The 1,007,363-nt window shown below is 38.4% G+C and overlaps 3 protein-coding genes across 6 annotated transcripts; 1 reads left to right on the plus strand and 2 right to left on the minus strand.

Annotated features, from left to right (window-relative positions):
• Positions 1–29,913: 29,913 nt before the first annotated feature.
• Positions 29,914–570,582, plus strand: Oseg1 (intraflagellar transport protein Oseg1). 4 transcript variants are annotated; one of them, XM_090387735.1, is made up of 28 exons: positions 29,961–30,029; positions 59,492–59,722; positions 75,149–75,225; positions 90,818–90,951; positions 128,045–128,124; positions 139,591–139,666; positions 174,345–174,536; positions 191,671–191,809; positions 212,363–212,421; positions 235,179–235,322; positions 249,240–249,377; positions 283,834–283,998; positions 300,117–300,236; positions 322,026–322,144; positions 329,480–329,633; positions 356,899–357,057; positions 366,055–366,221; positions 383,672–383,843; positions 383,929–384,031; positions 391,846–391,986; positions 415,190–415,287; positions 450,943–451,043; positions 462,711–462,876; positions 487,430–487,541; positions 505,657–505,794; positions 513,920–514,002; positions 545,131–545,295; positions 570,432–570,582. In XM_090387735.1, exons 1-28 carry the CDS (start codon positions 29,971–29,973, stop codon positions 570,537–570,539), a joined length of 3,600 nt encoding a protein of 1,199 aa, XP_090243861.1. In that variant the 5' UTR covers positions 29,961–29,970; the 3' UTR covers positions 570,540–570,582. The 4 variants fall into 4 exon arrangements, with proteins under 4 accessions (XP_090243863.1, XP_090243861.1, XP_090243862.1 ...); XM_090387737.1 differs by lacking the exon at positions 59,492–59,722 and having other exon boundaries at positions 29,914–30,029; XM_090387736.1 differs by lacking the exons at positions 545,131–545,295; positions 570,432–570,582 and having other exon boundaries at positions 513,928–513,972.
• A 9,974-nt stretch (positions 570,583–580,556) lies between these two features.
• LOC150076576 (ras-like GTP-binding protein RHO) lies at positions 580,557–684,076 on the minus strand. Its single transcript, XM_090387989.1, has 5 exons — positions 683,966–684,076; positions 652,798–652,964; positions 622,842–623,042; positions 593,910–594,092; positions 580,557–581,446 (listed from the first exon to the last, which is right to left on the minus strand). Exons 2-5 carry the CDS (start codon positions 652,951–652,953, stop codon positions 581,408–581,410), a joined length of 579 nt encoding a protein of 192 aa, XP_090244115.1. The 5' UTR covers positions 652,954–652,964; positions 683,966–684,076; the 3' UTR covers positions 580,557–581,407.
• Positions 684,077–749,368: 65,292 nt separating this feature from the next.
• On the minus strand, positions 749,369–971,482 carry UQCR-C1 (Ubiquinol-cytochrome c reductase core protein 1). Its single transcript, XM_090387126.1, has 14 exons — positions 971,378–971,482; positions 948,581–948,796; positions 928,620–928,749; positions 911,839–912,037; positions 898,056–898,135; positions 880,950–881,062; positions 859,851–859,955; positions 847,821–847,859; positions 835,987–836,081; positions 822,417–822,482; positions 800,534–800,650; positions 789,185–789,242; positions 757,512–757,587; positions 749,369–749,582 (listed from the first exon to the last, which is right to left on the minus strand). The coding sequence occupies exons 1-14, from the start codon at positions 971,438–971,440 to the stop codon at positions 749,518–749,520; spliced, it is 1,422 nt and encodes a 473-aa protein (XP_090243252.1). The 5' UTR covers positions 971,441–971,482; the 3' UTR covers positions 749,369–749,517.
• Positions 971,483–1,007,363: the final 35,881 nt, after the last annotated feature.

A 1,007,363-nucleotide genomic window follows, 5' to 3' on the forward strand; every position in this document is an offset into this window, starting at 1 on the left:
GTCTGTCTTCATGGTTGCTTAGTAGTCCATCTTTGGTGTTATGCACATTTTGGCTTCTAGCCATTATGTGGCTAATGTGCATTCAGGTCCCGTCTTCTTCTGTACAGGGCTTCAGCGAACTTTGAGAAGGCAATATATTCCTGTCTCCCATCCAGGAGGTGTTGTTCTCTATCTCTGGGCAAAAAAGTGATCCGAGTGATGAGTTGGCAGCGGAGGTCATCATAAAGCTGGCATTCATGCATGAGGTGGTGCCAGCTCTCCAGCTCTCCACAGCAGCAAGTAGGGTCATCTGTAATGCCCAGGGCTGTAAGTTTAGCCTTAAAGGCACCATGTCCCGTTAGCAGGAAGGTCGCATGGAGTCCCGGCGTGAACCATGCTGGAGCCATTGGATAGAGTTTTCCAACGTTGGGGAAGAATCGTTTGGTGACTTCTCCCTTTGTGGAATTCTCCCATCTGGTTTGCCAGGTTTGCATGAGATGATTTGCAAGTCTCTTTTTCTCAGTCAAACGATTTGTGGTAGGATCTGCGTCGAAGCCGGCGAAGGTGCAGGCTCTTCCCTTGGAGAGTTCATATAATACTCCACATTTAGCTACTTCGAGGTCTAAAGGTAGGGTTCCCGCCAGCACCTGCAGCGCGTGGGTGCTAACTGTTCTGCAGGCCCGGGTTATAGCGAGCAGCATGGCTCTATGGATAGAGTCGAGGATTCTGCGATTTACAGCCATTGTGACTTTGGGGTACCAAGCTCCGGAAGCATAGGTAGCTATCGGCAGGAAGGCGGCTTTGTAAAACAGCTTGAGTGTCTTCTTTTTCAATCCCCAATCCCTTTTTGCGACTCTGGTAACAAGGGCTGTATAGCCCCGTATCTTCTTACGGATGTATTTCAAGTGTGCCTGGAAGCAGAGAGTGGGGTCCAGTATTACTCCCAGGTATCTAAGTTCCTTGGACAGTCGTAATGTGATACCATCAATCTTAATCTGTGGGGGTCTCCTGTAATCTAGGGCACCCTTTAGGAGAATGGAGTCCGTTTTGGTTGCTGAGATCCTAAGGAAGTAGATATTGGTCCATTCTTGTAGGATTTTAAGGGCATGATTTGCCTTTCTTCCCAGCTGGATTCTGCTGTTTCCCTCTATCATCAGGATGAGGTCGTCTGCAAAGGCTTGTGAAGACGCCTCTCCAATATCGGTATTTAGGAATTCATCCAAAACGATGTTCCATAACGTAGGTCCTAAAACGGAGCCTTGTGGACAGCCTCTGTTGATTTTTCTGGTGAGTATTTTATATGGAGCATTCACCATGATGAGTCTACTGGAGAGGTAGCTTTGGATTACTCGATAGAGGTTGCCTGGCATCCCACTCCCCCGGAGCCGGGCCAGGATGCTCGGCCACCAAAGGGTGTCGAACGCCCCAGCAAAGTCGATAGAGATAGCCAGGAAATATTTGTTTTCTGTGGCAGCTGCACGTGCAAGGACGTTCTTCAGGGCATCTACAGTCGACGTTCCCGGTCTAAAGCCGTACTGGTTTGGGGACATTAGGTTTGCCTGTAGGTAGTGAGCCTGTATTCTGGTTAACAGGAGTCGTTCCAAGAGTTTACTGCAGACTGTTAGTAGGGCTATTGGTCTGTAGGAAGTTGGTTGGTCTGGTGGTTTTGTCGGGTTTTTAATTATTAGTTTAATATTTGCTTTTTTCCAGTCCTTCGGATAGGTTCCAGTTTGGAGACATAGATTGAAGAGGTTCAGTAGCATGTCAGGGGGCTGTCTCCACCACCTTCCTGATGATTTCGGGCTCCAAGAGGTCCGGACCCGGACATTTCTTACTTTTAATAAGGTGCGCAGCCGCTTGTAGTTCCTCTATTGTGAAATCCGGTTCCCTGTCTTCTGTTCGGTAGTCGTCATTCTCTGTGCACATCTTGATTTGTTGGGGTGTCTGTGGGTCTACATGAGGGTGGAAGGTTGCATCCAAAATATTGTTAATAGATGCCTCCCAAGAATTGGTAGCATCTCCCTGTGGTGTTATGGTGGTTGAAATTACCTCTCCCCTGGGAAGTTTATTAGTGGTTACTTTGTAGACCCCCCCAGGGGTCAGTGTTGCCAGTGGTTGCGACCAGATTTTCCCACGAGAGTTGTTTACTTCTGCGTATGAGCGAGGTATACTGGTTTCTGGCCTCTTTGTAGATTTCCCGTAGTGCATCCACTTCAGGGGCAGGCCAGGAGCGTCTGGCTCTCTGGAATGCTTTTCGTTTGTCCTGGACTTCTCTTCGGAGCCTCTGGAGCTCCGGACTCCACCATGGTACAGCACCTGAGGCAGGTTTTCTTCGTTTTATGGCAGCATTCGCTGCTTTAGTAATGATCGCTGTGACTATTTTTTGGAGTTGGTCAGGGTCTTGGATTGTTTGAATTGCAGCTTGCTGTGTATCTTTTTCTGCTATTAGGGTGTCTCTGAATTGGTTCCAGTTTGCAGTGTTCACCGCATATCTCTGCAGCATTTTTCTCTCAGGATATTGTCTCTGATGGTCTCTGTTGAGTTGGGTCAGGACCCTGTGGTCGGACGTTGTCCAGGCATCCTGAACAGTCCAGTCTGTTATATTGCCAGCAATGTTTCTAGTGGCTAGGGAGACATCGATGGTTGATTCCCATCGTAGGTTGCAGTAAGTCGGTAGTTGATTAGGTTGGTTTAGCACTGTTATCGTTGATGTTGCTAGGAATTCCTCCAGGCGCTGCCCATTCCTTGTCCCCTGCCTGTCCGGGGTATGGCTGTACCAAGCTGGTGACCTGCAGTTCACGTCCGCTCCTATTATTAGTTTCTGGTCAGGGAGGATATTTGTTACATGTTCTAGGTACCTTATAGCCATCGTTATGTCCTCTCCAGGGCGGCAATAAAGGGCTACGACGTAGAAGGCTCCCAGTGCTGAGATAAGATGCGCACAGACTGCCCAGGCCGTGCAGAGGTGAGTGATCCTGGTAGCTGTTATATCTGGGTTTCTGATCACAATAGCGGCCGAGGGGATTTCATTTTCAGGTTGTATGATCTTGTATTGTAGGGGGTATCCCCTTACTTGATTGGCGGCTGCGTATGGTTCTTGGAGTATGATGATATCTATATTTTCGTCGTCGGCTTTCATCCTGACCTGGTCGGCCACTGCCCTGGTTCTATGAGCGTTTAGCTGGAAGAATTTGATTACTTTAGTGTTGAATTGTTTATGGTGTGGTGCCATAATCTGTTCTGGATTGGGTCAAGCTCTTGTATTTTTGGTATATGGGACACATGCTGTCTCTGAGGGAATGGGAGGCATCCATTTTCTGACTTTTGCAGTTTGCACAAACGGCGTCTGTGCTCTTATTTGGGCAGTCGGTGAAGTTGTGGCCCTTGCCAGCGCAGTGGCCGCAGGTTCGCACAGCCTGGGAGCATGTGTGCGATGTGTGTCCGAACTTGCAGCAGTTGTAGCATTTGATGATAGCCACATGTTCGCGGAATCGGTGGCCGCTCCAATATATATAAACTCTAGTCTGATTTATAAGTATTTGCCAAGCCAGCGGGCTCAGTTCTACCGACCAGTTGACTGTGCTCGAGGACTTGGTCTTGATGGTGTGCTTGGGTATCACATGATCATTTAGATTTTGATCTGGCAAATGTTTGGACAGATTCCTATCAAACAATTCTCTTGCGACCTCCTCGGGTTTGATATCCTTATCAAGGTCGTATATAAGGATGGAGGGCCCCTTCCTTCTTGGGGGTTCCGCTCTGAGTCCCAGGGTTGCTATCTTGGGGTTGGCTATTATTTCGTTTATTTCCTCTGTGGTCTCTGTTTCGATGACTACACCTGGATTCCTTGTCTTTCGTACCGATTTTATTTTCGTGGTCCTTAGGTCATCGGAGAGTTTATTAATTATTGCCTGCTTAATGCCTTCACTAGAATGTTTGTCCACTTTATTAAGGGGTCTCAACACTACAATGTTAGGTCGCCGAGTGGTGGATTTCTCCTTGGCTTGTATTGGTTGGGTGGCTGTGTGGTCACACTTAGCCGGTATCCTCAGCGCATCTGCATAGGAGGGAGTGCGCTGTGGCATATTTTTTGCTCCTCCTTCCTTATAAGCCTGCAGTTTAGCTGTGGCTATTTCAGATTCTAAGTATGTTTGGAATAAAACGGACTCCATTTTATTCCATAAAGTAGCAATTTGGCCTCTGAGACCTGCTGAGATTCTGTTGCTCTGGTCCCTAAATAGGTCTTCTTGATCCAAGGGGGATCCCTCTGGGAGTGCAGAGTCCAGGGGGGAATCCTTCGGCTTGGTTTCAACTTGTTTTCCTGGTTGTAGGGAGCCAGGATCATCATGAGCGTCCTTGGGTTGGCTCTGGCTTCTAGTTGCTCTGTCCGAATTAGAGACTATTTGATTTTTATTTTTTCTTTTAGCCAAAGGTGTCAGTTTAACTTCTTCAGTATGGAATTGGTGTTCAGGGTTAACTTGTTCACAGTCAGAGTCACAATCTTTTTCGTGTGGTTCTCTCATCATGTTTGTATCCATTTCGGATTTTCGAAGTTATCCGGATTAGCGAGGTCTAGACGCGTTATTTTGTTTGAGGGCTCTGAGAGCTGTTGGAGGATATAAACCACTAGTCCGTGGGTATATTTGTTGCCGTGTGATCTGCAGGCGAAGATTCGGGCTCTCCCCCACTGGCAGTATAGGGGGGAAACAGCCTAGTATATAAGTGGCCCTAGGAAAACGGGGTTAATTTCTCTGGGGGTTTTTCTTGGCGCCGATAACAGTGGTGACATCAGTTTTTGCACTACACGTATATTTGCTAAGATCCATTCTGTTCACGGTATGTCTATTGCAGAGGGGGGAAGACAAAAAATACATGTTTCACTAGCACAGTAACGGTAATTCAGCACAGATGATGGAACGCTCTTGCAGCTCGGGTTTAGCACAAGTTGGGGCACCTCCCCAGTCAAATGCAGGGTATTTACGTGGCCGCCGCTTTATAATGGCGCCTCTCTATATCCTTGCTGCCAGCCACATGGTGACCACTGCGGTCTCGCAAACAAAGGATATAGATGAAAACGCAAATAGCCTGCTAAATTCCCAGTTGAAATTTAAAAAATTTCTTACCGTGAGAGTCCACTAGTTGACTTCTTTAGTTGAGAACACTTTTTATGGCAATAACTATAATTAAAACGCATATTTAAGCACATTTTTCTTTAGCGTTGATCAGCACGTCCGACTAGTAAGGCAGCCCTTTAGCGGTCTCAACTACTAAACAGGTATCGTGGTAAGGGGGACATGGCAACCAGGATCACAGTCTGAAATGAACTGCTTGTATGATGTTTGTTGAGCCATCAGGAACGGGACATGACATTGGCAAGGAGAATGTCTTTGTGTGTGTGCGCGATGTAAGAAGTATGAGGAAATCAGGCGCCAACTCAACATTGTTATGGGTTTATATGAGAGCTTGAAGGACAGGGTGGATGCCTTCGAAGGATTCAAATTGAGGGGTCCATCAAGCTCTCAGCTGCCGAAATCAATACCAGAGCTTGCACTTGAACATCACCCAACACAGCGGCAACACCCAAGGCAGAATGCACTGGTCCCAAAAGAACTAGTTGCTGTAGGTGACTCTATTGTCAGGGAAACGGGGAACATATTGTGAAAAAGAATAGATGGAACAGGACCAGTGTATGTCTGCTAGGGGAAAAGGTTGTAGGGCAGATATAATCCTTTAAGGGGACAAAGGGTGATATTGTTGTGCACGTTGGCACTAATGATATTATGAGTAGGAGACTGGCAGAATTATTTAACAAGATAATGAGGCAAAAAAGCCGTGAGTTAGGGTTGAATTTGGAAGTGTTTGCAATTCACAGGACACGATAGGAGGAAGTATATGATGAGAGCCTTGTCGATTAATTCTGCCCTGGAAAAATTGTCCAAGGCTCAAGGGGTAGAATTTTTCTCAGCCTGGTCTGTGCTTGTTAACAGGAGAGACTGCTTCTACAGGAATGGTATACACATAAATAGAAAAGGTGCAAGAATATTTACTAATGCTATCCTGGCAGAGTTAGGTGGGTCGGAAAACTGCAGCCTGGGTGGGGATACACAGAATAATAGATTAACAGTAGCCGCTGGCAGAGGTAAAACAGATTCTTGCACTACTTCTATTGAAATGCAATTGAGCAGCAGCCTGGAAAGCAAGGCAGTGGGAATTTCCAGGACTGCTGGGAGTCATAGTGTAACACATAAATACATGGGCTGTGCAGGGTTTCCTAGCTGGCTTTCAGTTTCTTGTCACACCAAACCAGCTGGTCGAGATGCTGAGGCTTTTGCAATTACTAATGACCTTGCACAGATTGCTCATTTACTTACAAGAATACCGGACAATCTTAATCACACAGCCAACACGAGTGATCTTTTTCTCACAAACAACCCTTCTAACTACACGCTCCAAGTGAGAGGTACTTCAGGCACTTGAGATCAAAACTGTGTGATTGTCTCTTCTGCAATTGAGCCTTTATCTCATGGCTATTCCCAACCTCGTGTTGTTTGGCATTACAAGAATGCAAAATGAGATGACATGCGAGATTTCTTTTCCTTGGTCGGATTACTGTTTCAAAACTTCTGATGTCAACATTTGCTCAGTTCGTGTCAGTGAAATTATTCTTGCAGGAATGGAACCCTTTATCCCACACTCGAATTAAAATCTCGTCCTTGATCTAAACCTTGGTTTTCCAAAAAATGTGCTAAGGCTGTTCAGAGAAGAATGTTGCATATCGTAACTGGCTTGTTTTTAATTCTTCAGTTTCATTTTCTGCCTACACCAAAGATCGCAACAATTGTAAAGCAGTTAGCATTAGCATTAGCATTAGTAGAGGCATTTGATGCAAGAAAAAGCTTATGCAGCATCAGCCAAAAAAAAAAAAAAAAAAAACCCACTTCCACTTCACCCCTCTGTTCGTTCAAAATATCTGTCCAGCTGAGCCTTAAACTTATTTAGGCTATCAACCTCCACCACAAGGGATGGGAGACTGTTCCACCAACCAACCACCCGCTGGCTAAAGGCAAATTTCCGCACGTCTATCCCACATCTGTCTTTCCTCAATTTGAATTTATGCCCTCTCAGGTGATTTTTCTGAGCTAGAGGAAGAATCCCATCCGCATTGAGCATGCTTAAACCATTCAAGGCTTTATACACCTCTATCAGATCACCTCGCTGGTGCCTAGTCTCCAGACACTGTAATTTGCAAAACTTAAGCCTTTCTTCTCTTCGTAAGAGCACCCCTTTGTTCCATTCACTAATCTTGTTGCCCTTCTCTGTACTCGTTCCAGCAGCTCTACATCCTTCTTGAAATGAGGCCTCCAGACCTGTATACAGTACTCTAGGTGTGGTCTGACCATTGCCTTATACAATGGAATAATCACCTCCTTATCCCTGCTGGAAAAATTCCTGTATATCATTGACAATACTCCATGAGCTACTCTTGCAGCCGTCTGCACTGCTCAGAGAACTTCATATCTGCCTGCACAACCACCCCCAAGTCCCTTTCATTCTCTACCACTGTCAGTGTAGTACCACAGAGTTGATACGTTGCTCTGGGGTTGCTGTTTCCCATGTGTAGTACTTTACATTTGTCAATGTTAAACTTCATTTGCCACCTCTCAGCCCATCTGCTCAACCTTTCCAGATCCTGTTGCAGCAGCATAGTGTCAGCAGTGTCCTTGACAACCCTGCCAACCTTTGTATCATCTGCAAACTTGGACACTAGGCACCTGCAGATAAATGAACCACTTGGTGGCAGTGATCACAGTGTGCTGAAGTGGGAGTTACTCAAAGAGGTAACTACCATTAGGGGTAAAGGGAAGGGGTATTGCTTTCGTAAAGGCGACTACAATGGACTGAGACAGTATTTAAATTCTATACAGTGGGATCAACTGATGATATTGCCAACAGCAAATTCAAAATGGGAAGCATTCAAAGAACTTATCGTGGAAGCTACTAGGCTTTACATACCAACTAAGAAATATTGTTCAAGGTTTAGGCCTAAATGGTTGTCAGATGAACTAATGAGGCATATGGCAGAGAAGAAAAATGCATGGGATACATACAAATTAACACGTGACACGGACGCCTATGATAGATACAAGTTGATCTGTAACCAAGTTACAAAGGAGGTTAGGCAGGCGAAGGCAGATTACGAGAGATCCTTGGCAAGGGATGCGAAGAAAAACAGCAAAGAGTTCTTTACTTATGTAAACTCTAGAAGGAAGGGGATGAATCAGATTGGTCCACTTGAGATCGATGGGTCAACTGTTGATGACCCTGCTCGGGTAGCTAACAAACTAAATGAATATTTTGCATCGACATTCACACATGAGGAGTTATTCAGCGAGGGGAATGCCAGAGGTGTATTCAACTCTAGCAGTAAGCTAGAGAATCTTGTAATAACTGAGAGCAAAGTGGAGGAGAAATTGTTGAAGATAAACACAAGAAAGGCACCTGGGGTGGATGGGATCTATCCAGTTATATTAAAGGAGGCAGCAAAGGAGGTAAGCAAACCCTTAGCCATAATTATGAGAGCTTCCTTGGACTCAGGGGAGGTACCCATTGACTGGAGATGTGCAAATGTGACCCCAATTCACAAAGGGGGATCAAAGGCTGACACAAGTAATTATAGACCTGTGAGTTTAACTTCTGTTCCCGGAAAATTAATGGAGGCACTGGTGAAAGAAGCACTGCAGGATCATCTAGACAAGACTTCAGTTATAGCTAGGACACAGCATGGTTTTGTTAAGGGGAAGTCTTGCCTGACCAATTTGATTGGATACTATGATGCAGTCACAAAAGAACTGGATGCAGGGAATAACTTTGATATTATATACTTGGATCTTAGAAAGGCTTTTGATACTGTTGCACATGGAAGACTGCTGCACAAATTGGAGCAGTGTGGCATTGGAGGCAAGTTGCTGCTATGGATAAAGGGGTGGTTGAGGGGGAGAAGACAGAGAGTGGTAATCAATGGACACTGCTCATCGTGGACTAATGTTATTAGTGGAGTCCCTCAGGGTTCAGTATTGGGGCCTTTATTGTTTTCTGTATTTATAAATGATATTGATGATGGTATATCAGGCTTAATGTCCAAGTTTGCAGACGATACGAAGGTTGGCAGGGTTGTCAAGGACACTACTGACACTATGCTGCTGCAACAGGATTTGGAAAGGTTGAGCAGATGGGCTTCGAGGTGGCAAATGAAGTTTAACATTGACAAATGTAAAGTACTACATATGGGAAACAGCAACCCCAGAGCAACGTATCAACTCTGTGGTACTACACTGACAGTGGTAGAGAATGAAAGGGACCTGGGGGTGGTGGTGCAGGCAGATATGAAGTTCTCTGAGCAGTGCAGACGAGCTGCAAGAGTAGCTCATGGTGTATTGTCAATGATATATAGGAATTTTTCTAGCAGGGATAAGGAGGTGATTATTCCCTTGTATAAGGCAATGGTCAGGCCACACCTAGAGTACTGTATACAGGCCTGGAGGCCTCATTTCAGGAAGGATGTAGAGCTGCTGGAACGAGTACAGAGAAGGGCAACTAGATTGGTGAATGGGACAAAGGGGTTCTCTTACGAAGAAAGGCTTAAGTTTTGCAAATTACAGTGTCTGGAAACTAGGCACCAGCGGGGTGATCTGATAGAGGTGTACAAAGCCTTGAATGGTTTGAGCATGCTCAATGCTGATGGGATTCTTCCTCTAGCTCAGAAAAATCACCTGAGAGGGCATAAATTCAAATTGAGGAAAGACAGATGTAGGATAGATGTGCGGAAATTTGCCTTTAGCCAGCGGGTGGTTGGTGGGTGGAACAGACTTCCATCCCTTGTCGTGGAAGTTGATAGCCTAAATAAGTTTAAGGCTCAGCTGGACAGGTATTTCGAACGAACAGAGGGGTGAAGTGGAAGTGGTTATTTTTATTTATTTATGTTACTTTTTTTTTTTTTTTTTTTTTTTTGGCTGATGCTGCATAAGCTTGCTTTCTTGCATCAAATGCCTCTACTAATGCTAATGCTAATGCTAATTAAGCTTGATATACCATCATCAATATCATTCATAAATACAGAAAACAATAATGTACCCAACACTGAGCCCTGAGGGATTCCACTAATAACATTAGTCCACGATGAGCAGTGTCCATTGATTACCACTCTCTGTCTTCTCCCCCTCAACCATCCCTTTATCCATAGCAGCAATTTGCCTCCAATGTCACACTGCTTCAATTTGTGTAGCAGTCTTCCATGTGCAACAGTATCAAAAGCCTTTCTAAGATCCAAGTATATAATATCAAAGTTATTCCCTGCATCCAGTTCTTTTGTGACTGCATCATGGTATCCAATCAAGTTGGTCAGGCAAGACTTCCCCTTAACAAAACAATGCTGTGTCTGAGCTATAACTGAAGTCTTGTCTAAATGATCCTGCAGCGCTTCTTTAACCAGTGCCCCCATTAATTTTCCTGGAACAGAAGTTAAGCTCACAGGTCTATAATTACTTGTGTCAGCCTTTGATCCTCCTTTGAGAATTGGGGTCACATGTGCACATTTCCAGTCTATGGGTACCTCCCCTGATTCCAAGGAAGCTCTCATAATTATGGCTAAGGGTTTGCTTACTTCCTTTGCTGCCTCCTTTAATATAACTGGATAGATCCCATCCACCCCGGGTGCCTTTCTTGTGTTTATCTTCAACAGTTTCTCCTCCACTTTACTCCCAGTTATTTCAAGATTCTGTAGCTTACTGCTAGAGTTGAATACACCTCTGGCATTCCCCTTGCTGAATAACTCCTCATGTGTGAATGTTGATGCAAAATATTCATTTAGTTTGTTAGCTACCTGAGCAGGATCATCAACAGTTGACCCATCAATATCAAGTGGACCAATCTGATTCATCCCCTTCCTTCTAGAGTTTACATAAGTAAAGAACTCTTTGCTGTTTTTCTTTGCATCCCTTGCCAAAGATTTCTCGTAATCTGCCTTTCCCTGCCTAACCTCCTTTGTAACTTGGTTGCATATCAACTTGTATCTATCATAGGCTTCTGTGTCATGTGTTAATTTGTAAGTATCCCATGCATTTTTCTTCTCTGCCATATGCCTCATTAGTTCATCTGACATCCATTTTGGCCTAAACCTTGAACAATATTTCTTAGTTGGTATGTAAAGCCTAGTAGCTTCCAAGATAAGTTCTTTGAATGCTTCCCATTTTGAATTTGCTGTTGGTAACATCATCAGTTGGTCCCACTGTATAGAATTTAAATACTGTCTCAGTCCATCGTAGTCGCTTTTACGGAAGCAATAACCCTTCCCTTTACCCCTAATGGTAGTTACCTCTTTGAGTAAATCCCACTTCAGCACACTGTGATCACTGCCACCTAGTGGTTCATTTATCTGCAGATTCTTAATGCATGAAGAATCACTGCTGATAATCAAATCAAAAGTATTACTTCCTCTAGTTGCCTCCCGAACATGCTGATGTAGAAAACAATCATCCAATAAATCCACAAAAGCCCTGGTAGTGTGTGAGTAACCAGCCTCCAAATTCCAGTCAATATCTGGGAAATTAAAATCTCCCATTATAAGACTCTCTGATTTACTGGCCCACTCTATTTCCCTGTACAGTTCCTTATTATACTCATCAGAGTCATTAGGCCTATAGCACACTCCTACTCTCAGTTTTGATCTCCCAATGCTTATGTCACACCAAACTGACTCAACACTGCACTGTCCAGCGATGTCGACTGGCTTCACTTCCTTGGTTTTTATGTGTTTCTTAACTAATAGCATAACCCCTCCCCCCCTTCCTATCCTGTCTATCCTTTCTGTAGACTTTGTACTCCCCAAATTGCAGTTCTGCATCCCTTATATCTGTGTGACACCACGTGTCTGATATCCCAACAATATCTGGCTTTGATGTTTTGAGCAATACCTCAAATTCATCAAATTTATTTACTAAACTCCTAACATTGGTGTTCACGCAAGTATACCTGCACCTGTTTCTATTCTTAGCTACCCTAACACAGCCCATGTGTTTACTTGTACCGCAATGGCTCCCAGCAGTCTCTGAAATATCATGCATCTTGTTTTTCAGGCTTCTGCTCATTCTAATAGAAGCAGTGCAAGAATCTCTTTCACCTCTGCCAGTGGGTACTGTCAATCTACTGGTCTTTGTCTCCCCTATCTCCCCTATTTAACCTATCAACTTCCACAACTACAGATGGAAGTTTGTTCCACAATTAACCACCCGCTGGCTAAAGGCAAATTTCCGCACATCTATTCTACAGCTGTCTTTCCTGAATTTGAATTTATGTCCCCTTAGGTTTGTAATCTGAACAAGTGGAAGAATCCCATCAGAATTCAGCGTGTTCAACCCATTCAAAGCCTTATACACCTCAATCAGATCACCTTGCAGGTGCCTAGTCTCCAGCCGTTGCAATTTGCAGAACTTAAGCCTCTCTTGGTAAGAGGATCTCTTCATTCTCCTCCCCAATCTTGTTGCCCTTCTCTGTACAGGCTCAAGCAACTCGACATCCTTTCTAAAATGAGGCCGCCAGACCTGTGCACAGTACTCAGCACGTGGCCTAGCCATTGCCTTATACAAAGGGATAATCACCTCCTTTTCCCTACTAGCAATATTCCTTTATATATCATTGACAAAACCCCATGACCTGCTCCCGCAGCCTGTCTGCATTGTTCAGAAAACTTCATATCTGACTGCGCAATTTCTCCCAGGTCTTTTTCATTTTCTACCACCCTAAGTGTAGTACCACACAGTTGGTACGTTCCTCTGGGGTTACTATTACCCATATGCAGTACTTTGCAGTTGTCAATGTTAAACTTCAGTTGCCACTTCTCAGCCTATCTTCCCAAATTTTCTAGATCTTGTTGCAGTAGCACACTGCCATTAACACCCCTACCAACCTTTGTATCACTGCAAACTTCGACCCTAAGCCCGATGTACCTTCATCAATATCATTGATAAATATACAAAACAACAGTGGACCCAACACCGAACCCTGTGGGACTCCACTAATAACATTAGTCCACGAATTGCAGTACCCATTGATTACCACCCTCTGTCTTCTCCCACTCAACCATCCTTTTATCCATTGTAGCAACTTACCCTTAATACCATTCTGTTCCAATTTGTACAATAGTCTTCCATGCGCAACAGTGTCAAAAACTTTCCTGAAATCCAAGTATATGATATCAAAATAATTTTTTGCATCCAGTTCCTTTGTAACCACATCATAATATCCAATCAAATTTGTCAGACAAGACTTTCCATTAACAAACCCATGCTGTGTCTGAATTACTGTTCCAGTCTTGTCTAGATGATCCTGCAATGCATCTTTAACCAGTGACTCCATTATTTTTCCCGGAACAGAAGTTAAACTAACTGGTCTATAATTACTCATGTCACCATTCGATCCCTCTTTGTGAATTGGAGATACATTTGCACTTCTCCAGTCCGTGGCTCCCCTGAGTCCAAGGATGCTCTCATAATTATGGCTATGGCTTTGCTTACTTCCTTTGCTGCCTGCTTTAATATAAATGGATAGATCCCATCCACACCAGATCCTTTATGTTTAACTTCAACAATTTCTCCGCCACTTTGCTCTGTTATTACAAAATCATTAAGCGCCCTGCTACAATTTGATAACCTTCTGGCATTTTCAATCCTTAATAACTTCTCATGTGTGAATGTAAATGCAAAATACTCATTCAGTTTGTTTGCTATCTGAGCAGGATCATCAATAGTCGAACCATCGATGTCAAGTGGACCAATCCAATTCATCCCCTTCCTTTTAGAGTTTATATAAGTAAAGAAATCTTTGCTGTTTTTCGTAGCATCCTTTGCCAAAGATTTCTCATAATCTGCCTTCACCTGCCTAACCTCCTTTGTGATTTGATTACAGACTAGCTTATATCTGCCATGGGCTTCTGTGTCTCCTGATAATTTATATGCATCCCATGCATTTTTCTTTTCTGCTACGAGTCTCATTAGTTCATTTGACAACCATTTAGGCCTAAACCTTGAACAACATTTCTTAGTTGGTATGAAACGTTTAGTAGCTTTCACGATTAATTCCTTGAATGCTTCCCACTTAGAATTTGCTGTTGGTAACATGATTAGTTGGTCCCACTGTACAGAATTTAAAAACTGTCTGAGATGTTACAGATATACGTAACAGCGAAATGGTGGATGTTACAGATATACGTAACAGCGAAATGGTGGATGTTACAGATATATACGTATCAAGCAAAGAATGGTGATTGAATTTCTTAATAAGGAAGAAGTGACGCCTATCGAAATCCATACGCATCTCAAAAATGTTTATGGTGAAAATACTGTAGATGTGAATATAGTTAGACATTGGGTAAGACACTTTAAGAGTGGGGAAAGCGACAATTTTTAAAATTTATTCATTGTACTAGGCGGGCCCAGCCAGCTTTCCTGGTACCCCTACCACTATTTACATACTTTACAAATAACTTAAATTGTTCCATTATAACATTGAAATTTCGCACTTCACGTGCCCGCACCAGTATAGAGTAACGAAAGCCTATAATTCATGTCATATGAGTTGGAATCTCTGCCAAGAAAAATAGCTAATGAGAAAGTCCTCACACTAACCCTATTGAATCAATTCACCTGTCTTCTTCCATTATATTTTCCGCAGCCGAAGAGACATTCTACATGCACCCGTTTCACTCACGAAAATTTGGAATGTGTCAGGAAGTACACAGATAGTTTTATCAGCATTGTTCTTGCTCCATTCACAGCAGGACTCGTCGTCTATTGAAAACTTGCATTGCAAAGTGGTGCTTTCCAAAAAAGTCTGTCCTTGTCTTCGGTAGAGGGGCCTCACATCCAGGTCAGTGTTTGCACGCTGGGTGCTCCATCAATCAATTCCTCTCGTAGTTCCTGGTATTCATGGTACCTATTTTGGTAATTGGTAATAGCACTCCATGTTTCCTCGATTTTGTTAGTGTTTGCCCGTTTCCTGTGAAAAATACCTGTGACAAAGGAGATTTCACGGCAGCAAGCAACAGGCACCCGCACAAATCAAGAACTGACCAAAATGCGATTACGCAATCGTAATCAGCCAATCACAGAGTTAAGTTACTTTATTTTTTTTTTACATTTTAATTTTTATTATTTTTTTACTTTTTTTTCTGGGGCTACCACCCCCACACCCCCCGAATTATTCAGCCGAGGACAATACCAATAAACAATAGTTAATTTTTTTTTTAATTTTTCGGTTTCGTAACCCAGAAAACCTCAGCGTGCCTCGCGTTGCCAGTGCCGGTAGGTACATGGCACGGCTGACACGCACTGCGTGGCACCCGTGTCAGTTGTGATCGTCTAGACCAGTGTTTCCCAACCTTTTTTTTACCATGCCCCACCTAAGTCTTTCTAAAATTCTGATGCCCCCTATGTAACGTTGGGAAACACCGATATACATATTTTTTATATTCAAAAATTGAATTATTCCCTAAATGAAGCCTAATTACAACTTGTTCAGGACACAAAACTTAGGTTTTAGGAAGAAATCATTAGGAAATTATTAAGAAAAAAACAGTAAGTAAATTTTCAAAACATATAATGGACAACTAAAATTCAAGTACAAAATAATTTATATGAAAGATTTTTTTATAATATTTTAATTTTTAGTAATTATTATTTAATTGTTTAATAATTTCAACATTCCATGTGAAGTCACTTCTAGATGAGTGCACTAAATTTAGTGAGACCCTTGTGCTTGATGCTTGCCGCAGAGAGATTTTATATTGGGCTCCAATTTAGTCAGCTTCAGTCTCAAGTCTCCCCGTTTTGTGATATCCAGTCGATTTCTTTTCTTTAGGAACAAATCATTTATGGCACTAAATCCACATTCAGCTAAATATGAAGATGGAAACGGTAACAATAGCTCTCTTGCAAAGTTGGTTGAATTTGGGTATTTAATTTCTGTTTCATCACAAAGCCATGCCATCGCTCCTTTTATATTGAATAAAGTTTTAACTGACTCATCATTTTGCATTTCTGAGAGTTCTTCTTGGTACTGCATTGATACATCAGACACATCCACTAACATTGGTTGCATCATCCAGGTTGGAAAATCAATTTGTTTTAAATCAGAAAACCTTTCTTTTAAATCAGCGGACAGAATTTTCAGATGATCGACAATAACAAGTACAGCGGTATCAGTCACTTCACATTTTTGCAGCCAACGAAACTGTTCAAAATTTTTGTTACAAATATATTTTTGACATAATTCAATAAATGTAATGAAACCAAATATCTTCGCTTTTGCATCGACGAGAGTTTTATTTGTTCCTTGAAGTTGTTTATTTAATATATTTAGTTTTTCAAAGATATCGGCTAAATAACTCACAAATGCTTTACCATCGACCGTTAACAGATGCTTCATTTCAGGTTTGTCACTTAAAAAGTCACTAATAGTATCAAATAGTTCCATGAATCTTTTCAAGCAGTTCCCTTTCGAGAGCCACCTTACTTCAGTGTGAAGTAAAAGTCTCACATGGTCTCCATTTTGTTCTTCACAAAAAAGCTTGAAGAGACGCTCACATTTGGCATTAGCTTTAATAGCATTGACACATTTTATAACTGATTTTAGTACTTCATGAAGAACAGGCGAAATATTTTTAGCTACCAAGTTTTCCCTATGAATAACACAATGCACAAGAAGCATTTCTGGATTCTCATCTTTCATCAATTTTAAGCAGCCATTTTTCTTGCCCATCATATTAGGAGCACCATCTGAAGCGCAAGATGTTATATTTTTCATTGGTATATTATTGTCATCTAAGTAATTTTTTAGCTTATTATATATATCTTTGGAGGTAGTGGTGCTCTCTAATGATTTACAGAATAACATTTCTTCAGCAAAATTACCTTTATCAATATATCTCACATAAGTTATCAGTACGGCTTCACTGTCTCTCAAAGTTGATTCATCCATTTGCACTGAGAATTTTCTTGTTTTCAGCTTTCCAACAAGTTGTATTTCAATATCTTCACTCATTTCATCTATTCTTCTGCTAACAGTATTGTTATTGAGTGGCATAGCTTTCACGTCTTTGTCATCTTTTTCCAGAACTGTTTTAAGAAATGCTGATATTGATGGTTTGATTAAATTCTCTCCTATAGTATGATTTTTCCCAGATTTAGCAATGAGTAAAGAAATTTCATAACTAGCCTCAAGAGTACGATTGACAGTTGCAGTATGAGCAATAAACAGAGACTTTAATGTTGCTCTTTTTTCAAAATTCTTCTTTAAAGTTTGAAAGTAATCTAAATCTGAATTTACATGAGCATTATGTTTCGCCTTCAAATGCGCCTCAAGACGACCTCGCTTCATTGATTCGTTGGTCAAGCATTGTTGGCATAAAAGACAAAAAGGTGACCTTTGATCGTGGATAGCGGGTATGAAACCAAATTTTAAGTATTCCTCTGAATACTGACGAACTTTTTTTTTACTTGCACTACTCATTTTACTGCGCAACTGAAAGAAATAAATACAGTATAAGATAAATCAAAAACTAAAAATAAACTATGCATTAAAGTTAATTTAATTTTATTTTAATATATCAAAATTAATTATTAGTACGCTTTTTGAATGAATAAATCACACGAATTACTGAATTCGGGCTATTAAATCTGTGGTCTCTGTGAACAAGCAGATAAGTCTAATTTGTCAAAAATGAGATAAGTGCACTATAATAAAGTATTTATTATTTACTATTATGTGACACGCAGCTATCTTCGTTATTGTAGTTTTAGCGTGAGTAATAAATATTTGTATATTCGAATATATGCGTGTTTATATGAGAGTGTGAAGTTTATTTTTCCTCTCCTGCAAATTCGAGTTTTTGGACTTATTTGCTTATTTACTGAGACCACAGAAATACATATATGACAAATACATACCATTGTATATCACGGTTCTTCATTAATAATAATTCTGTGCGTGGACAAAGTAATTTTTATTTTAATCTGAGATCGTCAAACCTATCCAAATGTACAGTCACGATGCCCAAACGAGCGTTTGTATGAAAGGAATTACCTATTTCATATAACATGCTGAGTTTGCGGTAGGCTACAGTAGACAACCACTTTGCTTGCACATTGCATATGCCATAAGCAATCGTCCAATACAGTATGTACTATTCCTTCACTAGGCATAGTAAGCAATACTCTCCGAGCAAACTGTAGTTGATATTACTCCCAACTTTCAAGTGCAGCTCTATAGAAAGTACAACATTTAACGAATGCTTATTTAAAATTGAGATACCAACAATTCTTCTTTTGTACAAGTTAAATCATAGTAGGCGGTTGTTTTAAACTCTAGACGAGCAATTTTTGAATTGCCCCCCTGAACAATCAAATTGCCCCCATGTGGGGCGTGGGACCCACGTTGGGAAACACTGGTCTAGACGTAAGTTGACTCCGCTGGGTGGAGCCGGCTGCCTTCATTCACGGCCCTTCTGAGTCGTTCTCATTGGCTGTACCCGATACTGAATCTCGACCTGGTAAGGTAATAAAAGTATAAATTGGTGCTTTATATCTTCATTTTCATAGCATGTGGATAATATTTCTCCGATTTTCGCTTATTTGCCATTTAATAGAATCAAAATTCAATTCGCAAACGTAATCACAATAACCGTCGCTTATTGTAATTATTTTATGGCACTAGCATTAAAAAAATAATAATAATAAATGCTGATTTCGGAATATTGACGTTACGAATTATTGATGTTCGAAGCTCTACTGTATCAAATAAGATAATAAAATAATATAATCACCTGATGTCCAAACTGGTTACATGGGAATCCCAAAATAGCTATCTGATCTTGAAATCTATTGATTAGCTCATTCATCTGAGTGTGTTATTAACGAGTCCAAACTAGTTTGAACAGGCTAAGAGTAGAAAACTTGCTTTTTTCCCTAATGGTAGCCGCGCATTCTGGTCCCTTTGCCAAAGCTATTAGCCGCAACTTTTGCCCATATCTACTCCCACCTCTGTCCAAACCAGATGGTTCTGTTGTCTCTTCAGCCAAGGATAAAGCTGACCTGCTAGCATCCCATTTTCCTTCCAACTCATATATTAATGATCTTGGTAAAACGCCTCCCACCATTCTCTACACGCTCCATTCAATGCCTCTCCGATTTTCTACACGCTCCATTCAATGCCTCTCCGATTTTCGCTTATTTGCCATTTAATAGAATCAAAATTCAATTCGCAAACGTAATCACAATAACCGTCGCTTATTGTAATTATTTTATGGCACTAGCATTAAAAAAATAATAATAATAAATGCTGATTTCGGAATATTGACGTTACGAATTATTGATGTTCGAAGCTCTACTGTATCAAATAAGATAATAAAATAATATAATCACCTGATGTCCAAACTGGTTACATGGGAATCCCAAAATAGCTATCTGATCTTGAAATCTATTGATTAGCTCATTCATCTGAGTGTGTTATTAACGAGTCCAAACTAGTTTGAACAGGCTAAGAGTAGAAAACTTGCTTTTTTCCCTAATGGTAGCCGCGCATTCTGGTCCCTTTGCCAAAGCTATTAGCCGCAACTTTTGCCCATATCTACTCCCACCTCTGTCCAAACCAGATGGTTCTGTAGTCTCTTCAGCCAAGGCAACAAGATTAGTAAATGGAACAAAGGGTTGCTCTTACGAAGAAAGGCTTAAGTTTTGCAAATTACAGAGTCTGGAGACTAGGCACCGGCGAGGTGATCTGATAGAGGTGTATAAGGCTTTGAATGGTTTGAGCATGCTCAATGCCAATGGGATTCTTCATCTTTCTCAGAATAATCACCTCAGAGGGCATAAATTCAAATTGAGGAAGGACGGATGTCGGATAGATGTGCGGAAATTTGCCTTTGGCCAGCGGGTGGTTGGTTGGTGGAACCGACTTCCATCACTGGTTGTTGAAGTTGATAGCCTAAACAAATTTAAAGCTCAACTGGACAGGTATTTCGAACGAACGGAGGGGTGAAATGGGAGTGGGTTTTTTTTTTTTTTTTTTTTGTTTTTTTTTGGCTGATGCTGAATAAGCTTGCTTTCTTGCATCATATGCCTCTGCTAATGCTAATGGTAATGCTAAAGGATAAAGCTGACCTGCTAGCATCCCATTTTCCTTCCAACTCATATGATCTTGGTAAAACGCCTCCCACCATTCTCTACACGCTCCATTCAATGCCTCCTGTGATTTTCCGTGAAAAGGATGTCAGAAAGATTTTGACGAATGTTGATGCTAAGAAAGCTCCAGGTCCAGATTGTATTTCTCCACTTATTCTCAAAACCTGTGCTCCTGAAATTATTCTTTGCCTCCTTTTTTCACTTTCTTATTCCAAAGATGTTTTTCCTTCTGCTTGGAAATTTGCTCATATCCAGCCAGTTCTTAAAAAGGGGGACAAAACCCTCCCATCCAATTATCGTCCCATTTAAATTACTTCTACTCTTTCTAAAGTAATGGAGAAATCAATTAACCGCCAACTATTAAAGTACCTAGAAACCTTCCGTCTGATCAATGATCGCCAGTATGGATTCCGTCAGTGTCGATCCACTGGTGATGTTCTGGCTTATATTACCCATTTACGGACTAATTCAATCGAAAGGTTCCTTGAAACACAAGTAGTTGCTCCTGACATCTCAAAGGCTTTCTATCGTGTTTGGCATAGAGGTCTTCTAAACAAGCTTCCATCTTATGGTTTGCCAAGTGTTTTTAGCATTAGCATTAGCATTAGTAGAGGCATATGATGCAAGAAAGCAAGCTTATTCAGCATCAGCCAAAAAAAAAAAAAAAAACCCTCTCCCATTTCACCCCTCCGTTCGTTCGAAATACCTGTCCAGTTGAGCTTTAAATTTGTTTAGGCTATCAACTTCAACAACAAGTGATGGAAGTCGGTTCCACCAACCAACCACCCGCTGGCCAAAGGCAAATTTCCGCACATCTATCCGACATCCGTCCTTCCTCAATTTGAATTTATGCCCTCTGAGGTGATTATTCTGAGAAAGATGAAGAATCCCATTGGCATTGAGCATGCTCAAACCATTCAAAGCCTTATACACCTCTATCAGATCACCTCGCCGGTGCCTAGTCTCCAGACTCTGTAATTTGCAAAACTTAAGCCTTTCTTCGTAAGAGCAACCCTTTGTTCCATTTACTAATCTTGTTGCCCTTCTCTGTACCCGTTCCAGCAGCTCTACATCCTTCTTGAAATGAGGCCTCCAGACCTGTATACAGTACTCAAGATGTGGCCTAACCATTGCCTTATACAAGGGAATAATCACCTCCTTATCCCTGCTAGAAAAATTCCTGTATATCATTGACAAGACACCATGAGCTACTCTTGCAGCTCGTCTGCACTGCTCAGAGAACTTCATATCTGCCTGCACAATTACCCCCAGGTCCTTTTCATTCTCCACCACTGTCAGTGTAGTACCGCAGAGTTGATACATTGCTCTGGGGTTACTGTTACCCATATGTAGTACTTTACATTTGTCAATGTTAAACTTCATTTGCCACCTCTCAGCCCATCTGTTCAACCTTTCCAGATCCTGTTGCAGCAGCATAGCGTCAGTAGTGTCCTTAACGACCCTGCCAACCTTTGTATCATCTGCAAACTTAGACATTAAACTTGATATCCCATCATCAATATCATTCATAAACACCGAAAACAACAATGGACCCAACACTGAACCTTGAGGAACTCCACTAATAACATTAGTCCACGTTGAGCAGTGTCCATTGATTACCACTCTCTGTCTTCTGCCACTCAACCATCCCCTTATCCATAGCAGCAATTTGCCTCCAATGCCACACTGCTCCAATTTGTGCAGCAGTCTTCCATGTGCAACAGTATCAAAAGCCTTTCTAAGATCCAAATATATAATATCAAAGTTATTCCCTGCATCCAGTTCTTTTGTGACTACATCATAGTATCCAATCAAATTGGTTAGGCAAGACCTGCCCTTAACAAAACCATGCTGCGTCTGAGCTATAACTGAATTCTTGTCTAGATGATCCTGCAGTGCTTCTTTAACCAGTGCCTCCATTAATTTACCTGGAACAGAAGTTAAACTAACAGGTCTATAATTACTTGTGTCAGCCTTTGATCCTCCTTTGTGAATTGGGGTTACATTTGCACATCTCCAGTCTATGGGTACCTCCCCTGAGTCCAAAGAAGCTCTCATAATTATGGCTAGGGGTTTGCATACTTCCTTTGCTGCCTCCTTTAATATAACTGGATAGATCCCATCCACCCCAGGTGCCTTTTTTATGTTTATCCTCAACAATCTCTCCTCCACTTTCCTCTCAGTTATTACAAAATCATCCAGCTCACTGCCAATGTTTACTTTACCTACATCATTCTCCTTCCTGAATAACTCCTCATGCGTGAATGTAGATGCAAAATACTCGTTTAGATTGTTAGCCACCTGAGCAGGATCCTCAACTGTTGAACCATCAATATCCAGTGGATCAATCTGATTCATCCCTTTCCTTCTCGAGTTCAAGTATGTAAAGAACTCCTTTCTGTTTTTCTTTGCATCCTTTGCCAAGGATTTTTCGTAGTCTGCCTTTTTTCTGCCTAATCTCCTTTGTGACTTGGTTACAGACCAACTTATATCTATCATAGGCTTCCATGTCACCCATTAATTTGTATGTATCCCATGCATTTTTCTTCTCTGCCACATGTCTCATTAGTCCATCTGACAACCATTTAGGCCTAAACCTTGAACAATATTTCTTAGTTGGTATGTAAAGCCTGGTAGCCACCAAGATTAGTTCCTTGAATGCTTCCCATTTTGAGTTTGCTGTTGGTAACATCATCAGTTGGTCCCACTGTATAGAATTTAAATACTGTCTCAGACCATCATAGTCGCCTTTACGAAAACAAAAACCCTTCCCTTTACCTCTGATGGTAGTTACCTCCTTGAGTAAATCCCACTTCAACACACTGTGATCACTGCCACCTAGTGGTTCATTTATCTGCAGGTTCTTAATGCATGAAGAATCACTACTGATAATCAGATCAAGAGTATTGCTCCCTCTTGTTGCCTCACGAACATGCTGATGTAGAAAACAATCATCCAATAAATCCACAAAAGCCTTGCTAGTGTGCGAGTGACCAACCCACAAATTCCAGTCAATATCTGGGAAATTAAAATCCCCCATAATGAGACTCTCTGATTTACTGGCCCACTCTATTTCCCTGTACAATATATTATTATACTCATCAGAGTCATTAGGCCTATAGCACACTCCTACTCTCAATTTTGATTTCCCTATGCTTATGTCACACCAAACTGACTCGACGCTGCCCTGTCCATCGATGTCAACTGGCTTCACTTCCTTTGACTTTATGTGTTTCTTAATTAATAGCATAACCCCTCCTCCCCTCCTGTCCTGTCTATCCTTTCTATATACATTGTATTCCCCAAATTCCAGTTCCGCATTACTTATATCTATGTGACACCACGTCTCTGATATCCCAACAATATCTGCCTTTGATGTTTTGAGCAATACCTCAAATTCATCAAATTTATTTACCAAACTCCTAGCATTGGTGTACACGCAGGTATACATGCACCTGTTTCTATTCTTAGCTACCCTAACACAACCCATGTGTTTACGTGTAACGCAATGACTACCAGCAGTCTGTGAAATATCCTGCATCTTGTTTTTCAGACTTCTGCTCATTTGAATAGAAGCAGTGCAAGAATCACTTCCACCTCTGCCAGTGGCTACTGTTAATCTATTAGTCCTTGTATCCCCCCCAACTAGCAGTTTTCCGACCCACCTAACACTGTCTCGACAGCATCAGCAAAAATTCTTGCACCCTTTCTATTTAAGTGTATCCCATCCGTGTAGAAGCAATCTCTCCTGGTAACAAGTACAGTCCAGGCTGAAAAAAATTCTACCCCTTGAGCCTTGCACAATCCCTCCAGGGCCGAATTGATCGACAAGGCTCTCATCATATACTCCCTCCTATCGTGTCTGGGCAGAATTGCAGACACTTTCAAGTTCAACCCTAATTCACGGCTTTTTTTCAACAGTGACCTGTACTTGCTAAGTAATTCCGCCGGTCTCCTACTCTTAATATCATTAGTGCCAACGTGTACAACTATATCACCTTTTGTGCCCTTAAAAGATGATATCCGCTCTACGTCATCAACCTTTGCCCCTGGCAGACATACTCTGGTCCTATTCCACCTATCCTTTTTACAAAGCATGTTCCCCGTTTCCCTGACAATAGAGTCACCAACAACTACTAGTTCCTGTGGGACCAGCGCATTCTGCCTAGGGGGCTGCCCCTGTGTTGCCTGATGACTAAGTGCAAGCTCTGGCGTTGATGTGGGCAGCTGAGAGCTTGATGGGCCCCTCAATTTATTTCCTTCGAGGGCATCCACCCTGTCCTTCAAGGTCTCATTGGATATCCAGTTTTTTTCTCTGAACGCTCACTTAGGGTAATGATAGATGGTAGATGGTCTTCTAACTTCTTCACTAATGCCGGTGTCCCCCAAGGTTAAGTTCTTTCCCCCCTCTTTTCCTCTTGTATATTAATGACCTTCTTCCATTGGAAAAGCTATCCTATGGATAGGATTTCCAACTGGAAATCCTATCCATAGTTTTTCCGATGATAGTACATTGCATTCCACTTTCCATTTTGAGTAACCATGCCCTGTTCAATCAGACTCAACTTCTCGAAAATCTGCAACCAATTCCTTAAAATCCGATCTTCAAGTAATTCTCCAGTGGGGCAAAGACAACTTATTTGATTTCAACCCATCTAAAAATCAATCTTGTCTTATATCTCGCAGAAAGGATTCTTGTGCTCCTATGCTTAACTTTAGTGAAATTCCGATTTCTAGGCAAAATGATATATCTCTTTTGGGGATTTCCCTGACTTCTAGTCTCGCTTGGATCAAGCATATTACAAATATTGCTTCCTCTGCATCTAAAAACTTGCATTTCTCTTTCGCTTTCGGCGTTATTTTTCTTCCAAACAGCTGTTCACTCTGTATAAATCGCAAATCCGCCCTGCCATGGAATATTGCTCCCATATCTGGGGTGGTGCCCCCAAAACCTCTCTCTCTCTCAGGCTTCTTAATTCCATAGAGAAGAGGGCAGTTATGTTAATTAATGATTCATCTCTAAGAGAACCTCTCCTTTCGCTGTCTCATAGATGTACTGTTTATGCTGCATGCCTCTTCTACAGATACTTCCATGAACACTGTTCTTCTGAACTGGCTTCTATAATTCAAGCTCTCTTTTTCAAAACAGTCCGAACACGTGCCGCCAGCAGCCAACATCCATTTACTGTCCAACTTCAAACTCATAGAACCAATGTTTTTTCTTCCCCGTTTATTTATTCAACTGCCATTTTCTGGAACAACCTTCCTTCATAGGTATTTCCTGAAAATTACAGTCTACGAAAGTTCAAGTCCAATGTCAACTTCTTTCGTCTTCTCAACCTCCAACGCAAACATGGTACTAAGTACAATAGGTTCTAATACCTCTTATTTTTGGGGTTTACATTAAAAAAACTAAGAGTTCAAACAGGTGCATGTATACTTGCATGTACACCAATGCTAGGAGTATAGTTAATAAATTCTATGAGCTTGAAGTGCTAGTCAAGACATCAAAGGCAGATATTGTTGGGATATCAGAGATATTGTGTCACCCAGAGATAAGCAGTGCAGAACTCGAATTTGGGGAGTATAATGTGTACAGAAAGGATAGACAGGACAAGAAGGATGTAGGGGTTATGCTGTTAGTTAAGTAAAACACATAAAATCTAAGAAAGCGCATCCAATTGATGCAATGTTGAGTCTGTTTGGTGTGACATAAGCACTGGGAAACGAAAAATGAGAGTAAGCGTGTGAATTATCCCTAATGAATCTGATGAGTATAATGAGCAATTGTGCAGAAAAGAGAGGGAGCCAGTAAATTAGAGTGTCTTATAATGGGGGATTTTAATTCCCCGGATATTGACTGGGATTTGTGGGCTGGTCACTCACACACTACCAAGGCTTTTGGGGATTTATTGGATGATTGTTTTATACACCAGCATTTTGGGGAGGCAACTAGATGGAGTAATACTCTTGATCTCATTATCAATAGTGATTCTTCATGCATCCACAATCTGCAGAAAAAGGAACCACTAGGTGGCAGTGACCACGGAGTTCCGAAGTGGGATTTACTCAAAGAGGTAACTACCATCAAGGATAAAGGGAAGTGTTTTTTGGTTTGGTAAACGTGACTACGGTGGTCTGTGACAGTATTTAAATTCTATACGATGGAACCAACGGATGATATTACCAACAGAAAATTCAAAATGAGAAGTATTCAAAGAAATACTCTTGGAAGCTTCTAGGCTTTTCCTACCAACAAAGAAATATTGTTCAACATTTAGGCCTAAATGGATGTCATATGAACTAATTAGACATGTGACAGAGAAGAAAAATGCACGGAATGCATATAAATTAACATGTGACACAGAAGCCTGTGATAGATATAAGCTGGTCTGTAAACATGTTACAAAGGAGGGTAGGCTGGCAAAGGCAGATTATGAGAAATGTTTGGCAAAGGATGCAAAGAAAAACTGCTAAGTGAACAGCAATCAGATTGGTCCACTTGATATCGTTGATTCAACTGTTGATGATCCTGCTCAGGTTGCTAACAAACTAAATGAATATTTTGCATCGACATTGACACGTGAGAAGTTAGTCAGGGAGGGGAATACCAGAGGTGTATTCAAATCTGGCAGTAGGCTAGATAATCTTGTAATAACTGAGACTAAAGTGGAGGAGAAATTGTTGAAGATAAACACAAGAAAGGCATCTGGGGTGAATGGAATCTATCCAGCTATATTAAAGGAGGCGGCAAAGGAAGTAAGCAAACCCTTAGCCATAATTATGAGAGCTTCCCTGGACTCAGGGGAGGTACCCATGGACTGGAGATGTGAAAATGTGATCCCAATCCACAAAGGAGGATCAAAGGGAGACAGAGGTAATTACAGATCTGTTAGTTTAACTTCTATTCCAGAGAAATTAATGGAGTCACTGGTTAAAGAAGCATTGCAGGATCATCTAGACAACACTTCAGTTATAACTCGGACACAGCATGGGTTTGTTATGAGGAAATCTTGTCTGACTAATTTGATTGGATACTATTATGTAGTGAAAAAGGGACTGGATGCAAAGGAAAACTTTGATATCATATATTTGGATCTGTTGCACATGGAAGACTGCTGCACAAATTGGAGCAATGTGGCATTGGAGGCAAATTGCTGCTATGGATAAAGGGATGGTTGAGTGGAAGACAGAGAGTGGTAATTATTGTTCTTCGTGGACTAGTGTCATTAGTGGGGTCCCTCAGGGTTCATTGTTGGGTCCATTGTTGTTTTCTGTATTTGTAAATGATATTGATGATAATGATAATTGATGGTATGTCAGGCTTAATGTCCAAGTTTGCAGATGAAACGAAGATTGGCAGCGTTGTTAATGACACTAAATACAGTACACTGCTGCAACAGGATCTAGAAAAGTTGAGCAGATGGGGTGCGAGGTGGCAAATGAAGTTTAACATTGACAAATGTAAAGTATTACATATAGGAAGCAATGATCCCAGAGTAACGTATCAACTCTGTGGTATCACTCGCAAAGTAGTGAGTTTGAACAGGGCGTGTGGGTAATTGTGCAGGCAGATATGAAGTTTTCTGAGCAGTGCAGACGGTCTGCGAAAGTAGCTCATGGTGTCTTCTCAACGATATACAGGAATTTTTCTAGCGGGGATAAGGAGGTGTTTATTCCCTTGTATAAGGCACTGGTTAGGCCAAACCTTGAGTACTGTATACAGGTGTGGAGGCCTCATTTTAAGAAGGATGTAGAGCTGTTGGAAGAGTACAGAGAAGATTAGCAAAAAGATTAGTGCATGGAACAAAGTGTTGCTCTTACAAAGAAAGGCTTAAGTTTTGCAAATTACAGGTTCTGGAGACTAGGCACCTGTGAGGTGATCTGATTGAGGTGTATAAGGCCTTGCATGGTTTGAGCATGCTCAATGCTGATCGGATTCTTCCTCTTGCACAGAATAATCGCCTGAGATTGCATAAATTCAAATTGAGGTAAGAAAGTTGTCGGAGAGATGTGCGGAAGTTTGCCTTTAGCCAACGGGTGGTTGATTGGTTGACCAAATTTTACCTGTCGTTGTAGAAGCTGATAGCTTAAATAGATTCAAGGCAGAACTTGATAAACATTATAGCGAGTGGATGGCTGAAATACGGTGTTTTGTTTCTGACTGATGCTATATAAGCTTGCTTTCTTGCATCATGTGCCTTTTCTAATGCTAATGCTAATTCTAAGATACAAAGGTTGGCAGGATTGTTAACGACAGTAAAGAAAGTATGCTACTCCAACTAGGTTTAGATACGTTGGGCAAATGGGCTGAGAAGTGGCGACTGAAGTTTAACCTTTACATATGCAAAATACTGCATAGGGGTAGCAATAACCGAAGAGGGACGTACCAACTGTGTGGTCTTGCACTTAGGGCGGTAAAAAATGAAAAGGACCTGAGAGTAATTGTGCAGTCAGTATATATTTTTCTGAGCAATGCAGACAGGTTGCCAGAACAGGTCATGGGGTTTTGTCAACGATATAAAAGAATTTTTCTAGCAGGGAAAAATAGGTGATTGTCCCTCTGTATAAGGCGATCTGATTGAGGCCACGCCGTGAGTACTGCGTACTGGTATGGAGGCCTCATTTTAGTAAGGATGTAGATTTGCTTGAATGTGTACAGAGAAGGACAATAAGATTTGTGTGGGGAATGAAGGGAATCCCCTTAAGCTTAAGTAATGCAAATTGAGAAGCTTAAGTAATGCAAATTGAGAAGCTTAAGTAATGCAAATTGCGGCCTCTGGAGACTAGGCACCTTCGAGGTGATCTGATTGAGGTGGATTCTGCCACTTGTTCAGATTACGAACCTAAGGGGGCATAAATTCAAATTGAGGAAAGACAGCTGTAGAATAGATGTGCTGAAATTTGCCTTTAGCCAGCGGGTGGTTTAGCCTGGAAAAAACTTCCATCTGTCATCGTGGAAGTTGATAGTTTAATAAATTTAAGGAGGAACTGGACAAACATTTAGAGAGAATGGTTGTGGGAATTTTTTTTTTTTTTCGGCTGATGCTACACAAGCTCATACGCTTGCTTTCTTGCATGACATGCCACGATTACTATTACTACTATCTCTATTACTATTACGAACTTCCACAACAAAAGATGGAAGCCTATTCCACCAATCAACCACCCCCTGGCTAAAGGCAAATTTCCCCAGATCTATTCTACAACTGTCTTTTCTCAGTTTGAATTTGTACCCCCCCCCTCCAGTTCTTAATCTGAGAAAGAGGAAAAATCCGATCAGCATTCACCATGCCCAACCCATTCAAGGCCTTATATCAGATCTTATCGCAGTTGCCTACTCTCCAGGCACTGCAATTTGTAGAACCTCGTTTTTCTTTGTAAGAACACCCCTTTGTTCTCCTCATCAATCTTGTTGCCCTTCTTTGTACTCGTTCTAGCAACCCTACATTGCGAATTTGCCATTATCTCTCGCTTTCTGCCGAAACTGATGAAGGTGACTGTTGTTTTTTTTTTTTTTTTTTTTTTTAAACATTTATAGTATGCATCGTGAAATGCTATTTTAAAATCTTTTTATTTCAATATACACAGCCCTAAAATGACTTCAAACCGTGAATTTAGTGAGGGTGACAGGCTATATTACACTTGTCTATAATAATGTTTCGATTATCCGTTCCTTGTTGAATTTTGTTTTCGCAGTAGCCGAAGAACAATTGCATTGATTGATAAGAAGATAGCGGGACATTCCTTCTCACTTAAAAATATGCGTTCTGTACCAGCTTGGGAGGACAAAGTGCGAGATAGGGATAATACGCAACAGTGGTATTGCTTCTTAAATATTCTTAAACAACTGTAAAATGTTTAGTTCGTTTATTGATTAGTGCTTTTAAACAGCGGTTCTCAATATTTTTTTTTTTTATTCTCGTATTAACAGTAACAATAGTCTTCTAATAGAGAAGCGTTACTTATTCGAGGTAGTGCAATACGTGGAGGATGATCACGATATGAGATACAGTGGAAATGATGCCTTTACACTGCTTTTGTAGTTTTTGTTTAAGAGCTATCTATTGTGTCTATAGAAATATTTAATAGATGATTTTAAGCTCTTATAATATTATTCCTTGTTGCATTTGGATTTATTATAGTTTATTCGAATTAAAAAACGCCGAAGTTTGCATATTAATGAGGATCTATATAAGTGATAGTACCAGGGTGGCAGTATAACAGTTTTGCAGGGCCGTGCAAATGGGGATGCATTGGATGCTTCGCACCAGGGCCCACGACGTATGAGGTCCCAATCGAGCGAGCCTTAAATCTCAACATAAATAAACGAGGCACCTTAACCCAGTTTGCATCTGAGTCCCCAAGTACCTTTGCGTGGCCCTGGGAGTTTGAGTGTAAAAATCAGTGCTTTAAAAAAAAAAAAAAATTATAATAACATAACATGCGCAGTTTATGATATGTACATTATATAATATTTTGAGAGTCGAAAATAACGTGTATCACCTTTTTGGAAATAGGTGTTGCGATGTGAAAGACACCGATATCTATACACATTTTTCTCCATTTTTCAAGTCAAGTAATAGTAAATTCATAAAGAATAAAACATAGGTTGAGAAAAATGATTTACTGGCCCACTCTATTTCCCTGTACAGTTCCTTATTATACTCATCAGAGTCATTAGGCCTATAGCACACTCCTACTCTCAATTTTGATCTCCCAATGTTTATGTCACACCAAACTGACTCCACACTGCACTGTTCAGCGATGTCGACTTGCTTCACTTCCTTGGTTTTTATGTGTTTCTTAACTAATAGCATAACCCCTCCCCCCTTCCTATCCTGTCTATCCTTTCTGTAGACGTTGTACTCCCCAAATTGCAGTTCTGCATCCCTTATATCTGTGTGACACCACGTCTCTGATATCCCAACAATATCTGCCTTCGATGTTTTGAGCAATACCTCAAATTCATCAAATTTATTTACTAAACTCCTAGCATTGGTGTACACGCAAGTATACCTGCACCTGTTTCTATTCTTAGCTACCCTAACACAACCCATGTGTTTACTTGTACCGCAATGGCTCCCAGCAGTCTCTGAAATACCATGCATCTTGTTTTTCAGGCTTCTGCTCATTCTAATAGAAGCAGTGCAAGAATCTCTTTTTTACCCTCTGCCAGTGGCTACTGTCAATCTATTGGTCTTTGTCTCCCCCCAAACTAGCAGTTTTCCGACCCACCTAACACTGCCTCGATAGCATCAGCAAATATTCTTGCACCCTTTCTATTTAAGTGTATCCCATCCCTGTAGAAGCAATCTCTCCTGTTAACAAGTACAGTCCAGGCTGAAAAAAATTCTACCCCTTAAATTTGGGGACTGGAATTTGGGGGCTGGTTACTCACACACTAGCAGGGCTTTTGTGGATTTATTGGATGATTGTTTTCTACATCAGCATGTTCGGGAGGCAACTAGAGGGAGTAATACTCTTGATTTGATTATCAGCAGTGATTCTTCATGCATTAAGAATCTGCAGATAAATGAACCACTAGGTGGCAGTGATCACAGTGTGCTGAAGTGGGATTTACTCAAAGAGGTAACTACCATTAGGGGTAAAGGGAAGGGTTATTGCTTCCGTAAAGGCAACTACGATGGACTGAGACAGTATTTAAATTCTATACAGTGGGACCAACTGATGATGTTACCAACAGCAAATTCAAAATGGGAAGCATTCAAAGAACTTATCTTGGAAGCTACTAGGCTTTACATACCAACTAAGAAATATTGTTCAAGGTTTAGGCCAAAATGGATGTCAGATGAACTAATGAGGCATATGGCAGAGAAGAAAAATGCATGGGGTACATACAAATTAACACATGACACAGAAGCCTATGATAGATACAAGTTGATATGCAACCAAGTTACAAAGGAGGTTAGGCAGGCGAAGGCAGATTACGAGAAATCCTTGGCAAGGGATGCAAAGAAAAATAGCAAAGAGTTCTTTACTTATGTAAACTCTAGAAGGAAGGGGATGAATCAGATTGGTCCACTTGATATTGATGGGTCAAGTGTTGATGATCCTGCTCAGGTAGCCAACAAACTAAATGAATATTTTGCATCGACATTCACACATGAGGAGTTATTCAGCGAGGGGAATGCCAGAGGTGTATTCAACTCTAGCAGTAAGCTACAGAATCTTGAAATAACTAGGAGTAAAGTGGAGGAGAAACTGTTGAAGATAAACACAAGAAAGGCACCCGGGGTGGATGGGATCTATCCAGTTATATTAAAGGAGGCAGCAAAGGAAGTAAGCAAACCCTTAGCCATAATTATGAGAGCTTCCTTGGACTCAGGGGAGGTACCCATAGACTGGAAATGTGCAAATGTGACCCCAATTCACAAAGGAGGATCAAAGGCTGACACAAGTAATTATAGACCTGTAAGCTTAACTTCTGTTCCAGGAAAATTAATGGAGGCACTGCTTAAAGAAGCACTGCAGGATCATTTAGACAAGACTTCAGTTATAGCTCAGACACAGCATGGTTTTGTTAAGGGGAAGTCTTGCCTGACCAACTTGATTGGATACTATGATGCAGTCACAAAAGAACTGGATGCAAGGAATAACTTTGATATTATATACTTGGATCTTAGAAATGCTTTTGATACTGTTGCACATGGAAGACTGCTACACAAATTGGAGCAGTGTGACATTGGAGGCAAATTGCTGCTATGGATAAAGGGGTGGTTGAGGGGGAGAAGACAGAGAGTGGTAATCAATGGACACTGCTCATCGTGGACTGATGTTATTAGTGGAGTCCCTCAGGGCTCAGTGTTGGGTCCATTATTGTTTTCTGTATTTATAAATGATATTGATGATGGTATATCCGGCTTAATGTCCAAGTTTGCAGACGATACAAAGGTTGGTAGGGTTGTCAAGGACACTACGGACACTATGCTGCTGCAACAGGATCTGGAAAGGTTGAGCAGATGGGCTGAGAGGTGGCAAATGAAGTTTAACATTGACAAATGTAAAGTACTACACATGGGAAACAGCAACCCCAGAGCAACGTATCAACTCTGTGGTACTACACTGACAGTGGTAGAGAATGAAAGGGACTTGGGGGTGGTTGTGCAGGCAGATATGAAGTTCTCTGAGCAGTGCAGACGGGCTGCAAGAGTAGCTCATGGAGTATTGTCAATGATATACAGGAATTTTTCCAGCAGGGATAAGGAGGTGATCATTCCATTGTATAAGGCGATGGTTAGGCCACACCTAGAGTACGGTATACAGGTCTGGAGGCCTCATTTCAAGAAGGATGTAGAGCTGCTGGAACGAGTACAGAGAAGGGCAACAAGATTAGTGAATGGAACAAAGGGGTGCTCTTACGAAGAAAGGCTTAAGTTTTGCAAATTACAGTGTCTGGAGACTCGGCACCAGCGAGGTGATCTGATAGAGGTGTATAAAGCCTTGAATGGTTTAAGCATGCTCAATGCTGATGGGATTCTTCCTCTAGCTCAGAAAAATCACCTGAGAGGGCATAAATTCAAATTGAGGAAAGACAGATGTAGGATAGACGTGCGGAAATTTGCCTTTAGCCAGCGGGTGGTTGGTTGGTGGAACAGACTTCCATCCCTTGTGGTGGAGGTTGATAGCCTAAATAAGTTTAAGGCTCAGCTGGACAGGTATTTTGAACGAACAGAGGGGTGAAGTGGAAGTGGGTTTTTTTTTTTTTTTTTGGCTGATGCTGCATAAGCTTGCTTTCTTGTATCAAATGCCTCTACTAATGCTAATGCTAAATCTTTCTACGGTGTAATACCCAATTTTTGATTCATTACAATTCGTTCAAGAATAACAAATATACTGTTTTTCTTATTGATGGACATCGATGATTCAACTGTTGATGATCCTGCTCAGATAGAAAACAAACTAAATGAGTATTTTGCATCTACATTCAGACATGAGTTATCAAGGTTTGAAAATGCCACAAGGTTATCAAATTGTAACAGGGTGCTTAATGATTTTGTAATAACTGAGAACAAAGTGGGGGAGAAATTGTTGAAGTTAAACATAAGAAAGGCACCTGGGGTGGATGGGATCTATCCAGTTATATTAAAGGAAGTAAGCAAACCCTTAGCCATAATTATGAGCGCATCCTTGGACTCACGGGAGGTCCCCATGGACTGGAGATGTGCAAATGTGTCCCCGGTTCACAAAGGGGGATCGAAGGGTGACACGAGTAATTACAGACCAGTTAGTTTAACTTCTGTTCTGGGTAAAGTAATGGAGTCACTTGTTAAAGATGCATTGCAGGATCATCTAGACAAGACTGCAGCAATAATTCAGACAGCATGGGTTTGTTAAGGGAAAGTCTTGTCTGACAAATTTGATTGGTTATTATGATGTGGTTACAAAGGAGCTGGATGCAAAAAATAATTTTGATATCATATTCTTGGATTTCAGGAAAACTTTTGACACTGTTGCACATGGAAGACTACTGTACAAATTGGAGCAGAATGGTATTAAGGGTAAGTTGATACAAGGGATAAAAGGATGGTTGAGTGGGAGAAGACAGAGGGTGGTAATCAGTGGGTGCTGCTCTTTGTGGACTAATGTTATTAATGGAGTCCCACAGGTTTCGGTGTTGGGTCCACTGTTGTTTTGTATATTTATCAGTGATATTGATGAAGATATATCAGGCTTAGTATCCAAGTTTGCAGACGATACAAAGGTTGGCAGGGTTGTTAATGACAGTAATGGCAGTGTGTTACTGCAACAGGATCTAGAAAATTTGGGCAGATGGGCTGAGAAGTGGCAACTGAAGTTTAACATTGAAAAATGCAAAGTACTGCATATGGGTAGAAGTAAGCCCAGAGAAACATACCGTGTGGTACTACACTTAAGGAGGTAGAAAATGAAAAAGATCTGGGAGTAATTGTGCAGTCAGATATGAAGTTTTCTGAGAAATGCAGACAGGCTGCCAGGCCAGGTCATGGGATGTTGTCAATGGTATACAGGAATTTTGTTAGCAGGGAAAAGGAGGTGATTGTTCTGGGTACTGCGTGCAGGTCTGGAGGCCTCATTTTAGGAAGGATGTAGATTTGCTTTAGCATGTACAGAGAAGGGCAACAAGATTGGTGAGAGGAATGAAGGGGTCCTCTTACCAGGAGAGGCTTAAGTTCTGCAAATTGCAGCAGCTGGAGACTAGGCACCTGCGAGGTGATCTGATTGAGGTGTATGAGGTGCTGAAATTAAAGCGTGAAACTGTTGATGGGAAGAGAAGACATGGATCAGGCCATAAGAGAGTGACTATGCCTTCCCAAGATCGATATTTGAAACGGCTATGCCTTCGTAATCGCCATGTCTTGGGTACCGCGTGCAGGTCTGGAGGCCTCATTTTGGCAAGGATGTAGATTTGCTTGAGCGTGTGCAGAGAAGGGCAACAAGATTGGTGAGAGGAATGAAGGGGGTCCTCTTACCAGGAGAGGCTTAAGTTCTGCAAATTGCAGCAGCTGGAGACTAGGCACCTGCGAGGTGATCTGATTGAGGTGTATGAGGTGCTGAAATTAAAGCGTGAAACCTGTGATGTGAAGAGAAGACATGGATCAGTCCATAAGAGAGTGATTATGCCTTCCGAAGATTGATATTTGAAATTACGATTACGAAGGCTATCGTAATTTCAAGGCTAAGGATTACGATTAATGATTAATCGTAATTACGATTAATCATTAATCCTTAGCCTTCGTAATTACGATTACGAAGGCTAAGGATTACGATTACGAATTACGATTACATTGCGATTACGAAGGCTATGCCTTCGTAATCGCAATGCTAGTGCTCCTGAACTAAAACTGGACTTTGAGATTGCCCTAGGCATTGAAACAATGGGTTGAGCACTTTGAATTCTGATGGGATTCTTCCACTTGTTCAGATTACGAACCTAAGGGGGCATAAATTGAAATTGAGGAAGCACAGATGTAGAATAGATGTGCGGAAATTTACCTTTAGCCAGCGGGTGGTTAATTGCTGGAACAAACTTCCATCTGTCGTTGTGGAAGTTGATAGGTTAAATAAATTTAAGGAGGAACTGGACAAATATTTAGAGGGGATTGTTTTGTAATTTTTTTTTGGCTGATGCTGCATAAGTTCATATGCTTGCTTTCTTGCATCACATGTCACTACTACTACTATATGTTATGTTTTGAAGGAAAAGCTCCACAAATAAAAACGAATGTCTCAACATCCAGGGGGAAAAAAGTGTTATATTACAGGAAATTGTATTTGTTCTTACTGATTAATAAATTAACGTTAAATTATTTTCTTCTACAATTAATATTATTATAATAATAATAATAATAATTTGGCTGGTGTAACAAGGCTTTTGTTGCACCAGCCAAAAAAATTTGAGTACCCTGAGAGTGAGAGAGAAGTAGGAGGCAATCACCAAAAGAGAGAAGAATGATGATATCCAGCTTAGGACCCTGGATGTGCCAAGTCCATACTCACCAGATGTGAGCCCCTGGGGTAATGCAAGTTAAGAGAGGAAAAAAAAAAAAAAAAAAAAGGAAAATAACACTGATAACAGCCAGAAGCCAGGCAGCAAAAGTGATCTCTCTCTCTTTCTCTGTTTCTACTACAAGTGAAATTCAGAAAATAACTTAATTGTTTTAATTGAAATTTTACCTTGTGCTTTAAGCATATCTGTTTATGGACATGAGCAAATGAGTGCTCATATTTGAAGACATTAAATGCAGATTTACCAAATAATTGTATTTTTTTTTTTTTTAATATACAGAGGGGGACAAAAAAACTGCATCACCTTAAAAAAATAACATTTGTAGTGAAACATATAAGATATTGTTTAATTACAGTCATTTTGTTTGTCGCAAAGCAAAGTATTGTGTCAGATAATGCTTCTATTGCATCAGACAGTAATTGCAAGATATTGCATCAGATGTTTCTATAAATATGTCATTGGAAGGGTATACATTCTCATTATTCTGTTTTGTGGCAGTGTAAGCATGACTGCATATGTTTAGTTGACACCAAGAAAAAAAAAGTGTAGCTGTTGCTCTTTCCCAGGAATGGCTTTCTATGCATGCTGTCGCTGATAAAAATAGGCTGCCATCAGTCAACAGTATCCCAGGTGCTGAAATTAAAGTGTAAAACCAGTGATGTGAAAAGAAGACATGGGTCAGGCTATAAGAGATTTGCAATGGCCATGCCTTCGTAATCGCCATGATAGTGCTCCTGATCTAAAACTGGACTTTAAGATGGCCTTAGGCATTGAAACAAGTGCACAAACTATCCAAAGACTGCTTTCAGAATGTGGTCTGCATGTCTATCGGCCCAAGAAAAAGCCTTTGTTGACCCAAAATATAAGGAAGAAGTGACTTGCTTGGGGTAAAATGCATGTTTCATGGACAAAAGAGCAATAGGGCACCGTCATCTTTTCTGATGAACCAAAATTCATCGGAAAAGATGACATGTCAGAGGACAAAAATCGGGGGCATACCATCCTGACTGCATAACACCGACTGTAAAGTTCCCCACCTATCAGATGGTCTGGAGATGTATAACAAGTAAAGGGGTGGTACGAATTAAGTTTATTAACAGGGACGGTGAATGCAGAAACCTACTGGATTTTTAAACAGGACTCAGCACCTTGCCACACAGCAAAATTGGCTGCCACCAGTCAACAGTACCCCAGGTGCTGAAATTAAAGCGTGAAACCAGTGATGAAGAGAAGACATGGATCAGGCCATAAGAGATTTGAAACGTTTTAAGTTTTATGCTATTTAGATTTAATTATGAGTTTGTCTTCTTGTCTAATAAGGCTGAAAACATACTTACATCAATGTTATCCTTCGTTTTTCTCCCTTAAGGTGCAGTCTTACCTCAGAAATGCTGGCATTACAGTGTTGGACCGGACCGGCAACAGTGCAGATTTGAACCCTATTGAAAATTTCTGGTACATAATGTCATCTAAATAGCATTATGTACCAGCATTATGATGGTATATTAGGCTTAATGTCCAAGTTTGCAGATGATACAAAGGTTGGCAGGGTTGTTAATGACACTAATGACAGTACACTGCTGCAACAGGATCTGGAAAGGTTGAGCAGATGGGCTGAGAGGTGGCAAATGAAGTTTAACATTGACAAATATAAAGTACTACATATGGGAAACAGCAACCCCAGAGCAATGTATCAACTCTGTGGTATTACACTGACAGTGGTAGAGAATGAAAAGGACCTGGGGGTAATTGTGCAGGCAGATATGAAGTTCTCTGAGCAGTGCAGATGGGCTGCAAGAGTAGCTCATGGTGTCTTATTAATGATATATAGGAATTTTTCTAGCAGGGATAGAGAGGTGATTATTCCCTTGTATAAGGCAATGGTCAGGCCGCACCTTGAGTACTGTATACAGGTCTGGAGGCCTCATTTCAAGAAGGATGTAGAGCTGCTTGAACGAATACAGAGAAGGGCAACAAGGTTAGTGAACGGAACGAAGGGTTGCTCTTACAAGAAAGGCTTAAGTTTTGCAAATTACAGTGTCTGGAGATTAGGCACCGGCGAGGTGATCTGATAGAGGTATACAAAGCCTTGAATGGTTTGAGCATGCTCAGTGCTGATGGAATACCGCCTCTTGCTCAGAATAATCACCTGAGAAGGCATAAATGCAAATTGAGGAAGGACAGATGTAGGATAGATGTGCGGAAATTTACCTTTAGCCAGCGGGTAGTTGGTTGGTAGAACAGACTTCCATCCCTTGTTGTGGAAGTTGATAGCCTAAATAAATTTAAGGCTCAGCTGGACAGGTATTTCGAACGAACGGAGGGGTGAAGTGGAAGGGTTTTTTTTTTTTTTGGCTGATGCTGCATAAGCTTGCTTTCTTGCATCATATGCCTCTACTAATGCTAAAATTGCTTAGAAGAAGCCAAGTAAGATTCAGCTGCAGGAGGCATTGTAAGGGTGTGGTATTACTAAATTGGGCAACTGTATGTCCAGAAGTTGAATAACTCTATGCCAGATCATTGCAAGGCTGTAATTGCAGCTTGAGGAGGAACAATAAACTATTGAGGATTTATTTTGCTGATTTACAATACATAATACTATTACGTTAACTTGTCATTTCAGTTTGTACACGTAAATGCAATAAAATGTATGTTTGGTTGTCATGATTTATTCATTAGATTTATTCAATGGAAATGCATGTTTCCATTAATTATGCATTTTACCCTTTGGGAAGATATTTATGACAATTAGGTATATCCGGTGGAGTCTTTTTATTGGATTTCATTCGCAGAGATATATATCCCATCTAACAAATGCATTTCAAACATTTCAGCAACCCACAATGCAGCACAAAACACATTATTTGCAAAATTCACAAGTGATGCAGTTTTTTTGTCTGCCACTGTAAATGTTCATTAATATTATTAGCATTAGTAGAGGCATATGATGCAAGAAATCAAGCTTATATAGCAGCAGCCAAAAATGGAAAATTAAATGTATAAATGTTAATATATAAATATACATTCACTTTACAATTTTTAAAATTGGGTGTGGAAAGTATATAGCCCATCTCCCTAAGAAGTACATTTAAATCCAAAAAAAAAGAAAGCAGTCCTAATTAAATGTACACTAATAACTGTTTATTCAACTTCCTGATTTTTAAGCAAGAATACAACATGTAGTGGGGCAGGGTTGTACTTTAACCTCTAATTTTTTTTTTTTTTACCAATTACCTTAATCAGAGCTTCTCATATGATACTGTGATCGCTTCCCCTAAATAAAGATGATGATTCCATTTGTGTGTTATTAGGCTTTAGCAATAAATAAACATATAATTTATTTTCAATAACTTTTAAATGTTATTATATATAACAAATGAAATAATGATAAACATCTTATAGCTTTATAAAAAAAAACTCTTTCATTGGAAATAAATAAAAAAAAAAATCAGCTTTCAGGATAAAAATGACAGTATTATGATTTAATCTGGTATGAATTTTCCATTCAGTGTAAACAGTGGCTAAGAAGGCACATGGTGTACTATCCATTATTTATAGGAACTTTGCTAGTAAAGAGAAGGATTCTTTATCTATCTATATAAAATGATAGTTACACAGTTGGAATATCATATTTGGCTCTGGATGCCACACCTAAAAAGACATAACTTCTGGAGAGGGTTCAAAAAAGGGTGACCAGAGTAGTGATGGGGGCAAATCAATGCACATACAAAGAATGACTTAGAAGGTGTGGACTGCAGAGTTTGATAACTAACATCAGATGTGGTTGAATAAAATGAATATATCTTATATCTGCCATAGGCTTCTGTGTTGCCTGATAATTTGTGCATCCCATGCATTTTTCTTTTCTTCCATGAGCTGCATTAATTCATCTGATATCCATTTAGGCCTAAATCTTGAACAGTATTTCTTAGTTGGTATGAAAAGCCTAGTACCCGCCAAGATGAATTCCCCGAAGGCCTCTCATTTAGAATTTACCATTTAACATTATCAGTTAAATGGTAAATTTCATTAAAAACTCTGAGACCACTGTAGTCACCTTTATGAAAGCAAAAACTCCGCCCCTTATCCCTGATGGTTGTTACATCTTTAAGTAAATCCCACATCAGTACACTGTGATGACTGCTGCTTAGTGGTTCCTTTATCTGCAGATTCTTAATGAATGAAGACTCACTGCTGATAATCAGATCAAGATTATTACTCCCTCTCTTTGCCTCTCGGACATGTTGCTGAAGAAAACAGTCATCCAATAAATTCATAAAAATCTTGCTAGTGTGCAAGTGACCAACCCACAAGTTCCATTCAATATCTGGGAAGTTAAAATTCCCCATTAGTATTAGTAATGGCTGCATGGTGCAAGAAAGCCTATGGCTTATGCTGCACCAGCTAAAAAAAAAAAAAAAAACTGAATAAAACAATGATAAAAAAAAAATAATAATAAAAGAAAAGGAAATTAAACTTATCATCCTATGTATTTCCCTCACCTGAAGGTACTATCCAGATGACCTTTGAATTTCCCCAAACTGTCAGCCTCTACCACCCATGTAGGCAACTTATTCCAGTAATTTATAACTCGCTGGCTAAAATAAAACTTCCTGCAGTCCAATCTAAATATCTTCCCCCGTAACTTGAATTTATGTCCCCTAGTTCTAGCATCATTTATAATCTAGAAAATTTCGTTCTCATTCATTTTACTGATGCCTCTGAGAGCCTTAAACATCTCAATCAAATCTCCTCTAAGGTGTCTAGTTTCCAAACTCTGCAATCCACACATTCGAAGTCTTTCTTCATAAGGACGCCCTTTTGCCGATCTCACCAGGCGAGTTACCCGTCTTTGCACTCTTTCAAGAAGCTCGATGTCTTTCTTTAGGTGTGGTCTCCATACTTGACCACAGTATTCCAAGTGTGGTCTAACAAAAGCTTTATATAATGGGATTATCAAGTCCTTATGTCTACTTGCAAAAGTTTGATAGATTATCGATAGGAAACCATGGGCCTTCCTTGCAACCTGTTTATAATGCTCAGAGAATTTCATTTCTGACCATATCATAACACCCAAGTCCCTTTCCTCCAGTACTGGGTTTAGTTGAACTCCACCAAGTGAATAACTTATTTTGGGATTATTGTTTCCCAGGTGTAATACCTTACACTTTGTTGGATTAAAGCATAGCTGCCATTTTTCTGACCATTCCTGAAGTCTATCTAGATCTCTCTGAAGAAGCTCAGCTTGACAGTGATCATTAACTACTCTACCAATTTTAACATCATCTGCAAATTTAGACATCACGCCCTCTATCCCTTCATCAATGTCATTTATGAAAATTAAAAACAACAGTGGTTCTAATACTGATCCTTGAGGAACCCCACTTCTTATATCAACCCAATCTGAGGAATAGCCATTTATCATAACCCTCTGCCTCCAGCCCTGAAGCCATCCTGATATCCATCTAAGGATTTTCCCAGTGATTCGAACTTGTTCCAGCTTATAAAGCTCATGTCGGACTGAGTCAAAAGCTTTGCTGAAATCTGAATAAACAGTATTGAAATTATTCCCTAAATCAAGCTCATGAGTGACCTTTTCAAAAAAAGCAAACCAGATTTGTTAAACATAATTTTCCCTTTTCAAAACCATGCCGAGTATCCTTGAGAATTTCAGTTCTATCCAAATGATCCTGAATTCTACCCTTGATCATTGCCTCCATGATTTTCCCTACCACTGAAGTCTGACTGACCGGTCGATAATTTCCCACTTCATTCTTAGAACCACCCTTATGTATGGGAGATATATTTGCACTTTTCCAATCCAAGGGAATCTCTCCAGAGTCTCTTAAGATTCTCTTAAGATTATAGGGTATATTCCATCAACTCCAGGAGCGTTACTGGTCTGTAGGCTCGAAAGTTTTTTCATTAAATAATCTTGTGAAATTTCAATATCATTAATTACATATTTTTTAACTTCGCTCCCACAATTTCCCATTGTCACAAAAGGCTTTTCATTTGTAAATATCGATGCAAAATAACTGTTCAGTTCATCTGCAATGGCAGCTGGTGTATTTATTACTATCCCCTTTCCCTTACGTAAAGGTCCGATCTGGTTTGTCCTGCTCTTCTTGGCATTTATATATGTGAAGAATTGTTTATCCCCCCTCTTTGCTCTGTTTGCTAGTGATTTCTCGTAAACTGCCTTTGCCTGTCGAACCTTTTCTATGGCTCTATTACACATCACCTTGTAGCTGTTATAGGCTTCAGTACTTTTTATTGCTCTGTAACCTTTCCATGCCACCTTTTTCTGCTCAAGTAATGTGGCAACTTCACTATTCATTCAACTTGGAACTCTTCTCGTGGAGTATTTTTTTAATGGTATATATACATTCAAGGCATCTGTGATTAATGTTTTAAAAGCATACCACATTTCAGTTGTATTCGTTCTCTTTGCAATATCTACCCAGTTAATAGAGGCCATGTAGCACCTTAAGGCAACGTAATTTCCTTTTCCGAAATTATTACCCATTCCTTTGCCTTTTACTACTGCTACCTCTCTTTTCATCATCCACCGTAGGACCAGGGTATGTCTGCCAGAGGCAAAGGTTGATGACGTAGAGCGAATATCATCTTTTAAGGGCACAAAAGGTGATATAGTTGTACACGTTGGCACTAATAATATTACGAGTAGGAGACCGGCAGAATTATTTAACAAGTACAGGTCACTGTTGAACAAAAGCCGAGAATTAGTGTTGAATTTGAAAGTGTCTGCAATTCTGCCCAGACACGATAGGAGGGAGTATATGATGAGAGCCTTGTCGATCAATTTGGCCCTGGAAAGATTGTGCAAGGCTCAAGGGGTAGAATTTTTTGTTAACAGGAGAGATTGCTTCTACAGGGATGGGATACACTTAAAGAGAAAGGGTGCAAGAATATTTGCTGATGCTATCGAGGCAGTGTTAGGTGGGTCGGAAAACTGCTAGCTTGGGGGGAGACAAAGACCAATAGATTGACAGTAGCCACTGGCAGAGGTGAAAGAGATTCTTGCACTGCTTCTATTAGAATGAGCAGAAGCCTGAAAAACAAGATGCATGGTATTTCAGAGACTGCTGGGAGCCATTGCGGTACAAGTAAACACATGGGTTGTGTTAGGGTAGCTAAGAATAGAAACAGGTGCAGGTATACTTGTGTGTACACCGATGCTAGGAGTTTAGTAAAATAAATTTGATGAATTTGAGGTATTGCTCAAAACATCAAAGGCAGATATTGTTGGGATATCAGAGACGTGGTGTCACACAGATATAAGGGATGCAGAAGTGGAATTTGGGGAGTACAACGTCTACAGAAAGGATAGACAGGATAGGAAGGGGGGAGGGGTTATGCTATTAGTTAAGAAACACATAAAAACCAAGGAAGTGAAGCCAGTCGACATCGCTGGACAGTGCAGTGTTGAGTCAGTTTGGTGTGACATAAGCATTGGGAGATCAAAATTGAGAGTAGGAGTGTGCTATAGGCCTAATGACTCTGATGAGTATAATAAGGAACTGTACAGGGAAATAGAGTGGGCCAGTAAATCAGAGAGTCTTATAATGGGAGATTTTAATTTCCCAGATATTGACTGGAATTTGGGGGCTGGTTACTCACACACTAGCAGGGCTTTTGTGGATTTATTGGATGATTGTTTTCTACATCAGCATGTTCGGGAGGCAACTAGAGGGAGTAATACTCTTGATTTGATTATCAGCAGTGATTCTTCATGCATTAAGAATCTGCAGATAAATGAACCACTAGGTGGCAGTGATCACAGTGTGCTGAATTGGGATTTACTCAAAGAGGTAACTACCATTAGGGGTAAAGGGAAGGGTTATTGCTTCCGTAAAAGCGACTACGATGGACTGAGACAGTATTTAAATTCTATACAGTGGGACCAACTGATGATGTTACCAACAGCAAATTCAAAATGGGAAGCATTCAAAGAACTTATCTTGGAAGCTACTAGGCTTTACATACCAACTAAGAAATATTGTTCAAGGTTTAGGCCAAAATGGATGTCAGATGAACTAATGAGGCATATGGCAGAGAAGAAAAATGCATAGGATACTTACAAATTAACACATGACACAGAAGCCTATGATAGATACAAGTTGATATGCAACCAAGTTACAAAGGAGGTTAGGCAGGCGAAGGCAGATTACGAGAAATCCTTGGCAAGGGATGCAAAGAAAAACAGCAAAGAGTTCTTTACTTATGTAAACTCTAGAAGGAAGGGGATGAATCAGATTGGTCCACTTGATATTGATGGGTCAACTGTTGATGATCCTGCTCAGGTAGCTAACAAACTAAATGAATATTTTGCATCGACATTCACACATGAGGAGTTATTCAGCAAGGGGAATGCCAGAGGTGTATTCAACTCTAGCAGTAAGCTACAGAATCTTAAAATAACTGGGAGTAAAGTGGAGGAGAAACTGTTGAAGATAAACACAAGACAGGCACCTGGGGTGGATGGGATCTATCCAGTTATATTAAAGGAGGCAGCAAAGGAAGTAAGCAATCCCTTAGCCATAATTATGAGAGCTTCCTTGGACTCAGGGGAGGTACCCATAGACTGGAAATGTGCAAATGTGACCCCAATTCACAAAGGAGGGTGAAAGGCTGACACAAGTAATTATAGACCTGTGAGCTTAACTTCTGTTCCAGGAAAATTAATGGAGGCACTGGTTAAAGAAGCACTTTAGGATCATTTAGACAAGACTTCAGTTATAGCTCAGACACAGCATGGTTTTGTTAAGGGGAAGTCTTGCCTGACCAACTTGATTGGATACTATGATGCAGTCACAAAAGAACTGGATGCAAGGAATAACTTTGATATTATATACTTGGATCTTAGAAAGGCTTTTGATACTGTTGCACATGGAAGACTGCTACACAAATTGGAGCAGTGTGACATTGGAGGCAAATTGCTGCTATGGATAAAGGGGTGGTTGAGGGGGAGAAGACAGAGAGTGGTAATCAATGGACACTGCTCATCGTGGACTGATGTTATTAGTGGAGTCCCTGAGGGCTCAGTGTTGGGTCCATTATTGTTTTCTCTATTTATAAATGATATTGATGATGGTATATCAAGCTTAATGTCCAAGTTTGCAGATGATACAAAGGTTGGCAGGGTTGTCAAGGACACTACTGACACTATGCTGCTGCAACAGGATCTGGAAAGGTTGAGCAGATGGGCTGAGAGGTGGCAAATGAAGTTTAACATTGACAAATATAAAGTGCTACACATGGGAAACAGCAACCCCAGAGCAACGTATCAACTCTGTGGTACTACACTGGCAGTGGTAGAGAATGAAAGGGACTTGGGGGTGGTTGTGCAGGCAGATATGAAGTTCTCTGAGCAGTGCAGACGGGCTGCAAGAGTAGCTCATGGAGTATTGTCAATGATATACAGGAATTTTTTCCAGCAGGGATAAGGAGGTGATTATTCCATTGTATAAATCAATGGTCAGGCCACACCTAGAGTACTGTATACAGGTCTGGAGGCCTCATTTCAAGAAGGATGTAGAGCTGCTGGAACGAGTACAGAGAAGGGCAACAAGATTAGTGAATGTAACAAAGGGGTGCTCTTACGAAGAAAGGCTTAAGTTTTGCAAATTACAGTGTCTGGAGACTAGGCACCAGCGAGGTGATCTGATAGAGGTGTATAAAGCCTTGAATGGTTTAAGCATGCTCAATGCTGATGGGATTCTTCCTCTAGCTCAGAAAAATCACCTGAGAGGGCATAAATTCAAATTGAGGAAAGACAGATGTAGGATAGATGTGCGGAAATTTGCCTTTAGCCAGTGGGTGGTTGGTTGGTGGAACAGACTTCCATCCCTTGTGGTGGAGGTTGATAGCCTAAATAAGTTTAAGGCTCAGCTGGACAGGTATTTTGAACGAACAGAGGGGTGAAGTGGAAGTGGGTTTTTTTTTTTTTTTTTTTTTTGGCTGATGCTGCATAAGCTTTTTCTTGCATCAAATGCCTCTACTAATGCTAATGCTAACTCTGTGATCACTTCCTGCTACTGGTTCCTCTACTGTCAGCCCTGTTATGTCATCTGATTCATGGAAGATGATGAGGTCTAGGATATTCTTTTCTCTAGTACTTTCCCTGACATGTTGATACAAATAACAGTCATCTAGTTGATTTAAAAATTTTGTTCCCCATGTCGAGTTTTCTTCCCATTTACTCCAATCAATTAGAGGCAAATTGAAATCACCCATAATAAGACATTGACGCTTATTTGCCCATTCCATTTTCATGTAGAGGCTTTCATCATAAACTTCACAATCACCTGGTTTGTAGATTACTCCTATTCGCATTATACCTTTGTTTCCAACTATTTCGCACCATACAGGTTCTATACTATCACGTGACGTATGAATCCGGGAAAGCTATTATTGCACACAGGCTGCTTCTGATAAGAAGTATTAACCCTACCACCCCTTCTATCTACCTTATCCTTCCTAAATACATTATACAAGCCGTACTGAAACTCATCATCCCCCATTTCTGGGTGTCACCATGTTTCCGTAAGCCCTATTATGTCCGCGTTACTTGTTTTATCCCGTTTGAATTCGCTCGTTTTATTGATGACACTTCTAATGTTACTATATAAACATTTAAGGCTTACTGTTCTTGTATATTTAACAACCCTAACACAACCCTTGAAGTTTTGGGGGCAGCAAAAGTTTGCTGCCCCCAGAACATCTAGATAATATGTCCATTTGGGGAAACAGATAAGAACTCTTGAGGTATGTTCAAGAGTTATCTTAATATTATCAGATAAATGCATGTCAGTATTACCCACATCCCCCCTAACTAGCAGTTTCCCTGAACCTTTAAGGTATCCTCAATAATAGTGGCAAAAACTTTTGCACCACCTTTGTTTAAGTGTATCTCGTCTCTACAAAACAAATTCCTTTTACCTACAAGTGTGGGCCAAGCTGATAGAAAATTTCCCCCAAAATTATAAGATAATCTGATTTACTGGTCCACTCTATTTCTCTGCACAATTTCTCATTATGCTTATCAGATTCATTAGGCCTATAACACACACCTACTCTCATTTTTATTTTCCTAGTGCTTATGTCACACCAAACAGGCTCAACATTGCATAGTTCACCAACAGCAGTTGGATGCACTTTGTTAAATTTTATCTGTTTTCTAACTAACAGCATAACTCCTCCTCCCTGTTCTGTCTATCCTTTCTGTACATATTGTGCTCCCCAAATTCCAATTCTGCACTGCTTATATCTGTGTGGTACCACGTCTCTGATATCCCAACAATATCCACATTTGATGTTTATGAGAGAAACTACCATGAGAAAGGAAACATCAGTATCACGCAAATGAAACTTCTCGAATATCCACAATCAATTCCTTAAATGTTGATCTCCAGTGGGACAAAGACAACTTAATTGATTTCAATCCTTCTAAAACTCAGTACTGTCTTATATCTTGCAAAAAGGATTCTTCTGCTCCTGTGCTTATCTTTGGTGACACTCCGATTTCTAGGCAAGATGATATATCTCTTTTGGGGATTACCCTGACTTCTAATCCCTCCTGTCACAAGCACATTACAAATATTGCTTCCTCTGACTCTTGGTCTTGGCGCATTATAGCCTTATTTGCTAATGCGCCAATAAAAATCCAAACCCAACCAACCAACCAACCAACCTCTGAATCTAAAATACTTTGTTTTCTCTTTTGCTCTCAGCATTACTTTTCTTCCAAACAGCTGTTCACTTTGTAATAAAAGCTGTTCACTACAAATTGCAAATCCATCCTACCATGGAATATTGTTCTCACATCTGGGACGGTGCCACCAAAACCTCTCTCAGGCTTTTAGATTCCATTCAGAAAAGGGCAGTTAGGTTAATTAATGACTCATCTCTGAGTCTGTCCACTTGCTGTCTCATAGATGTACTGTTTGTGCTGCATGCCTTTTCTACAGATACTTCCATGGGCACTGTTCTTCTGAATTGGTTTCTATAATTTCCGCTCTCTCTTTCAAAACAGGCTGAACACGTGCCACCATCAACCAACATCCATTTACTGTCCAACTTCAAACTCACCGAATCAACTTTTCATCTTCTTCATTTATTCATTCAACTACCGCTTTCTGGAACTTTCCTTTCAACCTTCTTTCATATGTCTTTCCTGAAAAATTACAAACTACAGAAGTTCAAATCCAATGGCAACAAATATCTTCTTTTGTCTTCTCAACCTGCAACCCATGCGCAGTACTAAATACTACAGGTTCTAATATCTCTAGTGTTTGGGGTTGAAAAAAAAAAAAAAATGCTCATCTGTTATTCTGTTTTTTTTTTAAATATTTATTTGATTTTAAGAGTGAAAAAAATCTGCTTGCAAACATACATTGATCTGAACAAAGAACCATTTTCATGGCATTTTCTCCTTTTCTTTCGGAAAATATTCAGATGAGAAAGCCTTGTAGTATTCAAATAGTTTATTTTTGCAGTCTATATACTTATTTTTGAATCACATTTTGGCTTGAAGATCAATAATTTCAAGTTGCAATCTGAGATTGTAGTTTTCAGCCATAGAAGTAAATGGGTTCTAAAACAAAAGCTTATGTTTTTTCATTGGATTTTAATTCAGAAAATCGACTTTCAAACTTGTCAAAAAGTAACTGTAATAACGAAAGACAATGGTTCTTTGGAAATGTTTCTCCCTTAGCTCAGTACAACATTCAAAATGAAATAAATTGTCTTGCTCAACTGGAATTTAAATAATAACTTATTCTGAAATGATTTGATGTCACCAAACAAATCAGACCAATTTTCCTTTCCCTTGTAGTTTTAAATGTTAACAGGAGAGACTGCTTCTACAGAGATGGGATACACCTAAATAAAAAGGGTGCAAAAATATTTCCTGATGCTATCGAGGCAGTGTTAGATGGGTTGGAAAACTGCTAGCTTGGTGGGGGGGGATACAAGGATTAATAGATTAACAGTAGCCACTGGCAGAGGTGAAAGTGATTCTTGCACTGCTTCTATTTGAATGAGCAGCAGCCTGGAAAACAAGATGCAGGATATTTCAGAGATTGCTGGGAGTCATTGTGGTATACAAGTAAACACGTGGGTTGTGTTAGGGTAGCTAAGAATAGGAGCAGGTGCATGTATACTTGCGTGTACACCAAGTCTAGTAGTAATACACCAATTCTATTAGTAAATAAATACGATGAATTTGAGCTATTGCTCTAAACATCAAAGGCAGATATTGTTGGAATATCAGAGACGTGGTGTCACACAGATGTAAGAATGCGAAACTGGAATTTGGGGAGTACAGTGTGTACAGACAGAATAGGAAGGGAGGAGGAGTTATGCTATTAGTTCAGAAACACTTAAAATCCAGAGAAATGAAGCCAGTCGACATCTATGGACAGTGCAGTGTCGAGTCAGTTTGGTGTGACATAAGCATTGGGAGATCAAAACTGAGAGTAAGAGTGTGATATAAGCCTAATAAATCTGATGAGTATAATAAGAAACTGTACAGGGAAATAGAGTGGGCCAGTAAATCAGAGAGTCTTATAATGGGGATTTTAATTTCCCAGATATTGACTGGAATTTGCGGATTGGTCACTCACACACTAGCAAGGCTTTTGTGGATTTATTGTATGATTGTTTTCTACATCAGCATGTTCAGAAGGCAACTAGAGGGAGTAATACTCTTGATCTGATTATCAGTAGTGATTCTTCATGCATTAAGAATCTGCAGATAACGGAACCACTTGGTGGCAGTGATCACAGTGTGCTGACGTGGGATTTACTCAAGAGGTAATTACCATCAGGGTTAAAGGGAAGGGTTTTTGCTTTCGTAAAGGCAACTACGATGGTCTGAGACAGTATTTAAATTCTATACAGTGGGACCAACTGATGATGTTACCAACAGCAAATCAAAATGGGAAGCATTCAAAGAACTTATCTTGGAAGCTACTAGGCTTTACATACCAACTAAGAAATATTGTTCAAGGTTTAGGCCTAAATGGATGTCAGATAAACTAATGAGACATATGGTAGAGAAGAAAAATGCAAGGGATACATATAAATTAATGGGTGACATGGAAACCTATGATAGATATAAGCTGGTCTGTAACCAAGTCACAAAGGAGATTAGGCAGGCAAAGGCAGATTATGAGAAATCCTTGGCAAAGGATGCAAAGAAAAACAGAAAAGAGTTCTTTACCTATGTAAACTCTAGAAGGAAAGGGATGAATCAGATTGATCCACTGGATATTGATGGTTCAACTTGAGAATCCTGCTCAGGTGGCTAACAAACTAAACGAGTATTTTGCATCTACCTTCACACATGAGGAGTTATTCAGGAAGGGGTATGCCAGAAGTGAAGTAAACTCTGGCAATGAACTAGATGATTTTGTAATAACTGAGAGGAAAGTGGAGGAGAAATTGTTGAGGATAAACATAAAAAAGGCACCTGGGGTGGATGGGATCTATCCAGTTATATTAAAGGAGGCAGCAAAGGAAGTAAGAAACCCTTAGCCATAATTATGAGAGCTTCTTTGGACTGAGGGGAGGTACCCATAGACTGGAGATGTGCAAATGTGACCCCAATTCTCAAAGGAAGATCAAAGGCTGACACATATAATTATAGACCTGTGAGTTTAACTTCTGTTCCCGGAAAATTAATGGAGGCACTGGTTAAAGAAGCACTGGAGGATCATCTAGACAAGACCTCAGTTATAGCTTAGACACAGCATGGTTTTGTTAAGGGAAAGTCTTGCCTGACCAATTTGATTGGATACTATGATGCAATCACAAAAGAACTGGATGCAGGGAATAACTTTGATATTATATATTTGGATCTTAGAAAGGCTTTTGATACTGTTGCACTTGGAAGACTGCTGCACAAATTGGAGCAGTGCGGCATTGGAGGCAAATTGCTGGTATGGATAAAGGGATGGTTGAGGGGGAGATGATAGAGAGTGGTAATCAATAGACACTACTCTTCGTGGACTAATGTTATTAGTGGAGTCCCTCAGGGTTCAGTGTTGGGTCCATTATTGTTTTCTGTATTTATAAATGATATTGATGATGGTATATCAAGCTTAATGTCCAAGTTTGCAGACAATACAAAGATAGGCAGGGTTGTTAAGGACACTACTGACGGTACGCTGCTGGAACAGGATCTGGAAAGGTTGAGCAAATGGGCTGAGAGGTGGCAAATGAAGTTTAACATTGGCAAATGTAAAGTACTACATATGGGAAACAGCAACCCCAGAGCAACATATCAACTCTGTGGTAGTACACTGATAGTGGTAGAGAATGAAAAGGACTTGGGGGGTAATTGTGCTGGCAGATGGGCTGCAAGAGTAGCTCATGGTGTCTTGTCAATGATATGCAGGAATTTTTCTAGCAGGGATAAGGAGGTGATTATTCCCTTGTATAAGGCAATGGTAAGGCCACACCTTGAGTACTGTATAAAGGTCTGGAGACCTCATTTCAAGAAGGATGTAGAGCTGCTGGAACGAGTACGGAGAAGGGCAACAAGATTAGTGAATGGAACAAATTGTTGCTCTTACGAAGAAAGGCTTAAGTTTTGCAAATTACAGTGTCTGGACACTAGGCACCAGCGATGTGTCTGATAGAGGTGTATAAAGCCTTGAGTGGTTTGAGCATGCTCAATGCCGATGGGATTCTTCCTCTTGCTCAGAATAATCACCTGAGAGGGCATAAATTCAAATTGAGGAAAGACAGATGTAGGACAGATGTGCAAAGTTTGTCTTTAGCCAGCGGGTAGTTGGTTGGTGGAACAGACTTCCATCCCTTTTTGTGAAAGTTGATAGCCTAAATTAATTTAAGGCTCAGCTGAACAGGTATTTTGAACGAACAGATGGGTGAAATGGGAGTGGTTTTTTTTTGGCTGATGCTGCATAAGCTTGCTTTCTTGCATCATATGCCTCTACTAATGCTAATGCTAAAATTAAAAGCATTTAAATGACTAGAAATGTATGTATGAATTGCAAGATCAAACAGCCACTGCATATTTGATAGTTGTTTTATTGGTTTCCCTTTTTCTGCGTTGATGTTTTAACAGCCACTTTAAGGCCATGAGATCTGGTAAAATTTACAGTTGAAATAACCACATTCATAATGTGTTGGAGATCCAATACTTTCCCATAAAAAGCTTCTTGATGCACAATGCAGTGAATTCCATTCTGAGTTTCGGCTCCGATATCTATCATTTTCTTGGTTATTCTACCCATAACCCCAATGTTTTTTACCAGTCATATTTTTTGCAGTGCCAGTTGTGACTTCTACCGGCATTTTAATATTTAATCCTAACTTTTCGATAGATTGGCAAAAACTTTCACCTGTAGTTGTTCCGCGCATACTCTGTAGATCAGCTAAATCTTCAAGTGGTACAAAATTATCATTAATTCCTTGTATGAAGATGAGGAGTTGTACATCAGTACTGTCATCCAGTGCCACACTAAAATATTTCATTTGTTTTATGTTTTCCAAAAGTTGTTCGAACAAATTCTTTCCATATCTTCTACTCTCACATAATTGTTTGTCGAGACACACTAATATCTTTTATCATTATTTGTTTTTTTGACACATTCTTCTACAACTTTTAACAAAACGCCTAACAAATTCACCATCATTGAATGGTTTACTTTTAAAAGTGATCAAATGTGCAACTTGATAACTCGCACATACAGGAGATAAATTTCTTGACGGATACATTTTCAGTATTTTCCTGTTCCAGGAAAATTAATGGAGACACTGGTTAAAGAAGCACTGCAGGATCATCTAGACAAGACTTCAGTTATAGCTCGGACACAGCATGGTTTTGTTAAGGGGAAGTCTTGCATGACCAATTTGATTGTATACTATGATGCAGTCACAAAAGAACTGGATGCAAGGAATAACTTTGATATTATATACTTGGATCTTAGAAAGGCTTTTGATACTGTTGCACATGGAAGACTGCTGCACAAATTGGAGAAGTGTGGCATTGGAGGAAAATTGCTGCTGTGGATAAAGGGGTGGTTTAGGGGGAGAAGACAGAGAGTGGTAATCAATGGACACTGCTCATCGTGGACTAATGTTATTAGTGGAGGCCCTCAGGGTTCAGTGTTGGGTCCATTATTGTTTTCTGTATTTATAAATTATATTGTTGATGGTATATCAAGCTTAATGTCCAAGTTTGCAGAAGATGTGGTACTATACTGACAGTGGTACAGATGAAAAGGACCTGGGGGTGATTGTGCAGGCAGATATGAAGTTCTTTGAGCAGTGCAGATGTGCTGCAAGAGTAGCTCATGGTGTATTGTCAATTTTTCTGTATTTTTCTATATAGGTGATCTGATAGAGGTGTATAAAGCCTTGAATGGTTTGAGCATGCTCGATGCTGATGGAATTCTTCCTCTTGCTCAGAATAATCTGAGAGGGCATAAATTCAAATTGAGGAAAGACATATGTAGGATAGACGTGTGGAAATTTGCTTTTAGCCAGCGGGTGGTTGGTTGGTGGAACGGACTTCCATCCCTTGTCGTGGAAGTTGATAGACTAAATAAGTTTAAGGCTCAGCTGGACAGGTATTTCGAACGAACAGAGGGGTGAAGTGGAAGTGCGTTTTTTTTTTTTTTTTTTGGCTGATTCTGCATAAGCTTGCTTTCTTGCATCAAATGCCTCTACTAATGCTATGTTTTGTTGTTTTCTGAATTTGTTTTGTAGCTTTGAACACTTTTCTTTTTGCAGCAAATATGCAAAAAGGTTATGATCAACATAACCTTTATGTTGATCATAAGATTTATGATTGGAATCAGTGTTATATTCTTTAAAAACTCACAATCTCCTGACACACCAAACACTGCTTTTTCGTGGTAATCAACGAAGAAATAGTCTTCAGTCCACCTTGGATCAAAAACATGACACTTCAAATTGATTTTCCCTTTTTGGAACATTTTTAAGAATGATTTTTTTTTAATTCAATACAAATCAATAATTAATTCAATGCAATGAACAAGCTGTATTTAGCGTACATATGACTGCACTGAACCACATGTACACGTTTGATACAGTCCAGCTGGATGCTTGCATGCCTGTACATGCAGTGGTGATCGATACTGTTTTAGTTTACTTTCCGCGTGCGCCTTATAAAAATTATTCGTGAGCCAGATCATTAACCTACGATATATGAAAACTGAGGGCGATGAGAACTTTTTAAGCACACATCTGAGTTTTTGAACATATTTCCTACAAAAATCTGTCAAAATTATGTCAGAGAGGAAATTGATACTGACCAGCATTATCAGATCAAGAGTATTACTTCCTCTGTTTGAATCTCTAACATGCTGCTGTAGAAAACAGCCATCCAATAAATCCATAAGTCTTTTCTAGTGCACGAGTGCCCAGTCCACAAGTTCCAGTCAATATTTGGAAAGTTAAAATCTCCCATTATAAGACATTCTGATTTACTGGCCTTACTCTTTTTCTCCGTACAATTGTACTCATTGGAGTCATATAACATTTTTGTTATAACATTTTTGCTTTCCCAGTGCTGGCCAAGCTGCCTCAACATTGCATGATGATGGGGAATCATCATCATCATCATCGGCCATTTTCAATCCACTGCAGGATGAAGGCCTCTCCAGCAACTTTCCAGTTTCTTCTGTTTTGTGCAATGGCCATCCATTTACTGCCCATTAACTCTTGAATTTCATCTGTCCGTCTCCGTTGTTGTCTTCCAGGTTTTCTTTTAGCTCCTCTCGGGTACCATTCTGTTATTTTCTTAGTCCTGCATATGGGTAGAAGTAACCCCAGAGAAACGTACCAACTGTGTGGTACTACACTTAAGGTGGTAGAAAATGAAAAAGACCTGGGAGTAATTGTGCAGTCAGATATGAAGTTTTCTGAGCAATGCAGACAGGCTGCTAGGGCAGGTCATGGGGTTTTGTCAATGATATATAGGAATTTTGCTAGCAGGGAAAAGGAGGTGATTGTCCCTCTGTATAAGGCAATGGTCAGGCCACGCCTTGAGTACTGCGTACAGGTCTGGAGGCCTCATTTTAGGAAGGATGTAGATTTGCTTGAGCGTGTACAGAGAAGAGCAACACGATTGGTGAGGGGAATGAAGGGATTCTCTTACCAAGAGAGGCTTAAGTTCTGCAAATTGCAGTGGCTGGAGACTAGGCACCTGCGCGGTGATCTGATTGAGGTCTATAAGGCCTTGAATGGGTTGAGCACGCTGAATTCTGATGGGATCCTTCCACTTGTTCAGATTACGAACCTACGGGGACATAAGTTCAAATTAAGAAAGGACAGATGTAGAATAGATGTGCGGAAATTTGCCTTTAGCCAGCGGGTGGTTAATTGCTGGAACAAACTTCCATCTGTCGTTGTGGAAGTTGATAGGTTAAATAAATTTAAGGAGGAACTGGACAGGCATTTGGAGGGAATGGTGTGATGATTTTTTTTTTTTTTTTTGGCTGATGCTGCATAAGCTCCTACACTTGCTTTCTTGCATCATGTGCCACTACTACTACTACTAGTCCATCTGTTATCATGTCTTCGAGCTATATGTCCTGCCCAAGTCCATTTCAGTTCTTTAGTTCTGATAAGGATATCCTTTACTAAACAGGCAACCAGGAAAGCCCATGGTGTTCTATCGATGATTTATTGAACACACTATCCTTTAGAGATATGGAGGTCCTGGTCCCACTCTAAAAGGCAGTTATAAGACCGGTATTGGCAATACTGTGTAAGTATAGAGACTTCATCTGAAAAAAGACATTGAGCTTCTTGAAAGGGTCCAAAGAAGGGCAACTTACATGTTGGGATCAAAAGAGTTTGAATATATGGATTACTGAGTGTGGCAACCAGGCACCTCAGAGATTGAGGTTTATAAAGCTCTCGGAGGGTTTAGTAAAATTACTGAAATTGGAAATTTTACTGATATAAAGAGTTCCAGAAATCAGGGGCGTTAATTCAAATTACAGGACAAGAGGTTTATACTAGATTGTAGGACGTTTTCTTTTAGCCAGCAAGTAGTTGATTGCTGGAACAGGCTGCTTTCACCGGTAGTTGCGGCTGACAATTCGAATAAATCACTGGATAGTTACCTCTACGAGGAGGAAAGCATATAATTTTTATTTTCTTATCTACTTGGTGTTTTTTTTTTCCTTTTCTGGCCATTGCATCAAAAGTCTTGCACCATGGCTATTACTATTCAAATTCTGCATCTCTTATATCTGAGTGACGCAACTTCTCTGATATCTGTGGCTTCAACTTCTCTGATATCAAAGAAGACACAACAGTGTCTGCCTTTGATGTCTTTACCGGTACTTCAAATTCATCAAATTTATTTACTATACTCCTTGAATTGGTGTACATGCAAGTATACATGCACCTGTTCTTACTCTTAGTTACCTTAACACAGCTCACGTATTTACTTGTTTCATGATGATTCCCAGCAGCTCCTGTAATCCCCAGTACCTCACTTTCCAGATTGCTGCTCATTCCAACAGAAGCAGTACAAGAATCACTTTCCCTCTTACTAATAGATTAACGGTAGCCTGTGGTTACTGTTAATCTATTAGTCAGTGAACCCCAAGCTAGCAGTTTTCCGACCCACTTAACACTGCCTCGATAACATCGGCAAATATTCTTGCACCCTTTCTGTTTAAGTGTATCCCATCTCTGTAGAAGCAGTCTCTCCTATTAAACAAGCACACACCATGCTGGGAAAACTTCTACCCCCACAAGTCGTGCATAATCTCTCCAAGGCTGAATTAATTAACAAGACTCTCATCATATACTTCTCCTCTCATGTCTGAGAAGAATTGCAGACAGTTTAACCCTAACTCACGACTTTTTTCAACGTTTCCCTGTACTTGTTAAGCAAGTCCGCTGATCTCCTACTCTTAATCTCATTTGTGCCAACATGTACAACAGTATCACCTTTGTGCCCTTAAAAGGTGATATCAGTACCATCAGCTTTTGTCCCTTGGCAGACATACACCAATCCAATTCCACCTATCCTTTTTTGTTTCCCTGATGATAGCATCACTGACAATTACACTGGTCCTGAATGCACTGGTCCTATGGGACCAGTGCATTCTGACTTGGGGGTTGCTGTTGTGTTGCCTGTCGATCAAGTGCAAGCTCTGCATTGATGTGGCAGATGAGAACTTGATGGCTCTCCTCCCTCCAATATAAGTTCTTTGAGGGCATCTACTCTATTCTTTCAAGTTGTCATAAAAGCCCATAACAACACAGAGTTGGTGCCTAATATTCTCACATTATTTACATTGAGCACATACAAAAATATTCCCCCCCCCGGCAATATCATGTCCTATTCTAGATAGATTCTCAAACATCAAGCAAGCAGTACATTTCATAAGGTTCCGATAAGGATTTTAGGAATTACAAGGATTTTATTAATGTTAATTTTGAACCTTTATATACACTTTTTATCAGACTAAATTATGATTTATACTCTAATTTATTTTAATTATTTTTTCAGCTAGTATCCTAGTAGTCTTATAAGAACAAGACCATATTTGGCCTTTTATGTTATAGGATATGAATAAATACATAATTAACAGAAACAGATTGAAGTCGTTTGTACGTATCAACACATACATACCCTTAATGAAGTTGTGCTCATGCAAAGAAATAATTATTATTATTATTTTTTGAGTGGGAGGAAATGGAGTAATATACTTTGGCTGCGCTGTATTTGGGCTGTCTTGGTCTAATTAGGTCTTATTGTATGTTATTTGAATTAGATTTGTCATTTTATAGAAAACACAGTTATAAATATAATATCAAGCATGAATATTTCAGTATTTATTGAGATAGTTAACAATGTACAGGATTCAGGTGGGCAGAATGAAGATAATTTCTGTGCAGTGAAATATCACCCAACAGTATTAGCATTGGCAAATGATGCAAGAAAGGAAGCTTATACAGAATCAGCAAAAAAAAAAAAAACTTTTCATGTCACCTGTCCGTCCCCACCAATAATTCTTCATTGAATTTATACAAACTATCCACTTCCACAACAACAGATAGGCGCCTCCGTAGCCAGGTGAGAAGGAGCAGCAGTGCGTAGCACACGCTTCTTGATTAGACCGGGGTTCGAGCCCGTCACCACCAAATACAGAGGATGCGGAATGGTCAGAGAATGACCACCGCATATCCTGGAGCAATATGGCCTTAGTTGATAATGCTTCTAAAAAAAAACAAAAAAAAACAACAGATAGAAGTTTTTACCCAACTAGATGTTTATTGAACTAGTGGGAAAGTAGAAACAAGGAATTTGAAACATTAGTATGGTGGATGTTGGGTTCGTACATTCAGTTATTCTGTGGAAACTAGAAAATCACTTCAGAGAGATGACTGCAATAAAAGTTTATGTTTAGGAAGGTAGAAAAAAATTTTAATCACTAATAGTTAAGTTAACATAGGATTGTTATTTTTGGGATCATCTGTTAGGTAACCTGCCACCACCACCACCATGTTATCTAAATTATTCTATCCAATGCATTGCAGTGTTGTCATTACTAAAATTTGTTGTTTCCTGTATTCACAATATTGTCCTTTCAGCTTTTATTTTCTAATAAAATATAGAACAGAAAAAAATGTAAAATATATATGTATATATAAAATATTTATAGAACAACAGAAAAAAGTATCTGGAACTGTTTTAATTTTTTAAACCTTTTTCCCCATGTTTTGCTAGTGTATATGGCATTGCTTTCAAGCCCGATGGCACTCAGCTTGTTGTTGCAGCTGGTTTGCGAGTGTTGGTTTATGATACTAGTGATGGTACTTTAATACAGCCTCTTAAAGGACATAAAGATGTTGTATACTGTGTTGCCTATTCAAAGGATGGAAAAAGATTTGCTTCTGGATCTGCTGATAAACAAGTGATTATTTGGACAAGCAAATTAGAAGGAATTTTAAAATACTCGTAAGTAGTTCTTGTAGAATACTTTTGATTTTATGCAAATCAAAGATTATATAAACTTGAAAAAGTTATAGAATTGTTCATTGATGTATGGAAGGTACATATCATAATGATTAATGAAAAGGTCATTTCAGATATTTCGTGTTCTCGAACAATTTGACAATTTGGCTTCGTTGGCAAATCTTCTCAGAACAGGGAAGTTTTTCAATGATGAAGTTAATTAAATCGGACTCCCCCATGATGACACAAGATTCAAATTGTCCCTAAGGATTTAGACCTGGATGAAGTAATCCAAATATTTGCGCCTGTACAGGCCTAAAAACTAAAAAGTTTTAATCTTTGAAGCAGAAATGTTAATGAGTTTATTAATTTAATAAATTTATTACATTTAAATTAATAAATTTATATTTTTCATTTTAATATTTTAATAAAATGAACTGATTGAAATAAACAATAAAATTATCAAAAAAATTTATTTTAATTTTGAACTGAAAATCCTCTTTCAGCTTATGAATTGGATTGGGTGCATGGATACTACACAGTGTGGCAGTTGGAAAATGAGACTGATGCTAGAAAAATTAATGATCCCATGTATGAGTAAACTAATATTGATTTATTTAAAGTAATTTTCTCCTGCTTCCACACTGCCTGCAATGATCACAAAGTGATTGGAACAACTAGTGGAAGGCCGTGATTGGTGTTCTGTTCAGTGTTCTTGTCATAGCTGTCTGAATGGTGTTGATTGACTTTGTGAAAATAACATCCTTTTAGTGATGTTATTTTCACGAATTGAGCTTCGGGAACAAAAAGAAGTTGCATGGGGCTAAGTCTGGTGAATATGACAATACAGACTTTTTGCTAGCCAAAAGTTCCAGACAATGAGAACTTTCTTCTTGGTGTGTTGTCCTGCAAGAGGAACCATCTGTATCTTCTCTATTACTGAGGACTACCCTGGGGGCTCACATCTGGTGAGTACGGACTTGGCACACCCAGGGTCCTGAGCTGGATATTATCATTCTTCTCTTTCTTGATGATTCCCTTCTACTTTTCACTTCCTCTCTCTCTCTCTTTCTGTAATAAGCTTCAAAATGGCCAGATAGTAGGCAGCAGTAACACTTTGACCAATGAGAATGAATTCTTTGTGCATGATTCCCTTGCTATCCTAGAAAGTGATGAGTATGGTTTTGATTTTTTACAAACTTTCTTGATGCATTTTTTTACCTTTTAGAGAGTTTGCTGACTTCCACTCTGCACTTTTTTGCCTTGTTGTGTGGTTGTATTGACAGCACCATGACATTTCATGGGAAGTTGGGTTTGCTATCAGTGACCTCAGTGAGTTCTCTATAGTGTTTAATTCATGCCTATTACTGATTGTGTTAATGAATGTGGAACAAACTGTGCACAGACTTGTTTTTTTCAAATCCTGGGTTATTTGTTGAGTGGCTTCCTTATTAATGCACAGATCTTCTGAAATCATTCAGAATGTTGCTCTTCCGTCATTGGTAATGATTTCCTGCACCTTTTCAATCAACTCTGGTGTTCAAACCATTTTTGCTGGGCTTGGATGTTTGTCTTTCAGTGATTCTCTTCCATGGGTGAAACGTTAATGCCACTCGAACACAAGATAGATAATCTCCATACGCTTGCTTCATCATTTGAAACATTTCCGTGGCACTTTTGTCCAGTTGAACACAAAACTTGACGTTTGCTCTTTGTTCCCTTGTCCGTCCACAACACAGACACAGGAGAAACATGCATTTAGGATCACATTATGTTCAGAAATGGTGGCAGTTTCTGCTGACCTTGACTGCGGTGCTTGGGGAACAATCACTTTTTCATTTCATATTTACTGTAGCACTAGCACTTGTCTCATAACATCATTCTTGTTTTTCAATTGCCGCGCTGTGTAAAGCAGAGTTGGCTTCAGGGTGCTACAAACCATTTTGAGCTGGTTCTGCTTTGTGGAATATTGTGCTCAGTGAGATACTGAAAATTGATTTACCTAGTATTGTTCATGGTATATGTAGGTGACTTGCTGGCTCTGATTAAGTATGAATCTAGAAAAGAATAAAAAGCAGATCAGTTCATGAGTTTTATCAGAGTGGAGTGACAGAATAAATTGTAAGTTGTTGTAATAGGGTTTTAGGAGTATCCACTTCTAAGGCCATATTGCTCCATGTACAGTCAGTCCTTGTATAACACGTGTTTACACTACACGAATTCGATCATACATGATTTATAAATAGGGGAACGATATCATGTATAACACAAACCGAATTCGCTTATGCACAATTCGCCTGTGTTTTCAAGAAATAGCAGTTGAACGCAGAATCACTCCAACTGAACACAACACGATAGGAATGAAGAGAAGATTGTGCAAATGTATTTACGTTTTTTATATCAGTGAAGGGGAAACACATTTCACCATAATAAAGTAAAAACCCACACAATTCCAGCTATCGGTATTATTGCAAATGCAATTAGATTGAGTTTACTACCCGTTTATAATAGATTCCACTAGCAGGAATGCAACTGGAAATTGTTTTTATTGTTTTATGGTAGTAATCCCCAGAAATGCGCTTTAGTAAAATGTGAGCTAGTGAGGTGTCAATAGTGTGTCTCTGCCTTTGTTGTATTGTTTATTCAGTTGCTACCCACACACACACACACACACACACACACACACACACACACACACACACACACATACACAGCTTTGTTTATATGTATCAATTGCCTCCTCATTTTGTAATTTTGCTTTATTTTGCTTAAAAATGAGTAAAATACTTAAAAAGTGTGAAAAGGAAGCATTCTGATGAAGACACTACAGATTCAGAGAGAAAAAGAAAAGCAATATCGATAGACAGAAGCGGACCGGGTCAAAAATTCTTACCCCGGAAAATTTGTAGCGGCCTCAGACTAGCTTTTATAGCCAAAATCACACTGGCCTCCGGCCCACCGGGGTTTCCCCTGTAAGGCTTATGGCCAGTCTGCCTCTGTCAATAGAGAAAAAATATGAAATTGGGAAACACTGAGCGAAATGAAAGACCATGCTGGTCTTTCATTTCGCTCAAAGTGTTGCACGTGCTACAGGCCAAAATGAGGCAACTCCGAGAATTATAAAGAATGCAGAGAAAATAAAAACAACTTTCATAGCATGAACAACTCAAAGCGTAATAAAATCCATCAGATCAAGACACAAAGAATTGGTAGAGATGGAACGGCTGTCATCTGTTTGGATAGAAAATCAAACAAAGAACAAGTTTGCTTACGATAGAAGCAAAAGCATTAGCAATATTTTATTATGTAATAGTCGTAATAAAATACGTAAGTATTTTATTACGACTATTACCAATAATAAATTATTGCCAATCTCACCAGACAAAGAGGGCAACTTGCCTGGTGAGATTGGCAAAAGGGCATCCTTATGAGCAAAGACTTCAAATATGTGGCTTGTGGAGCTTGGAAACTAGGCACCTTATAAGAAACTTGATTGAGGTGTTTAAGACTCTGAGAGGCATAAGTAAAATGATTGAGGATGAAATTTTCACAGTTATAAATGATTCTAGAGGGGCCCATAATTTTAAGTTATGGGGCGGGGGGGAGATGTTTAGATTGGATTGAAAGAAGTTTTATTTTAGCCAGCGAGTTATTAATTAGTGGAATTAGTTACCTACATGGGTGGTAGAGGCTGACAGTTTGGGGAATTTCAAAGATCTGCTAGATCACCTATGGGAGTTGGGAAAATCATAGGTTGTCTATTTTCTTTTCTCTTATTAATTATTTATTTTTTAAAATTTTCTTCTTATTATTATTTTATTTTTTTATTGGCTGGTGCCACATAAGCTATAGGCTTCCTTGCACTATGTGGCCATTGCTAATTCTAATAGTATTTTTTTTTTTTTTTAAGAAGTGTAATATTTTATGTATGCCTCTACTAATGCTAATATTTTATTTTATAAGTTTAGTTCAAAGAAGCATATATATATTTAATTTATATTTTGTATGTGAATATTTTTTATAAATGAAAAATTAAAAAAAAAAGTGTATTTTGTTGTCTGGGGGGGGGGGTGTAAAATTGATGTCCCGCATTGGAATACTAAGGATTTTGTCACTGTATGTATAACTGTATTTTTCTCCATATTGTTTGCTATGTTACAGCTACACAGGGAACAGGTTTTCAAGTATACTAACCAGAAAACACTTAATATCAAACTAAAGGTTTGTATACTCTTAGCCATGACAAAAGTATGCTGTACAATCTACAGATACCATGCAAATTGTAGCAGAAACCTATTGCTCTGACAATTTAAAAAGATAAATTAAGATTCTTAACTTTGTTAAGAATAATATTAAAAAAACAATTTAGTGGTTTCATTTTTTGCATTCAAATTAAAATGGAATATGGTCTCCATACACTGAAGAGAGTGAGAAAAGTAGAGATTGCATATTGAAATTGAATCTATATGGTAGCAAAGATGGGAAAATTCAAAGAAGGGCAGATTATGTATTGTTTTATGCTTAGAATTAGAACAATGAATCAAAAATTGATAACCATTAGCCTTACTTTATTATGGGACATAGCCCATTTTAAGCAAAGTTGAATGACAGTAAAATATGCTGATGTGATGAAGTACTGGATTCTCTTCATGCACTATTAAACTGTGTATGCTATGATGATTTAAGAATCTCTTTTCAGAACATCATTGAGAATGATTTATTTCAAATTATTTTCGACCCTGTAAGTTTTAGAATGTTTGCTGAGATGACAAATAAAATCATAAAGACAAAATACACCAAGCGGTCACTTTATTGGGTATGCCTTCCCATTTTGAGAAATGGAGTACTTCAATGACAGTATCAATTGTTCATACTCTGCAATACTCCTTGCACCATATGGCTAATTATTATTAGCCATATGGTGCAAGCAAGCCTGAGGCTTATGCTGACCAGCCAAGTTGCTGTGAGAGAGAGAGAGAGAGAGAGAGAGAGAGAGAGAGAGAGAGAGAGAGAGAGAGAGAGAGAGAGAGTAGAAAAAATCACCAAGAAAGAAGAATGATGATATCCAGCTCAGGACCTTGGGTGTGCCAAGCCTATTCTCACCAGATATGAGCCTCTGGGGTGGGGAAGCAGACCAATTGATATTGAACACCACTATTTGCCACATAGATACTTATGAATACTGTATGTGTATAATTATTGTAAGAATGAGCAAAAATGAAAGATTTAAGTGAATTTCACATACATTTTTGTCTGGGGTGTATATGATATTAGCATTAGCATTAGTAGAGGCATATGATACAAGAAAGCAAGTTTATACAGCATCAGCCAAAAAAAAAAAAAAAAAAAAACCTTTCCATTTCGCCTATTCATTCACTTCAAAAGTTTGTCCATTCTTCCTTGAATTTGTTTCAGCTGTTAACTTGCACAGTGACAGATGAAAGTTTGTTCTAGCAATCAACCATCTACTGGCTAATGGCAGATTTTCACACATCTATTCTGCAACTGTCTTTTCTCAGTTTGAATTTTTGCCCCCTCAAGTGCATAATCTGAGCAAGAGGAAGAATCCCATTAGCACTGTGGTTGCTCAAACCATTCAAAGCCTTATACACCTCAATCAGATCACCTTGCGGTGCCTAGTCTCCAGATGCTGCATTTTGCAGAATTTAAGCCTTTCTTGGTAAGAGCAACCCTTTGTTCCATTCATTAATCTTGTTGCCCTTCTCTGTACTCATTCCAGTAGCTCTGCAGATACCATTCAAATTACACCATACACCTTGAGTACTACATACCTGTATGTAGTGCTCAAGGTGTGGTCTGACCATTGCCTTATACCAGTGGTATCCAACCTTTTCCAGTACAGGGGCCATATTGAAAGTTAGATTTGTTTTGTTGGCTGCACTGAGTGATTCGAGAAAAATTAGTGTGTTACATTTTCCCTATCCTGTTATATGTAAAAAGGAAGTTTCTATTTTCATGTTACCATGTTTTATTTTCAGACTATATATATAAAAAATGGAAATTCCCAACACTCATTAGCATTAGTAGAGGCATTGATGCAAGAAAGCAAGCTTATGCAGCATCAGCCAAAAAAAAAAAACCACTTCCGCTTCACCCCTCTGTTCGATCGAAATACCTGTCCAGCTGAACCTTAAACTTATTTACTCTATCAACTTCCACGACAAGGGATGGAAGTCTGTTCCACCAACCAACCACACGCTGGCTAAAGGCAAATTTCCGCACATCTATCCTACATCTGTCTTTCCTCAATTTGAATTTATTCCCTCTCAGGTGATTATTCTGAGCAAGAGGAAGAATCCCATCAGCATTGAGCATGCTAAAACCATTCAAGGTGTTATACACCTCTATCAGATCACCTCGCTGGTGCCTAGTCTCCAGACACTGTAATTTGCAAAACTTAAGCCTTTCTTCGTAAGAGCACCCCTTTGTTCCATTCACTAATCTTGTTGCCCTTCTCTGTACTCGTTCCAGCAGCTCTACATCCTTCTTGAAATGAGGCCTCCAGACCTGAATACAGTACTCTAGGTGTGGCCTGACCATTGCCATATACAAGGGAATAATCACCTCCTTATCGCTGCTAGAAAAATTCCTATATATCATTGACAATACACCATGAGCTACTCTTGCAGCCCGTCTGCACTGCTCAGAGAACTTCATATCTGCCTGCACAACCACCTCCAGGTCCCTTTCATTCTCTACCACTGTCAGTGTAGTACCACAGAGTTGATACGTTGCTCTGGGATTGCTGTTTCCCATATGTAGTACTTTACATTTGTCAATGTTAAACTTCATTTGCCACCTCTCAGCCCATCTGCTCAACCTTTCCAGATCCTGTTGCAGCAGCATAGTGTCAGTAGTGTCCTTGACAACCCTGCTAACCTTCGTATCGTCTGCAAACTTGCAGACGATATGAACATTAAGGACATTGGACATTAAACTTGATATACCATCATCAATATCATTTATAAATACAGAAAAGAATAATGGACCCAACACTGAACCCTGAGGCACTTCACTGATAACATTAGTCCATGATGAGCAGTGTCCATTGATTACCACTCTCTGTCTTCTCTACCTCAACCACCCCTTTATCCATAGCAGCAATTTGCCTCCAATGCCACACTACTCCAATTTGTGCAGCAGTCTTCCATGTGCAACAGTATCAAAAGCCTTTCTAAGATCCAAGTATATAATATCAAGCTTATGCAGCATCAGCCAAGTATATTTTTGGCTGATGCTGCATAAGCTGGCTTTCTTGCATCAAATGCCTCTACTAATGCTAATGCTAATATCAAAGTTATTCCCTGCATCCAGTTCTTTTGTGACTGCATCGTAGTATCCAATCAAATTGGTCAGGCAAGACTTCCCCTTAACAAAACCATGCTGTGTCCGAGCTATAACTGAAGTCTTGTCTAGATGATCCTGCAGTGTTTCTTTAACCAGTGCTTCCATTAATTTTCCTGGAACAGAAGTTAAACTCACAGGTCTATAATTACTTGTGTGAGCCCTTGATCCTCTTTTATGAATTGGGGTCACATTTGCACTTCTCCAGTCTGTGGGTACCTCCCCTGAGTCCAAGGAAGCTCTCATAATTATGGCTAAGGGTTTGCTTACTTCCTTTGCTGCCTCCTTTAATATAACTGAATAGATCCCATCCACCCCAGGTGCCTTTCTTGTCTTTTTCTTCAACAATTCGAAGTTATGATGCAAGGATTGTAGTTTTCACCCATAGAAGTAAATGAATTCTCAAACAAGCTTATGGCATGGGATCTCATATCAGCAAATGACTTTCAAACTCGTCAAAAACTAATTGTAATAATGGGAGGCAATGATTCTTTGGAAATATGTTTTTCTGTTAGCTCGTTACAAAATTCAAAGTGAACTAAATTGCCTTGCTCAATTTGGGATTTAAATAATAACATATTCTGAAACGATTTGATGTCATCGTACAAATAAAAGACCAATTTCCTTTCCCTTGTAGCTTAAATTAAGAGCATTTAAAGGACTAGAAATGTCTGTAAGAATTGCAAGATCAAACCACCACTCCATATTTGATAGTTGTTTTTTTGCTGGTTTCCCTTTTTCCATCATAAAAATATAAATTTCGTGACGCAGTTTAAAGAAACGATATAACACTTTGCCATGACTAAGCCATATCACTGCACTGTGTAAAATTACATCTTCATATTTAGCTTCAATTTCTAACTGTTGAAACATTCGGTGATTAAGGCCGTGATCTTATAAAATTTACAGTTGAAATAACCACATTCATAATGTGTTGGAGATCCAATACATTCCCACACAGAACTTCTTGATGCACAATGAAATGAAGTCCAATCTGAGGTTCAGCTCTGATATCTATCATTTTCGTGGTTATTCTACCCATAAGCCCAATGTGTTTACCAATCACATTTTTTTTTACTGTCAGTCGTGACTCCTACCAGGTTTTTAATATTTAATCCTAACTTTTCAATAGACTGGCAAAAATGTTCAAAAAGATTTTCACCTGTAGGTGTTCCGAGCATGCCCTGTAGATGAGCTAAGTCTTTAACTGGTACAAAATTATCATTAATTCCACATATGAAGATAAGGAGTTGGGCTGTGTCCTTTACATCAGTACTGTCACCCAGTGATACACTAAAATATTTCATTTGTTTTATGCTTTCCAAAAGTTGTTGGAACAAATTCTTTCCAATATCTTCTACTCTTCGCATAATTGTTTGTCGAGACAAACTAATGTCTTGTATCATTGCTCGTTTTGAAGGACAAATTTATTTCATAGCTTTTAAAAACATTTAACAAATTCACCATCACTGAACGGTTTACTTTCAAAAGTGATCAAATGTACAACTTGATAACTGGCACTTACAGCAGATAAATTTCTTGACCGATATGTTTTCAGTGTGTTTTGTTGTTTTCTTAATTCTAATTTCTTTTACTCTTTGCTTAATTGTTTGTCGAGACAAACTACAATATGTTCTTTAAAAACTGATACAGTATTCTTACATACTGTATCAGTTTTTAAAGAACATATTACAAACATACTGCTTTTTTCATCGTACTCAATGAAGAAAGTCTTCAGTCCACCTTTGATTAAAAACACGATAATCGAAATCAATGTTCCTCTTTCAGAACAAATTCAATATGAATTAATAATAATTCAATAAAATGAACAAGTTATATCAAAATAGTAGAATGTCACAATATGAAAAAATTACGGCTGTGAATTACAGGCTCCGAAAAAGCGATAAATGTTTGCCTTTTATTTACTTAATTGTTATTTTATATTGTACTTTATGCATATTCTTATAGTTCTAGTTATGCTGGTTATTTTTATTTTTAATTTAGATAAAGAGTTTTTGTAGATTACTACTTAATATACGTAAAACCGTTATTTCGTTCGAATCTTGCAGCCACTGTTTTTGTAGAGTGGTAGGGAATTCAAATTGTGTTAATTGTGTTAACTTGGTAGCTCTAACATATAATTATATAGCATAATACGCATCACTGTTTCTATTAGATAGTGTAGTATTGACATTTAATTAATTAAATTTATTGATCTTATTAATTTAAAACATCATGCCCCAGACTAGAGTAAAGCAACGGGCACAAAGTGGTAGGAGTGCTGTAACTCAGAGGAGAATTGAGGGGGGCGATTCTCCAACGCATCACAGCCTAAAAAAATGTGCAACTTGTGAAATGTTTGCCGAACTCTCTGGAACAGAACATGATATTGCTATGGGGGATGTGTGTGTGTGTGTGTGTGTGTGTGTGTGTGTGTGTGCGCGCGCGCGCGCGCGCGCAATGTAAGGAGTGTAAGGAAATCAGGTGACAACTCAGCGTTGTTATGGGCCTATATGAGAGCTGGAAGGACGGGGCGGATGCCCTCGAAGGATCTAAATTGAGAGACTCATCAAGCTCTCAGCTGCCCACATCAATGCCAGAGCTTGCACTTGGTCATCGTGCAACACAGCAGCAACCCCCAAGGCAGAATGCACTGGTCCCACAGGAACTAGTAGTTGTTGGTGACTCTGTTGTCAGGGAAACGGGGCATTGCAGGATCATCCAGACAAGACTGCAGCAATAATTCAGACACAGAATGGGTTTGTTAAGGGAAAGTCTTGTCTGACAAATTTGATTGGTTATTAGCATTAGCATTAGTAGAGGCATTTGATGCAAGAAAGCAAGCTTATGCAGCATCAGCCAAAAAAAAAAAAAAAAAAAAAAAATGTAGTTACAAAGGAACTGGATGCAAAAAATAATTTTGATTCCAACAAAGCTTTTGACACTGTTGCCCATGGAAGACTATTGTACAAATTGGAGCAGAATGGTATTAAGGGTAAGTTGCTACAATGGATAAAAGGATGGTTAAGTGGGATAAGACAGTGGGTGGTAATGAATGGGTGGGTGCTGCTCTTCGTGGACTAATGTTATTAGTGGAGTCCCACAGGGTTCGGTTTTGGGTCCACTGTTGTTTTGTGTATTTATCAATGATATTGATGAAGGTATATCCGGCTTAGTGTTGAAGTTTGCAGATGATACAAAGTTGGCAGGGTTGTTAATGACAGTTATGGCAGTGTGCTACTGCAACTGTATCTAGATAATTGGGGCAGTTGGGCTAAGAAGTGGCAACTGAAGTTTAACTTTGACAAATGCAAAGTACTGCGTATGGGAAGAAGTAACCCGAGAGAAAACTATCAACTGTTTGGTACTACACTTAAGGTGGTAGAAAATGAAAAAGACCTGGGAGTAATTGTGCAGTCAGATATGAAGTTTTCTGAGCAATGCAGACAGGCTGCTAGGGCAGGTCATGGGGTTTTGTCAATGATATATAGGAATTTTGCTAGCAGGGAAAAGGAGGTGATTGTTCTTCTGTATACGGCAATGGTCAGGCCACGCCTTGAGTACTGCGTACAGGTCTGGAGGCATCATTTTAGGAAGGATGTCGATTTGCTTGAACGTGTACGAGAAGGGCAACAAGATTGGTGAGGGGTATGAAGGATCCTCTTACCAAGAGAGGCTTAAGTTCTGCAAATTGTAGTGGCTGGAGACTAGGCACCTGCTTGGTGATCTGATTGAAGTGTATAAGGCCTTGAATGGGTTGAGCATGCTGAATTCTGATGGGATCTTTCCACTTGTTCAGATTACGAACCTAAGGGGACATAAATTCAAATTAAGAAAAGACAGATGTAGAATAGATGTGCGGAAATTTGCCTTTAGCCAGCGTGCTGGAACAAATTTCCATCTGTTGTTGTGGAAGTTGATAGGTTGAATAAATTTAAGGAGGAACTGGACAGGCATTTGGAGGGAATGGTGTGTTTTTTTTTTTGTTTTTTTTTTGGCTGATGCTGCATAAGCTCAGACCCCATGAGCTGTTCAGAAAACGTCATATCTGTCCCCAGGTATTTTTCATTCTCCACTACTCGAGTGTAGTACCGCACAATTGGTATGATACTCTGCGGTTACTGCTACCCATATGCAGTACTTTACATTTGTCAGTTTTAAACTTCAGTTTGCCCCCTCTCGGCCCATCTGCTCAACTTTTTGCGATCCTGTTGCTGTAGCATACTATCATTACTGTCATTATCAACCCTACCAACCAACCAACCTCTGTAGCATCTGCTAACTTAGACATTAAGCCTGATATGCCCTCGTCAATATCATTAATACAGAAAACAACAACAGGCCAAATCCCGGGGGACTCAGCTAATAACATTAATCCATGAAGCGCAGTGCCGTCTGATTACCACTGTGTCTTCTCCCACTCAACCATTCCTTTACCCATAGCAGAAACTTGCCCTTGATGCCACATTGCCACAATCTCTACAGCAGTCTTTTATGTGCAATAGTATCAAAAGCTTTCCTGCAATCCAACTACCGGTGGATATAAAATAAGGTTACTCATTCACGAGACCCTAATGTCAAAACAGTTAGAGTTGGCAGTGTGAAAATCGGTGGATATGTCATTTAGGGTATGGGGAAGCGATATGTAGAAGAAAAAAAATTAGTTCAAATTTTCTCCACCAGGGAAGCACATATGTAAAAGTTGTCATTTACTTCTAGACATGCTGCTTACGCAAATGACATCCTGTTAGATAAAAGCAGAAAGGCCAATGCCATCATCAATAACCATTATTGCTCTTATAAAAAAGAATGTGTTCTTTTAGTAAAACTGTTCTACCAGAATAATAGTAACGCTAATGAAACACTACATGAATATCAGAAACTTAAAGGTTTGTGTAAAGGACCTTTGAAGTCAGTAGGGCTTCCAAAACTTATAAAGAAATTTGAAGCAACTGGGGAGGTAGGTGTAATTCCAGGTAGGGGAACGGAGGATAATTCCTGTATCGGAACGGAGGTAGTGGATGAAGTGGCGGTTGCAATGGTCAGAATGCAAACACTACCAGTCACTAGTGCCAGACATGTATCAATAGACTTGAATCTTCCTTGGTGCACTGTATGTAAAGTGCTTCGAATAATTTTATGCTGGTTCCTGTACAAGATTCATGTAGTGCAAGAACTAAAGTCTTGTGATCAGCAACAACAAATATGCCCTATGATTTCTGGCTCGAATGGAACTTGGCAATACATTAGCCCAAAAGATCTTGTGGTCTGATGAGGTGCATTTCACTCTTCATGGGGCTGTTAATGCACAAAACTACTGAATATTGGGGAACTTCTCATCCATCTGCTGTGCATAAAAGTACGGTGTGGATTCACAGCAGAGTTTATAATCGGACCATTTTTCTTCAAAGAGTCTACACCTCATGGCTCTGTAAAGTGTATAGTAACTAGTGCATGGTACTGTGCTCTTCTAAGAGATCACATTATTTCCACTCTGCAAGAAAGGCAATGCTTGGAGACAGTAGTGTTCATGCAAGATGGTGCCTCTCCCCATGTTAGTCAACAAGTGAAGGAACTGCTCTGTTCAACATTTGGAATTGATCACATCATTTCTAGAGACTTTCTGCAGTTCTGGCCAGCCTGATTAGTAGATCTCAATCCCTGTGATTTCTGGCTGTGAGGATACCTGAAAGACAGAGTTTACCGTGACAGCATACAGAGACTTGTCGATTTGAAAGCATGCATTAAACAGCATGTAACCAACATCCCCAATGAGATGCAACTGTGTCACAGTTGCATCTTATTGAGGATGTTGGTTACACATGAAACTGTGTCACACGCAGTCCTCCGTTTTCAGAATGTTATCTCAAGTGAAGGAAAGCACATAGAACAATATCTGTAAATTTCTACGTTCTGATATTAAAATCTAATCCTAAGTTAAGTATTCCATCTCATGTTTACAGTGCCAATTTCTCCCCTGGCGGTGGAAATTTGAACTAATATTTTTTCTTCTACAAATTGCTTCCTCATACCCTAAATGACATACCCACCGATTTTCACAGTTCTATCTGTAATCGTTTTGACACTAGGGTCTCCTGAAATGGGAAACTTATTTTATAACCACCCAGTATATGATATCAAAATTATTTTTTGTATCCAGTTCCTTGTAGTATCCAATCAAATTGGTCAGACCTAACAAAGCCATGCTGGTAGCTAACTTTAACTGTAGTCTTCTCTAGATGATTCTGCAATGCTTCTTTAACCAGTGATTCCATTATTTTCCCCAGAATAGAAGTTAAATTAACAGGTCTGTAATTACTCATGTCACACTTTGATCCCCCTTTGAATAATTGGGGATACAATTGCTCATCTCCAGTCCATGGGGACCTCTTCTGAATCCAAGGATGCTCTCATAATTATAGCTAAGAGTTTGCTTACTTCCTTTTCTGCCTCCTGGATAGATCCCATCCACCCTAGGTGCCTTTCTGATGTTTAACTTCAACAATTTCTTCTTCACTTTCCTCTCAGTTGTTACAAAATCATTTAGCTCCCTATTTGAGTTTGATAAACTTCTGGCCTCCACTCCCTTAGAGACATTCCTTGTGTGTGAATGTAGATGCAAAATACTCATTCAGTTTGCTCAGCTAGCTGAGCAGGATCATTCAACAGTTGAAACATCAATATTAAGTGGACCAATCTGATTCATCTCCTTCCTTTTGAGTTTATATAAGTAAAGAAGTTTAATGATATAATGATTAATATAATTATAATATAATATATTATTATATATATTATATTATTATGTATAATGAAATATATAATTATTAATATAATATAATGATTCTTTGTGATGTTACTTGCCTTGCTATTTATCCTAGATAACTCAACTCTGCTCTCTGTGCATCTTTGAAACTTTGTGTTAATGACATAAAGGATCAACTTGTTTAAAGACACTTTAAAAATTCAATAGGAAAAAATGCAGATTATTATTGTTTATCAGAAAAATAATTTTTTCCCTCATTTAAGGTGTATTTTTTGTAAAATTGCATTCCATTTATTTATTTTTAAAAAATTATATTCCATTGTGTATACATGTTGACACAAGGATAATTTGAAGAATGCAAAGCTTACTTACTCTGAACTTTGATTTATAATTGAATGTTTAAAAGTAGTTCACATTTAAAATTTCATTGCATGACATATGTCCTTTATTAGATATTTCTGTGCACTGCTAAATAATTTTGGAATAAAACAAATATTTGCAATTTACAATGAGGAAACATTATTTTCAGGAATTGCTGAATAAGTTTCCTTCAGAAATAATGTTTTAGTAAATTAATAAGAGGAGTTTACCTCAATATAGTACGTAGAACACTTCCGTATGATACCCTCCAGAAATTAAAACGGAAAAAACGAAAAAATCGACAACTTACCGGTACATTAAAGTAAAATATAAATAATTAAATAATCAATTTAACACAATTCAAAATCAATTTAAAACAATTAAAATTCAAATTAACGCAATTAAAAGAATCTAACGAAAATATTCAAAACGATTTTTGAATAATTAAAGGAAGGAAAATCGTTTTGAATATTTTCGTTAAGGAAGGAAAATCGTTTTGAATATTTTCGTTAAGGAAGGAAAATCGTTTTGAATATTTTCGTTAGATTCTTTTAATTGCGTTAATTTGAATTTTAATTGTTTTAAATTGATTTTGAATTGTGCTAAATTGATTATTTAATTATTTATATTTTACTTTAATGTACCGGTAAGTTGTCGTTTTTTTTCGTTTTTTCCGTTTTAATTTCTGGAGGGTATCATACGGAAGTGTTCTACGTACTATACTGAGGTAAACTCCTCTTATTAATTTACTAATATTATTATCAACGTAGAACATATTGAGTATTACAGCTCTGATTCATACTATCTAAGAAATAATGTTTTCATTTTTTCTGAAATCTGCAGATATATTGAATGATATAATTTTCAGTAATAAAATATCAGTTTTTTGTAAAGCAAGAAAATATTTTAAATTTGAAGATTTATTTTGAGTTATATTTCAGACACCATGATGCAATTCAGTACCTTGCTTATAATCCAGCTTCCCACCAGCTTACTAGTTGTGCATGTACTGACTTTGGTAAGTAATTGGAATTATTTCAGACAAGGGAATTACTTTGACTGTACCAGCCTGTAATTTTGACTGTTGTATACCAATTAACATATATAAGTGAGAGTGGATTTATTTCATAAAAATAAATTATTTTGACTGCACTTGTCAGTAACTAAGTGCAGTTGATCAGAATTCTTTAAATGATAAAAATTATATGAAAAATACGTCAAACAAATGCTAAATTTGAATATGAACAATAAGTATTTGTCTGAATTCACCTAAATTTGTTTTATTTTCATTTTAAAAGGTATACATAAACCTGTCTTGCTTAATAATAGTAATATATAAAAGTTGACTTCCTCTCTCTCTTTGCAACTTGACTTTCTCCAGTCCAACTTTCCTAACAGTGAGGAATTTTCCTTGGTGATTTTAATGTTCACAACTCCAGCTGGCTTCCATTTTCTAGTTGCACCGACCCAGCTGGTCGAGATTCTGAGGCTTTTGCAATGACCTTGCACAGATTGTTTATTTACATAAAAGAATACTGGACAATCCTAACCACACAGCCAACACGCTTGATCTTTTTCTCACAAACAACCTTAGCATGGTCGAAGTGAGTGGTCCTTTAGGCAACTCAGATCACAACTTGGTGATTGTCTCTTGGAGAAGAGACAATCACCAAGTTGTGATCTGGGTGATTGTCTCTTCTCCAATGGAGCCTTTATCTCATGGCAATTCCCAACCTCTTGTTGTTTGGCATTACAAGAATGCAAAATGGGATGACCTGCTAGATTTCTTTTCTTCTTTTCCTTGGTTTGATTACTGTTTCAAAACTTCTGATGTCAACGTCTCAGATTGTGGCAGTGAAATTATTCTTGTAGGTATGGAATACTTTATCCCACACTTGGTGCCTCCATAGTTAGGTATGGGGAAGCGATATGTAGAAGAAAAAAAATTAGTTCAAATTTTTTTTCTTCTACTGGGCAGGAGCTGCAGTGCGTAGCACATGCTTCTTGATTAGACCAGGGTTCAAGCCCATGACTACCAAATATGTAGGATGCGGAAAGGTCAGGGAATGACCACCGCATATCCCTGGAGCAATATGGCCTTGGTTGCTAATGCTCCTAAAAACCAAATAACAACAATAACAATATCCCACTCCACTTTAAAATCTCGTCTTTTATCTAAGCCTTAGCACATTTATTTCCAATAAATGTGGTAAGGCCGTTCAGGAGAAGAATGTTGCATATCGTAATTGGCTTGTTTCCAATTCTTCAGTTTCATTTTCTGCCTACACCAAAGCTCACAATAATTATAAAACAGTTATTAATCAGTCCAAACTAAATTTTGAACAGGCTAAGAGTAGATGCTACTTGCTTCTTGCCCTAATGGTAGCCGAGCATTCTGGTCTCTTGCCAAAGCTATTGGCCGCAACTTTTGCCCATCTCTGCTCCTACCTCTGTCCAAACCAGATGGTTCTGTTGTCACTTCGGCCAAGGATAAAGCTGACCAGCTAGCATCCCATTTTTCTTCCAACTCGTGTATTAATGATCTTGGTAAAACACCTCCCAACATTTCCAAGTGCTTCCGTATCCAGGTGGGAAGGAGCAGCAGTGCGTAGTACACACTTCTTGATTAGACCGGTGTTGGAGCCCATCACCACCAAATACGGAGGATGCGGAAAGGTCAGGGAATGACCACCGCATATCCCAGAACAATATGGCCTTAGTTGCTAATGCTCCTAAAAACCAAACAACAAACAAATAACAATCCCACCATTTCCAACACACTCCATTCAATGCCTCCTGTGGTCTTCCATCAAAACGATGTCAGAAGGATTTTGATGAATCTTTATGCTAAAAAAGCTCCAGGTCCTAATGGTATTTCTCCACTTGTTCTCCTGAACCGTGCTCCTGAACTTACTCTTGTTCTTTGCCGGTTTTTTAATTTCTTATTCCAAAGGTGTTTTTCCTTCTGCTTGGAAATTTGCTCATATCCAGCAAGTTTCTAAAAAGGGTGACAAATCCCTCCCATCCAATTATCGTCCCATTGCAATTACTTCATCTCTTTCTAAAGTAATGGAGAAATCAATTAACCGCCAACTCTTAAACTATCTAGAAACCTTCTGTCTGATCTGCGATCGCCAGTGTGGATTCCGTAAGGGTCGATCTATTGGTGATATTCTGTCTTATGTTACCCATTTATGGACAAATTCAATGGAAAAGTTCGATGAAATACAAGCAGTTGCTTTTGATATCCCAAAGGCTTTCGATCTTGTTTGGCATAAAGGTCTTCTAAACAAACTTCCATCTTATTGTTTGCCAACTGTTTTTTGTAATTGGTTATTCAGTTTTCTTTGTGACTGCTGACTGAGGGTAATGGTAGATGGCTCTCTGTCTTCTAATGTCTCCACTAATGCTGGTGTCCCTCAAGGTTCATTTCTTTCCCCCCTACTCTTTTCCTCTTGTATATTAATGACCTTCTTCCATTGACTGGAAATCCTATCCATAGTTTTGCTGATGATAGCACATTGCATTCCACTTTCCAGTTTGAGAAACCTTGCCATGCTCAATCAGCTTCAACTTCTTGAATAACCGCTACCAGTTTCTTAAACGCCGATCCCTAGGTAATTCTCCAGTGGGGCAGAGACAACTTAGTTGATTTCAATCCTTCTAAAACTCAGACTTGTCTTATATCTCAAGGCAAATTGCTGCTATGGATAAAGGGATGGTTGATTGGGACAAGACAGAGAGTGGTAATCAGTGGACACTGCTCATTGTGGACTAATGTTATTAGTGGAGTCCCTCAGGGTTCAGTATTGGGACCATTGTTGTTTTCTGTATTTATAAATGATAATGATGATGGTATATCAAGCTTAATGTTCAAGTTTGCAGATGATACAGATGTTGGGAGGGTTGTTAAAGACACTAATGACAGTACGCTGCTGCAACAGGATCTAGAAAAGTTGAGCAGATTGGCTGAGAGATAGCAAATGAAGTTTAACACTGGCAAATGTAAAGTACTACATATGGGAAGCAGCAACACCAGAGTGATGTATCAACTCTGTGGTACTACATTGACAGTGTTAGAGAATGAAAAGGACCTGGGGGTAATTGTGCAGGCAGATATGATGGTCTGCAAGAGTAGCTGATAGTGTCTTGTCAATGATATATAGGAATTTTTCTAGCAGCGATAAGGAGGTGATTATCCCCTTTCAGAAGGCAATGGTCAGGCCACACCTTGAGTACTGTATACAGGTCTGGAGGCCTCATTTTAATAAGGATATAGAGCTGTTGGAATGAGTACAGAGAAGAGCAACAAGATTAGTGAATGGAACAAAGGGTTACTCTTATGAAGAAAGGCTTAAATTTTGCAAATTACAGTGTCTGGAGACTAGGCAATTGCGAGGTGATCTGATTGAGGTGTATAAAGCCTTGAATGGTTTGAGCATGCTCAATGCTGATGGAATTCTTCCTCTTGCTCAGAATAATCATTTGAGAGGGCATAAATTCAAATCGAGGAAAGACAGATGTAGGATAGATGTTCAGAAGTTTGCCTTTAGCCAGCGGGTGGTTGGTTGGTGGAACAGACTTCCAACCTTTGTTGTGGAAGATGATAGCCTAAATAAATTTAAGGCTGAGCTGGACAGGTACTTGGAACAAACGGAGGGATGAAATGGGAGTGTGGTTTTTTTTTTTTTTTTTTTTTTGGCTGATGCTGCATAAGCTTGCTTTCTTGCATCATGCCTCTACTAATGCTAATACTAAAAAGGATTCTTCTGCTCCTATGTTTATCTTTGGTGACACTCAGATTTCTAGGCAAAATGATATCTCTTTTGGGGATACCCTGATTTCTAATCTCTCTCTTGGCACAAGCACATTACAAATATTGCTTCCTCTGCATCTAAAAAACTTGGTTTTCTCTTTCACTCTCGGCATTACTTTTCTTCCAAAGTGAATTTGTTCACTCTGTACAAATCGCAAATCCCTCCCCTACCATGGAATATTGTTCCCACATCTGGGGCGGTGCTCCCCAAAATCTCTCAGGTTTCTAGATTCCATTCAGAAGAGGGCAGCTAGGTTAATTAATGACTCATCTCTAACAGAGTCTCTCCACTCTCTGTCTCACAGCCGTACTGTTTCTGCTGCATGCCTTTTCTACAGATACTTCCATGGGCACTGTTCTTCTGAATTGGCTCCTATAATTCCCGCTCTCTTTCAAAACAGTCCAAACACGTGCTGCCACCAGCCAACTTCCATTTACTGTCCAACTTCAAACTCACAGAACAAACTTTTCATCTTCCTCGTTTATTCATTCAACTGCAGCTTTCTGGAACAACCTTCCTTCACACGTATTTCTTGAAAATTACAGTCTACAGAAGTTCAAGTCTAATGTCAACAAATATCTTCTTTCGTCTTCTCAACCTCCAACCCAAGCACTATACTAAGTACTATAGCTTCTAATACCTCTCATGTTTAGGGTTTTCATTAAAAGAAAAAAAAAAACCTCATGAAATTCCTTCCTATGTATCATCTTTTCATTTACTGTATTTAGATTTTGCATATTTGCCATCCCTTGATTCGACCTCTTCCTAAAATTGCCCTCCCATATCTGAATACTGTGTTATTCATTTATTTATTATTTTTTTTATATTATTTGCTTCCTCAGTCCCAGTTCATTTTTATACTAGATTTTTCAAATTCTTTCACTTTTTCACCACTACTTCACTTCAAGTTTCTATTATCTCTTAAACTTCTCTTAGTTCAGGCACTTTGTGTATTTTTCATTTCCATTTTCACAGACACGGGTAACATAAGCCAGGATATCACCAGTGGATTGACATTGACGGAATCTATACTGGCGATCGTTGATCAGACGGAAAGTTTCTAGGTAGTTTAAGAGTTGGCGATAAATTGATTTCTCCGTTACTTTAGAAAGAGTAGAAGTAATTGGATGGGAGGGACTTGTCACCCTTTTTTAGGGACTGGCTGGTTATGAGCAAATTTCCAAGCAGAAGGAAAAATGCCTTAGCATATTTATTGGAAATAAAGTGCTAAGGCATTTTAAGGTTTAGATAAAGGACAAGATTTTAAAGTGGAGTGTGGAATGAAGGATTCCATTCCTACAAGAATAATTTCGCTGCCACGATCTGAGCAAATGTTGACATCAGAAGTTTTGAAACGGTAATCCGTCCAAGGAAAAGAAGAAAAGAAATCTCGCAGGTCATCCCATTTTGCATTCTTGTAATGCCAAACAATACGAGGTTGGGAATAGCCAAGAGATAAAGGTTCCATTGGAGAAGTGACAATCACCAGGTTGTGATCTGAGGTGCCTAAAGGACCACTCACTTTGACTATGTACTAAGAAGGTTTGTTTGTTTGAAAAAGATCAAGTGTGTTGGCTGAATGGTTGGGATTGTCCAGTATTCTTGTAGATAAATGAACAATCTGTGCAAGGTCATTAGAAATTGCAAAAGCCTCAGCATCTCGACCAGCTGGGTCAGCGTGACAAAAAAACGGAAGCCAGCTGGAGTTGTGAACATTAAAATCACCAAGGAAAATTACCTCACTGTTAGGAAAGTTGGACTGGAGAAAGTCAAGTTGCAAAGGGAGAAAGTCAAAGTTCTCCAAGTCATTAGTGGAGTTGGGAGAACGGTAGAGACAACAGATGAATTTGACACAATGAAGTAGAGAGATTTTAAGCCAGAGAAGATCGAAAAGCGGAGATTCCAAATTACCAAGTCTCTGACAGGGAATATCGGAACGGATGTAAGCACAAGTACCACCTTCGAGACGAAAGGAATCATACAGCAAATAATTTGGGCAACTGAGATGAGCAGTAGTTGAATCAACTGATAACTGAGATTCTTTTGGATAAAGTACGTGGGGTATGGCAGACTGCAAGTGGAAATGGACATCATTGAGATTAGAATTGAGACCACGTATATTTGTGAAATGAAGTAGGAAGTAATTGGGAGGTTTAGATCTTTTCCCAGATAAGCTTACTCTATTAGTTACTCCATTAGATGATTACTCCTGACCATGTATCAGGCACTGCATTTCCAAACTTGTCTATAGTATTAGAAAAAGGGGGGAGCAAATATGCCGCCTTTATCATATTACTAACACAAAAGGTAGTCCCTTATTTCACATATTTAGTCTGAATTCTTCCTTTCTACCATTTGGAATCCTGTACATTTGGCCTTTTATTCCTTGACTTATTATGTTAATTTCTGCCCTGGTAATAACTACTAGGTTTGACACTTTGCTTCTCTGACACTGGTCTCAGGTCTACTGCCTATATGGTAGCCATGTGTTGTGAATGGTTTTGTTTTTCTTTACGAAACCTGCATCATTTAACCAGGCCTTTTATTTGATGAAAAAATTTAATCAATGGACATGAAAATTCTTCTTCTTCATGGTTTTCAGTTTTGCTGTTCTGTTGCCATTAAAGTTTTTTGCCTGCCTGATTTTTTGTCATGCTCTTCAATGGATCCAATCAACCTTCAGTCAACATCAGATGTAGCCAAACAGTGCATTTCTCTGTCTATAGTGGCTTGTTAACTTGGAAGTTTTGAGCCATGATCTATAGACTCTGTTCTATGATCATCTAAAATTTCACCAGAATTTCATCTCCTAGATTTTCATCTCCTGTAGATTGGTATTATTCTCGTTTTACTTTGTTTCACATGTTTCTTTACATATTTGTATTCCTGCGGCCTTATTTCTGGCTTTTCATCTGTTTAGGTCATCTTCTCCACTTTTTTTTTTTCAGCAATAGAGGTAATCACTATCTGTAACTCTAAATCTGTATAACTCGGTGACTTGTCATTGTTTCCCCTTTTGCATCTTAGCTGTGTACGTCTCTCCTCCGCTTGACTTAATGACTCCAAGTAACACCCACTTTTAGTTTTGGTTTTGATTTCCCTTCTCTACAAGCCTGTGGTATTAACACCCATTTTTACTAACGCTTGCTTATACCAGAACCCTTTCTTTAAGGTTGGGCTTTACACACCCAGTAAATTCAGTATTTTTAATGAATTTTTTCTACACTTTTTATCTTTATACTGTCTTTTTGTATTTTTTTCCTGTTCGTAAAACTATTAATGTAATATGAGGGTGATACGAATGCTCCAACTATCCAGCATCCTATTGCTATTTTTGCCTTCTTTTGACCATCTTTTTCTCCTCTTCCTCACCCCAAGAATTTTACCATTCCCTATACCATTTGCTTGTCCACATTTTTTGATCAAATTTCTCTGCTGTATATTTGAATTTTTACATTTTTTAACCACGTTAATTTAATTACTTTTTAACCCTTCCACACGGTACAAACATTTATGTTATATTTCACATTACACTTTTGTAAATTTATATTAAATTTAAAAATTATATTATTAACTTAATTTTCACACCACATTGGGACTACCTTGTCTGTTAGTATTATGATAAAGGCCGCATATTTGCTCTCTCCCCTTTTTCTAATACTATAGACACGTTTGGAAATGCAGTGCCTGATACATACATGGTCAGGAATAGTCCCCTGATGAAATTCCTCACTATGTGTCATCTTTTCATTTACTGTATTCAGATTTTGCAGATTTGCCATCCCTTGATTTGACATCTTGCTAAAATTGCCATTCCATATCTGGATACTGTGTTATTTATTTATTATTTTTTTATTTATTTATATAAAATTATATTTTTGTATATTGTTTGCTTCCTCAGTCCCAGTTCATTTTTGTACTAGGTTTTTCAAATTCTTTCATTTTTTTACCACTACTTCACTTCCAGTTTCTACTGTCTCTTAAACTTCTCTTAGTTCTGGCACTTTGTGTATTTTTCATTTTCATTTTCACAGACACTTTATTTACGTTACAAATCATACGTTATCCTTTTGCTTCCTTTAATGCTGCGAGTCACATTTTGGAGCATTAGACATATGATAACTTTTGTTATTTTCCCTTTTCTGCTTATTTTGCTTCTTAACAGTTTAATATTACTACTATATATATATATATTATAAAAAAATAAAATAAAATAATTAAAAAAAACTAAAATAATAAAAAAATATATAAAAAATTTAAGTAAATAATAAAAATTAAATAATAAAATCCCTTCCCTTGGGCAGCCAAAACCCAGGGTACCAGCAAAAAAAAAAATAAAAGTAAAAAAAAAAATAATAAATAATAATAAAATAAAATAATAAATAATAAAAATAGTGCCTTTATAGACGTATATATAAATCTTTAATCCTGCACTGGGATTGATGGCAGTGGTATAAAATATGTTCCCAATCTTCTGGGGCACCACAAGAATAGTGTGATGATTCAACAAGGTTGAAAGTTGCAAGTTTGGCATTAAGGGAGCCATGATCAGAGAGTAAGTAGAGAGTGTACAGACCAGGGTGAAACCATTTCTGAGTGGACTAACATGTGAAAGGTGATGTTAGGGATGAACTTTAAAGTAACAAGACCCTTAGAGGTAGCGGATCATCTGTCTTGCCAATGCTGCATCAAAATATTCCAACTGTATCTTTTCTCTGCCTTGGGATCCCATTGATAGTTATGCCCAGGATGGTCATAGCGACAGCATGCCTGATGTAGAAGCACAGGCCTCGGTACAGAAGAAAGAGATCGAGGGGCAGACAGCCATTAAGGATCTGCAAGGCAGGAGTAGACACAGTCCTACAAGCCCTGCACATTGCTAAAAGCATTTTACATTGCGGTTGTGCAATAGGAACAAATCTGTAGAAACACAGCTTTGTAGTATAACCGTAGAGAGCGAGAATTAAGACACCAAGACTGTTTAGAGAGACGCAGAAGTGAGAAGGTAAGTTTTTGACTTTCTCTAAGAGATGTTCCAAGTGTTTAGTAAACGTAAGTTTACTATCAGTGATCAGACCAAGAAATTTTAGAGAAGAAATCATGGACAGTGATTTGTTTTGAAGTTTTACAACAGGAGGCCGTGAAATATTAAGCGAACCATTATTAATCAGTGTCATCTTAGTTTTCGTGGAGGATATGGATAATTTATTTATGGTGGACCATTGAGAGCAATCTGATATGACTAAATTGGCAGTACTTTTAAGAGAGGCACAGGAATTGCCCTGGATCAGCAGCGTGAGATCATCTGCGTAAGCCAATTTGGAAGTAGAAGGAATAGTTTTAAGGAGCCATTCGTCAAGAATGATGTTCCAGACGAGTGGTCCAAGAACAGAGCTCTAGGGGCAGCTCCTAGTGACAGAGCGGGAGATGGAATTAGACCCAGAAATAATAGAAACTATACGGTTTTCAAAATAACTTCTTAGAAGGTTATAAAGAGGAAGAGGACAATCGGCAGCACGTAAGCGAGCAAACAATTAGACCACCATAACAGATCAAAGGCCCAGAGAAATCAACAAAAATAGCAAGAACATATTTCTAGTTTTCAGAGTTAACTTGAGAAAGGAATTCAATGACTGTGCTTTCAGTGCCTCGTCCAGTTCGGAAACCATATTGACCAGGACTTGCCACTTGGGGTGTTTAAAGGTTTAGGAATTAGTTTAAGAAGAGCTATCTTCCCAGATAACAGGGAAAGTGCTTTCATTCAGACATTTGTTGAATAGAGTCAGAAGAATGGTTGGACGGAGTTTGTGGAATTGTTTGATAAAGATGCCCTCATGAAGGTCGAGGCCTGGACAACCAGATTTGTTAATTTTTAGGACAGCTGTGTCTACCTCCAGCTGCATAAATGGCTGAGATTCAGAAGTAGTAGTGTAGGAGTTATTGAGCTGTCTTATTTGTTGATGAGTAGTCAAGTCATCTTCTGGGCGATCAGAAGGAAGCAGATTGTACAAGATAGTGTTGATGGCGTCCTTGCAGGTGAGAGTTTCGGTGCCGTTTGCAGGTACTGAACAATAAACAGCATGAGAATAGGATTTTTTCCTGGTAAGGTGACAAACAAAGTCCCATGGGTCCTGATTGCCAGTAGAAGTAATCAAGTTCTGCCAAGATTTTATTTTACAGGTGGTGATAGTATTGATGTATTGTCTTTTGAGAACCTGATATTCTGTTTTAAGACTTTCGATGTCAGGAGGTGGCCAGCTCCTGCGATATCATTGGTACATACACCTAGCCTGATGCACTTGCTGAAGAAGCAAAGTAAGTTCCCTTTCCACCATGGAGCGGGATGAGAAGACTGAATTTTCTTTTTGGCTGCTTTATAATAGGTGCGGCTGAGAGCATCATTAACATAGGAAACTAATTCAGAAGCTGTAAATTGATGGATGAAGTTTTTGGTTTCAAGTGGGAAGTCAGTGTTGATTGAGTCATCAAACCAGTTCCACATGATGCGTCGCAAAGAAAATCTTCTAAGGTCCTGTAGTGGAGGATTATATGTTTGTGCAGAGCAAGTCACGGAGAAGGTAATAGCACGATGGTCACTTGAGCAAATGCTAGTATTTACTGTCCAGTCATTAATGTTTGAAGAAACAGAGCAAGAAGTCACAGTGATGTCTATATTTGATTCTCCATTTAGAGAGTTGAAGGTGTAAGGTGAGCTAGGTTTATTTAGAACAGTCAGCTCATGTGAAAGGAGAAAGTCTTCTATGAGCGAACCCTTGCTATCAGTATGGTCGGAGTGCCATAGACTGGATTTGGCATTAACATCTGACATTATAATAAGTTTGGCAGTACCTACCAAAGAAATAACTTGATTGAGGTAGCCAAGATGGACTGTAATGTCGGAAGTTGGTGGGCAGTATAGTGAAGCTAAAAAATAAGAGCCATGAGGAGTAGACATACTTGTGCAGACAGCGTGTTGATTGGTAAGACTAATTATCTTGACTGTCCAATTTAGGATTGACTATGATGAAGGCTGTATGTGGTTCAGGATGTTCTGACTGAATAATCGTAAAAGAGATGGGGGTATCCGGTTATTTTACTGTGGAAATGGTATGGTTCTCGTAAAGCTATAATATCATATTTAATTTTGTCAGTTACCTTTCAGACTTAATCAGCCACCAGTCGTGACCGCTGAGCATTGAGTTGAAGCAGGCTAAGTCAGAGACTGATTCATCTGCAGGTGAAGAACTGGTAAAAGGCAATGTATCCATAGTTGGTCCATTGTCTTATGAGATCCATGGTACGCAAAAGTTCTGGGCATTTGGAGTCATGAATAGCCTCATTCATCAGTGGTCCTTAATCGTGCAATCTCCAGAGCTCTTTTATATTCACGACAATTAGGATTGTGGATGGAGTGTCGAAAGTCTCTTTTACGCCTCTTGCAATTTATGCAGCAGGCAGGCTTGTCCTTGTGAGGGCATTCTGCATACACGTGACCACTATGGGCACAATGTCCACAGGATGGGAGTTATGGATACGGTATTGTGTTGTAAAATAATAAGAGAAGTTTACCTCAATATAGTACGTAGAAAACTTCCGTATGATACTTTCCAGAAATTAAAATGAAAAAAATCAAAAAACTTATATTAGAGTAACAAATAATTTAAAAAATAATTAAAATCAATTTAATACAATTAAAAATCGATTTAATGCAATTAAAAATAAGAAAATCAATTAAAAGAATTTAATGAAAAAAATTGCAAAACGATTTTTCAAAACCTGAAGTTGACAATGCTTTTCGACCGTATGTCGTGATCACAGGAATGAAAATTCCTGTAATCATGACTACGGTTGAAAAACTGATTATCCAATGTACCATTGACAAGGATGTTGATTTAGTTGTAAATCTGAATTATGTTTCTTTCTTGATCTCCTCCATTGTAAAGTTGTAGTCAGCCAGATATTTATTTTACAATTCTTCTATTATGTCCTCCTTACTTAGATCTTTGGGCACAATAGGTAATTGGGCACTGTAGATAATTAAGGAAGGGTTACCTTTTTTAGGAACTCCCGTAGAAATTCCGGCAGAGGACAAGGAATCAGATGTAGAGATATTAAGTCCGACTGAGAGGCCATTTCAAAAATTACACTTTTGTTGCGTACTAATTTAATTGATTTTATTTTGACTGTTTTAAATTCTGTCTTCAAAGTATTAGTTACCAAGGTTTTTACATCAGCGCTGGTTTTAAAATTGCTGTTCTCTGACACTCTAAGTACGACTACATTATGCAAATAAGCCCAGAGCAAGTCGGCCTACTGGTATCAGACTGCAGAATCTAACAGAATGCTGGAACATTCAGCTTGATTATCTTCAGAGAATCAAAAGAACCTGATTCCCCCCCGTGGACTACCTTTGCACTTTCTTCTGATGAATACTTTGGATAATGGGGTAAAGGTTCTATAGCAAATATTAACATCCAACAACTGCATTTTGCTCAAACACAAAAGTAACCCCACTTTACTAAGATCTATACTGATGGCTCAAAGTCTGACAATCAAGCGGGTGCAGCTGATGTCTTTCCTACTACAACTGTTTCAGTTTCACTTCTGGCCAAATGCAGCAATTATACTGCTGAGCTCCATGCCATTAAGCTTGCCCTGAAAAACATCTCACTCCTGTCAATAAATAAAAGCATAATATACACTTACTCACAGAGTGCTCTTTGTTTTGAAAAGCATTTCCACACCTTACAAATCCTTTATTAAACCTCATAAAACATAAGTTGATATGTCTTCGTGAACATCAGCAAACTGTTATCTTCTCTTGGATCCCAGGCCATGTGGTATTCCAGGAAATGTATGTGCAGATGATGCTGCAAAGCATCCCTCCAGCATAGCCTCAACATATGATCTAGTAACAACTTCTGATTGTAGACACAATATACAGAGAGCATGTATCGAATAATGGACACTTCTGTGGAAGATGCAAAAATAACAAGCTATTTCAACTAAAACCTGAACCACAAGTATGGACAAGTCTGGCCTTCGTTAAAATAGAAGAGAAGTAATTCTAGTCAGAAACCGAACAGGTCACATTTACCTCACACATCCCTATCTACTTACAGGAAATGATCCCTTGCAGTGTGCACGCTGCTCACAACCACTTGTAAAATGTATACTCCTCGAATGTAACTTGTTCAATAATGTCCAACGCACTTCTTTCAGTTTCATTTCAGATCTTCAAGAACCTTTGTTTCTCAACAGCATCATAGATAAAGAAGCAAATCTCTCTGAATTCGTTCTCTCTTTAAAACAAATGAAAATGTATGACCATTTCTAAATACTCCCCAGGCAGTTCTCCTATGTAAAGTCAATTGATTTGTGAGACACGATATGGCCTAAGTAGCCCTTGTGCCAAAAACTACCACAACAATAACCTAAGGTGCCAAGATCAAGCTTGGGAGTGTAATTTGCACTTTCGAATTGACAATGGTTCAAGCTTATGTGATAACTAAATATGGTTAATGGCATAAACATTCAATGCCATAAACATTACTTGCAAATTTCTCTGACCATGTGAACATGTCAGAGTATAAATAGAGAAATTATATCAAGAACGAGCATATATCTAAATAAATAAATACAAAGAGATGTTAAGTGCATTACTGCAGCAGACCAATCTTGGGGAACGTTCTGTTTTGATTAAGCTTGGTCTTATGTCTTATTGAAGAAATACCGTTATCTACAGTTGCCAATATCTTTTTAAATTGAATAGCATCACTCAGTAACTGGTGAATGCACCACACATTTAAAAATCAGAGACAGGTGAACTGCATGGGACACAGCATGGGTTTGGGGCTTGGCTGACCAATTTGATTGGATACTACAATATGGTCACAAAGGAACTGGATGCAAAAAATAATTTTGATATCATATACTTGGATTTTAGGAAAGCTTTTGATACTGCACATGGAAGACTACTGTACAAGTTGGAGCAGTATGGCTTTAAGGGCAATGGTCAGGCTACACTGAGTACTGCATACAGGTCTGGAGGCCTCATTTTAGGAAAGATGGTTGAGTGGAAGAAGACAGAGTGGTAATCAATGGACACTGCTCTTCATGTTATTAGTGGTGTCTCCCATGGGTCTGTGTTGAGCCCATTGTTGTTTTCTGTATTTATCAATGATATTGATGATGGTATGTCAGGCCAAGGCCAAGTCCGCAGAAGATACAAAAGTTGGTAGGGTTGTTAATGCACAATAAGGATGGTACACTATTGCAAGAGGATCTGGAAAGGTTGAGCAGATGGGCTGAGAGGTGGCAACTGAAGTTTAATGTTGACAAATACAATGTGCTGCATATGGGTTACAGTAACTCCCAGAGTAACATACCTACTGTGAGGTATTACACTCAGTATAGTGGAGAATGAAAAAGACCTGGGCTTAATTTTGCAGTCAGATATGAAGTTTTCTGAATAGTGCAAACAGGCTTCAAGAGTAGCTCATGGGGGCTTGTCAATGATATAAGGCAATGGTCAGGCCACTGAGTACTGCATACAGGTCTGGAGGCCTCATTTTAGGAAAGATGTAGAGCTGCTGTAACAAGTACAGAGAAGGGAAACAAGATTAGTGAATGGAACAAAGGGGTTCTGTTACCAAAAAAGGCTTAGGTTCTGAAAATTGCAGTCTGGAGACTAGCACCTGCAAGCAAGGTGATCTGATTTGAGGTGTATAAAGCCTTGAATGGTTTGAGCGAGCTCAGTGCTAATGGATACTTCCTCTTGCCCAGATTACACTTGAGGAGGCATAAATTCAAATTGAGGAAAAACAGTTGTAGAATCGATGTGCAGAAATTTGTTCGGGTGGTTGATTACAAGAACAAACTTCCATCTTTCGTAGAAGTTGACAGCTTAAATGAATTCAAGGCTGAACTAGACAAACTTTTCGAGTGAATGGATGGGTGAAACGGGAAGGGTTTTTTTTTTTTTTTTTGGATGATGCTATATAAGCTTGCTTTCTTGCATCATATACCTCTACTAATGATAGCTGATGAACATACAATATTACAAATATAGATTTACTGTATTGTACAGAGAATAAGGTCATCCATTCAAAAGTAGGTCATAATGTCCATAGCCCATCTGGTTGATTCAAAATTCAACAGTGATATCATCCTCAGTGTTTGATTAAAATCACTACTGGGAGCTCTGGAATATCAATTCTAAGACTTCTCAGTTACTCTCAACCTAGGGAACACAAATTAACAATGGTAAAACCAAGTTCAGCCTTAATCTGTAGTTTAAGAATGAACATCACAGTGAAAACAAGTTCTCATTGATATTACATTTCAGAATATCTAAATTACCAAGAAGAAAACTGAATGCACATTCAGTTGAATGAGAGAAATGAAGTCCATATTTCAATCCCTAATGACAGGACAGCTGTTTCAAAGCTTATTTGTAATTTCTTCTGGCCTGTATTGGGAAACCTATGATGACCATGTGAACAGTTGTACCTATTCTCCTTACTATTAAACATAATAGTTGTACCTATTATGAATTATTCTAAATTCATTAAATTATGGTTTCATAAACATCTTTCTTTTTTTTTATTTTTAATTTTTATGTTATTTCTTTATATTTCATTACATCTCTTTAACGAAAACTATACCTTATGAACTTTTAATATGGCTTGTCTTGTGAATTGCATTATGACTTTTTTTCTCTCACATTTATTTATTTATTCTTTTTATACTTTCCAAATCTACATTTATCTATTATATAGTAATTTATTCCAGGACTTTGGTCACCAGAACAAAAATCAGTATCTAAACATAGGGTGAATAGTAGGATTACGTGCTGTAGTTGGACAACAGATGGACTCCATTTGGCAGTTGGTATGGTAAATGGTACCATTTCTCTTAGAGGGAGAGTAAGTAGAATTTTATGATATATATTACAACTGTTTATGTTGATAATGTTGTTAAGGTGTCTGTATATGTTGATAACATTTTTACTAAGGTATCATCATTTTACATGAGTGTATATAATAAAGTTCCTACCACTGATTAAACAGAATAAATGAAAAATGGTAAAATCAGATAAAATTGAAATAAAATAAATAAATGTACATACTAATTAGCATTAGCAAAGGCACATGATGCAAGAAAGCAAGCTTATATAGCATCAGCCAAAAAAAAAAAAAAAAAAAAAAAAACACCTTTATTTCACCCATCCACTTGCTCCAATCATCATAAAGGCAGAAATGCAACCATGATATCAAAACATTGGAGTGGTACATCATACTCAGAAAAAAAAAAAGCATGTGTGTACCCTGTACGCACGAAAGATGTTTTATGTGAAAATATTTTTGATGAAAATGATGCAAATTACGTTACTTCCTAAATGACGCTAATGCAGCCACTGACATAGATTTGGTAGAGTAAGTAGCGAGCATGAGCCTGCTATTTACCGGTGGAAGGTTGAATGCCAATAACCCTAATCTTTATCCTGAAGGTGATGGCCAATTTATGGATGACAATACAAAAGTGGCAACGAAGTTCTTCGACTTCTTAATCCAACTTTGGAGTAAGAAGTCCAGCGCTGTAAGAGTTGTTAGTAATAATAGTTAATGACTACTATCACTACTAACTCTTCCAACGACAATAGTCAAAATATTAACTATTATTACTACTAATTACTGTTAACAATCTAGCAAATACTCCTCCCATTTGCTGTTAGGTAATATTAGTAGTTCTTACTACTAAAATTAACCAGTAATAGTTAGTGGTTAACTATTAACCAGTTAATGTTAGTAGTCATTACTACTGACGTTATACTCCTAGTTAACTGTAAACAATGTTAATGTTAGTAGTAAAAACTATATACTACACATTACTAGTTTTAGAAGTTTAATTACTAACCGTATATACTACTATATACTCATATTCATAACTATGTACTACTACAGCGGTTCCCAACCTTTTTTGACTCGTGAACCCCTTTCAACATAATATTTTTATTGCGAACCCCTAAGCCTATATTCTCTGAAATCATATAAAAGTACTGAATTTTCATTATAAAATATTTCCAGTACTATGTTTGTATAAGTGACATTGCGTAATAAAAAAATTATTATTAAGTATTATTTATACTTTGTAAAGCAGTTATTGATTAGTCCAAACTAGATTTTGAACGGGCCAAGAGTGGAAAACTTGCTTCTTGCCGTAATGGTAGCCGAGCATTCTGGTCTCTTGCCAAAACTATTGGCCGCAACTTTTGCCCATCTCTGCTCCCTCCTCTGTCAAAACCAGATGGTTCTGTTGCCATATCAGCCAAGGATAAAGCTGACCTGCTAGCATCCCATTTTTTCTTCCTACTCATGTATTAATGATCTTGGTAAAACACCTCCCATCATTTCCAACACACTCCATTCAATGCCTCCTGTGGTTTTCCGTCAAAAGAATGTCAGAAGGATTTTGATGAATCTGATGCTACGACAGCTCCAGGTCCTGATGTTATTTCTCCACTTGTTCTCAAAACCTGTGCCCGTGAACTTACTCCTGTTTTGTGTCGTCTTGTTTCACTTTCTTATTTATTCCAAAGATATTTTTTCTTCTGCTTTGAAATTTGCTCATATCCAGGCAGTTCCTAAAAAGGGTGACAAATTCCTTCCATCCAATTATTGTCCCATTGCAATTACTTCTACTGTTTCCAAAGTAATGGAGAAATCAATTAACTGTTAACTCAAACTATCTGGAAATCTTTTATTTGGTCAACGATCGCCAGCATGGATTCCGTCAGGGTCGTTCCACTAGTGATATTCTGGCTTACGTTCATCTATGGAAGAACTTCAGCAAGAACTTCTAGAAGAGACAGAAAATGGAATGAAGACATAAGAGAGAAAATGGAAGTGAAAAAGAATATTATTGACACTATCAAAGAAAAGTATTTAACATGGTATGGACATGTAAAACAAATGCAAGAAACCAGATATTCAAAGGCTATCCTGGAATGGATACCTCCTGGAAGAAGGTGACGAGTAAGACCTAGGAGGACATGGATGGATGGATGGAGTATGGGAATGCATGACAGCCCGAGGTTTAACTGACCAACATACCTTGAACCGCACTTTATGGCGGGAAAAAATTCCTACTAAAAAATAACTTGTAGGCTGAGGAAACCTATTGTAAATGGAAACACATCCTCTTGAAGAAGATGTGCACCTATGGGCAAATTCAATGGAAAAGCTTTTGGTGAAACATAAGCAGTTTCTCTTGACATCTCAAAGGCTTTCGATCGTGTTTGGCATAAAGGTCTTCTAAACTAGCTTCCATCTTATGGTTTGCTGACTGTTTTTTGTAATTGGTTATAGAGTTTTCTCTCTGATTGCTCACTGAGGGTGATGGTAGACGGCTCTCTGTCTTCTATCTTCTCCACTAATGCTGGTGTTCCCCAAAGTTCAGTTCTTTCTCCCACTCTTTTCCTCTTGTCTATTAATGGCCTTTTTCCATTGACCAGAAATCCTATCCATAGTTTTGCTGGTGATAGCACATTATTTTCCATCTTCCAGTTTGAGAAACCCTGCCCTGCTCAAGCAGCTTCAACTTCTCGAGTATCCACTGCCAAATCCTTAAAAGCTGATCTCCAAGCAATTCTCCAGTGGGGCAAAGAAAACTTAATTTCAATCCTTCTAAAACTCAGTTTTTGTCTTATATCTCGCAAAACGGATTCTTCTGCTCCTATACTTATCATCGATGACACTCCGATTTTTAAGCAAGATCTTGGAGATTACCCCGAATTCTAATCTTTCTTGGCACAAGCACATTATAAATATTGCTTCCTCTGCATCTAAAAAACTTGGTTTTCTTTCGCTCCTCTTGGTGTTATTTTTCTTCCAAACAGGTGTTCACTCTGTAGAAATTGCTAATCCACCCTACCATGGAATATAGTTTCCACATCTGGAGTGGTGCCCCCAAAACCATCTTTATTGATATTTTGTTGTTAGGTGTGTCGGAAAACTGCTAGCTTGGGGGGAGACAAAGACGAATAGATTAACAGTAACCACTGGCAGAGGTGAAAGAGATTCTTGCACTGCTTCTATTGGAATGAGCAGAAGCCTGAAAAACAAGATGCAGGATATTTCAGAGACTGCTGGGAGTCATTGCGGTACACGTAAACACATGGGTTGTGTTAGGATAGCTAAGAATAGAAATAGGTGCATATATACGTGCGTGTACACCAATGCTAGGAGTTTAGTTAATAAATTTGATGAATTTGAGGTATTGCTCAAAACATCAAAGGCAGATATTGTTGGGATATCAGAGACGTGGTGTCACACAGATATAAGGAATGCAGAACTGGAATTTGGGAGTGCAACGTCTACAGAAAGGATAGACAGGATAGGAAGGGAGGAGGGGTTATGCTATTATTTACGAAATACATAAAATCCAAGGAAGTGAAGCCAGTGGATATTGCTGGACAGTGCAGTGTTGAGTCAGTTTGGTGTGACATAGCATTGGGAGATCAAAATTGAGAGTAGGAGTGTGCTATAGGCCTAATGACTCTGATGAGTATAATATGAAACTGTACAGGGAAATAGAGTGGGCCAGTAAATCAGAGAGTCTTATAATGGGAGATTTTAATTTCCCAGATATTGACTGGAATTTGGGGGCTGGTCACTCACACACTAGCAAGGCTTTTGGGGATTTATTGGATGATTGTTTCTACATCAGCATGTTCGGGAGGCAGCTAGAGGGAGGAATACTCTTGATTTGATTATCAGCAGCGGTTCTTCGTGCATTAAGAATCTGCAGATAAATGAACCACTAGGTGGCAGTGATCAGTGTGCTGAAGTGGGATTTACTCAAAGAGGTAACTACCATTAGGGGTAAAGGGAAGGGTTATTGCTTTCGTAAAGGCGACTACGATGGACTGAGACAGTATTTAAATTCTATACAGTGGGACCAACTGATGATGTTACCAACAGCAAATGCAAAATGGGAAGCATTCAAAGAACTTATCTTGGAAGCTACTCGGCTTTACATACCAACTAAGAAATATTGTTCAAGGTTTAGGCTTAAATGGATGTCAGATGAACTAATGAGACATATGACAGAGAAGAAAATGCATGGGATACATACAAATTAACATGTGACACAGAAACCTATGATAGATACAATTTGATCTGTAACCAAGTAACAAAGGAGGTTAGGCAGGTGAAGGCAGATTACGAGAAATCTTTTGCAAGGGATGCAAAGAAAAACAGCAAGGAGTTCTTTACTTATGTAAACTGTATAAGGAAGGGGATGAGTCAGATTGGTCCACTTGATATATATGGGTCAACTGTTGATGATCCTGCTCAGGTAGCTAACAAACTAAATGAATATTTTGCATCGACATTCACACATGAGGAGTTATTTAGCGAGGGGAATGCCAGAGGTGTATTCAACTCTAGCAGTAAGCTAGAGAATCTTGTAATAACTGAGAGTAAAGTGGAGGAGAAATTTTTGAAGATAAACACAGGAAAGGCACCTGGGGTGGATGGGATCTATCCAGTTATATTAAAGGAGGCAGCAGAGGAAGTAAGCAAACCCTTAGCCATAATTATGAGAGCTTCCTTGGACTCAGGGGAGGTACCCACAGACTGGAGATGTGCAAATGTGACCCCAATTCACAAAGGAGGATCAAAGGCTGACACAAGTAATTATAGACCTGTGAGTTTAACTTCTGTTCCAGGAAAATTAATGGAGGCACTGGTTAAAGAAGCACTGTAGGATCATTTAGACAAGACTTCAGTTGTAGCTTGGACACAGCATGGTTTTGTAAAGGGTTTTGTTATTGGTCTTGCATGACCAATTTGATTGGATACTATGATGCAGTCACAAAGGAACTGGATGCAGGGAATAACTTTGATATTATATACTTGGATCTTAGAAAGGCTTTTGATACTGTTGCACATGGAAGACTGCTGCACAAATTGGAGCAGTGTGACATTGGAGGCAAATTGCTGCTGTGGATAAAGGGATGGCTGAGGGGGGAGAAAACAGAGTGGTAATCAATGGACACTGCTCGTCGTGGACTAATGTTATGAGTGGAGTCTCTCAGGGCTCAGTGTTGGGTCCATTATTGTTCTCTGTATTTATAAATGATATTGATGATGGTATATCAAGCTTAATGTCGAAGTTTGCAGACGATACAAAGGTAGGCAGGGTTGTCAAGGATACTATTGACACTATGCTGCTGCAACAGGATCTGGAAAGGTTGAGCAGATGGGCTGAGAGGTGGCAAATGAAGTTTAACATTGACAAATGTAAAGTACTACACATGAGAAACAGCAACCCCAGAGCAACGTATCAACTCTGTGGTACTACACTGACAGTGGTAGAGAATGAAAGGGACGTGGGGTTGGTTGTGCAGGCAGATATGAAGTTCTCTGAACATGCAGACGGGCTGCAAGAATAGCTCATGGTGTATTGTCAATGATATATAGGAATTTTTCTAGCAGGGATAAGGAGGTGATTATTTCCTTGTATAAGGCAATGGTCAGGCCACACCTAGAGTACTGTATACAGGTCTGGAGGCCCCATTTCAAGAAGGATGTAGAGCTGCTGGAACGAGTACAGAGAAGGGCAACAAGATTAGTGAATGGAACAAAGGGGTGCTCTTATGAAGAAAGGCTTAAGTTTTGCAAATTGCAGTGTCTGGAGACTAGGCACCATCGAGGTGATCTGATAGAGGTGTATAAAGCCTTGAATGGTTTGAGCATGCTCAATGCCGATGGGATTCTTCCTCTCGCTCAGAATAATCACCTGAGGAGGCATAAATTCAAATTGAGGAAAGACAGATGTAGGATAGACATGCGGAAATTTGCCTTTAGCCAGCGGGTGGTTGGTTGGTTGGTGGAACAGACTTCCATCCCTTGTCGTGGAAGTTGATAGCCTAAATAAGTTTAAGGCTTAGCTCGACAGGTATTTCAAACGAACAGAGGGGTGAAGTGGAAGTGGTTTTTTTTTGGCTGATGCTGCATAAGCTTGCTTTCTTGCATCAAATGCCTCTACTCTTTTCTTTTCTCTTAATCCTCTTCTTGGTGCAGCTTCTCTCCTCTTAATCTTTTCTTGGTGCAGTATAATCTTAGTCGTTTTTGTGCCAATAAAATCAAATCAAATCAAGCCCCCAAAACCTCTCTCAGGCTTCTAGATTCCAGTGGAGCTAGATTTCAGAAGAGGGCAATTAGGTTAATTAATGACTCATTCTATAACAGAGTCTGTCCACTGTCTCATACACGTTCTGTTTCTGCCGCATGTCTTTTCTATTGGTGGCTACTTCCGTGGGCACTATTCTTCTCAATTGGCTTCTATAATTCCCACTCTCTCTTTTAAAGCAGTCCGAACCCGTGTTGCAACCAGCCAACATCCTTTTACTGTCCAACTTCAAACTCACAGAACCAACGTTTCTTCTTCCTCATTTATTCACTCAACTTCTGTTTTCTGGAACAACCTTCCTTCATACGTATTTCCTGAAAATTACAATATACATAAGTTCAAGTCTAATGTCAACAAGTATCTTCTTTCATCTTTTCAACCTTCAACCCATGCATGGTACTAAGTACTATAAGTTCTGAAAAAAAAAAGAAAAAAAAGTACCTATACATAACAATGATTCTTGAGAATGAAAAAAAAAAAAAAATAGTATGTATGGAAAACATTTAATTAAAAAAGGTTGTTTAGGCATGGGTAATGCATTTCCATCATTTCTACTACCCAGGTAGTATGAATACATTGTTTTTTCATATCTCATATTGTGAATGAACCTTCAGAACGAGTGTCTGAATGGCACTGATTCAAAGCTTGTTGGCTTACTCATCGGTGGGTGGGCAGGTACCCTGTTGTTGTAATAGCGATAACCCGGTTATGAAGTATAACTCCACAATATGGGAGATGCTTGTGATGGTGTGCATGGTTTAATCTTAAACTATTTCTTGACTAAATGTCCAAGAGTATGAAAAAGGTTGTTTATGCATGGGTAATACACTTCCATAATTTCTGCTACTCAGGTAGTATGCATGCATCTGATTATATCTCGCATTACCCATGCATAAACAACCTTTTTCATACTCTTAGACATTTAGTCAAGAAATAATTTTAGATATTTACTGTAAGATAGTAAAGTAATTATAAAGAATTGTGGGAGATGTGGTTTATTTCTTTGGCAATTCTTTACTTTTTATTTAATTTTATTTTTCTTTATTGTTTATTATTAGTTATATTTTGTAGTTTACAATAGCAGACCCCATTACAGAATTTTTAGTGCGAACCCCCTGGAACACTTTTGCGAACCCCAAGAGGTTTGCATACCACCACTTGGGAACTGAGCCGACCGGGCTAGCCGGGTGGGTAAAGCGCCTGCCTGGCAACCCAAAGTTCGCGGGTTCGAATCCCGCCTCGGGCTTGGATCAAAGTACTGCAAAAAAAAAACCTTGGGAGGTGCACTATGGCCACAGAAGCCGATGCGCCAATAACTACCAAAACAAAAAAAAAAAAAAAAAACTTGGGAACTGCTCATATACTATATATATAGTATATGGTTAGTAGTTATAGTATATTAGTAGTTATACTATACAGCAGGGTTTCCCAGACTTTTTCAAGCATGGATCGGCTGTATTTGCAGATTTTGTTTTTTTCTCGGGCCACCTATAGCTATAATTTATTGTATTTTCAATAATTATACTTGTAGGTTCAGGAAATAATGACACATTAGGACATTTAACATACCAGTAATAATGCAATTAGATATTCATTAACATCAGTAAATATAAATAAAAGATAGGTAATTAATTTCTTTTTTATTATCAAAAGTTTACATAAAATTGACATATTTTTGAGTCTGTTTTTGGGCAAATAAATATTTATTTAATTGAAGTAGGGTGATGCTGTTTTCCATCACATAGTAATTTTAAATCAGGGGAAAAAGATGTCAACTTGATCCCAAATCTGGCTCAATGTCCAGTCTGTTCTAGCATTTGTTTTTTTTTTTTTTTTTTTTTTAAAACTAATGTTGAGAGTCCAGTTTCACATTTGTAAGTTGCATAAGAAATTGCAGTGCTTTTTCTGATAAATGCTTATATTCTTCACAGCAACTTAGCCAAAAATTTATCAATGAGACTTGATTGAAGCGGTCTTTTAATGCTGTGTCACATGACAGTTCAATAACAGAATTAATTTCTTGTTCATTGAGACAGAATTCTTCCACATTTTCCACATTAAAAATAAATGGATTTCAAATCCACATTTTACTGCTGTCAGTTGGAGGAAAATATTCTTGAAAGTTTGATTTCAATTCCAAAAGGTGTTCTCTAATCGCTATAGTAATCTCAGCCGGAATGTCACTTCAAACATACTCTTTTTGTAATTTAGTTAAACTAGGACGAAAATTATAATTCCCCTTTTCAACTTGAAGTACACACAGATGAATTTTCTTCATACCTGCTTCTGCTTTTTCCTGAACTTTAAATATATTTATATCAGTATCTTGTAAATTTAAATTTAAGGCATTTAAAAAACTAATAATATCATATAAGTAGGACACTTTAATTAACCGGCTAACCTAAATTTGAATATTGCATCCTTTGCTGATGTTGCTCCAAAAACAATAAGTACTCATTCTTCATTTTGATTAGTCGTTTCAATACATTCCCTCTTGATAGCCATCGTATTTCATTGTGCAATAGAAGATAATTGCTTCCTAATTCTTTGCATAAAGCAGTAAAGATTCTGGAATTCAAGGAATGGGCTTTTATATAGTTAACAAATTTGACATATTCTTGAATAGCTGTATTCAAAATGAAAGGCATTTTTTTTTATATCTAGCACTTCTCTGTGAATGCTACAATGCATCCATTCACAATCTGGAGTCACCTCTCGGACCCTCGGTAAAAGTCCCATACGGGAACCTGTCATTGACTGGGCGCCATCGCAACTCAATTCGACACGTTTGTTCCAGTCAGTTCCACTTTGAGTTATATAATTATTGATTAATTTAAAAAGTTCTTTACCCTTTGTTCTTATTGGTAGGGGTTTACAAAACAAAAAATATTCACTGATGGTGTCCTTAAAATCAAGTTAAATTGGCATTATCTACTGTGCCTGTACTTTCATCCACTTGTAAAGAAAAAATTGACAGTTTTGAATGCGCTTTCTGAGCATTTCTTCAATATTATTTGCCATTTCCACAATTCTGCTCGTCACCGTATTATTTGATAAGGAGAGTAAATGCAGCTGATTTTCTTTCATTTTATAAAGTGAGATGTAAATACTTTTAGTGCGGGAAGTATTAACTTTTCACCAATACAGGTGACCCCCGCTTAACGCTGATCATTCGTTCTGGAAAAACAGAGCACTAAGTGAATCCGCGCTAAGCGAGCGCCGCTTTCCCATAAGGTAACATATGTATTTGTGAGCTGCGGTCGTTGCCATAGGATATTTCCTAATCAATAATAAACGGTAATGAAAAGATGCACAAATGTCGGTCAAAATATTTAATATTCAAATATTTGCACATATAAAATATTCTGCATTACATACGTATAATTATGTGGTAACTACTTGCGTCTCAAAAGTAAACAAAATTCCAATTAAAATAATGAATTTAATTGATTTAATTTAATGGATGAATTTAATCATGAAAAATGTGTGGATTTTGAGTTGAACTTTGGCCCTCTTCCAAATAAACTAAAAGAGGTATTAATTTTAAAAGGCCCGCAGCGTTACCACCCAACAATAAAGTCAACCGATCCTTCGCCGCTTTGAAACTTTGCATGTTCTTTGTTCTTTCAATATGAAACTTCTTTTAGGCATTCGTTTCCACAAAAGTCCTGCTTCATCTGTGTTAAAACCTTGTTGAGAAGTATAACACATAATACCCCTCTTCAATAATTTTAACAAGTTCTTTTTTGAAAGTTTCGGCTCCTTAATCTGCACTAGCGGCTTCTCCCGGGATTTTAAATCTATTCTACCAGTTTTAAATGGTTCCACATTTTGTTTTTTTAGGCGAGTTTTCTTCAGATCATCGTATTGGCTAATCTCTTTCTCTCTCTCTCTTTTTTTAATATTTAACTTAACTGAATTCTGCATTGGAATATTATCTTCAAAAAAATTAGTCTTTCCATTTCAATCCTAATAGCCGGTCTAGTCCTAGTTGCTTGCAGTGGAACAGCTATCTTTCCCACTGCTAAAATTAATTCTTTATTTTTTCATAATTGTTCTTACAGTTAAATTTGCGAGTCCTAAATTATGGCACACATCCGCTTGTCGTTGACCGGAATCGATTCGCTTCAAAACGTCTAATTTAATTTTCAAATTCAGTCTTTTTCTTACATTTATAGTCTTCGTACTGCGCCCAGACGTTGTTGCATTTTCATTCCTGTCGGTCATTATTAGCTCTTCGAAAATATAACTGCGTTGGTTGAATTAATTATGATACAATGTTCAAGTAAACTGTCCGTTACGCACGATGTCTAATACTGTACTGAGTGATGACTAACTAGACTTCGGATAAATGCATATAACGCAAATATTACAAGCAATATATTTGATCATTTTTTAAAATGTTGATCTCGGAACTACGTAACAAGTGACTGTACTTAAATTAGCGTGAGAGAAAATTTCACCGAGCGTGGGAAAATTGCTGAAGTCGGCGTGGGAAACGTTTTAATGCTGTTTTGCTATTCATTTTCAAGCTATCGACTCCATCAAACGAAACGATTTCGTTAAATATGTCAAAAATGTAATCTGTAAAAGAACGTTATAGTGATCTGTGACAGCGTTATAGTCAGATACGGGTTATAATATAAGAACAGCGTTATAGCGAATCAGCGTAAAGAGAACCGCGTTATAACGGGGGCCTGCTGTAGTATGAGATTATCCTGTCATACTACAGGATAATCTCATACTACAGCAGGCCCCCGTTATAGTATGAGATTATCCTGTCTCGGCTATTAGTTTTGCAACTTCATATGAAGCCATAACCAAGTCTTCATTGCAATGTCTCACGGAAACCATCTTTACAAAACTTTTTCTAGATGAAATATATTCCTTTTTCTTATTAATGAAAAATTCCTTTGGCTTATTTGAGTATTCTGGATGCACACAATCTAAGTGCCGTTTCAGTTTTGATGGTTTCATGCATTCATTTTGCGTTTCAAAATAAATAAATATGATAACCACATGCACAATGGCATGTGGTTATCGCAGATAAAACCAAATTTTAAATAATCTTCATAATACCGCCTTGTCCAAGAGGTTTTGGATTTCTTTTCCGTGCTGTCAGTCTGCCCATTGCCACAGTGTTTATTTTTATTATTTCCATTATCTCTACTTGTACTAGGCTGCACATCACTTGACTTGTTAGGTGGATATTTCTTCAGCCATTTATTCATATTAAAAACGACAGGATGTTTATATAAATATTTATTTAAAAAAAAAATGTTTAATACTTTACATGTAACCCTCATATAACATGGTAGTTTGGTCCCTATAAAATCTCATGTCGTGCGAAACCATGTTATATGGGACTAAGAACCAGTACAAAAGGGAGGTTACATTCCAAAAGCTAACAAAAATACACCTTTTTTTTTTTTTTTTTTTTTTTTTTTTTAGTAACTATCGGAAACTTAATTTTTATATTAGTAATAACTTATATTTTAACTTTATTTTTATAATAGTAATAACTTTAATAATTTTAACTTTATTTTTATAATAGTAGTAACTTAAATAGTAATAACTGAATAAACGTTGTACCTTACATACTGTGATACTTATATGTGAGATAATGTACGCTCATTTAATTTTCTTGCTCTTAATTGCTGCTGAGCACAATCTCTTCTGCAGCATCTAGATTTTGTGTACTTTCTGCTCTCTGTCACAATCAAAGTCACAACCTGCACACTTCAAAGACACAGTTTTTTATGGTCTCAAACAAGCACAAGTGTAATAGCACAGAACCTAACCTAGGGATCTCCCAACAAAATACAGTGGACCCCCACTTTAAAGATATGGGATTCTTCCTCTTGCTCAGAATAATCACCTGAGAGGGCATAAATTGAAATTGAGGAAAGACAGATGTAGGATAGACATGCGGAAATTTGCCTTTAGCCAGCGGGTGGTTGGTTGGTGGAACAGACTTCCATCCCTTGTCGTGGAAGTTGATAGCCTAAATAAGTTTAAGGCTCATCTGGACAGGTGTTTCGAACGAACAGAGGGGTGAAGTGTGGAAGTGGTTATTTTTTATTTATTTATTATTTTTTTTTTTTTGGCTGATGCTGCATAAGCTTGCTTTCTTGCATCAAATGCCTCTACTAATGCTAATGCTAACTCACAAGTTTATTAAGTTGAAATCTGCTGTATGCCAATGGAAACAGTAAAAAGAGTGAAGGTGGAGTTAGCTTTCTGGTCCATAAAGATATTAAAAACTGTGTTTTGGAATTCAATAGTTCATCATCAAGGGTGTCAACACTATTATTCAGGATTTCTAAGAGGTACAAACTAAAAGTTATAATGATGTGTCACGAGCCATTATGAAGAATACATTGAAGAAATGTCCACCGAAGTTGAGAGACTTCTAGATGAACAGAACACTCACTACAGCACAGAAATGTAAACTATAGGAAATTTTGGGAGAGCAAGATAAACATTGACAAAGACAAAATTGACTATATACTGAGTTATGCAAAGCCATTAGAAAGAGACTCAGAGAGAATATAAGAAAATTTAATACAAGTAAAGTAGAACAAGCATTAAGGGAAAACAAAGGACTTAAATCAGCAGTCATGAGCAGTAATATAGAGAGACAAATGATACTAAATCTGAAGAATAGTGGTGGTGTATGTGTAAATAGCAGAGAAGGCATAATTCAAATAGCAGAAGAATACTATAAAGTATTATGTAAGGGGCATGGGAATGATTCCAGCAGTGGGGAAGATGGATCACAAATTAGCAACACATATCATATACATCATATCCTTCCTGATAATGTAGAACGTGCATTGAAGACAATGAAGAATCAGAAAGCCCCAAGTATTGTAGAGTTGTTATAATTAGGCGTGACGAGAAAGGCATGGTGACTAAGGAGTGGAATAATGCAATCATAATTTTGCTGCATAAGAAAGGAGATAAATTGGAAATTACCGACCATTTAGCTTGTTGTCCCACCTCTACAGTTGTTCACAAGGGTCGTTACTAACAGATAGTAATAATGGAGGCATGTGATGTAAGAAGGCAAGCGTATGTGCTTACATAGCATCAGCCAAAAAAAATAAAACAAAATAACCAGTTTCACACATCCATTCCCTCTAAAAGTGTGTCCAGTTCATCCTTGAATTTATTTAAGCTATCAACTTCCACGACAGATGGAAGTTTGCCTTTGGATGGAAATTTGCCTTTAGCCACCTGCTGGCTAAGGGCAAATTTCGACACATCTTTTCTACAACTGTCTTTCCTCAATCTGAATTTATGCCCTCTTGGGTGATTATTCTGAGCAAGAGGAAGAATGGCATCGGCATTGAGCATGCTCAAACCATTCAAAGCTCTATGCCTTTCTTTGTAAGCCTTTCTTTGTAAGAGCAACCCTTTGTTCCATTCACTAATCTTGTTGCCCTTCTCTGTACTCGTTCCAGCAGCTCTACATCCTTATTGAAATGAGGCCTCCAGACCTGTATACAGTAATCAAGGTATGGCCTAACCATTGCCTTATGCAAGGGAATAATCACCTCCTTATCCCTACTAGAAAAATTCCTGTTTATCATTGAGAAGACACCATGAGCTACTCTTACAGCCCATCTGCACTGCTCAGAGAACTTCATATCTGCCTGCACAATTACTCCCAGGTCCTTTTCATTCTCTACCACTGTCAGTGTAGCACCACAGAGTTGATATGTTGCTCTGGGGTTGCTGTTTACCATATGTAGTACTTTACTTTTTGTCAATGTTAAACTTCATTTGCCACCTCTCAGCCCATCTGCTCAACCTTTCCAGATCCTGTTGCAGCAGCATAGCATCAGAAGTGTCCTTAACAACCCTGCCAACCTTCGTATCATCTGCAAACTTGGACGTTAAGTTTGATCTACCATCATCAATATCATTTATAAATACAGAAAACAATAATGGACCCAACACTGAACCCTGAGAGACTCCGCTATGAGCAGCGTCTTCTCTCCCTCAACCATCCATTTATCCATAGCAGCAATTTGCCTCCAATGCCACACTGCTTCAATTTGTGCAGCAGTCTTCCATGTGCAACAGTATCAAAAGCCTTTCTATGATCCAAGTATATAATATCAAAGTTATTCCCTGCATCATAGTATCCAGTCAAATTGGTCAGGCAAGACTTCTCCTTAACAAAACCATGCTGTGTCCGAGCTATAACTGAAGTCTTGTCTAGATGATCCTGCAGTGCTTCTTTAACCAGTGCCTCCATTTTTTTTTTTTTTTTTTTTCCTGGAACAGAAGTTAAACTCACAGGTCTATAATTACTTGTGTGAGCCTTTGATCCTCCTTTGTGAATTGGGGTCACATTTGCACATCTGCAGTCTATGGGTACCTCCCCTGAGTCCAAAAGAAGCTCTCATAATTATGGCTAAGGGTTTGCTTGCTTACTTTGCTGCCTCCTTTAATATAACTGGATAGATCCCATCCACCCTAGGTGCCTTTTTGATGTTTATCCTCAACAGTTTCTCCTCCACTTTCTTCTCAGTTATTACAAAATTATCTAGCTCACTGCCAGAATTTACTTCACCTCTGGCATTTCCCTTCCTGAATAACTCCTCATGTGTGAAAGTAGATGCAAAATACTCGTTGAATACACCTCTGGCATTCCCCTCACTGAATAACTTATGTGTGAATGTCGATGCAAAATATTCATTTAGTTTGTTAGCCACCTGAGAAGGATCCTCAACTGTTGAACCATCAATATCCAGTGGACCAATCTGATTCATCCCTTTCCTTCTAGAGTTTACATAGTTCTTTACATATAAAGAACTCTTTTTCTTTACATCCTTTGCCAAGGATTTCTCATAATCTGCCTTTGCCTGCCTAGTCTTCTTTATGACTTGGTTACAGACCAGCTTATGTCTATCATAGGCTTCCATTTCACCCATTAATTTATATGTATCCCATGCATTTTTCTTCTGTGCCATATGTCTCCTTAGTTCATCTGACATCCATTTAGGCCCAAACCTTGAACAATATTTCTTAGTTGGTATGTAAAGCCAAGTAGCTTCCAAGATAAGTGCTTCCCATTTTGAATTTGCTGTTGGTAACATCATCAGTTGGTCCCACTGTTTAGAATTTAAATACTGTCTGAGACCACTGTACTCCCCTTTACGGAAGCAAAAACCCTTTCCTTTACCCCTGACGGTAGTTACCTCTTTGAGTAAATCCCACTTCAGCACACTGTGATCACTGCCACCTAGTTTTTCCATTATCTGAAGATTCTTAATGCATGAAGAATCACTTCTGATAATCAGATCAAGAGTATTACTCCCTCTAGTTGCCTTCTGAACATGCTGATGTAGAAAACAATCATCCAATAAATCTCCAAAAGCCTTGCTAGTGTGTGAGTGACCAACCCACAAATTCCAGTCAATATCTGGGAAATTAAAATCCCTCATTATAAGACTCTCTGATTTACTGGCTTACTCTATTTCCCTGTACAGTTTCTTATTATACTCATGAGGGTCATTAGGCCTATAGCACACTCCTACTCTCAATTTTGATCTCCCAATGCTTATGTCACACCAAACTGACTCGACACTGCATCGTCCAGCAATGTCCACTGGCTTCACTTCCTTGGATTTTGTGTTTCTTAACTAATAGCATAACCCCTCCTCCCTTTCTATCCTGTCCCTTCTGTAGACATTGTACTCCCCAAATTCCAGTTCTGCATTCCTTATATCTTTGTGACACCACGTCTCTGCTATCCCAACAATATCCGCCTTTGATGTCTTGACCAACACTTCAAATTCATCAAATTTATTTACTATACTTCTAGCATTGGTATACATGCAAGCATACATGCTCCTATGCCTATTCCTTGTTACTCTAACACATCCCATATACCCAACTATTCCATTATGACTGCCATCCGTCCCTGAAATCCCCAACACCCCTCGCTCCAGGTCGCTTCTTATTCTAATAGAAGTTGTGCAAGAATCACCTTCACCTCTGCTTACGGTTACTGTTAAACTATTAGTCTTTGTATCCCCCCAAACTAGCAGTTTTCCGACCCACCTAACACTGCCTCGATAGCATCAGCACATATTCTTGCACCCTTTCTATTTAAGTGTATCCCATCCCTGTAGAAGCAATCTCTCCTGTTAACAAGTACAGTCCAGGCTGAAAATCAGAATGTCTTATAATGGGGGATTTTAACTTCCCAGATATTGACTGGAACTTGTGGGTTGGTCACTCACACACTAGTCAGACTTTTGTGGATTTATTGGATGATTGTTTTCTGCAGCAGCATGTTCGAGAGGCAACCAGAGAAAGTAACACTCTTGATCTGGTTATCAGCAGTGATCATTCATGTATTAAGAATTTGCAGATAAAGGAACCACTAGGTGGCAGTGATCACAGTGTGCTGAAGTGGGATTTACTCAAAGAGGTAACTACCGTCAGGGGTAAAGGAAAGGGTTTTTGCTTCCGTAAAGGGGAGTACAGTAGTCTCAGACAGTTTTTAAATTCTGTACAGTGGGATCAACTGACGATGTTACAAACAGTAAATTCTAAGTGGGAAGCATTCAAGGAATTAATCGTGGAGGCTACTAGACTTTTCATACCGATTAAGAAATATTGTTCAAGGTATGTCTGCCAGGTGCAAACGCTGATGATATTGTAGAGAGGATATCATCTTTTAAGGGCACAAAAGGTGATATAGTTGTAACTAATGATATTAAGAGTTGTACTCTTAATATCACTAGTTGGCACAAATGATATTAAGAGTAGGAGACCAGCAGAATTACTTAACAAGTACAGGTCACTGTTGAAAAAACCGCGAATTAGGGCTGAATTTGAAAGTGTCAGCAATTCTGCCCAGACACGATAAGAGGGAGTATATGATGAGAGCCTTGTCGATCGATTCGGCCCTGGAAAGATTGTGCAAGGCTCAAAGGGGTAGAATTTTTTTCAGCCTGGTCTGTACTTGTAACAGTCTGTGACAGGAGAGACTGCTTCTACAGGGATGGGATACACTTAAATAGAAAGGGTGCAAGAATATTTGCTGATGCTATCGATGCAGTGTTAGGTGGGTCGGAAAACTGCTAGCTTGAGGGATACAAGGACTAATAGATTAACAGTAGCCACTGGCAGAGGTGAAAGTGATTTCACTGCTTCTATTGGAATGAGCAGCAGCCTGGAAAACAAGAGGCAGGATATTTGAGAGACTGCTGGGAGTCACTGCGGTACAAGTAAACACATGGGTTGTGTTAGGCTAACTAAGAATAGGAACAGGTGCATGTATACTTGTGTGTACACCAATGCTAGGAGTTTGGTATCAAATGAACTAATGAGACTCGTGACAGAGAAGAAAAATGCATGGGATGCATATAAATTATCAGGCGACGCAGAAGCCTGTGGCAGATATAAGCTAGTCTGTAGTAGTAGTAGTGGTGGCACATGATGCAAGAAAGCAAGTGTAGGAGCTTATGCAGCATCAGCCAAAAAAAAAAAAAAAAAAAATCACACCATTCCCTCCAAATGCCTGTCCAGTTCCTCCTTAAATTTATTTAACCTATCAACTTCCACAACGACAGATAGAAGTTTGTTCCGGCAATTAACCACCCGCTGGCTAAAGGCAAATTTCCGCACATCTATTCTACATCTGTCCTTTCTTAATTTGAACTTATGTCCCCGTAGGTTCATAATCTGAACAAGTGGAAGGATCCCATCAGAATTCAGCGTGCTCAACCCATTCAAGGCCTTATAAACCTCAATCAGATCACCGCGCAGGTGCCTAGTCTCCAGCCACTGCAATTTGCAGAACTTAAGCCTCTCTTGGTAAGAGAATCCCTTCATTCCCCTCACCAATCGTGTTGCTCTTCTCTGTACACGCTCAAGCAAATCTACATCCTTCCTAAAATGAGGCCTCCAGACCTGTACGCAGTACTCAAGGCGTGGCCTGACCATTGCCTTATACAGAGGGACAATCACCTCCTTTTCCCTGCTAGCAAAATTCCTATATATCATTGACAAAACCCCATGACCCGCCCTAGCAGCCTATCTGCACTGCTCAGAAAACTTCATATCTGACTGCACAATTACTCCCAGGTCTTTTTCATTTTCTACCACCTTAAGCGTAGTACCACACAGTTGGTACGTTTCTCTGGGGTTACTTCTACCCATATGCAGTACTTTGCACTTGTCAAGGTTGAACTTCAGTTGCCACTTCTTAGCCCATCTGCCCAAATTATCTAGATCCTGTTGCAGTAGCACACTGCCATTACTGTCTTTAACAACCCTGCCAACCTTTGTGTCATCTGCAAACTTCGACATTAAGCCTGATATACCTTCATCAATATCATTGATAAATACACAAAAGAACAGTGGACCCAACACCGAACCCTGTGGGACTCCACTAATAACATTAGTCCACGAAGAGCAGCACCCATTGATTGCCACCCTCTGTCTTCTCCCACTTAACCATCCTTTTATCCATTGTAGCAACTTACCCTTAATACCATTCTGCTCCAATTTGTACAGTAGTCTTCCATGCGCAACAGTGTCAAAAGCTTTCCTGAAATCCAAGTATATGATATCAAAATTATTTTTTGCATCCAGTTCCTTTGTGACCACATCATAATAACCAATCAAATTTGTCAGACAAGACTTTCCCTTAACAAACCCATGCTGTGTCTGAATTATTGCTGCAGTCTTGTCTAGATGATCCTGCAATGCATCTTTAACCAGTGACTCCATTATTTTACCCGGAACAGAAGTTAAACTAACTGGTCTGTAATTACTCGTGTCACCCTTCGATCCACCTTTGTGAATTGGGGACACATTTGCACATCTCCAGTCCGTGGGAACCTCCCCTGAGTCCAAGGATGCTCTCATAATTATGGCTAAGGGTTTGCTTAGTTGCTTTGCCGCCTCCTTTAAAATAACTGGATAGATCCCATCCACCCCAGGTGCCTTTCTTATGTTTAACTTCAACAATTTCTCCTCCACTTTGCTCTCAGTTATTACAAAATCATTAAGCACACTGCTACAATTTGATAACCTTCTTCCATTTTCAAACTGTAATAATTCCTCACGTGTGAATGTAGATGCAAAATACTCATTCAGTTTGTTTGCATTCTGAGCAGGATCATCAACAGTCAAACCATCGATGTCAAGTGGACCAATCATATTCATCCCCTTCCTTTTAGAGTTTATATAAGTAAAGAAATCCTTGCTGTTTTTCTTAGCATCTTTTGCCAAAGATTTCTCGTAATCCGCCTTTGCCTGCCGAACCTCCTTTGTGACCTGATTGCAGACTAGCTTATATCTGCCACAGGCTTCTGCGTCACCTGATAATTTATATGCATCCCATGAATTTTTCTTCTCTGTCACGAGTCTCATTAGTTTATTTGATAACCATTTAGGCCTAAACCTTGAACGATATTTCTTAATCGGTATATAAAGTCTAGTAGCTTCCACGATTAATTCCTTGAATGCTTCCCACTTAAAATTTACTGTTTGTAACATCGTCAGTTGATCCCACTGTACAGAATTTAAAAACTGTCTGAGACCACTGTACTCCCCTTTACGGAAGCAAAAACCCTTTTCTTTACCCCTGACGGTAGTTACCTCTTTGAGTAAATCCCACTTCAGCACACTGTGATCACTGCCACCTAGTGGTTCCTTTATCTGCAAATTCTTAATACACGAATGATCACTGCTGATAACCAGATCAAGAGTGTTACTTTCTCTGGTTGCCTCTCGAACATGCTGCTGCAGAAAACAATCATCCAATAAATCCACAAAAGTCTGACTAGTGTGTGAGTGACCAACCCACAAGTTCCAGTCAATATCTGGGAAGTTAAAATCCCCCATTATAAGACATTCTGATTTACTGGCCCACTCTATTTCTCTGTACAATTGTTCATTGTACTCATTCAAGTCATTAGGCCTATAACACACTCCTACTCTTATTTTTCCTTTCGCAGAGCTTATCTCACACCAAACTGATTCAACAGAGCACTGTTCATGTATATTAACTGGGTGCACTTCCTTTGATTTTATGTTTTTCTTAATTAACAGCATAACACCCCCTCCCTTTCTGTCCTGTCTATCCTTTCTGTACACATTGTACTCCCCAAATTCCAGTTCTGCATTCCTTATATCTTTGTGACACCACGTCTCTGCTATCCCAACAATATCCGCCTTTGATGTCTTGACCAACACTTCAAATTCATCAAATTTATTTACTATACTTCTAGCATTGGTATACATGCAAGCATACATGCTCCTATGCCTATTCCTTGTTACCCTAACACATCCCATATACCCAACTATTCCATGATGACTGCCATCTGTCCCTGAAACCCCCAACACCCCTCGCTCCAGGTCGCTTCTTATTCTAATAGAAGTTGTGCAAGAATCACCTTCACCTCTGCCTGCGGTTACTGTTAAACTATTAGTCTTTGTATCCCCCCAAACTAGCAGTTTTCCGACCCACCTAACACTGCCTCGATAGCATCAGCAAATATTCTTGCACCCTTTCTATTTAAGTGTATCCCATCCCTGTAGAAGCAATCTCTCCTGTTAACAAGTACAGTCCAGGCTGAAAAAAATTCTACCCCTTGAGCCTTGCACAATCTTTCCAGGGCCGAATTGATCGACAAGGCTCTCATCATGTACTCCATCCTATCGTGTCTGGGCAGAATTGCAGACACTTTCAAATTCAACCGTATTTCACGGCTTTTTTTCAACAGTGACCTGTACTTGTTGAGTAATTCCGCCGGTCTCCTACTCTTAATATCATTAGTGCCAACGTATACAACTATATCACCTTTTGTGCCCTTGAAAGATGATATCCGCTCTACAACGTCATCAACCTTTGCCCCTGGCAGAGATACCCTGGTCCTGTTCCACCTATCCTTTTTACAAAGGATGTTCCCCGTTTCCCTGACAATAGAGTCACCAACAACTACTAGTTCCTGTGGGACCAGCGCATTCTGCCTTAGGGGTTGCCGCTGTGTTGCGTGATGACCAAGTGCAAGCTCTGGCGTTGATGTGGGCAGCTGAGAGCCTGATGGGCCCCTCAATTTAGATCTTTCGAGGGCATCCACCCTGTCCTTCAAACTCTCATATAGGCCCATAACAACGCTGAGTTGTCGCCTGATTTCCTTACACTCCTTACATCGTGCACACACAAAGACATCCCCCATGGCAATATCATGTTCCGTTCCAGAGAGTTCGGCAAACATTTCACAAGTTGCACATTTTTTTAGGCTGTGATGAATTGGAGAATTGCCCCCCTCAGTTCTCCCCCGAGTCACAGCACTCCTGCCACTTTGTGCCCGTTGCTTTGCTGCTCTAATTTGGGGCATGGTAGTTTAAATTAATAAAATCAATAAATTAAATGTCAATAGTATTTGAATAGAAACTATTAAATAGAAACAGTGAAGCGTATTACTATATAATTATGTGTTAGAGCTACCTAGCTACCTCAATTAAAAAAATTTGAATTCCCTACCACTATATCCAAAAACAATGGCTACAAAAATGGAACGAAATAACGGTTTTACCTATCGTAAGTAAAATCCACAAAAACTCTTTATCTAAATTAAAAATAAAAAATAACCAGCGTGATTATAACTATATGACTACGTATTAAGTACAATATAAAATAACAATCATGTAAATAAAAGGCAAACACTTATCGTTTTTGCGGAGCGTGTAACTGCTGTAACTTTTAAAAAAAGGTCACAAAGGAGGTTCGGCAGGCGAAGGCGGATTACGAGAAATCTTTGGCAAAAGATGCTAAGAAAAACAGCAAGGATTTCTTTACATATATAAACTCTAAAAGGAAGGGGATGAATATGATTGGTCCGCTTGACATCGATGGTTCGACTGTTGATGATCCTGCTCAGATAGCAAACAAACTGAATGAGTATTTTGCATCTTCCACACGTGAGGAATTATTACAGTTTGAAAATGGAAGAAGGTTATCAAATTGTAGCAGTGTGCTTAATGATTTTGTAATAACTGAGAGCAAAGTGGAGGAGAAATTGTTGAAGTTAAACATAAGAAAGGCACCTGGGGTGGATGGGATCTATCCAGTTATTTTAAAAGAGGCGGCAAAGCAACTAAGCAAACCCTTAGCCATAATTATGAGAGCATCCTTAGACTCAGGGGAGGTTCCCACGGACTGGAGATGTGCAAATGTATCCCCAATTCACAAAGGTGGATTGAAGGGTGACACGAGTAATTACAGACCAGTTAGTTTAACTTCTGTTCCGGGTAAAATAATGGAGTCACTGGTTAAAGATGCATTGCAGGATCATCTAGACAAGACTGCAGCAATAATTCAGACACAGCATGGGTTTGTTAAGGGAAAGTCTTGTCTGACAAATTTGATTGGTTATTATGATGTGGTCACAAAGGAACTGGATGCAAAAAATAATTTTGATATCATATACTTGGATTTCAGGAAAGCTTTTGACACTGTTGCACATGGAAGACTACTGTACAAATTGGAGCAGAATGGTATTAAGGGTAAGTTGCTACAATGGATAAAAGGATGGTTAAGTGGGAGAAGACAGAAGGTGGTAGTCAATGGGTGCTGCTCTTCGTGGACTAATGTTATTAGTGGAGTCCCACAGGATTCGGTGTTGGGTCCACTGTTGTTTTGTGTATTTATCAATGATATTGATGAAGGTATATCAGGCTTAATGTCGAAGTTTGCAGATGACACAAAGGTTGGCAGGGTTGTTAATGACAGTAATGGCAGTGTGCTACTGCAACAGGATCTAGATAATTTGGGCAGATGGGCTAAGAAGTGGCAACTGAAGTTTAACCTTGACAAATGCAAAGTACTGCATATGGGTAGAAGTAACCCCAGAGAAACGTACCAACTGTGTGGTACTACACTTAAGGTGGTAGAAAATGAAAACGATCTGGGAGTATTTGTGCAGTCAGATATGAGTTTTCTGAGCAATGCAGACAGGCTGCTAGGGCAGGTCATGGGGTTTTGTCAATGATATATAGGAATTTTGCTAGCAGGGAAAAGGAGGTGATTGTCCCTCTGTATAAGGCAATGGTCAGGCCACGCCTTGTGTACTGCGTACAGGTCTGGAGGCCTCATTTTAGGAAGATGTAGATTTGCTTGAGCATGTACAGAGAAGAGCAACACGATTGGTGAGGGGAATGAAGGGATCCTCTTACCAAGAGAGGCTTAAGTTCTGCAAATTGCAGTGGCTGGAGACTAGGCACCTGCGCGGTGATCTGATTGAGGTCTATAAGGCCTTGAATGGGTTGAGCACGCTGAATTCTGATGGGATCCTTCCACTTGTTCAGATTACGAACCTATGGGGACATAAGTTCAAATTAAGAAAGGACAGATGTAGAATAGATGTGCGGAAATTTGCCTTTAGCCAGCGGGCGGTTAATTGCTGGAACAAACTTCCATCTGTCGTTGTGGAAGTTGATAGGTTAAATAAATTTAAGGAGGAACTGGACAGGCATTTCGAGGGAATGGTGTGTTTTTTTTTTTTTTTGGCTGATGCTGCATAAGCTCATACACTTGCTTTCTTGCATCACGTGCCACTACTACTACTACTACGATACCCTGGTCCTGTTCCACCTATCCTTTTTACAAAGCATGTTTCCCGTTTCCCTGACAATAGAGTCACCAACTAACTACTAACTCTTTTTATTAATTCAATTATGACACCATGCATTGAATGATTATTAGCTACCAACTACTATTTTGAAGTATAATTAATAAGTTATAATCCATTCATTCTATTATATACTTGTATAATTTGAAAGATTAGTAGTTGGTAGATTTACTCCATCATCATCTTGATTAGTAATAATTATTTTCCTGCTGTGGTCATCGTTAGTGAATGTTAGTAATGGTTACTCATCATTTTAGGAATTGTTTTGAGTTATTTGGTTCAGTCAAGAGTAAATTATTTTAAATCTATGATTTAATATATCATTTGCTTTTAATGATGGGAAGTACAGTGGTGGACAAAAAACTGCATCACTTGTGAAGTTTGCAAATAATTCACGTTTTGCACTACATTATGGGTTTCAGAAATGTTCAAAATGCATTTGTTAGATGGGATATATATCTCTGTGAATGAAATCCAACAAAAACACTCCACCTGATATACCTAATTGCCATAAATATCTTCCCAAAGGGTAAAATGCGTAATTAATGGAAATATGAGAAATCATGCAAATGGCAATCATGACAACCAAAGATACATTTTATTGCATTTACGTGTTAAAACTGAAATGACAAGTTTACGTAATGGTATTGTGTACTGTAAATCAGCCAAATAAGTCCTCAATAATTTGTTCTTCCTCTTTGAGCTGCAATTACAGCCTTGTAACGATCTGACATAGAGTTAATTAACTTCTGGATATATGGTTGCCCAATTTCGTGGTACCACACCCTTACAATGCTCTCATGCAGCATGAATCTTAATTGTTGGCTTCTTTTGAGCAATTTTAGACAATATTATGTACCAGCAATTTTCAATAGGACTCAAATCTGGACTGTTGCCAGGCCATTGTCATCATATTTACACTCATTGAAGCATTCCCTGAGCAAAAGCTGAACTATGCAATTTAACTATTTACATCGACCTATTTGGCCTTCTGTGTGACAAGGACTCGCCCTGCCTCAGGGAAGTTTACTATCCCTAGCCCCATGGAGGCAGGTCGCTACTACCCTTAAATTTTCACCAACTTTTTTAGCTCTAAGTTCAAAAGGATTCAGATTGCTTTGATCTAACCACAATCTAAAACTGTATCAATTTAGATGTCAAAAGAAACTTTTTATACATGAATTTAGAAGTCTAAAGTACCATATACATATAATACAAAACTAAATAAGCAATGACAAGCAGTTGCAACATAATGCTAACATCCACAAGCATGCGGGAATAAAGTGAACCCATCGGTTCAAGTAGCGCCCTGAGCCCTACGAATGATATTTACATACATCAAGAAAACTTTATATATACTTTCATCATCAAAAAGCCTTTGTATTTCATGGGGAGAGGAAACCCTAAACGGCCAAGAAGCCTTCGCCTTGGTATGTCATACAGCTGACATTGAAAAATTACATGCTGGCTATCCTCAATCTTCCTGCAATGACAGTGATCACTATCCGCGAGACCTAATTGATGTAACCACAACCGAAGTCTGTGTCCAGTAACAACCATAGCCTGAAAGACCCCAAGCTTAGGCCACCTACGTATCTGTTCCAACTTCGAAACGTCAGGCAATAGTTCGAACGTCACTCTGCCCTTTGAGGACGTCGTCCAACGGTCTTGCCAGAGCTGATGGACCTCTAGCGATATACACTTGCTCTCAACCTTCAAGTTGGGTCTGCCGTATGTTCTTCCCACATTGGGGCAACAACGGACACCCATCAGTTCCATGGATATATTGTTCTTGTTACGGTATCTCAGGAATCGCTCGAGAACTACCAAGTCAACTGGCACTGTACCAGCTATAATCTGCAGGGCTTCTGTGGAGACAGTGCGGCAGGCTCTGGTCAATCTAAGCAGCGCAAATCTCTAAGCCACCATCAAGTGTCGCTTCATGACACACCTGTTTACTGCCTGACCCCAGGCTCCACAGGCATAGGTAATATATAGGTAATTGTTCACTGCTTATATGTCTGTGACACCATGTCTCTGATATCCTAACAATATCTACCTTTGATGTCTTGACTAGCACTTCAAGCTCATCAAATTTATTAACTATACTGCTAGCATTGGTGTACATGCAAGTATACATGCACCTGTTTCTAGTCTTAGTTACCCTAACACAGCCCATGTATTTATTTATTCCACTATGTCTTCCAACAGTCCTGGAAATCTCGATTGCCTTCCTTTCCATGGTGGTGCTCATTCTGACAGAAGCAGTGCAAGAATCACTTTTGCCTCTGCCTGCGGCCACTTTTAACCTTTTAGTCTGTGTATCTCTCCATGCTAGAAGTTTTCCAACCTACCTAACACTGCCTCTAGAGCATCAGCAAATATTCTTGCACTCTTTCTATTCAAGTTTACCCCATTCCTGTAGAAGCAGTCTCTCCTGTCAACAAGCACAGACCCTGCTTAAAAAAAAATTTTGCCCCTTGAGTGTTGCACAATCTCTCTAGGGCCGACAAGGCTCTCATCATATACTACCTCCTATTGTGTCTGGGGAGAATTGCAGACACTTTTACATTCAACCCTAACTCGGCACTTTTTTTGAACATTGATCTGTACTTGTTGAGTAAATCTGCAGATCTCTTACTCTTAGTGTCATTAGTTTCAATGTGTACAACCTTTTCTGCCCTTAAAAGATATCTGCTCTACAACGTCGTCAACTTTTGACCCTGGCAGACACCTGTTCCACCTATTCTTCTTGCATAGTATATTCCCCATCTCCCTGACAATAGAATCACTAACAATAACTAGTTCCTTTGGGGGACCATTGAATTCTGTCTTGGAGATTGCCTCTGTGTTGCCTGATACACAGGAGTGAGCTCTGCCGTTGAGCTGGGCAGCTGAGAGCTTGATGGGTCCCTCATTAATTTCTTCAATTTACCCTACACCTCAAGCTCTCATAGACGCCCATCAGAACACATCACAACAAAACAACTAAACCTTGGCTAGGTCATGTCCTGTTTTAGAAAGTTAAGCAAAAATTTTGCATTTTGCACATTTTTTGAAAATTTGATGTGTTGGAGAATCGTCCCCTTCGTTTCTCCCCCCTGAGTTACAACACTCTTGCTAGTCTGTGCTCTTTTTTTTTTTGCAGCTCTAGTCTGGGTCATGGTTTCCATTTAAATGCAGTTTAATTAACAATGAAATTTAATAAGATTAATAAATATTTTTGATTAATTGATAATACTATACTAAGCTAACAGATTCCTAATACAGTACTTCGTATTATGCTATTTAGTTTTACATTATACCTTACTCCAGGGGTGGCCAACTTAATTTGTGATGTGATCTACTTTTTTCCTTCAAAATGTGCCGCGATCTACCATCTCGAGAATTTAATTGCACATGGTTAAAAAAGTTAATCAACACATGTTGAAAAATGTTGTTTATAAATTTTAAAATTCAATACAATTCAGAATTTTTATTTTAAATTCATACATATTTAAATTTTTAATTTATGTGAAGTTTGTGTTTTCATGTCATCTTCCAAGCTTTCAAAACAAGGATATACTGTGATAAAGCCAACTGTAAAGAGTCTTCTGTATGCAAGTCCGTAAGAGTAGAGCGATTCTTCATCTTTGTTTGTTTCAAATACTAAAAGGCCAATTCGCACAGATATGTGGAACCAAAACAGGAATTTAAACGTTCAGTGCATTTTTTTACATTTGGGTACTTTTCTTGGCAAACATTTTTCCAGAAGTCTTTTTCTGATGATCTGGCCTTAAGGAAGATATCATAATGTTTCATAATGTAATAATTTCATTTTCAAGTAATATTTTGCTTCGTATCCATGTGAAAAATCTCTGTAATTTGTTTCGTATCTAAATCAACATTAGATGGATAAGAAATATATTGAAAAATGTCTTCAATTGTTTTAAAATCACTGAATCTGGTTTCGAAATCGTCCACAACTTTCTCAATTTCAGAAACATATTTCTCATTATTAAATTCAAAAATGGGATATTTTTGCAAATGATCTTGCATATTTTCAAAATGATCAAATTTTTTTTCTTTGAGATTCTTAGCCATTGCCAAAAATTGATATTTATGTGCAGAAATACTACTAATCATGTCACCCACATTTTTATTTTTTCCTTATAATTCCATATTCAGGTCTCTTAATTTACTGGTAAAATCTGCCAAAAAAGCCAGATCACACAACCACTATAGCTGCTGATAATCATCTCCCCTTTTATCAACATATTTTTAAATTTCATTCAGCAAATTTAGAAATCTCTGTAGAAACTTACCCCGACTCAGCCACCTCACATCTGTGTGTAATATTAGATTTGGCTCCTTTTCATCGAATTGCATTTTGAAAAGTCTCCTTTGAAGTGATTGTCCTCTGATGGAATTCACTATTTTGAAAGCTATGTTTATAACACTTTTAGTATTTAATCTTTTGCTGGCTAACAATTGTTGGTGGATGATATGGTGGTAACTGAAAAAATCTGGGAATTCATCACCCTTTTGGCACAATGCGATGAATCTGTTAAGATGCCCCGTCATTGCTTTAGCTCCATCTGTTGACTCTTGATTTTTTAAGGAGTCCTTATGTGCTGTAATGTAATAACTAGATCGTATGTATAGCTTAGCTTAATTTTCAGCACTCACCTCCATCTGTTGTTATTGATATGACCTTAAATAGTGGTAATATATTTTATCAATAAAATTTTTGAATGCTTTAAATATATCAAGACCTCTAGTTGTTTCTTTTAATGAAACCATACCCAGCAGTTCTTCTCTAGTGGCAGAATAATTGAAAACCATACAAATAAAAAATGAGCAGTTGAGCTGTATAACTGACATAGATTCATCCAGTTATAAAGAAAATGACACACAATTAGTAATATTAGCTTGCAATTATTTGCTCATACTTTTACTTATTTTTTCGATGCGACGCATCACAGTATTTCAAGATAATTGCAGATCTTGAAGAGCACTTTTAATTTCATTTTTGTTCTTAAAATTTTCAAAAAGAGAATCTGTTAATGCGTCTTTGATGAATTGACCCTCAGAAAATGATTTGCATTTTTTTGCAAGAAGATGACTCACTTTAAATGATATTACAGTTACTGCTTTAGATTGCAAGTTAGGTGTCATGAAGAAATTTTGTTGCACGAATAATCTGGATTTAAGTTTGTTTTATTTATTTTTTTCTAAGGTCACTATTAGATGAAAAATCCGATTGGTATTTACTATGGAGTGCCTTTCTAAATTTCCTTTCTAAATTTTCTAAATTTTTTTTGGGTATAGCCATGGAAGCATTGCAAATCAAACAGCAACATTTTTCTTTTATCATTACAAAAAAGTATTCTAGTTCCCACTCTTGATGAAAATGATACGTTTTACTCTTTTTCATAGTATTTATTTTAAATCAAATGGTATTAAATTAACATTTAAGTACTGTCCAGTTATTAATATTAAGTAAGCTAAATCAGAATTTCACACATACACTATGCTCTCCACAATGTAACTGTGTGAATTTTCAGTCAACAACAGGGGCTCACATGTTGTTTTGCTCAGGAATTTTTTTTCGGTTGGTGCAGCATAAGCCTCAGGCTTCCTTGCACTATATGGCTAATAATAATAACAAGCTTACTTAAAGCAGTCATGTGCAAGGGATTTGTAATAAGCATATGCAGTGGGGCACATAATAATAATAATAACAACATTTAGATTTTGACTAATCTATTTTATATACATACAGTATATTTAAAATTCGTCGTGATCGACCGAAATTAAACCGTGGTCGACTGGTAGATCGCGATCGACTCGTTGGCCACTTCTGCCTTACAGTATCAGTTCAAGGTATATACATTGCGCTATTTCTTATTGATTACAAAATGATGGCTAGTTCAACAATATTGGTGCCAACACCGGGAGTCGTAACTTTCAAAAATCACTAGTTAATTCAAAATAAGAAGCTAACAAATGCTACTAAACATATTTAATATCTTTGTAAAACACAATGTGATATAAGAGTAAATGGGCCTGTTGTACTGGAATCCATGGCTCCTCCGTAGCCAGGTGGGAAGGAGCAGCAGTGCGTAGCACACGCTTCTTGATTAGACCGGGGTTCGAGCCCGTCACCACCAAATATGGAGGATGCGGAAAGGTCAGGGAATGACCACCGCATATCCCGGAGCAATATGGCCTTAGTTGCTAATGCTCCTAAAAACCAAAAACAACAACTGGAATCCATAGGGATACAAATAATAATACATATATCCAGTGAAATTTAATTGACTTTGGAGCTTTCAAGGCTGAATGTGCCTCTTTGTCAACAAATGGAAACTTTATAGATAAAATTATTTAACGGACACAGAGTTGTGCATGCAGTGAGCTGTGTGAGGGCATGGGATAGGCCATTCAATCATTAAATTGGTGATGCATGGACGTGTGAGTTTTGCCTCCAGCGTTTATCTAGACTTAAAACAGTTGCCTCTAAGATGGGGTGTAGTTTCATGCCTTTGTTGCGGTTCATGGCTCCCACATTACATAATATATTGAGTGACTCTAACCAGAGGCGGTGGCGAAAGTGTTGGGAACTGGTCAGTTACTTTGTAGTCCCACTTGGGATTGAGATCGTGGTGGGTTGACCAGTAGTGCTCTGCAATTGTAGACTGGTCGGTCTCAGCAAGGCGAATCGATCTGTTGTGTTCCGCGAGGCGGTCTTGAAGACGTCGAGGTCTCTCCTGTGTAGCAGCTGTTACAATCTTTGCAGGCTATGGGGTATACCACACCGCTACCTAAGAGAGGGTTGATCGGAGTCTTTACGTTGGAAATTAGAGAATGTAAGTTTCTACAAGGCAACTGCATGCATTTTATGTGGTATTCACAGAGGATTTTTGAGATCCGACCTGACATGCCTGGATAGTAGGGAATGTAGGCGGTAGGCACATTGTCCTGAGTTAATGGTGGTCTCGGATGAACTGAGAGCTCCTATACTTTTAATAAGCACTTGTCCAATGTCTGGTTTGGGTAGCTACAATTGATCAAGTCTGTTGTCACTCTGGAAATCTCGTTGCATCTAGCTTCATCTGTGCTGGAGTGGCCCCAAGCCCTGGAGAATAGAGTGCGGGCAGTGCTGTTGAGATGGCTAGGGGCATGGCCGGATCTATAGTTTGTGAACTGTGTGCACCACATTGGCTTATGGTACACTGAGGTTTCTAGATGTGGGCCCATGCGTTTTACCAGGACATCCAAGAATGGGAGAGAGCCATCTATTTCTAACTCTAGAGTGAACTGGATGAACGTTGACATGGAATTGAGATATTCTAGTAATGTTGCTTCAGAGCCTTCACCGTCATCCCACATGGCTATGTGGGATGACGGTGAAGATGTCATCGATGTATCTGCACCATGTTGTAATAGGTACTGGTGGGTTCAGGAATATATGCCCTTCCAATTCTTCCATGGCGATGTTGGCCACAAAAGAACTAACAGGGGCATCCATGGCAGTGCCATGTACCTGTTGGTATAAGGAATCCTCAAAGGTAACGACGCTGCCTGACAAGCACAGGTTGAGGGTGGTACAGATGTTGTCAGTGGACAGTAATATTCTGTTTGGTAAGTTTGGGTAATTTTCTAGAAGCCTCTTGGTGCAGTTTACGGCCTGCTGGACTGGGATTGATGTGAACAGGGACACTACATTGAATGATGCCAAAACCTCTACAAAGAACAGGGACACTACATTGAATGATGCCAAAACCGTTGTCAGAAATTGGGAGCTCTTTAATAAGGTGAATGAACTCACCGCTGTTAGTGACAGTGTGGGTGATATTTCCTAAAAGAGGTATAAGAAGTTGTGCAATATATTTGGATAGTTCATATGTAGGTGCACTGCAGCAGGACACTATGGGCTGGAGAGGAACACCTGGCTTATGGATTTTCGGTAGGCCATAAAACTGAGGTAGGTAGTATGAAGAAGCCACCGAGTCTGAGTAGAAATTTTCTTATCTTTAAACCATGCATTGACAAGTTTATTAATGTATGACTCCAGACGTTCTAAGACTTTGATGGGCGGATCTGTTATGTGCTCATAGACGTTGGGGTCTTGTAGGAGGACCAGGGGTTTTCTCTAGGTAGGCCGACCGGTCTAGTATGGCTGTAGGGCTTACAATACCGGGATCCTGAGATCTCGAATACTGGGCCGATCATTTTTTTCCGGTATTGAAATACCGATATTGATACAAAAAATACCTGTTTTTCGGTACTAATTAAAAAAAATAATTGTTTATAATTTAATCACATAAAGGTTATAAAATCACCTTTATGTAATTATGACGTCGTTATCTCTACTAGCAAATGTTTGATAAATCATCAATAGGACACCATGCAACATTGCAACCTGTCCACAATTCTCAGATAACTTCATGTCTGACCATATCGTAACTCCCAAGTCCCGTTCCTCCACTACTGACTTTAGTTCAACTCCACCAAGTGTATAAGCTATTTTGGGGTTGCTGTTTCCCAGGTGTAAGACCTTGCATTTTGCTGAATTAAAGCATAGCTGCCATTTTTCTGACCATCCCTGAAGTCTATCTAGGTCACTCTGAAGAAGCTCTGCTTTGCGGCGATCATTAACTACTCTACTGATCTTTACATCATCTACAAGTTCAGACCTCACACCCTCCATCCCTTCATAGATGTCATTTAAGATAATCAAAAACAACATTGGTCCCAATACTGATCCTTGGGGAACCCCACTACTTGCATTAACCCAATCTGAGGAATAACCATTTATCGCAACCCTCTGCCTGGTGCCCTCAAGCCATCATGCTATCCATCTAAGGATTTTCCCTATGATTCCAGCCTCCAACTTATAAAGTAACTCATGTGGGACTGAGTCAAATGCTTTGCTGAAATCCAAATAAACAATGTTGAAATTATTCCCTAAATCCAGCTCACGAGTGACCTGTCAAAATGGCTAACCAGATTTGTTAAACATGTGTATCCTACAGAATTCCATTTCCGTCTAAATGATCCTGAATTCCACCCTTGATCATTGCCTCCATGATTTTCCCTACTACTGAAGTTAGACTGACTGGTCAGTAATTTCCCGTTACACTCCTAGAACTGCCTTTATGTTCCAATTTACACCAATCCAACAGAATCTCTCCTGTCCAGTGATGCTCCCATAACTAGCCTTAATGGTTCAGTGCACTCACTTGCCGCCTCTAGCCAGGTGGGAAGGAGCAGCAGTGTGTAGCACACGCTTCTTGATTAGACCGGGGTTCGAGCCCGTCACCACCAAATACAGAGGATGCGGAAAGGTCAGGGAATGACCACCGCATATCCCTGAGCAATATGGCCTTAGTTGCTAATGCTCCTAAAAACCAAATAACTAACTAACTTGCTGCCTCCTTTAAGATATATAGGGTATATGCCATCAACGACAGGAGCCTTACTCGCCTGTAGGCGTGAAAGTTCTCATTAAATAATCATTTGAAATTTCAACATCATTAATTATATTTTTTTCAACTTCACTTCCATAATATCTCATTGACACAAAGGTTTTTTTTTAATGTAAATATCGATGCAAAGTAACTGCGGAGTTAATCTCCAACTTCAGCTATGTTATCTAATACTATCCCACGTCCATTACATAAGGGTCCAATACAATTTGTCCTTCTGTTCTTTGCATTTATATATTTGAAGAATTCCTTAACTGCACTCTTTGCTCTCTTCTTTATTCCTTATTCCCACTCTTTACTCTCCCCCAGTGAAAATTATACTTCGCTTAATAAAACATCTTTTTCCTTCAGAAAATGATGAACATAATTCAACTATGGAAGACCAACATGGAACAGAACATCAGTGTTCTGCAAATTCTTTCCAAAACAAGAAATTTCCTGACTCCAACGAGATTTTAAAAGATGAACTTGAGTCGTTGGAAATTAATGAAATACTTTTAACTATTTTTGCTAAAAAAGTTCAAAGCCTAGAAAATATGGACTGAGATTGTCTACGATTATCTCAGTACAATAGTACAATAGAATAGAATCCGAAATCAGTACAATAGAATAGAATCCGAAAGTGCATTTTCTGCTGCTACTCAAATACTGTATGTACCAAAATTAGATCCATTTTAAATGATCATACTATTGATTGCTTATGTTTCTTAAGAGCTCACTTTATTCGGAGAGGTAGTGTGGATACTTAAACATAACTAAACTTTGCAGTAACAATATGTATTTTTTTTTGTTTTTAGAATAACTGTATTTTAATGATTTATTCAGAATATTTATTATTGCAATAAAAGTTTATTTAAAACATGAATAATTCAAGTAATTACAGTACTTGTTTTTTTCCTTACTTTATTGCACCTAATTGTCATAAACATTTATTGAATAAAACGTTTTTGGAATACTGGTATCCCAGTTTCATAAATTAAAAATATCGAAATACCGGTATTAAGATTTTGACTGGTATTGTAAGCTCTACCAGTCAGCCTACCTAGAGAAAGCCCTGGTCCCTCTAAAAGACCCCAACGTCCATGCAGCAACAATGATCACCAGTTTAATGATTGATTGACCTACCTCATGCCCTCGCATGGCTCACTGCACGCACAACTCTATGTCCATTAAATAATTTTATCTGTCAAGTTTCCATTTGTTGATAAAGAGGCATATTCATCCTCGAAAGCTCCAAAGTCAATTAAAATATTTCACTGGATATATGCATTATTATTTGTATAACAATATAGTCTGTTTTTTAATGAAGAATCTCATAAAAGAGATATCTAACTACTTATCTCTTTACAGCAGCCAAAAATCCACCGACTGTTCTCTTCCACGACCAGGGCACCCTCCTAGTGCATGATACCCTGACCTCACCTATTATGTTATTCCCAGCTATCAAGCTAGAACCTTATTTACTTGGTGGTTTCTTGTTGGGTGGAGTGCAATTGCATATTGTTCATGCAGTGATCATTTTGAGACCAAATGACTATTTTCCCAAAGAAAATTTACTTTCCGGTGTGTGTTTTCCATTGCTTGGTCACTTTGCCCACCCAGTCTCCTTCGATGCGATTTTTTGCTTGTGTGGTTATTTGAAGGACAAAATGTACTGTAATATTGTTGAAATTGCCATTAGGATTAGTAGAGGCATATGATGCAAGAAATATATAGCATCAGCAAAAAAAAAAAAAAAAAAAGCCCCCTCCCGTTTCACCCATCCATTCACTCCAAAAGTTTGTCTAGTGTACCCTTGCATTTTTTTAAGCTGACAACTTCCACAACAACAGATGGAAGTTTGTTCCAGCAATCAACCACCCACTGGCTAAAGGACAACTATTCTGTACAACTATTCTACAACTATCTTTCCTCAATTTGAATTTATGCCCCCTCAGGTGCAGAATCTGAGCAAGAGGAAGAATCCCTCTTGCTCAGATTCTAGTGGAACTAAAAAGTGGCACAACAAATCATATTAGGAACATTCTGAAGGAAATATATTATGGATGATAGTTGATAATGTAGTTCTCTAAATTCATCATATTGTTGACATCAGTGAACTTGAATATTGTCTGATATGGGTGCCATTTTCAGTCTGAATGAACATGTTCTGTGGTTGTTCATTTCTACACATTGTACAATGCTATTAACCCTTGGCACTTTGAACTAATTTTTTTATGGCATATCTTTTTGTATTGTAAGACTACTGCTCCTTCTAAAGTTCAGATTCGTGCCATTAATATTTTCCATCTATGATCTTTTAAAGTATAATAACCCTAATATCCATTTTTATTTTTTACAGGATGTCAGTCCAAAATGTCACTTTCAGAAAAATTGAAAGTAGAGCAGTTATGAAATACCTGTTTCTACAGGGAAAAACAACAAAGGAAATTCATGCTGGTATATTGATTATGGTAGGAGAACAGAGTCTATGCTGTTCAGCCATCAAAAGTTGGATTACAAGATTAAATTTTTTTTTTTTTTTTGACACAGAGGATGCAGAGAGGACAGGAAAACCAGCTTCTGTGACGGTGCCTGAAAACATTGATGTCATTCACACCATAATGCTGCTTTTAGATGAATTTCTGCTAAATGCAATGCTGAGACACTTAGGGAATGTGTTGGATAGTTATTCATGACATTTTGGATATGCAGAAGCTTTCTGCCAAATGGGTCCCCAAATATCTGAATGCTAATTAAAAACAACAGCGTGTCCTGTCTTTAACTGCCATTCTTCACTATTTTGAGTAAGGTGCCACTGAATTTTTGGCACAAATTATGACCATTGATGAAATTGTTGTTTCATTATGTTCCAGAGAACAGTTGAGTGGAGGCAAAGAAGTTCTGCATCCAGAGGCTGCTGGGAAGTTCATGGCCTTTGTCTTTGAAACAAGGATGGGATTTTGTTTATTGACTAACTGGAAAAGGGCAAAATGATAGGGTATAATTGCCAAGCATTATTCATCACTTTTGGACAAACTGAAGGAAGAATTGAAGTCAAACAAAGGGGAAAGCTTACCTGAGGAATGCTGTTTTTCTGGAAATTACAGTATATGTGCCAAAATTACAGTATTTTGGCACATACAGCACATAAAATACATGCAAAATTGGCTGCACTAGGTTTCTGGCATTGTTATCCCCATATCAACAGATTTTGCTCCTTTGGACTATTACCTCTTCCCAAATCTCAACAAACATTTCAAGGTTATCAAATTTGTGTCAAATGATATCACATGAACACCAGAAGCCTAGTTTGGGGGAGCAGTCTTTCACTTTCTATTTGAAATGTTTACAAATGCTGGAATATAATTGCAGAAAGCTTGTGGAGTTGAAAAGTGAATATGTTGAATAAACTATTTATATAATTGTATTATTTTGTTTCTTTCTATTATAGGCCAAGAACTTATCAGCAACCTCTCGTAATTATAACCACCAGTATTGCTCATAATGAAAGTATATATGACTGCATTTAGTATATACCTTTCAGTACATGAATAAATTTTTTTACAAACATATTAATTACATTAAATAATGCATTTGAAGATGATGTATTAAACAAGAATTTTGTTATTTAAAAAAAAAAAAAAAAGATTAGCTTTTCAAAATACAAATTTCTAAAATTTCCCACAATTGTTCTTCAGAATGGTGATGAAAAACTGAAAATTGACCGTCCTGGTAGCAGTCTGGCCCCTGTTTGGGGACTCTGTTGGAATCCTGCAAAGTAAGTTGGTATACTTAAAAACTGAGAATTCTCTACTTCTGTACATTGGTCTTCTGATTAATGAATACCATGCATTCGTGAAAAGTAGTGTACAAGTTTAAAGTTCGTAAAATCCAGTTACTGCATTGAGAGAATGTTACTATAAAGTAAGCTTAATAGGTATTTAACCTGGTGGCAGTGGTGGCACCCCCATTTGTAGCAAAAATGATACTGGGGACACCTGACAAGTGCTCATTGTCTTTTTTACTTTTGGAAACATTTTGGGGTTTTTCTGGCTTTGTCATCACCTGTATTCAACAGATCTTGCACCCTTGGACTATTACCTCTTCCCAAATATCAACAAATTCTGCTTGAACAATGCCAGTATTTTGTCTTTACTTAATGGATCATAACTTATTATATGAAACTTTTTTAGTTTTAAAACAAAAAATTACATTTTTTAAAATAAGTTGTTTTTCAGTTTTGCATTTTGAAACAAACAAAAAAACTTAATTTTGTTAAAAATTACAAAAAAATATATTAGGCATAAAATAGAAACATCAGTCTCTTAGTCTCTTCCATTTTTTTTATTTAAATAACTTTTAAATTGAGAGAGAAGTGAGAGGTCCTTTAGGCACCTCAGATCACAACTTGGTGATTGTGTCTTCTTCAATGGAGCCTTTATCTCATGGTTATTCCCAACCTCGTATTGTTTGGCATTACAAGAATGCAAAATGGGATGACCTGCGAGATTTCTTTTCTTCTTTTCCATGGTCTGATTACTGTTTCAAAAGTTTTGGTGTCAACGTTTTCTCAGCTTGTGTCAGTGAAATTATTCTTGCAGGAATGGACCCTTTATTCCCCACTCCACTTTCAAATCTCATCCTTTATCTAAACCTTAGTTTTCCAATAAATGTGCTAAGGCTGATCAAGAGAAGAACATTGCATACCATAATTGGCGTATTTCTAATTCTTCAGTTTAATTTTCTGCCTACACCAAAGCTCGCAACAATTGTAAAGCAGTTATTAATCAGTCCAAACTATAGTTTGAACAGGCTACGAGTAGAAAACTTGCTTTATGCCTTAATGGTAGCCGAGCATTCTCTTGCCAAAGCTATTGGCTGCAACTTTTGCCCATCTCTGCTCCCACCTCTGTCCAAACCAGATGGTTCTGTTGTCATTTCGGCCAAGTATCAAGCTGACCTGCTAGCATCCCATTTTTCTTCCAACTCATGTATTAATGATTTTGGTAAAACACCTCCCAGCATTCCCAACACGCTCCATTCAATGCCTCCTGTGGTCTTCTGTCAAAAGGATGTCAGAAGGATTTTGACGAACCTTGATGCTAAGAAAGCTCCAGGTCCTGATGGTATTTCTCCACTTGTTCTCAAAATCTGTGCTCCTGAACTTATTTCTGTTCTATGCCGCCTTTTTTCACTTTCTTATTCCAAAGGTGTTTTTCCTTCTGCTTGGAAATTTGCTCATATCCAGACAGTTCCTAAAAAAAAGGGTGACAAATCCCTCCCATCCAATTGTCGTCCCATTGTAATTACTTCTACTCTTTCTAAAGTAATGGAGAAATCAATTAACCGCCAACTCTTAAACTACCTAGAAACCTTCTGTCTGATCAAAGATCGCCAGTATGGATTCGGTTAGTCTTGATTCACTGGTGATGTTCTGGCTTATGTTACCCATTTATGGACAAATTCAATGGCTCTTGACATCTCAAAGGCTTTCGATCGTGTTTGGCATAAATGTCTTTTAAACAAGCTTCCATCTTATGGTTTGCCAACTGGTTTTTGTAATTGGTTATCCAAAATTTCTCTCTGATCGCTAACTGAGAGTGATGGTAGATAGCTCTCTGTCTTCTAACTTCTCCACTAATGCCGGTGTCCCCCAAGGTTCAGTTCTCTCCCCCACTCTTTTCCTCTTGTATATTAATGACCTTCTTCCATTGACTGGAAATCCTATCCATAGTTTTGCCGATGATAGCACATTGCATTCCACTTTCCATTTTATGAAAACTTGTTCTGCTTCAGCTTCAACTTCTCAAAAATCTGCTACCAATTCCTTAAATGCTGATCTCCAGGTAATTCTCCAGTGGGGAAAAGACAACTTAGTTGATTTCAATCCTTCTAAAACTCAGTCCTGTCTTATATCTTGCAAAAAGGATTCTTCTGCTCCTATGCTTATCTTTGTTGTCACTCCGATTTCTAGGCAAAATGATATATCTCTTTTGGGGATTACCCTGACTTCTAATCTCTCTTGGCACAAGCACGTTACAAATATTGCTTCCTCTGCATCTAAAAAACTTGGTTTGCTCTTTCTCCCTCGGCGTTACTTTTCTTCCAAAGTGAATCTGTTCACTCTGTACAAATCGCAAATCTGCCCTACCATGGAATATTGTTCCCACATCTGGGGTGATGCCCCCAAAACCTCTCTCAGGCTTCTTTCAGAAGAGGGCAGTTAGGTTAATTAATGACTCATCTGCAACAGTCTCTCCACTTGCTGTCTCATAGATATACTGTTTCTGCTGCACCTTTTCTACAGATGCTTCCATGGGCACTGTTCTTCTAAATTGGCTTCTATAATTCCTGCTCTCTCTGTTTTAAAACAGTCCGATCATGTGCCGCCACCATCCATTTATTGTCCAACTTCAAACTCACAGAACCCACTTTTCATCTTCCTCGTTTATTCATTCAACTGCCGTTTTCTTGAACAACCTTGCTTCATACGTATTTCCTGACAATTACAGTCTACAGAAGTTCAGGTCTAATGTCAACAGATATCTTCTTTGGTCTTCTCAACCTCCAACCAAGGGTTGGAGGTTGAGAAGACGAAACATGAGAGGGTCTAATACCTCTGGGGTGGTGCCACCAAAACCTCTCTCAGGCTTCTTGATTCCGTTCAGAAAGTGCAGTTAGGTTAATTAATGATTCATCTCTAATAGAGCCTCTCCACTTGCTGTCTCATAGATGTACTGTTTCTGCTGCATGCCTCTTCTACAGATACTTCCATGGGCACTGTTCTTCTGAACTGGCTTGTATAATTCCCGCTCTCTCTTTCAAAATAGTCTGAACACGTGCCGCCAACATCCATTTACTGTCAGACTTGAAACTCACAGAACCAACTTTTCATCTTCCTCGTTTATTCATTCAACTACTGTTTTCTGGAACAACTTTCCTTCTTACGTATTTCCTGAAAATTACAGTCTACAGAAGTTCAAGTCTAATGTCAACAAATATCTCCTTTCGTCTTCTCAACCTCCAACCCAAGCACAGTTCTAAGTACTATAGGTTCCAATACCTCTAGTGTTTGGGGCTTACATAAAAAAAAACACTTGCAGGACTTTTGTGGATTTATTGGATGACTGTTTTCTTTTTCTAAGCAGCATGTTCTAGAGGCAACCAGAGGGTGTAATACTCTCGATCTGATTATCAGCAGTGAATATTCATGCCTTAAGAATTTACATAATAAAGGAAACACTAGGTGGCAGCGATCTCAGTGTACTGATGTGTGATTTACTTAGATTTAACTACCATCAGTGGTAAGTAGAAGTGTTTTTGCTTTGGTAAATGTGACTACAGTGGTCTCAGATATTTTTTAAATTGTATAGTGGGGCCAACTTATTATGTCACCAATAGCAAATTCTAAATTAGAAACATTCAAGGAATTAAACTTGGAAGCTACTATTATTTTCATACCAACTAAGAAATACTGTTGAAGATTTAGACCCAACTGGATATCAGATGAATTAATGAGACTCATAATAGAGAAGAAAAATGCATGGGATGCATATAAATTATTAGCGACACAGAAGCCTATGGTAGATATAAGGTGGTTTGTAATCATCACAAAGGAGGTTAGGCAAGCAAAGGCAGGTTACGAGAAAAATTTGGCAAAGGATGCAAAGAAAAACAGCTCTCCTGATTGTAGTTACTTATTTAAGTAAATCCCACATCAGTACACTGTGATCACTGCCAGAAGTGGAGTTGACTTTTAGTGATGTGGTGTTCCATAGTTTTTATAGGTGTGAATTTAAATATTTTTAATACTGTCCGTTTTGTATCACTTAGCACTTTATCAGATTTCATTTATAATACCAAATAGAATTGTCCCTCAATTATGACAAAAAAACCAGTACAAAAGACTACTTTCATTTTTTTTCTAAAAAGCCAAAACTTAGTTCTGAAGTTTTGGCTTAGTACTATCAAGGAAAAAGAAGAGAATGAAGAAACATGGCATCAGCAACAGAAAACAAAGAATAGTAACATGGGCGCTAATCCTGATGAAGTGGAAATTGTTGCAGAAAGAAGTAGACAACTAGATAACATGAAAAAAATATAAATTATAACAACGTATAACTGGTTATACATTGACAAATCTCGCGGTGGAGCATTTTGTAAGTTTTGTGCGGTTTTCTAAGAAATGACTGGAATGCGCTCCAAAAAACCAGCAGCATATTTATTGCAGTGCCTTTCAATAATTTCCGGAAGGCAAGTGGAAAACCTGGTAAGCTTGAGAAATGTATTTTAGTAGTTCTTAATGCATGAACTATAACTTGATCTGGGCGCTTCCGTAGCCAGGTGGGAAGGAGCAGCAGCAGTGCGTAGCACACGCTTCTTGATTAGACCGGGGTTTGAGCCCGTCACCACCAAATATGGAGGATGCGGAAAGGTCAGGGAATGACCACCGCATTTCCCGGAGCAATATGGCCTTAGTTGCTAATGCTCCTAAAAACCAAATAACAAACATAACTTGATCTGATAATCAGATCAAGAGCATTACTGCCACTGGTTGCCTCTTGAACGTGCTGTTGTAGAAAGCAGTCATCCAGTAATTCTACAAAATCTTGCTAATGTGCGAGTGACCAATCCATATTAGTTTGTCAATATCTGGGAAGTTAAAATCCCCCATTATAAGACATTCTGATTTACTGCTCCACTCTATTTCCGTGTACAGTTATTCCTTATACTCATCAGAGTCATTTGGTCTATAAAACATTCCTACTCTCATTTTTGCTTTCCCAGTGCTTATACCACACCAAACTGATGACTCAACATTGCACGGTCCTCATATCAACATGATGCATTGCCTTAGATTTTATGTGTTTCTTAACTAACAGCATAATCTCTCCTCCCTTCCTATCTTGTCTATCTTTCTGTACACACCACTGTACTCCCCAAATTCCAATTCTGCTTTTTTATATCTGTGTGATACCAGGTGTCTGCTACTAATATATTTTTGCCAACAATATTTGCCTTTGATGTCTTGAGCAGCAGTTCAAATTCATCAAATTTATTTACTCTATATTCCTAGAATTGGTATACATCCAAGTATACGCAGTAGTGGGCTCGCGAGAACTCATTTTTGAAATGATTATTTATTTTACAAATGAAATCCTGAATTTAATTATGGAGTATCCAGAGCTGGAATTATGGTGGGGCGAGCAGGGCCCCATCCCTAGCATTTTAATGGCACAACCATCCAGTTATGTATTTGAAAATTGCATCAGTTTTGAGTTAATTACAGTCGGACCTCTGTGTTTAACGAACTTCTTCATAGCGAATTTTTTTGAATTCCCTTGGTTTCTACGGAAACATTTTAAAATAGTTTCCGTAGAATGACGGATTACAAAAGATGACGGTTACATAACACACCGACACTGATAATAGCCATTGGCTATTATCCATGTCGGTGTGTTATTGTTTCCTCTTTACTCCAACAAGAAGTCACATGTTTTTCGGAGAAGCGAGTGTTTCAGTAAATTTCTCCTGTCTATGTTTACATGGTCACAACAGTAGCCGAATATCCGAGTGATTCCGATATTTTGCACAGTATTCAAAGAACTAGTGACAGTAGCAATGTCAAGGGATAGGGGGGACGAATGAGGCAACTTTTAGGTAAACTTTCCGAAGGTGAAATGTTGGCAGATTTGGAAATATTTGTGAAGAAAATATTTCAAAATATAATGGCATACAGACAATAATTTACATACAGACAAAGAAGCCTGCTGAAAACAAAGCTGAATGGAAGGAACACAGTTAAGTCCATAAACACCTATGCACACATGTCGACAGTGCCACCTGGCCTCAGAAATGATCCAACATATCACCGTGGCATGCAAGGTGGTCACCCAGACTGGGTACACTTGTAAAAATCAGGTAGCCAGGATAATACATCAGAAGCTAGCAAGGAAATGCCAGTTGATCGAAGAAAGTGTATTGTATTACAAGTAAGAACCCCAGACAATACTAGAGACCCCAACCCACAAGCTGTACTGGGACTGCGCCATAATAACAGACAAGACAATCCCACACAACAGACCGGACATAACCCTTGTCGACAAAAAGGAAAAGGCTACCTATTTGATTGAAATAATGGTGGCCAACACTGGCAATCTCCAGAAAACTCATGAGGAAAAAATCAGGAAGTACACGAACCTAAGACAGGAGATCAAAGAGATGTGGCATATGCAACAAGTAATGATCATCTTGATCATCATGTCAACCACCGGTATGGTGCCGAAGACCCTACATAACAGCCTAGCAGCAATAGGTCTCCCAGAGAACACCTACAAGGAACTCCAGAAAGTCGCGATCCTGAACACCCGTAGGATGAAAGGTTGTTTATGCATGGGTAAGAGAGTTCCTTGACCAACAGTAACACCAGACATAATAAACACCCTGTGTACTTGGTAGCAATACCCGTCATGGGGTGGAACCCTCCAGTCAGGGAGAAATAATATAAGAGCAACAATAATAATATATTTGAGGAATTCTGGGGGAACCTATTATTATTGTTATAAAAAACTCCTTTCCCATTTAGGCCTTGGGTTTGAGTACTTCCTGTGACAGGTGCTGGTACCAAGTGCATGAGGTGGTTGATTGTGTCCAGTTACTATTATTATTGTTACTGTTGGTTGAGAGTCTCTCTTACTATCCTACAGGTATTCAGGATTGCGGCTTTCTGGAGTTCCATGTAAGTGTTCTCTGGAAGGCCTATTGTTGATAGGTTCTTATGGAGGCTCTTTGGCACCCTTCAGCTGGTTAACATGATGATTTGGTTGATCATTACTTGTTCGATGTACCACATATCTTTGCTTTTCTGTCTTAGGTCTGAGTACTTTTAGATCTTTTCCTTGTTTGTTTTCTAGAGGTTGTTGGTGTTGGGCACTGCTGTGCCGATCAGGTAGATAGCCATTTCCTTCTTGTCAATGAGGGTTATGTCTGTTCTGTTGTGCTGGTTTGTCTTGTCTGTCATTATGGCATTGTCTCAGTATAGTCTGTGAGTAGAAATGTCTAGTACAGCCTGAAGCTCGTATTTGTAATACGGTAAAGTTTCTTTGGTCAGCTAGTATTTTTGTGGCAGCTCCTGATGTATTATCTTAGCCACCTGGTCGTGTCTTTGAATGCAATCCATCTAGGTGATTACGTTGCATCCTGCTGTGATATGCTGGATTGTTTCAGGAACCAGGTGGCATTATCAATATGTGTCATCTGTTATTCTGAGGTCCTTAGCAATGTATTTCTTGTAGTTTCTAGTGTTGATTACCTAGTCTTGGATGGTGAGCATGAATCCTTCAGTCTTGGGGAAGAGCCTTCTGTTCGTGAGCCATGCATTGGAAGCCGTGTTATCTCTATAGTCTTGATAGAGGTCACTGTAGTCTCTGCCATGGAGTGCCTTCTTTCTGTCTTTGTTTCTTCTATCTGTGTCAGTGTGGTCTCCTTGTTGAGGTTGTTTGCTGTTTGCCTATCTTTCTTATGGCTTGGTAGGTTTGTTTTCCTGAAGTAATTGTGCAGGTTCTTAATTGCCTTCTCTTGTTTAATGAGATCAGTCAGTCCCCTTCCCTCTTTCTTTGTGGACTGTGGTCACACTCTCGGTGGCCGAATTTGGTGCAGAGTTGGTATTGGTATGGTTATTTCTGGCGCAAGGGCTACTTAGGCCATATTTCGCTCATGCGGAGTTGGGGGAACCCCCTGAGCCGCATTACAAATAACACTATCACTGACTTCGGTTGGTGTTGGTGGCTCTTGGTCATCATTATCCTGGTCGATCTCAGTCTCCTCCAGCTTTGTGATGGGCCTATTTTATAATCCCAAAGGAGTATATTAGTACTGGGACTGTAAAGTGTTTATGGCATTCTGCTTTGATTTTATCAGGCTTCTCAGTCTCTGATGGTATTTCTCAGTAAGGCGGGCCTTGATCTCCTTGAGTTCTAACTGGTGGGCCTTCATTAACCCCAGATATTTGTATATCTCTCCCTCTCATGACTTCAATCTCTTCACTGATCTTCAGCTTGTAGTTTTGTCTGACTGGATGTCCTTGATGCAATCCATGGGCCTTGCATTTATGTAGGCCAAATTGCATCCTGATATCATTGTGGAACTCTTCAGTGATCCTGAGTAACTGTTGGAATTGATTCTCAGTTGCAGCATAGAGTTTTATGTTATCCATGTACATCAGGTGAGAGAGAGAGAGAGAGAGAGAGAGAGAGAGAGAGAGAGAGGGTGTATAGGTTCTTCCTCCCTTTTTTTAGGGTATACTGTACTTGCTGTTATTGAACATGGTGGACAGTGGGTTGAGTGCCAGACAGAACAAATAGTGTGCACAGGGCATCTCCCTAGAAGATTCCTCTTCTGATGGGTATTGGTCTGGTTGGTATGTTTTCGACTTTGATGGTGGTCTACTATTTTGGCATGGTTGCTTCTAGGAAGTGTGTCAGTGTCGCGTTGACTTTGGAGTTCTTCAGTGTCTCTATCAGCTAACTATGGGACATGGAGTTTGAGGCCTTGTGGCAGTCTGTGTAGGCCATGTACTGATTGTGGTGCTTCTTGTAGGCTTTCTCCATAACTGCAGCATCAGTGGTCAATTTCTCCTTGCATCCTCTGCTCATCTGCCTATATCACTTCTGCTGCTTGGCTATGATCATCTGCCTCTCCAAATGGTTTGATATCTTCTTAGTTATGCAACAGGTCAGTACCTTGCACATTATTATTAGTTGTTGCTCTTTGTTATTCTCAGAATGAAATTCTTCTCCAATATTGGAAAAGAATTTCATTTTATTCTAAAAACTATTGGAAAAAGTTAGTATTAGTTTGTGGGAGGAGGAAAGAGTAAAAGTTACTAAAGGTTAGAAATTTGTGATCATTGATGCAGAAGTTGATTGATTTCTGTCTTTTGAAGTATAATAATTTTAGTTTCCACCTTCTTGGTACCACACAATTATTCATGTCTAGCGTGCTGCAGTGAGTATATGAAAGCATGTGAGGCCATGAACTGGAATAAAGGAAATAATTCAGAGCTAATAATAGTTTTCGAAAGCATATTAGCCCATAAACTTATGAACATAAAAAGAATTAAAGCTCTTTTTGCAGACAAGTGAAAGTTGAAAATAGCTTTTCTGACATTCTTCTGATTGAAGACCTAAAAGAAAAATTTTTGGTGGCTTTACATCAGGTTTATGAAGGTGCTTTACAGTTGTGTGTGTGGGGGATATATAAAACACTGAAGTAACATAAGACATGATCCAAAGTGTTAAAAGGGCATAAGAAGAGCATACCTCACACCCAATATGAGGTATGTTTTTTAAAAAATTTCAAATAGGATAAAAGTTTGGAAGAACTCACATGCAACAATCATTGCAAAAATAAAGGAACTGGAGTCACGTAATTTACTGTTATTTTGATGAATTGAAACACCTGGGAAAGTTAATGAATTAATGTACAATTAAAGAAGTTATGAGCATTTACCAGTTTAGGGGGGCTTGAAGGTACATGTCAACATATGAACAGAAGGCAAATATTTCATCTGTATAGTAGACTTCTACAATAGTGAGATTATAATGTTTACACTTGGAAAGGTGGGTTGTAAGGCTGATGCTGTAGGATTGAGTAGAAAGGCAAATGGAGTGCTGAATGGCAGTTGATTGTTTTTAAAAAAAAAATTACTTGAAAATGGCAGTTCATGATTGTTGCAGTGAAATATGTAATATTTTTTTCATTCAGAATATACCATAACCAAATTTTTATTTTTTTTGTTTTGGTAATGAGTTCCATACTGAAAAACAATATATGTGTCTTTTTTTTGTGTATGAACATAGTCTATGTTTTTATTATATTATTAACCATCTAGTGGGTGCATAAAAAGAAATAAGTGCAGATGCTGTTGCCTTTACTTCACTAATCAGCTTGTTTGAGAAAAAAAAGACAAGAAATAGTTTAAAGTGTGAAACTTTACATTACTAAGGATTGTAAATTCTCCTTTTTCTGTAGCTGCTATTCATGGATTGCCGGGCCATAACTTCCATGATCAGTAAGGTATACCTATAGTTTAAAATAAAAAATAAAATAAAAAAATAGTTTAAACGTTAAAAAATTCTCCTTACTTCTAACGTTATAATGTATGAGAAGATCAAAAGTATTATTAGAAGTAAGCTGATGTTGTATAACAGATTTATCTATTTTGGTTCAGATTTATCTATTCTGGTTGCTGTACAAATTAAAAAGATATTAGCAACTTAGGCAGAACCATGGATAATGGTATTTGTCTCTCTAAGCTGAACATTAGTCCAAGCCAAGTACTTAGTGCTTGGGACTAAGTACAAGTAGAAAGTCTCTCCATGAAATTGAATGCAGGAAAAGTGAATTTCGATTTAAGATAAAAATTTCATGGAAAATAACAGAAGTTTCATTTTGAGAAGTCATTTGTTGATTTAATAATGCAAGGCAACTTGTGAATAAAGAAATGAAACTAAAGCTCCAGCCATGTCCTAAAAATGAGCTTTATATGGAGAAAGGTTAAACAACTGGTAAATCACCCAATAACCATACTTATAATTTACCTCTACAGGTATGGTTTTTCTTTTATTTCAGGCAAGATTCTTTACCTCATGCAGTCATTCTGATATTAATTATTGCTTGATGCTTTTGGTTACTGGGTCTTACTAATCTAATATTAAAAATAGGAAGAGCTTCTTTGTAAGTAACTCACTTCACTATTTCTTTGGTTAATTGATCATGAAAAGTGTAGATGGAAAAATTTTTACAACTTAGTTTGAAAAACCAACTTCATTCATCTTGATATGCTTTACAGCCTAAGCATGCCTGTTTTATAAAACTAAATATAACTGATTATAAACTGAGTTTAATTTACTTAATGGTGAAATCTGGAAGGAATTACTTTTTTGAAGATAATTCATCTTACTGTAGAAATTAAGAAACTTACTTCTTTTAGAGTATTAACTCATTTTCAATCGCTCTTTATGATAGAAAAAGAGAATATAAACCACCATTCTATTTTGTATTATTGTAACCACCATTATGTATTACTGTAATGTTAACCACCATTTTGTATCTGTAATGTTAACCACCATTTTGTATCTGTAATGTTAACCACCATTATGTATTAATGTATGTTGAACAAATACTAGTTGATTATAATTACTCTTTTTTTTATTTAAATTACTGATGTATTAAAATATTTTAGGGATGATGTTGGAGATGTGTTAGCTGTTGTGGATTGGGGACGGAGTTTGTCATTCTATAATACCTCTGGAAAGCAGGTAACCTTTATCATTTAGCAGAGTTTTATAGTTATACATTAATTCTTAGGTCAAGGGTTTTTGCTGCCAGTTGTAAATTTTTAGAGGCTTCACACTGGATTAAATTGGAATGCGGATATGCCGGTTTGTCTTCATGGCAACTTGCTTCACAAGTCATGATGCGTGATCATTAAATGAAGTGAATTTGTCTTATGGTGCTATTTGGGCTAGTTTTTGGCAGCACCTTTGGCACCAATGCCAAAGGTGCTGCCAAAGGTTTCTAACCCATGGCTAGAAAGTGTAATAGCACTATGTTATACTTTATTTATGCATAAAGTATAGCAGTGTGCTATTTTAGAAGTTGCCATGAGAAATTAAATAAAAAAAAAAGAAGATGCACTTTAAAGATTCTGTAAACAGTTTAAGAGATTTTGTTGGTGAGCCATTGTGAGTGTAACATTTCAACAAGAGCTTGCAGTATGAAATCTCATTTGAATTTTATTTTCTGAGTACTAAAGTGAAGGTGCATTTCATTATCATTCATTACATATCATTATCTGATGTTTGCATATAGTTACACACACACGCGCATACACATATTTAGGTATGTGTTCACTTTTGAATATTTGTGATTCTTTAGATATCCTGCTGGAAAACTATATTATAAATGTAGGATATTTGAGACATTATGATGAATTTATAAATTTTTGTGTATATAAAACATATATCCACTTAGTGTTCTTCAATACTTTTCATGGACAAATGGGTTAAGATTAAAAAGTGAGCTACCTGCATTATTTTATAAATTTAATTCTTACCTTTTCTAAAGCTATTTCTGCTAATTTTATTTTTTCAGTAATTTTGGTAAGCCTAATTTTTAAGTTCAATAGTATTTTTTTATTTTTTTTATTTTTTATGAAAACCCCAAACACGAGAGGTATTAGAACTTATAGTACTTAGTACCGTGCTTGAGTTGGAGGTTGAGAAGATGAAAGAAGATATTTGTTGACATTTGACTTGAACCTCTGTAGACTAATTTTCAGGAAATACACATGAGGGAAGGTTGTTCCAGAAAACGACAGTTGAATGAATAAATAAGGAAGATGAAAAGTTGGTTCTGTGAGTTTGAAGTTGGACAGTAAATGGATGTTGGCTGGTGGCAGCACGTATTCAGACTGTTTTGAAGAGAGAGAGAGAGAGAGAGAGAGAGAGAGAGAGAGAGAGAGAGAGAGAGAGAGAGAGGAATTATAGAAGCCAGTTCAGAAGAACAGTGCCCATGGAAGTATCTGCAGAAAAGGCATGCAGCAGAAACAATATGTCTATGAGACAAAGAGTGGAGAGACTCTGTTAGAGAGGAGTCATTAATTAACCTAACTGCCCTTTTCTGAATGGAATCTAAAAGCGTGAGAAAGGTTTTGGGGGCACCGTCCCAGATGTGGGAACAATATTCCATGGTAGGGTGGATTTGCAATTTGTACAGAGTGAACAGCTGTTTGGAAGAAAAGTAACGCCGAGAGCAAAAGAGAAAACGAAGTTTTTTAGATGCAGAGGAAGCAATATTTGTAATATACCTGTCCCCAAAAGAGATACAGTCGAACTTCCCTATAACGAATTCGATATATCCAGGGAAAAAATTCGTTATAGAGAAATTTCATTATACAGAGAATATCTTTTTTATTAGAAATTATCTAATTAGCAAATGAAAACGAATCTACATTTATTTTGAATGTATTTTATTTCAAAAACATACTTATTTAAATCACGTTTATATAATTTTCGCTGTTGTCAAATGTCAATAAATATCTTCTTTCATCTTCTCAACCTCCAACTCAAGCACGGTACTAAGTACTATAAGTTCACAAATTAAAAAAAATTGTAATTTTCGTTTGCACAGTACAATTAAAAAATTGGCTGATTCTCAAAGAAAACCTCAATTTGTTCAGAGCATTAAAAACATTATCAGGAACATTTTCACAAACTGTAGACCCATACGAACAGGTTTAAAAGCATTAGTCATTTCTTCTTGAGTTGGCTTTTCTATGGATTGTTCTGATGTGTCTTCAGCGTCATTGTTAATTTCTTCGTGATCATGGGTGCATCTAACACTGTTCAGCAGTATTTCATCTTCATTTGGATGTTCTGCTGTGATCTACATAAACATAACTATCCAGTGTTATTTCATTTTCAGTGTTTCCTGACGATTCTAATAATGTCCAAAAGTTTTTCATTTGTGAAAGGGGCAGTTCATCTTGTTCGTCCAGTCGTTGTTCGACTTCTGTATTCAATGCAAGTCCTGCTTTCGAAAAACAATTTTGAATAGTGTATTCAGAATATTCTTTTGCCAGTTCAGAGATGCATCTCTAAGGTTAATTGTAACCTCCAAGTTTCTGTTTTCTGATAACGCATTGACAATCTTCATTATTATTCTCTTTTGATAATGAAATTTAAAACTTTTAATAATGCCTTGGTCCATTGGCTGGAGTTTTGAAAGCATTAATCATTTGGTGGTAAAAACAATAACTTTGCACTTTTAAGTTTGGCAGAAATACTGGCAGGATGTGCCGGACAGTTGTCAGTTACCAACACGATTTTCCCTTTTTCTTTTGTTATACGCTTGTCTAGTTTTAATATCCATTCTTCAAAAAAGCACTTGTCATCCATGCTTTTTTATTAAAGGTGTAGTCAACTTCCAAAGATTTTGTGCCTCTAAAACATCTTGGGTTTTTTGATATTCCGATGACTAAAAGTCTTAATTTTTCACTTCCTGTCATATTTGCCCCAACTAGCAATTTATATTGACAGTGATTCTTTCTTTGCTTTGTTTTCTGCCAAAATATTTATCATTCTTAAAAGCAAGTGTTCTATTCGGCAAACATTTAAAGAATAAACCCATTTCGTCAGCATTAAAAACATCCTTACGTTCATATTCTTCCAAAATCTTCTTTAAGGTATTGTTCCTCCAACTGCTGCAATCTTCTTCGCTTACATTAACAGTTTCTCCACAAATAACCTTTTCCACAATTCTGTGGCTCTTCTTAAATTTATCTAGCCACCCAGTGCTCGCATTAAATTCTATATTTGCACAGTCCCTTGGAATTAAATACCAAGGGACTGTGCAAATTTCAGAGCTTGTTGCTTAATTATTAGGCCCGATATTGGTATATTCTTTTCACGTATCATTTGCACCCATTTTAGAACAGCTTTATCAACATCTTTGTATATACACAACTTAATTCGCTTCTTGTCTGCTCCTCCTTCAATTGCATTTAAAATTGATTCTTGATTTTTTAAAATCGTAGATAAACTGCTTGCAGGTATGCCACATTTCTCCGCAACATCTTTTTTCTTAAAAACCCTGGTCAATATCATAACAATCTTTGATTTATCATTAATACTTAAACACTTTCTCTTCGATATTGTTGTAATTGTAAAAATTACTCGACTGCAGCTCTTGCCGATACATACACTGCAAACTTCGCTGCGCTGGCCATATAGTGAATTGCCTACTCAATGACATTCGCTTGCTAATTCAACAGTATCACGTGACCTTTCCTATCAATCACTTTAAAGAAATATACGACTTTGTGAATTTCTTTTATTCTGCTTTCATTCATATATACACAAAAGAAAATTTATCATTAATGTGTGCTGTATGTTACTTTTCAGAAAAAAAATACAACAGAATATAGCCTATATGATTGATGATGAACGAAAAAAAAAAAAAAAAATTCATGAAAACCATCTACTGGGAGTCCAGTTAGATGAGAATGGACATATCATATAATGATTGACAGGAAGGTCATGTGGTACAGTTGAAGTGAGAAGCGAATGTCACTCAGTATTCGTTACTAAAAACCGACTATGGTAGCATTCTATGTATTGCCGCCGCAGCATGCTAAGGTTTACCGCAGCGAATTTCGTTTTCCCCTGAGCCAACATCAATTTACAAATCTATTCTATTTATTGTAAAGTTTATGACCACTTTTAAGAAAACTCATCTGGTTTAATAACTGTAACAAAAATGAAACAAAGACCCTCCAATGGGCGTCAAAGGACACAAGTGTTCACCAAAAGGATGATTATTTAATTCCAGATGCTAATGCGCAATTTCAGAATGAAGGAAGGAGGCAGTATATTTGAGTGGCTGTTTAGCAGTAAATGCTAAAATGAAAAGTAAATGAAAATCTTCAAAAATGCTTTTACTAATTTTTTTAAAAATTCGTTCTTGAGAGACTGACTTCGCTATATGGGGTTAATTTTACATGTAATTTCGTTTCAAGGTGCAATGTTTTGCAAAAAATTTGTAATATAGAGAAATTCGTTAAATAGAAGTTCGTAATAGAGAAGTTCCACTGTATATCATTTTGCCTAGAAGGTCGGAGTGTCACCAAAGATAAGCATAGGAGCAGAAGAATCCTTTTTGCGAGATATAAGACAAGACTGAGTTTTAGAAGGATTGAAAACAACTAAGTTGTCTTTGTCCCACCGGAGAATTACCTGGAGAACGACATTTGAGGAATTGGTAGCAGATAGCAAGATTTCTGAAACTGGAAAGTGGAATGCAATGTGCTGTCATTGGCAAAACTATGGATAGGATTTCCAGTCAATGGAATAAGGTAATTAATATAAAAGGGGAAAAGAACTGAACCCTGGGGGACATCAGCATTAGTGGAGAAGTTAGAAGACAGAGAGCCATCTACCATCGCCCTCAGTTAGCGATCAGAGAGAAAACTGGATAACCAATTACTAAAAACAGTTGGCAAACCATAAGATGGAAGCTTGTTTAGAAGACGTTTATGCCAAACACGATCAAAAGCCTTCGAAATGTCAAGAGCAACTACTTGTGTTTCACCGAACCTTTCCATTGAATTAGTCCATAAATGGGTAACATAAGCCAGAATATCACAAGTGGATCGACACTGGGAATCCATACTGGCGATCATTGATCAGATGGAAGGTTTCAAGGTAGTTTAGGAGTTGGTGGTTAATTGATTTCTCCATTACTTTAGAAAGAGTAGAAGTAATTGCAATGGGATGATAATTGGATGGGAAGGATTTGTCACCCTTTTTAGGAACTGGCTGGATATGAGCAAATTTCCAAGCAGAAGGAAAAACACCTTTGGAATAGGAAAGTGAAAAAAGGCAGCAAAGAATAGGAGTAAATTCAGGAGCACAGGTTTTGAGAACAAGTGGAGAAATACCATCAGGACCTGGAGCTTTCTTAGCATCAAGATTCGTCAAAATCCTTCTGACATCCTTTTGACAGAAGACCACAGGAGGCATTGAATGGAGCTTGTTGGGAATAGTGGGAGGTGTTTTACCAAGATCGTTAATGCGTGAGTTGAAAGAAAAATGGGATGCTAGCAGGTCAGCTTTGTCCTTGGCTTAAGTGACAACAGAACAATCTGGTTTGGACAGAGGTGGGAGCAGAGATGGGCAAAAGTTGCGGCCAATAGCTTTGGCAAGAGACCAGAATGCTCGGCTACCATTAGGGCAAGAAGCAAGTTTTTTACTCTTAGCCTGTTCAAACTCTATTTTGGACTGATTAATAACTGCTTTACAATTGTTGCGAGCTTTGGTGTAGGCAGAAAATGAAACTGAAGAATTGGAAACAAGCCAATTACGATATGCAGCGTTCTTCCCTTGAACAGCCTTAGCACATTTATTGGGAAACCAAGCTATAGATAAAGGATGAGATTTTAAAGTGGAGTGTGGAATAAAGGATTCCATTCCTACAAGAATAATTTCATTGACACGATCTGAGCAAACGTTGACATCAGAAGTTTTGAAACAGTAATCCAACCAAGGAAAAGAAGAAAATAAATCTCGCATCCCATTTTGCCTTCTTGAAGTGCCAAAAAATACGAGGTTGGAAATAGCCATGAGATAAAGGCTCCATTGGAGAAGAGACGATCACCAAGTTGTGATCTGAGGTACCTAAAGGACCACTCACTTCGACCGTGTACTTAGAAGGGTTGTTTATGAGAAAGAGATCAAGTGTATTGGCTGTATGGTTAGGATTGTCTGGTATTCTTGTAGGTAAATAAACAATCTGTGCAAGGCATTAGAAATTGCAAAAGCCTCAGCATCTCGACCAACTGGGTCGGTGTGACTAGAAAACGGAAGCCAGCTGGAGTTGTGATCATTAAAATCACCAAGGAAAATTAGCTCGCTGTTAGGAAAGTTGGACTGGAGAAAGTCAAATTGCAAAGAGAGGATGTCAAAGAGCTCCAAGTTATTAGTGGATTTGGGAGAACGATAGAGACAACAGATGAATTTAACAGAATGAGGCAGTGAGATTTTAAGCAAGAGAAGATCGAAAAGAGGAGATTCCAAATTACACATCTGACAGGGAATATCAGAACGGACATATGCACAAGTACCACCTTTGAGGCGAAAGGAATCATACAGCGAATAATTTGGGCAACTGAGACGAACAGTAGTTGAATCAACCGATAACTGAGATTCTGTCAGAAGAAGTACATTGGATTTGGCAGACTGCAAGTGGAAATGGACATTGTTGAGATTAGAATTGAGACCAGGTATATTTGTGAAATGTGCTAGGAAATGAACTAGAAAGTTGAAGCGTTTTAGGAATAGTTTAATTGCTATTAAACTTTATTAATTTAAACTTTAAAATTTTGTTAATTTAAATTCTCTAATTTTTTCTAAGTTCAAATGTTACTGAAGTAATGGTTGTTTCAAGATCCACTTTCAGTACTTTGAGGATATCATGATTCAGAGGGAAATAGCTGTAGGCATTTCTGCTGTGAATCGTGAGTTTGTTGCTTGTATAGCCTCTACCAATCTCAACCAATTTCTTTCTTCCTGATGTAAGGAATGTACCAATTTCTAATTAAAACTGGTGAATTGCTAAAAGAAATTTGAGTTACTGAAGAAACAGGTGCTTCCTGTTTATTAATTATGTTTGAGTGTGTACTTTCTGCAATTCTGCCCAGAGGGCAGAATTCCTGTTAATCCCTTTGGGCTCTTCCATGTCCACTTTCTTTTCACCCTTTTCTTGAAAAAAGTGTTCATTACTGACATTCCTCAAGATTCTGCAAATTCCACAAGTCTTTCACCTCTTTCATTTCTTTCACTGCAATTGAGGGATTCTGCAAATCATTTGAGGGTAAATTTTTATTATTGTGGTTCATACTTCTGAGTAGAAGGAATCTACTTTGAAGGTATTCTCAGTCTAAAACACTAATGGATCCACTATCTTTCTATTTCAGGAGATTTAGGAGAAGTCTGGTTAGCCTGTCTCCCTAAAATCCACTCATGCACACCTTCTCGATGGTAAGCCCTGTTATGTCACTTAAGTGGCCACGAACATGTGGAGTGGTTCTCTTCAAGATGCCTGGTCAGAGTGAAGAGGAAAAGACCAAACCTTTCAGCACATGACAGCATGATGAAACAAATGGTCCTCAGTGGCTTTCACTCCCCCCCCACCCCTTAGAGCAGCGATAGGATCAGTGTGGAAGCAGAGGGTGCTAAGAATCTCTAGGTATGACCAGGCTGCCATGCACAGAAACTGAACTTGGCCTGTTACAACGCTCATTGTTGAAGACAGGATATTAGAGCTGGAAAACGAATTAGAAAATGTGAATTGGAATATCATCGGTTTGGCTGAAACAAGAAGAAGAAGAAGAAATGAATCATAAGTTTATCAAGTCGAAATCTGCTGTACCCCAATGGAACCAGTGAAAGGAGCGAAGGTGGAGTTGGCTTTTTGGTCCATAAAGATATAAAAAACAAAATTTTGGAATTCAAACGTACGTCACCAAGGGTGTCAAGACTACTACTCAGGATTTCTAAGAGGTACAAACCAAAGTTTATAATGATTTATGTACCAACATCAACATGAAGCCATGATGATGAAGAGGTTGAAGAAATGTACACCGAAATTGAGAGTCTTCTAGATGAGCAGAAAACCTACTACACTATCATTATGGGAGATTTCAATACTGGAAGGTTGGAAAGAGACAAAACAGTGCAGAAAGGAGAACTATAGGAAATTTTGGAATTAGTGAAAGAAATGAAAGAGGTGAAAGACTTGTGGAATTTGCAGGATCTTGAGGAATGTCAGTACTGAACACTTTTTTCAAGAAAAGGGTGAAGAGAAAGTGGACATGGAAGAGCCAAAGGGATCTTCAACTCAAAGGGATCTTCAACAAGCAACTCATGAAGGCTTTCACAATATGAGCTGTAACAAAAACTATACCATTTCACTTACTTCGGCGATTTACTATGAACTATTTACTATAATGCTTTGTACTAACTTGTTTCTTTAGTAAATTACCCGGAGTCTGAGGCCCTAAACCCTTTTAATTCTCTACTAAATCAGTAAACTTTTGAAATACAGTTGAACTTGGTTATAATGACCTTCGTGGGACTAAAAAAATTTCCTCATTATAACTATTACTTTCTTTATCAGTGATGAGTTAAATCTATTTTTTTAAAATTCTCAATAACTTTCACATAGATTCAAAAAACAAAAGAAATATTAGAGAGAAAAAAAATAATATTAGTATATACCTATACACTGAGTGATCCCTGAATTATGACCACCTATCTAATACTTCGTAGGTCCTCCTTTTTTCCCTCAGTACAGCAGCTATCCAACGTGGCATTGATTCAACAAGATGTCAGAAGCGTTCAGGAGGTATGGCCAGCCAAGCTGTGCGTAATGCAGTCAGCAATGCAGATATGGAGGTGATTGGTGCCTCCATATCTGCATATCTGCCTACCAGATGCCTCCATATCTGCATATCTGCCTTTCGTAGTGTCCTACAAGTGCTCTATGCGATTGATAATGGTAGAGTTAGAGTTCGGATGCCAGTTGATATGCTGGAAGTCAGAACTGTGTTCCTCAAACCATTCCTGCACAAGTACCCAATGGCTCAGTGCATTGTCATCTTGGAAGACACCATTGCCATTCAGGAAAAAGTTACGAGGTGTACACAGTCAGCAAGCAGTTGACGATAGCAGAGACCACTGATATGTTGTCCAACATGCACCAGGGGTCTAAGTTCATGCCAGTGAAACATGCTCCACACCATACAACCACCTCCATTAGCCTGCACTTTTGATACCATGCATGATGGATCAAGAGCCTCATGTTGTTGACGCCAAATCCGTACATGACCATCCGTGGTGTGGAGTAAATAACGTGACTTGTCTTCTAACGTCCAGCTTGCATGCTCTTTGCATCAGGGGAGTCTTTTATGCCAATGAACCTTGGTTAGAAGAGGATGTTGTAGGGGTCATCTGCTGGTATAGCCGATACGTGCAAGCGTGCGACGCATGGTCATGTCAGATATTGTTTCGGGTTGGCCCATGTTGTATTGGGTAGTCAACTCTTCAACAGTGCTGCACCTGTTTGCCTGTACGAGTTATCGGACCTGGCGCTCACCTCTAACATCAACCTTTCGCTGACCTTTGCAGTTTTGCTGTCGGGTTGTTGTTTGACCATTTTGATGCCAGTCCACACTTTAACTACGGCGGCTCTCGAACAAACCACCAGTTCAGCCATTAGGGAAATCGAGGCACCAGCTCGTCGAGCACCCACAATCTGTCCTTTATCAAAGACGATAAATCTTTCCTTTTACCCATCACGCTCTGAATTTTACTACCTACCGATACCTCATGTATGCTATGTAGGTCGACTAACTCCGCACTCTCGTACCTCATGTGGTCAACGGGTCGCATTCAATTTTCTTAAGGGTGTTTATAATTCAGTGATCACTCAGTGTATATTATTTGTATTAATATGCTTGTATAAACTACAATACACTTAATATTAAACACGATTTATTTCTCCATAATTAAAAACAATACGAATTAATAATAAACACGATTTCAATCTTTTTATTGTAGTGAACAATAAACATCAATGAAGCAATGCTTCATTGATGTTTGTAATCTTGCACTTTATAAAATTTTTTTTTTTTTTTTTTCGGTTATGTTCTTTTTCCAGTGCCCATATGTAAACATGTTGATATTGTTGAAGAGGACAAAGAAACCTTTTTACACACATCAGCATTTTCCACACCACATTCTAACTCACTAATAATTTGACTTTTTCACAAATTGAGAGACACTTTCTTTTGTTAGTAGACATGTTTCCGAAGGAAGGGTTCGTTTCTAACTGATTTTACTTTAAAATTACAGTAAAGTCATCTGCATACGAACAATTATCATTTTCACAATTCTTGGAAGTCTTGAAATAAATTTATGGTTCAGTGAATACAAGATCATCTGTAAATAGGGATATGCAACCATAGAAATTATAAGCAGAATGCCAATGCACTATTGCAAGCCCCCTTCCCCAAAAGGACAAGGTTAGGTCATAAATGGATTCCTAATCTGGTGCGGGTGGTCATAAAAGCTAAGTCGCCCCTTTCATTTTTGTCTCTTCCAAGAATTGTGTTTTTTCACCTACTCGAGCAATTAAGAATGTTTGCATAGTTACCAAAATTTGTACGGTATATCCGTGTGCGTTCATTATAACAGTGAGCGATAAAATAGGAATATGCATAAATTAACTCCTTCATGGATTATCCCGAGATATCTCGTTTTTAGTTTTAAAACTTATTTGGAGCTATAACGAAATATCTTGGAACGAAATATCTCAGGATACAATAATACCCAAAGAAAACTAATACCTCCAAATTTAGGACTCAAACGTATTTTCTCTGGCATTTATCTGGCTAATTTTGCATTAGGCAGGTAAATCCTCTCAGGATTTTCTTATGCCTGGAGCAAATGACTGGCTTTCATTTTACTTATATTGTACAGCAATGTCAGAACAGCAGCGCGCATTCCTCTACTGCCAGTAAGCAAAATATAATTTGCCATCCTAAATGCAGAATACTTGACCCATAAAAATAATTCACAAAAACAATATCGAAAATATTTTGGCGCCCTCTTGAACTGCCGCCCGTAAGCGACACTTACCTCGCCTGTCCACTTGTGATGGCCGGGTGTTAGAATTTAGTTAACTTGCAGTTACTGCTTGTGCGTTCCACTTGATTTTTTCAATTTATTTATATAATGAGTAATGAAGACTTTTTCTGTGCCTTTCTTTTAGCTCTAGTGCTAATTTATTAAAAAAAAATCTGTCTAATTTGTAGACTTTTTGGCATACAAGAGACAACTCGGGATAGCCCAAAATGGGTTAATTACCCATTTTTTCTACGAAAAAATTAATAAAAAACACAAAAAGCTGTTAAAAGTACACATGATGCATACTTTTAATCTGTAAAATAAAAAAAGTTGATCCGTTCAGGCACATTTTCCGCAAAAAAATGTTCCGGGAAGGGACATTTTTTTATGGGACATCATTATGGCTTTTTGCTCACTACAGCCTTGATCTCGTTATTTCTGTGCTCGTTATAGTAGTAGTAGTAATCGTGGCATGTGATGCAAGAAAGCAAGCGTATGAGCTTATATAGCATCAGCCAAAAAAAAAAAAAAAAATTCATGCAACCATTCCCTCTAAATGTTTGTCCAGTTCCTCCTTAAATTTATTTATTTGTTCGAGCAATTAACCACCCACTGGCGAAAGGCAAATTTCCACACATCTATTCTACAGTGTCTTTCCTCAATTTGAATTTATGCCCCCTTAGGTTCGTAATCTGAACAAGTGGAAGAATCCCATCAGAATTCAGCATGCTCAACCCATTCAAGGCCTTATACACCTCAATCAGATCACCTCACCTCACAATGCCTAGTCTCCAGCTGCTGCAATTTGCAGAACTTAAGCCTTCTCTTGGTAAGAGGATCCCTTCATTCCCTTCATTAATCTCGTTGCCCTTCTCTGTACATGCTCAAGCAAATCTACATCCTTCCAAAATGAGGCCTCTAGACCTGTATGCAGTACTCAAGGCGTGGCCTGACCATTGCCTTATACAGAGGGGCAATCACCTTCTTTTCCTTGCTAGCAAAATTCCTGTATAACATTGACAAAAACCCATGACCTGCTCTGGCAGCCTGTCTGCATTGCTCAGAAAACTTCATATCTGACTGCACAATTACTTCTAGGTCTTTTTCATTTTCTACCACCTTAAGTGTAGTACTACACAGTTGGTATGTTCCTTTGGGGTTACTTCTACCCATATGCAGTACTTTGCATTTGTCAATGTTAAATTTCAGTTTCCACTTCTCAGCCCATCTTCCCAAATTTTCTATATCCTGTTGCAGTAGCACACTGCCATTACTGTCATTAACAACCCTGCCAACCAGTGGTGGGATTCAAATAATTTAACAATGGTTTGCTGCTCTAATGACCATTCTAAGTATTAAAAAACTATATACCGAAAGGTAGTTTATTATTTCATGCAGTTAATACTTAAATATGAACAATAAGAGAGGTCCACAAAACTAGATTGTTATAAGAAAGAGTTTTAAAATATTAATGAAAAAATATTAAATAATACCTGACAAAAAACAATAAAACTGTTATTTAAGATATTTCCATATTGCTTCTTGATTGGCGTCCTCACTTGCAATTTTCTTCGCTTTTATCTGAGAATCATCGGCTAAGTGATTAATCTTTAACCATTTTTTCACTGTAGGAGCAGGATCCCATTCCTTTAGAGGTATGCTGATTAGACTAATAGTCATTGTGTTTGATATATTAGAAACAGTTAGGCAACTTCTCTTCTCTGAACATATGTTCATCTTTGAGAAACTCCTTTCTGCTTCTACTGAACTTACAGCAATTGTTCTGACAATATTTTTAGCTCTTTGAACACTTTCAGGAATTTCATAACTCTGGGAATTTTTTAAAACGTTTTCCTCGAAATCTCGATAATCATTAATATCAATTTGGTAATTAAAAATGTCATTAAATACGAGCAATTGTTCTTCAGCTGCTTTCCATGGAACTAGTACTTTTTCAATATTCCAGTAATCTGGCTCCAAAAAATTGAGAAATTGTAGTTTATTCCTATCTTGTAATTGGCTACAACTTGTTTTTAAATGTTCACAATCCGTTAGTCTTTTTTTTCAAATTCATTACGATGCTTTCTAAAAGTCTTTCCCGAGGAAGCCTGACAAATCGACGATTTCCTACAAATTTTATATTTTTGAAGGTTTCTGAAGTAATTCATCAACTTTTTTTTCGTATGGACCCGTTTCCTTTCCAAGCATTTGAAATGCTTTAATAGATCTTATCATGAGTTTTTCAGTCTTTATTATGTCTATATTTCTTGCTTGCAGTGTTTGAAAGAAGAGAAATTTCGTTTAAAATATCAATCATTAATGCCAAATAAGTTTATAAAATATATATTTTCAAGACGGGCAGCCATACCTAAGTACTTTTTATTTGAATAAAAATAGTGATGTAGCGCTGGATAAGCACGCCACACAGCTAGGGTTGACCTTAAACTACAGGTAGCTAGCCCATCTTGGTCCCAAAACTCTACCAATCTTTATAATTTCAATTCCAAGTTGTTCGTATATTTTGGAAAGTTCAGTTTGATTCTTATTGGATTGATGAAAAATAGTATATATCTTATCAATAAATATTTTAAAATGATTTACTTGCTTTATTTCCTTTATCAAATCATCTAAAACAAGATGGAGGTGATGATTTAAAGAGTGCCATATTATAATGTTTGGAAACACTTTTGCAATCCTAGTGCCCACTCCAGATTTTCTCCAAAACATAACACTGGTACCATCGGAGCAAAATCCTATTCAATTTTTTTCGAGGTAGTTCTTAGTAAGCCCACCATTATTTAAACATTCAATTACTGAAGAACATATTGTCTCTGCATCTTGTTTTTCCAATTCAACTAGTTCAACGAAAATTGTTGGTGATGTAACTGAATACTCAACTTTTAAGAAAAGTATAATAACTGGTTTGAAGGATATCGTTGAAGCTTCGTCAATAATCAAACATATTTTCAGATTATTTTCAATAATTTTATTAAATATTTCTTTTTTAATTTCCTTTGCAATGAAATCAACTACTCCCACAACAGTTTTACGAGAATGTAATCCTATTCCCATATCTAATCCATTTTTAATTTGCACTTCTGTCTCATCTTCTATGTCTGAAAATGGTTTATATCTTTTTACCAGGCTGTAAACTGTATTAAATACTCTACAAGTAGCACTTAAATATTTTACATTCATTGTATCTATTACTTTTGTTATTGAATCCTGCTCACATTGTTTTAAGTTCTCTTTACAAATGTTATGAGCTTTTGATGAAAAATGTTCTTTCATTTTTTTTCCTTAGAGAAGCTTGTTGAACCTCTTTATTTTTCCCTGATGCCTCAATCTGAAAACATGGTGATATAGTTGTACCCGTCAAAAGGTGATATAGTTGTACACGTTGGCACTAATGATATTAAGAGTAGGAGACCGGCGGAATAACTTAACAAGTACAGGTCACTGTTGAAAAAAAGCCGTGAATTAGGGTTGAATTTGAAAGTGTCCTGCAATTCTGCCCAGACACGATAGGAGGGAGTATATAATGAGAGCCTTGTCAATCAATTCAGCCCTGGAAAGATTGTGCAAGGTAGAATTTTTTTCAGCCTGGTCTGTACTTGTTAACAGGAGAGACTGCATCTACAGTTTGCTTCTTCAATGCTTCTACAATTTGATGAATTTGAGGTATTGCTCAAAACATCAAAGGCAGATATTGTTGGGATATCAGAGACGTGGTGTCACACAGATATAAGGGATGCAGAACTGCAATTTGGGGAGAACAATGTCTACAGAAAGGATAGACAGGATAGGAAGGGGGGAGGGGTTATGCTATTAGTTAAGAAACACATAAAAACCAAGGAAGTGAAGCCAGTCGACATCGCTGGACAGTGCAGTGTTGAGTCAGTTTGGTGTGACATAAGCATTGGGAGATCAAAATTGAGAGTAGGAGTGTGCTATAGGCCTAATGACTCTGATGAGTATAATGAGGAACTGTACAGGGAAATAGAGTGGGCCAGTAAATCAGAGAGTCTTATAATGGGAGATTTTAATTTCCCAGATATTGACTGGAATTTGGGGGCTGGTTACTCACACACTAGCAGGGCTTTTGTGGATTTATTGGATGATTGTTTTCTACATCAGCATGTTCGGGAGGCAACTAGAGGGAGTAATACTCTTGATTTGATTATCAGCAGTGATTCTTCATGCATTAAGAATCTGCAGATAAATGAACCACTAGGTGGCAGTGATCACAGTGTACTGAAGTGGGATTTACTCAAAGAGATAACTACCATTAGGGGTAAAGGGAAGGGTTATTGCTTCCGTAAAGGCGACTACGATGGACTGAGACAGTATTTAAATTCTATACAGTGGGACCAACTGATGATGTTACCAACAGCAAATTCAAAATGGGAAGCATTCAAAGAACTTATCTTGGAAGCTACTAGGCTTTACATACCAACTAAGAAATATTGTTCAAGGTTTAGGCCAAAATGGATGTCAGATGAACTAATGAGGCATATGGTAGAGAAGAAAAATGCATGGGATACTTACAAATTAACACATGACACAGAAGCCTATGATAGATACAAGTTGATATGCAACCAAGTTACAAAGGAGGTTAGGCAGGCGAAGGCAGATTACGAGAAATCCTTGGCAAGGGATGCAAAGAAAAACAGCAAAGAGTTCTTTACTTATGTAAACTCTAGAAGGAAGGGGATGAATCAGATTGGTCCACTTGATATTGATGGGTCAACTGTTGATGATCCTGCTCAGGTAGCTAACAAACTAAATGAATATTTTGCATCGACATTCACACATGAGGAATTATTCAGCAAGGGGAATGCCAGAGGTGTATTCAACCCTAGCATTAAGCTACAGAATCTTGAAATAACTGGGAGTAAAGTGGAGGAGAAACTGTTGAAGATAAACACAAGAAAGGCACCCAGGGTGGATGGGATCTATCCAGTTATATTAAAGGAGTCAGCAAAGGAAGTAAGCAAACCCTTAGCCATAATTATGAGAGCTTCCTTGGACTCAGGGGAGGTACCCATAGACTGGAAATGTGCAAATGTGACCCCAATTCACAAAGGAGGATCAAAGGCTGACACAAGTAATTATAGACCTGTGAGTTTAACTTCTGTTCCAGGAAAATTAATGGAGGCACTGGTTAAAGAAGCACTGCAGGATCATTTAGACAAGACTTCAGTTATAGCTCAGACACAGCATGGTTTTGTTAAGGGGAAGTCTTGCCTGACCAACTTGATTGGATACTATGATGCAGTCACAAAAGAACTGGATGCAGGGAATAACTTTGATATTATATACTTGGATCTTAGAAAGGCTTTTGATACTGTTGCACATGGAAGACTGCTACACAAATTGGAGCAGTGTGACATTGGAGGCAAATTGCTGCTATGGATAAAGGGGGTGGTTGAGGGGGAGAAGACAGAGAGTGGTAATCAATGGACACTGCTCATCGTGGACTAATGTTATTAGTGTAGTCCCTCAGGGCTCAGTGTTGGGTCCATTATTGTCTTCTGTATTTATAAATGATATTGATGATGGTATATCAAGCTTAATGTCCAAGTTTGCAGACGATACAAAGGTTGGCAGGGTTGTCAAGGACACTACTGACACTATGCTGCTGCAACAGGATCTGGAAAGGTTGAGCAGATGGGCTGAGAGATGGCAAATGAAGTTTAACATTGACAAATGTAAAGTACTACACATGGGAAACAGCAACCCCAGAGCAACGTATCAACTCTGTGGTACTACACTGACAATAGTAGAGAATGAAAGGGACTTGGGCGTGGTTGTGCAGGCAGATATGAAGTTCTCTGAGCAGTGCAGACGGGCTGCAAGAGTAGCTCATGGAGTATTGTCAATGATATACAGGAATTTTTCCAGCAGGGATAAGGAGGTGATTATTCCATTGTATAAGGCAATGGTCAGGCCACACCTAGAGTACTGTATACAGGTCTGGAGGCCTCATTTCAAGAAGGATGTAGAGCTGCTGGAACGAGTACAGCGAAGGGCAACAAGATTAGTGAATGGAACAAAGGGGTGCTCTTACGAAGAAAGGCTTAAGTTTTGCAAATTACAGTGTCGGGAGACTAGGCACCAGCGAGGTGATCTGATAGAGGTGTATAAATCCTTGAATGGTTTAAGCATGCTCAATGCTGATGGGATTCTTCCTCTAGCTCAGAAAAATCACCTGAGAGGGCATAAATTCAAATTGAGGAAAGACAGATGTAGGATAGACGTGAGGAAATTTGCCTTTAGCCAGCGGGTGGTTGGTTGGTGGAACAGACTTCCATCCCTTGTGGTTGGAGGTTGATAGCCTAAATAAGTTTAAGGCTCAGCTGGACAGATATTTTGAACGAACAGAGGGGTGAAGTGGAAGTTGGGGTTTTTTTTTTTTTTTTTTTTTTGGCTGATGCTGCATAAGCTTGCTTTCTTGCATCAAATGCCTCTGCTAATGCTAATACAGGGATGGGATACACTTAAATAGAAAGGGTGCAAGACTATTTGCTGATGCTATCAAGGCAGTGTTAGGTGGGTCGAAAAACTGCTAGCTTGGGGGAGATACAAGGATTAATAGATTAACAGTAGCCACTGGCAGAGGTGAAAGTGATTCTTGCACTGTTTCTATTGAAATGAGCAGCAGCCTGGAAAACAAGATGCAGGGTATTTCAGAGACTGCTGGGAGTCATTGCGGTACCAGTAAACACATGGGTTGTGTTAGGGTAGCTAAGAATAGGAACAGGTGCATGTATACTTGTGTGTACACTAATGCTAGGAGTTTGGTTAATACATTTGATGAATTGGAGGTATTGCTCAAAACATCAAAGGCAGATATTGTTGGGATATCAGAGACGTGGTGGCACACAGATATAAGGAATGCAGAACTGGAATTTGGGGAGTACAATGTGTACAGAAAGAATAGACAGGATAGGAAGGGAGGAGGGGTTATGCTATTAGTTAAGAAACACATAAAATCCAAGGAAGTGAAGCCAGTCGACATCGCTGGACAGTGCAGTGTTGAGTCAGTTTGGTGTGACATAAGCATTGGGAGATCAAAATTGAGAGTAGGAGTGTGCTATAGGCCTAATGACTCTGATGAGTATAATGAGGAACTGTACAGGGAAATAGAGTGGGCCAGTAAATCAGAGAGTCTTATAATGGGAGATTTTAATTTCCCAGATATTGACTGGAATTTGGGGGCTGGTTACTCACACACTAGCAGGGCTTTTGTGGATTTATTGGATGATTGTTTTCTACATCAGCATGTTCGGGAGGCAACTAGAGGGAGTAATACTCTTGATTTGATTATCAGCAGTGATTCTTCATGCATTAAGAATCTGCAGATAAATGAACCACTAGGTGGCAGTGATCACAGTGTACTGAAGTGGGATTTACTCAAAGAGATAACTACCATTAGGGGTAAAGGGAAGGGTTATTGCTTCCGTAAAGGCGACTACGATGGACTGAGACAGTATTTAAATTCTATACAGTGGGACCAACTGATGATGTTACCAACAGCAAATTCAAAATGGGAAGCATTCAAAGAACTTATCTTGGAAGCTACTAGGCTTTACATACCAACTAAGAAATATTGTTCAAGGTTTAGGCCAAAATGGATGTCAGATGAACTAATGAGGCATATGGTAGAGAAGAAAAATGCATGGGATACTTACAAATTAACACATGACACAGAAGCCTATGATAGATACAAGTTGATATGCAAGCAAGTTACAAAGGAGGTTAGGCAGGCGAAGGCAGATTACGAGAAATCCTTGGCAAGGGATGCAAAGAAAAACAGCAAAGAGTTCTTTACTTATGTAAACTCTAGAAGGAAGGGGATGAATCAGATTGGTCCACTTGATATTGATGGGTCAACTGTTGATGATCCTGCTCAGGTAGCTAACAAACTAAATGAATATTTTGCATCGACATTCACACATGAGGAATTATTCAGCAAGGGGAATGCCAGAGGTGTATTCAACCCTAGCAGTAAGCTACAGAATCTTGAAATAACTGGGAGTAAAGTGGAGGAGAAACTGTTGAAGATAAACACAAGAAAGGCACCCAGGGTGGATGGGATCTATCCAGTTATATTAAAGGAGGCAGCAAAGGAAGTAAGCAAACCCTTAGCCATAATTATGAGAGCTTCCTTGGACTCAGGGGAGGTACCCATAGACTGGAAATGTGCAAATGTGACCCCAATTCACAAAGGAGGATCAAAGGCTGACACAAGTAATTATAGACCTGTGAGTTTAACTTCTGTTCCAGGAAAATTAATGGAGGCACTGGTTAAAGAAGCACTGCAGGATCATTTAGACAAGACTTCAGTTATAGCTCAGACACAGCATGGTTTTGTTAAGGGGAAGTCTTGCCTGACCAACTTGATTGGATACTATGATGCAGTCACAAAAGAACTGGATGCAGGGAATAACTTTGATATTATATACTTGGATCTTAGAAAGGCTTTTGATACTGTTGCACATGGAAGACTGCTACACAAATTGGAGCAGTGTGACATTGGAGGCAAATTGCTGCTATGGATAAGGGGGTGGTTGAGGGGGAGAAGACAGAGTGGTAATCAATGGACACTGCTCATCGTGGACTAATGTTATTAGTGGAGTCCCTCAGGGCTCAGTGTTAGGTCCATTATTGTCTTCTGTATTTATAAATGATATTGATGATGGTATATCAAGCTTAATGTCCAAGTTTGCAGACGATACAAAGGTTGGCAGGGTTGTCAAGGACAATACTGACACTATGCTGCTGCAACAGGATCTGGAAAGGTTGAGCAGATGGGCTGAGAGATGGCAAATGAAGTTTAACATTGACAAATGTAAAGTACTACACATGGGAAACAGCAACCCCAGAGCAACGTATCAACTCTGTGGTACTACACTGACAGTAGTAGAGAATGAAAGGGACTTGGGGGTGGTTGTGCAGGCAGATATGAAGTTCTCTGAGTAGTGCAGACGGGCTGCAAGAGTAGCTCATGGAGTATTGTCAATGATATACAGGAATTTTTCCAGCAGGGATAAGGAGGTGATTATTCCCTTGTATAAGGCAATGGTCAGGCCACACCTAGAGTACTGTATACAGGTCTGGAGGCCTCATTTCAAGAAGGATGTAGAGCTGCTGGAACGAGTACAGCGAAGGGCAACAAGATTAGTGAATGGAACAAAGGAGTGCTCTTACGAAGAAAGGCTTAAGTTTTGCAAATTACAGTGTTGGGAGACTAGGCACCAGCGAGGTGATCTGATAGAGGTGTATAAATCCTTGAATGGTTTAAGCATGCTCAATGCTGATGGGATTCTTCCTCTAGCTCAGAAAAATCACCTGAGAGGGCATAAATTCAAATTGAGGAAAGACAGATGTAGGATAGACGTGAGGAAATTTGCCTTTAGCCAGCGGGTGGTTGGTTGGTGGAACAGACTTCCATCCCTTGTGGTTGGAGGTTGATAGCCTAAATAAGTTTAAGGCTCAGCTGGACAGATATTTTGAACGAACAGAGGGGTGAAGTGGAAGTGGGGTTTTTTTTTTTTTTTTTTTTGGCTGATGCTGCATAAGCTTGCTTTCTTGCATCAAATGCCTCTGCTAATGCTAATACAGGGATGGGATACACTTAAATAGAAAGGGTGCAAGACTATTTGCTGATGCTATCAAGGCAGTGTTAGGTGGGTCGAAAAACTGCTAGCTTGGGGGAGATACAAGGATTAATAGATTAACAGTAGCCACTGGCAGAGGTGAAAGTGATTCTTGCACTGTTTCTATTGAAATGAGCAGCAGCCTGGAAAACAAGATGCAGGGTATTTCAGAGACTGCTGGGAGTCATTGCGGTACCAGTAAACACATGGGTTGTGTTAGGGTAGCTAAGAATAGGAACAGGTGCATGTATACTTGTGTGTACACTAATGCTAGGAGTTTGGTTAATACATTTGATGAATTGGAGGTATTGCTCAAAACATCAAAGGCAGATATTGTTGGGATATCAGAGACGTGGTGGCACACAGATATAAGGAATGCAGAACTGGAATTTGGGGAGTACATTGTGTACAGAAAGAATAGACAGGATAGGAAGGGAGGAGGGGTTATGCTATTAGTTAAGAAACACATAAAATCCAAGGAAGTGAAGCCAGTCGACATCGCTGGACAGTGCAGTGTTGGGTCAGTTTGGAATGACATAAGCATTGGGAGATCAAAATTGAGAGTAGGAGTGTGCTATAGGCCTAATGACTCTGATGTGTATAATAAGAAACTGTACAGGGAAATAAAGTGGGCCAGTAAATCAGAGAGTCTTATAATGGGGGATTTCAATTTCCCAGATATTGACTGGAATTTGTGGGTTGGTTATTCACACAATAGCATGGCTTTTGTGGATTTATTGGATGATTGTTTTCTACATCAGCATGTTCGGGAGACAACTAGAGGGAGTAATACTCTTGATCTGATTATCAGTAATGATTCTTCATGCATTAAGAATCTGCAGATAAAGGAATCACTAGGTGGCAGTGATCACGGTGTGGTGAAGTTGGATTTACTCAAAGAGGTAACTACCATCAGGGGTAAAGGGAAGGGTTTTTGCTTCCGTAAAGGCAACTACGATGGACTGAGACAGTATTTAAATTCTATACAGTGGGACCAACTGATGATGTTACCAACAGCAAATTCAAAATGGGAAGCATTCAAAGAACTTATCTTGGAAGTTACTAGGCTTTATATACCAACTAAGAAATATTGGTCGAGGTTTAGGCCTAAATGATGTCAGATGAACTAATGAGACATATGGCAGAGAAGAAAAATGCATGGGATACATATAAATTAATGGGTGACATGGAAGCCTATGATAGATATAAGTTGATCTGTAACCAAGTTACAAAGGAGGTTAGGCAGGCGAAGTCAGATTACGAGAAATCTTTGGCAAGGGATGCAAAGAAAAACAGCAAAGAGTTCTTTACTTATGTAAACTCTAGAAGGAACTGGATGAATCAGATTGGTCCACTTGATATCGATGGGTCAACTGTTGATGATCCTGCTCAGGTAGCTAACAAACTAAATGAATATTTTGCATCGACATTCACACATGAGGAGTTATTCAGCGAGGAGAATGCCAGAGGTGTATTCAACTCTGGCAGTAAGCTAGGGAATCTTGTAATAACTGAAAGTAAAGTGAAGGAGAAATTGTTGAAGATAAACACAAGAAAGGCACCTGGGGTGGATAGGATCTATCCAATTATATTAAAGGAGGCAGTAAAGGAAGTAAGCAAACCTTTAGCCATAATTATGAGAGCTTCCTTGGACTCGGGGGAAGTACCCGTGGACTGGAGATCTGCAAATGTGACCCCAATTCACAAAGGAGGATCAAAGGCTGACACAAGTAATTATAGACCTATTAGTTTAACTTCTGTTCCCGGAAAATTAATGGAGGCACTGGTTAAAGAAGCACTGCAGGATCATCTAGTCAAGACTTCAGTTATAGCTCGGACACAGCATGGTTTTGTTAAGGGGAAGACTTGCCTGACCAATTTGATTGGATACTATGATGCAGTCACAAAAGAACTGGATGCAGGGAATGACTTTGATATTATATACTTGGATCTTAGAACGGTTTTTGATACTTGCACATGGAAGACTGAATCACAAATTGGAGCAGTGTGGCATTGGAGGCAAATTGCTGCTATGGATAAAGGGGTGGTTGAGAGGGAGAAGACAGAGAGTGGTAATCAGTGGACACTGCTCATCGTGGACTAATGTTATTAGTGTAGTCCTTCAGGGTTTAGTATTGGGTCCATTATTGTTTTCTGTATTTATAAATGATATTGATGATGGTATATGAAGCTTAATGTCTAAGTTTGCAGACAATATGAAGGTTGGCAGGGTTGTCAAGGACACTACTGACGCTATGCTTCTGCAACAGGATCTGGAAAGTTTGAGCAGATGGGCTGAGAGGTGGCTAATGAAGTTTAACATTGACAAATGTAAAGTACTACATATGGGAAACAGCAACCCCAGAGCAACGTATCAACTCTGTGGTACTACACTGACAGTGATAGAGAATGAAAGGGACCTGGGGGTGGTTGTGCAGTCAGATATAAGTTCTCTCAGCAGTGCAGATGGGCTGCAAGAGTAGTTCATGGTGTATTGTCAATGATATATATAGGAATTTTTCTAGCAGGGATAAGGAGGTGATTATTCCCTTGTATAAGGCAATGGTCAGGCCACACCTAGAGTACTGTATACAGGTCTGGAGGCCTCATTTCAAGAAGGATGTAGAGCTGCTGGAACGAGTACAGAGAAGGGCATCAAGATTAGTGAATGGAACAAAGGGGTGCTCTTACGAAGAAAGGCTTAAGTTTTGCAAATTACAGTGTCTGGAGACTAGGCACCAGCGAGGTGATCTGATAGAGGCGTATAAAGCCTTGAATGGTTTGAGCATGCTCAATGCTGATGGGATTCCTCCTCTTGCTCAGAATAATCACTTGAGAGGGCATAAATTCAAATTGAGGAAAGACAGATGTAGGATAGACGTGAGGAAATTTGCCTTTAGCCAGCGGGTGGTTGGTTGGTGGAACAGACTTCCATCCCTTGTTGTGGAAGTTAACCTAAATAAGTTTAAGGCTAATCTGGACAGGTATTTCGAGCGAACAGAGGGGTGAAGTGGAAATGGTTATTTTTTATTTATTTATTTTTTTTTTTTGGCTGATGCTGCATAAGCTTGCTTTCTTGTATCAAATGCCTCTACTAATGCTAATGCTAACTTTGGCCTCCTTTAATTCAAGAATCTGCATTCAAAAAATAAGATTCTAATTGCTCGGCTAACTATATGCCTTCCTGTTTGCATTTTAGTGAAACTTTGGAAGTTTAGAATTTTCATCTACGCTAACATCCTCTGAATTGATTTGATTTTGCCTACGATACCATTTCCATCAAATCTGCTTCCCCAGCCTCTTTTTCTACCAGTAATTCTTGAACGTCTTCAGTAATCATATCTTTTTTTAATTTTTTTAAGAACATAGATGACTAAGGCCACGTTACTCTGTGTATATTATCTATAAATTGTGTGTCGTGAGGTTGATTTTCTGTTTTTCTGGACGAAAAACCTGAGTTTCTGGGAGAAAAAGCCATGCTACCCTCACCTGAGCCTGACTGACTCAGCCATGTTTTGAAAAAGACCCATAAAAATTCCTCCCATCATTGATGGGATTCAAACTCAGGTCTTTGCTCCCTGGTGTGGGGAGGAGGGCGATTCTATCAATGGTGCTACCCATGAGAGCTTCAATAGTCATATTATCAAAACGTTCCTCTCCTACCGACTTAGCAGTTCTACTATCACACCGATTCTGTTTTCTCCCGGTTCAACCATGTTTCCCGAATGAATTGACTTTGGCCATACATTTTTCCACATGCATTTAACTTTTTAAAACTATGGTTCTGATACAGTCCACAACTGAGAAATGTTCCAAGGCCTTTATTACTTCAATAGATTGGAATCAATTTTTTCCAAAATCCATTGTAACGATTTTCTGATGTAATCACTTTTAAAGGTGGATATAATGCCTTGATCTAATGGCTGAATGAAAGAACTTGTATTAATCTAGTACAACTGTGGTGGTAAGAACATAACTTCAACGTTTGGATGACTTAAATCTTTTGGATTGCCTGGAGTTCTATCCAATAGAATAAAATACAGGGATTTCTCAATAAATTTCCCAACAAAATAAAATACAGAGATTTCCCAATAAAAATTTTTTTTTTTTCACTAGCGAGTCAGCAGCAGGGATTCAAAAAAGAGGGAAATAACATCCAACATAATAGCAGGGTTTTCCCCGCACATATGAAAGCTAAAAAATACCCTGTTACGCGAAGTTTACTGAAATTTTCTAACCGTGTTAGAGTGACACCATGTTATATAAGTACCATGTTGTGCGAGTATTGCTGCAATTTATCAATCATGTTAGAGTGAAACCGTGTTGTAGAAGTACTGTGCTATCATCCTCTGAATTGATTTGGTTTTGGGGTTGCCTGTACTGTAAATTATGTATGTCAATAATTCAGACACAGCATGGGTTTGTTAAGGCTTAGACTTAATGAATCTCAGATAAAGTGCTGAGACTTGTGGCAGAGAAGAAAAATGCATGGGGTGCCTATATAGTATCAGGTGATAATGGAAATCTATTGTAGATATAAACTAGTCTGCAATCAAGACAGATTATGACTTCCAAAGAAAAGCAGCAAAGACTTCTCTACTTATATTAACAATAGAAGGAATGGGTTGAATCACATTAGATGTCAATTGATGTCAATGTTCTTACTGTCAATAATTCAGACACAGCATGGGTTTGTTAAGGGAAAGTCTTGTCTGACAAATTTGATAAGATATTATGATGTGGTTACAAAGGAACTGGATGCAAAATATAATTTTGATATATATTTGGATTTCAACAAAGCTTTTGACACTGTTCCGCATGAAAGACTATTGTACAAATTGGAGCAGAATGGTATTAAGGGTAAGTTGCTAAAATGTATGAAAGGATGGTTAAATGGGAGAAGACAGAGGGGGGTAATCAATGGGTGCTGCTCTTCGTGGACTAATGTTATTAGTGGAGTCCCACAGGGTTCGGTGTTGGGTCCACTGTTGTTTTGTATATTTATCAGTGATATTGATGAAGGTATATCAGGGCTAATGTCAAAGTTTGCAGATGATACAAAGGTTGGCAGGGTTGTTAATGACAGTAATGGCAGTGTGCTACTGCAACAGGATCTAGATAATTTGGGCAGATGGGCTAAGAAGTGGCAACTTAAGTTTAACCTTGACAAATGCAAAGTATTGCATATGGGTAGAAGTAACCCCAGAGAAACATACCAACTGTGTGGTACTACCCTTAAGGTGGTAGAAAATGAAAAAGATCTGGGAGTAATTGTGCAGGCAGATATGACGTTTTCTGAGCAATGCAGATAGGCTGCCAGGGCAGGTCATGGCGTTTTGTCAATGATATATAGGAATTTTGCTAGCAGGGAAAAGAATGTGATTATCCCTCTGTATAAGGCAATGGTCTGGCCACGCCTTGAGTACTGCATACAGGTCTGAGGCCTCATTTTAGGAAGTATGTAGATTTACTTGAGCATGTACAGAGAAGGGCAACAGAATTGTTGAGGGGAATGAAGGGATCCTCTTACCAAGAGAGGCTTAAGTTCTGCAAATTGCAGTGGCTGGAGACTAGGCACCTGCACGGTAATCTGATTGAGGTGTATAAGGCCTTGAATGGGTTGAGCACTCTGAATTCTCATGGGATCCTTCCACTTGTTCAAATTACGAACCTAAGTGGGCATAAATTCAAATTAAGAAAAGACAGATGTAGAATATATGTGCAGAAATTTGCCTTTAACCAGCGGGTGGTTAATTTTTGGAACGAACTTCCATCTGTCGTTGTGGAAGTTGATAGATTGAATAAATTCAAGGAGGAACTGGACAGGCATTTGGAGGGAATGGTGTGATTTTTTTTTTTTTTTTTTGGCTGATGCTGCATAAGCTCATGCACATGCTTTCTTGCGTCACATGCCACTACTACTACTACTACTGTTTATGATCTTTAGGAAAGGGATGACAGAAGTTTATCAAACTCTAAGAGGGAGCTAAATGCTTTTGTGATCACTTTGTGGAAAGTGGAAGAGCAATAATTGAAGCTAAACATAAAAAAGGACCTGTGGTGGATAGGATCTATCCAGTTATATTAAGGGAGACAGCAAAGGATGTAAGCAAACCTTTTGCCATAACTATCGAAACATCTTTGGATTCAGGAAAGGTCCCTATTGACTGTGATGTGCAAATGAATCCAAACTCACAAAGGGGATCAAAAGGTGATATAAGTAATTACAGACCTGTTAGCTTAACTTCTGTTCCAGGGAAAATAATGACATTACTGGTTAAAAAAGTAATGTAGGTTAAGAAACATGTAAAATCTAAGATAGTGCATCCAGTTTATATGGGTGAGTAGTGCAATTTTGATTTAGTTCAGTGTGATAAGTACTAGAAAAGCAAAAATGAAAGTTGGAGTGTTATAGCCTAATGACTCATGAGTACATATAGACAACAGTGCAGTTATACTGCAGTTACAGCATGGATTTGTTAAGGGACAATCTTCTGTGACTAATCTTTTTGGATATTATGATACAGTAACAGAGGAACTGGCTGCAAAAAATTACTTTGATATCATATATTTGGATTTCGGAAAAATTTTTGATAGTGTTGCACATAAAAGACAACTGTATGAATTGGAGCAATGTAGATGTGGGATTAAGTGCAAGCTACTTCTATGGATAAAAGGCCTGGTTGAGTGCAGAGAGTGGTTATTAATGGTCAAAAACTGCAATATAGCAGGAGATATGGATTGGGTCAACCAATCCATATACTGCTATGTTGATACTGCCATGGTCAACCCAGTTCCCGGGTTTGACTCCACTAGATTTCTTTTTACGGAGACATTTCGGGACCTTGATGTAGAAAATAGCCTTAGAACTTGAGGAAGATTCAATCCTCCGTATTAATTTTATTAGTGTAGTGTGGTACCCTAGTGTTCAATGCTGGGCCAATTTTTATTTTCTATTATTATTATTATTATTATTATTAGCCATATGGTGCAAGGAAGCCTGAGGCTTATGCTGCACCAGCCAAAAAATTTTTCTACCCTGAGAGAGAGAAGAGAGAGAGAGAGAGAGAGAGAGAGAGAGAGAGAGAGAGAGAGAGAGAGGGGGTGGGGTAGAAAGAAATCACCAAGAAAGAGAAGAAGAATGATGATATCCAGCTCAGGACCCTGGGTGTGCCAAGCCCCTACTCACCAGATGTGAGCCCTACATTTATTAATGATATTGATCTTAATATCTGAGATACTAAGGTCGGCAGGATGGTAATCGCACCAATCAAGGTATGCTTTTTTTTTTTTTTTATATGAAAACCCCAAACACGAAAGGCATCAAAACCTATAGTACTCAGCACCGTGTGCATGGGTTGAAGGAGAAGTATGGGGGGGGGGGATGCCGGAAACTTTGCTCTAGAGACTAAACATGGGTTTCACCACTTCAAGCCTCCAATAAGCAAAGTGGTGGTATTTCACTGGTTGATGAAAGTCATCTACCACCTATGCTACTGCAACAAGATCTAGAAAAATTATGCTGATGTCTGCAAAATATCAATTGAAATTCAACATTGACATATGCAAAACTGCATATGGTAGCAGTATTCCCAATTGAACGTACCAAATGTGTGTATGTTAATTTAGATATGGTAAAATGAAAAAGATTTGGGGGGGAAGTAATTGTGCAGTTAGATATTAAGTTCTCTGAGCAGTCCTGACATCTGGTTTTGCCAATGGTCTATAAGAATTTTACTTGCAGGGATAAAGATGTGATTATCGCATAGTATAAGGCAATAGTTAGACCAAATCTTGAGTACTCCATGCAGGTCTGGAGGCCTCCTTTTAGGAAAGGTGCAGATCTGCTAGATTGAGTGTAGAGAAGGGCAGTGAGATTGGAGAAGGGAAATGAAAGGCTTCAGTTCTGCAAAATGCAGCATCTGGTGGCTAGGCACCTGCAAGGTGATCTGATTGAGATGTTTAAGGCATTGAATGGATTAAACAAGCTCATTGCTGATGGCATTCAACACCTTAATCAGATCACTTTGCAGATGCCTAGCCACCAGATTCTGCAATTTCCAGAACTGAAGTCTTTCTTGGTAGGACCACCCTTCATTCCCTTCTCCAATCTCATTTCCCTTCTCTGGAATATGAAAGGACATAAATTCTAATTGTGGAAGGATGGTTGCCTTCAGACAGCAGTTGTTTGATTTTTGGAACAAAAATCAAAATCATTTGGAACAAACTTCCATCTATTGTTGTTGGAAGTGGGATAGTTTGAATAAATTATAGGAACAACTAGACAAATTATTGGAGGGAATGGGCATTCGATGTAAGTTTTTTTTTTTTACTGCTAATTCATATGCTTTCTTTCTTGTATTATATGCCACCTAGTACTAAAATTGAGCATTTATTTACTGGAGGTGCTATACAGGGTGTCTCAAAAATACACGGCATAACTTCAGGAATGAATTCCTCATATGTAGACAATAAAAATATTTTGTATCAACATAGTTCCGGAAATGCTTGGTCTCCGAGTTTTGGAGGTCTGTCTATGACACATAACTGTTCACATCACCTTATAGTAATTGTTCGAAATGTCCACCTTCTGCCTGAATACAGGCCTCACATCGACGTCTCGTGAAGATGATGCCAAATTCCTGGCATGTTTTGTATTGCTTGTATTGCGGGCTAAGTGGCTGAAATGTGCGGGAGCGCCATAGTGCACGAAGTGTCCTTGTTGACAAATGATCAGTGGCGTGTCATCCAAGAAATCAGCCATGTTGTTTTCCAGAAAATTTCTCTACGCCTGCCCTGTGAGTTTGTTTGGAAGTACATGAGGCCCAAATAACTTATCACCAAAAACACCTGCCCAGATGTTCAGGCTGAACTGCTGTTGGTCATGGAAGAATTGCATGTGGGTTTTCCTCAGCTCATACATGCTGATTGTGAAAGTTTTGGATTCTGTCTCGTGTGAACTGTGCTTAATCTGTGAATATCACCAAGGCAGGAAAGTGAGGAGTTGTATCACGCTGCTGCAAGAACCACTGGCAGAACATTATTCGTGCAGACGCGCAGAACATTAACCACCAGATTCTGCTGGTGATAAGGCCTGTACCTATTGCAGATGGTAAGGATACAGTTGTTCTCGCAACACTCTCCAAATAGTCAAACATTGAACAGCCAGTTGCATTGCTATTCTGTGTGTGCTGATTCAAGGAGTGACATGCACAACATCAAAAATCTCCTCCTCTACTTCAGGAGGTGTAGACCTTGGTCGTCCTCTGTCGGCAGCACGAGGTGTAAAGGTCCCATGTTCACAAAGGCGGCGATGAATACCGTCAAGCGTTTTCCTGTCTGGACATCTTTGTTCTGGGAACCTTTCGTGGTACAGACAATGACCCTCGAGAGCATTACCATCTGCCAAACCATACATAAAGTGCATATCTGCTTGCTCCTGATTTGAGTACATGGTTAGAATGGAAAAATCACCAGATTCTGTTAGTACCTTATGATGAAGGAAATCACCTGTGGGAGATAAGACATTCCGGTTAATAATTCGTGAACCAAGCATTTCCGGAACTATGTTGATATAAAATATTTTTATTGTCTACATATGAGGAACTCATTCCGAAGTTATGCCGTGTATTTTTGAGACATCTTGTATATATGAGATGCTATATATATGAGGTCTCATATACAAGGTGCTACCCAAATGTTCCCAAAATTTGGATGTTGCGCAGGAACTACGTCTAGTACAGACTTGTGGTGCTAGGTAACACTGCATGCATCCTTTGTGAATCAGTGTACCACGTGGCATTGGGCTGGATGGAGTCATTGAATATTTAATGATGCAACAGCGGAAACACATAATAAATTGAAACAAGCGTTTGGTGACAATGCTTTACGCCAGATGCAGACCCCTACTGGTTTAACCGTTTTAAAAATGGTCGAATGTCAGTTGATGATGATCGCTCTGGGCGTCCATCATCGAGCACCACCCCGGAAAATGTCACAAAAGTTTGGGCGGTGATCTGTGAAGACCGCAGGTGGACCATTCACTACATTTGTGTTATTGTAGGACTATCATATGGCATGTGTCAGCAGATTTTGTCAGACGAGTTGAAGATGAGGAGGACTGCGGCCAAGTTCTTGCCACAGTTACTGAGTGAAGAACAAAAGCAGCGTCACATGAAAGTTAGCAGAGATCTTCAGTTGGTGCCTCCGTATCCAGGTGGGAAGGAGCAGCAGTGCGTAGCACACGCTTCTTGATTAGACAGGGGTTCGAGCCCGTCATCACCAAATACGGAGGATGTGGAAAGGTCAGGGAATGACCACCGCATATTCCTGGAGCAATATGGCCTTAGTCTAATTCTCCTAAAAAACAAAAACAACAACAGATCTTCAAGAATGGGCCAGGAGTGATCAAAACTTCCTTTCTGTGGTTGTCACTGGTGTATATGGGTATGACTAAGAAACCAAGCAACAATCATCCCAGTGGAAGAGCCCATTTCTGCCACGACCGAAGAAAGCCTGACAAGTGAGGAGCAATGTGAAGTCCATGCTGACCTGTTTTTTGGACATTGATGGGATTATCTATAAGGAATTTGCCCCTTCTGGCTACACCATCAACACAAAGTTGACAGTCTGGCCGTCAACACAAAGTTCTACTGCTATATCCTGAGGCTGTTAAGGCATCAGGAGGAAACATCCAGAAAAGTGGCGCACCAAGAACTGGGTCCTTCATCATGACAATGCGCCTCCCCATACATCTCTCACTGTGGCACAGTTTTTGGCATCCACCAACATGACAATCATCCCCCACCCCTCTTATTTGACAGACATAGTCCCCTGCGACTTCTTTCTCTTCCCAAGAATGAAAATCAACTTAAAGGGTCAAAGATTTGACAGTGTAGAGGATATAAAAACCAAATCGCAGGCAGTGTTGAACACTATGACGAAGAAGGACTTTTAGGACTCATTCAAATCATGGGAGAAGCACTGAGATAGGTGTTTACGCTCTAAAGGGGACTATTTCAAAGGTGACGGTAGCGAACAAGACCCAGGGTGAGTCTAATTTATTTTATAAATACATTTCCGGAACTTTTGGGTAACACTACATATCTTAAATAATTAAGGCAAAATGTGATACTCCATGAATATTTCTCTTCCTGGAGTATCATATTTTTTCCACTTACCAGTGAATATGTATTTCTTATCTAGAAAAACTGTTAGAAATTAGTTCCACTGTATTTTGTTAGTTCCCTAATAATTATTCACAATTATGGTTTGTTTTATAGTAAAGCAATCAAGACTACTAGCTACTGGTGGGAAAATGCTAATTATATCAGTCAAACCTAGTGTTTTCATTGGTATGTGAAGTGTTCTGCACAGGTACGGCAAAAAAAATTTGAATTTAATTCAAATTCAAACATATTCAAAAAAATGAATTTTTGAATTTTGAATCAATTTGAATTTATGCCCCCCCCAGGTGAGTAATCTGAGCAAGAGAAAGAATCCCAGTTAGCATTGAGCTTGTTCAATGCATTCAAGGCCCTATACACCTCAATTAGATCACGTCACAGGTGCCTAGTCTCTAGAAGCTGCAATTTGCAGAACTTTTGATTTGGTGTTACCAAAGAGATTGGTAACACCAATCTCTTTGCCCTTCTCTGTACAGTCGGTCCTCGTATAACACGTGTTTGCATTACACGAATTCGATCATACACGATTTATAAATAGGGGAACGTTATCTTATATAACACGAACCGAATTCGCTTATACACGATTCGCCTTTGTGTTTATAAGAAATGGCAGTCGAACGCGGAATCACCCCAACTGAACGCAACACGATAGGAATGAAGAAGATTTTGAAAATGTATTTATGTTTTTTTATATCAGTAAAGGGGAAACACATTTCACCATAATAACGTAAAAACCAACACAATTCCAGTTATCGATATAATAGCAAATGCAATTAGATGGAGTTTACTACCAGTTTATAACAGATTTCACTAGCAGAAACGCAACTGTAAATTGTTTTATTGTTTTATGGTAGTAACCCCCAGAAATGTGCTTTAGTAAAATGTGAGGTGTTAATAGTGTATCTCTGCCTTTACGGTGTTGTTTATTCAGTTGCTACACGCGCGCAGCTTTGTTTATGTGTATCAAGCGTGCCTCCTCATTGTGTAATTGTGCTTTATTCCCTAAAAATGAGTAAAATACTTAAAAGGTGTGAAAAGGAAACGTCCTGGTGAAGACACTGCAGATTCAGAGAGAAAAAGAAAAGCAATATCGATAAACAGAGGCGGACTGGATCAAAAATTCTTAACAGGGAAAATTTATAGTGGCCTCATACTACGGTTTATGGCCAAAATCACACCGGCCCCCGGCCCACCGTGATTTCCCCCGTAAGGCTTCTGTCCGCCTCTGTCGATAGAGAAAAAATATGAAATTGTGAAACGCTTTGAGCGAAATGAAAGGCCATGTGATATTGCACGTGCTATAGACCTAAATCAGGCAACGCCGAGAATTAGAAAGAATGCAGAGAAAATAAAAACAACTCAGTGTAATTAAAATCCATTAGATTAAGACACAAAGAATTGGAAGAGATGGAACGGCTGTCATCTGTTTGGATAGAAAATCAAACAAAAAGCAAGTTTGCTTACGATAGAAGCAAAAGCATTAGCAATATTTTATTACGACTTACGTATTATAATTTATACAGTACTTACGTATTATAAAATACGTAAGTATTTTATTACGACTATTTTATTTAATATAATAATTTTTTTACGAATAAAATACGTATTTTATTCGTAAAAAATACTTTTTTAATATTAAAAAATACTAAAAATACTTTATTATAATATAATATTTTTATTACGTATTTTAATCGTTATAAAATACGTAAGTATTTTATAACGATTAAAATTGCCCGATTATTTATTGTGTTTGGTAATGTTTTGGTTCCAAATGTGTGTTCAATCTTGGGTGGTCGGCACCTAACCCTACTTTTCCCATAGGGCCTGTTGTTTATATTGCACGATTTTGCATTGCACGAGGATTTCTAGGAACGCAACTATCGTGCTATATGAGGACAGACTGTACTTGTTCCAGCAACTTTATATCTTTCCTAAAATGAGGTCTCCAGACCTGTATACAGTACTCAAGGTGTGGTCTAACTATTGCCTTATACAAGGGAACAATCACCCCCTTATCCCTGCTAACAAAATTCCTGTATATCATTGACAAGACACCATGAACTACTCTTGCAGCCTTTTTGTACTGCTCAGAAAACTTCATATCTAACTGCACAATTACCCACAGGGCCTCTTCATTCTCCGCTACCCTGAGTGTAGTACCACCCAGTTGGTACATTACTCTGGGGTTAGTGCTACCCATAAAAATAGGTTGCCTTTACTGGTAGTTGAGGACAAATGTCAACTGGATAGTTACCTATATGAGGAGGGAAGCAAATAATTTTTATTTTATTATCTACCCTTTTTCCCCCCTTCCAGTGAGTGCAGCAAAAGCCTGTGGGTTTCTTGCACTATATTACTATTACCATGTTGGAAATTTTAAGATATTATATATAATTTTGTGACTAATAATAATCACATGTTGTTCTTTGTTAACTGAGTTCTATACTTCCTCACTCATAGCACTCCTATGGTGGTCTGTGCATGTGTTATGTTTGTGTGCTGATTTGCGTGTTGTGTGTATTGAACAAGCCCCAGGGAAAAACCCTGGGGCTTGTTCAATTCACAAGGAAAAACCCTACTTTGAAGTCAACAAATTATAACTTTGATTGAAAAAGATGTGAGAAATACCTTCCGAATTAAACCCAGAACTCCCCAAACGAATGGCAGACAGCAAAGTTAAAATCATGTGAGTTGTTTTATGTTGTTGAAGCTCAGCAGATATTTATATGGATAGGAGATTATTGTGCTATGGAGGAAAATTTTATTTATTGTGAAGTGTGTAAAATTGAGAGTAAATTTCAACAAATTTCTTATTAAATTTTATGAGGTCATTTGCCACTTGTGTTTTTTTTTTTTTTTTTTTTTTTGTGACCTGTACTTCACTGAACCATATATAACTTTCAGGTAGGGAAAGAAAGGACTTTGTCATTTGATCCAACCTGTGTAAACTATTTCTCAAATGGAGAATACCTTCTCCTATGTGGTTCAAACAAGCAAACTCTTCTTTACACGAAAGAAGGAATAATAGTTGGGCCTGTTGCTGAACAACAAGCATGGGTCTGGTGTTGTGCATCAAGGCCTGAATCCAATCATTTGGTAAGTGTTCTCTGTTAAAATAGATTTTTTTCAATTGTTAATTGTGAATTATGGTTCTGAAACTTTTATTAATTTCAGAGTTATCACTGAATATTGTACTTTCATGCATGTATTATTTACTCTGGCATACTTGTATATATTTAATTTGTAAGTTCAGTGTGTTGAACAACATTTATGAATTTCTTAAATGATCAATCAGTAAATACGTAATGCATTTAGATTACTTAAATTTCACTACAATGGCTGATTGCAATGTTCCGGTGAGTAAAGAGAAATTTGGATCATGAAAAGCATGTTTCTTAATTTAGAAATTTAGCATGTTTAATATTCTTCCCCACCTACTATGTGTAAGGTGGGGAAGAAATATAAGAGTGCTAAATTTCAGCATAATCCATTAGGCTGAAGTTTAGAGAATACATTTTAGTATGATATTTTTCTGCCATAGATGAGTCCTTCGATATTTTATATTTTGGCTTTTATCTGTAAGGATTCTTAACATTTTTATCTGTGTTAAAATGTTAGAATGCTAGTGGATACTAGTTGGCAGTTTGATGTAAAAAAGCAAAGTTTGTTCAATTCATCATCAATCAAAAATAAAAAAGAAATTAAAAAAAAAAAGAATGCTGTATATTTGCAGATGATACAAAGGTAGGCAGGGTTGTCAAGGACACTACTGACACTATGCTGCTGCAACAGGATCTGGAAAGGTTTAGCAGATGGGCTGAGAGGTGGCAAATGAAGTTTAACATTGACAAATGTAAAGTACTACATATGGGAAACAGCAACCCCAGAGCAACGTATCAACTCTGTGGTACTACACTGACAGTGGTAGAGAATGAAAGGGACCTGGGGGTGGTTGTGCCAGCAGATATGAAGTTCTCTGACAGTGAAGACGGGCTGTAAGAGTAGCTCATGGTGTATTGTCAATGATATATAGGAATTTTTCTATCAGGGATAAGGAGGTGATTATTCCCTTGTATAAGGCAATGGTCAGGCCACACCTAGAGTACTGTATACAGGTCTGGAGGCCTCATTTCAAGAAGGATGTAGAACTGCTGGAATGAGTACAGAGAAGAGCAACAAGATTAGTGAATGGAACAAAGGGTTGCTCTTACGAAGAAAGGCTTAAGTTTTGCAAATTACAGTGTCTGGAGACTAGGCACCGGTGAGGTGATCTGATAGAGGTGTATAAGGCTTTGAATGGTTTGAGCATGCTCAATGCCAATGGGATTCTTCCTCTCGCTCAGAATAATCACCTGAGAGGGCATAAATTCAAATTGAGGAAAGACAGATGTAGGATAGACGTGCGGAAATTTGCCTTTAGCCAGCGGGTGGTTGGTTGGTGGAACAGACTTCCATCCCTTGTCGTGGAAGTTGATAGCCTAAATAAGTTTAAGGCTCAGCTGGACAGGTATTTTGAACGAACAGAGGGGTGAAGTGGAAGTGGTTTTTTTTTTTTTTTTTTTGGCTGATGCTGAATAAGCTTGCTTTCTTGCATCAAATGCCTCTGCTAATGCTAATTCTGGTATATATATTTTAAGTTTTGCTTATATGTGGAACATATAATTCTAAACTTGAATTAAAGATATGTGGTTAGATTTAAAAAGACAGGAATTAATATCAGTATATTATTCACAATTTAAAACTTTTATATTTTTATACAAATATAAATTATTCCTCACCTTTTAAATAAAAAAAAAAAAAATTGTAACACTAGGATTTGTTCTTCTTCAACAGGTAAAAACAGTTCATGGAATTCATTTAGAGCTATGTTTTCAGATTCACTTCTTGAAAAGTAGTTTCAAGAAGGAAATGCCAAACTTTTCAAATGTCAACTTCTTTTAACAAACTTGCTTCTGTATTGAGGCATTGTTTATAGAGAAACCAGTATGCAAAACTAGTATAGTACTAAATAGGCAATGAGGAATAGCTATTATATAATTAGTGCTTCCATGTACCAATAATCATTTATTAATAGGAGCAATACTACCTCATCATCCATACCTGTAGATTTTTATTTTGTGACACAAATAAGGTCATACTATGTACTGCCTTCTTTATAGCTTGTTGTACAGTGTAATAAAATATCACAATGTAAATTTTTGAAAGAAAGGACCAAAATAATTGAATGAAAAAGTATACAGTGGTTCTGTCACGGACTTTACTGTAATAGACATCTCAAAATATGACTGTAAAAAAAAAAAAAAAAAAGACGATTGACTTATTTGGTAAATAAGCTTATGATTAAGCATGAACTTTCAGTTTCAGTTTTCAATATAAGTTGATTTATATTCTGGAATATATGGCGAATAAATAATTAATAATATACTAATAAATTAATACTAATGTTAAATACTAATAATAAAATAAACTAATACTAATAAACTAAATAAATACAAATAAAATTTTAACCACTTCATTTGTTCATTTCTTATAATAATTTTTTCTAATCCTTATTTGAATTTATTCATGCTGCCCACCAAGTGGAAGTTTATTTAAATAATCATTTGCTCTCTGGTTGGAAGCAAATTTCTGTACATATCTATTTTACAACAATTGTTTTTGGATTTAAATTTTATCTCCTTGTTTCTTGTTTATATCATTTCAGAGCAAGAAAAGCTGTTACCAACCATTAAGAGTACTTATCTCTGTTAATTTCCAGATATTGCAGTTTTCAGAATCCTGTTGGTACCAGGAAATGATAGTGATACCCTTTTGTGTTCCCAACTCATTTTGTTTCTCTTCTCTGTGCACTTTCCAGTAGATCTGTGTTCTTCCCAAAGTGAGATTTCCAAAGCAGGATACAGTATTCCAAATGTGGCATTACTATTGCTTTATACAATGGGATAATCACCTTTTCCCTGTGGCAAAGTGCTTGAACATCATTGACAGAATGTTCTAGCAGCCTATCTGCATGCTGAGAGAACCCAGATGGTATATTCTCAGATTATTGCTACTCAAATGCAATATCTTGTTTTTATTAATGTTTAATCTGAATTGCTGTGGTCTGAAAAACAAATATTGTCATAGTTGTTTTTCAGCCCATATGTCTAGCTTATCTAGATCTTGAAGTAACATACTTTCTTTAATGTTATTAACCACTGTGCCCATCTATATCATCAACTTACTTAAAAATCAAACTATCATTTAATTAAATTAAGGAGAAATTAATAATTTAGAGTTCACTTTTGGGCTCCCTAATTTAATTAAATTAAATTAAGGAGTGCCCATAACTGAACCCTGGATTAATGTTATGAGATGGCATACTACACTCATAACATTAGTCCATGAAGAGCACTGCTGTTTATAATTATTCTCTATCTCCCTAACTCTTTTTAACTTTTGCTTTATTCATCATAGTAACTTCCTCCCCTAATTCCACCTTTCCCCAATATATATACAATGGTTATGGCTTGTGTGCAATTTTTTGTTTGTTTGTTTGTTTGTTTATTTGGTTTTTTTAGGAGCATTAGCAACTAAGGCCATATTGCTCCGGGATATGCGGTGGTCATTCCCTGACCTTTCCGCATCCTCCGTATTTTGTGGTGATGGGCTCGAACCCTGGTCTAATCAAGAAGCGTGTGCTACGCACTGCTGCTCCTTACCACCTGGCTACGGAGGCACCTTGGAATTTTTTGTGATTTTGAAAGTTGATACTTAGTGTCTATAGCTTTTATGTTTGTAACTTGCCACCATTGTTATACGATACAGAATACTGTAAGGTTTAACGTAAAACTAGATAGTGAAATACGTAGCAGTGTATTAGAAATCTGTTAGATTAGTATAGTATTATCAATAAAATTTATTAATCTTATTAAATTTCATTGTTAATTAAATTATACTTAAATGAAATCATGATCCAGTCTAGAGCAGCAAACCAGTGAGCACAGAATAGCCAGAGTGCTGTGGCTCACGGGAGAACTGAAGGGGGCGATTCTTAAATGCATCACAGTCTAAAACAATGTGCGAAATGCGAAATGTTTGTAGACCTGTCTAGAACAGGACATGATCCTATTCTAGCTAAGGAGGATGTCTTTGTGTGCTAAGTGCAGAGACTGTGAAGAAATTAGGCACCAACTCAGCGTTCTGATGGGCGTCTATGAGAGTTTGTGGTGTAGGGTAGATTTCCTCGAGGAAATTAATAAGAGGGTCCATCAAGCTCTCAGCTGTCAAACTCAACACCAGAATTCACTCCTGTGCATCAGGCAACACAGCAGCAATTTCCAAGGCAGAATGTGCTGGTCCCACAGGAACTAGTTATTGTCGTGACTATTGTCAGGGAGAGGGAAAATATAGTATGCAAAAAGGATAGGTGGAACAGGATCAGAGTATGTCTGCCAGGGGCAAAACTTGGTTTTGTACAGCAGATTTCATCTTTTAAGGGCACAGAAGGTGATGTACACGTAGGCATTAGTGATATTAAGAGTAGGAGAACGGCAGAATTAGTTAACAAGTACAGGTCAATGCTTAAAAAAAGTCATGTTAGAGTTAAATTTGAAAGTGTCTGCAATTCTGCCCAGACACGATAGCAGGGAGTATACGATGAGGGCCTTGTCAGTCAATTCGGTCCTGGAGAGATTGTGCAAAGCTCACGGGGTAGAAATTTTTTCAGCGTTGTCTGTGCTTGTTAACAGGAGAGACTACTTCTACAGGGATGGGATACGCTTAAATAGAAAGGGTGCAAGAATATTTGCTGATGCTACTGAGGCAGTGGGTCGGAAAACTGCTAGTTTTGGGGAATTCACAGACCAAAAGATTAACGGTACCCACAGGCAGAAGTGAAAGAGATTCTTGAAATGCTATTATAATGAGCAGCAGGCCTAGAGAGCAAGTTGCTGGGGATTTCAAGAACTGCTGGGAGTCACGTGATGACTCCCAGCACTCTTAGTTATACTAACACAGCCCAAGTAAATACATGGGCTGTGTTAGTATAACTAAGAGTAAGAACAAGTGCATGTACACAAATGCTAGAAATATAGTAAATAAAATTTGATGAATTTGAAGTGCTGATTAAGACATCAAAGGCAGATATTGTTGGGATAACAGAGACATGGTGTTACACAGATATAAGCAGTGCAGAATTGGAATTTGGGGAGTACAATGTATACAGAAAAGACAGACAGACAGGGTAGGAAGGGAGGAGGGGGTTATGCTGTTAGTTAAGAAACACACAAAATCTAAGGAAATGCATCCAGTTACCATGGGTGGACAGTGGAATGTTGAGTCTGTTTGGTGTGACATAAACACTGGGAAAGGGAAAATGAGAGTAGGAGTATGTTATAAGCCTAATGACGCTATGAGTACAATGACCAGTTGTGCAGAGAAATAGAATGGGCCAGTAAATCAGAATGTCTTGTAATGGGGGATTTTAACTTTCCACACATTGACTATATTCTGTCGGTTGGTCACTCGCACGCTAGCAAGACTTTTGTGAATTTATTAGAGGATTGTTTTCTACAGCAATATGTTCAAGGGGCAACCAGAGGGAGTAATACCCCTGATCTAATTATCAGCAGTGACGCATGCATTAGGAATTTGCAGATAAAGGAATCACTAGGTGACAGTGATTCCTTTATCTGATCACAGTGTACGGATGTGGGATTTACTTAAAGATGTAACTATGATCAAGGGCAAAGGGAAGGGTTTTTGATTTCATAAAGGTGACTACAGAGGTCTCAGACATTTTTTAAATTCTGTAGAGTGGGATCAACTGATGATGTTATCAATGGTGAATTATAAATGGGAAGCCTTCAGGGACTTACTCTTGGAATCTACTAGCCTTTTCATACCAACTAAGAAATACTGTTCAAGGTTCAGGCCTAAATGGATGTCAGATGAATTAATGAGCCTCGTAGCAGAGAAGAAAAACGCGTGGGATGCATATAAATTATCAAGCGACTCAGAAGCCTATGGCAGATATAAGCTAGTCTGTAATCAGGTCACAAAGGAGTTTAGGCAGGCGAAGGCAGATTACGAGAAATCTTTGGTAAAGGATGCAAAGAAAAACAGCAAAGAGTTCTTTACTTATGTAAACTCTAGAAGGAAGGGGATGAATCAGATTGGTCCACTTAACATAGATGGTTCAAGAAGTTGATAAACTGGATGAGTATTTTGGATCTACATTCCCCTCCTTGAATAACATGAGGAGTTATTCAAGGAGGGGAATGCCAGACGTTTATCAAACTCTAACAGGGAGCTAAGTGATTTTGTGACAACTGAGAGCAAAGTGGAGCAGAAATTGTTGAAGTTAAAACAAAAAAGGCACCTGGGGCAGATGGAATCTATCTGCCCCAGGTGCCTTTTTTGAAACGAAAGAAACAGCAAGGGAAGTAAGCAAACTCTTAGTTATAATTATGACGGCATCCTTATGGTCAGGAGAGGTCCCCAAGGACTGGAGATGTGCAAATGTATCCCCAATTCACTAAGGGTGGTTCAAAGGGTGACACTAATTATAGACCTGTTAGTTTAACTTCTGTTCCAGGGAAAATAATCGAGTCACTGGTTAAAGAGGTGATACTGGATCACTTAGACAAGACTGCAACAATAGTTCAGACACAGCATGGGTTTGTTATGGGGAAGTCTTGTCTGACCAATTTGATTGGATACTACGATGTGTCACAAAGGAACTGGATGCTAAAAATAATTTTAATATCATATACTTGGATTTCAGGAAAGCTTTCGTTACTGTTGCACATGGAAGACTGCTGTATAAATTGGAGTGGTATGGCATTAAGGGCAAGTTACTGCAATGGATAAAGGGATGGTTGAGTGGGAGAAGACAGAGGGTGGTGATCATTGGGTGCTGCTCTTCGTGGACTAATGTTATTAGTGGAGTCCCACAGGGTTCGGTGTTGGGTCCACTGTTGTTTTGTATATTTATCAATGATATTGATGAAGGTATATCAGACTTAGTGGTGAAGTTTACAGATGATACAAAGGTTGGCAGGGTTGTTAATGACACTGATTACAGTATGCTACTGCAACAGGATCTGGAAGAGTTAGGCAGATGGGCTGAGAAGTGGCAAATGAAGTTTAACATTGACAAATTCAAAGTATTGCGTATGGGTAGCAGTAACCTAAGAGAAACATACAAACTCTTGAACTGCACTCAAGGAGGTGAAGAATGAAAAAGACCTGGGGGTGATTTTTCAGTCAGATATGAAGTTCTCTGAGCAGTGCAAACAGGCTGCCAGAGCAGGTCATGGAGTTTTGGCGGTGACATATAAGAATTTTGCTAGCAGAGACAAGGTGGTAATTATCCCTTTGTATAAGGCAATGGTCAAGCCACTCCTTGAGTACTGTATACAGGCCTCATTTTAAGAAGAATGTAGAGTTGATAGAACGAGTACAGAGAAGGGCTACAAGATTGGTGCGAGAAACAAAGGGGTGCGCTTATGAAGTAAGGCTTAAGGTCTGCAAGTTGCAGCATCTGGAGACTAGGCAATTGTGAGGTGATCTGATCGAGGTATATAAGGTCTTGAATGGTTTGAGCAGGCTCAATGCCGATAGTATACTTCCGCTTGCACAGACTAAGAACCAGAGGGGGTATAGATTAAAATTAATAAAAGACAGTTCTAGAATAGATGTGCAGAAGTTTGCCTTTAGCCAATGGGTAGTTGATCGGTGGAACAGACTTCCATCTGTTGTTGTGGAAGTTAATAGCTTAAATAAATTTAAGGCTGAAATAGAGAATCATCTGGAGTGACGGATGGGTGAAATGGGAAGGTTTTTTTTTTTTTGTTTTTTGCTGATGCTGTATAAGCTTTCTTTCTTGCATCATATGCCTCAACTGATGCTAATGCTAAAAATAAATACAAAAATATAGAAAACAGTCCACAGTCCAGGTTAAAGTGTTCAAGTCCGTGCTATCAGCCGATTTCAAAGTCCACATTGTCATCAATTAAGTCATGGCAAACTATACAAAAAAATATATATATATATATATATATATATATGTACAGATATTTATATATTGTGTATATTTGCATAAAAGTATGATTATCTACTAGATTTAAAATTATTATTTTTTAAGTTCCCCCCCCTTTCTTCCTTGATATATCATACTGCCAGACATATTATGTTATTATATCGTATTGCTTCTGATTATGAGCTTTGCACTCAGTGCTTCATATTTAGAAATTGAATTGACCCTAAAAATTAAATCTTTCAGCAAAACTGAAAGAACGTCATTAAAAGTTTCTTTTTTTTATTATTTTTTTTATTATTTTTTAAGCCCCCACTCTTTCTTCCTTGATATATCATACTGCCAGACATACACTAACTTATTGTTTATCATGGTAAAATCAGAATTACTGTATAATTTAAGTACTGTGTTGTCATGCATAGAAAATAGTCTACATTTTCATTTTTTAGTCTTTATTAAAATTTTTATGGCGAAGGGAAACTTAGGCCATGGCGCATCTGGTCACAGGATATAAAGAAGGTAGTCGATTCCGGTCATTTGGGACACATCGGGACTAGTGCATTTTGACCCAATTAAGCGGCTGTCCAATTATCTAAAGTTTCACATAAATAGTTAAAAATACAATGGACCGACGCTTTATAATTGGTTCAATGTACAATCAAATCACTTTACGATGGATTCGCCATAGTAAAGTACCATTCACTATACGATGTGTAGTAAGTGCCGGTCATTGTGATTATATTTATGAATTGAATTTTAATTCTATTAAACAGCAATTCTAATTAGCGAAAATAGGAGGAATATTATCCATAGGCTATAAAAGTAAAGGTATATTAAGCACAAATTTACCCTTTATTACTTTACTAATTAAAAAATTAAATGATACCTGATAATCAGAAGAATATACATGATAATCGGAATTATTAATATGTACTGTAATATGTACATATTAACTAATTGACATTTCTATTCACTGACATTTGTGGGTGGGGGTTAAAATTTAAAATAGTAAAAAGATAAGCAATCAATAACAAAAAACATGGCACACACAAATTGCAAGTACCATGATATGCGCAAGTAAGAACAGAGTAACAAGTTATGAAGCTTTAAAAATAGGAATGAAGAGAAGATTCGAAAATTAATTTTTTTATATGATTGAAGATTCCATGGAAGTGTAAACACATTTCACCATAATAACCCACAGAATTCCAGCTGTCGGTATTATCACAAATTCAATAAGATTGAGTTTACTATCCGTTTATGATAGACTGCACCAACAGAAAAGCTCAATAAACAGGTGACTGCTAATTGTTTTATGGTTGTGACCTCCAGAAATCCGACTGAACTACGTGGTACGGTCATAGACAATCGTAGGATAATCTCCAGTGCTGCGGTCTCCTGCCCCGATTAAACAGCATATTGTCCCAATTAAGCAAAGTAAACCCTGGCTATTTTTTTTGATTGGGTTCTGTTTTTTTAAGATTTACCCCAAAACGGTGGCCCAAATAACTGGAATCCACCACTATATATGAAGATATAAAATAATTAAAAGGCTAGACATTGGAGGAGATGTGTGTGTGACTATCCCCCCACCACTCTAGTGTATTCTGGGTGTATGTTTTGGCTGATTAAGCAATATGCATAAATTGTAAATATTATCTGGGTCGATATAGAGGTAACATTTTAAGTTATACAATTTTTCCAGTGTTTGTGAAGTAGAAAAACAAGAGGGATTTATTTCTTTCCATCCCGGCCCACAGTGCCAGTGCAGCAAGTGAAGGAGCTTTTGGCATCTGTATTTATAAGGAAGAAGAATATAATTGAAGCTGGAAACTGTTCTGTTTCTACACAACTTACCTAAGATTTATAAAATTAATTATATTATGAATGTGTTTCACTATTTTTTTATGTTATTTATTTTTTGTTATTGTATTATTGTTATATCAATCAATAATAGTAATATTTTATTATATACAACATAATAAAATATTACTATTATTGATTGATTTATTTTAATCCAACCCTAATTATTGTATTATTACTGACGTTGAAATTTTAATACAGATTTTCTTGTGCATAATTATTATTATTTTTATTTTTATATTTAATTTTTTATGGTTGTGGATGCAGACAGTGCAGACCAGATTCAGGTGTTGGTTGGGTGCAGGTCTAATACCTATGCCAGACATAGGTGCATAGGTGCGCAGTGCATAGAAAGGAAATACAAAAACTGATGTTACACTTCTTATTGAAGATGTCATATGTACCGAATGTGTTTTTATGCATCTTTTGTCATAGAACATAATCTTCCTATGAGTTATGCTGATCATGCATGTGCATTGTTCAGAAATATCATGAAAGATTTCTTTTACTGACTGACAAACATGAAACCCCTCTTTTCTAATATTTGTTTGATGTATGACACTTGTTTGTTGGTCGTTACAAGAAATCCTTTATCTGTATTTCCCAACAGCCATGGGCTTTTTTGTAATACTCATTTGATGTGGGCATCATGTTGTTAGTTTAATTTTTATTTTTAATTTTTTATGGTTGTAGATACAAACAGTGCAGACTAGGTCCAGGTGTTTGTTGGGTGCAGGTCTAATACCTAGTAGCAGGGCATAGGTGTGCAGTGCATAGAAATTTTCATATCAGGTTTCCCAAATCAAGGCCTTTTTTCTAATATTCAGTTTGATGGAAGATTCATGTTTATTGGTTACAAGAAATCTTTCATGTTATGTTTCTTGATGCCCAAAGTCATTTTTTTCTGATGTTGTTCAGAAATTCTTCCCAATAGTGATAAAGTAGCAAACAAACAAAAAAAAAAAAAAAAAAAAACCCTTCTAATTAAATGTAATCTCTTTTTATTCCAAGTGGCAACTATATTTTAGTTCTTGTGCTGTTCATATTTTGTGCCCTTCAGCTTCTACTGTTTTACTGCATATTCTCTAGTCCAGTGGTTCCCAACCTTTTTTGTCTCCCGAACCCCTTTCAACATAATATTTTTTATCGCGAATCCCTTTCAACATTATATTTTTAATGCGAACCACTAAGCCTATATTCTCTGAAATCGTATAATATTTCTGAATTTTTATTATAAAATATTTCCGGTACCACTTTTTTTATAAGCGACATTGCGTAATAATAAAAATTATTATTAAGTATTATTTATACTTTGTAAAGTAGTGATTATTCAGTCCAAACCAGATTTATAACAGCCTAAGAGTAAAAAACTTGCTTCTTGTCTATTGGCCGCAATTTTTGCCCATCTCTGTTCCCACCTCTGTCAAAACCAGATGGTTCTGTTGCCACATCAGCCAAAGATAAAGCTGACCTGCCAACATCCTGTTTTTCTTTCAACTCACGTGTTGATGATCTTGATAAATCACCTCAAACCATTCCTAGTACACTCCATTCAATGTCTCCTGCGATCTTTCGTCAAAAAGGATTTTGATGAATCGGATGCTAAGAAAGCTCCAGGTCCCGATGTTATTTCTCTACTTGTTTTCAAAACCTGTGCCCCTGAACTTATTCCTGTTTTGTGTCGTCTTGGTTCACTTTCTTATTCCAAAGGTGTTTTTACTTCTGCTTGGAAATTTGCTCATATCCAGCCAGTTCCTATCCGATTTCCTACCCTTCCATCCGATTATCATCCCATTGCGTTTCCTTCTACTCTTTCCAAAGTAATGGAGAAATCAATTAACTGTGAACTCTCTATCTGGAAATCTTTCATCTAATCAACGATCACCAGTATGAATTCTGTCAGTGTTGGTCCACTGGTGATATTCTGGCTTATATTACCCATCTATGGACAGATTCAGTGGAAAAGTTTGTTGAAACTCAAGCCATTGCTCTTGACATTTCAACGGCTTTCAATCGTGTTTGGTATAAAGGTCTTCTAAATAAGCTTCCATCCTATGGTTTGCCAGCTGTTCTTTGTAATTGAGTATCCAGTTTTCTCTCTGACCGCTCACTGAGGGTGATGGTAGACGGCCCTCTGTCTTCTAACTTTTCCAGTAACGCTGGTATTCCACAAGGTTCAGTTCCACTCTTTTCCTATTGCATATTAATGACCTCCTTCCATTGACTGAAAATCCTATCCAAAGTTTTTCTGACGATAGCACATTGCATTCCACCTTCCAGTTTGAGAAACCTTGCCCTGCTCAATCAGCTTCAACGTCTTGAATATCTGCTACCAATTCCTTAAATGCCGATCTCCAGGTAATTCTCCAGTGGGGCAAAGACAACTTAATTTCAATCCTTCTAAAATGCAGTCCTGTCCTATATCTCGCAAAAAAGGATTCTTGTGCTCCTATGCTTATGTTCGATGAAGATTTCTATGCAAGATCTTGGGGATTACCCTAACTCCAAGTCTCTATTGGCATAAAGCACATTACAATTACTGTTTCCTCTGCATTTAAAAAACTCGGTTTCTCTTTCGCTTTCGGCATTACTTTTCTTCCAAACAGTTGTTGACCCTGTAGAAATCGCAGTTCCTGTTCTTTTTAAAGTAGTTTCATTTATTATTCTTTAGACAATCTTCATTTTATTCAATTTACTCTCACAAAATTTTATTTTAGTTTGTGATAGACATCACTGGCATTTCAGAGCTTTCACTTTGAAGAATTTTCTTCCATTCACTCTATTTTTTCCATTTCTGAAAACCCTAAACTTGTTTCTTTGGTTTTTGATGTCTTGTTGGTATTGTTGATATTTTTTGTATTTTATTCCTGACCTTTAAAAGAAATGGACATTATAGGAAGTCCAAGGTTAAGTTTCTAGTCTTGATCATAGAAAAGAATATTGTTATCAAGCATTTTCATGTTGGTTGTTCTTGTTTTAGTTTTTAAATTAAAATACATTTCTATACACATATTTACTAAAATAATTGGTTTTATTTTATATTTTGATAATTTAATGTTTAAGTTTGTGATTGTATCTAATCACCACAAAATCCTTGATAATCCTATATGATTATCAAGGATTTGGTTATTTTTATTTTATGTTTAATCAGAAAAATTCCTTGAATAATATCTGACAGTCACATAGTTATTTTTCAGATGTCTTCACACAGTTATTTTTCCTGTAAACATTAGGGCCTGTCAGAGACAGTGCTAGTCATCTTGCAAGACAAAGCAGTAGATTATTTCCTTTGCAGTCCTTCAAGAAAACAAGATTGCTGGTGGTATATGATGCATCCTATTTGTTTTTGATCAAGTTGTACAGAAGGCTATAGATTATTTTGATTTAATGTTTGACGTTGTAGAGCGAACATTGACGTTGTAGAGCGAATATCATCTTTTAAGGGCACAAAAGGTGATATAGTTGTACACGTTGGCACTAATGATATTAAGAGTAGGAGACCGGCAGAATTACTTAACAAGTACAGGTCACTGTTGAACAAAAGCCGAGAATTAGGGTTGAATTTGAAAGTGTCTGCAATTCTGCCCAGACACGATAGGAGGGAGTATATGATGAGAGCCTTGTCGATCAATTCGGCCCTGGAAAGATTGTGCAAGGCTCAAGGGGTAAAATTTTTTTCAGCCTGGACTGTACTTGTTAACAGGAGAGATTGCTTCTACAGGGACGGGATACACTTAAATAGAAAGGGTGCAAGAATATTTGCTGATGCTATCGAGGCAGTGTTAGGTGGGTCGGAAAACTGCTAGCTTGGGGGGAGACAAAGACCAATAGATTGACAGTAGCCACTGGCAGAGGTGAAAGAGATTCTTGCACTGCTTCTATTAGAATGAGCAGATGCCTGAAAAACAAGATGCATGGTATTTCAGAGACTGCTGGGAGCCATTGCGGTACAAGTAAACACATAGGTTGTGTTAGGGTAGCTAAGAATAGAAACAGGTGCAGGTATACTTGCGTGTACACCAATGCTAGGAGTTTAGTAAATAAATTTGATGAATTTGAGGTAGTATTGCTCAAAACATCAAAGGCAGATATTGTTGGGATATCAGAGACGTGGTGTCACACAGATATAAGGGATGCAGAACTGGAATTTGGGGAGTACAACGTCTACAGAAAGGATAGACAGGATAGGAAGGGGGGAGGGGTTATGCTATTAGTTAAGAAACACATAAAAACCAAGGAAGTGAAGCCAGTCGACATCGCTGGACAGTGCAGTGTTGAGGCAGTTTGGTGTGACATAAGCATTGGGAGATCAAAATTGAGAGTAGGAGTGTGCTATAGGCCTAATGACTCTGATGAGTATAATAAGAAACTGTACAGGGAAATAGAGTGGGCCAGTAAATCAGAGAGTCTTATAATGGGAGATTTTAATTTCCCAGATATTGACTGGAATTTGGGGGCTGGTTACTTACACACTAGCAGGGCTTTTGTGGATTTATTGGATAATTGTTTTCTACATCAGCATGTTCGGGAGGCAACTAGAGGGAGTAATACTCTTGATTTGATTATCAGCAGTGATTCTTCATGCATTAAGAATCTGCAGATAAATGAACCACTAGGTGGCAGTGATCACAGTGTGCTGAAGTGGGATTTACTCAAAGAGGTAACTACCATTAGGGGTAAAGGGAAGGGTTATTGCTTCCATAAAGGCGACTACGATGGACTGAGACAGTATTTAAATTCTATACAGTGGGACCAACTGATGATGTTACCAACAGCAAATTCAAAATGGGAAGCATTCAAAAAACTTACCTTGGAAGCTACTAGGCTTTACATACCAACTAAGAAATATTGTTCAAGGTTTAGGCCAAAATGGATATCAGCTGAACTAATGAGGCATATGGCAGAGAAGAAAAATGCATGGGATGCTTATAAATTAACACATGACACAGAAGCCTATGATAGATACAAGTTGATATGCAACCAAGTTACAAAGGAGGTTAGGCAGGCGAAGGCAGATTACGAGAAATCCTTGGCAAGGGATACAAAGAAAAACAGCAAAGAGTTCTTTACTTATGTAAACTCTAGAAGGAAGGGGATGAATCAGATTGGTCCACTTGATATTGATGAGTCAACTGTTGATGATCCTGCTCAGGTAGCTAACAAACTAAATGAATATTTTGCATCGACATTCACACATGAGGAGTTATTTAGCGAGGGGAATGCCAGAGGTGTATTCAACTCTAGCAGTAAGCTACAGAATCTTGAAATAACTGGGAGTAAAGTGGAGGAGAAAGTGTTGAAGATAAACACAAGAAAGGCACCCGGGATGGATGGGATCTATCCAGTTATATTAAAGGAGGCAGCAAAAGAAGTAAGCAAACCCTTAGCCATAATTATGAGAGCATCCTTGGACACTTGGGAGGTCCCCAAGGACTGGAGATGTGCAAATGTATCCCCTATTCACAAAGGGGGACCTTTGTAAAATAATAAGAGGAGTTTACCTCAATCTAGTACCTAGAACACTTCCGTTCTGATATTACAGCTCTGATTCATACTATCTAATTCATTTTTTAAACTCTTATTGACTATTACAGAAGTGTTCTACATAATATATAGAGGTAAACACATCCTATTATTTTACAAATATTATTATCAACGTAGAACGTATTGAGTATTACAGCTCTGATTATTAACAAAGGGGGATCGAAGGGTGACACGAGTAATTACAGACCAGTTAGTTTAACTTCTGTTCCGGGTAAAATAATGGAGTCGCTGGTTAAAGATGCATTGCAGGATCATCTAGATAAGACTGCAGCAATAATTCAGACACAGCATGGGTTTGTTAAGGGAAAGTCTTGTCTGACAAATTTGATAGGATATTATGATGTGGTTACAAAGGAACTGGATGCAAAAAATAATTTTGATATCATATATTTGGATTTCAGGAAAGCTTTTAACACTGTTGCGCATGGAAGACTATTGTACAAATTGCAGCAGAATGGTATTAAGGGTAAATTTCTACAATGGATAAAAGGATGGTTGAGTGGGAGAAGACAGAGGGTGGTAATCAATGGGTGCTGCTCATCGTGGACTAATGTTACTAGTGGAGTCCCACAGGGTTCGGTGTTGGGTCCACTGTTGTTTTGCATATTTATCAATGATATTGATGAAGGTATATCAGGCTTAGTATCGAAGTTTGCAGATGATACAAAGTTGGCAGGGTTGTTAATGGGAGTGTGCTACTGCAACAGGATCTAGATAATTTGGGAAGATGGGCTAAGAAGTGGCAACTGAAGTTTAACCTTGACAAATGCGAAGTACTGCATATGGGTAGAAGTAACCCCCAGAGAAATGTACCAACTGTGTGGTACTACACTTAAGGTGGTAGAAAATGAAAAAGACGTAGGATTAATTGTGCAGTCAGATATGAAGTTTTCTGAGCAATGCAGACAGGCTGCCAGGGCAGGTCATGCCGTTTTGTCAATGATATATAGGAATTTTGCTAGCAGGGAAAAGGAGGTGATTGTCACTCTTTATAAGGCAATGGTCAAGCCATGCCTTGACCATTGCCTTCCTAAAATGAGACCTCCAGACCTGTACGCAGTACAGGTCTGGAGGTCTCATTTTAGGAAGGATGTAGATTTGCTTGAGCGTGTACAGAGAAGGGCAACAAGGGGAATGAAGGGATTCTCTTACCAAGAGAGGCTTAAGTTCTGCAAATTGCAGTGGCTGGAGACTAGGCACCTGCATGGTGATCTGATTGAAGTGTATAAGTCCTTGAATGGATTGAGCACACTGAATTCTGATGGATCCTTCCATTTGTTTAGATTACAAACCTAAGGGGGCATAAATTCAAATTAAGAAAAGACAGATGTAAAATGGATGTTCGGAAATTTGCCGTTAGCCAGCGGGTGGTTAATTGCTGGAACAAACTTCCATCTGTCGTTGTGGAAGTTGATAGGTTGAATAAATTTAAAGAGGAACTGGACAGGCATTTGGAGGGAATGGTGTGATTTTTTTTTTTTTTTTTGGCTGATGCTGCATAACTCATACACTTGCTTTCTTGAATCATATGCCACTTCTACTACTACTGAAAATGTTAATTTTTCAATATTTTAAAAATAGAATCAAGTTTATTTTCAAAAATATGTTTACCCTTTATTGAGCCATCATTTTCTAAATAACAATCAAAATGTAAGCTGCTCTTTCTGATTTTTTTCATTTAAATTCATTTGATATTTTTTTTTGGTTGAATAATTTTGTTTTAAAAAAGTTGGTTATTGATATTTTGTTTTCTTAACTAATGAAAACAAATATTCATATATTTTTTATATATACTGTTAATAGGCTGTAGGATGTCAGGATGGTACTGTTGCATATTATGAACTTGGATTTTCCACTGTCCATAGTCTTTATAAAGAAAGATATGCATATAGAGAAAACATGACTGATGTCATTATTCAGCATCTTATTACAGAAGAAAAAGGTAATTAAATATGTTAAATCAGTCAGTCAGTCAATCAATGGATCAGTTTAGTTGGTTTTGTTGATTGGTTGATTGATTGGTTGATCTGTTAAATTTGTTTGGGCATTATTGAAGCAGAATTATATGGATTTTAATAAGATATTATACAAATACACTGACACCACTTCCCAAATATGAAAGAACGAGTAGGATTATAAAAAAAAAAGTACAAATATATAGTGAATTTGTTACCATGCCACTTCATTTTGATTGTGTTTCTTTAATAAATATTTAGCATGTATTGTATCTTCATTAAAATTTCATAATGAAAATAACATAAATTTAACAAATTTGACTGCTTTATATGCAAATAATACCTCTGCACTTAATTTTGAGAAAAATTTTAAAATTCAAAATCATGAATGATAATGAAATATTCACTAATGCAACTGTTCAGTTATGTTTTTAAATTTCATCTGTTGAGCATAATCCATTGGGAAAAACTTATGGTCCCTTTTATTTAAGAGTTAATTGCCACAGATTAAATATGAAATTTTTATTAAGAAGAAATGCATAGAAAATGAATATTTTCGACATTATCACTAACAGTGCCACTTTTATAATCATTGCCATCATTATGTGAAAAGGTATAAAATTTGAAATATTTTATATTTCAGATTACTTTCCTTTATGTAAGATTTGTCAAATTTATTTTTATTACGTATGGGAAAGCAATTTGAAACCTCATATCCACAAAAAACCTGCATTTATAATATATTTTCATTAAATAACTGAGCACGCCATATATTCAGCATGTGTAGGGTAATCAAATTTTCAGGGATGAATAATGAGCAAAATGAAGTCTGAAATGGGACAAAGTGCACTCTGAAAAGTGAAGAACTAAAATTGGGACTTTGCTGGAACCATACTATGAAAGCCAAGGTAATTGTTTTACGTTATGATAAGCTTATGTTTAAGTTTCTGATTGTATCACAAGTTTAAGCTTTAGATTATCAAACCTAATATTAGCATTAGCAGCAGAGACAAATGAGGCAAAAAGCAAGCTAATGCAACATCAGCCAGAAAAAAAAACTGAAAGAAAAGAAAAAGACGACTCCTATTTCACCTATTTGTTCCATCCAATAGTTTATCTAGTTCTTCCTTGAATTTATTTAAGCAATCAAATTTCACAACAACAGATGGAAGTTTTGTTCTAGCAATCAACCACCTGCTGGCTATAGATGAACTTCCACACATTATTCTGCAACTGTCTTTCCTCAATTTGAATTTCTATCCCTGTGTGTGTGTGTGTGTGAGTGTGAGTGAGTGATATGAGAAAGAGGAAGTATTCCATCAGCATTGAGCTCAATCCATTCAAAGCCATGAATGGCTTTGAATCAGATAACCTCACAGGTGCCTAGTCTCCAGATGCTGCAGTGTGCAGAACTTAAGCCTTTCTTGGTAAGAGCAACCTTTGTTCCCTCACTAATCTCATTTCCCTTCTCTGTACTTGTTCTATTAGCTCTACATCCTTCTTAAAATAAGGCCTCCAGGCTTGTATGCAGTACTCAAGGTGTGTCCAGACCATTGCCTTATACAAAGGAATAATCACCTCCTTATCCATGCTAGCAAAAATCCTGTATATCATTGACAAGATCCCATAAGCTGCTCTGCACTGTGCAAAAAACTTCATATTTTACTGCACAATTACCCCCATGTCTTATTCATTCTCCACTACCCTGAGTTGGTACATCACTCTGGGGTTACTGCTACCCATATGTAGTACTTTGCATTTGTCAATGTTAAACTTCAGTTGCCACCTCTCAGCCCATCTGCCCAACTTTTTTAGATCATGTTGCAGTAGTATACTGTCATTATTGTCATTAATCACCCTATCAACCTTTGTATCATCTACAAATTTGAATATTAAGTCTTCATCAGTATCATTAATAAATATAGAAAACAACAATGGGTATAATGCAGAACCCTGCAGGATTCCACTAATAATATTAGTCCAAGAAAAGCAATGTCCATTGATTCCCATTCAACCATCCCTTTATCCATAGCAGCAACTTGCCCTTAATGCCACACTGCTCCAATTTGTACAACAGTCTGTTATGTGCAACAGTATCAAAAGCTTTCCTGAAATCCAAGTGTATGATATCAAAATTATTTTTTTCATCCAGTTCCTTTGTGACCAAATTGTAAAAAGGAAGGGAATTGGTTAAAAAAAAATATATTTTTTTTTTCATCCAGTTCCTTTTTTGACCAGAGTTTCATAAACAAAATGAGGGAAAAAGTAGTAGCAGTAATGGAGGTGTGTGATGCAAGAAAGCAAGTGTATGAGCTTATGTAGCATCAGCCAAAAAAAAAAAAAAAACAACTTAATTTCACACTTGTATTCCCTCTAAAAGTTTGTTCAGTTCCTCCTTGAATTTATTTAAGCTATCAACTTCCACGATGACAGATGGAAGTTTCTTCCATCAATTAACCACCCGACTGCTAAAGGGAAATTTCAGCACATCTATTCTACAACTGTCTTTCATCAATTTGAATTTATGCCCCCTCAAGTTTGTAATGTGAGCAAGCGGAAGGATCCCATCAGAATTCAGTGTGCTCAACCCATTCAAAGCCTTATATACCTTAATCAAATTACCTTGCAGGTGTCTAGTTTCCAGCTGCTGCTGCAGTTTGCAGAACTTAAGCCTTTCTTGGTAAGAGGATCCCTTCGTTTCCCTCACCAATCTTGTTGCTCTTCTCTGTACATGCTCAAGCAACTATACATCTTTCCTAAAATGAGGCCTCCAGACCTGTACACAGTACTCAAGTGTGGCTTGACCATTGCTTTATACAAAGGGATAATAACCTCCTTTTCCCTACTAGCAAAATTCCTGTATATCATTGACAATAATCCATGACCTTCTCTGGCAGCCAGTCTGCATTGCTCAGAAAACTTCTATCGACTGCATAAATACTCACAGATCTTTTTCATTTTCTACCACTCTAAGTGTAGTATCACACAGTTGGTACATTTCTCTGGGGTTATTTCTACCCATATGCAGTACTTTGCATTTGTCAATGTTAAACTTCAGTTGCCACTTCTCAGCCCAAATTTTTCTAGATCTTGTTGCAGTAGCACACTGCCATTACTGTCATTGACAACCCTGCGAATCTTTGTATCATCTGCAAACTTCAATATTAAGCCTGCTATACCTTCATCAATATCATTGATAAATATACAAAACAACAGTGGACCCAACACCAAACCCTGGGCATTGTCCATTGAGTACCACTCTTTCTTTTCCCACTCAACCACTCTTTCTTTTCCCACTCAACCACCCTTTTATCCATTGTAGCAACTTACCCTTAATACCATACTTCTCCAATTTGTACAGTAGTCTTCCATGAATTTCCATGAGTAACAGTGGCAAAAGCTTTCCTGAAATCCAAGTACAGGCATTCCTTGGCTTACGTAATACTCGACTTAATGGAAATCCGACTTCACGTAAGATTTTACCGGTCAGTGCAAACTTAAAATAATCTGGGAAACATGTTTTTCATCTCATAGGATTAAACAGAGGTACCTTGAAAATATCATAATGTGAACCCAATAATACATTGTATTTTGATAATTCATTCCAAGACCTCGGAAATTGAAATTTTTGCTATATAATGAAGCTATTTATCTCTCTAAAAGGTCAATTTTATAATGAAAATTGCAGTACAATTTCATCGTTATTATATGTTCCATTATAAGAATCAATTTTGAATGCCTTTGTGATATTTTTCTAAAACACATTTCTGGAGGTCACTGCCATAAAACAGTAAAAACAATTTGCACTTTCTGGTTTTTTGGGCTTTTCTCTTAGTGCAATCTGTTATAAACAGGTTGTAAATTCGATCTTATTCCATTTGCGATAATACAGATAACTGGAATTTTGAGGATTTTTACATTACTATACTTCTAATACTAATCACTTTTGCTTCTTCCTGTGGCCACTGTTAACCTTTTAGTCTGTGTATCCCCCCCACAAGCTAGCAGTTTTTCGACCCACCTAACACTGCCTCGATGGCATCAGCAAATATTCTTGCAGTCAGGTAGATAGCCATTTCCTTATTCCCAATGAGAGTTATGTTTTTCTTTGATTAGCTAGTATCTTTATCAGTTGGTATTTTTGTACTAGCTTCTGATAATTTTCTGGATTGTTTTTAGGGGCAGGTAGTATCGATGACATGTATCATCTGTTTCTCCAGGGTCAGACCTTTCCTTTTGTGAGCCTGTGTGTGTGTGTGTGTGTGTGTGTGTGTGTGTGTGTGTGTGTGTGTGTGTGTGTGTGTGTGTGTGTGTGTGTGTGTGTGTGTGTGTGTGGTCTCCTTGTTGAGGTTGAGTGTTGTGCCATTTGTCTTGGCTTGGTGGATTGGTGCTGTGTTTTTGTGAACGTAATTATGCAGGTTGTTAATTGTCTTCTCTTCTTGTTCAGTGAGTTCAGTCAATCCCTTTCCTCCTTGTTTACAGGCTATGGTTGATGGCCCCGGGCGCCAAGCAAATGTGACTGAGCGATTTCTCTGTGCTATTACTGCGATTTCCCAAAAGTGATTTACAGCTATTTTACGTTCTTGACGTTAATAAATTTATTCATTTAAAAACAGCTCTTGTAACAAAAACACTTGTACAGAGCAAGAAAGGAAAGGCACCTTTCTTTATTTCTTCTAGTTTACTATTAACCACTTACTACTTTTCGCTTGGTCACACCAGGCACTGCTCCTGCCTCCCTGTGGCGGGGCCAGTAACCTTGGCAGAAAAGTCCATTTGCCAGGGGCTAAGAGGAGCCAACATGGAACAATATATGTTTCCAACTTTAGAGCCGTCAAGCTGTCGGCCAAACACAGAAAATGACCATGATTTGCCGCAAGCAAAGAGGTTGAAAACCAATCCCTCGGCGACAGACTTACCTGCATTCTTAATAATGCACTCACTATCTGAACAGCCTCTCAGTAAGCTATCCCCCTTTTTAATTCAAAAACATCTGGAAAGTATTATAGGGTCTCCCAAAACGGTTAAGAGACTGCAATCAGGGGACTTAATTATTGAAACTCTAAATAGCAGGCACTCTGAGAAATTAATAAAAAAGACAACTTTTGCTGGTATTCCAGTGAAAGTAACTCCACATGCAACCCTAAATACATCAAAGGGTGTAATATCTAGTTGGGACCTGATGAATGTGATGGAGGAAGAAATTAAAGAAGAGCTTCAGGAACAAAATGTAATAGCTGTAAACAGAATAATGATAAAAAAAGACAATATTCTCACACCTACCAGAAATATCGTTCTTACCTTCAACAGTCCAAGCCTGCCCTCATCAGTAAAAGCTGGATATCTACTTTGCTGCACTCGTCCTTTCATACCAAATCCATTGAGATGTTATAAATACCAAAAGTATGGCCATTCTCAAATGACATGCAGAGGGAACCCAGTTTGTCCCAACTGTGGATCCTCTGATCACATTCAAAGTGATTGTTTGGCAAAAGAAATATGTCCCAACTGCAAAGGCAACCATCCTGCCTACTCTAAGACATGTGAGAGGTGGAAAACAGAGAAAAAAATTGTAAAATATAAAGTTGAAAACAGAGTTAGTTATCAAGAGGCAAGAAAATTAATTGCACCCAGTATACCTAACCGTACCTATGCCAATATTACAAAAAAATATCGAACCACTGCCACACAAACCAATGTTACTATTCCTTCAAACACTTCCATCTCTGACTGGGCTCGGGCTGTCCTCTCTCAGCAACAGTCCAGTGCCGTTAAGCACTCAGACCAAGCAAATAATACGCCTCTCACAATACCAGCAAAATCTCAATCTCCGCCAGTGAATGCCACTACTACAAATAATGATAGTTCGACTTCAAAAAAGATTATTCGGGACACATCGATGGAGGCAGAGTACCCATCCAAACAGGAAGATCCAATTCTGGAAATATTTGCAGAAGAAGAGATGGACACTGGTCGCCCTTCCTTTCCAAAAAGAGACAAACCAAAGCCAGAACGCCATAAGACAGCCACGTCAGGTACAGCTTCTTCTTCTAAATTCAAGTAATGCCTAACATCTTGCAATGGAATTGCAGAGTCTTTCATAGAAACATTGATGACATCCGTTACTTAATTAATCGCTACTCTCCAGTTGGTTTCTGCCTGCAAGAAACTTATTTAACTACTCAAATTTCCATTTCCATAAAAAACTACTCGGTCTATAGATAAGATCGGAATACATCCAATTCTGCTCGTGGTGGTGTAGCTATTTTAATTAGTACAAGGATTCCAGCTAGGCAAATCACTCTCCAAACCCAAATCGAAGCTGTCGCTGTGCGTCTGATTACTCAGACTGCGTTAACTCTAGTCTCAGTTTATCTCCCACCAAATCATACTTACTCTTATAATGATCTTAAAGAACTTTTATTACAGCTACCCTTCCCTATCTGCCTGCTAGGGGATTTCAATGGCCACCACCCTTTATGGGGTTCATCTAAATTAGACAGACGCGGCCGACTGATTGAAACTTTACTGGAAAAAGAAAACCTCACTCTACTTAACAGTGGCTCGCACACCCATATACAGTTACCCAATGGACAGACTTCTGCCATTGACCTATCGATTTGCTCCCTGATACTGTTTTCAGCTATTGAATGGTCCACTCTGGATGATCCCATGGGCAGTGATCATTTTCCAATTGTTTGTAATCTGTTGACTACACAACCACAATTACAACAGCCCTGCAGGAAATGGAAATTCTCTAAAGCCAATTGGGCCAAATTTCAGTCAGCAATCACTCTTGACAAAAAAACTATTCAACAGAGATGAAGTTACTGATTATATTACATCCCTCCTTTTAGTTGCAACTAAGTACTCAACTCCATTATCCCCCGTCCCAACGGCATTTCAACTACTGGTGGAACGAAGAGTGCACAAAAGCAAAGAAGGAAAAAAATAAAGCATTTAATTTATTCCGTCGATCTCCAACCACAGCTAATCTAATTAGCTACAAGAAACTAAGGGCAAAGGCGCGTTACATTCAAAAGCAGGCCAAGAAAGATTCTTGGACTAGGTTCGCATCAACTATCAATAGAAACACTGACTCCAGACTAATATGGAAAAAAATTAGGCAGCTTTCTGTGAAGTTTCCAGCTGTTCCTTCCCCAATTCTATCCTGCAATGGGCAAGAACTCTCTGCTCCTCTAGATATAGCCAATGTCTTGGGCAAAACCTTTGCTCAAATATCGGTTGCATCAAACTACACGCCAAAATTCCAGAAAATTAAAACCGCAAATGAACAGAGACCTATCAACTTTCGAACCTCACTGTCACTTCCATATAATCAGCCGCTGCAATATTGTGAACTTTTACAGGCCATCAGAACAACACGATGGGCCAGATGGCATATATTATGTCATGCTGCAGCATCTTGATGAGAAAAACTTACAACTGCTTCTAATCTTTTTTAACTGGATCTTCCTGGAAAATATTTATCCAACCTCTTGGCACCATGCTACAGTTTTGGCGTTTTTGAAACCTGGAAAAGATCCCTCCAGTTCTAATAGTTACAGACCAATATCTCTGTCAAGTTGCCTTGGTAAAATTCTTGAAAAAATGATCCATAGTCGACTCACTTGGATCATTGAAACTCAACATCTACTGAGTAATTATCAACATGGCTTTCGCAAAAACAGGTCATCCCTAGATCTGATGGTCAAGGCGGAATCTGAAATTCGCAATGCCTTTGTGAAAAACAAACACCTTGTCATGGTCTCCATTGATATAGAGAAGGCATTTGATACTACCTGGCAGTTTGGCATTCTCAGTGACCTATATAATCTTGGTCTACGAGGCAACCTACCCATATTTATTAGGAACTTCCTCAAGAGCTGATCTTTCCAGGTGAGATATCAAAATTCCCTTTCTGCTACATTCTCGCAGGAAGAAGGAGTACCGCAAGGATCAGTTTTGAGTGCAACCTTGTTTGCCCTTAAAATTGATTCCATTACAAAAGTACTCCCAAATACTGTAGAGGCTTACCTTTACGCTGACAATCTCGCTATTTCTTGCCATTCTCAGAACATGAGATCCATCGAAAGGCAATTGCAGATGTCCCTCAATAAAGTTCAAAAGTGGGCTGTGCTCAATGGATATGGTCTTTCCCAACAGAAAACAGTTGCGATCCACTTTTGCTGTCAACGCAAATTGCATGCAGATCCTGAACTTCGGATTTCAAATTCCACCATTCCGATTGCCAGCAATATGAAATTCTTGGGACTAATCCTGGACAGTAAGCTCAACTTCTTTGAGTATGTTAAATTAATACGTACAGTCGGTCCTCGTATAACACGTGTTTACATTACACGAATTCAATCATACACGATTTATAAATAAGGGAACGTTATCTTATATAACACGAACCGAATTCGCTTATGCACGATTCGCCTTTGTGTTTACAAGAAATGGCAGTCGAACGTGGAATCACCCCAATAGAACGCAACATGATAGGAATAAAGAAGATTCTGAAAATGTATTTATGTGTTTTATATCAGTGAAGGGGAAACACATTTCACCATAATAACGTAAAAACCAACACAATTCCAGCTATCGATATAATCGAAAATGCAATTAGATGGAGTTTACTACCAGTTTATAACAGATTCCACTAGCAGAAACAAAACTGGAAATTGTTTTTATTGTTTTATGGTAGTAACCCCCAGAAATGTGCTTTAGTAAAATGTGGGGTGTTAATAGTGTATCTCGGCTTTTACGGTGTTGTTTATTCAGTTGCTACCCCCGCGCGCAGCTTTGTTTATGTGTATCAAGCGTGCCTCCTCATTTTGTAATTGTGCTTTATTCCCTAAAAATTAGTAAAATACTTAAAAGGTGTGAAAAGGAAGCGTCCTGGTGAAGACACTGCAGATTCAGAGAAAAAAAAAAGAAAAGCAATATCGATAAACAAAGGCGGACTGGATCAAAAATTCTTACCCGGGAAAATTTATAGTGGCCTCGTACTACGGTTTATGTCCAAAATCACACCGGCCTCCGGCCCACCGGAATTTCCCAGGTAAGGCTTATGGCCAGTCCGCCTCTGTCGATAGAGAAAAAAATATGAAATTGTGAAACGCTTTGAGCGAAATGAAAGACCATGTAATATTGCACGTGCTGCAGACCTAAATGAGGCAACGCCGAGAATTAAAAAGAATGCGGAGAAAATAAAAACAACTTTCATAGCGGGAACAACTCAGAGTGTAATTAAAATCCATTAGATTAAGACACAAGAATTGGAAGGGATGGAACGGCTGTCATCTGTTTGGATAGAAAATCAAACAAAAAACAAGTTTGCTTACGATAGAAGCAAAAGCTTAGCAATATTTTATTATGTAATAGTCGTAATAAAATACGTAAGCATTTTATTACGACTTACGTATTATAATTTATACTTACGTATTATAAAATACGTAAGTATTTTATTACAACTATTTTATTTAAAATAATAATTTTTTTACAAATAAAATACGTATTTTATTCGTAAAAAAATACTTTTTTAGTATTAAAAAATACTAAAAATACTTTATTATAATATAATAAAAAATATTTATTTTTTATTATTTATTATATTATAATAAAAAACATATATTTTTTATTATGTATTTTAACCGTTATAAAATACGATTAAAATTACCCGCTTATTTATTGTGTTTGGTAATGTTTTGGTTCCAAATGTGTGTTCAATCTTGGGTGGTCGGCACCTAAACCCCACTTTTCCCATAGGGCCTGTTGTTTATATTGCACGATTTTGCATTGCACGAGAGTTTCTAGGAACACAACTATCGTGCTATACGAGGACAGACTGTACTGCCTGTCTTAAAAAGATCAACATGCTAAGAGCTTTATCTGCCCTCTCTTGGGGAGCAGATCGTACAACTTTGCTGCTCTTATATAGAGCACTGATTAGATCCCGTTTAGATTATGGTGCTCCAGTTTATGATTCTGCCCGAAGGAGTGCGCTACGCTGGCTGGATCCTATTCAACATAATGCACTGCCGATTGCAATTGGTGTATACAGGACATCTCCAACTCAGAGTCTATACATTGAAGCTAATGAGTCCCCTTTGCATCTTCATAGAAAAATGTTACTACTTAAATATGCAGCCAAAATACAGACTTGCCTTTCGCATCCTATTCAGCCATACCTTTTTAATCAACCACTAGTTAATCTCTATAGAAATAAACCAAGTAAAATCCAACCTCCTTGAAATATCACCGAACTGGAATGTTCCTCTCCACAATAGACAACAGATAAAGAATTACTCTCATCCACCATGGACCACCTTTCCTCAACTGACCTCTGATACCTATTTTCTTCAATGGGGAAAGAATTGCCTACCGGCAGTGACTGTGCAACAACTCCATGCTAGCCATATTCAAACCTATGCTGACTTCTTGCCGATATATACGGATGGTTCCAAATCTCTGTCAACTGTTGGAGCAGCAGCAGCAGTGTTTCCCTCTGCTATCATATCAGCTTCTTTTCCACCTGAGTATAGCAACTTTTCAGCAGAACTGTATGCAATACGGTTAGCTCGAGAAAATTTGACTCTACATCCACCTGCAAAATATATAGTTTATAACTGACTCTCTCAGCTCAATTAAAGCAATGCAGAATACATCTCAAAAGAATCACCATATTGTAATGAAAATCAGGAGTTTGTTATTGCAGATTTATCATCATCAACAACTAGTGAAGTTTTGCTGGATTCCAGCACATTCAGGCATAAAAGGGAATGAAGTGGCTGATATATCTGCCAAAAGTCCAAGTTCAGACCTAACTTCTGTCCCTATTCCAGCGCCCGATTATAATATCTTAATTCAAACAGCATGCCATGCACAGTGGACAGAATTATGGCATAACCAAACGAATAACAAACCTTTCCAGCTGAAACAATACCCAAAGTTCTGGCACTCCAGCAATCAGACAGTGCGGCGGGAAGAAGTGGTACTCACACGAATGAGAATAGGACACACCCATCTGACTCCCCTCCATCTACTAATGGGCGATGATCCTCCTCAGTGTCCACACTGCTTAGAATATCTAACAGTCAAACACATTCTGATTGACTGTCCACAGTATCAACAACATCGAGCTGCATTAGTTCAGAATCTGGCTAACCGTCGAGAACCATTGACTTTACATCATATCATTGGAGAGGACGCAAATGTTAACGAGCTTTTCTGCTTTTTAAAACAAATTCGAGTGTATCATCTTTTATAAATAGGCTTCAGAACTGAAACTAATTTAAACTGGATTGTTTTTTAATATTCCTACGAATAGGCACACTATAGCCATAGCAGCTAATGCGCCAATAAACACCCATACCACACACACACACACACACACACACACACACACACACACACACACACACACACACACACACACACACACACTAGGGTTGATCTCATAATCTCCTCTAACTCGGTGTTGGTCCAATTTATGATCCCAAAGGAGTACATTAGTACTGGGATTACATAAGTGTTTAGTGTTTATGGCTGTGACTGTGTTCCCACCACATTCATCTTTGATTTTACATAGCTCCTTAGTGTGTGATGGTATTTGTTAGTCAGGTGGGCCTTGATCTCCTTGTGTTCTAACTGGTGGGCCTGTATCATCCTCAGATATTTGTATGGCTCTCCCTCTCTCATGGCTTCATTCTCTTCACAAGTCTTCAGCTAGTAATTTTCTCTGTCCTTGATGTCATCCATTGGCTTGCATTTGTGTAGGCCAAATTACAATCTGATGTCAGTGGTGATTTGGAGTTGATTCTCAGTTATGGCATAGAGTTATGTCATCCATGTACATCAGGTGAGAGAGAGGGGGGGGTACAGGTTCTTCCTCCATTCTTTTAGGGTATATCTGTACTTGCTGTTATTGAGCATGGTGGGTTGAGTGCTAGCCAGAACTTTATTAGCATTAGCATTAGTAGAGGCATTTGATGCAAGAAAGCAAGCTTATGCAGCATCAGCCAAAAAAAAAAAAAAAAAAAGTAACATAAATAAATAAAAATAACCACTTCCACTTCACCCCTCTGTTCGTTCGAAATACCTGTCCAGCTGAGCCTTAAACTTATTTAGGCTATCAACTTCCACGACAAGGGATGGAAGTCTGTTCCACCCACCAACCACCCGCTGGCTAAAGGCAAATTTCCGCACATCTATCCTACATCTGTCTTTCCTCAATTTGAATTTATGCCCTCTCAGGTGATTTTTCTGAGCTAGAGGAAGAATCCCATCAGCATTGAGCATGCTCAAACCATTCAAGGCTTTGTACACCTCTATCAGATCACCCCGCTGGTGCCTAGTTTCCAGACACTGTAATTTGCAAAACTTAAGCCTTTCTTCGTAAGAGAACCCCTTTGTCCCATTCACCAATCTAGTTGCCCTTCTCTGTACTTGTTCCAGCAGCTCTACATCCTTCCTGAAATGAGGCCTCCAGGCCTGTATACAGTACTCTAGGTGTGGCCTGACCATTGCCTTATACAAGGGAATAATCACCTCCTTATCCCTGCTAGAAAAATTCCTATATATCATTGACAATACACCATGAGCTACTCTTGCAGCTCGTCTGCACTGCTCAGAGAACTTCATATCTGCCTGCACCACCACCCCCAGGTCCCTTTCATTCTCTACCACTGTCAGTGTAGTACCACAGAGTTGATACGCTGCTCTGGGGTTGCTGTTTCCCATATGTAGTACTTTACATTTGTCAATGTTAAACTTCATTTGCCACCTCGAAGCCCATCTGCTCAACCTTTCCAAATCCTGTTGCAGCAGCATAGTGTCAGTAGTGTCCTTGACAACCCTGCCAACCTTCGTATCGTCTGCAAACTTGGACATTAAGCCTGATATACCATCATCAATATCATTTATAATTACAGAAAACAATAAAGGCCCCAATACTGAACCCTGAGGGACTCCACTAATAACATTAGTCCACGATGAGCAGTGTCCATTGATTACCACTCTCTGTCTTCTCCCCCTCAACCACCCCTTTATCCATAGCAGCAACTTGCCTCCAATGCCACACTGCTCCAATTTGTGCAGCAGTCTTCCATGTGCAACAGTATCAAAAGCCTTTCTAAGATCCAAGTATATAATATCAAAGTTATTCCCTGCATCCAGTTCTTTTGTGACTGCATCATAGTATCCAATCAAATTGGTCAGGCAAGACTTCCCCTTAACAAAACCATGCTGTGTCCTAGCTATAACTGAAGTCTTGTCTAGATGATCCTGCAGTGCTTCTTTCACCAGTGCCTCCATTAATTTTCCGGGAACAGAAGTTAAACTCACAGGCCTATAATTACTTGTGTCAGCCTTTGATCCCCCTTTGTGAATTGGGGTCACATTTGCACATCTCCAGTCAATGGGTACCTCCCCTGAGTCCAAGGAAGCTCTCATAATTATGGCTAAGGGTTTGCTTACCTCCTTTGCTGCCTCCTTTAATATAACTGGATAGATCCCATCCACCCCAGGTGCCTTTCTTGTGTTTATCTTCAACAATTTCTCCTCCACTTTGCTCTCAGTTATTACAAGATTCTCTAGCTTACTGCTAGAATTGAATACACCTCTGGCATTCCCCTCGCTGAATAACTCCTCATGTGTGAATGTCGATGCAAAATATTCATTTAGTTTGTTAGCTACCCGAGCAGGGTCATCAACAGTTGACCCATCGATCTCAAGTGGACCAATCTGATTCATCCCCTTCCTTCTAGAGTTTACATAAGTAAAGAACTCTTTGCTGTTTTTCTTCGCATCCCTTGCCAAGGATCTCTCGTAATCTGCCTTCGCCTGCCTAACCTCCTTTGTAACTTGGTTACAGATCAACTTGTATCTATCATAGGCGTCCGTGTCACGTGTTAATTTGTATGTATCCCATGCATTTTTCTTCTCTGCCATATGCCTCATTAGTTCATCTGACAACCATTTAGGCCTAAACCTTGAACAATATTTCTTAGTTGGTATGTAAAGCCTAGTAGCTTCCACGATAAGTTCTTTGAATGCTTCCCATTTTGAATTTGCTGTTGGCAATATCATCAGTTGATCCCACTGTATAGAATTTAAATACTGTCTCAGTCCATTGTAGTCGCCTTTACGAAAGCAATACCCCTTCCCTTTACCCCTAATGGTAGTTACCTCTTTGAGTAACTCCCACTTCAGCACACTGTGATCACTGCCACCAAGTGGTTCATTTATCTGCATTCTTAATGCATGAAGAATCACTACTGATAATCAAATCAAGAGTATTACTCCCTCTAGTTGCCTCCCGAACATGCTGATGTAGAAAACAATCATCCAATAAATCCACAAAAGCCTTGCTACTGTGTGAGTGACCAGCCCCCAAATTCCAGTCAATATCTGGGAAATTAAAATCCCCCATTATAAGACTCTCTGATTTACTGGCCCACTCTATTTCTCCGAACAGTTTCTTATTATACTCATCAGAGTCATTAGGCCTATAGCACACTCCTACTCTCAATTTTGATCTCCCAATGCTTATGTCACACCAAACTGACTCGACACTGCACTGTCCAGCGATGTCGACTGGCTTCACTTCCTTGGATTTTATGTGTTTTTTAACTAATAGCATAACCCCTCCTCCCTTCCTATCCGGTCTATCCTTTCTGTAGACATTGTACTCCCCAAATTCCAGTTCTGCATTTCTTATATCTGTGTGACACCACGTCTCTGAAATCCCCACAATATCTGCCTTTGATGTTTTGAGCAATACCTCAAATTCATCAAATTTATTTACTAAATTCCTAGCATTGGTGTACACACAAGTATACATGCACCTGTTCTTTTTCTTAGCTACCCTAACACAACCCATGTGTTTACTTGTACCCCAATGATTCCCAGCAGTCTCTGAAATATCCTGCATCTTATTTTCCAGGCTGCGGCTCATTCCAATAGAAGCAGTGCAAGAATCACTTTCACCTCTGCCAGTGGCTACTGTTAATCTATTAGTCCTTGTATCCCCCCAATCTAGCAGTTTTCCGACCCACCTAACATTGCCTCGATAGCATCAGCAAACATTCTTGCACCCTTTCTATTTAAGTGTATCCCATCCCTGTAGAAGCAGTCTCTCCTGTTAACAAGTACAGACCAGGCTGAAAAAAATTCTACCCCTTGAGCCCTGCACAATCTTTCCAGGGCCGAATTGATTGACAGGGCTCTCATCATATACTCCCTCCTATCGTGTCTGGGCAGAATTGCAGACACTTTCAATTTCAACCCTAATTCACGGCTTTTTTTCATCAGTGACCTGTACTTGTCAAGTAATTCCGCCGGTCTCCTACTCTTAATGTCATTAGTGCCAACCTGTACAACTATATCACCTTTTGTGCCCTTAAAAGATGATATCCGCTCTACAACGTCATCAACTTTTGCCCTTGGCAGACATACCCTGGTCCTATTCCACCTATCCTTTTTACAAAGCATGTTTCCCGTTTCCCTGACAATAGAGTCACCAACAACTACTAGTTCCTTTGGGACCAGCGCATTCTGCCTTGGGGGTTGCCGCTGTGTTCCGCGATGACCAAGTGCAAGCTCTGGCATTGGTGTGGGCAGCTGAGAGCTTGATGGGCCCCTCACTTGTAATCCTTCGAGGGCATCCACCCTATCCTTCAAGCTCTCATATAGGCCCATAACAACGCTGAGTTGTCGCCTTATCTCCTTACACTCCTTGCATCGCACACACACAAAGACATCCCCCATGGCAGTATCATGTCCCATACTTGACTGCTCCGCAAACATCAAGCAAATAGTGCATCTTACAAGGCTGTGATTCAGAGGACAACTGCCCCCCTCAGTTCTCCCCTGGGCCACAGCATTCCCATTAGCTTGAGCCCTTTGCTTTGCTGCTCTGGTTTGAGTCATGATTTAGATTTACTTTCAATAAAATTTCAATTTCTGTACAAAATTAAATCCTAAACTTGTATCCAAACACAGTTATAACGCTATATTTATGTTTCAGTAACGAGTGTTATCTACGGAATATTTACGTTTCAGTAACGAGTGTTATCTACGAAATATTTACGTTTCAGTAACGAGTGTTATCTGCGAAATCCCTTTATATAACTTTCGTATCAAGTTATGTATTAATTATTTGTTTTTACTAATTATTTATGTTACGTAACCTAAGTGGTTATATGTATAATTAATTATGTTAAATAAAATTAATTATATTACGTTTGTAATCTAAGTCGTTATATGTATTTATTTAAACGTACAATTTAACTGCTAACGAAGTTCAACTAACGCTATCTAGTACGGTATATCGTATCACAAAGGCGGGAAAATTACGAACGGTTAGCGGAGTTGAAACACGTGGAAACCTTTACCGATACTTTTATGCAATTACAAGGCCGAGTAAAGAATAAATACACCAAATTAATCAGAAAATCACCAAATAATGTTATACTACTAAATTTAAATCAAAAGTTTTAGAAAAACAATAATTTCAAATCAATAAATAAGAAAAATCCACTTAGCGGCTTTGAAAACGACCGTCTCTAGTAGCCTTTTGTCTCTAGTAGATTTTGAAACTACATGCGAAGGGAATACAACTAATGCCCCTACACGTGAGGGTGACTTAAAACCATCCGTCTGGAGTTTCCCAGTGTAGTCTGTTATTGGGTTAAGGGCATCTCCCTGGAAATTTCTCTTCTAATGGATATCAGTCTCTTCATGACGTTCTCGACCTTGATAATGGTTCTACATTTTGCCGTGGTTGCTTCTATGCAGTTTGTTTGTCCAGTTGACTTTGTAGATCATCAGTGGCTTGCTCCATAACTGCAGCATCAGTGGTCATTTGCTCCTTGTATCCTTTGCTGTCTGCTTACAAGCCTTTTGCTGTTTGGCCATGATGTTCTAACTTTCTAAGTGGTCTGATATCTTCTTAATTATGGATGGATGCAGCGATATATATATGGTATGATATGACAGATTATCTATCAAGATATGATCTATCAAGGTATCTATCTATCAAGATATGATAGATTGTTGGGAGACAGGTGATTGGTCTGTAAGTTGCCAGATTTGTGGTGTCTTTGTCCTTAGTTTACAGGTAGGTGAATCATTGCATCATAGACTCCTGGATCATGTTAGGGTGCATTATTATTTGGGTGAACTGCTTTGTTATTTGTCTGTTTGTGCAGCTGAACTTCTTGCACAAGTAGTTGTGGATGGTTATCTATTCCTGGGGTTTGCTAGTTGTTGGACTTCCTGATTGACTGTTGTACTTCCTTCTCCCCATTCTGTCCTCTCTTTTAAGTCCTTGGTTTTTCTTCCTTTCTAGATCTATCCAGGGGGCATGGCCTTTATGACTATCACAGTTTACCCCATAACTCGAGTGCCTTCTGATTAGTGGGTGGGTCTGTTGCCTTCCTTCTCCTCCAGTCTGATTTCCTGTAGGATCTCTGGTTTTCATCAAATATCGTGTTGTCTATTTTCCTCTGGTCACTTTAATGGCTAGGGGGTACTCTCCCCCTGTAATAAAATATATTTTTTTTCTCTCTTCCTAACCTGCACCATGGGTGGATTTTTCTCCTCCCCCATCTGGAATCTGGCCCACCTTCTGGCAACACTAGGTGGGTCAGGGTTTCTTTTGAGACAGTACATGTTTTATTGGGTCTGGCCCACTTTCCCATGGTGTGGTCGAGTAACACACACACACACCCCAACACATTTCTGGCCCTTTTACAGTTGATTCTGTTCTTCACAGCGATATGAGGTGGAGCTGAACTGACATTCTAGGTGCCACCCTTACATATATACATGTCCCTTTAATGGCAAAGTTACTTGATGAGTGCTAGGAGTTTCTACTTGAGGGTATCAAAGTATTTCTTTGATCCTCTGATTATAAGTTTTGTGTTTACCGTGGATGTTGTCTTTCTTTAGGATGACTTTCACTTTTCTGTTAGCTTCTTGCTTTTGTTACCGGGTCTGTTGGCCTGTCTTCACCGTTTTCTGTTCTATCTTCCACTGTAGCCTTCTTTCCGAGGCTGGTGGTTCCTTGTCTTTGAATTTTGTGTTGTTTTTCTCTAGTTTTCCTTCCATTCATCCTGGTGGCTACTACAGTGACATGGTAAATGGCTCTACAGATGGTGTCTAGTATTACTTCGTTGTTGTTGAGAATATCCGGTATTATTCGCTATTGAGGGGGTGTGACTTGCTCCAGGATTCGCTTGGGTTTCTGCTTCGGTATGGTGTGGTTCTTTGCGGGGTCCATTCACTCAAATTCTGATAAGGCTTTCTTCCATTCAGAATATCCGATCTTGTCTGTTTCTGACTATCCTAGAAATGAACTGTGATTTATTTTTTTGCATTGTCTTGCAGAAATGTAGAACAAAAAGAACACAATGTAGAGTGAAAATAACAAAATTCTAAGTACTTATAATGCCTTACCTAAGTGCAGTCAGAGAGAAACTGCATTAAAACTTGGTGTTTCACAGCCTGTTTTGTGTGAATTTTCAAAGAATAGAAAATTTCTTGAATTGGGAGTAGCTGAGAGTGACAATCTAAACAGGAAAAGAAAAAGATGTGAGAAGAGTCAACTTGTGGAAGAAGTATTTCTGAGATGGTTCATGTAAGATTAAAAATTGCTTCTATCAGTAGAAATATCCCATGAAAAGGCAAATTAATTTTCAAATGAACTCAGTGTACATGATTTTAAGCTTACAGGTGGGAGGCTAGCAGGTGGAAGGAGAAATACAACATTGTTGTTGTTGTTATTTGGTTTTTAGGAGCATTAGCAACTAAGGCCATATTGCTCCGGGGATATGCGGTGGTCCTTTCCTGACCTTTTCGCATCCTCCGTATTTGGTGGTGACAGGCTCGAACCCCGGTCTAATCAAGAAGCATATGCTTCATATTTCATCAAAAAAAGAAAAAAAAAAAATCCTTCCAATTATTATTATCAGCCAGTTAATATTAACAGTTTTCATCAATCACATGTGATTGCAGTAAGCAACATCCACTGTAATTCAGACTTATTTTGAACAGGCTGAGAGTAGAAAACTTGCTTTTGTGAAAGTAGCAGTCGAGCCTTCTGCTCTCTGTATAAAACTGTTGCTGCAATTTTTGTTCATATATACTTCTATCTCTGTTACAGCCTGATGATTCTATTGCATACTCATCTAAATATAATGCTCACCAATTTACCATCCTACTCTTTTTCTGCTCTTGTGTCAGTGAAATGGGTAAATTATCCTTACCAAACCAAAACTTGCTCCCCTGTAAGCATTTCATGGCTTCCAACATAAGGATATTAGAAGAATTCTGAACAGTCTTGTTCAGGACCTGGACCTGGAGAAGAATTCTGTTCATAATTCTCCATGTATAGGTCCTGATGTCACATCTCGTCTTGTTCCCAAAACCTGTTCTCCTGAGCTATTTCCTGTTTTGTGTTGCTTTTTACGTTCTCTTCTTCCTCTTCTATTGATGTTTTCCCCTACTTTGTGGAAATTTGCTCATTCTCTTTTCAAAGAGATGGAGAAATCTGTCAACTGCGAACTCAAACTATCTCGAAACCTTCCATCTGATCAACTGATAGTATGGATTCAGTGCCAATTTGCTGGTAATATAAGTTATTGTTCATATTTGGATAAATTTGAAAAAATCTCATGAAATTCCAAGGCATTTAATTCCCATCGGTTTTTTGCAATTGGGGATCCAGTTTACTCTCTGACTGCTCCCTGCTTTAGATGTCTGTGTCTTCTGACTTCTCAGCTTCTGTCTTCTGACTTCTCTGATTCCTTGTGGAATACCAGAAAGAAATGCTGGTATTCCACAAGGAATACCAGCATTTCTTTCTCACATTATTTTCATCTTAAGAAAATAATGTGAGAAAGAACACATTAGAAAAAAAAACAAATTAGAACACGCTAAAAAAAAATATGCAGACATAGTTTCAATAACTATACTGCATATTTTTTAGTAAATTTCAGTACAAAGCTGAAATTTATTTTAACAATAAGTTTCAACAGTGAATATAAATTTTCTATCAGATGTGGGTCCTCACTTTTACTGACCGTGTGAATACATTATGTTATGGTGTTTCAGCCATTTCATGTGTAGTTTCAGATTTCCTGCTGAAATCTCAGACAAACTGATTTAAAAAAGAACTGATTGAGTCCATTATTTGTGGTTAGTTCCGGATCATTGCACTTCAAGAATGCCAATGTTTAGTTGATTCTATGCCAGGTTGTGTTTAATCTTTTTTAAAGACAAGTGGCTTCCATACAAAATAATAATGTAAATAAAGTTTTAAATTTAATTACTGACTTAAGAAATTTTAAGATCCTCCACATTTATTTTTTGATAAATATAATTTATATTTCAGTATTGTTTTTTAAGCTGATTTAAAAAGGTTTGTTAAATTGCAACTAATATTTTTTATTTGAAAATAAAGTAAACCACTTTGAATTCAAAATGAAAGTAGCAAACATTGATTATAAGTGAAATTTAGATATTTTCTTTTGCAGTGCGGATAAAATGTAGAGATTTGGTAAAAAAGTTAGCAGTCTACAAGCATCGCTTGGCTGTAAGTAATAACACTGTTTATACCATGGTTATGTGTTCACTTTTAGTAGATTTATTCTTTGTCAAATCATTATTTTTTATAATGCACACTAGTGAAACTTCCTGTCTTTGAATGAAAACTAATCCAAACGTGGTGCAATATACAATTGTAAAAAATTGTGAACTTTTAATTTCTACTGAATTAATTTACTTTACTGCATGTTTAATAGTGATTAATTGTTAATTTATGTATTTGTTAGTGTTTATTTAAAATAAATGCATAACCTCTTCTATGTTTTGTGATTGTTAAGATTGTCTAGGCTGTTACATATGCTAGAGCTTTAATAGTTGCTTTGTTCCTTTGTGCTGAGTGTTTTAGGATTAACAGTAATATGTGCAGTATGATTCCTCTTGTCTTTAGGTGAAGAAACTGTTATTTGCATTTGGTTTATATATCCTCTCTGTGTGGTAGCCGACCGGGCTAGCCGAGTGGGTAAAGTACCTGCCCGGCAACCCAAAGGTCGTGGGTTCGATTCCCGCCTCGGGCTTGGATCAAAGTACTGCAAAAACCTTGGGAGGTGCAATATGGCCACAGAAGCCGATGCGCCAACAACTACCAAATCAAAAAAAATCATCTCTGTGTGGTCACAATACATTCTGCTTGAATCTCCACCTTTGTTAAGTAGAACAGTGAACTGGATATGATATCCACAAGTAAAGAGGCTTTCCATCTGAATTTGGTGTGTGGAAAAAAAAAAAAAAATAGACTATCAGTTAATGGGGGGTGGCAGGTTCAAGGGATTGGTTTGTTTTATGTTTATCTCTCCACAACCGGTGAAATACCACCACTTTGCTTATTGGAAGCTTGAAGTGGTGAAATCCATGTTTAGTCTCTAGAGCAAAGTTTCCGCACCCCCCCCCCCCATACTTCTCCTTCAACCCATGCACAGTACTAAGTACTATAGGTTTTGATACCGTTAGTGTTTGGAGATTTCATAAAAAAAAAAAAAAAAAAAAAAAAAAACACACAAACTAGATTACATATTAATTCTCTTTAAAAGTACTGTAGTTGTGTCCTGAAGGGTTAATTAAGATTTCCATAAAATGACAAACCACAAATGATTGGGGATGGGTAAAGCAAATATAAGCAATGCTGGTGCATCACTTTTGTTTGCTTCTCCTTCAAAAGTAAATTGTTAATGATATGTATAATAAAATTTATATTTGAATTTTGTGAAATTTAATTTAATACCGAAATCCTTTTTGTAATAATCAAAAAATTTGAGTCACTGAAAAAACATGTGCTTGCCCTAGAAACAAATGTAATAGAGTTCGTCAGGGACTCAAGTATTTCGGATCCCAGAAAAGAATAGTCAAGTGCAGACTGCTCTGGTTGAAGGTGATCTAGTTTTATTGTTGGCGAAATGGGTAAAATTTTTTTGTAATAAAGATAGGTGGTCCAGGACCAGAGTGAGTTTGCCAGGAGCAACAATTGATGATGTTACTAACAGATTATCAAATTTTAAGAGAGGTAAAGAGAGAATCATTATTCATGTGCAGACTAACGATATTAAACATACACAATCTGACAATCTGTTGGAAAAATATAAAACGATGCTGAAAAAAAATGCCATGAGTTAGGTCAGAATGTGTACATGCCTGCATTTCTGCCCCGACATGATAGGAGGGATTATGTGCTCACAGCCTTGTGGATTAACTCAAGAATTGAGGAAATCTGCAAGGCTCTAGGGGGGGGGATTTTTTATCAGCATGGCTCCGCATTTGTAGGTAGGTAGAAAGAATATATTTTGTAGAGATGGTATACATTTGGACAGAGGTGGTGCATGGATTTTTTCCAGTATCATTGATACTGAACCCTTAGAGTATCATTGATACCTTAAGGGTTCAGGGCACTGCTAGTTGGGGAGAGAGAAGGATAATTTAGATCCGCATTTTGAACCACGAAACTATCGGTGTAAGGTATGCCATAATTGGTTTGGCCTCTATGCTACTTTTGTGAAACATATGGAAACTGAAAGTCACCAGTACCAGTGTCAACACTGTGGTCTTCTTTTTGTTCAGCCAGGACCTCGTCGCAACCACATTCAGAGTGTTCATCCAGAAATGGCAAATGTTTGTGAGATCTGTGGGACTAGGCTACAAAATTCTCAGTCTTTATGGAGTCACCTGTCTATGCATAGTATTGTACATGAATGCAGTAAGTGCCATCCTCGTTTCTTACAAAGAGAGCAACTAATGGCCCACATGGAAGTTCATGCTCCTCCAACTCCCTGCCCATGGGAAGGATGCAGTAGAAAGTTGGCCACCAAAGTTGGTCTCTATAACCACCTTAGGATGCATCGAGGGGAGACTGACTTCAAGTGTCAGGTGTGCAATAAAGGCTTTTTCAAAAAGAAGACGTTGGAAAGTCATATGAAAATTCATGAAGATAGACATAAAGGTTCCATAACACAGATTGTGAGTATGCTGGACAGCCAGGTTTTCCAGGATGACATACAAGATATTGTTCAACAAGAGCAGGAAATTGACAATAGTAATGTTGAATTGATTCGGCTCATTTGTGCTGGCTGCTTAAATGCATTTGAGTCAGAAGAACAATTTACAGCTCATATTTGTACTGGACAAGCTAATACTCATTCACAAGGTCAAGTTGTTGTTACAACTGGAACAACAGTATTAGGACAAGACCATCAAATTATAGTACAGACAGCTCCTCAAGGAACAGCAGATGAGATGGCTATTGACACAGCTCAACTTGTGAGTTCTGCACAACAGACATTAGCCAACTCAGTATCTGTATCTTCACAGGATCTTGCTGAACAGTTGGCAAGAGTTGTGGTTGAAGCAGCTGGTCCAGGCAGGGTTACAGTTTCCATAACTCCTAGTTCTCAAATGAATGTAGAAGGAATGTCAGTACCTGTTTTACATGATTCCTCCCAGCAGCATGAACTTACAAGTGAATGTGATAACAGTGGAGGATTAACGGCACATAACCTAACTGAAGTTGTTAGCTAAGAGCAGTTTCAGCATATACAGACTTCACATATATCAGACCAGACTTTGCCTGAACAAACAATTGTTATACAAGGATCTGCTGATCAGATTGTAGCACAAACGCCCACTGAACACACTATACTTATGCCAGGACAAAATGATCAAGCCATTATTATGGGAACAGAAGCAGATGCAACTAACAGTAATCTTGGCATTCAGCAAAATGATCCATTTTCAGTGGATGGTATTGTTCAACAAACAGCACCACAGGAATTTGTAACACAAATAGTTTCTATGACAACCGATCAAGATCCTGTTAATACAACGGTACATATGGGAACAGATGTGAGCGGTTCATCCCAACCTATAGAGATCAGGCAAGGAAATAGCATGGTTTCTATGGAAACTGAAGACTCTCAAGATCAAGTTCCAATTGTAATGATGGTAACAGATGAGCAGTGTGGTGATGGCCAGTCCATTCCTGTCGAACTCTCAGGAGATCAACAATATGCCAGTGCAGCAGTTTTAAATGTTCCAACATCAGATGGTAGACATCAAGTGTTGCTCATTCCTATTGGTGCAACAGAAGGGGGTAATACAGTTTTAACTCTTCCACGAGGAATCACTCTGACCTCAGAGGACTCTACAGGTGGTGACACCAGCATGGCAGTGGCATTAAATGCCCACACTTCTCAAGAAGGTGGTGAAGTTAGGCATACATATCTTACACTTCCTATCATGCCAGAGGGACAAGTGGGAGTGGGTGTTGAAAGTCTGTTACGGAGTGCCGGTGAAGTTACAGAAACACAAAGTGATACACTGACTATCTCTACATCTCCTGGAATCTGTCTCTCACAAGGAACAGTTGAAACAAATACATTGCCATCTGCCACCTAAATTAAATGAAGATTCTTACACAAAAGTGAGGTCCTACAAAAACTTCCTTTCCTACTTTTAGTATGAAACATGCTGCTCTTTTCTCCCCTTTCCCCTATGTGACAGCAGATTGTTTCAAGAAAAATATGCTCCAGCTTTCTCCTTTGTTGGGATTGCTGGTTGAGTTAAATCTGTACTTGTTATTTTTCCTGATGATATGTATTAGCAGATATAACAAAAGAAAGCAGTCAGGATATTAAGAAGTCAGAATTACTATTAATAATGGATTTTGTACTATTTAATCTGCAAACTAAAACATCCGAGACCTCTGTCATAGACAAGCTTATATATATCTTTTATATTTATAATGAGAGATGGATAAGAAAAATTAAAAATAGATGTTGAACTTCTTGGTACTGCTACATAATGTTGTAAATTTATCTGATGATATAGGTCGAAGTAATGCTCGCACTTATTTCATGAATTCTTGTTTGTTGCCACAACAGCCAGTGTTGATAAGATAAAGTGTTGGTTGCAATGTTTCTAACAAGAGGGAAGATAAAGCTTGAGATACAAACCTAAATAACTTCAAGGGGTGCATCAGGGTAGTAAATTATAAAAGATTACTTAGTCTCAAGCCCCCCCTCCATTTGCTCCAAAAGTTCATCCTTCTTCCGTGAATTTATTTAAGCTTATCACCTTCCAGATCACCAATGACAGATGGAAGGTTGTTTCAGCAATCAACTACCTGCTGGCTAAAGGCCTTATACACCTCAATCAGGCTTTATACGCCTCAATCAGATCATCTTGCAGGTGCCTAGTTTCCAGATGCTGCAATTTGCAGAACTTTAGCCTTTCCTGGTAAGAGAGGCCCCGGGTGCCAAGCGTATTTCGAGGCCAAGCGATATTCTTGCGATATATAGAGAGCTCTTGTAAAGTGATTGAAGTTATTTCCTTTTAAGTTCCTACATTTCTATCAACAGCTTTTCTTTAAAACTAGTTCTATACTTGAAAACCACTAGTTAGAACACAGAAAGGAAACACACCTTTCTTTTTCCTGTATTTCTTGTTCTATTAATCAACTAACACTTCATCCGCTTGGCCTCTGAGCGGCACTGCTCCTGCCTCCCTGTGGCGGGGCCGGTAATCTGGGGGAAAAATTATCCCCCAGGGCTAAAAGGAGCAACGATGGATAAAAATGAATATCCACCTCTAGAGCCTTCAAACTCAAGGCTAGATAAACCAAACGATGAAGACCTGAACCAACCAAAAAGGCCCCGAAGAGAAGTGCAGTGCAATGAAATGCCAAACTTTCTGGTGATACACTCTCTCTCCAACCAACCTGTCGGAAAATTATCACCATTTGTCATCCAAAGATTTCTGGAATCGATTGCTGGAACACCAAAAATGGTTAAACGACTGCAATCCGGAGACCTTTTAATTGAAACAGCCAACTCCAAACATTCCGAGTGGCTGCTCAAAACAATGACATTCGGTAGCCTGCCAGTATCTATTACTCCACACAACACCCTAAATTCCTCGAAAGGCGTTATAACCAAATGGGACCTACTTACAATATCAGAAGAGGAATTAGTTCAAGAACTGAGTAATCAAAAAGTAACCAACGCCAAACGCATAATGACTAAAAAAGATGGAAATCTCGTCCCAACTAGGTCAATCATTTTAACCTTCAGTACCCCAGATTTGCCATCCTCAGTAAAAGCTGGCTATTTAAACTGCCGAATTCGGGCTTATATTCCTAATCCCATTCATTGTTTTAAATGTCAAAAATATGGACATTCCCAACAAGCATGCAGAGGAGAAGCTATTTGTCCTATTTGTGGTTCCAAGGAACATACACAAGCAGACTGTTCAGCATCAAGTCCCATTTGCCCCAACTGCAAAGAAAGTCACTCAGCATTTTCAAAATCCTGTGAAATGTGGAAAACAGGGAAAAAAATTCAAAAATATAAAATTGAACACAAAGTCACATACCCTGAGGCACGCAGACAGGTTATGTTGACCATGCCCAGTCGTTCATATGCATCTCACACTAGAAGCTTTATTTCTACAGCAGTACAAACAGATGTATCAATACCCCCCCAGCACATCTATGGCTAATTGGGTTAAAAATACATTATCTAATTCAGGAAAAGACACACACCAAACTAAAACCAGTGAATCAACCAACACTCCAATCAGCATCCCAACTGATAATCGGACACTCTCGCATGAGGAAGAAAAATTAAAAACTACCAAAGACAACAAGAAACCTGAATCATCCACCAATAGTATGGAAGTAGACGTACACTCAGATCTTGAAGAACCCATACTAGAACTGCATGCAAATGACACTATGGATACTGGGCGCCCCAGCTTCCCAAAAAAAGACCGGAAAAAGTGCTCAAACAAAAAACAGTCTGATGAATCATCCTCAACTAAACCTAAATGAACCACAGTATCTTACAATGGAATTGCAGAGGTTTTCGTTGCAACACTGACGATATTAAATACCTAATTAGCCGATTTTCTGCAGCTGCCTTCTGTCTACAGGAAACTTACCTGACCTCACAAATTTCTCCTTCGATAAAGAACTATTGCCTTTATCGAAGAGATCGAAATACCGCTAATGCTGCCCATGGTGGTGTAGCAATCCTAGTAAACTCGAAGATCCCAACTAGGCATATCACACTCCAAACTGAAATTGAAGCTGTTGCTGTTCGCATAACTCTCCATAATGCAATAACACTTGTCTCAATCTACCTACCACCAAACCGTACTTACTCTTTAAAAGATCTTGAAGACCTCTTTATACAGATACCTCCACCTCTCTGTATATTAGGGGACTTTAACGGGCACCACCCATTATGGGGCTCTCCTAAATTGGATAGACGGGGCCGATTAATTGAAAGCTTTTTAGAGGCACTAAATTTCAGTATACTCAATACTGGTGCACCGACACACGTACAGCTCCCAGCAGGACACACTTCAGCAATAGATCTCTCGATTTGTTCACCAGTACTAGTCCCAACCATAGAGTGGTATGTAATAAATGATCCCATGGGCAGTGACCACTTCCCAATAGTATGCAACTTTCTGAAAGCAAAGACTCCTTCAATTCAACCCTGCAGAAAGTGGAAATTTGTCCGAGCAGACTGGGAAAAATTTCAATCATCAATCGACCTTGATGAGGAAAAAATCCGCCTCCAACATATTGATGATGTGACAGATTACATCACTTCGCATCTTCTAAATGTGGCTAAAAACACAATACCACTATCAAATCCCCTGGGCCGAAAGCATCATAATTACTGGTGGAATGACAAATGCACCGCAGCAAAGAGAGAAAAAAACAAAACCTGGAATTTGTTTCGGCGATGTCCGAGCACAGTCAATCTCATTAATTACAAGAAATTAAGGGCAAAAGCACGCTTCATACAAAAGCAAGCAAAGAAAGAATCCTGGATCCGTTTTGCCTCCAGTTTTCACAAAAATACTGATTCCAAAATAATATGGAAAAAAATTAGACAGCTGTCGGGTAAGTTTCCTACCATACCTTCTCCAATCCTCTCTTGGAATGGGAAAGATCTCTCTAATCCAGTAGATATAGCTAATGCTTTGGGCAATACTTTTGCCGAAATCTCAGCAGCAACAGCCTATCCTACCTCATTCCAAAGAATTAAAAACACTGAAGAAAAACATGCTATTCATTTTAAAACTGCCCGTCTTCTCCCATATAACAAACCTTTGCAATATTCTGAACTTTTACATGTCATTCAAACCACCCGCAATGGTGCTGCCGGGCCAGATGGGATTTATTATGTCATGCTACAACATCTTGATGACAAAGCTTTGCGCTGCCTCCTGATCTTTTACAATCGCATATTTTTAGAAAATGTTTTTCCAGCTACTTGGCATCACTCTACGGTTTTGGCTTTCCTGAAACCTGGAAAAGATCCATCCAATCCGAATAGCTATAGACCTATATCTCTCTCTCAAGCCGCCTCAGCAAAATTCTTGAGAAAATTATCCACAGAAGACTCGTCTGGATTATTGAGTCGGAACAGCTAATAAGCCATAATCAATATGGCTTTCGTCAAAACAGGTCATGCTTAGATCTTATGGTCAAGGCTGAATTTGCCATCCATAATGCTTTTGTCAAACATGAACATCTAGTAATGGTTTCAATAGACATAGAGAAGGCAAAGAGATGATACCACCTGGCGGTATGGTATACTTAATGATCTTTACCTTCTCGGACTACGAGGCAACCTTCCTATATTTGTTCAGAACTTCTGACATACTAGATCATTTCAAGTTCGATACCAACATGCCCTTTCCACAACTTTCATCCAGGAAGAAGGTGTTCCACAGGGATCAGTACTGAGTGCCACTCTTTTTGCTCTGAGAATAGATTCTATCACTAAGCAGCTTCCAAATACAGTTGAAACTTACCTTTATGCAGATGACCTTTCAGTCTCCTGTCATTCTCAAAACATGAAGTCTATTGAAAGACAGCTTCAGATATCACTTAATAAAATTCAACAATGGGTGAGCCTCAATGGCTATCGGCTCTCGCAGCAGAAAACAGTTGCCATCCACTTCTGTAGACAACGCAAACTTCATCCAGATCCTGAACTTCAAATTTCTAACGTATTTGTTCCAGTCACCAGCAACATCAGATTTCTTGGATTAATCCTTGACAACAAGTTAAATTTCCTAGATCATATTAAAAATGTACGGACCTCATGTCTAAAAAAGTTAAATATACTCAGAGCTTTATCTGCCCAAACGTGGGGTGCAGATCGTACCTCGCTTCTTCGTTTATACAGGGCATTAATCAGATATCATCTCGATTATGGTGCTCCAATCTATGATTCTGCCAGAAAGAGCGCATTACGCTGGCTTGATCCAATTCAGCACAGTGCTTTGAGAATTGCAATTGGTGCATTCAGAACATCGCCAGCACATAGTCTCTACATTGATGCTCACGAGCCCCCACTAACTTTACGCAGAAAAACATTGTTACTCAAATATGCTGTCAAGATACAAAGTTGTGTCTCTCACCCCGTTCAGTCATACCTTCTCAATCCACCGTTAGAAATCCTATACAGAAATAAACCTAGTATAGTAAAGCCAGCTGGTCTTCGCCTTCTTGAATTGGTGCAAGTTTGGAATATTTCCATCCATTCTGTAAAGCAGGTGGCAACTTATACTCAGCCACCGTGGGCTCCTTCTCCTCTTCCAACCTGTGACACTTACCTCTATCAATGGAGAAAGAATACTTTGCAAGCATCAAATGTCCACCAAATTCATGCAGTTCACACTCAAAGATATACTGATTTCTCCCCAATTTATACAGATGGCTCTAAATGTAATTCAAATGTTGGAGCAGCTGCAGTGTTTCCGAATACAACTGTATCAGTATCCCTTCCATCAGAATTTAGTATATTTTCTGCTGAATTATATGCAATTAAACTAGCTTTAGAAAATCTCTATTCTGACAGTTCCTTAAAATCAGTTATTTACACTGATTCCCTCAGCTCAATTATGTCGTTATGTAATTCCTCAGATAAAGTTCACCCTATTGTTGATGAAATCAGAAGCTTATTACTGCAAATTAAAGAACGCAACCAACTGGTCACTTTTTGCTGGATTCCAGCCCATTCCGGTATTTTAGGCAATGAACTGGCCGATAAAGCTGCAAAAAATCCAACTACTTTTTATTTAACCAATATCCCTGTTCCAGCATCAGATTATACACTAACCGTTCATGCTGCTTGCCTATCACAATGGACAGCACTCTGGCACTCTCAGACTAATAATAAACTCTTTCAGTTTAAACATGATCCGAAAATTTGGCACTCCAGTATCCGTACATCGAGACAAGAAGAAGTAGTCCTTTCAAGGGCAAGAATAGGACATACCCATCTGACCCACCTTCATTTACTCAGGAGATGATCCACCACAATATACACATTGTTCTAATAATTTGACTGTAAAACATATTCTTATTGGCTGCCCCTATTATAAACAGGGCAGAACTTCATCCTTGATCTCACTGGTTAATCTTCATAAACCAATAACTCTTGAAAATCTCATTGGTGATAAAGCAAATATTTCTGAATTTTTTGACTTTCTCAGGCAAACTGGGCTTTTCAATTATTTCTGATTTCAGATTTTCTTTTGATTTAGGGAAAACTCATGTTTTAATAAAATAAGTGAATAGGCACATTATAAGCCTTAGCAGCTTATGCGCCATTAAGCCTCCAGAACAACAACAACATCCTGGTAAGAGGACCACTTTGTTCCCCCTCACCAGATTTGTTGCCCTTCTCTGTACTCGTTCTAGCAACTCTACATCTGTCCTAAAACGAGGCCACCAGACCTTTGGTGTGACCTGACCATTGCTTTATACAATGGGGTAATCACCTTCTTATCCCTGCTGGCAAAATTCCTGTATATCATTGACAAGACCTTATGATCTGTTCTGGAAGTATGTCTGAACTGCTCAGAAAACTTCATATCTAACTGCACAAATACCACCGGGTCTTTTTCATTTTCTACTACACTGAGTGTAGTACCACATAGTTGGTACATTTCTCTGGGTTTATAGTATGCATATGCCGTACTTCGCATTTGTCAGTGTTAAATTTCAGTTATCACTTCTCAGCATATCTGCCCAAGTTTTCTAAGTCCTGTTGCAGTAGCATACAGGGATTGTCAACTTTTGTATCATCAACAAACCTTGATGATATATTTTCATCAATATCATTGATAAATATACAAAACAAAATTGAGCCCAACAGTGAATACTGGGGGACTTCACGGTGTCCATTGACTGCCACTTTATGTCTTCCCCAACTGAATCGTCCTTTTATTCATTGTAGCAACTTTCCCTTAATGCCATACTGCTCCAATTTGTACACTATTCTTCCATGTGCAACAGTATCAAAAACTTTCCTGAAATCCAATATATGATATCAAAATTATTTTTTGCATCCAGTTCCTTTGTATCCACATCATAGTATTCAATCAAATTGGTCAGACAAGACTTCCCCATTAACAAACCCATGCTGTGTCTGAATTATTACTGCAGTCTTGCCTAGATGATCCTGCAGTGCTTCGTTAACCAGCGACTCCTTTATTTTCCCCAGAACAAAGTTAAACTAAAAGGTGTGTAATTACTTGTGTCAGCCTTTGATAACCCTTTGTGCATATCTCCAGTCACGGGGACCTCACCTGAGCACAAGGATTATCTCATAATTATGGCTCAGTGTTTTCTTACTTCCTTTGCTGCCTCCTTTGATATAACTGGATAGACCCCATCTACCTAAGGTGCCTTTCCTATGTTTATCTTCAACAATTTTCTCCTCCACTTTGCTCTCAGTTATCACAAAATCATTTAGCTTCCTGTTAGAGTGTGATAGTCCTGCTTCTGTCCTGCACTGCAGAATTCTTCATGTAAATGTAGATGCAAAATACTCATTCAATTTGTCAGCTGTCTGAGCAGGATCATTGACAGTTGAACCATTGATATCAAGTGGACCAACCTGATTCATCCCGTTCCTTCTAGAGTTTATATGAGCAAAGAAGTCTTTGCATCCTTTGCCAATGATTTCTCATAATCTGCCTTCGCTTGCCTAACCTCCTTTTTCACTTAATTACAGACTAGCTTATATCTACCATAGGCTTCTGTGTTTCCTGATAATTCAAATGCATCCCATGCATTTTTATTCTCTGCTATGAGTCTCATTAGTTCATCTCATATCCATTTGGGCCTAAATCTTGAACAGTATTTCTTAGCTGGTTTGAAAAGTCCTTGTGGCTTCCAAGTTTAATTCCCTGAACTTCCCATTTAGAATTTGCTGTTGGTAACATCATCAGTTGGCCCACTGTATAGAATTTTAAAAATCTCTCAGACCACTGTCACCTTTATGAAAGCAAAAACCCTTCCGTTTACCACTAATGGTAGTTAAATCTTTAAGTAAATCCCACATCAGTAAACTAAGATCACTACCATCTAGTGGTTCCTTTATCTTTAAATTCTTAATTCATGAATAATCACTGCTGATAATCAGATCAAGAATATTACTCCCTCTGGTTGCCTCTAGAACTGCTGCTGTAGGAAACAATCATCCAATAAATCCACAAAAGTCTTGCTAGTATGCAAATGACCAACCAACAAGTTCCTGTCATTATCTGGGAAGTTAAAATCCCCCATTGTGAGAAATTCTGGTTTACTGGCCTACTCTATTTCTCTGTATAGTTGTTCATTGTACTCATCTGAGTCATTAGACTTATAAAAAAAACTCCTACCCTTGTTTTTGCTTTCCCAATGCTTATTTCACACTAAACTGACTCAACGTTGCTCTGTCCACCAATGTCAACTAGATGCACTGCCTTAGATTTTATTTATTTCTTAACTAACCGCATAACCCCTCCTCACCTCCTATCTTAACTATCCTTTCTGTCTGTACACATTGTATTTCTCAAATTCCAATTCTGCATTCCTTATATCTGTGTGATATCACGTCTCTGATATCCCAACAATATTCGCCTTTTATACCTTGACCAGCACTTTAAATTCATCAAATTTATTTACTATACTTCCAGCATTTGTGTATATGCAAGTATACATACACTTGTTCTTACACTTAGTTACCCTAACACAGCCCATGTATTTACTTTTTCTATGATGAATCCTCAGTCACCGAAATCACCAGTATCTTGCTTTTCAGACTACTGCTCATTCTAATGGAAGCAGTGCAAGAATCACTTTCACCTCTGCCTGTGGCTACTATTAATGTATAAATCTGTGAATCTTCCCCCCCCCCCCAAGCTAGCAGTTTTCTGATCAACTTAACATTGCCTCGATAGCAGCAGATATTCTTGCACCTTTTCTATATAAGTGTATCCCATCCCTGTAGAAGCAATCTCTCCTGTTAACAAGCACAGACCATGCTGAGATAAATTCTACCCCACGAGCTTTGTGTTCAATCTCTCTAGGACCTAATTGATTGGCAAGACTCCCATCAGGTACTCCCTCTTATCATGTCTGGGTAGGATTGCAGACACTTTCAAATTTAACTCGCAACTTTTTTTTCAACATTGTCCTGAACTTGTTAAGTAAGTTTGCAGATATTGTAGCAATTAAAGTTAAAGGCATGGTTTTTAAATTCAGAAGAGGGGACCTTGAAAGTTTAAGATGCCATATGGCATCTGTTAATTGGATGGATTGCAGAGTGAAGGCAAATACACTTGAATTTACACAAATACCTTTAAAGCAAAAATCACACTAGGCATGAATGTCTACATACTCTGAACTTTGAAGAAGCAATAATGGAGGGTACAGATAATGATTTTCTGGTTAGACTTAAGTTTTACTTTTTCTGTTTATGTTTTTTTTTTTTTTTTTTTTTGTTAATTGTTGGCGCATTGGCTTCTATACTATAATAATTAATGATAGACACCAGCCAGGAATTAAACTAAAAATTTACTATACAATGAAATAATATACAATGAAATATGATGCAAATAAAATAAAACACTGATTAAATTATAGTTAAAATATAGTTAAAAACAATAAAATTAATTAAAATAAACTAGGTTAAAAGCGATAAAACATACAATCTGGAGCTTTCGGAGAACTGCCGTCTCCTTCTTCAGCATACTACCAGTGCTACAACACATCCTTAAGTAGCCGGTCCATGGCACTCATGCACGTGATCATCAGACACATGATCTACATTCTCCATGCGCGTATCGGAAATGGAAGTGGCTCGGGAGCGTGTCAAACAGAAACGGTCATCCCTTCTGAGGACAACTGCCTCAAACAGGGGGTGTAAACGGATCCCCCTGTCCCTATTAATAGTATTGTGACTGGATGAACCGATTCGCAAGCTCTCGAGCCACTTGCGTTCCCAAAATCCATGGGCGCGGTCGGTAATGACCGCGTCTTCAGGGGAGATCCGATGCTGCTTTTCCCAGAAATGCTCTGCCACAGCAGACCTCGCATAGTTAGCAGTCTTGATAGCGGTCGTGTGTTCCCCCAGACGGTCCTTTAAACGTCGGCCCGTTTCCCCCACATAACACTCCTCACAATCCGGGCACTTAATCTCGTAGACCACATTGCTAGTATGGTCCTGGGCTACGGGATCTTTAACTTGGGATATCACTGTGTGCAACCTCCGACCCGGAAGTTGCACACAGCGAGTCTGGCACTCCCGCAATGCCCGTACAATACGTTCTGAAAGGCCCGGATAGTAAGGAATGTATGCAGTAGCCACAGGGGCAGGCCACTCCCTACGATTGGACTCAACCCTATGAATATATTTGTCCAAGACCCTCTGGGGGTATCCACATTTCCTGAGGTCTGCCGTGACTTTGCAAATTTCTATTTCCTTTTCTTCAGGGGTACTACAGTGGGTCCCCACCCTATTCAACAATGCCCTGGCTACACTGTTCTTATGATGACAAGCCTGTGCTGAGCTATAATGAACAAATTGGCCACGGCACATAGGCTTTCTATAGATCGTTGTTTTTAATCTAGATCCATCTCTGCTCACCAAGACATCCAGAAACGGGAGGGACCCAGCTTCTTCCACCTCCGAGGTAAATTGTATAAATGTGGAAAAGCTGTTGAGCATATTGAGCACCTCATAAGGTGCTCAATATGCTCCTCAGTAGCTCAATAGCACCTCATAAGGTGCTCAATATGCTCAACAGCTTTTCCACATTTATACAATTTACCTCGGAGGTGGAAGAAGCTGGGTCCCTCCCGTTTCTGGATGTCTTGGTGAGCAGAGATGGATCTAGATTAAAAACAACGATCTATAGAAAGCCTATGTGCCGTGGCCAATTTGTTCATTATAGCTCAGCACAGGCTTGTCATCATAAGAACAGTGTAGCCAGGGCATTGTTGAATAGGGTGGGGACCCACTGTAGTACCCCTGAAGAAAAGGAAATAGAAATTTGCAAAGTCACGGCAGACCTCAGGAAATGTGGATACCCCCAGAGGGTCTTGGACAAATATATTCATAGGGTTGAGTCCAATCGTAGGGAGTGGCCTGCCCCTGTGGCTACTGCATACATTCCTTACTATCCGGGCCTTTCAGAACGTATTGTACGGGCATTGCGGGAGTGCCAGACTCGCTGTGTGCAACTTCCGGGTCGGAGGTTGCACACAGTGATATCCCAAGTTAAAGATCCCGTAGCCCAGGACCATACTAGCAATGTGGTCTACGAGATTAAGTGCCCGGATTGTGAGGAGTGTTATGTGGGGGAAACGGGCCGACGTTTAAAGGACCGTCTGGGGGAACACACGACCGCTATCAAGACTGCTAACTATGCGAGGTCTGCTGTGGCAGAGCATTTCTGGGAAAAGCAGCATCGGATCTCCCCTGAAGACGCGGTCATTACCGACCGCGCCCATGGATTTTGGGAACGCAAGTGGCTCGAGAGCTTGCGAATCGGTTCATCCAGTCACAATACTATTAATAGGGACAGGGGGATCCGTTTACACCCCCTGTTTGAGGCAGTTGTCCTCAGAAGGGATGACCGTTTCTGTTTGACACGCTCCCGAGCCACTTCCATTTCCGATACGCGCATGGAGAATGTAGATCATGTGTCTGATGATCACGTGCATGAGTGCCATGGACCGGCTACTTAAGGATGTGTTGTAGCACTGGTAGTATGCTGAAGAAGGAGACGGCAGTTCTCCGAAAGCTCCAGATTGTATGTTTTATCGCTTTTAACCTAGTTTATTTTAATTAATTTTATTGTTTTTAACTATATTTTAACTATAATTTAATCAGTGTTTTATTTTATTTGCATCATATTTCATTGTATATTATTTCATTGTATAGTAAATTTTTAGTTTAATTCCTGGCTGGTGTCTATCATTAATTATTATAGTATGGAAATTCCCAGCCCCATAGGCCTGTTTCAAGGCATTGGCTTCTGTGGCCATAGCGCACCTCCCAAAGGTTTTGCATTTTTACTCTGATCCAAGCCTGAGGCGGAATTCGAACCCGCAACCTTTGGGTTGCCAGGCAGGCACTTTACCCACCTGGCTAGCCCAGTTGGCTGTTTAGGTTGTACAGAGGGAGTGTTATGGTTCGGTGCAGAACTGAAGAGGGCAGTTCTACAAATCACGACTTTATAAAATTTGCTGCTTGTTCAGTTTTTGTGGACCTGTCTGGAACAATGTGATAAAGCCAAAAGGGATGCCTTTGTGTATGTTTGGTGCAAAGAGTATGAGGGAATGAAGCACAAATTCAGCATCTGATGGATGTGTATGAGAGTTTGGAAAATAGGATGATGCCCTCAAAGGAATTAACATGGAGAGCCCATCAATTCTGATACTAAATTATCACTTGCAACAAATGAAATGAATATTGATCACGATTATATATATGGATTTTCTAACGTAGCTATTGTCAGTGATGCTCAAGAGGTGAGTGACTCTTTTGTCAAGGAAGCAGGAAATATGTTGGGTAAAAAGGATAGGTGGAATAGAGCCAATGTGTGTGTGTCTGCAAGGAGGAAAATTGATGATGATGAACATTTATCTTTAAGAGCTTAAAAGGTGATAATTATTGTACAGATTGGCACTAATGATATTAAAAATACATGATCTGAGGATTTGCATAACAGTTATAGGGCAATGTTCAGATAAAGTTGTGAGTTAGGATTAAATATAAAAGCTTTTGCAATTCTAGTCAGCATTATAGGAAGAGCTGATTGTTAGCAAGCCTTGTCAATTAATTCAGCCCTGCAGAGACAGTACAAAACTTATTGGCATTAGCATTGGTAGAGGCATATTATGCAAGAAAGCAAGCTTATTCAACATCAGCCAAAAAAAAAAAAAAAAAAAAAAAAAAAAAACACACACCACTCCCATTTCACCTCTCCGTTCACTCGAAATACCTGTCCAGTTGAGCCTTAAATTTGTTTAGGCTATCAACTTCAACAACAAGTGATGGAAGTCGGTTCCACCAACCAACCACCCACTGGCCAAAGGCAAATTTCCGCACATCTATCCAACATCCGTCCTTCCTCAATTTGAATTTATGCCCTCTGAGCTGATTATTCTGAACAAGATGAAGAATCCCATTGGCATTGAGCATGCTCAAACTATTCAAAGCCTTATACACCTCTATCAGATCACCTCGCCGGTGCCTAGTCTCCAGACTCTGTAATTTGCAAAACTTAAGCCTTTCTTCATAAGAGCAATCCTTTGTTCCATTCACTAATCTTGTTGCCCTTCTCTGTACCCGTTCCAGCAGCTCTACATCCTTCTTGAAATGAGGCCTCCAGACCTGTATACAGTACTCAAGATGTGGCCTAACCATTGCCTTATACAAGGGAATAATCACCTCCTTATCCCTGCTAGAAAAATTCCTGTATATCATTGACAAGACACCATGAGCTACTCTTGCAGCTCGTCTGCACTGCTCAGAGAACTTCATATCTGCCTGCACAATTACCCCCAGGTCCTTTTCATTCTCCACCACTGTCAGGGTAGTACCGCAGAGTTGATACGTTGCTCTGGGGTTACTGTTTCCCATATGTAGTACTTTACATTTGTCAATGTTGAACTTCATTTGCCACCTCTCAGCCCATCTGTTCAACCTTTCCAGATCCTGTTGCAGCAGCATAGCGTCAGTGGTGTCCTTAACAACCCTGCCAACCTTTGTATCATCTGCAAACTTGGACATTAAACTTGATATCCCATTATCAATATCATTCATAAACAACGAAAACAACAACGGACCCAACACTGAACCCTGAGGAACTCCACTAATAACATTAGTCCACGTTGAGCAGTGTCCATTGATTACCACTCTCTGTCTTTTGCCACTCAACCATCCCCTTATCCAATTGGAGCAGTGTGGCATTGGAGGCAATTTGCCTCCAATGCCACACTGCTCCAATTTGTGCAGCAGTCTTCCATGTGCAACAGTATCAAAAGCCTTTCTAAGATCCAAATATATAATATCAAAGTTATTCTCTGCATCCAGTTCTTTTGTGACTACATCATAGTATCCAATCAAATTGGTCAGGCAAGACCTGCCCTTAACAAAACCATGCTGCGTCTGAGCTATAACTGAATTCTTGTCTAGATGATCCTGCAGTGCTTCTTTAACCAGTGCCTCCATTAATTTACCTGGAACAGAAGTTAAACTAACAGGTCTATAATTACTTGTGTCAGCCTTTGATCCTCCTTTGTGAATTGGGGTTATATTTGCATATCTCCAGTCTACGGGTACCTCCCCTGAGTCCAAAGAAGCTCTCATAATTATGGCTAGGGGTTTGCTTACTTCCTTTGCTGCCTCCTTTAATATAACTGGATAGATCCCATCCACCCCAGGTGCCTTTTTTATGTTTATCCTCAACAACCTCTCCTCCACTTTACTCTCAGTTATTACAAAATCATCCAGCTCACTGCCAATGTTTAGTTTACCTACATCATTCTCCTTCCTGAATAACTCCTCATGCGTGAATGTAGATGCAAAATACTCGTTTAGATTGTTAGCCACCTGAGCAGGATCCTCAACTGTTGAACCATCAATATCCAGTGGACCAATCTGATTCATCCCTTTCCTTCTTGAGTTTAAATAGGTAAAGAACTCTTTTCTGTTTTTCTTTGCATCCTTTGCCAAGGATTTTTCATAGTCTGCCTTTGCCTGCCTAATCTCCTTTGTGACTTGGTTACAGACCAACTTATATCTATCATAGGCTTCCATTTCACCCATTAATTTGTATGTATCCCATGCATTTTTCTTCTCTGCCACATGTCTCATTAGTTAATCTGAGAACCATTTAGGCCTAAACCTTGAACAATATTTCTTAGTTGATATGTAAAGCCTGGTAGCCTCCAAGATTAGTTCGCCTCCAAGATTAGTTCCTTGAATGCTTCCCATTTTGAGTTTGCTGTTGGTAACATCATCAGTTGGTCCCAATGTATAGAATTTAAATACTGTCTCAGACCATCATAGTCGCCTTTACGAAAACAAAAACCCTTCCCTTTACCTCTGATGGTAGTTACCTCCTTGAGTAAATCCCACTTCAACACACTGTGATCACTGCCACCTAGTGGTTCATTTATCTGCAGATTCTTAATGCATGAAGAATCACTACTGATAATCAGATCAAGAGTATTGCTCCCTCTTGTTGCCTCACGAACATGCTGATGTAGAAAACAATCATCCAATAAATCCACAAAAGGCTTGCTAGTGTGCGAGTGACCAACCCACAAATTCCAGTCAATATCTTGGAAATTAAATCCCCCATTATAAGACTCTCTGATTTACTGGCCCACTCTATTTCTCTGTACAATATCTTACTATACTCATCAGAGTCATTAGGCCTATAGCACACTCCTACTCTCAATTTTGATTTCCCTATGCTTATGTCACACCAAACTGACTCGACACTGCCCTATCCAGTGATGTCGACTGGCTTCACTTCCTTGGACTTTGTGTTTCTTAACTAATAGCATAACCCCTCCTCCCCTCCTGTCCTGTCTATCCTTTCTATACACATTGTATTCCCCAAATTCCAGTTCCGCATTCCTTATATCTGTGTGACACCACGTCTCTGATATCCCAACAATATCTGCCTTTGATGTTTTGAGCAATACCTCAAATTCATCAAATTTATTTACCAAACTCCTAGCATTGGTGTACATGCAGGTATACATGCACCTGTTTCTATTCTTGGCTACCCTAACACAACCCATGTGTTTACTTGTACCGCAATGACTCCCAGAAGTCTCTGAAATATCCTGCCTCTTGTTTTTCAGGCTTCTGCTCATTTCAATAGAAGCAGTGCAAGAATCACTTCCACCTCTGCCAGTGGCTACTGTTAATCTATTAGTCCTTGTATTCCCCCCAACTAGCAGTTTTCCGACCCACCTAACTCTGCCTCGACAGCATCAGCAAAAATTTTTGCACCCTTTCTATTTAAGTGTATCCCATCCCTGTAGAAGCAATCTCTCCTGTTAACAAGTACAGTCCAGGCTGAAAAAAATTCTACCCCTTGAGCCTTGCACAATCCCTCCAGGGCCGAATTGATCGAGAAGGCTCTCATCACATACTCCCTCCTATCGTGTCTGGGCAGAATTGCAGACACTTTCAAATTCAACCCTAATTCACGGCTTTTTTTCAACAGTGACCTGTACTTGCTAAGTAATTCCGCCGGTCTCCTACTCTTAATATCATTAGTGCCAACGTGTACAACTATATCATCTTTTGTGCCCTTAAAATATCACCTAATAAAATACCGCCTATATCACCTTTTGTGCCCTTATGGATTAGATTTTTTCTTAGGTAGGTCAGTGCTTGTTAACAGGAGAGACTCTTTTTACAGGGATGGAATACACTTAAATAGAAGAGGTGCAAGCATATTTGTTGATGCTGTTGAGGCAGTGTTAGGTGGGCCAAAATCCTGATGGTGTGTGGAATACACAGACTAATGGTTTAACAGTGGAAGCAATACAAAATAGAAGCTCTTGTATTGCTTCTATCGGAACAGGCAACATCCAGGAAAACAAGGTGTGGTGATTGCAAGAGTTGCTAGCAGTCCTTATGGGAAAAGCAGTGACATGGGATGTGAAGTGTTAAGGTTACTAGGAGCAAAAAAAGTTGCACATATACTTGTATGTACAGTAATGCTGGAGTATAGTAAATAAATTTGTGGAATTTGAATTATTGGTTAGGCCTTCAAAAATGAATATTTGTAAGGAATATTTCTGGAATATGTTATCATATTCGAGAAATATGGTTAACACTCAGATATAGGGGATGTGGAATTTGAATATGGAGAGTACAAATTTTACAGTACTTTTACAAATTTTAAAGAATAAATAGGACATGGTGGTGTGGGAAGGAGTAGTTATTCTATTGGTTAAGAAGTGCATAGACTCTAATATAGTGTGTCTAGTTGACACACTTAGACAGTGTAGTATAGATTCAGTTTGGTGTGTCATAATAGCACTGAAGAAACAAAAATGAGGCTGGTGGTATGTTAGAGGCCAAATGAATGTGATGAGTATAATGACAAGCTAATATAGACAAATAATGTGGGCTAGTAAATCAGAATGTCTTATCACATATTTCTGATATCTGTATTGAGGGACAACAGAAATATGGTGACACTCAGATGTTGGGAATGTGGAATTTAAATATGGAGAGTATGAAATTTATAGAAAGGACAAACAGGTCATGAAGGGAGAGGAGAGTTATGCATCTTGGTTAAGATATACATGGACTCTAAGTCATCCAGTTCACCTAAGTGCATTTGGTAGACAGTGTAATGTAGATTCACTTGGTGTGACATAATAGCACTGGGAAAAATAAAAACAAGGCTGGGGGAATGCTAGAGACCAAATGAATGCCATGAGTTAATGAAAAGCAATAAAGGCAAATAGAGTGGGCCAGTAAATCAGAATATTTTATAATGGAGGATTTAACATTCCATATATTGATTGGAATTTGTGATTAGCATTATGCTAATGTTTATTTGAGGTGTCAAGAATTTTATTTTCTGCACCAGCTGAATACTCACTTTGAATTGCTGCAGTGTAAACCAAAATGGTCGTAAATTTCTAATGCCTATAACTGAGTAATTGCCCAACCAATAAGCATACTGATATATCTTTTTTTTTCTCTCACAGAAGAAACATTTTCATCAAGTTCGGGATGCCTGCTATGTTTGTGCCCTCTGAAAGCTACCAGAATGCATAATAATATATGAACTTACCAAGGAAGATTCTAGTGATATTCACTATGACATAAATGGAAAATTTAATCAAATGCATGTTACTTGTTGTATATGGAACTGAGCTGCTGTTAACAGTTTATCATATTAACATATTATCATATTATCATATGAAATACTGTTAATGCTATTAACAGTATTTCATATCTTTCAAATGTTGTCTTGAATATTGAATACTGGAAAAATAAACTGAATGTCATGTACTAATGCCTGATAACCCTTGGACTATCAAAATACAAATCTCTTGAAAATATTTTTGAATTAGAATGCTGCTCTGCTATTTTCGATTATTTCTAAGTGCTGTAAAGTAGTTAGAACAACTCAGAACATTGAGTGGTCCTAAAAATCATGTATTATGCATTTCCTTTAAGACTCCACCAGTAACACTGATTTTAATTGAGTTCACATAAGTGAACTCAATTAAACAAGAGATGATGCTTTAGTTTCGAATAAACTGAGTGAACTCAGTTTATTCGAAACTAAAGCATCATCTCTTGTTGATAGCAACAAACTATGTACCTGCACTAGATGTAGACAGTCCAGTGAAATCACCCCTCCCCCCTTTCAAACTGCCAATAAGCTTACCTCAACTTTAAAAGGAGAAAAAAATGCTGTTTATGCTTGGGGAAAATATGGTATATGCAATAATTTGGGAATGAGAAAGTAATATGGTAATTTTAAAATTAGTATATGAACTATTCCCGCAATTAATTGTGATAAAAGTGAACTAAGCATTTTATGTGACTACAGAGAAAGTGCTTAAACTTTTTTTTATGTAGTTGTAGTCACTGGCAAACAGTTCACAAGAATGGGTAAAGGCCATGAATTTCTCATTGTGAAATGCTTACCTGATATTGCTTTGATCATATATAAGTTCTTACCCAATAAACTTAATTTTTAGCTATATAAATTTGATATATGAAGCTATTATAACCTAAAAAAGATTTCTGTTAAAATTTTTATGAGATGAAAATTAAGTGAACAGCAATTATCATTTAATACAAAGATTTGCCCTTTAATACTTTTCTGAATTATGAATTTGTTTGCTTTGTTCAAAATTTTAAACCTTGATTTCTTTATTCATGTTTTATTTTTAATTTTCAGGTGCAGCTACCAGAACGCATCATAATATACGAACTTACCAAGGGTGATTCCAGTGATATGCACTACCGTGTAAAGGAAAAAATTAATCAAAAGGTGGAATGCACATTACTTGTTGTATGTACTCACCATATTGTGTTGTGCCAGGTGAGATTTTAGAAATTTCTTCTTTACAGCATTGATGCTAATCAAGTGTAATTACAGTGTTTTTCAAGTATTTCAAAGTCATGACCGATATTCAGTAACCAGTTACATAGCTGCCAACTCGAATTTATGACAGAGAATCTGTCTTTTTAACTCAGTTTAACCTTTCACTGTCTCACCATCATACCAAAATTGGTACCGTAGTATTTTTCTGTCTTCGTGAAAAACACTGTTTCTTCATGTTTTTATTTTCACAAAAAAATCCAGTAAAACTGCATTTTTAAAAATATTCACAGGATTTTTTTTCTTAATTTCATTAAAGAATATGGCTGTAATAAACATCTCAGAATAGTTTGCTGTAATTTTTCAGTTAGCTGTAAAAGTGGGGAGATGGAAACAAGACAAACTTTATTTTCATTTCCAATAGCAACACATGCTTTACAACCAAGGAAATACTCTTTAAATTTAAAAAGCAATAAAGATTAAAAAAAGAAATTAAAGTTTATTAAGAACTAATTTAATTAAAGATTTTTTTTTTCCCTCAAAGAAAATAAATTACATGTTTTCAGTTCCTAACTCTCATTGCTATAGTCTATCAATGTGAACCAGAGTGTTGCCCTTTCCTTTCAATAAATTAATAAAGGCTGCCTTCCTTGTCAATAAAATTATGAACGATCAGTGAGAGACAAGTACAGAGACCATACGTCATGAATTGCACAAAAGGTTGACAAGGTAAAACTTTAAATACAGTAAAAAAGTGTTAGTGCAAGTTTACATGTTGTATTGTCGAGGTAATTTGTATGCTGATATGATGTACCAAAGTGTTGTAACTTCAAATATTTAATTTAATGTACTCATAGCAAAAGCTGTATAACTTTATGAATAAATTTGGTAAATTGCAGACTTAGTTTGCCAGCTAACTTTTTGTTGTGAATTCGTAAGCCCAAATTCTGTTTGCTTATGGCAGTCGAAAGTCTCCCAACTCCAAACTTCAAATAGTTGGAAAGTTGAGAACTGAATTTTTGGAAATGTTAAGTTAAACATAATTTTATTAGAGCACAATTTCACCATACAATATCTCTATTCAAAGAAAATTGAAAAAAATCAATTTTGCAATAATAATAAAAAAAAAAAAAAAAGTTTCCAGTAATTCTCAGTTTCATTGAAGGTGAAGAAATAATTATTTTGTAGATCAGTTCTTTCAATTTAAATCTAAAAACCAAGCAGATGCTATTAAGAATGCTATTAACATGGTCTTCTAAACAAGCTTCCATCTTATGCTTGCCAGCTGTTTTTTGTAGTTCATTATCCAGTTTTCTCTCTGATCGCTCACTGAGGGCGATGGTAGATGGCTCTCTGGCTTCTAACTTCTCCAGTAATGCTGATGTCCCCCAAGGTTCAGTTCTTTCCCCCACTCTTTTCCTCTTGTATATTAATGAACATCTTCCATTGACTGGAAATCCTATCCATAGTTTTGCTGATGATAGCACATTGCATTCCACTTTCCAGTTTGAGAAACCTTGTCCTGCTCAATCAGCTTCAACTTCTCGAATATCCACTACCAATTCCTTAAATGCCAATCTCCAGGTCATTCTCCAGTGCAAAGACAACTTAGTTGACTTCAATCCTTCTAAAACTCAGTCTTGTCTTATATCTCGCAAAAAAGGATTCTTCTGCTCCTATGCTTATCTTTGGTGACACTGATTTCTAGGCAAGATGATATCTCTCTTGGGGATTACTCTGACTTCTAATCTCTCTTGGCACAAGCACATTACAAATATTGCTTCCTCTGCATCTTAAAAACTTGGTTTTCTCTTTCACTCTCGGCATTACTTTTCTTCCAAACAGCTGTTCACTCCGTACAAATCGCAAATCCGCCCTACCATGGAATATTGTTCCCACATCTGGGGCGGTGCCCCCAAAACCTCTCTCAGGCTTCATTCAGAAGAGGGCAGTTAGGTTAATTAATGACTCATCTCTAACAGATTCTCTCCACTCGCTGTCTCATAGACGTACTTGTACTGTTTCTGCTGCAAGCCTTTTCTACAGATACTTCCATGGGCACTTTGGCTTCTATAATTCCAGCTCTCTCTCTATCAAAACAGGCCAAACCTGTGCTGTCACCAGCCAACATCCATTTACTGTCCAACTTCAAACTCACAGAACCAACTTTTCATCTTCCTTGTTTATTCATTCAATGCCGTTTTCTGGAACAACTTTCCATTGTACATATTTCCTGAAAATTATAGTCTTCAGAAGTTCAAGTCTAATGTCAACAAATATCTTGTTTCATCCTCTCATGTTTGCAGTTTTCATAAAAAAAAAAAAAAAAAGAAAGAAAGAAAGAATTGATTTACAAGGATCTGGTGAGTGCACAAGGAAGCATGAAATATAACAAGTTATCCCAAGTCATTCTTGGCATTTTAATAATTCTTCATAGCAGTTCTGAGTGCCAGAGACTATTCAGACTATTCACTTTTGGTACATTACAGTCAAGTCTGAACAGCAATGCCATTGTTATAAATAAAATATTGATCCAATATTTCTGATGAGGTGCAAAGTCTGCACCTCATCAGAAATATTGGATCAATATTTTATGATAAGGATAAGGATATATGAATATTTTCATATATCCTTATGATAAGGATATATGATAAGGATATATGAATATTTTCTGATGAGGTGCAGACTTTGCACCTCATCAGAAAATATTGTAAACTTCTACAGTATAATCTCCTACAACAGAAATGCACAGACAGAAAAATGTTAAGTAAGCTAATGTTTAAAAGCATACTGTACTGGTAAACAATCTAATGCCTATTTTTTTTTAAATTTTTATACATACATATATCCTTATAATTCAACAGCAAACAAATAAATTCAAATTTGTTCACTCTGTACATGTCAATATACACTGAGTTGGCTTTGCATTAGCAACATATCCTTATGTAGAAATGGACTAGTCTGTGATGCTGGTGGAGGCTCCGAGTTGGAAAAAGCTGATATAAGTGTGTTATTTGCACATTGGCAATCAGTTTTTTTGAATATCTGTGAGGAAGAATGAGTTGGCATCTAGATCTTTCTGACTTGGAATGATTGTAGGGGCAAGATGTGCAGGTGCCATTATCTCGACAATAGCCAACATGGTCAAGTGCTCCATTCTGGGTGGTTGGCATAGAGATCTTTCCGACTTCAAGTGTGGACTGACTGTGGGGATTAGGTATAAAACAAACAGCAACAACCAAAAATAGTTAAGTGCTATCATTCTGTGGTGGCATGACTGGCACAATAATTGTTGAATAACTGGAAAAATTGAATGACTTGTGGGATTTCTGTTCTTCTGGTTGGATTACTGTTTTTAAAATGTTTGAAAAATTTGTATATTGACATGTACAGAGTAAACAAATTCATGGTTGGATTACTGTTTTTTAAAATCTTCTGATGTCAATTTTTGTTCAGATCATTTTGGTGAAATTATTCATATAGGGATGAAATCCTTTATTCCACACTCATAAAATCTCTTAAAATCTTGTTCTTTATCTAAACTCTGGTTTTCCAATAAATGTGCAAAGGCCGTTCAAGATAGGAATGTCACATATCATATTTGGCGTCTTGCATCCAAATCTCCAGATTCATTTGCTGCCTACGTGAAAGCTCACAACAATTGTAAAGTAATTATTAATCAGTCCAAACTAGATTTTGAACAGGCTGTAATTATTAGCAGTAATTATTAATCAGTCCAAACTAGATTTTGAACAGTGATTTTCAACCGGGGTGCTGCAACAACATTCCAGAGTTGCCACGTAATTTGGGTTTAAGTTACTTAAACTTATTTTTTTAAAAATTTATATGTTTATTTCATTATAAAACGGTGTACAGTATCTTTTTAATTTTGTGGTAATCTATAATTGATGTTTTCTGAGTACCTCTATATAAAGAATAAAATTATATACTGTATATATATAATTTGTATTATGAAATGTAATTTTTATATTTGTAACTATCGTGAAACATATATTTTTAATATTATATATATATATATACATAATGTTAGATCCGATTTTATATATATATATATATATATATATAAATAATCGGATCTAACAGTATAAAATTGAGTAGATTGATCAATCAGGGATGCCGCAAAATAAATAAATTATTTAGGGGTGCCGTTATTAAAAAAGGTTGAAAACCACTGGGCTAAGTGAAGAAAACTTGCATCTTGTCCAATTGGTGGTCAAGCATTCTGGTCTCTTGCCATAGGTATTGGCTGCAACTTTTGCCCATCTTTATTGCCACCCTTGTTAAATCCTGATGGTTCTATATTTCTAAATAAAATTTCACCTCAGCTAAAGATAAAGTTAACCTGCTTGTATCCTACTTTTCTTCTAATTCTTGTATTGACAATCCTGGTAGACCACCTCCTATCATTCCCAGTACACTCCACTTGGTGCCTCCTGTGGTCTTCCATCAAAAGGATGTCAGAAGAATTTGAATAATTTGATGCCAAGAAAGCTCCAGAATCTAGAAAGCATTCTGGGTAGTGGAGCACACTTGTTCTCAAAAACCTGTGCTCCTGAACTTACGCCTGGTCTGTGTTGCCTTTTACTCTTTCTTATTCCAAAGGTATATTTTCTTCTACATAGAAATTTGCTCATATCCAGCCAGTTACTAAAAAAAGGATGACAATTCCCCCCATCCAATTATCATCTGTTGCTCTTTCTAAAGTAATGCAGAAATCTATTAACTGCCAACTCTTAAACTATCTAGAAACCTTCCATCTGATCAGTGATTGCCAGTATGGATTCTTTCAGTGTTCCTCTCTATGTTGGCACTGGTACATGGTGAAGGGACCTCCCAGTGACTCTGCTGGACCTCCAGATTAGTGTCACTGGGATCCAACGCCCACAGCCTAAGTTTCAGGCTAACATCAATGGGATCCAGTGTGTTTGCCATGCTCTGCGACCCGTGGAAATTCAGAAAGGGGGATCCTGGTGGTTGAGGAGCCCAGCTTCAATATACCATTTTGGCCCCTTCTTCAACAGCCGGGCCTTCCAGGGTGGTCCTGGAAGGCCCGGCTACTATCAGTTGGCTAGTAGCTTGCCTGCGAGGGTCATCCGTTTCGATGCCATGCTCCTACCTCTCATGATCCGAGGGACAAGATTCAGGCTGGCGGTGGTGCAAGTATGGTGTCTGGGTAGCCCTGGCATTCCACTTCCGAGCGCATTTATTGCATTCTGGATAGTGGGCGTTCCTTCGGCCTTTGTGGTGGATGGGGAGCCCAGGCACTGAACCACTTTAAAAACTTCATGAATCCTGATAAACTTACTTCTTCAGGGACGATAACCCGGTCCCTATCTGCAAATATAGATGAAGACACAGAAAGCACTATTGCTACAGAGAGGGAGCGAACTGAAATACCATCAGGGCCTGTCCCAAGGTTTTTAATTATACATTCAACCAGTGAAAAACCGATTGGCAAATGTCACCATTCTTTATACAGAAAATGCACTGTTCACTGAATTTAAAACTTTTGTTTCGTCTTACCCTTGTCAAGAAATTTTGTAATGAAAGAAATCTCACTAACAGGGCTTTGCTTGACAGTGTGTGGTCCTCTGGAACAGACTTCCATCTGTTGTTGTGAAAGTTGAAAACTTAAATAAGTTCAAGGCAGAACTAGACAAGCATTTGGAGTGAATGGATGGGTGAAATGGGAAGGGTTTTTTTTTTTTTTTTGGCTGATGCTATATAAGCTTGCTTTCTTGCATCATATGCCTCTACTAATGCTAAACTGGTTGCCCCTCTCTGCACCACCCATTCCAACATATTGACATTATTCCTAAAATGAAGCTTCCAGACTGAATGCAGTACTCAAGACGACCTGGCTTGCATTGCTTTATATAATGGAACAATCAACTCCTTGTCCATGCTGTCAAAGTTCCTGTATATCATTGACAAAACTGCATGAACTGTCTCAGCATGCTGTTTATGATGCTCGGGAAACCACATCAGACTGTATCACTGTCAGCTCTTTTTCTTTCTCCACTATCTTCAGTGTGGTACCACCTAACTGGTGTGTTAATCTGTCCCATAGTTATTGCATTTGTTAATGTTAAACATTAATTGTCTCTTTTCAGCACATCTGACTAATTTTTCAGAGCCTTGTTGTAGCATCATATCTTGATTGCCATCATCAAATCCTGCTGACCTTCATATTATCTGCTAACTTGTACATTAAATTTGATATGTGTTCATCAATATCATTAATAAATATTGAAAACATTAAACACTAATTGAAAAACTACAGGTTCCAGCACTGAACGTTCAGGGACTTCCCTAATAACAGTTGTTCACGAAGAGCAGTGTTCATTAACAAATGCTCTCTGCATTCTGCCACTCATCCACCCTATATCTATAGCAGGTAACCACACTGCACCAATTTTTATAGAAATCTTTCATGCAGAACAGTGTCAAAAGCTTTGCTGAAATCTAAGTATATGAAAAAAATTTTTTTTTTTTGTATCCAGTTCCTTTGTTACTACGTCAAAGTAGCCAATCAAATTAGTCAGACAAGATCTTTCCTTAATGAATCCATGCTGTGACTGCCATGTACCTGCATCACTTCTTTGCCAGACTTATTATTTTCATTGGAACAGAAGTCTGGCTTACAGGTCTATAATTACTCAGTTCTCCTTTTATCGCCCTTTTTTTTTGTTTTCCCCTTTAATGCATATATGAGATATTTTCACAGCTCTTATCCATAGTCTCTATTCTTTAATCTCTTAATTACGAGAGCTCTTAATTATTTTAATTATATTCTCTATCTCTAATCTCTTAAAATTAAGGCTAATCATTTTGCTCTTTCTTTTAATACAATTGATAGATTCCATCATCCCCAGATGCCTTATTTACTTTTAGCTTCAATTTTCCTCCTCCTCCTCCTCCTTCTCCTCCATTCTCAATTCTCCTCCATTTTCCTCTCAGTTATCCCAAAATCATTCAGCTCCCAGGTAATAACAACATGCGATACTGGTGGGCTCATCTGTAAACACTCCTTGAGGTTTGTCACAAGCATTCTAGATATGTCAGACAACCTATACTTGCTACCTGGAAGTCTGAAACGCTCATGGAACTGATATTCGAGTGACACTCAAATAGACCCAATTTCGGTGAAATCTGGACAGCCAAATCCTCTGCTTGCACTTTCCCGATGGTGGGACTGTTAGTAATCTTGAGTATACTATGAGTGATCACCCAAATGGGAACCAACATAAGCAGGGGTCGAGGTGTGATGCCCACACCACATGGAGGAATGCCGCCCCTCTCTATTACCAGGCAATACTAGTGGTAGGTGACTCTCGTCAACTGGAGCAATACGACCATTTTGCTTATTGGAAGCTTGAAGTGGTGTAACCCATGTTTAGTCTCCAGAGCTAAGTTCCTGTCAACCATTCCCTATCTCTTCCATTGTGCAGTATGACTGATGACTTTTGAGGTCATGATGGACAACATGGCGAGATCCAATCTTCCTTACTTTTCGAGGGTACAGCTCTAAAATGGTGTTCGCAGGCCGGTTGCTAGTTAGTACACTGGACCGAACCTATTGGTAACTCTTTAGGAGGCTTCCAGATCAGCTAGTGTATAATCTTGCTGCCTCTACTCTGCCAGATAGTGACTGGAGAGAGTCTGAGTAGTGTGTATGCAGGGGGTGGGGGCATTGTCAAATCCATGTTATGTGAAGAATCTGGGTGTATTCTTACCATGTGTACACCATATCCAAAAATTTCATTCCTTCATACAGCATGTCCCCCCCACTTTTTCTTACTATTGATTACACCACGAATAGACAAATTAATAGAGTAAGCTTATCTGCGAAAAGATCTAAACCACCCAAACACTTTGTAGGTCATTTCACAAATATAGCTGATCTCAATTCTAATCTCAATGATGTCCATTTCCACTTGCAGTCTGCCAAACCTCATGTAATTTTTCTAACAGAATCTCAGTTATTGGTTGATTCAACTACTGCTCATCTCAATTGCCCAAATTATTCGCTGAATGATTCCTTTCGCCTCAAAGGTGGTACTTGTGCATATGTCCGCTCCGATATTCCATTCAGAGACTTTGTAATTTGGAATCTCCTCTTTTTGATCTTCTCTGGCTTAAAATCTCCCTACTTCATTGTGTCAAATTCATCTGTTGTCTCTACTATCCTTCCAACTCCACTAATCACTTGGAGCTTTTTGACTTCCTCCCTTTGCAACTTGACTTTCTCCAGTCCAACTTTCCTAACAGTGAGGTAATTTTCCTTGGTGATTTTAATGTTCACAACTCCAGCTGGCTTCCATTTTCTAGTCACACTGTCCCAGCTCGTCGAGATGCTGAGGCTATTGCAATTGCTAATGACTTTGCACAGATTGTTCATTTACCTATAAGAATACCAGACAATTCTAACCATACAGCCAACACTCTTGATCTTTTTCTCACAAACAACCCTTCTAAATACACGGTCCAAGTGAGTGGTCCTTTAGCACCTCAGATCACAACTTGGTGATTGTCTCTTCTCCAGTGGAGGACTTTATCTCATGGCTATTCCCAACCTCATGTTGGTTGGCATTACAAGAATGCAAAATGGGATGACCTGAGAGATTTCCTTTCTTCTTTTCCTTGGTCGGATTACTGTTTCTAAACTTCTGATGTCAGCGGTTGCTTAGATCGTGTCTGTGAAATTATTCTTGTAGGAATGGAATCATTTATTCCACACTCCACTTTAAAATCTCGTCCTTTATCTAAACCTTGGTTTTCTAACAAATGTGCTAAGGCTGTTCAAGAGAAGAATGTTGCATATCGTAATTGGCTTGTTTCCACTTATTCAGTTTCTTTTTCTGCCTACACCAAAGCTTGCAACAATTGTAAAGCAGTTATTAATCAGTCCAAACTAGATTTTGAACAGGCTAAGAGTAGAAAACTTGTTTCTTGCCCTAATGGTAGCCAAGTATTCTGGTCTCTTGCCAAAGTTATTGGCTCTAACTTTTGCCCATCTCTGCTCCCACCTCTGTCAAAACTAGATGGTTCTGTTGTTATTTCAGCCAAGGATAAAGCCGACCTGCTAGCATCCCATTTTTCTTTCAACTCACGCATTAACGATCTTGGTAAAACACCTCCCACTATTCCCAACAAGCTCCATTCAATGCCTCCTGTGGTCTTCTGTCAAAAGGATGTCAGAAGGATTTTGACGAATCTTGATGCTAAGAAAGCTCCAGGTCCTGATGGTATTTCTCCACTTGTTCTCAAAACCTGTGCTCCTGAATTTACTCCTATTCTTTGCTGCCTTTTTTCACTTTCCTATTCCAAAGGTGTTTTTCCTTCTGCTTGGAAATTTGCTGACATCCAGCCAGCTACTATAAAAGGGTGACAAATCCCTCCCACCCAATTATCGTCCATTGTAATTACTTCTACTCTTTCTAAACTAATGGAGAAATCAATTAACTGCCAACTCTTAAATTACCTAGAAACCTTCTGGCTGATCAACGATCGCCAGTATGGATTCAGTTAGTCTTGATTCACTGGTGATGTTCTGGCTTATGCTACCCATTTATGGACAAATTCAATGGAAACGTTCGTTGAAACACAAGCAATTTCTCTTGACATCTGAAAGGCTTTCAATCATGTTTGGCATAAAGATCTTCTAAACAAGCTTCCATCATATTGTTTGCCAACTGTTTTTTTGTAATTGGTTATCCAGTTTTCTCTCTGATCGCTAACTGAGGGTGATGGTAGTTGGCTCTCTGTCTTCTAACTTCTCCACTAATGCTGGTGTCCCCCAAGGTTCAGTACTTTTCTCCACTCTTTTCCTATTGTATATTAATGACCTTCTTCCATTGACTGGACATCCTATCCATAGTTTTGTCGATGATAGCACATTGCATTCCACTTTCTATTTTGGGATAATCTTCCCTGCTCAATCAGCTTCATTTTCTCGGATGTCCGCTACCATTTCCTTAAATGCCGATCTTCAGGTAATTCTCCAGTGGGGCAAAGACAACTTTGTTGATTTCAATCCTTCTAAAACTCAGTCTTGTCTTATATCTCGCAAAAAGGATTCTTCTGCTCCTATGCTCATCTTCGGTGAACACTCCGATTTCTAGCCAAGTTGATATATCTCTTTTGGAGGTTACCCTGACTTCTAATCTCTCTTGGCACAAGCACATTGCAAATATTGCTTCCTCTGCATCTAAAATACTTGGTTTTCTCTTTCGCTCTCTGCATTATTTTTCTTCCAAACAGCTGTTCACTCTGTACAAATTGCAAATCCTCCCTCCCATGGAATGATATTTCCACATCTGGGGCCGTGCCTCCAAAACTTCTCTCAGGCCTCTAGATTCCATTCAGAAGAGGGCAGTTAGGTTAATTAATGACTCATCTCTAACAGTCTCTCTCCACTCTTTGTCTCATATACGTACTGTTTCTGCTGCATGCCTTTTCTGCAGATACTTCCATGGGCACTGTTGTTCTGAATTGGTTTCTATAATTCCTGCTCTCTTTCAAAATAGTCCAAACACTTGCCGCCAACATCCATTTATTGTCCAACTTTAAACTCACAGAACTAACTTTTCATATTCCTTCTTTATTCATTCAACTGCTGTTTTCTGGAACAACCTTCCTTCATAAGTATTTTACTGAAAATTACAGTCTACAGAAGTTCAAGTTTAATGTCAACAAATATCTTCTCTTGTCTTCTCAGCTTTCAACCCAAGCATAGTACTAACTACTATAATTACTATTGTGCATTATTGCGGACACCGAGCAAAATGGATACAGACAAGTCTGTCTCCATTTTGCTCGGTGTCCGCAATAATGACAAGTTTAATATTAATCGGAAAATATGTATATTAAATTAGATACATACAAAATCTTTTGGTTAGTTTGTTAACCTTCATCAGTCAAACTGACAGTTAAGAGTGTGGAACATGAGGGCATGTACTGCCAGTCATGTATATGAACTGTGTGATGTGATGGTTAATTGTTGGATGTTGAAGCCTGTGGCTGTGTGAACACATGTGAACGTTGCCAACGTTTGTCATTCATCAAAATGGTTGCTTCAATGATAGGGTGGACACAACATCCACTGCTCCTGTTGACTGAGGTATTAGAGCATGTGATGTTCAACGACTCCAGCCAGGTGTGTCGCCTAACTTTCTTTGTGACTTTGTTGTGTCCCCAATAATTTATAATCATCCCAGTCATTTTTCTTCATTGTCTCTAGTTGTTTCATCAGTTCATCTGTTATTCATTTTGACTGAAAACTTATATTAAACAGTATCTTTTAATTACTGAAAACGAAAGGTATAAAAAGCTTGATAACTTATACAGTTTCTTCTTTAAATACTTCCCATTAAGAATTTACAGCATTATCAGTTGGGCCTACTGAATAGAATTTGAAAAATGTCCAAGATTATTCTAGTAACCATTACAAAAGCAAAATCCCTTCCTTTTACCCTTGACAGTTATATCTTTATTAAATACCAAGTGAATACGCTGTGATCACTGCCATCTGGTAAATATTTTATCTGCAGGTTCTTAATGCATGAAAAGTTACTGCCGATAATCAAATCAAGAGTATTTCTTTTCCTTGTTGCCTCTTCTGATGTAGAAAGTAGTTATCAAATAAATACCTAAAGGTTCTGCCATTGTGTGAGCAACGAGCCCACGAGTTCCTGTCTTTCAAGAAAGTCTCCTGTTATAAGACATTAGCATTAGTAGAGGCATACGATGCAAGAAAGCAAGCTTATGTAGCATCAGCGAAAAAAAACCCCTCCCATCTCACCCCTCCATTCATTCCAAATGCCTGTCGAGCTCAGCCTTAAATTTATTTAGGCTATCAACTTCCACAACAAAAGATGGAAGTCTGTTCCACCAATCAACTACCTGCTGGCTAAAGGCAAATTTCTGCACATCTATTCTACAACTATCTTTCCTCAGTTTGAATCTGTGCCCCCTCAAGTTCTTAATCTGAGCAAGAGAAAGAATCCCATCAGCATTCGGCTTGCTCAACCCATTCAAGGCCTTATACACCTCAATCAGATCACCTCGCAGGTGCCTACTCTCCAGGCACTGCAATTTGCAGAATTTAAGCCATTCTTGGTAAGAGCACCCCTTTGTTCCCCTCATCAGTCTTGTTGCCCTTCTTTGTACTCATTCTACCAACTATATATCCTTTCTAAAATGAGGCCTCCAGACCTGTACACAGTACTCTAGTCTGATTTACTCTATTTGCTTGTGTAACTCTTTACACGTTTCACAATCATTTTGGCCTGTAACATACCCCTACCATTATTTTTGTTTTTCCATTATTACAGTGTCATTATTACATCTGTGTCAACCTGGCTCACTTCCTTAGAGTGTATGTGCTTCTTGTCAAAGAGCATAACTAATCCCTGTCCCATCCTGTTCTGTCTGTCTTTTCTATAAACACTGCTTGTCATATTCAAGTTCTTCATCCCATATAGCTGGGTGGCATCTTTATTTCAAACCAGTACCCAACCGATTCTTCAAATTCCTCAAATTTATTTACTATATTCCTAACATTTGTGCACAAGCAAGTACATTGAATCTATTTTTTTCCTAATAACTCCTCATGTATGTTGTTTGTCCCACGAGAGCTGTCAGCAGGCCTTGTAATCCCTCACATCTTGTTTTCCTAGTTGCTGTGTTTCCCAATAGAAACAGTGTAAGAATCAGTTTCACTTCCACCTACTGCTGCTGCTGCTGCTCTAAAACTGTCACTGTGTTCCCCTAAGCTAGCAGTTCTCTGACCCACCTAACACTGCCTTGATAGCATCAACAAATATTCTTGTTTCACTTCTATTTAAGTGTATTCCATTCCTGTAAAAATGGTCTCCTGTTACAAGCACATGCCAGGCTGAGGAAAATTTTACCCCATGAGCCTTGTACAGTCTCTACAGGGTTAATTGATTGACAAAGCTGTTGTCATGAACTCCCTCCTATTATGCTGGGCAATTTTGCCCACACCTTCCAAATTTAATCCTAACTCTTGTCTTTTTCTCAATATTTCCCTGTGCTTTTTTAAGTTCTCAGATCTCCTATTCTTAATATCATTGGTACCAGTGTTTTTAAAAACATCATCTTTTGTGCTATTAAAAGATTATAGTTGCTCAATGTCATCAACTCCAGTTGCTCAGACTATGCCAGTCTGACTTTGGGATTGTTGCTGCGTTGCACGAGTGTAAGCTGTAGTATTGAGCTAGCAGCTGAGAGCTCGGTGATTCCTTGGTGGGGGTGTCAACCCTCTTCAAGCTGTCATAACTGCCCATCAGAATGCTGAGTATGGGCATAATTTCCTCTCTCTCTCTCTCCATTGAACACAGGATGTGATACTGTTCCTTTGGTAGTATCATATCCTGTTCCAGATGGATCTGCAAATGTTGAACAATGCACTTTATTAACTCATTTTATAATGTGTTAATAAAGTAATAAATAAAATTTGTAGGAGAGCTGCCCTATTTAATTTTTTCTTCAAGCCATATGCTCCTACTTTGTGCCCTTTGTTTTTCTGTTCTCATCTGTGGCATGATTTTATTTTAATACAGTTTAATTTGATAATAATACATTGAATTAAGAGATACCTAAATGCAATAATAATATAACTCCATTCATAGTTTATGCAACAGTAATACATATTACACTATCAAGTTATATTATGTATGCATCATTTTCACATTATATATGCTTCCATTGCATGACACTTCCTTTGCACTTTTCTGGTGGCTTCACTTTGCATATGATTGAATGGATCTTTAATTGACTTCATTTATATCAAAAAATGTTCAAATACTTTGAAGTGCATGTTGTCTACAAGAAAGAATTAGATATATATTCCCTACTTTTTTGTTATTTTAGGAACGCCGTCTTCAGTGTATGTCTTTTCAAGGAGTGAAAGAAAGAGAGTGGGTTATGGAAGCTGCAATTCGCTACATTAAGGTGACAGGTGGACCTGCAGGGAAGGAAGGTTTATTAGTAGGACTAAAAAATGGTCAGGTAAGTTAAGAGTATTAATGCTGTATAGTGGTATTGAGTTATTTCATTTTATCGGGTTTTCTTGTACAAATTGTAAATTAAAATTTCTGTTCAGAACCTACAAGGGCCGAGAGTCCTCAATAATAGTTTAGTGCACATGGTATTCCACTACTTGCCATTCATTTGGAAAGGTCTGGGTTCAGTTACTGTCAGAGGAATTTTCTAACAGAATTTTCATTTGAGCTTAGCTGATTTTAGTAAAAGGAGTAGATTTTTCCATCTGAGGTATTCTTAGGTTTTTTTGAAGCCGAAAAATATGCAAATTGACTTGAACACATATCAGAAAAATATAGTCATATACAGTCGTAAAACATGAGTCTATGACAGACTTGGACAGGCAGTAGTAATTCTTACAAAAATGGTAAAATGTTAAAGAAAACTGGGAAAAATGAATGAATCAATCACTTTTGATGTGAAAAATTCAATTTGATGGATTTATGGCAAGACAAATTGACACGGATTGCATATCTCCAATAAATTTCACTACTCAAGGGTACTGCTTTGAGGAACTTCACCAGCCAAGTTACATATCATCAGAAGCATTTCTTGGTCTCAACAGTTAGATATTAAGGTGGAAAATAGAAGAAAAAATTTATTTAATGTATTCCTGCATTGCATTTCAGGTGCACTCAGTTTTTTTTTTCTTAAATTAATTAATTTTTCTGTGCTTAATAGAAGTGAAAAGTGAAAAGCAAATATATGAATTACTAAGATACCTTAATAAAACAATATTTATTACTCTTCTCCTGTATAAACTTTTCCTTTTGTTAAATCTCTTCTCTCTCTCTCTCTCTCTCTCTCTCTCTCTCTCTCTCTCTCTCTCTCTCTCTCTCTCTCTCTCTCTCTCTGTGTGTGTGTGTGTGTGTGTGTGTGTGTGTGTGTGTGTGTGTGTGTGTGTGTGTGTGTGTGTGTGTGTGTGTGTGAGGAGGGATTTCCGAAAAGTAAGGTAACACATTTTTTTTCTTAATAAAGGAAAGGGAATGAGATGAAATGCGTTTGACAGATAGACCATTAATACTGTTCAAAAAGACTGCCAGTGCAGTGTTGCGGTACTGTCACCTCACAGTAGATTCCAGTTGCAAAATGGTGGCTACTGTACGAGTGTGGTCCAAAACAGGTGATCGGGAAGTTATTCGCTTTTTGCAAGCAAAAGGGTCTTCACCAAGTGACATTCACCGTGAACTGGTTGTTGTTTATGGCGAAAAGGTGATGACAAAGAAGCAGGTGTGTTTTTGGTGCAAGGAATTTGAAGTGGGCCCTGTTGACATTGAAGACTGACATCATGGCCATAGTGTTCTGGGATTGCCAAGGGATTCTATTGGTGGATTTCTTGCTAAAGGGAGCAACAATCAGTGCAAAGCTTTACTATGCAATGTTGGAAAAACTGAAAGCCAACATTCGATGCAAACAACCAGGACCCCTGACAAGCGTCATGGTTTTGTTGCAAGACAATGCAACTCCACACACTGCCCCCACCACTCGTAAGTGGTTGTGCCGTATCGTTGGGAAATTCTGTCACATCCCCCTCCCCTACAGCCCAGACTTATTGCCTTCAGACTTCCATTTGTTCGGCCCTCTGAAAAAAACACCTTTCAGGAAAGCATTTCATGGATAAGGAAGTTCATCAGGTGGTGCGATGTTGGTTACTGCATCTGGGTAATGACTTTTTCATTACTGGTATTGATAAACTGATCCATCGTTGGGACAATGGCATCAATAAAACTGGAGATTTTGTAGAGAAGTAGTGCATGTTCACTTATTTCTTGATGTGTAATTTCAAGCGCCTCCATAGCCAGGTGGGAAGGAGCAGCAGTGCGTAGCACATGCTTCTTGATTAGACCGGGGTTCGAGCCCGTCACCACCAAATACGGAGGATGCGGAAAGGTCAGGGAATGACCACCGCCCGGAGCAATATGGCCTTAGTTGCTAATGCTCCTAAAAACCAAAAATAACAATAACGATGTGTAATTTCAACTTTGTATTATTCAACATCAACAAGAGAAAAAATGTGTTACCTTACTCTTCGGAAACCCCTCGTGTATATATATATATATATATATATATTTATCTTTTCACAAGCAGAACCATGTTCACAAGTCTTACATAACAATACTGCTTAGGATATTGCATAAGTCTTACATAACAATACTGCTTAGGATATTGCAATATTGCATTAAAATTACATTTAATCTTCAAATTTCTTCTTGCCATATAAATTATACGGATAAGAGAAATAATAATCAGATTTCTATTTCTCTGATTTTAATGAAATTTGGGTTGGCTTGGCAAATCTTTCTAAAAGAACTAAACATAAAATTTCATGAAAATCCATGCAGTGGGAGTCATTGTTTTATATGCAGATGAATGAACCGAGATGGATGGACGAACAGACAGGCAGACCAGCAGGCACTGCCTGTTCATCCAAAAAAGGACAAACAGGCAGACATACCAAAAAAGGCACCTCTCATCCCAACAGAAAACAATATATTCATTCCATTTGAAACCTTCATTGTATGTATAGATGTGCAAAACTACAAAATGAAGTTTTTCAGACTGTCTAAAGCAGTACAATGACATCTGGTTCGTGGGCGATGATTAGGTTTGATTAGGTTAAATTATCAAATGGGTAGATAATTTAAAAATTTTGTTCCCCGTGGCAAATTTCCCTCCAGCTTTCTGCAAATCAATTTGGGACAAATGGAAATCATCCATAATAATGCATCCACACTTGCTCATCATTCTATTAATGTAACGGCTCTCTCCATATTTGTTCTGATCTGTAGATTACTTCCACTTTCTTATTTTTACTTTCACCTAACTCACCCTACCCAGATTCTGAATTAGCATCTGTACGTTCTGAATCTGCAGTAGGTTTTGCTGCATCCAGGCAGATTTTGATAAGAAGCATGACTCCACCATCCCATGTTAGACAACATAAACAGAATCTTCCTATTTCTGGATGACATCAAATTCCTACTAGGCCTTTTATATCAATGTTAGTTGTCTTAAACAGGTGTTATAATTACTCATATTCAATTACTTTATCAGTGTATACATTAATGTATACCAGATATTCTTGAATAGTTCACTAATCTAGAATTATCTGTACTTTTGTGTGAAGTGTTACTTTGACTCACATTATTCAGGTAAATGAGAGGTTACTTTGTCTCACATCATTCAGGTAATGGGTTGTGTTAGGGTAGCTAAGAATAGGAACAGGTGCATGTATACTTGCTTGTACACCAATGCTAGGAGTTTGGTAAATAAATTTGATGAATTTGAGGTATTGCACAAAACATCAAAGCCGGATATTGTTGGGATATCAGAGACGTGGTGTCACACAGATATAAGTAATGCAGAACTGGAATTTGGGGAGTACAATGTCTACAGAAAGGATAGACAGGATAGGAAGGGAGGAGGGGTTATGCTATTAGTTAAGAAACACACAAAATCCAAGGAAGTGAAGCCAGTCGACATCGCTGGACAGTGCAGTGTTGAGTCAGTTTGGTGTGACATAAGCATTGGGAGATCAAAATTGAGAGTAGGAGTGTGCTATAGGCCTAATGACTCTGATGAGTATAATAAGAAAATGTACAGGGAAATAGTGGGCCAGTAAATCAGAGAGTCTTATAATGGGAGATTTTAATTTCCCAGATATTGACTGGAATTTGGGGGCTGGTCACTCACACACTAGCAAGGCTTTTGTGGATTTATTGGATGATTGTTTTTTACATCAACATGTTCGAGAGGCAACTAGGGGGAGTAATATACTTGATCTGATTATCAGTAGTGATTCTTCATGCATTAAGAATCTGCAGATAAAGGAACCACTAGGTGGCAGTGATCACAGTGTGCTGAAGTGGGATTTACTCAAAGAGGTAACTACCATCAGGGGTAAAGGGAAGGGTTATTGCTTTCATAAAGGCGAGTATGATGGTCTGAGACAGTATTTAAATTCTATACAGTGGCACCAACTGATGTTACCAAAATCAAATTCAAAATGGGAAGATTCAAAGAACTTATCGTGGAAGCTACTAGGCTTTACATACCAACTAAGAAATATTGTTCAAGGTCTAAATTGATGTCAGATAAACTAATGAGACACATGGCAGAGCAGAAAAATGCATGGGATGCATATAAATTAATGGGTGACATGGAAGCCTATGATAGATATAAGCTAGTCTGTAACCAAGTCACAAAGAAGTTTAGGCAGGCAAAGGCAGATTATGAGAAATCTTTGGGAAAGGATGCAAAGAAAAACAGAAAACAGTTCTTTACTTATGTAAACTCTAGAAGGAAGGGATGAATCAGATTGGTCCACTTGATATTGATGATTCAACTGTTGATGATCCTGCTCAGGTAGCTAACAAACTAAATGAATATTTTGCATCGACATTCACACATGAGGAGTTATTCAGCCAGGGGAATGCCAGAGGTGTATTGAACTCTGGCAGTAAGCTAGATAATCTTGTAATAACTGAGAGTAAAGTGGAGGAGAAATTGTTGAAGATAAACACAAGAAAGGCACCTGGGGTGGATGGGATCTATCCAGTTATATTAAAGGAAGCAGCAAAGGAAGTAAGCAAACCCTTAGCCATAATTCTGAGAGCTTCCTTGGACTCAGGAGAGGTACCCATAGACTGGAGATGTGCAAATGTGACCCCAATCCCAAAGGAGGTTCAATGGTTGACACAAGTAATTATAGACCTGTGAGTTTAACTTCTGTTCCAGGAAAATTAATGGAGGCACTGGTTAAAGAAGTACTGCAGGATCACCTAGACAAGACTTCAGTTACAGCTCGGACACAGCATGGTTTTGTTAAGGGGAAGTCTTGCCTGACCAATTTGATTGGATACTATGATGCAGTCACAAAAGAGCTGGATGCAGGGAATAACTTTGATATTATATACTTGGATCTTAGAAAGGCTTTTGATATTGTTGCACATGGAAGACTGCTGCACAAATTGGAGAGTGTGGCATTGTAGGCAAATTGTTGCTATGGATAAAGGGGTGGTTGAAGGGGAGAAGACAGAGAGTGGTAATCAATGGACACTGATCATCATGGACTAATGTTATTAGTGGAGTCCCTCAGGGTTCACTGTTGGGTCCATTATTGTTTTCTGTATTTATAAATAATATTGATGATGGTATATCAAGCTTAATGTCCAAGTTTGCAGACGATACAAAATTTGGCAAGGTTGTTAAGCTGATGCTATGCTGCTGGAACAGGATCTGGAAAGGTTGAGCAGATGGGCTGAGAGGTGGCAAATGAAGTTTAACATTGACAAATGTAAAGTACTACATATGGCAAACAGCAACCCCAGAGCAACGTATCAACTCTGTGGTAGCACACTGACAGTGGTAGAGAATGAAAAGGACCTGGGGTTAATTGTGCACTCAGATATGAAGTTTTCTGAGCAGTACAGACAGTCTGCAAGAGTAGCTCATGGTGTCTTGTCAGTGATATACAGAAATTTTTCTAGCAGGGATAAGGAGGTGATTATCCCCTTGTATAAGGCAATGGTCAGGCCTCACCTTGAGTACTGTATGCAGGTCTGATAGTATGAACCAGAGCTATAATGCTCAATACGTTCTACATTGATATCAATATTTGTAAAAGAATAAGAGAAGTTTACCTCAGTATGATACATAGAACATTTTTAGCATTAGTGGAGGCATATGATGCAAGAAAGCAAGCTTATCTAGCATCAGCCAAAAAAAAAAACCCACTTCACTCCTACGTTCGTTCAAAATACCTGTCCAGCTGAGCCTTAAATTTATTTAGGCTATCAACTTCCACAACAAGGGATGGAAGTCTGTTCCATCAACCAACTACCGGCTGGCTAAAGGCAAATTTCCCCACATCTGTCTTTCCTCAATCTTAATTTATGCTCTCTCAGGTGATTATTCTGAGCAAGAGGAAGAATCCCATCGGCATTGAGCATGCTCAAACCATTCAAGGCTTTATACACCTCTATCAGATTACCTCGCCGGTGCCTAGTCTCTGGACACTGTAATTTGCAAAACATAAGCCTTTCTTCATAAGCGCAACCCTTTGTTCCATTTACTAATCTTGTTGCCCTTCTCTGTACTTGTTCCGGCAGCTCTACATCCTTCCATATGATACTCTCAGAAATTAAAATGAAAACAATATAAAAAAAATCTTACATTACAGTAAGAAATAATTAAAAATCAAATGAACACAATTAAAAATCAATTTAACGCAATTAAAAATTATGTAAAAAATTAATTTAATGAAAAAAATGCAAAACGATTTTCCTTCCCGAAGCTGACAATGCTTTTCGACCATATGTCATGATCACAGGAATGAAAATTACCGAATAGGGATTATTTGTCTTTGTGCATGCACGTATAGGACCACGAGTTGGAGATTAGATATGGCCGGTTATTAACAGAATTCTCATATAATTTAATTTTGATGGTTTCTGCAGTTGGACACTAAGTATTTTGGCCTCGTTAAATAAAAAAGTACATTTTTCATTAACGGCATGAAAGGCTAAATCTGACACTGCTGAACGAGAAGTACGAACTACTGAGGCCGCATGTTGATTAACACGAAAATTCAGAGGAAACCACATAGAACCCTAATAAGAGGAGCCACAATCACTGCAAGAAATGTTTTCTAGGTCATTTATTTGTGTTGCGAACGAGTAAAGGACTTCAGTATAGTGTGTAATTTCTGTATTGGCCTGGCTACGGTTTTAAATTCGGTATCTTTAAAGAATCTGTTAAGTTGTTTGTGCCACTGTTGAACACATGGGACAGAAATAAAGTATTTTTTGATATTACTATTGTTTAATTTTTTATATTCTATCCTTAGCTTGTACCCTAATTCTGTCTTTGTAGCAAGTGGATAACCCCTGTTTAGGAATCTGCTAGTTAATATTTGTATTTTTCAGCCCAAAGCAGATTCTGTCATTGAATATTTATAAGCATTGAGAAATTGAATAAAGATAATCGATCTTTTGTAGGTGAATGGGTGATAACTGTTATAATGTAAAAGCATACCGGTGTTTTTAGGTTTCCGATAGATGTTAAATTGGATTTTGTTCACGTCCCGAGTAAGCGTGAAATTTAGAAAATTTAATGACTTTGTATCCGTATTCTCCCTCTCCAATGTAAATATGAGTCTAGAATGAATATTATTAAACGAATGTAAAATGTCTTGGATAGTGCTACTATCAGCAATGACTAGAACATCGTCTAAATATCTCCCATAGTATGTGATATGGGGTAGAAAAGGTGTCAAATGTATACGTTCAATCGTTGAGAGGTAGATCTCCGATATTAGGCCATTCCGGCTTAATCGCGTTGGCAAACCAAAAAGTTGTTTGTATACATTGTCTCAAAAGGTGATATAATTGGCTTCAACTAAGAGATTAATTAAGTGAAAAATTTCTTTAATAGGAAGTTTCATATAATTAATCGGTATCGAGTTATTATTTAACATATCCCAAAGAATATCTAATGTGTATTCAACATTTACATTCGTATATAACATCTAGTGAGAATAAATTTTTATTATTGCGAAGTCCCGTGCCTCCGTAGCCAAGCGGGCAGGAGCAGCAGTTCGTAGCACATGCTTTTGATTAGACCGGGGTTCAAGCCTGTGACCCCCAAATATGGAGGATGTGGAAAGGTCAGGAAATGACCACCGCATATCTCTGGAGCAATATGGCCTTAGTTGCTAATGCTCCTAAAAACCAAATAACAACAACTGCTAAGTCTACAGTCCTTAAAGTTATTAAATAGTGTATTGTAGTCCATAATCCCAAATTGTATTGCCTTTCTATAGGGTTTTATAATGCTATATACATGTGTGGCCAAGGATGAAAATGCTGAGCTTCTGTAGGAAACAATAGGCCGAATAGGAAAATCGGTCTTATGTAATTTTACCTGACTGAAAAGTGCAGGAGTATTGTATATTTTGGCCTTTAATTCCTTTAACTGAGCCATAGTAATGTAGTTGTTTTTTTGATATGGGTTAACATTTTATTGTATCGATTGACCAAATTGGTAAATAGTGCCGGGTTTACTTCAAGATAAGTGGCGGTATCTAATACAACTGACTCTAATTTATTAATGTAATCAGGTTTATTGAGTAGTACCACTGTATCTCCTTTGTCAGCTCTCTGAATAATAATGTCTTTATTTTCCCGAAGTTCACATAAAGCAGAACTGTTATGTGTATTCAATTTAGGAAGTCGTGTTTCTTTTATGTTATTCGCCACAAGGTTAACTCGTTGAATAAATAAATCTTTTTGCTGAATATTACGAAGTCCAAATTCAATATCAATTACGCACTGTTTTTTAGATAGGTTTTCAGGTGGGGAATAGTAATTTAATCCTTTCAATAAAAGTGAAATTTGGTCCTGTGATAGTGTAACAAGGAAATATTTGTACCCTGTTGATATGTTGGTTTGTTGAATGTTGGACGAGGGGGTGTTCGCGAACTAGCTGAAGTATTCTGCGGTAGACGGTGTGTATGTGGTGGGGTCATCACACAACTCTTATGCATTTGGTCGCAAGCTCGCGACATTGTGTTAGAACTCGTATGAATGTGTCTTGATCCTCCCGATAATGTATTCAATTTGTTAACTTCTCTGTGTTTTATTTCTGAGGCCTGTGCTTCATAACGCAAATCGATGGAGGTCTTCAATACAGACCACTCGTTAGAATGCTGATAGTTTTTTGATTTGTCGCGAAGTTTTCTAACTTGGGAAAGGTATTTTTGTTTATCAGAATACCGATATCTTAAGGAAAGCTTAACTATACTACGTGATGTTTTCACCGCTATTCCGTAATTTTCATTCCTGTGATCATGACATACCATTGAAAAGTATTGTCAACTTCAGGATGGAAAATCGTTTTGCATTTTTTTCGTTAAATTAATTTTTTACTTAATTTTTAATTGCATTAAATTGATTTTTAATTATGTTCATTTGATTTTTAATTATTATTAATTATTTCTTACTGTAAGGTAAGATTTTCGATTTTTTTTTGTTTTCATTTTAATTTATTTAAATTAAAATTAAACCAAATAATAGAAGAATATAAAGTTAAAATATCAACAATGAAAACTAGAACAATGGCTTTTAAGGGGAAAAATACGGTGAGAACAAAAATAGTTATAGATAATAAAATACTAGAACTAGTAAAACATTTTTAAATATCTAGGATGTGATATAACATATGATGTCAAAGAAGATATGAACCAGAAATTGGCAAAATTTCAAAATACATGTGGAACAATAAAAAGAACTCTGACTAAGAAAACAAAGAAAGAAACACAATTGAAATTTTACAAAGTAATGGCAGTACCAACACTTCTTTATAGTTCTGAAACATGGATACCGAAACAAAGAGATATTAATAGAATACAAGCTTCAGAAATGAAATTTTTAAGATATATTAAAGGATGTACAAAATTACAAAAAAAGACTGAAGAAAAGATGGGCAGACCTCTTTGAGATAGGAAAAGGCAGATCGCCTAATCCGTGAAGGAAGATAAGATAAGTTTTAATTTTTGGAGAGTATCATGCGCAAGTGTTCTACATATCATATTGAGGTAAACTTCTCTTATTCTTTTACAAGTATGTATACAGGTCTGGAAATCTCATTTTAGGAAGGATGTACAGCTGCTGGAATGAGTACAGAGAAGGGCAACAAGATTAGTGAATGGAACAAAGGGTTGCTCTTACGAAAAAAGGGTTAAGTTTTGCAAATCTGAAGTGTATTACGTTAGTAGAGGTACATGATGCAAGAAAGCTAGCTTATACAGCATCAGCCAAAAAAAAAAAAAAAAAAATGCCTTCCCATTTCACTGGTCCATTCGTTCCAAATGTTTGTCTAGTTCTACCTTGAATTTATTTAATCTATCAACTTCCACAACAACAGATGGAAGTTTGTTCCACAAATCAACTACTCGCTGGCTAAGGGCAAACTTCAACACATCTATTCTACAACTGTCTTTCCTCAGTTTGAATTTGTGCCCACTCAGGTTTGTAATCTGAGCAAGAGGAAAAATCCCATCAGCATTGCGCCTGATGGGAATGGAAAATCCCATCCATTCAAGGCCATATATACACCACAATCAGATCGCCTCACAGGTCCCTAGTCTCCAGAAGCTGCTATTTGCAGAACTTAGGCCTTTCTTCATAAGAGTACCCCTTTGTTCCCTTCAGCACACTTGTAGCCCTTCTTCTGTACTCGTTCTACCAACTCTACATCCTTCCTAAAATGAGGCTTCCAGAACTGTACGCAGTACTCAAGTTGTGGCCTGACCATTTCCTTATACAAGGGAATAATCACCTCCTTATCTCTTCTTCCAAAATTCCCATATATAATTGACAAACCCCATGACCTACTCTAGCAGCCTGTTTGCACTACTCAGAAAACTTCATATCTGACTGCACAATTACCCCCAGGTCTCTCTCTCATTCTTCACTACCCTGAATGTAACACCACGCCGGTGGTACATTTCTCTGGGGTTACTGCTACTCATATGCAATACTTTGCATTTGTCATAAACTTCAATATCCACTTCTCAGCCCATCTACCCAACTTTTCCAGAGCCTGTTGTGCCGACCGAGCTAGCTGGGTGGCTAAAGTACCTGCCTGGCAACCCATAGGTTGCGGGTTCGAATCCCACCTCGGGCGCCTTAATCAGAGTAGTGCAAAAACTTTGGGAGGTGCATTGTGGCCACAGAAGCTGATGTGCCAACAATTAACAAAAAAAAAAAAAAAAAAAAAAAAAAAAAGAACCTTTTACAGCAGCATACTGTTATTAATAACCCTGAGAACCTTTGTATCATCTGCAACTTGGACATTAAGCCTGATTTACCTTCATCAATATCATTGATAAATATACAAAACCACAATGGGCCTAACACTGAACCCTGAGGGACACCACTAATTATATTTGTCCACGAAGAGCAGTGTCCACTGATTACCACTCAACCATCCCTTTAGCCATTGTAGCAACTTGTCTTTAATGCCATACCTTTCCAATTTGTACAGCAGTCTTCCATGTGCAACAGTATCAAAAGCTTTCCTGAAATTCAAGTATATAATATCAAAGTTATTTTTTGCATCCAGTTCCTTTGTGACCACATCATAGTATCCAATCAAATTGGTCAGATCAAAACTTCTCATTGACAAACCCATGCTGTGTCTGAATTATTACTGCTGACATGTCTAGATGATCCTACAGTGCTGCTTTAACCAGTGTCTCCATTATTTTCCCTGGAACAGAAGTCAAACTAACAGGTCTGTAATTTCTCATGTCACACTTTGAACCCCCTTTGTGAATTGGAGATACATTTGCACATCTCCAGTCCGTGGGAACTTCCCCCGAGTCCAAGGATGCTCTCATAATTAGGGCTATGGGTTTGCTTACTTCCTTTGCCACCTCCTTTAATATAACTGGATAGATCCCATCTACTGCAGGTGCCTTTCTTATGTTCAACTTCAACAATTTCTTCTCCACTATGCTCTTAGTTATTACAAAATCATTTAACTTCCTGTCAGAGTTTGATAAACATCTGGCCCTCTCCTCCTTCAGTAACTCCTCATGTGTGAATGTAGGTGCAAAATACTCATTTAGTTCGGCAGCTATCTAAGAATGATAATCTATAGTCAAATCGTTGATATCAAGTGGATCAATCTGATTCATCCCCTTCCTTTTAGAGTTTATATAAGTAAAGAAGGCTTTGCAGTTTTTCTTTGCTTGCTTTGCTAAATATTTTTCATAATCTGCCTTCACTTTCCTAACCTCCTTGGTGACTTGATTACGGACTAGCTTGTATCTACTATGTCGACTGACAATTTATGTGCATCCCATGCATTTTCCTTCTTTGCCACAAGTCTCATTAGTCATCTGGGCCTGAACCCAGAGCAGTATTTCTTAGTTGGAACAAAAAGCCTAGTAGCTTCCAAAATTACTTCCTTAAATGCTTCCCACTTTGAGTTTGCTGTTGGTAACATCATCAGTTGATCCCACTGTATAGAACCTAAAAAATCTCAGAGACCACTGTAGGCACCTTTACAAAAGCAAAAACCCTTCCTTTTACCGCTGATGGTAGTTACATCTTTAAGTAAATCCCACATCAGTACACTGTGATCACTGTCTCCTAGTGGTTCCTTTATCTGTAAATTCTTAATGCGTGAATAACCACTGGTGATAATTAGATCAAGAGTGTTACTCCCTCTTGTTGCCTCTCTAATATGCTGCTGTAGAAAACAATCATCCAATAAATCCACAAAAGCCTTGCTAGTGTGTGAGTGACCAACTACACGTTCCAGTCTACACTGGTCTTCAATGAAAGTGCATCACCTCTTAAAATTGTAATTGTTGTCCGAATAACGTAAGTATATGGCAATATTTCTTACAGATTGCATCAGATAAGATTGACGTGCGTAGGTGATGACATCAGCTGTTAGTTTCAACTATATAAGCCCTCTCTATATAATGATTTTGTAATAACTGAGAGCAAAGTGGAGGAGAAATTGTTGAAGTTAAACATAAGAAAAGCACCTGGGGTGGATGGGATCTATCCAGTTATTTTAAAGGAGGCGGCAAAGCAACTAAGCAAACCCTTAGCCATAATTATGAGAGCATCCTTGGACTCAGGGGAGGTTCCCACGGATTGGAGATATGCAAATGTATCCCCAATTCACAAAGGGGGATTGAAGGGTGACACGAGTAATTACAGACCAGTTAGTTTAACTTCTGTTCCAGGTAAAATAATGGAGTCACTGGTTAAAGATGCATTGCAGGATCATCTAGACAAGACTGCAGCAATAATCCAGACACAGCATGAGTTTGTTAAGGGAAAGTCTTGTCTGACGAATTTGATAGAATATTATGATGTGGTTTCAAAGGAACTGGGTGCAAAAAATAATTTTCATATCATATATTTGGATTTCAGGAAAGCTTTTGACACTGTTGGGCCTGGAAGACTATTGTACAAATTGGAGCAGAATGGTATTAAGGGTAAGTTGCTACAATGGATAAAAGGATGGTTAAGTGGGAGAAGACAGAGGGTGGTAATCAATGGGTGCTGCTCTTCCTGGGCTAATGTTATTAGTGGAGTCCCACAAGGTTCGGTGTTGGGTCCACTGTTGTTTTGCATATTTATCAATGATATTGATGAAGGTATATCAGGCTTAATGTCGAAGTTTACAGATGATACAAAGGTTGGCAGGGTTGTTAATGACAGTAATGGCAGTATGCTATTGCAACAGGATCTAATTTGGGCAGATGGGCTAAGAAGTGGCAACTGAAGTTTAACCTTTACAAATGCAAAGTACTGCATACGGGTAGAAGTAACCCCAGAGAAACGTACCAACTGTGTGGTACTACACTTAAGGTGGTAGAAAATGAAAAAGACCTGGGAGTAATTGTGCAGTGAGATATTTTTTTTTTTTATGAAAACCTTAAACACGAAAGGTATTAAAACCTATAGTACTTAGTACCGTCCATGGGTTGAAGGACAAGTATGGGGGGAGGGAGATATGAAGTTTTCTGAGCAATGCAGACAGGCTCCCAGGGCAGGTCATGGGGGTTTGTCAATGATATATAGGAATTTTGCTAGCAGGGAGAAGGAGGTGATTATCCCTCTGTATAAGGCAATGGTCAGGCCACGCCTTGAGTACTGCGTACTGGTCTGGAGGCCTCATTTTAGGAAGGATGTAAATTTACTTGAGCGTGTACAGAGAAGGGCAACAAGATTGGTGAGGGGAATAAAGGGATCCTCTTACCAAGAGAGGCTTAAGTTCTGCAAATTGCAGTGGCTGGAGACTAGGCACCTACATGGTGATCTGATTGAGGTATATAAGGCCTTGAATGGGTTGAGCACGCTGAATTCTGATGGGATCCTTCCACTTGTTCAGATTACGAACGTAAGGGGGCATAAATTCAAATTAAGAAAAGACAGATGTAGAATAGATGTGCGGAAATTTGCCTTTAGCCAGCGGGTGGTTAATTGCTGGAACAAACTTCCATCTGTTATTGTAGAAGCTGACAGGTTAAATAAATTTAAGGAGGAACTGAACAGGCATTTGGAGGGAATGGTGTGTTTTTTTTTTTTTTTTTTTTTTGGCTGATGCTGCATAAGCTCATACATTTGCTTTCTTGCATCACATGCCACTACTACTACTCTCTGCAAGAGTTGCAGTCATTCCTTGCTTATGTCAGGATGATGAGTTACATGCAGTTGATGTCACAAAGGAAGATTTGTATTGTTGCTTTACATGAGGATGGATGTTCTTCCGGTCATATTGCTTATAAAGTGTCTTGTAATCAGTCGACAGTGAGTAGATTTCTTTCCAAACTCAAGAATACTGGTTCTGCTGATAGGAAAAAAGGAATTGGATGCAAACGAGTCTCTACACCAAAACAGTACAGCATTTTGAAGCGCTTATGCCTTATGAACCGTAAAGCTTCATCGTCTGAGCCGAAAAGAGAATGGAAAGAACATACAGGAGTGGTAGCAAGTGCAGTAACAGTCAGAAGATGACTCTTCCAAAATGGACATATAACCCGTAATCCTAAGTAGAAGCCTCTCCTCACACAAAAAATGAAAACAACCTGATTAGTTTGGTGTAAGGAGCACATCAAATGGACCCCCCCGAGCAGTGGAGGTCAGTTATTTTCTCAGATGAGAAGAAATTCAACTTGCACGGCTCTGATGGGAGACAAACAATTCGCCGTAGACGTGGTGAAGAATACCATCCAGACTGTATGATGTTTACAGTGAAATGTAAACATCCCTACCAACCAAATTGTATGGGGGTGCATTTTGTATTGCACCTTTTATAAACTGAAGGACACCTTCAGTTTATAAAAGGTTCCATAAATGCCAATGGATACCTGACTAAATTGGAATTCAAATTGCTGCCAACCATTAGAGACCATTTCAACCTGCCAAATAACTGCATCTTTCAGGATGACTCTACTCCTTGTCATCAGGCAAAAAGTATAAGTAGGCACTGCTGTAGTTAATATAGTTTCATTTCTGCATTAGATGTTTAACTGTAATGTGCTTACATTTGTTACAGGTGAAAAAATGGTTGGAAGAGCAGTCCATTAAAACTCTTAGCTGACCAGGAAACGGCCTGGACCTGAATCCTATAGAGAACTATTGGCATCATGTGGAATCTGCAGTTGCCAGAAAGAAACCAAAGACTCATGTATTACATTTTTTCTAATCAACCCTATCTCTTCAAAATTCCTTCCACCTGCAAGTGTGAGGGCTCACTGATTAAAAAAAAAAAATATCCTTCCAGAAGTCTTTCAGAGCCCCTTAAGTCTTGATTTCATCACAAGAGTTTCAGCATGTAGGCCTTCTTGTTGTGTCTTTGTTTGTTTAAAACTTAGACATGATAGATTTGTTCAAATATATATATACACAGAACATGGTGGAATCACAGGGAAATCCATAGTGGGATCACATGGGTATTTATATTCTTGTGGAAATCTTTAGATGGATGCAGAGGGTTGTGATTAATGGTTGTTCTTCATATAGGGCTAAGAAGTGGGGTTATCAAGTATTGATACTGGGCCCACTACTGTATTTGTTATTCTTAAATGAAATCAACAAAAGAATAGAGGGTCTTATGGCAGAATTGGCAAATGGTGTCAAGATTGGTAGAGTAATTAATGATCAGTGCCAAGCAGTGCTTCTTCATGTTGACTTAGGTAGACTTTGGGGATAGTCAGAAAGTGGCAGCTATGTTTTAATGCAGAAAAATTTAAGGTCTTTTACTTGGGGTTTCCCCAAGTAAAAGACAGCAACCAAAATAACTTAGTCATTTGGTGGGTGTTGAACTACAAATAATAGAAAAAGAAAGGGATTTGGAAGTTAGGATATGGTTGGACCTGTAGATCTTTGAGCATGGTTAAAGAATGCTCAAAGATCTACAGATAGGTAGATCTTTCTGTTTAGAAAGATGAATGGGTGTTAGAAAGGCTTTTGGTGTCCTAGTGATGATTTATTATAGATTTCATCATTCTCTTACAGAGATCACTCAATGCATTAATCAATCTAATCTTGATTTTGAATGTGCTAAGTGTAGAAAACTTATTTTCCATCCAAGTGGTAGTAGAGCATTCTGGTCTGGTCTCTTGCCCAAGCTGTTAGCTGCAACTTCTTTCTGTCTTTGTTAAAACCAGTTGATTCTTTTGCATCCTCAGCTAGAGATAAAGCTGACTTACTAGCATCCTGCTTTTTTTCCTCACTCTGGTATTGTTAATATTGTTAAGCCACCACCTACCATTTATTGCACTTTCTCTACTCCCAGTACACTTTACTCAATTTCTTCTTTGGTGTTTTTCCACTTTCTCTCCAAACCTGTTGTCCTTTTTTACTGTTCTGTTTTCCTTTTTACACTTTCTTATTTCACAAGTGTTTTTTCTTCTACTTGAAAATATTTTAATGTCCAGCCATAAACGTGATGATATAAATCCCTCGTTTCTACTTCCTTTCTCTACTCTCTCCAGTGTAATGAAGAAATCCATTAATCACCAACTCTTAAACTATTCAATCTTTAGCTTGATCAGTGATCACCAGTGTGGAATCTATAGTGATGAATTCCACATTGGTGATGTTACTGGTTTATGTTACTCATCTTTGGGCAAATTCAGTGGAAAAGTTTCATGATACTCATGCAGTGATGATACTAAGGCCTTTGATCATAAAGGTTTTTTAAACAAGCTACTATCTTAGGGACTGCGGACTTTTGTTTTGTGCCAATGGATGTTCAGTTTTCTCTCTGATTGCTCTCTTCTTTCCCAACTCTTTTCCTCTTGTATATTAATGACCTTCTTCCACTCACTGAGTGGAAATCCTATCCATTGTTTTGCTGATGATGGCACACTTCATTGCCAGTTCCAGATAGAAAAACTGTGCCCTGCACAAACAGCTTCAATATATTGAATATCCACCAACAGTTCCTTAAATGCTGATCTCCATATAATTCTCCACTATAGCAAAGAAAACTTATTAATTTTAATGCTTCTAAAACTCAAATCTCCATTTTTTCATACAAAAAAGTGCATACTGCTCCTATGCCCATCTTCGATGACACTCAGGTTTCTAGATATCACATATCTCTGTTAGGGATTACCCTGACTTATAATCTCTCTTAATTACTAATTTACAATATTACTTCGTCTACATAAAAAAAAACTTAAGTTTTCTTTTTCACTCCCAGTATTACTTTTCTCTTAAACAACTTCATATTCTTTACAAATCTCAAATCTGCCCGAGAATGGAAAATTGTTCTCTCATCTGGGTTGGTGCCCCACAACTTCTCAAGTTTCTAGATTCCATTCACAAGACAGCATTTAGGTTAATTAATGATCCACCTCTTTTAAAGCCTCTCCACTCTCTGTCTCACATACATTCAGTTTCTGATGTATGCCTTTTCTGTAGATACTTTCATGGGTGCTGTCCTTCTGAATTATCATCTGTAATAATTCCCTAATTCTCTTCCAAACTAGATTGAATATATGCTGCAAGCTAGTCAGTATCCATTTGCTCTTTATCTCCAGACGTATAGGACCAACTTTTTTTCCACCCTCTTCCTCATTTATCCCTTTCTACTATTGTTTTCTAGGACAACCTTCCTTCCCATGTTTTTTTTAAATTACAGTCTACAGCATTTCAAGTGTTGTGTCAACAATTATCTTTGGTATTCTCAACTTTCAACTCCTGAACGGTACTAATTTCAAATTATGGGTGAAGAGGTTTAGACTGGATTGTAGGAAGTTTTGTTTTTACCAGAGAATTGTTAATTACTGAAATATATTGCTTCCTAGGGTGGTCGAGGGTGGCAGCTTTGAAAATCCAAATGTCAGTTGGATAGGCACCTATGAGAGGAAGGAGTCAAATAGTAATTTATTTTATTTTTTTATTTATTGTTGCTATTATTATTTTTTAATTTTTTGTTTTTGGCTGATGCAACAAAAATATAGGCTTCCTTGCATCATATGGCTAATACTAACATATCCAGTCTCCACAAACTTTCTGCCTACAAGGGTCATTCCAGTAAAAACAAAATCCTCCCACCCTCTGAAAGTTTTGCAGACTCCCTCAAGTATTGAGTTAATCCCTAATGCTTTTGGTATATACTGTTGTGCCCAGGCAGAATTGCAGACACATACACATTTTGACTGAACTTGTGGAATTTTTACAGCATGAACCTACATTTATCCAACAGAACATCAGTTTTGTTGTAAACATTAATTTCAACATGAATAATGATGCTCTTTTTACTCCCATTAAAATACAGTCAAACTTGGTTATAAAAGCATCAAGGGACCAACAAAATTTCCTCGTTATAATCATTACTCACTATATCAGTGATGAGTTAAATTTACCTCCTTTTTTTTTTAAATTTTCTATAACTTGATAAAAAGATAGATTAAAAAAACAAAAGAAATATTAGAGAGAAAAAAATAATATAAGTATATACCTACATTGCTCATTACAGCCATGATCTCGTTACTTCCATGCTCGTTATAACCAATATGGTCAACTGTATGTTCAATCTGTTGGTGACTTTATAAATTTTTGGACCTGGTAGGCAAAAATTCATAAAATCAACAATTAAAGTCAAATAGTAATACAGGTAACCCTCGTATAACACTGTATTAGGGTCCTATAAAATGTCATGTTGTGCGAAATTGTGTTATACGGGACTAAGAAAAAGTTCAAAAAGGGGAGTTACTTTATAAAAACTAACAAAAATACACTATTTTGTTAACAAAATATTAACAAAAATAGACCATTCTAGATTTTGTGGATCTTCTACTCTCTTTAAAAAATCAGTAATCTGGTTTGTTTGCTTTACTTGATAAATCTTTGTGAGTTTCATCATATGGAACTAAGCATTTTTGAAGCTCCCTTTTGAATTTTGGGTTCCTTTTATTCAAGAATCTACATTCAAAAAATAAAATTCTAATTGCTCGGCTAACTTTATGCCTTCCTGTGTGCTTTTTAATATAAAATTTGGAAGTTTAGAATTTACATCTGTGCTATCATCATTTGAATTGATTTGGTTTTGCCTCCAATACAATTTCCAACAAATCTGTTTCACCAGCCTCTTTTTCTACCGTAATTCTTGAATGTCTTCCATAATCATACTTTTATTTTTATTTTTTAGGAGGATAAGCAACTAAGGCCATGTTACTTTGTGTATATTGTCTATAAATTGCTTGTGTCCTTAGATCGATTTTCTGTTTTGCTACACGAAAAACCTGAGTTTCTGGGAGAAAAACCATGCTACCCTCACCTGAGACCAAACTCAGCCATGTTGTGAAAAAGACCCATAAAAATTCCTCCCGCAAAAACAACAGTGCTACCCACAAGGGCTTCAGTAGTCATATCATCAAAACCTTCCCCTCCTACCAACGTAGCAAGTTCTACTATCGCACCGATTCCATTTTCTGCCGCTTCGACCATATTTCCTGAATGAACTGATTCTGGCCATACATTTTTTGACACGCATGTAACATTGATGATTTTACTTATTTTAGCGATGAAGATATGAATCTGATACAGTCCACAATTGAGAAATGTTTCCATGACTCCATTACTTCAATAGATTCGGAATCAATTTTTTCTAAAATCCATTGTAACAATTTTCTGATATAATGAGTTTTAAAGGTGGATATAATGCCTTGATCTAATGGCTGAATGAACGAAGCTATATTAACCTAGTACCACTGATGGTAGGAACATAACTTCAATGTTTTGATGACTTAAATCCATTGGTTGGCCTGGTGTGCTATCCAATGTTAATAAAACTTTAAAATCTAGATTTTTCCACAAGTTCAATAGCACAGAACGTAACATGGGGATTTCCCCAAGCTTGGAAAATTACATCCAACGTAATAGCAGGGTTTTCCTCGCAAAAAAGCTGAAAAATACTCTGTTATTAGCATTTAGCATTAGTAGAGGCATATGATGCAAGAAAGCAAGCTTATTCAGCATCAGCCAAAAAAAAAAAAAAAAAACACAACCACTACTCCCATTTCGCCCCTCCGTTCGAAATACCTGTCCAGCTGAGCCTTAAATTTGTTTGGGCTATCAACTTCAACAACAAATGATGGAAGTCTATTCCACAAACCAACTGCCCGCTGGCTAAAGGCAAATTTCCGCACATCTATCCTACATCCATCCTTCCTTGATTTGAATTTATGCCCTCTCAGGTGATTATTCTGAGCAAGAGGAAGAATTCCATCGGCATTGAGCATGCTCAAGCCATTCAAAGCCTTATACACCTCAATCAGATCACCTCGCTGATGCCTAGTCTCCAGACTCTGTAATTTGCAAAACTTAAGCCTTTCTTCGTAAGAGCAACCCTTTGTTCCATTCACTAATCTTGTTGCCCTTCTATGTACTCGTTTCAGCAGCTCTACATCATTCTTGAAATGAGGCCTCCAGACCTGTATACAGTACTCAAGGTGTGGCCTGACCAATGCCTCATACAAGGGAATAATCACATCCCTGTCCCTGCTAGAAATATTCCTGTATATCATTGACAAGATACCATGAGCTACTCTTGCAGCTCGTCTGCACTGCTCAGAGAACTTCATATCTGCCTGCACAATTACCCCCAGATCCTTTTCATTCTCTACCACTGTCAGCGTAGTACCACAGAGTTGATACGTTGATCTGGGGTTACTGTTTCCCATATGTAGTACTTTACATTTGTCAATGTTAAACTTCATTTGCCACCTCTCAGCCCATCTGCTCAACCTTTCCAGATCCTGTTGCAGCAGCATAGCATCAGTAGTGTCCTTAACAACCCTGCCAACCTTTGTATCGTCTGCAGACTTGGACATTAAGTTTGGACATTCCAAGTTTGGACATTCCAAACTTGGATATACCATTATAAATATCATTTATAAATACAGAAAACAACAATGGACCCAACACTGAACCCTGAGGAACTCCACTAATAACATTAGTCCACGTTGAGCAGTGTCCATTGATTACCACTCTCTGTCTTCTGCCACTCAACCATCCCTTTATCCATAGCAGCAATTTGCCTCCAGTGCCACACTGCTCCAATTTGTGCAGCAGTCTTCCATGCACAACAGTATCAAAAGCCTTTCTAAGATCCAAATATATAATATCAAAGTTATTCCCTGCATCCAGTTCTTTTGTGACTACATCATAGTATCCAATCAAATTGGTCAGACAAGACCTGCCCTTAACAAAACCATGCTGTGTCTGAGCTATAACTGAATTCTTGTCTAGATGCCTCCATTAATATTCCTGGAACCGAAGTTAAACTAACAGGTCTATAATTACTTGTGTCAGCCTTTGATCCTCCTTTGTGAATTGGGGTTACATTTGCACATCTCCAGTCTATGGGTACCTCCCTTGAGTCCAAAGAAGCTCTCATTATTATGGCTAGGGATTTGCTTACTTCCTTTCCTGCCTCCTTTAATATAACTGGATAGATCCCATCCACCCCGGGTGCCTTTTTTATGTTTATCCTCAACAATTTCTCCTCCACTTTCCTCTCAGTTATTAGAAAATCATCTAGCTCATTGCCAATGTTTACTTCACCTACGGCATTCCCCTTCCTGAATAACTCCTCATGCGTGAATGTAGATGCAAAATACTTGTTTAGATTGTTAGCCACCTGAGCAGGATCCTCAACTGTTGAACTATCAACATCCAGTGGACCAATCTGATTCATTCCTTTCCTTCTTGAGTTTAAATAGGTAAAGAACTCTTTTATGTGAGGTTTACCAAAATTCTCTAACTGTGCTAGGGCGAAACCGTATTATTTTAGCATTAGCATTAGCATTAGTAGAGGCATTTGATGCAAGAAAGCAAGCTTATGCAGCATCAGCCAAAATAAAAAAAAAAAAAAAAAACCCACTTCCACTTCACCCCTCTGTTCGTTCAAAATACCTGTCCAGCTGAGCCTTAAACTTATTTAGGCTATCAACCTCCACTACTAGGGATGGAAGTCTGTTCCACCAACCAACCACCCGCTGGCTAAAGGCAAATTTCCGCACGTCTATCCTACATCTGTCTTTCCTCAATTTGAATTTATGCCCTCTCAGGTGATTATTCTGAGCTAGAGGAAGAATCCCATCAGCATTAAGCATGCTCAAACCATTCAAGGCTTTATACACCTCTATCAGATCACCTCGCTGGTGCCTAGTCTCCAGACACTGTAATTTGCAAAACTTAAGCCTTTCTTCGTAAGAGCACCCCTTTGTTCCATTCACTAATCTTGTTGCCCTTCTCTATACTCGTTCCAGCAGCTCTACATCCTTCTTGAAATGAGGCCTCCAGACCTGTATACAGTACTCTAGGGGTGGCCTGACCATTGCCTTATACAAGGGAATAATCACCTCCTTATCCCTGCTGGAAAAATTCCTGTATATCATTGACAATACTCGATGAGCTACTCTTGCAGCCTGTCTGCACTGCTCAGAGAACTTCATATCTGCCGGCACAACCACCCCCCAAGTCCCTTTCATTCTCTACCACTGTCAGTGTAGTACCACAGAGTTGATACGTTGCTCTGGGGTTGCTGTTTCCCATGTGTAGTACTTTACATTTGTCAATGTTAAACTTCATTTGCCACCTCTCAGCCCATCTGCTCAACCTTTCCAGATCCTGTTGCAGCAGCATAGTGTCAGTAGTGTCCTTGACAACCCTGCCAACCTTTGTATCGTCTGCAAACTTGAACATTAAGCTTGATATACCATCATCAATATCATTTATAAATACAGAAAACAATAATGGACCCAACACTGAGCCCTGAGGGACTCCACTAATAACATTAGTCTACGATGAGCAGTGTCCTTTGATTACCACTCTCTGTCTTCTCCCCCTCAACCACCCCTTTATCCATAGCAGCAATTTGCCTCCAATGTCACACTGCTCCAATTTGTGTAGCAGTCTTCCATGTGCAACAGTATCAAAAGCCTTTGTAAGATCCAAGTATATAATATCAAAGTTATTCCCTGCATCCAGCTCTTTTGTGACTGCATCATAGTATCCAATCAAGTTGGTCAGGCAAGACTTCCCCTTAACAAAACCATGCTGTGTCTGGGCTATAACTGAAGTCTTGTCTAAATGATCCTGCAGTGCTTCTTTAACCAGTGCCTCCATTAATTTTCCTGGAACAGAAGTTAAGCTCACAGGTCTATAATTACTTGTGTCAGCCTTTCATCCTCCTTTGTCATTTGCACATTTCCAGTCTATAGGTACCTGCCCTGAGTCCAAGGAAGCTCTCATAATTATGGCTAAGGGTTTGCTTACTTCATTTGCTGCCTTCTTTAATATAACTGGATAGATCCCATCCACCCCGGGTGCCTTTCTTGTGTTTATCTTCAACAGTTTCTCCTCCACTTTACTCCCAGTTATTTCAAGATTCTGTAGCTTACTACTAGAGTTAGCATTAGCATTAGCATAAGTAGAGGCATTTGATGCAAGAAAGCAAGCTTATGCAGCATCAGCCAAAAAAAAAAAAAAAAAACCCATTTCCACTTCACCCCTCTGTTCGTTCAAAATACCTGTCCAGCTGAGCCTTAAACTTATTTAGGCTATCAACCTCCACCACAAGGGATGGCAGTCTGTTCCACCAACCAACCACCCGCTGGCTAAAGGCAAATTTCCGCACGTCTATCCTACATCTGTCTTTCCTCAATTTGAATTTATGCCCTCTCAGGTGATTTTTCTGAGCTAGAGGAAGAATCCCATCAGCATTGAGCATGCTTAAACCATTCAAGGCTTTATACACCTCTATCAGATCACCTCGCTGGTGCCTAGTCTCCAGACACTGTAATTTGCAAAACTTAAGCCTTTCTTCGTAAGAGCACCCCTTTGTTCCATTCACTAATCTTGTTGCCCTTCTCTGTACTCGTTCCAGCAGCTCTACATCCTTCTTGAAATGAGGCCTCCAGACCTGTATGCAGTACTCTAGGTGTGGCCTGACCATTGCCTTATACAATGGAATAATCACCTCCTTATCCCTGCTGGAAAAATTCCTGTATATCATTGACAATACACCATGAGCTGCTCTTGGTGTATTGTCAACTCCCCAAGAGTTGAATACACCTCTGGCATTCCCCTTGCTGAATAACTCCTCATGTGTGAATGTCGATGCAAAATATTCATTTAGTTTGTTAGCTACCTGAGCAGGATCATCAACAGTTGACCCATCAATATCAAGTGGACCAATCTGATTCATCCCCTTCCTTCTAGAGTTTACATAAGTAAAGAACTCTTTGCTGTTTTTCTTTGCATCCCTTGCCAAGGATTTCTCGTAATCTGCCTTCGCCTGCCTAACCTCCTTTGTAACTTGGTTGCATATCAACTTGTATCTATCATAGGCTTCTGTGTGATGTGTTAATTTGTAAGTATCCCATGCATTTTTCTTCTCTGCCATATGCCTCATTAGTTCATCTGACATCCATTTTGGCCTAAACCTTGAACAATATTTCTTAGTTGGTATGTAAAGCCTAGTAGCTTCCAAGATAAGTTCTTTGAATGCTTCCCATTTTGAATTTGCTGTTGGTAACATCAACAGTTGGTCCCACTGTATAGAATTTAAATACTGTCTCAGTCCATCGTAGTTGCCTTTACGGAAGCAATAACCCTTCCCTTTACCCCTAATGGTAGTTACCTCTTTGAGTAAATCCCACTTCAGCACACTGTGATCACTGCCACCTAGTGGTTCATTTATCTTCAGATTCTTAATGCATGAAGAATCACTGCTGATAATCAAATCAAGAGTATTACTCCCTCTAGTTGCCTCCCGAACATGCTGATGTAGAAAACAATCATCCAATAAATCCACAAAAGCCCTGCTAGTGTGTGAGTAACCAGCCCCCAAATTCCAGTCAATATCTGGGAAATTAAAATCTCCCATTATAAGACTCTCTGATTTACTGGCCCACTCTATTTCCCTGTACAGTTCCTCATTATACTCATCAGAGTCATTAGGCCTATAGCACACTCCTACTCTCAATTTTGATCTTCCAATGCTTATGTCACACCAAACTGACTCAACACTGCACTGTCCAGCGATGTCGACTGGCTTCACTTCCTTGGTTTTTATGTTTCTTAACTAATAGCATAACCCCTCCCCTTTCCTATCCTGTCTATCCTTTCTGTAGACGTTGTACTCCCCAAATTGCAGTTCTGCATCCCTTATATCTGTGTGACACCATGTCTCTGATATCCCAACAATATCTGCCTTCGATGTTTTGAGCAATACTTTGCCTCTAATGGTAGTTATATCTTTAAGTAAATCGTACATCGGTACACTGTGATCTCCTACCCAGTGGTTCCTTTATCTGCAAATTCTTAATGCATGAATAATCACTGCGGATAACCAGATCAAGAGTATTTCTCTCTCTCTCTCTCTGGTTGCTTCTCAAACATGCTGCTGCAGAAAACAATCATCCAATAAATCCACAAAAGTCTTGCTAGTGTGCGATTGACCAAACCACAAGTTCCAGTCAATATCTGGAAAGTTAAAATCCCCCATTATTAGACATTCTGATTTACTGGCCCTCTCTATTGAGACATTTGTAAAGAAATAGCATAAGAACAGTATATTGAGTTTACATGAGCAAAGAAGTCTTTCTTGTTTTTCTTTGAAAGAAAGAAATGAGAAAAGAGACATAGCATTAATGGTGATGGTGATATCACTATTAACATGTGACATCTTCTGTCTAGAACAAAGTCTTCCTCTCTGCTGCGCTTTTCATAAATTATTTCCCGATAGTGAAATAGTAAAAAAAAAAAAAATGTGTGGAAGAACAGAAACAGGAATTGCTACAGATGGCAGTAATCAAAGTAATTCCAGTCTTTTTCCCATCATGATGATCAATTAGAATAAAAGAAAAAAATTGTCATATTAAAGCAGCATGGCTTGCTCTTAGTGCCAGCATTGTAAGGTAACATTATAGAGTACAATACCAGACATGGTGGGAACAAACTGAAAGCATGTGAAATTCCTTCAAAAAACTTGCACTTAGTGTTGATAATGTGGCCTAAGAATTGGAGTAGCAAAGGTATTAAAAGAGGGCATTAAAAAATTGAGTATAAAAATGGTAATAGGCTGTCTTTTTTTATCTTATTAATTTTTATGCTGAAAAAGAAGCTGCATGCCTTCCTGTGAAAGTATGACTGGTAAGCATTTACTACCATCTGAAAGGAAAGATAGATTTAAAAAATTTCAAAATGCATCTCACAGTATTAAAAAATCTTTTGAAGCATGTTTGTACACATTGCCTGTCTTTGGTTAATTGTTATTCTGGTATAACAGTTAACTGAAGTAATGAGAAAAGCCATATGAGCACTTTTCAGAATTACTAAATTAAAAAGTACAACATGCGATCACTAGCGAGTGCCACTAACTTATATTTAGTTCAGTTTGCAATTCACAAGGAATTTTAAAAGAAACCAAATTAATGAACTCCCAAGGAAAAGAACTTGTGAAGTGCAAATTTCTGGTGAAAGCAATTATATACAGGCCAAGAAAGGTAATAATTCTAGCTGGAGGTGGGATGATTATGCAGTCTGATATGAAGTTCACTGAGTAGTGCAGACAGGCTGCTAGGATAGTTCTTGGGGTTTTGTCAATGATATGCAGGAATTTTGCTAGTAGAGATAAGGATGTGATTACCCTATTTTATAAGGCAGTGGTCAGGTCACATCTTGAATACTACATACAGGTCTAGAGGCCTCAATTTACAGAGGATATAGAGCTGCTCAAATAGGTACAGAGAAGGGCAATGAGACTAGTGAGGAGAAAAGAGGGGATGCTCTTACCAAGAAATGCTTCAGTTCTGTAAATTGCAGCACCTGAAGACAAGGTATCTACAAGGTGATCTGATAGAGGTGTTTAAGGCTTTCAATGGCTTGAGAAAACTCCATGCTGATGGGATTCTTCCTCTTGTTCAGACTATGCATGTGAAAGTGCATAAATTTAAATTGAGGAAGGATGGTTCCAGAATAGATGCACTGAAGTGTTCCTTTAGCCAGTGGGTGGTTGATTGAGAGCACAAACTTTCATTTTGGTAAGTTGCTACAATAGATAAAAGGATGAGAGAAGACAGAGGGTGGTAATCAATGGGTGCTACTCTTTGTGGACTAATGTTATTAGTGGAATCCCACAGGGTTCGGTGTTGGGTCCACTGTTGTTTTGTATATTCATCAATGATATTGAAGGAGGTATATCAGGCTTAATGTCGAAGTTTGCAGATGATACAAAGGTTGGCAGGGTTGTTAATGACAGTAATGGCAGTGTGCTACTGCAACAGGATCTAGATAATTTGGGCAGATGGGCTAAGAAGTGGCAACTGAAGTTTAACCTTGACAAATGCAAAGTACTGCGTATGGGTAGAAGTAAACCCAGAGAAACATACCAACTGTGTGGTACTACACTTAAGGTGGTAGAAAATGAAAAACACCTGGGAGTAATTGTGCAGGCAGATATGAAGTTTTCTGAGCAATGCAGACGGGCTGCCAAGGCAGGTCATGGGGTTTTGTCAATGATATATAGGAATTTTGCTAGCAGGGAAAAGGAGGTGATTATCCCTCTGTATAAGGCAATGGTCAGGCCATGCCTTGAGTACTGCGTACAGGTCTGGAGGCCTCATTTTAGGAAGGATGTAGATTTACTTGAGCGTGTACAGAGAAGGGCAACAAGATTGGTGAGGGGAATGAAGGGATCCTCTTACCAAGAGAGGCTTAAGTTCTGCAAATTGCAGTGGCTAAGGCCTTGAATGGGTTGAGCATGCTGAATTCTGATGGGATCCTTCCACTTGTTCAGATTACGAACCTAAGGGGGCATAAATTCAAATTAAGAAAATACAGATGTAGAATAGATGTGCAGAAATTTGCCTTTAGCCAGCGGGTGGTTAATTGCTGAACAAACTTCCATCTGTCGTTGTGGAAGTTGATAGGTTGAATAAATTTAAGGAGGAACTGGACAGGCAATTGGAAGGAATGGTGTGATTTTTTTTTTTTTTTTTTTTTTGGCTGATGCTGCATAAGCTCATACACATGCTTTTTTGCATCACATGCCACTACTACTATTATTTTTTTGCTGTGGAAGTTGATAGCTTAAATAAATTGAAGAACTAGACAAACTATTGGAGAGGATGGATAGGTGAAATGGGATTTTTTTTGGCTGATGCTGTATAAACTTGCTTTCTTGCATCATTTGCCACTACTAATGCTAATACTAACTCTCCAGATTTATAACAGGTTATAAATCTGAAGAGTTAAAACAGGTTCTAGTTTACATACTTAATGAGTATAAAAATGGAGGAAGCATATATGATTCTCAATACCATATTTTTCCTTAGCATTTAGCATTAGCATTAGTAGAGGCATATGATGCAAGAAAGCAAGCTTATTCAGCATCAGCCAAAAAAAAAAAAAAAAAAAAAAACACACACCACTCCCATTTAACCCCTCCGTTCGTTCGAAATACCTGTCCAGTTCAGCCTTAAATTTGTTTAGGCTATCAACTTCAACAACAAGTGATGGAAGTCGGTTCCACCAACCAACCACCCGCTGGCCAAAGGCAAATTTCCGCACATCAATCCGACATCCGTCCTTCCTCAATTTGAATTTATGCCCTCTCAGGTGATTATTCTGAGCAAGAGGAAGAATCCCATTGGCATTGAGCACGCTCAAGCCATTCAAAGCCTTACACACCTCTATCAGATCACCTCGCCGATGCCTAGTCTCTAGACTCTGTAATTTGCAAGCCTTTCATCGTAAGAGCAACCCTTTGTTCCATTCACTAATCTTGTTGCCCTTCTCTGTACCCGTTCCATCAGCTCTACATCCTTCTTGAAATGAGGCCTCCAGACCTGTATACAGTACTCAAGATGTGGCCTAACCATTGCCTTATACAAGGGAATAATCACCTCCTTATCCCTGCTAGAAAAATTCCTGTATATCATTGACAAGACACCATGAGCTGCACTGCTCAGAGAACTTCATATCTGCCTGCACAATTACCCCCAGGTCCTTTTCATTCTCCACCACTGTCAGTGTAGTCCCGCAGAGTTGATACCTTGCTCTGTGGTTACTGTTTCCCATATGTAGTACTTTACATTTGTCAATGTTAAACTTCATTTGCCACCTCTCAGCCCATCTGTTCAACCTTTCCAGATCCTGTTGCAGCAGTATAGCATCAGTAGTGTCCTTAACAACCCTGCCAACCTTTGTATCATCTGCAAACTTGGACATTAAACTTGATATACCATCATCAATATCATTCATAAACACCGAAAACAATAACGGACCCAACACTGAACCCTGAGGAACTCCACTAATAACATTAGTCCACATTGAGGAATGTCCATTGATTACCACTCTCTGTCTTCTGCCACTCAACCATCCCCTTATCCATAGCAGCAATTTGCCTCCAATGCCACACTGCTCCAATTTGTGCAGCAGTCTTCCATGTGAAACAGTATCAAAAGCCTTTCTAAGATCCAAATATATAATATCAAAGTTTATTCCCTGCATCCAGTTCTTTTGTGACTACATCATAGTATCCAATCAAATTGGTCAGGCAAGACCTGCCCTTAACAATACCATGCTGCGTCTGAGCTATAACTGAATTATTGTCTAGATGATCCTCCAGTGCTTCTTTAACCAGTGCCTCCATTAATTTACCTGGAACAGAAGTTAAACTAACAGGTCTATAATTACTTGTGTCAGCCTTTGATCTCCTTTGTGAATTGGGGTTACATTTGCACATCTCCAGTCTATGGGTACCTCCCCTGGGTCCAAAGAAGCTCTCATAATTATGGCTAGGGGTTTGCTTACTTCCTTTGCTGGCTCCTTTAATATAACTGGATAGATCCCATCCACCCCAGGTGCCTTTTTTATGTTTATCCTCAACAATCTCTCCTCCACTTTCCTCTCAGTTATTACAAAATCATCTAGCTCACTGCCAATGTTTACTTTACCTACGTCATTCTCCTTCCTGAATGTAGATGCAAAATACTCGTTTAGATTGTTAGCCACCTGAGCAGGATCCTCAACTGTTGAACCATCAATATCCAGTGGACCAATCTGATTCATCCCTTTCCTTCTTGAGTTTAAATAGGTAAAGAACTCTTTTCTGTTTTTCTTTGCATCCTTTGCCAAGGATTTTTCGTAGTCTGCCTTTGCCTGCCTTTTTTTTTTTTTTTTTTTTTATGAGAATCTCCTTTGTGACTCCTGCCTAATCTCCTTTGTGACTTGGTTACAGACCAACTTATATCTATCATAGGCTTCCATGTCACCCATTAATTTGTATGTATTCCATGCTTTCCTTTGCTTTCCCTTGTGTTATTTGTGGAAATTATTTTATTTAAATGCCTGCTAAATCATGTTTGGCACAAGGGAAGATAAAAAAGTTCTAGTTTTCATAAATTCGTTTTGGGATTTTTACTATGTACTGTTTGTGTTACAGTTAAAGCCTGAAATCGATTACTTCCAGTTCTTACTAGTAACAACTAGAAGCTCCTAACAGTATTCAACAAAATTGGTTTTTTACCATTAAGAACTAGAAAGCATTGCATCTGCTGGTAAAAACCCAAATCCAAAGTGTCAGAAATTTCAGTTAGCTGAAATCACAAAAGCACTGTAAAATGTAATACAGGGGAAGGTTAAACTATAGAACAAACTCTTACCCATGGATCTTTGTGACAGGAAAAGATAACCAGATCTAACTCTGCCACTGCTTCGTGCTGATTGGCTGTTAATAACCACAATTTTGTGTTAGAGTGAATGTCATTATGCAAGTAGAGTGGGCAGGATTACAATAGACTTCACCTTGTTTGTAGTAGGGGAGTTTTTCTTAACAGAATTTCATTTCCACTAGTGAAAAAAAAGTCAGGTTAGTTTATGCCACCAAAAATGGTGCATACTAAACGCTTTGGACACTATATATTTTTGTAGGGATCTGTCCTGAATTTGGTGTTGTAAACTAACATAACATAACCTTTTTTTTTTTTTTTTTTTACTAACTGGACATGAAACTATTAAATTCTTGCCAACTCTACTTGCTTGCAGAATTGCATTCATTCTAATGCAAAATCATTAGGATTATGCTGCTGACCTCAAGTGCCTGGTCATCATTTGCTGTTGCAAAGATCCATGGATAAGAGTCTTGTTTTAAAATTTAACCTTTCCTTTTATGTTTTACAGTGTTCTTGTGGTTTCAGCTTATTGAAATTTTGAAGGAACACTAGTTTTTACTAAAAGGGATGCGGTAAGAAGTAGTTTTTTCTAAATATGTCAGTAAATACTAGGAGATACACTTTGGATTCTGGTTTTTAACAGCAGGCACAGTGGTTTCTTGTTTTTAATGATAAAAGCTAGTTTTGTCGAATGCTGTGAGGAGCTTCTAGTTTTTGCTAGTTGGAACTGATAATAACGGATTTTGGGTACAATGGCCAAAAAAGCCTTTATATGTTGATAGGCTTACAATACCGGTCAAAGTCTTAATACCAGTATTTCAGTATTTTTAATTTATGAAACTGGGATACTGGTATTAATACCGGATTTCCAAAAACAAACATTTTTCTCAATAAATTTTGATGACAATTAGGTGCAATAAAGTAAGAAAAAAAACAAGTACTGAAATTAATTCATGAATTCATTGAATTGAATTCATGTTTTAAACAAACTTTTATTTCAATAATAAATATTCTGAAAAAATCATTAAAATACAGTTATTCTAAAAACAAAAAAATACACATTGTTACTGCAAACTTTAGTTATGTTTAAGCATCCACACTACCTGTCCGAATAAAGCGAGTACTGTATACAGGTCTGGAGGCCTCATTTCAAGAAGGATGTAGAGCTGCTGGAATGAGTACAGAGAAGGGCAACAAGGTTAGTGAATGGAACGAAGGGTTACTCTTACGAAGAAAGGCTTAAGTTTTGCAAATTACAGTGTCTGGAGACTAGGCACCGGCGAGGTGATCTGATAGAGGTGTACAAAGCCTTGAATGGTTTGAGCATGCTCAATGCTGATGGGATACTGCCTCTTGCTCAGAATAATCACCCGAGAGGGCATAAATTCAAATTGAGGAAAGACAGATGTAGGATAGATGTGTGGAAATTTGCCTTTAGCCAGTGGGTAGTTGGTTGGTGGAACAGACTTCCTTCCCTTGTTGTGGAAGTTGATAGCCTAAATAAATTTAAGGCTCAGCTGGACAGGTATTTTCGAACGAATGGAGGGGTGAAGTGGAAGGGGTTTTTTTTTTTTTTTTTTTTTTTGGCTGATGCTGCATAAGCTTGCTTTCTTGCATCATATGCCTCTAGTAATGCTAATGCCAAAGTGAGCTCTTAAGAAACATAAGCAATCAATAGTATGATCATTTAAAATGGATCTAATTTTGGTACATATTTGATTAGTGGCAGAAAACACCCTTTCGGATTCTATTCTGGTATTGAGATAATCGTAGATGATCTCAATCCATATTTTCTAGGCTTTGAACTTTTTTTAGCAAAAATAGTTAAAAGTATTTCATTAATTTCCGACTCAAGTTCATCTTTTAAAACCTCATTGGAGTCAGGCAATTTCTTATTTTGGAAAGAATTTGTGGAACACTGATATTTTGTTCCATGTTGGTCTTCCATGGTTGAATTATGTTCATAATTTTCTGAATGAGAAAGACGTTTTATTCAGCGAAGTATAATTTTCACTATAGTATCTTTACTAAGTATGGGAGAGAGCAAAGAGTGGGGATAAGGAATAAAGAAGAGAGCAAAGAGTGCAGTTAAGGAATTCTTTGCATATATAAATGCAAAGAAGAGAAGGACAAATCAGACGCATATGTAATTGAGTGGGATAGTATTAGATACCCCAACCGATGTTGCAGATGAACTCGACAGTTACTTTGCATCGATATTTACAGAAGAAAAACCCTTCACGTCAGTGAGAAATTATGGGAATGAAGTTGAAAAAAATGTAATTAATGATGTTGAAATTTCGTATGTTGATTTAATGAGAAAACATTCGTGTCCACAGGCGAGTAAGGCTCCTGTGGTTGATGGCATATACCGTATAATCTTAAAGGAGGCGGCAAGTGAGTGCATTGAACCATTAAGGCTAGTTATGAGAGCATACACCAGACTCAGGAGAGAGACTCTGTTGAATTGGTGTAAATTGGAACATAAAGGCGGTTCTAGGAGTGTAACGGGAAATCATCAACTGGCCAGTCTAACTTCAGTAGTAGGGAAAATCATGGAGGCAATGATCAAGAGTGGAATTCAGGATCATTTAGATGTAAATTTAATTCTGTAGGATACACAGCATGGTTTGGTTTTGTAAAGGGAAAATCATGTTTAATTAATCTGGTTAACTATTTTGACAGGATCACTCAAGAGCTGGACTTTGGGAATAATTTCGACATGGTTTATTTGGATTTCAGCAAAGCATTTGACCCAGTCCCACATGAGTGGTTACTTTATAAGTTGGAGCAAGCTGGAATCATAGGGAAAATCCTTAGATAGATAGATAGCACGATGGCTTGAGGGCACCAGGCCTCAAATGATAAATGACACAGGCCTCAAGTGATAAATGGTTATTCCTCAGATTGGGTTAATGTAAGGAGTGGGGGTTCCCCAAGGATCAGTATGGGAACCACTGTTGTTTTTGATTATCTTAAATGACATCTATGAAGGGATCGAGGGCGTAAGGCCTTGCGACTTGCAGATGATCTAAAGATCAGTACACAAGTTAATGATCGCCGCCAAGCAGAGCTTCTTCAGCATGACCTGGATAGACTTCTGTGATGGTCAGAAAAGTGGCAGCTATGCTTTAATTCAGCAAAATGCAAGGTCTTACACCTGGGGAACAGCAACCCCAAAATAACTTATACAGTTGGTGGGGTTGAACTAAAGTCAGTAGTGAGGAATGGATTTGGGAGTTACGATATGGTCAGACATGAAGTTGTCCGAGAGTTGTGGACATGTTGCAATGTTTCATGGTGTCCCATCAATGATTTATCAAACATTTTCTAGTAGAGATAACGATGTCATAATCACATAAAGGTGATTTTATAACCAACCTTTATGTGATTAAATTATAAACAATTCTTTTTTTAAAATTAGTACTGAAAAACAGGTATTTTTTGTATTAATACTGGAAAAAAATGACCGGGATCCTGGTGTTGTAAGCCCTTTCTGCTAGAAGTATCTACTCTGCTTTGTTTATGATTTTTTTAAAATTTTGTATGCTACTTTTATTTTTAAAATTATTTCTCATATTAAAACAAATCAATTTTTTTGGGTTGATTATTAACATAATTAATATGCAGTTAAAATGTATAGCTTTTGAAAGCTAAGATAAAATTTGAAATTATAAGAAATGTTTTTATTAGGTAGTGAAGATATTTGTGGACAATCCATTTCCTCTTCCTGTGTTAAAGATTCCTTCAGCTGTTAGATGCCTTGATCTGAGTTCTGCAAGGCAAAAGTTGGCAGTTGTTGATGATATGGGTACTTGTCTTGTTTATGATATCAGTACACGTGAATTGCTCTTTCAGGTAAATACACCATCTCATCTCTCTTTCTCTCTCTCTCCTTATCTCTAGCCAAAACATTTTTCATTTCTACTATTAATTTTATATCAAAGTTGAGCAAGAAACCCTTAAATTTAAATCTTGCTAATATCAAAACAAATTGTTTTGCTGAATTGCAGTGCTCTCAGGCTGAGGTGTGCGTGTGTGCGAAAGAGAGCCAAATATATATGTAGTAAGAGACTACTATTGGCGCTAAGTGCCTGTCATTTTTTAATGATCAGACATTTCACTGTGAATAAAAATGAGTTTAAAGTGAATACTGTATATTAGAAGTTCAAAGCCAGATCTGTACTATGTATAAAAGTGCTTAAACTACTAGCACAAAAATCTAATAAGGAAAAGAAAAAAAAAAAAAAAGCTTAAAAAATCAAAGGAAGGAAAGAAAGAAAAGCACAAAAAAATCAAATGAAAGAGAAAGGCACAGAAATCAAGGATCAAAATTTAACATATGCAAAAATGGAATTCTTCATCTTACTCTTATTCTGATTATTTTCATTTAAGACTCCAAATCTGCCATCCACTGTGAAAGTCAGATACTTAAGAAGTTGGGAATATAAGGTCAATTGATCTTATTCCCAACTCCCACTGTTGTGCTTTCTGCTAAAAATTGGTTGCCTGCAAGCAGTCTGCAGTAAGGTAACTATCTGCACTTCCTGTGATTTGAAAGCACACATTCATACTGACTGATGGGCAGCATTACTATTCAAAGTAATGCTGCCCAAACTATCAAGGAAATCAATCAAACTGCTTACTCAAAGGAGTACATCCACTGGAAGAGAGAAAAGAAAATCCAAAATTACAAGACTGAGCACAAAAGTTTCATATCAAGAAGCAAAGAAACAGTTTACTGTATGTATTGAAACACCTACATATTTTTATATAGGTGTTTTTTTTCACCTACATAAAAATATACCTGAATTTCCCAAATATTTCAATAACAGATCGGGCAAGGTACATCCTCTCCTTGTTAAAAAGAACCTACCCAACAGCATGTAACTCATGCTTTCAATACACTGCTAACAGCAATAACTCCTGGCAAAAAATCATGTACAGTGGGTAAGAGGAAAAACAAAAAGCTCTGAAACAGACAAATGGCTAAAAGTTAGTAAAGTGTAAAGTATATTGATGTCAAATGGCACCAGGGTTTCTCACATCTCCACGTAGCTTTCATTGCGGGTGTAACAGTTCTCTATAAAAGGACATGATTTAAAAGTGTATATTCTTCTGGCCATTTAGCTGCTAGACCCCTACTGGGGCCCAACATTGCCCACACTCGGCCTTGTGGAGGCAGACAAGGTGCCCAGTAATTTGAAATTTTTACTCTGGCAGGTCCTGCCACCTAATTTCCTGAGATTTTAGGGCCTATGCAGAGGGGGGGAAAAAAAACACGTGGGGTGTGCGCTAGAATTTTGCAAGGCTGAAAGGTTCATGAGCAGTTTGAATTTTGATGCTAATTTACATTGTGTGGCGGTGTGCACTGGTGTACAGACAGAGTAGGGAGACTGAAGGCTGGGGAAAAAGTCAGAAGTATGGGGATGAAAGAGAAGGCAACCCCAAGGCTGATCAGTGGGGCACCCATGCTGTCTCCCCCACCAGGATAGGGAGAAAAGTGGGCCAGGCCATTTGCCCTGTCCAGATCGCCAGACGGTGGTCCTGCAGTCACATTTGTGATCAGAGTCCAGTCCAGTGTTTAGTTGTCAAGTGTTTGAGGTCCAGTTCACAATTGTCAAGTCCGGTGTTTGAGTCTCATATGGTTGATCCAAAGTATGGCTATCTCTCATGGGGGAAGTCCACTGTCTGTGTCAGTGTAAGGCAAGTTTTACCTCAGGATGGGTTACTGTCATTTCTGGTGTTACTCCTTTGTTGTCTCTCTCTCTCTCTCTCTCTCTCTCTTGGGGCAAGCCCTGTCCAGTGGGTGTCTCAATTTCACGAGGTCAAAGTCATTGGTTGGTATTCTCTCTTTGGTGGCTGGTTCCGTCCAGTCATGATTATTTGTTTGCGTGGGGGTGAGGTCCCACCCAGTTCTATTGGCTTAGTTGGTATTCAGTCTGTTGGCTCCCTATATATGCCGTTTAATGTTGTGTATCGCGTGAATAGTTCTGATGCAAATTTGGTCCATACCCTTTGAGTGTGTCAAGAAGATGGGCTTCCATGTTTTTGGGGAAGTAGGTAGTCGCTGTCATCATTCTGCAGCGAAGGTCCTCATAGTTGGCAACTCATGCATGATGTGGCCCAACGATTCGATTTCCCCGCAGATGCAGAGTGGGTTATCCGTGATTCTGAAGTAATTTAGTTTTGCATTGAACGCTCCATGGCCTGTTAGCAAATAAGTTGTGTAGAGGCCCGGCTGGAACCAGCTTGGTGGTTTGGGATATACCCTGTCAGTGTTGGGCAGGAACTTCTTGGTGATGATGCCTTTTGTTGATGCATTCCGTCGGTCTTGCCAGGCTTGCTGTAGATGACCTAAAAGTCTGGCTTTCTTTGTCTTCTGGTTCGCAGTGGGGTTTACAGTGAAATCGAAAAATGTGCAAGGCAGTCCTTTGCTGATGAAGTATGCGTGTCACTACGGATTATTTCTAAGTCCAGGGTAGGGCCCCCGCCAGGACCTGCAGAGAGAGTACGGCCGGCCTGGGTGATGATTAATAGGATTGTTCTCTCAGTTGCATCCAGTATTCATCTGTTTACTGCGGATGTGGCTTTATGAAACCATACGGGTGATGTGTTGGCTATTGCAGGCAAGAAGGTATTTTATAATATAGTGTCAATGTCCGTTTCCTTAGTCCCCATCTCATCTCGTGATTCGGGCCACAAGGACGGAGTATCTCTTTATTTTTGCTCTTACAAAAGTTATTAATGATACCAGGATATTTATGAAAAAGCACATCAGGATGATCCTATTCTTGAAATTCATGCAAAGGATGACATGAAGATGAACACCATAGGCCACTATTCCCAAAAAGAAAAAATCAAAAATAGACAGGCACAAACAAACTGCTACCCGTAAGCAGACAGATGTGTCAGCTAAGTCTAAACAATATGCATGTTAGTTCCTGGGATTTGTTGTGGACTTTGTGTTAACCTGAATGATGTATTTGGTCCTTGTTGCTTGCCTATACATTCTCTCAGGTATGACAACCTGGTTCTTGCTACCTGGGAGGAAACTAAACTGCTGATGGAACTGAAGTTCAGGTTACACTTGAGTCAAATGGACTAAATTTTGGTGAAGTCTGATCGTTCTGTGACAGTGTAATCCTCTCCTTCGCGTTCCCTCTGGTGGGACTGTTAGTAATTGTTAGTAAGATCCTTGAGGTTGTCACAGACATTCTCTCAGATATGCCAGACAAGCTGTACTTGCTACCTGGGAGTCTAAAACTCTGATGCAACTGATATTCAGGCGACAGTCAAATCAAGTGGACCCAATTTCGGCAAAGTCCGGATGGTCTGTGACAGCCAAATCCTCTTCTTGCACCTCCATGATGGTGGTACTGTTAGTAATCCTGGGTATAACCGCCGTGCAGAAGCACACTGTGGGTGACCACCCAGGTGGGAACCAACATAAGCAGGGGTTGAGGTGTGGTGCCCACACCGCATGGAGGAATGCCACCCCTCTGTGTTACCAGGCAATACTAGATCGTAGGTGACTCTCATCAACCGCAAACAACCACAAAGTGGTGGTATTGCACCAAAGTGGTGCAATACCACCACTTTGGTGCAATACTTTGCTTATTGGAGGCTTCAAGCTAAGATCTGGTCAATGCTTCCCCATATTTTCTATCATGCAATATGACTGATAACTTTAGAGGTTATGATGGACATCATGGCGAGATCCAATCTTCGAGGGTACAGCGAGGGTACAGCTCTAAAACTGTTCGCAGGCTGGCCGCTTGTTAGTACACTGGACTGAACGTATTGGTAACTCTTTAGAAGGCTTCCGGATCAGCTAATGTAGTAGTGGCATATGATGCAAGAAAGCAAGTGAATGAAGAAAGCTTATGCAGCATCAGCCAAAAAAAAAAAAAATTTACAAAACAATTCCCTCTAAATGTTTGTCCAGTTCCTCCTTAAATTTATTTAATATATCAACTTTTGCAACAACAGGTGGATGTTTGTTCCAGTAATTAACCACCCACTGGCTAAAGCCAAATTTCCGCAAATCTATTCTACATCTGTCTGTCCTCAATTTGAATTTATGCCCCCTTGGGTTCGTTGTCTGAACAAGTGGAAGAATCCCATCAGAATTCAGCGTGCTCAATCCTTATACACTTCAATCAGATCACCTCGCAGTTGCCTAGTCTCCAGCCGCTGCAATTTGCAGAACATAAGCCTCTCTTGGTAAGAGGATCCCTTCATTCCCCTCACCAATCTTGTTGCCCTTCTCTGTACACACTCAAGCAAATCTACATCCTTCCTAAAATGAGGCCTCCAGACATATACGCAGTACTCAAGGTGTAGCCTGGCCATTGCCTTATCCAGAGGAACAATCACCTCCTTTTCCCTGCTAGCAAAATTCCTATATATCATTGACAAAACCCCATGACCTGACCTGGCAGCCTGTCTGCATTGCTCAGAAAACTTCCGCAAAACAATTATGCCCAGGTCTTTTTCATTTTCTACCACCTTAAGTGTAGTACCACACAGTTGGTGCATATCTCTGGGTTACCTCTACCCATATGCAGTACTTTGCATTTGTCAATGTTAGAAACTTCATGTAGGAATGTAGGAACTAGAATAAGAACTAATAATGTAGGAACTAGAATAGATCGCACTTTACTTATGCAACAAGACAGTTAAAGGATAAGATAACAATGATACGGCATGTGAGTGGTCGACAAGTTTCAGATCACATGGCAGTAATGTGGAAGGGAGATTTATTTACAAACGTTAGTCTGGGAAAAGGCTATTGGAAGTTTAACCCAGTAGTTCTGGAGAGAGAGGACTGGGACTTTACAACAGTTATTAAAAAGATAGTAGAGCAAGGTGGAAATGAGTGGGAAATGTGGGCGAAAATTAAAGAAAGTGCAAAATCATTTTATTATACAAAAATTAAGGAAAGAAACAAACAATGTAGAAATAGAGTGAAAAATCTTTTTTCGAATTTACCAATGGTGCGGGGACAAAAGGGCAATAGCAGAAGTACAAGCGGTTATTGACGGTATAACATTGGAAGAAGAGAAAGAAAAGATGTGAAAGATACAACTGAAATTTAGGGAGAATGATAGTCTTTCAGCTGTGTCTTACCAAAGAAGACTAAGGCCAAATAATTTAGCCAAAATGGTTCAGGAAATTAAAGACAATGACAACATATATTTAACAACGCTCACTATTATGAATCGTTTTGTAAATTACTATGAAAAAGAGCTTGCTTTGTAGAAAAAAGAGAGACAACTCCATTTGGAGGATTAGACAATTCGCACCCAGGCAAAAAGCATTACAGGATAGGGAAATAATTATGGGGGATCTAATTGTGGCTCTAAAATCATGTAGATTACAACATGTACCGGGACTGGATGGTTTGGGGGTTGAATTTTATAAGAAATTTTGGAACTTGTTAGTGCCTATTCTTCTAGCTGTCTTTAGCAAATTTTTTCAGGAAGGGGTTGTACCTGAAGGCTTTTTAAATGTCTATACTACTTTCATTCTGAAGCATGGACGGGATTTAATGAAAATTGGTAACTGGAGACCTATAATGTTGGCTAATTGTGACTACAAAATATTTGCAAAGATTTTAAGTTAAAACGTGACATAACCCAGGTAGTTAGAAGTACACAGTGCTACGGTATACCAGTAAGGCGGATAAAATATAAATTTTGGCTATTAAAGGATATATTAGAATATTGGAAACGAAAGGGTTACAATTTAGCATTTGGGTTGAACTAGTAGCAATTGACCTAGAAAAGGCTTTTGATAGAATCAACCATGACTGCCTTTTCTCTATAATTAAGGATATGAACATAGAATCTCAGTTGTTTACAGTCCTGAGAAATCTATATACACTTAGTAGCACAAGACTTTTGATAAGTGGAGAAATTTCGAACAACATTAAAATTGATAAGGTAGTAAAGCAAGGATGTCCGATTAGTTCTTTGTTATTTACATTAGCACTGGAACCACTACTGGGAAGAATAGACAGAACTGAGGCCATTCAGGGGATACTATTGCCAAAACTGGCAGAGCAGTGTAAATGTATAGTGTAGGCGGATAATGTTACCTCCACTCTCAGTACGAGTTATGCAGTGTGCAGTGGAAGAATTTGTCACTCGTTAGATCTTTTGGTAGGAAGTCGGGGTTAAATATAAATGAAGATAAAACTAGAATCAAATAGTTAGGAGAATGGGTACATTGGCCTTTAGCATAACGAGAAGTGGAATCAGATAAATCGATTCAAATATTAGGAGTTCCGTTTAGAGAGATCCCATTCTACCAGTAGGAGGGCTGACCACTAAAATACGGGAAAGTTTAAAAGAATGGGAAGTGGGACAATTTTCTTTTTTAGAACAAATCCATCATTGTTAGAACCGTAATTCTTCCTATAATCTTATACACGGTGTTTATAACGGGTATCACAGCTAGGACAATGTGACGATTTTACGTTCCAGCATTTCAATTTTTATAGGGAGGAAAACGGCAAGACATAGAAATTTTTATTTTTACCTTAGGAAGAGGGGGGCATAAGTATTCCAAAAATTAATTTGAGGTGTAGCCGTAAAAGACTGCTGGATGTGGCTAATATCGTGCAATCTAACCATTTAGTAGCAATACTGATAAAATATTTTATGGGATTTAATACAGCCTTAATTAAAGGCGGCAATTACCTAGGGCCAAAAGCAGAGACAATTCCTATATATTACAAAAAAAATTCATGATATGTGCACGCAGTTAAGGGAGAAAAATATAGATCCCTTTAAGGGTGGTTTAAAATGATTCTGCTGGACACTGTTTAACTTGGAATATCCAGAAAAGCCAAATTTAGGGAACCATAACGCGAAGTTGATTTTTAAAAATCTAAAAATTGCCGGAAACTACCCACCGCGTAGTTTCCGAAATGTTTCCACAAATGGCCCTCAGTCCCCAGCTGCTTTCACTCCCCCCTCTTACGGCAGCAAGAGGATCAGACTGGAAGCAGAGGAGGCTAAGTACCGCTGGGTACAAGCAGGCTGCCATGCACGGAAACTGAACTTGGCCTGTTACAACGTAAGATCGCTCATCGGTGAAGACAGGATATTAGAGTTGGAAAAGAAATTAAAAAATGTGAATTGGAATATCATCAGCTTGGCTGAAACAAGAAGAAGAAGAAATGAAACACTTATAAGTTTAACAAGTGGAAGTCTGTTGTACACCAATGAAAACAGTGAAAGGAACGAAGATGGCTTTCTGGTCCATAAAGATATAAAAAAACAACATTTTGGAATTCATAAGTACATCACCAAGGGGTGTCAAGACTAATACTCTGGATTTCTAAGAGGTACAAGCTTAAGGTTATAATGATTTATGCACCAAAATCGAGCCACTGATGATGAAGAGGTTGAAGAAATGTATACCGAAATTGAAAGTCTTATAGATGAGCAGAAAACCCACTGAACTATCATTATGGGGGACTTCAACGCTAAGGTTGGAAAAAGACAAAGCAGTGCAGAAAGGGGAACTATAGGAAATTTTGGAATTGGTGAAAGAAATGAAAGAAGTGAAAGACTTTTTGGAATTTGCAGAATTTCGAGGATTGTCAGTAATGAACTTTTTTTCAAAAACAGGGTGAACAGAAAGTGGACATGGAAGAGTCCAAATGGATTAACAACTAATGAAATTGACTTCGTCCTCACTAACAAAAGATATCGTGAATGATGTTACCGTCCTGAATAAGGTAAATGTTGGAAGTGATCACAGAATGGTAAGATGCACACTTGATATAGATGTAAGAAAAGAAAGGAAAAAACTAACTCTATTAAATAATACGAAGGTCCTTGAGATAACAGAAGAGGAGGAAAAGCAGTATGTACTGGAACTTAAGAACAAATTTGAGCTTCTGCAGATTCTCAGGACCAAGATATCGATGAGGAATATTACAACATTCTGAAAGTGATAAAGCCCAAGAAACCTATGGGTAAAAAGAAATGCAAAGAAGAAAATATTAGTCAAGAAACACTTGTCATGATGAACCAAAGGCGACAAATGAAGAGTAAGATGACAAGGAGAAAATTGAGTATACTGAGTTCTGCATTGCCATTAGAAAGAGACTCAGAGAGGACATAAGAAGATTTAAAACAAGAAAAGTAGAAGAAGAAAAGTAGAAGCAGAGTGGGTGCGAGAGTATATGTGAACAGGCAAAGTTTTTACTGGCTCCAGCAAATAGAGAAGTTTTGCTTTGTTATTGACTTGAATTGGCATATTAATTTATTTTTTAGAGTTGCTTTATATTCCTAGTAACAATACTTTAGTTTAATTTGAATTTAGATAGAGATTTTGTAGGTTATTACTTAGTATCGGTAAGGGTATCAAGTCCATGTGTTGAACAGGTTTTGCAGCTCCCGCGAACGCAGTGTTTTTAATTATACTTAGCCACTTTATTGACTTAATTGTTAGATTAAATTATTTTCTATAAGTAGCTTATAGACCTTATCAAGCTCTGTGGTTTATTTTGAATTTAGAAAGCGCGATTTGGAATGTAAATAATACCTCGTGTTTGTAGATTAACCTTTTCTAACTTGCCGCCATTGTTATACAATACAACGTGTGCACCGAACTAGATAGCGTAAGGTCTAACGGAAAACTAGATGGCGAGTATAGTAGTACCAATTATTCAGTAAAATTTATTAATCTTATTAAATTTCATTGTCAATTGAATTGTACTTTAACTAAATAAATATAGCGACCTAGTTTACAAACGTAACATCATAAATTAATACATATAAGTTGACAGGGGATAAGAAAGTCATATAACGTAACTGGGAGATAACATGCAATACTGAAATATATATATATAGTGATATAATTGCATTGGAATATAAGTTTAGGGTTATATTTTGTATTGGAATTTTATTGAACTTGAATAGAAATCATGACTCAGACCAGAGCAGCAAAGCAAAAGGCTCAAACTAATGGAAGTGCTGTGTCTCAGGGGTGAACTTAGAGGGGCAGTTGTCCTCTGAATCACAGTCTATTGAAATGCACTACTTGTTTGATGTTTTTGGAGCAATCAGGAATGGGACATGATATTGCCAAGGGGAATGTCTTTGTGTGTGCATGATGTAAGTAGGAGGAAATCAGGTGCCAACTCAGCATTGTTATGGGCTTATTGTTATATGTTAAGGATTTAAATTGAGGGGCCCATCAAGCTCTCAGCTACCCATATCAATGCCAGAGCTTGCACTTGAACATCAAGCAACACAAATTTGATTGTTATTATGATGTGGTTACAAAGGAACTGGATGCAAAAAATAATTTTGATATCATATAGTTGAATTTCAGGAAAGCTTTTGACACTGTTGCGCATAGAAAAATACTGTACACATTGGAGCAGAATGGTATTAAGGGTAAGTTGCTACGATGGATAAAAGGATGGTTGAGTGGGAGAAGACAGAGGGTGGTAATCAATGGGTGCTGCCCTTTGTGGACTAATGTTATTAGTGGAGTACCACAGGGTTCGGTGTTCGGTCCACTGTTGTTTTGTATATTTATCAATGATATTGATGAAGGTATATCAGGCTTAGTGTCGAAGTTTGCAGATGATACAAAGGTTGGTAGGGTTGTTCATGACAGTAATAGCGTGTTACTGCAACAGGATCTAGAAAATTTGGCCAGATGGGCTGACAAGTGGCAACTGAAGTTTAACATTGAAAAATGCAAAGTACTGCATATGGGTGGTGCCTCCGTAGCCAGGTGGGCAGGAGCAGCAGTGCGTAGCACACGCTTCTTGATTAGACCGGGGTTCGAGCCCGTGACCACCAAATACAGAGGATACGAAAAGGTCAGGGAATGACCACCGCATATATTCCCGGAGCAATATGGCCTTAGTTGCTAATGCTCCTAAAAACCAAATAATAACAACAACAACAACAACTGCATATGGGTAGAAGTAACCCGAGAGAAAAGTACCAACTGTGTGGTACTACACTTAAGGAGATTGAACATGAAAAAAAAAAAACCTGGGAGGAATTGTGCAGTCAGATATGAAGTTTTCTGAGCAATGTAGACAGGCTGCCAGGGCAGGTCATGGGGTGTTGTCAATGATATACAGGAATTTTGTTAGGAGGGAAAAAGAGGTGATTGTCCCTGTGTATAAGGCAATGGTCAGGCCAAACTGAAGTACTGCGTGCAGGTCTGGAGGCCTCATTTTAGGAAGGATGTAGATTTGCTTGAATATTTATCAATATTCATATACAGAGAAGGGCAACAACATTGGTGTACAGAGAAGGGCAACAACATTGGTGAGGAGAATGAAGGAATACTCTTACCAGGAGAGGCTTAAGTTCTGCAAATTGCAGTGGCTGGACACTAGGCACCTGCAAGGTGATCTGATTGAGGAGTATAAAGCCTTGAATGGGTTGTGAGCACACAAAATTCTGATGGGATTCTTCCACTTGTTCAGATTATGAACCTAAAGGGCCATAAATTGAAATTGAGGAAGGACAGATGTAGAATAAATGTGGGGAAAATTGCCTTTAGCCAGCGGATGGTTAATTGCTGGATCAAAATTCCATCTGTCATTGTGGAAATTGATAGGTTAAGTAAATTTAAGGAGGAACTGGAAAAATATTTAGAGGGGATTGTTTTGTAATTTTATTTTTTTTTTTGGCTGATGCTGCATAAGCTCATAGGCTTGCTTTCTTGCATAACATTAAGAAATATTGTTCAAGGTTTAGGCCTAAATAGTTGTCAAATGAACTAATGAAACTCGTAACAGAGAAGAAAAATGCATGGGATGCATATAAATTATCAAGCGACTCAGAAGCCTATGGCAGATATAAGTTAATCTGTAATCAGGTCACAAAGGAGGTTCGGCAGGCGAAGGCAGATTATGAGAAATCCTTGGCAAAAGATGCTAAGAAAAACAGCAAGGATTTCTTTACTTATATAAACTCTAAAAGGAAGGGGATGAATCAGATTGGCCCACTTGACATCGATGGTTCGACTGTTGATGATCCTGCTCAGATAGCAAACAAACTGAATGAGTATTTTGCATCTACATTCACACGTGAGGAATTATTAAGGTTTGAAAATGACAGAAAGTTATCAAATTGTAGCAGGATACGTAATGATTTTGTAATAACTGAGAGCAAAGTGGAAGAGAAATTGTTGAAGTTAAACGTAAGAAAAGCACCTGGAGTGGATGGGATCTATCCAGTTATATTAAAGGAGACGGCAAAGCAACTAAGCAAACCTTAGCCATAATTATGAGAGCGTCCTTGGACTCAGGGGAGGTTCCCACGGACTGGAGATGTGCAAATGTATCCCCAATTCACAAAGGGGGATCGAAGGGTGACACGAGTAATTACAGACCAGTTAGTTTAACTTCTGTTCCTGGTAAAATAATGGAGTCACTGGTTAAAGATGCATTGCAGGATCATCTAGACAAGACTGCAGCAATAATTCAGACACAGCATGGGTTTGTTAAGGTAAAGTTGATAGGATATTATGATGTGGTTACAAAGGAACTGGATGCAAAAAATAATTTTGATATCATATATTTGGATTTCAGGAAAGCTTTTGACACTGTTGCACATGGAAGACTATTGTACAAATTGGAGCAGAATGGTATTAAGGGTAAGTTGCTACAATGGATAAAAGGATGGTTAAGTGGGAGAAGACAGAGGGTGGTAATTAATGGGTGCTGCTCTTCTTGGACTAATGTTATTAGTGGGGTCCCACAGGGTTCGGTGTTAGGTCCACTGTTGTTTTGTATATTTATCAATGATATTGATGAAGGTATATCAGGCTTAATGTCGAAGTTTGCAGATGATAGAAAGGTTGGCAGGGTTGTTAATGACAGTAATGGCAGTGTGCTACTGCAACAGGATCTAGATAATTTGGGCAGATGGGCTAAGAAGTGGCAACTGAAGTTTAACCTTTACAAATGCAAAGTACTGCATACGGGTAGAAGTAACCCCAGAGAAACGTACCAGCTGTGTGGTACTACACTTAAGGTGGTAGAAAATGAAAAAGACCTGGGAGTAATTGTGCAGTCAGATATTTTTTTTTTTTTTTATGAAAACCCTAAACACGAAAGGTATCAAAACCTATAATACTTAGTACCGTGCATGGGTTGAAGGACAAGTATGGGTGGAGGGAGATATGAAGTTTTCTGAGCAATGCAGACAGGCTGCCAGGGCAGGTCATGGGGTTTTGTCAATGATATATAGGAATTTTGCTAGCAGGGAAAAGGTGATTATCCCTCTGTATAAGGCAATGATCAGGCCTCGCCTTGAGTACTGCGTACTGGTCTGGAGGCCTCATTTTAGGAAGGTGTAGATTTACTTGAGTGTGTACAGAGAAGGGCAACAAGATTGGTGAGGGGAATGAAGGGATCCTCTTACCAAGAGAGGCTTAAGTTCTGCAAATTGCAGTGGCCGGAGACTAGGTACCTGCGCGGTGATCTGATTGAGGTATATAAGGCCTTGAATGGGTTGGGCACGCTGAATTCTGATGGGATCCTTCCACTTGTTCAGATTACGAACCTAAGGGGGCATAAATTCAAATTAAGAAAAGACAGATGTAGAATAGATGTGCGGAAATTTGCCTTTAGCCAGCGGGTGGTTAATTGCTGGAACAAACTTCCATCTGTCATTGTAGAAGCTGACAGGTTAAATAAATTTAAGGAGGAACTGGACAGGCATTTGGAGGGAATGGTGTGATTTTTTTTTTTTTTTTTTGGCTGATGCTGCATAAGCTCATACACTTGCTTTCTTGCATCACATGCCACTACTACTACTAAGGCAGATTACAAGTAATCTTTGGCAAAGGATGCAAAGAAAAACAGCAAAGAGTTCTTTACTTATGTAAACTCTAGAAGGAAGGGGATGATTGGTCCACTTGATATCGATGGTTCACCTGTTGATGATCCTGCTCAGGTAGCTAACAAATTAAATGAATATTTTGTATCTACATTCACACATGAGGAGTTATTCAGGGAGGGAAATGCCAGAGGTGTATTCAACTCTGGCAGTAAGCTATATAATCTTGTAATAACTGAGAGTAAATTGGAGGAGAAATTGTTGAAGATAAACATAAGAAAGGCACCTAGGGCGGATGGAATCTATCCAGTTATATTAAAGGATGCGGCAAAGGAAGTAAGCAAACCCTTAGCCATAATTATGAGAGCTTCCCTGGATTGGACACTATGATGTGGTCACTAAGGGAATGGATGCAAGGAATAACTTTGATGTCATATATTTGGATCTTAGAAAGGCCTTTGATACTGTTTCAAATGGAAGACTGCTGCACAAATTGTAGCAGTGTGACATTCGAGGCAAATTGCTGCTAAGGATAAATGGATAGTTGAGTGGGAGAAGACAGAGAGTGTTAATCAATAGACACTGCTCTTTGTGGACTAATGTTATTGGTGGAGTCCCTCAGGGTTCAGTGTTGGGTCCATTGTTGTTGTTTTATGTATTTATAAATGATATTGATGATGGTATATCAGGCTTAATGTCCAAGTTTGCAGACGATACAAAGGTTGGCAGGGTAGTTAATGCCACTAATGACAATATGCTGCTGAAACAGGATCTAGAAAAGTTGAGCAGATGGGCTTGAGAGGGGACGACTGAAGTTTAACACTGACAAATGTAAAGTACTACATATGGGAAGCAGTAATCCCAGAATAATGTATCAACTCTGTGGTACCTCACTGACAGTGGTAGAGAATGAAAAGGACCTGGGGGTAATTGTGCAGGCAGATATGAAGTTTTCTGAACAGTGAAGACGGTCTGCATGAGTAGCTTATGGTGTCTTGTCATTGATATACAGGAATTTTTCTAACAGGGATAAAGAGGTGATTATCCCCGTGTATAAGGCAGTGGCGAGGCCACACCTTGAATACTGTATGCAGGTCTGGAGGCCTCATTTCAACAAGGATGTAGAGTTGCTGGAACGAGTACAAAGAAGGGCAACAAGTTTGGTGTATGGAACAAAGGGTTGCTCTTACGAAGAAAGGAGGCACGTCCGTAGCCAGGTGGGAAGGAGCAACAGTGCGTAGCACACATTTGTTGATTATACCAGGGTTGGAGCCTGTCACCACCAAATACGGAGAATGTGGAAAGGTCAGGGAATTAGAATCAATTACCACCGCATATCCCGGAGCAATATGGCCTTAGTTGCTAATGCTTTAAAAACCAAATAACAACAATGAAGAAAGAATTGTTTTGAAAATGACAGTGTCTGGAGACTAGGCACTGCGAGGTGATCTAATCGAGGTGATCTGACTAAAGCCTTGAATGGTTTGAGCATTCTCAATTCTGATGGGATTCTTCTTCTTGCTCAGAATAATCACCTGAGAGGGCATAAATTCAATTTGAGGAAAGATGTGTGGATAGACGTAGGATAGATGTGTGGAAGTTTGCCTTTAGCCAGCGGGTTCATGATTGCTGGAACAAACTTCCTTCTGTTGTTATAGAAGTTGATAGCTTATATAGATTCAAGACAGAACTTAACAAACATTTGGAGTGAGGGGATGGGTAAAATAAGGGGTTTTTTTTTTTTTTTTTTTTTTTTTTTGACCGATGCTATATAAGATTTCTTTCTTTCATAATGTGCCCTTGCCAATGCTAATGCTAAAAGCATTAAGGGAAAACAAACAAAGGACTTAAATCAGCAGCCATGGGCAGTAATACAGAAAGAGAAATGATACTGAAACTGAAGACTAGCAATGGTGTACTTATAAATAGCAGAGGAGGTGATTTCCAAGGATCCGTAATGGGATCACTCGTTTTTGATTTTCTTAAATGACATTGATGAAGGGATAGAGGGAACAATGTCAAAATATTTAAATGATATCAAGATTGGTAGATAGCTAATGATCAGCACCAAGCATAACTTCTTCAGAATGACTTTCAATATTGATGTTTTGAATGTATTTTTTCATTTTTCCTTGAATCAGTAGAATAGTTAATGATCAGTGCCAAACATAGCTTCTTCAGATTGATTTTCCTTGTCGATGTTTTGAATGTATGTTTCATTTTTATTTAGCCTTACTTATTCACATAATTATCAAAAATCGAGCATTAGTACTACTGTGTAATTATGTTGATATTATCTTTCTCATTTTGATTCTATACCTTGTAACTAATGTAACTAATTCTATACCTTGTAACTTTAATATCTTTTCCTTTATTTTTTAATATCTTTTCCTGGTGTACTGGGGTCCATGGTTAAGAAAAATATATACATACAATGATAACCCAGTTTAATATAATATAATAAAATATATAATAAGTAGCAGTAGCTTTCAAGACTAACGAGTCTCTTTTTCAACTGATTTAAATACAACGGATAAGTGCAATATATCATAATATAAGTGCAATAATTGCACTTATCTATTGTATTTAAATCAATTGAAAAAGGCCGCCTCCGTAGCCAGGTGGGAAGGAGCAGCAGAGTGCGTAGCACACGCTTCTTGATTAGACCGGTGTTCGAGCCCGTCACCACCAAATACGGAGGATGCGGAAAGGTCAGGGAATGACCACCGCATATTCCCCGAGCAATATGGCCTTAGTTGCTAATGCTCCTAAAAACCAAATAACAAAACAAAACAACAACAATTGAAAAAGAGACTCGTTAGTCTTGAAAGTTACTGCTACTTATTATATATTTTATTATATTATATTAAACTGGGTTATCATTATATGTATATATTCTGTACCTTGTTTTTTTTTTTTTCACTGTCAATTAGTTTTTAATATCTTTTCCTTTATTTTTACTTTATTATCCTTAGTACCTTTAGGTTAGCATCAAGAACACCTCAATCTATCATACTTATATAACTTATTTGCGATTATATTTCAACTTTCACTGTTCATAAGCAATATTCATGAATTTTTTTATATATTTATTTATATGTAAAGTTTAAAGTTAAAGTTTATAGATGATGTGTTTAGGAGCCAAATGCTAATAGCGTTGCCTGGAATAGCCATAATGAAGATATGCTGTGTTTCTCTGGAGCAGGATTTCTTAATATTAAAGCTGGGAACTTTCCTGTACATCAGCAGAAGTTGCAGGTAATTTATTATTGTTAATTTTTTCTCCTGCAAATCAGGACTAATTTTTGCTAAATAATTTCTTCTTGAAATTTTATATTTCGTATTATTGATTGATATGTCATACAAGGTTGTAATTAGAATTGAATACATCTCACAAATGTGAAGTGGTAAGATTTGTAATCGAACATATTTTTTTTTTATATTTATGATAAGCAGTCATACTGTATATTTAAGTATTTTTTCAAATTTCAGTTGCACTTGTGTTTATTAGTATAGTATAGTATACTCCACACATATATGTATAGGACAGTATACTATACATATATATTAGCATAGTATGATACATACATACTATATTAATAGAGTATAATACATACGTTATACACTGGTGTTCAAAGAAAATGCATCACCCAGGAATTTCACATTTCTAACCCTTTTCGCAATGGTATGTTACATTAATGACTAGTCATTACAAATAGAAATATAAACAAAAGATATTTATTAATAGTTAAGTATATAATATCGGTGTAAATACACCATAGTTAACCCATATATTTGAGCTACGGTTGTAGCGTAGAAGGCATCGTTTTAAATGTATCTCATAATGTGGTTGCCTTCACAACAAGATAGCTACTATTGAATTACTTCAAATAAATAACGCTTCTCTAGTAGAGAAGACTACTGTTATTTATTTTCAGCGTACCACCACCCAGACGATCGTTTCGAAGCTTTTTGGCTCCGTCATCAGTGGGCGGGTAGGTAATACAATATGCCATCTCAGTTGCGAAGTTATATCCACATTATGAGAGATGCCAGAAGGGTGTGGTGGTAATGTATTTGGAAAATTAAATGCACTAGGCATAATCCTTATGGGTTTTGATAATTAACTATATAATATCGGTGTAAATACACCATAGTTAACCCATATATTTGAGCTACGGTTGTAGCGTAGAAGGCATCGTTTTAAATGTATCTCATAATGTGGTTGCCTTCACAACAAGATAGCTACTATTGAATTACTTCAAATAAATAACGCTTCTCTAGTAGAGAAGACTACTGTTATTTATTTTCAGCGTACCACCACCCAGACGATCGTTTCGAAGCTTTTTGGCTCCGTCATCAGTGGGCGGGTAGGTAATACAATATGCCATCTCAGTTGCGAAGTTATATCCACATTATGAGAGATGCCAGAAGGGTGTGGTGGTAATGTATTTGGAAAATTAAATGCACTAGGCATAATCCTTATGGGTTTTGATAATTAACTATATAATATCGGTGTAAATACACCATAGTTAACCCATATATTTGAGCTACGGTTGTAGCGTAGAAGGCATCGTTTTAAATGTATCTCATAATGTGGTTGCCTTCACAACAAGATAGCTACTATTGAATTACTTCAAATAAATAACGCTTCTCTAGTAGAGAAGACTTACTGTTATTTATTTTCAGCGTACCACCACCCAGACGATCGTTTCGAAGCTTTTTGGCTCCGTCATCAGTGGGCGGGTAGGTAATACAATATGCCATCTCAGTTGCGAAGTTATATCCACATTATGAGAGATGCCAGAAGGGTGTGGTGGTAATGTATTTGGAAAATTAAATGCACTAGGCATAATCCTTATGGGTTTTGATAATTAACTATATAATATCGGTGTAAATACACCATAGTTAACCCATATATTTGAGCTACGGTTGTAGCGTAGAAGGCATCGTTTTAAATGTATCTCATAATGTGGTTGCCTTCACAACAAGATAGCTACTATTGAATTACTTCAAATAAATAACGCTTCTCTAGTAGAGAAGACTACTGTTATTTATTTTCAGCGTACCACCACCCAGACGATCGTTTCGAAGCTTTTTGGCTCCGTCATCAGTGGGCGGGTAGGTAATACAATATGCCATCTCAGTTGCGAAGTTATATCCACATTATGAGAGATGCCAGAAGGGTGTGGTGGTAATGTATTTGGAAAATTAAATGCACTAGGCATAATCCTTATGGGTTTTGATAATTAACTATATAATATCGGTGTAAATACACCATAGTTAACCCATATATTTGAGCTACGGTTGTAGCGTAGAAGGCATCGTTTTAAATGTATCTCATAATGTGGTTGCCTTCACAACAAGATAGCTACTATTGAATTACTTCAAATAAATAACGCTTCTCTAGTAGAGAAGACTACTGTTATTTATTTTCAGCGTACCACCACCCAGACGATCGTTTCGAAGCTTTTTGGCTCCGTCATCAGTGGGCGGGTAGGTAATACAATATGCCATCTCAGTTGCGAAGTTATATCCACATTATGAGAGATGCCAGAAGGGTGTGGTGGTAATGTATTTGGAAAATTAAATGCACTAGGCATAATCCTTATGGGTTTTGATAATTAACTATATAATATCGGTGTAAATACACCATAGTTAACCCATATATTTGAGCTACGGTTGTAGCGTAGAAGGCATCGTTTTAAATGTATCTCATAATGTGGTTGCCTTCACAACAAGATAGCTACTATTGAATTACTTCAAATAAATAACGCTTCTCTAGTAGAGAAGACTTACTGTTATTTATTTTCAGCGTACCACCACCCAGACGATCGTTTCGAAGCTTTTTGGCTCCGTCATCAGTGGGCGGGTAGGTAATACAATATGCCATCTCAGTTGCGAAGTTATATCCACATTATGAGAGATGCCAGAAGGGTGTGGTGGTAATGTATTTGGAAAATTAAATGCACTAGGCATAATCCTTATGGGTTTTGATAATTAACTATATAATATCGGTGTAAATACACCATAGTTAACCCATATATTTGAGCTACGGTTGTAGCGTAGAAGGCATCGTTTTAAATGTATCTCATAATGTGGTTGCCTTCACAACAAGATAGCTACTATTGAATTACTTCAAATAAATAACGCTTCTCTAGTAGAGAAGACTACTGTTATTTATTTTCAGCGTACCACCACCCAGACGATCGTTTCGAAGCTTTTTGGCTCCGTCATCAGTGGGCGGGTAGGTAATACAATATGCCATCTCAGTTGCGAAGTTATATCCACATTATGAGAGATGCCAGAAGGGTGTGGTGGTAATGTATTTGGAAAATTAAATGCACTAGGCATAATCCTTATGGGTTTTGATAATTAACTATATAATATCGGTGTAAATACACCATAGTTAACCCATATATTTGAGCTACGGTTGTAGCGTAGAAGGCATCGTTTTAAATGTATCTCATAATGTGGTTGCCTTCACAACAAGATAGCTACTATTGAATTACTTCAAATAAATAACGCTTCTCTAGTAGAGAAGACTACTGTTATTTATTTTCAGCGTACCACCACCCAGACGATCGTTTCGAAGCTTTTTGGCTCCGTCATCAGTGGGCGGGTAGGTAATACAATATGCCATCTCAGTTGCGAAGTTATATCCACATTATGAGAGATGCCAGAAGGGTGTGGTGGTAATGTATTTGGAAAATTAAATGCACTAGGCATAATCCTTATGGGTTTTGATAATTAACTATATAATATCGGTGTAAATACACCATAGTTAACCCATATATTTGAGCTACGGTTGTAGCGTAGAAGGCATCGTTTTAAATGTATCTCATAATGTGGTTGCCTTCACAACAAGATAGCTACTATTGAATTACTTCAAATAAATAACGCTTCTCTAGTAGAGAAGACTACTGTTATTTATTTTCAGCGTACCACCACCCAGACGATCGTTTCGAAGCTTTTACCTACCCGCCCACTGATGACGGAGCCAAAAAGCTTCGAAACGATCGTCTGGGTGGTGGTACGCTGAAAATAAATAACAGTAGTCTTCTCTACTAGAGAAGCGTTATTTATTTGAAGTAATTCAATAGTAGCTATCTTGGTGTGAAGGCAACCACATTATGAGATACATTTAAAACGATGCCTTCTACGCTACAACCGTAGCTCAAATATATGGGTTAACTATGGTGTATTTACACCGATATTATATAGTTAATTATCAAAACCCATAAGGATTATGCCTAGTGCATTTAATTTTCCAAATACATTACCACCACACCCTTCTGGCATCTCTCATAATGTGGATATAACTTCGCAACTGAGATGGCATATTGTATTACCTACCCGCCCACTGATGACGGAGCCAAAAAGCTTCGAAACGATCGTCTGGGTGGTGGTACGCTGAAAATAAATAACAGTAGTCTTCTCTACTAGAGAAGCGTTATTTATTTGAAGTAATTCAATAGTAGCTATCTTGTTGTGAAGGCAACCACATTATGAGATACATTTAAAACGATGCCTTCTACGCTACAACCGTAGCTCAAATATATGGGTTAACTATGGTGTATTTACACCGATATTATATAGTTAATTATCAAAACCCATAAGGATTATGCCTAGTGCATTTAATTTTCCAAATACATTACCACCACACCCTTCTGGCATCTCTCATAATGTGGATATAACTTCGCAACTGAGATGGCATATTGTATTACCTACCCGCCCACTGATGACGGAGCCAAAAAGCTTCGAAACGATCGTCTGGGTGGTGGTACGCTGAAAATAAATAACAGTAGTCTTCTCTACTAGAGAAGCGTTATTTATTTGAAGTAATTCAATAGTAGCTATCTTGTTGTGAAGGCAACCACATTATGAGATACATTTAAAACGATGCCTTCTACGCTACAACCGTAGCTCAAATATATGGGTTAACTATGGTGTATTTACACCGATATTATATAGTTAATTATCAAAACCCATAAGGATTATGCCTAGTGCATTTAATTTTCCAAATACATTACCACCACACCCTTCTGGCATCTCTCATAATGTGGATATAACTTCGCAACTGAGATGGCATATTGTATTACCTACCCGCCCACTGATGACGGAGCCAAAAAGCTTCGAAACGATCGTCTGGGTGGTGGTACGCTGAAAATAAATAACAGTAGTCTTCTCTACTAGAGAAGCGTTATTTATTTGAAGTAATTCAATAGTAGCTATCTTGTTGTGAAGGCAACCACATTATGAGATACATTTAAAACGATGCCTTCTACGCTACAACCGTAGCTCAAATATATGGGTTAACTATGGTGTATTTACACCGATATTATATAGTTAATTATCAAAACCCATAAGGATTATGCCTAGTGCATTTAATTTTCCAAATTAATAGTTAAGGCAAAGCTAAGTAATATTTGTCAGATTCTCTCAAAATATTCCAAAATGAGCATTTGCAACATTTATACAACAGTTTTGGTAAACACGACAATTTTGGCTGAAATGTTAGCAGAAGCCCTCAGTTTAATTCATTTTATCCTTTTAAATGGAAAACTGAAAAGTTCAGTAGGTGCAAAGTAATATTTAGTTGAACCACCTCTGGCTCTGATGACAGCAGCACACCATCAAGGCATTGACAATCAATTTCTGAAGTTTGTAGTTCCAAACACGAATTATGGCTTCCTGAAGTTCATGAAGGGTCATTGGTTTCTTTCTGGCAACTGCTGATTCCACACAATGCCAACAGTTCTTTATAGGATTCAGGTCCGGGCTGTTTCCTGGCCAGCTAAGAGTTGTAATGGACTGTTCTTCCAACCATTTTTTCACCTGTAACAAATGTAAACACATTACTGTCGAACCTCTAATGCAGAAACGAAGCTAAAGTAACCACAGACGTGCCTACTTACACTCCCCCCCCCCCAATGACAAGGAGCAGAATCGTCCTGAAAGATGCAGTTACTTGGCAGGTTGAAATGGTCTCTAATGGTTGGCAGCAAATTTCTTCTAATATAGCAAGGTATGCATTAGCATTTACAGAACCTTTTATAAACTGCAGGTGACCTACTCTGCGATATGAAATGCAACCCCATATCATTTGGCTGTTAGGGAATTTCACTGTAGACACCATACAGTCCGGATGGTATTCTTCACCACGTCTATGGTGAATTGTTTGTCTCCCATCAGAGCCATGCAGGTTGAATTTCTTCTCATCTGAGAAAATAACTGACTTTCACTGCTCGGAGGTCCATTTGGTATAAGGAGCTCCTTACACCAAATTAATCGTGCCTTTTTCATTTTCTGTGTGAGGAAGGGCTTCTTCTTAGGACAATAGGCTACATGTCCATTTTTGAAGAGGCTTCTTCTGACTGTTTCTGCATTTGCTACCACTCCTGTATGTTCTTCCCATTCTCTTTTCAGCTCAGACGAAGAAGCTTTACAGATTTTAAGGAATAAGCACTTCAAAATGTGGTCCTGTTTTGGCATAAAGACAGGGTATGTCTGCCAGGGGCAAATGTTTATGACGTTCTAGAGCAGATATCATCTTTTAAGGGAATAAAAGTGATATTGTTGTACACTTTGGAACTAATGACATTAAGAGTAAGAGATCTGTAGATTTACTCAAAAGTACAGATCAATGTGGGAAAAAAAAATCACGAGGTAGGGAGAAAGAATGTGAGAGTGTCTGCAATTCTGCCCACACACGATAGGAGGGAGTATATGATGAGAGCCTTCTCGACCCTGGAGAGATTGAGCAAGGCTCAAGGGGTAGAATTTTTTTCAGCCTGGTCTGTGCTTGTTGACAGGAGAGGCTGCTTCTACAGGAATGGGGTACACTTAAATAGAAAGGGTTCAAGAATATTTGCTGATGCTATCAAGGCAGTGTTAGGTGAGTCAGAAAACTGCTAGCTTGGGGGGGGGGATACAAGGACTAATAGATTAACAGTAGCCACTGGCAGGGGTGAAAGTGATTCTTGCATTGCTTCTGTTGTAATGAGCAGCAGCCTGGAAAACAAGATGCAGGGTACTTCAGAGACTGCTGGGAGTCATTGCGGTACAAGTAAAAACATGGGTTCTGTTAGGGTACCTAATAATAGGAACAGGTGCATGTATACTTGCGTGTACACCAATGCTTGGAGTTTGGTAAATGAATTTGATGAATTTGAGGTATTGCTCAAAATATCAAAGGCAGATATTGTTGGGATATCAGAGACGTGGTATCACACAGATATAAGGAAGGCAGAACTGGAATTTGGAGAGTACAATGTGTACAGAAAGGAAGGGAGGAGGGGTTATGCTATTAGTTAAGAAACACATCAAATCCAAGGAAGTGAAGCCAGTTGACGTGTCGAGTCAGTTTGGTGTAACATAAGCATTGGGAGATCAAAATTGAGAGTAGGAGTATGTAATAGGCCTAATAACTGATGAGTATAATAAGAAACTGTACAGGGAAATAGAGTGGGCCAGTACATCAGAGAGTCTTATAATGGGGAATTTTAATTTCCCAGATATTGACTGGAATTTGTGGGTTGGTCATTCACACACTAGCAAGGCTTTTGTGGATTTATTGGATGATTGATTTCTACATCAGCATGTTCGGGAGGCAACTAGAGGGATTAATACTCTTGATCTGATTATCAGTAGCGGTTCTTCATGCATCAAGAATCTGCAGATAAAGGAACCACTAGGTGGCAGTGATCACAGTGTGGTGAAGTGGGATTTACTCAAAGAGGTAACTACCATTAGGGGTAAAGGGAAGGGTTATTGCTTTCGTAAAGGCGACTACGATGGACTGAGACAGTATTTAAATTCTATACAGTGGGACCAACTGGTGATGTTACCAACATCAAATTCAAAATGGGACGCATTCAAAGAGTTTATCTTGGAAGCTACTAGGCTTTACATACCAACTAAGAAATATTGTTCAAGGTTTAGGCCTAAATGGATGTTGAACTAATGAGACATGTGGCAGAGAAGAAAAATGCATGGGATACATATAAATTAATGGGAGACATGGAAGCCTATGATAGATAAGCTGGTCTGTAAAAAAGTCACAAAGGAGATAAGGCAGGTTATGAGAAATCCTTGGCAAAGGTTGCAAAAAAAACCAGAAAAGAGTTCTTTACCTAGGTAAACTCTAGAAGGAAAGGGATGAATCAGATTGGTCTACTGGATATTGATGGTTCAACTATTGATGATTCTGTTCAGGTGGTTAACAAACTAAATGAGTATTTTGCATCTACATTCACGCATGAGGAGTTATTCAGGAAGGGGAATGCCAGAGGTGAAGTATAAACTCTCGCAGTGAGGTAGTTGATTTTGTAATAACTGAGAGGAAAGCGTAAGAGAAATTGTTGAGGATAAATTTAAAAAAGGCACCTGGGGTGGATGGGATCTATCCAGTTATATTAAAGGAGGCAGCAAAGGAAGTAAGCAAACCCTTAGCCATAATTATGAGAGCTTCTTTGGACTCAGGGGAGGTATCCATAGACTGGAGATGTGCAAATGTGACCCCAATTCACAAAGGAGGATCAAAGGCTGAAACAAGTAATTATGGACCTGTGAGTTTAACTTCTGTTCCAGGAAAATTAATGGAGGCACTGGTTAAAGAAGCACTGCATGATCATCTAGACAAGACTTCCGTTATAGCTTGTACACAGCATGGTTTTTTTTTAAGGGAAAGTCTTGCTTGACCAATTTGATTGGATACTATGATGCAGTCACAAAAGAACTGAATGCAGGGAATTACTTTGATATTATATATTTGGATCTTAGAAAGGCTTTTGATACTGTTGCAGATGGAAGACTGCTGCACAAATTAGAGCAGTCTGGCATTGGAGGCAAATTGCTGCTATGGATAAAGGGATGGTTGAGGTGGAGAAGACAGAGAGAGAGAGAGAGAGAGAGAGAGAGAGAGAGAGAGAGAGAGAGAGAGAGAGAGAGAGAGAGAGAGAGAGAGAGAGAGAGGTAATCAATGGACACTGCTCATTGTGGACTAATGTTATTAGTGGAGTCCCTGAGGGTTCAGTGTTAGGTCCATTGTTGTTTGCTGTATTTATAAATGATATTGATGATGGTACATCATCAATATCATCAAGTTTAATGTCCAAGTTTGCAGATGGACACTACTGACAGTATGCTGCTGAAACAGGATCTAGAAAGGTTGAGGAGATGGTCTGAGAGGTGGCAAATGAAGTTTAACATTGACAAATGTAAAGTACTATATATGGGAAACAGCAACCCCAGAGCAATGTATTAACTCTGTGGTACTACACTGACAGTGGTAGAGAATGAAAAGGACCTTAGGGTAATTGTGCAGGCAGATATGAAGTTCTCTGAGCAGTGCAGACGGGCTGTAAGAGTAGCTCATTGTGTCTTGTCAGTGATATACAGGAATTTTTCTAGCAGGGATAAGGAGGTGATTATTCCCTTGCACAAGGCAATGGTTAGGCCTCACCTTGAGTAGAGTACTGTATACATATCTGGAGGCCTCATTTCAAGAAGGATGTATAGCTGCTGGAACTAGTACAGAGAAGGGGAACAAGATTAGTGAATGGAACAAAGGGTTGCCTTACGAAGAAGGGCTTAAGGTTTGCAAATTACAGTGTCTGGAGGTTAGGCACCTGCAAGGCGATCTGATTGAGGTGTATAAAGCCTTAAATGGTTTGAGCATGCTCAGTGCTGATGGGATTCTTCCTCTTGCTCAGAATAATCACCTGAGAGGGCATAAATTCAAATTGAGGAAAGACAGATGTAGGATAGATGTGTGGAAATTTGCCTTTAGCCAGCAGGTAGTTGGTTGGTGGATCAGAGTTCCATCCCTTGTTGTAGAAGTTGATAGCCTAATAAACTTAAGTCTCAGCTGGACAGGTATTTCGAACGAATGGGGGGGTGAAATGGGAGTGGTTTTTTTTGGCTGATGTTGCATAAGCTTTCTTTCTTGCATCATATGCTCTAATAATGCTAATTAAGATGTTTCAGATTGCAATTTGTGTGCTAAGATATTATTTATGTTTGTCTGTGAAATTATGTTGCCCTCTGCAGAAAATTTGCCAAAGAAGTTAATAATCATTTGCTTGGAATGCTTTAATTGTTTATTTCAATTCAAATTATTGTATACACGTTATATATAGCCTACGTATCCAACTACTGTAGGCAGTTTAAAAGAGCAGACATGTTTTCAGTTGGCTTTGGTGATTAACTGAAGGGGATTAAGATTAGGTGTCTGGTTGACATAATTTTTGCTTAAAATATTTTAAATTTAATTTCTGTAATTTTTAAATTTTGTTTCAGTAATTTTGTGAAATTAATTTCTAAAATATTTTGTAAATTTAATTCCTAACTTTTCTAAAGTATTTCTGCTAAGTTAAAATTCTTTCCAGTAACTTCAGTAGCTTAATTTTAACTTCACTAGTGAATAAATGTTTGGTAACAGTTTAATTTCTGTAATACAGCAGGTCCCCGTTGTAACCCAGTTCACTTTTAGCTAATTCGATATAACTCTGTTCTTATATTATAACCCGTATCTGACTATAACGCTGTCACAGATCACTATAATGCTCTTTTACAAATTGCATTTTTGGCATATTTAGCGAAATTGTTTTATTTGATGGAGCCGATTGCTTGAAAATGAATAGCAAAACAGCATTAAAAAATTTCCCACGCCGACTTGAGAAATTTTCCCACGCTCAGTGAAATTTTCTCGCACGCTAATTTAATTGCAGTACAGTGACTTGTTTCGAATTCCACGATCAACATTTTAAAAAATGATCAAGTATATTGCTTGTAATATTTGCGTTATATGCATTTATCCGAAGTCTGGTCATCACTCGGTACAGTATTAGACATTGTGCATAACGGAAAGTTTACTTGAACATTGTATCTTAATTAATGCAATCAATGCAGTTACATTTTCGAAGAGTTAATAATGGCCGATAAGAATGAAAAATCAACGTCTGGGCGCAGTACGAAGACTATAAATGTAAGAAAAAGACTGAATTTGAAAATTAAATTAGACGTTTTGAAGCGAATCAATTCCCATCAACGACAAGCGGATGTGTGCCATAATTTAGGAGTTTGCAAGTTTAACTGTAAGAACAATTATAAAAAAATAAAGAATTAATTTTAGCAGTGGGAAAGATAGCTGTTCCATTGCAAGCAACTAGAGCTAGGCCGGTTATTAGGATTAAAATGGAAAGACTTTAACTAATTTTATGGAAGATAATATCCAATGCAGAATTCAGTTAAGTTAAATATATAAAAAAAAAAAAAAAAAAAAAAGAGAGAGAGATTAGCCAATATGATGATCTGAAGAAAACTCACCTAAAGAGAAAAAAAAAAAAAAATGTGGAACCATTTAAAACTGGTAACGGCTTCTCCCTAGATTTAAAATCTAGGGAGAAGCCGCAAGTGCAGATCAAGGAGCCGAAACTTTCAAAAAAGAACTTGTTAAAATTATTGAAGAGAGATATTGTGTGTTATACTTCTCAACAAGTTTATAACATAGATGAAGCAGGACTTTTGTGGAAACGAATGCCTAAAAGAAGTTTCATATTGAAAGAAGGAAAAAACATGCCAGGTTTCGAAGCGGTGAAGGTTCGGGTGACTTTATTGTTGGGTGGTAACGCTGTGGGGGATTTAAAATTAATACCCCTTTTAGTTTATTTAGAAGAGGGCCAAAGTTCAACCCAAAATCGACACATTTTTGATGATTAATTCATCAATTAAATTAAATCAATTAAAATTAATTTAGATCAATTAAATTCAGGATTTTAATTGGAATTTTAAGTTTAATTTTGATATTTAAGTAGTTACCACATAATTATATACATATGTAATGCAGAATATTTTATATGTACAAATATTTGAATATTAAATATTTTGACCGACATTTGTGCATCTTTTCACTACCATTTATTATTGATTAGGAAATATCCTATGGCAACGACCGCAACTTACAAATACATATGTTACTTTATGGGAATGCAGAGCTTGCTTAGCGCGGATTCACTTAGTGCTCTGTTTTTACGGAACAAATTATCAGCGTTAAGCGGGGGTCACCTGTACTTTGTTATTTAAATACTGGACTATATTTTAAATTTAAATTTTATAATCTTTCTTAAGTTCAAATTTTGCCTAAATAATGGTTTGAGATAAATTTTCAATACATAATGCAAAGACTTCATAACTTTCCCAGAAATGCTTGTGGGAATTTCTGATGTGAGTCATGAGTTCATTAAATATATAGCTTGTGGTACATATTCTAAAGTTGGGCTAGTAGATAAAACAAGCCCAGCTGACAATTCTTTTCTTTGCACCTGATGTAAGGAATGTGCTGATCTCAAATTAAAACTGTGCATTGAAGAATTTTGATCACTAAAGAAACAGTTGCTTGCCCTGGAAAGTAAAATTGAACTGGGGTACCATGAGGGACTCCAGTGTCTCATGATCTGCCATGTGATGCATTCCAGTTTAGGTCCCAGAACAGAATAGTCAAGTGCATACTGCTCTGGTTGAAGATTTAGTTTTATTGGGAGACTCCAATGAAAATGGGTAACATTTTTCATAATAAAGATAGGTGAACCAGAACCAGGAACTGTTTTCAGGAGCAACCATTGATAATGTTACCAAGAAATTGTGAAATTTAAAGTGAAGTGAAGAGAGCATTATTCTTCATGTGGGGGACTAACAATGTTAAACAAACATGACGTGATTATTTGTTAGGTAGAATGAACCATGCTGAAAAAATGCCACAGCTTAGGTCAGAACATGTCTGCTATTCTGTCCAGACACAAAGATGGGATTATATGCTGAAAGCCTTGTTTAATCCTTGATTAACTCAAGACTTGAGGGACTGCAAGGCTTTAGGGGGTAAATTTTTATCAGCATGGCCTACACTTATAGGTAGAAGGAATCTATTTTGTAGAGATGGTATTCATTTGAATGAAGGAGGTGGTGAAAATTTTTTTTTTTTTTAACCTAGTATGATTGAGGATATCAGGGAAACTACTAGTTATAGGAGAGAAGGGTAATATAGGCATGCATTTATCTGATGATATGTGTCAAAGTAATACTTTCACATATGTCAAGAATTCTTGTTTGTTGCTGCAACAGCCAATATTAGCATGATGTTCTGAGGGTGGTAATGTTTCAAACGAGTAGGAAGATAAAGCTAGAGAAACAGCCTAAATAACTTCAAAGGGTGTGTTATGGTATTAAACGATAAAATAATTAGTATTAACTGTGTCTACATTAATGTCAGGAGTGTTGTCAATAAAATGGCTGAATTTGAACTCCTGATTAGGACAATTAATGCTGATATAATAGGGCTAACAGAAACTTGGTGCCACCTGAAATTGGGGATGATAAGTTCCACTATGGTATGTATAATGTATTTAGGAGAGAGAAGGAAGATAGACAAAAACAGCCTGGCACAAAAAAGCTTTTGCTGAGTCAGGTTATGCCTGCTAGTATAGAATCTGTAGTACAGATGTGCAGAAATTTGCCTTTAGCCAGTGAGTGATCGATTGCTGGAACATGCTGAAAGCAAGTGTATGAGCATAAGCTCATACACTTGCTTTCTTGCATCAAATGCCACTGCTGCTGCTACTACTACTACTACTACTACTACTACTACTACTACTATACCTGTCCAGCAATCAATCACTTACTGGTCACCTGTCACTCACTGGTCACTTCCACCTGTCATTGTGGAAGTTGATAGCTTAAATAAATTCAAGGAAGAACTAGACAAACTTTTGGAGGGGAATGGATAGGTTAAATGGAAAGTGTTTTTATTTTTTTTTGGCTGATGCTGTATAAGCTTGCTTTCTTGCATCATATGCCACTACTAATGCTAATCTATGTTGTGTGAGTTATTTGGAAGCAAAGGCATATAATGTTTTACACCTTTGTTTCGAACAAAAGTTTTATTGTGGTAATTATAAGAGGATTGTGAAAAGTATGACAGGAGTCTACATGTGGTGTGGCGCCCACACCACATGGAGGAATGCCGCCCCCTCTATGTTACCAGGCAGTACTAGGTGGTACATGACTCTCATCAACCGGTGCAATACCACCACTTTGCTTATTGGAGGCTTGAAGTGGTGGAACCCATGTTTAGTCACTAGAGCTAAGTTCCAGTCAACCCTTCCCCATCTCTTCTGTCATGCAGTGTGATTGATGACTTTTGAGGTTATTGGTGAGATCCAATATTTCTTACATTTCAAGGGTATAGCTCCAAAACTGCGTTCGCAGGCTGGCCGCTAATTAGTCCTCCAGACCGAACCTATTGGTAACTCTCTAGGAGGCTTCCGGATCAGCTAGTGTATAATCTTGCTACCTCTACTCTGCCAGATAGTGACTGGAGGGAGTCCGAGTAGTGTGTATGCGGGGAGCATTGTCGAGGCCACGTTATGTCAAGGATCTGGGTATATTCTTACCATGTGTATGCCATATCCAAAAATTTCATTACTTCATACAGCATGTCCCATCCACTTTTTCTTACTATTGAATACACCATGAATTGTCAAATTAATAGAGCAAGCTTAACTGCGAAAAGATCTAAACCTCCCAAGCACTTCCTAATTCATTTCACAAATATACGTGATCTCAATTCTAATCTCAACGATGTCCATTTCCACTTGCAGTCTGCCAAACCCCATGTACTTTTTCTGACAGAATCTCAGTTATCGGTTGATTCAACTACTGCTCATCTCAGATGCCCAAATTATTCACTGTATGATTCTTTTCGTCTCAAAGGTGGTACTTGTGCATATGTCCATTCTGATATTCCCTGTCAGAGACTTGGTAATTTGGAATCCTCTTTTCGATCTCCTCTGGCTTAAAATCTCCCTACCTCATTGTGTCAAATTCATCTGTTGTCTCTACTATCCTTCCAACTCCACTAATCACTTGGAGCTTTTTGACTTCCTCTCTTTGCAACTTGACTTTCTCCAGTCCAACTTTCCTAACAGTGAGGTAATTTTCCTTGGTGATTTTAATGTTCACAACTCCAGCTGGCTTCTGTTTTCTAGTCATACCGACTCAGCTGGTCGAGATGCTGAGGCTTTTGCAATTACTAATGACATTGCACAGATTGTTCATTTACCTACAAGAATACCGGACAATCCTAATTATACAGCCAATACGCTTGATCTTTTTCTCACAAACAACCCTTCTAAGTACACGTTGGAAGTGAGTGGTCCTTTAGGCACCTCAGATCACAACTTGGTGATTGTCTCTTCTCCAGTGGAGCCTTTATCTCATGGCTATTCCCAACCTCGTGTTTGGCATTACAAGAATGCAAAATGGAATGACCTGCGAGATTTCTTTTCTTCTTTTTCTTGGTCGGATTACTGTTTCAAAACTTCTGATGTCAATGTTTGCTCAGATCGTGTCAGTGAAATTATTCTTGTAGGAATGGAATCCTTTATCCCACACTCCACTTTAAAATCTCGTCCTTTATTTGCAGCCTTAGCACATTTATTGGAAAACCTTGGTTTTCCAATAAATGTGCTAAGCCTGTTCAAGAGAAGAATGTTGCATATCGTAATTGGCATGTTTCTAATTCTTCAGTTTCATTTTCTGCCTACACCAAAGCTCGCAACAATTGTAAAGCAGTTATTAATCAGTCCAAAATAGAGTTTGAACAGGCTAAGAGTAAAAAACTTGCTTCTTGCCCTAATGGTAGCCGAGCATTCTGGTCTCTTGCCAAAGCTATTGGCCGCAACTTTTGCCCATCTCTGCTCCCACCTCTGTCCAAACCAGATGGTTCTGTTGTCACTTAAGCCAAGGACAAAGCTGACCTGCTAGCATCCCATTTTTCTTTCAACTCACGCATTAACGATCTTGGTAAAACACTTCCCACTATTCCCAACAAGCTCCATTCAATGCCTCCTGTGGTCTTCTGTCAAAAGGATGTCAGAAGGATTTTGACGAATCTTGATGCTAAGAAAGCTCCAGGTCCTGATGGTATTTCTCCACTTGTTCTCAAAACCTGTGCTCCTGAATTTACTCCTATTCTTTGCTGCCTTTTTTCACTTTCCTATTCCAAAGGTGTTTTTCCTTCTGCTTGGAAATTTGCTCATATCCAGCCAGTTCCTAAAAAGGGTGACAAATCCCTCCCATCCAATTATCATCCCATTGCAATTACTTCTACTCTTTCTAAAGTAATGGAGAAATCAATTAACTGCCAAATTTTAAACTACCTAGAAACCTTCCATCTGATCAACGATAGCCAGTATGGATTCTGTCAGTGTCGATCCACTGGTGATATTCTGGCTTCTGTTACCCATTTATGGACTAATTCAATGGAAAGGTTTGAGATGTCAAGAGCAACTACTTGAAACACAAGTAGTTGTTCTTGACATCTCAAAGGCTTTCAATCGTGTTTGGCATAAAGGTCTTCTAAACAAGCTTCCATCTTATGGTTTGCCAACTGTTTTTAGTAATTGGTTATCCAGTTTTCTCTCTGATCGCTCACTGAGGGTGAGGATAGACAGCTCTCTGTCTTCTAACTTCTCCATTAATGCCGGTGTCCCCCAAGGTTCTTTACCTCTTGTATATTAATGACCTTCTTCCATTGACTGGAAATCCTATCCATAGTTTTGCCAATGATAGCACATTGCATTCCACTTTCCATTTTGAGAAACCTTGTTCTGCTCAATCAGCTTCAACTTCTCGAAAATCTGCTACCAATTCCTTAAATGCCGATCTTCAGGTAATTCTCCAGTGGGGCAAAAACAACTTAGTTGATTTCAACCCTTCTAAAACTCAGTCTTATCTTATATCTCGCAAAAAGGATTCTTCTGCTCCTATGCTTATCTTTAGTGACACTGATTTCTAGGCAATATGATATATCTCTTTTGGGGATTACTCTGACTTCTAATCTCTCTTGGCACAAGCACATTACAAATATTGCTTCTTCTGCATCTAAAAAACTTGGTTTTCTCTTTCGCTCTCGCCTTTACTTTTCTTCCAAACAGCTGCTCACTCTGTATAAATCGCAAATCCGCCCTGCCATGGAATATTGTTCCCACATCTGGGGCGATGCCCCCAAAACCTCTCTCAGGCTTCTTGATTCCATTCAGAAGAGGGCAGTTAGTTTAATTAATGATTCATCTCTAACAGAGTCTCTGCACTCACTGTCTCATAGACGTACTGTTTCTGCTGCATGCCTCTTCTACAGATACTTCCAGAAATTCTATTCATTTCTATTCAAAATTATTAAAAATTTAATTTTAATTTTCCACCCCATTGCTTAAGTGATTTAAAATAATAATTAACAATTATTATTTTAAGTCACTTATTATTAATTTTTAAAATAATCTTTTATAATATTTTGTTGAGATTTGTAATAAGAATTTATAATTTAATAGCCTTTAGTGTCGGTGCTCCTAAATATTCAGTGCCTGGGTGCAATGTACCCTTTGCACCCCCGGTCAGCACGACTCATTTGGAGAATAATAAAATTCACTTGACCATCCTCTCCAATACTCTGTTAGAATGAGAAAGATCCATCTGCACCTAAGGAAATTGCCAATGCGCTAGCACAATCATTCTATACAATATCTGCTTCTGTTTCCTACTCCATCTCCTTTCAGCGCATCAAGGCATATGCAGAACACCACAAAATTAACTTCTCCACACAGCTCTCACTTCCATACAATCAACCGTTTAATTTAACAGAACTCAAGGAATCCTTAAATAAATCTTCAAATAGTGCTGCTGGCCCAGATGACATACATTACATCATGCTAAAACAATTACTTGTAGAGGACTTACATACCCTGCTGATCTTCTATAACCAGATATTCTCAGAAAATGCTTATCCACTTTCCTGGCGTCATTCTTTCATACTTGCCATACCAAAACCAGGCAAAGACGGTTCTTTGGTTAAAAATTATAGGCCAATATCTGTCATAAGCTGCATGGGGAAAATTTTTGAAAGAATGGTACGTGCAAGGCTTACCTGGATCTTAGAAGCAGAGAATCTTTTAACAGATCATCAGAGTGGCTTTCGTAAGAATAGATCCACTCTTGATGTCCTTATCAAAGCTGAATAGAATATTCGCAATGCCTTTGTCATGAAGCAACATCTAGTCATGGTCAGTTTAGATATTGAAAAGGCATTTGATACTACCTGGTGACATGGTATTATTATGAACCTCTATCACCTGGGACTAAGGGGTCATCTCTCTCAGATAATTCAGAATTTCCTATGCCACCACTCTTTTCAGTTCTGCTATCAGAATGTACTGTCTACACCCCATATTCAGGAAGAAGGAATACCACAGGGATCTATACTCAGCACAACATTACAGTAAACCCCTGCTATTCGCGGGGGTTACGTTCCTGAGAAATGTCGCGAATACCAAAAACACGAATACTGAGTTATGTGGCTCCCATAGTAATAAAGGGGTTCCGTTCCAAAGTATGAAATATATAAGAAAAACTAGTCTAAAATGTTGTCTATTTATGTATTATATGTACCTTCATAATATGACTATGTACATAGACAGTACATAGTGAAATGCAAGCATATGGCATCGAAATGAAAATAAGAAACAATTTAATATTAAATGTAATATTTATTAGAAATTTCAAACCAGCGCCTTTGCTAGCTAAAAAACTTATCCCACCAGTGCTATCACCAGTTTCGCTAAAGTGTTGATAAAGGAGTTTTGCCTTTTCAGGAATGATGAGTGAACTTAATGGAATTTTATTTTGAGTTCAGTCTTCTCTCCACAGATTTAAAGCTTTTTTCATATTTTCTAATTTAACATCACGAGTTACAGAGCAAATTTTTGAAGCAATTAGCGCGTTTTCACGGATACTACGGCGGATTTTTTTCTTCCGATTTTTTGATTGATCGTACCATTGACTCATTGATTTTATAATGTTTTGCCACTGAGGAGACACTTTCATCATTAGAAATTTTGTCTAATAACTCAATTTTATTTGCTAATGTCATCACCTTTCATATTTTCACATTTCTCTTGTTATTCGTAGCCATATTTTTGTACGGGTTAGAAAGAACTTGTCCACATTAAAGTCATTTTCTTCCGTTAACACACTCGAAAAAGTCTGTTTTTCAGTGCAAAATGGTAGATTTATCACTTTTGTAAGCATATCAATTTATAATTTTATTCAATTTTTAAGCATATAAATTAAAAGCAAACGATGAAACCTTCCACGACAAGCACATAACACATACTGAACAAGGATTAGCGAGAAATATCTACGATCGCGATTTTGTCACCACTCTCCCCCCCCCACCCACTTAGTGCTATTTTGACCCAGAAAGATAATTTTAGCCCCACCCATGTTTTTTTATGGCGGAAAATGTTCACGGTGCTTTAAAATTCACATTTTTTTAGGTTTCATTTTACATTAAATAAGCGACTGTGAATACGCGAAACCGTGAATACAGATACCGCGAATAGCAGGGGTTTACTGTATTTGCAATTCGATTCAACAGCATAACCAAAGACATCCCCAAAACTCTGGCGGCTTATATGTACGCAGATGACCTCACCATCTCCTGCCAGTCGCAAAGCATGAACACGATTGAATGTCAACTCCAACTTGCTATTATCAGAATTGAATCCTGGATGTCACACAAATGGATATCGACTAGCTGAACAGAAGTCTACCACCACTCATTTTTGTAAGCAGCGTACTCTCTGCTCCCATCCCAAACTACAGCTAAACAATAGTTTGATACCAGTTTCTGGGCCTGATATTAGATAGTAAGCGTAACTTCCAAGCTCATATCACATCTACAAACTACTTGTCTAAAACAGTTGAACATGCCTCGGTCAGTCTCATCCATGTCATGGGGAGCTGATAGGTACTCCTTACTGATCTGGTCACGCTTAGATTTTGGTTATCCCATATATGACTCAGCTAAGAAAAGCACATTAGGGGTGCTCTGAGGACTGTGCTGGGAGCATTCAGGACTTCTTCAGTGCAAAGTCTTTATATTATTGCTTTATCACCCTCGGGTGGAATTCTTTCTGTAAGAATAAGCCATATGAAAATCGACCTGCCTCACTCTGGATCAAAGATCTTATTCATAGTCGGAATATCAATTTAGCTGATATTTTTCAGAACACAGCTGCACCTGTTCCACCCTGGACATATGTTTCCGACTCCCATGATACACATTTTATCCAGTGGGGGAAGAATGTCATACCTCCCTACCATATCAGACAGTTGCACTCTGCTCATGCTATTCTTAACTCCCATGCCTGTAACATATATACCGATGGATCGAAAACTGACAGTATGGTAGGTGCTGCAGTATGGTAGGTAGCTGTTTTTCCTTCGTGTACAATTACAGCCACACTACCATTAGCATGCAGTCTTCACTGCTGAACTTTATGCCATCAAGTTAGCACTTGGTAAGATTATTGAACTTTCCATCTCACCTGCAATAATTTATACTGATTCCCTCAGTGTTATCTATGCCATAAGGAAGAATTTCTCCTCTTCTCATCCTACATTGAAACATATTCATTCCTAGCTATTCTCCTGTAATGTGTCCAATTATCAATCAGCTTTTGCTGGATCCATTTTCATTTTCCAGAAGGCCATTCTGGCATATGAAAGTGTGGACTTTGTCACTAAACATCCTCAACCCACTCCCTCACAACATCCTCAGGTTCCTTACACTGACTATAAGCCTGTTGTTCATAAAGCATGTTATGACAACTGGTCACAGATCTGGAAAAGGAATACTTTACCAGCTAAAACAAGAACCAAAGCTGTCACTCTTTGGCTTCCGACAAAACAGACAAGAGGAAGTGGTGTTGGCAAGGCTGAGAATTGGACATATGCATCATATCCATCTCTACCTGTTATTAGGAGAAAACCCACCCCGGTGCTCATCCTGTAACTGTCAGCTTACGGTCTGCCATTTTCTGGTTGATTGAATATAATTCAAACCATCTGGTCACACTTTTCAATCAGTTTCCAGGCTTAACATATCACATGATTTATATCATATCCTAGGAAAGGATGCAAATATTGAAGAACTTTTAATATACTTAAAATGTAATAACATTTTAAGTATATTCAAATTTGATTACGCCTATACAAGAGTATATAATTTAACAACTATAAGGATATGGTCATGCAATTAAACAATGAATAGACACAATTTGGCTTCAGTAGCCCTTGTGTCATTAAATCCAATAACAACAACTGTTTTCAGTAATGGGGAACATCATTGTAAACTGTAAGCTGGCCAGACAAAATATACAGTAGCTACATTCAGCTCATGCATCATCAAGTTCACACAGCTTTCAAATATATACTAATGGTTCCACATTTGATACATCTGTAGGTGCTGCTGTGGCTCTACCATCCATTACAAGGGAAAATTTTATTGGCTTTCAAAATTTTGCAAATTCAGTTTTTGAAAGACGGAATATTCGTTTGCAGCTGGAAGGGTTCGGATTACATAACGAATGAATTGGTAGACTGTACCCTTTTATTTACATAGAACAATATGTTATTTTTTTTTTATAAAAGCAGAGAAATTTCTTTGCAGAAGTGACAGGATGTTGGTACTCAGTTTCTTTTATGGGTGGGTTCACTTCTGCTCCTGCCATAGTGTAGTTGGTTTGTCATGTGCTAATTGAATTAATTATTGATGTACAGTGTTTCATGTATATAAGACATTGTTAATATCATATATTGTACCTTGTCTATCATGTATAGCAGATTTGCCAGATTTTTTTTGGCTAGGGGCCACTTTATCCAATAAATGGGGAAAAAAAAAAATGAATGTGGCTCTACTACTTTGTGTCGTTTTAAATGAAATTAAAATGTAACTGGATGTAGACAGAAGGGACTATGACTGTGGTTGCCAAATAAGGCATCATTTAGTGATGAGCATAATGCATTAATTATTAATTTTGTTATGCCAAATATTTTTTGCAGTTTAATTTATGTATGTTTGCTCTTAAATTGCAACTTTTCTTTTAATTAAATTGTAATAGGGCTAAAATATTCTTCCTACTTATTTTATAGGGATTTGTCGTTGGTTTTTGTGGATCAAAAATTTTCTGCTTACATTTTAATAACATGTCTACTATTGAAGTTCCCCAGTCAGCCCCTATGTATCAGTACTTAGAAGAGAAAGCTTTTAAGTAAGTACTTGTTTATGTCCTCACATTGAATTTAGAAATCTTTTATGTGTATGTGTATCACTTGAGGCTCTGGTTAGCAAATTTCAGGCATAGGGGAATAGCCCTCTTCTCCCATAAGCATGCACAATATACAAATATGTTGTGCAAGCTTCTACACAATTTTTACAGTTAAATACATGATATGAGCAACGAGATCCATTTCCATTAAAATGATAATCTCAGTTTGTAGCTGGTTGTGTAGTGGCTCTGATAGCTTTGAACTGCTATGGGAAAAAGAATAGAGAATACACAGTTCTTAGTGTGTCCTTCTCTTCTTTCCACAAATATTGAAGAGTAAATAGTAAATGTATATTGAGTAACTGCAGGATGTAGGCAGAAAGAGAAATATTCTGGCAGAATTGCTGGAGTAATTCTGAGAAAGGTACACAGTCACACATAATGTCGCCACTTTCCCTTTATTATTATTAGTACTGGCAAATTATGCAAGGAAGCAAGTTATACAGCATCAGCTAAATTAAAAAAAAAAAAAAAAAAATTTACCACCTCATCTAATGTTAATTCTAATAATGTTAATTCTTCCTTAATTTTCCTAAAACTATCTAATTCCACAACAAAACAGATAGTAGCTTGTTCCAATAATCAGTTACTCTCTGACTGAAGGCAAATTTTTGCATATCTATCCTGCAACCATGATTTTTCAAAATTAACTTTATGTATCCTTGAATGCAGTTCTGAGAAAGAGTAAGAATATAATCATTATCAGTAAGTTATTCAATCCATTTAAACACTTTAGTCAGGTCTCCTCCTCACAAATGCTTAGTTTCAAGTGATGCAATTTGCAAAACTGAAGTCTTTTGTGTTAAGAGTATCCCTTTGTGTTCTTGATTAATCTGATTATCTTTCTCTGCACTTTCAAAGAGATTCACATCTTTTTTAAAATGAGTCTTCCAGACCTGTATGCAGTATTCAAGATGTGGCTTAACCATTGCCTTATAAAATTGGATAATCACCTCCTTGTCCCTGCTGGAAAAGTTCTATATGTCAGTCATGAACTGTTCTAGCAGCCTGTACCTAGCAAAATTCTCTATATCATTGATAGAGCTCCATGAGCTGTTCTAGCAGACTGAAACTTCATGTTAGATTGTAAAATTACCCAGGTCTCCTTTGTTCTCTACTGCCTGGAGTGTGGTACCACCTAATTGTTATTCTGGAATTACTCCTGCACATATGGATTTGCAAGTTTTAAACCTGAATTGCCACTTCTCAGTCCATCTGCCTAATTTATCTAGGTCTTACTGCAGTAATATACCATGATTCCTCTCATTAACCACCCTGCTAACCTTGTATCATCTGATAGCTTAGACATAACTTGATATGCTTTAATCAGTATCTCTCCTTTAATAAGAACAGTCTGTGCTGAGAAAAATACTATCCCATAAACCTTGCATAATCTCTTCAGGGTCAAATTGATTGACAAGGCTGTCATTATGTATTATTTAGTTATTATTATTAAATTTATTTCTAACTCATAACTTTTTCACAGCATTGCCCGGTACTTTTTATTCTTTATGTCACCTACTCGTAATATTATTACTATAGGAACTCCTCGACTTACGTAAGGGTTGCGTTCCGTGGAACTCTACATACGTCGGAATTTCCCCCGTGCTTGTGCAGCACTCGCAACTGTGCTTGCTGAATTGATTGAATCAAAAAAGAAATGTTCAATGAACATGTAAATAGAATTATTTATTGTATTCAATTTTATATCTCATGTGCAGGAAAAATTACAAAAGTGTGCAATTTAAAAAAAAAAATTCAAAATTATAAAATTACAAAAAAAAGAGAGGAGACAGGCATAACGTCAGTAAGTTTTACCTCTCGAGCATCTTTGCCAGAATCAACGTCTTCAGCTGATAAGTACACTGCTGCGGAAGTTGGGGGATGTGGAGATTTAGAAAGGGTCAGCCACTCAACCTTACAAAGGAACATATTAATGGATGACTAGATGGTGGTTTTTTCTTTTCATTGTAGATTTCTTTGTAGCAAGCAAGCAAGCATATAATTCATTCCTCTATTAACTTTTAAGAATCGTTTGTTGTCAGGATACATCATCTCAAACCTTGCAATTGCCGATGCAATTTCACGAAATGCTGTTGCCATCTCTCTGGTGATGAAGCGTCAGTGTCAATCCACTAGTGATATTCTGCCTCATGTTACCCATTTATGTACAAATTTAATGGAAAAGTTCGGTGCAACACAAGCAGTTGCTCTTGACATCTGAAAGGTCTTCTAATCAAGCTTCCATCTTATGGTTTGCCAACTGTTTTTTTGTAATTGGTTATCCAGTTTTCTCTCTGATCGCTCACTGAGGGTGATGGTAGATGGCTCTCTGTCTTCTGACTTCTCAGAAGTCAGAAGACAGAGAGCATATTAATGACTTTCTTCCATTGACTGGAAATCATATCCATAGTTTTGCTGATGATAGCACATTGCATTCCACTTTCCATTTTTGAGAGACCTTGCCCTGCTCAATCAGCTTCAACTTCTCGAATATCTGCTACCAATTCCTTAAATGCCGATCTCCAGATAATCCTCCAGTGGGGCAAAGAGAACTTAGTTGATTTCAATCCTTATAAAATTCAGTCTTGTCTTATATCTCGCAAAAAGGATTCTTCTGCTCCTATGTTTATCTTTAGTGACACTCCAATTTCTAGGCAAGATGATATATCTCTTTTGGGAATTACCCTGACTTCTAATCTCTCTTGGCACAAGCACATTACAAATACTGCTTCCTCTGCATCTAAAAATCTTGGTTTTCTCTTTCGCTCTCAGTGTTACTTTTCTTCCAAACTCTGTACAAATTGCAAATCCACCATACCGTGGAATATTGTTCCCACATCTGGGGCAGTGCCCCCAAAACCTCTCTCTCTCAGGCTTCTAGATTCCATTCAGAAGAGGGCAGTTAGGTTAATTACTGACTTCTCTCTGAGTCTGTCCACTCGCTGTCTCATAGATGTACTCGGATACTTCCATGGGCACTGTTCTTCTGAATTGGCTTCTATAATTCCTGCTCTCTCTTTCAAAACAGTCCAAACACGTGCCGCCACCAGCCAACATCCATTTACTGTCCAACTTCAAACTCACAGAACCAACTTTTCATCTTCCTCGTTTATTCATTCAACTGCCATTTTCTGGAACAACCTTCCTTCATGCATATTTTCTGAAAAATGCAGTCTACAGAAGTTCAAGTCTAATGTCAACAAATATCTTCTTTCGTCTTCTCAACCTCCAACCCAAGCATGGTACTAAGTAGTATAGGTTCTAATACCTCTCGTGTTTGGGGTTTCCATTAAAAAAAAAAAAAAAAAAATTATGGACCATGACAAATTCAATAAAGAAATATAACATGAAACACAAAGTTTGTGTTAAAATAAAAGATTATAAATTTATTTGCTCCTTGATAATTTGGCATGATATGCTTAATAGAATAAATCCCTCTTAGCAAACAACTTCAAGATAAAAATATGAACATTGCACTTGTGTTAGAATCCATTGGCAATTTAAAAACATTTGTATTAAAATATCAGTCAGATTCAAATTTCAAGGATCTTCTTAAAATAGCAAAAAAACTTAGTGAAGATGTGATGGAGAACTAGAATTTAAATCTGGAATTTAAGTTTGCCGAAGAAAAAAAAAACAAGTCAATTTTTCAGTATGAACATCATGACGAATCACTGCAAATGGCAGAAGATAAGTTCAGAGTCAATGTTTTTTATATGATTTTGGATACTGCTTGGGCATCTTTGAATGAATGTTTTGAACAACTGAAAATCCATAGTGAGCATTTCAGTTTCTTACATAATTTCTCAGAAATTGATAATGAAAATATAAGAAAAAACTGATGATTTGGAGAATCTTTTAAAACATGTTGACAACAAAGATATAAATGGTACTGAACTCTCTAACGAGATATTTGCTTATAAAGACATTTTCAGTAAAGATAAATTAAAAATTCAAAATTTTTTGTTCTTCAGTTTATTGCCAGTCCTTTCCTGACTTATTAACCATTCCTGTTAGTGTAGCAAGCAATGAACATTCATTTTCTAAATTAAATTTAATTAAGACATATTTACGAACGAGTATTTCACAAGAGAGGCTTGTAAACCTTGTATTGATAGCGATTAAAAATGATGTATGTACTGAATTAGATGTAAAGGAAATTATTTCTAATTTTGTAAATATGAAATCAAGAAAAATAAAAATTTTGTGAATAAACTTGTTTCAAATAAAATTTCATATTTATCTATCTATTTATTCTAATATTCTGTTCATGTTACACTAAAAAGTGCAACGTGTCTTTTTTGACTTTTTTTTTTTTTTTTTGTAAAGGGGTGCGCACAGCTTTTTACAGATGGGCACTGAGCAACCTAGTGCCGGCCTTGCCTTTACATAAGTAATAATCTCATTTGGTGCTACCAAGTACAGATCAGTGGGGGGATTCCAATGGCTTCTGGATCTGATCTTAGTTGGCATGCAACATATTTCCAATATAATATGTGACATTATAGAAGAAACGTTTGACCAACCATTGACATATGGCATTAGAAATCTTCCCCTGCCCTTGTTTTAGGTGCCCACAAACTCTGGTTTTTTATAGAATTATTGGTAAACTCAAGGGCACATGCCATTGAATTTGATTCTGACTCCAAATGATAAGAAGTTTTTCATCATTACCAGTATCCCCTCCTCCTTCCCAGCATACTGCACAGTAATACCCTTGCTTGTGTAGGAACAGAGCTCTTAACATAATCTTTAATTTTTTTTTTTTTTTTTAATACCAAACACGAAAGGTATTAGAACTTATAATACCTAGTACTGTGCATAGTTTGAAGAATAAAAAGATGAAAGAAGATATCTGTTGACATTAGACTTGAACTTCTGTAGATTATGAAATTAAAATTACTGTAACACAGAGGGAAAACGGATACAAAAATAGATTTTGACAAGTTTAATAATGGGAAATATACATATATTAGATTAGATACATACAAACAAATTCTGTAGATTGTAATTTTTAAGAAATATATATGAAGGAAGGTTGCTCCAGAGAACAGAAGTTGAATGAATAAATGAGGAAGAAGAAAAGTTGGTTCTGTGTGTTTGAAGTTGGACAGTAAAAGGATGTTGACTGGTTGCAGCACGTGCTTGGACTGCTTTGGAAAAGAGAGAGAGAGAGAGAGAGAGAGAGAGAGTGAGAATTATAGAAGCTAATTCAGAAGAACAGTGCCCATGGAAGTATCTATAAAAAAGCATGCAGCAGAAACAGAACGTTTATGAGACAGTGTGGGAAGACTCTGTTAGAGATGAGCAATTAATTAACCTAACTGCCCTCTTATGAATGGAATTTGGAAGCTTGAGGGAGGTTGGCACCACCCCAGATTTGGGAACAATATTCGATGTTAGGGTGAATTTGCGATTTGTACAGAGTGAACAGCTGTTTGGAAGAAAAGTAACATGGAGAGTGAAAGAGAAAACCTGGTTTTTTAAAATTACCTTTTCTTTAATGGTTTTTAACACTGATGTAAAGGAAATCTTGAATAATCCCCTTTCCTAAAGGAACTTTCATATTCTAGAAGACATTTGGAATGTTATTATTTGTCTTCTGTCTCAAGTCTGGTGATGAGATAGGATACCGAAGAAATACTGAAATTGCATGCTGTGTATATATATATTGTGTAAAATGAACTTAATGCTATTAAGTTATTCAGTATATAAATATCTGCTGATGTATATAATGATTGTGTTGCTTCACTTGTCATGGAAAATGAATCATTCTGCTCTGTGTAATCTACATTGAGGAACTCTTCCTGATCCTGAAGATTTAGGGTTGTATCAAAGATTTGTGCTTGAAGAGCAAGACGCACTCTCCTATTTATTCTTTATTCTTATTTGCTTCTCCTCTTTTCTTTTTATAGGGTGGAGCCTTTCATCTGATCCTCGCCTTTCCTATCTCTTTCCATTCCACTCCAAGTTCCTGTACTCTTCCTTCATTTTCTCTTTAAATCACTCTTTCTTGGGACTTTGTCCTGGGAAAGAAAAGCAAGAGACAGTAGGTCCTGGCAGGCTCCACATGGCAGCAGTGTGTGTGTGGGGGGGGGGGTTTGGTGACCAGGTGTTGCCACTTCCCACCTGCTAAGAGTCATGTACCAGCCGACAACATAACAACAGAACACACTACATACAATGGCCGGTTTTTGCATAAGCTTCAACACAAGAAGTACAATAGCTGCTAGTGGGGGAAACCCTGGAGTCCACCACAACAACACACATGAATACCAAGGCATAATTGATGTGTGCAGATGACTCACCTTTTTCAGATTAATTTAGATTAATTAGATTAATCTTTGTACCCATTGTTATGGTTCTATGTTTCTTGGAATCAGAAACATTTCCAGCACTTTATTTTCTTTTAGCAGCCATTTTAATAGCAGACACAATAAAAAAAAAATAATAATACTAATAATAATGCAAACGATATGCAGTTTTCCATAATCACATGAGCATTGTAACATGGACTAAATGACTTGTAGGTCAAAAACCAACTAAAAAAAATAAATAAATAAAATAAATAAATAAATAACAGTCTAGTATTCACCATTTCACTGTTACCTAATCAATGTTTTGCATAGATTTAATGCTTTAGCTCACTGTGGAAATCATAATTATAAATGTATTCTTATTGGTATGTTGGTGAAATAAATAAATAAAATAATAATTCAGAAAAGAAACCATTTTATGCATCATCCTGTGAACCAGTTGAGCATCTTAGATGTGTTGTAAGAATTAATGATGTAAGAATAGAGATTCATAGAGTGGATTCTTTTAAGTGTTGCGGACTGACTGTATTCTTTTCAGCATTATTTCAGCTGTTCCTCTTATTGCACTAGAATGTGAAGAGTACATTTAACATTAAAAGATATTGTATGAATTAGTCTAGCAGATCATTGGCAAGTTCCTTAAAAATGTAGTTTCCCTTGCCTTGCCTTATAAGGTAAGATAAGTAACAACGGTTTTGTAATATTGTATTTTTGTAATATTCTTAAATATATAGATGTATATATATATTTTTAATATTCTATATAGTAATTTTTTTTTATAATATTTTATATAATTTTGTAATATAGATAATTATATTTTTGTAATATTTTTTAATATATAGATGTGTGTGATGTGTATGCATGTGCATATGTGCTCACGCACCCACTCACACACACATACACCCTCCATTGTGCTGATTTTAGAGCTTACTTAATTCCTTACTCTTCTTACTTATAGAGAAGCTTACAAAGTAGCATGTTTAGGAGTTACAGATGGTGATTGGAAAGCTTTAGCGCACACTTCATTGGAAAACCTTAATCTTCAGGTGGCCAAACAAGCTTTTATCCGCATTAGAGATCTGCCTTATTTAAAGCTTATGCAGGGATTTGAGGTAGTTTTATATGAAATTTTCTAATAGTGCTAGTATTAGTTACATCATATTGCCAATACTATTAATATTGGCAATATGATGCATGGAAAGGAAGCAAAGCTTATATAGCACCAGAAAAAAAAAAAATACAACCCACCCCTTTATATGTTGATTGATTCTTTTCAATAAATTTCTTTTCTTTTGAAATCTTCCTTAGATTTATTCAGACTACCCACCTCCAAAACACTACATGGAAGTTTATTCAAATAATTGCTTACCTTTTGGATGAATGCATCTTTCTGTGCATTCACTCTACAGCCATCCTTTTCCAGTTTAGCTCCCTTTCACCTAAGAATGAGTAAAGATGCTCTCAGCATTTAGTTTACCCTAAAAACTTTTAAAGTCTTATATACTTCAATTAAATAGCTAGTTGCAGATCTAGTTTCCAGAGACAGTAATTTCAACTCCAACCTTTCTTGGTAAGGTTATCCTTTTGTTAGATTGCCCTCAACTAATCTTGTTGATCATTTTGCTGTATTGCTTGTCTTTTTTTACTGTTTTAAATTTTACACTCACCCCCAAATGTCAGTGAACAGAAATATCAACTAGTTAGTTTGTACATATTACAGTATGTATTAATTAAGCTATGTACATAAGCGTATGTTTATTTATTTTTTGCTAACCTATGGAAAATATTCTTCCGATTTTCACATATCATTTAATTTTGTTAATTGGTAATGTAATAAAATGTAAATTTGTGATCTTTACTTTGCATTAGTAGAGGCATACAATGCAAGAAAGCAAGCTTATGCAGCATCAGCCAAAAAAAAAAAAAAAAAAAAAGCATCCCATTTCATCCATCCATTCGCTCCAAAAGTTTGTCCAGTTCTTCCTTGAATTTATTTAAACTGTCGACTTCCACAATGACCGATGGAAGTTTGTTCCAGCAATCAACTGCTCTCTGGCTAAAGGCAAATTTCCGCACATCTATTCTACAAATTGGCATTCCTCAATGTGAATTTATGTCCCCTCAGGGGCGTAATCTGAGCAAGAGGAAGAATCCCATCAGCATTGAACCCTCAAACCAATCAAGGCCTTATACACCTCAATCAAGTCACCTTGGAGGTATTTGGTCTCCAGATGCTGCAATTTGCAGAACTTAAGCCTTTCTTGGTAAGAGCAAACCTTTGTTCTTCTCACCAATCTCATTGCCCTTCCTGTACTTGTTCCAGCATCTCTACATCCTTCCTAAAAGGAGCCCTCTAGACCTGTATGCAGTACTCAAGGTGTGGCCTGACCATCACCTTATACAAAGAGATAATCAGCTTCTTATTTCTGTCCTGCTAGCATAGTTTCTGTATATCATTGACAAAAACCCTATGAGCTGTCCTGGCAGCATGTCTGCACTGCTCAGAATTTCATGTGTGACTGACAGTTACCCTCAGGGCTTTTTCATTCTCCACTACCCTGAGTGTAGTACCATGCATTTGGTACGTTACTCTGGGGTTACTGCTACCCATATGCAGTACTTTGCATTTGTCAATGTTAAACTTCAGTTGCAGAAGCATACTGTCATTAACAATCCTACTAAGTTTCATATCATCTGCAAACTTCAAGTAGTACACTCATTGTGAGTGTGTGGCATTGTGGATCTCTGTGGATCCTGAAGCATTATGGATCTCTATACACTTGCATGTTTTACCTTATGCATTGGCCAGTATTTGGGTATTGGGTACGTTGAGGGTCTAACGGTTCCTGAGATTTCTCCCATCTCCTCATACATTCTCTGTATCAAGTGGCAGTGTCCTGTCAATGCCAGAGGTTTGAAAGTGTGTGGGTCTTGTAGAATGTAGTATGTTGTGCCCATTGTTCATCCGGTCTGTCAGCTGCCAGTCACAACACTTCTATCATAATGGCCTCTCACTGATCAGTTGCACTTTCTCCTGCAAAGAACCAATTCTACCACCATCAGGGGAATCATTTTAATCCTTTCTTGCTGTTCCTGAAGCATTATGGATCTCTATACACTTGCATGTTTTACCTTATGCATTGGCCAGTATTTGGGTATTGGGTATGTTGAGGGTCTAACGGTTCCTGAGATTTCTCCCATCTCCTCATACATTCTCTGTATCAAGTGGCAGTGTCCTGTCAATGCCAGAGGTTTGAAAGTGTGTGGGTCTTGTAGAATGTAGTATGTTGTGCCCATTGTTCATCCGGTCTGTCAGCTGCCAGTTCCCTAGTGGGGCCCGACGTTACCATACCCAGCAATGGGGATGCCGGCTGGGTGTACCAATAAGACTAATTGTACTGTGACAGGTCCTGCCACCTACTTTCCTGAGATTTCAGTGGTTAGGACCTAAAAAAAAAAAAAAAAAAAAATTATTCGAGGTTTTCTTAATGATATGGTTTGTTTAAACATTGAATGGGGTTTGCTGAATGAGTTTCTCTAGAGGTCTAATAGTTCAGGCAATAATTTTGGTGTATATTAGATTTGGACCTGTTTGGTAATACACTGTGTAGGAAATGTTTTGGGAGGTGAGGCAGAAGACTGGAGGGTAGAAGTACAAGAAAGGGACTGATAGGGAAGGCAGTCTCTTGTTTATCAGTGGGCATGCCCATGCTACACCAGAAGGAAAACTGGGGTGGTGGGGGAGACAGCAAAAGCATCGTCCCCTCTCCTGGGAAAGGGGGAAAAAGCAGACTGGAACAGATGTCCAGCCCCGTTGGCCAGATGACCTTCCTCGGCTTTCAAGGTTCAGAGGATGTACATTCCAGTCCTTGTATCTAGGTAGTCCTTTCAGGAGTCACTACACCACGGAGCACTCAGTGGTGCGTGGGGAAAGAGACTGTTTGTCGTTAACAATTAGTCATTACGGTTTTCTCATTTTGTCTAGTCCACTTTTTTGGTTGTTGTTGTCTTGTCTGGTTTTACCTTGGGAGGGCTGGTGAGAACGTAGACATTTTGTTGTGTTGTTCTGTATCATCATTTTTATGTCACTCTGTGTAAGCACTGAGTGTTCTTTGCCTGGTGAAGAGCTGCTGAGCAAAATTTGTTAGTGCTCCATATTCTTCACTCGAGTCCAGCAAATGTGATTCCATATTTTTTGGGAAGAACTTTATTGTAGTCATTAACCTACATCGCAGGTCCTTATAGTTTGGGCAGTTATACATGATGTGTGTCCAACTCTCCACTTCACTACACACGCATTTCGGGTCCTCTTCCAATCCCATCTGTGCCAGCTTTTCTTTGAAGGTGCCATGGCCTGTCAGTACATATGATGTGTGGAGTCCTGGTTTGAACCAAGTGGGCATTTGCGAGAATATTTTTCCCAGGTCTGGGATGAATTTTTTGGTGATACAGCCTTTGGTGATTTCAGTCCAAAACATTGCCAGATCTGGGTGAGGTGGTTCTGAAGCCTATTCCTTTCCTCTTTGCATGGCGTGCTATTGTTAACCGTGTAATCTAGGAAGGTTTAGGAGAGTCTCTTCACTATATGGTATTTGATTCCACTGTTTGCAATTCCCAAGCCTAGGGGAAGAACCCCCACCAGGACCTGCAGGGTGTTAGTGCTTGTGGTGCTACAGGCACGCGTGATAGTGAGCAACACAGTCTTTGGATTGCGTCCAGGATCCTCCGATTTACAACCATTGCTGTTTTGGTGTACCAAGCCGGAGCTGCATATAAGATTATTGGGAGGAAGACTGTTTTATAATACAGGTTGAGAGTATGTTTTGATAACCCCCCAGTCCTGTCATGCGATTCTTGCTAGTAGGCCACCGTATCTTTTTATTTTTGTGCGAATGTAGGATAGGTGATGCTTGAAGGAAAGATTGTCTGTTAAGCCAATCTTTCCTTTTGTCTGTTAAGCCAATGGTCTTGGTGTCAATCTTAATTTTGGGTGGCGTGCAGTTGTCGTCTGCCTTTGGGTAGAGTGGATGCAGTCTTTTCCGACGATACTTTTAAGGCAAGAATCCTAGCCCAGTTTTGGAGCTTAGTCATGGCCTGATTTGCTTTTACCCCAAGCTGGGCCCTGTTATTCGCAGCAACCATCAGGATCGAGTCATCAGCAAAGCCCTAGGAAAGCAAGCCCTCCAAGTCAAGCGTGAGGAAATATTGATTGATGTCTGTATATTGAGTGGTTAGTTTGTTGTTTTTTCTATATTAACATATTCTCACTGGAAGTCAAATATGCCATGCTGCCATTTGAAAAGTATTGCCTCACTAAATCACCTCTGGTAGCCACCTCGAGGTTGGTTATCAAAGTTGAATAGCAGGATTAGCATTAGTAAAGGCACATGATGCAAGAAAGCAAGCTTATATAGCATCAGCCAAAAAAAAAAAAAAAAAACACACAAATCTTCTAATTTTACCCATCCACTCACTCCAAATGTTTGTCTAGTTCTGCCTTGAATCTATTTAAGCTATCAACTTCTGCAATGACAGATGGAAGTTTGTTCCAGCAATCAACCACACGCTGGCTAAAGGCAAACTTCCGCACATCTATCCTACAACTGTCTGTCCTCAATTTGAATTTATGCCCTCTCAGGAGATTATTCTGAGAAAGAATCCCATCAGCATTGATCATGCTCAAAACATTCAAAGCTTTATACACCTCAATCAGATCGCCTTGCAGGTGCCTAATCTCCAGACACTGTAATTTGCAAAATTTAAGCCTTTCTTCGTAAGAGCAACCCTTTGTTCCATTCACTAATCTTGTTGCCCTTCTCTGTACTCGTTCCAGCATCTCTACATCCTTCTTGAAATGAGGCCTCCAGACCTGTATACAGTACTCAAGGTGTGGCCTGACCAATGCCTTATACAAGGGAATAATCACATCCCTATCCCTGCTAGAAAAATTCCTGTATATCATTGACAAGACACCATGAGCTACTCTTGCAGCTCGTCTGCACTGCTCAGAGAACTTCATATCTGCCTGCACAATTACCCCCAGGTCCTTTTCATTCTATACCACTGTCAGCGTAGTACCACAGAGTTGATACATTGATCTGGGGTTACTGTTTCCCATATGTAGTACTTTACATTTGTCAATGTTAAACTTCATTTGCCACCTCTCAGCCCATCTGCTCAACCTTTCCAGATTCTGTTGAAGCAGCATAGTATCAGTAGTGTCCTTAACAACCCCTGCCAACCTTTGTATTGTCTGCAAACTTAAACACTAAGCTTGATATGCCATCATCAATATCATTTATAAATACAGAAAACAACAATGGACCCAACACTGAACCCTGAGGGACTCCACTAATAACATTAGTCCATGATGAGCAGTGTCCATTGATTACCACTCTCTGTCTTCTCCCCCTCAACCATTCCTTTATCCATAGCAGCAATTTGCCTCCAATGCCACACCACTCCAATTTGTGCAGCAGTCTTCCATCTGCAACAGTATCAAAAGCCTTTCTAAGATACAAATATATAATATAAAAGTTATTCCCTGCATCCAGTTCTTTTGTGACTGCATCATAGTATCCAATCAAATTGGTCAGACAAGACCTGCCCTTAACAAAACCATGCTGTGTCTGAGCTATAACTGAAGTCTTGTCCAGATAATCCTGCAGTGCTTCTTTAACCAGTGCCTCCATTAATTTTCCAAGAACAGAAGTTAAACTAACAGGTCTATAATTACTTGTGTCGCCCTTTGATCCTCCTTTGTGAATTGGGGTCACATTTGCACATCTCCAGTCCATGGGTACTTTCCCTGAGTCCAAGGAAGCTCTCATAATTATGGCTAAGGGTTTGCTTACTTCCTTTGCTGCCTCCTTTAATATAACTGGATAGATCCCATCCACCCCAGGTGCCTTTCTTGTATTTATCTTCAACAATTTCTCCTCCACTTTACTCTCAGTTATTACAAGATTCTCTAGCTTACTGCCAGAGTTGAATACACCTCTGGCATTCCCCTCGCTGAATAACTCCTCATGTGTGAATGTCGTTGCAAAATATTCATTCAGTTTGTTAGCTACTTGAGCAGGATCATCAATAGTTGACCCATCGATATCAAGTGGACCAATCTGATTCATCCCCTTCCTTCTAGAGTTTACATAAGTAAAGAACTCTTTGCTGTTTTTTTTCGCATCCCTTGCCAAGGATTTCTCATAATCTGCCTCTGCCTGCCTAACCTCCTTTGTAACTTGGTTACAGATCAACTTGTATCTATCACAGGCTTCTGTGTCACGTGTTAATTTATATGTATCCCACGCATTTTTCTTCTCTGCCATATGTCTCATTAGTTCATCTGACATCCATTTAGCCTAAACCTTGAACAATATTTCTTAGTTGGTATGTAAAGCCTAGTAGCTTCCAAGATAAGTTCTTTGAATGCTTCCCATTTTGAATTTGCTGTTGGTAACATCATCAGTTGGTCCCACTGTATAGAATTTAAGTACTGTCTCAGACCATCGTATCGCCTTTACGAATGCAATAACCCTTCCCTTTACCCCTAATGGTAGTTACCTCTGAGTAAATCCCACTTCATCACACTGTGATCACTGCCACCTAGTGGTTCATTTACCTGCAGATTCTTAATGCATGAAGAATCACTACTGCTAATCACATCAAGAGTATTACTCCCTCTAGTTGCCTCCCGAACATGCTGATGTAGAAAACAATTATCCAATAAATCCACAAAAGCCTTGCGAGTGTGTGAGTGACCAGCCCCCAAATTCCAGTCAATATCTGGGAAATTAATCAGAATCATTAGACCTATAGCACACTCCTACTCTCAATTTTGATCTCCCAATGCTTATGTCACACCACTCTACATCATCATCAACCTTTGCCCCTGGCAAACATACCCTTTTCTACCTATCCTTTTTGCACAATATATTTCCTGTTTCCCTGACAATGGAGTCACCGAGAACTGCTAGTTCCTGTGAGACCTGTGCAATTCTGCCTTGGGGGGTTGCCACTGTGTTGCGTGAAGTTGAAGTGCAAGCTCTGGTGTTGATTGGCCCTCAGTTTAGATCCTTCGAGGGCATCCACATTGTCCTTTAAGCTCTCATATAGGCCCGTAGCAACGCTGGGTTGTCGCCGGATTTCCTCACACTCCTTGTATCGTGCACCCAGAAACACATTCCCCTTGGCAATATCATATTCCGTTCCTTATTACTCCACAAACTTCAAAGAAGCAGTACATTTTAAAAGTCTGTGATTCAGACAACAACTGTCTCACTCAGTTCTCCCCTGAGCCACAGCACTCCCATTTCATTAGCTTGAGCTTTGGTCAGTCAAATAATGACTGTCTGTTGCAATAAATTTCCATCTGCTCTTGTGGAAGATAGAAGTTTATTTAAGTTTAGCGGGATAAATACTTAACTTCTCAAATCATCATCATCATCAGCCATTTTCAATCCACTGCAGGATGAAGGCCTCTCCAGCAACTTTCCAGTTCCTTCTGTGTTGTACAATGGCCAAACATTTATTACCCACAAACTCATGAATTTCATCTGTCCATCTCTGTTGTTATCTTCCAGGTTTTCTCTTAGCTCCTCTTGGGTACCATTATGTTATTTTCTTAGTACAAATTTGTACATATGTCATCATGTCTTCGAGCTATGTGTACTGCCCAAGACCATTTTATTTCTTTAGTTTTGATAACAATGTCCTTTACTTGAGTTTGCTGACTAATCCATGTGTTTCTTGTCTTATCTTACAGTCTGATTCCCAATATAATTTGTTCCATTCTTCACTGTGTAGTTCTCAGCTTCTCTTCCATTCTTTTGGTGAGTGCCCAAGTTTCACTTCCATAAGCCATAGTGGGAAGTATACACTGGTTCATTATTTTACAGCACATTATAGCCTTAGCTGTTAATGCGCCAAAAAAATCCAAACAAACATCATTATTTTACGTTTCAGACAAATTGGGGTATTGCTCCTCAGTATGTGACTATATTTCCTGAATGCTATCCATCCAAAATTTATTCTTCTCTTAACTACCATCCATTTATCATTATTTCAGCTAATGACTTGTCCCAAATAAGTATATGACTCCACCTTTTCAATTACTGCTCCTTCAATTGTTATATTCCTTTCTGTGGCATACTTGTTCATCATTACTTTTGTTTTAGATATATTCATCTTTAGTCCAAAATCCTTACTAACTCTGTATAATTGATTAAGATTTTCCTCTAATTCTTTGGAATTGTGGCTTATGACCACAATGTCATCTGCAAATTGTAAATGGTTTAGATACTCTCCCTTCACATTGACTCCTTTCTATGACCAGTCTAATCTTCTGAAAGCTTCCTCAAGGGCAGCAGTAAACAACTTCAGAGATATTGTGTCTCCTTGTTGAACTCCTTTCTCAATGGCTCCTCCTTAGCCAGGTGGGCAGGAATAGCAGTGCGTAGCACATGCTTCTAGATTAGACCTGGGTTCGAGCCTGTGCCCACCAAACACTGAGGATGTGGAAAGGTCAGCGAATGACCACCGCATATACCCCTGGAGCAACATGGCCTTAGCTGCTAATGCTCCTAAAAAACAAACAAACAGGCTTTCTCAATTTTAAATTTATTACTGTCTTTGTCTAGTCTGATAAAGGAGGTAGCATTCTCATATATTTTCTTCAAAATCATAATATATGGGGTATCTATGCCTTGTCTTTCCAGTACCCGAAACATTGCCTTATTCTGTATGGAGTCAAATGCCTTTTCATAATCCATAAATGCCGGGCATAATGGTGTTTTATATTCATTTGCTTTCTCCATTAGCTGTGACATTATGTGAAGGTGATCCCTAGTTGAGAATCCTGTCCTAAAAAAGCCAGCTTGCTCTTTCGGTTGATTCTCATCAAGTATTCTTTCTAATCTGTTAGTAATGACCCTAGTGAAAAACTGGTAGATGTGTCATAACAAGCTAATTGGTGTATAATTTCCAGTTTCTGATTTATCTCCTTTCTTATGCAGCAAAAACTATGATTGCATTTCCACTCCTTAGGTGCCACACCTTTTCTAATGCATTTTGTGAAAAGTCTTGCCAGTTTTTGTGTTATGTCTCTTCCTCCCAATTTTAACAACTCTACAGTAACTTCATCTTCCCCTGGAGCTTTCTGATTCTTCAATTTCTTCAACGCATGTTGTACTCCATCAGGAAGGATATCAGGTATGCTGTATGTGTTATTAATTTGCGATCCATCTTCCCCACTGCTGGCATAGTTCCTTGTATAACTCTTTATAGTAGTCTGCTGCTATTTGAATTATGCCTTCTGCTATTCATACGTACACCATTGCTATTCTTCAGTTTCAGTATCATTTGTCTTTCTGTATTACTGCTGATTTAAATCCTTTGTTTTCCCTTAATGCTTGTTCCACTTTTCTTGAGTTAAATTTTCTTATGTCCTCTCTGAGTCTCTTTCTAATGGCTTTACATAACTCAGTATACTCAAATTTTCTCCCTGTCAGTGTTTTTCTTGAGAATTGTCAGGATGAACCGAAGACGACATTTGTCGTCTTCGGTTCATCATGACTGATTTTTTTCTTCTTTGGATTTCTTTTTACCTGTAGGTTTATTGGGCTTTATCACTTTCAGGAAGTTGTAATATTCCTCGTCGATATCTTGGTCCTGAACAATCTGCAGAAGCTCAAAGTTGTTCTTAAGTTCCAGTACATACTGCTTTTACTCCTCTACTGTTATCTCAAAGACCTGTGTATTATTTACTCGAGTCAGGTTTTTCATTTCTTTTCTGATATCTATATCAAGTGTTCATCTTACCATTCTGTGATCACTTCCAACATTTACCTTGTTCAGGACAGTAACTTCATTCACGATATATGACTTCTCAAATATCCACTACCAATTCCTTAAATGCTTATCTCCAGGTAATTCCTTAAATGCTGATCTCCAGCTTTCTTGGCATCAAGATTGTTCAGAATTCTTCTAACATCCTTCTGTCAGAAGACAACAGGAGCCATTGTGTAAAGTGGTAGAAGTGTTTTATCAAGATCATCAATACAAGGTTAAAAGCAAAGTAGGATGCTGATGAGTTGACTTTATCTTTAGCTGAGGATGCACTAGAACCATAAAATTTTAAGAAGTGGGTGTAAAGATGGCAGAAGTTACAGCTTTGTTTTGCTGATGATAGCACATTGCATTCCACTTTCCATTTTGAGAAATCTTGCCCTGCTCAATCAGCTTCAACTTCTCGAATATCTGCTTCCATTTCCCTAAATGCCTATCTCCAGATAATTCTCCATTGGGGAAAAGACAACTTAGTTGATTTCAATCCTTCTAAAACTCAGTCCTGTCTTATATCTTGCAAAAAGGATTCTTCTGCTCCTATGCTTATCTTTGGTGACACTCTGATTTCTAGGCATGATAATATATATCACTTTTGGGGATTACCCTGACTTCTAATCTCTCTCTTGGCACAAGCACATTACAAATATTGCTTCCTCTGCATCTAAAAATCTTTGTTTTCTCTTTTGCTCTCGGCGTTACTTTTCTTCTAAACAGCTGTTCACTCTGTACAAATCGCAAATCCACCATACCATGGAATATTGTTCCCACATCTGGGGACCTCTCTCAGGTCCCCAGATGTGGGCCACTCTCAGGCTTCTTGATTCTGTTCAGAAGAGGGCAGTTAGGTTATTTAATGACTCCTCTCTAGTCTCTCCACTCACTGTTTCATAGATGTACTGTTTCTGCTGCAAGCTTTTTCTACAGATTCTTCTATGGGCACTGTTCTTCTGAATTGGCTTCTATAATTCCCGCTCTCTCTTTCAAAACAGTCCGAACACGTGCCGCCATCAGCCGACATCCATTTACTGTCCAACTTCAAACTCACAGAACCAACTTTTCATCTTCCTCGTTTATTCATTCAACTGCCATTTTCTGGAACAACCTTCCTTCATGCGTATTTCCTGAAAAATGCAGTCTACAAATATCTTCTTTCGTCTTCTCAACCTCCAACCCAAGCATGGTACTAAGTACTATAGGTTCTAATACCTCTTGTGTATGGGGTTTTCATATAAAAAAAAAAAAAAAAAAAAAAAAAAGAGACACGAGTAAATGAAGTGAGAGAAGATGGTATTGATTATTTTGGTTAATAATATATATATATTTTGGCTATGTTACTTAACCTTGCATCATTTTACTAATATTAATATTGCTGAATTTTACCTGATCCAAACAACGTCAGACTCAGTCTGAGTCTGACATCAGTAGAATAAGAGAAACACTTTATTGTGTAATTATTTGTTGAATTAAGTGATATAAATAGAAATAATTATGAATTTAGACTCTAATCATAAGTTACGATTTCTTTGCTATATTCAACTGTGGTGAGTAAACCGAGAAGGCAGGAAAAACCTGGTAAACCTTGCTGTCTGACGTTCTACAGAATTCCTTAACACGTTCACTGTCCCCATATATTACATTTGCGTGACCTGAGAAGTCCAGATATGAAACTATCAGATTAATCAAAGTGTACGTAAAAATGTACGTATAGCTATTTTGTATATTGTATGTAATGTTTATGTGTTTTTTTTTTTTTTTTTTTTTACTATGCATCATATGTGATGCCTGGACTTGTGAATACAAATTTACTCCTCCACGTCCATAAATCACGTATGATTCACTTACAACTACCCGCCAGTTTTATTACTTTTGAGGTTATATTGTTGACCTTGAAGTGTTTCGGCCACGGTCACAAGTTATTAGTTACTTTCTAGTTTGAAAATGGGTAGTCGTGGACTTAGTGACGAGGAGTTGCAAAGAATATTGGAGGAAAGTGACTATGAGCCAATTTCTAGTGATAGCGACGACGATTACGTACCAGAGACAGTTTCAGAGCCTGATATTGACAGTGGAAATGAAATGAAACAAATATTGACACAATTTACGGATATGGCGGGTACAAAAAAAATATATTCTTGTTAATAAGTCCACAAAAGATTAAAAACATAGGTCAGAAGTCCAATTTTTTAAAAATGTTTAAGCTGGCAAGACCCTTGGGAATCACATATGATGCCTGAACTTATTACAAAAAACGATTGTGCATCACATGTGATTCCCTGGACAGTGAACGTGTTAAGTTACAGAGGGGAATTGTTATTACAAGAAAATCGAGTTCTTTTTGTTACAGTTTTTCGAAGCCAGAGTTCTGTGAGAGTGACATTTGGAACAAAGCTTCCATCTGGCATTATGGAAGTAGTTAGTCTGAATAAATTTAAGGAGGAGTTAGACAAATTGTTAAGAGGAATGGACAAATGAATTTTTTTTTTTTGGCTGATTAGGCTACTGGTGGGAGAAGAGTCAATTTAGCCAATTTTGTCTGTTTCCTTTTTCGCAGCTAGCCTAGCAGATCTTCAGAGGTTCCCAGGTTGTTCGACTGCCAGAGCTGCCTACAACTCACCTCCTCTCCTCCTCCTCGGGATGGGAAAATGGTTGAGTTAGTGCCCGTGTGGGCATACATGTGGAATGGGCAGAAAGGCCTGTTTAGGTAACAGAGGGAGTGAAGGCTTGTAATAAGTAATTTGAGGAAGTTAACCACTCTGCAGTGGGGGCTGGATGAGTACACTTCACATTGTTCCTCGTGAGTCCTCAGGAGTATTCCAAGTGGCCCAGGCCTCTTTAAATTTTCTCCCCCCCTCCCCCCCATTATGGTTTATTCATATAATCCATGGAGCAACATTAATAGGAACAAAGGGAGAATACTTCTTCTGTCATTCCTTTTGGGTACTTACCAGATTGAAAAGTACAGCAAATGATCAGTAGTGAATGCCACTGATGCATATCCAAATCTAGTTCATAATCCCAAAAGAGGTTTTGATAGAAGCCAAATTAATGAATTTCCCATTCATTAACATCATAAACTTCTAGAGAAATCAGTGTTTCTCTAGAAGTTTGTGATTTAAACAAATAATTTTCTTCAGAAAATTATTTGGTTCATGGGGGGGTGGGGGAAAGGAGTTGATGTACAGTGATTTTGGTTTGGGATCTGAGGTTCAAAATGCTTTCGATTCTAGACATGTTAAAAGAAATTTGTAATATAGAAAATTATTCCAAGCAATGTTTAGCATTTTAACAGTTTTCTCATAGCATTCCTGAGTGGGAGAGAATGTTTAGCCAGGTGAGAAAATCTTAAATAGTTCCAGTTTTTTTTCTGATAAGGATTTATAATAAATCCTTATCAGAAAAATCATAATCATAAAGTAAATATGTGGGCTGTGTTAGTGTAACTAAGAGTAGAAACAGGTGCATGTATACATGCTATACCAATGCTAGGAGTATAGTTAATAAATTTGATGAGCTTAAAGTGTTACTCAAGACATCAAAGGCAGATATTGTTGGAAAACCAGAGACATGGTGTCACACAAGCAGTGCAGAATTGGAATTTGGAGAGTACAATGCGTACAGAAAGAATGGACAGGGATGGAGGAGGGGTTATGCTGTTAGTTAAGAAACACATAAAATCTAAGGAATTGGATCCAATTGATGTTGGTGGACGATGCAATGTTGAGTCTGTTAGGTGTGACATAAGCACTGAGAAAGAAAAAATGATCTGATTCAGATGTATAAAGCCTTTAATGGTTTGAGCATGCTCAGTGGTGATGGGATTCTTCCTCTTACTCTGAATAATTACCTGAGAGGGCATAAATTTAAATTGAGGAAAGACAGTTGTCAAACAGATGTGCAGAAGTTTGCCTTTAGCCAGCGGGTGGTTGGTTGGTTGCTGGAACAAACTTCCAGCTGTCATTGTAGAAGTTGATAGTTTAAACAGATTCAAAGCAGAAGTAGACAAACATGTGGAGTGAGTGGATGGGTGAAATGAGAAGGGTGTTTTTTTTTTTGGCTGATGCTATGTAAGCTTGCTTTCTTGCATCTTGTGCCCTTGCTAATGCTAAAGTTGCTACAATGGATAAAAGTGTGGTTGAGTGGGAGAAGTGGGAGGAGGGTGGTAATCAATGGATGCTGCTCTTCGTGGACTAATATTAGTAGTGGAGGTCCACAGGATTTGGTACTGGGCACACTGTTGTTTTGTATATTTATCAATGATATTGATGAAGGTATATCAGGCTTAGTGCTGAAGTTTGCAGATAATACAAAGATTGGTAGGGTTGTTAATGACAGTAATGGCAGTGTGCTACTGCAACAGGATCTTGAAAATTTTGGCAGATTGGCTGAAAAATAGCAACTGCAATTTAACATTGACAAATGAAAAGTACTGCATATGAGTAGAAGTCCCCAGAGGAATGTATGTACCAACTGTGTGGTACTACATTTAGGGTCGTAGAAAATTAAAAAGACCTGGAAGTAATTGTGCAGTCAGATATGAAGTTTTCTGAGCAATGCAGACATGCTGCAAGATCAGGTCATGGAGTTTTGTCAGTGATATACAGGAATTTTGCCAGTAAGGAAAAGGAGGTGTTATCCCTTTGTATAAGGCAAGGGTCAGGCCATACCTTGAGTACTGCATACAGGTCTGGAGGCCTCATTTTAGGAAGGATGTAGATTTGCTTGGGTGTGAACGAAGGACAACAAGATTGGTGAGGAGAATGAAGGGATCCTCTTACCAAGAGAGGCTTAAGTTCTGCAAATTGCAGTGGCTGGAGACTAGTAATCTGCAAGGTGATCTGATTGAGGTGTATAAGGCCTTAAATTTGTTGAGCCTGCTGAATTTGGATGGGATTCTTTCACTTGCTCAGATTGTGAACCTAAGGGGACATAAATTCAAATCGAAGAAAGACGGTTGTAGAATATATGTGCGGAAATTTGCCTTTAGTCAGAGGGTGGTTAATTGCTGGAACAAACTTTCATCTGTCATTGTGGAAGTTGATAGCTTAAATAAATTCAAGGAGGAACTGGACAAACATTTAGAGGGAATGTTTGTGCGATTTTTTTTTTTTTTTTTTTTTTTTGTCTAATGCCACATTAGTTTCTACACTTGCTTTCTTTATTTGAGAAAATGGAAGATCAGGAATAGTTATGCCATTCTTATATAGTGGGCTGACGGCCTCCCTAGCCGAGTGTCAGGAGCGGGAGTGCAGTAGCACACGTTATTTGAATAGACCGGGGTTAAATGACAGCCCATAACTGCTAAATATGGTCGATCTGCCAACCCGCACTGGACCAACGTGGCAGATTATGGTCAATTTCTCTCAGCATGAATTGTTGAGGAGGCTTCCATCCTGCAGTGGGTTGATAATGGCTGCAGTTTACCTTTTTTTTTTTTTTATGTAGTATGCTAATGTTGTTCATCCTTTCCTTGTGGTGTTGACATAAGCAAAGAATTCTTTGCTACTTTTGTTTGCATTCTTAGATAACGACTTCTCATAATCTTCTTTAGCTTCCCTAAAATGCTCCCTCTGGCTGTTTGAATTTCCAGTATTTTTATTATTTTTTTTTTATTTTAATTTTTTGTGGTATAATTATTATGAAATATGAGGTATAAAATACTGTGATATGATTTCATTAATTGAATTGCTTTACACAAAATTTGTATTTACTGTGTTATTAGCATTATTTGAGGCATACAATGCAAGAAAGCTAGCTTATGTATGCACCATCAGCCCAAAAAAAAAAAAAAAAAAAAAAACCTTCCATTTCACCCATCTATTCACTCCAAATGCTTGTCCAGCTCAGCTTTAAATTTATTTATGCTATCTATTTCCACAACAAGAGATGGAAGTCTGTTCCAGCAATCAACTACCTGCTGGCTAAAGGCAAATTTACACACATCTATTCTACAACTGTCTTTCCTCAATTTGAATCTATGCTACCTCAGGTTCTTAATCTGAGCAAGAGGAAGACTCCCATCAGCACTGAGCTTGCCTAACCCGTTCAAGCTTTACCCACCTCAATCAGATCATTTTGCATGTGCCTAGTCTCCAGTTGCTGCAATTTGCAGAACTTAAGCCTATCTTGGTAAGCGCACCCCCTTTGTTGCACTTCTTTGTACTCGTGCTAGCAACTCTACATCCTTCCTAAAATGAGGCCTACAGACGTACACAGAATTCAAGGTGTGGCCTGACCATTGCCTAGTACAATGGGATAATCACTTCCTTGTCCCTGTTAGCAAAATTCCTATATATCATTGACAAGACTCATAATCTGCTCTGGCAGGCCATCTGCACTGCTCAGCAAACTTCATATCTGACTGTACAATTACCCCCAGGTCTTTTTCACTCTCCACTTCCTTGAGTGTAGTACCACACAGTTGGTACGTTTCTCTTGGGTTAATGTTACCCATATGTAGTACTTTACATTTGTCAATGTTAAACTTCAGTTGCCACTTCTCAGCCCATTTGCCCAATTTATCTGGATCCAGTTGCAGTAGCATACTGTCATTAACAATCCTGGCAACCTTTGTATTATCTTCAAACTTGGACATTAAGCCTGATATATCTTAATCAATATCATTGATGAATACACAAAAGAACAATGGGCCCAGCACCGAACCCTGGGGAACTCCACTAATAACATTAGTCCACAAAGGGCAGTGTTCATTGATTACCATTCTCTGTCATCTCCCACTCAACCCTCTCTTTATCCATTGTAGCAACTTGCCCTTAATGCCATACTACTCCAATTTGTACAGCAGCCTTCCATGTGCATCAGTATCAAAAGTTTTCCTGAAATCCAAGTATATGATATCAAAATTATTTTTTGCATCCAGTTCCTCTGTGACCACGTCATAGTATCCAATCAAATTGGTCAGACAAGACTTCCCCTTACGGAACTCATGCTGTCTGTTTTATTACTGCTGTCTTGTCTATTAAATACTATACTGTTACTATACTATAATGTGAAATAGTATTGAATGTCTCTCAAAATGTAGAATTTTATATCTGCAAATACGTAGTAAAAATGCATACAGTCTAAAATTTGTAAAGCAGAAAGAAATTGGTGTTTGGAAATTATTAGTGGAACATAATGCCTAAATTTGGCACCTGCATTTTTGTTTTTAATGTCTGGACAGCCTTTGTTTGTATCGTCTTATTTTACAGGTGTATTGGGGAAATGTTCAAAAAGTTCTGAGTTTTTGAGGTTGAGTATTTGAGAAAATAAAGAAATCTTTATAAGTAGGACACTTAAAACTATTCCTTTACTACAAATAACATTTGTTAACTGGAAAAAAAAAAAAAAAAACCTTATACTTCTATGACGGAAATTTATCACAGAGAAATTCCTGACTTTATGAAGTTGAAGCTGCGAACTTGTTGTTAAGTTAAAAAAAAATTAAATGGCTAAACCACACAGAATTAATGTACTTATCTGGGATTTACTTAAAGACATAACTAGTGTCAGTGTAAAGGGAAGGGGGTTTTCCTTTCTTAAAGGTGACTACAGTGGCCTCAGACAGTTTGTAAATTCTATGCAGTGGGACCGTTCAGGTAATATTACCAACAGCAAATTCTAAATGGGAAGCATTCAGGGAAGTAATTGTAGTAGCTGCTAGGCTTTTCATACCAACTAAGAAATACCTTTCCAGGCTTAGACCTAAATGGGTGTCAGAACTAACAAGACTTGTGACAGAGAAGAATAACTCATACGTATGGGATGCATATAAGTTATCAGGTGATACGGAAGCCTATGGCAGATATAAACAAATCTGTAGTCAAATCACAAAAGTGGTTAGGCAAGTTAAGGCAGATTATGAGAAGTCTGGCAAAGAATGCCAAAAAAGCAGAAAAGATGCTTCTTTATTTATATTAACAGTCACATTGGTCTACTTGATGTCAAAGGTGTAACTGTTGATGATCTTGTCTAGGTTGTTGACAAACTGAATAGGTAATTTTTGCTTCCGCATTCATGCATGAGGAGTTCTTTATTGAGGGGAATTCCATAAGTTTATCAGAATCTAACAGGGAGCTAAATAATTTTGTCGTAACTGAGGAATTGACTTAGTTCAACATAAAATTGGCACCCGAGGTTGGATGGGATCTATCCAATTATATTACTGGAGGCAACAAAAGAAATAAGCAAACCCTTAGCCTTAATTATGAGAGCATCTTTAGATTAAGGAGAGGTCCCTATGGACTGGAGATGTGTAAATGTACAGTGGTGGCTCATGACTCTGATGTATGGGGGTGCTGCTTCTTAAAGTTACATTAAATTGCCTTGGTTATTAGACATGGATAGTAATAATAATAAGCAAGTTAAAAATACTACAAAACATTAACTGGACACTTAACATTAACCGACTTGGGTAATCTTGAAATTTTATTTAAAAATAAAATCCATCCTTCGGTTTTTATTTGTTGAAAATAGATTAATAACTTTTTCATTCAATTTTGGTGCACTGTTGACCAACCTTTTCTCTATTGAAAGCATTGCTTGACATTTAGCCTTTCCTGATAGTGCTCCCTAAAAATGTTGTTTTTATTTTTTTAATATCAAAGGGCAGTGTTCGGGCTCTGAAGTAGTTATCGGAATGGTCAAAATAATTTTTATGAGTTTTTTAAGTTCATCAAGTTTTGTAAGTTCACTTTGGCTAGATTATTTTCTGAGATAAATTTCAGCAAGTCAGCAGACATGATCTCCGCAATTTGCAATAATTGTGGAGATCATGTCTGCTATAGAAAACTTGTAATTCCATTAGAAGTTTTTCTCTTTCAATCATGGGATATGCCTCAATAGTCTCTCTTACCTCTTCCATGGGCATTTTCGTACGAAAAATAAAAGTTCTCCTTGTTACACAATTTAGCAGTCAACACTTACGTATTCACGTACTTCAGTCATGATATGAATCGAGGGTACAAATGTACCCTCGATTCATATCACCTATTGATCCACCTCAGAGTTGGATCAAAATGTGATATGAGAAATTGCCGACCTGTTAGCTTAATTTCTGTTTGAGGGAAAATAATGGCATCTCTAGATAAAGAAGTATATTGCAGGACCATCTAGACAGGATTGGAATTATACTGCAATCACAGCATTAGCAAGGGCACATGATGCAAGAAAGCCAACTTATATAGCATCAGCCAAAAAAAATAAAAAAATAATAAATAAAAAACCTTTATTTCACCCGATCCCCTCGCTCCAATTGTTTGTCAAGTTCTGTCTTGAATCTATTTAAGCTATTAACTTCTACAACGACAAATGGAAGTTTGTTGCAGCAATCAACCACCTGCTGGCTAAAGGCAAACTTCTGCAAATCTATCCTACAACTGTCTTTCCTCAATTTGAATTTATGCCCTCTCAGGTGATTATTCTGATCAAGAGGAAGAATCCCATCAGCATTGAGCATGCTCAAACCATTCAAGGCTTTATACACCTCAATCAGATCACCTTGCAGGTGGAGTCCTGTGGCACAATTTTAACTATCAGACACATTTTAATTGACTGTCCAGATTTTAGCAATATCCATTTTACCGCTTTTAATCATCTGACTGAGCTGTATACACTCAGTCAGATTTTATCCGACAATGTGTCCAAAAATAAACGACATGTGTATCCTATTTTTAGCTATATTAAATCAATAAACGTGTTTACATGTATTTAAAATTTACATTTTATTGTTATTTCTTTATTGATTTATCTTTTCTACATTTTATACCTTTGTTATTTTATACGTTGACATGGTGACCTAAGTAATTAGGTCAGTGAAAGTTAAAATTTTTTTTTTATATATCACATGGTTTTGGCGCATTATAGCCTTAGTTGCTCATGCGCCAATAAAACCCAAAAACCAACCAACCAACCTGGCAGGTGCCTAGTCTCCAGACACTGTAATTTGCAAAACCTTTCTTCGTAAGAGCAGCCCTTTGTTCCATTCACTAATCTTGTTGTCCTTCTCTGTACTCTTCCAACAGCTCTACATCCTTCTTAAAATGAGGCCTCCAGACCTGTATACAGTACTCAAGGTGTGGCCTGACCATTGCCTTATACAAGGGAACAATCACGTCCTTATCCCTGCTAGAAAAATTCCTGTATATCATTGACAAGACACCATGAGCTACTCTTGCAACCGTCTGCACTGCTCAGAAAACCTCATATCTGCCTGCACAATTACCCTCGGGTCCTTTTCATTCTCTACCACTGTCAGTGTGGTACCACAGAGTTGATACGTTACTGTGGGATTACTGCTTCCCATATGTAGTACTTTACATTTGTCAATGTTAAACTTCATTTTCCACCTCTCAGCCCATCTGATCAACTTTTCTAGATCCTGTTGCAGCAGTGTACTGTCATTAGTGTCATTAACAACCCTGCCAACCTTCGTATCATCTGCAAACTTGGATATTAAGCCTGATATACCATTATCGGTATCATTTATAAATACAGAAAATAACACTGAACCTTGAGGGACTCCACTAATAACATTAATCCACGAAGAGCACTGTCCACTGATTACCACTCTCTGTCTTCTTCCACTCAACCATCCCTTTATCTATAGCAGCAATTTGCCTCCAGTGCCACATCCTCCACTTTGTACAGCAGTCTTCCATGAGCAACAGTATCAAAGGCCTTTCTAAGATCCAAATATATTATATCAAAGTTATTCTTTGCAACCAGTTCCTTTGTGACTACATCATAGTATCCAATCAAATTAGTCAGACAAGACTTCCCCTTAACAAACCCATGCTGTGTCTGAGCTATAACCGAAGTCTTGTCTAGATGATCCTGCAATGCTTCTTTAACCAGTGCCTCCATTAATTTCCTTGGAACAGAAGTTAAACTAACAAGTCTGTAATTACCTGTCTCCTTTTGATCCTCCTTTGTGGATTGGGGTCACATTTGCACATCTCTAGTCCATGGGTACCGGGAAGCTCTCATAATTATGGCTAAGGGTTTGCTTACTTCCTTTGCAGCCCCTTTAATATAACTGGATAGATTCCATCCACCCAAGGTGCCTTTCTTATGTTTATCTGCAACAATTTCTCCTCCACTTTACTCTTAGTTATTACAAGATTATCTAGCTTACCACCATAGTTGAATGCACCTCTTGCATTCCCATCCCTGAATAACTCCTCACGTGTGAATGTAGATGCAAAATATTCATTTAGTTTGTTAGCTACCTGAGCAGGATCATTAACAGTTGAACCATCAATGTCAAGTTGACCAATCTGATTCATCCCCTTCCTTCTAGAGTTTACATAAGTAAAAAACTCTTTGCTGTTTTTCTTTGCATCCCTTGCCAAGGATTTCTCGTAATCTGCCGTCGCCTGCCTAACTTCCTTTGTGACTTGGTTACAGACCAGCTTATATCATAGGCTTCTGTGTCACATGTTAATTTATATGTATCCCATCATTTTTCTTCTCTGTCACATCTCTAATTAGTTCATCTGACATCCATTTAGGCCTAAATCTTGAACAATATTTCTTTGTTGATATGAGAAGCCTAGTAACTTCCTATATTAATTCTTTGAATGCTTCCCATTTTGAATTTGCTGTTGGTAGCATCATCAGTTGGTCCCACCGTATAGAATTTAAATACTGTCTCAGACCACTGTAGTCACCTTTATGAAAGCAAAAACCATTCCCTTTACCCTTGATAGTAGTTACCTGTTTGAGTAAATCCCACTTCAGCACACTGTGATCACTGCCACCTAGTGGTTCCTTTATCTGCAGATTCTTGATGCTTGAAGAATCACTACTGATAATCAGATCAAGAGATCAGGAAGAGGGCGCTGAATCTCTTTAAAAGTTACAGCTGACAGTTACAGGCTCCGCAAAAACGATAAGTGTTTGCCTTTTATTTACATGATTGTTATTTTATATTGTACTTAATACGTAGTAATATAGTTATAGTTACGCTGGTTATTTTTTATTTTTAATTTAGATAAAGAGTTTTTGTGGATTTTACTTACGATAGGTAAAACCGTTATTTCGTTCCATTTTGTAGCCATTGTTTTTGGATATAGTGGTAGGGAATTCAAATTTTTTAATTGAGGTAGCTAGGTAGCTCTAACGCATAATTATATAGTAATACGCTTCACTGTTTCTATTTAATAGTTTCTATTCAAATACTATTGATATTTAATTTATTGATTTTATTAATTTAAACTACCATGCCCCAGACTAGAGCAGCAAAGCAACGGGCACAAAGTGGCAGGAGTGCTGTGAATCGGGGGAGAACTGAGGGGGGCAATTCTCCAACGCATCACAGCCTAAAAAAATGTGCAACTTGTGAAATGTTTGCCGAACTCTCTGGAACGGAACATGATATTGCCATGGGGGATGTCTTTGTGTGTGCGCGATGTAAGGAGTGTAAGGAAATCAGTCGACAACTCAGCGTTGTTATGGGCCTATATGAGAGTTTGAAGGACAGGGTGGATGCCCTCGAAAGATCTAAATTGAGGGGCCCATCAGGCTCTCAGCTGCCCAACTCAACGCCAGAGCTCACTCCTAGGCATCAGGCAACACAGCGGCAATCTCCAAAGCAGAATGCGCTGGTCCCAAAGGAACTAGTTATTGTTGGTGACTCTATTGTCAGGGAGATGGGGAATATATTTTGTAAAAAGGATAGGTGGAACAGGACCAGGGTATGTCTGCCAGGGGCAAAGGTTGATGACGTTGTAGAGCGGATATCATCTTTCAAGGGCACAAAAGGTGATATAGTTGTACACGTTGGTACTAATGATATTAAGAGTAGGAGACCGGCGGAATTACTCAACAAGTACAGGTCACTGTTGAAAAAAAGCCGTGAAATAGGGTTGAATTTGAAAGTGTCTGCAATTCTGCCCAGACACGATAGGAGGGAGTACATGATGAGAGCCTTGTCGATCAATTCGGCCCTGGAAAGATTGTGCAAGGCTCAAGGGGTAGAATTTTTTTCAGCCTGGACTGTACTTGTTAATATTTACAAGAATTTTTACAAGAATTTAGAATATTTGCTGATGCTATCGAGGCAGTGTTAGGTGGGTCGGAAAACTGCTAGTTTGGGGGGATACAAAGACTAATAGTTTAACAGTAACCGTAGGCAGAGGTGAAGGTGATTTTTGCACAACTTCTATTAGAATAAGAAGCGACCTGGAGCGAGGGGTGTTGGGGGTTTCAGGGACGGATGGCAGTCATCATGGAATAGTTGGGTATATGGGATGTGTTAGGGTAACATGGAATAGGCATAGGGGCATGTATGCTTGCATGTATACCAATGCTAGAAGTATAGTAAATAAATATGATGAATTTGAAGTGTTGGTCAAGACATCAAAGGCGGATATTGTTGGGATAGCAGAGACGTGGTGTCACAAAGATATAAGGAATGCAGAACTGGAATTTGGGGAGTACAATGAGACAGGACAGAAAGGGAGGGGGTGTTATGCTGTTAATTAAGAAAAACATAAAATCAAAGGAAGTGCACCCAGTTAATATAGATGAACAGTGCTCTGTTGAGTCAGTTTGGTGTGAGATAAGCACTGCGAAAGGAAAAATAAGAGTAGGAGTGTGTTATAGGCCTAATGACTTGAATGAGTACAATGAACAATAGTACAGAGAAATAGAGTGGGCCAGTAAATCAGAATGTCTTATAATGGGGGATTTTAACTTCCCAGATATTGACTGGAACTTGTGGGTTGGTCACTCACACACTAGTCAGACTTTTGTGGAGTTATTGGATGATTGTTTTCTGCAGCAGCATGTTCGAGAGGCAACCAGAGAAAGTAACACTCTTGATCTGGTTATCAGCAGTGATCATTCGTGTATTAAGTATTTGCAGATAAAGGAACCACTAGGTGGCAGTGATCACAGTGTGCTGAAGTGGGATTTACTCAAAGAGGTAACTACCGTCAGGGGTAAAGGAAAGGGTTTTTGCTTCCGTAAAGGGGAGTACAGTGGGCTCAGACAGTGTTTAAATTCTGTACAGTGGGATCAACTGACGATGTTACAAACAGTAAATTCTAAGTGGGAAGCATTCAAAGAATTAATCGTGGAAGCTACTAGACTTTATATACCGATTAAGAAATATCGTTCAAGGTTTAGGCCTAAATGGTTATCAAATGAACTAATGAGACTCGAGACAGAGAAGAAAAATGCATGGGATGCATATAAATTATCAGGTGACGCAGAAGCCTGTGGCAGATATAAGCTAGTCTGTAATCAGGTCACAAAGGAGGTTCGGCAGGCGAAGGCGGATTACGAGAAATCTTTGGCAAAAGAGCTAAGAAAAACAGCAAGGATTTCTTTACTTATATAAACTCTAAAAGGAAGGGGATGAATATGATTGGTCCACTTGACATCGATGGTTCGACTGTTGATGATCCTGCTCAGATAGCAAACAAACTGAATGAGTATTTTGCATCTACATTCACACGTGAGGAATTATTACAATTTGAAAATGGAAGAAGGTTATCAAATTGTAGCAGTGTGCTTAATGATTTTGTAATAACTGAGAGGAAAGTGGAGGCGAAATTGTTGAAGTTAAACATAAGAAAGGCACCTGGGGTGGATGGGATCTATCCAGTTATTTTAAAGGAGGTGGCAAAGCAACTAAGCAAACCCTTAGCCATAATTATGAGAGCATCCTTGGACTCAGGGGAGGTTCCCACGGACTGGAGATGTGCAAATGTGTCCCCAATTCACAAAGGTGGATCGAAGGGTGACACGAGTAATTACAGACCAGTTAGTTTAACTTCTGTTCCGGGTAAAATAATGGAGTCACTGGTTAAAGATGCATTGCAGGATCATCTAGACAAGACTGCAGCAATAATTCAGACACAGCATGGGTTTGTTAAGGGAAAGTCTTGTCTGACAAATTTGATTGGTTATTATGATGTGGTCACAAAGGAACTGGATGCAAAAAATAATTTTGATATCATATACTTGGATTTCAGGAAAGCTTTTGACACTGTTGCGCATGGAAGACTACTGTACAAATTGGAGCAGAATGGTATTAAGGGTAAGTTGCTACAATGGATAAAAGGATGGTTAAGTGGGAGAAGACAGAGGGTAGTAATCAATGGGTGCTGCTCTTCGTGGACTAATGTTATTAGTGGAGTCCCACAGGGTTCGGTGTTGGGTCCACTGTTGTTTTGTGTATTTATCAGTGATATTGATGAAGGTATATCAGGCTTAATGTCGAAGTTTGCAGATGACACAAAGGTTGGCAGGGTTGTTAATGACAGTAATGGCAGTGTGCTACTGCAACAGGATCTAGATAATTTGGGCAGATGGGCTAAGAAGTGGCAACTGAAGTTCAACCTTGACAAATGCAAAGTACTGCATATGGGTAGAAGTAACCCCAGAGAAACGTACCAACTGTGTGGTACTACACTTAAGGTGGTAGAAAATGAAAAAGACCTGGGAGTAATTGTGCAGTCAGATATGAAGTTTTCTGAGCAGTGCAGACAGGCTGCTAGGGCGGGTCATGGGGTTTTGTCAATGATATATAGGAATTTTGCTAGCAGGGAAAAGGAGGTGATTGTCCCTCTGTATAAGGCAATGGTCAGGCCATGCCTTGTGTACTGCGTACAGGTCTGGAGGCCTCATTTTAGGAAGGATGTAGATTTGCTTGAGCGTGTACAGAGAAGAGCAACACGATTGGTGAGGGGAATGAAGGGATTCTCTTACCAAGAGAGGCTTAAGTTCTGCAAATTGCAGTGGCTGGAGACTAGGCACCTGCGCGGTGATCTGATTGAGGTCTATAAGGCCTTGAATGGGTTGAGCACGTTGAATTCTGATGGGATCCTTCCACTTGTTCAGATTACCAACCTACGGGGACATAAGTTCAAATTAAGAAAGGACAGATGTAGAATAGATGTGCGGAAATTTGCCTTTAGCCAGCGGGTGGTTAATTGCTGGAACAAACTTCCATCTGTCGTTGTAGAAGTTGATAGGTTAAATAAATTTAAGGAGGAACTGGACAGGCATTTGGGGGGAATGGTGTGTTTTTTTTTTTTTTTTTTTTTTTGGCCGATGCTGCATAAGCTCCTACACTTGCTTTCTTGCATCATGTGCCACTACTACTACTACTACTATTACTCTCTCTAGTTGCCTCCCAAACATGCTGCTGTAGAAAACAATCATCCAATAAATCCACAAAAGCTTTGCTAGTGTGTGAGTGACCAAATTCCAGTCAATCTCTGAGAAATTAAAATCCCCCATTATAAGACACTCTGATTTACTGGCCCACTCTATTTCTCTGCACAATTGCTCATTATACTGATCAGATTAATTTGGCCTATAACACACTTATGATGCTTTCTTGCGTCATATTGAAATCATGAAATATTTATTAATGATTTGAAGAAGGTATATCAGGTGTAATGTCCAAGTCTGCAGATGATACAAAGGTTGGCAGGGTTGTTAATGGCAGTAAAGACAGTATGCTACTCCAACTGGATCTAGATAAGTTGGGCAAATGGCAACTGAGAAGTGGCAAATGATGTTTAACATTGACAGATGCAAAGTACTGCATATGGGTAGCAATAACCAAAGAGGAAAGGTACCAACTGTGTGGTAGTATACTCAGGGAAGTGGAAAGTGAAAAAGACCTGGAGATAATTGTTCAGTCGATTATGAAGTTCGCTGAGCAGTTCAGACAGGCTGCCAGGCAGGTCATGGAGTCTTGTCAATGCTATATAGGAATTTTGCTAGCAGGGACAGAGAGGTAATTTCCCATTATACAAGGCAGTGGTCGGGCCACACCTAGAATACTGAGTACAGGTTTGGAAGCCTCAAAGGGGTGCTCTTACCAAGAAAGGCTTAAGTTCTGTGAATTGCAGCACCTGGATAGTGGGCACCTGCATGGTGATCTGATTGAAGTGTATAAGCCTTGAATGGGTCGAGCAAGCTAAATGCTGATGGGATTCTTCCTCTTGCTGTGATTAAGAACCTGAGGGGTCACAGATTAAAATTGAGGAAAGACAGTTGTAGAATAGATGTGCAGGAACTTGCCTTTAGCCAGCGGGTAGTTGATTGGTGGAACAGACTTCCGTCTTTTGTTGTTGAAGTTGATAGCTTAAATAAATTTAAGGCTGAGCTGGACAGGCATTTGGAATGAATGGAGGGTTTTTTTTTTTTTGGCTGATGCTGCATAAGCATGCATTCTTGCATCGTAAGCCTCTGTTAATACTAATGTAAACCTCTGTTAATACTAATAAACTCTATTAATATTAATATATGTGCAGAAATTTAACTTTAGCCAGCAGGTAATTGATTGCTGGAACAAACTTGTATCTGTCGTTGTTGATGTTGATAGCTTAAATAAATTCAAGGAAGACCTGGTCAAACGGTTAGAGAGAATGGATGGGTGAAATAGGAAGTGTTTTTTTTTTTTTTTTTTTTGCTGATGCTGTGTAAGCTTGCTTTCTTGCATCTTATGTCTCTACTAAGCTAATAATATTTCAGTTGCTTTTATAGTATATAACTTTTTATTTATTTGTTAAGGAACGAAAGAGGAGAGGGGAATCTGAAACTGTATTCTTGGGTGATATATTTGCAAATGAGGGGAAGTTTGCAGATGCTGCCAAACAGTATAAAAAATCTGACAACGAGGGAAAAGCCATGGTGATGTACACTGATTTGAGAATGTTTGATCTGGCCCAGGTGAGTTTATATGTATCCAATCAAATCTTAAAGCTCAGCACTTTTTATTTTTAAACTAGAATTTAATTAATTTTATATACTTTCTATTTTTTTTTTTTTTTTTTTTTTTTTAGAATAAGTTCAACATAAATTAATTTTTAATGTGCCTTGACTATAGATGTGAGCAGTGTCATACATTCTAATTGAATTATTTTTTTTCATTGTATTTGCTTCAAAATTTATATTATAAAGCAGTATTTAATATTAATGATTTATTTTCCTCTATTGTGGTGACGAGGTTGCTAGAAAGATGTACTTAAATCAAAAAAAAAAAAAAAAAAACCATTATGTGAACTGAAATTAAGAAAAAAAAAAAAAAAAAAAAGAAAGAAAAAGAAAAGAAAACCAGTATATTTTTTTGGGAATAAAAGATGAACAAGGGTTGAAAAGGTTTAAATCCAAAGTGAATAAAACAAAAAATAAATAACTTTAATTTAGACCCCTAAGCAAATACAAAACATTTCCTAGTAAATGTTTGCCATATATGAGATTTAACTAAAAAAATTAAATACTGTACCAAAGATTAGTTGACACGATTATTGGAAATGAACCATGGTTGAGCCCTACTAATATTCATCCACATAATACTGAAGGCTGGTCCTGATGTAGGAATTCTAAAGCCCTTAAGAATGCCACAACTTTAGATTGCAAATGGCTTGTAAACATTGTTCCTTATATGTACAAAAAACATTTTGGAAGTTTTTTCTTTTGCACGAATGCAATAGAACTCCCTGCTTTTAGTGAAATTGTCCAAAAGGCTAGGGTTATCAATTTATTATGGAGTGTTGGATTCACCATTATTGGTTTTGAAAAACAATTGTATACAGTTGTTTTTCAAAAGCAAGTCTATCATAAAGTGCAGCATAATTTTTTACAACATTTTTATGTTAGTAATATTTCTTCCATCAGTACAATTGAGTTAGGGGTGGCTAGTTTTATGACTAGCAGTGTTGTGCTACAGACAAAGCCACTGGAGCTCTAGTGTAAATATGCCTGAATATTAGAGTAATTTTAAGTGTGCTTGTTCAGCTGAACAGATTGAAGAAACACACTTGCTCTACATTCTTCAGAGTAATCTTCAACAATATTTATCACAGGTTATATGAAGCATATTATCCATACTTCCTATATTTATATATTCATCATATGGTCTTTGAAGCTGTTATAGACTTTCTCACAGGTATGTCAACCTGGGCTTGCTACCCAGGAGTCTAAAACACTGATGGAACTGATATACAAGTGTACTACTTAATTTTGGCAAAGTCTGGTCATTTTGTGACAACCAGATCCTCTGTTTGTACCTTCACGATGGTGGGATTGTTAGTAACCCTGGGTGTAACCCCATGTGCAAGTCTTGAAATACAGCACATAGTATACTGGAGGTGGCCACCCAGGTGTATACCAACGTAAGCAGGGATTGAGGTGTGGCATCCACACCACATGGAGGATTGCTGCTGCTCTGTGTTACCAGGCAGTGCTAGGTGGTAGATGACTCTCATCATACCTTATTCTTTAATTTAATACTCTTACTAACTGTACTAACCTTTACGCTTGGCCACCAAGGGGCACTTCTCTGTGGTGGAGGCGGAGCCAACATGGATAAAAGCTGTCATCCATCTTTAGAACCTTCAAACTCAAGATTAGAACATCCTGACATAGACCATGATTCTAACCAACCAACCAAAAAGGTTTCAAAGAGAAGCGCAGTGTCATGAAAATATACCAAATTTCTTGGTCATACATTTGCTATCCATCCAATCTGTCGACAAGTTATCCCCTTTCTTAATTCAAAAACATCTAGAGCCTATTTCTGGATCACCAAAAATGGCGAAAAGACAATCCAGAGACCCCCTGATTGAAACAGCCACTTAATAACACTGAGCGGCTGTTAAAGACCAAATTATTTTAAAAAATTACTATTAAAGACCAATTACTCCCCACAAAACCATAAATTCATCAAAAGGTGTCGTCAAAAGGAGTGGAACCTAATTACAGTGTCCGAAGAAGAACTACTGCAGGAACTCAGCAGACAAAAAGTAATAAATGTGAAAAGGATTATAACGAAAAAAGATGGAAATCTCAATCCAACTAGATCCATCATACTGACATTCAGTACTCCAGATTTACCATCCTCAATTAAAGCCGGCTGTCTAAACTGTTGGATTAAACCACATACAGTCCTAATCCTGTTCGTTGCTTTAAATGTCAGAAATATGATCATTCGCAGCAGGCATGTAGAGGTGAAGCCATATGTCCCATCTGTGGCTCTAAAGATTACACTCAAGCTGATTGCTCCAGTTTTCCAATCCAGCCTTTTCCAAAACTTGTGAGTTATGGATAACAGGAAAGAAAATAGAAAATAAAGCAACATTTTCCTGAGACACATAGACAAGTTATGTCAAGCATGCCTAGTGGTGGTTCTTTAGCATTAGCATTAGTAGAGGCATATGATGCAAGAAAGCAAACTTATGCAGCATCAGCCAAAAAAAAAAAAAAAAAACCTTCCACTTCACCCCTCCGTTTGTTCGAAATACCTGTCCAGCTGAGCCTTAAATTTATTTAGGCTATCAACTTCCACAACAAGGGATGGAAGTTTGTTCCACCAACCAACTACCTGCTGGCTAAAGGCAAATTTCTGCACATCTATCCTACCTCTGTCTTTCCTCAATTTGAATTTATGCCCTCTCACGTGATTATTCTGAGCAAGAGGAAGAATCCCATCGGCATTGAGCATACTCAAACCATTCAAGGCTTTATACACCTCTATCAGATCACCTCGCCGGTGCATAGTCGCCAGACACTGTAATTTGCAAACCTTAAGCCTTTATTCGTAAGAGCAACACTTTGTTCCATTCACTAATCTTATTGCCCTTCTCTGTACTCATTCCAGCAGCTCTACATCCTTCTTGAAATGAGGCCTCCAGACCTGTATACAGTACTCAAGATGTGGCCTGACCCTTGCCTTATACGAGGGAATAATCACCTCCTTGTCCCTGCTAGAAAAATTTCTGTATATCTTTGACAAGACACCATGAGCTACTCTTGCAGCTCGTCTGCACTGCTCAGAAAACTTCATATCTGCCTGCACAATTACTCCCAGGTCCTTTTCATTCTCTACCACTGTCAGTGTAGTACCACAGAGTTGATACGTTCTTATACAGCTTGCACTCGAAACTTTGTTTCTACTGCAGCTGAAAGAGAAGTATCAGTTCCTCCTAACACCTCTCTAGCGAATTGCCTTAACTCTACACTTTCAACCTGTAAAAAAGATAATTCTCCAAACAAAAAAAAACTAGTGCAGCCACAAATACTCCAACCAGCATCCCTACTCATCGGTCCCAGTTGAAAAAGAATAATTAAAATCTGACTCAGGCTCTAAAAAAATGGAATCTCCCACTAACAGTATGTATGTAAATGAGCTGCTAGATAATGAGGAGCCCATTCCTATCATATACTTGAATTTCAGGAAATCTTTTGATACTGTTGCACATGGAAGACTGCTGTAAAAATTTGAGCAGTATGGCATTAAGGGCAAGTTGCTGCAATGGATAAAGAGTTGGTTGATTGGGAGACGGCAGAGAGTGGTAATAAATGGACACTGCTCTATGTGGACTAATGTTATTAGTGGAGTCTCCTAGGGTTTGATGCTGGACCCATTGTTATTTTCGTATTTATCAATGATATTGATGAAATACAGGGTGTTTCAGTTAAACGTTTCAAAACTTCTAAGAGGGGTAGGGTACATCCTGACAACTCGAAATCATATAGCAATGTGGGGTCGGAAATGCTTTCCTGAAGCGGTGTTGTACACAGAAGCACCATAAAGAAAAGAGACCGTAAGTGAGAAATCGTTTTAATAATACATGAAAAGAAGCAAAAGGTACATGGATTAAAGTAAGTGTTCGAAGTTTCTTCCACGGGCTACAATGCACGCCTCACATCTCCGACGCATGGACATCCGAACAATTTGGAATACTCCAGGCGAATTTCGTTTCTTCGGCAACTACTGCGATTCTTGCAACCAGCTCCTCAGCATTGTCAACAGGGGTGTCATAAACTAGCGATTTTCATATGACCGTGAAAATTCCATCACAAGGGAAGGAATTTTCAACACGCATAACGATCTGAGCGGTCGAGAACCCGCATGCAATACGACGTCGTGCAGCACAGATTCGATTTTCGGTCAATGTATGGGCCGGTATTATGGGAGATCACCTCATCGGACCTTACCTGTTACCGTGTCGTCTAACCGGACCTATCTACTTGGTCTTTCTGCAGCAAGTATTGCCACAACTTTTGAGAGATGAACAGATTTCTGCATCGACGCAACAGACAATGTGGTTCCAACACGATGGAGCCCCTGCCCATTATAGCGGAGATGTTCGTAACTACCTGGATGTCACATTTGGTCAACAGTGGATCGGACGTGGTGGTCCCGTGCGTTGGCCTGCTCGGTCACCCGACCTATCATGTCTTGATTTTTATTTCTGGGGTCATATGAAATCGCTAGTTTATGACACCCCTGTTGACAATGCTGAGGAGCTGGTTGCAAGAATCGCAGTAGCTGCCGAAGAAATTCGAAATTCGCCTGGAGTATTCCAGAATGTTCGGATGTCCATGCGTCGGAGATGTGAGGTGCATTGTAGCCTGTGGAAGAAACTTCGAACACTTACTTTAATCCATGTACCTTTTGCTTCTTTTCATGTATTATTAAAACGATTTCTCACTTACGGTCTCTTTTCTTTATGGTGCTTCTGTGTACAACACCGCTTCAGGAAAGCATTTCCGACCCCACATTGCTATATGATTTCGAGTTGTCAGGATGTACCCTACCCCTCTTAGAAGTTCTGAAACGTTTAACTGAAACACCCTGTATATCGACTTAATGTCGAAGTTTGCAGGTGATACAAAGGTTGGCAGGATTGTTAATGATGATACCAAAGACAGTATGCTACTGCAACTGGATCTAGAAAAGTTAGGCTGATGGGCTGATAAGTGGCAACTAAAGTTTAACATTGACAAATGCAAAGTACTGCATATGGGTAGCAGTAACCCAAGAGAAACTTACCAGCTGTGTGTTACTGCATTGCAGACGAGCTGCCAGAGCCAGGTCATGGAGTTTTGTCAATGATATATAGGAACTTTGAAGTAGAGACAAGAAGGTGATTATCCCTTTGTATAAGGTAATGGTCAGCCACACCATGAGTATTGTATACAGGTCTGGAGGTCTCATTTTAATAAGGATGTAGAGTTTCTAGAATGAGTACAGAGAAGGGCAACAAGATTGGTGAGAAGAACAAAGGGATGCGCTTACGAAGAAAGGCTTAAGTTCTGCAAGTTGCAGCATCTGGAGAGTAGGCACATGCAAGTGATCTGGTTGAGGTGTATAAGGCCTTGAATGGTTTGAATGTGCTCAGTGCTGACCATATACTTCCGTTTGCTCAGAGTAAAAATCTGAGGGGGGGCATAGATTCAAATTGAGTAAAGACAGTTGTTGAGTAGATGTGCAGAAGTTTCCCTTTTAATTCACGGGTAGTTGATTGCTGGAACAGACTTCCATTGTTTTTGTGGAAGTTGATAGCCTTAAATAAATTTAATGCTGAACTAGACAAACATGTGGAGTGACCGGATGGGCAAAATGGCAAAATATTTTTTTTTTGCATATAATGCTGTATATGCTTGCTTACTTGCATCATATGCCTCAACTAATGTTAATGCTATTTTGTATGTTACCTTTCTTAACAAAAGAAAAAAAGGTGTATGGTTCTATCTACAGCCATTTTCTCTATAGAAATACAGTACATTTCATGGCTTAAAAATGGATGGATACCAAATTTATTGGTCATGCATTCACTATCCACCCAATCTATCGGGGGCATTCACTATCCACCCAATCTATCGGCAATTTAGCACCTTTCTTAATTCAAAAACATCTAGAGCCTAGTGCTCTAGATATTTTTGATTGATTTTGATGCTCCAGATTTCAGGAGGTCATATGACCTCCTGAAATCTGGAAATTTCAAGATCCAGTTTAGATCACATCAAGGTTATCAAATTTCGGAGGTTTGACTGTACTAAAATTACTTTTATGATATATATATATATATATATATATATATATATACACACACAGTGCTTTTTTTTGTAAAAAAAAATAGGTGCTAGTATTCATTCTTTGCTATTATAAAAAAATGAAAATTAAAAGAATATGAAAAATACTCTACTTTTTTTTTTAACCTATTGTAGTAATGTTTTTGGAATAAGAACAACAAATTTAGTATATTAACACAGTTTATTAAGCATAAATTTATTATTCAAGTATATAAAAAAAAAAATAAAATGGGAATAAAATAAGTAAATATATCGGTCAACTACTGAGTGCCGGGCACTCAGGATGAAGAGTTCGTAGTCACGATTGGTCGTTAGTGTAATATCTCAAATAGAGAGCTTTATGGTAACTGAAAAAAGGTTTCTAGTACCCTGGCTTGTCCTAAAACAGAGGAACTAGCAAAAACCTTGTCTATTTGAGTCTTTCCAGTTGTTGCGAATGACAAGGTTGGGAGAAGCGACTCCAACTTCTTCCTGGAGAAGTGATTAAAGTCTTGTGGGAGAAGGGACTGGCAGGTGAGGCCATGTAAGACTCTGCGCAGGCTTTCCCACCACCACCGCCTCAACAACTGGCTCTCTGAGCACTTCCTTGCCAGGACAATTCCAGCTTTGAAAATTGTTAAAAAATAGTTCTCGTTGCAAAATTTATAGATGACCATTATAGAATTGTTAACTAACTATTTAGCAACCTTTTTGTCACCAAAAGAGAGTTACTTAGTACAAAGAAGTGCGCTATCGAAGTGCAAAAGAAAATTGTTTTTTTTTTAATTTTAACACAAAAAGTAAATGATAGATTTCAATCGGAATAGTTTTCCGTTGGTAATCATCAAATAACGTATAGCTAATGTGATTTTTAAATTCTTAGCTCCATCATGACGGAAACAGAGGGAGGGGGACAAGAAAATTACATTTTCCTGTCCGGCACCACCATTTTTAATTTTAAAAATATTTTAAAATTATATTTTAAATGTACATGTTGAGCTCTTTCCAACAGTGTATAATAAGCTATAGGTTGTCGACAACATTTTTATCCCCCCACATTTTAATCCCTCCCCCCTCCGTTTCTCAGACAAATTGTTGTCAACAACGATCAATATGGCGTTATGTTGGCTCACACGATGTACAAATCCATGCAGAATTTCAAGTCAACTTGACTTGAAATTCTGCATGGGTTGAGTGGTTCCAGAATACAATGCTGTGACAGACAGACAACCGAGTGACATTTTAAGGGTCTTCATTAGACTATGGCCCCTAAAAATAAGTAAAAATAATTTCATAATAAAGTTTTTGTAGAATATTCTAAATTTTTATTAAGTTCTCATCCTGATACCCTATGCCGACCTCTTTTTTTCCTGTTTGTGTCTCTTGCTGAATGACGTTTCCAAAGCAGCCATGAATCGACATATTTTGCAGGATCGAAGCCAGTCGGCGGTGGGCCTACAATTTTGAGAAATAGTAGTGAAGAAACTGTTTTTGTCATCAACGAAGCTTTGGTTGGGCTGACAATCAGATTCATTTGTCAAAATCCTCGTTCACATTCACTCGATGAAACTGGTATCGTACTCAGAGCATCGTGACTTGGCGCATTATGGTCTTAGCTGCCGATGCGCCATAAAAAATCAAATCAAATCAAACTCAGAGCATCCATCAAATGATTCAATTCTTTCGAAACCATCTTTTTAATTAGGTATTTGCAAAATCCACAAATTGTATCTCTCATTTAACTGTAACCTGATTGACAATTGTCTAAATTCATTTTCACCAAATGCCAACAATTCATGTTTAGAAGGTTTAATACCTTCATTGTCCTCGTTTTCCTTCTCTCATCATTGGTATTGTCACTAGTTCTTAAATTTCAATTTTTTTTTTTTTTTTTGAGACTGTCCAAAATGTCGGTGTTATTCAGGTACTGTGACCATGTAAACAGAAATACGGAAAAATGTGGATAACGCATTTCCGCAAAACAACAGATGATTATTTGTCAGGGTAAAAGAAAATAACTTTTCTAATTCTTGAATGGGACTCTTACAGTTGATTCACAGCGGTGTCCAACTTATGGTCCGCCCAGAAAGTGAACTAAAACAGCATTTTAAATCTTGTTAATTATCAAAAAAAATTCTCATTAAATGTTTTGTTCAGTAAATGTTATTGTGCATTGTACTTAATAAAATTTTTGAATATTTTCAATTTTACTTTTAGAAGCAACAAGATATGGAAAATGTTAACACACTAAAGAAATCTAACTTTGAATTTTTTTGATTATGGCCCCCGTAAGGGAAAGTGACTTTTCCGTATGTGGGACAGGTGGTCGAATAGGTTTTACCAGGTACCACTAAGTTGCAGAATGATAATCCCTTTAGCTCTCTTAATTCGCGCAGCAGCAGCACTAATTGCCCGAAGGCCGGAAATGTGTACCGAGTTAATTCTCTCCTAATCCGTTCATTATATGAAAATTTTCTTGCTCAATGGAAAGTATTTTAAATGTAACTTCCAAGGGGAATTCAAAATAATTTTCTATAAAAGGACTTCGTTAAACAGAGGTCCAACTGAGTAATTTAGAATTATAAAAATGGTTATACAGTTTTATATATAAAATATCTTAACAATAGACAGCGAAAAATGTAAATTTAGTTAAATAACTTTAAGCTTATTTTAATAGTAGATAAACAAGTGAAAAAAATTTACGGAATATTACAAATGCATCCAAATGTCACATGTCACTGTTAATAAAGGTGTCGGTACGCCATACTGTTGCATACCATCCCAAAAAAAAGCACTGTATATATATATATATATTGAATTTATTATTATATTATATTTATTATATAAATGTTATGATTCAATTATTAGGAATTCTTAGCATCTGATGATGTTCAAGATAAAAAGCTATTGATCCGAAAAAGAGCAGATTGGGCCAAGGATATTAATGAGCCAAAGGCAGCAGCTGAAATGTATCTTTCAGCAGGAGAAACAATTATGGCGATTGAAATCATTGGAGATCATGGCTGGATAGATATGTATGCATAAAAGTTCATCCAGAATATTATTGTACATGTGATGCATAGCCTCATTCTGTATGTACCAATTAGTAAACTAGGTGTGCTACTTAGTGAATTGACCTTATATTGTGGAAAAATTTCCTCACAAGTTGCCTTATATATTATTGTTCTAAATAATAAGCATTCTCAAATGCCTCTATGTTGCTATTTATTCAATTTATCCATTACCCAGTCTATCACTTTTGAGACGATAGATATTGGTGTGGCTGTATCACCAGATTGTTTAGGCTTTCACTATTCTAAATAAACACCTTTTATTTAGAATAGTGCAATACTAGGTAACTCAGGGAAGAGTGCCTGCATAATATGATATAAACAGCAACCCTAGTTTGCGCTATACTGTGTACATATGGAATGAGGCTATTCTCTATATTACAATTATTTTTTATAAATCTCATAGGCATGAAGCTTTTATTCTAAAATCTTTATTGTAATAATAATAATACAAATCAGTTGCCACTTCTCAGCCCATTTGCCCAACTTATCTAGATCCAGTTGGAGTAGCATACTGTCTTTACTGTCGTTAACAACCCTGCCAACCTTCGTCTCATCTGCAAACTTGGACATCAATTATCATTGATGAATACACAAAACAACAATGGGCCCAGCACCGAACCCTGGGGAACACCACTAATTAGCATTAGCATTAGTAGAGGCATTTGGTGCAAGAAAGCAAGCTTATGCAGCATCAGCCAAAAAAAAAAAAAAAAGAACCCACTTCCACTTCACCCCTCTTTTCGTTCAAAATACCTGTCCAGCTGAGCCTTAAACTTATTTAGGCTATCAACCTCCACTACTAGGGATGGAAGTCTGTTCCACCAACCAACCACCCGCTGGCTAAAGGCAAATTTCCGCACGTCTATCCTACATCTGTCTTTCCTCAATTTGAATTTATGCCCTCTCAGGTGGTAATTATTCTGAGCTAGAGGAAGAATCCCATCAGCATTGAGCATGATCAAACCATTCAAGGCTTTATACACCTCTATCAGATCACCTCGCTGGTGCCTAGTCTCCAGACACTGTAATTTGCAAAACTTAAGCCTTTCTTCGTAAGAGCACCCCTTTGTTCCATTCACTAATCTTGTTGCCCTTCTCTGTACTCGTTCCAGCAGCTCTACATCCTTCTTGAAATGAGGCCTCCAGACCTGCATACAGTACTCTAGGTGTGGCCTGACCATTGCCTTATACAAGGGAATAATCACCTCCTTATCCCTGCTGGAAAAATTCCTGTATATCAATGATAAGACACCATGAGCTACTCTTGCAGCCCAACTGCACTGCTCAGAGAACTTCATATCTGCCTGCACAACAACCCCCAAGTCCCTTTCAGTCTCTACCACTGTCAGTGTAGTACCAAAGATTTGATACGTTGCTCTGGGGTTGCTGTTTCCCATGTGTAGTACTTTACATTTGTCAATGTTAAACTTCATTTGCCACCTCTCAGTCCATCTGCTCAACCTTTCCAGATCCTGGTGCAGCAGCATAGTGTCAGTAGTGTCCTTGACAACCCTGCCAACCTTTGTATCGTCTGCAAACTTGGACATTAAGCTTGATATACCATCATCAATATCATTTATAAATACAGAAAACAATAATGGACCCAACACTGAGCCCTGAGGGACTCCACTAATAACATTAGTCCATGATGAGCAGTGTCCATTGATTACCACTCTGTCTTCTCCCCCTCAACCACCCCCTTATCCATTGCAGCAGTTTGCCTCCAATGTCACACTGCTCCAATTTGTGTAGCAGTCTTCCATGTGCAACAGTATCAAAAGCCTTTCTAAGATCCAAGTATATAATATCAAAGCTATTCCCTGCATCCAGTTCTTTTGTGACTGTATCATAGTATCCAATCAAATTGGTCAGGCAAGACTTCCCCTTAACAAAACCATGCTGTGTCCGAGCTATAACTGAAGTCTTGTCTAAATGATCCTGCAGTGCTTCTTTAACCAGTGCCTCCATTAATTTTCCTGGATCAGAACTTAAGCTCACAGGTCTATAATTACTTGTGTCAGCCTTTGATCGTCCTTTGTGAATTGGGGTCACATTTGCACATTTCCAGTCTACGGGTACCTCCCCTGAGTCCAAGGAAGCTCTCATAATTATGGCTAAGGGTTTGCTTACTTCCTTTGCTGCCTCCTTTAATATAACTGGGTAGATCCCATCCACCCCGGGTGCCTTTCTTGTGTTTATCTTCAACAGTTTCTCCTCCACTTTACTCCCAGTTATTTCAAGATTCTGTAGCTTACTGCCAGAGTTGAATACACCTCTGGCATTCCCCTCGCTGAATAACTCCTCATGTGTGAATGTCGATGCAAAATATTCAGTTAGTTTGTTAGTTACTTGAGCAGGATCATCAACAGTTGACCCATAAATATCAAGTGGACCAAACTGATTCATCCCCTTCCTTCTAGAGTTTACATAAGTAAAAAACTCTTTGCTGTTTTTCTTTGCATCCCTTGCCAAGGATTTCTCGTAATCTGCCTTCGCCTGCCTAACCTCCTTTGTAACTTGGTTGCAATCAACTTGTATCTATCATAGGCTTCTGTGTCATGTGTTAATTTGTAAGTATCCCATGCATTTTTCTTCTCTGCCATATGCCTCATTAGTTCATCTGACATCCATTTTGGCCTAAACCTTGAACAATATTTCTTAATTGGTATGTAAAGCCTAGTAGCTTCCAAGATAAGTTCTTTGAATGCTTCCCATTTTGAATTTGCTGTTGGTAACATCATCAGTTGGTCCCACTGTATAGAATTTAAATACTGTCTCAGTCCATCGTAGTCGCCTTTACGGAAGCAATAACCCTTCCCTTTACCCCTAATGGTAGTTACCTCTTTGAGTAAATCCCACTTCAGCACACTGTGATCACTGCCACCTAGTGATTCATTTATCTGCAGATTCTTAATGCATGAAGAATCACTGCTGATAATCAAATCAAGACTATTACTCCCTCTAGTTGCCTCCCGAACATGCTGATGTAGAAAACAATCATCCAGTAAATCCACAAAAGCCCTGCTAGTATGTGAGTGACCCGCCCCCAACAATGGGCCCAGCACGGAACCCTGGGGAACACCACTAATAACATTTGTCCACGAAGAGCAGTGTGCATTGATTACCACTCTCTGTCATCTCCCACTCAACCAGCCCTTTATCCATTCTAGCAACTTACCCTTAATGCCAACCTCTCCCATTTGTACAGCAGTCTTCCATGTGCAACAGTATCAAATGCTTTCCTGAAATCCAAGTATATGATATCAAAATTATTTTTGACATTCATTTCCTTTGTGACCTCATCATAGTATCCAATGAAATTGGTCAGCTGGGCAAATAGCTGGGCAAACCCATGCTGTGTTTTAACTATTACTGCAGTCTTGTCTAGATGATTATGCAATACTTCTTTAACCAGTGACTCCATTATTTTCCCTGGAACACAAGTTAAACAAATAGGTCTACAGTTACTTGTGTCACCTTTTGAACTCCCTTTGTGAATTGGTGATACATTTGCACTCCTCCAGTCTATGGGGACATCCCCTGAGTCCAAGGAAGCTCTCATAATTATGGCTAAAGGTTTGCTTACTTCCTTTGCTGCCTCCTTTAATATAACTAGATAGATCCCGTCCACCCCAGGTGCCTTCCTTATGTTTAACTTCAACAATTTCTCCTCCACTTGGCTCTCAATTATTAGATAATCACTTAACTCCCTGTTAGAGTTTGATAAACATCAGGCATTCCCCTCATTGAATAATTCCTCGTGTGAATGTAGATGAAAAATACTCATTCAGTTTATCAGCTACCTGAGCATGATCATCAGTCGCCAACCCATCTATGTTAAGTCGTCCAGTTTGATTCATTTCATTCTAGAGTTTACATAAGTAAAGAACTCTTTGCTGTTTTTCTTTGCATCCTTTGCCAAAGATTTCTCGTAATCTGCCTTCACCTGCCTAACCTCCTTTGTGACTTGATTACAAACAAACTTATATCTGCCATAGACTTTTGTGTCACCTGACAATTTATATGCGTCCCATGCATTTTTCTTCTCTGCCACAAGCCTCATTAATTCATCTGACATCCATTGAGGCCTGAACCTTGAAAAATATTTCTTAGTTGGTATTAAAAGCCTAGTAGCCTCCAAGATTAATTGTTTGAATGCTTCCCATTTTGAATTTGCTGTTGGTAACATCATCAGTTGGTCCCACTATATAGAATTTAAATAATGTCTCAGACCACCATATCATCGTTAGAAAGCAAAAACCCTTCCCTTTACCCCTGATGGTACTTACCTCTTTGAGTAAATCCCACTTCAGCACACTGTGATCACTGCCACCTAGTGGTTCCTTTATCTGCAGATTCTTAATGCATGAGTATCAGTACGTTGTGATCACTGTTATCGAGTGGTTCCTTTATCTGCAAATTCTTAATGCATGAATAATTACTGCTGATAATGGTGGTAGATGACTCTCATCAACTGGTGCAATACCATCACTTTTCTTATTGGAGGCTTGAAATGATGGAAACCATGTTTATTCTCTAGAGCTAAGTTCCAGTCAACCCTTCCCCATCTCTTCTATCATTCAGTATGACTGATGACTTTTGAGGTTAGGATGGACATCATGGCAAGACCCAATCTTCCTTACATTTCGAGGGTACAGCTCTAAAACGTTGTCAGGCCTGCCGCTAGTTAGTATACCAGACTGACCCTATTGGTAATTCTTTAAAAGGCTTCCGGATCAGCTACTGTATAATCTTGCTACTTCTACTCTGCCAGATAGTGACTGGAGGGAGTCCAAGTAGTGTGTATGCCAAGGATCTGAGTATATCTGGTGAGTATGGTCTTGGCACATCCAGGGTCCTGAGCTGGATATCATCATTCTTCTTTTTCTTGGTGATTCCCTTTTACTTCTGACCCCCCCCCTCTCTCTCTCTCATGGTTAAAAAAAAAAAATTTTTTTTTGGGCTGGTGCAGTATAAGCCTCAGGCTTCCTTGCACCTTATGGCTAATGATAATAATAATAATAATATTCTTATAATGTGTATGCCATATTCAAAATTTTCATTACTTCATACAGCATCTCCCCCACACTCTCTCACTACTGAATATACCATGAAATGTCCAACTAATAGAGTAAGCTTATCTGCAAAAGATCTAAACCTCCCAAACACTTCGGAATTGATCGAAAAGGCTCTCATCATATACTCCCTTCTATCGTGTCTGGGCAGAATTGCCGACACTTTCACATTCAGATTATCCCTACTTTTTTTCAACATTGACCTGTACTTGTTGAGTAAATCTGCAGATCTCTTACTCTTAATGTCATTAGTTCCAACGTGTACAACAATATCACCTTTTGTGCCCTTAAAAGATGATATCTGTTCTACAACATAATCAACTTTTACTTCTGGGAGACATACCCTGGTCGTATTCCAACTGTCCTTGCCTATTATATTTCCCGTCTCCCTGACAATAGAGTCACCAACAATAACTAGTTCCTTTGGGACCAGCGCATTCTGCCTTGGAGATTGCCTCGATGTTGCCTGATGCACAGGAGTCAGCTCTGCCGTTCAGCTGGGCAGCTGAGAGTTTGATGGGCCCCTCATATTAATTTCTTCGAAGGCATTTACCCTACACCTCAAGCTCTCATAGACGCTCATCAGAACGCTGAGCTGGTGTTGAATTTCTTGACACTCTAGGCATCTAGCACTCATAAAGACATTCTCCTTGGCTAGGTCATGTCCTGTTTTATATAGTTCAGCAAAGTTTTGCATTTTGCACATTTTTTGAGACTGTGATGTGTTGGAGAATCGCCCCCTTCATTTCTCCCCTGATTCACAGTACTCTCCCTAGTCTGTGATCTTTTCTTCACAGCTCTTGTCTGGGTCATGATTTCCGTTTAAATACAGTTTAAATAACAATGGAATTTAATAAACTTAATTAATATTTTTGATTATACCTTATGCTTGCTGTTCGAGATATATTTGTTGTGCTATTTCTTATCAATTACAATATGACGGCTAGTTCAACATTATTGGTGCCAACACCGGGAGTCATAACTTCCAAAAATCACTAGTTAAATTCAAAATAAGAAGCTAACGAATGCTACTGAACCTATTTAATGTCTTTGTAAAACACAGGTTAGTGTTTTAATTAACGAAGAATACGGTATAACTATCTAAATACATATCCCTTTACAGCAGCCATAAATCAACCGACTGTTCTCTTCCGCAATCAGAGTGCCCTCTCCCCAATAAATAATGTTGATAAATCAAACAAAATGAACAGAAGTAGTTAGTTTAACATTACTCACCGTAATATTGAAATTTTATTGAGCCATCTTCATATCTGATAGTACTATTGGCTTGTGGCATTAAGACGAGCTTCGAGGAGAAGGATCAGAGACAGGGAAGTACAATTCAAGGATGTGGCATCTGTATTCCCTGTCGCAACTTATTAAGGTCAGCATCCAAAGACTGGGCATATGAGAGTAACTGGAAAGGCAGAAACCTATCAAATAGTTGGAAACAGCTGAGATGTGGGCACAGAGTTGGAGTTGCTCTGAGGGACTCTTCAAGAGCACCAGTTTCAGAATTATGGTATAAGGTATGTTTGTGTCAGATGGCACCTGGGATTCTCCCATCTCCGCGTGTGTTCGCTGTCAAGCCAGAGACTTGAAAGTGTGTGGGCCATGTCTGTAGAAGCCGATGCGCCAATAACTACCAAATCAATCAATCAAGCCATGTCTGTGCGCAGTATGATGTGTTGTGCTCATTGTTTGGCTGGCTTATTAGCTGCCAGGCCCCTAGTGGGACCCGAAGTTGCCCATACCTAGCCACGTGGAGGCTAGCCAGGTGTGTCCAGTATCACAACAAGTTGCTCTGGCAGGTCCTGCCACCTAGTTTCCTGGGATTTCAGTGGCTAGGATCGTGGGGGGGGGGGAATACGTGTTTGACATTAATGCTTTATGGGAATGCTGTTAGGAAATCGCTGGTTGGGGTTGAATGCTAGAGAGATGTGTTAAATGGCCTAATAAGTCAGACAAAATTTTGATGTTATTAAATTTAGACATGTGAGGCTATATGCTAGATAAAAGATAATAGTGTTAGTTGTCTTAGAAATTTGCACGAAACCGGTAGAATTTGGATGTTGATTAGAATTTAGTAACATTGTTAAGGGGTGTACTCGGTTGATTTAGTGAGGGGGGGGAGATTGACGACCGGGGGAAAACAGATCGAAGAATAGAGACGATAGAGTAGGCATCCCCCAAAGAGGTCAGTGGAGACGAGCTCCACCAGGCAAAGTATGGGGGAGGGGGGGAGACAGAGACTGAAATCTCACCAACAATCATTTTGACAGTCGTGGTAAGGCATTTCACTCTAATCAGCGTGGGGAGCCTGTGAATTTGAATCAAACTGACCATTTTAGGGGCCAAAACTCAGTAGAAAAAAGTGGCCTAATTGTGCTAGGGGCAGCAGATGCCCCATACCTTTGCAGCATATAAAAGTAGGTAGAGAATATACTGTTGTTTTCATATATTTTCTAGTAGTTGTAACATCATTAATATAATGTGAATGCTGTTTGGCAATCCATCGGAGTCAAGCTGCCAGGGTTAGCAGCTTGTCTATGTGGTTACTGAAGCAGAGCTTAGGATCAAACACAACACCAAAACCAGTATGCTTATTTACGATGGGAATAGGAGAATTACACAGTGTTGCTGAATATAAGAAGGCATTTTATTTAAGGAGAATATCATAAATTCAGACTTTTCTGGGTTTATTTTTAATCCAAACTGGTTGAGGTAGTTTGCAAATTCCATGAGTGTATTATTAATTGATGTTGTTATCACAAGGAGACCTCATGTGGAGAAATCGGTGTGAGGTGCTTCATATCATCTGGATAATATAAAATATCATGCCTGGACACAACAAGTGAGGAGATAAGTGCTATAAACAAGAGCCCACATAAGACCCCACCCTGTGGCACGCTTGAAGAAATACATTGCTAGTATTTACTTGAGTTTATCCAAATTTTAGTGGTATTAGTAGTATGAAAGTTCATATTATGAGGGAATATAATTATTAATATTATGGGCATTAGCATTATCGGTGAAAAATGATGCAAGAAAGCAAGCTTATATAGCATCAGCAAAGAAAAAAAAAATTTACCTCCTATTTCATCTATCTCTCTAACAGTTTTACTAGTTCTTCCTTGTATTTATTGAAGCATCAACAGATGGAAGTTTGTCCAGCAATCAACCACCCATTGGCTAAAGCCAAATTTCTGCACATCTGTTCTGCAACTGTCTTTCTTAAGTTTAAATTTATGTCCCCTGAAGTATGTAATCTGAGCTAGAGGAAAAATCCCATCAGCATTGAGCTTGCTCAAACCATTCAAATCCTTATACACCTCAATCAGATCACTTCGCAGGTTCCTAGTCTACAGATGCTGCAATTTTCACAATTTAAGCCTTTCTTGGTAACAGCGCCTTCTCTGTTACAATTACACCCAGGCCTTTTTCGTTCTTCACTACCATGAGTGTAGTACTGTAGAGTTGGTATGTTACTCTGGGGTTTCTACTACCCATATGCAGTACTTTGCATTTGTCAATGTTAAACTTTAGTTGCTACCTCTCAGTTCATCTTTCCAGCTTTCCTAAATCATGTTGCAGCAACATACTGTCATTAACAATACTGCCAACCTTCATCAATATTGCTGATAAATATAGAATACAACAATGGGCCCAACACAGAACCCTGGGGAGACGTCCACGAAGAGCAGTGTCCATTGATTACCCAGGCCTTTTTCGTCTCTGCCTTCTTCCACTCAACCATCCCTTTATCCATAGCAGCAACTTGCCCTAAATGCCATACAGCTCTAATTTGTACAGCAGTCTTCCATGTGCAACAGTATCAAAAGCTTTCCTGAAATTTTTGTCCCTAAGGGTGTCGCAGATGTTCTCTCAGATATACTGAGCTGAGCTTGCTACCTAGGAGTCTAAAACGCCGATGGAACGGATATGCATGCGACATGATATGCTCAAGGCAAGTGGACCTAATTTTGGCAAAGTCTGTTCAGTCTCTGACAGCCAAATCCTCTGCCTGCACCTTCATGATAGTGGAACTGTTAGTAACCCTAGCTATAACACTCTGTGGAAGTATTGAAATATGGTACCTAGCACACTGTGGGTAACCTTCCAGGTCAAACCAACATAAACAGGGTTTGACATGTGGTGCCCACATGGAAGAATGCCTTCCCTCAGTGTTACCAGGCAATACTAGGTGATACATGACTCTCATCAGCCAGTGCAATACCACCACTTTGCTTATTGGAGGCTTGAAGTGGAGGAATCCATGTTTAGTCTCCAGAGCAAAGCTCCAGTAAACCCTCCCCTATTTCTTCCATCATACAGTATGATATCTTTTTAGGTTATGATGGACATCATGGCAAGTTCTAATCGTCCTTACATTTCGAGGGTAAGCTCTAAAACATTGTTCACAGGCCAGCTGCTAGTTTGTACACCAGACTGAACCTATTGATAACTTTCTAGGAGGTTTTCCAATAAACTAGCATATAATCTTGCTGCCCCTACTCTGCCAAATAGTGTCTGGAGGGAGTCTGAGTAGTGTTTGCGGGGAGCTTTGTCGAGTCATGTTATGTGAAGGTGCTGGGTATATTCTTACCATGTGTATGCCGTATCAAAAAATTTCATTACTTCATACAACATGCCCCCTCCCATCCCCACCTTTTCTAACTACTGAATATACCATGAATTGTCAAACTAATAGAGAAAACTTATTGGCGAGATCTAAACCTCCGAAACCAAACACTTCCTTGTTCATTTCACAAATATACTTGGTCTCAGTTCTAATCTCAATGATGTCCATTTCCACTTAGTCTGCCAAACCCCATGTACATTTTCTGACAGAATCTCAGTTATTGGTTAATTCTACCACTGGTCATCTCAGTTGTCCGAATTATTCACTGTATGATTATTTTCAAAAATTATTCAACCTTTGAATTGAAAAAATTATTTTCAATTCAAAGGTTGTACTCATGCATATATCCATTCTTATATTCCCTGTCAGAGACACAGTAATTTGGAATCGCCTCTTTTCTATCTTCTCTGGCTTAAAATCTCTCTCTACTATATTCTGTCAAATCCATCTGTTGCTTCCGTTATTCTCCCAACTGTACTAATCACTTGGAACTCTTTGACTTTCTCTCTTTGAAACTCAACTATCTCTCTAGTCCAACTTTCCTAACAGTTTCGTAATTTCCCTTGGTGACTTTAATGTTTACAACTCCAGCTGGCTTCCATTTTCCAGTAACATGGACCCAGCTGGTTGAGATGCTGAGAATTTTGCAATTTCTAATGACCTTGCATAGATTGTTTATTTACCTACCATAATACCAGACAATCCTAACCACACAGCCAGTACCTTGATCTTTTTCTCACAAACAACTCTTCTAAGTATGTGTTTGAGGAGTGGTCATCTAGGCACCGCAGATCACAACTTCGTGATGGTCTTTTCTTCTTCTTGAATGGAGCCTTTCTCTCGTGGCCATTCCTAACCTTGGCATTACACGAATGCAAAATGGGTTGATCTGCAAGATTTCTTTTCTTTTTTTCTCTTCTTTTTCATGGTCTGTTTACTGTTTCCAAAGTTTCTGATGTCAACGTTTGCTCAGTTTGTGTCAGTGAAATTATTCTTGTAGGGATGGAATCCTTTATTCCACACTCCACCTTAAAATCTCATCTTTTATCTAAACCTTGGTTTTCTAATAAATGTGCTAAGGCTATTCAAGAGACGAATGTTGCTTATCATTACTGGAAACTGAAGATTTGGAAACAAATCTTCAGTTTCCATTTTTTGGCTAACCAAAGCATGCAATAATTGTAGAGTATCAGTCCAAGAAAGATTTCAAATAAGCAAAGAGTAGAAAACTTGCTTCTTGTCCAAATGGTAACCAAGCATTCTGGTCTCTTTCCAAAGCTATTGGCTTCTATAATTCCTGCTTTCTCTTTCAAAGCAGTGCAAACTTGTGCTGCAACCAGTCAACATATAGCTTTTCTTCTTTCTCATTTCGTGGTTGTGGCATTATAGCCTAGGTAGCTGCTAGTATCATGCCTGTAAACCCAAAATCAAATCAAATCAAAATTCTTTCTCATTTATTCATTTAACTTCCGTTTTCTAGAACAACCTTCCTTCATACTTATTTTCTAAAAATCACAATCTGCAGAAGTTCAAGTGTAATGGCAAGAAATATTTTCTTTTATCTTCTCAACCTCCAATCCGTGCTCAGCATGAGTTCTAATACCTCATGCATTTGGTGTTTTCATAAAAAAAAAAAAAAAAAAAAAAATATTCGGAGCAATATGGCCTTAGTTGCTAATGCTCCTAAAAACCAAATAACATCATAAAAAATAACAAAAAACAATCCAAGTACAGTCAGTCCTCGTATAGCACGATAGTTGTGTTCCTAGAAACCCTTGTGCAATATAAATAACAGGCCCTATGGGAAAAATAGGGTTAAGTGCCAACCACCCAAGATTGAACACACATTTGTAATCAAAACATTACCAAACACAATAAATAATCGTAATAAAATACGTAAATATTTTATTACGACTATTACGTAATAAAATATTGCTAATGCTTTTGCTTCTATCGTAAGCAAACTTGTTCTTTGTTTCATTTTCTATCCAAACAGATGACAGTCGTTCCATATCTTCCATTCTTTGTGTCTTGATCTAATGGATTTTATTACACTTTGAGTTGTTCCTGCTATGAAAGTTGTTTTTATTTTCTCTGCATTTTTTCTAATTCTCGACTTTGCACGTGCTACAGGCCTGATTGAGGCAATATCACATGGTCTTTCATTTCGCTCAAAGTGTTTCATAATTTCATATTTTTTCTCTATCAACAGAGGCAGACTAGCCATAAGCCTTACCAGGGAAACTCCAGTGGGCCGGAGGCCGGTGTGATTTTGGCCATAAACGCTAGTATCAGGCCGCTACAAATTTTCCCGGGTAAGAATTTTTGACTCAGTCCGCCTCTGTCTATCGATATTGCTTTTCTTTTTCTCTCCGAATCTGTAGTGTCTACACAAGGATGCTTCCTTTTCACACCTTTTAAGTATTTTACTCATTTTTGGGGAATAAAGCACTATTACAAAATGAGGAGGCACGCTCGATACACATAAACAAAGCTGCACGCATGTAGCAACTGAATAAACAACACTGTAAAGCCAGAGACACACTATTAACACCTCACTAGCTCACATTTTACTAAAGCACATTTCTGGGGGGAGGGGGGTTCCTACCATAAAACAATAAAAACAATTTCCAGTTGCGTTCCTGTCAGTGGAATCTGTTATAAACGTGTAGTAAACTCCATCTAATTGCATTTGCGATAATACTGATAGCTGGAATTGTGTGGGTTTTTACGTTATTATGGTGAAATGTGTTTCCCCTTCACTGATATAAAAATCATAAATACATTTTCAGAATCTTCTCTTCATTCCTATCGTGTTGCGTTAAGTTGCAGTGATTCCATGTTCGACTGCCATTTCTTGTAAACTCAAAGGCGAATCGTGCATAAACGAATGCAGTTCATGTTATACATGATATCGTTCCCCTATTTATAAATTGTGTATGATTGAATTCGTGTAGTGTTAACACATGCTATAAGAGGACTGACTGTATATGATATCAAAATTATTTTTTTGCATCCAGTTCCTTTGCGACTATGTCGTAGTACCCAATACAATTGGTCATGCAGGCAGGTAAGATTTCTCCTTAACAAATGTGCTGTTTGAACTATAACTGCAGTCTTGTCTAGATGATCCATGCTTCTTTAACCAGGGACTCCACCATAATTTTCCTGGAACGAAAATTAAACTAACATGTCTATAATTATTTGTGTCACCCTTTGAACCACCTTTGTGAATTAGGGATACATTTGCAAATTTCCAGTCAGTGAGGACCTCCCCTGAATCCAAGGATGCTCTCATAATTATGGCTAAGGGTTTGCTTACTTCCTTTGCTACCTCTTTTAATAAAACTGGATAGATCCCATCAACCCCAGGTGCCTTTCTTATGTTTAATTTCAACAATTTATTTTCCAATTTCCTCTCAGTTATTACAAAATCATTTAGCTCCCTGTTACAGTGTGATAAATATCTGGTCTCCCATGACTTCCCTATAGAATTCCTCATGTGTGGATGTACATGCAAAATACTTATTCAGAGTGTCAGCTACTTGAGCAGAATCATCAACAGTCGAACCATTGATATCAAGTGGACTACTCTGATTCATCCCCTTACTTCTGCAGGTTACATAAGTAAAGAAGTGTTTGCTGTTTTTCTTTACATCCTTTGCCTAAGATTTCTTGTAATCTGCTTACTGTCTAACCTCCGTTATGAGGTTGGACATCCTGCAGGAACTAGTAGTTGTTGGTGACTCTACTGTCAGGGAAAGAGGGAATATGCAATGTAAAAAGGATAGGTGGAATAGGACCAGGGTATGTCTACCAGGGGCAAAGGTTGATGATGTTAGACCTGATATCATCTTTTAAGGGCACAAAAAGGTGATATTGTTGTACACGTTGGCACTAATGATATTAAGAGTAGGAGACCAGCAGAATTACTTAACAAGTACGGGTCACTGTTGAAAAAAAGCTGTGAAGTAGGGTTGAATTTGAAAGTGTCTGCAATTCTGCCCAGACACGATAGGAGGGAGTATATGATGAGAGCCTTGTCGATCAATTCGGCCCTGAAAAGATTGTGCAAGGCTCAAGGGGAAGAATTTTTTTCAGCCTGGACTGTACTTGTTAACAGGAGAGATGCTTCTACAGGGATGGGATACACTTAAATAGAAAGGGTGCAAGAATATTTGCTGATGCTATCGAGGCAGTGTTAGGTGGGTCGGAAAACTGCTAGCTTGGGGGGAGACAAAGACTAATAGATTAACAGTAGCCACTGGCAGAGGTGAAAGAGATTCTTGCACTGCTTCTATTGGAATGAGCAGCAGCAGCCTGCAAAACAAGAGGCAGGGTATTTCAGAGACAGCTGGGGAGTCATTGCAGTACAAATAAACACATGGGCTGTGTTACGGCAGCTAAGAATAGGAACAGAATTGGTGTATATGCATGTATACTTGCATATACACCAATGCTAAGAGTTTGGAAAATAAATTTGATGAATTTGAGTTATTGCTCAGAATATCAAAGGCAGATATTGTTGGGATATCAGAGGTGGTGTCACACAGATATAAAGAATGCAGAACTGGAATTTGGGGAGTACAACATCTCCAGAAAGGATAAACAGGATAGGAAGGTAGGAGGGGTTATGCTATTAGTTAAGAAACACATAAAATCCAGCGAAGTGAAGCCAGTCGACATCTCTGGACAGTGCACTGTCGAGTCAGTTTGGTGTGACATCAGCATTAGGAGATCAGATTTGAGAGTAGGAGTGTGTTATAGGCTTAATGACTCTGATGAGTATAATAAGAAACTGTACAGGGAAATTGAGTGAGCCAGTAAATCACAGAGTCTTATAATGTGTGATTTTAATTTACCAGAAATTGACAGGAATTTCTGGATTGGTCACTCACACACTAGCAAGACTTTTGTGGATTTATTGGATGATTGTTTTCTACATCAGCATGTTCGGGGAGCAACTATAGGGAGTAATACTCTTGATCTGATTATCAGTAGTGATTCTTCATGCATTAAGAATCTGCAGATAAAAGAACCACTAGGTGGCAGTGATCTCTGAGAGAATATTTAAATTCTATACCTTGGGACCAACTGATGATGTTACCAACAGAAAAATTCAAAATGGGAAGCATTCAAAGAATTTATCTTGGAAAATACTAGGCTTTACATACCAACTAAGAAATATTGTTCAAGGATTAGGCCTAAATGGATGTCAGATGAACTAATGAGGCATATGGCATAGAAGAAAAATGCATGGGATATATACAAATTAATGGGTGACATGGAAGCCTATGATAGGTATAAGATTTTCTGTAACAAAGTCACAAAGGAGATTAGACAGGCATAGGCAGATTATGAGAAATCCTTGGCAAAGAATGCAAAAGAAAAACAGCAAAGAGTTCTTTACCTATGTAAACTCTAGAAATAAATTGATGAATCAGATTGGTCCACTGGATATTGATAGTTCCACCGTTGATGATACTGCTCAGGTAGCTAACAAACTAAATGAGTATTTTTCATCTACATTCACCTGTGAGGAGTTAGGGAGGGGAATGCCAGAGGTGAGTTAAACTCTGGCAGTGAGCTTGTAATAACTGAGAGGAAAGTGGAGGAGAAATTGTTGAAGTTAAACATAAAAAAGGCACACGTGGTGGACGGGATATATCGAGTTATATTAAAGGAGGCAGCAAAGGAAGTAAGCAAACCCTTAGCCATAATTATGAGAGTTTATTTGGCCGCAGGGGAGGTACACATGGACTGGAGATGTGCAAATGTGACTGCAATTCACAAAGGAGGATCAAAGGGCAACACAAGTAATTATAGACCTGTTAGTTTAACTTCTGTTCCTGGAAAATCAATGGAGGCACTGGTTAAAGAAGCACTGCAGGATCATCTAGACAAGATTTCAGTTATAGCTCGGACACAGCATGGTTTTGTTAATGGAAAGTTATGGCTGACCAATTTGATTGGAAACTATGATGTGGTCACAAAGGAACTGGATGCAGGGAATGACTTTGACATCATACATTTGTATCTTAGAAAGGCTTTTGATACTGTTACACATGGAAGACTGCTCCACAAATTGGGGCAGTGTGGCATTGGAGGCAAATTGCTGCTATGGATAAAGGGATGGTTGAGTGGGAGGAGACAGAGAGTGGTAATCAATGGACACTGCTCTTTGTGGACCAATGTTATTAGTGGAGTCGCTCAGGGTTCAGTGTTGGGTCCAATAGTGTTTTCTGTATTTATAAATGATATTGATGATGGTATATCAAGCTTAATGTTCAAGTTTGCAGATGATAGGAAGGTTGGCAGTTCCACCGTTAATGGAACTGCCAAGTTCCATCAACGGTGTTAAGGACACTAAAGGGTTATTAAGGACACTAATGACAGTACGCTGCTGGAACAGGATCTAGAAAAGTTGAGCAGATGGGCTGAGAGGTGGCAAATGAAGTTTAACATTGACAAATGTGAAGTACTACATATGGGAAGCAATAACCCCAGAGTGACATATCAACTCTGTGGTACTACACTGACAGTGGTAGAGTGAAAAAGACCTGGGGGTAATTGTGCAAGTAGATATAAAGATTTCTGAGCAGTGCAGATGGTCTGCAAGAGTAGCTCATGGTGTTTTGTCAATGATATAGAAGAATTTTTCTAGCAGGGATAAGGATGTGATTAATCCCTTGTATAAGCAATGGTCAGGCCACACCTTGAGTACTGTATACAGGTCTGGAGGCCTCATTTCAAGAAGGATGTATAGCTCTGGAATGAGTACAGAGAAGGGCAACAAGATTAGAGAATGGAACAAAGGGTTGCTCTTATGAAGAAAGGCTGAAGTTTTGCAGATTACAGTGTTTAGAGACTAGGCACCTGCGAAGTAATCTGATTGAGGTGTATAAAGCCTTGTATGGTTTGAGCATGCTCAATGCTGATGGGAATCTTCCTCTTGCTCTGAATAATCACCTGAGAGGGCATAAATTCAAATTGAGGAAAGACAGTTGAAGGATAGATGTGTGGAAGTTTGCTTTTAGCCAGCAGGTAGTTGATTGGTGGAACAGACTTCCTTTTTTTTTGTGTTGTGGAAATTGATAGCCCAAATAAATTTAAGGCTGAGCTGGATAGGTATTTGGAAGAACGGAGGGGTGAAATTGCAGCATTTTTTTTTTTTTTTTATTGGCTGATGCTGCATAAGCTTGCTTTCTTGGATCGTATGCCTCTACTAATGCTAATGCTATATTGTTAATAAATCTGATATAGCTTTATTGCATAATTCCTTTGGTTTTCTCAGAAAAAAAAAAAAAAAAAAATTGTTGCTCTGGTAAAACTATGGAAATGATCTTTTTTTTGAAAATTTGCTCTAAGGTGCATTTTGTTGATTTCAAATATGGTGTGTTTTGTTGATTTAAATTTTTTCTAATTTGGCCAGTTCTAATAATGAATGATCACAAAATAATCATAACTTACTGGAAATTTTTTATTCTTAGGTTACTGAATTTTTTTTTTACTTCATTTCTATTCATTTTGTAGCACCCAGAAGAAAAATCTAGTTTTCTTAATTAAAAAAAAAATAATAAATAATATATATATATATATATATATATATATATATATATATATATATATATATATATATATATAATGTCATGTAAACATTATGTGGAATTTTAACATAGTTTTTGATAATTTAGGTTGATTGAAGTTGGAAGAAAATTGGATAAAGCTGACCATACTGCTTTAGCTATGACAGCAGAGTACCTGAGAAGGCATAAACAGTATCAGAATGCTGCTGATATTTATCGAAAAATGGGTGATCTGGAGGCTTTAGTGAAATTATTTGTAGAAGCTAAACAATGGGAAGAGGTAATATTATCTGTCTTTTTTTAACCAAACTTATTTTGCCTGTTGTTGGCTTGTGAAATATTAATGACATCAAAATTTTTTACAGGCATTTCTGTTGTCTAATCAGCATCCAGAATTTAGAGAAGAAGTTTATGTTCCGTATGCTAATTGGCTGGCAGAAAATGACCATTTTGTGGATGCTCAGAAAGGTAAAAAAACGTGTTTATAAATTCTGATTTTTGTCTAGGAATTGTATATAAACTTCAACTTTAATATAATGCAATGTTATAGGGGGGGGAACATCTTTACCACTAATTAATGAAGAGAAACAAAAAATTAAAAGATGTGAACTATTTATTAAAAGTGCATAATCATCACAGTACATTACAGAATATCAGTTCTACTGATAATCTGTAATGTACTTGGTTTTTGTGCATCTTTTCTGATATAATCATGTAATGTAGTTGTACTACATCAGATAATAGTAAGATAATTTATCAGATATAATCAGAGGACATCTTTAGTGCTGGTATTAAAAGCTAATTGCATTTATAAGTGAAACAAGGATTAAGAAGTATGAGCTATTAGTTAAAAGTGTGCAACAGTACATTTGAAAATAATCAGTACATCAGAATTGTTCTAATAATACTCTGTAACAAACTTTGTTTTTATGCCTCTATCTGAAATAATCAGAATTTCTAAAATAATATAGTTAAATATAAATCAGATAAATATTTATTTTATTTTATTGATAGCTGGTTACAGCATTTTTTCAGCACTATACACAGGAAATATTGAAAAGGCATTGGTTTTCCTCTAAACAATTACTCATTGTTTACAGGCAAACCAAATTACAGTGCGGCATATAAATAGGATACAAGTATTACATTGATTATTACACAATCATTCCTTTGCAAGAAAACAAAGTTTAACACATTCACATAACGTATCACTGGGTGGTACTACACTCAGAGTAGTGGAGAATGAGAAGGACCTGGGGTAATTGTGCAGTCAGATATGGAGTTTTCTGAGCAGTGCAAAAAGGCTACAAGAGTAGCTCATGGTGTCTTGTCAATGCTGTACAGGAATTTTGCTATCATGGATAAGGGAGTGATGTCCCCTTGTATAAGGCAATGGTCACACCTTGAGTACTGTATACAGGTCTACTGTATACAGGTCATTTTAGGAAAGATGTAGAGCTGCTGGAATGAGTACAGAGAAGGGCAATGGGATTGATGAGTGGGGCAAAGGGTTGGTGTTATTGGTGTTACCAAGAAAGGCTTATTCTGAAAATTTCAGAATTGCAAATTGCAGCTTCTGGAGACTAGGCACCTGCGAGGTGATCTAATTGAGGTGTATAAGGCCTTGAGTGGATTAAGCAAGCTCAATGCTAATGGGATTGTTCCTCTTGCTCAGCTGAGGGGGACATAAATTCTAATTGAGGAAAGACAATTGAAGAATAGATGTGCAGAAATTTGCCTTTAGCCATTGGGTGGTTGATAGTTGGAAGAAAATTTTATCTGTTGTAATGGTGGTCAGAAACTTAAATAAGTTGAAGGCAGAACTAGACAAACATTTGGAGTGAATGGATGGATGGATGGATGGATGGATGGATGAAATGGGAAGGCTGTTTTTTTTTTTTTTTTTGCCTGATGCTATATAAGCTTGCTTTCTTGCATCATATGCCCTACTAATGCTAAATCCTACATCAGTGCAGCCCATGTGGGCTTTTCTTTCTGTGTATTAGTATAATAACTCACACTTTCTTTATACTTTATTATGCAGTATTTTTCAAAATGTTCATTCTCTTTACCATAATAGAAAAGAAACAAAGCTTACCCGCCTTTCCAGTCTTCACTTCATGCCGCAAACTAACAAAAGTGTTTCAACATTGTATACTGCAGTTCTTCTTGGAAACACATAAATATGTTTAGTTATCAATGTTCCTAAAGTGGATGGGATCTAGCCACTTAAATTGAAGTAGGCAGCAAAGGAGGTAAGCAAATCCTTAGCCATAATTATGAGAGCACCTTTGGATTTAGAGGCTGTCCCTATGGACTGGAGATGTGCAAATGTATTCACAAATGGTTATCAAAAGGTGACATGACTAATTACAGACCTGTTAGCCTAACTTCTGTTCCAAGGAAAAAGAAGTAATGCAGACCTGTCTAGACAGGAGTGTAGTTATACTGCAGTCATAGCATGGATTTGTTAAGGAGTGATCTTGTCTGGTCAATCTGATTGGATACTATGATGCAGTGACAATAGAAACTGAATGGAAAAAATAATTTTGATATCATATACTTAGATTTCAGGAAAGCTTTTGATACTGTTGCGCATAAAAAGAATGCTATATAAAGTGGAGAAGTGTGGCATTAAGGGCAAGTTACTGCTGCGAATAAAGGGATGGCTAAGTGAGAGAAGACAAAGAGTGGTTATTAATGAACACTGCCCTTCATGGACTAATGCTATTAGTGGAGTTCCCCCAAGATTCAATGCTGGGTCCAATTTTGTTTGCTATATGTATTAATGATATTGATGAATGTATCCATCAGGCTTAATGGCTTAAAGTTTTCAGATGATACTAAGATTGGTGGGGTGGTTAATGACAGTAATCAGGGTAAGCTACTGCAACAAGATCTAGAAAATTAGGCAGATGGGCTGAGAAATGACATTTGAAGTTTAACCTTAACAAATGCAAGGTACTGTATATGGGTAGCAGTAATTTCAGATTAACATACCAGCTGTGTTGATGCTAAACTCAGCATATTGGGAAATGAAAAAGACCTGGGGTAATTGTGCAGTCAGATATGAAGTTCTCTGACAGTGCAGATGATACCAAGATGTCAGTGATATACAAGAACTTTGCTAACAGGGATAAGGAGGTGATTATCCCATTGTTAAGACAATGGACAGACCTCTACATCCTTCCTAAAATGAGGCCTCCAAACCTGTATGCAGGTTTGGAGGCCTCATTTTAGGAAGGGTGTAGGTCTGTTGGAATGAATGTGGAGAAGGACAAATCACGTTAGAGAATGAAACAAAAGAATAGTCTTGCCATGAAAGGCTTCAATTATGCAAGTTTAATGTCTTCAGACTGTGATTTTATTTCAAAAAGGTGACTTAGCATTAGTTGAGGCATTTGATGCAAGAAAGCAAGCTTATACAGCATCAGCCAAAAAAAAAAAAAAATAAAATAAAATAAATAAATAAATAAAAAATAACCACTTCCACTTCACCCCTCTGTTCATTCGAAATACCTGTCCAGCTGAGCCTTAAACTTATTTAGGCTATCAACTTCCATGACAAGGGATGGAAGTCTGTTCCACCAACCAATCAACCATCCGCTGGCTAAAGGCAAATTTCTTCACGTCTATCCTACATCCGTCTTTCCTCAATTTGAATTTATGCCCTCTCAGGTGATTATTCTGAGCAAGAGGAAGAATCCCATCAGCATTGAGCATGCTCAAACCATTCAAGGCTTTATACACCTCTATCAGATCACCTCGCTGGTGCCTAGTCTCCAGACACTGTAATTTGCAAAACTTAAGCCTTTCTTCGTAAGAGCACCCCTTTGTTCCATTCACTAATCTTGTTGCCCTTCTCTATACTCATTCCAGCATCTCTACCTCCTTCTTGAAATGAGGCCTCCAGACCAGTATACAGTACTGTAGGTGTGGCCTGACCATTGCCTTATACAAGGGAATAATCACCTCCTTATCCCTGCTAGAAAATTTCCTGTATATCATCGACAATACACCATGAGCTACTCTTGCAGCCCGTCTGCACTGCTCAGAAAACTTCATATCTGCCTGCACAACCACCCCCAGGTCCCTTTCATTCTCTACCACTGTCAGTGTAGTACCACAGAGCTGATACATTGCTCTGGGGTTGCTGTTTCCCATATGTAGTACTTTACATTTGTCAATGTTAAACTTCATTTGCCACCTCTCAGCCCATCTGCTCAACCTTTCCAGATCCTGTTGCAGTAGCATAGTGTCAGTAGTGTCCTTGACAACCCTGCCAACCTTCGTATTGTCTGCAAACATGGACATAAGCTTGATATATCATCATCAATATCATTTATAAATACAGAAAACAATAATGGACCCAATACTGAACCCCGAGGAACTCCACTAATAACATTAGTCCACGATGAGCAGTGTCCATTGATTACCACTCTCTGTCTTCTCCCCCTCAACCACCCCCTTTATCCATAGCAGCAATTTGCCTCCAATGCCACACTGCTCCAATTTGTGCAGCAGTCTTCCATGTGCAACAGTATCAAAAGCCTTTCTAAGATCCAAGTATATAATATCAAAGTTATTCCCTGCATCCAGTTCTTTTGTAACTGCATCATAGTATCCAATCAAATTGGTCTGGCAAGACTTCCCCTTAACAAAACCATGCTGTGTCTGAGCTATAACTGAAGTCTTGTCTAGATGATCCTGCAGTGCTTCATTAAACAGTGCCTCCATTAATTTTCCGGGAAAAGAAGTTAAACTAACAGGTCTATAATTACTTGTGTCGCCCTTTGATCCTCCTTTGTGAATTGGGGTCACATTTGCACATCTCCAGTCCATGGGTACTTCCCCTGAGTCCAAGGAAGCTCTCATAATTATGGCTAAGGGTTTGCTTACTTCCTTTGCTGCCTCCTTTAATATAACTGGATAGATCCCATCCACCCCAGGTGCCTTTCTTGTATTTATCTTCAACAATTTCTCCTCCACTTTACTCTCAGTTATTACAAGATTCTCTAGCTTACTGCCAGAGTTGAATACACCTCTGGCATTCCCCTCGCTGAATAACTACTCATGTGTGAATGTCGATGCAAAATATTCATTTAGTTTGCTAGCTACCTGAGCAGGATCATCAACAGTTGATCCATCAATATCAAGTGGACCAATCTGATTCATCCCCTTCCTTCTAGAGTTTACATAAGTAAAGAACTCTTTGCTGTTTTTCTTTGCATCCCTTGCCAAAGATTTCTCGTAATCTGCCTTTGCCTGCCTAACCTCCTTTGTTACTTGGTTACAGATCAAATTGTATCTATCATAGGTTTCTGTGTCACATGTTAATTTGTATGTATCCCATGCATTTTCTTCTCTGTCATATGTCTCATTAGTTCATCTGACATCCATTTAGCCTAAACCGTGAACAATATTTCTTAGTTGGTATGTAAAGCCTAGTAGCTTCCAAGATAAGTTCTTTGAATGCTTCCCATTTTGAATTTGCTGTTGGTAACATCATCAGTTGGTCGCACTGTATAGAATTTAAATACTGTCTCAGTCCATCGTAGTCGCCTTTACGAAAGCAATAACCCTTCCCTTTACCCCTAATGGTAGTTACCTCTTTGAGTAAATCCCACTTCAGCACACTGTGATCACTGCCACCTAGTGGTTCATTTACCTGCAGATTCTTAATGCATGAAGAATCACTACTGATAATCAAATCTAGAGTATTACTTCCTCTAGTTGCCTCTCGAACATGCTGATGTAGAAAACAATCATCCAATAAATCCACAAAAGCCTTGCTAGTGTGTGAGTGACCAGCCCCCAAATTCCAGTCAGTATCTGGAAAATTAAAATCCCCCATTATAAGACTCTCGGATTTACTGGCCCACTCTCTTTCCCTGTACAGTTTCTTATTATACTCATCAGAGTCATTAGGCCTATAGCACACTCCTACTCTCAATTTTGATCTCCCAATGCTTATGTCACACCAAACTGACTCGACACTGCACTGTCCAGCAGTGTTGACTGGCTTCACTCCCTTGGATTTTATGTATTTCTTAACTAATAGCATAACCCCTCCTCCTTTCCTATCCTATCTATCCTTTCTGTAGACATTGTAGTCCCCAAATTCCAGTTCTGCATTCCTTATATCCATGTGACACCACGTCTCTGAAATCCCCACAATATCTGCCTTTGATGTTTTGAGCAATACCTCAAATTCATCAAATTTATTTACTAAACTCCTAGCATTGGTGTACACGCAAGTATACATGCACCTGTTATTTTTCTTAGCTACCCTAACACAACCCATGTGTTTACTTGTACCCCAATGATTCTCAGCAGTCTCTGAAATATCCTGCATCTTATTTTCCAGGCTGCGGCTCATTCCAATAGAAGCAGTGCAAGAATCACTTTCACCTCTGCCAGTGGCTACTGTTAATCTATTAGTCCTTGTATCCCCCCAATCTAGCAGTTTTCCGACCCACCTAACACTGCTTCGATAGCATCAGCAAACATTCTTGCACCCTTTCTATTTAAGTGTATCCCATCCCTGTAGAAGCAGTCTCTCCTGTTAACAAGTATAGACCAGGCTGAAAAAAATTCTACTCCTTGAGCCTTGCACAATCTTGCCAGGGCCGAATTGATCGACAGGGCTCTCATCATATATTCCCTCCTATCGTGTCTGGGCAGAATTGCAGACACTTTCAAATTCAACCCTAATTCACGGCTTTTTTTCAACAGTGTCCTGTACTTGTTAAGTAATTCCGCCGGTCTCCTACTCTTAATATCATTAATGCCAACATGTACAACTATATCACCTTTTGCGCCCTTAAATTGAATTTTGTGCCCACCGAAGTCTAAGACTTCAGTGGTCTTAGAGAGTTTTATGTTTTTTTCAGTGTAACCAACACACCTGCAGATTTTAAATGTTCCGGAAATGTTCGTGGAAGTAATCATGAAAGCTACTAAGCTTTTTATAACAGCTTTTGTATTGTTCTGTGTTTAGCCCTAAGTTGATGTCAGAAGTGCTGGTTAAACTAGTGGCAGAGAAGAAAAATGAATTGGATGATTATAAATGATCAGGCGACACAGAATCATATAGTAAGTTTAAACTAGTCTGGAATCTGGAACCAAAATCATCGTAATCTGGCTAAGGCAGATTACGATGTCTTTGGTTAAAAATTCTAAGAAAAGTAGTAAAGAATTCTTTTCTTAGGAAAGAGATGAAAAATGTTGATACAGTACATATAAATGGTATAACTATTGATGATCCTGTTCAGTACATATAAATGGTATAACTATTGATGATCTACATTTATGCGTGAAGAAGTTTTTAGTGATGGCGATAACAGAGGTATACCAAATACTCCCTTGGAGCTGACTGATTTTGTGATAATGGAGAGGAAAGTGGAAGAGAAATGGCCAAAGCTACAAGTGAACGAGGCACATAGTATTATGATGAAAGAGCCTGGTGTACTGGGGTCCATGGTTAAGAAAAATACAATATAATCCAGTGAATACATTCACCGGATTATATTGTATTTTTTTTAAGAGGCACATAGTGTTGACAGAATGTATCCAGTTTTATTATTATAAGCAGCAAAGGAAATAATCAAACTTTGTCCATAATTATGAGAGCATCCTTGGATTCTGGTGTGATCCCTATAGAATGGGGATTTGCAAATTATCCCTTATTCACAAGGGACAAAACTCAACATTATGTAAAATCATTGTTATTGTATCTATTCGTTATTCAAATTTGCATACATTTTTATGTGGCTATTGCTGTTCACTGCTCCTCAAAGTTCTGTGTGTATTCTGAAATGTATTGTAATCTGGAATTTTATGTAGTTGTTATTATTGCTGGTATTACTGGTATCACTATAGCAGCCCTACCATTTCCATTGTAGAAACTGTATACAAAATGCATATCAGCATCGTTTTCATTTGTGAATGTTTTCAGAATTTTGAATACTTCCTCAACATAACCAGACTAACTGAGAATTCCAATTGGACCAAGAGTTGCTCAATGGCGGCAGTGCTAATTTGCTACCCTGCACTAACATTTAACTCAATAAGAGGGACAAATCAACCTATGCCTGGAGTCTCTTTCTTTGTAACAATACTCTGTGTTCATTAACTTATCTTGTTGCTGTTTCCTATGTTCTTACCATATCTTCATTCTAGATATGATTTAACCAATTATATCAATAAATGCATCTTATTTTTTAATTTTTGTTAATGGGAACAGCTATTCTACTAGTAAATTGTCAATTGCAATTTTCTAGCTTTTCATAAAGCTGGCCGGCAAGATGAAGCATTGCGAGTTTTAGAAGAATTGACCCATAATGCAGTGAATGAAAACAGATTTAATGATGCTGGTTATTATTACTGGATGCTCTCAATGCAGTGTCTTGACATTGCAAAAGGTAGGCTTCTTTTGTTTACATTTCCTGCCAGTAAAAATATGATTGTGCTAATTGAACTGTTTGTGTTTCATAAGTTTTTGTTAACCTCATATTAAAAAACAATTATATATTCAATTTCTTTTGATTAATTAACCTTATTTTATATTTTGTGTGGAACTATTAAATGTTCTATGTATCACATGAAAAAAGAGGAGGAAAAAAAAAAGGGGCGGGATTCTAAGTTTGAATTGAAATAGCTCTTTATTGTACTACTTTCCAAGGATTTTATGAATTCTGATAAACAATGAAAGATGTAAGTTTAAGTTTAACCCATTAATTAAGCAGTCACATAGGAGCCTTGAAGGATCCACTGAAAAAAAAACTTTCCCAAATTGATTTGTAGCATAGGAAAAATTTTGTAAATTGTCCATTGTCACTCCTGAAGTCATTTTATTTACTTATGAAGTCCACATTAATAAATCAGTGCAACGTCACTTGGAAGGGATGAAGTATATTCCAGGAGTTTTAAAGTCAGAAGCCCACATGGGCTGTCAACAACCCATGTGGTCCATGTGTATATGTGCATGGTGCACCAGTGTGGCATTAGATTAAATATAAAGAAATACAAGAAAAAAAGAATATTTTCATTCTTTCATAAATATTTAACATTAGTTAAGGCATATGATGCAAGAAAGCAAGCTTATTATAAAGCATCAGCCAAAAAAAAAAAAAAAAAAACAAAACCTTCTTCCCATTTCACCCATCTGGTCACTCCAAATGTTTGTCTAGTTCAACCTTAAATTTATTTAAACTTTCAACTTCCACAACAAAGATGGAAGTCTTTTCCATCAATGAACTACTGCTGGCTAAAGGCAAACCTCCACACATCTATTCTGCAATTGTCTTTCCTCAGTTTGAATCTATGCCCCCTCAGGTTCTTAATCTGAGCAAGTGGAAGTATCTTATCAGCATTGAGTCTGCTCAAATCATTCAACGTATTGTACACCTCAATCAGATCACCTCGCAGGTGCCTAGTCTCCAGATTGTGCAACTTGCAGAATTTAAGCCTCTCCTGGTAAGAGAATCCCCTTTGTGCCTCTCACCAATCTTGTTGCCCTTCTCTGTACTCATTTTAGAAACTATACATCCTTCCTAAATTAAGCACTCCAGACTTGTACACAGTACTCAAGGTGCGGACTAACCATTGCATTATACAAAGGTATAATCACCTCCTTGTCTCTGCTAGCAAAATTCCTATATATCATTGACAAAACTGCATGACCTGCTCTGGCAGCCCTTCTGCACTACTCAGAGAACTTCATATCTGACTAGCCACCTCCGTAGCCAGGTGGGCAGGAGCGGTAGTGCATAGTACACACTTCTTGATTAGACCGAGGTTCAAGCCCGTGACCACCAAATACGGAGGATGCGGAAAGGTCGGGGAATGACCACCGCATATCCCCGGAGCAATATGGTCTTAGTTGCTAATGCTACTAAAAACCAAATAACAACAACAATAACAATCATATCTGACTGCATAATTACTCTCAGGTCTTTATCATTCTCCACTTCCCTGAGTGTGGTACCACACAATTTGTGTTTCTCTTGGGTTACTGCTACCTATATGCAGTACTTTGCATTTGTCATTGTTAAACTTTAGTTGCCACTTCTCAGCCCATCTGCCTCACTTTTCTAGATTCTGTTGCAGTAGCATAATGTCTTTACTGTCATTAACAACCCTGCCAACCTTTGTATCATCTGCAAACTTAGACAATAAGTCTGATGTACCTTCATTGATATCATTGATAAATACACAAAACAACAATGCCGACTGGACAAGCAGGTGGGTACAGTGCCTGCCTGCCTGGCAACCCAAAGGCTGCAGGTCCAATCCCGCCTCGTGCTTGGATCAGAGTAAAATGCAAAAACTTTGGGAGGTACATTATGGCCACAGAAGTCGATGCACCAACAACTAACACAAAAAAACAAAAAAGGGGGTGGGGGGCAGCAATGAACCCTGGGAACTCCAATAATAAAATTAGTCCATGTAGGCAGTGTCCATTTATTACCACTTTCTGCTGTCTCCCACTGAACCATTCCGTTATCCATTGGAGCAACTTGCCCTTAATGCTGTACTGCTCCAATTTTTAAATCAGTCTTCTATGTGCAAAAGGATCAAAAGCTTTCCTGAAATCCAAGTATATGATATCAAAATTATTTTTTGCATCCAGTTCCTTTGTGACCACATCATAGTATCCAATCAAATTTGTCAGACAAGACTTCCCCTTAAGAAATCCATGCTGTGTCTGAACTATTACTGCTGTCTTGTCTAGGTGATCCTGCATCACTTCTTTAACCAGTGAATCCAATATTTTCCCAGGAACAGAAGTTAAACTAAAAGGTCTGTTATTATAGCGTCACCCTTTAAACCCCCTTTGTGAATTGGGGATACATTTGCACATCTCCTGTCCATGGGGACCTCCCCTGAATCTAAGTATGCTCTCATAATTATGGCTAAGGGGTTGCGTATTTCACTCGCTGCCTCCTTCAATATAACTGGATAGATTCCATCTGCCCTATGTGTCTTTTTTTAAGTTTAACTTCAGCAATTTCTCCTCCACTTTGCTCTCCATTATTACAAAATCATTTAGCTCCCTGTTAGAGTTTAGTAAACTTCTGGCCTTCTCCTTCCTTACAGAATTCCTCATGTGCGAATGTAGAGTCAAAAGACTTATTCAGTTTGTCAGCTATCTGAGCAGAATCATCAACAGTCAAACCACCAACAGCAAGTGGACCAATCTGATTCATCCCCGTCCTTCTAGAATTTACATAGGTAAAGAAGTATTTGCTGTTTTTCATGCATTTATCTTCTCTTAGGGCTTACCATACCAGTCAAAATCTTAATACTGGTATTTCGGTATTTTTAATTTATGAAACGGTATTCCAAAAAAAAATGTTTTTCTCGATAAATTTTGATGATAATTAGGCAATAAAGTAAGCAAAAAACAAGTACTGTAATTACTGTACTTGTAATTCAAGTTTTAAATAAACATTTATTGCAATAATAACTATTCTGAAAAAAAATCATTAAAAATACAGTTATTCTAAAAACAAACAAATACATATTGTTACTGCAAAGTTTAGTTATGTTTAATCATCCACACTACTTGTCCGAATAAAATGAGCTCTTAAGAAAGATAAGCAATCAATAGTATGATCGTTTAAAATGTATCTAATTTTGGTACATATTTGATTAGTGGCAGAAAACGCCCTTTCGGATTCTATGCTGGATGGTGATATTGTACTGAGATAATCATGGAGGATTAAAGAGGCCGTGTGCTCTGGATTCATTATCATGGATAATGAATCAGTCATGGATGATCATGAACTGAGATCATGGATGATCTCAGTCTATATTTTCTAGGCTTTGAACTTTTTTAGTAAAAATAGTTAAAAGGAACACTGATGTTCTGTTCCGTGTTGGTCTTCCATGGTTGAATTATGTTCATCATTTTCTGAAGGAGAAAGACGTTTTGGAGTATAATTTTCACTATAGTATCTGAAGGAGAAAGACGTTTTGAAGTATAATTTTCACTATAGTATCTTTACTGAGTCTGGGAGAGAGCAAAGAGTGCAGTTAAGGAATTCTTCACATATATAAATGCAAAGAAGAGAAGGAAAAATCAGATCGGACCGATATGTAATTGCATGGGATAGTATTAGGTATCCAAACTGATGTTGCGATGGACTCGACAGTTAATTTGCATTGATATATACAGAAGAAAAACCCTTCATGTCAATGAGAAATTATGGAAGTGAAGTTGAAAAAAAAATGTAATTAATGAAGTCAAAATTTCACATGTTTATTTAATGAGAAAACTTTTGTGCCCACAGGCAAGTAAGGCTCCTGTGGTTGATGGTATATACCCCATAATCTTAAAGGAGGCGGCAAGTGAGCATTGAACATTTAAGGCTAGTTATGAGAGCATCACTGAACTCAGGAGAGATTCCGTTGGATTGGTGTAAATTGGAACATAAAGGCGGTTCTAGGAGTGTAACGGGAAATTACCGACCTGCCAGTCTAACTTCAGTAGTAGGGAAAATCATGGAGGCAATGATCAAGGGTGGAATTGAGGATCATTTAGATGGAAATGGAATTCTGTAGGATACACAGCATGGTTTTGTAAAGGGAAAATAATTTTTAACAAATCTGGTTAGTCATTTTGACAGGTCACTCATCAGCTGGATTTAGAGAATAATTTCGACATTGTTTATTTAGAGATCAGCAAAGCATTTGACTCAGTCCCACATGAGCAGTTACTTTATAAGTTGGAGCAGGCTGGAATCATAGGGAAAATCCTTAGATAGATAGCACGATGGCTTGAGGGCACCGGGCAGGGGGTTATGATAAATGGTTATACCTCAGATTGGGTTAATGTAAGAAGCGGGGTTCCCCAAGGATCAGTATTGGCACTGCTGTTGTTTTTGATTATCTTAAATGACATCTATGAAGGGATATAGGGTGTGATGTCTAAACTTGCACATGATGTAAAGATCAGTAGAGTAGTTAATGATCTTCAGAGTGACCTAGATATACTTCCGGGGTGGTCAGAAAAGTGGCAGCTATATGCTTTAATTCAGAAAAATGCAAGGTCTTACACCTGAGGAACAGCAACCCCGAAATAACTTATACACTTGGTGGAGTTGAACTAAAGTGAGTAGTGGAGGAACGGGATTTGGGAGTTACGATACGGTCAGACATGAAGTTGTCCGAAAATTGTGAAAAGGTTGCAATGTTGCATGGTGTTCTATCGATGATTTATCGAACATTTGCTAGTAGAGATAAGGACGTCATAATCACATAAAGGTGATTTTATAACCTTTGTGTGATTAAATTATAAACAATTTTTTTTTTAATTAGTACCAAAAAACTGGTATTTTTGTATCAATACAGGTACAAAAATACTGGTATTGATACAAAAATAGCTTGATTTGAATACCAGAAAAAAAATGAACCGGGATCCTGGGATCTCGGTATTGTAAGCCCTATCTTCTCTGCCATGAGTCTCATTAGTTCATCCGACATACGGTTACTACTAAATCTTGAACAATATTTCTTAGTTGGTATGAATAGCTTAAATAAATATGTTAAAATATTTGATATTTTATAAATATTTAAAATATTTATATTTTACCCAGTTTAACTTATGAGGTGGTACCCAAAAGTTTCTGAAATGTATTTATAAAATAAATTAGGCTCACCCTGGAGTTTGTTCACCACCGTCACCTTCGAAGTAGTCCCCTTGAGAGCGTAAACACTGATCCCAGTGCTTCTCCCATGATTTAAATGCATCTTGAAAGTCCTTCATCATAGTGTTCGGCACTGCCTGAAGTTTTGTTTGGATATCCCTACGCTTTGAAATCTTCGACCCTTCAGCTTGATTTTCATCTTGGGAAGAGGTTGCAGGGGGCTAAGTCTGGAGAGGGTGGCAATTGTCGTGTTGTTGGATGCCAAAAACTGCGCCACTGTGAGAGATGTGTGGGCCAGTGTTTTGTCATGATGAAGGACCCAGTTCTTCGTGTGCCACTTCTCTGGACTTTCCTCCCAATAGCTTCCCTTAATCGCCTGTTGACATCACAGTAGAACTCTGCATTGACTGTCTGGCTGGGAGGGATGGATTAGTTATGGATAATCTTATCAGTATCCAAAAAAACAGATCGGCATGGACTTCACATTGCTCCTCACTTTTTGGGCTACCTTCGGTTGGGGCCAAGATAGGCTCTTCCATTGGGATGATTGTTGCTTAGTTTCTGAGCCATACCCATATACCCACCAGTGCATTGTGACATTCTTCACTCAGTAACCGCAACACAAACTTGGCCACAATCCTTATCATATGATAGTCCAATGTCACAAATGTTGTGGATGGTCTGCTTGCGGTCTTCATGGATCACCTCCTGAAGTTTTGCGTCATTTTCCAGGGTGGTGCTCGATCATGAACACCCAGTGGTCGACCGTTTTTAAAATGGTTAAAAGAATAGTATGCCTGTGTCTGGCCTAATGCTTTGTCACCAAAAGCTTATTTCAACTTCTTATGGATTTTTTCTGCGTCATTAAGAAGGAAGCAAAACGTCATGCAAGCACGTTGCACTCTCACATTAGCAATCGCTACAGTCGCAAACTATATGAAACACACTGCCAAACAACTGTGCATAAATATTCAATGACTGTATCCAGCCCAATACCACATGGCACACTGATTCACAAGTCTGTGTAGTTCTCACACATAATTTATATTTCTGGATCATTTGGGTAGCACCTTGTATTTACCCTTGTAAATTTAAGCAGTATCACAACCAGCAAAATTTATTAGCATTAGTTTAGGCATATAATGCAAAAAAGCAAGCTTATGCAGCATCAGCCAAAAAAAAAAAAAAAAAAAAAAACCCATTTCACATATCCATTTGCTCTGAATGTTTGTCCAGTTCTTCCTTGAATTTATTTAAGCTATCAATTTCCACAATGACAGATGGAAGTTTGTCCAGCAATCAACTACCTGCCGGCTAAAGGCTGTCTATTCTCAATTTGATTTTATGCACCCTTGGGTTCGAAATCTGAGCAAGAGGAAGAATTCCATCAGCAATGAGTGTGCTCAACACATTCAAGGTTAACCTTATACACCTCAATCAGATCACCACCTGGTGTCTAGTCTCTAGACACTGCAATTTGCAAAACTTAAGCTTTTCTTGGTAAGAGAATCCATTTTGTTAGCATTATCATTGGTAGAGGCATATGAGGCAAGAAAGCAAGCTTATAGAGCATCAGCCAAAAAAACCTTCACATTTTACCCCTCCATTCATTCCAAATGTTTGTCTTGTTCTGCCTTGAATTTATTTTAAGCTTTCAACTTCCACATCGACAGATGGCAGTTTGTTTCAGCAGTCAACCACATGCTAGCTAAAGGCAAATTTTGGCACATCTATTCTACAACTGTCTTTCCTTAATTTGAATTTATGCCCCCTCATGTGCAGAATCTGAGCAAGAGGAAGAATCCCATCAGCATTGAGCTTGCTCAAACTATTCAATGGCCTTATACACCTCAATCAGATCACATCGCATGTGCCTAGTCTCCAGATGCTGCAATTTGCAGATCTTAAGCCTATATTGGTAACAACAACCCTTTATTCCACTCACTAATCTTCTCCATCCTCGTTCTAGTAGCTCAACATCTTTCCTAAATTGAGGCCTCCAGACCTGTATGCAATATTCAAGTTGTGGCCTTTATTCAATGGGATAATCATCTCCTTATCCGTGCTATCAGAATTCGTATGTATCATTCACAAGACCCCCATAAGCTACTCTTGCTGCCTGTGTGCCCTGCTCAGAAAACTTCATATCTGCCTTTTTCATTCTCCACTACCCTAAGATTAGTACCACACAGTTGGCAAGTTACTCTGGGGTTACTGCTACCCATATGCAGTACTTTGCATTTGTCATTGTTAAACTTCAGCTGCCACCTCAGCCCATCTGTTCAAATTTAATAGATCCTGTTGCAGCACTATCCTTACTGTCATTGACAACCCTACCAACCTTCATATCGTCTGTAAACTTGAACTGATAGCCCTTCATCAATATCATTGATAAATACAGAAAGCAAATTGCTGCTATTATCCATAGCAGCAATTGGCCTCCAATGCCACACTGCTCCAATTTGTGCAGCAGTCTTCCATGTGCAACAGTATCAAAAGCCTTTCTAAGATACAAGTATATAATATCAAAGTTATTCCCTGCATCCAGTTCTTTTGTGACTGCATCATAGTATCCAATCAAATTGGTCAGGCAAGTCCATGGATTTAGCATTAGTAGAGGCATATGATGCAAGAAAGCAAGCTTATGCAGCACCAGCCAAAAAAAAAAAAAAAATACTTCCACTTGACCCCTTCCGTTCATTTGAAATACCTATCCAGCTGAGCCTTAAATTTATTTAGGCTATCAACTTCCACAACAAGGGATGGAAGTCTGTTCCACCAACCAACTACCCACTGGCTAAAGGCAAATTTCTGCACATCATCCTACATCTGTCATTCTTCAATTTGAATTTATGTCCTCTCAGGCGATTATTTTGAGCAAGAGGATGAATCCCATCAGCATTGAGCATGCTCAAACCATTCAAGGCTTTATACACCTCAATCAGATCACCTGGCAGGTGCTTACTCTCCGGACACTGTAATTTGCAAAACTTAAGCCTTTCTTCCTAAGAGCAACCCTTTGTTCCATTCACTAATCTTGTTGCCCTTCTCTATACTTGTTCCAGCAGCTCTACATCCATCTTGAAATGAGGCTTCCATACCTGTATACAGTACTCAAGGTGTGGCCTGACCATTGCCTTATACAAGGGAATAATCACCTCCTTATCCCTGCTAAAAAAATTCCTGTATCTCATTGACAAGACACCATGAGCTACTCTTGCAGCCCGTCTGCACTGTTCAGAGAACTTCATATCTGCCTGCACAATTACCCCCAGGTCCTTTTCATTCTCTACCGCTGTCAGTGTAGTACCACTGAGTTGATACGTTGCTCTGGGGTTGCTGTTTCCCATATATAGTACTTTACATTTGTCAATGTTAAACTTCATTTGCCACCTCTCAGCCCATCTGCTCAACCTTTCCAGATCCTGTTTCAGCAGCATAGCATCAGTAGTGTCTTTAACAACCCTGCCAATCTTTGTATCGTCTGCAAACTGGGACATTAAGCTTGATATACCATCATCAATATTATTTATAAATACAGAAAACAATAATTGACCCAACACTGAACCCTGAGGGACTCCACTAATAACATTCGTTCACGATGAGCAGTGTCCATTGATTACCATTCTCTGTTTTCTCCCCCTCAGCCATCCCTTTATCCATAGCAGCAATTTGCTTCCAATGCCCCACTGCTCCAATTTGTTCAGCAGTCTTCCATGTGCAACAGTATCAAAAGCCTTTCTAAGATCCAACTATATAATATCAAAGTTATTCCCTGCATCCAGTTCTTTTGTGACTGCATCATAGTATCCAATTGAATTGGTCAGGCAAGACTTTCCCAGGGTTACCACTCTGTCTTCTCCCAATCAACTATTCTTTTATGTATTTTAGCAACTTGCCCTTAATGCCATACTGTTCCAACTTCTACAAGTCTTCCATGTGCAAAAGTATCAAAAGCTTTCCTAAAATCCAAGTATATGATATCAATATTATTTTTTGCATCCTCCTTTATGATCACATCATAGTATCCAATAACATTGGTCAGACAGGACTTCCCCTTAACAAACCCATGCTATGTCTGAACTATAACTGCAATCTTGTTTGGATGATCCTGCATTGCTTCTTTAACTAGTGACTATTATTTTCCCCTGAACAGAAGTTAAACTAATAGGACTGTAATTACTCTATTCATCTCTCGATCCCCATTTGTGAATTGGGGATACATTTGTACCTCTCCAGGTTGACTCTAGGTTTAGACACAAGAGACACCAGCCTAAGGGTGCAATGGCTTTGGGGTGCCAACATCATAAAAAAAAGTAAGTGTTAAAGAGGACCAGAGCGTCGAAGTGTTGGTGATACAAGCAGTGACCCCCCCCAAAAAGCCGTATTGCAAGGGGCGTCTTTTTTAGCAATTTATTGGTTTGCCTATTTGATTTTTCGTACCGGGCACCATATTGCATGGAGCTCCATTTTGATCAAGAATTTTATTTTTGGGGAACCTAATTTGCTTTTCACACCAAACTTCGTTTTATAACGCTACAGCTGTGAATCAGGCTGGGGCATTCAACAAACTAGAAAAATTAAATAACCGAAATTAGATATCTTCACTATTCATATTCAAATGAAGAAATGTCACCCGCGAAAATTCTCCAATTCATTTGTGATCAGCAATTAACATCTTCCTTACTAAACCTATTCATTGCTATCCGTATTGTCCTAATGTTGCCTGTCTCTGTGGCTAGCATGGAAAGGAGTTTTTCGAAACTGAAATTTATTAAAAGTGATTTGAGAACAACTATGAATCTGGAAAGATTATATGGTTTAACAATATTATAGATTGAACAAGATATTTTAAAAGAACTTGATATGGAAGAATTGATAACAAATTTTGTGACAGTAAAAGCCAGAAAAGTTTTAATTTAGTTAAAATATTGTTTTTTGCTGCGATTTTTAATAATTATTTTTATACTTTATAGACACAGCTTATATATTTTATTTAAGAAGATTTTTTTTTGCTTTGTTTATGCAAAATTATTACATTTGTTATTATTATACACCTATTTTATAAATATAATTTTAAATATTTTATTCAAGAATTTTTTTGTTTAGTTTTCGAATAATTTATTGTTGTCATATACCTTTTGTAAATAAATATGTTAAATATGTTCTATTATGACATGCCCCTTTTGTAACATTTATAAAGCTTAAAAATTTTAAATAATAAAAAAAAATGATCAGGTGCTGAAAACCAAAGTGGCCCTTGAGCCAGCCCTGTCTTCAGTCCATGGGGATCTCCCCTGAGTTCAAGGATGGCCTCATAATCGTGGCTACTTCCTTTCGTGCCTCCTTTAATATAACTAGATAGAGTTGCCCTCAACAATTTTGTATCCCTTCTCTGTACTTGTTCTAGCAACTCTGCATTCTTCTTAAAATAAAGCCTTCAAACTTGTATACAGTACTCAAAGTGTGACCTGAACAATTCCTTAAAAAAAAGGGTAATCACCTCTTTTTCTCTACTAGAAATTTCCTGTATATCATTGACAAGTCCCCATGGCCTTCTCTGGCAACCTGTCTACACTGTTCAGAAAACTTCATATCTGACTGCACTATTACTCCAAGGTGTTTTTCATTCTCCACCAACTAGAGTATTGTACCATACAGTCTTGGGGTTACTTCTATCCATATGCAGTACTTTGCATCTCTCAATGTTAAACTCCAGTTGCTACTTATCAGCCTGTCTGCCTAACTTTTCTAGATCCTTTTGCAGTAGCATGCTGTCATTATTAACAACTCTGTCAACCTTTGTATTACTGGAAACGTGGACATTAAGCCTGATATTCCTTCATCAATATCATTGATAAACATACAAAACAACAATGAGCACAACCCTAAATCCTGGGAGACTCCACTAATAACATTAGTCCATGAACAGCAGTGTCCATTGAAAATGGCTCCAATTTGGCTGATGCTGCATAAGCAAGCTTATGCATCAGCCAAAAAAAAAAAAAAAAAACCCTCCTCCCATTTCACTCATCTATTCACTCCAGATGCTTGTCCAACTCATGCTTAAATTTATTTAAGCTATCAACTTCCAAAACAAGAGATGAAAGTCTGTTCCAGTAATCAACAACCCGTTCTGGCTGAAGGTACATTTCCACACATCTATTCTACAACTGTCTTTCCTCAGTTTGAATGTATTTTCCCTCAGGGTCTTAATCTGAGCAAGAAGCAGAATCGCATCAGCATTGAGCTTGCTCAATCTGTTCAAGGCCTTATACACCTCAATCAGATCACCTCACATGTGCCTAGTCTCCAGTTGCTGCAATTTGCAGAACTTAAGCATATCTTGGTAAGAGCACTCCTTTGTTCCCCTCACTTTGTTGCCCACCTTTGTACTCGTTCTAGCAACCCTACATCCTTCCTAAAATAAGGACTCCTGACCTGTACACAGTATTCAATGAGTGGCCTGACCATAGCTTTTTACACGGGATAATTACCCCCTTGTTTCTGCTAGCAAAATTCCAGTATATCATTGATAAGATTCCATGACTTGCTCTAGCAGTCCATCAGCAATGCTCAGCGAACATCACATCTGTCTGCACAATTACCCCAGGTCTTTTTTACTATCCACTTCTCTGTGTGTAGTATCACACAGTTAGTATGTTTCTCTTTGGTTACTACCTCCCATATTGCAGTACTTGGCATTTGTCAATGTTAAACTTCAGTTACCACTTCTCAGCCCATTTGCCCAACTTATCTAGATCAAGTTGCAGTAGCATACTCTCTTTACTGTCATTAACAACAATGTCAACCTATCATCTGCAAACTTGGACATTAAGCCTGATATATCATCAATATATCAGGCTTAATGTCCTCATCATCAATATCATTGATGAATACAGAAAACAACAATGGGCACAGAACCGAATTCTGGGGAAATCCACTAATAACATTAGTTCACGAAGAGCAATGTCCATTGAATACCATTTCTCTGTCGACTCCTACTTAACCATCCCCTTATCCATTGTAGCAACTTGCCCTTAATGCCATACCATTCCAATTTGTACAGCAGTCTCCCATGTGCAACAGTATCAAAAGAATTCCTGAAATCCGAGTATATGATATCAAAATTATTTTTGGCATCCAGTTCCTTTGTGACCACATCATAATATCCAATGAAATTGGATATTATGATGTGGTATTGGATATTATGATATTATTATCAAGACTTCCTTTTAACAAACCCATGCTGTGTCATAACTACTACTGCAGTCTTGTCTAGATGATCATGCGATGCTTCTTTAGCCAGTGACTCCATTATTTTCCCTGGAACACAAGTTAAACTAACAGATCTATAGTTACTTGGGTCACCTTTTGAACCCCCCCCCCCTTAGTGAATTTGTAATCAATTTGCACACCTCCAGTCCATGGGAACCTCGTGTGAATCTAAGTATGTTCTCATAATTATGGCTAATGGTTTGCGTACTTCACTCGCTACCTCCTTCAATATAACTGGACAGATTCCATCTGCCCTAGGTGCCTTTTTTTAAGTTTAACTTCAACAATTTCTCCTCCACTTTGCTCTCCATTATTACAAAATCATTTAGCTCCCTGTTAGAGTTTAGTAAACTTCTGTCCTCCCCTTCCTTACAGAATTCCTCATGTATGAATGTAGAGTCAAAAGACTCATTCAGTTAGTCAGCTATCTGAGCAGAATCTATGGAAATCATTAGCATTTTTAGCACTAGCAAGGGCACATGATTCAAGAAAGCAAGCCTTATATAGCATCAGCCAAAAAAAAAAAAAAAAAAAAAAACACATATCCCCTTCTCATTTTACTCATCCACCTACTCCAAATGTTTGTCTAAATCTGCCTTCAATCTGTTTAACTATCAACTTCTACAGTGACAGATGGAAGTTTGCTCAAGCAATCAACCACTCGCTGGCTAAAGGTAAACCGCCGCACATCTATCCTACAACTGTCTTTCGTCAATTTCAATTTATGCCCTCTCAGGTGATTATTCTGAGCAAGAGGAAGAATCCCATCAGCATTGAGCATGCTCAAACCATTCAAAGCTTTATACACCTCAACCAGATCGCCTCGCAGGTGCCTAGTCTCCAAACACTGTAATTTGCAAAACTGAAGCCTTTCTTCATAAGAGCAACTCTTTGTTCCATTCACTAATCTTGTTGCTCTTCTCTGTACTCGTTCCAGCAGCTCTACATCCTTCTTAAAATGAGGCTTCCAGACCTGTATACAGTACTCAAAAGGTGTGGCCTGACCATTTCCTTATACAAGGGGATAATCACCTCTTTATCCCTGCTAGAAAAATTCCTGTATAACATTGACAAGACACCATGAGCTACCCTTGCAGACTGTTTGCACTGCTCAGAAAACTTCACATCTGCCTGCACAATTACCCATAGGTCCTTTTCACTCTCCACCTCTGTCAGTGTAGTACTACACAGTTGATACGTTACTCTGGGGTTACTGCTTTCCATATGCAGTACTTTACATTTGTCAATGTTAAACTTCGGTTGCCACCTCTCAGCCAATCTGCTCAACTTTTCTAGATCCTGTTGCAGCAGCGTACTATCATTAGTGTCATTAACAACCCTGCCGACCTTCGAATTTTCTGCAAACTTGGACATTAAGCCTATATATCATCATCAATAACATTAATGAATACAGAAAACAACAATGGACCCAACACTGAACCCTGGGGGACTCCACTAATAACATTAGTCCACGAAGACCAATGTCCATTGATTACCACTCTCTGTCTTTTCCCACTCAACCATCCCTTTATCCATAGCAGCAATTTGCCTCCAGTGCCAGACTGCTCCAATTTGTGCAGCAGTCTTCCATGTGCCATAGTATCAAAACCATTTCTAATATCAAAATATATGATATCAAAATTATTCTTTGCATCCAGTTCCTTTGTGACTACATCATAGTATCTAATCAAATTGGTCAGACAAGACTTTTGCTTAACAAACCCTTGAGCTATAACTGAAGTCTTGTCTAGATGATCCTGCAATGCTTCTTTAACCAGTGCCTCCATTAATTTTCCAGGAAGTTAAACTAACAGGTTAAACTAACAGGTCTGTAATTACCTGTGTCTCCCTTTGATCCTTCTTTGTGGATTGGGGTCACATTTGCACATCTCCAGTCCATGGGTACCTCCCCTGACTCCAAGGAAGCTGTCATAATTATGGCTAAGGGTTTGTTTACTTCCTTTGTTGCCTCCTTTAATATAACTGGATAGATCCCATCCACCCCAGGTGCCTTTCTTATATTTATCTTCAGCAATTTCTCCTCCACTCTCAGTTATTACAAGATTCTCTAGCTTACTGCCAGGGTTTAATATACCTCTGGCATTCCCCTACCTGAATAACTCCTCATGTATGAATGAGATGCAGAATATTCATTTGGTTTGTTAGCAACTTGAGCAGCATTATCAACAGTTGAACCATCGATATCAAGCCAACCAATCTGATTCATCCCCTTCCTTTTAGAGTTTACATAAGAACTCTTTGCTGTTTTTCTTTGCATCCTGGTAGGCAGGAGCAGCAGTGCGTAGCGCACGCTTCTTAATTAGACCGGGGTTCGAGCCCATGACTACCAAATACGGTGGATGCAGAAAGGTCAGGGAATGACCACCACATATCCCCAGAGCGATATGGCTTTAGTTGCTAATGCTCCTATAAACCAAATAACAACAATAACAACGAGCCTCCTTAATTTATCTGACATCCATGTAGGCCTAACTATTGAATAGTATTTCTTATTTGGTATGAAATGCCTAGTATTATCCAAGATTAAGTCCCTAAAGGCTTCCCATTTAGAATTCACCATTGGTAATATCACCAGTTGATCCCACTGTATAGAATTAAAAAATTGTCTGAGACCACTTTAGTCACCTTTACAAAAAATAAAAGCCCTTTCCTTTACCCTTGATTGTAGTTACATCTTTAAGTAATTCCCACATCAGGACACTGTGATCACTGTTACCCAGTGGTTCCTTTATCTGCAAATTCTTAATGCCTGAATTATCACTGCTGATAATCAGGTCAAGAGTATTACTCCCTCTGGTTGCCTCTTCAACATGTTGCTGTAGAAAACAGTCATCCAACAAATCCACAAAAGTCTTGTTATGTGCGAGTGAGCAACTCACTAGTTCCAATCAATACCTTTAAAGTTAAAATACCCCATTATACGACATTTTGATTTACTGGCCCAGTCTATTTCTCTGCTTAATTGCTCATTGTACTCATCAGATTCATTAGGCCTGCAACACGCCTACTCTCACTGGCATTAGCAATGGTAATGGAATTCTTTCTTTTGCTCAGATTAATCTCCTGAGGGGGGCATAAATTCGATTTGAGCAAAGACAGTTGTAGAATAAATGTGCAGAAATTCACCTTTATCCAACGGGTGGTTGATAATTGGAACAAACTTCCATCTGTTGTAGTGGATGTCAGCAACTTAAATATGTTGAAGGCAGAACTAGACAAACATTTGGAGTTGAGTGGATGGATGAAATGGGAAGTTTGTTTTTTTCTCTTCTGATGCTGTATAAGCTAGCTTCCTTGCTTCATATGCCTCTACTAATGCTCTCATTTTCCCTTTCACATTGCTTATGTCACACCACACTGACTCTGTATGCCAATTGGATACACTTCCTTTATCTGTTTCTTAACTAACAGATAAAGTTTCTCTCCTGCCTTTCTACCCTGCCTTATTTTTTCCTGTTCACATTGCACTCCCTAAATTCCAATTCTGCAATGCTTATATCTGTGTAACATGTTGTCTCTGTTATCCCAACAACGTCTGCCTTTGATGCCTTAATCAGCACTTCAAACTCGTCAAATTTATTAACTATACTTCTAGCATTCATGTACATGCAAGTATACATGCACCGGTTCCTACTGTTAGTTACCCTAACACAGCCCATGTATTTACTTGTTTCACTACGACTCCCAGCAGCCTTGGAAATCCCCAGCAATTTGCTTTCCAGGCCACTGCTCATTCCCAATAGAAGAAGTGCAAGATTCGCTTTTGCCTCTGCATGCGGCCACTGTTAATCTTTTAGTCTGTGTATCTCTCTCAAGCTACCAGTTTTCTGAACCCACATAATACTGCCTTGATGGCATTAACAAATATTCTTACACTCTTTCTATTTAAACGTACCCCATCCATGTAGAAGCAGTCTCTCCAGTTAACAAGCCCAGACCACCCTGAAAAAATTTCTACTCCATGAGCCTTGCACAGTCTCTCCAGTGCCGAATTGATTGACAAGGCTCTCATCATATACTCCCTCCTTTTGAATTCAACCCTATCTCGCAACTTTTTTTTCAGTATTTATCTGTACTCACTAATTAAATCTGCAGATCTCTTTCTCTTAAGGTCATTAGTGCCAATGTGTACGACAATATCTAATGTACCTTCAAAAGATGATATCTGCTCTACAATGTAGTAGTAGTAGTGGCATGTGATGCAAGAAAGCAAGTGTATGAGCTTATGCAGCATCAGCCAAAAAAAAAAAAAAAAAATCACACCATTCCCTCCAAATGCCTGTCCAGTTCCTCCTTAAATTTATTCAACCTATCAACTTCCACAACGACAGATGGAAGTTTGTTCCAGCAATTAACCAACCGCTGGCTAAAGGCAAATTTCTGCACATCTATTCTACATCTGTCTTTTCTTAATTTTAATTTATGCCCCCTTAGGATCGTAATATGAGCAAGTGGAAGGATCCCATGAGAATTCAGCGTGCTCAACCCATTCAAGGCCTTATACACCTCAATCAGATCACCCTGCAGGTGCCTAGTCTCCAGCCACTGCAATTTGCAGAACTTAAGCCTCTCTTGGTAAGATGATCCCTTCATTCCCCCTCACCAATCTAGTTGCCCTTCTCTGTACACGCTCAAGCAAATCGACATCCTTCCTAAAATGAGGCCTCAAGACCTGTACGCAATACTCAAGGTGTGGCCTGACCATTGCCTTATACAGAGGGACAATCGCCTCCTTTTCCCTGCTAGCAAAATTCCTATATATCATTGACAAAACCCCATGACCTGCCCTGGCAGCCTATCTGCATTGCTCAGAAAACTTCATATCTGACTGCACAATTACTCCCAGGTGTTTTTCATTTTCTACCACCTTAAATGTAGTACCACACAGTTGGTACTTTTCCCTCGGGATACTTCTACCCATATGCAGTACTTTGCATTTCTCAAGATTAAACTTCAGTTGCCATTTCTTAGCCCATCTGCCCAAATTATCTAGATCCTGTTGCAGTAGCACACTGCCATTACTGTCATTAACAACCCTGCCAACCTTTGTATCATCTGCAAACTTCGACACTAAGCCTGATATACCTTGATCAATATCATTGATAAATATACAAAACAACAGTGGACCCAACACCGAACCCTGTGGGACTCCACTAATAACATTAGTCCATGAAGAGCACCACCCATTGATTACCACCCCTGTCTTCTCCCACTTAACCATCCTTTTATCCATTGTAGCAACTTACCCTTAATACCATTCTGCTCCAATTTCTGCAATAGTCTTCCATGTGCAACAGTGTCAAAAGCTTTCCTGAAATCCAAATATATGATATCAAAATTATTTTTTGCATCCATTTCCTTTGTGACGACATCATAATAACCAATCAAATTTGTCAGACAAGACTTTCCCATGCTGTGTCTGAATTATTGCTGCAGTCTTGTCTAGATGATCCTGCAATGCATCTTTAACCAGCGACTCCATTATTTTACCCGGAACAGAAGTTAAACTAACTGGTCTGTAATTACTCGTGTCACCCTTCGATCCACCTTTGTGAATTGGGGATACATTTGCACATCTCCAGTCCGTGGGAACCTCCCCTGAGTCCAAGGATGCTCTCATAATTATGGCTAAGGGTTTGCTTAGTTGCTTTGCCGCCTCCTTTAATATAACTAGATAGATCCCATCCACCCCACGTGCTTTTCTTATGTTTAACTTCAACAATTTCTCCTCCACTTTGCTCTCAGTTATTACAAAATCATTAAGTACCCTGCTACAATTTAATAACCTTCTGCCATTTTCAAACCTTAATAACTCCTCACGTGTGAATGTAGATGCAAAATACTCATTCAGTTTGTTTGCTATCTGAGCAGGATCATCAACAGTCAAACCATCGATATCAAGTGGTCCAATCAGATTCATCCCCTTCCTTTTAGAGTTTATATAAGTAAAGAAATCCCTGCTGTTTTTCTTAGCATCTTTTGCCAAAGATTTCTCGCAATCTGCCTTCGCCTGCCTAACCTCCTTTGTGACCTGATTACAGACTAGCTTATATCTGCCATAGGCTTCTGAGTTGCTTGATAATTTATATGCATCCCATTCATTTTCCTTCTCTGTCACAAGTCTCATTAGTTCATTCTATAACCATTTAGGCCTAAACCTTGAACAATATTTCTTAATAGGTATGAAACTTTTAGTAGCATCCACGATTAATTCCTTGAATGCTTCTCACTTAGAATTTACTGTTGGTAACATTGTTAGTTTATCCCACTGTACAGAATTTAAAAACTGTCTGAGACCACTGTACTCACCTTTACGAAAGCAAACACCCTTTCCTTTGCCCGTAATGGTAATTATATCTTTAAGTAAATCCCACATCAGTACACTGTGGTCACTGCCACCTAGTGGTTTCTCAACTTTTACCCTTGGCAGACATACCATGGTCCTATTCCACCTACCCTTTTTGCACAATGTATTTCCAGTCTCCCTGAAAATAGAGTCACCAGCATTAACTAGTTCCTGTGGGACGAGTGCATTCTTGGAGATTGTCTCTGTGTTTCCTGCAGCATTAGGAGTGAACTCTGGCTTTGAGTTGGGCACCTGGGAGCTTGATGGGCCCTTTTATGTTAATTTCTTTGAGGGTATCTACTCTATGGCATAGTATAAAAAGCTTTCCTGAAATCCAAGTTTATGATATCAAACTTATTTTTTCATCCAGTTCCGTTGTGACTCATCATTGTATCCAATCAAATTGTTCAGGCAGGTAAGATTTCTCCTTAACAAACCAATGCTTGTCTGAACTATAACTGCAGTCTTGCCGAGATCATTCTGCAGTGGTTCTTTGTCATGCAGCGAAATATAAAGTTTTACCCTTGGGGAATAGCAATCCAAAATAAATTATACACTTGGTTTGGTTGAATTAAACACTGTAGAGGAAGAAAGGGATTTGGAAGTTATGATATGGGTAGATAAAGTTTTCTGAGCAGTATAAACCGGCAGCTAGGAAAACCCATGGTGTCTTGTCAATGATTTATCATGAATTCCTCATATCACTGCTAAGTATGAGAGAGTGTTCATCCAGATTAGATAAACAGAAAATTGAGTTTAGATCTTATCTTTCTGGTGAAGCTTCGGAATTGCTCTTGACAGCCAAATCTGAACAGCAGCATTGTTGTTGACTTGAATCAACTTTTCTGAGAGTTAGTATCAACATTTGTAGTGGCAAATTATATATAACTATATACATAATATATAATTATAGAATTGTGCAGTAACCTTGAGTATAATCTTCACGAAGCCACGTTATATCAGGAGCTGGGTATATTCTTGCTGTGTGTATGCCTTGTCCAAAAACTTCATTATTTCATACATGTTCTCCCTACTTTTTCTTTGTATTGAATCACGAATAGTCAAACATCACAAATAGTCAAACTAATAGAACAAGTTATCTGCAAAAGATCTAAACCTCCAAAACGCTTCCTCATTCATTTCACAAATATACAAGGTCGCAGGTCTGATCTCAGTGATGTCTGTTTCCACTTATAGTCTGCCAAATTCCACATGATTTTTTTGATAGAATCCCAGTTATTGGTTGATTCAACCACTGCTCATCTCAGTTGTCCTAATTATTTGCTGTACAATTGCTTTCACTGCAAAGGGCACTTGTGCATATGTTTGCTCTGATATTCTCTGTCATTGACTAGGTAATTTGGATTCTCCTCTTTTTAATGTGCTCGGGTTTAAAATCTCTCTGTCCTAAGCTTTCAAATTCATTTCTTACCTCTATCATTCTCCCCACTTCACTAATCACTTGGAACTCTTTGACTTGCTCTCTTCGAAACTTGACCAGATTTTTATTCCACCAAAATCTTGGTTTTCCAATAAACGTGCTAAGGCTGTTCACGATGAGAATGTTGCATATCACAATAGCTTGCATCCAAATCGCCAGATTCATTTTCTGTCTATATGAAAGTTCACAACAATTGTAAAGCCTTTATTAGTCAATTCAAACTAGATTTTGAATAGGCTAAAAGTAGAAACTTGATTCTTGTCCAAATAGTAGTTCGACAGTCTGGTCTTTTGCCAAAGCTATTAACTGCAACTTTTTCCCATCTCTATTTGTACCTCTGTGAAAACTGGATGGTTCTGTTGCCACCTCAGCTAATGATAAAGCTTACCTGCTAGCATCCTACTTTTCTTCTAAAGTGGGTATTGATAATCTTGTTAAACACCTCCTACCATTTTTCCAGTACACTCCATTCAAATGCCTCCTGTGGTATTTCATCAAAATAATGTCAGAAGAATTTTGAACAGTCTTGATGGCAAGAAAGTTCCAGACCCTGCTGGTATTTCTCCACTTGTTCTCAAATCTTGTGGTCCTGAACTTACCCCTGCTCTGTGTCTCCTTTTTACACTTTCTGCTTCCACCAAAATTTTGCTCATATCCATCCAGTTCTTAAAAAGGGTGACAAATTCCTTCCATTCAGTTATCATCCCATTGCACTTACTTCTACACTTTCTAAACTAATGGAAATATCTTAACTGTCAACTCTCTAGTAACCTTCCATCTGATCAATGATCACCAGTATGGATTCTGTCAGTGTCAATCCACTGGTGATATACTGGCTTATGTTACCCATCAATTGGAAAGTTTGGTGAAATTCAAGCAGTTGCTCTTGACATTTCAGAGGCTTTTGATCATGTTTGGCATACAGGAATGTGGTGTTCTATGTACAGAATTTCAAACAGATGGCCATTATTTCATCCACAGGGATATGGGACATTGCTCGGTGGTTAGTTAATTTGATTACTTTGGTGGTTTAACTGTATTCTTTGCCCATCCTCCCTACAACTACAGTATAATTCAGTGTAATTTGTCTATAATGAATGTGTTGCAACAGCCGATTTGACTGTTTCTTGGGGGGGGGGGGTGGGGGGGGTCATTGATAGAATAATGGTTTCTTCACTTGTTGCTTGTTCAGAGAGGTCTGAGTTGATATCCTGTCATAGACTAGAGGGATTCTTAAAAGCCTTTTGACTCGAGGCTGTAGTTATTCTATCTCAGTCTGAGGATAGGTATTTCTCAGCATACACAATGTGCCAATCAGCCCATGAATACATACCTTTACAGTCATAATATACTGCTGCAGTATATTATGCCTGTGTAGCCAACAATGCCATTGTATTGTAAAGACAATAAACCAATTACGATACTATTTGCAAGATAGAATTTGTGGATATGAGTAAGTTGGAGACCATTGAAATATTTAGTTTTTGAGTTACTAGTAAATGTTAAGTGTGAAAATAATATATGGTATTTATTGATGTGTAAGCATCTTTGGCAGCACCTACTAAATTTCGGATGGTAGTGAAATCAATTTGTCACAATTTTATGATGCAGAAATGAAGTCATTTGACATCATTTCCATTTCATAACAAAGAAAAATGGAGTCGGGAGAGAAGATCATGCAAAGGATCATGGGAGGTGATCTTGGATATGCTCAGAGCTGGCATGAACCAGCTGGGTGTGGAAAAATGTTTATGATTTGTGGCATACAACTTAGGTGGCTTTGGGCTAACCATTGCCACCTGTGGCAGAAACCTTTTGGTAACCAGAGAAATGGATATCTTGAGGGCATTGATCTTGGATATGCTCAGAGCTGGCATAAACCAGCTCTGAGCACATACAAGATCATTATATTACATGCGCTTCAGCCTTACCAGTTGAAGCATATGTAATGTAGCCATTACAGTATCCGTCTGTATTACTGAAGCTGTTGTATATTTCCATCAATAGGTGAATCAGAAACATTTTTCCACAACCATATAGGCCGGTCAAGAATATTTGAATCGGTTCACGACTGGGAAATAACAGACTCCAAATTACATGTATGAGTAGAATATTTTGCTTGTCAGTGGTCATTCTCATTAAGTTGCAGAACTCCTCTTTGTTCATCAAGTTTTCACGTTTCTTTGCAATTATGCTGAGTGGGTTGAGCGTAGCGAGCTTTAGATTTTCATCTCGCTGTTTGGATGATTGTAAAAGTTTCGAAAGGGGTCTTCTTCAACAGTTGCATTACAAGGCTATGCTAGTCGTTAATGCATGCTTCGTGAGAGTCACTGTCGTCATTGTCTTCACACATCGTCTTACATATTTCAATTGTTTTGCAAATGTCCAAGTCTGATTCATACAATTTGCCATCTAGTATGAGCTCTTGATTGTCATCGTAGATCTTGACATATTTCATCTCTGACAATATCTCTGTTTCCTAATTGTGAAATGGAATGTGCAGCGTTACCATCTCATGCTTGTACTCATTGAGATCCTGAGCTAAGTCATAGTTTCAGTAGCGTATTATGTGTGGATACTGTTGTTTCTTAAAAGCATGACAGAGTAACATGATAGTATGATTGTAACAATGGAAATACTTGTATTGTTGCAATCATACTATTCAACAAATGGGTAATTAGACTATTGGCCTAACCTCTTCCAAACGTTGATTTGGTAGAGTAAGTAGCGGGCATGAGCATAATTACATCGTTCATGATTTCGGTTCTAGCTGTTTGAAATTTAGTAGGTGTCGCCAAAGATGTTTACACATAAAACATCTTTCATGTGTACTGGATACACATGTGACTTTTTTTTTTTTTTTATTTATTTATTTTTTTATCTAACAGAGGATGAAACACAGCAAAAACTGATGATTTCAAAATTTTGGGAACATCAGCGTAAAGCTGAAATCTACTATGTATATCACAATATTCATCGATATATTGTAAGTATTTATGATTTTGTATTCTAATTGTTCTATTGTTCATTGTTTTATTTATTAATATTCTCTTCCTTCCAAAATGCTTGCAAACATGCTCTGCTTACATGGGATTGTGTTTTTATGTTTACAATTGTAAATTTTTCAAGATTTGAGATTTGTACACAGTGACTAGTTGTCTAGAAAAAAAGTAACGCTAACAGCAAAAGAGAAAACCCAGTTTTTTAGATGCAGAGGAAGCAATATTTGCGATGTGCCTATCTTCATCTCTCTGAGAGAGAGAGAGAGAGAGAGAGAGAGAGAGAGAGAGAGAGAGGGATTGAGAGAGATTAGATCCAGGTAAGATCACATTATATATATGTGATCTCCAAAAATGTGAATATCAACAAAGATGAGCAGTAAATCCTTTTTTGCAAGGAGTAAGACAGGGCTGAGTTATGGTAAGATTGAAGTTGAGTTTTCTTCTCCCCAATTGATTAGCATTTATGGAACTGTTGTTGAATATTTGGGAAGTTGAGACTGTTTGTGTAGAGCATGATTTCTCAAACTTGAAGGTAGAATATAATGTGTTATCACAGCAAAATAATGGATATGATTTCCCATCAGTGGAAAAAGTAATTAATCTGTACAACGTAATGTCCAACAAGAAAACTGGATACTTAATTGCAAAACACAGTTTGTGGTCTGTGTAATTATAACTAGAAAACTAGGGTCAGCTAGAGTTATGAACATAAAAATCACCAAGGAAAATTACCTGCAACGGTACCATTTTTGAAGAAGTCAAAATCAGTTGATGTCTTTAATAGAATGTCCAAACAGACAGAAAAATGTTAGGTAAGTTAATGTTTAAAAGCATACCATACAGGTAATCTGACTGTAAAATTTTGTCAGTGAAATATAATTTCTGGAAAGTTTGAGAAATTAATTTTTTAAGGAAATGCAGTCAGAGTTCCTTTGGTTGAAATGGGAGAATAATAGGGATAGCAGATGAATTTGACAGATTGTAACTAACACACACACACACACACACACACACACACACACACACACACACACACACACACACACACACACGCACACACACGCACGAGAGAGATTTTAAGCCATAGAGATCAAAAAGAGGAGATTCCAAATTAGGAATTATCAGAGGAGACATATGCACAAGTATCACCTTTGAAGCAATAGGAATGAATGAGTAACTAATTAGGGAAAGTGAGAACAATAGTTGTTGAGGCAACTGATAATTGGGATTCTGTCAGAAGAGGTTAATGGGGCTTGACATATTGTAGGTGGAATTCGATAAAATTGAGATTGGAACTGAGACCATGTATAGTTGTATAACGTATATACGTGGTCTCAGTTTAATTGAATATATATTATAAAGGAATATAGTTGTGTAAATGAGCTATAACTGAAGTCTTGTCTAGATGATCCTGCAATGCTTCTTTAACCAGTACTTTCATTAATTTCCCTGGAACAGAAGTTAAACTAACAGGTCTATAATTACTTGTCACCTTTTGATCCTCCTTTGTGAATTGGGGTGACATTTGCGCATCTCCAGTCCGTGGGGACATCCCCTGAGTCCAAGGAAGCTCTCGTAATTATGGCTGAGGGTTTGCTTACTTCCTTTGCTGCCTCTTTAATATGACTGGATAGATCCCATCCACCCACAGGTGCCTTTTTTATGTTTATATTCAGAAATTTCTCCTCCACTTCCTTGTCAGTTATTACAAAATCATCTAGCTCAGCCAGAGTTTAATTCACCTCTGGCATTCCCCCCCCCCTCCCTGAATAACTGCTGATGTGTGAATGTAGATGCAAAATACTTATTTAGTTTGTTAGCCACCTGAGCAGAATCATCAATAGTTGAACCATCAATATCCAGTGAGCCCATCTGATTCATCCATTTCCTTCTAGAGTTTACATAGGTAAAGACCTCTTTGCTGTTTTTGTTTGCATCCTTTGCTAAAGATTTCTCATAATATGCCTTTGCCTGCCTAATCTCCTTTGTGATTTGGTTACAGACCAGCTTATATTTATAGGCTTCCATGTCACCCATTACCCCTGATGGTAGTTACCTCTTTGAGTAAATTTCACTTCAGTACACAGTGATCACTGCCACCTAGTGGCAGTGATCACTGTGTACTGAAGTGATAATCAGGTCAAGAGTATTACTCACTCTAGTTGTCTTCCGAACATGCTGATAGAAAAAAGTCATCCAATAAATCCACAAAAGCCTTGCTAGTGTGTGAGTGACCAACTCACAAATTCCAGTCAATATCCAGGAAATTAAATTCCCCATTATAAGAGTCTCTGATTTACTGGCCCACTCTATTTCCCTGTATTTTTTTTTTTTTATTATACTCATCACAGTCATTAGGCCTATAACACACTCCTACTCTCAATTTTGATTTACCCATGCTTATGTCACACCAAACTGACTCGACACTGCCCTGTCCATCGATGTCGACTGGCTGCACTTCCTTGGATTTTATGTATTTCTTAACTAATAGCATAACCCTTCCTCCCTTCCTATCCTTCCTGTACACATTGTACTCCCCAAATTCCAGTTCTGCATTCCTTATATTTGCGTGACACCAAGTCTCTGATATCCCAACAATATCTGCCTTTGAGGTTTTGAACAACACCTCAAATTCATTGGTGTATACGCAAGTATAGATGCACCTGTTCCTTTTCTTAGCTACGTTAACACAACCCATCTGTTTACTTGTACTGCAATGACTCTCAGCAGTCTCTGAAATACCCTGCATCTTGTTTTCAAGGCTGCTGCTCTTTCCAATAGAAGCAGTGCAAGAATCACTTTCACTTCTGCCAGTGGCTACTGTTAATCTATTAGTCCGTGTATCCCCCGCAATCTAGCAGTTTTCCGACCCACCTAACACTGCCTCAATAGCATCAACAAATATTCTTGCACCCTTTCTGTTTAAGTGTATCCCATCCCTGTACAAGCAATCTCCCCTGTTAACAAGCATGGACCAGACTGAGAAAAATTCTACTGCTTTTCTACATCTTTTTTATAGGCTGGCCTCGATTAACGTGATTAATTCGTCCTGCGAGTGCATCGCGCAAAATGGAAACGCGTTAATTGAATATAATAATCAATAGGAAAAATTATAACTGGTCCTTGACTTTCTGGAATGTCCATAAAGAATTTAAAAAATACCTTTTAAATAACTTTTGAACTGTATACAATGTAAAAGATAATGAAAATAATTATAGATTTAAATGTTTGCATAAACAGCGGTTCCCAAACTGTGCGTCGCGGAATATTTAAAATTTTCGAGGAAACACAGCGATACTCGACATCTGTCGGACACCACGCAAACTACTAGCTCGAGGTAGTTCACAGTTTCAACATTTCTTATTAAGTTGTTTGGACCTAACTACTAAACGGAACTGTTAGGTATTTCTTTTGGTCTGGGTGTGCCTTGAAAAAATTACTGCGACACTATGGGCGCCGTGAACCGAGAAAGTTTGAGAACCTCTGACATAAAATACGCAATGAAGAAATGACTGTTGCAGAAATATTTGAAGTGTTGACTTTCTCTTTTCATCAATCAATTTCCGATAGCTGACAACAATCTTCTCTGGGCCTTGGTGAAATAAATATCGCAGAGAACCTCAAACCTTTTGTTTGAGGTTCTATGCGATACGAAAGATTTCATATAATTCTTTTACCGTTATATCCTTTGCTGTAACATTTTCATCTGGCTCATTTAGAATTTTGAATTTTTATGCAAGTGTGTATTGACTTCATTAGCAGGAGACAAACAAGTAACACATCTTCTTCCGATGGTTGGGAACACACTGAGGCGGGCAGCAGGCAAACGTTTGTTTATTGACCGTACGACTCACGTAAGCTCAATGCGTGATTTAAATATTTTTTCAACTATCGCATAAAAAAAAAAATTGCGTGAACTGGAAATTTGCATCGTGTAAAGTGAAAAGTGGTATAATTTTTCAAATAGCGTTAACTGAAAATCGCATTAATCGAACTCTCATTATGCGAAGCCTAGCTGTATTTCCAAATCACTGGGCACTGGCCCCTGAACAGTCGGATTCTGCTAGAAGAGTGTACATTATGAATCTTCAAGCTGAATACATTGGTTGAACTTACAACAAAGAAAAACATTGTATTTACAAATAAGCTAATATTGATTCTGAAGTTTCAGACCTGAGAAAGTGGTACCCTCAATAGTTTTAGCTTATATGCTTCTTTCAGGGTGTCTTGTCTATTGTGCTTCAAGTTGCAGAATGATGGAGCATCAATTCCAAGGGAGTTATATGTTCTGAACTTATTTGCAGGGAATGCTGATGCAAGGTGTTGCACTGCACCAGGTTCGTTCGGTGGTCCGAGGGTTTGTTGTAACTTCCTAGATGTCAGGTGAATCCATTCAGCCACAAACGAGTTGTGCAGATTCCCATCCTTGATTATGGTTTTCCATGGTTTCATACCAAGATTTTCAGATGGTAAAAGGGTGACCCATCACCCTTTTAACCATCTCAGGAACCAATACTCAACCCCAAGAAATCTCTTGAGTTGAACTGAGGAAGCTCCTGACCAAAGCATAGATGCAGATGCATAGAGTGGTTAGGGGTAAAATTTCTTTGGACATAATCCAAGAGGAACTCTTGAGGTCTAAGACTGACCAGCTCCTGTTGGATTGCCCACAGAGCCGTGAGTGTTTTAAGCCAGGCTATATTGAGATAGTGTTTGAAGGTTAGTCTGTCATCCCACTTCAAACCCAAATCCGTGTGAGATTGAACCTTTTCAATGATGGTCTTGTTGATTGTGAGTGTTATTTCTTTCTGAGGATTCAACTTTAGCCCCTGACATCGTAGATAATCCTGGAGTTCAACCAGGCCATTTTGTGTTTCCTAGGTGACTGCATCTACTTTTGCTGGGTCATCCGATGTGATAACCAGCATGAGATCATCTGCGTATGAAAGGAAGTTTGTTTGCTTCACAAGGAAGGGCTATGAAGCTGTGGCAAAAAACTAAGAGGAAAGAACTATCCCTTGTGGTATACCAAGTTATGGTAGTCCTCTCCAATCTGTGGCTGTATTTTATAAAAATTGGCTGTTGTTGAGAAGTTGCTTGAGAATTGCAAGGTTTCATTTGATTCTGAAATAATATTTCAAAATTTTAACCAGCTCTGTTGTGCAAAGTGTTTCAAAAGCTGCTTGTATGACCAGGAATAAGATTTCAAGTTGTTTCTTAGTGTTTAAGACTTTTTGGATTGCCCAGTTGGTCATTAAATGATTAGACAGTATCAAATAAATACTGTATTTGCTGTACAAAGTACAGCAAATAAAGTAAGCCCGAGCTGTGCCCCAAGGTTGGCTATCCCTATGAAATGTTGCCAAAATTTTTCCTGCTTTTTATGGTCTGAACATCAACTAAGTGCATTCAGTAATTTGTTTTCACACTTTTTTTTATAGTGAGAACCTCTGTTATTATGTGATATACACATTCTGAAATGTGACTCGTCAATCGCTCATCAGCAAAACAACTGCTCGAGTGGTGGACATTGCATGTCTTCTGCAGCATGGGTCATCTTTCCGGCTCTCTCATCTTCATTTAAATTCTTTTGTCCACTTCTTTTCCATGAAATGGGAAGGCATCCTCCCTAAATGTAGTAATCCTATCCTCCTCACGAATTGCCTTTGGAACCAGTCCCTCTTTTTTGAAATATTAGCATTATGCTAATGCTAATGCTAATATTTCAAAAAGCATCAGCATTAGCCAGGGTAAATGATGTAAGAAAGCAAGCTTATATAGCATTTGCCAAAGGGGGAAAAAAAAAAAAAAAAACCCTTGTTTCGCCCATCCCCTCGCTCGAAATGTTTGTCAAGTTCGGCCTTGAATCTATTTAAGCTATCAACTTCTACAACGACAGATCAAAGTTTGTTTCAGCAATCAACCACCCGCTGGCTAAAGGAAAACTTCCACACATCTATCCTACAACTGTCCCTCCTCAGTTTGAATCTATGCCTTCTCAGGTGATTATTCTGAGTAAGAGGAAGAATCCCATCAGTATTGAGCATGCTCAAACCATTCAAAGCTTTATACACCTCAATCAGATCACCTTGCAGGTGCTAGTCTCCAGACACTGTAATTTGCAAAACTTAAGCTAAGAGCAACCATTTGTTCTGTTCTGTTCGCTAATCTTGTTGTCCCTCTCTGTACTCGTTCCAACAGCTTCTTAAAATGAGGCCTCCAGACGTGTATACAGTACTCAAGGTGTGGCCTGACCATTGCCTTATACAAGGGGATAATCACCTCCTCATCCTTGCTAGAAAAATCCTGTATATCATTGGCAAGACACCATGAGCTACTCTAGCAGACCGTCTGCACTGCTCAGAATACTTCATATCCGCCTGCACAATTACCCCCAGGTCCTTTTCATTCTCTACCACTGTCAGTGTAGTATCACAGAGTTGATACGTTCTGGGATTACTGCTTCCCATATGCTTCCCATATGATTACTGCTTTACATTTATCAATGTTAAACTTCATTTGCCACCTCTCAGCCCATCTGATCAACTTTTCTAGATCCTGCTGTAGCAGTGTATGGTCATTAGTGTCATTAACAACCCTGCCAACCTTCGTATCGTCTGTAAACTTGGACATTAAGCCTGATATACCATCATCAATATCATTTATAAATACAGAAAACAACAATGGATCCAACACTGAACCCTGAGGGACTCCACTAATAACATTAGTCCGTGAAGAGCAGTGTCCGTTGATTACCACTCTCTGTCTTCTCCCACTCAACCATCCCTTTATCCATAGCAACAATTTGCCTCAAATGCCACACAGCTCCAATTTGTGCAGCAGTCTTCCATGTACAACAGTATTAAAGGCCTTTCTAAGATCCAAATATATGATATCAAAGTTATTCTTTGCATCCTGTTCATGACTACATCAATCCAATGAAATTAGTCAGACAAGACTTCCCGTTAACAAACCCATCCTGTGTCTGAGCTATAACTGAAGTCTTGTCTAGATGATCCTGCAGTGCTTCTTTAACCAGTGCCTCCATTAATTTCTCTGGAACAGAAGTTAAACTAACAGGTCTATGTATATAAAGTGCTTAGCATCATAATACACAGCCATTTCTGAATAAACAGAAAATTTTTAAGGTGGCATCGTTTTAGGTTATATCTCATATTGTGAATGCCTTCACAACGAGTTGCCATGATATTGCACTACTTCGAATAAGTAACGCTTCACCTAAGGAGAAGACTAATGTTACTTATTCTCAGATAGGTACCACCACCCAGACAGCACTGTTTCAGGGCTATTTGGCCCTTCGTCAGTGAGTGGGTAGGTACCCAAGTGATGCAATGATGGCAAAAACAGTTATGAAGTATAACTCCACAATATGAGAGATGCCTGATGGTGTATGATGTATTTAGACTAAGGCGCATTTAGGGCTAGAGCCTCAAGCTGCGAACAAATTTAGACTATGTATATAGTCTAATAAAAATTTTCTAATAAAATCTAATAAAAAGTCCCTTAAAAATTTTCTGTTTATTCAGAAATGGCTGTGTATTATGATGCTAAGCACTTTATATACATAGTCTAAATTTGTTCGCAGCTTGAGGCTCTAGCCCTAAATGCGCCTTAGTCTAAATACATCATACACCATCAGGCATCTCTCATATTGTGGAGTTATACTTCATAACTGTTTTTGCCATCATTGCATCACTTGGGTACCTACCCACTCACTGACGAAGGGCCAAATAGCCCTGAAACAGTGCTGTCTGGGTGGTGGTACCTATCTGAGAATAAGTAACATTAGTCTTCTCCTTAGGTGAAGCGTTACTTATTCGAAGTAGTGCAATATCATGGCAACTCGTTGTGAAGGCATTCACAATATGAGATATAACCTAAAACGATGCCACCTTAAAAATTTTCTGTTTATTCAGAAATGGCTGTGTATTATGATGCTAAGCACTTTATATACATAGTCTAAATTTGTTCGCAGCTTGAGGCTCTAGCCCTAAATGCGCCTTAGACTAACAGGTCTGTAATTACCTGTCTCCCCCTTTGATCTTTCTTTGTGGATTGGGGTCACATTGGATGTTTACGTGGTAGTAGTAGTAGTAGTGGCATGTGATGCAAGAAAGCAAATGTATGAGCTTATGCAGCATCAGCCAAAAAAAAAAAAAAAAATCACAACTTTCCCTCCAAATGCCTGTCCAGTTCCTCCTTAAATTTATTCAACCTATCAACTTCCACAACAACAGATGGAAGTTTGTTCCAGCAATTAACCACCCGCTGGCTAAAGGAAAATTTCCGCACATCTATTCTACATCTGTCTTTTCTTAATTTTAATTTATGCCCCCTTAGATTCATAATCTGAACAAGTGGAAGGATCCCATCAGAATTCAGCGTGCCCAACCCATTCAAGGCCTTATATACCTCAATCAGATCACCGCGCAGGTGCCTAGTCTCCAGCCACTGCAATTTGCAGAACTTAAGCCTCTCTTGGTAAGAGGATCCCTTCATTCCCCTCACAAATCTTGTTGCCCTTCTCTGTACACGCTCAAGTAAATCTATATCCTTCCTAAAATGAGGCCTCCAGACCTGTACGCAGTACTCAAGCCGTGACCATTGCCTTATACAGAGGGATAATCACCTCCTTTTCCCTGCTAGCAAAATTCCTATATATCATTGACAAAACCCCATGACTTGCCCTGGCAGCCTGTCTGCATTGCTCAGAAAACTTCATATCTGCCTGCACAATTACTCCCAGGTCTTTTTCATTTTCTACCACCTTAAGTGTTGTACCACACAGTTGGTACGTTTCTCTGGGGTTACTTCTACCCATATGCAGTACTTTGCATTTGTCAAGGTTAAACTTCAGTTGCCACTTCTTAGCCCATCTGCCCAAATTATCTAGATCCTGTTGCAGTAGCACACTGCCATTACTGTCATTAACAACCCTGCCAACCTTTGTATCATCTGCAAACTTCGACATTAAGCCTGATATACCTTCATCAATATCATTGATAAATATACAAAACAACAGTGGACCTAACACCGAACCCTGTGGGACTCCACTAATAACATTAGTCCAAGAAGAGGGGTGGTTGAGTGGGAGAAGACAGAGAGTGGTAATCAATGGACACTGCTCATCATGGACTAATGTTATTTGTGGAGTCCCTCAGGGCTCAGTGTTGGGTCCATTATTGTTTTCTGTATTTATAAATGATATTGATGATGGTATATCAAGCTTAATGTCCAAGTTTGCAGATGATACAAAGGTTGGCAGGGTTGTCAAGGACACTACTGACACTACACTGCTGCAACAGGATCTGGAAAGGTTGAGCAGATGGGCTGAGAGGTGGCAAATGAAGTTTAACATTGACAAATGTAAAGTACTACACATGGGAAACAGCAACCCCAGGGCAACGTATCAACTCTGTGGTACTACACTGACAGTGGTAGAGAATGAAAGGGACTTGGGGGTGATTGTGCAGGCAGATATGAAGTTCTCTGAGCAGTGCAGAAGGGCTGCAAGAGTAGCTCATGGAGTATTGTCAATGATATACAGGAATTTTTCCAGCAGGGATAAGGAGGTGATTATTCCATTGTATAAGGCAATGGTCAGGCCACACCTAGAGTACTGTATACAGGTCTGGAGGCCTCATTTCAAGAAGGATGTAGAGCTGCTGGAACGAGTACAGAGAAGGGCAACAAGATTAGTGAATGGAACAAAGGGGTGCTCTTACGAGGAAAGGCTTATGTTTTGCAAATTACAGTGTCTGGAGACTAGGCACCAGCGAGGTGATCTGATAGAGGTGTATAAAGCCTTGAATGGTTTAAGCATGCTCAATGCTGATGGGATTCTTCCTCTAGCTCAGAAAAATCACCTGAGAGGGCATAAATTCAAATTGAAGAAAGACAGATGTAGGATAGACGTGCGGAAATTTGCCTTTAGCCAGCGGGTGGTCGGTTGGTGGAACAGACTGCCATCCCTTTTGGTGGAGGTTGATAGCCTAAATAAGTTTAAGGCTCAGCTGGACAGGTATTTTGAATGAACAGAGGGGTGAAGTGGAAGTGGGTTTTTTTTTTTTTTTTTTGGCTGATGCTGCATAAGCTTGCTTTCTTGCATCAAATGCCTCTACTAATGCTAATGCTAAAGAGCAGCACCCATTGATTGCCACCCTCTATCTTCTAGCACTTAACCATCCTTTTATCCATTGTAGCAACTTACCCTTAATACCATTCTGCTCCAATTTGTACAATAGTCTTCCATGCGCAACAGTGTCAAAAGCTTTCCTGAAATCCAAATATATGATATCAAAATTATTTTTCGCATCCAGTTCCTTTGTAACCACATCATAATGTCCTATCAAATTTGTCAGACAAGACTTTCCCTTAACAAACCCATGCTGTGTCTGAATTATTGCTGCAGTCTTGTCTAGATGATCCTGCAATGCAACTTTAACCAGCGACTCCATTATTTTACCCAGAACAGAAGTTAAACTAACTGGTCTGTAATTACTCGTGTCACCCTTCGATCCCCCGTTGTGAATTGGAGATACATTTGCACATCTCCAGTCCGTGGGAACCTCCCCCTGAGTCCAAGGATGCTCTCATAATTATGGCTAAGGTTTGCTTAGTTGCTTTGCCGTCTCCTTTAATATAACTGGATAGATCCCATCCACTCCAGGTGCTTTTCTTACGTTTCATTTCAACAATTTCTCTTCCACTTTGCTCTCGGTTATTACAAAATCATTAAGTATCTTGCTACAATTTGATAACCTTCTGCCATTTTCAAACCTTAATAATTCTTCACGTGTGAATGTAGATGCAAAATACGCATTCAGTTTGTTTGCTATCTGAGCAGGATCATCAACAGTCGAACCATCGATGTCAAGTGGACCGATCAGATTCATCCCCTTCCTTTTCGAGTTTATATAAGTAAAGAAATCCTTGCTGTTTTTCTTAGCATCTTTTGCCAAGGATTTCTCGTAATCTGCCTTCGCCTGCCGAACCTCCTTTGTGACCTGATTACAGATTAACTTATATCTGCCATATGCTTCTGAGTCGCTTGATAATTTATATGCATCCCATGCATTTTTCATCTCTGTTTCGAGTCTCATTAGTTCATTTGACAACCATTTAGGCCTAAACCTTGAACAATATTTCTTAATAGGTATGAACCTTTTAGTAGCATCCACGATTAATTCCTTGAATGCTTCCCACTTAGAATTTACTGTTGGTAACATCGTCAGTTGATCCTACTGTACAGAATTTAAAAACTGTCAGAGACCACTGTACTCGCCTTTACGGAAGCAAAAACCCTTTCCTTTCCCCTGATAGTAGTTAAATCTTTAAGTAAATCCCACGACAATACACTGTGATCACTGCCACCTAGTGGTTCTTTTATCTGCAAATTCCTAATACATGAATGATCACTGCTGATAACCAGATCAAGAGTATTACTTTCTCTGGTTGCCTCTCGAACATGCTGCTGCAGAAAACCATCATCCAATAAATCCACAAAAGTCTGACTAGTGTGTGAGTGCCCAACCCACAAGTTCCAGTCAATATCTGGGAAGTTAAAATCCCCCATTATAAGACATTCCGATTTACTAGCCCACTCTGTTTCTCTCTACAATTGTTCATTGTACTCATTCAAGTCATTAGGCCTATAACACACTCCTACTCTTATTTTTGCTTTCGCAGTGCTTATGTCACACCAAACTGACTCAACAGTGCACTGTTCATCTATATCAACTGGATGCACTTCTTTTGATTTTACGTTTTTCTTTATTAACAGCATAACACCTCCTCCCTTCCTATCCTGTCTATCCTTTCTGTACACATTGTACCCCCAAATTCCAGTTCGGCATTCCTTATATCTGTGTGACACCATGTCTCTGATATCCCAACAATATCCGCCTTTGATGTCTTGACCAACACTTCAAATTCATCAAATTTATTTACTATACTTCTGGCATTGGTATACATGCAAGTATACATGCACCTATTCTTATTCTTAATTACTCTAACACATCCCATATACCCACCTGTTTCACGATGACTGCCCATCCGTCCCTGAAACCCCCAACACCCCTCGCTCCAGGTCGCTACTTATTCTAATAGAAGTTGTGCAAGAATCACCTTCACCTCTGCCTATGGCTACTGTTAAACTATTAATCCTTGTATCCCCCCAAGCTATCAGTTTTCCGACCCACCTAACACTGCCTCGATAGCATCAGCAAATATTCTTGCACCCTTTCTATTTAAGTGTATCCCAACCCTGTAGAAGCAGTCTCTCCTGTTAACAAGTACAGTCTAGGCTGAAAAAAAATTCTATCCCTTGAGCCTTGCACAATCTTTCCAGGGCCGAATTGATCGACAAGGCTTTCATCATATACTTCCTCCTATCGTGTCTGGGCAGAATTGCAGACACTTTCAAATTCAACCCTAATTCACGGCTTTTTTTCAACAGTGACCTGTACTTGTTAAGTAATTCTGCCGATCTCCTACTCTTAATATCATTAGTGCCAACGTGTACAACTATATCACCTTTTGTGCCCCTAAAAGATGATATCTGCTCTACAACGTCATCAACCTTTGCCCCTGGCAGACATACCCTGGTCCTGTTCCACCTATCCTTTTTACAAAGGATGTTCCCCGTTTCCCTGACAATAGAGTCACCAACAACTACTTTTTCCTTTGGGACCAGCGCAATCTGCCTTGGGGGTTGCTGCTGTGTTGCATGATGACCAAGTGCAAGCTCTGGTGTTGATGTGGGCAGCTGAGTGCCTGATGGGCCTCTCAATTTAGATCTTTCGAGGGCATCCACCCTGTCCTTCAAACTCTCATATAGGCCCATAACAATGCTGAGTTGTTGCCTGATTTCCTTACACTCCTTACATCGCGCACACACAAAGACATCCCCCCATGACAATATCATGTTCCGTTCCAGATAGTTCGGCAAACATTTCACAAGGTGCACATTTTTTTAGGCTGTGATGCGTTGGAGAATCGCCCCCCCCTCAGTTCTCCCACGAGTCACAGCACTCCTGCCACTTTGTGCCCGTTGCTTTGCTGCTCTAGTTTGGGGCATGATATTTTAAATTAATAAGATCAATAAATTAAATTAAATTAAATGTCAATACTACGCTATCTAATAGAAACAGTGAAGCGTATTACTGTTTCTCTAATTAAATGTTAGAGCTACCTAGCTACCTCAATTAAAAATTTGAATTCCCTATCACTATAAACAAAAAACCAATGCCTGCAAGATTTGAACGGACTAACGGTTTTATAAAGTATTACGTATATCTACAAAAACTGTTTATATAAATTAAAATAAAAATAACCAGCGTAATTAGAACTATAAGACTACGTATTAAGTGCAATATAAAATAACAATTATGTAAATAAAAAGCAAACACTTATCGTTTTTTTCAGAGCCTGTAACTCGCAGCTGTATTTTCTAAAGAGAGTTAGCGCCCTCTCAATGTGTTCTTTCCTCATTCACTTTGTTGAATTAAGGACCTGTAATTAAAAAAAAAATATGTTATTGAAACTGCATGAAACTTGGTGATTTACTGTTTGAAGTGGTATACATTAAATACAGAAATTTTTAATACTGTGCCATTATCCTTTCTTAATCATGCCACAAACTTTATCGGAATATTCTTAATTCAGACCAGTGTTATCACTACTGATTGAAATTTTTAATAAAAATAAATTACACACAACAGGCTTTACTTAATTTTTTAAGTAAAAGGTAATGATAACAATTTTTAACAAGATTATATCCAAATGTTACCTATGTATACGTATAGAATATGTATTGAAAAAATATGTAATTTTAATAAAAAGGAAAAATCTTGTTTTGATTAAATACAAGGTTTTTCATTCTTAAACAGCAATTCAGGTAGTATTTTATAAGAAAAAGATATTATAAAACAGAGCTACAATGCTCAATACTACGTTGTATTTCAATATTTGTAGAAGAATAAGAGAAATTTACCTCAATTCTGGAGAGTGTCATATGGAAGTGTTCTACATACCATATTGAGGTAAATTTCTCTTATTCTTCTACCAAGAAAAAGATCAATAAATCCATAAATTAAGAACACTGGAAAGCAAAACTTATTTAAGAAACAGATAATGTCATCAAGTAAGAGTTCAGTGATGCTCTTGATCACAATTCTATTACTAGTGTGTGTGTTTGTGTTTGTGTGTGTGTTATTTATGTATTTTATTTTTATTAAAAACTTGAGAAGTGAAGCCTCCCCATCCAAACTTTGATCAGTGATAGAAACATTTGCAAGAAAAAAAAAGAAAAAAAGCCTTTGTTTGTATTAAAAGAAGATGAGGTCATTGGCAGATTTGGTCTGGGGGTTAGGAACAAGGCAGGAAGTTTCCTGCCTTGCAGTTCTGTCAAGAAATTCCGTTAAGAATTACAAACACGTGGTTTATCCAACCTAAGCAACGTTTGTATACATGGACATCTGCGATCAAATTGACTACATGTGCAGTCCAAAATGGAAAACCTCTGTTTTCTCAGTGCAGACTGTGGCTCGGACCACCAACTGCTGGTAGCCCAAGTCAGGATCAAATTCTGTAACATCAAAACGAATGCTGCACCACAGAAATATGACATAAATAAAATTTCTCCATTGTACACAGTCGAGAAAAAAAAAAAATGATTTGACTCGTTTAACTACATGGAAAGGCAACTAGATGTACTTTGGGAGGAAATAAGAAACACTGTCACTGAAACAGCATGGCAATGCATCCCATACAAAAAATTTGTGCAAAATTGAGTAAGTGGTTGTCAGAAGAAACCATCAAAAGTGCTGAAAAAAGAAGGAAAGCTAATACTGCTGGAGATAGATGAGACAAGAAGGCTTAATGCAGAATCTCATAGGGCAACCAGAAAAGACAAGGAAAAGTACTGGAACAAACATTGCAAAGAAATGGAAGATAATAACAAATGATCTCTTCACAAAAATAAAGAAGATCCGGACACATTTAACTACTTGTAAGGGTTCAATAAAAGACAAAGATGGAAATGAACTAAATGATCAACAAGGAATTAGGAAAAGATGGCAGGAATACGTGGAAGAGCTGTAGGCAAGTAAAAACAAACATCAACTGATTGAAGCAAAAGGGCAGGATTAACTAGAACTGGATCTTTTAGAGGAAGAGGTAGTATGGCTGCAACAACTACCAAGGAGAAAAACCACTGGAATTGATGGAATACCTGGAATACCAACAGAATTGTTAACACTTTTGCCAATTACAGTTATTGCAGTTTTGTGCCTGATCTGGAAAACCAATGTGTGGCCTTTTGACTGGAAGAGATCACTATTTATTCCAAATTTGCTTGAACTACCACACCTTGATATCACATGCAAGTAAGATTCTATTGAAAATCACTTTTGGCATGATTGTATAGAATCATAGAAACAGAGCTACCTGATGTTCAAGCTGGTTTCCACAGAGGAAGACGCACTCGGGATCACATCGCAAACATCCATTGGATCATGGGAAAAATCCCTTGAATTTCAGAAAGATTTATACGTCTGCATCATTGACTATACCAAAGCATTTGATTGTATTGAACATGAAAATTGTGGAATTCTTTGATAGAATTTTGAGAACAGCACATTCGGTTGAGCTAATAAGATCATTGTACACCAATCAAGAAGCAACTATCAGAACAACATTTAGAGACACAGACTGGTTTTAAATTGGAAAAGATGTGTGACGGGGCTGTATCTTAACCCCATTTCTATATTTAATTTGTATACAGAATCAGTTATGAGAAAACTGTACCTGGATAGGCCAGAAATTAACAGGAGAGACTGCTTCTACAGGAATGGAATACGCTTAAATAGAAAGGGTGAAAGAATATTTGCTGATGCTATCGAGGCAGTGTTAGGTGGATCGGAAAACTTCTAGCTTGGTGGGATACAAGGACAAATAGATTAACAGTAGCCACTGGCAAAGGTGAAAGTGATTCTTGCACTGCTTCTATTGGAGTGAGCAGCAGCCTAGAAAACAAGATGCAGGGTATTTCTGAGACTGCTGGGAGTCATTGTGGTACAAGTAAACACATGGGCTGTGTTAGGGTAGCTAAGAATAGGAACAGGTGCATGTATACTTGCGTATACACCAATGCTAGGAGTTTGGTAAATAAATTTGAGGTATTGCTCAAAACATCAAAGGCAGATATTGTTGGGATATCAGAGATGTGGTGTCACACAGATATAAGGAATGCAGAACTGAAATTTGGGGAGTACAATGTGTACCGGAAGGATAGACAGGATATTAGTTAAGAAACACATAAAATCCAGGGAAGCGAAGCCAGTCGACATCGCTGGACAGTGCAGTGTCGAGCCAGTTTTGTGTGACGTAAGCATTCGGAGATCAAAATTGAGAGTAGGTGTGTGTGTGTGTGTGTGTGTGTGTGTGTGTGTGTGTGTGTGTGTGTGTGTGTGTGTGTGTGTGTGTGTGTGTTAGTTATAGGCCTAATGACTGTGATGAGTATAATAAGAAACTGTACAGGGAAATAGAGTGGGCCGATAAATTGCAGTCTTTTAATGGGTGATTTTAATTTCCCAGATATTGACTGCAATTTGTGGATTGGTTTACTCACACACTAACGAGGCTTTTGTGGATTTATTGGATGATTGTTTTCTACATCAGCATGTTTGGGCGGCAACTAGAGGGAGTAATACTCTTGGTCTGATTATCAGTAGTGATTCTTCATGCATTAAGAAACTGCAGATCAAGGAACCACTAGGTGGCAGTGATCACAGTGTGCTGAAGTGGGATTTATTCAAAGAGGTAATTAACATCAGGGGTAAAAGGAAGGGTTTTTGCTTTTGTAAAGGCGAATGCGGTGGTCTGAGACGGTATTTAAATTCTATACAGTGGGACCAACCAATGATGTTACGAACAGCAAATTCAAAATGGGAAGCATTCAAAGAATTTATATTGGAAATTACTAGGTTTTACATACCAACTAAGAAATATTGTTCAAGGTTTAGGCCTAAATGGATGTCAGATTAACTATTGAGACATATGGCAGAAAAGAAAAATGCATAGGATACACATAAATTAATGGGTGACATGGAACCCTATGATAGATATAAGCTGGTCTGTGACCAAGTCACAAAGGAGATTAGGCAGGCAAAGGTAGAGTAAGAAACCTTTGGCAAAGGATGCAAAGAAAGACAACAAACAGCTCTTTACCTATGTAAACTCTAGAAGGAAAGGGATGAATCAGATTAGTCCCTGGATATTGATGGTTCAACTGTTGATTATCCTGCTCAGGTGGCTCACAAACTAAATGAGTAATTTGCATCTACATTCTTACATGAGGAGTTATTCAGGGAGGGGAATGCCAGAGGTGAGTTAAACTCTGGCAGTGAGCTAGATGATCTTGTAATAACTGAGAGGAAAGTGGAGGAGAAATTGTTGAAATTAAACATAAAAAAGGCACCTGTGGTGGACGGGATCTATCCAGTTATATTAAAGGAGGCAGCAAATCAAGTAAGCAAACACTTAGCCATAATTTTGAGTGTTTCTTTTGGTTCAGGGGAGGTACCCACGGACCAGAGATGATCAAATGTCACCCCAATTCACAAAGGAGGATCAAAAGGTGACACAAGTAATTATAGACCTGTTAGTTTAACTTCTGTTCCAGGAAAATTAATGGAGGCACTGGTTAAAACACTGCAGGATCATCTAGACAAGATTCAGTTATAGCTCGGACAGAGCATGGTTTTGTTAAGAGAAAGTCTTGCCTGGCCAGTTTGATTGGATACTTGATGTGGTCACAAAGGAACTGGATGCAAGGAATAACTTTGATATCATATATTTGGATCTTAGAAAGGCCTTTGATACTGTAGCACACGGAAGACTGCTGCACAAATTGGAGCAGTGTGACATTGGAGGCAAATTGCTGCTATGGATAAAGGGATAGTTGAGGGGGGAAAAGACAGAGTGGTAATCAATGGACACTGCTCATCGTGGACTAACATTATTAGTGGAGTCCCTCAGGGTTCAGTGTTGGGTCCATTATTGTTTTCTGTATTTATAAATGATATTGATGATGGTATATCAAGCTTAATGTCCAAGTTTGCACATGATACGAAGGTTTCCACGGTTGTTAAGGACACTAATGACAGTACGCTGCTTCAACAAGATCTAGAAAAGTTGATTAGATGGGCTGAGGTGGAAAATGTAGTTTAACATTGGCAAATGTAAAGTACTACATATTGGAAGCAGTAACCCCAGAATAACGTATAAACTCTGTGGTACTACACTGACAGTGGTAGAGAACGAAAAGAACCTGGGGGTGATTGTGCAGGCAGATATGAAGTATTCTGAGCAGTGCAGATGGTCTGCAAGAGTAGCTCATGATGTCTTGTCAATGATATACAGGAATTTTTCTAGCAGGGATAAGGAGGTGGTTATCCCCTTGTGTAAGGCAATGGTTAGGCACACCTTGAGTACCATCTGGGGGCCTCATTTTAAGAAGGATGTAGAGCTGTTGGAATGAATACAGAGAAGGGCAACAAGGTTAGTGAATGGAACAAAGGGTTGCTCTTATGAAGAAAGGCTTAAGTTTTGCAGATTACAGTGTCTGGAGACCTGGCACTTGCGAGGTGATCTGATTGAGGTGTCTGGAGTCTTGAATGGTTTGAGCATGCTCAATGCTGATGGGGTTCTTCCTCTTGTTCAGAATCATCACCTGAGAGGGCATACATTCAAATTGAGGAAAGAGAGATGAAGGATAGATGTGCAGAAGTTTTCCTTTAGCCAGCAGGTAGTTGGTTGGTGGAAAAGACTTCCATCCTTTGTTCTGGATGTTGATAGCCTAAATAAATTTAAGGCTGAGCTGGACAGGTATTTGGAACGAACAGAGAGGTGAAATGGGAGCGTTTTTTTTTTTTTTTTGGCTGATGCTGCATAAGCTTGCTTTTTTGCATCATATGCTCTACTAATGCTAATACTAATGCTAAAAAAATTGGCAGCAGAAAGATCAATATTAAGATATGCAGATGATACCACTCTGCTTGCAGGAAATGATGAAGATCTAATACAATTGATTTTAATGGTTAAAAATGAGAGCAAAAAAGTGAGACTACAGCTTAATATCAAGAAAACAAAAATTATGACAACAGCTGGGACTGAAGAAGTTAAAATTAAATTGACACTGAAGAGGTCGAATCTCTCTGGGACTTCATCTTACTTGAATCTAAGATCCATTGATGGGGAAAGAGTCTGGCCCTAAATTTAAAAGAAGAATTTCATTTGGCCACATAGCAATGATGAGCATGGAAAAGATCTGGAAAGACAAAGACATCAGTCTTACAACGAAGATTAGAATGGTTAATGTGTGTGAAAGCTAGACAATGAAGAAAGTAGGCAGAAGAAATAATGACGTTTTTGAACTCTGGCACCGGAGAAAGCTGCTAAGCATACCATGGACAGCAAAAGTTACGAACAGAGAGGTGGTTTTTTTTTTTTTTTTTTTTATATGTAAACCCCAAACATGAGAGGTATTAGAACCTACAGTACTTAGTACCATGCCTGGGTTGGAGGTTGAGAAGACGAAAGAAGATATTTGTTGAACATTGGACTTGAACTTCTGTAGATTGTTATTTTCAGGAAATACATATGAAGGAAGGTTGTTTCAGAAAGTGGCAGTTGAATGAATAAATGAGGAAGATGAAAAGTTGGTTCTGTGAGTTTGAAGTTGGACAGTAAATGGATGTTGGCTGGTGGCGGCACGTGTTCGGACTATTTTGCAAGAGAGAGAGAGTGGGAATATAGAAGCCAATTCAGAAGAACAGTGCCCATGGAAGTATCTGTAGAAGAGGCATGCAGCAGAAACAGTACGTCTATGAGACAGCGAATGGAGAGACTCTGTTGGAGATGAATCATTAATTAACCTAACTGCCCTCTTCTGAATGGAATCAAGAAGCCTGAGAGAGGTTTTGGGGACACCACCCCATGTGGGAACAATATTCCATGGCAGGGCGGATTTGCGATTTATACAGAGTGAGCAGCTGTTGGAAGAAAAGTAACGCCGAGAGCAAAAGAGAAAACCAAGTTTTTTAGATGCAGAGTAAGCAATATTTGTAATGTGATTGTGCCAAGAGAGAGATTAGAAGTCAGGGTAATCCCCAAAAGATATATATCATTTTGCCGAGAAATCGGAGTGTCACTAAAGATAAGCATAGGAGCAGAAGAATCCTTTTTATGAGATATAAGACAAGACTGAGTTTTAGAAGGGTTGAAATCAACTAAGTTGTCTTTGCTCCACTGGAGAATTATGTGAAGATCGGTATTTAAGGAATTGATAGCAGATTTTGGAGAAGTTGAAGCTGATTGAACAGGGCAAAGTTTCTCAAAATGGAAAGTGAAATGCAGTGTGCTATCATCGGCAAAACTATGGATAGAATTTCCAGTCAATGGAAGAAGGTCATTAATATACAAGAGGAAAAGAGTGGGGGAAAAAACTGAACCTTGGGGAATACCGGCATTCGTCGAAAAGTTAGAAGACAGAGGGCCATCTACCATCACCCTCAGTGAGCGCTCAGAGAGAGAGAACTGTTATCCGGATAACCAATTACTAAAAACAGTTGGCAAACCATAAGATGGAAGCTTGTTTAGAAGACCTTTCTGCCAAACACAATCGAAAGCCTTTGAGATGTCAAGAGCAACTACTTGTGTTTCACCGAACCTTTTCATTGAATTAGTCCATAAATGGGTAACATAAGCCAGAACATCACCAGTGGATCGACACTGACGAAATCCATACTGGCGATCGTTGATCAGACAGAAGGTTTCTAGGTAGCTTAAGAGTTGGCGGTTAATTGATTTCTCCCTTACTTCAGAAAGAGTAGAAGTGATTGCAATGGGACAATAATTGGATTGGAGGGATTTTTCTCCCTTTTTAGGAACTGGCTGGATATGAGCAAATTTCCAAGCAGAAGGAAAAACACCTTTGGAATAAGAAAGTGAAAAAAGGCAGCAAAGAATAGGAGTAAATTCAGGAGCACAGGTTTTGAGAACAAGTGGAGAAATACCATCAGGACCTGTAGCTTTCTTAGCATCAAGATTCATCAAAATCCTTCTGACATCCTTTTGACGGAAAAAAAAAGGAGGCATTGAATGGAGCGTGTTGGGAATGGTGGGAGGTGCTTTACCAAGATCATTAATATATGAGTTATAATAAAAATGGGATGCTATCAGGTCAGCTTTATCCTTGGCTGAAGTGACAGTAGAAGTCTGGTTTGGATAGAGGTGGGAGCAGAGATGGGAAAAGTTGCAGCCAATAGCTTTGGCAGGGGACCAGAATGCTTGGCTACCATTAGGGCAAGAAGCAAGCTTTCTTCTCTTAGCCTGTTCTAACTCTAGTTTGGACTGATTAATAACTGCTTTACAATTGTTGCGAGCTTTGGCGTAGGAAGAAAATGAAACTGAAGAATTAGAAACAAGCCAATTACGATATGCAACATTCTTTTCTTGAACAGCCTTAGCACATTTATTGGAAAACCAAGATTTAGATAAAGGACGAAATTTTAAAGTGGAGTGTGGGATAAAGGATTCCATTCCTGCAAGAATAATTTCACTGACACGATCTGAGCAACGTTGACATCAGAAGTTTTGAAACAGTAATCCGACCAAAGAAAAGAAGAAAAGAAATCTCGCAGGTCATCCCATTTTGCATTCTTGTAATGCCAAACAACACGAGGTTGGGAATAGCCATGAGATAAAGGCTCCATTGGAGAAGAGACAATCACCCAAGTTGTGATCTGAAGTGCCTAAAGGACCTCTCACTTCGGGCCGTGTTCTTAGAAGGGTTGTTAATGAGAAAAAGATCAAGCATGTTGGCTGTAGGATTAGGATTGTCCAGTATTCTTGTAGGTAAATGAACAATCTGTGGAAGGTCATTAGTAATTGCAAAAGCTTCAGCATCTTGATCAGCTGGGTCGGTGTGACTAGAAAATGGAAGCCAGCTGGAATTGTGAACATTAAAATTACCAAGGAAAAATTACCTCACTGTTAGGAAAGTTGGACTAGAGAAAGTCAAGTTGCAAAGAGAGGAAGTCAAAGAGCTCCAAGTGATTAGTGGAATTGGCAGAATGTTAGAGACAACAGATGAATTTGACACAATGAGGTAGAGAGATTTTAATCCAGAGGAGATCGAAAAGAGGAGATTCCAAATTACCAAGTCTCTGACAGGGAATATCAGAATGGACATATGCACAAGTACCATTTTTGAGGCTAAAGGAATCATACAACGAATAATTTGGGCATCTGAGATGAGCAGTAGTTGAATCAACTGATAACTGAGATTCTATCAGAAAAAGCACATGGGGTTTGGAAGACTGCAAGTGGAAATGGACATCGTTAAGATTAGAATTGAGACCACGTATATTTGAGAAATGAATTAGGAAGTGCTTGGGAGGTTTAGATCTTTTCGCAGATAAGCTTGCTCTATTAAATTAAGAAAAAGCAGATAAGTAAGAAAAAGTGGGTGGGACATGCTGTATGAAGTAATGAAACTTTTGGATATGGCAGACACATGGTAAGAATATACCCAGATCCTTTACATAACGTGGCCTCGACAATGCTCCCTGCATACACACTACTCGGACCTCCCCCAGTCACTATCTGGCAGAGTAGAGGTAGCAAGATTATACACTAGCTGATCTGTAAGCTTCCTAGAGAGTTACCAATAGGTTCGGTCTGGTGTACTAACTAGCGGCCGGCCTGCGAACACTGTTTTAGAGCTGTACCCTCAAAATGTAAGGAATATTGGATCTCGCCACGATTTTAATCATAACCTCAAAAGTCATCAATCATACTGCATGATGGAAGAGATAGGGAAAGGTTGACTGGAACTTAGCTCTAGAGACTAAACATGGGTGCCACCACTTCAAGCCTCCAATTAGCAAAGTGGTGGTATTGCACCAGTTGATGAGAGTCATCTACAACTTGTACTGTCTAGTAACATAGAGGGGCGACATTCCTCCATGTGGTGTGGGCAACACACCTCGACCCCTGCTTACATTGGTTCACACCTGGGTGGTCACCCACCATGTACTTGTGCATGGAGGTTATACCCAGGATTACTAACAGTCCGAACATTGTGGAGGTGCAAATAGAGGATTTGGCTATCACAGACCGTCCGGACTTCGCCGAAATAGGGTCCACTTGACTTGAGTGTCACCCAAATATCAGTTCCATCAGCCTTTTAGACTCCCAGGTAGCAAGTGCCTCTTGTCTGGCATATCAGAGAGAATGTCTGTGACAACCTCAAGGACAATGAAAAAAGTAGGCAGAAGAAAAATTCACGTTTTTGAACTCTGTTCCTGGAGAAAACTGCTAAGCATACCATGGATAGCAAAAGTTACGAACAGAGACGTTTTGGATTGCATAAAGCCAGAAACATCACTGGATGCCAAGATCAGCAAGCTACAATTCACCAATTTCAGTCATGTAATGTGATCTAACTCATTGAAAAAATCGATAATGCTAGGAAAGGTCAGTGGAACAGGGGGAAGAGGTTGGCAAAGAACATGCTGGCTTGATACCATTAAGAGCGACACTGGCATGAGCATGAAGAACTTGAAAGAAGTTCTTGAAGACCGGACAATATGGAGGCAGCTCACCAATAGTCTCCCAAAGTTGGCTGCAACTAAGCGAATGAAAACAAATAAACAATGAAAAACCTACTAGCTTTTACAATTGCTTTCCTGAATTCCATTTAAATTTTCTGTTGGTAACATCATCAGTTGGTTCCACTGCATAGAATTTAAAAACTGTCGGAGACCACTGTAGTCACCCTTATGAAAGCAGAAGTATACCCATGACAGTAGGTTTGTCTTTAAATAAATGCCACATCAGTTCACTGTGACCACTGCCACCAGTGGGCCTTTTACTTGCAGATTATTAATGTATGAAGAATCACACTTATAACGTGATAAAAAAAAAATAAATAAATAAAAAAAAAATCACCCCAGGGGCTCACATATGGTGAGTTATGGGCTTGGCACACCCAGGGTCCTGAGCTGGATATCATCATCCTTCTCCTTCTTGGCGATTCCTTTCTACTTCTCTCTCTCTCTCAATGTAACTTGGGAAGTTTTTTTTTTTTTTTTTTTTGGCTGGTGCAGCATAAGCTTCAGGCTTCCTTGCACCATGTGGCTAATAATAATAATAAAAGAATATTGCTTTTACTTATTGCATCTGTAACTTGCTGCTCAAGAAAAAAAGTCATCCAATAAATCTACAAAATTCTTGCTATCGTGTGAGTGATTAACTTTCCAGTCTCTGTAACACTTATAACACACCTACACTCATTTTTGTTTTTCCAGTATCATTCCGAACTGGCTTATTGCACTAGAAAAACAATAATATTGGTTTGTGTAGTATTTGATCTTTTCAAAATTCATGGAATTTCTTGGTGTACTTTTAGTGCTAATTCTGGAAATCCTTTCTCTTTTTACCTATTATGTTTTTTTAAAAAAGTATGATGGATGGTTTTCTTATATGCAGATTTTGTGCATCCATGATATGCTTACTACTTCCTTTATAACTGATAGGTATAGATTTGTCCAAACTTGTTTAGACAATTTGTGATTGCAAATCAGTTTGCTGTATAAAGCTGTGAAGTGGTTTTTCCACAATCAGTATCCATTTTTAATTCAATTATTTTCTCTTGCAGTTTTGTTAACTATTTTCTGCTTCTAATATAATTTTCATATTCTGACGTTTGAACATCAACTCTTGGTTCTGGTAACAATCCAGATATATTTTGCTCCATTTGTGCTAATTATGTAGTGACAAAACAAAGGTAAGATATAACATGATTTGTAATAATTTGCATATGCTGCTTGTTTTGGAATTAAATTATGTGACCAAGTTAAAAGTCTGCCTCCCCATCTTCCTTAAATTTGTTGGTGGACTTGTAAGTTTATTGATAGCTTGTGATTGTGGAAATGTGTTGTCATTCCTGTGGTATCGTAACTTCAGGATCATATTAATGACTCTACTTTTGTTCTATAAAGTAGCAAGTGATAATGCAAAGAAAAGTTGTTCATTGTGTACCTCCTCAACATTACTTCAGCTATAAGGCCAGTAGCCCATAGACCTGAACTACTGGTATCACTGTGTATCACTGTGTATCACTGTTTGTTCTTGAGCCTATTCCATCAGATTCCAAATTTGCCATTTGTGATCTAGAGAGTGATATAAACTTTTGTAATAAAGAAATTCACAAATTTGGATCACAGCTATTTATAGAAAGTGAAATTGATGATCCTGTGATAGATTTATGAGGATTAGCCCAAAAGTATTTAATTTAAAACAAATGTATTTTATAACATAATTTACATTAAAAACCTTCAGAATATTCTCCTTCATGCCTTATGTCTTCTGATGTTAAGCTCTTTGTAGTATCGGATCACGGCTGCGCTCAGCACTTCTAAAGACAGAAATCTTTGTCCACATAACAGTTCCTGGAATAGATCATAATCTCCAGGACTCATCTGGACTAATGGACTTTTACCCCTGGTATGGAAGTCAATGTAAAAAATGATGTAAAAATCAAATGATATGTATAAAATATGTAAAAAGTTGATATCAAATGATATATCAGTATGATATGTAATGAATCCTTACTGATAATCTTAAACTTAAATCTCTTGCACATAATATTTGTCACCAGGAACCAATGTCTCTAGGCTCCTGATGAAATTTGTCACCAGGAGCCTAGAGACATTGGATTTTGATGTGAGCCTCTAGACCTAATTCATTTCTTGTTTTTCTCTTTCCATTGTGAAAAACCCCCTGGTCATTTGTTGTGAAGGGTTGTGTTATTACATTGCAATAAAGATTTATTTATCGTAAAATAATCTGTTATGTGGGACTTAGTCATATGCTCTGCTGAAGTCCAAGTGCACAATGTCAAAAGAGCTCATGAGTGACTCTGTCAAAATAGCTAAGCAGGTTGGTTAAACATTTTTCCTTTACAAAACCCTGCTGTATTTCCTTCAGATATTTGCCTGTCTAAATGGTCTTGTACTGCACTCTTGATTCATTTCCCAGTCACCAAAATCAGAATGACTGGTCAGTAGTTGCCCACTTCACACGGAGAACTGCATTTATGTTTTAGTGATACATTGGCACTTCTCTGATCCAATCTCTCCAGATTCTAGTGATACGCTCATAATTAATCTTTAATGATATTATAAATAGATTCCTCACTTTCTCTCGCAAAATTACTGGATATATCCATCAATTAAAGGAACCTCTCCTTAATCCTAGAAGTTTTTCTGATAAATAATCTTCTGAAATTTCAATATCACTTATCTTGTGCTTCTCTGTGGAAATCACACAGCTTCTCCACCATGAATGGTCTTTCATTTGTTAATTTTGATGAAAAGTACCTGTTAAATTCATCTACTGCATCAGCTGAGTTTATGTATTATTATTAAAAAAAAAAAAAAAAAAAAAAAACACATCTTTTTCTCCTTTATGAGAATTTTCCACCCCGTGATGGGTACTGCTACCAAGTGCATAGGGTGATTGGTTGTGTTGGGTTACTATTATTATTATTACTGTTGTTCAACAAACTCTCTAATTATCCTACATATGTTCAGGATCATGGCTTTCTGGAGTTCCATATAGGTGTTCTCTGGGAGGTCTATTTCTATTAGGTTCTTTTTGGGGGCATCTTTGATGCTATGCCAATGATTGGGATATTCATTACTTGTTCTTCATGCCACATTTTTTTGACTTTCTGTCTAAGGTCAGTGCACTTACTGATCTTTTCCTCATTGGTTTTCTGGAGGTTGCTGATGTTTGGCACTGCTATGTCAATCAGGTATGTAGCCATTTCCTTCTTGTCAATTAGGGTTATGTCTTGCTTTGGCAGCATTGTCTTGTCCATTATTATAGCATGGCCTCAGTATAGTTTGTAAATAGGGGGGGGGGGGTCTCTATTCCAGCATTATTATCTGGGTGAACTGCTCGTGTGTGTGCGTGCGCACGCACGCACACGCAACTGAGCTTCTTGGGGAACTTCTAATCCTGGGGTTTCCCAGTTGTGGAACTTCATAATCGACTGTTGTACCTTTTCCTCCAGATTCTCCATTCACTTGTATGTTCTTCATTTCTAGATTTCTCCTTGGGGGGGGGGGCACAACTGTTATGATTAACCTGCTCCACAGATTGCCCCAGGACCTCCTCTAGTGCTTAATGGTTGAGTCGGGTCCTTTGCCTTTCTTCTCCTCCTCCTGTTGTCCAATTTTTCTGCTCTGTGGTTTTCATCAAATATCCTGTTGTTTGTTTTCCTCTGGACACACTTCCTGTAAAAGTGAAGTCTTTTACTGATAGTCAGGATTTTCTGCTTGACAACATAAAGGTATTCTTTAACTGTTATGATTAACCTGCTCCACAGATTGCCCCAGGACCTCCTCTAGTGCTTAATGGTTGAGTCGGGTCCTTTGCCTTTCTTCTCCTCCTCCTGTTGTCCAATTTTTCTGCTCTGTGGTTTTCATCAAATATCCTGTTGTTTGTTTTCCTCTGGACACACTTCCTGTAAAAGTGAAGTCTTTTACTGATAGTCAGGATTTTCTGCTTGACAACATAAAGGTATTCTTTAATCCTCTGATTATTGGTGTGCTGAGTATGTTTTTGTTCTTGAGGGTGGTCTTCACTTTTCTGATCATCTTCTTATTTCTGTTCTTACCACATTGGTACTGGATCAGTTGGCTTTTCTTCACTGTTATCTCTTCTATCTTCTGCTGTAGCCTTCTTCCCCAGACTGCTGGTTCCTTGTCTTTGCATTTTATTTTCTGTTGCATGTATGGTTTTTCTTCTGTTCATCTTTGTGGTTGCTACAGCAGCACCATAATTTGCTGTGTGGATGGTGTCTAGTGTTACTTTGTTGTTGTTGAAGTAATCCGGTATTATTTGCTGATTTGAGGTGGTCTGCAATTTGCCAGAGGATTCTGTTGGGTCTCTGCTGCTTTGGTATGGTGTGGGTCTTTGTGGGATCGATCCATTCCCTTGAATTCTGCTAGCACTTTCTTCTACTCTTCCTGCTATTATTCTGATTATCATGACCTTGTTTCTTTCCACTTCAGCTGCTCCAGATTGTTATTCTTGTACTTTCTGTTTGTCCTCCAGTTCTGGTTCCACTGTGTCCATATTCGTTGTTGTTTGCATTTGATCACTCGCGTCCCACCTGATTTTTTCCAAGATTACAGAAGCTATCAGGTTCTTTGTGATGATGGTCCATCTCTGGTCTGCTATTTGCTGTTCAGTGACCTGCCTGAACAGTCAAGAATCTTTCCAACCACTTGGTGTGTAGTTGTGACAGATGTGTACACTGTCATGTCTGTCTTTAGCTTTGTTACTTTGTAGTATGCTTGCACGATCAGTATATTCATTTCAATGCTCCACTTCATGTGTTGGCTTCTTTTTTCTTGGGTGGTCACTAGTGCAGCTGCACAGGAAGCACTTCCAAATGGTTGGGATGGGTGGTCTTGTCCTTCAGTTGTGATAGCCACATGGTAGACAGCACCAATGTTTATTATTATTGTTGCTCTTATATTATTTCTTCCTGACTGGGGGATTCCACTCCTTGGCGGATACTGCTACCAAGTGCACATGGTGGTTGTAATGTGTGGTGTTACTGTTGGTTGAGGAAATCTCTGACTATCCTATAGGTGTTCAGGGTTGCAACTTTCTGGAGTTCCTTATAGGTGTTCTCTGGGAGACCTATTGCTGCTAGGCTGCTATGTAGAGTCTTTGGCACCATACTGGTGGTTGACACGATGATCGGGATGGTTGATTCTTGCATATGCCACATCTCCTTGACCTCATGTCTCAGGTTCATGTACTTCCTAATTTTTTCCTCGTGGATTTTCTGGACATAGCTAGTGTTGGGCACCGCTGTCAATCAGATAGGTAGCCTTTTCCATCTTGTCCACAAGGGTTATGTCTGGTCTGTTGTGCGGGATGATCTTATCCATTATTATGGCGCAATCCCAGTACAGCTTCTGGGTTCGGATCTCTAGTACTGCCTGGGATTCGTACTTATAGTATGGTACACTTTCTTTTCACAACTGGCATTTCCTCACTAGCTTCTGATGTATTATCCTGGCTACCTGGTCGTGTCTATCAGTGTACTCACTCTGGGTGATGACCTTGCACCCCACGGTGATGTGTTGGATCGTTTCTGCGGCCAGGTGGCATCATCGACATGTGTCATTTAACATTCCTTTGTGATGTATTTTCTTAGTTTCTGGTATTGATTACTTGGTCTTGGATGGCCAGCATGAATCTTTCAGTCTTGGGGAAGAGTGTCCCGTTTGTGAGCAATGCATTGGAAACAGTGTTATTGATATGATCTTGATGGAGGTCATTATAGTGTCTGCCGTGGAGTGTCTTCTTTGCCCATCTTTCTAACTTCGTTTCTTGTACTATCTGGGCGGGAGGGGGTTCTTTGCTTAGGTTGAGTGGGATATACCATTTATCTATCTTCCTTATGGCCTGATGAAGTGGTGCTGTGTTGTTCTTGAAGTAATTCTTCAGGTTAACTATCGCTGTTTTCTGTTGCTCTATCAGAGGTCCCTTCCTCCCTCTTTCCGAGTTATTGTTAGTCTCTCCACTGCTGACTTCGAGTGGTGTTGGCGGCTCTTGGTCATCATTGTCCTTGTCTTTTGCATGATATCTTCTAGCTTGGTGTTAGTCCAATCTATGACCCCGAAGGTGTATGTTAGTACTGGAGCTGCATAGGTGTTTATGGCTTTAATTGTGTTCCCTCCATTCAACTTTGCTTTCAGCAGGCTTCTGAGCTGATGATATTTTTCAGTCAGGCACTTCTTGATTTCCTTGCACGCCTCTGTGATATAACTGCTGAGCCTGCATCATCCCTAAGTATTTGTAGGTCTCTCCTTCTGTCATAGCTTCGATATCTTTACCAGTCAGCAACTGGTAGTTTCGGCTAAATAATTTTCCCTGGTGCAGTGTGTGTGTGGGTTTTGCATTTATTTAGACCAAATTCCATCTTGATGTCCTTGCTGAATTCTTTGGTGATCCGGAGTAGTTGCTTCTCGGTTGCTGCATAGAGCTTGATGTCATTCATGTACATCAGGTGGGTGAGGGTGTACAGGTTCTTTCTTCCTTCTTTGAAGTTATATCCATACTTGCTGCCGTTAAGCATGGTGGATAGCAGGTTGAATGCTAGACAGAACCACAGTGGGCTGATAGCATCTCCCTGAAAGATTGCTCTTCTAATGGGGATTGGCCTGGTTGTGATGTTCTCGACCTTAATGGTGGTACTCCATTTCGCCATTGTTGCTCCTAGGAAGTTTGTCACTATTGGATTGACCTTGTAGATCTTCAGGGTCTCTATTAGCCAGCTATGAGGTATGGAGTTGAAAGCCTTGCAGTAATCGATCTAGGCCATGTATAGGTTGTGGTGCTTCTTGTAAGCATGCTCCATAACTGTGGCATCTATGGTTAATTGCTCCTTGCATCCTTTCTGCTGTTTGGCCATTATGTTCTGACTCTCTAAGTGGTCTGATATCTTCTTGGTTATGCAGCTGGTAAGGATCTTGTACATCATTGTGAGGCAGGTGATTGGTCTGTATTTCGACAGGTTTCTTGTATCATCGGCTTGAGATATGCGACTCCTTCAGTGAGAAACTTCGGGATTGTCTCCGGTTGCCTTATCATTCGAGTGAACTGGTCCGCTAGGTGCTTGTGTGTGAAGGTGAGCTTCTTGTACCAGTAGTTGTGGATGTTATCAATTCCTGGGGCTCGTGAGTTGTGGGTGTTCCTGATCGACTGTTTTACTTCTTCTTCTTAAATCTCCCACTCTCTCTCTCCTGTCTTTTATGTGTATGTCCTTGGTTTTCTTCTGTTCTACTTCTATCCAGGGTGTTCTTCTGTTATGTCTTACTTCACTGCTCCATATATTTCCCCAGAACTCCTCGATCGTCTTCTTCTCGGGTGGTCCGTTTCCTGCTTTCTCATCTTCACCCAGTTTCCTGTAGAAGGCTCTTTGGTCCTCATTGAAGATTCAGTTATTTATTTTCCTCTGCGAGCTCTCTTTGTGTCTGTGTAGTCTCTTGCTGAATGCGAGGAGGTTCTGCTTCAATGTGTCCAAGTATTCTCTGATTTCTGGTCTCGTGTTTGTTGTGGGCGCTGTCTCTCTTGAGGATGCTCTTCACTGTTCCAATCAATTTCTTACTTCTGTTACCCTGTTGGTACTGGGTCAATTGACCTATTGGCACGCCTCTGTAGCCAGGTGGGAAGGAGCTGTACTGCGTAGCACACGCTTCTTGATTAGACCGGGGTTCGAGCCCATCACCACCAAATAGAGGATGCAGGGAATGACCACCGCATATTCCCAGAGCAATATGGCCTTAGTTGATAATGCTTCTAAAAACCAAATAACAAACAAACAAACAACTGACCTATCTTGACTCTTAATTCTTCTTTCTTCTGCTGAAGTCGTCTTTCCCAGGCTGGCAGTTCATTCTGTTTTCAGTTCTTCTGCTGGTGGTCACTTGTTTGTTTTCCATTAATCCTAGTAGCTACTATGGCAGCTACTAGGATTAATGGAAAAGAAACAAGTTTAATGGAAATTAATTTCCAAGATTAATGGAAAAGAAGCTGGAGGCTGTGTGGATAGCCTCCAGCATTGCACGATCGTTGTCAAGGTAATGTGGCATTATTTGCCGATTGAGGTGGTCTGTTATTCTCCACAGGATTTTATTTGGCCTCTGCTTTAGGTATCAGGTGCGTTCTTGTGGGGTCCATTCCTTCGAATTCTGTTAGGGCCTTCCACTCGGCTTCTATTCTGGATAGCATGACTTCGTCTCTATCAACTTAGGCTACTCTGGGTTATATTTCTTCTTGCTCTTCCTCCTCTGGTTGACCATATTGACCATATTCTTTGTGCATTGCAGTTGATTGCTCACATCCTGCTTGATTTTTTCCAAGATGGCAGGAGCTATTAGGTTCTTCGTGACAATGGTCCTTCTTTGGTCAGCTAATTGCTGTTCGGTGACCTGAATATCTAGGTATCGTTCCAACTACTTGCTATGTAGTATTATTATTATTAGCATTAGTAGAGGCATTTGATGCAAGAAAGCAGGCTTATGCAGCATCAGCCAAAAAAAAAATAATAAAATAAATAAATAAATAAAAAATAACTACTTCCACTTCAACCCTCTGTTCGTTCGAAATACCTGTCCAGCTGAGCCTTAAACTTATTTAGGCTATCAACTTCCACGACAAGGGATGGAAGTCTGTTCCACCAACCAACCACCCACTGGCTAATGGCAAATTTCCTCACGTCTATCCTACCTCTGTCTTTCCTCAATTTGAATTTATGCCCTCTCAGGTGATTATTCTGAGAAAGAGGAAGAATCCCATCAGCATTGAGAATGCTCAAACCATTCAAGGCTTTACATACCTCTATCAGATCACCTCGCTGGTGCCTAGTCTCCAGTCAATGTAATTTGCAAAACTTAAGCCTTTCTTCGTAAGAGCACCCCTTTGTTCCATTCACTAATCTTGTTGCTCTTCTCTGTACTCATTCCAGCATCTCTACATCTTTCTTGAAATGAGGCCTCCAGACCTGTATACAGTACTCTAGGTGTGGCCTGACCATTGCCTTATACAAGGGAATAATCACCTCCTTATCACTGCCAGAAAAATTCCTATATATCATTGACAATACACCATGAGCTATGCTTGCAGCCCGTATGCACTGCTCAGAAAACTTCATATCTGCCTGCACAACCACCCCCAGGTCCCTTTCATTCTCTACCACTGTCCGTGTACAGAGTTGATACATTGCTCTGGGGTTGCTGTTTCCCATATGTTGTACTTTACATTTGTCAATGTTAAACTTCATTTGCCACCTCTCAGCCCATCTGCTCAACCTTTCCAGATCCTGTTGCAGTAGCATAGTGTCAGTAGTCTGCAAACTTGGACATTAAGCTTGATATACCATCATCAATATCATTTATAAATACAGAAAACAATAATGGACCCAATACTGAACCCTGAGGGACTCCACTAATAACATTATTCCATGATGAGCAGTCTCCATTGATTACCACTCTCTGTCTTCTCCCCCTCAACCACCCCTTTATCCATAGCAGCAATTTGCCTCCAATGCCACACTGCTCCAATTTGTGCAGCAGTCTTCCATGTGCAACAGTATCAAAAGCCTTTCTAAGATCCAATTATATAATATCAAATTTATTCCCTGCATCCAGTTCTTTTGTGACTGCATCATAGTATCCAATCAAATTGGTCTGGCAAGACTTCCCCTTAGCAAAACCATGCTGTGTTGGAGCTATAACTGAAGTCTTGTCTAGATGATCCTGCAGTGCTTCTTTAACCAGTGCCTCCATTAATTTTCCAGGAACAGAAGTTAAACTAACAGGTCTATAATTACTTGTGTTGCCCTTTGACCCTCCTTTGTGAATTGGGGTCACATTTGCACATCTCCAGTCCATGGGTACTTCCCCTGAGTCCAAGGAAGCTCTCATAATTATGGCTAAGGGTTTGCTTACTTCCTTTAATATAACTGGATAGATCCCATCCACCCCAGGTGCCTTTCTTGTATTTATCTTCAACAATTTCTCCTCCACTTTACTCTCAGTTATTACAAGATTCTCTAGCTTACTGCCAGAGTTGAATACACCTCTGGCATTCCCCTCGTTGAATAACTCCTCATGTGTGAATGTCGATGCAAAATATTCATTTAGTTTGTTAGCTACCTGAGCAGGAACATCAACAGTTGACCCATCGATATCAAGTGGACCAATCTGATTCATCCTCTTCCTTCTAGAGTTCACATAAGTAAAGAACTCTTTGCTGTTTTTCTTTGCATCCCTTGCCAAAGATTTCTCGTAATCTACCTTCGCCTGCCTAACCTCCTTTGTAACTTGGTTACAGATCAACTTGTATCTATCATAGGCTTCTGTGTCATGTGTTAATTTGTATGTATCCCATGCATTTTTCTTCTCTGCCATATGTCTCATTATTTCATCTGACATCCACTTAGGCCTAAACCTTGAACAATATTTCTTAGTTGGCATGTAAAGCCTAGTAGCTTCCAAGATAAGTTCTTTGAATGCTTCCCATTTTGAATTTGCTGTTGGTAACATCATCAGTTGGTCCCACTGTATAGAATTTAAATACTGTCTCAGTCCATCGTAGTCGCCTTTACGAAAGCAATAACCCTTCTCTTTACCCCTAATGGTAATTACCTCTTTGAGTAATTCCCACTTCAGCACACTGTGATCGCTGCCACCTAGTGGTTCATTTACCTGCAGATTCTTAATGCATGAAGAATCACTACTGATAATCAAATCAAGAGCATTACTCCCTCTAGTTGCCTCCCGAACATGCTGATGTAAAAAACAATCATCCAATAAATCCAAAAAAGCCTTGCTAGTGTGTGAGTGACCAGCCCCCACATTCCAGTCAATATCTGGGAAATTAAAATCCCCCATTATAAGACTCTCGGATTTACTGGCCCACTCTATTTCCCTGTACAGTTTCTTATTATACTCATCAGAGTCATTAGGCTTATAGCACACTCCTACTCTCAATTTTGATCTCTCAATGCTTATGTCACACCAAACTGACTCGACACTGCACTGTCCAGCAATGTCGACTGGCTTCACTTCCTTGGATTTTATGTATTTCTTAACTAATAGCATAACCCTTCCTCCCTTCCTATCCTGTCTGTCCATTCTGTAGAGATTGTACTCCCCAAATTCCAGTTCTGCATTCCTTATGTCTGTGTGACACCACGTCTCTGATATCCCCACAATGTCTGCCTTTGATGTTTTGAGCAATACCTCAAATTCATCAAATTTATTTACTAAACTCCTAGCATTGTTGTACACGCAAGTATACATGCACCTGTTCTTTTTCTGAGCTGCCCTAACACAACCCATGTGTTTACTTGTACCCCAATGATTCCGAGCAGGGTCTGAAATATCCTGCATCTTATTTTCCAGGCTGCGGCTCATTCCAATAGAAGCAGTGCAAGAATCACTTTCACCTCTGCCAGTGGCTACTGTTAATCTATTAGTCCTTGTATCCCCCCAATCTAGCAGTTTTCCGACCCACCTAACACTGCCTCGATAGCATCAGCAAACATTCTTGCACTCTTTCTATTTAAGTGTATCCCATCCCTGTAGAAGCAGTCTCTCCTGTTAACAAGTACAGACCAGGCTGAAAAAAATTCTACCCCTTGAGCCTTATTATTATTATTGTTGTTCAAGGAAGCCTGAGGTTTATGTGCACCAGAAAGAAAAAAAAAAAAAAAAAAAATTCCTGCATTTCCCTGAGAGAGAGAGAGAGAGAGAGAGAGAGAGAGAGAGAGAGAGAAGTAGAAGGGAATCAGCAAGAAAGAGAAGAATAATGATATCCAAGGACCCTATTTTGCTCAGTGGGAGACTATCTCTGACCCCTCTGCCTAAGGCAGAGGTCAGTTATTATTATTATTACTTGTTGCTGCTGTGTTTTTTTTATTTTTTATTATTGAATTTATAAATGATCATCTCTTTCAGGAAGAACCCTTTACATCTTTCTTTCCAGAAGCATTATTTAATATGGCACGCTATTTAATGCATCAGATGATGGGAGATGACTTTCCTGGGGTATCGAGAGTGTATCCTTTAGTACTGTTTCTCTTGAATAGCAATTATTATTTTACTTTTAGTCAGATTATTCTGGTTCTATTTGCAGCATAGTTATTTCACAGCATCCTTTCATTTGCTCACTTTTGTGTTTTCCAAATTTTGGACAATAAGCATGAATTGCCAATCTTAAAAGAGTCTGTAGCATTTTCTATCAACAACATTATGTAACAATTTAGGATGGTTTTTTCAATTTATCTATTTGGTTTATTTGTTTATTAACTTTATTGACTGTATGTAATCATACAGTCAATAAAGTCACTGACTTACATAATATAACATCATACTGGTCACTGACTCACACAGCATTACACCTCACATAGCTGTAAATTTGCCACAGATGTTTGCACTAAGTTATGAATTTTGTTTAATAAGTAATAACACTAAAAGAGAGAAATATCACTTTTTTTTTTTTTTGCACCAAATCTTAAATACAAATATAATTGTTGATAGGAGTGCAGGATTGCTTTCTTCATATTTCTGAACTGGAAATTGATTTTTGTAATCAAATTTTAAATAACTACATTGTAAATTGCCAGTTTTTACACAGAATTTTTCTCAGCTTGGTCTGTTCTTGTTAAGAGGAGAGACTGCTTCTACGGGGATGGGATACACTTAAATAGAAAGGGTGCAAGAATATTTCCTGATGCTATGGAGGCAGAGTTAGGTGGCTCGGAAAACTGCTAGCTTGGGGGGATACAAAGACTAATAGATTAACAGTAGCCGCTAGCAAAGATAAAAGTGATTCTTGCACTACTTCTATTGAAATGCAATTGAGCAGCAGCCTGGAAAGCAAGGCAATGGGAATTTCCAGAACTGCTGGGAGTCATAGTGGAACAAGTAAATACATGGGCTGTGTTAAGGTAGCTAAGATTAAAACAGGTGCATGTATACTTGCATGTAAACCAATGCTATGAGTATAGACTAGGAGTGCTAGTCAAGACATCAAAGGCAGGTGTTGGGAAATCAGAGACATGGTGTCACACAGACATAAGCAGTGCAGAACTGGAATTTGGAGAGTACAATATGTATAGAAAGGATAGACAGGACAGGAAGGGAGGAGGGATTATGCTCTTAGTTAAGAAACAGTCTAAGGAAGCGCATCCAATTGATGTGGGTAGACAATGCCGTTTTGAGTCTGTTTGGTGTGACATAAGCACTGGGAAAGGAAAAATGAGAGTGTGTGTGTGTGTTATAGGCCTAATGAATCTGATGAGTATGATGAGCAATTGTGCAGAGAAATAGAGTAGGCCAGTAAATTAGTGTCTTATAATGAGGGATTTTAATTACCCTGATATTGACTGGAATTTGTGGTTTGGTCACTCACACACTAGCAAGTCTTTTGTGGATTTATTGGATGATTGTTTTCTACACCAGCATGTTCAGCAGGCATCTAGAGGGAATAATATTCTTGATCTGATTATCAGGAGTGATTCTTCATGCATCAAGAATCTGCAGATAAAGGAACCACAGGTGGCAGTGATCACAGTGTGCTGAACTGGGATTTACTCAAAGAGGTAACTACCATCAAGGGTAAAGGGAAGAGTTTTTGCTTTCGTAAAGGTGACTACGATGGTCTGCAATAGTATTTAAATTCTATACGGTAGAACCAACTGATGATGTTACCAACAGCAAATTCAAAATGGAAAGCATTCAAAGAATTAATCTTGGAAGCTACTGGGCTTTTCATACCAACAAAGAAATATTGTTCAAGTTTTAGGCCTAAATGGATGTCAGATGAATTAATTAGACATGTGACAGAGAAGAAAAATGCATGGGGATACATATAAATTAACATGTGGCACAGAAGTCTATGATAGATATAAGCTGGTCTGTAACAAGTTACAAAGGAGGTTAGGCAGGCGAAGGCAGATTACGAGAAATCTTTGGCAAAGGACGCAAAGAAAAACAGCAAAGAGTTCTTTACTTATGTAAACTCTAGAAGTAAGGGGATGAATCAGATTGGTCCACTTGATATCGATGGTTCAACTGTTGATGATCCTGCTGAGGTAGCTAACAAATTATATGAATATTTTGCATCGACATTCACACCTGAGGAGTTATTCAGGGAGGGGAATGCCAGAGGTGTATTCAACTCTGGCAGTAAGCTAGATAATCTTGTAATAACTGAGAGTAAAGTGGAGGAGAAATTGTTGAAGATAAACACAAGAAAGGCACCTGGGGTGGATGGAATCTAACCAGTTATATTAAAGGAGGTGCCAAGGAAGTAAGCAAACCCTTAGCCATAATTATGAGAGCTTCCCTGGACTCAGGGGAGGTACCCGTGGACTGGAGAAGTGCAAATGTGACCCCAATCCACAAAGAAGGATCAAAGGGAGACACAGGTAATTACAGACCTGTTAGTTTAACTTTTGTTCCAGGGAAATTAATGGAGGCACTGGTTAAAGAAGCATTGCTGGATTATTAGGACAAGACTTCAGTTATAGCTCGGACACAGCAGGTGCCTCCGTAGCCAGGTGGGCAGGAGCAGCAGGGAGTGCGTAGCACACCCTTCTTGATTAGACCTGGGTTCGAGCCCCTGAGTCACCAAATATGGAGGATGCGGAAAGTTCAGGGAATGACCACCGGATATCCCCGGAACAATATGGCCTTAGTTGCTAATGTTTCTAAAAACCAAACAGCAAACAGCAGCTCGGACAAAGCATGGGTTTGTTAAGGGGAAGTCATGTCTGACCAGTTTGATTGGATACTATGATGTAGTCACAAAGGTGGATGCAAAGAAAAACTTTGCTATCATATATTTGGATCTTAGAAAAGCCTTTGATACTGTTGTATAAGACTGCTGCACAAATTGGAGCAGTGTGGCATTGGAGGCAAATTGCTGCTATGGATAAAGGGATGGTTGAGTGGGAGAAGACAGAGAGTGGTAATCAATGAACACTGCTCTTTGTGGACTAATGTTATTAGTAGAGTCCCTCGGGGTTCAGTGTTGGGTCCATTGTTGTTTTCTGTATTTATAAATGATATTGATGATGGTATATCAGGCTTAATGTCGAAGTTTGCAGACAATACCAAGGTTGGCAGAGTTGTTAATGACAGTACACTGCTGCAACAGGATCTAGAAAAGTTGATCAGATGGGCTGAGAGGTGGAAAATGAAGTTTAACATTGACAAAAGTAAAGTACTACATATGGTACTCTGTGGTACCACACTGACAGAGGTAGAGAATGAAAAGGACCTGGGGGTAATTGTGCAGGCAGATACAAAGTTTTCTGAGCAGTACAGACTGTCTGCAAGGGTAGCTCATTGTGTCTTGTCAATGATATACAGGAATTTTTCCATCAGGGATAAGGAGGTATCCCCTTGTATAAGGCAATGATCAGGATGCTCCAGACCTGTATACATGTACCAGACTTGTGTACAGGTCTGGATGCCTCATTTTAAGAAGTTTGTAGAGCTATTGGAACGAGTACAGAGAAGGGCAACAAGATTAGTGAATGGAACAAAGGATTGCTCTTATGAAGAAAGGCTTAAGTTGTGCAAATTACAGTGTCTGGAGACTAAGCACCTGATCTGATTGAGGTCTATAAAGCCTTGAATGGTTATATCATGCTCAATGTGGATGGGTTTCCTTCCTCTTGCTCATTATAATCGCCTGAGAGGGCATAAATTCAAATTGAGGAAAGACGGTTGTAGGATAATTGTGCGGAAGTGTGCCTTTAGCCAGTGGGTGGTTGATTGCTGGAACAAACTTCCATCTGTCGTTGTAGAAGTTGATAGCTTAAATAGATTAAAGGGCAGAACTTGACAAACGTTTGGAGCGAGTGGATGAGTAAAATAAGTTCTAATACCTCTCGTGTTTGGGGTACACATAAAAAAAAAAATAATAAAAAAAATAAGGGTTGTTTTTTTTTTTTTTTTTTTTTTTTTTTTGGCTGATGCTATATAAGCTTGCTTTCTTGCATCATGTGCCTTTGCTAATGCTAATTTTCTTATAATGAAAGGTAACAATTAACATATGTAGTCCCCCACAATTCTCCCAGCCCCTCCATACTAGATTCACTTGTCATTCAGTAAATATAGATATAATTGTCCACCATATAGCATAGAATTACAACAACATTATTTTTTCTATGTAATTCCCATTACAGTTTAGACATTTATTTCAATGTTAAATGAGTGAATGGTTAGCACTTATTTAACATTCATGGGCAAATAATTAGTCATTATTTCTTAACAATAGAAGAAATAATGCAATGAAATAATGTTAATTATTTGCAGCTGTATAGTACCTTTATCCATTACAAATTCAACAACAGTTCTTTGAGTGGCCCATAGAAATTGTAATTGAGGTTGGTTAAGACTATTCAGTTAACATGCAAGAATTCCTTTTAATAACAAAAAAAAAAAAAAAACAGCACCAGAATCTGCTATCTTCCAATCACCAACTGATCTCATTTTATCCAGTACCTTTATCCATTACAAATTCAACAACAGTTCTTTGAGTGGCTCATAGAAATTGTAATTGAGGTTGGTTTAGACTATTCAGTTAACATGCAAGAATTCCTTTTAATAACAAAAAAAAAACAAAAAACAGCACCAGAATCTGCTGTCTTCCAATCAGCAACTGATCTCATTTTATCCACTGTGAAGCAGTAATAAGTAACAATCTTTCTCATTTTGAGAGTATATCTTGTAGAACCACAAAAAACTTTGACTATACTGTACTACAAATTACAGCTGCGATATTTTCTTTGGCCAATATGGACAGTCTTGAATTTTTTGGTGGACAGTGATGATAGGTATTTCTGAGTTATTTATTATGATTTTCCTTTTAGTGGAATGACAACATGATGCAACAATGCCAGCGATAGTGCATTCCAGAAAGGCTCATTTCTTTGCTACATATGAGATGAGATTTTCGAAATGAGCTCCTTACTTGGATTCATTGGTGAACAGACCATTTGCTTTTTGGAGACTGAATCTGATTACCGATTGGTTGTTGCTTATCATCAAATGATTGATTTTGAGTACATTCTTTAGCAGTTTTGTCCTTATTTCTCTGATATTGCACTCATGTCATATGCACAGAATACATGTGGATTAATATTAGCATTAGCATTAGTAGAGAGGCATATGATGCAAGAAAGCAAGCTCATTCAGCATCAGCCAAAAAAAAAAAAAAAAAAAAAAAAAAAACAACCACTACTCCCATTTCACCCCTCCGTTCGTTCGAAATACCTGTCCAGCTGAGCCTTAAATTTGTTTAGGCTATCAACTTCAACAACAAGTGATGGGAGTCTATTCCACAAACCAACTGCCCGCTGGCTAAAGGGAAATTTCCGCACATCTATCCGACATCCGTCCTTTCTCAATTTGAATTTATGCCCTCTCAGGTGATTATTCTGAGCAAGAGGAAGAATCCCATCGGCATTGAGCATGCTCAAGCCATTCAAAGCCTTATACACCTCTATCAGATCACCTCACCGATGCCTAGTCTCCAGGCTCTGTAATTTGCAAAACTTAAGCCTTTCTTTGTAAGAGCAACCCTTTGTTCCATTCACTAATCTTGTTGCCCTTCTCTGTACTCGTTCCAGCAGCTCTACATCCTTCTTGAAATGAGGCCTCCAGACCTGTATACAGTACTCAAGGTGTGGCCTGACCAATGCCTTATACAAGGGAATAATCACATCCCTGTCCCTGCTAGAAAAATTCCTGTATATCATTGACAAGACACCATGAGCTACTCTTGCAGCTCGTCTGCACTGCTCAGAGAACTTCATATCTGCGTGCACAATTACCCCCAGGTCCTTTTCATTCTCTACCACTGTTAGCGTAGTACCACAGAGTTGATACTTTGATCTGGGGTTACTGTTTCCCATATGTAGTACTTTACATTTGTCAATGTTAAACTTCATTTGCCACCTCTCAGCCCATCTGCTCAACCTTTCCAGATCCTGTTGCAGCAGCATAGTATCAGTAGTGTCCTTAACAACCCTGCCAACCTTGGTATCGTCTGCAAACTTGGACATTAAGCCTGATACACCATCATCAATATCATTTATAAATACAGAAAACAACAATGGACCCAACACTGAATCCTGAGGAACTCCACTAATAACATTAGTCCACGTTGAGCAGTGTCCATTGATTACCACTCTCTGTCTTCTGCCACTCAGCCATCCCTTTATCCATAGCAGCAATTTGCCTCCAATGCCACACTTCTCCAATTTGTGCAGCAGTCTTCCATGCGCAACAGTATCAAAAGCCTTTCTAAGATCCAAATATATAATATCAAAGTTATTCCCTGCATTCAGTTCTTTTGTGACTACATCATAGTATCCAATCAAATTGGTCAGACAAGACCTGCCCTTAACAAAACCATGCTGTGTCTGAGCTATAACTGAATTCTTGTCCAGATGATCCTGCAGTGCTTCTTTAACCAGTGCCTCCATTAATTTTCGTGGAACCGAAGTTAAACTAACAGGTCTATAATTACTTGTGTCAGCCTTTGATCCTCCTTTGTGAATTGGGGTTACATTTGCACATCTCCAGTCCATGGGTACCTCCCCTGAGTCCAAAGAAGCTCTCATAATTATGGCTAGGGGTTTGCTTACTTCCTTTGCTGCCTCCTTTAATATAACTGGATAGATCCCATCCACCCCGGGTGCCTTTTTTATGTTTATCCTCAACAATTTCTCCTCCACTTTCCTCTCAGTTATTAGAAAATCATCTAGCTCACTGCCAATGTTTACTTCACCTACGACATTCCCCTTCCTGAATAACTCCTCATGTGTGAATGTAGATTCAAAATACTCGTTTAGATTGTTAGCCACCTCAGCTGGATCCTCAACTGTTGAACCATCAACATCCAGTGGACCAATCTGATTCATCCCTTTCCTTCTTGAGTTTAAATAGGTAAAGAACTCTTTTCTGTTTTTCTTTGCATCCTTTGCCAAGGATTTCTCATAATCTGCCTTTGCCTGCCTAATCTCCTTTGTGACTTGGTTACAGACCAACTTATATCTATCATAGGCTTCCATGTCACCCATTAATTTGTATGTATCCCATGCATTTTTCTTCTCTGCCATATGTCTCATTAGTTCATCTGACAACCATTTAGGCCTGAACCTTGAACAATATTTCTTGGTTGGTATGTAAAGCCTGGTAGCTTCCAAGATTAGTTCCTTGAATGCTTCCCATTTTGAATTTGCTGTTGGTAACATCATCAGTTGGTCCCACTGTATAGAATTTAAATACTGTCTCAGACCATCATAGTCGCCTTTACGAAAGCAAAAACCCTTCCCTTTACCTCTGATGGTAGTTACCTCCTTGAGTAAATCCCACTTCAGCACACTGTGATCACTGCCACCCAGTAGTTCCTTTATCTGCAGATTCCTAATGCATGAAGAATCACTACTGATAATCAGATCAAGAGTATTACTCCCTCTAGTTGCCTCCCGAACATGCTGGTGTAGAAAACAATCGTCCAATAAATCCACAAAAGCCTTGCTAGTGTGTGAGTGACCAACCCACAAATTCCAGTCAATATCTGGGAAATTAAAATCCCCCATTATAAGACTCTCTGATTTACTGGCCCATTCTATTTCCCTGTACAGTATCTTATTATACTCATCAGAGTCATTAGGCCTATAGCACACTCCTACTCTCAATTTTGATTTACCTATGCTTATGTCACACCAAACTGACTCGACACTGCCCTGTCCATCAATGTCGACTGGCTTCACTTCCTTGGATTTTATGTGTTTTTTAACTAATAGCATAACCCCTCCTCCCCTCCTGTCCTGTCTATCCTTTCTATACACATTGTACTCCCCAAATTCCAGTTCTGCATTCCTTATATCTGTGTGACACCACGTCTCTGATATCCCAACAATATCTGCCTTTGATGTTTTGAGCAATACCTCAAATTCATCAAATTTATTTACTAAACTCCTAGCATTGGTGTACATGCAAGTATACATGCACCTGTTTCTATTCTTAGCTACCCTAACACAACCCATGTGTTTACTTGTACCGCAATGACTTCCAGCAGTCTCTGAAATATCCTGCATCTTGTTTTTCAGGCTTCTGCTCATGCCAATAGAAGCAGTGCAAGAATCTCTTTCACCTCTGCCAGTGGCTACTGTTAATCCATTAGTCTTTGTCTCCCCCCAAACTAGCAGTTTTCCGACCCACCTAACACTGCCTCGATAGCATCAGCAAATATTCTTGCACCCTTTCTATTTAAGTGTATCCCATCCCTGTAGAAGCAATCTCTCCTGTTAACAAGTACATTCCAGGCTGAAAAAAATTCTACCCCTTGAGCCTTGCACAATCTTTCCAGGGCCGAATTGAATGACAAGGCTCTCATCATATACTCCCTCCTATCGTGTCTGGGCAGAATTGCAGACACTTTCAAATTCAACCCTACTTTACGGCTTTTTTTCAACAGTGACCTGTACTTGTTAAGTAATTCCGCTGGTCTCCTACTCTTAATATTTTATATTGCACTCATGTCATATGCACAGAATACATGTGGATTAATTTAGTGGTTACTGCACATGCTGTTACACTCTTGCCTTATTAGAATGTAACTTTCTATTTACTTTTATTTCTATTTCTGTTTACACCCATTTTCAGCATTTTCCTGTACCATACTTTCTAGAATTACTCATGATAATCCTTATATTTATTTATTTATATAATATTTATATATTATGGTTATTAGAAGAAGAACTCTTTATTGCATACAAAAGGCACATGCCATTCACAGTACCCTTCATGGCTACAAGCCAGGGGTTTATGTTACGTTGATTATGTCAATATTATGTTATTATTATGTTAATACCATTCTTATACCACAAGACATTAATAATATAATTTATTAGGCTGTTCGCCTAAATTAATATACATTAAGTAATTTAGGCAAACAGCCTTATAAACTATATTATTAATTTCACATGGTATAAGAGTGGTATTAATATAATACCACTCTTATACCATCTGAGTTGTATTAATATAATACCACTCTTATACCATGTGAGTTGTATTAATATAATAATAACCTTAATTAATAACCTTAGCGTCCTTCCCTAACTATAATATTTATATTTATTCCTTTTATTTAAATTTTTGTTATTCATGAAATTTTTTACTGGTATTCAGAGGGTGATTTACTTTAATTTTTCTTAAAATAAGTGACGTTTTGATTTGTAGAAATAATTGTGTTTATTAAAATTTCAGGTTTCTGTAATATGTTTCTTGTATATGAAGGTATATGAGGTATGATCAGAAAGTTCAGAGATTGAGCTAATATTTGGAAAATGATGAAACCAACTGGCTATTCAGATGGATCTCCTTCGAAGTAGTCTTCTTGACACTGTACATGCCATTCTAGTGCTTCTGTAACTTCAGGAAACATTCCTCGTAGTCATCCTTTTGGAATGCCAATAAGTCCTATGTCATATTCTGAATAATTTCCTCAGTCATTGCCAAACTGTGATCCCTTCTGAGGGGACTTTAAGCGTTTGTCAAGGAGGGGATCACAGGGAGCTAAATCTGGTAAGTATAGTCGATGTGAGACCACAGTTGGATTGCATTTCAAGCAATCCTTGAATGGAGAGTACAAAGTGCACAAGCATATTTTCATGTTGCTTTCAGCTGCTTTCTCTAGACAGCTATTTTCTCTAGATAACATTGTGTAGAACTGTAGAACAGTTCTGCATTATTTCTGGTTGTTTTCTGCTTAATGATGCAAGACAAATTTATAATGAACAATGCCCTTTGAATCAAATTATACAATAAACATGATCTTCACATTTGATCAAGATTTGGGGACTTAGAGAAGATGAAGTTAGTCACTTGAGAAGGCTGTCTTTTTTTCTGGGTAATTGCCTACAATTACCCAGAAAAACAGTCACTGATAATCTTTGTGATTACCCTCGATTTTAAATTACACTTACTGATAATCCTTGTAATTATCAGTGAAGGGTGTGAGGTACAAATTTAGCTGAAACACTTAGTATTTAAATAAGAAATATCAGTTTCACTGGCAACATTGCAGATAGTCAAGTTTCATTTACTCCTGGTCTGCTAATGAATTCAAGAAACTGAATGATTGGTTTTTGAAGTTGAAAGGGCCAAAATGGGGATCATCTTTGACATACGAGCATCAAGCCATTGCTTGTATGTCAAAGATGACATTAAACTTTGCGAAAGATGAAAAGTCTTTGAACAATGCACATAGTCTTTTCTGGGAAAGCTGTTTTTAATATTGTGGGAGGTTTGGTTGCACTTCTCCCTAATTGGAAAAAAATATAATCCAAATTTGTTGTATTGTAAAATCATTCATTTTAAAAGGTGATGAGATACGTGGAACTCCTTCTATTCATTTTTTGCTAATTCATACTGCTGCAGATAAACAAGTACAGGGGATCATCGTTATCTGAGGGTAATTGGTTCCAGAAAATTCCACTTAAAACGGAGACCAGATTTTCATAATGTTTATTATTTAAATAAAACTAAATACAACTAGGCATATTATTTTAAGAGTTTAAGGTTCTATATCTATATAATATTGATGTAGATACACCATAGACAACTCTTAAAGAAAAACTACGGTAGTAGTGTGAAAGGCATCATTTCATATGTATCTCATATTGTGTTCATCCTTCACGAGTTGCCCATGTTGTATTGCACTACCTTGAATAAGTAATGCTTCACTAATAGAGAAGACTATTGTTACTTATTCTCAGTGGGCACCACCACTCAGATAGTACAATTTCAAAGCTAGTTAGCTTTCATCAGTGGGTGGGCAAGTATCCTGGTATTGCAAGTGAAGTGTTACTTATTTGAGATAGTGCAATACATGGGCAACTCGTTGTGAATGATGAGCACAATATGAGATAAAGATGAAATGATGCCTTTCACATGACTATCATAGTGAAGAGTTATCTATGGTGTACCGATATATTATATAGTAATGTTTATTATGGATGAAGGAACTGAAAAATGAGAAAATTATTTTGTTAGACCTTTTTTATTATAATATTTTGCACAACGTAAGGTTTTTAAGTTACACTATTTTTCAGTTGTACAAATAAAGAATGAATCCAGAGTTGTTCGTGTTTTTTTTTTGCACCATATGTTTTCAGATAAAATTGTGTCGTAGCATTTAGTTATGTCTTTAACTTCTCCCAAAAAATATTCAAGTGCTTCATCAATTTTCTCAAGGGAAAAAAGCTTTAATTCTTTAATTTTCAAATCCACACAACTGTGGGTGCTCAGATAATGAATACTCAGATATTGGGGACCCTCAGTATCACATTACTGTGTCTAAATGAGTCACTCAATGTGCTGCAGTTTAAGAATACAAAATCAGGCCCCGTGTATCACATTACTATGTTAAATGAGTCACTCAACATGCTGAAGTTTAAGAATACAAAATCAGTCGCTGAAACTTTCTTGATCACATCTCATTATGCTATAAAAAGATAAGATAAATTATTTTTTAATCAGTTTATTATTTTTTTTTAGAATTATTAAAATCAGCAATCATATGACTGGAATGGCCGACAGAAATCAGACAGCAAACAAGACATAAAAGTCTTGTTTGCTGTTTTTATTTAAATACAGTATATTTTGAATGGAGCTTTTTGCCTTATATATGTTTCCAGAGCTATCCATTATGCATTAGCTAAACAAAGTCGTAATCTGAGAGCTTTTAAACTAGCCCGTCATGCATATGATAAACTTCAAAATCTTCATGTTCCACCTCGTTTTCAGGAAGCAATTGAACTGGGAGCTGTCACTATTCGTGCAAAACCCTTTAGTGATGCTGAGGTAAGATTTCATTTATATTAGTATCAGTAGTGACAAATAATGCAAAATAAACAAGCTTATACAGCAGGAGGAAAAAAAAAAAAAAGAAAGAAAGAAAAAGAAAATGTACTTTCCACATTACCTGTCTGATCCCTCTTATAATCTGTTTAGTTCTTCCTTAAATTTATTCAGAGTACCCATTTCCTATGAAAGAATAAACGAGATTTTCCAAAGATTTTCTGAGCAATGCAGACAGGCTGTGAGGGCAGGTCATGGGGGGTTTTGTCAATGATATATAGGAATTTTTCTGGCAAGGAAAAGGAGGCGATTGTCCCTCTGTATAAGGCAATGGTCAGGCCATGCCTTGAGTACTGCATACAGGTCTGGAGGCCTCATTTTAGGAAGGATGTAGATTTGCTTGACCTTGTACAGAGAAGGGCAACAAGATTGGTGAGGGGAATGAAGAGATCCTCTTACCAAGAGAGGCTTAAGTTCTGCAAATTGCAGTGGCTGGAGACTAGGCACCTGCGCGTTGATCTGATTGAGGTGTATAAGGCCTTGAATGGGTTGAGCACGCTGAATTCTGATGCGTTCCTTCCACTTGTTCAGATTACGAACCTAAGGGGGCATAAATTCAAATTAAGAAAGGACAGGTGTAGAATAGATGTGCGGAAATTTGCCTTTAGCCAGCAGGTGGTTAATTGCTGGAACAAACTTCCATCTGTCATGGAAGTTGATAAGTTGAATAAATTTAAGGAGGAACTGGACAGGCATTTGGAGGGAATGGTGTGATTTTTTTGGCTCATGCTGCATAAGCTCATACACTTGGTTTCTTGCATCACATGCTACTACTACTACTACCCCAACGATCTGGTCGTACTACTCAGTGGTTCCACCTTGGCCTACTTGGAGGGGCAGGCCAACACTGTCCTCTCAGCTAATTCAAGAATGAGCTAATCTACAGAAGCTTTGTGTATCCACAAATAAGACAAAAATGCTTCTTATAAGCGATAACCTGAATATTCGCACACCCACGGTTATCAAGCTGAACCAAAACTGGGTTCAGTTTCTAAAATGTGTTGGCATTATCACTGATCACAAATGGAGCCTTATCTTGACTGCAAGGAGAAGAATAAAGGATATACAGAATTACCAGCTCCCGTAACCAAAATAGAATCCAGTCTGTTTTGGTTACCTAAATAATTCACTTCAAAATGACTAGGGCCTGTCATATAACCTCCATAGCAGCCATAATACACTGCTCAAAAAAATTAACAGAATAAAATGTTTTTGTCGATATTTTATTGTGAACAGTGTTGCTGAAGGTGAATATTTGATGTAATAGGTATTCTTTCATGCAAATTCAGAGTATCCAATAGAAATGGGTCTATCACCTTGCAGAGTCGCACAAAATGCAAATTACTCATGTCTATGAAAACAGGTGTTGCGACCAAATCACTTTGTTCCCGTTTTCGGGTTTTCTCAGTGACATAGCCACATCGCCTGTACTCAGGATCTCAAACCATTTTGTTTAAAAACTATTTATTAGGGTTACCTGGAAAGTTATTTCATCTACCCATGTGTCTTGTGTCTGTACATTGGATGTGCTTTCTGGTTGATTTGCCTGCTTTGCTGGAGCGAAAACCCTAGGTTCCGGAAAAAAAAAACCTTGCTATCTACGCCTGAGACTGACTAACTCAGCTATGGAGTGAAAAAAGCCCATAAAAGTTCCTCACATCACCAATGACATTTGAACCTGGGCCTTTCCCACCCAGGTGTGGAGAGAATAGTGATGATATTGATGTGCTACATTCGCAGACTCATCGTTGTTAGATGAATCTTTTTGAGATTAGCATTAGCAATGACACACATGATGCAAGAGAGCAAGCTTATATAGCTATATAGCTTATATAGCCTTATACAAGGGAATAATCACATCCTTATCCCTGTTAGAAAAATTCCTGTATATCATTAACAAGACACAGTGAGCTACTCTTGCAGACCTTTTGCACTGCTCAGAAAACTTTGTATCTGCCTGCACAATTACCCCCAGGTCCTTTTCATTCTATACCACTTTCAGTGTAGTACTATACAGTTGATACATCAACTCTATGGTACTCTATAGTCAAAAAAAAAAAATATGCACACCCCCTTCTGATTTCACCCATCCACTCACTCCAAATGCTTGTCTTGTTCTGCATCCTTGAATCTGTTTAAGTATCAACTTCTACGACAGATGAAAACGTTTCCGCAATCAACCACCCGCTGGCTAAAGGCAAATTTCCACACATCTGCCCTACAACTGTCATGCCTCAATTTGAATTTATGCCCTCTCAGGCGATTATTCTGAGCAAGAGGAAGAATCCCATCAGCATTGAGCACGCTCAAACCATTCAAGGCTTTATACACCTTCATCAGATCCCGTGGCAGGTGCCTACTCTCCGGACACTGTAATTTGCAAAACTTAAGCCTTTCTCCATAAGAGCAACGCTTTGTTCCATTTACTAATCTTGCCCTTCTCTGTACTTGTTCCAACAGCTCTACATTCTTCTTAAAATGAGGCTTCCAGACCTGTACACATTACTCAAGGTGTGGTGTGACCATTGCCTTATACAAGGGGATAATCACCTCCTTATTCCTGTATATCATTAACAAGACACAGTGAGCTACTCTTGCAGACCTTTTGCACTGCTCAGAAAACTTCGTATCTGCCTGCACAATTACCCCCAGGTCCTTTTCATTTTATTCCACTTTCAGTGTAGTACCATAGAGTTGATACATCACTATTGGGTTACTGCTTCCCATATGTAGTACTTTACATTTGTCAATGTTAAACTTCATTTGCCACCTATTAGCACATCTGAACTTTTCTAGATCCTGTTGCAGCAGCGTACTGTCATTAGTGTCATTAAAATCCCTGTTGACCTTCGTATCATCTGCAAACTTGGACACTAAGCTTGATATACCATCATCAATATCATTAATGAATACAGAAAACAACAATGGTCCCAACACTGAACCCTGGGGGACTCCAATAATTTAGTCCACGAAGAGCAGTGTCCATTGATTACCATTCCCTATCTTCTCCCTCTCAACCATCCCTTTATCCATAGCAGCGATTTGTCTCCAATGCCACACTGCTCCAATTTGTGCAGCAGTCTTCCATGTGCAACAGTATCAAAAGCCTTTCTAAGATCCAAATATATGATCAAAATTATTCTTTGCATCCAGTTCCTTTGTGACTACATCATAGTATCCAATCAAATTGGTATGACAAGACTTCCACTTAACAAAACCATGCTGTGTCTGAGCTGTAACTGAAGTCTTGTCTAGATGATCCTGCAGTGCTTCTTTAACCAGCATCTCCATTAATTTCCCTTGAACAGAAATTAAACTAACAGGTCTATAATTACTTGTCGCCCTTTGATCCTCCTTTGTGAATTGGGGTCAATTGCACATCTCCAGTCCATGGTTCCAAGGAAGTTCTCATAATTATGGCTAAGGGTTTGCTTACTTCCTTTGCTGCCTCCTTTAATATAACTGGATAGATCCCATCCACCCTGGATGCCTTTTTTATGTTTATCTTCAACAATTTCTCCTCCACTTTGCTCTCAGTTATTACAAGATTATCTAGCTTACTGCCAGAATTTAATTCACCGCTGGCATTCTCCTCCCTGAATAACTCTTCATGTGTGAATGTAGATGCAAAATACTCATTTAGTTTATTAGCCACCTGAGCAGGATCATCAACAGTTGAACCATCAATATCCAGTGGACCAATCTGATTCATCCCTTTCCTTCTAGAGTTTACATAGGGTAAAGAACTCTTTGCTGTTTTTCTTTTCATCCTTTGCCAAAGATTTCTCATAATCTTCGTTTGTGACTTGGTTACAGACCAGTTTATATCTGGTTTGTAACCAAGTCACAAAAGAGATTATATCAGTGATAAATATAGAAAACAGCAATGTCCACTGAACCCTGGTGAACTCCACTAATAACATTAGTGGAGTTCACCAGTTGAAGTGCAGTGGCCATTGATTACCACTCCCTGTCTTCTCCCACTTAACCATCCCTTTATCCAAAGCAGCAGCTTGCTGTTAATGTAATATTGCTCCAGTTTATACAGCAGTTTTTCAAGCGCAACAGTATTAAAAGCTTTCCTGAAATCAGTAGCACTGCATTCCTATGTGCCGCCAGTAAGCAAAATAAAATTTGATGCCCTAAATGTTGAATACTGATATGTGTTAACCAATCAGAAAACAATATCAAAAAAAATTTCGGCTCCCTCTTGAACTGCCGCCTGTAAAGAACACTTACCTAATTGTGGTGACTCTGCCTGAAATCCAAGTATATGATAACAAAATTATTTTTTGCATCGAGTTTCTTTGTGACCACATCATGATATCCAATCAAATTGATCAGACTAGACCTCCCCTTAACAAACCGGTGCTGTGTCGTAGCTATAACTGCAGCTCTGTGTAGATGATCCTTCAATGCTTCTTTAACCAGTGTCTCCCTAATTTTCCCCAGAACAGAAGTTAAACTAACAGGTCTATAGTTACTTGTGTCACCCTTTGATCCCTGTTTGTGAATAGGGGATACACTTGCATATCTCTAGTCTGTTTAGACCTCACCTGAATCCATGGATGCTCTCATAATTATGACTAAGGGTTTGCTTACTTCTTTTGCTGCCTCCTTTAATATAACTGGATAGATTCCATCTACCCCAGGTGCCTTTCTTATGTTTAACTTGAACAATTTCTCCTCCACTTTGCTTTCATTTATTACAAAATCCTTTAGTTCTTTGTTAGAGTTTGATAAACGTTTGGCATTCCTATCCCTAAATAACTCCTCGTATGAATGCAGTTGCAAAATACTCAGTTTGCAAATCATTCGGTTTCATTCAAGTAGTTGCAAATCATTCAGTTTGTCAGCTACCTGAATAGAATCATCAACAGTCAAACCACTGATATCAAGTGGACTAATCTTATTCACCCTCCTTCCTTCCTTCTAGAGTTTATCTAAGTAAAGAAGTCTTTGCTGTTTTTCTTTGCATCCTTTATCAAAGATTTCTCATAGTCTGTCTTTGCTTGCCTTACCTCCTTTGTGACTTGATTATAGAGTAGTTTATATCTGCTGTTAGCTAGTGTGTCACCTGATACTTTATATGCATCACATGCCTCTTTCCTCTCTGTCACGAGTCTCATTTGTTAATCTGACATCAATTTAGGTTAATCTGACATCAATTTAGGTCCAAATCTGAACAGTATTTCGTAGTTGGTATGAAAAGCTTAGTTGCATCCATGATTGATTCCTTGAATTTTCCATTTAGAATTTGGTGTGGGTAACATTATCAGCTGGTCCCACTGTATAGAATTTAAAAACTGTCTGAGACCAGTGTAGTCACCTTTATGAAAGCAAAAACCCTTTACTTTATCCCTGATGGTAGTTACATCTTTAAGTAAATCCCACATCGGTACACTTTGGTCTCTGCCAAGGTTTGGTTTCTGTCTCTCCTTTATCTGCAGATTTTTAATCCTTGAATAATCACTGCTGATAATCAGATCAAGAGTATTACTCCCTCTGGTTGCCTCTCGAATATTATGCTGCAGAAAACAATCCTCCAGTAAATTTGCAAAAGTCTGTTAGTGTGTTAGTGACCAACCCAAGTTCCAATCAATATCTGAGAAGTTAAAATCCCCAATTATAAGACATTCTGCTTTACTGGCCCACTCTTATTTCTCTGTATAGTGTTTTTTCATTATACTAATCAGTCATTAGGCCTATAACACACTCCTACACTAATTTTTGCTTTCACAGTGCTTATATCACACCAAACTGAACTGAATAATGCACTGTTCCTCTATGTGAACTGGATTCACTGTCTTTGATTTTTTTGAATATAACAGCATAACTCCTCCTCCCTTCGTATCCTGTCTGACCTTTGTGTTCAGATTTACTCCCCAAATTTAAATTCTGCATTCCTTACTTCTGTGTGACACCACTTCTATGATATTCCAATAATATCTGCCTTTGATGTCATCACCAGCACTTCAGTTTCATTGAATTTACTATCCTCCTAGTATTGGTGTACATGTAAGTATATAGGCACCTGCTCCTACTGTTAGTTACCCTAAACAGAGCCATAACAATTACTTTCACCTCTGCCTGTGGCTTTTGGTAATCTATTAGTCTGTGAATCCTCCCCCCCCCCAAGCTAGCAGTTTTTGGACTTGCTTAACACTGCCTCGATAGCATCAGCAAATATTCTTGTACCTTTTCTATTTAAATGTATCCCATTCCTGTAGAAGCAGTCTCTCTCTCTTGTTAACAAGCCCTATATGGGAGGCTTGTTACCTCCCCATATGTTCCCATGTGGGGGGGTAAAATAATCCCTATGGTAAAAGACGATAATCATGTATAGGAAACAATGATTGCAGTAATGAAAACCTTCTGCCTAATAAGTTCAGGAGGTTTTAATTATAAAAGGGGGTATGGTAAGATGTATATATTATTAATTTTATTAATTAATTTCCTCCAAATTAGCTGTGGCCTTAAGTAGAAGGAACATATCTTATGCATTGAACAACGGTAAAAAAATAGTTTAAAAATTATATAAAAAAATTATTTAAAAGTGAAAATAAATAAGATAAATGTGGTAATAAAAATATTAATAAATAAATAAATAAAACGGTTAAAATATGAAAGTGACGATTAAAATAGGAAAAACCCCTTTAATAATATATCAGTTTGTAGAAAGTTTTTTCTTTTATACACAGTAGATCTCATTCACCTGCAAAACAAATAGGCATTCTCATATTAACAAATTTGTTTAACACAAAATGCAGTTAATATGTATTACATATTAACTGCATTTTAACTAATATTAACTAATTATCTAACTAACATATTAACTAACATATTAACTAATTATAGAAGACAGAGAGTGGTAATCAATGGACACTGCTCATCGTGGACTAATGTTATTAGTGGAGTCCCTCAGGGCTCAGTGTTGGGTCCATTATTGTTTTCTGTATTTATAAATGATATTGATGATGGTATATCAAGCTTAATGTCCAAGTTTGCAGATGATACAAAGGTTGGCAGGGTTGTCAAGGACACTACTGACACTATGCTGCTGCAACAGGATCTGGAAAGGTTGAGCAGATGGGCTGAGAGGTGGCAAATGAAGTTTAACATTGAAAAATGTAAAGTACTACATATGGGAAACAGCAACCCCAGAGCAACGTATCAACTCTGTGGTACTACACTGACAGTAGTAGAGAATGAAAGGGACTTGGGGGTGGTTGTGCAGGCAGATATGAAGTTCTCTGAGCAGTGCAGACGGGCTGCAAGAGTAGCTCATGGAGTATTGTCAATGATATACAGGAATTTTTCCAGCAGGGATAAGGAGGTGATTATTCCATTGTATAAGGCAATGGTCAGGCCACACCTAGAGTACTGTATACAGGTCTGGAGGCCTCATTTCAAGAAGGATGTAGAGCTGCTGGAACGAGTACAGAGAAGGGCAACAAGATTAGTGAATGGAACAAAGGGGTGCTCTTACGAAGAAAGGCTTAAGTTTTGCAAATTACAGTGTCTGGAGACTAGGCACCAGCGAGGTGATCTGATAGAGGTGTATAAAGCCTTGAATGGTTTAAGCATGCTCAATGCTGATGGGATTCTTCCTCTAGCTCAGAAAAATCACCTGAGAGGGCATAAATTCAAATTGAGGAAAGACAGATGTAGGATAGACGTGAGGAAATTTGCCTTTAGCCAGCGGGTGGTTGGTTGGTGGAACAGACTTCCATCCCTTGTGGTGGAGGTTGATAGCCTAAATAAGTTTAAGGCCCAGCTGGACAGGTATTTGGAACGAACAGAGGGGTGAAGTGGGTTTTTTTTTTTTTTTTTTTGGCTGATGCTGCATAAGCTTGCTTTCTTGCATCAAATGCCTCTACTAATGCTAATGCTAATTACTTAGTTAATGTTTGCATAGTATAACTATACTTTTCAATATGGCTAGTAATAAGTACACACATCACATGCCCTAATAACTAGCTGTCAAGATCATTTTGTCATTTCAGAAGAATAGAGTGAGATCCTTCAGTTTAAAATGAAATACGGGAGGAGCTAAAACACCAGTAACGTTGCAAAGCAATTTAACATTCCTTTACCAATGTTATCAATGGTGTTAAAAAAAACTGACAAAAATGTTTCTGAAACTTGAATGGGACTAAAAAAAAAGAAAACTTGTACATGATGAAAAGCATTGAACAAAGATTATGAATGATTCTATGCATCTGGTGGCACCATTCCAGTAGTCTTTAATGACATTGGTAAATTCCAGTTGAAGTTACCAGTGTCAAGCCCCCCCCCACTGTAACAAAAGGCTAATTTTTTCACACACTGAACTTTGGTATCAGTGTTGTTTGTTTTGTTTTTAGGAGCATTAGCAACTAAGGCCATATTGCTCCGGGAATATGCGGTGGTCATTCCCTTGACCTTTCCGCATCCTCCGTATTTGGTGGTGACTGGCTCGAACCCCGGTCTAATCAAGAAGCGTGTGCTACGCACTGCTGCTCCTTCCCACCTGGCTACGGAGACACCCTGGTATCAGTGATTTTAAGTGTAGCAATGGCCGGTTGCAGCACTTAAAGAATGAAACAACTTAGTCTCGCTTAATATCTATGACAAATCTGGAGGAAAATCAAGGTTGGTTAGAGTCTGTGCAACCAATTCTAGCTGAATGTAAAGCAAAAAGCTTTTCAACTTGAATGAGATAGGAATGTTTTACAATTTGCTTCCAATAAAACAACACTTCATATTCTTTGGGAAACACCTGCCATTGGGAGAAAATTGAGCAAACAGAAGGTGACTGTACTGCTGTGCGGCGCCTCCATAGCCAGGTGGGCAGGAGCAGCAGTGCGTAGAACACGCTTCTTGATTAGTCCGGGGTTCGAGCCTGTGACCACCAAGTGCCGAGGATGCGGAAAGGTCAGGGAATGACCACCACATATTCCCGGAGTAATATGGCCTTAGTTGCTAATGCTCCTAAAAAAAAACCAACAACAAACAATACTGCTGTGCACCAATGTAGATGGTATGCAGCAGTACTGTCACTGGTACTGTCTAGGCAAAGATGTTTTAAAGGAATGACCAATCCCCTGTGAGTATGAGTCAAACAAAACAGCTTCTATCCATTCATAGAAGATTGGGTTCTTCTATGAATGGATAGAAGAAACTCATGCAGAAAAGGAAAATCCTGATGATTCTGGATCATTGTGCATTCTTTGGGGTGCTAAATCGGTTAAATATTAGATTGCTCTTTTTGTCTCAAAACACCCAAGTTTCTTGTATCTTCTAGATTCGGGTATCATTCATAGCTCAGATTCTGCCTGGTGCATTATTTTATCTGCCACATTTAAGGTAAAACTGCATTTCCCCAAAAATAGAATGTGTTAGATGCCCTTTGAAACACTGATTCCACGAGATGGCATTTCTTCTAATGTCGTAAAAAACTGCTTTGCCAGAAGTGTATTTATCAAGAAGGATGTAGGCCCTCTTCTTGAAAATGAATCAAACCATCGAGTGAATGAATGGGTGGAAGTAAGGAGACACATGCCTCATGGGAGAATTTTGAGACTGTATTCACGTGGATGACTCTGTTGCCGCCACAGTGAACCACCAGATCTTCTAAACACTCAGTATGCTGATAGATGGTGAAGAAACTGTGCACACATTACCTAAAAAAAATCTGATGCCCAAAATTTACTGATTTACAGTGTTGTTAGAAGAGCAGTGCTAGCCTTTGATCACATCTGTACTGTTGTCAAGAACATTTATTAAACAAAAAGTGTTCTGAAGAAGTTGGATTGTTTTTTTTTTAAGATGAGATATAAAGATCTTGTTAATTTAATGTTTGAAGCATGTAAATTAATACATAATTTACATAAACTCACACCAATACTTGTTCAAACCCATGAACAGTATTGGTGTGTGTGTGTGTGTGTGTGTGTTTCATTCATAACTAAATGAACTTTTATTTTTTATAATAAAAGTTTTTAAAAATACTTTTTACTGCAAGGTTAATTACACAATTAAATTAATTGCACAATTTAATTGTGTAATCAGTGTTCATTAGGCAATTTAATTAAAACTTGACTATTAAAATGTTTTTGTTGTATTCCTTGTTAGTTTGTGAATTCAACTGATTTTTATTCTTTCAGAATTAAGTTGTTTTTACTTTATTTTTATATTCACAAATATAAATTATATCTTAAGTCAGTGGTGTCCAACCTTTTCCTGTATAGTGCCATATTCAAAGTTAGATTTGTTTTGTGGGCCGCACTGAGTGATTTGAGAAAAATTAGTGTGTAACATCTTTCATATCTTGTTACAAGTAAAAGGAAATTTCTATTTTCGTGTTACTGTTTTTTATTTTCAGGCTATATATAAAAAATGGAAATTCCCAACACTTGTGTGCAACATATCTATGTCAGTGATTTATTTTTTAGATTTTATTAAAATTATAAAAATATGATTACTTTTGTTTTTTAAAAAAAAAAATACTTACTCTTGTTTTTTTAAAAAATACCTTACTTTTGTTTTAAATGCTCACTTTAGGAAATTTTACAACCTGAAAAGGATCACTGCTTTTCATTATTAAGGTGAATAAATAAATAAATATAATATAACGATTGAGGCTGAATGTTTTTAGATAATTGTTCAAAATTTGGTTGAAAATTTGGGAGGCCGATTCTCAATACAGAATAAAGATTCTCATCTGTTATTGTTTCTTTTTAAATATTTATATTATTTCATGCGTGAAAAGTTTGCTTGGTCTGAACAAAGTAGCCATTTTTGTGGCATTTTCTTTTATTAGCGGAAAATCTTCAGATGGGAGAGCCTTGTAGAATTCAAGTAGTTTATTTTCGCAGTCCATATACTTATTTTTGAACTATTTTTTGTCTTTAAGATCAATAATTTCAGGTTTCAAGCTGAGATTGTAGTTTTCAGTCATAGAAGTAAATGGAATCTCAAACAAGCTTATGTTTTTTTCATGGGACCTTATATTAGCAAATTTACTTACAAACTCATAAAAATCTAATTGTATTAACGAGTGGCAATGATTCTTTGGAAATATGTTTCTCTTTTAGCTCGATACAATATTCAAAGTGAACTAAATTGTCTTGCTCAATATAGGACTTATAAAATGTTTTGATGTCACTATACAAATCAGAGACCAATTTTTCTTTCCCTTGTGGTTTTAAATTAAGAGAAGTTAAATGACTAGAAATGTGTGTAAGAATTGCAAGATCAAACAGCCACTCGATATTTGTAAGTTGTTTTATTGTTTCCCTTTTTCTGTCATAAAAATATCAATTTCATGATGCATGCAGTTTAAAGAAACGATAACACTTTGCCATGACTAAGCCATCTCACTGCACTATGTAAAAATTATATCTTCGTATTCAGCTTCAATTTCTGAAAGAACTGGTCAAACTTAGCGTGATTAAGGCCATTTGATCTTATAAAATTTACAGTTGAAATATCGACATTCATAACATGTTGGAGATACTTTCCCACAGAGAGCTTCTTGATGCACAATGCAGTGAATTCCAATCAGAGGTTCAGCTCCAATATTTTCTTGGTTATTCTACCCATAAGCCCATTGTTTTTACTAATCATATTTTTTGCACCATCAAAATTAAGCAAACAGCTCATGCCACAGAAACCGAAACAGTTCCATATTGCAGTTGCAAATAGATCCACCATAACAAACCTCGTGGCAGCACAGACATCCATCCTTCAGGCATATGAAACTAAATCCGAATTGGCTATTGTATACATCGATATTGAAGCTGCCTTTGACAGCCTGGACATCACAGACCTTCACAGAGTTTTCTACAATCCTTCTTCAGGTTTAATGGCGATCTATTAGCTTTCTTCACTGCTTTATTGAGTAATAGAAGTGTCCACCTCACACACATGAAATCCCACTTTACCTGGAAAATTACTGCAAGGTGTCCTTTCTGGCCTCCTTTTCTCAGCCATTCTTATTATTCCTTTTATGTGTCCCCATGATGATGTTTTAATTTTTGCCGATGATATTAAGTTGCTTACGCTAATCCCACCGTCTGCAAACCCAAGGGCAATTGCATCTTCAGTTACAGAGAACTTGACTGGTCTTTCAAATTACTTGCAGATTTCTGGGGAAACCTTAACCCTTCTAAATCTGCAATAGTGATTTGTTCACTGAAACAGCGACCAACAGTAAGTCAACCAACAGTTTGTAGCACTCCCATCCCAGTGGTTTCCAGCCATAAGGACCTCAGTGTTTATTTTGATTGGAAACTGAGATTTGATGATCCACAGAATACCTCTGGAAGTGATTTATCAGCGAAGCAACACCTGCTTCATTCCAACAATGCCGCAGCCACTTTCAGATATCTTCAAACCACCGTTTATCCAGTTATTTTATATGCAGCTGAAATTTGGGCGTCTGCTTTGGCCTCACTTCAAAAATTGGTGTTCAAATGTGAATACTAGACCCTGAAATGGGCTAAAAATAAGCATCGCCGAACCCCCCCCCATTGAGAACCACTGATATGACTGAACAGCTAAATGTACCCAGGCTTTCAAAGTTAATTGACAGCAGGTGTTTAACAGCAGCAGTTGACTATTGTAAAAATGTTTACAGGAGTGATAAATGTCCCAAATACCTGGGATTTCTGTCAGTGGCACAACTCTCCGCCATCATTGAGGTCTGACCCACACTAATCAGTTCAGTGTCAGTGTTGGCATTCGAGGTGAGCGGACGCGCTTAGTCAGGGCTCCTCAGTTAAGTAGTTTACTTTTGGATGGTGCTTTTAAATATTTGATTTATTTAGATATTGTTGGATTATTTTGTTATAGGTTTTCCTGTAACAGTTTGATTTTAATAATATTTTAGATATAATTTTTTTAAAGTTAACTTTCATTGATATTTATTTAATTTTATAATGGCAGTTTGAGATCTGCCTTAAACACGTCACAGGGTATCGTGACTCACACGGAAATAGCCGATGGCGATTTACAGGTGAGTAATGATTTAATACGTTGTGGAACCTGTGGATTGTTTTCCAAGGTCGACCTGGTGACTAATCCTACCTCACCTGGGGATTCTTTTCTTTGTGATCGATGTAAGGAGTGCACCGATCTTAAATTACAATTTGGTGCACTGATGGAACAATTTGAGTCCCTGAAAAAACGGGTGCTTGCCTTCCAGAATAATGTATCTGGGAGCTCGTCAGGGACTCAAGGCTCCAGCAATCTACCAAGCGATGCACACCCGATTCGAGCCTCAAAAACAGAAAAACCAAGTGCGAACTACTCTGGTTAAAAAGGACATTGTTTTATTAGGAGATCCATTGTCAGGGAAACGGGGAATATTTTTTGTAATAAGGATAGGTGGAGTAGAACCAGGGTATGTCTGCCGGGAGCAACTATTGATGATGTCACCAACAGATTGTCAGATTTTAAAGGGGGTAAAGAGAACATTATTATTCATGAGGGGACTAATGATATTAAACATACATGATCTTACGATTTGTTGGAAAAATACAGGACTATGCTGAGGAAATATCGCGAGCTAGGCCATAATGTCTATGTGTCTGCAATTCTGCCCAGACATGATAGGAGGGATTATATGTTAAGAGCCTTGTGGATTAACTCAAGACGAAGGAATCTGCAAGGCTTTAGGGGGAAATTTCTATCAGCATGGCCCACACTTGTAGGTAGAAGGAATTTGTTTTGTAGAGACGGGATACACTTAAACAAAGGTGGTGCAAATGTTTTTGCCAGTATTATTGAGGATACCTTAAAGGTTCAGGGAAACTGCTAGTTAGGGGGGATGTGGGTAATACTGACACGCGTTTATCTGATAATATGGGTCAAAGTAACTCTTGCACATACCTTAAGAGTTCTTATCTGTTACCCCAACTGGACGTATTATCTAGATGTTCTGGGGGGCAGAAACGTTTCACGTGAGCGGGTAGCTAATATCAGGGAAGAGAGCCTAAAAAACTTCAAGGGTTTTGTTAGGGTTGTTAAATATACAAGAACAGTAAATCTTAATTGTTTATACAGTAACATTAGATGTGTCGTCAATAAAATGAGCAAATTCAAACTGCTGGTTAAAACAAGTAACGCGGACATAATAGGGCTTACAGAGACGTGATGCCACCCGGAAATTGGGGATGATGAGTTTAAGTACGGCTTGTATAATGTATTTAGGAAGGATAGGGTAGATAGAAGGGATGGTAGGGGTAATGCTTCTTATCAGAAGCAGCCTGAGTGTGACGATAGCTTTCCCGGATTCAGACATTTCACATGCTAGTATAGAGTCTGTATGGTTTGAGATGGTTGGAAACAAAGGTATAATGCAAGTAGGAGTAATCTACAGACCAGGTGATTGTGAAGATTATGACAAAAGCTTCTACTTGCAAATGGATGCAAATCTACTCGTCAATGCCTTATTATGGGTGATTTCAATTTGCCTCTAATTGATTGGAGTAAATGGGAAGGAAACTCGACAAGGGGGAACAAAATTTTTAAATCAACTAGATGACTGTTATTTGTATCAGCATGTCAGGGAAAGTACTAGAGAAAAGAATATCCTAGACCTCATCATCACACATGAATCAGATGACATAATAGGGCTGACAGTAGAGGAACCAGTAGCAGGAAGTGATCACGGAGTTCTACAGTGGATGATGATGAGAGAGGTAGTAGAAGTAAAAGGCAAAGGAATGGGTTTTAATTTCAGAAAAGGAAATTACGATGCCTTAAGGTACTACATGGCCTCTATTAACTGGGTAGATACCGTGCAGAAAATGAATATAATTTGAACTGTGGTACGCTTTTAAAATATTAATCACAGATGCCTTGAATGCGTATGTACCATTAAAAAAATACTCCACGAGGAGGGTTCCAAGTTGGATGAATAGTGAAGTTGCCACATTACTTGAGCAGAAAAAGATGGCATGGAAAGGTTACAGAGCAATAAAAAGTACTGAAGCCTATAACAGCTACAAGGTGATGTGTAATAGAGCCACAGAAAAGGTTCGACAGGCAAAGGCAGTTTATGAGAAATCACTAGCAAACAGAGCAAAGAGGGGGGGGGGGGATCAAGAATTCTTCACGTATATAAATGCCAAGAAAAGCAGGAAAAACCAGATCGGACCTTTATGTAAGGGAAAGGGGATAGTATTAAATACACCAGCTGCCCTTGCAGATGAAATCAAGTTATTTTGCATCGATATTTACAAATGAAAAACTTTTTGTGGCAATGGGAAATTGTGGGAGCGAAGTTAAAAAATATGTAATTAATAATATTGAAATTTCGCAAGATTTTTTAATGAAAAAAACTTTCTAGCCTACAGACCAGTAAGGCTCCTGGAGTTGATGGAATATACCCTATAATCTTAAGGGAGGCGGCAAGCAAGTGCATTGAACCATTGAGACTAATTATGTGAGCATCACTAGACTCTGGGGAGATTCCCTTGGATTGGAAAAGTGCAAATGTATCTCCCATACATAAGGGTGGCTCTAAAAGTGAAGTTGGAAATTATCGACCTGTCAGTCTGACTTCAGTAGTAGGGAAAATCATGGAGGCAATGATCAAGGATAGAATTCAGGATCATTTGGATCGAATTGAAATTCTCAAGGATACTCAGCATGGTTTTGTAATGGGAAAATCATGTTTAACAAATCTGGTTCTCTATTTTGAAAGGGTCACTCGCGAGCTGGATTTAGGGAATAATTTTGACATTGTTTATTTAGATTTCAGCAAAGCTTTTGACTCAGTCCCACATGAGTGGTTGCTTTATAAGCTGGAACAGGTTGGAATCACTGGGAAAATCCTTAGATGAATAGAAGGATGGCTTCAGGGCAGGAGGCAGAGGGTTGTAATAAATGGCTATTCCTCAGATTGGGTTGATGTAAGAAGTGGGGTTCCCCAAGGATCAGTATTAGGACCACTGTTGTTTTTAATTTTCATAAACAACATTGATGAAGGGATAGAGGGCATGATGTCTAAATTTGCAGTTGATGTTAAAATTGGTAGAGTAGTTAATGATCACTGTCAAGCTGAGCTTCTTCAGAGAGACCTAGATAGACTTCAGGATTGTTCAGAAAAATGGCAGCTATGCTTTAATCGAACAAAGTGTAAGGAATTACACCTGGGAAACAGTAATCCCAAAATAACTTATTCACTTGGGAGTTCAACTAAACCCAGTACTGGAGGAAAGGGACTTGGGTGTTATGATACGGTCAGACATGAAATTCTCTGAGGCATTGTAAACAAGTTGCAAGAAAGGCCCATGGTGTCCTATCGATGATCTATCGAACTTTTGCAAGTAGAAATAGGGACGTGATAATCCCATTATATAAGGCTTATGTTAGACCGCACTTGGAATACTGTGTTCAAGTATGGAGACTGCACCTAAAGAAAGACATCGAGCTTCTTGAAAGGGTGCAAAGACGGGTAACTCGCCTGGTGAGATTGGCAAAAGGGCGTCCTTATGAAGAAAGACTTCGAATATGTGGGTTGCAGAGTTTGGAAACTAGACACCTTAGAGGAGATTTGATTGAGGTGTTTAAGGCTCTGAGAGGCATCAGTAAAATGAATGAGGACGAAATTTTCAAGATTATAAATGATGCTAGAACTAGGGGACATAAATTCAAGTTACGGGGGGGATGTTTAGATTGGACTGCAGGAAGTTTTATTTTAGCCAGCAAGTTATAAATTACTGGTATAAGTTGCCTTCATGGGTGCTAGAAGCCGACAGTTTGTTGAAATCCAAAGGTCATCTGGTTAGTACTTTCGGGTAAGGGAAGCGCATAGGATGATAGGTTTAATTTCCTTTCTTTTTTTATTAATTATTATTATTTATTTTTTTTTTGTTTTTATCATTGTTTTGTTCGGATTTTTTTTTTTTTTTTTTTGGCTGGTGCAGCATAAGCCATAGGCTTTCTTGCACCATGTGGCCATTACTAATACTAATCCTGAAATACTACCATCTGAAACTTTGTAATCATTTCCTACCTGCCCAGCCACTCCCTAAAATACAGGCACTGCTGTGTCTTGGAGTTGACCTGCAGAAAGTTGTTGATTACAAATACCGTTGCATTCTCCTAGAGTGGATTGCATCTGTTCAACTGGAATAAAACTCTTCCAAAACTGTGTGGCTAAAACTGTGCCAGACGACTGAGCCTCAACACCTGCAGTCCACTTCTCCGATCTGTACCGCACTGTGTTTTCAACAGTAACAACAATCCATAGTTTGATATGATTCAACTTCCCTGCCATTGTTTTTTACTTATTCTTGATTTGTGCTACAATGTTCATATTATATTTTTATTTATTTTTTTATTATAATTTTATTTTCTGTATATGCTTCTTTTACAATTTAAATCACGTATCATTTTCTGCTTTAATGTAAAACTCCTGGCCATGTCGCCGTGATGAGCATTATTGTTCCTAGTACCTGTACTGTACTTAGCAGCAATAAAGAAATATAATTAATTAATTATGACTCCTACCAGGTTTTTAATATTTAATCCAAACTTTTCAATAGATTGCATAAAGATTTTCACCTTTAGTTGTTCCGTGCATACACTGTAGATGAGCTAAATCTTCAACTGGTACAAAATTAACATTAATTCCACGTATGAAGATAAGGAGTTGGGCTGTGTCATTAACATCAGTACTGTCATCCAGTGCCACACTAAAATATTTCATTTCTTTTATGTTTTTGTTTGAACTAATTCTTTCCAATATCTTCCGCTCTTTGCATAATTAGTTTGTCTCGACAAACTAATTATGTGAAGAGCAGGACAAATTTCTTCCATGACTTTTAATAAACACCATTTAACAAATTCACTATCACTTGAACAGTTTACTTTCAAAAGTGATTAAATGTGCTATCAAAACTTGATAGCACATATAATTGCTTTTGAAAGTAAACTGACCCACACTAAAATGGTACTTACAGCAGATAAAAATGGTACTTAACAGCAGATAAATTTCTTGACTGATATGTTTTCAGTATGTTTTGTTGTTTTCTTAATTCGTTTTATAATTTTGAACATCTTTCTTTTTGCAACACTCCTTTATACTGTAAGATTTATGCTTGGAATCATAGTGTCATTTTAAATTATATCCTTTAAAAACTGACACAGTCTCCTTACACTCCGAACACACTGTTTTTTTTTCATCATACTCAATGAGAAATAGTCTTCAATCCACATTTTAATTCAGTATAAATTAATAATAATTCAATATGATGAACAAGTTATGTCATAACAGTATTTCACAATATGAAAAGATAGATATGTACATAACTGTATTTAGCATACATTGAAGGGTATTGTGTACAGCATGTGCCTTTTGTATGCAATAAAGAGGTCTTCTTCTTATATGACTGCAATGGACTACATGTATATGTTTGATGCAGTCCAGCTTGACGCTTGCATGCCTGAACAGGCAGTGGCACAACTCTCTAAAATGCTGTTTTAGTTCACTTTTTTGCACAGCCATATAAAAATTATTTGAGGGCCAGATATGGCCCGTGGACCATAGGTTGGACACCACTGTCTTAAGTGGTAAATTAAAGTTTAATTGCAGTAAATTATGAAACAAAATTAGAAAATTGATTTTTGACCTGTTTATTTCATAAATGTTATTACAAAGTGAGAGAATTTAAGTCCCTTGAAGTTTGTATTGATGACGTTTACTTGTAATAAAATGTAATCTTGCATAAATATAGACCATCCATATACCCTTATACATACATATATTTATATATACTAAACAAAAACTCTTTTACACATAATTACATTCGTATGCCTGCACCAAATCATGTGCACTTACAGTTGAACTCATTATAATGAGATCCAAGAGACTGAAGAATATTGCTGGTTATTACTGTTACATGTTATATCCGTTATTGTTTGTTTGTTATTTGGTTTTTAGGAGCATTAGCAACTAAGGCCATATTGCTCCGGGATATGCGGTGGTCATTCCCTGACCTTTCCGCATCCTCTGTATGTGGTGGTGACGTGCTCGAACCCTGGTCTATCTGTTATTGTAGCTGTATATTGCTTTTGCTATTACTGCATTTATCACACAAACACACAGATATATATATACCGTACTTATGAAAAAGGAATAAAAACAACAGGGAATAACCATAGTTCGTGGTTACACAATTAACAATTTATTCAATATATTTATGCACTATAAAAAATAGTTCACAAGAAAAATAATTTCATTATTAAAAAGTCTTGATGTAATACATACAGTTTTTATTTTTTAAGGACGTCTTCCAGCATCATTTGTTTCAAATTTCTTTTAAAGTGATATTTATTCATTATTGAATTTTGTAGATTTATTGGATGATTGTTTTCTACAGCAGCATGATCACAAGGCAAACAGAGGGAGTAATACTCTTTATCTGATTATCAGCATCGATTCTTCATATATAAAGAATCTGCAGATAAAAAAACCACTAGGTGGCAGTAATTCACAACATACTGATGTGAGAATTACTTAAAGATAACTACTGTCAGGGGTAAAGGGAAGGGTTTTTGCTTTTGTAAAGGTGACTTTGGTGATTTTCAGACAGTTTTTAAATTCTATACGGTGGTACTAACTGATGATGTAACCAACAGCAAATTCTAAATGGGACGCATTCAAGGAATTAACCTTGGAAGCTACTAGGCTTTTCGTACCAACTAAGAAATGCTGTTCAAGGTTTATGCCTAAATAGATGTTAGGTGAACTGAGACTCATGGCAGAGAAGAAGAATGCATAGGATACATATAAATTATCACAGAGGCCTATGGTGGATATATGCTAATAATCAAGTCACAAAGGACGTTAGGCAACTGAAAGCAGATTACGAGAAATCTTTGGCAAAGAATGCAAAGGAAAATAGCAGACTTATTTATTTATGTGAACTCTAGAAGGATGAATCAGATTGGTCCACTTGACATCAGTTGTTTGACTGTTGATGATTCTGCTCAGAAAGCTGAAAAATTGAATGAGTATTTTGCCTCTACATTCATACATGAAGAATTTTTTTATAGAAGTGCAAGCCAGAAGTTTATCGAACTCTAACAGGGAGCTAAATGATTTTGTAATAACTGAAAGGAAAGTTGAAGAGAAATTGTTGAAGTTAAACATAAGAAAGGCACATGGGGTTATTGGGATCATGTGGACAGGAATGAAATTATACTGTAGTCACAGCATGGATTTGTTACTGGGCAGTCTTATCTAGCCAATCTGATAGGTTACTATGATGCAGTGCCAAGGAACTGGATGCAAAAAATAATTTTGAAATCATATACTTTGATATTGGAACTTTTTGATACTGTTGCACATAAAAGACTACTCTACAAATTGGAGCAGTGTGGCATAAAGGACAAGTTGCTGCTACGGATAAAGGAATGGTTGAGTGGGAGAAGACAGAGAGTGATAATCAATGGACACTGCTCTTTGTGGACTGATGTTATTAGTGCAGTCCTCCAGGGTTTGGTATTGAGTCCATTGTTGTTTTCAATATCATTAATGATATTGATGAAGGTATATCAGGCTTAGTAGTAGTAGAGGCATATGATGCGAGAAAGCAAGCTTTTTTTTTTTTTTTTTTTTTATGAAAATTCCAAACACAAAAGGTATCAAAACCTATAGTACTTACTACCGTGCATGGGTTGAAGGAGAAGTATGGGGGGAGGGGGTTAACGGAAACTTTGCTCTAGAGACTAAACATGGGTTTCACCACTTCAAGCCTCCAATAAGCAAAGTGGTGGTATTTCACCGGTTGATGAAAGTCATCTACCACCTGAATAGGCTTATGTAGCTTCAGCAAAAAAAAAAAAAAAAATTCACATATCCATTCCCTCTAAATGTTTGTCCAGTTCCACCTTGAATTTATTTAATATCCAAGTTTGCAGGTGATATAAATTTGGCAGGGTTGTTAAAGTAACGACAGTATATGCTACTGCTTCAGGATCGATCTAGAAAAGTTAAGCAGTTGGGCTGAGAAATGGCAATTGAAGTTTAACATTGGCAAATCAAAGTACTGCATATATGGGTAGCAGTAAGCCTAGAGTAATGTACCAACTGTGTGGCGCTATACTCGGGTAGTGGAGAATGATAAAGACATGGGGGTAATTGTGCAGTCAGTTATGAAGTTTTCTGAGCAGTACAGACAGGTCGCAAGAGTAGCTCATGGGGCCTTGTCAATGATATTCAGGAATTTTGCTAGCACAGATAAGGAGTTGATTATCCCTTTCTAAGGCAATGATCAGGCCACACTATTACTGCATACAGGTGTGGAAGCTTCATTTTAGCAAGGATGTAGACCTTTGTTGGAATGATTATAGAGAAAGACAGTGAGATTGGTGAGGGGAACAAGGGATGCTCTTACCAAGAAAGGCTTCCTTCTGTTCTGCAAATTTCAGCATCTAAAAGTCTAGGCATCTGTGAGGTGATCTTATTGAGGTATTTAAGGCTTTGAATGGTTTGACAAAGTTCAATGCTGATGGAATTCTTCCTCTTGCTCAGATTAAGCACTTTATGGGGCATAAATTCAAATCAAGGAAACACGGTTGTAGAACAGATGTTCAGAAATAGGCATTTAGCCAGTGCGTGGTTGATTGTTGGAACAAACTTTCATCTGTCATTGTGGAAGGTGATAGGTTAAATTCAAAGAAGAACTAGACAAACATTTGGAGGGAATGGATAGGTCAAATGAGAAGTGTTTTTTTTTTTTTTTTGGCTCATGCTGTCATAAGCCTGCTTTGCATCATATTCCAATGCAAATGCATTGGAATATGATGCAAAGCAGGAATATTGGAATATAATGAATGCACAATTTCCCCAGGTCTGTTTAATTCTTCACTATGCTCAGTATTTTACAACACAGTTGGTACAATACTGAGGGAAACTTTAATTGCCCTGTCTCAGCTCATATATATATGTATTCATTTGATATTAAGGTATAAGGAGCACTGACTGATTTGGAATTCTGAATGGAATCTATGCACAACCAGTGCTCTCGTATAAATTGCAATATTGTACTTCGTTATACACCACTGTTTTTTAATCTTTTGCATTTTTTGAGTAATGGGATACTTTGCAGTAGAGTTGGCAGAACACCTTGCAGTGAGTAAAAAAAATTGGCTGAATGCTGTATATACAAGCTTAACAATAATGTTCCTGGATTGGTGCTGTTGCAATCATGTTAAATGAATTTGAAAATAAACAGAAGTGGTACATAGCAATTCAAACTTCTTCCAACAGTTGGTAGTACAAAGATTGTCCAGTAAGCTGACAGGTTGCAAATAACCAGTTTTGATAGTAGCATTATTATTATGTATTACTATTTTTCATTGGAGCAACGAATAAATATCAAATTTTGTTTTAACTAGGAAAATCTATAACAGAAATGTTAAAAACTTTTTATGGTGATGAAAATGTTAAGTTATATGTGTGTTTGAATGGTCTAAGATGGATATAAGGATGTTCACGATGACCCAAGAAGTCGACATCTGTCAACCCCTTAAAATGAGGACAGAGTTGCAAAAGTTCAGGAATTTGTGGCAAGAGATTGTTGTTTGACACCCCCCCCCCCTCCAGAATGATGGCTTTCTTGATGGGATGGATATGAATAAGGAGACAATTTGTTAAATTTTGCATGAAGATTTAAGGAAAAGGAGGGTCTGTGCAAAATTTGAGCAGAACAGCCTCATGAATGAGCAGAACCAAGAAAGAGTGTCATTGTGCAAAGACTTCATCCAGACTTGATAAGGACTTCTAATTTCCTATATTTTCAGTGGAGATGAGTGTTGGGTGTTTCAGTACAACTCAGAGACAAAGTGGTACATTGCAATTCAAACTTCTTTCAATTCAAATGCCAAAAACAAGAACCTACATCCTTCCTAAAATGAGGCCCCCATACCTGTATGCAGTACTTAAGATGTGGCTTGACCCTTGCCTTATACAAAGGGAAAATCATCTCCTTATCCCTGCTAGCAAAATTAATGTATATCACTGACAAAACTCCATGAGCTGTCCAGACAGCCTGTTCACATTGCTCAAAGAACTTCAATTCAGACTTCACAAGGTCTTTTTCATTTTCCACTACCCTGATCCATTGCATGCTGTGATGCAATGAAATCCATTGCATCACAGCATGCAATGGATTTAAAAATCATCACCAAAGAATAAAAGTTTTTGTTTACAGAAGTCCAGAATAAGATAATGCCAATTAGGTTTTTTGAAAAACAGTGTGATTCACAAGGAATTTTACTTGCAGTGAAAGAGTCAATGCTGCATTCTACATATGGGTGTCTCAAACACCCAACTGGAACTGGAAGGCAACTGGTTCTTATTGCTTGACAGTGCCCATGCTTATTCTTCACTTGGTACGAAGACATTTCTGACAGAACATGGCATTGTACAGATAAACTTACTTTCTTGATCGGAATTCTTATTTTTCCAAGGTAAAAACTGCCCCCAAAACCTTAGCATTGGCAGTAGCAAATAGTGCATGAAAGCAAGCTTAAGTTTTTGTTTTTGGCTTATACAAGCCAAAAACAAAAACCTACATCCTTCCTAAAATGAGGCCTCCATACCTGTATGCAGTACTTAAGATGTGGCTTGACCCTTGCCTTATACAAAGGGAAAATCATCTCCTTATCCCTGCTAGCAAAATTAATGTATATCATTGACAAAACTCCATGAGCTGTCCAGACAGCCTGTTCACATTGCTCAAAGAACTTCAATTCAGACTTCACAAGGTCTTTTTCATTATCCACTACCCTGAGTGTAGTACCACATGGTACGTTACTCTGGAGTTACCACTACCCATAGCAATACTTTGCATTTATCAATGTTAAACTTCAATTCCCATTTCTCAGCCCAACTTTTCAAGATCCTGTTGCAGTAGCATACTGTCATTTACCATCTGGACAGCCTTTGTATAATCTGCATACTTGGACTTAAGCATGAGATATCTTCATCAATATATTTAATAAATATAGGAAACGAGTCCAACACCGAACCCCCAGGGACTCCACTAGTAACACTAGTCCATGAAGAGCAATGTCCATTGATTACCACTCTCTGTCTTCTCCCACTCAACCATCCCTTTAACTCCAATTTGTACAGCAGTCTTATCTTTTATGTGCAACAGTATCAAAAGCTTTAACTGGAACAAAAAGCTTTAACTATAACAAAAGCTTCTACTGTAAACGTGTTAATAAAAATACTAATGAGTTTTCAAAGTTTTGGACATTATATATTTTTTATTACTATTTGTAGCCAGCTCTGTGTATGCAAATATGTATACTGAAAAAAATTTAAAAATAATAAATAGGACTAGAAAAACAAAAAATTTGAATTTTTGAAGGGTGCGTTTATGTGTTTAAATGTTATATATATAATTTTTTATTGTAGAACAACAACTGATTTTTTTCAACATTTCAACAACTGATTTTTGATAATTTCTTTCATCTTTCATTGCAGGACTTATTGCCATTGTGTTACCGTTGCTCTACAACCAATCCTCTACTGAATAATCATGGGAATTGCTGTGTTAACTGTTGTCAGCCATTTGTACACTCTTTTGTTTCATTTGGTAATGTTTTTATGTTTTAAAATTTCATTACACTTGTATGCAAAATAGGTTATATTAACCGTATAATTAAAGTGCATCACTTTGGTCACTTTGACAAGCCATGAATTGCTAGACCAGGCTGCAAGCAGCTACACAACACAATTTAAAGTACAGTGTGAAGAAGCTAGGTGTGGAGATAAAGTTGAATACAATGGTCATTTGTACTGCAAATGTGAAGGAAGCAGAGAACTGCATGGTGAGCTGTCAGTCAAATTATATTATGGGGAACATTATCAGTATGCCATATGATTCCTGCTTTAGAATATTAATGTCTGGAGTGCAAAGGTGGTCAGGCATTGGTAACATGCAAGGAAACAATGTGGTCATCATCAAATTTGACATGAAACAACTGTTTTGCTAGTCAAGCATTATACGTGTGGTGTAATTGCCATCCTGCATAAAAATAGATCTAAACATCTCTCTCTCTCGCTCTCTCTCTCTCTCTCTCTCTCTCTCTCCATTGTGAGAGAGAGAGAGAGAGATAGAGGTAGAGGTTTATTGTTCCTAGTGAAGCTGTCCTAAGAAAAAAATTATTAAAATTAATATAGAATTTGTATACAGAACAAAATATACTGATATGTATTGAATATAATTATAAATTGAATGCATTGAATAACTTATTGTCAAGGGCACCATTCAATTTTGGCAAAGTTATCCATTTCTTATTTTGTTTTACCAGTTATAACTAGGACCAGGAGACAGACTACTAATTAACCATATTTTAAATTGAAATTTAACAATTACTGATTTAAAAAAAAAAAAAAAAAAAAAAGCATGACTAGCCCAATTGACAATTCATTATATCAGATGTGTACAATAATAATTACCTTTTGTGGGGTGCACAATAGCCTTAGATGCTGATGCACCACAAAACTCCTAATAACCAGCCTTTTGTGGATTAGACAAAACTGAGATAAAAGATAGGAGAGGGGACAGCAATTACCAAAAAGGGATTGCTTTCCCTTGAATTTGCTCTAAGAAGTTGCAAGGCATAAAAGTTACCAGAACAGTATAAAGCAAGTTAAATTTCGACTAGCTAGGAATTTAACTATGTGTCCTATTATTTGCCTCTTTATTACAATACCAGGACACCATCTTATCAATGAGGCAGTTTTACTCCTTGTCAGTCTGAGTATTGCATTAGCATTAGCATTAGTAGAGGCATTTGATGCAAGAAAGCAAGCTTATGCAGCATCAGCATAAAAAAAAAAAACCACTTTCACTTCACCCCTCTGTTCGTTCAAAATACCTGTCCAGCTGAGCCTTAAACTTATTTAAGCTATCAACCTCCACTACAAGGGATGGAAGTCTGTTCCACCAACCAACAACCCGCTGGCTAAAGGCAAATTTCCGCACGTCTATCCTACATCTGTCTTTCCTCAATTTGAATTTATGTCCTCTCAGGTGATTATTCTGAGCAAGAGGGAGGGAGAATCCCATCAGCATTGAGCATGCTCAAACCATGCGAGGCTTTATACACCTCAATCAGATCACCTCGCTGGTGCCTAGTCTCCAGACACTGTAATTTGTAAAACTTAAGCCTTTCTTCGTAAGAGCACCCCTTTGTTCCATTCACTAATCTTGTTGCCCTTCTCTGTACTCGTTCCAGCAGCTCTACATCCTTCTTGAAATGAGGCCTCCAGACCTGTATACAGTACTCTAGCTGTGGCCTGACCATTGCCTTATACAAGGGAATAATCACCTCCTTATCCCTGCTGGAAAAATTCCTGTTTATCATTGACAATACTCCATGAGCTACTCTTGCAGCCCGTCTGCGCTGCTCAGAAAACTTCATATCTGCCTGCACAACCACCCTCACGTCCCTTTCATTCTCTACCACTGTCAGTGTAGTACCACAGAGTTGATACGTTGCTCTGGGGTTGCTGTTTCCCATGTGTAGTACTTTACATTTGTCAATGTTAAACTTCATTTGCCACCTCTCAGCCCATCTACTCAACCTTTCCAGATCCTGTTGCAGCAGCATAGTGTCAGTAGTGTCCTTGACAACCCTGCCAACCTTTGTATCGTCTGCAAACTTGGACATTAAGCTTGATATACCATCATCAATATCATTTATAAATACAGAAAACAATAATGGACCCAACACTGGGCTCTGAGGGACTCCACTAATAACATTAGTCCATGATGAGCAGTGTCCATTGATTACCACTCTCTGTCTTCTCCCCCTCAACCACCCCTTTATCCATAGCAGCAATTTGCCTCCAATGTCACACTGCTCCAATTTGTGTAGCAGTCTTATGTGCAACAGTATCAAAAGCCTTTCTAAGATCCAAGTATATAATGTCAAAGTTATTCCCTGCATCCAGTTCTTTTGTGACTGCATCATAGTATCCAATCAAATTGGTCAGGCAAGACTTCCCCTTAACAAAACCATGCTGTGTCCGAGCTATAACTGAAGTCTTGTCTAAATGATCCTGCAGTGCTTCTTTAACCAGTGCCTCCATTAATTTTCCTGGAACAGAAGTTAAGCTCACAGGTCTGTAATTACTTGTGTCAGCCTTTGATCCTCCTTTGTGTATTTGGGTCACATTTGCACATTTCCAGTCTATGGGTACCTCCCCTGAGTCCAAGGAAGCTCTCATAATTATGGCTAAGGGTTTGCTTACTTCCTTTGCTGCCTCCTTTAATATAACTGGATAGATCCCATCCACCCCGGGTGCCTTTCTTGTGTTTATCTTCAACAGTTTCTCCTCCACTTTACTCCCAGTTATTTCAAGATTCTGTAGCTTACTGCTAGAGTTGAATACACCGCTGGCATTCCCCTCACTGAATAACTCCTCATGTGTGAATGTCGATGCAAAATATTTATTTAGTTTGTTAGCTACCTGAGCAGGATCATCAACGGTTGACCCATCAATATCAAGTGGACCAATCTGATTCATCCCCTTCCTTCTAGAGTTTACATAAGTAAAGAACTCTTTGCTGTTTTTCTTTGCATCCCTTGCCAAGGATTTCTAGTAATCTGCCTTCGCCTGCCTAACCTCTTTTGTAACTTGGTTACAGATCAACTTGTATCTATCATAGGCTTCTGTGTCATGTGTTAATTTGTAAGTATCCCATGCATTTTTCTTCTCTGCCATATGCCTCATTAGTTCATCTGACATCCATTTTGGCCTAAACCCTGAACAATATTTCTTAGTTGGTATGTAAAGCCTAGTAGCTTCCAAGATAAGTTCTTTGAATGCTTCCCATTTTGAATTTGCTGTTGGTAACATCATCAGTTGGTCCCACTGTATAGAATTTAAATACTGTCTCAGTCCATCGTAGTCGCCTTTACGGAAGCAATAACCCTTCCCTTTACCCCTAATGGTAGTTACCTCTTTGAGTAAATCCCACTTCAGCACACTGTGATCACTGCCACCTAGTGGTTCATTTATCTGCAGATTCTTAATGCATGAAGAATCACTGCTGATAATCAAATCAAGAGTATTACTCCCTCTAGTTGCCTCCCGAACATGCTGATGTAGAAAACAATCATCCAATAAATCCACAAAAGCCCTGCTAGTGTGTGAGTGACCAGCCCCCAAATTCCAGTCAATATCTGGGAAATTAAAATCTCCCATTATAAGACTCTCTGATTTACTGGCCCACTCTATTTCCCTGTACAGTTTCTTATTATACTCATCAGAGTCATTAGCCACACTCCTACTCTCAATTTTTATCTCCCAATGCTTATGTCACACAAAACTGACTCAACACTGCACTGTCCAGCGATGTCGACTGGCTTCACTTCCTTGGTTTTTATGTGTTTCTTAACTAATAGCATAACCCCTCCCCCCTTCCTATCCTGTCTATCCTTTCTGTAGACGTTGTACTCACCAAATTCCAGTTCTGCATCCCTTATATCTGTGTGACACCACGTCTCTGATATCCCAACAATATCTGCCTTTGATGTTTTGATCAAATTCATCAAATTTATTTACTAAACTCCTAGCATTGGTGTACACGCAAGTATACTTGCACCTGTTTCTATTCTTAGCTACCCTAACACAACCCATGTGTTTACTTGTACCGCAATGGCTCCCAGCAGTCTCTGAAATATCATGCATCTTGTTTTTCAGCCTTCTGCTCATTCTAATAGAAGCAGTGCAAGAATCTCTTTCACCTCTGCCAGTGGCTACTGTCAATCTATTGGTCTTTGTCTCCCCCCCAAGCTAGCAGTTTTCCGACCCACCTAACACTGCCTCGATAGCATCAGCAAATATTCTTGCACCCTTTCTATTTAAGTGTATCCCATCCCTGTAGAAGCAATCTCTCCTGTTAACAAGTACAGTCCAGGTTGAAAAAAAATTCTACCCCTTGAGCCTTGCACTATCTTTCCAGGGCCGAATTGATCGACAAGGCTCTCATCATATACTCCCTCCTATCGTGTCTGGGCAGAATTGCAGACACTTTCAAATTCAACCCTAATTCTCGGCTTTTGATCAACAGTGACCTGTACTTGTTAAGTAATTCTGCCGGTCTCCTACTCTTAATATCATTAGTGCCAACGTGTGCAACTATATCGCCTTTTGTGCCCTTAAAAGATGATATTCGCTCTACAACGTCATCAACCTTTGCCCCTGGCAGACATACCCTGGTCCTGTTCCACCTATCCTTTTTACAAAGCATATTCCCCGTTTCCTTGACAATAGAGTCACCAACAACTACTAGTTCCTTCGGGACCAGCGCATTCTGCCTTGGGGGTTGCCTCTGTGTCACGTGATGCCCAAGTGCAAGCTCTGGCGTTGATGTGGGCAGGTGAGAGCTTGATGGGCCCCTGAATTTAGTTTCTTCGAGGGCATCCACCCTGTAAATTTTTATATATAATTTTTATTAACTATTCCCTCTATCAACATGGTTTTTACTGTCCGATTCTTATTTTTGTTCCTTGCACTGGCTGTCCCCCTCTACGTTTTATCTTAGTTTTGCTTGATCTAGAAGGGTATTATTATTGTGTTTATTTGATTTAATGTGTTTGCTGACTTTCATTCTAGCTCTTGTTTTTATCAGTAAGATGCTGAACTTGTATCTCCTGGCCTAGCTACAACTGGTACAACACAGTCAGACACATAACTTTTCCAGTTATGGTTTAGATATATTGTATTGCTAGCTACTGAAAATGTGTCATGCAGTGTACTGAATTTATAATTGGTAGTTTATATGTCTATGAAATATGCTGCATCCTATCTCTTCCTTAGAGCCCTATCTCTTCATTATCTATTTTCCACTATAACAATTTATATATTTAGTTTTATTCTACCTTGGCATTGGCTTACTTATCTTTTATTATTATTTACTTATCTTAATTGTTATTGTTGCATTATTATTGTTTTCATTTGAATTCTGTCAGTTCTAATAAGTAATCCATTTTTATTGCACAAAATTGTATTGATTTTTTTTTCTCCTTAGTGCAGTTGTATTTGTTTCTGACTCAGGATACATATACCTTGCGTTTCTGCATTTTAGTCAGAAAGTTTATTCCTGTTTTCAGGTTCTATAAACATGTTTGTGTGTATTTAAAGAATTTTACCAGCTACAAATATATCAAGAACATAAAACATTGAAATAACTCAAAATCGAAAAAATTAAATATCACAATAATAATCCAGTGATGTGAAAACAAAATAAAAAAGACCATTAACAAGTAATCTGGGTGTAATAAAACTGAATTAAAGAATTTTATTTTGATTTTATTTTGATTTTATTAGCTACACTGGGCATTATTAAGTTTTTTAAATTATTCTTCACATAGTATATTCTAATTGATTTTGCCACACATTATTGATTCTGTCATATCGAAGGCAGCAGGTGCTTTTGACTCCTGCAATTTTAGCATATAGTTTTAGAATTGAATTGTGTGACTCTCCCCCCCCCCCCCATTTTTTTTTGAAACTTTTTGCGAATCTCTTTAGTAGCTTCTAAAATTATTCCCTATATTTTAAAATATTTTTGGTTTTTACCCTTTTAAAGTTTCATTATTCCACAGTTTCTATACTTCTGTTTTTATATTTTTAACACCATTATTTTATTTATTTATTTTTTTTTTATACCATTGTTTATTTTTATTTTTTATGACAGCCACAAACACAAAAGGAATAAGATAGTACTTAATTACTTAGACAGGTTGAAAGCAGAAAAGACGAATGATACTTGTTGATATTAGACTTGAATTTCTGTAGATTTCAATTTTCGGGAAAGACATGTGAAGGAAGGTTGTTCCAGAAAATAGAAGTAGAAGGGATGAATGAAGAAGAGAAAAAGTTGATTCAGTGAGTTTCGAATTGGATAATGAATGGATGCTGACTGGTTGAGGCTAGGGCTTACAATACCAAGATCCCGAGATACCGGTCATTTTTTTCCCCCAGTATTCAAGGCACCTCCGTAGCCAGGTGGGCAGGAGCAGCAGTGCATAGCACACGGTTCATTTTTTTCTGGTATTCAAATCAAGCTATTTTTGTATCAATACCAGTATTTTTGTACCGGTATTGATACAAAAATACCAGTTTTTCGGTACTAATTAAAAAAAATTGTTTATAATTTAATCCCACAAAGGTTATAAAATCGCATTTATGTGATTACGACGTCCTTATCTCTACTAGCAAATGTTCGATAAATCATCGATAGGACACCATGCAACATTGTAACCTGTCCACAATTCTCGGACAACTTCATGTCTAACTGAATCATAACTCCCAAGTCCCGTTCCTCCACTATTAACTTTAATACAACTCCATAAGTGTATAAGTTATTTTTGGGTTGCTGTTCCCCAGGTGTAAGACCTTGCAATTTGCTGAATTAAAGCATATAGCTGCCACTTTTCTGACCATCCTGGAAGTCTATCTAGGTCACTCTGAAGAAGTTGTGCTTGGCAACGATCATTAACTATTCTACTGATCTTTACATCATCCACAAGTTCAGACCTCACACCCTCCATCCCTTCATAGATGTCATTTAAGATAATCAAAAACAACAGTGGTCCCAATACTGATCCTTGGGGAACCCCGCTTCTTACATTAACCCAATCTGAGGAATAATCATTTGTCACAACCCTCTGCCTGGTGTCCTCAAGCCATCATGCTATCCATCTAAGGATTTTCCCTATGATTCCAGCCTGCTCCAACTTATAAAGTAACCACTCATCGCTCATGTGGGAATGAGTCAAATGCTTTGCTGATCTCTAAATAAACAATGTCGAAATTATTCTCTAAATCCAGCTCACGCGTGACCTGTCAAAATGGCTAACCAGATTTGTTAAACATTATTTTCCCTTTTAAAAACCATACTGTGTCTCCTACAGAATTCCATTTCCATCTAAATGATCCTGAATTCCACCTTTGATCATTGCCTCCATGATTTTCCCTGCTACTGAAGTTAGACTGGATGGTCTGTAATTTCCCGTTACACTCCTAGAACCGCCTTTATGTTCCAGTGTACACCAATCCAACGGAATCTCTCCTGGTTCAATGCCTTAATGGTTCAATGCACTCACTTGCTGCCTCCTTTAAGATTATAGGGTATATGTCATCAACCACAGGAGCCTTACTCGCCTGTGGGGTGAAAGTTTTCTCATTAAATCAACATGTGAAATTTCAACATCATTAATTACATTTTTTTCAACTTCACTCCCATAATTTCTCATTGATGTGAAGAGTTTTTCTTCTGTTGTTATTGTTGTTATTTGGTTTTTAGGAGCATTAGCAACTAAGGCCATATTGCTCTGCGATATGCGGTGGTCATCCCCTGACTTTTCCGCATCCTCCGTATTTGGTGGTGACGGGCTCGAACCCCGGTCTAATCAAGAAGCGTGTTCTACGCACTGCTGCTCCTTCCCACCTGGCTACGGAGGCGCCCTTTTCTTCTGTAAATATCGATGCAAAGTAACTGTTGAGTTCATCTGCGACATTAGTTGGGGTATCTAATACTATCCCACGCAATTACATATGCATCCGATCTGATTTGTCCTTCTCTTCTTTGCATTTATATACAGTATGTGAAGAATTCCTTAACTGCACTCTTTGCTCTCTTTATTCCTTAGGCGCCTCCGTAGCCAGGTGGGAAGGAGCAGCAGTGCGTAGCACATGCTTCTTAATTAGACCGGGGTTCGAGCCCATCACCACCAAATACGAAGGATGCAGAAAGGTCAGGGAATGACCACCGCATATCCCGGAGCAATATGGCCTTAGTTGCTAATGCTCCTAAAAACCAAATAACAAACAACAATAAAACAAACTTTATTCCTTATCCCCACTCTTTGTTCTCTCCCACACTCAGTAAAGATACTGTAGTGAAAATTATACTTCGCTGAATAAAACGTCTTTCTCCTTCAGAAAATGATGAACATAATTCAACCATGGAAGACCACATGGAACAGAACATCAGCGTTTCGCAAATTCTTTCCAAAATAAGAAATTTCCTGACTCCAATGAGAATTTAAAAGATGAACTTGAGTCGGAAATTAATGAAATACTTTTAACTATATTTTTGCTAAAAAAGTTCAAAGCCTAGAAAATATGGACTGAGATCGTCTGCGATTATCTCAGTACCAGAATAGAATCTGAAAGGGCGTTTTCTACTAATCAAATACTCTATGTACCAAAATTAGATCCATTTTAAACGATCATAGTATTGATTGGTTGTGTTTCTTAAGAGCTCACTTTATTTGGAGAGGTACTGTGGATGCTTAAACATAACTGAACTTTGCAGTATTTTTTTGTTTTTAGAATAACTGTATTTTTAATGATTTTTTTCAGAATATTTATTATTGCAATACAAGTTTATTTAAAACATGAATTTAAGTAATTACAGTACTTTTTTTTTTTCCTTACTTTATTGCACCTAATTGTCATCAAAATTTATCGAGAAAAATGTTTGTTTTTGGAATACCGGTATTAATACCAGTATCCTGGTTTCATAAATTAAAAATACCGAAATACCGGTATAAGATTTTGACTAGTATTCTAAGCCCTAGTTTGAGGCACATGTCTGGACTGATTTGGAAGAGAGTGGGCAAATTGCAGATCCCCATTCAAAAGAATCTTACTCGTGGAAGTGTTTATAGAAAAGTCATGCAATAGAAACTGAAAGTCTATGAGATAGAGATCTACAGAATTATAGACATTCGCTCTGTAAGAAACAGGTTAATTATTAATTAACCTGACTGCCCTCTGTTGAATGGAGCCCAGAAGCATGAGAAACATTCTGAGGGTACTACACCATATGTGACAACAATATTCCACTGATTTGAGATTTGTACATAGTGAATACTTGTTCAAAAGAAAAGTAATGCAAAAAAGAAAACTTGGCATTTTTGATGAAGCAGAGAAAGCAATATTTGTGATATGCTAATAGAAATATTAGATAGCATTAGCATTAGTAGAGGCATTTGATGCAAGAAAGCAAGCTTATGCAGCATCAGCCAAAAAAAAAAAAAAAAAAAAAAAAGTAACATAAATAAATAAAAATAACCACTTCCACTTCACCCCTCTGTTCGTTCGAAATACCTGTCCAGCTGAGCCTTAAACTTATTTAGGCTATCAACTTCCACGACAAGGGATGGAAGTCTGTTCCACCCACCAACCACCCGCTGGCTAAAGGCAAATTTCCGCACATCTATCCTACATCTGTCTTTCCTCAATTTGAATTTATGCCCTCTCAGGTGATTTTTCTGAGCTAGAGGAAGAATCCCATCAGCATTGAGCATGCTCAAACCATTCAAGGCTTTGTACACCTCTATCAGATCACCCCGCTGGTGCCTAGTTTCCAGACACTGTAATTTGCAAAACTTAAGCCTTTCTTCGTAAGAGAACCCCTTTATCCCATTCACCAATCTAGTTGCCCTTCTCTGTACTCGTTCCAGCAGCTCTACATCCTTCCTGAAATGAGGCCTCCAGGCCTGTATACAGTACTCTAGGTGTGGCCTGACCATTGCCTTATACAAGGGAATAATCACCTCCTTATCCCTGCTAGAAAAATTCCTATATATCATTGACAATACACCATGAGCTACTCTTGCAGCTCGTCTGCACTGCTCAGAGAACTTCATATCTGCCTGCACCACCACCCCCAGGTCCCTTTCATTCTCTACCACTGTCAGTGTAGTACCACAGAGTTGATACGTTGCTCTGGGGTTGCTGTTTCCCATATGTAGTACTTTACATTTGTCAATGTTAAACTTCATTTGCCACCTCGAAGCCCATCTGCTCAACCTTTCCAAATCCTGTTGCAGCAGCATAGTGTCAGTAGTGTCCTTGACAACCCTGCCAATAAAATATTAGATAGAGAACTAATAGATGAACAGAAAACTCACTACACTATCATAATGGAGGACTTCAATGCTAAGGTTGGAAAGAGAAAAAACAGTGCAGAAAGGGGAACTATAGGAAATTTTGGAATTGGTGAAAGAAATGAAAGAGGTGAAAGACTTGTAGAATTTGCAGAATCTAGAGGAATGTCAGTAATGAACACTTTATTCAAGAAAAAGGTGAACAGAAAGTGGACATGGAAGAGTGCAAATGGATTAACAACTAATGAAATCGACTTTCCTCACTAAAAGAAGATATATCGTGAATGATGTTACTGTCCTGAACAAGGTAAATGTTGGAAGTGATCACAGAATGGTAAGATGCACACCTGATATAGATGTAAGAAAAGAAAGGAAAAACTGATTGGAGTAAATAATACAAAGGTCTTTGAGATAACAGAAGAGGAGAAAAAGCAGTATGTACTGGAACTTAAGAACAAGTTTGAGCTTCTGCAGACTGTTCAGGACCAAGATATCGATGAGGAATATTACAACTTTCTGAAAGTGATAAAGCCCAAGAAACCTATAGGTAAAAAGAAATCCAAAGAAGAAAAAATCAGTCAAGAAACACTTGTTATGATGAACCGAAGATGACAAATGAAGACCAAGAAAAACACTGATAGGGAGAAAATTGAGTATACTGAGCAAAGCTATTAGAAAGAGACTCAGAGAGGACATAAGAAAATTTAACATGAGAAAAGTAGAACAAGCATTAAGGGAAAACAAAGGATTTAAATCAGCAGTCATGAGCAGTAAACCAGAAAGACAAATGATACTGAAAGTGAAGAATAGCGATGGTGTACTTAAGAATAGCAGAGAAGGCATAATTCAAATAGCAGAAGACTACTATAAAGAGTTATACAAGGAGTGAGGGAATGATGCCAGCCATGGGGAAGATGGATCCCAAATTAGTAACACATGCAACATACCTGATATCCTTCCTGATGAAGTAGAACATATGTTGAAAAAAATTAAGAATCAGAAAGCTCCAGGGGAAGAAGAAGTTACTGTAGAGTTGTTAAAATTGGGAGGAAGAGACATGACACAAAAACTGGCAAGCCTCTTCACAAAATGCATTAGAAAAGGTGTGGCACCTAAGGAGTGGAATAATGCAATCATAGTTTTGCTGCATAAGAAAGAAGATAAATCATAAATTGGAAATTAAAGACCAATTAGCTTGTTTTCCAACATCTACAAGTTGTTCACAAGGGTCGTTACTAACAGATTAGGAAGAATACTTGAGAAGAATCAACCGAAAGAGCAATCTGGCTTTAGGACAGGATTCTCAACTATGGATCACCTTTACATAATGTCACAGCTAATGGAGAAAGCAAATGAATATAAAACACCATTATGCCTGGCATTTGTGGATTATGAAAAGGCATTTGACTCCATACAGCATAAGGCACTGGAAAGACAAGGCATAGATACCCTGTATATTATGATTTTGAAGAAAATATATGAGAATGCTACCTCCTTTATTAGACTAGACAAAGACAGTAGGAAAAACAAGGAGACACAATATCTCTGAAGTTGTTTACTGCTGCCCTTGAGAAAGCTTTCAGAAGATTAGACTGGTCGCAGAAAGGAATCAATGTGAATGCAGAGTACCTAAACCATTTACGATTTGCAGATGACATTGTGGTCATAAGCCACAATCCCAAAGAATTAGAGAAAAATCTAAATCAGTTATGTAGAATTAGTTAGGATTTTGGACTAAAGATGAATATGGCTAAAACAAAAGTAATGATGAAAAAGTATGCCACAGAAAGGGATATAATGATTGAAGGAGCAGTAATTGAAAAGGTGGAGTCATATACTTATCTGGGACAAGTCATTAGCTGTAATAATGATAAATGGATGGAAGTCAAGAGAAGAATAAATTTTGGATGGATAGCATTCAGGAAATATAGTCACATACTGAGGAGCAATATCCCAATTTGTCTGAAACATAAAATAATGATCCAATGTATACTCCCCACCATGACTTATGGAAGTGAAACTTGGGCACTCACCAAAAGAATGGAAGAGAAGCTGTGAACTACACAGCGAAGAATGGAATGAATTATATTGGGAATCAGACTGCTAGATAAGAAGAGAAACACATGGATTAGGCAGTAAACTCAAGTAAAGGACATTCTTATCAAAACTAAAGAACTAAAATTGCCTTGGGCAGACACATAGCTCGAAGACATGATGACAGATAGACTAAGAAAATAACAGAATGGTACCTAAGAGGGAGCTAAGAGAAAACCTGGAAGACAACAACAGAGATGGACAGATGAAATTCATGAGTTTGTGGGTAGTAAATGGATGGCCATTGCACAAAACAGAAGGAACTGGAAAGTTGCTGGAGAGGCCTTCATCCTGTAGTGGATTGAAAATGGCTGATGATGAATAATAGAGATATTTGAGCTTGTCTAGAAATCTGAGTGTCTTCAAAATGAGCATAGTTTAACCAGCAGTAGACTTTTTTCTTTAAAATACAGAAATAAGACAGGACTGAGTTTTAGAGGGGTTGACACTTACCATTAGAAAGTTATCTGATCAACATTTAAGTAATTGGTGATGGATATTCAAGAAATTAAAACTATTTGTGCAGAGCAAGGTTTCTCAAACTGGAATGTACTATTACAGCAGAACTATAGGTAAGATTTCCAGTCAGTGGAAGAAGGTCATTAATATATAAGAGGAAAAGAGTGGGAGAAAGAACTGAACTTTGCATAATATTAGCATTAGAGAACTTAGAAGTTCGAGAACAGAAGCTGTCTATAATTACCCAGAGTGAGTGGTCAAAGAGAAAACTGGGTACCTAATTGCTAAAAGCAGGCAGCAATCCTTAAGATGGGGTCTTGTTTAAAAGATTGTTGTCAAGTCAAAAGCCCTATACATGTAAAGAGCAATGCTTGAGATTCACCAAACTTTCCATTGAATTTGTGCAAAGATGGCTTCATAATTCAGTGGATTGTCACTGATAGAATATATTGAAAGTTTCAAGATAGTTTAAGAGTTGGCAGGTGATTGATTTCTTCATTACTTTGGAAACAGTATAAGTAAGTGCAGTAGTATGATTGGAAGGTAGGGATTTGTCAACTTTTTTTTTTTTTTTTTTTTTTTTTTTTTTAGGAACTGTCTGCATTTGAGAAATTTCTCCAAGCAGAAATTCTAGCACGAGTTTTGAGAATGTAGAGCTTTCTTGGCATCAAGATTGTTCACAATTCTTCTAACATCCTTCTGTCAGAAGACAACAGGAGGCATTGTGTAAAGTGGTAGAAGTAGGATGCTAATGAGTTGACTTTATCTTTAGCTGAGGATGCACTAGAACCATAAAATTTTAACAGAAGTGGGTGTAAAGATGGCAGAAGTTACAGCTTTATTTTGCTAATGATAGCACATTGCATTCCACTTTCCATTTTGAGAAACCTTGCCCTGCTCAATCAGCTTCAACTTCTCGAATATCTGCTTCCATTTCCTTAAATGCCGATCTCCAGGTAATTCTCCATTGGGGAAAAGACAACTTAGTTGATTTCAAAATGCAACATAGAACATATATGCACTTATGCATATATATAATGCGTATCGAAATAGCATGAACTGGAGTACTAAAAGAACTACCCTAATGTGTCTCGAATAACTGAAACATCAAAAATAAGATAAGGTGCCTTTTTTATCTTATTTTTGATGAACTAAATAAGATAATTCATGAACTAAATTCAATTTTGCCACATAAACTAAATGGAATTATTAATATTAAAAGTGGAAAATGAAGCAAGAAATCAAGCATTAGTCAAAAAAAAAGAAAAATTCTCATTTTACCTGTCCATCCCCATTAATTGTTTGTCTTTTTGTCTTATTCTTCTTTGAATTTATTTAGACTATTCACTTCCACAACAATGATGAAAACCTGTTCCAGCAGTCAACCACCATTGGCTGAAGGCCAACTTCTGCACATCTATTCTGCAACTATCCTTCCTCAGTTTCAATTAATTCCACCTCATGTCCATAGTCTGAGCAAGAGGAATGATCCCATCAGCATTGAGTTTGCTTAAGCTATTCAAAGCCTTAAACACTTCAATTAGATCACTCACAGGTGTCTAGGCTACAGATGCTGCATTTTGCAGAACTGAAGCCTTTGTTGGTAAGAGCACCCCTTTGCCCTTCTTTGTATCCATTGTGCATCATTCCTAAAATGAATCCTCCTGTATGCAGTACTCAAGACATGATATGACCAATGCCTAATACAATGGGATAATCACATCCTTATCCCTGCTAGAAAAATTCCTATATATCATTAAGAAAACCCCATGAGCTGATCTGTTTGCCTGTCCGCACTCCTCAGAGAACTTCATATTCTTTTCCGTTTCATTTTCCACTGTCCTGAGTGTAGTAATGCACAGTTTATATGTTAGACTGGGATTACTGCTACTCATATGCAATACCTTGCATTTGTCAAGGTTAAACTTTCTCAGCCCATCTGCCTAATTTTTGTCGATCTTGTGGAAGGAGCATACCTTCATTACTGTCATTAACCATCCTGCCAAACTTTGTATCATCTGCAAACTTAGATATTAAGCCTGATATAACTTCGTCAGTATTGTTAATAAATACAGAAAACAGAAATGGGCTCAGTGCCAGACCCTGTTGGATTCCCCTAATAACATTAGTCCACAAAGAGTGTGTACATTGATAGTCACTCTCTGTCTTCGCTGACTCAACCATCGCTTTATTCATAGCAGTAACTTTCTCGTAATGCCTCACTGTTCCAATTTGTGCAGCTGTCTTTTATGTGCAACTGTATCAAAAGCTTTCCTGAAATTCGGTTATCGGATAACAAAATTATTTTTTGTGTGCAGTTCTTTTGTCACTGCATCATAGTACCCAATCAAATTGGTCAGACAAGATCTCCGCTTAACAAACCCATGCTGTGACTGAAGCATAACTGCACTCTTGGCTACATGGTCCTGCATTACTTCTTTATTCAGTGACTCCATTATTTTCTCTTGAACAGAAGTTAAGCTAGCAAGTCTGTGATTACTCATGTCACTCTTTTTTAGCATTAGCAAGAGCACATGATGCAAGAAAGCAAGCTTATATAGCATCAGCCAAAAAAAAAAAAAAAAAAAAAACAGCCCTTTCTCATTTCACTCATCCACCCGCTCCAAATGTTTGTCTAGTTCTGCCTTGAATCTGTTTAAGCTATCAACTTCTACAACGACAGATAGAAGTTTGTTCCAGCAATCAACCACCTGCTGGCTAAAGGCAAATTGCTGCACATCTATCCTACATCTGTCTTTCCTCAATTTGAATTTATGCCCTCTCAGACGATTATTCTGAACAAGAGGAAGAATCCCATCAGCATTGAGCATGCTGAAACCATTCAAGGCTTTATACACCTCAATCAGATCACCTTGCAGGTGCCTAGTCTCCAGACTCTGTAATTCGCAAAACTTAAGCCTTTCTTCATAAGAGCACCCCTTTGTTCCATTCACTAATCTTGTTGCCCTTCTCTGTACTTGTTCCAACAGCTCTACTTCCTTCTTAAAATGAGGCCTCCAGATCTGTATACAGTACTCAAGGTGTGGCCTGACCAATTGCCTTATACAAGGGGATAATTACCTCTCAGTCCATCTACTCAACTTTTCTAGATCCTGTTGCAGCATTATACTGTCAATTTCTGTCACTAACAACCCTGCTGACTTTCATATCGTCTGAAAACTTGGACATTAAGCCTGATATCATCATCAATATCATTAATGAATACAGAAAACAACAATGGACCCAACACTGAACCCTGGGGAACTCCACTAATAATATTAGTCCACAAAGAGCATTGATTACCCACAAAGAGCTTTGATTACCCTTTGTGAAATGGCTATACATTTGCACTTCTCCAGTCCACGGGGACCTCCCCTAAATCCAGAGATGCTCTAATAATCATGGCTAAGGGTTTATTTACATCCTTTGCTGCCTCCATTTCTATGATTGGATAAATTCCATCCACACCAGCCTTTTTTATGTTTAGCTTCAACAATTTATCTTTCTCTTTCCTATCACAAAATCATTTAGTTCCTTTTCAGCATTTGATAAATTTCTGGCATCCCTCCTCCATAAAGAGTTCCTGCTGTGTCATGCAAAATACCTATTCAGCCTGTCAGCTACCTGAGCAGCATTATTTACAGTTAACCCATGAACAACAAGTGGACATATTTGTTCAGTCCCTTCCTTCTACTGTTAATGTAAATAATGAAGTTTTGCTGCTTTTCTTTGTATTCATTGCTAGAGACGTCTTGTAATTTGCCTCGGCTTGCTTAACATCCTTTGTGACTTGATTGCAGACTAGTTTATGTCTGTCACCATAGGCTTTTGTATCACCTGATAATATATATATATGCATTCCACACTTTTTTCTTCTCTGCCACATGTCTCAGCAGACCATGCTGAGAAAAATTCTACCCCATAGGCCTTGTATAGTCTCTCCAGTGCCAAATTGATTGACATGGCTCTTAACATGTACTCCTTCCTATCATGTCTGGACTGAATTCCTGAAACTTTCAAATGTAATCCTAACTTGCAACTTTTTCCCAACATTGCTTTGTACTTTTTTAATTAAATCCTCAGATCTCCTACTCTTATTATCATTAGCTCCCTCAAGTACAAGTACTTCAGTGCTGATGGGATTCTTCCTCTTGCTCAGAATAATCGCCTGAGAGGGCATAAATTCAAATTGAGGAAAGACGGTTGTAGGATAGATGTGCAGAAGTTTGCCTTTAGCCAGCAGGTGGTTGATTGCTGGAACAAACTTCCATCTGTCGTTGTAGAAGTTGATAGCTTAAATAGATTGAAGGCAGAACTTGACAAACATTTGGAGCAAGTGGATGGGTGAAATAAGGGTTTTTTTTTTTTTTTTTTTTGCTGATGCTGTATAAGCTTGCTTTCTTGCATCATGTGCCTTTGCTAATGCCACCTTTCATGCTCTTAAAAGATGATATCTCCTCTACAACTATTTCTGCCCCTTGCAGACATACTGTGATAAAAGGAGTGTCATGTATACTTTTATTTGCCATTCATCTTATGAAATGTGTCAGTTTCAATTTAATTCAATTTAATTTACAATTAAAAACACCATATGCAATATGTGCATATGGTATTTTTTTACTTCAAATTTAAATAATTATAATACACCTGTTTTTGAATATTACTCATCAGAGAAAGTTGTGAATATATCTCATTATTATTTTTTTTTCCTGGTCTGGTATTATAACCACTATAAATATAAAACATATTTGTAACACAGTGCCATAGTTAGAATTTTTGGTCTCTATGCAAAGACCACCAAGCCTACTCTCTTTTTATTAATATGAAACGCCATTGGCCTTTCTTGTTTCCAATAATGGCTACATTTATTGGTGGCCATTTTTGGAAACAATAATTTGAATTATTGGAAACTTCAGGCCAAATGCCATTGGCCTCATGTTTCCAATAATCGTGGCCATTATTGGAAACTTTAGAAATAACATATGATGGCTCTCTACTATTATAAAAAAAATATTATTATTTAATATGGTTTTCTTTGTATAATATTTATAAAAAACCACCACTGATGATTTTTCTCTAAGGAGAAACCCTGAAAAGTACTTTTAAAATTGGCAAAGTTACCTGCACAAAACTACAGTTATAATACAAATTATTAAAATTTGTGGGAATATAAAAATTATAAAATTTATTATAATATAGTGTGAATGTCTGTTAAATATTTTGAATTGCTTGTTGTAGAAGTACTTCCAGTCGTGGAGTTTGTTCTTGAAGAAGGCATTACTGATGAAGAAGCAATGACACTTTTACAGTCAGAAACTGAGGTGCTTACTCACTCACAGGCACAACAGTACAATGAGGAGACAGGAGATGAAGAAAGTATCTTTTTTCAATATAACATTTTAGGGGGGAAGGTGTGTTCTTAAGCAGATCAGCAGTCAGTCATTAAATTTTTTGATATATATATACTTTCACAGTGTATATTTTATGGTCATACATTAATGCTAATTATTATGCTATAGAAATACAACCTGTGTTTTAAAAGTTCTAGAATTGACACCATAAAAAACAATACAATATAAACTGCTGATGTTTGTTTCTTTCAGAGAAGTCTTTTACTATTTTGAAATACTATTTCCAGCATTGCTGAAGATCATTAACTCAGCATATTGTTTTACACTCATCATCAACTGTGCTATGGTCATTTGAATGGCTTGAATATTCATATATCAACAACCTCAAATTTAATTTATTGGATCTGCCTAGCAAGGACAGAACTGATGATGATGGCATGTGAATGATGGCTTATGTAAAATACCGACTTCTTCAGTATTTTACATATGCCATCTGTTACATAGCTTTTACTTTTTACTGTCTTCTGCTGTCAGGCACTCACTTCTCTTGTCAAGAACCTGTGTGGCGTATTCAGCTCATCTGTGTTATCTGTTCAGTTTATCTATGAACACACACACACACACACACACACACACACACACACACACACACACACACACACACACACACACACACACACACACCGAGTAAAGCCACAGCTGCTTTACAGACCTTTATACACGAAAATGGTTATTTGAGTGTGTCCAACATATGAATGTTGGATACCCTCAAATGTAATTAAATTATGTTTAATTTCAGAATTATAACTTAATGGACAGTAGAGTAGTGCCCACTTATGACAACATAATCATATACACCTAATTCTGTTTTTGCACAAACTTTTTTTACACAAATTTGATTTAACACGAATTCAAAATAAATATTTCATTCTCTTTTTATGCAAGTCATTTTGATTTAACACGATTTCTATGAATTTTTTTTTACCTAAATTCTAAGAAAAATTTTTTTTATTTGTGGCATATTAGAATCATTTCTATATTACACGCACCAATAGATTGGATAACAGCTAGCGTGTGCGTTTTGAAACACGTGCTTTTGTTTACCAATGTGTATGTCTAGGTATCTATGAATCATCAATGTTTTTATTGAATTTGGTGCACATCTACGGTATTCGTGCATTGTATCTTCGGAAGACATTTAATAGTAAGCTCTATTTCAAAGTGAAAGAATCTTTAGTGAAATTTGTGCACATATAAATTTATTAATTTTGCCGATAGTCAATAAATTGATAGTCAACAAATTTTTCATACCTTTTTTTATTAATTATAACTGAGATATAATGTCATTTATATAATGTTGAATAATTTGCCTATTACCAAAATGAAAAGGAAAGCGATTTCTTTGGAACTTAAAATTCAAATTTTAGATTGTCATGCAACTGGACAAGGGACTACGTCTGTAGGAAAGCATTTTGGTGTACATGAAGCTACCGTAAGAACTATTAAGAAAAATGAAGCTTCAATTAGGAAGTCGGTATTTTCTGGAACAAAAGTAAGTGTTAATTTATCATCATATACAAGAGATATTGTCAAGGAAAAAAATGGAAAAGGCTCTGGTAATATGGATAGAAGATCAGTCACAAAAAAAAAAAAGAGTACCAGTAGATGGAAATGCCATCAAGCAAACAGCACTAAGAATTTACAGACAGATTAAAGAAAAGAAGCCAAGCACTTCATCTCAGTTAAACAGAAAGTATGAATTTTCTGTGAGTACAGGTTGGATGACAGGGTTTCTTAAAAGGAATGCTCTTCATAATATAAAAATTAAAGGTGAAACTGCATCTGCAGATGAATTGGCTGCTAAAGTATTCCCACAGGAACTTGCAAAAATTATTGAAGATGGAGGATACACTCCTGATCAAGTGTGGAATGCAGATGAAACTGGTTTCTTCTGGAAACGAATGCCGAACAGAACATATATAGCCAGAAAACTGCTGGTGGTTTTAAGGTAGCTAAGGATCGTGTGACCTTATTATTTACCTCCAACGCTTCAGGAGATCGTATGTTGAAAACCACTGCTGGTAAATCGAGTCCTAAACCTACGTTCAATGAAAGGTGTAGATATCAATAAACTGCCTGTTCACTGGATGGCAAACAAGAAGGCCTGGGTGACCACTGCTATCTTTACAGAATGGTTCAACAAATGTTTCGTTCCAGAAATCAGACGTTATATGAATTTGAAAGGTCTTGAATTTAAAGTTCTTCTGATTCTTGACAATGCACCCGGCCATCCTGTCTTGGAACACCCAAACGTACAAATTTTATTTCTGCCACCTAATACTACATCTTTGATACAACCGCTAGACCAAGGTATAATTATGACAATTAAAACATACTACGTAAAACGAACATTCCAATACGTTTTGGACAAACTGAATGATGAAACACTTAAGTCATTGATGTGTGGAAGAAATTCTCAATTATGGATTGTATCAATCAAGTTGGATTAGCATTAACTGAATTAAAACCAGCAACTTTAAATGCATGTTGGAAAGTGGTTTGGCTACAATGTGTAAAAAGCAAAGATCCCATCGTCCCTAATATGACCGAATTTCCCAACATCATTACAATGGCACACAAAATTGGTGGAGAAGGATTCGATGATCTATCGTTTGATCTATTCTTTCACTTTCATCTTCGCCCTAAGTGAAGATGAAATATTAGAGGTTGTTCTTGGGACTCCTTATCCCACAGAACGTAGTGATAATGCAGAAAATGATCCTGTTCTAAATGCAGATTTAATAAAAGAAGGTCTGGAACTGGCCAGAAAATTAGGTAATGATTTTGTCAAACATGACCCTAATGAGGAACGCACTGGGAGGTTTCAACGTGAACTGAAGTTGTTGACAGCCTCTTACAGAGAGATAAATAGCTTAGTTATACAGCGAAATTTTCAATTTCTGATATCTTGAAACGAATTACCAAAAAAACAATGTTTTATTTGGTTCACATTACGATATTTTAATGATACGATGGTGTCTCTGGAACTGATTAATAGTGGGATACACTGTATTGTATAGCTATGCACGTGATTTGGAATGCGGTATTTACGAATGTTTAACATTCATTTTTTTGCAATTAATGTTCATATTTTCGATTTTGTTGCTACTTGATACTTGGGGAAAAAAAACTCGTAAACCCGGGAACTCGTAAAGCAAGAACTGCCTGTATATGGATAAAAACTCCTTAAGTCACTCTCAATGTGATCAAAAGAGTGAATATCTGTATTATTAGCAATATTCCAGCATTGTTTATAAAATATTATTTTTTAATTAATTTGGTAATAAATTTAATTTTTCTTTGATTGTTTTTTGAGTTTACTTTTAATATGAATACATTGTATATTAATGTGAGAGCTGCTTAAAGATATAACTATTACTATCAACGGTAATTTTTTTTTGTTAAGAATTTTGATTTCATAAATGTGACTACAGTAGCCATTTTGGGTAGTTTTTAAATTCTAATAATTGAGACCAACTGCAAATTGTAAATGGAATGCATTCAGGGAAATAATCATAGAAGCTATGAAATTTTTTTATACCAACTAAGTTGTTCCAGGTCTACATGGTTGTAAGATGAACTTATGAACTTATTAGGCAGTGAAGAAAAATACATGGGAATGATGTAAATGAGCAAGGGACACAGAAACATACAGTAAGTACAAACTAGTGTGCCCTCAAGTCAATAAAGTGGTTAGGCAAGCTAAGGCAGATTACGAGGTCTTTGGTTAAGAATGCAGAGAATTCTTTACTTATGTTAACACCAGAAGAAAAGGGAATTAATTCCATTGATCCACTAGATATGCATGGCCTAACTATTTCATGATCATGTTTAAGTTGCTTACAAACTGAATATTTTGCATCTATATTAACCTGTGAAGAAGTTTTTAGAGATGGGAATACTGGAAGTAAACAGTGTTATAATTTGGAACTGAACTAAATTATTTTGTGATAGCTGAAAAGAAATTATTGAACATGCAGCATCTTGTTAACAAAGAAAAAACGCTGCATAAAAATAACCAGTGTATTTCTGGGCAGCATCCTATATGAGCATTGGAAATGCTGTGTTGGACAGTACTCAATAATTTCTTTTCAGCTATCACAAAATATTTAGTTTTTGACCATTTTTTGAAACTACAAGTGGCCAACACACTTTTTAAATGGAATAACAGAGTGCTGCTGTTTCAACTAGTAACTAGTTAATACAGCACTTTCTCACAATTTTCACTAGCAAATATTGTAACAATGTTTTCTACTGAAAACTTTATTAAGCAACTCAGAATTTTTGATATTTGCTTTTCTGTATGCTATTTAATTTGTATTTCAACTGTGTAGATATTATTTTATGCAATAAATTAAAAATAAATAAAACTCTAAAGTATTTTTAAAATTAACTATACATAGTTAGAGCTTTAAAATTATAAAATAATTAATGTTATTTGCCTTATTGAAATTATTACCTTTTACACTTACCTATCGTGTTTTTTCAGCTAGCAGGATTTAAATTGTTTACATAACGCAACAGCTCTATTACACAGTAATAGAGCTGTTGCGTTATGTAAACAATTTAAATCCTGAATCCCAAATCAAAACTGGATGGCCAGCTAATACCAGTATACAAACACATCCTAGTTCATTTCACAAATATACGTGGTCTCAATTCTAATCTCAACGGTGTCCATTTCCATTTCCAGTCTGCCAAACCCAATGTACTTTTTCTGACAGAATCTCAGTTAAATGTTGATTCAACTACTGCTCATCTCAGTTGCCCAAATTATTCGCTGTAGGATTCCTTTCGCCTCAAAGGTGGTACTTGTGCATATGTCTGTTCTGATATTCCGTCAGAAATTTGGTAATTTGGAATCTGCTCTTTGACTTCCTCTCTTTGCAACTTGACTTTCTCCAGTCCAACTTTCCTAGCAGTGAGGTAATCTTCCTTGGTGACTTTAATGTTCACAACTCCAGCTGGGTTCTGTTTTCTAGTCACACTAACCCAGCTGGTCGAGATGCTGAGGCTTTTGCAATTACTAATGACCTCGCACAGATTGTTCATTTACCTACCAGAATACGGACATTCCTAACCATACAGCCAACACGCTTGATCTTTTTCTCACAAACAACTCTTCTAAGTAAACGGTCAAAGTGAGTGATGTTTAGGCACCTCAGATCACAATTTGGGAATTGTCTCTTCTCCAATGGAGCCTTTATCTCACAGCTATTCCCAGCTTCGTATTGCTTGGCATCCCAAGAATGCAAAATGGGATTGGCGCCTTCGTAGCCAGGTGGGCAGGCAGCAGTGCATAGCACACGCTTCTTGATTAGACCAGGGTTCGAGCCCATGAGCCACCAAATATGGAGGATGCAGAAAGGTCAGGGAATGACCACCACATATCCCTGGAGCAATATGGCCTTAGTTGCTAATGCTCCTAAAAACCAAACAATAAGCAAAATGGGATGGCCTGCGAGATTTCTTTTCCTTGGTCGGATTACTGTTTCAAAACTTCTGATGTTTGCTCAGATCGTATCAGTGAAATTATTCTTGTAGGAATGGAATCCTTTATTCCACACTCCACTTTAAAATCTTGTCCTTTATCTTGGTTTTCCAATAATTGTGCTAAAGCTGTTCAAGAGAAGAACGTTGCATATCGTATTTGGCTTGTTTACAATTCTTCAGTTTCATTTTCTGCCTACACCAAAGCTCGCAACAATTCTAAAGCAGTTATTAATCAGTCCAAACTAGATTTTGAACAGGCTAAGAGTAGAAAACTTGTTTTTTGCCCTAATGGTAGCCGAGCATTCTGGTCTCTTGCCAAAGCTATTTGGCTGCAACTTTTGCCCATCTCTGCTTCCACCCCTGTCAAAACCAGATGGTTCTGTTTTCACTTTGGCCAAGGATATAGCTGACCTGCTAGCATCCCATTTTTCTTCTAACTCGTGTATTAATGATCTTGGTAAAGCACCTCCCACCATTCCCAATGTGCTCCATTCAATGCCTCCTGTGGTTTTCCGTCAAAGGGATGTCAGAAGGATTATGACGAATCTTGATGCTAAGAAAGCTCCATGTCCTGATGGTATTTCTCCACTTGTTCTCAAAACCTGTGCTCCCGAACTTGCTCCTGTTCTTTGCAGCCTTTTTTCACTATCTTATTCCAAAAGTGTTTTTCCTTCTGCTTGGAAATTTGCTCATATTGAACCAGTTCCTAAAAAGGGTGACAAATACCTCCCATCCAATTTTAGTCCTATTCCAATTACTTCTACTCTTTCTAAAGTAATGGAGAAATCAATTAACCACCAACTCTTAAACTACCTAGAAACCTTCCGTCTGATCAATGATCGTCAGTGTCTGGCTTATGTTACTCATTTAGGGACAAATTCAATGGAAAAGTTTGGTGAAACACAAGCAGTTGCTCTTGACATCTGAAAGGCTTTTGATCGTGTTTGGCATAAAGGTCTTCTAATCAAGCTTCCATCTTATGGTTTGCCAACTGTTTTTTGTAATTGGTTATCCAGTTTTCTCTCTGATTGCTCACTAAGGGTGATGGTAGATGGCTGTCTGTCTTTTAACTTCTCCACTAATGCTGGTGTCCTCAAAGGATCAGTTCTTTCCCCCACTCTTTTCCTCTTGTGTATTAATGACCTTCTTCCATTGACTGGAAATCCTATCCATAATTTTAGTTTTGCTGATGATAGCACATTGCATTCCACTTTCCATTTTGAGAAACCTTGTCCTGCTCAATCAGCTTGAACTTCTCGAATATCTGCTACCGATTCCTTAAATTCCGATCTCCAGGTAATTCTCCAGTGGGGCAGAGACAACTTAGTTGATTTCAATCCTTCTAAAACTCAGTCTTGTCTTAGAGTCCTGAGCTGGATATCACCATTCTGCTCTTTCTTGGTGATTCCCTCTCTCTACTTCTCTCTCTCTCTCTCAGGGTAACTTGCAATTTTCTTTTGGCTGGTGCAGCATAAGCCTGAGGTTTCCTTGCACCCTTTAGCTAATAATAATAATAAACTCGCAAAAAGAATTCTGCTGCTCCTATGCTTATCTTTGGTGACACTCTGATTTCTAGGCAAAATGATATATCTCTTTTGGACATTACCCTTACTTCTAATATCTTCTGGCACAAGCACATTACAAATATTGCTTCCTCTGCATCTAAAAAACTTGGGTTTCTCTTTTGTTCTCGGCATTACTTTTCTTCCAAACAGTTATTCACTCTGTACAAATCGCAAATCCGTCCTACCATGGAATATTGTTCCCACATCTGAGGGGGTGCCCCAAAACCTCTCTCAAGCTTCTAGATTCCATTCAGAAGAGGACAGTTAGGTTAATTAATGACTCCTCTCTAACAGAGTCTCTACACTTGCTGTCTCATAGACATACTGTTTCTGTTGCATGCCTTTTCTACAGATACTTCCATGGGCACTGTTTCTTCTGAATTGGCTTCTATAATTCTCACTCTCTCTTTCAAAACAGTTTGAACATGTGCCATCACGTCAACATCCATTTACTTTCCAATTTCAAACACACAGAACCAACTTTTCATCTTCATTGTTTATTCATTCAACTGCCTTTTTCTGGAACAACCTCCCTTCATACGTATTTCCTGAAAATTACAGTCTACAGAAGTTCAAGTCCAATGTCAACAAATATCTTCTTTCATCTTCTCAACCTCCTACCAAAGCATGATACTATAGGTTCTATACCTCTCGTGTTTGGGTTTTTCATAAAAAAAAAAAAAAAAAAGATTCAAGCAGCGACAACTATATAATTGTTTGGAATAAGACCCATATTTTGTATGCAGTGTTAAACTCAAAATTGCCTCAGAAATCAGCTCCTGAAGTTATGCCATATATTTTTAATAGCTAATCACACTGTATGGTGGTACTGTTCAAATCAAAATTAAAAAAAAAAAAAAGGTTATATGTGATATCTTATGGTCTGACACTGAAGCAGATACAGTAAGTATACCTCTTTTATGATTTGAACATCTGGTCAGTATATATAAAAAAATAATGGATTTTAGTATTTGTAATGTGTTTTAGATCATGAATTAAACAATTTATGGTTCTTTCTTAACTCTGTAATAGCTTATCAGGCCCTTAGATTTACTGATAGTGTGAATATGGAAGTTGAATCTGATCCCTTTACTGCTACCCTTATGAGTTTCGAGGTAACCTCTTGTTTTTTTGTATTAATTTTCTAAAAAATATTTCTTGTAATGCATTATATGAGTAAACTAAATTAAATAAATTTTAATTACATTTCATCGCTGGATCATTTAATAACTTACATAAATATAAGCACTTAATGGAAAGTAGGAATTGCTTGTCCTCCATTATGCTTTTATGGTTAGCAAAATGATCACAAAACAAATGGCATCAGCAATTGTTAACCTACAATTTATTTTAAACATGAGACACTAACATTACAGCCTGTTTAAAGACTTGCTGATATTTAATACTAGTAATAGTTCTCGCCATATAATATACGTAAGCCACAGGCTGCATTGGCCAAAAAAAAAGTATGGTAGATAAGAAAATACAAATTATGTTCGTCCCTCTTTACATAGGTAACTATCCAGTTGACCTTTGAATGTATTTAAACTGTCAACCCCAACTACCTGCAAAGGAAACTTGTTCCAGCGATCAACAACTTGCTGGCTAAAGGAGAAATTCCTACAATCTAGTCTAAACCTCTTCCCCTGTAATTTGAATTTATCGTTAATTGTGGAATTTTTTATGGTTAATGTTTACAGGCAGGTACCCGTTCCATGGATTTTTCCAAAGGTGTGGCATGATGCCATGTTTGACAGGTGTCGCTCCTCCTAACTGACCACGTGATGTCACGTAAAACTTAAGCCAAGAAAACTGCTTAGACTGCACCTTGCATAATTACCAGTAGTTTAGTGTTAGAGTGAATGTAGTCCTTCCATTGACTAAAGCCAGCAAGTTTGCGTTAGAGTGTATGAAAACATGGGCTACCCTTTTCTAAATGTTTTGAAGATATGAACGAATGCAGAGAGAGTGAATGCCATCTTGGCACTGGTTTAAAATTGGGTAATGAGACCCCTCCACCTTGGTGCTTGTTTGAAATCAGGAAAATAGTTTTAAGGGAAACTCATTTCCTGATTTAAAGCCAGCACCAAGGGAGGGAAACTCGTTTCCCAATTTTAAACCAGCACGGGGGGGGGGTCATTTTCCCCAACATGTTCCAGCTTATACAGTAATCTCTCATAAAGGACTGAACCAAATGCTTTGATAAAATCCAAATAAACTGTGTCAAAATTGTTACCTACCTCCAGCTCATGAGTAAATGTGTCAAAATAACTACTAAGCAGGGGTGGCTCGTTGGTAGGCACTGTGGAACTACAGCACCCCCAGATTTTTAAATCTAAATATACAGTCAATGGAGCTGTATGAAATTATGTGAAGGACAATGCAATGCAATGAATATTTTTATTAACAGGTCCCACATATAGTATACAGCTAGGTCGCAATTAGTACGACTAATGAATCCCATGACGTAGTTGTATTATTCGAATTTACACTATTTGAAGTTATAATTATGTGTAAAATATGGTAATTGGTTGCAGCTCAATGAAAATAGGTAATGAAAAATTTTAAACGTAAGTTTTTATATGTTTATTAACAAAATATTACAATAAAGGATAAAAAGAATATACTTATACTTTAAATTTGTTATTAACAAAGTCATATAGTACTGTAATTATAGAAAGCAAAAAAAAAATTCTAAATATCATTCCTAAAGGTAAGCTTACACTGATGAAAACATCTTTATTGTCTTTTGAAATATTTTAGCAGTGTAGACTGAACTGTTTTCTCCTTCTTTAAATCTTCGTACATATGCTGGTAGATGCAGAGTGCTTTATCCACATCTCAGCGAATTTGCATGCTTCGATCGAGGTTAGGGTTAGCATCCATAATTTTTTGCTTCATGACTTCTACAGCTCAAAAGATATCTTCAAATGCTCTTTGTTGATCTAAAAGTAGGAGATCATCATCAGTCAATTCTTCTGAGTGTGAATTGAGCAGCTTCTGAACATCATCATTTTCTAGTTCATCAAATCCAAGTTCTCTTTCAATATTTGTTATTTCTTCTGTAACAGTTTCTTCGAAACCACTACTATCTGCACAATGAGGCCAAATACGCTACCACACTCCACACATGTTGTTTGCAGTTATTTGTTGCCAAGCATGCTGAATATTTTCTGTTGCATGTTTTATGTTATAATTTTTCCAAAACTCTGTTAAGGAAATTGCATCATCTCCTGTAGTTTTACCAATTGCCTGTTCAAATGTGTTTCTTATGTAGTAGGCCTTAAAAATGTTGCAATGGTCCCTTGATCCATAGGCTGCAACAAAGATGTGTTTGGCAGCAAAAAAAATTATTTTTACATTTTCACTTAATGAACAAAGTGTAGTTGGATGACCTGGAGCATTATCCAAAATTAGTAGAACTTTAAATGTGATGTTGCTTTCCTTGCAATATTTTTCAACATCTGGGCAAAAATAGCTTGAAAACCAGTCAGTGAACACAGCTTGGGTCACCCATGCTGGAAGTGGTCTATAGTTGTAGCCTTTTAGAGTGCAAATATTTGGAGACTGATAAACAAGCATCGGTTTCAATTTAAAATTGCTTTGAGCATTGCCTCCCAATAAAAGTGTTAGGCGATCTTTAGACACTTTAAATCCAGGTTGAGTTTTTTCTTTCTTAGAAATGTAAGTTCTGGAAGGCATCCTTTTCCAGATTAAACTGGTTTCATCCACGTTAAATATTTGTTGATCAGTGTATCCACCATCTTAGATTTTTTTTTAAAACATCAGGATATTTAGATGCTGCATCCTCATCTACACTGGCCACCTCACCGGTAATTTTAACATTATGCAGCTGAACTCTGTTCCAAGAGCAGCCTTTCTGCCGCTCTTGGAACAGAGAAGTTTTTTCTGATTTTTCTGCTTTATTAGTTTAAATTGACATATTAACTTATTTTCTAGAGTAGCTTTATATTCCTATTTACGGTACTTAAGTTCAAAGTAACTTAGATAGAGATTTTGTAGGTATTACTTAGTATATGAAAGGGTATCAAATCCACATGTTTACCGATCGTAAATAGCTGCCATTGCTACGCGAAAATTAATCAGTAAAATCTATTAATCTTGTCAAACTTCATTGGCAATTAAATTGTACTTTTAACTATACATATAACCACTTAGGTTACGTAATATAAATAATTAGTAAAAATAAATAATTAATACATAACTTGATACGGAAGTTATATAAAGGGATTTCGTAGATAACAGTCGTTACTGAAAAATATTTCGTAGATAACACTCGTTACCGAAACATAAATATAGCGTTATAACTGTGTTGGGATACACAAGTTTAGGATTTAATTTTGTACTGATATTGAAATTTTTATTGAAAGTAAATCGAAATCATGACTCAAACCAGAGCAGCAAAGCAAAAGGCTCAAGCTAATGGGAATGCTGTGGCTCAGAGGAGAACTGAGGCGGGCAGTTGCCCTCTGAATCACAGCCTTTTAAGATGCACTATTTGCTTAATGTTTGCGGAGCAGTCAGGTATGGGACATGATACTGCCATGCGGGATGTCTTTGTATGTGCGCGATGCAAGGAGTGTAAGGAAATCAGGCGTCAACTCAGCATTGTTATGGGCCTATATGAGACCTTGAAGGACAGGGTGGATGCCCTCGAAGGAAATAAATTGAGGGGCCCATCAAGCTCTCAGCTGCCCACATCAACGCCAGAGCTTGCACTTGGTCACCTTGCAACACAGAGGCAGCCCCCAAGGCAGAATGCGCTGGTCCCAAAGGAACTAGTAGTTGTTGGTGACTCTATTGTCAGGGAAACGAGAAACATGTTTTGTAAAAAGGATAGGTGGAACAGGACCAGGGTATGTCTGCCAGGGGCAAAGGTTGATGACGTTGTAGAGCGGATATAATCTTTTAAAGGCACAAAAGGTGATATAGTTGTACACGTTGGCACTAATGATATTAAGAGTAGGAGACCGGCAGAATTACTTAACAAGTACAGGTCACTGATGAAAAAAAGCCGTGAATTAGGGTTGAATTTTGAAAGTGTCTGCAATTCTGCCCAGACACGATAGGAGGGAGTATATGATGAGAGCCCTGTCGATCAATTCAGCCCTGGAAATATTGTGCAGGGCTCGAGGGGTAGAATGTTTTTCAGCCTAGTCTGTACTTGTTAACAGGAGAGACTGCTTCTACAGGGATGGGATTCACTTAAATAGAAAGGGTGCAAGAATATTTGCTGATGCTATCGAGGCAGTGTTAGGTGGGTCGGAAAACTGCTAGCTAGGGGGGGAGACAAAGACCAATAGATTGACAGTAGCCACTGGCAGAGGTGAAAGAGATTCTTGCACTGCTTCTATTAGAATGGGCAGAAGCCTGAAAAACAAGATGCATGATATTTCAGAGACTGCTGGGAGCCATTGCGGTACAAGTAAACACATGGGTTGTGTTAGGGTGGCTAAGAGGAAGAGCAGGTGCATGTATACTTGCGTGTACACCAATGCTAGGAGTCTAGTAAATAAATTTGATGAATTTGACATATTGCTCAAAACATCAAAGGCAGATATTGTTGGGATTTCAGAGACGTGGTGTCACACAGATATAAGGAATGCAGAACTGGAATTTGGGGAGTACAATGTCTACAGAAAGGATAGACAGGATAGGAAGGGAGGAGGGATTATGCTATTAGTTAAGAAACACATAAAATCCAAGGAGGTGAAGCCAGTCGACATCGCAGGACAGTGCAGTGTCGAGTCAGTTTGGTGTGACATAAGCATTGGGAGATCAAAATTGAGAGTAGGAGTGTGCTATAAGCCTAATGATTCTGATGAGTATAATAAGAAACTGTACAGGGAAATAGAGTGGGCCAGTAAATCAGAGAGTCTTATTATGGGGGATTTTAATTTCCCAGATATTGACTGGAATTTGGGGGCTGGTCACTCACACACTAGCAAGGCTTTTGTGGATTTATTGGATGATTGTTTTCTACATCAGCATGTTCGGGAGGCAACTAGAGGGAGTAATACTCTTGATTTGATTATCAGCAGTAATTCTTCATGCATTAAGAATCTGCAGATAAATGAACCACAGGTGGCAGTGATCACAGTGTTCTGAAGTGGGATTTACTCAAAGAGGTAACTACCATTAGGGGTAAAAGGAAGGGGTATTGCTTTCGTAAAGGCAACTACGGTGGACTGAGACAGTATTTAAATTCTATACAGTGGGATCAACTGATGATGTTACCAACAGCAAATTCAAAATGGAAAGCATTCAAAGAACTTACCTTGGAAGCTACTAGGCTTTACATACCAACTAAGAAATATTGTTCAAGGTTTAGGTCTAAATGGATGTCAGATGAACTAATGAGGCATATGCAGAGAAGAAAAATGCATGGGATACATACAAATTAACACGTGACACAGAAGCCTATGATAGATACAAGTTGATCTGTAACCAAGTTACAAAGGAGGTTAGGCAGGCGAAGGCAGATTACGAGAAATCCTTGGCAAAGGATGCGAAGAAAAACAGCAAAGAGTTCTTTACTTATGTAAACTCTAGAAGGAAGGGGATGAATCAGATTGGTCCACTTGATATCGATGGGTCAACTGTTGATGATCCTGCTCAGGTAGCTAACAAACTAAATGAATATTTTGCATCGACATTCACACATGAGGAGTTATTCAGCGAGGGGAATGCCAGAGGTGTATTCAACTCTGGCGGTAAGCTAGAGAATCTTGTAATAACTGAGAGTAAAGTGGAGGAGAAATTGTTGAAGATAAACACAAGAAAGGCACCTGGGGTGGATGGAATCTATCCAGTTATATTAAAGGAGGCAGCAATGGAAGTAAGCAAACCCTTAGCCATAATTATGAGAGCTTCCTTGGACTCAGGGGAGGTACCCATGGACTGGAGTTGTGCAAATGTCACCCCAATTCACAAAGGAGGATCAAAGGCTGACAAGTAATTATAGACCTGTGAGTTTAACTTCTGTTCCCGGAAAATTAATGGAGACACTGGTTAAAGAAGCACTGCAGGATCATCTAGACAAGACTTCAGTTATAGCTCCGACACAGCATGGTTTTGTTAAGGGGAAGTCTTGCCTGACCAATTTGATTGGATACTATGATGCAGTCACAAAAGAACTGGATGCAGGGAATAAATTTGATATTATATACTTGGATCTTAGAAAGGCTTTTGATACTGTTGCACATGGAAGACTGCTGTACAAATTGGAGCAGTGTGGCATTGGAGGCAAATTGCTGCTAAGGATAAAGGGGTGGTTGAGGGGGAGAAGACAGAGAGTGGTAATCAATGGACACTGCTCATCGTGGACTAATGTTATTAGTGGAGTCTCTCAGGGTTCAGTATTGGGTCCTTTATTGTTTTCTGTATTTATAAATGATATTGATGATGGTATATCAAGCTTAATGTCCAAGTTTGCAGATGATACGAAGGTTGGCAGGGTTGTCGAGGACACTACTGACACTGTGCTGCTACAACAGGATCTGGAAAGGTTGAGCAGATGGGCTGAGAGGTGGCAAATGAAGTTTAACATTGACAAATGTAAAGTACTACATATGGGAAACAGCAACCCCAGAGCAACGTATCAACTCTGTGGTACTACACTGACAGTGGTAGAGAATGAAAGGGACCTGGGGGTGGTTGTGCAGGCAGATATGAAGTTCTCTGAGCAGTGCAGACGGGCTGCAAGAGTAGCTCATGGTGTATTGTCAATGATATATAGGAATTTTTCTAGCAGGGATAAGGAGGTGATTATTCCCTTGTATAAGGCAATGGTCAGGCTACACCTAGAGTACTGTATACAGGCCAGGAGACTTCATTTCAAGAAGGATGTAGAGCTGCTGGAACGAGTACAGAGAAGGGCAACAAGATTAGTGAATGGAACAAAGGGGTGCTCTTACGAAGAAAGGCTTAAGTTTTGTGAATTACAGTGTCTGGAGACTAGGCAGCAGCGAGGTGATCTGATAGAGGTGTACAAAGCCTTGAATTGTTTGAGCATGCTCAATGCTGATAGGATTCTTCCTCTTGCTCAGAATAATCACCTGAGAGGGCATAAATTCAAATTGAGGAAAGACAGATTTAGGATAGATGTGCGGAAATTTGCCTTTAGCCAGCGGGTGGTTGGTAGGTGGCACAGACTTCCATCCCTTGTCGTGGAAGTTGATAGCCTAAATAAGTTTAAGGCTCAGCTGGACAGGTATTTCGAACGAACAGAGGGGTGAAGTGGAAGTGGTTATTTTTTATTTTTTTATTTTACTTTAATTTTTTTGGCTGATGCTGCATAAGCTTGCTTTCTTGCATCAAATGCCTCTACTAATACTAATGCTGACTCTCTTTTTAAATTGATGAAACCAACCAGCACTCGCACTAAACATTTCTTCTACTTCATTATTTTTTCTTTCACTCTCTTAAACAAATTTAAAACTTTTGTCTGAGTGACTGCTCAGCTAAGGGGAATGCATTTTTGATTGCAATCCTCAATCCATACATTTAAAAGATGCTTCATTTCTATCATAGTAATACTTCTGTTCCTTATAGATGTTAGCAAACCCCAAAAACTGATGCAACTTTACATTTTTCTTTTATTTCCTCTGCGTGTTTTATAATATTCCGTACCATAGATTCAGGCATTCCAACATCTCGTCCTATTTTAGAGTTGCTATGACCACTTTAAAGTCATTCAATCACATCAAGTTTTTGCTCTAATCTAATAATGAGCCTCTTCTTTTTTGCGCTCGTAGTGTTTTTATCTGAAGGAATCTTCCTTTTGTCCATTTTGTTAAGGGCACTTCTTAAAATGATTAAAACAAATCACGAAAACTAACGTATATTACAACAGGCAGTAGCACATGCATACGTGAAGATAAATAAGTGTAGCAGCATCTAATGCAAGACTAATTGTGGCTAATCGACTAATATGGGGTTAGCTGCGCTAGCGTCACATTAACTGAATTTTGGTTCACATTCAACGCGACCTGGTATCGTTATACAATTCGCACTAAATCGAATATCGCATTATTCGAACTTGCATTAATTGCGACCTAGCTGTACTCATCCTCTATTTCCAATAATCATTTCAATAATAAACAAATAAAAACACGAAATCATTTTCAACTTTGAAGTTTAACCGTAGGTGGAACTGTGTACTACACAGTTCCACATTTTGGCCTACATTGCTACTAAGTTAGTTACTACTAATTGCTACTAAGTAAGTCAAGAAGCACAGGCAGGATTTAGACCCGGGCGAGGATGCTGTGATCAAATCTTTGCCATTCGTCAGCTGACGGAGTAGAGGATCCGGTGTCGACAGCGAACCGTCATTGTTTTCATTGACTTTAAGTCTGCTTTCGACTGTGTCCACCGGCCTGCCTTATGGAAACTACTAGAGGTTGAACATGTACCTCGAAAAGTCATCATATTCCTCCAAACTGCATACAACAGTTTAACCAGCCAGGTGCGCATCCAGAACGATTTATCTGAGGAATTTACCATCCAAACTGGAGTCCGCCAAGGGGATGTAGCCTCCCCGTTGCTTTTCAACATCGTGGTCGACGCCATTATGAGGCAAGCATTCAGAAACAGACAGGGCATACAATATGACAAGGATCACTATGTGACTGACCTGATGTTTGCTGATGATAGTGCTATCCTTGCCGGTAACGACGCTGAAGCCACGGACATCCTCTACGACATTGCCCGCATTGCCCGGCCATACGGTTTGAAGATCAATGCTGGTAAGACAAAGGCCCTGACAACAGATGGGTCGCAAGCCACCATCTATCTCGAAGGCGTCCAGATCGAGCAAGTGCAGGACTTTAAATACCTTGGGTCACTGGTCCAGGAGAGAAAGTTGCATCCACCATGGAAATCCACAGCAGAATTGGACAGGCGGCCACTGCGTTCGCCTCGCTCAAATGGTGTCTGTGGAAGAGGACCAACATTTCCACAAAGACTAAAATCCGACTCTTCCGGACTTTGATCCTGCCCATTCTTCTTTACGGATCGGAAACATGGATTTGTCTCAAGTTAGATTTGAACAAACTTGAGGTATTCCAAATGCGATGCCTGCGGCAGATCTTGGACATCTCTCTTCGCGACCGCATCACTAATGATACCATCCACGCCAGATGCCAACAGCAACCAACCAACCATTGCCGACCAAATCCAGAAGCAAAGGCTCAGATGGTTTGGCCACGTATGTAGAATGGGCACGAACAGAATACCATCCACACTCCTTTGGAGACAACGACCCACCCAATGGAGCATCCAACGGACCGCGCCTAGGAAAACGTGGGCCAAGCAAGTGGAAGATGACTTGAAGAGCCGACGTCTCGACCTTAACCAGGCCAGGACTGAAGCCATGGATCGTAAGGTATGGAAGAACATCACAGAGCAAGTCCGAAACCCTGCGGCACCTACAGCAGCATACTGGTTGCGTGGCCAACCGCCTCCCCCAGCTGCCAGCTGGGGGAGGCGGTTGGCCACGCAACCAGTTGGCGGTTGTTCATCTGCAACATCAGCTGGATTATCTAAGACCTTCCCACCCCCAGTATGCAAATGTCGCTCCCACTAGCCTTATCAGCAGACGAGGCTACTGTGAGCCAAACTTGTTCAAAGCTGCTGAGTTGAGACTTTTTTATTTAAATTATTGGTTTTGTATAACTTTAGATTTAAATTTAGTGGTATAGTATTTTTTTGTGATTTTCTGATTAATTTGGTGCATTTATTCTTTACTCATCCTTGTAATTGCATCAAAAACCACATTCGATTTCTGCTGGCATTGAATCGACAGTAGCATTCAAGTCTGCTCCATTGTTTTCATATCGATATAGCAGATACTGGAAGTTTCTATGTAACTTGTAGCAGTGTAATCAGTATCAGCAGAGGATTATAAAGTATAGCACTACTTATGTGTTTTAATAATTTAACTTGTCACGTAGATTGTAACATAAGACAGTAATATTTGTAGAGCTCTTATAATCGGTGAATTGGCATAGCTAGCTAGCGTAAGACTTCGAACCTGGTGAGTAGCAATGGATAGTTAAATTTATTATCTATTATAACTACTTAGATCTTACAAAAGTAATTTTTTAACTTAATACATATGACTTAGGTTTTACAAACATAACGTTATAACTTAATACATATAAATTAACTTGATATGGGATACGAAATTCATATAATGTAACTCGGTAGGAAATAAAACTCGATACTGAAATGTGTGTATATATATATATATATATATATATATATATATATATTGTTATAACTACATTGGGATATAAGTTTACTGTTATGTTTTTAATTGTATTGAAACTGAATCGAAATCATGCCTGAGACCAGAGCAGCAAAGCAAAAGACTCAAGATAGTGGGAAGAGTGCTGTGGCTCAGGGAAGAACTGAGGGTAGGTGGTTGTCCTCTGAATCACAGCCTTTTGAAATGTACTGCTTGTTTTGATGTTCGTTGAGCTATCATGAATGGAACATGGTATTGCCAAGGGGAATGTGTGTATGCTCAATGTAGGGAGTGTGAAGAAATCAGGTGCCATTTCAGCATTGTTATGGGTCTTTATGAGAGCTTGAAGAACAGGGTAGATGCCCTCAAAGGATTTAAATTGAGGGCCCATCAAGCTCTCAGCTGCCCACATCAATGCTAGAGCTTCCACTTGAAAATCGGTCAACACAGCGGTAATCCCAAGGCATAATGCACTGGTCCCACAAGAAACTATTTGTTGTCGGTGACTCTATTGTCAGGGAAACGGGGAATATATTGTGCAAAAGGGATAGGTGGATCAGGACCAAGGTATGTCTGCCAGGGGCAAAAGTTGATGACATTGAAGAGCAGATATCTTTTAAGGGCACAAAAGGTTATATTGTTGTACACGTCAGCACTAATGATATTAAGAGTAGGAGAATGGCAGAATTACTTAACAAGTACAGGTCAGTGTTGAAAAAAAGCCGTGAGTTAGGGTTGAATTTGAAAACGTCTGCAATTCTGCTAAGACAATAGGAGGGAGTATACGATGAGAGTTTTGTCAATCAATTCGGCCCTGGAGAGATTGTGCAAGGCTCGAGGGGTAGAATTTTTCTCAGCCTTGTCTATGCTTGTTAACAGAAGAGACTGCTTCTACAGGGATGGGATACACCTAAATAGAAAGGGTGCAAGAATATTTGCTGATGCTATCGAGATAGTGTTAGGTGGATTGGAAAACTTCTAGCTTTGGGGGAGGATACATGGACTAATAGATTAACAGTAGCTGTTCGCAGAGGTGAAACTGATTCTTGCACTGCTTCTAACAGAGTAAGTAGCAGCCTGGAAAACAAAGTGTGTGGGATTTCAGAGACTGCTATGAGTCATCACGGAACAAGTAAATACGTGGGCTGTGTTAGGGTAGCTAAGAATAAGAACAGGTGCATGTATACTTGTGTGTACACCAATGCTAGGAGTTTGGTAAATAAATTTGATGTTTTGACCAACAAATAAATGTTGGTCAAAACATCAAAGGCAAATATTGTTGGGATATCAGAGACGTAGTGTCTCTGATCATATTTGGGGAGTACAATGTGTACAGAAAGGATAGACAGGAAAAGGAAGGGAGGGGGAGGGGCTGTGCTAATAGTTAACTACACAATATCGGTGTACACCAACTAGTTACCTTCTGTTGGATACCAGCACATTCTGGTATTTTGGGCAATGAAGTGACTGATAATGCTTCAAAAAACCCAACCACCTTATATTTAATCAATATCCCTGTTCCAGCATCAGACTATGCACTAATGATTAATGCTGCATGCCTCTCAGAATGGGCAGCACTATGGCATTCTCAAACTAATAATAAACTCCATCAGATTAAACAGGATCCGAAAATCTGACACTCTAGTGTCAGTGCATCAAGACGAGAAGAAGTAATCCTTTCAAGAGCAAGAATAGGTCATACTCACCTAACCCACCTTCATTTACTCACAGGAGATGATCCACCACAGTGTCCTCATTGTTATATAAATATGACTGTTAAACACATTCTCCTCTACTGCCCCTATTATCAACAAGACATAATTTCAACCCTGCAATCGCTGGTTAACATTCATCAACCAATAACTCTGGAGAATTTGATTGGTGACAAAGCCAATATTTCTAAATTTTTCCGCTTCCTCAAGCAAACTGGAATTTTTAATCTTTTCTGCTTAAGGACCTTACTGACTGTACGAGACTTTCTGATTTCCTTTTTATAATAAACAAATAGGCGCATAACAACAATAATATCGGTGTAAAAACACCATAGATAACTCTTAAAGGAAAACTATAATAGTAATGTAAAGGGCATCATTTCAACTGTATCTCATATTGTGCTCATCCTTCACATTGTTAAGAAACATAAAATCTAAGGAAATGCATCCAATTGATATGGGTGGACAGTGCAGTGATGATTCAGTTTGGTGTGATAAACACTGACAAAGCAAAATTGAAAGTAGCCGTGTGTTATAGGCCTAATTAATAGTTAAGAGAGCAGCAATAGCTCAATACATTCTACATTATAAGTAAATTAGTTCAGAAATGGAAGATGTACCTCTATGATGTCTTGTAGAACACTTCAGTGCTGATACTCTCCGTAGTTGAATAATTATAGAAATAGATTACATGTATTCTGCTCCCTCGTAGACAAGATCAGCAATCCCATGCATCCCGGAATCGGAGACCCTTGGACCCCAAGCCCGACCTCAGAATACATCTAATCACCACCCAAATCTTTAAGCAAGAGAATACAATACATCCGTATTTTAAAAACAATTTAAATGATTTGAGATCAAATAAATACATAGCAAATCCGTACTCTTAATACTTTAAAAACTAATATTAAAACATAAAAAAATTAAGAATCCTATAAAACATTAAGAGACTGAAGGATTTTGTACTTCCTTGAAGTGGACGGTGGCTTTTGGACCAGGGTTACGATCACAGGAAAGTGAAACAGCGGGTACTGTGAGGGAATTTTATAGCATGGAGATTAGTTGCAATCCTTGCACATACGCTTGAAGGAACGTACATTTAGGGGCAACGTACATTTATTGAATTTTGATGTAATTTAATTTCAAATGTCTCCGAAATTAATAGTTTAGTGTAATCATGTTGGATGCTGAGAATTTTTGCTTCATTGAATAGAAAGGTGTGGCCTTCACTGATTGCATGGAATGCAAGTTCCGAAACCGAGGAGCGGGATGAGAGGACATATGTTGAATGTTGTCTCATTCTCATATTGAGTGTATGTACAACGAATGGATTCCTGGTATCAGGAGTTGCAATCCTTGCAAGATACATTCTAGACTAAGTCATTTAATTGGAACGTGGAAGAGGATTGTACTTTGTGGTTTTTTGGGGTAGCATGTAGTTTCGTTGCAGGTTTGGCTATGATTTTGAATTGTGTGTCTTTGAAAATACTATTTAGTTGTTTGAACCATTGTTCAATGCACAGTAAAGCAATAAAATATTTACGACAGGTTTCCCCATTTGTCAACTTTTTTCATACAAACACTCTGCATTCTCAGTGTTAGCTTCCCACATATTATTATTATTATTATTATTATGAGGCATATGGTGCGAGGAAGCTTGAGGCTTATGCTGCACCAGCCAAAAAAAAAAAAAAATTATATTACTACAAGAGAGAGAGAGAGAGAGAGAGAGAGAGAGAGAGAAAGAGAAAACAAGAGTCAGAAGTAGATGGGAATCACCAAGAAAGAGAAGAATGATGATATCCAGCTCAGGACCCTGGATATCATCATTCTTCTCTTTCTTGATGATTCCCATCTACTTCTGACTCATATAATATAGTCAAACCATAAAATTTGGAATAAAAAACTATGATTCGATATTTAACATCTTAAAAGATAAAACACTTAATGATAATGACAACCTATTTTCCCTAGATGTTACCTCTTTATATACCAACGTGAATGTCGCATACACCCTGTCATCGTCTGAGACATGCTAAACAAAGACACTCTACCAATTAACCATACAAAACTCCAGATTACTGCTATAATCGACCTGATAAAACTTTTAACGGAAGCCAATTATATCACCTTTCTAGGTAAAGTCTTGTTTGTTGTTGTTTGTTATTTGGTTTTTAGGAGCATTAGCAACTAAGGCCATATTGCTCCGGGAATATGCAGTGGTCATTCCCTGACCTTTCCGCATCCTCCATATTTGGTGGTGACGGGCTCTAACCCCGGTCTAATCAAGAAGTGTGTGCTACGCACTGCTGCTCCTTCCCACCTGGCTACGGAGGTGCCATTAGGTAAAGTCTTCAAACAGTTTTATGGCCTAAGGATTAAATCTAAGTGGCGTACTTGCAGAAATATACCTTACCAATATCAAAACAATAAATTTAATGGTAGATATCTGGACAATATACTCTGCATCACAAATTCGAGGAACATCCTACAAAATCATTACATTTTCTAAATTTCACCCTCGCACGGGTTATGAACAAAATTCAATTCAGCATATACACAAAGGCAACCAACACTGGAATACTTCTTCATTACTGGAATACCCAACACGCTAAAAAACAGATTTCAAAATAGAGGTTTCTCCCTACCTATTATAAATGAAATAAGGATACAAGCAAAAAACAGATTACACAATACCTCTCCTGTTATCAACAATAGCATTAGCATTAGCATTAGTAGAGGCATTTGATGCAAGAAAGCAAGCTTATGCAGCATCAGCCAAAAAAAAAAAAAAAAAAAAAAAAAGTAACATAAATAAATAAAAATAACCACTTCCACTTCACCCCTCTGTTCGTTCGAAATACCTGTCCAGCTGAGCCTTAAACTTATTTAGGCTATCAACTTCCACGACAAGGGATGGAAGTCTGTTCCACCCACCAACCACCCGCTGGCTAAAGGCAAATTTCCGCACATCTATCCTACATCTGTCTTTCCTCAATTTGAATTTATGCCCTCTCAGGTGATTTTTCTGAGCTAGAGGAAGAATCCCATCAGCATAAATAACATAAAATATAACACATATAACAAATAATAACATAAAAAAATATTTTATTGCTTTACCGTATATTGACCAATTGTTCAAACAACTAAATAGTATTTTCAAAGACACACATTTCAAAATCATAGTCAAACCCACAACAAAACTACATGCTACCCTAAAAAACCATGATTTCCAATCCTCTTCCACATTCCAATTAAATGACTTTGTCTACAATGTATCATGCAAGGATGCAAAGGATGCAACTCCTTGTACCAGGGAGCCACTCGTTGTACACTCAATATGAGAATGAGACAGCATTCAACATTTGTCCTCTCATCCCTCTCCTCGGCTTCGGGACTCGCATTCCATGCAATCTGTGAAGATCACACCTTCCTATTCAGTGAAGAAAAAATTCTCAGCATCCAACATGATTACATAAAAATTCAGTCAATGTACGCCCCTACCTCATCTCCGATTCATGGTCCTTCATGCACATGCGACAGGATCACAACTAATTTCCATGCTATAAAATTCCCTCACAATACCCGCTGTTTCACTTTCCGGTGATCGTAACCCTAGTCCAAAAGCCCCGTCCACTTCAAGGAAGTACAAAATTCTTCAGTCTCTTAATGTTTTATAGGATTCTTAATTTTTTTATGTTTTAATATTAGTTTTTAAAGTACAGCCAGGCCTCGCATAACGCGAGTTCGATTAACGCGTTTTTCAGTTACCGCTATTTGAAAAAATTATACCACTTTACACGATGCAAATTTCCAGTTAACGCGATCTTTTTTTTTTTATGCAATAGTTGAAAAAGATTTGAATTGTGCGTCGGACGGGCAATAAACAAACGTTTGCCTGCTGCCCAGCTCAATGTGTTCCAACAACCATCAGAAGAAGACGTGTTACTTGTTTGTCTCCTGCTAATAAAGTCAATACAGATTTGCATTTAAAAATTCAAAATTTTAAATGAGCCAGATGAAAATGTTACCATAAAGGAGATAACAATAAAAGAACTAGATGAAATCTTTCATATCGCAGAAAACCTCAAACAAAAGGTTTGAGGTTTTTTGCAATATTTATTTCGCCAGGGCCCAGAGAAGATTGTTGTCGGCTATTGGAAATTGATTGATAGAAAGAGAAAGTAAACACTGTTCAAATATTTCTGCAACAGTCATTTCTTCATTGTGTATTTTATGTCAGAGGTTCTCAAACTTTCTCGGTTCACAGCGCCCTTAGTGTCTCAGTAATTTTTTTCACGCAGCACCTAACCAAAAGAAATACCTAACAGTTCCGTTTATTAAGCAGTTAGGTCCAAACAACTTAATATGAAATGTTGAAACTGTGAACTATCTCGAGCTAATAGTTCGCTTGGTGTCCGACAGATGTCCAGTATCGCCGTGTTTCCCTCGAAATTTTAAAATATTCCACGCCGCACAGTGTGAGAACCACTGTTTTATGCAATAAGCATTTAATTCCATAATTATTTTCATTACCTTTTACATTGTATACAGTTAAAAAGTTATTTAAAAGGTATTTTTAAAATTCTTTATGTACATTCCAGAAGGTCAAGGACCAATTATAATTTTTCCTATTGATTATTATATTCGATTAACGTGTTTCTGTTTTGTGCGATGTGCTCGCGGGACAAATTAATCGCGTTAATCAAGACCAGCCTGTATTAAGAGTATGGATTCACTATGTATTTATTTGGTCTCAAATCATTTAAATTGTTTTTAAAATATGGATGTATTATACTCTCTCAAAGATTGGGGCGGTGATTCAATGTATTTTGGGGTTGGGCTTGGGGTACACGGGTCTCCAATTCTGGGGTGCATTGGATCGCTGATCTTGTCTATGAGGGAGTGGAATACATGTAATCTATTTGTATAATTATTCAACTACGGAGAGTATCAGCACTGAAGTGTTCTACAAGACATCATAGAGGTAAATCGGCCCCTGGTGCCAAGTGATTGTGACTAAGCGAATTTTCTTTGCTATAAGTACGATTTCTTAAAATTTATCTATAGTTATTTTGCATTCCTCTCATTAAGCAATATATTTATTTAATAACAGCTCTTGTAACGTAAGTGCTTGTACAGGGCAAGAAAGGAAAGTCACCTTTCTTTTTCTGATAGTTTTTATTACTAACCCCCTACTACTTTACGCTTGGTCACACCACGCACTGCTCCTGCCTTCCCGCAGCAGGGGCGGTAACATGGGTGGTAAAAACAAACCCCCAGGGCCAAAAGGAGCTATCATGGATATAAGTAATTATCCATCGCTTGGTCACACTACGCACTGCTCCTGCCTTCCCGCAGCAGGGGCGGTAACATGGGTGGTAAAAACAAACCCCCAGGGCCAAAAGGAGCCATCATGGATATAAGTAATTATCTATCTTTAGAGCCCTTGAGCTCAAGATAAGAAATTACTGACAACAACCATGATTTACAATCGTCCGGAGCGACTACGGATGGAAAATCAGAATAAAGACATGCCAGCATTTCTTATAATGCACTCATTATCCATGCAACCTATTGGCAAACTATCACCTTTTCTAATTCAAAAATGTTTAGAATTGGTTTGTGGATCTTCTAAAATAGTTAAACGTCTCCAATCTGGAGACCTTCTAATTGAAACTTAGGTCTAATTGAAAATTAGATTGAAAATCGAAAATCTTCTAATTGAAAATTGAAAATCTAATTGAAAATTAGAAGGTCTCCAATATGGAGACTTTCTAATTGAAACTTCTAAGGCAACTCATTCAGAGAAGCTGTTAAAATTAACATAATTTAACAGTATTCCAGTGTCAGTAACACTCTGAACACCTGAAAAGGCGTGATCAGCGAATGCGACTTACTCGTGCACGGAGAATAATGACCAAAAAAGATGGCAACCTGCTATCAACCAGGTCATTTTGACATTTAGTACTCCAACTCTTCCATCTTCTGTTAAAGCTGGTTATTTAAACTGCAAGATTCGGCCATACATCCCAAATCCCATTCGCTGCTTTAAGTGCCAGAAGTAAGGCCATTCTCAGATGGCATGCCGAGGCAATGCCGTGTGTCCTATTTGTGGCTCTAAGGAGCATTCCCAAGGAAACTGTACAGCTTCCACTCCTACTTGCCCAAACTGTAAAGGAAGCCATCCTGCATTTTCTAAAGCATGTGACCTTTGGAAAACAGGAAAAAAAATCGAGAAATATAAAGTGGAGCACAAAGTCACATACCCGGAAGCAAATACTGTTAACCATGCCTAGCCAATCATACGCATCGGTCACTAAAAACAGCCAGTCAGCTGCAACTCAAACAGATGTTTCCATCGAACCAAACATTTCCTTTGCTCCCTGGGCCAAAACTGTGCCAACATGCAATAAGAAATCTACAGTCACTGAAACCAGCAACACGCCAATCAGTATCCCAACTGATGTATCTCAACCACGTCTGAAACGACAAAATCTGTTAGTGTTGAAAACCAGAAGAAAGTGAGACCACAATATAGCAACACGGAAATGGAGGTTCAGTCAGAAGATGAAGACACTACTATTATTATTATTAGCCATATGGTGCCAAGGAAACCTGTGGCTTATGTTGCACCAGCCAAAAAAAAAAAAAATTTCTGAACTACCCCAAGAGAGAAAGAGAGAGAGAGAGAGAGAGAGAGAGAGAGAGAAATAAATGGGAATCACCAAGGAAGAGAAGAATGATGATATTCAGCTCAGGATCCTGGGAGTGCCAAGCCCATACTCACCAGATGTTAGCCCCTGGGGTAGAAATAGCATTAGTAGACACATATGATGCAAGAAAGCAAGCTTATGGAGAATCAACCAAAAAAAAAAAAAAAAAAAACTTCCACTTCACCCTTCCGTTCGTTCGAAATACCTGTCCAGCTGAGCCTTAAATTTATTTAGGCTAACAACTTCCACAACAAGGGATGGAAGTCTGTTCCGCCAACCAACTACCCGCTGGCTAAAGGCAAATTTCTGCACATCTGTCCTACATCTGTCTTTCCTCAATTTGAATTTATGCCCTCTCAGGTGATTATTCTGAGCAAGAGGCAGTATCCCATCAGCATTGAGCATGCTCAAACCATTCAAGGCTTTGTACACCTCTATCAGATCACCTCACCGGTGCCTAGTCTCCAGACACTGTAATTTGCAAAACTTAAGCCTTTCTTCGTAAGAGCACCCCTTTGTTCCATTCACTAATCTTGTTGCCTTTCTCTGTACTCGTTCCAGCAGCTCTAAATCCTTCTTGAAATGAGGCCTCCAGACCTGTATACAGTACTCTAGGTGTGGCCTGACCATTGCCTTATACAAGGGAATAATCACCTCCTTATCCCTGCTAGAAAAATTCCTATATATCATTGACAATACACCATGAGCTACTCTTGCAGCCCGTCTGCACTGCTCAGAGAACTTCATATCTGCCTGCACAACCACCCCCAGGTCCCTTTCATTCTCTACCACTGTCAGTGTAGTACCACAGAGTTGATACATTGCTCTGGGGTTGCTGTTTCCCATGTGCAGTACTTTACATTTGTCAATGTTAAACTTCATTTGCCACCTCTCAGCCCATCTGCTCAACCTTTCCAGATCCTGTCACAGCAGCATAGCGTCAGTAGCGTCCTTAACAACCCTGCCAACCTTTGTATCATCTGCAAACTTGGACATTAAGCTTGATATACCATCATCAATATTATTCATAAATACAGAAAACAATAATGGACCCAACACTGAACCCTGACGGGCTCCACTAATAACATTAGTCCACGTTGAGCAGTGTCCATTAATTACCACTCTGTCTTCTGCCACTCAACTATCCCTTTATCCATAGCAACAATTTGCCACCAATGCCACACTGCTCCAATTTGTGCAGCAGTCTTCCATGTGCAACAGTATCAAAAGCCTTTCTAAGATCCAAATATATAATATCAAAGTTATTCCCTGCATCCAATTCTTTTGTGACTATATCATAGTATCCAACAAATTGGTCAGGCAAGACTTCCCATTAACAAAACCATGCTGTGTCTGAGCTATAACTGAATTCTTGTCAAGATGATCCTGCAGTGCTTCCATTAATTTTCCTGGAACAGAAGTTAAACTCACAGGTCTATAATTACTTGTGTCAGCCTTTAATCCTCCTTTGTGACTTGGGGTTACATTTGCACATCTCCAGTCTGTGGATACCTGCCCTGAGTCCAAGGAAGCTCTCATAATTATGGCTGACTGATTGCTTACTTCCTTTGCTGCCTCCTTTGATATAACTTTATATTCATATTCATTATATATTCATTATATAATAACTTTATATTTATTATATTCAAATGATACCATGGACACAGGATGCCCAACCTTTCCCAGAAATGAAAAATCAAAACAAAGCAGACAGAAACCCAGAAAAAACAGTCAGATCAATCTTCCTCAAATAAACCAAACCAATGAACAAATTTCTACAATGGAAACTGTAGAGGATTATGCAGTAATTTTGATGACCTGAGTGATTTACTTATTCAAACAAATGCAGTAGGTGTATGCTTACAGGAAACATTTCTTTCACCAAAGATTCAAAAATTATACAGAAAGTGGACAGGGAAGAGTCTAAATGCACTAACAACTAATGAAATCAACTTCATCCTCACTAACAGAAGATATATTGTAAATGATGTTGCTGTCCTGAATAAGGTAAATGTTGGAAGAGATCACAGAATGGTAAGATGTACACTTGATATAGATGGAGGAAAGGAAAGGAAAAAACTGACTCGGGTAAATAATACAAAGGTCTTTGAGATAACAGAAGAGGAGAAAAAGCAGTATGTACTGGAACTTGAGAACAAGTTTGAGCTTCTGCAGACTGCTCAGGACCAAGATATCGACGAGAAATATTACAACTTTCTGAAAGTAATAAAGCCCAAGAAACCTTTGGGAAAAAGAAATCCAAAGAAGAAACAATTAGTCAAGAAACACGTTATGATGAATCAAAGGCAAAAATTGAAGAGCAAGATAATCACTGACAAGGAGAAAATTGAGTATACAGTAGGTCCTTGTATAACACGTGTTTGCATTACACGAATTCGATCATACATGATTTATAAATAGGGGAACGTTATCTTATATAACACGAACCGAATTCGCTTATACATGTTTCGCCTTTGTGTTTACAAGAAATGGCAGTCGAATGCGGAATCACCCCAACTGAACGCAACACGATAGGAACGAAGAAGATTCTGAAAGTGTATTTATGTGTTTTATATCAGTGAAGGGGAAACACATTTCACCATAATAACGTAAAAACCAACACAATTCCAGCAATCGATATAATCGCAAATGCAATTAGATCGAGTTTACTACCAGTTTATAACAGATTCCACTAGCAGAAACGCAACTGGAAATTGTTTTTATTGTTTTATGGTAGTAACCCCCAGAAATGTGCTTTAGTAAAATGTGAGGTGTTAATAGTGTATCTCGGCCTTTACGGTGTTGTTTATTCAGTTGCTACATGCATGCAGCTTTGTTTCTGTGTATCAAGCGTGCCACCTCGTTTGTAATTGTGCTTTATTCCCTAAAAATTAGTAAAATACTTAAAAGGTGTGAAAAGGAAGAGTCCTGGCTAAGACACTGCAGATTCAGAGAGAGAAAAAAAGAAGCAATATCGATAAACAGAGGTGGACTGGGTCAAAAATTCTTACCCGCGAAAATTTGTAGTGGCCTCATACTACGGTTTATGGCCAAAATCACACCGACCTCCGGCCCACCGTGGTTTCCCCCGTAAGGCTTATGGCCAGTCCACTTCTGTCGATAGAGAAAAAATATGAAATTGTGAAATGCTTTGAGCAAAATGAAAGACCATGTGATATTGCACGTGCTACAGACCTAAATGTGGCAACGCGGAGAATTACAAAGAATGCAGAGAAAATAAAAACAACTTTCATAGCTAGCGGGAACAACTCAAAGTGTAATTAAAATCCATTAGATTAAGACACAAAGAATTGGAAGAGATGGAACGGCTGTCATCTCTTTGGATAGAAAATCTAATAAAAAGCAAGTTTGCTTACGATAGAAGCAAAAGCATTAGCAATATTTTATTACGACTTACGTATTATAATTTATACTTACATATTATAAAATACGTAAGTATTTTATTACGACTATTTTATTTAATATAATAAATTTTTTACGAATAAAATACGTATTTTATCCGTAAAAAATACTTTTTTTAGTATTAAAAAATACTAAAAATACTTTATTATAATATAATATTATTTTTATTACGTATTTTATAACGATTAAAATTACCCGATTATTTATTGTGTTTTGTAATGTTTTGGTTCCAAATGTGTGTTCAATCTTGGGTGGTCGGCACCTAACCCTACTTTTCCCATAGGGCCTGTTGTTTATATTGCACGATTTTGCATTGCATGAGGGTTTCTAGGAACGCAACTATCGTGCTATACGAGGATAGACTGTACTGAGTTATGCAAAGCCATTAGAAATGATAGTGAAACTGAAGAATAGCGATAATGTACTTATAAACAGCAGAGAAGGCATAATTCAAATAGCAGAAGACTACTATAAAGAATTATACAAGGAGCGAGGGAATGATGCCAGCAGTGGGGAAGATGGATTGCAAAGTAGCACCACATACGACATAATAATCTTCCTGATGAGGTAGAACATGCACTGAAGAAAATGAAGAATCGGAAAGCCCCGGGGGAAGATGAAGTTATTGTAGAGTTGTTAAAATTGGGAGGAAGAGACATAACACAAAAACTGGCAAGGCTCTTCACAAAGTGCATTAGAAAAGGTGTGATGCCTAAGCAGTGGAATAATGCAATCATAGTTTTGCTGCATAAGAAAGGAGATAAATCAGAAATTGGAAATTATAGACCAATTAGCTTGTTATCCCATATCTACAAGTTGTTCACAAGGGTCATTACTAACAGATTAGAAAGAATACTTGATGAGAATCAACCGAAAGAGCAAGCTGGCTTTAGGACAGGATTCTCAACTATGGATCACCTTCACGTAATATCACAGCTAATGGAGAAAGCAAATGAATATAAAACACCATTATGCCTGGCATTTGTGGATTATGAAAAGGCATTTGACTCCATACAGCATAAGGCAATGTTTTAGGCACTGGAAAGACAAGGCATAGATACCCCACATATTATAATTTTGAAGAAAATATATGAGAGTGCTATCTCCTTTATTATTCTAGACAAAGACAGTAGGAAATTTAAAATTGAGAAAGGAGTTCAACAAGGGGACACAAAATCTCCAAAGCTGTTTACTGCTGCCCTTGAGGAAGCTTTCAGAAAATTAGACTGGTTGCGGAAAGGAGTCAATGTGAACGGAAAGTACCTAAACCATTTATGATTTGCAGATGACATTGTGGTCATAAACCACGATCCCAAAGAATTAGAGGAAAATGTTAATCAGTTATGCACAGTTAGTAAGGATTTTCGACTAAAGATGAATATCGCTAAAACAAAAATAATGATGAACAAGTATGCCACAGAAAGGGAAATAATGATTGAAGCAGCAGTAATTGAAAAGGTGGAGTCATATACTTATCTAGGACAAGTTATTAGCTGTAATAATGAAAATGGCTGGAAGTCAAGAGAAGAATAAATTTTGGACGGATAGCATTCAGGAAATATAGTGACATATTGAAGAGCAATATCCCAGTTTGTCTGAAACGTAAAATAATGAACCAATGTATACTCCCCACCATAAATTATGGAAGTTAAACTTGGGCACTCACCAAAAGAATGGAAGAGAACTGAGACTACACAGCGAAGAATGGAACGAAATATATTGGGAATCAGACTGTTAGATAAGAAGAGAAACACATGGATTAGGCAGCAAACTCAATTAAAGGACATTCTTATCAAAACTATAGAACTAAAATGGTCTTGGGCAGGACACATAGCTCAAAGACATGATGACAGATGGACTAAGAAAATAACAGAATGGTACCCAAGAGGAGCTAGAAGAAAATCTGGAAGACAAAGGCGGAGATGGATAGATGAAATTCATGGGTTTGTGGGTCGTAAATGGATGGCCAGTGCTCAAAACAGAAGTGGAAAGTTGCTGGAGAGGCCTTCATCTGGCATTGGATTGAAAATGGCTGATGATGATGATACCATGGACACAGGATGCCCAACCTTTCCCAGAAATGAAAAATCAAAACAAAGCAGACAGAAACCCCAGAAAAAACAGATCAATCTTCCTCAAATAAACCCAACCAATAAACAAATTCCTACATGGAACTGTAGAGGATTACGCAGTAATTTTGATGACCTGAGTGATTTACTTATTCAAACAAATGCAGTAGGTGTATGCTTACAGGAAACATTTCTATCACCAAAAGTCTCTCTTAGATTCAAAAATTTTTTTTTTTTTTTTTTATGAGAACCCCAAACACAAGAGGTATTAGAACCTATAGTACTTAGTACCGTGCTTGGGTTGGAGGTTGAGAAGATGAAAGAAGATATTTGTTGATATTGGACTTGAACTTCTGTAGACTGTAATTTTCAGGAAATACGTATGAAGGAAGGTTGTTCCAGAAAATGGCAGTTGAATGAATAAATGAGGAAGATGAAAAGTTGGTTCTGTGGGTTTGAAGTTGGACAGTAAATGGATGTTGGCTGGTGGCGGCACGTATTCGGACTGTTTTGAAAGAGAGAGCGGGAATTATAGAAGCAAATTCAGAAGAACAGTGGAAGTATCTGTAGAAGAGGCATGCAGCAGAAACAGTGCGTCTATGAGAAAGCGAGTGGAGAGACTCTGTTAGAGATGAATCATTAATTAACCTAACTGCCCTCTTCTGAATGGAATCAAGAAGCCTGAGAGAGGTTTTGAGGGCACCACCCCAGATGTGGGAACAATATTCCATGGCAGGGCGGATTTGCGATTTATAGAGTGAGAAGCTGTTTGGAAGAAAAGTAACGCCGAGAGCGAAAGAGAAAACCAAGTTTTTTTGATGCAGAGGAAGCAATATTTGTAATGTGCTTGTGCCAAGAGAGATTAGAAGTCAGGGTAATCCCCAAAAGAGATATATCATTTTGCCTAGAAATCGGAGTGTCTAAAAATATATATAAATTCATACACTGACCATTGAATAAAATTTAAAATTTAATGACTACAATCTTTACACAAAAATATTTACGATAAACTATTGCGGAATGCTAAAAACTGTAATAAAAGATCATTTACAATAAAATTTGCTAAAATATAAAACATTAAAAACCTGAAGCTTTCGGGAGCGTCAGCTCCCTTCTTCAACAGTGATATGACTTCCTGCAACATCTCCTTAAGTAGCAGGCTCACGGTACCTCCACACGTGGTATTTCTCCAAGTGGTTCAATCGGCACATGGTCAGAACTGGATGCGGAAATGTCTCGGGAACGTGGCAAAGAAAATCGTTCATCCGACCTTAATATAATTGTTTCAAAGATAGGATTAATACGTATACCTCTATCTCTATTGATGGTATTCCTACTGGATGAACTAATCCGTAAACCCTCGAGCCATTTACGCTCCCAGTATCCATGTGCACGATCCAAAATAATAGCGTCCTCCGGGGAGATTTGATGCTGCTTCTCCCAGAAATGTTCGGCCACAGCAGACTTGTTGTATTCAGCGGTTCTTATGGCATTTAAATGTTCCCCCAGACGATTCCTGAGCCGTCGTTTTGTTTCCCCCACATAACACTCCCCACAATCCGGGCATTCTATTCTATAAACCACTCCACTACTAAGATCTTTTGGTATGCGGTCTTTGACCTGAGACACAGCTGTGCACAGCCTCCGCCCAGGAAGCTGTACACAGCGTGTCCCATAACCCCGTAAAATTCTTGCCAGCGTGGGGGAAACAAAACGACGGTTCAGGGATCGTCTGGGGGAACATTTAAATGCCATAAGAACCGCTGAATACAACAAGTCTGCTGTGGCCGAACATTTCTGGGAGAAGCAGCATCAAATCTCCCCGGAGGACGCTATTATTTTGGATCGTGCACATGGATACTGGGAGCGTAAATGGCTCGAGGGTTTACGGATTAGTTCATCCAGTAGGAATACCATCAATAGAGATAGAGGTATACGTATTAATCCTATCTTTGAAACAATTATATTAAGGTCGGATGAACGATTTTCTTTGCCACGTTCCCGAGACATTTCCGCATCCAGTTCTGACCATGTGCCGATTGAACCACGTGGAGAAATACCACGTGTGGAGGTACCGTGAGCCTGCTACTTAAGGAGATGTTGCAGGAAGTCATATCACTGTTGAAGAAGGGAGCTGACGCTCCCGAAAGCTTCAGGTTTTTAATGTTTTATATTTTAGCAAATTTTATTGTAAATGATCTTTTATTACAGTTTTTAGCATTCCGCAATAGTTTATCGTAAATATTTTTGTGTAAAGATTGTAGTCATATTAAATTTTAAATTTTATTCAATGGTCGGTGTATGAATTTATATATATTTTTAGACATGAGTTTTCCCGACCTCAGAGGCCTCTTTCAGGATATCGGAGTGTCACTAAAGATAAGCATAGGAGCAGAAGAATCCTTTTTGCGAGATATAAGACAAGATTGAATTTTAGAAGGGTTGAAATCAACTAAGTTGACTTTCCCCCACTGGAGAATTACCTGAAGAATTACCTGATTTAAGGAATTGGCAGCAGATTTTCGAGAACTTGAAGCTGATTGAGCTGGACAAGGTTTCTCAAAATGGAAAGTTAAATGCAATGTGCTATCATCGGCAAAACTATGGATAGGATTTCCAGTCAATGGAAGAAGGTCATTGATATACAAGAGGAAAAGAGTGGGGGAAAGAACTGAACCTTGGGGGACACCGGCGTTAGTGGAGAAGTTAGAAGACAGAGAGCCATTTACCATCACCCTCAGTGAGCGATCAGAGAGAAAACTGGATAACCAATTACTAAAAACAGTTGGCAAACCATAAGATGGAAGCTTGTTTAGAAGACCTTTATGCCAAACACGATCAACGGCCTTTGACATGTCAAGAGCAACTACTTGTGTTTCACCGAACCTTTCCATTGAATTAGTACATAAATGGGTAACATAAGCCAGAATATCACCAGTGGATCGACACTGACGTAATCCATACTGGCGATCGTTGATCAGACGGAAGGTTTCTACGTAGTAAACTACGTAGAAACAAAGAGTTGGCGGTTAATTGATTTCTCCATTATTTTAGAAAGAGTAGAAGTAATTGCAATGGGATGATAATTGGATGGGAGGGATTAGTCACCCTTTTTAGGAACTGGCTGGATATGAGCAAATTTCCAAGCAGAAGGAAAAACACCTTTGGAATAAGAAAATGAAAAAAGGCGGCAAAGAATAGGAGTAAGTTCAGGAGCACAGGTTTTGAGAACAAGTGGAGAAATACCATCAGGACCTGTAGCTTTCTTAGCATCAAGATTCATCAAAATCCTTCTGATATCCTTTTGACAGAAGACCTTTCTAATCATTCTATTTACAATCTGTACACAATGTCAGGTATCAATATACAATTTCAAATATACAAGGTCAATTTACAACATATACAATGCATATCATACGTTACAAGCAATTTGCATTTGAGCAAAGCTGTGGTAACAGAGAAATTTGTATTTCTAAGCATTTTGTTGTTTTCTTTTCTTGATAGTTCACATTAAGTAGTTGCATTGATTGATTTGTGTTGTTATTCTTATTGTTATCCCTATTTTTTTTTTTTCCCTAATTGCTATTTCTTATCTTTGTTCATTGAAAAATTTTTTTTTTTTTTTTTTGTTAAAGCTAAGTATACTTATAGTATTATAGTATACTTTATAGTATTATTATTGTTGTTATTATTAAATTAGTCATTTATTTTTATTCTTTATTTGATTGTAAAACCTTTGTTGCTCTTTTTTGATATTAATGTTTTCATTTAGGATATCAATGTTGGATTCATTCAGCAATTTTGCAGTTCTGTTGAAGTAATGGAATCTGAGTTGATCAGTTTTGAATGGCTCTTGTGCCAGCATGTTTTGTCTTCTCAAGACTCTTGGAGGACAGCTGAAGTTGATGAGGTAGAGCAGCTCGGGGGCATCGAACTTTCCAGCCACGAGATGCATTAGGAATTTGCAGTCTGCCGCAGCTCTTCATTGGTAGAGTGATACAATCCTGAAGTGAATGCACCATTCATCATAGGATTTTGTGTTCAATTCCAACCTAGATTTGTACACCAGGAATCTGACAATGGATTTCTGAATACATTCCAGTTGTTTTATAAGAATTTTGGTGTAAGGATTCCAGATTTGTGAGCCATATTCTAGTCTTGGGCAGATAGAAGTCCTCCATAATGCGACATTTGTGTTGCTTGCCCATTCCAACTGCATTTAGAGACTCTTATTCTGGTCTGTAGATTATTCCCACTCTCATTATACCTTTTGCTTCCAGCCAATTCGCATTGCTTGCAGATGTAACATCAGACTCTACAAAAGTTCTTTTAGTGCTCAGGCTGCTTTTGATAAGATGCATGACCCTACCTCGTGGTGGGGTCATGCATCTTATCAAAAGCAGCCTGACTCCATACTAATATTAATTCCCTTCTATCTTTCCTAAATACATTATTTCATCTCTCTAATGACAATTTCCTGATCACTACTACTGAAGAGCTCTAATATCATTCTTGTGCTTTCAGCAGAGCTAGTAACTCTGATAAATTTAATTAAAATGCTGTCTTACTAAGTTCCATCTGAAAGCAATTCAAATGAGAACAATTATGTTGCTATAAATGAAATCAAAGCAGTTGTAAAATAACAATTTTTGTATTACATTGTTTTGTTTTGGTTAGTCATTGAATGCATCTGTTCCATCTGCTGGCACCATCCAAAAATTGAATTGCAATTTTTAATTTATATTTTGAGTGAAGTAGAGGTAAAACCACCCAAAATTAATTGTAAAATGCCATTTCAGTATGGTTAAGCATGTATGAATCAACTGCACTACAAGTGGATAAATATATTTAAAAATATCATCAAAAAGATGAAGTGTTGAAGATTTTCCATGCCGAGACCAGACTGATCATGTTGTGGCAGCATTGTATTACCAGAAGAGCTTGTGCAAGAAATCATCATATCAGCATTGAAGCTGTGGCTAAAGCAGTGAACGTCGATGTCCTTTGTGTGTGAGCATCATTCACGAAAGCAGCCTTTTCAGAAATATAATTCTTCCCCATTTATCATAAAATGATATGAATAGGTAGTAAATGGGAATGAATCCCAAATTCACTATTCTATACTAGAAAGTGAGTGAAGTGATAAATACAGAGCGTGCTTATATAGCTGAAAGTAATGGCTGATGCAATATTACATCATCACCTATGCGTGTCAGTCTTATCTGATGCAATCTGTAAGAAATATTGCCATAGCTTATGTTATTTGGACGACAATTACAATTTTAAGGGGTGATTCACTTTCTTTGAACACCAGTATATATGCTTTTTATCTTTCTACTGTCTATTTCTAATTTCTTCCCGTTCGTTGAACTATTAATGCAATACGAAGGTGAAACGAACATTCCTACTTCTATCACTGTTTTTCTTCTTTATTTATTTAAAATACTCCTTTTTTCCTTCTTCTTCCTCAATTTAATACCTCACCCTTATATCATTTGCTTGTTCTAAAATTGATTTCCTCTCTACACAAAATTAAATCCTACAATAAATTCTACATATTAATTTTAACATTTTTCTATTTTAACTAAATTATTTATACCTCAATAAATTGCACTGCATTGGGACTACCTTGTCTATACTGTATTAGAATGTGCTAATTTCTTTATAATGACTTGTTTTGGCCATTCACTTTTCTTCTACTACCATGGACAAGTATAGAAACGCAGTTCCCGATACATGGTCAGGTGTAGTCCCCTGATGAAATACCTGATCATGTATCAATAATTATTTCTTCTGACATCAGATCATGCATATTTGCATTACCTATATTCGACCATTTTATAAATATATTTCCCTACATGTCTGATAACAGCTATAACATTTTAATTTTTATTTTTATTTCCATTTTATTTGCATTATATTATTATTTTGATGTACTAATTTCCCTTTACAGTTCCCCCACTTTATATTGGCTTGGTAATTCAGCCCATAGTTTTTCTTAATTTATCAAAACCTATCTAGGATTTTAACATTCATCTTTCATAAATCTACTACACTTCTTTTTCTACTTTCTCACCCTGCTAGTTGCTGGCACTCTGTATAAGTACCATATCCATTTATGCATATTTAATTCAATATATTAATACAACTTTTATTTATATATATATATATATATATACACTTAAATAAAATATATGCCAGTAGCATGGCAAACAAGTAGAGTGAAAATGAACTTAACCAATAAAATAACAAAATGGGGGGAGGGGGGAAATAAAGAGGAGAGTACTGTTGAAGCAATGTTCCTAATATAATTTAGAAAATACAAGCCAATTCAAAAGAAATTTAGTGGCACCCCCAGATTTGCACCCGTTTCTGAATTATGTGAAATCTCACTATAGATTTCACGCATTACTTTAGTTGAGATTTCACATAATTTACCCCAGGGGTTCACATCTGGTGAGATGGACTTGGCACACTCAGGGTCCCGAGCTGGATATCATCATTCTTCTCTCTTTTGGCGATTCCCTCCTACTTTAATCTCTCTCTCTCTCTCTCTCTCTCTCTCTCTCTCTCTCTCTCTCTCTCTCTCTCTCTCTCTCTCTCTCTCTCTCAGGGTACTCAAATTTTTTTTTGGCTGGTGCAGCATAAGCCTCGGGCTTCCTTGCACCATATAGCTAATAATAATAATAATAATAATTCAGAAACGGGTGCCAATCTGGGAGTGCCACTAAATTTCTTTATGTTTTCTAAATTATATTAGGAACGTTGCTTCAACAGTATTTCCTCCTCTATTTTTTTCTCCCCCACCCACTATTTTATTTTCTTCTTTTGTTATTTTATTGGTTAAGTTCATTTTCACTCTACTGGTTTGCCATGCTACTGGCATATATTTTATTTAAGTTTATTATATGCAACATGTAGTGGTTTGTGCTTTTCTGCTGCCACTGATGTTAGCTTTTCTACTATTTTTTGTTATTACTTTTACTTTTTACCCTTTTATTTAATTTTCGGATTATATATATATACACACATTCTCTCTAATAAATTTCAGGAAGGTGGTTTAGGTTTTACTCCAGTCATTGTTAGTCGTCCTGTATTAAGGTCTATGAACTGTGCTGATGTTATAGTGTGTCACTGGTCTTCTCCCCTTCGCTACCAGTATTTTAGAAATCTAATGCCAGATGTTCAGATTACAAAGTGCATTTCTTGTAATAAGGTTGGTAAAAAATTTATTTGGAATTGCTTTTGCATTATATATAACACATATATACAGAAGTAGAACCAGTTGTAACATCTAAAGATATATTTTTGCAAGTATTCACAACAGTGATAGTTCTTCTAAGGTAGTAGTGCATTTGTGTCAAAACAATAATGTGTTATAATATATTAGAAAAAACAGGGTGTTCCATGAAACAATATCCAAACTTAAGGAAAGTTATATATCAGGTAACTTTGAGAAAAAAGCATTATACTTGCATGAACGTATAATCCATTATCAAACATTTCAAAGCTATGAATGTTTAAAGTTATGCACGTTGTTGTAGAAAAGTGGGTAAATGAAAAAATTACTGATAGTAATGGTAATTAGAGTAATATTTAAATATATATCATCGAGAGACATATTTTAATTATGTTAGGTACTGTTCAAAATGGTCACTGCCATTCTTTATGCACAGACTAGAATATTTCCAAACACACTGTTGCCTTCAAAATTCAGTATTTCCATGTATGTACTTATCAACATCCATGATTTGATACAAAATTTCTTTCAAAAATTGAAATTTTGTGTAATTTTGTTGAATTCCGGTGATTTACCCATTTTTCAATGTTACCTATATGATGTGCATAACATTTTCCACTAAAAATTACCTAATGTGCATTCCAAACATGTAAGTTCACCTCTGAAGCACTAAAAAATTGTCTAAAATTTTAAGGGTGACTTATATATAAAATATAAAAACCTAAACTTTAATTAAAGGCAGATGCTTAGAGTTAGCAAGATAGGGATTAATACCAGTATGTTTGCAATTTATTACATATATATTTTTACACAAATGTGCATTGTTCCTCATATTTAAAAACCCGGTTATTTAATCATCGTCTTTAGATGAAATCAGTTCGTGAAATTTATAAGGTGCTGTTTTTGTGTTTGGTTTTTGAGTTCTTGAAAAGTAAACATGAAGATTGTCAATTTCTTATAGCAAACATACATCCATGTTGAGGCATTATTTACAGTCATAACCAATAGTAGCTAATGGAAATTAGCCACTCTGCATTACTTGTATCATTATATTTTAACAGTTCCACAGCTACCATATGTTTAACCAAGTAAATGCAAAATTGTTGGTTATATTTAATTTAACCATTCCCTGAAGCTCAACAAAATGCTTTTCTGATATATGCAATTGTCAAATTAATGATTGTTTCCTGACAGACCTGGGGAACAGTTAAATTATATGAGTGTATTTTCCAGCACAGCAGCAGCAAGCTGAGTTTTCTGCATATTTCATCAATAATGTTATCCTATTAGTACAGTAATAACAAAAAAACTACCAGTATTTAATTTGTAAATTGTGAATCAATTTGGAAAATTTCCTTATCCTTTGCTAAAAATGACAGAACAGATAACTGGCAAGACAGATTCAGAATATAAAGAATAAAAATAAATAAAACTTATCTGATGAATAAATTACATTGAAACAATACATACGTTTTTCCATATCTTCTCTTTCCAAATTTTCCAAATCCTCTCTTTCTGAGATTTGGAAAAACCAAGAGCATTTCCAAATAAAATGAACATAAATGAGTTTATGGCTAAACCCTTAAACCTATTCTGGCATTGAGTTGGACAGCTGAGTGCTTGCTGAATCCTCTGTTAATTCCTTCAAGGAATCAGCCCTTTCCCTAAAAATGTTCATTAAATGTCATTTTATTTACTGTAGTACAAATGATAAGACTGATTCAAAGGAACACCGCTCCTGGCAGTTCTTACCCCCCCACACACACACCAAGGAATTCCCCACTGCTCGAGCTCTTTGCTTTGCTGCTGTATCTGAGGTGATTTTATTTTAATTTAAATTTATAAAACTACAACACTATGCTGTCATCATAATTCTGAGAGCGAGAGAGAGAGAGAGAGAGAGAGAGAGAGAGAGAGAGAGAGAGAGAGAGAGAGAGAGAGAGAGAGAGAGAGAGATACACAAATTCATCAATAATGTTATCCTATTTCCAGTTAGTACAGTAATAGTAGTAATAATTGACATCACTGGCAAAACAGTTAAAAATCCAATGCCTCCGTAGCCAGGTGGGCAGGAGCAGCATTGCGTAGCACATGCTTCTTGATTAGACCGGGGTTTGAGCCCGTGACCACCAAATACGGAGGGTGCGAAAAGGTCAGGGAATGACCACCGCATATCTCTGGAGCAATATGGCCTTAGTTGCTAATGCTCCTAAAAAACCAAATAACAAACAACAATTAAAAATCTTTCTGATCTTATGTTTAAAACATAGGATCAGCAAAGAGTTAAAGGTATTTAAAACACCTTTAACTCTTTGCATACTTTATAAAAACTCTTAATAGAACTAACATAGTCAATCTGCAGAACCAGACAAATAATAACTCTTTGAAGTCAAACAAATCATTAATCACTAAGATTTGTTCGAATTAAGTTACCCATTGCAAGATTAAGAATTTGCCATACTCATCTTAATAACTTTTACCTCCTTACATCTTCAGATTCACCATAGTGCCAAACACCTAGTGATCAATTGTCCCATTTATAATCAAGTCTGATAATTATCTTTTCTGTTGCACATCAGATCCCAAGAACACCCACTCACTCTGAAATTCATACTCATACTAGATGATGAACTAGAAGTAACATAATCATTTCATATTAGTGCATTATTAACAAGCTGTAATGCTATCTGATTAACCACTTTTTGCTTCCAAAACTATAAGTTAGGTGCAATACAGCTAAGACATAGTCAGGGTGAGATTAGTAACTACAATTGGGCCTGCGGGTTTGCAGAGGTTAGAGACCTACAAACCATTACCATCAGCAAAACTTTTAAATAAATAAAAAAATAAAGGAAAAACGATGGTTATGTCTCAAAAAGGTTAGAAAATAATGAAATGCAATTTTTAAACAATAGAAATAGGTAAAAATTAATAATGTAAATTATATACATAAAAATATATTAGTCACTGCCTGTTATAAGTAACTAAGCTCAATGCTTTGACTCATCAGTAATCCAAAAAAAAAAAAAAAAATACCATAAGGCTTAATCAGCTAAAGAGATGATAAGGGTGTTTGTTGATGAAAGAACTAGATACACAGAAGTTGAACACAGTGGAGCTTTATGCTGTAGAGGGGAGAAATTAGCTTCAAGAATTATATTATTGAAAGCAGCTTATCTTTCTTTTAATTTCTCAGTCCTTTATAAGGTGAAAAAAAAAAAACAGCTACTGGCTTTCTAGCCCTCACAGCATGTAGCATGGCTGTGAGTACTCTGTACAGAACATAAAAAATTATAAATGTGAACCAGGCATTGACCAAAATAATTCCTAAAATAAAAACTAATAAATTTATATTTCTTAAAGTATTTTTACATAAATTGAAGAATATTGTAAAATAGTGAAGTTTAAGATTTTTGCAGCTATATAGGCCCTGCTGCTTTGAGAACCTCACTGAAAATTTCCTGGAGGAATATTCCACATTTGGCTATAATAGCACCCTGATATTTCCATTTGGTGATTGCATCAACCATCATGGATCTGGGTTATTGAAGTTTTGCTATAATGGCATGAACAGATTGATTACTAATATGTCCTATGGGTCCAAAAAATTTCCTGGTGTAATATTCCACCTTTGGCTATAATAGCACCTTGATACAGGCACTCCTCGACTTACGTACTTAATCGGTTTTTTTCATGTACGTTAAGTCCAACTTCAGTCTTGTAAATACAAAATACATGTACAGTACAGTACAACACACCGATATTATAACCCCTAAAAAACTTCATGTACAGCATTTTACGATTTGTAACCGAGTTAAATGAGGCTGAAAAAACATAAAATGAATAATAATGTAAAGTACAGTATTTATTCAAAACTAATTTAATCTAAATATGATACGTAATTTAATTTAATCTACGATCAAATCACTTTACAATGGACTCTCCAAATTAAAATACCATTCACTGTGTACGATATGTAGTAAGCGCCGGTCATTGTGATCACATTTGTGAACTGAATTTTAATTGTATTAAACGGCAATTCTAATAAGCGAAAATAGTAGAAATATTATCCACTGGCTATAAAAGTAAAGATATAGAGCACAGATTTACATTTTACTTTTTTTCCTCCAATTAACAAAATTAAATGATGCGTGAAAATTGGAAGAATATTTCCTACAGTTTAGCAAAATAAAAATAAATTTATGCTTACATACGTAGCTTAATTAATAGTATAAATGATTGATATTTCTTCACTGACATTTTTTTTTTGTCATAAAATTTAAAACAGTAAGAAAATAAGCAATCAATAACAAAGAACATGGCATGCACAAATTGCAGCTAACACGACACACGGAAGTGAGATTATTATTGTTAGCCATATGGTGCAAGCATATGCCTGAGGCATATGCTGCACCAGCCAAAAATAATTCCCGAGTTACCCTGAGAGAGAGAGAGAGAGAGAGAGAGAAGTAGTAGTAGTGGTATGTGATGCAAGAAAGCAAGTATATGAGCTTATGCAGCATCAGCCAAAAAAATCACACCATTCCCTCCAAATGCCTGTCCAGTTCTTCCTTAAATTTATTTAACCTATCAACTTCCACGACAGATGGAAGTTTGTTCCAGTAATTAACCACCTGCTGGCTAAAGGCAAATTTCTGCACATCTATTCTACAGCTGTCTTTTTCTTAATTTGAATTTATACGCCCTTAGGTTCGTAATCTGAACAAGTGGAAGGATCCCATTAGAATTCAGCATGCTCAACCCATTCAAGGCCTTATACCCCTCAGAGAGAGAGAGAGAGAGAGAGAGAGAGAGAGAGAGAGAGAGAGAGAGAGAGAGAGAGAGAGGAATCACCAAGAAAAAAGAATGATGATATCCAGCTCAGGACCCTGGGTGTGCCAAGCCCATACTCACCAAGATGTGAGCCCTGAGATACGGAGTAACAACTTTATGAAGCTCAAAAAATAGGAATGAAGAGAAGATTCTAAAAATTTATTTGTTTTTTATAAGATTGAAGATTTCAGTGAAGGGGAAACACACTTCACCGTAATAACGTAAAATTCCACAGAATTCCAGCTATCGAAATTATCGAAAATGCAATAAGATCAAGTTTACTACCCGTTTATAATAGATTGCACTAACAGAAAAGCTCAATAAACCGGAAACTGCTAATTGTTTTTATTATTTTATGGTAGTGACCTCCAGAAATCTGCTTTAGAAAAATATCACGAAGGTGTTCAAAATTGATTCTTATATCCAAACATAACAACAGCTTTGTGCTTTGAACATATCTGCAAGTTGTACATAAGTAGAGGAGTGCCTGTATTTCCCTTTGGTGATTGCATCAACCATCATGGATCTGTTCATAATGGCATAAACAGATTGATTACTAATATGTCTCTTTTGAAAGTGACAAGCTCACTGCTTTGACTCATCTACTGTACTTCCTTGATCTTTCTTTTGTACTTATTCCCAATATGTGGATGTTGGTATGGTTTATTTTTTCCTAAATCCCAGTAATGTTCTGATACTCTTTGACTATTAGTATTAGTCATATACTTGGTGCAAGGAAACCTAATGCTTATGCTGCACCAGCCAAAAAAAAAGAGGGGGGGGATAAAATAATAATAAAATACATAGTTAATAAATAATATAAAAAAATAATAAATAGACAACCTATGCATTTCCCTTCTCTGGTGGGTAACTGTCTGTAGGTAACTGACCTTTGAATTATCCCAAACTGTCAGCCTCAACCACCCATGTAGGTAACTTGTTCCAGTAATTTATAACTCACTGGCTAAAATAAAACTTCCCGCAATCCAATCTAAACATCCCCCCCCCCACTTAACTTGAATATATGGTCCCTAGTTCTAGTATTATTTATAACCGTGAAAATTTCATCCTCATTCATTTTACTTTTAGTCCTCAATCAAGTCTCCTCTAAGGTGCCTAGTTTCTAAATTGTGCAACCCACATATTCAGGCTTTCCCTATATGGATGTCCCTTTTGCTGATCTCATCAGGCAAGTTACCCATCTTTGGATCCTTTCAAAAAACTGTTTGTTTGTTTGTTTGTTTTTCAGGTGCTGTTTCCAAGTGCAGTTTAATAATAGCCTTATATAATGGGATTATGATGTCCTTATCTCTACTAGAAAATGTTTGATATATTATTGATAGGACACCATGGGCCTTCCTTGCAACCTGTCTGACTATATCATAGTCAGACAGGTTGCAATGCTCAGAGAACTTCATGTCTGACTATATCGTAACTCCCAAGTCCCTTTCTTCCACTGGCACCTCCTTAGTCAGGTGAGCAGGAGCAGCAGGGCATAGCACACTCTTCTTGATTAGACCGGGGTTCGAGCCCATGACCACCAAATATGGAGGATGCGGAAAGGTCAGGGAATGACCACCCACATATCCCCGGAGCAATATGGCCTTAGTTGCTAATGCTCCTAAAAACCAAACAACAACAACAACAACTTTCTTCCACTACTAACTTTAGTTCAACTCCACCAAGTGTATAAGTTATCTTGAGGTTGCTGTTCCCCAGATGTAAGACCTTGCATTTTGCCAAATTAAAGCATAGCTACTATTTTTCTGGCCATCCCCGAAATCTATCTGTGTCACTCTGAAGTAGCTCTGCTTGGCGGTGATCATTAACTTCTCTACAATCTTTACATCTGCAAATTTAGATATCACGCCTTCTATCCCTTCATTGATGTCATTTAAGAAGACAATAATGGTCCCAAACCTTGGGAAAACCCACTTTTTACATTAACCCGATCTGAAGAATAACTATTTATCACAACCCTCTGCCTCCTGCCCTGAAGCCATCATTCTATCCATCTAAGGATTTTCCCTGTAATTCCAACCTGTTCCAGCTTAAGTTATCCTCAGTAATACTGGCAAAAACCCTTGCCAGTATTATTGAACCCACCTTTGTTTAAATGTATCCCATCTCTACAAAACATTCCTTCTTCCTGTAAGTGTGGGTCAAGCTGATAAAAATTTCCCGGCAAAAGCTTCGCAGGGTCCTTCAAATCTTGAGTTAATCCAGAAGGCTTTCAGCGTATAATCCCTCCCATCGTGCCTCGGAAGATTTGCAGACATGTAGACATTCTGACCTAACTGGCAGCATTTCTTCAGCTGGTCCTATATTTGTCTAAAAAATTGTCAGGTCGTGTGTGCATAAATATCATTAGTTCCCACATGAATAATATTCTCCCCCCCCTTAAAATCTGACAATCTTTTGGCGATATCATTAAATGTTGCTCCCGGCAGACATACCCTAGTTCTAGTCCATCTATCCTTATTACAAAAAAATATTTTCCATTTCCCTGACAATGGAGTCTCCTAATAGAACTAAGTCCTTTTGAACCAGAGCTGTTTTCTGTTTGTACTTGGTTATTTTATTCTGGGGCTCAAATCAGGATTGCATCACTTGGCGGTTACTAGTCTTGAGTCCCTAATGAGCTCCCAATTACATTTTTCTCAAGGGTAAGCACCCGTTTTTTCAGTGACTCAAATTCTTCTAGCAATGCACCAAATTTTAACTTTAGGTCATTACACTCCGTGCAACAAAGAAAATAATCTCCAGGTAAGCTATGATTATCCACTAGATTGACCTTTCAGTATATGCCACAGGTTCTGCAAAAGATGAAATAATGATTTACCCAGAAATCACTATCAGCTATTTCTGTATGAGTCACGATATACTCTCTGACAAAGTGTTCAAAGTGGATCTTGTCACAAGCATTGCTAAATTTACTGAATATCACAGAAAAGAAAATAACTTTTAAAAAAATATATATATTTATATTATAAAAATTAAATTTACAAACTTAAAAACTTAATGAAAAAAAACTTATATCAAAATAAACTTTACAGTATATTAAAGAAATTAATTAAAAGCAATTATCTAACTTCTCTGATATCTGTGCTCTCCCTGCACTTTAGACTTGAGCACTATGAAACACGTCCTCTCACTATGAATGCGAATAGTCAAATGTGTATATATTCCAAATTAGTGTATTATTCTTATTCCATATTTTAGTATGTTGTAATGCATATTTTACAATGGCTATTCAACAAAAAATGATCATAATTTTTCACAAACAGCCATACTGCTTGCTGTTTCTAGCTTAGCTGAGGAATTTGAGACCAAACCAAGCTGAATCATACAATAACTGCACAGTTGACCCATGCACACGGTGACCCTTGGCGATTGATCATCTTTATGCCGCCGACCGGGCTAGCCGAGTGGGTAAAGTACCTGCCCGGCAACCCAAAGGTCGCGGGTTCGATTCCCGCCTCGGGCTTGGATCAAAGTACTGCAAAAACCTTGGGAGGTGCAATATGGCCACAGAAGCCGATGCGCCAAGAACTACCAAATCAAAAAAAAAAAAAAAAAAAAAAAATCTTTATGCCTGTTCAGTTTTGCCTATGTAACAATGGACATGACGTGAGGAACAGTATGCTTTGTTTGTTTCCATTTCAAGAAAACATCAGTTGAAGCGTATGAAATGTTAAAAGAGGCTTATGGTGAATCTGTGCTTCAGCTCACAGGTAGTTTGAGCTGAAGCACAGCTCACTTATGGTGAATCTGTGCTTCAGCTCATTTATGGTTTCTGTGGTGACTTCTCTGTAATTGTGAAATAAGATCATTGTATAACAGTAATGCAACTGACAGATGTTGCGAATATCAGTAGGAAGCATGCATGTTGTCCACGACTATTTGCATATGACGTGTGGATCTAGGAACATACTGGGTTTCGAGGCTACTCACATCTGAGCAATGGCAAGTTCACATGGAGGTTTGTCAGGGGCTGCTACGGATGGTTACTGAAGATGGTGAGGTTCTGCACAAGATAATAACGGCGGATGAGACATGGCTTCATCGTTTTGAGAGAGTAAGCAACAAACCTCTGTTTGGAAGTCTACATCATCACCAATGCTGAAAAATGCAAAAGCTATGGCTTCTGCAGGAAAGGTTATGGCTTTCAACATTCTACCTGTAGCTACCTGTAACACTCATATGATGTGGCACATTGTGCCACATCATATGAGTGTTACAGGACCTTACCACAGAACTGTACTAGACATTTCGCAGGATCACATTCATCACAAACAACCAAAACTGCGTGCAGGTGGGTGGGTGGGGCATCACAACAGTGTGAGATACTATCATTGAGTAGTCAGCCAGCATTAGTGTCAAGTGTTCCTCATCTGCCCTACCCTGACCTTACACCCTACAATTTTTTATTTCCAAAGTTAAAGGATGAGCTATGAGGAAAATGATTCCAGCCGTCAGAAGTTGTAAACACATCAGAGGAGATTCTGAAATGCATTTAACAAAATGGCTTCCACATTTTTTTGAAGAATGGCAGAAACATTGGAGTCAGTGCATTTCATTAAATGGACTACTTTAAAAAGGACAATCAGAATATGGATGATTAATAAAGGTATTTTGTGCAAAAAAAAAAAAAAAAAAAATGTGATCATTCTTTATTGAATAGCCCTTGTTTATACAGGGTGTCTCAAAAATATTGGTACAAATGTTTAGAGGAGGTAGGTAACATCTAAAGGAATGTGAATCGCATAGGAACATAACCGGAAATGTCACGGGGAAAGTGGTAGCAGAGGCACAAGAAGCAGAAATGACACAAATGAGGTCTGGAGGCCTCATTTCAAGAAGGATGTAGAGCTGCTGGAACGAGTACAGAGAAGGGCAACAAGATTAGTGAATGGAACAAAGGGGTGCTCTTACGAAGAAAGGCTTAAGTTTTGCAAATTACAGTGTCAGGAGACTAGGCACCAGCGAGGTGATCTGATAGAGGTGTATAAAGGCTTGAATGGTTTAAGCATGCTCAATGCTGATGGGATTCTTCCTCTAGCTCAGAAAAATCACCTGAGAGGGCATAAATTCAAATTGAGGAAAGACAGATGTAGGATAGACGTGCGGAAATTTGCCTTTAGCCAGCGGGTGGTTGGTTGGTGGAACAGACTGCCATCCCTTGTGGTGGAGGGTGATAGCCTAAATAAGTTTAAGGCTCAGCTGGACAGGTATTTTGAACGAACAGAGGGGTGAAGTGGAAGTGGGTTTTTTTTTTTTTTTTTTTGGCTGATGCTGCATAAGCTTGCTTTCTTGCATCAAATGCCTCTACTGATGCTAATGCTAAAGACAGTAATTAGTGGCAAACATTTATTTGACATAATATTAACAATGGAGTCTGAGATGGATGCATTTCATGATGTTACAACAGATGCTCGAAGGTTCCACCATGAGACCCAATGCATGCGTGACACTGACGCAGCATGGATTGGCAGACACGGTCGAACACACCTGGAGTTTCTTTGACAGTAGCAGCAGCGCAAACGAGTCTCACCAGGAGATCCATTTCTGTCTCCACAGGTGATTCATACACGATAGATTTGAGGGCCTCCACAGAAAGAAATCAAGGCTCGATAAATCAGGTGAGCGTGGGGGCCAGGCAACGGGTCCACCACGGCCAATCCAATCGACACCCAAAACGCCTGTTCAAATGGTCACGAACACATCTTCCATAATAGGCAGGCACCCCGTCATGTTGAAACCAAATGTTGCGTCTCATTTGCCAGAACATCGGCAAGTAACCCTGGTAGAACTTTTTCAAGAAAGATCCGATATTTAGCGGAGTTCATGAGGGATGGTAACAGGTATGGGCCGACTAAGCAGTCAGTGACCATACCTGCCCACACGTTTATTGCGAAGCGATATTGTGCCGCATGGGGGCGCACACCGTGTTGGTTGTCGTGAGCCCACACATGAGCATTGTGCTGATTGAGTAAGTCTTCCAGAGTGAAATAAGCCTCATCCGTGACCAAACTGCACACGTGCAGTAACTGAACCCTTTGGAGATGAAAGGGGTGTAAGGAACCGTCATGCCAGAAACGCTGTACACTGCAACAAGACACTCCTAAGGCACGTGTGCTGGTAGTAGGATTATTCTGGATGGCATTCAACACACTTTCTTCCATAGCGTTCATGGGTTTCTTCCACGTTCGCATCGAACGTGGTCTGCCCGCACTACTCCTGTTACCTCTAAATGACCCATAATCGCACAAATTTTGATGCACACACGCAAAAACGGTGTTCCGGTACATGTCTGTCTGGGAAGCGTTCTCCATAAATTCATTGAGCGGCTCGTCCCTCTGCTAATCCATACACTAGGTGCATGTCTGCCAGCTCACAGTTTGTATATCGATGCATGCTCTTCGTGCGGCGACTACTGCTTGAACGAGTAAACCAGAAATTTTCCCTCTCGCTAACTGATGAACAGCGCCATGTACCGACTTACGGTGATGTTTCCGGTTATGGGTTCCTTTGCGATTCACATTCCTTTAGATGTTACCTGCCTCCCCGAAACGTTTGTACCAATATTTTCATGGTGTATATGTAAATATATATGTGTTTATATGTATACAAGGTTTGATAAATAATGGTAGCTAAAAGACTGAGCAGGGTTTTCAAAATCTTTTGAGCATGCACTCACCAAGTTGGAACTTGTTGTGCAGCCATCTAATGAAATGCAGCATGAGTGACCACTTTTTTTTTTTTTTTTCATGTATTGAAACTGATGAAATTTTACATGAACTTTAAATTGTCTTGTAAACTTGGATCAACCATGGAAACATCTTTTTTAGAAAGACAAGTATATTTTTTGCTTTTTTGCACAAACTTTTTTTACACAAATTTGATTTAACACGAATTCAAAATAAATATTTCATTCTCTTTTTATGCGAATCATTTTGATTTAACACGATTTCTATGAATTTTTTTTGCCTAAATTCTAAGAATAATTTTTTTTATTTGTGGCATATTAATATCATTTCTATATTACACGCACCAATAGATTGGATAACAGCTAGTGTGTGCGTTTTGAAATGCGTGCTTTTGTTTACGAATGTGTACGTCTAGGTATATATGAATCATTAACGTTTTTATTGAATTTGGTGCACATCTATGGTATTCGTGCATTGTATCTTCGGAAGACATTTAGTAGTAAGCTCTATTTCAAAGTGAAAGAACCTTTAGTGAAATTTGTGCACATATAAATTTATTAATTTTGCCGATAGTCAATAAATTGTAAGTTTACAAATTTTTCATACCTTTTTTTTTATTAATTATAACTGACATATTTTTTGGTAGTCCTTATATAATGTTGAATAATTCGCCTGTTACCAAAATGAAAAGGAAAGTGATTTCTTTGGAACTTAAAATTCAAATTTTAGACTGTCTTGCAACTGGACAAAGGACTACGTCTGTAGGAAAGCATTTTGGTGTACATGAAGCTACCGTAAGAACTATTAAGAAAAATGAAGCTGCAATTAGGAAGTTGGTATGTTCTGGAACAAAAGTAAGTGTTAATTCATCATCATATAATGGAAAGGCTCTGGTAATATGGATAGAAGATCAGTCACAAAAAAAAAAAAAAAAAGGAGTACCAGTAGATGGAACTGCCATCAAGCAAACAGCACTAAGAATTTACAGACAGATTAAAGAAAAGGAGCCAAGCACTTCATCTCAGTTAAACAGAAAGTATGAATTTTCTGTGAGTACTGGTTGGATGACAGGGTTTCTTAAAAGGAATGCCCTTCATAATATAAAAATTAAAGGTGAAACTGCATCTGCAGATGAATTGGCTGCTAAAGTATTCCCACAGGAACTTGCAAAAATTATTGAAGATGGAGGATACACTCCTGATCAAGTGTGGAATGCAGATGAAACTGGTTTCTTCTGGAAACGAATGCCGAACAGAACATATATAGCCAGAAAACTGCTGGTGGTTTTAAGGTAGCTAAGGATCGTGTGACTTTATTATTTTCCTCCAACGCTTCAGGAGATCGTATGTTGAAACCACTGCTGGTAAATCGAGCCCTAAACCCACGTTCAATGAAAGGTGTAGATATCAATAAACTGCCTGTTCACTGGATGGCAAACAAGAAGGTCTGGGTGACCACTGCTATCTTTACAGAATGATTCAACAAATGTTTCGTTCCAGAAGTCAGACGTTATATGAATTTGAAAGGTCTTGAATTTAAAGTTCTTCTGATTCTTTACAATGCACCCAGCCATCCTGTCTTGTAACACCCAAACGCACAAATTTTATTTCTGCCACCTAATACTACATCTTTGATACAATCGCTAGACCAAGTATAATTGCGACAATTAAAACATACTGCGTAAAATGAACATTCCAACACGTTTTGGCCTCTCGACGTGGGCACCTGTATGTGGTGAGGGGATCTCCCAGTGATGTTGCTAGTTTTCCAGATTAGCATCACTGGGATCTAACGCCCATACCTTGGTTCCAGTGTTACATCGTTGGAATCCGGCGTGCAGCCGTGCGCCGCGACCCATGGAATTCAGAAAGGGGGATCCTGGTGGTTGAGGGGCCCAGCCTTAATACACCACTTTGGCCCCTGCTTCGACAAGACGGGTGGTCCCAGACTGGCCTGACTGGGATCAATCGGCGGGTGGTTCTTACTGCTAGGGTCAACTGCGTTCCAATGTCTCCCTCCCTTTGGTCCTGGGACAGGATCAAGGCTTATTGGAAATGTGGGTATGGTGCCTCTAAGCTAACTTGGCATCCCATCTGTGTACGCAGTACCTGCTAGTTCACGAGTGGACGTCCCCTCGTAGGGCTATGTGGTGGGTGAGGTACTTAGGGCATCTGAAATTTTTATCTTACTCATATGAGTAATTTAAATTCTACTTCTTCTGGGGCCCTAACAAGGCTCCTACCTAACCGAGATGATAACACTGAAAATATCTCTGTCAAAAGAGCCAGAACTGAGGATAAAACACCATCTGTAACACCACGTTTCCTCATTCTCCATTTGACCGGAGAGCAGTCAGTTGGGAAGATGTCACCCTTCTTTATCCAGAAAGCATTAGAAGGGTTGGCAGGATCACCCAAATCTGTAAAACGACTGCGTTCTGGCAACCTTTTGGTCGAAGCTATAAATATAAAACAGGCAGAAAAAATCCTGAAAGCCACATCAATAGGGGGAATACCTATCATCGTAACCCACACAAAACTGAACTCTTCACGAGGTGTCATTTCAGAGTGGGACCTTCTTTATGTTTCTGAAGAAGAGATCTGCTCTGAATTGAAAGAACAAGGAGTGACGACTGTCAAAAGAATATCAACGAGAAAGGATGGGAATGTCGTCCCTACCCGAGTTCTCATCCGAACATTTAACACCCCACAGCCTCCAAGTTCCGTCAAGGCAGGCTATCTAAACTGCCCAGTGAGGATTTATATCCCAAACCCACTGTGGTGTTTTAGATGGCAAAAATACGGCCGCTCACAAACATCTTGTCGTGGTAACCCTGCCTGTGCTCGATGTGGTGTTAAAGACCACGAGAGCAAGGAATGTTCAGCTCCAAACTGATCTGTGAAGGTAGCTATCTGTGATGGGTGCTCTTCTTGGCAAAACCAATTGCTGGCATGCTCTAGAGTAGGTGGGGTGCTCTTCTTGGCAAAACCAATTGCCAAGAAGAGCACCCCACCTACTCTAGAGCATGCCAGCGTTGGAAGGATGAAAAAGAGATCCAAAAGTTAAAAACAGAGCTGAATATCTCCTACCCAGAGGCCAGAAAACGTATCCAACCAATAAATAGCAGGAAACCTTCATATGCCCAGAAGGTTTCTGCTAAGTGCACTATCGGGACACAAACTGAGATGACTACACCACCAAGAGAGTCATTCACTCCGATTGCACGCTATTTATTGAGCTCACAAAAGCCCACCAAAAAAAACACAGTCAGCTGCCACTCCTATATCCGTACCTGCTAGTGCTCCACCACTACCAAAACCAAGCGGTAAAGAGCCTCCAGTAATAACAGAAACAATGGATGTAGAGAACAAGGAGGTACCGGATGAATCAGTCTTGGAACTCTTTGCGGAGGAAGAAATGGACACAGGACAGCATCCATCCTTCCCCAAAAAAGATAAATCCAAGACTGACAAAAGTAAGCCCTCAGCACCTTGGAAGCCGCCTGATGGACCCACCAAGCCAAAATAATGGCTAAATTGCTACGATGGAATTGTCATGGATTCCGGCGAAATACAGATGACATCAAGGCCCTCCTGCAAAAGCACGAGCCAGTTTGCTTTTGCTTGCAGGAGACTTATCTAAAGGCAAATGATAACCCCACCATGCATAACATAACATTTTTTCGTAAGGACAGAATTGTGGATGGTTCTGCTCATGGAGGAGTGGCTATCCTTGTGGGCAACCAGACCCCAGTTCAGCCCTTGCTAATTACAACTAGCATCGAGGCTGTTGCAATTTGCCTTACAGTGGGATTTTTATGAACTGTGTGCTCTATTTATTTGCCACCTGGGACTGACATCTCCCAGGAAGACCTTGATGATCTTGTAACGCAGTTGCCTCCCCCTTTCTTACTTCTCGGGGATTTTAATGGACATAACACCCTGTGGGGTAGTGCTAACATCAGTGGAAGGGGACAAGTCGCAGAGCGTATGCTAAATGACAATGACCTTTCCCTTCTAAATACTGGAACAACGTTTTCTGCCATTGATCTCTCTCTCTATCTGCTCCCCTTCTCTGCTCCCTTCACTCACTTGGGAAGTGGAGGAGAACCCATACGGAAGTGATCACTTCCCTGTGATAACCTTGTTATACAGTGGGAGACCATGTCTTCCTTTCAGGTTACCACGGTGGAAGATTGATCAGGCTGACTGGACTGCCTTCCAACACAGGCAAATTTTGACCTCAGTACCGTCAGTCAGGAGCCTATCAATGATGCAGTAACGTACATCACAGAAATTATCGTCCAAGCAGCTGCGAATGCTGTTCCAAAAACATCTGCCCGGTTTCCACCATTTCCCAAACCTTGGTGGAATTCACAATGCACAACAGCAAAAAAGGCTCAAAACAAAGCATGGGGGATATTCTGCCGATATCCTACCACGACCAACCTTATAGCCTTTAAATGCGCATAAACCAAAGCACGCTACATCCGCCGTCAGAGTCAAAAGGAATCGTGGATCAGTTTTACTTCATCAATTACTCAGTCCACTAGTATTAAGTTGGTCTGGGATAAAACCCGGAAAATGAAGGGAAAATATACATCCCACCCTTCTTCAATCCTAGATTATAATGGATGCACTATTGCAGATCCAACTGCAATAGCCAATTCTCTTGGGGAAACATTCTCTAACATCTTTGTATTCCCCAGAGTTCCTGTCCTGAAACATTAAATTGAAAAACAGGCTCTTAAATTTAAGTCTAAGAGCCTTTATCCCTACAACGTGGCATTCACTATACAGGAACTGAAAAGAGCCCTCACTCTTTCCAAAGCAAGTGCTGTTGGAGCAGATGGCATCCATTATGAAATGATTAAGCATCTTTCACCAAAATCTATGGATTATCTGCTCCTTCTATATAACAGAATCTTTATTGAAGGGCAGTTTCTGGATTCCTGGAGCAAGGCAATCGTTCTTGCCTTTGCTAAGCCAGGAAAGGATCCAAAAGTCACTACTAATTATCGTCCTATTGCTCTGACTAGCTGTCTGTGCAAAATCCTGGAGAGAATGGTTAATTTTCGTTTAATCTCGTATTTAGAATCAAATGACCTCTCCAACATCCAGTGCGGCTTCCGAAGGAACCGGTCTACTTTGGACCATCTTATTAGACTGGAAACTTCCATCCGGGATGCTTTCCTAAAACTCGAACACTTGGTGTCGGTGTTCTTTGATATGGAGAAAGCGTATGATAAACAACTTGGAGATTTGGCATCTTAAAAGATCTGCATAGCCTTGGTCTTAGGGGGCAACTCCCCATTTTTATTAAAACCTTTTTAGCCAATCGATCTTTCCAAGTTCGTGTGGGATCCTCACTCTCCTGTTCCTTCAGCCAAGAGGAGGGAGTACCACAAGGATCAGTTTTAAGTGTCATGCTTTTCACCATCAAAGTAAATTCCATCACAGAACAACTTCCTCCAACTGTAAACAGTACCCTCTATGTTGATGACTTTAGCATATTTTGTCAGTCATGCAACATGAGGGTTATTGAAAGACAACTGCAAAAAGCCATTGATCGCCTTAATTCCTGGGCACTTGCTAATGCCTTCAGGTTCTCGCTGGAGAAGACTGTTTGCGTACATTTTTGTCGTAAATGTAATCTTCATCCTGAACCTGAAGTAAGGCTTGGACAAAATGCTATTCCAGTAGCGGCGGACACAAAATTCTTAGGACTCGTATTTGATAAAAAGCTGACCTTTCTGGATCACATCCGTCAACTCCACACAAAGTGCACAAGAGGGCTGAATATTCTGTGCTCTCTTTCCTCTACATCTTGGGGTGTGGATCAATGCACCCTACTACACATCTACCATGCACTTGTACGATCCAGACTAGATTACGGGTCCCTGGTATACAATTCGGCCAGAGACAGTGTACTTCAATGGCTGGATCCTGTCCATCATCAGGCTCTCCGTATCGCTTTTGGAGCATTTCGAACATCTCCTGTCCAGAGCTTATACGTCGAAGCAAACGAACTGCCGTTATCGCTTCAACGTAAGCAGTTGTCTCTAAAGTATGCTTTAAAACTGAAATCCCTGCCAGACCATCCTACATGGCCATTCGTTTTTGAGCCACGATGGGAAAATTTGTACAAACACCCGTAAGACTGCCAATCGTCCTTTTGGTATTCGTCCCCAAGAGCTACTCAAAGAACTTAATATCATGGTAGACAAGGTTGCCCAAACACCACAGCAACCCCTTCCACCCTGGCATGCTCATATTCCAGCACGTGACTTGTCTCTTAGAAATTGGGGAAAGTCGGACACTCCATCATCGGTCTACCTGCAGCTTTATTCAGCGCACACTGAGCTGAACATTCTGACTTCGCACCAGTTTACACAGACGGTTTGAAGTCGGAATCATATGTGGGATCTGCTGCTGTCTTTACAGACACCACTACATCAGAGCAGATTCCCTCTGAATGCAGCATATTTATTGCAGAGCTGCATGCTATAGAGTTAGCCTTGGATCACATTAGTGAATGCAAATACCAATGGTTCATTTTATATTCCGACTCTCTCAGCGTGTTACGGGCTTTAATAACTGTGAGATATAATCCTCATCCGGTTCTGTCTTGCATTCAGCAGAAGATTCACTTTCTCCATGAACATGAATATGATATCTGCTTCTGCTGGATTCCCAGCCACAAATTAGAGATGATTTGTCTGACACCACAGCCAAATCAGCAATTCCCAATGATAATCGCTGCCTGTCAGTCCCCTATACAGACTACAGGCAAATAATACACCAGAAGATACACTCCCAATGGCAGGATTCGTGGAATAGACAATGAATAAATTATATCGTATAAAACCTGTAATTGAACCACGGCAGTCTAGTCTGTGCAGGAATCGTAAGGAGGAAGTTGTTTTTGCTGAGGGCTGATGACTCTCCTATGTGCGAGTCCTGTGGCACAATTTTATCAATTAGACACATTTCAGTTGACCCTCCAGATTTTAGCAATATCCATTTTACTGCTTTTAATCATCTGACTGAGCCATATACAGTCAGATTTTATCCGACAATGACAATGTGTCTGCTGTTTTTAGCTATTTTAAATCAATAAAGGTTATTAATCAATAAAGAAATAACAATAAATCATGTTATTGTTATTTCTTTATTGATTAATCTTTTTTACATTTTATACCATTGTTATTTTATATCTTGACATGGTGACCTAAGTAATTAAGTCAGTGAAATTAAAATTTTTATATATCACCTGGTTTTGGCGAATTATAGCCTTAGTTGCTAATGCGCCAATAAAACCCAACAACCAACCAACGAACACATTTTGGACAAACTGAATGAAGAAACACTAACAGTCATTGATGTGTGGAAGAAATTCTCAATTATGGATTGTATCAATCAAGTTGGATTAGCATTAACTGAATTAAAACCAGCAACTTTAAATGCGTGTTGGAAAGCGGTTTGGCCACAATGTGTAAAAAGCAAAGATCCCATCATCCCTAATATGACCGAATTTCCCAACATCATTACAATGGCACACAAAATTGGTGGAGAAGGATTCGATGATCTATCGTTTGAAGATATTGATGAATTGTTAACTGACAAAGCCCTAAGCGAAGATGAAATATTAGAGGTTGTCCTTGGGACTCCTTATCCCACAGAACGCAGTGATAATGAAGAAAATGATCCTGTTCTAAACAGATTTAATAAAAGAAGGTCTGGAACTGGCCAGAAAATTAGGTAATCATTTTGTCAAACATGACCCTAATGAGGAACACGCTAGGAAGTTTCAATGTGAACTGAAGTTGTTGACAGCCTCTTACAGAGAATTATACTTTGTATAACGCCCTAACCAAAAAAACACGAACACAATGATTAATAACTGAATTCGTTCTTAAAACCGGTGAAATATCAGCACCAGAGGACACTCGTGCTGATTTTGCTCAAGAGATCACAGAAAGAATTTCGTTAATAGAGGAAGAAGACGGGTGTTCACAACATTTCTAGTGATAGCAGTGATATTCCAGTCGTACGCAAACGTATGTGCCGTTTATTGTCAGAAAGTGAAAATGAATAAAATCTTGTTATGTGTAAAACAGATTTTTTTTGTTCATGAAGAATTTTTTTCATTTCATATGCATACAAATTTACTTTAATACATTTTCATTACATATTATTACATGTGTATTTTGTTGAAATAAAATAATAAGCGTAAAATGAATATTTTTGTGTGTTTTTTTTTTTTTTTTTTTTAATTATTTTTTAGCTCGGGAACCAATCTTCTTTTCTTCCATAAATACAATGTCTTTTTTTTACACGTATTTTTCAGGAATGTATCTATCGTGTCAAAACAGAATTAGGTGTATTAGAAATGAGTAATTTCTGTTTTTTAAAAAAAAAAAATCAAGACACCATAAACATTTTGATCAGACATCAAATTTTTATGCCATTTTGCTTCTTTCATTTCTCTCCCTTTAGATTTAGAATGGTACACTCCACTTCTATATACACTTGAGCACAAAACATTATGACCATCTACCTAATAGCCTTGAGTTGCCTTTCATTGTGATAATTGCTTGTGCCCAGCATGGCATCAACTCCATGAGATCTCCATGAAAACATCCCCCAAACCATAATACTGTACCTGTACTACCTCCACTGCTGGCCTGTTTTTATCAAATCAGTTATGCAGTCTGGCTACAGCTGTTCACCTACTCACCATTGAATATGCACCCATCCATCGGGCTAATGGAGATGGAACCTTGATTCATCAATCCAGGGGACTCTTTTCCAGTCATATTGCCATGCTCACTGCAGCTGATGTGTCAAAGCTGGTGTTGGTGAACGTTAGCATTAGCAGAGGCATATGATGCAAGAGAGCAAGCTTATATAGCATCAGCCAAAAAAAAAACCTTCCATTTCACTCGAATTGCTTGTCTAGTTCTGCCTTGAACTTATTTAAGTTGACCTCCACTTCAACAGATGAAAGTTTGTTTCAACTATCAACCACCAGTGAGTGGTTGATAGTTGGAACAAACATGGGCAGAGGAACAGGTTGCCCACTCCTTAGGTAAGGGCATTTGTTTAATAGTGTGCTCAGAAACATTTCTCTGTGTTCCCTGATTGTAGTCTGCTATTAATTAGGGATTGCAAGCTGTCTGTTGTCTGACTGCATGTGCCAAACCACTGTTCACCTTAATTATCAACCAGTGGTGGTCTCCCTATCCTGGCATTTTGGATGGTTGTGTGTCCTTCTTTGGACCATTCCTACTACACCTTCACTATGGAGGCTATTGAACAGCCAACAATGCCTGTGTTTGCTGAGATGTTGGCCCCGGCCTTCATAGTGCTGTAAATTATTCCTGATTCCCGATCCATCAGGTCCTTCCCTTTCTGCATTGAACAGGCTTTGCACTGAACTGACAGGCACTACTTGTGCTGTCACTGTCTATGCTGTGCTGGTCAGTAACATCACTCTAGGTGGCATCATTGACCTAGGAGCTATAGGCTGCATCCACTCATGAAGATTGGTGGTTGTAATGTTTTGGCTCATGAGTATATATATATATTTATTTATTCCTGCACTAATATGTGCTTCCTAATCATCATTGATGATGTTGATTTATCAGTGTTTTAATATTTGATTTGTTTAATAGTGTGCTCGGAAATTGAGAAGAAATTTAGACTCAGAAATTTAAGAAGGTGGAACTGCAAATTCTGGGTCACCCTGTGGCTAATTTGAAACCATTGCCCCTTTCCATAGTAGATAACCTGGTAGTTTCATCATTGCAAATTGTGTGGTTTGCATTAAAAATTTTTTGTTTGTTTTCGTAAGAAATGCAAATAGGGCTTATCTTTTGATGCTGGGGTCATCGGTGTAGTTCCAGAGTTTGAGTTTTTCAACATGTTTCAGGAAGTATCCACATTAATGCAAGGTCATAATCCAACCTTACTACAGCCAACACTTCATGTACTTTACAAAACTCACCTTCAATTTTATTTGGTGTGAAGCAACATAAAGAATTAAGAACTATCCCCCCCCCATGATGGATTGTTATTCCACTAAAATCAAATCAGAACACTGAAAAAAAAAAAAAAAAGTTAGGAACTTCAACAAAGAGTTTTCAAATTCACATCATCATTCTGTTTGTCGCTAAACCAGTTGGAAGACATTTAAATAAAGTAAGGAAATTGCTTAATACAGATATCATTACTTTAAAAGTAGACTATACTCAGTACAGAATTCTGTCATGTTCTAAGGGATTACTTTGGGATCAGAAGCATCTGTAAGATCAGAATATGATCAAGAGGTCTATCTGGTTGAGCAAGATTGTCCTCAGGGATTAATCCTTGGACCTTTCGTGTGGCACATTGCTCTTGACAAGTTTATGGGCATGATCTGGAGAGAGCCTTGATATGGTGGCTTATGAGATGACTTGGCTCTCCTGGTTTATGGGATTCTATAAAAACTTCATGTCTGACCATACAGTCAGACATGAAGTTCTAGAATCCAATAAACCAGTAGTAGAAAACCAAGGCTTCTTTGGCCAGCTTGATTGGGTAGTTTGCCCTGCATAAGTGCACCATCTCTAGATCTATAACAGTAGCAATACCACTTAAAGTCCATCTAAGTTTGACAAGGCCACCTTTGATTAGACATGGAGTTGTCTCTAAAGTTAACACAGGTTAAGTAATTTCAGCTGTCGTTTATGGAGCACTTGATATATCTGAAATATAAGGTCAAAGTTCTGTATGCTATGCTTTGGAAGGTGAAGTTGAAGGTGAAGTTTGGAAGGTCACAGTGAGTTGGACATTAAGGGAAGATCCCTTAATTTGCTATACAGTTGTTGTATCTTTGTCTCTATTATTACTGATGCCTCTGAAACTTTGGGTGCAGAGATCATCAAGGTTGCTGTTAAAAGTCACCTTATTAGTACCCAGGTTTGCTATTCTGAGTATAAGTTGTGCATATTGGACTGTTTCAGCTGATTTTCATCTCCAGTAAGCTGCTCCAGTAAGTTGACATATTGGTCATCTGGGCTGGTCTTATGTACTTTGCTAGATGAAGCATTCCATAGAAATTTCAGGCATCTGGTCATACCCAGTTGGGAGGACGGGCCTGTTACCTGAGAGGAGGCCCATCAGTGATGAGTGGTTTCTGTATAGCAGACATGTTAGAATTACAAAGAATTTCTTTACCTTTAGAGAAACTTGCCTTTTTGCCCTCCATATCGATTGTGGAATAGAGGTGTTGGTCTGGGCTCCAGTTTGGACTTGAGCCTAGGTTTGACTGAGTCTGGACTATGTGAACTTCAAGACTGCTTTCCACGTTATGCTCTTTTGCAACATGTTTGCCAATTTACATCTAACCCAGAAATTAAGATTCTGATTCTCTATAAAAACAATTTGTCTTTGTTTTGATACTCAGAGGTCTTTTAGATCATTTATTACTTTTGTTAAGACAGTTTTTCATAGAAGAGCCAATATACTAGATAGTAGAAGCCCACCTCCATTTTAGTAGGGATGACATGCACTGGATGACATTTCAGTGTCATTTCCTTCCACAGATACTAAGTAGTAGTAGTAGTGGCATGTGAATGTAAGAAAGCAAGTGTATGAGCTTATGCAGCATCAGCCAAAAAAAAAAAAAAATCACACCATTCCCTCCAAATGCCTGTCCAGTTCCTCCTTAAATTTATTCAACTTTTCAACTTTCGCGACAGATGGAAGTTTGTTCCAGCAATTAACCACCCGCTGGCTAAAGGCAAATTTCTGCACATCTATTCTACATCTGTCCTTTCTTAATTTGAATTTATGCCCCCTTGTAATCTGAACAAGTGGAAGGATCCCATCAGAATTCAGCGTGGTGCTCAACCCATTCAAGGCCTTATACACCTCAATCAGATCACCGCGCAAGTGCCTAGTCTCCAGCCACTGCAATTTGCAGAACTTAAGTCTCTCTTGGTAAGATGATCCCTTCATTCCCCTCACAAATCTAGTTGCCCTTCTCTGTACACGCTCAAGCAAATCGACATCCTTCCTAAAATGAGGCCTCGAGACCTATACGCAGTACTCAAGGCGTGGTCTGACCATTGCCTTATACAGAGGGACAATCACCTCCTTTTCCTCTTAGCAAAATTCCTAAATATCATTGACAAAACCCCATGACCTGCCCTGGCAGCCTGTCTGCATTGCTCAGAAAACTTCATATCTGACTGCACAATTACTCCCAGGTCTTTTTCATTTTCTACCACCTTAAGTGTAGTACCACACAGTTGGCACGTTTCTCTGGGGTTACTTCTACCCATATGCAGTACTTTGCATTTGTCAAGGTTAAACTTCAGTTGCCACTTCTTAGCCCATCTGCTCAAATTATCTAGATCCTGTTGCAGTAGCACACTGCCATTACTGTCATTAACAATCCTGCCAACCTTTGTATCATCTGCAAACTTCGACATTAAGCCTGATATACCTTCATCAATATCATTGATAAATATACAAAACAACAGTGGACCCAACACCGAACCCTGTTGGACTCCACTAATAACATTAGTCCACGAAGAGCAGCACCCATTGATTACCACCCTTCTTCTCCCACTTAACCATCCTTTTATCCATTGTATCAACTTACCCTTAATACCAGTCTGCTCCATTTTAGTAGGGATGACATGCACTGGATGACATTTCAGTGTTATTTCCTTCCACAGATACTAAGTGCCTGAGCTCTCTTACATTGACTAATTTTGTTCATTTTATTGCTTACAAAGTGCTATTATTCTTTTGTTGCATTTTTTAGTTTGTTCATAAGATTATTTAGTTTTTAATTTCAATTCTTATCACACGTTTTCGGCCTAGGTGATGTAGAAGGACTAGTCTCATCAAGTGAGTATACCCAGCACTCGTTATAATTGCCATCCTCCCCACACCTGATGGAAAAGGCCCAGACTTAAATCCTGTGAATGAACTTTTATGTCCATTTTTCATTCTGTGGTTGAGCTAACCACCATAAAACAGTTTTCTACTTCAGTTATCTTCAGTTTTGAATTCATTTGAGGAAAAGTATGCAGTGGCTAGAAGATAACAATTACAATGCAGAAAGAAGCAGAATAGCACTTTGTACAATTCGATCTACACTGGAGCCATATAAATAGCTACTTTGTGAAAGAAAGAAGATGGCAAAGCAACAGAAACTGTCTTTTTTTTTTATGAAAATACCCGAGAAAGAGACAAAAAATGAACCACAGTCCTATAAAGTATATGAAGTTGGCCATAATTAGGTTAGATTAAAAATTTTATAAAACTTGAAGCAAAAAAAATTATGTATATGAGGATTATATTAACTTTTTAATTTGAAAAAGTACTGAATTATAGGGTAGTTGCATCCGAAACTAGGGCTATCACAGCCAGTGTTGAATATAAAATTCTTTTAAGTACATTTTCATTTTTTTTTTTTTAAATCATTCGGTGCTCGACAGCTATATTCAAGGATTTCTTGTATTAACTGTGTACTGTTATTATCACTGATTTATTGTTCCTATTTTTATTTCAGCTATTTCATAGTGATGACTATGAATTGCAAGTACTTCAGAGAGGTCACTGTCCATTCTGTCGTTATAACCAAGAGGAAACCCAGAATTTAGAGTTTAGTGTTGGATAACTTGGCATTTATGAGTTTCACATGAAAACATGCAACATTTACCACAGGCTTTTATTTTTCAGTGATAAACAGCCTATTGATGCTGCATTCAAATTTACTCAGCAAACATCTTTACAACTTGAAAATATAATAAAAAAAAAAATTACAAAGATGTGTTTCATTGCATTGTGAAACATCATCTTTCACGGTTTGGTGCCCATATAAAATGTGTCATGTGTTAATAGTGTATTAGTATTAATGGCATATGATGCAAGAAAACAAGTGTAAATAGCATCAGCAAAAAAAAAAAAAAAAAAAAAACACCTCCTACATCACCTGTCCATCCCTCCAATAATTTACTTAGTTCTTCCTTGAATTTATTCAAACTCCCCACTTCCACAACAACAAATGGAAGTTTGTTCACCCACTGGCTGAAGCAAATCTCTATGCATCTATCCTGCAACCATCCATCCTCAATTTGAATTTGTCCCCTCATGTGTTGAGTCTGAGGAAGAATGCCATCAGCATTGTGCTTGCTCCATCCATTCATAGTGTAGAAGAAATGTACACCCAATTTAATATATGTCTGTATAAATGAACAGTTGACGGTTCATTAACAAAACACACTGTCATTACATAAAAAATGGACTGTGTGAACTCTTATTTACTTATCAATTTCCATTTGATCAACCATAATTTTTAAATATGGTATGCTTAATTCTTTGTTTATTTTAAAAATAAGAAACTTTCAATTTCTTCTTTATAATTTTGAGTGAAAGAACGTATATAGAAACTACCAGTGCTTCTTTTGTAAAAAAAAATAGGTGCCGGTACTCATTCTTTACTATCAGAAAAAATTAAAAATTAAAAGGACATGAAAAGTACTCTGAAATTTTTTTTTCCTGATATTGTTACTTTATTAGTAATGTTTTTAGAATAAGAATAACAAATGTAGTATATTAACACAGTATGTTAAGCATAAATTTATTATTCAAGTATATAAAAAAATAAGTAAATAAATCGGTCAACTATTGAGTGCCAGGCACTTGTGATGAAGGGTTCGTAGTCACGAATGATCGTTAGTGTAGTATCTCAAACAGAGAGCTTTGTGGTAACTGAAAAAAGTTTTTAGTACCCCGGCTTGGCCTAAAACTGAGATACTAACAAAAACGTTATCTATTTTGAGTCTTTCCAGTTGTTGTTGACAAGGGTGGGAGAAGCGACCCCCGACTTCTTCCTGGAGAAGCGATTCAAGTCTTGGGGAAAAGCAACTGGCAGGTGAGAGCCATGCAAGACTCTGTAGTACCTCCTTGCCTGGACAACTCCAGCTTTAAAAATTGTTAAAAAATACTTCTCTCAAAATTTATAAATGACCTTTATAGAATTATTAACTAACTATTTAGCAACCTTTTTGTCACCAAAAGGAGAGTACAAAGAATCAAGGTGCAATAAAAAGTTTTTTTTTTCATTTTAACACAAAAACTAAATGATACATTTTAATCAGAATAGTTTTAATTAAATAAACATTGAATAAAGCTAATGTGATTTTTAAATTTTTAGCTCCAGTAGTGATGGAAATAGAGGAGGGGAACACGAAAATTACCCAAATTTTTGTGTCTGGTGCCGCCGTTTATAATTTGAAAAATATTTTAAACCTACTAGTTGAGCCCATCACCACCAAATACGGAGGATGAGGAAAGGTCAGGGAATGACCATTGCGTATCCCGGAGCAATACTAATGTGCCGACTGGGCTAGCCGGATGGGTAAAGTGCCTGCCTGGCAACCCAAAGGTCGCGGGTTCGATTCCTGCCTCGGGCTTGGATCAAAGTACTGAAAAACCTTTGGAGGTGCATTATGGCCACAGAAGCCTATGTGCCAACAACTACCAAAAAAAAAAAAAAAAAGTTGCTAATGCTCCTGAAAACCAAATAACAAACAAACTAGTTGAGCTCTTTCCAATGGTGACAAATTTGTTGACAATGATCAATATGGCATTATGTTGGCCCACATGATGTACAAACCCATGCAGAATTTCAAGGCAATAGGTTGAGTGGTTCCAGAGATAGAATGCCGTGACTGACACACAGACAACTGAGTGACATTATAAGGGTCCATCATTAGACTACGGACCCTAAAAATAATTAAATAATGAAGTTTTTGTAGAATATTCCAAATTTTTATTAAGTTTTCATCGGACACCCTATGCCAACTTCTTTTCTTGCTCTTTTCTGAAGCAGCCAGGAAGCGACATATTTTGCTGGATCGAAGCGGGTCAGCAGGGGGGGGGTACAACTTTAAGAAACAGTAGTGAAGACTGTTTTTGTCATCAATGAAGCTCTGGTTGGGCTGGTGATCAGATTCATTTGTGAAAATCCTCGTTCACATTCACTCGATGAAATTGGTGTCGTACTCAGAGCATCCATCAAATGCTTCAATTCTTCCCAAACCATCTTTTCAATTAGGTATTTATTCCCGAAATCCACGAATTGTATCTCTTTCATTTAACCGTAATTTTCTAACTTTGTTTTCACCAAATGCCAACAATTCATGTTTAGGTTTAATAACTTCGTTTTCCTTCTCGTCATCTGTATTTTCACTAGTTCTTAAATTTGATTTTTTTTTTTTTTTTTTGAAACTGCCCAAAATGTCAGTGTCATTCAGATAAATTGACCATGTAAAACAGGATAGGGAAAATTTATGGAAAAATGTGGATAACGCACTTCAGCTAAACAACATGATTATTTGTAGGGGTAAAAGAAAAATCACTCTCTCCTAATTCTCGAATGGGGTGCTTACAGTTGATTCACAGCGGTGTCCAACCTACAGCCAGCCTGGAAAGTGAACTAAAACATCATTTTAAATTTTGTTAATTATCAAAAAAATTCTCAGTAACTGTAATTAATAAAATTTTCGAATATTTTCAATTTTACTTTTACAAGCAACAAGATATGGAAAATGTAACACACTAAAGAAATCTAACTTTGAATTTTTTTTTAATATGGCCCCTGTAATGGGAAAAGTTTGGACAGCACCGCAGTAGAAGGTGGACCAGAGCCCATTGGGAATACCCCTTGATCTGCTCGTTGCTGACCAGCATGACTTCTCCATATGTGAGACAGGTGGTCGGATAGGTTTTACCAGGTACCACTAAGTTGTAGAATGGTAAACCCTTTACCTCTTTTAATTCACGCAGCAGCACAAATTGCCTGAAAGCCAGAAATGCAAACAGTGCACACGGAGTTAATTCTCTCCTAATCTGTTCACTATTTTTGTAAAAGGACTTCGTTAAACAAAGGTCCAACTGAGTAATTTAGAATAATGGTTATACAGTTTTATATAGAAAATATCTTAATGATAGGCAGGGAAAATGCAAATTTAAATAATTTTAAACTTATTTGAATAGTAGGTAAACATTTGAAAAAAAAAAAAAAATACAGAATATTACAAATTTCGAGCACACTGCATCCAAATGTCACTGTTAATACAGGTGCCAGTACGCCGTACTGTCCCAAAAAAAAAGCACTGGAAACTACAGTCGCAGCTCTATATAGCAACCCCACAGGAATGAAAAAAATGGTCATTATATCAGAAGGATGTTATATCTATCGTTCATAAAATCAGCAACAAAAAGTAAATGCTTGAACATTTAATGTAATTCTGCTAATACATTATGAAACTTCATACATTGCATCATTCAAGGCATGTTTGAAGCAGTCCTTCAACCCATGCATGGTACTAAGTACTATAGGTTTTGATACCTTTCGTGTTTGGGGGTTTCATAAAAAAAAAAAAAAAGTTTGCAATCACTTTTTTATCAGCTTCATTCCAGGCTGAAATATAAATATATTGCCTGCAGAATGTCAATTTCACATTGAATTTTGCTTTCAAGATGTTTCAATTTGTTGCGATTGTACAATTTTATTTAATAGCATTCTTTGGTAGTTTTTCTTAAAACACTGGATTACACCTTGCTCAAGTGGCTGAAGAACTTTCATCATATTTGGTGGTAGGTACTCAACAGAGATTGCACATGGGTTTAGTTGACAATGACAGGTGCAGTTATCCACAAACAGCAAAATTTTTCTATTCTCACTCATCCTGCAATCTAAGTCTCTAATCCATGCATTTTGGTTTGCTTGATACTTAGTAATGTCTTTAAAACCTTTAAAGCAGCGAGCTTCTGGGGGTTTCCCAGTGATTAAGAGTTTGCTGCTAGGAGAACGATAATCCATTGTTTGGCCTTTTTTGCACCAGTACATCTCACCTTTAAATATAAGTGTTCTATCCACTAGCAATTTAAAAAAGAATCCAGTTTCATCAGATTGAAGATGTCAATCAGATCTGATTGAGAAGAATCCAGTCAGAAAGTTTAAGGCATTCTTCTTCTCGCTCGGATTATGCCTGAGGGAGCATAAATTCAAACTGAGGAAGACATTGTAGAATAGATATGCAGAAATTTGCCAGCGAGCGGTTGATTGTTGGAACAAGCTTTCATCTGTCATTGTGGAAGTTGACAGCTTAAATAAATTCTATACAGAACTAGGCAAACTGTTGGACTGAATAGGTGGATGAAATGGGAAATATTTTTTTTTTTGGCTGATGCTGTATAAGCTTGCTTTCTTGCATCATATGCCTCTACTGCTAATTTGTTTAAATAGAATTTCTTTAATCTAAAAGTAGCCATTTTTCACCCTATCTAACTTATTCTCAATGTCACTTGTTTTATACACATTACTCTTTTTCCTTATCATAAGTAGGAGACATTCAAAATGAAAGTTATCTCTAGGACACACGAAGAAAGTTAATGTGTAAGCAAATGCATGAGCTGTGACTTGCATGGTACTATTTATTTTTGAATATGCATAATTTAACTGAAAATTCAGAATATAATCTTTTTTGTTCCTTTTCAGAAGTCATATTTACTTGTTCCAGCACCCACACACACACTATGTTAAGTTGGCATCTGATAGATATGCAATCTTTTGAGCCTGTGCAATCACTAGGGGAGCCCACACTAGGTTTCAGATCAATTATTGGTTATGCAAATACCCTCCACTGAAAATAGTCAAGGGGGAGGGCTTTGTCACCATATCTGTTAAGTGTGTATTTATGTCACTGATACTTAGTGAAGTACCCACATCTTTCTCTGAATCATTTCTATGAATAACTATATTAAACGTTTGCATGCTCTATGAGATGTTAGATGCTCTTCACTCTTGTAATTCTTTTATGTTTTCTGAGAGTGTAAAGTAATGACACAGGACAGCATAACATGTTAGTTGTTAATGTGTAATTAGTTAATGATTTCTTCTGCATGAAAGTAAAATGGCAAAGCATCATTAATTGTTACTATCCCTTAAGTTGATAAATTGTAATACAGAGAACTATAAGTAAAGATATTTTGCACTTACTATTGTAAAGCAGCATAATTAATCCATGATTCTTGTGGCTATGGCACTAGAAATTTTAGCATACTGTTAAGTTTACCATTAAACTGAGTACATTGGTGCCAGTGTGATTACAGACACAATAGCACATTCACACACTGATGCTAAGAAAAGCAGCACACAAATGCACTGTTGTCATTATGGAACATGAAGAGAGAAAACTAAGATTTGAGCTCTGAGTAGAATCAGCTGCCAAGTTTATAAAACACGTGAAACTAAGTTTGGAATTTCATTTCATTAACTTCTCACACACTTGAATTGTGTGTAAGAAGTTAATGAAATGAAATTCACAACATTAACAGAAGTTATTGTTGTGAATTATACTGTTCTTATGTTGCCTTTGAATAAAAGTTACCTTCCTGCTGAAGAAGACAGGAAGGTGTGTTCAATGTCACTCATTCTGGAAGAGTTACTAATGCCATAGTAAATGAACCGTTACTCGTAAATGAGGTAACATGCAGAAATTTACAGATTTTTGTGTATAAGAAAATGAAGATATGTAAACATTCATTTTGTTAAGTGCAGTGATATACAGAAAGATTTTTCTTGTAAAGAAAATAAAATCAAATACTTATTAAAAAAAAAAAAAAAGGCTTGTGGGATTTTTTTTTTTTAAAGGTACTATAGTGCCAAACTTCTACTTTTAGCAACTTGCTTATCATTGGAGACTGCTTTCTGTGAGCTTGCCTTCTAAAGCTGAAACACTGGTATTGTAATAACTTGCTATTGCCACCTAATCCTGTTTGTTCTTGTGTTGATCAACAAGAAGAAAAATTTGAACAAATCTTTTGTAAATATTTTTACAAAAATAAATTTTGAAAAAATAACTTGTTTTATTTATGAAATCACCCAGAATTGATTGATTTTGTTTCTCTACTGAATCTAGTTAATGGGGGAATAGACCAGTGTGTTTTTTACTGTAATGATGTGCATCTTGCAGCTGTGCTTTTAGTTGAGTAATTATTGCACACCACCCCATGCTGTTACAAAGGGCATAATCGGATGATTACCAATCAATTATTTAATAACTGAAATGATTATCAAAAACATGTTTAAAAAAAAAAGGAGGGATTTAAACTGATGTTATTGGAATTAAATGTAGAGAAAACAAATGAAACTTGTTAAAGTGCTTGCAAGGTATGTTGTTCATCATATATCATTTCTTGCATATGATGCAAGAAAGCAAGCTGATACAACATCAGCCAAAAATAAAAAAAACCATCCAGTCACTCCAAATGTTTGTCTAGTTCAGCCTTAAATTTATTTAAGTTATCAACTTCCACAACAGATGGAAGTCTGTTCCAGCAATCAACGACAAGCTGGCTAAAGGCAAACTTCCTTCTAAATTTTGACCTCAATGGTCAAAATTACTGGTATATGCCATTAACTCAGAGCTTTATTTGCCTTTATGCTGATAGTTTTTGTAATAAGCAGTCATCTGTAATTTTGAAATCATTAATTTCATATGGTTCAGCCTCTTCTCAGAAAAAAAAAAAAAAAATTAGGGGTCTTTCATCAATAAAGACAGATGCAATGTACCAATTAAATTCACCTACAACATCAGATAAATCTAAAAACTTTCCCACACCCAGTGCACAAGGTTACAATCTGATTCACTTTCTTCGTTGTATTCACATATATGAAAAAGTCCTCCTCTCCATTCTTTTTGGTACTATTACAGATCAACTTATAGCTGGTGGGTGGGTGGGTATGTGTGGGGGCGCCTCCGTAGCCAGGTGGGCAGGAACAGCACACGCTTCTTGATTAGACCAGGTTTCGAGCCCATGGCCACCAAATATCCCTGGAGCAATATGGCCTTAGTTACTAATGCTCCTAAAAACCAAACAGCAGCAGCAACATACCTGGTGTGGGCTAGAGTACTACTTGTTGCTCTCTACTATTCCATACTCTCGTTTCCACCCTATTTGACCAGCTAGCTCCTCATTCATCCACTTTGGCTTCACCTCCTGCAGTATTTTCTTAATGCTATGTAGCACCTGAAACTGTCAAAGTCCCCTTCAGTGCCTTTAACTACTGCAAATCTTTCTTCATCCTCCAACTGATTACTGACATTGGTTTCCGTACTTTTAACAGTGATATCATCTGATTCATTAATAATGATGAGGTCAAGAATATTCTTACCCCTAGTATTTTCTCTAACATGCTGGTACAAATAATTGTCTAGTTTTTTTTCCTATGGTGAGTTTCCCTCCCACTTAATCCAATCAATCTGGGGCAGTTGTCACCCATAAGACATTTGTGCTTGCTTGCTCATTCGATCTACATGTAGAGACTCTCCTCATACTCTTCTGGTTTGTAGATTATAATACATGCTGAGTTACTAGCTCATCCTAATGTCTACAGATGTTTGCTGCACTCATCACAATTAAGTGTATAATACACTCCTACCCTCAATTTTGTTTTTTACCAGTGCTTATATCTCACTAAATTGACTCAACATTGCACTACCTCAAAATTTGTGCTTCTACATAGAGGTACAGACAGGACAGAAGGGGGACAGGTGGTTTTGCTCTTAATAAAGAGTATACCATCCCCTCCTGTCTTGTCTACACATTGTACCACCTCTACACAAATTCTGAGTCATATCTGAGTGATACCATGTCTCTGATTTGCCCACATTTGATGATTTCATCAATACTTCAAATTCATCTACTTAGCTCTCCCTGCTCTGTAGTTGTTGTAGGAGCATCAACAACTAAGGCCATATTGCTCAGTCTATATTGTCTGTAAATTGCGTGTGTTCTGAGGACAAATTTGTTTGCTGGACAAAAAGCCCGGAGTTTCCGGTAGAAAAAACATGCTACCCTTGTCTGAGACCAACTAACTCAGCAACTGTGAAAGACTCAAAAATTCCTCCAGTCATCAACAAGACTCACACTCAGGTCTTTTCCACTGCGGATGAGATCCTACCAACTGTGTGTAGTATAAAAGTATACCTGCAACTGTTTCAATCTTAGTAACTCCTAACACAGCCTATGCATCTGCTTGTTCCACAAGTAACCAGAGTCTTGAAATCCCCAACACCTTACTTTCCAGGCTGCACATGTTCTAATAACAGCAGTGAAAGAATCATTTGCACCTTTGCCTTCAGTTACTGTTAATCTCTTACTTTGTGTATTCCCCCCCCCCCCCCAAGGTTAGCAGTTTCCAAACACTGCCTTGATATCAGCAAATATTCTTGCAACTCTCTTACTTAAATATTTAATTTTCAGACCCTGTAGTAACACTCTCCTGCTATCAAGTTCAGACCATGCTGGAGAAAAATTCCACCCCTAAGCCTTGTGCAATCTCTCCAGGGCTAACTGATTGACTAGGCTTTCATTATGCACCCCACCTAACACGTCTCAGCAGGATTACAAAATCCTAAATCATGACGTTTCTTAATGCTGAGTTTTACTTTTTAATGAAATCTTCAGATCTCTCACTATTAACAATATTAGTGCTAATGCATACAATAATATCAACTTTTGTGCCGTTAAAAGATGATAGATGCTCTACATCATTTACTTTAGCCCCTGGCAGACATACCCTGATACTGTTCCACTTGTCCTTTTTTTTGCACAATTATATTTCCCAAATATAGCTACTTCCTGAGGACCAAGGATCTTTGCTGCTCAGGGTGGCTGAGTGCTTGACGCATCCCTCTGTTTTAATCCTTCAAGGACATCAGTGCTATTCTTGAAGCACTCACATAATCCCATCAGAATGCCGAGTTTGCACTTAATCTCCTCAAGCTCTTTGCATTGAACATACTACCAACATACTATGGCTGTGCAGATAGCTTTGCAAAAAGAGTTCGAGAAACACATAATATAACCATGATTTGTAGAAAATTGAACCAAGAAAAAGCCTTCGAAAGTTCTCCCCTGAACCACAGCATTCCTGCTGCTTTGAGCCCTTTGCTTTGATACTCTAGTCTCAAGCACAATTTTAGTCTAAATTTAATTTAAAAATAACACACAAAACTAAGAGATTGAAAAAAAATAATGCTATGCTGATCCTGCTTAACTACACTTAGATTGTTGTGTATGTGTACTACATGAAGTCTCACACATCTGTATTGCTAAAAATTAAAGTTAATAGACCTCTTCGGATATTATGTAGAAAAAAATCCAACTTAATCAGAGAATCAAATTATAATTACACTACTAAATTTAAATAAAATTTAAACAAAATTCCACTTAGCAGCTTTTTCTTAACCTTGCACATCTATATGATGTGTGAAGTCAAGAAAAATCAAATTTTCAGACCCATTAATAGGGTCTTCTGCATGTGGTCATGAAAATTTGTAAGTCAGTCAAGAAAAATACACTTATTTCAGATAGCTACAAAAGTAATTTTGGATCAAATAAAAAAAAAAAAACTCATGAAGCTTGTACATCAGGTGTTGAGAAGATGATCTTTTTATCTCCAATTTTCAAAATTTATTTTATATCACTTGATGTTTCTGCTGTGTATATGATGAAACTAGAACATTCTTTCTGGGATTTGTTAAAACCACAATCTTCATTAAAATGTAGACTATAATAAGCTAATTAATTTTGCTTTATTAAACAAGAATACAGGACAGAATATTGAAGTACAATGCACTTGTACTTATGTTCATAAAACATGAGGCTCATAAAATTTTTCATATGAAATTCTTTACAAAACTGCTATTGGTACTACATTGTCTCCAGAACCACCCACCCATACAACACACACAAAAAAATACTGTTTCTCAGTAAAAATGCTATTATAGTTCATGACAATTATAGCAAGAAATTGATTAACTGTTCTTCCGAATCAGTTTATTTTAAAGCCTTCCAATACATAATGAGGCTGGAATGGGATGGAGAAAAATTTACTAGTTCTGCATTGCACCATATACATACACACACAATTTTGAAATTGAGAATATGAGTTACATTTTATGGGACTGATAACACATCAACATTTAAAATACAAGGACTACACAGCATTATGGAAAATGGATGGATAAATGGACTTTCTAGTAAGACTTTTGCTTACATATACTGAAATTCAGCCGATACAGAATGATATATCCAACTATTAAATGTACGACTCCTTCGAGCATAGTGCAAAAATATATTAAAATTAACACGCATTCTATAACTGAGTAGCATAAAAAAAAAAGCTTAACATCATCATTATATAGAAATAAGTGTACCATTTTTCACATTGTGCACGCCTTTATAAATGCAAGAAATTCTCACTGTTTATTCAAATTTGTGACCATGCTTCATTTTTCAACTCTTCTTCCATAAAGAAAGATCTTTAGGTCTCTCACCATTACACAATTCAGAGACCACACAGATAAGACAGAAAGCCAAACAGAGACTTGGTCTGGATGACCACCAGAATAGTGTGAGGTATGGCAGAATATACCACTGTTTTTAGGACTGACTCAGTAAGATCTTTCAAAACAAAACACACACTTTCTTCTTCTTCCTTTTCACCTATGGAAGGGAAAAATAATTAAACACTTCATATAATGTTAAATGAGAATAGGATAATGAAATACTTTTAGATGAAGACATTTCAAATCAAGAGAAATTAATATAACAGACAGAAAAGTGATAAATAAACAATTTAATTACAGATAACTATTACATTTAACAGTTAAAAATATAAAATTAGCTTTAGGAAAACCAACCTTGGCAGTTCTAACAAATTTTACAAACTGTAGAGTAAATTTAGAAAATAATTCTGAGGACTTATGAGATATAAGCCTGTGGAACATGTTCTACAGGCTTACATCTCATTAAAGTCCTCAGAATTTGAGAAAGTACTATGAAAACCATTACTGAGCAAAACACACACGTATATCACATAATACATATACAAGACTAAATATATACACAGTCGTACATATAATATATACAAGAGAGGGGAACATCATGTGAGTAGGGGCCACAGGATAGTTTGTGCACCATACACTAAATAGCCATGGAACCAAGCTGAATGTCTATCTTGCCTGTGTACTTTATTGTCCCTCCTCAGAAGATAGGGAGGGTGGTACAGAAGAACTCATACCAACTACATTTGGTATGAGTTCTTCTGTACCACCCATACCAAATGTAGTTGTTGCAGCCCGAGTTTACACTGTTTCGGGTGATGCACTGATTTCTGATGATATAGTAGATGCAGCAGTGGTCGATGAAGCCACAGTTGTTGTAGGTACAGTTGAAGCTGTAGTTGTTGAAGTGTCCATGGGAACAGAAGTTTCACTATTTAAGTCAGAAGTTAGAGATAGTCTTCTAGCAAAGACATCATGGGCAAACAGTTGGAGAGCATGAAAAGCGTTAATGTTTTGAACTAAGACCGGCAGAAATTGTCAACTGACTTGGATAAACCATCTCTTGTGTTGTCGTACAGTTGACACTCACAGAGGATGTGTTTTCAATTCTACCACAAGCACAGGTCAATTTGGGATAACCTAAATTTGTATAATTTCTCATTTAGTGATCGATGTCCTGTTAATAAATAAGTGCGCAGGTCCATAGAGAACCAGGTTTTAATTTTCTTGCTTGACATGAAGGTAACTTCAGGAAAAAATTCTTTAGTGACAGTACCTAGAGATGTGGTGTCTCAACATGTTTGCTATATATTTAAAAGATCGTTCCAACACCTAGCTCTTTCACACTCAATGTCTGTTTGAGGATCTATGATGATATTCAAAAATTCAGTTGGAATCTGTCTCAATGCAAAAGCAGAGGCCTCTGTATATTAGGTGTAGGTCCAAGGGCAACGTGCCAGCAATAACCTGTAATGGTGGTGTAGATATCGTTTTTGCATACTGAGGAGCATAGTTCTCTCTAAACTAGCTAGTTTTGCCCTGTGGAACCATGTGCGAGCAGCATAAGTTGCTTGGTATTTGTTATTTGGTTTTTTTTTAGGAGCATTAGCAACTATATTGCTCCGGTGGTCATTCCCTGACCTTTCCGCATCCTCCATATTTGGTGGTTACAGGCTTGAACCCCGGTCTAATCAAGAAGCGTGTGCTACGCACTGCTGCTCCTTCCCACCTAGCTACGGAGGCGCCACATAAGTTGCCATAGCGAGGAAGACTGCATTGTAATAAACTTGCATGGTCTGACACGAGAAACCCAGTCAGTTCTAAAGACCTTCATGATGGCACCAGTAAAGTTTCTAATTTTAGCAGTTACATGAATAAGGTGCAAGAAATAATTCAGTCTACAGTCCATAATCACACACAATTGGTTTCCGTGACAATTGGGAGTCGAACATTAACTTTGACTTGTGGTGGTGTTGAATATTTAATTTGGAGCCAAAAATTGTTTATCTTCGAAGCACTGGTGGATAGTTTGTCTAGAGTCCAACCATAAAGATCTGCAAGAACAGCATTAGCAGAAACTTTGATAGCTGCACAAGAGTGATCACTGATCAAAATGGTTACATCGTCGGCACAAGCAATTATTTTGGTGTTATCAAAAGGTCTGAAAATCCACTCCTGAAGGACAGTGTTCCATATGAGGATGAGGGGGCCCCAAGATAGACCTCTGGGGACACCCTCAATACACCTTCCTGGAGACCTGACAGAATTTTGATTTCACAAGCACATGCCGGTTGTTGAAGTAATCTCTGAAGAGAAGATAAGTTGTTGAGGGCAGTGGCCGGTGCAGAGATGTTCGAGAGCACTTTTCCACGAGAGGGAATCAAAAGTACCCTCAAAGTCGACAAAAATGATTCAGGTGATACAAAGGTGGGCAGGGTGGTTAGTGACAGTAATGACTGTATGCTACTGCAACAGGATCTAGAAAAGTTACGCAGATGAGCTAAGAAATGGCAATTGGAGTTTAACATTGATAAATGCAAAGTATATGATTAGTGGTAACCCCAAAGTAACATACGAACTGTGTAGTACTACACTGAGGATAGTAAAAAATGAAAGACCTGAGGGTAACTGTGCATTCAGATATGAAGTTCTCTGAGCAATGCTGACAAGCTGCCGGGACAGCTCATGATGTTTTGCAATTTTGCTAGAAGGGATGAAGAGGTGATTATCCCATTGTACAAGGCAATGGTTAGGCTGCATACAGGTCTGGGAGGCTTCGTTTTAGGAAGTAGGTAGATCTGCTGGAATGGGACAGAGAAGGGCAATGATATTGGTTAAGAAAACAAAAGGGTGGTCTGCAAATTACAGTATCTGGAGACTAGGTGCCAGCAAGGCATTTTGATTAATGTATTTGAGGCTTTGAATGGACTGAGCAAGCTAAATGATGACATTCTTTCTCTTGCTGAGACTATATACACACACACACACACACACACACACACACACGGTGAGGGCACAAGTTGAAGGATGTTTTCAGAACAGATACGTTAAGGTTTGGTTCCTTTAGCCAGTGAGTGGTTGACCGTTGGAACAAACTTTAATTTTTTATCATGGAAGTGGGTAGTTTGAATAAACTGAAGAAAGAACTAGACAAATTATTGGAGGTTATGGACAAGTGGTGTTTGAGGGTGGGTTTTTTTTTTTTTGCTGATGCTTAATAAACTTGCTTTCTTGCATCATATACCAACTACTATTACTACTAAATATCAAGTTTGGAAAATGAGGATAGATTATGTAATGTGTGTTTTTGTACACAAGTGCCAGGTCCAGAGAAAATAAGAGAAAGCAGAACTGAAAAATAACTATTACTATTTGCAGGAATTATATAAAAGGTAAGATCTACCATTGATGTACAGGCAATAAGAAAATTTTCTATACAGGTAAGCTTTGGTAAAAATTGGGAGGGTAAAGATTCATTAATAACTAAAGGATAGAAAGAAGTCATCCTATTTCATCTTCATCAAAAGACCATAATTATGCCTTATTTGGGACCCAGAGTTTCAATGTTCAAAATAGTTATTGCAATACCAGAACAGAATCTACATGAATTGATTTATAAAAACAAAATATGCAAAAGTAGCCCCCTGGCTGTGTGTGTGCGTGCGTGCGTGACTGATGACGACTAACTAAATTAAAAGAAAAATGTATTTGTTAGAAGGGAGGGGATCAAGTACCATATTTTCCATATCTCCTTTTTTCCTCTGCATTGTTAGTAAGTATGTGGTATGTAAAGACACATTACATACCACAAATTATCATGATAACACATCTTCTTATACTTTGGTTTGCTAACCACATATTTAGCATTAAACAAGTTACTATGATGGATCATCCACTATTCCCCCTGATCTACCTACCTTGGCTGGCTTGAAAATTTTTCTCAAAGAAAGTCATTTTGTGGATTTTGAAGACATTAAAATTAATGTGAAAAACATTTTAAATACACCAAAAATGCAGATTTACCAGAACTCTTAGGAACAATGGCAGAAGCCCTATACCAAGTGCATACAATCCAGATGAAAGCACTTTGAAGTCACTAATATGCAAATTTTCTTCAATTAAAAATATTTTTCAAATTGCCTCTCAAAACTTAATTGCCCAATCTTGCACAACAGGTTAGCATATTCACCATTGCATGCTGCAAACCCTGAGCATAGCAAACTTGACAGCACTGGGAAAGAAGAATGGAGTAACAGGCAGGAAAACTGGCCAGGTTGTGGCACATACTTCTTTGAGAAGAAGGCCTCTAAACTTCTTCCTGATGCAAAGAACTGGGCAGTTCTTTGTATCAGGTGATCAACAGCAACTCTTCACTGCACTGTTGTGAACTGAAAAATAACTATTACTACTTGCAGGAATATACAAAATTATATAAAAGGTAAGAGTTCTAACATTAATGTATAGGCAATAGGGAAATTTTCTATGAAATAAGCTTTGGTCAAAATTGCCAGAACCTTTTGTGAGGTTTTTATCAGGTGTATCATCATCTGTGGAGTCATTATGTCATCGGCAGAATGCCAAGGACAATGAGTAGCTCCTGCATGCTATTGATGCCAACTTTGTCCATTACTAGTTGGGTGGCAAGCTAAGCAGTGTTATTGGCAAACACTGCTTCATTCTCTTTAAATCCCTAAAGTCACATCCAGTTTCTTCCAGCTACTGTTCATACAGTTGGTTGTCACTTCCTCCAAGGCTACAATGTTTCTGATGCCCTTCATAACATTGAATGTCTGAGAGCTCCATCTTTTGCTAACAGCTGAACATTGGCTAATTGGGCCAAAAGAATATTTTTTGCATTTAGGGAGTCTGCTATGGCAGTTTTTAGGAAACAACAGATACTGATTAATATGGATATCTTTAATGAATAATCTCTCTGATCTATCTTTACAGATGAATCTGTTGGTTCATACAGATGTGCTTCTCTTGACTTTCTTGCTGTGATATGTGGTCTAGTCTGCTTGAGGAAAATTTGCATAGATGAATTATGACCCACTAGCATAGATAAATGCAGCAACAGATTGGACAACCATAACTGAGTGGAGAGTCTTTTCAGGTGTCTTCATAACTCATGGAAGTGGCCTATGACTAGTTTGAGGTTCAGCAAGTGGCAGTATGACATAACGATAGTATCTATATATTGGGAAACTCAAGTGCTGCTTGGTGGACTTGGATGAAGTATTCTGCCTTTAGTATAAGGTGAGTATCCACTTTGCAATCACATGATCTTATTTTTGGATGGCATCTAGATTGAGACAGATGGTAAGAAACTGCATAGATGAATAAACAAGGCAGTCTGAATATATATAATGTACTTATGACCTGTGTACATTGTCCTTGAAGTCTGTTAAGTTTTGTTCATGGTGCTGTTTCTACTCCAAGTTGTTTCATGCTGCAGCAGTCAGTATGATGCTTAAGCTGCATATTTCTATGTTAGATTGCAAAGTAGATCAAAGAATTCTCCAAGTCATTTTCCTCACAATAATACTGCACTGTTGGACAGTAACCTGAGATGAACTAATGCTGAAAGATGTCTCGTTACCCATGCATTTTTATTTGACATCCAAATCACAGGCATGTGTTCCTTAGAATATCCTTTTATTACCTGTCATATCAAAATGGCAGATAAGCAGGGGCTTAAAATCTCCTAAAGCATACCATCCAAGAATGTAAAGTGGTACGTGATTGCTTTAAATCCTAACTCATGCTTCTCTTCTTGGTAGATGCATTATGGCATGCACTTCCAATAAAGTGCCACATTGAAGACTAGGTGGACAGGGCAGTTACCATGTTTGACAATTGCCTTGAACATGTTAGGAAACTCAAGTGCTGCTTAGTGGTCAGTACTTACTGCTTCACCACTCACTTTTGGCACCTCCATAGCCGGGTGGGCAGGAGCAGCAGTGCATAGCACACGCTTCTTGATTATAGTGGGGTTCGAGCCCATGACCACCACTGCATATCCCGGAGCAATATGGCCTTAGTTGCTAATGCTCCTAAAAACCAAACAAACAAACAAACAAACAAACCACTCTTTTTATGCTGTGATGATTGCCGAGATGTTTGAACTTGTTGGTTATTGCAGGTCAAACACCATTGGTTACTCACAGGCATATGTGGCTGATTCTGATCTACCCACCTTCTCCAACAAATTACTTTTAAAAAATGACAGAGGTTTTTCTTTTTATCTTCTCAGCATTCTTTAAAATTGTTCTAATGGTTGATGCCATTGCTAGGCCTAAAACGTGACCAATATTCACCTAGTATTCACCCAACCACAGCTGCCATAACACTTACAAATTAACATCCAGCATGATACTCTTCCAATGGTTTTTTTGAGTCAGGTCAAACAGTATCACTTGCTGGCCTTTTGTCAGCCATCAGAGGTAAGACTGTTTGTTAGAACACAATATATATATATATATAGCTGAAAGAGAGAGAGAGAGAGAGAGAGAGAGAGAGAGAGAGAGAGAGGTCACAGCAGAGTAAACAACACTTGGAAGCAAGTAGCACTTAACTCAGGATAACACAGTAGAGCACTCAGTAAGTGGCTGAAAGTATCTGCAGTACTGTGCAATAATGCACTGTGGTCTTACTGACTGAGCATAAAATAGAACTCTCACTACTGTTAACTATGGCTGGTTAGCTAATATGGACTGTATTAGCTAACCAGCCATGGAAAAAAATGCATACTGTACTAACAGTAATGGATTGTCATACACTTATATACATATATAAATGGAATATCGCATGCATGCTTGCGTGTGTGCGTGTTAGAAAAATATTTCTGTGACTAACAGCCCTCATCACCTATAATGAATTATGTTGTATGCATGTATTATGTTATATTGGGCTTGCCTTTTGGAAAGAAATAGGTTTGTGTCATATCTAATTTATACTTGGACTCAATATATCATTTATAATGCACAAATAACATGGAATAAAGTGTATAATTTAAAAATTTGGGCATTCATTCTGTGCAATGCCTTTCAAAGCTCCATACTCTTCAAACCAGGAGGCAAATGTTTCTGTAAGAAGCATTTACCACCCTATGGCTTGTAAGCGTGAACTGACATCAGCAGGTAACAGCTAACACCAACTATACCTTCCTTATGAATGACGATTCCCATAAGAATTACCATATTTCCCCCTTAAAATCCAGAAAATGAAAAAACAACTTCAACATAAAAAAATCTGAAAATAAATGAAATTATTATATTGCAAAATAATTATAAACCTTGTATATGAAAGACTATATAATATTAAGCTTTTATACACAAGGTTGACATATAGATTAGGTTGGTTTAAGGTTAACATAGATTATCCCTGAACGAGTATTTTGCATCTACATTCAAACATGGGGAATTAAGGTTTGAAAATGCCAGAAGGTTATCAAATTATAGCAGGGTGCTTAATGATTTTGTAATAATTAAGAGCAAAATGGAGGAGAAATTGTTGAAGTTAAACAAAGTCACCTGGGGTGGATGGGATCTATCCAGTTATATTAAAGGAGGTGGCAAAGGAAGTAAGAAAACCCTTAGCCATAATTATGAGAGCATCCTTGGACTCAGGGGAGGTCCCCACAAACTGGAGATTGCAAATGTATTCCCAATTCACAAAGGGAGATCAAAGGGTGACACGAGTAATTACAGACCAGTTAGTTTAACTTCTGTTCCGGGTAAAATAACGGAGTCGCTGGTTAAAGATGCATTGCAGGATCATCTAGACAAGACTGCAGCAATAATTCAGACACAACATGGGTTTGTTAAGGGAAAGTCTTTTCTGACAAATTTGAATGGTTATTATGATGTGGTTACAAAGGAACTGGATGCAAAAAATAAGTTTTGATATCATATACTTGGATTTCAATAAAGCTTTTGACACTGTTGCGCATGGAAGACTGTACAAATTGGAGCAGAATGGTATTAAGGGTAAATTGCTACAATGGATAAAGGATGGTCGAGTGGGAGAAGACAGGGTGGTAATCAATGGGTGCTGCTCTTTGTGGACTAATGTTATTAGTCCCACAGGGTTTGGTGTTGGGTCCACTGTTTTGTATATTTATCAATGATATTGATGAAGGTATATCAGGCTTAGGGTTGAAGTTTAGAGATGATACAAAGGTTGGCAGGATTGTTAATGACAGTAATGGCAGTGTGCTACTGCAACAGGATCTAGAAAATTTGGGCAGATGGTCTGAAAAGTGGCAACTGAAGTTTAACCTGGACAAATGCAAAGTACTACATATGGGTAGAAGTAACCCCAGAGAAATGTACCAACTGTGTGGTACTACACTTAAGGTGGTAAAAAATGAAAAAGACCTGGGAGTAATTGTGCAGTCAGATATGAAGTTTTCTGAGCAATGCAGACAGGCTGCCAGGGCAGGTCATGGGGTTTTGTCAATGATATATAGGAATTTTGCTAGCAGGGATGCGTACAGATTTGGAGGCCTCATTTTAGGAAGGATGTAGGTTTGCTCGAGCATGTACAGAGAACGGCAACAAGATTGGTGAGGGGAATGAAGAGATCCTCTTACCAAGAGAGGCTTAAGTTCTGCAAATTGCAGCGGCTGGAGTCTAGGCACCTGCGAGGTGATCTGACTGAAGTGTATACGGCCTTGAATGGGTTGAGCACGCTGAATTCTGATGGGATTCTTCCGCTTGTTCAGATTACAAACCTGAGGGGACATAAATTCAAATTGAGGAAAGACATGTAGAATAGATGTGCGGAAATTTGCCTTTAGCCAGCGGGTGGTTAATTGCTGGAACAAACTTCCATCTGTCGTGGAAGTTGATAGATTAAATAAATTTAAGGAGGAAGTGGACAAACATTTAGAGGGAATTGTTCTGTAAATTTTTTTTTTTTTTTTTTTTTTTGGCCGATGCTGCATAAGCTCATACACTTTCTTGCATCACATGTCACTACTACCATGTGACTCGCATTCTTGAGGTCAAATAAATATCACTGTAATTATTTACATAAGTTACTAGGGAGAGAGCATTTTGCTTCGGGTTCCATAATACGAGGAATATTATTGCATCTGAAAGAGCAGGGCTAAAATATTTACAAACTGTACAAACAGTTATTTTTTTTATTTTTTATTATTTATTTATTTTTATTTATTTCTGCTGCAAGTGGCCAAACTCTATGAACTGAGGGGCTGGTGGTAAATGGATATATCATTACTGACCACTTCAAGAGAACTGAGCTTGTGACGTGCAGAATACTGAGCTGGAAAGAGTAAAATGAACTATGTGACCTTCATCAGTAGTTTGTGTGTAACCTTTTCCAGAGATAGTCAATTCTGGAAACCACTCTCATAAGAACACCTACCAACTAAGTTGGTAGGTGTTCTCATAAGCACAGCATTCTGTGATCCCACCGCTGGTCACCTGTTTACACCAAATTCTGGTAAATTCTAATAGTGAGCCTGGAAAACACACACACACAGCTAGAGGGTTCAGAGAAGCAACCAGATTGGTTAGGCATGCTTATCTGTGTCAGTATAAAAGATGCTATCTGCAAAGCTTGGCAACTAGACAACCGGGGAGGGGATTGTTATTTGGTTTTTAGGAGCATTGGCAACTAAGGCCATATTGCTCGGGGGGATATGCGGTGGTCATTCCCTGACTTTTCCGCATCCTCTGTATTTGATAGTCCTGGTCTAATCAAGAAGCGTGCTACGCACTGCTGCTCCTGCACATGGAGGCACCATTTGGAGGGGGGGGATCAGATAAAGTATATAAGATATATGAAAATTCATTTCTTTGGATCATTTAACCATTATAATACCAATCTCTAAACCTCTCACTGCAAGTTATCTCCCCCCCAACAATTGTACTGTGTTGGGGGGGAGGAGAAATTATAGCACTGTGTCGAGCTGGCTCACTGTATCAGATCAGGTGTTTTGGTGCATCATTTCCTGCTTCTCAGATGGGTTTTTTTTTTTTTTTTGGTAGTTGTTGGCACATCGGCTTCTGTGGCCATAAGTACCTCCCAAGGTTTTTGCAGTCTTTGATCCAAGCCTGAGGCAGTATTCGAACCCACGACCTTTGGGTTGCCAGGCAGGCACTTTACCCACCTGGCTAGCCCGGTCGGCTTCTCAGATGTGCCGATGAGAAAAAGCTAATTTGGTTGTTTGCATCTCTTTGTCTTAATTTACTTCCCACTTCACCCACAAAAGTATTTCAACACCTGGTCTCATCTTCCATAACCTGGAGGGAGTCTCAACCATTGATAATTCCTTCATGTGTACTGATCACTTCCATCAGAGTTTTCACCTAGCTCTGAATCCACCACCATAAAAAAACCTCAATAATATTCTCCATTAAGTTTATCAGGGAACAACTGATATTTGAACTACTCAAATCCACTGACCGAAATGATATTCTACAGAATTCCTAAGCACAAGTCAACTCAAATTAACTGCTCAAAAGGGTGCAACCAAACCTGTTCAAATCTATCATTGGATGAAACCTTTGTTCTCTGCTGAAATTAAGCAACTCTTTGCCAAAGAATGTACCTATAGGGTATTTAGGAAGCACCTCAAATACCAAGTTTAACCTTATGATTAGTGCACAATCACCATTACACTAGGAAATGTTGCCCCCCCCCCCAAAGTATTATTAGATTTTTTAAACCTTTAATTATAAGAAAATTGTCCACTTATCTGGGTGTGGTTGGTTGTTTGGTGTTTTATGCCACATTGGCAACTAAGGCCATAATGTGCCATATTTGGGCATGGCATAATTCATTTCTGTAGGAAGAAGAAGAATGCATTGTAAGGCTTGCACTGCTAAGAATAGCAGAGATCAAGCACTTGTGAAAACAAAATGTATGCTTCACTAATTTGCACTGAATTTACACCTGAAAAAAAATTAAAGCTGAGAACGCTTATAGGCTCAAAAAGAATTCTATTTAATTAGCTCTTCTGGAATTATTTACTTGATAATTCCACTTCATAACTGGACTAACTAGACATACTTCTCAAAAACTCTCCACTATTCTTTATCAAAACAAGATCTAGTCCATGCCACTAACTGATATTCCGATCTAGTCCATGCCACTAACTGCCCCAACAAATATTATAGTACCAGAAGGAGGGCACTTTGTTTATTGACCTGCTCCAAAAATATTCAACAAAACCAGAAATTACTAATGATGGAACTTCCCTTCTGAGGGATGGGGGAAATCTTTCTGACATGCACTGCAGCTGCCCTAGATCATTTCCTCTCTGCATAAAGCCTTACCCTTATATGCAGATGACTTGAAGATTTTCAAAACACCTCGAAGTCCTGAATGCTGCTGCTGCTGTTGTTATTTGGTTTTCAGGAGCATTAGCAACTAAGGCCATATTGCTCCAGGGATATGCGGTGGTCATTCCCTGACCTTTCCGCACCCTCCGCATTTGGTGATCACGGGCTCGAACCCCGGTTTAATCAAGAAGCGTGTGCTACATACTGCTGCTCCTGCCCACCTGGCTACGGAGGCACCATCCTGAATGCCTCTACAGATTGACCTCAAACTATTGGGACTAGAAGTGTTCCTTCTCCATTCCAGAATCAGTCTTTTTGGTTTTTTTTTTTTTTTAGGAGCATTAGCAACTAAGGCCATATTGCTCCGGGATATGCGGTGGTCATTCCCTGACCTTTCCGCATCCTCCGTATTTGGTGGTGACGGGCTCGAACCCCGGTCTAATCAAGAAGCGTGTGCTACGCACTGCTGCTCCTTCCCACCTGGCTACGGAGGCGCCCCAGAATCAGTCCACTTCAAATGTACTTGCACGGTGAAAATGTCCAATTGGGGAGGAACTCCATAAATTATTGTAAATGTAAGCTATTTATACATTGTTGAACATCTATGTTCATCACATTTATTCTGAAGTGATGAGTATTCCCAAAGATGGCACCAATTTGAATCTTGAATTAAAGAAAATACCTTGGCCAAGTATTAAATTAATACCGAAAAAAATAATAATAAAATAATAACAAATAAATAAAAATAAGAAGAAAGTATTAAAAAACTTTAAATTTCAATAGCATTTTTTTTTTAAACTTCAGCTAGAAAAATGCTTGAAAAGTCAAGATAACCTAAGGAATCGTCACAAAATATAAGGTTTTAAAAAAAATACAGTAGTAATTTTTACAACTGTACTTTTATTTTATTAACTAAGAAAATGCATAATTTCAATACATAGGAGGGCTTCAGAATATTCATGTTATGAGAGGTTTCCTATGTGTGAGAATCAATTTATTTTATTAAAATTACTTGTGAAGAAACCGATCACTGTATTCCAGCCATGAGACTGCCTGTACCTGATCAATAAATGTTACTGAAATTCTTTTTAGAGGAAAAATATATATTCAACAAAGGTTCTGTAATTCCGGTGCACTAATTTATTTTCCAGTCATGTGGAAAATAAATATTGAGCACATAGTCATAGGGCATAACTTTTATGCATTGTAAGCACATCTCAACCTGTATGTTTGATGCACATTTTTACTGAAATTATTATTAAGTGGAAAAGTTATTAAAACAGCAAAAATAGCAGTAGTACTGAAAGTTACCTGTAGTGCTGCCCTGGTAGCTGTTTCAAATACCTCCCTTACTCCTTCCTTGGTCTTGGCAGAACACTCCAAATAACCATAAGCATTGATCTTTTCTGCCATAGTCCTGCCCTCTTCTGGTGTTACTGGTTTTTGTTTCATCTTTGCCAATTCCTTAATTGTGTGAGGGTCATTTCTGAGGTCCTAAAAATTTAGAAAATAAAATTTAACTTACATAAATTAACTATATTCTGAGTGATATAAATTAAATAAAAATCTGTTTGGAAATACAGTGAATATGAATAAAAGAAAACATGAAACTAAGGTTGAAATGAAACTAAAAACATGAAATTAAATTTTGAAACATGAGATATCAACAGGAAATACAATTTTAAAAGTAGATTCTCATACAATAACAGAATTAAGCAAAAGTAGAAACTACTGCTCTTCACACATACATTACAATAAAGAAAGATGTCTATCATTCATAACATTAACTCTTCAAGGAACAAGTTTTCCAAGTGATTATAGGCTAGTGGGGGAAAGTGTACTGAGCTCTATAGAGTAGAGTTCCACAGAATTCTGAAAATTTGTGAAAATAAAAACCTTGTATATAAATGCTTATAAATATTAATTCATTCTTATTTTAACTTGATTACCCAAATGCCCACATTTGACAATACAGTAAAGTGTCAATTATCTGTAGTAACTGAGGAAAGCTACAGCCTAAAAAAAAAAACACTTAATTGAAAAACATGGTTAATTGGATTAACCATGTTTTTCAATTCAGCCAAATGATATTTTATTGGGATTATAGGTCATATATATTTCATGTAAAAGTAAAATGACTATCACTTAAAAAAAATGGACATGTTCATATCCCTAAACATAAAAAATAACTAAACATTTTTCAAATAAGTAATTTTGCTATGAAGTCAAATTATATACTTTTTTTTAATTACCAAAAAAAAGAAACATATCTGGGACCATAATTAACACAACCCAACCCAAAGGATCACCAAGCCCTAGATAACTGGCATTCTACCATATCATATGTAAATGCAAACAAAAAAAAAATTTTATTAATAATAAAAAAAAATAAAAGTGCAATGACATCGTCTACATCTTTTTATGTTACTTGATACAATTATAGCAAGTAATTCAATTATACTTCTAGATCTGAAGTGTAGATAAATTTAGGCATCATATTACGAATAAATAACATTTTACTTTATCTTTTAGGGAATTTTTACTTATACGTATTGTAGAATCTAGGCAACTGTGCTGGTGGCACTCTTTCTTACAGATTTATTTCAGCAATCAATACCTTTGGAAATTTCTTTGTGTGCTGGTCATTGTCTTATAGTTAGCATGCATGGTCACAAGTAAAGAAATTGTGATGCCTGTAATTCCATGCGGGCAAGTCACAATGAATATGTAAACTGTTTTGGTATTAGCTGTTTCGAGAATAAAACAAATTTGTTTACTTACTTATTTTATTTTTTTTTTTTATTTAACTAGTAAAAAATTTATTAATCTTCGTGTTGTTGCCAAGAATTCAAACTAAAGAGAAACTGGGGTTATATGTACAAGTTATGTCTGCAGAGTTTATTTTTCATGAAACTTCATTTATCTACACACAATGCAGACTGTTTTCTATTCTCAAGCAAATTCTTACATTCATTCCTGTCATGACACAAGCAGGCTACCATCCTACTGACATCTTTGCTTATTTAGTTCCTATTTTGCAAGGCAGTGCATATAGTGATGAGAATAATCAGTTATACTCATATCATTAGTGGTTACTTTCCACTAACAAGCACACTTAAGACTATTAATTCATTCAATTATGAAATATCATCTATTGATTTCTCATAACTGATACTGGTGATCTTCCACTTGATCACCAGGCAATACAGTAGCAAAACTCCAAGACAGAATGAGCTGATCCCATAGGAGCATGTTTTTACCGGTGACTGTACTGTCAGGAAAACGGGAAATATATTGTGTGCAAAAAAAGGATAGGTGGAATAGGACCAGGGTATGACTGCTAGGGGCTTAGAGGGGAACAGGTATCCTGTGTGTTATCAGACACTCAGCCTAAAACACTGATGGATCCAATATCTCTCTATTACAGAAGATTTAGGAGAAGTCCGGTTGGCCTGCCTCCCTAAAATCCACTCATGCACACCTTCTCGATGGTAAGCCCTGTTACGTCACTTAGGTGGCAACGAACGTGTAGAGTGGTTCTCTTCAAGATGCCTGGTCAGCATGAAGAGGAAAAGACCAACCCCTCCAGCAATATGAAAGCACGACGAAACAAATGGCCCTCAGTCCCCAGCAGCTTTCACTCTCCCTCTTACGGCAGCGAGAGGATTAGAGTGGAAGCAGAGGGTGCTAAGAATCTCTGGGTACGACCAGGCTGCCATGCACGGAAACTGAACTCGGCCTGTTATAATGTAAGAACACTCATCGGTGAAGACAGGATATTAGAGCTGGAAAAGGAATTAGAAAATGTGAATTGGAATATCATCGGTTTGGCTGAAACAAGAAGAAGAAATGAATCACTTATAAGTTTATCAAGTGGAAATCTGCTGTACTCCAATGGAAACAGTGAAAGGAGTGAAGGTGGAATTGGGTTTCTGGTCCATAAAGATTTTAAAAACAACATTTTGGAATTCAAAAGTACATCACCAAGAGTGTCAAGACTAATACTAAAGATTTCTAAGAGATACAAGCTAAAGATTATAATGATTTATGCACCAACATCGAGCCATGATGATGAAGAGGTTGAAGAAATGTACACTGAAATTGAGTCTTCTAGATGAGCAGAAAACCCACTACACTATTATTATGGGAGACTTCAATGCTAAGGTTGGAAAAAGACAAAACAGCACAGAAAGGGGAACTATAGGAAATTTTGGAATTGGTGAAAGAAATGAAAGAGGTGAAAGACTTGTGGAATTTGCAGAATCTCAAGGACTGTCAGTAATGAACACTTTTTTCAAGAAAAGGGTGAACAGAAAGTGGACATGGAAGAGTCCAAATGGATTAACTACTAATGAAATCGACTTTATCCTCACTAATAGAAGATATATTGTGAATGATGTCACCGTCCTGAATAAGGTAAATGTTGGAAGTGATCACAGAATGGTAAGATGTACACTTGATATAGATGTAGGAAAGGAAAGGAAAAAACTGACTCGAGTAAATAATACAAAGGTCTTTGAGATAACAGAAGATGAGAAAAAGCAGTATGTACTGGAACTTAAGAACAAGTATGAGCTTCTGCAGACTGCTGAGGACCAAGATATCGACGAGGAATATTACAACTTTTTGAAAGTGATAAAGCCCAAGAAACCTATAGGGAAAAAGAAATCCAAAGAAGAAAAAATTAGTCAAGAAACACTTGTCATGATGAACCGAAGACGACAAATGAAAAGCAAGAAAAACACTGACAGGGAGAAAATTGAGTATACTGAGTTATGCAAAGCCATTAGAAAGAGACTCAGAGAGGACATAAGAAGATTTAACACAAGAAAAGTAGAACAAGCATTAAGGGAAAACAAAGGATTTAAATCAGCAGCCATGAGCAGTAATACAGAAAGACAAATGATACTGAAACTGAAGAATAGCGATGGTGTACTTATAAACAGCAGAGAAGGCATAATTCAAATAGCAGAAGACTACTATAGAGAATTATACAAGGAGCAGGGGAATGATGCCAGCAGTGGGGAAGATGGATTGCAAAGTAGCAACACATACGACATACCCAATATTCTTCCTGATGAGGTAGAACATGCATTGAAGAAAATGAAGAATCAGAAAGCCCCGGGGGAAGATGAAGTTACTGTAGAGTTGTTAAAATTGGGAGGAAGAGACATAACACAAAAACTGGCAAGGCTCTTCACTAAGTGCATTAGAAAAGGTGTGACGCCTAAGCAGTGGAATAATGCAATCATAGTTTTGCTGCATAAGAAAGGAGATAAATCAGAAATTGGAAATTATAGACCAATTAGCTTGTTATCCCACATCTACAAGTTGTTCACAAGGGTCATTACTAACAGATTAGAAAGAATACTGGATGAGAATCAACCGAAAGAGCAAGCTGGCTTTAGGACAGGATTCTCAACTATGGATCACCTTCATGTAATATCACAGCTAATGGAGAAAGCAAATGAATATAAAACACCATTATGCCTGGCATTTGTGGATTATGAAAAGGCATTTGACTCCATACAGCATAAGGCAATGTTTCGGGCACTGGAAAGACAAGGCATTGATACCCCATATATTATGATTTTGAAGAAAATATACGAGAGTGCTACCTCCTTTATTAGACTAGACAAAGACAGTAGGAAATTTAAAATTGAGAAAGGAGTTCGACAAGGAGACACAATATCTCCTAAGCTGTTTACTGCTGCCCTTGAGGAAGCTTTCAGAAGATTAGACTGGTCGCAGAAAGGAGTCAATGTAAACGGAGAGTACCTAAACCATTTGCGATTTGCAGATGACATTGTGGTCATAAGCCATGATCCCAAAGAATTAGAGGAAAATCTTAATCAGTTATGCACAGCTAGTAAGGATTTTGGACTAAAGATGAATATGGCTAAAACAAAAGTAATGATGAACAAGTATGCCACAGAAAGAGACATAATGATTGAAGGAGCAGTAATTGAAAAGGTGGAGTCATATACTTATCTGGGACAAGTTATTAGCTGTAATAATGATAAATGGCTGGAAGTCAAGAGAAGAATAAATTTTGGATGGATAGCATTCAGGAAATATAGTCACATACTGAAGAGCAATATCCCAGTTTGTCTGAAACGTAAAATAATGAATCAATGTATACTCCCCACCATGACTTATGGAAGTGAAACTTGGGCACTCACCAAAAGAATGGAAGAGAAGCTGAGAAGCACACAGCGAAGAATGGAACGAATCATATTGGGAATAAGACTGTTAGATAAGAAGAGAAACACATGGATTAGGCAACAAACTCAAGTAAAGGACATTCTTATCAAAACAAAAAAAGAACTAAAATGGTCTTGGGCAGGACACATAGCTCGAAGACATGATGACAGATGGACTAAGAAAATAACAGAATGGTATCCAAGAGGAGCTAGAAGAAAACCTGGAAGACAAAGGCGGAGATGGATAGATGAAATTCATGAGTTTGTGGGTAGTAAATGGATGTCCAGTGCTCAAAACAGAAGCAACTGGAAAGTTGCTGGAGAGGCCTTCATCCTGCAGTGGATTGAAAATGGCTGATGATGACTGCTAGGGGCAAAAGTTGATGTTGTGCAGACAGAAATATCTTCTAAGGGCACAAAAGATGATATTGTTAATGGCATTAATCACATTACGAGTAGGAGATCTGCAGACTTATTTAACAAGTACAGGAGAATTTTGAAAAAAAGTTGTGAACTAAGGGTTAAACTTGAAAGCGTCTGCAGTTCTGCCCAGACATGATAGGAGTGAGTAAATGATAAAAGCCTTGTCAATCAAATTGGCCCTGGAGAGATTCTAAGGTTTGTGGGGTACAATTTTTCTTGGAGTGGGTAGTCTGTGCTTGTTAACAGGAAATACTGTTTCTACAGGAATGGGATATGATTAAATAGAAAGGGTGTAAGAAATATTTGCTGATGCTGTCAAGGCAGTGCTATATGAGTCAGAAAACTGCTATATTGAAGGGGGAGGGGAGATACACAGACTAACAATAGCTGCAGGTAGAGATGAAAGTGATTCTTGCATTGCTTTATTGGAATGAGCAACAGCCTTCAAAAAAGGTTCTGGGGATTTCAAGGACTGCTGGGAGTCGTCATGAAGCAAGTTAATACATAGCATTAGCATTAGTAGAGGCATTTGATGCAAGAAAGCAAGCTTATGCAGCATCAGCCAAAAATATCAGCCATCAGCATCAGCCAAAAAAAAAAAAAAAAACCCACTTCCACTTCACCCCTCTGTTCGTTCAAAATACCTGTCCAGCTGAGCCTTAAACTTATTTAGGCTATCAACCTCCACCACAAGGGATGGCAGTCTGTTCCACCAACCAACCACCCGCTGGCTAAAGGCAAATTTCCGCACGTCTATCCTACATCTGTCTTTCCTCAATTTGAATTTATGCCCTCTCAGGTGATTTTTCTGAGCTAGAGGAAGAATCCCATCAGCATTGAGCATGCTTAAACCATTCAAGGCTTTATACACCTCTATCAGATCACCTCGCTGGTGCCTAGTCTCCAGACACTGTAATTTGCAAAACTTAAGCCTTTCTTCGTAAGAGCACCCCTTTGTTCCATTCACTAATCTTGTTGCCCTTCTCTGTACTCGTTCCAGCAGCTCTACATCCTTCTTGAAATGAGGCCTCCAGACCTGTATACAGTACTCTAAGTGTGGCCTGACCATTGCCTTATACAATGGAATAATCACCTCCTTATCCCTGCTGGAAAAATTCCTGTATATCATTGACAATACTCCATGAGCTACTCTTGCAGCCCGTCTGCACTGCTCAGAGAACTTCATATCTGCCTGCACAATCACCCCCAAGTCCCCTTCATTCTCTACCACTGTCAGTGTAGTACCACAGAGTTGATACGTTGCTCTGGGGTTGCTGTTTCCCATGTGTAGTACTTTACATTTGTCAATGTTAAACTTCATTTGCCACCTCTCAGCCCATCTGCTCAACCTTTCCAGATCCTGTTGCAGCAGCATAGTGTCAGTAGTGTCCTTGACAACCCTGCCAACCTTTGTATCATCTGCAAACTTGGACATTAAGCTTGATATACCATCATCAATATCATTTATAAATACAGAAAACAATAATGGACCCAACACTGAGCCCTGAGGGACTCCACTAATAACATTAGTCCATGATGAGCAGTGTCCATTGATTACCACTCTCTGTCTTCTCCCCTCAACCACCCCTTTATCCATAGCAGCAATTTGCCTCCAATGTCACACTGCTCCAATTTGTAGCAGTCTTCCATGTGCAACAGTATCAAAAGCCTTTCTAAGATCCAAGTATATAATATCAAAGTTATTCCCTGCATCCAGTTCTTTTGTGACTGCATCATAGTATCCAATCAAGTTGGTCAGGCAAGACTTCCCCTTAACAAAACCATGCTGTGTCTGAGCTATAACTGAAGTCTTGTCTAAATGATCCTGCAGTGCTTCTTTAACCAGTGCCTCCATTAATTTTCCTGGAACAGAAGTTAAGCTCACAGGTCTGTAATTAATTGTGTCAGCCTTTGATCCTCCTTTGTGAATTGGGGTCACATTTGCACATTTCCAGTCTATGGGTACCTCCCCTGAGTCCAAGGAAGCTCTCATAATTATGGCTAAGGGTTTGCTTACCTCCTTTAATATAACTGGATAGATCCCATCCTTTCTTGTGTTTATCTTCAACAGTTTCTCCTCCACTTTACTCCCAGTTATTTCAAGATTCTGTAGCTTACTGCTAGAGTTGAATACACCTCTGGCATTCCCCTTGCTGAATAACTCCTCATGTGTGAATGTCGATGCAAAATATTCATTTAGTTTGTTAGCTACCTGAGCAGGATCATCAACAGCTGACCCATCAATATCAAGTGGACCAATCTGATTCATCCCCTTCCTTCTAGAGTTTACATAAGTAAAGAACTCTTTGCTGTTTTTCTTTGCATCCCTTGCCAAGGATTTCTCGTAATCTGCCTTCGCCTGCCTAACCTCCTTTGTAACCTGGTTGCATATCAACTTGTATCTATCATAGGCTTCTGTGTCATGTGTTAATTTGTAAGTATCCCATGCATTTTTCTTCTCTGCCATATGCCTCATTAGTTCATCTGACATCCATTTTGGCCTAAACCTTGAACAATATTTCTTAGTTGGTATGTAAAGCCTAGTAGCTTCCAAGATAAGTTCTTTGAATGCTTCCCATTTTGAATTTGCTGTTGGTAACATCATCAGTTGGTCCCACTGTATAGAATTTAAATACTGTCTCAGTCCATCGTAGTCGCCTTTACGGAAGCAATAACCCTTCCCTTTACCCCTAATGGTAGTTACCTCTTTCAGTAAATCCCACTTCAGCACACTGTGATCACTGCCACCTAGTGGTTCATTTATCTGCAGATTCTTAATGCATGAAGAATCACTGCTGATAATCAAATCAAGAGTATTACTCCCTCTAGTTGCCTCCCGAACATGCTGATGTAGAAAACAATCATCCAATAAATCCACAAAAGCCCTGCTAGTGTGTGAGTAACCAGCCCCCAAATTCCAGTCAATATCTGGGAAATTAAAATCTCCCATTATAAGACTCTCTGATTTACTGGCCCACTCTATTTCCCTGTACAGTTCCTTATTATACTCATCAGAGTCATTAGGCCTATAGCACACTCCTACTCTCAATTTTGATCTCCCAATGCTTATGTCACACCAAACTGACTCAACACTGCACTGTCCAGCGATGTCGACTGGCTTCACTTCCTTGGTTTTTATGTGTTTCTTAACTAATAGCATAACCCCTCCCCCCTTCCTATCCTGTCTATCCTTTCTGTAGACGTACTCCCCAAATTGCAGTTCTGCATCCCTTATATCTGTGTGACACCACGTCTCTGATATCCCAACAATATCTGCCTTTGATGTTTTGAGCAATACCTCAAATTCATCAAATTTATTTACTAAACTCCTAGCATTGGTGTACACGCAAGTATACCTGCACCTGTTTCTATTCTTAGCTACCCTAACACAACCCATGTGTTTACTTGTACCGCAATGGCTCCCAGCAGTCTCTGAAATACCATGCATCTTGTTTTTCAGGCTTCTGCTCATTCTAATAGAAGCAGTGCAAGAATCTCTTTCACCTCTGCCAGTGGCTACTGTCAATCTATTGGTCTTTGTCTCCCCCCAAGCTAGCAGTTTTAAGCTGTGTTAAGGTAACAGAGTAAGAACAGGTGCATGCATGTACACCAATGCTAACAGTACAGTAAATAAATTTGATGAATTTGAAGTGCTGGCAAGACATCAAATGCAGACACTGCTGGGATTTCCGAAATGTGATGTCACTCAGATATTGTTATTGTTTTTTTTTTTTTTTTTTTTTTAGGAGCATTAGCAACTAAGGCCGTATTGCTCCGGGGATATGTGGTGGTCATTCCCTGACCTTTCCGCATCCTCCGTATTTGATGGTCATGGGCTCGAACCCCGGTTTAATCAAGAAGCGTGTGACTATGCACTGCTGCTCCTGCCCACCTGGCTATGGAGGCACCCTGAGATATAAGGGATGCATAATTTGAATATGGGGAGTACAATGTACTCCCCATATTCCCCAATGTACAAAGAGAGGACAGACAGTATGAGTGGGGAGGGGTTATGCTCTAAGTTAAGAAGATAAAATCTAATGCATTGCATCCAGTTAACGTGGATGGCCAGTGCGATGTTGAGTCAGTTTGGTGTGACATAAAACACTGGGAAAACAAAAAAAAAAAGATCAGAGAAATGTGGCTTAATGACTCTGATGAATACAATGAGCAACTGTACAGAGAAAGAGTGGTCCAGTAAATCAGAATGTCTTATGGGAGATTTTAACTTTGAAGATATTGGCTGGAACTTGTGGGTTGGTCACTCACAGACTAGCAAGACTTTTTATTGATTTACTGGATGACTGTTTTCTGCAGCAGCATATTATAGAGTCAACAAGGAGTAATACATTTGATTATCAGCAGTGATTATTCATAAATTCTTTACTTATGTAAGCTATAGAAAGAAGTAGATGAATCAAATTCGTCCAACAGTTGAACCATCAATTGATATTGATGGTTCAACTGTTAATGAACGTGCTCAGGTTGCTGACAATCTGAATGGGTATTTTGCAGCTACATTCACACGACGATTGCATCAACATGCACACAAGGATTTCTGTTGGGAAGTGGAGGATAGACACCTATTAAAATCTAACAGGGACCTAAATGATTTTGTAATAACTGAGAACAAAGCGGAGGAAAAACCGTCAATGTTAAACACAAGAAAGGCACCTGGGGTAGATGGGATCTATCCAATTATATTAAAGGAGATAGATCCAATTATATTAAAGGAGATAGCAAAGGAAGTATGCAAATGATTAGCTATAATCATGAGATCATCCTTGGATTCAGGGGAGCTCCTCACAGACTGAAAATGTGCAAATGTATCCTCAATTCATAAAGTTGGATGAAAGAGTGACAAGTAATTACAGACCTGTTTAACTTCTGTTCCAGAAAATTTTCACTGGTTAAAGAAGTAATGCAGGATCATCTAGACAAGAATGCAGTTATAGTTCAGACACAGCATGGGTTTGTTAAAGGGAAATCTTGTCTGATAAATTTGATTGGTTACTAAGATTTGGCCACAAAGGAACTGGATACAAAAAATAATTCTGATATTAGCATAGGCACATGATGCAAGAAAGCAAGCTTATATAGCATCAGCCAAAAAAAAAAAATCCTTATTTCACCCATCCACTCACTCCAAATGTTTGTCAAGTTCTGCCTTGAATCTATTTAAGCTATCAACTTCTATAAGGACAGATGGAAGTTTGTTCCAATCAACCACCCGCTGGCTAAAGGCAAACTTCAGCACATCTATCCTACAGTCTTTCCTCAATTTGAATTTATGCCCTCTCAGGTGATTATTCTGAGCAAGAGAAAGAATCCCATCTGCATTGAGCATGCTCAAACCATTCCAGGGTTTATACACTTCAATCAGATCACCTCCAGACACTGTAATTTGCAAAACTTAAGCCTTTCTTCGTAAGAGCAATCCTTTGTTCCATTCATAATCTTGTTGCCCTTCTCTGTACTCGTTCCAACAGCTCTACATCCTCCTAAAAATGAGGCCTCCAGACCTGTATACAGTACTCAAGGTGTGGCCTGACCATTGCCTTATACAAGGGGATAATCACCTCCTTATCCCTGCTAAAAAAAAAAAAAATTCCTGTAGATCATTGACAAGACACCGTGAGCTACTCTTGTAGACCATCTGCACTGCTCAAAAACCTTCATATCTGCCTGCATAATAACCCCCAGGTCCTTTTGATTCTTTACCACTGTCAGTGTAGTACCACAGAATTGATATGTTACTCTGGAGTTACTGCTTCCCATATATAGTACTTTACATTTGTCAATGTTAAACTTCATTTGCCACCTCTCAGCCCATCTGCTCAACTTTTCTAGATCCTGTTGCAGAAGTGTACTGTCATTAGTGTCATTAACAACCCTGCCAACCTTTGTATCGTCTGAAAACTTGGACATTAAATACTTGGATTTCAGGTGAAAACAGGCATTGTGCGTTCCAATATCTTTCTATTTTAGAAGATTTAGGAGAAGTCTGGTTGGCCTGCCTCCCTAAAATCCACTCATGCATAACTCCTTGTTGGTAAGCAGGGTTATCTCTTTGGTGGCAATGAACATGTAGAGTGGTTCTCTTCAAGATGCCTAGTCAGTGTGATTATTAAATATCACAAGTATAAAGTTATAGAATTCTTATAGTAATGTGTTAATAGACTAAATATAAAAATAGCAAAATGCTTAAAGTGCGGTACTCACCTTGAATATAATCTGCAATAGTTTTATGAAAAGGCCGATGGCTAAATATAAGGTGGAATGAGATTTAATTTAACGGAATATTAAAATAAGCGCAAGGAAGCAGAAGTGCACTACTAGTATAGTACTTATAAAGCGGAAAATAGTTAATCTGGAACATAAAAGAATTGATAATGCCAATAGTGACGACAGACTTTCGTTAAGTTATAACGTCTTCAGTTGGCGGTGTTAAGTGAGAAGTAATGCGTGCTGTATTTTGAAGAATTTTCTATATTCTCGTGATGCTCTTTGGAACACGTGATAATCTCAGATGTGAGAAATTCCAAGCCGAGGAAAGATGAAAGGGAAGTTTTGCGTTTAGGATGTTGAGATTAGTATTGAGTCGAAACTATTCGATAATGAGGGCTTCATATTGAAGAATTTTGTGGCTGGTTTTAAATCTTATAATGGTGATAGCGGAGTCAATTAAAGGAGTATGATTGTGGGTTTGAGCTTGAATTGTGAGTTCTGTATTAGCTTGTCCTGATCTAACACTATTATAGTGGTAGTATGCGCAAGTGTTGGAGGTTTTGGTAGAATCAAACTTGGTAGTACTACTACCAATATAACAGGCATCACAGTTTGGTTGACATTTAATCAAGTAAATTATATTGTTCAAATCATTGGTTGGGTATTTGTGCGTGTTTTGTAAGTGTTGGAATAAGGATCCGAGTTTATTATAAGCTGAAAAAATAAGGGAGATATCAGTACCTGTAAATACACACCGGAATTGTCTGGCAAGTTCATTATGGTATGGGAGGATGATGTGTATATTTGCGTTGGTGGTGGGTTTTGGTGGATTGTTAATTTTACTTTTGGCGGTGGAAATAGTGTGTTGAATGAGTTGGGTTGGGTAGTTCCTAGCTGTAAATTTTTCTGTGAGGTATTGAAGTTCATTGGTTAAGTCATTTTGTGAGGTGCTATATTTGAGGACATTATGTATTTGGTTGTATAAAACCGCGTTTTTTTTTGGGGTGGTGCGAAGCAAAATGTAGGTATTTGCATGTATGTGTAATTTTTTCTGAAAATCTTTGTACCTAGTTTGGTACCTGTTTTGTAAACAGTGAGGTTGAGAAAATTAATTTGGTTGTTGGTTTCAATTTCAAGAGTGAGTTTTAACCTATCATGTATTGAATGAAATTTTATTCAAATTATCACATACAGGCAAATACCTACATTTTTCTTTGCACCACCCCCTCTGCACAAAAAAAGTGGTTTTATACAACCAAATACATAATGCCCTCAAATATAGCACCTCACAAAATGACTTAACCAATGAACTTCAATACCTCAAAGAAAAATTTACAGCTAGGAACTACCCAACCCAACTCATTCAACACACTATTTCCACCGCCAAAAGTAAAATTAACAATCCACAAAAACCCACCACCAATGCAAATATACGCATCATCTTCCCATACCATAATGAACTTGCCAGACAATTCCACCGTGTGTTTACAGATACTGATATCTCCCTTATTTTTTCAGCTTATAATAAACTCTGATCCTTATTCAACACTTACAAAGACACACACAAATACCCAACCAACGATTTGAACAATATAATTTACTTGATTAAATGTCAACCAAACTGTGATGCCTGTTATATTGGTAGTACTACTATCAAGTTTGGTTCTACCAAAACCTCCAACACTCGTGCATACTACCACTATAATAGTCTTAGATCGGGATAAGCTAGTACAGAACTCACAATTCATGCTCAAACCCACAATCACACTCCTTTAATTGACTCCGCTATCACCATTATAAGACTTAAAACCAACCACAAAATTCTTCAATACGAAGCCCTCGTTATTGAATGGTTTGGACACAATACTAATCTCAACATCCTAAACGCAAAACTTCCCTTTCACCTTTCCTCGGCTTGGAATCTCTCACATCTGAGATTCCCACATGTTCCAAAGAGCATCATGAGAGTATAGAAAATTCCTTAAAATACAGCACATGTTACTTCTCACTTAACACAGGCAACTGAAGGCATTATAACTTAACGAAAGTCTGTCGTCATGACTATTGGCATTATCAATTCTTTTATGTTCCAGATAACTATTTTCCACTTTATGACAATCGGGGACGAAGTAGTGCACTTCTGCTTCCAAGCGTTTATTTTAAAATTCCATTAAATTAAATCTCATTCCACCTTAATGTATTAATTTAACCATTCTACCTTATATTTAGCCATCAGTCTTTTCATAAAACTATTGCAGATTATATTCAAGGTGAGTACCGCACTTTAAGCATTTCTCTATTTTTATATTTAGTAAAAATCACAATGCAATGAAACAAATGGCCCTCAGTCCCCAGTGGCTTTCACTCTCCCTCTTACAGCAGTGAGAAGATCAGAGTGGAAGCAGAGGGTTGTACACCATGGAAACAGTGAAAAGAGCAAAGGTGGAGTTGGCTTTCTGATCCATAAACATATAAAAAACATTTTGGAATTCAAAAGTACAACACCAATGGTGTCAAGACCACTGCTCAGGATTTCTAAAAGGTACACGCCAAAGGTTTTTTTGTTTTTTTTTATTGCTCCAAAACAGCCTAAGCCTTACAGAGGAGAAAAAAAATATATATATAGTATAACACACAAATTAAATATATTAAAAAAAAAAAAAAAAAAGAGTAAAATACAGCACGTTAAAAAGCAAAGAAATTTACATTGAAAGCACAAAGACAAAAAAATAAGTGATTTTCTAATACATTTTTCACATCTAAATTCATATTAACACCTGCTTAACTTTGATTAAATGATTACATTTTTTTTATTTATAAATTCATTATTATTTTTAATTTATTCTGTTTTTTTATATTTTTAATTAATTATGATTTCTGCACCAATCATTATAATGAAGAGGTTGAAGAAATGTACACCAAAATTGGGAGACTTCTATACAAACAGAAAACTACATCATTTTGGGGGCTTCAATGCTAAGGTTGGAAAGGGACAAAACAGCACAGAAATGGAAACTACAGGAAATTTGGAAATTGGTGAAAGAAATGAGATTTGTGGAATTTGCAGAATCTAGAGGAATGTCAGTAAACAACACTTTTTTCAAGAAAAAGATGAACATGAAAGAGCCCAAATGGATTACAACTAATGAAATTAACTTCATCCTCACTAACAGAAGATATAGGGTGAACGATGTTACCACCCTGAACAAGGTAAATGTTGAAAGTGATTACATATAAATGTAAGAAAAGAAAGGGAAAAAAAGCAGTATGTACTGGAACTTAAGAACAAGTTTAAGCTTTCTGCAGACTGTTCAGGAGCAAGGTATCGACGAGGAATACAACTTTTTGAAGGTAAAAAGAAATTCAAAGAAGAAAAAATTAGTAAAAAAACATTTGTCATGATGAACCAAAGATGACAAATGAAGAGCAAGATAAACATTGACAAGGACAAAATTGAGTATACTGAGTTATGCAAAGCCATTAAAAAAGAGACAGAGAGGACATAAGATTTAACACAGGAAAAGTAGAACAGGTATTAAAAGAAAACAAAAGACTTAAATCATCAGTCATGAGCAGTAACACAGAAACCCTGTACAGTTCCTTATAATAAGGAACTGTACAGGGAAATAGAGTGGGCCAGTAAATCAGAGAGTCTTATAATGGGAGATTTTAATTTCCCAGATATTAACTGGAATTTGGGGGCTGGTTACTCACACACTAGCAGGGCTTTTGTGGATTTATTGGATGATTGTTTTCTACATCAGCATGTTCGGGAGGCAACTAGAGGGAGTAATACTCTTGATTTGATTATCAGCAGTGATTCTTCATGCATTAAGAATCTGCAGATAAATGAACCACTAGGTGGCAGTGATCACAGTGTGCTGAAGTGGGATTTAATGAAAGAGGTAACTACCATTAGGGGTAAAGGGAAGGGTTATTGCTTCCGCAAAGGCGACTACGATGGACTGAGACAGTATTTAAATTCCATACAGTGGGACCAACTGATGATGTTACCAACAGCAAATTCAAAATGGGAAGCATTCAAAGAACTTATCTTGGAAGCTACTAGGCTTTACATACCAACTAAGAAATATTGTTCAGGGTTTAGGCCAAAATGGATGTCAGATGAACTAATGAGGCATATGGCAGAAAAGAAAAATGCATGGGATACTTACAAACTAACACGTGACACAGAAGCCTATGATAGATACAAGTTGATATGCAACCAAGTTACAAAGGAGGTTAGGCAGGTGAAGGCAGATTACGAGAAATCCTTGGCAAGGGATGCAAAGAAAAACAGCAAAGAGTTCTTTACTTATGTAAATTCTAGAAGGAAGGGGATGACTCAGATTGGTCCACTTGATATTGATGGGTCAACTGTTGATGATCCTGCTCAGGTAGCTAACAAACTAAATGAATATTTTGCATCGACATTCACACATGAGGAATTATTCAGCAAGGGGAATGCCAGTGGTGTATTCAACTCTAGCAGTAAGCTACAGAATCTTGAAATAACTGAGAGTAAAGTGGAGGAGAAACTGTTGAAGATAAACACAAGAAAGGCACCCGGGGTGGATGGGATCTATCCAGTTATATTAAAGGAGGCAGCAAAGGAAGTAAGCAAACCCTTAGCCATAATTATGAGAGCTTCCTTGGACTCAGGGGAGGTACCCATAGACTGGAAATGTGCAAATGTGACCCCAATTCACAAAGGAGGATCAAAGGCTGACACAAGTAATTATAGACCTGTGAGCTTAACTTCTGTTCCAGGAAAATTAATGGAGGCACTGGTTAAAGAAGCACTGCAGGATCATTTAGACAAGACTTCAGTTATAGCTCAGACACAGCATGGTTTTGTTAATGGGAAGTCTTGCCTGACCAACTTGATTGGATACTATGATGCAGTCACGAAAGAACTGGATGCAGGGAATAACTTTGATATTATATACTTGGATCTTAGAAAGGCTTTTGATACTGTTGCACATGGAAGACTGCTACACAAATTGGAGCAGTGTGACATTGGAGGCAAATTGCTGCTATGGATAAAGGGGTGGTTGAGGGGGAGAAGACAGAGTGGTAATCAATGGACACTGCTCATCGTGGACTAATGTTATTAGTGGAGTCCCTCAGGGCTCAGTGTTGGGTCCATTATTGTTTTCTGTATTTATAAATGATATTGATGATGGTATATCAAGCTTAATGTCCAAGTCTGCAGATGATACAAAGGTTGGCAGGGTTGTCAAGGACACTACTGACACTATGCTGCTGCAACAGGATCTGGAAAGGTTGAGCAGATGGGCTGAGAGGTGGCAAATGAAGTTTAACATTGACAAATGTAAAGTACTACACATGGGAAACAGCAACCCCAGATCAACGTATCAACTCTGTGGTACTACACTGACAGTGGTAGAGAATGAAAGGGACTTGGGGGTGATTGTGCAGGCAGATATGAAGTTCTCTGAGCAGTGCAGACGGGCTGCAAGAGTAGCTCATGGAGTATTGTCAATGATATACAGGATTTTTTCCAGCAGGGATAAGGAGGTGATTATTCCATTGTATAAGGCAATGGTCAGGCCACACCTAGAGTACTGTATACAGGTCTGGAGGCCTCATTTCAAGAAGGATGTAGAGCTGCTGGAACGAGTACAGAGAAGGGCAACAAGATTAGTGAATGGAACAAAGGGGTGCTCTTACAAAGAAAGGCTTAAGTTCTGCAAATTACAGTGTCTGGAGACTAGGCACCAGCGAGGTGATCTGATAGAGGTGTATAAAGCCTTGAATGGTTTAAGCATGCTCAATGCTGATGGGATTCTTCCTCTAGCTCAGAAAAATAACCTGAGAGGGCATAAATTCAAATTGAGGAAAGACAGATGTAGGATAGACGTGCGGAAGTTTGCCTTTAGCCAGCGGGTGGTTGGTTGGTGGAACAGACTGCCATCCCTTGTGGTGGAGGTTGATAGCCTAAATAAGTTTAAGGCTCAGCTGGACAGGTATTTTGAACGAACAGAGGGGTTAAGTGGAAGTGGGTTTTTTTTTTTTTTTTGGCTGATGCTGCATAAGCTTGCTTTCTTGCATCAAATGCCTCTACTAATGCTAATGCTAACACAAATGATACTAAATCTGAAGAATATTGATGGTGCACTTAAAAATAGCAGAGAAAGTACAAGTCAAATAGCAGAAGACTACTATAAAGAACTATATAAGGAGCGAGGAAATAATGCAAGCAGTGGGAAAGATGGATCACGATTAGCAACACATACAACATACCCGATATCCTGCCTGATGAGGCAGAACAAGTATTGAAGAAAATGATGATTCAAAAAGCCCCAGGTGAAGATGAAAGAGACATGACACAGAAACTGGCAAGACTCTTCAAGGCATTAGGAAAGGCGTGATGCCTAATCAGTAGAATAATGCAATCAATTTTGCTACATTAGGAGATAAATCAGATATTGGAAATAAGCCAATTAGCTTGTCCCACATCTACAAATTTTTCACAAGGGTTGTTACTAATAGATTAGAAAGAATACTTGAGGAGAATCAACCGAAAGAGCAAGCTGGCTTTAGGACAGGATTCTCAACTGCGGATGACCTTCACATAATATCACGGCTAATGGAAAAAAGAAAAATACAAAATGCCATTATGCCTGGCATTTGTGGATTATGAAAAGGCATTTGACTCCATAAAGCATAAGGCACTGTTTCGGGCACTGGAAAGACAAGACCTAGACATACCATACATTAGGATTTTGAAAAACAATATGAGAATGCTACCTCCTTTATTAGACTAGACAAAGACAGTAGCAAATTTAAAATTGAGAAAGAGTTCGACAAGGAGATACAATATCTCTAAAGTTGTTTACTGCTGCCCTCAGAAGATTGGACTGGTCACAGAAAGGAGTCAATGTGAATGGAGAATACCTAAACAATTTATGATTTGCAGATGACATTGTGGTCATAAGCCACGATCCCAAAGAATTAGAAAAAAATCTTAATCAGTTATGCAGAGTTAGTAAGGATTTCGGACTAAAGATGAATATGGCTAAAACAAAAGTAATGATGAACAAGTATGCCACAGAAAGGGATATGATCATTGAAGGAGCAGTAATTGAAAGGGTGGATTCATATACTTATCTGGGATAAGTCATTAGCCGTAATAATGATAAATGGCTGGAAATCAAGAAAAGAATAAATTTCGGGTGGATAGCATTCAGGAAATATTGTCACATACTGAGGAGCAATATCACAATTTGTCTGAAAGTATCAAATGAACCAATCTACACTTCCCACCATGACTTATGGAAGTCAAACTTGGACACTCGTCAAAAAAAATGGACGAGAAGCTGAGAAGCTTTACTCAGTGAGAATGGAAAGAATTATATTAGGAATCAAACTGTGGAATAAAAAGAGAAATACATTGGAGGTAGCAAATGCAAGGAAAGACATCAAAACTAAAGAACTGAAATGGACTTGGGCAGGACACAACTTGATGACATGATGACAGATGGCCTAAGAAAATAACAGAATGGTACCCAAGAGGAACTAAAAGAAAACCAGGAAGACAACAACAGAGATGGATAGATGAAAATTCAAGAATTTGTGGGCAGTAAATGGATAGGACATTTACCACTGCACAAAACTGGAAAGTTGCTGGAGAGGCCTCCATCCTGCAATGGACTGAAAATGGCTGATGACTTGAATTTCAGGAAAGCTTTTGATACTGTTGCACATAAGAGACTGCTGTACAAATTGGAGCAGTGTGATATTAAGGGCTCATTGATGCTATGAATGTGCTATGAAGATAGAGTGGTAATCAATGGATTACCACTTCATGGACTAATGTTTTTAGTGGAGTCCTCCATGATTTGGGGGTTGGGCCCATTGTTTTCTATATTTATCAATGATATTGATGAAGGCATATCAAGCTTGCAGGTCCTTATATGCTTGAGGGGGGGGGGTGTGAACTTGGCACATGCGCTGTATGATTCACTAAGCGTGTGTGATGTCTGCACATGGGGGGTGGTCATAATATTGTGACTGGACTAGTAATAACCCCAGAGTACCATACTAATTGTGTGTCCAACACTCAGGGTAGTGGAAAATGAAAAAGACATGGGATAATTGCAGTCAGATATGAAGTTCTGAGCAATGCAACCAAGCTGACAGGACAGCTCATGCAATGATATACAGGAGGATAATGCACGCAGGTCTGGAGGCCTCACCTTAAGAAGAACGTGGAGCTGCTGGAACGAGTATAGAGAAGGGCAATGAGATTGGTGAGTGAAACAAATGGGTGCTCTTACCAAGAAAGGCTTCAGTTCTGCAGATTGCAGCATCTGGAGACTAGGCACCTGCAAGGTGATCTGACTGAGGTGTTTAAGGCCTTGAATGGATTGAGCAAGCTCAACACTGATGGAATTCTTTCTCTTGCTCAGACCACACACACACACATGGGAACACAAATTCAAATTGAGGAAAGATGGTTGTAAAATAGATGTGCAGAAGTTTTCCTTTAGCCAATGTGTGGTTGATCGTTGGAACAAACTTCCATCTGTTGTTCTGAAAGCTGACAGTTTAAATAAGTCCAAGGGAGAGCTGACCAAACTATTGGAGTGAGTTAATAGGTGAAATGGGGTGTAGAGTTTTCTTTTTTTTTTTTTTTTTGTTGGCTGATGTAAAAGCTTGTATAAAGCTTTTAAAAGCTTGATGTATAAAGCTTGCCTTCTTGCATCATTTGCCACTGCTAATGTTAACTGCCATTGCTGCAGCATATATTCACATCATTGGGGTAAAAGTATCTGCTTTTTAGCTTCTTGGTATGTAATCCTATTTTCAATTTTATATTTCTGAATTTGCTTCTCTTTTCCATATAGTACGTCTGGAAAAACAGGGTAGTTTCTTTTGCAGTTTGTTCAGCGAGGAGAATGTGTGTTGCATTCATTATTAGAATGTTCCTTTGAGGCTACAAGTGGCACAAACAGCTATTCCTCTGCATACTGTTTGGGAATAGCATACTTGGGACACATGAAGCATCTTATTATATTGAGGACCTGGCAGTTCAAATATCCTGCTTTCACTGATGTTGGTAAAATTGCATAGTTAAGGTATTATAGTGCAGGTTGGTGTCAGTTTTCCATCCTTTTTAATAAGGATTCTTCTGGCATGTATAACATTTTGGTTTTTTAATTCCTGTACAATATCATCTTCAGAACTGTTTAGGAGGTCCCATTCCACAATTGACCCCTTTTGATGTATGAGTGACTTTAACAGGAATCCTACCAAAAGCTGTGGTTTTGAGAAGTAGCTCTGAATATTGGTGGTTTGCCATTTCTACAAGTAGGTCACCTGACTGCAAACAGCAAACCATTCTTGGTGGACTGGCTATATGTTCTAAATGCCCTTGTATGACAAAGGGAGAAAGTTTAGTGATACGCTAATCTTTTAGAGAAAGAGTGGAGAGATAGTTTGAGTCTCATCTTTCTTTTGCCTCTTGGCAGCCAATGGATTAGGATCATCTTGCTGCCGATGATGTTCAGTTTGATCCATAGATCCAGGTGAAATCTGGTTTGTCAAATTCATTGTTGCACCTTTTTTCCCAGAAAAGGAGCGCTTTTCTTTTCAGGTTTCTGGCCCATCACAGGAATCATGCCACCTAGTGACCAATGGAGAAGTAGTTTATTAGTGAAAAAAAAAAAAATAAATATACAGTAGAACTGTCAGTTAGCCGAAATAATTTGAAAGGCTGCTGATCTTTCTTTTTTCAATTTTTTTTTTTTTATTGATGGTAGTACAGTAAGCTCCAGTTACAGTCACATTTGCAAATCGAATTTCGATTCTAATAAGCAAAATATCGAATTTACTATCCATTTATAACAGATTCTACAAACAAAAAGCCCAATAAACCGAAAACTGCAAATTGTTTTTGTTTTATGGTTGTGGCCTGTGACCTCCAGAAATGTGCTTTAGAAAAATATCAGAGCCTATTGGGAGATAACTATCAGAGAAAACTATGCGATTTATTATTTTCCTCAATTTTTAACAATAAAATAAGAATGAAAAGGAAAACACATAGTTTTAACATTGCAACGAAAAATGAAAATTAATAGAATTAGAAAAGGTGAAAATTTAGGAAATCTCTCCAAAGAGTCATGGGGACTTCAACAATTTATGACACAAAAAATTCCAATGCTATAACAGAATATGGATAGTGAAGGAGGATCTAGCAGGAAAAAGACTATATCAAAACCTGAAAATGCTTTAGAGAGTGCACTTTATTTGTGGTTTCTTCAGAAGTGAAGTTTAGGTGAACCAATGTCTGGCCCAATACTGGGTGAAAAAGTAATGGATTTTAATCGAAAATTAATAATTAATGAAGGTTTTAAGGCAAGCACAGGTTGGCTGAAAAACTTTAAACTGAGACAAGGGTATACAGGAACTAGATATTCAAGGAGAGAAACTTTCTGAAGACGAATTGGCAGCGGTGTCCTTTGAGAAGGAAGTTTGCTTCAGTTATATAACAAATTAAGAGAAAGAAAACGTTTATAATGTTGACAAGACTGGCTTATTATAGAATATCATTACTGAGAAAAACCCTAGCCACTAAAAGAAATGCCTGCACCTAGTTTTAAGTTGAGAAACGAGAGAGTTAAAATTGCTGCGTGTGCAAATGCCACTGGGACACAGATTGACCGTGCTCATTAATGGTAAGTCGAAAAAACCGAGCATTTAAAAATCTAAATTTCCTGTTTTGTATTAAAATCATAAAAAATCATAAAAAGAATTTTTTTTTTCAGCCTGATCTGTACTTGTTAACAGGAGAAACTGCTTCTACAGGGATGGGATACACTTAAATAGAAAGGATGCAAGAATATTTGCTGATGCTATCGATGCAGTGTTAGGTGGATCAGAAAACTGCTAGCTTGGGGGAGATACAAGGACTAATAGATTAATAGTAGCCACTGGCAGAGGTGAAAGTGATTCTTGCACTGCTTCAACTGGAATGAGCAGCAGAAGCCTGGAAAATAAGATGCAGAGACTGCTGGGAATCACTGCGGTACAAGTAAACACATGGGTTGTGTTAGAGTAGCTAAGAATAGGAACAGGTGCAGGTATACTTGCATATACACCAATGCTAGGAGTTTGGTAAATAAATTTGATGAAATTTGAATTTGAGGTATTGCTCAGAACATCAAAGCGGATATTGTTTGGATATTAGAGATGTGGTGTCACACAGATATAAGGAATGCAGAACTGCAATTTGGGGAGTACAATGTGTACAGGAAGGATAAACAAGATAGGAAGGAAGGAAGGAGGGGTTATACTATTGGTTAAGAAACACAAAATCCAAGGAAATGAAACCAGCCAATCGACATCGCTGGACAGTGCAGTGTCGAGTCAGTTTGGGGTGACATTAGCATTGGGAGATCAAAATTGAGTAGGAGTGTGTTATAGACCTAATGACTCTGATGAGTATAATCAGAAACTGTACAGGGAAATAGAGTGGGCCAGTACATCAGAGTCTTATAATGGGGGGAATTTCAATTTTCCAGATACTGAGTGGAATTTGTGGGTTGGTACAATTCACACACACGAGCAACGCTTTGTGGATTTATTGGATGATTGTTTTCTACATCAGCATGTTCGGGAGGTAACTAGAGGAAATAATACTCGATCTGATTATCAGTTTTATCAGTGATTCTTCATGCATTTCAAGGAACCACTTCATTCTTCAAGGAACCACTAGGTGGCAGTGATCAGTGTGCTGAAGTGGGATTTACTCAAAGAGGTAACTACCATCAGGGGTAAAGGGAAGGGATTCTGCTTTTGTAAAGGTGACTACTGTGGTCTGAGACGGTATTTAAATTCTGTACGGTGGGACCAACTGATGATGTTACCAACAGCAAATTCAAAATGGGAAGCATTCAAAGAATTTATCTTGGAAGCTACTAGGCTCTACATACCAATTAAAAAATATTGTTCCAGGTTTAGGCCTAAATGGATGTCAGATGAACTAATGAGACATGTGGCAGAGAAGAAAAATGCATGGAATACATAAATTAATGGGTGACATGGAAGCCTATAATAGATATAAGCTGGTCTGTAACCAAGTCAAAGGCAGATGAGACCTTGGCAAAGGATGCAAAGAAAAACAACAAAGAGTTCTTTACCTATGTAAACTCTAGAAGGAAAGGGATAAATCAGATTGGTCCACTGGATATTGATGGTTCAACTGTTGATGATCCTGCTCAGGGGGCTAACAAACTAAATGAGTATTTTGCATCTACATTCACCCATGAGGAGTTATTCAGGGAGGGGAATGCCAGAGGTGAGTTAAACTCTGGCAGTGAGCTGGATGATTGTGAAATAACTGAGAGGAAAGTGGAGGAGAAATTGTTGAAGATAAACATAAAAAAGGCACCCGGGGCGGATGGGATCTATCCAGTTATATTAAATGAGGCAGCAAAGGAAGTAAGCAAACCCTTAGCCATAATTATGAGAGCTTCTTTGGACTCAGGGAAGGTACCCATGGACTGGAGATGTGAAATGTAACCCCAATTCACAAAGGAGGATCAAAGGGCAACACAAGTAATTATAGACCTGTTACTTTAACTTCTGTTCCGAGGAAATTAATGGAGACACTGGTTAAAGAAGCACTGCAGGATCATCTAGACAAGACTTCAGTTATAGCTCGGACACAGCATGGTTCTGTTAAGTGAAAGTGTTGCCTGACCAATATGATTGAATACTATGATGTGGTCACAAAGGAACTGGATGCAGGGAATAACTTTGATATCATATATTTGGATCTTAGAAAGGCTTTTGATACTGTTACACATGGAAGACTGCTACACAAATTGGTGCAGTGTGGTATTGGAGGCAAATTGCTGCTATGGATAAAGGGATGGTTGAGTGGGAGAAGACAGAGTGGTAATCAATGGACACTGCTCTTCGTGGACTAATGTTATTAGTGGTGTCACTCAGGGTTCAGCATTGGGTCCATTGTTGTTTTCTGTATTTATAAATGATATTGATCATGGTATATCAAGCTTAATGTCCAAGTTTGCAGACGATACAGAAGTTGGCAGGCTTGTTAAGGACACTAATGACAGTACGCTGCTGCAACAGGATCTAGAAAAGTTTAGCAGATGGGCTGAGAGGTGGCAAATGAAGTTTAACATTGACAAATGTAAAGTACTACATATGGGAAGCAGCAACCTCAGAGTGACGTATCAACTCTGTGGTACTACACTGACAGTGGTAGAGAACAAAAAGGACCTGGGGGTAATTGTGCAGGCAGATAAAGTTTTCTGAGCAGTGCAGACAGTCTGCAAGAGTAGCTCATGGTGTCTTGTCAATGATATACAGGAATTTTTCTAGCAGGGATAAAGAGGTGATTATCCCCTTATATAGAAGGCAATGGTCAGGCCACACCTTGAGTACTGTATATGGAGGCCTCATTACACAAGATTCCATTCACAAGATTAGTGAATGGAACAAAGGATTGCTCTTATGAAGAAAGGCTTAAATTTTACAAATTACAGTTTCTGGAGACTAGGCACCTGTGAGGTGATCTGATTGAAGTGTATAAAGACTTGAGCATGTTCAATGCTGATGGAATTCTTCCTCTTGCTCAGAATAATCATTTGAGAGGGCATAAATTCAAATTGAGGAAAGACAGATGAAGAATAGATGTGTGGGTGGTTGGTTTCCATCCTTTGTTGTGGAAGTTGATAGCCTAAAGAAATTTAAGGCTGAGCTGGACAGGTACTTGGAACAAACAGAAGGGTGAAATGGGAGTTTTTATTTTTATTTTTTTTTTGGCTGATGCTGCATAAGCTTGCTTTCTTGCATCATAATGCCTCTACTAATGCTAATGCTAAAAGATCCACTTACAATAAACTGAGAACTGATATTGCAAAGACCCTTGGCACCACCTTTGTTCAAATTTATTCTATCTCTACAAAATCAATTCTCTCTACCCAATAGGTAAAAGGAATCTATTTTGTAGATTCCTATACTATGCTAATAAAAAATTTTCTCCTAAAAACCCTTGCAGATTCCCTTGAGTTAATCTGCAAGGCTTTCACAGCATAATTCCTCCTATCTACCCTGACAGAATTGCAGACACATTCTGACCTAACTCACAACATTATTTCTGCAGTCTTATATTTGTTTAACAAATCATCAGTTCATGTGCATTTAATATCATTTATCCCCACATAAATAACAATGTTCTCATTACCTCTCTTAAAATCTGACAACTGCTAGTGACATCAACAATTTGCTCCACATACTCTGGTTCTAGCCTTATTACAAAAAATAATACCCATTTCCATGACAATGGAATCTCCCAGTAAAGCTATATTCTCTTGAACCAAGAGCAGCATGCACTTAATTATTGTTCTGGGGATGCATCACTTGGCAGGTTATTGTCAGGACAGATACTTAAGTTACTGAAAAACTACTAGATAGCAGAGTCCCTGAAGGGTTCCCAGTTTTGTCTCTAAGGCAAGCACTCAGTTCTTCGGTGACTGATTCACAATATACCAAGTTTTAATTTGAGATCTGTACACTCCTTACATCAAGAACAAAGAAAAGATTCTTCAGTTGACCTAGGATTATCTACTTGATTGACCTTGGAATAGACACTGCTGGCTATATAAGCAATTAACTATAAACCTGAGGAAACCTCCACTTCCACCTGTATCATGATTCTTATTCAGATAAGAATAAAATATTGATTCTAGCTCAATGTCCGCAACTGCCTAGTTACTGTATCTTACTAATTTAATATTAAGAATAGGAAGAGTATTTTTGAGTAACTTCACCTATGAATGAAGTACTTAAATAGAAGCTCTTTAGACTCTAAAAGAGTTTAGGGCATAAGCCTCAAGCTATGGGAGAGTCTAGACTATGTATAAATATAGTGCAAACGCATCAGAAATACACTATATTTATACATAGTAGTAGTGGCATGTGATGCAAGAAAGCAAGTGTATGAGCTTATGCAGCATCAGCCAAAAAAAAAAAAAAAAAAAAAAAACACACCATTCCCTCCAAATGCCTGTCCAGTTCCTCCTCAAATTTATTCAACCTATCAACTTCTACAACAACGGATGGAAGTTTGTTCCAGCAATTAACCACCTGCTGGCTAAAGGCAAATTTCCGCACATCTATTCTACATCTGTCCTTTCTTAATTTGAATTTATGCCCCCTTAGGGGGCATAAATTCAAATTAATTTAGACCTTAGTCTAGACTAATTTAATATAGACCTTAGTCTACTCTTCCATAGCTTGAGGCTTATGCCCTAAATGCTTTAGAGTATAAATACATGATACACCATCTTGCGGTGTATCATGTTGTGGAGGTTATACTTCATAACTGTTTTGCCATCACTGCATCACTCAGGTACCTACCCACCAGCGAAGAAGGGCCAAATAGACCTGAAACAGTGCCGTCTGGGTGGTGGTATCCATCTGAGAATAAGTAACATTAGTCTTCTCCTTAGGTGAAGCGTTACTTATTTGAAGTAGTGCAATATCATGGCAACTTGTTGTGAAGGTATTCACAATATGAGATATAACTTAAAATGATGCCGTTTTACTAATATTCAGATATAGCTATGTATTTCTGATGCGTTTGCACTATATTTATACATAGTATAGAAGCTCTTTCTATTTATAATATTAAGTCATTAAGCTGCCAAAATATGACAGAATTAAATCAATTTAAATCAAAAATTATTACAATTAAACAGTTACAAAATGTTATCTACTACAGAGTTTAAAATTTTAAGCTTACAAGACACTGAAAAGAATGTAACTTAGCAGAACGTTTCACAAAAAGTAAGAATTATATTTACAAAATAATTACAGAAAATAACTTCACAAAATTACTGAATTTAAATTTATATTTACCTAATAAATTTTCAAATTTACTGGGAAAAAAAAAATTTACAGAAAGAAAAGAAAATAAGATATGTAAACAAAAATTTGTATACTGAACTCTCAAACCCTACCCCTTTGGGTCTATCTTCAAGGTAGCATGTTGCTGAAATTAACGAACTGTTACAGACTTTTTTTCCTGATACAAAAGTTTTCTTCCTTGCATCATTTAACCTGAATAACACTGTGTACTTTTGGTATTTGCTGACTTCCAGGAAAGCACATGATTGTATCCATAGAGAGTTAGCAGAAAATAGAGAATCATCTGGGACATTATCTCAGCCTCCTTTCAGGCTCACGCTGGTGTAAGACAAGGAGATATCTTCTCCCCCTTGCTTTTCAACATTTCACTTATTAGATCTTTGGATGAAGGTTCAGAGAGGGTGAACACATTATTGACGATTGCAAATTAATACACATATAAAGACCAATTTAAGAGGTGTGGGCTACAAAATTTGACGAATAGACAGTTAAAGGAAATCTAACTGAGGTTTATAAGGTGCTGAATGAGGAAGATCTGTTCTTCCTTGTAGATGAAATGAGAACCAGGAAGCAGAATATAAAACAGAAGGCTGGATTTCATGAAGTTCATTTATGGGCAGTAGGTTGTCTAACACTGGAATAAGTTGCCTCCAAACATTGCAGAGGCAATGAGCTGAATAAATTCAAAACAGAATTATATGGTTAATTGGAATGGGATAGTGTAAATATTTTGTTTTATTCTATTTATTTATTATTTTTTTGGCTGATGCAGAAAAAGTCAGCTTCCTTGCATCATTTGGACTTACTAATACTAACATCTGGAAGGATTAACTAGCTTTAAACACTTAAGCATTTTAACTTTTTTCATTTTCACTCTACATTTCAAATAGAGCAATGTTATAAAAGACTCATTTAGAACTTAAGTCTTTAAATGCCACAGTGGTTTCTGTCTTGTCTGTAATTTTCACTCTGTAGTCTATAAATAAATTTCAGATGTTGGCCATACATCAAGTTTTTAATCCTTAAGTGCTTAAATCTACTCTGTAACTGCACGTTCTCTTTTATTAGATGGAAACCGTTACTTTTTATGTATGTATGTTTCTTAAAAGTGATGTTAACTTTAAATAAAACTTTCATCCTCATTAACTAACGTATGTTTATTTATGCTGGAAAGTTGCGATTCAAACTTTATTCTTTTGAATCTCATTTGGAAATTAAGACAATTAATTTCAGGAATATTTTCTAGACTGACATTTATGCTATTAACATAAATGTATAAACATGATCTGTATCAGGAGAGGACAGTTGTTTATGATAATAGTATTTTTCCAGCAATATCCTATAAAGCTAACTCCACTAAATGACTTTTATATCTGTAAGATACCTCACATATCTACTAAAATTAATTTCGAAATTTAAAATTTTCTATCTGTATGAATTTTAGGCATATATGTACCCTTACCTTTTTATTACCTACTAAAATTATAGGGACATTGGGACAGAAATGCCTAACTTCAGGGGTCCACTTTTCAGGAATATTTTCTAGACTATCTGGGCTATCAATACTGAAACACATTAGTATGACATCTGTATCAGGATAAGATAGTGGTCGAAGGCGATCATAGTCTTCTTGTCCAGCAGTATCCCATAAAGCTAACTCCACCTATTTAATGCAAAATATTTTATCGGCATATTTAGAAACTATTACAAAAGAAAGAATTTCCAAAGTTGCAAAAGATTTAAGTATCAATTTTAAGTAATGCCAATGATGATAACAAATTTAACCAATCTTCTGCTTCCGATTTCAATCAGAAATATTTTTTAACAATATCTTCTATTTATTGATCACACAAAAAATAACTCTACACCTTTGATTTCCCTACATTATAAACAATATACAAAAATTGCATAACTAGTTTTAAGTTCTGCAGTACCTAAGAATTAAAATAAGCTAAAAAAAACTGATTAAAAGAATGCAGTTTCATATAATTTTAAATGTTTATGAAAATGTATATACAGGGTGTCTCAAAAATATTGGTATAAACGTTTAGGGGAGGTAGGTAACATCTAAAGGAATGTGAATCGCATAGGAACCCATAACTGGAAACATCACGGAAAAGTAGTAGCAGAGGCACAAGAAGCAGAAATGACACAAGACAGTAATTAGTGACAAACATTTATTTGACAAAATATTAACAATGGAGTCCGAGATGGATGCATTTCATGATGTTACAACAGATGCTCGCAGGTTCCACCATGAGAAGCGAGGCATGCGTGACACCGACGCTGCATGGATTGGCTGACACACCTGGAGTTTCTTTGACAGTAGCAGCAGCGCAGACGAGTCTCGACACGAGATCCATTTCTGTCTCCACAGGCGATTCAATACACGATAGATTTGAGGGGCCCCCACAGAAAGAAATCAAGGTTCGATAAATGAGGTGAGCGTGGGGGCCAGGCAACGGGTCCACCATGGCCAATCCATCGAAGCCCAAAACGCCTGCTCAAATGGTCACGAACACACCTTTCCTAATGGGCAGGCACCCCGTCATGTTGAAACCAAATGTTGTCTCTCACATTTGCTGGAACATCGTCAAGTAACCCTGGTAGAACTTGTTCAAGAAAGAACCGATATTTAGTGGAGTTCATGCGGGATGGTAACAGGTATGGGCCGACTAAGCAGTCAACTACCATACCTGCCCACACATTTACTGCGAAGCGATATTGTGCCGCATGGGGATGCACATCGTGTGGGTGGTCGTGAGCCCACACACGAGCATTGTGCTGATTGAATAAGTCTTCCCGAGTAAAATAAGCCTCATCTGTGACCAGAACATAGGCTGGAAAATTCAAGTCTTGAACACTTTCTTAGAGAAACCACTGTGCAAAAGCCACATGTGCAGGATGATCTTGGGGGAGCAGTAACTGAACCCTTTGGAGATGAAAGGGGTGTAAGTAATTGTTGTGCCAGACATGCTGTACACTACACAGCACACGTGCTGGTAGTAGGATTATTCTGGACAGCATTCAGCACACTTTCTTCTATGGCGGGAGTTCGCGTCGAACGTGGTCTGCCCACACTACTCCTGTTACCTCTAAATACTGGTTTTCCATTGTTGTAATAAGTTATATTTGTAATAATTTGTTTCCAGCCTGCTCCTGCCATTTTCGTTGCCACTTTTTTTTCACTGCTATTTCAAATTGAAATTTTATAGTCTAGGTATGGTGTTTTTATGGTATTGTTGGCCGGGCTTTCTGCTTGTTTTGTTGCTTGGTCTGCCTATTCATTACATTTTTTTCCTACAAGTCTGGGAACCCAGCAGAAACTTATGTTTTGTATTTTCCTTTTAGAAAGAAACAAGTAGTTACCTATTATTCAGTCAGTAGGATTTCTTCTTTACCAAATCTCCTTATACAAATACATTATGAAATGATACGCTGAAACAAAATTACATAATTTAAAGTCATGATGTGTTCCTCACTATTGACACATGGACAGTCCAACACCCCAGGATCCCAGAAATATTAAACCCCCCATACAACCTCTAATAAAATACTATTAAAATGAGATAAAAGTATGATAAAACAATGAAATTAAAAAATTCCTCAGTGTAATACATTAGCATTAGTAGAGGCATTTGATGCAAGAAAGCAAGCTTATGCAGCATCAGCCAAAAAAAAAAAAAAACAAAACCACTTCCACTTCTCGCCTCTGTTCGTTCAAAATACCTGTCCAGCTGAGCCTTAAACTTATTTAGGCTATCAACTTCCACGACAAGGGATGGAAGTCTGTTCCACCAACCAACCACCCGCTGGCTAAAGGCAAATTTCCACATGTCTATCCTACATCTGTCTTTCCTCAATTTGAATTTATGCCCTCTCATGTGATTATTCTGAGCAAGAGGAAGAATCCCATCAGCAATGAGCATGCTCAAACCATTCAAGGCTTTATACACCTCTATCAGATCACCTCGCTGGTGCCTAGTCTCCAGACACTAATTTGCAAAACTTAAGCCTTTCTTCGTAAGAGCACCCCTTTGTTCCATTTACTAATCTTGTTGCCCTTCTTTGTATTCGTTCCAGCAGCTCTACATCCTTCTTGAAATGAGGCCTCCAGACCTGTATACAGTACTCTAGGTGTGGCCTGACCATTGCCTTATACAAGGGAATAATCACCTCCTTATCCCTGCTAAAAAAATTCCTATATATCATTGACAATACACCATGAGCTACTCTTGCAGCCCGTCTGCACTGCCCAGAGAACTTCATATTTGCCTGCACAACCACCCCCAGGTCCCTTTCATCCTCTACCACTGTCAGTGTAGTACCACAGAGTTGATACGTTGCTCTGCGGTTGCTGTTTCCCATGTGTAGTACTTTACATTTGTCAATGTTAAACTTCATTTGCCACCTCTCAGCCCATCTGCTCAACCTTTCCAGATCCTGTTGCAGCAGCATAGTGTCGGTAGTGTCCTTGACGACCCTGCCTACCTTTGTATAGTCTACAAACTTCGACATTAAGCTTGATATACCATCATCAATATCATTTATAAATACAGAAAACAATAATGGACCCAACACTGAGCCCTGAGGGACTCCACTAATAACATTAGTCCACAACGAGCAGTGTCCATTGATTACCACTCTGCCTTCTCCCCCTCAGCCACCCCTTTTGCCACAGAAGGATAAAGGGGTGGCTGAGGGGGAGAAGCCACACTACTCCAATTTGTGCAGCAGTCTTCCATGTGCAACAGTATCAAAAGCCTTTCTAAGATCCAAGTATATAATATCAAAGTTATTCCCTGCATCCAGTTCTTTTGTGACTGCATCATAGTATCCAATCAAATAGGTCAGGCAAGACTTCCTCTTAACAAAACCATGCTGTGTCCGAGCTATAACTGAAGTCTTGTCTAAATGATCCTGCAGTGCTTCTCTAACTAGTGCCTCCATTAATTTTCCTGGAACAGAAGTTAAACTCACAGGTCTATAATTACTTGTGTCAGCCTTTGATCCTCCTTTGTGAATTGGGGTGACATTTGCACATCTCCAGTCTGTGGGTACCTCCCCTGAGTCCAAGGAAGCTCTCATAATTATGGCTAAGGGTCTGCTTACTTTCTCTGCTGCCTCCTTTCATATAACTGGATAAATCCCATCCACCCCGGGTGCCTTTCTTGTATTTATCTTCAACAATTTCTCCTCCACTTTATTCTCTGTTATTACAAGATTCTCTAGCTTACTGCTAGAGTTGAATACACCTCTGGCTTTCCCCTCACTAAATAACTCCTCATGTGTGAATGTTAATTTGTTAGCTACCTGAGCAGGATCATCAACAGTTGACCCATCGATATCAAGTGGACCAATCTGATTCATCCCCTTCCTTCTAGAGTTTACATAAGTAAAGAACTCTTTGCTGTTTTTCTTTGCATCCCTTGCCAAAGATTTCTCGTAATTTGCCTTTGCCTGCCTAACCTCCTTGGTAACTTGGTTACAGATCTCTGCTGCCTCCTTTCATATAACTGGATTTCATATAACCTACTTTCTCTGCTGCCTCCTTTCATATAACTGGATAAATCCCATCCACCCCGGGTGCCTTTCTTGTATTTATCTTCAACAATTTCTCCTCCACTTTACTCTCAGTTATTACAAGATTCTCTAGCTTACTGCTAGAGTTGAATACACCTCTGGCTTTCCCCTCACTAAATAACTCCTCATGTGTGAATGTTAATTTGTTAGCTACCTGAGCAGGATCATCAACAGTTGACCCATCGATATCAAGTGGACCAATCTGATTCATCCCCTTCCTTCTAGAGTTTACATAAGTAAAGAACTCTTTGCTGTTTTTCTTTGTATCCCTTGCCAAAGATTTCTCGTAATTTGCCTTTGCCTGCCTAACCTCCTTGGTAACTTGGTTACAGATCAACTTGTATCTATCATACGCTTCTGTGTCATGTGTTAATTTGTATATATCTCATGCATGTTTCTTCTCTGCCATATGCCTCATTAATTCATCTGACATCCATTTAGGCCTAAACCTTGAACAATATTTCTTAGTTGGTATGTAAAGCCTAGTAGCTTCCAAGGTAAGTTCTTTGAATTCTTCCCATTTTGCATTTGCTGTTGGTAACATCATCATTTGGTCCCACTGTATAGAATTTAAATACTGTCTCAGTCCATCGTAGTCGCCTTTACGAAACCTTCCCTTTACCCCTAATGGTAGTTACCTCTTTGAGTAAATCCCACTTCAGCACACTGTGATCACTGCCACCTAGTGGTTCATTTATCTGCAGATTCTTAATGCATGAAGAATCACTGCTGATAATCAAATCAAGAGTATTCCTCCCTCTAGTTGCCTCCCGAACATGCTGATGTAGAAAACAATCATCCAATAAATCCACAAAAGCCTTGCTAGTGTGTGAGTGACCAGCCCCCAAATTCCAGTCAATATCTGGGAAATTAAAATCTACCATTATAAGCCTCTCTGATTTATTGGCCCACTATTTCCCTGTAGTTTCTTATTATACTCATTAGAGTCATTAGGCCTATAGCACACTCCTACTCTCAATTTTGATCTCTCAATGCTTATGTTACACCAAACTGACTCGACACTGCACTGTCCAGCGATGTCCACTGGCTTCACTTCCTTGGATTTTATGTATTTCTTAACTAATAGCATAACCCCTCCTCCCTTCCTATCCAGTCTATCCTTTCTATACACGTTGTACTCCCCAAATTCCAGTTCTGCATTCTTTATATCTGTGTGACACCACGTCTCTGATATCCCAACAATATCTGCCTTTGATGTTTTGAGCAATATCTCAAATTCATCCAATTTATTTACTAAACTCCTAGCATTGGTGTACACGCAACTATACATGCACCTATTTCTATTCTTAGCTACCCTAACACAACCCATGTGTTTACTTGTACTGCAATGACTCGCAGCAGTCTCTGAAATATCCTGCATCTTGTTTTTCAGGCTTCTGCTCATTCCAATAGAAGCAGTGCAAGAATCTCTTTCACCTCTGCCAGTGGCTACTGTTAATCTATTCGTCTTTGTCTCCCCCCCCAAGCTAGCAGTTTTCCGACCCACCTAACACTGCCTTGATAGCATCAGCAAATATTCTTGCACCCTTTCTATTTAAGTGTATCCCATCCCTGTAGAAGCAATCTCTCCTGTTAACAAGTACAGTCCAGGCTGAAAAAAATTCTACCCCTTGAGCCTTGCACAATCTTTCCAGGGCCGAATTGATCGACAAGGCTCTCATCATATACTCCCTTCTATCGTGTCTGGGCAGAATTGCAGACACTTTCAAATTCAACCCTATTCCATGGCTTTTTTTCAACAGTGACCTGTACTTGTTAAGCAATTCTGCCGGTCTCGTACTCTTGATATCATTAGTGCCAACGTGTACAACTATATCACATTTTGTGCCCTTAAAAGATGATATTTGCTCTACATCATCAACCTTTGCCCCTGGCAGACATAACCTGGTCCTGTTCCACCTATCCTTTTTACAAAACATGTTCCCCATTTCCCTGACAATAGAGTCACCAACAACTACTAGTTCCTTTGGGTCCAGCGCATTCTGCCTTGGTGGTTGCCGCTGTGTTGCACGATGACCAAGTGCAAGCTCTGGCGTTGATGTGGGCAGCTGAGAGCTTGATGGGCCCCTCAATTTAGTTCCTTCGAGGGCATCCACCCTGTCCTTCAAGCTCTCATATAGGCCCATAAGAACGCTGAGTTGTTGCTTGATTTCGATACACTCCTTGCATCGCGCACACACACAAAGACATCCCCCATGGCAATATCATGTCCCGTACCTGAATGCTCCACAAACATCATGCAAGCTGTGCATTTTAAAAGGCTGTGATTCAGAAGGCAACTGTCCCCCTCAGTTCTCCTCTGAGCCACAGCACTTCCATTAGCTTGAGCCTTTTGTTTTGCTGCTCTTGTCTGAGTCATGATTTCTTTTAATTTAAATAAAATTTCAATTTCAGTTTATAACCCTAACTTATCTCCCAACACAGTTATAACTGGATATATATTTTTTAGTGTCAAGTATTAATTATACAAATAAAATACTATTAAAATGTGCTAAAAGAATGAAATTAAAGAATTCCTCCCTTAAAAACTGACTAGTGTCATGTTCACAGGGTGGAATGAAACTAACGAAACAGGTGTATGTTCGGAATCTTATAAATAGGAGATTAGTCTTTGGTATGCATGTGTTCACGAATCAGATATGAGAAATGGACGACGAATGTCAATAGAATTTTGTATTTTCATTTCTAAAGTCTGGGCAATCAATAACTTAGTATAAATAATTATGTTGAATATTTAAAATTTTGACTTCTTTAAACAGGAATGTGTGGTTTACATTTATTGCATGGATAAATAGTTCCGAATGCTAGTTCCGATGCATTCGCACATGATGCATGCTTCATATTGCTTAACCCTCGAATTTGAAATACATCTGGTAGATCCAATGTAAGAAGAATCACAATCCTTACAAGAAATGTGGTAGACGACGTCATGTGTTTGTCCGGTAGTCGATAGCACTGTGTGATTTTTGAGTGTAGCATATAATTTACGGACCTGTTTTGCTACTATCAGCATTTCTGTACCTCTAAAAAGGTTGATAATTTGTCTATACCAGTGTTCAAAATACGGCATTGAAATAAAATATTTTTTATTAATTCTGTCATTGTTTATTATTTTGTCTTTAGCTTCTAATTTAATGCTATTGATAGAGGTAATCGGGCATCCTCTATTTAGGAACATATTCATCAGTTCTTCTATTTCTATCTGTAGGGCAAGTTGTGTGGAAGAGTATTTGAATGCATTTAAGAACTGGTTTACCATGATTGACCTTTTATATGAGTATGGGTGATAGCTACTATAGTGTAGGAACATCCCCATATTCGTGGGCTTACGATAAATACTGAAATTAATATTTTCACCCTCCCTCTTAAGTATTTAACTTAAGCCCACGAATATGGGGATGCATTCGTGGGCCTATAACTCCCCCTATATCAATCCCATAGAGCACTTGTGGGACACTATGGAAAGGCATATCAGGTGTCTGGATATGCCAATCACCTCCGTACCTGCATTGCTGACTGCATTACACACAGATTGGTTGGCCATACTTCCCGAATGCTTCCGACATCTTGTTGAATCAATGCCACATCAGACAGCTGCTGTACTGAGGGCAAAAGGAGGACCTACGAAGTATTAGATAAGTGGTCATAATTCAGTGATTACTCAGCTCATGTATGGTTTACGGCATAGCCTCCAATTCTGTAGTATAAATGCTGCACTCTGTTGGGATTACTTGGGAGATGATTATATTCAGGAATTTTGGAACCATCTGTATATATATCAGGGTGGAATTGCAATGCTGGTCTTTGTAGGCTGCATGTAACTGCTGGAAATTTTGTTTAGGTAAACAATCCTTTTTCCAATTATACATATGGAGATTGCATGTTGTTTATATAGTAAAAAAAAAAAAAAGTAAACTGCAGCCATTATCAACCCACTGCAGGATGGAAGCCTCCTCAACAATTCATGTTGAAGGAAATGGAACATAATCTGCCACGCTGGTCCAGTGTGAGTTGGCAGATCGACCGTATTTAGCAGTCAGGGGCTTGAACCCCAATCTACTCAAAGAGCGTGTGCTACTGCACTCCCACTCCTGACCACTCGGCTATGGAGGCCGTAGTATCCCATGGTGAATATGGAACTTTAGGAGAAGTTACTATCTGATTGAGATTTAAATTAAGTTGCTGTAGTAGGTCTTTTAAATAAATGCCTGCTGGTTTGTTGGTATTTGGATGTGCTCTATACAAGTTTTTCAAACTTGGTTCATGTAGGGTTGTCCTTGTCGGGGTAGTCAGGTATTGATTTTATCTTTCACAAATGGGGAGGGGCAAAAATTTCAAAATAAAAGTTTGCTTTAGTGAAACAGAAGACCAATGAAAAATAACATCGTTTAGTTCATATATTAACTTGTTAGTCTCTTCATGCAAACTATTAATTAGAAAATGTTATAGGCAGTCCATAGGTTTACTGCATTAATCTTCAACACTAAACTAATCTGAATAGAAATTTGAGTGGCTGCCATTGGCTTGAAATTAGAATGGCGAGTGTCTCACAAATAAGGAGAGTTCCAACCTTGGAATCCAAATGCTGCAAAACAACTTTAGTGATCATTACTAGAATGCTTTTAGTAAAAAAGAAAGATCTTTCATTCATGAAGAGTTATCATTTTTGTTTATTGGTTTCCATTAAGATTCAAAGAAATTGACTAATAAGCATAAATTAATCACTTTGATTATGTGCAAAGCATTCCATTCCAAAGGACAAATTGTCACCCAAATTCCTTCCCTTAGCTGCCAGTACCTCAAACTAAATGAACTTCATATTTACATTTGTACTATCTCCATTCTTGGATTCACTTCAAGTTACTCTCTAATACACAGCACTAACCAACAGCAGTGACTCGTTTAAACAAGCTGTAGCAATATCACAATCTGCAAGCACAAAATATGTGTAACACTGTGACAAGAATGACATATTTTGGTGCTTAACAGTAAGTAATCTCAGAGTAACAATTAAAAATAATAAATCATTTAAACATTAAAAATTAGTTTGCTATCTCTCTCTCTCTCTCTCTCTCTCTCTCTCTCTCTCTCTCTCTCTCTCTCTCTCTCTCTCTCTCATAACAACAAATTACAATTTAGCATTAGCCCATAAGGTACAGTCAGTACACTTATGCAATATACTACTCATGTGGATATGTTCACGATGTGAGCATACCAATATTACATAATCATAATGTTGAGCATGATTGGTATATGACATTACATATAAAAGAGGGAGAGATTCAAAAAAGAATTGTACTCACTCAATAGTTGATAGAAAGAAGAAATTTCTTTGTTTGATACTTTTATATCTCCATAGCAACCACACAAATTAATTCCGTGACAATTTTTTTTTTTTCTTTGCAATGCTGAATTAAGTGTCACAATAGATAGTGGAATACAGATCAGTGATTCATTTCCTTTCTGCAAGGAAAAACGTTGACGTTGTAGAGCAGATATCTTTTAAGGGCACAAAAGGTGATGTTGAAACTAATGACATTAAGAGTAAGAGATCTGCAAATTTACTCAACAAGTACAGATCAATGTTGAAAAAAAGTCTCAAGTTAAGGTTGAATGTGAAAGTGTCTGCAATTCTGCCCAAACACGATAGGAGGGAGTATACGATGAGAGCCTTGTTGATCAATTCAGCCCTGGAGAGATTGTGCAAGGATAAAGGGTAGAATTCTTTTCAGCCTGGTCTGTGCTTGTTGACAGGAGAGACTACTGACCGCATGCAGAGGCAAAAGTGATTCTTGCACTACTTCTATCAGAATGAGCAGCAGCCTGGAAAGCAAGGTAATGGAGAGCAAGGTAATTTCCAGGACTGCTGGGAGTCATAGTGGAACAAGTAAATACATGGGCTGTGTTATGGTAACTAAGAGCAGGAACGGGTGCATGTACACCAATGTTAGAAGTATAGTTAATAAATTTGATGAGCTTGAAGTGCTAGTCAAGACATTAAAGGCAGATATAGTTGGGATATCAGAGATATGGTGTCACAGATATAAGCAGTACAGAATTGGAATTTGGGGAGTACAATGTGTACAGGAAGGATAGACGAAACAAGGGAGGAGTTATGCTATTAGTTAAGAAACAAAATCTAAGGAAATGCATCCAATTGACGTTGGTGGACAATGCAGTGTTGAGTCTGTTTTCTATGAAATAAGCACTGGGAAAGGAAAAATAAGAGTAGGTGTGTGTTATAGGTCTAATGAATCTGATGAGTATAAGCAACTGTGCAGAGAAATAGTGGGCCAGTAAATCATAATGTCTTATAATGGGAGATTTTAACTTTCAAGATATTGACTGGAACTTGTGGGTTGGTCACTCGCACACTAGCACGACTTCTGCGGATTTATTGGATGACTGTTTTCTACAGTAACATGTTCAAGAGGCAACCAGAGGGAGTAATACCCTTGATGTGATTATCAGCCGTGATTATTCATGCATTAAGAATTTGCATATAAAGGAACCAATGTTAGGAGTATATAGTTAATAAATTTGATGAGCCTGAAGTGCTAGTCAAGGCATCAAAGGCAGATATAGTTGGGATATCAGAGACATGGTGACAGTGATCACAATGCACTGATGTGGGAATTAATTAAAGATGTAACTACCATCAAGGCTAAAGGGAAGGGCTTTTGCTTTCGTAAAGGTGACTACAGAGGTCTCAGGCAGTTTTTAAATTCTGTACAGTGGGATCAACTGATGTTACCCACGTTGAATTCTAAATGAGAAGTCCTCGGGGACAATTTTGGAGGCTACTAGGCTTTTCATTCCAACTAAGAAATACTGTTCAAGGTTTAGGCCTAAATGGATGTCAGATGAATTAATGAGGCTTGTGGCAGAGAAGAAGAATGTAAGGGATGCATATAAAGTATCAGGCGACACATAAGCCTATGGCAGGTATAAACTAGTCTGTAATCATGTCACAAAGGAGGTTAGGCAGGCGAAGACAGATTACGAGAAATGCAAAGGAAAAAAAAGCAAAGAGTTCTTTACTTAAGTAAACTGTAGAAGGAGAGGGATGAATCAGATTGGACCACTTAACAGATGGGTTGACTATTGATGATCATGCTCAGATAGCTGATAAAACTGAATGAGTATTTTGCATCTACTTTCACTCATGAGGAGTTATTCAATGAGGGGAGTGCCAGAAGTTTATCAAACTAACAGGGAGCTATGTGATTTTGTAATAACTGAGAGCAGAGTGGAGGAGAAATTGTTGAAGTAAAACATAAGGAAGGCACTTGGGGTGGAAGGAATCTATCCAGATACATTAAAAGAGGCAGCAAAGAAAGTAAGGAAAATTTAGACATAATTATGAGAGCTTCCTTGGACAGGTCCCCATGGACTGGAGGTAGGCAAATGTATCAATTCACAAAAGGGGTTCAAAATTAACTGCAGACAGATCTGTTAGTTTAACTTGTGTTCCTGGGAAAATAATGGAATCACTGGTTAAAGAAGTTAGTTATTTGGTTTTTAGGAGCATTAGCAACTAAGGTCATATTGCTCCGGGATATGCGGTGGTCATTCCCTGACATTTCCGCATTCTCCATATTTGGTGGTAAGGTTAAAGAAGCATTGCAGGATCATCTAGACAAGACTACAGTAATAGCTAAGACATAGCATGGATTTGTTAAAAGGAGGTCTTGTCTGACCAATTTGATTGGATACTATGATGTTGTCACAAAGGAACTGAATACCAAAAATAATTTTGATATCATATACTTGGATTTCAGGAAAGCTTTTCATATTGTTGCACATGGAAGACTGCTGTACAAATTGGAGAGGTATGGCATTAAGGATAAGTTGCTACAATGGATAAAGGGATGGATGAGTGGGAGACGAAAGAGTGGTAATCAATGGACACCGCTCTTCGTGGACAAATGTTATTAGTGAAGTTCCCCAAGGTTCGGTGTCGGGCCCATTGTTGTTTTGTATATTTATCAATGACATTGATGAAGGTTTATCAGGTTTAATGACCACGTCTGAAGATGATACAAAGGTTGCCGGGGTTGTTAAACACAGTAAAGACAGTATGCTAGTCCAACTGGATCTAGATAAGTTGGAAAAATGGGCTGAGAAGTGGCAACTGAAGTTTAACATTGACAAATGCAAATTCCTGCATATGGGTAGCAATAACCCAAGAAATCGACTTCATCCTCACTAACAGAAGATATATTGTGAATGATGTTACCGTCCTGAATAAGGTAAACGTTGGAAGTGATCACAGAATGGTAAGATGTACACTTGATATAGATGTAGGAAAGGAAAGGAAAAAACTGACTCGAGTAAATAATACAAAGGTCTTTGAAATAACAGAGGAGGAGAAAAAGCAGTATGTACTGGAACTTAAGAACAAGTTTGAGCTTTTGCAGACTGCTCAGGACCAAGATATCAACGAGGAATATTACAACTTTCTGAAAGTGATAAAGCCCAAGAAACCTATAGGGAAACAGAAATCCAAAGAAGAAAAAATTAGTCAAGAAACACTTGTCATGATGAACCAAAGACGACAAATGAAGAGCAAGAAAAACACTGACAGGGAGAAAATTGAGTATACTGAGTTATGCAAAGCCATTAGAAAGAGACTCAGAGAGGACATAAGAAGATTTAACACAAGAAAAGTAGAACAAGCATTAAGGGAAAACAAAGGATTTAAATCAACAGCCATGAGCAGTAATACAGGAAGACAAATGATACTGAAACTGAAGAATAGCGATGGTGTACTTATAAACAGCAGAGAAGGCACAATTCAAATAGCAGAAGACTACTATAGAGAATTATACAAGGAGCGAGGGAATGATACCAGCAGTGGGGAAGATGGATTGCAAAGTAGCAACACATACGACATACCCGATATTCTTCCCGATGAGGTAGAACATGCATTGAAGAAAATGAAGAATCGGAAAGCCCCAGGGGAAGATGAAGTTACTGTAGAGTTGTTAAAATTGGGAGGAAGAGACATAACACAAAAACTGGCAAGGCTCTTCACTAAGTGCATTAGAAAAGGTGTGATGCCTAAGCAGTGGAATAATGCAATCATAGTTTTGCTGCATAAGAAAGGAGATAAATCAGAAATTGGAAATTATAGACCAATTAGCTTGTTATCCCATATCTACAAGTTGTTCACAAGGGTCATTACTAACAGATTAGAAAGAATACTTGATGAGAATCAACCGAAAGAGCAAGCTGGCTTTAGGACAGGATTCTCAACTATGGATCACCTTCACGTAATATCACAGCTAATGGAGAAAGCAAATGAATATAAAACACCATTATGCCTGGCATTTGTGGATTATGAAAAGGCATTTGACTCCATACAACATAAGGCAATGTTTCGGGCACTGGAAAGACAAGGCATAGATACTCCATATATTATGATTTTGAAGAAAATATATGAGAGTGCTACATCCTTTATTAGACTAGACAAAGACAATAGGAAATTTAAAATAGAGAAAGGAGTTCGACAAGGAGACACAATATCTCCGAAGCTGTTTACTGCTGCCCTTGAGGAAGCTTTCAGAAGATTAGACTGGTCGCAGAAAGGAGTCAATGTGAACGGAGAGTACCTAAACCATTTACGATTTGCAGATGACATTGTGGTCATAAGCCACGATCCCAAAGAATTAGAGGAAAATCTTAATCAGTTATGCACAGTTAGTAAGGATTTTGGACTAAAGATGAATATGGCTAAAACAAAAGTAATGATGAACAAGTATGCCATGGAAAGGGAAATAATGATTGAAGGAGCAGTAATTGAAAAGGTGGAGTCATATACTTATCTGGGACAAGTTATTAGCTGTAATAATGATAAATGGCTGGAAGTCAAGAGAAGAATAAAGTTTGGATGGATAGCATTCAGGAAATATAGTCACATACTGAAGAGCAATATCCCAGTTTGTCTGAAACGTAAAATAATGAATCAATGTATACTCCCCACCATGACTTATGGAAGTGAAACTTGGGCACTCACCAAAAGAATGGAAGAGAAGCTAAGAACTACACAGCGAAGAATGGAACGAATTATATTGGGAATCAGACTGTTAGATAAGAAGAAACACATGGATTAGGTAGCAAACTCAAGTAAAGGACATTCTTATCAAAACTATAGAACTAAAATGGTCTTGGGCAGGACACATAGCTCGAAGACATGATGACAGATGGACTAAGAAAATAACAGAATGGTACCCAAGAGGAGCTAGAAGAAAACCTGGAAGACAAAGGCAGAGATGGATAGATGAAATTCATGAGTTTTTGAGTAGTAAATGGATGGCCAGTGCTCAAAACAGAAGGAACTGGAAAGTTGCTGGAGAGGCCTTCATCCTGCAGTGGATTGAAAATGGCTGATGATGATGATGATGAACCCAAGAGAAACGTACCAACTGTGTACAGGTCTGGAGGCCTCAATTTAGGAAGGATGTAGAGTTGCTAGAAAGAGTACAAAGAAGGGCAAGAAGACTGGTGAGGGGAACAAAGGGGTGCTCTTACCAAGAAAGGCTTAAGTTCTGCAAATTGTAGTACCTGCAAGATGATCTGATTGAGGTGTATAAGGCCTTTATTATGAGAGCTTCCTTGCAAGGTGATCTGATTGAGATGTATAAGGCCTTGAATGGGTTGAGCAAGCTGAATGCTGATTGGATTCTTCCTCTTGCTCAGACTAAGAACCTGAGGGGGCACAGTTTCAAATTTATGAAAGATAGTTGTAGAATAGATGTGCAGAAATTTGCCTTGTAGCTAGCATGTAGTTGATTGGTGGAACAGGCTTCCATCTTTTGTTGTGGAGGAATCTAATAGCCTAAATAAATTTAAGGCTGAGCTGGACAGTCATTTGGAACAAATGGAGGGTTGAAATGGGAGGGTTTTTTTTTTTTTTTTTGGCTGCTGCTGCATAAGCTTGCTTTCTTGCATCGTATTCCTCTACTAATAGTATTGCTAGAAACACCAAATACAATCCAGTTAGAAATGGTTGCTGTTGCGGTTGTTGGAGACTAATAGTAGTGCTAAAAACACCAAATACAATCCAGTTAGAAATGGTTGCTGTTGCGGTTGTTGGAGACAACTGCTCAGGTTACAGTGTTGTTGCACACTGGTAAACACAATTCAAATATGAAGAACCTCAGGGCAGAAGAAATTCAGGAAGCCCAGGAACCGCTGTAAGAGAAGATTTTTGTAAAAATTGAGGCATTAATCCTTAAAGAATGCCATATTAGCATTACAGAACTAGCTGCAGAGCTGCAAATTTGTGTAAGGCCTGTGGAGAACATCATCCATCAAAAAGTTGCATATGAGTGAAGTGTTTCTGCAGGTGGGCTCCCCGACTTCTGACCCCCTTAACAGAAGGAAAGAGCTTGATGTGCACATGAAATGTTGTCGCTGTCCCAAGAAAAGCAAACGAGTATTTTTTCATAACTAGTCACCACGGATGAAACTCTGATACATCACCACTATGATCCCAAAATTAAACAAATGTCAAAACAATGAATGCATGCATGCAGAATCACCACTCCCCTAATAATAAAAAAAAGGAGCAACCAAGGTGATGCTGTCGATTTTTTGGGATCAGCATGGTGTAATACTAACCAATTACCTTCAAAGAGTTGTAGTGTGACAGCATGTGGACACATGTGGATATGTAAGGGCGGCACCTAGAACGTTTGTTCAACTCCGCCTCGTATCTCTGTGAAGAACAGTATCACTACAGATGGGCCAGATGTGTGTGACGTCGGTTTGTGTGTATTATGTGTGTGTTCTGTTCTGGCCGCTTGGCTACCCAGAAGCATCAGTCACCTGGACAGATGATTCTGGGTACTCGTCCACACCACGGGAAGGTGGGCCAGTCCCAGTAAAACACGTACCGTCTCGAAAGAGACTCTGACCCACCTGCTGTTGTCAGCAGGTGGGCCAGGAACCTCTGGGGGCCCATTCCAGAGGGAAGAGAGGAGAGAAAAAAAAAAACTACCCGTGGTAAAAGTTGTAAAAAAAAAAAAAAAAATAATAATAATAATAAAAGTAATCCATTGTAATATATTATAATAATACAGTATTTATGTATGAGAAAAAAAAATAAATAAATAAAATAAGAATTGATAGTATGGCAAATTTAGCAAAAAAGAAATAAAAAAAAAAAATTATAATAAAAAAAAAAAATTATAATAAAAAAAAAAATAATAAAATAAATAAATAAAATAAAATAAAAATTGATAGTATGGCAAATTTAGCAAAAAAGAAATAAATAAAAATAAAGTAAAATAAAGAAAAATAAAGAAAAAAAAAAAAGAAAGAAAAAAAAATTAGAATTTAGCCTTTCCCTTCACAAGAGTGAAATCTAGGCTGCAGAATTGCTTATCTGGTTTTGATTGGCATTGGCATACAAGGTCTTTCACCGGGTAAAGATGCCAGATGCAAAGGCCTGCAGGGAGGAAAGATTGTCTGGAGTCTGGATTAGTTGATCCACGTTGGTTGGGGAGAAGTTCAGAATTTTTATCCGAAGTTGATCTCTGAGATCCTCATACAGGTCACAGTCAAAAAGAAGGTGGTACCAGTTTTCCTTGCCTCCACAAAAGCATAGGTCGGTAGCGAGAAGCCCCAGTTGGTGCAGCTTTTCATTCAGGGAGCCGTGGCCGGTCACCAAGAAGGACGTTTCAAGGCTGAGAGAGAACCAGGATCTTGTAGTTTTAGTCATCACAAACTTTACCTCGGGGAGGAATCTTTTGGTTACTGCGCCTTGTGGCGACGTATTCCACCTGGTTTGCCAGATGTTGATCAGTTCATTGTAACATCTTGATTTTTCACTTTTATCATCTGCAGTGAGATTAGGCTCAATATCCAGAATACAGGTTGGTATTTTTTTCTGATTCTGAAGCAGAGCCCACAGAAGATTGTAAACAAATCAAGCGGGAGAGTTCCCGCAATTACCTGAATAGCTGCCGTGGAGACAGTCCTGCATATACGGTGAGTGGCCAGAATCATTCCTCTTTGGATGGAGTTCAGTTTGTTTCTCATTTTTATGATAACTGCACGGTGGAACCACACTCCGGCAGCATAAGTTACAATGGGTACGAATACTGCTTTGTAGTATAGCGATAACGTTCTCTTAGACAAACCCCAATCACTTCGAGAGACTCTGAGGATGGAGGCAGAAAAACCTTTAACTTTGGTGCTGAGGTGTTGGAGGTGTGGGAAGAAGCAGAGTTTGTGGTCTATAGTGACTCCTAGGACCCTTGCTTGCATAACTAAAAGCAGTTGCACACCAGAGATCATAATTTGCGGAGGTCTCCGCAGGTCAAGCTTGTTCTTGAAGATCATCATTTTGGATTTAGTTGGATTTATGTGCAGCTTGTTTAACCTGGTCCAGATGGAGAGATTGGACAAAACGTGCTGAGCATTAGCTTCCAGAGCAGAGCGTGAGTTTCCAGACACGATAATGGTGAGATCGTCCGCAAATGCTACAATTTTTGTGTTGTCAAAGGAGTTACCAAGCCAATTTTGGAGAACCATGTTCCAGACCAGAGGCCCCAGGACAGAGCCCTGAGGACAACCCCGGTAGACAGGCCTTGTGATCTGAAGAAATTTTGATTTAACTACTACAGAACGCTCTGAAAAGTAGTTCTGGAACAGCTTGTATAAATTGGAAGGGCATCTGGCGGCACGGAGACGTTCAAGGGCACTTTCCCACCATACAGTGTCGAAGGCTCCTTCGAAGTCGACAAAAATAGCTAATTCATATTTGGAGGTTGAGTTCTCCAGGTGCAAGACCAGATCAAATAGGGCTTCTTCACAGGAGTGGCCTGGTGTGAAGCCATACTGGGATGGGGAGATTAAATCCTGTGAAAGGAACAAAGTGGTAACTCTTTGGGCCATTAGCTGCTCTAATATTTTTCCAAGGTTAGCCAATAGTGCAATAGGCCTGAAGGACCGTGGTTCAGTTGAAGGCTTATTTGGTTTTTTAATGAGCCGGAGCAGTGCCTCTTTCCAACACTTAGGGAACTGGCTCTCTCGTAGACACTTGTTAAACAACAGCAAAAGGTGTGATGGTCTTAATTTGTAGAACCTGAGGATGAAAACATATTCAATAAGGTCCATGCCTGGACATTTCCTGGGATTGATTGTTTTCAGTATTGTATCCAGCTCCAGCATGGTAAAGGGGTCAGCTAAGGACTGAGAACAGTAATTAGCATTTTGTGCTCGAAGATCAGCATGTTCGGGAAGGTCTTCCAAGGGGTCTGACAGCAAAGCATTATTCCAACTTCCTCATAAATGTGCTGCTTCCTCATTCTACATGGTGCTATAAAAGCAAAAAAGACAAAGCTGTGCGCGCCTACTTCACGATAATGCTCCTACACATTTCTCACATGCTGCAGTGAGGAGTGCCTACAAATATGCATTTGAAATATTGCTGCATCCTGCTTCTTCCCCCAACCTTGCGCACTCAGATTTCTTCCTCTTTCCTGCCCCAGAGTCCTTTCTTCATAGAAAACAATTTTCTGCTGGTGACAAGGTGATTTCTGCTTCCAAGTCATGGTTTGAAGGACAGTCAGAGGACTTTATAACACTGGCCTGTGGAAGTGTATTGAGAGGTGGCAAAAATGTGTCATTTTGTCTGGTGACTGTTGGGAAAGTGTAATACATGGCATTTTTTTCAACCTTCTATCACAACTATTTCTGGATGAATACAAATATTTTTTGACTTATCCTCAAAATTAACACTGCATGGATAATCATAATCAGGAATAGGAATCTCACATTTTTCTAGTTTATGCATTTAAATTGAGCAAAAAGGCAATTAAGGCTACCAAGAGTTGATGGCATATACCCAGTAATTTTGATGGAGGCTGCCAGGAAGTGTATTCAACTATTAATTAATTATGAGGACATCTTTGGACTCTGTAGAGATACAAGTCCAAAGATGTCCTTTGGATTGGAGAAGGGCTACGGTATCACCAATACAAAGGCAATTCTAACAGCAAAGTTGGTAACTACAGCTGGTTAGTCAAACTACAGTGGTAGGGAAAACTTTAGTAGCAATGATTAAGACTGCAACTCAGGAACATTTAGATAGATATGACATATTGAATAGCACAACCAGGTTTTGTTAAGGGAAAATCATGTTTAACTAACTTAGTAAGCTATTTTAGTGTTAGCAAATTATGCAAGAAACCTAGTTTATACAGCATCAGGAAGAAAAAAAAAAAAAAAAACCTCACACTTCATATATTCTTTCCAATATTTTGTCTGTTCCTTGAATTTATTTATGCTATCAACTTCCACAACAATAGATGGAAGTTTGTTCCAGCAATTAACCACCTGCTGGCTAAAGGCAAACTTCCGCACATTATTCTGCAACTGCCTTTCCTCAGTTTGCAATTATGCCCCCTTATGTATGTAGAGCCGGACCGAACAAAAGCGGGGGCCCAGTGCAAAGTTGACTTGCAGGGCCTTGATACAAATTTCGTACAACAAAATAATTTATTGCATTTTGATATTTATTACATTGCACAAATTGGTTTAGTAAGGATTACATGAAAATGATAAATAATTAAATTATTTTAATAAAATTAACATTTCAATCACAAAAAAATCTTTAATAAATCAAATAAGAAAAATAATTGCTTCATATACTTATAAAATACAATTTGGTATGCGACTTAATCGAATAAGGTCACAATATGTGATTTTTGTTTTATTTTCTTACATGTTTTATAGCAAATTCGTTGATAATATCATCATAATTTAGTTTTTTGGCTATTTCGGATTCGATAGATAAAATGGCTAAGGAAGTAAATCGTTCTTGACTAATGCTCGAGTTACTCTCAAGTAATTTTTTATTATTTTCAATCTTGAGAAAGATCTTTCTGCAGATGCAATGGTAATTGGTAAGGTTAATATAATTTTCAGAACAGTAACAAAATTTGGATACAATTCAGTAAATATTGTAATATTTGTAATATTGTGATCCTGAAAGGCAAAACTTGACAACAAATTTTGATTTCATTAAATAAATCAATGCAATCAATATCAACTTGCATTTAAGTCTTTGCAACATTTAAGATCATTTTCAGTCAGTTTTTGAATATTATCCGAATTATATAAAAAACCATATGATTTCTGATGTTCGTGATAAATTTCGAATCTTTTCTTAAAAGAAATAATTACAGTATTGATTATGACTAGAAAATATTGAATTCTGAAATATTCTTCGCCTGATGAAATAGGCTGATCGGTTCCTTCATAACAAAATTGTTTGTTTTTCGTCCAGTTCTTTGATTCTTAAATTCAGATGTTACTTGTAATTCTTCAGCTATTTCCTTTGCAGTTATTAAAGAAGATTTTAATCCCGATTCACGATACTGTTCAAAAAAATTTAAAAGGCCTTTTAAATGTGAATTTGTAGTACCGATATCTATATTTGAATTTTGAAATATCTTGCTCACAATATTTATTTCATTCGATACCAAATGACCAAACTTAATAAAAATTCAAATGAAGTAAGTTTATTTTCGATTGATTGGATTTCGTTTTCATGTCACTGGTATGTTCATAAAGGTATTTCGAAGCTAGAGGAAATTGTGGCACTTGGTATCTCACACATTTCACACTTTCGGGGCGACATTCGTACATCGTTTCTGACAGTGGTTTTGGAGTAAGAGGTTTGACGATGCTCTTTTAATATATCCCAGCGTATCACAGAACTTGCAAAAATATTATATATGCTTTGTAAAGTCCCAAAAAATCAATTTGCAAGAGAAGATGATTTTGAAATGTCTCCAAGAACTAAATTCAAATTATGAATTCCGCAGGGCATATACTGTGCTTTGGAATTCTTTTGCAGGATAAGTGCTTGCACACCTTTATATAAACCTCTCATATGAGCTCTGTTATCGTACCCCTGTCCTCGACAGTTCCCTAAATCTAATTCCTCCTTTTCTAATATGCTTTCAATTTTGGCTGATAATCCTTTTTCTGTCGAGTCTTTTACTGTTTAAAAACAAATAAATCGTTCTTGTATACTCACATCACTTTCAGAGTTATCTACATTAATGTATCTTAAAATAACAGATAATTATTCTTGATGGCTTACGTCTGGAGTGCAATCTAATAAAATTGTGAAATACTTAGCTTTCTTTACTGTATTTATTATTTCCTTTCTAACTTTTTTAGCCAAAGCAGAAATCAGTTCATCTTGTATTCTGTGGGATAAATAGGAATGCGATGCTGATTCTACGCACACCGATCCAAATGTTGTTTCATGATTGGGTCAAATCTTGCAAGTAATTCTATGAGACCTAAGAAATTACCGTTGTGCGGTTTATATAAAAGCATCGCTACTGCCCCTGAATGCCAAATTATGCTCTGATAAATATAAAAATTGCAGCCACTATTTGTTCATAAACACATTTTAAACGCTGTGTTTCGTTTTTAATTATTTTTTCATGTTCTTTGTCAATAATGTTTCCAAGTTTCAAATTCTTTTCAAGTTGTAACAATTTGTACATAGCTTGTAAATGATATTCTGATCTTTCATGACTTTGTAATCGCGAACTTAAATGTACCCAATCGTTAAGTCCAGTTAAACACAGAGAAGTGGTATTTGAAGAGAATAACTTACACGCATGACACAATGTGGCATCTTTGTACGTACTTTGAGTAGAGTAACCACCTTTGTTCTTGACGTTCCCCATTAGTTAATTTTCTTAAATAATAATTTTCAGAAAAACTTCTGTTATTTTTATCTTTCAGAAAATCGTAGTTTTTTACTTGTGTCACGCCATTTTGTACGATAGCCATACTAAATTTATCAGTTATAATTTCGGGCTAAGTACCAGGATCATTGATATCAACATTTTCATCTTCGACACTTTGTTGATTCTCTTGAAGCTGCGGTCCTCGGAATAATTCATCCTTTTCTTTGTTCGACGCTGACAAAAAATCCTCCATCTGTACATTTCCCTCTGCTTCGTGATTATCTTCCCGTTTTACAGTTTTCTTATCATCGCTTTCCTCTTCATTAGGACGAGAGTTGGCTTTATGATGATCAGGATCGTTTTCGAGGATATCGCACGGCGTAATATCATTTTCGCAAGTTTGTTCTTCCAGTAACTGTGAATTATGCGCTTCTTCAGTTTGTTGCACATTTTTGGTTTTTAAATTTTGCAAGGGAGTTCCTGTTTTTCCCTAATTTCTTCTCTTTCTTTTTTTTCTTCAATTTATCAGAGCCACACATACTTTCTTCCTGCATCTGTCTCTACTAGTCATGTTGCGAAATAGATACGAATATGTTATTTATTTTTCACACCTCACGAATCGCGATAAAAACGTACAATGTATGATCAGCTGTCATACATACATATTTGTGGGGAATATTTATTCAATCATTTCATATGAAACTCCAATAAATTATTATATAATTATTTTTTTTAATTTGTAAGGAGAGATATTTTAAATATACTTGAAAGTAAATATATTTTTTCGTGTTCTTTGGAGAATTCTTGGCGGGCTTTCAAATAATGTTAATAACATGATTATTGACATTTTATTTCTTATGTATATTAAAAATATGGCCATTTTATGGCAATGTCGCTAGATTTTGCGACAGTATTAAAACAAAAAAAATTAAACTATTTTTATTTGGCAAAATCAGTCAGCGGCACGGGGCCTTGTGATCTTGCACCGTTCGCACCTCCCTCGGGCCGGCTCTGTATGTATGGTCTCAGCAAGATGGGATAACCACGTCTTTATCCTTTCTAGCAAAATTCCTGTATATCACTGACAAAACCCCCATGAGCTGCTGTAGCAGCCCATTTGCACTGCTCTGAAAATTTCATATCTCATTCCACAATTACCCCAGGTCTTCCAATACAGAGCATATGACGACACGGTTGGTATGCTACTCTGGGATTACTGCTACCCATATGCAGTAACAGATGCAGATGATACAAAGGTTCTATCGTGCAACTGGATCTTTGACATTAAGCCTTATATACCTTCACACCAAACCCTGGAGGATTCCACTAATATTAGTCCACGAAGAGCAATATTCTCTCTCTCCCCAATTTGTACAAGTCCTTTATTTGCAACAGTATCAAAAGCTTTCTTGAAATCGAAGTATATAATTATAAAATTATTTTTGCATCTCCTTTCTTCATGGCCATCCAATCAAATTGGTCACACAAGGTTTCCCCTTCAACAAACACATGCTGTGTCTAAAATATAATTGCAGCCGTGTCTAGATAATTTTGCATTAATTATTTCCCCAGTGACTCCATTATTTTCCCTGGAACAGAAGTTAAACTAACAGGTCTGTAATTACATGTGTCGCCCTTTGATCCCCCTTTGTTAATTGGGGATACAGTCATACATCTCCAGTCCACAGGGACTTTGAATCCAAGGAAGAAGCTCTCATAATTATGGTGAAGGGTTTGCTTATTTCCTTTGCTGCCTCCCTTAATATAATTGGATAGATCCCATTCACCTCAGATGCCTTTCTTTTGCTTAAATTCAACAATTTTTCTTGCATTTTTCTCTGAGTTATTACAAGATCATTTAGCTTCCTGTTAGTTTGAAAAGCTTCTGGCACCCCTTCCCAAAAGAATTCCTTATTAGCATTAGTAGAGGCATACAATGCAAGAAAGCAAGCTTATAACAGCATCAGCAAAAGAAAAAACCCTCCTATCTCATCCCTCCATTCTTTCCAAATGCCTGTCCATCTCAGATTTAAATTTATTTAAGCTATCAACTTCCACAACAAAAGATGGAAGTGGATTCCACCAATCAACAACCTGATGGTTAAAGGCAAATTTCCACACATCTATTCTACAACTGTCCTTTATAAATTTGAAACTCAGGTTCTTAATCTGAGCAAGAGAGTCCCATCGGCATTCAGCTTGCTCAACCCATTCAAGGCCTTATACTCCTCAATCAGATCACCTCGCAGGTGCCTACTCTCCAGGTGGTGCAATTTGCAGAAATTAAGCCTTACTTGGTAAAAGCATCCCTTTGTTCCCCTCACCAATCTTGTTGCCCTTCTTTGCACTCGTTCTAGCAACTCTACATCCTTCCTAAAATGAGGCCTCCAGACATGTACATAGTACACCAGGAGTGGCCAGACCATTGCCTTGTATAATGGAATAATCACCTCCCTGTCTCTGCTAGCAAAATTCCTACATATCATTGACAAGATTCCATGACCCATCCTGGCAGCTAGTCTGCATCTATTTGACTGCACATTTACTCCCAGGTCTTTTTCACTTTCCACTTCCCTGAGTGTAGAACCACACAGTTGGTACGTTTCTCTTCAGTTATTGCTACCTATATGCAATACTTTGCATTTGTCAACGTTAAACTACAGTTGCCACTTCTCAGCCCATTTGTCAAACTTATCTAGATCCAGTTGGAGTAGCATACTGTCATTAACAACCCTGCTAACCTATGTATCATCTGCAAACTTGGACATTAAACCTGATATACCTTCATCAATATCATTGATAAATATACAAAACAACAATGGGCACAACATCGAACCCTGGGGAACTCCACTAATAACATTTGTCCACGAAGAGCAGTGTCCATTGATTACCACTCTGCCGTCTCCCACTCAACCATCCCTTTATCCATTGTAGCAATTTACCCTTAATACCACACCTCTCCAATTTGTACAGCAGTCTTCCATGTGCAACAGTATCAAAAGCTTTCCTGACATCCAACTATATGATAACAAATTTATTTTTGGCATTCAGTTCCTTTGTGACCACATCATAATATTCAATCAAATTGGTCAGACAAGACCTCCCTTTAACAAACCCATGCTGTGTCTATTACTGCAGTCTTGTCTAGATGATCCTGCAATGCTTCATTAATCAGTGATATCATTATTTTCCCCAGAACACAAGTTAAATTAACAGATCTGTCTATAGTTACTTGTCACCTTTTGAACCCCCTTTGTGAATTTGTGATACATTTGCACACCTCCAGTCCATGGGGACCTCCCCCTGAGTCCAAGGAAGCTCTCACACTTATGGCTAAGGGTTTGCTTACTTCCTTTGCTACCTCCTTTAATATAACTGATTGATAACTGAATGAATCAGATTGGTCCACTTGATATTGATGGGTCAATTGTTGATGATCCTGCTCAGGTAGCTAACAAACTAAATGAATATTTTGCATCGACATTCACACATGAGGAGTTATTTAGCGAGGGGAAAGCCAGAGGTGTATTCAACTCTAGCAGTAAGCTAGAGAATCTTGTAATAACTGAGAGCAAAGTGGAGGATTTTTTTTGATTTTTTTGATTTGGTAGTTGTTGGCGCATCGGCTTCTGTGGCCATATTGCACCTCCCAAGGTTTTTGCAGTACTTTGATCCAAGCCCGAGGCGGGAATCGAACCCGCGACCTTTGGGTTGCCGGTCAGGTACTTTACCCACTCGGCTAGCCCGGTCGGCTGCAAAGTGGAGGAGAAATTGTTGAAGATAAACACAAGAAAGGCACCCGGGGTGGATGGGATCTATCCAGTTATATTAAAGGAGGCAGCAAAGGAAGTAAGCAAACCCTTAGCCATAATTATGAGAGCTTCCTTGGACTCAGGGGAGGTACCCACAGACTGGAGATGTGCAAATATGTCACCCCAATTCACAAAGGAGGATCAAAGGCTGACACAAGTAATTACAGACCTGTGAGTTGAACTTCTGTTCCAGGAAAATTAATGGAGGCACTAGTTAAAGAAGCACTGCAGGATCATTTAGACAAGACTTCAGTTATAGCTCGGCCACAGCATGGTTTTGTTAAGGGGAAGTCTTGCCTGACCAATTTGATTGGATACTATGATGCAGTCACAAAGGAACTGGATGCAGGGAATAACTTTGATATTATATACTTGGATCTTACAAAGGCTTTTGATACTGTTGCACATGGAAGACTGCTGCACAAATTGGAGCAGTGTGGCATTGGAGGCAAATTGCTGCTGTGGATAAAGGGGTGGCTGAGGGGGAGAAGACAGAGAGTGGTAATCAATGGACACTGCTCGTGGGCTCAGTGTTGGGTCCAATATTGTTTTCTGTATTCATAAATGATATTGATGAGGGTTATCAAGCTTAATGTCGAAGTTTGCAGATGATACAAAGGTAGGCAGGGTTGTCAAGGACACTACTGACACTATGCTGCTGCAACAGGATCTGGAAAGGTTGAGCAGATGGGCTGAGAGGTGGCAAACGAAGTTTAACATTGACAAATGTAAAGTACTACACGTGGGAAACAGCAACCCCAGAGCAACGTATCAACTCTGTGGTACTACACTGACAGTGGTAGAGAATGAAAGGGACCTGGGGGTGGTTGTGCAGGCAAATACGAAGTTCTCTGAGCAGTGCAGACGGGCTTGCAAGAGTAGCTCATGGTGTATTGTCAATGATATATAGGAATTTTTCTAGCAGGGATAAGTAGGTGATTATTCCCTTTTATAAGGCAATGGTCAGGCCACACCTAGAGTACTGTATACAGGTCTGGAGGCCTCATTTCAAGAAGGATGTAGAGATGCTGGAACGAGTACAGAGAAGGGCAACAAGATTAGTGAATGGAACAAAGGGGTGCTCTTATGAAGAAAGGCTTAAGTTTTGCAAATTACAGTGTCTGGAGACTAGGCACCAGCGAGGTGATCTGATAGGTGTATAAAGCCTTGAATGATTTGAGCACGCTCAATGCTGATGGGATTCTTCCTCTCGCTCAGAATAATCACCTGAGAGGGCATAAATTCAAATTGAGGAAAGACAGATGTAGGATACTTTGTAGATGTGCAGAAATTTGTCTTTAGCCCAGCAGGCAGTTGGTTGGTGGAACAGACTTCCATCCCTTGTTGTGGAAGTTGATAGCTTAAATAAATTTAAGGCTCAGCTGGACAGGTATTTCGAACGAACGGAGAGCTGAAGTGGAAGTATTTTTTTTTTTTTTGTTTGGCTGATGCTGCATAAGCTTGCTTTCTTGCACCACATGCCTCTACTAATGCTATGCTTACCTTTGGTGACACTCCGATTTCTAGGCAAGTTGATATCTCTTTTGGGGGTTACCCTGACGTCCAATTTCTCTTGGCACAAGCACATTACAAATATTGCTTCCTCTGCATCTAAAAATCTTGGTTTTCTCTCTTTCGCTCTCGGTGTTACTTTTCTTCCAAACTCTGTATAAATTGCAAATCCTCCCTACCATGAAATATTGTTCCCACATCTAGGTGGTGCCCCAAAAACCTCTCTCAGGCTTCTAGATTGCTTTCAGAAGAGGGCAGTTAGGTTAATTAATGACTCCTCTCTAACAGTCTCTCCACTAGCTGTCTCATAGACGTACTGTTTCTGCTGCATGCCTTTTCTACAGGTACTTCCATGGGCACTGTTCTTCTGAATTGGCTTCTATTATTCCCACTCTCTCTTTCAAAATAGTCCGAACACATGCCGCCAACATCCATTTACTGTCCAACTTCAAACTCACAGAACCAACTTTTCATCTTCCTTGTTTATTCACTCAAGTGCTGTTTTCTGGAACCACCTTCCTTCGTACGTTTTTCCTGAAAATTTCAGTCTACAGAAGTTCAAATCTAATATCAAAAAATATCTTCTTTTGTCTTCTAAACCTACAACCCAAGCACAGTACCAAGTACTATAGGTTCTAATACCTCTCGTGTTTGGGGTTTTCATTAAAAAAAAAAAAAAAAAAAAATCAGATCTCCTCTCAGGTGCCTAGTCTCCAGATGCTATAATTTGCAGAACTTAAGCAAATGAATGTAAGAGGACCCCTTCATGCCCCTCACTAATCTTGTTGCCCTACTCTGTAGTCAGCCAAACAACTCTACATCCTTCCTAAAATGAGACCTCCAGACCTGCAAGCAGTACTCAAGGAGTGGCCAGACCATTGCCTTATACAAAGGCATAATCACCACCTTTTCCCCTACTAGCAAAATTCCTGTATATCATTGACAATACCCCATGACCAGTTCTGGCAGCCTGTCTGCACTGCTCAGAAACCATATCTAGATTCAGTCCAGTGTACTATCTAGTGGCCAGCCTGTTAAAACAATTTTAAAGCTGCAACCTTGAAATTTAAGGAATATTTGGTCTCACCATGATGCCTCTCAACATCAAAAGATATGACCATACTACAGGATAAAAGAGGAAGAGGAGGTAAGATGCCAGAGCTTTGCTCTACTATGGTTTTCACCACTTCAAATCTCCAATAAGTAAGAGATGTAATAGCAACAGTTTGCTTAAAATACATCCCATATGCATTACCACAAATACCAGTACTTCTACAGTCCATGAGCAGGGAAAACAAATAGAATACATCCGTGGTGGCAGCACAGAATTTTAGTTTAAAGGACTGTCAAAATCATTATCAAAAGGCTGAATCAACCCGCCGTAGAAGCTAAAGGCTATCATCAGACTATTGAAACTTCTTCAGCAAAGGATGATTTCCTCAGTTTTACTAAAGTGAAGAATTTCCCTTGAATACACAAGTTCTGCAATATTCTTCAATGCAACCCTATCGAATTAAAGATGAACTTGTTGGTTTGCAATTTTGTCTATATGAACAATCGGATCAAGATCTTGATCAGGTTGTTCATATAGATTTTTGAACTATTGCTTAAATTACATTATCTATTGTATAAACTGAGTTTTTGTGCCATTTTTCTTTCTTTCTTTCCTTTTTTTATTGTGAATCCTCTGGTTAACACTGACCCTGGGATACAGCCCTTATTACAATCATTAATATCACCTTAGGAAATAAAAGAATTAAATATACACATTAAAATTAATAGTTTAAAGAACAAAAGGGACTAGATTTTCCATTGATTATTTATTTCCATGAAGAATTGTCATCAAAATAAGCATTGCACTTCCCTTTTATGCTGGATGGTAGTAATGCTATACATGAAAACAGATACCACAATATAATGTTTATTCCGGTGTTTGCACACACAATAATATGTGAAGCACAATAATATTGTGCTTCACACAATAATATAGTTATTATTAGTATAACTTAACGTGATATCCTGTAGATGTTTCTGAATATATTAAGAAAATAGTATTAATGTCAATACATTATGTATATTAGCAAGAAAGCAACCCAAGTTTGGTAAAAAATGTAATCTTATACTGTGAAGATAACTAACTTACTTCCTTCCTAACCTAAAAAATAAATAAATAAATAAATAGCATGCATCTTATCTCTTTTAGCAATATACCTCTCCTTTGCTTCCAAAGAAGAAGTATACTGATATTTAATAAATGTGTCATTACCCAGACAGCCATTTCAGGTGTTTACTGACACCTTTCCAAATGTCAATTAACTTTTTTTTTTTTTTTTTTTTTCATCCATTTAATAAGTATACACTTCAGCTAAATTAATGGCCTTTAGACCTGGCTCCGTAGCCGAGTGGTCAGAAGCAGGAGTGCAGCAGCACACGCTCTTTGAGTAGACCAAGGTTCAAGCCTCTGGCTGCTGAATACGGTCGATCTGCCAACCCGCAATGGACCAGCGTGGCAGATTATGGTCCATTTCCCTCAGCATGAATTGTTGAGGAGGCTTCCATCCTGCAGTGGGTTGAAAATGGCTGCGCTTTACCCTCTTTTTTTTTTTTTATATTATAAAGGCCTAAAGCCATTAATTATCTACATAAAAAAATGTTTTTCTTTTCCTAAGGATGAAATTCAAGTAATTTGCCAATTTATTCATTAGATCAAGATTAAATCATGCTCAATATCACAATGATAATCACTAGTAACCAAATATCTCACTTGTTTTCCATCAACTTCAATGTCAGCCACATAATTTTCAAAAACAGTTGGAACATAAACTTCAGGAAATTGGTCTTTACTAAAAACTATCAAAAGACAAGTTTTACCACATGCTCCATCTCCAACTATAACTAGTTTTTTCCTTATTGCAGCCATGTATCTAGATTCTGAAATTAAAAAAAATAATAATAAATAATGTATTACGGAATTAAATTACAATAATATATAAATATAATAATCATGTGTAAAAATGTTAATATTTTATTGTATTATCATAAATTTTAGCCACGTGCCGTCTGATTTTCAAATTGATAATTACAAGATTTACATTAATTTATATTAGACTTCTTTATGATATTTATTGCATATACAGGTAATACCAAAAATTTTAAAAAACAGAGAAAAATATATTCATAATTTATTATAATTTAATTTAACTTAATTTATTTAAAAAAATTTTTTTTGCTAAGTTGCTATGCAGAAATAAGCAAACAGGACTTCTTTCTTGTATTAGAAATTCAACTGCAGAACTTGTTTCCCCATAGAGGAGAGCAATAAAAGCCAGACTGAACTACATACCCTAAAATATCCCAAAACACCTTGACCCATGTGAAACTGTAAAGATAATTTGTGCAAATAGCTTGACAGAAATGGTAATGTCCTACTACAACAGGATCTAGAAAATTTGGGCAGATGGGCTGAGAAGTGGCAACTAAAGTTTAACATTTACAAATGTAAAGGTACTGCATATGGGTAGAAATAACCCCAGAGAAACATACCAACTGTGTGGCACTACATTTAGGGTGGTAGAAAATGAAAAAGATCTGGGAGGAATTGTGCAGTCAGATATGAAGTTTTCCAAGCAATGCAGCAGGCTGCCAGAGTAGTTCATGGGGTCTTGTCAATGATAACAGGAATTGTGCGAGCAAGGATAAGGAGCTGATTATCACCTTGTATAAGGCAATGGTCAGGCCACATCTTGAGTACAGGTATGGAAACCTCATTTCAGAAAGGATGTAGAGTTGCTAGAACAAGTACAGAGAAGGGCAACAAGACTGGTGAACGGAACAAAGGGGTGCTCTTAGGAAGAAAGGCTTAGTCTGCAAATTGCAGCTTCTGGAGATTAAGCATCTGCAAGGTGATCTGATTGAGGTGTATAATGTCTTGAATGGATTGAGCAGGCTGAATGCTGATGAGATTCTTCCTCTTTCTTAGATTACAGTTGATTGCTGGAACAAACTTCTATCTGTTGTTGTGGAAGTTGATAGCTTAAATAAATTCAAGCAGAATTAGACAAACATTTGGAATGAATGGATCAGTGAAATGGGAAGGGTTTTTTTTTTGGCTGATGCTGTATAAGCTTGCTTTCTTGCAGCATGTGCCTATACTAATGCTAATGATAAAATGTCTGCAGTGATTTGTGCCACTGTTGCTCTCTAGTTGGCTGAAACAATGCGAGATAGACGTTGACGGCCACGTTCATCTACCACCTTTATCTGACCACAGTTCTGTCCACGATGAGATGTTATTCCAGAAATGGCTATTCCCGATACACTCTTGTTACTGTCGAACAGAGATAATGCAATTTCTTTACCACTTCTGCGATAGGCATCAGGCACCCACTACCATTCCTCTTCCAAAGTTGGTTAAACCGTGTTTATCCATACTGACATCGAATTACTGTCAATGTGAATGTAGTGTACCTATATTCCTGCCAAGCTGTGGGTTCATCCACTAGCGAGAGGAAGTGACAGTGTCGCATTGCCCAGAACCAGGTATCCCATGAATTCTGTCCTTTCAGTGTATTTAAACTACGTATATAATCTAGATACATAGCTATTGGAGCGTTGTATGGCTATTTGGACAGCACTACAGTTACTGGATCTAGCCACTGGGAGCTAATGGCTAGATCCAGCCACTGGGGAGATTATACATCAGGAAACAAAAGTCTAATTTTAATGATTAGTATAAGCAGCTCATCATGAAGTTGATAAGCAAATTCATAACATGTCAAGGTTTTTCATACATTTGATTCATATACAATGCATATTGGTACTGGCAAAATGATGTAAGAAAGCAAGCTTATGTAGCAGCAGAAAAAATAAAATAAAATACCAACTTTCCTCATACTGAGGAAATACTGACATACTGACATCGAATTACCGTCAATGTGAATGCAGTGTACCTATATTCCTGCCAAGCGGCAGGTTCATCCACTAGCGAGAGGAAGTGACAGTGTCACTTCCTCTCGTGTTTTTGAATTAGGTGGGACTACATGGGTTAATGATTGCATTTATTGTCAAATTAATTGTTACTTCATCTGACTTGGTTCATGCCAGAATATGAAGATTTTATTCCAATCACTAATCTCTCAACAGGAAAATTTTTTGACTTTCTACAATATCCCCTCTCAATTCAAGCCCTTTTCTATATATCACCTAACTATTTACACAACTCTATTACAGTATTTCAAGCAACTTCATCAAACTGCCATATAGATGCATGATTCCCCAAAAAATAAATAAAATAACTAACAGAACTCAAATAACTGGGGATTCTTACCCTCTTGGTAAGAATCCACACTAGTACCCTAAGCCAGCAGCATACTGAAACAAAATACATTAAGTTTTAAGCTTTCGACATGATATGAAGGATGTCACGCTCAAATAACAAAAGGTTGAGCGAGGCCTTTGTTTCAAGAATAATACTATGTTTACTAACACTAACTAGTATTTTTTTGTCATAAAAAAAACACCAAACCAACTAGTACCCCTACTAATACAATACCAGTACTTACCAGTATAAAACACTAGATACTAGACTCATCAACCAGTGCAATACAACCACTTTTCTTATTGGAGGCTTGCAGTGGAAAAACCCATGTTTAGTATCCATAGCAAAATTTTTCTGACATCCCACCCCCCTCTCCTTCAACCTATGCACGGTAGTGGTACTAGTTAGTATTAGTAACTGGTGCAGTACCACTCCTTTTCTTATTGGAGGCTTGAAGTGATGAAACCTGTTTAGTCTCCTGAAAATTTCGGGCACTTCCCCTCCACAAACAATACACAGTACCACTCCCAACACCAATATAAAGTAACAATATAATAATAAAATACTATAATATAATACTAACACTAGGTGATCAACTGGCACAATATCACCAATTTGCTTATTGGGAACTTGAAGTTTTTTTTTTTTTTTTTATGTAAATCCCAAACAAGAGAGGTATTAGAACCTATAGTACTTAGTACCATGCTTGGGTTGGAGGTTGAGAAGACGAAAGAAGATATTTGTTGACATTGGACTTTAACTTCTGTAGACTAATTTTCAGGAAATACGTATGAAGGAAGGTTGTTCCAAAAAAAACGGCAGTTGAATGAATAAACGAGGAAGATGAAAAGTTGGTCCTGTGAGTTTGAAGTTGGACAGTAAATGGATGTTAGCTGTTGGCAGCACGTGTTCGGACTGTTTAGAAAGAAAGAGAGAGAGAGAGAGAGAGCGGGAATTATAGAAACCAATTCAGAAGAACAATGCCCATGGAAGTATCTGTAGAAGAGGCAAGCAGCAGAAACAGAACGTCTATGAGAAAGCGAGTGGAGAGACTCTGTTAGAGATGAATCATTAATTAACCTAACTGCACAATTCTGAATGGAATCAAGAATCCTGAGAGAGGTTTTGGGGGCACCACCGCATATGTGGGAACAATATTCCATGGCAGGGCGGATTTGCAATTTATACAGAGTGAACAGTTGTTTGGAAGAAGAGTAACGCCGAGAGCGGAAGAGAAAACCGAGTTTTTTAGATGCAGAGAAAGCAATATTTGTAATGTGCTTGTGCCAAGAGAGATTAGAAGTCAGGGTAATCCCCAAAAGAGATATATCATTTTGCCTAGAAATCGGAGTGTCACTAAAGATAAGCACAGGAGCAGAAGAATCCTTTTTGCGAGATATAAGACAAGACAGTTTTAGAAGGGTTGAAATCAACTAAGTTGTCTTTGCTCCACTGGAGAATTACCTGAAGACCGGCATTTAAGGAATTGGTAGCAGATTTTCGAGAAGTTGAAGCTGATTGAGCAAGACAAGGTTTCTCAAAATGGAAAGTTGGATGCAATGTGCTATCATCGGCAAAACTATGGATAGGATTTCCAGTCAATGGAAGAATGTCATTGATATACAAGAGCAAAAGAGTGGGGGAAAGAACTGAAACTTGGGGGGGGGCACCAGCATTAGTGGAGAAGTTAGAAGACAGAGCCATCTACCATCACCCTCAGTGAGCGATCAGAGAGAAAACTTGATAACCAATTACTAAAAACAATTGGCAATAAGATGGAAGCTTGTTTAGAAGACCTTTATGCCAAACACGATCAAAAGCCTTTGAGATGTCAAGAGCAACTACTTTTTCACCAAACCTTTCCATTGAATTAGTCCATAAATGGGTAACATAAGCCAGAATTTCACCTGTGGATCGACACTGACGGAATCCATACTGGCGATCGTTGATCAGACGGAAGGTTTCTAGGTAGTTTAAGAGTTGGCGGTTAATTGATTTCTCCATTACTTTAGAAAGAGTAGCAGTAACTGCAATGGGACGATAATTGGATGGGAGGGATTTGTCACAATTTTTAGGAACTGGCTGGATACGAGCAAATTTCCAAGCAGAAGGAAAAACACCTTTGGAATAAGAAAGTGAAAAAAGGTGGCAAAGAATAGGAGTAAGTTCAGGAGCACAGGTTTTGAGAACAAGTGGAGAAATACCATCAGGACCTGGAGCTTTCTTAGAATCAAGATTCATCAAAATCCTTCTGATATCCTTTTGACAGAAGACCACAGGAGGCATTGAATGGAGCATGTTGGGAATGGTGGGAGGTGTTTTACCAAGATCATTAATACATGAGCTGGAAGTAAAATGGGATGCTAGCAGGTCAGCTTTATCCTTGGCTGAAGTGACTACAGAACCATCTGGTTTGGACAGAGGTGGGAGCAGAGAGGGGCAAAAGTTGCGGCCAATAGCTTTGGTAAGAGACCAGAATGCTCGGCTACCATTAGGGCAAGAAGCAAGTTTTCTACTCTTCGCCTGTTCAAACTCTAGTTTGGACTGATTAATAACTGCTTTACAATTGTTGCGAACTTTGGTGTAGGCAGAAAATTTAGACTGAAGAATTAGAAACAAGCCAATTACGATATGCAACATTCTTCTCTTGAACAGACTTAGCTTATTTATTGGGAAACCAAGGTTTAGATAAAGGACGACATTTTAAAGTGGAGTGTGGGATAAAGGATACCATTCCTGCAAGAATAATTTCACTGACACGATCTGAGCAAACATTGACATCAGAAGTTTTGAAACAGTAATCCGATCAAGGAAAAGAAGAAAAGAAGTCTCGCAGGTTATCCCATTTTCATTCTTGTAATGCCAAACAACACGAGGTTGGGAATAGCCATGAGATAAAGATTCGATTGGAGAAGAGACAATCACCAAGTTGTGATCTGAAGTGCCTAAAGGACCTCTCACTTCGACCGTGTACTTAGAAGGGTTGTTTGTGAGAAAAAGATCAAGCGTATTGGCTATATGATTAGGATTGTCCAGTATTCACATAGGTAAATGAACAATCTGTGCTAGGTCATTAGTAATTGCAAAAGCCTCAGCATCTCGACCTGCTGGGTCGGTATGACTAGAAAACGGAAGCCAGCTGGAGTTGTGAACATTAAAATCACCAAAGGAAAATTACCTCAGGAAAGTTGGACTGGAGAAAGTTGCAAAGAGAGGAAGTCAAAGAGCTCCAAGTGATTAGTGGAGTTGGGAGAATGGTAGAGACAACAGATGAATTTGACACAATGAGGTAGAGAGATTGTAAGCCAGAGAAGATCAAAGAGAGGAGATTCCAAATTGCCAAGTCTCTCACAGGGAATATCAGAATGGACATATGCACCACCTTTGAGGCGAAAGGAATCATACAGCAAATAATTTGAACATCTGAGATGAGCAGTAGTTGAATCAACCGATAACTGAGATTCTGTCAGAAAAAGTACATGGGTATGGCAGACTGCAAGTGGAAATGGACATCGTTGAGATTAGAATTGAGACCACATATATTTGTGAAATGAATTAGGAAGTCCTTGTTTCTACAGAAACAATAGCATATTAGAGAAGCAATGAGAGAAAGCAATACTCTTGTTCTGATTATCAACAGTGACTCATTGTACATTAGGAATTGCCAGATAAAGGAACCACTAGGTGGCAGTGGCAGTGTATTTTTGTGGGATCTATTTAAAGATTTAACTATTGTTAAAGATATAAATGACAGGAATTTTTCTTTCATAAAGTGGCCTCAAACTGTTTGTAATTTTATTCATTGAGATGACATTTATACTTTTTATACCTAAATGCATGTCAGATTAACTGATAAGACTACTGGCAGAGAAGGAACCTACATTATGTGTAAACTGTTATGCAGTTAATTCATGAAAAAGGGGGAGCTCTCATAATCTCTTAGATTATGAGAGGTATGGGAAAGAACGTAAAGAAAAGTAGCAAAGACTTCTTTACTTAGCAATGAAAGACTAATATAACTAGAAGGCAAGGGATCAATGGTATAATTGTTTATGATCTTGCTGACAAACTGAATAGGTATTTTGAATTTGTACATGAGGAATTTTTTTTAGAAACAGCAATACCAGAAGTATACCAAATTACAATAGAGAGCCAAATTACTTTGGCTCAATAGGTAAGCAAACCTTTAGCCATAATTATGAGGGCATCCTTGGAGTTATGGGCAGTCCCTATGGTTGGATAAGTGCAAGTCTTCCCAATTCACAAAGGAGAGAGGGGAATCAAAGGGTAAATTATTATTAGCCATATGGTACAAGGAAGCCACAGGATTATGCTGCACCAGCTAAAAAAAAATTCCAGAGTTACCCTGAGAGAGAGAGAGAGAGAGAGAGAGAGAGAGAGAGAGAGAGAGAGAGAGAGAGGAGAATGATGATATCCAGCTGAGGACCCTGGGTGTGCCAAGCCCATACTCACCAGGTGTGAGCCCCCTGGGGATATGAGTAATTACAAAGATTTAAGTTTGACTTCTGTTCAGGGAAAATATGATTAAGGAAGTAATGTGAGACCTTCTAGACAGGAATACAGTTATATATTTATCAATCAGCCAATTTACCAATACAATTGCAAACTATGATGCAGTAACAATGGAATTGGATGCAAAGAATAATATTGATGTCATATACTTAGATTTTAAAATGTTTTAATACTCTTCTTGTGAAAGACTTGTACAAATTGATGTTAGGGCATTAGGGGCAAGTTGTTGCTATGAATAAAAGGTTTTTTGAGTGGGAGACGACAGAGTGGTTATCAGTGGGCTCCATTATTCTTGGGCTAATCTTATTAGTGGAGTCCTGAGGACTGTTTTCAATATTTATTAATGATTGTGAAGATGCAAATGATACAAATGTTGGTCGATGTCAGTAATCAGGTTATGCTACTGCAACAAGATCTAGAAAAATTGGACAAAATGGGCTGAGAAGTGTGTGGTGTTACATTCAAGATTTCTAAATTATTACTAATTAGAGACAAATATACATAACTTTTTAAAGTCAAGGTGACAATTCATTTTTTTCTCTGGTGTATAAGTGGGTAGGGTAGGGCATACAAAAAGTTAAAGTCAAAACAAGAGTTATGGAAGAATACATAAAGATATAAATATGATTATCAACATAATTAGTGAAGATAGGTTATCACCACCACCCACAATGAAGTTGAATGCATTAACCTACACACTTTCTTGTTTGACTTATCAAAGTATTTAACAGCCATATAGTACATAATTAAAAAAGCAAAAGTAACAAAGCTGTAATAAACACCTGAGAAACATTTGCTTTAATTGTTAGTCATTATAAAAAGAAAAGAAAAAAAAGCACACTTTATTCTACAGCTGATTTCTTGGGAGAAAGGCACAAATCTAATAAAAAATTAAACACTGCACTCCTTTAAAGGGAAAAAATGATTGAGTATACTGAAACAAGCAGGAGAGAAAACTTAGTTCCTTAGAACCAGTTAGTCCTTCTGTAACCAGCTAATCCCTATGGAGTTACTATAGAACCATTGTTCTAAAATAATAGACCATTCCCTTATACAAGGGGATAATCACCTCCTTATCCCTGCTAGGAAAATTCCTATATATCATTAACAAGATCCCATGAGCTACTCTAGCAGCCTATCTGCATTGCTCAAAAAAACTTCTGATCTAACAGTACAATTATCCCCAGATCTTTTTCATTCTCCACTACCTGAGTGTAGTACCTCACAGTTGGTATGTTACTCTGGGGTTACTGCTACTCATATGCAGTACTTTGCATTTGTCAATGTTAAAGTTCAGTTGCCACTTCTCAGCACATCTGCTCAACTTTTCTAGATCCTGTTGCAGTAGGATACCACCCTTAATGTCATTAACAACCCTACCAACTTTTGTATCATCTGCAAACTTGGACAATAAGGCTGATATACTAAATCGATATCATTGATAAATACAGAAAACAGCAATGGGGCCAAAACAGACCCCCAGGGAACTGCACTAATAACATCAGTCCATACAGGGCAATGTCCATTGATTATCACTCTCTGTCGTCTCCCATTCAACCAGCCTTTATCCATTGTAGCAACTTACCCTTAAGGCCATACTGCCTCAACTTGTACAGTAGTCTTCCATGTGCAACAGTATCAAAAGTTTTCCTAAAATCAAAGTATATGATATCAAAATTATTTCTTGCATCCAATTCCTTTGTGACCACATCGTACCAAACAAATTGGTCAGACAAGATTTCCCCTTAACAAACCTATGCTGTGTCTGAACTAACTATACTCCTGTCTAGATGATCCTGCAGTGCTTCTTTAACCAGCAACTCCATATTTTCCCCGGAATAGAAGTTAAACTAATAGGTGTTAGTTACTTATGTCACCTTTCAATCCCTCCTTTGTGAATTGGAGAAACATTTGCACATCTCCATTGTCATAATTGGCCTCTAGATGGGTTATTGGAATGGTTTTGTTAATTTTTTTTTAATGAAAACCCTAAAATGGTTTTAAAACCGTGCAAATTTTAAAACCGTGCAAATTTTAAAATGGTTTTAATGGTTAAAAAACCGTGCATGGTTTGAAGGGGATTGGGAGGGAGGGGATGCTGAAAACTTTGCTCTCAAAACTAATCGAGTTTCACCTCTTTAAGCATCCAATAAAGAAAGTGGATGTATTGCAATGGTTGATAAGAGTCATCTACCATCTAGTATTAGTAAGTATTAATAATGGCTATATGGTGCAAGGAAGCCTAAGGCTTATGCTGCACGAGCAAAAAAAAAAACAAAAGAGTAAAATAATAATAATAAAATAAATAATTAATAAATAATAAAAGAAAAGGAAATAAGACAACCTATGCATTTCCCTCATCACATAGAAACTTATTTATTGCAGAATAGGCACCTAAGGCAATCCCATGGCATGATTTTAATTATACCCTGCTGTAACTTGCAATTATATTGTGCTGAACATTTTTTTTTTATCTACAAGGATGCTTTGAAATAAGACTGCACGACTCACATAGGGATGATTGCAAGTAATTCCCCTATGAATCACAAATTCATTTCCTATACTTGTGGTGCCCACACTAAGGTCACTCGTAGTGAATATTTGTTTGAAAATTCTCTTTTCTTCTATATTCAAGATGTGCAGAGTATGGTAAACTGAAATTAAAATATGGTGCAATGCTGAAAAGTAAAGTGAAGACCTGCAAGGAATTCAAATATCTAGTAAATTGCCAGACTATCCATATGGTATATTATGCTGAAACTACTGCTACCCAAATGTAATACCTTGATTACAAAAGTGGAGCAACTAAATTTTTCCTATCCACGCTGAAAGCTTGATCAGTCCCGACTTTTAGATATGGACTTTAACTGGACATTTGTAGAGCTTAAATATGTTCCAATACATATTTAGAGTTTATATCTCTGCATAAGGCATTATTTACTGACTATATATAAACTTTTAATCATATAAACTTAAATGATTAAAACAAAAATAATAAAAATAAACAAAAATGCCAGCAGCATGGCAAGACAGAAGAGCGAAAATTGAGAAATTATACTCAACGATCAAACCAACAGGGAGGGAAGAGAATAAAACTGTTGGAGCAGAAACTCTTGAAAATAATTTAGAAATCCTAAATACAAAGATAATAAAATATAATCAATTAAATTTTGAATAGCCAATTAAATAAAATTTAACAGCGGCCCCCTCTGACAGGCAACAGGTCCATTTTTATCTGAAATATCACGGGCAGAGATGTGAACAACTACAATAAAATACATCAGAGGCAGCTTTGCTGCCTCTGATGTATGCTTTACCCCATTTTTTAATGTAAGATTCAGTTTATATATATATATATCTGATAATTAAAATAAATATGATATTTAAAAAAAAAAAAAACACCAGCCAGTAGTACGGCAATAATGCAGAGCGAAACGAAACGCAAAATAATATAAAATAAACAAACTGGGAAGGGAAAGTAGAGATAATAGGACAAAAAGGTAGTCAATAATCCCCTGTATAATTTAGTCAATTAAGTCATTAAACCCAATTAATAAAACATGATGTAAATTTAAAATAATGCCAATTATAAATAATTTAGCGGAACCCCTCGAAGGTACCAATTCCAAAAGACGTGAAATATCACCAAATAAGGGATAAAGAAACTACCAAAAAACTAAAATATTAGACTGACCATCATGCCCCATATCGACAGAGGACCACGAGGCCAATAATGGTCATGGAATCTCTGCATTTCAATCGTCATACAAATCATCGCAAAGGCAGAAATATCGAAGAACCAAACCACCCCTCCATTCTCCGATAGATCAACCAATGCAGAGGATTTGCATGGCGGTGGTCCTTATGCAGCGAAAAATAATCTATAGAACAGACAGCACTCTAGATCAGAGCCACACAACTGACATAATGTAAGCTTAACCAGCTTATATAATAGAAAGGAAAGGAATAGATGGCAGCACAGGCGCTGCTTATTTAGCATATCAACCCACTATTACCATTAATTTATATTATGTGAAGTAAAAGTTAGGCAAAAGTAATAAAAATAAATAAATATGGCTATGTAGCTATCATTAGAGGCAGCAAATGCACATCCTCCACATGATGCCTAATTATATCTGATAATTAAAATAAATATGATATTTAAAATAAAAAAAAAAAAAAAAAAAAAAAAACACAGCCAGTAGTACGGCAATAATGCAGAGCGAAACGAAACGCAAAATAATATAAAATAAACAAACTGGGAAGGGAAAGTAGAGATAATAGGACAAAAAGGTAGTCAATAATCCCCTGTATAATTTAGTCAATTAAGTCATTAAACCCAATTAATAAAACATGATGTAAATTTAAAATAATGCCAATTATAAATAATTTAGCGGAACCCCCTCGAAGGTACCAATTCCAAAAGACGTGAAATATCACCAAATAAGGGTTAAAGAAACTACCAAAAAACTAAAATATCAAAATAATAGACTGAATTTTTAGTTTTTTGGTAGTTTCTTTAACCCTTATTTGGTGATATTTCACGTCTTTTGGAATTGGTACCTTTGAGGGGGTTCCGCTAAATTATTTATAATTGGCATTATTTTAAATTTACATCATGTTTTATTAATTGGGTTTAATGACTTAATTGACTAAATTATACAGGGGATTATTGACTACCTTTTTGTCCTATTATCTCTACTTTCCCTTCCCAGTTTGTTTATTTTATATTATTTTGCGTTTCGTTTCGCTCTGCATTATTGCCGTACTACTGACTGATGTGTTTTTTTTTTTTTATTTTAAATATCATATTTATTTTAATTATCAGATATAATTAGGCATCATGTGGAGGATGTGCATTTGCTGCCTCTAATGATAGCTACACAGCCATATTTATTTATTTTTATTACTTTTGCCTAACTTTTACTTCACATAATATAAATTAATGGTAGTAGTGGGTTGATATGCTAAATAAGCAGCGCCTGTGCTGCCATCTATTCCTTTCCTTTCTATTATACAAGGTGTTTCAGTTAAACGTTTCAGAACTTCTAAGAGGGGTAGGGTACATCCTGACAACTCGAAATCATATAGCAATGTGGGGTCGGAAATGCTTTCCTGAAGCAGTGTTGTACACAGAAGCACCATAAAGAAAAGAGACCGTAAGTGAGAAATCGTTTTAATAATACATGAAAAGAAGCGAAAGGTACATGGATTAAAGTAAGTGTTCAAAGTTTCTTCCACGGGCTACAATGCACGCCTCACATCTCCGACGCATGGACATCCGAACATTCTGGAATACTCCAGGCGAATTTCGAATTTCTTCGGCAGCTACTGCGATTCTTGCAACCAGCTCCTCAGCATTGTCAACAGGGGTGTCATAAACTAGCGATTTCATATGACCCCAGAAATAAAAATCAAGACATGATAGGTCGGGTGACCGAGCAGGCCAACGCACGGGACCACCACGTCCGATCCACTGTTGACCAAATGTGACATCCAGGTAGTTACGAACATCTCCGCTATAATGGGCAGGGGCTCCATCGTGTTGGAACCACATTGTCTGTTGCGTCGATGCAGAAATCTGTTCATCTCTCAAAAGTTGTGGCAATACTTGCTGCAAAAAGATCAAGTAGATAGGTCCGGTTAGACGACACGGTAACAGGTAAGGTCCGATGAGGTGATCTCCCATAATACCGGCCCATTCATTGACCGAAAATCGAATCTGTGCTGCACAACGACGTCTGTGTACAATACCGCTTCAGGAAAGCATTTCCGGCCCCACATTGCTATATGATTTCGAGTTGTCAGGATGTACCCTACCCCTCTTAGAAGTTCTGAAACGTTTAACTGAAACACCCTGTATAAGCTGGTTAAGCTTACATTATGTCAGTGGTGTGGCTCTGATCTAGAGTGCTGTCTGTTCTATAGATTATTTTTCGCTGCATAAGGACCACCGCCATGCAAATCCTCTGCATTGGATCTATCGGAGAATGGAGGGGTGGTTTGGTTCTTCGATATTTCTGCCTTTGCGATGATTTGTATGATGATTGAAATGCAGCGATTCCATGACCATTATTGGCCTCGTGGTCCTCTTTCGATATGGGGCATGATGGTCAGTCTAATATTTTAGTTTTTTGGTAGTTTCTTTAACCCTTATTTGGTGATATTTCACGTCTTTTGGAATTGGTACCTTCGAGGGGGTTCCGCTAAATTATTTATAATTGGCATTATTTTAAATTTACATCATGTTTTATTAATTGGGTTTAATGACTTAATTGATTAATTATACAGGGGATTATTGACTACCTTTTTGTCCTATTATCTCTACTTTCCCTTCCCAGTTTGTTTATTTTATATTATTTTGCGTTTCGTTTCGCTCTGCATTATTGCCGTACTACTGGCTGATGTTTTTTTTTTTTTTTTTTAAATATCATATTTATTTTAATTATCAGATATAATTAGGCATCATGTGGAGGATGTGCATTTGCTGCCTCTAATGATAGCTACATAGCCATATTTATTTATTTTTATTACTTTTGCCTAACTTTTACTTCACATAATATATATATAGTATATATAAAAGGTAAGAAACATAGGAAAGAAAAAAGGAAAGAGAGGAGAAAAGAAAAGAAGAAAATAAGATAAGAAAATAGATGTACCTGAATGCGCAAGGCTACAGAAACAGGATACAACTATAAAATAAGAATTAGAAATAATTCACAAAAGAAAAAGTAAGATGGGAAAGTCATTAACAACAAGGTGCCAAGCCTAATGGAAGAAGATAAGAGAAAAAAAATGTTAAGAACCTAATAAATTAAGTGGAATTAATGGCTGAATCAACAAGCCAAATCATATTTACAAAAGCTAGAAGGAAGTGGAAATTAATGAACATTAAAAAATATTGATAAAAATACATTGGTACATAGATCAGGTATTTCATCAGGGGGCTACACCTGATCATGTACCTGATCATGTACACTGTTTCTATACAAACCCATATTGATGGAGGTAGCATTAAAGAATAATAATATTGTAGAAAAAAAAATAATAAAAAAAAATAAAACCTCCAGAAACATGTGTAAGGTAGCCCCAGACGCAGTGTATATTTAAGTAAAACTGTTGAATTAAGTTAAGGTGAAAAAAAAAAAAAAAACTGGCAGCAGCATAGAAATGGGAAATAATACAAGGTAGGGGAGGGAAAAGGTAGTAAAAAAAAGGAGAGGCAAAGATAGCGAGAATAAGCATTAGCATTAGTAGAGGCATTTGATGCAAGAAAGCAAGCTTATGCAGCATCAGCCAAAAAAAAAAAAAAAACCCACTTCCACTTCACCCCTCTGTTCGTTCAAAATACCTGTCCAGCTGAGCCTTAAACTTATTTAGGCTATCAACCTCCACCACAAGGGATGGAAGTCTGTTCCATCAACCAACCACCCACTGGCTAAAGGCAAATTTCCACACATCTATCCTACATCTGTCTTTCCTCAATTTGAATTTATGCCCTCTCAGGTGATTTTTCTGAGCTAGAGGAAGAATCCCATCAGCATTGAGCATGCTTAAACCATTCAAGGCTTTATACACCTCTATCAGATCACCTCGCTGGTGCCTAGTCTCCAGACACTGTAATTTGCAAAACTTAAGCTTTTCTTCGTAAGAGCACCCCTTTGTTCCATTCACTAATCTTGTTGCCCTTCTCTGTACTCGTTCCAGCAGCTCTACATCCTTCTTGAAATGAGGCCTCCAGACCTGTATACAGTACTCTAGGTGTGGCCTGACCATTGCCTTATACAAGGGAATAATCACCTCCTTATCCCTGCTGGAAAAATTCCTGTATATCATTGACAATACTCCATGAGCTACTCTTGCAGCCCGTCTGCACTGCTCAGAGAACTTCATATCTGCCTGCACAACCACCCCCAAGTCCCTTTCATTCTCTACCACTGTCAGTGTAGTACCACAGAGTTGATATGTTGCTCTGGGGTTGCTGTTTCCCATGTGTAGTACCTTACATTTGTCAATGTTAAACTTCATTTGCCACCTCTCAGCCCATCTGCTCAACCTTTCCAGATCCTGTTGCAGCAGCATAGTGTCAGTAGTGTCCTTGACAACCCTGCCAACCTTTGTATCATCTGCAAACTTGGACATTAAGCTTGATATACCATCATCAATATCATTTATAAATACAGAAAACAATAATGGACCCAACACTGAGCCCTGAGGGACTCCACTAATAACATTAGTCCACAACGAGCAGTGTCCATTGATTACCACTCTCTGTCTTCTCCCCCTCAACCACCCCTTTATCCATAGCAGCAATTTGCCTCCAATGTCACACTGCTCCAATTTGTGTAGCAGTCTTCCATGTGCAACAGTATCAAAAGCCTTTCTAAGATCCAAGTATATAATATCAAAGTTATTCCCTGCATCCAGTTCTTTTGTGACTGCATCATAGTATCCAATCAAGTTGGTCAGGCAAGACTTCCCCTTAACAAAACCATGCTGTGTCTGAGCTATAACTGAAGTCTTGTCTAAATGATCCTGCAGTGCTTCTTTAACCAGTGCCTCCATTAATTTTCTTGGAACAGAAGTTAAGCTCACACTATAATTACTTGTGTCAGCCTTTGATCCTCCTTTGTGAATTGGGGTCACATTTGCACATTTCCAGTCTATGGGTACCTCCCCTGAGTCCAAGGAAGCTCTCATAATTATGGCTAAGGGTTTTCTTACTTCCTTTGCTGCCTCCTTTAATATAACTGGATAGATCCCATCCACCCCGGGTGCCTTTCTTGTGTTTATCTTCAACAGTTTCTCCTCCACTTTACTCCCAGTTATTTCAAGATTCTGTAGCTTACTGCTAGAGTTGAATACACCTCTGGCATTCCCCTTGCTGAATAACTCCTCATGTGTGAATGTCGATGCAAAATATTCATTTAGTTTGTTAGCTACCTGAGCAGGATCATCAACAGTTGACCCTTCAATATCAAGTGGACCAATCTGATTCATCCCCTTCCTTCTAGAGTTTACATAAGTAAAGAACTCTTTGCTGTTTTTCTTTGCATCCCTTGCCAAGGATTTCTCGTAATCTGCCTTCGCCTGCCTAACTTCCTTTGTAACTTGGTTGCATATCAACTTGTATCTATCATAGGCTTCTGTGTCATGTGTTAATTTGTAAGTATCCCATGCATTTTTCTTCTCTGCCATATGCCTCATTAGTTCATCTAACATCCATTTTGGCCTAAACCTTGAACAATATTTCTTAGTTGGTATGTAAAGCCTAGTAGCTTCCAAGATAAGTTCTTTGAATGCTTCCCATTTTGAATTTGCTGTTGGTAACATCATCAGTTGGTCCCACTGTATAGAATTTAAATACTGTCTCAGACCATCATAGTCGCCTTTACGAAAGCAAAAACCCTTCCCTTTACCTCTGATGGTAGTTACCTCCTTGAGTAAATCCCACTTCAGCACACTGTGATCACTGCCACCTAGTGGTTCATTTATCTGCAGATTCTTAATGCATGAAGAATCACTGCTGATAATCAAATCAAGAGTATTACTCCCTCTAGTTGCCTCCCGAACATGCTGATGTAGAAAACAATCATCCAATAAATCCACAAAAGCCCTGCTAGTGTGTGAGTAACCAGCCCCCAAATTCCAGTCAATATCTGGGAAATTAAAATCTCCCATTATAAGACTCTCTAATTTACTGGCCCACTCTATTTCCCTGTACAGTTCCTTATTATACTCATCAGAGTCATTAGGCCTATAGCACACTCCTACTCTCAATTTTGATCTCCCAATGCTTATGTCACACCAAACTGACTCAACACTGCACTGTCCAGCGATGTCGACTGGCTTCACTTCCTTGGTTTTTATGTGTTTCTTAACTAATAGCATAACCCCTCCCCCCTTCCTATCCTGTCTATCCTTTCTGTAGACGTACTCCCCAAATTGCAGTTCTGCATCCCTTATATCTGTGTGACACCACGTCTCTGATATCCCATGTGTGACACCACGTCTCTGATAAGAAAAGAATGAATGCCCGAATCACCCTCGTATTGCACTAATAGTTCAACGGACAGAAAAAGAATATAAAGTAGAAAGACGTAAAGAGAAGGAAAAGATTTTTTGAAAAGATACTAGGCAAGCTAGGTGTGTAAGTACCCAACCTTTTAGAGAGGGCTTGGCTGTGAAGGTGTTAGTAGAAGAGGAAAACTAATACCACTATGATATATTTTACGGCCTGTGATATATTTTTTGTTAATGTCAGATGTAGAAAATATTGCGAAAAGACAAGTGAAAAGAAGCATAAGAAAAATTAAGAATAAAATTAAATACCTTTAAAATTATGTAGCATCAATTAGTAGAATGCATAATAAACATGATTAATAAATAGAATATAAACAGGAAAAGCTATGACAACGGTGAAGTTGCTTAGTAGAACAAACAATGGAAGCCCTCTATAGTTAAAAGTGAGGAAAAAGGTCCGATTAATAATAATTAAAAATAATAAAAGAATTGAAATAAAAATGAAAGTAACTTAGAAAGTGATAAGGCATGAGCATCGTTCAGAATAGAAGTCATATACCACCATTTGAATATACAACCTGTACAATTATCGTGTTAATCCTAATCAAAATGAGACAATTTTGATTAGGATTAACAAAAATCCGAACTTTTGTTTAATGAAGTTAGATTTTTAATAATACAATTTATAAAATTAATTGGAATATCATTGACACGTAATTTTGTGTAAAGGCCGTTTAAAGCTTTGACAAAAAGTGCTTGATTGCTGCTAAGATATGCAAGACGTATAATTTGTGTATGAATGATATTTTTATGAACTCTAATATAAATATTAGAATTCCAATTAAATAAATAATGTTGAAATTAAATTGACTTCTTTTATCAAATACTTCCAAGGTATGGTGAAGAGGGGAACTATTTAAAGTAATGTTTAAATCGAGAAAGTTTGCGTGTTGGTTACCATTATTTTCTTTATTTAAGGTAAGTTCAGTAGGATATATAAATTTTGCAATATTTTCAAAATGATTATTTAAATTCAAGATGTCATCAACATATCTAAATGCAAAGAAGTTAAGGTTTGGATTGTTATGAGTATAAAGATCTTCGTAGTAGTGAAGAAATAAGTTAGAAACTATACTGGAAATTTGTGAGCCCATGGGAACTCCTATAGATTGTCTATAGGTACTAATGCCATCGTAAATGTAAATTGTTCAGAATACATAGGTTGATATAATTATTCCAGACAATCTCACATCCACTTGTAGAACGTGCTTGTATTTAAGATATAATTTATTAAGCACAGAGATAATTAAATGATGTGGCAAGGAAGTAAGTAAGTTAGTAAAGTCATAAGTTTTCAATACTAAAGATGTTGGCATTAGAATTAAAGATTTTAATGATGTTGCAGTTATTATTAATGATCCAGGTGGATGGAAAATTAATGAAGATAGTAGTTAGTAGTTAAATTGTTTACCTGGAAGATAACAGCTGCTTTTTTTTGGCACTAGTGATGAATCTAAAGCCAACAGGATGTTTATGGAATTTGGCTATCATATATAAGAATGGTAATGTAGAGCTGCGAGTTTTGGTATGTAGTTTTTTTATGTAAAGCTATAAGTTTTTTGATGGTCATATTAATACCAAGATTACAGCGTAAAAAGGTGGTACTGCTGTCGACTTCCTTTTTGAGAGTAGTACAGTAAACCCCCGCTATTCGCAGGGGTTACGTTCCTGAGAAATTCTGCGAATACCGAAAACGTGAATACAGAGTTATGGCTCCCATAGTAAGAAATATATAAGAAAAACTAGTCTAAAATTTTGTCTATGTATGTATTATATGTTCCTTCATAATATGACTATGTACAAAGACAGTACATAGTGAAATGCAAGCATATGGCATCGACATGAAAATAAGAAACAATTTAATATTAAATGTAATATTTATTAGAAATTTCAAACAAATCTTTCAAACTAGCGCCTTTGCTAGCTAAAAAAACTTATCCCGCCAGTGCTATCACCAGTTTCACTAAAGTGTTGATAAAAGAGTTTTGCCTTTTCCCGAATGATGAGTGAATTTAACGGAATTTTATTTTGAGTTCGGTCTTCTATCCGCAGATTTAAAGCTTTTTCCATTTTTCTAATTTAATATCACGAATTACAGAGCAAAATTTTTGAAGCAAATAGGGCGTTTTCGCGGACACTACGGCAGATTTTTTCTGCCGATTTCTTGATTGATTGTACCGTTGACTCATTGATTTTATAATGTTTTGCCACTGAGAAGAAACTTTCACCATTAGAAATTTTATCTATTAACTCAATTTTATTCGCTAATGTCATCACCTTCTTTGATCTTTTCACATTTCCCTTGTTATTCGTAGCCATATTTTTGTACGGGTTAGGAAGAACTTGTCCACAATAAAGTCACTTTCTTCCATTAACACACTTGATAAAGTCTGTTTTACACTGCAAAACGGTAGATTTGTCACTTTTGTAAGCATATAAATTTATTCAATTTATAAGCATATAAATTAAAAGCGAACGACGAAACCTTCCATGAAAAACCTTCCTTCCATGGTGTGACATAAGCATAGGTAAATCAAAATTGAGAGTAGGAGTGTGCTATAGGCCTAATGACTCTGATGAGTATAATAAGATACTGTACAGGGAAATAGAATGGGCCAGTAAATCAGAGAGTCTTATAATGGGGGATTTTAATTTCCCAGATATTGACTGGAATTTGTGGGTTGGTCACTCACACACTAGCAAGGCTTTTGTGGATTTATTGGATGATTGTTTTCTACACCAGCATGTTCGGGAGGCAACTAGAGGGAGTAATAATCTTGATCTGATTATCAGTAGTGATTCTTCATGCATTAGGAATCTGCAGATAAAGGAACCACTGGGTGGCAGTGATCACAGTGTGCTGAAGTGGGATTTACTCAAGGAGGTAACTACCATCAGAGGTAAAGGGAAGGGTTTTTGCTTTCGTAAAGGCGACTATGATGGTCTGAGACAGTATTTAAATTCTATACAGTGGGACCAACTGATGATGTTACCAACAGCAAATTCAAAATGGGAAGCATTCAAGGAACTAATCTTGGAAGCTACCAGGCTTTACATACCAACCAAGAAATATTGTTCAAGGTTCAGGCCTAAATGGTTGTCAGATGAACTAATGAGACATATGGCAGAGAAGAAAAATGCATGGGATACATACAAATTAATGGGTGACATGGAAGCCTATGATAGATATAAGTTGGTCTGTAACCAAGTCACAAAGGAGATTAGGCAGGCAAAGGCAGATTATGAGAAATCCTTGGCAAAGGATGCAAAGAAAAACAGAAAAGAGTTCTTTACCTATTTAAACTCAAGAAGGAAAGGGATGAATCAGATTGGTCCACTGGATGTTGATGGTTCAACAGTCATGATCCAGCTCAGGTGGCTAACAATCTAAATGATTATTTTGCATCTACATTCACGCATGAGGAGTTATTCAGGAAGGAGAATGATGTAGGTAAAGTAAACATTGGCAGTGAGCTGGATGATTTTGTAATAACTGAGAGGAAAGTGGAGGAGAGATTGTTGAGGATAAACATAAAAAAGGCACCTGGGGTGGATGGGATCTATCCAGTTATATTAAAGGAGGCAGCAAAGGAAGTAAGCAAACCCCTAGCCATAATTATGAGAGCTTCTTTGGACTCAGGGGAGGTACCCCTAGACTGGAGATGTGCAAATGTAACCCCAATTCACAAAGGAGGATCAAAGGCTAACAAGTAATTATAGACCTGTTAGTTTAACTTCTGTTCCAGGTAAATTAATGGAGGCACTGGTTAAAGAAGCACTGCAGGATCATCTAGACAAGAATTCAGTTATAGCTCAGACGCAGCATGGTTTTGTTAAGGGCAGGTCTTGCCTGACCAATTTGATTGGATACTATGATGTAGTCACAAAAGAACTGGATGCAGGGAATAACTTTGATATTATATATTTGGATCTTAGAAAGGCTTTTGATACTGTCGCGCATGGAAGACTGCTGCACAAATTGGAGCAGTGTGGCATTGGAGGCAAATTGCTGCTTTGGATAAAGGGATGGTTGAGTGGCAGAAGACAGAGAGTGGTAATCAATGGACACTGCTCAACGTGGACTAATGTTATTAGTGGAGTTCCTCAGGGTTCAGTGTTGGGTCCATTGTTGTTTTCTGTATTTATAAATGATATTGATGATGGTGTATCAGGCTTAATGTCCAAGTTTGCAGACGATACCAAGGTTGGCAGGGTTGTTAAGGACACTACTGATACTATGCTGCTGCAACAGGATCTGGAAAGGTTGAGCAGATGGGCTGAGAGGTGGCAAATGAAGTTTAACATTGACAAATGTAAAGTACTACATATGGGAAACAGTAACCCCAGATCAACATATCAACTCTGTGGTACTACGCTGACAGTGGTAGAGAATGAAAAGGACCTGGGCGTAATTGTGCAGGCAGATATGAAGTTCTCTGAGCAGTGCAGACGAGTGCAAGAGTAGCTCATGGTGTCTTGTCAATGATATAAAGGAATTTTTCTAGCAAGGACAGGGATGTGATTATTCCCTTGTATAAGGCATTGGTCAGGCCACACCTTGAGTACTGTATACAGGTCTGGAGGCCTCATTTCAAGAAGGATGTAGAGCTGCTGGAACGAGTACAGAGAAGGGGACAAGATTAGTGAATGGAACAAAGGGTTGCTCTTAGGAAGAAAGGCTTAAGTTTTGCAAATTACAGAGCCTGGAGACTAGGCATCGGCGAGGTGATCTGATAGAGGTGTATAAGGCTTTGAATGGCTTGAGCATGCTCAATGCCGATGGGATTCTTCCTCTTGCTCAGAATAATCACCTGAGAGGGCATAAATTCAAATTGAGGAAGGACGGATGTCGGATAGATGTGCGGAAATTTGCCTTTAGCCAGCGGGCAGTTGGTTTGTGGAATAGACTCCCATCGCTTGTTGTTGAAGTTGATAGCCTAAACAAATTTAAGGCTCAGCTGGACAGGTATATTGAACGAACGGAGGGGTGAAATGGGAGTAGTGGTTTTTTTTTGGTTTTTTTTTGGCTGATGCTGAATAAGCTTGCTTTCTTGCATCATATGCCTCTACTAATGCTAATGCTAAAAAGCGCATGACACATACTGAACAAGGATTAGTGAGAAACATCCACGCTCGCCATTTTGTCACCCCTCTCCCCCACCCACTACTGAGCACTGTTTTAACTGGGAAAGATCATTTTAGCCACTCCCATGTTTTTTTTATGGCGGAAAATGTTCACGGCACTTTAAAATTCACATTTTTTTAGGTTTCATTTTATATTAAATCAGTGACCGCGAATACGCGAATTCAGATACCGCGAATAGCAGGGGTTTACTGTATAGTAAAATTGCTTACAAAAAATTGCGAAGTTGTTAGAAGGGGTGATGACAAATTTTTCTTGTAGATCTGAGATGGCATTTTTGAGATTAGAGTGCCTAATATGCGAATTATTATAAATGTTGTAAGTTTTTGAAACTGACTTTATAATATCCTGATATACAAAATTTATCCAGTTATAGAATGCTTCATTGGGTATTGTATACTTCTGAGCTAACTTGTTGCAAAAATTTAAGATATTGAGATATAAGTCACTGTATATATTATTTAAATAGGCTTTATGAATAGGTCTAAATTTGAATCCTTTTTCCATGGCCAATTTGAGGGAGATGTTATTGACAATATCCGAGTTGCCAGTGATAAAATGTCCATGGTGTTTGTCTCTGAAAGGGGCATATATAGAGTTATTACAGTAACATGGAAGATCCGAAAGTCTAATTGCCTAAATTAGTAGCTAAAGTTTTATAATTGCAAATTTTGAGTCCGATAGGAGACTCATAGTTGAAATAGTGATGAATGTTAAACCTGAAATTATTATAAAATGGGAGGAGATTATTACGATTATTTAGCAAATGATGCCAAGGAATTTTGTCAAACCATTTGTGTGTACATTTAATAATACAGTATTCATTACTATTTGTAGTAATGGAGCCTAGTCTAAAATGAGAGATCTAAAATGATGTGTTTAAGTTGGACATTTTTGAATTTAAAATTATTAATATAAAAGTGTAGAGTTTTTGATGTTAAAAAGAAAAAAATTTTATGCACATCAAGAATGGTATTATCCCATAAGCAAATAATATCATTGAAATTGTGCCAAATGTCTGAAATGTCGGTTTGACTTATTCCCACGTTTGTGTCTGCATTTATTGTTGAGAAAATGACTAAGATGGAATAGATTGTAAATGCAATGGCTGGTGTTTAAACAACCAATACTAAATAAAATTTTGTTAAAAAATGTATTATTTAAACCATATGGATACGACTTATAAGCACACATTGGCTGGTGTTTAAACAACCAATACTAAATAAAATTTTATTAAAAAATGTATCGTTTAAACCATATGGATACAACGACTTATAAGCACACATGAATGTGCTTATAAGTATCCCACAGTAATCCCAAAGGACATTATCATGGATGACAGCAATAATTTTGATTTTGACGTAGTTAAAACCATGATGGTGGAAGAGTTCAATTTCAATATAAAAATTATTGCCAAATGTAAGATTTTTGCTTTTGGATCTGTGTCTATTGATTCTAATATTAAGAGAATTTGAAGTTTGGCCAACATATTTAATATTACATGTATTACAAGTAAGTAAATATATGACATTATTGGTTTTACAAAACGGAGTGGAAATGGAATTATCCATCATGGGACAAGTAAGACATCGTTTGTCTGAACATTTTCTAAAAGATAGTTTGGTTTAGAATATGTGTAGTATGTATGGGTACAGAATCAAAGTGGTTTGGGTTAAACGTATGAGTCTCCTGTTTAATATTTAACACAGTATCCTCAGGAGTGGGATACAGCGCAAATCAACGGACACAGATCCAAAAGCAAAAATCTTACATATGGTTGAAATTGAACTCTTCCACCATCATGGTTTTAATAACGTCAAAATTATTGCTATCATCCACGATAACGTCCTTTGAGATTACTGTGGAAATTTATTCATGTGTGCTTATAAGTCGTATCCATATGGTTTAAATAATACATTTTTTAACAAAATTTTATTTAGTATTGGTTGTTTAAACACCAGCCATTGCATTTACAATCTATTCCATCTTAGTCATTTTCTCAACAATAAATGCAGACACAAACGTGGGAATAAGTCAAACCGACATTTCAGACATTTGGCACAATTTCAATGATATTATTTGCTCATGGGATAATACCATTCTTGATGTGCATAAAATTTCTCTTTTTCTTTTTAACATCAAAAACTCTACACTAAAAGCCCTAACTTTATATATTAATAATTTTAAATTCAAAAATGTCCAACTTAAACACATTTTAGATCTCTCTTTTTAGACTAGGCTCCATTACTACAAATAGTAATGAATACTGTATTATTAAATTTACACACAAATGGTTTGACAAAATTCCTTGGCATCATTCGCTAAATAATAGTAATAATCTCCTCCCATTTTATAATAATTTCAGGTTTAACATTCATCACTGTTTCAACTGTGAGTCTCTTATCGGACTCAAAATTTGCAATTATAAAACTTTAGCTACCAATTTAGCCAATTTGCAACTTTCGGATCTTCCATATTACTGTAATAACTCACAAACAACATGGACATATTATCACTGGCAATTTGGATATTGTCAATAACATCTCCCTCAAATTGGCCACGGAAAAAGGATTCAAATTTAGACCTATTCATAAAGCCTATTTAAATAATATATACAGTGACTTATATCTCAATATCTTAAATTTTTGCAACAAGTTAGCTCAGAAGTATACAATACCCCATGAAGCCATTCTATAACTGGATAAATGTTGTATATCAAGATATTATAAAGTCAGTTTCAAAAACTTACAACATTTATAATAATTCGCATATTAGGCACTCTAATCTCAAAAATGCCATCTCAGATCTACAAGAAAAATTTGTCATCACCCCTGTAGATAAAGCTTCTAACAACTTCGCAATTTTACTATACTACTCTCAAAAAGGAAGTCGACATCAGTACCACCTTTTTACGCTGTAATCTTGGCATTAATATGACCATCAAAAAACTTATACCTTTACATAAAAAAACTTTACACAAAAAATCTATGGGTTAACTATGGTGTATTTACACCGATATTATATAATAAAAAACTATATAACAAATTTAAAGCTCAACTGGACAGGTATTTCAAACGAACGGAGGGGTGAAATGGGAGTGGTGTGTGTTTTTTTTTTTTTTTGGCTGATGCTGAATAAGCTTGCTTTCTTGCATCATATGCCTCTACTAATGCTAATGCTAAAACTCGCAGCTCTACATTACCATTCTTATATATGATAGCCAAGTTCCATAAACATCCCATTGGCTTTAGATTCATTACTAGTGCCAAAAAAAAGCAGCTGTTATCTTCCAAGTAAACAATTTTAAACTACTAACTACTATCTTCATTAATATTCCATCCACCTGGATCATTAATAATAATCGCAACATCATTAAAATCTTTAATTCTAATGCCAACATCTTTAGTATTGAAGCTTACGACTAACTTATTTACTTCCTTGCCACATCATTTAATTATCTCTGTGCTTAATCAATTATATCTTAAATACAAGCATGTTCTACCCGTGGATAAGATGGTCTGGAATAATTATATCAACCTATGTATTCTGAACAATTTACATTTACGATGGCATTAGTACCTATAGACAATCTATAAGAGTTCCCATGGGCTCACAAAATTTCCAGGATAGTTTCTAACTTATTTCTTCACTACTATGAAGATCTTTATACTCATAACAATCCAAACCTTAACTTTTTTGCATTTAGATATGTTGATGACATCTTGATTTTAAATAATCATTTTGAAAATATTGCAAAATTTATATATCCTACTGAACTTACCTTAAATAAAGAAAATAATGGTAACCAACATGCAAACTTTCTCGATCTAAACATTACTTTAAATAGTTCCCCTCTTCACCATACCTTGGAAGTATTTGATAAAAGAAGTCAATTTAATTTCAACATTATTTAATTGGAATTCTAATATTTCCATTAGAGTTCATAAAAATATCATTCATACAAAATTATACATCTTGCATATCTTAGCAGCCATCAAGCACTTTTTGTCAAAGCTTTAAACGGCCTTTACACAAAATTATGTGTCAATGATATTCCAATTAATTTTATAAATTGTATTATTAAAAATCTTTCTAACTCCATTAAACAAAAATTCGGATTCACTATGTCTCATTTTGATTAGCATTAACATGATAATTGTACAGGTTGTATATTTAAATGGTGCTATTTCCACCACTTTGAATGTGATCAACATCATATGACTTCTATTCTGAACGATGCTCATGCCTTTTCACTTTCTACGTTATTTTTATTTCAATTCTTATTTTATTATTTTTAATTATTATTAATCGGACCTTTTTCCTCACTTTTAACTATAGAGGGCTTCCATTGTTTTTTCTACTAAGCAACTTCATCGTCATCATAGCTCTCCCTGTTTATATTCTATTTATTAATCATGTTTATTATGCATTTTACTAACTGATGCTACATAATTTTAAAGGTATTTAATTTTATTCTTCTTAATTTTTCTTCTTATGCTTCTTTTCACTTGTCTTTTCGCAATATTTTCTACATCTGACATTAACAAAAAATATATCACAGGCCAGCGGTATTAGTTTTCCTCTTCTACTAACACCTTCAACAGCCAAGCCTCTAAGAGGTTGGGTACTTACGCACCTAGCTTGCCTAGTATCTTTATAAAATCTTTTCCTTCTCTTTACGTCTTTCTACTTTCTATTATTCTTTTTCTGTCCGTTGAACTATTAGTGCAATACAAGGGCGATTCGGGCATTCCTTCTTTTCTTATTCTTGCTATCTTCGCCTCTCCTTTTTTTACTACCTTGTATTACTTTCCATTTCTATGCTGCTGCCCGTTACATATATTTTTTTTCATCTTAACTTAATTCAACAGTTTTACTTAAATATACACTGCGTTGGGGCTACCTTACACATGTTTTTGGAGGTTTTATTTTATTTTTTTTCTACAATATTATTATTATTCTTTAATGCTACCTCCATCAACATGGGTTTGTATAGAAACAGTATTTTGGTGCATGATCAGGTGTAGCCCCCTGATGAAATACCTGATCTATGTACCAATTTATTTTCATCACTATTTTTTTAATATTCATTAATTTCCACTTCCTTCTAGCTTTTGTAAATATGATTTGGCTTGTTGATTCAGCCATTAATTCCACTTAATTCATTAGGTTCTGAACATTTTTTCTCTTATCTTCTTCCATTAGGCCTGGCACGTTGTTAATAACTTTCCCATCTTACTATATCTTTTGTTAATTATTTCTAATTCATATATATATATATATATATATATATATATATATATACAGTGAAACTTCTCCTAACGGACACCTCTCGTTAACGGACATCTCTCTACAATGGACATTTTCAAATTCCCCAACTCACCTCCATTGGTTTTAACGTGTTTGCAGCTTCTGTCTAGCGGACATTCTCTGTAACGGACGCGGACAGGCAGTCTGCACTGTTTCATTTAGATTAGCACTTAATTTCATCTCCCCATAACGGACAGAGGGCGAGCTCACACCATTTTTCTAGGAACCTTTCTTCCACGTATTGTCTCAATCATGTGTTTATTTTCTATTTCCGATTCTCTGAATTTTATCAAGGTTTACGTCGCGGTTCTAAACCCTTTTTCGAGAATTTTAAGGCACGTGTAAAACTTCTGATGAATTCGGTGTATGCAGGGGGGGGATTTGGTCGGCCTTTCGTCTTTTCAGTTTCCAGTTTTGTTCAGTGTCGTGTGAAGTGCACAATGTCTTCTCGTAAACATTTAACTTTAAAAGATAAAGTTGAACTCATTAATGCGTATGATCGGCAAAAAAATAGTGTTCGCAATCTCGCTGCAAAATTCAAAATCGGGAAGACGCAGGTAAGCGACATCCTAAAGGAAAAAAAATGAAATGCTCAAACAATTTTGGCAACACGGAAATAATCAGGTTCAAAAATCATTCCCGAAAACTGTTGGACTTCAAAATGACAATGTTACGCACGAGTGGTTTTGTCGCAAATGTGCTAAAAAAATTCCCATTAATGGGCCTATTATTAGGGAAAAGGCTTTGGAGGTTCCAAAATCTGTGGGAGTAAATGAGTTCAAAGCTTCTGTGGGATGGCTAGACAAGTTCAAAACTCGGCATAAAATTTCTTGGAAAACCGTAAGTGGTGAAGGTGGATCTGTTGATAATGGGGTTGTAACAGAGCGGACCGTCAAATTGGAAGATTTATGTCGTGATTTTGAAGCTAAGGATATTTACAACTGTGACGAAACAGGGTTGTTTTTTAAAGCTCTTCCTGAAAAAACAATGAGTCTAAAAAACGAAAAGTGCCAGGGCGGAAAAATTCCTAAGGAATGCTTGACTGTACTATTTTGTTCAAATATGCTGGGAGACTTTGAACAACCTCTTGTTATAGGAAAACCACAAAATCCTCGTTGTTTCAAGGACAAAAAGTTGAATCTTTTGAATGTTGACTGGAAGTCTAATAAAAAAGCGTGGATGAGAAGAGATATGATGAGCGAATGGATAAGTCACTTTAACCAAAACATGATTCGTCAAAACAAAAAAAATTATTCTTTTCATGGATAATGCTGCATCTCCCCCGCACATTGAATTGTATCATTCAAACCGTTTTTCTGCCACCAAACAACACATCTGCAGAGTGTCAGCCCTTGGATCAAGGGATAATAAAAAATTTTAAACTTCACTACAGAAAACATGTTTTAAGACATCTCATTGCAAACATGAACGATGTAACATGTGCGAGTGACCTTGCAAAGAAAATCAGCATCCTAGATGCGATTCAATGGATTTCCTCTTCAGTACACACAATTAGAAAACAAACTGTCGTGAACTGTTTTGTAAAGTCTGGCTTCTCAAACGCAAAAATTGAAGTTGTGAACAGCAATGTGGAGCACCAAGAAGAACAAGAACTTCAACATCTATTGATAATGTACGACACTTCAGCTACAAGTGACCCTGGCTACAAAGATATAGACTCGAACCTCACTACAGAAGATGGTGCTATAGATATCAACATCATCGATATTTTTCAAGAAGTTCCTCATGAGGATGAAGAAATGGAAGGTCATTCTGTCGAAGAACATATTAACGATGAACCACCGATAAAAACAGAAGCGCTCATACAAATCAATCATTTAAAAATGTTTTTTGCCGCTGAAGAAGATACTGAAGGACTTTCTATGGTTTCTTCACGCCAAACAAATATTGAAAAAAAAATTATCAGCCGGAAGAAGGTGCAGAAGAAAATAAGTGATTACTGTATGTATTTTTCTTAAGATAAAGTCATAATATGCATAGCACAATTGTATGTATATTATTTACAAAAATATTGTGCAAAATCTGTATATAATTTAATTTAATTTTACATTAAACGTTTACATTAGACTTCTTGTTAGCGGACACTTCTCTCTAACGGACACATTTTCGTTCCCCATGGCTGTCCGTTTAAAGGGAAGTTTCACTGTATATACTCTTTACTTCTTAATTTGGGAAGCCACTAGTTACATAACCTTTATAGAACTATAAAATTAACTATGGAGATTGAGGGTTACAAAACTGCAAATAACATTTCATTTATATATCCAGTTTTTATTGGGATACATAAATTACCAACGAAAGAAAAGCTGCTTTGTTTGTTTGTTATTTGGTTTTTAGGAACATTAGCAACTAAGGCCATGTTGCTCCGTGGAATATTTGGTGGTCATTCCTTGACCTTTCTGCATCCTCCGTTTTTGGTGGTCACGGGTTCGAACCGCGATCTAATCAAGAAGCGTGTGCTATGCACTGCATAGCACACGCTTCATGATTACCACAACATGGAAGGCCTTATGGCCTTCCATGATGTGGTAATTTAAAGCCAGCGTGTAATTTAAATTTATTATTAAAAACCTGTTTGTAAATATATTTAGACCATTTTTTTGTTTGGCTAAATAAATATTATTTTAGCTACTTCCATTGGCACCAGACTTCTTAACTTTGCTAATGGAATAAATCCTGACATGTCAGTATATCATTGTGACATTTTGTTCTTAGAAGCAAAAAAAAAAATTAAAAACCTGTTCATTGCATAACATTATAGGGGGGCTATACAACTTTACCAAACCGGGAATACAAATTACAATAGTTGACTTTTCTTGTCCTTCGAGTATTAAAAAAAAAAGCTTTTCTTTTCTTTGTATCTAAAAATATGTAACGTGATACTCACAAGTGCTATGCCTTCCTTTCTTTTTAGTGATGTGCATAGGTACGAAATAAATTAAGAATTTCTATTTTGTTTTTGTATATACTGGTCACTCTTGAGATAATAATAATAGCCAAGTTAATAACAGTTTGCACTATACTAATAATGCACATGAACAGCTAACCGCGATTCTTTAGTCCAACACCAAAAAAAAAAAATTAACAGTATCCAGAAACCATTACATTCATAGAGAACTAAAATTGGTATGCATTTACTGAAGTGAAAACAAGCAACGCTGGTAGACCTAACAGCAATACAGTACATAGATTTAACTCTGATAGAAATTATATCAGTAACACTAACATGTAGTCAAACTATACAGCTCACAGTTTCAAACATCAAAAAGATAAAGATTTAAAACAATTTCTGACTTAACTTTTTTAAATTAAATATATATAATTTTTCGCTTCTCTTTTAGTTGTTAGTCGCTATCAAAACTAGAAGAAAATTTTAGGCTTAGTAAAAACAAAAGTTTACAAGCCTTTTCTCAAGCAGTTCGCCAAATTACATCTTTTGGCCATAAGATGAACACTTCGTTAATCGTTGATTTTTATAAAGTTCGTAATTCTATAAACCAAAGAAGATATTCTGAAAGCACATACCGGTAAAAAAGCCGAAATACTTCACAACTGACAACTGCTAAACACGAACCACACCTCAACGTACCTTAACACAAGTTATTCATGACGTCATCAAGCATCTGGATAATAATAGCAAAAGTGCCAATAAGAGGTCACCAACAATCACAGCAGTGCTTTCAACGAACTTAATTTTTTTCGGAGAAACCAAAATATATTTAGAAACAATAATATATATCTCTAGAAATTAAACAAAAAAATCAGTAACAAAATATTTGGTGACCCCTCCAAACGGATTGCTCGAACACCAGGGTTTCACGAAATACATACTGAAAACGACCTGTCGACAAAATTCTTAAATGTCACCAAGTATTTCCATTTCAAGCATGTATGACGGGTGAAAATGGAAATTTTTACCCGTCGCACATGCTAACTCAAATCAAAAGTGATCAAATTAGTGAATTGCATAGTCCAATTATTTAGAAATCCTTACAGAAAACAACAATAGGTTTCGGTGATTAGAATTTGCGCGAAGGTAACAGAGGTTGCCAGACGTCCCAATTTTGGGCACGGATTCCAAAAAGTTCCTACTTTTTTTGGGGGGGGGGCCTGTTTTGTCCTAATTTTTGTAAAGTTATTTTTCGGAACTAAACATATGATGTCAACATATAATTTTGTTAATTTAGCACAGTGAAGAGCCAAATAGCAACCCTGAAACTGTTGTTTGGGTGATGGACGTTTCAGGGCCATCTGGTATCCAAGAGAATAGTTCTATTATGGAAACGTTATTTATTCGAAGTATAACCGAATAGGCAACTCGTAAAGCCATTCGCAATATGAGATGTAATGAAATGATACCACTATAATAACTTCAGTTAATTTACTGGGCCTTGAATGGGTTCAGCACGCTGAATTCTGATGGGATCCTTCCACTTGTTCAGATTACGAACCTAAGAGGGCATCATTCAAATTAAGAACAGACAGATGTAGAATAGATGTGCGGAAATTTGCCTTTAGCCAGCAGGTGGTTAATTGCTGGAACAAACTTCCATCTGTCGTTGTGGAAGTTGATAGGTTAAATAAATTTAAGGAGGAACTGGACAGGCATTTGGAGGGAATGGTGTGTTTTTTTTTTTTTTTTTTGGCTGATGCTGCATAAGCTCATACACTTGCTTTCTTGCATCACATGCCACTACTACTGCTGCTTATAGACATGATCAGTTCGCACCAACATAGGTCTGCAAATTTTCCTGTAGTTTGAAGATTTGTACCAAATTTTATTAAGTTGTGGAATGAACCTCACAATTTGGTTGTCAGCTGTTATTATTATTATTGCTGCTCTTATATTATTTCTCACTGATTGGGGGTTCCACCTCGTGACGGGTTTTGCTACCAAGCACACAGGGTGGTTGTTGTTATGTCTGATGTTACTGTTGGTCGAGGAACTCTCTGAAATCCTACAGGTGTTCAGGATATTATTATTATTATTTATTGTAAACGAATTCTCTTGATAAATAAAATTGTATTGTATTGTATTGTATTGTATTGTATTGTATTATTATTATTATTATTATTATTATTGCTCTTATATTATTTCTCCCTGAATGGGGGATTCCACCTGTGACGGGTACTGCTACCAAGTAAACAGGGTGTTGTAATGTCTGATGTTACTGTTGGTCGAGTAAATCTCTGACTATCCTACAGGTGTTCCGGATCGCGACTTTCTGGAGTTCCTTATAAGTGTTCTCTGGGATACCTATTGCTGCTATATAGAGTCTTCGGTACCATACCGGTGGTTGACACGATGATCGAGATAGTTGATACTTCTTGCATGTGCCACATCTCCTTGATCTCATGTCTCAGGCCCATGTACTTCCTAATTTTTCCTCATGGATTTTTTGAACATTGCTAGCGTTGGACACCGCTATATAAATCAGGTAGGTAGCCTTTTCCATCTTGTCCACAAGGGTTATGTCTGGTCTGTTGTGCAGGATGGTCTTATCCGTTTTTATGGCGCAGTCCCAGTACAACTTGGGGGTTCAGGTCTCTAGTACTGTCTAGGATTTGTATTTGTAGTATGGTACACTTTCTTTGGTCAACTGATATTTCCTCGCTAGCTTCTGATGTATTGTCCTGGCTACCTGGTCGTGTCTATGAGTGTTCTCAGTCTGGGTAATCACCTCTAGGTGATGTGTTGGATCGTTTCGGAGGCCAGGTCGCGTCGTCGACATGTGTCATCTGACATTCGGGGCTCCTTTGCGATGTATTTTCTGTAGTTTCTGGTGTTGATTACCTGGTCTTGGATGACCAGCATGAATCCTTCAGTCTCGGGGAACAGCGTTCTGCTTGTGAGCCATGCATTGGAAGCAATGTTATCGATGTGATCTTGATAGAGGTCATTGTAGTGTCTCCCATTGGGTGTCTTCTTTGCCCATCTTTCTAACTTCGTTTCTTGTGCCGCCTGGGTGGGACGGGGGGGTTCCTCGCATAGGTTGAGTGGGGTATAAGGGGTATACCACTTATCTAGCTTCCTTATGGCCTGGTGCTGTGTTGTTCTCGAAGTAATCCTTCAGGTTAACTATCACTGTTTTCTGTTGCTTTATCAGGCCCCATCCCCCCCTCTTTCCGAGGTAGTTAGTCTCTCCACTGCTGACTTCGGGTGGTGTTGGCGACTCTTGTCCTTGTCTTTCGCATGATATCTTCTAACTCGGTATTAGTCAAATCATGACCCCGAAGGTGTATGTAAGTGCTGGAACTGCATAGGTGTTTATGGCATTAACTGTGTTCCCTCCGTTCAACTTTGCTTTCAGCAGACTTCTGAGTCTCTGATGATATTTTTCGGTCAGGCACTTCTTCATTTCCTTGTGATACAACTGCTGAGCCTGCATCATCCCTAAGTATTTGTAGGTCTCTCCTTCTGTCATAGCTTAGATATCTTTACCAGTCAGCAACTGGTAGTTTCGGCTAAATAATTTTCCCTGGTGCAGTGTGTGGGTCTTGCATTTGTTTAGACCAAATTCCATCTTAATGTCATTGCTAAATTCTTTGGTGATCCAGAGTAGTTGCTTCTCGGTTGCTGCATAGAGCTTGATGTCATTCATGTACATCAGGTGGGTGAGGGTGTACAGGTTCTTTCTTCCTTCTTTGAAGTTATAACCATACTTGCTGCCGTTAAGCATGGTGGATAGCAGGTTGAATGCTAGACAGAACCACAGTGGGCTCAGAGCATCTCCCTGAAAGATTGCTCTTCTAATGGGGATTGGCCTGGTTGTGATGTTCTCGACCTTAATGGTGGTACTCCATTTCGCCATTGTTGCTCCTAGGAAGTTTGTCACTATTGGATTGACCTTGTAGATCTTCAGGGTCTCTATTCGCCAGCTATGAGGTATGGAGTTGAAAGCCTTGCAGTAATCGATCTAGGCCGTGTATAGGTTGTGGTGCTTCTTGTAGGCATGCTCCATAACTGCGGCATCTATGGTTAATTGCTTCTTGCATCCTTTCTGCTGTTTGGCCATTATGTTCTGACTCTCTAAGTGGTCTGATATCGTCTTGGTTAGGCAGCTGGTCAGGATCTTGTACAGCGTTGCGAGGCAGGTGATTGGTCTGTATTTCGACAGGTTTCTTGTATCATCGGCTTGAGATATGTGACTCCTTCAGTGAGAAACTTCGGAATTGTCTCCGGTTGCCTTATCATTCGAGTGAACTGCTCTGCTAGGTGCTTGTGTGTGCAGGTGAGCTTCTTGTACCAGTAGTTGTGGATGTTATCAATTCCTGGGGTTCGTGAGTTGTGGGTGTTCCTGATCGACTGTTTTACTTCTTCTTCTTAAATCTCCCACTCTCTCATCTCTTGTATATGTATGGCTGTCCTTGGTTTTCTTCTGTTCTACTTCTATATAGGGTGTTCTGCTGTTATGTCTTACTTCACTGCTCCATATATTTCCCCAGAACTCCTCGATCGTCTTCTTCTCGGGTGGTCCGTGTCCTGCTTTCTCATCTTCACCCAGTTTCCTGTAAAAGGCTCTTTGGTCCTCATTGAAGATTCAGTTATTTATTTTCCTCTGCGAGCTCTCTTTGTGTCTGTGTAGTCTCTTGCTGAGTGGGAGGAGATTCTGCTTCAATGTGTCCAAGTATTCTCTGATTTCTGGTCTCATGTTTGCTGTGGACGCTGCCTCTCTTGAGGATGCTCTTCACCGTTCCAATCAATTTCTTACTTCTGTTACCCTGTTGGTACTGGGTCAACTGGTGTTTATGGCTTTAACTGTGTTCCCTCCGTTCAATTTTGATTTCAGCAGGCTTCTGAGTCTCTGATGATATTTTTTGGTCAGGCACTTCTTCATTTCCTTCTGTTCCAACTGCTCAGCCTGCATCATCCGTAGGTATTCGTAGGTCTCTCCTTCTGTCATAGCTTCGATTTCTTTACCAGTCAGCAGCTCGTAGTTTCGGCCAACTAATTTTCCCTGGTGCAGTGTGTGTGAGTCTTGCATTTGTCTAGACCAAATTCCATCCTGATGTCCTTGCTGAATTCTTTGGTGATCTGGAGTAGCTTCTTGGTTACCGCGTAGAGCTTGATGTCATCCAAGTACATCAGGTGGGTGAGGGTGTACAGGTTCTTTCTTCATTCTTTGAGGTTATATCCATACTTGCTGCCGTTGAGCATGGTGGATAGCATGGTTGTTGACTGCTAGACAGAACCATAGTGGGCTCAGAGTATCTCCCTGAAAGATTACTCTTCTAATTATTATTATTGTTGTTGCTGCTTTATTATTAAGTATAAATTTATAGAATTCTTATAGTACCGTGATAATAGACTAAATATAAAAATAGCGAAATGCTTAAAGTGCGGTACTCACCTTGAATATAAACTGCAATAGTTTTATGGAAAGACTGATGGCTAAATTTAAGGTGGAATGGTTAAGTTAATGCATTAAGGTGGGATCAAATTTAATTTAACGGAATTTTAAAATAAGCGCAAGGAAGCAGAAGTGCACTACTCCGTCCTTGGTTGTCATAAAGTAGAAAATAGTTAATCTGGAACATAAAAAAATTGATAATACCAATAGTCGTGACGATAGACGTTCGTTAATTTATAACGTCTTCAGTTGGCGATGTTAAGTGAGAAGTAACGCGTGCTGCATTTTAAGGAATTTTCTATACTCTCGTGATGCTCTTTGGAACACGTGGGAATCTGAAATGTGACAGATTCCAAGCCGACGAAAGGTGAAAGGGAAGTTTTGCCTTTAGGAAGTTGAGATTAGTATTGTGTCGAAACCATTCGATAATGAGGGATTCATATTGAAATATTTTGTGGCTGGTTTTTAGTTTTATAATGGTGATAGCGGAGTCAATTAAAGGGGTGTGATTGTGGGTTTTAGCTTTTATTTTGAGTTCTTGTCCCGATCTGAGGCTATTATAGTGGTAGTATGCGCGAGTGTTGGAGGTTTTGGTAGAAACAAAATTTGTAGTAGTACTACCAATATAACAGGCATCACAGTTTGGTTGACATTTAATCAAGTAAATTATATTTACTCTGTTTCCTCGCCGAGGTTACCCACAGGATATCGTCCTTGTCTTGCCGAAAAGTACAACATCACTTCGGTTCAAACGAGAGGGAAAATATTTGTGTCGCGAATCAACCCCAATATTACTCCTGGTGTCATCAGAGAAATGTGTGTTGAGGGAATTGGTATCGATGTTGAGGTACGTCAAGTACGAACCAGACAACCTGCCTACTCCTCCTTCACTATCTCTTGCCCCATTAATTGTGAAGCCCAACTACTGAACAGAAACATATGGCCCAGTGGCACCCTCGTTAAAAGATACAGAGAGCAATCGACAAGGCCCACAACTAGTGCAGTGAACACCCTGGCAAAACAATAGCAATTAACGAACACCTCGCCAGTCTTCAAAGAAGATACAAAAGTCTCCATTTTCCTACAAAATGTTCGCAGCATAAACAATAAACTCCACACCTTGCAGAGCCTTCTAATCAATTCAGAACACTCATTTATCTGTCTGACAGAAACGTGGCTCCAAAATAATAAGCAGCTGAACGCTCTGGCAGAAAATTTAGGCTACAAGTGCATCGATAGAGGGAGAGAAATCAAAAGGGGCGGAGGAGTAATGATGCTATATAAAACCGACTTCCAGATTCGGAAAGAACAAAGCTCTAATTCAGATAACTTCGAAGCTGTTATCGCCACATTCTCTGGTGAGAACAGCAAGGTACAGCTTTGTCTTATCTACATGCCACCAGAACATACGAGAGAGATCAGAAATGAGTCCTTTACCTGGCTGGTATCAAACTTAGACGTAAATATTGAGACAATCATCTTGGGAGATCTGAATATGCCGTTACCGAGGAATAAAGATGCAAAAGCAGAGCTAGACGCCACAGTAGAAGCACTTGGAATGAAACAATTAAAAACACCTGCGACAAGAGGATTACAGTGCTTGGATTTAATTTATTACAACGTGCAAGATGTTAACTTAATAGACAACTCCTTACAGTTTTCCTCCGACAACTCTGCGCTTTCAATGGAAGTTGCTCTTCGAAGACAGATTGCCGATCAGAACTGCGACACACACCAGAGTAATGAATCAAATTTGATATTTTCCACAAAATATATCAAATGCGAGGTCATATTGCAATGCTTAGCGCAATATAACTTTCAAAGTCTACATAAGATGTACACTGAAGAAGCCATTGATGAGATTTCGAGGTTACTCTTGCAGATCGCCCGTCTAGGAGCAGCAAAAGTATTAAAGATCTCCGACAGAGCGAACTCTTGGTTCACTCCACAAGTAAAAGTTATGTTTAAAAAGAAGCAAAAGCTCTACCGAAAGTGGAAAAGAACTGGGCACCCGACTGATCGGACTATGTACAAACGCGAAAGGGCACAGTTCATTCGACTGAAAAGACAAGCATACTTTGAGGTTATGAAGGAAAAATTAAAAAAGGGAAAGAGAATAGTTAGCGAGAAAAACAACAAAAAAGAAATGACGGACCAGCTGTTTAGAGAGTGGACAGAAGTCACATTCGGAAAGCCTTTGAATGAAAGGCAGAAAACTTGTGAGGAAAACATTCGCGAGATGCAGAAAATGATTGAAAAACTGATGGATCCCACTGGCACTAACCGAACTAGAGATAGAAACATATTACGTGAAATTAATATCAGCAGGGAAAACTTAAAGGAAGCTATTAACTCGCTCCCCAGTAAAGCAACGATCGGGCCGGACCAGTTCCCGCTATTCATGATAAAAATATGTAGCGCTTACATAATCGAACCGCTCCACCACCTCTTCCAGCGAATACTAAGTGAGGGGGTTATCCCACAAAAATGGAAGAGATATTACGTAAAACCAGTTCCAAAAATAAGCAATCCTAAAACCAGTAAAGATTTCAGGCCCATCGCAATCGGATGCTCTCTGCAAAAAATATTTGAAAAAGCAATCCTGAGCACCATCAATCAGCACTGCTTTGGGGGCAGGCCAGAATACTTACATTCTGTGCTTCCTCGAAGGTCGACTATTACTAATTTAATGGAGACTCTACTCCGAATACAGTTAGCTTTAAACAATAAACAACAGTTGGACATCGTTTTTCTGGATGTTGCAGCAGCCTTCGACAACGTCTCAATCCCAGCTATAACAGTAATTCTCAAGGAGTATTTCCTCATTTCAGGAAGCACTTTAAGCATTCTCACACCCTTCAAGAAAGACAAATTATCGCAATAAACGGGAAACAAACAGCATCTTACTGTATCTCCAGGGGAGTACCTCAAGGGGGCGTATTGTCCGCCACCTTCTTTGCAATAGCACTAGCCCCATTTTTAGCTCAAAACTGTGAACAATTTATTACATATGCTGACGATTTGAAATTTTTTGTAACATCTAAAGAACAAGAAACTGCACCCCATCTATCAGAGGAAGCAAATAAGGCAATCAAGAAGCTAGAAGAATATCTGCACTACATTGGCCTGAAACTTAATGAAAAGAAAACTGCCCAAATGACCTTCACCAACAAAAAGAAGAAAAATGAAATTACGATTTTTGTGAACAATACCAGAATCCAAAATTCCCCCGCACATGTTGACATTGGCCTTAAGTGGGATGAAGGATTAAACTTCATACCTCACTTCGAACACATTAGGAAAAAGACATACGCAGCACTGTGGAGCACTAGACAAGAACTCACCGGTCTCTGAAGCCCTCATCTTATAATTCAATACATCCTTAAATGCGTTACACCGATTCCGTTGTACGCATCGACTATCTGGTCATCAGCCCCTGAGAGCAACATCAAGGCCTTCTTAGGAGTAGAATACTGGCTCCTGAGATGGCTAAACAAGATTGCCGGGAAACCGTTTACCATCTCAAGAGCGGTCTTGTCTGCCAATCTGGACATCACACCCTGCAAGTACATCATCCCAACCAGAAACATCTTAACTCTGGCAAAGCTACTAACGGAGAGAACAGATGCGCCGAAAGTGGGAAACGTGATCACTCACCCCCGGATGATACGACCGAGAATAAAGAGGGAAGAACCAAGTCTCAAGTGCCAACTGACTCAATTGGACTCTCTGGGGAGATTTTTCCCAGCAAATACTGTGAATTATTTTAATAATTTAAATATTGATCCAGAGAAACTATGTACAGACAAAATGTATAGGACAGAAATCTTTGGTAATGTGTATCGGCAAGTATAAATATAATAAGAAGACTAATTTAATAATTTATATAATAATATTTAGCATTTAACAACCATTTGCAATTAATTAAATCAACTTAACAATTAATTCATTAACCACATATTCTGTGTTTTTGCATCTCCAAATTTTGTAAATAAGTTCATGTAAACATGCTTGTAAATACTATAATGTAACCACACCCTCTAGCCACGTGCTGTCTATGGGTGTCTCGAAAGAGAAATAAACAGATAATAATAATAATAATAATATTGTTCAAATCGTTGGTTGGGTATTTGTGTGTATCTTTGTAAGTGTTGAATAAGGATCCGAGTTTATTGTAAGCTGAAAAAAATGAGGGAGATATCTATACCTTTAAACACACGGCGGAACTGTCCTGTAAGTTCAATATGGTATGGGAGGATGATGCGTATATTTCCGTTGGTGGTGAGTTTTGGTGGATTGTTAATTTTACTTTTGGCGGTAGAAATAGTGTGTTGAAGGAGTTGGGTTGGTTAGTTCCTAGCTGTAAATTTTTTCTCACATGTTTGGCCTCACCAAACTACACAAACCTGGCCACCCATTAAGACCAATTATCTCTTTCAGTAAGTCAGATTTTGCAAACCTATCTACCTATTTAGTTAAAATTATATCCCCTCTTACCAGATTCTCAGAATTTAAAATCAGCAACACCAATCAGTCCTTTCAGAAAATAAGCAATACCACAATTTCTGATGGAGATATCCTAGCATCATTCGACGCAGTATCTCTCTGTACCAACGTGCATATCCCATACACTTTACAGGCTTGAAGGAAATTCTTAACAACAGATAACACTTTGACAAAACGTACCTCCCTTTCCATTAATAACATCTTTCAACTCACTTCACTATTATTAGATACCCGATATTTTGAGATTCGATAATAAAATTTTCCAACAAATATTCGGTTTACCCATGGGTTTAGGCATCTCCGCACCCCTGTCAGAAATTTACCTAGTTACAATAGAGAACCAAATCTTACAACCCTTCCCTCCAGAAATAAAATTATACACACGTTATGCTGATGACATATCATAATAGGCAATAGGTCCAATTTAGACAATCTCTTTTTAAAATTTAATTTAATACATGATAGGTTAAAACTCACTTTTGAAATCGAAACCAACAACCAAATTAATTTTCTCACCGTTTACAAAACAGGTACCAAACTAGGTACAAAGATTTTCAGAAAAAATACACATACAGGCAAATACCTACATTTTGCTTCCCACCACTCCCTCTGCACAAAAAAAAGCGGTTTTATACAACCAAATACGTAATGCCCTCAAATATCGCGCCTCACAAAATGACTTAACCAATGAACTTCAATACCTCACAGAAAAATTTACAGCTAGGATCTACCCAACCCAAATCATTCAACACGCTGTTTCCACCGCCAAAAGTAAAATTAACAATCCACCAAAACCTGCCACCAACGCAAATATACGCATCATCTTCCCATACCATAATGAATTTGCAGGACAGTTCCGCCGTGTGTTTACAGGTGCAGATATCTCCCTCATTTTTTCATCTTACAATAAACTCGGATCCTTATTCAACACTTACAAAGACACACACAAATACCCAACCAACGATTTGAACAATATAATTTACTTGATTAAATGTCAACCAAACTGTGATGCCTGTTATATTGGTAGTACTACTACCAAGTGTGGTTCTACCAAAACCTCCAACACTCGCGCATACTACCACTATAATAGTCTTAGATCGGGACAAGAACTCACAATATTTTCTAAAACCCACAATCACACCCCTTTAATTGACTCCGCTATCACCATTATAAAACTAAAAAACCAGCCCCAAAATTCTTCAATATGAATCCCTCGTTATCGAATGGTTTAGACATAATACTAATCTCGTCATTCTAAACGCAAAAACTTCCCTTTCACCTTTCTTCGGCTTGGAATCTCTCACATCTGAGATTCCCACGTGTTCCAAAGAGCATCACGAGAGTATAGAAAATTCCTTAAAATACAGCGCGTTACTTCTCACTTAACACCGCCAACTGAAGATTATAACTTAAAGAAAGTCTGTCGTCACGTCTATTGGCATTATCAATTTTTTTAACCAGATTAACTATTTTCTACTTTATGACAACAAGGGACAGAGTAGTGCACTTCTGCTACCCTGAGCTTATTTTAAAATTCCGTTAAATTAAATTTGATCCCACTTTAATGCATCCCACTTTTATTGGCATTATCAATTTTTTTAACCAGATTAACTATTTTCTACTTTATGACAACAAGGGACAGAGTAGTGCACTTCTGCTACCCTGAGCTTATTTTAAAATTCCGTTAAATTAAATTTGATCCCACTTTAATGCATTAACTTAACCATTCCACCTCAAATTTAGCCAGCAGTCTTTTCAAAAATATTGCAGATTATATTCAAGGTGAGTACCGCACTTTAAAAACTTCGCTATTTTTATAGTTAGATTATTATTATTATTATTATTATTATTATTATTATTATTATTATTATTATTATATTCGAAGTAATTAAGAACTCCTTTATAAAAATTTATGCAGATGATATAATCTTATATACAATAGGAAAGGACCTAACAAAAATGGCAAATGATTTACAACAGGATGCAATACATTTACAATCATGGCTGCGCGATAATAAATTAGCGCTCAGCTTTGAAAAAACTAAATTTTTGGTAATAAGGCCTCCTCATCAAACCTTGGACATTCAACCCTCTATCAAATTGCACAAACATGATTGTCTACATGAACAGAATTTCCAGAATTGCGAATGTCTAACTGTGGAAGAAGTCTCAAATCATTGTTACCTTGGGTTATGGATCGACTACAGTCTAAGTTGGATAATGCATATAACAAACTTGTACAAAAAAATGAGATTTTATGTGTACTTTTTCTACTACATTAAGAATAAGTTAAATCTTAGAACAAAAGTAACCTTATATTATGCATTAGTGGACTCCCAACTCAATTATTTAGTAAATATATGGGCACGAGCAAATAAAACAGAAATAAGGGCAATAGACAACTTAATGAATAGGATTCTGAAACTTTTAATGGGGACAAACTCTTGGAATGACCTGAATAAGAGAAGGCAATTTTTGTTGAAACATAAAATATTGTATCCAGTTCAAAAACTGAAGTTAAATCTATTCTTAAAAAATCTTAACACTATTTTTGAAGAGTCGAATCTGCAAAGAAATGTCTCACATAATTTAAGGAACCCAAAAGCAATTACTTTGCCTCACCCTAGGATACTAAATAGATTTGGAGATAGGCACACAATGAATGTAATAAACAACTTGTTGGCTAGCATTGATTTCAGGCTCAGGAGAAGTTATCCCATCTCCAAATTAAAATTCCTAATAAGAAAATTCTTGATACTCAATGACACAGTAGATTAGAATTGATATGCAGATAAACTACCTCTGTTTACAGTGTGGAATATACTATGTGTAGTGACTTCATAGTCTTTTCTGTAAGACAACAAATTTGTACAAAACTTGTAAAGGAAGAACTACAACTTGTTGTCAAGAAATTTACTTTTCTTAACAAGTTCATTTATTGTAAACGAATTCTCTTGATAAATAAAATTGTATTGTATTGTATTGTATTGTATTATTATTATTATTATTATTGCTGTTGCTCTTATATTGAAAAGAAAAAAAAACCTAGCGTGCAGCCATACTCCCCTCGTCTCAACGAGACCCACCTCAAAGCCGCATTATATACCCGATCAACCGAAGAAAGTCGATTATCCGAAATGCCGCTAGAGTCATCAGATAAGAAATTGGACCAGACTGAGAAGCATCTCACAACTGCTCCTACAATAGTCAAGGTCGACTCCGGAAGGCTTCTGAGGAACCTGAAAACTCCAAGGTATACCCAGCCAGTAAAAATAAAATTTGAAAAACACCACCACCTAAGCAGCTTGATAGTGAAGGACAAACACAGAAGGCTGATAACAATAATCTAGCCAATACTGAAACAAGCGATCACAACTGTGATCCACTGGAAGTGACTGACGAATTCACAAAACAAACGGACTCTTCTCTTGCACTAAACCCTAGACTTCCGGAAGGACCAGACGTGACACAAATGTTAACTCTGAGAACCCAACTAGAAAAACTCATTTCAAAGCCACATGTAGGATTACAACTATGTGGTGCAGTGAAATAATAACGATGTGGACCAAGATGGAAATGATTTTAATGAACGCTCATACAGAGCATGAAAAAGCTTCAGGTAAGCTGGAATCTTATATGCATGAGAGGTGAAAACAAATGCCACAGCGCGCCCCTTCATATGCAGATGCGCTGAGGAACTCCCAAATTAAGACAGGGATACAAAAGAGGCTCAGCCTAGAAAACACCCCCTCTTTAAGGCACCAAATTTAGTGGTTCTTAGGACAACTGATATAGACAGAATGCAGAATAGCGAGGAGCTCAAATCTACTGTGATGACAGAATTAAAGAAGACCATAAGGCTACTGAAATCAAGTCCATAAGGAAAACTCGCAATGTTGGACTCATTAATGAGACTGACCCCAGAGAAGACATGCAGGCAATAATTATTAACCCGAAGATAGATACACTCGGGCTTTCTGCTGAACCACCTAGGAGAAAGGGTCTCTGCATAATAATATTTGATGTTGACAAGGAAATAACACCTAACCAACTAATTACAGAAATCATTACAAGAAACCTCCAAGATATCGCCGCGGACCAGCAACCGCAGAACATAGTGTTCCCAGCTACTCTAACAAATCAAGAATGGGGACTAACAACAACTGGATAGTGGAACTAGCCCCAGCGGCCTGTCAGATACTGAGAACCAGACGAGACTTTACATAGAGTGGGAAAGTCATCGTTTTAGGGAGCATGTGGCCGTGCCAAAATGCTTTAAGTGCTGTAAGTTCGGTCACACCTACCACACATGCTCCCAGGCATCTTCCATCTATGGTCACTGCTCTGGGAAGGGACATGACTACAACAACTGTCCCAATAAAGCACAATAACCGATCTGTGAAAATTGTAAGTCCTTGAAATTGGAGCATACGCATTCCATTCTGACCCCAAGTGCCCAACATAAAGCTAAGAGTTTGTTCCAAACGAGAATAGATTATGGAGAGACACCACAAAAAATTTAATACAACCAAGATCACTATATTGCAGCACAATACGCAGCGGGCTAAAGCAGTGGCCGATCAACTAAGACACTCCATGGGCCGCCATTGTGGTTCGTAACCCCAACTTTACAGTAACCAGAATAAGCCAACAATGCACACTCTGGACTGCAGGTGCTCACATCTTAACTTCACTGAAGGCCGGGGGGAGATCACTTTCACCACCAGGTACCTGCAGTTGCTGCTTGGCACATTCCCAAACCAGAGAATCATAGTCGGGGCGTATGTCAACTGTCGGTCCCCGGGTTGGCACAGTCAAACACCTGATCAAGGAGGAACTAGGAATGGGCAGCTCCTTGAGGAGTTCCTGGCAAACTCGACGATGGTTATCTTGAACAAGCCACACCAATTACCTATATTTTGTAAAACTCTGTGGGAGGCCACAATTGATGTTACGATGGCAAATGAGAACATCGCTGGCTATATCACGGACTGGGCAGTTCAAGATTCCTGGACGACAACCGACCTCAGAGTAATTACTTATGAAATCCGACGATCCCTTACCAGGACACCAGTACTCAAACAGACACTTAACCGGTTTGCGGGTAATAAAGAAAAAACTGGGAGCTTTTTGTTGAGTTGCTCGCACCGGCTGCGGCACAACATCTAGCTGCAATGAACCTGCAATCTGATCCAAACGAAACCCAAAAGAGAAATACCAGGTGCTTGAAATTGTCACAGACATTCTCTCAGATATGCCATACAAGCTGTACTTGCTACCTGGGAGTCTAAAACGCTGATGGAACTTATATTCAGGTGACACTCAAGTCAAGTGGACCCAATTTCGGCGAAGTCCGGACGGTCTGTGACAACAAAATCTTCTGCTTGCACCTTCACGATTGTGGGACTGTTAGTAATCCTGGGTATAACTTCAATGCACAAGTACATGCAAAGTGCAAAGTGCAAAGTGTGTTAAGTGTCTAACGGCACCAGGGGTTCCCCCCATCTCCGCGTTGCTTTCATTGTGAGTGTACCAGTTCACTGGGAAGGCCAGAGATTTAAAAGTGTATGGATCATGTGAGTGTGTTGTGTTATGTACCGTTGTTCTTCTGGCCATTTAGCCGCTGGACCCCAGCTGAGGCCCAACGTTGCCCGCACTTCGCCCCGTGGAGGCAGACCAGGTAACCACTAGTTTAAATTTGCACTCTGGCAGGTCCTGCCACCTAGTTTCCTGGGATTTCAGTGGCTAGGACCTTAAAAAAAAAAAAAAAAAAAAAAAAAAAAATTTGCATGGGAATATTGCGCTAGAATTAGAAAAGCCAAAATGGTGGGCGAACAGCGTAATTTAGACACGGTTATTTTTGGCGTGTGGGGCATTCGCTTGCATACAGATAGAGTTGGGTAGGGAGAATGAAGACTGGAGGGATAAAGACAGAAGAAAGGGGTCAATAGGGGAGACGACCCCAGGTAGAATCAGTGGGGCATGCCCATACCCCACCAGAGGGAAGAGTGGGGTCGGCAAGGAGGGGAGGAGACAGGAAAGCCGTCACCTCCCCCCCGCCGGGGTAAAGGAGAAGAAAGGGCCGAACAAGGGAGCCGGCTCAGATCACTAACATGGCGTGTATGTAGCAAAGCTGTGGCTTCGTCAGGTCCATGACAGTGTACAGTCCATTAGTTGGTCAGTGTTGGGATAGGATCTCATCCACTGCTGTTCCAATAATCAGGGTGTCAGTGTGGGGTGGTGTCACTAAGGGGATATAGGTCTCATCCAGTAAAGTCCTAGTCATTGTTTTCCGTTTCAGTTGTCAGAGTTCCAGTGTCGAGTTTAGGGAAGTTGTGGTAATGCTCGTAGTCTGCTGAACAGTTCGTGCGCAAATTTCGAGAGGGCTCTATAGTACTCCTCCTCCGACAGTACAAGGTGTTCCCGATCCTTCGGGTTGAAACATATTTTTGTTATAAAGTGACATCTTATATCATCAAAGAGGGGGCATTCATGCATCAGATGTGTCCATGTCTGATTTTCACCGCAGTGGCATAGTGGTGATTCTTTTATTCCGAAGGTCGAAAGTTTGGCATTAAAGGAACCATGTCCCGTTAGAAGGAAGGTGGTGTAGAGCCCCGGTGAGAACCAGGCCGGCTGGTGGGGGTAGACTTGGGTAACGTTCGGGATAAATTTCCGGGTTATGGCGCCTTTAGTTGATTCTGCCCATCGGGACTGCCAGGTTTGCCGGAGATGGTTGATAAGACGTTTTTTCTCTATGTTGCTGTTGTTGGCTGGATCGGTAGTGAAGCCGATGCAGGATACACTTTTACCTCTGGACAGTTGAAAGAGCATGCCGCAGCGGACAATTTCCAGGTCCAGGGGGAGTGATCCTGCCAGGGCCTGCAGCGCATGAGAGCTGACAGTGCAGCATGCTCTTGTGATGGTGAGCAAGATGCTACGCTGTATTGATTCTAATTTCCTTTTGTTCACAGCCGTGGTTGCTTTGTTGTACCAAATCCCTGCAGCGTATGAGACGGCAGGGATGAAAAAAGCCTTGTAAAAGAGAGACAGGGTCCGTTTCCGTAGTCCCCAATCTTTTCGTGTGACTCGTGCTATGAGGGCTGAGTAGTTCCTGATCTTTCTCTGGAGATAGATGAGATGTGGGGTAAAGGATAAGTTTTTATCCAATACGATTCCGAGGTATTTTAGTTCTGTAGTTAGTTTAATCGTGGTTCCTTCTATTTTGATTTGTGGTGGCCTTCTCGTGTCGAGAGAACCCTTGAGGAGTATTGAGGATGTCTTGGTTGGTGATATTGTTAGGTGGTTCTGTTTCGCCCACGTTTGCAGGGAGTCAATTGCCCGGTTTGCAGTGGCTTCCAGTTGTGCCCGGCTGTCCCCCTCCAGCATCAGGACGAGGTCGTCTGCAAATGCTTGTGCATCTGCCCCATTGAGATTCTGATTGAGGAAGCCGTCCATCACCAGATTCCAAAGGAGTGGCCCCAGGATTGAACCTTGTGGGCACCCCCGGAAGATAGGCCGAGTAAGTTGAGAGTAGGGAGCACATACTGAGATCCTTCTATCAGATAGGTAGGTTTTGATACAGTGGTACAGGTTATTGGAGATATTTGCCTCCCGGAGTCTGTCGAGGACACTTGGCCACCAGAGTGAGTCAAATGCCCCGGCAAAATCGACAGAGATCATTAGGAAGTATTTGCGGTTACAGTTGTTAGCTGCGGTTATTATGCGTTCCAAGGCGTCTACAGTGGAGCAGCCTCTACGAAAGCCAAATTGTTTGGGGGATCGTAGCCCTGCTTCTAGGTAGTGGGTTTCTATTCTGTTGTGGAGTAAGTGTTCAAATAGTTTGCTCAGTACCGGTAATAGTGCTATAGGTCTGTACGACTCCGGAAGTTCCCGTGATTTTGTCGGGTTCTTCAAGATCAGTCGGATCCGTGCAGATCTCCAGTCGTGAGGAAAGTAGCCTGTAGAGAGACAGTGATTGAACAGATTTAGGATAGTTGTTGGGATGTATTCTACGGCCTTTTTTACGATCTCTGGTTCCAGATAGTCTTCACCAGGCATTTTCTTGTTTCGTATTTTGGCGGTCGCCAAGTAGAGGTCTGCTAGTGTGAATGGGTCTTCGCGTTCTACTGGGTTGTAGTTTGCATTTTCTTCGCAGAGACGGAGCTGCTCCAGGGAGTGAGCTGTCAGGAGTTGCCGAAAGGTGGTATTGAGGATATTGTCTATTGATTGGTGCCATGATTTTGTATAGAAGCCAGCAGGTGTTTTAGTTGAGGGAACTACCTCTCCTTTGGGTAGCTTGTTCATTGCGACTTTATATACAATCCCCCAAGGGTACTCGTTCCCGGTAGTTGAAACTAGCATTTCCCAGGATCGTTTCTTCCGTGTTCTGATCAAGGCGGTGTATTCATTCCTGACCTCACGGTATTGCTGCCTGAGGACCTGCACCTCTGCTGCCGGCCAGGATCTTCTTGCTCTTTGAAAATTTTTTCTGCGTGTATTTACCTCATGTCGGAGTGTCTGAAGCTCCGGGCACCACCAGGGGACCGCGCCTGGGGATGGTTTCTTCCTTCTGATGGTTGCGTTTGCAGCCTCTATAATTATGTTTACAATGGCGCGTTGGTGTTGGTCCGGGGTAAGAGTTGCATAGTCAAAAGTTTGGACAGAGCCAGTCAGTGCTTCTTGAAATTGTTCCCAGTTGGCCTTGTCCACGGCGAATCTGTTGATGGTTATTCTAGGTGTGGGTTGTCTGTTAAGGGCACGGTGCATCTGGAATGTAATAACTCTGTGGTCAGAGGTTGTCCAATCCTCTCTGACCTTCCATGAAGATATATGTCCAGCAATGGAGCGGGTAGCAAAGCTTACATCTATTGTTGCTTCCCATAATGTGCTTGAGAACGTGGGCGGATTGTTCGGCTGGTTTAGTATTGCCAGGCTATTGTTGGTGAGGAATTCTTCGAGGCGCTGGCCGTTAGTAGTACCACGTCGGTCAGGGGTTGCACTGTGCCACGCCGGCGACCTGCAGTTAACATCTGCACAGACTATTACTTTGGCGTTGGGGAGCTCATGGAGAACGTTTTGCAGGTAATGTATTGCAGGGAGGATGTCTTCGCCAGGTCGACAGTATAATGATATTGCATAGAATTCTCCTAATGGGGAGATGATTTGAGCACAGGCAGCCCATTTATTGCAGAGATGAGTTATCTTTGTTACCGTGAGGTCAGGATTGCGAACTATCAAGGCTGCCCAGGGGGTATCTCCGTCATGCTGAACTATTTTATACGTGAGGGGATAGCCTTTCACTTCTTTCTTGTGCGTGTAAGGCTCCTGGAGAAAGAGGACATCAAGATTGTCTTCATCGGCCTTCTTATTTAGTTGCGCGGCAACAGCTTTAGCCCGTTGTGCATTATGTTGAGCAAATTTCATTTTGTTTACATTATTGTATTTATGAAGAGTTCCCATAATCGGTTCTTGATTGTTGAGCACTTTTGGCTTTTATGTATACGGGGCAGTTTCTGTCTCTAATGGAGTGATCTGCTGGTAGTTTTAAGGCTTTGCAGTTTGCGCACACTGGTCGGGCGGTTTTATTAGGGCAGGAGTTGTAGTTGTGGCCTATGTCTGCACAGTGCCCACAAGTTGGGGAGGTTTGTGGTTGCACACACGTATGTGTGGTATGGCCGAATCGGCAACACCGGAAGCATTTGGGCACAGCCACGTGCTCTCTAAAGCGGTGGCTGCCCCACTTGATATAAATCCGTGTCTGTTGGCTGATTATCTTCCAGGCTCTTGGGGCTAACTCAATCACCCAGTTTGTGGCGTTACCGTTTCTGGGCTTTGTCTGGTATTTAGGTGTGATTAGCACCGATGGGTCAATATCTGGAATGTCGTGCTGCAGGTTTCTTCTGTAGATTTCGTCCTGTAGTTGGGTTGGAGAGAGGTCACTTCCAGTGTCGTAAATTACAATACTCGGTCCCTTTCTCTTGGGGATCTCTGCATGGAGACCCAGGGAGGGCACTTTCTGGTTTTCAATGATTTTATTCGCCTCTTCCTGTGTCTCAGTTTCAATAATAACGCCGACGTTGCGAGTCTTCCTCATCGATTTTATTCTGGTGGTTTTAAAATCTTCACCAAGGTTAGTAATTACCGAGTTTTTCACCTCTTCGCTTGTATGGTGAGTCTCTGTTGTGGCTGGCCTTAAGATGACCAGATGTGGGCGTTGTAGTAGGGGCCCCTTCTTCCTGCTGGGGGCAGCAGGAATCGGCTGTTGCTCTATTGTTGTGGTCCTCAGCGCTTGGGCGTATGTGGGGACGCGCTGTGGCATTTTGTTCGCCCCACAATCAATATAAGCCTGGAGCTTTGCTGTTGCTCTTTCACTCTCTAGGAAAGTTTCTATGAGGAGTGTATCCAGCTTATTCCACAAGTTGACGATTTGGGCTCTAAGCCCTGTGGTCACCCTATTGGTTTGCTCCTTGAACAGTGTTTCCAGAGCAGCCTTGAGGAACATTGATTTTTCATGTACGGTGCCCTCTGGCAGGGTGGGATCCAGAGGCAGATCCGGTTGTTTCTCCTCGCTGGCGTCTTTTTGACTTTGTTGGTTGTCGTGTATTTCTTTTGGCTCCTTAGGCTCAGTGTGTGAGCGTGTCTCCCGCTGCAAATTTGGCACTATTCCCTTCCTATTCTTTCTCTTGCTTGTCTGGGGCACACGTACATGGTGGGTGACCACCCATACCTCGATCCCTTCTTACCAACGTAAGAAGGGGTCGAGGTATGGCGCCCACACCACATGGAGGAACGCCGCCCCTCTATGTTACCAGCCAGTACTAGGTGGTAGATGACTCTCATCAACTGGTGCAATACGACCACTTTGCTTACTGGAAGCTTAAAGTGGTGGAACCCATGTTTAGTCTCTAGAGCTAAGTTCCGGTCAACCTTTCCCTATCTCTTCCATCATGCAGTATGATTGATGACTTTTGAGGTTATGAAGAACATCGTGGCGAGATCCAATATTCCTTACATTTTGAGGCTACAGCTCTAAAACGGTGTTGGCAGGCCGGCCGCTTGTTAGTACACCGGACCGAACCTATTGGTAACTCTCTATGGGGCTTCCGGATCAGATAGTGTATAATCTTGCTACCTCTACTCTGCCAGATAGTGACTGGAGGGATTCCGAGTAGTATGTATGCGTGGAGCATTGTCGAGGCCACGTTATGTCAAGGATCTCAGTATATTCTTACCATGTGTACGCCATATCCAAAAATTTCATTACTTCATACAGCATGTCCCACTCACTTTTTCTTACTATTGAATACATCATGAATTGTGAAACTAATAGAGCATGCTTATCTGCGAAACGATCTACACCTCCCAAGCACTTCCTAATTCATTTCACATATATATGTGGTCTCAATTCTAATCTCAACGATGTCCATTTCTACTTGCAGTCTGCCAAACCCCACGTACTTTACTGAAAGAATCTCAGTTATCGGTTGATTCAATTACTGCTCATCTCAGATGCCTAAATTATTCGCTGTATGATTCCTTTCGCCTCAAAGGTGTACCACCTTTGTGCATTTGTCCGTTCTGATATTCCCAGTCAGAGACTTGGCAATTTAGAATCTCCTCCCTTTGATCTTCTCTGGTTCAAAATCTCTCTACCTTATTGTGTCAAATTCATCTGTTGTCTCTACCGTTCTCCCAACTCCACTAATCACTTGGAGCTCTTTGAGTTCCTCTCTTTGCAACTTGACTTTCTCCAGTCCAACTTTCCTAACAGTGAGGTAATTTTCCTTTGGTGATTTTAATGGGCACAACTCCAGCTGGCTTCCGTTTTCTAGTCACACCGACCCAGCTGGTCAAGATATTGAGGCTTTTGCAATTACTAATGAAATTGCACAGATTGTTCATTTACCTACAAGAATACCGGACAATTTAATCATAAAACCAACACGCTTGATCATTTTCTCACAAACAACCCTTCTAAGTACACGGTCGAAGTGAGAGGTCCTTTAGGCACTTCAGATCACAACTTGGTGATTGTCTCTTCTCCAATGGAATCTTTATCTCATGGCTATTCCCAACCTCATGTTGTTTGGCATTACAAGAATGCAAAATAAGATGATCTGCGAGACTTCTTTTCTTCTTTTCCTTGGTCGGATTACTGTTTCAAAACTTCTTATGTCAACGTTTGCTCAGATCGTGTCAGTGAAATTATTCTTGCAGGAATGGAGTCCTTTATCCCACACTCCCCTTTAAAATCTCTTCCTTTATCTAAACCTTGGTTTTCCAATAAATGTGCTAAGGCTGTTTGAGAGAAAAATGTTGTATATCGTAATTGGATTGTTTCTAATTCCCCAGTTTCATTTAGCTGCCTACACCAAAACTCGCAACAATTGTAAAGCAGTTATTAATCAGTCCAAACTGGATTTTGAACAGGCTAATAGTAGAAAACTTGCGTCTTGCCCTAATGGTAGCCAAGCATTCTGGTCTCTTGCCAAAGTTATTGGCCGCAACTTTTGCACATCTCTGCTACCACCTCTGTCCAAACCAGACCTCTGCTGTCACTTCAGCCAAGGATAAAGCTGACCTGCTAGCATCCCATTTTTCTTCCAACTCATGTATTAATGAACTTGGTAAAACACCTCCCACCATTCCCAACACGCACCATTCAATGCCTCCTGTGATTTTCCGTCAAAAGGCTGTTCGAAGGATTTTGACGAATCTTGATGCTAAGAAAGCTCCAGGTCCCGATGGTATTTCTCCACTTGTTCTCAAAACCTGTGCTCCTGAACTTACTCCTATTCTTTGCCACCTTTTTTCACTTTCTTATTCCAAAGGTGTTTTTCCTTCTGCTTGGAAATTTGCTCATATCCAGCCAGTTCCTAAAAAGGGTGGCAAATTCCTCCCATCCAATTATCGTCCCATTGCAATTACTTCTACTCTTTCTAAAGTAATGGAGAAATCAATTAACCGCCAACTCTTAAACTACCTAGAAACCTTTCGTCTGATCAACGATCGCCAGTATGAATTCTGTCAGTGTCGATCAAACTGGTGATATTCTGGCTTATGTTACCCATTTATTACCCATTTATGGACTAATTCAATGGAAAGATTCGGGGGAAACACGAATAGTTGCTCTTGACATCTTCAAGGCTTTCTATCGTGTTTGGCATAAAGGTCTTCTAAACAAGGTTCCATCTTATGGTTTGCCATCTGTTTTTAGTAATTAGTTATCCAGTTTTCTCTCTGATCGCTCACTGAGGGTGATGGCTCTCTGTCTTCTAACTTCTCCACTAATGCCGGTTTCCCCCAAGGTTCAGCTCTTTCCCCCTTGTATATTAATGACCTTCTTCAATTGACGGGAAATCCTAATCATAATATTGCCGATGATAGCACATTGCATTCCACTTTCCATTTTGAGAAATCTTGGCCTGCTCAATCAGCTTCAATTTCTCGAAAATCTGCTACCAATTCCTTAAATGACGATCTTCAGGTAATTCTCCAGTTGGGCGAAGACAGCTTTGTTGATTTCAACCCTTCTAAAATTTAGTCTTCTCTTGTATCTCGCAAAAAGGATTTTTCTGCTCCTATGCTTAACCTTTTGCGACACATCGATTTCTAGGCAAAAAGATATATCTCTTTTGGGGATTACCTTGACGTCTAATCTCTCTTGGCACAAGCACTTTACAAATATTGCTTCCTCTGCATCTAAAAAATTTGGTTTTCTCTTTTGCTCTCAGCGTTACTTTTCTTCCAAACAGCTGCTCGCTCTGTATAAATCGGAAATCCGCCCTGCCATGGAATATTGTTTCGACATCTGGGGTGGTGCCCCCAAAACCTCTCTCAGGATTCTTGATTCCATTCAGAAGAGGGCAGTTAGGTTAATTAATGATTCATCTCTAACAGAGTCTCTCCATTTGCTCTCTCATAGACGTACTGTTTCTGCTCATTGGCTCTGCTACAGATACTTCCATTGGCACTGTTCTTCTGAATTGGCTTCTATAATTCCCGCTCTCTCTCTTTCAAAACAGTCCAAACACGTGGCGCCACCAGCCAACATCCATTTACTGTCCACCTCCAAACTCACAGAACCAACTTTTCATCTTCCTCGTTTATTCATTCAACGGCCGTTTTCTGGAACAACCTTCCTTCTTACGTGTTTCCTGAAAATTACAGTCTACAGAGGTTCAAGTCCAATGTCAACAAATATCTTCTTTCGTCTTCTCAACCTCCAACCCAAGCATGGCACTAAGTACTGTAGGTTCTAATACCTCTTGTGTTTGGGTTTTACATAAAAAAAAAAAAAAATCGAACCATGAGTGAGGCGATGATCAAACGTAAGACTCCAGCGACGATAAATGTAAGACTCTAGCGCCGATCCTCTAGTCCCCTGGTGTGCCCCAGAGGTCCAGACTTTGAGACTCGAAGTGATCAAAAGAAGGAAGCATTTCAGAGGGCGCGGCGATCGTGGGCGAATGCTGAAGTTGCAGCAATGAGAGAAAACTATAGGAATGTAAGAAATAGATACACAGATCTGATAACGAGAGCAAATGTAAAGCTTGGGAGCATTTGGTTAGTACTGCAGGAAATACCGATCCCTGGGTAGTGGCGTTCAGAGTCACCACAAACAATCTCTCCATAGGATAGGTTATTACTAATACACGGACCCCGCAGGGAATCCTAAGTACGACATTGGAACAATCAATCTATAACATATTAGATTGAATCCTATCTACGACATGCGAACAATCAATCCATAATATATTAGATGCAATCTTTCAGGAACCAGCCACCCAGACACTACCGAAACAGCTCCAAATCTGCACTAATAACACATATATGACAGAACAACAAGAACCTGCCTTTACCTTGGAGGAACAACAAGAGGCCACCAATTTAATTAGAAATAGGAAATGCCCTGGCTCAGATCCTCCTGGAGCTAGAAATCATCAAAAAATTAGCAGAAACTACATCGAATCTCCTCGTCACCTTATTTAATACCTGTCTCAAAACAGGGACCTTTCCAACTGAATTGAAGACAGCGAACATAAAACTTATCCTGAAAAATCCCACCAAGCCCTCCGACGTACCGGATTCATATCTCCCAGTAGCTTTATTACCAGTTATCAGTAAGCTCTTTGAAAGACTACTGCATAGAAGGATTACCACTACTACGAAGCTGCAAATCAAACTATGCCAACTCAATTTGGGTTCAAACCTGGCTGTTCCACCACCGAAACTCTGAGAAATCCTCTGGATTCTGCATCCACTTGTGACAAGAAGTATTTCCTTGTCAAAACTATTGATTCTGCTGGGGCGTTTGACACCATCTGTTGGCCGAGCGTCCTGTCCCGGCTGATATGCGCCCACACCCAAGTTAACTTATACCTAACAATCAAGTCCTAGCTCTCGCAGAGAAAAGTAATTGTCGTCGCACCATACAAAACGCTGACCAGACTGGTTGGCAGGGGCTGCTCCCAGAGGTCTGTTCTGGGGCTGCTCCTGTGGAACATGATTTTAGATGAGTTCCTGGCAATTAATCTTCATGACGTCAACTCCCAGGCTTTTGCTGATTACTTAATTTTGACGATCGCTGCAGACAGTCGGGCCCAGCTCGAAACGAAGGCAAACTAGGCACTGAGGATCCTACAAGACTGGGCACAAATCCACTTCTTAAAAATCTTACCAACCAAGACGCCCTCCATCTTATTTAAGGGAACCCTCAACCTACAGACACCACCACAGATAAAAGTTGATAATACAACTATAAAACTGGTAAACCAGCTAAAATATCTTGGCTCCCTAATCTATCCTTTCAAAATCATTTGAAGCACATAAGAACAAAGATTAAGAATTATTCTGCACTGGTTTCCAGAATCAAAGACGGGATTGAGGACTCAATAAGCGCACCCTGTCACTCTATTCTAAAACTACACTGCTATCTGCAATAACTTACGGTTTTCCTGTTTGATTCCGTAAAGCTGCAACCACAGTAAACCGAAGAACGTTAGGCACAATCCAGCTGTCAATACTACTCGCCATCACACGTGCCTGCCTTACAACCAGAACATACGACCTCCAAGTCCTTGCTAGGTTCCTCCCACTGGGCCTTCAGATAATCCGCTGCGGTATGGCTTATTACATTGCCAAGAGATTGCCCTGCACCTTTTTGAATTTCACCATAGACCCAAAAGCGAATCACAAGGCAGAGAAAACTAGACTCCAAAGGCATCTACAACAGGCATGGCAGGATCGATGGACTGCATCAACAAAAGGCGAAATCACAAAAAAAATTCTTACCAAATATTGACAGGGTGTATCCAAAGCCACCAACTTGGTTCCATCCCGGACTATTTACAACTTACCTACTGACCGGCCACGAATCATTTAACTCAAAATTGACCAACTTGGGGATCATCAAGGCCCATGCGGCACAAGCGGTGAGCCAGAGACCTGGCACCACATTATGTTTGACTGTACCCATTATGAGGACTTTCGCTGCCGGTTAATGACAACAATCGCTTACTTCCCACGGTACCTGGAATCACATCTCCTCGACTCACCAGATGAGTAAGTATACACAGAAACCTTTTGCCCGATGCAGGATAATAATTGCCATCCACAGAGACCACTAACATGGACCTTACTGATGAATGTCATGGAATTGACTATATGACTAAACTGAACAGAAATGGGCAAACTACATAGACAAACTGACCTGACATCAATGATCAACAAAATAAATATTTCTAATGAAAGGCAATTGAAAAGTGATATCATTCAATTTGACAACCCGGGACTTGAAACTGTTAGCTCACGGACACTGACATAGACCTTTTAAATGAACGCCATGGAACACTGACAAGAAATTGACAAACCATTTCGACGAACTGACAAAATAATGCTTTCAGTGAGACATGCAGGGATCAACAGCTAACTGTGATTTAGTCCTCTTAGAGGCAACTAAACTGGACCTGACGTCTCCAGACAATGGCCATTGATAAGGCAAGGAAGACCCAAGAAACACCTGAAGGTGGCAAAATAACACCAAAGCTCAAGAAACACCAGGAGGAAGGAAAATAACACCAAATGTCAGCCTCCTAAAAGTACCTCTTGTCTGGGTTAACAGATACATTACTTGAGAGTGAATGTTGACACTGGCAACCTAAACGGGACATTCTTTCCCAGTTCACTTTTAATCCCCCATCCCTTGGGCAGGGGGATGGTTTTCTGTCCCCTCCCTGCTCCCCTCTTTTCTCCTGGTAGGACTTGTCCCCACTGATCAGGTTGGGTTTGCCATCCCTATCATCCCCATGTCCTCCCTCCTTCCGACTCTACTCCTACTATAACTTGTCTCTCATTTTTTTTTACTTCATCTATTTATTTTATTTTTTCTATATACTGTATATATTTAAAAAAAAAAATTTTTTTATTTATTATTTTATAATTATTATTTTTTTAGGACCTTTCCTCTGAAATCTTCGGAAATTAGGTGCCAGGGCCTGCCAGAGTATTTAAGCGATCCTTATAGTGTCTGACCTGCCTCCTAGGGGCTAAGTGTGGGTAATGGACGGTCCCACTAGGGGCCCAACGGCTAAATGGTCAGAAGAACAAAATAGCATGACACTACACAACGCTAACACACACACATTACACTTTTTAAACCTCTGGCCGTCACAGGTTTCTGTACTACACAAACAGAGTACACAACGCGGAGATGGGGGGGCACCCCTGAGGCCGTTAGACATCGAACACTTTACACCAAGAATACAATTAGAGGCTATTTTAGTGATATCACTGGTCTCCGCTGCCATAAATTTACTTAACGCTTTTTTAATTTTATTCATGATTTCATGAACGGCCGAGCCTTCCAGCTGATGGCCCAAGATGAACTGAATGTGAGAATGAGGGCTAGAATTTATGTCCACCGTTCCTGTGTTACCTTTGGGAAGAAGGGCAGACACCTCATTACATTTAGGGAATTATCTCTCTCATTATCAGTTCCACCAGAATCAGAACCAAGACTTTGCTGTGACGATGGTAGACTTAGTGCTCTCTTCACCAGAAGGTTGATCTATCGTAGTGAGAGTAACTTTGGCATTTTTACATTTGGTCTTGGCAGTATGAGGTTGGGTAGTCTGACTAGACTGACCCACTGCTGAAGCTGAAAGGGGAGGATAATCTCCACACCATCGTGTTCTTCTGAAGTTGAATTTGTAACGTCTTTATCATCTTGTTTACCTGACTTACCATTTTTAGGCACCACAGTCTGTGTGTGTGTGTGTGTTTGTTAATGTTTATATATATATATACAAGACGCAAAGTCACAAGGTAATGCATTATTTCAAAAATTCTGGAAAAAATTGTCTTTATTTGTAGAGATTTCTTCAATGTCCAGAAAGCAACTGGTTCCTGGAACTCCTCCAAGTCTTCTTATGGACACGAGTAGCACCAAATTATATATTCGAGACTATCTGATAGTATCTATCTAGATAAAAAGAATTTTATGCTTGGGGCCGACTTTTCAAAGATGGCACTTTATTGAACGCTATTTAAGAAAAACTCAAAATTTTGATTTTTATATCTGGGATTGAAGCCACCAGGGGAGTCACAAAAATATACAATTGTAGGAGTAATTGTAGAAGGGTGGTTAAGACCTATGCAACATTCCTGAATGACCAATAGGAAGCTTGATGGAAGCACAAACGTTTCCCCAAAACAAGCCTGATTTCGGAAATAAATGCACATGTAGCCAGAGGGCTCTCATCACAACATGGTAGCTGTCAATTCCTAAGTTCCCGCCTTATTTTGGCGCCAAAAGTTCGCGATGAAGCAGAAGTAACGTCTTCTATAAATAACCTCGGGGGCTCACATCAGGTGAGTATGGGCTTGGCACACCCAGGGTCCTGAGCTGGATACCATTATTTTTCTCTTTTTTGGTAATTCCCTCCTACTTCTCTCTCTCAGGGTACTCAAATTTTTTTTGGCTAGCGCAGCATAAGCCTCAGGCTTCCTTGAACCACATGGCTAATAATAATAAATCAATATACATAAGCAGTACTACTACTGGCTTTAGCAACTAATGAAAGGGCAGCCATGTTTGAACATATTTACAACCTCTACCGTATATTGTCTACGGCAAAATTACATCTAATTTGACCTGCCAGTCTGCAGATTTTTTAACATTAATAACACGGCAACCTCCTATCAAGGAGACTGAAATAAACAAACACCGTGGATTCAACTAACCAAACTTTCATGAATCCTTGAAGACGTATTTCCAAACAGGGGATGGCCTGGAAAGGGCTAAAAACAAGCCAGGAGCACATAAATTATTCATATAACAAGAAACTGACGTAGCGACACCTGACAAGTAAGTACTGCATGAAAGATATTTGGCTTGAATCTTTATTGCTGTCTGTGAAATCTGATCGCAGTACTTGATAAATATATTTATTACAGGGAGCCATCCCGAGGGACACGAGGGCGCTCTCCCACTAAAGAGAGACGACAGCGCCCTCAAAATCCATCAACACGTACTTCTTTGGTGAGTAAGAAATATAATTTATCACTGTGATAATTGCATCCTCCGTCGAATGCCCCTTCTTAAAGCCACACTAGCAATTCGAACAGAGATGGTTTTCCAAGAGCATATTAGTGATTCTACGGGACAAAAGTCGCTGAAATAGTTTTCCCATGTTGGTCAAAAGAGAAATGGGTTTATCAGACCTGGGATTTGTTTTGCATTTACCCGGTTTATGTAGAATCTTCAATAATACTTGTTTCCAAACTCTGGGGATAGTTTCCTCCAGTAAACACTTGTTGTACAGATTAAGTAATACATTTAGAAGGAATTAAAAAAAATTGACTATAATTTCATTTTCTATTAAATCTTCTCCAGGGCACTTTTTCGAATTTAATTTTGATATTGCAGACCACCCTAACTTGATCATGTTAAAACGGTCAGTGTCCGTGGATCCAGTATATCTCTCATCTTCAGACGAATTGGAGCCTGTTCAGGTGAATCCAGATCCGAAGAATCCAAGGGGAAAATATTTCCAACAACCGATTCTACGGTTGATTTCCAGTCCGCCGTAGCCTGGTTGTTATCAACAATTGTATTGTAAATATCCCTGCTAAGTAATTTATTTCTCATCAATTTATAAATTTCCCCCTGAGGGGGAAGCGACAGGGAACAGTCGCTTCCCCCTCAGGGGAAGCGACTGTTCACTTCCCCTGAGGGGGAAGCGACTCCCCCACCCAAAGCGGAAAAAAGCAGTGATTTCTGTTATGTCCAATCCACTGTTCACCCATATATGTGAGGCTTAGTCTGACTATGGTGATCAGAATCACGCCAAGTGAGAATTCTTTCTAGGAGGGGGTAGTTCCCATTTCATGATAGGTTCCACGTTTCTTTCCTGTCGGATTCATTTCGGTGTTTCTGTTACACTGTTTCTCCAAGTCCTTGGTACATGTTATTGATGTTTATTCCTTGTACACTGTCTCCTTCGTATTGTTCTAGCATTAGAAAGGGCACATGATGGAAGACAGCAAGTTTATATAGAATCAGCCAAAAAAAAAAAAAAACACACCCCTTTCTCATTTCACCCATCCACTCGCTCCAAATGTTTATCTAGTTCTGCCTTGATTCTGTTTAAGCTATCAAGTTGTACGACAGATGGAAGTTTGTTCAAGCAATCAATCACCCGCTGATTAAAGGCAAACTTCCGCACATCAATGCTGATGGGAATCTTCCTCTAGCTCAGAAAAATCACCTGAGAAGGCATAAATTCAAATTGAAGAAAGACAGATGTAGGATAGACGTTCGGAAATTTGCCTTTAGCCAGCGGGTGGTTGGATGGTGGAACAGACTTCCATCCCTTGTAGTGGAGGTTGATAGCCTAAATAAGTTTAAGGCTCAGCTGGACAGGTATTTTGAACGAACAAAGGGGTGAAATGGAAGTGGGTTTTTTTTTTGGCTGATGCTGCATAAGCTTGCTTTCTTGCATCAAATGCCTCTACTAATGCTAATGCTAAAAAATGCTAAAACTGTCTTTCCTCAATTTGAATTCATGCCCTCTCAGGCGATTATTCTGAGAAAGAGGAAGAACCTCATCAGCATTGAGCATGCCAAACATGTCAAGGCTTTATACACCTGAATCAGATCACCTCGCTGGTGCTTAGTCTCCAGATACTGTAATTTGCAAAACTTAAGCGACCCTTCGTTCCATTCATTGATCTTTTTGCCCTTCTCTGTACTCGTCCCAACAGCGCTACATCTTTCTTAAAATGAGGCCTCCAGGCCTATATGCAAAGTGTGGCCTGACCAATGCCTTATACAAGGGAATAATCACATCCCTATCCCTGCTAGAAAAATTCCTGTATATCATTGACAAGACACCATGAGCTACTCTTGCAGCTCGTCTGGACTGCTCAGAGAACTTCATATCTGCCTACACAATTACCCCCAGGTCCTTTTCATTCTCTACCACTGTCAGCGTAGTACCAGAGTGATACGTTGATCTGTGGTTACTGTTTCCCATATGTAGTACTTTACATTTGTCAATGTTAAACTTCAGTTGTCACCTCTCAGCCCATCTGCTCAACTTTTATAGATTCTGTTGCAGCAGCGTACTGTCATTTGTGTAATTAACAATCCTGCTGACCTTCGTATCATTTGAAAAATTGGACATTAAGCCTGATATACCATCATCAATATCATTAACGAATACAGGAAACAACAATGAACCCTGGGCAACTCGACTATTAACATTAGTCCACGGAGAGCAGTGTCTATTGATTACCATTCACTGTTTTCTCCCAGTCAACCATCCCTTTATCCATAGCAGCAATTTGCCTGCAATGCCACACTACTCCGATTTGTGCAGCAGTCTTTCATGTTCAACAGTATCGAAATATGATACCTTTCTCACAATCAAATATGATATCAGAATTATTGTTTGCATCCAGTTCCATTGTGACTACGTCATTGTATCCAAACAAATTTGTTGGACAAGACTTCCCCTTAACAAACCCATGCTCTGTCTGAGCTATAACTAAAATAAAAAATAAATAAATTTTCTGTTTATACTCAGGGACGACCAAACAGTCAGAGGAGTTAACAAGATAGACAGAATACAAGAAACAACACCGTATTCAGCAGTCACGGGCTTGAACCCCGGTCACTCAAGGCACGTGTACTTATGCACCCGCGTGCCTGACCACTAGGCTACGGCGGCCCTGAAGTCTTGTCTAGATGATCCTGCAGTGGTTAAAGAAGCATTGCAGGATAATCTTGTCTAGATGACCCTGCAATGCTTATTTAACCAGTGCCTCCATTAATTTCCCTGGAACAGCTGTTAAACTAACAGGTCTGTAATTACCTGTGTCTCCCTTTGATCCTCCTTTGTGGATTGGGGTCACATTTGCACATTTCCAGTCCATGGGTCCAAGGAAGCCTCATAATTATGGCTAAGTGTTTGCTTACTTCCTTAGCTGCCTCTTTTATATTCCTCTGTGCTGTCACTTTATGTCTATTTTATTTATTTGCTGCACCTATTCAAGCATTGTGGATTACATTTTATGTTCAAGGCGTCAAACGTAAAGCGGCTGAAGGCTTTGTATTTATCTTCTAAATCCAGGAGATGGTACTCTTAATTTTTTGGCAGGTATTTCACCTTGGTTAGAAGTCTCATCAGCGTTCTTCATAGTTTTCGTAGTCATACATGATGTGCAGCCAAGTTTAGTTTCGCCCAGTCGCAAGCGGACTCTTCAGTTATCCCAAGTGCATTGAGTTTTTTCTTAATTTTTGCTACAAAGAGTGACAGGTAGGTATAGATCTGCCCACTAATTAGAAGATCTAGTCCTGGGATGAAAATTGCTTCCCGATTTCAGTGACAAAAAAACAAGTGACAAAAGGAGAAAATCGCAAAATTTAAGCCCTTTACCACTGTTTTTAAAGAGGGAAAATAAATTTTGCCTAGGAATGGATAGCAAAATGGCATTCAATCTAACAATTGTCTAGTTTTTTAATCTATCAACTTCGACGACAGTTGAATCAACTACCCACTGGCTAAAGGCAAATTTGTCTGCATTTATTCTGCAACTGTCTCTCTGTTGGAATTTATGCTTCCACAAGTGCATAATCTAAACAGAGGAAGAATCCCTTCAGCATTGAGCTTTCTCAAACGAATGCAACCAAGTTACAAAGGAGGTTAGGCAGGCAAAGGCAGATTACGAGAAATCCTTGGCAAGGGATGCAAAGAAAAACAGCAAAGAGTTCTTTACTTATGTTAACTCTAGAAGGAAGGAGATGAATCAGATTGGTCCACTTGATATTGATGGGTCAACTGTTGATGATCCTACTCAGGTAGCTAACAAACTAAATGAATATTTTGCATCGACATTCACACATGAGGAGTTATTCAGCAAGGGGAATGCCAGAGGTGTATTCTACTCTAGCAGTAAGCTACAGAATCTTGAAATAACTGGGAGTAAAGTGGAGGAGAAACTGTTGAAGATAAACACAAGAAAGGCACCCGGAGTGGATGGGATCTATCCAGTTATATTAAACGAGGCAGCAAAGGAAGTAAGCAAACACTTAGCCAAAATTATGAGAGCTTCCTTGGACTCAGGGGAGGTACCCATAGACTGGAAATGTGCAAATGTGACCCCAATTCACAAAGGAGGATCAAAGGCTGACACAAGTAATTATAGACCTGTGAGCTTAACTTCTGTTCCAGGAAAATTAATGGAGGCACTGGTTAAAGAAGCACTGCAGGATCATTTAGACAAGACTTCAGTTACAGCTCAGACACAGCATGGTTTTGTTAAGGGGAAGTCTTGCCTGACCAACTTGATTGGATATTATGATGCAGTCACAAAAGAACTGGATGCAGGGAATAACTTTGATATTATATACTTGGATCTTAGAAAGGCTTTTGATACTGTTGCACATGGAAGACTGCTACACAAATTGGAGCAGTGTGACATTGGAGGCAAATTGCTGCTATGGATAAAGGGGTGGTTGAGGGGGTGAAGACAGAGAGTGGTAATCAATGGACACTGCTCATCGTGGACTAATGTTATTAGTGGATTCCCTCAGGGCTCAGTGTTGGGTCCATTATTGTTTTCTGTATTTATAAATGATATTGATGATGGTATATCAAGCTTAATGTCCAAGTTTGCAGATGATACAAAGGTTGGCAGGGTTGTCAAGGACACTACTGACACTATGCTGCTGCAACAGGATCTGGAAAGGTTGAGCAGATGGGCTGAGAGGTGGCAAATGAAGTTTAACATTGACAAATGTAAAGTACTACACATGGGAAACAGCAACCCCGGAGCAACGTATCAACTCTGTGGTACTACTCTGACAGTGGTAGAGAATGAAAGGGACTTGGGCGTGGTTGTGCAGGCAGATATGAAGTTCTCTGAGCAGTGGAGACGGGCTGCAAGAGTAGCTCATGGAGTATTGTCAATGATATACGGGAATTTTTCCAGCAGGGATAAGGAGGTGATTATTCCATTGTATAAGGCAATGGTCAGGCCACACCTAGAGTACTGTATACAGGTCTGGAGGCCTCATTTCAAGAAGGATGTAGAGCTGCTGGAACGAGTACAGAGAAGGGCAACAAGATTAGTGAATGGAACAAAGGGGTGCTCTTACGAAGAAAGGCTTAAGTTTTGCAAATTACAGTGTCTGGAGACTAGGCACCAGCGAGGTGATCTGATAGAGGTGTATAAAGCCTTGAATGGTTTAAGCATGCTCAATGCTGATGGGATTCTTCCTCTCGCTCAGAAAAATCACCTGAGAGGGCATAAATTCAAATTGAGGAAGGACAGATGTAGGATAGACGTGAGGAAATTTGCCTTTAGCCAGCGGGTGGTTGGTTGGTGGAACAGACTTCCATCCCTTGTGGTGGAGGTTGATAGCCTAAATAAGTTTAAGGCTCAGCTGGACAGGTATTTGGAACGAACAGAGGGGTGAAGTGGAAGTGGGTTTTTTTTTTTTTTTGGCTGATGCTGCATAAGCTTGCTTTCTTGCATCAAATGCCTCTACTACTAATGCTAATGCAATCAAGGCCTTGTAAACCACAATCAGATTACCTCGCAGGTGTCTAGTCTCCAGACGCTGGAATTTGGAAATTTAAGCCTTTCCTGGTCACAGGTGTAAACATTTCAAAGCGGACTGTGTTAAGAAGGTTGAATTCAAGTGGACTTGAAGAGCACTCCTTTGTTCCTCTCACTAATGTCGTGTCCCTTCTCCAGTACTCTGAATGGAAATTCGTTATGCATAGACACCTCCAGTATTCTGGATGGAAATTCATTGTCGTTTAGCTGATTCTTTGACATTGTTGGCTGTTGAACGATTTGAAGCCATCATTCACAGGGAGAGGTAGTACATTGGCTTAATGTGTCAAACTGTTGCCTTGGCAAAATGGAAGCAGTTTCAGGAGACAGGAACTATCTGCAAGACGGAATCCTATAATGTCTTGTCATCAACTGTCTCTTGAAGATGCTGCAATCACAGATGTAAACATTTCAAAGCGGACTGTGTTAGAAAGGTTGAATTCAACGCATTTACGCAATCAAGCCAGATTTTTATATCCTATATCCCCAAACCACTGTAGAGCTTGATGAAATTAGCTCCACGATGTCACTCGGAGTTCTGACAATGGGTTACAGTTCTATTCTCAGATGAGTCATACATCCCTGGTGATGTGTTCAATTAATGGTTTCTTGAATTGATTTAGTGAAGTGACATTTTTGATTTTTGCAGGAAGTTTGTTGCCAGTTTTAGCACCTCTGTTTTGGTATACCATAATAATAATAAGTTATTTATCCTTATTTTATGTTACACTTTTTTTGGGATAACAGCAAAAAGGGAGGGAGAATAATGACTTTTAGGGGGCGTTCCCTTAAAAAATGATGAATATACAAATATACAATTGAAAAATGTACAGTTCTGAATTTGTTCAGGTAATGTTCAATAAGAAAGACAAATAAATTGGAGTGTTTTGTACATTTCTTTACAGAAGACTTCGAAAAGCATCCCTACTTATAATATACTTATACAGGGTGATTCACAACCAGTGCGACAAACTTGCAGGAGGTGTAGGGAGCACAAAGACGAATCGGAATCACATAGCATTGCAGGGTCCGAAATGCCTTTGTCATGCGGTAAAGGACGTTGAACGGGATGTCGCGTCAACAGCGATCCCGCTGGAAGTCAGCATTTGCAAACCGTTTCTGTTGAAGAAACCAAGCAGCAAAAGTCCTCCGGAGTGCATAATCCACAGGCTTCAATGATTGGACGCGTTGCAGATGGTATATACTCATTTGATTTGTTGACAGTATCCTCTATACAGTGGATTGGGAAATACCCAATCGTTGGCCTATCGCTCGAGTATTCGTACTCGGATTGCCTTCTACAAGACGTAGGACATTTTCCTCACTGTCTGGCATCCTCGTCGTTCGCTCTCGATTCATGGTACCTCACGTGAAACAACCAGTCTCACGTAACCTTTTGTGAACACGTGCGAAAATCGTATGATGAAAAGCACGCCTGTGCGGGGAACGTTCCTGGTACAAGCGCAGAGCAGCACGCCCGTTACAGTCCGCAGCTCCATACGCGAGGAGCATGTCGGCCAGTTCAGCGTTTGAATGCTCATCCATCCTCGGGAACCGGTTCGCAAATGCTGACCCAGCGGGATCGCTGTTCACGCGACCTCCCGTTCAACGTTCTCTACCGCATGACGAAGGCCTATCTAACCCTTCAATGTGGTGATTCCGATTCGGCTTTGTGCCCCCTACACCTCCTGCAAGTTTGTCGCACTGGTAGTGAATCACCCTGTATAACTGTCAACATAATGAGAGAAAAAAAATTAGATATGTATCTCATTTTTTTCTCTCATTATGTTGCACAGAAAACATGCACAGAAATTTACAAACTATTTGCCAACTGCTTTCTTTAACATTTGTACATTATTTCCATGTTAGTGTTTTTAAAATCCAGGAGTTGAGTGGAAGGTAATTTGAATCATACATCCCTGGTGATGTGTTCAATTGATTTAATGAAGTGACATTTTTGATTTTTGCAGGAAGTTTGTTCCAGGTTTTAGCACCTCTGTATTTTATAGTTTTCTGACCTATGGCTTTTCTGAAAAGCAGAATCTTCAGGTTGGCTTCATTTCTTAGATAGTAGTAGTAGTAGCAGTGTGACGTGATGCAAGAAAGCAAGTGTATGAGCTTATGCAGCATCAGCCAAAAAAAAAAAAAAAAAAACCACACCATTCCCTCCAAATGCCTGTCCAGTTCCTCCTTAAATTTATTCAACCTATCAACTTCCACAACGACAGATGGAAGTTTGTTCCAGCAATTAACCACCCACTGGCTAAAGGCAAATTTCCGCACATCTATTCTACATCTGTCTTTTCTTAATTTCAATTTATGGCCCCTTACGTTCGTAATCTGAACAAGTGGAAGGATCACATCAGAATTCAGTGTGCTCAACCCATTCAAGGACTTATATACCTCAATCAGATCACCGCGCAGGTGCCTAGTCTCCAGCCACTGCAATTTGCAGAACTTAAGCCTCTCTTGGTAAGAGGATCCCTTAATTTCCCTCACCAATCTTGTTGCCCTTCTCTGTACACGTTGAAGTAAATCTACATCCTTCCTAAAATGAGGCCTCCAGATCTGTACGCAGTACTCAAGGCGTGGCCTGACCATTGCCCTATACAGAGGGATAATCACCTCCTTTTCCCTGCTAGCAAAATTCCTATATATTTCTTCTTCTTTCGATTCCCGCCTCGGGCTTGGATCAAAGTACTGCAAAAACCTTGGGAGGTGCAATATGGCCACAGAAGCCGGTGCGCCAACAACTACCAAATCAAAAAAAAAAAAAAAAAAAAAACTTGTTTGAGAAGAGGAGGAGACCCCAGGCAGAGGCCCTGGCGAGTATTCCCGCTAATGACGAAGTTTTCATCGTAGGGTTATCATTTGTTTTGCCCAACTTGGCTTATTATCTAGCCAGATTCCAAATAACTTGGTTTCATTCACCCTTTCAAGTTGTTTTTCTTTGTATGTTATGTCTAAATCAATATTTAGTGGTTTATTTTTCGTTCTAAACACCATATACTTTGATTTTTCTGGATTCAGTAGAAACTGATTCTTTTGAAGCCAATTTTGCATCACATAAAGCAAGGCAGAGATTTTGAGTTGAGCCTCATTAGGATCTTTATCTGATTGTGATTAGGATGGAAATATCATCGTCATACGCTACTAGGTGAGAAGATGGAAGAAGAGAGAGAAATTCATCGATGTAAAGAAATAGGATAGGTCCAAGAAGTGAGCCTTGAGGTACTCCCCTGGAGAAATAACAGATGGAGTATGATTAATTTGTTATTACGACAAACGGCCGCTCGGTAAGGTAGTCTTCAAGGAGGTTAATTTTCCCTCTCAAGCCAAGGTTATTGAGTTTGTTAAGTAGAATAGTATGGTTTATGGAAACAAAAACTTTAGATAAGTCAAGAAACAGTGCTACAGCATAGTGACCTTTTCAAGACTATCAATGATCCTTGAGCAGAACTCAACAATTGCAAGGTCAGTGGATCTTTTAGAGCGATAAGCATACTGTTGTTGATCGATGAGCTGATTTTCTTCAAGAAAACCCATGAGTCTGCTATGAACAATTTTTTCAAATAATTTTGCCAAAACTGAGAGTAGAGCTATTGGGCGAAAGTTGGAGTTAGAACGGTTTCCCTCTGGAACAAGGATGATTATTGCTTTTTTGAATTGAGAAGGGAATTTACCAGATTGAAAGGAGAGATTGAATATATACTTCAGTGGCATAAGAATTTAGCTAAGGATCAATTTTCAGCAGAGACGGAGATATTTCGTCAAAGCCAGGGGCTCCCTTTTCTTTCAATTGATTCCCTGCCTCTAAAATCTCTTGACTGGAGAGAGGAGCGAGAAAAAAAAAGTTTCTGATTGAGTATTTGGCAGATTCTCTCATTTCATTGTCTCTCTCTCTCTGCAGCCAAGTTCGTCTTGAAAGAGGTTATCCACACTTGAAATAAAGTGGTTACAAAAGGCAGTGGCTTTTACCTCGTCATCTGAAATGATACCTCGTTTCCAACTACATCTCCAACGTAGCTCAGTGATTTCAGTTTCCTTCCCGGTAATAGTTTGTTCAAAACTGTCCATTTTTTCTTGCCTGTTATGATACCTGTAAGATGAGAACTATAGTATTTTCTTTTCTCTGACCGAATGCAGTCAGTGACTTTGTTTCTGTACGTTGTGTATTTAATTTTATCTGCTTCAATTCCTGTTGCTCTAGCAATTCTTGCAAGGTTGTCTCTTTTCTTTAACATATTACAAATCTTGTTTGTGATGAACGGGCATATTTTCCCTCTTGTCCTGGTGGCCTTTTCATTCCCCGGGCTCCTGTTATATGACACGTATTTTCTTTCAATTGATTCCCTGCCTCTAAAATCTCTTGACTGGAGAGAGGCATATACTAAAAAAAAGTTTTTTAGGATATGCTTAAAAAAAGCAGTTCGTTGCAATTTCAGCAGGAACTCCATCCCATGTTGACTGCTGCAGGTCGTGACAAAGCTGATTGAGAGAATCTGGAGTGACTTTCTCAAACAGATGTCATTCCCTCTGGAGGCAAGGCGTTCAATACCTTTCCTCCAACATCAGAGAGATGGACACTTATAGTGGAGGCAGTGTTTTCGTAGGGCTTAATAATGATCAGCTGTAGCACTCCTCTTCACATCCCAGCCTTGCTCAAACTCCTTCGAAATTACTATCACATCACAGGCCCAGTATTGAAGTTTCTGACGTTTCTTCAGAATTGAATCATCCAAATGTACATAGGAAAACAAAGGTATACTAGACAAATACAAGCAGGCGTTCCACAAGGAGGAGTCCTGTCCGGAATTCTTTTCACTGCTATCATCTACCCACTAATACACAATAGAACAGATATATCATATGCAGATGATTTAAAGATCTTCACAAAAATAAATTTGACCGATGAAGCCAAAAATGCTACAGTAACCATCAACAAGACCTTATCAGAAATCCAGCAGTACCTCACGAATTTTGACCTGCAAGTGAACCCTGAGAAATCTGCCATCATGGTATTCTCTCTTAAACCCAAACCAACCATAATTCAGCCTGCGATTGACGGAGTCCCGATTCCTTGCATTAAAAAGCAAAGAGATCTGGGTGTAATCTTCGACAGAAAATTACGATTCCATCACATATAGAACTCTGTGCTAAATTCAACAAAAAACGGTGGGTTGCCAAGCAGCACTTGCTACACATTTACAACACAAACCTGATAGAAATGTATATCAGGATGATGATTTTTGGAAGTGTACTGTATGGAGTAGAGTTGTGGGGCTCAGCTGCAGACACCACAATTAAACCATTAAAAGCCGCTGAATACTGGCTCCTGAAGTGGGCAACCTGGAAGTGTCATCTCCCACCACAGCAGCGCACAACACCAATGGCCAACGCACTGAATTTAACCAGGTTTTCAGCATTAATGCACGAGAGAAGACTCATCTTCATCGTAAAAATGATTGCCGGGAGAGTCTCAGCACCCAACCTTTGGGACACCGTGTGCTGGTGGATTCCCCAACTAGGTCTCCGCTCCACTCCCAAGTTTCTTGCTCTTCCTTCGAGACTACATTTGAAAGATCGGTTCCTTCCTTATCAGAAGCTCCATCTGGTTCAATCCCTGGATGCTGACTTATTTAAAATCATAGATGATAAAAAGTATAGACGGATCATCCTAGATCTGCACGTGGTGTCCAGAACTACCAACTGATCTCAGATCGTTATGGCGGGGCAAGAGACTCTCAGAAAACTGGACTCGAGAAAATATTTTATCACAATTTGTTATTTTGTATTAGTTTTCCTTTCAAGTCAATGTTATCTGCTATGAGCACTTTTTTTTTTTTTTTTATATAATTTGCCTATAATTAATCTTTACAATTCCTTTATTATCTCTGCCGTTTGTTAACCCCTGGCATGGTGCCGTGAAGGGTATTGTATTGTACAGTTCACCGGTACCTGCGTGTACCGGTGAACTGTACAATAAAGATCTTATTTATTTATTCATGTTTTTCTTAGGATGCCAGAACTGCAGATACCTAGAACAGATCCTCAAACCCTATACACGACTGTTTACGGGTGCGGTTGGCCCAAATTTTTCATGCAAAGAAGGACAATGCACACAGAACTCAAGTGGTGGAGGAACATGCTGAACCAGAACACTCCGGGGACTCCCTTCTGGTATGTGCTTGGCACACCCAGGGTCCTGAGCTGGATATCATTATTCTTCTCTTTTTTGGCAATTCTTTTTTTGGCTGGTGCAGCATAAGCCTCAGGCTTACTTGCACCCTATAGCTAATAATAATGATATCCCACTGCCTTGGCAACCATGATCACCAGCCTTTATCTGATCAAACATGTGGGATGCCCTTGGGCTTTGCATTGTACACTGACAGCTAACTCAACAATCACTTGTTGAGCTTAGATCTGCGCTAATGGAAGAATTGCATTTGTTTGAACAATCTTATACACCCTTATATTAAGCATGGTTCACCGTTGTCAGGGCTGTTTAGCCATTGGAAGGGAGCATATGCCACACTGATGTCATGTGACCATATTTTTGAGCATCTTGTATTGACTTTTGTAATGTGACCTTTTTGGAAATTGTTATACAACCCTTATTCCCGTCTCAAGTTTCTTGCTGCCTTCTCGTTTCGTTATTCTGTGGTACACCACCATACCAAATTTTGTTAGTTTTAGTGCAAGCTGCATGATTTTCACTTTGCTACGTGTCCTGTAAATTTTGACGAGCGGTATTAGCATTAATTCAGGCATATGATGGAAGAAAGCTTATACTGCATCAGCCAAAAATTCGGTTACTCCAAATGTTTGTCTAGTTTGGCAATCAGCTGCCCGCTGGCTAAAGGCAAACTTCAGCACTTTATTCTACAACTGTCTTTCCTCAATTTGAATCTATGCTCCCTCAGTTTCTTAATCTGAAGTATGTGGTCAGCATTGAGTCTGCTCAACCTGGTCAAGGACTTATACATCTAGCAGATGCAGCAACTCGCAGAACTTAAGCCTTTCTTCGTAAGTGTACCCCTGTTCCTCTCACCAATCTTGTTGCCCTTTTCTGTACTCTTTCTAGCAACACTACATCCCTTCGTAAAATGAGGCCTACAGATCTGTATACACTACTCAAGGTGTGGCCTGACCATTGCTGAAAAAAGGGATAATCACCTTGTCTCTGCGAGCAAAATTCGTATATATCATTGACCTCCATGACCTGCTCTGGCAGCCCATGTGCAGTGCTCAGAGAACTTCATATTTGACTGCACAATTACCCTCAGTCTCTTTCATTTTCCACTTCCCTGAGTGTAGTACCACAGTTGGTACATTTCTCTTCGGATATTGCTACCCATATGGAGTACTTTGCATTTGTCAATGTTAAAATTCAGTTGCCACTTCTCAGCCCATTTTCCCACCTTATCTAGATCCAGTTAGAGTAGAATACTGTCTTTACTGTCATTAACAACCCTGCCAACCTTTGTATTATCTGCAAACTTAGATATTAAACCTGATATACCTTCAATATCATTGATGAATACACAAAACGAGCCCAGCACCAAACCCTGGGGAACTCCACTAATAACATTTGTCCGCGAAGAGCAGTGTCCATTGGTTACTACTCTCTGTCGTCTCCCACTCAACCATCCCTTTATCCATTGTAGCAACTTACCCTTAATGCCATACCTCTCCAACTTGTGCAGCAGTCTTCATGTGCAACAGTATCAAAATCTTTCCTGAAATTGAAGTATATAATATCAAAGTTATTTTTTGCATCCAGTTCCTTTGTGACCACATCATAGTATGCAATCAAATTGGTCATATGAAAACTTCTCCTTGACAAACCCATGTTGTGTTTGAACTATTACTGCTGTCTTGTCTAAGTGATCATGTATCACCTCTTTAATCAGTGACTCCAATATGTTCCCCGGAACAGAAGTTAAACTAACAGGTCTATAATTATTTGTGTCACCCTTTGAACCCACTTTGTGAATTGGGGATACATTTGCACATCTACAGTCCATGGGGATTTACCCTGATCTCATAATTATAGCTAAGATTTTGCTACTTCCATTACTGCCTCCATTTTAATAACTGGATAGATTCCATCTGTCCCAAGTGCCTTTTTTATGTTTAACTTCAACAACTTCTCCTCCAATTTGCTCTGTCATTACAAAATCACTTATCTCCCTGTTATAGTTTGATAAACTTCTGGCATTCCCCTCCTTGAATAACTCGTGTGAATGTAGATGCAAAATTCACATTCAGTTTATCAGCTACTTCAGCATGATCATGAATACTCGAATTATTTATGTTAAGTGGACCAATCTGATTTATCTCCTTCTAGAGTTTACGAGTAAAGAACATCTTGCTGTTTTTCAATGCGTCCTTTGCCAAAAATTTCTCGTAATCTGCTTTCGCTGTGTTGCCTGATCATTTATATGCATCCCATGAATTGCATATTTTGCAACAGAATCTTATACAGTGCAACTTCTCCTAACGGACATCTCTCTACAACGGACATTTTCAAATTCCCCAACTCACCTCCATTGGTTTTAACGTGTTTGCAGCTTCTGTCTAGCGGACATTCTCTATAACGGACGCAGACAGGCAATCTGCACTGTTTCGTTTAGATTAGCACTTAATTTGATCTCCCCATAACGGACTGCGGGAGGTCTCACTGCCCTTTTTCTAGGAACTTTTCTTCCATGTATTGCCTCAATCGTGTGTTTATTTTCTATTTCCGATTCTCTGAATTTTATCAAGGTTTACGTCGCGATTCTAAACCCTTTTTCAAGAATTTTAAGGCACGTGTAAAACGTCTGATGAATTCGGTGTGTGCAGGGGGGGAATATGGTCGACCTTTCGTCTTTTCAGTTTTGTTCAGTGTCGTGTGAAGTGCACAATGTCGTCTCGTAAACATTTAACTTTAAAAGATAAAGTATGATCGGCAAAAAAATAGTGTTCGCAATCTCGCTGCAAAATTCGAAATCGGGAAGACGCAGGTAAGCGACATCCTAAAGAAAAAAAAAATGAACTACTCAAACAATTCTGGCAACACTGAAATGATCAGGTTCAAAAATCATTCCCGTATGAGTGGTTTTGTCGCGAAAGTGCTAAAAAAAATTCCCATTAATGGGCCTATTATTAGGGAAAAGGCTTTGGAGGTTGCGAAATCTATGGGAGTAAATGAGTTCAAAGCTTCTGTGGGATGGCTAGACAAGTTCAAAACTCAGCATAAAATTTCTTGGAAAACCATAAGTGGTGAAGTTGGATCTGTTGATACTGGGGTTGTAACAGAGTGGACTGTCAAATCGGAAGATTTGTCGTGATTTTGAAGCGAAGGATATTTACAACTGTGACGAAATGGGGTTGTTTTTTTAAAGCTGTTTCTGAAAAAACAATGTCTTAAAAACGAAAAGTGCCAGGGCGGAAAAATTTCTAAGGAACGCTTGACTGTACTATTGTGTACAAATATGCTGGGAGACTTTGAACAACCTCTTGTTATAGGAAACCCACAAAATCCTCGTTGTTTCAAGGGCATAAAGTTGAATCTTTTGGATGTTGACTGGAAGTCTAATAAAAAAGCGTCGATGACACGAGATATCATGAGCGAATGGATAAGTCACTTTAACCAAAACATGATTCGTCAATACAGATAAATTATTCTTTTCATGGATAATGCTGCATCTCACCCGTACATTGAATTGTCCAACATTCAAATCATTTTTCTGCCACCAAACACATCTGCAGAGTGTCAGCCCTTGGATCAAGGGATAATAAAAAATTTTAAACTTCACTACAGAAAACGTGTTTTAAGACATCTCATTGCAAACATGAACGATGTAACATGTGCGAGTGACCTTGCAAAGAAAATCAGCATCCTAGATGCGATTCAATGGATTTCCTCTTCAGTAAACACAATTAGAAAACAAACTGTTGTGAACTGTTTTGTAAAGTCTGGCTTCTCAAATGCAAAAATTGAAGTTGTGAACAGCAATGTGGAGCACCAAGAAGAACAAGAACTTCAACCTCTATTGATAATGTACGATACTTCCGCTACAAGTGACCCTGGCTACAAAGATATAGACTCAAACCTCACTACAGAAAATGGTGCTCTAGATATCAACGACATTATCATCGATATTTTTCAAGAAGTTCCTCATGAGGATGAAGAAATGGAAGGAGGTCATTCTGTCGAACATATTAACGACGAACCACCGATGAAAATAGAAGCGCCCATACAAATCAATCGTTTAAAAATGTTTTTCGCCGCTGAAGAAGATACTGAAGGACTTTCGATGGTTTCTTCACTCCAAACAAATGTTGAAAACAAAATTATCAGCCGGAAGGTGCAGAAGAAAATAAGTGATTACTGTATGTATTTTTCTTAAGATAAAGTCATAATATGCATAGCACAATTGTATGTATATTATTTACAAAAATATTGTGCAAAATCTGTATATACTTTAATTTAATTTTACATTAAACGTTTAACGATTTTTCTTTATCTCTTGTGTATGTAATTGTATATTATTTACAAAAATATTGTTCAAAATCTGTATATATTTTAATTTAATTTTACATTAAACGTTTTAACGATTTTTCTTTCTTTTTTTTTTCTCCCTAAGACTTCTTGTTAGCGGACACTTCTCTCTAACGGTCACATTTTCGTTCCCCATGGCTGTCCGTTAAAGGGAAGTTTCACTGTATATCCTTATATTAAGGATGGGTCACTGCTGTCTAGCCATTGGAAGGGAGCATAAGCCATACTGATGTCATGTGACCATATTTTCCAACATCACGGATTGACTTCTGTAATGTGACCTTTTTGGAAATTGTTATAGAACTCTTATAAATGTCCCCTATTCCTGTCACACGTTTCTCAGTGCCTTCTAATTTCATCATTATTCCCTGGTACACAACCACCATACAAAATTTCGTTTCATTGCAAGCTGCATAATTTACACATTTTCTAAGTGTCCTGTTAATTTTGACAAGGAGTATAGTATGTAGTACTACTATTGGGGAAATAATTCAAGGAAGCATGCTTATACAGTATTAGCTTAAAAAAAAAAAAAAAAAAAACTACTCACCTCATCTTTCATCCCCTCTGATGTCCTTAAATTTATTCAAACTACCCACTTTCACATCAGATGATACTTTGTCCAAACATTCATACTCTGGCCTTTCTTTTTCAATCAAAGTTCATGGCCCCTTGTTGACAATGTGTATTTGAAAGCAGTCTCAGTGGTGTCACTGTGAAGAAGCAAAATCTGCCACAATACCCACAGTACATCCAGATGAGGATGTCCTGTGGGTATTGTGAATAGGAATTGTTGCAGTGTTCATCTGGCCACTTAGTTATTTGGAAGGCCCCATCACCAGGAAGGAGTATTCCAGTATTTGTTCATGGAATGAGGAACCAGACCAGACTAGACAGGTAGAGATTCCGACAGACCTGCTGGAATCCTTCCCAGCAGAGAAAGGAGGGAGAGGACCCATGAAAAAAAAATGGGGAGAATGGGGACATTAAAGTGTAAAACAAGGTTGAGACCACTAGTGAGGAACACCTTAATAGGAGGATGACACGAGGACAGCAGAAAGTCAATAAGGCAAAGTTCATGGTCCCTAGAGAGATCGCCACAAGGTTGGCAGAGAGAAACACTATCCTGCAAGGGATAAGAGCAGGCCTCAAGTTAGATTTTGGGCCTAGGTATACCATGCCAGAGAGGCATCAGCAGATGTGAAGTCCAATCCCAAAAGGTTTGCTAAATCACTGAGCCATGAATTTTCAGAAAATTCCAAATCCAACGCTAGAATGCAAACTATTACATTGGGGTCATCTGAAAAGTTATTTCACATACTCATGGTATTATCTGCAAATTGCGTGTTGAGGTTGATCTGCCTGGTTTTCTTGATGGAAAAAACCTTACTGTCTGTCTATACCTGAGGCTGACTAATTCAGACATGGAGTGAAAAAAAAAAAAAAAAAACCATAAAAGTTCTTGCCATTAACGGGATTGGAATCCAGTCCTTTTCCACCCAGTGTGGGGAGAACAGTGATGATACCACTGTTCTACTGTGCAGACCTACTAGAATGTAAGCACCAGCAGAAATATAGAACCTATCCCAAAGGGAGAATCTGGAAGATCCATGTCTGGTTGAACAAGTCCGCACAGACGATCGGTCATTGTAGAGTTCGTCTAGAGCAGGGAGAATAGCAGGTGCAGCAATGGCAGTCTGAAAGCATCTTTTCCGGTTGAAGAATGTGAGCTGTAGGAAGTCATTGAATTCTTCCTTAGTTCATCAGGGAATGAAAATGCTAGAAAATTGCAGCCTTTCTCCCTGCAGATACAAGTGTCGTCTTAAATGATGCCGAGTTGTGCAGGTCAAGCTTTGAGGGATCCATGATCTGTGAACATAAAGGTAGTCTCCAGCTTGGGGATTAGCCAAGTCAGGGTACGTTTATTAAGGAAGGCTGCATCTAGAATGAATTTTCTTGTGACCTTTGGATTCTGTCGACCAGTGGAATTGCCAAAGCTTGGAGACTTCTGTCCACAGCCTTTTCTTCTCTGATGAAGATTCCTTGCATGGTTGACGTGATTCCAAGAAAATTGGTGGGAATATTGGTTGATGCTCGGCAGGAGGCCACAAAAGGCAATGTACAGATCAAAGGACAAGTTTCATGAGATTACTTGAAGTTTCGGTGTAGAGACTGTTCTGTGTGCTCTGGTTGAGTGGAGAAGAAAAGGCACTGAATTGGTTGTTTGTTAGCTTGGGTTGCTCTTTTCACCCTGAAAAACCAGAAAGGAGTGTCATAAGAGACTTTTGGAACAGAGTGTGGAATATATTAGTTTGACAGCCCTGCTCTTGATACCCGAATGTCCTAGTCACACAGACTAGCATGGTTGTGTATCTCTTGACTTCGCCCTTTTTATATTCTAGATGGGGTAAGAAAGACCAGTCATGGTCGAAAATAACTGAGGTATTTGAAAGAGGAATGCATTTTAAGGGATGTACTTGGTCAGGTAGGAGGCCTATGGATATTTACGGTGCCTTTAATCAAGGACATCTTAGTTTTTGAAAAAATGGTTGGTCAATTTATGAATCTCTACCTAGTCAGCTGCCAGAACAGAATTAGATTGCACCTGCAGGGTGGCCTATTTGGGACCCTCTATGAGAACGAGATCAACTGCACAGGGGAACATGGTGGAAAACTGTCAGAGCCATTCATGCTTCACCACGTTCCACATGGCTGGACATAAGATGGATCCTTGGGGCAACCTCTTGAGATTGGTCGGTCCAATTATCTTGTGAAATGGCATTTTGGTCACTTTCCACTCAGTAAAGTAGCTGATGATACTATTGTAGACTTTGGGAGAGCAGCCAGCCTGTCTACCCCATCTGGGCCATTAGACAGAATCGAAAGTGGCCTTAAAATTAATAAAGATGGCAAGGACATATTTTGAGTTGGAGTCCTCCATAATTCTACTGTTGCGAGATCAGTTCAACTTGAGGACTTCTACTGCACAACCTTTAGCTGAGGTCTAAGGTGAGAGTTCCACTGTCCACTAAGCAAGGGATGGTTGTAGGGGAGCCTTTTATATTTTCATACTTTTACATCTTTACAGGCCATAGTAATCATCTGAGTCACCAGCTCTGGTTTGCTGGTTGCAGAAAGCCCATCCAGGCCTTCTGAGGACTGTGGTTGCATGAGAGATAAGCAAGCAGCATCAAAGACATCCCAGCTGTCAGGCTTGATGGAAAATCTGAGTCGTTATGGTGAAGACTATGTGGCCACTGTCCATACACAATGTAGGTGATGATACTATGATCATTTGTAGTGAGGAAGTCATGAATCATCTAGCTAGAGATTCTCCTAGCAATGGCTGGGGGGGGGGGGGGGCATGATGATGAGGTCACAAGAAGCCAAAAAGTCCTTGACTAAACTAGAGTAGAGACAGCATTAGTGTCCATGATCCAATTCCGGAAGGAGAGCAGATGCCCAGAGAATACTGGAAGTAGGCGGAGAGAGCAGTGATTACCCCAAATGAGCCTTCCAAGATGACAGCATCAAGATGAGAGGTACAGAGAGTGAATGGTGGTGACTACTATAATACTGGGTTTCTGATAATGGAGGTGTAGAAGTCTGGCAGAAACTTCAATTTTGCAGTAGGAATTAGGGCAGCCAATAACCTTAACACCAGAGCAGTAAGGTTCTTGAGGTAAAATGTCAAGATCCCATTCTTCCCTGGTTCAATATAGTTGGTTTGCCACTCAAAAGGCTTTCTGTGCTTTTCTTGGGCTATGGAAAGCCTGGATGAATTAGTAGGATGGTTATTCATAATTCTTGGTCTTATGCTATTGACTGCTCGGTGGTAAATTCGGCAAACACTATCTCTGAGTGGCTCGAGGGCTTCTTGGTAAACCTGCAATTTCTGCACTGGGAGGGGGGAAGCCCTATCCTGATAATATTTAAACATATGCCCTTCCACACCAGTGTCTGCAGAAAGTCTTCTTCTGGATGCATTGGGCACAGGTGTGCCCACAGCCCAGGTTGTTGCAGCAATTCGACTGCTACGTCTCTGAATCTAGGCAATCCCCAGCCAACGAAGATTCTGGCTTGGGTGAAGAGAATTGTCTGATGGTGGGGGTGACCTCAATTTCCTAGTTAAGGCCGTTGAAAGTCCTGGATTTCGTTAAGACAAGCAGGGCTGGTGTTTGTGACGCCTGAGGAAATCTTGTAAAGGCACCTAATTCATATTGTATCTTAACATGCACATACATGCAGCACCTATTTTAGGTTGCACCTGCGGCAAGTGCCTCATCTGTGCACCCCTAGTGCCAGCCCTGGAGAAGAGTACCCTGACTTGCTTGTTACTATCTTCTTCTTGGTAGAAGTAATCTGAAAGATTCCTTGTGTGTGTAACTCGTTAACAGTCCTGCCTGGAGTTGAACTATCAATGTCAAAAGTTAACAAAGCTGGACCACGTTGTATTGGGTTTGTTTGTTTGTTGTTGGGTTTTATTGGCGCATTAGCGACTAAGGCTATAATGCGCCAAAACCTAGTCATTAAAAAATAAAATTTTTAGTGGCCTAACGAATTAGGTCACCAAGTCAAAGTATAAACGGTAAAAGGCAAATATCAGTAAACAAGAAACATTAAAAAAGTTGATTTTTTAAATATGGGTAAAATGGTTTACTGATTTCAAAAAGCTAAAAATAGCAGACACATGGTCATTGTCAGATAAAATCTGACTGAGTGTATACGGCTCAGTCAGATGATTAAAAGCGGTAAAACGGATATTGCTAAAATCTGGACATTCAACTAAAATGTGTCTTATTGTTAAAATTGTGCCACAGGACTCACACATAGGAGGGTCATCAGCCCTCAGCAGAAACGAATGAGTTAAATGACTGTGTCCTATGCGGGTCCGGGCAAGAACAACTTCCTCATTACGATTCCTGCGCAGACTAGACTGCCACGGTTCAATTACAGGCTTTATATGATATAATTTACTCCCAGTCTGTCTATTCCACAAATCCTGCCATTGGGAATGTATCTTCTCGTGTATTATTTGCCTGTAGTCTGTATAGGGGACTGACAGGCAGCGGTTATTATTGGGAATTGCTGATTTGGCTGCGGCGTCAGCCAAATCATTTCCCCTAATCCCAATGTGGCTGGGAATCCAGCAGAAGCGGATATCATATTCACGTCCACGGAGGAAGTGAATCTTCTGCTGAATACTAGACAGAACTGGATGAGGATTATATCTCAGAGATATTAAAGCCTGTAACATGCTAAGAGAGTCGGAATATAAAATGAACTGTTGGTTCAGCCTTGGATCACATTTACTAATGTGATCCAAGGCTAACTCTACAGCGTGCAGCTCTGCAGTAAATATGCTGCATTCAGAGGGAATCTGCTCTGATATAGTGCTGTCTGTAAAGACAGCAGCAGATTCCACATATGATTCTGACTTCGAACCGTCTGTGTAGACTGGCGCGAAGTCGGAATATTCAGTTCGGTGTACTGAATGAAGCTGCAGGTAGACACATGGAGTGTCCGACTTTCCCCAGTTTCTAAGCGACAAGTCACATTCCGGGACACGAGCATGCCAGGGTGGAAAGGGTTGCTTTGACGTTTGGGCAACCTTGTCTACCTTGATATTAAGTTCTTTGAGTAGCTCTTGGAGACGAATACCAAAAGGACGATTGGCAGTCTTACGAGTATTGTATAAATTTTCCCATCGTGGCTCAAAAACGAATGGCCACGTAGGATGGTCTGGCAGGGATTTCAGTTTTAAAGCATACTTTAAAGACACCTGCTAACGTCGAAGCGATAACGGTGGTTCGTTTGCTTCGACGTATAAGCTCTGGACAGGAGATGTGCGATATGCTCCAGTAGCAATACGTAGGGCCTGATGATGGACGGGGTCCAGCCATCGAAGGACACTGTCTCTGGCTGAGGAATATACGTTGTATTGGGATTTCTGTTGTTAGTCCCTAGTTTTGTGATGCAGTTACAGTTCTTAATGGCATCTGTGTCATCCACATAAGCTGCTTCAATGCTTATTCTCTTGTCCCAGATGGTTGGGACACTTTTTATTGTTGGAGAGCTGTGGCTTTAGGGAGGACAACCTGAGATTTGACCTCACTGCTTTTAAGGTGACAATTCTGACCTGCTTTAATGATGACATTTCTGGTTTTGCATAGGGGAGGTGTTGGTTGTGTCAAAGCAGCACCACATGAGATACTCTTGGGCTTCTCTTTTGCTGGGGAAGATGTCTTAGATGCCAGATGCTGCAAATCCAAATCATTTCCTGGATTGGATAGGCTGACAGCAAACTTGTGGAATATGGTGTTCTGTACCTTCAGCTGTTCATTCTCTAAGAGAGCAAATACATCTTCTCCATAGTGCTCCAGAACTTGAAGTTTTAGAATAAAACTTCAAGTTCTAAAACTTTAGCTAAGCTACCTTGTTCACTTGCAAGTGAGCTCCACTTAGTGGTGCAGGTGCGAAATCATATCCAATAAGGTGTCTGGCAAAGAAGGTCGAGTGAGACTCCAGTCTTGTGGCATCAGATTTATGGCTTTTCCTAGGTGAGGTACACTTTGTAGTTTTTTTGAGGAGCTTCCTGCTTTTAGCACCTCTTTACAGAGGCACAGTGGGTGCTGCAACTCAGGAACTTGTAGAAAAAATTTGTGCAAGGGTTGATAGGTGGAGTCAAATTTGTTATTTTCTTATGCTTCTCTGGAATTTGGCAGAGTGGGGGCCATGGGGTTGTGTGCAGTTCATGGTTCATCATGCAGTTCTAAGTCAATGCAGCGGTAGTGTCAAAGACCTCCTCCTCACTAATAGTGGAAGTATGTTGGGACATTAGCTTGGCGTAACACTTTTTAGATCTTTTCTGGGGAGGGGGGGGACTTTTCCTACTACACTGTCAGTTTACAGCCTATTGTGATCCAAGACCCTCAGAATGACCACAATCGGATTATCCTTATTCTCTGTATCAGACATGCCAGCTCAATTATTATTATCATTAGCTATATGGTGCAAGGAAGCCTGAGGCTTATGCTGCACCAGCCAAAAAAAAAAAAAAAAAATTCCCCGAGTTACCCTGAGAGCGTGTGTGAGAGAGAGAGAGAGAAGAAAGGGATCACCAAGAAAGAGAAGAATGATGATATCCAGCTCAGGACCCTGGGTGTTCCAAGTCCATACTCACCAGATGTGAGCCCAAGGGAATATTCTGAGATTCCAAAGATAAAAAAGACACAATTTGGTTAATCATCCTCTTTGAGACAAGTCTGGTGTAGGCAAATTGTTAACCTTGCAAACGAACATCAATGTTTTGGAAAAATATATGTAAGCTGAACTAGTGGGGTGAATTTGAAAGCTATTGGTCGACGGCCTATTGTGATCAGAGACCCTCAGATTGACCACAATCGGGTTACTTCTTATTCTCCGATCAATCATGATGGCTCAATTTTATGGGGGCGAAGGGAAAGTTGAGACAAGTTTGGTGTAGGTATATTGTTTACTTTGCAGGTTGATGTTTTTGAAAAATATACCTAAGTTGACCTAGTGGGGTGAATTTGAAAGCACACTGCAATCAGATTTCCTTATTCTTGTACATGTGGGCAATCCTATTCAGCTTATACTTGTTAAATTCAAAGATAAAGACATGGTATCAACTGCTTGCTCTTCCCTGAGTAACAAAAGGCCAAGGATTGGCATATTCGACACATGGATTAACCTAATTATTATGAGCATTGCTTCGTTGTTGTAGTATAGCATTCACTACAGGGGTATGTTCCATGTGCTTCCAATCATTACTGCTAAAGCATATAATTATGTCTATCTAAAATTACCAAAAAGTAAATTTACCTTATAAACCCAGATCCAACGGTTGTCACTTTTGTACAGATGACATCTTCAGCTTTCAGGATATCCTAGTCAACACTTTGCTGAATAATTATACTTGATATTAAAAATGTTTTTATAGCATTCTTTTCTTAATATCGTGTGGACCCAGATTGTGATGGAACTACCACCGTGTTTGACTGTAGGCACCATTTTTTCTTCAGTTGATCATCTCACCAAATCTACACTTGGATTGAAAAATTTCAAATTTGGATTCAATCATCCACAGTATGCTTTCCATTCTTCAAGGTATACACTTAAATGAATGTCAGATGAACTGATGAAACTTAGCATTAGCATACGGTGCAAAAAGCAAGCTTATGCAGTATCAGCCAAAAAAGCAAAAAAAAAAAAAAAAAAAACCTCCTCCCATTTCATCCCTCCATTCGTTCCAAATCAGCCTTAAAAGTTATTTAGGCTATCAACTTTCACAACAAAAGATGGAAGTCTGTTCCACCAATGAACTATCCACTGGTTAAAGGCAAATTTCCACACATCTATTCTACAACTGTCTATTATCAATTTGAATCTGTGCCCCCCCCCCAGGTTCTTAATCTGAGCAAGAGGAAGAATCCCATCAGCATTCAGCTTGCTCAAGCCATTCAAGGCCTCATACACCTCAATCAGATCACAGGGCAGGTGCCTATTTTCCAGGCACTGCAATTTACAGAGCTTAAGCCTTCCTTGGTAAGAGCCCCTTTGTTCCCCTCACCAACCTTGCCCTTCTTTGTACCCGTTCTAGCAACACTACATCCTTCCTAAAATGAGGCCTCCAGACCTGTACACCGTACTCTAGGTGTGGTCAGACCATTGCCTTGTATAACAGGATAATCACCTCCCTGTCCCTGCTAGCAAAATTCCTATATATCACTGACAAGACTCCATGACCTGCCCTGGCAGCCCGTCTGCACTGCTCAGTGAACTTCATATTTGACTGCACAATTACTCCCAGGTCCTTTTCACTTTCCACTTCCCTGAGTGTAGCACCACACAGTTGGTACATTATCTTGGGTTATTGCTACCCATATGCAATACTTTGCATTTGTCAACATTAGACTCCAGTTGCCACTTCTCAGCCCATTTTCCCAACTTATCTAGATCCAGCTGGAGTAGCATACTCTCATTACTGTTGTTAACAACCCTGCCAACCTTTGTATCATCTGCAAACTTGGACATTAAACCTGATATACCTTCATCAATATCATTGATGAATACATAAAACAACAATGAGCCCAGCACCGAACCTGGGGAATTCCACTAATAATATTTGTCCACGAAGAGCAGTGTCATTGATTACCGCTCTCTGTCGTCTCCCACTCAACTATCCCTTTATTCATTGTAGCAACTTACCCTTAATGCCATACCTCTCCAATTTGTACAGCAGTCTTCCATGTGCAACAATATCAAAAGCTTTCCTGAAATCCAAATATCGAAATTATTTTTGGCATTCAGTTCCTTTGTGACCACATCATAGTATCCAATCAAATTGTTCAGACAATACCTCCCTTTAACAAACCCATGCTGTCTTAACTATTAATGCAGTCTTGTTTAGATGATCCTGCAATGCTTCTTTAACCAGTAATTCCATTATTTTCCCTGGAACACAAGTTAAACTAACAGGTCTATAGTTACTTGTGTCATCTTTTGAATCCTCTTTCAACTTGTAGCAGAGTAGAAAAATTCATGGTATGCATATAAATTAGTGGGATGCACAGAGGCCTATGGTAGATACCAACTAGTCTGTAATCAAGTCACAAAGGTTAGGCAAGGGAAGGCAGATTACAAATCTTTGGCAAAGGATACAAAGAATAGCAGACTTCTTTATTTATGTAAACACTAAAAGGAAGGGGATGAATCAAATTGGTGCACTTGATATCAATGGTTTGACTATTGATGATTCTGCTCAAGTTGCTGGCAAACTGAATTGGTATTTTTCATCTACTCAGATCAGGAATTCTTTAGGAAAGGAAATGTCAAACATTTATCAAACTCTAACAGGGAGGTAAATGATTCTGTAATATCTGAAAAGAAGATGGAGAAGAAATTGTTGCAGGTAAACATAATAAAGGCACCTGGAATGGATGGGATCTATCCAATTATATTAAGGGAGGCAATGAAGGAAGCAAACCATAGCCATAATTATGAGAGCATCCTTGGATTCAGGGTAAGTTCCCATGGACTGAGGATATGAGGACATATCACCAATTCACAAAGAGGGATCACAGGGTGGCACAAGAAATTAAAGACTTGTTAGTTAAACTTCTGTTGCAGGAAAAATATTGGAGTAGCTGGTTAAAGAAGTAATGCAGGATTATCTAAACAAGGCTGCAATTACACTGAACAAGGAATTTTGGGTCATATCTTATGGGCATGAAAGTAAGTTTACTTTATATATTTTGGGATGCTAAATATGGAATTAGTGCTTAAAATGGCAGATTGGCCCTTGTTTTTTAAAAAAAAAAGTAGATTTTAAATCTACACAAGGTATTTTTTATTTATATGGTAGTAAGATGTAGCTACAAACATACCTGTATCAAACAATGGGCCTTTTCGCCTTTTGCTTGTATTCAATTTCCGGAGCATCCCTTTTCACTATCTAACAATAATCGACTAACACGACAGCACTCCATTTGTTTTTGTATCTTTGTTCCATTGCTGCGATGTATTGACGGTAGCGCTCACCATTTGTCGGTGACAGCAATACAGTTTGGCAGGAAGAAATCCAGGTGTGAGTGCAAGAAATGCATCTTCAACATGTTGCACCCCAGTTTTTCATAAGAAGTAATGAGATATTCCACAAGCTGCCTGTAGTTGCTGGCTTTAACATTTCCTAGAAAACCAGTTGAAACATTTTGAAAGGCTTTCCTGATTCATCTCTAGGAATGCATTCAAATTGTTCATCTTTGAAAGGTTGCCATATCTGTAGACCAATGAAAAAGCCTGCTTTAATCTTCTCTGCTAAGTCATGTGAATTTCTCTTGCAAGTATGTGATTGCAGGACTCCATTTGTTTTTGTCCACTTCCAAAGCCTTCATGAAATTTTTCATGAGTCCCAGTTTGATGTGGAGTGCTGGAAGCAAAACTTTATTTGGATCTACCAGAGGTTCAAATGCTACGTTCTTCATTCTAGGTGGTAATGATTTTTGCTGAGGCCAACTCCTCTTCTCGTAGTGCATATCCTTGGCATGACTATCCACTACCAGAGAAAGCAACAATACCTAGTATAACCCTTTTGTAATCCTAATAAAATGGCGATTACCTTTAAATCACCACATATCTGGCACACATACTTCTGATAGTGTACACTTAAGAGGATGTTTTCATATGTTTCTTTTTTTTGTGGATGGCATATGCACAAAGTATTGAAGGCAGCATATTTCCATTGTGTAATAACACAGCCTTAGGGCTAACCTTAGAAGTGTCTATAAATAGTTTCCATTCTCTGAGAATGTGCCTCATGTTCATTGCTGCCATTAGACCATCAACATCCTTACAAATAGTGAGTTTACTTTCTGTATGATAGAATTTATCATAGTTGTTGTTGTTATTTGGTTTTTAGGAGCATTAGCAACTAAGGCCATTTTGCTCTGGGAATATGTGGTGGTCATTTCCTGACCTTTCCACATCCTCCGTATTTGGTGGTCACGGGCTCGAACCCCGGTCTAATCAAGAAGCGTGTGCTACGCACTGCTGCTCCTGCCCACCTGGCTACGGAGGTGCCTAATTTATCATAGTTTTTATCTCAATTGTGAAATGTTGTCAATTTCATAGAATGGTTTAGAACATTCCACTGTGTAGCCTCAAGACCAAAAGCTCTGCCTTATTCTTTGGCAATTCGCAATCTCTGATGGGGGTCATTAAGCTCACTTTCTGTGATCTTATGTGGTTGAGAACAAAAGTTTGGACAAAATGGTGGCTGCCTTGATGTAGACCAGTGGGCACCAAACTTTTTTGGTCATGCGCCACCCCCCCCTGTAATAAAAAATTAAATATATAAGTTTAATATTTTTTAAAATTTATAAATCATTTACATGAAAGTCATATCTAAAATCACAAATAAAAAAATACAAAACAAAATTAAATTGAAGTTCAAGTATAAATGCATGTACTTGAACGTGCATGATTGATGGCATGATCAAATAAAGCCACGAAATGAAACAAAGCCACATAATGAAGTATTAATAATAAACATTTATTTATAATTTTTATTTTCAATTATGTTTCAAAAAACTAAAGTTTTCATAATAAACACTGATTTATTGTGGATTATTGTTATTATTATTTTTTTGTTAGTTGTTGGTGCATCGGCTTCTGTGGCCATAATGCACCTCCCAAAGTTTTTGCATTTTACTCTGATCCAAATCTGAGGCGGAATTCGAACCTGGTGGGTTGCCAGGTAGGCACTTTACCGACCTGGCTAGCCCGGTCGGCATTGTGGATTATCTCGCGCACCCCACTTTGGAGACCATTGATGTAGACTACCGTACTTCTTCGTGTATATCACAAGTTGATGTTCATCAGTGTACAGAAAAATGGTTCGGTGGTTCAGGAATAGGAAGTACTTCACTGTGAGGCACGGGACAAATTTCAGATGGTATATATGGGTACGTCACTGTCATCACTTTTCTAATAGGAGGCACTATACATAAGTCAGTCTGATGTGATTTGTTGGCTACCTCTGTATCATGGGCACTGTGAAAGGCAAATTTCAACGAACAGGTAGTTCAACATATGTGTGGAGCCCAGTTCTTTTCCTGGTCACCTATTTAGCACCAAAAATTACAAGAAGTAGGCCTTTTTTAATAGCTTGAGTTAAGGGATGCTTTCTTGAAGCTAACGTCAATTCACGCACGTAACTGAAGTCATCTGGACTATTCATGCAATTACAGGGCATATTAATTTACACAACAACATTAATCTTACACAACATAATAAATACTCTGCAAAAATAGGAATTTCACAGAGAACAACAGTTAACTGGGAACAAAACACCCAGTAACTAGCCATATTTTAGGTATACTGCAACGGAGTTGAAGATACATTTGAGGTGACAACTAATCACTATGCAGAGCAAAGCGACAGTAACCAAGCATATGATAAGAGCACAGTGGTACTGAATTTGCAGTGTTGCCGAGAGCAGTAATTGATAATGTAGAGTAACTTGCAAATATGAGACCCCAACTGTAATTCGAAAATAAGGGCCAATCAATAAATTTTAATGTGATTTTCGTGTTTAGCAGCATGAATTTAGTAAGATTGGGTATTTTCGTTTTTGTGACATCTTATATATTGACCAATGTTATACTTCAGACACAGCATGGGTTTATGGGGAACTCCTGTTGGACCAATCTGATTGGATACTACAATGAGGTCACAAAAGAACTGAAGGCAAAAATCAATTTTGAAACAATAAACTTAGATTTCAGGAAATCCAAGTTTATGATACTGTTACACATAAAAGGATGCTGTACAAATTGCAGCAAAGTGGCATTAAGGGCAAGCTGCTGTTATGGATACAGGGATGGTTAAATGGGAGAAGACAGAGAGTGGTAATCATGGACATTTTTCTTCGTGGATTTATGTTATTAGTAGTCTCCTTAAGGTTGAACCCATTATTGCTTTCTATATTTATCACTGATATTGATGTAGGCAAATCAGGCTGAGTGTCCAAGTTTCCAGATGATACAAAGGTTGGAAGGGTGGTTAATGATAGTAATGGCAGTATTCTATTGCAGCAGGATCTAGAAAAGTCAGGCAGATAGGCTGAGAAATGGCAACTGAAAGTTAACATTGATAAATGCAAAGTACTGCATATGAGTACCAGTAACCCCCCAAAGAGTAATGTACCAGCCATGTGGTACTACACTCAGGGTAACTGAAAATGAAAAAGACCTGTAGGTAATTGAGCAGACAGATATGAAGTTCTCTGAGCAATGCAGAGTAGCAGCCAGGACAGCTCATGGGATTTTGTCAATGATTATCCCATTTGGCATTAGCATTAGTTGAGGCATATGATGCAAGAAAGCAAGCTTATATAGCATCAGCCAAAAAAAAAAAAACCTCCTTCCCATTTCATCCATCTGGTCACTCCAAATGTCTGTCCACTTCAGCTTTAAATTTATTTAAGCTATCAACTTCCACACATCTATTCCACAACTGTCTTTCTTCAATTTGAATCTATGCACGATCAGGTTCTTAGTCTGAGCAGGCCGATGCATCCCGTCAGCATTCAGCCTGCTCAAACTATTCAAAGCCTTATACACCCCAATCAGATCACCTTGTAGGTGCCTAGTTTTCAGATGCTGCAATTTGCAGAACTTAAGCCTTTCTTCTTAAGTGCACCCCTTTGCTCCCCCCACCAATCTTGTTGCACTTCTCTGTACTTGTTCTAGCAACTCTACATTCCTTCTTAAAATGAGGCCTCCAGACCTGTATACAGCATTCAAGGTGTGACTTGACCATTGCCTTATACAAAAGGACAATCACCTCCTTGTCTCTGCTAGCAAAATTCCTATATATCATTGACAAAACTCCATGGCCTGCTCTGGTAGCCTGTCTGCAGTGCTCAGAGAACTTCATATCTGACTGCACAATTACCCTCAGTTCTTTTTCATTCTCCACCTTCCTGAATGTAGTACCACAGAGTTGGTACGTTTCTCTTGGGTTACTGAAACCCATATGCAGTACTTTGCATTTATCAATGTTAAACTTCAGTTGCCATTTCTCAGCCCATCTGCTTAACTTTTCTAGATCCTGTTGCAGTAGCATACTGTCTTTAGTGTCATTAACAACCCTGCCAACCTTTGTACAATCTGCAAAATTGGACATTAAGCCTGATATACTTTCATCGATACCATTGATAAAAAACGCAAAACAACAATGGGTCCAGCACCAAACCCTGTAGGACTTTGCTAATAACATTAGTCCATGTAGAGCAGTGATCAATTATTACCACTCTGTGTCATCTCCCACTCAACCATAACTTTATCCATTGCAGTAACTTGCCCAGCACCGAAACCTGTGGGACATCGTTAATAACATTAGTCCATGTAGAGCAGTGATCAATTATTACCACTCTGTGCCATCTCCCACTCAACCATAACTTTATCCATTGCAGTAACTTGCCCTTAATTCCATACTGCTCCAATTTGTGTAGCAGTCTTCCATGTGCAACAGTATCAAAAGTTTTCCTGAAATCCAAGTATATGATATCAAAATTATTTTTAGCATCTAGTTCCTTTGTAATCACATCATAGTATTCAATCAAATTGCTCAGACAAGACTTCCCCTTAACAAATCCATGCTGGGTCTGAACTACTGCTGTTGTCTTGTGTAGGTGATCCTGTATCACCTCTTTAATCAGTGACTCCATTATTTTCCCCAAAACAGAAGTTAAACTAACAGGTCTTTAATTATTTGTGTCACTCTCTGAACCCCTTTTGTGAATTGGGGATACATTTGCACATCTCCAGTGCATGGGAACCTCCCTTGACTCTAAGAATGCTCTCATAATTATGGTTAAGGGTTTGTTTACTTCCCATGCTGCCTCCTTCATTATAACTGGATAGATTCCATCTGTCCCAGGTGCCTTTTTTATGTATAACTTCAATAATTTCTCCTCAATTTTGCTCTCAGTTATTACAAAATCACTTAGCTCCCTGTTAGAGTTTGATAAACTTCTGGTATTCCCTCATTGAATAACTCCTCATGTGTGAATGTAAATGCAAAAACACTCATTCAGTTTATCGGCTACTTGAGAAGGATCATCAACAGTCGAACCATCTATGTTAAGTGGACCAATCTGATTCATCTCCTTCCTTCTAGAGTTTACACAAGTAAAGAACTCTGCTGTTTTTCTTTGCGTCCTTTGCCAAAGATTTCTCATAATCTGCCTTCGCCTGCCTAATCTCCTTTGTGACTTGATTATATCTGTCGTAGGCTTCTATGTCGCCTGATAATTTATATGCATCCGTGCATTTTTCTTCTCTGCCACGAGCCTCAATTTATCCGACATCCATTTAAGGCTTGAACCTTGAACAGTATTTCTTAGTTGGTATGAAAAGCCTAGTAGCATCCAAGATTAAGTCCATGAAAGCTTCCCATTTAGAATTCACAGTTGGTAACATCATCAGTTGATCCCACTGCACAGAATTTAAAAACTGTCTGAGACCTCTGTAGTCACCTTTACGAAAACAAAAACCCTTCCCTTTTACCCTTGATCGTAGTTACATCTTTAAGTAAATCCCACATCAGTGCACTGTGATCACTGTCACCCAGTGGCTCCTTTATCTGCAAATTCCTAATGCATGTGTCATCATTGCTGATAATCAGATCAATGGTATTATTCTCTCAGGTTGCTGTAGAAAACAACCCTCCAAGAAATCCACAAAAGTCTTGCTAGCGTGCGAGTGACCAATTCACAAGTTCCAGTCAATATCTGGAAAGTTAAAACTCACCCATTACAAGACATGCTGATTTACTGGCCCATTCTATTTCTCTGCACAACTGTTCATTGTACTCATTAGGCCTATAAAATACTCCTACTCTCATTTTCCCTTTCCCAGTATTTACGTCACACCAAACTGACTCAACATTGCACTATCCACCCGCGTCAACGGGATGCACTTCCTTAGATTTTGTGTTTCTTAACTAACAGGATAAACCCTCCTCTCTTCCTACCCTGTCTGTCCATTCTATATACATTGTACTCCCCAAATTCCAATTCTGCACTGCTTATATCTGTGTGACACCATGTCTCTGATATCACAACAATATCTGCCTTTGATGTCTTGATCAGCACTTCAAATTCATCAATTTTATTTACTATTGTTGTAGTATTTGTTTACATGCACTTGTTCTTACTCTTAATTACCCTAACAGTACATGTATTTAATTGTTCCATGATGACTCCCAGGAGCTCCTGAAATCCCCAGAAACTTGCTCTCTAGGCTGCTGCTCATTACAATAGAAGCAGTGCAAGAATCGCTTTCGCTTCTGCTTGCTGCTCTGCTACCATTAATCTTTTAGTCTGTGAATTCCCCCAAACTAGCAATTTTCTGATCCACCTAACACTGCCTCAATAGCATCAGTAAATATTCTTGCCCGCTGCCTAATTAAGTGTATCCCATCCCTGTAGAAGCAGTCTCTCCTGTTAGCAAGCACAGACCAAGCTGAAAAAATTCTACCCTGTGAGCCTTGCACAACCTCTCTAAGGGCTGAATTGATTGACAAGGTTCTCAACATATACTCCCTCTTATCGTGTCTGGGCAGAATTGCAGACACTTTCAAATTTAACAGTAACTCCCGACTTTTTTTCAGCACTGACCTGTACCTATTAAGTAAATCTGCAGATCTCTTACCCTTTAGGTCATTAGTGCCAATGTGTACAAGACAATTTTATAAGGCAATGGTCAGGCTATATCTTGAGTACTTCATACAGGTCTGGAGGCCTCATTTTAGGAAGGATGTAGAAATGCTCTATAATGCTTCACTGTTAATTTGTTAAAAAATATTAAGTGAACTGGGACTGTGTGATAAGTGTTGTTACAGATAATAATGTAATTAATAGCTCGATGTTCAAAAAGTTTCCAAGTATTGTACAATGCTGCAGTGGTCTGTATGATTTCACAGAATCACAACTATTCAGCAAGGGGAATGCCAGAGGTGTATTCAACTCTAGCAGTAAGCTACAGAATCTTGAAATAACTGGGAGTAAAGTGGAGGAGAAACTGTTGAAGATAAACACAAGAAAGGCACCCGGGTGGATGGGATCTATCCAGTTATATTAAAGGAGGCAGCAAAGGAAGTAAGCAAACCCTTAGACATAATTATGAGAGCTTCCTTGGACTCAGGGGAGGTACCCATAGACTGGAAATGTGCAAATGTGACCCCAATTCACAAAGGAGGATCAAAGGCTGACACAAGTAATTATAGACCTGTGAGCTTAACTTCTGTTCCAGGAAAATTAATGGAGGCACTGGTTAAAGAAGCACTGCAGGATCATTTAGACAAGACTTCAGTTATAGCTCAGACACAGCATGGTTTTGTTAAGGGGAAGTCTTGCCTGACCAACTTGATTGGATACTATGATGCAGTCACAAAAGAACTGGATGCAGGGAATAACTTTGATATTATATACTTGGATCTTAGAAAGGCTTCTGATACTGTTGCTCATGGAAGACTGCTACACAAATTGGAGCAGTGTGACATTGGAGGCAAATTGCTGCTATGGATAAAGGGGTGGTTGAGGGGGAGAAGACAGAGTGGTAATCAATGGACACTGCTCATCGTGGACTAATGTTATTAGTGGAGTCCCTCAGGGCTCAGTGTTGGGTCCATTATTGTTTTCTGTATTTATAAATGATATTGATGATGGTATATCAAGCTTAATGTCCAAGTTTGCAGACGATACAAAGGTTGGCAGGGTTGTCAAGGACACTACTGACACTATGCTGCTGCAACAGGATCTGGAAAGGTTGAGCAGATGGGCTGAGAGGTGGCAAATGAAGTTTAACATTGACAAATGTAAAGTAGTACACATGGGAAACAGCAACCCCAGAGCAACGTATCAACTCTGTGGTACTACACTGACAGTGGTAGAGAATGAAAGGGACTTGGGGGTGGTTGTGCAGGCAGATATGAAGTTCTCTGAGCAGTGCAGACGGGCTGCAAGAGTAGCTCATGGAGTATTGTCAATAATATACAGGAATTTTTCCAGCAGGGATAAGGAGGTGATTATTCCATTGTATAAGGCAATGGTCAGGCCACACCTAGAGTACTGTATACAGGTCTGGTGGCCTCATTTCAAGAAGGATGTAGAGCTGCTGGAACGAGTACAGAGAAGGGCAACAAGATTAGTGAATGGAACAAAGGGGTGCTCTTACGAAGAAAAGCTTAAGTTTTGCAAATTACAGTGTCTGGAGACTAGGCACCAGCGAGGTGATCTGATAGAGGTGTATAAAGCCTTGAATGGTTTAAGCATGCTCAATGCTGATGGGATTCTTCCTCTAGCTCAGAAAAATCACCTGAGAGGGCATAAATTGAAATTGAGGAAGGACAGATGTAGGATAGACGTGAGGAAATTTGCCTTTAGCCAGCGGGTGGTTGGTTGGTGGAACAGACTTCCATCCCTTGTGGTGGAGGTTGATAGCCTAAATAAGTTTAAGGCTCAGCTGGACAGGTATTTTGAACGAACAGAGGGGTGAAGTGGAAGTGGGTTTTTTTTTTTTTTTTTTGGCTGATGCTGCATATGCTTGCTTTCTTGCATCAAATGCCTCTACTAATGCTAATGCTAACTGTATTATTTATCTTTACAAAACATGGTATTGGTGACTGAAATCAAATTCAGCCCCCTCAATGCAGTTTACTCAGTGACTGCAAAAATTTCACATTTACTATATTGAAACATCCATCCAATTCTACAGTAGGGCAAATTTTATTTTAAAATTATTCTAGGCACACGAACAAAACTTTCTAACCATACCATGCTTAGCTAACCAAACGTGGCAACCACAATAGGGTAGTCAGGATTTTCATCCTAACTCATGCATTCTATGTTCTATTCATGAATCCAGTTTGACGTACTATTTATTCTGCTGAAGCTATTTTACTATTTTAAATCTATTTTCAGAACTCTCTTTATTGCCTATTCACAGAGTTTGTGATTGCTTTCCTGGTGACTAAGCCTAGTTTTCTGGGGACTGACTTATAGACTCTGTACAATTCCATAGTTCAGCTTAATTTGGATCTATGCTTTCCAGTCCTAATTTTTCGTTTTTTGCTCATTTCTTAAAAGTTGCATTATCATTATCTTTTCTTTTTCTGCAGATCTTTCAAAAAATGTATTAAATATTCAAACAAAAACAAAATTTCAGCGGGAATTAACTCAGCTGTAATAGGAAAGTTTATCATAGCAATAAAAGGCTATGATAAACTTTCCTGTTACAGCTGCAAGAAGTTTTGTCAGCATAAATCGAATGCCATAACATGTCTCTCACAAAGTGACAGCTAATATCAATCAAATTGCATGTCTTGTAAAGATGACAAAGATGAATTTTTTTTTTTTTTTTAATTATACTTAACATATAAGAATAAAAATTAATAATTCAAATTTTACACCTAAAAGCAATTAACGCTATTTTGGCTGCCACAATTTACATGCTTTCATATAAAGGCAAGAGTCTGACTGATATCAGTAAACACATTATTCTCAGAAAGCTAAAGCAAAATTTTGTTATTTCAGTTAACTCCTGCTAAATCTTCAGTCCATTTAGTTTAATACAATCACACACACACAATTTTTTTTCATATTTTTAGTAGCTAGATTTATGATGTATCTGTACTTGTATGTTTATCAATATCAACTTTGGCCTTAAAAGATGTTTTTAAGGGAAAAGGGCTTTTATCTTGTTTTTAGCAGACATATTGAACAAAACACAGCATTTATTTGTTAACAGTAAAATGTTAAAAATAATGTCACAGAGTGGGTGCTACTCTAAGGGAATCATTACCTCAAACCTCTAGGAGCAAATTTATTTCTTTCAAGAATGGTTTCCTTTCTATACAAGTATATCAAAGTCTATTAACAAAGATAACATGGCAATAATTTATGAAATCCATTAATGCAAACACATTTACATAATATAAAGACCATAATAGTTTCACACACGAACCCAATACATGTTACTTCGAATTCTATTGTAATCTGTTAGAGCTTCTACTGGACCTGAAAGTGATTCAATATAAATCTCTTGTAAGTGATAGACAAATTATCTAGATATTTTAAATTATTTGAATACCAATTGTTTTACATTTTGTTACAGTTCAGACAAGAATAGTTTCCAGTTCATACACTACTATAAATGAGAGCAAAGTGAGAATAGGATTTACTTAGTAACCATATAAATGGAATTTTTTAAAGTAATTATGTAAACTGAGTGAATTAAACTTGTTCTGCCTGATTTTTAATATTGTAGTTCTAAAAGACTTTTAGTTTCTGTTGGCATCAAGTGCAGCTATTACATAATAAGACTGCATGTGCAGTCATTTCACACTAAGCTCCACCTGTGAAACAAAGGCACAACTGTTGACATTGAACCATTCCCTAATTGTCTGCCAGGTCACGTTCCATCATCCTCTTTCACTTTGCAGTGAGACAGATTTCATTATCATCTTGTGCTTTTGCAGTTTGCCAGAAAACTGACAGACAAAAGAACTGAACACTGAATCTACCTCAAATTTTTAACACAACTAAAGAAAACACCAATTGAAAGTTGAGTTATGTCAAGTTTATGAGGAAGATGAACAACCAGGCTATCTGGTATCCATGAAAACTGATGAAAATTTGGACCAGGTAAGGACACTGATTAGATTAGAAGTGATCACTGTTTAATTGACATTCAGAAAAAAATGACCGAAGTGTTAAAAGGGCTTACAGAAGATGACTTCCAGAAATCACTGTTTAATTGACATTCAGAAAAAAATGACCAAAGTGTTAAAAGGGCTTACAGAAGATGACTTCCAGAAACATATCTGTGTTTGGAAGAACTGTATGGAACAGTGTGTGCAAGACCAAGGCAATTATTGAAGGAGACAATATATAAGGTACGAAATATTTCATTACATCTATTTTATTGCAACAGCCTCGTTATTTAATAGCCACATCTCATATAAAGGGTGTGGCACTGCAAACTATTTGTTTTTATTTTGCATCATCAGATGATAAAACTGACATGATTTTCTGAAGAAAATTCATTTAACAGTATAAATAATGCAGTTTCAGTTCTTAAAATTTGATGGCTTGAAGCGACAAGTTTTCATCAATCATTCTTAATTCCTTATGGAATCTTTAAATTCATATTCAAAGGGTGGTCATGAGAAACTCTTTCTTTCAGATGTCTCACCATTCAATTTGTCTCAAAGAAATTTTAGAGAATTGCATGAAAAACTATTACATATTCTGAAATGTATATTACGGTGCAAAGTTGGAAAATTCAGAATCATAGGACCTGCATTTTTTTCAAGGAGGATGACAAAATTACAGTGAATTCAGGATGATACATTTATTGCAGATGTTTTTACAAAATGTGCTTCAAGACTAGGAATAGACCAAGACAGTGTTCATTTCTAATAAGATGGTGCAACAGTTTGCACTTCCTATATTACTGTGTACCACTGTTTCGAAAATTTTAGATGATATAACATGTCTAGCTTCAAACTGGTTTCTCTAACCCCCCCTCTCAACAAATGTGCTGTTGAAGGGCTTGGTCACAATATGTGGCTCCTTTCTATTCCTTCTTTTACTACAGCTTCAAAGAAATTATTTACCTCTTATTATACTATGTGCTGTGCTATTTACTGGTGCCTACTTTGATCCCACCATACATGCACAGAAAAAAAAAATCAAAAAAATCTGTATGTTTACACAGAGTGGTGTTCTAAATTTCATATCCAAGATATATGCCAGATTACCTTTCAACTCCTTTATTTAGTACTACAGGCCAGTACATCAGCAGTTTGGCAGAGCCTGTGAAATTCCAGGGCCCAGTTCTGTTTAATTAATTAGATACCCATTGAAATCAGCCATGTAAGCATTTATTTAAGACTATGGTACATACCACAGTAATTACACAATTTTTTTCCTTGGGATTCCTTTGTGGAGTTCTATGTATAGCTATGTTGAATAAGACCTGCAAATTTATATAAGCACACTGGGAATTTCCACATGTGGTTTGCATGCTTTCCTGTAGCAGAACTGACACCTTCGGGCAACAAATATTCAGGTTTCTTATAGCATATAGAAATATCATATAGAAGTTTATAGCATATAGAAAAATCACTTTTATGTTGAATATTGAAATCTTTCAGAGAGAGAGAGAGAGAGAGAGAGAGAGAGAGAGAGAGAGAGAGCATGAGCATGCTCTGTTTAATCTATTCTGCGTGTTAAACCTCAGGTATACATGGTACCAGCAGTGAATTTAACTCAGGAAAGTCTGTTAGAACAACATGAAGTATCTGTTGCTATTTTGCAGAAATAAGTGCGCACACAGAGCAGGGGAAGAGGTCTTAAATATATTTATAAAATTCACATTCAAAATTAAACTGAAAAATGGGCATACTTGTCTTGTAATGAATTTTATGTAATTCAATTATTAGTAACAAAAGGAAATTTCTAGTTTTGTTTTAAAATTGTAGCTACTGTAAAATAAATTAAATGAATAAGTGAAATGTGAGCAATTTACATTTTAATTTTTTTTTTTATGTAAACTCCAAACACGAGAGGTATTAGAACCTATAGTACTTAGTACCGTGCTTGGGTTGGAGGTTGAGAAGATGAAAGAAGATATTTGTTGACATTGGACTTGAACTTCTGTAGACTGTAATTTTCAGGAAATACGTATGAAGAAAGGTTGTTTCAGAAAACGGCAGTTGAATGAATAAATGAGGAAGATGAAAAGTTGGTTCTGTGAGTTTGGAGTTGGACAGTAAATGGATGTTGGCTGGTGGCAGCATGTGTTTGGACTGTTCTGAAAGAGAGAGAGCGGGAATTACAGAAGCCAATTCAGAAAAACAGTGCCCATGGAAGTATCTGTAGAAGAGGCATGCAGCAGAAACACTATGTCTATAAGACAGCGAGTGGAGAGACTTTGTTAAAGATGAATCATTAATTAACTTAACTGCCCTCTTCTGAATGGAATCAAGAAGCCTGAGAGAGAGGTTTTGGGGGCACCACCCTAGATGTGGGAACAATATTCCATGCAGGGCAGATTTGAGATTTATACAGAGTGAGCAGCTGTTTGGAGGAAAAGTAATGCCAAGAGCGAAAGAGAAAACCAAGTTTTTTAGATGCAGAGGAAGCAATATTTGTAATGTGCTTGTGCCAAGAGAGATTAGAAGTCAGGGTAATCCCCAAAAGAGATATATCATTTTGCCTAGAAATCGGAGTGTCACTGAAGATAAGCATAGGAGCTGAAGAATCCTTTTTGCGAGATATAAGACAAGACTGAGTTTTAGAAGGGTTGAAATCAACTAAGTTGTCTTTGCCCTACGGAGAATTACCTGAAGATCGGCATTATAGGAATTGATAGCAGATTTTTGAGAAGTTGAAGCTGATTGAGCAGGACAAGGTTTCTCAAAATGGAAAGTGGAATGCAATGTGCTATCATTAGCAAAACTATGGATAGGATTTCCAGTCAATGGAAGAAGGTCATTAATATACAAGAGGAAAAGAGTGGGGAGAAAGAACTGAACCTTGGGGGACACCAGCATTAGTGGAGAAGTTAGAAGACAGAGAGCCATCTACCATCACCCTCAGTGAATGATCAGAGAGAAAACTGGATAACCAATTACTAAAAACAGTTGGCAAACCATAAGATAGAAGCTTGTTTTAGAAGACCTTTATGCCAAACATGATCGAAAGCCTTTGAGATGTCAAGAGCAATTACTTGTGTTTCACCGAATCTTTCAATTGAATTAGTCCATAAATGGGTAACATAAGCCAGAATATCCCCAGTGGATCGACGCTGATGGAGTCCATACTGGCGATCATTGATCAGATAGAAGGTTTCTAGGTAGTTTAAGAATTGGCAGTTGATTGATTTCTCCATTACTTTAGAAAGCGTAGAGGTAATTGCAATGGGACGTTAATTGGATGGGAGGGATTTGTCACCCTTTTTAGAAACTGGCTGGATATGAACAAATTTCCAAGCAGAAGGAAAAACACCTTTGGAATAAGAAAGTGAAAAAAGGTGGCAAAGAATAGGAGTAAGTTCAGGAGCACAGGTTTTGAGAACAAGTGGAGAAATACCATTGGGACCTGGAGCTTTCTTAGCATCAAGATTTGTCAAAATCCTTCTGACATCCTTTTGATGGAAGACCACAGGGGGCATTGAATGGAGTGTGTTGGGAATGGTGGGAGGTGTTTTACCAAGATCATTAATACATGAGTTGGAAGAAAAATGGGATGCTAGCAGGTCGGCTTTATCCTTGGCTGAAGTTACAACAGAACCATCTGGTTTGGACAGTGGTGGGAGCCGAGATGGTGGGAGCAAAAGTTGTGGCCAATAGCTTTGGCAAAAGACCAGAATGCTCTTCAAGAATTATCAGACTTGAGCTTGGACTTGTAGGAGCATGATATAGATTTGTACAGGGCGAATAAAAAAATAGAAATGGTACAACTTTTTCATGAAAGACAAACAGTTCCGGGACAGTATTACAGAAATGCCACCAAAGCTGCTGAAAATCTACGATTTCAAGGAGAGTCATTTCATGGGACAGACTACAGAACTTTGAAACAATCAGTAGAAAGCAGGCTGCTTGATAGTAAAAGTGCTGATTTGGCAGCGTCGGACTGAGTACCTGATAGGAAACATTGGCCTGAAGATACCAACTCTCAAGTGACACTTGGTGAGAATGAAATTAGAAAATTATCAATTAGGTTTCAGTTAAATGAAAGAGATAGAATTCATGGGTTTCGGGAATACCTAATTGAAAAGATGATTTAGGAAGAATTTATGAACGCTCTGAGTACGATAACAGTTTCATCAAGTGAATGTGAACGAGGATTTTCACAAATGAATCCGATTGTCAGCCTAACCAGAGCTTCGATGATGACAAAAACAGTTTCTTAAAATTGTAGGCCCACCACAACGTGCTTCGATCCAGCAAAATACGTCGATTCGTGGCTGCTTCGGAAACATCATTTAACAATAGACACAAATAGTAAGAAAAGAACTCGGCATATTGGGTCGGATGAGAACTTAATAAAAATTTGGAATATTTTATAAAACTTCATTATGAAATTATTTTTACTTATTTTTTTACTTAGTACTTATTTTTACTTTTACTTATTATTTTTTATTTATTAAATAAGACTCACCTTTGACTTATTTTTTACACATTTTTCTTATTTTTTTATATACTTGTATAATAAATTTATGCTTAATAAACTGTGTGTTAATATACTTAATTTGTTGTTCTTATTCCAAAAACATCACTACTGAAGTAACAATATCAGAAAATAATTTTTTAGTTTACTTTTCATATCCTTTAAATTTTTAATTTTTCTTGATAGTAAAGAATGAGTACTGCCACCTATTTTTTTTTTTACAAAAAAAGCACTGATTATGACTATGGAAAGGAAGTTTCTGTCCTTTCCAGCCTATGCTTGCAGGTCTCTGTATACAGATAATTGGTTCTGTTTCTGTTCGTTACTCAACAAATGGGGCATAAATTTGTAGCAGTCCTCCTCGTGTTGAAATTTTCAGTTAAAGGCATCAGCATGATAGGCCAACAACGTCACAAATATCATTAATCATACACAATCGGTCCTCACAGATGACTGAGCACTCAAAATACTCAACTGAAGTCCAGTCACTGTGAAAACATGAATCAAAAACTATGTTCTACCCATAGCATCTTCATCAAACACTTGTTTAAGCATTTCTGAAGGCTCGGAAGCTGTTTTCCCAAGTCAGTGACAAAATCTGATAGAAATTGCTGTTAATTAATGCCAGCCATTTGCCTCCAACTGCAAAAAGCACAATGTCCAACAGGCACACTACTATACTAAAATGGTTAGCATTCCAAGCAACCAGTCCAGAAATTTTTGGTTTGCACCTCATATCAGGCACTGTATTTAATATTGTGCTGCTATTTGGCTTTTATTGTAAAAATTTTTCAGGAGTGGCTATACCATATATTTGGCTAACAGCATAAAACCAGCATTCTGTAAACACAGAATGCTGTTTTTCTTTCAAAACATTCAGTAAGAAGCCTTTTCTAAAGATTATTTTTAAGCTGTCACAAAGTATTTCGGTATTTCAAAAGGATGCTTTTAGTGGTATTCTAATAATCAGTGTTTCAGTTCACACTGACAGTGTCAATTACAAAGTGCAACTCCAAAACAAATGTTTTAGTAATTAAAATAAAGCAATAAATTTAGAGCAAATCACAAATACATTAATAAGCATAAGACCTAAATGAATGATTTATTTAAAAGTGGTTCAATTTTAGAACAATTTCTATTATATATATTTTATGGCAAGTATAAAGTTATAGAATTCTTATAGTACCATGATAACAGACTAAATATAAAAATAGCGAAATGCTTAAAGTGCGGTACTCACCTTGAATATAATCTGGAATAGTTTTATGAAAAGACTGATGGCTAAATATAAGGTGGAATGGTTAAGTTAATGCATTAAGGTGGGACGAGATTTAATTTAACGTAATATTAAAATAACCCCAGAAATAAAATTATACACCCGTTACGCTGATGACATACTCATAATAGGCAATAGGTCCACTATAGACAATGTCTTTTTAAAATTTAATTCAATACATGATAGGTTAAAACTCACTCTTGAAATTGAAACCAACAACCAAATTAATTTTCTCAACCTCACTGTTTACAAAACAGGTACCAAACTAGGCACAAAGATTTTCAGAAAAAATACACATACAGGCGAATACCTACATTTTGCTTACCCCCTACGCACCACCCCCTGTGCACAAAAAAAAGCGGTTTTATAGAACCAAATACATAATGCCCTCAAATATAGCACCTCACAAAATGACTTAACCAATGAACTTTAATACATCACAGAAAAATTTACAGCTAGGAACTACCCAACCCAACTCATTCAACACACTATTTCCACTGCCAAAAGTAAAATTAACAATCCACCAAAACCCACCACCAACGCAAATATACGCATCATCCTCCCATACCATAATGAACTTGACGGACAATTATGCCGTGTGTTTACAGGTACTGATATCTCCCTTATTTTTTCGGCTTATAATAAACTTGGATCCTTTTTCAACACTTACAAAGATACACACAAATACCAACCAACGATTTGAACAATATAATTTACTTGATTAAATGTCAACCAAACTGTGATGCCTGTTATATTGGTAGTACCACTACCAAGTTTGGTTCTACCAAAACCTCCAACACTTGCGCATACTACCACTATAATAGTCTTAGATCGGGACAAGCTAGTACAGAACTCACAATTCATGCTCAAACCCACAATCACACTCCTTTAATTGACTCCGCTATCACCATTAAATAAAAAAAAAACTAAAAAACTAAAGACTTAAATAAAACCAACCACAAAATTCTTCAATACGAAGCCCTCGTTATTGAATGGTTTGGACACAACACTAATCTCAACATCCTAAACGCAAAACTTCCCTTTCACCTTTCCTTGGCTTGGAATCTCTCACATCTGAGATTCCCACGTGTTCCAAAGAGCATCATGAGAGTATAGAAAATTCCTTAAAATACAGCACGCGTTACTTCTCATTTAACACCGCCAACTGAAGACGTTATAACTTAACGAAAGTGTGTCGTCACGACTATTGGCAATATCAATTCTTTTATGTTCCAGATCAACTATTTTCTACTTTATGACAACCAGGACGGAGTAGTGCACTTCTGCTTCCTTGCGTTTATTTTAAAATTCCGTTAAATTAAATCTCATTCTACTTTAATGCATTAACTTAACCATTCCACCTTATATTTAGCAATCAGTCTTTTCATAAAACTATTGCAGATTATATTCAAGGTGAGTACTGCACTTTAAGCATTTCGCTATTTTTATATTTAGTATATTTTTATGGACTAAATCAAAAAAAGAACACTTACCGACAGCAGCAACAGCTGGACATCTGTCATAGAGGTACTTTGTGCAGACTTCTTTAATGGTATTAGCTGTGACTGCCTATATAAATAAATATAATTATACATTAAACATGTACTGGAGAAATACATTGCTTAGTCACCGATAAAAAATAAACAGCAGCAAAAAATAATAAGATTTAATTTAAAAATGTTTTATTTCAGAGAAATTATGTTTCAAAACCCAGCTGGCTGGGTTTTTAAACATAATTCTGGCTATTACAGAAGTTATTTTTTCCATAATGGTAAATATTAAAAAAAAAAAAAAAAAAAAAAATCACAATAAAATTTTAGTCAAATTTCCAAATCTGCCAACCATGAAACCCTATTTTGTGGGACCTTGAAATTTTCCAAATTTTATCTTGTTAGAATACCTTCCAACTTTCATAAACAACAAAATGACTGGCTCAGCTTTAGCTGGAATGCTGTAGAACTACATTTTTGGCAGTGGTTGAATGGCATTCTCAGGTTTTACATCCAAATTAATTTATGTCATAGGCAGAAAATAAATATATATGTTAGCATACATCTCTATGAACTGGTTAAAGCCAAACAGCATTAGCATTAGAAAATTCACAAGAAATCAAGTTTTTCATAAGCAAAAAGAAAAAAAACAGACACCTCCCATTTCACCTACTCATTCCCACCAACAGTTTTTCTAATTCTTCCTTGAATTGATTTAAAGTACCAACTTCCATAACAATAGAGGGAATTTTGTTCCAGCACTCAACCACCCACTGGCTAAAGGCAGACTCACACATCTATTCTTCCCTCTCCTTCCTCAATTTGAATTTGTGCTAACTCAGGTGTATGGTCCCAGCAAGAAGAATCCCATCAGCATGAGCTTGCTCAATCCATTAAAAATCTTAAATACCTCAGGTGGCTAGACTCCAAACGGTGCAATATGCAGAACTGAAGCCTTTCATGGTAAGAGCACCACTTTGTTCTGGCACCTCCGTAGCCAGGTGGGCAGAGCAGCAGTGCATAGCACACGCTTCTTGATTAGATCGGGGTTAGAGCCAGTGACCAACAAATACAGAGGATGCGGAAAGGTCAGGGAAAGACCACCGCATATCCCCGGAGAAATATGGCCTAAGTTGCTAATGCTCCTAAAAACCAAATAACAACAACAACAACAACCACCACTTTGTTCTGCTCACCAATCTCATTGCCCTTCTCTGTACTTGTTCTAGCAACTTCACATATTTCCTAAAATGAGGCCTCCAGACCAGTATGCAGTACCCTAGATGTTGCCTGACCACTGCTTTATACAATGGGATAATCACCTCCTTATCCCTACTAGCAAAATTCCTGTATATCACTTGACAAGATCCCATGAACTGTTCTGGCAGTCTGTCTGCACTGCTCTGAAAACTTTATATTTGTATTTAGTATTAGTTATGGCCATAGGGTGCAAGAAAGCCCAAGGCTAATGCTGCACAAACCAAAAAAGGAGTAAAGTAATTGAGGGTGCTCTAGTCGCGGAAGAACACAGCCGGTGGATTTTTGGGTGCTGTAAAGGGATAAGTATTTTTAATTTTTACCGTATCCTTCATTAATTACAATACTATATTGTGTTTTACAGAGATATTAAATAGGTTTAGTAGCATTCGTTAGCTTCTTATTTTGAATTTAACTAGCGATTTTTGGAAGTTACGACTTCCGGTGTTGGCGCCAATATTGTTGAATGAGCCATATTCTAGTTGATAAGAAATAGCATAACGTATATACAGGGTTGTTAAAATTAAAGTACAGGTGACCCCTGATTAACGCAGATAATTCGTTCCGGAAAAACAGAGCGCTAAATGAATCTTCGCCAAGAGAGCGCCGCATTCCCATAAGGTAATATATGTATTTGTAAGTTGCGGTCGGTGCCATAGGATATTTCCGAATCAATAATAAACGGTAGTGAAAAGATGCACAAACGTCGGTCAAAATATTTAATATTCAAATATTTGTACATATAAAATATTCTGCATTACATAGGTATATAATTATGTGGTAACTACTTACATATCAAAATTAAACTTAAAATTCCAATTAAAATCATGAATTTAATTAGCTTGCTCTAATTAGATCAATTAAATTGATCTAAATTGATTTTAATTGATTAATTTAATCATGAAAAATGTGTCGATTTTGGGTTGAACTTTGGCCCTCTTCTAAATAAACTAAAAGGGGTATTAATTTTAAATCCCCTGCAGCATTATCACCCAACAATAAAGTCACCCAATCAAGGTGCCGCTTTGAAACCTGGCATGTTTTTTTCTTCTTTCAATATGAAACTTCTTTTAGGCATTTGTTTCCACAAAAGTCCTGCTTCATCTATGTTATAAACTTGTTGAGAAGTATAACACACAATACCCCTCTTCAATAATTTTAACAAGTTCTTTTTTGAAAGTTTCGGCTCCTTGATCTGCACTTGTGGCTTCTCCCTAGATTTTAAATCTATTCAAACAGCCCATACCAGTTTTAAATGGTTCCACATTTTTTTTTTTAGGTGAGTTTTCTTCAGATCATCATATTGGCTAATCTCTCTCTCTCTCTCTTTTTTTTTTTTTTTGTTTATAATATTTAACTTAACTGAATTCTGCATTGGATATTATCTTCAATAAAATTAGTTAATGTCTTTCCATTTCAATCCTAATAGCTGGCCTAGCCCTAGTTGCTTGCAGTGGAACAGCTATCTTTCCTGCCGCTAAAATTAATTCTTTATTTTTTTATAATTGTTCTTATAGTTAAACTTGTAAGTCCTAAATTATGGCACACATTCACTTGTCGTTGACCGGAATCGATTCGCTTCAAAACGTCTAATTTAATTTTCAAATTCAGTCTTTTTCTTATAGTCTTCGTACTGCGCCCAGACGTTGTTGCTTTTTCATTCTTATCAGCCATTATTAACTCTTCAAAAATGTAACTGCGTTGGTTACATTAATTAAGATACAATGTTCAAGTAAACTGTCCGTTACGCATGATGTCTAATACTGTACTGAGTGATGACTACACTTCGGATAAACGCATATAACGCAAATATTACAAGCAATATATTTGATAATTTTTTAAAATGTTGATCTCGGAACTACGTAACAAGTCACTGTATTGCAATTAAATTAGCGTTCGAGAAAATTTCACTGAGCGTGGGAAACTTTTTAATGCTGTTTTGCTATTCATTTTCAAGCTATCAACTCCATCAAATGAAACAATTTCGTTAAATATGCCAAAAATGCAATCCGTAAAAGAGCGGTATAGTGATCTGTGACAGCGTTATAGTCAGATACGGGTTATAATATAAGAACAGCATTATAGCGAATCAGCGTAAAGCGAACTGCGTTATAACGGGGGCCTGCTGTATCCCTATGTAGAGGGCTCTGGAGGGAGTTCTAAGGCTTGTACTGAAGAGAAATTTGGACAACAGGTACAATAAAGAATGCGCTCGCCATTTATTGGAAAAAAAAAATTAGTTAAAAAATTTGTCACTATATGGTGCTGTGGCAATACAAATCACTTGAACAGTGCTACAGTTGTTCAAATGTGTCCTCTATTTTGGTCAATATTTCCATTTGAAGAACAGCATTTTCTACAGCAGAATGTAACATGTCAAATGGAAAGCCAGCACATGACGTCTATTGTTGTCCTTCAGATCTGCCAGTTTGAAATCCTTCCCCATAACAAAAACCCATAACAAGAAGTCACATGGGGGTGAGGACTGGTGATCGGGGTGGCCAAGATGTCTGGAAACAACAGCTGATGACCCATTCGTCTGTAAAGTTTTGCCTTAGCAATCTTTGGACACAACAGTGGATGTGAGGTGGCGCACGATCTTGCATGAATATGGTATCCCAAAGGCACCCATGTTGTTGCAGCTCTGGTATCGCGAAATTTGCCAACATTTCATAATATCGCTGTCCAGTGATGGAACAGGTGAGGGATCCAGTTGGTGTTACCTGTTCAAAAAAATATGGCCCAATCATGAATGTGGCGTAAATCCAGACCACACTCACTTTGGAGAATGCAATGGGACCTCTTGGACAACTCGAAGGTTTTCTGTTGCCCAAATGCGACAGTTGTTAGTATTCACTTGTCCATTTAAGCAGAAGTGAGCTTCATCACTACATCCGGGGTTCGAGCCCGTCACCACCAAATATGGAGGATGCAGAAAGGTCAGCGAATGACTACTGCATATTCCCGGAGCAATATGGCCTTAGTTGCTAATGCTCCTAAAAACCAAATAACAACAACAACAACATCATCACTTCATAGGATGTTCCACGGCCAAGTGATATGCGCTGTCATTCGTGCCAGAAACCGAAGTGCATATGCGAAACGAATATCTGCATCACCATGCTTTAGCTGCTGTAGCATGTGCATCTTGTAAGGATAGTACTGCAACACATGACGCATTACTAGCCTTAGAGTGGAATACAGCATGTCCACTTCACGAGAAACACTTGTGCTACCACATGGAGGTTGACTTGATAAATCCACGACAGCCATAGCCACATCTTCAACACGAGAGAAGTCCACTCATTTTCGACCTCTACCAGGTTGAATATCAAGATGTCCTGTCGCTTTAAATTTCGCAATCATTTTGCGGACAGCACAAACAGTCATAGGTTCACGTGGGCCTTCTTGTGCCGGATTCTCTGATAGCCGCAGCTGTATTGTTGCTGTTCTGAAAGTACAGCTTCACTAATAGTGCAGGCAAACATCTACTGTATGATTCTGAAAAGACTGCTTTGTTTTTATACAGTACAGTAGAGCTGAGTAGTGGCACTGTGGCAATAACCCATGATTATGCAAACAACGTAAGTTATTTGCATAATCGTAACTAAGATAGTTATGCGCTATCCAGTGACAAATTTTGTAACTAATTTTTTTTCTCCAATAAATGGCGAGCACATTCTTGATTGTAAGTGTTGTCCAAATTTCTCTTCAGTACCAACCTTAGAACTCGCTCCACAGACCCCTACGTAGGGATACTTTAATTTTAACAACCCTGTACAGTAGACTCTCAATTTTCCTGGATAGATGGTAAAAAACAAATCCCAAATAATCGATTTCCTGGTTAATCCAAAAATACAAAAGTCCCTGGCATACATAAGTGATAAGTTCTAGGACTTCTTACTTCGTTGAGTTTTATGTAACTTGGGGGATGACTAATAACATATTGCTACTATATTATTTCCGTGCAATACTTGTTAATGTTTGGCAATTTTGATATATCTTTATTATAATGATTCCTTAGAGATTTAACAGATGCACCGTTTTTAAACTTTTGAATAATTTTAAGTTTTTGTTTAACTGAAAACGCAACTCTTTTGCATTCACCCATCATTTTCGTGATTACTAAACAAAAAAAAAAAAAAAAAAAAATACTTTAAAAAAATTCCGACTTCCCTGACATAAACAACGAAACAAAATTTGTCCTTTTGTGCTGCAATGGAATGCAACAATTGACACGATGCAGTAAAACATACTGAAAATTTGGTCTCTTCTCTCTTTTTGAACAGCAGGTGTGAAGACAGCGGGGATTGCAAGATAATAGGTACACTAATCTCCTAATGACGACTTAATTCCGCTTGTCGCTTATTTACGACTTGCAAAATATCTGTTTACACCTATTCTAGTTATTACTTTAATTTTTTCATTTCTGGTTGATTTTTTTTTAAAATTTTTTTATTTTGAGCCTTGAAATGTCCCGGTTAATCGAGTCTGCTGTATATCGCAAACAGATAGCGTAAGGTATAAAGTAAAACTAGACAGTATAACAGGAATCTGTTAGCTTATTATAGTATTATTATTAATCTTATTAAATTTAATTGTTAATTAAACTGTATTTAAACGGAAATCATGACACAGACTAGCGTGAGTGCTGTGACTTTGGGGAGAAACAAAGGGAAGGGGGCGATTCTCCAATGCATCACAGTTTCAAAAAACATGAAAAATGTTTGATCTTTCTAAAACAGGACATGATCTAGCCAAGGAGGATGGCTTTGTGTGTGCTAGGTGTCTAGAGGGTCAAGAAATTAGACGCAAACTCAGTGTTCTGATGGGTGACTGTGAGAGCTTGAGGTGTAGGGTAAATGCCCTCAAAGAAATTAATATGACAGGCCCATCAAGTTCTCAGATACCCAACTCAACGCCAGAGCTTGCTGCTGTGCATCAGGCAACACAGAATGTGCTGGTCCCAAAGGAACTAGTTATTGTTGGTGTCTCTATTGTCAGGGAGATGGGGAATATACTATGCAAGAAGGATACGTGGAGAAGGACCAGAGTATGTCTGCAAGGGGCAAAAGTTTATGATGTTGTAGAGCAGATACCATCTTTTAAGAAGGCGCATTTTGGCCATAGCAGCCCTTGCGCCAATAAATTCCACTTCAACAACAATTCAACAACAACTTTTAAGGGCACAAAAGGTGACATTGTTGTACACGTCGGAACTAAAGACATTAAGAGTAAGAGATCTGTAGATTTACTCAACAAGTACAGGTCAATGAAGAAAAAAAGTCGTGAGTTAGGGTTGAATGTGAAAGTGTCTGCAATTCTGCCCAAACACAAAAGGGGGAGTATATGATGAGAGCCTTGTCAATCAATTCGGCCCTGGAGAGATTGTGCAAGGCTCGAGGGGTAGAATTTTTTTCAGCCAGGTCTGTGCTTGACAGGAGAGACTGCTTCTACAGAAATGGAGTACACTTAAATAGAAAAAATGAAAGAATATTTGCTGATGCTATCGAGGCAGTGTTAGGTGGGTCGGAAAACTGATAGATGGGGGGGGGAATACACAGACTAAAAGGTTAACAGTGATTCTAGGCAGAGGCAACAGTGATTCTTGCATTGCTTCTATTAGAATGAGCAGCAGCCTGGAAAGTGAGGCAATGGAGATTTTCAAGACGTCTGGGAGCCACAGTAGAACAAATAAATACATGGGCTGTTAGGGTAACTAAGAGAAGAAACAGGTGCATGTATACATCATGTACACCCAATGCTAGGAATGCAGTTAATAAATTTGATCAATGTGAAGTGCTAGCCAAGATATCAAAGGCAGATATTGTTGGGATATCAGAGACTTGGTGTCACACGGACATATTCAGTGCAGAATTGGAACCTGGGGAGTACAATGTGTACAGAAAGGATAAACAAGACAGGAAGGGAGAAAGGGTTATGCTGTTAATTAAAAACCACATAAAATCTAGGGAAGTGTATCCAATTGATATTTGTGGACAATGCAATGTTGTCTGTTTGGTGTGATAAGCACTGGGAAAGGAAAAATTAGAGTAGGTGTGTGTTACAGGCCTAATAAATCTGATGAGTGTAATGAGCAATTGTGAAGAGAAATAGTGGGCCAGTAAATCAGAATGTCATTTAATGGGAGATTTTAACTTTCCAGATATTGACTGGAACTTGTGGATTGGTCACTCACACACTAGCAAAACTTTGGTGGATTTATTAGATGACTTTCAACAGCAACATGTTCAATGGGCAACCAGAGAGAGAGAGTAATACTCTCGATCTGATTATCAGCAGAGATTATTCATGCAATAAGAATCTGTAGATAAAGGAACCACTGGGACAGTGATCACAATGTACTAATCTGGTAATTACTTAAAGATATAACTAACATCAAGGCTAAAGGGAAGGGCTACTGCTTTGGTAAAGGTGACTACAGGAGTCTCAGGCAGTTTTTAAATTCTGTACAGTGGGATCAACTGATGATGTTACCAAATTGAATTCTAAATGGAAAGCCTTCAGGGACTTAATTTTGGATGCTACTAGGCTTTTCACTCCAACTAAGAAATACTGTTGAAGGTTTAGACCTAAATGGATGTCAGATGAACTAATGAGGCTCATGGCAGAGAAGAAAAATGTATGGGATGCATATAAAGTATCAGGTGACACAGAAGCCTATGGCAGATATAAACTAGTCTGTAATCAAGCCACAAAGGAGGTTAGGCAGGTGAAGGCAGATTACAAGAGGGCTTGGCAAAAGATTTTTGGTAAAATCCTTAGTAAAGAGTTCTTTACTTATGTAAACTCTAGAAGGAAAGGGATGAATCAGATTGGATCACTTAACATAGATGGGTTGACTATTGATGATCATGCTCAGGTAGCTGATAAACTGAATGAGTATTTTGCATCTATATTTACACACGAGGAGTTATTCAATGAGGGGAGTGCCAGAAGTTTATCAAACTCTAAGAGGGAGAAAAGTGATTTTGTAATAACTGAGAGCGAGTGGAGGAGAAATTGTTGAAGTTAAACATAAGGAAGGCACTTGGGGTGGAAGGAATCTATCCAGTTACATTAAAAGAGGCAGCAAAGAAAGTAAGGAAAATTTAGACATAATTATGAGAGCTTCCTTGGACTCAGGGCAGGTCCCCATGGACTGGAGGTAGGCAAATGTATCACCAATTCAGAAAGGAGGTTCAAAAGGTTACACAAATAACTATAGACATGTTAGTTTAACTTGTATTCCGGGGAAAATACAGTTGGTCGTCGACTTACGACCGACTTCTGTTCTGACTGACAGGTCGTAAGTCGATCTGGTCGTATGTAGGCCATATATTTATTAACAGTATTTTTTAACCTTTCTAATCTTTTTATCATCTTTATAATTTATTTTTATAATCTTTTAAATTTTTATCATCTTTTATTTTTCATTTTAAATACAGTAATGTTTTCATCTTTTATTTAGCGATACTGTACATACCTTCGCTTCTACGCCTAGTCGCGGCCGGTCGTAAGTCGACGACCAAGTGTAATGGAATCACTGGATAAAGAAGCATTGCACAATCATCTAGACAAGACTGCAGTAATAGTTAAGACACAGCATGGGTTTGTTAAAGGGAGATCTTCTCTGACCAATTTGATTGGATACTATGATGTGGTCACAAAGGAACTGAATACCAAAAACAATTTTTAATATCATATACTTGGATTTCAGGAAAGATTTTGATACTGTTGCACATGGAAGACTGCTGTACAAATTGGAGAAGTATGGCATTAAGGATAAGTTTTTAAAACAGTTCCTAGTTTATTTCACAAATATATGTGGTCTCAATTCTAATCTCGACAATGTCCATTTCCACATGCAGTCTGCCAAACCCCATGTCCTAATCTCAGTTATTGGTTGATTCAACTACTGCTCATCTAAGTTGCCCAAATTATTTGCTGTATTATTCCTTTCGCCTCAAAGGTGGTACTTGTGCATATGTACATTCCGATATTCTCTGCCATACATTTGGTAATTTGGAATCTCCACTTTTTGATCTTCTCTGGCTTAAAACCTCTCTACCTCATTGTGTCAAATTCATCTGTTTTCTATACTGTTCTAACAACTCCACTAATCACTTGGAGCTCTTTGGCTTCCACTCTTTGCAACTTTACTTTCTCCAGTCCAACTTTCGTAACAGTGAGGTAATTTTCCTTGGTGATTTTAATGTTCACAACTCCAGCTGGCTTCTGTTTTCTAGTCACACTGACCCAGCTGGTCGAGATGACGAGGCTTTTGCAATTGCTAATGACCTTGCATAGATTGTTCATTTACCTAAAAGAATACTGGACAATCCTAACCATACAGCCAACATGCTTCATCTATTTCTCACAAACAACCCCTCTAAATACACGGTCGAAGTGAGTGATCCTTTTGAAGTGGTCAGATCACAACTTGGTGATTGTCTCTTCTCCAATCGAACCTTTATCTCATTGCTATTCCCAACCTTGTGTTGTTTGGCATTACAAGAATGCAAAATGGGACGACCTGCGAGATTTCTTTTCTTCTTTTCCTTGGTCGGAATACTGTTTAAAAACTTCTGATTTCGACGTTTGCTCAGATCGTGTCAGCGAAATTATCCTTTAGGAATGGAATCCCGGGTTTTGGCACCACGTGAGGAGTTATTCAGGAAGGGGAATGTCGTAAGTGAAGTAAAAATTGGCAGTGAGATAGATGATTTTCTAATAACTGAGAGGAAAGTAGAGGAGAAATTGTTCAGGATAAACATAAAAAAGGCGCCGGGGTGGATGGATTCTATCCAGTTATATTAAAGGAGGCAGCAAAGGAAGTAAGCAAACCCCTAGCCATAATTATGAGAGCTTCTTTGGACTCAGGGGAGGTACCCATAGACTGGAGATGTGCAAATGTAACCCCAATTCACAAAGGAGGATCAAAGGCTGACACAAGTAATTATAGACCTGTTAGTTTAACTTCGATTCCAGGAAAATTAATGGAGGCACTGGTTAAAGAAGCACTGCAGGATCATCTAGACAAGAATTCAGTTATAGCTCAGACACAGCATGGTTTTGTTAAGGGCAGGTCTTGTCTGACCAATTTCATTGGATACTATGATGTAGTCACAAAAGAACTGGATGCAGGGAATAACTTTGATATTATATATTTGGATCTTAGAAAGGCTTTTGATACTGTTGCGCATGGAAAACTGCTGCACAAATTGGAGCAGTGTGGCATTGGAGGCAAATTGCTGCTTTGGATAAAGGGATGGTTGAGTGGCAGAAGACAGAGAGTGGTAATCAATGGACACTGCTCAACGTGGACTAATGTTATTAGTGGAGTTCCTCAGGGTTCAGTGTTGGCTCCATTGTTGTTTTCTGTATTTATAAATGATATGATGGTATATCAAGCTTAATGTCCAAGTTTGCAGACGATACAAAGGTTAGCAGGGTTGTCAAGGACACTACTGACACTATGCTGCTGCAACAGGATCTGGAAAGGTTGAGCAGATGGGCTGAGAGGTGGCAAATGAAGTTTAACATTGACAAATGTAAATACTACATATGGGAAACAGTAACCCCAGATCAACGTGTCAACTCTGTGATACTACAGAGTTGAAAGGACCTGGGGGTAATTGTGCAGGCAGATATGAAGTTCTCTGAGCAATGCAGACGAGCGGCAAGAGTAGCTCATGGTGTCTTGTCAATGATATACAGGAATTTTTCTAGCAGGGATAGGGATGTGATTATTCCCTTGTATAATAGATTAACAGTAGCCACTGGCAGAGGTGGAATTGATTCTTGCACTGCTTCTATTGAAATGAGCAGAAGCCTGAAAAACAAGATGCAGGATATTTCAGAGACTGCTGGGAGTCATTGCGGTACAAGTAAACACACGGGTTGTGTTAGGGTAGCTAAGAATAGAAACAGATGCATGTATACCTGTGTGTACACCAATGCTAGGAGTTTGGTAAATAAATTTGATGAATTTGAGGTATTGCTCAAAACATCAAAGGCAGATATTGTTGGAATATATGAGACGTGGTGTCCCACAGATATAAGTAATGCGGAACTGGAATTTGGGGAATACAATGTGTATAGAAAGGATAGACAGGACAGGAGGGGAGGAGGGGTTATTCCATTTAGTTAAGAAACACATAAAGTCCAAGGAAGTGAGCCAGTCGACATCGATGGACAGGGCAGTGTCGAGTCAGTTTGGTGTGACATAAGCATAGGGAAATCAAAATTGAGAGTAGGAGTGTGCTATAGGCCTAATGACTCTGATGAGTATAATAAGATATTGTACAGGGAAATAGAGTGGGCCAGTAAATCAGAGAGTCTTATAATGGGAGATTTTAATTTCCCAGATATTGACTGGAATTTGTGGGTTGGTCACTCGCACACTAGCAAGGCTTTTGTGGATTTATTAGATAATTGTTTTCTACATCAGCATGTTCGTGAGGCAACAACAAGAGGGAGCAATACTCTTGATCTGATTATCAGTAGTGATTCTTCATGCATTAAGAATCTGCAGATAAATGAACCACTAGGTGGCAGTGATCACAGTGTGTTGAAGTGGGATTTACTCAAGGAGGTAACTACCATCAGAGGTAAAGGGAAGGGTTTTTGTTTTCGTAAAGGCGACTATGATGGTCTGAGACAGTATTTAAATTCTATACAGGTGGACCAACTGATGATGTTACCAACAGCAAACTCAAAATGGGGAGCATTCAAGGAACTAATCTTGGAGGCTACCATGCTTTACATACCAACTAAGAAATATTGTTCAAGGTTTAGGCCTAAATGGTTGTCAGATGAACTAATGAGACATGTGGCAGAGAAGAAAAATGCATGGGATACATACAAATTAATAGGTGACACGGAAGCCTATGATAGATATAAGTTGGTCTGTAACCAAGTCACAAAGGAGATTAGGCAGGCAAAGGCAGACTACGAAAAATACTTGGCAAAGGATGCAAAGAAAAACAGAAAAGAGTTCTTTACACATTTAAACTCAAGAAGGAAAGGGATGAATCAGATTGGTCCACTGGATATTGATGGTTCAATAGTTGAGGATCCTGCTCAGGTGGCTAACAATCTAAACAAGTATTTTGCATCTACATTCACGCATGAGGAGTTATTCAGGAAGGAGAATGACGTAGGTAAAGTAAACATTGGCAGTGAGCTGGATGATTTTGTAATAACTGAGAGGAAAGTGGAGGAGAGATTGTTGAGGATAAACATAAAAAAGGCACCTGGGGTGGATGGGATCTATCCAGTTATATTAAAGGAGGCAGCAAAGGAAGTAAGCAAACCCCTAGCCATAATTATGAGAGCTTCTTTGGACTCAGGGGAGGTACCCATAGACTGGAGATGTGCAAATGTAACCCCAATTCACAAAGGAGGATCAAAGGCTGACACAAGTAATTATAGACCTGTTAGTTTAACTTCTGTTCGAGGTAAATTAATGGAGGCACTGGTTAAAGAAGCACTGCAGGATCATCTAGACAAGAATTCAGGTATAGCTCAGACGCAGCATGGTTTTGTTAAGGGCAGGTCTTGCCTGACCAATTTGATTGGATACTATGATGTAGTCACAAAAGAACTGGATGCAGGGAATAACTTTGATATTATATATCTGGATCTTAGAAAGGCTTTTGATACTGTTGCACATGGAATACTGCTGCACAAATTGGAGCAGTGTGGCATTGGAGGCAAATTGCTGCTATGGATAAGGGGATGGTTGAGTGGCAGAAGACAGAGAGTGGTAATCAATGGACACTGCTCAATGTGGACTAATGTAATTAGTGGAGTTCCTCAGGGTTCAGTGTTGGGTCCGTTGTTGTTTTCGGTGTTTATGAATGATATTGATGATGGGATATCAAGTTTAATGTCCAAGTTTGCAGATGATACAAAGGTTGGCAGGGTTGTTAAGGACACTACTGACGCTATGCTGCTGCAACAGGATCTGGAAAGGTTGAACAGATGGGCTGAGAGGTGGCAAAAGAAGTTTAACATTGACAAATGTAAAGTACTACATATGGGAAACAGTAACCCCAGAGCAACGTATCAACTCTGCAGAACTACACTGACAGGGGTGGAGAATGAAAAGGACCTGGGGGTAATTGTGCAGGCAGATATGAAGTTCTCTGAGCAGTTTAGACGAGCTGCAAGAGTAGCTCATGGTGTCTTGTCAATGATATACAGGAATTTTTCTAGCAGGGATAAGGAGGTGATTATTCCCTTGTATAAGGCAATGGTTAGGCCACATCTTGAGTACTGTATACAGGTCTGGAGGCCTCATTTCAAGAGAAGGGCAACAAGATTAGTGAATGGAACAAAGGGTTGCTCTTACGAAGAAAGGCTTAAGTTTTGCAAATTACAGAGTCTGGAGACTAGGCACCGGCGAGGTGATCTGATAGAGGTGTATAAGGCTTTGAATGGTTTGAGCATGCTCAATGCCAATGGGATTCTTCATCTTGCTCAGAATAATCACCTGAGAGGGCATAAATTCAAATTGAGGAAGGACGGATGTCGGATAGATGTGCGGAAATTTGCCTTTAGCCAGCGGGTGGTTGGTTGGTGGAACCGACTTCCATCACTTGTTGTTGAAGTTGATAGCCTAAACAAATTTAAAGCTCAACTGGACAGGTATTTCGAACGAACGGAGGGGTGAAATGGGAGTGGTGTGTGTCTTTTTTTTTTTTTTGGCTGATGCTGAATAAGCTTGCTTTCTTGCATCATATGCCTCTACTAATGCTAATGCTAATAAGGCATTGGTCAGGCCACACCTTGAGTACTGTATACAGGTCTGGAGGCCTCATTTCAAGAAGGATGTAGAGCTGCTGGAACGAGTACAGAGAAGGGCAACAAGATTAGTGAATGGAACAAAGGGTTGCTCTTATGAAGAAAGGCTTAAGTTTTGCAAATTACAGAGTCTGGAGACTAGGCATCAGCGAGGTGATCTGATAGAGGTGTATAAGGCTTTGAATGGCTTGAGCATGCTCAATGCTGATGGGATTCTTCCTTTTGCTCAGAATAATCACCTGAGAGGGCATAAATTCAAATTGAGGAAGGACCGATGTCGGATAGATGTGCGGAAATTTGCCTTTAGCCAGCGGGCAGTTGGTTTGTGGAATAGACTTCCATCACTTGTTGTTGAAGTTGATAGCCTAAACAAATATAAGGCTCAGCTGGACAGGTATTTCGAACGAACGGAGGGGTGAAATGGGAGCAGTGGTTTTGTTTTTTTTTTGGCTGATTCTGAATAAGCTTGCTTTCTTGCATCATATGCCTCTACTAATGCTAATGCTAATGAATCCTTTATCTAAAACTCCACTTTAAAATCTAAATCTTGGTTTTCCAATAAACATGATAAGGCCGTTCAGGAGAAGAATGTTGCATATTGTGATTGGCTTGTTTCCAATTCTTCAGTTTCATTTTCTGCCTACATCAAGCTCGCAACATGTAAAGCAGTTATTAATCAGTCCAAACTAGATTTTGAACAGGCTAAGTGTAGAAAACTTGCTTCTGGCCCTAATGGTAGCCAAGCATTCTGGTCTCTTCCCAAAGCTATTGGCCGCAACTTTTGGCCATCTCTGCTCACACCTCTCTCAAAACCAGACGGTCTGTTGTCACTTCGGCCAAGGATAAAGCTGACCTGCTGGCAATTTTTCTTCCAACTCATGTATTAATGATCTTGGAAAACACCTCCCACCATGCTCCATTCAATGCCTCCTGTGGTCTTCAGTCAAAAGGATTTTGACAAAACTTGATGCTCAGAAAGCTCCAGGCCCTGATGGTATTTCTCCACTTGTTCTCAAAACCTGTGCTCCTGAACTTACTCCTGTTCTTTGCCGCCTTTTTTCACTTTCTTATTCCAAAGGTGTTTTTATTTCTGCCTGGAAATTTGCTGATATCCAATCAGTTCCTAAAAAGGGTGACAAATCCCTCTCATCCAATTATCATCCCATTGCAGTTACTTCTACTCTTTCTAAAGTAATGGAGAAATCAATTAACCACCAATACTTAAACTACCTAAAAACATTCTGTCCGATCAATGATCGCCAGTATGGATTCTGTCAGTGTCGATCCACTGGTGATATTCTGGCTTATGTTACCCATTTATGGACAAATTCAATGGAAAAGTATGATGAAATTGAAACAGTTGCTCTTGACATCAGAAAGGCTTTCGATTGTGTTTGGCATAAAGGTCTTCTAAATGAGCTTCCATCTTATGGTTTGCAAACTGTCTTTTGTAATTGGTTAGCCAGTTTTCTCTCTGATCGCTCGCTAAGGGTGATGGTAGATGGCTCTGTCTTCTAAAATCTGCACTGGTGTCCACTAAGGATCAGTTCTCTCCCCCACTCTTTTCTTCTTGTATATTAATGACCTTCTTCAATTGTCTGGAAATACTATCCATAGTTTTATCGATGATAGCACATTGCATTCCACTTCCCATTTTGAGAAATCTTGCCCTGCATAATCAGCTTCAACTACTTGAACATCTGCCATGAATTCCTTAAATGCCGATCTCCAGTGGGGCAAAGAATTTGATTTCAATCCATCTAAAACAGTCTTCTCTTTGGTGACACTCCGATTTCTAGGCAAATTGATATATCTCTTTTGGATAATACCCTGACTTCTAACCTCTCTTGGCACAAGCACCTTACAAATATTGCTTCCTTTGTATCTAAAAAACTTGGTTTTTTCTTTCGCTCTTGGTGTTACTTTTCTTCCAAACAGCTGTTCACTCTGTAAAAATTGCAAATATTTTTCTCACATCTGGGGCAGTGACCACAAAAACCTCTCTAAGTCTTCTAGATTCCGTTCAGAAGAGGGCTGTTAGGTTAATTAATGACTCCTCTCTAACGGAGTCTCTCCACTCGCTGTCTCATAGATGTACTGTTTCTGCTGCATGCCTTTTCTACAGATACTTCCATGGTCCCTGTTCTTCTGAATTGGCTTCTATAATTCCTGCTCTCTCTTTCAAAACAGTCCAAACCCGTGCCACCACCAGCCAACTTCCATTTACTGTCAAACTTCAAACTCACAGAACCACCATTTCATCTTCCTCGTTTATTCATTCAACTGCCGTTTTCTGGAACAACCATCCATCATATGTCTTTCCTGAAAATTACAGTCTCTAGAACTTCAAGTCCAATGTCAACAAATATCTTCTCTCATCTTCTCAACTTCCAACCCAAGCACGGTACTAATACCTCTCTTTTTTTAAGAAAACACCAAACACCCTGTTTGGGGTTTTCATAAAAAAAAAAAGAAAAAAAAGTTGCTACAATGGATAAATGGATGGTTGAGTGGGAGACAACAGAAAGTGGTAATCAATGAACACTGCTCTTCATGGACAAATGTTATTAGTGGAGTTCCCCAGGATTCGGTGTTGGGCCTATTGTTGTTTTGTATATTTATCAATGATATTGATGAAAGTATATCAGGTTTAATGTCCAAGTTTGCAGATGATATGATACAACAGTTGGCAGGTTAAAGCCATTATGCTACTCCAAATAGATCTAGATAAGTTGGGCAAATGGGCTGAGAAGTGGGAACTGAAGTTTAACACTTACAAATGCAACATACTGCATATGGATATGGATAGCAGCAACCCAAGAGAAACGTACCAACTGTGCATTACTACACTCAGGGAAGTGGAAAGTGAAAAAGACCTGGGGGTAGTGCAGTCAAATATGAAGTCCGCTGAACAGTGCAGACAGGCTACCAGATCAGGTCATGGAGTCTTGTCAATGATATATAGGAATTTTGCTAGCAGGGACAGGGAGGTGGTTATCCCATTATACAATGTAATGGTCAGGCCACATCTAGAGTACCATGTACAGATCCGGAGGCCTCATTTTAGAAAGATGTACAGTTGCTAGAACGAGTACAAAGAAGGGCATGAATATTGGTGAGGGAAATAAAGGGGTGCTCTTACCAAGAAAGGCTTAAACTCTGCAAATTGCAGCACCTGAAGAGTAGGCACCTGCCCTGTGATCTGATTGAGGTGTATAAGGCCTTGAATGGGTCGAGCAAGCTGTTATGCTGTTGGGATTCTTCCTCTTGTTCAGATTAAGAACCTGAGGGGGCACAGATTCAAATTGAGGAAAGACTATTCAAATTGTTGTAGAATAGATGTGCGGAAATCTGCCTTTAGCCAGCGGGTAGTTGATTCGTCGAACAGATTTCCATCTTTTGTTGCAGAAGTTGATAGCTGAAATAAATTTAAGGCTGAGCTGGAGAGGCATTTGGAATGAATGGAGGGGTGAAATTGGAGGGTTTTTTTTTTAGCTGATGCTGCTTAAGCTTGCTTTCCTGCATTGTATCCCTCTACTAATGCTAATGCTAAAATTAGTATATAAAATAAATAATTAATAAAAGAAATGGAAATAAATAATCAATGCATTTCCCTTCTCCTGTGGGTAACTATCCAGCTGACCTTTGATGAATTTCCTCAAACTGTCAGCCTCTACCACCCATGTAGGCAACTAATTTATATTCCACTAATTTATAAGTTGCTGGCTAAAATAAAACCTCCTGTAATCTACTCTAAACATCTCTTTCCCTGTATCTTGAATTTGTGGCTGGTAGTTCTGGAATCATTTATAATCGTGAAAATTTTGTCCTCATTCATTTTACTTTTGCTGCTCAGAGCGTTAAACACCTCAAGTCTCTTCTAAGGTTCCTAGTCTTTGGACCCTTTCAAGAAGCTCGTTTTTTTTAGTTGTGGTCTCCATATTTGATATAGTATTACAAGTGTGGTCTAACAATAGCCTTGTATAATGGGATTATGACGTCCTTATCTCTACTAGCAAATGTTCGATAAATCATCGATACAACACCATGAGGCCTTCTTTGCAACCTGTCTACAATGCTTGGAGAACTTCATGTCTGACTGCATTGCAGTCCCTTTCTTACACTACAGACTTTAGTTCAACTCCACCAAGTGTATAAGTTATTTTGGGGTTACTGTTCCCCAGGTGTAAGACCTTGCATTTTGCTGAATTAAAGCATAGCTGCTATTTCTCTGACAATCCCTGAAGTCTATGTAGGCTTCTCTCTCTCTCTCTCTGAAGCTCTGCTTGGCAGTGCTCATTAACTACTCTACTAATCTTTACATCATCTGCAAATTTAGACATCACGTCCTCTATCCATTCATCGATGTCATTTAAGAAAATAAAAAACAATAGTTGTCCCAATACTGATCGTTGGGGAACCCCACTTCTTACATCAACCCAATATGTGGAATAATCATTTATCACAACCCTCTGCCTCCTGCACTGAAGCCATCCAGCTATCCATGTTAAGGATTTTCCCTGTGATTCCAACCTGTTCCAGCTTATGAGGTAGCCGCTTATGTGGGACTGAGTCAAATTCTTTGCTTTCTCTTTGACAGTGATTTCTCACAATCTGCCTTTGCCAGCCTAACCTTTTCTGTGGCACTATTACAGATCAATTTGTAGCTGTTATACACCTCTGTACTTTTTATTGTTTTGTAACTTTTCCATGCTGTCTTTTTCTGCTCGAGTAATATGGCAACTTCATTATTCATCCAACTTGGAATCCCCCCTTGTGGAATATTTTTTTAATGGTATATACACATTCAAGGTTTCTGTGATTAATGTTTTAAAGGTATACCATAATTCAATCGTATTCGTTCTCTGTGAGATATCTACCCAGTTAATAGAGGCCATGTAGCACATTAAGCCATAGTAATTTCCTTTCCTGAAATTATAACTCTTTCCTTTGCCTTTAACAACTCCTACTGCTCTCTTCATCATCCACCGTAGAACTTCATGATAACTTTCTGTTATTGGTTCCTGTACTGTCAGTCCTATTATTGTCATCTGATTCATGAGTAAAGATCAGGTCTGGAATATTTGCTTCCCTAGTACTTTCTCTGATGTGTTGATACAAATAAGAATCATCCAGTTGATTTAAAAATTTTGTCCCCCATGTGGAGTTTCCTTCCCATTTGCTCCAATCAATTACAGGAAAATTAAAATTACCCATAATAAGATATTCACGCTTACTTGCCCTTTCCATTTGAATGGAGGCTCTCATCATAATCTTGGCCGGTAGATTACCCCCACCCTCATTATACCTTTGCCTCCAACTATCTCATGCCATACAGATTCTATACTAGCATGTGAAATGTCTGAATCTATGAAAGCTTTCTTCCCACTCAGGCTGCTTTTGATAAGAAGGATGAAACCACCACCCCTCCTATCTGTCTTATCCTTCCCAAATACATTGTACATACCGTACTGAAACTCATCATCCCCTATTTCCAGGTGGTGCCCCCGTTTCTGTAAGCCCTATTATATCTGTCTGCACAATTATCCCCAAGTCTTTTTCATTTTCCACTACCCTGAGTGTAGTACCACACAGCTGGTATGTTACTCTGGGGTAACTTCTATCCATATGGAAAATGTTAAACTTCAACTGCCTTTTCTCAGCCCACCTGCCTAACTTATATCATTACTGTTATTAACAATGCTGCCAACCTTTGTATCATCAACAAACTTGGACATTAAGCATGATATGCTTTCATCAATATCATTGATAAATATAGTAAACAATAATGGTTCCAACATCGAACCCTGGAAGATTCCACTAATAATAATAGCCCAAGAAGAGTAATGTTCATTAATTATCACCTTGTTTTCCCATTGAACCATCCCTTTATCCATAGCAGCAACTTGCCCTCAATGCCACACTGCTCCAATTTGTACAGAAGACTTATGTGCAACAGTAGCAAAAGCTTTCGTGAAATCCAAGTATATGACATCAAAATTATTTTTGCATCTGGTTTCTTTGTGACCCCATCATAATACTCAATTAACTTGATCAAACAAAATTTCCCCTTAACAAACCCATGCTGTGTCAAGTATAATTTTGGCCTTGTTTAGATGATCCTGCATTATTTCTTTTACCAGTGACTCCATTATTTTCCCTGGAACAGAATTAAACTAACAGGTCTGTAATTATAACACATTACCTTGTGAATATTAGGGTTATATTCACACATATCAAGTGTACAGGAACCCCCCCCCCCCTTCAAATCAAAGGATGATGTTCTCATAATTATGGCTAAGCTATTAAATGTATATTATTAATTAACTCTAACTTAAAATACTAAATTAAGCTTCCGTCTCTGTATGGATTGTTTTGCAACTGACTGTTACACCTAGCACAAGTCTCCTGTCTACCTAACCATTGTCAATTGGTACTAAATTAACCAAATTTAACACAATTGCTTCAATGAACAATTCTTCAGAAAATTTTCTATAAATAACAGTTCATTTCATATCTTCAAATTTTACAACCAGGGAATATGGAGCATATTATATTCTCGAATCCATGAAGGTTCTTCATTAAAAATCCAAAGAGGGGACTTCTATTAAAAATCCAAAGAGGGGACTTCTATTAAAAATCCAAAGAGGGGACTTCTATTAAAAATCCAAAGAGGGGACTTCTATTAAAAATGTTCCTTACATTAACATTCCATTTTCTAATATTTAAACTTTAACATATGGGAAAAAACATATTCCCCCTCCACCAATAAATTGTTTGTTTGGGTTTTAATGGTACATCAGCAACTAGGGCTATAACGAGCCAAACCATGTCCCATACAAGATAGCAAAAATTTCAGCAAACTAATTACTTATGTCAATATGTATAAAAATATATACAGGCTGGCCTCGATTAACATGATTAATTCGTCCCACGAGCACATAGCGCAAACGCATTAATCGAATATCATAATCAATAGGAAAAATTATAATTGGTCCTTGACCTTCTGGAATGTCCATAAAGAATTTTAAAAATACCTTTTAAATAACTTTTTAACTGTATACAATGTAAAAGATAATGAAAATAATTATGGAATTAAATGACTATTGCATAAAAGAGCGGTTCCCAAACTGTGTGCCACAGAATATTTTAAATTTTCGAGGGAAACACATACTCGCCACCTGTCGGACACCACGCAAACTACTAGCTCGAGGTAGTTCACAGTTTCAACATTCCTTATTAAGTTGTCTGGACCTAACTACTTAATAAACGGAACTGTTAGGTATTTCTTTTGGTCTAGGTGTGCCGTGAAAAAAATTTTTTGGTAAATAATTATAGACCTGTTAGTTTAACTTCTGTTCCAGGGAAAATAATGGAGTCACTGGTTAAAGAAGCATTGCAGGATCATCTAGACAAGACTGCAGTATTAGTTCAGACACAGCATGGGTTTGTTAAGGGGAGGCCTTGTCTGACTAATTTGATTGGATACTACGATGTGGTCACAAAGGAACTGGATGCAAAAAATAATTTTGATATCAAGTACTGGGATTTCAGGAAAGCTTTTGATACTATCACATATGGAAGACTACTGTACAAATTGGAGCAGTATGGCATTAAGGGCAAGTTGCTACAATGGATAAAAGGATGGTTGAGTGGGAGCAGCAGAGAGTGGTAATCAATGGACACTGCACTTCATGGACTAATGTTATTATTGGAGTCCCCCAGTGTTCGGTGTTGGGCCCATTGTTGTTTTCGGTATTTATCAATGATTCTGATGAAGGTATATCAGGTTTAACGTTCAAGTTTGCAGATGATACAAAGGTTGGCAGGGTTGTTAACAACAGTAAAGACAGCATGCTATTCCAACTGGATCTAGATAAGTTGGAAAAATGGGCTGAGAAGTGGTAACTGTTGTTGTTATTTGGTTTTTAGGAGCATTAGCAACTAAGGCCATATTGCTCCAGGGATATGCAGTGATCATTCCCTGACATTTCCGCATCCTCCGTATTTGGTGGTGACTGGCTCGAACCTCGGTCTAATCAAGAAGCGTGTGCTACACACAAAGAGAAGTGGCAACTGAAGTTTAACATTGACAAATGCAAATTCCTGCATATGGGTAGCAATAACCAAAGGGAAATGTACTACTGTGTTAGGGTTCTGGGGTAATTGTGTACTACACAATTACCCCAGTACAGGTCTTTTTCACTTTCCACTCAGGGAAGTGGAAGTGAAAAAGACCTGGGGGTAATTGTATAGTCAGATATGAAGTTTTCTGACAGTGCAGATGGGCTGCCAGAGCAGGTCACGGAGCCTTGTCAATGATATATAGCAGGGGTGGTCAACTTAATTCACACCATAGGAAGTATGGAACTGTTCAAAATGTTGTTAGACATCGGCATTCATAGTTCCCCTCATCATCATCAGCCATTTTCAATCCACTGCAGGATGAAGGCCTCTCCAGCAACTTTCCAGTTGCTTCTGTTTTGAGCACTGGACATCCATTTACTACCCACAAACTCATGAATTTCATCTATCCATCTCCGCCTTTGTCTTCCAGGTTTTCTTCTAGCTCCTCTTGGATACCATTCTGTTATTTTCTTAGTCCATCTGTCATCATGTCTTCGAGCTATGTGTCCTGCCCAAGACCATTTTAGTTCTTTAGTTTTGATAAGAATGTCCTTTACTTGAGTTTGTTGCCTAATCCATGTGTTTCTCTTCTTATCTAACAGTCTTATTCCCAATATGATTCGTTCCATTCTTCGCTGTGTGGTTCTCAGCTTCTCTTCCATTCTTTTGGTGAGTGCCCAAGTTTCACTTCCATAAGTCATGGTGGGGAGTATACATTGGTCCATTATTTTACGTTTCAGACAAACTGGGATATTGCTCTTCAGTATGTGACTATATTTCCTGAATACTATCCATCCAAAATTTATTCTTCTCTTGACTTCCAGCCATTTATCATTATTACAGCTAATAACTTGTCCCAGATAAGTATATGACTCCACCTTTTCAATTACTGCTCCTTCAATCATTATGTCTCTTTCTGTGGCATACTTGTTCATCATTACTTTTGTTTTAGCCATATTCATCTTTAGTCCAAAATCCTTACTAGCTGTGCATAACTGATTAAGATTTTCCTCTAATTCTTTGGGATCATGGCTTATGACCACAATGTCATCTGCAAATCGCAAATGGTTTAGGTACTGTCCGTTCACATTGACTCCTTTCTGCGACCAGTCTAATCTTCTGAAAGCTTCCTCAAGGGCAGCAGTAAACAGCTTAGGAGATATTGTGTCTCCTTGTCGAACTCCTTTCTCAATTTTAAATTTCCTACTGTCTTTGTCTAGTCTAATAAAGGAGGTAGCACTCTCGTATATTTTCTTCAAAATCATAATATATGGGGTATCAATGCCTTGTCTTTCCAGTGCCCGAAACATTGCCTTATGCTGTATGGAGTCAAATGCCTTTTCATAATCCACAAATGCCAGGCATAATGGTGTTTTATATTCATTTGCTTTCTCCATTAGCTGTGATATTACATGAAGGTGATCCATAGTTGAGAATCCTGTCCTAAAGCCAGCTTGCTCTTTCGGTTGATTCTCATCCAGTATTCTTTCTAATCTGTTAGTAATGACCCTTGTGAACAACTTGTAGATGTGGGATAACAAGCTAATTGGTCTATAATTTCCAATTTCTGATTTATCTCCTTTCTTATGCAGCAAAACTATGATTGCATTATTCCACTGCTTAGGCGTCACACCTTTTCTAATGCACTTTGTGAAGAGCCTTGCCAGTTTTTGTGTTATGTCTCTTCCTCCCAATTTTAACAACTCTACAGTAACTTCATCTTCCCCCGGGGCTTTCTGATTCTTCATTTTCTTCAATGCATGTTCTACTTCATCAGGAAGAATATTGGGTATGTCGTATGTGTTGCTACTTTGCAATCCATCTTCCCCACTGCTGGCATTATTCCCCTGCTTCTTGTATAATTCTCTATAGTAGTCTTCTGCTATTTGAATTATGCCTTCTCTGCTGTTTATAAGTACACCATCGCTATTCTTCAGTTTCAGTATCATTTGTCTTTCTGTATTACTGCTCATGGCTGCTGATTTAAATCCTTTGTTTTCCCTTAATGCTTGTTCTACTTTTCTTGTGTTAAATCTTCTTATAGGACCTCTGAGTCTCTTTCTAATGGCTTTGCATAACTCAGTATACTCAATTTTCTCCCTGTCAGTGTTTTTCTTGCTTTTCATTTGTCGTCTTCGGTTCATCATGACAAGTGTTTCTTGACTAATTTTTTCTTCTTTGGATTTCTTTTTCCCTATAGGTTTCTTGGGCTTTATCACTTTCAAAAAGTTGTAATATTCCTCGTCGATATCTTGGTCCTCAGCAGTCTGCAGAAGCTCATACTTGTTCTTAAGTTCCAGTACATACTGCTTTTTCTCCTCTTCTGTTATCTCAAAGACCTTTGTATTATTTACTCGAGTCAGTTTTTTCCTTTCCTTTCCTACATCTATATCAAGTGTACATCTTACCATTCTGTGATCACTTCCAACATTTACCTTATTTAGGACGGTGACATCATTCACAATATATCTTCTATTAGTGAGGATGAAGTCGATTTCATTAGTAGTTAATCCATTTGGACTCTTCCATGTCCACTTTCTGTTCACCCTTTTCTTGAAAAAAGTGTTCATTACTGACAGTCCTTGAGATTCTGCAAATTCCACAAGTCTTTCACCTCTTTCATTTCTTTCACCAATTCCAAAATTTCCAAAATTCTCCTTTCTGTGCTGTTTTGTCATTTTCCAACCTTAGCATTGAAGTCTCCCATAATAATAGTGTAGTGGGTTTTCTGCTCATCTAGAAGACTCTCAATTTCAGTGTACATTTCTTCAACCTCTTCATCATCATGGCTCGATGTTGGTGCATAAATCATTATAATCTTTAGCTTGTATCTCTTAGAAATCTTTAGTATTAGTCTTGACACTCTTGGTGATGTACTTTTGAATTCCAAAATGTTGTTGTTAAAATCTTTATGGACCAGAAACCCAATTCCACCTTCACTCCTTTCACTGTTTCCATTGGTGTACAGCAGATTTCCACTTGATAAACTTATAAGTGATTCATTTCTTCTTCTTGTTTCAGCCAAACCGATGATATTCCAATTCACATTTTCTAATTCCTTTTCCAGCTCTAATATCCTGTCTTCACCGATGAGTGTTCTTACGTTATAACAGGCCAAGTTCAGTTTCCCCTCACAACCATCAAATGTTCTAGGCCAGGGGGTGGCCAACTTAATTTGTGATGCAATCTACTTTTTTTCTTCAAAATGTGCCACGATCTACCATCTCAAGAATTTCATTGCATATGGTTAAAAAAGTTAATCAACACATACTGAAAATTGTTTATAAATTTTAAAATTCAATACAATTCAGAATTCTTATTTTAAATTAACATATTTAAAATTTTAATTTATGTGAAGTTTGTGTCTTCATTTCATCTACCAAGCTTTCAAAATCGGGGATTACTGTGATAAGGCCAACAATAAGAATCTTCTGTATGCAAGTCTGTAAGAGAACAGAGATTCTTTGTCTTTGTTTGTTTCAAATACAAAAAGGTCAATTCACATAGATGTGTGGAACAAAAACAGGAATTTAAAAGTTCACTGCATTTTTTTTTTATATTTGGGTACTTCTCTCGGCAAACATATTTCCAAAAGTCTTTTTCTGATGATATAGGAAAATATCGTTTCGCATTGTAATAATTTCATTTTCAGGTAATATTTTCTCCACGCAGAAAATCTCAGTGATTTTTTCTGCAATTTGTTTCGTATCTAAGCCAACAATAAATTGATAAGAAATATATTGAACAATGTTTTCAATTGTTTTAAAATCACTGAATCTGGTTTCAAAATCATCCACAACTTTGTCAATTTCAGAAATATATTTCTCATTATACATCTGGTGAGTATGGGCTTGGCACCCCAGGGTCCTGAGCTGGATATCATCATTCTGCTCTTTCTTGGTGATTTCCTTCTCTCTCTCTCTCTCTCTCTCTCTCTCTCTCTCTCTCTCTCTCTCTCTCTCTCTCTCTCTCTCTCTCTCTCTCTCTCTCTCAGGGAAACTCATAAAAAAAATTTTTTTTTGACTGGTGCAGCATAAGCCTCAGGCTTTCTTGCACCATATGGCTAATAATGATAATAATAAAAAATAATATTTTTGCAAATGATTAAATTTTTTTTTCTTTGAGATCCTTAGCCATTGCAAAAAATTGATATTTATATGTGGAAATACTACTAATCATGTCACTCACATTTTTATTTTTTTCCTTGTAATTCCAAATTCAGATCACTTTAATTTACTACTAAAATCTGACAAAAAAACCAGATCACACAACCACTCCGTATCTTGTAGCTGTTGATAATCATCTCCCCTTTGATCAACAAATTTTTTCATTTCATTCAGAAAATTTCTAAATCTCTGTAGAAACTTACTCTGACCCAGCCACCCCACATCTGCGTGTAATATCAGATCTGGTTCATTTTCATCGAGTTGCATTTTGAAATATTTCCTTTGAAAAGATTGTCCTCTGATGGAATTCACGATTTCGAAAGCTATGTCCATAACACTTTTAGTATTTAATCTTTTTCTGGCTAACGCCTGTTGATGGATGACACAGTGGTAACTCAAAAAATCTAGGAATTCGTCACCCTTTTGGCACAATGCGATGAACCCGTTAAGTTGCCCCATCATTGCTTTAGCTTCATCTGTTGCTATTGATACGAGCTTAAATAGTGGTAATTTAATTTTTTTCAATAAAATTTTTGAATGTGTTAAATATATCAAGACCTCTAGTTCTTTCTTTTAACGGAACCATACCCAGCAGTTCTTCTCTAGTGGCAGAATCATCGAAAACCACACGAATAAAAACGAGCAATTGAGCTTTATCACTGACATCTGTAGATTCATCCACTTGTAAAGAAAAAGACACACAATTAGCAATATCTGCATGCAATTGTTTGCTCACATTTTTACTCATTTTGTTGAGGAGTCGCATCACAGTATTTCGAGATAACTGCAGATCTTGACGAGCGCTTTTAATTTCATTTTTGTTCTTAAAATTTTCAAAAAGAGAATCTGTTATTTCTAAAAAATCAGCCTTTGATGAATTGCAAACCAAACCATCAGCAAATGGTTTGCAATTTTTTGCAAAAAGACATTTTAAATGACACTATAGTTATTGCTTTAGATTGTAAATTAGGTGTCATGAAGAAATTTTGTTGTGAGAATAATCTGGATTTAAAATTTAAATTCTTTTAATTTATTTTTTCTAATATCACTATCAGGCTGAAAATCCAATTGGTATTTACCATGAAGTGCCTTTCTAAATATCCTTTTTTGGGTATAGCCACGGAAGCATTGCAAATAAAGCTGTTGTCTCTACCGTTCTCCCAACTCCACTAATCATTTGGAGCTCTTTGACTTCCTCTCTTTGCAACTTGACTTTCTCCAGTCCAACTTTTCTAACAGTGAAGTAATTTTCCTTGGTGATTTTAATGTTCACAACACCAGCTGGCTTCCGTTTTCTAGTCACACCGACCCAGCAGATCGAGATGCTGAGGCTTTTGCAATTACTAATGACCTAGCACAGATTGTTCATTTACCTACAAGAATACCGGACAATCCTAATCATACAGCCAATACGCTTGATCTTTTTCTCACAAACAACCCTTCTAAGTACACGATCGAAGTGAGAGGTCCTTTAGGCACTTCAGATCACAACTTGGTGATTGTCTCTTCTCCAATGGAACCTTTATCTCATGGCTATTCCCAACCACGTGTTGTTTGGCATTATAAGAATGCAAAATGGGATGACCTGCGAGACTTCTTTTCTTCTTTTCCTTGGTCGGATTACTGTTTCAAAACTTCTGATGTCGACGTTTTCTTAGATCGTGTCAGTGAAATTATTCTTGCAGGAATGGAATCCTTTATCCGACACTCCACTTTAAAATGTCGTCCTTTATCTAAACCTTGGTTTTCCAATAAATGTGCTAAGGCTGTCCAAGAGAAGAATGTTGCATATCGTAATTGGCTTGTTTCTAATTCTTCAGTTTCATTTTCTGCCTACACCAAAGCTCGCAACAATTGTAAAGCAGTTATTAATCAGTCCAAACTAGAGTTTGAACAGGCTAAGAGTAGAAAACTTTCTTCTTGCCCTAATGGTAGCCGAGCATTTTGGTCTCTTGCCAAAGCTATTGGCCGCAAGTTTTGCCCATCTTTGCTCCCACCTCTGTCCAAACCAGATGGTTCTGTTGCCACTTCAGCCAAGGATAAAGCTGACCTGCTAGCATCCCATTTTTCTTCCAGCTCATGTATTAATGATCTTGGTAAAACACCTCCCACCATTCCCAACACGCTCCATTCAATGCCTCCTGTGGTCTTCCGTCAAAAGGATATCAGAAGGATTTTGATGAATCTTGATGCTAAGAAAGCTCCAGGTCCTGATGGTATTTCTCCACTTGTTCTCAAAACCTGTACTCCTCAACTTATTCCTATTCTTTGCCGCCTTTTTTCACTTTCTTATTCCAAAGGTGTTTTTCCTTCTGCTTGGAAATTTGCTCATATCCAGCCAGCCAGTTCCTAAAAAGGGTGACAAATCCCTCCCATCCAATTATCGTCCCATTGCAATTACTTCTACTCTTTCTAAAGTAATGGAGAAATCAATTAACCGCCAACTCTTAAACTACCTAGAAATCTTCCGTCTGATCAACGATCACCAGTATGGATTCCGTCAGTGTCGATCCACTGGAGATATTCTGGCTTATGTTACCCATTTATGGACTAATTCAATGGAAAGGTTCGGTGATTGATTTGGTAGTTGTTGGCGCATCGGCTTCTGTGGCTATATTGCACCTCCCAAGGTTTTTGCAGTACTATGATCCAAGCCCGAAGCGGGAATCGAACCCGCGACCTTTGGGTTGCCGGGCAGGTACTTTACCCACTCGGCTAGCCCGGTCGGCCGGAAAGGTTCGGTGAAACACAAGTAGTTGCTCTTGACACCTCAAAGGCTTTTGATCGTGTTTGGCATAAAGGTCTTCTAAACAAGCTTCCATCTTATGGGTTGCCAACTGTTTTTAGTAATTGGTTATCCAGTTTTCTCTCTGATCGCTCACTGAGGGTGATGGTAGATGGCTCTTGTCTTCTAACTTCTCCACTAATGCCGGTGTCCCCCAAGGTTCAGTTCTTTCCCCCACTCTTTTCCTCTTGTATATCAATGACCTTCTTCCATTGACTGGAAATCCTATCCATAGTTTTGCCGATGATAGCACATTGCATTCAACTTTCCATTTTGAGAAACCTTGTCCTTCTCAATCAGCTTCAACTTCTCGTAAATCTGCTACCAATTCCTTAAATGCCGATCTTCAGGTAATTCTCCAGTACGGCAAAGACAACTTAGTTGATTTCAACCCTTCTAAAACTCAGTCTTGTCTTATATCTCGCAAAAAGGATTCTTCTGCTCCTATGCTTATCTTTAGTGACACTCTGATTTCTAGGCAAAATGATATCTCTTTTGAGGATTACCCTGACTTCTAATCTCTCTTGGCACAAGCACATTACAAATATTGCTTCCTCTGCATCTAAAAAACTTGGCTTTCTCTTTCGCTCTCGGCGTTACTTTTCTTCCAAACAGCTGCTCACTCTGTATAAATCGCAAATCTGCCCTGCCATGGAATATTGTTCCCACATCTAGGGTGGTGCCCCCAAAACCTCTCTCGGGCTTCTTCATTCCATTCAGAAGAGGGCAGTTAGGTTAATTAATGATTCATCTCTAACAGAGTCTCTCTACTCGCTTTCTCATAGACGCACTGTTTCTGCTGCATGCCTCTTCTACAGATACTTCCATGGGCACTGTTGTTCTCAATTGGCTTCTATAATTCCTGCTCTCTCTTTCAAAACAGTCCGAACACGTGCCGCCACTAGCCAACAACCATTTACTGTCCAACTTCAAACCCACAGAACCAACTTTTCATCTTCCTCATTTATTCATTCAACTGCCGTTTTCTGGAACAACCTTCCTTCATACGTATTTCCTGAAAATTACAATCTACAGAAGTTCAAGTCCAATGTCAACAAATATCTTCTTTCGTCTTCTTAACCTCAAACCCAAGCACAGTACCAAGTACTATAGGTTCTAATACCTCTCGTGTTTGGTGTTCAAATAAAAAAAAAAAAAAAAAAAAAAAAAAGCAACAGCATTTTTCTTTTATCATTACAAAAAAGTATTCTAGTTCCCACCCTTGATGAAAATAATATGTTTTACTCTTTTTTTATAGTATTCATTTTAAATCAAAGGGTATTAAAGTAAGGGTATTAGTAAGCTAAATAAGAATTCGACACATACACCATGCTCTCCGCAAGGTAACTGCATGAATTTCCACTATACAAACCTAGCAGCTGCACGTTACAACAAGGGTAGTCACGTAGTTCAACGGGATTTGTAATAAACGTATGCAGTGGGGCGCATAACAATAATAACAACATTTAGACTAATCTATTTTTTATATATATTTAAAATTCATCGTGATCGACCGAAGTTAAAGCCATGATCGACTGGTAGATCGCGATCGACCTGTTGCCCACCACTGATATATAGGAATTTTGCTAGCAGAGACAAGGAGATGTTTATCCCTTTGTATAAGGCAATGGTCAGGTCACACCATGAGTATACCACGTACAGATCTGGAGGTCTCATTTTAGGAAGGATGTAGAGTTGCTAGAACGAGTACAAAGAATGGCAACAAGATTGGTGAGAGGAACAAAGGGGTGCTCTCACCAAAAAAGGCTTAAGTTCTGCAAGTTGCAGCATCTGGAGCCTAGGCATCTGCGAGGTGATCTGATTGAGGTGTATAAGGCCTTGAATGGTTTGAACAGGCTCAATGCTTATGGGATTCTTCTGCTTGCTCAAATTACGAACCCGAGGGGGCATAGATTCACATTAAGGAAAGACAGTTGTAGAACAGATGTGCAGAAGTTTGCTTTTAGCCAGTGGTTAGTTGATTGTTGGAACAAACTTCCATCTGATGTTGTGGAATTTGACAGCTTAAATAAATTTAAGGCCTTTTTTTTTTTTTTGGCTGATGCTGTATAAGCTTGCTTGTTTTTTTTTGAATCATATGCCTCAACTAATGCTAATGATAAATTACAGCTGAAATTGGCTTCAAGGGAAAATCAGATTAAGATATAATTTTGAACTGACATCGACAACCTCTAAAGTGGTTAAAACGTAGTAAGCCTTTAATGATGAAAGCTAAAGTATAACAATAATTTGTTTTTTAATTTTAAATTTGTGGCGATTACAACAAAAAATGCACTAGCTAGCAGTTTAATACATCCGTGAGTGGAACTTTGAAGCTTTGGAGCTAAATTTTAAAAATTTCCTCTTTATACATCTCTCTGCTGATGGACTTCCAAAATAATTGCATCAATCATGTTAAAATGAAGTCAATCATAAAAAAGAAGTAAAAGGCAATATCTATCAGAAAAAAGTTGGCATTTCTTTTATTCTGTGTAAGAAAATTAAACTTTATCAGAAATGGAACTGCTTACCTCAATTCTGGCTTCTAATTCTGGTAGAGGAATACGCCTTCCATAGCAAAGCATCTGTCTGTAACAGTAAGAATAAAATATACAGATCTAAGGACAAAGATCTACAGCTATCCATCTTGGAAATATAAGCTATACACTAATAAAGTAATTTTTTTCTAATGTGCTATCTAATATGAAATTCTTTTATCTAGCATAAAAAAAATTATATTAACGAGAAATATCTTTTGATCAGAGTCCAACTACAGATAAACTGACAAATGTAAATAGTTCAGCCTTAACAGTGATTACAATACCAGAAGAATCACAGCTGCTAAAGAATGTGAAAAAGGAATTAAAGCAAGGATAACAAAAAAGAATTTTAACAGAGTACAGAGGTACAAGGTAGTAAACTATAAAAAATAGAAGTTAGTTTCTGTTTATGCTGTAATGGTAGAGATACATTTCATGCCAGTTGAAACGTACAACCTTCATATTCTGAAACAAGTACACTGCCATGCAACCACGGGCAAACACACTGCAGGCACAGTGAAATAAGTAGTTAGGATACCAGAAGCCTAGCCAACAATAATTGGGAGTTGATGATTTTTATGATAACTGAAAAGTACCTAGAAGTGAAGTTAATGTAAGTTAAAAGTGAACAATGCATCAGAGCTGATGGGATCTATCCAATTATTGAAAGTAACTGTACAATAAGGGCAGAGACTCATTCCAAATGTAGCAATTAATTTTTCTACCAAAAGCATTGATCAAAATCATGATATAAGTAGTGGTACACAATTTAAATTAATAGCTCTATAGTTCCATTGGATGTACAGTGTTATTTTTTGCTGGTACAAGATTGACATCCTAAGTAGCAAACTTAGTTCGCCCATTGCTACATGAAGGACAAGGCATTTGTTCCAAATTTACTTAAGCTTATTTTGCATACTGCCAAACACACACATTTCATATATTGTGGATGTATTTCATTCCCGGGATATTAAAATCTTCATACCTACCTACACACCAATGAAAATCTCCTATAAAGGTTGAAATGAGGTTATAGATATAACATACACTTTAAATAAGGAGCAATACCAAAATAACTTGAAGTATCTCCATGCACTAAGTAGGAAATCTAGATTGCTCATTGCTATGTACACTGAAAGGACAGAATTCACGATATACCTGGTTCCTGGGCAATGCGACACTGTCACCCTTCTTGCTAGTGTACGAACCCACCACTTGGCAGGTATATAGATACACTGCATTCACATAGACGTAATTTGATATCAGTATGGATAAACATCAACATCACGAGTTAACCGACTATGAAAGAAGGATGATAATGGATGCCTGACACATGAGTCACTCTATCGCGGAGGTGGCACAGAAATTGTACTATCCCCATTCGGCAGTATCAAGGGTGCATCATGAATACGGCTTTTCCAGGCGAACTAAGGTGGTGGATGAACGTGGCCATCGATGTCTGTCTTGCATTGTTTCAGCCAACCAGAGAGCAACAATGGCACAAATCACCGCCGACTTTAATGAGGGAGGTGCCAGAAACATCTCCACCAAGACCATCATTAGCTGCAATAGGTTATGGGAACAGCAGCAGACCCACCAGAGTCTCATTGCTAACACCATGACACAGGACCTTGGATGATTAGAGATGGGTCTCCTGGTCCGATGAGTCTCGTTTCTAGTGATTTTGAGCAGACATGAGGGTGGAACTATACAGACCACCTGCATCCCTTCATGGTCGTGCACCCACAGGGCCATGGTGACTAGAACATGGTTCGAAGAGCATTCCGCAGATTTTACCACCACGGAATGGCCTCCCTGTTTACTGGACATGAACCCTGTGGAGCATCTTGGGGATGCTATGGAAAGGTCTGTTCAAGCTTTGGATCCTCCACCCAGGAATGTGACAGAATTATGGATAGTGCTGCAGCAATTATGGATGGAAATATCTGTGGAACACTTCCATGAACTAGTGGACTCAATGCCTTGCTGTGGGGCTGCCCTTATCCAGGCGAAAGGTGGGCTATCCGTTACTAGGTAGGTATCCCACAATTTCTGTCCACTCAGTGTATAGAATGAGCAAGAAATCTAGAAGCGTGGTTTTCATTTTTGATTTTGAAATTCTTGCCTTTTCTGTGGTCTGGTGGATTATTCTGTCTTCCACTGCACTGACTGTCTTTCAGTTTCTCAACTGCACTGGAATAGCCAACTCTTTCATCGCAAGTAATTACAGTACTCAGAACGTCTGGATCGTCAGTTTTTTTCAAAACATCTTCACAAACTTGGGGTCTTCTCAGTCTTTGACCTTCGTTGAAAATTTTTGGCACCATCTTGTCACACGCTTTTCTCATGTCTAAATTTTCATTAAAATTTGTCTAACTGTTCTTCTGTCCATATTGAGTTCTGATGCAACTAATGTAGTGCTTAAACAACTGTCTTTACCTGCTCAACATTGTAATCAATTTTGATGGATACCAGATATAGTCTGGTATCCATCAAAACTCTTCCACATTCTCTATCCTTCTAAAAAATCTTTTATGCCATTCAAACACGCAAGCTCTTGATATAGATCTTCTCCATGAACAGAAAGTGGAAGGCATAACAACTCATAATTTTCACTTGGTGTGTCCTTTAGTTTTGTTAAAAATCTGAGGTTGATTAATTTTGATTCTTTTGTCTGTCATTTTTTTTGGCTTTGGTAATAAAAACCTGTCTCACTGCAAAGCAAGACATCCAGGTATCAAAACCAAACAAATGCAAGCAAAATAAGTTTTACATAGTAATTTCTTGCTTGCACCAACCAAGTGAAAAGAACTTTATTACTAAGCAAGAGAGTAACACACAGTAAAACATAAAATGGAAAACTGGAAAATGTTTTAAAATGTAAAAATTAAATTTAGCACAAATAAAGAACACTGTGCTAAATTTAATATATGCTATCTCTTGAACATCTGTGCCTTGTGTCAGTTTTCCATTTTATGTTTTACTGTGTGTACTCTCTTGCTTAGTAATAAAGTTCTTTTCACTTGGTTGGTGCAAGCAAGAAATTACTATATATCCAACTCCTGACCTCACAGGGTTCTTCATTCGATATGAGTTTTGTTGTGACTTTCAACAGGAAGTGGATGGCATGGCATCATGACTTGTTGCCTGTCGAAAAGCCACTTTTTATTTGAGCAGAAAATCAACTACCAACAAAGTCATCAAGCATGTTTAAAAAGACTCTAAAATTAAAACACAGTTGGACCTCTATATAACGAAATCTATATAACCTCTATATAACGAAATCTATATAACCTCTATATAACGAAACATGAGCTAGAAGAAAACCTGGAAGACAAAGGCGGAGATGGATAGATGAAATTCATGAGTTTGTGGGTAGTAAATGGATGGCCAGTGCTCAAAACAGAAGGAACTGGAAAGTTGCTGGAGAGGCCTTCATCCTGCAGTGGATCGAAAATGGCTGATGATGATGATGATAACGAACTCGATTGTTTGCTTGAAAAAAAATTTGCTAAACAGAAATTTCATTATAAAGATATTTCTTTGAAACAATGAAAAATACTGTAAATGAATAAATTTTCTAACACTTATATATTTTCTGTTACATTTTCTTTCCACTGAAAGCCTTGATGCAAAGTTTCAAATGTGACCAACATTTCATGTTTGGAAGGTTTAATATTGCCCTCATTTTCATCCAACTCATTGTCGATATTGTCACTTGTTCTTTAAATACACTCCAAAATGTTGGAGTCACTCGGATATTCAGCTACTATGGCATCAATATTGCTCCTAAAAATTCTTCAAATTTCTCCACTGATCAAACCTTGCTTGGAATTCTTCCCAAGACTGCTCAGTATCTTCTAGTAGTTCATCCTTCTCACTGCTGTTAATTGCAGTTTTAGCAAAATCTGCTTTTGTGAAACAATCCTTAATTGCTGTTTCCTTCACATCTTGACTCCACACTTTTGCCAACTCTGATATGTATATCTGCAAATCTATAACAGAATCTATAGGTTGGTTGGTTTCTATTTTCAGTATGCACCTTCAGTAGTGCATTCTCAAATCCTTAGCCCATTCGCTGCAGTTTAGACGAGGTATTCAGAGGGAAGAAAACAAGTTTAACACTTGTAAGTTTCGAAATTACCAAGTGAAGGTGGGCAGGGCAGTTGTCGACAATCAACATGATTTTTCTGTTTTCTTTCATCATCTTTCAATCAAAATTTAAAATTCACTGCTCAAAAATTTCACTTGTCATCCAAGATTTTTTTGTTGTAGTTGTAGTCCAATTCTAACGACTTTACTCCTTTGAAACATCGAAGTTGGTTACTTTTGCCTATTACCAAAGCTTCACTTTTTCATTACCGGCCATATCTGCACTAACCAAGACTGCAATTCTCTACTTGCCACTTAAACATTTATCACCTTTAAAAGTCCGTGTCTGGCAAACATTTCAAAAATAGAGATGCTTCACCAATGTTGAATGTCTTTGGGCTCGTAGACCTCCATAATCTTTTTCAAACTGTTTATTTCCAACGAGTATAGTCTTCTTTGATTGCAATGCTACTTTCACCAGAAATAACTTTTTTCAAGTAAGCCATTGTGCTCTTTAAATTTGTTCAGCCAACCAGAACTGGCTTGGAATGTTTTATGCCCCAGAAAAGATGCATACTCCAGAGCCTTTTCTTTTATTAATGGCCCTGATATTGGCACATTTTGGTCTCGAATCAACTACATCCGCTTAAAAACTGCTTCATCAACATCTTCACAAAAGCATAATTTCGCACGCTTTCGACTAGGTCCCATTTTGTTAAACAGTTTGAAAATCAAAAGTTTCAGAATGATTAACACACTACTGGCAGGAATACCAAATTTTAAAGCAATTTCTTTTTTTTTCACACTCCAATCTACACTATTAATCTACACTTTGACCAATCTACACTTTGACTTTTTCAAACTACACTCAAGGATTTCTTTATACTGTAAGATTACTTGCACAGCAGGCAAAACAAAACTGATTTAGGGACCACTTGTACCTGCCATGTAAGCAGACATAGGTGAAATTTAGTGAAAGTGTGGATGACTCATTTCTTCGAAACAATAGATGAATTTCCAGGATAAAGAAAAATCACTCTCTCCTAATTCTCTAATAGGCTGCTTACAGTAGAAAACAGGCTGACCAAAGCAGATGTCTGTATTTTGATTGCCTTAATCTTTGCCAATGGCTGTGAACACATATATAGCAGTTGACTAGCGCGACTTCTTGGTACAGGTTTTACTTCTTTTTTAGCCATTGCTGACCCACTGCTGGGCAAAGGCCTCTCCCAAAACCTTGCATCTTTTTCTATCCCAAGCCGTGTTTGGCCAGTTTTCTCCCGCAGGGTTTTAGGGGCACCACTAAATTGTAGAATATTTTAGTTCTTAATTAGTGCTTTCTACAGCATCAGCTTTACTGATTGAAGGCCAGAGGTGTGAACAATGCATAACCAGGTCTCTTAAAATCAGTTCGTTATATGGAAATTTTCTTCGTTGCGGAAACTATTTTCAATGTAATAACCAAGGGGAAATCAAAAAAGTTAGCTACATAGAAAATTTCGCTATATGGAAGTTCATTAAAGAGAGGTCCGATTGCATTTTGTCACTTCTCATCAGAAAATTTATGGAGCTTTAATTTTAAAGAAAAAAGAAATCAATGGAAATATTTACATGGACATGTCATGTCATTGAATCTGCTAAACACAAAAAATTAATTTTGTCATTTCAAATCAGAAAATTTATGGTGTTTTTTTTTTCATGAAAAAGAGACCAGTTGAATTATTTATCTGGACAAGTTGCTGAATAACTAGCTTATGCTAAACATCTTAAAAATTCAACTGATTTCACCTTTCAGAAAGATGGTGGCATCTCCTCACTTTAATGTGGATGTGGGAGAATATTTCAATAAGAAATTACCTGTGAGGGTGAGACGGGTGATAAGCAGTGCTCTTGTCCCCCCTCACTAAGCCTGACTAACTGACTTGTTTTTGTGAGCTATGTAAAGAATGCTACATCTGACATTGATGTAGCATCCTTTACATAGTGTTAGTGTCAACAGAGTTCCTGAACTGAAACACAGGGTTACCAAAGCAGCAGAAAGCATAATCAGTTATCACTGACATACTGCCAAATGTCCGGGAAGATGTTTGTTTTTTGGTTTTTAGGAGCATTAGCAACTAAGGCCATATTGCTCCGGGATATGCGGTGGTCATTCCCTGACCTTTCCGCATCCTCCATATTTGGTGGCGACAGGCTCGAACCCCGGTCTAATCAAGAAGCGTGTGCTATGCACTGCTGCTCCTTCCCACCTGGCTACGGAGGCGCCTATCCGGGAAGAAATGGACTACTGAAATGACATCTGCTAAGAGGTTCACACTAAGGATCCGTATGCCCTCAATGTAAATTCCATATCACACAGATTAGCATTAGCATTAGTAGAGGCATATGATGCAAGAAAGCAAGCTTATTCAGCATCAGCCAAAAAAAAAAAAAAAAAAAAAAAAAACCTCTCCCATTTCACCCCTCCGTTCGTTCGAAATACCTGTCCAGTTGAGCTTTAAATTTGTTTAGGCTATCAACTTCAACAACAAGTGATGGAAGTCGGTTCCACCAACCAACCACCCGCTGGCCAAAGGCAAATTTCCGCACATCTATCCGACATCCGTCCTTCCTCAATTTGAATTTATGCCCTCTGAGGTGATTATTCTGAGAAAGATGAAGAATCCCATTGGCATTGAGCATGCTCAAACCATTCAAAGCCTTATACACCTCTATCAGATCACCTCGCCGGTGCCTAGTCTCCAGACTCTGTAACTTGCAAAACTTAAGCCTTTCTTCGTAAGAGCAACCCTTTGTTCCATTTACTAATCTTGTTGCCCTTCTCTGTACCCGTTCCAGCAGCTCTACATCCTTCTTGAAATGAGGCCTCCAGACCTGTATACAGTACTCAAGATGTGGCCTAACCATTGCCTTATACAAGGGAATAATCACCTCTTTATCCCTGCTAGAAAAATTCCTGTATATCATTGACAAGACACCATGAGCTACTCTTGCAGCTCGTCTGCACTGCTCAGAGAACTTCATATCTGCCTGCACAATTACCCCCAGGTCCTTTTCATTCTCCACCACTGTCAGTGTAGTACCGCAGAGTTGATACGTTGCTCTGGGGTTACTGTTACCCACATGTAGTACTTTACATTTGTCAATGTTAAACTTCATTTGCCACCTCTCAGCCCATCTGTTCAACCTTTCCAGATCCTGTTGCAGCAGCATAGCGTCAGTAGTGTCCTTAACGACCCTGCCAACCTTTGTATCATCTGCAAACTTAGACATTAAACTTGATATCCCATCATCAATATCATTCATAAACACCGAAAACAACAATGGACCCAACACTGAACCTTGAGGAACTCCACTAATAACATTAGTCCACGTTGAGCAGTGTCCATTGATTACCACTCTCTGTCTTCTGCCACTCAACCATCCCCTTATCCATAGCAGCAATTTGCCTCCAATGCCACACTGCTCCAATTTGTGCAGCAGTCTTCCATGTGCAACAGAATCAAAAGCCTTTCTAAGATCCAAATATATAATATCAAAGTTATTCCCTGCATCCAGTTCTTTTGTGACTACATCATAGTATCCAATCAAATTGGTCAGGCAAGACCTGCCCTTAACCAAACCATGCTGCGTCTGAGCTATAACTGAATTCTTGTCTAGATGATCCTGCAGTGCTTCTTTAACCAGTGCCTCCATTAATTTACCTGGAACAGAAGTTAAACTAATAGGTCTATAATTACTTGTGTCAGCCTTTGATCCTCCTTTGTGAATTGGGGTTACATTTGCACACCTCCAGTCTATGGGTACCTCCCCCGAGTCCAAAGAAGCTCTCATAATTATGGCGAGGGGTTTGCATACTTCCTTTGCTGCCTCCTTTAATATAACTGGATAGATCCCATCCACCCCAGGTGCCTTTTTTATGTTTATCCTCAACAATCTCTCCTCCACTTTCCTCTCAGTTAATACAAAATCATCCAGCTCACTGCCAATGTTTACTTTACCTACATCATTCTCCTTCCTGAATAACTCCTCATGCGTGAATGTAGATGCAAAATACTCGTTTAGATTGTTAGCCACCTGAGCAGGATACTCAACTGTTGAACCATCAATATCCAGTCTACCAATCTGATTCATCCCTTTCCTTCTCGAGTTCAAGTATGTAAAGAACTCCTTTCTGTTTTTCTTTGCATCCTTTGCCAAGGATTTTTCGTAGTCTGCCTTTGCCTGCCTAATCTCCTTTGTGACTTGGTTACAGACCAACTTATATCTATCATAGGCTTCCATGTCACCCATTAATTTGTATGCATCCCATGCATTTTTCTTCTCTGCCACATGTCTCATTAGTCCATCTGACAACCATTTAGGCCTAAACCTTGAACAATATTTCTTAGTTGGTATGTAAAGCCTGGTAGCCACCAAGATTAGTTCCTTGAATGCTTCCCATTTTGAGTTTGCTGTTGGTAACATCATCAGTTGGTCCCACTGTATGGAATTTAAATACTGTCTCAGACCATCATAGTCGCCTTTACGAAAACAAAAACCCTTCCCTTTACCTCTGATGGTAGTTACCTCCTTGAGTAAATCCCACTTCAACACACTGTGATCACTGCCACCTAGTGGTTCATTTATCTGCAGGTTCTTAATGCATGAAGAATCACTACTGATAATCAGATCAAGAGTATTGCTCCCTCTTGTTGCCTCACGAACATGCTGATGTAGAAAACAATCATCCAATAAATCCACAAAAGCCTTGCTAGTGTGCGAGTGACCAACCCACAAATTCCAGTCAATATCTGGGAAATTAAAATCCCCCATTATAAGACTCTCTGATTTACTGGCCCACTCTATTTCCCTGTACAATATATTATTATACTCATCAGAGTCATTAGGCCTATAGCACACTCCTACTCTCAATTTTGATTTCCCTATGCTTATGTCACACCAAACTGACTCGACACTGCCCTGTCCATCGATGTCAACTGGCTTCACTTCCTTTGACTTTATGTGTTTCTTAATTAATAGCATAACCCCTCCTCCCCTCCTGTCCTGTCTATCCTTTGTATATACATTGTATTCCCCAAATTCCAGTTCCGCATTACTTATATCTGTGTGACACCACGTCTCTGATATCCCAACAATATCTGCCTTTGATGTTTTGAGCAATACCTCAAATTCATCAAATTTATTTACCAAACTCCTAGCATTGGTGTACACGCAGGTATACATGCACCTGTTTCTATTCTTAGCTACCCTAACACAACCCATGTGTTTACTTGTAACGCAATGACTACCAGCAGTCTCTGAAATATCCTGCATCTTGTTTTTCAGACTTCTGCTCATTTGAATAGAAGCAGTGCAAGAATCACTTCCACCTCTGCCAGTGGCTACTGTTAATCTATTAGTCCTTGTATCCCCCCCAACTAGCAGTTTTCCGACCCACCTAACACTGCCTCGACAGCATCAGCAAAAATTCTTGCACCCTTTCTATTTAAGTGTATCCCATCCCTGTAGAAGCAATCTCTCCTGTTAACAAGTACAGTCTAGGCTGAAAAAAATTCTACCCCTTGAGCCTTGCACAATCCCTCCAGGGCCGAATTGATCGACAAGGCTCTCATCATATACTCCTTCCTATCGTGTCTGGGCAGAATTGCAGACACTTTCAAGTTCAACCCTAATTCACGGCTTTTTTTCAACAGTGACCTGTACTTGCTAAGTAATTCCACCGGTCTCCTACTCTTAATATCATTAGTGCCAACGTGTACAACTATATCACCTTTTGTGCCCTTAAAAGATGATATCCGCTCTACAACGTCATCAACCTTTGCCCCTGGCAGACATACCCTGGTCCTATTCCACCTATCCTTTTTACAAAGCATGTTCCCCGTTTCCCTGACAATAGTCACCAACAACTACTAGTTCCTGTGGGACCAGCGCATTCTGCCTAGGGGGCTGCCCCTGTGTTGCCTGATGACCAAGTGCAAGCTCTGGCGTTGATGTGGGCAGCTGAGAGCTTGATGGGCCCCTCAATTTATTTCCTTCGAGGGCATCCACCCTGTCCTTCAAGGTCTCATAAAGGCCCATAACAACGCTGAGTTGTCGCCTGATTTCCTTGCACTCCTTACATCGTGCACACACAAAGACATCCCCCTTGGCAGTATCATGTCCCGTACCCGACTGCTCCGCAAACATCAAGCAAACAGTGCATTTTAATAGACTGTGATTCAGAGGGCAACTGCCCCCCTCAGTTCTCCCCTGAACCACAGCACTCCCATTAGCTTGAGCCTTTTGCTTTGCTGCTCTGGTCAGAGTCATGATTCCAATTTAATTCAATAAAATTTAAAACAAAAATTAAATCCTTAAGTTATATCCCAAAACAGTTATGTTATATATATATATATTTTTTTTTCGGTATCTAGTGTTCCCTTTATACAACTTCCGTATCACGTGTACCACTATAGTTATGTATTAATTATTTGTTACGATTAAGTCGTTATATATATATAGAGTTAAAAATACAATTTAATTGACAATAAAGTTTATCAAGATTAATAGATTTACTGATTAATTGACAATATTATATTATGCAGTATACTACACTAAGCTTATGCTATCGTGTAAAAATGGCGGGAATTCACGAACGGTATTTCTACGGACTCGTAAGTATTGATCAGCTTCGAAATCTCGCTATCTCAATTTAGAATAAACTAAGGATCCTAACTAGGTCTATAATCTACTTATAGAAGATAATTTGATATAACAATTGGTTAATAAATCGACTAAATTTGGTTAAAAGACCTCTCGTTCAATTTGTGACACGTGGATTTGATACCGTTACCGATACTAAGTAATATCTACGAAATCTCTGTCTAAGTTAAACTTTAAACTAAGTATCGTAACTAGGAATATAAAGCTACTCTAGAAAATAAGTTAATATGACAATTTAAACTAATAAAGCAGAAAATAAATCAGGAAAAACTTCTCTGTTTGAAGAGCTTTAAGGAGCAATGTCTGCACAGGCTAACCTCGCACCCAGATGGCCAGGGATTCAATAATCCATTTCTTTTCAGATTGCCAGAATGTTTTTAGTAATAGATGCTGGAACTTTTATAATCTGTATTTCAGTTCAGCAATGTTGGACAGATATACAACACATGGATGGGCTTCTGTTCATCTGTATAAATACCAATTCTTGATATGGTGACAAGCCATAAATACAAAAATAATAATTCATTAAAGTCTACAGCTCACCTTCCAATATCCTCACAAATAGGGGTAGATCCATCCAGCTGTAGCAGCATATTTGTTTTCAAAAGATTTTTTGCTCTGGTTACTTCTCCTTCTGTGACACTAGTACATAAACGCATCCTGATAAAGATATTGAGTTATGTATGAAAACAGTTTTGTATGAATGGGGAGCCTAAGATATTAATTTTTAAATATAATACAGCAAAATTAAAAATGAGAGTAAAAAGGAGCAAATTTCATAGGAAATGCTTAAAACAGATAATGTAAGAGTGATATTTTAGTAAATTATTCACATGTACTGAAAATAGCAGTTGAGATATGACATTGGTAAACGCAGGATTTTGGGTAGCAGAAAAACACTAGGATAAGAATCATTTGGTACTCAAATGGTTCAATATGCAAAAATGCCTCTGGCAAAAATCACAAATGAGATTGTTTGCTGGAAGTACTCAGGAGTCTTCTGAGTTGCAGCAAGTTGTAAATGTTAAGAAACAGAGTACTTCTTACTGAAATTCACTGCTTTCCTGCACATTTTAACAAAAAAAAAAAAAAACAATCTGGCATCAGTAGATAATATGCTATTAACAGTTGAACTAAATTATTCAGTCTCTGGTTTTAAAAAAGCACTTCCTTTAGGCACTGCTTGTGTGAATCACTTACCTCAGTGGTTCCCAAACTACTGAGATCTACGGACCCTTTCAAAAAAAAAAAAAAAAAAGTTCACGGACCCCTATATAAAACATATGCATATGTTATATGCATGTATATGTGTGTATATATATATACAGTGGGAGCCCCAACATCCGATGGTAATTGGTTCCACAAAACCCATTGTATGTTGAAAATATTGTAAGTTGAAACCAATAATACATTGATTTCCTGTAATTCATTCCCAACTTTTGGCAGGGACTCGAACAACACATAAAATAGGTATTTCTTATATGTTATACCTTTATTTGCACATTAAAAATGAGTGTTTTATAAAGATTATTTAATAAATAGTTATAAAACATCTTAAAATAAAAACCACACAATAAATTAGCATTTAAATGACTAATTTAAATGCAGACTGATGAAATCAATGGCGACGTAGTGTTGGTGGGATTAGATCAGACATCATGTGTCTTTTCAGTATTTTGTGTTTTGCTGATACTGTCAAAGAAACTGTACACAGTGGATTGTTTTTTGACTTTTTTATAGCCTCCTGAAGTATGAAATCACTTCGTCTTCCATTTTGCATATCATGAGCTCAGTGTTTCAATGTTGGGGTGTTTTTTTTACCACTTCTCTTAAATGCTCCCAACAAGAAATGACAGTCTTCAACTCTTCAGCTGACACTTTTTGGGCGTCCTCTTTTTCATTTTCTTCTCCAGTGTCACTCTTTGTAAATTTCTCCAACTCTTGTAGCTCCTCTGTCATTAGCTCACGCCCATGAGTGTCAATAAGGTTCTCCACATCCTCTTCGTCAACCTCCCCACTGATTTACCAAGATGACAATATCATTTGTCAAAGCACCACCATCTTCAAATCAGTCAAAGTTATGGATGATTAAAGGCCAGATGTTTTTCCAGGCTGGATTTAAGCATCATTCCAAGAATTTACAATTAGCCTCACACAGTCTAGGATGTTGAACTTCGAACTCCACAAATCTTTGAGGGTGACAGCATTTTCAACAGAGGTTGCTGCAAAGCAACTTGCAAACATTTTCTTGAAGTTTGCAATCACTTCATTGGTTGAAGAGGAGTGGTGTTGGGTGGCAAAAATTTGGCTTGAACAAAGTAAAATTGTGCAGGGTCAGGATAATGGCTTGGCGCATTAGCCAGCAGGAGCAGTGCCTTTGCAGGAAGCTTATTTTTCTCAAGATAACTTTTCACTGAAGGACAGAAAACTTCAAGTGCCCATTCATTGAAGACATATCTTGTAACCAAGGCCACCTTATTACTGTGCCAAAACACTCACAGCATGCCTTTGTTGATGCTTTGTTGTTTAAATACTCTGGGGGTGTTAGAGTGATACAACAGCAAAGGCTTCAACTTAAAATCTCCAGAGGCACTGGCACCCAACGGAAGAGTGAGCCTATCTTCCATAGGCTTATATCCAGGTAAACTAGCCTCATCCTTAGTGAGGTATGTTCTCCTGGGCATTCACTTTGAGAGAAGGGGCCAGTTTCATATAATTAACAAAAATGTACCCTGCTTACACACTGGACAAGCGCATCAAACACAAGATAAAGAAACTGTTCAAAGTACTGTGACACGCAGGAATGATGTTCCATGCCCCACGCTTCTGAAAATTTCCACCAATGCATCGTTCCAGCTATATCGGCAAGCCATCAGTTCTTGCAAATATCATTGGTCCTTAAAATAAAAGATCGTATGGAAGATAAATCGGTTCCTGAGAATATCGGATGTCAATGTCATCGAAGTCAAAGCCCCATTGTGTGTGTGTGTGTGTGTGTATATATATATATATATATATATATATATAGAGAGAGAGAGAGAAATGTTTATTTTCAGTGTGTTGGGTAGGGGTGCTGACCTGTCAATTGTAATTACCATGGAAAAAATGGTGAATGCCTACAAGGTAAAAGCAGATAACTTGAAATTAAATGAGATTAACATAAAAATAATAATGACAGTAACGATGGTACCTAAAGTAGTGGGTCCTAGGGCTTTAACTACTACTTCTGAGGGTCGGCAGCCAAAACCGTAGGGGCCATGGCAATAAGCAGGGTCTCTGTTTCTGTTATGATGTACATGTGAGAAACGTATATATCATAGCTGACCTGACAGAGACCAAAAGGGAGGAATAAAATTCAAACATAAATAAAAATAAGCATATATTTATAAAATATAAAAGAGTTAAAAAGCTAAAATAATGCCAATTAAATCTTGTTAAAGGAAAAACGAATGAAGGTTAGAATTCAAAAAGACAAAATACAGTATGAAATTTAACCAAAGTAACTTGAGATTACAGAATAAAGTCAGGTTAATGCCATCTTACTGTGTGCTTGGACCAGAATCGGTAAAATTAGCTACGTGTGGTGGCTACAGAGCAACGCCAGAGACCCAAAGATGAAAGCCGATAGTTCTCTGTACAGTATATTTATATCAGTTGAAGTAACCCCAATTTAGGGGGGGGGAAGGTATGAAATCGTCAAAGTGAACCGTATACCTGTGTGACGGGTAAAACTTTTCCTGGCAAAACTTTGGAAAGATTGCTTAAACCTATCATGGACATCCTTCCTGATAGTAGAATAATTAATAACAATATACCAGTTAATGCTCTCATGTGCAAACTTTTGACTTCAATAGTCTATTCACTAGCATAGACCTAACCAACTTGAAGTCTGTCTTGAACGAAATTTACAATAACTACAAACATATTACTGGTTGTAATTCAGTGTACTGGAACAACCTCATTAATCTCTGTGTCTCCAACAACTACATTTTTGATGGCAAATTGGTATACAGTAGACTCTCAATTTTCGGGGATAGATGGTAAAAAACAAATCCCAGATAATCCAAAAATACAGAAGTCCCCGACATATTCCAGGACTTCTTACTTCAAGTTTTACATAACTCGGGAATGACTAATAACACATTGCTACTATAATTATTATTGACAAATCTGAATTCAGCGCGATACCTGTTAATGTTTGACCATTTTCATACATTCTAATTAGTTCAATTTTCTGATTCAAATTGATTCCTTCCCTTTTCTTGGTAGATTTACTAGATACTGCTGCCACTTATTCTCTTAGTTGGCACCATGATAAGGGTCAAAGTGAAATTTTCTGTAAAGAGCTTCACAGAGTTAAGGCGAAAACTCACTATTATCACCCCACGCGAGCTCACATTTTACTAAAGCACATTTCTGGAGCTCACTATCATAAAACAATAAAAACAATTTGCACTTTCCATGTTATTGGGCTTTTCTGTTCGTGCATCTAATTATAAACAGGTAGTAAACTCTATCTTTTTGCATTTGCAAAAATACCGATAGCTGGAATTCTGTTGGTTTTTATGTTTTTATGGTGAAATGTATATCCCCTTCACTGAAATCTTCAGTCATATAAAAAAAAAAAAAACCCCCAAATAAATTGTAAGAATCTTCTCTTCTTTTCTATTTTCTGCTTGTTACTCTGTATCTCACTTGTGCAATTTGTGCATGCTGTGATCATCATATCAATTGCTTATTTTATTTATTTATTTATTTTTTGTTTTAAATTTTACAATTCTAAAAAAAAATTTGAGTGAAAAAAATTTACATAAATCCGTAGTTACGTAAGTCAGGGACTTACCATATCGAAAAATGTTCAGCAACATACATAAAAAAATATGGCGATAGATAAAAAAATGAATAAACTTGCCACACTACTCGCGTGTCCAATCTGATGCTTCACTTTATTTTTTGCGATGTTGATTTTAAATCTAACAGCTTTCCTATATTTTTTACGAGTTGCGTATGGTTTGGTTACCAAGATTATAATGGTTCTTTAGAGATTTAACGGATGCACCGTTTTCAAATTTTTGAATGATTTCAAGTTTTTGTTTAACTGAAAGTGCAACTCTTTTGCATTTATCCATCATTTTCATGATTTATAAACAAAAAAAAAATTTACATCCCTGACATAAATAACGAAACAAAATTTGTTTTTTTGCGACGTTTAGTGCGTCGCGCACTAAAACTAACTAAACATTTAGTCTCTCTCTCTCTCTTTTTTTTTGAGTGGTGGGTGTGAAGACAGCGGGGTTGCAAGTAATAGGTACATTAATCTCCCAATGACGACTTATTCTTGTTGCCTATTTCTGACTTGCAAAACATCTGTTTATAACTATTATAGTCATTACTTGAATTTTATGATTTTTGGTCGATTTTTTTTTTTTTTTTTTTTTTTTTTTTTTTTTTTAAATTTGGAGTCTTGAAGAGTCCCGGTTAATCTGATCCCAGTAAATCGGGAGTCTGATGTACTTGCAAACCAGAGGTACCCCTATGGGTAGCCCAGCCAGCTGTCTTAGCTAACCTATATCTATACTGGTCTGAGACCTCTCTACCCTCAGACAAAACTTTACTACCCTTTATTTATACAGGACTTTACTGGCATTTACCCTTCAGAACTTACTCTGGAGAAAACAAATAATATTGACTTTCCAGCCAATTACTTAGACCTGGATATCAACATCAACAGCCCTCATACCACAATCAACATATATAATAAAAGAGATGCTTTCAGCTTTAATGTAGTCAGTCTTATCCACTGGCAATCTGACATTTCTAAAAAAGTACATGCTAATATAATACTCTCCCAATGCATCAGAATTGCAACAATATGCAATAGCAAGTCTCTTTTCTGAAAACATCAAACTACTCCATAATAAATTGCTATGCAATAATTTCCCTACAGCTTTCCTCTACCATCATTTCAAAAAAGCAATAAATATTATAAAATTCAAAAAACTTATAAACTACAACTTTGATATAAACAACATATTTACTGTTTGATTACATATTACTTTCAGGTTACATATTACTAAACAGAAACACTAACTATACATTACATATCCCCTAGCCTCTGTCATGTCTCATGGTGTAGAAAGCTTGTGCCCATGGATTGGTTATGCACCGGGGTATTGTGTTTTGTTATGTCCTGCTTGCTGTTTTGTTAATTTTGTAGATGTTGTTTTTATTTCCTCAACATCTGTCCAGGGACCAACTATGGTATGGGCTTAGCAACCCCAGCACAAGTATATTCCCCTTTTTCCAATTACTTTATACTGTCCTTAATTACTACAACTTATTTCTCATGCGCGATTAGGCTGGCTGAAAGCAATATCGAGACACTATTCCTGCTATCGTTCTTTTTTTCTTCTTAAACAAAGTTTAGTGTCTTTTCTACACTACCTTGTTAGTCATTGATTCTCTCTTTGCTGGCACTCTGCCTTCACTTTGACGATTTCACACCTTCTCTCCCCCCCCCCAACTCGGGGTCACTTCAACTGATATAAATACACTGTGCAGAGAACTCCGATGTTGCTCTGTAACCACCACATGTAGCTAATTTCACCGATTCCAAGCACACAGTAAGTTGGCATTAACCTGACTTTATTCCATAATCTAAGGTTACTTTGGTTAAATTTCATACTGTATTTTGTCTTTTTGAATTCTAACTTCCATTAATTTTTCCTTTAACAAGATTTAATTGGCATTATTTTAGCTTTTTAACTCTATTTTATATTTATATACTTATTTTTATTTATGTTTGAATTTTATTCCTTCCTTTTGGTCTCTGTCGGGTCGGCTATGACGTATACATTTCGCATGTGTACATCATAACAGAAAAACAGAGACCCTGCTTATTGTGGTGGCTCCTACGGTTCTGGCTGCTGACCCTCGGAAGAAGTAGTTAAAGCCCTAGGACCCACTACTTTAGGTACCATCGTTATTATCATTATTGTTTTTATGTTAATCTAATTTAATTTCAGGTTATCTGCTTTTACCTTATAGGCATTCTCAATTTTTTCCATGGTAATTACAATTGATAGGTCAGCATCCCTACCCAATACACTGAAAATAAACATTTGTCTATATTTCATTATGGCTGCCAGGTATTTCTATTATAACTAGTAGTGCCGCAGATCCACAACCCAGTTTAATAGTTTAATAATTTAATACTTTTTCTTGCTTGCTTAGTCATTCAGTAATGTGATTAAATCCCATTATTTTTATCAATATTATATATATACTGTAGACCACCGTTTCACAGATCCCCTGGAACTGGCCTACAGACCCCAGCTTGGGAAATGCTGACTTACCTGATAGGAAATACAGTTGAAGCTCTATATAACGATCCTTTTGGGGAATGAGAAAAATGTTTGCTATACTGGAAGGATGTTAAGGCCGCCGTAGCCTAGTGGTCAGGCACGCGGGTGCATAAGTACACGTGCCTTGAGTGACCGGGGTTCAAGCCTGTGGCTGCTGAATACGGTGCTGTTTCTTGTATTCTGTCTATCTTGTGAACTCCTCTGATCATTTGATCGTCCGGGAGTATAAACAGAAAATTTATTTATTTATTTTTAATTTATATCGATCATTCATAAAATCAGCAACAAATCAAGTAAAAGTTTAAACATTTCATGAAATTCTACTAATACAATATAGCATAATCTTATTTAGCATTAGCATTAGTAGAGGCATATGATGCAAGAAAGCAAGCTTATTCAGCATCAGCCAACAAAAAAAAAAAAAAAAAAAAAAACCACACACCACTCCCATTTCACCCCTCCGTTCGTTCGAAATACCTGTCCAGTTGAGCTTTAAATTTGTTTAGGCTATCAACTTCAACAACAAGTGATGGAAGTCGGTTCCACCAACCAACCACCCGCTGGCTAAAGGCAAATTTCCGCACATCTATCCGACATCCGTCCTTCCTCAATTTGAATTTATGCCCTCTGAGGTGATTATTCTGAGCAAGATGAAGAATCCCATTGGCATTGAGCATGCTCAAACCATTCAAAGCCTTATACACCTCTATCAGATCACCTCGCCGGTGCCTAGTCTCCAGACTCTGTAATTTGCAAAACTTAAGCCTTTCTTCGTAAGAGCAACCCTTTGTTCCATTCACTAATCTTGTTGCCCTTCTCTTGAAATGAGGCCTCCAGACCTGTATACAGTACTCAAGATGTGGCCTAACCATTGCCTTATACAAGGGAATAATCACCTCCTTATCCCTGCTAGAAAAATTCCTGTATATCATTGACAAGACACCATGAGCTACTCTTGCAGCTCGTCTAAACTGCTCAGAGAACTTCATATCTGCCTGCACAATTACCCCCAGGTCCTTTTCATTCTCCACCACTGTCAGTGTAGTACCGCAGAGTTGATACGTTGCTCTGGGGTTACTGTTTCCCATATGTAGTACTTTACATTTGTCAATGTTAAACTTCATTTGCCACCTCTCAGCCCATCTGGTCAACCTTTCCAGATCCTGTTGCAGCAGCATAGCGTCAGTAGTGTCCTTAACAACCCTGCCAACCTTTGTATCATCTGCAAACTTGGACATTAAACTTGATATCCCATCATCAATATCATTCATAAACACCGAAAACAACAACGGACCCAACACTGAACCCTGAGGAACTCCACTAATAACATTAGTCCACGTTGAGCAGTGTCCATTGATTACCACTCTCTGTCTTCTGCCACTCAACCATCCCCTTATCCATAGCAGCAATTTGCCTCCAATGCCACACTGCTCCAATTTGTGCAGCAGTATTCCATGTGCAACAGTATCAAAAGCCTTTCTAAGATCCAGATATATAATATCAAAGTTATTCCCTGCATCCAGTTCTTTTGTGACTACATCATAGTATCCAATCAAATTGGTCAGGCAAGACCTGCCCTTAACAAAACCATGCTGCGTCTGAGCTATACCTGAATTCTTGTCTAGATGATCCTGCAGTGCTTCTTTAACCAGTGCCTCCATTAATTTACCTCGAACAGAAGTTAAACTAACAGGTCTATAATTACTTGTGTCAGCCTTTGATCCTCCTTTGTGAATTGGGGTTACATTTGCACATCTCCAGTCTATGGGTACTTCCCCTGAGTCCAAAGAAGCTCTCATAATTATGGCTAGGGGTTTGCTTACTTCCTTTGCTGCCTCCTTTAATATAACTGGATAGATCCCATCCACCCCAGGTGCCTTTTTTATGTTTATCCTCAACAATCTCTCCTCCACTTTCCTCTCAGTTATTACAAAATCATCCAGCTCACTGCCAATGTTTACTTTACCTACGTCATTCTCCTTCCTGAATAACTCCTCATGCGTGAATGTAGATGCAAAATACTTGTTTAGATTGTTAGCCACCTGAGCAGGATCCTCAACTATTGAACCATCAATATCCAGTGGACCAATCTGATTCATCCCTTTCCTTCTTGAGTTTAAATGTGTAAAGAACTCTTTTCTGTTTTTCTTTGCATCCTTTGCCAAGTATTTTTCGTAGTCTGCCTTTGCCTGCCTAATCTCCTTTGTGACTTGGTTACAGACCAACTTATATCTATCATAGGCTTCCGTGTCACCTATTAATTTGTATGTATCCCATGCATTTTTCTTCTCTGCCACCTGTCTCATTATAATATGTACTCCAGTATTAAACAAGAAAATTATGATTGTAAATTTCACTACATACCTATAAAGGACCTAACAAGAGAATTGCGTCATACTTTAAAATAACCTGCCAAAACATGCTGTTTTAATGGTAGAGCATGATTTAAAAGAAAATTACGAAAGTGTATGATAGCAGTTATTTCACTTTCGCAGTTAGGCTGTGCTTGAAAAAAGATCGACGTACAAGTTCTAATCCTTGATGAGCATCTTTCACACAAAGAGGTTTCAGTGAAAGATGCTAATCCTTGATTGCAAAGATGCTAATCCTTGATGAGCATCTTTCACTGAAACCTCTTGTTCAACCACAATAGGTTCCTCATCTACATCTACAAATTTCAGAAGATTCCATTATGTCTGCAATGAGTTCCTCTTCATTTACGCATAACCTGAAATATTCAACGTCTACATCCACACGTGCATAATCTTTGAAGCTTAAGTTTTCCTGTAAGTTTACGTGATGATGCACATACTCAAATATTTATTCCCTATTATTGGACTGTTCTTCACAATTAATAGAGGAAGATGCATGTGAAACTTCACACACTGCATCATTTAAGCAATAAATCCAGAACGTTTGAAGCAGTTAGTGATCACTTTTTCATCGACTTCATCCTAATTTCGTATTGAATTTTGCTTTCAAGACAGTACAATTTTGTTTAATGGTGTTCTTCGGTAGTTTTTCATAAACAATTTTCGTTCTATTCGTTTGTCGCATCAATGTCCATGGCTGCATTTTTGTCAAACTTTTTTGAAAGACAGGCCACGAAGAGTTTTAATTTTCTGGAACTATCCATCTGAACTTTAAAATTTTTCAATATCCATTCAACGTGCAAATGATTTGGCCTTAGCTTTTAAAAGTTACCATCTAGGGGAACATTTTCTACATGAATCATCATTCATGTAGAAATTTCAAAAGTACCTTTTAAAGATCCGGATGACTTTCTTGCTCGAATCCTACCCGCTGCTGAGTAGGATTTGTTATTTCTTTTTCAGATCTTAGCATTAGTAGAGGCATTTGATGCAAGAAAGCAAGCTTATGCAGAATCAGACAAAAAAAAAAAAAAAAAAACCACTTCCACTTCACCTCTCTGTTCGTTCAAAATACCTGTCCAGCTGAGCCTTAAACTTATTTAGGCTATCAACTTCCACAACAAGGGATGGAAGTCTGTTCCACCAACCAACCACCCGCTGGCTAAAGGCAAATTTCTGCACGTCTATCCTACATCTGTCTTTCCTCAATTTGAATTTATGCCCTCTCAGGTGATTATTCTGAGCAAGAGGAAGAATCCCATCAGCATTGAGCATGCTCAAAATCCAAGGCTTTTTACACCTCTATCAGATCACCTCGCTGGTGCTTAGTCTCCAGACACTGTAATTTGCAAAACTTAAGCCTTCTTCGTAAGAGCACCCCTTTGTTCCATTCACTAATCTTGTTGCCCTTCTCTGTACTCGTTCCAGCAGCTCTACATCCTTCTTGAAATGAGGCCTCCAGACCTGTATACAGTACTCTAGGTGTGGCCTGACCATTGCCTTATAAAAGGGAATAATCACCTCCTTATCCCTGCTAGAAAAATTCCTATATATCATCGACAATACACCATGAGCTACTCTTGCAGCCCGTCTACACTGCTCAGAGAACTTCATATCTGCCTGCACAACCACCCCCATGTCCCTTTCATTCTCTACCACTGTCAGTGTAGTACCACAGATTTGATACGTTGCTCTGGGGTTGCTGTTTCCCATGTGTAGTACTTTACATTTGTCCATGTTAAACTTCATTTGCCACCTCTCAGCCCATCTGCTCAACCTTTCCAGATCCTGTTGCAGCAGCATAGTGTCAGTAGTGTCCTTGACAACCCTGCCTACCTTTGTATCGTCTGCAAACTTCGACATTAAGCTTGATATACCACCATCAATATCATTTATAAATACAGAAAACAATAATGGACCCAACACTGAGCCCTGAGGGACTCCACTAATAACATTAGTCCACGACGAGCAGTGTCCATTGATTACCACTCTCTGTCTTCTCCCCCTCAGCCACCCCTTTATCCACAGCAGCAATTTGCCTCCAATGTCACATTGCTCCAATTTGTGCAGCAGTCTTCCATGTGCAACAGTATCAAAAGCTTTTCTAAGATCCAAGTATATAATATCAAAGTTATTCCCTGCATCCAGTTCCTTTGTGACTGCATCATAGTATCCAATCAAATTGGTCAGGCAAGACTTCCCCTTAACAAAACCATGCTGTGTCCGAGCTATAACTGAAGTCCTGTCTCAATGATCCTGCAGTGCTTCTTTAACTACTGCCTCCATTAATTTTCCTGGAACAGAAATTAAACTCACAGGTCTATAATTACTTGTGTCAGCCTTTGATCCTCCTTTGTGAATTGGGGTCACATTTCCAGTCTATGGGTACCTCCCCTGAGTCCAAGGAAGCTCTCATAATTATGGCTAAGGGTTTGCTTACTTCCTTTGCTGCCTCCTTTAATTTAACTGGATAGATCCCATACACCCCGGGCGGGTGCCTTTCTTGTGTTTATCTTCAACAATTTCTCCTCCACTTTCCTCTCAGTTATTACAAGATTCTCTAGCTTACTGCTAGAGTTGAATACACCTCTGGCTTTCCCCTCGCTAAATAACTCCTCATGTGTGAATGTCGATGCAAAATATTCATTTAGTTTGTTAGCTACCTGAGCAGGATCATCAACAGTTGACCCATCGATATCAAGTGGACCAATCTGATTCATCCCCTAGAGTTTACATAAGTAAAGAACTCTTTGCTGTTTTTCTTTGCATCCCTTGCCAAAGATTTCTCGTAATCTGCCTTCGCCTGCCTAACCTCCTCTGTCACTTGGTTACAGATCAACTTGTATCTATCATAGGCTTCTGTGTCATGTGTTAATTTGTATGTATCCCATGCATGTTTCTTCTCTGCCATATGCCTCATTAGTTCATCTGACATCCATTTAGGCCTAAACCTTGAACAATATTTCTTAGTTGGTATGTAAAGCCTAGTAGCTTCCAAGATAAGTTCTTTGAATGCTTCCCATTTTGCATTTGCTGTTGGTAACATCATCAGTTGGTCCCACTGTATAGAATTTAAATAATGTCTCAGTCCATCGTAGTCGCCTTTAAGAAAGCAATAACCCTTCCTTTTACCCCTAATGGTAGTTACCTCTTTGAGTAAATCCCACTTCAGCACACTGTGATCACTGCCACCTAGTGGTTCCTTTATCTGCAGATTCTTAATGCATGAAGAATCACTGCTGATAATCAAATCAAGGGTATTCCTCCCTCTAGTTGCCTCCCGAACATGCTGATGTAGAAAACAATCATCCAATAAATCCACAAAAGCCTTGCTAGTGTGTGAGTGACCAGCCCCCAAATTCCAGTCAATATCTGGGAAATTAAAATCTCCCATTATAAGACTCTCTGATTTACTGGCCCAATCTATTTCCCTGTACAGTTTCTTATTATACTCATCAGTCATTAGGCGTATAGCACACTCCTACTCTCAATTTAGATCTCCCAACGCTTATGTCACACCAAACTGACTCGACACTGCACTGTCCAGCGATGTCCACTGGCTTCACTTCCTTGAATTTTATGTATTTCTTAACTAATAGCATAACCCCTCCTCCCTTCCTATCCAGTCTATCCTTTCTGTGGACGCTGTACTCCCCAAATTCCAGTTCTGCATTCCTTATATCAGAGACGTGGTGTGACACCACGTCTCTGATATCCCAACAATATCTGCCTTTGATGTTTTGAGCAATACCTCAAATTCATCAAATTTATTTACTAATCTTTCAGAATAGTGAACAGAGTATTCTTAAGAATGCCAAACTGTTTGGCAATGTCAGTCTTAGAATGCACCCCATTATCTACAGCTTGCAAAATTCAAATTTCAGCTGCGATTGGCAAAGCTACCTGCTTTCTTGAAGCCATACCAATAAACCTACACTCTAATGTTCATTTCATTACCGCACAGTGAAAAAAGAGCGTGGAAATCTTAACAAAAGATTTTTCACAGTTAGGCTGCTAGCTCATCATTTACTGCAATATATTTGAAGCATTCTGTCATTTTTAAACAAGACTATTGTTATAAAAAAAGTAAAAATTCAGATTAAGAGGTAGAAATTTATGGTCATTATAGAGAAATCCTTTTATTTTCAAGATCGCTATACTGAATGTAAAATAGCATTAGATTAATGAGAAACTGGCCGGGACCAACCACATAGGATGTTAGAAAGTGTTGGGATGTTAAAAAGAGGGCCGCTACAAAGAGCTTCAACTGTAATGGTAAATAAGAACAAACTGAGAAAGGGGAAGTATTTCTAAGTTTATTTTTATTTTCTGCACCTGGTATTTTCCACACTTTTCATCTCTAATGGCAGCAAATGTAGGAAATATAAACATAGCTTTTCTACTTCCTCTATTCATTATTTACAGTATTAAAACTTTGCTTTCCAGAAACTCAGGAATAAAGAGAATTGATCAAGCAAATATCAAATCTTAACAAATATAATAATTTATTCAGAAAACAAGTTGGGTATTTAAGGCGACAAATATGAAAAAATACACAAAATGTTATGTATTTGTTCATCTTATAGACAAAATTTTCTATTTCTGTTACTTTTATGAGGTTTCACTGGGAAATTCATATGCTAGTCCAAGTAAATGGGGGAAGGGTGGGGACAGGCAAAGAAAGGGAAAAGGGCATTTTAAGAAAGGGCATTTTTTTTTTTTTTTTTTTTTTACTAAACATACAGAAAACAAAAAGGCAACTATGCCACTATATAATCATCCCTTAATATATAGGCTTTATCACCAATTTGGATCTTCTGTGACTTTTTCCCATTTAAAGCTCACTTAAACATTCAGCAAAGTGAATGTTAAGTTAATCTTTAATTTTAATCTATTCATCAGACATATTAGTAGTGGAATCCACTTCCACAACAACAGACAAGCTTGTTCCAGTAATTAAGCACCCATTGGCTGAAGGAAAACTTTTCCTTGTCTATTCTGTAACTATCCTTCCTCAGTTTGAATTTATGTCCCTACATGTGCATAGACTGAGCAAGAGGATAAATGCAGACTTGTATGCATCCCGTCAAGCAAAATTCCATTATTTTACCCCCAAAATTACCCCCAGGTAATTTTGCAGCCAGGTTTTCATTTTCCACTATCCGAGTGTAGTGCCATACAGTTTTGTTACATTATTCTGAAATTATTGCTACTCATATGCAGTACCTTGAAATTGTCAACATTATACTTTATTATTTCTCATACGCCAGTGTTTCTCAACCTTTTTTTAATTATCGCCCTCTAAAGGGCTTTTTTATACTATTTTTCCCCCCTAATTGCCCCCATGAAATTTTAAACAAGAAAATAGTTTATACTTACTCTTTTTATTCAATGGGATCCCTGAGCTTGATGCTTCTTAGCTAAAAGTTCAATGTTTGTTATGATGTTAGTAAGTTTAATTCTAATGGCTCCTCTTGAACATATATCATATGTTCAAGAGGAGCATTAGATGTTGGAAAACAAATTGTTATTGTTATTATTTGGTTTTTAGGAGCATTAGCAACTAAGGCCATATTGCTCCGGGATATGCGGTGGTCATTCCCTGAATGACCTTTCCGCATCCTCCGTATTTGGTGGTGACGGGCTCGAACCCCGGTCTAATCAAGAAGCGTGTGCTACGCACTGCTGCTCCTTCCCACCTGGCTACGTAGGCGCTTGGAAAACAAAGAAGTACTTTGGTCATTTCAGACCACATTGTTGGATAAAGAAGCTTAGTTGTTTTTGATCCCCACAACTCAGCCATTCCACCCTTTTCAAATTTATATTTGCATTCTTCATTACATTTTAATTCAATGAGTTCTTGAATTTCTTCACTAGCAGACCCGGTATCACATTCAACTGGATCTCACGTTCATGGCTTCACTTCAAATGAAAATAAATCTATTTTTCATTTCACCTTTTAAAGGACACAAATGATCTGAATAATTCTTAAGTTCATTCTTGGTGAGAGATTCATTGATTTCAGCTAACTCTTGCATGCTATGAAATAGTTTTCTCATTAAATTGATTTCAAATATTTTAGTTTTTCAGTGAAGGCCTTTAATACGTGTTTGCAGTCTATCACTGTAATTAATTTCCCTTGAAGTGATACTTCCATTAAGTTTTTGAAAAATCCAAGCCGTATAGTATGTTGTTTGTGTTTGCTGATCTCCTTTGCTAAATCTGTGTATCCTTAGCTTTCTAAAAAACTAATTATCGTATCAAAAAGGTTTACAAATCTTGTTAGACCATTTACTTTAGAAAGCCATCTGACTTCTGTATGTAAAAGAAGCCTCAAATACTGTTCTTCATTACCAACACATTTTCTGAAAAGGCAATCATATTTGCTATGTGACTTTATTTTATTGATGGTTTTAATAACTGAGTGATTGATAAAGAACTGGACTAATATTTTTTGAAACCAGATGATATCAGTGCACAATGCAATGTATTGCAAGAACTTCTTCAGGAATTGTGTCCCCAAAGGCCAACCTAAAGGGGCACACTTCCTCCAGGTTGGCTAAAAAAACTTTTGTCTTCCAACTATGGAGATAGCACCATCAGTGGCACAGGATATCAAAATTTCCAATGGTGGTACTTGTTTTTCATCAAACCATGTTTTTAACAGCAGCAAAAATGGATGCTCCAGTACAGTCAATTTCTATAGATTTTACAAACAACATCTCTTCTTGCAATTTATAATCATCATCGAAATAACAAATGTATGTCATTAGAAGGGCCTTATTGTCAGTAACTATGGATTCATTAATCTGAATAGAAAATTTTCTCGTTTTTAGTTTGTCAATTAGCTGCTCTTCAATGTTAACTGAGATCTCATTGATTTGTCTTCGAATTGAACTGTTGCTCAATGGCAATGCTTTTAAAATAGTGGGAGGATTTTGATGCATCAAAATATATTATACCATTATGATGTACCATTTGGAACTAAACTCAAGGTATTTAAATAATGAAAAGAGCCTTATTGCAGTCCAGTATGAAGTTATGAGAGAGGCTGCCAAAAGCTAAGGAATTCTGTCAATGACAAACAGCACTGTGAGAAGGGACAAAAGAGTTGATTATCCTATTGAGCTGTAGTGGGCTAGCGAGAGCCCATTGTTATTACTTTTGAAAAATTTGCAAGCCCTTTGTTGAAACAATCATTTATTTTACAAATTAAATCCTGAATTCAATTATTGAGTATTCAGAGCCGGAACTAGTGGGGAGGGTGAGTGGGCCCCCAGCCCCAGAATTTTAAGGGCACACTTAACCAGTTATGTATTTTAAAATTGTTTCATTTTTTATTTAATTACAGTTGGATCTCTGTTTAATGAACTTTTCTTTATAGCAAATTTTTTGAACTCCTCTTGGTAATTAAATTTAAAATAATTTCCATAGAATGAAGAAAATTTGCATATAACAAACGGATCATGAGAGACTTAACTTTGTATGCATTGTTCCCACCTCTGGCCTGTAGGCAGAAAGCGCGAATTAAGGATTAAAAGGATTACCATTCTGCAATGTTAGTGGTGTCCATAAAACCTAAGCAGCCACATGATCCCACATTACTGAGAAGTCACGCTAGTCAATATGCTTTTTAGAGTCAGTCAGAAGGCATACTCCCGACACAGATAATAGCTTCTGGACAACCTGTGTTGGGGTTTCCCTTTACTAATAGTTGCCTTACATTCCTTCAATAGGAGCAACACGTATAACCTGCACACATTAATGCGATAATCAAATTCACGCTATATTTTCTCTCAATCTGAGCAATAGCTGCAGTGATACATCCTTGAAACTCTTGCAAAGTGACGGGTAAAGGGAAGGGGCACAAACACCAAATCTTTCACAAAACCCCATAGATAAAAGTCTAAAGGAATGGGGTCCAGTGATCTAGTTTGCTGATGAAGTAAAGGTTTGTCTTCACGGAAAGCATGGCCAATCCAGCGACAGAGATAACTGTCATTAAGAAACTTTTGCACCCCTCTATGGAAATGTGGCAGAGCCCCACCCTGCTGCAAAACAAAGTAGTTTCTGTCTTGTCAGCCACGACATCAAACACTAGATCAGCATGTCAAGGTAGGAAATGCCATCCACAGTGTTTTTGGTGGAAAAAAAAAAAGAAAAAAAAAAAGGGCCCATAAATCTTTTTCACGGACACTGTACTTTTGGACTGTCAAATTCATGTGCACAGTTTCATATGGATTCTCAATAACCAAGATATGAATGTTTTTGTCAATTCACTATACTGCTGAGATAGAACATGGCTTCATCGGTGAACACTAATCTATCCATGAAAATTTTAACAGTATTAGACAGTTCTTGGATATTATAACCAAAGTCATACTGAGAAACTGTGTCATGTGGTTTTAGAGCTTGCAACAAATGAATTTTGAAAGTACATGGAGATTTATTTGTTTCGGGATTTATTAGGCACATTGGCAACTATGGCCATAGTGTGCCATACACATGGAGAGTCGTTTCTGAGATTATGACAGAAACTTTTCAGTGGAATCCCAAGCTTTGTACTGTCCTTGTTGGTCAATTTGCAGGGACTACTGAGTAGTCCCTGCAAACTGACCAACTAATTTTGGTAGATCAAGAGGAATTTAAAATATATATAAAAATTGATTAGTCAAAATCTAAATATTATTATTATTATGCGCCCCACTGCATACGCTTATTAAAATCCGTTGAACCACTTGACTACTCTTGTCACTGCACAGCCGCTAGGCTTGTTGACTGAAAATTTGCGCAGTTACGTTGTGAAGAGCATTTTTAGATGCATTTTTACAAATAACAGATTCTCTTTTTGAAAATTTTAAGAACAAAAGTGAAATTAAAATTGCGCTTCAAGATCTGCAATTATCTCGAAATACTGTGATGTGACGCATCGAAAAAATGAGTAAAAATGCGAGCGAACAATTGCGTGCTCATATTGCTAATTGTGTGTCCTTTTCTTTACAACTAGATGAATCTACAGACATCAGTGATACAGCTCAATTGCTCATTGTCATTCGTATTTCGATGATTCTGCCACTAGGGAAGAACTGCTGGGTATAGATGCTTTAGCTATGACAGAGCATCTTAACGGATTCATCGCATTGTGTCAAAAGGTTGATGAATTCCCAGATTTGAGTTACCACTGTATCATCCACCAAAAAGTGTTAGCCAGCAAAAGATTAAATACTAAAAGTGTTATGGACATCGCTTTCAAAATCGTGAATTCCACCAGAGGACAATCTCTTCATAGGAGAGTTTTCAAAATGAACTCTATGAAAAAAGAGCCAGATCTGATATTACACACAGATATGAGGTGGCTGAGTCGGAGTAAGTTTCTACAGAGATTTCGAAATTTGCTGGAAATTAAAAAATTTGTTGTTCAAAGGGGAGATGATTATCAGTAGCTACAAGATACAGAGTGGTTGTGTGATCTGGCTTTTTTGGCAGATTTTACCAGTATTTTAAGTGATCTGAATTTGGAATTACAAGGAAAAAATAAAAATGTGGGTGACCTGATTAGTAGTATTTCTGCATATAATTATCAATTTTTGGCAATGTCAAAGGATCTCAAAAAATAAAAAAAATTCGACCATTTTGCAAATATGCAAGATCATTTGCAAAAATATTTTTTGAATTTAATAATGAGAAATATGTTTCTGAAATTGAGAAAGTTGTGGATGATTTTTAAATCACATTCAGTGATTTTAAAACAATTGAAGAAATTGTTCAATATATTTCTCATGCATTTAATGTCGACTTAGATCCGAAACAAATTGCAGAAAAAAATCTCCAAGATTTTTCACATGGAGAAAATATTACTTGAAAATGAAATTATTACATTGCGAAACGATATCTTCCTAAAAGTCAGATCATCAGAAGAAGACTTTTGGAAATATATTTGCCGAGAAAAGTACCCAACTGTAAAAAAATGAGGTAAACGTTTAAATTCCTGTTTTGGTTCCACATATCTATGTGAATCGGCCTTTTCATATTTGAAACAAACAAAGAATCGCTGTGCTCTTACGGACTTGCATACAGAAGATTCTTTATGGTTGGCCGTATCACAGTATATCCCCAATTTTGAAAGCTTGGAAGATGACACGAAGTCACAAACTTCACATAAATTAAAAATTTAAATACGTATGAATTTAAAATAAGAATTCTAAATTGTATTTAATTTTAAAATTTATGAACAACATTTTTCAATATGTGTTTATTAACCTTTTTTAACCGTGTGCGATGAAACTCTTGAGATGGTAGATCGTGGCACACTTTGAAGAAAAAAAGTAGACGCATCACAAATTAAGTTGGCCACCTCTGTTCTATAATCATGTCGTCTGTGCTGGGACGACCTGTGCTTTTGCCCTTGCACATGCATCTACACTCCACGAACTGCCTATACCACTTAATGATGGAGTGTCAAGTTGGTGGATTTCTGTGAAATTTAGTTCGGAATGATTGCTGCATTGAAAGACGTGATTTTGTTTCATGATAACAGAGAACACAAAATGATTTCTCCATAGGAGACGTCTTTTGAATAGAGCACTATCTGGCACAGACATCTGCAGTGTCTGCACTAGATACGTGCCAAAGTTGTGATGTCTGTGATATCTGCAGCAAACACAACTTTGATATTTGTGCTTTCATTGGTAGCATTTTTGTCACAGTAACATGTGTAGTATATTTGACATAGCAAGATGCAGGTAACATTTAATTGGGATTAACAGGCAGTCATATAACAATCCACTGCAACAGTGGTAACCAAAGGGACATTTCAGAATGTGCAATTAATCATACAATTGTCATGATTGGTGCATGAATGCTACCACAGCTGATAATGGAACTCTGATCTGACAAATCCCAATTCCTGCTGTTTCATGTTGGAGGACCAGATTTTAGGATAGGACTATGGATATTGGCAAAAACAGCCAATATCCATAGTCCCATCCCATCCAGCATCAAAAATGCAAGCTGCCAATGGTGGTGGTGATGAAGCAGTTTGTGGTGCACATGAACTCCTTGATAGCCATTGGAGCAACATTCATATGGTGCGGATTATCTGGAAGTTGTTTTCAACTAAGAACATCTCTTCGTGGCTGCAATGTATCAACCTTTGGTTCATCCAGCAGGATAATGCACCCTGTTCCAAGGCCAGAACTAGTTCAAGGAACATGCAAGTGAATTCAGCTTGTGCAGCAAATCCCTCCCTCCTTCCAGTCAACAGATCTCAGACCAGTTGAGCAGATGCTGTATAAAGTGGAACGAGCTATTTAGAGTACTGGATACTGGATGGCTGTAGATCTCTTTGGAGATCTACAGTCATCCAGTATGCAACAACTCTGAGAAGCATTCATGAGGCATGCTTTCAAGACCTCAACTGAGTCCCTACCATGATGAATCCAGGCTTTTCTGAGGGCCAAATGGGAAGGGGCCTGCTTGCTATTAGATGGGTGTATCTCTGATTCTTGATGCTGTCACAGACATTCTGTTAGGTATGACAAGCTGGTTGCTGGCTGGGAGTCTAAAATGCTGATGAAACTGATATTCAGGTGACACTTGACCAGACTTCACCAAATTTTGGCAAGCCTGGTCATTCTGTGACATCCAAATCCACTACTTGGATGTCAAAGAATGACCAAGTGTAGGACTGTTAATAACACAGGGTATAACCCCCCCCCCCATGTGCAAGTCCTGAAATACAGCACCTAGTATACTGGAGGTAACCACCCAGGTGGAAACCAACATAAGCAGAGGTTGAGGTGTGGTATCCACCACATATAAGAATGCCATCTTGATTTCAATTTGCAGATTTGCAAATTTACAGTGAGCCTATGGAAAAGACTGGTTTCATGAATGATCACGAACTTGATCTGTGATAGAAGAATTATTATGTGAGAATAATTTTTTCATGAATATACCAAATTCCTAGTGTATATTTATGATTAAATCCAGACAAAAGGGTAACACACCCAATCTCAAATCAATTAATTACAAGGACTTCAGAATTTAAAAAGGCTGAAGCTTTTTAATTTTCAGAATAAACTATATAATAGGAAAATCCTAAACTTCAGGACTAGAGTGAATTAGCAAATTCCACCTAATTTTAAATTAATAATAAGTGCATCTATAGCAGGAAAAAAAAAACCTTTTATTTTTATGTATTTATTTGAATAAAGATTGTATATATGTTAGAGAAAACTACATGGAAAGTGATTAAGTTTTTGCTCGTATTTATTTGTGTGTGTGTGTGATTTTATCTTCTTTGTTTTCTAATCACCAGATTTTGAAATTTCAGGAGAAAATTAGGGAATATTTTGTTATTAAAATTGTTAATATTTTAAATACATTTCTAGTTTAACTTTTGGAAAATTAGTCAATCACTAATACTTACAAATACTGAAGTATTAAAAGATTATCATGATTTGCCATTACATTCTTTACTTTAGATTGCTAAGACCATAAAATGCCCTCTAACAGGCTTGTGATGGTACATTATGATTTTCTTCTTTGTATTCTGCCATTTTAATACTAATTACTTGTCAGGAAAACATTCAGTTGAGAAAACTGTGAAAAAAAAAAAAAAAAAAAGATTCTTCCACAAAGAATCTTGTCTAGTTTAGAATAAATAAAAAATAAGCATGAAATACTTACCACTCATTCTGAATATTAAAAATCATGTCATCTGAGACTGTGCCTTCACCAACGAAGTAGATACCCCTATATAATTAAATATTTAAAAAATAATCAAATGGACATTTCTAGATGACTGTCAAGATAAGTTTTAAAAATTAATAACACACACACACACACACACACACACACACACACACACACACACACACACACACACACACACACACACACACACACACACACACACACACACACACACACACAGAAATCTGGAAAATATGTCCTGGACAATTCCCATCCCATTTCAAATTGTTAAGATGTTCATTGCATCTGAAGCAGCGCCTCCGTAGCCAGGTGGGCAGGAGCAGCAGTGCGTAGCACACGCTTCTTGATTAGACCAGGGTTCGAGCACATGCCCACCAAATACAGAGGATGCGGAAAGGTCAGGGAATGACCACCGCATATCCCCGGAGCAATATGGCCTTAGTTGCTAATGCTCCTAAAAACCAAATAACAAACAAACAAGCAGCATCTGAAGCATATAAGCATTCAAAACACTAAATGAATTCTGGACTACTAGCAGCAATGCTTTATTTTTGTTTAATAACATAAGCTTGATAAATTGTTTTATTTGTTTTTCCATGTATTGAGGTTAATTTATGTACATGGAATTAACTTTTGATAAAATTTTAAGCTGATTTAATAGCTTACTTTTGGACTGAGCTTTTTTAAGCTCGGTCCAAAAGTAAGTGTTCACTTTTTTTGTTACAAACTCAAGATGACTTTTACTTTGCAACCATTATTTACAAATTTTCAGAATGGTGAAGATTTTGGAAGGTTGTTATTTCTCATCATTCTGAAAATTATGGCACATTGAATGCACTCTCTCAAATACTGGTGGAGGCAAACATGCTGATATTAAACACAAAATATCAAAGTTATAACGTGAAGTTATTGCTGAACCTGCAGCACTGACTAATCACTGGAAATGAGGTTGAGAAAAAGCCATGAGTTAGGGACAGTATCTGGAATTTGAACAAGGGCTTGATACGAAGGAGTTCATGACCCAGGCCTTATCAATCGTTTATAGCTTGGAGAAATCATTCTGAGCTCAATGAGGAGAAATTTTTCTCAACATTGCCTGCACTTTTCAGCAGAAGAGACTAATTTTCTAAAGACCAGATATACTTGAATAAAAGTGAAATAATATTTGCTGATGCTTCAGAGGAAGAGTTGTTTTGTGAAAAACTGTTTGGCTGAGTAGGATATATATACAGGGCATTCCGGAAAGTCGCTGTGCACTTATATATTTATTAACAGACGTGTTTCAATATAGAATACAGGAGGTAAATATGAATGACAATTATAAACAATGTTGAAAGTGACTCCCCCTTAGCATCAATACAGGCCTGGATCCTTCTTATTTTGTTTCTAAACACCACTATCAATTGCTCGCTTGAAATAGACTGAATGAATGCTGTTATTGCTGCTTTCAAGTCATCCAGCGTGCGCGGACAAGCTCGATATACTGCAGATTTTGCTGTTCCACAATGGCGAACATGGGGCCACACGTCTGACGAAATAATGCGGTCTCCAAAACATTTCTTTAATAACTGCATAGATCTGTGAGATGTGTGGGCAGTAGCACTATCCTGTTGAAACCATGAGTAATTGATTTCATCACTTGTCATCTGACTGATGAAGGTGTGAAGAATCTCCAAACAATAGTGCTTGCTGTTTATTGTGTTCATAAAGAAAATAGGGACAACAATTCGACATCTGGAAATCTCAACCCACACACCAACCTTGAAATCATGTAGGGGTGTTTCATGCAAAGTGTGAGGATTATCGGATGACCACAATTTTGAATTTTGTGAATTAACATAACCCGAGAGATGGAACCATGCTTCGTCGGTGAAAAAGGTCACATCCAACACATTAGCTGTATTCTCTTCGATAAAGCTGCTGAGCTAACTTTCGTAATGATTTTGATGGACTCTGCAGCATAATGTCAGAAATACCCAACAGTTTTTCCTCTGATAGCTTTTCTGGCCTTCCACTGCATTTGACATCATCCACTGCTCCTGTTTCCCGAAACTTGTTTCTCGACAAGGTTACGAACTGTATTGCGATGTGGAACAGGTGTATCTGGGAATTTGTCAGCAAATCGCTGTCACACCACATCTGTGTATCTACCACCTTCTCAGAATACGTGTTTGACGAGCCATACATGTTCTTCAGTTATTAAAACCATATTGGGATCAAAATCTAAAATATAAACAAAATATGATTATAAAAGTGCACAGCGACTTTCCGAACATCCTGTATTAATGGCAGTTGAAGCTGAGGTATATATCAGACTCGACTCCTTCAATTCAACCTACTGGGGGACACAATGTTTATTAACCCTTTGTAGTCCAATGTCTCCTCTCACATACCATCATAAAATTTCTCTTCCAGTCCAACATCCCGCCAGACACACCTGTCTGTTTTTGCCGATTTTATCGCTTGTTTTCCTGCTCTTCTGGTATAATTATTGCCATCTATTTATACTTCAAATAAACACTCTGACAAACTAGCTAAATGTTTACACTCAATTGTTAACAGCCAGTGGCTATAGTTTTTTTCTTCATGTTTAGTGTTCACGGTGTATTTACTCTCTGTCAGAACAGAAACAAAGTGTTTAGTTGTGGCATCAACTAAAGCTTAGTGACAAACTTGATATAATAAAGAAAATAGAATGTATAAGTAGGAGTGTATTATTGGCAGATTTGGTATTAAACAACCAAAGCACAAACTTTTAGAATTTACTGAATGTTCAAAACCTAACAATAAAAGGCCTTTCTGGTGAAGAAATTGAGAAACTTACTGATTTAGAATTTGATTTCATTTTGTTTGGCAGTGAGGATGGTGCTATTTTTGATCCTAACAATATATCTTGCAGCAGCGATGTAAAAAATATTGATGACGACTTGTCAACCAATGCTGGTGTGGCTTCATCTCATCCAAAAACTTCTTTGAAGTTTGGAGGGTAGTGGATTTCATTTGTTCATTGATTAGCAGAAGGATATATATATCATCTTATGCATAACTGTTGAACTGCACTGTCACATGAACAACTGTGGTCCACCTTAGCCTGTGCAACCACAAGTTGTCCCAAGTCACAGGGTTGCTGGATGTCTGCTGGTTATTGAATCATTCTTGTGCACTACACACTTAACATGAACAAACACAACGGGGTTGCGATACTTGCACTGCCATGTTTGGCATTTAGTGAAAAATCTAGGTTGTTACCCAATCTGATGGATATCATCGTATAGTGGATGCCAAAAGTTTTCCAATCATACGGGTCACAGAGGCACAGGACTTATTGAAGATAAATAACTTTTAATTTTAGTTTGTTTATGAATGATTTTGTTAAAGCTGAAGCAAACTGCTGCCACTGTCTGACTGGCTGCTAGGAAGAGTGCTTTTTGGTCACTATACTACCTTTGGCAGTATATGGCCACCTGCGACTACCTGTAGTTAATCCATTAGACTTAAATGCCATTGTTCTTCCTCAGACTCTACTGCAGAATAGTAAACTGACCGCCCCTCCCCAATCAATGCTTGATTTGGCATCTGTTGCTATAGCTCTGAATAATGTTTGAAGAAGAAAATACACATTGTAGAGTTTCACTGTACTCCTGCAGGCAATTGCACCGGTCTTCGGGGGAAGAAAACTCGGAAGGGGTTCCCTCCTCGATCCCGATGACTAGAAACAGAATTCAGACCACAAAACAACAGTCTTCTAAGGCAAATGAACATGGCATACCTGAAACGGACAACTCTTCCAGGGGCGACGATGCCGATTGTAATGGGAGGAACAGCAATTGTGCCCCCCCCCCCCAGCATCCATGAAGAAGCTTCCTCATCTCAAGAAAAAGGTTCTCAAAAGACCCGAAGAATCTGGTTCATTTCCCCTAAACAACAGGAGGATGAAGAGGAATGGGATAAAATGTTGAATTTATTCAGCAAAGATTTTCCCAAACTTAAAATTATACAGAAACTGAGGTGCCAAATGGAATGCTGCCTCTGTAGCAAAAACATCACCACCAGGGCCGCATCATTACGAATTTTGCATTGCTGCGGCTCTTTAGAAAAGAAGTTATACGAGGTCATTATAGAAAATGAAGAGCTGAAGGCTGCCAATGCATAACTCCAACAAACTAATAAAACCCTATCTGAAGTAATCAAGAATCCAACTATAGCAGCTCTGAATACGGGGTCTCCCTCCACCCAAGCTTGTTGAAAGTACACAGCACCCGTTATCTTATGCTGCGACACTGAAACTACTTCAGATCCCCACCACACAGAACAAGCACATGCTGATTATAAAGGCTAGAGAAGGGTGTGACATCCCAGACAGCGATGGAGTCAAGTACACCATCCTAAAGAAGATAAAACCAAAACTAGACAATCTTCAAATCAAAAGCATTTGCAAAATTTGTGACAAAGGGATAATATTGGAAGCAGCCAGTTAAGTCAGATCTAGAACAAACAAGTCTTGCGGAACAGCTGAAGACCTAAATCTCACCTTTGAAACCCCCAAACTCAGGGTACCAAGTTTAATTGTTTGAATGTAGATGGCTCAATCCAAAAAGATGACCTGCTGGAGGAGTTGTATAACAGAAATCTCTTTGAATCCATGAGCAAGGAAGAAGGCCATAAGGAGATGAAAATTCCATTTTCCACAAACACACAGACCCTGGTCGACTTAACTGGGTTTTTGCCAGTATTACTGAGGATACCTTAAAGGTTCATAGAAACTGCTAGTTTTTTAGGGCACAAGGGTAATACAGATGGGCATTTATCTTATGATATTGGTCAAAGTAATGTTTGCATATATCTCATGAGTTCTTGCTTGTTACCACAACAGATCATATGATCATAGCAAGATGTTCTTAGAGCAGAAACGTTTCTAATGAGCAGGTAGCTAATGCCAGGGAAGCAAGCTTAAATAACTTCAAGGGGTGTATCAGGGCAGTTAACTACACTGGATGATGAAGAGAGAGGTAGCAGTAGTTAATGGCTGTATGGCAACAAAGATGGGATTCGAGTGAGAAAGGCCGAGTTACCCACATGTATTTGCCATGAGTACAAAAAAATCCTTGGCAGCAGTTTGGACTCTGTGCTACATTTTTAATCACAGGACACGGATTAGCAAGAAGGTTGCACGAGTTGGGGCTTGCAGTAAGTGATTTATGTTCCTGTGGACAGCAAGAAACCAGTGTACATATCATGTTGCACTGTAATTGTTATCTTGATCTCAGGAATGAGTTGGAGATCTGCTTGGGTGGACTTGAGCAAAGAAATCTATGGATTATGTTCATGGACAGAAGCTTTTTGTAAGTTTTAATAAATTTGTGAGTTTAGTTTTTAAACGGAGAGCAAGTTACGGCTAGATAGTAGTACCCGCCTCCCCATGGCTGGGGACGATAACATAGTTCATTAGGATAAGTAGGACTGAGGTAGGCAATACTATATTCTTCTTAGCTATGGCTCTCTTTAAGTTGAATTGATTTTTGTATTTTTAACAGTTGATGTTTATAAAATAATAATGTTTTAATTACGGCAACAGAATAATACTGAAGTAGCATTATCCACATATAAGCTTAGGAGGTGGATGTGCTGAAGGTGTTTCTGAATGTGTGTTAGTACACTTAGTGTGGTAGAAAATGAAAAAAACTTGGGAGTGATAGTGCAGTCAGATATGAAGTTTTCTGAGTAATGTAGAGATGCTGCCAGAGGAGGTCTTGGGGTATTGTCAATAATATGCAGGAATTTTGCTATTATCCCTTTATATAAGGCAATGATTTAGGCCATGCATTGAGTACTGTGTACAGGTCTGGAAGCTTCATTTTTGGAAATATGTAGAGTTGCTTGAGCGTGTACAGAGAAGGGCAATAAGATTGGTGAGGGGAACAAAGGGGTCCTCTTACCAAGAAAGGCTTGCTTCAGTTCTGCAAATTGCAGTGGCTGAAGACTAGGCACCTGTGAGGTGATCTGATTGAGGTGTATAAGGCCTTGAATAGGTTGAGTAGGCTCAATGTGCTGAGCCTGCTCAACCCATTCAAGGGGATTCTTCCACTTGCTCAGATTACGAACCTGAGGGGGCATAAATTCAAATTGAAGAAAAACAGTTGTAGAATAGATGTGCGGAAATTTGCCTTTAGCCAGTGGGTGGTTAATTGTTGGAAAAAACTTTCATCTGTCACTGTAGATGACAACTTAAATAAATTCAAGGAGGAACTGGACAAACTTTTAGACTGAATGGTTGTGTGAAATTTTTTTTTTTTTTTTGGCTGATGCTACATAAGCTCATATGCTTGCTTTCTTGCATCACATGATTCTACTACTATTACTACCATAGGCATCTGTGTCTACTGATAATTTATATGTATCCCATGCATTTTTCTTGTCTGCTACGAGTCTTGTTAGTTCATCTGACATCCATTTATTCCCTGAAGAGTATTTCTCAGTTGGTATGAAAAGCCTAGTAGCTTCCAAGATCAATTCCTTGAATGCATCCCATTTAGAATTTGCTGTTGGTAACATCATCAGTTGGTCCCACTGTATAGAATTTAAAAACTATCTGAGACACTGTAGTCACCTTCACGAAAGTAAAAGCCCTTCCTTTACCCCTGATGGTAGTCACACCTCTGAGTAAATCCCACAGCAGTACACTGTGATCACTGCCACCTAGTGATTCCTTTACCTGCAGCTTCTTAATGCATGAATAATCACTGTTTATAATTGGATCAAGAGTATTACTCCTTCTAGTTGCCTCCCGAACATGCTGCTGTAGAAAAAGTCATCCAATAAATCCACAAAAGCCTTGCTAGTGTGCGAGTGACCAACCCTCAAGTTCCAGTCAATATCTCGAAGTTAAAATACTTCATTATAAGACAATCTGATTTAGCATTAGCATTAGTAGAGGCATATGATGCAAGAAAGCAAATTTATGCAGCATCAGCCAAAAAAAAAAGCACTTCCATTTCATACCTCCATTTGTTCGAAATACCTGTCCAGCTGAGCCTTAAATTTATTTAGGCTATCAAATTCCACAACAAGGGATGGAAGTCTGTTCCACCAACCAACAACCTGCTGGCTACAGGCAAACTTCCGCACATCTATCCTGCATCTGTCTTTCCTCAATTTGAATTTATGCCCTCTCAGGTGATTATTCTGAGCAAGAGGAAGAATCCCATCAGCATTGAGAATGCTCAAACCATTCATGGCTTTATGCACCTTTATCATATCACCTCGCCGGTGCTTAGTCTCCAGACACAGTAATTTGCAAAACTTAAGCCTTTCTTCGTAAGTCACAATTCTTGTTACCTTTCTCTGTACTCATTCCAGCAGCTCTACATCCTTCTTGAAATGACGCCTCCAGACCTGTATACAGTACTCAAGGTGTGGCCTGACCATTGCCTTATACAAGGGAATAATCACCTCCTTATCCCTGCTAGAAAAATTCCTCTATATCATTGACAAGACACCATGAGCTACTCTTGCAGCCCTTCTGCACTGCTCAGAGAACTTCATATCTGCCTGCACAATTACCGCCAGGTCCTTTTCATTCTCTACCACTGTCAGTGTAGTACCAGAGTTGATACATTGCTCTGGGGTTGCTATTTCTCATATGTAGTACTTTACATTTGTCAAAGTTAAACTTCATTTGGCACCTCTCAGGCCATCTTCTCAACCTTTCCAGATCCTGTTGCAGCAGCAGCATAGCATCAGTGGTGTCCTTAACAACCCTGCCAACCTTTGTATTGTCTGCAAACTTGGACATTAAGCTTGATATACCACCGTCAATATCATTTATAAATACAGAAAACAATAATGGACCCAACACTGAGCCCTGAGGGACTCCACTAATAACATTAGTCCACGATGAGCAGTGTCCATTGATTACCACTCTCTGTCTTCTCCCCCTCAACCATCCCTTTATCCATAGCTGCAATGTGCTTCCAATGCCAAACTGCTCCAATTTGTGCAGCAGTCTTCCATGTGCAACAGTATCAAAAGCTTTTCTAAGATCCAAATATATAATATCAAAGTTAGTAGTAGTAGTAGTGGCATGTGATGCAAGAAAGCAAGTGTATGAGCTTATGCAGCATCAGCCAAAAAAAAAAAAAAAAATTAAACACCTTTCCCTCCAAATACCTGTTCAGTTACTCCTTAAATTTATTTAACCTATCAACTTCCACGACAGATGGAAGTTTGTTCCAGCAATTAACCACCCGCTGGCTAAAGGCAAATTTCCGCACATCTATTCTACATGTCTTTTCTTAATTTGAATTTATGCCCCCTTAGGTTCGTAATCTGAACAAGTGGAAGGATCTATCAGAATTCAGTGTGCTCAACCCATTCAAGGCCTTATACACCTCAATCAGATCACTGCGCAGGTGCCTAGTCTCCAGCCACTGCAATTTGCAGAACTTAAGCCTCTCTTTGTAAGAGGATCCCTTCATTCCTCCCACCAATCTTGTTGCCCTTCTCTGTACACGTTCAAGCAAAGTTATTCCCTGCATCTAGTTCTTTTGTGACTGCATCATAGTATCCAATCAAATTGGTCAGGCAAAACTTTCCCTTAACAAACCCATGCTGTGTTTGAGCTATAACTGAAGTCTTGTCTAGATGATCCTGCAGTGCTTCTTTAACCAGTGCCTCCATTAATTTTCCTGGAACAGAAGTTAAACTCACAGGTCTATAATTACTTGTGTCAGCCTTTGATCCTCCTTTATGAATTGGGGTCACATTTGCACATCTACAGTCTATGGGTACCTCCCCTGAGTCCAAGGAAGCTCTCATAATGCTTACTTCCTTACTTATGGCTAAAAATGCTTACTTCCTTTACTGCCTCCATTAATATAACTAGATAGATCCCATCCACTCCAGGTGCCTTTCTTGTGTTTATCTTCAACAATTTCTCCTCCACTTTACTCTCAGTTATTACAAGATTATCTAGCTTACTGCCAGAGTTGAAAACACCTCTGGCATTCCCCTTGTTAAAAATCTCCTTATGTGTGAATGTTGATGCAAAATATTCATTTAGTTTGTTAGCTACCTGAGCAGGATCATCAACAGTTGAACCATCGATATCAAGTGGACCAATCTGATTCATCCCCTTCCTTCTAGAGTTTACATAAGTAAAGAACTCTTTGCTGTTTTTCTTTGCATCCTTTGCCAAAGATTTCTCATAATCTGCCTTCGCCTGCCTAACCACCTTTGTAACCTGGTTACAGACCAGCTTTTATCTATCATAGGCTTCTGTGTCACATGTTAATTTATATGTATCCCATACATTTTTCTTCTCTGCCATATTTCTCATTAGTTCATCTCACATCCATTTAGGCCTAAACCTTGAACAATATTTCTTAGTTGGTATGTAAAGCCTAGTAGCTTCCAAGATAAGTTCTTTGAATGCTTCCCATTTTGAATTGGCTGTTGGTAACATCATCAGTTGGTCCCACTGTATAGAATTTAAATACTGTCTCAGACCATCGTAGTCGCCTTTACGAAAGCAAAAACCCTTCCCTTTACCCCTGATGGTAGTTACCTCTTTGAGTAAATCCCACTTCAGCACACTGTGATCACTGCCACTTAGTGGTTCCTTTATCTGCAGATGCTTAATGCACGAAGAATCACTACTGATAATCAAATCAAGAGTATTACTCCCTCTAGTTGCCTCCCGAACATGCTGATGTAGAAAACAATCATCCAATAAATCCACAAAAGCCTTGCTAGTGTGTGAGTGACCAACTCACAAATTCCAGTCAATATCTGGGAAATTAAAATCCCCCATTATAAGAGTCTCTGATTTACTGGCCCACTATTTCCCTGCACAGTTTCTTATTATACTCATCAGAGTCATTAGGCCTATAGCACACTCCTACTCTCAATTTTGATCTCCCAATGCTTATGTCACACTAAACTGACTCGACACTGCACTGTCCAGCGATGTCAACTGGCTTCACTTCCTTGGATTTTATGTGTTTCTTAACTAATAGCATAACCCCTCCTCCCTTCCTATCCTGTCTTTCCTTCCTGTACACATTGTACTCCCCAAATTCCAGTTCTGCATTTCTTATATCTGTGTGAAACCACGTCTCTGATATTCCAACAATATCTGCCTTTGATGTTTTGAAAAATACCCCAAATTCATCAAATTTATTTTCCAAACTCCTAGCATTGGTGTACACGCAAGTATACATGCACCTGTTCCTATTCTTAGCTACCCTAACACAACCCATGTGTTTACTTGTACTGCAATGACTCCCAGCAGTGGCTCACTCCATTTCTTTGTTGTACTCATTAGAGTCATTTGGCCTATAACACACTCCTATTCTCAATTTTGCTTTCCCAGTGCTTATGCCACCCGAAACTGACTCTACACTGCACTGTCCACACATGTCAACTGCATGCACTTCCTTAGATTTTGTGTTTCTTAACTAATGGCATAACCCCATCCTCCCTTCCTATCCTTTCTGTACACATTGCACTCTCAAAATTCCACTTCTGCATTTCTTATATCTGTGTGACTCAGCTTCTCTCTCTGATATTCCAACAATATCTGCCTTTGATGTCTTGATCTAAACCTCAAATTCATCACCTATACTCCAACCATTGGTGTACATGCAAGTATATGCACCTATTCTTACTCTTAGTTACCCCAACACAGCCCACATATTTACTTGTTCCATGATGCCTCTAAGCAGGCCTTGAAATCCTCAACACCCTGCTTTCCAGACTGATGCTGCTTATTCCAATAGAAGCAGTGCAAGGATCATGTTCAACTCTATGGGGCTAATGTTAATCTATTAGCCTGTGATTCCCCTCCCTCTAGCTAGCAATTTTGTGACTCGCCTACATTGCCTTGATAGCATCAGCAAATATTCTTGCACCCCTTCTATTTAACTGTATCCCATCCCTGTAGAAACAATCTCTCCTGTTAACAAGATAAAAATGAAGCTTACTGGCTATTTTGGATGGATATCCTTCAAAGCATTCCTGATAGGTTTCTTTTAGAATTTCTAACAGCTCCAATGTGACATGCTGAATAATTTCCTCAGCTACTGCAAATCTATGGCTTTTCAAGGCGCTTTATGCTTGGGATTTGTGGGGGAAATAAAAATAATAATAATAATGCAACCATGCACTATTGTTTTTTAGTATTCCTGGCTTGTTTTTTGACCACACAGGACAAATTCGTAATGAAAAAAGCCCTGTCAGTCAAAAAAAAAATAAATAAATAATAAAAAAAAAAAAATTAGCACAACATTCACATTTGATCAAGACTGCTTTGCTTTATTTTGGGCTTTGGAACGACTTTCCAGTGGTGTCATAGCCAATCACCAACAATTTGCCACCAACACTGATGGAAGAAATAAAGTGAGTGAGCACCAGCCTGTGAAGATCCTGAAATGCAAGAATTCTCTTGTTTCTGTGATTATCAGTGAGGATGCAAGGAACAAATTCGGTTGAGATGTGTTGCGTTCACAAATCTCATGTTAAAATTGACTGGCATGTCAAAAAATAATAGATACCAATTTCGCTAACAACCTCTGTGGATAATTAAATATCAAATACTCTTATTGAGATGAGGAGTTTCTGAATCATTGGCTTTTGCAGTTCAATGGGCCAGAGCGAGGATCTGACAGCCAAGCAGGTCTTGTTCAACTTTGCAAATGAACCACAGAAAATCTTAACATGATGAATAGCATCCCTCCACCCGAAAGCTGTTTTAAACATTTTGTAGGTTTCTATTGCACTTTCCCCAATTTGAAACATGATGCAAATTCACTATTCCTCAGAAAGCACTAATTTAAAATGCGATGAAACACTAAACATCTTCTATCCAACATGTGCTAATTCAAACTGACTACAGGTAAATCATGTATAACATCTAGATGAGTAACTAAAATTTTGAAAAAAAATCTCAATTTACTGACAATGCAATTTCAAGATAAAAAGTTAATTCCCTGAACTTTTTGCCCAATTTGGACTTAAAAAAATTCTCAGGAATTCTGATCTACAAGTTATTAAAATCAAATCATCTAATTTAATTTATATTAAATAAAAGAAATATAAATTAAAATAAAAGAAAACAATTTTTTTTATGATTCTTATCAGGAATTCTTGAAAAATTTGATTTGATTTCTGACGATGTTGGGCAGCAAAGTTCAAATAAGAAGAAATTAACATATAAAAGCATTTATATACAAAATGTTCGTTTTCAGATCCTGTCATCATTGGAAACTTACTACCTGTAATCTACACATGTGAAAGGGTTCAGTTCTTACAGTTTTAGTTCCCACTATCTAAATCAGTGGTTTTGCAACCACTGGGTGTTGCGGCACCTTAGGGTGCCGCAATATTCTAGGGGTGCCATGTAATTTGGGTTTAAGTTACTTAAACTTATTTAGTACCTCTATATAAAGAATAAAAATATTATATGTATATAATTTGTATTATGAATTGTAATTTTGTTTATAGTTATATTATTGTAATAACTATTATATAGCATATTTTTTTAATATTAGATATATATACAGAAAGAGAGAGAATTGGATTAACAAGCAGAAAATTGACTAGGGGTGCCATAAAATAAAATAAAATAAATTACTTAGGGGTGCTGTTACTGAAAACGGGTCGAAAACCACTGATCTAAATAAAAAGGTATTTTTGAATGAAAAAGAAGCACATCCTTTATTGTTTAGTACTAATAATCTTTAACTACAATAAATTGGCTCACAAATGAGTGTTATTTTTTCAGATAGTGAAGTTACTTTTTTAAATAATGAACATTATTAAACAAAGTAACCCATCCTTTAATAAAAATGAAAAGATTGTTTAAAGTAACTTAAAAAAACTTGTAGAAATAATGTAGTATAATAAAAAAATAAGAAAAATTTCTATTTCATCAAACTAATTGCAGTAAACTGATGCAACCATTGGGGTTATACTTGGCAAGATGTGATTCTGCTATATGACTATCAAGATACTCTGACAATCAAATTAAAATAAAATCATAAAAACCAAGGAGGTACACATTCGTCAGAGAATATTATCTGCATAATGAACGAATTAAAGTAAGGGCAGGAAACCAACAAACCCTACTTATTCGGGGAGCATTGGCATTTTTATGATTTAATTTTTATTTGATTAATAGGGTATCATGGTGTTCAAGAAATAAAATCACTTCATGCCAAGATAACTCTAATTGTTGAATTAATTTACTGCATTTAGTTCTGTGGTATATTTAGTTCTTATTTCTACAAATATTCTATGAGACATAACCACATTTGTCTTTGTAGTAAATATATATATATATATAATGTTTTAATTAATTTAATTTTTAATAAATTGATTAATTTCTTTAATGCAAACAAAAAAAATTAATTGTTCTTTCTGCATCAAAGTAATGTTTTTATGCTCTGGTATGGTGCTTCACTTTTTTGCCTTCTGTTAATACGAAGTATTTCAAGCATAAAAGATATACTGAAAATCTGATCCATAAGATAAAATCAATATAACATACCACAATCCTGTATCCTTGTAGCAAGTGTTGAATGACTGAAAACTATGGCAAATATTAACTTCTGCTGATGCAGAAGCCAGTCTACTTGCAACATTCTGTTGAAGAGGAGAGAAAAAACATACATATATTATACATGAAGCGCAACAGCTAGAAATAAACATTTCTCTGTAAAAAACATGAATAACTTTATGACAATGACCAAAAGAGATAATACATATAATGAATGGATTATTCTGAAAGCAACAAACTTATTCAATCCCTCTCTCTAAGGTTTTCCTGCTTTGACAAAAGCTTAAATTTAAATCCAGATGGTAGACACATATTGTAAGTTAAAATGAATAGCAAAAAAAGTTGCACGTTTGAATACAAACACTTCATTTATATAACCAGGAAACTACATGTTACACTACCTTTTGAAGAGGGAGACCTAAAGAGTTGCCCTCTTCAAAAGATAGTGAAGAAGGAGACCTAAAGAGTCACCCTCTGTGTTCCATGGAACTCTACGCAAGTTGAAATTTTCCTAAATGCTTGTGCAGCACTCACAACTATGCTCACTGAATTTGATTAAAGCAAAAATGAAATGTTCAACAAACATGTAAATAGAATTATTTATTCAATTAAAAAAAAAAAAGGGGGCCAGGCATAATGTCAGCAAGTATTACTGACTATGTCTCAAGCATCGTTGTCAAAATCAATGTCTTCAGATGATAAGTACGCCACTGAGGAGGTTGAGGGCTGTGGAGATATAAGATTTCCAAAAGTCTCTTAACGTTAAAATTTTCTCACCATCTACTGCAGACAATGCCTGAGCAAATGTTGTGCATAAATAGTATGCTTTGAAATTCAAAATAACACCCTGATCCATAGGTTGGATGAGCGAAGTCGCATTTGGCGATAGAAATATAACTCTCACGTTCAAATTGAAATCATCTAGGTGCAAAATTTTGAAAGAAACGCCGTTGTCTTTACAATGTTTTTCAATCTTGGGAATGAAGCAGTATTTAAACCAATCCTTAAAGAGAGATATTGTTATCTATGTTCTCTGGTTTGATCGGAAATGTAAGGGGAGGGTGGCTTTATTGATGCCCTTAAATGCACGAGGATGTCCAGATTGGTACACAAGCAGAGGTTTCAATCTGTAATCTCCAGCTGCATTAGCCCCAAGAAAGAGCAGTTGTCCTATCTTTTGAAGCCATGAAACCTGGCATTGTCTTTCCCTCTTTGGCAATGTATTTGTTGTTGTATTGGGCTTAACAAAATAAGGGCTACTGAGGCGAAACTGTGTCTGTTCATTGTTTATTTACAGGCAACACATAGTTATAGATGTTAAATTATATGCTCCTGCATAAGCCAATATGCTTTAGATACAATGTTCTTCTTTCTTCTTACGATATACACTTTCTTTAGTGGGAGAAGAATGTCATACCTCCATGCAATATCGAGCAGTTGCACTCAGCTCACTCTACTCTGAAGTCCCATGCCTATAAAATCTATACTGATGGATCGAAAATTGCCAGTACAGTACATGCTGCTGCAGTGTTTTCTGTTTGATATTTGAAGTGCCTTCGATATTTGCTTCATTTCATAAGAAATCAGGTGATATATTCAACACAGAGAGCAATTGAAAAGTGTTTGACTGGATGGTCGAATATAAGAGACAATCAACCAGAAAATGATGGGCTATAAGTTGCATCTGACAGGATGAGCACTGAGGTGGGTTTTCTCCCAATAACAGGAAGAGGTGTGTATGATGAGTGTATCCTATTCAGTCTTGCCAATACCACTTCCTCCCATCTGTCTTGTCAGAAGCCAGAGAGCCACAGCTTTGGATCTTCTTCTATTTGGTACAGTTTATCGTTGGAGTTACTTTTCCAGATATGTGACCAATTGTTGAAGCATCCTTCACAAATTATGGCTTTATAGTCAGTGTGAGGCCTGAGGATATTGTGAGAGAGAGAATTGAGGATGTTTAGTGACAAGATCAGCACTTTCATTTCCCGGAATGCCAGGGATACAGCAAAAATTGATTGACTGACTGGACACACTGCAGGAGATTAGCTGGGAATGAAATATTTCAAGATAGAATGAAATGAGAAATTCTTTCTTAGGGCAGTAATAGTACAGAGGGAGTTGGTGTAAATTATGGCAGGTGAGATGGAAAGCTCAATCATTTTACTAAGTGCTAACTTGATGGCATATAATTCAGAAGTGCAGAAGGTAATGAGGCTGTAACAGTAAGTGAAGAAAACACTGCAGCAGCATGTACTGTATTGGCAGTTTTCGTTCCATCAGTATAGATTTTATAGGCATGGGACTTCAGAGTAGAGTGAGCTGAATGCAACTGCCCGATATTGCATGGAGGTATGACATTCTTCCTCCACTAAAGAAAGTGTATATCGTAAGAAATGTACGTCCAAGGTGGAACAGGTGCAACTGTGTTCTGAAAAATATCACTAAAATTGATATTCCAACTCTGAACAAGCTCTTTAATCCCGAGTGAAGCAGGTCTATTTTCATTTGGCTTCCTCTCATAGAACAAATCCCGAGTATTATAAAGATACTCCCAACTGGGGAGCGATGGAAGACTCTGGATCTTAGCAGCATATTGTAGTAGTAATGTTTTCCTACAAAGGTATAAGGAGGATCATGAGCTTCAAACATAAAGACTTTGGATTGGAGAAGTCTTGAAAGTGCCCAAAGAAGTCCTCAGAGCACTGTGCTGAATGACATTTATATGTTGTAAAGTAGTGCTTCTAGCAGAGTCATATACTGGACAACCATAATCTAAGCATGAATGGATTAAAGTTCTGTAAAGATACAATAAAGTATACCGATCAGCTCCCCAAGACATGGACGAGACTGATCGAAGTATGTTCATATGCTTTAGACATGTAGTCCTTAAGTGAGTGATGTGAGCTTGGAAGTTCACCCTGCTGTCTAATATCAGTCCAAGAAATCTAACTGTAGTGACAAATGGTATTGTTTATTTGCAAGTCAGATCAGGGTGGAGAACCCGTCACTTGCAAAAGTGAGTGGCAGTGCATTTCTTTTCTGATAGTTGATAACCATTCTGCAAAGTCCAGGATTCTATATTGTTTATGGAAAGTTGGAGCTGCCGTTCGATGGTACTGTTACTTTGAGACTGACAGGAAATGGTAAGGCTGTCTGCATTGCAGGCATACAAATTTCAACAGTTTTTGGGGTACCTTGTGTCATGCTGCTAATTTGGATTGCAAATAGTGTTGGACTAAGTATTGATCCCTGAGGGACTCCTCCATCTCGAATGTGAGAAGCAGAGAGTATGTTTTTATATCGGACCTGAAAAGAATGCAATTGCAGGAAATTTTGAATTTCCTTTTCAAAATCTGTCTTGCATCAATAGAATGAATAGGAATGAAGTGATGATTTTCTCTTGTTCCAGCAATAGTATGACCATCTATGAATCTTTTCTCTTGCAATGGCCTTACTTGCTCAATTTCCTCCATAGAAACAAAAAAAAAAAAAATTTATTCCAGTCACATGCTTGTCACAAAATTCAAACGTGTTTCTTGGTGTCAGGATTTGGTTTTGAATTGGGCATTGTAGACTTGCATGTGCTGCCAATCATTTTATTGTTCCACCAATTCCATCACATGGTGAATTGCCATGGCTAGTGCTTTTTTCCAGGTATAGTCATGATTCCTTCTTCTGCTTTAAGTTTTCTAGCTTTCTTGACAATTCTTTCTGAGACACTAAACTTTTCCATTGTTTTCTTTATGGACTGACTAACTGGAGTTAGTGTTAATATTTGAAGTTTTTCGAATGACTTAGTACCATCAACTTTTCTTTCAATTCTTTCAGCAGCTCATTGTAATCTGAGCAATTTCCACACTGATGACTTGCACTTGGCTCCATGATGTCATTTGGATCCAAGCCACCAATAGATACAATTTTACTGGCAATTACATCCTCTACTTGACTTGCCTTCTTTTTGGCATAGCTATGTGAATCTCTCTTAGCCATCCACTGAAATTTCAGAGGAGAAATAACAATAGCTATCAAACTTGTGTTCAAGCTTTCAGTCACATGCATTTTGTCATCATGGTCTGATCCAGGTGAAGTTGATGTTCCTGTTGCTGCTTTTCAGCTGTTAGACTCTTTTTGGCATGATGGCACAGCACAGCTTCTTGGCCTGGTTTTTATGTCTACCACTGTTAGGTCTTTCAGGTAGTCTGCCATTGATTCAAGAGCCGTATGCTGCAAGAATACAACCCCATCCAACCTCTAAAATTACTGGCTTTTCCATACACACGCGAGTCATTCAACCTGTCCCAGTGGACCCAAAAACATGTATAGCAGTCATAAATAGGGATCTCGATGTCCTGGTTGTCCAGGGCCTCTGCAATCAGTTCTCCACCTGTATCCAGATTACATGTACAGATCAATCATTCTACCTGATGTCACTCTACAGCCCTCCCTCAAGTAACATCAATGAAGCACTAAACTTTTTGGAATTTGCCCTGAATTTTATTGGCTCCAAACAACTCCTGGTTGCATCTGACTTGAACGCAAAATCCCCCTTCTGGCACAGTGCAGTTGCCAATGGCCGTGGCCAGCTTCTTGAGGACTTCATCCTCAGCCAAAATCTTATTATCCATAACCAGCCTAGCCAGTTCACTACTTACTCTAGCTCCACCGGTGAATCTAATATTGATTTAACCCTGTCTACAAAAGACCTACGTCAGTCAGTTAGTTGCTGGAAGGTAACTCCGGATCTGACTGTTAGCGACCATAGAGCCATACTGTTCCATCTTGACTTGGTTCCACCGAGAAACAACAACAGAACAAGGCCAACTGACTTCATTAGATTCTCTTCGAGAAACGTCAATTGGGAAGCATATGACAGCTCCATAGAACTGGACTTTCCAAATCCAGACCCATCACAGATGGACTCGCTAAATGCACAGGACTTGACCACCTTTATCCAGCACTCCATACTCAGAGCCTCATACAGGTCCTCAAGGAAGAAGGTGTTCCGCCCAGCAATCTGCCCATGGTGGACCCGGGAACTTACCATCCTTCGTAAGGCAGTCCACTCTGCGCGCAGGAACTACCAGCGACACCGTGATTGGCCAGCTCCTGATGTCGAACACCTTCATAGGGATTATATCGCCAAAAAGAATGAGTATACCAAGGCAATTGCAGCCAGAAAGAGAGAAACTTGGGCAAATTTCGTAAAAGAAACCAACCGTACAAATCCATGGGGCCTGGCATATAAGATTTTGAGAGAGAAAACCTTCTCCCCAGAAATATTCAACACTGTTTCAGTAGACGCTCAGGAAACTAAGTGTTGGCAAGATTCTGCCAACCTTATTCTAGACAAACTGTTTCCACCTGATGACATCTCTGAGGATCATCCAGAACACTCAGCAATTAGAGCTGCCAACAGCAATTACATAGCAAAAGAGCAAGCCAACCCATTCACACTAGAAGAACTGGGAGCAGTCCTTAAAAACATTAATGCCAAAAAGTGTCCAGGCCTTGACCTAATAGAATACATCTTCATCATCCGCTTTCACACACTGCGGCCGCACCATCTACTCCTTCTCTTCAATAAATGCTTGGAAGAAGGATGCTTCCCAAAAGAATGGAAATTTGCCCTCATTCGCCTCATCAAGAAGCCTCACAAACCACCAACAGACCCCCGCAGCTTCCGGCCTATTGCCCTGCTGGCTAACCTTGGTAAGGTCCTTGAGCGACTCATGGCTCTCAGGGTTGTCTCCATGCTACAAATGCACGATTTGGTCTCACCATGCCAGTATGGCTTCACCCGTGGAAGGTCGTGTGAAGAAGCTCTGTTCGATTTGGTTTTACATATTGAAAGTTCTGAAGAAAAATTCGAATTGGCCATCTTCATAGACTTCGAGGGAGCCTTCGATACCGTCTGGTGGGATAGTGCCTTGGCACGCCTTCGAACTGCCGCTTGCCCCCAGCAATTATACAGCCTCTTCCAGAACTATTTTTCCGACCGAGCAGTTATTCTCAAGTCAAAATTCCAGCAAGTCACAAGATCAGTAAATCGAGGTTGTCCCCAAGGGTCAGTCCTGGGACCCCTCATTTGGAACATAGTCCTCCAAGACTGGCTCTCCCGCACCTTCAGGAATACAAAAATTGTGGCCTTTGCCGATGATCTCACAGTTGTGGTGTCAGGGCATTCACGGAAGGCCATTGAAGAAAATGCAAACCAGGTCCTCGACGATCTCTCAACTTGGGCCGCACTTAATAAGTTGCATATCAACCCAACAAAAACTAAAATGATGCTATTCAAGAATAGACTGGATCTCAGGCGCCCACCGCAGGTAAAGATATGTAATGCTCAACTGCCAATCGTCACCGAAACCAAAGTACTTGGAGTGATTATTGACCACAAACTCAGCTTTCTTCCACATCTTGTTAATTTAAGAAACAAAGTTAAGAGATTCTCAGGAACCATCATACGCATCTCTAAGAATGATTGGGGACTCTCCAAAAGGTCCCTGCGGTTGTATTACAACGCAGTATTTTTACCAATTGTGACCTATGCAGCTGGAGCCTGGTTCCATCGGGTAACTCTTGTAAAGATGCGAGACAAGCTTGGAACCATCCAGAGGTCAATGTTAATGGCAATCTGCCGAGTGTGTAGAACGGTCTCCACTCCTGCCATTCAGGTCATTGCGGGAGCACTTCCGCTCGATCTACATGTCACCTTCCGAGGGCTGTGCTTCCGCATTACGAAAAATATCCCAACAAGGATCCTTGACATTGAGGTTAATCTGGATGCTGACCCCAAGGCTGAGATGACACGTTGCTACAACGAGCTCTTCAACATTTGGCAAACTCGATGGCATAATTCAACAAAGGGCATTGTCACAAAAAGATTCCTACCTGATGTAACCTACACTGCTACTAAATCTGTACAGTCTTGGTTCACCCCTTCACTAGAAACATCATACCTAATTACCAGACACGGATCCATGAATGAAAAATTACACCATCTGGGTCTCCACCCAACAGATCTCTGCCATTGTGGAGCCAAAGAGAACTGGTGGCATGTACTATTCGAGTGCATTGCGTATGCTGATCTGAGACACAACCTTGTCAGCTGTACACAGATCTCTGGCGAGTATCTAGAGCTCTTCCTACAGAACCCTAACAACCTCCCTGCACTGCAAACCTACTCAGCTGAAGTCTTTAGGCGCAGAAGAAGGATTAACAGACCACCAGTGGCAAACATCGATGACCCAGCAGTGGACTGAAACCGACCATGTATTTCCCCCCTCCCCCCAGCCTGCTGCATGGGCTGTGGAGCTTGTTTCTGCGGCCTGTGTTCAGGAAGGAAAACATCTCTCTCTCTCTCTTTCTCTTCCCCCCCCCCCTTTTTTTTTTTTATTTTTTTTTAATAAATATATATGTATATATGTTTTTTTTTTTTTTCTCGCATTCTACAATCAATCCATGGCTGTTTTTTTTTTTTTTTTTTTTAATTTATTTTATTTCTTTAATTATTATTATTATTTTATTTATTTAATTTATTTTATTTCTTTTATTCTTACTATTTTTTATTTATTTATTATTTATTTATTTTTTCTCTCTTCGCGTTCTAAATCAGTCACATGGTTGGTTTTTTTTTTTTTTTTGCGTTCTTCAGGGTTGCTGTCACTTTTTTTTTTTTTTTTTTTTTTTTTTTTGCGTTTTACAGTGATATTATTATTTTATTATTATTATTATTTTTTTTTTTTTTTTTTTCTTTTGCACCACGGGAAAATCTAAATAAATATATATGTTTTTTTTTTTTTTTTTTCTCTCCTCTGGAGTGGGCCCCTAGAGGAATCTGGCCCACCTTTTGGCAACATCAGGTGGATCAGAGTCTCATATTGAGACAGTACGTGATTAGCTGAGACTGGCCCACCTTCCCGTGGTGTGGACGAGTACCCAGAATCATCTGTCCAGGTGACTGATGCTTCTGGGTAGCCAAGTGGCCAGAACAGAACAACAGAACACACACATAATACACACAAACCGACGTCACACACATATCTGGCCCATTTGTAGTGATACTGTTCTTCACAGAGATACGAGGCGGAGTTGAACTAACGTTCTAGGAGCCGCCCATTACAAAAACACATGTCCACATGTCCACATGCCATTGACAAATCAATTGGTTGTAAACTTTTTTTCACCATATCATTTTTCTTCTGGAAAGGATTGCAACATGAACAGTGCAAAAATTCAAATTTTGTCAAAAGCAAAGCTTCATGGTGTAGACAAATTGTGTCTTCTTCACATAGTTTTAATCCACAACGTGACCTATCCAGCTGTTGTTCTTCAAATTCAAATTCTTTAAATAATTTTAACCCAGTTTTACATGTATAGGATAGCATATGACATTTAGAATTATCCATGACTGATGGTGTATGAGTCCAGCTTATCTCCAGCAAAATCTTCTGATTCCACGGCTTTTGTGCTGACTAATAAGTGAACGTTTCTGCAAGCAATGAAAACTTAATTAACTTTATTACAGTCAAACAAAATAAACAAACTGTTCATCATGAAGATAAAACACATTAATAACAGCATGGTTCAAATATCAGCTATTAATACTTTTTTGTATGATTCTGGAATATTCCAGAGTTCTAGAATGTTAATTTTTTTTTTTTTTTTTTTTGGAATTCAAGAATATTCAAGAATTATAGGATATTCTATAATTCTTGAGAATTCTTCTAGAATTCTAGAATATTCCCAAAATTCTAGCATATACTCTATTTCTAGATTATTCTAAACATTAGGCAGTGTTCTATAACATTTGATTGATTTTGATTTTACTGGCGCAAAAACGACTGCAGTTATACTGCGCCAAGAAAAATTCTGCAACAAAAAAAAAAAAAGATTCAGCACATGAAACTACTTGATACTTAGGCTTAATTTTAAAGCTTTAAGTGCAAAGGCACAAAACAGATAAACCATGATCCTTGTAGCTGAAACTCTGCTCTTTCCAATGGTGGCAAAAACAAGAGAATTGAAGGTGTCCCACATTAAGATAGGTAAAATTTGACTTTCAAATTTTGAGTCAATCTTTCAAGGAAAAAAAAATCTATAAAAAAAAAAAAAAGGTATAAGAGTATAAAGTATAAAAGTAAAAGAGCCAATATTTAGTTATGCTAAATTCATGCAGTTGTTAAGTGGAATGTCCAAAGAAGAAGGTACCAAGGTGTTTATTTCAAAGTTATGACTTTCAAAAGTCTTGCAACAAATTGTTTGGTGCCAGTTTTAGACCGCATTGTAAAAAATGTGAAGGCTTTTGAGCCTGGACACCAAAAGTTGACTAGGTATACCAAGTTTCAGACCACTATCTCTCACCATTGTGCAACAGTAACACTTAAAACTTTGAAAATTTTTTGTGATTTATTCCGCATAACAATACAAGTGACCTCCACAAAAAAAGGTGCTGGTACCTCAAGCATACTATATTTTGAACTGAAATTTTTCACAGCTTCATTTGAAACCTGTTTAAACCTCCACACCAAGTTTCAACAAAATTGAAGATGGTCGAGCAGAGACCCCTAGGCCACTTGACATGGAATGACCCATATGCCACTGCTAATGCTAATATTATAACCATATAAAAATAACACTATTAGTGTTATGTAATAATTGTTGAATTTTCATATTTAATTATTAAATGTAAAAAAATTAAATTGTATTTAAAATGCCTGATTACTAGTAAAGACACATTGGCCAACTTCTAGTAACTAGAAGTTGGCCAACCCCAATCTCATCTGTTTTGGTACCTAGCCTAGCCAAAACAGGTTGGATACCCTTAGGTTGGAAATATGACCTCAATTCTAAGATAGATCAACTGTTCTAAGGCTTAAAATATCTCAATCAGATGTCTATTTAGGTGCATAGTTTCAAGACTTTGCAGGCTATACAAATGGAGTATCTTTGTTTAAGAATATGCCCCTCCCCAAACTCAATAAGTTTTGCTTCCCTATTGGCTTCCGTAGCCAAGTGGCCAGGAGCGGGAGTGCAGTAGCACACGCTCCTTGAGTAGACCAGGGTTCAAGCCCCTGACTGCTGAATACGGTCGATCTGCCAAACTGCACTGGATCAGCATGGCAGATTATGGTCCATTTCCCTCAGCATGAATTGTTGAGGAGGCTTCCATCCTGCAGTGGGTTGATAATGGCTGCACTTTACTTTTTTTTTTTTTATTTGCCTGATATATCGGAATGGTCAAGAGCAGCAGAGTGCAGTAGCACATACTCTTCAGTGGACCGTGGTTCAAGCCCATTACTGCTAAATATTATTAAGAATTGTATTTGTGATTAACTGTAAACTCCTCTGACCTGCTAGTCATGCCAGAGTATAAAGAAGAACTTAAACATCTACTTTGTACCCTTCCAAGTAAGTCAAGTTCTTTCTTAAAATTACATTGAATACTGTATTGAGGTATGGAAATAAGATTTCCATACCTCAATACAGTATTCAATTGGGGTATGGAAATAAGATTTCCATAATTGGGGTATGGAAATAAGATTTCCATACCCCAATAGAGTATTCAAAATGAGGTTCAATCACTGATATGCAGTAGGATGTTTATTGGAAAAATTCCTGTATAACATTGATTTGCTGTGCAAGCAGCCCTACTGTACACAGCTGAGAGATCTTTCCACTTAACTGTATTTCTGCTGTCCCAATCTCAGCTAGCTTTATTAAAATAAACCAGTTTAGTATTAATTGTTGTTTCTGCGTATTCACTGAATCTTCTAAGCCAAGTTTTGGATCCCGACTGTTAAAGGTTGATTGTTCTCCCCTCTTTCTTGGTGACACATTTTTTATAATGCTGTTTGCATAAAATCAAAGTGAACGGTGAACACACACACACACACACACACACACACACACACACACACACACACACACACACACACACACACACACACACACACACACACACACAATATTAAAGTTAACTTTAGACTACCAAGTTCAGATATCATTTAAAAAAAAAAAATTCTGATAATTAAAACCTTTCTTTTTTTTCATACACTGCCAATTACTCCATATTAATTTCTATAACCATTTTCTTTTTTATAGTGTCAATTACCTTGGCTCTTGAGGCCATCAGACATTCTCGGATATAACAAGCTGGGGTTGCTACCTAGGAGTCCAAAATGACATTCAGGTGACATTCAAGTCAAGTGGACTGAACTAATAACTAGAAGATACTAATTGCTCCTTGCTTTGTTCACTTTTAGAATAATTTCCCTTCCATCCTATTAAAATTATGTTCCTGTATGGAAAAAACCTGCTCAATCTGTTTCCCATTGGCATATAATAGTGAATACTAGTTCTTTTAGCCCTTTCTTTTTATCCCTTTCCTTATAGTGTTCACATATACAAAGAACTGTTTGCAATAAATAAAAAACTGTTTTCTGAGACATTTTTGCCAAATCCACCCTGACATGATTTTTTATATTGTTTTTGTGCTTTAAAATTTAAATTTAGTTTCTCTTTAATATGTAATTTGTGTGAACCAGTTCTTTATTTATAGCAATAATACAAAATAATTTTTTTTTTTTTAGTTAAGAATGGTATAAATGAGACACTAGTTTTCAGAGAAAACATTTCTCATACTAAATACCACTGCAAACAACATCTGAATGAAAAATTCAGTGTAATAAAGTATTGTAGCTGAGAGATAAAATTTATAACTTATACTTCTATGTTATTGCGCATCACTTGAGATGATGTGCAATGTCAATAGTAAATATACTTGTTAAAAAAAATAATAAATAGAAAATAATTTCTCTTACTGCACCACCACCATGAGATCTGTCCCAACTGCCAATAAGCTGAAAGAATACAAAATAAACTGCTACTCAGGATTTTAATGAAAATTACTAAATAGTAATTGCTATTAATTTATATTTAAAATGTTTTCAATAAATTTTCATAGTTAACATCAGACATTCATTAGATATTTTAAAATGATATTCTGCAAGAATAACAAAGATATTAAATTTATTTCAAAAATAAAAATATCCACAGTACCACCATATTGTGTGCCATAGTGGTACCTTGTCTTTTTAAACATTAGTACTCAGTTTTTATGTAGAGAGCAGAGGACCAGTGTGCATCACTATGCTACTCTTAAGCATTATTTTTTAAGCCACATGCTATTTTCATTCTTGACAGCATATGAATTGTTGTAGCTGGTAATTTATGACAGCATATGAATTGTTGTAGCTGGTAATCCACGGTAATTTATGATGATCCTAAAGACCTTACAAAAGAGGAAAAATATTGAAAATCTTTACAATAAGAACCTAGTAATTTAGTAATCTAGATTTATTTAGTAAGATTACTAAATAAATTTAGTAATCTGAACACATTCATAAACTAGTCAACATCCATTCACACAACAACAATTGCTATATGCTTAAGTATTTCCTCAAAATTACAACATTAAAGTTTCAATCCCAGTATCAGCAAATAACCCACACATGATACTAAAGCACTTTAGGTTCCACTACCTTTTGTGTCCAAGATCATAAATGGGGAAAAAAATAATACTATAATAAGTAAACAAAAAAATAAATCACCACTTATCTATATGCTAACTTTACTCCTAACATAAACAAATACTCATATGTGTTGAGTAAAGCTCTCATCTGTCATTGCTAAATACTACACTAGTATTTTGGCATGTGAACAATGGCCAGTTACCAAACTACTACTATACTGTTGAACAACTTCAGTAGCTATACTTTGTTTGCTTTAATTAGAGTAAACAAAGTATAGCTGGTCTGCACCAAAAAGTATCCTGCCTTGCCAATGAATTGCTCTCATCAAAGCTATGATTGAACTCTAAAAACTGATCTTAAGAATATAAACGTTGAATCCCTTAGATTAATTCATAACAGAGGCATTGTTCTAGAAACAGTGAAAAAGTCAAATGTTGAGTGTATTTCTGCTTGAGAGTCTTACCACTGCTGGTATTTCTACAGGAGCACCTCAGAAAGGTAATCCATCCATGGTAATTTATGATGACCCTAAAGACCTTACGAAAGAGGAAAAATATTGAAAATCTTTACAATAAGAACCTAGCTGATTCTGGTTTTACCCTTGAGGATATCAAGCAGGATACTACATTCATATTCACGACAAAGTCAAGATCTTCATATTGGGTGTTAAGTTTCTCTCTAAAGATATATAATTGTATTTAATCTTTAGAAAGAATTTTGCTAACCTGGAGCACCCACAAACATCTTCTATTTATTACAGTCACTAAATGCTATCTACATCTTGGTTTTGGTCACGCTACATATGAGTATTGTACCCACGAGTCCCCTTCCTATGGCCACTGTGCACGTAGTGGTCACATTCTTGCCGAATGTCCATTAAAAGAAGAACCTGCTTGCTGTGTTAACTGAAAACATAAAGAGCGAGAGTATCATTACTCGGGGACTCAACCTGCCTGGAGTGCCAACATGTGCCAGAGAACACGTTTTGAGAACTGCTAATGAATAATTCCAATCCTGTATATAATGTAAATAGTAATTCTTTTCTGGAGTCTTGTAAATCATGAATTATGCAAGTTAATGGTCACCATTACAGGGCTGTTGCTGATGTGACCAGAGTGTCAGTGGAGGAAAATCATATTGAGGTTGAAAGGAGAGGTTTTTATCCAGGAATATGCCGAGGTATTTTAGCTGTGCTATGAGTTTGATCGTTTTATTGTGAATCTTGATTTGTGGTGGTCTGTTCAAGTCAGGATGGCCTTTCAGGAGGATTGACTGGGTCTTGGTAGGAGAGATTGCTAGATGGTGGTGCACTGCCCAGTCCTGCAGGGTGGAGATTGCCCAATTGGCAGAAGCCTCCAATTGGGCCCTGTTATCTGTAGCCAGCATCAGTACCAGGTTTTGACATTGCTGAGGTCCAAGTTGAGGAACTCATCAAAGACTATGTTCCAAAGAAGGGGACTAAGAACAGAGCCCTGTGGGGCACTCCTACTTCGATGCTCCTTTGGGAGAGGTAGTGTTTTATGCAACTATATAAGTTTCTTGGTAGTTTAGCCTCTCTCTTGAGTCTGCCAAGGAAGCTTGGCCACCAGAGGGTGTCAAATGCCCTGGCAAAATCAATGGTTATTAGGAAGTATTTTTGCAAGCATTGATTATGCTATCGAGGGCATCTGTCGTGGATTTGCCTTTTTTGAAGCCATACCGTTTGTCAGAGGAGAGGCCAGCATTGTTGTAGTGGATATCAATACATTGTCATAGGAGGTGTTCCAAGGTTTTGCTTATGACAGAGAGAAGGGCGATGGGACGTTAGGATTTTGGACAGTCTTGAAGTTTTGATGGGTCCTAAATTAGTTGGACATTGGCTTTTCTCCAGTCCAGAGGGAAGTATCTGTTTCGGAGGCAGTTGTTAAAAAGGTTTAGGAGCAGGTGAGGTGCATGTTCAATAGTCTTCTTGATAATCTCCAGTTCTAGGAGGTCCAGTCTCCGTGAAGGGGGGCCTCCGTTTGGTCCGCACGGTAGTTTTCATTTTCTGCGCATGGGTGTCTTGTTCCAATGTGTTGGGGAGCACCACTGGTTTGTAGACAGTGTCAAGAATATTTGCAATTGATTCTTGCCATGTTTTAGTCATGCAATTTTGTGGGGGTTTTTGTCGAAGGAACAACTTCCCCTCTGGGGAGCTTGTTTGTAGCGATCCTGTAGATCACTACTCCAGGGGTTGTCATTTCCAATGGTGGATACAAGGTGCTCCCAGGAGAGTTTTTTCCTCTGCCTGATCATTGCAGTGTATCTATTTCTTGCCTCCCAGTAGCACTGGAGCAGAACATTGACTCCTGCCAGAGGCCAGGATCTGCGGGCAGGGTGGAGCACTCGTCTCTTGGTATTAACTTCATATCTGAGACTGGAGTTCCCGACATCACCAGGGCACAGCACCAGGGGTGGGTATATTTTTTTTGATGGCAGAGTCTGCTGCCTTTGTGATGGCGTCAGTGACAGCTCGTTGGTATAAGTCCTGGTGGCTGACAGATTTATTGTTTACATCCATATTTGGTTGGATATTTTGAATGGCCTCTTTAAAGCAGTTCCAGTCTGCTTTGTTAATGGAGTATCTTTGCTGTCAGAGTCTTGCTATGGCAGTATGAGAGACTGTACAGAGAAGTTGGTAGCTGATGGCACGGTGACTGGATGTTGACCAGTCTTCACGTACTGCCCAGTTTGTTATGTGGCTTGCTATGGATCTGTAGCGAGTGAGATATCTATTGTATTCTAGCACTGTGTGGGAATCTACAATAGATATCTCACTCGCTACAGATATCTATTGTAGACTCCCACACAGTGCTGGAATATGTAGGGAGATTATTTGGATGGTCCAGAATAGTGAGATGGCCAATGGTCAGATATTCCTCAAGAAGTTGTCCGTTCCTGGAGCCACGTCGTTCTGGTGTTTTACTGTACCAACTGGAAGAGCGACAGTTGGCATCTGCTCCGAGCAGGATGGTAGCTCCTGTGTGAGGTTTTGCAGATAGTTAATGGCTGGGGAGATATCGTTCCCAGGTCTGCAGTACATTGATGCGGCATAAAATTCTCCGACTGGTCCAAATTTACATTGCAAAGGTCCTGGAAAAAATTATCATTTTTTCCAGGACCTTGCTCATGGTGAGTGCAATAGGTTGATAATGTTGTGGATTTGTAGGATCTTTTCCTGGTTTTGGAAAAGCCAAAACGTAAGCGTGATGCCATTTGTCTGGGAAGGCATTCTCTTTGAAAATTCTGTTATAAAGAAGTAACAATGTCTTAAGGGCTGGTTCAGTAAGTTGTACTATCATGATGTAGTGCATTCCATCTGGTCCTGCTGCACTGAGTTTGGTGATGGCTAAAGCATGATGCAATTCTGACATTGTGAAGGGGAGATTGTATGCAGCACTAGATGCTGATTCAAAGTTGATGGGATGTTTCTCGGCATGTGCCTTGTGTACCTGAAAAGGAGGCATGTAAGATGTTGTTGTTGCTGAGATTTTCATGAATGATTTGCCCAATGTATTCACAATCTCCACAGGTGTTGTACCATCACAACCGTTTACACTGACTTTTGAAGGTTGATGCGTGGATGTTTTGAGTACATATGGCATATTTTGGCCCATATCGCTTGCCCTTTTGTAGTTCTTGTAATTGTGGAGGAAAAACGTCTCCATGCTTCTCTTTTGCTAGTCTGCCTAATACGTTTTGCTTTTGCCCGAGCCTGTTTAAAGAGGATGAGATTTGCAGTTGTTGGAAACTTCCTGAATATGTTCCATGCTCTGTTCTTTTCTTTTTTAGCCGCACTGCATTCATTATTCCACAATTTTGAGCGTGCTGATATTTTGTTGGATTGCTTTGGAATCGCTTTTTCTGCTGCCGGTAGTATTTGGTTAGATATATATTCTGTAGCCAAGTTTATGGAAGGTTGCTGGACCTGCTTTTCTTCTAGTTTTGCCTAGTTACTTGTATATATCCCATTTTGCTTTTAAAAAGTTCCATTTGGCAGTTCTGTTAGAAAACTGAGGGATGTTTTTATCAATCTGGCATATCACTGTGTAATGGTCACTAACCAATGGATTGCTATGAACAGTCCATCTAAATAGAGGATATATAGATGTTGAGCACAGAGAGACATCAATAGAGCTGAAGTAGATCCTGCAGGGTAAATGCATATAAGTGTGTGCACCATTATTGAGCATAATCAGATTGTGCTGGGCAAGTAATTTTTCTATAATTTGTCCATGTTTTGATTTCCCCATAACGGATGATGACTATTGAGGTCCCCTAGGATGAAGTAGGATTGAGGAAGTTGTACCACTAGTTCTTCTAGGTCAGCGTACCTTATATTTTGATTAGGGGGCAAGTATAGCGAGACGATAGTCAAGTCAAAATTAACGGAACTCGTACTGCAACTGCCTCAAGGTTTGTTTTTAACGAGAGTGATTTGGAGGGTATTTGAGTGTTGATTATCAATGCTACACCTCCATTTGCCAGATTACTAAGGTTGTTTACAATATGATCTTGCCGATGAATTATGTAGTTCCGGAGAGAAACAGTTATATGTGGCGTTAGATTGATTTCTTGTAGGCAGAGGGCGATAGGATCATTGTGTGAGATCTTGTATATCATTTAAATTGCTGTGACATCCACTGCAGAAATGTTGGCATTAACATTTCTGCAGTGTAATTATCTGGGTTTAGTAGAATCCTCGATTTGTTCTCGAGGGGCTAAAGGTTTGCTTCGCTCAGGTTTCCCTTTCCCTTTCTTTGAAAAGGAGGGTTTTCCCGTGTCCATATCCTTGTTAGTGAGTAGTTTAATACCTGTTCATCTTGTTGTGAGCTACCTTCCAAATCCATCCTGTCCCTTTGGTTGGCATCAGAAGTGGGTACTGTAGTGTTTCGCTGTGGGGTGGCATCTGGTTGTATAGTAATTGATGTATTTATAGCTTTACTTTTTTTGCTTGCTGTTTGGTTTGGTGGAATGGTGGCCAATGCTGACCTTGCCCAATCAGATAGTGATTCATTTGGTGATATGGTTACCACAGTTCAGGTTGCAACTGATATTTGTTTTTTGGTTACTTGAGCATAGGTTGGTTTATTAGCATTTAGGGCTGGAAAGGACTTTCTTGGCCTCTTGGTAGGTGGCATTGTGTTTTCAATTTGTACCGCTGTACATTTTTTTCCCGTTTCCAGAGGGGACACTCCTTGGAAAATGCCGGATGGGCTTCTTTGCAGTTAGGACAACTTGGTGTTGTCGCTGTGCAAACAGTATGTGTGTGCTCAGTGGATCCGCATGCAGCACAAGCAACTGCACCTCTGCAGACTGTCTGTGAGTGCCCAAACTTCAGGAACTTGTAGTATCAAAAGTGAATATTATGTTCCTAGTAGGAACAAGTATGCCGTCCTTCTTTGTCATTATTCTTGGTCTTGTAGTTCCTGTTTTAGTTTTTCATCTGACACATTCACGAGTTCACATTTGGTGATGACACCTCTTAACGTGTTCAGGGAAACGTGGTGAAGCTGTAACAGAAATTCCACCAAATGTTTTTAATTTCAGTAGTTGCTCAGATTGTCGAACAGTGGCAATTTCAACCAGTAAGTCGCCCAATCTTAATCGACGAATTGTCTTGGGTGTACCTATTATACTTTCTAGGCATTTTTGCACTAGAAACTGCGATAATTTGTCAATAGGTTTTTCTTGAGTCGAGTGTATAATAAGGAAAGTTGGAGTTCTGATGGTGGCTACGTCAGTCTTTTGATGTTTAGCTGCAACAAAATCAGTCTCCAGCTGTTTTCGCCCTGTAGGAGTCTCATCTATGCACCCAATGGATTTCTGAGTTTTAGGAACTGTTTGTGCTCCATTTCACCCTGGAATGGAGAGCTTTTCGATTTGCTTCGATTTGCATAACGACTTGCTGTTCATAATGTTTTGGCTCATCAATGTATGTCTCACATGACGTGATATTTAAATGGGAAACATTTCAGCTATTTATTAATGTGACAATGTTGCTAGTTGTCTTATGAGAGCTACATAATGATATCCAGAATCCCCTCATCCTCTACAATGAACACTCAGAAGAAAACATGAGTCACCCTCATCAAAACTGATTATGAAGAAAAATTAATATAAACAGAGTCAATGTCCTCCTTCCCATGGTTGGTTGGTTTGGTTTTTTTTTTTTAGGAGCATTAGCAACTAAGGCCATATTGCTCCGGGGATATGCGGTGGTCATTCCCTGACCTTTCCGTATCCTCCGTATTTGGTGGGCACAGGCTTGAACCCCGGTCTAATCAAGAAGCGTGTGCTACACACTGCTGCTCCTGCCCACCTGGCTACGGAGGCGCCTCCTAAACTTCTTCAAACCTGAAATAGCCCAACTACAACAGTGTCCTTCCTGCACCCAATCAATTCTACACCAAGTTACAACTCACAGGTTGACCTCTAGGAAACTATCATTCAGGTCTGATTGGATAGCCATTACACATATCTCAGGGCAGAAAAATGATATCATCCAACCTCTAATCAATGAATAGTAACACTGTGTTTTCCTGTCTTTTATAGCAAAGGAAAGTTAGCTTTTGTTACTGCAGTTCTCCCAGTAAAAAGCCTTGCTTTTTCTTTTTGTCTATTATGTATCTTTTTCATCATCATGGGTTCCTTCAGTCAATATGACTGGTTGGTAGCACTGATGACTTTTTTCCACATCTCTCTGTTAAGTGCCAGCTTTTTCAAGTCCTGGTATGATTTTGTTGTTGCATCCCTTTGCAGCTGCTTTATGAAATTGTTTCTGGGTCGCCCTCTGGGTCTAGTTCCATTAATCTTTCCTTCTATAATCAGGCTTAACACTTCACTGTGTCTTTGGTTATGTCCGAACCACCTTCCTCTTCGCTCCTTGATTAGGTTTATCATTTTTTGTTTTTCTCCTAGCTCTTCTAAGACTTCTTAATTTTTTTTTTTTTCGGTCCAGCTTATTTTCTTGAATTTTCTCCAGCACCACATCTCAAATGCTTCAATTCTCTGTCCGTCTCGTTTGTTTATTGTCCAGGGATGCATATAGGGCTATGTTCCAAACATAGGATTTTAGAATTCTTTTCCTTATATGCTCATTCAAATACTTTGTTGTCAGAATTTTTTGTTTCTCCTTAAAAGCTTTCCCAATTCTTGCTTTTATTTCGTTGGTGCATCTTACATCGTGGCCCAGCATTTGTCCTAAATATTTAAATTTTGCTACTTGTTCAATATTATTGTTTCCTATTTTGATGTTCATAGCTTTAGGGTCCTTTGAGAATGTAATGCCCTTCGTTTTGTTCACGTTAATTTTCATATCATAAGCCTCTGCTGTGTGTGTGTTGATCAGCTTTAACATCTCGATCAGGTCACTCTTTCTGGTTGCTACAATTGCTTGATCATCCGCAAATTTTATTGCTTTTATTTGTTCACTATTTATGGTCACTCCTAAATTGCTGTTTCCAAGGGCTTCTGCCATCATTTCCTCCGCATAGAGGTTAAATAGGCTTGGTGAAAGTAGGCAACCTTGTCGTACTCCTTTTTCTATTTTTGTTGGGTCTGTTTCCAAGTTATTATGTATACTATGGCTTTCTGGTCTTTGTACAATGTTTTTATTAAGTTTAGTATGTTTTCTTCCATTCCTATTTTTTCCAGAATTGAGAAGAATTTTGGCCATTGTATTCTATCGAAGGCTTTCTCGTAATCAATGAAGCAAATGTAAAGTTTTTTCGCAGGTCAATAAATCTCTCTCCCATCAGCCTTAGGGCTGCAATGGCATCTCTTGTGCCCCTATCTTTCCTGAAACCAAATTGGTCAAGTGCTAAATATCTGTTAATTTTGTCACTGATTCTCTGTTTTATTATTTTTAGTAGAATTTTGGATACATGAGAGATAAGGCTGATAGTCCGGTGTTGGCTGCATTCTTTGGTATTGTGCTTTTTTGGGGAATGGGATCATGACTGCTATGCAATGATCTTCAGGCCATGAACCTTCTTTGTACATGTGGTTTGCTAAGGGGAAAATACATTCATGTAGTTCATCACCACCCTCTTTAATGAGCTCAGTAGGCAAGGAGTCAATTCCTACTGCTTTTAGTGCTGCTTCAAATTCTTCTTTGTTTATTGGCAGGTCTTCCGTGTTGTCTTCTGAGCCACTCCTTTTGATTTCTATTTCTTGTTGGTGGTCTTTTTGGTAGAATTCGGTGATATATTCTTTCCATCTTGTTTTTATTTCTTCAGGTTCTGTCAAAAGTTGACCATGTTTGTTGTTTATAGTGCTGGATCTTATTCCCTTCTTCCTTGTGAAGTGTCTAATTTCGTTGAATAGATCTGATCTGCCTTTTTTTATTTAGATCTTCAATGAATCTACACCTCTCGCTCCACCACGTTTCCCTTGCTTGCCTACACTCTCTTTGTAGTTCATTCCTTAATTTCTTATATTCTGCTACCTCTTCTTCAGTATTGTTGGTCTTCCATTTCCTTTTTTCCTCTCATCATCATCATCAGCCATTTTCAATCCACTGCAGGATGAAGGCCTCTCCAGCAACTTTCCAGTTCCTTCTGTTTTGAGCACTGGCCATCCATTTACTACACAAAAACTCATGAATTTCATCTATCCATCTCCGCCTTTGTCTTCCAGGTTTTCTTCTAGCTTCTCTTGGCTACCACTCTGTTATTTTCTTAGTCCATCTGTCATCATGTCTTCAAGCTATGTGTCCTGCCCAAGACCATTTTAGTTCTTTAGTTTTGATAAGAATGTCCTTTACTTGAGTTTGCTGCCTAATCCATGTGTTTCTCTTCTTATCTAACAGTCTGATTCCCAATATAATTCGTTCCATTCTTTGCTGTGTAGTTCTCAGCTTCTCTTCCATTCTTTTGGTGAGTGCCCAAGTTTCACTTTCATAAGTCATGGTGGGGAGTATACATTGGTTCATTATTTTACGTTTCGGACAAACTGGGATATTGCTCTTCAGTATATGACTATATTTCCTGAATGCTATCCATCCAAAATTTATTCTTCTCTTGACTTCCAGCCATTTATCATTATTACAGCTAATAACTTGTCCCAGATAAGTATATGACTCCACCTTTTCAATTACTACTCCTTCAATCATTATTTCCCTTTCTGTGGCATACTTGTTCATCATTACTTTTGTTTTAGCAATATTCATCTTTAGTCCAAAATTATTACTAACTGTGCATAACTGATTAAGATTTTCCTGTAATTCTTTGGGATCGTGGCTTATGACCACAATGTCATCTGCAAATCGTAAATGGTTTAGGTACTCTCCGTTCACATTGACTCCTTTCTGCGACCAGTCTAATCTTCTGAAAGCTTCCTCAAGGGCAGCAGTAAACAGCTTCGGAGATATTGTGTCTCCTTGTCGAACTCCTTTCTCGATTTTAAATTTGCTACTATCTTTGTCTAGTCTAATAAAGGATGTAGCACTCTCATATATTTTCTTCAAAATCATAATATATGGGGTATCTATGCCTTGTCTTTCCAGTGCCCGAAACAATGCCTTATGCTGTATGGGGTCAAATGCCTTTTCATAATCCACAAATGCCAGGCATAATGGTGTTTTATATTCATTTGCTTTCTCCATTAGCTGTGATATTACGTGAAGGTGATCCATAGTTGAGAATCCTGTCCTAAAGCCAGCTTGCTCTTTCGGTTGATTCTCATCAAGTATTCTTTCTAATCTGTTAGTAATGACCCTTGTGAACAACTTGTAGATGCGGGATAACAAGCTAATTGGTCTATAATTTCCAATTTCTGATTTATCTCCTTTCTTATGCAGCAAAACTATGATTGCATTATTCCACTGCTTAGGCATCACACCTTTTCTAATGCACTTTGTGAAGAGCCTTGCCAGTTTTTGTGTTATGTCTCTTCCTCCCAATTTTAACAACTCTACAGTAACTTCATCTTCCCCCCCCCGGGGCTTTCTGATTCTTCATTTTCTTCAGTGCATGTTCTACCTCATCAGGAAGAATATCGGGTATGTCGTATGTGTTGCTACTTTGCAATCCATCTTCCCCACTGCTGGCATCATTCCCTCGCTCCTTGTATAATTCTCTATAGTAGTCTTCTGCTATTTGAATTATGCCTTCTCTGCTGTTTATAAGTACACCATCGCTATTCTTCAGTTTTAGTATCATTTGCCTTTCTGTATTACTGCTCATGGCTGCTGATTTAAATCCTTTGTTTTCCCTTAATGCTTGTTCTACTTTTCTTGTGTTAAATCTTCTTATGTCCTCTCTGAGTCTCTTTCTAATGGCTTTGCATAACTCAGTATACTCAATTTTCTCCCTATCAGTGTTTTTCTTGCTCTTCATTTGTCGTCTTCGGTTCATCATGACAAGTGTTTCTTGACTAATTTTTTCTTCTTTGGATTTCTTTTTCCCTATCGGTTTCTTGGGCTTTATCACTTTCAGAAAGTTGTAATATTCCTCATCGATATCTTGGTCCTGAGCAGTCTGCAGAAGCTGAAACTTGTTCTTAAGTTCCAGTACATACTGCCTTTTCTCCTCCTCTGTTATCTCAAAGACCTTTGTATTATTTACTTGAGTCAGTGTTTTCCTTTCCTTTCCTTTATCTATATCAAGTGTACATCTTACCATTCTGTGATCACTTCCAACATTTACCTTATACTTTTGCCCATATTTCTTGTGAGATCCAGGGTTTCCTCGCTTCTGTTCCTTTGAAGCCTACAATTCCTGTTGTTGCTCTGGTGATGGTTTCTTTAATAAACTTCCATTTTTCTTCTACTGTTTTGTTTTCATTAAGGTTTTTTTGTACTGCTTTGACTATTGTGTCTTTGAATTTTTGCTTTGCTTCTTCTTGTCTTAATAATTCTAAATTGCATTTCTTCCTGTTGCCCTTTTCTTTAGTGTTTTAAATTTTAGTCTACACTTTAACATTACAAGATTGTGATCACTATCTGCACCTGGGTATCTTTTTAATATATAATTTAATTTAGTTATTACTAATTCTTACAGCTAATGTACATTAATGCATTATAAAATTATTTCAAATTTAAACTGCTGTTAATAATTAATATAGTTTCTCCTCAATCTCTCACTCTGAGAAAAATCCCATTGCTGAACACTGATTAGGATTTGACAGGGGTAGTCAAAATTTCAGATAAAAAGTGCACAAAAGCAACTTAAATAATGTGATAATATTTCATTCTTTCTCTCTCTCACTGAGAAATATATGTACAAATATTTATATATTAATTAATGAAGTATTTTTCAGAATGCTGAAAAATAAAAAATGCAGTTGGAGAGGACTTACAGTATTTGCCACCATCAGAGGAATGTTATCTGAATCTGTCCACCCACATCCTTCTACAGCTATGGCTACATGACATAAAGGCATAGTGTCATCACGTATTCTGATCTAAATAAAAAAAACATGTAATTATTATCCTATAAAAAATAAATAAATAATAATGCATACATCACAAATACAGTCTTATATACAATGCATAATAACCACTTGAATGTAGCATTCCTTCAGTAACAGCATCGTGTTCGTATGATGCAATATATAGGTGAGAAATTATGCAATAAATAAATCTGAACATTCGTGGTAGTTAGTGCCAGTATCGCAGAAACTGCAAACTAACACCAACAATGGAGGATGGAAAAGTTGCACAAAATCAGCATTCTCAATGGATGTAATAAAGTAAGTAAAGTGCAGCCTTTATCAACCCACTGCAGGATGGAAGCCTCCTCAACGATTCATGTTGAGGGAAATGGACCATAATCTGCCATGCTGGTCCAGTGCAGGTTGGCAGATCGACCGTATTCAGCAGTCAGGGGCTCGAACCCCGGTCTACTCAAAGAGCGTGTGCTACTGCACTCCCGCTCCTGCCCACTCGGCTATGGAAGTGGCCCTCCAGATCACTTTTACACTTGAGGTTGAAGCCAAAGCTCATAAAAATATTAAACTATAAGAACACATGTAATACAGAAATAGTAAACAGGATATTACCCATATTTCCCAACACTCTTGATGGGATTGTTGCCCACTGTAAAAAAAACTTGTTTTATTACCACGTCCTGTGGACCACTGCCTGAGACAATGGATGTCTTTGTGGATATAGCCTCTATGTGGTATACTATAAGTTCCTCCACTTTTTCTCCATTACTTGTATAGGGTTTTTAAAGGGGGGGGGGGGGAAATGGATAACAGTTTGTTTGTTTGTTATCTGATTTTTAGGAGCATTAGCAACTAAGGCCATATTGATCCGGGATATGCATGTTGTGGTCATTCCCTGACCTTTCCGCATCCTCCGTATTTGGTGGTGACGGGCTCGAACCCCGGTCTAATCAAGAAGCAAGTGCTACGCACTGCTGCTCCTTCCCACCTAGCTACGGAGGCGCCCATAACAGTTTGTAGTTTTTTATAGCAATCTGCACAGCATATTGATATTATAACTAAGCAAAATCCTTCCTGGCAATACCATGAGACATCAGGAATAGAAAGGAATGCAAGCCATACTATACTAGATGCTCAGTTCTGGTTCAATGCATGAGTTTATGATAGTGAAAAATTAGCATTTATGTATTCTAGGTTAGAAAAGTTGCTTTACAGTAATATTTACAATTTGTTTAGAAATTATTATTCCAGAACAAATGTCAAATTATGAAGGGGGATTTCCAATCCTACAATCCCAACCCCCCCAGTAATTTAACATGTGAATCCTAATGCCAATTTTCTCCTCTCTCTCTCTCTCTCACACACACCTGATCATCCTCTTCGGCTTGCATTCCTTTCTACACAGCTCTCTAATAATATTACCAAGATTTTGCATAGTTATAATATTAATACTATGCAGATTTCTGTTAAAAAAAATTACAAACGGTGTATCCCTCCCCCAAGGAAGCCTGAGGCTTTTGCTGCACCAGGCAAAAAAAAAAAATTCTGAGTTACCCTGAGGAAAAAAAAAAAAAATGATGATATCCAGCTCAGGACCCTGGGCTTTATACAGTACATCAAATTTTATGTTTATCAGATAACTCTACTCTACTAAACAAAAGCAGTACCAGCCTCATCAGTATGCTTAGATATGTTAAATAGGCTTTACTGTAAATTAAAATATTTTAACTGATACAGTTTGATGGTAAATACCATCAAATTGAGACAGTTATTTTATTTATTAATTTTGGATTTTTTGGATACAGAGGTGAAAAGAGTTTTCTGTCTATCTGGATTGTCTTGGTTTATTTGAATATAATAGTATTTTACTATCAAGTTTTCAGAAGGTTCTTATATTAAGATATTTTAATTTTTCTTTAAATATGTTTGACGAGGCAATCTCAAATTCCGTTTCAGACTTGTGACATCTAAATTTATTAGAAATCTCTCCCCCAGCCAATTCAGGATACCTTGGGAATCTCTTGACTCTGTTGCCTCTTGTTATATGTATGGATGCATCTTTTCAGTACCCCTCATCATGGCTTAGTGCATATACCACTGCATAAGTCTGACCAGACTTGTGGCTTATGCACCACAATATTATTCACCATTTCTAAGGAAAGTTTTATTTCAGTTATTCCCCGGAGGACATTTTGTTATATGACAATAAAATTTGGCTATCCAGGTGGTTAACTTTTATAGTTCTTTATATAATTTTGCAACATTGTAGAATTACAGGATTAGCTGAAGGGTAAGCTCACCTCCACTTTAAGTTAAAAGAGCAGTTGTTTAAATTAATTAAGAAATTTCCATCTGAGTGTGTCTAAGCATTTTATTCTTTGGTGTATAATGCTCTTGTTGTTTATAAAATATGCCAATAGAATGGTTTGTTAAGGTTGCCAGTTGTTTCTTTCCTCATAAAATTCATTTACAGACTTGGCAAGAACAACATTCACCGAACGTCTATGTCTGTGAGATAAATGACTGCAGTTTGTGTCTAAAGGACTTTGGTTTAAATTTGAATAATAATTTGATCTGATCGTATTTAGTTTCTTGTTTGGCAGAAATGTTTAAAGACCTCACTAATAAGTAGTCATCCTGATTCCACTAAATGGTTTGAATCTGCTCTGGTAATACAAAGATGTCCTGTTGTTACATGTTTCATACAACCTCTGAGATTTATAGGTTAAATTTATAAACTCCCAATAGTTTATGCCACTTTTTTTTTTTTTTTAATCGAAGTCTTTTATACTGCATTAGAGGGTTAATTTTTCTTTTGTTAGCAGTTATTCTGTCTGCTTATTGGTACTCATGCTTTATAAATAACTCTTCAAATAAGCAATCTGTTGCTACTGATATTCTCTATGAGTGTTCTTTTCTCTTCTCTGCTTTCTTTCATTTTCTTATACACATAACATTGTTCTGGCTGATCAAACTAAAGCTTTGTCACACAATTTTTTTGGAATTTGAAGCTAAAGTAAAAAATCACCCTTTTAACTATTTGTCTGATTTTCATCTGGAAACCAATCCGAGTAAAATGATATAGATAATGCTTTAGATTATATTTTGCCTTGCATTCTTTATTGTTGCAGATTCATGACTGTAAATTAATGCCTGTTTTCAGTTCACTTCTTTGGAATGTTTATTTCCTTTATTTAAATCTATTGTTTGTTACCATACCAGTTTGTCAGAGCCAAAATCCTTAAAACTTTTGGAACATCAAGATTCACTTATCTAAGGCAGTAGAGAGCTATGACAGAGCTATTAAGAGATTAAAAAATTCTCAGGTGTTAACTTCCACAGAAGAAGAGTTTTTGAAGAAACATTTTTTATTAAATACTTCAACTATGAACAGGCAAAGTTTATGTAACATTAGTTTTTAATAATAATTTAATATTTTAATATTTTAATTTTTTAGCTTCTTAGTAGCTCTTATCTCTTAATCTGATAAAAGCTGTAAAACCCGTTAACCTTTGATCTGCTTCTATTGCTTTTTAAATGTCACCGACATTCGCAAACCATTCATGATGTGCCCAACATTTATCACCTTCAGGATCAAGGCTATATTACATGTATCATATTTATACATGTGTAACTTAAATATAACAATTATTTGTTTTATTTAAGCTACACATGCTCAATGCAAAAACAAAAATCTGGAAAATATAGCGAAATAAAATACTACTTAAACACTAGTTTGCACCAAGTAGCAAACCTAAATGTCATCACTAGAATAAGAAATGCGAATATTAAGTGGAAAGCAAGGAATAAGTAAATATGAAGTGATGTGAAACGAAACAAGTAAAACCGTGGAATATAAGAAATTTAGGAAAATATATAATACGCAGAGCAACCAAAAATTAGAATAATGCCAATAAAAAAATAAAATAAATAAAAAAAAGCGCAATTGAAATAATATTAAAAAATCCAATGATAAAACTATGAAATACTATGGAGAAAACAAAGGAAAAGTACAGAATATCAACAACAGATGTTTGAGTTAAAATTATCAACATAATGGTGGGGTTGGAAGAAGAAAAACAAAGACAAGGCATTAGTGCTGTATTTCTCATAATTTAGAAAATTAGTGTGATACCAATAAGCCCAAAGTAGCTGTGTCTGAAACTGAATTATTAGATTAAATGACAACTAAGTAAACTGTTATACCACGTGATTGTAATTCAAAATGCTTTACTGAAGTGTTAGCACATCAATCTACACTTTAAATGGCAACATACCAAGGTTCTGCTGAACCTCACTATCAAAGTGCCTGAGTGGGAAAATAAGAGACATTACGTAAAATTTAAACAGTAGCAGTGCAAGTACTTTTGTATAATATATTATTATAAGAGCAAAGAGTGAAAAATAAGAAGGTAATTAAATTAAAATTGTTAATAAGAAATTAGTAAAATTCAAGGCAGGTTACATTATATTATTATGAGGGGGACTTAAGTTTTAGACCACCGTCGTCCTCATTAGTTTGGTAATCAGACAGATGTGGAAAGAAGAGTTAAAACAAATACAGAATACATTACTGGAATAAAGGAATAAGACTTGAAAAAAAAAAAAAAAAACTGTATGACCAGTATCATGAAAACCTTGTGAAAACTTACATTTAGTAGAGGCAACTACTCACCTGAAGTGTAGTTACTTGGACTTAGGAGGCTAAGTGAGTGCCACCCATTATATAGGGTCAGTTCTGGGTGTGACTGGACAACCAATGGAAAGATATCAGACTTTTGTCTTTGAGAACAAGATTAAGTGCTTAATCAGGAGCTCTGGCATCCAGAGTATGTTGTTTGCAGGATATGGTCATGGGGGGGATTACATGTGGTTGGAATAAAAATTCCAGGAAATCACGAAACCATGAATGAGAAACTAACCTGACCATCTTAACTTTGTGAATGGGACTAGAAACTAAAATATAGACAATTAAGGATTCTGAATTTTTAGTATTTAGCATTATGAGGATTACTAGTGACAAAATACAAGATATGAAAAGTGACTAGCTTAAATAAAGCATCAGCAACAGGGGAAAAAAAAAAAAAAAATCCACCACATCTGTACGTCTCTAACAATTTTCCTATTCCTTACTTCAATTTCCATCTGGTTGCGCCAACTTCACACTGTTTGCAAAATTTCTCTATATAACTGAGAGAACCCCAGGAGCTACCTGAGCAGCCTGCCTATACTGATCCAAGAAATTTGTGTTCGACTTAAGTCTTTCTCATTCTCGGCTACATTGAATACAGTACTATACAATTGGTATGTTATTCTGGGATCACTGCTACTCATATACTTTTTTTTTTTTTTTTTGGTAGTTGTTGGCGCATCGGCTTCTGTGGCCATATTGCACCTTCCAAGGTTTTTGCAGTACTTTGATCCAAGCCCGAGGCAGGAATCGAACCCGCGACCTTTGTGTTGCCGGGCAGGTACTTTACCCACTCGGCTAGCCCGGTCGGCCGCTACTCATATGCAGTACCTTGCATTTATCAATGTTAAACCTCAACTGACACTTCTCTGCATACCTGCCTAATTTTTTAAGTCCTTTTGCAATAGTATGCTGTTATTATATGTCATTAATCACCCAGCCAACCTTTGTACCATTGAAAACTCACACAATAACATGCTTTCTGCTTATGATGCATGCACAAAAGCATTCAAAAGTACTGTGCCACAATGCATATAGATAGTTGTTCTTACACATTCAATAAAGTTCTGCAAAAGTAAAAGGCACATGAAATTAACAACTGTTCTATATCTGCACACTGAATTAAGTCTGTTATTTGCAGCAATGCTTGGTTTTTATTTATAGATTAGAAAAACAGTTTTATTTGGTCTTTAATTGCATTGAGGTAAGTTTATGTATATGGAATAAACTTTTAATAACTTCTCGATAAAGATCTGTTCTGATTTAGAGTTCAGTTGAAAAGTAACTGTTCATTAGTTATGAATTCTACCCTTTTATATTTCAATAATTATTTTACAAATTTTTGGAATGTTGAGGATTTCAGTATGTTGTTGTGTCTCAACCAACTTTCAGAAAAAAAATGACAGCACATTTTATGGACTCTCAAACATAGGCGTCAGCAAATGTGTTAAGCTTGACATTTCTTCATCAATGTTGTTAATAAATAGCGAAAACAGTATGGAATTCAGCATTGAACCCAGAAGGACTCCACTAATAATATTATGATTATGTTATTCATAATTATGTTATTATATGTGTTATTATATATATTATCTTGAACTAATAATATTAGTTCAAGAAGAGCAGTGCCCATTAATAACCACCCTTTTTCTCTGCTGCCACTTGGATTCATGTGGAACAGAAGCATATTCAAAATCTAAGCATATGATCTCAAATTTTTTTGCATCCAGTTCCTTTGTTACTGTGACATAGCTAACCAGATTGGTCAGACAAGATCTCACCATAAAAAATCGAAGCTGTGATTGAAGTATGACTGCATTCCTGTTAAGCATGTTAAGATGATCCTGCGTTACTTTTTTTTGGCCACTAACTTCTTTAGTTTCCTTGGAACGGAACAGCAGAAAAGAAGTGAGCAATTACAGAGGTCTGTAATTACTCACTTCACCCTTTGAACTCCCATTAAATGCAATCTGTAGAAATTTCTGAATACCAGGATGATGTCATAATTATGGCTAAATGTTTGCTTGCCTTTTTAACTGCTTCTTTTAATATAAATGGATAGATACCATCATCCCCAAGTGCTTTATTTATTTTTAGCTACAATTTCTCTTCTTCTTTTTTTTATTTTTTTATTTATTATGTAAACCCCAAACACGAGGGGTATTAGAACCTACAGTACTTAGTACAGTGCTTGGGTTGGAGTTTGAGAAGACGAAAGAAGATATTTGTTGACATTGGACTTGAACTTCTGTAGACTGTAATTTTCAGGAAATACGTATGAAGGAAGGTTGTTCCAGAAAACGGCAGTTAATAAATAAACAAGGAAGATGAAAAGTTGGTTCTGTAAGTTTGACGACGGACAGTAAATGGATGTTGGCGGCACAATTTCGGACTGTTCTGAAAGAGAGAGAGCAGGAATTATAGAAGATAATTCAGAAGAATAGTCCCATGGAAGTATCTGTAGAAGAGGCATGCAGAAGAAACAGTACATCTATGAGACAGCGAGTGGAGAGACTCTGTTAGAGATGAATCATTAATTAACCTAACTGCCTTCTTCTGAATGGAATCAAGAAGCCTCAGAGAGGTTTTGGGGGCACCACCCCAGATGTGGGAACAATATTCCATGGCAGGGCGAATTTGCAATTTATACAGCATGAGCAGCTGTTTGGAAGAAAAGTAACGTCGAGAGCGAAAGAGAAAACCATGTTTTTTAGATGCAGAGGAAGCAATATTTGTAATGTGCTTTTGTCAACAGAGATTAGAAATCAGAGTAATCCCCAAAAGAGATATATCATTTTGCCTAGAAATCGGAGTGTCACTAAAGATAAGCATAGGAGCAGAAGAATCCTTTTTGCGAGATATAAGACAAGACTGAGTTTTAGAAGGGTTGAAATCAAATAAGTTATCTTTGCCCCACAGGAGAATTATCTGAAGATCGGCATTTAAGGAATTGGTAGCAGATTGTTGACAAGTTGAAGCTGATTGAGCAGGACAAGATTTCTCAAATGGAAAGTGGAATGCAATGTGCTATCATCGGCAAAACTATGGATAGGATTTCCAGTCAATGGAAGAAGGTCATTAATATACAAGAAGAAAAGAGTGGGGGAAAGAACTGAACCTTAGGGACACTGGCATTAGTGGAGAAGTTAGAAGACAGAGAGCCATCTACCCTCACCTCAGTGAGCAATCAGAGAGAAAACTGGATAACCAATTACTAAAAACGGTTGGCAACCCATAAGATGGAAGCTTGTTTAGAAGACCTTTATGCCATACACGATTGAAAGCCTTTGAGATGTCAAGAGCAACTGCTTGTGTTTCACCGAACTTTTCCATTGAATTTGTCCACAAATGGATAACATAAGCCAGAATATCACCAGTGGATCGACACTGATGGAATCCATACTGGCGACCGTTGATCAGAGGAAGGTTTCTAGGTAGTTTTAAGAGTTGGCGGTTAATTGATTTCTCCATTACTTTCGAAAGAGTAGAAGTAATTGCAATGGGATGATAATTGGATGGGAGGGATTTGTCACCCTTATTAGAAACTGGCTGGATATTAGCAAATTTCCAAGCAGAAGGAAAAACACCTTTGGAATAAGAAAGCGAAAAAAGGCGGCAAAGAATAGGATTAAGTTCAGGAGCACAGGTTTTGAGAATAAGTGGAGAAATACCATCGGGACCTGGAGCTTTCTTAGCATCAAGATTCGTCAAAATCCTTCTGATATCCTTTTGACGAAAGACCACAGGAGGCATTGAATGGAGCGTGTTGGGAATGGTGGGAGGTGTTTTACCAAGATCATTAATACATGAGCTGGAAGAAAAATAGGATGCTAGCAGGTCAGCTTTATCCTTGGCTGAAGTGACAACAGAACCATCTGGTTTGGACAGAGGTGGGAGCAGAGATGGGCAAAAGTTGCGGCCAATAGCTTTGGCAAGAGACCAGAATGCTCGGCTACCATTAGGGCAAGAAGCAAGTTTTCTACTCTTAGCCTGTTCAAACTCGAGTTTGGACTGATTAATAACTGCTTTACAATTGTTGCGAGCTTTGGTGTAGGCAGAAAATGAAACTAAAGAATTAGAAACAAGCCAATTACGATATGCAACATTCTTCTCTTGAACAGCCTTAGCACATTTATTGGAAAACCAAGGTTTAGATAAAGGAAGAGATGTTAAAGTGAAGTGTGGGATAAAGGATTCCATTCCTGCAAGAATAATTTCACTGCCACGATCTGAGCAAACGTTGACATCAGAAGTTTTGAAACAGTAATCCAACCAACCAAGGAAAAGAAGAAAAGAAGTCTCATAGGTCATCCCATTTTGCATTCTTGTGATGCCAAACAACACGAGGTTGGGAATAGCCATGAGATAAAGGTTCCATTGGAGAAGAGACAATCACCAAGTTGTGATCTGAAGTTCCTAAAGGACCTCTCACTTCAACCGTGTACTTAGAAGGGTTGTTTGTGAGAAAAAGATCAAGCGTATTGGCTGAATGATTAGGATTGTCCGGTATTCTTGTAGGTAAATGAACAATCTGTGCTAAGTCATTAGTAATTGCAAAAGCCTCAGCATCTCAACCTGCTGGGTCGGTGTGACTAGAAAACGGAAGCCAGCTGGAGTTGTGAACATTAAAATCACCAAGGAAAATTACCTCACTGTTAGGAAAGTTGGACTGGAGAAAGTCAAGTTGCAAAGAGAGGAAGTCAAAGAGCTCCAAGTGATTAGTTTAGTTGGGAGAATGGTAGAGACAACAGATGAATTTGGCACAATGAGGTAGAGAGATTTTAAGCCAGAGAAGATCAAAGAGAGGAGATTCCAAATTGCCAAGTCTCTGACAGGGAATATCAGAACGAACATGTGCACAAGTACCACCTTTGAGGCGAACGGAATCATACAGTGAATAATTTGGGCATCGGAGATGAGCAGTAGATGAATAAACCGATAACTGAGATTCTGTCAGAAAAAGTACATGGGGTTTGGCAGACTGCAAGTGGAAATGGACATTGTTGAGATTAGAATTGAGACCACGTATATTTGTGAAATGAATTAGGAAGTGCTTCGGAGGTTTAGATCTTTTCGCAGATATGCTTGTTCTATTAGTTTGACAATTCATGGTGTATTCAATAGTAAGAAAAAGTGGGTGGGACATGCTGTTTGAAGTAACGAAATTTTTGGATATAGCATACACATGGTAAGAATATACCCAGATCCTTGACATAACGTGGCCTCGACAATGCTCCCCGCATACACACTAAGACTCCCTCCAGTAACTATCTGGCAAAGTAGAGGTAGCAAGATTATACACTAGCTGATCCGGAAGCCTCCTAGGGAGTTACCAATAGGTTCGGTCTGGTGTACTAACTAGCGGCCAGCCTGCAAACACCGTTTTAGAGCTGTACCCTCGAAATGTAAGGAATATTGGATCTCGCCACGACGTTCATCATAACCTCAAAAGTCATCAATCACACTGCAGTCACAAAAGAACTGGATGCAGGGAATAACTTTGATATTATATACTTGGATCTTAGAAAGGCTTTTGATACTGTTGCACATGGAAGACTGCTACACAAATTGGAGCAGTGTGACATTGGAGGCAAATTGCTGCTATGGATAAAGGGGTGGTTGAGGGGGAGAAGACAGATTTGTTGTTGTTGTTATTTGGTTTTTAGGAGCATTAGCAACTAAGGCCATATTGCTCCGGGAATATGCGGTGGTCATTCCCTTGACCTTTCCGCATCCTCCGTATTTGGTGGTGACGGGCTCGAACCCCGGTCTAATCAAGAAGCGTGTGCTACGCACTGCTGCTCCTTCCCACCTGGCTACGGAGACGCCTTAGAGAAGACAGAGAGTGGTAATCAATGGACACTGCTCATCGTGGACTGATGTTATTAGTGGAGTCCCTCAGGGCTCAGTGTTGGGTACATTATTGTTTTCTGTATTTATAAATGATATTGATGATGGTATATCGGGCTTAATGTCCAAGTTTGCAGACGATACAAAGGTTGGCAGGGTTGTCAAGGACACTACTGACACTATGCTGCTGCAACAGGATCTGGAAAGGTTGAGCAGATGGGCTGAGAGGTGGCAAATGAAGTTTAACATTGACAAATGTAAAGTACTACACATGGGAAACAGCAACCCCAGAGCGACGTATCAACTCTGTGGTACTACACTGACAGTGGTAGAGAATGAAAGGGACTTGGGGGTGGTTGTGCAGGCAGATATGAAGTTCTCTGAGCAGTGCAGACGGGCTGCAAGAGTAGCTCATGGAGTATTGTCAATGATATACAGGAATTTTTCCAGCAGGGATAAGGAGGTGATTATTCCATTGTATAAGGCGATGGTCAGGCCACACCTAGAATACTGTATACAGGTCTGGAGGCCTCATTTCAAGAAGGATGTAGAGCTGCTGGAACGAGTACAGAGAAGGGCAACAAGATTAGTGAATGGAACAAAGGGGTGCTCTTACGAAGAAAGGCTTAAGTTTTGCAAATTACAGTGTCTGGAGACTAGGCACCAGCGAGGTGATCTGATAGAGGTGTATAAAGCCTTGAATGGTTTAAGCATGCTCAATGCTGATGGGATTCTTCCTCTAGCTCAGAAAAATCACCTGAGAGGGCATAAATTCAAATTGAGGAAAGACAGATGTAGGATAGACGTGCGGAAATTTGCCTTTAGCCAGCGGGTGGTTGGTTGGTGGAACAGACTTCCATCCCTTGTGGTGGAGGTTGATAGCCTAAATAAGTTTAAGGCTCAGCTGGACAGGTATTTTGAACGAACAGAGGGGTGAAGTGGAAGTGGGTTTTTTTTTTTTTTTTTTTTTTGGCTGATGCTGCATAAGCTTTCTTTCTTGCATCAAATGCCTCTACTAATGCTAAAAAAAATGCATGATGGAAGAGATAGGGAAGGGTTGACCGGAACTTAGCTCTAGAGACTAAACATGGATTCCACTTCAAGCCTCCAATAAGCAAAGTGGTGGTATTTCACCGGTTGATGAGAGTCATCTACCACCTAGTACTGCCTGGTAACATAGAGGGGCGGCGTTCCTCCATGTGGTGTGGTGTGGGTGCCACACCTGAACCCCTGCTTATGCTGGTTCACACCTGGGTGGTCACCCACCATGTACTTGTGCATGGATGTTATACCCAGGATTACTAACAGTCCCACCATTGTGAAGGTGCAAGCAGAGGATTTGGTTGTCACAGACCGTCCGGACTTTGCCGAAATTGGGTCCACTTGACTTGAGTGTCACCCGAATATCAGTTCCATCAGTGTTTTAGACTCCCAGGTAGCAAGTACAGCTTGTCTGGCATATCTGAGAGAATGTCTGTGACAACCTCAAGGACCAATTACTAAAAAACAGTTGGCAAACCATAAGATGGAAGCTTATCAAAAGCGTTCCTGAAATCCAAGTGCTCCCTGACTTACGTAATACGGGTAGGACCCATTTTACGACACGTTGCCTCCCAAAGTTATGCTGGTGCTGGACAATTCCCCAGGACACCCAGCCAACTTCCAAGAAATCCAATGACCATTTGGAAGTTGAGGTTGTGTATTTGACTTCCAACACAACTTCACTTTTGCAACTGATGACCAAGGTGTAATTGCGACTGGATATAATTCCAGCAAAACAGGGTCATAACATGAAAAGTTGTAAAACAAGATCAAATTAGCATTAGCATTAGCAGAGGCATATGATGCAAGAAAGCAAGCTTATTCAGCATCAGCCAAAAAAAAAAAAAAAAAAAAAAACCCACTCCCATTTCACCCCTCCGTTCGTTCGAAATACCTGTCCAGTTGAGCTTTAAATTGACAAGGTGTAATTGCGACTGGATATAATTCCAGCAAAACAGGGTCATAACATGAAAAGTTGTAAAACAAGATCAAATTAGCATTAGCAGAGGCATATGATGCAAGAAAGCAAGCTTATTCAGCATCAGCCAAAAAAAAAAAAAAAAAACCCACTCCCATTTCACCCCTCCGTTCGTTCGAAATACCTGTCCAGTTGAGCTTTAAATTTGTTTAGGCTATCAACTTCAACAACAAGTGATGGAAGTCGGTTCCACCAACCAACCACCCGCTGGCCAAAGGCAAATTTCCGCACATCTATCCGACATCCGTCCTTCCTCAATTTGAATTTATGCCCTCTGAGGTGATTATTCTGAGAAAGATGAAGAATCCCATTGGCATTGAGCATGCTCAAACCATTCAAAGCCTTATACACCTCTATCAGATCACCTCGCCGGTGCCTAGTCTCCAGACTCTGTAATTTGCAAAACTTAAGCCTTTCTTCGTAAGAGCAACCCTTTGTTCCATTTACTAATCTTGTTGCCCTTCTCTGTACCCGTTCCAGCAGCTCTACATCCTTCTTGAAATGAGGCCTCCAGACCTGTATACAGTACTCAAGATGTGGCCTTACCATTGCCTTATACAAGGGAATAATCACCTCCTTATCCCTGCTAGAAAAATTCCTGTATATCATTGACAAGACACCATGAGCTACTCTTGCAGCTCGTCTGCACTGCTCAGAGAACTTCATATCTGCCTGCACAATTACCCCCAGGTCCTTTTCATTCTCCACCACTGTCAGTGTAGTACCGCAGAGTTGATACGTTGCTCTGGGGTTACTGTTTCCCATATGCAGCACTTTACATTTGTCGATGTTAAACCTCATTTGCCACCTCTCAGCCCATCTGTTCAACCTTTCCAGATCCTGTTGCAGCAGCATAGCGTCAGTATTGTCCTTAACGACCCTGCCAACCTTTGTATCATCTGCAAACTTGGACATTAAACTTGATATCCCATCATCAATATCATTCATAAACACCGAAAACAACAACGGACCCAACACTGAACCTTGAGGAACTCCACTAATAACATTAGTCCACGTTGAGCAGTGTCCATTGATTACCACTCTCTGTCTTCTGCCACTCAACCATCCCCTTATCCATAGCAGCAATTTGCCTCCAATGCCACACTGCTCCAATTTGTGCAGCAGTCTTCCATGTGCAACAGTATCAAAAGCCTTTCTAAGATCCAAATATATAATATCAAAGTTATTCCCTGCATCCAGTTCTTTTGTGACTACATCATAGTATCTAATCAAATTGGTCAGGCAAGACCTGCCCTTAACAAAACCATGCTGCGTCTGAGCTATAACTGAATTCTTGTCTAGATGATCCTGCAGTGTTTCTTTAACCAGTGCCTCCATTAATTTACCTGGAACAGAAGTTAAACTAACAGGTCTATAATTACTTGTGTCAGCCTTTGAACCTCCTTTGTGAATTGGGGTCACATTTGCACATCTCCAGTCCATAGGTACCTCCCCTGAGTCCAAGGAAGCTCTCATAATTATGGCTAAGGGTTTGCTTACTTCCTTTGCTGCCTCCTTTAATATAACTGGATAGATCCCATCCACCCCAGGTGTCTTTTTTATGTTTATCCTCAACAATCTCTCCTCCACTTTCCTCTCAGTTATTACAAAATCATCCAGCTCACTGCCAATGTTTACTTTACCTACATCATTCTCCTTCCTGAATAACTCCTCATGCGTGAATGTAGATGCAAAATACTCGTTTAGATTGTTAGCCACCTGAGCAGGATCCTCAACTGTTGAACCATCAATATCCAGTGGACCAATCTGATTCATCCCTTTCCTTTTAGAGTTCAAGTATGTAAAGAACTCTTTTCTGTTTTTCTTTGCATCCTTTGCCAAGGATTTTTCATAGTCTGCCTTTGCCTGCCTAATCTCCTTTGTGACTTGGTTACAGACCAACTTATATCTATCATAGGCTTCCATGTCACCCATTAATTTGTATGTATCCCATGCATTTTTCTTCTCTGCCACATGTCTCATTAGTTCATCTGACAACCATTTAGGCCTAAACCTTGAACAATATTTCTTAGTTGGTATGTAAAGCCTGGTAGCCTCCAAGATTAGTTCCTTGAATGCTTCCCATTTTGAGTTTGCTGTCGGTAACATCATCAGTTGGTCCCACTGTATAGAATTTAAATACTGTCTCAGACCATCATAGTCGCCTTTACGAAAACAAAAACCCTTCCCTTTACCTCTGATGGTAGTTACCTCCTTGAGTAAATCCCACTTCAACACACTGTGATCACTGCCACCTAGTGGTTCATTTATCTGCAGGTTCTTAATGCATGAAGAATCACTACTGATAATCAGATCAAGAGTATTGCTCCCTCTTGTTGCCTCACGAACATGCTGATGTAGAAAACAATCATCCAATAAATCCACAAAAGCCTTGCTAGTGTGCGAGTGACCAACCCACAAATTCCAGTCAATATCTGGGAAATTAAAGCCCCCCATTATAAGATTCTCTGATTTACTGGCCCACTCTATTTCCCTGTACAATATCTTATTATACTCATCAGAGTCATTAGGCCTATAGCACACTCCTACTCTCAATTTTGATTTCCCTATGCTTATGTCACACCAAACTGACTCGACGCTGCCCTGTCCATCGATGTCGACTGGCTTCACTTCCTTGGACTTGATGTGTTTCTTAATTAATAGCATAACCCCTCCTCCCCTCCTGTCCTGTCTATCCTTTCTATACACATTGTATTCCCCAAATTCCAGTTCCGCATTACTTATATCTGTGTGACACCACGTCTCTGATATCCCAACAATATCTGCCTTTGATGTTTTGAGCAATACCTCAAATTCATCAAATTTATTTACCAAACTCCTAGCATTGGTGTACACGCAGGTATACATGCACCTGTTTCTATTCTTAGCTACCCTAACACAACCCATGTGTTTACTTGTACCGCAATGACTACCAGCAGTCTCTGAAATATCCTGCATCTTGTTTTTCAGACTTCTGCTCATTTCAATAGAAACAGTGCAAGAATCACTTCCACCTCTGCCACTGGCTACTGTTAATCTATTAGTCCTTGTATCCCCCCCAACTAGCAGTTTTCCGACCCACCTAACACTGCCTCGACAGCATCAGCAAAAATTCTTGCACCCTTTCTATTTAAGTGTATCCCATCCCTGTAGAAGCAATCTCTCCTGTTAACAAGTACAGTTCAGGCTGAAAAAAATTCTACCCCTTGAGCCTTGCACAATCCCTCCAGGGCCGAATTGATCGACAAGGCTCTCATCATATACTCCCTCCTATCGTGTCTGGGCAGAATTGCAGACACTTTCAAGTTCAACCCTAATTCACGGCTTTTTTTCAACAGTGACCTGTACTTGCTAAGTAATTCCGCCGGTCTCCTACTCTTAATATCATTAGTGCCAACGTGTACAACTATATCACCTTTTGTGCCCTTAAAAGATGATATCCGCTCTACAACGTCATCAACCTTTGCCCCTGGCAGACATACCCTGGTCCTATTCCACCTATCCTTTTTACAAAGTATGTTCCCCGTTTCCCTGACAATAGAGTCACCAACAACTACTAGTTCCTGTGGGACCAGCGCATTCTGCCTAGGGGGCTGCTTCTGTGTTGCCTGATGACCAAGTGCAAGCTCTGGCGTTGATGTGGGCAGCTGAGAGCTTGATGGGCCCCTCAATTTATTTCCTTCGAGGGCATCCACCCTGTCCTTCAAGCTCTCATAAAGGCCCATAACAACGCTGAGTTGTCGCCTGATTTCCTTGCACTCCTTACATCGTGCACACACAAAGACATCCCCCTTGGCAGTATCATGTCCCGTACCCGACTGCTCCGCAAACATCAAGCAAACAGTGCATTTCAATAGACTGTGATTCAGAGGGCAACTGCCCCCCCTCAGTTCTCCCCTGAACCACAGCACTCCCATTAGCTTGAGCCTTTTGCTTTGCTGCTCTGGTCAGAGTCATGATTCCGATTTAATTCAATAAAATTCAAAACAAAAATTAAATCCTTAAGTTATATCCCAAAACAGTTATGTTATATATATATTTTTTTCGGTATCTAGTGTTTTCTACGAGTTCCCTTTATACAACTTCCGTATCACGTGCACCACTATAGTTATGTATTAATTATTTGTTAGATTAAGTCGTTTTATATATATATATATATATATAGAGTTAAAAGTACAATTTAATTGACAATAAAGTTTATCAAGATTAATAGATTTACTGATTAATTGACAATATTATATTATGCACTATACGACACTAAGCTTATGCTATCGTGTAAAAATGGCGGGAATTCACGAACGGTATTTCTACGGACTCGTAAGTATTGATCAGCTTCGAAATCTCGCTATCTCAATTTAGAATAAACTAAGGATCCTAACTAGGTCTATAATCTACTTATAGAAGATAATTTGATATAACAATTGGTTAATAAATCGACTAAATTTGGTTAAAAGACCTCTCGTTCAATTTGTGACACGTGGATTTGATACCGTTACCGATACTAAGTAATATCTACGAAATCTCTGTCTAAGTTAAACTTTAAACTAAGTATCGTAACTAGGAATATAAAGCTACTCTAGAAAATAAGTTAATATGACAATTTAAACTAATAAAGCAGAAAATAAATCAGGAAAAACTTCTCTGTTTGAAGAGCTTTAAGGAGCAATGTCTGCACAGGCTAACCTCGCACCCAGACCCGAATTACAAATTCAATTCATTCAATTACATTATAATTACAAATTATAATGTAATTGAATGAGATAGGTTCCAAAATTCAGAAAATTTTCCCAAGTATGTACTAATATTTCTGTTATTTATAAATAATTAAATATTTTAAACATTTAATGCACTTGTTTTAATAAAATAAAATTTTAATTTACTTTGGTCGTGTGGAGTCATCGCTTGAGTACGTATTTACTTCACTGATATTTTATGTGACAATGGCGTAATGGGACAACATTAATGGGAGGTTGAGGATCATAATGTTCTGAGGTTCCTTTCCCTTCTTTGTCAAGAACTGTTACACTGACGTCTGGCGTGACTTCCTACTTCTTTCTTCCAAGATGTTATAGTAGGGCTTCAACATCATGTTTGACACCTCTTTGGATGCCATGGCTACATTCCCAATCAGGATCATTATCACAAAGTTCATCAAATGCACTACAAATTTTGGCAAGAGCACTCAGAATGTTCTGTTTTTAATGTTCTGATTGGCTCCAACTGTTCCACTCCATCTGGTGTGTCAGCCTCATGTTGTTGAAGTTGTACAGTCAGTTCCTCCAATTCCTCCCTCAAAAGTGGCTCACCATGACTCTCCAGCAACTGGTCAACATCATCTGGATCAACGTTGTCAATGCCAACATCCTTAGCCATGCGAGAAACATCTTTAGTCACTTTGGAAACTGGCTCAATCCTTACAAAATCAATTACTGCTTCGGGCGACAATTTATGCAGGCCTGTGACACTTCCTCCCAGGCTGAATCAATGTTAGTGATAGAATTCAGGATGTTATACGACTTCCAGTAGTCCCTCACAGTTATATCAGACTGCACAGCCTCAATGGTCCCTTTGACAGTTGTATGCAAATAATACGCCTTAAAGGTCACTTTTGCAACCTCTGGTCCATTAGTTGAAAAAGTGAAGTTGTGTTAGAAGGCAAGTACACAACCTCAACTTCCAAATGGTCAGTGTGGATTTCTTGGGGGTTGGTTGGGTGTCCTGGGGCATTGTCCAACACCAACATAACTTTGGGAGGCAAGCCATTTGCTGCACAAAACTGAACACTCTCTGGACAAAAGTACGAGGTGTACCATTTGCTAAAAATTGTCCGAGTAACCCGCGTCTTTTTTGTTAGAGTGCCAAAACACAGGAAGGCATGTCTTCACTATGCCCTTCATTAAACGAGGCGTCTCTGAATGGTACACCAACATCGGTTTGAGTTTAAATGTTCCCAACCAATCAACCAATCTTTTGCAACCTTGAAACCAGGGGAAGATCTCTCCTCACAGGCGATGTACGTGCTACTTGGCAATTTTTTCCAATAAAGCCCCGTTTCGTCCACATTAAAAACAAATCAGGGTGGTAGTTGCCTTTGTCTATTAAGTGTTTAAATTCGGAAGGATACTCTTCCGCCACTGCAATGTCAGCACTAGCAGCCTCTCCAGACATGTTCACATTGTGAATTTTAGAACGGTTTTAAACTGATGAAACCACCCTTTGTTGGCCGTAAATGTTTCAGTGCTACCAGCCTCCTCACATATTTCGTCAAATAATGACTTCGCCTTGTCCAGAATTACCTTTAGCCTGTGTAACAGGGACGTTATTTTGGTTCATATTGTCAACCCACAACACTAACAATTTCTCCATTTTTTCCATTGTCTCACTGCATGAATAAGTTGTTCTGGAGGATGACATACTTGTTATTCCTGTGTGTGTGAGTGTGTGTGCGCACGCACACACACACGCACTTTATTTTATCAACATTCTTCATAATCGTTGATACAGTAGAAGGCACTAAACTGTCTTACACACATCCGACCGACGCTCACCAGACTCCATGCGACAAATCACATCCATTTTCTTCTTAACAGATCTTAACAGAAAACGCACATTTTCTGTTAAGATCTGTCAGTGACTATGGGAGCACTAGTTTAGCAAAAAGTTGTGAATCCTTTGCTAAGGGTGGGTTTATTTTTTAAATTTTTAATTTTTAATACTTTTATACATTTTTAATGTATTAATTTATACATTTAAATTTTTGGTTTCAACATCACAGGATTTTACAGATGTTACATGTTACAAAAGGTGTTCAAAATGCTGTCCTTGCATCCATATGCAGCTTTGTAGTCTTCTCTGCATTGAGTTGAAATCCTCTCGGGCATTCCTGGGTCATTTCTGATTTTCTGAAAGGCTCCTTCAACCCGACGTTGCAATTCCTGAATTGTGTTAATGTCAGAAGTGTACACCAAGCTTTTTACATGACCACAGATACAAAAATCCATAGGATTTAAGTCTGGTGATCTGGGAGGCCACATAACAGGCCCACCTCTACCTATCCACTGTTGACCATGCCTTCTAGTTAGATACGGAGTCACAACTTGAGCAAAATTTGCTGGTGCACCGTCATGCATAAACCACATGTTCTAGCGTTGCGAAAGTGGAACATTATCATCACATCAAAGAGGTCTGGAAGATCATTCTGCAGAACTGAAGGTACAGTTCTCCTGTTACCCTGTTTGGCAGAAAGTGTGGTCCAATTAGACTGTCTCCTAGTAGTTCTGCCTAGACATTTAACGAGAAAGGTTTCTGATGTCATGACTCGTGAATTGCATTAGGATTTTCGTCGGACCAAATGTGACAGTTATGAAAATTAAAAATACCATGACGAGTAAACCCAGCTTCGCCAGTGAACAGAATGTTTAAAAACTGGGGGGGGAGATTCAGGACACTGTTGTTGCATCCACTCTAGGAGGGTAGTCTATACTGCTGAGACCTTGTACACTTTGAATATGGTAGGGTACAGTAATTGCCGATGTAAAATTCGTCACACTGCTATGACTCGCTCTTGATGGTACACGCTCTTGCAGAGCAACCCTCCTTGTCGAAATTCTTGGATTTTGTTCTATTCTTTCTAACATCCTTTCCTCAACATCAGGTGTTATGTTTCTGGGCCTACCTGCTGGTACTCCGTGTACTAAGCACCCATGTTCTCTAAGGCGTTGATGTACCTTGATGAATGTGCGCCTGTTGGGCTGCCTTTGGCAGGGAAATGCTTCCTGGTACAAAGTGTGCAGCTTTGGGTGCACTGCTGTTGGGTTCACCATACATGAAGTGCATGTCCCTATGCTATTCGTTGCTGTAACCTCTTTCCATGTTGACTATCCTTTGACAAGTACTAGTATGCCTGCTTCATCTCAGAGTATCGAGAGAGGGGAAAGGAAGAGAATGAGGATAATTGAAAGTCAGTGGTGGATACTAAACAAGCAAGTCATTGGCGGATCCCAACTCTGTACAGTTAACCTTATCAGTGGTGGATCCCAATAGAAATGTGCAATATCTCGAAAATGATTCACTTAAGGACCCTTGTTTACTAGGCTTTTTTTGCATATTGCAGTCTGTACAGTTTACCTTTAAATTATTGACCATCACTTTTGAAACACCCTGTATAATATCAAAATATTTTGCATCCAGTTCCTTTGTGACATCATAGTATCCAATCAAATTTGTCTCTTCTTTTAGGTAACTACCCAGTAGCAGGCATTTGAATTTGCCGAAGTCATCAGATTCAACTATCCACAGAGGTTACTTATTCTGATGATTAACAATCAATCACTGGCTGAAGAAAAACTTTCTACAGGTCTATAATTTGCCATTAAGAAATCTTTAAATAACTTTGTAGTTTATAGACTTTTTAGGTTTAAAAATCTTAAATATAAAGTAATAAAATTACCTCACTCCCAGTGAAGCGGCACGGATGAAGAACAGGTATTTCTTCTTCATATGCAGTCTTCAGAGAATTAAGATACTGGTCAGCAAGTCGTACTAATTCATCGTGATCAATACCTAACAGAAAGAAAATAACCTCTAAGCCATCACTTGTTGAAATCAACAAATACGAGGGCGATTATCTAATTTGCAGACTGGTGCAAGATTTTATGTTTACCATGTTAACTTTCCATCAGCAAGTCATACTAATTCATCGTGATCAATACCTAACAGAAAGAAAATAACCTCTAAGCCATCACTTGTTGAAATCAACAAATACGAGGGCGATTATCTAATTTGCAGACTAGTGCAAGATTTTATGTTTACCATGCTAACTTTCCATAACTGTCACTAGAGGTACTCTCCCTGATCACTACTGAGCAGACTGTGTGTGCATACAAGTATTTGTCGAGCTAGTGTTGCGTGAAGAGTTTTTTCAGCCGCATGTCACTGATCATTTTGAAGGAAGTATCAGGTCGGACAAATAGATTGAACAGCGATATGTGATTTTTTATTGTATCAGACGGGGCTTCAATGCATCGGAAACAGTTAAAGATATGAATGAAGCATATGGTAATGAGTGTCTTGGTAGAACAGCCATATTCCAGCACGACCGACCTTTCCAGTGTGAAGTGGTTTCTCCATCAAGACAATGCCAGGCCTCATACGGTTAATATTGTGCAGGCAGTGATCACTGTCATAGGTGCCAAGGTTCTGCTACATCCCCTTTATTCAGACTTACCTGTGTGTGATTCCTTCCTGTTTCCACGTCTGAAGAAAGGCAAGCATTTCGCATCTGATACAACAATGCTCGCAGAGCCACAATGGAAGCACTTCAGTCTTTCGAAAAATGGCTTGCAAGAAGCATTTTAGTGTGTGGGTACAACGGAGGTAAAAGTGTGTAAAGTTCAAGGGGAAAGTGTTTTGAGGAGAAATCTACTTCTGAATTTTGTACAGAAAATTCAAATGATGACAATTAAGATGAGATCTTGCACCAGTCTGCAAATTAAATGATCATCCCTGGTATAATATACAGGAAGATTTTCTCAGTACTGTGCAGAGACAAATCTACAGTGGCAGAAAGCACTTCACTTGCTAGCTCCAGTGATCAGCAGTCTGCCATGAAATATAGGCATGGCAAACTGCAATTAATGGCATTTATCAAAGAAAGATTCCCCCTTAACAAATCCATGCTGTGACTGCAGTATATATGTATTCCTATCTAGATGAGCCTGCATTTCCTTTTACCAATGTCTCTTATTTTCCCCTAGAACAGTAGTTAATTTGACATATCTGACTTATATCTCCCTTTGATTTCCATTTTTCAGTTTAGGAACTTTCGCACATCTCCAGTCCCCTGAAACCAAGATGCCCTTATAATCATGGCAAAAGGTTTGCTTACCTATTTTGCTACCACCTTTAATATAATTACTACAACCAAAATGAGAGTACTATCGTCTATTGACTGCAAATCAAAAATAAAAATTTTATCAACTTATTCCTATTTTCTTACCTAACTAGACCTAACACTCATTAAAGATTAGGTAATGGAAAAGTAAGAAATAAGAGAAAATGGACAAGCTACTTTTCTGGACCATCTTCTTAGGTAAAGTAAGGATCCAACACATTTAATTTGATAAAGAGTTTGGCATTTTTTATTAATTTATTTTTGTTATTTAATATTAAAATGTATCACCGAAATTAAAATGCCACATCTCTTTGATCTCATGTCTTAGGTTTGTGTACTTCCTGATTTTTTCCCCATGGGTTTCCTGCAGGTTGCCAGTGTTGGGTACCATTATGTCCAATCTGTTGTGCGGGATTGTCCTATCCGTTATTATGGCACGGTCCCAGTATAGCTTGTGGGCTGGGGTCTCTAGTACTGCCTGGGGTGTGTACTTGTAGTATGGTACACTTTCTTCGATCAAGTGGTATTTCTTTGTTAGCTTCTGATATATTATCCTGGCTACCTGGTCGTGTCTATGAGTGTACTCAGTCTGGGTGATCACCTTGCAACCTGCGGTAATGTGCTGGATGGTTTCTGAGGCCAGGTGGCATCGTCGACATGTGTCATCAAACACTCCAGGCTCATTGGCAATGTATTTTCTATAGTTCCTGGTGTTTTCGACTTTAATGGTGGTACTCCATTTCGCCATTGTTTCTCCTAGGAAGTTTGTCACTATTGGATTGACTTTGTAGATTTTCAGCACCTCCATTAGCCAGCAATGAGGCACGAAGTCGAAGGCCTTGCAGTAATCGATGTAGGCTGTGTGCATGTTTTGGCGACTCTTGTAGACTTGCTTAATAACCGTGGTATCTATGGCTAATTGCTCCTCGCATCCTTTGCTCAGCCGCTTGCATCCTTTCTGCTGTTCACCCATTATGCTCTGGGTCTCCAAGTGGTCTGTTATCTACCTGGTCAAGATCTTGTACATTGTTGGGAAGCAGTTGATTGGCCTATATTTCGCTGGGTTTCTTGTATCTTCGTCTTTAGGCTTCAGATATGTGATTCCTTGAGTGAGAAACTTCGGGATCATCTCTGGGTGCCTTATCATTTGGGTGAACTGCTCTGCCAGGTGCTTGTGTGTGCAAGTGAGCTTCTTGTATCAGCAGTTGTGGATGTTATCTATTTCTGGAGTTCGCCAATTGTGAGAGTTCTTGATCGTCTGTTTTACTTCTTCCCGAATCTCCCATCCTTTCATTTCTTGTACGTCCTTGGTTTTCTAGTGTTCTAGTTCTATCCAGGTGGCTCAGCTGTTATGCTTTACTTCCCTGCTCCATATGTTTCCCCAGAAATCCTCAATCATCTTCTTCTCTGGTGGTCCGTTCCCTTGTTTTCCATCTTCTCTGAGATTCCTGTAGAAACCTCTTAGGTCCTAATCAAAGATTCGGTTGTTTATTTTTCTCTTGGAGCTCTCTTTGAATCGGTGTAGTCTCTTGCTGAGTGCAAGGAGGTTCTGCTTCAATGTGTCCATTGAAGCTTTTTTGTGGGGTCCATTCCTTCGAATTCTGTTAGGGCCTTCTTCCATCCGTCCTCTATTCTGGATATCATGACCTCGTTTGTTCCACTTCAGCTGCTGTGGGTTGTATTTCCTCTTGCTCTTCTGCATCTGGTTCGGCGGTGGTATGTTCTTCTTCCTCTGGTTCAAATTTATCATTTCTGCTAGTTAGTACACCGGACTGAACCTATTGGGAACTCTTTAGGAGGCTTCCAGATCAGCTAGTATAATCTTGCTACCTCTACTCTGCCAGATAGTGACTGAGGGAGTCCGAATAGGGTGTATGCGGGCATTGTTGAGGCCATGTTGTGTCAAGAATCTGGGTATATTTTTACCATCTGTACACCATATCCAAAAATTTCATTACTTCATACAGCATGTCTCCCCTCCCCACTTTTTCTTAATATTCAATACACCATGAATTCTCGAACTAACAGAGTAAGCTTATCTGCGAAAAGATCTAAACCGCCCAAACACTTCCTAGTTCATTTCACAAATATATGTGGTCTCAATTCTAATCTCAACGACTTCCATTTCCACTTGCAGTCTGCCAAAGCACATGTACTTTTCCTGACAGAATCTCAGTTATCAGTTGATTCAGCGACTGCTCATCTCAGTTGCCCAAATTATTCGGTGTATGATTCCTTTTGCCTCAAAGGTGGTCTTTGTGCATATGTCCATTCCAATATTCCCTGTCAGAGACTTGGTAATTTGAAATCTCTTTTTGATCTTCTCTGGCTTAAAATCTCTCTACCTCGTTGTGTCAAATTCATCTGTTGTCTCTACCGTTCTCCCAACTCCACTAATCACTTGGAGCTCTTTGGCATCCTCTCTTTGCAGCTTGACATTCTCTAGTCCAACTTTCCTAACAGTGAGGTAATTTTCCTTGGTGATTTTAATGTTCACAACTCCAGCTGGCTTCCATTTTCTAGTCACACCGACCCAGTTGGCCGAGATGCTGAGGCTTTTGCAATTACTAATGATCTTACACAGATTGTTCATTTACCTACAAGAATACTGGACAATCCTAACCATATAGCCAACACGCTTGATCTTTTTCTCACAAACAACCCTTCTAAGTACACGGTCAAAGTGAGTGGTCCTCTAGGCACCTCAGATCACAACTTGGTGATTGTCTCTTCTCCAATGGAGCCTTTATCTCGTGTCTATTCCCAACCTTGTATTGTTTGGCGTTACACGAATGCAAAATGGGATGACCTGCGAGATTTCTTTTCCTCGATCGGATTACTGTTTCAAAACTTCTGATGTCAACGTTTGCTCAGATCGTGTTAGTGAAATTATTCTTGTAGGAATGGAATCCTTTATTCCACAATCCACTTTAAAATCCTCGTCCTTTATCTAAACCTTGGTTTTCCAAGAAATGTGCTAAGGCTGTTGAAGAGAAGAACGTTGCATAATGTAATTGGCTTGTTTCCAATTCTTCAGTTTCATTTTCTGCCTACACCAAAGCTCGCAACAATTGTAAAGCAGTTATTAATCAGTTCAAACTAGATTTTGAACAGGATAAGAGTAGAAAACTTGCTTCTTGTCCTAATGGTAGCCGAGCATTCTGGTCTCTTGCCAAAGCTATTAGCCGCAACTTTTGCCCATCTCTGTCAAAACCAGATGGTTCTGTTGTCATTTCAGCCAAGGATATAGCTGATCTACTAGACCCATTTTTCTTCTAACTCGTGTATTAATGATCTTGGTAAAACACCTCACTCCATTCCCAACATGCTCTCATTCAATGCCGCCTGTGGTCTTCCGTCAAAAGGATGTCAGAAGGATTTTGATGAATCCTGATGCTAAGAAAGCTCCAAGTCCTGACGACATTTCTCCACTTTTTCTCAAAACCTGTGCTCCTGTTATTTGCTGCCTTTTTCCACTTTCTTATTCCAAAAGTGTTTTTCCTTCTGCTTGGAAATTTGCTCATATCCAGGGCAGTTCCTAAAATGGGTGACAAATCCCTCCCATCCAATTATCGTCCCACTGCAATTACTTCTACTCTTTCGAAAGTAATGGAGAAATCAATTCACCACCAACTCTTAAAATACCTAGAAACCTTCCGTCTGATCAATGATCGCCAGTATGGATTCCATCACTGTCGATCCACCGGTGATATTCTGGCTTAAATTACCACTTGTGTTACTACTTGTGTTTCACCGAATTTTTTCATTGAATTTGTCCATAAATGGGATTTATGGGCAAATCAATGAAAAAGTTCGGTGAAACACAAGTAGTTGCTCTTGACATCTCAAAGGCTTTCGATTGTGTTTGGCATAAGTCTTCTAAACAAGCTTACATCTTTGCCAAATGTTTTCTGTAATTAGTTATCCAGTTTTCCCACTGATTGCTCACTGAGGGTGAGGGTAGATGACTCTCTGTCTTCTAACTTCTCCACTAATACTGGTGTCCCACAAGGTTCAGTTCCTTCCCCCATTCTTGTCCTGTATATTAATGACCTTCTTCTATTGACTGGAAATCCTATCCATAGTTTTGCCAATGATAGCACATTGCATTCCACTTTCCATTTTGAGAAACTTTGTCCTGTTCAATCAGCTTCAACTTCTCGAATATCCGCTACTAATTCCTTAAATGCTGATCTTAAATGATAAAAGGTTATCAAATTGTAGCAGTGTGCTTAATGATTTTGTAATAACTGAGAGCAAAGTGGAGGAGAAATTGTTGAAGTTAAACATAAGAAAGGCACCTGGGGCGGATGGGATCTATCCAGTTATATTAAAGGAGGCGGCAAAGCAACTAAGCAAACCCTTAGCCATAATTATGAGAGTATCCTTGGACTCAGGAGAGGTTCCCACGGACTGGAGATGTGCAAATGTATCCCCAATTCACAAAGGAGGTTCGAAGGGTGACACGAATAATTACAGACCAGTTAGTTTAACTTCTGTTCCGGGTAAAATAACGGAGTCACTGGTTAAAGATGCATTGCAGGATCATCTAGACAAGACTGCAGCAATAATTCAGACACAGCATGGGTTTGTTAAGGGAAAGTCTTGTCTGACAAATTTGATTGGTTATTATGATGTGGTCACAAAGGAACTGGATGCAAAAAATAATTTTGATATCATATACTTGGATTTCAGGAAAGCTTTTGACACTGTTGCGCATGGAAGACTACTGTACAAATTGGAGCAGAATGGTATTAAGGGTAAGTTGCTACAATGGATAAAAGGATGGTTAAGTGGGAGAAGACAGAGGGTGGTAATCAATGGGTGCTGCTCTTCGTGGACTAATGTTATTAGTGGAGTCCCACAGGGTTCGGTGTTGGGGCCACTGTTGTTTTGTATATTTATCAATGATATTGATGAAGGTATATCAGGCTTAATGTCGAAGTTTGCAGATGACACGAAGGTTGGCAGGGTTGTTAATGACAGTAATGGCAGTGTGCTACTGCAACAGGATCTAGATAATTTGGGCAGATGGGCTAAGAAGTGGCAACTGAAGTTTAACCTTGACAAATGCAAAGTACTGCATATGGGTAGAAGTAACCCCAGAGAAACGTACCAACTGTGTGGTACTACACTTAAGGTGGTAGAAAATGAAAAAGACCTGGGAGTAATTGTGCAGTCAGATATGAAGTTTTCTGAGCAATGTAGACAGGCTGCTAGGGCAGGTCATGGGGTTTTGTCAATGATATATAGGAATTTTGCTAGCAGGGAAAAGGAGGTGATTGTCCCTCTGTATAAGGCAATGGTCAGGCCACGTCTTGAGTACTGCGTACAGGTCTGGAGGCCTCATTTTAGGAAGGATGTAGATTTGCTTGAGCGTGTACAGAGAAGAGCAACACGATTGGTGAGGGGAATGAAGGGATCCTCTTACCAAGAGAGGCTTAAGTTCTGCAAATTGCAGTGGCTGGAGACTAGGCACCTGCGCGGTGATCTGATTGAGGTCTATAAGGCCTTGAATGGGTTGAGCACGCTGAATTCTGATGGGATCCTCCCACTTGTTCAGAATACGAACCTACGGGGACATAAGTTCAAATTAAGAAAGGATAGATGTAGAATAGATGTGCGGAAATTTGCCTTTAGCCAGCGGGTGGTTAATTGCTGGAACAAACTTCCATCTGTCGTTGTGGAAGTTGATAGGTTAAATAAATTTAAGGAGGAACTGGACAGGCAATTGGAGGGTATGGTGTGATTTTTTTTTTTTTTTTTTTTGGCTGATGCTGCATAAGCTCCTACACTGCTTTCTTGCATCAAGTGCCACTACTACTACTACTACTACTACTACTATCTCAATCCTTCTAAAACTCAGTCTTGACTGATATCTCGCAAGAAGGATTCTTCTGCTCCTATGCTTATCTTTGGTGACACTCCGATTTCTAGGCAAAATGATCTTTGATAGTAAGTATTTCAATGAATAAAAACCATATCAATATACTTTGCTGTGATCACTGCTACCAAAAATTTCCTTGAAGATTATTAATGCAGGCAGTTCCCGCTTTACAAGTTCTCGGGTTTACCAGCACAGCCCCCAGATGTGGGAACAGTATTTCATGGTAGGCAGATTTGCGCAGAGTGAACAGCTGCTTGGAAGAAAAGTAATACAAAGAGTAAAAGAGAAGTTTTTTTTTATCTCTTTTATCTCATCCTGACTTCTAATCTCTCTTGGCACAAGCACATTACAAATATTGTTCCCTCTGCATCTAAAAAACTTCTCTTTCACTTTTGGCATTACTTTTCTTCCAAGCAGCTGTTCACTCTGTGCAAATTCATCTACCATGAAATACTGTTCCCACATCTGGGGCTGTGCTCGTAAACCCGGGAACTCGTAAAGTGGGAACTGCCTGTATTAATAATCTTCAAGGAAATTTTTGGTAGCAGTGATCACAGCAGAGTGTATTGATGTGGTTTTTATTCATTGAAATACATACTGTCAAAGATAAAAGGAAGGGAAGTGATTTTGTTTTTGCAAAGCTATGCGCTCAGAAAATTTTGAACTATTTTATGGTATCAAATGATGTTAAAATATGTAAATGCCAAATTGAAAGTATTCAGAAAGGTAATCATAGCAGCCACTAAGCCAAATTCCTGTCCAGTTCATCCAGCCAAATACCTGTCCAGTTCATCCTTAAATTTATATAGGCTATCAACTTCTACAGTAAAATATGAAAGTCTGTTCCACCAACCAACCACCCGCTGGCTAAAGGGAAACTTTCACACATCTATCTTACATCTGTCTTTCCTCAATTTGAATTTATGCCCTCTGAGGTGATTATTCTGAGCAATAGGAAGAATCTCATCAGCATTGAGTATGCTCAAACCATTCAAGGCATTATACATCTCAACCAGATCATATGCACACAAGTGCCACCTCTGAGGCGATAGGAATCATACAGCGAATAATTTTGGCATCTGAGATGAGCAGTAATTGAATCAACCAATAACTGAGATTCTGTCAGGAAAAAGTACATGGGGTTTGGCAGACTGCAAGTGGAAACGGACATAGTTGAGATTAGAACTGAGACCACGTATATTTGTGAAATGAATTAGGAAGTGCTTGGGAGGTTTAGATCTTTTCGCAGATAAGCTTGCTCTATTTGTTTGACAATTCATGGTGTATTCAATAGTAACAAAAAGTGGGTGGGACATGCTGTATGAAGTAATGAAATTTTTGGATATGGCGTACATAGGGTAAGAATATACCCAGATCCTTAACATAACGTGGCCTCAACAATGCTCCCCGCATACACACTACTCTGACTCCCTCCGGTCACTATCTGGCAGAGTACAGGTAATGAGATTATATAATAGCCGATCCGGAAGCCTTCTAGAGAGTTACCAATAGGTTCGGTCCGGTGTACTAACTAGCGGCCGGCTTGCAAACACCATTTAAGAGCTGTACCCTCGATATGTAAGGAAAATTGGATCTTGCCACGATGTTCATCATAGCCTCAAAAGTCATCAATCATACTGCATGATGGAAGACATAGGGAATGGTTGACTGGAACATAGCTCCAGAGACTAAATACGGGTTCCACCACTTCAAGCCTCCAATAAGCAAAGTGGTGGTATTGTACCGGTTGATGGGAGTCATCTACCACCTAGTACTGCCTGGTAACATAGAGGGGCAGCGTTCCTCCATGTGGTGTGGGCGCCACCATGGAGGTTATACCCAGGATTACTAACAGTCCCACCATCGTGAAGGTGCAAGCAGAGGATTTGGCTGTCACAGACCGTCCGGACTTCGCCGAAATTGGGTCCACTTGACTTGAGTGTCACCCGAATATCAGTTCCATTAGCGTTTTAGATTCCCAGGTAGCAAATGCAGCTTGTGTGGAAAATCTGAGAGAATGTCTGTGACAACCTCAAGTACCAGGGACTCTTGCAGACTGTCTGCACTGGTCAGAAAACTTTATATCTGCACAATTACCTCCAGGGTCCTTTTCGTTCTCTACCACTGTCAGTGTAGTACCACAGAGTTGATACATTACTCTGGGAATTGTTACTGCTTCCCATATGTAGTACTTAAATTTGTCAATGTTAAACTTCTTTTGCCACCTTTCAGCCCATCTGCTCAACTTTTCTAGATCCTGTTGCAGCACTGTACTGTCATTAGTGTCCTTAACAACCCTGTCAACCTTCGTATCGTCTGCAAACTTGGACATTAAGCCTGATATACCATCATCATTATCATTTATAAATACAGAAAACAACAATAGACCCAACACTGAACCCTGAGGGACTTCACTAATAACATTAGTCCACGATGAGCAGTGTCCATTGATTACCACTCTCTGTCTTCTCCCACTCAACCATCTCTTTATCCATAGCAGCAATTTACCTCCAATGCCTCACTGCTCCAATTCGTGCAGCAGTCTTCCATCTGCAACAGTATCAAAAGCCGTTCTAAGATCCAAATACACCTAATTCTGTTTTTACACGATAGATACGTTCCTGAAAAATACGTGTAAAAAAAATTCGTGTAAAAAAAGACATTGTATTTATGGAAGAAAAGAAGATTGGTTCCGGATCTAAAAAAATCAGTAAAAATAATTAAAAAAAAAACACACAAAATATTCGTTTTAAGCTTATTATTTTATTTCAACAAAATACACATGTAATAATATGTAATTAAAATGTACGAAAATAAATTTGTATGCATATGAAATGAAAAAAAATTCTTCATGAACAAAAAAAATCTGTTTTACATATAACAAGATTTTATTCATTTTCCACTTTCTGATAATAAACGGCGCATACGTTTGCGTACGACTGGAATATCACTGCCATCACTAGAAATGTTGTGGACATCGTCTTCTTCCTCTATTAATGAAATTCTTTCTGTGATCTCTTCAGCAAAATCAGCACGAATCTCCTCTGGTGCTGATGTTTCACCGGTTTTACGAACGAATTCAGTTATTAATCGTTGTGTTCGTGTTTTGGTTAGTCCGTTATATAATTCTCTGTAAGAGGCTGTCAACAACTTCAGTTCGCGTTGAAACTTCCCAGCGCGTTCCTCATTAGGGTCATGTTTGACAAAATGATTACCTAATTTTCTAGCCAGTTCCAGACCTTCTTTTATTAAATCTGCATTTAGAACAGGATCATTTTCTTCATTATCACTACGTTCTGTGGGATAAGGAGTCCCAAGGACAACCTCTAATATTTCATCTTCGCTTAGGGCTTTGTCGGTTAACAATTCATCAATATCTTCAAACGATAGATCATCGAATCCTTCTCCACCAATTTTGTGTGCCATTGTAATGATGTTGGGAAATTCGGTCGTATTAGGGATGATGGGATCTTTGCTTTTTACACATTGTGGCCAAACCGCTTTCCAACACGCATTTAAAGTTGCTGGTTTTAATTCAGTTAACGCTAATCCAACTTGATTGATACAATCCATAATTGAGAATTTCTTCCACACATCAATGACTGTTAGTGTTTCATCATTCAGTTTGTCCAAAACGTGTTGGAATGTTCGTTTTACGTAGTATGTTTTAATTGTCGCAATTATACCTTGGTCTAGCGGTTGTATCAAAGATGTAGTATTAGGTGGCAGAAATAAAATTTGTACATTTGGGTGTTCCAAGACAGGATGGCCGGGTGCATTGTCAAGAATCAGAAGAACTTTAAATTCGAGACCTTTCAAATTCAAATAACGTCTGACTTCTGGGACGAAACATTTGTTGAACCATTCTGTAAAAATAGTAGTGGTCACCCAGGCCTTCTTGTTTGCCATCCAGTGAACAGGCAATTTATTGATATCTACACCTTTCATTGAACGTGGGTTTAGGGCTCGATTTACCAGCAGTGGTTTCAACATACGATCTCCTGAAGCGTTGGAGGAAAATAATAAGGTCACACGAACCTTAGCTACCTTAAAACCACCAGCAGTTTTCTGTGATTTGGCCATACGTTCTGTTCGGCATTCGTTTCCAGAAGAAACCAGTTTCATCTGCATTCCACACTTGATCAGGAGTGTATCCTCCACCTTCAATAATTTTTGCAAGTTCCTGCGGGAATACTTTAGCAGCCGATTCATCTGCAGATGCAGTTTCACCTTTAATTTTTATATTATGAAGAGCATTCCTTTTAAGAAACCCTGTCATCCAACCTGTACTCGCAGAAAATTCATACTTTCTGTTTAAATGAGATGAAGTGCTTGGCTCCTTTTCTTTAATCTGTCTGTAAATTCTTAATGCTGTTTGCTTGATGGCATTTCCATCTACTGGTACTCTTTTTTGTGACTGATCTTCTATCCACATTACCAGGGCCTTTTCCATTTTTTCCTTGACAATATCTCTTGTATATGATGATGAATTAACACTTACTTTTGTTCCAGAACATACCGACTTCCTAATTGCAGCTTCATTTTTCTTAATAGTTCTTACGGTAGCTTCATGTACACCAAAATGCCTTCCTACAGACGTAGCCCCTTGTCCAGTTGCAAGACGATCTAAAATTTGAATTTTAAGTTCCAAAGAAATCGCTTTCCTTTTCATTTTGGTAATAGGCGAATTATTCGACATTATATAAGGGCTACCGAAAAATATCTCAGTTATAATTAATAAAAAAAGGTATGAAAATTTTGTAAACTTACAATTTATTGACTATCGGCAAAATTAATAAATTTATATGTGCACAAATTTCACTAAAGATTCTTTCACTTTGAAATAGAGCTTACTACTACATGTCTGCTGAAGATACAATGCACGAATACCGTAGATGTGCACAAAATTAATAAAAACGTTGATGATTCATAGATACCTAGACGTAAACATTGGTAAGCAAAAGCACGCGTTTCAAAACGCAAACACTAGCTGTTATCCAATCTATTGATGCGTGTAATATAGAAATGATACTAATATGCCACAAATAAAAAAAAATTTCTTAGAATTTAGGCAAAAAAAAATTCATAGAAATCGTGTTAAATCAAAATGACTCGCGTAAAAAGAGAATGAAATATTTATTTTGAATTCGTGTTAAACCAAATTCGTGTAAAAAAAGTTCGTGCAAAAACAGAATTAGGTGTATATGGATCTTAGAAAGATCCATATATTTGGATCTTTCTAGATGACCCTGCAATGTTTCTTTAACCAGTGCTTCCATTAATTTTCCTGAAACAGAAGTTAAACTAAGAGGTCTATAATTACTTGTGTCGCCTTTTGATTCCCCTTTTGTGAATCGGGGTCACATTTGCAAATCTGCAGTCCATGGGTACCTCTCCTGGGTCCAAAGCAGCTCTCATAATTATGAAAACTTTTGCTTACTTCCTTTGCTGCCTCCTTTAATATAATTGGATAGATCCCATCCACCCCTGGTGCCTTTTTTATGTTTATCTTCAACAATTTCTCCTCCACTTTCCTCTCAGTTATTAAAAAATCATCTAGCTCACTCATTTAGTTTGTTAGCCACCTGAGTAGGCTCATCAACAGTTGAACTATCAATATCCAGTGGACCAATCTGATTCATCCCTTTCCTTCTAGAGTTTACATAATTGAAGAACTCTTTGCTGTTTTTATTTGCATCCTTTGGCAAAGATATCTCATAATTTGCCTAACCTCCTTTGTGACTTGGTTACAAACCAGTTACAATCTATCATAGGCTTCCATGTCACCCATTACTTTATATGTAACCCATGAATTTTTCTTCTTTGCCATATATCTCATTAGTTCATCTGACATCCATTTAGGCTTAAAAGTTGAACAATATTTCTTAGTTGGTATGAAAAGCCTAGTAGCGTCCAAGATTAATTCTTTGAATGCTTCCCATTTTGAATCCACAAAAGCCTTGCTAGTGACCAACCCACAATTCCAGTCTGGGAAATTAAAATCCCCAATTATAAGACTATGATTTACTGGCACACTATTTCCCTGTACAGTTTCTTATTATACTCATCAGAGTCATTAGGCCTTTAACACACTCCTACTCTCAATTTTGATCTCCCAAGGCTTACGTCACACCAAACTGACTCGACACTACACTGTGCAGCAATATCGGCTGGCTTCACATCCTTGGATTTTATGTGTTTCTTAACTAATAGCATAACTCCTCCTCCTCCCTTCCTATCCTGTCTATCCTTTCTGTTCACATTGTACTCTCCAAATTCCAGTTCTGCATTCCTTATACTTGTGTGACACCATGTCTCAGATAGCCCAACAATATCTTCCTTTGATGTTTTGAGCAATATGTCAAGTTCATCAAGTTTATTTATCAAACTCCTAGCATTGGTGGATATGCAAGTATACATGCACCTGTTCCTATTCTTAGCTACCCTAACACAACTCATGTGTTTACATGTACCGCAATGACTCCTGGCAGTCTCTGAAATACACTGCATCGTTTTCCAGGCTGCTGCTCATTCCAATAGAAGCAGTGCAAGAATCACTTTCACCTCTGCCAGTGGCTACTGTTAATCTATTAGTCCTTGTATCCCCCCAAGCTAGCAGTTTTCCGACGCACCTAACACTGCCTTGATAGTATCAGCAAATATTCTTGCACCCTTTCTATTTAAGTGTATCTCATCCCTGTAGAAGCAATCTCTCCAGTTAACAAGTACAGACCAGGCTGAAAAAAATTCTACCCCTTAAGCCTTGCACAATCTTTCCAAGGCCAAATTGATCAACAAGGCTCTCAGCATATACTTCCTCCTATCGTGTCTGGGCAGAATTGCAGACACTTTCAAATTCAACCCTAATTCACGGCTTTTTTTCAACAGTGACAGTACTTTGTGCTCTTAAAAGATGATATCCGCTCTACAACGTCATCAACCTTTGGCCCTGGCAGACATACTCTGGTCCTACTCCCCCTTTTTACATACCATGTTCCCCGTTTCCCTGACAATAGAGTCACCAACAACTAATAGTTCCTGTGGGACCAGCACATTCTGCCTTGGAGGTTGTCGCTGTGTTGCATGATGATCAAGCTCTGACAATATGGGCAGCTGAGAGCTTGATGGGCCCCTGAATTTAGATCCTTCAACGGCATGCACCCTGTCCTTCAAGCTCTCATATAGGCCAGTAACAACACTGAGTTGTCGCCCGATTACCTCACACTCCTTACATTACATACACACACACACACACACACACACACACAAAGACATGTATTGTAATTTGAAATGTATTGTAAGAATTATTTTTCTGAATTCACCTCACTTGCTTTACTTTAAAAGTGATGGAAATGGTGATCAATAAACTTCAAGCAAGATTAGCATTAGTTGAGGCATATGATGCAAGAAAGCAAGCTTACACAGCATCAGCCAAAAAAAAAACAGAAGAAAAAAAAAACCCCTTCCCATTTCACCCATCCGGTCGCTCCAAATGTTTGTCTAGTTTAGCCTTAAATTTATTTAAGCTACCAACTTCCACAAGAACAGATGGAAGTCTATTCCAGCAATCAACTACCTGCTGGCTAAAGGCAAACTTCTGCCCATCTATTCTATAACTGTCTTTCCTCAATTTGAATCTATGCCCTCTCAGGTTCTTAATCTCAGTAAGTGGAAGTATTCCATCAGCATTGAGCCTGCGCAAACTATTCAAGGCCTTATACACCTCAATCAGATCACCTCGCAGGTGCCTGCTACAATTACAGAATTAAAGCCTCTCCTGGTAAGAGGAGAGGCTTTATTTGTTGTTCCTCTCACCAATCTTGTTGCCCTTCTCTGTACTCGCTCTAGCAACTCTACATCCTTCCTAAAATGAGGCCTTCAGACCTGTATGCAGTACTCAAGTTGTGGCCTGACCATTGCCTTATACAAAGGTATAATCAACTCCTTGTCTCTGCTAGAAAAATTCCTGTATATCACTGAAAACTTGAGTGGTCACTGTTTGATTATTACGTAGTATTATCTGTTGAAGATGTTGCATATACATCTCAATCATTCTTAATATGTATCATATGTGAAGAAAGTGAATGTGCATCTGGGTGGCATCTTTGGAAAGGATGATTAAGGACCAAATATTAACTACTTGCAATACAATCTGAAAAGTATAGCAAGAAAAATGAATTGAGAAAAAGTATATCAATGCTGAGGAATGCAGCACATTTAGAGAGTATACATATTTTTTCAAACATCAGATCAAAATACACAGTGCATTAACAGAGGCATATGATGCAAGAAAGCAAGCGTATATAGCATCAGCCAAAAAAAAAAAAAAAAAAAAGAAGGCAAATTTCTGCACATTTATCTACAACTGTCTGCACATTTATCTACAACTGTCTGCACATTTATCTACAACTGTCTTTCCTCAATTTGAATATATGTCCCGTCAGGCGACTAATCTGGACAAGAGGAAGAATCCCATCAGCGTTGAGCTTTCTCAAACCAGTCAAGGCCTTATACACCTCAATCAGATCACCTTGGAGTTGCTTAGTCTCCAGACACAGTAATTTGCAAAACTTAAGCCTTTCTTTGTAAGAGCAACCCTTTGTTCCATTCACTAATCCCACTGCCCTTTTCTGTACTCGTTCCAGCAGCTCTACATCCTTCCTAAAATGAGGCCTCCAAACCTGTATACAGTACTCAAGGTGTGGCCTGAAATTTTCAGTATACAAGGGGATAATCATTTCCTTGTATACGGCAATTCCTGTATATTATTGGCAAGACACCACGAGCTGCTCTTGTAGACTTGTCTGCACTGCTCAGAAAACTTCATATCTGACTGCAAAATTACCCCATTCCCCAATATATCAAAATTGTTCATATTAAAAGAGTAGGAACAATTATAGGCATGTTTTGCAATCTATGATTTCCTAGTATTTCCCTTTGCTACATGTCTACAATGTTCTTCCACTCTCATGTCAAATAACCTTCCTGTCTCCCAGATGTAAACTTTCCCACCTACACACGCTTTTGTAAATAATATGCCTGCATCGCAACAAGGAAATTATGTCTCTCAGAAAATAACGTTTTGTTTATTGATTCGAAAACCACGTCTAAACTCATATATTTTGCATATTCTCATGGTTTTTCTCTCCTATTCTTTTTATGTAAGGAATGTGATGGCTTTTTAAATTTGTCCTTGTTCTGTATGTTTATTATTATGAAACAAGTTTGCAAAATTTTTATAATATCTGCATGTTTTTGTCACTATTCCCTGTTAAAAATGCTCCTACACATTAATGTCTTGATAATACTATTTTTGATATTTATCAAATGTGGACTTGAAATTAACAAAACATCTGAAGTCAATCTTTTTCTATACACCTGAGTGATAATTGAATTTTGTTTTCTTTCTGCACAAGACATCTAAACATGGTACTTTCCCATCCTCTCCTTGTTCCATTTTGAATTTAATAGTTCCATGTTCTCACAGTATTCCTATGTCAAAGAAATGCTGTTTGCATATCTAATTCCCATTGAGGATCTTAAAGTGACAAAAACAATAGCTCTCTCTCTTCAAAATTCTTCAATGTATTAGTGTTATTAACACAAGGTATAACAGAGATTATTTTGAAAGAATGTATATAAAATTACAGAAATATGTCCACTCATATTACCCACCTTTTGAAATAAAACTTCACATCAAACTGATGCAAGGCTGGACAGAACAAAAAAATACTCAAGAGATATTACAAAATATTAACTTCTATAAAATAACTCACCACCTGCTCCAGCAAGAACAATTCTAGGTCCTTTGTAATGGTTTGTAATATATCCAACAAGGTCTTGACGACTAATACTACTGCAAATAATAATAAAAAAACACAAGTTTTCTTTAGTTTCTAAAAATATTTAATTATCATTCAGAAAATTTCCATAAATGAGTAAAATCAAATATGGAACATGTAATATAAATAAATTCTGTATTACAGAAACATATCTGCTTATTCTTGAAATGGCCGAGGCCAGAATTTACATATTCATTGTGGTACATATAAGGAATTAAGGACAACCAAGATTTTCAGTTGTACTAGTTTTGATGGCAGCACAAGTTGGAATACTCACTGTTCCAACTTGTGGCTATGCATACTAAACAATGGACTATGGAAGCCTAACTGTATCTCACACATTCACTCTGTATTACAGAAACATAAGTATGGTCTGTACTTGTTAACAGGGGAGAGTGCTTCTAAAGAGATGGGATACACTTAAATAGAAAGAGTGCAAGAATATTTGCTGATGCTATCAAGGCATTGGGTGGGTTGGATACTTGCAAGCTTGCGGGGGAATACACGGACCAATAGATTAACAGTAGCCACAGGCAGAGGTGAAAGTGGTTCTTGCACTGCTTCTGTTAGGGTAGCTTAGAATAAGAACAGGTGCATGTATACTTGCATATACACCAATGCTAGGAGTTAAGTAAATAAATTTAATGAAATTTCCGTGCTGGTCAAAACAAAGGCAGATATTGTTGGGATATCAGAGACGTGGTGTCACACAGATATAAGGAATGCAGAACTGGAATTTGGAAAGTAGAATGTGTACAGGAAGGAAAGGAAGGGAGGAGGGATTATGCTATTAGTTAAGAAACACAAAATCTAAGGAAGTGCATTCATTTGATATGGGTGGACAGTGCAATGTGGAATCAGCTTTGTGGACATAAGCATTGGGAAAGCAAAATTGAGAGTAGGAGTGTCTTATAGGCCTAATGACTTTGATTAACAACTGTACAGAGATATAGAGTGGGCCAATAAATTAGATTGTCTTATAATGGGAGATTTTAACTTCCCAGGTTTTGACTGGAACTTCCCAGATATTGACTTGCACGCTAGCAAGGCTTTTGTGGATTTATTGGATGATTGTTTTCTACAGCAGCATGTTTAAGAGGCAACCAGAGTGAGTAATACTCTTGATTTGATTATCAGTAGTAATTCTTCATGCATTAAGAATCTGCAGATAAAGGAACTACTAGGTGGAAGTGATCACCGTGGGCTGATGTGGGATTTACTCAAAGATGTAACTATCAGGGGTAAAGGGAAAGGTTTTTGCTTCTGTAAAGGCAATTACGGTGGTCTCAGGCAGCTTTTAAATTCAATACATTTGGACCAACTGATGATGTTACCAAGAGCAAATTCTAAAGGGAAAGCATTCAAAGAATTAATCTTGGAAGCTACTAGGCTTTTCATATCAACTAAGAAATACTGTTTAAGGTTTAGGCCTAAATGTATGTCAGATGAATTAATAAGACATGTGGCAGAGAAGAAAAATGCATGAGATACATATAAATTATCAGGTGACACAGTAGCGAATGGTAGATATAAGCTGGTCTGTAATGAAGTTACAAAGGAGGTTAGGCAGGCAAAGGCAGATTATAAGAAATTTTTGGCAAAGGATACAAAGAAAAACAGCAAAGAGTTCTTTACTTATGTAAACTCTAGAAGGAAGGGGATGAATCAGATTGGCCACATGATATCGATCTGTTGATAATCCATCGATATCGGCTCAGGTAGCTGACAAACAATGAATATTTTGCATCTACATTTACACATGAGTACAAGGAGGAGAATGCCAGAGGTTTATTAAACTCTGGCAGTGAGCTAAATGATTTTGTTTGTTTGTTTATTTGGTTTTTAGGAGCATTAGCAACTAAGGCCATATTGCTCCGGGATATGTGGTGGTCATTCCCTGATCTTTCCGCATCCTCCGTATTTGGTGGTGACAGGCTTGAACCCCGGTCTAATCAAGAAGCGTGTGCTACGCACTGCGGCTCCTTCCCACCTGGCTACGGAGGTACCAAATGATTTTGTAATAACTGAGAGCAAATTGGAGGAGATATTGATGAAGTTAAACATAAGAAAGGCCCCTGTGGTAGATGGGATTTATCCATTTATATTAAAGGAGTTGGCAAAGGAAGTGAGCAAACCCTTAGCCATAATTATGAAAGCTTCCTTGGATTCAGGGAAGGACCTCATGGACAGGAGATGTGCAAATGTGACCCCAATTCACAAAGGAGGATCAAAAGATAACACAAGTAATTACAGACCTGTTAGTTTAACTTCTGTTCTGGGGAAATTGATGGAGGCACTGGTTAAAGAAGCACTGCAGGATCATCTAGAAAAGATTCAGTTATAGTTTAGACACAGCATGGGTTTGTTAAGGAGAAGTCTTACCTAACCTATTTGATTGGATACTACAATGTGGTCACAAAGGAACTGGATCAAAAATAATTCTGATATCATATAGTTGGATCTTAGGAAAGCTTTCGATACTATGTATGGCATTAAGGGCAATTTGCTGCGATGGATAAAGGGATAGTTGAGTGGGAGAAGACAGAGAATGGTAATCAATAGACGCTCCTCTTCGTGGACTAATGTTATTAGTGGAGCTCCCCCGGGGTTCAGTGTTGGGTCCATTGTTTTTTTCTGTATTTATTAATGATATTGATGATGGTATATGAGGCTTAATGTCCAAGTTTGCAAACAATGCAAAGATTGGTAGGATTGTTAATGACACTAATGACAGTATGCTTCTGCAACAGCATATAGATGGGCTGAGAGGTTGCAAATGAAGTTTAACATTGACAAATGAAAAGTACTGCACATGGGTAACAGTACCCCAGAGTAAAGTACCAACTGTGTAGCACTGCACTCAGGGTAGTGGATAATGAAAGGGCCTGGGGGTAATTATGCAGTCAGATGTTAAGTTTTCTGAGCAGCAGACAGGCTGCAAGAGTAGCTCATGGTGTCTTGTCAGTAATATATATATATATATATGTAATATATATATACAGGAATTTTTCTCGCAGGGATAAGGAGGTGATTATTTCCTTGTATAAGGCAATGGTGAGGCCGTACCTTGACTCCTGTATACAGGTTTGGAGGCCTCATTTTAGGAAGGATGTAAAGCTGCTGGGAATGAGTACAGAGAAGGGCAAAAAGATTAGTGAATCCAACAAAGAGTTGCGCTTAAGAAGAAAGGCTTAAGTTCTGCAAATTAGTGTCTAGAGACCTGGTACCTGCGAGGTGATCTGATTGAGGTGTATAATTAATCGCCCGAAGAGACAAATTCAAACTGAGGAAAGACAGTTGTATAATAGATGTGCAGAAATTTGCCTTAAACCAGCAGGTGGTTGACTGCTGGAACAAATTTCCATGTATTGTAGAAGTTGGCAGCTTAAATAAATCCAAGGCAGAACTAGACAAACATTTGGAGTTAATGAATGGATGAAATAGGAAGGTTTTTTTTTTGTTTTTTTTTTTGGCTGATGCTGTATAAGCTAATGCTAATATCTAATATACAACAATAACAATTGATCTGAATGATCCTATTCAGAAAATTAATATGATAAAACTTTTGTCACACGTAAGAGGGACAAGTTTAACTCATCTTTAGTGAGGTGCATTTTATATGATAATTCTGCTGCAGTTCAAGAATTTGTTAAATTTTAAACAGAACTTTTGATCCCACCAAAGAAAAGAAATTATTGCAAGCCAAAAGGTAAAAAGGCAGAAAACAAGTGTGATATGAGTTTGAGATATCCACTATAACAATTAATTTTAAACTAGCTCTACCTATTGTGAAAATTTTGTAATTGGTAGAACAATTTCTATTGCCTGATATTTTCCCAAAATATTTTGGACAATTCATTGTCATTTCTATAAAATACTTCTGCAAAGGGCAGAATATTAAAGAGTACACTAAAAACCTAATTCTAACTGTATCCATTGTGAAAATTTCACACCTAGTAGCACAGTTTTTATTGCCCTACATTATAATATAGGGCAGAATATTAAAAAGTACACTAAAAACTCACCTTTAGCTATAAAAATTATGTCAAACTTTCTTTATTATTGTTTCGTTTTCTTGCATATGCTTCTACTGTACAGTAACTCTTCAGTATCCAGCAAATATCAGCCCTGATGTTGACATTTCAACTCCCCTGGTATCTCCTCTCCATGTGTTTGAAGTCCAGTTTAAACCTCTCACCCTGTTCTTCACTTTCACTTCCAAATGTGGAAGTGTAAAAATGTACTGACAATCATGTTGCGGCCCAACTCTTGAAGTCTGCCGACATATTTTCAACTGTAGTCCGGATCTTTATTGTTCTCTAAACAATTTCTCAACCACAGACCAGGAAGTATTGTTGTCAGGAAGATAGGGAATGTACTATGCAAGGAGGATAGGTGGAACAGGACCAGGGTATGTCTGCCAGGGTCAAAAGTTAATGATGTTGTAGAGCAGATATCATCTTTTAAGGGCACAAAATGGAATACTGTTGTACACATTGTAACTAATGACATTAAGAGTAAGCGATCTGCATATTTACTCAACAAGTAGGTCAATGTTGAAAAAAAAGTCTCAAGTTAGGGTTGAATGGGAAAGTGTCTGCAATTCTGCACCAGACACGACAGGAGGGAGTATATGATGAGAGCCTTGTCAATCAATTCAGCCCTGGAGAGATTGTGCAAGGCTCATGGGGTAGCATTTTTTTTTTTTTTTTTTTTTTTTTTGCATGGTCTGTGCTTGTTGGCAGGAGAAACTGCTTCTACAGGAATGGGGTACATTTAAATAGAAAGGGCACAAGAATGATGATATCGAGGCAGTGTTAGGTGGTTGGAAACTCCTAGGTTGGGGGGTATACACAGACTAAAAGTGGCCGCAGGCAGAGGCAAAAGTGATTCTTGCACTGCTTCTATTAGAATAAGCAGCAGTCTTGGAAACAAGGTGCTGGAAATTTCCAGGACTGCTGGGAGTCATAGTGGAACAAGTAAATGCATTAGGCTGTGTTAGGGTAACTAAGAGTACAAACAGGTGCATCTATACTCACATGTACACCAATGCTAGGAGTACAGTGAATAAATTTGATGAGTTTGAAGTGCTGGTCAAGACATCAAAGGCAGATATTGTTGGCATATCAGAGATGTGGTGTCACACAGATATAAGCAGTGAAGAATTGGAATCTGGGGAGTACAATGTGTACAGAAAGGATAGACAGGGTAGGAATGGAGGAGAGGTTATGCTGTTAAATAAGAAACACAAAATCAAAGGAAGCGCATCCAATTGACATTGGTGGAAAATGCAATGTTGAGTCAGTTTGGTGTGACATGAGCAGAGGGAAAGGGAAAATGAGAGCAGGTGTGTGTTATAGGCCAATGAATCTGATGAGTATAATGAGCAATGGTGCAGAGAAATAGAATGGGCCAGTAAATCAGAAAGTCTTATAATAGGAGATTTTAACTGGAATTTGTGAGTTGGTCACTCGCACATTAGCAAGACTTTTGTGGATTTATTGGATGACTGTTTTAATATAACTGGATCTATCCAGTTATATTAAAGGAGGCAGCAAAGGAAGTAAGCAAACTCTACCCATAATTATGAGAGCTTCCTTGGACTCAGGGGAGATCTCCATGGACTGGAGGTGTGCAAATATATCACCAATTCACAAAGGGGGTTCAAAATGTGACACTGTTAGTTTAACTTGTGTTCAAGGGGAAAATAAAGGAGTCACTGGTTAAAGAAGCATTGCAGGATCATCTAGAGAAGACTGCAGTAATAGTTAAGACATAGCATGGGTTTGTTAAAGGGAGGTGTTGTCTGACCAATTTGATTGGATACTATGATGTGGCCACAAAGGAACTGGATGCAAAAAATAATTTTGATATCAGATACTTGGATTTCAGGAAAGCTTTTAATACTGTTGCACAAATTGGAGCGGTATGGCATTAAGAGTAAGTTGCTACAATGGATAAAGGGATAGTTGAGTGGAAGACGACAGAGAGTGTAATCAATGGACACTACTCTTCATGGACGAATGTTATTAGTGGAGTTCCCCAGGGTTCAGTGCTGGGCACATTGTTCTTTTGTGTATTCATCAATGATATTGATGAAGGTATATCAGGCTTTATGTCCAAATTTACAGATGATACAAAGGTTGGCATGGTTGTTAATGACAGTAAAGGCAGTATGCTACTCCAAATGGATTTAGATAAGTTAGGCAAATGGGCTGAGAAGTGACAACTGAAGTTTAAGATTGACAAATGCAAAGTACTGCATATGGGTAGCAATAACACAAGAGAAATGTACCAACTGTGTGGTACTACACTCAGGGAAGTGGAAAGTGAAAAAGACCTGGGAGTAATTGTGTTGTCAGATATAAAGTTTGCTGAGCAGTGCAGGCAGGCAGCCATGGAGTCTTGTCAATGATATATAGGAATTTTGCTAGCAGGGACAGGGAGGTGATTACCCTATTGTACAAGGCAATGGTCAGGCCACACCTTGAGTACAGTGTACAGGTCTGGAGGCCTCATTTTTGGAAGTATGTAGCATTGCTAGAACGAGTACAAAGAAGGGCAACAAGATTGGTGAGGGGACCAAAGGAATGCTCTTACCGAGAAACGCTTAAGTTCTGTTGTTATTTGGATTTTAGGAGCATTAGCAACTAAGGCCATATTGCTCCAGGGATATGCGGTGGTCATTCCCTGACCTTTCCGCATCCTCCGTATTTGGTGGGCATGGGCTCGAACCCCGGTCTGATCAAGAAGCATGTGCTATGCACTGCTGCTCCTGCCCATCTGGCTACGGAAGCACCGCTTAAGTTCTGCAAATTGCAGTGCCTGGAGATTAGGCACCTGCGAAGTGATCTGATTAAGGCCTTGAATCGGTTGAGCAAGCTGAACGCTGATGGGATTCTTTCTCTTGCTAAGATTAAGAACCTGAGGGGGGCACAGTTTCAAATTGAGGAAAGACAGTTGTAGAACAGATGTGCAGAAATTTGCCTTTAGCCAGCGGATTGAGAGCTTAAATAAATTTAAGGCTGAGCTGGACAGGCATTTGGAACGAATGGAGGGGTGAAATGGGAGGGGTGTTTTTTTTTTTTTTTTTTTGGCTGATGCTGCATAAGCTTGCTTTCTTGCATTGTATGCCTCTACTAATGCTAATTTCACATTTCTTCTACTGTTATGGACAAGTATAGAAACGCAGTTCCTGATACGTGGTCAGGTGTAATCCCGATGAATTACCTGACCATGTATCATTTACTTCAGCTGACATCAGACTTTGCATTTTTGCCATCCCTCTATTCAACTTATATCTAAATTTTCCCACCCATATCTGATGACAGCTCTACCACCTTTTAATCTATTTTACTTTATTTTGTTTTGGTATTAATAATTTTACTGTACAGTTCCTTCACCTCCAAATTGGCTTTGTAATTCAGCCCATAATTTTCTTAATTCACCATAACTTTTAGGATATTAACATTCTTTTGCCTTTTTCAAATCTACAATACTTCCGTTTTCTACTATCCTTACCCTTCTAGTCCTTGGCACTGTGTAATTTTCACCTCCATCTATGCAAACTTTATCAGGCTTATCTATTTTTACATGCCTATATACTTTTGCATCTTTTACTGCTGCTTTGCATGTTTTGGTGCATTTTTCATACCTTGCTTATTTATTTTTATTTATTTGATAAACTCTGACTTTAAATTACATTTAATATATATATTATGTATGTATATGCAGGTATAAGGATTGGATATGGGTATATGGATTGGGGTGTATAAATAGTGCTGTAGTCGTAAAATTAGCAGATGGAATACTCTATGAATTTTACCAAAAGCATAGAGTATACTGTGCATATCAGGCTTATTAATCGAATGTGCTTCAGTCAAATAGAATAAAACAAGCAATTTTTCAACATAATATTCTGTATTTTGGTAATGCAGCATATGAAAAACTTCCAACAGTCAATGAAATAAAATTTTTATATTTGTTTTTTCAAGTCTGAAAAAAAATCCAGAGGGTATACAGTGTATACCCTCTGGATTTTTTTTCCCTGTGTATAAATATATATATATGAACACATTGCATGAACACATTGTATTATTTTAATTATCACTATTTAAATTTTATTTTTTTTAATTACTGTATTTATTTTTTATCATTATTTTTATTACCACATTTATCTGTTATCTATTTACACTTATATATTTATATTTTTTTATACTTTTTAAACTATTTTAATTGATTTCAATTCACCTTATGTATTTCTTTTTTATCTTTGCTCAATTTATGTTCTTTCTGTGTGGCCTCAGTTGTTTTGGAAGAAATAAATTTATTATTATCATCCCCTTTCTAAAATAATGTACTGTTTCATGGTTGTTATATCGATGATGTAATTACGGTCACTTCAATACACACACCATTAATCAAATTTTAACTTTCAATAGCAGCTTCAATAACATCCAACAATCCTTAAATGTACATTAGAAATCAAATCTTGGTAATCCCTAAACTTTTTAAATCACACTATTGGGGGGAAGAGAAATTTTTATGCATGACAAACTACATTTTTGCTAACAGAGCATGGCTCTCTGAATGCAAAGTTGTGCCAAATGGGTCTCATTCAGGATCCAAAATGTATCTGTGGAGTTGATGAGGATTGGGCCCATGTCCTTTATGACCGCCCCAATTGCTATCCCCACAGAATTAGACTAGCTCAAAGATTGGACCAATAAACTGTATGGCCTTCTCTGAGTTTGCTCAAATGGTTTTTCAGACCAGGAGAAGCAACCATGCTATGCCAACAGGCTGTGACACCCCCCCTCACTATTTAAGACAAGAATGCCTACCCAATTACTACTACCAAAAATGTAGTAGTAATTGGGTAGGCACCCCCCTCACTATTTAATACAAGAATGCCTACCCAATTATGACACCTACCAAAGTAGACAACCCCCAAATAAGACTGGACTGTTGGAATGTGTTCTTCACCGACTCAGAATGTATGTGAGATATTTTTGATGTTACTAGTAGTATGTATGAAAGTTTGTGTACTATCTCTTTATGTTATATCTGCAATAAGGCCTCTAAGGTTGGGATTATGGACAGTCTGTGCCGTCCTATAATGTGTGTACTGGCCTCTACACATTGGTTTCCTATAAACCTTAGTTCTAAGTCTGGGGCCTTCCCTATATACCATTATGTCCAGAAATGGGAGGGTACCATCTGTTTCTACCTCTGAGGTGAATTTTATAAAGGGGGAGAAACCATTGAGAAACGAGACCACATCTTCCTCTCTCCCCTTCTTTACAATAGTGAACGTGTCATCAACATATCGTTTCCACTTACGCATAGGGAACTCCAATCTCGCAAAAACCCTATTCTCAAATTCCTCCATAGCCAGATTTGCAACAATCGCGCTGATTGGAGAACCCATGGCTGTGCCGTGAACCTGTTTATACATCACTCCTTGGAAAACCAAGGTTGTACTAGAAAGACATAATTCAACAGCACCACATATATCTTCTATGTTTAGATGGGATCTAGCACTTAAGGTATTATCCTTTTGTAAAGCCCACCTCACACAATCTACCCCATGTGCTATGGGGATACACGTAAATAATGATATAACATCTAATGACATCATCATCTCGTCCTCCCCTATTTCTTGACTCCTTACAAAGTTCACAAATTCCACGCTGTTTCCAATAACCAACGTGGACCGCCCCACAACCGGGGAAATCAGCTGCGCCAGATATGGGATCTAGCACTTAAGGATAATACCTTAAGTGCTAGATCCCATCTAAACATAGAAGATATATGTGGTGCTGTTGAATTATGTCTTTCTAGTACAACCTTGGTTTTCCAAGGAGTGATGTATAAACAGGTTCACGGCACAGCCATGGGTTCTCCAATCAGCGCGATTGTTGCAAATCTGGCTATGGAGGAATTTGAGAATAGGGTTTTTGCGAGATTGGAGTTCCCTATGCGTAAGTGGAAACGATATGTTGATGACACGTTCACTATTGTAAAGAAGGGGAGAGAGGAAGATGTGGTCTCGTTTCTCAATGGTTTCTCCCCCTTTATAAAATTCACCTCAGAGGTAGAAACAGATGGTACCCTCCCATTTCTGGACATGATGGTATATAGGGAAGGCCCCAGACTTAGAACTAAGGTTTATAGGAAACCAATGTGTAGAGGCCAGTACACACATTATAGGACGGCACAGACTGTCCAACATAAAAATAGTGTGGCCAGAGCACTCTTGGGTAGGGTGACAACACATTGCAGTACCCCTGAGGAGGGGGAGAAGGAAATTAGGCAAATCACGACGGATCTTATGAGGTGCGGTTACCCCCAGAGGGTCATTGATAAATGCAATAGAGAGGAAGAGCCCAACCGGGTAGTTCCGCCTGTACCGCTTACCACAGTGTATGTTCCCTACTATCCGGGCCTGTCAGATCGCATTGCGAGGATGCTTCGCGACTTTCAGACACGCTGTGTGCAGCTCCCGGGCCGGAGGTTGCACACAGTAGTGTAACAGGTCAAAGACCCCATTACTAGGGATTCTAGTAGTGGGGTCGTATATGAGATCACATGCCCGGATTGTGGGGAATGTTACATGGGGGAGACAGGACGGCGTCTCAAGGATCGTCTGGGGGAACATTCAAGAGCGATACGGACCGCAGAGCTCAATAAATCCGCCATTGCCGAGCACTATTGGGAAAAACAACACCAGATCTCCCCTGACAACGCTGTCATCCTTGACCGGGCGCATAGATTCTGGGACCGCAAGTGGCTGGAAAGTCTGTGGATTGGATCCTCTGGCAACAATAGTATGAATAGAGACGGGAGTTAGGCTTCACCCCCTTTTTGAAGCAGTGGTTTTGGCCAGAGATAAGCGTTTTAGTTTTCCACGTCCCCAGACCACTTCCGGTTCTGGTACAAGTGAAAGGAATGCTGAGTATGCGCCTGGTCATCCACGTGTACCGTGAACCTGGTATTTAAGGATGTGTCGCTGAAGTCTCACTATTACTGAGGAAGGAGGTAGACACCTCCGAAAGCTCTAATAGTGTTTTCATCGTCTTTTTATCGCTTTTATATTTATATTTTAATGCATTTTAACTTATTTTATTTTTGTTATAGTTTAGTTTATTGTAAATAATTAAAAGTTTTTTGTAAATATTATTTTACAGCCTTTTTATCATTTCATTTTATTTTATTTTATTTCATTATTCTCTTTATGTTTTATGTATACCTATGTTTGTTATGAATGAATATACATTATTGAACAAATGGATAAAGGTTACAAGTATAAGTGGTAAAACGCGTCAATGTCAACATTTGTTCTGGTTACATGTGTATATGTCCTGCTGTGGTTGAGTTTTGGCGGATTGCAAGTATGATCATGTAAAGACACCTTATCTTCATATAAGTCTATCCTGGCTGCAGTTCTCCGTTACATCCATGTTGCCGATGTGATTAAGAGTTTGTCTGTCTGCATGTCTCATAGAAAACAGCCTAACCCTGGTTGGGGCTCTGTTGCATATGCATTTGTAGACGTGACTGAGAGTTTGTTTCTGTGGCATCTCTGGTTGGAAAGTGAAACTTCATCCCACCCCCAACATGTGCCTCTCCATTCTATGTATGGCCCAAGTGTGGTTTTCATACATTCTATGTATGTATGAATGTCCAAGTGTGGGAAATGGCTGTGGTTGAGCCGCAGTGGTCTTAGCCGTGGGCAAAGGCTTGCATGAGTAGTTGTATGAATGACAGGTGTACATAACAGTCTATACTTTGGTTGGGTTCTTGATCACATCAAATTAAATGAAAACATTTTAGAAATGATTGAGAGCTCAGTCAGTGTGCACATGAGAAATAACAGGCAAAAGGTATTTGATGTGAATGAGTATGCTGTGTGTATGAATACCCATTCATACATATGTGTCTGAGTATATGTAGTAGTGTAGGTTCATATTTAGGTGGCACGTGTTCTGTCTATATGATGATGAATGTAAGAAAGCAGATGTGTAAGTGTGAGTTGTGATATGTACTGTTTTTTCCAGTATGTCCCAAAATATTATTATTATTATTAGCCATATGGTGCAAGGAAGCCTGAGGCATTTTCTGCACCAGCCAAAGAAAATTTCTGAGTTACCCCTGAGAGAGAGAGAGAGAGAGAGAGAGAGAGAGAGAGAGAGAGAGAGAGAGAGAGAAGGGAATCACCGAGAAAGAGAAGTATGATGATATCCAGCTTAAGACCCTGGGTGTGCCAAGCCCATACTCACCAGATGTGAGCCCCTGGGGGTATATGTCAAAAAAAGAAAGGAAAAAGTGCACTTGTGTAAGTATGACAGGTGTGCACGGTTGGCCTGAGTACGTGTAGAGTCTGTTATTCTAAAGCCTCCTCCCAATTAGACTGCAGCAGGGGCAACCAACTAGGGGAACCCCCCCCCTGCCATACTGACTTTGCACCTCCCCTCCTTTGAGGTATGGTGTGGGATCTGCTGACTGGCTACAGCAGAAATTTCAAACAGAGAAGTGCTGTCCATTCACAGCATGATCCCTCTCCTACACAGGGCACTCTGGTCCTATGGCTTTACTTCCCCCTTCATTACTTATTTCCCTTCCCCACCTCCCACCCAAACACCTCACCAGGTGGACTATTGCCACAAACCTCTTTTTGCCCATGACAGTGCTACCTGCAGAGGGTGGGTTCCCTCCACTGGGGTACCCTCTATCATTTCTAGGTGGAAATTCTAGGAGGAGGAGGGAGATGTGGTGCCACTTGACAAGCAACGCTACACATTATATGCACCTGTCCTGCATAAAAAAGCAATGATGAAAACTGAGTTTGGACTGCATTAACATGTTTACTGCTTCCTTAGATGCAAATATGCAGCACTGGGTTTTAATCTACTTGCGAGGGAAGAGAACCACCCTACTTTTAGAACTTTTTCTTCCAATTTGACAAAAAAAAAAAAAGACACATTTTTATCAAGGTAACCCTTGCTGGAGGCTGACTAATTCATAGTGAGAAGAAAGCTCAAAGAAATCTTTGCTCTCTCCACTCCAGATTGATTCAATCCCATGGTTTTCAATCCTGGGTCAAAAAGGTCATTGGTAAAGCCAGCAGTGAAAGTGTTAATGGAAAGCTTTTGTCTTTTTAGCAGTCTCAGATAGCTTTTTCCTGACATGGTTCCCTCAAAGAAAAAAGATCCAATGACACCTCCCATTGAAATTCCCACCTAAACTGTCAAACCAGGAGCATTTAAATCCTTGTAAAAGAATAACTGTGCGGGAGGGGGGGGGGGGTGAGAGTGTAATAAACATGAAGATCAGTCCACAAAATATTCAGTGATTTATTGACTTGTAACACTCGTGGCCAAAAACCATTGAGCAAATTCTATCTTCTATCTGGGTCATCTTTATTCAAACTTAGTGGCAACACAAGATGACAAATCTTGTATTTAAGTTCCTTTGTGATTCTCTTTAAGGTTGTTTTAGTTCCGAACTTTGCTTTCTTTGAAATTTTGTTCAGACTTCTTTCAATATCCTCTCTTACACATTTAGTTTATGAGATTAAGCTGTCAATGAAAAAATAACAAATTTTTGAGTGCATGAATTCTGCATAGTGCTGATTATGTATCAAGATAAAATAAATACAAAACAAGGAAAACACAAGTGCATGCATGCAAAATATACACAAAATATGTATGCATACTTGATATTTTCTGTTGGTCCAAGAATAGTTCTGCCCAAAGCAGTACCCTGAAAAGCTGTTGAATGCAAATGGTCAAAGACCACCTCTTGCAGATTAGTTTCTACTTCTTGCATTTCACGCAGAATTACTCCTCGTTCTCTTTCTATTTCATTCTCTCCAAATTTGCTATTCAGTATAATATCTGCTAAAATTTCTATAGCTGTAAATAAAACAGAATCAATACTCATTTAAGATAATAATTTCATATTGTTTAATATACCAGTATAAATATATATTAGAATCATAAATTATGATATAGCAGTGTTATAGGAATAATGATGTTAATGACCATAATAATTATGTGTTATCTCAGGAAGGAATGCAAAGTTGTCACCCAGGATGTGTACCAAGGATATAATTCTGAAGAACAATTGAAGAGTATGAGAAATAAAATTCATAAAATGGCAATGAAAACAGTGAATCTTCCATACATACTTTTGTTGTTAAAGGGAAAACTGTATATGATTATCACAAATATAGACATTGCAGGCAGAATGGTAAATGGTGTGATTGGTAATTAGAGTATATCAAGTACAAATAAGATGAAACTGTTGAACAAGTATGGATGAAATTTCCAAAGAAAAACAAAAGGGCACAATCTTCAGTCACAATACAAACAATATGAAAGATAAATCTATACCCAATGGTAATGAATCAACGATTGTTTAAAAAAAAAGTGTGTTTTTTTTTATTACAACAATCGTGGTGTCTTGATCTAAAGACGTTTAATGCCTGCCTGATTGCATACCTGGTACATAATTTTTTTTAAACATATTTTCCCATTACAAAATCATGTTGTATGTTCTTCAGAATGCCATTTCTATCTAAATGTCCTTGGATTGCACTCTTAATCATTGCTTCTAAGATTTCCCCCCCCCCGCTACTGCAGTCAGATTAACTGGTTTGTAGTTACCAACTTCGCTCTTAGAACTGCCCTTATGTACTGGCAATACATTGGCACTATTCCAGTCCAAAGGTGCTCTCATAATTAACTTCAATGGTTCAATGCACTCTCTGACAGCCTCCATCAAAATTACAGGTATATGCCATCAGCTCTGCAAGCCTTACTCGCCTTTGCTTTTTTAATAAACAATTTCTAAATCACTAATTTCACACAGCCCAAGCCTCACTCGCACAGCCACTTCTCGTGACGAAGGATCTTTTGTCAGTAAAGACCAATGCAAAGTACCTATTCAGTTCATCAGCAACATCAGCTGGGCTATCTAAGGCTTTCCCACACCCAGTACACCAAGATCTGACCTAATTCACTTTCTTCTTCATTGTATTCATATACAAGAAAAATTCCTTGTCCCCATTATTTGGTCTCCTAGCCAGTGCTTTCTCATACACAGCCTAGACCTCTCTACCTTTATACATAGTACTATTACAGATCAACTTGTGGCTGTTGTTAGCTTCAGTATTTTCATCACCAGTACTCTGTAATTATCCCATGCTATCTTTTTTCTACTCTGTCTGGCTAGCTCTGCATTCACCCATTTCAGCATCCTCCTCATGCAGTATTTCTCAATGGTATATATGCATTCGTGGCTTCTGTGTTTTAAACGTATTCCATAATGTATAAATATAGTGCAAATGCATCAGAAATACATAGGTATATCTGAATAAATCAGAATATTGGTAAAACGGCATCGTTTTAAGTTATATCTCATATTGTGAATACCTTCACAACGAGTTGCCATGATATTGCACTACTTCGAATAAGTAATGCTTCACCTAAGGAGAAGACTAATGTTACTTATTCTCAGATGGATACCACCACCCAGACGGCACCGTTTCAGGGCTATTTGGCCCTTCTTCGGTGGGTCGGTAGGTACCCGAGTGATGCAATGATGGCAAAACAGTTATGAAGTATAACTCCACAATATGAGAGATGCCTGATGGTGTATCATGTATTTAGACTCAAGCGTTTAGGGCATAAGCCTCAAGCTATGACGGAGTCTAGACTATGTATAAATATAGTGCAAATGCATCAGAAAAACATAGCTATATCTGAATAAATCAGAATATTGGTAAAACGGCATCGTTTTAAGTTATATAGTTATATACCCACCCACCGAAGAAGGGCCAAATAGCCCTGAAACGGTGCCGTCTGGGTGGTGGTATCCATCTGAGAATAAGTAACATTAGTCTTCTCCTTAGGTGAAGCGTTACTTATTCGAAGTAGTGCAATATCATGGCAACTCGTTGGGAAGGTATTCACAATATGAGATATAACTTAAAACGATGCCGTTTTACCAATATTCTGATTTATTCAGATATAGCTATGTATTTTTTTGTATTTTATGTATTTACCTCGTCAGCAGACTCACGAGTCTGCTGACGAGGCTACTAGTGACGGTCGTGTTCCAAGCCGCTAAGTGGATTTTTCTTATTTATTGATTTGAAATTATTGTTTTTCTAAGACTTTTGATTTAAATTTAGTAGTATAACATTATTTTGTGATTTTTTGATTAATTTGGTGTATTTATTCTTTACTCGGCCTTGTAAAAGTATCGGTAAGGGTTTCCACGTGTTCGTAACTACCGTTAGTAACTTTCCCGCCATTGTGATACCGTACTAGATATACCGTAGGTTATATACCGTACTAGATAGCGTTAGTTGAACTTCGTTAGCAGTTAAATTGTACGTTTAAATAAATACATATAACGACTTAGATTACAAACGTAATATAATTAATAACATAATTAATTAATAAATTAATAGAATCATGACTCAGACCAGAGCAGCAAAGCAAAAGGCTCAAGCTAATGGAAGTGCTGTGGCTCAGAACAGAACTGAGGGGGGCAGTTGTCCTCTGACTCACAGCCTTATAAAATGCACTGTTTGCTTGATGTTTGCAGAGCAATCGGGTACGGGACATGATACTGCCAAGGGGGATGTCTTTGTGTGTGCGTGACAAGGAGTGTATCGATATCAGGCAACAACTCGGCGTTCTTATGGGCCTATATGAGAGCTTGAAGGACAGGGTGGATGCCCTCGAAGAAACTAAATTGAGGGGCCCATCAAGCTCTCAGCTGCCCACATCAACGCCAGAGCTTGTACTTGGGCATCGCGTGACACAGAGACAATCCCCAAGGCAGAATGCCCTGGTCCCAAAGAAACTAGTAGTTGTTGGTGACTCTATTGTCAGGGAAACGGGGAACATGCTTTGTAAAAAAGATAGGTGGAACAGGACCAGGGTATGTCTGCCAGGGGCAAAGGTTGATGACGTTGTAGAGCGAATATCATCTTTTAAGGGCACAAAAGGTGATATAGTTGTACACGTTGGCACTAATAATATTAAGAGTAGGAGACCGGCAGAATTACTTAACAAGTACAGGTCACTGTTGAACAAAAGCCGAGAATTAGGGTTGAATTTGAAAGTGTCTACAATTCTGCCCAGACACGATAGGAGGGAGTATATGATGAGAGCCTTGTCGATCAATTCGGCCCTGGAAAGATTGTGCAAGGCTCAAGGGGTAGAATTTTTTTCAGCCTGGACTGTACTTGTTAACAGGAGAGATTGCTTCTACAGGGATGGGATACACTTAAATAGAAAGGGTGCAAGAATATTTGCTGATGCTATCGAGGCAGTGTTAGGTGGGTCGGAAAACTGCTAGCTTGGGGGGAGACAAAGACCAATAGATTGACAGTAGCCACTGGCAGAGGTGAAAGAGATTCTTGCACTGCTTCTATTAGAATGAGCAGAAGCCTGAAAAACAAGATGCATGGTATTTCAGAGACTGCTGGGAGCCATTGCGGTACAAGTAAACACATGGGTTGTGTTAGGGTAGCTAAGAATAGAAACAGGTGCAGGTATACTTGCGTGTACACCAATGCTAGGAGTTTAGTAAATAAATTTGATGAATTTGAGGTATTGCTCAAAACATCGAAGGCAGATATTGTTGGGATATCAGAGACGTGGTGTCACACAGATATAAGGGATGCGGAACTGCAATTTGGGGAGTACAACGTCTACAGAAAGGATAGACAGGATAGGAAGGGAGGAGGTGTTATGCTATTAGTTAAGAAACACAAAAACCAAGGAAGTGAAGCCAGTCGACATCGCTGGACAGTGCAGTGTGGAGTCAGTTTGGTGTGACATAAACACTGGGAGATCAAAATTGAGAGTAGGAGTGTGCTATAGGCCTAATGACTCTGATGAGTATAATAAGGAACTGTACAGGGAAATAGAGTGGGCCAGTAAATCAGAGTGTCTTATAATGGGAGATTTTAATTTCCCAGATATTGACTGGATTTTGGGGGCTGGTTACTCACACACTAGCAGGGCTTTTGTGGATTTATTGGATGATTGTTTTCTACATCAGCATGTTCGGGAGGCAACTAGAGGGAGTAATACTCTTGATTTGATTATCAGCAGTGATTCTTCATGCATTAAGAATCTGCAGATAAATGAACCACTAGGTGGCAGTGATCACAGTGTGCTGAAGTGGGATTTACTCAAAGAGGTAACTACCATTAGGGGTAAAGGGAAGGGTTATTGCTTCCGTAAAGGCGACTACGATGGACTGAGACAGTATTTAAATTCTATACAGTGGGACCAACTGATGATGTTACCAACAGCAAATTCAAAATGGGAAGCATTCAAAGAACTTATCTTGGAAGCTACTAGGCTTTACATACCAACTAAGAAATATTTTCAAGGTTTAGGCCAAAATGGTCAGATGAACTAATGAGGCATATGGCAGAGAAGAAAAATGCATGGGATACATACAAATTAACACATGACACAGAAGCCTATGATAGATACAAGTTGATATGCAACCAAGTTACAAAGGAGGTTAGGCAGGCGAAGGCAGATTACGAGAAATCCTTGGCAAGGGATGCAAAGAAAAACAGCAAAGAGTTCTTTACTTATGTAAACTCTAGAAGGAAGGGGATGAATCAGATTGGTCCACTTGATATTGATGGGTCAAGTGTTGATGATCCTGCTCAGGTAGCTAACAAACTAAATGAATATTTTGCATCGACATTCACACATGAGGAGTTATTCAGCGAGGGGAATGCCAGAGGTGTATTCAACTCTAGCAGTAAGCTACAGAATCTTGAAATAACTGGGAGTAAAGTGGAGGAGAAACTGTTGAAGATAAACACAAGAAAGGCACCCGCCCGGGGTGGATGGGATCTATCCAGTTATATTAAAGGAGGCAGCAAAGGAAGTAAGCAAACCCTTAGCCTTAATTATGAGAGCTTCCTTGGACTCAGGGGAGGTACCCATAGACTGGAAATGTGCAAATGTGACCCCAATTCACAAAGGAGGATCAAAGGCTGACACAAGTAATTATAGACCTGTGAGCTTAACTTCTGTTCCAGGAAAATTAATGGAGGCACTGGTTAAAGAAGCACTGCAGGATCATTTAGATAAGACTTCAGTTATAGCTCAGACACAGCATGGTTTTGTTAAGGGGAAGTCTTGCCTGACCAACTTGATTGGATACTATGATGCAGTCACAAAAGAACTGGATGCAGGGAATAACTTTGATATTATATACTTGGATCTTAGAAAGGCTTTTGATACTGTTGCACATGGAAGACTGCTACACAAATTGGAGCAGTGTGACATTGGAGGCAAATTGCTGCTATGGATGAAGGGGTGGTTGAGGGGGAGAAGACAGAGAGTGGTAATCAATGGACACTGCTCATCGTGGACTGATGTTATTAGTGGAGTCCCTCAGGGCTCAGTGTTGGGTCCATTATTGTTTTCTGTATTTATAAATGATATTGATGATGGTATATCAGGCTTAATGTCCAAGTTTGCAGACGATACAAAGGTTGGCAGGGTTGTCAAGGACACTACTGACACTATGCTGCTGCAACAGGATCTGGAAAGGTTGAGCAGATGGGCTGAGAGGTGGCAAATGAAGTTTAACATTGACAAATGTAAAGTACTACACATGGGAAACAGCAACCCCAGAGCAACGTATCAACTCTGTGGTACAACACTGACAGTGGTAGAGAATGAAAGGGACTTGGGGGTGGTTGTGCAGGCAGATATGAAGTTCTCTGAGGAGTGCAGACGGGCTGCAAGAGTAGCTCATGGAGTATTGTCAATGATATATAGGAATTTTTCCAGCAGGGATAAGGAGGTGATTATTCCATTGTATAAGGCGATGGTCAGGCCACACCTTGAGTACTGTATACAGGTCTGGAGGCCTCATTTCAAGAAGGATGTAGAGCTGCTGGAACGAGTACAGAGAAGGGCAACAAGATTAGTGAATGGAACAAAGGGGTGCTCTTACGAAGAAAGGCTTAAGTTTTGCAAATTACAGTGTCTGGAGACTAGGCACCAGCGAGGTGATCTGATAGAGGTGTATAAAGCCTTGAATGGGTTAAGCATGCTCAATGCTGATGGGATTCTTCCTCTAGCTCAGAAAAATGACCTGAGAGGGCATAAATTGAAATTGAGGAAAGACAGATGTAGGATAGACGTGCGGAAATTTGCCTTTAGCCAGCGGGTGGTTGGTTGGTGGAACAGACTTCCATCCCTTGTGGTGGAGGTTGATAGCCTAAATAAGTTTAAGGCTCAGCTGGACAGGTATTTTGAACGAACAGAGGGGTGAAGTGGAAGTGGGTTTTTTTTTTTTTTTTTTGGCTGATGCTGCATAAGCTTGCTTTCTTGCATCAAATGTCTCTACTAATGCTAAAGCCTTTCTGAGTACTTCCCTGTCGGGACAACTCCAGGTTTGAAAATTTTTAAAAAACTTCTCATCGCAAAATTTATAAATGACCTTTATAGAATTATTAACTAACTATTTAGCAAACTTCACCAAAAGGAGAGTTATTTAGTACAAAGAAGCGTGCTTTCGAAGTGCAATAAAAAATTGGTTTTTTAATTTTAACACAAAAAGTAAATGATAGATTTCAATTGGAACAGTTTTCCCTATATAGGCATTGAATAATGCATAGTTAATGTGATTTTTTAGCTCCATTAGTGATGGAAATAGAGGGGGGGGGATGTGAAAATTACTGACATTTTCCTGTCTGGCGCTGCCATTTTTAATTTTAAAAATATTTTAAGAGTATATTTTAAACCTACTCATTGAACTCTTTCCAACGGTGTATAATAAGCTATAGGTGGTCGAAAACATTTTGTCCCCCCCCCCCCATTTCTCAAATTTTTGTCAACAACGATCGATATGCCGTTATGTTGTCTCACATCATTTACAAACCAATGCAAAATTTCAAGTCAATAGGTTGAGTGGTTCCAGAGATACAATGTTGTGACAGACGGAAACCGAGTGACATTATAAGGGTCCTCCGTTAGACTATGGATCCTAAAAATAATAAGTAAAAATAAATAACATAAATAAAAATAATTTCATAATAAAATTTTTGTAGAAAATTCCAAATTTTTATTAAGTTCTCATCCGACACCCTGTGCTAAATTCTTTTCTTCCTCTTTGTGTGTCAGTTGCTGAATGACATTTCCGAAGCAGCCACGAATCGACATATTTTGTTGGATCGAAGCGGGTCAGCGGTGGGCCTACAATTTTAAGAAATTGTAGTGAAGAAACTGTTTTTGTCATCAACGAAGCTCTGGTTGGGCTGGCGATCAGATTCATTTGTGAAAATCCTTGTTCACATTCACTCGATGAAATTGGTATCGTACTCAGAGCGTCCATCAAATGCTTCAATTCTTCCGAAACCATCTTTTCAATTAGGTATTCGCGAAATCCACAAATTGTATCTCTTTCATTTAACTGTAACCTAATTGACAATTTTCTAACTTCATTTTCACCAAATGCCAACAATTCATGTTTAGAAGGTTTAATACCTTCGTTGTCCTCATTTTCCTTCTGTCGTCATTGGTATTAACTGTCCAAAATGTCAGTGTCATTCGGATATTCAGGTACTATGACCATGTAAACAGAGATAGGGAGAATTTCCAGAAAAATGTGGATAACACACTTCCGCGAAACAACAGATGATTATTTGTCAGGGTAAAAGTAAATCACGCTCTCCCAATTCTCAAATGGGGCACTTACAGTTGATTCACAGCAGTGTCCAATCTACAGCCCGCCCAGAAAGTGAACGAAAATAGCATTTTAAATTTTGTTAATTATCAAAAAAATTTTCTCATTAAATGTTTTGTTCAGTAAACGTAATTGTGTATTGTACTTAATAAAAGTTTCGAATATTTTCAATTTTACTTTTACATGCAACAAGATATGGAAAATGTAACACACTAAAGAAATCTAACTTTGAATTTTATTTTAACATGGTGCCTGGACGGGAAAAGTTTGGACACCACTACAGTAGAAATTGGACCAGAGTCCATTGGGAAAAGAAGTACCCCTTGATCTGCTGACTAGCACGACTTCTCCATATGTGGGACAGGTGGTCAGATAGGTTTTACCAGGTACCACTAAGTTGCAGAATGGTAATCACTTTAGCTCACTTAATTCGTGCAGCAGCACTAATTGCCTAAATTGCCTGAAGGCCAGAAATGCGAACAGTGCGTTCTGAGTTAATTCTCTCCTAATGCACTCGTTATATGAAAATTTTCTTCGCTCAACGGAAACTATTTTAAATGTAACTTCCAGGGGGAATTCAAAATGATTCGCTATAAAAGGACTTCTTTAAACAGAGGTCCGACTGAGTAATTTAGAATTATAAAAATGGTTATACAGTTTTATATAGAAAATATCTTAACACAGTGAGAAATGCAAATGTAGTTAAATAATTTTAAGCTTATTTGAACAGTAGGTAAACTTGTGAAAAAAATTTACGGAATATTACAAATTTCGGAGTGCACTGCTTCCAAATGTCACACGTCACAAAAGGTGCCGGTATGCCGTGCCGTACCGTCCCAAGAAAAAGCACTGACCACTACTATTCATAGCTGTGCAATGTGTTAGAACATAATATTAGCTTAGGCCAACACAGTCTTCGCAGACTGTTATCTTCTAATCTGGCTGCAGTAGGTTTGACACTCCAGAATTTTTTCCCTACCAGAGGCGGTAACCTGTTAGACCTAATATTTGCAACAGAGACCCAGCCTGAAACAGTCTTCATGTTAGACCATCTACCTGTAGCCCTCATTCTCCCAACCACTTCCAGGACATCCTGGTAACATCAGGCACCAGTTAAGGTGCCTGATGTTTCCAGGTCCTTGAGGTTGTCACAGACATTCTCTCAGATATGCCAGACAAGCTGTATTTGCTACCTGGGAGTCTAAAATGCTGATGGAACTGATATTCGGGTGACACTCGAGTCAAGTGCACCCACTTTCGGCAAAGTCTAGACGGCCAAATCCTCTGCTTGCACCTTCACGATGGTGGGACTGTTAGTAATCCTGGGTATAACCTCCATGCACAAGTACATGGTGGGTGACCACCCAGGTGTAACCCAACGTAAGCAGGGGTCGAGGTCTGTTGCCCACACCACATGGAGGAATGTCACCCCTCTATGTTACTAGAGAGTACTAGGTGGTAGATGACTCTCATCAACTGGTGCAATACCACCACTTTGCTTATTGGAGGCTTGAAGTGGTGACACCCATGTTTAGTTTCTAGAACTAAGTTACAGTCAACCTTTCCCTATCTCTTCCATCATGCAGTATGATTGATGACTTTTGAGGTTATGATTAAAATCGTGGCGAGATCCAATATTCCTTACATTTCGAGGGTACAGCTCTAAAACAGTGTTCGCAGGCTGGCCGCTAGTTAGTACACCAGACTGAACCTATTGGTAACTCCCTAGGAAGCTTACGGATCAGCTAGTGTATAATCTTGCTACCTCTACTCTGCGAGATAGTGACTGGAGGGAGTCCGAGTAGTGTGTAGGCGGGGAGCATTGTCGAGGCCACGTTATGTCAAGGATCTGGGTATATTCTTACCACGTATACGCCATATCCAAAAATTTCATTACTCATACAGCATGTCCCACCCACTTTTTCTTACTATTGAATACACCATGAATTGTCAAACTAATAGAGCAAGCTTATCTGCAAAAAGATCTAAACCTCCCAAGCACTTCCTAATTCATTTCACAAATATACGTGGTCTCAATTCTAATCTCAACGATATCCATTTCCACTTGCAGTCTGCCAAACCCCATGTACTTTTTCTGACAGAATCTCAGTTATCGGTTGATTCAACTACTGCTCATCTCAGATGCCCAAATTATTCGCTGTATGATTCCTTTCTCCTCAAAGGTGGTACATGTGCATATGTCCATTCTGATATTCCCTGTCAGAGACTTAGCAATTTGGAATCTCCTCTCTTTGATCTTCTCTGGCTTAAAATCTCTCTACCTCATTGTGTCAAATTCATCTGTTGTCTCTACCATTCTCTCAACTCGACTAATCAGTTGGAGCTCTTTGACTTGCTCTCTTTGCAACTTGACATTTTCCAGTCCAACTTTCCTAATAGTGAGGTAAATGTCCTTGGTGATTTTAATGTTCACAACTCCAGCTGGCATCCGTTTTCTAGTCACACCGACCCAGCAGGTCGAGATGCTGAGGCTTTTGCATTTACTAATGACCTAGCACAGATTATTCATTTACCTTCAAAAATACCGGACAATCCTAATCATTCAGGCAATACGCTTGATCTTTTTCTCACAAACAACCCTTCCAAGTACACAGTCGAAGTGAGAGGTCTTTTAGGCACTTCAGATCACAACTTGGCGATTGTCTCTTCTCCAATGGAATCTTTATCTCATGGCTATTCCCAACCTCGTGTTGTTTGGCATTACAAGAATGCAAAATGGGATGACCTGCGAGACTTCTTTTCTTCTTTTCCTTGGTCAGATTACTGTTTCAAAACTTCTGATGTCAACGTTTGCTCAGATCGTGTCAGTGAAATTATTCTTGCAGGAATGGAATCCTTTATCCCACACTCCACTTCAAAATCTCATCCTTTATCTAAACCTTGGTTTTCCAAAAAATGTGCTAAGGCTGTTCAAGAGAAGAATGTTGCATATCATAATTGGTTTGTTTCTAATTCTTCAGTTTCATTTTCTGCCTATACCAAAGCTGGGAACAATTGTAAAGCAGTTATTAATCAGTCCAAACTAGAGTTTGAACAGGCTAAGAGTAGAAAACTTGCTTCTTGCCCTAATGGTAGACGAGCATTCTGGTCTCTTGCCAAAGCTATTGGCTGCAACTTTTGCCCATCTGTGCTCCCACCTCTGTCCATACCAGATGGTTTTCACTTCAGCCAAGGATAAAGCTAACCTGTTAGCATCCCATTTTTCTTCCAGCTCATGTATTAATGATCTTGATAAAACACCTCCCACCATTCCCAACACGTTCCATTCAATGCCTCCTGTGGTCTTCCGTCAAAAGGATATCAGAAGGATTTTGATGAATCTTGATGCTAAGAAAGCTCCAGGTCCTGATGGTATTTCTCCACATGTTCTCAAAACCTGTGCTCCTGAACTTATTCCTATTCTTTGCCACCTTTTTTCACTTTCTTATTCCAAAGGTGTTTTTCCTTCTGCTTGGAAATTTGCCCATATCCAGCCAGTTCCTAAATAGGGTGACAAAACCCTCCCATCCAATTATTGTTCCATTGCAATTACTTCTACTCTTTCTAAAGTAATGGAGAAATCAATTAACTGCCAACTCTTAAACTACCTAGAAACTTTCCGTCTGATCAACGATCGCTAGTATGGATTCCGTCAGTGTCGATCCACTGGTGATATTCTGGCTTATGTTACCCATTTATGGACTAATTCAATGGAAAGGTTCAGTGAAACACAAGTAGTTGCTCTTGACATCTCAAAGGCTTTTGATCGTGTTTGGCATAAAGGTCTTCTAAACAAGCTTCCATCTTATGGTTTGCCAACTGTTTTTAGTAATTGGTTATCCAGTTTTCTCTCTGATCGCTCACTGAGGGTGATGGTAGATGGCTCTCTGTCTTCTAACTTCTCCACTAATGCCGATGTCCCCCAAGGTTCAGTTCTTTCCCCCACTCTCTTCCTCTTGTATATTAATGACCTTCCATTGACTGGAAATCCTATCCATTGTTTTGCTGATGATAGCACATTGCATTCCACTTTCCATTTGAGAAAACTTGTCCTGCTCAATCAGCTTCAACTTCTCGAAAATCTGCTACCAATTCCTTAAATGCCGTTCTTCAGGTAATTCTCCAGTGGGGCAAAAACAACTTAGTTGATTTCAACCCTTCCAAAACTCAGTCTTGTCTTATATCTCGCAAAAAGGATTCTTCAGCTCCTATGCTTATCTTTAGTGACACTCCGATTTCTAGGCAAAATGATATATCTCTTTTGGGGATTACCCTGGCTTCTAATCTCTCTTGGCACAAGCACATTACAAGTATTGCTTCCTCTGCATCTAGAAAACTTGGTTTTCTCTTTCGCTCTCGGCGTTACTTTTCTTCCAAACAGCTGCTCACTCTGTATAAATCGCAAATCCACCCTGCCATGGAATATTGTTCCCACATCTGGGGTGGTGCCCCCAAAATCTCTCTCAGGCTTCTTGATTCCATTCAGAAGAGGGCAGTTAGGTTAATTAATGATTCATCTCTAACAGAGTCTCTCCACTCGCTTTCTCATAGACGAACTGTTTCTGCTGCATGCCTCTTCTACAGATACTTCCATGGGCACTGTTCTTCTGAATTTGCTTTTATAATTCCCGCTCTCTCTTTCAAAACAGTCCGAACACGTGCCGCCACCAGCCAACATCCATTTACTGTCCAACTTCAAACCCACAGAAACAACTTTTCATCTTCCTCATTTATTCATTCAACTGCCGTTTTCTGGAACAACCTTCCTTCATACGTATTTCCTGAAAATTACAATCTACAGAAGTTCAAGTCCAATGTCAACAAATATCTTCTTTTGTCTTCTCACCTCCAACCCAAGCATGGTACTAAGTACTATAGGTTCTAATACTTCTCGCATTTGGGGTTCACATAAAAAAAAAAAAGTTAAGCCAGTGATTAGCCCTTCACTCCTCAATCCAGAGAAATGCTGCTTTGCAGCATTCATTTTTCCTTGGGAAGCCCTAAACCAATGTCATCCACAGCTCGGGCTGCACTTTCTTACCTGCTGGCTGCAGTCTACTGCTCAAACTGCAGCGTCAAAAACAGTTTCAGTCTCCTGTCGAAGCAAAGCATGGTGGACCCAAGATCTCAGCCTTAAATTTCAGAATAAACAAAGCCTACATGCAAAATGCAAAGCAATATCAAACCCACTAAACAGGACTGCATACTCAAGAGCCCGTACCCAGTTCAATAAAAAGAAATCTGAAACCATGAAAGCCTACATCGACAAAACAATCAAGATCGGGAAGGCACCATTTAAGGCAAGGCATGATGAATTTCCTCAACAACTTAATCCGATCGAATGGCTAGACTACATCACAAGATTTAAGCCAAAGTCAGCATCAGACCTTAAGAGCATTCACAACAGTTGTCAGCGAGATGTCCTCGCTAACATCATCATCATCATCATCACAAAAAAGAGAGCTTATCCAGGCCATCTATGATATTCCAACAACGTCTTGCACTGGATATGATGGGGTCCCACGATTCATTCTTAAGAGCGTTAGTGTTTTCATCATTGATGCACTCCTAGGTATCTTTAATGGAATTCTCACAACGCAAAGTTTCCCAACAGCCTGGAATCAATATATTGTCCAACCAATCCCCAAAACACAAGGAGCGACCTCAATTTCACAATTCAGACCAATAATGAAAGCCTCGCAAAGACATGGAGAAGTGCCTTCTTCCCATCCTAACCAACCAGGTTCTGCCATGTGAATCACCATTCATTCACTATGCCTTGAAATGGAGGTCCACCATTACCAACCTGCTGCAAACCACCAACACCATTCTGGGGGGCTCTAAAGATAGGGCTGAGATGGCAATTATTTATCTGGATATCCAGTCTGCATTCAACAGCACAGACATCCAGCCCCTCTCGCAACTTTGTGAGGACAGATACCAGATAAAAAGCAATATACTGGAATTCTTGAAGTCGCTACTTAGGACCAGGGTCTTTCACTTGACTGTGAATAAAAAATCTTTCACATGGAAAGTTTGTGTAGGTGTTCCCCAGGGCAGAGTCCTTTGAAGGCTCCTCTTTACGGCTGCCATCCACCCATTCCTGTGCCAGAAAACAGAATTTATCAGTTATGCAGACAACTTGAAGCTCCTCTATCGGATCAACGGGACCGCTCGAATTGATTCTGTTTCTGAAACCGTTATCAACAGCCTTACATACTTTGCACAGTTTTCTCTTAAGATAAATCCAAACAAATCTGCACAAATGGTGTTTTCACTCAAATCAAGCCCAACGCAACTAAACCTGGAAATCCACGGAACCCCCATCACCCCAGTCACCAAGCACAGAGATCTCGGCGTTATATTCGACCCTAAACTCAGTTTCAAACACCATGTTGCAGACATTCACAACAAGGTCTGCAGATCAAGATGGCTTGCCAAACAACACCTCCTTCGTGTCAGAGCCCGAGTACACGCTCCAATATATATACCAGTTTCTGCAGCCAGCCATCACCTACAGTTCAGAAATCTGGGCTTCAGTAACAAAAACGAAGCTAAAAACCACTGCAACCGATGAATATTGGCTTCTTCGGTGGGTCCTCTTCAAGCATAAACTGCCACCACTCACACATACTTCAGATATCACCCAACTTCTAAATTACAGAAAAGTCTTCAAAGGGATATTCACCTTCCGCTTGCTCATGCCAATTAAAATGATAGCGGGTGAAGTCAATATGCCAATTTTTTTGGCAGATGTGCAATTGTAGAATTCCCCCCCCCAAAACCCTTAAGAGCCCGCCCCTCTCAGCAACCTGTGGCATGGAGGCTTAGGATAGGGAATAGATTCCTGCCTATGGAGATGCTCCACAACATCCAGGAGATGGATGTGGACTACAAAAGTTCATAGAGGACAAATTGTACAGAAGATGCATCATCAGGGAACAGCTTTCGTCTTCAGCCGAGTGCTGCCAGTGTCTTTTCATCGCTTTTCATGTTCTTTCATTTCCCATGTTAATATCAATTTTATATGTAAAATATATAATTATATGATTTATGTATTATGTAATTTTTCCTGTATTAGTTATTTCATGTTTAAACTCCTAGTATTGTTGCTGTTATGGGGTATTATTGCATCAGGCAATCATGTAAACCATTCACTGCCTGTAATAAAGATATTATATATATACCCAAACAATTTGACAAGATCAGATGAAAGTCATGCTCTTCACAGATGATCTCTGTATATGGAGAGAGAGCAGCAAACAAGTGCAATGGCAAGTTGATATGTGGGCTAGTATGGCCAATGAATTTGGACTGGTTTCCAGTCAGGAGAAGAGTGGAGTAATGGTTCTAAAGAGGAGTGGCGAGCTTGATGGATACATTTTATTGGAAGGGAAAGAGCTAAAAATGGTTAACAACTTCAAATATCTAGGAAGCACCATCACAAAGACTGGAGTGATAGACAAAGAAATAAGCAGAAGGATACAAATGGGTGAGAATTGCTATAGGCAGACAAGAGGTCTGATCTGGAACAGGAACATACCACTGAAGTATAAGAAGGCTATATACCATACCTAATATGTACCAATTGTGACATATGCATCTGAAACTTGGACTATGAGGAAAAAGGATGAAAGCAGAATACAGGGTACAGAAATGAGATTTGAGGAGCATAGCCTGAAAGACAAGATGTGACAAAATCAGGAATAATGTAATTAGGGAGAGAATTCAGGTTGAAAAACTCCAGAAAAGGACTGAAATGGTTTGGACATGTCAAGAGGACGAATGAGAGGAATTTTCCAAGAAAAATGTTTGATTTACAATTAAAGGACGAAAGACAAGGGGTGACCAAGAATGAGGTGGGAGGACATGATAAAGACCGATCCAAGGGCTCATATCTGGTGAGTACAGGCTTGGCACACCCAGGGCCCTGAGCTGGATATCATCATTCTTCTCTTTTTTGCTGATTCCCTTCTACTTTCTGATTCTCTTTCTTTCTCTCTCTCTCTCTCTCTCTCTCTCTCTCTCTCTCTCTCTCTCTCTCTCTCTCTCTCTCTCTCTCTCAGGGTAATTCAGAAATTTTTTTTTTTTTTTGGCTGGTGCAGCATAAGCCTCAGGCTTCCTTGTACCATATGCTAATAATAACAATGTCATTAAGAGAGGAAGAAACTGGAGTGAAATCAATGACGGAGAGAAGTACACAGACAGGGCTGTTTGTTATGTTGTTTGTTATTTGGTTTTTAGGAGCATTAGCAACTAAGGCCATATTGCTCCGGGGATATGTGGTAGTCATTCCCTGACCTTTTTGCATCCTCTGTATTTGGTGGTCACGGGATCGAACCCTGGTCTAATCAAGAAGCGTGTGCTACGCACTGCTGCTCCTGCCCACCTGGCTACGGAGGCACCCCACAGACAGGGCATGGTGGGGAGGCTTCTTAAGTTGACCCATGGAACAATGGAAAGATGAGAGATGATGACACTTATTTTTGTTTCAGCAAGATGCATTAGTAAAGCTTTCCTGTAATGATCTTAATCTTAAGGTGATAACAGAATTTATATCGTTCACAAATGTAGAATTCAATCTTACTCTTATTAAATGGGGACTAAAATAATCAATTAAAAGTAAACTGGTAGTAACACAGCATTTTTGCCTTTTGAATTAACTAAACACTTTAAACTGTGGTAAATGTGATAGTATTTTTAAATTACTCAGATAAATATTCTCAAAAATGCTATAAGTCAAATTACCTTTTGGAAGGTCATTTGAGAGGCATTTAGCATAATATACTGTCTGTTCACGTGATGTATAGGCATTAAGGTGTGCTCCCATGTTTTCCACCTCAAGTTCCAAGTCTGTCTGTGATCTTTTAGCTGTACCCTATAGGGAAAATAATAGTTTACTTTTAAATTAACCTCTGTGCCATTTGTACTGTACTTACATTAAAATTTCCTTATGAAGATATCTATTCCTGATGATCAAAGTTTAGGAGAAAAGTAAGGGGAAGGGCAGAAATGTATGGGGAATAATCCCTTTTTCTTATAAAATTCATTTGATGCTATTGTTAGCAGTTAAGAATGAACAATTAATGGACAGTTGAGCATGGACACTGTTTAGTCTATTTCAAGTAGACTAAAAAATTATTAAAATTATTATTATTATTATTAAAATTATTAAAAAAGATCATTAAAAATAATTTGTAATTTACTGCTTTCGTTTGGTCTTGTCCTAAACTCAGAAAAATTTGCCTGTTTCTCAATCACAAGGTGATTTGCCCCATTTCAGTTTGTTTTTTCAATAGGAGGTTCTATCATTCAAAAAGTTGCAGTTCACAAGAACCTTGTAATTTACTCTGATTCTAAACTTTCACTTAAAATATACCTTCAAAATTTTAAGACTAAAGTTCTGAAATGGACATGGAACTTAAAGCAAAATTTAATTCATGCCCTGACTCTTAAATAATAAAATATATTAAAATTCAGTTCCATCTTGCTTTGTTATATAGTTCTGTAATTTGGTCAGCCTTCACTAAAACTAATCTCAGTCTGTTCCTCTCTGTTCAATTGCTAAATGGGCTAATGTTAAAGTTGGATGATTCTCTTTCACTTGGTCAAGATCAGAAATGTACAAAAACACAGAATACATTACTATCTCCAATCTACAAGTAACTGCATCTCTTAAAATTTTTGCTAAAAATGAATTCATCAATTATTTCTTTTCCTTTAATATCTTATAAAACTGGTTTCAAAATCACTCATAAAAACACCATAACTAGATGATAATAGTACCCCATTAAGAACTGAATAAAATCTCTTGATAGATCTGAGTGATTCTCAACCCTCTCAGCCAGTTCTGGGTACCAAAATGTTGTACTCAAAAGGTTGTGGCACCCTGGATCAATTTTGGTTCCCCCCCCAAGACCCATTCATAAGCTAAAAAAGGTTTTTCAGTTCAAAAATAAAATATAAATTGTTTAATAATTTTATTATTTATTTCATTCAGTTGTTCCTTGTGAGCAGCACAGTGCTTATATCACCATCCTCACAATGTAAGGTGGAAAAGGCCCAAGTTTAAATCTCGATGACGTGAGGAACTTTTATCAGCTTTTTTTATTCTGTGGCTAAGTTAGTAGATCTCAAGAGAGAGGACACAAAAATTTTTCTTTCTCCTGGAAACTAGGATTTTTTTTATCCAGCAAAACAGGAAAACCAACCAGAACTACTCCAAAGATATTTGGTAACCAGGGTTCGAGCCCGTGACCACCAAATACGGAGGATGCGGAAAAGTCAGGGAATGACCACCGCATATCCCCAGAGCAATATGGTCTTAGTTGCTAATGCTCCTAAAATAAACCAAATAACAATAACTCTTGTATAAGTAGACTATTCAATTGAGATAAATAACACAAGTGTTGAAATGTGGGCATAATGGGGAAATATTTTTGTAATGAAATGCAATCAATTTGAACTGCCTTAGCCATGAAATGAGAGTATCATAACAGAAACAAATTAGTGTGGTGGTCTTCCTTTCTACTTATTTGCATTGAAGAGGTAGTAGTCGCATATTTAGAGGATGGGATAACTGCCATATTTGCCAGTATTAGCATTAACAAGGGCACATGATGCAAGAAAGCAAGCTTATACAGCATCAGCCAAAAAAAAAAAAAAAAAAAACTAACAACACACACACACACACACACACACACACACACACACACACACACACACACACACCCTTCTCGTTTCACCCATCCACTCGATCCAAATATTTGTCCAGTTCTGCCTTGAATCTGTTTAAGCTTTCAACTTCTACAACAGATGAAAGTTTGTTCTAGCAATCAACCACCCTCTGGCTAAAGGCAAACTTCAGCACATCTATCCTACAACTGCCTTTCCTCAATTGGAATTTATGCCCTCTCAGGCGATTATTCTGAGCAAGAGGAAGAATCCCATCAGCATTGAGCATGCTCAAACCATTCAAGGCTTTATACACTTCAATGAGATCACCTCGCAGGTGCCCAGTCTCCAGAACCTGTAATTTGCAAAACTTAAGCCTTTCTTCATAAGAGCAACCCTTTGTTCCATTCACTAATCTTGTTGCCCTTCTCTGTACTCATTCCAACAGCTCTACATCCTTCTTAAAATGAGGCCTCCAGACCTGTATACAGTACTCAGGTGTGGCCTGACCATTGCCTTATACAAGGGGATAATCACCTCCTTATCCCTGCTAGAAAAATTCCTGTATATCATTGACAAGACACCATGAGCTACTCTTGCAGATCGTCTGCACTGCTCAGAAAATTTCATACCTGCCTATGTATTTCCAACTATGGCAACAAGCTGCAAATTGTAGAGGATTTGTTAAGTGAGCTAACAACAAATGGTTAGAAATGCTTTAAGATGTTTGGGAACAAACTGGTGTTCTTACAAAATATTTTGGTTTTTAGGAGCATTAGCAACTAAGGTTATATTGTTCCGGGATATGAGGTGGTCATTCCCTGACCTTTCCGCATCCTCCGTATTTGGTGGTGATGGGCTCGAACCCCGGTCTAATCAAGAAGCGTGTGCTACACACTGCTGCTCCTTCCCACCTAGCTACGGAGGCGCCTCTTACAAAATATCAGAAACTGATTTGCACAAGATTAGACCATAGTGACATGCTCATAACCCACTACTGTTACACCCACAGCAGTTCAATCTGATTGTTCTCTGACTCATGTTGCATTAGAAGGAAATGTGGATGAAGAAGAAATATTTCTTTTTGTATAGGTAACTTTTATATATTTTTAACCTTATAGAATTTGATTTGGCAACGTTTTATGGGAAAACATTAATTGCATCTGGCAACTTATTAGTAATGACAGTTGGCAACATTGATTTTTGGATCACTTGTGTTGTCTGATCTTGGATTCAGGAATGCTGCAATTGAGCACAAGAACAATATTTATGAATGGGTTAAGTTTTTAGTTGTTTTTTTGAAATATGCAAAAGAAAACACACCCCTCAAAATGAATTTTGATAAAATCAAAAGTAAATTAAAAAGTGGTGATATATTTTGATGGGGATAAAAAAAAAAAAAAACCACAGCGCCAGTTCTGCTTACCAAAAGTGGCCCACTGGGCACTCACATCCTTTCGTCCAGGCTTCGAGTCAAGCAAGCCGGACTTCTCACCCATTTAAAGTTTGAGAATAGGTTGAGGTCGTTCGGCCACAAGGCCTCTAATCATTCGCTTTACCGGATGAGACTGATTCCCTCGAGCGCCAGCTATCCTGAGGGAAACTTCGGAGGGAACCAGCTACTAGATGGTTCGATTAGTCTTTCGCCCCTATACCCGGGTCTGACGATCGATTTGCACGTCAGAACCGCTGCGGACCTCCACCAGAGTTTCCTCTGGCTTCATCCTGCCCAGGCATAGTTCACCATCTTTCGGGGGTCCCAACGTGTACACTCTCACTCCGCCTCAACAGCAAGGTACGGAAATTGTTAGAGAAATACAAGATGCAGCTACTGAAGAGAAAACTTGTGCCGTTTAGTACATAAAATGCCACTCTCTTTTAAGTTATTCTCCCAAAAAAAACCTATGCCTTTAAGTTGTCATTCTTGTAAAATCAGTGCTGGGCATAGTAGCACAGAGAAATACATTCACCTTTTTTACATGTATCACAGAAAGTAAAGGATAAAGTGACTAAAGCTTCAGTATGTTACAAAGGTATTAGACATTGTGACTGGTTCGGCTTTACAGAGTACTCCAAGTTTTTAATTAAAGTAGGATCCCTGCAGGGAAATCTTAATGTTAGAGATGTGTTATCAGAACCTACTACAATTTCCCACAGTGCACAAAAGGAAGCTGGAAAGTTGTGCAAAACACCCATCCCAAGTACTCAATCATTAATTTATTTATGTCAATGTAGTGCATCAACAGACATGTGGACAGATAATTATAAGCACATATCCTACAATTCTAGTTCTAATGCTAATGTTACTCTATACTGATGATACACTATAATATTACTTACACTATACTAACTGGAAGCTGTAGAATAAATACTGTTCACTAGTGAATTTCAAGGCAATCATAAAACTGCTGCTAATATCAGAAAGGAGTTTAGTTGCAGGCTTGTGACATTAGGCCTTCAGCTAGACAAGAAGTGACTAAAGCTTGTTAATTTTGCATGTTAATTTTTGAAATGGATCAAGGAGCTAATATTGTACGTGCCTTTCAGTTGTGCGTCAGCACCATTCTAAGAAACACCATCAAAAGGGATTTCGTGGAAACAAACTCACCTCGTGTTACCTTATTAACATTTGAGGTTAAAAATACTGTGTTAAAAATACTTTAGTCACTTCATCCTCAAACAGCCTGGTCTTGTACATCACCTGAAAACCACTGTTCATCAAAGGTGAAAGTCATGCTGGTAAAGCAGAATAAACATGTGCGAATCATTAAAACATTCTAATAGATATTGAAAGCATTCTAACAGAAAACATCAAAAAAAGACAGAATATCTCACATTCAACAGGAGACCCTACAGAAGTTGATGAACTTCCTTATACCACTCAAAGAAGATTAAATGTAACTTGAAGCAGATAAATACGTAACACTTCTGCTTGTTCTGCAATATGATTTAATTTACTAAATCACTTGAACATGTTGGTTTTGTATCCTCGTGAACTGGCTGAATTAAAAAAAATCATGCTCGTATGATTTTGAATGAAAAATTCAAGGCATACATAAATTGCACAGAGTCACTTTGTTCTTGTGTCCAAATTTCCACCAGTGAATGCTTTAAAGCAAAGAACACAAAGAAACAAAGGGTGATGTATGTATTTGTGTAGGGTGGCACCTGGAATGTTAGTTCATCTCTGCCTCGTTTCACTTTTAAGATACAGGATTCTGTAGAAATGAACTGGCTGTTTAGCTACCCAGAATCAGCAGATCGGAAACACACCATCACCATGGGAAGGTAGACCAGGGGCTACCAACCAGCGGCAGCAGAAGAAAGGGATGCCAAGAGCCCAACAAAGTTTGAGCCAAAGACTCCTGCCAAAAATTGTTAAAAAAGGAATCTTAATCACCTATACAAAAATTAAATACTGTACACAAGATTAACTTCAACAGATTGAGGTAAACAGATAATACTTTGAGGTTTCAAAGTAAACAGAGCAAGTAATCTCGTTAAATTTTAAAAATTAGGATAAATATCAAAAATTAAAGGTTATATACAAGGTCAAAGAAAATAATTAAGATTAATAATCCCCAACAAAAAAAAAAAAAAAACCCAGACCAGTACCATTTAACCAACAAAACTTTACAGAAGCATTTTAGCCCAGAAGCAGGCACAAACCTTATAAACAGCTTAGGTTAAATGTGACTTCCAGTAAGTCCTGCAGTCATCAGTAGCAAAGTCACAGTCAGTCAATCACCAATAACAAAGTCACAGTCAACAGACAGCCTAGCAATTTCAGGAGCACAGGAATTTTCATCGTTAAACTGAGTTGAAGTTGTAGGACACACAGATTTGCAAACGCACGCATGCACACACAGCACAAGTCCAAAGTAGATTTGTTGAGAAAAAATGGACGTCATTGTGGTGAAGGTGAAGAGTCTTGAGCTGAATTTGAAACATTCGCAGGTGCCAAAAGAATTGCAAGCCTCTTATTGAAGCCTGTCTTGCCTCATTTTAGGAAGGATGTAGAGTTGCTAGAACGAGTACAAAGAAGGGCAACAAGATTGGTGAGGGGAACAAAGGGGTGCTCTTACCAAGAAAGGCTTAAGTTTTGCAAATTGCAACACCTGGAGAGTAGGCACCTGCAAGGTGATCTGAATAAGGGGTATATGGCCTTGAATGGGTTGGGCAAGCTGAATGCTGATGAGATTGTTCCTCTTGCTCAAATTAAGAACCTGGGGGGAAGGGGGGCATAGATTCAAATTAAGGAAAGACAGTTGTAGAATTGTTTGTTTGTTATTTGGTTTTTTTTTTAGGAGCATTAGCAACTAAGGCCATATTGCTCCGGGATATGCGGTGGTCATTCCCTGACCTTTCCGCATCCTCCGTATTTGGTGGTGACGGGCTCGAACCCCGGTCTAATCAAGAAGCGTGTGCTACGCACTGCTGTTCCTTCCCACCTGGCTACGGAGGCGCCATAGTTGTAGAATAGATGTGCGGAAATTTGACTTTAGCCAACGGGTGGTTGATTGGTGGAAAAGACTTTCATCTTTTATTGTGGAAGTTGAGAGCCTAAATAAATTTAAGGCTGAGCTGGACAGGCATTTGGAATGAATGGAAGGGTGAAATGGGAGGTTGTTTTTTTTTTTTTTTTTTTTTGGCTGATGCTGCATAAGCTTGTTTTATGGTATCGTATGCCTCTGCTAATACTAAAAACCAAAAACTACTGCAAGAAGTTATTGTTTGTTGAAATGATTGTTTTATTGTTGTGTTCTTGAATCAAAGTCGTTTAAATTTTAAGCAATGAAATGGTCTTTTGTGAACGAATATTCTTGGAAGAATATTCTTTAGTTAAATCTGCAGATTTCATTAAAGTCTCCATTTTTTTCGTTCTCCGTGTTTTTGAACTTGTTCCTTTTTAACACGAGAGGCTTCTTTGGTGGCTTTGAAGCTTTAATTCTTGCATATTACTACCCCCAGCTCACTCTACTGAATCAACGTTAGTGACTGAATTAGTGGTCTTTAGAAAGTGACGTCACTTCCATATCTTAGTCTACTTGCTCTACTGAATCAACTATCAATGTTAGTGACTGAGTTAGCATCGTTAGCACCATTTAGGAAGTGACGTATTTGCGTCATTTAAAACCTAAACGGTCAGTTTTCTTCATTACCAATCAATTACATCATTTCTGTTACAAGAAAATTGTTACCAATCAATTACATCATTTCTGTTACAAGAAAATTGTTACTAATCATTGCATCATTTCCGCTACAAGGAAATTTCATTACTTATCATTGCATCATTTCCGCTACAAGGAAATTTCATTACCAATCGATTTTACTCTAGTGCCGCCACATCAAAAAGGGATAGTAGGAACTGTAATTACTTCTAAGATCAGGGCCAGTTATAACTTGATTAAATACACAATGCAGTTTCGATACAGGAAAAAACCCTAATGAAATTGGTAGTTTGTATGGAAAGGTACACCATTCGATAGGCAAGTTAAGAGTTCTGGATGGGCTCAGCAGGCCTATGTCTAAAACTGTCTCAAGTTTTGAGCCGACTCAGCTGTGGCTGGGTACAAATCAGGTAGAAATAGTAGCCTTCAGGTTTGGGCTGGGTAAAATTCTAAAATTTTGGCCTGTGTAGTCCTCTAATCAGCACAACTAGGAGGAAGATTAGGTTCTATTATAAAAGCTGCAAATAACTATGTAGCATGTATGAAATAACCATCATCACCACAAAAGACAACACCTATTTTTGCATTTCTTTCTATGAACTACACAAATGTCTCATTACACTGTTTCGCACTGCTCAAAGGTGAAAATTCACATCTGCATACAGTACACAAGGCAAATGTATTACTTTTTCCTATTTTAGAATATTAAGGAAAATTTTTCCATATTTCTTTTTCATCTTACTGAAAGATGTCTTTAATTAGCTCTGCTCTGCAAAAGTATTATGAAATTGCTGCAAATAACAGAATAATACTTTATTGCGCATTTCTATCTTGCAACATACACTAACACATGGCGCACCTGAACAGCCAACATGTTAACGAAAATAAGTAGAAATTTGTATAAAAAAAATCTAGTTTTAATTAGATTTTCTCTTAGTTTATTTATTTTTTGTATGAAAAGAAATGGATGGATAAAACTACGTTTCTGCAAAAAGATGGAGAAACTCTATCATCAACTATATTACGATTTTGAAACAGAGAAAAAAAAATTCAATTAAATTGTTCCCTTGGAAAAATTCGTTAAACAGAAATTTCGTTATAAAGAAATATGACCTTTTCAACGATGAAAAATATTTTAAATTCATAAATATAGTAAAAGATGGGAAATAAATCAGAAATAATTGGGAATGAATAAATTTTCTAACATTTTAAAACAATTTATTAATACATACATATTAAGAAATGACTACTTACATGATGCACACAATGTATTAGTATACTTTTAAGAATTATGTCGTAAAATATTTGGTTATTTTTTGTCGTATAATGGATTCCACTGTACACCGTTCAAAAGTTCAGATTTGTTTAAACACTCAAATATATTTTCTGTTACATTTTCTTCCCACTGAAGGCCTCGACACAAAGTTTCAAATACTGCCAACATTTCTTCTTTGGAAGGTTTAATACTGCCCTCATTTTCATCCAACTCATCGTCAAAATTGTCATTAGTTCCTTAAGTACACTGCAAAATGTTGGAATCTTTCGGATATTCAGCTACTATGACATCATTATCAACTCCTAAGAATTCATTAAGAACAATTTCTGCACCGATCAAACCTCGCTTGGAACTCTTCCCGAGATTGTTCAATGTCTTGTAGTAGTTCATCCTTCTCATCGCTGTTAATTGGCATTTTAGCAAAACCTGCTTTTGCAAAACAATTCTTAATCGTCGTTTCCATCATATCTTGACTCCACACTTTTGTCAACTCTGATATGCACAACTGAAATTCTATAACAGAATCTACAGGTTAGTTGGTTTCTATTCTCAGTATAATTTTTTTCAGTATGTGCTTTTGGTAGTGTATTTTCAAATCCTCGATCCATTGGCTGCAGTTTAGACAAGGTATTCAGAGAGAAGAAAACAAGCATCACACTTGTAAAGTTCAAAATTACCGAGTGAAGGTGGGCAGGGCATTTTTCAACAACCGGTGCAATTTTTCTGTTTTTCTTTCGTCATCTTTCAGCCAAAATTTAAAATCCACTGCTCAAAAATTTCACTTGTCTCCCAAGATTTTTTGTTGTAGTTGTAGGCCAACTCTAATGACTTTACTCCTATGAAACATCAGGGTTGTTTACTTTTGCCTATTACCAAAAGCTTCAGTTGCTTATTACCAGCCATATTTTCACCAACCACAACTGTTAATTCCCTCCTCATTATTTTTACCACCTAAACATTTATCACTTTTAACCCCTTCCTGGAAATGTGCCATAACAGATCGACTTTTTTTATTTTACAGATTAAAAGTATGCATCATGCAAATACTTATTGCATAGTTTTTGTGTTTTTTATAAATTTTTTAGTAGAAAATACATGGGAGTAATTAACCCATTTGGGCTATCCCGAGTTATCTCGTGTATGCCAAAAAGTACGCAAATTATAGATTTTTTTTAATAAATTAGTGCTTGAGCTAAAAGAAAGGAACAGAAAAACACTCTTCAATACTCATTATATAAATAAATTTAAAAAATCAAGTGGAACACACAAGCAGTACCTTCCCGCCACAAGCAATAATCGTGAACTAACTACATACTGACACACCGCCGCCGCAAGTGGATAATTGAGGTAAGCATCGCTTATGGGCTGCAGTTCAAAAAGCTGCCGAAATAAAGTAAAAAAAAAAGTAAAGTGCAGCCATTATCAACCCACTGCAGGGTGGAAGCCTCCTCAACAATTCATGCTGAGGGAAATGGACCATAATCTGCCACGCTGGTCCAGTGCGGGTTGGCAGATCGACCGTATTCAGCAGTCAGGGGCTTGAACCCCGGTCTACTCAAAGAGCGTGTGCTACTGCACTCCCGCTCCTGCCCATATTTTTTTCTAATTGGTTAACGCTTTTCAGTATTCAGCATTTAGCATGGCAAATTTTATTTTGCTTACTGGCAGCACATAGGAACGCGTGCTATTGTTCTGACATTGCTGTACAATAAGTAAATACAGTAAACCCCCGCTATTCGCGGTCGCTGATTTAATATAAAATGAAACCTTAAAAAATGTGAATTTTAAAGCGCCGTGAACATTTTCTGCCATAAAAAACATGGGCGTGGCTAAAATTATCTTTCCCGGTCAAAACAGTGAGCGTGGATGTTTCTTGCTAATCCTTGTTCAGTATGTGTTATGCACTTGTCATGGAAGGTTTCGTCGTTTGCTTTTAATTTATATGCTTATAAAATTGAATAAAAAATCAATTTATAAATTGATATGCTTACAAAAGTGATAAATCAACCTTTTGTGGTGTAAAAAGGACTTTTTCGAGCGTGTTAACGGAAGAAAGTGACTTTATTGTGTACAAGTTCTTTCTAACCCGTACAAAAATATGGCTACGAATAACAAGGGAAATGTGAAAAGATCAAAGGTGATGACATTAGTGAATAAAATTTGAGTTATTGGACAAAATTTCTAATGGTGAAAGTGTCTCCTCAGTGGCAAAACATTATAAAATCAATGAGTCAATGGTACGATCAATCAAAAAATCGGAAGAAAAAATCCTCCGTAGTGTCTGTGAAAACGCGTTAATTGTTTCAAAAATTTGCTCTGTAACTCGTGACGTTAAATTAGAAAAAATGGAAAAGGCTTTAAATCTGTAGATAGAAGACCGAACTCAAAATAAAATTCCATTAAGTTCACTCATTATTTGTGAAAAGGCAAAACTCCTTTATCAACACTTTAGCGAAACTGGTGATAGCACTGGCGGGATAAGTTTTTTAGCTAGCAAAGGTGCTGGTTTGAAAGATTTGTTTGAAATTTCTAATAAATATTACATTTAATAATAAATTATTCCTTATTTTCATTTCGATGCCATATGCTTGCATCGAAATGAAACTGTCTATGTACATAGTCATATTATGAAGGTACATATAATACATACATAGACAAAATTTTAGACTAGTTTTTCTTATATATTTCATACTTTGGAACGGAACCCCTTTATTACTATGGGAGCCCTAACTCAGTATTCGCGTTTTCGGTATTCACGTTATTTCACAGGAATGTAACCCCCACGAATAGCAGGGGTTTACTGTATAAGTAAAATGAAAGCAGTCATTTGCTGCCAGCCGTAAGAAAATCCCGAGAAATCTCAGGATTTATCTGGCTGATGCAAAATTAGCCAGATAAATGCCCAAGAAAATATGTTTCAATCGTAAATTTGGAGATATTATTGTATCCCGAGATATTTTGTGTAGTTCCAAATAACTTTTAAAACTAAAAATGAGATATCTCAGGATAATCCATAAATGGGTTAAAAGTCAGTGATTGTTCAGCAAACATTTAAAAAATAGATGTGTTTCATTAATGTTGAATGTCTTTGGGTTCATAGTCCTCCATATTTTTTTCAAAACCGTTTCTTTCCAAATAGGTATAGTACTCTTCGATTACAACTACACTTTCATCAGAAATAACTTTTTTGAGTAAGCCATGGCACTCTTTAAATTTGTCCGACCAACCAGAACTGGCTTAGAATGTTTTATGTCCTAGAAAAGATGCATACTATAGCCTTAACTTTTATTAATGGCCCTGATATTGGCACGTTTGGTCTCTAATCAACTTCATCCACTTAAAAACTGTTTCATCTACATCTTCACATGGGCTTAATTTCGCACGCTTCCAACTGGGTTCCTCAAACAGTTTGAAAATCTAAACACAGATTTTCAGAATGGTTAACACACTATTGGCAGGAATACCAAATTTTAAAGCAATTTCTTCTTCTTCTTTTAATGTCCCAATCTACACTATTAAGCACTTGCACAGCAGCTAAAACAAAACTGATTTAGGGACTACTTGTACAAGTGTGGATGACTCTTTTCTTTGAAGAAACAGATTAATTTTCGGGACAAATAAAAATAACTCATTCCTAATTCTCTAATAAGATGCTTACAGTAGAAAACAGGTTGACCAGAGCCAACGTCTGTGTCAGAAATATGCCTTTGTCTTTGCCAATGGCTGTGGATTCACAGATAACAATTGACTAGAGTGACTTCTTGGTACAGTAATGTACAGGTTTTACTTCTGTTTTAGACAGTGCTGAACCACTGCTGGGCAAATGCCTCTCTCAAAACCTTCCATCTTTTTTTTGTCCCGTGGCGTGAATGACCAGTTTCCTCCTGCAGGGTTTTACGGGCACCACTAAATTTTAGAATGTTTTAGAGCTTAATTGGTGCATTACTCTTAATAGCTCTTTAGCCCTTAAGAGCCCTTTGGCTCTTAATTCATGCTTTTTACAACATTGGCTTTATTGCCTAAAGGCCAGAGGTGCAAACAATACGTACTCAGGTCTCTTGAAATCAGTTTGTTATATGGAAATTTTCTCCGTTATACAGAAATTAGCAGAGGCATATGATGCAAGAAAACAAGCTTATATAGCATCAGCCAAAAAAAAAAAAAAAAAAAACCTTCCCATTTCACCCATCCATTCACTGCAAATGTTTGTCAAGTTCTGCCTTCAACTTATTTAAGTTGCTGACCTCCACTACAACAGATGGAAGTCTGTTCCAACTATCAATCGCCTGCTGGCTAAAGGCAAATTTCCACACAGCTATTCTACAATTTTATTTCCTCAATCTGAATTTATGTCCCCTCAGGTGAGTAATCTGAGTAAGAGGAAGAATCCCATTAGCATTGAGCTTGCTCAATCCATTCAAGACCTTATACACCTCAATTAGATCACCTCGCAGGTGCCTAGTCTCCAGAAGCTGTAATTTGCAGAACTTAAGCCTTTCTTGGTAACACCAACCCTTTGTTCCACTCACTGATCTCAATGCCCTTCTCTGTACTTGTTCCAGCAGCTCTACGTCTTTCTTAAAATGAGGCCTCCAGACATGTATACACTAAAGTACTCAATGTGTGACCTGATCATTGCCTTATACAAGGGGACAATCACCCCCTTATACCTGCCAGCAAAGTGGTTAACTATCTGGATGCATATCGTTTTATCTCAAATAAGGAAAGCCATTCAGTAGATATTTTGAACTGTATCAACTGCCAAGCAAAACTTTATATCAAATTTGTCTGGTTTTTTTGGCCAAATACCAAATTTGTCTGGTTTTTTGGCCATATACTGGGCGAATCGGCATCTAGCTTTAGTTGGAAATAGCTGTTCATCTATTGTAATATTTGCTCGAAGAATATAGCAAGCTTTACAGCTGGAAATAAATTTGCACCATATTTCTGAAGTTGAAGCAAATTTATCATTTTCTAGATACTCCTTCCTTAGAAATTTATGCCTAATCTTATGAATCGCATAATTTCACAAATGTTATGTGACATTGTATCATGAAAAAATTGAGGCCCCCATACAGTTGACCACAAACTATTGTTCTAAATTTCTAGCACTATATGCCCTGTGGGCTAAAAGTACCTCAAAAAAAAAGCATAGAGTTCTTGAATGGATGTATTATCCTTCAATTGTCTTCATGCTTCAACTTCAGTGCAGTTCTGTATGCGTTTTATCATGAAAGGTCAAAAAATAAACAAAATGTGTGTACGGGTATTTATGAGTACAGGTAGTTACTGCTTTACGAGTTCCCGGGTTTACGAGTTTTTATCCAAATATCAAGTATCAACAGAATCAAAAATATGAACATTAATTGCAGTAAATAAATGCTAAGCATTTATAAATATGGCACTTCAAACCATGCACATAGCCATACAACACATTACTACTGTGCTGCATTTATTGTTCAGGCAAAGATAAGGAGAGAGGTCCAACTCTTAATGAATTATGGAAAGAATTCCATATTTTAGATGCGATCAAAATAATAAACAAGCATGGGACAAAATTACAGAGAAGAACATGATGTTTGGAATAAACTCTTTCATTATTTTATTGATAATTTTGAAGGATTTCAAGAACAGCAGAGATCGTACAAAATGAAACAGAAGCAGTCATTAATATTGCTAACCAATTGCAGCTTGAGGTTTCTACAATTATCATCACTGATCTGCTTCAAGCACGCAATGGAGAGCTCAAATCAAGACAACCTTGAAATGGCAAAAATGTAAAGAAGCTGAGGAAAACGAAGATTTAACAGACGAAACTCTTGTTCGTTCCTTTACTCAAGGAGCTTGACGAAGCTTTTCAACACAGAAAAAGCAACTGAGATTTTTGAGTCACAAGATTCAAATTTCAAGTGCGCTACAAAATTTGCTACAGATTTCAAAAAAAATGCTTATGCATGCTATCATGAAATTTCTAAAGAAAAGAGAAGACTAACTTGGAAACACACGACTCTTGAAGCATTTCCGAAGAAGAAAACGCTTCCTTGTGCTTCCAACAAACCGAGTGACGAGCCAACAATGAGTAAAGAACCATTGATGAGGGTGCATTTAGTTGATGACGATGAAGAATAAACTTTTTAACATTTGTATGACATAAATAATTTCTTTATTATTATATTTTATTATAATTTGCTTGATTTTAAAGGGTATGTTTTCATTTCTTTGGATAAACAAATCATTGTTTAAGCATAAACTATTCTTTTGTTGACCTTTATCTAACATTACTATGATAAAATTTCATTGTTGAAAATGCAACCCCTGTTTTTAACATTACATCTATGGGAAAAAATTCCCACTATACTAGTTTTCGTTTTATGAGCTTGAAAAGAATTAACTCGTAAAGTCGGGAACTACCTATATATATATGAGTATTGTGAATTATGTTGCTCTGTAGTGCAAATCCAGCTGAAGGATCACCAGATTTTATAACTTCTCATATGTGCTCAGATTCTGAAGTATGTTTGCTGCCCACTAATAGGCACATTTTTTTACAATTACATCTACAGTATCATTTGTTGTACAAGGATCAGAAGTATTATTTTCACTACTACTAGATTCCTTGCCTCGTTCATTAGGAATCTATTTGTCACTTTCTTCTCTAAATTCATCTCTCCTCTCCAGACTCATTTTCAGACAGCTTTTCTGATTTCTCTAGAAAATTTTTAACCTGCTCTTGAGTAAGACCACAAGATGGCCACAATTTAGTAATGCAATCAAATTAGCACTGTAAAAATTGCTGAAATACCTTTCCACATATAAAGTTTCACCCAGACTAAACTAAACGGGATCTATCCAGTTATATTAAAGGAGGCAGCAAAGGAAGTAAGCAAACCCTTAGCCATAAGTACGAGAGCTTCTTTGGACTCAGGGGAGGTACCTATAGACTGGAGATGTGCAAATTTGACCCCAATTCACAAAGAGGGATCAAAGGCTGACACAAGTAATTATAGACCTGTGAGTTTAACTTCTGTTCCAGCAAAATTAATGGAGACACTGGTTAAAGAAGCACTGCAGGATCATCTAGACAAGACTTCAGTTATAGCGCGGACACAGCATGATTTTGTTAAGGGAAAGTCTTGCCTGACCAATTTGATTGGATACTATGAGGCAGTCACAAAAGAACTAGATGCAGGGAATAACTTTGATATTATATATTTGGATCTTAAAAAGGCTCTTGATACTGTTGCACATGGAAGACTGCTGCACAAATTGGAGGAGTGTGGCATTGGAGGCAAATTTCTGCTATGGATAAAGGGATAGTTGAGGGGGAGAAGACAGAGTGGTAATCAATGGACACTGCTCATCGTGGACTAATGTTATTAGTGGAGTCCCTCAGGGTTCAGTGTTGGTCCATTATTGTTTTCTGTATTTATAAATGATACTGATGATGGTATATCAAGTTTAATGTCCAAGTTTGCAGACGATACAAAGGTTGGCAGGGTTGTTAAGGACACTACTGATGCTATACTGCTGCAACAGGATCTGGAAAGGTTGAGCGGATGTGCTGAGAGGTGGCAAAATAAAGTTTAACATTGGCAAATGTAAAGAACTACATATGAGAAACAGTAACCCCAGAGCAACGTATCAACTCTGTGGTACTACACTGACAGTGGTAGAGAATGAAAAGGACCTGGGGGTAATTGTGCAGGCAGATATGAAGTTCTCTGAGCAGTGCAGACGGGCTGCAAGAGTAGCTCATGGTGTCTTGTCAATGATATACAGGAATTTTTCTAGCAGGGATAAGGTGGTGATTATTCCCTTGTATAAGGCAATGGTCAGGTTACACCTTGAGTACTGTATACAGGTCTGGAGGCCTCATTTCAAAAAGAATGTAGAGCTGCTGGAAAGAGTACAGAGAAGGGCAACAAGATTAATGAATGGAACAAAGAGTTCCTCTTACGAAGAAAGGCTTAAGTTTTGCAAATTACAGTGTCTGGAGATTAGGCACCGGCGAGGTGATCTGATAGAGGTGTATAAAGCCTTGAATGGTTTGAGCATGCTCAATGCCGATGGGATTCTTCCTCTTGCTTAGAATAATCATCTGGGAGGGCATAAATTCAGATTGAGGGAAGACAGATGTAGGATAGATGTGCGGAAATTTGCCTTTAGCCAACGCTGGTGGAACAGACTTCCATCCCTTGTTGTGGAAGTTGATAGCCTAAATAAATTTAAGGCTCAGCTGGACAGGTATTTCAAATGAACGGATGGGAGAAATGGAAGTGTTTTTTTTTTTTTTTTTTTGGCTGATGCTGCATAAGCTTGCTTTCTTGCATCATATGCCTCTACCAATGCTAATGCTAAAATAACAAATAACATATAATTAGGCGCATAACCAGTAAAATAAAATATCTTTAATCACAAATAGATACTTGTAGTTTTCGAGGCTGAACGTGCCTCTTTGTCAACAGAAATGGAAACTTTAGAGATAAAATTATTCTAACGGACACAGTTGTGCAAGCAGTGAGGCGTGCGAGGTAGGCCAATCAATCATTAAACTGGTGTTCGTTGTTGCTGCATGGATGTGCTTAGTTTTTTCTTCAGCACTCATCTAGACTTAAAACGGTTGCCTCTAAGATGGGGTGTAGTCTCGTGCCTTTACAGTGGTTCATGGCTCTCGATATATTGAGTGCCATGAACCACTCATCACTCAATATATTGAGTGACTCTAACCAGAGGCAGTGGCGAAAGTGTCTGGAGTGGTCAATTACTTCGTAGTCACGCTTGGGATTGAGGTTGTGGTGGGTGGACGAGAAGTGTTCCGCGATTGTGGACTGGTCGGTCTCAGCAAGGTGAATCGCTCTGTCGTGTTCTGCAAGGCGGTTTTGAAGACGTCTCGAGGTCTTTCCTATGTAGCATCTGTCACAGTCTTTGCAGGCTATATGGTATATTACACTGCTGCGTAAGACAGGGGTGACCGGGGGTCTTTACATTGGAAACTACAGGCAGCTGCATGCATTTTATGCGGTATTCTCAGAGGATTTTTGAGATCCGGCCCAAAATGCCTGGATAGTAGGGAATGTAGGTGGTGGGTACAGTGTCCTGAGTTGCTGGCGGTCTCAGGTGGACTGTGAGATCCTGTGCTTGTAATAAGCACTTGTCTAATATGTGGGCTGGAGAGCCACAATTGATCAAGTCTGTCCTCACTCTAGAAATCTCATTGTGCCTAGCTTCATTTCATGCTGGAATGGCTCCAAGCCCTGGAGAATAGAGTGCAGGCAGTGCTGTTGAGATGACTAGGAGCATGGCCGAATCTGTAGTTTGTGAACTGACTGCACGATATTGGCTTACGGTATACTGAGGTTTCCAAATGTGGACCCACGCGTTTCACTAGGACATCCAGGAATGGGAGAGACCCGTCTAACTCTAGAGTGAACTGGGATATTCTAGCAGTGAATTGAGATATTCTAGCAATGTTGTTTCAAAGCCACGTGGGATGACGGTGAAGATGTCATTGACGTATCTGCACCACGTTGTAATAGGTAATAGTAATAGGTACTGGTGGGTTCAGGAATATCTGTTCTTCCATGGCGATGTTGGCCACAATGGAACTAACAGGGGCACCCATGGCACTGCCATGTACCTGCTGGTATATGGAATCCCCAAAGGTAAAGACGCTGCCTGACAAGCACAGGCTGAGGGTGGTACAGATGTCGTCAGTGGACAGTGATGTTCTGTTAAGAAGGTCTGAGTCACTCTCAAGGAGCCTCTAGGTGCAGTTATGGCCTGTTGGACAGGGATTGATGTAAATAGCGACACTACATCAAATGACACCATAACAGCGTTGTCAGAAATCGAGAGCTCTTTAATAAGGTGAATGAAGTCGCCGCTGTTAGTGACAGTGTGGGTGGTATTTCCTACAAGAGGTGTGAGGAGTCGTGTAATATATTTGGATAGCTCATATGTAGGTGCATTGCAGCAGGACACTATGGGCCGGAGAGGAACACCTGGCTTGTGGATTTTTGGTAACCCATAAGGCTGTGGTAGTTGGCAGCCTGTGGCATGAAGAAGCTGCCAAGTCGAAGCAGAAATTTTCTCTGCTTTAAACCATGCATAGACAAGTTTATTAACGCATGATTCCAGACGTCCTAAGACTTTGATGGGCGGATCCATCACGGGTTCATATACGCTGGGATCTTGTAGGAGGACCAGGGCTTTCTCTAGGTAGGCCGACAGGGCCAATACGACAGTGCGACGTCCCTTGTCAGCGGGAAGCACAACGATGGTGTTGTCCTTTCTTATAGAAGAAAGAGTGGCGTGCTGACGGTGATTAAGGTTTGAGCTGGTGGGCTGTGTGCTTCAGAGGATGGAGGCTGTTTTGAAAGGGATTTCATTAGCAGCTTCTTCAGGGAGGTTGGTAATGCTTGCTTCTACTCCCATAGCAAGCTGTGATTGGTGGCTTTGACAACATGATGGCGAACTTCATTCCAGCGGTCAAAACGTTGAGTTGCTCGGTGGTTAGTTGCTTGCTGCTCAGATTTAGAACGAAGGAAGCTGCATTAGTTGAACAAGTGTTTGTTAATTTGGCTTCTCTGTCCAAATTAACAAATTTCCGTTGTTGCGAACGATAAGTATCAGAGATACGGTTAGCTTGGCGACAAATGGTATGCACAAATAGGTGAGATCCTACCTTGTAGTTGCTGCAAGAGCCTGAATTTATTGTAGTCATTATTGTCATTGTAGTCATATTGTACTCTTGATTTCGTAGTGGAGATGGGTTATCCACAATTTCAAGGTTTGTAGGCCGAAGTTGAAACATGCACGGTCCATGCGAGCGTTATTATATGGGGCTTTATAGAAGAAGCCTTTAGGAATGATGCCGTTGGTTTTGCACCTATGCACAAAGGTTGTCTGTTGCGGGCTACCAAATTGAAGGCCTTCTGCAGTTGAACGTAATCACTGTAAACGTTTTGGCCATAAAGAGAATGTCTAAAATGTAAAAATTGAACTAAAATGTTACAGCACAGCAATATATAGGTAGTAACTCCTACATATACTCAGACCTGAAATGGCATGCACAGACAGGGAGATATATGCACCAGGGTACGTTCTTGCACAGACGATAGGGTGATTTGAATCAGCAATGTTTGTCACAATGTAAAAGGTAAATAAATGCAAAATCTTGATTAACTCTATAAAAATTAGCTAATTTCATCAAAATTTTGGAGTCAAATTGACTGCTTTAGCAGTTTTAGGTATAGAACTAAAATTTAAAAGAAAACGTGTGCAAAATTATTTGCAATTGTGCATGATGTAATTTAATGGAAAGTTAGGAAATGCCAAGGGCTGCAAAACTGCAACAATTTAAAGTCGGTAAACAGTCAAACTGATTGTCATAACACTTCTAGCGTTAAAAGCATATTTACTCGCTATACAACAGACTCGCATTTTATGATCAAATGTGAACTCAAATATAAACTGAACTGAATGAATATGAAATTTTGGGAAACACATTTATTTACCTTAGAAAATTAGGTTTATCTTCTATTTTTTAATATTTGAATAATAGCTTCAATTCACAACAAAATCCTTACCTTGAATGCCATATGTTCTAGAAAGTGAGCCACTCCATTATTTTTATCATTTTCATATCTGCTACCAGCATCAATCCATAAACCAACCGTACAAGTGGGTATACCAGAGTTTTCAGTTGCAACTCTCAATCCATTATTCAAAGTGGTTATTTTGGTTTCTGGAACATTGAGAAGAGTCTGAGCATAACTAACACTTGACAGAGAATGGCTTGATACCTAGTGAAAATATTACATCGTATTAGTTTTTGTATTAATTGCTAAACCAAATTATATTAAATAATTCCTTCACAGACAGACCACAGAAACAAGGGGGGGGTCAATCTAATAGCAGTACAGGCATAATTAAAATTATATAGGCAAAAGATAAAATGATAAAAAAGTACTTTACACTTTATGAATGAAATGAAATTGAATTATGAATGAAATTCAATACAATTAGTGAGGTTCTACTAATCCGGTAAAAAAGAGAGGAAAGGAGTAATCCAAATTAGCGAAAACTTCAAATTTGGAATATAACTGTATGTAAATATTTTAAAACTGCAGTTCATAAATACCATCAAATTTATTCACAGTCCAGCAAACATATCAAGTTAGATGGTATTTAGAGCACAAATAGGATGAAAACGGCGCCTCCGTAGCCAGGTGGGAAGGAGCAGCAGTGCGTAGCACATGCTTCTTGATTAGACCGGGGTTCGAGCCCGTCACCACCAAATACGGAGGATGCGGAAAGGTCAGGGAATGACCACCGCATATCCCGGAGCAATATGGCCTTAAGTTGCTAATGCTCCTAAAAACTAAAAAAAAAAAAAATAACAATAACAGGATGAAAACATTTTTTTATGAAAATACTTTACAAATAAAGTATTATTTGGAAAGTACTTATTATGGGTGTAAAGTACTATTTGTAAAGTACTTATTAAGGGGCTTAGAGGGGAACAGGTATCCTGTGTGTTATCAGACACTCAGCCTAAAACACTGATGAATCCAATATCTCTCTATTACAGAAGATTTAGGAGAAGTCCGGTTGGCCTGCCTCCCTAAAATCCACTCATGCACACCTTCTCGATGGTAAGCCCTGTTATGTCACTTAGGTGGCAACGAACGTGTAGAGTGGTTCTCTTCAAGACGCCTGGTCAGCGTGAAGAGGAAAAGACCAAACCCTCCAGCATGAGAGCACAACAATACAAATGGCCCTCAGTCCCCAGCAGCTTTCACTCTCCCTCTTACGGCAGCGAGAGGATCAGAGTGGAAGCAGAGGGTGCTAAGAATCTCTGGGTATGACCAGGCTGCCATGCACGGAAACTGAACTTGGCCTGTTATAACGTACGATCACTCATTGATGAAGACAGGATATTAGAGCTGGAAAAGGAATTAGAAAATGGGAATTGGAATATCATCGGTTTGGCTGAAACAAGAAGAAGAAATGAATCACTTATAAGTTTATCAAGTGGAAATCTGCTGTACACCAATGGAAACAGTGAAAGGAGTGAAGGTGGAGTTGGGTTTCTGGTCCATAAAGATTTTAAAAACAACATTTTGGAATTCAAAAGTACATCACCAAGGGTGTCAAGGCTAATACTCAAGATTTCTAAGAGGTACAAGCTAAAGATTATAATGATTTATGCACCAACATCGAGCCATGATGATGAAGAGGTTGAAGAAATGTACACCGAAATTGAGTCTTCTAGATGAGCAGAAAACCAACTACACTATTATTATGGGGGACTTCAATGCTAAGGTTGGAAAAAGGCAAAACAGCGCAGAAAGAGGAACTATAGGAAATTTTGGAATTGGTGAAAGAAATAAAAGAGGTGAAAGACTTTTGGATTTTGCAGAATCTCAAGGACTGTCAGTAATGAACACTTTTTTCAAGAAAAGGGTGAACAGAAAGTGGACATGGAAGAGTCCAAATGGATTAGCAACTAATGAAATCGACTTCATCCTCACTAACAGAAGATATATTGTGAATGATGTTACCGTCCTGAATAAGGTAAATGTTGGAAGTGATCACAGAATGGTAAGATGTACACTTGATATAGATGTAGGAAAGGAAAGAAAAAAACTGACTCGAGTAAATAATACAAAGGTCTTTGAGATAACAGAGGAGGAGAAAAAGCAGTATGTACTGGAACTTAAAAACAAGTTTGAGCTTCTGCAGTCTGCTCAGGACCAAGATATCGATGAGGAATATTACAACTTTCTGAGAGTGATAAAGCCCAAGAAACTTATAGGGAAACAGAAATCCAAAGAAGAAAAAATTAGTCAAGAAACACTTGTCGTGATGAACCGAAGACGACAAATGAAGAGCAAGAAAAACACTGACAGGGAGAAAATTGAGTATACTGAGTTATGCAAAGCCATTAGAAAGAGACTCAGAGAGGACATAAGAAGATTTAACACAAGAAAAGTAGAAAAAGCATTAAGGGAAAACAAAGGATTTAAATCAGCAGCCATGAGCAGTAATACAGAAAGACAAATGATACTGAAACTGAAGAATAGCGATGGTGTACTTATAAACAGCAGAGAAGGCATAATTCAAATAGCAGAAGACTACTACAGAGAATTATACAAGGAGCGAGGGAATGATACCAGCAGTGGGGAAGATGGATTGCAAAGTAACAACACATACGACATACCCAATATTCTTCCTGATGAGGTAGAACATGCATTGAAGAAAATTAAGAATCGGAAAGCCCCGGGGGAAGATGAAGTTATTGTAGAGTTGTTAAAATTGGGAGGAAGAGACATAACACAAAAACTGGCAAGGCTCTTCACAAAGTGCATTAGAAAAGGTGTGACACCTAAGCAGTGGAATAATGCAATCATAGTTTTGCTGCATAAGAAAGGAGATAAATCAGAAATTGGAAATTATAGACCAATTAGCTTGTTATCCCACATCTACAAGTTGTTCACAAGGGTCATTACTAACAGATTAGAAAGAATACTTGATGAGAATCAACCGAAAGAGCAAGCTGGCTTTAGGTCAGGATTCTCAACTATGGATCACCTTAGCATTAGCATTAGTAGAGGCATATGATGCAAGAAAGCCAGCTTATTCAGCATCAGCCAAAAAAAAAAAAAAAAAAAAAAAAACACCACTCCCATTTCACCCCTCTGTTCGTTCGAAATACCTGTCCAGTTGAGCTTTAAATTTGTTTAGGCTATCAACTTCAACAACAAGTGATGGAAGTCGGTTCCACCAACCAACCGCCCGCTGGCCAAAGGCAAATTTCCGCACATCTATCCGACATCCGTCCTTCCTCAATTTGAATTTATGCCCTCTGAGGTGATTATTCTGAGCAAGATGAAGAATCCCATTGGCATTGAGCATGCTCAAACCATTCAAAGCCTTATACACCTCTATCAGATCACCTCGCCGGTGCCTAGTCTCCAGACTCTAATTTGCAAAACTTAAGCCTTTCTTCGTAAGAGCAACCCTTTGTTCCATTCACTAATCTTGTTGCCCTTCTCCGTACCCGTTCCAGCAGCTCTACATCCTTCTTGAAATGAGGCCTCCAGACCGTATACAGTATACAGTACAGTACTCAAGATGTGGCCTAACCATTGCCTTATACAAGGGAGTAATCACCTCCTTATCCCTGCTAGAAAAATTCCTGTATATCATTGACAAGACACCATGAGCTACTCTTGCAGCTCGTCTGCACTGCTCAGAGAACTTCATATCTGCCTGCACAATTACCCCCAGGTCCTTTTCATTCTTCACCTCTGTCAGTGTAGTACCGCAGAGTTGATACGTTGCTCTGGGGTTACTGTTTCCCATATGTAGTACTTTACATTTGTCAATGTTAAACTTCATTTGCCACCTCTCAGCCCATCTGTTCAACCTTTCCAGATCCTGTTGCAGCAGCATAGCGTCAGTAGTGTCCTTAACAACCCTGCCAACCTTTGTATCATCTGCAAACTTGGACATTAAACTTGATATCTCATCATCAATATCATTCATAAACACCAAAAACAACAACGGACCCAACACTGAACCCTGAGGAACTCCACTAATTACATTAGTCCACGTTGAGCAGTGTCCAACTATTGGAAATTGTTGGAAATCATAGTTTTGGAAATCATAGTTTTGCTGCATAAGAAAGGAGATAAATCAGAAATTGGAAATTATAGACCAATTAGCTTGTCCCACATCTACAAGTTGTTCACAAGGGTCATTACTAACAGATTAGAAAGAATACTTGATGAGAATCAACCGAAAGAGCAAGCTGGCTTTAGGTCAGGATTCTCAACTATGGATCACCTTCACATAATATCACAGCTAATAGAGAAAGCCAATGAATATAAAACACCATTATGCCTGGCATTTGTGGATTATGAAAAGGCATTTGACTCCATACAGCATAAGGCAATGTTTCGGGCACTAGAAAGACAAAGCATGGATACCCCATATATTATGATTTTGAAGAAAATATATGAGAGTGCTACCTCCTTTATGAGACTAGACAAAGACAGTAGCGAATTTAAAATCAAGAAAGGAGTTCGACAAGGAGACACAATATCTCCGAAGCTGTTTACTGCTGCCCTTGAGGAAGCTTTCAGAAGATTAGACTGGTCGCAGAAAGGAGTCAATGTGAATGGAGAGTACCTAAACCATTTACGATTAGCAGATGACATTGTGGTTATAAGCCACGATCCCAAAGAATTAGAGGAAAATCTTAATCAGTTATGCACAGTTAGTAAGGATTTTGGACTAAAGATGAATATGGCTAAAACAAAAGTAATGATGAACAAGTATGCCATGGAAAGGGAAATAATGATTGAAGCAGCAGTAATTGACAAGGTGGAGTTATATACTTATCTGGGACAAGTTATTAGCTGTAATAATGATAAATGTCTGGAAGTCAAGAGAAGAATAAATTTTGGATGGATAGCATTCAGGAAATATAGTCACATACTGAAGAGCAATATCCCAGTTTGTCTGAAACGTAAAATAATGAACCAATGTATACTCCCCACCATGACTTATGAAAGTGAAACTTGGGCACTCACCAAAAGAATGGAAGAGAAGCTGAGAACTACACAGCGAAGAATGGAACGAATTATATTGGGAATCAGACTGTTAGATAAGAAGAGAAACACGTGGATTAGGCAGCAAACTCAAGTAAAGGACATTCTTATCAAAACTAAAGAACTAAAATGGTCTTGGGCAGGACACATAGCTCGAAGACATGATGACAGATGGACTAAGAAAATAACAGAATGGTACCCAAGAGGAGCTAGAAGAAAACTTGGAAGGCAAAGGCGGAGATGGATAGATGAAATTCATGAGTTTTTGGGTAAATGGATTCATGAGTAAATGGATGGCCAGTGCTCAAAACAGAAGGAACTGGAATGTTTCTGGAGAGGCCTTCACCCTGCAGTGGATTGAAAATGGCTGATGATGATGATGATGATGATGATGATGGGTGATTTCAATTTTCCTCTAATTGAATGGAGTAAATGGGAAGGAAACTCGACATGGGGAACAAAATTTTAAAATCAACTAGATGACTTATTTGTATCACCATATCAGGGAAAGTACTAGAGAAAAGAATATCCTAGACCTCATCATCACCCATGAATCAGATGGCATAACAGGACTGACAGTAGAGGAACCAGTAGCAGGAAGTGATCACGGAGTTCTACGGTGGATGATGACGAGAGAGGTAGCAGCAGTAAAAGGTAAAGGAATGGGTTTTAATTTCAGAAAAGGAAATTACGATACCTTAAGGTACTACATGGCCTCTATTAACTGGGTAAATATCACACACAGAATGAATACATTTGAACTGTGGTATGCTTTTAAAAAATTAATCACAGATGCCTTGAATGCGTATTTACCATTAAAAAAAAAATACTCCATGAGGAGGGTTCCACGTTGGATGAATAGTGAAGTTGCCACATTACTTGAGCAGAAAAAGGTGGCATGGAAAGGTTACAGAGCAATAAAAAGTACTGAAGCCTATAACAGCTACAAGATGATCTGTAATAGAGCCACAGAAAAGGTTCGACAGGCAGTTTATGAGAAATCACTAGCAAACAGAGCAAAGAGGGAGAAATCACTAGCAAACAGAGCAAAGAGTGGGGAATAAGGAATTCTTCATATATATAAATGCCAAGAAGAGCAGGACAAACCAGATTGGACCTCTACGTAAGGGAAAGGGGATAGTACTAAATACACCAGCTGCCGTTGCAGATGAACTCAACAGTTATTTTGCATCGATATTTACAAATGAAAAACCTTTTGTGGCAATGGGAAATTGTGGGAGCGAAGTTGAAAAATATGTAATTAATGATATTGAAATTTCGCAAGATTATTTAATGAAAAAACTTTCGAGCCTACAGGCCAGTAAGGCTCCTGGAGTTGATGGAATATACCCTATAATCTTAAGGGAGGTGGCAAGTGAGTGCATTGAACCATTGAGGCTAATTATGTGAGCATCACTAGACTCTGGGAAGATTCCCTTGGATTGGAAAAGTGCCCATGTATCTCCCATACATAAGGGTGGCTCTAAGAGTGAAGTGGGAAATTATTGACCTGTCAGTATGACTTCAGTGGTAGGGAAAATCATGGAGGCAATGATCAAGGGTGGAATTCAGGATCATTTAGATCGAAGTGAAATTCTCAATGATACTCAGCATGGTTTTGTAAAGGGAAAATCATGTTTAACAAATCTGGTGTTCGCTATTTTGAAAGGGTCACTCACGAGCTGGATTTAGGGAATAATTTCGATATTGTTTATTTAGATTTCAACAAAGCTTTTGACTCAGTACCACACGAGCGGCTGCTTTATAAGATAAGCTGGAACAGGTTGGAATCACTGGGAAAATCCTTAGATGGATAGCAGGATGGCTTCGGGGCAGGAGGCAGAGGGTTATGATAAATGGCTATTCCTCAGATTGGGTTGATGTAAGAAGTGGGGTTCCCCAAGGATCAGTATTAGGACCACTGTTGTTTTTAATTTTCATAAATGACATCGATGAAGGGATAGAGGGCGTGATGTCTAAATTTGCAGATGATGTTAAAATTGGTAGAGTAGTTAATGATCACTGTCAAGCTGAGTTTCTTCAGAGAGACCTAGATAGACTTCAGGAATGGTCAGAAAAATGGCAGCTATGCTTTAATCCAACAAAGTGTAAGTTATTACACCTAGGAAACAGTAATCCCAAAATAACTTATTCACTTGGTGGAGTTCAACTAAACCCAGTACTGGAGGAAAGGGACTTGGGTGTTATGATACGGTCAGTCATGAAATTCTCTGAGCATTGTAAACAGGTTGCAAGGAAGGCCCATGGTGTCCTATCGATGATCTATCGAACTTTTGCAAGTAGAGATAGGGACGTGATAATCCCATTATATAAGGCTTTTGTTAGACCCCACTTGGAATACTGTGTTCAAGTATGGAGACCGCATCTAAAGAAAGACATTGAGCTTCTTGAAAGGGTGCAAAGACTGGTGAGATCGACAAAAGGGCGTCCTTATGAAGAAAGATTTCTAATATGTGGGTTGCAGAGTTTGGAAACTAGACACCTTAGAGGAGATTTGATTGAGGTGTTTAAGGCTCTGAGAGGCATTAATAAAATGAACGAGGACGAAAGTTTGAAGATTATAATTAATGCTAGAACTAGGGGACATAAATTCAAGTTATGGGGGGAAATGTTTAGATTGGACTGCGGGAAATTTTATTTTAGCCAGCGAGTTATAAATTACTGGAATAAGTTGCCTACATGGGTGGTAGAGGCTGACAGTTTGGGGAAATTTAAAGGTCATCTGGATAATACCTTCGGGTCAGGGAAGCATATAGGATGATAGGTTCAATTTCCTTTTCTTTTATTAATTATTATTAATTAATTTATTTATTATTTTTTTTTATCATTGTTTTATTCGGTTGTTTTTATTTTTTTTTTGGCTAGTGCAGCATAAGCCATAGGCTTTCTTGCACCATGCGCCCATTACTAATACTAATACTAAAATAAAAGAAAATGTAACAAAGAATTCAAATCAAACGGAACGCACAATTTTTAAGAAATAAACTGCGTTAATTGTTAAAACTATGAATTGAATCATATGAACATGGTCCATCCTTAATTATACTGACTTTACTGAAGAAATTACAAATGTTCCGGGTACAGTGCTACAATTCTGCATCACAGGCCACCCACAACATGGGTCAGGTCTTCAATAATTTGGTGGTTCCAATGTTGAAACCTTCAGCATTGGGATGGGTGCAGTTTCAGTTTTTGAATGTAAATAATTTAATACAATAATACCAAAAGTTAATATATTAACTTATAAAGTAACTGTTTTCATTACGTTTTTTTCCAAGCAATGCATTATAGTTTTGTGTAAATTGTATTACACGTGATTCTACTCTACTCTGATATCTTTATATATATTGAGTAAATTATCTTAAAAGGTACGATTAATTTCTAGATTTAAACTATTTTAACCCCCCTCCCTCTCAGTACTGTTTTTCCAGTCCAAAAAAAAAAAAAAAAAAGCCCTTTTGTTATTATTATACAGCACATCAGTACCCAAGGCCATATAAAACTGGCACTACAGAATCAGCACTAAAAATGAAATCTAAAAGTTTCCTACAAAACTGAAATGAATTGAAAAATTAAAATGTTCCTATAAAAGTGCAGCTTAAAAGAACACAAGGATCATTCTTCACTGCAAATTCACCATACAATTTAATATGTTCACTGCTTTCTCATGCAAATATGCAGCAATTGGGGGTGAAATCACGCTACTTTTATAACTTCTTCCAATTTGACTGCATTAATTGTTAAAAGAAAAACTGGATTTTTTGTCAAGTAAATTTCACGGAAGGCTGATTAATTCAGTCATGGTGAAAAGAATGTCCAAAATGTCTTTGCCCTTTTCAATCCAGTTTAATTCAATCCTGTGGTCAAAAAGTTCATTAGAAAAGTTGGCAGTGAAAGTATTAAGTAACTTATCACAATACATACTTACTTAAAGCATTTTCATTTTTTATCTCTCTGTACATTAAAACAGTTTTCCTCCTAGTAATATTTATTCGAGCCAATAGGAAAAGAGAACAAGGCAATTACATCACTACCAATGGAATCAATTATTGACAACTGCCTTCACAACGTTCACCAACCTCGTGCTTCCCTGTCTAACATTTGATGTTTCATTGTAACGTTTTTATATATTAATGAATATTGTATACAAAATTTGTAAATACAGTAGTTTAGTATTTTGTAAATATTTTAAATATTTGTATAGTTTGTAAATATTTCAGTTAAATATTTTAGTCCTGCTCTTTGGGATGCAACAATATTCCTCATGCATTATGGAACCCAAGACAAAAGGCCTTTTCCTAAGTGACCTATGTAAATGCAGGTAAATAATTACATAGTGAATGAATGCTGCACACTACAAATGCACAGGTAAATAATTACACAGATTATTTCCTGATTAGATATCGATCATAGTGAAATAGTGTTTTTTGTCAGGTAGCACCCCAACTCAGTGTTTTTACTCTGTGCAGAACACAATACTCTGCATGAGGTGGGTTGTGTTGTTCCTCTGGCCACTTAGCCTGGGGGGGGGGCCTGTGGAGAGTCACTAACACTCCCCAGTTTCCATCACTGCGGGGAGGCAGGTCAGACCACATTAGGAGAGAAGAAAGCTCTGGAGGGGTGAACCCTGGTGTAGCCTAGGCATCTAAGGAGACCTCCCCCCCCAAAAAAAAGAAAAAAATTTTTATTGGAAGGAGATATGTAATAGAGAGATAGAAATAGGGTGGGATAAAAGAGGCAGAGAACAGGGGGGGCGCAATAGTTGAGGCACTAACCTGATTTGAAAGGGGAGACAGTAAGGTACAAGATGCCCATCCTGGTTCAGAGAGTGCAAGTTGAAAGTGGGTGGTGGGGTGAGCCCCCATGCAAAAGGGAATAGGGCCACCTAAGGTGGGGAAGGACACTCAACCACCCCCGGGTGGTAGGAATAAAAGAACATATGGAAAGAGCTTCCCATGGTGGAGCGTGCTTTTTGCAGCTCTGTCCCACACTAGCCTGGGGGTTATCCTAATGGCCAGTGTCAGCATCCCACACCATGCCAGCCAGGAAAAGCTACAGCATGGTGTCAGCTTGGATAACCATGAGGCCACCGAGGGCCTGCATAGCCATCAGTCTGTCCAGTGAAGAGGCTAAGAGAAGAACAGGCAATTAATAATAACTTTCATTCACTCAACATTCACACAATTTTACTTTTTATAGTTTTTTCTTACACTTCGTATTTTCTTTTATATATTAGATTAGATATTGATCAGTGCACTTCAACAGGTGTCTTTTATGTAGAAAAGATTTGACTTACTCCATCATACCTCTTTTAATATGTAGCTGTTACGTAGGAAAGCATGCACGAGAATTGGTGAGCAAAGTGAGCAGGGGGTGAAGTCCCCTAGTTGATTATTAAAATTATTTTTACAAAGGGTATATTCGTGTCCAGACCCTTTGGAGATTTGATTTGAATTTATCGTGCATGGGCAGCCTTAGACCATGATGTGCCAAATCAAAGGACATAGAAAAAATAACAGAATATATTAGCAGTGAAAGGGGAGAGAGTAAGGGGGACCCCCTGGTCCTCCTTAAATCACTCCCATTACAGAATGGGAGTGATTTAATTTTTACTATCCCTGCCAATACTGCAGCAAATGAAAATGTTTTCTGCATCTAGATATCTAATCCAAGAAAGCAAAATTCAGCTGCAACTAGAAATTGCCAATGTCATATTTCTGCATAGCAAATGACCAAAAAATTTGTAAAATTATTATGAATGTTTCTTTTATCTATTTAATTGCCTATTTATTTATTCATTCATTTACACACTTCACAGGGAATGCATACCCTAGATAATGGTGAGAAAGCTGAGCATTACAGAGAATCAATACAAAACAGTCACTAGTATTGGCGAAATTTAGTATCAGGTTCCCCAGGCCTGGCAGATGAACAGTCGAAGTGGAGGACATAATGCTAGCCACTGTGAGTAGCCTACACCCCGAAGGACAATTGCATGATGAGTTACAGGGAAAGACTACATGAAGGATATGAACCGAGAATAATAGTTGCGATTAAAAGAAAAAAAAAACACTTACAGGAAGGGTCATGTTTTTAATCAACTTTCATTTTTGTTTAGTGAAAAAGGGATAGATTTTTACGTGACTTCGAGACGGATTCGAGCAAAAAAAGCAGCATGTCACTTATTTCAACTGTTTGTTGGCCATGCCCAGGGGTACCAGATACTAAATTTTTACCCTAGTATTAAAATGCAGTAAAATCTCATTAATACAAACTTGGTTTATATAAAGGCACTCATTTATATGAAGCAGGATAGGCTTTTCTATGTACATGTGAAAGGATAGGCTTTCCTATGTACATATATTCGTTTATTACAAAATTCAGTTAATATGTATTACAAAGTTCGTTTTCACCCAGTAAGAAATAAATATATTGTCATTTTATATGTTTAATACAAATCATGGCACAGATGTCCGATTATTGCCCCTATTATTGCCTCTGGCCACCCAGTTCCCTATTTCCCAAAGGATGGCACTGGCTTGTTAGAAATTACTTTTGCGTAAACAAAACCAGTTTATGGTAGTTACAATATAAAAGTGCACTCGGAAAAATGTCTTTCTGAAGGATGAGCTGTTAAATTAACAAACGAATAAACAGTTTTGAAGTGAAACTTCTTTAGGCAAGCTCCAGGCAATTTTCACATGGGAGTAACTTGCATTCGTGGATTAACAAAAATTGCAACAAAAATGCAACAACAAACAAAGTCATAAGTAAACACATTACAGATGATCTGAACAACCAATTATTATACTAGGTTGAATGCACCAGTTCTTGTCCAATCATTGAAATTAAGCAGCATTAAGCCCAGTTAGTAATTGGGAGGGTGACCAACTGGAATACCCGGTGCAATTAACTTTTCTGCCTTTTAATTGGTAAGGTAATAAAGTGTAAATCTGCACTTTATATCTTTACTGATATAGCCTGTGGATAATATTCCTCCTTAAATATCATTTTCGCTTATTAGGATCGCCATTAATAGAATTAAAATTCAATTTGTAAACATGATCACAATGACCGGCGCTTACTAAATATCGTATAGCGAACCAATCATAACACAGGGCATATAGAGCACGCATACGTGGATTTACAAAAACTACCATCATCATCATCAGCCATTTTCAATCCACTGCAGGATGAAGGCCTCTCCAGCAACTTTCCAGTTCCTTCTGTTTTGAGCACTGGCCATCCATTTACTACCAGAAACTCATGAATTTCATCTATCCATCTCCGCCTTTGTCTTCCAGGTTTTCTTCTAGCTTCTTTTGGGTACCATTCTGTTATTTTCTTAGTCCATCTGTCATCATGTCTTCGAGCTATGTGTCCTGCCCAAGACCATTTTAGTTCTTTAGTTTTGATAAGAATGTCCTTTACTTGAGTTTGCTGCCTAATCCACGTGTTTCTCTTCTTATCTAACAGTCTGGTTCCCAATATAATTCGTTCCATTCTTTGCTATGTAGTTCTCAGCTTCTCTTCCATTCTTTTGGTGAGTGCCCAAGTTTCACTTCCATAAGTCATGGTGGGAAGTATACATTGGTTCATTATTTTACGTTTCAGACAAACTGGGATATTGCTCTTCAGTATGTGACTATATTTCCTGAATGCTATCCATCCAAAATTTATTCTTCTCTTGACTTCCAGCCATTTATCATTATTACAGCTAATAACTTGTCCCAGATAAGTATATGACTCCACCTTTTCAATTACTGCTCCTTCAATCATTATTTCCCTTTCTGTGGCATACTTGTTCATCATTACTTTTGTTTTAGCCATATTCATCTTTAGTCCAAAATCCTTACTAACTGTGCATAACTGATTAAGATTTTCCCCTAATTCTTTGGGATCGTGGCTTATGACCACAATGTCATCTGCAAATCGTAAATGATTTAGGTACTCTCCGTTCACATTGACTCCTTTCTGCAACCAGTCTAATCTTCTGAAAGCTTCCTCAAGGGCAGCAGTAAACAGCTTCGGAGATATTGTGTCTCCTTGTCGAACTCCTTTCTCGATTTTAAATTTCCAAAAACCAATTTTAAAAACCACCAAGAGAATGCAAAACAAAATTATTCATCTCCACACCATTCTACCACTCTGTACGAGGTACAAGCGATGCATGACCCAACCAGTAACTCTACTGACTACATCATGCTATTCCTTTCGTCATTCTCCACCATATTTAATAAAAATTTTCGATGGAAAAAAATTTATAATTCAACATGTCGAACACTAATAGTGAGCATTGTAAGGCGAATAGAGCACATATACACGTGCTATGCGACCCCCGAAACCACCTCCATTGAGTACAAAGGAGAGATCTAAGCTATTTCGACAGCAGAATAAATTACAGAGTGCGAGGGAGTTGAACAAAGAAGCCAGAGAAGGTCCATCCACATCTTCAGAATGGCGCCTCCGTAGCCAGGTGGGCAGGAGCAGCAGTGCGTAGCACACGCTTCTTGATTAGACCGGGTTTCGAGCCCGTGACCACCAAATACAGAGGATGCGGAAAGGTCAAGGAATGACCACCGCATATTCCCGGAGCAATATGGACTTAGTTGCTAATGCTCCTAAAAACCAAATAACAACAACAATAGCATATTCAGAGCCTTACATCTCTCCAAAAATGTTAGAAGTGAATCTGGAAGGAGTCATGGAAATTGAAACTGCAAGTGAAAACTATGAACAGTCCTCAAAGCCCAGTCGCAAGCGAAAAGCCAAAACCGACTGCTAAAAGTACTCCATCAAATCGTTCAACATGTAGCGGGCATAATACACAGCCAGAGCAGCAACAGGATTTTAAGAAACACCGCACAGTTTAAATGTACATTCCTGGATAACAATTTCAGTTCAGTCTGTTCCGTGTGTGATCGGCTTTGGTTCAAGAATGATGTGAAGACTGTAGCAGCTCAAGATCATGCTCTTCTTCAAATAGCATTTCCTAATAAGGATGTAAGTCAAATTCCGGCCTGTAACAGCTGTCGTGGCTCTCTCATGAACAAAGTAATTCCAGCTCTATCGAAGTTGACTGGTTTTAAATATCATCAAATGACACAGCACTTGCCGAAACTAGATTTGGTAACGGAATGTCTCATATCTCCGAGGCTCCCATTCATTGCCTGCGCATTCATACGGTCAATATGGGATCCTCAGTCAAGTGATAAATGTTCACTTAAAGAAGTTTCACTTAACTTCTACTATACATGCTTGGAGCACACTTTTTTCCTAAGTTGTTTACATACACTCCCTCGCTCTCCACGGGATTAAGGTGAGTTGCAATTGTTACACCAGTTCAAAGAGTCTTTTGCTACAGTACACAATAATCTATTTCTTGTGCCATTTTATTTGAGCTGATGTCTTTTTCGGAACTTGTTTCTTTAAATTATTTTAAAATTTGTTTATATTAAATCTTATCTAGCAGTGTCATGGTGACAAAACGTAAATGGACGGAATTAAGCCTGGAAATTGCACTGAAAATTATCTAAGAGGCTGATAGGATGGATCAAAGTAAAATGGACATTGCAAAGGAATACATCCATTTACCTACTTTATCTACAATACTGCTAAACTGAAAAAAAAACTTCAAGTGCTTGAAACTGGAGCAGCGATAAAAAGCAGGAAACGAATTCACAGCACAAAACACGAGAAGCTTGAAACAAAACTTTTTGTGTGGTACCAGCAAATGCGTGCATCTATTTGTCAATATCAGGTCTGATTTTGCAAGAAAAGGCAAATTAACTAGTTCAATAACATGGAATAAGCATCTTCAAATGTAGCAATGGCTGGCTCCAAAGATTTAAAGACAAGAATAATTTGGTTTTGCAAAATGTTCTGGATTAGTAAACAAAAAAAAGGCTACAGACTGGTTGTGTTCTACGCAGTCCATTCTTGAAAAATATGAGGCAAAGGATATTTTTAATTTTTATGAGACAGGTTTATTTTATAATTTGCTGCCAAACAAACAATTGCTGTTTGAGGAAAGCCTTGTCGTGGTAGAAAATTAAGTAAATAAAGACTCACTGTTCTGTTATGCTGAATTCGGATAGCAATACAAAACTATGCTCACTTGTGCTTGGTAAGTTTTCCAAGCAAAGATGTTTTAAAGAAGTTAACCAACGTCCCTGTGATTATGAGGCCAACAGAAGTGCTTGGCATATGGTCAGAATTTTTCCGTCTTGGTTATCAAAAGCGGACAGAAGAATGGCTTCAGAAAAAAGATTCTATATCATTGTACAGCATATTCTGCTAAGAGACTTAAGTTGACAAATACACGGCTGTTGTTTTTACCTCCCAACCCCACCAGTTTTATGCAGCCACTGGATCAAGGCATTATTTATAACCACAAAGTAGCACAGCTCTGATTCATACTAACCACAAAGAATATAGATCTCACCTGATAAGATACTTGATTCAGAACATAGAAAGAGGGAATAATTTGCAGCCAAATTGGAATGTCTTGGATTCATTACATAATCTTGCTATTGCTTAAAGTGTAATATTGCATAAAGTGTAATAATCAACTGCTTCAGAAGAGTGGCTTTGGAAAGAATATCAAATATCAACATTGAGGAATGGAAGAATTTGAAGTAGAATAGGGATTTTGTTGGCAAATTTGAAGAATTTGTGAAGGTGGATGATGAAGTTACTACCACCACAGCAAGCCAACACCAGAAGAGCTGCTGAGCACCAAGCAAAATCATGATGTTTTTGTTACCAGTGACAGCGAAAGTGAAGAAGCACTGCCATCTAAAAAAAAGATGCCCAAAATACATTGAGCATAACAGAGAATGTGTTGGCCTGCAGTAGCATTAGCAAAGGCACATGATGCAAGAAACCAAGCTTATATAGCATCAGCCAAAATAAAAAAATAAAAAAAAAAACCCTTATTTCATCCATTCACTCACTCCAAATGTTTGTCAAGTTCTGCCTTGAATCTATTTAAGCTATCAACTTCTACGACAGGTGGAAGTTTGTTCCAGCAATCAACCACCCACTGGCTAAAGGCAAACTTTCGCACATCTATCCTACAACCGTCTTCCCTCAATTTGAATTTATGCCCTCTCAGGCAATTATTCTGAGTAAGAGGAAGAATCCCATCAGCATTGAGCATGCTCAAACCATTCAAGGCTTTATGCACCTCAATCAGATAACCTTGCAGATGCCTAGTTTCCAGACCCTGTAATTTGCAAAACTTAAACCTTTCTTCATAAGAGCAACCTTTTGTTCCATTCACTAATCTTGTTGCCCTTCTCTGTACTCATTCAGAGAAGGGCAACAGGATTAGTGAATGGAACAAACACCTCTACATCCTTAAAATGAGGCCTCCAGACCTGTATACAGTACTCAGGTGTGGTCTGATCATTGCCTTATACCATTGATAAACTAACAACTAGAGTGTACTTCCCAAAAAATGTTGCCAGCTGGGTAGCATTATGAAGTAGCCAGGTGGGGAAGTGTGATGCTTTGCAATATTATAAAATTTTCAGTTATTTATTAATGTGACTTAAGCGATCCAGGGCAAAAATTAATTGCATAATTTAGATTTAATGATAATTTGTGCAACAAAAATTGAAAAAATTTAGTATTGGCTAGTTATATTTAATATTTATTTAAAAAGTAGAATGGTTTAATAACAAATTTAGAAAAATAATTTTATTATAATTCAATGTAAAAAAATAATAATGAACAATTTTTAAATCCTTACAGTGCTTTTAACTCAAGATTAACATTTTATATACTGTACTTCTTTTCTTCTTAGAGGCCCAGTTGTCTGCAACTTTTTTATAATCAAAGTCTGTTGGATCTTGGCCTTCTAATGAAATCAATCTTGTGTTTTATTGGTGCATCTGCGACTAGCAAAATCAACAATAGATTGTTTAGGGTACTCTGCTTCATGAGATTCCTTAAACAGGTTTTAATTTGTTTTAGAGTGGAAAATCTTTTCACATTCAGCTGTGCTTATAGGTATAGCCAGTCCAATGGCAGCTAGCTTTGCTAAATTTAGGAAAGATTTTTTTTAAACTCAAGTCTTGTTGAAAATTTAAGCATTATTTGTTTTATCTCTAAATTTTTGTATGACTGTCTTTTAAACAATTTTGATGGAACTGCCCATTCTAGTTTACTATTTTCATAGTTTAAAATTGCAGGGCTTCTCTTTTTAGAATAATGCTTAAAATGAATCTCAGAAGCCTCATTTTGATCATGGCTTTTTGGATTGAAAACTCTTGAAAAACAAGAAGTGATTGGCATATCCCGAAATCTTGATTCTAGATCAGTGATTCCCAAACTACTGAGATCTACGGACCCTTTATAAAATCAAAAAAAAAAAGTTCACAGACCCCCTTCAAATATAAAAAAAAAAAAAAAGTCTGCGGATCCTTATATATAAGATATGCACATGTTATATGCATATATATATATGGTCGACCACAGTTTCGCGGACCCCAGTTTGGGAAACGCTGTTCTAGATGGATAATAACTGTGTCTGTGTATTTATCACAGATTATAATCTTAAAAGCAATAGCATTAACATCTGAACAATCAATATGAAGGTCTGAATATTCACCTACAAGATGTAGATGGAAATTTTTAAAATGATTAAAATGTCTTTCAATTCCATAATGCTTAGATCGGGTCTATTTCAGTAAAATTAACATCTTGCCTTTGCCAAACTTTAGACAATTTAGACAAATGAGGTAGCACATCTGAAATCATCATTAAGTGAAGCTACAAAATTGTATGTCCTTGTATATCTGCTTAAACCTTCAGCTGTGATGTCATTTCGTTTAGTGGCTTCTCTTTCGAGTGCAGCAATGACACTCACCAAGGACTTTTAAAGACTGTACAGCAAAGTCAACAGACAGCCACCTAAGTGCCACTAGCCATTTTAAGTTTAATCTGAGAAATGATCAGTATATTTTGGTTAAACCAGCCATCCTAACAGATGAATTTTGGAAGAAGAAAAACAGTTGTCTTAAGATATCATTAAATTTTACTACATAAGGCACCTCCGTAGCTGCTTGGGCACTAGCATGAGCCAGGCAGTGGTTTATACAATGGCAGTTAACCATGAGTCCATCTGCTTCGTCCTTTAGTAGTTTTGCTACTCCTTTGTGCTTCCCAATCATGACAGCTGCTCCATCAGATCCTAGACCCACCACTAGTTTCAATAGTTTCAGCTTTGCCATCAACAATATTACAGGTTGATATAAAACTAACACTAATCACTTTTTTTAAGTTGACAAACATATTTAATGTATATAATAAGCTGCTTCAAAACTGAGATGTCTGTCGTTTCACCACACAGAACACTGAAATAATCTGTAAAACGCACATTTTTTAGTATTTCACATCTAATTTCTGAAGCAAAAAATGTCAAACAGTTCTTGCATTATTCTTTCCGAAGTGCAATGTGCATTCTTTCCAATTTCAAGATGGTTTAAGTATGTACAACTCATAGCCTTACAATGCTCAAGCAATTTTTGGTACAATGTAGTTCATGTTTCGCTAACCATAGATTTAAAGCTCCCACAAAAGCAACTGTCTGCAAGTTATTCAAAACTGAAATTGATTGTTCAATTTGTCCTAATCCAGATTCTTTGAGTACACATTCTTGAACTATATCCGAATCAATGTGTAATTTGCTTTGTTCATGGTCAATTAAACTTTCTTTTCAAAGTCTTTTGCATGGTATAGTCACTTCCTTGTTTGTGGGTTGTGTCTTTCAGTATTTCATACATGAGGGACACATCATTTCATTATCCTTTACCACTAACCAATTAACTGCTTGAAACCAGTCACTGTTTCCACCGGATAATCAGTATTTAGAAGCACATTTTTCATTTGAAACAGTGTTTCATGAGAAACAGCAGTACAGTCTCTGCAATGTCCTTGTGGAAAATTGCAGGCTCTGTTGTTCTTTTTGTAATTTATTTTTCTTAAAGAAACTTAAGAGTGTTGTTTTCTGATTTAACTTCTTACTCATTATGGGTTCTTATTTTATTGCAATATATATTATTATATTTGTGCACCTGTACAGAGACCAAGACAAACAATACATCTAACATGCATTTGATTCTCCTTTGTGAATTGTGCAAATGTGATCCCAATTCACAAAGGGGGACACAAGTAATTACAGACCTGTTAGTTTAACTTCTGTTCCAGGGAAATTAATAGAGGCACTGGTTAAAGAAGCACTGCAGGATCATCTAGACAAGACTTCAGTTATAGCTTGGGCACAGCATGGGTTTGTTAAGGGGAAGTCTTGTCTGACCAATCTGATTGGATTCTATGATGTGGTCATAAAGGAATTGGATGCAAAGAATAATTTTGATATCATATAATTGGATCTTAGAAAGGCTTTTGATACTGTTGCACATGAAAGAATTTATTCTACCTTTTCTTCACATCCACTTAACCTACAGATTCATCCCACCCCAAGGTGTTTTGCTATTTCATCTTCTAGTCAAGTTCTTACAACTCCAAAATGCCCTGGTGAGATTGCGCACAGTTCATGTGGTAGAATTTTTCTCCGTGTGGTCTGTATATGTTAACAGAAGTGACTCCTACAGGGATGGGATACACTTAAAAGAGAAAGAGTGCAAGAATATTTGCTGTGCTATCAAGGCAGTGTCAGGTGGGATCAGTTGAGATCATCTGCAGGCAGAAGTGAAAGAGATTCTTGCACTGCTTCTAGTGGAATGAACAGCAGCTTGGAAAGCATGGGTTCAGGGATTTCAAGAACTGCTGCGAAGACCAGCAAGCAAGACTTTTGTGGATTTATTGAATGATTGCTTTCTAAGAAGCACGTTAGAGAGGGAGTAACAATCAATCAGAAGGGGGTAGCGTACCAGTTGATTGTTTTTTTTTTTTTTTTTTAGGAGCATTAGCAACTAAGGCCATATTGCTCCGGGATATGCGGTGGTCATTCCCTGACCTTTCCGCATTCTCCGTATTTGGTGGTCATGGGCTCGAACCCCGGTCTAATCAAGAAGCATGTACTACGCACTGCTGCTCCTGCCCACCTGGCTACGGAGGTGCCAGGGTACCAGATTGTAAAGACTAACCTTTATGGTTTTAAGCTATCAACTTCCACAACAACAGATGGAAGTTTGTTCCAACAATCAACCATTGCCTATTTTAAAATAGTGGCAAGGTAGGGTTAAAAAAACCTATGACTAACCATGTCAATCACAGCTACTAACAGTGATCAATCGGAAGAGCACCAGATTGTAAAGACTAACCAAATCTCCAATTTCCCTTGATACACTTGGAATGACTGATTCTGGAACAATGAAGAAACAACAATTTGGTTTGCGTGATAAAATTGCATCGGAAGGATTCTAACATTAAATAACTTAATATTTTCATCTGCATTTCATTTTTCCCTTTCAAATGATTTCACCTCTTTTACACAGTGAAAGAATTCAGTAGTGAAAGAATTTCAAAATTGTATTAAAGAAGTGTATCAACATTTGGATAAAAAATTGACTAAAATTAATTCCAAATCAGTAACATTGGAAAGCATTAGCAAAAGCACATGATGCAAGAAAGCAAGCTTATATTGCATCAGCCAAAAAAAACAACAAAACATACCCTTCTCATTTCACCCATCCACTCGATCCAAATGTTTGTCTAGTTCTGCATTGAATTTGTTTAAGCTATCAACTTCTATGACAGATGGAAGTTTGTTCCAGCAATCAACCACCCTCTGGCTAAAGGCAAACTTCTACGCATCTATCCTACAACTGTCTTTCCTCAATTGGAATTTATGCCTTCTCAGACAATTATTCTGAAGAATCCAATCAGCACTCAGCAAGCTCAAACCATTCAAGGCTTTATACACTTCAATCAGATCACCTCACGGGTGCCTAGTCTCCAGACACTGTAATTTGCAAAATTTAAGCCTTTCCTCGTAAGAGCAACCCTTTGTTCCATTCACTAATCTCGTTGCCCTTCTCTGTACTCGTATCAACAGCTCTACATTGTTCTTTAAATTAGGAGTCCTGACCTGTATACAGTACTCAAGGTGTGGCCCGACCATTGCTTTATACAAGGGGATGATCACCTCCTTATCCCTGCTAGAAAAATTGCTACATATCATTGACAAGACACCATGAGTTACTCTTGCAGACCGTCTGCACTGCTCAGAAAACTTCATATAAGCCTGCACAATTACCCCCAGGTCTTTTTCACCCTACCACTATCAGTGTGGTACCACATAGTTGATACGTTACTCTGGGGTTACTGCTTTCCATATGCAGTACTTTACATTTGTCAAGGTTAAACTTCAGTTGCCACCTCTCAGCCCATCTGCTCAACTTTTCTGGATTCTGTTGCAGCAGCATACTGTCATTAGTAGCATTAACAACCATACCGACCTTCATTTCATCTGCAAACGTGGACATTAAGCCTGATATACCATCATCAATATCATTAATGAATACAGAAAATAACAATGAACCCAACACTGAACCCTGGGGGACTCCACTAATAACATTTGACCACGAAAAGCAGTGTCCATTGATTACCACTCTGTCTTCTCCCACTCAACCATCCCTTTATCCACAGTAGCGATTTGCCTGCAATGCACACTCCTCCAATTTGTTCAGCAGTCTTCCAAGTGGAACAGTATCAAAGGCCTTTCTAAGATCCAAATATATGATATCAAAATTATTCTTTGCATTCAATCAAATTGGTCAGACAAGACTTTCCCTTAACAAACCCATGCTTTTTTTTTTTGTGGTAATTGTTGGTGCATCAGCTTCTGTGGCCATAATGCACCTCCCCAGGTTTTTTTTGCAGTACTATGATCCAAGCACGAGGCGGGACTCGAACCCGCGACATTTGGGTTGCAAGGCAGGCACTTTACCAAACTGGCTAGCCCAGTCGGCCATACAAACCCATGCTGTGTCCGAGCTAAAACTAAAGTCGTCTAGATGATCCTGCATGCTTCTTTAACCACGGCCTCCATTAATTTCCCTGGTCTGTAATTACCTGTGCCTCCTTTTGACCCTCCTTTGTGAATTGGGGTCAAATTTACACATCTCCAGTCCATAGATACCTCTCCTGAGTCCAAGGAAGCTCTAATAATTATGGCTAACGGTTTGCTTACTTCCTTTGCTGCCTCCTTTAATATAACTGAATGGATTCCATCCATCCCAGGTGCCTTTATGTTTATCTTCAACGATTTCTCCTATACCCTTTACTCTCACTTATTACAAGATTATATAGCTTACTGCCAGTTTAATACACCTGTGGCATTCCCTTCCTGAATAACTCCTCATGTGTGAATGTAGAAGCAAAATATTCATTTAGTTTGTTAGCTATCTGGCAGGATCATGCACAGTTGAATCATCGACATCAAGTGGACCAATCTGATTCATCCCCTTCCGTCTAGTTTACATAAGTAAAGAACTCTTTGCTGTTTTTCTTTGCATCCTTCGCCAAAGATTTCTCGTAATCTGACTTTGCCTGCCTAATCTAGTTTGTGACTTGGTAACAAACTAGCTTATATCTATTATAAGCTTCTGTGTGACCTGTAAATTTATATGTAAACTTCGCACAGTCGCAAAAATTCACAATTTCCATATTTTTAAGGTCATTGCGGTCTTGAAGGTGAAATCACATTATCTGAACATCAGAGTAATAAACGTATATTGCTATCTTTTGGGAATATTATACTATAACACTTACGTGCCCAGGCTTCAAAGATTTGGTTAAAGCAGTAGAAAATCGTAAAGCTCTCAACGTAGCCATTTCTACTACGAACCGGCTGAACTCCAAAACTGGCGAACTAAACAGTTTCTTTACGGATCTGAATGATTGCATGGTCAAAGTAGCAAAAACGCACTATATTAGCCCATATACACTGTCATTAATTATTTTCTTTTATAATTATATGATAATTTCTAAATAATTCAAACTAAGAGTCTTCACCCATTCCGTTTGCAAATTGCACTTATTGCGTAATCGCTTTCAGAAATTGATAGGATGAAAAACCAGGGTGAAAGGCATGAGTGAACACAGTGGAACTATCACAGGACACAAAAAACTGTGTTATTTTAATGTAAAATAAGTAATTAAAAAATTCCTCCTTAAGGTCAAGGAAACGGGAAACATATTGAGGAAAAAGGATAGACAGAACAGGACTAGCTATGTTTCCCAGGGGCAAAGGTTGATGAAGCAATCTCTCCTAACAGGAGAGATTGCAGGGATCTCTCCTAACAGGAGAGATCCCTGTAGAAGCAATCTCTCCTAACAGGAGAGATTGCTTCTACAGGGATGGGATACACTTAAATAGAAAGGGTGCAAGAATATTTGCTGATGCTATCGAGGCAGTGTTAGGTGGGTCAGAAAACTGCTAGCTTGGGAGGAGACAAAGACCAATAGATTGACGGTAGCCAGAGGTGAAAGAGATTCTTGCACTGCTTCAATTAGAATAAGCAGAAGTCTGAAAAACAAGATGCATGGTATTTCAGAGACTGCTGGGAGCCATTGCGGTATAAGTAAACACATGGGTTGTGTTAGGGTAGCTAAGAATAGAAACAGGTGCAAGTATACTTGCGTGTACACCAATGCTAGGAGTTTAGTAAATAAATTTGATGAATTTGAGGTATTGCTCAAAACATCAAAGGCAGATATTGTTGGGATATCAGAGACGTGGTGTCACACAGATATAAGGGATGCAGAACTGCAATTTGGGGAGTACAACGTCTACAGAAAGGATAGACAGGATAGGAAGGGGAAAGGGGTTATGCTATTAGTTAAGAAACACATCAAAACCAAGGAAGTGAAGCCAGTCGACATCGCTGGACAGTGCAGTGTTGAGTCAGTTTGGTGTGACATAAGCATTGGGAGATCAAAATTGAGAGTAGGAGTGTGCTATAGGCCTAATGACACTGATGAGTATAATAAGGAACTGTACAGGGAAATAGAGTGGGCCAGTAAATCAGAGAGTCTTATAATGGGAGATTTTAATTTCCCAGATATTGACTGGAATTTGGGGGCTGGTTACTCACACACTAGCAGGGCTTTTGTGGATTTATTGGATGGTTGTTTTCTAAATCAGCATGTTCGGGAGGCAACTAGAGGGAGTAATACTCTTGATTTGATTATCAGCAGTGATTCTTCATGCATTAAGAATCTGCAGATAAATGAACCACTAGGTGGCAGTGATCACAGTGTGCTGAAGTGGGATTTACTCAAAGAGGTAACTACCATTAGGGGTAAAGGGAAGGGTTATTGCTTCCGTAAAGGCGACTACGATGGACTGAGACAGTATTTAAATTCTATACAGTGGGACCAACTGATGATGTTACCAACAGCAAATTCAAAATGGGAAGCATTCAAAGAACTTATATTGGAAGCTACTAGGCTTTACATACCAACTAAGAAATATTGTTCAATGTTTAGAACAAAATGGATGTCAGATGAACTAATGAGGCATATTGCAGAGAAGAAAAATGCATGGAATACTTACAAATTAACACATGACACAGAAGCCTATGATAGATACAAGTTGATATGCAACCAAGTTACAAAGGAGGTTAGGCAGGCGAAGGCAGATTACGAGAAATCCTTGGCAAGGGATGCAAAGAAAAACAGCAAAGAGTTCTTTACTTATGTAAACTCTAGAAGGAAGGGGATGAATCAGATTGGTCTACTTGATATTGATGGGTCAACTGTTGATGATCCTGCTCAGGTAGCTAACAAACTAAATGAATATTTTGCATCGACATTCACACATGAGGAGTTATTCAGCAAGGGGAATGCCAGGGGTGTATTCAACTCTAGCAGTAAGCTACACAATCTAAAAATAACTGGGAGTAAAGTGGAGGAGAAACTGTTGATGATAAACACAAGAAAGGCATCCGCCCGGGGTGGATGGGATCTATCCAGTTATATTAAAGGAGGCAGCAAAGGAAGTAAGCAAACCCTCAGCCATAATTATGAGAGCTTCCTTGGACTCAGGGGAGGTACCCATAGACTGGAAATGTGCAAATGTGACCCCAATTCACAAAGGAGGATCAAAGGTTGACACAAGTAATTATTATTATTATTATTATTATTAAACTATATGGTGCAAGGAAGCCTAAAGCTTATGCTGCACCAGCCAAAAAAAAAAAAAAAATATATTCCCCGATTACCCTGAGAGAGAGAGAGAGAGAGAGAGAGAGAGAGAGAGAGAGAGAGAGAGAGAGAGAGAGAGAAGTAGAAGGGAATCACCAAGAAAGAGAAGGATGATGATATCCAGCTCAGGATCCTGGGTGTGCCAAGCCCAAACTCGCCAGATGTGAGCCCTGTGAGCTGAACTTCTGTTCCAGGAAAATTAATGGAGGCACTGGTTAAAGAAGCACTGCAGGATCATTTAGACAAGACTTCAGTTATAGCTAGGACACAGCATGGTTTTGTTAAGGGTAAGTCTTGCCTGACCAAATTGATTGGATACTATGATGCAGTCACAAAAGAACTGGATTAAGGAATAACTTTGATATTATATACATGGATCTTAGAAAGGCTTTTGATACTGTTGCACATGGAAGACTGCTACACAAATTGGAGCAGTGTGATATTGGAGGCAAATTGCTACTATGGATAAAGAGGTAGTTGAGGGGGAGAAGACAGAGAGTGGTAATCAATGGACACTGCTCGTCGTGGACTAATGTTATTAGTGGAGTCCCTCAGGGCTCAGTGTTGGGTCCACTATTGTTTTCTGTATTTATAAATGATATTGATGATGGTATATCAAGCTTAATGTCCAAGTTTGCAGACGATACAAAGGTTGGCAGGGTTGTCAACGACACTACTGACACTATGCTGCTGCAACAGGATCTGAAAGTTTGAGCAGATGGGCTGAGAGGTGGCAAATGAAGTTTAACATTGACAAATGTAAAGTACTCCACATGGGAAACAGCAACCCCAGAGCAACGTATCAACTCTGTGGTACTACACTGACAGTGGTAGAGAATGAAAGGGACCTGGGGGTGGTTGTGCAGGCAGATATGAAGTTTTCTGAACAATGCAGACGGGCTGCAAGAGTAGCTCATGGTGTATTGTCGATGATATATAGGAATTTTTAAAGCAGGGATAAGGAGGTGATTATTCCCTTGTATAAGGCAATGGTCAGGCCACACCTGGAGTACTGTATACAGGTCTGGAGGCCTCATTTCAAGAAGGATGTAGAGATGCTGGAACGAGTACAGAGAAGGGCAACAAGATCAGTGAATGGAACAAAGGGGTACTCTTACGAAGAAAGGCTTAAGTTTTGCAAATTACAGTGTCTGGAGACTAGGGACCAGCGAGGTGATGTGATAGAGGTGTATAAAGCCTTGAATGGTTTAAGCATGCTCAATGCTGATGAGATTCTTCCTCTAGCTCAGAAAAATCACCTGAGAGGGCATAAATTCAAATTGAGGAAAGACAGATGTAGGATAGACGTGCGGAAATTTGCCTTTAGCCAGCGGGTGGTTGGTTGGTGGAACAGACTTCCATCCCTTGTGTTGGAGGTTGATAGCCTAAATAAGTTTAAGGCTCAGCTGGACAGGTATTTTGAATGAACAGAGGGGTGAAATGGAAGTGGGTTTTTTTTTTTTTTTTTTTGGCTGATGCTGCATAAGCTTGCTTCAAATGCCTCTACTAATGCTAATGCTAATGCTAATGGATGTTTAAGAGCCGATACCATCCTTTAAGAGCAAAAAAGGTGATATTGTTGTACACGTTGGCACTAATGATATTAAGAGTAGGAGACCACCTGAATTACTTAACAAGTACAAGACAATGCTGCTTCTATTGAAATGAGCAGAAGCCTGAACACAAGAAGCAGGATATTTCAGAGACTGCTGGGAGTCATTGCAGTACAAGTAACCACGTGGGTTGTATTAGATTAGCTAAGAATAGAAACAGGTGCAAGTATACTTGCGTGTACACCAATGCTAGGAGTTTAGTAAATAAATTTGATGAATTTCAGGTATTGCTCAAAACATCACATGCAGATATTGTTGGGATATCACAGAGGTGCTGTCACAAAGATATAAGGAATGCAGAACTGGAATTTGGGGAGTACAACGTCTACAGAAAGGATAGACAGGATAGGAAGGGAGGAGGAGGTTATGCTATTAGTTAAGAAACACATAAAATCCAAGGAAGTGAAGCCAGTAGACATCGCTGGACAGTGCAGTGTCGAGTCAGTTTGGTGTGACATGAGCATTGGGAGATCAAAATTGAAAGTAGGAGTGTGCCATAGGCCTAATGACTCTGATGAATATAACAAGAAACAGTACAGGGAAATACAGTGGGCCAGTAACTCAGAGATTCCTATAATGGGGGATATTAATTTCACAGATATTGACTGGAATTTGGAGGCTGGTCACTCACACACTACCAATGCTTTTGTGGATTTATTGGATTATTGTTTTCTACATCAGCATGTTCGGGAGGCAACTAGAGGGAGTAATACTCTTGATTTCATTATCAGTAGTGATTCTTCATGCCTTAAGCATCTGCAGATAAAGGAACCACTAGGGGGCAGTGATCACAGTGTGCTGAAGGGGGATATACTCAAAGAGGTAACTACCATTAGAGGTAAAGGGAAGGGTTATTGCTTTCGAAAAGCAATAACCCTTCCCTATGGTCTGAGACAGTACTTAAATTCTATACAGTGGGACCAACTGATGATGTTACCAAGAGCAAATTCCAAATGGGAAGCATTCAAAGAACTTATCTTGGAAGCTACTTGGCTTTACATACCAACTAAGAAATATTGTTCAATGTTTAGGCCTAAATGGATGTCAGATGACCTAATGAGACATATGGTAGAGAATAAAAATGCATGGGATATATACAAATTAACACGTGACACAAAAGCCTATGATAGATACAAGTTGATCTGTAAACAAGTTACAAAGGAGGTTAGGCAGACGAAGGCAGATTACGAGAATCTTTGGCAAGGGGAACAAAGTATAACATCAAAGAGTTCTTTACTTATGTAAACTCTAAAAGGAAGGGAATGAATCAGCTTGGTCCACTTGATGTCTATGGGTCAACTGTAGATGATCCTGCTCAGGTAGTTAACAAACTAAATTAATATTTTGCATCGACATTCACACATGAGGAGTTGTTCAGCGAGGCGAATGCCAGAGGTATATTCAACTCTGGCATTCAGAGACTTAAAGGAGACAGCAAAGGAAGTAAGCAAACCCTTAGCCATAATTATGAAAGCGTCCTTGGACACCGTGGAGATACCCACAGACTGGAGATGTGCAAATGCACCCCAATTCAGAAAGGAGGATCAAAGGCTGACACAAGTAATTATAGACCTGTCAGTTTAACTTTTGTTCCAGGAAAATTAATGGAGGCACTAGTTAAAGAAGCACTGCAGGATCATTTAGACAAGATTTCAGTTACAGCAATGGAAACAGTATGGTTTTGTTAAAGGGAAGTCTTGCCTGAACAATATGAGTGGATACTATGATGCAGTCATAAAAGAACTGGATGCAGGGAATAACTTTGATATTATCTACTTGCATCTTAGAAAGGCTTTTGAAACTGTTGCACATGGAAGACTGCTGCATAAATTGGAGCAGTGTGGCATTGGAGGCAAATTGCTGCTATGGATAAAGGGGTGGTTGAAGGGGATAAAACAGAGTGTGGTAATCAATGGACACTGCTCGTCGTGGACTAATGTTATTAGTGGAGTCCCTCAGGGCTCAGTCTTGGGTACATTATTGTTTTCTGTACTCATAAATGATATTGATGAGGTTAATGTCGAAGTTTGCAAATGATACAAAGGTAGGCAGGGTTGTCAAGGACACTTCTGACACTATGCTGCTGCTGCAACAGGATCTGGAAAGGTTGAGCAGATGGGCTGAGAGGTGGCAAATGAAGTTTAACATTGACAAATATAAATTACTATACATGGGAAACAGCAATCCCAGAGCAACGTATCAACTCTGTGGTACTACACTGACAGTGGTAGAGAATGAAAGGGACCTGAGGGTGGTTGTGCAGGCAAATATGAAGTTCTCTTGGCAGTGCAGACGGGCTGCAAGACTAGCTCATGGTGTATTGTCAATGATATATAGGAATTTTTCTAGCAGGGATAAGGAGGTGATTATTCCCTTGTATAAGGCAATGGTCAGGCCACACCTAGAGTACTGTATACAGGTCTGGAGGCCTCATTTCAAGAAGGATGTAGAGCTGCTGGAACGAGTACAGAGAGAGAGCAACAAGATTAGTGAATGGTACAAAGGAGTGCACTCATGAAGAAAGGCTTAAGTTTTCCAAATTGCAATGTCTGGAAACTAGGCACCAGCAAGGTGATCTGATAGAGGTGTATAAAGCCTTGAATGGTTTGAGCATGTTCAATGCTGATGGGATTCTTGCTCTCGCTAAGAATAATCACCTGAGAGAGCATTAATTCATATTGAGGAAAGACAGATGTAGGATAGACTTGCGGAAATTTGCCTTTAGCCAGCGGGTGGTTGGTTGGTTGGTTGGTTGGTGGAACAGATTTCCATCCCTTGTCCTGGAAGTTGATAGCCTAAATAAGTTTAAGGTGGAAGTGTTTTTTTTTTTTTTTTTTGGCTGATGCTGCATAAGCTTGCTTTCTTGCATCAAATGCCTCTACTAATGCTAATGCTAATGCTATCAGATCACCTCGCCGGTGCCTAGTCTCCAGACACTGTAATTTGCAAAACTTAAGCCTTTCTTCTTAAGAACAACCCTTTGTTCCATTCAGTAATCTTGTTGCCCTCCTCTCAACTCGTTCCAGCAGCTCTATATCCTTCTTGAAATGGGTCCTCAAGACCTGTATACAGTACTCAAGTTGGTGGCCTGACCATTGCCTTATACAAGGGAATAATCAGGTCCTTTTCCCTGCTAGAAAAATTTCTGCATATCATTGAAAAGACACCATGAGCTGCCGTAACAGACCGTCTGCACTCTCAGAAAACCTCGTATCTTTCTGCACGATTACCCCCAGGTCCTTTTCATTCTCTACAACTGTCAGTGTAATACCACAGAGTTGGTACGCTACTCTGGGGTTTCTATTTCTCATATGTAGTACTGTTATCAGTGTTAAACTTCATTTACTACCCCTATGCCCAACTCCCAACCTTTCCAGATCGTGTTGCAGCAGCAGCATTGCGTCAGTAGTGTTCTTAACAACCGTGCCAACCTTTGTATCGTCTACAAACTTGCACATTAAACTTAATATACTATCATCAATATTATTTATAAACACAGAAAACAATAATGGATCCAACACTGAACCCCGATGGACTCCACTAATAATATTAGTCCTTGATGAGCAGTGTCCATTGATTACCACTCTCTATCTTCTCCCCCTCAACCACCCCTTTATCCATAGCAGCAATTTACCTCCAATGCCACACTGCTCCAATTTGTGCAGCAGCCTTCCATGTGCAAGGGGTCAAAAGCCTTTTTAAATCCAAGTATTTAATATGAAAATTATTCCGTGCATCCCGTTCTTTTGTGACTGCATGCTACTATCCAATCAAATTGGTCAGGCAAGACTTCCCCTTAACAAAACCATGCTGTGTCCGAGCTATAACTGAACTCTTGTCTGGATGATGCTGGAGTACTTCTATAACCAGTGACTCCATTAATTTTTCTGGAAGAGAGTTAAACTCCATGGTCTATAATTACTTGGGTCAACCTTTGATCCTCCTCAGCCTTTGTGTATTCGGATCACATTTGCACATCTCCAGTGTATGGGTACCTCCCCTGAGTCCAAGGAAACACTCATAATTATGGCTAAGGGTTTGCTTACTTCCTCTGCTGCCTCCTTTAATATAACTGGATAGATCCCATCCACCCCTGGCGGGTTCCTTTCTTCTGTTTATCTTCAACAGTTTCTCCTCCACTTTACGCTCAGTTATTACAAGATTATCTAGCTTATTGCCAGAGTTGAATACACCTCTGGCATTCCCTTCGCTCAATAATTCCTCATGTGTGAATATCGATGCAAAATATTCATTTAGTTTGTTAGCTTCCGGAGCAGGATCTTCAACAGTTGAACCATCGATATCAAGTGGACCAATCTGATTGATCCCCTTTCTTCTAGAGTTTACATAAGAAGAGAACTCATTGCTGTTTTTGTTTGCATCCATTGCTAAATATTTCTCGTAAACTGCCTTCGCCTGCCTCACCTCCTTGTTAACTTGGTTACAGATCAACTTATATCTATCATAGGCTTCTTTGTCACGTGTTAATTTTTTATGTACCCATGCATTTTTCTTCTCTGTCACACGTCTCATTAGTTCATCTGATATCCATTTAGGCCTAAACCTTGAACAATATTTCTTAGTTGGTATGTAAAGCCTAGTAGCTTCCAAGATAAGTTCTTTTAATGGTTCCCATTTTGAATTTGCTGTTTGTAACATCATCAGTTGTTCCCACTGTATAGAATTTATATACTGTCTCAGACCATCGTAGTCGCCTTTACGAAAGCAATAACGCTTGATTTTACCCCTAATGGTACTTTCCTCTTTCAGTAAACCCCTTTTTTTTCTGGTAGGTGTTGCTGCACCCGCTTTTGTGGCCATAGTGCACCTCCCAAAGTTGTTGCAGTACTTTGATCCAAGTCCGAGGCGAGATTTGAACCCGCGACCTTTGGGTTGCTAGGCAGGCACTTTACCCACCTGGCTAGCCCGGTCGGCCAGTAAATCCAAATCAGCTCATTGTGATCACTGCCACCTAATGGTTCCTCGATCTGCAGTTTTACAACACAGTTATAACGGTATACAGGGTGATTCACTACTAGTGCGAGAAACTTGCAGGAGGCGTAGGGAGCACAAAGACGAATCGGAATCACATAGCTTTGCAGGGTCCGAAATGCCTTCGTCATGCGGTAGAGGACGTTAAACGGGAGTTCGCGTGAACAGCGATCCCTCTGGAAGTTCAGCATTTGGAACCGGTTCACGAGGCAGTAGGATGAATGAGCATTCAAACGTTGATCTGGCCGACATGCACCTCGCCTATGGAGCTGCGGACTGTAACGGGCGCGTCGTTCTGCCTTTACCAGGAACGTTTCCCGCACAGACCTGCTCCTCATCCTACGATTTTTGCACGTGTGCACAGAAGTTTACGTGAGACTGTTTGTTTCACGAGAGGTACCATGATTCGAGAGCGAACGACGAGGACGTCACACAATGAGGAGAATGTCCCATGTCTTGCAGAAGGAAATCCTAGTACGAGTACTCGAGCGATAGGCCAACGATTGGGTATTTCCCAATCCACTGTATGGAGGATACTGTCAACAAACCAAATGAGTTCATACCATCTGCAACGCGTCCAATGGTTGGGGCCTGCGGATTATCCACTCCGGACGACTTTTGCTACTTAGTTTTTTCAACAGAAACGGTACGCAAATGCTGACTTCCAGCGGGAACGCTGTTCACGCGACCTCACGTTCAACGTCCTCTACTGCGTGACGAAGGCATTTCGGACACTGCAATGCTATGTGATTCCGATTCGTCTTTGTGCCGCCTACACCTCCTGAAAGTTTGTCGCACTGGTAGTGAATCACCCTGTATATATTTTTCAGTGTCAAGTATTTATTATCTACGAGTTCCCTTTATATAACTTCCGTATCAGTTACGTATTAATTAATTATGTTACGTTTGTAATCTAAGTCGTTATATGTATTTAGTTAAAAGTACAATTTAATTGACAACAAGTTTAAGATTCTACCGATCAACTGACAATTATAACCTATAATATACTAACGCTACCTATGTCGGTATATAACCTATCGTATGACAAAGGCGGCAATTACGAACGGTAAATCAACGGAAACTTAAGTATTAATTAACTTTCAAATCTCGCTGTCTCAATTCAGAATAAACTAACGATCGTTACGAGGTCTATAAGCTACTTACAGAAATAATTTGAGGTAAAAAATATTCAATAAAGCGGCTAAATATGGCTAAAAACTTCTCGTTCAGCGGAGTTGCAACTTGTAACCCGTGTATTTGATACCCTACCGATACTTTTATGCAATTTTAAGGCCGAGTAAAGAATAAATACACCAGATTAATCAGAAAATCATAAAATAATGCTATACTACTAAATTTAAACCAATAGTTTTGAAAAAACAATAATTTCAAATCAATAAATAAGAAAAATTCACTTAGCGGCTTTGAACACGTCTGGCTCCTACTAGCCTCGTCAGCAGACTCTTGATGGAGATCATTCTAGTGTCTACCATAGATTGTCTTCTCTGCCCATTTTTCCAGCTTCCTTTGTACCTCCTGGCTGGCGGAGCACTCCTTTCTTAGGATGATTGGAGTATACCGCTTGTTTATCTTCCTTATGGCCTGGTGGAGCGCTGCTGTGTTTCTGGAAGTAATCCTTCAGGTTAACTATCGCTGTCTCTTCTGTTCCTCCATGAGGTCTCTTAGGACCATTACTCCTTCTTCCCGGGCATTTGTCAGTTTCTCGACAGCAGATTTCGGATGGTGTTGGCGGCACTTGGTCATCATTGTCATTCTCTTTCTCATGATATCCTCCAGCTCGGTGTTAGTCCAATCTATGACCCGAAAGGAGTATGTAAGCACTGGGACTGCATTAGTGTTTATGGCTTTAACTGTGTTCCCTCCGTTCAGCTTTGATTTCAACAGGGTTCTGAGTCTGTGATGGTATTTTTCGGTCAGGCAGGCCTTAATTTCCTTATGCTGTAACTGCTTAGCTAGCCTGCATCAGCCCCAAGTATTTGTAGGCCTCTCCCTCTGCCATGGCCTCGATCTCCTTACCACTCTGCAGCTGGTAGTTTCGGTTGAATAATTTTCCCAGACACAATCTGTGGGTCTTGCATTTGTCTAGACCAAATTTCATCCTAATATCCTTGGTGAATTCTTTGCTAATCTGGAGTAGTTGCTGAAGGTGCTTCTCGGTTCCCGCGTAGAGCTTGATGTCATCCATGTACTTCAAGTGGGTGAAGGTGAACAGGTTCTTCCTTCCTTCTTTCAGGTTATATCCGGAATTGGTACTGTTGAGCATGGTAGACAGCGGGTTAAGTGCTAGACAGAACAACAGTGGGCTCAGGGCATCCCTGAAAGATTCCTCTACTGATTGGGATTGGCCTGGTTTTGATATTTTCGACCTTAATGGTGGTATTCCATTTCGCCATCGTTTCTTCCAGGAAGTTTGTCACTATCGGATTGATTCTGTAGATGTTCAGCGCCTCTATCAGCCAGCTATGAGGCACGGAGCTGAAGGCTTTGCGATAATCGATGCAGACTGTGTACATGTTGCGGCGATTCTTGAAAGCTTGCTCCATAACTGCGGCATTAATGGTTAATCGCTCCTTGCATCCTTTGCTCAGCCGCTTGAATCCTCTCTGCTGTTCGGCCATTATGTTCTGGCTCTCGAAGTGGTCTGATATCTTCCTGGTTATGCAGCTGGTCAGGATCTTGTACATTGTTGGCAGGCAGGTGACTGGCCTATATTTAGCTAGGTTTCTTGTATCTTCGTCTTTAGGCTTCAGATTTGTGATTCTTTGAGTGAGAAACTTCGGGAATGTTTCTGGATGCCTTATCATTCGGGTGAACAGCTCTGCCAAGTGCTTTTATGTGCAAGAGAGCTTCTTGTACCAGTAGTTGTGGACGTTATCTATCCCTGGAGTTCGCAAGTTGTGAGAGTTCTTGTTCGTCCGTTTTACTTCTTCTTCCCGAATTTCCAATCCTCTCATTTCTTGTACGTCCTTGGTTTTCTTGGGTTCTAGTCCTATCCAGGTGGCTCAGCTGTTATGTTTTACTTCCCTGCTGCATATGTTTCCCCCAGAACTCCTCAATTGTCTTCTTCTCAGATGGTCCTTTCTCGTCTTCTCCGAGATCCCTGTAGAAGCCTCTTTGGATCTCATCGAAGATTCGGTTGTTTATTTTCCCATGGGAGCTGTTTTTGTATCGGCGTGGTCTCTTGCTGAGTGCAAGGAGGTTCTGTTTCAATGTTCCAAGTACGCTCCTATTATCTGATTTTTTTGTCGCGTGTTTGCTGTGGACGCTGTCTCTCTTGAGAATGCTCTTCACTATTATTATTATTATTTATTATTATTACTATTTTTCATTTTTATTATTATTGTTTCTCCCTGATTGGGGGATTCCACTCCGTGACGTGTAGTGCTACGAAGTACACGGGGTGGTCTGTTGTTACTGTTGGTCGAGGAAATCTCTGACTATCCTACAGTTGTTCCTTGTAGGTGTTCTCTGGGAGACCTATTGCTGCTAGGCTGCTATGTAGCGTCTTTGGCACCATACCGGTGGTTGACACGATAATCGGTATGGTCAATACTTCTTGCATATGCCACAATACTTCTTGCATATGCCACATCTCCTTGACTTCATGTCTCAGGTTTGGGTACTTCCTAATTTTTCCTCATGGGGTTTCTAGACATTGCTAGTTTTGGGCACCGCTATGTCAATCAGATAGGTAGCCTTTTCATCTTGTCCACAAGGGTTATGTCGGGTGTGTTGTGCGGGATGGTCTTATCCATTATTACGGCGCGATCCCAGTACAGCTTGTGGGTTCGGATCACTAGACTGCCTGGGGTTCGTACGTGTAGTATGGTACACTTTCATTGGTCAACTGGTATTTCTTCACTAGCTTCTGATATATTATCCTGGCTACATGGTCGTCTCTATGAGTGTACTCAGTCTGGGTGATCACCTGGCAACCCGCGGTGATCTATTGGATCGTTTCGGAGGCCAGGTGGCTTCGTCGACATGTGTCATCTGACATTCCGGGCTCCTTTGCGATGTATTTTCTATAGTTCTGGTGTTGACCTGGTTTTGGATGGCCAGCATTAATCGTTCAGTCTCGGGGAAGAGCGTCCATCTTGTGAGCCATGTATTGGAAGCAATGTTATCGATATGATCTTCATGGAGGTCATTGTAGTGTCTGCCATTGGGTGTCTTCTTTTCCCATCTTTCTTACTTCGTTTCTTATGCCGTCTGGGAGGGTGGGGGTTCCTAGTTTAGGTTGAGTGGGGTAGACTACTTATCTATCTTCCTTATGGCCTGGTGGAGTGGTGCTCTGTTGTTCTCGAAGTAATCCTTCAGGTTAACTGTCCCTGATAGACCTGATAAAGTTTGCTTTATCAGGTCTATCAGGCCCCTTCTCTCTCTTTCCGAGCTATTGTTAGCCTCTCCACTGCTGACTTCGGGTGGGGTTGACGTCTTTTGGTCATCATTGTCCTTGTCTTTCGCATGACATCTTCTAGCTCGATGTTAGTCCAATCTATGACCCCGAAGGTGTATGTTAGTACTGGAGCTGCATAGGTGTTTATGGCTTTTACTGTGTTCCCTCCATTCAATTTTACTTTCAGCAGGCTTCTGAGTCTCTGATGAATTTTTTCGGTCAGGCACTTCTTGATTTCCTTTTACTCTAACTGCTGAGCCTGCATTATCCCTAGGAATTTGTAGGTCTCTCCTTATGTCATAGCTTCAATCTTTTAACAAGTCAGCGGCTGGTAGTTTCGGCCGACTAATTTTCCCTTGTGCAACGTGTGGGTCTTGCATTTGTCTAGACTAAATTCCATCCTGATGTTCTTGCTGAATTCTTCGGTGATCCGGAGTACTTGCTGGAGTTGCTTCTCGGTTGTCATATAGAGCTTGATGTCATCCATGTACATCAGGTGGGTGAGGGTGTACAGGTTCTTTCTTCCTTCTTTGAGGTTATATCCGTACTTGCTTCCATTAAGCATGGCGGGTACAGAACCATATTGGGCTCAGCGCATCTCCCTGAAAGATACGTCTTCTAATGAGGATTGGCCTGGTTGTGATGTTCTCGTCCTTAATGTTGGTACTCCATTTCGCCACTGTTGCTCCTAGGAAGCTTTTCACTATCGGATTGACCTTGTACATCATCAGGGTCTCTATTAGCCTGCTATGAGGTACGGAGTCGAAGGCTTTGCGTTAATCGATGTTGGCCGTGTATAGGTTCCTGTGTTCTTGAAGGTTCTGTGGTCTCCATAACTGCGGCATATATGGTTAATTGCTCCTTGCATCCTTTGCTCCTCCGTTTCCATCCTTTCTGCTGTTTGGCCGTGATGTTGTGACTCTCTTAGTGGTCTGATATCTTCTTAGTTATGCAGCTGGCCAGGATGTTGTACATCGTTGGAAGGCATGTGATTGGCCTGTATTTCGCCAGGTTTCTTGTATCTTCGTCTTTAGGCTTCAGATATGTGACTCCTTGAGTGAGAAACTTCGGGATTGTCTCCGGGTTCCTTATCATTCGAGCGAATTGCTCTGCTAGGTGCTTGTGTGTGTGCAGTTGAGTTTCTTGTACTAGTAGTTGTGGATGTTATGAATTTTCGGGGTTCGCTAGTTGTGGGTGTTTCTGATCGATTGTTTTACTTCTTCTTCTCGAATCTCTCCCTCTCTCATCTCTTGTATGTTCTTCGTTTTCTTCCGTTCTACTTGTGTCCAGGGTGCTCTGTTGTTATGTCTTACTGCACTGCTCCAGTTATTTCCCCAGAACTCTACGATCGTCTTCTTCTCGGGGGGACCGTTTCCTGCTTTCTTATCTTCACCCAGTTTCCTGTAGAAGGCTCTTTGTCCTCATTGAAGATTCGGTTGTTTATTTTCTTCTGGGAGCTCTCTTTGTACCGGTGTAGTGTTTTCTGAGTGCGAGGAGGTTCTGCTTCAGTGTGTCCAAGTATTCTCCTATTCTCTGATTTCTGGTCTCATGTTTGCTGTGGACGTTGTCTCTCTTAACCTTTCCAGTCAATTTCTTACTTCTTTTACCCTGTTGGTACCGGGTCAACTGACCTATCTTGACTCCTAATTCTTCTATCTCTGCTGAAGTCTTCTTTTCCAAGCTGGCGGTTCCTGTCTTCTGCTGCTTTTCTTTTCCGTTAATTCTATTGGCTGCTATGGCAGCACAGTATACGGCTGTGTGGATAGCCTCCAGCATTGCACCTTTGTTGTCAAGGTAATATGGCATTATTTGCCGATTGAGGTGGTCTGTTACTCTCCACAGGATTTTATTTGGCCTCTGCTTAGGTATCATGTGGATTCTTTGGGGTCCATACCATCGAATTCTGTTAGGGCCTTCTTCCACTAGTCTTCTATTCTGGACAGCATGACTGCGTCTCTTTCCACTTCATCTATTCTGGGTTGTATTTCTTCTTGCTATTCCTCCTCTGGTTCCATGGTATGCTGTTCCTCCTCTGGTTCCATATTGACCATATTCTTTGTGCTTTGTAGTTAATCGCTGGCATCCTGCTTGATTTTTTCAAGATGGCAGGAGCAATTAGGTTCTTCGTGACAATAGTCCTTCTTTGGTCTGCTAATCGCTGTTCGGTGACCTGAATATCCGGGTATGGTTCCAATCACTTGGTATGTAGTCGCGATCTGTACATTTTCAAATCGGACTCTAGCCTGGTTATTTCCTTGTATGCTCACATGCTGTATGTATTCATTTCAATGCTCCACTTCATGCGTTGGCGCTTTCTTCCTTCATGGGTGGTCACTAGCGCAAGTTGCGTGGGAAAGACTTCCAGTTTGTGTGGATGGATGATCTTGCCCTTCTCTTGTGGTAGCCTTACAGGGGACAGCGCAACTTGCTCCGCTGCCTTCTCAGGAGACTGTCTCCAACTTTTCTAACCTACCCCTCTGCCTAAGGCCTGAACGCGAGTGACTTTATCCTGCTCCACACTCGATGCAGTAAGAATAATATTTCTCTGCGACAACATCCATCTATGAAGGTGGACTGTAGAGTGTAGAGTGTGTTTAGTGTCAAATGGAACCATGGTTTTCCCCCATCTCCGCGTGGTATACATTGTGGGTGTGGAACAGAACAGTGTCAATGCCAGAGGTTTAAAAGTGTATGGGTTTTGTGTATGTGTAGTGTCGTGTTTCCTTGTTCCTCTGGTCATTTAGCAGCTGGGCCCCTAATGGGTTCCAACGTTGTCCACACTCTGCCCCGTGGAGGCTGACCAAGCCTCCACGGGGCAGAGTGTGGACAACGTTGTACAAGTACACCAGTATTATAGTTATTTACTCTGGGGTTGTATTATACCAGTATAATTACTCTGGCGTTGTATTACACCAGTATTATAGTTATTTACTCAACGTTGTACAAGTACACCAGTATTATAGTTATTTACTCTGGCGGGTCCTGCCACCTAATTTCTTGAGATTTCAGTGGCTAGGACCTAAAAAAAAAAAACGCTATAGATAGGGGTCAGCAAAAAGGATTACTGATTATGCAACTGATGTTGCTATTAAGTTTTTGGGTGCAGGGCTCAGGCAATTTAGTGATGGTTCAGACGCTGGTTATAAGTTAGAGAAGTGGGAGGGAAGCTGAAGGCTGGGGGGGGATACAGAGATAAGGGGTCCATAGAGAAGATGACCCCCAAATCAGTGGAGCAGGCCCATGCCCCACCAGTGGGAAAAGAGGGATGGCGAGGCAGGCGACCAGGGGTAACCTCCCCCTGCCTGGGTGGTGGAGAAAAAGAACCACGCAAGGGAGCGTGGAAAAGAACGCTTAATGGCAGCAGCTGAGATGTGCTTTGGAGTGTCATAGCTGGGACAAAGGTCCCGTTCCATCTTGTCTTTTTTTTTTTTTTTTTTTTCAAAGTATGGAGGTGGCCTTGTTTAGCTTCAGCTTCAGCTTATGTCCCGTGGTTTATTTATTTATTTTTCATTTAGTTCTCGCGAGTGACACCGGATGGCACCACTATCTGCCTCAGCCGTCACTCTGACCTTGGGGAAAGTGAGTCCGAAGGGTAACTTTCGCGATGTGTTTTTTTTTTTAATCATTTTAATATTATTATTATTATATCGGTATTCCAGCGTAATATAGCCGCGCTCGCTTCCACCAAGGCGGGATTCGAATCCGGATCCATCAGGCTGGCAGTCCAGTGTCTTAACTGGGCAATCACGCTCCCTTCTTCTTCTTATTATTATTTTTTTCTCCTCCCTGATTGGGGTTTCCACTTCGTGACGGGTATTGCTACCAAGTGCACAAGGTGGTTTACTGCTATGTCTGGTGTTACTTTTGGTCGAGGAACTCTCTGACAATCCTATAGATGTTTCGGATTGCTGCTTTCTGGAGTTCCTTGTAGGTGTTCTCTGGGAGACCTATTGCTGCTAGGCTGTTATGTAGTTTCTTTAACACCATACGTGTGGTTGACGCGATGATCGGGATGGTCGTTACTTGTTGCATATGCCACATCTCTTTGATCTCCTGCCTTAGGTTCGTGTGCTTCCTGATTTTTTTCCCCATGGGTTTTCTACAGGTTGTAAGTGTTCGGTACTGCTATGACAATCAGATAGGTAGCCTTTTCCTTCTTCTCCACAAGGGTTATGTCCGGTCTGTTCTGCGGGATTGTCCTATCTGTTATTATGGCGCGGTCCCAGTACAGCTTGTGGGTTCTGGTCTCTAGTACTGCCTGGGGTTCGTACTTGTTGTACGGTACACATTCAACTAGTATTTCCTTGCTAGCTTCTCATGCATTATCCTTGCTACCTGGTCATGTCTATGAGTGTACTCAGTCTGGGTGATCACCTTGCATCCCACGGTGATGTGTTGGATCGTTTCTGAGGATAGGTGACATCGTCCACATGTGTCATCGGACACTCCGGATACCTTGGCGATGTATTTTCTATATTTAACACCAGGGGCTCACATCTGGTGAGTATGGGCTTGGCACACCCAGGGTCCTCAGCTGGATATTATCATTCTTCTCTTTCTAACAGCAATATATTGATCTCATCGGACGTCAACGCAAACTCAAACTTTTGGCACAGCTCTTCTACAGATGCATGTGGCCTTCTCTTGGAGGAGTTCATAATTAATCATTGTGTTTCAATTCACAACAAGCCTAATCACCCTCATACTTTCTCAAGTTATGCAGGAGAATCTAATATAGATATAACGATGACAAACTCTCACTTCGATTTGCGGCTTACTGACTGGACCGTGTATACGGACTGGTGCACCAGTGACCATAGAGTTATCTATTATATGCTTTCCCCTGATTCTACCGTTCCATCTTCACACACTTTCTCACAGCCAGAATTAATAAGATTTTCCATCAGAAACATTGACTGGAATGCTTTTGACTCTTCCATTCTTCTAGACCTTGACGAACAGAAACTTGCTTCTTTTGAAACCTCACCTATTTCTCATCAAGTTGAACTATATTTAAAATGCTATAATAAAAGCATCATATAAGTCTTCTAGGAAAAAGAGGGTTAGCCAAAAGACGTGCTCATGGTGGACGCAGGAGTTATCGCAGTTAAGAAGGGAAGTTCATCGAGCCCATAGGTACTACCAAAGGCATAGAGACTGGCCCCAAGCCGACGTTAATCGTTTTTACCAGCAGTATTCTTCTTTGAGGAAAAGCTACGTGAAGGCCATTGCCTCTCGAAAGCGTGAAACGTGGATGAATTTCGTTCACACCTCTGGAAATGCTAACCCTTGGGGTCTTCTATACAAGATTGTAAGAGGGAAAACCTCTAGTTCTAACATATTTGGCTCAATTGTGGCAGACTCCGTGGAAACACTGAACTGGCATGATTCTACAAATGCAGTCTTAGATGCTCTTTTTCCGTTGGATGATCCTACCTCAGACTTACCTATTCACTCTAAAATCCGATCAGACAATGAATTTTATGTGTCCTCAACAACCACCGAACCTTTTACGTTGGATGAACTGCAGGCTGTCTCCCATAAAGTTAATGTTCAGAAGTGCCCAGGACTAGATCTTATAGAAAACATTTTTATCATCAGAGTCTTGAAATTAAAACCTTACGTTCTTCTAAACTTATTCAACAGATGTCTTCATGAAGAAACTTTTCCGGAAATTTGGAAGGTCGCTCTAGTTAAGTTGATCAGAAAGCCGGATAAGCCTCCTGGAGCGGCTAGATCGTACAGGCCGATCGCTCTGCTGGCTAACTTGGGTAAATTGCTAGAGCGACTAATGGCCATTAGACTGAATACCCTACTGGTAGAACAGGATCTGCTTTCAAGAAGTCAATATGGGTTCTGTCCCGGACGTTCCTGCGAGGATGCTCTTGTGGACTTTGTCTCTTCAGTTCAAAACTCGGTACATAAATATACCCTGGCCGTTTTCATCGACTTCGAGGGTGCCTTCGACTCCCTTTGGTGGGAAAGCGTCCTGGAGCGTCTGCGATCGGCTAGGTGCTCCAACCACCTTTACCTTTTAATCCGCAATTATTCTGCCAATAGAACCATAATAGTCAAGGCTAAACATAGCCAAGTATCAAGATCAGTATCTAGAGGGTTCCCACAAGGGTCTATATTGGGTCCTTTTACATGGAACACGGTGCTGCAGCAGTGGCTCTCCCGATCTTTCGGTAACGTCAAAATAATAGCGTATGCAGACGATCTCACCATCTTGGTAAACGGTAACTCTAGGGCCGATCTGGAAAATACCGCAAATTTTGTTCTCCGGGATCTCTACGATTGGACTGTAGCCAATAAGCTTAAAATCAGCTTGTCAAAAACAAAGATGATGATTCTTGGATCAAAGTTGGATATCACTCGTCCTCCGTTGGTCAAGATCAACAACATTCGTCTCCCCATAGTTAAAGAGTACAAGGTTCTAGGAGTGGTAATTGATTCCAGTCTCAATTTTATTCCTCATTTGACAAAATTATCATCTAAAATACGTAGATTTACTGGTGCAATTGTTAGAGTGTCTCGTGTTGAATGGGGGCTCTCCAGAAAAACTTTAAGGATTTATTACAATGCAGTTTTCCTCCCTCTAATCACGTATGCTGCCGGTGCATGGTTTCACAGGGCACGGCTCAAACACTTCATTACAAAACTCGCCTCATTGCAGAGAACCATTTTGCGGTGTTTAGTTAAGGCATGCAGGACAGTCTCGACTCAAGCTCTGCAAGTACTAGCCGGAACATTACCTTTAGACTTGCAAGTTACTTATAGAGGCTTTTTATACAGACTGAAAAGGCAGATTGAGACCGAATTTCTTGGAATAACCATCAACCTTCAAGAAGATGCTAAAAGAAAAAGAAGGAGACTGTGGAACGAGTTAGTAAACATTTGGCAGTCTCGATGGGATACAGCTCCCGTTGGTGCAACAACGAGAAAATTTATACCACAAGTTTCATTTCTCCTTGATAAACGTATGAACCAGAGTCTTCTTAGGTTCAATTTATCACAAACAGACCTCTGTTCGTGTGGATCACCAGAGAGTTGGGATCACATCTTGTTTCATTGCTCCCTGTATGACGATCTCAGACTTCCTCTTCAAGCACTTACTAATTTTCAATCAGGACAGGAGTCGTCTCTGCTTCAAAGCTCGGAGTCATTTCAGATTCTTCAGGCTTTCGCTCAAGGCGTATTTCTTCGAAGGCGTTTAGTGTCGACAGATCTCAACAGGATGCAGCACAACGGTCCTGCTGATGCATAGCTGGTTAGATCTCCTTTAATAATACATAAACTCAAATCCTCCAGAAATGAAATTTTCCTCGGCCTGCAGACAAAATTAAGTGCTTTCTTCCTTTTCTTTTTTTTTTTTTTTTTTTTTATTTAGTTACATAAATGTTTTATTTTAATAATTTTGGTTCCAAATCCAGCACCACGGGTGATCCTTTTTTTTTTCCCCTCTGGAATGGGCCCCCAGAGGATCCTGGCCTACCTTCTGACAACATTAGGTGGGTCAGAGTCTCTCTTGAGACAGTACGTGCTTTACATGGCCTGGCCCACCTTCCCGTGGTGTGGACGAGTACCCAGAATCATCTGTCCAGGTGACTGATGCTTCTGGGTAGCCAAGCGGCCAGAACAGAACAACAAAACACACACATAATACACACAAACCGACGTCACACACATATCTGGCCCATTTGTAGAGATACTGATCTTCACAGACATACGAGGCGGAGTTGAACAAACGTTATAGGAGCCGCCCTTTACATATACACATGTCCACACATGTCCATTCTTCTCTTTCTTGGTGATTTCCTTCTACTTTCTCTCTCTCTCTCACTCACACACACACACACACAGAGGGTAACTCAAATTTTTTTTGGCTGGTGCAGCATAAGCCTCAGGCTTCCTCGGACCATATGGCTAATAATAATAATAATAATAATAATAATAATGATAATAATAATAATAGTTCCTGGTGCTGATTACCTGGTCTTGGATGGTGAGCATGAATCTTTCAGTCTCGGGGAAGAGCGTCCCGCTCGTGAGCCATGCATTGGAAGCAATTTTATCTATGTGATATTTATGGCGATCATTGTAGTGTCTGTCATGAAGTGTCTTCTCTTCCCATCTTTCTAGCTTCGTTTGTACCTTATGGTTGGGGGTGGGGGGACTCCTCGCTTAAATACAAAATCACCACAAACAAACTCCCCAGGGGGGAAGTGAACACCGCTACGGAAACCTCACAGGGAAACCTAACCACCACCTGGAGGGACTCAGTCTCAAACATCTTAAACGTTTTTCATCCAAACATTAATTCAACAACAACTGAGCAGCATGAGATCTGCAGAGAAAATGAAACCTATTGGACTGGACACGTTGAACCGCACTTCACACAGGAAGAACTCCTAGCCGCAGCAACTCTTATCAAAGGGAAAAATGTCCGAGGCCTGACTTGTTCGAGCCTGAGATTGTGAAGAACGTTGTGGAGCTTTCCCCGGAGCTATTGATGCACCTATTCAATCTCTGCCTACACACTAGCATTGTCCGTAAGCAGCAAGCTCCTACAGCGTCTCCTCCATGTACGGATCCGAAGCCACTATGAGAAGGCAAACCTAGTATCACCAAACCAATATGGTTTCAGACCAGGGCGTTCCACGGTTGATGCTCTACAGGCACTGCTCACTGAGGACCGCCAAGCAGACAGGAAATACTTCCTGATAATTACAATTGATATCGCGGGAGCGTTCGACACCCTTTGGTAGCCGAGCGTCCTCTGCAGACTCAGGCAAGCAAATGTACCGGACAATTTGTTCAATATCATGAAAAGCTACCTCTCAAATAGGGTGATCACAGTAAATGCACCTTATCAGAAACTGACAAGACGGATACACCGTGGCTGCCCCCAGGGCTCTGTCCTGGGGCCGACCTTATGGAACATGGTGATGGACGAATTTCTATGCCTTGACCTCGGGGAGGTTGGTTCACAAGCCTTTGCTGATGACCTCATCCTGATGGTGGCTGTAAATTCCAGGGCCCAGCTTGAGACCTTGACAAACCATGCACTCCAAATCCTCCATGACTGGGCAAAAACACACTGCTTGACCATATCACCATCAAAAACAAACTCTCTGCTTCTTAAAGGAACTCTCTGTATTACAAGACCACCACAGATTAAAATTGAAAAAAGACCGTAAAGTTGTCACAGCAACTGAAATATCTTGGCATAGTACTAGAAAGAAAACTCTCCTTCCAAGCTCATCTCAAATACATCAGAACCAAAGTGAGAAACAATACTGCCATGGTTGCTAGGATATCCCGTCGGGATGGGGTCTCAGCAAGTGAACCCTCTCGTTGTATTACAAGGCTATCTTCATCCCTGTGATTACGTATGCAGCTGGAATTTGGTTTGGCAAGGCTACGACTGCAGTAAACAGACGAATCCTGGATTCCACTCAATGCACGGTCCTGCTGCACTGTGAGTACTCATGCCCTCCAGGTCCTGGTGGGGGGCCCTCCCCCTCGACCTGGAGGTGATGAGAAATGGAATGTTGTATCATCTTTCTAAGGGCGTGTCTCAGACCTGCTTGGGATCCGAGCTGAATCTTACCAACAACCAAAAATTTGAGAAGAGGAGACTTCAAGCACACATGCAGCGGGTGTGGCAGGACCGCTGGACAAATTCAACCAAGGGGGAAATCATCAGGAGATTCAACCCAGATGTTAACAGAATCTATCCAAAATCCCCAAAATGGTTTCCTTCAGGCCTGATGCCACGTATTTGCTTACTGGCCATGGTTCAATAAAGGCAAAACTAACAACCTTTGGCCTAGAAGAGAACCCAACATGCACCTGCGGAGGAATTGAGGACTGGGATCACCTCATGCACGAGTGCCCCCTCTACGATGACCTCCGCTGCCAGCTTATCACAAAGCTGATTTATATACCAAAAGGCAAAGAAAACCACTTACTGGATACTAAGGAAGAGTATCAAGCTCTCACCAACTACGCACAGCAGCTTTTCTTGAGGAGAAGACAACTAATTGCAGCAACATGATAACCCTCTACTAAATGAACCCAGGGACCCTGATGGTACTGGAACAAAGCAGCTAAACTTGACCAGAATTACCATCATTGGTGTGAACTACCGTACATTCTCCAAAATGCCATCCACGAAAGATAACTACCTTTGAATAGAGACAACCCACAAATTAAGACAATCTTAGAAAGACAAAAGGTTTTTATACTTCTGGACTTGACTCTCATGGATGTGACCAATAAGACAATCTCCTAGATAAAGACTGACAACGCCACCGGCGTGCCATTAGATGTCAACTGCTTTTCTTGGCCAACTAGCATTCCAAACCGGGTACCCTAACTTGGTTCACTTTAATACCCCCTCCCTTGGTAGGGAGAGGGAGGGGACGGGCTTCTGTCTCCTCCCCCTCCCTGCCACTCCTTTTTTTCTCCTGGCGGGGCCAGTCCCCCTGACCTTTCTGGGGTTGCCTTCCCTATCATCCCCACATTTCTATCTGTCCCCCCCTTCCTCAGTCTTCACCCCTACTCTAACTAAATATGCATTTTATTTTATTTATTTTTTTTATTTTTATTTTATTATTTTTATTTTTATTTTATTATTTTTATTTTTATTTATTTATTTTTTATTATTTTTATTTTTATTTATTTATTTTTTATTATTTTTATTTTTTATTTTTTTATTTATTATTTTATTATTTTTTATTGATTTATTTATTTATTTTTATTATTATTTTTATTATTTTTATATATTTTTATTCATTTATTTATTTTATTATTATTATTTATTTACTTTATTATTATTATTTATTTATTTTATTATTATTATTTATTTATTTTTATTATTATTTTTATTATTTTTATATATTTTTATTATTTTTATATATTTTTATTCATTTATTTATTTTATTATTATTATTTATTTATTTTTATTTTTTTTAGGCCCTTGCTACTGAAATCTTAGGAAATTAGGTGGCAGGGCCCGCCAGAGTACTTACTTTTAATGAGCTTCCTCTGTGCCTGACCTGCCTCCTCGGGGATAAGTGTGGGCAATGGGGGGTCCCACTAGGGGCCTAACGGCCAAAAGGTCAGAGGAACAACACAACATAAGCATGTACCTTACACTTTTTAAAATCTCTGGCCTTCACAGTGTTCTGTGTTTCACAAACAGAGTACACAACACAGAGATGGGGGAAACCCCTTGGGCCGTTAGACAATGAACACTTTACACTTCCTTGCTTAGGTTGAGTGGGGTATACCGCTTGTCTATCTTCCTTATGGCCTGTGGAGTGCAGCTGTGTGTTTCTGGAAGTAATCCTTCATGTTAGCTATAGCTCTCTTCTGTTGCTCAATAACGTCTATCATGCCCCTTCGTCCTTCTTCCTGGGCAATTGTTATTATTTTTAGTGACAAATGGGCCTGGAGTACTGGGGTCCATAGTTCCAAATATAGATATATATACACAGTTATGCCCAGTTAATTTATTAAAGTACAAATAAAATAAAATATAAGTACAAAATTCAGTAGCTTTCGGAACACGTGTCCCTTTATCATTGTTGATAAAGGGACACGTGTTCTGAAAGCTACTGAATTTTGTATTTATATTTTATTTTATTTGTACTTTAATAAATTAACTGGGCATAACTGTGTATATATATCTATATTTGGAGTTATTATTTTTATTATTATTGTTCTTATATTATCTCTCCCTGATTGGGGGTTTTACATCGTGACGGGTATTGCTACCAAGTACACACACGGTCTCCGTAGCCGAGTGGTCAGGAGCGGGAGTGCAGTAGCACACGATCTTTGAGTAGACTGGGGTTCAAGCCCCTGACTGCTGAATACTGTCGATCTGCCAACCCGCACTGGACCAGCGTGGCAGATTATGGTCCATTTCCCTCAGCATGAATTGTTGAGGAGGCTTCCATCCTGCAGTGGGTTGATAATGGCTGCACTTCACCTTTTTTTTATACAGGGTGATTCGTTGTTATGTCTGGTGTTACTGTTGGTGGAGGAACTCTCTGACTGTCCTACAGGATTGCGACTTTCTGGAGTTCCTTGTAGGTGCACGCTGGGATACTTATTGCTGCTAGGCTGTTACATAGGGTCTTTGGCACCATACCTGTGGTGCCAAAGACACGATGATCGGGATGGTCGTTACTTGTTCCATATGCCACATCTCTTTGATCTCCTGTCTTAGGTTCGTGTACTTCCTGATTTTTTTCCCCATGAGGTTTCTGCAGGTTGCCAGTGTTGGGTATCGCTATGTCAATCAGATAGGTAGTCTTGTCCTTCTTATCCATAAGAGTTACGTCCGGTCTGTTGTGTGGGACTGTTCTGTCCGTTATTATGGCGCGGTCCCAGTACAGCTTGTGGGTTGGGGTCTCTTGTATTGCCTGTGGTTCGTACTTGTAGTATGGTACACTTTCTTTGGTCAACTGTAGGCCTTGCAAATCGGGATCCCGGTCATTTTTTCGTGTATTCAAATGACGGTATTGATTCAAAAATATCGGTTTTTCGGTTCTAATTTAAAAAAAAATATATAGTTTATAATTTAATCACATAAAGGTTATAAAATCACCTTTATATGATTATGGCGTCCTTATCTCTACTAGCAAATGTTAGATAAATCATCGAAAGGAAACCATGCAACATTGCAAACTGTACACAATTCTCGGAAAATTTAATGTCTGACCGTATCGTAACTCCCAAGTCCCGTTCTTCCACTACTGACTTTAGTTCAACTCTACCAAGCGTATAAGTTATTTTCGGGTTGGTGTTCCCCAGGTGTAATATCTTGCAGTTTTCTGAATTAAAGCATATAGCTGCCACTTTTCTGACCATCCCGGAAGTCTATCTAGGTCACTCTGAAGAAACTCTGCTTGGCGGCGATCATTAACTATTCTACTGATCTTTACGTCATCTGCAAGTTTAGACATCACCCTATATCCCTTCATCGATGTTATTTATGAAAATCAAAAAGAACAGTGGTCCTAACACTCATCGTTGGGTAACCCCGCTTCTCACATTAACCTAATCTGAGATATAACCATTTATCACCCCCCCGCCTGGTGCCCTCAAGCCATCCTGCTATCCATCTAAAGATTTTCCCTATGATTCCAGGCTGCTCCAACTTATAAAGTAACCGCTCATGTGGGACTGAGTCAAATGCTTTGCTCATATATCTAAATAAACAATTTTGAAATTATTCTCTAATTCAGCTCACGAGTGAATTGTCAAAATGGCTAACCAGATTTGTTAAACATGATTTTCCCTTTATAAAACCATGCTGTGATCCTACAGAATTCCATTTCCATCTAAATGATCCTGAATTCCACCCTTGATCATTGCCTCCATGATTTTCCCTACTACTGAAGTTAGAGTGGCCTGTTGGTAATTTCCCGTTACACTCCTAGAACCGTCTTTATGATCCAATTTACACCAATCCAATGGAATCTCTCCTGAGTCCAGTGATGCTCTCATAAGTAGCCTTAATGGTTCAATGCACTCACTTGCCGCCTCCTTTAAGATTATAGAGTATATGCCATCAACCACAGGAGCCTTACTCACCTATGTGGCCCGAAAGTTTTCTCATTAAATCAACAAATGAAATTTCAGCATCATTAAATACATTTTTTTCAACATCACCCCCATAATTTCTCATTGAAGTGAAGGGGTTTTCTTCTGCAAATATCGATGGAATGTAACTGTCGAGTACATCTGCAACATCAGTTGGCGTATCTACTACTATCCCACGCAATTACATATGCGTCCGATCTGATTTGTCCTTCTGTTCTTTGCATTTATATATGTGAAGTTTTCCTTAACTGCACTCTTTGCTCTCTTTATTCCTCATCCCCACTCTTTGTTCTCTTTATTTCTTATCCCCACTCTTTTCTCTCTCCCAGACTCAGTAAAGATACTATAGTGAAAATTATACTTCGCTGAATAAAACGACTTTCGCCTTCAGAAAATGATGAACATGATTCAACCATAGAATATCAACATGGAACAGAACATCAGTGTGCCGTAAATTCTTTCCAAAATAAGATATTGCCTGACTCCAATGAGATTTTAAAAGATGAACTTGAGTCGGCAATCAATGAAATACTTTTTAACTATTTTTGCTAAAAAAGTTTAAAGCCCAGAAAATATGGACTGAGGTCGTCTACGATTATCTCAGTACAATAGTACTAGAATAAAACCCGAAAGGGCATTTTCTGCCGCTAATCAAATACTGTATGTACCAAAATTAGATCCATTTTAAACGATCGTGCTATTGATTGTTTATTTTCTTAACAGCTCACTTTTTTCGGTCAGGTAGTGTGGATGCTTAAACATAACCAAACTTTGAAGTAACGATATATATTTTTTGTTTTTAGAATAACTGTATTTTTAATGATCTTTTTCCAAATATTTATTATTTCAATAAATGTTTATTTTTTAAACTTGAATTCAAGTAATTACCGTACAGTACTTGTTTTTCTGTACTTTATTAACTGTCATCAAAATTTATTGAGGGAAAACGTTAGTTTTTGGAATACCGGTATCCCGGTACCATAAATTAAACATATCGAAATACCGGTATTAAGATTTTGACCGGTATTGTAAGCCCTAGTTAAATAGTATTTTCTCGCTAGCTTCTGGTGTATTATTATGCTTGCTACCTGGTCGAGTGTATGAGTGTACTCAGTCGGGGTGATCACCTTGCACCCCGCGGTGATTAGCATTAGCATTAGCATTAGTAGAGACATTTGATGCAAGAAAGCAAGCTTATGCAGCATCAGCCAAAAAAAAAAAAAAAACTTCCACTTCACCCCTCTGTTCGTTCAAAATGCCTGTCCAGCTGAGCCTTAAACTTATTTAGGCTATCAACTTCCACGACAAGGGATGGAAGTCTGTTCCACCAACCAACCAACCACCCGCTGGCTAAAGGCAAATTTCCGCACGTCTATCCTACATCTGTCTTTCTTCAAGATAAGTAGAAGGAAAGAGAAAAATGATGATATCCAGCTCAGAACCCTGGGTGTGCCAAGCCCATACTCATCAGATGTGAGCCCCTGGTGTTAATTTGATTCAGTAAAGTAGCGGGCGTGGGTATGAGACTTTACATCGTTCATAAATTCGATTCTAGCTGTTCGATTTTAAAAATTTAAACTGTTTTGACTTTGTCAAAGATTTTTTTCAGATAAAATATATAACATTATTTTACATAACTCAGCCCAGTTATGAAAAAATCGGATAAATATTTCTCATTTCATCGACTGAACTCGAACTCAGATCCCATTGTGGGTTGGCCGGCAATTCTCTGAACTGTGCTAATGATCGCCGAATGGTCAACTCACAATTAATATATGAAGTAGTGTTATTGATGCAATTTATTACCGTTTGTCTGGTAACAGTACATTCCGCATCTGACACAGGAGAGTGATTTTGCCAAAAAAAGTAGATTCTTTCAGATTCCATATTGATTTCAGAAGCAGCCGTTGCAGTTGTAAATGTGGGCGTTCTCTTGTCATCAGCGTTTACTGAAGGCTGCTTGTAAGCCTGCATTAAAGATTGTACGTGGTTTTACTTTTTTGCTAGGCGGTGAATAACAAATTAAAGATATCGTTTGTTTTCCTTTAGTATGTTCTTTATGTGGTCTAACTCAGTAATATTATCATTGAAAATTGCGAATCAATTTTTATTTCTTCCCATACGCACTTTAAAATCGGCAGGAAGATCATGATTGTGCCAATCTTATTGACTTGGAAGGTAGCAGTTTTTGATGGCTTTCAGCTTTATTAGCGATTAGCAGTCCAGAGATTCCTAGTGTGATGCAAAAGCAGATCTTTTGCAAATCTTTAGAATAGGACTAGTGTGTGAGCTCTTTGGCTGAATCTCCTTTGGTTTGGAGCATTTAAGATATTTATATTTTTCTTTGTTTGCTCTTGCCAGTTATTTTTCAGTACACTCACCAACTTGCTGCAATTCAAGTTCACATGTTTCAAGTTGTATCAAGTTGTCTGTCCAACTGTACACATGTTTCCGGCATATTCCAGTGCTAATGAGATTAGCATTAGCATTAGCATTAGCATTAGCATTAGTAGAGGCATATGATGCAAGAAAGCAAGCTTATTCAGCATCAGCCAAAAAAAAAAAAAAAAAAAAACCCTCTCCCATTTCACCTCTCCGTTCGTTCGAAATACCTGTCCAGTTGAGCTTTAAATTTGTTTAGGCTATCAACTTCAACAACAAGTGATGGAAGTCGGTTCCACCAACCAACCACCCGCTGGCCAAAGGCAAATTTCCGCACATCTATCCGACATCCGTCCTTCCTCAATTTGAATTTATGCCCTCTGAGGTGATTATTCTGAGAAAGATGAAGAATCCCATTGGCATTGAACATGCTCAAACCATTCAAAGCCTTATACACCTCTATCAGATCACCTCGCCGGTGCCTAGTCTCCAGACTCTGTAATTTGCAAAACTTAAGCCTTTCTTCGTAAGAGCAACCCTTTGTTCCATTTACTAATCTTGTTGCCCTTCTCTGTACCCGTTCCAGCAGCTCTACATCCTTCTTGAAATGAGGCCTCCAGACCTGTATACAGTACTCAAGATGTGGCCTAACCATTGCCTTATACAAGGGAATAATCACCTCCTTATCCCTGCTAGAAAAATTCCTGTATATCATACATATACAGGAATATGTATAACTAGAATCCTCTTCGATGTCTACTTTTCAGGGACCACACTCCAGATGATTGCCGGGATTACATGGAGAAGCCTAATTGTTAAATATTGTATTGTATTGTACCGATCTGGCTAAATCTAAATAATATATATTAATGCATCGGGCTGCTAAAATTAACACAAAGGAATGAGATGTGCAAATGTATCCCCAATTCACAAAGGGGGATCGAAGGGTGACACGAGTAATTACAGACCAGTTAGTTTAACTTCTGTTCCGGGTAAAATAATGGAGTCGCTGGTTAAAGATGCATTGCAGGACCATCTAGACAGGACTGCAGCAATAATTCAGACACAGCATGGGTTTGTTAAGGGAAAGTCTTGTCTGACAAATTTGATAGGATATTATGATGTGGTTACAAAGGAACTGGATGCAAAAAATAATTTTGATATCATATATTTGGATTTCAGGAAAGCTTTTGACACTGTTGCGCATGGAAGACTATTGTACAAATTGGAGCAGAATGGTATTAAGGGTAAGTTGCTACAATGGATAAAAGGATGGTTAAGTGCGAGAAGACAGAGGGTGGTAATCAATGGGTGCTGCTCTTCTTGGACTAATGTTATTAGTGGAGTACCACAGGGTTCGGTGTTGGGTCCACTGTTGTTTCGTATATTTATAAATGATATTGATGACGGTATATCAGGCTTAATGTCGAAGTTTGCTGATGATACAAGGTTGGCAGGGTTGTTAATGACTGTAATGGCAGTGTGCTACTGCAACAGGATCTAGATAATTTGGGCAGATGGGCTAAGAAGTGGCAACTGAAGTTTAACCTTGACAAATGCAAACTACTGCATATGGGTAGAAGTAACCCCAGAGAAACGTACCAACTGTGTGGTACTACACTTAAGGTGGTAGAAAATGAAAAAGACCTGGGAGTAATTGTGCAGGCAGATATGAAGTTTTCTGAGCAATGCAGACAGGCTGCCAGGGCAGGTCATGGGGTTTTGTCAGGGATATATAGGAATTTTGCTAGCAGGGAAAAGGAAGTGATTATCCCTCTCTATAAGGCAATGGTCAGGCCACGCTTTGAGTACTGCGTACAGGTCTGGAGGCCTCATTTTAGGAAGGATGTAGATTTACTTGAGCGTGTACAGAGAAGGGCAACAAGATTGGTGAGGGGAATGAAGGGATCAACTTATCAAGAGAGAGTTAAGTTCTGCAAATTGCAGTGGCTGGAAACTAGCCACCTGCGCGGTGATCTGATTGAGGTGTATAAGGCCTTGAATGGGTTCAGCACGCTGAATTCTGATGGGATCCTTCCACTTGTTCAGATTATGAACCTAAGGGGGCATAAATTCAAATTACAAAAGGACAGATGTAGAATAGATGTGCGGAAATTTGCCTTTAGCCAGCGGGTGGTTAATTGCTGGAACAAACTTCCATCTGTCGTTATGGAAGTTGATAGGTTGAATAAATTTAAGGAGGAACTGGACAGGCATTTGGAGGGAATGGTGTGATGTTTTTTTTTTTGGCTGATGCTGCATAATCTCATATATTTGCTTTCTTGCATCACATGCCACTACTACTACTACTACTACTACTACTATGAAGAAGAAAAAGAAATACAAAGAATATATAGTATACGTATAAATAAACTAACAATAAATAACTAGCAAGCGGAGTGAAGTACGAACGCGGCAGCACAATTCTGTAGAAACAGTCTTGAGTATTTATACTGAATTTGGTGTGGAATATTATTTTATCTCGAAAATAATTTGCATTTTTCTCCTGTTCTTTGACGCTTTTTGGTATTTATCTTCACCGTGCAGTGGGTACCATGCCCGTGCAAATGGGGAGTGCATTGTATGTCCTCATCAGGGTCCCCGATCTAAAGGCCCCAATCGAGGGAGCCATCAAAGTCTCAAAATAAATAATCGAGGACTCTTAAGCCCTTTTGTATCCACATCCCAAGTACCTTTGCACAGCCGTAGTAAGTACAGGCACAAATAATAGCACCGAGAATATTACGTAAAATTATGTAGACTTTACAAGACCCAGCATAGTTGGAGACTACAGAGAAATTCCGTGACCTTGATCTCCACAACTGAAACTAGCGCAGGTCGGAATCCGACCTTTGGATGGCAAACTGCTATCACTGGAAACCTGGAAAATGCATTGAGAAAGTAACGTGCAAGCGCCATGTCAAACCGCAAGAAACTCAACAGAACAGATAACACATCATCAGTGCGAGCTATGTACTGATGTGGGATTTACTTAAAGATGTAACTACCATTACAGGTAAAGATAAGGGTTCTTTCTTTCGTACAGGTGACTACAGTGGTCTTAGACAGTTTTTAAATTCTATACAGTGTGAATAACTAATCACCTTACCAACAGCAAATTCTAAATAGGAAGACTTTAAGGATTTAATCTTGGAAGCTACTCCTAAACGTGTAACAGTATTTCATACTAACTAAGAAATGCTGTTAAAGGTTTAGACCTAAACGGATGTCAGATGTACTAATGAGACACGTTGCAGAGAAGAAAAATGCATGGGATACATAAATGCATCTGATACATAGGTTATCAGGCGACTCAGAGGTGGACTGCAGATATAAGCTAGTCTGTAATTAAGTCACCAAGGAGGTTAGGCAAGTGAAGGCAGATTGCGACATATCTTTGGGAAGGGATGCAAAGAAAAATAGCAAAGACTTCTTTACTTATATATACTCTAGAAGGAAGAGGATGAATCAGGTTGGCCAACTTGATATCAATGGTTGGACTCTTGATCATCCTGCTGAGAGAGCAACGGTCTTCCCCTTTGACGGTGCCATCTTTCAGTAGGATAATGAGCCATGCCACAACGCCCGGATTGTTCGAGACTGGTTCGCGGAACATTAGGAAGACTTCCAGATATTTCTCTGTCATCCAAATTCTCCAGACATCAATCCCATCGAGCATTTGTGGCTTGTGTTAGAACAGAAACTCCGATCTTCGGCGTCTCAACCACGGACCTTATACGAGTTAACGGATCTGCTGGTTACGTGTTGGTACCAGATACTAAAAAAACAAACAAAAAAAAAAAAACTACAGTGTATATATTTAAGCCACCCGAATAATTAAATTCATCTGCCGGACTGTGTCTTTTGTCTGTTAGTTGCGTGTGTTCTATGGTCGATTTTTCTGTTTGCTGGACGAAAAACCTCAGTTTCTGGAATAAAAACCTTGCTATCTACGACTGAGACCGACTAACTCAGCCATGGAGTGATAAAAGCCCATTAATGTTCCTCGCATCATCGACAGGATTCGAAGCCGGGCCTTTTCCACCCGGTGACAATACCATTGTGCTACCGGCGGAGACATGTACCAGATACTACAAGACACATTTAGAAATCATGTCGCGTTCATGCTTCGCCGGGTACGAGCTGTTTAACATTGACAAATGCAAATTACTGCATATAGGTATAAAAAGGACAAAAATGAGGAAGCACGTTTGATACTTCCTCAAGGGTAATGCGGAATTTTTTTTTTTTTTTTTGGCTGGTGCAGCATAAGCCTCAGGCTTCCTTGCACCATATGGCTAGTACTACTACTAATAATAATAATAATAATAATAATACACCTAAACAAAGCTGCCTGCGTGTAGCGACTGAATAAACAAAACAGTAAAGAAAGTGGTAGTGACACACTTTTCTGGAGGTCATCATAAAACAATGAAAACAATTTCCAGTTGCGTTCCTGCTAGTTGAATCTGTTACAAAAGGTTAGTAAACTCGATCTAATTGCATTTGCGATAATACCGATAGCTGGAATTGTGGGTGTTTATGGTTAAATGTGTTTCCCCTTCACTGAAATCTTCAATCATATGAAAATCATGAATGCATTTTCAGAAACTTTACTTCATTCAGTTCGGGTATTTCCCGAGTTCGACTGGCATTTCTTGCAAACGCGCGAATCATGCCTAAGGGAATTCGGTTCGTGTTATATACGACATCATTCCCCTATTTATAAATCGTGTATGATCGAATTCGTGTAGTGTAAACACGTCTTATACGAGGACTGACCGTACTGTATTTTAATTTCTCAGGGTATTTTTTGTGTTACCATGTGCAACTTATTTGTTAGCTTATAGCTTCGATCCTTTATACGATTTCATTTTTTTTAGCCTCAATTTTTTAGCATTGCTTATAAATATCACAAAACTTACCTCCTAATCTGTATGGTTAAAATGTAATGAAATTAAAATGGGAAATTTAAAAATATAAAAAATTCCCCGAAGGGAAGAAAGAGAAGAACCAAGGGTCCTAACGTTGGACTTTCGCAGTTCCGTCATCATTTGGTTCATTTAATCGGGAAAGAAATTCTGAGTGTTATAAAGGTTAACTCTAGCTCCAGTGGTGCATGGTTAGCGCGCGCGCGCCGGAAATTTTACGAGTTTTAAGGATGTTATCCTCGCAGGATAACATCCTTAAAAATTTAATGATTTTCCTTCAGTCGGAAAATCATTCAGTTGCTAAAGCTTCGTGTATTAATAATAGTTTATCACTGAATTCAGTTTTGTTAATATTATTGCAGAATCTGTTTGAGTGTTATAAATGTGTGAATGCGAATGTTGACTGAATTCTGTGGCTAAATAATTAGCATGAAGGCTGGTTTGGTGATATAAGCTCTGTTATTTGCAGGTTTTAGCGGATCCAAATTTGGCGGTAATACTACCAATACTTTCAGGGAATCATGCTAAATCAATAGCCTTAAAAATAACATTTTATAAATTTCTTTGTTCAATTATAATTTGGCATGATATTTTAATCCGGTAAGTAAAATGCTCCAAAAAAACGAATTTTAATATACATGAAGCTCTTCAATGTCTACAAAATATCACGGAATATTTTAAATTAAATAGAACAGAGGAAGCAGTAAAAAAAAATTCTCGATTCGGCTAATAATATGGCTACTATTATTGGCATTGAAGCTTCGTTTCCAGAAGTAAGCACTGTAAGGAAAAGATTGAAAAAACGTCATTTCGTTTATGAAAGTAGAGATGAAGTAGAGCTATTCAGGATCCACAACGGAATATCAAAATTAATTTTTTCTTTCAAATTATGGACACAATAATTTTCTCGTTAACTGAATGGTTTACAATTATGAAAGAACATGTAGAAATATTTAAAATCTTTTATAATATTTCTGAATTAAAAAAAATTGTCAAATGATGATTTATTAAATCATTGCAAAGATTTGCATATTAAATTAAGTGAAATTGATCGTAATGAGGTTGATATTGATGGTTTAGCATTATCTGAAGAACTCGGAGTACTTCAGATTTATATTAAAGACGATGTTACTCCATTTGAAGTGTTTCGATATATTTTTTAAAAACGATTTTACAGATACTTTTCCAAATGTAGCAGTTGCACTAAGAATTTTTCTAACTTTACCAGTTTCAGTTACCTCTGGTGAACGGAGTTTTTCAAAATTAAAATTAATCAAATATTATTTACGATCGACGATGTCTCAACAACGAATCTCTAATTTGGCAATAATTTCAATGGAAAATGATCGTTTGGAACAAATAAACATAAAGGAAATAATTAATAAATTCGCATCTCTTAAAGCAAGGAAACATAAGTTTGTATAATTTTTTTAACATTATAATTTTCCTTTTATTTTATTATTGTGATAGAGTACAATTACTGTGATTTAGAATTTAAAGTTTATTTCCAGAATTTCAGAATGATTTTGTTATTTTTGTTTGTTGTTTCATTACATTATATGTGAGATATGCTGTAATTCTTTTCTTTTTCA

Source organism: Mastigoproctus giganteus, chromosome 13 (genome assembly GCF_048544385.1).
Source record: "Mastigoproctus giganteus isolate SK-2022 chromosome 13, ASM4854438v1, whole genome shotgun sequence".
Lineage (NCBI taxonomy): Eukaryota > Metazoa > Arthropoda > Arachnida > Uropygi > Thelyphonidae > Mastigoproctus > Mastigoproctus giganteus.

Excerpts from the sequence above, each read along its gene's own strand:
- Oseg1 (XM_090387735.1), top strand. The coding sequence starts at position 29,971 with ATGCGTTCTGTACCAGCTTGGGAGGACAAAGTGCGAGATAGGGATAAT. Across the intron at positions 462,877-487,429 it reads AACCCTTTAGTGATGCTGAG|GACTTATTGCCATTGTGTTA; the intron begins GTAAGATTTCAT and ends CTTTCATTGCAG. Across the intron at positions 487,542-505,656 it reads ACACTCTTTTGTTTCATTTG|AAGTACTTCCAGTCGTGGAG; the intron begins GTAATGTTTTTA and ends TGCTTGTTGTAG.
- LOC150076576 (XM_090387989.1), bottom strand. The coding sequence starts at position 652,953 with ATGGCTGCAATAAGGAAAAAACTAGTTATAGTTGGAGATGGAGCATGT. Across the intron at positions 623,043-652,797 it reads TTGAAGTTGATGGAAAACAA|GTGGAGTTAGCTTTATGGGA; the intron begins GTGAGATATTTG and ends TGCATTAAATAG. Across the intron at positions 594,093-622,841 it reads TTTTAGTAGGTAATAAAAAG|GACCTCAGAAATGACCCTCA; the intron begins GTAAGGGTACAT and ends CTAAATTTTTAG.
- UQCR-C1 (XM_090387126.1), bottom strand. The coding sequence starts at position 971,440 with ATGGCTACGTTGAGAGCTTTACGATTTTCTACTGCTTTAACCAAATCT. Across the intron at positions 912,038-928,619 it reads CTCAAATGACCTTCCAAAAG|CTATAGAAATTTTAGCAGAT; the intron begins GTAATTTGACTT and ends TTTTATTTACAG. Across the intron at positions 822,483-835,986 it reads TACAAGGATACAGGATTGTG|GGGTATCTACTTCGTTGGTG; the intron begins GTATGTTATATT and ends TTAATTATATAG.